The sequence below is a fragment of the Pongo pygmaeus genome, chromosome 4 (assembly GCF_028885625.2).
Source record: "Pongo pygmaeus isolate AG05252 chromosome 4, NHGRI_mPonPyg2-v2.0_pri, whole genome shotgun sequence".
Classification (NCBI taxonomy): Eukaryota; Metazoa; Chordata; class Mammalia; order Primates; family Hominidae; genus Pongo; species Pongo pygmaeus.
Window position 1 is genome coordinate 137,324,602 of NC_072377.2, and position 1,124,848 is coordinate 138,449,449.

General features: G+C 45.4%; 10 protein-coding genes, 2 long non-coding RNA genes, 1 other non-coding gene and 5 pseudogenes across 30 annotated transcripts; 8 read left to right on the forward strand and 10 right to left on the reverse strand.

Annotated features, from left to right (window-relative positions):
* Window positions 1-11,811: 11,811 nt before the first annotated feature.
* On the forward strand, window positions 11,812-15,301 carry SOWAHA (sosondowah ankyrin repeat domain family member A). The gene has a single exon (XM_054487398.2). The coding sequence runs from the start codon at window positions 12,132-12,134 to the stop codon at window positions 13,776-13,778; it is 1,647 nt and encodes a 548-aa protein (XP_054343373.1). The 5' UTR covers window positions 11,812-12,131; the 3' UTR covers window positions 13,779-15,301.
* Window positions 15,302-20,594: 5,293 nt separating this feature from the next.
* SHROOM1 (shroom family member 1) lies at window positions 20,595-53,340 on the reverse strand. 6 transcript variants are annotated; one of them, XM_054487401.2, is made up of 9 exons: window positions 29,770-29,905; window positions 29,009-29,254; window positions 23,601-24,616; window positions 23,457-23,512; window positions 23,058-23,264; window positions 22,292-22,861; window positions 22,065-22,206; window positions 21,692-21,964; window positions 20,595-21,570 (listed from the first exon to the last, which is right to left on the reverse strand). In XM_054487401.2, exons 3-9 carry the CDS (start codon window positions 24,576-24,578, stop codon window positions 21,238-21,240), a joined length of 2,559 nt encoding a protein of 852 aa, XP_054343376.1. In that variant the 5' UTR covers window positions 24,579-24,616; window positions 29,009-29,254; window positions 29,770-29,905; the 3' UTR covers window positions 20,595-21,237. The 6 variants fall into 6 exon arrangements, with proteins under 6 accessions (XP_054343376.1, XP_054343378.1, XP_054343375.1 ...); XM_054487403.2 differs by lacking the exons at window positions 29,009-29,254; window positions 29,770-29,905 and adding an exon at window positions 53,324-53,340; XM_054487400.2 differs by lacking the exon at window positions 29,770-29,905 and having other exon boundaries at window positions 29,009-29,318.
* On the reverse strand, window positions 39,595-39,648 carry LOC129037687 (U7 small nuclear RNA; annotated as a pseudogene).
* Window positions 53,341-59,550: 6,210 nt separating the features above from the next.
* Window positions 59,551-64,793, reverse strand: GDF9 (growth differentiation factor 9). Its single transcript, XM_054487411.2, has 3 exons — window positions 63,807-64,793; window positions 62,507-63,722; window positions 59,551-60,929 (listed from the first exon to the last, which is right to left on the reverse strand). The coding sequence occupies exons 2-3, from the start codon at window positions 62,901-62,903 to the stop codon at window positions 59,959-59,961; spliced, it is 1,368 nt and encodes a 455-aa protein (XP_054343386.1). The 5' UTR covers window positions 62,904-63,722; window positions 63,807-64,793; the 3' UTR covers window positions 59,551-59,958.
* Window positions 64,794-65,001: 208 nt separating this feature from the next.
* On the forward strand, window positions 65,002-66,051 carry LOC129036385 (cytochrome b-c1 complex subunit 8). Its single transcript, XM_054487415.2, has 3 exons — window positions 65,002-65,057; window positions 65,236-65,402; window positions 65,852-66,051. Exons 2-3 carry the CDS (start codon window positions 65,249-65,251, stop codon window positions 65,944-65,946), a joined length of 249 nt encoding a protein of 82 aa, XP_054343390.1. The 5' UTR covers window positions 65,002-65,057; window positions 65,236-65,248; the 3' UTR covers window positions 65,947-66,051.
* A 2,835-nt stretch (window positions 66,052-68,886) lies between these two features.
* Window positions 68,887-78,797, forward strand: LEAP2 (liver enriched antimicrobial peptide 2). Its single transcript, XM_054487416.2, has 3 exons — window positions 68,887-72,110; window positions 72,306-72,445; window positions 72,767-78,797. The coding sequence occupies exons 1-3, from the start codon at window positions 72,054-72,056 to the stop codon at window positions 72,801-72,803; spliced, it is 234 nt and encodes a 77-aa protein (XP_054343391.1). The 5' UTR covers window positions 68,887-72,053; the 3' UTR covers window positions 72,804-78,797.
* Window positions 73,739-162,138, reverse strand: AFF4 (ALF transcription elongation factor 4). Of its 6 annotated transcripts, none has more exons than XM_054487405.2 (22): window positions 161,450-162,091; window positions 135,887-135,978; window positions 135,305-135,431; window positions 132,393-133,187; window positions 130,422-130,466; window positions 125,323-125,409; window positions 102,673-102,709; window positions 100,751-100,796; window positions 97,891-97,945; window positions 97,408-97,445; window positions 96,523-96,685; window positions 94,618-95,535; window positions 91,356-91,444; window positions 90,489-90,729; window positions 87,425-87,519; window positions 86,441-86,504; window positions 86,190-86,326; window positions 85,865-85,936; window positions 84,682-84,775; window positions 83,442-83,485; window positions 81,717-81,937; window positions 73,739-79,553 (listed from the first exon to the last, which is right to left on the reverse strand). In XM_054487405.2, the coding sequence occupies exons 3-22, from the start codon at window positions 135,425-135,427 to the stop codon at window positions 79,426-79,428; spliced, it is 3,492 nt and encodes a 1,163-aa protein (XP_054343380.1). In that variant the 5' UTR covers window positions 135,428-135,431; window positions 135,887-135,978; window positions 161,450-162,091; the 3' UTR covers window positions 73,739-79,425. The 6 variants fall into 6 exon arrangements, with proteins under 6 accessions (XP_054343380.1, XP_054343381.1, XP_054343382.1 ...); XM_054487406.2 differs by lacking the exon at window positions 161,450-162,091 and adding an exon at window positions 138,827-139,114; XM_054487407.2 differs by lacking the exon at window positions 135,887-135,978 and having other exon boundaries at window positions 161,450-162,138.
* LOC129036245 (V-type proton ATPase subunit e 1-like) lies at window positions 144,581-146,843 on the forward strand (annotated as a pseudogene).
* Window positions 155,253-161,442, reverse strand: LOC129036384 (uncharacterized; annotated as a pseudogene).
* A 23,440-nt stretch (window positions 162,139-185,578) lies between the features above and the next one.
* LOC129036387 (U4/U6.U5 small nuclear ribonucleoprotein 27 kDa protein-like) lies at window positions 185,579-186,110 on the reverse strand. The gene has a single exon (XM_054487417.2). It carries the CDS (start codon window positions 186,093-186,095, stop codon window positions 185,637-185,639), a length of 459 nt encoding a protein of 152 aa, XP_054343392.1. The 5' UTR covers window positions 186,096-186,110; the 3' UTR covers window positions 185,579-185,636.
* An 8,815-nt stretch (window positions 186,111-194,925) lies between these two features.
* ZCCHC10 (zinc finger CCHC-type containing 10) lies at window positions 194,926-224,471 on the reverse strand. Of its 7 annotated transcripts, none has more exons than XM_054487419.2 (5): window positions 224,196-224,471; window positions 220,551-220,616; window positions 204,619-204,780; window positions 198,078-198,119; window positions 194,926-196,789 (listed from the first exon to the last, which is right to left on the reverse strand). In XM_054487419.2, exons 1-5 carry the CDS (start codon window positions 224,234-224,236, stop codon window positions 196,522-196,524), a joined length of 579 nt encoding a protein of 192 aa, XP_054343394.1. In that variant the 5' UTR covers window positions 224,237-224,471; the 3' UTR covers window positions 194,926-196,521. The 7 variants fall into 7 exon arrangements, with proteins under 7 accessions (XP_054343394.1, XP_054343401.1, XP_054343397.1 ...); XM_054487426.2 differs by having other exon boundaries at window positions 198,078-198,147; window positions 224,196-224,277; XM_054487422.2 differs by lacking the exon at window positions 220,551-220,616 and having other exon boundaries at window positions 224,196-224,381.
* Window positions 200,382-201,246, forward strand: LOC129037095 (cytochrome c oxidase subunit NDUFA4-like; annotated as a pseudogene).
* A 19,959-nt stretch (window positions 224,472-244,430) lies between the features above and the next one.
* HSPA4 (heat shock protein family A (Hsp70) member 4) lies at window positions 244,431-301,733 on the forward strand. 2 transcript variants are annotated; one of them, XM_054487429.2, is made up of 19 exons: window positions 244,431-249,692; window positions 262,305-262,362; window positions 264,729-264,869; window positions 267,688-267,810; window positions 270,544-270,643; window positions 271,310-271,443; window positions 273,951-274,195; window positions 284,064-284,140; window positions 285,682-285,833; window positions 286,332-286,438; window positions 286,840-286,973; window positions 288,466-288,647; window positions 289,961-290,050; window positions 293,352-293,504; window positions 294,411-294,536; window positions 296,785-296,892; window positions 299,001-299,120; window positions 301,122-301,283; window positions 301,492-301,733. In XM_054487429.2, exons 1-19 carry the CDS (start codon window positions 249,586-249,588, stop codon window positions 301,693-301,695), a joined length of 2,523 nt encoding a protein of 840 aa, XP_054343404.1. In that variant the 5' UTR covers window positions 244,431-249,585; the 3' UTR covers window positions 301,696-301,733. The 2 variants fall into 2 exon arrangements, with proteins under 2 accessions (XP_054343404.1, XP_063521564.1); XM_063665494.1 differs by having other exon boundaries at window positions 249,305-249,726.
* A 9,565-nt stretch (window positions 301,734-311,298) lies between these two features.
* LOC129036393 (uncharacterized) lies at window positions 311,299-418,309 on the forward strand. Its single transcript, XR_008502532.2, has 4 exons — window positions 311,299-311,437; window positions 400,163-400,255; window positions 412,976-413,083; window positions 416,451-418,309. It is a non-coding gene; the product is annotated as an uncharacterized LOC129036393 (long non-coding RNA).
* FSTL4 (follistatin like 4) lies at window positions 391,078-804,684 on the reverse strand. Its single transcript, XM_054487430.2, has 16 exons — window positions 804,468-804,684; window positions 796,018-796,153; window positions 765,376-765,409; window positions 591,007-591,255; window positions 512,774-512,967; window positions 508,957-509,080; window positions 441,741-441,907; window positions 425,688-425,808; window positions 417,934-418,095; window positions 417,426-417,560; window positions 416,435-416,461; window positions 412,943-413,061; window positions 409,426-409,575; window positions 402,522-402,629; window positions 394,300-394,409; window positions 391,078-392,166 (listed from the first exon to the last, which is right to left on the reverse strand). Exons 2-16 carry the CDS (start codon window positions 796,141-796,143, stop codon window positions 391,464-391,466), a joined length of 2,529 nt encoding a protein of 842 aa, XP_054343405.1. The 5' UTR covers window positions 796,144-796,153; window positions 804,468-804,684; the 3' UTR covers window positions 391,078-391,463.
* A 103,451-nt stretch (window positions 804,685-908,135) lies between these two features.
* LOC129036246 (dnaJ homolog subfamily C member 24-like) lies at window positions 908,136-908,575 on the reverse strand (annotated as a pseudogene).
* A 130,229-nt stretch (window positions 908,576-1,038,804) lies between these two features.
* On the reverse strand, window positions 1,038,805-1,038,905 carry LOC129037742 (small nucleolar RNA U13). Its single transcript, XR_008502967.1, has one exon. It is a non-coding gene; the product is annotated as a small nucleolar RNA U13 (small nucleolar RNA).
* A 60,860-nt stretch (window positions 1,038,906-1,099,765) lies between these two features.
* Window positions 1,099,766-1,103,359, forward strand: LOC129036486 (uncharacterized). The gene is made up of 3 exons (XR_008502575.1): window positions 1,099,766-1,100,085; window positions 1,100,862-1,101,009; window positions 1,103,145-1,103,359. It is a non-coding gene; the product is annotated as an uncharacterized LOC129036486 (long non-coding RNA).
* Window positions 1,103,360-1,124,848: the final 21,489 nt, after the last annotated feature.

The window sequence follows — 1,124,848 nt, forward strand, 5'->3', positions numbered from 1 at the left end:
CCTAGGATGAGAGTCAGGTATGTAGACAGTAACCTTTGATCCCACTTAGAAAAGGAAAAATCCAAGTGATGAGAGTGGTGTTGGTGGCATAATGGTTATAGTGGTTATAGTGGTGTGCCTAGCTGCCTTCTGATACAATAAGAGTCACTGCCATGTGAAGAATTGTTACTGTTTTGTCATTATCAATAGTTATTGAACATAAGGTACATAGACAGTAACCTGGGACCTCATTCTGAAAAAAAAAAACTCAGAGTGACCACAGTCACTACTATGTGACAAATTCTTGCCATTTAATCATTATAAATATTTATCAAATATTTAGAGCTATACCCCAACTGATGAGGACATAGAATCTTACTCTTTGGAACTTGGGCCGCCCGGGGAACAGGTAGCTGAAAGGAGACCTGTATTCGTCCGTTTTCATTTAGCATTGTCAATATTTCATTGATGCTTAGTTAGGCAACTAAAATCAGTACTATCAATGACTTCTTCCCCAGACCACACACCCTCAAAGGTAGAGTTCACCTTCCTGTTTCTCACTCATTGTTCAGTATCACAAATTATTCCTCTGAAGGCTGTAAATAAAACTCTCCAATATTTACATACCTGATGGTCTCAAAGTGGCAAGCAAGCAGATCTTCTGAGAATCTCTAGACCATCTGGCTGACTACCCACCCTGCCGCCCACCTCATGTCCTGCTCCCTCCACCACACAGACATAGCTTGACTCCTCCCCGAAACACCTCCCCTCTAGAAAGGAGATTCTCAATCAACACCTGACATTCAGTCTTTTACTACAGCTTATTTCAAATTATTTTAAGCTCTCTGTGAATTAGCTCTTAGAATCATTGAATAGGAAACCCGATAAGCTGATGTTTAAGGATTTTTTTCCTACCTTTAACTAAGTTGCTAAATAGAAGGCAAATTAAACATGGTATACTAAGCCTGGTGCAGTGACACATGCCTGTAGTGCCAGCTAGTTGAGAGGCTGAGGCCGGAGGGTCACTTGAGCCCAGGAGTTCCAAACCCAGCCTGGGCAACATAATAAGATTCCATCTCTAAAGACAAGCAAACATGGAACACTAGTACAACAAGAGTTTAGGGGATAATTGAGTTATTTCTACCTGTCATCTCTAAAGCCAAGACAAAGTTGTTTCAACGAGGAATGTTGTTGGTGAATTTCACATTTCCAGACATTTGGTGCTGTAATCTCCAAGCCCATCTGCATAGGTGATATGGTTTGGCTGTGTCCCCACCCAAATCTCATCTTAAATTGTAGCTCCCAAAATTCCCATGTGTCATGGGAGGCACCCCGTGGGAGGTAATTGAATCATGGGAGTGGGTCTTTCCTGTGATGTTTTTGTGATTGTGAATTAGTTTCGCAAGATCTGATAGTTTTATAAAGGAGTGTTTCCTTGCACAAGTTTCCTCTTGCCTGCCTCCAGGTGAGACGTGCCTTTTACCTTCCACCATGATTGTGAGGCCTCCCTAGCCATGTGGAACTGTAAGTCCGTTAAACTTCTTTTTCTTTATAAATTACCCAGTCTTGGGTATGTGTTTATCAGCAGAGTGACAACAGACTAATACAATGGGAAGCTGCATGGAATACAAGTGTGACCTCTGAGTTGCTAATTCATCCACCTTGACCAAGCAGGAACTCCATTTCATAACTAAAGAAATGGTTAAAACAGCACTTTGATTTCTGTGGGATGGGTGGTGATATCCCTTTTATCATTTTTTATTGCGTCATTTGATTCTTCTGTTTTTCTTCTTTATTAGTCTTGCTAGCAGTCTATCAATTTTGTTGATCTTTTCAAAAAACCAGCTCCTGGATTCATTGATTTTTTGAAGGGTTTTTTGTGTCTCTATCTTCTTCAGTTCTGCTCTGGTCTTAGTTATTTCTGCTAGCTTTCGAATTTGTTTGCTCTTGCTTCTCTAGTTCTTCAAATTGTGATGTTAGGGTGTCGATTTTAGATCTTTCCTGCTTTCTCCTGTGGGCATTTAGTGCTATAAACTTCTCTATACACACTGCTTTAAATGTGTCCCAGAGATTCTGGTATATTGTGTCTTTGTTCTCATTGGTTTCAAAGAACACCTTTATTTCTGCCTTCATTTCGTTATTTATCCAGTAGTCATTCAGGAGCAGGTTGTTCAGTTTCCACGTAGTTGTGTGGTTTTGAGTGAATTTATTAATCCTGAGTTCTAATTTGATTGCACTGTGGTCTGAGAGACAGTTTGTTGTGATTTCTGTTCTTTTACATTTGCTGAGGACCAGAGGTACAAAGAGGAGCTGGTACCATTCCTTCTGAAACTACTCCAATCAATAGAAAAAGAGGGAATCCTCCCTAACTCATTTTATGAGGCCAGCATCATCCTGATACCAAAGCCTGGCAGAGACACAATAAAAAAAAGAGAATTTTAGACCAATATTCCTGATGAATATCAATGCGAAAAATCCTCAATAAAATACTGGCAAACCAAATCCAGCAGCACATCAAAAAGCTTATCCACCATGATCAAGTCGCCTTCATCCCTGGGATGCAAGGCTGGTTCAACATATGCAAATCAATAAACATAATCCATCACATAAACAAAACCAATGACAAAAACCACATGATTATCTCAACAGATACAGAAAAGGCCTTCAACAAAATTCAACAGCGCTTCATGCTAAAAACTCTCAATAAACTAGGTATTGATGGAACATATCTCAAAATAATAAGAGCTGTTTATGACAAACCCACAGCCAATATCATACTGAATGGGCAAAAACTGGAAGCATTCCTTTTGAAAACAGGCACAAGACAGGGATGCCCTCTCTGGCCACTCCTATTCAACACAGTATTGGAAGTTCTGGCCAGGACCATGGGGCAAGAGAAAGAAATAAAGGGTATTCAATTAGGAGAAGAGGAAGTGAAATTGTCCCTGTTTGCAGATGACATGATTGTATATTTGGAAAACCCCATCATCTCAGCCCAAAATCTCCTTTAACTGATAAGAAACTTCAGCAAAGTCTCAGGATACAAAATCAATGTGCAAAAATCACAAGCATTCCTATACACCAATAACAGACAGAGAGCCAAATCATGAGTGAACTCCCATTCACAATTGCTACAAAGAGAATAAAATATCTAGGAATCCAACTTACAAGGGACGTGAAGGACCTTTTCAAGGAGAATTACAAACCACTGCTCAATGAAATAAAGGAGGACACAAAAAAATGGAAGAACATTCCATGCACATGGATAGGAGAATCAATATTGTGAAAATGGCCATACTGCCCAAGGTAATTTATAGATTCAATGGCATCCCCATCAAGCTATCAATGACTTTCTTCACAGAATTAGAAAAAAGTGCTTTGAACTTCATATGGAACCAAAAAAGAGCCCACATTGCCAAGACAACCCTAAGCAAAATGAACAAAGCTGGAGGCATCATGCTACCTGACTTCAAACTATACTACAAGGCTACAGTAACCAAAACAGCATGGTACTGGTACCAAAACAGAGATATAGACCAATGGAACAGAACAGAGGCCTCAGAAATAACACCACACATCTACAGCCATCTGATTTTTGACAAACCTGACAAAAAGAAGAAATGGGGAAAGGATTCCCTATTTAATAAATGGTGCTGGAAAAACTGGCTAGCCATATGTAGAAAGCTGAAACTAGATCCCTTCCTTACACCTTACACAAAAATTAATTCAAAATGGATTAAAGACTTAAATGTTAGACCTAAAACCATAAAAACCCTAGAAGAAAACCTAGGCAATACCATTCAGGACATAGGCATGGCAAGGACTTCATGACTAAAACACCAAAAGCAATGGCAACAAAAACCAAAATAGACAAATGGGATCTAATTAAACTAAAGAGCTTCTGCATGGCAAAAGAAACTACCATCAGAGTGAACAGGCAACCTATAGAATGGGGAAAATTTTTGCAATCTACCCATCTGATAAAGGGCTAATATCCAGAATCTACAAAGAACTTAATTTACAAGAAAAAAAAAACCCCATCAAAAAGTGAGCAAAGGATATGAACAGACACTTCTCAAAAGAAGACATTTATGCACCCAACAGACACATGAAAAAATGCTCATCATCACTGGTCATCAGAGAAATGCAAATCAAAACCACAATGAGATACCATCTCACGCCAGTTAGAATGGCGATCATTAAAAAGTCAGGAAATAACAGATGCTGGAGAGGATGTGGAGAAATAGGAACACTTTTACACTGTTGGTGGGAGTGTAAACTAGTTCACCCATTGTGGAAGACAGTGTGGTGATTCCTCAAGGATCTAGAGCTAGAAATACCATTTGACCCAGCCATCCCATTACTGGGTATATACCCAAAGGATTATAAATCATGCTACTATAAAGACACATGCACATGTATGTTTATTGCCACACTATTCACAATAGCAAAGACTTGGAACCAACCCAAATGTCCAACAAGGATAGACTGGATTAAGAAAATATGGCATATATACACCATGGAATACTATGCAGCCATAAAAAAGGATACGTTCATGTCCTTTGCAGGGACATGGATGAAGCTGGAAAACATCATTCTCAGCAAACTATCACAAGGACAGAAAACCAAACATCACGTGTCCTCACTCACAGGTGGAAACTGAACAATGAGAACACTTGGACACAGGGTGGGGAACATCACATACCGGGGCCTGTCGGATGGTGGAGGACAGGGGGAGGGATGGCATTAGAAGAAATATCTAATGTAAATGATGAGTTAATGGGTGCAGCAAACCAACATGGCACATGTATACCTATGTAACAAACCTGCACGTCGTGCACATGTACCCTAGAACTTAAAGTATAAAAAATAAAAATAAACAGCACTTTGAGCCAGGCACATTGACATGTGCCTGTCATCTCAGCAACTCGGAAGGCTGAGGCACGGGATCACTTCAGCCCAGCAGTTCCAGACAAGCCCAGGCAACATAGCAAGACTCTGTCTCAAACAACAACAACAACAACAATAAAAGACCAGCATTTTGCAGGCCTCTCAGATTAGGCCCTTCCTAATTCAGACACTGTCCCACGTGAAAGAAAAGCTGACCCCAGGGAACACTATTCTAGCTTATGGAATGAAGTGTTACCCATTAAAAGAAAAAAAAAGAAAGAAAGAAAAAGAAAAACTGACCCCCCAAATGCCCCAGGGGTAGGGGAGCAGGTATTCTCTTTTAAATAAAAACTCAGGCCGGGCACGGTGGCTCATGCCTATAATCCCAGCACTTTGGGAGGCCGAGGCAGGCGGATCACGAGATCAGGAGTTCAAGACCATCCTGGCCAACATGGTGAAACCCCGTCTCTACTAAAATACAAAAAATTAGCCGGGCATGGTAGTATGTGTCTATAGTCCTAACTACTCGGAGGCTGAGGCAGGAGAATCCCTTGAACCCGGGAGGCGGAAGTTGCAGTGAGCCGAGACTGTGCCACTGCACTCCGGCCTGGCAACAGAGCGAGACTCCGTCTCAAAAAAACTACAAACAAACAAAAAACACCTCATACCTGAGAAGGCAAGGGACTGAAAGGGATGATTAAAGATGGGTAGCAAAGGGCACCAACTGCTGGAGATTAATGAAGCCAGGACACAGCTTTCCAAGTCTCCGTGGACCAGGCCTGTGGCTCCCTACTTAGCAACCAAGCAATAGTCTGAGCAATCAGAGAAGCAGCAGCCTGAAAAATGAACTGCAGAGTCAAAAACTCAGTCTACAGCAGAAACACGTGAGCTGACACTTTCACTCAGATTTAGAAATAAAGTTCTTTTGACCTTAGAGAGAAGTGGGCTTAACAAGCTGCAGGCATGACAGAGGTCCCTCTTGCTTCCCCTGGGCTGGAAGCAAGAACAAAGCACAATTTGTTCCGGAAGTTGACCGCAAAAGCTTGATATCAGGGCAAAGTCCCTTTACAGCCACTGCTGGGCAGCCCATCCCCCTCAAGTCCCTGGAGCTCCTGCCTCCTGGGACCGGAGGAACTCTTCTTTACAGATGAGATGTATTGGTGAGACACCAGGGGGCAGAGGTGGCAGGCTGCGATGGGTAAACCCAATGGAAGGAGCCGATTTGCACTGCCATGGTAGGGGAGAAGACATTTACAAACATTAAGCGTCCGCTACAGCTCTTGGTGGGGCCTAGGCATGGGGTTCAGAGGGTAGTGTGGATTGGAATAAGGGATAGAATAGAACAGAATATAGGCCAGGCGCGATGGCTCACACCTATAATCCCAGCACTTTGGGAGGCCGAGGTGGGCGGATCACCTGAGGTCAGGAGTTTGAGACCAGCCTGAACAACATGGTGAAACCCTGTCTCTACTAAAAACACAAAAATACCGTTGGCAGGCACCTGTAATCCCAGCTACTCAGGAGGCCGAGGAAGGAGAATCACTTGAACCCAGGAGGCAGAGGTTGCAGTGAGCCAAGATCGTGCCATCGCACTCCAGCCTGGGGGACAAGAGTGAGACTTTGTCTCAATAATAATAATAATATAAATGTAATTATATATTTAATGTAAATGTAATGTAACACAGTATAAGATTATGAAATTATTTTATATTTAAATATTGTAGCTTTAAAAATTACAGAGGACCTCTACCCTGATCTGCTTCATATTTAAGATACTGAGATAAGAACAAATAGCCTTCCTATTTCATTCTCCATGTTCAAGACACATCATGGAATTTTACCCTTGCTATAAATATACATTTTATATTTGATTTTCCTAATGTTGCGGGCAAACTGCTGGGTCACTGGAAGAATTGATTCTCTGGCCTCACTGGCAACAGGGCATCAAAATTGAAAAGCAGCCTGGGGAACTGGATGTCATTGGCATCTTCACTGTAATGTTTGCTCAACCTATAAACTTATCACTTAAAATATTAAAGCAGAGTATGTTCAGAAGCATAAGCATAAATAAAAGTTTAAGTGAGGTATTTGTGAGGAGTTTTTCCCTACTTTATTTATTAAACATTCAGAACATCAATTTTAAATCATCAGTGACCTAACCTTGCATGGTAAATGAGCATAGGCAGGTAGCCTGGGGTTCCAGTTTGAGCTCAGCCAATTGTTAACTGTGACCTTGGCCAAGTTTCCTTATGTAGCTCAGAGCCTGAAGCCTGTTAAGCACTGTCAATAAACTGCTTGTACTAGCAATTCCTGCTCAATCAGTATTTAATCCTTGTCTATTCTTAGCGATCATGAAACCACCATTGCAAAATTATAACTGAGACAGTAAAAGAGATCTGACCTTACTAACTCCATCTTGCTTCTAACCTCCAAGTTGTCTTTGTTCATTCCTGAGCATAGGCCAAATTAACTTTGGGAGAAACTTAGTTTATAGTTTGAAACAAAGATGGTAACAGCCCTTTCCCAAAATGAACTAGACTGCCTTTGTAGAACTAACAAATTAGCCAAAAGATTAGATTATGGTTTAGAAGTCATGCAGCTGGAGGCTGCAAGATTCTAAACCTCCCCAAATTGCCCCTGGGGATAATGTCACTATTGTGAAGCCTAAGATCAGTTCTTGAGATATTTTGCAGACCCTGTACTTGATGGATCAGCTGGCACCACCCAGACTGGTAAACTGGCTCATCTGGTCTTGTAGCCCCAACCCAGGAGCTGACTCAGTGCAAGAGGACAGCTTCAACTTCCTATGATTTCATCTCTGACATGACCAATCAGAACTCCCAATTCACTGGCCCCCCCCCACCCACCAAATTATCCTTAAAAACTCCAGTCCCTAAATTCTCAGGGAGACTGATTTGAGTAATAATAAAACTCTGGTCTTCTTGCACAGCCAGCTCTGTGTGAATTACTCTTTCTCCATTGCAATTCCCCTGTCTTGATAAATCGGCTCTGTCTAGGCAGTGGGCAAGGTAAATCCATTGGGGGGTTACAATCATAGTCAAAATTAGTTCAAACCACATAAATCAATAATGATCTTTAACAGAGAGTGCTCTCCGTCATCTCTCTTCTTGGAGACAAGAGATGGTAACAAAAGTCCAAGTTGAGGCTTCACTACCTATGAGATCATGGAAATGACTTTTCAAGGAACACAACAATTGGCCCAGAAAAAGCTAGGAAAATAAAATATAAAAAGTAGCTATTGAAATGAAAATTAAAACAAAGGGAATATAACTTTAAAAGTGAAAACAAGACAATATAATGCAAGTTCTGTTCCTGAAGTATCTTTGGCACCCAATCCACTGTCCGAGCTTGGTAAGCCCTACCATCTTCCACTGGACCCTGCCACTACCTCCCCAGGGTCCCCTCTTCCGCCCATTTGCCACACCAGCCTTGACTACAGTAACATGGGTTCTTAGCAACATGCAGTCTAATCCCATGTGTACCAAATGGTGTAGATGGTTATGTATATATCTATGGATGTACAGAGAAAAACTCCTCACAGCATAAACTAAAAAATATCAAATGGCTCTCTAACATGTGATATATTCTTTTTATATTTTAGAAACTATTGAGAATTGGAAAAAACATTATTATTAATTCTATAATTAGAAAATAAAGCCACTTTTTAAAAAGAAGAAAGCAAGCTCTCAATGACATTCTACTGCAAACAGGGTAAAGTCCAAACTACCATTTAAGGCCCTTCACGCATCACCCCAGATGACTTTTCCGATGTCATATTTTTCTATATCCCTGGCACACACCATGAACTTCAAACACACTGGACACTCTTTACCCTGAATTCAGCCTTCACAGTCCCACTTTCTTCTTTTGTTGTCCAGGCTGGAGTGCAGTGGCACTATCTTGACTCACTGCAAGCTCCGCCTCCCGGGTTCACACCATTCTCCTGCCTCAGCCTCCCAAGTAGCTGGGGCTACAGGCTCCCGCCACCATGCCCAGCTAATTTTTTTGTATTTTTAGTAGAGACAGGGTTTCACCATGTTAGCCAGGATGGTCTCAATTTCCTGACCTCATGATCTGCCCACCTCAGCCTCCCAAAGTACTGCGATTACAGGTGTGAGCTACCACACCCGGCCCACAGTCCCACTTTCAAGCTTTCACCTATCCTGTTCTCATAGCCTGCCTCTTGGAGATGTCCCAGGCCTCCTTCTTCCCTATCCTTCTCCACCCCTTCACCCCCCGCGCCCCACTTGCTCTTGTAAGTACCTGGAGCATTCATTTGGCTATGTCACATAATTAATTGTATTTAATATGTTTTTCTCTTCTCCACTAAGCAGTAAGCTCTTCAAAGGCAGGTTGTGTCTTCTACCCAGAGTATCTGGCTTACAGCCTTGCACCCAATGATATCCAATAGATGTTTGCTGAGATAAATCATTGAGGAATGCAGAGCATGATACACCTGAGGCAGTTGCAGAAGGCTTTACAGGGGTGGGCCTTGAGGTGGGTCTAAAGAATGGGTAAGGTACGCCAGGCACGGTGGCTCACACCTGCAATCCCAGCACTTTGGGAGGCTGAGGTGGGTGGATCACCTGAGGTCAGGAGTTCGATACCATCCTGGCCAACATGGCGAAACTCTGTCTCTACTAAAAATAAAAAATTAGCCAGGCATGGTGGCACATGCCTGTAATCCCAGCTACTTGGGAGGCTGAGGCAGGAGAATTACTTGAACCTGGGAGGCGGAGCTTGCAGTGAGCCAAGATTGCGCCATTGCACTCCAGCTTGGGCAACAAAAGCAAAACTCCATCTCAAAAGAAAAAAAAAGGGGGAGGGGTAAGGCTAGATGCAGTGGCTCACACGTGTAATCTCTGGAGGCTGAGGTGGAAGGCTCGCTTGAGGCCAAGGGTTTGAGACAAGCTTGGGCAATATAAAAATAAAATTAGCTGGGTGTGACGGTGTTGGGTGTGATGGTGCGTGCCCTACGAATTCTACTCCTAGGAGCCTATCCTAAGGAATTACTCAGAAAGGTGCACAAAGTCTTCTATATCAACAGCATCATTTATAAGAATTAAAAACTAGAAACAGTATAAACAATGAAGAATAAGAAAACAAAGTATAATACTACATTTATTTGATGCTATCATTAAAAGTTGTATGTTTTTGAAGGCTAGCTATTGTCACTGGGAGGAATGCTCACAATATAAAGTGAGGGGGAAATGTTTAAATTGTTTGCTTCTTGGGGATAGGGCTGAACTCAGAAATTGCCCCTGGGGATTGAATTGGGGCATCCAATCCAAAATAGAAGACATTTTAGTCTTCTATTTTCCTTTTCAGTAATACTAATAGTAGTGACTATACTACTACTACTAATTTGAATGATTACTGTAAGCCAAGCATTATGCTAAGTCTTTTGTGTTTATTTTCTCACTTAATTCTCTCAACCATCTGAGCAGGTAAGTACTATTTTCATGATTCCTTTACCGACAAGAAAGCTGAGGCACAGAGAAGTCAAGGCATTTGCTCAAGGTAGAGCCAGAATTCAAGTGTGGAATGTTGACTCCAGAGTCTTGTTTTCTTAGCTACTACAATATGTTGCTTCTGGTTATATATATTTGTAGTACTGCATTTATTTATTTATTTATGAGACAGGGCTTGCTCTTGTCACCCAGGCTGGATGGCAGGCACCATCTCAGCTCACTGCAACCTCCACCTCCCGCGTTCAAGCGATTCACCTGCCTCAGCCTCCGGAGTAGCTGGCATTACAGGCGCGTGCCATCACACCCAGCTAATTTTTATTAAATGTATTTTTAAGTAGAGACGGATTTCACCATGATGGCCAGGCTGGTCTCGAACTTCTGACCTCAGATCATCTGCCCAACTCAGCCTCCCAAAGTGCTGGGATTAGAGGCGTGAGCCATCGAGCCCGGCCTGCATTTTAAATTAAGGAACTGATTCTACCTCTGCCAGGCAGTTCCCTCAACTAGAAACCTCTTCCGCGTCTACATAACTCCCTGATCTCCTTCAAGTCCTTGTTTAAATGTCACTTTCACAACGAGTACTATCCTGACTGCCCAGATCAAAATTGCAACCTGCCCCTCATGCGTTTTACCCCGCTGTGCTTTTTTCATAGCATTTATTTAGCATATCACATAGTTTTCGGATTCACCATATGCTTCTGTTCTCCTCCAACATATGAGCCCCACTAGGTCACGGGTTTTTAAATGTCTTGCTAACTGATGCATCTTAGCCAAAAAAAAAAAAAAAAAAAAAAGTCCTGGCACAAACTACGTGCTCAGTACCTATCTGTGGAACAAACGAAGGTTTAAAAACATAGCATGACTCCGCATTGCTTTCTTAAAGCATAAACATACACACACATATGGGAGAGAGGGAGAGGATATTTCAAAATGTTAATGGTGATTTCAGGTGATTTTTTTTCCTTCTTTATGTTTTCCTGTTATGTTTATGTTTCCTGTGGTTTTATACCCCAAATCCTGCGTGAAAATGTATTATGTTACCATGAGAAAACTGCTTTTGAAAACGTCTCTCTAAACCTACAGTAACGTGCATTGCCGCGCAGAGTGAATTGGTTTTGCTGTAAATCTCATGAAGCCGTTTTCCTGCATGAAACGCAGTAAAAAAAAAAAACAAAAAACAAAAAACTGGAGCGGTATTGACGACCTTTAAAAAAAAAAAAAAAGGATTGTTTTGAAAAAAAAAGTGTTTTGCAGTTTTATTAAAGGTGTTTTGGTGTTTTATTAAAGGATTAAAAATCCATTCCTCCTTGGCCGACCGCGGCGTCCCTAGGGAACACACCCACCTAGCAACCGGGACCAGAGCTGGAGCGCTGCGCCTTTAATTCCGGGGCGGGCGGGGGGCGGCGGGAATTTCTGCTACGGTTCCCTCTGCATCTCGGGGGCAGCTGTCACCTGTAAGGAGAGCGCGGCGCGGGGGATGGAACCCGGCGCCCATCGGACAGAACACAAAGGCAGAAACCTACCCCGAAGGCCGGGGCCCGGCGGGGCGCTGGGGGTGGGCGCTCCCCGCGGCCCCCGGCGCCCTTCGCCCCGAGACGCCCCGGCCCGGCGGCACCGGCGCGACCGAGGTCCAGCTTCGGGGACACGCCCGGCCGGCCGCGGGGAAGGCGCCAGGTGAGCGCGGCCGCGCCTCCCGGAACCCCGCTCCCGCGCGTCCCGCGGCGACGCGGCGCCCACCCGCCCCGGCAGCCAGGAACCCAGGGCCCCACCATGGCGCTGGCCGCCGCCGCCGCCGCTGCGGCTGCCGGGGTGAGCCAGGCGGCGGTGCTGGGCTTCCTGCAGGAGCACGGCGGGAAGGTGCGCAACTCCGAGCTGCTGAGCCGCTTCAAGCCGCTGCTCGATGCGGGCGACCCGCGGGGCCGCGCCGCCCGCAGGGACCGTTTCAAGCAGTTCGTCAACAACGTGGCGGTGGTGAAGGAGCTCGACGGCGTCAAGTTCGTGGTGCTGAGGAAGAAGCCGCGGCCCCCGGAGCCCGAGCCCGCACCCTTCGGCCCCCTGGGGGCAGCGGCCCAGCCGTCGAAGCCCACTCTGGTCTGGCCGGGGGGCGCCTCTGCCCCGGGAGCTCCGCCCTTGGTCCCGGTGCCGCGGCCAGTGGAGCCGCCAGGGGACCTGGGTCTGCCAACAGAGCCACAGGACACCCCGGGGGGGCCGGCCTCCGAGCCCGCTCAGCCGCCCGGGGAGCTGTCCGCCGACCCACCGCTTCCAGCCCTCGAGCTAGCCCAGGCCACCGAGAGACCCTCCGCAGACGCGGCCCCACCGCCTAGGGCCCCTTCTGAGGTGGCCTCGCCTTGCTCTGATCCGCCAGACCCAGAGCCCGGGCCCGGGGCAGCGAAAGGGCCGCCGCAGCAGAAGCCCTGTATGCTGCCCGTGCGCTGCGTCCCGGCCCCCGCCACGCTCCGCATCCGGACGGAGGAGCAGGGCCTGCGCCGGCAGCTGTCGGAGGAGCCCAGCCCGCGGAGCTCCCCTCTGCTGCTGAGGCGGCTCTCCGTGGAGGAGTCCGTTCTGGGCCTCGGCCTGGGCCCGGGCCGCTCCCCGCACCTGAGGCGCCTGTCGCGCGCCGGCCCGCGTCTGCTGAGCCCCGACGCCGAGGAGGTGCCCGCCGCGCCGCCGCCGTCCGCCGTGCCCCTGGAGCCGTCCGAGCACGAGTGGCTCGTGCGGACGGCCGGGGGCCACTGGACCCACCAGCTGCACGGGCTGCTGCTGCGCGACCGCGGCCTGGCGGCCAAGCGCGACTTCATGTCTGGCTTCACGGCCCTGCATTGGGCCGCCAAGAGCGGTGACGGCGAGATGGCGCTGCAGCTGGTGGAGGTCGCGCGGCGCAGTGGCGCACCTGTCGACGTGAACGCGCGCTCCCATGGCGGCTACACGCCGCTGCACCTGGCTGCGCTGCACGGCCACGAGGACGCTGCTGTGCTGCTGGTGGTGCGTCTGGGTGCCCAGGTGCACGTGCGTGACCACAGCGGGCGTCGCGCCTACCAGTACCTGCGGCCCGGCTCCTCCTACGCGCTACGCCGCCTTCTTGGCGACCCAGGCCTGCGAGGCACCACGGAGCCAGATGCGACCGGTGGTGGAAGTGGCAGTCTTGCTGCCAGGCGCCCCGTACAGGTGGCCGCCACCATCCTCAGTTCTACCACCAGTGCATTTCTGGGCGTCCTGGCTGACGACCTCATGCTCCAGGACCTGGCCCGAGGCTTGAAGAAGTCGAGCTCCTTCAGCAAGTTCTTGAGCGCCTCGCCCATGGCTCCACGTAAAAAGACAAAGATCCGCGGTGGTCTGCCAGCCTTCTCAGAAATCTCTCGTCGACCTACTCCGGGGCCTTTAGCTGGTCTAGTGCCCAGTTTGCCTCCAACAACCTGAAGGTCCCTGGGGCTACCACCTGGTTGATCTATCGTTGCCTGCTCGTCGCAGTCCAAACCCACCCAAGACTGCAGCCCAATCAACGCCTGGAGCCTCATTCTGTTTCCAGCTTTGTCCAGGGCAGCCTGTTTTACCCAGATGGGCCTGCACCTCCAGCTTCTTCCTGAAGCATGACCCATCTCCAAAGATGGGATTTGAGAAATCAGTGAGAGCTTCCTATAAAGAACTCCAGGAGACAGCCTGAACTCTAGAGGGAACTTGAAATCCAGGGTCAAAGGTTAAGGGGCAGCAGCTGGTCTGGCCCCTGAATGTCTTCACCTGATGCCTCTGCAGCTACACAATCTCAAGCCAGAACTAGAGCAAGGGTCTCTTTAAATGTTGAAAGATGTTAGGTTGTCAGCTTTAAGATATGTGGTGGTTTTGTAATTTGATGATTTTATTCTGTTTTTAAATTGAAATGAGGTAAAGCAACTTTCATAATAACCTTTTGGAATTATATTTTTCCACTTTTAGGCAAAGTGCTTAGACATTTTCAATTTTTTTGCTAAATACTTTGGAATTCTATTTAAAAAATAGATGATCAAGATCTAAAGGAAATTAATCCCAACCAACAAACTTAAAAGTTTATCTACCTCATTTTAGGCAATCAAGATTCTGGGGAGTCTTGAACACAGAATAATGATTGTGACCATTATGAATGTAACTAATTTCAGTTGTACTGTGAATGCTAAATATTTGCAAACAAGTACATCTTGAAAGTAAAGGTGACTTAGAGAAAAGAGACATTTTGACAGATACTTTTAATTTGTGGTTGTCTCCATCATGAAATATGAACATGTGTTTGGCACTTGTGGGTGGCTATTTTGATTTGGCATGAATACTTAATTTTTTTTAAAAATTGTGGTTTGTGAATTGCACCTTTGTGCCATGTTTCTGAATCTGGTTTTCAAATCCAGTGGAGCCTTTCAGTGCAATAGGTGAATATTAAAAGAAAAAAAGTAATAGTATTATGACAGAAAAATGAGCGATTAAATAGTAATGGATACAATTAAGGAGCAACTATTTTATATGACTGTTCTGTACAAACAAAAAGTATGTAATACCCATTTTAAAAAAACATTTGAAAGTAGACAACTTATTCCAAAATAGCAAATGCAGAATCTCTGCTCAGTGAGCTTGGATGAGTGGCTTAACTTCTCTGGGCCTTTGTTCCTATCCATAAATGAGAAAGTTTGTAGATATTGCCAAGATTTCCCAGGCTCAATACAGTGTAATTATTTTATGTTTTTAAAGATATGAAATCTATTTACTCAATCAATTTTTTAAATATCATATTGTGATAATGCTCTGCTTTTGCAAATTGTGTTTGCATGTCATTAGTTATATCAAATAGTTTTGTGGCACAGGGTAGTGGAGCTTCCCTCCCCACCCCCATATGTATCAGTGAAGCCTTTGAAATTACTTAAGGCAGTCTTTCATGGAATGTTTTGATTGAGCAATGAAATAAACAGTCCTCCATTTTGTTTCCGCTTGAGTGGTGATGTACTTCCCTTAAAAATTCTACAGTTTTTGCTATTGTATTTTTCTTTTCTTTTTATCTAATTTCTTTTCCTTCATTCTTCTGCCTCTTTCAAGCATTCTGTTATTGAAAGAAGTTGGATTGCTCTGCAAAGTAAAGGAGTCAACCACACATGGATATCGTAATGGAGAACTGTAGATAAATGTGGGCCCTGATGTGACCTTCCCCACCTTCCTTGCCTGGAACTCTGCATAAATTATTTTAAAATGCAAATTAAATCTTCTGCCTCTGCCGAAAAATTGTGGGAGACACAATTATAGCAATTGGAGTAGCTGACAGTCTAGAAAACAGAATAAAATACTGGAGATTTTCCATGGTAAAAGAGACGCCTGACTGAGACAGGGCCTCAGACAAAGGTCACAGACACAGGTATGACCTGCCTTGATAAAGACAACATTTAAACCAGCAAAGTAGTAATAACAATAACTAATGTTTATTGCACACTTAAATGAGGAGGGTCATCTGAACTGCCAGAAGAATCTTATGTGTTTCAGAAGAGTGTGCTGCAAGTCTTCCAAGTGAAGTAAAACATTTAGCGAGAGTTTAGGATCAATATACCTAAAGCTCAGGTGTTAGAAAACACTGCTTTTCCTTGCAGGCCAAAGCTTTCTGCAACTATAAGGTAAGCCGATAAGAAATTCTAGTTTCAAACGCATATGGAAAGTTTTTAAGAATAATATATCACCTAGCAGGAGGCACACTGTTAGAAGGGCATTTTCAACACGAACAAAATAATTGTGAAGGCAATTTAGCTGACAAGAATTGTCACAGGGATGAAATCACTCCTTTTAATGAGAGAGAATTGTTGATGTAGATGGGTATGAGTCATATCCATAGCAAGCTTTTAAGTAAAGTTTTACATATCCTTTAATGGAGGTTGAAGGTTATTCTTCAGCATGTCTCCTTTACCTAATGGAGATCCAGGGTGATGCATATACTGTATAACCTGTGCTGATTAAGTGCCAGGCACAATTCTAAACACTTTGCAGGTATTAATCGCAAGTTTATAAGGTATGTACTATTTGTATCTCGATTTTAAAGTGAGGAAACTGAAGCCTAGAGAAGTCATAAGTTACTTGTCCAGGCCTCACAGCTAGTAAATGCAGAGCTGGAATAGTCTCCTGGTGCTCTTTTTCATGACACTGTCTGCTATCCTATTGCAGGAAGCAGGGTGGGCTCATCTCAGCCCTTTTTACTCGTTTAGTGTCTTTGGGCAAGTCACCCAGCTCCGCAAACCCCATCTTCCCTGTCTATGGGACAAAAGGCTTTCTGTACCTATTTCACAGGCTGTGGGGGAAGGAAGAGCACATGGAATGAGTGGATAGAGCTCTTTATGAACTGCAACACCAATGTGGGGTGCCGAGTTGGTTCCAGGGGGTAAATGGCTGCATCCCAAAACCAAATAGCTCTGATTTGTGGATCTGCTTTACATGATCATTCTTTTTTTTTTTTTTCTTTTTTGAGATGGAGTCTCGCTCTGTTGCCCAGGCTGGAGTGCAGTAGTGCAATCTCAGTTCACTGCAACCTCCGCTTCCTGGCTTCAAGCGATTCTCCTGCCTCAGCCTCCCAAGTAGCTGAGATTATGGTCACGCACCACCATGCCCGGCTAATTTTTTGAATTTTTAGTAGAGATGGGGTTTCGCCACGTTGGTCAGGCTGGTCTCAAACTCCTGATCTTAGGTGATCTGCCTGCTTTGGCCTCCCAAAGTGCCGGGATTACAGGCGTGAGCCACCGCGCCCTGCCATGATCACCATTCTTTTAACATGTTAGTGATTGTATACATAAGTAACAATTGACTCTACTAGGAAAAATGTATTCCCACAAGAGGGAAATTATCCCATATTCTGTACATATCACTTTAGTTAAAATAGAAATAATGTCTTTCTAAACTCACATTCCTCTAGCATTCCTACTCCCACTGCTATTCAGCCACCTGAGCTGGACTGCAGTGGTGGGATGTCGGCTCACTGCAACCTCTGCCTCCCCGGTTCAAGCGATTCTCGCTTGAAACGATTTCCGTGCCTCAGCTTCTCGAGTAGCTGGGATTACAGGCGTGCACCACCACGCCTGGCTAATCTTTTGTTAGAGACAGGGGTTTCACCACGTTGGCCAGGCTGGTCTCGAACTCCTGAGCTCAGGCAATTTGCCCGCCTCGGCCTCCCAAAATGCTGTGATTACAGGCGAGAGTCACCCCGCATTTATAGGCGCCTGGCCTATACTTAGGTTCTCTTTTGCTCTCCAGATAGCTTTTGCCTTGAACCCGCCTCACCTGTTTGGAACTGCCACACCTCCGGACTTCAACCTGGGGCCGGGGTGCCTCAGGTGTGCCTGCAGGGAAGAGAAAAGAAAGCAGAGACATCGAGATCTAGATTCTCTCCTCAAAGAAAAAAAAATCCTCCTCGTGGGAAGTGGGTGCTGATTTAAACATCAAAGACAACAGGTAAACTTCCATTGTGACCTTCCACGCTGTAGCTAGGCAGACAGCAACACTATGGGGTCCTCAGCAATTGCCGCCTCCCGCATTCCTGGGCCCCCAAATGCCCCTTTCACCTGTTTCTCTCTGCAGCCCTCAACCACATTTGACCTAACTTTCCTGAGCTCCTGGTTTACATGTGAATGCACAGAACGGCTATTTGTTCCAATGAGGAGCCCTGAGGTTTGCGCCAGCCGCTCTCAGGGGTACGTTTTGTGCCGAGCAGGATGTTCAAGACAGACTGCGCGCCGGTTTCGGGCACTGCTGAACATGGCTTCCCTGTTCCGTTTCTAATTTACAGCCTGAAGGTAAAAAGTACACTGATTAAATCCACGTTAGGAGGAGCAGCGGGGGCGGAATAAGCGAGCTCGGGAGGCGGCCGCGGGGCCGCCTGTTGCCCAGCAACGATGCCAGCCGCAGCCTGTGCTCCCCCAAAAGCCCAAGAGCACCGCGGCAGGCAGCCAGGAAGGAGGATGGGGCAGGGGAGCCGGCGGCTAAAGGAGATGGGGGGCAGATACCCCTATAGGGACCCATGCAACCCGCTTTCTCACCCTGGGAGACTACGCAAGGCTTTTTTTTTTTTTTTTTTTTTTTTTTTTTTGATACTGGTGTTCGAAATCAAAAAGTGCACTGATCAAATCCGTATTAGGAGGATATGATTTAATCAGTGTACCGTTTAAATCCCCCCACACCCCTCTCCCCGACTGCCCTCTCTCCCACTTGTCATTGGCCAGCAACTTTCCAACAAAGGCCCGGTGGCAAAGACAGCCAGCCTTTCCCTGTCTGGCTGGTCAGTTTCTTCCTGAAAGAAGCAAAAGGCTCAGCTCCAGCTTTCGGGCCTAACTGCTCAGCAGGGCAAGTCAAAGTCCCTGTGGCTGGCCCAGAGGGCCTGGTAAGCTGGAGAAGCTGCGAATGGCGAAGCGTAGGTACCAGCTTTCACCATAAGGACAGCGCCCTCTGCTGGCAGTATCCTGAAGGGTCAGTTCACCGGGCTTCTGGTCCCCACAAAGTCTTGAAGTCTCTGGTGCTGATACGGAACAAATATGGTGAGCTCATTCTTGCCCTCTGGAGAAATAACGATATGGAAGGGAGAAAACTGGGGCAAGAAGACCGAGGGAAGATAGAAGGTCCACTGCAGGAGGTGTGGCCTTATTTTGGGGATTCTCCTGATCTGGCAAGGACGAGCACAAAAGCCTCATATTTATTTCCCCACGGAAAAACCCAGCGCACAAAGTCCAGTTTAATGGGAAGATGGCAGATGCCCCTACGCCTACCCCCGTGCTTCCCACGCCCAGCCGGACTGGGGATGCTTTGTTGGAAATACACAATTCCCATTGGCTTAATGGATATGTTAGCTGTGTTTCTTTTTTCTTTTCTTTTCTTTTTTTTTTTTGAGATGGGGTCTCTGTCACCCAGGCTGAAGTGGTGGAGTGTATTGGCGCGGTCTCGGCTGACTGCAACCTTCACCTCCCAGACTCAAGTGATCCTCCCACCTCAGCCTCCCAAGTAGCTGTGTTTCTAAGAATACCACAAAGGAATAATGCAGTAGGGTCCATACAGGGCAAAACGCAGAAATTAGTAGCTTCCATCCAGAACATGCCTCTGGGTGTGTTTACTAGGCTGAAGACCTTGGAGCAGAGGCCCTGCCCACTGTGTTTAAAGGGGCAAAGCAAAGCATAATGTTAGAACTCGCAATGGCCTCAGCAGGAGCCCCATATGTTTTTTATAAAAAGGCATAATGTGAGCATTGTTCTGTGCTCAATAGCACAACTGTTATAACAAACGCTTTTGGTATGAATACAACCATTTAAAATTCCCAACCAGTTGCACTTGGTGACAATACGCATCAGAAAACAAGCCCAGGAGCACAGATTTCTCACTTGGGGGTCACTTGGCTATAAATGCACATAAACACGCCTTTTAATGTGCCCAACTTCCAAAAATACACTGAATATTTGTGGAACAATGTTGTTGGCCCCAGCATTTGCAGCTACAAAGGCTGAAGCAGATTTCAACATGTATATCTGAGAACCTAACTTTGATTCTATATACATGGGGTGGATGCACAAATTGAGGAGTCCTACGTATCATACCACTCCAGCCCCCAACTTCCCACTCCCAACCATGGCCCACCCTCAGATTACAACCACTGCTATGTCTCCAGGTCCTTAGTCCCAGCATGGAGGGTCTTGAGGTTTCCCACCCCTCACCTTCAGCTCCCACCCTCGACTGCCCGCCTCAGGCCTGGCTGAGCCAGTGGGATCTCTGAAGGAGAGGAGGATAAACAGTGTTGATAACATAACTGGAAGAAGAAAGTGCTTTCTGGGTCTTGGAATGAATGTCCCCAGATGTCCAAGTATTCTGAATATTTGTCAGGGCATTTAGGCAGCACAGCATCTGAGCCCATTTCAGTAGCTTGAGTCTTCAAAGGAGACAGGACTCCTACTTCTCTACTGATGCTGGGATGTTGGCTAGAAACCAGCTACAGAATCCGGACTCAGCCAATCAGACCTAGGCCTTTGTGGCTGTGACACAGTCACTGGAACAGTTAGGAAATATTGGTGACAGTGGAGTTGAAAGCCCAGTATTCCCCTGGTCCCTCCTGTTTTCAAGCCAGGTTCTCCAGACTAACTAGACATTGGCAGGGTTGACTGATATTCTGCCAGCAAATCCCTCTTCTGCTCTAGTCAGCCAGGGCTGGTGACTGTGTAAACAAGACCCCTCTCACTCCTCCCACAGCTATGCTGCAGGTGACACATACACTTTTCTTAACAATCTTTATTGAAGAAAAAATAGGCTGCTTTGCACCTTAAGTGCTCCTCTGTCTTCTCTCCTCCCTCCAACCAACCCCTGCCAGCCCCACACTCATCACGAAATGGGGGAATACTGCAGTTTTTAAGATCCATAAATTAATTACCAAATAATCCACAAGGCCTGGTGAGGCCACATGAGAACACTTTGGAGGAGTATCTTTTTTTTTTTTTTTTTTTTTGAGACGGAGTCTTGCTCTGTTGCCCAGGCTGGAGTGCAGTGGCACGATCTCCACTCACTGCAAGCTCCACCTCCCAGGTTTACGCCATTCTCCTGCCTCAGCCTCCTGAGTAGCTGGGACTACAGGCGCCCGCCACCACGCCCGGCTAATTTTTTATATTTTTAGTAGACATGGGGTTTCACCGTGTTAGCCAGGATGGCCTCGATCTCCTGACCTTGTGATCCACTCGCCTCGGCCTCCCAAAGTGCTGGGATTACAGGCGTGAGCCACCGCGCCCAGCTGGAGGGGTATCATAGAAAGGCCTGGCCTGGGTCCTCCCCAATCCCTCAAGGGAAAAGCAGAGACTAAATCAGCATCACCCCACTTACGTGGGTGAGAGGTAGGGGCGGTGCACCCCACCCTCTCCACCTATAACTATGTAAGGAGAAGAGAGAAGGGCGGCTGAACTGGAGGACAGGTCCCTGAGGGCCGCGCCGGGCTGGGAGACAGGGGATGATGGCCAAGGTCGTCCCTGATGGCATCCAGTTGGTCCTGAAGGAGGCGGATGCGCTCGTCCAGGCTGCGCTGCTGGGCCAGGACGGCGGCCTTGCCCGCCAGCAGGGCGCAATAGACGCGCAGCTCCTCCACCGGTAGTGCTCGCACCAGCACCTCCCGCACGGCCCGCTCGCGCCGCGCCACGTGCTCCTTCAGCTCCTTGGCGTCCTCCTCCTGCCGCTCCAGGAGCCGGAGTCGCTGCAGCAGGGAGGCCTGGAGCCGCAGGAAGAGGCGCCGTGAGCCGGGTGAGGGCGCCGCCGCTCCCGGAATGGTTCCAGCCGGAGACAGCAGGCCCCTCACCGCCCTACTCGCTTGCAACCTGAACCCTTTTTACCTGCTCATCAGGGTCGCTGTCCGAGGCCTCCCGGGCCAGGGCGCGGCGCACGCGCGCCAGGCGACTGCCCAGCAGCAGCAGAAGGCCAAGCACGCGCTCTAGGTCGGCCATGAACCGGCTGAACCGCTCCAGCTCCCGAGGGGCACAGGCCTGGCGCACTGCAGCCTCCAGAGTCGCTTGGCGCCTGGCCCACGCTTGTGCCTCCCCCTGCAGCCGCTCCTGCTCCGTGTGAAGGTCCTGAAGCATCTTTTGGAGGACGGCGGCCAGCTCCACCTGCAGGGAAGGCTCAAGGCTGGGGCCAGGCTCATGACTTCTCTGCCCAGGCTCTGGGCTCCTACCCACCCCCAGCCTCCACCAGCCCTTCTCCACTCACTTTCTTGTCCTGGATGCTGTTGTTTGGTGCAGGGAGCCCCTGGCCACATGGCTGGTCAAGCACAGGGTGGGTGGCAGGGTTTTCAAGCCTTGTCTCCTCCTGAGGAGCTGGCAGGAGCTGGGTGAAGCTGAACTGATAGTACCTGGGAACAAAACCAGAGCTCCCTGAGTTTCCTGTCCCCAACTTCAGGGGCTCGGTGTCCAGAATCCCTAGTACCCCTCACTCACCCTGCCTCAAAAGTACCGGCAGCCTCCTCTCCAGCCTCCCCACAGGCAGGCCGCATTGCAGCCCGGACCTCTGCTAAAGGAATCAGTCCATCCAGCAGGCCCAGGGGTGGCTCTGGGCTGGGCTGGGAAGCAAGAGGGTCACATAGAGAGGGATCTAATCTGGCCAGCTCCTGAACCAGCTCCTCGACGCACTGACTGGGCCATGTGAGCCTGGAACCAGGCTGGCCAGTGCCCCTGGCTAGGGCAGTATTGTGAGGGGGACCTGGAGTATCATTGCCTGAAAGTCCCAAGGCATCAACTGGGAGAGGTTTGAGGAGGTCACTCTCTGCAGCTGTGGGGGGATTGATGGTCAGTCCAGCGGGGTCAATAGTTGGGATGTTATCATTTGCAGTCCCAGTGGGGGTATGGCTTGTGGGCCTGGAAATACCTACAGAACCATTCACCCCCTGCCAGCAGTCATCTGCCCCTGCAGTTCCTGGACACGCATGGAGCGGGTACTCTGGGGGGACTGTAGCCTGGCCAGTTCTTTGGCCTAAGCCAGTTCCATACTGCTGGTCAGAGGCATGGACACTGGAAGCAGAAAAGACACTGAATCAGAAAAAGCTCCAGCCACAAACAAATGGTGGCCTCCAAGGGCCATCTGTCCCTACCCCCATCACCTGGAATCCCAGGCTCCAGCTAGGAGAGCATTCCCACCCCTCTAGTGTTTTGTAGATGTGTGTGTCAGGGGGGTGCCTCACGATGCTTGGAAGCAAGAGGGAATTACCTGGCTGGGGACCCCTGGGAGGCATGGGGGTCTGGTGGTGATGTCATTCTGACCAGCGGGGCCTCTTCTAGGAACACTTCATCAGGAAGGGAGGGGAGCCGGGCAGGCACAATGCAGGTCTCTGAGACCCTCTGTTCACCGTCGGCAGGGCTGCTCTGGGGTAACTCTGCAGGATACACCACCGCAGCCTCCTTCTGAGGCAAGAACCTGGAGGCAGGGACCCCATAGTGACCACAGTGGAAGGAAGCTCTCGGTGTTGCACCAGGCCGACAGTAGGGTATTTGCAAAATCACCAGAAGGCTCAGACTGAGGGTAGGTAGGAAGTCCTTTCATTTTTTGGGCAAAAGCTATGCAAGCTGCTTCCCCCTAACTTGGTCCAGAGTGGTCTGTGTCTCTCACCTGGAAAGTCTGGTCTGAAACAATGGTCTGGGGGTTTCTGCTCCTGGGGGAATAGCCTGGAAGGGTGAACAGTCGACTGAAATGTGGCTCAAGTTGTGTTTCCCAGATGCTCCCCTCACCAGCCTGCATCTCCTGACTTCATACCTGGACAATGGGTATGGTCCCTCCTGATCCTCCCCAGGAACCCAAGACTTCGCCTGAAGCGCTCCGACTCCGACTGCCGGGCCTTAAGGCATCACCGAGCTTCAAGAACCCGGAGTCCAGGTTCATGGAGCCTTGGGGCTGCGTCTCGGGCAGCCATCCAACCTGGTGATCTTCAAACTTAGCCAGCGCCGGATGCTGGAACTCCAGGGGCTCGGGCCCAGGGAGGCCAGAGCTGGAGCAGGCCTCACCCAGGCATTCCCCCGCCGGCCCACCGCCCCGACCCACACGATCCAGCTTTCCTGGCTCCGAGAAGCACCACTTCCGCTGCTGGTTGGCGAGGGGACCCCGGCCGGCAGTTCCTGGCGCAGGAGCCCGGGAGCGCGCCGGCTCCCTCTCCCCGCCCGGGTGGCTGAGTGAGGCGGAGCACGGGTGAGTCGCCGGGGGCCGCGCTGGGACAGTGGGCCGCAGACGGGCGGGCAGGCTCATGCGGAGCTCCTTGCGCTGGAACGACGTCTCCCGGAGCACTCGCCGCTGCGCGCCCTGAAGCCGCTGGCGGTAGGCGGCCCTCGAGGCCGGCGGGCTGGGCGGCTCGGCAGCCCGTGCCGCGGCCTCCGCCTCGGCCGCCAGCGCGTACAGCAGCGGGGTGGCCTGCCTATTCAGTGTCCCCGGGGTCCCCGGGACCTCTGTTGGCTGCGGCCCACTGCGGGCGGCGACGGCGGGCCGGGGCCGCGGGGATGTGCAAAGGGCAGCGTCGGGCGGGGCGGGGCCCGGGCCGCCCCAAACTACGCGCACGTAGTCCCAGTCTAGGTAAGGAAGGAGGTCTGTCCCCGGCGACTGCGTGCGCGGCTCGGGGCCGCCGGAGGCTGCGGAGAAAGAGCTGTAGGCCGAGTCCGCGCGCATGGACAGATGCCACAGGTCCAGGCCGCTAGTGGACGAGGCCGGGGAGGCGCGGTCGCCTCCAGGTCCCAGGGCCTCCATGGCTGCGCGGATGAGTGCTGAGGCTGGCTGCGTGGGTCCTGGGAAAACACAGATGTGGTGCTGGGTGAGGAGCTCCGGGTGAGGGCTGGGACAGCCTGCTGGCCCCGCCACCACGGACGGCCAGACGCTTACACTTCCCCTCCCTGGTCACACCGTCACAAGCGCTGGCATCCCCCAGATTTTGGCAGAGCCACCTTGGCATCAGAGGTGGCAGAGGAAGTAGGACCAGTCCCAGGGAGCACCTCTGAAGGTTGAGGGCCCAGCTCAGGGGAAGGAATTGGGACCAGCTCATTCCCTGCCGGGCTCCCCTTGCCCACACAAGCAGCCTTTACCCTGAGACCTCCTGGAACGCTGAGAATGTACCCATGTTCCTTTCCTCCCCAACCCTGTTCCACCCAGGCTGCTTCCTGGCCGCTCTGTTGGCTTCTCCATGTGATCTTTCCCTGATAAACAATGGTCAAGAACACTCTTGTGACCTCAGGGGAGCTAAGAAAGGAGGGGTGGGGGAAGACCCAGGGCAAGGGGCAGAGGCAGCTTCACAGCCTTCCTCCCTCCCTCTGTGCCTGTTATGTTCCAGGTGCTTTATATAAATATTTATTTTGATCGTCGCAACTGCTGTCTGCATTTTACAGACGAGGACAATGAGGTTCTGAGGGGGAAATGATTTGTCCAGGACCACACAGCTGGGGCGCGGCAGAAGCCTGCCTGGAATCCAGGCCTGCCTCCACGCTCACTGCAGCCAGAATCAATTTCCTAGAAGCAAGCCCTGCTGAAAGGCAGTTTACCATCCCTCCTATTCCCCAACAGCCTGAATCCTCCAAAGAGGCCCACACTCCACTATGGGAAAGTCACCTCTACCTCCCCACACACTATTGGCAGATTCCAAAATAATCTGGTCCCCACTTCTCAAACTCTGCTTTTCGTCTAGGAATGATGGGCCGACCCCCATCTTTGCCCTGCTTCTATTCTTGCTTCTCCTGTAGGACTCAGCTTAGAGGTCTCCTCACTTTTTGGGACCCCTACAGTGTGCTGAGCTGACCCCCACCCCACACTGTCCCTGTTGGCTTGCTTCTGATTCCCTCCTCCCATTCCCACCCCTGAGCTTCCTGAGAACGGGCCCTGCTCTTCCTCATTGCTGCACTCTCAGTGCCCAGCAGAGTCCCTGGCGTATAGTCAATGTTAAACAAATATTTGGGCCGGGTGCAGTGGCTCTTGCCTGTAATCTCAACACTTTGGGAGGCCGAGGTGGGCGGATCACTAGGTAAAGAGATCAAGACCATCTTGGCCAACGTCGTGAAACCCCATCTCTACTAAAAATACCAAAAATTAGCTCGGCATGGTGGCACGCGCCGGTAGTCCCAGCTACTTGGGAGGCTGAGGCAGGAGAATCGCTTGAACCCGGGAGGCGGAGGTTGTAGTGAGCCGAGATCGCGCCACTGCACTCCAGCCTGGCGACAAAGTGAGGCTCTGTCTCAAAACAAAACAAAACCCCAAATATTTGCTGAATGTCAAGGGAAATAACAGATTTGCAAGGAGTAGATGTAGGGGTGGCCTTGGTAGAGAAGGAAGAGAGTTCTTTAGCTTCTGCACACCCTTCTTCTCTCCCTATTAGTCTTTTCTGGGGAAGAGGACAGAATGGGTGAAGCACTTGCCACCACAGACACTGGCCAGGTTCCTCATGCAATATTAGGTACAAACAGAGCAGGCAAGCACAGCTTGGGGCAGGACTGACCAGAAATCAATCCCTTCTGGTCCTGGGAGGGGGATCAAGGGTAAGAGTTGAGTGGGTGTGCCTGGGTCAGGGTAAGAGCAATTTTGAGGCTTGGGAAAGGGCAATGTTGAGGTTTGGGGCTCCCTATGAACTATGGAGACTTTGGGGGGCTGGCCTGCATTCTCTGAGCTGCTTGGTAGGGAGTGCAGAGTAGGGTGGCCCACGGCTAGGGTGAGGACCAAAAAGCAGGCTTATTTGAGCCTCCTAGACACTATCTGGAGCTCAGAGTCACCCTCCACCCACATCCCTGAGGCTGAGGATGTTACAGATTGCTGGTTAGGGCAAGTATGGGGGTTAGTGGTAGGAGGATATGGTGTTTCCTAAAAGGGAAAGACAGTACGCCAACATTCCCAGGAGAGGCTCTCAGCAGACCTAGGACCAGAACATCTTGATGTCACCCACCTGGGGGCATTTGTATATGCCTACTAAGCCCAGGATCTTAGCCCTTACACTTAGGGTTGGGGACTTCTTTTGCAAAGTATTTCCACTCTAAACTTTAGGAGGACAAGAAACTACTCTGAGTAGCAGCTCCTGGGAGGACAGTCACCTCATCTAGGAAGCCCACCCGACTGCTCAGACATTAGCCCTTTCTCTTCCTACTCTTTCTGAGTCCAGCTTGGGAGCACTAGCTCATGCCACCCATCCTGCCCATTTTGGCTTGCTGCAGCTACAGATGGGGATCACCAAATACAAGATGTTTCCTCAAAAGAGGTCTTGAAAATCTATGAAAATCTATCTTATTTGTGAGTTACTATATTAAAGCATTCTGAATTCAGCAAATAAAAACAGCTTGAATGGGCAATAAAAATGTGTCTACACATGTGTTTCCTTATTGACTGTAACTTGTTGAAGACGTTTTTGCACTGGTGGCTCTATCAGGTTGATGTTCACACAGGCTCCTCACAGTGTGTCCTTTGCAGAACCTACCATGCCAAGAGGGCCCAGCTGCTTTGGTGTGTTTTGGGGGGCCTCAGCACAAAACGACAAGGCATTTTCACTCTTGTCTGGCTGCAGGGAGCCTCTTGCAGTCCAGCCAGCCCCTGTGGCTGGGGGTAGCCATATCTTAGGGGTCCCTGCCTCAGTGGCAGTGGCACCTGTGGGCTGGGCTGCTATGCCTGTGCCTGCTGCTGAAAGGGAGTTCAGAGGTGGAGCTCAAGGAGCTCTGCAGGCATTTTGCCAAGCCTCTCCAGAGCAAAGGGAGCAACCTAGACTCCCGCTAGAAAGACACCAGACTGGAGTCCTGGGAGGGGGAGTTGGGGTGGGCATTTGATGTATACTTGTCACCTGAATGAAGGAGCCAGAGAGGAAGGAGACGAAGATGAGATTGGCCTTCAAAGCTAAGGGTCTGGCAGGTGGAGGCACCAGTCTGAAAGGAGGAGCTGGGGCTGAGGAATTGTCAAGGGGGCCAGTGCTCCTTCAGTCTGGGCTTCATGGTGTCTGTGACAAGTCTGGCAGCAGTTGGGATGTGGCTCTGGACTTCAGCAGGGGAGGGTAGACCAGGCAAGACCCAGGTTTTTAGTTAGAGGTTACTAGGGAAATAGCTGAAGACAGTTTCCGGTGGATAAAATCACACCAAGGCAATGGGAACAGACCCAGGTAAGGCGACCGAGGAGGCACAGGAGAACGGACAGCCTCAAATACAACGAATGATCAGGATTTAGATCATACCTCCCTCAAGGCCACCTCACATCTGACCCCTCTGTGGAGGGGCCATCCAGGCCGCCCCTCCCAGCGGGTCTTCCCTCAGTACTGGGCTCACTGTGTAGGCGCTGTCTCCCTGTCAGAATGAGTTCCTGGGTACTGGACCACGTCTCGAACCCCAGTACCCGCAGCTAGGTCTGGCTAGGCGGACGTTCTGGGAAGTTCACTGGCTCTCCCTGTCCCCAGGGTCCCCCTGTTCTCCCAGCCTGTCCGCGCTGACAGCGCACCCCACGCAGCATCCGCGCTCCGAGTGTGCGACTGGTTTACGGGCTCATCGGTCGCTGCACCCCAGATGCAGTCTCTGGAGACCCGAGCTCCGTGCCATGCACAGGAAATGCAGGAAGCTGGCGACACCCGGTGAGAGGCGGCCGCGGGCGTCGATAGACCCGGTTACCTGGGGTTCAAGCTCTGGGAGCCGAGGCACGGGAGGGAGAGAGGCGCAGGCCCTGGCGGCCGCAGGGGGCGGCAGAGACACGCGGAGCGGCTAGAGAGCAGATGGCCGCAGCCCCGCGCAGTTCTGGGCCTTTCCCGTTGGGTTCACCGTCGGGGAAGGATTGCGCGCAGGGGACAGCGCGAGCCCGGGAAGGAAGGACCCGGCTTCTCCAGATGCTTGGCGACAAAGGGCAAGAGCGGAGGGTGGCGGAGTGAGACCGCGCTGCGCGGCGGCGGCACACGCGGCGCGCCCGGCCGCGCCCCTGAGCCGCGCAGCCAGCTTAGAGGAGGCCGCCTCTCCGCCCCGCAGCTCTGCAGCTGGGAGAGGCGCGCTGGGGTCCGACTCCACTGGCGCAACCTGACGCGGCGCCGAGCCGGACACGTCCCGGCCGAACGACGCCTGGGCTGCCGCGCGACCACCGCCTCGCCACCCGCTCCTCACCCCCGTCCGCCCGCAGCCCCGCCGTCCTCCCGGGGGAAGCGGACCCCGCCGCCCGCTTCCCGCTCCCCCGCCCCCGCCGCGTACCTGAGGCTCCCGCCGAGACGCGCTCCTGAGCCCTCGCGGCCGCGCGGTGACATCAGAGCCCCGGGCTCTGACTCCGACGCCACCTCCAGGCTCCGGCCGCGGCCGCAAGGGAGGCGCCACGTCCGGCCGCGGGGGCGGGAGCCGCAGCCTCTTGGTAGCGTCCGCGCGCCGGCCCAGTCCCAGGTCTGAGGGTGGACAGTGCGTTCCCGCGCGGGCCACAGGCCTCTTGCCCCAAGCCGGAGAAGCCTGAGCGAGGTGGTGGGAGGGCGACTACGGCGACCGCCCACCGTCCTCCAGCGCGTCCGTGATGCTCGGGGGCCGGGTCCCTGGGGGCCTGACACCTCCCTCTGTGGGGAGGTCCAGGGCGGGCCCTTAGGCGCCTGACGGCTACCCGCTTTCCTCCCCAAACCCGGCCAAGAAAACAGAGCTGCCAGAGCCTCGTGCCTCCCACCTGTCCCGCTGAGTAACTCGCCCCTTGATCAACTCTACCCCCAGACCCCCATTTCCAAAACTCTTCCAGCTCTTTGACTCCCACCATGGGCTCTTGTCTCCTGTTCCCTGTCCCATTTCTTTCCATTTCTCCCACTACCCAGCATGGTCTGGGCCCTCCAGCCTGCTACCGGGGTGGGGGGGGGGGGGAGGGGGGCGGAGCACGGGGAAGCCCCTGGACTTGTGTGCATCTTAGCTGTCCTGAGTGGGTCCTTAGGGAGCTGGAATACGCATACCCACTAAGGCTGGACGCTGGCGCTCGAGGCCCTCACCTTCCGGGATCTCCATTTTCCAAAGAACGCTCTGCCTGCACCTGCCACTGAGCTCTCCTTGCTGTGTCCTCAGGCTCCCCTGCCCCGACTTTCCAAACTCTGTCCTATGAATACCACTCTGCCAACAAATGCTCCGTTCCTGAGAGGGGCTGGGGGCCCTTTGATGAGCCTCTCCAGCTCTCAGGTCTCTGCCTTTGTCCTCCGCTGCCCTCCCCCTCCCACAGGATCAGCAGGGCTGGGCTCAGGGGCCGTGTCCTCCCATGGTAGTATCCCTGGCAAATAAAGGTTTATTGGTGTTAATAACCAGGGCTCCGAACTCTGGCCAAGAGTCAAGGTTGCCACTTCCTAGGGACACTGGGAGCCTGAGGAACTCTGTCTTCTTGGGTCTTCTGGGGCTCGGAGGCAGGAGACACCTGAGCCCAACTTCTGAGAGTGGTGCCCTCTGGGCCCTGCTCCTTCTTCAACACCATCTGGACTCAGGCACCAGCTTCAGCTGGAGCCCTAGGCTTTAAGACAGTGCCTAAGAACCTTTTGGCTTTGAAAGACTTTCGTCGTTTGTTTTGCTTTGCTTTTTTGACAGAGTCTCCCTCTGTCGCCCAGGCTGGAGTGCAGTGGCCCGATCTCTGCTCACTGAAACCTGCGCCTCCCGGGTTCAAGCAATTTTCCCTGCCTCAGCCTCCCGAGTAGCTGGGATTACAGGCACCGGGCACCATGCCCAGCTAATTTTTGTATTTTTAGTAAAGACGGGGTTCGCCATGTTGGCCAGGCTGGTCTCAAACTCGTGACCTCAGGTGATCCACCCACCTCGGCCTCCCAAAGTGCTGGATTACAGGCATGAGCCACCGCACCCGGCCTGAAAGACTTTTAATGTTTTTAAGACCCTGATCCACAGAGTCTCACAGCAGCATCAAAATAGAAGAAAGACAGCCCAGCAAACAACAACAACAAAAAATTTTAATTGCTCATGTTGGCTGGAGCGGTGGCTCATGCCTGTAATCCTAACACTTTGGGAGGCCAAGGTGGGCAGATTGCTTGAGCTCAGGAGTTCGAGACCAGCCTCGGCAACATGGCGAAGCCCTGTCTCTACAAAAATACAAAAAAAATAGCTGGACATGGTGGCACGCACCTTTAGTCCCAGCTACTTGGAAGGCCTAGGCACAAGAATTGCTTCAACTGAGGAGGCACAGGCTGCAGTCAGCCGAGATCTTGCTACTTCATTCCAGCCTGGGCAACAGAGTGAGATTCTGTGTCAAAAAAAAAAAAAAAAAAAAAAAAAAAGCTTATGTTTTTTACTTATATTTCTTGAAAACTGTGGGGACACAGTGTCCAGAACAATTCTATTAACCCACTCCACCCACCTACCGCTCACCTCTTGCACACACTACAGCAACTCTCTGCTAGGGACCATGGGGACACAGTCCAGAGCGATTCTTATTAACCCACTCCACCCACCTACCGCTCACCTCTTGTACACACTAAGCAACTCTCTGCCTAAGTCCCCAGAAAACTGAAATCCCGCCTACCCACGTCTCTCTTAACCTCTTCTGTTCTGAGAAAGAGAAAAGTAACCCCTAACATCAGAAAGCCCCAGCTGGACCTTGATGTTGCCAGAATTTGACCTGACATTCACAGCAAGGCCTTAGTGTTGTCCCATTGGACATAAGCCATTTCACAGGGCATCAATGTGAGACAGGGCCATTCTTTAACTAGGATGGATCAAGACAAAAACAACAGCACTCTAATCATGTCTAACACATACAAAAGCATGAACATTGTCCAAGTCACAAAAATGACCTAGCTAATATGAGTGCCTGCTGTCCTAGCTAATGTGAGTACCTGCTGCTTCTTTACCAATTGCAGCTTTAGCCTCACTAATCATTCCTCTTTCTAGTTAAGATTTATTAATATACCCAATCATAGAATTACTCTTGCTTCCTGACAGCATCCAGCACAAAAGAAAGTTCTGCTTCTTTAACCCTCTTGAAAACCACTAACCCAAACCCAGATCCTCTAAGTCCTTTCTAATGCTCTCTTCCTGAGATGCCATGTGGTTTCCCATGCTACGTGTCCTCTCTCACTTCAACAAGCAATGAACCCAACTTGTTCAACTACAGGTATGCTCGTGGTGGTCTTTGGCTAGCGGGCACTGACACTTCCTATCATTATTACAAAAGCACAGAGAATCTTGGAGAGGAGAAGGGGGAAGAAACTGCCACAAAGCTGGAGTCTCCGTTAGTGATGGTGGTTGGGGAGCGAGTGTGCATGGAGAGGGTGGAAACATGCACATATGCTTCCAATACATAAAGAGAGGTGTCTGCACCCTTCAGTATCTCAATACTTTCTCAGGCCTGGGGGAGTTCTTTTGAAGAGACCCTTAGATGGCTGTGTTTAGCTGGGATTAGAGCCACAGACCTTGCTGTTCCTGGCCAGGCCCTATATCAAGGAGCTGATAGGTGGGGAGGTGGTGGGCCTCCACTCCACATAGTTTGGCACTTGTAATCTGAACTGATGACACCAAAGCAAAGCAACTGCCCACCTCACAAGTCCCTGTGGTTTCTTGCTTTGATGCCCACTCTCTTTGTTGGATATGGTTAATGTGATGTGACTATGAGTGGAATACTAAAGACCACTTCTTTAGTGCCAAGCACTGTGCTAAGTGCTCTATGTATCTTTTTAGCCCTCTTACTCCTCAGAAGTAGGTATCAGTATAACCCCATTTTACAAGTGAGAAAGCTGGGACTTAGAGACATTATTTTGTCAAGGTCAGGTAGCTAATAAGCAGTAGAGGCAATACTTAACCCCCTAATGTCTGGTTCCAAAGGCCAAGCTGTCATGTGAACATGACCAGTGTAAAGAACTGTATGTTGTAGATATCAATGCAGCCTTCCCAGGAGAGCAGGATTTGGACTTCAGATTGAGCAGAACTAGCAAGCGAGCAGGAAAGATGAGACAGTGGCAGCAGCGAGACTCCAAACAGGACTTCCCCATCTCTGTGTGTCCCCAACAGTCCAACACATATGAGGGCTTAGTTTCATATATGATTTCCAGGGGTTTATTGTAAAGGACTTATAGAAACATTTCTTTCTGTAAGTACCTTTTTTTTTTTTTTTCAATAGAGATGGAGCTGGGTGTAGTGGCTCACACCTGTAATCCCAGCACTTTGGGAAGCTGAGGTGGGAAGATCACTTGAGGCCAGGAATTCGAGACCAGACTGAGCAATGCAGTGAGACCCAGTCTCTACCAAAAAAAACAATTTTTTTTTTTTTTTTTTTTTTTTTTTGAGTAAGAGTCTCACTCTGTCACCGAGGCTGGAGTGCAGCGGCATGATCTCAGCTCACTGCAACTTCCGCCTCCTGGGATCAAGTGATTCTCACGTCTCAGCCTTCCAAGTAGCTGGAATTACAGGGGTGTGCCACCACATCTGGCTAATTTATGTATTTTTAGTAGAGATGGGGTTTCACCGTGTTGCCCAGGCTGGTCTGAACCCCTGACCTCAGGTGATCCACCTACCTCGGCCTCCCAAAATGCTGGGATTACAGGCATGAGCCGCCATGCCCGGCCTTCATCTTTATTTTTTTCATTTGAAAGTATATCTTAGAGTTTATTCAAAGTAAGTACATAGGTTTTCTTGTTTGTTTGTTTGTTTGTTTAAGACAGGCACATAGCTATGCATTGCATAGGCACAAATAAATTGGGCTAAATAACCCTATTATTGGACATTTAGGTTAATCCAGTTTTTTGCTATTACTATTTTAGTACAAATACCCTTGTTCATTTATTTTTGTTCACATTTGTAAGTCCACTTACAGGATAAATTTCTAAAAGATGAATTGGTGGGTTAAAGTGTAGGTAGTAGATTGTACTTTACAAAGACAATCACGAAAAAATTTTCCACCTCCCAAGCTTTTCTACAATGTGACTTTGCCACTACTCTACCCCGAAGAGGTGAGGTCTATTTCTCCATCCCCTTGGATAAGGAGCTTAGGGGTGGCAGTAACTGTTTTGACCAACAGAATGTAGCAGAAGGTATGTTGGGCTAGTTCTAGACATAGCCTTTAACTTGCCTGGTAGCTTCCACTTCTTGCCTTTTAGTAGTGCTACTACTCTGAGACCACTAAGCTATGAGAAATACAAGCCATATGGAGAAGCCCAGGAGTATGAGATAGCATGTGGAGAGGGGAAAGAGAGGCCAAGGAGCACTTAGGCATTGGACAGGCAAGTAACCAAGCCATCTTGGAAGCGAATCCTGCAGTGTCAGCCACCCCCGCTGACACCATACTGATCAGAGAAGAATTCCGCAGCCTAGCTCTTCCTGAATTTCTGACCCTCAAAAACATGAGCACAATAATTATAAAAGTGCAAACTACTAAGTTTGGGGGTAGTTTGTTACACGGTAATAGACAACTGTAACAGGGTACATGAATTTTCTATTTTGATTGATATTGTCAAATCACACTTACAAAGAGGCTATACCAATTTACATTCCCATAAAAAACGTATAGAAGCACGCTGAGATGGTTTAGATCTGTGTCGCCACCCAAATCTCATGTTCAGTTGTAATCCTCAATATTGGAGGTGGGTCCTAGTGGGAGGCAATTGGATCATGGGGGCAGTTTCATCATGAATGGTTTAGCACTATCCCCATTGGTCATGATAGTGAGTGAGTTCTCATGAGATCTGGTCATTTAAAAGTATGTGGCACCCACCCCTCCCCCTCTCTTGCTTCTGCTCTGGCCATGTAAAAGGTACCTGCTTCCCCTTTGCCTTCCATCATGATTGTAAGTTTCCTGACGCCTCCTCAGAAGTGGAAGTCTGCATTTCCTGTACAGCCTGCAGAACCGTGAGCCAATTAAACCTCTTTTCTTTGTTAATTACCTAGTCTCAGGTATTTATTTACAGCAGTGTGAGATGGCACTAATACACTCACTAACACAGTGCATTATCAAACTTTTTTTAGACAGGATCTTGCTGTGTTGCCCAGGCTGGATTTGAACTCCCAGGCTCAAGTGATCCTCCTGCCTCCACCTCCCCAGTAGCTGGGACTACAGGTGCACACCACTGTGCTTGGCCTTTTTAGCTTTTAAAGTGCCATGGACCATCCTGGCAGCCTTAGTCCAGGTCAGAGTGTGTAAGTGTTCCCAGTGCCATTGAGACTTGGGGTGATCCCGTTTGCCCACCAGTCTCTGTGGGACCAACCCCTGCCCTCTGGGGCGTCACGTTTCCCTTCTGCAGAATGAATGCTGTGGCCAACAGCTCCTGGGCCTGTCCCCTGCAAGTAGCCTGCCGCTGCAGGCACATGCCACCATGCCTAGTGCATTATCAAACTTTTGGATCTCTGAAATCTGAAAGGTAAAAAAATATCTGTCTTAATTTTATTGCATGTATTATAAATGAGACTACACACCACTTTGTGTATTTTAAAGCCATTTGTATGTGATCTGGGATCTGTCAATTTTCTTTGCTCATTTTTCTATTAGATTATTGGTCTCATTGATTTGTAAGACCTCTTTAGGGCTGGGCACAGTGGCTCATGCCTATAATCCTAGTAGCATTTTGGGAGGCCGAGGTGGGCAGATTGCTTGAGCCCAGGAGTTGGAGACCAGCCTGTCTCTACAAAAGATACAAACGTTAGTTGGTCATGGTAGCACATGCATGTAGTTCCAGCTACTCCAGGGAGCGGAGGCGGGAGGATCACCTGAGCCCAGGAGGTTGAGGCTGCAGTTAGACATGATTGTGCCACTGCATTCCAGCCTGAGTGACAGAGTGAGACCCTGTCTCAACAAAACAAAACAAAACAAAACAAACCTCTTTATATATTAAGGCGATTAACACTTTTTCCTATGTGTGGCAAATATTTTTCCAAGTTTGTGTCCTTTGATTTTGTGTGTGGTTTAACAGTGGATCTGTAGTTCATAGTTGAAGCAACAGATGTGTGTTTTTTTTTTTTGAGATGGAGTCTTGCTCTGTCGCCCAGGCTGGAGTGCAGTGGTGCAATCTCGGCTCACTGCAAGCTCCGCCTCCCGGGTTCACGCCATTCTCCTGGGACTACAAGTGCCTGCCACGACGCCCGGCTTATTTTTTGTATTTTTAGTAGAGATGGGGCTTCACCGTGTTAGCCAGATGGTCTCAAATCTCCCGACTTCGTGATCTGCCGGCCTCGGCCTCCCAAAGTGCTGGGATTACAGGTGTGAGCCACCACACCCAGCCCAGATGTATCTTTCTTTTAGGCAGCAGCTACATAGCTGTCTCAATAATTCAGAGATGGTAATGTACTGGTTAAAGTATATTAGAGGTCAGAAACCTTTCAACAAAATCATGTTGTTTATTTTTAGAAATTCAACAAAGCATGAATTATTGCTTATACACAAATGTCTATCTAAACTGTAAATGTTCTTCTGGGGTAAGTTTGTTTGCTTTTTAATTATGCACTGAATTCACCACAGTTGTCTAAAGGTAGGGCTTTATAGGAAAGTAGAAAGTGCACAAGAAGAAAGTGCAGGGAGAATGAAGCTTGCCTTCCCCGGTGGGGACTCCTGACAGGCAGGGCCTCTTGGTGAGGCTGGGTGAGGGCTGACTGTTCCAGGGATTGAACCAGATTCCCTTTCAGATCAGCAGTTCCTGGAAAGGAGTGCTGGGCTGTCACGTTCCCATTAAGTACACATATGTCACCTTTTCCCTGCAGACATTGGGTGACACCCAGCCTCTGTTTGCTTTGGTCAGAATAACTTAACTTTTCTACACCAGCCTGGCCCCCAGCCCCAGGCCTGAAACCATTCCATCCTTGTGGTCTTCCTTCATTCAGATGTTACTCACACATCCTTGGACAAAAGAGGATTCATGAAAAAGATGGATACAGGCTTCTTCTTCTCTGCCAACTTCAGTGGGCCCCGGACAGATAGGTGCGGGCAAATAAGCTTTTCCACTTTGCTCTTCTGGTCCCCTAGGGTTCACTTTGGTTTTCAAGAAAAGAAACTATCTCAGGCTCTGAACTCGACCTCAAAAGCATTGCTTAGAGAAGGCAACAGCCTCCTCAGGCCCAGGAATGGCCAGACTGTCTCTCTTGTGTCCAGATCATAAAATGGGATGAGATAGTCTCTAAAAAGCCCCTCTCCTAAAACATTCTGTTTGAGCTAAACCTCCCCGATTTCTGCTTGCTGAGGAGTCACCCAGAATATTCAATGGAAGAAAAATCCGATTTGTGAGCTCTGGACCCCAGGCTGCACACAGAAGCTGCGTGATGGACTTGGTACAGAATTAGGTCACAGCATGCTCTGTGCATGTGGATGAATTTTGGCTGGTGGCTCAGGAGACTGAGAATGCATGCCCTAAACATTCACCTAGAAAACTTTCCTGATTTTAACTGTGGCGTATCTGGTCAGTTACTCACACAGAGGACACTTTGTTCTAAAACCCGGGGGTATGCCCAGCATTCATCACAGTCTGGGCACTGTGTTTGTGGTCACATTTACCCCTGGCAGGGTCCTTAGGTCCTAGTTAGCAGCTTTTTCTACTTCAAGGGAAGCAGCAAGAAAAGTAAAAAACGAAACAAAAAACAACATAGCAAGTTACTTTTGACTTTCCTAGCAAATCACCTAGCAAGATGAAAGGGGAATGTGTCTCTTAACTGGATGACACCAAATGAATCATGGGGCAAAGGGCAGCTGACAGCAACTGACTAGGAGTGGCAGAGACGGATTTATAGACAGGCTCATTGCCCACCCTTGATTTCTCAAAATGAAACAGGGAGAGAAAGGTGTTCTTCAATTTGGTGTATCCCAGAGATAGAAAATCAGTGAAGTAGGAAAGAGTGTGAGTTCCAAAGTATGGTGACTTCAGTTTGAATACCAGTAGCTCCATGAACCTGGAGATGTCCCCACCTTCCTGAACCTCCATTTCCTCATGTGTAAAACAAGGATACTACATACCTGCCAGATAAAGATTAAAGGAGATTTGATCACATAGAGTAGTGCCAGGCTCACAGTAGGCCACCAATAAGTGATGTTAGTTATCATTATTCCTCACTTGAGTTTCTCCTGAGAAATACAATCTCAACTAAACCCCAGTCCCGATTTTCTCTCTAAGGACTGGTTTATCCACCTGGGGTCTCCCATAGGTGTTGCTCATGCTGCTGGTAGTTTCTCTCCTAAGCTTCACTCACCATTCCGGCAAACAGGGCTGTAAACACTTTCTTCATATTGTGTATAAGTCTTGGGGAGACAGAACTTCCCCTCCTGCTTTGAAAGCCAGCCCAGTCACAGTACAGGCCTGAGACCTGGACTTAATCAATTTGATGCTTCTTCCAGAAGCTGGGACTCTTACATGAGTAAAAGAGAGACACTGGGACAGGTGAGAAATGATCATGAGTCAGGGGGCGCAAGGACAGTAGCAATCCCGGCCTGTCCCCTGCTCTTGCTGCGCAGCCTCCTTTGTTCTTGTTTATTTTCACAGCCTGGTTCTCCAGCCTTCTAGTCAATTCTGTGAACCACTAGATCTCCTCCCAATACATTCCTTTTTTGAATGAGTCAGGCAAAGCTGCTTGCTATTGTTTAAAACGAAGAAGTTTCTAATGTGGAGCCAAGACACCTTTTTCATACTGCCAGGCAAGAGGAAAATCCAGCCTGTTGAGATTTGGGTGTTGAGAGCTGCCCTTTCCCTGGGAAAAGCAACTACTAGCAAAGAGGGCAAGAGAGATTTCCATAGCTGCCCCAGGGTTCAGGGGAGGCAGTCTCTCTGCCCTTTGATGTTGCTGGAAATCCTCTAACAACGCTTATACAATCTCAAAACTAGCAACTCAGGAAACAGGATAAAGCAGTGCAAGAGAAATACAAGGCAGGCAAGTTCCTGGTTCAAAGTCATAAACATTTGCCATAAAAATGAGAACAAGATTTCCCTTGATAAACAAAACAAAGGCAAGAAAATGTGGAGATTGGTTGCTTTTTCCTCTTGCTGTACTAAGGAGGGTTGACCTTGATTCTACCTTTTCTTTGCTTGACAGCATAGGCAAAAAGACTAAGCTGAAGTCAGGCCAGGGAGGAGACATAGGCTTCCATCCCACAGTTAACCCCAACAGGGGACTGGGTGTGTCCTGAAGTTTCCTTTTTTCTTCCTTTCCCCACTAGCAAATGTCCCTGATAAGAACCCATCATGATGCTGAGTTATATGACCCCTGAGCCAAGTATCACCTCATCAGTGAAGCCTTCTTCGATATCCCCAGGTAGAGTTCGTTGTTCCTGGCCCTACATAATACTACATTGTAGAGTATGTGGTCATTTAGTTGTCTGTCTGCCTCACTAGACCTATAGTGAGTGCTTTGACGGAAAGGACTATGCCTGGCAGTACCAGGCTCAGAGGTAATCTCAGAGTTTGTTGAATAAATGAATATGGGAGACTTGACTTCATGTGAACAGCTGTGTCATTCCTCTGTTCTGTGAGTTCACAGTTGATAGCAACATGCCAAGAATGGCCTTGGCCTCCAGGCCCCGTTATGTGTGTTGGTGGGGGGTATGGGAGTGGGAGAGTCCATGCAAACAGCATTTAAGGCACCAAATGGCCCTCCTAGGGAAGTGATTAAATTGAATAAAATGATTTATTTAATTAGCAAGCAATTATTGAGTGTTCATATACCAGTTGGCCCATACTTAAGGTAAGAGGCAGTGAACACATGTCCTAGGAGCCAGAAAGGAAATCAGCAGTACTCCTTCCACCGAGAGCCATTGCTGACAACCCCTCTCTGCCCTGGCATCAACCAGGGCCTGATGGCTCTGTCCATGAGCAGACTCATTGTCAGCCCTCACTTGGGGAACTCACTTTTTTGTTTAACTTTTTTGGGGCTTTCTGGCAAAAACCAGAAAGCCTGCTAGACTAAGAACTGTAACACTGGGAACCAACTTTTTTTTTTTTTTTTTTTTTTTTTTTTTTTTTTTTGAGACAGAGTCTTGCCCCGTTGCCCAGGCTGGAGTGCAGTGGCGCAATCTCAACTCACTGCAACCTCCGCTTACTGGATTCAAGTGATTCTCCTGCCTCAGGCTTCCAAGTGGCTGGGATTACAGGCATGAGTCACCATGCCCGGCTAATTTTTTGTACTTTTTGTAGAGACAAGGTTTCACCATGTTGGTCCCAAACTCCTGACCTCAAGTGATTTACCCTCCTTGAACCAACTTTTAAAAAAACATTAGACCCTGGGCCAGTCATTTCCTTCAGGTCACCACACTTCCTATATCACTCTCTCCTCTTGGTGGTTTTGACAGAAAGATGCGACTTGCCATACCCTAAAAGGCTGCTTTCTTTTCAGAGCAGATTGCTTTGGTCACTCACTTGGGCACAGCAATGAGAGGTCTAGGGAGGTGCTGCCATGAATGGAAGCAAGGACTTTCAAGAGAGTTCAGTTGGACCCCATTCTTTTTTTTTTTTTTTTGGCAGAGTTTCACTCTTGTCACCCAGGTTGGAGTACGGTGGCGCAATCTCAGCTCACTGTAACCTTTGCCTCCCGGGTTCAAGTGATTCTCCCGCCTCAGCTTCCTGAGTAGCTGAGATTACAGGCATGCACCACCACGCCAGGCTAATTTTAGTATTTTTAGTGGAGACGGGTTTTCACTATGTTGGCCAGGTTGGTCTCGAACTCCTGACCTCAGGTGATCCACCCACCTCAGCCTCCCAAAGTGCTGGGATTACAGGCATGACCCACCGTGCCCGGCCTAGATCCTCTTTCTTGGTTCTCAGGATTGGATTAATAACCTTTATTAGTGATGGTGGTAGGTCCTAGTTTATAGTTATTCTGTGAACAAGCGTTCTTTTCGAAAACTTTATAAGTGCCTGAAAAGGATTAAAAATAGACTGGGCACAGTGGCTCATGCCTATAATCCCAGCACTTTGGGAGGCCGAGGTGGGCGGATCACCTGAGGTCAGGAGTTTGAGACCAGCCTGACCCACATGGAGAAACCCCGTCGCTACTAAAAATACAAAATTAGCTGGGCATGGTGGTGCATGCCTATAATCCCAGCTACTCAGGAGGCTGAGGCAGAAGAATCACTTGAAACCAGGAGGCGGAGGTTGCGGTGAGCCAAGATCTCACCATTGCACTCCAGCCTGGGCAACAAGAGTGAAACTCCGTCTCAATAATAATAATAATAATAATAATAATAATAATAATAATAATAAAGCCAAACTGCAACTCTCTGGTTTTCCTGAAATAGTGAATGCTTTCCCTAAATTAGATTTACCTTAGTATGCTTAACAGCTTACAATGCACCAAATAAAAAGACAAACAATTCAATTTTTAAAAATAGACTAAGGATTTGAACAGGAAGAATTTGAATTTCTCGCAAGAAGATCTACAAATAGCCAATAAGCACTAAAAAGGTGCTCAACCTCAAATTCAACTCAAAAGCACAATTAGGTACCACTTCATACCCACTAGAATGGCTATAAGACAAAAAGTCAAATAGTAAGTATTGAGGAGGATATGAAGGAACCCTCACGCACTGCTGCTGGGAGTGTAAAATGATACAACTGACTTGGAAAACTGTTTCTTAGTTCACCAAATGATTAAACAGAAAGTTACCATATGACCCAGCAATTCCGCTCTTTGGTCTATACCCAAGAGAACTGAAAACATATGTTCATGTCAAAACCTGTACGTATGTTTATATCAGCATGATTCATAATAGCCAAAAAGTGGAAACAACCTAAATGGCCACCAACAGATTAATGAATAAATAAAATCTGGTGTATCTATACAATGGAATATTATTCAGCCATAAAAAGAAATGAAGTGCTGACATGTACTACAACATGTGGACCTCGAGAACATTATGCTAAGTGAAAGAAAACAGACAAAACCCCACGTATTATTCCATGTGTATGAAATGTCCAGAATGGGCAAATCCACAGAGAAAGAAGGGATGAGAAGTGACTATTAAATGGTACGAGGCCTCTTTGGGTGATGACAGAAATCTTCATCTCTAGGCCCCATTTCTAGATAGTGGGATAATTATAAAATCTTGTGACTAGGCTGGGTGTGGTGGCTCAAGCCTGAAATCCCAGCACTTTGGGAGGCTGAGGCATGAAGACTGCTTGAGCACAGGAGTTTGAGACCAGCCTGGGCAACATAATGAGACGCTGTCCCTATTAAAAAAAAATTTTTTTAATCTTGTGACTATACTAAAGATAACTGAATTTACACTTTTTTTTTTTTTTTTTTGAGAGAGTCTCACCCTGTTGCCCAGGCTGGAGTGCAGTGGCGCGGTCTCGGCTCACTGCAGCCTCTCCCTCCCAGGTTCAAGCGATTCTCCTCCCTCAGCCTCTGGAGTAGCTGGGATGACATGTGCCCGCCACCATGCCCAGTTAATTTTTTTGTATTTTTAGTAGAGACGGGGTTTCACCATGTTGGCCAGGCTGGTCTTGAGTTCCTGACCTCATGATCTGCCCACCTCGGTCTCCCAAAGTGCTAGGATTACAGGTATGAGCCACCGTGCAGGGCCTACACTTATTTTTTTTTTTAGATGGAGTTTTGCTCTTGTTGCCCAAGCTGGAGTGCAGTGGTGCGATCTCAGCTCACTGAAACCGCCTCTTGGGTTCAAGCAATTCAATTCAAGCAATATATACACACACACACACACACAAATATATATATGTATACACACATATATACACACACACACACACACACACACACACTTAAGAGTTGTCATTGACATTGGCCTATTCTTTATTTTTTTTGGAGACAGAGTCTCACTCTGTTGCCCGGCCTGGTGCAGTGGCATGATCTCAGCTCACTACAACTTCCGCCTCCTGGGTTCAAGTGATTCTTGTGCCTCAGCCTCCCAAGAAGCCAGGATTACAGGCACGTGCCACCACACCTGGCTAATTTTTGTATTTTTAGCAGAGATGGGATTTTGCCATGTTAACCAGGCTGGTCTTGAACTCCTGGCCTCAAGCAATCCACCCAACTCAGAGTGGTGGAAGTACAGGCGTGAGCCACCACACCCGGCCTGACATTGGCCCATTCTTGCTCAAGGTCTTCACATACAAAGCAAGAGATGGCTTCTAAGGGTTCTAACCACTCTGATGTTTTAAGCATGTGTCTACAAATGCAGAAAGCAAGCTCAAGTACTCTTGCACTAAATTACTAATTCAGAGCACCTTCTGCCCATAGACCTAAAGGTATCTTGCAAGCCAGGTGATCTCAGGTTTATTTGTGGGCCACATGTTCAGATGTTAATGTGCCTGCAGATCACATGACTTTTAAAAAATTACCATTGTGTGTAAATTAGTCTACTAATCATTAAAATTAAGAATCTTGGCCGGGCGCTGTGGCTCACACCTGTAATCCCAGCACTTTGGGAGGCCAAGGCGGGAGGATCACCTGAGGTCAGGAGTCCAAGACCAGCCTGGCCAACATGATGAAACCCCGTCTCTACTAAAAATTCAAAAATTAGCCGGGCGTGGGGGCGGGTTCCTGTAATCCCAGCTACTTAGGCTGAGGCAGGAGAATCGCTTGAAACCAGGAGGTGGAGGCTGCAGTAAGCCAAGACTGCACCATTGCACTCCAGCCTGGACACCCAAGAGCGAAACTCCGTCTCAAAAAAAAGAAAAAAAAAAACAAACTTTAGCAGTAATACAAAAGGAGTCTGTTCAAAAGTATATAGCCTAGTGCTACCTGTTAACCACCTCTAATCTGATTTGATCATATCATAATGAAAATATTTACATTATCCTCAAAACCTATCAGGTCAAGGCATGTCCCAATCCTGACACCACATTTGTATTTACATGGTAGTTCTCAGCTTCATGTTAGCAGTTTCATGAAACAATAAGAACTTTGGCAGAACTAGGTCCAGGTCCTCTTGGTGGGCAGAGTATCATCTCCCTGTATTCTATCAGTTCCTTTGACTTGGATAGGACAGATATTAGACAGCTCTTGAGGACTGCATTCCAAAGGTAGCTGCAGAAAATCAACACATTTCACAGGTGTCTCAGACTGTGCCTCTCTCCCAAATTGTGCCCATTTTCTCCAGGGAGAGCTGCAGTTTATCTTATACGATTCATGATTCCACCATGCTTAGGCAGTTCAGTAATGGGAAAGAAGTACATTTGGTTTCGAGACCGGAAAGCTATTTGGGCATGGTGGCATGTGCCTGTTAGGCCCAGCTACTAAGGAGCCCAAGGCAGAAGGATCACTTGAGCCCAGGACTGGACAACACAGGAAGATTCTGTTTTTCTTTAAAAAGAGAGACAGACAGATAGAGAGAGAGAGAGAGAGACAGAGAAAGCCACTGCATAGGAGGAGGAAATATATTAAATAATAGGCTGGGCACAGTGGCTCATGCCTATAATCGCAGCATTTTGGGAGGCCAAGGTGGGTGGATTACTTGAGCTCAGGGGTTTGAGACCAGCCTGGGCAACACAGCAAGACCTCATCTCAACTTAAAAAAAAACAAAAAAAATCAGCTGGGCATGGTGGTGCATGCCTATAGTCCCAGCTACTTGGGAAGCTGAGGCGGGAGGATTGCTTAAGCTCAAGAGATCAAGGCTGCAGTGAGCTGTGATCGTGCCACTTCACTCCAGCTTGGAAGACAGAATGGGACTCTGTCTCAAAAAAAAAAAAAAAAAAAAAAGATAATAAATATATAATGTGTATACGTTAGAAGTATCATGAGCCCTACCTTGGGGCAGTATCAAGCAGAGTTTACAATAAAATCGTATAAGGAAGGGACTGTTCAATAGAAATATGAGCCATATATGTAGTTTTAAGTCAGTTAATAGACATATTTAAAAGGTAGGCCGGGTACAGTGGCTCACGCCTGTAATCCCAGCACTTTGGGAGGCCAAGGCAGGTGGGACACCTGAGGTCAGGAGTTTGAGACCAACCTGGCCAACATGGTGAAACACCATCTCTACTAAGAATACAAAAAAAATTAGCTGGGCATGATGGCAGATGCCTGTAGCCCCAGCTACTCGGGGGGCTGAGGCAGGAGAATTGCTTGAACCCAGAAGGCAGAGGTTGCAGTGAGATCATGCCACTGCACTCCAGCCTGGGCAACAGAGCTAGACCCCATCTTAAAAAAAAATAGTCAAAAGGGCTGGGCACAGTGGCTCATGCCTGTAACCCCAGCATTTTGGGAGGCTGAGGCCGGTGCATCACTTGAAGCCAGGAGTTCGAGACCAGCCTGGCCAGCATGGTGAAACCCTGTCTCTACTAAAAATACAAAAAAAATTAGCGGGGCGTGGTGGCTCATGCCTATAATACCAACTACTTGGGAGGCTGAGATGGGAGAATCACTTGAACTCAGAAGGCAAAGGTTGCAGTGAGCCAAGATTGTGCCACTGCACTCCAGCCTGAGCAACAGAGAGACACCCTGTCTCCAAATAAATACATACATAAACGAATAAGTAAATAAAGTAGGCCAGGCATGGTGGCTCACATCTGTAATCCTAGCACTTTGGGAGGCCAAGGTGGGTGGATCACCTGAGGTCAGCAGTTCAAGACCAGCCTGGCCAACATGGTGAAACCCCATCTCTACTAAAAATAGAAAAAATTAGTCAGACGTGGTGGTGGATGTTTGTGACCCCAGCTACTCAGGAGGCTGAGGCAAGAGAATCACTTCAACCCGGGAGGTGGAGGTTGCAGTGAGCCAAGATTGTGCCACTGCACTCCAGCCTGGGCAACAGAGTAAGACGCTGTCTCAAAACTAAATAATAAAAAGAAACAGGGGAAACTAATTTATATATTAAATATATGTAACTATTTAATATATCCAAATAGACCCAATATATCAAAATATTATTCCACCATATAATCAATAGAGATATTTTACTTTTTTGAGATAGAGTCTTGCTATGTCACCTAGAGTTCAGTGGTGCAAACACAGCTCACTACAGGCTCATGCCACCACACCTGGTTAATTTTTATTTTTATTTTTTTAGAGACAGGGTCTCACTATATTGCCCAGGGTAGTCTTGAACTCTTGGGCTCCAGCGATCCTCCTGCCTCAGCTTCCCAAAGTGCTGGGATTACAGGCGTGAGCCACCATGGCCAGCCTACATTATTTTCTTCATATTTCATCAGTCTTTTTCCACAAAGTAATTTTTATTATGCCACTGTGCAGGTAAGGAAACTAAGACTTAGAGAGGTCAAGTCCAACATCTCAAAACTAATACATGGTAGAGCCTGGACTCAGATCCAGATATCTCTGACTCCAAAATCCTTGCTTGCTCGTAAACTCCCATTATACTTTTTTTTTTTGAGACAGGGTCTTGCTTTGTCACCCAGCTTGGAGTACAGTGGGGCAATGATGGCTCATTGCAGTCCCAACCTTCTGGGCTCAAGCAATCCTCCCATCTCAGCCACCAAAGTAGCTGGGACTACAGGCACACTCCACCATGCCCAGCGAATTTTTGTATTTTTTGTAGAGACATGGTTTCACCATATTGCCCAGGCTGGTCTCCAAATCCTGGGCTCAAGCAATCCATCCATCTTGGTGTCCCAAAATGTATCAACAAGACAAAAACCCATATGAATCTCTTGTCAAGCATTTAAAACACTCTTCCTTGGCAGGGAACAGTGGCTCATGCCTGTAATCCCAACACTTTGGGAGGCTGAAGTGGGCGGATCACAAGGTCAGGTGTTTGAGACCAGCCTGATCAACATGGTGAAACCCTGTCTCTACTTAAAAAACAAAAACAAAAACAAAAATTAGCCAGGTGTGGTGGCGCATGCCTGTAGTCCCAGCTACTCAGGAGGCTGAGGAAGGAGAATCGCTTGAACCTGGGAGATGGAGGTTGCAGTGAGCCAAGATCACGCCACTGCACTCCAGCCTGGGTGACAGAAACTCCGTCTCAAAAAAAAAATAAATAAATAAAAATTAAAAATTAAAAAAACACTGTTCCTCATGACAAAACCAGCATAGCTTGTTGTGGGCTTACTTTGGTACGGGATTTCTCAAAACAGTTGGACACACTGCCAAGGCTGATGTCTCTGTTGTGACAATTTCACTCCGGCACAGCATTTGTGGGGCATTCTTTGGAAAGAGATGGGACTGCCAAGGATTTTACAAAAAAACCCTCTCTTCCATGAAAATTCTCAAATGTGGCAGTGAGCAGATATGTTCACAGAGCGTCTGAATTCATGCACAGACAGATGCTCTGCATAGAAATTGTGACTAGGTCTACAGCCATACCACCCTGAATGCGCCCAATCTCATCTGATCTCAGAAACTAAGCAGGGTCGGGCCTGGTTAGTACTTGGATGGGAGAAATTGTGAATAAACTTCACAATTGCAGAACATAAAGATCTTTTATTTGCAGGGGTCGGAGATTAAAATTTGAATGTGTGAAACTGCCAATAGTTTGGTAAATACATCAGCCCACCAGCAGCCTTCAAAGGGAATTAAAACCATTTGTAAAAATCAGTGAGGTGGGCAATGTGTGGGCATGTGGGTTTTCCATGGAGGGAATAGATTTATGCTACATGCATAAATCTTTGATAAAAGACTTCAACGTCTTCGAAAACTGGTAATGTTTTATAGTCACAGCTCATCTCAATTTTGACTACCCACATTTTAAATGCTCAGTAGCTACACGTGACTAGTGACAACCGTATTGGACAGCACAGCTTCAGAGCGTCTTAGCTGTGGGAATAATAAAAGCAGCGCTTAGTGAGAATTGACTTTGGTAGGCATTGTTCTGAGCTCTTTACAGGTATTTACTTATTAATCCTCACAACTCTATGAAGTAGGTATTATCATCCTGTTTTACAGAGAAGGAAACTGAGTTTCAGAGAGGTGAGCTTATTTGCCCAAAGTCATAGCCAAGATAGTTTCAGAGCTTGTGCTTTTAACTATTCTACTAAACTCCCTGGGGCCTGCCTACTATTTCTCTCTCTAGTATGGTCTTAATAAGTGGTAATAAACCAAGTGCTACTCTGTTGGCAATACTTTTTATTTTGTTGGAGAAGGATCTGATAAGATGGAGTCATGAACTCTTCAGGTCCAGGAAGCGCTAAATGTGGGGCATCAACTCAGTAAATCTCCAAGATTCTTTAATCTCTACAACCCTGTTTCAGCCCTTTACAAATATTTCACAAACTGGCAATGGTCAAGGGCCCGAACACAATGAAAACTTGTGATGCTAATCACTTTCTTCTCTAATCAGGCAATGATTTGCAAAGTTCACAGCACAATTTTCCTGGAGAATGATGCAATAGAAGCTGAGCATACTAGCCTTTTGACTTCAATAAACTGTGAAACCTGTTTGTCCATTTTCTAAAGGTAAAATTGAAACTCATTTTCCTACACTTAGACAAAACTTCAGATTACTTATTCCAAGTGATTCAGCCCTGCTAGTTAATACTATCTAATGAGGTAGTTTTTAATGTCAAATATGATATACAGTCGAAATGTTGGATGTTCTCCTGCCTTAGGAATACTCCTACTTTCCTTACCCAAAACTGATAGAAGGATGAGATGGAGAAATATAAGAATGCTATCAAAGAACATGCAGCAAATTATTTGTAGGTCACAAAGGGATTGCAAATTGCTATAGACTTTTCTTATTCATTTTCTCTAAGCAGAGGTTTGGACAAGGACTTTACATGGTACTTTAACGAGCATCTCTTTTTGACTTGGAGAACTGAGCACATGCATTTATCTCTACTTTTTCACACTAACGTTAGAGCAAGTGAACATCAAATATACCCATGAGGACAAAGAATAAGGGAGGAGAGAACAGCAGATGAGTGTGATCAGAGTTTCAGAAGTTAGAAACTGGCTAGAAGAGTGAGCAGTCAGGAAAAAGTGAAACCTAAACCTGCTGGGGATGGGAATGTCAATGAGAAGCAAATGAGTCAGGCCTCAGACGCTAGGGAAGCTCAGGATTCATGTACCATGTATCACGCCATGTACCATGGAAAGCAGGGGGCCAGCTGTGACTGTCAGCTGAATCTTTACATGGAACAATTGGGCCCCTATGTACACTCTCATCCCAAGCAGCTAGATGACTACCCCTCTCCCAACTAACAAGAGACTGGGAGTTGATTCTGTGGGAGAGTTTCAATCAAAGAGGTTCCAGGCAAATAAACTCCAGGCATGGTGGACGTTGGGGGAAGCGATACTCTATTGGGGAAAAAAGGTGAACTGTTCACTGCGAGTGATGAGATCTTAGCTAGCATTGCTGGGCTCTAAAGCCACCAGTAGCTAAGTGTGTATTTTTGCCCCATCTTTTTCCCACCAGAAGATTGGATAATTCTGTGGAGAAACCTGTAGAAATTGATAGGAGCTTCAAACCACAGTGCACTAACACATCTCATCTTCTGACAAAAAGAGCTTCCAATGGCTTTTCTAGGGCCTTATAAGTAGACAACAAAAGACTTTTGAAAAAAGTTTCTACCATGAAAGGTAAAGGCCAAAATAAATAAAAATTCAAATGAATAAATGCAAGAAGAAAATTTCAAAAAAGTTGTAATTAAGAAACACTTCATCTGGATGGAACTATAAAGCCAAAGAATGGGATAAGTTGTATCCTTTCATTTCACTCAATAAACTTGTTTCTTCTCTTATTAGAACGTTGCCACCCTCTCACTTCAGAGATAAGCCAAATAAGAAAAAGCCATGAAAATAGATTCCAAGTTTTTTTCACTTCTCTGCACCCCCATCTCCACTGCCATAGTCCAAAGCAGCAGCATCTTTCACCTGAACCATGACAACAGCCACTTCAATAGGTCTCCCTGCTTCAGACTAGTCCCTGCCAGACAATACTACATAGAACATTTAGAATGATTTTTGTTTTTTTTTTTTTTGAGACTCTGTTGCCCAGACTGGAGTGCAGTGATGTGATCACAGCTTACTGCAGCCTTGACTGCCTGGGCTCAAGCAATTCCCCTACCTCAGCCTCCCAAGTTGTTGGGACCACAGATGTGTACCACCCTCCTGGGAATTTTTTTTTTTTTTTTTTTTTTTTTGTAGAGATGAGGTCTCCCTGTGTTGCCCAAGCTGGTGTTGAACTCCTGGGCTCAAGCAATGCACCCACTTCAGCCTCCCAAAGTGTTGGGATGACAGGCGTGAGCCACCGCACCGGGCCAGAATGATCTACTTAAAAAAAAAAAAAGAGGCCGGGCACGGTGGCTCACGCCTGTCAACCCAGCACTTTGGGAGGCTGAGGCAGGCTTTGACCTGGGAGGTCAAGGGTGCAGTGAGTCAAAATCATGCCACTGCCCTGTACTGGTCAGTTCAAAACCAGCCTGGTCAACATGGTGAAACCCTATCTCTACTAAAAATACAAAAAAATTAGCTGGGCATGGTGGCACACGCCTGTAGTCCCAGCTGCTCGGGAGGCTGAGGTAGGAGAATTGCTTGAACCCGGGAGGTGGAGGTTGCAGTGAGCCCTTATTGCGCCACTGTATTCCAGCCTGGGTGACAGAATAAGACTCTGTCTCAAAAAAAAAAAAAAAAAGAAAAGAAGAGAATCCAACCATTTCAGGCCCTTGATTAAACATTCTCAATGGCTTTCTTTAGAACTTGGAATACAAATCTAATGCCTGGCCAGGCGTGGTGGCTCATGCCTACAATCTTAGCACTTTGGGAAGCTGAGGCAGGTGGGTCACTTGAGCTCAGGAGTTCGAGGCCAACTTGGCCAACATGGCAAAATCCATCCCTGCTAAAAATACAAAAATTAGCTGGGCATGGTGGCATGTGCCTGTAGTCTCAGCTACTCAGGAGGCTGAAGCAGGAGAATCACTTGAACCCGGCAGGCAGAGGTTGCAATGAGCCGAGATTGTGCCACTGCACTCCAGCCTGGGTGACAGAGTGAGACTCCATATTAAAAAACAGAAACAAAACAAACAAACAGAAAACAACTAATGCCTGGCCAGGCGCAGTGGCTCACACCTGTAATCCCAGTACTTTGGGAGGCCGAGGCGGGTGGATCACTTGAGGCCAGAAGTTTGAGACCAGCCTGGTCAACATGTTGAAACCCCCTTTCTACTAAAAATACAAAAATTAGCTGGGCATGGTGGTTCACACCTGTAATCCCAGCTATTTTGGGGGCCGAGGTGGGAGGATTGCTTGAACCTGGGAGGTCATGTCTGCAGTGAGTCAAAATCATGCCACTGCACTCCAGCCTGGGTGACAAAGTGAGACCCTGCCTCAATAAATAAATACATAAATAAATCTAATGCCCTTGTGCTGGCCAACAAGGTCTGGTATCATCAGGTCTGTGTGCTCTTTCAACCTCTCCCACTCCACTTACCATTCCACCCATTCCTTCTCCCCCCTGACATGCCAGCCACATGCAGCTCTTTCTGTTCCTAGAACACAAGGTTGTTCTCCCCTCAGGCCTTAGCCTAGAGGTTCCTGAATATGACTGCTTTTTTTTTTTTTTAATTGTCTGTGTCCCCACAGTGTAACAAAAGCTCCATGAGAGCAAGTATCATGTCTATCTTATTTTCCATCAGACCATCTACAAGGGTACCTGACACGTAGTGTGCGCCCAATAAATATTGAATAAAGTAAATCATAGTACAGAAGCCTCAGAGTTTCAAGGGAGAGGTGAAACAATGTAAAATGAAAAAAATATTGAGCCATTAAGCAAATTCCATCAGGGAATATAAAAACTCTATTGATGTTAGAATCAACATTTCCCTTGGACCAAGTAGGTTTCAATGTCAAAAATTCTATTTTATCAATGTCAATATCCTGGTTGTGATATTATGCTATAGTTTTGCAAGACTGAAGGAACTGGATAAGAGATACACAGGATCTCTCTATTATTTATTTCATGTAAATTTACAGTTATCTGTTTTAGTATATTATTTGATATCTAAATTTACTAAATTATTTATATTACTTAGTATGTTATTTTAATCTCTGCTAAAATAAAAAGTTTAAACAATTCTAATTAAAGGTAAGATCATTTAGTATTCACCCAGCCTGCTTTTGCAGTGCCACCCCAAAATGTATTCCTCTATAGAATGTTCCGCAGAAATGAATGCTCACTGATGGAACTTAGGGTCATAGAGGAAGCCTCCGTAGCTGGTAGCTGATATCCTTCTCTGGGAGCTAAAAACATCAGACTGTTCTTAACCACACACAGTGCCTGGCCCATAGTCAGTGTTCAATAAATATTTATTCAGTGAGCTAGTTGTTTGAGAAAGCCAAAATGACATCCAGGCACAGGTTGTGAACTCTTATAACACTGACTGTTATTCCAGCATGGGAAGATACCAGCATCAAAGACAGGTCTATAAATGACTGTGTACTGTTCACAAAGCCCCTGTTACTCTTAAAGGAGTAAGATTCCCAAAATGTACAGTTGACACTTATCCACCTATGTCTAGTTCCTCAATTCTTTGATACACAAAATTTTTTAAAAATAAAATTCTTTGATACAAATTGCATTACATACTAAGGCAGGACAAGGAAATACTCTGGTAGGCCATGTATAAAATCCTGCTCTTTAAATAGATACTGAAATAGTCCTGGTCTTATTAACAAGCCCTTTCCAAAAATCGACTAGTAAATGTGTGGTTTGGGAAGGACAACTGTATCAGGAAGTAGCTACCCACATGAAGAGACCCTATTTGACTTCTCAATTATGGTAAAGGATGAAGTGCCTGCATCTCCTGGTTGTGTTTATATTTTGTTTCTATTTAGGGAACAGTTAATGGGTTAAGCACCATAGTTGTCTATTGTATCCATTTAGCTAATCTACATACCTAAAATATTTTTGGGTCTTACATCCTCTAAAAGAACATCTTAAAAATTTTAATTTCACTTCATTTATTACTTTATAAGTTACAATCCTTACAAAGTTAAACATTAAAATTGACTACATAAAAATTGTTTTTTAAATTTTTATTTTTCATTAAAATTGACTACATAAAATTTTATATAAACCAAGTTCTGTCTGAACATTTTTCATTCCCCTCTACCCCATGAAAGAGCAATTTTTTTTCCCCACAGACTGTCTAAACTGCACTCTAAACCAAATCCAGTAGCTGCTGCCCTTGAAGCTGATTAGCAAAACACAAAGTATTCAACATAACACAGGAGCTGATTTAAACTGATAAAGGGCAGGAAATTCAGAGCTGAAGGTAAAACCAGCTCCTGACGTACTCCATTGTTTCTTGGCATACTAAGGCACTCATCACATTAAGTGACCTCATATCTCATCTGGACTAAATACCAAAGCTGAATGCATCTATTTAAGGCAGATGTAGCTTCATCCTTAAATTTCCAGATTTAAATCACTGTTGTCCTTTCTCATTTGTTTTCTAGAGTGGCAGCTTTTATAAGAGTAACTAAAGAAAATAGGTTTCATATGGGAGAGAGAGTTGAGCGATTAGTATACCCTTCTCAATAGTGTGTAAGAGAAACTTTGAAGTTTAAATTTAAAAGATCTATCAGCCTTGACACACTACAGGAATATTAACACTGTCCTATGAGTGAGACTAGATATACAAATAAAGTCTAAGAAAAAAATTAAATGTCAAGCTATCATTACTCACCTGTAGCATCAAAACACTATGCAAAAAAAGTTTAGGTAAGTACATTTTAGAACTTACCTGTAAGAATGCCCAACGATTTTTCTGCTCCTGAATTTTGGCATTGACCCTAATACTTAACTTCTATCAAAATTATCCCTTCATTTTCTTTTCCAACTCCCCTACTTTCTTCTTTTCGAAATCTTCAGATTTCAGACCACATTCACACTCAAGCACAGAACTAGGTCATGCAAAAAATAAATGGACTTTCGCTCGTTGCCCAGGCTGGAGTGCAATGACACGATCTCGGCTCACTGCAACCTCCACCTCCCAGGTTCAAGCGATTCTCCTGCCTCAGCCTCCCAAGTAGCTGAGATTATGGGCACACGCCACCATGCCTGGCTAATTTTTTGAATTTTTAGTAGAGATGGGGTTTCGCCATGTTGGTCAGGCTGGTCTCGAACTCCTAACCTCAAATGATCTGCCAGCCTTGGCCTCCCAAATTGCTGGGATTACAGGCGTGAGCCACTGTGCCTAGCCCATTCCAGATACTTTTTTACTTTTTTTATTTTTAGAAATTGGATCTCGCTCCATCCATCGCCCAGGCTGGAGTACAACAGCACAATCATGGCTCACTGCAGCTTCCATCTCCCAGGCTCGTGTAATTCACCCATATCAGCCTCCAGAAGAGCTGGGACTGCAGGTTGGAGCCGTCACGCCCAGCTGATTTTTTTTTCGTTGCTGTTAAAGACAGGGGTCTCACTATATTGCCCAGACTGGTCTCGAACTCCTGAACTCAAGGGGTCCTCTCACCTCGGCTTCCTTAAGTGGTAGGATTAGGCATGAGCCACCATGCCTGGCCCTTTTTTAACTCTTAAGAATGACATAATTGGCCAGGGATGGTGGCTCATACCCGTAACCCTACCACTTTTTTTTTTTCCTTCTTCTAGATGGAGTCTCACTCTGTTGCCCAGGCTGGGGTGCAGTGGTGCGATATCTCGGCTCACTGCAGCCTCTGTCTCCCGGGTTCAAGCAGTTCTCCTGCCTCAGCCTCCCTCAGCTGGGATTACAGGTACATGCCACCATGCCTGGTTAATTTTTGTAGTTTTAGTAGAGTCGGGGTTTCACCACCTGTCTCGGCCTCCCAAAGTGCTAGGATTACAGGTATGAGCCACTGCACCTGGCCAGTAACCCTACTACTTTGGGAGGGAGGCGGGAGGATCACTTTAGCCCAGGAGTTTGTGACCAACCCGGGCAACATGGCGAGACCCCATCTCTACTAAAAGTACACAAAATTAGCCAGGAGTGGTGGCACTTGACAACAGTCCAAGCTCCCTGGGAGGCTGAAGTGGGAGGATCACCTGAGCCTGGGAGGTGGAGGCTGCAGTAAGCCGAGATCACGCAACTGCACTCCAGCCTGGGCAACAGAGCAGGACCCTGTCTCAAAAAAAAAAAAAAAAAAGAAAGAAAGAAAGAAAGAGAAAAAGAAAAGAAAATTAAAGATTATTTAAACAAATGGAAAACATCTCATGTTCATGAACTGGAAGACAACATTGTTAAGATGGCAATTCTTCCGAAATTGATCTACAGATTCAATACAATCCCTATCAAAATCCTAGTTTTGCAGAAATTAATGAACTGATTCTAAAATTCATATGGTTTTGGGCGGGCACGTTGGCTCATACGTGTAATCCCAGCACTATGGGAGGCCGAGGTGGGTAGATCATTTGAGGCCAGGAGTTGGAGACCAGCCTGGCCAACATGGCAAAACCCTGTCTCTACAAAAAATACAAAAATTAGCCAGGCGTGATGGCGCCTGCCTGTAATGCCAGCTACTCCGGAGGCTGAGGTGTGAGAATCTCTCGAACCTGGGAAGTGGAGCAGAGATCATGCCACTGCACTCCAGCCTGGGTGACAGAGTGAGAGAGACTGTCTCTTAAAAAAAAAAAAAAAAAGTATCTATCTATCTATCTATCTATCTATCTACCTACCTACCTACCTACCTACCTACCTATCTTGACAGGACCTTGCTCTCTGTCACCCTGGAGTATAGGCACATAATCATAGCTCACTGCAGCCTCAACCTCCTGAGCTCAAGCAATCCTCCTGCCTCAGCCTCCTGAATAGCTGTAACTACAGGTGTGCACCACCACACCCAGCTAATTTTTTTAACTTTTTATTTTTTGTAGAGATGATGTCTTACTTTGTTGCCCAGACTGGTCTCAAACTCTTGGATTCAAGCAATCCTCCTGCCTCTGGCTCCCAAAGTGCTGGGATTACAGGTGTGAGCCACCACTCCCAGCCTGGTCAACTGTTTTTTTGACAAGAGTACCAAAATAATTCAACAGGAGAAAAAGTCATCTTAACAAATGGTACTGAAACAACCAGATAATCACATGCAAGAGTAAGAGTTGGACCTCTACCTCATACCATATACAAAAATTAACTCAAAATGGATTTGAGACTTAAGTAAAAGCTAAAACTGGAAAACTCTTAGAAGAAAACATAGGGGAAAAATCTTCATGACATTGATTTTACAACCCAAAATTGGATCTGGCAATGATTCCTTGGATATGACACCAAAAGCATAGTCAAAAAATTGAAAAATAGATGTTTTAATCAAAATTGACAACTTTTGCGCAAAGGACTATCAAGAGAGCGAAAAGGGGCTGGGTGCAGTGGCTCACACTTGTAATACCAACATTTTGGGAGGCTGAGGAGGGCAGATTGCTTGAGCTGAGGAGTTCAAGACCAGCCTGGTTGGCCGGGCGTGGTGGCTCATGCCTGTAATCCCAGCATTTTGGGAGGCCGAGGCAGGCAGATCACGAGGTCAGGAGATCGAGACCATCCTGGCTAACAGAGTGAAACCCCATCTCTACTAAAAATACAAAAAAAAATTAGCCAGGAGTGGTGGCACTTGCCGATAGTCCCAGCTCCCTGGGAGGCTGAAGTGGGAGGATCACCTGAGCCTGGGAGGTGGAGGCTGTAGTAAGTCGAGATCACGCAACTGCACTCCAGCCTGGGTGACAGAGTGAGACTCCATATCAAAAAAAAAAAAAAAAACCAGCCTGGCAACATGCTGAAACCCATCTCTGCACACACACACACAGTGAAAACATAACCCAAAGAATAAGAAAATATATTTAAAAGTGGACAGGGCTGGATGTGGTGTCTCCCGCCTGTAATCCCAGCACTATGGGAGGCTGAGGCAGGCAGATTACTTGAGGTGAGGAGCTTGAGACCAGCCTGGCCAATGTGGTGAAATCCCATCTCTACCAAAAATACAAAAATTAGCCAGGCCTGGTGGCAAGCACCTGTAATCCCAGCTACTCGGGAGGCTGAGACACGAGAATTGCTTGAACCCAGGAGGTGGGGGTTGCAGTGAGCCGAGATGGCGCCACTGCATTCTAGCCTGGGTGACAGACAGAGAATGAATAGACATTTCTCCAAAGAAGATACACAAATGGTCAGTAAACACATGAAGAAATACTCATCATCATCAATTATTAAGGAAATGCAAATCCAAACCACAATGAAGGTACTCTGCCTATGGAGTAACTATTCTTTTACTTTTCTAAAAGTAATAAATAAACTAAACAAAAAAACAACCACACACACAATGAGATGCCATTTCACGGCCATTAGGATAGCTATTTTATATAAAAAAATATATATATTTAAAAAGCAAATAAAATTACAAGTGCTGGCTATGAGGTAGAGAAATTAGAATACTTGTAAATTGCTGGTAGAAATGTAAAATGCCACAGCCACAAAGAATTACCATGTGATCCCGCAGTTCCATTTCTAGGAATAGATCCAAATGAACAGAAAGCAGAGATTCTAACAGATATTTGTAAACCAATGTTCATAGTAGCATTATTCACAATAGCTAAAAGGTAGAAACAATTCAAGTGTCCATTGATAAACAAAATGTGGTATGAATACAATGGATTATTCAGCCTTAATGAGGAATGAAATTCTGAGATATGCTACATGAATGAGCCTTGAAAACATTATGCTAAGTGAAGTAAGTCAGAGATAAAAGGACAAATATTGAATGATTCACTTATAGGAAGTACCTAGAACAAGCAAATTTGTAGAGCTAGAATAGTGGTTAGTAGAAGAAAGAAATGAAGATTTTTAAATTAATTAATTTACTTTGAGATGGAATCTAGCTCTGTCACCCAGGCTGGAGTGCAGTGGCACGATCTCAGCTCATCGCAAGCTCCGCCTCCCAGGTTCATGCCATTCTCCTGCCTCAGCCTCCCCAATAGCTGGGACTACAGCTCATGCCACCACACCCAGCTAATCTTTGTATTTTTTGTGGAGACAGAGTTTTGCAACGTTGCCCAGACTGGGATTTTTTTAATGGGTAACATTGCAAAACCCTGTCTGTTGCCCAGGCTGGGAATTTTTTTTTTTTTTTAAACTACATGGGTAGAGTTTCAGATTGGAATGATGAAAAAGTTCAAGATAGTAGTGATGGTTGGAAATCAATGTGAATGTACTTAATGCCACTGACTTGTATACTTAAAAATAGTTAAGATAGTAAAATGTTGTTATATATATTTTATAATAAAATAACAAAAAGGTAACCTACAGAATGAGAAAATATTTGAAAATTGTGTAAGAAACTTATATCTAGAATATATAACTCTTACAACTCAATAAATATAACAATTAGAAAATGGACAAAGGATCTTAATAGACATTCTTAAAAAAGATACACAAATGGCTAATAAGCAAATGAAGAGATGCTTAACATCATTAATTATCAAGAGAATGCAAATCAAAACCACAATGAGATACCATTTCACACCCACTTGGATAGCTAGAATAAAACAGTAAGTTCATTACACATTGTATGCTTATACCAAAATATCACATGTACCCTATAAATATATATAACTATTACGTACCCATAGAAAATAAAAACATCCCCCAAAAGTCAGATGAGTGTTGAAAGGATGCTGAGAAATCAGAACCCTCGTGCACTGCTGGTGGGAATGTAAAATGGTGCAGCTGGTTTGGAAAACAGTCTAGCAGTTCCTCAAATGATTAAATGTAGAGTTACCATATGACCTAGCAATTCCACTCTTAGGTATGTACCCCAAAGAAATAAAACTTCTACATGAATTTTATTAGCATTATTTGTAATAGCTAAAAAATGGAAACAGCCCAAATGTCCACCCACAAATGGATAAACAAAATTTGGTATAGCCATACAACGAAATATAGTCACTAGAAAGAAGTACCGATACATGCTACAACACAGATGAACCTTGAAAACATGCTAAGTGAAAGGAGCCAGTCTATTGTATGACTCCATTCATATGAAAGTCCTGAATCAGAAACCTATGAACAAGTTCCTAGTTGCTTAGGGCTGGGAGTGGGGCAGGACAGGAAATGGGAGTAACAGCTAAAGCGTATAGGGTTTCTTTTTGAGGTGATGAATGTGTTCTAAAATTGATGACGGTGATGGTGTCCCATGTTTATAAATATACTATAAACCACTGAATTCTACACTTTAAATGGGTAAATTATATGGTATGTGCATATTTAATGAAGCTAAAAATAGCACCAAGAAAAGATCATTTACAAGAATAAAAAGTACTTATTACATCTAGGAGTTACTTTTGGTTTATACATCAAGGTTTTAGAAACTCAAACACAAAATCACGATATCAACCCTACCTCTGTGCCTCCAGGGCTCTCTCAAAATAGATATATTGAAAACCTACATAAAAACCCTAGCATCCACATAACACCCAGTCAGTAACATAACCAGTCACTACTGCAAGCTTAGTAGGAACAGTTCTACATCGAACTGGAAAAAAACCTGTGGGGGTGGAGTGGAGGGAGCTAAGCAAATCAGCAAAAACCAAACCAAAACAAAAAACCTTCCCTGGCTGCCTTTCATAAGGTCAGAGGTTTTAAATATATAAAGAAAAAAAATACACATACAAAGTCTTGTACATAGGTTTTCTTGGAAAAACATGCAAGGCAATTTCCTTTACATGAATGGGACAAATGTTAAATTGTTCTGTATGACTCGATTGATTTATATATGCCAGTTAACAAGGAGAATTAGTATACTGTTCACCAATCACACTAAAGCAACGGAAGTGGGTTACACTGCCTACTCTCTAGTCCTAGAGAGAGTCTTAACTTCATGAGAATTTCGGTGACGTTAGCCTCCCTTTCACTCTGAAAAAGGATCAAAAGTCGAGCTATGGCCAGCTTTTAGACACTTCCTCTCTCCCCCAAATGATCACTTAAAAGCAATCTTTAGTAAAACACACACAAAATTTATGCCATTGACAGAAATTTATTCTTCCATTAAGACTATAGCAATCTGAATTGCCTATTTATAGCTGCAAGTCCATCCAGGATTGATGCTAATTAAGGTTTTTTCCCTATCAAGAATAAGACTCCTATGAAAAGAAAAAAAATCGCTCAAGGAAAAAGATGTAAAGTTTGCCACAATAATTATATTTCATTTAAATTTGGAAATAAAAAAAGGCTCTGTAGCAACAATTGATGTTATCCCTTTATCCTGATAGATGCCATAGAAGGTACTAATCTACACAGGCTCCTCTTTATACAACATATGCTGCATTTAGAGACTTAATATATGAAGCTTTCTCTTGAAGGCACACATAGGCACACAGTAGTTACTTTGCCAAACAGGCTCAGGGTTTTAAGAAGACCATTTGTTAACGACAGGTGCACTTTGTAGCTATCATATCTTCGTACTCTTTATAGGCAATTGAGCCATCAGGCTCAATGGTCAAAACACTCAAGGGGCTGTATTTGGCAGGTACACATGACGGTCTTGGCACTGAGGAGTCCAGCTTCTCGTAGATGATGTTCTGTACCATGGTGTGAACTGGAGAGCCATACCGATGTCCAACAGCCCTCGGACAGTCCCCTTTACAGTATCGAGGGTTGTACCTGTGCGGAGCCACAATCCAGTTGTCCCACTTCAGCTGACTAAAGCTAAGTCTAAAGTCATGGAGCTCACACTCATTTTGGGGAAAAAGAAACTGTTTGAAGTATTCACTCAGATTGAAGGAAGCTGGGACCAAGGGCTTCTTCAATTCAGAACTGACAGTTTCCTGACCTCTGCGGTGACGGCGATGAGAAGATCTCCCATCCTCAGCAGCCTCTTCTCCCACAGGATAGGCAGACAGACTTCTCTCCTGGTCAGGACCCTGGGAAGGCCTCCTTTTATAGTTAAGGGAATACCAGCTGTGATAAGCCTGAGCACTTGTGTCATTCAAATATAAGATCAGTGAGGGGGACACCAGAAGAGTCATGTTAAACAAACCATTCTGTGCTGAAGGATGCTCCAGCTGGTCTTTCATGCATGTAAAATTTATAGACATGTGAATACTTCTCTTGTTGGAGGCCACTAAAGGTTGAAGGAGGCTGGTCACATCAATCTGAATCCATTTGTGTTTCTTTCCAAATTCAAACTGTGAGTTAAAGGTAAATGAGTATGGAGCTCTGCAGAGAGTCCTGCTAGAAGACTCTGGCTCCTTTATCATTAGGTTGCACACACATTTGACAGCAGAGGAAAAAGAAACTGAGTTGTTGATAGTGTACAGCAAGACTGACTTGAGTAAGTGTTCAACGGTAGTAATGCGATCCAGGTTAAATAGCAGTTCCATTGATGGAAGGATTCCTAAGAAGAAAAATAATCTACCGGTAGTGCTTGAACATGAGTCAACATAACAGGCAGTCAAGTCAAAGAATTAGTACTTCATAATATGCTTTCTCCCTTCTCTTTTCCCCACTTTCTCAAGCCTCAAAAAAAAAAAAAAAAAAAATGGCGGTTAATATAGAAAAGGAAGGCAATTGGTAACACTACTAATTCCCAGCAACCTTACTGGACATTTTATCTCCAGAAAGTCAGATTTGGTGGTGAATCAAAGTAACAGGGAATCACTACATTCTGAAGTTTCATTTTTATTTTTTTTGAGACAGGGTCTCACTCTGTTACCCAGGCTGGAGTGCAGTGGCACCATCATGGCTCACTGCAGCCTCCACCTCCCAGGTGCAACTGATCCCCCCACCTTAGCCTCCCAAGTAGCTGGGACTACAGGCATGAGCCAGCACGCCCAGGTGATTTTTTTGTTTTTGTAGAGACAAGGTCTCGCCATGTTGCCCAGACTGGTCTTGAACTTCTGGGCTCAGGCAATCCTCTCACCTCAACCTCCCAAAGTGCTGGGATCACAGGCATGAGCCACTGTGCTCAGCCTGAAGCTTCATTCTGAGTAATTTGCTCCAAACACAGAAGCAGCTGATAAGGAAAGTAGTATTTTTCTCTTGGATAATCTCTAGAGGGAAAACCATAATAAAAACACTTATCAGACTTATTAAGATGACACGCTAAGCTCTAGTGAAGAAAGTCAATTTAAAACAATGTAATTGGTCCTAGTTAATTTAGAACACTTGAGATTAAAAACAGATGCTCTAAAACCACTATACTAAAATAGGATATTAAGGAAGCAGATACAACTGCCCTGTTGGGTTAGAATGGTTTTAAATCAAGAGCTGGTAGATATATACTCTTTTTTTTTTTTTGAGACGGAGTCTTGCTCTGTTGCCAGGCTGGAGTGCAGTGATGCGATCTTGGCTCACTGCAACCTCTGCCTCCTGGGTTCAAGCGATTCTCCTGCCTCAGCCTCCCGAGTAGCTGGGAGTACAGGTATGCACCACCAAGCCCAGCTAATTTTTATGTTTTTAGTAGAGATGGGGTTTCACCATGTTATAATTTTTTAAAGCACCACACCCAACTGCTGAGTCAAACTGTGGACTGATACTTTGTTCTTGTAAGGGCCAACTGTTCAAAACGGGAACTTTAAGCTTTTCTCTCACAGAAAGTAACAAACAAGAGAAAAATATCCTATTTAACACATCACACCAATAGCTGTAAGAGATGTTTAAGGTCCATTTCTGGGCCAAAAGCTTGGTGGAATAGAAAGAGATGCTAACATTCTCTAGCAGCACTTCCCCTCAGCCTTGAAAGCCATTAAGTCTCTGGTGTTGCTTTAAAATTCCATATTAGCCCACCTTAACCAATGAGAGCATTAGGAAGAAACAATAAGCTCAAGTCCCAGATTTGTTTCAACTGGATATTGAGGTTTATGCAAAATAAAATGCAATTCAAGGAACTAGGCTCAGCTCCTTTCTGTAATTGAAATGCAGAAGTGTCTATCATCTTCCCTCCACCCAGTTAACCAATCTGCTTTTACATACCTGTTACCTGGTCTCCAGGAGCCTGCTTATGCTGGGTACAGGGGGTGAAGAGCCGAACAGTGTTGTAGAGGTGACTTCTATTGGATTTAGGAATCCCTTCCTTGGTAGCATATGTCTTATAGAGCTTTTTCATGTAGTGCAAAGCTCTAGAGTCTGGCTGCAGCCTAGGTGCCCTACCTCGCCCAACAGATAGAACTTTGAAAAGCGGGGGAAGGAGGCCAGCTCTGTCTCTCTCATCTATAGGCTGCAGCAAGGACCAAGGCGTAGCCCCAGATTCCAACTCAGCACTAGCAGCAATCTGAGCATCTCCCCCAGAAGCCTGAGAACCAAGGGTAATAGGAAAGCACAGCCAGGCAAAGCAGCAAAACCAAAGGAGGAATTTGTTGGGAAGTGCCATGGCTTGGAAGAACTAGTGAGGAACATATTTCTCCATGCCAGTCCTCTTTCTAAAGGCCAAGAAGAGCCTAGCTTGGTCTCTTAAATAAATTTCAGGTGTGTGGGTGGACTAGGGTCACTTCTGTAATCAGGCCTCAAGTATGCCTAGCTGAAGATGATTTTTATCAGCTCTATATCAAGCAGCTGATAACACCTTAGTTAGCCAATTTGTTAATTAGATACAAATTTATTTGGTTATTTAGCTTTCCTCTCTTTTCCCCTGGCGTTTACCTAAAACCTGTTATTGTTATACTACCGGACTAGCTATGTAGCTGAAAGTCTAAGATAAATTGAGGAATGATCTTAAATAAAATCTCTCATTTTTTGAGAAATTTGGATTAAGATGTTCGCTAGGTGCTTGCTGAAACTTATAAGGCATGTGGAAAAGCTAACCAATTATTCATGACGATACTCAGATCTGCTGGTATGCAACTTATGGTATTAGGTTTACTCTTCCTCTCAATTTATCCTCACGGCATTTTCCACTTCCAGGTGTTTACAATTGTAATTATTCGCTGCATGTTAATTTGAGGGGTGAGAAAGTCACAATTGGCATAGAAGTTCCAGAGAGCAGAAAACCGTTAGGTCTCTCAGTCCTCCCAGATGGCTGGGTACAGAATATGTACTTGGAGTATTGGAATTGTATTTGCAATGTTCTTAAAAGAGGACATCGCCTTTAACCTTGACTTATTTTTAAATGTAACATACTGATGTCCTTACTTTGGTCTGCACACTCATCTATACATATTTTGGTTGAAAAGTTTTGGGATCTTTGCAGATGCTATAAAATAAATGAATGTTTTATTACTATTATTATTATTCATCCAAATGGTGGTAGAATTTGCTACAATATTTCTGTCCTTACCTGTATTTCTGTTCTTGCCTTGGAGCTGAGACCAGGCTAGACATTACGGTTTAAAAAAATGAGGCAAAGGAGCACCATGAAAAGCTGAAATGAGGGGATATCCAGCGCCACCTCGAAGGAGACTATGCTGGAAGAGTCAGCCTACACTCATAGTGCAAGATACGAAGCCAGTTTGTGCAGTACCTGCATGAGAAAACTAAGGTATGTCTGCAAAATACAAGTTGACTGCCGGCCGAGCCTCCGTGGTCCGTAAGCAGTGTTATAAAACACACCCAACTGTTGAATGAGAGCTTACTCCTATATTAAATATGGCCAGCAATTCCATTAACAAAACACTGACAAGACACCTCAAGGCGAGCTGTACAGGACAACAGCATCATCAAGCAGAATGCACTTCAGGGAAAACACAATAAGGCCTCTCACCCGACTTTCCTTGCTTCTCGCGTGGGGAGAAGAAAGAACTGGGGCATCGTGATACCCCCCACCCCACGCAAACCATCTGGGGAGGAAGCTGGCTGCTGTCGAGGCGGCCTCAGCATTCAATTGACGATTATTTGATTATTTTTGTGGCTGAAATTGACGAAACGTTTGTATTATCTCTTGGGAACGTTTACAGCCTGCCAGTGGGCTCTAAAACAGAATCCAAGAGAAGCCTTAGATGTGTGTTCCTGATTTTGGTGCTGGGGTCGCTGATGGCCTGAAAATAACGAAGCCCCCTTTGAGCTACTGGCCAAGGCCAAATAAAACCTCGTGCTCCTCTGCTGTGGGGCGGCCCGGCCTCGGGGCTCAGAGGCGCTCTGTCTACAGCTGGGAAAACTCGCAGGCCCCAAGCTCCTGGCCAGCGCGGCCCCGGAGGTCGGCAGGCCACTTCCTCGTCGCCTTTTTGTTCCCTCACCCGCCTCCCGCATTCGGCCGCTTCCTGACTGGGATTCCACAGAAAAACCGAGGGCTGAGCAGAAGTGTGAGCGCCTCCAACAGTCCACTGTCCCCCAAAGTCAGTTCAATCCCCGACGTCCTCCGCTAAGCTCCACCCCACCGGCCCCGGCAGGGCCTCCAAGGCACCTCCCACCTACGGGTCACCCAGTCAGGCCACTTCTTTCTGGGACAAAGGCGTCATCCCTTAGAGACAGTAGGAAAATGGTATCTCCCGGAAGTTACCTCACGACCTCCAAGAGCGGCTTCCAATCTTGCCGGAAGTGACGAACGAGTCAATCGAATCGGTGAATACAGAGGGCGAGCTGACCCCTGTGCGTGAGTGGGGTCTGGTTGTGCAGTGTTGTTGGACCCTGGGAGGCTAGGGGGCGCCCCGCTGGGCTGGGAAAGGATAAGGAGTGCAGGGGCAGGAGTCTGGGGTTGGGGACGAACCCCCGCGGGGACTGCGGCGCTTCGCGAAAGCGAGCCAAGCGCCTGTCCACCCTCGGTCCTGCAGGGCCGCCGCCACAATGGGCCGCGAGTTTGGGAATCTGACGCGGATGCGGCATGTGATCAGCTACAGCTTGTCACCTTTCGAGCAGCGCGCCCATCCGCACGTCTTCACTAAAGGAATCCCCAACGTTCTGCGCCGCTTTCGGGAGTCTTTCTTTCGCGTGGTGCCGCGTGAGTGCCCTGGGCCCGCGGGAGCGGGAGGCTGGACCCCAGCAGCAGCAGTAGTCACTGCGCCTCCCCTCTGAGCGCTGGCGGCCGGGAAGGCGCTCTGTAACTTGCCGTATACACCGTTCTCATTGAATATTCCTGACAGCCCTTAAGTTGGTCATATTATCTTCCCCATCTTACACGGGGAAAACTGAGTTACAGAACTGAAATGACTGGCCCAAGGTCACTCGGGTGATTCCAGCGTGTTCCTCTGAGGTCATCTTTATTTAGTTCTTACCGGTGGTGAAATGCTTTGTGTTAAACGTGCAGCAGATAGTGATGATAGTTGCATGGCCTTGGATATGCTAAGAACTACTGAAGTGTATACTTTAAAGAAGACAAGAGGACTGAGACCTTTTTTCTTCTATGTGCCTTATATGTGTGCTCTCTGTTTACTCCCTTAATTTTTAAAGAGTTCGTAGTGTTTTATCTTATCTACACATGGGGGACTGAAGAATTCGAGAGATCCAAGAGGAAGAATCCAGCTGCCTATGAAAATGACAAATGAGCAACGCATCTGGATGACGGTTCCCTGTCTCTGAAAGACCTTTCTCTGGAAGAGGAGTCTGCATTGTAGTGTCTCAAAGACACAATAAACTTCCTATGGTCTGCACTGTTGTGATATTACATTTTTGTGAGTAGAATCCTGTGTGACCACTAATATTCAAGTTCATGAAGCGCCCCTCCTCAGCATGAGTCTTGAAGTTTTGCCTGGTCTCGGGTTTTGGTGAAAGAGCAGGGCTCGCCCTTTGTTCCATTATCTACAAGAAAATAGCTGCAGCTACTGCTGCAGCTAACCATTTGTGGGTGACATGGGCTATGGGGAGTGCTGGTTCTTGGGCCTCTGCTCCCATAACAACAATAAAGTCTAGTAACTATTGTAATTAGTGTGTGTCAGGGACACTTTTATTTTTTATTTTTTGAGATGGAGTCTTGCTCTGTTACCCAGGCTGGAGTGCAGTGGTGCGATCTCGGCTCACTGCCATCTCTGTCTCCTGGGTTCAAACGATTCTCCTGTCTCAGCCTCCTAGTAGCTGGGATTACAGGTGCAGGACACCACACCTGGCTAATTTTTTCTATTTTTAGTAGAGACAGGTTTCACCATGTTGGCCAGGCTAGTTCTGGAACTCCTGACCTCAGATGATCTGCGCGCCTCAGCCTCCCAAAGTGCTGGGATTACAGGCGTAAGCCATGGTGCTCTGGGCCTCAAATACTCTTCTTAGCTACGCAAATGAACTGTTAAACCTCACAAGCACCTTTAATGTATCCTCATTTGGCAGATGAGGAAACGGGCACAGAGAGATTAAGTAATTTGCCAGAAATTGTACAGCAGTGAATGGTGGAGTCTTGCACTAAAGTGATGCTCTTAAAACTATGCTCTATTGCAGGGGTGTCCAATCTTTTGGCTTCCCTGGGCCACACATAAAATACACTAACACTACAATAGCTGATAAGCTTTAAAAAATTGCAAAAAAACCTCAACGTTTTAAGAAAGTTTACAAATTTTTGTTGGGTTGGATTCAAAGCCATCCTGGGCTGCTTGCTGCCCAGGACTGCGGTTGGACAAGCTTGCTCTACTGCCTTTCCTCCTAAGGCAGGCCTTAGCCTGAGGGGATATCAGCTATAAAACAGATGAGGTGATCTCTTGGCCTCCACAGCAGTTTTCTGTTTCTGTGCCAGGAAGCCAACAGTGTTTTCAACTGTATGTGGTTCATAAAGCCTCAAAGATTTACTCTGGCCCTTTATGAATAAAGTTTACGCCTGATCTAAAGCCTTTAAATTATCTTTTTGGTATTAAAGGTACCATTTTCCCTTTGCCCACCGAGAGTTGGTGGGGGTAGGTGTGATTGGTAGTTTTATGCCTCTAGTTCCTTAGAGAGGCTTCTCTCTAAGCTTCGGGACATGGGTCTCACCTGTGGTAGCAGGTATGTGGAATATGATGCATTGTCATAGCTCAGTCAGTACAGTATATGATATGGGATCTGAGATCCATTTTTAGAAACTCTTCTAAGGACTCTTCCTGCTAGCAGGAACTTTTATTCTAGGTCAGACTTTTTTTTTTTTTTTTTTTTGAGATGGAGTCTTGCTCTGTCACCAGGCTGGAGTTTACTGGTGCAATCTCAGCTCACTGCAACCTCCGCCTCCCGAGCTCAAGTGATTGTCCTGCCTCAGCCTCCCGAATAGCTGGGACTACAGGCGCACACCAACACACCCAGCTAATTTTTGTATTTTTATTTTTTTGTTTAGTAGAGACGGAGTTTCACCATGTTGGCCAGGATGGTCTTGATCTCTTGACCTCGTGATCCTCCTGCCTCGACCTCCCAAAGTGTTGGGATTACAGGTGTGAGCCACCGTGCCCGGCCAGACTGTATCTTTATTATCCTAATTACTGCTATTGCCTTTTAAGAATCAAAAGTTAAGATACTTCAAAACACGGCCGGATGCAGTGGCTCACGCCTGTAATGCCAGCACTTTGGGAGGCTGAAGTGGGTGAATCACTTGAGGTCAGGAGTTTGAGACCAGCCTGGCCAACATGGTGAAACCCTGTCTCTACTAAAAATATAAAAATTAGGTGAGTGTGGTGGCACACGCCTATAATCCCAGCTACTCAGGAGGCTGAGGCAGAATTGCTTGAACCTGGGAGGTGGAGGTTGCAGTGAGTCAAGATTGTGCCACTGCACTCCAGCCTGGGTGACAGAGCAAGACTTCAAAACAAAACCTAAAAGATAAACTACATTGTGAGGCAAGATACGGGGAGAAGGCTGAGTCTTATAGTCTTGGGCTCGTCCTCTTAGCCCGTCACTTCCTCATTATGTGATATAGGCAAGAAACCTACTTTCATGAGCCTTAAGCTTCTCACCCATAAAATAGAAATATTATAAAATTCTTGGGTTGTGGTGATGGTGAAATGAGTGACAAGTGTCTGGCAAGATGGTACGGGCTTAACACAGGGCAACTAACTGTCTGAGGAACTCTTCTACCTCACCCCCAAAAGACAGTCCAATTTTCCCATTTGCCTCTTTGTCCAGATTTATTCCCAGGTCTTGCAGCATATTTGGGTCATAGACTTCTTTGAGAATGATGAAAACTGTGGACCCATCCTTACCTTGCATAGCTTCAAAAAGTTCACAGCCCAGAGGAGGACCACTGCTTTCAGAGGCCATTGATGTCTTTCTCCCTCTGGTGTTTGCCCCAAGCCGCTGAAGTAGATGGCCACCCTCTCCCATCTTGCTCGCCTTGTTCTACACTTAGACTATTTCTCCCTGGTTCTTTGACTCCTTTGGAGAGACCAGCTCAAAAGATTCAAACCCCTTTTCTCAGCCCAAACCAGGCACCAAGCCTATTCTTTTTATTCCAGGAGTGCTCTACTGAGATGACTCTGCCGTAAGCCCTGTGATGTGTGGAGCTTCTGCTTTGGATGAAATTAGTCTGCTTTAAGCCTGTGTCTCATCAAAGGGCTTCCCTCTCTAAGCTTGGGGAAATGGATCTCACCTGTGTGGCAGGAGTGCTGAGGTGGTGGGTGTGTGGAATGTGGTGAGTTTTAGTAGTTCAGTGCTCCTATACGTGACCTGGGATCATTTTAGGGGACATTCTATTTGCAGAAATCCTCAGAGGAGGACCTGAGTAAAACCTTGTAAGAAGGACAGCTGCTGTGGGCTTCAGTGCTGGTAACCCATCTGGAGCCTCCAGTCCTGGGTATGGATCCCTTACCTGCTACTCTGGCACAACGACTTGCTCCATTTAACCTTTCTTTTTCCAAATGCTTCTGCCCCCACAAGCGTTTTTATCTACGGGCTGCAGAGTCTGATGAAAGGAATACCCTTGCTCTTTTAGTTTGCAGGCAGTCCTCAAAATGCAGGCCTAAGGTAGGCCCAAAAGTCTATGCCAGTTCCAGCTAGCAAAAAAGCAAATACACTTTGACCTTTTGTTGAAATTTTACCTGGTAAAGTTTTTCCATTTCAGAGTCTTTCATCTTTTATTAGGCACCTCCTGCTTAGGGACAGCAAAAAGTTTCCAATTACTGCCAACTCCTAGTGATCAACCTGGAATGTGTTTCAAACAGCTGCTCATGTAGCTATACCCTCTTTCTCCCATTTCATCCTAAGCATTTGCCTCAGAAGCATAAAATCTCTGAGAGTTGTATCCAGAGTTACCAAGCTCTCAGCTATCAAATCTGCTTCAGTCTCATTTTCTTCTTGTAAATTAGTCATTTGAACCTCCAAACTGACAGAATAGGAGACTAAAGCCCAAAGAGGGGAAGGGCTGGCCTATGGGCAGTTGCACTCTGTAGACCCCAGGCTACTGCTTACCAGCCAAGCATTCTACCTTCTTATGGCTGAAACTGTTAAAGCCTACTTAGGCCTTTCTATTGGATGAAGGAGCATGTAGTTACGTGTATATTCACTGAGCAAAATACTTGATTGTAGAATCCATGAAAATTTTTTTTTTTAATTTCAAGAAGAGGCCTTCGCAGTCTCTCAAGTATGGGATGGCTGTGGACAAAAACTGTCAATTCAGCTAAGTGCTGCCTGGATGTTGCTTTGAGTTTGATTTTTGCTCCATACTTAAACAACTAGCATTCACATAGACATATGTTAAAATACTTTCCCCTTCCCCAACAGTGGTTGCTTCCACAGACAGTGACTAATGGTTTTTTCTTTTGGGGAGAGGGTGGCATACAACATAGAGGCTTGAACTAAAGGCCTCTGCAATGTTGTCACACACTCACGAGGATGAATGGTGCTTTCCCCCTACACACAGAGCGGCAAGGGCTTCAAGCTCTTTCTTTCCTTGTGTTATTAGCTTTACAAATTAACACCATGCTAGTTTGATCCTGCTAGAAGTACAGGAAGGCAGAAATGGAGGATTAGGAGAATTACTCATCTTTTGGATGAACAGTTTCCAAATCCCATTTGGCACATCACTCTAGACTGGTAAAGTGGAGGCTGACACTGAGGCCACAGACCCAACTGGCTCTAGGACATCACGTTGTTCAGTCCTTTGCTTATCTAATCACATTTGTGTTCTTACCCAATGCTCACTAGGTCACCCACATAGCCACTTCCCCTCCCAGCAAAAGTTCCCAGTTAGGCCCCTGTCTGGGATCATCCAGTATCCAAGCTCAGGGGTGAAGGGAGCAGAGAACTAGTCTCAACTGGTTAGTTGGTATATAGGTCTCTTCTCAGTGTTCCTGAAGTGCATGCAGTGACATCCCCCTCAAGGACTGGCTCCATGATTCTGAGAGGACTAGAATCAGGACAGTCAGATCTGTGGTCACATCCTGCCCAATTCCAGCTCTAAGGTCCATCAAACCATCTGCTTCTCCCTTGGCAAGAAGCTCCCTCTATCTGACTGGCAGCAGGGTCAGTGGCCATCCTTTTCTACCTTCAGCTGTTGTGCATCTCCTCCACGTTTTCCTGGGGTAAAGGAACAAGCAGGTTCTTATCCAAATACCCAACCTGTGAAGATGAGACGGCCCTTGGGAAGAGGTATTAGCCAAGTTTTCAGTGTGATGCCTGGCAGAAAGAATTTGCTGTATTTGTCTTAAGCTTATTATCCTCCCAGGTCATAGGAAGATCTAAAGTCCAATGAATCTCCTTACTCGGAATTCACACCTTTCCCTTCAAACTTAAAATGCCCATGTCATTTCACGAGTACCCATAACTACCCATGGTTTAGATACATGTCCCCCCCTTGGTCTAGAAATCTGCAGCAGTTCCTACTTAAACTGATGGATGCTTTGGGCTTTGGAGGTATCTCATCCCTATGCCTGCTGCCCTGAAGCTGCCGGAAGGAAAGGCCCCACTCAGCTACTGGGAAGAAAGCTCATAATTCAAGGCTTTTAATACAGTCACTGCACAAGCTCTCCCTCTGATTTAGGAGATCTTGTTACCTCCTCATCTACATGTGCTTAAAGACAAAAAGAAACTTATAATTATTCAATTCACATGTGGTCCAAATAAGTCTCACATCCAGCCATTCCCGAGAGGGCAGGAGGCCAGACTTTGAACTTTCCACAGCTGGGTCTTCATTTTACTAGTGAGATAAAGAGATGCAGATTAGGGTGACAGTCCATCTAAGCAAGTGGATGATCTGGGGAACTGTAGACCTTGCTGAAGCATCCTCCCACAGAAAGGAGATAAGGGCCTTATCCAATTGCCTGTACACAATAGATCAGTGCTTCTTTCCTAGACAAGGCTGAAAGGGGCCAACATTATTTCTGAAGACTTCATTATTGGAATTCTATGGGAGTGATCTCACTGAGCTATTTTGGAATAGAAATGTGGCTAGTTGCCTGACCTCCCTCAATGGTTTCACGTGGCTTTCAAAGGGAAGGAAGGACAGTGCTGACTTTTGGTAAAATGGGCGAAAGGGTCCATGCCAGCAACACAATCACTCAAAGTCCAGATGAGGGATCAGTAAATACAACGTGCCTGAAAGGCGGCCCTTGAGCACATTCCTCCGGTAGACATTAACTTATTAAATTGATTCTGATTACAAATATAAACTTTGCCCCTATCTCACCCGGTAACAATGCAAGAGTTGATGTCAGTCTATAAAAGGAAGTAGGAACTGTCCCTGGCTTTCAGGCTCCAACATCCTCCCTCTGTCAAGATGTGGCACCTCAAACTTTGTGCAGTCCTCATGATCTTCCTGTTGCTGTTGGGCCAGGTAAGGAGGGAAGGATATGTATGTGTATGTGTGGAGTGTGGAGATGATAGTGGTGGTGGAACTTGAAAGCTAGATTCAGTCCTGGGGAATGGTTCCTCTGTTCTGAGTCTACAGCATCCGCGGAATGGAATGATCACTCTTCCAAGGTGTGCAGCACGGTGTCAACACTTTCATATCTGAATGTCTGCCCTACAGATAGATGGCTCCCCAATACCAGAAGTGAGTTCAGCAAAGAGAAGGCCACGGAGAATGACCCCATTTTGGAGAGGGGTTTCCCTCAGGCCTATTGGAGCCTCCTGCCGGGATGATTCTGAGTGTATCACAAGGCTATGCAGGTACTCCACGAACCTGGGAGCAGGGTTGGGTCAGAGAGCCCTGAGAAGCTGGGCAGAGGAGTGACAAGGGGACACATGAACCTAAGAATAAAGCTGGGATGGAGGAGTTCTAGACTGAGACTGGGAGCTCCGTGGAAAATCCCTTAGGAGTTAGGAGCCAAGAACAGCTCCATGTGGGTACCATGAAAGAGTGGTGCCTTTCCATTCTTCAGTCCTTCCTGAGACTGGACAGATCAAGCGAAGAGGAAGGAAATGCAGCATAGGTGGCCCTGGTCACTCCTAGACCCAGTCTTAAAAAAACTACCCTTTCTTTTCCCCTAGAAAAAGACGCTGTTCCTTAAGTGTGGCCCAGGAATGATGTACATACCAGGGGAAGAAAGGACAGCAGTCACCTCTGACAATGCTCCGTTCTATGGAATATTGATTAACTGCATTTTGGCTGGAGACACCCAAGTGAAGCAATCTTGTATTTTTAATATTTAAAGGCAGATGTATGCTTTAAATTGGTCTCCGTTTCTTCTTAGAATGTTGATATATGGATAAGCATAACTAAACTTGTCAATTTAGAGTTTATTTTTCTATGGATACTATTAAATGTCTCAAATTGAAATTTTAGCAGTCTGGAATTCAAGCTTTTGAGGGAAAGAAGGATTCACTTTGTATACTAAAGAAAAAAACAGCATTGCCCAGTAATGTGTTAACTTCTCAATCTGGAAAGTGTGGTGAGAGCTACATAATCAACAGCTACGTAATCAACTTCAGCAAGTTCCTAAGCTGTGGCCCTGGATCCCTTCACTCCGTAACTCTTCAGGGAGGTGTCAAAGGTGGTCAAGCCTGGGAGGCTGAGGCAGGAGAATCACTTGAACCTGGGAGGCAGAGGTTGCAGTGAGCCAAGATCATGCCACTGCACCCCAGCCTGGGTGACAGAGACAGACTCTGTCTCAAAAAAAAAAAAAAAAAAAAAAAAGATGGTCAAGCACTTGCCATCTAATGAAGCACCCAGGTTTGTCTATGACTGTCTGAACATAATGCAGAACAGAAAGAAAAATCTAGTTTAATAAAGCAATAAAAGCCCAAGCCACCAAAAGCATCAAAAGAGATTTAAGATTTCTGTTGGGACAAGGTGAATTTTGACATATGCACAAGGACCCATGGCCAGCAAGTTCAGAATTTCTGTAATCAGAAAATGAGACCTCAGCTGGCGGGAACAGACTTTTAAAGAGTAGTAATGGACCTTAAGACACAAAACAGGAATTGCATGAAAAGGGCTCAGAGTTAAAGAAATATAAAGAGTACAGTGTTCATTAACTTTAATACAGAAAATCTATTTGATATTTATTAAACTTAGTTTCTCCAGCTATGGTTTGGCATTGTACAAAGCATCTTAATGACACAGTAGAGTTAAAAAGATCTTTACAAATTGAAATGTGATACCCTTGTCTCCAAATATTTTAATTGCCATAAATTTGTTTAAAAATACACATTAAACGCATGTTTGACACTCTAAACTTTCTATACTCTCAATACCACAAAATACATATAATATACTATACAGATGTGGAAAAATCTAGTTAGTATATAATACTTTGCTCACCATTAACAGCTTTATCACGTGAAATGCACATACTGACTTAGAAATCCTAGCTTTTGAGCCCCAAAGTACCTCTGAAATTGTAATGTATTGCAACAAATAAAAATCACAGTATATAATTGAAATTCTGGTTGAAAATGTAAGATGCCTAAATATTTTGGATAAAAGAAATGTAAAACAAAGATTTGGTTCATGTACAAAACAAGGCATCCTATCAGTCACTAACAGTACCTTTCTGCAAAATCAACAGGCTTTTAATTTATCAGTGACATTATCTCCCCTCCAAAACCCTCCCCAAATATCAAACAATTATTTACCAAATAATTTTAATTTCAAATAAAAGGATTTTCAATAAATATATAAGCATTTCCATCCTCCATATACAAAATTTCTTAAAACCATTCAAAACGGAGGCTAGATAGAAATTTTCGTAACTGTGCTTACCAACCCCACAACTGGCCCTTAAAGGTGGTGCCTTTTCAGGCAATGTCAACTGGCCAGTTCTGTTGGTGAGCCCCCCACCCCCACCCCACCCATCCCAGTACTGTTGAATGCTCATGTTAATGATTTGCCAGGTGTGTGCATAAAGTTGTAAAATGGGGACACTTCTGGAACGCCAACAACAAACTCAACAATATGGATGATCATGGCATTGATTTGAAAGGCAGCATTTCCAAATTGATATTTTCCAGAGAGGAACATAGCAGGTAGAAAATTCCAATGGTTAAAAGCTGAAAAGAAGTCCCACATGGAAGCAGTAAGAGGTCAAAACTGAGTATCACTAGAATTTCTGGGTGGGAGCTTTTTTTATTTTTAAGAATGGCAAGTTATGTTTAGCTGAGTAACAGCGGCAAGGAGAGGTCAATGCTGACATTCCTGAAAGTCAACTTCTTTACATGATGACTACTTAGGCTGCTATTTTAGGATACTTAAAGATCTCTAAGACTTGGATTAGACTTAACTTGAATACCTTATTCTGTGACCAAATTACATGAAAAGAAGATACATAGTTATTCTTTCCATTCCCTTTTCTGGAGACAGCAAGTTCTTTCTAATTAACCATAGGGTTCATGTGAATAGGAGCTTTGTAAGACCAGCATCCACTTTACGAACTATTAATAATTTACTTTTTGTCACTTGCTAACTTGGTTTTGGGGTCTAGAGGTCTAAAATGAATTTCTCCATTAGTGAGTATCTGAAAGACATGCTCACAAACATGAAAAATTTGGCCTCTTGTCACTACATATTCCATGGCATTCAATTATCTCTTCTATTAATTTTACTGAATAGCAACCTTAGATGTACAGTATTATTACTGGAAAAAAGCCTGCCTCTTCAATACATTAATGCATAAAGCTGAAATGAAATTTATGTTCCATGTATTAGGGGTTATACAGGTATGATAGGTATCTATATGGGTTTGAAATGCTCTGGCTCCCCAAGTTACTTAGGTTTTTTAAAAAACATCATCACAAGCTGCCTAACAGTCATCCCCAGTAGATGTTCCTGGGACCCAGACACAAACTCCTATAAATCAAAATATATAATGAGGCCATACTGTTCAATTAGCAACTGGAAAATTAAAATCTTTCCCACCCTGTAAGAGCCCTACGACACTACAGAAGGGCTCAAATACATTTTAAAAGTTAATTTACTACAAATCATAGTAATTAAGCTTTAACAATCTAAAGGAATACACATTGCACCCTTGAACATTAATATTCAAGGTGTCAACAAGAAAGTGTCTTAGATCAATTTAATAAATAATGTGGAAATAGTTGCACTAAGCTAAAATACTAAACACACACATTTTTGACAAACTAATTTCATGTTTTCATACATACATACATATATATAAAGTGTGTATGTGTACATAAGTTGCATACCCTTACACCTAGAAGAGTGCACAGTGTACCCCTCCTCTATATAACTAGGCATCACTGACTGGAACAATCACTGGCTGCTCTGAAACTCCACAGAGTACTGGCCTCTAGAGCCAGAACTTTCATTTATAACAAGTGCCTTTTGTAGGCTCTTGCTTCAGAATGCAAGCTCATTCATGAAAAAATGTACCAACGTTTCTGTCATTAAATACAAAATTATGCTGTCTGATCTGTCTGATTAAACCTTTAATGAGAAGAAACAAACAACAATTTTTAAAAAACTAGTGAATCTAATAAAGCCAAGTGTGTCATTCAAAGTGCAGCCCAAGTGCCTAAGAATCCGCCACTGCGAGAGCTCCCAGAAACACAGGTGGCTGTGGGCTCACGCACACTGCTCTCAATTGCTTTTACACTAGAGAATTAAATCAATGGTGGTCAACCTTCTCCACTCTTCAGCAGCTATAGCTGTAAGTTTATCTGAAGTACTCACTGCATATAAAGTCACTTCTTGGCTACTTGCCCAGAAAAAGGTGGCACTCAGGCAAGGAATGGGCTGGATGCTCTCCAGCCAGACTGGAGCCTGGGCTGAGCTGTGGAAACTCCCCTGAAGGGGAATGCTCCCCACAGCCCAGCCCAGTCTGGCCCAGGCAAGACTACTGTGACAACTGCATCCACTGCAATTGGTTCGTTGGTTGCTTATAAAGAGTCTAATGGTGTATAGGCTGCTGCCTCCTGGCATACAAGTGTAGTCATAAAGAGCAGTCAACAAAGTAACTGTTTAAAATAGTTGTTGTTTAGTAACTGTTTAAAATAGTTGTTGTTTCTATAATTAACCATATACTAAGTACAAGTCTCAGACTAAGTTTTTAGCCACTTGTCAAATTCAGTTTTAAATGGTTAGAAAACACTGAGGACACCTATTGAGGAGGGAGGGAGGAAGGTCACCTGTAAAGGAGTCCAAAGTATGTGCTGGAGCAGATGATGACAAAGACAGAACATCTAAGACAGACGTGAAGGAAAGGGAGTAGTATTTCCACACACTATGACATTGAAAATTCAATTATTTATGATAGGATTTTGATCCATTGCCCATTACTACCTTGTGGGAAAAATCCTCCACAATGAAAAGGTTGAAAAATTCATTCTCCAAAAATTGACACAGTTTTAAAGAGAAAATATTAGAGCAGCACCATAAACCATGCAGGAAACTCTGCTTTAACAAAATATCAGTGTGACCCCAGAAATGCTCCTGCTGCCTTTCAGGACATACAAGAGACTAGAACACACTAGAACTTAGAGGTATCCCATTGGCTGTTGTTGCTGAAAGTCTGAAAGCCCAGAGGATACTTTTTCCATTTCTAAGACATCACTGCAAATTAAGGAATCCGAGTCAGAGAAATCAAAGAAGGACAAGACATAACATGTACTTGATTAACAACCATTATTTCTTACTAAATAACTATCATGATCATTGAGAAGTTGTCCTCTTATGGAAAACTGTTCCTAGAACACACTAAGATTAAGTTAGAAAGATATCAGAGGCAATTTCTCCAAGAGAAACAGGTTAAATTCAACATAATTTGTACATCTCAATCTTCAATGATATCTAAAAACAATCTGAGGTACAAAACAGTTAAGAAGCTCTATAAATATGAGGCCACAAGGACAATGAAAGTTCACTAACTTCAAAAATAAGTGTAAAAAAGTCTCAAACACAAAGGATTCACTGCACTACTGGACTTGAAACTTTTCTATTCCTTCTTTCCCCTTTCCTATTTCAAGCCTTAGCAATCATCTACAAATAGTAGGATAATCTTTTTTTCTGACTGAATGGATTCATTTTTGGAATGGGGAGAGGGACAAACTATTTTTCAAAGCAGCATTACCCAATTGGTTAGACTAAGTCATGTACCAAAGCAATAGCTTTTCTGAAAGAACTAATCTTTATATGACCCTAAAGAAAGATTTAAAACGAAAAAATTGAACATTATTATTGTAGAAGACCAATCATGTATGGACGATCTGGTCCTAGTGTAAAACTTCATTTGTAAACAATCCATAGAGTCTTCATTTAAAGGTAAGATTTAAGGCACACCAAACATGATAGGGGCATGAAAAATAAAGTTTAGAGGGTACATTTCTTATCTTAGATTTCTATATGCACCTTGTAGCAAAAGGTACTTTGATATACAACTCTTACAGAGCCAGCTTCTTAAGCTCTACCCCTGGCTCCCTTCCCTGTCCCGAGAGCTCACACTGAATCAAGTTAGGTACACTTTTCTAGTGTGAAATTTTCTGATTCCATCAGAAACATACATCATTGAAGAGGGCCTTCATAATACAAAAGGAGTAAACAGAAGATAGGTTTAAAAAGGAGAAATTCATCATCTCTACATCAGGCATTAGAACTGTAAGCTGTATAGCAAAAGCACACACCGAAGCTCCAGCCTATTTCTGTATCAGTAACTGCACGCTCATATCAGAGCATCACAATCCAGTATGAGGGGGAAAAATCTGAAAAATAACTCTAACCGTCAAAGATAATCAATTAAAGACACATAAGCAGCAATCCTCAGGAGTTGGATCATCCTTTTTTCCACAGTAACTTATTCTGTTTCGATTAAGTGTCAAATGATTAACAACAAAAAATAACATATGGTTTTAATAAGATCCGTAACGTTCAGGATTGTCCTTTTATGAAACCCTTCAACACGAAATGCTTCTTCTAGAAAGTCTGTCCTCCCTCTTTTGTAATGCATTAAATGCAAATTATAGTCACCGTGTGATTGCTGTAGTGTTAACACACATTCACAGTTTTTGAAATAATGCATACCAAATCAGACACATTTCATAGTACATACATGTAGAATGCCATTTTCTCATATTTAAGTGATTTTTTTCAATGTGTAGAAGAATATCCTTAATACTAACTGTAAATTCCACAATAATAAAATTGGAGTTAAGATTTCAAATATCAGGTCAGGTAGTAGGTGTAAAAAGAGTATGTCCTTATTTTAGATGAACCAATTCTTACTCTTAGAACAGCTACCACAAAAAGATATTAGGTAATAAAGCTCCCAAGGTATATAAATAAAAATGTCTACATTAAATTTATGCTAAATATTCAACAGAGTAAATTTATAGGCAGAAATAACTAAGTCTTAAACTATCCCCAATCTGGGAACTTAAAAAAATTAAAATAAATAAAATTTCAATTCATTAGTTATGAATTGCAACTGGAATTTCAATCTTATCATAGCTCACGGAAACCATCTTATCAATGTGCTGCAGATTTAAAAGCATTTAAATAATCTTTCACATTGGAAATATTAAAGGGCCAACTGACATGATGGCTTTGGATTATCAAAAACAACAACACATGAACCAACGAGGAGAAAACTATTCCTCATTCTTAGTGTCGACTAGGTGGTATGTTATGGCAGTTTTCCTTCGTGATGTGACACAGTGTTGTGGAGAAAATCAGAGGCAACGAGAATGTGTTCAGTTCAAGATATCAACTTGGCATCCTGGCGAAGCCAGTGCAGTCCCTGCCGGGTATAACGAACTAGATCTGTCATGATACTTGCATTAAAGATGAGAGGGCCCATTACTTTATCCAGTTCAGCAAAGAACTCTAGAAAACCAAAAACATTCATTAAATGATATATACTCTTTTGAATCACTGCTTTAAAATTATGAGTAGAGATTATAAAACAGCATTCATAAACTCAAAAAATACCTCCTCCTACACTAAAATGCTTATTGTCCATGTTTTAGAGCAAATCATTCCACAGTCTCTCAAGTTATATTTGTTCCCTAAGTCATGCAACATTTTAAACAGAATGTATGGTCAGAAATTAAGTGTTATATATAAGCAGGATTCCATGAATGGAAATGATAAATTGCTATTATGCAGTAGATATTATTAAAATGAAGATTTAATGCCATAATGTGCTATTGATTACTCAAAACATTTTGTGCATTGCTTTTCTATAAGAAGCAAGTGATACAAAAAGGAGGACGTTCTTTGCCTGTTTCCTGTAACAGCCTCTGTGAGGTTAGACACTTAAGATTATATCAAACTTTCAGCTACAATCATATGCCATGAACCAACTGATAACTAAATCCCATGTTTTTATTTATTTTCATTTATTTTTAGACAGTCTCCCTGTCGCCCAGGCTGGAGTGCAGTGGTGCAATCTCGGTTCACTGCAACCCCGGTCTCCTGGGTTCAAGCGATTCTGCTGCCTCAGCCAAATAAAAAATATAAAAAAGTGTTTTCTTTTTTTTTTTTTAGTAGAGATGGGGTTTCACCATGTTGGCCAGGCTGGTCTCGAACTCCTGACCTTGGGTGATCCACTCGCCTTGGCTTCCCAAAGTGCTGGGATTACAAGGTGTGAGCCACCACGCCCGGCCACAAATTATGTTTTTATAAATACAGCTTTATGTTGAATGTTGGGATTCCTAGCCTGGGCAACGTAATGAGACCTTATCTCTACAAAAAGTAGAAAAATTAGCCAGGTGTGGTGGCATTCATCTGTAGTCCCAGCTACTCAGGAGGCTGAGGCAGGAGGATCACTTGAGCCCAAGAGGTAGATGCTGCAGTGAGCTGTGACTATGCCACAGCCTGGGTGACAGAGTAAAACCCTGTCTCAAAAAAAAAAAAAAAAAAATTGGGATTCCACTTTTACCTTTCTCTCACCATTGCCTCTCTTTAGGGATAGGAATCTTACATTTTCATCTGATTACCTGTTCACACTGTAAGTATTTAAATGTACTCTGTGACACAATGATACTTGATTGGCTAATGTAGTGTTTCTCTGTAAAGGATCTGCCTAAAGAGAAGCTGCATGCACATATTTGCTAATAACATCTACTAAATAAAATGGTGGTTTATACAGTAATTTCCACTAAGGTCTTCAAAGACTTTATAATTCTCAATGTCCTTGGTTTGGGAAATAATAAACTTTTAAAGGGCAAAGCCTCAAACAACCTAATTTTAAAGAATGTTAAGAATTCTGGCCGGACGTGGTGGCTCACACTTGTAATCTCAGCATTTTGAGAGGCTGAGGCGGGCAGATCACGAGGTCAGCAGTTCAAGACCAGCCTGGTCCACATGGTGAAACCCCATCTCTACTAAAAATACAAAAATTAGCTGGGCGTGGTGGCAGGCACTTGTAATCTCAGCTACTCAGGAAGCTGAGGCAGGAGAATCGCTTGAAACCGGAAGGTGGAAGCTGCAGTGAGTCGAGATCGTGCCACTGTGCTCCAGCCTGGGCAACAAAAGCGAAACTCCATCTCAAAAAAAAAAAAAAAAAAAAAAAAAATTCTATTCATTTCCTGGTCTCCTTTATTTCACAGGTTTCTTCCAATATACCTAAAAATCCAGTATGAGCATGCTTTCTTATACATTAACCTTCTCAGATGTACAGATGTTTGGATGTAATCTTATGTCTACTGCTAAATTTACTGTTAACCATCCTATGGTAGGACATATATTTTATTACTTTTATGGTATGAGCTGCATTTAATGTGCCAGAATATAGGCACATATGTCTTAGACCAAGAACTATTTTCAGTTTAGTTTTGTCACCAGAATCATGAGAGGTATCTTTTGACCAAATTCAGTTTCATTTATTGTTTAACTGCTAAGCAATGAAGACTATTAACAAACAGATTATCATTAACTCTAAAGTAAATAATAAAACTAAATACAGACTAAATACTTACTTAACTAAATTATAAAAGTTCCTTCTAACAATTCCATCCCTTGAAGTTTATCCAGAAACCTACCTACCTTTTTGCTCTTTGGAAAGCTGTTCAGCTTGGTCCCAAATTTCGGTGGCATAGAGGAAGTTGGATGTGACCTGAACATAGCTGGCTGCCATCTGGTGGATCTTCTGTGGAATGGTCACTGAAGAACCACTTGCAGAAGCACTACTGGCCCCAGATGAATAATTTCCTGAATTGCCTGGTGACAGCTTTGGAGAAACAGGGGAAGGCATCCCCACAGCTTTGCTACACAACAGAAATAGGAAGCTTGTTCATATGGACATGGTGAGCATTATAAAATCAAGTACTACTAGCTCTTTCTACATGAAAGCATTTAAAATGTAAAGGTTCTCTTAAACTAGATGGGTTTGCAGAGAACTACAATTTCTTCTAAATAAGTACTATAATCTTGTAATTCATAATCTTGTTATCTTAGAATCTGTACCTTTTGTTTTAATGAATGACAACAAAACAAGAGATGGACAATAACTGAAGAAGTCATGCACCTTGTTACAGTTCAAAGACTTAAAAGCCAGATCCCCTCACTCTCTGCTCAACACTTTCCATCTATTCGGGCATATAATTACATATTTTTTATACTGTTTTGTAGAAAGTTTGGTGGAATTCACATTTAACCTAAAAAACTGTGGTAGAAGATGGGAACATCTTTTATTGAACTCCATAATTTCTGACACTTTCCTAGTTTAACCAAATTACTCAGAGCTGACAAAGAGATACAGCTCTCTCAAGCAACTGTAATCACCCCAAGCTTTCTGCCAATTAAATATTTCTTAGAAAACATACATGTTGAAATCTGGCAGGTTCATTTCAGGAGTACTAAAATTTGTGAAATGTTCAAGACTATGATCACACACTAAAAGAAAGGAAAAATCAAAAGTTGGGGTAAAAATAAACTTGTGTATACATATATACATATTTTGGAGACACTCATGCTCTGTCACCCAAGCTGGAGTGCAGTGGCGCGATCTCGACTTACTGCAACCTCCGCACCTCCCTGGTTCCAGTGATTCTCCTGCCTCAGCCTCCAGAGTAGCTAGGATTACAGGCGTGCATGACACCACACCCGGCTAATTTTTGTATTTTTAGTACAGATGGGGTTTCACCATGTTGGCCAGCCTGGTCTTGAACTCCTGACCTTGTGATCTGCCTGCCTTGGCCTCTCAAAGTGCTGGGATTACAGGCGTGAGCCACCATGCCCGGCTTGTTTGTATTTTTATCTGCACTTTTAACATTATAAACTTATGTAAGAAAATACATACAGGACAAAGAATGTCAATTCTTATAATAATTGAACAGATACAATTTAAAAGGTTCCATGGTGTTTTTCATCCTTTGGGAGATAGGTGGGATGAAAGTGACGTGGAGATGGAGGAGAAATCACAATCATGTCACTGTTACTAAATTCTGGCAGTGCCAAGATCTGACTAAAGATAAGCCTGCTGTGATAAGTCCAAGTAACTATGGAAATCAAACTGTGAAAAGGGTTGAGTGCTAGTAAAAACTCAGATTTCTTAACAGGTGAAATGTCTCATATCTAATCTTTATGATTATGTTCATTTATATTTTCAATTCATAAAAAATAGAGAAAAATTGTAACTTCTAAAAATATTTTATCAGAGACGGTTTTACTTATTTAAAAAGTAGTCATCTTTCCGTTTTTGGAAATTGGACCATCCTCATTTCACTTTTATTGCCACAATAATATTTTACATAATAAAATTTTACCTACCTTCCCAAGCCAGGCGATGGTGCTTGAGAATTATTATAAGAATTCTGTGGAAAAAGTAAAATGTACTTAACAACAACAAAAACCACCACTACTTTATAAAGTTCTAAATATATTTAAAAGCACTGGGCAAGAGCTGATCGTGAGCAGTTTTAAATATTTAAGACACCAAAATACACGTGTGTGTGTGTGTGTGTGTGTGTGTGTAAAAGTAGAAAAGAAATAAATTATTAGGTGAGAGCTGGGTGTTCTGGAAGACTTCACAGAAGAGGCAAGGAAAGAATGAGTAACACATGGATAAAGGGAAGGGGGATACATCCCAGCTACTCCCAGCTACCTGGGAGTAGCTGCAGTGAGCCATGATCGTTTTTTTAAAAAACTCCCTCTTAAAAAAGGGGTGGGTGGGTAGGTGGGTGGGGAAAGGGGAGAGATGAATCATACTATGCACAAAGGCTGCAGAAAAGACAATGTATGTGCCCCATGCAGTTTGCCTAAAGCAGAGGTTTAGACAAGGAACAAGAGAGAGACCCCTTGGGGCCAGGGTAAGGAGTTTAAACTTGACCCAGCAGGCAACTACTGAAGGGTTCCAAGTCATAATCAGAGGCAGATTTTAGGAGGATTTATGTGGTGCTGGCCTGAAGAAACATAGGAAAATCTTTTAGGAAACTAAGATAGTAGTCAGAAAAGGATGGCATGAAAACAAAAGACTTTTTGTTTTTTTGTTTTTGAGACAGAGTCTCTCTCTGTCACCAGGCTGAGTGCAGTGGCATGACCTCGGCTCACTGCAGCCTCTGCCTCCAGGGTTCAAGCGATTCTCCTGCCTCAGCCTCCCAAGTAGCTGGGACTACAGGCGTGTGGCACCACGCCTGGCTAATTTTTGTATATTTAGTAGAGATGGGGTTTCACCATGTTGGCCAAGATGGTCTCAATCTCTTGACCTCATGACCTGCCTGCCTCGGCCTCCCAAAGTGCTGAGATTACAGGCATGAGCCACTGAACCCGGCCAAAAACAAAAGATCATTTAAAAAGTAAATACAGCTGCTGCACATGGCTATAAGAGTTCTACAATCAGATACACGTAGATTAAAAAACTCGAAGGAACCTCAAACTTATTTGAAAGGTCCCAAACAGTAGCTCCTCCCCTGGTGTGTTTTGCATAAACATGAGGGCAGTTCTCAGATGGGGATGGGAGACTAGAAATTCTGTCTCCTAGGAAACGGACCTTGTGCTTTCGCATACTTACCTTCAGGTGCTCTGTCAGTGTCTTTGAGTACTTCAGAGCATTTTCCTTCTTCAGTTTGAAAAGCCTCAGGTACAGCAAAGACTCGCATCGCAGGCTAGCCAATGGAAAAGGGCAGCTTATTTACCAGGACAGCAAACTCTGGCCAGATTTGCACAGACAGACTTTGCATTGTGCAGGAGACTGGCTCATGTGACCATGGCATAGGCCACAACATTAACCGTTAGGCAAAACCAACAGATGTGTTCTTATTGTGGTACACATCCTAGGGAGGGGAAGATGGCTAAGAAGCCTAGGACTAGCCTCTCATTATTTGCTGACATTCCAAAATCCAAACCTTATCCATAGGACACCAACATGTCATGAAGTTTTAAAAATTACGAAGGGGTAGAATTTCCAAACCAAAGTGTAAACAATCTAAAATTAAAAAACAAAAACTAGGAAACTCAACTGCAAATATTACAAACCACAACATAGCTTACAAAGACCATGCAGGATCATCCCTGCCTATCTCTCCAGTCACACCCACTTCTCGCTGGTCTTCTTTTAGTTCCTTGAAAGTTTCCCATTCCTTTTCACCATCCAGCCCTTGTACATGTTGTTCCCTCTAAATAGAGTAGGTCTCCCTACCCTCTACTGTTACAGTTACATATACTTTTCTTTCAAAATACTTAATTCATATGGACTTGTATGATGATTTGATTTCTGTCTTCTCACACTAGACTATACTCCATGATGAATAGGGCTATGTTAGTTTTCTTCTCAGCTGCATTCCCAGTGTTAAACAGTGCCAGGTAAAGTAAAGACCTATAACAATCCAACTGATAATATCTCACTGGGATGAAGCAAACAAGTCACATCCTTTATTCTGAACAAACTAGATGCTTGCTCCCTAAGGAAAAGTATATGCGAATGGAGAGAGCGGGTACCAAAGGAAGAGTGTGGAAAAGTGATTATTCAAGACCATGGAGGTTTCTACTATCAGTCTCACAAAGCCAAGGCTTTCATCAAGAGGGAAATGGATCAGAGACTGACAACAACTCAAACCTTTCAGTAGGAATTTTGAGTTACTTCCTGCTTGACCCATCAGGAACAGATTTAAGACAGGATCACAGAAGTCTGATTCAAGGAAAACATTCAGAAGAGCACACACAGCACTATTCATTATAGAACACAGAAAACTCACCAAAGTACTGTGAGTCGTTTATCTGCAGCTGTAGCATCTGGTGCCAAGTAATTCTTTAGCTTCATAGTGTATCTGTTGAGTTACAATAACAAACAAATGACAAACAGAATACTTCACCTTGATCTTATAATTTCACTTGTCCTCAAAACATTAGAATTTCAAACCTAAATAAAAGCAAAAATACTCATTGAAGTATCTACTTCTGCTTTATCCAAGGACATTAAAGGATTATACACCCTCTTCAGTTTACTATATATCAGCCCCTTCCTTGATGGACCAGAGAAATAATGTTATTGCCAATGATCTGCCAAGTTTTTCCACTTACTTGATGAGATCCACCGTCTCTGAATACATAGGGAATGGGGATTTGGATTCCTGAGCATTCTTCTCTAATGCATTCCCACATTCAATGAAAGATACCACAGCATCAAGATAGTATACAGCTTTCTCAAACCTATCAGACTGAAGAAAGGAGAATGCAAGTAATGAGTAATTGATCTGTTATGGCTACAAACATCAGAGATTACTTAAGTTAATTTGATTAAATACGTAAGTATAAGGAGAATATTTACATACCAATGCATCTGCATTGTGCTTTAGCTTTTTTGCTTCTTGCAAATAATGGTCTGCTGAATAATTTCTGCAAGATAAATTTTCATTATAAATAGAATAGTAAATATTTTCATAATACTAGTTCATTTCAGTATGTAGTATCCCCCTCAGTTTTGATGTCCTCAAGCAAAGAAAATGAGCTATTACTAAGTATTTGTTTCAGTATTTTCTGACAAATGTTTATATTAGGTTAAAAGCATAAGTTGTTTTGACGAACTCATGGCAAATCTAATTAGGAAAATAGAAATCAAGCTCCCTAGTATCAAATACTAAGTTACTCAAGTTGATTGTAAGATTAAGCATAAATAAAATGTGAGTAGGAGAAATTATCTTTTATTAAAATAGAGGAAAAAACAATATTGCTCTTCCTCATTTAAGAAACCCTCCACTTTAACAGTGATATCAGCAGTAGTAAGATTCTTCTACTGGAAGGCAGATCATTCACATCCCTCATGGGAGTCATGGAGTTAAGTTAAAGGAGCAGTACTTGGACTAGTGGGTACTTTTCAAATTGAAACCTGAATATTCTGCAGATCATACATAAGTATACATCCTTCTGATCAACGATAGATTTTTTTTTTTTTTGAGACGGAGTCTCGCTCTGTCGCCCAGGCGGGAGTACAGTGGCGCAATCTCGGCTCACTGCAACCTCTGCCTCCCGGGTTCAAGCAGTTCTCCTGCCTCAGCCTCCTGAATAGCTGCGATTACAAGTATGCACCACCACGCCCAGCTAATTTTTGTATTTTTAGTACAGACAGGGTTTCTCCATGTTGGTCAGGCTGGTCTCAAACTCCTGACCTCATGATCTGCCTGCCTGGGCCTCCAAAAGAGCTGGGATTACAAGCGTGAGTCACCACGCCCAGCCAATGATAGAAATTAAAATGAGTTCCTTATATGCTGACTGGAATCATTTCTTAAATACAGATACAAAAAATCATATTATCTCACCTGTCATCAAAGACAAGCTTTGTTCTCCGAGGCTTAGAAGAATCAAGAGTTGGCGCAGATGGAGGACAGTTAGAGGAGCTACTTGGAGCCTTTTCCTGACCAAAAAAATATACAACTACAATGAAAACTGTAAGGAGATTAAAAATGAAACTAATAGCATTTCTTCAGCCACTGGTAAAAAAGGAAACAAAATTTCATTGCCTTTCGTAATGAATTTCCTTGTTACAAAACTTTTATAAACTTCATAATGTAAACTTTAAAAAAAAAAAAAGCGTCCATTTTATATAACTGAAATATTCATTCTAATATTTATATAAGGGTCTACTACATGCCAGGCTGTGGCCTAGGCAGTTGTTAAAACATAAGGAAGACAAAAGCCTAGTATGAAAATGGCAGCACTACTTACGGCAAAATTTATTGGTAGTTACTGGTCAACGAAAACAGCAATAATATTAATAGCATCTAATATTTATTATGTGCTTACTACTTACCAGGCACTAAGTTAACTAAGTACTTGGCATTATTGTTAATCCTTTAACAAACCTATGAAATAAGTACTACTATTAAGATAAAATGAGAAAGCAGTCTCAAGGAGGTTGAGTAACTTGCCTAAGTTCAAACAGGTTTTAAGCGGCATTCCTGGAATTTGAGTTTTAAATTCAGAATTGCCAGACTTCAAAAGCCTAGTTAACTCTCTTAAACTTTACTCTGCCTCTCATCCACGTCTTTTTTTTATTTTAAGAGATGGGAGTCTTGCTATGTTGCCCAGGTTGATCTTAAACTCCTAGGCTCAAGTGATCCTCCCACCTCAGCCTCCTGAGTAGCCAGGACCATGGGCATGTACTACTGCACCTGGCTATATGTCTTATTCTGCCTCCTATCAATATAGCCCTTTGCGAAAGAGCTATGACTCTCAACTGCCTTCCATGCAGCCCTATCTTTAATAAAACGAATATACATTTTTCCATAATAAAACACCATAAACAAGTGGAATATATTCCAGGAATGTATGGATGTTTCAACATTAGAAAACTCAATAATATATAATTTTACTTTACCTAACAATTTACCCAATATAAAATTTTTTATATTTATATAAAAAATATAAAAATTTTAAATATATAATTATATTTTGAAATGGCTTTCTGAATATTATGTTGTACTGTAACATTACTAGGATAGCTTTTCCTCTGTTTTATTTATTGAGAAAGGGTCTCACTCTGTTGCCTAGGCTGGAGTGCAGTGGTGCAATCATGGTTCACTGTGGCTTCAACCTCCTGGGCTCAAGCGATCCTCCAGACAGCCTCCCAAAGTGTTGGAATTACAGGCTGTGAGCCACCATGCCTGGCCCCCTCTATGTTTTATAAATAGACCCATAAGGACCTACATTCAGATTTGCTTTTCAGAGGATTTCTGAAAATAAGTTTCCAAATATTTAAACACAGTTTTCTTATATAAAAACTATGTGCAATGTTGGTTTTCCAGATCTAATTTTTTCTTTAGTTGATAGAATAAAAAATAGCATATTTCCTAACTAAATTAGATTGTTCTCTAATAAACTCAAATGTCACTGCCTAACTTGGAAATTGTCAAGACTAACAAATATTAACTTCAATAACTGTTAAGTGCCAAGAGCTATTGAAATCAAAGTGGTAAGGCCCTATTCTATATTTTGTTGAAAACAACGGAGTACCAAATGACTACATTTGATCCAACAAATATTTCCTCATTACCCAGCAAGTTAAGCACCGGATAAAACACAAAATAAGACACAAATCCCTGCTTTCAAGAAGCTGACGAACTTCTTGAAGAAACTCCCTTCTTATGTGTGATAGAAGCATACACAGTGATTTTTATCTATGAGATAGCAGAATCCAAATGAGCAGGAAAGCTCACTTATTTAAAAGCAAATAAATAAATTAATTAATTAAATTAAATAAAATAATAATAAAAAAAGCAATAGCAGGTTTCAAGAAGCAAGCACAGAGGCCTCAAATCCTACAGTTAAAGGATGGGAAATGGAGAAAAACCATCAGCAGGCAGATGGAGAACTGGAGCAATAAAGCAGGCCAATATAAGAGTCAAGGTCCTAAGCACCTTGTGCTAACACTAAATTACTACAGAAGGAGGTTGTTCGGCTAGAGAAAAAGCTTTCTGTGCATTTTGAGAATTTCTTAATTAAAATAATCTCAATTTAAAAAATTTTAATTTTACCACAGTTAATAAATATAATAGCTTTAAGGAGTCTTATTTTTCAACTCTCAAACCTTTGCTTACTAAGTAATAGGTATTTTCTGATTTGAGTAAATTTGCTCCTGATCAGAACAGTTTAGAAAGCAAACAACCCGGTAAAGAAATTGAGGGTGAGTGACTATTAAAGTACAGCCTTGAAAAAGCTCCTTTGATCCAAATCTCCAACTATAAAAATGAAGAATATTCCCCTACATTGTGAGTATCCTAGGAATAATAATTAGAAATAATTTCAGTGCTAACTTAGCTAAAGATTTCTTTTTCTATTTCATGAATCAAAGCCAAATGATTGCTTTGTCACTTTACATAATATAACTTGTTTGTAAAGTATAATTCTGAGAAACTCAAAGCCTATTTCAAACAATACACAAGAACTCAATCTTAGCAACTAGAACCACTTAGTTCTTATTTTAAAAACTTCCATAACCAATTTTTCCAATTACTGGTTTCTATCTTTTTTTTTTTTTTAATTCTAAAGTTCTTTTACAGACAGGGTCTCACCACGTTGCCCAGGCTGGACTCAAATTCCTCAAATGATCCTTCCATCTTAGCCTCCCAAATAGCTGGGACTACAGGTATGAGCCACCATACCCAGGGGTTTTTATTTCAGTATGTATGTGACCAGCTGACTTACTGCCTTCACAGTCTTATATCACTGTATTAATTTATCAGGATTATTACATATAGAGGGTAAAAGGCATAGGCCTATATATTTACTGAGATGTTACAATAATTTCAAAGCACAGTGTCACCCTGGAAAAGTCACATGGCAAGTTGAGTGATTTTCAAAAGCCCCAGGCCCCCAGCACTTTACCTTAACCTCCTTGGAGCTACTGGAAGTCTTCCCTTCGGTCTTCTTCTGCTTTGATGTGGAGGAACTGTTTTTGCTACTGCCACTCGTCTCCTTGTTGCTGTTACTGCTTGACTTTAAAGAAGAAGACTGACTAATAGTCCTCTTCCGAGAGCCATGCTCTGTTTTTGGATCTTTTGAAGGAACAGGCCCAGCAGGAGAAGGCAACAAATCCTTTTCTTTTGCAGCACTCTGCTTAGACGACCTGCCAAATCAAACGAATGCCTTCATTTCTCCACACAGTAATACAGGGGTAATTGATTTTTCCATTTCTGTTTGTCTGCTTTCAAGACAAATCTGTTTTTTTCCCATTTGATTACTAGGACACATGATTTCTATAAAACAAAATAAGACTGTAAATTCCACGAAGGTAGGCATCTTCTCTGTTTTTATTCCCGTGGTTGTATATCCAGGGCCAAAAACTGACCTACCACTCAGTAGTACTCAATAAATATTGGCTGAATGATTGAACAAATTGATGAATGGTGAATGAAGAGATTACCACTTTTAAGTTGGCAAGCAGTCTCTTGGAAATTACAGATAAGTTTGCCATCTAACCAGAAAGTGGCATAGCTTTACTTTAATTCTCCCCCTATACTCACCCCTACCCCAATAAAAAATGAGGATAGGAAGAACTAATTAAATGTTAAATGTTTTTCATCCCTATTAGCTAAAAGCAAAAGCTCCCACTATTTGGCATATGTTATGTGTGTGCATTTATATAACACTTGCTTACTAAAAGGAACACTCAAAGCATGTTAGAAAGTACCCACTATCAAATGATATACATATATTAATAACACTAGTATGCAACATGTTTTGGGAACATACTCTCTGTTGCTGGATGGCTTATGGCCTGCTGAATTCTTGTCCTCCGTTTTGGGTTTCTTGCTCTCACTGGCTCGGTTATCATCTTCATTCTAGATGAAAAACAGAAACCGTAGTCTGATTTTTATTCAACTAACTTCAGCTTCCAGCACTAGCTACCCACAAAGAGTTTATCCATGATTAGGCATCAGAAAGAAGATAAAAGAGAAGTACAATAATTCATTTAAATAATATTCAAAAAGATGAGGTTTTAAGGCTGAGGTCTCCTATTTTAGATACACAGAACCCAAAGACTGAAACACATTTCCTACAGTCTCTAAGATGGCATCTTTTCAATGTAATGATTTGGGAGGTGGTATCTGTGAAATTATAATTAAGATATAATTTACATAACATAAAATTCACTCTTTAGAAGTGCCCAATTCCATAACATTTGGTATATTCAGAGTTGTACAACCATCACCACAATGAAATTTTAATTTTATTATTTATTTTTGAGACAGAGTCTCGTTCTGTCGCCCAGGCTGGAGTGCAGTGGCACAATCTCAGCTCACTGTAACCTCTACCTCCTGGGTTCAAGAAATTCTTCTGCCTCAGCCTCCCAGCTAATTTTTTGTATTTTTAGTAGAGACAGGGTTTCACCGTGTTAGCCAGGATGGTCTCAATCTCCTGACCTCATGATCCACCCGCCTTGGCCTCCCAAAGTGCTGGGATTACAGGTGTGAGCCACCGCACCCGGCTTAATGAATTTTAAAATATTTTCATTATCCTGAAAACACACTCTATACCCATTAGTAGTCACTCCCCATCTCCTCCTCCCCCAGACACTGGCAATCACATTTCATCTTTATAGATTTGCCTATTCTAGACATTTCAGGAAAATGGATCATTCAGTAGATGTGGCCTTTGTGGCTCCTTTCATTTAGTGTAACATTTTTAAGGTTCATCCATGTTGCGCAGCATGGATCAGTACTGCATTCTCATTTATGGCTGAACAGTATTCACTGCATAGAATTTATTCATTTCATTTAGTCATTCATCAGGTAATGGCCATTTGGGTTGTCTCCACTTTTTGGCTAATATGAATAATGCTACTATGAACATTCAAGTACAAGTTTTTGTGTGGACATGTTTTCATTTCTCTTGGATATATACCTAGCAGTACAACTGCAGACCAAAAGGTAACTCTATGTTTAACTTTTTCAGTAACTACAAAACTATGTTCCAAAGCAGTGGTATCATTTCCATTCTCATCGGCACCGTGTCAAAGTTCCAACTTTTTCACAACTTTGCCAACATTTTTTATGGTCCATACTTTTGATCATAGCACAGCCTAGTGACTCAAAAAACTTTCTGATGGAAAACACAAGTGGTGGGCCCATCCATTGCCAATGTTACTTTTCTAAGTGAATCTAAGTTTTCCTTTTGCTTCAAATATCAGGGCACGAGAATGCAAATATTCTACCATAACAAAAGAATCTGTTCCCCTATACAAACGAATAAAGACAGACAAATGAAAACATGAGAAAAAGAAATCTACATCCTTCATTACCCTTAACTGGGTCTTCTCTTAGTACTACCTGCTTTATCTCCAGGTACTGCCCTTGACACTTCATATTTTAAATGTTTGAATACCTTATAAAAGGGCCAGGTGTGGTGGCTGACACCTGTAATGTCAGTGCTTTGGGAGGACTGCTTAATTCCAGGAGTTTGAGACCAGTTTGGGCAATATAGCAAGACACCATCTCTATAAAAAATTAGCCAGGTGTGGGGTCCCATGCCTGTAGTCCTAGCTACTTGGGAGGCGGAGGAGGGAGAATCACTTGAACCTGGGAGTTTGAGGTTGCAGTGAGCTATGAATGCCATGGCACTCCAGCCTAGGTGACAGAGTAAGACCCTGTCTCTAAAAGTAAGAAAAATAAAATAAAATCTTACAAAAAAAGTAATACTTTTAAAGCACAACCATTTTTTAAAATTCCATAAAAAACATCCTAGTTTCCTAAAGAGCAGAGTCTATCATACACAAGCTCTTATTCCACATAATTCTAAGAATTAAATCCCACAGCCAAGTCCAGCGATCTGAGGCTGTGGGCTACAGGGGCCAGCAGCCCTAAACAGCTTACTAGTTGAGCAAAACATCTCTATACTATGATAATGGAAACTCATTAGGTATAGTATGGAGAGTAGTAAGCTTTGGTTTTCCAAAAATTTAAATAATGTGGACAATTTCAATTTTTAAAGATTCAAAAAAGAAGTATTATTCTAATTTGTCTGAATATATATCGTCTGCACATGGCACTGTGGTTTTATGAAAAGGAGAGAGGAAAATATCTCACTCCATTTTAAGAAAGTGCTCTACTCTCCCTGTAGTCTATGTGATTCTCAGGTCAACTGGAGTGGCGTTTGTGTTCTAAGTTTACTTGGTAAGGCCATTCTGGTACCTATCTGTTCACTTACTCAAGCTTAACTTCTGGTCTTTCACAATCATACACATGTATCGGAGGAAATTATAGTATTCTTTGATATAGACTACTTAAAACTTTACATTCTCCTGAAAATTCCTCACTAGAGCTGAAAAGGTAAGGCTGTTTTTCCCACAGAGTCTCTATATATGTAATGATTCAGATCTCTTCATTGTATGATTATTATCCCTCCAATCATAGACATGTGTGAGTTTTCACATTTCCTCAGTCTAAGAAAAGCAGATCTTAAATGTACAAATTTTGCCTCTATATCCAAAATTATCTTGGAAGTATTTAGAGATGACAGCTGGCTATGAGCCAGCAATATTTTTAGTTCTGACCTTTGTTAAGGAAAATAAGCTGGGGCATAGAGGTGCATAGCAGATGAGTTATTTAAAGTGTGACTTGGTTTGGGTGTACGACATAAGAGAACGGTAGGGATTATAACAATCCGGGGAGTACATATCCAAACTAAAAACACCTAAAACCAAAATGTTGAGAATGTTGCAAATGCCTGTTTGCAAGTTGCTGCTCTCTAACCTCTACACTGGCCAGCACATGCTGAAAAGCACTGACTCATTTCTTATTTCATTAGCAACTATTCTGCTTTACTGAAGGACACAGGCAGAAGCACAGAAATCCTCAGGAGACTGTTCCACATGTAGCCTCGCCTGGGCCTTGGGTTTACCCACTATTTTCCTTCACAGCTTATGACCCACCTTGTTACTCTGTGGCTTACTGAGATTTCCACCACATTTCAGATTCTGATGTTTCAAAACAAACAACAAAAACCCTTCACAAACCTTATGCTTCCTCTTGCCTTTGTTGGAAACTTTTTCTGAGGCTTGTTTCTGAGCCTCTCTCGTGTGCTTTTCTGGCACATTTTTCTTTTCCCCCTTGGGCGGCTCTGTTTCTTTGTAAGGCTTTCCTGGTATTCTAGTCAAAAGATTCAGGTCAATCTTCACAATAAGTGGGTACCTGTCATCAGGCTCACTGAGGGGTGAAAGAAGTTCCTTCTCTTCCATAGGAGAGAACATTCGTTGCCGAAAAAAGCTATCTTCTTCCTCCACTGAGGAGGGTTTAACAGGAGTCCTATTGCTCTCGGGGTACTTAGGAGTTTGTGAGGAAGGAGGAAGGCTCTCGCTTTCATCTGAATCCGAGGATGAGGTATCTGTTTCTATGATTTCCCTTGATTTCTGGGAAGATTTACTTGTTGACTTATATTTCTTTTTCTCTGCTGTAGGTCGAGGGGAAGACTTAGACTCCTTCTTTATATTGGGTTTCCTTGAGCCTTTGGTGGCTGCTTTGTGTCTGCTGGAGGGCATGCTGCTAGCCAAGTCTACAGGGGTTTCACTTTCTATCTTCAGGCCTCCACGAGGCTCTTCAGCAGCTGCCTTCTCAGCCTTTTTGGGTTGTTTTTTGCCTACAGTTCTTCTCTGTGTTGTGCTGTCACTCTGCGCAGGAGATTTCTGCCTCCCACGCCCACTTTCTGATCCCTTTTGGATGGTTTTGGAGTCTCGTCCAGGAGTAGCAGAACTCGTTTCTTTAGGTCCACTTGTGTCAGTGTAACTATTCCCAGTGCCCTGCTCTCGGCCTTCCTTTTTGTAGCCTTGAGATGATGGGATGTTACTGTCCACTGAAGAAGCGGGTGACACTTTATGTGGGTTCACTTTATTCAGCCAATTATCAAGTTGCCATTTGTTTGTTGGTGGGGGTTCAGGCTGAAAAACAGAGAAATATGTATGCTTTTTTCGATACTGAAGCGTTCTCCCTCCTTTACAACCTCAAAGAAGAGGAAAAACCACAATGCCTAATGCAACAAAAGCAAATGGTTCTCTATGAACCAAAGCAAAGGGCTGAGTATTGACTATTAGCTGTTATCATCTGAATAAGAAGATAAGCGGCCAGGCACAGTGGCTCACACCTGTAATCCCAGCGCTTTGGGAGGCTGAGGTGGGCGGATCATGAGATCAGGAGTTTGAGACCAGTCTGACCAACATGGTGAAATCTCATCTCTATTAAAAATACAAAAATTAGCCAGGTATGGTAGCGCATGCCTGTAATCCCAGCTACTCAGGAGGCTGAGGCAGGAGAATCACTTGAACCCGGGAGGCAGAGGTTGCAGTGAGCCAAAACTGAGCCACTGCACTCCAGCCTGGGTGACAGAGTAAGACTCCGTCTTAAAAAAAAAAAAAAAAAAAGAAGATAAGCTTAATGTTATATATGACCTTTAAATAGCAAATATTCCTATTCAAGAATCCAATTTCAAAGGCATAATTACAAATTACCATACAGAATATTTAACTCTAGAAAGTAAACAAATGATGTAGGTACAAAGAGAGATTTTTAACTGCAATTTAACAAGCTATACCAAAATTATATTACATAAGATTCTTTTTATCAACATGATGTTCTTTGTAACCACAGAACATCCATTACCATGTTGAGTCATAAAAATAAAAGACCAAACTAAAGGTACACAATATTTTGGTGACCTGTAATATGCAAAGCAGTTCCTTATCTAGACCGAATTTGTTCAAACAACAAGGAACCATCTAGGTTTCCTCCAAGGTACACAGTACAATTTCTTTTTGTCAGACTATGGAACCTTCTTTCCTTCTCCTTTTATATTTGGATCAGGTTTTAAATGGACATCACCAAGGACCCTGAGAGGGCCTATGGAAGGTACCCCACCGCCTCTGTCTCACCTCGGGAGATGCACTCTGGGATGGCTCATTTGCCTCACTGTCACTGGAACTACTTTCACTCTCTGAGTCAGATCCAGAGCTGCTTTCAGATCCACTGTGGCTACTAGAATCATCCCTGGAGTTATCTGCTCCTTCACTATTATGGTGTGAAGGTTCAGAGTTACTAAAAGAGATGAAATATATAAATGTCCAAAGTTTATTTTACATTGACAACAGGAAAACATCCACATCGGACAACCAACTTTCTTTTTTCTTGTCTTTTTTTTTTTTTTTTTTTTAGACGGAGTCTTGCTCTGTGGCCCAGGCTGGAATGCAGTGGCACTATCTCAGCTCACTGCAACCTCCGCCTTCCAAGTTCAAGCAATTCTCCTGTCTCAGCCTCCCAAGTAGCTGGGACTACAGGCGTCCACCACCACGCCCGGCTAATTTTTGTACTTTTAGAAGAGACGGGGTTTCACCATATTGGTCAGGTGGGTCTCAAACTCCTGGCCGCTGGTGATCCGCCCGCCTCGGCCTCCCAAAGTGCTGGGATTACAGGCGTGAGCCACCGTGCCCGGCCGCAACTTTCTTTAAAATGTTTACTATGTGTTAGACTGCTATAATTCTACGAATCCAGAACTTCACTGTAAATGAAATGAGTAATTCTTTTTAAAGTTTCTGATGTGCTACTTAGCTATTAATACTCACCTTTTAAAAACAGTTTGAGGTATAATACAGAAAACATCCACTTTAAGTGTATAATTCAATGACTTTTAGTTAATTTACAGAGTTGTACAACCATTATCAAAATTGATATTTACTTATAAGGCCACTTATTATATCCCTGCAATGTTATCAGGCTGACCCAACTCTTACCAATAAAACAGAAAAGAAAAGGATGCCCACCTTCCTGGTGTACTCCTCGGCATTGTCTTATCACAATCCTAAAATTAAAACATAAGAAGGAATCTGTGAATGAATAAACAGTATTCTATTTGCTTAGTGTGAATAATATTGGAACTCTTAACAGAAAAAACTGGCTTCTCTAATGTATGCAACAATGTTTAGCACTTATACTGTTTTTACCTAAAGAGTAACTGAATTGCCAGAATAAGATCAAAAGCTTTGCTAATAGTTATTATTGTCAATAATCTACTGCTTCATGAGTATGTTTTGATCCATAATAAATGTTCAGGAAAACCCAATTTTTTAAAAAAATAAGAAAAAAATGGATATTTAAAAACAGAGAAGAAAACTACAACTTTCCAGTGTCAGAAAGCTTATAACAAACTTATTTTAAGTAATAAATGCATTATTCAATTATCATTTTTATAAAATACAATGAAAATACTATATGAGACTGGCAAAATAATACAATAGTAGACACACCTGTTCCCCATCACTGTCTTCACTGCTGCTTAGTTTTAAGTCATCTTTTAACATACTAGAGGGAAAAGACAAAGAATTATTATTTTTGGAACAGTTTACATGGTATGTCAGAGTACTAAATATCTACTAAAAATTCTAGAAATAATCACTGTGGTAGCCAAAAATTTAACCAAAAAACAAAACACCAGTAAGTCTTATTCTATCTGGTTTCGTTCAAAATCTCAAAATTGAGAATGGAGGAATTTAACCATTCCTAAGCTCTATCCTTCCCATGAATAAAATATTCACCTTTTCTAATTAAACAAAAGCTACTTTCTATAAACTCTCATAATTCAGTTCTGTAATCTCTAACTTTTCCCCTAGTTGCACACACACATTCATTATTAAAAATTAACAAAGTCATACCCAACAATCCACTATAGAGATATAATTCCTAAAAAGAAGGAAGATAAAATGAAAGCATCAAGCAATTCTTCCTTTGTCCCCCATGTTCCATAAAGAGAGGTTAGTATAACTGTTGACAACTAGGTAACTGTGAAAACCAGAAGTTTCCTAAGCCAAAGTTCTAGTTCATAAATGCCTTGCTATGAAACAAAGTGCCCTCTGTAGAAATAAATATTTTGGATAAAAGTCCTGGCTATATAGCAGAAATGGCTATGTATATATTTTTAAAACTCCGAAGTTCTGGCTGGGTGCGGTGGCTCATGCCTGTAATCCCACTACTTTGGGAGGCTGAGGTTGGCAGATCACCTGAGGTCATGAGTTTGAGACCAGCCAGGCCAACAGGGTGAAACCCTGTCTCTACTAAAAATACAAAAATTAGCCTGGCGTGGTGGTGGGCGCCTGTAATGCTAGCTACCCCGGAGGATGAGGTAAGAGGAGAAACACTTGAACCCAGGAGGTGGAGGTTGCAGTGAGCCGACATCCCATCACTGCACTCCAGCCTAGGTGACAGAGCAAGACTCTGTCTCAAAAAAACAAAACAAAACAAAAAAACTCCCAAGTTCCAAAATCTCCCTTGATCAAAATTCAAATCAATTAAAACACATATACACAAATACTATAAGCTGACAGTTTCTGGAATTTGTTTTTGAAAGCAAAATTAAAGATGTAAATTTTCTTTTAAGGCCATAAAATCAAAACCATTAAACTTAAAATTTTCTATGTAACAGTCCACAAAACATTCCTTGTCTTTTTACATGGGAGGAAAAATTAATACAAAGCTTAGGGAGAACTACAACTAGGAAAATGTCTAATTTCTCGTTATCAGTAATTCCATTACCTTTCTTAAAATTTCATTACAATCTCCAATCAGTGAGAAGGAAATCTTCTTTCACTCTATTAACTACTTGTACTTTTCCTCCTCAAAGTTTAACCAACATTTCTATATCTAATCCTAAGTTCAAAATATTACATATTAAACACCACCTTGAAATAAAGTAACCAGATGATTTTTAAGACTGGCTCAATTAAACAGAACAGGGAAAAAAGAGTTTTCTTTCAGACAGGGGCTTAGTGCATCTATCCCTATGACTGATTTTCCTCTAAGGAAATGTACTTAGTCTGAATTCTCTCGGCCCTTATGATTTAACAATAGCAGCTCAATGAACTTGTTTACACATGTGAATATGTCAAAGCTTTTACCAGACTGCTCAGGGCCCTGCACACTTTTGTTCCCTCACAACCAAAGTGATAGGTATATATATGGTAAGCACGCATCCGTTCTTTACATATAAATAAGTATGATGAATAGAAGTATAATTTGAATTTTTCAGCAGTGAAGGGGGTACTTCTTTTGTTCATGTATTTTCATTCTTAGTTCTTATATTCAGCTGAAGTGCTACCAGGCTAGGGTCATCACAGTATAGTCTGTGACTATGGCATAGAAAGCTGGCACTGTAGTCACTGCTTCTTTAGAACTTTGCTTTAATCACTGAGTTAACTTGTGGTCTCAGGAGTTCAGGAGTTCATTCTCTACGTTGGAATTTATTCTCATCCAACACATTACCCTGTTACATTTTTATATATATTCCTGCTTCTACCAACAAAATAAAAATAAGAAAACTTAAAGACAGTACAAACTATGTATGTTACTTAATCTAGTGGTTAAATGAAGGGCTTGGCCTAAAGAATAATTCTGTCTTTATTTTTTGACTTATTAAATATAAATTAGGAATATACACACAAAAACATACACATACAACTCTCAGATGAGAAAAAACCATGATCTCAGAGCAAAGTAGGCAAACTGTGGCCCACAAGCCAAATCCAACCTACCACATTGTTTTAAAGAGTGTGGCTGGAATACTGCCACACTTAGGGTCTACAGCTGCTTTCATACTACAAATGGCAGAGCTGAGCAGTCAAAACACAGACTATGTGGCTCTGAAAGCCTAAATATTTCACTATCTGACCCTTTACATAAAAATTTGCATGCTCATGCCTTAAAAGGTCAATATTTCTTTTATTTTTTCATTTTTCTGAGACCAAGTCTCGCTCTGTGGCCCAGGCTGGAGTGAAGTGGCACGATCTCGGCTCCCTACAACCTCTGCCTCCCAGGTTCAAGTAATTCTCCTGCCTCAGCCTTCCAAGTAGCTGGGATTACAGGCACTTGCCACCACGCCTGGCTAATTTCTTGTATTTTTAGTAGAGAAGGGGTTTCACCACGTTGGCCAGGCTGGTCTCGAACTCCTGACCTCACGTGATCTGCCTGCCTTGACCTCCCAAAGTGCTGGGATTACAGGTGTGAGCCACACTGCCCAGCCTCAATATTTCTAAATACTGTTCAAAATACCTAGATATTACAGGTAACTTTTAGCAAAAACGATAAACATTAAACTCATTAAAGCAATAAACTTACGATTTAGACTGGTGCCCATTTGAAGTTTTAGAAGGATTATATCTTTCTGGAACAAAAAGAATGAAGTGAGCAACTAAAGGATGGCTATTTAGACTGTAAAATGTCTATGTAAAATACCCTCAAATAAATGTAAATCAAACAATGAAATATAATTCTTCAACCACCAAACTGGTAACACCTTCAAGCCCAATAATACGAGATACTGGTGACTACAGGGGAAATAAGCATGTGCACATGTTGCTGGTAGGACTATAAACTCATACGATCTTCTTGAAGGGCAATCTGGTAATACCTTCTCAGTACTGTAACTATACTGCTAAGTGACTTAATAATTCCAATGAAAGGAATTTACATTACAGGTATAATCTTGAGGAATACACGAACACACAAGCACACACTTGGGAATGTTTATTATAGCCTGGCTTGTAATGGCAAAAACTGGAAAAAAAAAAATGTCCATTGATAGGGGACTAGTGAAATAAATTAAGATATTTTCATATTATAACATAATTTTAAGGTTAAAACAATGAGCTAGAGCTTTATGCTGATATAGAAACAGCTCTAAAACAAAGTGAAAAACACAAATAATGAGTAGAGGCAGCTTATGATCCCATTTGTGAACAGCTTTCAGAAAAGAGAATGGGAGAAGAGTAGAAGGATGAAGCATTCTTAAAAGATGACAACTAGGGAAAACAAGCTGAGAAAAAAAGGAAATAAAAAGAAGAGAGAAATTGTAAATTCTCTGGCCTATAGTTAGCTGTTTTCTGCATTTTAACATTTTCTGCATATTAACAATGTCAGATCCCTTTTTCCTGTAGCTACGGCCTTTAAGGTGGAACTAAGAAACTAATATACAGATAAAGCATAACATCAAAGAGGTATTCTTCTAGTTTTATCCCTGCATTAAGATCACTGAAGATAAACTAAGGATCAAAAAGTTCCACATTTTCATTTCCAAAATACCTTATGACTAGTATAAATCTACCTTAATTAAGAAGTTACTGCTCTTGGCAAAAAGAATACCTGTTTTATTACAGAGGTATAAGGTGAAGCCCAGACATTTGCAATGGTTCCTGATCTTACCACTCTCAATCTACACAACCACAATCTCTTGGGACCATAAGACTATCTTCCCCAGAATTCTTCTGACAGGCCAAGAGAGTAAGGGTGAAGGTGAGAGTATAGCGGGCAGCAGACTTTCTACCCAGATCAGAAAACCAAGGAAGAATAAACAGGGACTGTACAAATATAAGAAGAAAAGGGCCATGGTCAGCTAAATAAAATGATCCCTTCTTGTGCGGAGTTTTGCCATCATAGAACCAAGTATCTTCATGAAGTAAGTTAAAAGAAAGAAGAATAACTCTTGAGTTTACGAGGTGCCCATCAAATTGTATTCATGAACTGTTAGTTCAAATGCTTAATAAAAGTAGTGTATTTTGATCTCCAGTGACCTACAGTTCTTGAATTTTTTAAAGCATAACAATTTTTCAGCTCAACCCACTACTACCCATTAGATCATAAAAATTAGGATACGAGGGCATGGTGGTTCACACCAGTAATCCCAACACTTTGGGAGGCGAGGCAGGTGGATCACTTGAGCTCAGGAGTTCGAGACCAGCCTGGGCAACATAGTGAGACCCTATCTCTACTAAAAATTTAAAAAATCAGCCAGGCATAGTGGCATGTGCCCATAGTCCCAGCTACTCAGTAGGCTGAGGCAGGAGGATCACTTGAGCCCTGGAGATCGAGGCTGCAGTGAGCTATGATCACACTACTACACTCCAGAAAAAAAAAAAGAAAAGAGAAATGAAAAAGGATATGACATGTAAAGGTATTACTAAAGTTATATACGGTGTGACCGTGAAAATTGAATGTTCAATAAATAGCTTAATTTGAAAACAAAGAGGGAAAGAAATACTCACTTTGTTCTCCAGGGCCAAAATTGGACTGCTGAGACTCCTAAGAAAAAGGAACATAAAATTATACAAAGTGACACTAAAAAAGAAAAGTTAATTAGTGAAAAATGCTTAAATTACATAAAAAGACTTCAAGTACTTGAAAAAGTACAGAAACAATGTAATGATCCTGTCTGATCAACCTTGGCAATTTTGTGATCAATAATGGACTTTCCCAGAGATTAATACAAAAAGCATTAAGCCACCTAATAATCTTTATCATTCAATTCTTTCAGCAGCATCCATTGTAGTCATATCCTTATTTAGAGCCCTTTATAAAATAAATAATTTCAATTTAAAATTCTTGGTCTAAAGAAAACACTTCATTTAAAACTAAAGGTAATACCGAAGACAGTGTACTAGGTGAAGTATACCACTTTTTTGGGAGGCCGAGGCTGGCGGATCATGAGGTCAGGAGATCAAGACCATCCTGGCCAACATGGTGAAACCCCGTCTCTACGAAAAATACAAAAATTAGTTGGGTGTGGTGGCGTGCACCTGTAGTCCCAGCTACTTGGGAGACTGAGGCAGGAGAATCATTTGAACCCTGGGAGGCAGAGGTTGCAGTGAGCTGAGATCACGCCACTGCACTCCAGCCTGGCAACAGGGCGAGACTCTATCTCAAACAAACAAACAAAAAAAAGTATACCACTTTTATGGACTAAAAAAATCCTATATGGATCTTTCCATGTCATTTTACTCCCTCCTTCTCCCTGCTCCCAATATTTTATATACATTAGCAACGTGAGGAAGAGATGGTCATTTACTTCCATGTAAGCTCTATAACAGCATAGTGTCCAGCACTCAGGAAGCACCAACAGAAAGAAGCCAGAATGTCACCCTTAGTGAAACATGGCTTTCCAAACTCAATTTTCATGACCAGAACAGCTGTTCCATATGTGCAAACTATGCATTTCTCAAAATTAAATCTGGGTACAAGATGTAGCACTAAAATTACACAAATATTCCTAAAAGCTTACTTAAAAATAAGCATAATCTTCCTTTAGTTACAGAACTGTCTGTGAAAGAACAATCCAAATAGTTAGAAAGCTAAAATATAGTTTTGTGGTTAAAAAACATTAAAAACCTATTTCTACACTCAACTGATTTTCCAAGAGGATGCCAAGACCATTATATGGGAAAGAATAGTCTTTTTAACAATGGTGCTGAGCAAACTGAATATCCATGGGCAAAATAAAGCTGGGCCTTTATATCACATCATATTAAAAAAAAAAAAAAACACTCAAGATGGACCAAAGACCTATAAATGTAAAAGCCAGAGCTATAAAATCCTTAGAAAAAAACACAGTGCCAAATCTAAATGACCTGGGATTTAGCAAGATAAACTTGACTTAATCAAAATTAAAAACTTCTGTGCTTCAAAGATTGCTATCAAAAAAGTGAAAAGACAACTCACAGAATAGGAGAAAATATTTGCAAATGATGTGTCTGATAAGGGGCTGGTATCCACAATATACTACAAAGAGCTCTTACAATTCAATAACAAGACAAGCCAATTAAAAAACAGGAAAAGGGCCTGAACAAACATTTACCCAAGGAAGACATATAAATGGCCAATAAGCAGATGAAAAGATTTCTCACACCTGTCATCACGGAACTACAAATCTACAATGAGATACCACTTCACAACCACTAGGATGACTAGAATCAAAAAGACAGATGTAACAAGTGTTGACAAGGATGTGAAGAAATCAGAACCCTGGTAAGAATGGGAAATGGTACAGCTGCTTTGGAAACATTCTGGCAGTTCCTCAAATAAGTAAACACAGAGTTACCACATGACCCAGCCATTCCACTCTTAGGTATACAACCAAACAAAATGTAAACATATGTCCACACAAACACTTCTACATAAGTGTTTATAGCAATATTATTCATAACAGCCAAAAAGTGGAAACAACTCAAATGTCCATCAGCTGATGAATGTATAAACAAAATGTGATATATATGTATACACTGGAATATTATTTGGCCATAAAAAGGAAAGAAGTACTGTTACATGCTACAACTTAGATGAATCTTAAAAACAATGTTAAGTGAAAGAATATAGTCACAAAAGACCACATACTACATTATCCTATTTATATAAAATGTTTAGAACAGGGAGATCTATAGAGATAGAGTAGATTAGTGGTTGCTTAAGGCCAGGAAGGTAGAGGGAAAGAGGGATAACAGCTAAAGGGTACAGTTTCTGAGTTGATGATTTATAAATAAACTCAAAACTACTGAACTCTACATTTGAAGTAGATGAATTACACGGTAAGTGAATCACATCTCAGTACTGCTATTAAAAAACTGTAAATAGAGCAGTGGGCAAGAGGTCACTTTTGTGACTTTTGTTTAAAATGAAGATTCCAGGATGGGTGTGGTGGCTTATGCATGTAATCCCAATACTTTGGGAGGCTAAGCAATGAGGACAGCTTGAGGCCAGGAGTTCAAGACCAGACTGGGCAACATACCAAGATCCTATCTGTACAAATAATAAAAATAAAATAAAATGAAGATTCCTTTACCCCCTCAAATTGTTTACTGTCTTATATTCATTTACTTGGTAAATGGCCTAAAAGTTAATAGTCCCATATTCCAAATAATCTGATTTCTTTGTCTTATATCTGACAACAGTCAGCAGGTCCACAAATACTACTGGATTCTGTCTCTTAAACACCCACCAAAGGAAAGACCATCTGAACCAGAAAGACTTCAGGTCCTCATCTTTTTTACCTACAATGGCCTTCTAATGGATCTTCCTAGCTCTAGTTTCTCTCCTTTACTCAACTATAGCCTCCAGTTTACCCTTCTACAGCCCAAGTCTTAGTATGCGTCATCACTGCTCTCCTATTTTTCGTAGAACTTCCAATGACTCTGTTTTTTCCTAAGGATGGAACCCAAACTCTCTGGCAACACACTTACTCATGTATCAAAGTACTGAGAAAACAATGATAAGCAAAAACTAACAGGGGCCCTGCCCCCATGAAGCTTAACACCTATTTGAATGTCAATAATTACTATCTTTGCAAGTACTCACGCAAATCAAAATGGCAACTGTAATAAATACAATGAAGGGCAAATACACATAATTATATTGAGTTTGTAATTGTGCATGCATGTGTACCTGTGTGCATATGTGTGTGTGTGTGTGTGTGTGTGTGTGTGTGTGTGTGTGTGTATGATCTAGCCAGGAAGATGAGCAAAGGCTTCCCTGAAGAACTGCCATTCAGATTGAAATTTGAAGGATATATAGGAAACAAACTGGGAAAGGAAGAGATAGGCTAAGTGCCGTAGGGAGAGAGAAAACGTGTAAAGTCCAGCTTAAAGGTAAGAGCATGGCTGGTAAAAGGAACTTAAAGGCAGCCCACAGAGAGGAAAAAGTAAAGGTGGAAGAGTGGTGAGATATGAAACTGAATACCTAAAATGCCAGATCACACAGTTTACAGACTTATAGACCATATTAAAGACCTGTGTGTGGGCAGCTTATTAAGTAGGAGAGTTACACAACTACATCTGCACATTGTGAGGACCACCTCGCCTACTAAGTGCAGAACAGCTTTAAGAAAGCTAGAATGGAGTTAAGGATACAAAATGAGGTTACTGGAGTAGTACCAGTAGGAGATAACTACAGCTTAAACAAGTTTGTCTTCCAGCTTTTTTTTAATCATATACTCCATTACTAAGAAATTTTTCCATTTGTATCTCCAAAATATGTATAGAATATGCATTACTACTTAACATATGTATAAGATTAAAATACTGCAATTTCAAAGGCATAACAAAAATTAAATACTATTTTTAGAGTAATTTTAAAATATATTTATGAATGACAACAAAATCTTTCTTACACACAAAAATATAATGCTTCAAAGGTATGACACTAAGATGGACTTATTTTTGATATCTGGTTTCACTGGATGCCACAAAGATATAGTTATACTCATGAAGGAAATATCATGCTTATTAAATCACAGTAACAAAATTTCAGTCCTATACATTAATTATGTAAAGAATTCTATTGAAGTTGAATTAGATTTCCATGTTCCCTGTTGTAAATCATTTAGGAAAATAAATTAGAAGGATGCATTTTATTATTTTTAGCAAATAGGTTCAAACCACTGAATAGAAATTTTTTTTCAGCTCTTCAAAGTATTTATATTAGAACTGTAGTTTTTTGGTAATAAAAAACTAAAAATACATAAACAATGACAATATTATTTTCCTAGCTCGAGTGTATGTATATGTATATACACACACACTCATATATATATATCTATACTATCTATAGATATATATATATCTATTTTTTTTTTTGAGACGGAATCTAGCTCTGTCACCCGGGCTGAAGTGCAGTGGTGCGATTTCGGCTCTCTGCCACCTCCAGCTCCCAGGTTCAAGCGATTCTCCTGCCTCAGCCTTCCAAGTAGCTGGGATTACAGGCACCCGCCACCACGCCCAGTTAATTTTTGTATTTTTAGTAGAGAAGGGGTTTCACTGTGTTGGCCACGCCGGTCTCGAACTCCTGACCTTGTGATCCACCCACCTTGGCCTCTAAAAGTGCTGGGATTATAAGCGTGAGGCACCGCACCCAGCCGCTCAAGTATATTTTTTAGGGAAGCGGTTACTTCGTTCATTGTTAAAACATCTTTTTTTTTTTTTTGAGATGGAGTTTCACACTCCTGTAGGATGTTTTATACTTGTTGCCCAGGCTGGAGTGCAATGGCATGATCTCTGCTCACTGCAACCTCCGTCTCTTGGGCTCAAGTGACTCTCCAGCCTCAGCCTTCCAAGTAGCTGGGATTATAGGTGCATGCCACCACACCCGGCTAATTTTTGTATTTTTAGTAGAGATGGGGCCACCATGGTGGCCAGGCTGGTCTTGAACTCCTGATCTCAGGTGATCCACCCGCCTCGGCCTCCCCAAGTGCTGGGATTACAGGCATGAGCCACCACGCTAGGCCAACATCATCTTTACTCTGAAGAGAGAAGGGGGTTTAATTATTTTTTAAAAATACATGATGAAAAGATACATATAGCATATTTGGTGGTGGTGTGCGTGTGTGTATATCTGTGTGTGAGATAAGAGAGATAAAAAGAGAGAGGTGTCTAACTCATTTTTAAGTGGGATAACCGATATCATGAAACAACTTCTATGTTAGTGTAAAAAAATTCAGATTCACTCATTTCATTACAGAATATATTGTACAGAGCATGATTCTGTAACTGAGTTGAAGATATTCACAGTTTCAGACATTTCTGGCTTCGACATCATTGTTCCAACACTGCAACTGTGCATAAACTGCACTTTTGCCATTACTCTTGCCTTGTCCTGGGTTCCTTTTTGTAATTCCTGTTAAAGCAGCTACTGTATCAACAGTGGCATGTGGAAGGGGAAGGACAAGAGGGGAGGAGAAGATAAGATAAAGATTTGTGAAGCACCTAGGTAAAGAGGTTCTAGGTAAAGAACAGAATACAAAGAGAAGACAACTTATGTCTAAGTGTGATGCACACAACTACACATCCAATTAAACACTAATAAATAATTCCTATTGCTTTCTTTTGTATTATTGATTTCTACAACCAAATGTTTGGTACAGGCAAAACACATTTCTTGTTTCACACTTCCTTATAGCACCCAGCAAAATACCGGGGAAAAATAGCAAATATGAATCAATCTTTAGTAAGCTTTGTTCTAAACAAAAGGAGTGACTGAAGAATCACATGGAACAGAGGGATTGAATTGTTTTTGTTTTTAAATGGGACCAATTCAAGGAGAGAGATGAATACACTAAACCAGCTCCCCAATATGATCCTAAACTTAGCACCATTTGCCACCTGTGAACTGCTCTTTCAGACTCAACAATGGTGTGAAGTACTTTCTGAGTGTTCCTTATCGTCCCACATCTTGCTAGCACTCCTATACTTCTCCTTCAAACTCTTAATTGCTGTCACCTCCTGTAGGATGCTAACCCCAAATTCCCTAGGTATAACAACTTTCTCCCTTCTCTGTCCTCTCATTGGACTTGGTACATATAGTCAGTGCACATGGAGAGTAAGTACCTATTAAAGTATCACACAGAGCTTTTAGGTATATTACACATGAAGTTGTACCCACTTAAATTCGGAGAATGAGATAAGCTATCGGTAAGAAGCAACCCATTAGCAACAGTCAGTCAGTAGCTGAGGTGTCTCACAAACACCAAAATCTAAACACTGTTACTTGAGTATATATATCCAAATTCACGTAACAAACATTCATTGAACAGCTACTTTGTGCCAGAACTATTCTAAGCATTGGCACAGCATTTTCCTATGTTCTTGAAATACTCATCTTAGAGCAAGAACATTTAAATTGTACAGCGTTCTATCTCCAGTGTCAAGAACACTGCTGGAGGTTGTTCCAAACATGGTAAGTGCAAAGGCAATCAAAATCTTTAATATTCCCCAAACTATCACTGGAAAATCTCCCAAGCTATCCCCAACTATACCCATATTCTCTGCTTCCGTCTGGTGCCAATGAAGTAGTGGTGTTCTATTCTAAAGCTACTGTCCTCTACTTGGGCACTGAATCTCAATCACTCTTGTGAAGATTTCCTAAGGTTACCTCTTCTCTTTCCCATGGATCATTTATTTTTCCCTTTCTACTAAACCATCAGCATTATAAAAATAACAAAATATCTTCATCTTATAAAAACGCTCCCCTGACATCACCATACAGTTCTTGGTTTATCACATTCTCTGTTTCTTTTTACAGTAAATGCTTCAAAAGACACTTACTCTGATATCTTTTGAGACTAGTACAACTAGTCTTTTACCCTCATCTTTCTACTAAAAATCTTTGTCATTAATAAAGAACAAATTGTCAAATCTCATGCCAGGAACATAGTAAGAAGTTAATAAATATCTGTTTAATTAATAAATATATAAGCACTATCAAATTTTTATCAATAAAAACATGTCTAACATAAAAATATGTATTAAATGTCTAACAGCAGATTAGACATCGCAGAACAACAGATTAGTGTGAACCTAAAGACACAGCAATACAAACCATCCAAAATGGAGCAATATAGTATAAGACCTCCCACAAAAAAAAAGAAAAAAAAAGAAAGAACAGAACATTAGTGAACTCTGGGACAACTTTAAGGGGCCTAATATATATGTAATTGGAGTCCTTGAAGAAAACAACAAAAGGGGAGAAGAGGGTAAAAAAAAAAAAAAAAAATTGAGTAATACCAAGTTTCCCAAATTTGATGGAAACTGTAACAAACCTCAAGCACAAGAAAGATAAAGAGAGCTACAGGAGAACGTATCATAACTGAACAGATTAAAAGCAATGATTAAAAAAAACTTAAAGACGGCCAAAAAAAAAAAAAAAAAAAAGGACATTTTACATACAAACAAAAGAATGACAACAATGTACATATCAAAAACAATGCAAGCTGGCAGATAGTTGCAAGGGGGCAAGGTCCGCAATCTAGAAATCTATAGCTGGCAAAAATACTTTAAAAATAAAAATGGAAAGGCAAAATAAAGATTTTTTCAAAGTACTAAAATAAATATTAAAGAAAGTCCTCCAGATAATAGTAAAATGGGCCAGGTGCGGTGGCTCATGCCTGTAATCCCAGCACTTTGGGAGGTGGAGGTTGGCGGATCACCTGAGGTCAGGAGTTCGAGATTGTCTCTACTAAAAATACAAAAAAACAAAACAAAACAAAACAAACAAAAAAACATTTAGCAGGGCGTGGTGGCAGGCACTTGGAATCCCAGCTACTCCGGAGACTGAGGCAGAACTGCTTGAACCAGGGAGGTGGAGGTTGCAGTGAGCCAAGATTGCACCACTGCACTCCAGCCTGGGTGACACAGCAATACGCTGTCTCAGAAAAAAGTAAAGATAACAAACTGTGTTTATTTATTTTGAGACAGGGTCTCACTACCACCCAGACTGGAGTGCAGTGGAGTGATGATGGCTCACTGCAGCCAAGACCTCCAGGACTCAAGCTATTTTCCCACCTCAGCCTCCTGAGCAGCTGGGACCACAGGTACGTATCACCACACTCAGATAATTTTATTTTTTGTAGAGACAGGGTCTCACTATGTTGCCAAGGCTGGTCTCAAACTCCTGGACTCAAGTGATCCTCCTTCCTCGGACTCCCAAAGTGCTAGGATTATAGGTGTGAGCCATTGTGCCTAGCCTAAAAGATAATAGATTGTTTAAATAAAAAATAGTAACAATATTCTGCCATTTATACTTTATGTGGAAGTAAAACATAAACAACAATAATACAGATTCTACAACGGGAGAAATCTAAGTATAATGACAATAGGGTCTTATACAGTAGAAAAGGATGGTATAAAATCACTTGAAGATAGAGGCTGACACACACACACACACCCCCCCCCACACACACACACACACAAAAGGCCTGATGAGACAAAGAGAAATCAAAAAGCAAGATAGTAGATTTAAGCCCAACTGTATAAATAATCACATTAAATGTAGGTGGTCTGAACACCCTAATTAAAGAGCAGACTGTCAGATTATATTTAAAAAGCACAACAAAATCATATACTACCTACAAGAAATGCATTTTAAATATAAGAATACAAACAGGTTAAAAGCAAAAGGTTGGAAAAAAGTATACCATGCTAACATTAAATAAAAGAAAGTTGGACCTGGTCATATTAATATAAAAGTAAATTTTACCGCAAAGAATATTATAAGGTTTAAAAGGGGTTGTTTCATAGTAATAAAGACTCAACTCATTAAGAGGTAACAATCCTAAATGTTTATGCACCTAAAAACAGAGTTTGAGAAAGCATGAAGAAACAAAGCAAGAACATATATACAAATCGAAAATTATAGTTGGAGTTAACTCTCAATAATAATTGATAGAATTAAAATGAGTAAGGATATAGAACATTAGTATAACACCATAAGCCAACTTGACCTAACAGGATACTCCACTCAACAACAGCAGAATAAGCTTCTTTTTGAGAAAGGGTCTTTCTCTGTCACCCAGGCTGGAGTACAGTGGCATGATCATGGCTCACTGTAGCCTTGACCTCTTGTGCTCAGGCAATCCTCTTGTTTCGGCCTCCTGAGTAGCTGGGACTTCAGATGCCCACCACCGTGCCCGGCTGATTTTTAAATTTTTGGTAGACATGAGGTCTGGCTGTTGCTCAGGCTGGTGGTCTCAAACTTCAGGCCTCCAGGGATCCTCCCACCTCAGCCTTCTAAAGTGTTGGGATTACAAGCGTGTGCCACTACACTGGCTGGAATACACATTCTTTTCAAGTGTACACAAAACATTAGCAAAAAAAGACAATAATCTGGGACATGAAATAAGTCTCAATCTCATACAATGTATGCTTCATGACCACAATGGAATTAAATCACAAATCAAAACAGAAAATATGCAGAAAATCTCCAAATATTTGGGAACCAACACAATTAGATATAATCCAAAAAACCAGAAATTAGGCCAGACACGGAGGCTCACCCCTGTAATTCCAGCACTTTGGGACACCGAGGTGGGTGGATCGCTTGAGGTCAGGAGTTTGAGACCAGCCTGACCAACATGGTGAAACCCAGTCTCTACTAAAAATACAAAAATTAGTCAGGTATGGTAGTATATGCTTATAATCCCAGCTACTTGGGAGGCTGAGGCAGGAGAATCCTTTGAACCTGTGAGGTGGAGGTTACAATGATTCGAGATCACACCACTGCACTCCAGCCTGGGCGATGGAGCGAGATTCCATCTAAAAATAAATAAATAAACAAAGTAAGAAAATAAGAAAAATCTCAATTAAATGACCTTAGCTTCTACCTCAAGAAATCTGTTAAAAAGACGAGCAAGCCGGGCGCAGAGGCTCACGCCTGTAATCCCAGCATTTTGGGAGGCTGAGGCGGGCAGATCATGAGGTCAGGAGTTCGAGACCAGCCTGACCAACATGGTGAAACCCCGTCTCTAATAAAAATACAAAAATTAGCCAGGCATGGTGGCACGTGCCTGTAATCCCAGCTACTCAGGAGGCTGAGGCAGGAGAATCGCTTGAACCTGGGAGGTGGGGGTTGCAGTGAGCCAAGATCACGCCACTGCACTCCAGCCTGGGAGACAGAGCAAGACTGCATCTCAAAAAAAAAAAAAGAAGAAGAAGAAATTAAACCATAAGAAAGCAGAAAAGTAAAAGATCAGGGTGGAAATCAACGCAATAAAAAACAAAAACAACAGAGGAAGAAAAAACAGCTATCAAGAAAACTGACAATCTCTAGCCAGGACACTCAAGAAAAAGACAAGAAAACAAATTACCAGAATAGGGAATAAGAGAAGTGCTATCATAATAGAATATGTTAAACGTATAAGGGAATATTATAAAGAACTTACAGCAATTTGTTAACTTTGGTAATTCATAGATAAAATGGACAAATTCCTTGAAAGATATAAACAACCAAAGAGCATTCAAGGAGAAATAGATAACATGAGTAGCCCTATAGCTACTAAAGAAGTCTAATGTTTGCTTTAAAACCATCTTACAAAGAAAGCTTATATCCAGAGATAAATTCTAACAAACACTTAAAAAAAAAAAAATACCATTTCTGGCCAGGCACGGTGGCTCATGCCTTTAATCCCAGCACTTTGGGAGGCCAAGGCAGACGGATCACGAGGTCAGGAGATGGTCTAGACCATCCTGGGCTAACACAAAGAAACCCCATCTCTACTAAAAATACAAAAAATTAGCCGGGCGTGGTGGCGCATGCCTGTAGTCCCAGCTACTCGGGAGGCTGAGGCAGGAGAACGGCATGAACCCGGGAGGCAGAGCTTGCAGTGAGCCGAGATCACAGCACTGCACTCCAGCCTGGGTGACAGAGCAAGACTGTCTCAAAAAAAAGAAAGAAAGAAAGAAAAAATACCATTTCTATGCACACTATTCCAGAAAATGGAAGGGGAAGCAATTATTTCCCAATCCATTCTATAAGGCCATCATTACTCAGATACCAAAACAAGGCAAGGATATGAAACCATCCTCACAGGGTTAAACAGAATTCTGGACAGAAATATAATTATAATTAAGCATTAATTATACTGCACTTTGACCCACTTCTTTGTTTTTTTTTTGTTTTTTGTTTTTTTTTTGAGATGGAGTCTCGCTCTGTCACTCAGGCTGGAGTGCAGTGGTACGATCTCGGATCACTGCAACCTCCACCTCCCAGGTTCAAGCGATTCTCCTGCCTCAGCCTCCTGGGTAGCTGGGACTACAGGCACCCACCACCACGCTCGGCTAATTTTTCTATTTTTAGTAGAGATGGGGTTTCACCATATTGGCCAGACTGGTCTTGAACTCCTGACCCTGTGATCCCCCCACCTCAGCTTCCCAGAGTGCTGGGATTACAGACGTGAGCCACTACAACCGGCTGACTCACTTCTTTGTAACAGAAAGTCACTAACACTAGATACTGACCATCAGCATCCCCACTGTTCCTATAGATAGAATTTCTGACATTAGAAACTTAAGGCTTTTGTTTAAGAATTGCTTAAGGCCAGGTGTGGTTGCTCACATCCGTAACCCCAGTACTTTGGGAGGGTGAGGCATGTGGATCACGCGTTCAGGACCAGCCTGGGCAACACTGGGAAACCCTGTCTCTACTAAAAAATTATCTGGGCGTGGTGGCAGGCACCTGTAATCCCAGCTACTCAGGAGGCTGAGGCAGGGAGAATCACTTGAGCTTGGGAAGCAGAGGTTGCAATGAGCTGATATCATGACACTGCACTCTAGCCTGGGTGACAGAGTAAGATGCTGTCTCAAAAAAAAAAAAAAAAAAGAATCACTTAAGCAAGACAGTCTCAGTAGCTCATGCTTATCAACCCAGTGCTTTGAGAGGCTTAGACAGGAGGATTGCTTTAGCCCAGGAGTTTGAGACCAGCGTGGGCAACATCATGAGACCCTGTTTCCACAAAATTTTTTTTAAAAAATGAAGAGTTGCTTAAGCACAGTGGAACAGCTGAAGCCAACCAGTTTAAAGATCTCCACAGGGGAACAGAATCAGCATGAGAATACTGCTTGTACATATTCCTATCCCATGATTTCACCTAGCATTCTTTGACAAATCAGTGATCTTAATACTTCAGCCCACTCCAAAATCCTTAAAAGCCATGGTCTCAAATCCTTGGGAAGACAGATTTGAGGTTTCCTCTCATCTCTTTGTTTGGAGGCCCTATAATTAAACTCCTTCTCTGCAGCAACCCAGTGTCTCTGTTATTGACTTGCTGTGTGCATCAGACAACAGACCTGTTATGGTTACAGATTTAAGAAGAGAACAATACAGACCAAGATAGCCCAGGAATACAGACGCAAAAATTAGAAAAAACTTTTAAAATCAAATTCAGCACAATAAAAAAATACATCATGACCAAGTACAGTTTACATCAGGAATGTAATATTGATTTAACATTTAAAATTAACCAATGTTTTTTGGGTTTGTTTTTTTGAGATGGAGTTTCGCTCTTGTTGCCCAGGCTGGAGTGCAATAGGGTGATCTTGGCTCACCGCAACCTCCACCTCCCGGGTTCAAGCGATTCTCCTGCCTCAGCCTCCCGAGCAGCCGGGATTACAGCCATGTGCCACCGCGCCCAGCTAATTTTGTATTTTTAGTAGAGATGGGGTTTCTCCATGTTGGTCAGGCTGGTCTCGAACTCCTGACCTCAGGTGATCCACCCGCCTCAGCCTCCCAAAGTGCTGGGATTACAGGCGTGAGCCACCATGCCCAGTGAAATTTAACCAATGTTATTCACCATATTAATACAAATCAAAACAGGAAAATCTTATGATCATTCCAATAGATTTTTAAAATATTCAACAAAATTCAAAATTCATTCCTAATGAGAACTCTTAGGCAAAGAGTAATAGAAGAATTTCCTCAATGTAATAAATGACATCCACAAAAAGCCTGCAGCTAACATCACACTTAATAATGAAAGACTGGATACTTTCTCCTCTATGATAAAAAATAAGGCAAGAATGTCTAATCTCACTACTGGCATTCAACATCATACTAGAGATTCTAGCTAGTGCAATAAAGCAAGAATATAAAATAAGGCATCCATTTGAAACAAACATTATAAAATCTTTACTCACAGGTGAAATGACTAAGTAGAAAATATATGGTATCTACAAAAATGCTATTAAAATTAAGTAAATTTAGCAAAATTACAAGATGAAACATAAAATTATACATGAAAGTTATCTCTTTTTCTTTCTTTCTTTCTTTTTTTTTTGAGACGGAGACTCGGCTCACTGCAACCTCCACCTCCCAGGTTCAAGGAATTCTCTTGCCTCAGCCTCCCAAGTAGCTGGGATTACAGGTGTGTGCCACCGCACATGACTAATTTTTGTATTTTTTAGCAGAGATGGGGTTTCTACTAAACCATGTGGGCCAGGCTGGTCTTGAACTCCCGACCTCAGGTGATCCTCTTCAGCCTCCCAAAGTGCTGGGATTACAGGCATGAGCCACCGCATTCGGCCCATGAAATGTATTTCTATAAATTAGCAAGGAAAAATCAAATACTGAAATTTTTATAAAATTCCATTTACAACAGCACTAAAAGAATCAAACAGGGCTGGGTACAGTGGCTCATGCCTGTAATCCCAGCTCTTTGGGAGGCCAAGGTGGGCAGACCACTTGAGGCCAGGAGTTCGAGACTATCCTGGCCAACATAGTGAAAACCCGTCTTTACTAAGAGTATAAAGATTAGCTAGGTGTGGTGGCACTGGTCTGTAATCCCACCTACTTAGAAGGCTTAGGCTACAGTGAGCCAAGATTGTGCCACTGCACTCCAGCCTGGGTGACAGAGCAAGATTCTGTATCACAAAAAAAAAAAAAAAAAAAATCAGCCAGGCACAGTGGCTCACGCCTGTAATCCCAGCACTTTGGGAGGCTGAGGCGGGTGGATCAGTTGAGGTCAGGAGTTCAAGACCAGCCTCGTCAACATGGCAAAACCTCGTCTCTACTAAAAATATAAAAATTAACTGGGCGTCACGGTGGGCGCCTGTAATCCCAGCTACTTGGGAGGCTGAGGCAGGAGAATCGCTTGAACCCAGGAGGCGGAGGTTGCACTGAGCACCACTGTACTCCAGCCTGGGCAACAGAGTGAGACTCTTTCAAAAAACAAAAAGATAACTCTAACAAAAGATGTCCAAAATCTATACACTGAAAACTACAAAACAATACTGAAAGAAATTAAATTAGACCAAAATAGAGAGAAATAAGGACTCATGGGTCAGAAGATTCAATATTGCTAAGACGTCAATTCTCCCCAAATTGATCTATAGATCCAACGCAATCCCTGTCAAAATCCCACAAGACTTTTATGCTGAAATTGACAAGGTGTTCTTCTTTTTATTTTTTTTTTTGAGACAGAGTCTTGTTCTGTCACCCAGGCTGGAGCACATGCAGTGGCATCATCTTAGCTGACTGCAACCTCTGCCTCCCAGAGACTCCTGCCTCAGCCTCCTGAGTAGCTGGGATTACAGGTGTGCACTACCATGCCCCGCGCCCAACTAATTTTTGTGTTTTTAGTAGAGACGGGGTTTTACCATGTTGGCCAGGCTAGACCCAAACTCCTCCTTAGGTGATCCACCCACCTCGGCCTCCCAAATTGCGGGGATTACAGGTGTGAGCCACTGTGCCCAGCCCAAAATTCTTATGAAAATGCAAAGGGCCTAGAAAAGTCAAATCTACTTTGAAAAACACTAATATAATATGAGGATTTACACTGTAGTGACTTTACAGTAAGTCTCAAAGTCAAATCATCAAGACAGGCTCATATTGGCACCATGACAGACAAACAGGTCAACAAAACATAAAAAGTCAGAAACGCATCACACATACAGAGTCAACTACAACTGCAAAGGCAATTCAATGGAAAGAGAAGGCTTTTAAATAAAGATGCTAATTGGATATGTACATACAAGAGGATAAAACTTCATTCCATATACTGTAACAATATAGAAAAATTAGCTTAAGATAAATCATAGATCTAAATGGAAAACCTAAAACTATAAAAAATCTAGGAAAGGCTGGGCACAGTGGCTCATGCTTATAACTGTAGCACTTTGGGAGGCCAAGGCAGGTGGATCATTTAAGCTTAGGAGTTCGAGACCAGGCTGGGCAACATGGCAAAACCCCATCATCTCTACTAGAAATACAAAAATTAGCCGGGTGTGGTGGCACGCACTTGTAATTCCAGCTATTCGGGAGGCCAAAGCATGAGAATAGCTTGAGGCCAGGAGTCGGATTTGCAGTGAGCCAAGATCACACCACTGCACTCCAGCCTGGGTGACAGAGTGAGACTCTCTGAAAAAAAGTCTAGGATAACTGAGAGCAGAGTCCCAGCTATGCAGGAAGCAGAGGAGGTGGGATGGTCACCTGAGCCCACAAGTTCAAGACTAGCCAGGGCAACACAGAGAGACCTGGTCTCTTATTTAAAAGAAAAAAAAAAGTCTAGGAAACAACATAGGAGGATTTGGGTTAGGCAAAGATTTTTCTTTTTCTTTTTCTTTTTTTTTTTCAGATGGAGTCTTGCTCTGTTGCCCAGGCTGGAGTGCACTGGCACAATCTTGGCTCACTGCAACCTCTGCCTCCTGAGTTCATGTGATTCTCCTGCCTCAGTCTCCCGAGTAGCTGGGATTACAGATGCCCGCCACCATGTCTGGCTAATTTTTGTATTTTTAGTAGAGTCGGAGTTTCACCATGTTGGCCAGGCTGGTCTTGAACTCCTGACCTCAAGTGATCTGCCCACCTCAGCCTCCCAAAGTGCTGACATTACAGGTGTGAGCCACCAGCCCAGCAGGCGAACATTTTTTTTTTTTTTTTGAGACAAGGTCTCACTCTGTCACCTAGGCTGGAGTGCAGTGGCATAATCATGACTCACTGCAGCCTCAACCTCTCAAGCTCAAACGATCCCCCACCTCATCCTCCCAAGTAGTTGGGACTATATAGGTCATGCCACCACGCCTGGCTAATTTTTACATTTTTTGTAGAGGTGGGGTCTTGACTTGTTGACCAGGCTAGTCTCACACTTCTGACCTCAGGTGATCTACCCACCTTGGCCTCCCAAAGTGCTAGGATTACAGGCAAGAGCCACCTCACCCAGCCACGCAAAGATTTCATAGACACCAAAAACATGACCTGTAAAAGAAAACACTGAAGAAGTGGAATTTATAAAAATTAACATGTGTTCTTAGAGGGACACTATTAAGAGAATGAAAAGGTAGTCCACAGAGCAAGAAAACAAATTTTCAAATCACATATATGATAATGGCAATAAGAATCTTAGCCCACTTCAGGCCAGGCGCAGTGGCTCACGCCTGTAATCCCAGCACTTTGGGAGGCCGGGGTGGGCAGATCACAAGGTCAGGAGATCGAGACCATCCTGGCTAACACGGTGAAATCCCATCTCTACTAAAAATATAAAAAATTAGTCAGGCATGGTGGCAGGCGCCTGCAGTCCCAGCTATTCGAGAGGCTGAGGCAGAAGAATGGTGTGAACTCAGGAGGCGGAGCTTGCAGCGAGCCGAGATCGCGCCACTGCACTCCAGCCTGAGTGACAGAGTGAGACTCCGTCTCAAAAACAAAAACAAAAAAGAATCTTAGCCCATTTAAAAATGGGCAAAATATTCAGACACTGCACCAAAGAAGATGGGCAAAATATTCAGATACTGCACCAAAGAAGATAAGCAAATGGCAAATCAGTACATGAAAAGATGTTCAAGATACTCTGTCTCTAGAGAAATGTAAATTGAAATCACAATGAGGTACCACTATAATACTGCTAGAAGGCTAAAGTTTTAAAAGACTGACAATATCAAGTGTTAGTAAGGACATGGAACAAGTGGAACCCTCATATACCATTGGCAGGAATATAAAATGGTTCAACCACTTTGGAAAATAGTATGACAGTTTTTTTTTTTTTTTGAGACAGTTTCACTCTTGTTGCCCAGGCTGGAGTGCAATGACACGATCTCGGCTCACTGCAACCTCCACCTCCCAACTTCAAGCGATTCTCCTGCCTTAGCCTCCAAGTACCTGGGATTACAGGCATGCGCCATGATGCCTGGCTAATTTTGTATTTTTAGTAGAGATGGGGTTTCTCCATGTTGGTCAGGCTGGTCTCGAATTCCCAACCTCAGGTGATCCACCCACCTTGGCCTCCCAAAGTGCTGGGATTACAGGCGTGAGCCATTGCACCCAGCATGACAGTTGTTTTCTAATTTTTTTCCCCCCCCAGAGAGGGTCGGTCTCTGTAACCCAGGCTAGAGAGTAGTGGCATGATCTCTGCTCACTGCAGCCTCAACCAGCTGCAGTCAAGCAATCCTCCCACCTTAGCATCCTGAGTAGCTAAGACTACAGGCCTGTGCCACCATGCCTGGGTAATTTTTTTTTAATTTTTTGTGGAGACAGAGTCTCATTATGTTGCCTACACTGGTCTCAAACTTCTGGACTCAAGTGATCCTCCCACATCAACCTCTCAAAGTACTAGGACTACAGGTGTGAGGCATAGACACCTACCATATACCTAACCACCCCACTAATAGGCATTTATAATATAGACATAAAAACAGGCGAGGTGTAGTGGCTCATGCTTGTAATCTCAGCACTTTAAGAGGCCAAAGCAGGAGGATTGCTTGAGCCCTGGAGTTCAAGAGCAGCCTGAGCAACGTGGTAAAACCTCGTCTCTACAAAAAAATACAAAAATCAGCCAGACATAGTGGCATGCACCTGTAGTCCCAGCTACTTGGGAGGCTGAGGTGAGAGACTGCTTGAGCCCAGGAGTTTGTGAGTGCAATGAGCCATGATCATGCCACTGCACTCTAGCCTGGACAACAGAGACCTTGTCTTAAAAAAAAAGAAAAAAAAAAAGACATAAAAGTATACGTTTATACAAAGATTTATACACAAATATTCACATCAGCTTTATTTTTAATAAGCAAAAACGAGGTTGGGCTCAGTGGTTTATGCCTGTAATCCCGGCACTTTGGGAGGCCGAGGCAGGCGGCTCACGAAGTCAAGAGATCAAGACCATCCTGGCCAACATGGTGAAACCCTGTCTCTACTAAAAATAGAAAAATTAGCTAGGCGTGGTGGCATATACCTGTAGTCCCAGCTACTTGGGAGGCTGAAGCAGGAGAATCGCTTGAAACCAGGAGGTGGAGGTTGCAGTGAGCCGAGATCGCGCCACTGCACTCCAGTCTGGTGGCAGAGCAAGACTCCATCTCAAAAAAAAAAAAAATAACCAAAAACTAGAAGCAACCCAAATGTCCATTAGTAGATAATTAGGTAAATTATGATGCCACATAACTGAATATTACCTTAGTAATTAAAAAGAATGGGGGCCGGGCACAGTGGCTCACATCTGTAATCCCAGCACTTTGGGAGGCCGATGCGGGCGGATCAGGAGGTAAGGAGATTGAGACCATGCTGGCCAACATGGTGAAACCTCGCCTCTACTAAAAACACAAAAAATTAGCCAGGTGTGGTGGTGCGTACCTGTAGTCCCAGCTATTCAGGAGGCTGAGGCAGGAGAATCACTTGAACCAGGTAGGCAGAGGCTGCAGTGGGCCAAGACTGCACCACTGCACTCCAGCCTGGGGAACAGAGCAAGACTTTGTCTCAAAAAAATAATAATTTTTTAAAGTCAACCAGGCATGGTGGTGCATGCCTGTAGTCCCTGCTACTCAGGAGGCTGAGGCAGGAGGATCACTTGAGCCTGGGAGGTCGAGGCTGCAATGAGCCATGATCCCGCCACTGCACTGCAGCCTGGATGACAAAGTGAGACCCTGTTGCAAAGAAAGAAAGGAAAGAAAGGAGAGAGAGAGAGAGAGAGAGAAAGGAAGGAAGGAAGGAAGGAAACAGGGAGGGAGGGAGGAAGGGAGAGAAGGAGGGAGTGAGTGATTGAGTTTTCAGTTTACTATAAATTTAGTGGTAGGCACAGTAGCTTGTGCTTGGGACACTGAAACAGAAGGATGGCTTGAAGTCAGGAGTTTGAGACCAGCCTGGGCAGTATAGTGAGACCCCCATCTATATGTGAGTCTGGCATGGTGGTAAGCACCTGTAGTCCGAGGTATTCAAGAGGCTGAAATGGGAGGATTGCTAGAGCTCAGGAGTTCAAGGGTATAGTGAGCTATATGATCACACCACTGTACTCCAGCCTAGGTAAGACCAGCCTAGGCGAGACCTCAGTCTCTAAAAATTTCAAATATAATAAGTAAAATTTAACATGCACTTACCCTATGAACCAGCAATTCTACTTTGTACTATGATACCCAGTATTTACCCAGGATAAAAGAAAACATGAATGTTTATAAATGCTTTATTCTTAACAGTCTAAATCTGGAAATAACCCAAATGCTCATCAACAGGAAGCAAATTTTGGTATTTCCATATAATAAAATACTGATTGGGAATAAAAAAAGAAAAACTGGGACAGGAGTGGTGGCTCATGCCTGTGATCCTAGCACTTTGGGAGGCCAACGCAGGTGGATCACGAGGTCAGGAGTTCGAGACCAGCCTGACCAACATGGTGAAACCCCGTCTCTACTAAAAATACAAAAATCAGCCAGGCATGGTGGTGCATGCCTGTAATCCCAGCTACTTAGGAGGCTGAGGCTGGAGAATCGCTTGAACCCGGGAGGCGGAGGTTGCAGTGAGCCAAGATCATGCCACTGCACTCTGGCCTGGGCAACAGAGTGAGACTCCATCTCAAAAAAAGAAAAAGAGAAACCATGGATATAATCAAGAACATGGAAGAATTACAAAACTAAATACTCAGCAAAAGAAGGTAAATATATAAAAGAAGCACACGATGTACTGATTCCATTTACATGAAATTCTAGAAAAAGCAAAACTTATCTACAGTGACATAAAATAGATAAGAAATTGCATAGGGACAGTGGTGGAGGCGAGGGAGACTACAAAGGAACATGAAGAAATTTGGGGGTGATGGAAATGCTCTAATTCCTAATTATGGTGGTGGTTATACAGGTGCACATATCTATCAAAACTCAAACTGCAGGCCGGGCGCAGTGGTTCACGCCTGTTAATTCCAGCACTTTGGGAGGCAAAGGCAAGTGGATAACCTGAGGTCAGGAGTTTGAGACCAGCCTGGTCAACATGGTGAAACCCTGTCTCTACTAAAAATACAAAAAATTAGCCGGGCGTGGTGGCGTGCACCTGTAATCTCAGCTACTCAAGAAGCTGAGGCAGGAAAATCGCTTGAACCCAGAAGGCGGAGGTTGCAGTGAGTCGAGATTGCACCAGGTGACAGAGCAAGACTCCATCTCAAAACAAACAAACTAACAAACAAAAAAACAAAACTCAAACTGCACATTAAATACCAGTGCATTGGCCAAGTGTGTTGGCTCACACCTGTAATCCTAGCACCTTGGGAGGCTGAGGCGGGTGGATCACCTGATGTCAGGAGTTCAAGACCAGCCTGGCCAACATGGTGAAACCCTGTCTCTACTAAAAATACAAAAATTAGCTGGGCGTGATGGCGGGCGCCTGTAGTCCCAGCTACTCGGGAGGCTGACACAGGAGAATCACTTGAATCCAAGAGGCAGAGGTTGCAGTGAACCAAGATCACACCATTGCACTCCAGCCTGGGTGACAAAGGGAGACTCTATCTCAGAAAAATAAATAAATAAATAAATAAATAAATAAATACCGGTGCATTTTATATATGTAAACGAAGATATAAAAGGTAAGAGTGATATGGCACACATATAGATAGAAAATTTTTAAATCTACCTGACATCATTCACAAAGGTAAACATAAAAAATAAAACTAAAAACCACATTAAAATAAAAATAAGAGGGTATGTTTATGACTCTAGAGAAAGAAAAGTCTTCTTTAACAAGACATTAAAAGCAAAAACTATAAAGGAGGAAGATATATTTTATTCATCAAAAATTAAAAACTTTAGACCATAAAAAGACAAGAATCTAACTGGTAGATAAATTCTCAGCATGTATAAGAAATTATTAGAATCCAGAATTCAAACAAAACAACACAAAACAAAAAAGGAAGACCACCTAAAACTCAATAGGTAAAAAATGCAACCCAAAGGACAGTGAGAATAAGCAAATTTACCCACAAAGAAACCAAATGGATAACAAATATGTAAAGATGATGAACCTCACTAGCAATCAAGCAAATGGAATGCCATTTTTACTCAAAACACTGCTGTTTAATAATATCAAATGGTGGTGTGCATGTGTGAAACAACAAGTAATACAAGTGGGAATACTGGCTGGTACAAATCCTGTAATAGAACTATGGAAGGAATTTGTGAGAGTATGTATTAAATATATACTCTCAACACTCAGCAATTCTACTTTTTGCTTTTTACCCTAAAGAAAATCACATGCACACAGAAGGCACCAACAAAGTTACCAACTGAAGAAATATTTATAGAAATGAAAACTTGCTATCAGCTTAAATACCAAAGAGAAATGGCTAAACTAGGATACATTAACACTACAGATGCAATAAAAAGAAACGAAATACCTCTACATGTAGTAACATGGACAGGTCCCCAAGACCTACTGCTGACCGATGAAAGATACAGAACAATATATTTGTGTAGAAATAAATGAGAAAATGCTTACATGTAATTATTATATATGTATTACATGAATATAAAAAAGACTTGCAAAGGTACTTATGAAAGGAGCTCTGTTGGGATGAAGGGGACGGAATTGGGGAAAGGCTATTATTGGGGGACTGGTCAAACTTTCACAAGGAGAATGTATTTCTGTATTATTTGTTTTAAGTGTAAATTAATACTGTTAAGTATAAGTTTAAAAAAAAGTCAATCTGCTGATTTTAAACAACCTTGGAACTGTTATCTGAGGAATCTCTTTCCATGGGACATAAGTATGGTTGCTATGTCTTATGGAAACAGTTTCTTAAAACAACAGTTTGAGAAGCCCTTACCACCTCTGGCCTACAATACCATAATAGTCTGCAATAAATATCAATGTCTTTTTTTTTTTTTTAGATAGAATTTTGCTCTGTTTCCCAGGCTGGAGTGCTGTGGTGCAATCACAGCTCACTGCAGCCTTGACCTCCCAGGCTCAAGTGATCCTCCCATCTCAGCCTCCCGAGTAACTGGGACCACAGGCATGTGCCACTATGCCAAGTTTTTTTTTTTTTTTTTTTTTCAATTTTTGGTAGAGACAGGGTCTTGCTATGTTGACCAGGCTGGTCGCCAACTCCTGGCCTCAAGAGAGTCTCTTGCCTCAGCCTTCCAAAGTGCTGGGATTACAGGCGTGAGCCACTTTGTCAGGCTATATTAATGTCTTTTAAATCTCTCTCGCATATTGCCTTCAAAGCGTTCTTAAATACCTCTTGATTCAAGATGCTCTCAATTCCATTACCCTGCTAATTATCTTCATAACAGTTGTCACTATCTGAATTTATTTATTCACTTATTTACTGTCTGTCTCCCACTAGAATAGGAATGGCAAGACAATTTTTAATCCATATGATTTTAGTCAAGCCATTTAGAGTTTTCTTACATTATGAAAGATACATTTTATTTACTTACCTTAGTTGGAAAAGGAAATTTGGAAGGTTCTGTTTTGCATGGTGTATGAATAGCCGTTAGAGGGGGTGGCCATGAATGCGTCATCTCCTGAAATGTAATTATTACAGTTTGTTTTCAACCAGGTCAAGGATAAAAATTATACAGCTAAAAACCAGATTTGTATTTATAAATACTGGTTTCATGACAGCTCCTCCAAAATTCTACATACTTAGTCAATAAATATTAAGCACAATTGTGTGCAAGGCACTATGGTGTAGTTAATAAGAAGATTAATAAATGCTCCCTGGCTTTGAGGAGTTTACAATTCAAATTATGAAACCTGTGAATAGTTACAGAAATCAGCCTGTAATCAAATACAAGGCACATAATAAAACACTAAACAGGAAGAGCTTGCTGGGAGAGTGGGAGGAAGGGGACAATGATAAGGAAAACAGCTAACATTTACTGTGTACCTTGAATGGGCCAGACACTGTGCTAAGTGTTTTACATGTTTATTACTCATTTAGTACTCACAATGACATTATGAGGTAGATACCATTATTATCCTACCTCTATTTAGGATGAAACTGAAGCACAAAAGTTATTTATTCAAGGCCATACACTGAGTAAATAATGAACATTATATTTCATCCTCAAAAGTCTGGCTATAGAGCCTATATACTCGTAGAAAAATTTTGTCAGGGGAAGAAATCAGAAGAGAAATTTCAAAAGCACATGAGGAAGAAAACAGAAAAGCAAGACCCTAAGTTTGATTTCATTCAATGCCTTCTGCCTAATCTTAATGCCAAATATGTCTGGGTGAAGTCTGGTAAGATTACAATGTGTATGTTAGATAAGCCGAGGAGACAGAGGTATCAGAATAAGGAGAGAGTATATTATTTCTGGCATTTAGTTCAAAGTAACCCATCAGGTAAATTAAGGAAATGCAACAAATTAACAGTGGTGTAACACCTAGGAATTTATCCCATAGCAATATCCACACAGTTTTGTAAAGAGATATGTATAAGGGGCTCACACTTCAAAAACTGAAACAACCTAGGTAGTCAATGTGAAAGTTGTGAGAATCAAAATGGAGTCACTAATTGTTTATATATTTAAAAACACAAAAAACAAAAAACAAAAAAACAACAACAAAAAAAACCAAAACACCCCGAGCTGGGAAAGACCATGAAGAAAGGCTTCTCATGCTTGTATGCCTGATAAACAAAAAAGTCTATAAAAACCACAACCTTGCACAAAGGTCATCAAAACCTTAAACCAAAAAAATATTTCCACAAGGACATCTGTCCAGCTTGTCCGACCTCAGACTGGTATCATCCTTACTACTGATCTTTGTAGCCAAGGATAATTATTTCAAAAACAATTATGTAATCTTCCTCATTTTTTCCTTTAAAAACCTTTGTCTCTCTTTACCTCTTTGAATATGACCATAGACTACTATGGCACGTGTATTTCCACTGCAATGCTTTATTCCCATCATCTTTTCTTTCAGAGAGCCTCTGTTATTTAGGTTGACACCAACACAGTACTGATTAAATAAATTACCAGACATCTATAAAACAGAACACCAAGCAGACATTAACATGAGAAATTTAACTGCTGATATGTAATGATGTCCACAGTATTTTATTAAGTGACAAAGACAAATCATAGTCTACATCCTAGTTAATGTTTAGCTTTGGGCAACAGAATGACAGAAGGAAGAAGAGACAAGGGCACTTGATATATTACTACTTGAACCTCTTAAAACAGCCACCTGCACATAATTGCTCTTTATTCCCTTAAAATGCTTTGTTTTTTAATAGAATTTCACTTCCCGAAATAATATTATGTAATAGATTGCTTCCTACATCCAGCTCTAGAATATCAGCTCAAAGGCATAACATTATGACCACTGTATTCCCAGTGGTTGACACAAAGTAGGTACTTAATGAGAATGCCTTGAATAAATCATTTTTTCAATAAATATACATTTAGAGTAAATTTTTTTTAAGTTCATGATGGGGTTCCTAAAAATGATATGACTACAAATACAAAGAAAACATGAAGGGAACACACACCTGAAGTTCCTTGCATACTACAGACAGGAAAGGGAAAAGGAAACAAAAATTCATAAACTCAGGTTTTTAGCATCAGCATTTTATATCTCAAATATCAAAACTCTCAATTGAAAATTTGATTTAATTCTCCAATCATCATCGAATGACTGAGCACCTATTAACTAAAGGCCAAGTGCCAAGCCCCTGCACATATAAAATATAGATGTCAATAACATTAAAGAGATCATTAAATGTAAGAAAATCTTCCACATACTAATAATTCTATGCACTGTTGAGGATTCAGAGGAAAATATTTATGCTCCCTTACACTTTTTATATACATGGCAACTAAGAAATGAATGAGATTCAAATGAAAGAGCTATCACTGTGGTCTCATAATCTGATATGGGGGAAGAAGGATTTCATTGGGATTACAGGGAAAAAAAATCTATATATAACTGAAGAGGGAGGAGAAATACATTCCAAGCTTACTTTATTTAAGGAGGTAAAAGAGCAAGAATGTATGTGGCTTAGGGAAACCAGTTTGGCAAAAGCGGTCAGTCAGTAATGAGAGAGGTTAGGATTGGCCTGCGGATATTAAATTTGGATACTATTCTTTCTATAACCTTAGAGAGCCACTGAAAATTTTTAAGGGAAAAATTAATTTATGAAGACCACAGGGCCTGAAGTAAAGAATCAGGTAGCAATGCAAAAGACATATGAGTAGGGAGATTCTGGAGGCAGAAAGGCTGAATGAGGACTCAGTGTTATAATTACTGAAGCTCAAGGTGGCAGAAACAGGAAGAAAGGAATGGATATTTAAAAAGCAAAAATTTTAAAGTCTACATCTAGTTTTGCAACTACATAGAACATGAGGAAGAAATCAGAGATATTTAGGATTCTACACTTACAAGCATGGGAAAATGGTGTACTACTAATCCAAGGAAGTCTGATAAGTATGGCTTTAGACATGTTGAGTCTGAAGAGGCAAAGAGAAATAAATCCAAATGGAAACTCAGCTAAGAAGCAATTAAGAGACAAACCAAAACCCAAAGGAGGACAGTGCAGGATAAAAAGACTAAACAGCTGTCTAAGAGATAAAGCCAAGAATGGTGGAAAAGGCAAGTCAAAGAGCAGAAAGAGCAGAGGCTAGAAGAATGCATCTGCACTTAAGAAATAAGAGAAGGCACAAGGGTTCCAAAAAGGGCAAAGAAAGAGAGGCAAGAAAGGCGGAAGGCAAATAAAAACAATGAAGCATAAAAACAGTCAAGGAAAGAAGAATGTTTGCAGAAGGAAAAAATACATAGCAGAAAGAATAAAAAAGAACTCAAATAATGCCTCTGGATGGAGGGAGAAAGACAATGACCATAGAGAAACAGGTTCAGCAAAATGACAGAGGTAAAAGGGAGATTATAGTGGGCTAAAGAAAGGAATGGGAAAGAAAAGAGTGGAAGCAACCAATGCAGGTAGTCTTTCAAAGGTGTTCACAGTGAATTTAAGTATATACACAAATTCAGGAGCTCATAAAAAAAAAGAAAGAAAATAAATACAAGTAATATGTGACTGACAGTTTTCTCTACTAAGAAAAAAGTAGTCATTGTCATTCACTAATTCACTGGACTTTCTCTTTTTCCAATAGAGTAACGTACTTTTTGGTCATGTGTCAATTTTAAACATGTGTCATTAAATACCCAAAATGTTGACTGGGCGTGGTGGCTCATGCCTATAATCCCAGCACTTTGGAAGGCCAAGGCAGGCAGACAGGAGTTCCAGACCAGCCTGGCCAACATGGTGAAACCCTGTCTCTACCAAAAAAAAAAAAAAAAAAAAAAAAAAAAAAACAAAAATTAGCCAGGCATGGTGGCGGGTGCCTATAATCCCAGCTACTCAGGAGGCTGAGGCAGGAGAATCACTTGAACCTGCAAGGCGGAGGTTGCAGTGAGCCGAGATCACGCCACTGCACTCCAACCTGGGTGACAGAGTAAAACTCCGGCTCAAAAAAAAAAAAAATGTGTAAAACAGCTGGGTGCAGTGGCTCAGGCTATAATCCCAGCACTTTGGGAGGCCGGGCAGGGGGATGGGGGAGTGGGGAGTAACTTGAGGTCAGAAGTTCAAGACCAGCCCGGACAAAGTGGTGAAACCCGATTTCTACTAAAAATACAAAAATTAGCTGGACATGGTGGTGGGCACCTGTAATACCAGCTACTCAGGAGGCTGAGGCACGAGAACTGCTTGAACTCAGGAGTCAGAGGTAGCAGTGAGCCTAGATTATGCCACTGTACTCCAGACTGGGCAACAGAGTGAGACTCCATATCAAGAAAAAACAAATGTGCAAAACTGGAAGGAAATCTATTACTGTAAGATTTGACCAGTATGTACAGATGAACCAAAGCAAGGTATTTTGATCATAATGGTTTGGCTGATAACTACTGAGTTTTTTGCACTCCAAATTATTAACAGTTAAGCATGAGAAAGTACAGTTATAATTGGCTTGTTAATGCTTTCCAGGCAAAGTTAGTGTTAAGATTAAAATTTATTTTACTTAAAAGCAAAGAACGCGGCCAGGCGCAGTGACTCACACCTGTAATCCCAGCACTCTGGGAGGTCGAGGCAGGTGGATCACCTGAGGTCAGGAGTTCCAGGCCAGCCTGGCCACCCCATCTCCACAAAAATACAAAAATTAGCTGGGCATGATGGCGGGAGCCTGTAATCCCATCTACTCAGGAGGCTAAGGTGAAAGAATTGCTTGAACCTGGGAGGTGGAGGTTGCAGTGAGCCGAGATCGCACCACTGCACTCCAGCCTGGGCGACAGAGTGAGACTTCATCTCAAAAAAAAAAAAAAACAAAACAAAAAAAAACACAAAGAACAAAACTAGCTCTCTGAAGGCAAATGGTAAACAAAGAAGAGAGTAAATTATTTATGATGGACATAATCAAGTTACAAATATAAGCAATCTGTTGCTTCAGATCCTTTGTGAAATACAGGTAGAAAGAGGGTAAGAAGGTGGCAGAGCATAAAAAATTAAAGAAACTGAAATGATTTTTTTTTTAAAACTTACTTTTAAGATTTCATCCACACAGCTCACATCACCAGAAGCTGATGCCTTGAGAGAAAAAGCAGCACACATTAGATTTTTATCAGTAGATTTTTAGTATTTGCTTCACAGATTTAAAAACATTATTAAAAGTATTTATGACCCCACTACTCTAAATCAGTACACTAGTTAGAATCTTTGGATTAATTTCCTTAAATATAAATTTTTCAAGCACCAGAAGATTTTAATCACCAAACTATACAAAGCTGGGGGAACTTTATAGTTTTCAAAGGTTTTAAGTTTTTTATCCTGTATTTTAGATTAGAAATAATTTCTAGAATGTAATTTTTCAGGTGTGCAGCTTGTCTAAAAATTTAACCTTATCTATATATAAAATATATCATGATATTGAGATACATCATTTCACATAAACAAAGTTAACCCATTTATGCCAGAGGTTGCAAATTTTTTGTGTGAAAAATCGTACCTTAGCGATGACCTTGAGCAGTAGGATGTAAGTAACTCCTACAAGCTTAGCATTCCAATAATGGAACACCAAGCATAAATGGGTTAAACAAGTATTACTGAAAGATTACTAGTCTGGAACATGGACATTTTACATAGTCTTTCTAAGTCACAAAAAGCAAATTGCTTATTCTAAGGCACAAACAGGAATTAGAGAGCCGAACTCAAGTCAAACTCTAAAGATCATGTTGTTTAAAGAAAGAACAAATTACCATTTTACTGTTCTCTTGAGAGGAGTAATTAGGTAACAAATGCCACTCAAAATGAGTTTCCCAAGGCCACTGGAAAGATGTTTTAAATGTTTGCAAAACAGCATTTTACATTACCCGGATTCTTCCTTCCACCATTTTGAGCTAAGAGTTGTAATTTTTTGACTACTGACATCACTTTCCAAATTTTTTTTTATTGCACAAACTACATTAAAAGATAAAATTTGGGGCTGGGCGCGGTGGCTCACGCCTGTAATCCCAGCACTTTGCGAGGCCGAAGCGGGCGGATCACGTGAGGTCAGGAGTTCAAGACCAGCCTGACCAACATGGTGAAATCCCATCTCTACTAAAAATACAAAATTAACCGGGCATGGTGGCGCATGCCTGTAATCCCAGCTACTCGGGAGGCTGAGGCAGGAGAATCGCTTGAACCTGGGAGGTAGAAGTTGCAGTGAGCCAAAATCGCGCCATTGCACTCTAGCATGCGCAACAAGAGCAAAATTCCAACTCAAAAAAAAAAAAAAAGAGAGAGAGAAAATTTGGGCCAGGCATAATGGTCATGTCTGTAACCTCAGCACTTTGGAAGGCCAAGATGAGAGGATCGCTTGAGGCCAGGAGCTCCAGACCAGCCTGGACAACATTATGAGACACTCATCTTGAAAAAAAAGATATAATTTCAGCTATTTCACAATGAAATGTTCTAAAATGCTTTGGTAAGCAATTCAATTTAAATTTCAAACCATCACTATGAACCTGGAGCAGCTGTCTTAATCCTTTAAGTATAACCAGAGAAAAGGATCATAGCATTCAAAGTAAACAATATTACCATTTCCACAGACCCAAAAGTCCCATTTATCATAACCATAAACCATCACTTGCATCTCATTCATTAGTATCAATCTAAGCATAGAAAAGTTAATTTTGTTTTTAAACAACAACAAAGGTATATTGTTCTATAAAATCAAAATGCAGAAATCTAAGATATCAATTAGTCATTCTTTTATTCTATAACTGACTTGTCATCTTAGTATTTGAAAACTGTGAATGACATTTTCTCCATTTCCCAAGAGGACAAGTTAACAGATCTACGGATCCACTTGGGAGTAACTCACAAGTCTCTCTTTACATTTTTTTCATCTTTCAACTTTTACATTCCTTACTATTAAGGCAAGCAAGCAGTGTTCAAGTTCAATCGTAATTTCATGATCACTCAATTGCTTCACATAGTCGCAATGTTAAAAGCTCTAAATGTGTGACTTACATCCAGTGGTTGGGAAGGTATTTTCAGCTTGGTGAGATGTGCTTTGCTGCTGGGCTTCAGCTCAGTCATGCTGTTGCCATGGGATTGGCTGCTGTAGTGCTCAGAGGACAGCTTTGGTTCCATGGACTCCTGTCCGTCCATGGGCCGCACATAGGCAGTGGGTTTCTGTAACATTGAATTGGACTTTGACATCAATGAGGGTGGGAAAGATTGAGTTGAGTGCTGCCCACTTGAAAAAGGTACACGGGAAGGAGAATCCCAGTTTGCATCAGGGTCCCGAGGTGATTTGGAGCGTTGATGTTCCTTGCTATGGTGATCATTCCCGTGAGACCTGGAATGACTAGAACTTAATGAAGAAACAGCCTGGGGTTTTCCAGGGCTGGAAGAACGTGATTTGGAGTGTTCTGATCCATGCTGGCCTTTTTTCCGGCTACTGCTCCCACTACTGTTATATGACTCACGGTCGTGCCTCTGACCACTACTGTTAGTGCCACTACTGCTACCTGCACTGGTCCGCTGGCTACTATGTCCACTCTGTAAGCCTGAGGACCGTTTCTGAGACTGAGAAGTGCTGGGTGCAGGTCCTACTGGAGTCCATTTGCTACTCTGATGAGAGCCTCCATGTCTCTGCTCAAAGAAATTTGGGTTAGATTTTTCATCTGCTGATGGTGGTACTGTAGGCTTGGGAATTGCAACAAGCTTTGGTATAGATCTGTCTCCTATGAAATCCTTCATTTCATCGTAGTTTCCAAGCATACTCTGAATACGACTTGATAACTTATCTTCTTTGCTAGTCTACAAAAAAATAAAATAAAATTATAAAATGAGCAATAATCAGAAATAAAATATAATTCTGAACTAATTTTCCAAACTTCGAATCAAAAGGGGCTTTTCAAAGGGAGGCTTTACCTCATATCTTAACGTTAATACCTTGAAGCAAACTCCAAATATATCATTTCTGTAGCGAAAAAAAAATCATTGAAAAGTGCCTAAAAATAACCATACTAAAATAAAATATAATCCAAGCACAGTGGCACGTGCCCGTACTCCCAGCTACTCTGGGCAGCTAAGGCAGGTTTGCTCAATTCCAAGATTTTGAGGCTCCAGTGCACTATGATTTCACCTGTGAATAGCAACTGTACTCCAGCATGGGTAACATAGCAAGACTGTCTTTTAAATACACAAAGTATTTTGAAGGGCCGGGTGCAGTGGCTCACACCTGTAATCCCAGCACTTTGGGAGGCCGAGACGGACAGATCACCTGATGTCAGGAGTTCCAGACCAGCCTGGCCAACATGGTGAAAACCCATTTCTACTAAAAATACAAAAGTTAGCCAGGTGTGGCAGGACATGGTGGCTCACACCTATAATTCCAGCACTTTGGGAGGCCAAGGTGGGCAGATCACCTGAGGTCAGGAGTTGGAGACCAGCCTGGCCAACATGGTGAAACCCCGTTTCTACTAAAAATATAAAAATTAGCTAGGCGTGGTGGCGGGTGCCTGTAATCCCAGCTACTCAGGAGGCTGAGGCAGGAGAATCGCTTGAACCCAGGAAGTAGAGGTTGCAGTGAGCAGAGATTGCATCATTGCACTCCAGTAAGACTCCATCTCCGAAAAAAAAAAAAAATTAGCCTGGCAAGGTGGTGCATGCCTGTAATCCCAGCTACTCGAGAGGCTGAGGCAGGAGAATCACTTGAACCCAGAAGTCAGTGGTGGCAATGAGCCGAGATCATGACATGGCACTCCAGCCTGGACGAAAGAACAAGATTCCGTCTCATAAAAAAAAATCTTTTGAAGAACAGAAAAGTAATCTGCCTTTATAACATTAAGTTCCGGCTGGGCACAGTGGCTCACACCTGTAATCCCAGCACTTTGGGAGGCTGAGGCGGGCGGATCTCAAGGTCAAGAGATCGAGACCATCCTGACTAACATGGTGAAACCCCATCTCTACAAAAAATACAAAAAATTAGCCGGGCATGGTGGCAGGCACCTGTAGTCCCAGCTACTCGGGAGGCTTAGGCAGGAGAATGGCGTGAACCCGGGAGGCGGAGCTTGCAGTGAGCCCAGATCGCGCCACTGCACTCCAGCCTGGGTGACAGAGCAAGACTCCGTCTCAAAAAAAAAAAAAAAAAAAAAAAAAAAATTAAGTTCCACAGTCCAGCAGATTAGCTAACACTCGTATTTTGGCAGTTTATGAAAATATTATATTCCTTATAATTCAATGTTATAGTTAGAAGCAGAAACAAAAATTTAAAGAAACAAGTGATACCCAAATGACTATAACAACAGAAAAAGAAATCAGACTGATACTGAAGACACATTTATTCAAACATACTAATAATCTCTGAAACTTTGTAAACTAAGTAGCAAATGGCAGTGAGAAGAAACAAAAGCATGTGTGAAATATTCATTTTTTATTGATATCATACTTAAAGAATACCTAGGAAAAATCAAACAATGCAAATTGAGTCACAAAATTCTAATTCAATTCAAAATTCAGAATGGTGAAGTACCCGCCCATGATTAGTAGCACAACTAGGAAAATAGAGGTAAATGTATGAGCCAACTCAAACCACATTTTTAAGAACACAGGACAGCAATAGGAGGTGGGTTAGAAAACGACTTTTAGGGTGCTGGTAATGCTCTATTCCTTGATCTGAGTTGCATGAAGCTGTTGATGCTGTGAAAATTCTTCAAGTCATAATACCTATTTTGTGTATTTTTCTGTAAGCATAATATACTCCAAAGAAAAGTTTATCCCCAAAAAAGTATCTTCTATGTAAAGGACAGGAAAAAAATGTTAAGTGGTATTCATAGTAATTCTTTTCTAATATAAACATTCAAGTATGAAACATTTTAAAAGCAAAAATGTCATGCTCATGGGAAAAAAACATTCACAGAAGGGCAACTTACAACTTTGTATGGCTCTGCAAAGAGAGGAGAGCTAGGTGGGAAGGCGTCTTCGCCCTGCTGAATTTCCTGATTCCGCCTTTCCCGTTCTTTCATACGCAGCACATTCCGGTCTTCACGGTTCATGTTGCTATGAAAAGAAACACAATCTTTGTATCACAAAAATAAAAGGAAAAATTAAATATTCTGTACAGATTTTGTCAGCTTAACACTTCAATCACAGATTCCCTTTTGACCTCCAAGTAATAACAGGCATTAGTGCTGAAGCTGGGTTTTGGTAATGGTTTTATCAGTAAATACCAATAATGTCTTCCACAACTATTCCGAGGAAACACTAGCCCAGAATATTAGAACCCACCCCAACAAAACACTTAACCTTATCAATGTTTGAAGTACTCTGTTAGCTAAAAGCAAAAACTTGTACATTCACAGGGCAAGTAGTATCTGAACACAAATCCTCAGTATTTCCTTTTGGGCCCTCCTCTTCAGAAATCTGCCTATTCTTTGCCCTTAGAAGCATATAACCCACTCCCAACTACCACCCTTCCCTCCAGGGTCCAGTTCTTTTCTCTACTTTGCATCTACCTTATCTTGATTTCTTTTTGTCCCAAACACAGCTTCCTTGGTGTCCATCCTTATGGTAGTTTGACCTCAGCTTTGCTGTTGCTCTAGATTCCCTAAAAAACGACATTTCTCCTCTAAATATATTAATATTTCAATTAACACCTCAATAAATGGCAAAACCCAGGTTCTCAGTGATAGAATCAAAAATTAACTTGGGTTAGTAACAGTAACTAAAATTGTATTGAAAAAGGAAGTCTTTGGAGTGAGGGAAAAATGGAAGTCCCATCTCTATAATCATGACAGTTTGTCTTATTTTCACTAGAACAAACCAAGAGAAATACAGCCAGTTTATAGCAGCAAGGATTTTGGTTAAATAGACAATGGTAGTAAAGGCTGGCAAACTCTGGCACTAGGGATTACCAGGGAATTTGCAACACTCTTCCCTGGAGACAGATTAAATAATCAGACCTGGTTTTGTTTTTTAAAAAAAAAAAAAAAAAAAAAGTCCCACTGGAGCCCAGAAAGAAACAATCAGGTTATATGTGCGGAGCATTTCTGGCCTATAATTCATAAATCAAATCAGAAAATTAAAGTTCATCAGAAACTATAATTATAAAATTAGAATTAGTAACAAACCAGTATTATACCTTTTTTTTTTTTTGAAACAGAATCTTGCTCTATCATCCAGGCTAGAGTGCGGTGGTGCAATCTCCCAGCTCACCACAACCCATGCCTCCCGGGTTCAAGCGATTCTCCTACCTCAGCCTCCTGAGTAGCTGGGATTACAGGTGCATGCCAATGGCTGGCTAATTTTTTTATTTTTAGTAGAGACAGGATTTCACCATGTTGGCCAGGCTGGCCTGGACTCCTGACCTCAAGTGATCCTCCCACCTTGGCCTCCCAAAGTGCTGGGATTACAGGCATGAGAGCCACCAAGTACTTTTGAGGACTTTAATCAGTGGTTAGAACTAGTGAAAGCAAACATTTAAAATTAAAACTTCCTGATTTGCATACTAAATGTCATGCAATAAAAGCAATTTAATGGCCGGAGCGGCTCACGCCTGTAATCCTAGCACTTTGGGAGGCTGAGGTGGGCAGATCACAAGGTCAGGAGATCAAGACCATCCTGGCTAACACGGTGAAACCCCATTTCTACTAAAAATACAAAACATTAGCCAGGCGCGGTGGCAGGCGCCTGTAGTCCCGGCTACTCAGAAGGCTGAGGCAAGAGAATGGCGTGAACCCGGGAGGCAGAGATTGCAGTGAGCTGAGATGGCGCCACTGCACTCCAGCCTGGGCAACAGAGCGAGACTCCATCTCAAAAAAAAAAAAAAAAAAGCAATTTAATAATGTTTAGGAAAAAAAAAAAAAGGGACCCGAGGTGGGAGGATCGCTTGACGTGCCTAGCCAACATGACAAAACCGCATCTCTCCTAAAAATAAAAAAATTAGCCAGATGTGGTGGTGCACACCTGTAATCTCAGCTTCTCAGGAGGCTCAAGCAAGAGAATCACTTGAACCTAGGAGGCAGAGGTTGCAGTGAGCCATGACTGTGCCACTGATCTCCAGACTGGGAGACAGAACAAGACCCTGACTCAGGAAAAAAAAAAAAAAAGAATGTTCTAAGTGTTTCAGATATGTTTTCAAATTGTTTTGTAAGTATACAATTTTCTAATAAGCTTAAACAGGATTTCTTTGGTTTCGCTAGTACTTAGCACTCTGTAGAACCACAAAAAGTATTTCAATCTTTAAAGAATACCACAAAACTTAAGTATTCATAAAACAAAACCAAAGAACATATTATACTCCATCACATTTGAACCAGGTAATAGTTTTATATCACTAACAACCATGCTTCAAATAGGCCTCTTGGGCTATGGTTCTGCCAACATACAAAGTTATTTATACCTGAGAGACTAAGGAATATGTTAAGTACCAGTTTCCTTAAATTTAAATCCTGAAAGATCTGCAACTTCTTTTTTTTTTTTATTTTATTTTTGAGACGAAGTCTCGCTCTTGTCCCCCAGGTTGATGGGATTTCACCGAGTTAGCCAAACTCCTGGTCTCAAACTCCAGACATCAGGTGATCCGCCTGCCTTGGCCTCCCAAAGTGCTGGGATTACAGGCGTGAGCCTGTAAACTTTGGCTTAAGGCCAGGAGCGGTGGCTTACAACTGTAATCCCAGCACTTTGAGAGGCCGAGGTGGGCAGATCACTGGAGGTAAGGAGTTCAAGACCAGCCTGGCCAATGCGGTGAAACCCCATCTCTACTACAAAATACAAAAAAGTAGCCTTCTGTGGTAGCAGTTGCCTATAATCCCAGCTACTCAGGAGGCTGAAGCAGGAGAATTGCTTGAACCTGGGAGGCGGAGGTTGCAGTGAGTCAAGATCGCACCACTGGACTCCAGCCTGGGTGATAAGAGCAAGACTCCATCTCAAAAAAATAAAAATAAAGGCCAGGTGTGGCGGCTCACGCCTGTAATCCTAGCACTTTGGGTGGCGGAGGCGGGCAGATCATGAGGTCAGGAGATTGAGACATCCTGGCTAACACGGTGAAACCCCATCTCTACTAAAAATACAAAAAGAAATTAGCCGGGCGTGGTGGTGGGCGCCTGAAGTCCCAGCTACTCGGGAGGCTGAGGCAGGAGAATGGTGTGAACCTGGGAGGCGGAGCTTGCAGTGAGTCGAGATCGCACCACTGCACTCCAGCCTGGGCGACAGAGCGAGACTCCATCTCAAAAAAAAGAAAAAGAAAAACTAAAGTATGATTTTATTTTATAGATTGAGCAGCACTAAAATAATCATTCAAGAAGTATTTCTATATCTCTTGTAAAAATAGGTGATTCCTATAATAAAATTCTTTCTGTAATTCAATGTCAAAGAAACTGGTTTTTTAAACAATCAAAGTCACACAAGTGAACATTTATAAGGCTACCAGGAAGCTAAGAACTAAATTAACTCACTGTAATAATTAGGTCGGGTGCCGTGGCTCACTCCTGTAATCCCAGCACTTTGGGAGGCCGAGGCAGGCGGATCACCTGAGGTCAAGAATTCAAGACCAGCCTGGCCAACATGGTGAAACCCCGTCTCTACCAAAAATACAAAAATTAGCCAGGCATGGTGGCAGGTGTCTGTAATCCCAGCTACTTGGGAGGCTGATGTAGGAGAAAAGCTTGAACTCAGGAGGCGGAGGTTGCAGCGAGCTGAGATTGCATCACTGAACTCCAGCCTGGGTGACAAAACAAAACCACATCTCAAAAAAAAAAAAAAAGAAAAGAAAGAAAAGAAAAAATTAATATACCAGTTATAGTGCTTATTCTCTATTTTTTCCGATCTTTTTGTATCAAATATATTGGTTCGATTTTTTTCCCTCCTGTGTCTCTTACCATCACTCTCTGCCTAAGATGAAATAAGTTTTCTCCAAAAGCAATAATTCCAGTAATCTGAACTCCTCCAATGTTAACATGAAATTTAAATGAGTCAATCTGAAGTATATCTTTGTCATACGGGCAAAACTATTTTATAGCTATGAGAATACAGGAATAAACAAGCTCAGTTTCTTTTCTTTTCTTTTTTTTTTTTTTTTTGAGACAGAGTCTCGCTCTATCTCCCAGGCTGGAAAGCAGTGGCACAATCTCAGCTCACTGCAATCTCAGACTCCCAGGTTCAAATGATTCTCATGCCTCAGCCTCCCAAGTAACTGGAATTACAGGCACACACCACCACACCTGGCTAACTTTTTTTTGTATTTTTAGTAGGGACAAGGTTTCGCAATGTTGCCCAGGCTGGTCTCCAACTCCTGACCTCAAGAGATCTGCCCACCTTGGCCTCCAAATGTGCTGGGATTACAGGCGTGAGCCACAGCGCCCAGCCAACAAACTGAGTTTCTCACACAATACTCTCACAACATCCTTCTAACACCAGATGTGTGGGGTTTTTTTCCCACACACAAGCAAGCAATTGGCTGGGCGCGGTGGCTCACGCCTGCAATCCCAGCACTTTAGGAGGCCAACGAGGGCAGATTACCTGAGGTCAGGCATTTGAGACGAGCCTGGCCAACATGGGGAATCCCCTCCTCTACTAAAAATACAAAAATTGACAGGGCATGGTGGCACATGCCTTAATCCCAGCTACTCAGGAGGCTGAGGCAGGAGAATAGCTTGAACCCAGGAGGCAGAGGTTGCAGTGAGACGAGATCGCACCAGTGCACTCCAGCCCGGGCAACAGAGCAAGACTCCGTCTCAAAAAAAAAAAAAAAAAAAAGTAAGCAATCAATTCTTCAGAAAATACCAGCTGGGTGTCCTCTGTCTCCTACCTGGAGATACTGTCAGACCCCACAGGTTGAGTGAGAGTTCGGTCCCCAAGGCTGCCCCCCACTTTTGATGTCAATCCCAAGTCCCAGGTTGTTTTTACCTGTGCTTCTAACTGGCTAAAAATCGGGGTTCTGCAACCCCTTCCTTCAGTTTGAATAATTTGCTGGAGAAGCTCACAGAATGAATGGAAACCTGGTTACTGGGCTCTTACAAATGTTATTTTAAAGGATATAAATAAACCGTTAAATGAAGAGTTACAGAGGCAAGATGTACAATGGTGTAGGAGCTTCAATTCCCTTGGAGAATGGTGTGCCACCCTCTCGCTACGTGAACATGTTCTAGGTTACCTTTCTGGAAGCGCCCTGAACTCAGTCCTTTTTACCTTTTTTTTTTTTTTTTTTAAGACAGAGTTTCGCTCTTGTTGCCCAGGCTGGAGTGCAATGGCGCCATCTCGGCCGGCTCACCGCAACCTTTGCCTGCCGGGTTCAAGAGATTCTCCTACCTCAACCTCCCGAGTAGCTGGGATTACAGGCATGCGCCACCATGCCAGGCTGATTTTGTATTTTAAGTAGAGATGGGGTTTCTCCATGTTGGTCAGGCTAGTCTCAAACTCCTGACCTCAGGTGATCCACTCACCTCGGTCTCCCAAAGTGCTGGGATTAGAGGCGTAGGCCACTGCACCCAGCCCATGTCAGATATTATTAATCCTGCCACTTGACAAAATACCATTTAACACCTGGGTGCAGTGGCTCATGCCTGTAATCCCAGCACTTTAGGAGGCCGAGGCATGAGGATCGCTTGAGCTTAGGAGTTCAAGAACACCTTGGGCCACATGATGAGACCCAGTCTCTACAAGGCTACTGAGATGGGAAAGGGGTCCTCCGAGTATACCTGGGTCTTGGATAAACTGAAAGCTGAGTGTGAGGGTGGTGGCACTGATGACAGTTTCCTGTGGAAACTTGAGGCCAGAAAGTATTATGTAACTAGTTGACGCCTCAAGACAAAGACTTTTTAAAAAACATGATTACAGGCACATCTCGGGCTGACTGTGCTACCCTGATTGTTGCAGCTGGTGAATTTGAAGCTGGTATCTCCTTCTGACTTACACATTGGGTGTGAAACAGCTAATTGATGGAGTTAACAAAATGGATTCCACTTAGCCACCCTACAGACAGAAGAGATACAAGGAAATGGTTAAGGAAGTCAGCCCTTACAATAAGAAAGTTGGCTACAACCCCAACACAGTAGCAATTGTGCCAATTTCCGGTTGGAATGATGGCAACATGCTGCGGCCAAGTGCTAACATGCCTTGGTTCAAGGGATGGAAAGTCACCTGTAAAGATGGCAATGCCAGTGTAAACACCCTGCTTGAAGCTCTGGATTGCATCCTACTACCAACTTGTCCAACTGACAAGCCCTTGTGTCTGTCTCCCCAAAATATCTACAAAATTGGTGGTATTGGTACTATCTCTGTGGGCCAAGTGGAGACTGGTGTCAGCATAGCGGTCACCTTAGCTCCAGTCAATGTTACAACTAAAGCCAAATCTGTTGCAATATACCATGAAGCTTTGAGTGAAGTTTTTCCTGGGAACAATGGGGGCTTCAATGTCAAGAATGTATCTGTCAAAAATGTTCATCATGGCAATGTTGCTGGTGACAGAAAAAATGACCCACCAATGGAAGCAGCTGGCTTCACTGCTCAGGTGATTATCCTGAACCACCCAGTCCAAATCAGTGCTGGCTATGCTCCTGTAATGGATTGCCACATGGCTCACACTGCCTGTAAGTTTCCTGAGCTGAAGGGAAAGACGGATTGCCATTCTGGTAAGCTGAAAGATGGCCCTAAATTCTTGAAATCTGGTAATGCTCCCATCTTTGATATGATTCCTGGCAAGCCCACGTGTGTTGAGAGCTTCTGACTATCCTTCTTTGGGTTGTTTTGCTGTTCATAATGTAAGACAAACAGTTGCTGTGAGTGTCATCAAAACAGAGGATAAGCCTGTAATCCCAGCACTTTGGGAGACCGAGGAGGGCAGATCACAAGGTCAGGAGATCGAGACCATCCTGGCTAACACGGTGAAACCCCGTCTCTACTAAAAATACAAAAAAATTAGCCGGGTGTGATGGCGGGTGCCTGTAGTCCCAGCTACTCGGGAGGCTGACGCAGGAGAATGGTGTGAACCCGGGAGGCGGAGCTTGCAGTGAGCCGAGATCGCACTGCTGCACTCCAGCCTGGGTGACAGAGCGAGACTCCGTTTCAAAAAAAAAAAAAAAAAACAGAGGATAAGGCCAGGCACGGTGGTTCACACCTGTAATCCCAGCACTTTGGAAGCTGTGGCAGAAGAATCACTCAAGCTCAGGAGTTTGAGACCAGCCTGGACAACATGGTGAAACTCCATCTCTACAAAAAATACAAAAAAATTAGCTGGGTGTGCTGGCATGCGTCTGTGGTCCCAGCTACTCAGGAAACTGAGGTCTGGGGAATGCTTGAGCCTGAGAGGTGGAAGTTCAAATGAGTCAAGATAGTACCACTGCACTCCAGCCTGAGTGACAGAGTGAGACTCTCTCTCAAAAAATTTAAAATTGGCTCACGCCCGTAATCCCAGCACTTTGGGAGGCTGAGGCAGGCGGATAAACTGAGGTCAGGAGTTCAAGACCAGTCTGGCCAACAGAGTGAAACCCCATCTCTACTAAAAATACAAAAATTAGCCATGCGTGGTGGCAGGCGCCTATAATCCCAGCTACTTCAGAGGCTGAGGCAGGAGAATCACTTGAACACGGGAGGTGGAGTTTGCAGTGAGCCGTGACCACATCACTGCACTCCAGCCTGGGCAACAAGAGTGACACTCCATCTCAAAAAAAAAAAAAAAAAGAAAAAAAAATTTTTTTTAATTAAAAAAAAACAAAAAAACAGTGGACAAGAAGGCTCCTGGACCTGGCAATATCATCGAGTCTGCCCAGAAAGCTCAGAAGACTAAATGAATATCATCCCTAATACCTGCCACCAGTCTCAATCAATGGTATAAGAACAGTCTCAGAACTGTTTGTTTCGATTGGCCATTTAAGTTTAACAGTAAAAGACTGGTTAATGATAACAGTGCATGGTAAAATCTTCAGAAGGAAAAGATGACTGTTTTGTGATCCATTTTGAGTTTTTTTCATGTGGCAGTTTTAAATTACTAGTTTTTAAAATCAGTACTGTTTAACGGAAGCCACTTAACCAAGAATCTGTCTCAGAATGTTGAGACCCATGAAACAAAGTTTAATGAGAGGCTGGTTCGAAGGTAGTCAGTTATCTCAACTGATTGTTCACAGTCAAGTTACAGACTGAATCCCTTGCTCTAGTCTTTGACCCCTTCTCACTCCCACACTTGACTGCCTACTTTTAAAAATAAACAACGCTGGGCGCAGTGGGTCACGCCTGTAAACCCAGCACTTTGGGAGGCCAAGGCGGGAGGATCATCTGAGATCAGGAGTTCGAGACCAGCCTGGCCAACATAGTGAAACCCCGTCTCCACTAAAAATACAAAAATTAGCTGGGCATGGTGGCGGGCACCTGTAATCCCAGCTACTCGGGAGGCTGAGACAGGAGAATTGCTTGAACCTGGGAGGTGGAGGTTGCAGTGAGCCGAGATTGCACCACTGCACTGCACTCCAGCCTGGGCGACAGAACAAGTCTCCATCTCGAAATAAAATAAAATAAAAATTAAAATTAACAGGCCGGGCACAGTGGCTCGCGCCTGTAATCCTAGCACTTTGGGAGGCTGAGGCAGGCGGATCATCTGAGGTCAGGAGTTCGAGACTAGCCTGACCAACATGGAAAAACCCCGTCTCTACTAAAAATACAAAATTAGCCAGGCGTGGCGGCGCAAGCCTGTAATCCCAGCTACTCGGGAGGGTGAGGCAGGAGAATTGCTTGAACCCGGGAGGCGGAGGTTGTGGTGAGCCAAGATTGCACCATTGCACTCCAGCCTGGGCAACAAGAGCAATACTCTGTCTCAAAAAAAATAAATTAATAAATAAACAAACAAGTAAAGTTTAATGAGAAAAAAAAAACCCACAATATCACTCCACACCCATTAGGATGACTATGATAAAAACAAAAACACAAAATAACACATGTTGGTGAAGACGTAGACAATTTGGAACCTTTGTGCACTGCTGGTGGGAATGTACAACGGTGCAGCTGCTATGGATTGGCAGTTCCTCAAAAACTTTAACAAATAATTACCAAAGGATCCAGCAATTTTACTCCTAGGAATATATCCAAAAGAACTGAAAGCAGACACTCAAACAGATCCACGTACACCAGTGTTCATAGCAGCATCGTTCACAATAGCGAAAAGATGAAAACAACCCAAGTGTCCATCAACAGATGACGATCCATCAACACAGATAAGCAAAATGTCGTATATATATATACATAATGGAATACTACTTAGCCATAAGGAATGAAATTCTGATACATGCTACAACATAGATGAACCTTGAAAACGTTATGCTGTGTGAAATAAGTCAGACACAAAAGGACACATATTGCATGATTCTACTTAATATGAGGCACCTGGAATAGGCAAATTCATAGAGACAGAAAACAGAATAGAGGTGGGGAGGTTCCGTTTGGGATGATGAAAAAGTTCTGGAAACTGACAGTATAGATGATTGCACAACACTGTGAATGTACTTAATGCCACTGAATTGTATATGTAAAATTATTAAAATAGTAAATTTTGTTATATATATTTTGCCACAATAAAAAAATTAGTACACCGTAAAAATAAAAATTTAAATGTGTACTCCTAGGAATTAAATTCATTCTATAATTTTTTTATAAACACATACATTAGTTATAAAACATTTTAGGTCAGGCGTGGTGGCATGCTCCTGTAGTCCCAGCTACTTGGGAGATGGAGGCACGAGAATCGCTTGAACCCGGGAGGCAGAGGTTGCAGTGAGCCGAGATCATGCCACTGCACTTTGTGGCGACTGAGTGAGACTCTGTCTCAAATAAATTAGTTAAATAAGTATATAAAACACTTTATGACTTTTTGCAAGTTTAATTTTAAAAAATTTAAAACAACCGAGCGTTGTGGCTCACATCTGTAATCCCAGCACTTTGGGAGGCTGAGGCAGTGGATCACTTGAGGTCAGGAGTTCAAGACCAGCCTGGCCAACATGGCCAAACCCCATCTCTACTAAAACTACAAAAATTAGCCAGGTGTAGTGATGCGCACCTGTAGTCCCAGCTACTGGGGAGGCTGAGGCAAGAGAATCATTTGAATCTGGGAGGCAAAAGTTGCAGTGAGCCGAGATTGTGCCACTCCACTCTAGTCTGCACAACAGGGTGAGACTCTGTCTCAAAAACAAAAAATTAAAACTATTTAGTGTAAAATGTGTACTCTAACATTCCCCATTCAAGTGGAGGTCAGAATTTGTTACAGTGTTTTTTTGTTTTTTTTCACTTAGTGTCTTAGAATAACTATCCTACTGAAAAACAGAGTCATTCAACTATAAGATTATTGAGTGATTTAAACTCTGAAAGTCCAAATGAGATTTGAGCTAAGATTTCAATTATTTTCAAACCCAGTATATTACAACTGCTATTAAACTGTAACTTTACCACAATGCACTATGCTAAAGCACAAAGCCTCAGCAGTACATAAATCCCTCTTGGCCTCATTTGGTGGGATTTCTCTACCCATGAGACAGTCTGAAGAGGTCACTTCCTACAAGTCAGGGAAACAAAGGTTGTACACCTACAGATCAAAGCCAATAACAAAACATCAGGTCCCCAGACAATATTTAGCACAGAAGGACCTTTGCCCCAAAGTTAGTCATGAGACTTCTATAGCCTTCAGGTTTAAAATAATGTAGTGAAAAACATGAAAAGAAAGATAACAATTCCACACATTTTTGCTTTCTTCATCACATCCTTATGTATTATGTGAATTTCTTATTGTATTTCATAAATCACTCTCAACTCGTCCCTCAAAGTTTCCCAGAAATTATGTTTTTTTTTTTTTTTGAGATGGAGTCTTGCTCTGTCGCCAGGCTGGAATGCAGTGGCATGATCTCGGCTCACTGCAACCTCCGCCTCCTGGGTTCAAGCAATTCTCGTGCCTCAGCCTCCCAAACAGCTGGGACTACAGGAGCCCGCCAACACGTCTGGCTAATCTTTTGTATTTTAATAGAGACAGGGTTTCACCATGTTGGCCAAGATGGTGTCGATCTTCTGACCTCATGATCTGCCCGCCTCGGCCTCCCAAAGAGAAACTGTACTGTTTTTCTCTGATGAATGTTCTTTCCCACTCCTCACAAGTATTTCACGAAGTTCTGTGACTCCCCACAATCCTAATTTTCATTCACAAATAACCTTGTCTTAATGGACAAAGATTAAAAAACAATACTAAAAATCAGAGAGAGGCAGCTCCAGCAGCAAACATAGCGTATCATGGCCTCACAGTGACGAGCATGTTCTGGGGCTCTGTTGGCTTCTTTGTGCCCTAGTTCGTCCCTAAGGAGCCTAACTGGGGAATTATCATCACCATGATGGTGACTTGTTCAGTTTGCCGCTCTCTTTTGGCTGATTGCAATTTTGGCCCAATGCAACCCTCTCTATGGACCATGCTTGAAAGATGAAACCACCTGGTATCTGAAGCATCACTAGACTTGAAGAAGACATGTTCTACAGTGTTCAGTCATTGAAATCGAGAAAGCGAATTCCTTTTTGGATGCAAAATCACCTCCAAATGCAGGCCACCTTCTTCGACTTTGCCTGTTTGGGGCATCAGCTGCCTTAAATGTTCATACCACATTTGAATTTTTTTTCACAATGCAGTATTTTTTTCCTTCACCTTATTTACACTTTGATGAATTATGTGTGTACTTAACCTAAACTGTGCTGATTCCACACAATATTTATGGACTCTTCTAAAACAGAAGATGCTCTCTTCTGAGAAATACATTAATCTATCCCTTGGAATTTATAGATTTGAAGACGGCTCTTGCCTTATCAAAACATGGGAATCAGTGACGGGTCTAAAAACTGCTACTAGACAAACAAGACTCCAGTGGGGCAGTCAGTAAGAAGGCATGTTGAGAGGGAAGATCCCAACGAAACTACACCAAATTACATTTTCAGGATGAAAATCTTATTTCTGCCGTCTTTTTTTTTTTTTTTTGAGATGGGGTCTTGCCGTGTTGCCCAGGCTTGTTTCAAATTCTTTGGCTCAAGCAATCCTCCTGCCACAGCCTTCAGAGTAGCTGAGACTACAAGCATAAGCCATCATACCTGGCTCTCTACCATCTTTTGGAATAAATTATTTTTCTGCTTTAAGAAACAATGGGCCAGGCCCAGTGGCTCATACCTGCAATCCCCGTACTTTGGGAGGCCAAGGTGGAAGGACCACTTGAGCCCAGGAGTTCCAGACCAGCCTGGGCAACAAAGTGAGACCTCATCTCTTAAAAAATGTAAAAATTAGGCCGGGCACGGTGGCTCAAGCCTGTAATCCCAGCACTTTGGGAGGCTGAGGCGGGTGGATCACGAGGCCAGGAGATTGAGACCATCCTGGCTAACACGGTGAAACCCCATCTCTACTAAACACACACACACACACACACACACACACACACACACACACCAGGAGATTGAGACCATCCTGGCTAACACGGTGAAACCCCATCTCTACTAAAAACACACACACACACACACCAGGAGATTGAGACCATCCTGGCTAACACGGCGAAACCCCATCTCTACTAAAAACACACACACACACACACACCAGGAGATTGAGACCATCCTGGCTAACACGGTGAAACCCCATCTGTACTAAAAACACACACACACACACACACGCACACACGCACACGCGCGCGCGCGCGCGCCCAGGAGTTTGAGACTGCAGTGAGCTATGTTTGCACTACTGCACTCCAGCATGGCCAACAGAGCAAGACCTGCTCTCAAAAATAAATAAATGAAAACAAAAAGCAGCCACGCATGGTGGCTCACGCCTGTAATCCCAGCACTCTGGGAGGCTGAGGCGGGCGGATCACGAGGTCAGGAGTTCAAGACCAGCCTGGCCAACATAGTGAGACCCCATCTCAACTAAAAATACAAAAAATCAGCCATGCCTGGCCGGGCGCGATGGCTCACACCTGTAATCCCAGCATCTTGGGAGGCCGAGGCAGACGGATCACCTGAGGTTGGGAGTTCGAGACCAGCCTAACCAACATGGAGAAACCCCGTCTCTATTAAAAATACAAAATTAGCCGGGAATGGTGGCACATGCCTGTAATCCCAGCTACTCAGGAGGCTGAGGCAGGAGAATCGCTTGAAAGGGAGATGGAGGTTGTAGTGAGCCGAGATCATGCCATTGCACTCCAGCCTGGGCAATAAAAGTGAAACTCCATCTCAATAAATAAATAAATAAATAAACAAACAAGTAAGCCAGGCATGGTGGTGGGCGCCTATAATCGTAGCTACTCGGGAGGCTGAGGTAGGATAATCGCTTGACCCAGGAGGCAGAGGTTGCAGTGAGCCAAGACTGCGCCATTGCACTCCAGCCCAGGCGATGCTGTGAGACTCCATCTCAAAAATAAAATAAAATAAAAATAAAAAACAATGGAAGAAAAATATTTTTATCAATCAACCATCAACTTTCAAACTATCAGTGTCTACATCTATTCTCTTCCCTCCCAGTGACAAAGGAAAACAACTCGAATCTCCCTAACAAAGAACAATTATCCTTATTTTGCTATCTTCTAGACCTTTAGCAGTTGCGATCTTTTTCTCCAACAACTTCAACTTCTCCATCTCTAGTGAATCCTACGAATCCTTTCCATCAGCATTCAAACATATTCTTCTTAAAAAAATTTTTTTTTAAAGGCCAGGCATGGTGGCTCATATCTGCTGTAATCCCAGCACTTTGGGAGGCTGAGACAGGCAGATCACTTGAGGCCAGGAGTTCAAGACCAGCCTGGCCAACATGGCAAAACCCTGTCTCTACTAAAATTACAAAAATTAGCCAGGCGTGGTGGTGCAAACCTGTAGTCCTAGCTACTCGGGAAGCTGAAGCAGGAGAATCGCTTGAACCAGGAGGCAGAGGTTGCAGCAAGCAGAGATCACGACACTGCACTCCAGCCTGGGCAACAAAGCGAGACTCTGTCTCAAAAAAAAAAAAAAAAAAAGTCTTCATTGGCCCCACATCTCTCTCCAGCCAAGCTTCTCAAAAGGACTTTTGGTGATTCTCCACCTCCTCAGCAACCACTCATTTTATAAAATGTTACCCTAAAAGATAAGGACCAATACAGTGAACAGTTGTGCTACCCATCAAACAACCACCTTAGGAAATAAAAGCATTACCAACATAGTTGAAGGCTGCTGTGTACTTCTCTTGGATCACATCTCCAAGTATTCTCTCCCCCTGTAAGCAGTAGACACTATTCTGATTTTGGTGTCAACCATTCTCAGGAATTTCATTTCCTTTTTTCTTTTCTTTTTCTTTTTTTTTTCAGACAGAGTGTCACTTGGTTCCCAAGGCTGGAGTGCAGTGGCACGATCTCAGCTCACTGCAACCTCCACATCCCAGGTTCAAGCAATTCTCCTGCCTCAGCTTCCCAAGTAGCTGGGACTACAGGCACCTGCCACAACACCAGGCTAATTTTTGTATTTTCAGTAGGGATGGGGTTTCACCATATTGCCTAGGCTGGTCTCAAACCCTTGACCTCAAGTGATCGGCCCACCTCGGCCTCCCAAAGTGCTGGGATTATTGGCATGAGCCACTACACCCAGCTAGGAATTTTCTTTATACTTTTACTACATATGTATATATCTCTAAATAAGAAACTGAATTGTTTTGCATATTTTTTCAACATTATTAAAAAGGTATACTGGCCGGGCACGGTGGCTCACTCCTGTAATCCCAGCACTTTGGGAGGCCAAGGTGGGCGGATCACGAGGTCAGGAGATCGAGACCATCTTGGCTAACATGGTGAAACCCCGTCTCTACTAAAAATACAAAAAATTAGCCGGGCGCGGTGGCGGGCGCTTGTAATCCCAGCTACTCAGGAGGCTGAGGCAGGAGAATGGCATGAACCCGGGAGGTGGAGCTTGCAGTAAGCCAAGATAGCGCCACTGCAGTCTGGCCTGGGTGAAAGAGTGAGACTCCTTCTCAAAAATAAAAAAATAAAATAAAAATAAAATAAAAAGGTATACTCTTAACAACTCAGTTTTTTGAATCCTCAGCATTATGAGGTTAATCCATTGCTGTAGTTCATTTATTTTCACTGTGTATCCAGTTTACTTATCTACTCTCCAGATGGCACATATTTAGGTAGTTTCCCCGTTCTCTGCCATTACAAACAATGCTAAATGATCATTTTTATGCACATCTCTTTGTACCAACGAGTGAGAGTTCTTCTAGAATAGACAGCTAGAAGTGGAACTACCGCAGAGGATGAACATTTTCAACTTTAGCAGATACAACCAAATTATTAATACTTTCCAAAATGTCGTATCCAATCACTATTCAACATTCTACTGTTTCCAATTTCCCAACATTCTGTTTCCAATTTCCCACATCATATTTCTTTGCCAAGATCATTAGCAACTTCCATATTGCTAAATTCAACAGATATTTTATCATTTTACTTGACTTACCGTTCAATACATTCAGCCACTTATCTCTCCTTGATATACTCTTTGGCTTCTGTAACACTTAGCCTTCCCAGTTTCCCCAGTTCCTCTTCCCATCCTACCTACCAGGTGTCTTCAAAAGTGGTGCTCCACTGTGCTCAGCCATGGGTCTTATTCTCATTCATTTTATATCCTCTCCTTACATTCCCAAAGCTTAAAATATCTCTATGTGGCCAGGCGTGGTGGCTCACACCTGTAATCCCAGCATTTTGGGAGGCCAAGGCAGGCAGATCACTTGAGGTCAGGAGTTCAAGACCAGCCTGGCCAACATGGTGAAACTCCGTCTCTGCTAAAAATAACAAAAAAAATTAACTGGGCATAGTGGTGCATGCCTGTAATTCCACCTACTCGAGAGGCTGTGGCATGAGAATCACTTGAACCTGGGAGGCAGAGGTTGCAGTGAGCCAAGATCGTACCACTGCACTCTAGTTTAAGTGACGGAGTGAGACTCTGTCTCAAACAAAAAACAAAAAAAAACAACTCTATGCCTACAACAAGAATGCCCACATATGCTCCCCATGACACTTTCTCTTCTGAAATACAAAACCACACATCCAGGAACCTGTCTGACAATGCCCTTTGGCTATCTAAGAAATCTAAATCAGGGCTAGGCACTATGTCTCATGCCTGTAATCTCAGCACTTTGGGAGGGCAAGGTGAGAGAACTGCTTGAGCTCAGGAATTCAAGACCAGCCTAGGCAACATAGGGAGAATCTGTCTCTATTAAAAAAAAAAAAAAAAAAAAAAAAAAAAAAAAAAAAAAAAAAAAAATTGTATTATCTTTTTTTAATCCCAAAGGCTTCAAAACTAAGAAATCTCTGTTTTTTTAATTTCAATTTTTTATTTTTTAGAGATAGGGTCTCAGTCTGTCACCCAGGCTGGAGTGCAGTGGTGCAATCATAGTTCACTGTAACCTCAAACTCCTTAGGTAAGTGATCCTTCCACCTCAGCCTCCTGAGTAGCTGGGACTAAAGGATGCATGACACCACACCTGGCTAATTTTTTTTTCTTTTTAATTTTTTGTAGAGACAAGATCTCACTATGTTGCCCAGGCCAGTCTAAAACTCCTGGCCTCAAGTAATCCTACCACCTCAGCCTCCCAAAGTGCTGGGATTACAAGAACTTTGTAATGAGTCACCATGCCCAGTCCCAAAAATCTCAATCTTAATACATCTAAAATTAATTTTCTGATCTGCTTTCCCTTACCACCAACCACTCCTCCTCCAGTGATCCTCATCCTAATAGTAGTGCATCCAGCCAGCCAACTGCTTTTGCTGAATTCTTCCTTCAACCTCTCTTCAAATCTAATCCATCACCATAACCTCCAAAATATATTTTGAATCTCCTTCCTCACTTCTTTTTCCACTGCCACTGTTCAAAACACACCACATTTTATCTTCAGCTTGAATAAACACTACAGCCTTTCTAATTGGACTTCTACTTCCCTCGGTCTCTCTTTATATGCCATACAGCAGCCAAAGTAATCCTTCTAAGACACAAGTCAGGTCAGATTGCCTAACTCCTGCTTAAAATTTTTAAATAAGCTTTCCGTTTACTTTAAGATAAACTTTAAAGTCCTCAACATGGCTTACAATATTCTACTTGATCTGACTCTTGCCTCCTCATCAGATTAATCTCATACTTTCTACCAGTCCCTTCCAGTTCTTGAACACGGTGTGCCTTCCAGATTCAGGAAAGTCATGCAGATGAGCACTCCCCAATCTTTTTGGCACCAGGGACCAGTTTCACAGATGACAATTTTTCCATGGATGGACAGGGGTTGCGGGGAGATGATTTTGAAAGAAAACCATTTCACCTCAGATCATCAGGCATTAGATTCTCAGGAGTATGCAACCTAGATCCCTTGCATGTGCAGTTCACAACAGGGTTCAAGCTCCTACTGACACGGCAGAGTTCCCTCGACCCCATCACGTGACTCGTGACAGGGGTAGCTCACTTGCTTACCTGCCATGCTCAAACCCCTTGCGGGAGGGGGAGCACACAGGGTGAGTGGGTGCAGAAGCTTTTGGGTGCTGGCAGGAATTAACCCCATACCAGCCCATGGCAGCATCTAGAGGTGGTTGCCCATGACCTCTGGAGCCCTAGAGGGTGTGTGTTACAAACAATGCTCTTTCATCATTTGCTGTCCACGGATGGCTAAGCGTTAAGCTCAGTGGAGGCTAAGTGTTAAGCTCAGTGGAAGGTCAGGGTGATAGCCTTTCACATCCTGCCCTCTTGGTACCCAGGTTCTTCTCCGGTATCCAGGAAGAATCAGATCACATGAACTTGAAGGATGCTGAATGCAGAGATTGTATTGAGTGATGGAAGTGGCTCTCAGCAGGATGGGGAGCTGGAAAAGGTATGGAATGGGAAGATAATCTTCCCCTGGAGCTCAGCTGTCCCTAGCTGAAATCCTCTCCAACCCATAGTCTCTGGTGTCCAGCTGCTGCTTCTCTCCAACCCATAGTCTCTGGTGTCCAGCTGCTGCTTCTCCTTTCTGCTTCTTCTCTTCTCTCCTCAGCCGTACCACTCTGTTCCTCTGCTAGTGGAGCTTGGGCTTTTTATGGGTACAGGGTGGAGGGGCGTGGCGGGCCAGAGTGGTTATAGAAAAGGAAACATTGAGGCAGGAAAACAGGGATGTGAAGTTCTTATTTAGGGTTATGGGTCAAAGCTTGAGGGGCCCTCACCAGGTACCCCACCCGCTTCTAGCCAGTATTTCCCTGCCTCCTATCTGTATCACTATGATAATCTGATCTGATAGGAAGCAAAGCTCAGACGGTAATGCTCACTTGCACAGTATACTAGTGTACATATAACTACACAGGTCAGGTCTAGTGGCTTATGCCTGTAATCTGAACACTTTGGGAGGCCAAGGCGGGCAGATCACGAGGTCAGGAGTTCAAGACCAGCCTGATCAACATGGTGAAACCCCATCTCTACTAAAAATACAGAAACTAGCCGGGTATGGTGGCGGACGCCTATAATCCCAGCTACTCAGGAGGCTGAGGCAGGAGAATCGCTTGAACCCGGAAGGTAGAGGTTGCAGTGAGCCAAGATCATGCCACTGCACTCCAGCCTGGGTGACTGAGTGAGATTCTGTCTCAAAAAAAAAAATATATATATATATACACACACACACACATAAAATATATACATATACATGTATTACAGAGATTACATAGTATATAATATACAGCAGAGTATATTATATATACTACATATAAACTATACTATATGTACTACAATATATACTATACCATATATTATAGTATACATAATATGCACAAGATGTGTAATATATAAATATATAATAAATGTAATATATGTAAATATATGTATATTATACACATATGTATTATACAAATATACATATTCTACAAAAAAAAACCCTAACAGCCACCACAGTAAATAGGGACCTTGTAACTAACTGCTCAACCCTAGAGAAATCCTCAAACCCAAGTATCCACTAAGGCCGGATTCAATAAATGTTTTTAGGGCCACAGTAAATATTTCAGGTTTGGCAGGCCATATAGTCACAATTACTAAATTCTGCCATCACAGCAGCAAAAGCAGCCACAGACAATACATAAACAAAAAACAAACGGGTGTGCTGTCTGTGTTCCAGTAAAACTTTATTTATGGACATTGAAATCTGAGTTTCCTGGCCGGGCCCAGTGGCTCATGCTTGTAATCCCAGCACCCTGGAAGGCCAAGGCAGGCGGATTACTAGAGGTCAGAAGTTCAAGACCAGCCTGGCCAACCTGGTGAAACCCCATCTCTACTAAAACTACAAAAATTAGCTAGGCGTGGTGGCGCACACCTGTAATCCCAGCTACTCGGGAGGCTGAAGCAGGGAGAATCACTTGAACCTGGGAGGCAGAGGCTGCAGTGAGCCGAGATCATGCCACTGCACTCCAGCCTGGGCAACAGAGCAAGGCTCCATCTCAGGAAAAAAAAAAAAAAAAAAAAGAGAGAGAGAGCAAGAGAGAGAAATCTGAGTTTCCTAAAATATTGACTTGCTAAAAAAAAAATGATTTTTCTCCCACCATTTAAAAATGTAAACATGGGCCAGGCAAGGTGGCTCACACCTGTAATCCCAGCACTGTGGGAGGCTGAGGCAGGCAGATCATGAGGTCAGGAGTTCAAGAACAGCCTGACTAACGTGGTGAAACCCCATCTCTACTAAAAATACAAAAATTAGCTGGCGTGGTGGCAGGCGCCTGTAATCCCAGCTACTCAGGAGGCTAAGGCAGGAGAATCAGTTGAACCTGGGAGGTGAAGGTTGTGGTGAGCCAAGATTGCACCATTGCACTCCAGCCTGGGTGACAGTGTGAGACTTCATCTCAAAAAAAAAAAAAAAAAAAAGGAAAAATGGCCAGGTGCAGTAACTCATGCCTGGAATCTCAGCACACTGAGTGGCTGAGGTGGGAGGACTACCTGAGGCCAGGAATTTGTAACCAGCCCAGGCAACACAGCAAGACCCCATCTTTGCAAAAACCAAAAAATTTAGCCAGGTATGGTGGCTCGTGCCTGTAGTCCTAGCTACTTGGAAGGCTGAGGCAGGAGGATCACATGCGCAAAGCAGATCGAGGCTGCAGTGAGCCATGACTGCCCCATGCACTCCAGCCCGGGCAACTGAGTGCAATCCTGTCCAAAAAAATAATAATAATTATTATTATTTAAAATGTTATTTTATTTAATGCTAAATCAGATCAGACTTCTAGATGTTAACTATTAAAATTTACAGAAGGGACGGGTGCAGTGGCTCATATGTATAATCCCAGCACTTTGGGAGGCCGAGGTGGGCAGATCACCTGAGGTCAGGAGTTCAAGATCAGCCTGGTCAACATGGCAAAATCCCGTCTCTACTAAAAATACAAAAATTGGCTGGGCATAGTGGTAGGCGCCTGTAGTCCCAGCTACTCAGGAGACTGGGGCAGGAGGACTGCTTGAAATCCAGGAAGCAGAGGTTGCAGTGAGTTGAGATCATGCCACTGCACTCTAGCCTGGGTGACAGTGCAAGACTCCATCTCAAATAATAGAAATAAAAAAATAAATAAAATAAATAAAATTTACAGAAAATACAAGGGACAAAAGAACATATTACATGAAACCACTGGGATCTCATCAACACAATCTAGATTCTGAGAAGTATCATAGGGCAAAGACCTGGCTTCTTCAACAAACCGATTGTATGGGAATAACCACAATAAAAAGATAGAGGAAAACTTATAGATTAAAAGAAAAAAGTATCGATTACCTAAACCCAATGTAATATATACAGACCTTATTTGGATCCTAATTCACACAAATTGTAAAAACAATACAAAAACTATAATCAGGAAAATGTGAACACTTAACTGGATATTGATGATATTAAGGAATGAATGTTACTTTTTTTAGTGTATAATACTGGGATTGTTTTAATCTTCATATTTTAGAAACACATAATGAAATATTACAACACTTACAGTCCTTCTTTTACTAGTGTCTTCCCTAATACATTTTTCGTGATGTTACTCAGCAGGCTATAGTCCCATAGTAGCTGCATAACAAATAATTAAAAGAGGTACACCAGCCTGGACAACAGGGCAAAACCCCATTTCTACAAAAAATACAAAAAAATTAGCAGGGAATGGTGGTGCACACCTGTAGTCCCAGCTACTCGGGAGGCTGAGGAATGAAAACTGCTTGAGCCTGGGAAGCAGAGGTTGCAGTGAGCCAAGATCACATCACTGCACTCCAGCCTGGACGACAGAGTGAGACCCTGTCTCAAAAAAAAAAAAAAAAAAAAAAAAGGAGCTACAAAGTGATGCAGAGATTGAAAGGAAGTAGATCACAATTGGAGTGGGGTGAAGAATTAACCAAAACTTCAAGAAGGCAATGAAACGTAAATCAGGCCTTTAAAAACGGTGAAATTTTAACAGGTAAGAAACAAGTTAGAAGAAATAATATTCCAATTGGAAGAAATGGAAGCAACTGCAAAAAGGTGAGAAGGTGTGTCTCTGCAGAGTATTGGCTGGTACTCACCTCTCCATAAAACTATCCCTTCCCTAATGATGACATGAAAAGGAAAAGTCATAACCCACTAGGCAACTCCAAACTGACAAAATCCTGGGAGAGCTATTAGGCCCAAAGCAACCCCAGGGAGCCCTGTCCCCGAACAGATCTCTGGATAATCAAACCATACTGGCTTTCCAGTGCAGTCTATTCATGTCAGTCCCTGACTCCTCCTACCCAACAACCTTGGGAAAAGAATACATGAAGTTCTTTTACCTGTCCTAGGAAATGATTATTGAAGTAATTAGTTTAAAACAGTATCCACTAATAAGCTAGGTTTCCTTGCCTAAAAGCCACCAACACAGTTCATTAAGAACTCCGAGAAAGAAAAAGTTACATAAAATGCCTTCTGTCAGAACATTCCTCAGGTTACAGATTTTTTTTTTTTTTTTTTTGAGATGGAGTCTTGCTGTGTTGCCAGGCTGGAGTGCAGCGGTGCGATCTCAGCTCACTGCAACCTCCGCCTCCCAGGTTCAAGCGATTCTCCTGCCTCAGCCTCCCAAGTAGCTGGGACTACAGGCGCCACCATGCCCAGCTAATTTTTGTATTTTTAGTAAAGATGGGGTTTCACCATATTGTCCAGGATTGTCTTGATCTCTTGACCTCATGATCCGCCCGCCCTGGCCTCCCAAAGTGCTAGGATTACAGGCATGAGCCACCAGGCCCGACAAGGTTACAGATTTTTTTAATAAAGCATAGCTGATAAAGCAGGTAGTTAAGTAAGTTTTCTTTTTTCTTCAAAAATAGAATAGGTAGCTCTAGTATTAAAATGTTTTGGAATACTCTGGAATTGAATTTGGAGGTTCTAATATTTCCGTGCCCCAGTATCGTTAAAATTTTCAAGATATGATACCAGTGAAAATGAACATCAAGACAAATAGGAATGCAGAATGCAGATGATGTGCCAAAACTCAGTAACTGGAACATATATTACTGCCCTCTTCCGTGTACTAGAGTATATCACTTCAAATAACCAAGAAGGGTATGTACAGGGAGTTAACAACAAATAGGAGTGCTTTTCTTTTCTTTTTTTTTTTTTTGAGACGGAGTCTTGCTCTGTTGCCCAGGCTGGAGTGCAGTGGTGCGATCTTGACTCACTGCAAGCTCTGCCTCCCGGGTTCACGCCATTCTCCTACCTCAGCCTCCCGAGTAGATGGGACTACAGGCGCCTGCCACCACGCCCGGCTAATTTTTTGTATTTTTTTTAGTAGAGACGTGTTAGCCGGGATGGTCTCGATCTCCTGACCTCGTGATCTGCCCGCCTCAGCCTCCCAAAGTGCTGGGATTAGAGGCATGAGCCACCGCGCCTGGCCAGTAGGAGTGCTTTTCTTAAACCAAAGGAAAAAGCAGCAAGGTAACAGGTCAGGTTAGCTTTATGCAGTCTTTAGTCACTAACTACACCTTCTTTCACAATAACTAAGACTAGCTAACACCCTCCCAGAAATCAAATAGAATTGTTCCAACTAATCAGAGGAAATGAATAAGGGAATGGGTAAAACAATAAGGATGCAGGAGAGCTGGGAACCTTTATATCATATAGCAAAGTCTTCATAGTGAGATATCTGTAGAATAAAGCTAAAGTAAAAAAAAAAAATCTAAGCCATCAATTTTTTATAGTACATGCTGTACTTCTGGGTCATTGTCCAGGTGTGCTCTCAATACTTAAGAATACCTCTTTGATTTTATTAAAAATACCACAAAGAAAAGTCCTCATAGATTTTGAACTCCATTCTAAACCAGTAGATGGCCACAAAGGAAGAAATACCTGTTTTATTTGTTCCTCTCAGGTACACATAAAACTATGGCATTTACCTTACCTTCTCAAAAAAGGCAAAATATATAACTTTTAGAAAGCTTCATCTTCTGTCTCATCTTCTGAAACTGACAGGTTTTTCCCTTTCAAATACTGATCCTTTGTTCATACAGCTTTCTTTACATTACCTTTCTGTGAAATCTTAGATAAGTTGATAGAACAATTTCAAGTTCAAAATATTATCACATTCAAATTCAATCTAGTAATTGTGTAAAATACTGAGGAAGATAAAAAGAGGAATAAATATAGTACTTCCTCCAAGACCCTGTAACAGATCTATAAGAAAATTACTATGCATCCCTCAATATCTGCAAGAGACAGGGAAAAAAAAGAAAATTACAATGCAAAATATATAGTGGGCTTCTGCTTGTTTTGAGACATCATCTAGGTTGGCCGGGCGCAGTGGCTCACGCCTGTAATCCCAACACTTTGGGAGGCCAAGGCGTGCGGATCACGAGGTCAGGAGCTCCAGACCAGTCTGACCAACCTGCCGAAACCCCGTATCTACTAAAAATACAAAAAAAATTAGCCGGGAATGGTGGTGTGTACCTGCAATCCCAACTACTCAGGAGGCTGAGGCAGGAGAATCGCTTGAACCCGGGAGGCGGAGGTTGCAGTGAGCAGAGATGGAGCCACTGCACTCCAGTGGTGTGATTTCGGCTTACTGCAACCTTCGCCTCCCAGTTCAAGCGATTCTCAAGGGATTCTCGTGCCTCAGCCTCTGGAGTAGCTGGGACTACAGGCATGTACCACCATGCCTGGCTAATTTGGTTCTCATGCCTCATGCTCTCAAGTAACTAGAACTACAGGTGTGCACCACCACACCTGGCTAATTTTTGTATTTTTAGTAGAGACGGGGTTTCACTATGTTGGCCAGGCTGGTCTAGAACTCCTGACCTCAGGTGATCCGCCCACCTCGGCCTCTCAAAGTGCTAAAGTGCTAGGATTACAGGTGTGAACCACCAGGCCCGGCTGCAGAATATATTGCTACAAAAAGGGTACAATAACTCAAGGGTACCCAGAAGAGAATGTATCAACCTGAATGTGAGAATCTGACAAGTAGAAAGTGACTCAGAACAAAAATATTCAATCTTTAAGAATTCTTAATTACACAGCTTCACCTTACACTCCCAAATTGTAGATCATGTTCCAATTAACACAGCTAGGCTCTTTTTTCAGACACCCTATCTTGTCCCCACTTGAAGCAAAATTTTATTTAAATTAAAATTTGCCTACTATTTCTAGAGAGCTAACAAAAATCAAAGTACCAGCCTGCAAACCACCACAAATTGAATGAAACTGCTGGTAATAAAGAAAAATTTGACTGCTTCCAGATTTTTAGTAAGTTAACTCTGAAAGATAACTTAAAATAACTTACTGGGAATTTTTCTTATGTTTAGGAGCTGAAAGATGCAGTGATAATAAGGAAAACGAACCTGAGAAATTTAAAGACAGCTTTGTTGAAAACCAAGTGGCCACTTGCCAACACTTCTTTATGCACGTATGACCAAAGATGATTCTAGGCAGACTCACAGACCACAAAGGCTCTTCATCAAATCCCAAATTAAGAAAGTTCTCATAAATATTTCAATTTTGATAAGTTAAAGGCCAGTTAAGTTTTAAAAAGCACTTTATGAAGTGCAGAATCAATATAGAAACGAAGCTTTGCGCTTTTCATATCTGAGCCCTAAGAACAGCACACATTTTATGTTACATTTACAGTCTATTCACAGACACCTATAGCTTAGATTCCATCAAGAAAAACGCTGGTCAAAGGAAAAGTGACTGGCCTTAGTATAAAATTTCCATGTGGCCAACAGGGAAGAAACCGCATAATTCTGAATTACAACTGACAAAACTACGAGAACCCTAAATCGAACTCTTCGCCTTTAACTCCATATACAAACATTTCAGATTCCTACTTCCACTTCCTGAAAATAATACTGTTTGTAAACGAAAAGGCAATAAGGTTACTCCCAAAACTCCTGTACTCCATGATCCATCCTCAAAGAGTGGAAGGAACAGCAAAGTAGAAGGAACAAAGCACTGACGTCAATTACGAGATTAACCCCAAGCACAGGCAGCTGGAGGAAAGGCCTAAACATCAATATCCACGCACAAGCTACTGGGATAACTAGGTAACAGACCGATTCAGAAGTTGTGGGGGGGAGTGTTCGAGTATTATACCCCCACGTTCCCATTTTTAGTCAACCCCCTTCGCAAATCGAAGGCGGAAATTTTTCCTTTTTTTTTTTTTTTTTTTTTTGCGGGGGTGGGGGGTGTGGGAGAGGTGCGCAGGATCGCGAGAAGGAAAGCGAGAACTAGCTGGGTAATGTTAGCCAGAATCTGGGCCTATTTTCTCTTTAATTAGACACTATTTGAAATTGAGGAGGATATGAAAAAGTAACAAATCAGCCGATGGAATGTCTGAGAAAAGAAAGAGGAAAGGAGAAACACTAAACGGATGGATTTCTGGGAATTTTTGTTAGGACTGGGTTAGCTTTTTTTATTTTCTTATTTTTGCGGGAAGGTGGTGGGGTGGGACGCGCAGATGAGGGGAGGGATGACGCCTGATCGAGCAGCCCCAGCCCGGAGGGTCTCCCCGAGGCTCCTCGCAGAACTTGTGGCCCCCCACCCCACCCGGCCCCGGCCACAATCCCCGCGGCCCGGCCCGGCCCTGGGTCAGTCTGTCGGCCCTTCTTACCTCCAGTCCCGGCTCCGCTAGGCCCGAACCATCTCCTGGCTGCGGCAGTGGCGGCGCCGGGCCTGCACCTTCACCGGACGCGCATTCGAGCCCGCCCAGGGGGCGGTGACAGGCTGCCAAGGGCGAGGGGCTCCGGGAGGCGGCGGGGGTTCCGGAGGCCTCGACAAACGAAGGCGGCGCCGGCGGCAGCGACGCGCCTCACACGGAACAGGCGTAGGCCCCGCACCGCTCCATGACGGTCGGGCCCGGACTGGGACAGCTGACTGAGGCGGCGGGGGCGGGTTGACGAGGACCTGGCACCAGGATCCCCGCCCCGTCCGCTGGCGGCGGCGACGGCAGCTGGACTCCTGCAGCCAGGGATGTGACTGACGCAGCGGCCGTGCCACCATGTGACCAGGCCCGGGCGGGTGCGGGGCGTCACGTGATGCCTCTGCGCCCCTCCCCGCTGGGGGAGTAGGGGGCGGGGGTCTGTGGGCCGGCTGGGCCGGGAGGCGACGCCCGGGGTAGTGACGTGCCCGGCTGTAGGGTCCGATGACCCGGGCCAGGCAAAGGACCCGCCCGAGCGATATAGGCCTGAGCCTCTGGGCACTGCGGCCGCGTCAGGCAGGGCTGCCAGGGCAGGAGAGGGCCTGCACATCCGGGAGCTCACGCCCTCCTGCGCGTAGCCAGCTAGTGAGGTTCCGAAGGGCGGGGCCGGGCCGAACCGGATATGCCGGTTCTGGGGCTCAGGTGACAGACCCAGGCCTTCCGCCCCTCGCTCCTGGTGGGGATCCGGCCCAACCCGGAGCTCCTTAGACTTTCTTCCAGGTGTCGAAGCCTCGAGTCCTCAAGAGGTCCAGCAAAAAGGCAAAGGACGCAGGAGGCTGTTCGGTATTTCCAGTAAACTTACCCTAAGAAGCCAAACCGTCCCTCTTTCTTCGTCATTTAAACATCTTCTGCCACTAATGTTTTCCTTTTTATTTATTTATTGAGGTAGATCTCGCTGTTGTCGCCCAGGCTGGAGTACAATGGCGCGATCTCGGCTCACTGCAACCTCCACCTCCCGAGTTCAAGCGATTCTCGTACCTCAGCCTCCGGAGTAGCTGGGATTAAAGCCGGGAGCCACCACCTACGGCTAATTTTTGTATTTTTAATAGAGACACCGTTTCACCATGTTGGCCAGGCTGGTCTCGAACTCCTGACCTCAACCAATCCAGCCGCCTCGGCCTCCCAAAGTGTTGGGATTACAGGCGTGAGCCACCGCACCCGGCCCGCTAATGTTTTTCTTCAGCATATCATTCTGAACACTTCTTTCACCTCTAAACATCCTTTCAGTCAGGGCAAGCTATAATTTAACTCAGAGAGTAAAATGATATAGACTTGACAGGGTTTTCAAAGGGTCTCATAGAACCTAATAGGGTAACTGTCCAGGGATGAACCTCTTGTTCATCATTTCAAAAACGAGATATTGGCGGGGCGTGGTGGCTCATGCCTCTAATCCCAGCACTTTGGGAGGCCCAGGTGGGCGGATCACGAGGTCAAGAGATAGAGACCATCATGGCCAACATGGTGAAACCCCGTCTCTACTAAAAATACAAAAATTAGCTGGGCGTTGTGGCGCGCGCCTGTAGTCCCAGCTACTTGGGAGGCTGAGGCAGGAGAATCACTTGAATCTGGGAAGCGGAGGTTGCAGTGAGCCGAGATCGCGCCACTGCACTCCAGCCTGGCGACAGAGCCAGCCTCTTACCTGTTTACTTTCAGTGAAGAAGCCTTATGAAGTTTTTTGTTGTTTTCTTTTTGCTGTTTACTTTCTGATTTTGAAGCGATCAATTTAGAGATTGTTTTTAATGAGATTCAAAGGTTTTGAGGAACTTTGTAATCAAGTAGTATAAGAAATATGAAAAATGCTTTTATGAGCCTCAAAGGTAGCAACAGAAGTATACAACTTTTTTCGTTTTTGTTTTTTGGAGTGGGTTTTTTGTTGTTGTTTGTTTTGTTTTGTTTTGTTTTTGGTAGAGCCAGGGTCTCACTATGTTGCCCAGTCTGGTCTGAAACTCCCGGGCTGAAGGGATTGCCTGCCTCAGCCTCCGAAAGTGCTGGCATCACAGGCGTGAGCCACCAAACAGTGCCCAGCCCTTTTTCATTTCTAAAATTCCTGACTACCGACCGGGCGCAGTGGCTTACGCCTGTAATCCCAGCACATTTGGAGGCCGAGGCGGGTGGATCACAAGGTCAGGAGTTCAAGACCGGCCCGAACAACATGGTGAAACCCCGTCTCTACTAAAAATACAAAAATTAGCCAGGTATGGTGGTCACGCCTGCAATCCCATCTACTCAGGAGGCTGAGGCAGGAGAATTGCTTGAACCTAGGAGGCGGAGGTTGCAGTGAGCCGAGATCTAGAGATAGCACCACTGCACTCCAGCCTGGGCCGCAGAGCGGGACTCCGTCTCAAAAAAAAAAAAAGAATTCTTGACTACCTACTATTTCTTTTAAGCTTCACTCTTTATATGCATTTTCTCTATAGAGCTATATAAATTAGGAAAAGTCTTAATACAAAACTCAAAACATGACGGAATAAAAAATAATTGATTCTCCCATCTCTGTCTGTTAGCTGTTTCAGTCCTGGAAGGCAATCACTTAGCATTTAATAATGTATCCTTCCCTACATATTTGTAAGTAATACATTAAAATATAGGGATACTTCTTTTTACACAAAAGGTAACACACTATATACGCTGTTCAGTCCTTTTTTTTCTCACTTCAAATATCTTGGATAGGCTGGGCACAGTGGCTCAGGCCTATGATCCCAACACTTTAGGAGGCCGAGGGGGGCTGATCGCTTGAGACCAGGAGTTTGAGACCAACCCTGGCAACATGGCAAAACCCCATCCCTACAAAAAATACAAAAATTAGCCGGGCGTGGTGGTGCATGCATATAGTCCCAGCTACTCTGGAGACTGAGGTGGGAGGATCACCTGAGCCTAGGAGGTCGGTGCTGCAGTGAGCCGGGAGCGTGCCATCCAGCCTGGATGAGAGTGAGACCCTGTCTCAAAAAAAGAAAAAAGAAAAAAAGAAAAAAATGTCTTGGACATCCTGCCATATCAGTATATAATGAACTACCTTTTTCTTCCTAGAGGCAGAATAATATTCCACTTATGCAAACATCCTAATTTATTTAACCAATCCCCTAAAGGTGGATATTCCGCTTGTTGCCAAGCCATTACTATTACATGCTAAGCTGCAATGAATAACCTCATACAAGACAGGGCAACATGGTGAGACCCCATCTCTACAAAAAATAAAAAATTAGCCGTTTGTGGTGGCACAGACTTGTGGTCCCAACTACTAGAGAGGCTGAGGTGGGAGAATCGTTTGTACCCAGGAGGTGAAGGCTGCAATGAGCCCTAATCGCACCACTGCACTCCAGTCTCAGTGACAGAGCAAGACCCTGTCTCAAAAAAGTTAAAATAATTAAAAACGAAAAACAACCCCATATAATGAGCAAATTATACCTGTATGATAAATCCTTAGCCTGGAATCTTTAGATCAAAAGGATTTTTAATTTTGATAGATATTACCAAATTATCCTACACAGAAATTGTGCCTATTTCATTTACTTGCTTTCAAATTCTGCTTAAGAAGATTTACAAGGCTGTATAGGTTGGAGGGTTGAAGGGATGGAGAGTGGCAAAAGAAAAGAGTATTTGTAACTTTACACCATAATAATTTTTTTTTTTTTTGAGACAGAGTCTCGCTCTGTCGCCCAGGCTGGAGTGCAGTGGCGCGATCTCGGCTCACTGCAAGCTCCACCTCCCGGGTTCACGCCATTCTCCTGCTTCAGCCTCCCCAGTAGCTGGGACTACAGGTGCCCGCCACCACACCCGGCTAATTTTTTTGTATTTTTAGTAGAGACGGGGTTTCACCATGTTAGCCAGGATGGTCTCGATCTCCTGACCTCGTGATCTGCCCGCCTCGACCTACCAAAGTGCTGGGATTACAGGTGTGAGCCACCACTCCCGGCCACACCATAATAATTTTGATTAAAGATGAGTATTAAGGTGCAAATTGAAAATATGTAACAAACTTTAAGTTTCCTTGCTTATTTTGAAGTAAATGTTATTTGGCTAACGCAAATAATAATATGCTTTTGTTCCGTAAAGGATAGTGATACTTTTTCAATACAAAATGAAACCTTATTTAAAAACCAAAAAGGGGAGGAATGGCCAGTGTAGCCTTTTATTTGGCATTATTCTGCAAATAAGAAGTTTCTGGCCAGGTGTGGTGGCTCACGCTTGTAATCCCAGCACTTTGGGAGGCCAAGGCAGGCAGATCACCTGAGGTCGGGAGTTCCAGACCAGCCTGACCAACATGGAGAAACCCAGTCTCTACTAAAAATACTAAAATTAGCTGGGCGTGGTGGCCAGTGCCTATAATCCCAGCTACTCAGGAGGCTGAGGCAGGAGAATCACTTGAACCCAGGAGGCCAAGGTTTTGGTGAGCCAAAACCTTGCTGTTGCACTCCACCGTGGGCAGCAAGAGCGAAACTCCATCTCAAAAAAAAAGTTTCCTCTGTTTCAGCAGATAAAAGAAAAAGTTCCTAAAATTATTTCTAAATTTTTAATATTTTAATATTTTATCATTTTGTTTAAGAAGTTACATCTGTTTTAACAAAGTGAATGTTCTGTCTCTAACTTCATGTTCTAGAACAGTGTAAGACTACCGTGCAGAATGGAGAAATTGCAGAAAATAACGTACCATAAAACTAAAAGAGAAACAAAGGCCGGGCGCGGTGGCTCATGCCTGTAATCCCAGCACTTTGGGAGGCCGAGGTAGGTGGATCACAAGGTCAGGAGTTCAAAACCAGCCTGGCCAAGATGGTGAAACCCCGTCTCTACTAAAAATACAAAAATTAGCTGGGGGCAGTGGCAGGCGCCTGTAATCCCAGCTACTCAGGAGGCTGAGGTAGGAGAATTGCTTGAATTCGGGCTTCAGAGGTTGCAGTGAGCCAAGATCGTGCCACTGCACTCCAGCCTGGGCGACAGAGTGAGACTCCATCTCAAAAAAAAAAAAAAAAAAGAGAGAGAAACAAAAATCTCAAAGCAAAATATGATTGTTTTACTAGCATGCAAGATTTTAACAAAGGATTTAGGCCGGGCACAGTGGCTCATGCCTGTAATCCCAGCACTTTGGGAGGCCACAGCAGGTGGATCATCTGAGGTCAGGAGTTCGAGACCAGCCTGGCCAACATGGCGAAATTCTGTGTCTACTAAAATACAAAAATTAGCTGGGCATAGTGGCGCGCACCTATAATCCCAGCTACTTGGGAGGCTGAGACAGGAGAACTGCTTGAACCCAGGAGGCAGACGTTGCAGTGAGCCAAGATCTTGCCATTTACAGTCCAGCCTCGGCAACAGAGCAAAACTCTGTCTCAAAAAAAAATAAAGATTTAATGTATATTGTTAGAGTAGCAATACTTAGTAACTGAGTACTGTTTTTAAGTTAAGTCTTTGGAGGTAAAATTTACATATCATAAAATTCATCCTTGGCTGGGCGTGGTGGCTCATCCCTGTAATCCCAGCACTTTGGGAGGCAGAGGTGGGCAGATCACTTGAGGTCAGGAGTTTGAGACCAGCCTGGACAACATGGTGAAACCCATTCTCTACTGAAAATACAAAAATTAGCCAGGCATGGTGGCGCACACCTGTGATCCCAGCTACTCGGGAGGCTAAGGCAGGAGAATCACTTGAACCTGGTAAGTGGAGGTTGCAGTGAGCCGAGATCTTGCCACTGCACTCCACCCTGGGCAACAGAGTGAGAATCCGTCTCAAAAAAAAAAAAAAAAGTATATAATGTACAGTTTTATGAGTTATGACAAATGCATACAGTTGTGTAACTACCACCACAGTCAAGATATAGAACATTTCAATCACCACAAAATATTCCCTCTTGCCCCTTGGTAATGAACCCTTCATTTCAACCCCAGTTCCTGGAAAACATAGATCTACTTTTTGTCCTTATACCATTACCTTTTCCAGAATATCAAACAAATGGAATCATGCAGTATATAGCCTTTCATGTCTGGCTTCTTTCACTTGGTATAATGCTTGTGAAATTTATCCATTGTTGTTTTCATGTATCAGTACTTTATTTTTTTTTAATCACTGAATAGTATTCCATTGTGTGGATATAACATAGCTTGTTTAGCCATTAATCAGTTGAAGAACATTTGGGTTGTTTCCATTAACAAAAAACAATTAGAAGTCATTGTAGAAGTCCAAAAATAAAATAAAATAAAATAAAAATTATGAATAAAGCTGCTATAAATATCCATGTACAAGGTTTCATTTGGGCCTTAAATGATCTCCACCAATATTTTCTGAAAATCACATCTAGATATAGGAACTACCAAGTCACAACTACAGCTACATAAACATTATTCCATATTATTTTAGAAACTCAGATAATTTATTCATTATTTATCTAATATTTATTAAACATCTACTATATAGAAGGTACTGTTCTAAGCACATGGATAACACAATTGTCAGATACTAGCTCCCCCAAAATACCACCAAGACAACCCATTGGCGAAACCCTGTCTCTACTAAAAATACAAAAAAATTAGCCAGGCGTGGTGGCGGATACCTGTAATCCCAGCTACTTGGGAGGCTGAGGCAGGAGAATTGCTTGAACCCGGGAGGAGGAAGTTGCAGTGAGCCGAGACTGCACCGTTGCACTCCAGCTTGGGTGACAGAATGATACTCTGTCTCAAGAAAAAAAAAAGCAAAACTGAGTTATTGTTCACTTCAATAAAAAAGATCACTACCTTAACACAGTCTCAGTAACATCTTTAAGGGGAAAAGCAAAGTTGGAATATTTATAAGGTTTGGGGATCTGATTTAAGAGAGTTTTTCAATTCAAGGGGTTTGATTACAACTGGGTAAGAATCATGATACATTGGGATTTGTGGACACAGTAAGGAAAGGTTTTTTTGAGACAGAGTTCTGCTCTTGTCACCCAGGCTGGAGTGCAGTGGCGAGATCTCTCGGCTCACTGCAGCCTCCGCCTCCCAGGTTCAGGTGATTCTCTGGCCTCAGCATCCTGAGTAGCTGGGATTACAGGCGCCCACCACCATGCCCAGCTAATTTTTGTATTTTTAGTAGAGACAGGGTTTCACCATGTTGGCCAGACTGGTCTCGAACTCCTGACCTCGGGTAATCCACCTGCCTCAGCCTCCCAAAGTGCTGGGATTATAGGCGTGAACCACCACACCCAGCCAGGAAAGGGTTTTAAAGAGTCTGGGATAGTGTATTAGTTTTCTACTGCTGCAGTAATGAATTACCACAAATTTAGGGGCTTCAAACACCACAAATGTGTTACCTTACAATTGTGTCAATAGAAGTCTGACACGAGTCTCACTTGATTAAGACAATGTATTGGCAAGACTGTTGCTTTCTACAAGCTCTAAGGGAGAGTCCTTCCCTTTTCCAGCTTCTAGAGGCTGCCCTCATTCATTGGCTTGTGACCCTTTCCTCTATCTTCAAAGCCAGCAACGGCTGGTTGTGTTCTTTTAAAATCACGTCACTTTGACTTTCTATTCCATCTCCATTATTTATTTTATATATATAAAAATATATATTTGGCCGGGCACGGTGGCTCACACCTGTAATCTCAGCACTTTGGAAGGCCGAGGCGGGTGGATCACAAGGTCAGGAGATCGAGACCATCCTGGCTAACACAATGAAACCCTGTCTCTACTACAAATGCAAAAAATTAGCCGGGCGTGGTAGCACATGCCTGTAGTCCCAGCTACTAGGGAAGCTGAGGCAGGAGAATGGCGTGAACTCAGGAGGCGGAGCTTGCAGTGAGCAGAGATGGAGCCACTGCACTCCAGCCTGGGTGACTGAGCGAGACTCTGTCTCAAAACAAAAAACAAAAAACAAAAAATTAGCCGGGCGTGGTGGCAGGCCCTGTAGTCCCAGCTACTCGGGAGGGTGAGGCAGGAGAATGGCGTGAACCTGGGAGGCGGAACTTGCAGTGAGCCAAGATCACATCACTGCATTCCAGCCTGGGCGACAGAGTGAGACTCCATCTCAAAAAAAAAAAAAAAAAAAAAAATATATATATATATATATATATATATATATATATATACTATATATGTATTATATAAAAGTAAAGGACACTTCTTATTATTTTGGGCCAACTCAGATCATTCAGAATCTCATCTACTTGTTTTAAGGTCAACTAAATAAACAACCTTAATTTCATCTGCCACCTCAATTCCCCTATGCCATATAAAGTAGCATATTAGGGCCGGGCGTGGTGGCTCATGCCTGTAATCCCAGCACTTTGGGAGGCCAAGGCAGGTGGATCACAAGGTCAGGAATTCGAGACCAGGCTGGCCAATGTGGCAAAACTCCATCTCTACTAAAAATACAAAAATTAGCAGGGCATGGTGGCATGGTGTTGGGTGCCTGTAATCCCAACTACTCAGGAGGCTGAGACAGGAGAATCGCTTGAACTTGGGAGGCAGAGGTTGCAGTGAGCTGAGATCGCACCATTGCACTCCAGCCTGGGTGATAAGAGTGAAACTCCATCTCAAAATAAAATAAAATAAAATAAATAATAAAATAGCATATTAGGTTGGGTGGGTTGGCTCATGCATGTAATCCCAGCACACTGGGAGGCTTAGGCAACAGGATCACTTGAGCCCAGGAGTTCAAGACCAGCCTGAGCAACACATGAGACCCCATCTCTTAAAAAACTGAAAAATTAACCAGATGTGGTGGTGCACGCCTGCAATCCCAGGTACTTGGGAGGCTGAGGTAGAAGGATAAATTGAGCCTTGGGAGGTGGAGGCTGCAATGATCCATGATCCTGCCACTGGGTGACAGGGAGAGATCCTGTCTCAAAAAAAAAAAAAAAAAAAAAAAGCATATTAGTATATTCACAGGTTCACAGGTTCTAAGGATTAGTACATGAACATCTTTGGGGAAGAATTATTCTGCCTACCACGGAGCATAAAGTCACTTGAAGTCATCTATTGAAAAGCTGAGCAGTTAGATGTTCTTTTAAACATTTATATGGTTTGGATCTGTGTTCCCACCCAAATCTCAAGTAAAATTGTAATTCCCAATGTTGGAGGTGGGGCCTGATGTGAGGTGATTGGATCATGGAGGTGTTTCTCATGAATAATTTAGCACCATCCTCTTAGTTCTGGTCTCATGATAGTGAGTTCTCATAAGATCTGGTTGACTAAAAGTGTGTGGCACAGCTGGGCATGGTGGCTCATGCCTGTAACCCTAGCACTTTGGGAGGCCAAGGTGGGTGGATCACTTGAGGTCAGGAATTTGACACCAGCCTGGCCAACATGGCAAAACCCCATCTTTACAAAAATACAAAAATTAGCCAGGTGTGGTGGTGTGCACATGTAGTCTCAGCTACTTGGGAGGCTGAGGCAGGAGAATTGCTTCAACTCAAGAGGCGGAGGTTGCAGTGAGCCAAGATCATGCCACTGCATTCCAGCCTGGGCAACAGAGTGAGACTGTCTCAAAAAAAAAAAAAAAAAGTTTGTGGCACCTCCCCCATTATGCTCTCTTGCTGCTACTCTGGCCTCGTGATGTGTGTGGTCCCTCTTCACATTCCACCATGATTGTAAGTTTCCTGAGGCCTCCCCATTAGCTGAGAAGTTGCTAGTATCATGCTTCTTGTACAACCTGCATAACTGTGAGCCAATTAAACCTCTTATCTTTACAAATTACGCAGCCTCAGGTATTTCTTTATGGCAATGCAAGAACGGACTAATGCCTGTCATTCCAGCTACTCAGGAGGCTGAGGCAGGAGAATCACTTGAACCCAGGAAGCAGAGGTTGCAGTCAGCCAAGACCCCATCATTGCACTCCAGCCTGGGCAATAGAGTGAGACTCTGTCTGAAAAAACAAACAAACAGACTAATACAAACACGATTTTGAAAAGTTGCTGAAATTGTTAGAGGTGTTCCAACAGAGAGACTCCGTCTTGACTACCGGCTGGGTGAAACAAGGCTGAGACCTACTGGGCTGCATTCCCAGGAGGTTAGGCATTCTTAGTCACAGGATGAGGTAGGAGGTCTGCACAAGATACAGGTCACAAAGACCTTGCTGATAAAACAGGTTGTAGTAAAGAAGCTGGCTAAAACCCACCAAAACCAAGATGGTGATGAAAGTGACCTCTGATTGTCCTCATTGCTCATTATTCCTTAATCATAAATCATTAGCATGCTAAAAGACACTCCCACCAGCACAATGATAGTTTACAAATGCCATAGCAATGTCCTGAAGTTACCCTATATGGTCTAAAGGGGGGAGGAACACTTAGTTCTGGGAAATCCCTGTCCCTTTCCTGGAAAACTCATAAATAATCCACTCCTTATTTAGCATATGATCAAGAAATAACTATAAGTATACTTAGTCAAGGGACTCATGTCACTGTTCTGTCTATGGAGTATCATTCTTTTGTTTCTTCTGTAATAAACGTGCTTTTACTCTACCCTATTGATGGACTCCCCTGAATTCTTTTTCTTTTGTTTTTTTTTTTTTTTGAGAGGGAGTCTTGCTCTGTCGCCCAGGCTGGAGTTCAGCGGTGTGATCTCAGCTTGCTGCAACCTCTGCATCCCAGGTTCAAGCTATTCTCCTGCCTTGGCCTCCCCAGTAGGTGGGATTGCAGGCACATGTCACCATGCCCAGCTAATTTTTTTTTGTATTTTTAGTAGACACGGGGTTTCACCATGTTGGCCAGGATGGTCTCCAACTCCTGACCTCAAGTGATCCACCCGCCTCGGCCTCCCAAAGTGCTGGGATTACAGGCGTGAGCCACCATGCCCGGCCTAGCAAACTTTCTATGTAAGAAACAGATAGTAAAATATTTTAGGCTTTGCAGGTCAAGTGGCAAAATCAAAGATTTTTTTTTTTTGAGATAGGATCTCACTCTATCGCCCAGGCTGGAGTACAGTGGTGCAATCTCAGGTTGCTGCAGCCTCCATCTCCCAGGTTCAAGCGATTTTCCTGCCTCAGCCACCCAAGTAGCTGGGATTACAGGCACCCGCCACCACACCCAGCTAATTTTTGTATTTTTAGTATACAACTTGGTTTAACCAAATTGGCCAGGCTGGTCTTGAACTCCCGACCTCAAGAGACCTACCCACCTTGGCCTCTCAAAGTGCTGGGATTCCAGGTGTGAGCCACCATACCCGGCTAAATCAAGGATTTCATCTAGGTACTTATATAATAATATAAAAGTTTCCATAAATATTTTATTGATAACATTTACACTTTGTGTGTGTGTGTGTGTGGAAAACACAGTCTCACTATATTGCCCAGGCAGGTTTCAAACTCCTGGGCTCAAGCTGTCCTCCTACATCTGTCTCCTTAAGAGCTGGGATTACAAGGTTGAGCCACCACGCCTAGCTTATTGATAAAATTTAAAATATAGTAATTAAGTTTTCAGGCCTGTTAATAAGAATAAAGCAATTTTGGCTAGACGCAGTGACTCACGCCTGTAAACTCAGCATTTTTGGAGGCCGAGGCAGGAGGATCACTTGAGGTCAGAAGTTTGAGAGCAGCCTGGCCAACATGGTGAAACCCGGTCTCTACTAAAAATACAAAAATTAGCTGGACATGGTTGTGTGTGCCTGTGATCCCAGCTACTTGGGAGGCTGAGGTAGGAGAATAGCTTGAGCATGGGAGGCGGAGATTGCAGTGAGCAGAGATCGATCACACCATTGCATTCCATCCTGGGCTACAGAATGAGTCTCTGTCTCAAAAAAAAAAAAAAAAAAAAAAAGAAAACAAAAGAAAAAAGAAAAAAAAATCTTTTCACACAGATAGGTACTCTTAAATATGATATCAATCCACTGTCATATGATATTATTTTAGAATAACCATTGCTGGAGAGAAATTTATAAAATTTTATTAGAGGTTGGGCCCAGTGCCTCATGCCTAAATCCCAGGACTTTGGGAGGCCAAGGCGGGGAGATCACTTGAGGTCAGGAGTTCGACACCAGCCTGGCCAACATGGTGAAACCCCGTCTCTATTAAAAATACAAAAATTAGCCAGGCGTGGTAGTGTGCACCTGTAATCCCAGCTACTCATGAGGCTGAGGCAGGAGAATCGTTTGAACCAAGGAAGTGGAGGTTGCAGTAAGCTGAGATCTTGCCACTGCACTCCAGCCTGGGTGACAGAGTGAAACTGTCTCAAAAAAAAAATAAGTAAATTGTATTAGACTCTTCTCTTAATATATGCCTTTGAGCATATCATTACATTGAAAAGTAATCACCTCCAATTGAAGATTAGATGGGAGATCTTCAATTGTACATTTAAATTGATTTTGAAATATGGAAATTTCCAGCCGGGAGTGGTGGCTTACACCTGTAATCCCAGCACTTTGGGAGGCTGAGGCAGGTAGATCATGAGGCCAAGAGATCGAGACCAGTCGATCTCTTCTGGTGAAACCCCATCTCTACTAAAAATACAAAAATTAGCTGGGCATGGTGACGTGCACCTGTAGTCCCAGCTGCTCAGGAGGCTGAGGCAGGAGAATCACTTGAACCAGAGAGGTGGAGGTTGCAGTGAGCCGAGATCATGCCACTGCACTCCAGTCTGGTGACAGAGTGAGACTCCGTCTCAAAAAAAAAAAAAAAAGAAATACGGAAATTTACTTTATATGTGAGAGCCAAAACATGCTGCAGGCACTGTAGTTCAAATCACAGAAAAGATGTATGCTGCAAACTTGTGCAATAATGGACATCTCAGGTCTTGTTTTAACTTTGACACCAGGCCAGGCACAGTGGCTCACACCTGTAATCCCAGTACTTTGGTAGGCCAATGCAGGCAAATCACCTGAGGTCAGGAGTTCCAGACCAGCCTGGCCAACATGGTGAAACCCTGTCTCTTCTAAAAATACAAAAATTAGCCAGGTGTGGTGGCACTCACCTGTAGTCCCAGCTACTCTGGAGGCTGAGGTAGGAGAATCGCTTGAACTTGGAAGGTGGAGGGTGCAGTGAGCCGAGATCATGCCACTGCAATCCAGCCTGGGCAACAGAGTGAGACTCTGTCTCAAAAAAAAAAAAAAAAAAAAAAAAAAATTGACACCATAGGAAGTGTGTAAATCAACCTGACATTTCTTGTGATTCAAACAACGTTATGTATTGCCCAAAACAACTTTATCACAGTAAGAGTTTCACATATCAATACCATTTTAACTGATAATTTTAGGTTGAACGTATTAAGAAATGTTATTACATCTTCAGCAAAAGCTAATCTCTAAAACCACTTAGTATTCAATAAAACTGGTTAAGGGCAATTCTCATTCATAAGAATTTCCATCTCACAGAATTATTCATCATAGCCAAAGGTAAAAGCAACTGACTGTTCAACAATGAATGAATGGATAAGCAAAATGTGGTATAGATGTATATACAATGAAATATTATTCAAACTCCAAAAGGAAGAACAGCTGGGCACAGTGGCTCACACCTGTAATCCCAGCACTTTGGGAGGCTATGGCAGGCAGATTACTTGAGGTTAGGAGTTCGAGACCACCCTGGCCGACATGGTGAAACCCCATCTCTACTAAAAATACGAAAATTATCCAGGTGTGTTGGCGCATACCTATAATCTCAGCTACTTGGGTGGCTGAGGCGGAAGAATCCCTTGAACCTGGGAGGCAGAGTTTGCAGTGAGCCGAGATTATGTCAGTGCACTCCAGCCTGGGCAACAGAGCGAGACTCTGCCTCAAAAAAAAAAAAAAAAAAGGAAGGACAAGTGCTAAAACTTGGATATACCTTGAGGATATTATGCAAGATGAAATAAGACAATCAGAAAAGACAAATACTATGTGATTCCACTTGTATAAGGTACCAAGAGCTGTCGAATTCACAAAGACATAAAGTAGAATGGCAGTTCCTAGGGGTTGGGAGTAGGGAGGTAATGAGGAATTATTATTCAATGGGTATAGAGCTTGAGTTTTGCAATATGAAAAGTTCTAGAGATGGGTGGTGGTAATGGTGGCCATGGTTTCACAACATTGTGAATATACTTAATACTATTGAACTGTACACTTAAAAATTGTTAGGATGGTATAATGTTATGTGTATTTTACCACAAGGTTTAAAAATTTCCTTCTCAGCCAGGCACGGTAGCTCATGCCTATAATCCCAATACTTTGGGAGGCCAAGGCAGGCGGATCACCTGAGGTCGAGAGTTCGAGACCAGCCTGACCTACATGGAGAAACCCCGTCTCTACTAAAAATACAAAAAATTAGCTGGGCGTGGTGGCGCATGCCTGTACTCCCAGCTACTCGGGAGGCTGAGGCAGGAGAATTGCTTGAACCCGGGAGGTGGAGGTTGCGGTGAGCTGAGATTGTGCCATCGCACCCCAGCTTGGGCAACAAAAGTGAAATTCCATCTTAAAAAAAAAAAAATTTTCCTTCTCAGCCCTGAGCTTAAATAAAATAGTAAGTTACAACTGCTAAGCCATCAAACTGCTGTATGGTAGATCAAGTCAGGATATTCAGCTTCATTACTGAAAAAAATCCTGGAATTCATAATGATTAAGTCCCGAAGAGCAAATAAAGTTCACTGTTGACACTGTTGGCTCAATAACACATGATAAATTCAAATATTTCCTGCAAGGGTTTTTTTTTTTTTTTTTTTTGAGATGGAGTCTTGCTCTGTCACCCTGGCTGGAGTGCAGTGGTGCAATCTCAGCTCACTGCAACCTCTGCCTCCCGGGTTCAAGAGATTCTCCTGCCTCAGCCTCCTGAGTAGCTGGGACTACAGGTGCATGCCACCACACCCAGATAATTTTGGTCTTTTCAGTAGAGACGGGGTTTCACCATGTTGGCCAGGCTAGTCTCAATTTCCTGACCTCGTGATCCACATGCCTTGGCCTCCCGAAGTGCTGGAATTACAGGCATGAGCCACTGTGCCCAGCCCCCTGCAAGGCTTTAAACATCTTACACTGTCACGAGCTTAGTGAATCTGCCCAGCTAAGTTTCTTCTGTCCCACAAATATTGGTAACCCCATAAATTATAACACATCTTAGCAGATTCCACTTCAGGTTGTACTGAATTTCAAATTCTTTGAAAATATTCTTGCATGTACTTATTCCATAGAGACTACTCTTTGAAGTTAATTCTTCAGTCACTTCCAACTTAACATTGCTCATTGAATAAACAACAACTGAACAGTTTTGCTAACATCCATCACCTTTTTAACAGTCAAAGACATATAGATAAAAAAGAAGAAAAGACTCCAGAAATAAACACCGCTCATTTATAAGTAGTTGATATTGAACAAGAATTCTTTTTTTTTTTTTTTCGGAGACAGAGTCTTGCTTTGTCACCCAGGCTAGAATGCAATGGTGTGATCTTGGCTCACTGCAACCTCCGCCTCCCATGTTCAAGTGATTATCCTGCCTCAGCCTCCTGAGTAGCTGGGATTACAGGTGCCCGCCACCACACCTGGCTAATTTTTGTATTTTTAGTAGCAACAGGGTTTCACCATGTTGGTCAGGCTGGTCTCAAACTCCTGACCTCAGGTAATCTACCTGCCTTGGCCTCCCAAAGTGTTCGGATTACAGCATGAGACACCTCGCCCGGCCCAATGTTCAACAAAATTTCTAAGACAATTTAATCCAATTGCCACTGCACCCAATGACAATCTGTTTGTTTGTTTGTTTTTGCAACAGAGTCTCGCTCTGTCGCCCAGGCTAGAGTGCAGCGGCGTGATCTCAGCTCACTGCAAGCTCCGCCTCCCAGGTTCATGCCATTCTCCTGCCTCAGCCTTCCAAGTACCTGGGACTACAGGCACCCGCCACCGCTCTCCCGGCTAATTTTTTGTATTTTTAGTAGAGATGGGGTTTCACCGTGTTAGCCAGGATGGTCTTGATCTCCTGACCTTGTGATCCGCCCACCTTGGCCTCCCAAAGTGCTGGGATTACAGGCGTGAGCCACCACACCCGGCCCCTGACAATCCAGTTTTTAAAAACTGGATTGTCAGGGGCCGGGTGTGGTGGCTCACGCCTGTAATCCCAGCACTTTGGGAGGCCGAGGCAGGTAGATCACCTGAGGTCGGGAGTTTGAGACCAACCTGACCAACCAACATGGTGAAACCCCATCTCTACTAAAAATACAAAACTTAGGTGGGCGCGGTGGTGGGCGCCTGTAATCCCAGCTACTCAGGAGGCTGAGACATGAGAATAGCTTGGACCCGGAAGGCGGAGGTTGTAGTGAGCTGAGATCGGGCCATTGAGCTCTAGCCTGGGCAACAGAGTGAGACTGTCTCAACAACAACAACAACAACAACAAAATAAAAAATTAAAAAATTTAAAAAAAATGGTCAAAGGGGCCAGGCGCAGTGGCTCACGCCTGTGATCCCAGCTCTTTGTGAAGCTGAGGCCAGTGGATCATGAGGTCGAGAGTTCGAGAGCAGCCTGGCCAACACAGTGAAACCCCATCTCTACTAAAAACACAAAACTTAGCCAGGTGTGGTGTTACGCCTGTAGTCCCAGCTACTCAGGAGGCTGAGGCAGGGAAATCACTTGAACCCAGGCAGTGGAAGTTGCAGTGAGCCAACACTGTGCCATTGCACTCCAGCCTGGCTGACAGAGCGAGACTCCATCTCAAAAAAAAAAAAAAAAAAAAAGGTCAAAGGGCCACAGCACTTTGAGAGCTGAGGTGGGTGGATCACCTGAGGTCAGGAGTTCGAGACCAGCCTGGCCAAGACCAGCCTGGCCAACATGGCGAAACCCCGTCTCTACTAAAAATACACAAATTAGCTGGGCGTGGTGGTGCACACCTGTCATCCCAGCTACTTGGGAGGCTGAGGCAGGAATTCACTTGAACCCAGGAGATGGAGGTTGCAGTGAGCTGAGATCACGCCACTGTACTCCAGCCTGGGCAACAGAGCAGGACTCCATCTCAAAAAATAAAAATGAAAATAAATAAAAAATGGCCAGAAGATCTCAAAAGACATCTTTCTTTTCTTTCTTCTTCTTCTTTTTTTTTTTTCCAGACAGAGTCTTCTCACTCTGTTACCCAGGATGGAGTGCAAGTGGAATGATCTCGGCTCACTGCAGCCTCCATCTCCTAGCTTCAAGTGATTCTTGTGCCTCAGCCTCTGGAGTAGCTGTGACTACAGGCGTGCACCACCACGACCGGCTAATTTTTATATTTTTAGTAGAGATGGAGTTTTGCCATGTTGGCCAGGCTGGTCTCAAACTCCTGACCTCAAGTGATCCTCTTGCCTTGGCCTCCTAAACTGCTGGGGTGAGCCACAGTGTCTGGCCCTCAGTAGGCATCTTTCCAAAGAAGGTATACAAATACAAATGACCACTAAGCACATAAGAAGATACTCAACATTATTAACCATCAGAGAAATGCATATCAAAACAGTGAGGTATCACTTTATGCCCCCTAGGATGACTATGATCAAAATGACAGATACTTGATTTTGATTATAGTACTAGTGTCTTAGTCTGTTTGTATTGCTATAAAGGAATATCTGAGGCTAGGCAATTTATAAAGAAAAGAGGATTATTTTGCTCACAGTTTTACAGGCTGTACAGGAGGCATGGTACTGCCATCTCTTACGCTTTTGGTGGGGTCCAAAGGCTGTTTCCATTCATGACAGAAGGCAAAGGGGAACCAATGTGTGCAGAGATCACCTGTTAAGAGAGGAATCAAGGGAGCAGGGGAAGTGCCAGGCTCTTTTAGAAACCAGCTCTTGTGTAAACTAATAGGGTAAGAACTCACTCACTCCCTGACCAGTGAGGTAATTAATTTATTCATGAGGGATCCACCCCTATGACCCAAACACCTCCCAGTAGGCCCTACATACAACATTGGGGATCAAATTTCAATATGAGGCTTGGGAATACAAGCATCCAAACTATACTAGTTGTGAGGATGTGGAGAAATTGGAATGCTTATAGATTGCTAGTGGGTTTACACTGTAAAATGGTATAGCTGCTTTGGAAAACAGTCAGTTCCTCAAAACACTTGATCCAGAAATTCCACTCCTGATAACATACCTAAGTTAACATGTGATCCAGAAATTCCACTTCTGAGTATACACCTAAGAAAATTCAAATCATATTTTCACACAAAAACTTGTACATGAATGTTAACTGCAGCATTATTCATAAAAACCAAAATGTAGAAAACAACCCAAATGTCCTTCAACTGAAGAATCCATAATGAAATTGATATGTACATACAAAATATTATTTGGTAATAAAAAGAAATGAATTACTGGTATATGCTACAATCTGAACAAACCTTGAAAACATTATGCTGAGTGAAAAAAGCCAGCCACAAAGGAAAATATATTTTATGATTCCCTGTATAAAATGTCCACAATAGGCAAATCTATAGAGACACAAAGTAGATTAGTGGTTACCTATGGCTGTGTGGTTGGGGGGTAGACACTGGAATGTCCACAGTAGGCAAATCTATAGAGACACAAAGTAGATTAGTGGTTACCTATGGCTGTGTGGTTGGGGGGTAGACACTGGAAATGGGTAGTGACTGCTAATGGGTACAGGGTTTTGTTGTTGTTGTTGTTGTTTTGAAAGAGAGTTTTGCTCTTGTTGCCCAGGCTAGAGTGCAATGGTGCAATCTCAGCTCGCTGCAACCTCCGCCTCCCGGGTTCAAACGATTCTCCTGCCTCAGCCTCCCGAGTAGCTGGGATTACAGACATCCACCACCATGCCCGGCTAATTTTTGTATTTTTTGGTAGAGACAGGGTTTCTCCATGTTGGTTAGGTGATCCACCCGCCTTGGCCTCCCAAAGTGCTGGGATTACAGGCATGAGGCACCGCGCCCGGCTAGGGTTTCTTTTCATGGTGATCGGAATATTCTAAGATTTATTCTGTTGGGCCAGGCATGTTGGCGTACACCTGTAATCGCAGCGCTTTGGGAGGCCAATGCAGAAGGATCCCTTGAGCCCAAGAGTTCCCGAGCAGCCTAAGCAATACAGCAAGACGCTATTGCTATTAAAAAAAAAAATTAGGCCAGGCACGGTGGCTCACACCTGTAATCCCAGCACTTTGGGAGGCCGAGGTGGGTGGATCACCTGAGGTAAGGAGTTCAAGACCAGCCTGACCAACATGGTTAAACCCCATCTCTACTAAAAATACAAAATTAGCCACGCGTGCTGGCACATGCCTGTAATCCCAGCTACTTGGGAGGCTGAGAAAAGAGAATTGTTTGAACTCAGGAGGCAGAGGTTGCAGTGAGCCAAGATCGCGCCATTGTACTCCAGCCTGGGCAACAAGAGCGAAACTCTGTCTCAAAAAAAAAAAAAAAAAAAAATTAGTCGGGCATGGTGGTGCGTGCCTGTGATCCCAGCTACATAAGAGGCTGGGGTAAAAGATCTCCTGGGCTTAGGGAGGTCGAAGCTGCAGTGAGCCATGATCATGCCACTGCACTCCAGCCTGGGCAACAGAACGAGTCCTTGTGAGTGTTTCAAGAGACAAAGCAGAAGCTGTAATGCCTCTTATGACCTCACCTCTGAAGTCACACACGGTTATTCTTGTACTATTCTATTGGTCACGTAGGTTATCTCTGATTCCATGTGGAAAGGGACTATATAAGGTCATAAGTAACTGGAAATGATTATCATTGGGAACCATCTTAAAGGCTGGTTATCACAATCCAAACCATAATTTTAAGCAATTTACACAGGAAAAAAATGTTAATGAACACTAAAGTCTAATTTTTAAAATATTGACTCAATTTTATTTCCATTTCATATCTATATGTATACCCTACATATACATTGCTCACTGTTTGAAGTTTATTCCCTTTAGGTGTATAAATTTATTTATTTGCTTGTTTTTTCTTTTTATTTTGAGATGGAGTCTTGCTCTGTCACCCAGGCTGGAGTGCAGTGGCACAATCTCGGCTCACTGCCACCTCTGCCTCCCAGGTTCAAGCGATTCTCCTGCTTCAGCCTCCAGAGTACTTGGGATGACAGGTGTGTGCCACCACGCCCAGCTAATTTTTTTATTTTTAGTAGAGACAGGTTTTCACCATGTTGGCCAGGATGGTCTCGAACTCCTGACCTCAAGTGACTCGCCCACCTCAGCCTCCCAAAGTGCTGGGATTATAGGAGTGAGCCACCACACCTGGCCTGTTTGTTTGTTGTTTGTGTTTTTTGTTTGTTTTTGTTTTTTGAGACGGAGTCCCACTCCGTTGCCCAGGCTGGAGTGCAGTGGTGCGATCTCAGCTCACTGCAACCTCTGCTTCCCGGGTTCAAGGGATTCTCCTGCCTTAGCCTCCCGAGTACCTGGGACTGCAGGTGCACGCCACCACACCCAGCTAATTTTTGTATTTTTAGTAGAGACAGGTTTTCACCATGTTGGCCAGGATGATCTCGATCTCTTAAACTTGTGACCTGCCCGCCGCAGCCTCCCAAAGTGTTAGGATTACAGATGTGAGCCACGGTGCCTGGCCTTGTTTGTTTTTTAAGACAGAGCCTCACTCTGTCACCCAGGCTGGTGTGCAGTGGCACAATCTCCACTCACTGCCACTTTAACGTCCTGGGCTCAAGGAATATTCCCACCTCAGCCTCCAGAGTAGCTGGGACTACAGGCATGCGCCACCGTATCTGGCTAATTTTTGCATTTTTCGTAGAGATGGGGTTTCACCTTTTTGCCCAGACTGGCCTAGAACTCATGAGCTCAAGTGATCCACCTACTTCAGCCTCCCAAAGTGCTGGGATTATATGCGTGAGCCATGGCGCCCACCCCCATCTGTTTATTCTTAAGTGAACCTTGGTAGTTTGTCTTTCAAGGAATTTGTCCATTCATATAATTTATTTATTTAATTTTTAAAGAGACAGGGTCTTGCTCTGTTGTTTAGGCTGGAGTGCAGTGGTGCAAACACAGTTCACTTCAGCCTCAGACTCCTTGGCTCAAGCAATCCTCCCACCTCAGCCTCCCAAGTAGCTGGGACTATGCACCACTAAGCCCGGCTAATTAAAAAAATTTTTTTTCTAGAGACAGGGTCTCACTATGTTGCGCAGGCTAGTCTCCAATTGCTGGCCTAAAGCAATTCTCCAGCCTCAGCCTTCCAAAGTGCTGGGATTATAGCACTTTGGGCTCTAATGTGGTATAAGCCACAGTGCCCTGCCTATCTAATTTATTAAATGAGTAAAGTTGTTCATACTGTTCTCTTAGTGTCCTTTTAATATCTGGGAATGTGTTGTAATAGCACCTCTCTCATTCCTAATGTTGGTAATTTGTGTCCTCTTTTTTATCCTGGGCAGTCTGGTTAGAGGTTTATCAATTTTATTAATCTTCTCATAGAACCATCTTTTGGATTCACTGAAGGTATTGTTTTTTCATTTTCTATTACATTGATTTCTGCTCTGATCTTTATTTTTCTTTCCTTTCTTATATTTCTTTCTTCTGCTTATTTTGGGATTTTTTGCTCTTATTTTCCTAGTTTCTTAAGATGAAAGCTGAAGTCATTGATCTGAGACTTTTCCCCTAATATAAATTTCCCCTACGTATTACTTCAGCAGCATTTCACAAATATTAATATGTTTTGTTTTCATCTTCATTCAGTTAAAATGCCTTCTAATTTTCCTTTTGATTTCCTCTTTGAGCATGGATTATATGGAAGCGTCTTGTGGCTGGGCACAGTGGCTCATGCCTGTAATCCCAGCACTTTGGGAGGCCGAGGCAGGCGGATCACAAGGTCAGGAAATAGAGACCATTCTGTCCAACATGGTGAAACCTCATCTCCACTAAAATACAAAAAAATTAGCCAGGCGTTGTGGCGTACACCTGTAGTCCCAGCTACTCAGGAGGCTGAGGCAGGGGAATCGCTTGAACCCAGGAGGCGGAGGTTGCAGTGAACCAAGATTGCGCCATTGCACACCAGCCTGGTGACAGAGCAAGACCCCATCTCAAAAAAAAAAAAAAAGAAGTGTCTTGTTTAGTTCCATATAGTGGGGGACTTTCCAGAGATGTTTCTGTTATTGATTTCTAATTTAGTTCCACCATGGTCGAAGACTATATCTTGTATGACTTGAACCTTTTCATATTTATTGAGACTTGTTTTATAGCGTAGAATGTGGATTACCTTGGTAAATATACGTTACTAAATATTCTGGGTACACTTTGAAAAGAATGTATATTCTGCTATTGTTGGGTGGAGTGGTTCTGTAAGTGGCAATTATGTCAAGTGGGTTTATTGTGTTGTTCAAATCTGCTGTGTCTTCACTGATTTTTTTTGTCTATTGTTCTATTAGTTATTGAGTATGAGTATTGGAATCTCTCACTATAATTGTGAATTTGTCTATTTCTCATTTTATTTCTATCAGTTTTGCTTTATGCTTTCAAGCTCTGTTATTAGGTATATTCATGTTTAGGATGATTATATCCTAATATATGAATTGTCACATTATCATACAAAATTATGAAATAGTAATAATACAAAAATAGTATGAATATGAAATATGAATATAAATGAAAATATGAATGTGAAATGTGAACAATGCAAAATATATGAGTGATACAAAAATTATGAATTGCCACATCATCATACAAAATGACCTTTTTTATCCCTGTTAATACTTCTTTTTTTTTTAATGGAGATAGATAGTAGTCACAGTTTTTTTTTTTGTTGTTTTTTTTTTGAGACGGAGTCTTGCTTTTTCGCCCAGGCCGGAGTGCAGTGGTGCAATCGCGGCTCACTGCAAGCTCCTCCTCCTGGGTTCATGCCATTCTCCTGCCTCAGCCTCCCGAGTAGCTGGGACTACAGGCGCCTGCCACCGCCCGGCTAATTTTTTGTATTTTTAGTAGAGACAGGGTTTCACCGTGTTAGCCAGGATGGTCTCAATCTCCTGACCTCGTGATCCGCCCTCCTCGGCCTCCCAAAGTGTTGGGATTACAGGCGTGAGCCACCGCGCCCCGCCAGTAGTCACAGTTTTAATAATAATGGCAAGTCATGGGAGGCAAGTCAATGTTTATCAGTGAAACAGTAGTTAATAAATTATGATACAACCAAGTAGCTACTAAAAGCTAAGTTTCCAAAGAATATTTAAAAGGATTTTTTAAATGTTCACAGTACACGGGAGAAAAAAGGGTTAAAGAAAGAACTGCATACATATTCTGATCTCATGGGTGAGGGTGAGAAATATACACCCAAAGAAGCCTGGAAAGACATATCCCAAAATGTTAAAATTGATTATTTCTGGGAGTAGATAACAGGTGATTTTTGGCTTTCCTTTTACTTTTTGGTTTCTCTCAGATCTTTTTTTGCATGTATTGCTTTTATACTTGGGGGGAGAACAATAAATGGTATTTTGTCGGGGGGAACCACAGAAGATAGAAAAATCTAGTTATGCTTTTTCATTCTTCCTATTTTTAAATTACTAAGAATCAAGATGCTTAAATCTATGCATGAAATAAAAAAAGAAAATGTCTCGGGAGATTCTTTAGTAACAAAAATATTTATCAAATCTAAAAGGGTAGAAATACTGCTTTATTGGATAAACTTACTTCCAAATTACTTTCATGTTTTTTAAGAAGTCCTAATGAGCATTCAAGAAGAAAACATATACTGCTTCCACAGGAATAAGGACAAATAAAATGAGGCTGCCACTTGCCACAAATGATATTTCCTAAAAGAAAAAAATGTAATATTTAACTTTTCTTCTGTTGAGGCAAGGTAAGTGAACTGCATACATCATAAATAAGATTTTCTTGGCCAGGCGCTGTGGCTCATGCCTGTAATCCTAGCACTTTGGGAGGCCAAGGTGGGCGGATCACGAGGTCAGGAGATCGAGATCATCCTGGCTAACACGGTGAAACCTCATCTCTACTAAAAAATACAAAAAATTAGCCAGGCGTGGTGGTGGGTGCCTGTAGTCCCAGCTACTGGGGAGGCTGAGGCAAGAGAATGGCGTGAACCCGGGAGGCGGAGCTTGCAGTCAGCCGAAATTGCACCACTGCACTCCAGCCTGGGCGACAGAGCGAGACTCTGTCTCAAAAATAAATAAATAAATAAATTAATTAATTAATAAAATAAAAATATTTTCTTGCTTTACAAGAAGGAAGAACTGAGATCCTGTTTTTTGAATGCAAGTTAAATACAAAATCCACTCTCTGACCAAGATGAGGGGGAAAAAATCATTCTTCAACATTTCAGTTCTCATGCAATGAAATCCAAAGGTCTGTGGAATCCACCTTTTCGATTCATGTACTGCCTGTACTTCCTCTTCTGAGAGACATTTATGGCATAGGCATTTACAGAGCAATCCACCTTCTTACCTTTTGTGGAGTCAAAGGAGGCAAATTCCATTAACTTCATCATTTCTATTTCTTCCTCTGTTTTGCCCTCTAAGTCTTCCTCAGTAATCTGCCATTCTTTGCTCTTTGTTTCTTTCTTTTCCTCATCTCTTCTTTCATTCGGTTGAGAAGGGGAAGGAGATGTGGATTTATGTCGTCTTGGAGATCGGGAGCGTCTTAGGTGCGGGGATCGCGAGCGGTTCCTTCTCCCATCTCTCTCCGGAGACCTGGACCTTTCTCGGCGCCTGCGTTCTCTCTCACGGGATGTGGACCGGGAACGCCTACCTTCCCTCCGTGGGGAGCGGCTGCGACTGCGACCCATTTGGAGTCCCGCTCCCCGGAAACGACTGGTTTTTTGTTGTTTGTTTGTTTTTTGGAGACAGGGTATTGCTCTGTCACTAAGGCTTGAGTGCAGTGGCAGGGTCATGGCTCACTGCAGCCTCAACCTCCTGGGCTCAAACGATCCTCCCAGTTCAGCCTCCTGAGTAGCTGGGACTACAGGCACGTGCCACCACACCCGGCTAAGTTTTTTATTTTTTGTAGAGATCGGATTTTGCCATGTTGCCCAGGCTGGTGTCCAACACCTCGACTCAAGCAATTCACCCACCTCGGCTTCTCAGAGTGCTAGGATTACAGGCATGAGCCACCATGCCTTGGCCTCTTCTGAAATCTACTTTGTCTAATATTAATATAGTCTCTCTGGTTTTCTTTTGATTAATGTTAACATATCTGTTTGTGCCTATCTATTTATTTATTTGAAATGGAGTTTCGCTTTTGTTGCCCAGGCTGGAGTGCAATGGCGGGATCTCAGCTTACTGCAACCTCCGCCTCCGGGTTCAAGCGATTCTCCTGCCTCAGCCTCCAGAGTAGCTGGGATTACAGGCATGCGCTGCCACCCTCAGCTAATTTTTGTATTTTTAGTAGAGAGGGGGTTTCACCGTGTTGTCCATGTTGGTTTCGATCTCCTGACCTCGTGCTCCACCCACCTCGGCTTCCCAAAGTGCTGGGATTACAGGCATGAGCCACCGCTCCTGGCCAAAAACACAAACTATTTTATAGTTGAAGAATTTGCCGGGCGCAGTGGCTGACGCCTGTAATCCCAGCATTTTGGGAGCCCGAGGCCGGTGGATCACGAAGTCAGGAGTTCAAGACCAACCTGGCCAAGATGGTGAAACCCCGTCTCTACTAAAAATACAAAAAATTAGCCGGGCGTGGTGGCACGCGCCTGTAACCCCAGCTACTCCGGAGGCTGAGGCAGATAATTGCTTAAACCTGGAGGGGCGGAGGTTGCAGTGCCACTGGACTCCAGCCTGGGAGACAGAGCGCGACTCCGTCTCAAAAAAAAAAAAAAAAAAAAAAGAATTTATGTCTGTAGTTGTCTGAGGATTGGTTAGGGGTAGAGTAAGTAGGGAGGAATGAGTAGAAAAGATTACAGAGGGGCACAAGGGAGCTCTTGGGGGCAATGGTTATGGTTAATCACCTTCCTTGTGGTGATGATTTCATGAAAGTATACATATGTCAAAAATTATTGAATTGTACTATTTAATAATACGCAGATTATTGTTAAGGTTGTAGGAAATAATTGGGAAGTAATGAAAGAAAAAATTGATCTACAGCCTGGGCAACATGGTAAAATCCGTCTCTATCAAAAAAATACAAAAAAAATTAGCCAGGCATGGTGGTGCCCACCTGTAATCCTAGCTACTCGGGAGGCTGAGGTGGGAGAATCGTTTGAACCTGGAGGCAGAGGTTGCAGTGGGCTGAGATCGTGTCACTGCATTCTAGCCTGGGCGACAGAGTGAGACCCTGTCTCAAAAAAAAAAAAAAATTAATATATCTTACTACCCAAACATGAGAATTGTTAGTAATTTGGCCACTATCAAACTCTACAGACACATTTTCAAATGCCTAAGTGTTATCTGAATTTTTTTTTTTTTTTTGAGATGGAGCCTCGCTTTGCCTTGCCCAGGCTGGAGTGCAGTGGTGTGATCTCAGCTCACCACAGCCTCTGCCTCCTGGGTTCAAGTGATTCTCCTGTCTCAGCCTCCCAGGTAGCTGGGATTACAGGTGTGTGCCACCACATCCAGCTACTTTTGTGTTTTAATAGAGACAGGGTTTCACCATATTGGCCAGGCTGGTCTCGAACTCCTGGCCTCAGGTGATCCACCCACCTCAGCCTACCAAAGTGTTGGGATTAGGATTACAGGTGTGAGCCACCGAGCCTAGCCTAAATTTTTTTTTTTTGAGACAGAGTCTTGCTCTGTTGCCCAGGCTGGAGTGCAGTGGCACAATCTCGGCTCAGTGCAACCTCTGCCTCCCGGGTTTAGGTGATTCTCTTGCCTCAGCCTCTCGAGTAGCTGGGATTGCAGGCGCCTGCCACTATGCCCAGCTAAATTTTGTATTTTTCGTAGAGATGGGGTTTCACCATGATGGACAGCCTGGTTTTTTAAAAATTGTAATATTTTATTGTGTTAATAAAAATAGTTTGACATTTCTCACATTGCTAAGGTCAGTTTATATTTGTCATATAGTAGCTGCTATTATTGCAATTTTACTGAAATGTGTATTTTTATTTTAATATTCACCCAGTAATCCAAACAACAGACCTTGAAACTTTTCCAGTATACCTCTCTCACTACCGTAATCAACTAATCACAAAATTCTGTCATTTCTACCTTCTCGTCTCTCATATCTGTTACCTCCTTTCTGGTCTCATTGTTAATGTATTAGGTTAGACCCTCATTTCTCTTCTGGACAATTACAATAATGTGTCCCATTTTCTTTTCTTATTGCTAAAGACATTAAGCCAGGGAAGGTAAGATGGCTCAGGCCTGTAAATCAGCACTTTGGGAGGCCAAGGCAGTAGGATCACTTGAGGCCAGGAATTTGAGGTGAGCCTGGGCAACATGGTGAGATCTTGTCTCTACAAAAAAGTTTTTAAAAAATTAGCTGGGGGCCAGGCGCGGTGGCTCACGCCTGTAATCCCAGCACTTTGGGAGGCCGAGGTGGGTGGATCATGCGGTCAGGAGATCGAGACCATCCTGGCTAACATGGTGAAACCCTGTCTCTACTAAAAATATAAAACATTAGCCGGGCGTGGTGGCGGGCGCCTACAGTCCCAGCTACCGGGGAGGCTGAGGCAGGAGAATGGCGTGAACCCAGGAGGCGGAGCTTGCAGTGAGCTGAGATCATGCCACTGCACTGCAGCCTGGGCGAGAGAGCAAGACTCTGTCTCAAAAAAAAAAAAAAAAAGTAGCTGGGCATGGTGGTGCATGCCTGTAGTCTGAGGTACTCCAGAGGCTGAAGTAGGAAGAGCACTTGAGCCTGGGAAGCAGAGTCATCTGTAGTGAGCTGTGATTGAGCTAGTGCACTCCAGCCTGGGTGACAGAGCAAGATCCTGTCTCAAAATAATAATAAGCCAATAAATTTAATAAAATATGAAAAGACAATTTTCCTTGAATATTTAAATGTTGATTACAAGCTGATCAGCTATGTATTTTGTGATTATTATACATATATGTTTACAAATATATATACTATGTATTTAAAATATTTCTTTCTTTCTTTTTTTTTTTTTTTTTTTGAGATGGGGTCTTACTCTGTCGCCCAGGCTGGAGTGCACTAGCTCAATCACAGCTCACTGCAGACTTGACTTCCCCAAGCTCAGGTGATCCTCCCACCTCAGTTTTTGTATTTTTGGTAGAGACGGGGTTTTGCCATGTTGCCCAGGTTGGTTTCGAACTCCTGGGCTCAACCAATCTGTCCGCCTGGACCTCCCAAAGTGCTAAGATTACAGGAGTGAGCCACCATGCCCAGCCTTCTGTATTTTTATATATATATTTACAAACACCATTAACATCAAGGGTTTTATTAGTTTTATCTTTTTTTTTTTTTTGAGATGGAGTCTCACTCTGTCACCCACACTGGAGTGCAACGGTACGGTGTCAGCTCACTGCAACCTCCACCTCCTGGCTTCAAGCGATTCTCCTGCCTCAGCCTCTCAAGTAGCTGAGATTACAGGTGCCTGCCACCACGCCCGGCTAATTTTTGTATTTTCAGTAAAGATGGGGTATCACCATGTTGGCCAGGCTGGTCTCAAACTCCTGACCTCAGGTGATCCGCTTGTCTCGGCCTCCCAAAGTGCTGGGATTACAGGCATGAGCCACTGCGCCCAGTCTGGTAATATTATTTTGATGCTTTCTCAGGATTACATTAATATTACAGACCCAAAAGAAAAGTAATACCATCTCACACAAACTGAGATGATAAAATCTGGGTCACAGATAATTTGATTCTTGGTTGAAGTATAGGGCTTGGCTGCTTCTTACAGAGTCATTTGATTGGTTTCTCTATTTCTAGTCTTGACACTCTTGACAAGCTTTTAAATGTTTCTTGAATGTAGGATTTTCCTGTCATCTTCCAAATAGAATACAAATTCCTTAGCCTGACCTATAGTACCCTTGATAATAAAACAGTTATCACCAGCAGCCTCAACCCCGGCTAGTCTCCCATACAAACAGGCTTCCCACCAGGCCCAACAGCTCTTTCTCAGCCAAATCCACCTCCCCTGGAAGACTCTACCAAACTTCCAGCAATTGTTTAAGACTCTAGGCACTCTAGCAAGACTTTTGCAGCACTTAAATCTATAATTATTTATTAATAGCCTGTAAACCCTCAAGGGACAGGGCCAGGAACTTAATAACAGTTGTTAAAGTTTGCCTGAATTAATAAGTTTTCTCTTCTGTCCATGGGCACAGTGACCCTTCAAGATTGCTAACTAGAGAGGATTTTTCCTCGTGCAGATGTCTCGTGGTTTTGGTTTACATGTTTTGTGATCGTAGATTTTGTTATGGATTTGCCTAGTACAAGACTCACCTTTTCAGAGTCCCCTCAGGACTTTTATTTATTTATTTATTTATTTATTTATATTTTGAGATGGAGTCTCTCTCTGTCACCTAGGCTGGAGTGCAGTGGCACGATCTCAGCTCACTGCAAGCTCCGCCTCCTGGGTTCATGCCATTCTCCTGCCTCAGCCTCCGGAGTAGCTGGGACTACAGGCGCCCACCACCGCGCCAGGCTAATTTTCTGTATTTTTAGTAGAGACAGGGTTTCACCGTGTTAGCCAGGATGGTCTTGATCTCCTGACCTCGTGATCAACCCGCCTTGGCCTCCCAAAGTGCTGGGATTACAGGCGTGAGCCACCGTGCCCAGCCTATTTATTTATTTATTTATTTAATTTTAGCTTAATTTTAGGCTAGCCAAGTGACACAATGGGAGTGGAGAAGGAACAAAGAAATCTGTAACTGGTTGTGATCAATTAGTTGTAAACACCACTGCACTTGGACCAGCCTCCCTCAGGACTTCTTAAGGAAGGGAATCAGTTTATCGAGTAGATAGCACAGTGTCCAAACACTAAAAAGTTACCAAGCAGTTCTATGGTTTTTCATTCTTGATTTTGTCCACAATTTTTGTTAGAGAAATATCTGGAGCTGAAGATTTATAAATGAGGCCCAACATTACTCATTGTTTTTATTCCAAGTGGTTCTTAGCATATGGCAACTTGTATTGTTTCTTATTTAATTTTAAATTAGTCATGGGCTGGGCGCAGCGGCTCACGTCTGTAATCCTAGCACTTTGGGAGGCTAAGGTGGGTGGATCACTTGAGGTCAAGAGTTCAAGACCAGCCTGGCCAACATGGTGAAACCCCATCTCTACTAAAAATACGAAAATTAGCCAGGCAGTAGTGGCGCGTGCCTGTAATCCCAGCTACTCGGGAGGCTGAGGCAGGAGAATCACTTGAATCTGGGAGGTGGGGGTTGCAGAGAGCCGAGATTGTACCACTGCACTCCAGTCTAGGGAACAGAGTGAGACCCTGTCTCAAAAAAATAAAAAATTAATTAATTAGTTAATGGAGTACTCATTAATCATGGCAGACGGTGTCTCACACCTGTAATCTCACTACTTTGGGAGGCTGAGGTGGAAGGATGGCTTAAGCCCAGGACTTCGAGACTAGCCTGGGCAACATGATGAGACCTCATTTCTACAAAAAATACAAAAATTAGCCAGGCATGGTGGCACACACCTGTAGTCCCAGCTACTAGGGAGGCTGAAGTGGGAGGATCGCTTGACCCTGGGAGGTCAAGGCTGCAGTGAGCTGTGATCACACCACTACACTCCAACCTGGGCAACAGAATGAGACCCTATCTCCAAAAAAAAAACAAAAACAAAACAAAACAAAACAAAATAGATGTTCACTACTGTTCACTTGCAAAATTTCATGATAAAAAAAATAAACCCACTAAGACAGCATGAACAGGAGAGGAGTGCATAGGGGTGCATCTCCTTACATAAACTTTCTACCAGTCTGCTTTCAAGCCCTCCTTGTGCCTTGGCTGGCAGAAGTCTATGGTGCCATCAAGTTTGGAAGCTTTTCAGAGTCTGTGGCTTGCTTCCTGTTGTCTTTTACTCACTGTGGGCTTAGGCTTTGGCTTTCTTTGGTTATTCAAGTCAACATCCGCTTTTCAGCTTCCAGTATAGTTGTCATTTCTCATCTGTTACATCTCTTATGGTGATTAATTTTATGTGTCAACTTTACTGGGCTAAGGGATGCCCAGATAGCTGGTAAAACATTATTTCTGGGTGTTTTGGGAAGACATTAGCATTTGAAACAGTAAACTGACTAAAGAAGATCCATTCCCCTAGGCATCATCTAATCCATTGAGAGCCTATATAGAAATAGAAAAGGCAGAGGAAGAGAGAATTCTCTTTTTTTTTTTTTTTTTTTTTTTGAGACAGAGTCTTGCTCTGTTGCCCAGGCTGGAGTGCAATGGTGTGACCTTGGCTCACTGCAACCTCCACCTCCCAGGTTCAAGCAATTCTACTGCCTCAGCCTCCTGAGAAGCTGGAATTACAGGCACCCCACCACCACACCTGGCTAATTTTTGTATTTTTAGTAGAGATGGGGTTTCACCATGTTGGCCAGGCTGGTCTCAAACTCCTGACCTCAGGTGATCCACCCACCTCAGCCTCCCAAAGTGCTGAGATAACAGGCATGAGCCACCACACCTGACCTTTATGTCTTTGTATAGTACTTTCCAAAGAAGAGTTCTGTTAATGTTTGTGGTTATTACTGATTAGCTTGAATAGCAGACACAAATGCCCTTGGGGGTACACAAAAAACTTTCAAGAACATTGAAGTTATTAAAGCGATTCTCCTGCCTCAGCCTCCTGAGTAGCTGGGATTATAGGCATGCACCACCATGCCTGGCTAATTTTTGTATTTTCAGTAGAGACGGGGTTTCACCATGTTGGTCAGGCTGGTCTCGAACTCCTGACCTCATGATCTGCCTGCCTTGGCCTCCCAAAGTGCTGGGATTACAGGTGTGAGCCACCGTGCCCGGGGGTGCCTGGCTAATTTTTGTGTTTTTTGTAAAGATGCGGTTTCACCATGTTGGTCAGCCTCGAACTCCTGAGCTCAAGCAATCCGCCTGCTTTGGCCTCCCAAAATGCTGGGATAACAGCCGTTAGCCACCGCGCTCAGCCTGGAACCACCTTAATCAAGTGATCAAGGTCAACATTGCCAGTAATAAATAAGACACATGAACATTATGAATCTCATGATATGATTGAAGACATTCCATTTCTGTAATATTCTTCCAAAAAGCATAACCTCAATTCAATCACAAGAAAACATCAGACAAATCCAGATTTTTTTTTACACAGTCTCACTGTCACCCATGAAGGAGTGCAACGGCACAATCTTGGCTCACTGCAACCTCCACCTCCCAGGTTCAAGCGATTCTCCTGCCTCAGCCTCCTGAGTAGCTGGGACTACAGGCATGCGCCACCACACCTGGCTAATTTTTTTGTATTTTTAGTAGAGAGGGGGTTTTACCATGTCAGTCAGGCTGATCTTGAACTACTGACCTCAAATGATCCAGCCACCTCGGCCTCCCAAAGTGCTAGGATTACAGGCAGGAGTCACCACGCCCGACCAAACCAACCCAGATTGAGGGGTATTAGACAAGATAATTCTTCAAAAGTGACAAGGGCATGAAAGACAAGGTAACACTGAAGTATTGAGACTGTAGTAAAGGTAGAAGTAACTAAAAGTATTTCTGGGTAGTATTCTGGAATATAAAAAGGATATTAGTGGGAAAATGAGCAAAATATGAATAAGGTTTTCAGTTTAATAGCATTTTACTATGCTATAATAGGATGTCTTTAAAAAATAGTATTTTACTAGATGTTAAATTTCTTGGTTCTGGCAATTGTGACACGGTTATGTAAGATGTTAACACTATGGGAAGCTAGATGAGGTTTATAAAGAAATTGTGCTATTTTTGCAACTTTTCTATAAATCCACAGTTCAAAATTTAAAAAGAATAAATATGGCTAAGAATATGAAACACCCTCTCTGCACTTTTTCCACTTCCAGTGTTAACTTATGGCTAATGCTGTATTTTCATTCTAGGGCAAAATTGCTATATTATAAAGTCTATTAATATAAACAAAATGTATGTGGAATGAAAACCTATGATCTAACGACTCCTTTTGATATGAATGTGGTTAAGTAACATACTCACTACATTTGCCAGGGACTCAACTTCCAGAGTCCTGCCTTTAGGCAGGACTAAAAATAAAACTCTCTAAAAGTTAGTCCCCACTTTGCCATTGATTCTGTTTTTTGTTTTTCTTCACTCTGTCACCCAGGCTGTAGTGCAGTGGCACACTCATGGCTCAGTGCAGCCTCAACCTCCTGGGCTCAAACTATTCTCTTGCCACAGCCTCCTGAGTAGCTGGGACTATAGGGGCACATCACCATGCCCAGCTAATTTTTTAATTTTTTGTAGAGACAGAGTCTTAATATGTTGCCTAGGCTGGTCTCATACTCCTGGACTCAAGTGATTCTCCCGTCTTGGCTTCCCAAAATGTTGGGATTACAGGCATGAGCCACTGTGACCAGCCTGATTCTGTCTTTTTGAATGAAATGTGTGACTAGAAGAACTGAGTTCCTGCTCTCTGTACCTCTCCAGTCATACTTTTAACAGCCATAATAGTAAAACTTTAAAATTGGAATTTATTCAAATGTCTTTACACCTCAAATGGAATAAGAACTGGCATTAAATAAAACAGTAAAGCGAGAACAGAAGTTTAAGCTTGTGAGCACAAATTGTGAGTTTTATTTAACTGCAAGTGGTGCAACCTATGTAACACATTCTTTTCTCATCCGTGTTCTTTAACTGCTAATATTACCTTTACAGAGACAAACGTTATAAAATGTGCCTGACTGGTAATTTATTAACTCTATCTGTCAAGTGATAATATTCTGTAGGCAGCCTTTGAAATGATGTTTTGAGAATTTATTTACAACCATTGAACACAGATGGTTTTGTAAAACTGACAATTACAGGCTCCTTAAACTCACAACATACATATATTTCAATATTTAAATAGCCCATTTTCTTCAAAAGTAATTTTCTACTGCTTTTTCATAAAAATATAAAAAAGACAACATTTATAGTTTTAAAAACCTATATTTAACCCAAATCAAATTTTTTCTACAAATGATACCTCTTACCAAAAAGTTAAAAAGACATCACAGAGTACTGTGATGTTAAACCAAAGACTCATCACAATAACAGCATTTTACTTTTAAGAAATATTGTGCAGTATTTCCTTAACCTTTCATGCTAGATTTCAACTATGTATATCCTATGTAAACACACCAGATGAATCCTAGTCATTCATATTTATGCAGTAGACTGTCATATATGACCAGTTACCATACAAACTATAATACCATATTTTCAAAAATAGCAAAAGGCAATCTTTATGAAAGCTTAAAAAAAGCTTTTAATAAAAGGCGACCAACATTGCCCTAATTTTCAGTAAAAATTACCTCTTCTTCCTACCTGTCCCCTGCTTTGAATGGTACCTTTTATTGCATGTTAATACACAAAGATATTTCTAGCACTTCTACTTAAGTTAGCCTCTTACATGGCTGCTTTCTTTTCTGATACACTGACTTTTATCAGAAGGCACCAAGATTAGACTCCTAAGTAGTTTCAATTTTTTTGTCCCTTTTTAGGTTCCTCTAGAATAATTTTCCTCAGAAAAGGATAACTTGAAAAACTTAAGGAACCAGAAGAAAATGAACGACGTAACACAGCAATTTGAAACTTACAGCATTCAAAAACTATAAATATATTAATAGGCTCCTTGAACATACCACTTAGGACAAAAAGTCAGATAACTTTCTGAACATAAATGTAAAAATAGAGCACATTTATTAACAGTAGGAAAACTCCTAAGCTTACAGTAACAACATATTAAATCTTACGTAACACACAGCCAAAAGCATTAGAAATCCACTGCCAGATATCCTGATGCACCATCCTGAAAATATGTCTGATACATACCACTAACATATAAAACAAAGTATGGCATTTATTTCACAGAGAGAAAAGATAGTTTCATCACACAAACAGATTTGCAGATTTCAGCTTTAAGTTCTAGAGATATATTTTAAAGATAAAAAAAACAAGATTCACCCTTCAAATAAAAAAGTCTCTCTATATAAGCCATTATTAATACTCTTTATGCTCTTACAATGTAAAACATTTAGAAACTTTTGAATTCTAGAAATGTTCACCAGTTAACCTACTTGGCCTTAACATATTCTAAATTCCCTTTCAAGAATCACATCAATGTTTTCAGTCCATCGGTCCAATATGAACGGAGCAACTCTATTTCTTTTTCTTCTTCTTTGGTGGTTCATCGTCAGAGCTGCTCTCTGTGCTGGTGCTACTGCTACTCGAAGAACTGGAATCTGAGTCTGAATCAGAGGAGGAGGAAGAGGTTGTGGAGGAGGCTGAGGATGAGGAACTAGAGGAGCTTTCATCAGTGTCACTGTCCTCTGAGGAGGAAGAGGTAGATGTTTCTTCACTCTCTGATGAAGAATCACTGGCAGAACTGTCACTGCTACTGCTACTGGAACTGGTTACACTCTTAGACCTATTAGATAATACACAGTTATATACATGGGAAGGTGACATGTAATAGAACGTTAAAAGCAATTTCTTTTTTTTTTTTTTCGAGATGGAGTCTTGCTCTGTTGCCCAGTGTGGAGTGCAGTGGCACAATCTCAGCTCACTGCAACCTCCACCACCCAGGTTCAAGAAATTCTCTTGCCTCAGCCTCCCAAGTAGCCAGGATTACAGGTGCGCACACCGACGCCCAGTTGATTTTTGTATTTTTAGTAGAGACGGGGTTTCATCATGTTCACCATGTTGGCTAGGCTGGTCTCGAACTCCTGACCTCATGATCCGCCTGCCTCAGCCTCCCAAAGTGCTAGGATTACAGGTGTGAGCCACTGCGCCCAGCCAAAAGCAATTTCATATGATTCCGTTTATATATATGCTTATATATTGAAGCTTTGCTAGCATGTTATCCTTAGGTTTGATGTTTTGGAGATTGTCTAACTGTTGTAAACCACAGTCCCTCTCTTTACAAGGCATTGTTACTTCAGCAACTTAATTCTCTTGGATGGAATTCAAGATAAGCATATCTACTATATTACGCTTCAGAGGGAATAATGTTAGAATAAAGCTGCAGTATAACAATTGGGTCTATTTAAACCTCATGTAGCTTAGCTGGTGACTGTTTCTTCATCTTTATTTTAACTACTTCAGACCAGATATGGCTGGCCAACAATTTCTTACCAGTCTATTAATACTTCCTATTCTAAGCCAAGAGAAGACAATTATTTATTGTTTCCAGGTATAAGGACTCTAGAAAGTTGGAGTAAAAGGAGAAATGGAAGCAATGCCTTTCCACACAGGTTAAAAAAAGGAACTTATCAGAAAATAGGATGATTATTTAATTATAAATTGCAGTAAGAGGCTTCAGATCCAAATCTTATAGCTATTTTTTTTTGAGACAGAGTTTCGCTCTTGTCGCCCAGGCTGCAGTGCAATGGCATGATCTTGGCTCACTGCAACCTCTGCCTCCCAGGTTCAAGCGATTCTCCTGCCTCAGCCTCCCAAGTAGCTGGGATTACAGGCATGTGCCACCACACCCAGCTAATTTTTGTATTTTTAGTAGAGACAGGGTTTCACCATGTTGGACAGGCTGGTCTCGAACTCCTGACCTCAGGTGATCCACCCACCTTGGCCTCCCAAAGTGCTGGGATTATAGGCATGAGCCACTGCATCTGGCATAGCTATTGTTTTAAAATCACTGTTCCCATCCCTCCAATTAGTATTACATGTTATCTATAAAACACTGCTAAAACCACACATACCTTTTTTTCTTGGCCTTTCTTTCTACATTGGTTTCTCCAATGCTGATAAACACGAGGGGGAAAAAAGCTCCTGTTAATAGAGTGATCATACACAGCTCAGACAAGCCCTTCTGCTATCCCCCAAATCATTTTACTCTGGAGAAACATTTTGTGTTTTTATCACATACAGAGTATAGTATTTCTTATTATAAGCAAGTGGAAAGTCTGCCATTGTAGGCTGTATATGGCACATGCAGTCAACTTAACCAGCATTTAAGCAAGACAATGTATCTTAGCACCTGTATAAAAGTCAGGTAAGTTAGTAGTTAAGATGATTAAATTTTTTTAGTCTGGAACTTAGGCTGATATAGCTATATCACTACCTCCTGAACAACAGAACAAAGCTAATAGCACAATAGCCATAATTTTTCAAAAGCAGCCCTTTAATTTAAAATAACTATTTCTTTTTCTGCATGTCCCCTTTTATTTATTTATTTTTTTGAGACGAAGTCTTGTTCTGTTGTCCAGGCTGGTGCAGTGGCGCGATCTTGGCTCGCTGCAACCTCCGCCTCCTGGGTTCAAGGAATTCTTCTGCCTCAGCCTCCCGAGTAGCTGGGACTACAGGTGTGTGCCACCAAGCCCGGCTAATTTTTATATTTTTAGTAGAGACAGGGTTTTACCATACTGGCCAGGCTGGTCTCAAACTCCTGACCTCATGATCCACCCACCTTGGCCTCCCAAAGTCCTGGGATTACAGGTGTGAGCCACCCTGCCTGGCCGAGTTATTTACTCTTTAAAGACCAGAAATGTAATACTTCAAAACTATGCTCACCCACATTATTTATAAAGTCTGGTAAATTTGAATGAAAGGGACAAATGGCTTGCTGCTATTATTCTGTCAAACAACATGCATACTAAATCACGTTTTTAAATTACAGAATTAGGCCAGGTGCAGTGGCTCACACCTGTAATCCCAGCACTTTGGGAGGCTGAGGCGGGCAGATCATTTGAGGTCAGGAGTTTGAGACCAGCCTGGCCAACATGGTGAAACCCTGTCTCTACTAAAAAAAAAAATACAAAAATTAGCCAGGCTTGGTGGTGCAAGCCTGTACTCCCAGCTACCCAGGAGACTGAGGCAGGAGAATCTCTTGAATCTGGGAGGCGGAGGTTGCAGTGAGCTGAGATCACACCATTGCACTCCAGTTTGGGCGACAGAGCAAGACTCTGTCTCAAAATAAAAACAACAACAACAAGAAAAAAACAGAATTAATTCTATCACCACTGTCCTGTAAATTTAACTCTTTTTTTTCTTTTTGAGACAGGGTCTCACTGTTACTCAGGCTGGAGTGCAGTGGCATGATCTTGGCTTACTGCAACCTCTGCCTCCCAGGCTCAAGCAATCCTCCCACCTCAACCTCCGGAGTAGCTGGGACTACAAGCGCACACCACCATGCCTGTATTTTGTATTTTTTGTAGAGACGGGGTTTTACCATGTTGCCCAGGCTGGTCCTGAACTCACAAGCTCAAGCAATCTGCTCACCTCAGCTTCCCAAAATGTTGGGATTACAAGTGTGAGCCACCACACATGGCCAACATTTTTATATCCTGGCCTTCTCTATATTTCCTAGATAATGCTTCCGTCATTGTTTCCTGAGTCTCCAAACATAAACATGTATTTATGTAAAGTTTTTTACACAATGGAATTACTTACTGAATTGTCATTTTGGGAGTAAAATAAGAGGGTGAAGTATACTTGTTAAATTATAACTGAATCAAAACTCAGCAATCTTTTTTTTTTTTTGAGATGGAGTCTCCCTCTGTCACCCAGGCAGGAGTGCAGTGGCAGGATCTCGGCTCACTGCCAGCTCCACCTCCCGGGTTCATGCCATTCTCCTGCCTCAGCCTCCCGAGTAGCTGGGACTACAGGCGCCCGCCACCATGTCTGGCTAATTTTTTTGTATTTTTAGTAGAGACAGGGTTTCACCATGTTAGCCAGGATGGTCTCGATCTCCTGATCTCGTGATCCACCTGCCTCAGCCTCCCAAAGTGCTGGGATTACAGGTGTGAGCCACGGTGCCCAGCCAGCAATCTTTTTTAACAGAGCCAGATTCATGTAATTATATATATTTTTAGACCAAAATACTTGTGAGATACAATTAGAAAAACAAAAGTAACTGTCAAAATAAAATCTTATTTATTTATTTATTTTTTGTAGAGATGAGACTTGCTATTTTGCCCAGGCTGGTCTCAAACTCCTGTCCTCAAGTGATCCTCCCACCTTAGCTTCCCAAAGTGCTAGGATTATAGGTGTGCGCCTAAACTAGAATGAAAATTTTCATAATCCGTATTTCATCCTTTAGGACACAGGTCTTCAAACTTTTTTTTTTGCTTACATTCCTAATAAAATAATTTCTGGAAAACTCATACTTGCAATTCTAAGTTTTAATATTTGCAAAGGGCATATTATATACATATTATAAAAAGTTCTACAATAATTTAATACCTATTATTCACATAAGAACATATGAACATTTTTAACAGCTGATACTTTTTTTTTTTTTTGAGGCAGAGGCTCGTTCTGTCGCCCAGGTGGGAGTGCTGTTGCGTGATCTTGGCTCACTTCAACCTCTACCTCCTGGGTTCAAGCAATTTTCCCGTCTCAGCCTCCTGAATAGCTGGGATTACAGGTGCCCGCCACCATGCCTGGCTAACTTTTGTACTTTAAGTAGAGATGGCGTTTCACCATGTTGGCCAGGCTGGTCTCGAACTCTTGACCTCAGGCTATCCACCCACTTTGGCCTCCCAAAGTGTTGGGATTACAGGTTCCCGCCACCACGCCTGGCCTTTTTTTAAGAAACAGGGTCTTGGCAGATACTACTTAGCCCAGGGCCTGGTGGCTAGGCTGGTTGTCTCCTTTCCAGTTGGAGGCTTCTGCTGCAAACATTCTCCACCAGATCATGGGTCAGGCCAAGAAGCGTGTGAAGTTGATCCCCCTTTTTGTATTTATTGGAACTGGAGGTACTGGAGCAGCACTGTTTCTCTCGCGTCTGGCATTGTTCAATCCAGATGTTTGTTGGGACAGAAAGAATAACCCAGAGCCCTGAACAAACTGGGTCCCAATGATCAATACAAGTTCTACTCAGTGAATGTGGATTACAGCAAATTGAAGAAAGAAGGTTCAGATTTCTAAATGAAATGTTTTACTATAAAGCTCCTTTAGAATGAAGGTCTTCCAGAAGCCATCCGCACAATTTTCCACTTAACAGGAAATATTTCTCCTCTAAATGCATGAAATCATGTTGAGGTAATCTACTAGAGATTACACTGATTAATAAATAACTGAAAGTTGGAAAAAAAAAAAAAAAAACAGGGCCTTGCTATGTTGCCTAGGCTGTTCTTAGACTTCTGGCCTCAAGTGATCCTCTTGTCTTGGCCTCCCAAAGTGCTGGGATTACAGGCATGAGCCACAGCATTTGGCTGATAGTATAAATTTTAATAACTATTACATTAAAACAAACTTATTGGTAATGTGTATATATATATATTTTTGGCGAGATAGAGTCTCACTGTATCACCCAGGCTGGAGTACAGTGGTGTGATTTCAGCTCCCTGCAACTTCTGCCTCCTGGGTTCAAGCGATCCTCCTGCCTCAGCTTCCCAAGTAGCTGCGATTACAGGGTGTACCACCGCACCCAGCTAATTTTTGTATATTTAGTAGAGGCAGGGTTTTGCCATGTTGGCCAGGATGGTCTTGAACTCCTGACCTCGAGTGATCCACCCACCTCGGCCTCCCATAGTGCTGGAATTACAGGCGTGAGCCACTGTGCCCAGTCCGGAAATGCATTTCTTAATGACAGATTTTTTTCTAGTTTATGTATCTATAAATAAATGTTTCTTCATGGTAGAATGTGACCAGGTTTGGCATCAATTAAATTCCTGTTTTTAAATTTTATTTTATCAATAGAGATGGCTCCTTGGGAATTATTTCTTATTTTTTCTTTCTTTTTTTTTTTTTGAGATGGAGTTTCGCTCTTGTTGCCCAGGCTGAAGTGCAATGGTGCAGTCTCAGCTCACCACAACCTCTGCCTCCTGGGTTCAAGTGATTCTCCTGCCTCAGCCTCCCAAGTAACTGGGATTATGGGCATGCACCACCACGTCTGTATAATTTTGTATTTTTAGTAGAGATGGGGTTTCTCCATGTTGGTCAGGTTGGTCTCAAACTCCCAACCTCAGGTGATCCACCTGCCTTGGCCTCTCAAAGTGCTGGGATTACAGGCATGAGCCAACGCGCCCGGCTTAATTCTTATTTTATTTTTATTTTTATTTTTTGAGACGGAGTCTCGCTCTGTCACCCGGGCTAGAGTGCAGTGGCGCGATCTCGGCTCCCTTGCAAGCTCCGCCTCCTGGGTTCACACCATTCTCCTGGCTCAGCCTCCCAAGTAGCTGGGACTACAGGCGCCCGCCACCACACCCGGCTAATTTTTTGTATCTTTTTAGTAGAGACGGGGTTTCACTGTGTTAGCCAGGATGGTCTCGATCTCCTGACCTCGTGATCCGCCCGCCTCGGCCTCCCAGAATGCTGGGATTACAGGTATAAGCCACCACGCCCGGCTTAATTCTTAAGTGTCACATATTTAACCTAGAGAAACCCTAACCTAAATAGATTGATTGGAATGGAAAGACTTTTGTTATTTCCATGTCACTCAGTTCTCTGCATTCCATCTGTTATATTCCACAAGTCACATAATAATATTCCATTAAAATATGCTTTTTAATTGACAATTCAATTAGGTCCTCTTCAATTTTGCTGAGGGAAAAACCTTAAAAAAGTATTTACTCTCAGCTGGGTGCGGTGGCTCACGCCTGTAATCCCAGCACTTTGGGAGGCCGAGGCAGGCAGATCACGAGGTCAGGAGATCGAGACCATCCTGGCTAACATGGTGAAACCCAGTCTCTACTAAAAATACAAAAAATTAGCCAGGTGTGGTTGCACGCACCTATATTCCCAGCTACTCCGGAGGCTGAGGCACAATCACGTGAACCTGGGAAGCAGAGGTTGAAGTGAGCTGAGATCGCACCACTGCACTCCAGCCTGGGTGACAGAGCGAGACTCTGTCTCAAAAAAAAAAAAAATTTTACTCTAAAAAATTATGACCAGCTGGGCACGGTGGCTCATGCCTATAATCCCAGCACTTTGGGAGGCTGAGGTGGGTGGATTGCTCGAGCTCAGGAGTTTGAGACCACCCTGGGCAACATGGCAAAATCCCATCTCTACCAAAAATACAAAAAATTAGCCAGGCATGGTGGTGTGCACCTGAAGTCTCAGCTACTGGGGAGGCTGAGGTGGGAGAATTACTTGAACCCAGGAGGTGGAGGTTACAGTGAGCTGAGACTGCACTCCAGCCTGGATGACACAGTGAGACCCTGTCTCAAAACAAACAAACAAACAAAACTATTATGACCATTCACTTTCTCAGCACAAACACCACTATTCTGAAAAACCGTCTACGTTTTTATACGTGAGGACAATACACTAAGGTATGTTAGAGATGGGTGAGAGGTATACCTTTCTTTTGTGAGATTAGAAAAGTGTTGTTGGAAAAGGGGAAGTAGAAAAGGAGACCAGTAGGCAAGTTCTCATCAGATTTGTTTTAAGGAAGAATTGTATATGAATGTTGATAATCTAGAAATTGGTTATCTATTTCTGCATAACTCTTGAAGAACTTTCACATCACAAATTGGAAGACTGTTGCCTTGAAAGTCTAAATATTTAAGACACTATTATACAGCTAACAGCCCTTAGGAAGATGCTTTTTTTTTTTTTTGAGACAGAGTCTTGCTCTGTTGCCCAGTCTGGAATGCAGTGGCACAATCTCAGCTCACCAAAACTTCCACCTCCCAGGTTCAAGTGATTCTCTTGCCTCAGCCTCCTGGGATTACAGGTACCTGCCACCATGCCCGGCTAATTTTTGTATTTTTAGTAGAGATGGGATTTCACCATGTTGGCCAGGTGTGGGCCTCCCAAAGTGTTGGGATTACAGGTGTGAGCCACCCCGACCAGCCAATTCTTCTTTTTATAAACATAAATCATAGCATATTATATATTCTGTTCTCTACCTTAATTAATATACCTGATACTTCTTGGATAGCTTTCCATGTCAGCTCATATAATCTATCTGTTAATTCAATTGTCATTTCATTGACAGTTGAGGCAAAAAAGCAAAATGATTAAGACCATGAATCTGGGGGACAGGCTGCATGATTTAACACTTAACTTTTTCTTCTTACTAGCTGTATGACAATGAGTAAGTTATTCAACATCTCCTTGCTTTAGTTTCTTCATATGTAAAATGAAGACAATAATACTGCCTACCTTAATAGTGTAGATATCAGGTTTAAATAAGCTAATAAAGACCCTAGAATAGTACTTGGCACACAGTAGCATCCATTAAACATTAGTAACATTATAATTAAAATCTGGAGAACCACCATGAAACGTCTGGTCCTTAATTCTATATACACATTAAAAAAATACTCCTTTGGATACCACATGTAAACCTACCTTTGTTGTAATAATAATCTGTTTTCTTTTTCTTTTAAAGCTTTCTTTAGTTCTGCTGTCCTTGAGGGCCTATGTAGGTATTTTCTTTTTCCTGTGCATTCATAAGTCCAATGTCCAAATTCCAAGCATTTCTGACATCTTACATGTTGCTTATTTGCTTCACTACAGAAAAAAAATAGAATACAAGCCTTAAAATTCTGTCTTGTGACTTTCACCCTAAAAACTATAAAAAATATAAAGGATAAAATTATGTTTACTCTTACGGTCCAATTCATAAAAATCAACATTTTACCCTTTATGTTACGTGAGATTTAATACAACAAAGTATAGTAAGTGTAATGACATGGTTTGGCTGTGTCCCCATCTAAATCTCATCTTGAATTCCCACATGTTGTGGGAGAAACCTGGTGGGAGGTAACTTAATCATAGGGGCAAGTCTTTCCTGTGCTGTTCTTGTGATAGTGAATAAATCTCACAAGATCTGATGGTTTTAAAAATAGGAGTTTCCGGCCGGGCGTGGTGGCTCACACCTATAATCCCCGCACTTTAGGAGGCTGAAGCAGGCGGATTACGAGGTCAGGAGATTGAGACCATCCTGCCTAACGTGGTGAAACCCTATCTCCACTAAAAATACAAAAAAATTAGCCAAGCGTGATGGTGGGCGCCTGTAGTCCCAGCTACTCGGGAGGCTGAGGCAGGAGAATGGTATGAACCCGGGAGGCAGAGCTTGCAGTGAGCCAAGATTGCACCACTGTACTCCAGCCTGGGCAACAGAGCGAGACTCCGTCTCACACACACACACACAAAAACACACAGGAGTTTCCCTGCACGGTCTCTCTCTCTTTTCCTGCTGCCGTCCATGTAAGACATGACTTGTTCCTCCTTGCCTTTTCCCATGATTGTGAGGCCTCCCCAGAGATGTTGAACTGTGATTCCAATAAACTTCTTTGTTTTGTAAATTGCCCAGCCTTGGGTATGTCTTTATCAGCAGCATGAAAATGGATTAATACATATAATAAATGGTTAAAAGCATAGACCTTGAAGTTAAGATACAGTTGAATTCAAATCTTGACTCCTCAATTCTGTTCCAGTTATGAGAGACTAGAGCATTCAGACTACTTTCCAGCTCAGAACTAGAAAAGACTGTCAAGACATTTTTAACAAGCTTCTTTAAGAATCAGAAAATCGGCTGGGTGCGGTGGCTCACACCTGTAATCCCAGCACTTTGGGAGGTCGAGGCAGGCGGATCACGAGGTCAGGAGATTGAAACCATCCTGGCTAACACGGTGAAACCCCATCTCTACTAAAAATACAAAAAATTAGCCGGGTGTGGTGGTGGGCGCCTGTAGTCCCAAGCTACTGGGGAGACTGAGGCAGGAGAACGGTGTGAACCCGGGAGGCAAAGCTTGCAGTGAGCTGAGATCGCGCCACTGCACTCCAGCCTGGGTGACAGAGTAAGACTCTGTCTCAAAAAAAAAAAAAAAAGAATCAGATAATCAGGCCGGGAGCAGTGGCTCACACCTGTAATCCCAGCACTTTGGGAGGCTGAGGCAGGTGGATCAGGAGGTCAGGAGTTCGAGACCAGCCTGGCCAACATGGTGAAACCCTGTCTCTACTAAAAATACAAAAATTAGCTGGGCGTGGTGGTGGGCACCTGTAATCCCAGCTACATGGGAGGCTGAGGCAGGAGAATCATTTGAACCTGGGAGGTGGAGGTTGCAGTGAGCCGAGATTGCACCATTGCACTCCAGCCTGGGCAACAGGGTGAGACTCCATCTCAAAAAAAAAAAAAAAAAATCAGAGAATCAACAAGGGGGTCAAGCTGACCAGCTGAAATGGCTCAGGTTTGTAATCCCAGCATTTTGGGAGGCCACGGTGGAAAGACTGCTTGAGGCCAGGAATTTGAGACCAGCCAGGCAGGACAACACAGCAAGACTCAATCTCTACAACAAATTTTGAAAAATTAGCCAAGGCCAGGCCCGGTGGTTCACGCTTGTAATCCTAGCACTTTCGGGGGCCAAGGGAGGCAGACAACTTGAGCTCAGAAGTTTGAGACTAGCCTAGGCAACATGGTGAAACCCTGTCTCTAAAAAAAACTACAAAAATTAGCCGGGTGTGGTGGCAAACACCTGTAGTCCCAGCTACTTGGGAAGCTGAGATAGGAGGTGCACTTGAGCCCAGGAGTTCGAGGCTACAGTAAGCTATGATTGCGCCACTGCACTTCAACTTGGGTGACTCTCTTTTTTTTTATTTTTTATTTTAAAGATGAAGTCTCACCCTGTTGCCCAGGCTGGAGTGCAGTGGCACGATCTCGGCTCACCACAAGCCTCCCAGGTTCAAGCGATTCTCCTGCCTCAGCCTCCTGAGTAGTTGAGACTACAGGCAAGCACTATCACGCCCAGCTAATTTTTATATTTTTTGTAGAGGTGGGGTTTTGCCATGTTGGCCAGGCTGGTCTCAAACTCCTGGCCTCAAGTGATCCACCTACTTCCGCCTCCCAAAGTGCTGGGATTACAGGCATGAGCCACTGCACCTTGCCTGATTCTGTCTCTTAAAAAAAAAAGATGGCCAAGTGCGGTGGTGGCTCATTCCCATCATCCCAGCACTTTGTGGTCGCTTGAGGTCAGAAATTCGAGACCAGCGTGGCCAACATGGTGAAACCCGTCTCTACTAAAACAAAAATTGCCAGGCTTGGTGGCACACACCTGTAATCTCAGCTACTCAGGAAGCTGAGGCAGGAGAATCGTTTGAACTTAAGGAGGCGGAGGTTGCAGTGAGCTGAGATCATGCCACTGCATTCTGGCCTGGGTGACAGACTAAGACTCCGTCTCAAAAAAAAAAAAAAAAAAGAATAATCAAAACAAGATATGGAAGAAGATAGAAATCCAGAATTAAGTCAACTTTTGTGCTGGGTGTGTCTGTCCATCGCAAGAGGGTAAGCATCACATATGACAAGCTAGGGAGATAAACTCTGTGTCAGAGTTAAGACGAAGGGCTATACCCTACAAATAAACCCAAGTTTTTACAAACTTCAGCCAACTTCTAGTTACCTAGAAGACTGAGAAAAATCCAGTCCCTGAAATTGGACTGAGATACAGCCAAGGAAGAAAAAGAAGTAAAAGAATTGAAAAGGAAGAAATAAACCTGTCATTTCTTATCGATAACGTTAGGTACACTGTAAATCCTAATGAATCTACAGATAAAATATTTTGAAATAATTAGAATTAAGTGAGTTTAGCAAGGTTTTAAATTTGGGTCAGCAATTTTTTTTTTTTTTGGAGACGAAGTCTTGCTCTGTCACCCAGGCTAGAGTGTAGCGGCGCGATCTCGGCTTACTGCAACCTCTGCCCGCCAGGTTCAAGCAATTTTCCTGCCTCAGCTTCGGGAGTAGCTGGGACTACAGGCACACACCACCACACAAGGTTAATTTTTTTTATTTTAGTAGAGACGGGGTTTCACCGTGTTATCCTGGCTGGTCTCGAACGCCTAGGCTCAGGCAATCCACTTGCCTCAGCCTCCCAAAGTGCTAGGATTACAGGTGTGAGCCACCGTGTCCGGTACAGGTCAGCAAATTTTTCTGTAAAGGGTCAGGTAGTAAATATTACAGGCTTTGTGGAACAAGAGGCAAAACTGTGGATGTTATATAGGTACTCATATAACATGAGAGAAAACAAATTTCCATATTTTGTGGATGAAATGAAGGCTCATATATAAACAACATTCTTAGCTTATGAGCCTCCAAAAACAGGTAGCAGGCAGGATTCAGTGACCATGGTTTGTGGAACCTTATATTAGCTATAGAGACACCATATAAAGATGAATTGAGTTTCTATATAACAAAAACAGTTTTCGTATTTTGTTTGTAGAGATGAGGTCTCCTTATGTTGCCCAGGCTAGTTTCAAATTCCTGAGCTCAAGTGATCCTCGCACCTTGGCCTCCCAAAGTGCTGGGATTACAGGCGTGAATCACTGCACCCAGCCACAAAAACAGTTTAAAAGGAACTTTTTTTTTTTTTTGAGATGGAGTTTCACTCTTGTTGCCCAGGCTGGAGTGCAATGGCGCGATCTCAGGTCACTGCAACATCTACCTCTCAAATTCAAGCGATTCTCCTGCCTCAGCCTCCTGGGTAGCTGGGATTACAGGGGCACGCCACCACACCCAGCTAATTTTTTGTATTTTTAGTAGAGATGGGGTTTCACTATGTTGGTCAGGCTGAGCTCGAACTCCAGACCTCAAGTGATCCACCCGCCTTGGCCTCCCAAAGTGTTGGGATTACAGGTGTGAGCCACCGCACCTGGCTAAAAGGAATCTTTTAATTAAAATTTTTTTTTTTTTTTTTAGAGAAGAGGTCTCACTAAGTTGCCCAGGCTGGTCTTGAACTCCTGGGCTCAAGCAACCCTCCTGCTTTGGCCTCCCAGATTACAGACATGAGCCACTGCATAAGTGAACATTTTAAAAAGATAATATTTATAATAATCCTAAAAACTACCAAATACCTAGAAAACAGAGAAAAGAAGTGTGAGACTTTTATACAAAAACAAACCTTAGGCCAGGCGTGGTGGCTCACACCTGTAATCCCAACACTTTGGGAGGCCAAGGCAGGTGGATCACAAGGTCAGGAATTCAGGACAATCCTGGCCAAGATGATGAAACCCCATCTCTAATAAAAATACAAAAAAATTAGCTGCGTGCAGTGGTAAACACCTGTAATCCTAGCTACTCGGGAGGCTGAGGCAAGAGAATTGCTTGAACCTGGGCAGCAGAGGATGCAGTGAGCCAAGATCACACCACTGCACTCCAGCCTGGGCGATACAGTGAGACTCCATCTAAAAAAAAAAAAAAAAAAAAAGTGACTGAGATAAATTAAATACCGATAAAAGTAGCTAAACAAATAGAGGGATATACCATGTTCATAGACTGGAAGGTTCAGTATTATAAAATGTCAATTCTCCCCAGATTCCTGTATAGATTCAAAGCAATTCCAATAAAAATCCCAAAAGTTTTTTTGGGTGCAGAACTTAACAAGCTCATTCTAAAATATGTACACAGCCAGGCTTGATGGCTCTCTCCTGTAATCCCAGCACTCTGGGAGGCCAAGGTAGGCAGATCATTTGAGGTCAGAAGTTCGAGACCAGCGTGGGCAACACGGTGAAAGCCCATCTCCACCAAAAATATTTTTTAAAACATTATCTGGTCATGGTGGCACACACCTGTAGTCCCCAGCTACTTGGGAGGCTGAGGCAGGAGAATTGCTCAAACCTGGGAGGCAGAGGTTGCAGTGAACCAAGATCGTGCCACTGCACCCTAGCCTGAGGGACAGAGTGAGGCTCCATTTCAAAAAAAAAAAAAAAAAAAAAGAAAGAAAAAAAGAAAAAAGTGGGCCAGGCTCAGTGGCTCACGCCTGTAATCCCAGCACCTTGGAAGGTCGAGGCAGGCGAATCACCTGAGGCCAGGAGTTCAAGACCAGCCTGGCCAACACAGTGAAACCCCATCTCTACTAAAAATATAAAAATTAGCCGGGTGTGATGGTGCATGCCTGTAATCCCAGCTACTTGAGAGGCTGAGGCAGGAGAATTTCTTGAACTCAGGAGGCAGAGGTTGCAGTGAGCCAAGATCACACGAATGCACTCCAGCCTAGGCAACAGAGTGAGACTCCATCTCAAAAAAAAAAAAGCGTACAGAAATTCAAAAGGCCAGTAACAGACAAAATGCCCTTGTAAAAGAACAAGTAGGGAAGATTTTAATTAAAAAAAAAAGATGGATAACAGAAAAATAAGATGAAGTAGAATATGAAAAGATAGTACAAAAATGGGACTAGGGGCCGGTCACAGTGGCTCACGCCTATAATCCCAGTACTTTGGGAGGCCAAGGTGGGTAGATCACTTGAGGTCAGGAGTCCAAGACCAGCCTGGCCAACATGGTGAAACCTCGTTTCTACTAAAAGTACAAAAAATAGGCCGGGTGTGGTGGCTCACGCCTGTAATCCCAGCACTTTGGGAGGCTGAGGCGGGCGGATTACAAGGTCAGGAGATGGAGACCATCCTGGCTAACACGGTGAAACCCCGTCTCTACTAAAAATACAAAAAAATTAGCTGGGAGCGGTGGCAGGTGCCTGTAGTCCCCAGGAGGCTGAAGCAGGACAATGGCGTGAACCCGGGAGGTGGAGCTTGCAGTGAGCCCAGATGGCGCCACTGCACTCCAGCCTGGGTGACAGAGCGAGACTCCGTCTCAAAAAAATAAATACATAAAAAATAATAATAAATAAATAAAAATACAAATACAAAAAATTAGCTGGGCGTGGCAACGCACACCTGTGGTCCCAGCTACTTGGGAGGCTGAGACAGGAGAATTGCTTGAACCCGAAAGGCACAGATTGCAGTGAGCCGAGATAGCACCGCTGCACTCCAACCTGGGCGACAGAGTGAGACTCCATCTCCAAGAAAAAAAAAAGAAGGGACTAGGAAACACAAATTAACAATAAACATATGAAAAACTATTCATTAGTAATCAAAGAAAAGCAAATTAAAACCCCAACAAAACATCACTACATACATACCTCCCAGAAAGACTAAAAATAAAAACTGGTAATAGCAAATGTTAGCAAAGATATGTAGCAAAAGAGGCCAGGCTCACACCTGTAATCCCAGCACTTTGGAAGGCCGAGGCGGGCAGATCACGAGGTCAGGAGTTCGAGACCAGCCTGGACAACATAGTGAAACCTCGTCTCTACTAAAAATACAAAAATTAGCTGGGCATGGTGGTGCGCGCCTGTAGTCCCCCCTACTCAGGAGGCTGAGGCAGGAGAATCGCTTGAACCCAGGTGGCGGATGCTGTGGTCAGCCAAGATTGCGCCACTGCATTCCAGCCTGGGCAACAAAGCAAGACTCCATCTTAAAAAAACATATATATATATGTAGGAAAAGAAACATCCATCCACTATTGATAAGAATACAAATTGGTACAACTATTTAGGAAAAAAAAAAAAAAGCCTCAAAAACAACCATTTACTATAGTTGAAAAGATATGCTTACTCTATGGCCCAGCAATTCTACTTGTATGCAATAGAAATCCATGCACAAGTATACCAAAAAATATTTACATATTGCTTTTCCTATTATAGCTTTTAAAAATTTTCAGTCACAACCTTACAGAAAAGTTCTCTGTTTCAAATAATTATTTTTCTTGAATCATTTGTAAGCTGCCCACTTGATTCCTCATCAACCCAGAATATTTTCCTGCATATTTTCTGTGAACTAGAACCTTCTCCTATATGTCAATCAAAATCAAGAAATTAATGTTGATACATTCCTACTATTCTTTTTTTTTTTTTTTTTTTTGAGACGGAGTTTTGCTCTTGTTGCCCAGGCTGGAGTGCAATGGCACGACTTCAGCTCACTACAACCTCCGCCTCCCACGTTCAAGCAATTCTCCTGCCTCAGCCTCCCCAGTAGCTGGGATTACAGGCATGTGCCACCACGCCTGGCTAATTTTTTTTGCATTTTTAGTAGAAGGGGGTTTCTCCATGTTGGTCAGGCTGGTCTTGAACTCCTGACCTCAGATGATCCGCCCACCCCGGCCTCCCAAAGTGCTGGGATTACAGGCGTGAGCCACCATGCCCAGCCCTATTTATTCTTTAGACCACATTTAAGTTGCATCAAATGTCTTAATGTCCCGTATAGCAAATTCAGTTCAGCACCACAGTTGCCCTTGTCACATTTCTTTAGTCTCCTTCAGTAGGGAAGAGTTCCTCAGTCACGTCTTGCTTTTCATGATCTTGACACTTTTAGAAAATTACAAGCCAGGTATCTTCACAGTGTGCTTCAATTTGAGTTGGAAAATTTGCTTCCAAGCCCACTCATGTGGCTATTTGCAGAAGGCTTTTTAGTTCCTGCCATGTTGGCCTTTCCACAGTGCTACTTACAACACAGCTTTGCCCAGAGTGAATGACCAAGACCATCGGTTTTGCTGTATTCGACTGATCACACAGACCAACCATGGTATAATGCGTTATTACACAAGGGTGTACCAGGGGACAGAGATCATCATAGTCCATCTTAGAGGCTGGCTATCACATCTGATATCTCTGAGTATCTTTGGCAGGAATAAAACAGAAGTGATGCTGTGTACTTCTCATTATATCCTATCAGGTTAACATAAGATTTCAATTTGTCTTATTACTGATGATGTTCACTTTGATCCCTTGATTAAGGAGTGTCTACCAGACTTCGCCACTGTTAGTTTTTTTTTTTTTTTTTTTGAGACTAAGTCTTGCTCTGTCACCCAGGCTGGAGTGCAGTGGCATGATCTCAGCTCACTGCAGCCTCTGCCTCCTGGGCTCAAGAAATTCTCCTGCCTCAGCCTACTGAGTAGCTGGGATTATAGGTGCGCACCACCACACTCAGCTAATTTTTGTATTTTTAGCAGATACGGGGTTTCACCATGTTGGCCAGGATGGTCTCGAACTCCTAACCTCAAGTGATCTGGCTGACTTGGCCTCCCAAAGTGCTGGGATTACAGGCAGAAGCCACCGCGTTTGGCCTGTAAAGTTACTTTTCATCCTTCTGTAATTGTGGCAGTTTTAAAATATGTTCACAAATTTTGTGGAATTGTAATTCCCCTCTCCTTGGGTGTGGCTTGGACTTCACAACTTGCTTCCAACTAACAGAATGAAGCAAGGTGAGGGAGTGTGACTTTGAAGACTAGGTCAAGTAGCTGCCATGTTATGAAGATACTCAAGCAGCCTCCACAATGACCCATGTGGCAAGGAACCTTACCCTGCTGTCAATAGCCGTGTAAGTGAACCATCTTGGAAGCAGATTCCCAGTTCTGGTCAAGCCTTCAGATAACTGCTGCCCCTGCCAACATCCTGATCACAACCACATGGGAAAGCCTGAGTCAGAACCACTCGCCTAGGTCACTCCTCAATTCCTGACCCAGGGAAACTGTGAATTAATATTTATTGTTATAAGCCACTAAATTTTAGGAGTAATCTGTTACACAGCAATTGATAACTAATAATTATTTTGTGGGCTAATACTTGAAAGTCCATAAATATCCTACTCCTCATTAAATATTTAGTTCCTTTATTCATGAGTGTGGATTAATATTTTTCCATTTTATTCAATGGGTTATAATCCATCACCATCTTTTAGTCTGAGGCTCAAATTGTCACAGTTTTGGTCAGTGGGAGCCCCTTCAAGCTGGATTCTGTGTTCTTTTGACATGGCTCCTTTATTATTTGGGTATTTCCTTGATTTCTGGTACAAAAACAAAAAAATACAGGCTCAGTTTGTATTTTCCCTGCTCCAGCCTGAAACCAGCCATTTCTCCAAGGTGATCTGATAATGTCTGGAGCCAACATGTGCTTGCTGTTACTGCGATATTGCTGCTCCTAGTTAGTGTCAGTGGACAGAGCTAGGGAACACACATGCCTACTCACCTGTCAAATATACATACTTACATCTATATTTAATATTTTGAAAACCATGATTTCACACTGATAATTTTAATTCTAATCCAATTTCACAGATTTTTAAAATTTTCCTCCGCTTGATCTTAGCCAAAAAGCCGAGAAGCAATTATTATTTATTTTTCTCTCTTTTTTTTTCTGAGACGGAGTTTCGCGCCTGTGCCCAGGCTGGAGTGCAATGACGCAATCTTGGCTCACTGCAACCTCCACCTCCTGGGTTCAATCAATTCTCTTGCCTCAGCCTCCCAAGTAGCTGGGATTATAGGTGCCTGCCACCACACCCGGCTAATTTTTGTATTTTTAGTAGAGGTGGGGTTTCACCACATTGGCCAGGCTGGTCTTGAACTCCTGACCTCAGGTGATCTGCCCGCCTCTGCCTCCCAAAGTGCTGGGATTATAGGTGTGACCCACCGTGCCCAGCTATTTTTCTCTTCTATACTTCCTTCTTCAGGAAGAAACCTGGCTCCCACTATCCTTAATAGATTACTTATTTGGTCAATTCCCCTTATATAACCAATTGTCCATTGTTGCCACTGCTGCCTCCTCCCCCATATCCTCTTAACTTCGCTTGCAATCCTGCCCTGCACCCCCACCCACGAATCCCATTGCCAGGCGGGCCCCCCAGACACATTTCTCTTTATACTCGGGCTCTGGTACCCTATACCAAATTATACCCACTCACATACCCTGTGTGGATGTTCTCTCCATGAGGAGACAACTTTTGTTAAACTGCCTCATGTGGACACCTTTGACCCAGCTTGGGATCTGACACCCTGCATTGGACTTCCCCACTACTGGATGACCTCTGCAACCTGCTGACATCACAAGCCAGTTCAAGCTCCTCTGTAGGTGCTCTGACCCCACATTCAGCTCTAATATTTCAAAGCCAAGTTGACCCTCTGCATAGACACCTAGTGTGCTCTATTCTACCCAATACCTTTAGGATTGTATTGTTCAGGAAGCGAAGAGGAAGAACTATAAAAATGTCCATAGCATGATTTTTTTTCATTTTTGAGACAGTGTCTCACTCTGCTGCCCAGACTGGAGTGCGATGGTGTGATCATGGCTCACTGCAACCTCAATCTCCTGAGCTCAAGCCATCCTTCCACCTCAGCCTCTCAAGTAGCTGGGACCACAGGTGTGCACCACCACACATGGCTAATATTTTTAGTTTTTGTAGAGATAGGGTCTCACTATGTTTCCTAGGCTGGTTTCAAACTCCTGGCCTCAAGCAATCTGCCCACCTCAGCATCCCAAAGTGCTGGGATTGTAGGCATGAGCCACTGTGCTTGGCAGCATGATTTGCAGTATCCTCAAAATTGGAAATAATATGAAAGTAAAACAGAAGTTTGTGGTACAGAATACAGAGGAATACTTCACGGTAATGACAAAGAATAAATTACAGCTTCATTTAACATAATATATAAGATAGACTCAAAATAATTCAAATTGAACGATTCTACACAAAGTTTAGAGATAGCCAGGTGTGGTAGCTCACTCCTGTAATCCCAACACTTTAGGAGGCCAGGTGGGTGGATCACTTGAAGCCAGGAGTTCGAGACTAGCCTGGCCAACATGGCAAAACTCTGTCTCTACTAAATATACAAAAAATTAGCTGGGTGTCGTGGCACATGCCTGTAGTCCCAACTGCTTGGGAGGCTGAGGCCTATGAATCGCTTGAAACCAGGAGGCAGAGGTTGCAGTGAGCCGAGATCGCACCACAGCACTCCAGTCTGGGCAACAAAGTGAGAATCTGTCTCAAAAAAAAAAAATACAAAATTAAACTCTAGTGCACAGATAGTAAATAAACCAAGGCCAGGTGTGTTCGTTCACACCTGTAATCCCAGCACTTCTTTAAAGTTTTAAAGAAATCTTTACTCTTTCACTACATAGCTATATGATCTTCAGCAAGCTGATTTTTTTTTTTTTTTTAATTACAATAGAGACAAGGTCTCACTATGTTGCCCAATCAGGTCTCAAACTCCTGGGCTGAAGCAATCCTCCCTCCTTGGCCTCTCTCTTTTTTTTTGAGACAGAGCCTTCCTCTGTCGTCCAGGCTGGAGCACAGTGGCACAATTTCGGTTCACTGCAAACTCCGTCTCCCAGGTTCAAACGATTCTCGTGCCTCAGCCTCCCAAGTAGCTAGGACTACAGGGTGTGCCACCCTGCCCTGCTAATTTTTGTAGTTTTAGTAGAGACAGGGTTTCGTCATGTTAACCAGGCTAGTCTTGAACTCCTGACCTCAGGTGATCTTTGGCCTCAGCCCACCTTGGCCTCCCAAAGTGCTGGGATTACAGGCGTGAGCCACTGCATCCAGCCCGCACTGCATTTTTATGGGCAAGAATCTTCTGCAATACTGTAAGTTTCCTATGACTTAAAGATTTGAGAAACAGTGCAAAGACAATGAAAGAAGCAGGCCCTCATAGAGTCACATAGCCAGGAAGGCTGGACTAGACAGAGCACTCAGTAATCATCTTTTCTTTCTGTCCATTTCAAAGCCTTTCACGATTTTTCCTAAAAATGAAAATATGTGAGGGTGTTGGGGGTGGGGGTCCATAGTCTTCTTTTCCAAGCTTATAGGTTGTTTTCTCCATATTGAGAAACTGATAGCTTGGGACCCTAGTCATTAAAAATATCCACCAGACATTCTGGAGTTTGTTTTTTATTGTTATAAATACGACATTCACAAATATCATCTAAAGCTCAGGTATGAGGCTGGACACAGTGGCTCACGCCTATAATCCTGGCACTTTGAGAGGCCAAGGCAGGATCACCCGAGCTCAGGAGTTTGAGACCAGCCTGGGCAACACTGTCTCTAAAAAAAAAAAAAGAGAGAGAGAGAAAACAAATGAAGCCCAGGTATGATTAACATATTTTATATGTATGTTTTAAACACTCACAACTCACAAATCACCCCTAAAAATACTAATTTTCCATAAAGATTGCTGAGTTAGACAAACATAATTTCAAAACAAACAAGATTACCATTTCTTTCTACCCAAATGAATTATCTATTCAAACAATATTTCATTTCTATTTGCTAAGGTAAGGCTGAGGGATGTATTTTAACGGTACAGGCTTTTTTACGTGAAATGACGTTCTTTGGTACCAAAAATACTAGGACACACTTGCCATATTGGCAAAGTTGTTTTTTTAATGCCTATTGTTGGCAAAAGCAGGGAATAGCCACTCTGTAAATGGACACTACTGGAGAGAATGTAAAGTGGCACAAATTTTTCAAAGGGCAACTTGTTAATATGCAACAAAAAAATTTTAAATGTGCATACCAGCTGGGTGCAGTGACTCACACCTGTAATCCCAGCACTTTGGGAGGCCAAGGCGGGTGGATCACTTCAGGTCAGAAGTTCAAGACCAGCCTGGCCAACACGGTAAAACCCTATCTCTACTAAAAATAAAAAAATTAGCTGCGTGGGGTGGTGCATCTGTAGTCCTAGCTACTCGGGAGGCTGAGACAGGAGAATTGCTTGAATCCCAGAGGCAGAGGTTGCAGTGAGCTGAAATCGTGCCTCTGCACTCTAGCCTGGGTGACACAGTGAGACTCCATCTCAAAAAAAAAAAAAAAAAAAGTACATACCAAAAAGAGAACATAAAAGATGACCATTTATCTAGAAAATACCTAAGAATCCAAACAATAGAGCAACTAGGCCAGGCACAGTGGCTCATGCCTATAATCCCGGCATTTTGGGAAACAGAGGTGGGAGGATCATTTGAGCCCAGGAGTTCAAGACAAGCCTGGGCAACATAGAGACACCCTGCCTGTACAAAAAATAAAATTGTGGCCAGGAGCGGTGGTTCACACTTGTAATATCCCAGCACTTTGGAAGGCCAAGGCAGATCACTTGATACTAGGAGTTCAAGACCAGCCTGGCCAATACAGTGAAACCCCGACTCTACTGAAAATACAAAAATTAGCCTGTAATCCCAGCTACTTGGGAGGCTGAAGCATGAGAATCACTTGAGCCTGGGAGGCAGAGGCTGCAAGGAACCGAGATCGCGCCACTGTACTCCAGCCTGGGCCACAGAGCAAGACTCTGTCTCAAAAAAATATAAATAAAAAAATAAAATAAAATTGCTGAATGTAGTGGGTTGCAGCTGTAGTCTCAGTTACTCCGGAGGCTGTGGTGGGAGAATCATTTGAGCCAGGAGTTCAAGGCTGCAATGAGATATGATCATACAACTACACGCCAGCCTGTGTGACAGAGCAAAAGCCTGTCTCTTAAAAAAAAAAAAAAAAAAAAAGCTATTAGAACTAATAAATTAGTAAGGTCAGAGGACATAAGATCATTAGACACAAGACTACCAGCAACAACTGAAACTAAAAATTTTTTTTTTTTGAGACGGAGTCTCACTCTGTCACCCAGGCTGGAGTGCAGTGGTGCAATACTGGCTCACTGCAAGCTCTGTCTCCCGGGTTCATGCCATTCTCCCACCTCAGCCTCCCGAGTAGCTGAGACTACAAGGGCCCGCCACCACGCACGGCTAATTTTTTGTATTTATTTATTTATTTTTTCTGAGACAAGTCTCGCTCTGTCGTCCAGGCTGGAGTACAGTGGCGCAATCTCGGCTCACTGCAAGCTCCGCCTCCCGGGTTCACGCAACTCTCCTGCCTCAGCCTACTGAGTAGCTGGGACTACAGGCACCTGCCACTACGCCCGGCTAATTTTTTGTATTTTTAGTAGAGACAGGGTTTCACCGTGTTAGCCAGGATGGTCTCAATCTCCTGACCTCCTGATCCGCCCACCTCGGCCTCCCAAAGTGCTGGATTACAGGCATAAGCCACCGCGCCCGGCCTAATTTTTTGTATTTTTAGTAGAGACGGGGTTTCACCGTGTTAGCCAGGATGGTCTTGATCTCTTGACCTTGTGATCCGCCTGCCTCAGCCTCCCAAAGTGCTGGGATTACAGGCGTGAGTTACCGCACCAGGCCTTTTGAAACTAAAATTTTTAAAAAACACTATTACAATACTTAGGGGCAAATCTGACAAAAGACGTACAAGACCTTTGAAAACTACAAAACACTGCTAAGAGAAATTAAAGATGACCTAAATAAATGGCGAGATATACATAAGCACGGATCAGAAAACTCAATGCTGTTAGGATGTCAATTCTCCATAGGTTGATCTGTACACTCAATGCAATCCCAGCTGAAATTGCAGCAGCTTTTGGTAAGCTAATTCTAAAATTTATCTGAAAATACAATCTAAAATAGTCAAAATAACTCTGAAAAAGAGCAAAATCAGAGGGCTAACGTGGTTTCAAGACTTATTATGAAGCTACAGTAATCATGACACTACCATAGACTTTATAAATACTGTACATTAATTAGGCTGCCCTAAATTTATACATTTTTTAAATTTCAATAATAAATTAATCTTAGCTTACTACAATTTTACTTTATAACTTTTTTTTTTTGAAACAGAGTCTTGCTCTGTCACCCAGGCTGGAGTGCAATGGTGTGATCTCGGCTCACTGAAACCTCCGCCTCCCAGGTTATAGTGATTCTCCTGCCTCAGCCTCCCAAGTAGCTGGAATTACAGGTGCCCGCCATGACACCTGGCTAATTTTTTGTATTTTTAGTAGATATGGGGTTTCACCATATTGGTCAAGCTGGTCTTGAACTCTGGACCTCAGGTCATCCACCCACCATGGGCCACCCAAAGTGCTGGGATTACAGGCGTGAGCCACCGCACCCAGCCTACTTTATAACTTATAAATGTTTAAAACTTTTTGACTCTTTTGTAATAATCATTAACACACAAACACATTTATAGCTGTATAAAATTTTTTTCTTTCTTTATATCTTCATTCTATAAGCTGTTTTCTATTAAAATTTATTTTTGTTTTTAAACTTTTTTGTTAAAAACTAAGACACACACACATTAGCCTAGGTCTACACAGGGTCAGGATCATCAAGATGTCACTAGGCAACAGAAATTTTTTTAGCTCCATTATAATCTTATGGGACAACCATAGAATTAATATATGGGATCTGTTATGTGGTACATGACAATATAGAGAGAGATCCAGTTATGGCCTGCATGGTTTGGTATTGTTCAACTTTTTTTTTTTTTTTTGAGACGGACTCTCGGTCTGTCACCAGGCTGGACTGCAGTGGCGAGATCTCGGCTCACTGCAACCTCCGTCTCCCGGGTTCAAGCAATTCTCCTGCCTAGCCTCCCAAGTAGTTGGGACTACAGGTGCATGCCACCACACCCAGCTAATTTCTGTAATTTTTGTAGAGATGAGGTTTCAACATGTTGGCCAGGATGGTCTCGATCTCTTGACCTTGTGATCCACCCGCCTTAGCCTCCCAAAGTGCTGGGATTACAGGCATGAGCCACCACGCCCCAGCCTTGTTCAACATTTTTATAAATGCCTTGTATGAGGACACAAATGTACATATTTATCAAACCTGCAGTTGACACAAAGCTGAGAGGGATACCTAATAACGATGGATGGCTGAATCAGGATCCAAAAGGTCTTGACAGGCTGCAACTCTGTGTCGAATCTAACAAGATGAAATTTAACAAGGACAAAGTAAGTCTGACACTTAAGTCCAGAAAATCAATACAAGGCAGGGGAGGTCTGACTTGATGACAATTCAGGTAGAAAACAGGGTTTTTTAACTGACTGAAATCATAGCAAGGGTGAAAAACAAGTGAGTAAGAAAGAAGTGGGGTTTAACTTTATAAATATTTTTTTTTTTCAGCTCAACATAAACTTTTAGATAGATTTGAAAAACACAACAGGCCACTTCAGGAGGTAAGTACACATTACTGGAAGTCTTCAAGCCAAGTTTGATGACGACTCTGGATGTTAAAGAGGGAGTAGTGGAATCTCATATAAGGTTTAATAGAAGAAATGACCCCAAATAGTGCCTAGACTCCATAATTTACTTAATATAGGTAGATGTAAGTACAGTTTACAAGGTAAAAATAATTAAATCAATTATTTCATTCCAACTTATTTAGTAGACTGACTAGTTAAGTCTCTGAAAGATCTACTGAATGAGGAGTTCGTATTTAGGCTTTTTTCCCCATTTTCTTCTATTAGTCCAAAGACCTTTTTTTTTTTTTTTTTTTTTTTTTAAGAACGATAAGGCCAGGCGTGGTGGCTCACACCTGTAATCCCAGCACTTTGGGAGGCTGAAGTGGGCAGATTACCTGAGGTCAGAAGTTCGAGACCAGCCTGACCAACATGGAGAAACCCCGTCTCTACTAAAAATGCAAAATTAGCCAGGCGAGTGGCACATGCCTGTAATCCCAGCTAAAGGAGGCTGAGGCAGGAGAATCACTTGAACCTGGGAGGTGGAGGTTGTGGCGAGCCAAGATCACGCCACTGCACTCCAACCTGGGCAACAAGAGCAAAACTCCATCTCAAAAAAAAAAAAAAAAAAAAAATTGATGATAGTACTTTCTCATTACTAACTTAAAAACTATTTTAAATGTGTTGTTATGGAAGTAACATATGCTCCTTGTAAATAAAATTAAACCTTTTTGATGAATATAAAATGAAAAGTAAAGGCTCCTCTCCTGCTTTCCCCCCAAATTCTCTTGGACTTCGCAAGCCTCTAAAGGCCCTCCTTTGCTGAATCCCTTGGAGACTTACACTCTGTATACCACAACAGTTTTTATAATATGCCACGTTTGCTTCCCAACAAGACCGGAAGCTCCTTAAAGGTAAGATTTGTCTTTTACAAATCATGTAACTCATGTACCAAATACAGACACATTGTAGATATAAAAATTTGTTTAACTTTTGATACTTCTGAAACAAGAAATAGCAGTATTATTCAGATGCTAAGTCTTATTTTCACTTCATATTTAAAGTGGACATTGGTTTTGCCAATCCTGCATTCATTTACCTCCTCTGACCTATCCACCCTGGTCATCATTGGCTTATGGTCATCCATTCAATTGTACTGAAAGGAGAATAAGATCTCTAAATCAATCAGAGCTTCACAATCCCACAGGCATGGTTTAGCACTGGGCATGTAATCCAATCTAGACCAAAGAACTGCAATCAACTTGAAGCTGAGAGAATATATAGGACCCTGGATACTGCAGCCATCTTGGGTGCAAAGAATAAAGCCTATCCAAATATGGAGCCAACAACGAAAGAGCAAGCGTGAGAGACAGACAGGGAGAAATGGGACCCTGGTGACATCATTTAGCACTCCCTTTAAGTATTATCATCCCATTTTTGATCTCAGAATTGTCTGACTTAATGGTGGCTCATGCCTGTAATCCCAGCACTTTGGGAGGCTAAGATGGGCGGATCACTTGAGATCAGGAGTTCAAGACCAGCCTGACCAACATGGTGAAACCCCATCTCTACTAAAAATACAAAAATTAGCAGGGCATGGTGACGGACACCTGTAGTCCCAGCTAGTCGGGAGACTGAGGCAGGAGAATCATTTGAACCAGGGAGGCAGAGGTTGCCGTGAGCCAAGATCCCACCACTGCATTCCAGCCTGGGCAACAGAGTGAGACTCCGTCTAAACAAAAAAACAAAAAAAAAAACTGTCTGGCTTCGAGCCTTCTTCCTTCACCAAGCTTACTACTCTAACTCCCTAAGTCTGTCTGTACATTTGAGGAACTCTTCTTATCAGGCCTGAAACGGTAGATGGAAAGGAGAAGAGAAAGGGATTATTTGAATTAAAAATATATAAAAAGATATACAGATAAACACACATATATACTAGCAGACTTTGAGCTACATATAGACATGAAAATGGAGATGGCATGAAATATTTATGAAAAAGAGGCAGATGTCTGGATGTGCAAAGGCTGTTGGAAAAAAAAGCTTTAGAAGAAAGGGGTTGCCGCGCACGGTGGCTCACACCTGTAATCCCAGCACTTTGGGAGGCCGAGGCAGGCGGATCACGAGGTCAGGAGATCGAGACCATCCTGGCTAACACGGTGAAACCCCATCTCTACTAAAAACACAAAAAATCAGCCGGGCGTGGTGGCGGGCGCCTGTAGTCCCAGCTATTCGGGAGGCTGAGGCAAGGAATGGCATGAACCCGAGGGGCCGAGCTTGCAGTGAGCCGAGATTGCGCCACTGCACTCCAGCCTGGGAGACAGAGCAAGACTCCGCCTCAAAAAAAAAGAAAAAAGAAAGAAAGGGGCATCTGGGGTGACCCTTGCATTATTTGTCAGCTATGAATCTCTTCTGCCACTCTCTCTTGTTCATTAGGCGTAATGGCCATCTTTCAGTTCTCTAAAAAGTAAGTTTCAGGTTCAAAGCAATTATGCCACTATCCAGATGCTCTCTCAAAATCCTTGTATGACTGTTCCTTTTTCACCCTTTAAATCTCTGTTCAAATTCCACCTCTTCAGAGATGCCTTTCCAGTCCAACCAACCTAAAGTGGGCCTTTCCCTCTTTCCATCACAACAGCTTATTTCCTTGAAAGCTGTTATCACCAGCTGTATTTACAATTTGTGGTTTATCGACTGTTTCCATCACTAGAATGTAAGCTCTCTGAAAGCAAGGATTTTGTCTTCAACACCTCTTTTTATTTATACCCAATGTCTGGCACAGAACGGTAGGAACTAAATAAATTAATATTTATTGAAAGAGAGAATGAGTAGCAAAAGGTGATAAGATAGCCTGGGAAAGCAATCGGCATTGTAGGCAGGGTGTTCCTAGGGAAGGCGCTGGAATAAGGAAGTAGGAAAAGGCAGCTGGGCTGGACGCTGAATAGGAAACTGAAGGTTTACGTCGGCTGGAATAAAGGTGTCGGACCGTGGCTTCAGGGCTCCCCTGTCCACGCGTGGGGTTGGCGGAGGGGCATAAATCACTGAGTGACCAACTGTGGGCGTTCCCTTCAGAGAAACCAAACGCGACAGTTGTCTTCAAACCCCGCTCTGTCCCGTGCCGCAGACTTTACGCGGCTGTCTTCCGCGAAATCGCTAACCCACGGTCACCAGACTTATCGCCCGGGCCCGAGCCCCTCGGGAGCCAGAAGAGGGTTTGAGAAACGGACATTCTCCGCCGGTCCCAATAGGGGTCAGACACCAGCCCGTTGACGCGCGTTTCCCCGCTCCCAGCCCTCCAGTGGGCCCGAACCGGATCCTTACTTACGCTTGTCTCCGGGCTATCAGCCGATGCATGGGAGTCGCCATCTTAGCGCGGTCAAAGCCGGCCGCGCAGGGTTTTGGGAAACTCCTCGGAAGGGCGGGGCTTCCAACCGGGAGGCCGTAGACGTAGGCGGGGCCAGACAGGCCTCTAAGGGGATCTGGGGCAGCCTCCGCGGCAGTATCTTAGTGCCGGCTGGTGGGTTGGAAGGGGAGGGGCTGGAGGGGAGGGGCTGGAGGGGCTGGAGGATCGGGACTGGAGGGGCTGGTGGGTCGGGACGGGAGGGGCTGGTGGGTCGTGAGGGGCCGATGTCTCCAGTGTGGGTCTCGGGTTCTCGGGCCGAACAGGGTTTCAAAGGATGATTACAGGCAAGAACATTATCTGTGGAAAATGAGGACAGCATTCTCGAACGAGGGATACACATACAAAGACAAAGAATGAAACTGTGGTGTTCAGAAAACTAGAAGTAGTCTGGAGAATAGAAAGGAATTAGTTGACCAGGATTGAGACCATCAATTGAAAGAATGACTTTAGCAAGCCATAGAGTGCAAACATATACGTTATTTCTGTTTTTTATGTATTTCACAGCGTTGTTGCAAGTACTAAATGGGACTGTATAATTAAAGCTGCTTTGTCAAGCAGAAAAGGACTATACAAATATTTTAGAATATTTTAGCTGCACCTACATGTAATGTCAGCTCACGGAGCTACTATTCTCTTAAAAAACCCACGTTCTCTGAAATATATATAACTTTCTGAAGTGTGTTTGTGTGTGTGTTTCTGGGTCATCCATATTTTTTCCTTTTTTTTTTTTTTTTTTTTTTAATTTGAGACAGAGTCTCGCTGTGTCGCCAGGCTGGAGTGCAGTGGCGCGATCTCAGCTCAGTGCAACCTCCGGGTCCCTGGTTCAAGAGATTCTCTTGTCTCCGCCTCCCGAATAGCTGGGATTACAGGCACGCGCCACCATGCCCAGCTAATTTTTGTATTTTTATTAGAGACAGGGTTTCACCATGTTGGCCAGGATGGTCTCGATCTCCTGACCTCATAATCCACCCGCCTCGGCCTCCTAAAGTGCTGGGATTACAGGCGTGAGCCACCGCGCCCAGCCGTATTTTTTTCAATTAATAATTAACACTTAAAATGTTTTAGGAGCTGAGGACAGAGCATTTGAACAAATAAAATCCGTGTACACATGGAACTTTCTACAGACAATGAATGAAGACTGTTCCCATGGGTATAAGTACTCTAACGAAAAATATTTCAGAGTAAGTGATTAAAGAGTGATTAAGAGTTAGGGAAGGTGATGATGTGACCTTTGAGCACAACTTGTTCTTCAAAAAAATGGGCTCTTACATGTTGTGTTCTCCATCTTGCTTTTTTCATTCCTCAGTGTATTTATGAAAATGTTTTCCCGGTCAGGCGCAGTGGCTCACGCCTGTAATCCCAGCACTTTCGGAGGCCGAGAACGGCGGATCACCTGAGGTTGGGAGTTCAAGGCCAGCTTGACCAGCATGGAGAAACCCCATCTCTACTAAAAATACGAAAAAAATTAGCCGGGCGTGGTGGTGCATTCCTGTAATCCCAGCTACTCGGGAGGCTGAGGCAAGAGATTCGCTTGAACTCGAGAGGCGGAGGTTGCGGTGAGCCGAGATTGCGCCATTGCACTCCAGCCTGGGCAACAAGAGTGAAACTCTGTCTCAAAAACAAAAAAAGAAAAGAAAATATTTTCCCACGTCCGCACATACAGATCTAATTCATTCTTTTTATATATTATGTTATGGATTACATGGATATTCCCCAAGTATCCAGCCAGTACCCTATTGCTGAACCATTCGATCATTTACCACAACAACAGAAAGAGTAAATTTTTAAACAACCCCCCGTGTTGCTATAAGATGACGTCCTAGTAGGATTGCTGGGTCAAAGGACATGCACCCTGTTTTTCTTTTTTTTGAGACGGAGTCTACCTCTATTGCCCAGGCTGGAATGCAGTGACACGATCTTGGCTCACTGCACCCTCCGCCTCCCGGGTTCAAGGGATTCCCCTGCCTCAGCCTCCCGAGTAGCTGGGACTACAGGCGACTGCCACCGTGCCTGGCTAATATTTGTATTTTTAGAGACAGGGTTTCACCATGTTGGCCAAGCTGGTCTCAAACTCCTGACCTCAGGTGATCCGCCCGCCTTGGGCTCCCAAAGTGCTGAGATTACAGGCGTGAGCCAATGCACCAGAATGGCGCTATTGTTTTTTTAAAAAATGTTTTTACCCTTTATGTTTTACCATTGGTTATTGTAACTATTCAAGAAACCTCAGTGCTGTAACTGGTAAAATTGGAATCTGGTACAAAAATCAAGTGTGAGTTTACCCTTCATATGCCTTGGCATAAAACAACAAGAACTCTTCTTCCAGTAGCATAAAAAAATTTAACTAACTTGGCCGGGCATGATGGCTCACACCTGTGGAATGCAGTGACATGATCTTGGCTTGTGGATCACTTGATGTCAGGAGTTCAAGACCAGCCTGGCCAATATGGTGAAACCCCGTCTCTACTAAAAATACAAAAATTAGCCGGGCGTGGTGGTGCGTGCCTGTAATCCCAGATACCAGGGAGGCTGAGGCAGGAGAATTGCTTGAACCCAGGAGGCAGAAGTTGCAGTGAGCCGAGATTGCACCGCTGCACTCCAGCCTGGGTGACAGAGCGAGACTTGTCTCAAAAAAAAAAAAAAAAAAAATAGAATTACCCAGGCATGGTGGCACATGCCTGTAATCCCTGCTACTTGGGAGGCTGAGGCAGGAGAATCGCTTGAACCCGGAAGGCGGAGGGTGCAGTGAGCCAAGATCATGTCACTGCATTCCACACTCTAGCCTGGGTGATGGAACAAGATTCCATCTCAAAAAAAAAAAGAAAGAAAAAGAAAAAGAATTTAACTAACTTGGCTAAATAGGGGAGTGGTTCAGAGCAGGGTGACCATTCATTTTGTAAAGAACAGTGGCTGTGCAAGGGGATTTGAGAGTGGCCATTCTGGGCCTCTGTGGGTAAGAAGCTCTGATTCTCCAAATGAAAACAGGATTGGCTCTTTCATCCACCTCTGAGCATGAGGGCATGAGTAGTGCCCGAAACTCCCCGGAATGAGGTGAGACCTGCTTTCCTCAATTTATTTCTGCTTTCCAAGAAGACCTAAAAACAAAATGCTCAAAAGTTGTGTCATGTTTCCTTATCTTCAGATGAAGCTGCTTGGGTTCCTTAAATTCCTTGGGCTTTGATGCAACACTTTGCTGCGACATAGATCATAAGGCTGTGTGATTGTGAGTCCGGGATTTGCTGGCTCCTCTGGTGATTTAAACTAGTCTGCAGTAGAAGAGAAGGAAATTGACATGCCAAGAGAAACAGAGATGAGAGACAGAAAAAGACCTACCTAGACTTGATTTGCTTTTCCTTTGATTATTTGGGGTTATCTCAGCTTCCTCAGTATATTCCTTTTTTTTTTTTTTTTTTTTGAGACAAAGTCTCACTCTGTCACCCGGGCTGGAGTGCCCCAGCATGATCTCGGCTCACTGCAACCTCTGCCTCCCAGGTTCAAACAATTTTCGTGCCCCAGCCTCCCAAGTAGCCAGGATTACAGGCATGCATCACCATGCCCGGCTAAATTTTTTGTATTTTTAATAGAGATGGCATTTCACCACGTTAGTCAGGCTGGTCTCAAACTCCTGACCTGAAATGATCTGCCTGTCTTGGCCTCCCAAAGTGTTGGGTTTACAGGCATGAGCCACTGCACCCGGCCTGCATTCCTTTTTTTATTAAGATAGTTCAGGTTAGGTTTCTGTTTCTTGACCCCAAAGGATCCTTGACTTTATCACCAGAGGTAGGGTTTATCCTCATTTTACAAATAAAGGGACTGAGACTCGGGCATGTTAAAAAATTTGTCCAAGGCCCACAGCCTTGAGCTTTTTCCATTACACATCTATTCCTCCCTTCCAGCCAGTTTTGTTTGAGATAACATAGAACCAATTTCCTTATGTCAATTCAGATTCAATTGCAAGAAAAACAAAACACCTCTGGCTAAGTAAACAATGAATTTATTGGCAGTTTATTGGCTAGCTCACAGTATAGAAGTAATTGAACATCCAGGCCTTGCAAATATCTTGAATCAGAAAAGTTCAGATCACAGGACTGGGAACTTGTGTGCTTCCTCTTTAAACAATTGCCAGCAGATCATCAGGTTCAACCCCCTGCAGTATCTGTGTACCTAATATTGCCTCAGCTTGAGCCGAGGTCACACCACTGCACTCCAGCCTGGTAAACAGAGTAAGACTCTATCTCAAAAAGAAAAATACTAAATCAAGATTAAGTTTACATGGTGTGTAATGCAAAATAAAACAGTAATTATAATTTGTTTTATGAATAAGAATGGCAAGAATGTCTCCACAAAAAGCAAATATAGCTTAAGAACACTTTAGGGCCAGGCATGGTGGTTCATCCCGGTAATCCCAGCACTTCGGGAGACTGAGGTGAGTGGATTGCTTGAGCCCAGGAATTTGAGACCAGCCTGGGCAAAATGGCAAAACTCTGTCTCTATCATATATATATGATAGAGCTATATTACATATATATATATAATTTTTAATTTGTTTTTATTTATTTATTTAATTTTATTTTTGAGACAGAGTCTCACTCTGTCACCCAGGCTAGAATGCAGTGGTGCGATCACAGCTCACCGCAACCTCTGCTTCCCAGGTTCAAGCAATCCTCCCACTTCAGCCTCCCAAGTAGCTGGAACTATAGGCATGTGCCACCACACCTGGCTAATTTGTGTGCGCGTGTGTGTGTGTGTGCGCGCCCAGGCTGCTCTTGAACTCCTGGGCTCAAGTAACCCACCAGTCTCAGCCTCCCAAAGTGCTGGGATCACATGCATATTAAAGCTTGCTTCAAATTTCGAAGTATTGCCAGCATTTGTAAATGTGTCCACTTTAGGTAATACAGTACACTTGTCCATTTATTATATGTTGGACCAGGATTATTTTTGTGACAAAATATTCATGCTCTGTCTCTGCATTTAAAAAATACTGTTTCTGGCCAGGCATGGTGGCTCATGCCTGTAATACCAGCACTTTGGGAGACGAAGCGAGCGGATAACCTGAGGTCGGGAGTTTGAGACCAGCCTGACCAATATGGAGAAACCCCGTCTCTACTAAAAATACAAAATTAGCTGGGCATGGTGGCACATGCCTGTAATCCCAGCTACTCGGGAGGCTAAGGCAGGAGAATCGCTTGAACTCAGGAGGCAGAGGTTGCGGTAAGCAGAGATCGTGCCACTGCACTCCAGCCTGGGCAACAAGAGCAAAACTCTGTCTCAAAAAAAAACAACAAACAAACAGTTTCTTTTCCATTTTCTCCAATGAAATTTTATTAGAGGTCATTTAAAAATCGATGTTCTGAAGGGCTATATTTTTTTATTTTAATTTAATTTAATTTTTTTTTGAGATGGAGTCTTGCTCGGTCGCCTAGGCTGGAGTGCAGTGGCGCAATCTCGGCTCACTGCAACCTCAGCGTCCCGGGTTCAAGCTATTCTCCTACCTCAGCCTCCTGAGTAGCTGGGACTACTAGAGAGTAGTGGTGCATTCATAGCTCACTGTAGCCTCGACCTCCTGGGCTCAAGCCATCCTCCAGACTCAGCCTCCTGAATAGCTGGGATTACAGGCATGTGCCACCATGCTTGGCTAATTAAAAAATTTTGGGGGCGGGGATAGAGGCAGGGTCTTGCAGGTTCACGACCACATAGGCTGGTCTTGAACTCCTAGACTCAAGTGATCCTCCTGCCTCAGCCTCCCTAGTAGCTAGGACTACAGGTGCTCACCACCAGATCCAGCTAAAGGGCTTTTCATCATTGATAAACCCTCAAAGTATATTTTAATCCCTGGCATTTTTATGTGAACATACCTACTGCACTGAATCATGAATTTTATATGTGGTAGACTGATTCGTTAGGGCTCCTCAAATTGCAAGTGAACCAAAATCAATCCTTGAAAAAAAAGTGTATTTAAAGGATGGGAAGATACTGGGAGACGCCAGAGCAGGGAAACTAAGCACCTCAGCCCAGAACCAAGGATGTGATGCCTTTTGGCAAGACAAACTAGCCTCTGCTTTCCTCCAAGTAGTGGTCTCTTTCCTTCAGGCCTCTCTGGCTTAAAGTATGGCCACTGAAACCTTGGGAACACATTCTTATGATTCCGCAGCCTGTCAAAGACAAACCCAAGCAAATAAGGCAATTGATTTTATTCAGGCTGTTGTGATATGGCAAGCACCTTAGATTGAAGGTCAGACTCTTGACAGGGTATGTTTGTCCGACACTTACAGGGAGGAGTCGGTAATTCACAGGTGGGGTGTTTTATAGTTGGAATTGTTTTTGTGATCAAGGTGAGTCTCAATCAGCTGAACAGGAAATATCTCTATGGCTAGCTAGTCTCAGAGGGACAAACAGTTCCCCTTATGAGACAAATAATGCAAATTTGGAGAGTCTGTGTCTGGTCTTGCCATAAGTAAACGGGGTCACTGGTCTTATCTAAGTCCTATCCAGAAGAGTGATTCTTTGCAGTAAGCTGGGACAAAGAGTGTGTGTGTCGGCATGGGGTGAGGGGGGGTGGGGGGCGGGTGGTTCTTAACCATCTCAGTTTTCCAGAAGTGTAGGACTTACATAGAGTTCAATGTTATGAAAACAGGAGAAAGACTATTCCACCAGCTGAGACACTCTGAAGAGAGCGCCATGTGCTTGGTCACATGTTTATCTGCTTATCTCTCCTTCAAATCATTGTGGTCCAGTGAGAGGAGGTGCTGTGAATAATTCAGCTTGGGTTATGCCCACTCCTATTGTAGCGTGGTAGAGAGAAGGGGTCCTGGGAAGATCCAGAAAAATCACCACCACAGTGGGCAAACTGTCACAATTTAATTCCAGTGGAACTTAATTTGAAAACTTTTTCTTTTTCTTTCTTTTTTTTTTTTTTTTGAGACAGAGTTTCGCTCCTGTTGCCCAGGCTGGAGTGCAATGGCACGATCTCGGCTCACCGCAACCTGCACCTCCCGGGTTCAAGTGATTCTCCTGCCTCAGCCTCCCAAGTAGCTGGGATTACAGGCATGCACCACCACGCCCGGCTAATTTTTTGTATTTTTAGTAGAGACGGGGTTTCTCCATGTTGGTCAGGCTGGTCTCGAACTCCTGACCTCAGGTGATCTGCCTGCCTCGGCCTCCTAAAGTGCTGGGATTACAGGCGCGAGCCACCATGCCCGGCCAAAAACTTTTTCTTATAGCAGAAAAAGACACAAACCTTTGTCCAAAATTAGATAAAAAATAGATAAAATTAGATAGTGGCACTGTAATGATGATGCTCCTAAGTTACCATAAATCTTTTTCTTGACCTTTAGACAGTCCAAGGAGTCTCACGTGACATCCCACGTTTCCTTCCTCAAATTGCCCCTCCCTCTTTCAAATCTTAATTCTATAAAATTAAGATGGCAAGGCCAGGCGTGGTGGTTCACGCCTGTAATCCCAGCACTTTGGGAGGCCGAGGCAGGCAGATTACCTGAGGAGGCAGGTGGATCACCTGAGGTCGGGAGTTAGAGACCGGCCTGACCAACATGGAGAAATCCCGTCTCCACTAAAAATACAAAATTAGCCGGGCGTGGTGGCGCATGCCTGTAATCCCAGATATTCAGGAGGCTGAGGCAGGAGAATCGCTTGAACCTGGGAGGCGGAGGTTGTGGTGAGCCGAGATCATGCCATTGCACTCCAGCTTGGGTAACAAGAGCAAAACTCCGTCTCAAAAAAAAAAAAAAAGAAAAATGAGACAGCAAATGTTAAGAAGCGTTGGTAATATTTCAAGTTACTCTGTTTTTGACAATTCTTTTGGCGGTACTTCCTAATTTCCCATTCTACCTCAAGGCCTAATTTGGCTTAATGTGAGCTAGAGGTCACAGAAATCCCTGTTCCAGAAATCCCTGTTCCCAACACCTAAGAGCTTTAAAGCCTCAAGATATCTGAATCAGTAAGGTGAGAAAACAGCCTATTGCAATAATGCTCCAAGGAAATTGGATTCCTTAGGCCAAAATAAGCAAATATAGACAGGAAGTCTTAGAGCTTAAGAAACACAGAAGAGTTTTTAAATCCTCACCTTTCCATTCCAACCAGTGAAAATGCAAACAGGGAAAAAGAGCTCAGAAATCTCTTCTTGTGAATAATTGGATTTCCAACCAGTAGTTAATTGGGCTTAATGTAATCACAGGTTATTCAATCAGGCTGCTATTGGTGAAATCTATGTGGTTTTCTTTTTTTGACCCTTAAAATTGTAACCCAGGTGTTACCTAGGGGCTTTGTTGAACTTGGAGAACTGGGTAATCTTGGCTACAACATCTAGGGTCTAGGGTAGTTGAAAGATGACTCTATACTTTTAGTGGTTTAATTTCACGTAGGCTTCACTGTCTCTGTTCCTGCTCCAGGTCACATCTGAATAAGAGGCTGCATCTCATTTGTGGGTGCCCACTAGAAATCCCACTGCGCCAAGCATCTCATGATTTTATTGAAGGTTTGTGGGCTGCAGTAAAGGGTTGTCACATGCCAGCTGTCTCTCTGGCTCTCAATGACTTTCCCCACTTCCTCTCTAATCAGGACCCCTTCCAAAATCCCACAGTCCCTACATATTGCCTTGTGAAACTCCCTGGAAAGTTATGTAAATAAGTGTCCCCTCCCCTATATAATTTAACTCAAAGCCCACCCAGGCCTATTTGGATTCCTCTGCTCACTGGTACTCTGGTGCCAACTTTTCCTCTAATTACATCAACACTGTGAGATATCTTTTAGGGTATTTTTTTTTTTTTTTTGAGATGGAGTCTGGCTCTGTCGACCAAGCTGGAGTGCAGTAGCGTGATCTCAGCTCACTGCAAGCTCCACCTCCCAGGTTCATGCCATTCTCCTGCCTCAGCCTCCCAAGTAGCTGGGACTACAGGCGACCACCACCACGCCTGGCTAATTTTTCTATTTTTAGTAGAGACGGGGTTTCACCATGTTAGCCAGGATGGTCTCCATCTCCTGACCTTGTGATCTGCCCGCCTCGGCCTCCCAAAGTGCTGGGATTACAGGCATGAGCCACGGCGCCCAGCCAGGGTATTTTCTTTTTTTTAGATGGAGTCTTGCTCTGTCGCCCAGGCTGGAGTGCAGTGGTGCAATCTCCTCTCACTGCAACCTCCGCCTCCCAGGTTCAAGAAATTCTTCTGCCTCTGCCTCCCAAGTAGCTGGGATTACAGGCACGCGTCACCATGCTCGGCTAATTTTTGTATTATTAATAGAGATGGGGTTTCACCATGTTGGCCAGGCTGGTCTTGAACTCCTGACCTCAAGTGATCCACCTGCCTCAGCCTCCCAAAGTGCTGGGATTACAGGCATGAGCCACCACGCCTGGCCATTTTAATGTATCTTTCTAGTTCATGATGACAGTCCTCTAAAAACTGGATGTTGGTGACCCTGTACCCCTAGCCACACTTGACTGAACTAGTTTGACTGATTTAAGCTGGGTCAATCAAGGCCTCTTACCTGAGAATTTTATGTTAGAACTCACGGTCTTTACTTTTCATCCCTGTGTAGGGTTGGTCCTGAAGCATGTATATTCAGAGCTGAGGGGCAGCCAGTGTCTGGAGAGAGAGAAATCTGGTCTACAGAGAAAGAAGGCTGAGGCAGGTGGATCACTTGAAGTCCGGAGTTCAAGACCGGCCTGGTTAAAATGGTGAATCCCTGTCTCTATTAAAAATACAGGGCCAGGCATGGTAGCTCATGCCTGTAATCCCAGCAATTCGGGAGGCCAAGGCAGGCAGATCACGAGGTCAGAAGTTCGAGATCAGCCTGGCCAGCATGGTGAAACCCTGTTTCTACTAAAAATACTAAAAATTAGCCAGGCATCGTGGCATATGCTTGTAGTCTCAGCTACTTGGGAGGCTGAGTCAGGAGAATTGCTTGAACCCAGCAGGCAGAGGTTGCAGTAAGCTGAGATTGCGCCACTGCACTCTAGTCTGGGCAACAGAGTGAGACTCCATGTCAAAAAAAAAAAAAAAAAAAAAAAAATTAGCCGAGCATGTTGGCACATGCCTGTAGTCCCAGCTACTTAGGAGCCTGAGGTGGGAGGATCTCTTGAACCCAGGAGGTAGAGATTGCAGTGAGCTGAAATGGTGCCACTGCACTCCAGCCTGGGTGACAGAGCGAGACTCTGTCTCCAATAATAATAATAATAACAAATAAAAATAAATGTTTTTTGTAGAGACAGGGTCTCACTATATTGCCCAGGCTGGTCTCAGACTCCGGGGCTCAAGTGATCTGCCCACCCAGACCTTCCAAAGTGCAGGGATTACAGGCGTGAGCCACCGTGTCCGGCAACCATCACTACTACCTGTTTCCAGAACTTTTTCATCATCCCAAATAGAAACTCTGTATTCACTTAAAAATGATTCCCCAATCTGGCTGGGCACAGTGGCTCACGCCTGTAATCCCAGCACTTTGGGAGGCCGAGGCGGGCAGATCACAAGGTCAGGAGTTGGAGACTAGCCTCACCAACATAGTGAAACCCCGTCTCCACTTAAAATACAAAAATTAGCCGGGCATGGTAGTGGGCGCCTTTAGTCCCAGCTACTCAGGAGCCTGAGGCAGGATAATTGCTTGAACCTGGGAGGCGGAGGTTGCAGTGAGCCGAGATGGTGCCACTGCACTCCAGCCTGGGCGACAGAGCAAGACTCTGTCTCAAACAAACAAACTAAAACCCCATCCATTCTGCTTAGCCCCTGGTAACCTCTATTTTACATTCTATCTCTGTGAGTTTGCTTATTCTAGCTTCCTTATATAAGTGTAATCATATCCTATTTGTCCTTTTGGGTCTGGCTTATTTCACTTAGCATAATAATTTCAAAGTTCAGCCAGGTGGTGGTTCACACCCATAATCCCAGCACTTTGGCAGGCCAAGGCAGGTGGACTGCTTGAGCCCAGGAGTTTGAGACCAGCCTAGGCAACATGGCAAAACCCTGTCTCTATAAAAAATATAAAAATTAGTGAAGTGTGGTGGCATAAGCCTGTAGTCCCAGCTACTCAGGAGGCTGAGATGGGAGGATCACTTGAGCCTGGGAGGTGGAGGTCTCAGCAAGCTGAGATTGTGCCACTGCACCCCAGCCTGGGTGACAGAGTGAGACCCTATCTCAAACAAACAAACAAACAAAAAAACAAAATAATGTTTTCAAGGTTTATTCATGTTCTAGCATTTATCTGGATTTCATTCCTTTTTATGGCTCAATAATGGTCCATGCATGGCTGGGCATGGTGGCTCCCACCTGTAATCTCAGCACTTTGGGAGGCCGAGGTGAGTGGATCACCTGAGGTCAGGAGTTTGAGACCAGCCTGGCCAACCAACATGGTGAAACCCCGTCTCTACTAAAAATACAAAATTAGCTGGGCGTGGTGGTGGGTGCCTGTAATTCCAGCTATTTGGGAGGCTGAGGTAGGAGAATCGCTTGAACCTGGGAGGCAGAGGTTGTAGTGAGAAGAGATCGTGCCATTGCACTCCAGCCTGGGCAATAAGAGCAAGACTCTGTCTCAAAAAAAAAAAAAAAGTCTATGTATATAGCACATTTTGTTTATTCATCTGTTGAGGGACACGGGTTGCTTCCATCTTTTGGCTATTGTGAATAATGCTGCTATAAACATTGGTGCGCAAGTATCTGTTTGAGTCTTTGCTTTCAATTCCTTTGGGTATATAGGCACTTGTGAGTGGAACTGCTGGCTCATAGGTAATACTATGCTTGGCTCTTTGAGGACAAAGTATAATTTTTATTTTTTTGTTTGTATTTTATTAAGGAAATGTCTGAATCATAAAAGTATAAATTTTAAAAAGTTATGAACATGCAAATATATAGTGAGGGTATGTCAGTGATTTATTTAACTGACTCATGAGACAGCCAGCAGGAGAACAAAGCTGATTCAATAGAGAATTCAAGAGACTCGTGAAAGAAAGAATGCTGAAGTTAGATTTCAAAATTAGATACAAAACTTGTTATTCTACAGAGCATAAAAACACAATTTTGGGGAATATTTTATCTTTTTCTTTCTGTTTTTTGTGAGACGGAATCTCACTCTGTAGTCCAAGCTGGAGTGCAGTGGCGCCATCTCAGCTCACTGCAACCTCCACCTCCCAGGCTCAAGTGATTCTTGTGTCTCAGCCTCCCGACTAGCTGGGACTACAGGCACACACCACCATGCCTGGCTAATTTTTTGTATTTTAGTAGAGACGGGGTGTCACCATGTTGCCCAGGATGGTCTCAAACTCCTGAGCTCAGGCTATCCGCCTATCTTGGCCTCCCAAAGTTCTGGGTTAACAGGCATGAGCCACTGCGCCCAGCCTTTTTTTTTTGAGACAGAGTCTTGCTCTGTCGCCCAGGCTGGAGTGCAGTGGCGCTATCTTGGCTCACACAACCTCCACCTCCCGGGTTCAAGCGATTCTCCTGCCTCAGCCTTCTGAGTAGCTGGGATAACAGGCGCTTGCCACCACGCCCAGCTAATTTTTATATATATTTTTTTAGTAGAGATGGGGTTTCACCATGTTGGCCAGGCTGGTCTCGAACTCCTGACCTCAAGTGATCCCCCTGCCTTGGCCTCCCAAAATGATGGGATTACAGGCGCAAGCCACCACTCCTGGCGGGGAATATTTTTTTCTAACAGACACAAATAATTTACATCTCAGCTGGACATGGTGGGTGAGTTATGCTTATAATCTTAGTACTTTGGGAGGATGCAGCAGGCGGATTCCTTGAGCATAGGAGTTTGAGACTAGCATGGGCAAGATGAAGAAATCCTGTCTCTGCAAAAAAATAAATGAATAAATTAACCAAGCATAGTGGCATAAGCCTGTAGTCCCAGTTACTTGGGAAGATGAAGCAGGAGCATTGCTTGAGCCTGAGAGGTGGAGGCAAAAAAGAAAGGAAAAAAAATAAATAATTAATATCTCTACCATACAAAAATTATTTGCTGCCGGGTGCGGTGGCTTATGCCTATAATCCCAGCACTTTGGGAGGCCGAGGTGGGCGGATCACAAGGTCAGGAGATCGAGACCATCCTGGCTAACACAGTGAAACCCTGTCTCTACTAAAGATACAAAAATTAGCCGGGCGTGGTGGTGGGCGCCTGTAGTCCCAACTACTCGGGAGGCTGAGGCAGGAGAATGGCATGAACCCGGGACACGGAGCTTGCAGTGAGCCAAGATCGCGCCACTGCACTCCATCCAGCCTGAGTGACAGAGCGAGACTCCATCTCAAAAAAAAAAAAAAAAGAAAAAAAAATTATTTGCAATTTATCAGTCTTCTATAACATCTAATTTTATAGTCTGAGCCTTAATCAGTAGAAAACAGCAAGTCAGTTACATTTTCTTTGAGAAGCACATGACTATTAGATGGACTTATTAGACAACGATTTAGTATGATATTGAAAGGTCAAGCAAGCCAGGCACGGTGGCTTATGCCTGTAATCCCAGCACTTTGGGAGGCTGAGGCAGATCACCTGAGGTCAGGAGTTTGAGACCAGCCTGACCAACATGGAGAAACCCCGTCTCTACTAAAGATACAGAATTAGCCAGGTGTGGTGGTGCATGCCTGTAATAACAGCTAGTTGGGAGGCTGAGGCAGGAGAATCGCTTGAACCCGGGAGGCAGAAGTTGAGGTGAGCTGAGATTGCGTCATTGCACTCCAGCCTGGGCAACAAGAACAAAACTCTGTCTCAGAAAAAAAAAACAAACTTCCATTGAAAGTCCTAGAGAAAGACACTAACTTAAGGAACTTGAAAGCAAAGCAAATGCTGAGTGATGTGTGTGTGTGTGTGTGTGTGTGTGTGTGTGTGTGTGTGTGTGTGTGTGTGTGTGTGTCTAGGTGGGGAGAGATAGAATCAGCAAACTCGTGTACTCAGAAAAGGCAAATAAATGAAATCCTTGACTTCAGTTGTTCTCAAAAGAGGAGCCCTGATTCTTTTATGTACTTTTTCCTTTATTTGCCATTTTTCTTTTTCTTTTTCTTTTTTGAGATGGAGTCTTGCTGTGTTGCCCAGGCTGGAGTGCAGTGGTGTGATCTTGGCTTACTGCAACCTCTGCCTTCCAGGTTCAAGCAATTCTCCCGTCTCAGCCTCCCGAGTATCTGGGATTACAGGTGCCTGCCACCACGCCTGGCTAATTTTTTGTGTTTTAGTAGAGACAGGATTTCACCATCTTGCCCATGCTGGTCTCGAGCTCCTGAGCTCAGGCAATCCACCCGCTTCGGCCTCCCAAAGTGCTAGGATTACAAGCATGAGCCACTGCGCCCAGCCACCATTTTTCACTCTTGCCCTTCTTAGGCCATATTCCTTGAGCTGAGGCTGCACCTCCTCCTCTTCATCCTGGCATGCAATGAGGTCTCAGGAACAGGCATGCATGGGCCTGCCTACACTAGGAAAAGAATGGCCTGTTTCTGAGAATGATCTCCCAGAAGTTCAAGATGTGAGTTTATGGGATTTTAACTGCCAGGCAGAAGTATTAAGAGCAGCCTTCCAAAACCAGCCAGGGACCACAGGTCATCATTCTTTGTTTTCTGATCTGTCCCTTCCTTCTCCAATCTTCTTAATTTATCCCCTCCTCCCTAGGTCAGGCACACGGGCATTGTCTCTCCCTATGTTACATGTGCCTGCATGCTCACACACCCACAATTGGGCTTGTAACTTTAAGTTCATAGTACCTTTGCAATCTGGCTTGCAACTTCATATTCAAAGTCCCTTTGAAGCTACTCCAGGTACCCACTGAATACTGAGTTAAGATTTGACCAAATCAGACCCAAACAAATGAAGAGTAACGATGCACCTAGAGGAAAGGTTGGTTGGTCCAGGTACCCTGTATTCTATAGTTAGGCTATGGTATTCAGAGTCCTGTCTTTTGATTCCTTCTTATCTTCTCATGGTGTGTGTGGGTTTTTGTTTTGTTATTTTTATTTATTATTATTATTTTTGAGACAGAGTCTCACTCTGTCACCAGGCTGGAGTGCAGTGGCGTGATTGTTTTATTATTCTTAGGTGGTTTCACTTCATCTCCCAGGCTGGAGTGTAGTGGCATGAACAGGGTTCACTGCAGCCTCCATCTACTGGGCTCAAGCAATCCTCCTGTCTCAGCTTCCAAAAGTGCTGGGATTACAGGCATGAGCCACTGTGCCCAACCTCCTGGTGGTTTTGAATTAAAACAGCAACCTGATTTGGCCTATGGTAGGATCTCTAGACGGATTCAATATGCTGCCACATAACTTTCCATTCCTTTAAAAGGGTTCTGTTATTAATGTTAAATTATTTTCGCCAATCTCCAAAAACAAGCCTACCCTAACTGGATTAGATAGTGCACAGTCGGCCCCTTCAGCAAAACGGTAAAGTTGGTAAGGTTTGTCTGCCTTTGCCCCTTTGAGCCTTCCTTCTTGTGCATGTGACTAAACTCCTCTCATTTCTGTGGTTCTTCTTCCTAAACTCCTCTCATTTCTGTGGTTATCATTTGTCTTCATTCACATGGAGATCTAAGACTGTTACTTTGTCTCCTAACCTTGGAAAGGAATTTTACTTTGAGAGAGGATGCCCTGGAAAGAACATGAGAGAGAAGCCCTAATGGAGATATTTCAGGTACTATTCTAAACTACTAAAAGTGACTTTTAAATTTTATGTATGTATGTATGTATGTATTGAGACGTAGTCTTGCTCTGTCGCCCAGGCTGGAGTGCAGTGGCGCAATCTCGGCTCACTGCAACCTCCGCCTCCCGGGTTCAAGCGATTCTCCTGCCTCAGCCTCCTGAGTAGCTGGGACTACAGGGGCGCACCACCACTCCTGGCTAATTATTTTGTATTTTTAGTAGAGACGGGGTTTCACCATGTTAGCCAGGCTGGTCTCGAACTCCTGACCTCAGGCAATCTGCCTGCCTCGGCCTCCCACAGCTCTGGGATTGCAGGCATGAACCACCGCGCCTGGCCAAAAGTGATCTTTTTAGTACAAGTAGGACCCTCATATATATATATATAAAGAAGAATTTATTAAGTATTAACCTAAATGATCACAGCGTCCCACAATAGACTGTCTGCAAGCTGAGGAGCAAGGAGAGCCAGTCCAAGTCCCAAAACTGAGGAACCTGGAGTCCGATGTTTGAGGGCAGGAAGCATCCAGCACAGGAGAAAGATGTAGGCTGGGAGGCTAGGCCCCTCTCGTCATTTCATGTTTTTCTGCCTGCTTTATATTCACTGGCAGCTGATTAGATGGCGCCCACCATCTAATCCCCAGCCTGCCCACCATCTACTTCCCTAGCCCACTGACTCAAATGTTAATCTTCCTAGGCAACACTCTCATAGACACTCAGGATCAATATTGCACCCTTCAATCCAATCAAGTTGATGCTCAGTATTAACCATCACACTGATCCTTTATCAAATTGCAAATATTCACACTCTGGGCAGGGCGAGGTGGCTCATACCTGTAATCCCAGCACTTTGGGATGCTGAGGTGGGGGGATCACCTGAGGTCAGGGGTTCAAGACCAGCCTGGCCAAAATGGTGAAAACCCGTCTTTGTTAAAAATACAAACAAATTAGCCAGGTGTGGCAGTGAGCGCTTGTAGTCCCAGCTACTTGGGAGGCTGAGGAAGGAGAATCGCTTGAACCTGGGAGGCGGAGGTTGCAGTAAGCTGAGATCGTGCCATTGCACTCAAGCCTGGGCAACAGAGTGAGACTCTGTCTCAAAAAAAAAAAAAAAAAGTTCTGTTAAGTTGCAGGAATGAGATGGCAGCTGCTATTACTGCAGTACAGTTCCCTGTAGGGGCCTCTATACTTAGGGACAGGACAGGGACAGGCCAGGCTAGAGCAGAGCTGGGCTGAGGAGGAGTCATGTTGGGCATCAGCAGACTAGGCCAATAGGCAGGACTTGGGGGCGGAGTTGGAACGTTAGCTGCTAGAGGTGGAAAAAAACCTAGTCTGGGGCTAGGTGAGGAGTGTTGGAGCCAGTGAAAATGTGAGTCATGTCAGGAAAATCACTGGTGATCAAGGGGCCTAGATGAAAGGGTTAAAATTTCAGAATGTCAGCTTATATGGCCCAGAGAAATCTGTGCAGTGTTCCCCCAGCACTTTTTTTTTTTTTTTGAGACGGAGTCTCGCTCTGTCGCCCAGGCTAGAGCGCAGTGGCAGGATCTCGGCTCACTGTAAGCTCCGCCTCCTGGGTTCACGTCATTCTCCTGCCTCAGCCTCCCAAGTAGCTGGGACTACAGGTGCCCGCCACCACACCTGGCTAATATTTTTGTATTTTTAGGAGAGACAGGGTTTCACCGTGTTAGCTAGGATGGTCTCAATCTCTTGACCTTGTGATCCGCCCGCCTCGGCCTCCCAAAGTGCTGGGATTACAGGCGTGAGCCACCGCGCCCGGCCTCCCCCAGCATTTAAAAGTTACAAAGAGGGAAAGTGCTGGGACTACTAATGACGCTGCAAGCCATATACATTAAGTGAACCAACCTGATTAAGGACAAAAAAATAGAGCTTAAGAGAAAAGGCCACTGGATGAGATCATAGTGCTGTTATGTAAGCAGACAGTTTGATAGCCAGAGTGGAGTAAAGACCCTGGGATTTTAGCCAGTTTGGAGTTAGAAGTGAATTGTGAGGCCGGGAGCAGTGGCTCATTCCTGTAATCCCAGCACTTTGGGAGGCCGAAGTGGGCGGATCACGAGGTCAGGAGATCGAGACAATCCTGGCCAACATGGTGAAACCCCGTCTCTATTAAAAATACAAAAATTAGCTGGGCGTGGTGGCACGTGCCTGTAATCCCAGCTACTCAGGAGGCTGAGGCAGGAGAATCACTTGAACCAGGGAGTCAGAGGTTGCAGTGAGCCGAGATTGCGCCACTGCACTCCAGCCTGGCAACACAGTGAGACTGCATCTCAAAAAAAAAAAAAAAAAAAAAGAGAAGTGAACTGTGATGGTAGTTTTTGTATCAAAAGAGCATTATGGGCCTGGCATGGTGGCTCACGCCTGTAATTCCAGCACTTTGGGAGGTCAAGGTGGGAGGATCACTTGAACATAGGGGTTCGAGTCCAGTCTGGGCAACAAAGAGAGACCCCATATTCACAAATAATTGAAAAATTAGCTGGGTGTGGTGGCAGGCACTTGTGGCCTGACTACTCAGGAGGCTGAGGCAGGAGGACGGCCTGAGCCTGCGAGGTTGAAGTTGCATTGTACCATGATCAAGCCATTGCACTCCAGCCTGGGCAACAGAGTGAGACCCTGTGTGGAAAAAAAAAAAAAAGCGTTATGCTTAGAAAAATGCTTGAGTGGCCATGCGAGGTGCCTCAGGCCTGTAATCCCAACACTTTGGGAGGCCAAGGTAGGTGGATCACTTGAGGTCAAGAGTTTGAGTCCAGCCTGGCAAAACAGTGAAACCCTGTCTCTACTAAAAATACAAAAATTGGCCAGGTGCAGTGACTCATGTCTGTAATCCCAGCACTTTGGGAGGCCGAGGTGGGTGGATCACCTCAGGTCAGGAGTTTGAGACCAGCCTGACCAACATGGAGAAACCCTGTCTCTACTAAAAATACAAAATTAGCCGGGTGTGGTGGCGCATGCCCCTAATCCCAGCTACTTGGGAGGTTGAGGCAGGAGAATCGCTTGAACCTGGGAGGCGGAGGTTGCAGTGAGCTGAGATTGTGCCATTGCACTCCAGCCTGGGCAACAAGAGTGAAAGTCCGTCTCAAAACCAAAAAAAAAAAAAAAAAAAAAAAAAATTAGCTGGGCATGGTGGTGGGCGTCTGTAATCCCAGCTACCTGGAAGGCTGAGGCGGGAGGAATCGCTTGAACCCAGGAGGTAGAGGTTGCAGTGAGCGGAGATCACGCCACTGCACTCCAGCCTGGGCAACAGAGTGAGACTCCAACTAAAAAAAAAACAAAAAAAACAAAAAAACCCAAAAAAAACGCTTGAGTAAAAAAAGCAAAAGACTAAACTATGTTCTCCCAGTATTTTTAACCCGGTATTTCCTTTTTTTCTTTTTTTTGTTTGAGAAGTCTTGTTCTGTTACCCAGGCTGGAGTGCAGTGGCACGATCTCAGCTCACCGCTGCCTCCTGGGTTCAAGCAATTCTTCTGCCTCAGCCTCCCGAGTAGCTGGGACTACAGGCGCGCACTGTTACGCCTGGCTAATTTTTGTATTCTTCATAGAGATGGGGTTACACCACGTCGGCCAGGATGGTCTTGATGTCTTGACCTCGTGATCTGCCCTCCTCGGCCTCCCAAAGTGCTGGGATTATAGGTGTGAGCCACTGTGCCCAGCCATTAATCTGGTAGTTGTTTTTTTTTTTTTTTTTTTTTTTGACAGAGTCTTGCTCTGTGGTTCAGGCTGGAGTGCAGCTCACTGCAATCTCTTCTTCCCGGGTTCAAGTGATTCTCCTGCCTCAGCCTCCTCGGTTGCTGGGGTTATAGGTGTGTGCCACCATGCCTAATTTTTGTATTTCTGGTCGAGAAGGGGTTTCCCCATATTGGTCAGGCTGGTCTCGAACTCCTGACCTCGTGATCTGCCCACCTCGGTCCCCCAAAATGCTGGGATTACAGGCGTGAACCACTGCCCCCAGCCCCCAGTATTTCTTATATTTCTATTTATGATTATACAAAGTTAAAGGTTTTCCACAGGACTTCTCAGAACCTTAAAATTGTTAATATTAACCTGTCGATATCTCCTAGAACAAACGCTGTCCTGTGAAACAGTTTGGGAGGCCGAGGTGGGAGAACTGCTTGACGCCAGGAATTCAAGACCTGTCTGAGCAATGTAGCGAGACCCCCACTCGTTTCATTCTTTCTTTCCTTCCTCTTTTTTTTTTTTTTTTTTTCCCAGAGTCTCGCTCTGTCGCCCAAGTTGGAGTGCAGTGGCGCGATCTCAGCTCACTGCAAGCTCCGCCTCCCAGGTTCATGCCATTCTCCTGCATCAGCCTTCTGAGTAGCTAGGACTACATGCGTCCGCCACCACGCCTGGCTAATTTTTTGTATTTTTAGTAGAGACAGGGTTTCACTGTGTTAGCCAGGATGGTCCCGATCTCCTGACCTTGTGATCTGCCCAACTGGGCCTCCCAAATTGCTGGGATTAGAGGCATGAGCCACTGCGCTCGGCCTCTTTTCTTTTTCTTTCTTTCCTCCCTTCTTCTCTTTCTTTCTTTCTTCCTTTCTCTCTCTCTCTTTCTTTCTTTGAGACAGAGTCTCTTTCTCTTACCAACGGTTGGAGTGCTGTGGTACCATCTCACTTCACTGCAACCTCTGCAACCTCCACCTACCGGGCTCAAGCAGTTCTCTTGCCCCTGCCTCCTGAGTAGCTGGGATTACAGATGCGTGACATCAGGCCCAGCTAATTTTTGTATTTTTAGTAGAGAAGGGGTTTCACCATGTTGGCCAGGCTGGTCTTGAACTCCCAACTTCAGGTGATCCACCTGCCTCAGCCTCCCAAAGTGCTGGTGAGAGATGACAACGTGCTAGCAGCCCTCGCTTGCTCTCGGCGCCTCCTCGGCCTGGCGTCCACTCTGGCCATGCTCGAGGAGCCCTTCAGCCTGCCCCTGTGCTGTGGGGGCCCCTCTCTGGGGCTGGCCGAGGCTGCAGCAGGCTCCCTCTGCTCGTGGGGAGGTGTGGAGGGAGAAGCATGGGCAGGAGCTGGGGCTGCCCGCAGCACTCGTGGGCTGGTGTGGGATCTGGGTGGGCAAGGGCTCGGTGGCCTGCACTCAGCGCTGCTGGCTGGTGCCTGCTGGGCTTGATGGGGGGATGAACTCCCTCTGGGCTGCCGGAGTGCCCGGGCTAGGTGCCGCAAAGTCCCATGGTGAGTGCCATGAGAGGTGAAGCTGGCTGCGCTTCTGGGTCTGGTGGGGACTTGGAAAACTTTTCTGTCTAGCTAAAGGACTGTAAATGCACCAATCAGAACTCTATGTCTAGCTAAAGGTTTGTAAACACACCAGTCAGCACTCTGTGTCTAGCTAAAGGTTTGTAAATGCACCAATCAGCGCTCTGTGTCTAGCTAATCAGGTGGGGTACTTGGAGAACTTTTGTGTCTAGCTAAAGGATTGTAAATGCACCAATCAGCACTCTGTGTCTAGCTAAAGGTTTGTAAAGACACCAATTAGCACTCTGTCAAAATGGACCAATCAGCTTTCTGTAGAATGGACCAATCAGCAGGATGTAGGTGGGGCCAGATAAGGGAATAAAAGCAGGCTGCGCACCCCTCCCCCCCCCACCTTCCCCATCAGCCAGCAGCGGCAACCTGCTCAGGTCCCCTTCCACACTGTGAAAGTTTTGTTCTTTTGCTCTTCACAATAAATCTTGCTGCTGCTCACTCTTTGGGTCTGCACTGCCTTTAAGAGCTGTAACACTCACTGTGAAGTTCTGCAGCTTCACTCCTGAAGTCAGCGTAGACCACGAACCCACCAGAAGGAAGAAACTTCAGACATGTCCGAACAGCAGAAGGAACAAACTCTGGACACACCATCTTTAAGAACTGTAACACTCACGTGAGGGTCTGCAGCTTCATTCTTGAAGTTAGGGAGACCAAGAACCCACCAATTCTGGACACACTGGGATTACAGGCATGAGCTGCTGTGCCTGGCTAAGAGATCCTCATTTTTACAAAAAAATGAAAAAATGAGCTGTATGTGGCACCACATGCCTGTAGTCCTAGCTACTCAGGAGGCTGAGGTGGGAGGATTGCTTGAGCCCAGGCTGCAGTGAGCTATGACCATGACACTGCACTCCAGTCTGGGTGACAGAACATGATCATCTAAAAGAAGAAATAGAGAAGCAGTGTAGTTGTGAGAAAGTTGTGTGACCTTGAACAAGTACCTTAACCTTATCAGGTCTCTATAAAATAGGAAAAATATCACCTACCTGATGGGCTTGCTATGACGAGTAAAGGAATTATGATATTGATATCAGTACAGTGTCTGGCATAATGCTAGCATATGCTGTAGGAATGCCAGAGACATGGTAATTACCATTATTATTGATTTATTGGAGTTTTGGAGTTTAAGAAAGGGTTGTTGCTTTGATTAAAGGTATTGATCCACTAAAGGTATTGATCCCTGTAAGATCAGGGAGGTCAGAAAATCACCATTACCTGAGCAGGTAGTTTCCTTGTGAAGCAAAAAATTGCAGAAGCTGCTCCAGAGTGTAGGGCAGGATTCCACTGGACACTTGTCGGGGAGAAATATGAGTCCCCAGCTGATGGAGAACCTTTTGTCTTTTGGTGGGCAGCCTATGAACACTGTATATTTAAAAACAAACACTTCTGTGATTGCTTAGGACTAAATTTAATCGTGGTATTTGAGAGTGGCATTTAACAACTTCCTGCTTCTAAAATACTTAAATACTTAAGATACTCTGCCAAATGGAAAGAATTTGTTCTCCAATCACAGTGCCTCCAACATTAAATATTCTGGACACTTCATTGGTTCGCAGTTGTGATACTTGGAAACTTGCCACTTTAGATTCTTCAGGATTCTAAAATAACCTTTTTCTGACTTCATTTATTTAAATATCCCAGAATAATCTCTTGAGCTATAAGTTTGATGATCCAGGAAACTATTTATAGGAGGATGAGTACTCTCTGTGACTGATGGTAGTTATGTTTTATTTTGAGAAGGACAAATCATTAAAAAGATTGATAGGGCTGGTGGTATTTTAAACTGAAAGCAGTACCAAGGCAAACACAGCAGTTAAGGTATGAAGTTGGAACATAGTAAGACATGGTTATAATTTTCATCAACTTAGCTAAGACATAGGGAGGTCTTCCAATAGAAGGAAGGCAAAAACAGGCAGTAACACAGACAGTGATCTTTTAGGTTCACCGGACACTTTAGCCTAGGCAGCTCGGGCTGTTTGCTCAGTGATTAACAACTGAGATAAACAGATAGAGACAGGACTCTGTCATAATTAAGGTCAACAGTGTGCTTGGTATTATTGATATTGCCCCTAGGTAGGAGAAAAACAGAGGAAGGAAGGTCAAGGTCAACCTAACTTAAAAAAACTTTAAAAAATTGTGGTGAAATATACATAAAATTTACCATTTTCATCATTTTTAAATGTACAAATCAGTGTCACTGATCATGCACATTGTTACGCAACTACCACCAGCATCTATCTCCAGAACTTTCTCATCTTCCCAAACTGAAACTCTGTATCCCTTAACTCTCCATTTCACTCTACTTGTGAAACCGCTTTTCTGTCTTTATGTAGTTTATTGTAGGTGCCTGATACAAGTGGAATCATGTTAAATTTTGAATATAAAATTAAAATTAAAAAAATTAATTTTGATTTGTTTGGCTTTTCACTTGGCGTATTTTCAAGGTTCATTTGTGCTGTAGCATTTATCAGACTTTCATTCCTTTGTCTTTTCAAAGCTGTATAATGTACTGTTGTGTGTATACACTAAATTTAGAAAACTCATTCACTGTCAGTGGACATGTGGATTGTTTCCTCCTTTTAGCTACCGTGAATAAGCTACTATGAACATGGGTATACAACGTACAAATATGTCCCTGCTCTCGTTTTTCCAAAGGCTGTTCCTTGCTGCCTCCACTCTTTTTACTCCCAGTACCCTTTTACAGGTAGCACCTGGTACTTGTCTTTGACGAACAAACAGGTTTTAGTTAGGCAAAATGTGAGAACTGTGTGGCCATTTGCAAGTTTTAATGGTAATCAACCCGGGTTTGGGGTTGCTCCTGTACAGTGAAGTACCTCCTGAGGTGGCAGGAAATGCAGGTATTTAAAGGGAAGGGCATACCAGGACAATGTAATTTCTACTTTGCTCATTCACTTTTAAAATGGCTGAAGGGCAGGTACTCTAGCCTTGAGACCTTCAACTCATGATATACCCTCCAGCAACGGAGAATTTCTTTTTAGTCCTTAAACTATGGTCTCTATTGCTAGTTTTCCAAACTTGAACACAGCCTTTTCCTTTCCTGGGAAGTTGTCCTAGTCTCCACCATTGTGTGCATATAGCACTTGCCATTCTGTACTGGGGTCACCTTTACTTGTTTAGCCACCCTCATGATGGGGATGATCCAAGTTTTGCAGAGGTGAAACTTATATACCGTTCGGGGGCCCTAAAAATACACAAAACAAATAATTAAAAGACAAATCACAGCACATTACTAGAGACTTGGAGATTCAGATTCTCCTTAGATCTCTCTGGGTAATTTATTAGAAATGCTTACATAGATTTGCTTCCTAATCTCAAGCTGGCTTCCCCTCTCCAGAACTCAGCAACTACCTGTTCTCCCAGGAGGCCATGCAAGCGAGGAACCCTGAAGCTTAACATTTATTAACTTCATGTAAAGGTCTGAGCGGACCTTTCAGGCCAGGCAGGGTGTCACTTGCCTGTGTTCCTTGTTAGGGCCTACCACCGGGTAGGTGCTTGGAATGTACTGTGGATTAAAGTCTTAAATCCTGCGGGCCCCTCAATCTATCTAAGGACATGAGTGGCTTAGAGAACGGCGCGACAAGGCTAAGCGAAAGAAAACAAGGCGGTGTGGCTGGGAGTGGGCTCCTTCCCTCCGCTGGTGAGGGTGCGATCTTAGACTCTTGACAGAACCCGACATAAGGGCCGCGTTCCAATGGCGGCCTTCTCCCCTACCGGCCAACCTGCCCCGAGAAGAGCAGAAAGCACCCTGGGGGATCTGCAGATCAGCTTGCGTCTCATTCTGGGGGACCGACACGGTGGAATGCAAGACACCCCACTACCGGAAGTTTCTTTGATATTCAGAAAAACGGCGGAAGTAAGCCGCACCGCTTTCTCAGTATAGTGCCTCGAGCTGGCTCGCCTACTTTCTACGGTAAAGGGAGGTGCTCCACATCTCCATGCAGCTGTGCAGCGCCACAGGTTCCATGCGCAGGCTCGGTTCGTCAAACGCGCTTCCCAGCCGTCTTTCAGCCAGCCACCCAGTCCTTTCCCAGGTTCTCAAGCCAGGACGTGACGTATTCATACGTACTGGGGGCGGGGCCTGAAGGGGGGGGAAATCGCCTGAGCCGGGATATCGCGAGAACATTCCGTTCTTTCGTAGCTCTCGTGCTGCGGCTCAGCTCTCGTCGCAACGAGATCTTTCGAGATCTTCTCCGCCCCCGCTACCGGCGCCTCCTCTGCGGCCACTGAGCCGGAGCCGGCCTGAGCAGCGCTCTGGGTGGCAGTCCCCACTGGAAGGATTTAGGCGCTCGCGTGGACACCGCACGCCCCTCAGTAGCCTCGTCCCAAGAGGCCTGTTTTCCACGCGCTAGCCCCGCCGGGGGTCTGTGTCCTGTCTCGGTGGCCGGACCCGGGCCCGAGCCCGAGCCCGAGCAGTAGCCGGCGCCATGTCGGTGGTGGGCATAGACCTGGGCTTCCAGAGCTGCTACGTCGCTGTGGCCCGCGCCGGCGGCATCGAGACTATCGCTAATGAGTATAGCGACCGCTGCACGCCGTAAGTGTGGGCCGGGCCGGCCGCGTGCACTGGGGTGAGGAGCTAATGCTTGTTCCAGTCTGGGACCCTCGCTGCTTGGGGAACGCGGGCCGAGGAGTCGCCTCCGTTCCAAGCCGAGGTCCCGGTGGGTCAGAGACCCCCAGTAGGTACTAGGACACTAGGGGCCGCGACCCACCATGAGCGTGGGTGTGTGCTAAGCGCGAGGGCCTTTTCCCTGGTGGCCCGTCGGCCGAAGGAAGGCTTCTGGCCGGTACTCGGACCAGCGGAGGGCACGGGTAGGAACTGGAAGGACTGCAGGCCTAGGATGTAAACGGATCGCGGTCCTTTTCTGGAGGGCAGAGACCAGGCCCAGGTCGTACTGAGTCTTTTGAGTCCAACAGAAAGCTCAGAACTTTGCACACAGCAGACGCTTAATAATAGTTGAATTGAACGGGTTCTGGGGCTTGCCAGCCGCGAGACCGTGGAGCGGTCAGCGTCCCACGTGAGTGGGGGCGGGGCAGCGCCCGGAAGAGAGCGAGCTGGAGCAGCCTCAGGCTCGGGTTCCGGATGGACTCGGGATCTTGAGATTGGGGTGGCACGGATAGGAATTTAATAAAATCGGTGCTCTTATGATAACTTTGCAATCGCTTTTGTTTTCCACATTATTTCGGGATATTGTATTATATTGAGTCATTCTCTGTTTTGTGCGCGTTAACCCCTCAATAGGGTTGCACTTTAACGGTAATGCATTCTAACCAGTGTGTTGGCCAAAATTGTTAGTGGCTCAAGTACCCGCCTTGACTTCTAGAACCCATAGTAAGTTTTGGGACCAGCATAGACACAGCTCTAAAAAATGGTGAGTCACTCAGGTCTTTCATTGGTTACAGTAAAACAGTCTGCCTTTTGAATATATGTAGATACATTTTAATCCATTGTCATGTTCTTAGACAAAATCTTGTAAGAAGTTCTGTATTATTTGCCATTTAGGGTCTCAATTCTTTTTTTTTTTTCTTTTTCTTTTTTGAGACAGGGTCTCGCTCTGGCTGCCCAGGCTGGAGTGCAGTGGTGCGATCTTGGTTCACTGCAGCCTCGACCTCCCTGGCTCCTGGCTCAGGTGATTCTCCCACCTCAGCCTCCTAAGTAGCTGGCGTTGCAGGCGTGCGCCACCATGCTTGGCTAATTTTATTTATTTTTAGTAGAAATAGGGTTTCACTATGTCACTCAGGCTGGTCTCGAACTCCTGGACTCAAGCAGTCCTCCAGTCTCGGCCTTCCGGAGTGCTGGGATTACAGACATGAACCACCGTGCCCTGCCCAGGGGTTCACTTGTTATTGATTGATTGAGATGGAGTCTCGCTGTGTTGCCCCAGGCTGGAGTGCAGTGGCATGATCTCAGCTCATTGCAACCTCGGCCTCGGGGGTTCATGCGATTCTCCTGCCTCAGCCTCCTCAGGAGCTGGGATTACAGGCGCGTGCTACCATGCCCGGCTAAATTTTGTATTTTTAGTAGAGATGGGGTGTTGTCGAGTTGCCCAGGCTGGTCTTGAACTCCTGACCTCAAGTGATCCTTCCGCCTCGGCCTCCCAAAGTGCTAGGATTATAGGCGTGAGTCACAGTGCCCGGCCCCAGGGGCTCAATTCTAAGGTCCATTATTTTCACCCTCAATTTTTGTCACATTTCTTCAGCAGGTTTCAGCCAAACTAGATTGTTCAGAAGTCTCACATTTCCTTTCCACTTGTCGAATTTCTGCACCCCGCACCTCCTAACCCAGGTGCTTCCCCTGAAAACTCATCCCAGAAGCCAAAACTGTAGTTTGCTGTCCTTTTGCTGAGTTTAGTCTTGTTAACAGTCCTATTAAGGTTTTTTTTTTTTTTTTTTTTTTTTTTTTGAAAAGGAGTCTCACTCTGTTCCCTACGCTGGAGTGCATTGGCATAATCTCGGCTCACTGCAGCCTCCGCCTCCTGGGTTCAAGCTATTCTCCTGCGTCAGCCTCCCCAGTAGCTGGGATTACAGGTGTGCGCCACCACGCCCGGCTAATTTTTGTCTTTTTTAGTAGAGACAGGGTTTCAACCATGTTGGCCAGGGTGGGCTCGAACTCTTGACCTCAAGTGATCTGCCTGCCTAGGCCTTCCAAAGTGCTGGGATTACAGGCGTGAGCCACCGCACCCGGCACAGCTTTATTAAGGTTTAATTCATATACTATACAATTTAACCAGTTGAAGTGATTGTTTTTAGTGTAGTCACGAAACAGTGCAACCATTACTGTAATCAGTTTTAGAACATTTTCATCACTCCCCCAAAGCCCTGTGCCCTTTAGCAGTGTATTTTCCCTATTTGTACTTTTTAACAATGGGTAGTCTAACTTGGCATCTCCAGGGAAGTGTATTGTGCCATGAAGTTTTTTTTTAAGCATTAAAGTTTGTTTTTAAGCATTTTAGTATTTATTTGAGAATATCTTTGGATCCGTGTTTTCTTGGTCTATAAAATGTCTCCCCTAAGGAACGGAAAAGGTTAAAGCGCTGAGTTAATTGTTTTGGTCCTTTCCTGCCTTGTGATTGAACACACTTTAGCTCCAAAGAGCACACAGGAAGAGAATCCCAAGTATTGGGAAGAACAGTGTTTCTATCCTTTCTTTTAGATTATTATCACATGCTCCTGTTTTTCTTTTAGAAAGACAATAGCTGTAACAATTATACCATGAATTCTATTTGAAACTGAGTTGTTTCAGATAAAAAATTTGCCTCAAAGACATTGTGATATATGACCCCATACACCATGGAATTGTGATAAGAAAATTCCATTTAAATAATTTTCCTTACATGTTTTCCTTATATTTTCCTTCATAGTTTTCATTAACTTACAGGCATGCCATACATTTCAAGTAATTTCTGAACTGTATGATTTTGATTCACTTTTATTACTCTGTTTTGGAGTCTTGGGCTAAATGGAAAATGGTAGCAGGAAGTTTTTTTTTTTTTTTTTTTTGGTAGCGGTTATGGAGGGATGGATTTGGAGCTCATACGTACAAAAAGACTGCATGTTGTGGGTTTGTTTTAACGTGAGAGTGGAAATGAGATGCAAGTCTTAGAGGGTTTTTGATGGTGGAAGTACCTCGTTTCAGATTGTGGGTGTAACAATCTGGATTAGGTTTTTGAGGAGCCAGTGGAGTCTCATCCAGAAGAGACCCTTGATTTTCCACCCAATTTAGGCTTCCTTCATTTTATCAGATGTTGAGTGCCTCTGATGTGGTAGCCATTTTTCTAAGCACTGGAGGTACTATGGTGAACAAATAAGGTCATGCCATTATGGACATGGCTGGTGGATTAAACCAAATACTAAACAAAAATATATAGTAATTACTAACTGTGGTAAAGGGCAAGGTGGAAAAGTACAGAATACAGTGAGAGTATAGAATAAGCGGGTCTAATTTAAATTGGATGGAAGGACCTGGCACAATAGCTCATGCCTGTAATCCCAGCACTCTGGGAGGCCGAGGTAGGAGGATCGCTTGAGGTCAGGAGTTCGCAACCAGCCTGGCCAACATGGTGGAACCCTGTCTCTACTAAAAATACAAAAATTAGCTGGGTGCGGTGGCGGGCGCCTGTGGTCCCAGCTACTCTGGAGGCTGAGGCAGGAGAATCGCTTGAACCCGGTAGGTGGAGGTTGCAGTGAGCCGGGATCATGCACTGCACTCCAACCTGGGTGACAGAGCGAGACTCTGTCTCAAAAATAAGTTGGGTAGAAGGTGCTTTGAAAGAAATACCATCTGAGACCTGAGGATGAGTAGGAGTTTACCTTGGAGGTCACAGTAGGTTTGAGGAAGAGTTGTTCCAGGCAGAAGGAACAGCAAGTGGGAAAGACCTGAGCAAGAAGAGCTGCATCCTTGATAGATTGAAGAGCAGCCACGACTCTTTCAGCTGCTTGAGAGAATGCTGTGAGATGAATCTGAGGAATTAGGCAGAGCCTTGTAAATAATAATAATGATTTTTACCTAGGTGCGGTGGGAAGATTATTTTTTGAGACGGAGTCTGGCTCTGTCACCCAGGCTGGAGTGCATTGTTGCGGTCATGTGTGTACACGCGGCTAATTTTTGTATTTTTAGATAGACGTGGTTTCGCCATGTTGGCCAGGATGGTCTCAAACTCCTGGCCTCAAATGATCCACCCGCCTTGACCTCCCAAAGTGCTGGGAATACAGGTGTGAGCCACCGCGCCCGGCCTGTAAAATTCTTTATTATGGCTCTAACACATTTTCTTCAAACAGGTTATTTCTAACTTTTTGATGTTACAAATAGTTCTTCAATAAGTAGCCTTACATATTTATGTTATAATGTTAATGCTTTTATTTTTGTTGTATAGATTTCCAGAGGTGAAGTTGCTAGGGTAAGGGATATACTGTATATACTTAAAGTTTCAGTAGTATTGCCAGAATTCTTTACACAAATATAAGGGATTAATTTGCAGTAGGAACAGATGTGATTTCTGTACTTCATTGGAGATTATAAGAATTACAATGAGTTAAAACTATAACTCATACCTTTTTTTTTTGCCATAGTGCTCAGAATAATGCCTGGGATTCAGTAAATACTGCCAAAGTATTTGCTAATAATACTATTACTTTTTGTATTTTTTATTAATTTTTTATGAGATTAGGACAGTAAGATGAAATCTATGGAAGTTTACCTTTTGGGTTCTACATCTGTGTACTTTTAAAGTGCAAAGGTTAATTACTGAGGAATTTGCTGTGTTTTTAGGAACAGCAAATCTAAAGTATGAGTTGTTTGGTCTGTTGGGTATCAGCTCTTTTTGGTACTTTCTAGTCCATGGCTAATGCAGTAACCAGAGAGTGCTCTGATTAATGTCTCTATTTCCATTCCAGTTTTGCGTATCAGTTGTATTTGATAGTCTAATTATTGTGGTTTCTCTGAAAAGCTCTTTTTCTCCTATTGTTGAAGAAAGTGAATTAGAGCAACGGCTATTGTAATATCCTGAGAGTAGTTCTGCATACCTTTTTTTTTTTTGAGACAATGTCCCACTCTTGCTCAGGCTGGAGTGTAGTGGTGCAATCTTGGCTCACTGCAACCTCCGCCTCTCAGGCTCAAGCAGTTCTGGTGCCTCAGCCTCCCGAATAGCTGGGACTACAAGTGCATGCTACCGCGCCTAGCTATGCATACACTTATAAAAATGAAACTATGCCTTTTAAAGGACCTATGCCAATTGCAGCTGTTCATAATATCCTCTCAGAATGTGCATAAATATTTGGTCAGTCTCTTTTAAGAAAGGAAAATAGTGATATTGTCTGGCTGAAAAAGGAAGTAATTTCTAGGACTTAAAGATTAGAACAGAGGGATCTTAAACTTGATTTGAATTAACTCCCTGCAATTTGAAATGGAGGAAAAGCAATGTCAGTCAAGCAGCAAATGTGTGAGTACTTCTTATGGATTAAGCAGCATTGACTTGGCATTGTGTGTAGTATAGAGGAAGTGTAAGATAGAGATTCCTGCTGTCTAGTTGTAATCAATGTAGTTAAAATATGAATAACGTAAGCAGCAGTAAATAGAATGAGTCCAATTATGGACAAGGCTGTGTGATACAGACCTAAAATATCATGTTCAAAGGAGATGTAAGCAGTGGAGGCTAAACTGATGAGGAAAGGCTGGAGTGAGACTTGAACTAATAGGATTAGGTAATACATGGAATAAAGGATTCAGATAGTTTGAGTGAAGGATAGAAGTAGGAATGAATTAAGGCTGGCTGTGGTGGCTCATGCCTGTTATCCCAGCACTTTGGGAGGCCGAGGCAGGAGGATTGCTTGAAGTTAGGAGTGTGAGACCAGCCTAGGCAATATAGCAAGACTCTGTCTCTATAAAAAATTTAAAACATTAGCAGGCTGTGGTGGCATGCCAGCTACTTGGGAAACTGAGGTGGGAGGATCACTTGAGGTCAGTGATCAAGGCTGCAGTGAGCCGTGATTGAGTACTACACTCCAAGCCTGGGTGACAGAGTGAGAACCGTCTCTTAAAAAACATAACGGGGCTGGGCACGGTGGCTCATGCCTGTAATCTCAGCACTTGAAGAGGCTGAGGTGGGCGGGTCACCTGAAGTCAGGAGTTTGAGACCAGCCTGGCCAACCCAGTGAAACCTTGTCTCTACTAAAAAATACAAAATTAGCTGGGTGTGGTGGTGCATGCCTGTAATCCCAGCCACTCAAGAGGCTGAGGCATGAGAATTGCTTGAATTCGGGAGGTGGAGGTTGCAGTGAGCTGAGGTCATGCCATTGCACTCCAGCCTGGCCAACAGGAGTGAAACTCCATCTCAAAACCCCAAAAACAAAACCAAAACAAAATAGGGCCGGCTGTGGTGGCTTACATCTGTAATCCCAGCACTTTGGGAGGCCGGGGTCGGGGGATCACTTGAGCTGAGGAGTTCGGTACTAGCCTGGACAACGTGGCGAAACCCCATCTCTACAAAAAGTACAAAAATTGGCCGGGTGTGGTGGCTCACGCCTGTAATCCCAGCACTTTCGGAGGCCGAGGTGGGTGGATCCCCTGAGGTCAGGAGTTTGAGACCAGCCTGGCCAGTATGATGAAACCCTGCCTCTACTAAAGACACAAAAATTAGCTGGGTGTACTGGCACGCGCCTGTAATCCCAGCTCCTCAGGAGGCTGAGGCAGGAGAATTGCTTGAATCCAGGAGGCAGAGGTTGCAGTGAGCCGAGATGGTGCCACTGCACTCCAGCCTGGGTGACAGAGTGAGACTGCGTCTCAAATATAGTAATAATAATAATATAATAATAAAATAGGCTGGGTGTGGTGGCTCGTGCCTGTAATCCCAGCACTTCAGGAGGCCGAGGCGGGCGGATCGCCTGAGGTCAGGAGTTTGAGACCAGCCTGGCCAAGATGGGGAAACCCTGTCTCTACTAAAAATAAAAAAATTAGCTGGGTGTGGTGGCAGGTGCCTGTAATCCCAGCTACTTGGGAGGCTGAGGCAGGAGAATCACTTGAACCCGGGAGGCAGAGGTTGCAGTGAGCCGAGATTATGCCATTGCCTCCAGCCTGGGTGACAAGAGTGAGACTTCGTCTCAAAAAAAAAAAAAAAAAAAAATTAGCTGGGCATGGTGGTACGCACCTATAGTCCCAGCTTCTTGGGAGGCTGAGGTAGGAGGATTGCTTGAGCCTGGGAGGCAGAGGTTGCAGTGAGCAGATTTCGAGCCACTGCATTCCAGCCTGGGTGACAGAGTGAGAGACTCTGTCTCAAAACCAGAAAAAAAATCCAAAATGTGTGTGTACGTGGGGTTTGGAGTCTGACGGTCCTAATTTTGAATTACAGACTCTAATACGTTTCTGGGCACATTGACTTGACTTGAGTCAGCTCTTCCTCTATACTAACCCCATTTCTCAGAGAATTTAGGATTATCAAGTGTAGGATGCTTAGCACACCACCTGGCACCAGAAGGCTCTGTAATGAGAACTATGAAACAAGGGAGCTTGACCTGCTTGGATGAGAGAGGATTCCTGCCATGGATAGGGATCAGGGATGTAGATAGTGCAAGATTTGAAAGTTCTTGTTGACTGGAAAGTAGTAGATATATTTCCTTTAAATATTCTTGTCTTGCTTATTCCATGTCAAAATCCTCAATAATTCAGCCATTGAAGACTTTTCCGAGCATTTGTTGAGGAGAAGCAAACTGATTGTGGTATATCAGTTTTACTTTTTTTTTTTTAGGACTTACTAGATATATTAGGATTACATAGGAGTATTTACCTAAATGTTAATAGTGGCCCTCTATGGTGGGGGGAGGGTTGTGGAAGTATATATAATTTTTATTTTTTTCTTCATACTTGTCTGTTTTCTAATTTTCTACAGTAAACTTGTACCAAAAAGCATTGACCTAGGTTCTAGTGCTAGCGCTAATATTCAAGTTAATCTTTTTGAGTATCATCTCATTTAAATATTAGGTTTGTTTATGTAAGCTTTTAGTTTTCAAAATCCTTCAATTTGTGCTGTTTTCCTTTTTTTTTTTTTTTGCGACGGAGTTCGTTCTGTCGCCCAGGCTGGAACGCAGTGGTGCAATCTCGGCTCACTGCAATCTCTGCCTCCCGGGTTCAAGTGACTCTTCTGCCTCAGCCTCCTGAGTAGCTGGGATTACAGGCGCACGCCACCATGCCTGGCTGATTTTTGTATTTTTAGTAGAGATGGATTTCACCGTGTTGTCCAGCCTGGTCTGAAACTCCTGACCTCAGATGATCTGCCCGCCTTGGCCTCTCAAAGTGTTGGGATTACAGGCCTGAGCCAGCGTGCCTGGTGCTGTTTTACATACTGACCCAATTCAGCAAATTGATCATATTCTGTTTTCGGTTGTCGTTTTTTAATGGAAGTAGAACTTTTTTTTTAATCTCACATCAGTAGATAATTTTAAAGGTAGCTGACTGGATTTCAGTTACAGTAGGTGAAACAGGACTTTTTTTTTTTTTTTTTGAGACAGGGTCTTACTCTGTCACTCAGGCTGGAGTGCAGTGGCATGATTATAGCTCACTGCAACCTTGACTGCAAGAACTGAGTTTTAAATTTTATTTAATTTTAAATAATTTAAATTTAAATAGCCACATGTGGCTAGTGGCTACTTCATTAGACAGCATGTATCTGTAACTGAAGACCTCAGATTTTACATTTTTCATTAAGACTTGGTACGTGCACACACACAACTGAAAAGCTTCATTAAACAATAGTACTTTCACATGCAATGTATACATGTGTTTTCTTTTTTTTTTTTTTGAGATGGAGTGTTGCTCTGTCACCTAGGCTGGAGTGCAGTGATGTGATCTCTGCTCACTGCAAGCTCCACCTCCTGGGTTCATGCCATTCTCCTGCCTCAGCCTCCCAAGTAGCTGGGACTATAGGCACCCTCCACCACACCTGGCTAATTTTTTGTATTTTTAGTAGAGACGGGGTTTCACTGTGTTCCAGGATGGTCTCGATTTCCTGACCTCGTTATCCACCTGCCTCGGCCTCCCAAAGTGCTGGGATTACAGGCGTGAGCCACTGCGCCTGGCCGTGTTTTCTATTTAAGTTGCTGTTCGTGACTTCTTCCAATCCCTGATTGATTTTAGACCCACACATGGGTTGTGACTTACGGCTTATAAATCATTGTTTTAGCAAGAGAAATAAATGTGTTAGCATTGATAATGTAATTCGGTTTGTGGTTGGTGTTAAGTAGAAATTAAACCAAATCCAATCAGTTTTAAGAGGTAAAAAGGATTACTACCCTTCCCCCCCACCCGACTGAGTCTTGCTCTCTTGCCCAGGCTGGAGTGCAGTGGCTCGATCTTGGCTTACTACAACCTCCACATCCTGGGTTCAAGCGATTCTGGGGCCTCAGCCTCCTGAGTAGCTGGGACTACAGGCGTGTGCCACCACGCCTGGCTAATTTTTTTGTTTTTTGTTTTGTATTTTTAGTAGAGATAGAGTTTCGCCATGTTGGCCAGGCTGATCTTGAATTCCTGACCTCAGGTGATCTGCCTGCCTTGGCCTCCCTAAATGCTGGGATTACAGATATGAGCCACTGTGCCCGGTAAACGATTACTTTTTATTTGGGGGTTGGGGTGAGTTGAGAAGGCTTTACAGACAAAATAGGTGGAATTTCTAGAGAATACGTGACGGTACTGGGCATTTCAGATGTCAAAAGTGACATAAGCAAAGCAGGAAGATTGGGATGCTTTATTCAACTTGTGTTGATTGTGTGGATGAAATACAGCTGGAAAATGGGATTGGGTTGGGAGAGGCCTTAGGTTCCATATTAAGGAATATAGGTTTTATTTGTTGGTAGTTGGTTTTGTTTGGAAGGCAATTAGAAGCAAGACAGTTTCAAAGTTACTGATGTAGAATAGGAAATTAACCCTTCAGCAGGATTTGCAGGAAAGTTGGGAATTGTAATTGTTTTGAGGAGATAAAGGTTTGAAAAAGGGCTGCAGGAAACAATGGAAGATGAGTAACATTGCCTTTTAGTTATGTTGTGATTGGGGTCATGGTGGGATATACCTTAGAAATTTAGATCTGGTGGTATTTAGAAAGATGGAGGTGTGCCAATTATTAGGCTTATGCTAGGCAGCCTTTTTGAGGTGGAGGAAGTGGGTAAGATTGCCTTGGGCGATTTCCTAAAGGGTAATATGGGCTTTGAGAGGAGAGACATTTACGTGGTACTGAGGATTTTTTTTTATTTATTTGCATCTAGTGTCTAAAACAGAGATTTTATTTGTTTTAGGGATTGGTGGCAAAGTTGCAGAAAGGCTGAGCTTGACACCTTTGCTTTTGAGGGGCTACTCCCAGCACTTTCTAGGCCCAAAAGCTTAGGATTTGGAGGAATTCTGGTGAGGTCCTAGGGTGTACCATGTTTGTTCTTCCTGTCATTTAATAGAAGTCATGGCTTCCTGTGGCTGCCCTGGGAGATTGGCTCACAGGGGTTCTTAGCCATTGGTTGTAAAGGACCACTGAAGCCCAGGGAGGCCCAGCATTCTGCCAGTTTCTACAGGGCTCTTAAGTTTATGTTTCTACTAAATCAATAGTTCATCTAATTTAGTCGGATTTGGACCAAGGCCGTATGGTTCCAGAGCTCTTATTTACTCTGTTGACTTGGAAGAATTAGGAGTTCAGGGAGGATGAGAGTCAAAGCTTCAGACATCACCGAGAGTCCTGACTTCATTGCTTTCAGGTTGCATGACCCTGGATACATTTATTTACTATCTTTTTTTTTTTTTTTTTTTTTGAGACAGGGTCTCGCTTGCTCTGTTCCCCAGGCTGGAGTGCAATAGCATGATCACAGCTTTACTGCAGCCTCAGCCTCCTGGGTTCAGGTGATCCTCCTGCCTCAGCCACCCCCACCCCATGACTTCCTCCATAGCTGGGATTACAGGTGCTCACCACCATGCCCAGCTAATTTTTTTTTTTTTTTTTTTAATAGAGATAGGGTTTCGCCATGCTGCCCAGGCTGGTCTTGAATTCCTGGACTCAAGTGATCCACTTGCTTTGGCCTCCCAAAATGTTGGGATTACAGGCTTGAGCCACTGCGCCCAGCCAAATTTACTCTTTTTTGTTTTGTTTTTGAGACGGAGTCTCGCTGTTGTTGCCCAGGCTGGAGGGCAATGGCGCGATCTTGGCTCACTGCAACCTCCGTCTCCCAGGTTCAAGTGATTCTCCTGCCTCAGCCTCCCGAGTAGCTGGGATTATAGGCCCCTGCCACCACGCCCAGCTAATTTTTTTGTATTTTTAGTAGAGACGGGGTTTCATCGTGTTGGCGTGGCTGGTCTCGAACTCCAGACCTCAGGTGATCTGCCCTCCTTGGCCCCCCAAAGTGCTGGAATTACAGGCTTGAGCCACCACGCTCGGCCAAAATTTACTTATACTTATTAATGCCCTTTTTTGTTTGTTTGTTTTGTTTTTGAGACAGGGTCTTGCTCTGTTGCCAGGCTGGAGTGCAGTGGCACGATCTCGGCTCACTGCAACCTCCGACTCCTTGGTTCAAGCAATTCTCCTGCCTCAGCCTCCTGAGTAGGTGGGATTACAGACACATGCCACCACGCCCAGCTACTTTTTATATTTTTAGTAGAGACAGGGTTTCACCATGTTGGCCTGGCTGGTCTCCAACTCCTGACCTCAGGTGATCCGCCTGCTTCAGCCTGCCAAAGTGCTGGGATTACAGGCGTGAGCCACTGCACTTTTTAAGCATAAGCACAGAGTTTTTATTTAACCTTCAAGCAGGTTTCAGTTTTGCCTCTCTAAAAGAAGCAGTAAATGGATTAAATCAGGAGATAGTGTATGAATTGGTGATTTAGAAGAATGTTCAGAAGTGGGGTTAAAGTTCCTTGTCAGAAATTCTGAGTCCTGGCCAGGTGCGGTGGCTCATGCCTATAATGTCAGCATTTTGGGAGTCCAAGGTGGGTGAATCATCTGAGGTCAGGAGTTCGAGACCAGCCTGACCAACATGGTGAAACCCTGTTGCTACTAAAAATACAAAAATTAGCTGGGCGTGATGGTGCATGCCTGTAATCCCAGCTATTTGGGAGGCTGAGGGATGAAAATCACTTGAACCTGGGAGGCAGAGGTTGCAGTGAGCTGAGATAGGGCCACTGCAGTCCTGCCTAGGCAACAGAGTGAGACTCTTGAAAAAAAAAAAAAATTGAGTGCCTGGAAACTAGTTGTAGAAAAATTACTTTTTTACTTATTTAATAGGGCGAGAGTTGTTTTCAGGGTTTGTAGACTATATTCTTGGTGAAGTTGTGAGCTGTCTTAAAAATGTTAATTGATACATTGACGTGAGGGTACATTATTTTATACTGGGATTTTGAACAGGAGACTTGAAAAATAATTAGAGGATGATAGAGACTGTCTAGCCCACCTCTCTAGTATTCTAGACAGGTAGTTATCACATCAGATCTGTGCTCCAGCATGTAAATGACAGGACTCAGTTGTAAGAGGCAACCCGTTCCATGGACAGATTTACTCAATAGAAAGGTTAAAATCATAGATTTGTACCATTAAAATATATGGCATTTTAGCTGACACTCAGATCTTGCCTGCTGTGCTTTTGGATTTATTATTGCAGTAAGATTTAATTCTTAAGTGTGTTTTTTGTCTTCTAGGGCTTGCATTTCTTTTGGTCCTAAGAATCGTTCAATTGGAGCAGCGGCTAAAAGCCAGGTAAAGTTTCATTTTTTTCCTAAAATGACTTATTTCTCCTCTTCATCCATGTGTTCAGCAAGTAGTTGAATGCCCATTATGTGCCTAGCACTAGTAGGCCCTGGGTATACAACTGACAGATACAGACCTCTTCTCTGTTCTCATGTACAGTCAGCCCTCAGAATTCCATGGGTTCTGCATCTGTAGATTCAAACAACTGTGGATCAAAAATATTTTTGGGAAAAAATACAACACTGGAACAATAAAAAATACAAATAAAAACAATCCAGTGTAACAACTACTTACATAGCATTTACATTGTATTAGGTGTTACAAGTAATATAGAGACAACTTCAAGTATACAGGAGGATGTGCGTAGGTTATAGGCCAATACTATGTCATTTTGTATAAGGGCCTTGAGCATCTGTGGATTTTGGTCTAATTCAGGGGGTGCCCTGGAATCAGTCCCCTGCAGATACCCAGGAACCACTGCTTCAGTGAGAAGCACATAGCCTTAAAATAGCATTAGCAGTATAATCTGTTTAATGCAAACTACCAGGGTGTGTTTTGTCCAGATCTTGTTAAGCAAGGCTTGCTTGTTCCTTGATATTTTACATGCTCCTTAAGTCTGTCTTGTTGGGCCTTTCATCTTACTCATATATAAGGTAAGTGTTGATCTTGTTAAACAAGTTTCTCAAGGAAGGAAAGCATACCTCTAGAAATACATTAAAGGACTTGCTGTTAGTTTACTCGGTAAACCAGGAACCTGACGTAGTTGCTGGTTTCTGAATAACCAGAGCAGCAGAACCCCAAGAGTTCTGTTATTCTAAGTGTCTGAGATATCTGTAAAATTAAGGAGTTGCATGTTTGACCTTCTTATGGTTCAGCCTGGAGCAATCCCTATAGGGTGAATCTGTTTTTGAATGGGGCAGGGCCTAAAATTTATTAGCCTAAAAAAGTGGTGCTTGGCCAATTGGTTTTTAATTAAGTTGGATGTTTTATGGTTCATTTTCACAGTGTTCAAGATCTTTTAGGAGACAGCAGGTAGAAAATATTGGGCCATTTTGAAATCTCTTCCTTCTAAAATTTGAGCAAATCGCTCCTGTTTTTTAAACCTGCTTTTCATGATTGAGAAACAGTTACTATACTAAACTGGCTGCCCAGTTCTAGGTTGATACAGTTATTGTGTTACAGAGTTTCTGTTTGGCAGCTTACTGGAGGAAGGCATGATTTGGGAGGCCTCATCTGTTTCACAAAAGGACTTCTGTGTGTTCCTTTCATCTAGTTGATAAAGGAGCTTACTACATCTCCTGCATTGGGAAGAGGAGCCTGTAAATCTTAAGCAGAAGGTCATTCTGGAATTTTTTGAATGTTTTTGTCAGCATTTTCCCCTCATAAATTGTGATAGTTTATTCTAGAGGAATTAGAAAACATAGATAAAAAAGTGTAAGGAATTTGAAAGTCACCTGTTCAACCATTATCCAAAAATCTTATAGACTTTGTCTTACCACCTTCTGAAAACTTTTACCTGTTGATATTTCATTGTATGAATATCCCATAATTTATTTAAGCATTTCCCTGTTATTAACCATTTAGGCTGTTTCTAGGCATCTGCTATTACAGATTATACTCTCCCAATATCCTTTTGTGTTCATTTTTGTGTACTTAGTATGATTTTTTTTCCCCTTTATGAGAAATTTGTTTCACTGGAATTTTTTTCTTTTCTTTTTTTTTTTTTTTTGAGGATGCAGTTGCCCTATCAGCGCAACTTCCACCTCCCAGGTTCAAATGATTCTCATGCCTCAGCCTCCTGAGTAGCTGGGGTTGCAGGTGCGCACCACCATGCCCGGCTAATTTTTTGTATTTTTAGTAGAGACAGCGTTTCACCATGTTGGTCAGGCTGGTCTCGAACTCCTGACCTCAAATGAGGCCCTGGCCTCTTTCAAACTGCTGGGATTACAGGCGTGAGCCATGACACCCGGCCTTAACTAGAATTTCTAAATCAATTTATGTATTGCTGAGTTGGTTCCTGGAAACTTTCAACCATAAACTATGGGCAATTTTTAAAGGCTAAAAGTTATTTTATGTAAATGTTTATTAGAAGTTTAAGAACAGAAAATACTTATGCAAGTGTAATGACCTGACTTCATGGGATATAGGAAGAGCAGGGCTCTATTTTTAGCCCTGCCATTCTGGGACCCATGCAAATCCCTCCTCCCTCACTTCGCATGCTAGTAGGCACCATTTAGAAAAGTTTAGGGTCTGAAGAAACCGAAACCAAGAAGGAGACTCTATAAAGTTAAAATGTTGCTAATTTAATCTGAGGCTGTTGAAATAAAAAAAAAATTAGTAGTAGTCTTTCCACTCTTTGGTATTCTTTCTCTTAGGTAATTTCTAATGCAAAGAACACAGTCCAAGGATTTAAAAGATTCCATGGCCGAGCATTCTCTGATCCATTTGTGGAGGCAGAAAAATCTAACCTTGCATATGATGTTGTGCAGTTGCCTACAGGATTAACAGGTATAAAGGTAAGGTTGTCAGGTTAATGCCTTATAATTAAAATGCATTATTATATTTTATCAGTTTAATATCTATCTGTACCTTTCTGATGTGAGATTGTAATGAAAATGCTTACAGATGATTAGGGAAAGCTTTTTTATAGTAAAGACTATTTGACATTTTTTGAATGATATGGATTTTGGTTGGGAGCCGTGAGTGGTGCTCTTAATATGGGTTGGAGGCCTGGGTAGTGATGGTTTGAAGTTAATACGGCCATTGCTGCTTGTTTTGCTCACTGATGCAGTGGGCTTTTTAGCATGATTTTAGGGAATGACTTCTGGAAGAGCAGGCAAAGGAATCACAGTTTTTTTTTTTTTTTTTTTTTTTTTTGAGGTGGACTCTTGCCCTGTCACCCAGGCTGGCGGGCAATGGTGTGATCTTGGCTCACTGCCACCTCTGCCTCCTGGGTTCAAGCGATTCTCCTGCCTCACCCTACCAAGTAACTGTGATTATAGGCGTGTGCCACCATGCCTGGGTAGTTTTTTGCATCTTTAGTAGAGACAGGGTTTCACTGTGTTGGCCAGGTTGGTCTCGAACTCCTGACCTTGTGATTCGCATGCCTCGGCCTCCCAAAGTGCTGGGATTACAGGCGTGAGCCACCGTGCCTGGCAGGAATCACAGTTTTAAGTCACTAGCAGATAGATGGACATACTCTTGGAGATAGGACTTAATTTAGAAAGAGATGTTCTTTTGGGGAAAAGTGAGTTTGGTCTTTATCTCTGGTACATCTAGTGGAGTCTCTGTGAAGTATGCAGTGAACTGATCCCAGAAAAAGAGGTAAGAGGCTGGGAGATGGATAGGGTGGACACATTTGCCTTTCTTGCACTCAGAGTTAGTAAGAGGAATCCACGACGGGGGGTGGGGGTGTGATTGGCTTTCCAGGCAGGTGAGTTTACGGAGAGATTTGGTTTTGGAGGCCAAGAATCAGGAGAACAGGCTGGAAAGCCAAGAAATGTTGAGAACCATGAGAAAAAGGTAGTCTGCTGTTGCAGTGTAGCCGATAATTTAGTTGTATTTAGAAGTGAAAAATTCTGAAAACTAAAGAATGATGACTGGGTTTTCTTAAAATATCTGTGGTAGTTAAGGACAGTTTGAATGGGATAGTAAAAGATGAAGCTGAAGCACAGGAGAGACAAAGGGGTTAAAAAGGGAGGTGAAGAAATGTGCAATATTTATTAGAAATAAGAAATAAATAAAAGAAATAGGATAGGTATTGGCAGATTTATTCATAAGCATTGCAAGAAGCAAAGGAGAAAAAGACTAGGAAGAAGATTTGGGAAACAAGTAGATGCAAGTCTAAAAGTGGTGGAATTGACCTCAGAATTAGGCAAATAGCAGGGAAGAAAGAGATAATTTAGAAAGGGCACCAGGAGAGATATTTCTCCATCTTTATCATGCAGTAAAGTAAGAACTGTTCAATTCTAAACCATAATAAATTGTGGTTGGGCTGGGGAGTGAGAAGGTGGCACGCAAGCTGAGTTAGGGCAGCAGCTAAAAGAAGAGAGCAACATGTTCTATTCTGGATTGTAATTGGGGAATATGGGCATGTAGGATGGGTTGGGATTATTTTAGGCAGTCTTCAACATTTAAAATTCGTAACTGTTACCAAAGTTGCAGACTTTTATCTGGAATAGGGCTTTATCTTGAAGCTTTGTTCATTCATTATTGTTACTTATTTTAATTTTTTTTTCTTTTTTGAGACAATCTCACTGTGTTGCCTAGGCTGGAGTGCAGTGGCACGATCTAGGTTTACTGCAACCTCTGCCTCCTGGGTTCAAGCAATTCTCATGCTTCAGTCTCCCTAGTAGCTGGGATTATAGGCACGGACCATCATGCCCAGCTAATTTTTTGTGTTTTTAGTAGAGATGGGGTTTCACCATTTTGGTCAGGCTGGTCTTGAACTCCTGACCTCAAGTGATTTGCCTGCCTCAGCCTCCCAAAATGCTGGGACTACAGGTGTGAGCCACTGCACCTAGCCCATCTTTTATTATTTAATTCAACCAGTATTTATTGTGCCAGATCCTGTTCTAGGTGCTGGAGCTATGGCAGTGAACAATCAGACAAATGCATGTCCTCATATTAGATTGAATCCTAATTGTGGAGATGGATAATAAACAGTAAACACATTAAAATACACATAGTATGTCAGATAGTAAAACAGTTTCTACCAGCAGCCTCTTTATGGAGGGACAGTGTGGGTCATGGTGAGCTACACTGATTTGTCTTTGCAAAGGAACTTTTCTTAAGATTTGTTGTTTTACACTGTGGTCCTTCATCTCCAAGTATCGTGTTTGGTTGAAAGCTAAAATAGGCTAGGCGTGGTGGCTCATGCCTGTAATCCCAGCACTTTGGGAGGCCGAGGCAGGAGGATTGCTTGAAGCCAGGAGTTTTGAGACCAGCATTGGCAACAAAGCAAGAACCCTGTCTCTACAAGAAAAAAATAAATTAGCTAGGTATGGTAACGTGCTTTTGCTCCCTGCTACTTGGGAGACTGAGGCAGGAGGATTGCTTAAACCCAGGAGGTTAAGTCTCCAGTGAGCTGTGATCATGCCACTGCGCTCCAGAGAGAGAGAATGACAGAGAGAGAGACCCTGCCTCCAAAAAAATAAAAAAAGAAGCTAAAAGTGACCTTCAAGGTATTACTTCGAAAACTAGCTTTTTTTTTTCAATCCCCTCTTGAGATAATGTTGCATTGATAATGGGAAGCATTGTTCATTTTAGCTTTTAGGGCTAGGACATGAAGAAAGAAATATAATAAGTCTAGGCCCCTTTGTTGTTTTCTTGCAGGTGACATATATGGAGGAAGAGAGAAATTTTACCACTGAGCAAGTGACTGCCATGCTTTTGTCCAAACTGAAGGAGACAGCTGAAAGTGTTCTTAAGAAGCCTGTAGTTGACTGTGTTGTTTCGGTGAGTTTGATCCCTATACGTTATTGGGAATTTGCATGAAGAAGCAGAGAGAAGAAAGCTGCTAATTTCAAGTAAAGTTGTTTTTTGTCTCAGGTTGTAATGGTTATTTAAAAAATTTGTCAGGCTGGGCACGGTGGCTCACGCCTGTAATCCCAGCACTTTGGGAGGCCAAGGTGGGTGGATCACCTGAGGTCAGGAGTTCGAGACCAGCCTGGCCAACATGGTGAAACCCCGTCTCTACTAAAAATACAAAAATTAGCTGGGTGTGGTGGTGGGCACCTGTAATCCCGGCTACTCGGGAGGCTGAGGCAGGAGAATCACTTCAACCTAGGAGGCTGAGGTTGCGGTGAGCTGAGATCTTGCCATTGCACTTCGGCCTGGGCGACAAGAGCAAAACTCTGTTTCAAAGAAAAAAAAAATTTATGAAACTAGTCTTCATTTTGTTACTCTCTTCTGCTGCTTAGCTTTTGCTCAGGCCTCTTTTGTTATTCTGCCTGTTTAAATCTCTTCTGTACTTCAAGGTGCATTCATCTTAGCCTGCCCACTTCTTCCTGGATTTTTTTCATCGCCTAGCATAGCACAGGGTAGCCACTCATTTGTTGAATTAGTTGGATACCTCTAATTGTAAATGGCACTTGTTCTCTATTTGTATTTGCTGTTGATATCTAGCGTTAAAGACAAAGGCAAGGACTGGGCATGGTGGTTTAATCCCAGCACTGTGGGAGGCCAGGGCAGGAAGATTGTTTGAGACCAGCCTGGGCGACACAATGAGATCCCTGTCTTTACCAAAAACAAAAACAAAAACAAACAAACAAAAAATTAGCTGGGCATGGTGGTGCACACCTGTAGTCCCAGCTACTTGGGAGGCTCATTCGAGCCCAGGAGTTTGAGGCTGCAGTGAGCTGTGATCACACCACTGCATTCTAGCCTGGACAACAGAGTGAGACCCTGTCTCAAAAAAATTATCCAAAAAACAAAGACATGGCAGCAGTTGACTTTATCTTTTGCATATCCGTGTTAAGATGGAAGCCTGGCTACTGTAGCTTTGTGCTTTAGTATGGTGGAATCCTTAGGGACTGTTGAAATACGTGTGGTTACATTGGCTTTGCCACCATATCTCCTCATTCTGCAATTGTTACCTGATACTTTAGTTTCGTGGCCTCTTTTGTCTTAATGTTGGTGCATTGATTGGCAAAGCAAGGACTGTTAGGTGGCTTTTTCACCCCAGAGTCTGTTGCCTGGCGGATTCCTTGGTCCTTGGTTATTGTAAAGTAGAATTGACATTTGTCAGAAAGAATTGGATTATAGTTGTGTACACCATTCTGGGGATAGGCTTTATTCTTTATAGAAGAATGAAAATTCTGTGTTCCTTTAAAAAGCTCAGATTCAGTGACCTTGATTCCCCAGTGGCTGATACACCAGATCCTGTATTTCTTAGATGTTTCCTACCTTTCCTCAGCTCTCCATTGGTCTCCCAGATTTGTTTCCATTCTTCCATCTAGTGCCCCTAGCTTTGATCCTTCATAACACTCTGTGTGGGAGTAAAATTTATGTAAAATATTGGAATGCCTAAGTGTCTTTTCCAGTTTTGGGTATCAAGTTAAAAGGTGATAGTGTTGAGTCATGTTTGGGCGGGGCCTCAAGATCACACTTGAGTTTTGGTAATTTGCTTAGGAGGGTTCACAGGCCCTAGCATATAGCTATTCTCATGCTAAGATTTATTGTAGTGAAGGGATACAAAGCAAAATCAACAAAGGGAAAAGGCACATGAGGCAGAGTCTGGAGGAAACCAGGCACAAGCTTCCCAGAGTCAGCATGTGCTTAACTCCAGCAACAGGTTGTAACAATACGGGTGAAATGTCCTCTACCGCAGGAGTTCTACCTGAGCCTGGTCCAGGGTTTTTTTCTGTTTTTTTCTGTTTTTTTTTTTTGGAGACTGAGTTTCGCTCTTGTTTCCCAGCTTGGAGTGCAGTGGCATGATCTTGGCTCACTGCAGCTTCCATCTCCCAGGTTCAAGCCTCAGCCTTTGGAGTAGCTGGGATTACAGGCATGTGCCACCACACCCAGCTAGTGTTTTTTTTTTGTATTTTTTGTAGAGATGGGGTTTCATCATGTTGGCCAGGCTGGTCTTAAACTCCTGACATCAGGTGATCCACCCGCCCTGGCCCCACAAAGTGCTGGGATTACAGGCGTGAGCCACCACGCCTGGCTAGTCCACGATTTTTATCAGGGGTCAGTCACATTGGTACCCTATACCTAGCATGAACCAAAATTCCAACTCCCAGAAGGAAAGCCGGTAGTCAGCACAAGCTACATGTTTATATAAACAGTTTAGGTACAGTGAACCACTCTTAATCATTTAGGGAAATTTTTTCTATTGATATAGTGAACTGTTTGCGAATCAAGATCCTAGATGCCAGGCAAGGACCAACATGCAAGCAGGCGTTTTCTAAGGATATCAGTTTCTGGCCTTTATATTAACTCTTCTCTGCTGTCACTACTTTAGCTGTTGGTATTTTGGTCTGCCATGTAATGAGTATATGTAAGGTAATGGTATGGCTATTTGTTAACCCTAACACTGCTTACTAAACACTCTAACTTTTCCCTACTAGTTTGAAATATTTTCTTGATCATATACAGAATAAATTGCTGTAGGTATTTGATGGCGTTCCTGGATTTTACTAACTAAAATTAGAATCTATAATACAGTAAACATCCTTTTTTTTTTTGGAGGTTCCTTGTTTCTATACTGATGCAGAAAGACGATCAGTGATGGATGCAACACAGATTGCTGGTCTTAATTGCTTGCGATTAATGAATGAAACCACTGCAGGTAAGGAGGACTGTTGATTATTTTTTTGACTTGGTTAATCTTGAAGGTTGTGAAATTTTAAAACCCCAGAGTTTCTTGCTCTTTATTTTGCTTTCAGCACTGCTGCTCTTGCTTACCACTGGGGTCATGGTGTTTTTGGATACTGTGTCACTTGTGAAGAATTAATCTGACCAGTGCTTTTTGTGTACCTTTATAGCATGCATTTTGGTATTTAAACACATGCTTGTTGGGGAAGGAGCACACTTAGCGTGTGGAGCAGTGCTTTGAGTTAAAGACTGGTCTTCTCTTAGACTTGTGGACTGGTAGAGTCAGAGGAATGGGACATTAAGCAGCATCTCATGGACAGAACATGTGGGGATGTTAACATAGCATAGGGGTAGAAGAGATCCAGGAAAATATATTTGGAAAATGGGGGAAATGGCTTGGAGAAAATTATGCCAAAGTCCATTGGCAACTGTAAGGAAGTCTAAGTGAATATCAGTATTTAATTCTTGGAAGATAATCTTTTTCTTGAATAAATTATACAGTGCTTATGAAGAATTTGATTTCTAAAACATAACACATGTAGTTGCATTCGTTATATATAAAACCTCTTTTTTCCTGCTTAAATGAATTTTATTTACTTAGATGTTCTTATGTTTAATTTTTGTGTTTTTTCTTCTGTAGTTGCTCTTGCATATGGAATCTATAAGCAGGATCTTCCTGCCTTAGAAGAGAAACCAAGAAATGTAGTTTTTGTAGACATGGGCCACTCTGCTTATCAAGTTTCTGTGTGTGCATTTAATAGAGGAAAACTGAAAGTAAGTATATATTTTTTTTCCAGAAGACTGTGTTAGTAGTATGGTAATTAAGAAATTTTGAGAGACAATGATTTTTTCTCATCTACAATATGGGAGAAACAATGCATACCTTACAGGGTTATTCAGAGGATTTTTTTTCTTTTCTTTTTTTCTCTTTTTTTTTTTTTTTTGAGACAGAGTTTCGCTCTTGTTGCCCAGGTTGGAGTGCAATGGCGCTATCTTGGCTCACCGCAACCTCCACCTCCCAGGTTCAAGCGATTCTCTTGCCTCAGCCTCCCTAGTAGCTGGGATTACGGGCATGTGCCATCACGCCCAGCTAATTTTGTATTTTTAGTAGAGACGGGTTTTATCCATGTTGGTCAGGCTGGAACTCCCGACCTGAGGTGATCCACCTGCCTTGGCCTCCCAAAGTGCTGGGATTATAGGCGTGAGCCACGGTGCCCAGCAGTAGGATTTTTTAACATGTAGTTCCTTGGTGAATTTTACATGGGGGATTGAGAGGGTGGTACAGGTGCTCTGTCCTCTTGCTCATGAGGTTTTGAGTGTTCTGGAAAAGGGGTTTCTTTTGGATTCCAAAACAAACTGGACTAGGAATTACAGATTTCTAGAAAGCCTAAAGTTTAAGCAGTTTTGTACACACAGAAGTATAGAAGGCAAGGAGGGGCCAGAGGGTGATCTCTGTCATAGTTGAGTTTGCTGGTTTATGCTAGTTCCACAGTAGGGTATAAAATTCTCTGTCTAGATGATTTTATCTAGAATTTAGTGAAGAACCAAGGATTTCTCAAGTGTTTGCTTTAATTATTTGAATTGTATATTAAAATTCTTGGTGCCAAGGTCTAAATTGACCATCTTGTACCCATTGGAGATTGGTGGAGAGGGATTACCCCAAACTAAATATTTGGTAATTTTGGAGGCATTTTGAGACTTTATTTGTTATGGTCTTGTTTCTTTGAAAAGTAGACGTTTCCACTTTATTTTCTGGTTTATATTGTTTCTAGGTGGTTTTGTTTTTAAATAAAAAGAAAGTGAATCTTTTAGATAATTGGGAAATGAGAGATTTGTGATTTTGCTTTTTGACAGCTATAAATGGTGGACCAAATGTAATTCTCAGTGTTTAAACTTTAATCACTAATAGAATTTCTAAGATCTATGCTATGCTTTCATCTTTTTAAACAGAAGACTTTGGTTATAATTTAGCCTGGCTTTGGATCAGAATGATGTGTATTAGTAGCCATCTGCTTCTGTTTTTCTAAATTGTCCTTCAGTGTTATCTGTCACCTGTCAGTTTTCCAATCCTTTTGATTACTTTTAAATTATAAAAATCTTCATTACAAAAATCTCCCCAAATTGGAAAACATTTATGTGTAAAGAAAAGTCTGGGCAAATGGTAAAACCCTGTCTCTACAAAAGTTAGGTGGGTGTGGTGGTGTTCCTGTAGTCCCAGCTACTCTGGAGGCTGAGGTGGGGGGATTGCTTGAGCCCGGAGTTTGAGAACAGCCTGGGCAGCATGGCGAAACCCCGTCTCTACAAAGAAAATACAAAAATTAGCTGGATGTGGTGATGTGTGCCTGTAGCCCTAGCTACTTGGGATGCTGGGGTGGCAGGATTGCTTGAGCCTGGATGGTCGAGGCTACAGTGAGCTGAGATCGTGCCACTGCACTCCTCCCTGGGCAACAGAGTGAGACCCTGTCTCAACAACAACAAAAAAAAGAAAAGTTACTTAAAATCTTACCATTCTTAACAGCTTGGTGTATTTCAGTCTAGTTTTCTAAGAAAACAGAATTGGAGTCACTGTATTTAGCTCTGTGTCCTGTCTTTTTTTTTAAGTTAACATACTAAGAAAATTTCCCCCATGACGTTTAGCATTCTTTGAAGAGATTGTTTTTACTGGTTTTATTCCTTCATAAGGATGTCATCACTTATTTAGCCTAACTTCTATTACTGAATCTAATTAGATCTAGTTTGCTTCTCATCTGTTAGAGATTTGAAAACGGGTAACCCAGGCTAATTAGACTTCCAGGTTAAATAGAAACACATTGCTGTGAGCTAAGGCTTTAAGGAATCCTTTGGTAGTAAACTGCAGAGAGTTGAGCCTTGGTATTACTCAGTTTTGTGATAGTGAGTAGACTAGAAGTATGCACATGACATGTTAGTATATTTTACCTTGGACATGTAACTGCTATTGGGAGTCAGACTGGTGTAGTGGGGAGGGCATGGACTTTGGAATTAAGGAGATTTGGCTTTGAATTCCACTTCTACCACTTAGTAGCTTTGCGAACTGCAGTTTATCTCATCTCTCTAGGTCTGTAGCATTATCTGTAAATTGGGGATTATAGTGCCTATTTTTACAGTGTGGGGTAATAAGGATTAAATGATGTATACATTGCTTTGTTTTAACCTTAATGTAACCCTCTCTTTTTTTTTAAATAACTTACCAGGTAAATATATATCATCTGTTTCAAAATCGATTGGTTAATTGTTAGATTAATTCTCATTTTTTCCTTAAGGTTCTGGCCACTGCATTTGACACGACATTGGGAGGTAGAAAATTTGATGAAGTGTTAGTAAATCACTTCTGTGAAGAATTTGGGAAGAAATACAAGCTAGACATTAAGTCCAAAATCCGTGCATTATTACGACTCTCTCAGGAGTGTGAGAAACTCAAGAAATTGATGAGTGCAAATGCTTCAGATCTCCCTTTGAGCATTGAATGTTTTATGAATGATGTTGATGTATCTGGAACTATGAATAGGTAAGTATATTACTATTTCGATGTTAAAGTGAAGAGTGAGTTTTCTCCACATATATTAACCTTTAATTGGCTAATTGTTAAAATCATCATGGGGGTTATATGATAATTTTGGTTCCATTTTAAAAATTAGAAGCCATTCAGGACCCTGCTTTTTATGTAAAGTTGGGTCTGGTTATTCTAATAATGTAGACTAATGTTTTTGTTCTGATTAATTGAATATTCCAACATGTTGGTAGTTCTTTACATATGCATTTGTTATACACAAGATTTCAGTTTCCAAAAAATCAGGGCAAAGGGCTGTAATGCAGAATTAAATTGAATTTAATTTACCCATTGATTAAGAAATTGTAAATTTTTTTTGAGTTGGAGGTTTTTGCTCTTTTGCCCAGGCTGGAGTAAAGTGGCACAGTCTCGACTCACTGCAACCTCTGCCCCCAGGTTCAAGTGATTCTCCTGCCTCAGCCTCCTGAGTAGCTGGGGTTATAGGTGCCTGCCACCACGCCCAGCTAATTTTTGTATTTTTAGTAGGGACGGGTTTTCGCCATGTTGGCCAGGCTGGTCTCAAACTCCTGATCTCAGGTGATCCACCCACCTCAGCCCCCCAAAGTATGAGGATTACAGGTGTGAGCCACCGTGCCTAGCCTGAAATTTTTCTTTTTGAAAGATTCGGGTTCACTTGAGGGTGACAGCTCTTTTTGTATAGTGCTGCAAGAATTCTGGGTAATTGACATTTCAGGGTTATCCTCAGAAACACCCAGAGTGTTATTGTTGCCTGGTTCGGTTGCTTGGATGGTGGGAGTAAGATGTTCTTTTGGCTGTGAACTCTGCTGGTAGAATTCAGGCAAGACTGATGGTGTATTTGGAGACATGTGCCTGAGCTATCCATAAAAAAATTGAAATGGTGTTTATTGTTGCCTGGTATCCAAATTTTTAGTCAGCTCTCCCCCTACTTGCAAGAGATGGCTTTTGTTTTTGTTAAGCAGCAGTCTTGTGTGTGTGTATGTGTGTTCCATGAAGTCTGGAGGTAGGCCAATATGTTTCAGAAATTGTTAGTGAAATGTTACGTGTTTGTAAGAGCTAAGTAGATACTTATTAAGTAGTTTAAATTTTTTAAAAACTGAATTTGCCTGTGTGCTGTTTTTTGAAAATAGTTGTGGCCAGGTATGGTGGCTCACGCCTGTAATCCCAGCACTTTGGGAGGCAGAGGCAGGTGGATCACGAGGTCAGGAGATTGAGACCATCCTGGCTAACATGGTGAAACCCCGTCTCTACTAAAAATACAAAAAATTAGCCAGGTGTGGTGGTGGGTGCCTGTAGTCCCAGCTGCTGGGGAGGCTGAGGCAGGAGAATGGTGTGAACCTGGGAGATGTAGCTTGCAGTGAGCCGAGATTGCACCACTGCACTCCAGTCTGGGTGACAATGAGACTCCGTCTCAAAAAAAAAAAAAAAAAAGAAAAAAAAAAAGTTGTACTGTGATGGGGCGTGGTGGCTCACTCCTGTAATCCCAGCACTTTGGGAGGCAGGTGGATCACTTGAGGTTAGGAGTTAGAGACCAGCCTAGCCAACGTGGCGAAACTCTTTCTCTACTAGAAATACAAAAACTAGCTGGGTGTGATGGCAGGCGCCTGTAATCCCAGCTACTCAGGAGGCTGAGGCAGGAGAATCACTTGAACTTGGGAGACGAAGGTTGCAGTGAGCTGAGATCATGCCACTGTACTCTAACTTGGGCAACAAAGTGAGACACTGTCTCCAAAAAAAAAAAAAAAGTTGTACTGTATTTACATCATCAGAATACATAGCTCTTATATGTTCTATATTATAGCCTTCATTTGGTGTGATTATTGTTATTTTTTTGAGACAGGATCTTACTCTGTCACCTAGGCTGGAGTGTAGTGGTGTGATCTTGGCTCACTGCACCCTCTGTTTCCTGGGCTCAAGTGATCCTCCTGCCTCAGTCTCCTGAGTAGCTGGGACTACAGGCACGTGCCCCCACGCCTGGCTAATTTTTGTATTTTTTGTAGAGACTGGGTGTCACCGTGTCGCCCAGGCTGGTCTTGAACTCCTGAACTCAAGTGATCTGCCTGCCTCAGCCTCCCAAAGTGCTGGGGTTACAGGCACGAGATACCGTGCCTGGCCCCCTTCATTTAGTCTTTAACATTCACCTTTGTTTAAATCGATGAAACCAGATTATTTGACATTATATTTCTTTTAATTAATGGTTTCTTCACTTAAGAAAAACTTGAGGTGAAATTCAAGTATCATAAAATTAAGCATTTTAAAGTAAACAATTCACTGGAATTTAGTACATTCACAGGGTTGCGTAATGGCCACCTCTATGTAATGGAAAACATTTTCATCACCCCAGAATAAAACTTCATACCCAGTAGGTGATTATTTCCTGTTTCCCCTTACCTCTGGTCCCTGGTGATCAACAGCTTGTTTTCTGTTTCTGTGGATTTATCTATTCTGGATATTTCATATAAGTGGAATCATGTAATATGTGTCTGGCTTCTTTTGTTCTAACTTCTCAGTGTAATGTTTTTGAGGTTCATCCACATTCTGTATCAGTACTTAATTTGTTTTTTTGGGCAGATATTATTTTCTTGTATGGATATACCATATTTTATTCATCCATTCGTTTGCTGATGGGCATTTGGGTTTCTACTTTTTAGCTATTGTGAATAGTGCTATGGACATTTGTGAACAAGTACTTGTTTTCAGGTCTTTTGCTTATATACCTAGGAGTGGAATTGCTGGCTTATACAGCAATTCTGTGTTTAACTTTTTGAGGAATCTCCAAACTGTATTTCTCAGTGATTACCCCACCAGCGCTGTACTGGGTTTCAGTTTCTCCACGTCTTTGTCAGCACTTATTTTCAATTTTTTGGATTATTTTAGTAGATTACTAGTAGCTTTGTGTTAATTCATCGTTTTGATGGTTGGAAGTGCATTCTCCTGCAGATTCCTAAGGGATAGCACGTGTGAATAGTATTCCTTAAGTTCTTGCATGTTGATGACAGTTTGCCATGTTTATACTTAAAAGTCACTTTAGCTGGATAGAACATTGTTAGCTTTTCTTTCCTTGTTGAGGATCTTAAATGCAGTAACAATCTATTTTCTTTTGGTGTATAACATTGCTGTCAAAGTGTGACAGCATAGTTTTTAGATATTTGTCACTTGTTCGTTTTGCTTAGATGCCCAAATATTTTTGATTTTTTTTTTCTTGAAAGTCCATTTGGGTGTGGTGGCTCACACCTGTAATCCTAGCACTTTGGGACGTCGAGATGGGCGGATGGCTTGAGCTCAGGAGTTCGAGACCAGCCTGGGCAACATGGCAAAACCTCGTCTCTACTAAAAATACAAAAAAATAGCATGATGTGGTGGCATATCGCTTGTAGTTCGGGCTACTCGGGAGGCGGAGGTGGGAGGATCACCTGAGCTTAGTAAGTCGAGGCTGCAGTGAACCATGATCACACCACATTGCACTCCAGCCAGGGTGATGAGAGTGAGATCCTGTCTCAAAAAAAAAAACAAAAACAAACTCAATAATTTTACTACAATATGTTTTGATGTTGGTTATTTTGCATCAGTTTTTTTCCAGGTATGCAGTGTGCCTTTTCATTATATAGTTTGACATTACAAATTTAAGTTTAATTAAAATTTCTTAAGTTTTCTTGAATTATATTTTCTAGTATTCTGTTGTAGTGCTGTGGTTTTCTCTTTTGGGAATTCCTACATAATTATGTTGGATCTTCTTTGCCTATCTTACATATTTTTTTTTTTTTAGTTTGCCTGTTTTTTGTATTTGCCATTTTTGGTCCAGTCCTTCATGGCATTGCTCTTGTGTACTGTTTAGTTTTCATTTCTGACATTTATTCTTACACTTCTAATTCTGTTCTAGGTCTTTCTAATTCTGATTTGTTCTTTCATTTCCTGTATCACTTTTATTGAGATATAATTCACATACCATAAAACCTTACTATTTTAAAGTGTACAATTCCAAGGTTGTGCAACTGTGACCACTATTTAATTCTAGAATGTTTTTATCACCCCAAAAAGAAACCTTGTGCCCATTAGCATTTACTCTCCATTTCCCTCCATACCCTAGGCAATTACCAATATGTTTTCTGTCTCTATAGATTTGCCTGTTCTTTTTTTTTTTTTTTTTTTGAGACAGTGTCTCAGTAGGTCACCCAGGCTGGAGTACAGTGATGTGATCTTGGCTTGCTTCAACCTCCACCTCCCGGGTTTAAATGATTCTCATGCCTCAGCCTCCTGAGTAGCTGGAATTACAGGTGTGGGCCACCATGCCCAGCTACTTTTTGTATTTTTAGTAGAGATGGGGTTTCGCCATGTTGGCCAGGCTGGTCTTGAACTGCTGACCTCGAGTCATCCACCCACCTCTGCCTCTCAAAGTGCAGGGATTATAAGTGTGAGTCCCTCTTTTGTTTTTGTGAAATATTTTAAAAATGTGGCTTAACTTTCTGAGATGTTTTCCCTCCCTCTTCTTTTGTGTTTACTGTGTTGTCCTGCTTAGTTTGGATTTTTTAATCAGTAGTTTTTCTTCAGTGAGTTCTTTTTCTTTGAAGATAACTTTAGGTTGGACCCAGTTTGCTGTGGTCCCTGAATACCTTATTTTAGGGCCTTTTATACTTGTTTTGGAGCATGCCAACCCCTGCTGATTTCAGCTGCTGTTTTCAATTTGGCGCTCTGAGTTAGGTTATTCTGGAGTTTTCAGGTCAATTATATACCCTTTTGTTTCCTTCTGTTTATTTTGCACAGAGCTGATACTAAGCAGGAATTGTAGCTGTGGGTGGTTTGTCTCTGCCTATATGTATTTTGAGGTTTGTGGGCATATTTCATTACCTAGTTTTGTTGTAGGATTGTTTAAGCCCAGGAGATGGAGGCTGCCGTGAACCATGATTGTGCCACTGCGCTCCAGCCTGGGCGACAGAGGGAAAGCCTCTTAAAAACAAAACCAAAAAAATCCGCATCAAATTATCACATTATTCAGCAGTTGTATTTCTAGATACATATTCAAGAGAAGTGGAAACACATGTCCACAGAAAAACTCATATGTGAATGTTCATTGCACTACTCATAATAGACAAAAAGTGGAAACAGCCCAAATGTTCATCAGCTGATGAAGTGGATAAATAAAACATGCTATGTTCATACAATGGGATATTTTTGGTACTTGAAAAAAATGTAATACAGATACATACTAAAACATGGGTGAACCTTCAGAAGTTCACGCTGCTGAACGAAATCACAAAAGGCCACATTTTGTATGATTCTGTTTATATGACATGCCCAGAATTGGCAAATCTGTAGAGACAGAAAGTAGATTTAGTGGTTGCCTAGGGCTGTGGGAGTTGAGGAAAGTAACAGTTAAGGGTGATGAAAATGTTCTTTTTTAGACTGAAAATGTTTTAAAATTGATTATGGCGATGCTTGCACAACTCTGTATATATGAAGTCGCTGAATTGTATACTTTAAAAATATTTTTGTACCAAAACCTCATGCCCAAAAGTCAGTAATTACATACTTTATTTTTATCTTTTTAATTTTTTAAATTTATTTCTTTTTGAAACAAGTTCTCACTTTGTCATGCAGTCTGGAGTGCAGTGGTACGATCTCAGCTCACTGCAGCCTCACTCTCTCAGGTTCTAGAGATCCTCCCACCTCAGACCCCCAAGTAGATGGGAGTATAGGTGTTCACCAACATGCCTGGCTAATTTTTGTATTTTTTGTAGAGACCGGATTTTGCCATATTGCTCAGGCTGGTCTCAGATTCCTGAGCTCGGCCACCCTCCTCAGACTCCCAAAGTGCTAGGATTACAGGTGTGAGCCACCTCACCCGGACGGGAATTATATACTTTAAATGGGTGAATTCTATAGCATGTAAATTATATTGCAATAAAACTTTTTAAAAAGAAACTATCAAAAAACCTCTATTGTCCAGGCATGGTGGCTCACGCCTGTAATCCCAGCATTTTGGGAGGCTGAGGTGGGTGGATCACTTGAGGTCAGGAGTTTGAGACCAGCTTGGCCAATGTGGTAAAACCCCATCTCTACTAAAAATACAAAAATTAGCCGGGTGTGGTGGTGGGTGCCTGTAATCCCAACTACTCGGGAGGCTGAGGCAGGAGAATTGCTTGGACCCGGGAGGCAGAGGCTGCAGTGAGCTGAGATAGTGCCACTGCACTCCAGCCTGGATGACAGAGTGAGACTCCATCTCAAAAAAATACAAAAAAAAATTACCCGGGCTTGGTGGCGTGCACCTGTAGTCCCAGCTACTCGGGAGGCTGAGGTGGGAGAATTGCTTGAACCTGGGAGGCAGAGGTAGCAGTGAGCTGAGATTGTGCCACTGCACTCTAGCCTGGGTGACAGAATGAGACTCCATCTCAAAAAAACAAAAAAAAACCCTACTGCTGTTGCTATCTTCTTAACAATCTTTCCTTTGCTTTTCACAATTTTGATTTCGGATAGTTTCAGACGTGCAACAAAGTTGGAAGAATTTTACAATAAATGTCCTTATCCCACCACTTAGGTTCTACTGATAACATTTACTGTACTTGTTTTATTACATATTTGTTCATATATCCTATAAAGCCATCAATTTTTAATTTTTTTATTATTATTATTTTTTGAGATGGAGTTTTGCTCTTGTTGCCCAGGCTGGAGTGCAATGGCGTGATTTCAGCTCACCGTAACCTCCGCCTCCCGGGTTCAAGCGATTCTCCTGCCTCAGCTTCCCAAGTAGCTGGGGTTACAGGCATGCACCACCACACCCAGCTAAGTTTGTATTTTTTGTAGAGATGGTGTTTCTCTGTGTTGGTCAGGCTGGTCTTGAACTCCCAGCCTTAGGTGATCCGCCCGCCTCAGCCTCCCAAAGTGCTGGGATTACAGGTGTGAGCCACTGCGTGGCCTGGCCTCAATTTTGTGTTTAGCATATCTCAAAGTAAATTGCATCTGTATACTTCTTGCAGAAACTTAAATTGCGGACATCTATAAATGTAGACTTCTCCCCAAATACTAAGGTTTGCATATTAACCAGAATTCATTGTTTTTTGGATATATTTTTATATGACACACTCAGGTTTTAAGTGCTCATTTGCTGAGTTTCAACATACACATATATCTTTGTAACTAATGCCTTTATTATGAAATAGACCATTATGTTGGAATGTTTCTTCAGGCTTCCATAACCACTGATGTGCTTTTTGTATTTTTCAGTCCATAGATTAAGTTTGCCAATTCTGTAACTTCTTGTAAGTGAAATCATGTAGTATGTAGTTTTTTGTGTAAGGCATTTTTTAGTCAGCATAAAATTGAGATTCATTTGTTTGTTTCACGTGCCATTTGTTGTTCTTCTGTATTGCTAACTACTGTGCCATTGTAGGTTTGTTGTTATTGATGGACAGTGACTCTTCAGCTTTTTTTCTATTAGAAGTAAAACATTTTAAACTTCTAACATGTAAGACCTCTGGTTGCTATACATCTCATCAATATTGATGTTAGCAGTCCTTAAGTTTTGCATGCTCTGGTGGGTGCATTCTACACTTTACTATTCTTTTTTTTTTTTTTTTTTTTGAGATGGAGTTTCACTCTTTTTGTCCAGGCTGGAGTGCAATGTCCTGATCTCAGCTCATTGCAACCTCTGCCTTCCAGGTTCAAGCGATTCTCCTGCCTCAGTCTCCCAAATAGCTGGGATTACAGGCATGCACCACCACGCCTGGCTAATTTTGTATTTTTGGTAGAGACGGGGTTTCTCCATGTTGGTCAGGCTGGTCTCAAACTCCTGACTTGAGGTGATCCACCTGCCTCGGCCTCCCAAAGTGCTGAGTTTACAGGCGTGAGCCACCGCACCCAGCCTACTGTTCTTTTTTATTGAGATGTAATTTAATAAAGTTACCCCCTTTTCCCTTTTTTTTGGAGAAAGGATACCTATTGCCCAGGCTGGAGTGCAATGGGTTGATCATGGCTCACTGTAGCCTTGACCTCCCAGGCCCAGGTGATCCTCCTGCCTCAGCTTCCTGGGTAGCTGAGACTACAGGTGTGCACCACCATACCTGGCTAATTTCTTCTATGTTTTGTAGAGATGGGGTTTTGCTGTGTGGTCTAGGCTGGTCTTGAACTCCTGGGCTCAAGCCTTAGCTTCATGATGTATTGGGACTACAGGCTTGAGCCACTGTACCCAACTAGAAGTCACCCTTTTAACGTGTATAATTCAGTGATTTAAAAAAAATTTTTTTTTTTTTTTTTTTTTAGTATTTTCGTAGAGCTCAGCAGCCATCATCACAACTAAATTTCAGAACGTTTTCATTACTTCTAAAACCCTAAATGAGTGAGTAATCAGGCTGTGAAAAGACATTGAGGAACCTTAAATGCATATTGCTAAGTGAAAGAAGCCAATTTGAAAAATCTGCATACTGTAGGATTCCAACTATATGACATTTTGGAAAAGGCAAAACTATGCAGACGACCGGGTGCGATGGCTCATGCCTGTGATCTCAGCACTTTGGGAGGCCGAGGCAGGTGAATCACTTGAGGTCAGGAGTTGAAGACCAGCCTGACCAACATGGTGAAATCCCATCTCTACTAAAAAAAAAAAAAAAAAAAAAAAAAAACCTAATTAGCTGGGTGTGGTGGTGCACGCCTGTAATCCCAGCTACTCAGGAAGCTGAGGTAGGAGAATTGCTTGAACTCGGAAGGTGGAGGTTGCAGTAAGCTGGGCAACAAGATTGAAACTCCTTCTGAAAAAACCCCCGCGCCCCCCCGCCTCCCTCCAAAAAAAAACTATGCAGACAATAAAACAGTCAGTTACCTGGAGTTTGGAGCAGGGAGGGTTGAATAGTTGGAGCACAGGGAGGGATGAATAGTTGGAGCACAGGAATGAGTAGTTGTAGAACAGTGAGATTATTCTGTATGTTACTGAAGTGGTGAATACTTATACATTGTTAAAACTCATAAAACACTAATAGGAGTTATCATTTATCAGCATTGACTCATTAATTGTAACAAATGTACCATACTAATGCAAGATGTTAATAGAGGAACTGGGCTGGGAGTGAGGAGGGGATGTATGGGGATTCTTGTTATGTTCATTTCTCTGTAGACCTAAAACATCTAAAAATGTGTATTAATATAAAAGAAAGAGACATGGTTGTGTATGCCTGTAGACCCAGCTACTTGGGAGGCTAAGGTGGGAAAATCACCTGAGCCTGGGAGCTCACTGCTGAGGTTGCAGTGAGAGTGAGCCAAGATCGTGCCACTGCACTCTAGTCTGGGCAATAGAGTTAGACCCTGTCTCAAAAACAAACTCTGTACTCATTAGGTGTCCTTCCCATCTCTTCTTCTTCCCTTTAGTCATTGGTAGCCACTCGTCTCCTTTCTCTGGATATACCTATTCTGAATATTTCACATAAATTTTTGTTCTTGTTTGACTTTAACCCAGCATAATGTTTTCATGTGTTGTAATATGTATTAGTTCCTCTTATTATATTCATTCATTTGTATTGCTTTATGCAGTTGGTAGGCATCTGGGTTGTTTCGGCTGCTTGTGAACGTTGATATACCAGTTTTGTGTGTGAACATGTGTTTTCTATTCTTTTGGCTATATACCTAGAATGGAATTGCTGAATCATATGCTAACTCTCTAACATCTTGAGGAACTGCCAAACACTTTTCCCACGTGGCTGCACCATTTTCATTTTCTATTGCCTGGGAATGTATGAAGGATCCACTGTCACCACATTTTGCCAGCACTCGTTGTTACCTGTTTTTTTATTATAGCCATCCATTCCACATAAAAGTGGCATGTGATTTAATGTACTGTTTTTTTGTTTTGTTTTGTTTTTTATAGAGGCAAATTTCTGGAGATGTGCAATGATCTCTTAGCTAGAGTGGAGCCACCACTTCGTAGTGTTTTGGAACAAACCAGTAAGTATTTTTGTGATTGAATTTGTTTGCGTATCTCAGACTCTTTGGAAATTGTTATTTATTATCTTACTTTTGCAAGCAGTGATAGAAATTTTTATTGTATGAACTAATTCAGTGGTATATATTAAACTTTTTTTCAGTCTGTATCTTCCCCCTACCCAAAGTAATCTTTTGAAATGTCTAGGGAAATCTAATAAAAGTTTCTCCAAGAAACTGAATTCAGACTGAAAGTTGGATATAAGCCTCACAATTATTTAATGGTGGTAAAAATTGTCTTTTGCGATGCTGATATGGTAGTCTTATAAGCTTTTCTGTCAGTGAATTCTTCCCTAGCTGGATGAGAGCTACAGCAAAGTGGGAAGGTAGGATAACCATGTAGTTATTTAACAAGATGCTTTAATTTTGTCTCAGGCTAAAAGGTGACTGTTTGATTTAGGAATATATACTAATTTTCCTAAAATCTTTCTTTGACAGACCATTTACCTGGACTTCACTGTTGTGTTGATTGCTATTTCAGAGTGTTGAGATATACTGTCAGCTTGGCACAGGCTTTCCTCTTTAGTGATGATGGCAGATGGGCTTATTTCCACACTGGGAAAGCCCATTTCTTTAAATAGCCCTTCTCAAGAAGTTAGCAGTGGTGTTAGATAAAATGTGACAGGGAGATCAGGTGATATTAAGAAGTATTTTATGAGCAACAGCAGATCCTTTGATACACACCTTCTTTCTGATACGAAGAAACTGTACCTGTAGTTTATTTTTTATTGTATTTTTATTTTTTGAGATGGAAGTCTTGCTCTGTCACCCAGGCTGGAGTGCAGTCGTTCAAACTCAGCTCATTGCAACCTCCACCTCCTGGGTTAAAGCAATTCTCCTGCCTCAGCCTCCTGAGTAGCTGGGATTACAGGCATGCGCCACCACGTCTGGCTAATTTTTGTATTTTTAGTGGAGACGGGGTTTTACCATGTTGGTCACACTGGTTTTGAACTCCTGACCTCAGGTGATCCGCCCACTTCGGCCTCCTAAAGTACTGGGATTACAAGCATGAGCCACCATGCCTGGCCTCTACCTGTGGTTTAATGTGGACTATGTTTATGCCTTGGATTAGAACACTGGAGTAGCTGGATGTGATTCTTCTTTTTTTTCCTTTAATGTCAGGTCAGAGTAACTCAGTGGTTTGAGGCCCTCTTATTTTCCTGATGGCTAGCGTATTTGAATGTTTGGTCTATTGATGTTTTAACACATGTTTGTGTGAGATTGTGTGAGAAATTCAGGACCTGTACACTGCAGTACATTTGAGTATTCCTGGCCCTCACCTCCTAAATCCCACTAGCTACCCTTCCCCCATTATTTTGAGAATTAAAACACCTACTTGTTTCCAGATGCCACATGCCTCTGTGAGTTTGGGCATGAGTATACGTGTGTTGTGGAGGTGGGTGAGGGAGTGGAGGAGTTTTGTTATACATCTGAGTTATTTCATCATGGTAAGATTATTGTTCTTTCATTTCATTAAAAAAATCTGTCTAATTTTTTAAAAATAGAGTTAAAGAAAGAAGATATTTATGCAGTGGAGATAGTTGGTGGTGCTACACGAATCCCTGCGGTAAAAGAGAAGATCAGCAAATTTTTTGGTAAAGAACTTAGTACAACATTAAATGCTGATGAAGCTGTCACTCGAGGCTGTGCATTGCAGGTGAATATTCTTTCTTTAATAGGTAACCATTTATAAATCATTGTAACAAGATGGCAGTGGTTTATGTATCTAATAACCTGGGGTTAGCTCAGGGTGATTTCAAGGTGTTGAGATTCCAAAACCTTTGTTTTAAAATAGAGGTGATGTTCCTAAAAGTAATTGTACTCTGTAGCACATAAGATGAATTAATTGACTAGAAACATAGGTAACTCTGAGCCTGAAGTATGACTAGAAGTTTGGCCTGTTATGTATGTCTATATTAAATAGTGTACATCAACTAAATAAGGGTTGGGGTTAATAGAAAGATAAGGAATAGCTAGATTATATAGGTAATTGACATGATAAAAGTTTGTAAAACTGTTCAGACACCATTAAATTACTAATATAAATATTTTAAAAAGACCATTGATTTTCTGAAGTAATTTGTAGGTTTAGTGATATTATCAGTTTATAATGTTTATACTTGTTAAATGGAATTTTTGAAAATTATTATTCTAGTGTGCCATCTTATCGCCTGCTTTCAAAGTCAGAGAATTTTCTATCACTGATGTAGTACCATATCCAATATCTCTGAGATGGAATTCTCCAGCTGAAGAAGGGTCAAGGTATCATGTTTATTAATCATTTACATACCTAAAGTTAATTGACTATTAGATCTGAGTAATATGTTGCTTTTCATTTCAGTTTACATAAATCTGTAACATTTTATCATAGTGCATGAAGGAAAGTGGTCATTTGTTTTAGTCAGAATAAATTTGTGTCCTTAATTAGTTTCTCACACTTGATTCTGCTGAAATCATTGGTGCCTTTTATGTGCAGATTGACGTATATTCCTTTTTTACTGACTTTATATATAAAGATTCTTGGGAACTCCTATAATCTGGAAATAATACCAATTGAAAAGAGAGAGAAACTAACACTGTGCAATAATTACAAACCTAGAACACATGGGTGAAAGTGTTAGGAATATCCTGAATTTGTGTTTTTGTCTTTTTCCTCCATTCAGTGACTGTGAAGTCTTTTCCAAAAATCATGCTGCTCCTTTCTCTAAAGTCCTTACATTTTATAGAAAGGAACCTTTCACTCTTGAGGCCTACTACAGCTCTCCTCAGGATTTGCCCTATCCAGATCCTGCTATAGGTAAGTAAAGAGTTGGGAATTAAAAAAAAAAAAAAAAAAAAGCACAGTGGCTCACAACTGTAATCCCAACACTTTGGAAGGCTAAGGTGGGAGGATCACTTGAGCCGAAGAGTTCGAGATCAGCCTGGGCAACATAGTGGGACCCTGTCTCCATTTAAAAAAAAAAAAAAAAAAAAGAAAAGCTTATCTACTTGGAGAGTTGGCATAGTAGAAAGAACAAGTACGGTATTCTGAAATTTAGGGGCTTTAGATTGCAACAGAAAACCTCTTCCAGTCTCATTAGCAGGTTTAGAACCAGCCAAATGGCTATTATTTAATTGGATCTCCTGTTGTATTGGCAGTTTTTCTTGGTTAGCACCCATTGTAATTACAACTTACATATAAGGTGGTGCTGTATACTATAAGGAGTTAACGAAATTCAATTTGGACCCTAACATACAGTTATAAGATGTATACAGAAAATCGCCAGGTGCAGTGGCTCACGCCTGTAATCCCAGCACTTTGGGAGGCCGAGGCGGGCAGGTCAGGAGATCAAGACCATCCTGGCTAACACGGTGAAACCCCGTCTCTACTAAAAAAAATACAAAAAAAAATTAGCCAGGCATGGTGGCGGGTGCCTGTAGTCCCAGCTACTTGGGAGGCTGAGGCAGGAGACTGGCGTGAACCCGGTAGGCAGAGCTTGCAGTGAGCTGAGATCACGCCACTGCACTCCAGCCTGGGTGACAGAGTGAGACTCTGTCTCAAAAAAAAAAAAAAAAAAAAAATGTATACAGAAAATCATTAGGAGATGGTGATACAATATCAAAACATCCTAGGTCTCAGAACCGTGTTATCTAGAGTAGTTATAGACTCTGGGAAACTCTTATCTGGAAATAATACTAGTTGAGAAGAGGTAGAAACTAGTTATACTATAAAGACCTACAATATATGGGTAAAGAATTAGGAGTATCCTGAATGGCATTTAGAAGCTGTGGAAAGTTAACCTATTCTTTTTTCCCCATCTGTAAATCTGTAAAACCAGGAATAACAATGATAATTCATACTTTGCAGAGTTCTGGGAATGAAGAAAATGTAAATAAAAACCTTGTACAGTAACTGGATCTAGAAATGGCAATTTACTGATAAACGACAAGCAGAGTGGAATCTTTTTTTTTTTCTGTTTTGTTTTTTGAGTAGAGAATGTGACAAATCTGTTTTAGGAATTAATCTGAAAGTAGCATATAAAGATAAATAGAAATAAGAAATTGGAAGAAAGGAAAGAATCGGGAGATATTTGAGTTCTTAATTGGGGCAGGATAATAAGAGACTGTGAAAGAAGAAAGAGAAATCTGATGATTTATTAAGATTCTAAAAGGACCAATTTTGCTTATTTTAAGCATCATGTTACTGAGCTATCATTGAAAGTAGACATAATCTAGCAGTGTAGGCATATATTCATGCTTGAATTCATCCTCTTAGGTTATGTGTTCTTTTGTCTCTTGTATGTCCCTAGCTCAGTTTTCAGTTCAGAAAGTCACTCCTCAATCTGATGGCTCCAGTTCAAAAGTGAAAGTCAAAGTTCGAGTAAATGTCCATGGCATTTTCAGTGTGTCCAGTGCATCTTTAGTGGAGGTTCACAAGTCTGAGGAAAATGAGGAGCCAATGGAAACAGATCAGAATGCAAAGGAGGAAGAGGTAATCTAGACATTATATACCATTTGTGATAGCCCAGAGGTGACTTGTCTAGAAATTATAGCAAGTAGACTTGGTGGCAAGGCAGGAGCATTGTGACAGAGCTGCTGAGTGAGAGTGGGTTTGTATGTTTGCCCTTCCCCCAATATAAGTGAACCAGCAGTAGATTTTTATGCAGAATTTGTATAGAAGTGGAACACAAGTTGATTTCTCCTTTCAGATCATACACTTCTCAACTTGAGTTATTCTTGATTCTGGTTATTGAAGAGTGCTCTGAGTCTCAGTTAATTATTTTCAAAAGTAGAATAGATTGTACACTCATTTGTTGGAATTATGCACTGGGTCTTCATTGTGCATCAGAATCAAAGCTTTATAAAACTACAAATTACCTATGATTCCAGCACTTTGGGAGGCTGAGGCAGGAAGATTGCTTGAGCCCAGAAGTTTGAGGCCAGCCTGGGCAACAAAGTGAGACCCTCATCTCTACAAAAAGTAAAAAAAAAAACAAAACTAGCCAGGTGTGGTGGCACACACCTGTGGTCCCACCTACATGGGAGGCTGAGGCAGGAGGATTGTGTGAGCCTAGGACGTCAAGGCTGCAGTGAGTCCTGTTTGCGCCACTGCACTCCAGCCTGTGTGTCAGAGTGTGACCCTGCCTCGAGGAAAACAAAACTACAAATGCTTGGGTTTCATCCCCACAGATTTTATTGGAGTTGGTCTGGGCTGAGACCCAGGTAGCAGTAGTTTTAAAAGCCTCTCAGGTCATTCTAATATGTTGCAGGCATTGAGAAGCCACTGGTTCAGGCTCTCCACAAACCTTCTTTCATTGTTATTTTTAGGCTTTGTAATTTTAACGTGTTCACCTCCCCTAGCACATGTAGTGGTCATACTTTTGAGGATGAAGAGAGGCTGACTTAGGAGCTATTTGAAAAAGTTGGAACTTTTGAGAGAAAATACCTTTGAGGAAGCCTGGAGAAGCTTATGCTCTCTTCAGGTTGTATTTTGTAGATTGTATTAAATGATGCCACATTGTGAACTGTGAGTACTTAATGGTGTACAAAGCAGTTCCACAGTTATTCTTGTGTATGTAAAGGTAGGGCAGGGCAAGTGTTATCCTCATTGTACAGATGTATTAACTAAGATCCAGAGTGGAAAACTTCTGTGTCCTAGGTAATGTCGCCTACCTGGAATTTTAGCATAGGTCTTCTGATTGCTGGTAATTCAGCAGGAATTACATAACCATGTGACTTTGTCAATGTGTAATGAAGGTTGTTTAGTCTTCCTAATTGCAGGATTTAATTTGACCTGTTTTTCAGAAGATGCAAGTGGACCAGGAGGAACCACATGTTGAAGAGCAACAGCAGCAGACACCAGCAGAAAATAAGGCAGAGTCTGAAGAAATGGAGGTATGCGTTGTGTGTTTTTTTTTTTTTTTGAGGCAGAGTGTCACTCTGTTGCCCAGGCTGGAGTGCAATGACATGATCTCGGCTCGCTGCATCCTCCACCTCCCGGATTCAAGTGATTCTCCTACCTCAACCTGCTGAGTAGCTGGGATTGCAGATGCCCACCACCATGGCAGCTATTTTTTATTTTTGTATTTTTTAGCAGAGATAGGGTTTCAAGAGATAGGGTTTCACTATGTTGGCTAGGCAGATCTCGAACTTCTGACCTCAGGTGATCCACCTGCCTTGTCCTCCCAAAGTGCTGGTATTACAGGCGTGAGCCACCACGCCTGGCTGAGTTGTGTTTTAGAGTATGCACTGCAGTCTTTTTAAAGTACATGGTTTTGGCTGAGGGGCAGTGTCTTGAAAGATAGTTATACTAGAAACTCTTAATTTATTTGAACAATTTTTTTAGGAAGATTTTGTAGTGATTTGTAGTGTGCTATTTGCAAGATGGCCTTTAAACTCTCTCCTGGTTGATACATGAGAAGAAAGCACTCAGGGATCCTAGTTTTACTAGGCTAGTGATTTGTTTATGCTAGTTTCTGAATGGCTTATACTAAGTCTTTCTACCCATAATTTAAGTCATTACTGATAAACAATAATGAAACTGAAAAAATTTTCAAAATCATCAATGATCCATGCCTTTTACTTTTTAATCTTTTTATTTTTTTGAGATGGACTCTAGCTCTGTCGCCCGGGCTGGAGTACAGTGGCATGATCTCGGCTCACTGCAGCCCCCGCCTTCTGGGTTCAAGCGATTCTTATGCCTCAGCCTCCTGGGTAGGTGGGACTACAGGCGTGCACCATCACGCCTGGATAATGTTTTTATTTTTAGTAGAGACAGGGTTTCTCCATGTTGGCCAGGCTGGCGTCGAACTCCTGACCTCAAGTGATCCTCCCACTTCGGCACCCTGGGATTACAGGCATGAGCCACTGCGCCCAGCCAAAATAACAACTTTTAGTAAAAAGGCGTGGGGCCTGGTTCGGTGGTTCATGCTTGTAATCCCAGCACTTTGAGAGGCTGAGGCGGGTGGATCACTTGGGGTCAGGAGTGAGACCAGCCTGGCCAACATGGTGAAACCCCGTCTCTACTAAAAATACAAAATTTATCCCATTGGGGTGGTACATGCCGGTAGCCCCAGCCACCCAGGAGGCTGAGGCATGAGAATTGCTTGAACCTGGGAGATGGAGGTTATGTGAGCTGAGATTGTGCCACTGCACTCCAATCTGGGCGACAGAGCAAGACTCCATCTTAAAAAGTTATTTTAAATAATGGAATAATGGATTTAAATATATTTTGTGAATAATGTAAATAATGTATTTATTTCAAAAAGAGTAGTAACATTTTTGAATCCTTTACAACCTATTCTTTAATTTTGAGTTGTCATGTTTAAATTTTTTTATCATTGAAAATATCTTTTATTTATAAAATTACAATGTATAATCTCACCATCTTAGGAGTTTCTAATTTTAAAAAGTTTCTAATTTTTAAAAATTTCTAATTTAAAAGTGGCATTTAAAAAAGTTGGACAGAACCTTAAAGTGGCTTAAGTCTGTTACATATTTTCATGTCAATTAACAAAATTTAATTGCTTTTCTTTAGCTGTGCAAGTAATATTAAAAAAGAAAATGGACAGGAAATGGTGCTTACAGATTCTTTAGTTGGGTCAGGCCTTTTTCAAGATGGAAGACCCTTTATGTTGTTGGGTGAGATGGGGGCAGCAGTGGCAGAGACAAGGACTTGTTCTCCTGTATGTTTGTGGAAGGTGGGTGAAGAGAAGGGAGAAGTGATGGCTGCTTCCCCAATGCCCTTGAGCTGTGGGGGGGTGGTTTTAGAGGTATTATTTATCTAGGCTTCCTTGGGATGGCTCAGAAACTAAAGTGCCTTTTGCATAGTATTGCTTCTAAAGGCAAATGAAATAGAAATGATAGATAAATTTCAGCAGCCGACTTAAGTTAGTTTGATAGGAGGTGGGAATTGACATTAAGATTTTGCTTTATCATAGAACAAATTGAATTCCAGATGAATTCTAAAGTTGAAAAAGCTTGAAGTGAATATTTTTCTAATCTGTGGATGAGGAAGGGCTTTCAGAGTATGAAAGCAACATAAGTAATCTCAAAGGAAAAGATGGATAGATTTGACAGTCAAAACTTATATATAGACAAATAATACAGTTAGAAAAAACTAGAGGAGTCGCTGTGGCTCACACCTGTAATCCAGCACTTTGGGAGGCTGAGGCGGCGGATCACCTAAGGTCAGGAGTTCGAGACCAGCCTAGCCAACATGGTGAAACCCGATCTCTACTAAAAATACAAAAATTAGCTGGGCATAGTGGCAGGTGCCTGTAATCCCAGCTACTCAGGAGGCTGAGGCAGGAGAATCTCTTGAACCCGAGAGGCAGAGGTTGCAGTGAGCTCAGATGGTGCCATTGCACTCCAGCCTGGGCTACAGAGCGAGACTCCATCTCAAAAAAACAAACAAAAAAACTAGAAGAGTCAGTTGTTTGTAGGGGAAAGAAACACTGCAATCCTAAGAGAACAGTGGATAAAATATTACTAGGCAGTTTGAGGAAATAGTTAAGTATGGCTTGTAAGTGTCTGAAAAAGGTTAAAAGAAACTCATACTAAATAACAGTCAGATGATGTTAAATGAATTCTCATTTGTGGACAGGGTGCAGTAGAATGAGTTTTTTCCTTGTGAGAATGTGAATAGTTACAGACATGATAGAAATAAAATTACCAGCATGTTACTGATCCATAAATATTTCATACCTTCCTCCTCACTAACTTCATTTGAATGTCTATATGTTTAAATAAAGGTAGAAAAATTTTTAATAGTGATTATATATTGATATGGGGTTGTAGGAGATATGTATTTTATAAAATTTACCATCTTAACTGCTTTTAAGTGTACCGTTCAGTAGTGTTAAATATGTAGACATTGTGGTGTAACCAGTCTTCAGAACTTTATCTTGAAAAACTGAAACTCTATACCCATTAAATAACTTTCCATTATTCCCCTCCCCCATCCCCTGACAGCCACTATTCTGCTTCCATTTTTATGAATTTGACTGCTCTAGATACCTCATCGTATTTACTTATTTTTTATTTTCTAGATGTTATGGTAGTCCTAAGTTACTTAGATCATCATCAAAAGAGAACGAAGTAAAAAAAAGCAAAAACAGTTGTTCAAACATGACTCATTTTGAAGTTTAAGGTAGTCTGTGTATGTGTTTGTTCTTAATGATTTCTATTGTTTTAGACCTCTCAAGCTGGATCCAAGGATAAAAAGATGGACCAACCACCCCAAGCCAAGAAGGCAAAAGTGAAGACCAGTACCGTGGACCTGCCAATCGAGAATCAGCTATTATGGCAGATAGACAGAGAGATGCTCAACTTGTACATTGAAAATGAGGTTGTTATTTAAAGTCTATTGGAACAATGAGCTAACAAATTAATGTTACCATAGTATTCAGACTCTGTGTCCAGTGACTTCATGCATTTTTGATTGTTTGGACTTAGAGAAAATAATTTAGACTTTTGTGTGGTATTGTAAGGGCAAGTTGAAGCAATAGATCCCATGTTATGTCAATTCTTTTACGGTAGTACTAAGATGTCTGTATTGCTAGAAGCTCTGTTATGAAAATTTTGACATATAATGTCTTTGTTGTAGGGGAGGTATTGTTCATTTTTGAATATGTGGGTATATTTGTTCACTAGAGATTGGGATATTTGAGGTTGGTGGTCATGGAAGTTATTCAGTAGGAGAAATCGTATGGCATTAATGGTGGCAGTATTTTGCTTATTCCTTTCCGTTGCCAGTCAGTATGTAAATATAGTAACTCTTACTGAGTGATGCAAGGTTTGGGATTTGTGAGCACATTAATTGAATTAATTTTTGTCTATGAGGTTTCTTACCAGGTTTCCACTGGATCTTAGAATAATTTGTCTTCTAGAAACTTCAGCATTTATACTGCGTGAATGAATTTGATTTTTCTTATCTCATAATAATACAGCAGAGGATATCACTTAGTAACATTGAACCAATAGTTTTTTAAATTTCTCGTCTTAAATTCTTTAATTTTGCTTTTGAGTGTCTACACCTTGATATTTCTATTGTTCTTTTTTTAATCCCACCCACAAAACTCTTTTTGATATTCAAAGTCTGTCAAAGATTAGTCTTCCCACTTCCCTTTGTTATGTGACTTGCAGAACTAAAAGGATGTGGGGAAGAAAGAGTCTCTACTTTTATAATTATATTGGTATTTAAGAAGAAATTAGTTGTCCTAATGTCTAATTTATACATAATATTTATTCTCAGGGTAAGATGATCATGCAGGATAAACTGGAGAAGGAGCGGAATGATGCTAAGAACGCAGTGGAGGAATATGTGTATGAAATGAGAGACAAGCTTAGTGGTGAATATGAGAAGTTTGTGAGTGAAGATGTAAGTCTGCCACAATATGCCTAACTACTGTGTGTCTTCCGTGAACATCTTTAAGTGGGTTAGAAGGGAAGTGTGCAGCTAAATGTGTATGGTAGAATTATTAAAAATGGAGTTTTTTTGGGGGGGGCAAAATTTTATATTTTTTTCTGTATTTCTCTATTAGTACAGTGTTTTGTAAGGTTTGGTCTTTGTGCATCACGTTCACAAATCACTTTTGACATGTTCGAATATTGTTATTTATCTTGTATTTTTCTTTTCTTTCTTTCTTTTTTTTTTTTTTGAGACAGAGTTTTGCTCTTGTTGCCCAGGCTGGAGTGCAATGGTGTGATCTCGGCTCACCGCAGCCTCCGCCTCCCAGGTTCAAGCAGTTCTCCTCCCCCAGCCTCCCGAATAGCTGGGATTACAGGCATGTGCTACCACGCCTGGCTAATTTTTGTATTTTTAGTAGAGATGGGATTTCTCCATGTTGATCAGGCTGGTCTCTAACTCCTGACCTCAGGTGATCCGCCCGCCTTGGCCTCCCAAAGTGCTGGGATTACAGGCGTGAGCCACCGCGCCCGGCCTGTATTTTTCTTTAAATTGTTAAAGCTCACTTTTTCCCATTTATTGTAACTCACAATTTTTAGTTTTTTTAAAAAAAATTTGAATAGCTCTTGGGTACAGGTGGTTTTTGGTTACATGGATGAATTATATAGTGGTGAATTCTGAGATTTTGGTGCACCTGTCATCCACGTCCTGTACATCATACCTAAGATGGTAGTTTTTTTATCCCACACCCCACTTCTGTCCTCCCGCTTCTGAGTCTCCAAAGTCCATTATATTAACTGTGTATGCTCCATAGCTTAGCTCCTACTTATAAGTGAAAACATAGCAGTATTTGGTTTTCCATTCCCAAGTTACTTTACTTAGAATAATGGCTTCCAGCTCCATCCAGTTGCTGCAAAAGACATTATTTTGCTACTTTTTATGACTCAGTAGTATTCCATGGTGTGTGTGTATATACCACGTTTTCTTTATTTTATTTTTATTTTTTTGAGATGGAGTCTCGCTCTGTCACCCGGGCTGGAGTGTGGTGACGCGATCTTGGCTCACTGCAAGCTCTGCCTCTCAGGTTCACGCCATTCTCCTGCCTCAGCCTCCTGAGTAGCTGGGAGTACAGGTGCCTGCTACCATGGCTGGCTAATTTTTTTTATTTGAATTTTTTTTAGTAGAGACGGGGTTTCACCGTATTAGCCAGGATGGTCTTGATCTCCTGACTTCGTGATCCACCTGCCTCGGCCTCCCAGAGTGCTGGGATTACAGGCGTGAGCCACCGTGCCTGGCCTACCACGTTTTCTTTATTTATTCATTGGTTGATGGGTACTTAGTTGTTTTTATTTTTTTATTTTTTTGAGATGGAGTTTCAGTCTTATTGCCCAGGCTGGAGTACAGTGGTACGATCTTGGCTCACTGCAACCTCCGCCTCCCTGGTTCAAGCGATTCTCCTGCCTCAGCCTCCCTAGCAACTGGGACTACAGGCATGCTCCACCATGCCTGGCTAATTTTTGTATTTTTAGTAGAGACGGGGTTTCACCATGTTGGCCAGGCTAGTTTGTCCTTACCTCAGGTGATCCACCCGCTTCAGCCTCCCAAAGTGCTGGGATTACAGGCGTGAGCCACTGTTCCCGGCCGCACTTGCTTTTACATGCAGTTTTTCGTTCTGAAATTTTTTAACTTACCAAAAGCCCTCCACGGGAGGGAGAATAATATAATAAAACTCCCCATACCTATCAAGTAGACCAACATTTGCCATCCTTGTTTTCTGTATCTCCCATCTCCTTACTCCCCCTGTATCTTATCTTATTTTTTTTTGAAATGGAGTCTTGCTCTGTTGTCCAGGCTGGAGTGCAGTGGCCCCATCTTGGGTCACTGCAACCTCCACCTCCTGAGTTCAAGCAGTTCCCCTGCTTCAGCCTTTCTAGTAGCTGGGATTACAGGTGTCTGCCATCACGCCCGGGTAATTTTTTTTGTATTTTTAGTGGAGACGGGGTTTCACCATGTTGGCCAGGCTGTTCTCGAACTCCTGACCTCAGGTGATCCACCTGCCTCAGCCTCCCAAAGTGCTAGGATTACAAGTGTGAGCCGCTGCGCCTGGCTGCCCTCTGTATTTTAAAGCAAATCTCAGATACATCATTATATTCTATGCCTCTGACTGTATTGGGGATGTAATTTTTGATTGACCTAATTATAATATTTTCTTTATCATTAGGATCGTAACAGTTTTACTTTGAAACTGGAAGATACTGAAAATTGGTTGTATGAGGATGGAGAAGACCAGCCAAAGCAAGTTTATGTTGATAAGTTGGCTGAATTAAAAGTAAGTGACTCTTGAGAGCAGAGGTATCCAGAACCCTAGTTGAAGCTTCCTCTGAGGAGCTCAAATTTGGGAGGAATTCTCAAGTAAAGACAGACTGAAAATGATGTTTGATGAACTAAACCCTTTATGACTTAGGCTCATTATCATTCTCACTTTTAGAACTTTGTAGTAACAAAATGATTTTTCTGAAAATTGAGTTTAGGTTTGTAATGCTTCACTGAATTGGATGTTTAGTGCATTCTTGGTGTCAAGAGATAAAATGACTGCAAGACTTAGTACCTGCCCTAAAGGCACAGGGAATGCAGTTGGGGCAGGGCTGTTTCTGTTTATGTAGTTTGGATTCTTGATAAAAGCAAAGCATCTGGTGGGTTATTTTTTATATTTTGATATATTATTTTATTATTTTATTATTTATCTATCTATTTATTTATTTTTTAATACACAGTCTTGCTCCGTTGCCCAGGCTGGAGTGCAGTGGCACAGTCTCCGCTCACTGCAACCTCTGCCTCCTGGGTTCAGGGGATTCTCATGCTTCAGCCTCCAGAGTAGCTGGGATTACAGGCGTGTGCCACCATGCCCAGCTAATTTTTGTATTTTTAGTAGAGACAGGGTTTCACCATGTTGGCCAGGCTGGTTTGAACTCCTGACTTCAAGTGATCTGCATGCCTTGGCCTCCCAAAGTGCTGGAATTATAGGTGTGAGCCACCATGCCTAGCCAAAGCATCTGGTTTTGTATTTAAAGCATCTGATTTTTTTTTTTTTTTGAGACGGAGCCTTGCTCTGTTGCCCAGGCTGGAGTGCAGTGGCGTGACCTCGGCTCACTGCAGGCTCCGCCTCCCAGGTTCACGCCATTCTCCTGCCTCAGCTTCCAAGCGCAGTGGCTCATGCCTGTAATCCCAGCACTTTCGGAGGCCGAGGTGGGCGGATCACGAAGTCAGGAGATCGAGACCAAGGTGAAATCCCGTCTCTACTAAAAATGCAAAAATCAGCTGGGCGTGGTGGCGGGTACCTGCAGTCCCAGCATCTGATTTTTTAACATTAGGATTAAAAATGCAAAGAATTACATAAAATTGAGGCCTTTTGTTCAGAAAAGGTTGCAGATGCACAAGAATGAACTTTTTACATTTCTCTTTAAATTTAGCTCTGGATTACTTGGTTTCTTGTGGAACTGGGCCATTTTGAGTCTCACTCTGTCAGTCGGGCTGGAGTTCAGTGGTGTTATCATGGCTTACTGCAGCCTCGACCTCCCATGCTCAAGTGGTCCTTCTGCCTCAGTCTCCCAAGTAGCTAGGACTACAGCTGTGTGCCATCACGCCTGGCTGTTTTAATTTTTTTTGTAGGGAAAGGGTCTCCCTGTGTTGCCCAGACTGGTATGGGAACTCCTGGACTCAAGCAATTCTCCTGCCTTGGTCTCCCAAAGTGCTGGGATTACAGGCATGAGCCACCGAACCTGACCAAGCATTTCTTAATATCACTGTTGTATTAAGTTTTCAAGTTCCAGTTATTTCATAAATGATTTTTTGTTTGAATCAGTATCCATATAGGGTTCATAGATTTTATTGATGTCGCTTATAACTGTGTCTATAGTTCTTCTTCCATTATTTCCCCGTGTCGCCCCACCCTTTCCTTATTTAGTTTATGAGGAAATTGGATCATTGGTCCTGTAGGATTTTCCTCTAGTTGGATTTTGCTGATTTTCACCTCCCTGGTGGTATTTAATATTATTTGTTAAATTGATGGTTACATTTAGAGGCTCCATCAGATTCAGGTGTTTAAGATTTTAAATTAAAACATTTTTTATTTTTGGCAAGTATACTTTATATTTGGTACTGTGTATCTCTATTAGGAGGCACCTAATTTTTGGTGGTCTCCCTGCTGTGTTTTGAGGGCTCAGGTGACAAATTGAAGCGATTCCACATGGAACAGTGTTGAGGTATAGTCTCATTCCCCTCCTGAAGTAGCTTCATATTTCCAAAGGCCTGGAGAAATATATTTAACTTCTTATATATAGCACACGGAGATTAAATGTACTTTATCACCAGTCTTAGTGGAATCAGTACTCTGGATCGTTGAACTGCCATATGAAGACTGTGTATTCTTCTGTTAAGAATCTAGGTCAACCTATTAAGATACGTTTCCAGGAATCTGAAGAACGACCAAAATTATTTGAAGAACTAGGGAAACAGATCCAACAGTATATGAAAATCATCAGCTCTTTCAAAAACAAGGTAACTTTTTTCTTTTTCCTACTCTTATTTTAGTAAAGTAAACTTTTTTTTTTTTTTTTGAGACGGAGTCTTGCTCTGTTGCCCAGGCTCTGGAGTACAGTGACGCAATCTCGGCTCACTGCAACCTCCATCTCCTGGGTTTAAGCAATTCTTCTGCCTCAGCTTCCCGAGTAGCTGGGATTACAGGTGTGCACCACCATGCCCAGCTTATTTTTGTATTTTTAGTAGAGATGGGGTTTTGCCATGTTGGTCAGGCTGGTCTCGAACTCCTGACCTCAAGTGATCCACCTGCCTTGGCCTCCCAGAGTGCTGGCTGGTATTACAGGCGTGAGCCACTGCTCCCGGCCGTAAAGTTAACTTCTGAGGCATTTACATAGCATTTTTTTCTCTTGTTCTCATTAAGTTGTTTAATAGCACTTTTTATTTTGGATATTAATGTAATGTGTAATGTTTTATAGCGTCTTAATAAGAACCATAGGATTTGCTGTATCTCTTTAATAGGTGGAATCTGGAATTGAACAGTGTTGATCAGTTTCCTTTTCGTTAGTGTTTGACTTAACATGCGCTATCCTGGTCTTTCTAACACCTGAGGCCAGTAATTATCCACACAGTACCTTTATAAGGTAGGGGGTGGTATCAGCATTTATAGATAAATTCCAACTTATTTAAGCCTCACTTTCCTTAAGCAACATTCAAGGTCACTAAATTGGGAGAACTGTCATTTAGCCAGAAGTCTGACTCCAAAGTTCAGACTTTGGAGTATAAAGTTCCTCCATTATACCCCAGGTTCTTGACATATTGTTAGTGTAAGAAACTTTGAATGATAAATTGAGCTTTTGTGGGGTTTTTTTTTGGTTTGTTTGTTTTTGTTTTTTGACGAGTTCTCACTTTGTCACCCAGGCTGGGGTGCAGTGGTGAAATCTCGGCTTACTGCAGCCTCAATCTCTCTGACTGAAGCAGTTCTCCTGCCTCAGCTACTTTCTAAGTCGCTGGGACTATAGGCACGCACCACCACACCCAACTAGGGGTTGTCTTTTTTTTTTCTTTGAGATGGCATTTCACCATGTTACCCAGGCTGGTCTTGAACGCCTGAGCTCAAATGATCCACCCACCTCGACCTTCCAAAGTGCTAGGATTACAGGCATTAGCCATCAGGCCCCGCCTTTTTTTTTTTTTTTTTTTTTTCCTCCTTCTTTTTTGTGAGACAAGGTCTCAGTCTGTTGTCCATGCTCTAGTGCAGTGGTGTGATCGTAGTTTACTGCATCCTCAACCTCCTGGGCTCAAGTGACCATCCTGCCTCAGCCTTCTGAGTAGCTGGGACTGTAGGCACATGGCCCTCATGCCTGGCTAATCTTTGTATTTTTTGTGGAGATGGGCTCATCGTGTTGTTCAGGTCTTGAAGTCATGGGCTTAAGCGATCCTCCTGCCTCAGCCTCCCAAAGTGCTAAGATTACAAGTGTGAGCCACTGTGCCTAGCCTGAAAGGCCTTCTTCTTCTTCTTCTTCTTTTTTTTTTTGAGACGTAGTCTCGCTCTGTTGCCCAGGCTGGAGTGCAGTGGTGTGATCTCAGCTCACTGTAAGCTCCACCTCCTGGGTTCACATGAAAGGCCTTCTTTTAAAAATAGTATTCATTATAGTTTTGGTTCCGAACTAGCATGCTGCAACTTCAGCTCTCATATCTCATGTAATTTTTTTGCATTGTGAAATTATCTTCCTAAGATTTTGTATAAATCAGGTGCTGCTGTTTATCTTGTTGAAGCCTTTTAATTGATACCTTATGAATTTTCTTGACCTTTAAAATTTAAATCTATCCTGAGTGTATTAAAAAATTGTGATTAGGTTTCTTTTGAATAGTTCTGTTCAGATTGTGAGGCTAATAAATATGCTTTATTTTTTGAAAGATTATAAGTTTTTGAAAAATGGCAGAAACTAGACAGTATTTGCGGGGAGGGAGGGAGGGTATTACCCTTTTAGCACTTGTCTGACTGTCTCCTGGTTGCAGGAGGACCAGTATGATCATTTGGATGCTGCTGACATGACAAAGGTAGAAAAAAGCACAAATGAAGCAATGGAGTGGATGAATAACAAGCTAAATCTGCAGAACAAGCAGAGTTTGACCATGGATCCAGTTGTCAAGTCAAAAGAGATTGAAGCTAAAATTAAGGTAATTTAAGACTTTTTTTTAAGAGTCTTTTCTTGACAGCCTTATTATTAATAGTCCTCAAGTGACACTTAGGAGGGAACTTTATTATAGTGTTTTAGCTTCTAGGTTGAGGATTGGATGGTGGGAGAGGGTGGATTTGGGTTTAGCATGGCTTGTAAAATTTGTTGATTTTATAAGAAACCACAGTTTTCTCTCTTACCCATTCCAGGAGCTGACAAGTATTTGTAGCCCTATAATTTCAAAGCCCAAACCCAAAGTGGAACCTCCAAAAGAGGAACAAAAAAATGCAGAGCAGAATGGACCAGTGGATGGACAAGGAGACAACCCAGGCCCCCAGGCTGCTGAGCAGGGTACAGACGCAGCTGTGCCTTCGGATTCAGACAAGAAGCTTCCTGAAATGGACATTGATTGATTCCAACACTTGTTTCTATTAAAACAGACTATTATAAAGCTTTAAGTTGTCAACTTTGTTCTAAATATCAACTAGAGCAAGTGAATACTGAAGATTTCTTAGTCAGTTTTTAGGGGATTTTCGGGGAGGGGAAATAGGTAATGTATGGAGCATTTTGACTTCTAAATAGTTAGATACAGAAATTAAGTGCATTGTATCTTTTTCATAATGGTACTATTTAGAAGCCCAGTTAGTCTTACTGAGCTTATGCTTCACTCCTTTATGTTTAACCATGTGTCTACAAGAATAAGTTTGTTTTGGAAAGTTGAGCTATAGCTACAGCTCTAGCTATCCAGCAGACTTTTCATTATGACTTACATGGCAGGAGCTCTAATTATGCTTTAAAAATCTGTTGTGGAGATTGCTTTAAAGGCTCCCTGCCTGGTGTGGGGATGGGGTCCCCCTCTTTGTGAGGGCTGGAGCATGGCATGGCATGGATTAACACGGCAGAGGAACAAAGGTGTGCTCTGAGCTTCTTCATATTTCACCTTCACCCTCACCTGTGTTCTCTTCCCTCTCTCCCAATAAAAGGGCTCTCATTATAAATGCCATGTACTTCTCTTGGGAAAATAGACCCCCTTGCTTAGAGTAAGTTGTTAACTGAGGGCTTTAAACCTGGAGGCTCTTCCTGAAAGTATGTTCATGAATACCCCAAGCATCAAGGTCTAAATAATTTTCAGAAGATTAGAATTGGGTAGATATACTGTTGGATATAGCCATGGTAAATTTAACTGAGGAATTAAATCCTTGTTAATTTTGGTGTAAAGATTTGTATCCTGGCCTGTTTATTCAGGTGGGAGATGTTCTGTATAATTTCGAGGTATAGCTTGAACTCCTAGAACAAGAGTTAAAAGTTATTTTTAGCTCATTCACAATCACTTGTGTGTTAAGTGTTAATATCTGTCATGAACCTGCCAATTTGTACATGTTAAGCAGCTGACAGATGATACAGAAAAACTAAGATACACTGGATTGTACTGGATGAGTGAAATTAGTGTTAAAGAAGTGTGGTGCCTGATGTTATAACAACACCTCATTCTTAACTGTGTGGCCAGTGTCAGGTATACCAAAGCATTCCTCTGACTGCTTTTTGGGGCAGTGTTGACAGGAGTGAGGCATTTTGGAAACTCCAAGGGAAGCCTGTGTTTGAGGCCAGAGTTGGTACCTGCTTTAAGAAACTGTTACAGGGCTTGTTGGTAATGTTTTGGATCTTTGTAAAAATTGATATTCTGTATAACAGAGTGCCTCTCTGTTACTTTTGGCCTATGTTGTTAGAAATAAGATGCTATCTTGCATAGTTAGAATTAAGCGTTTGTCCATCTCTAGATAACATTGAGAAGTTTTAGAGTGTTACAGGCTCTAAAGTGCAATGGAGAACAATTGCTTAGGAGGAGGAAGGGGAAAGTATACTTATGTTGGTGTGTAAGCACACATGGAGGCCTCGAGGCACCACAACAAGGCCATGTTCTTAGCACATCCTCTGTTCTCTACCTGTCATGCTTCAAGAGTTCCAGCTGGCCTGCTGTGAAGCCAGTAGCTATTTTAAAAGTGCTGGTTGCAGGATTAAGCCAACCCTTTACAACTGGCCCAGTCCTTAATGGCCATTTCTTCTTTAAAAAAAAAAAATTGTTTTTGTCTTTTTTTGGTGTGTGTGTGTGTGTGTGGGGAAGGGTGTGGGTGCTGGGATGGGGGTGAATTTGAAGTTGAAACAAGATGATGTGGTCTGCTTGCTCTCTGCTTAGACAGGCTTTAAGACCAATTGGATTTTCATGGAGGCCAGGACAGAGTGGTAATTGATGGCTTGTGTACAGACAAGCATTTATCCAGGTTGCGGTATCCAAACTGGTTTGTTAAAGCTCCAGGTCACGTTCTTACACTAAGAAAATCATTCAGTAAACATGAGACAAGTTTAGGAAAAACTAATAAAATAAACCTGTCTTACACTTGAATGGTTTCCTTAATTCCATAATGAAGGCTGCGGGGTGTGTTTGTGGGGGTGTGTGTGTATGTGTGTGTGGGGTGGGGGCGGGGGGTATGTTTTCAATAATAACGTTCTCTAGGAGTAGGAACCCTCTGAGCTAAATTTCACTTAACATCCGTTGAAGACTTCCAGCCTGAAGAGTGACAGCTGAAGCACACTGCCTACTTTGTGAGAAAATGTTGCCTAATTTTTCTGTACTCCCTCCAGTTGAGTCTTGGCCCAGTTCCTTTGGTGTTAGGAATCCTTGTCTTGCTCCTGTGACTGGGCCTTACTTTGAGGGTTTTGTTAGCAGAAGGTGGGGGTTATGGCATAAAGGTAAGTGCTAGGACTGATACCTGGCCAAAGAACAGCATGGTCCAGGGTGTGCTAGAACAGTTGCCGCCACTGGATATGTGGTGTGGCTGCGTGGAATGTGTGTTGATGTATGTATGTGGTGGTGATGGGTGTTTAAAGGGCATTAAGCCAGTGAAAAAGACCTTAACTGGACAAGGCATGGGTCTTGTTCCCTGGGTCATGCCCCTTACACAGTCCTAGTCCTCTGGCTGTAGGAGCAGCTTACCTGCCAGGGCCTACCCAGGGCCTATTGTAGCCACGTGTCTAAGAAACGTGTCTGTAGTAGGTTGGGTTTCCTCCTGAGCATCTAAGTGGTTTCTGTAGGGGAATTGTTAGATGTGGTAGAAAGAGCTGAGATAGCTGGGTGTGGTGGTGTGCACCTGTGATTCCAGATAGTTGGGGAGCTGAGGCAGGAGGATCACTTGAGCCCAGGTGGTCAAAGCTGCAGTGAACCGAGATTGTGCCATTGCAACTCCAGCCTGGGTGATAAAGTGATACCCTGTCTCCGTAAAAGGTGGGGGGCTGAGAGATCAGGGTTCTGTTGTGGGGCAGTGGGAGCTGTTTTGCAGGGGCACAGGGGGCCTGGGGGATGTTGGAGGTAGTGGGACTTAGTCCACCTTTGAGGGGACAGCCAAATGAAGGGGAAAATTGCTGGGTTTGGTACCTGCAGGAAGAGGGAAGATGTAAGCATGGTTCCAGCTCAAAACCATGCTTTAAAAGTTGGGATAGTAGTTACTCTTTGTGGAGTAGTGACAAGATGATGTGAGGCTTGGTGATGCTTGTTTTTTGATCTGACTTTTGATAGTGTACTCATATGTACACTTGACCTATTTCAATAATTTTAAGTGGCTTTAACAGAAAGATGTGTATTACTTTTGTTGTTGTTTTTGTTTTGAGATGGAGTCTCGCTTTGTCGCTCAGGCTGGAGTGCAGTGGCGGGATCTTGGTTTACTGCAACCTCTGCCTCCCGGGTTCAAGTGATTTTTCTGCCTCAGCCTCGCGAGTAACGGACTAGAGGCATGTGCCACCACGCACTGCTAAGTTTTGTATTTTTAGTAGAGACAGGGTTTCACTGTATTGGCCAGGCTGGTCTCGAACTCCTGACCTTGTGATCTGCCCGCCTTGGCCTCCCAAAGTGCCAGGATTACGGGTGTGAGCCACCATTCCCGGCCTACATTTTTACACAAAGAGTGTAGGTTATAAAACTACATAGCCTCTCAGGTTTTGAAAGAACATTAAATGGGTTTGCAATAAAAAAGCCAGAAGGATTTTCCCAGATGAAGTGGTTTTTAGGGTGGGATTGTGGGTGATTGTATATTTTTGCTTGTTTCTGTTTTCAAAGATTGCTACAATAAGCATTTAGGGCCAGACATGGTGGCTCATTCCTGTAATCCCAGCCAAAGTGGGAGGATCTCTTGGGTCCAGGAGTTCAAGACCAGCCTGGGCAACATAGGGAGACAAGCCCCTACCCCCCACCGCCTCCTGTCACTAATAAAAGCATTTAGGAATTTTATAATGTTAAGAAAACTAGAAGTGTGTTTTAAGAAGAATGGCTCCAAGGTTTCAAACCTAGAATACGGGATATGATTGTACATGTGGAGCTTCTAGTCTTGAGGAGTCACTGGAGATGTGGTGGGAGTTTAGATTGAGAAGTTTTCCTGGGTGGGGTTGAGACATTGAAGCTACAGGTGGGTGTGGATGGAAGCTTTTGGGGCTGGAGTTGTGTTCCTGGTTGACGGGATGAAGGCTTGTGTTTAGATGTGTCAGGAAGAGGAAGTAGAAGCTTCGAAAGAAGGAACTGCCAGAGAGGAGTTACGATGCATAAAGCATGTTGGGAGGAAGGGAGCTAGAGATGTGAGATGCGGCAGTGGCCGGCAGAGTTAGATGCTTCAGTAGGGTGGGAGCTGGGTGGGGTGAAGGGGCTTGAGGTGAGGCTGCAGGTGCTGAGTACTTGGTCAAGAAGCTTGGCCTCTCTGAAATGAGGCATCAGGCTGCGAGAAAGGAGGTTGGGCAGTGTCCTGTGCCCACAGTCCTATGTGTAAATGGGGATGGTTCCCACCACTTAGTTGAGACCATTGGGAATCTTGGAATTGCCAGTACATTCGTTGGATGTACTTGGCTTTGGCTGGGGCAGCCTTGGGCCATGACCCTCTAACCTGGAATGCCACTGTTTTTGTGAACTATTTTGAGCAGATGCTGCAAGAAGTGTAGAAACTAAAGAGGTGACTTCTTAAGCATCAGTCTAGGAGGCAAATAGGGAAAATGGCCAAGTTGAGGTACAAGCAACACATCTGGAAAGATAAAGGAGGGTGTAAATTTCTGGAGGATCAGGGAGGGAAAGACCTCAGAGTATGTTAAAAAAAATACAGAACGCTTTCCAGATTTGCTCAATATCCATGGACAAGTGCCAGGCTAATCCTGACCTTATTCCTCCAGTTTCAGCACACGTCATTAGGACAGGGTGAGTAGAGACTCTACTCTCACTTCGTAAGTGGCATTCGCCAGCTTCAAACACAACACAGAAAAGAATACAGAAAGCTGTGTTTTTATCGGGCCTGTTCACTAGTGTGTCTGGGTTTACATCCTTCAAGGGCCAGGTGGACTATTAGATTTGGAGTCCTGGATCAGTGGAGGGAGAGAAAGCACTGCAAGTACTTATCACAAGTAAGCAGACCTTTACTCACCACATACTGGAGGTCTCCCATTTTTTTTTCTACATGAACTTTAAAATGTATTTTAAAATATCTATTATTTAAGTTAGACTCAGCTGATGCTTACAGAAGAGAAAACTGGAAACAGATGGTCTTGGAAGACCAGTCAGTGGCCCAGCTTCCAGGATGTAAATCCCAGCAAAGCATTTCTAAGAATGAGCTGGGTCAGTATATATTCCACAAAAGGATGGTTCCAATTACAGGGTACCTTTCAGGAGTGCCAGTGGGGAGCTTTGTAGGACCCATGTGAGGTTGCCATGAGGAGCTGGTGAGCTGTGTGGGTTAGGAAAGTTGAAATGGTCCATGCAGTGGTAAAGGAGGCTGCAGCATGAGTGAAGGTCTTTCCTCAGTGACTGGTCCTGTCCTTGTCTTCTACATCCCACAGCTGAAGGAGGGACTCTGCCTGGGTTACAGCTACCTCCCTGCAGCCCGGCAAGAAGCAGTGAATGGAGAAGGCGCTCAGTGAATACTTGAAGGCAGAAATGCAGTATTTTACTGTTTTCTATTGTTTTCAATGAGGGGAAAAACGGTAGAACTCTTTTTGAAGTCATCACACCTTCCATTTTTGGGGATGAGGAAAGAGTCTCAGAATGGGTGGATGGCAGAGCCAAGAATTTTAATGCCAGCTGTTTTGAAGAGTGCTACTTTTCTGGAAAGTTGTATGGCTAGACTATGGGGCTTTTGCCTTCCAAAAAGTCACCCTGAGTATAGCATTAGTTGGAGTAACACTCCCTAAGAATCTGATGTTCCCCTCCAGCGAATTCTGATTTGGTCTTGTGTGAAACTGCAGTGTTTGTGTTGCCACATGGCGGAGCCATCGCTCTTCCTTTGCCGTGGTGGCTGGTTCTGTGTGTAGATCAGACTTCACTCCTTGAGGAGTCCCAGAAGTTTGGAGAACACAGACGGCCACCTCCTCTCCTTCTGGGTAGCTAAAAGCGAAATAAGTATGGTTTAACAGAGGCCTCAAGCTAGCAAGCAGGGGCTCAAGCAAGAAAGTAGGCCTTTTGCTACTAATCTCTTAGGTCCTTACCACCCAAAGTATGGCATCACTGTTAAAAAGAAGAATCTTGGACTGATCCCAGACCTCAGGTAGATCCCAGCCCAGTGCTTCTCAGTATACCTGGGGATCTTGCTAAAATGCAGATTCTGATTCAGCAGGTCAGAGTGGGGCTGAAGAGTCTATTTTTTTCTTTTCTTTTTTTTTTTTTTTTTTTTTTTTGACAGAGTCTCACTGTGTCACCCAGGCTGGAGTGCAGTGGCGCGAGCTCGGCTCACTGCAACAACCTCTGCTGCCCGGGTTCAAGCGATTCTCCTGCCTCAGCCTACCAAGTAGCTGGGATTACAGGTGCCTGCCACCACGCCCGGCTAATTTTTGTAGTTTTAGTAGGGATGGGGTTTCACCATTTTGGCCAGGCTGGTCTTGAATTCCTGACCTCGTGATCCACCCGCCTTGGCCTCCCAAGGTGCTGGGATTACAGGTGTGAGCCACCGTGCCCGGCGAAGAGTCCATTTCTAACAAGTTCCCAGGAGATGCCTATCATGGACTGTGCTTTGACTGAGAAAGACAACCTATAGGAGCCTCAGTTCCTTCATCTGTAAAATGGGGGTAACACCAGGCCTGTCCGGCATGTGAGATGATGGATGTGGAAGGCACTGAAGACAGGAAGAATAAAGGTATTGCACACAACAGGTGTGCAACTTGCCCTTTAAAGTGCAGAGTAGCTGACCCAGACATAAGCAGTCCGAGTTACCACAGCCTCCCGGCCTTTCTTGTCCTTACCCCACCAGGAGCCCAGGCTCCGGAGGAACAAGGTAGAAAGTCAACCTAAGAACCAAAGATGTACTGCCCTCCCATGTGACATGGTCATAGTACCCGGATGGGTAGGGAGTGCTGCTTCCTGCCCCTGGGGTGACAAGTGAATCCATCCCACCTGGATGGAGGAACGGAGGTCTCTCTTCCTTTTAACTTGAGCCATTCCAATGGACTCAGCCTCGTGTGATCCTATTAGTAGCCTCAGCAAGGAGCAGGAACAACACACTGACCCCTGTTCAAGGTGGAGTTCTGTAGCTGTGGGTAGAGACTCCTAGAAAGCAGCGATTTGCCTCTGAATCCTGGACATCTGCTGCAGAGAAGTGAGGAAGAGCTTCAGAATGCCTGGGCTCCGTGTGAGGCTCCTGAGGCCCAGTTTTGTTTCCTTGCCTAACTTGTGGTGGAGAGGCCAAATATGCATGGCATAAAAGAGACAAGAAGGCCGGATGTGGTGGCTCATGCTGTAATCCCAGCACTTTGGGAGGCTGAGGCAGGCGGATTGCCTGAGGTCAGGGGTTCGAGACCAGCCTGACCAACATGGTGAAACCCCGTCTCTACTAAAAATACAAAAATTAGCCTGGTGTGGTGGCGGGTGCCTGTAATCCCAGCTACTTGGGAGGCTGAGGCATGAGAATTGCTTGAACCTGGGAGGCAGAGGATGCAGTGAGCCGTGATTGCACCACTGTACTCCAACCTGGGTGACAAAGCGAGACTCTGTCTCAAAAAAAAAAAAAAAAAAGGACAAGATTTCTTGGTGTATGAGGGTTCCCCCCTTCCTTCAAAGAGGATTGCCCCTTGGCATTCATCACTGTCTACAAGTTCTGTCTTGGTCATCTTGTTTTGCAGATTTCTATAATGCCCAATCTGGAAAATGGGAAGAAGAGACAACACAGGAGAGGCGGAGGAGAAAGGGAGGGAGGAATCTCCTTGTGGACCAGCTCCCAGGCTCTCCTTTGAGGTAAAGCAGTGGCTCGAGTGTGCATCTGAATCCCCTGGGGGCCTGGTTACACAGACGACTGGGCCTGCCCTCCAAGTTTCAGATTCCATAGGTCTTCAATGGGGTCCTGGAGTTTCATTTCTAACAAGCTCCCAGGTGAGCCTGCTGCTTTTGTTCTGTGGATAGAGAGTCCGGGTGACCGGTAAAGGAGAAATAACTGGAGCTGCTGATTCACATCACAAACAGCTGCGGGTGATGGCGGTTGTGGGTGAGAAGTGTAAAGAGCAAGGCTGAGTACAATGGTGAGGAGTAGGAGGAGAGGGAAAGGCAAAGTGTTTCTGAAGAAATGCCAAGGAAAGTTTGGTATTTCTCTGGAACTGTTTCTGACCACAGGACATTGTGTCTTGTGGGCTATGTGACTTGGCCCTAGCTTGGTTGTGACCAGTGCTAGTATGTGGAGCGGCTTTTCTTCGGGCGACTGGCTTATCTCCATGATGCTTCTGGCTCCCTGGCCTCGCTGGATAGTTGGCAAGTCTGTGACTTCTTTATCCACGTGTGTCTTTTTCCTGGCCAGGTGGAAAGCTTCCCCAGGGTGGAGGAGACATTTGCCAGGTTAAGGTCCTTCTCTAATGGTACCCACAAGCCAAGCCGCACCCCTGTCTGCCCCTCTCCACCCCTGTCCTCAAAGTGGAGAATGGCTCTGTGGCTTGGAGGGGCCTTCACAGCCCAAGGGAAAGGCCTCAGGGTTTCCGATGTACCCGAGTGAGACATGCATGTCAGTCAATTTCCATTAAATCAGATCCAGCGCTTCAGCTTGCTCCACACAGCTTTTAAGGACACTAAAAATAAGCCCTAAAGTGGAGCTAACTCCTCAAGCAACACTGTTAATGAAATTGCTTCCTGTTAATTTGAGTTTACAAAATAAGTATCACCTGACAATCTGGCATGGCTGTCATGGCACCCACCCCCAGGAATGGGCTGCTGGTGGAGGACTTCACCTGGGAGCTGAGGACTTTCTGGCCTCAAATGCCATGGCAACCGAAGGGGACCCAGTGGTTACAACAAATGGGGAGCCTGGACTTCATTTGTTGGCTTGTTTGTCCCTTTCGTAACCATTCTCTGAGCGGCCAGCTCTTAGTCTAGCGGGGCCTACAGGTAAATAGATAATTAACAATCAACGTGCAAGGTAGCGATAAGAGAAGTACAAGGAGCTAGGGAGCAGCCTGAGGAGGTAGCCAGGAGTGGCGCCGGGGTAAAGGATGAGTGCATGTCGGTTGCATAAGTGAGTAGAGAGAGGGTTTGGTGAGGGAGCTGGAGGCAAAGGGGACAGCTGGACCACAGAAGGGCAGGGAGTGACCAGTAGTTGGAGTGGAAAACTCAGGGCAGAGAATGGAGAAAGATAAGGCTGGCGAGATGCTAGCTGGGGCCTGCAGCACAGATGCTGTCAGTGGGTGAGGTCACATAAAAGGCTCCCCCACCTTCTTTTTGCAGTCACTGCTTGATATAGGGGTTAGGAGGATGCTGCTCTTGAAAAGGGAGCCTTATGAAATTCAAGATGATAGACACCATCAGAGATGGGGTGGTGACAAGCAAAGTCAGATTCTAGGAAAGGGCAAAGGGTCCCTGGCAGGGAGGAATCTGGCCTCATGATACAGGAGGGAGGAGGGCATCCTTACCCCAGCCCCTGCAGCTTGAAGGCATCTGGGTGTGGGCATGGAGAGAGCTGGCCCACGAGTCACAATGCCTTAGGCCCAGGCACCCTTGCTGGGGGGCACTGCTGCCTGAGTGTGGCACGCTTGAATAGGCAGGAGAGTGGGTCAGGGAGTTCAGCAGGTGTAGCACATCTTGGGGGCTGCTTGTGGCTCTGGGGCCTGGCTATGGAACCTGCTGACGCCTGGTGCCCCTTGTCAGACAGCAGCCAAGTCATCCATGTAAGCAACATCTCAGGGAGGCCTGAAATATTTGGGGGAGGGAATTCCTGGGGCTCAGAACACTTGTATCTTTCATACTGAGACAAATGAGGGCTTCATTTGTACCTAGACAAAGGGCCTTGATTTTTTCCTTACGGTATTGGTAAACCATGGTGAGTTTTTGTTTGGTTTTGGAGGCAGGGTCTCACTCTTGCCCAGGCTGGAGGACAGTAACATGATCATAGCTCAATGCAGCCTCAAACTCCTGGGCTCTAAGTGATCTTCCTGCCTCAGCGTTCTGAGTAATTGGGACTACAGGCATAAGCCACCACGCCTGGACAGCCATGGTGAGTTTTAAAGCGAGGACACAGCCCTCCTGCTCCAATGCCTGGCCCTCAAGGGACAGGGAGTTGAGGGTGAAGGGGAAGGACTGGGTGGGTTTGCAGGAAGAGAGGCTTTTGTGAGGATGCAGGTGGTTTGAGATGAGGGCAGAACTAGGGGGCTCAGACCCCAGTGGGCTCTGGAAATGCTCCCTGTAAGACATGCTGGCTGTTATCCTTGTTCAACTAGCCTCTCTAATGTCTCACATTCTGTTGTAAAATGGCTCTGTGGCTGAGCTGCCCCTGGAAGGGTTGGCCCCCATTTATAATAGCAGTGATCAAGGCAGTTCCCAGACAATGCGTGACCTCACCTTTTCTCTGAAGCAAGTGGGAAAGAAGAATAGGTCCATCCCGGATGGCAGAGGATACAGTCCAGCAGGGTCAGGGCCCAATAGCAGGGCTACAGTTCTTAGGAAGGACACACGGGGCCAGGGGCGGTGGCTCACACCTGTAATCCCAGTACTTTGGGAGGCCGAGGTGGTTGGATCACTTGAGGTCAGGAGTTCGAGAACAGCCTGGCCAACATGGTGAAACCCCGTCTCTACTAAAAATGCAAAAATGGAGTTGTGGTACGCACCTGTATCCCAGCTACTCGTAGGCTACTCGTAGGCTACTCGTAGGCTAAGGCATGAGAATCACTTGAATCTGGGAGGTAGAGGTTGCAGTTAGCCGAGATCATGCCACTGCACTCCAATCTGGGCAACAGAGCGAGACTCCATCTCAGGAGAAAAAAAAAAAAAAAAAAAGGACACATGGACATGGATGCTGCTCTTTCAGGCCAGTCCCTTGTGTGTCTTCTACTTAGCACCCGCTTTGTTCCTAGTGGACCTACATGTGCTATCATTGGTCATTTTCTCCTCCTGGTGAAAATGTGGATTGACGTCCCTACCTCCCTTTCACACTGGGCCCTTGGGGGACAAGCTGGGCAGTGTGTTAAAGGGTTTCTTTAGAGGTTCTGGGGATGTCCCCTTCATGCTGTTTTCTTGGGCCTTTTTCTTCTTTCATAGGCAGAGCTGATGGTGAGTAAACTTCCCTTTTCTTTAGCTCTATTTGTGTTAAAATGGCCCAGTTTACACTTCACCAAAACCGTGGAATCATGTGGACACTTTGTTAGGGCCCCTCATGGGCCCTGGAGGTGGAGCCTCATGTTAGGGTGGACGTGCCTCTGCTCTGAATCTGCAATGGGCCAAGTGCAAAGCTGTGTTGTCAGTGCCAGATGGCCCAGTGATAGTGAGGGTACTGGTTTTGCAGGGCTGTCGTAAAAAAGTACTACAGCCTAGGTGGCTTAAACAACAAAAGTTTGTTCTCTCACAATTCTAGAGGCTGGAAATCTAAGATCAAGAGGCCAGCAGGGCTGGTTCCTTCTCAGGACTGTGAGAGAATTGGCTTCACACTTCCCTCCTGGCTTCTGGTAGTCCCAGGCATTCCTTGGCTCATGGAGAGCCATCTCCCAGTGTCTCTTCACATAGTCTTCCCTCTCTGCAGGTCCCTGTGTCCAGATATCCCCTTTTTATAAGGACGCCAGATTAGATTAGGGCCCACCCTAATGACCTCATTTTAACTTAACTCTAAAGACCTTATTTCCAAATAAGGGGATATTCTGAGGTGCTGGAGGTTAGGACTTCAACATATCTTTTTTAAGGGGACACAAACCATTACAGCCCCCTTTGCCTGTGGGTTTCTCGGGGACTTCCAGGGCACACGTGCTCAGGCAGGGCCGTGTTGGCTGAGGGTTTCTAGGATTGCCCTTGGAGCAGGCCCAGCATCTGGCCTGCCAGGAAGGGCTCTGGGCTTGAGGGAAGGATGCTAAGGAACTGTGTTGAGAATTGTTGGGGCAGCTCCACCTTCCCAGACTCTTCGCTGTTCTCCCTACCTCCGTGTCCCCCCAGTTCCTCAATGGGCAGTTGCGTAAGGATGCTTGGGAGCAGAACTGGTTGCATGACTGGCTTCCTGGAGTCTCCACTATGGGAGTCCTGGGAAAGTTCCAGAGAACTTGTATGCAGATCACATCCAAATGTGCATGAACCCACCCTCCTACTTGGCCTGTATATACGTGCCAAGAATCAGGCTGATCTGCGTTCTGGAGGGATGGGAGGGGCCTCGCCTGTTGGTCCGGGTTTGCATCGCTTGACCTGTAAATTCTGAAAGACAGTGGTTGGTGACCTCCTCTACCTCTCCTCCCAGGACCGGGGTGGTCAGGGCTTAGCCCCAGGTGGCCTGGCCTCTGCTGCATGTCTGTTCTCTGCTGTGTGTCGTGCAAGGTGTTTTTCTGCATGTTGTTCACAGGAGTTGAGTAAATTATGAGGACATCAACTCTAAAATGTAGCCTTGGCTTCAGAAACGTCGGACAAAATGGCAACAACTGAATTTCAGATGTAGAGCTCGTTGCATTTAACATTTATGAGTGGCAATAAAAGGGAAGGTTGGAATCGTATCTGCAGTTCCCAACCACAAGCCATAATTTTACACGCTCAAACATCTGTTTTAAGATTGTAGCAGAGAGTGCTGGGTAATTGGCTCCCTTTTGTCCTAGGCCCATCAGTTAGGCCCCATCAACTTTATTATAAATTCTCAGGGATTTATTAGTAAACAACATTTGGGGAGCCTGATGCTGCCGCACTGTAGCCAGGGAGCTTGAAGTGTCTGAGTTAGGGCCTATGCATCAGTGCTTTCCTGGGCAGTCAAGAGCTTCTAACCCAGGGAGCCTCTACTTCTCAAGAAGCCCCTGGGGCAGGAGGGAGAGGGAGAGAAGCTAGAAGGTGCAGCTTCCTGGGAAGGAGGTTTGTTCCCACAGCCTGACCTGCCCTGGGGGCCGGTCTTGCGAGATTTGGGCGCAGAGGTGTCTGGTGGGACAAAGGTGGTCTCATCCTGGCTTCACCACAGGTAAGCTGGGTGATGACAGGCAAAGCGTTTATGTTTTCTGTGCCTCAGTTTCCGTATCTATAAAAATGGAGATAATACTCCTATTTCCTGAGGTGATTGTGGAGATTAACATGAACATGTGTGAGGGCTCAGCACTGTCTGGGCACACGGAGAGACCCGGCAGGTGGGATATTAGTACCAGGGAAATGAAAGGAGAAGGCGGAACTAAATAGCTGGAGAAGGAGATGGCTGTCTGCAGGAGCACTGGGGGGCCCTGGGGGGCTGACAGAGCTGCTTCACCTACAGTTCCATGTGGCTTCCAGGTGTGGGCCTATCAGGAGGGGGAAGTTGCTGACTGTACCTCCGTGTCAGGGCTGGGAGAGTGGGCGGTGTCCCTGCACTGCCTGGCCTCTGCTAGCTCTGCAGGCCTCATTCTAGCCCTTAGGTGGTCCCGGTGCATCCGCAGCCCTTTGCCCAACCTCTTGTCCACCTGCCAGACCACCACCCTGCCTCCACTCCTTCAGGGGTGCTGAGCAAGGCCTAGTGTGGACTGTGGCTGGCTGCAGGGGACTCCCATGGGTGGGTGGTTCTTCTTAAGGAGGGCTGGGGGTAGGGTCTGGCCCAGTTTACTTATTTGTATGGTGGGGCACTCACAGGACAGGAGGGTAGTGGGAAACCAATTGGTCTGCAGGTATGAACATCAGGGTTTGCGTGGAGGGATTGCCTGGCTGGGGGCCTCTCTCTTGGGTTTATTGGCCTTGGCACAGCCTGGCTGGCTGGCCTGCCTGGAAGAGCTGAAGCTGGAGCAATTTCTCTGGGAGGTGCATGTCCCAGGATGGCTGCTCTCAGCCTGGGCCAGAGACGGGCTCAGCTTTCCTGTTCATGACCAAAAGCTCCAAACTGGCCTCCCTGGGTGGGGTGATGAGGAATCCCAGTCTGCCACAGAGCACCTGAGGGTAATGGGATCCCAGCAACAAACACACGGCCTGCTGTGTAGCTCAGACAGCCCTGAGCCTGAATCCCCACTCCCCTGTGACCCAGCCCTGGAGCCTCCAATTAACCTCTCTAAACCTCAGCGTCTTCATTTATGAACTGGGAGTAATAATAGAATCCACCTGTGAAGATTGAACAAGCTAATGCATGGCAAATGCTTAGTGCCACACCTGTCACTAAGCACTAAATCAGTGTTAGCTGTTCTTGTTCATCAGGTTAAATGAGGCGTTGGCATTCAGTGGGAGATAAACCTAATCCGGGCTTCTTGGTGAGGCTTAAAGAACACAGCCTCTTGAGTTGCATGAGGCCTGGTTCAAATCCTGCCTCTACCGTCTGTGTGACCTTGGGGAAGTTACCGCCTCTGGGGCTCCATGTCCTCCTCTGTAAAGTGAGCGTAAGAATATGACCTATCTCATAGGGTTATTGTGAAGATTAAATGAAACTGTCTCAGTAAATGTAAGTTTTGTTGTTATTAATAGTATTAGTCACATTCAAAGGAACTTTTTTTTTTTTTGAGCCTGCTTCTCCACTCCGACATGTCCTGGCCCAGTGTCCAGCTTCATGAGGGGGTGTGGGGGCAACCCTGTCAGTGTTTGGCATAAGAGGTGAGGATCCCCTGAGGCCAAAAAATTCACCCACAGTTTCCCTGGGATCAGCATGTATCCATGTATCCTCTCACCCCCAACTCCAAACTGCCCAGGGAAGCCTTGAGTCTCAAGGCACAGCCAGAAGCTGGTGTAATTCGTGTTCAGGTCCTGGCAGGTCCAGGAGGGAAATGGTATTTTTTTGCCCCAAATAGGAAATTAGTGGCAGGAGAGGCCAGCTTGGCAGAGAGCTTGTGCCACGTTGTCTGCCAGCTGGATTCAGAGGCATTCTCACTGGCAGCTGGAGCTCTGGTCTCACCCAAGAAATAAACCTGCGTGTCCCCCCCCGCACCCCAGGGTGAATGCAGTGCTGCCCTCAGCCTTTGGGTGCCCCTGGGAATGACTACCCTGAGAGGTGCCAGCTTCTTCCTGTTACAGCCCAGGAAAGTGCACCAGGCCTCTGTTTTCCACCAGCAATAAGACTTTGTCTTGTGTGATCTCAAAGGCCTTGGAACAGGCCAGGGCCTCACCAGTAGGTGAGGAACAGTGACTCAGTGTCTGAGGTCCTGCCCCAGCCCACCTTCTACCTGAGTGAATCGGAGCATGCTCCCCAGTGGCTTCTGGTGTGCTTTGAATCAAACCCTCCCTCTTCACCAAGGAGATCTGGGTCTGGCCTCACCCTGACCCACTGTCTTCCTCCTCCCCTGGACTCCGGCTCCCCGAGCCTGCCTTTTATTCCTTGAATGTGCCCATGATTGGTTCTGAGTCAGGGGCTTTGTGTAGCAGTTTCCACTCCCTGGAAGCCTCCCCACACACACTCTTCTGCCTCCCTTCCTCACTTCCTTCAGGTCTCTGTTTCTCCCCAGAGAGACTTTCCTTGATTTCCCTCTGCAAGAATGGCCTCACCAATCTCTCTTTTCTATCACCCCGTTTCCTTTACAGGTCTTATCCCAAAAGGCGCAGAGTGAGGGGATTGAGAGGAAGGCCTTAAACCTAGACACACCTGGGGTGGCTGTTCTTGATCTCCCTGTTCACTGGCTGTGTGACCCTGGACAGGCTACTTACTCCCTCTGTGCCTCATACGTAAAGTGGAGATAATAACAGGACTTTCCCTTAAAGGACTAAGTGAGTTAATCCATGTGAAATGCCGAGAATCGTGCTTGCTGGAGAGTCAGTGCTCAGGAAATAAGAGCTATTATTATCACAGTCTATACTTCGTTACTGGTATTGCAGCTGCTGGACTATAAATTCTAGGAGCAACCACATCTAACCTGTTCACTGCTGTACTCCAGGATATCAAGGGTGCTCAATAAATGCCCACTGAATAAACCAATGGTGCCAAGGTGATCACAGTGAATAGCAGAGCCTGGCCTTAGGTGCAGAGAGGCTTGTTCTGGGGCTTGAACTTTGTTCATTCCACACTGACAGTCCTAGGTCAAAACATTTCAGATTATTTTTACTCAAATACTGTGGTTCAATTTTATGCTATCCCTCAGAAAAATGATTTATAAAACAAAAGGGCGTCCCTCCTGCCCACTCAGGCTTGGCACCGAGCTCTGCTGTAGCAGGAGCGTCTTGGTCACAGTGGTGGAGGTGAAATGGGGCAGGGGGCAGAAGTCAGCCTGGCCTTCCCTTGCCCTTCACAAAGGCTATCTGCCATAAAAGGAGACCCGCCCCGGTGTGTGGGGTGGGGAGTGCTGGGAACTGTTGGCTCTGCCTTCTGGTGCTCGGATTCCCATGGGGGTCTGCACAATGGCCTGAACTTTACCCCTGGTGTCCACTGCAGCCCAGCCTGGTGCTTTGGCCCTGGGAGATGAGTAGAGAGGGGCCTTTGGGGCAAGGATGGCAGGTGCTTTGGAAGATGGGCCCGTGTCCAGTTTTTCTGAGGGGCGAATGGGAGAAGGGGCTGGCAGTGTGGCCCTCAGGGTGTGCCTGGCCCACTGAGTGGGAAAACACTCAGAGGTGTTGGCGTCTGCCTCCTGGGCAGGAGGGAGACAGGTGGCTGAGCCCACTTTGGCTACCTCATCTTGGACACTTCATGTGACCTCTGAAAGCCTCAATCTTGGGTGGAAATAGACATCTGTCTTGTTATCTCCTCTCCCCTCTCCATCTGCCATACTTTTAGGCCTGCGGCAGCACCAGGACCTAGAATTCCACAGTTCAGAAACCATCTAGGCACGTGAACTGGAGTCTCCCCTCTTGGCGGCACCCCTGCCCGTCACGAGTGGCACTCAAGCCCCCACATAGATGTGGGAGCTGCACCCCTTTTCTTGTCCCCTCTGGGAAGGGACACTCCGCAATACTCTGCCCCTTCCTAAGAATTCCTTTTTTATAACATAAGTGTTAAAAAGGCTGGAGAGTGTCTCCTCCATCGTCTTTTCTACAGGCAGGAGGGGTGACAGGGTGGCTAGATGAAGGGCCCACTTGGCCATGTCTTAGTAAGTTCTGCTCAGGTTGCCTAGGTGCTCTTTTTAGAGTGGGACTTTCTTCCCAGTGTCCTGAGTTTTGGGGTTCAATCCAAATTCCAAATCAGGAAAATCCCATCTACCATCATTGACTGCTTTGTCAGGAGATCAGCCTGGCCAAGTAATAATTTATTGGAGGGGAGGGGCTTCCCCCTTCCCGCTTCCTCCCTCCCCTTCTATCTTCTCCCCCTCTTCCTATCTCCCCACTTGGCTGGAGTGTCAGAGCATGCAACTACTAGAACACCTCATTCACTCCACAAACATGTACTCACTACCTGCTGTGAACAAGACTCCCATTTCTGCCTTCTTTAGCTTGAGGTCCATTGGCAGAGGGTTTGGGGAGAGCCACGTTAGGAGCCCAGGGGAGTGGAGCTCAGGCCCTCACCCTTCCCTGTCTCTTCTCCCCAACTCTGAACTCAGTGTCCCTAAGACTTAGGGGCTGCTGGCCCACGTCCAAGCCTCCTCATTACTAACGGGACTGCAGCTTCATTTGTTTGATTTATGTTTAATATTCTACTGGTTTATACCTTTTCTCAGCAGCTTATGATCCATAAACCCGTCTCTCTGGACTTAGATTTGGAAGGCCTGTGTCTCTGGGGGCCATTTGGATTTTACAAAATTTTTAAAGTAACCGGGGGTCTAAACTCTATCCTGGCTCAACATATTCACACCTGTTCCCTGATACTCAGCCCCATCGGGAGCCAGTGCCCAGCACACGCTCCCCCAACATTTTGTGATTCCCTTGTACGTTCACGGGCAGGCTGAGATGGGGACCATGGCGGTATCTCAGTTGTGTTCTTTTTCCTTGCTCTAGGTCCTGTCTGCTGGGCACTGGCAGGTCCCATGGGCCCTGCTGACTCTGGCTCCAATTCTGAAGGGCACTGTCATCTCTCCCTGGAGCCACTTTCTAGAGTACTTCAGGTTCACCCATGTGGCCCTGAGCTCTTGCAGAAGTAGAAAGGTCCCTCTTCCTTGTTTGTGTTTGATTCAGCTGTGCGGTCCTGTAGTCAGGTGTTTGGGGTCCTTTAGCGCCATGGCGTTTGCATGAGAGAGGCTCTCAGGTTTCAATTTCTAGCTCTCTCCTTTCTTGCACCCAGGTTGAATCACCAGGGACAGAGCTGGCCATGCCTCCTCTCTTACTGGCAGGTTTGTCTCTGGGTCCGGTTCATCGTGCCTGGCCCTTTTTGTCTCAGGACAAGTCCTCTCCTGGGAGAGGCCTCAATGTCTCAGCAGGTGGATACCTGGAGGCTGTCATTCCAGGCTGTGAAGACTGCCATTCATGAGCCCAGCCAGGGTCACCCTGAAACATCTCTCCATACACTTTAGGCTTTAGGGGGTTGTTTAGGGATGATATTTTTCTCTGAAGAATGTCGAGGGGCCTGCAAGATGAAGGCTGCATGTATGGGTGGGGACAGGTAAGGGAAGATGGAGCTGCCCATGGATGGGTAAGTGATTCTGGTTTAGTGGACCCTAGATTTCTTAGAGAAATGCCTAATGCTAATTGTCCTATGGTCACTGGTGTTCCTTAGAGGGGCCTCAAAAGTGTGTCTGGGAAAGTGCTGGGTTGTACGTCCCTGAGGATATGGGTAAGTGGCCCTGAGCTATTGTATTAGGATTCTCCTGAAAGACAGAACCAGTAAGAACCAGTAGGAGGTAAGGAAGGAAGAGAGAGAGAAAGAGAAAGAAGAAAGAAATGTGGGAGGGAATTTATTAGGGGGATTGACTCACATGATTATGGAGGCTGAGAAGTCCCACTCCAGGTTGTCTGCAAGCTAGAGACCCTGGAATGCTGCTAGCATGGCTCAGTCCGAATCTGAAAACCTCAGACCAGGGGAGCTGATGGTGCAACTCTCAGCCTGAGGTCCAAGGCCTGAGAAACTGGAAGGCCGCTGGTGCAAGTTCCAGAGTCAGAAGACCAGAGAGACTGGAGTTCTGATGTCTAAGGGCAGGAGAAAACGGATGTCCTAGTTCCAGTGGGGAGAGAGGGTGAGCTCCTCTTTCCTCTGCCTTTTTGTTCTATCCAGGCCCTCAGTCATTTGGATAGTGCCTGCCCACATTGGGTGAGGGCGGATCTTCCTTATTGGGTCCATTGATTCAAATGCCAATCTCTTATGGAAACATCCTCACATACCCAGAAATAATGCTTTACCATCTGACTTTCCCTTAATCAGTCAAGCAGACACCTAAAATCAACCATCACAGACATCCAGTCTCACTCAAGGGAGTTATAAATGAAGGGTTGGTGTCAAGAGTCAGTCTTGGGCCACTGGGGACTGACTTAAGACAGGCTGTCTTAGGGAGAGCATTGACCTATGACATTAAGACCCTGATCTTGTCCTTGTTCATTGTTTATTTATACAGTAATTTTTCACTGAAGATGAATGATGAGCAAAATAGATGCTAGGGCTCCTGGACTCTACTGGGGACAGACACTTAATAACCACACATATGAAAGCATTGCTGTAAACTGACAAATGCTATGAGGAAAATGTACATGGGCAGGGAGCCTTCCACCATGGGAAGGCATGTTTAAGCTGAGAACCTGAAAGATGACCTTGAATTAATTGAGCAAGAAGGGTGGGGTGCCTGTGTGGGTAACGATGAGAAAGAACACACACATCCAGGCCTCAGACTTAGCCAAGAGGACTTGGGGCTTCCTTTGGGCAACAGGAATGATGAGGGGAACAGTTTGCTTATGCAGTGTGACCCTGTTCACTCCCACTTACCCTTTTGGGTGGGCTGTGGCTTCTCTGGAAATGATGCCCAGTGTTCTGCTTATGGGAAAAATCATTAGTGTTCAGAATAAGTTTCTTGGCCAGCTGAAGATATCCTTTTTGCTTTGCTTTATTCATTGTTATGAATTGCAATCAAAGACAGTTTAATGGTGAAATTGCTATAAAATGGCAGAGAAAACATTTCTTTGGGTATTAGTTTTGTTTTAGTAAATTACAAAGTAGTGATTTAACTTGCCACCTTCAGGATTATTTCTGCCTCTCAGTGGGGTAATATAATCAGCGAGATCTACTACAGCCCTCATTTTCTAGAGAACACAGATAAATAATCTCCCAATATGCTCTTGAGCAAACTAAATTACCTGTGACATTTGATATCCCCCATACGGAACCAAGGGATGTCACTTGGAGCGTGAGGGTGTTTGTGGAGGATGCTAGAGATTCATGGGAATTCTGCAGCAAAGGAGACAGTGGATTAAAGATGGAAATTGGGTCCCAATGGAGAATCACTTGAAAAGGGTCCCTGCATGTGTAAATATATGCAGGAGTTTTCCAATGGCATTGCTGCACCAAGGCTGGGAGTCAAATTTAGCTATGTCTGCAGTCACATGGGAGTCCAGAGAAATGGAAGGAGGCTGGAGCACAGCCAGCCCTCTCATGATACAGGCTATTTGTGCATCACGAGCTTTCCAGCTGACATTTTAGTATATGTGCTGCCACAGTGACCACATGGCTGTTTATTTTTTTAAATTTTTTTGAGACGGAGTCTCTCTCTGTTGCCCAGGCTGGAGTGCAATGGTGAGATCTTGGCTCACTGCAACCTCCACCTCCTGGGTTCAAGTGATTCTCCTGCCTCAGCCTCCTGAGTAGCTAGGATTACAGGCTAGCCTGCCACCATGCCTGGCTAATTTTTTTTTTTTTATTAGTAGAGATGGTGTTTCACCACGTTGGCCAGGCTGGTCTTGAACTCCTGACCTCAGATGATCTGCTTGCCTTGGCCTCCCAAAGTGCTGGGATTACAGGCATGAGCCACCATGCCTGGCCGCACATGGCTATTTAATACACATTTTCTGAGTCTCTACTATGTGCCTGTTGGACACTGCTGGGGTAATAGGTTCCACATCTGTCCTCTGCAGAGCTCAGAGTGTGGAAGGGCACTGAAACTTGAGTACCACCAAGTATGTTGTTCATAGGACAGAATGGGGGCCAGGGATCATTCTGCCTGGGGGTGGGAACGCTTCACTGAGCTAAGGGTCTGGCTGAGCCTTGAAGGCTGTAAGAACTATTCTAAGCAGAGAAGGGAAGGGAAGGAAGGACAGTCCAGGCAGAAGGGACATCATGGGCAAGGGTGCAGAGGTGTGAAGTCCTGCTGTTGTTGAAGGCAGTGGGCAGGTGCAGTTTCCAGAGGGTGCTCTTTGAGGGGGAGAGAGTGGGAGGAGGGTGGGACCCGATGGTGAGGGGTCTTGAATGATAACTCAGACTCAGCTCCTCCTCATGGGCCTGTCTTCAGGATGGAATAGTTTCGAGATTTTGGAGGAACCTGTCTGAGACCCATCTGTTCAGCCTAATTCCGTATCTAGAGGGGCTGTCTGTGGGAAAGAGAGAGAGGGAATGGTTACAGAGTGGGCAGTGGGTAACCTGGGACCTCATCTACTGCATCACTTTTACTGATACCCTATGTGGCTTTGGGTAAATCACTCAGCCCCTTTGAGCCTCAGTTTTCTCATCTGTAGAATGCAACAGTAACTCGCATCTTCCCTTCCCGTTGGCTGCTGTGAGAGTCCAGTGAAGTCACGGGAGCCCCAGGTACACAGAATGAGGCAGTCTCTGTCCCAGGGATAGGTGTCTCTGTGTTTTCCCTGCCTTCTCTGCTGGTCCTGGGGAAGAAAAGGTTTGCCTGAGAGAGGAGCTCCGACTGAGCAATGGTGAAGCTAGTGAAGAGGCAGGCTGGCTGGGTGGTGTCCTGGAGCCTCACTGCTGAGAGGAGCTAACACTGCCTGGATTGTGTGAGAAGTGGGAGAAGACTGCGGTGACAGAACAGCTCTCTCTGCAAGTGGCTGGAACAGATGACCTTGAGGGGCTTCTAGGGAGTGGGATAGCCTTCTGAGGGGCAAAGTTCAGTATACAGAGGGTGACTAGAATGGTTGGAGGAGGCCAGCCTGGCAACCATGGGGCCTGGGCTTTGCTGAAAGGGGTGCGCAAATTTGGGGCTAGACCTTATTTGCTCAGGACAGTGGAGGTCATGTGAGTCATCTTCAGTACGCTTTGCTTTCTGTCCTTACCATGGTGCTTGGCTGTTCTTCTGACTAGCTGCCAAGCAAATAGTTAGCAAATGTCAATTCGAAAAGGTCCCAAATGGTTAGGGTGGCCTCATGTCTTGGTCTGGACTTAAAATAATGGTGGTAGGGTCTAGAGCTGCATTGGCCAGTGTGGTAGCCACTAGCCACATGTGGCTATTGAGCATGTGGAATGTGCCTGGACTGAATTAGGATATGCTGTAAACATAAAGGTACACACTGGGTTTTGATGACTTTGTACAAAAAATATAAGCTGAGTACATGGTGAAATAATATTTTAGATATATTGGGTTGAGTGAAATGAAATATATATAAAATATAGTATTATAATTTCACCTGTTTCTTTTTACTTTTTAACATGGCTACTACAAAATTTAAAATTAAATGTGATTTGCACTATATTTCAATTGGGCAGTGCTGGTCTAGAGGCTGAAGGGAGGAAGCATTGTAGATGAAGAGCTCTTTGCATCTCCAAAGAGGACTTCCTCCTGCCTAGACTGGGCACTTGAGTGGCAGCTGCTCTGGGAAGCTGGGCACTCAGTTAATAGCAGCCCCACATGGGTGGTTGTTCTCCTCTTCTGCTTTCTGAGCCTTCTAGGAAACTGTCTCTGGGCCAGGCAGTGATGGGGCTGGGATAGCCAGAAAGTGTTGAGGATCCCAGACAGAGAGCATATTCAGGCCTACAGAGGAGGTTACTGCATGGCCGTTATTCATAAAGGCTCCTATTCATTACACAGAGGTCTCTCTGGATGGGGAGCAGCTCATATTCATTCCTATAGCCACAAAACCTGGCACAGATCCTTCATACAGTAGGCTGACTGGATGGATAGGTGGATGGTGGCAGGATGGTTTTTTGAGGACACAAATGAAACATAGAGACTAAAGACAGTGCAGCTGGATGAATGGTGGTTGGATAAGGCTCAGAGAGATGGACAGTTGGGTGGCTGGGTGAAAAGATGAATGAATGAAGGGGTAGATGGAGATAGAGGATGTTGAATCTGGGGGCGGATAGATGAAAGGAAGATGGATGGATGGATGGATAAATAGATGGAATGGGTAAAAGGAAGATGGATGATTAGGCAGCTAGATAATTGAATGGTGGGTTGATGGAGGACGGAAAAAGAATGAAGAGGCTCATCCCAACACAAGCAAGCATTGGTCAAGTTTTGTTGAAGACATTTTACCTCTTCTGCTCAGCATGCAGCACGTTTCCCTAACTCTTTTTGTTTTGCTCAGACATGTCTGGAGCTTCTCCAGGCTTTCATTGGATTCTCTGGAGAGTTCTCATTGCCATGGCTGTGCTAATCAAGTCTCTCTCTCTAATTAGAACTGTCAGCTCCCTGGTGGGCCGCCTCTGTCATTTTGAGGGTTGGAGAGCAGGTTGACAGGCTGGGACATGTGTATGAGGGTGCAGATGATGTGTTTGTTAGACTGTCTGGGAAATTCTTTATGACAATCATTGTTTTATACAAATATCATAGGATTCTCCAAATAATCAAGGAATCAAGAGTGTGAGAGAGAAAGAGAGAATAGAAAGCGACTCGAAGGATTCTGAATGAATGGGATAGGGGAGAGAAGATAGAGATTTCTTTTTACAGCCCTATTCCTGATGTTTGTTGGAGTATAATAACTGCCTTCACATGTGCAGACATGACTATGACCTTCCAGAAAGTCCTTTCTCTGACAGCCCATTCTCCTTTTTCATGTCCTAGAAGGCCACATGGAAAGCCTGAGTCTCAGAACAAAGTACTGCCTTGGCATTTCTGGATTTGAGTGGTTTCTCTGGAGGTGGCAGGAGTGGGTGCTGAATAGGAAGCTCATAGCCTCTCTAGTGACAGGGATCCAAACAGTACAGAGGAGAGAACAGTCATTCATTGTCAGCTAGTGAGGCTGCATCACTGCCTAGGACAGTGGTTGGGGGCGCCTGAATTTTCTGCATCCGCAAAGGCTTTAATCATTGTGATCAGCAGTCAGCTCATCACCATTAATTGAATTACATTCTGAACAAGCTTCCTGGAGAGGTTCCACTGCAAATGGTGCAGAAGGACGGCTGGAGCCCTTCTGCACACCACAGCTTGTTCTGCATGCTGGGGCATAGTCTGAATGTGTAGTTGCCAGCAGTACTTTTCTCAGAAGTTCAAATCTTTCTCTAGCTCCCTTTCCTCTTATTTTTAAGATTAAAAACCACCAAATCTCATCCTCAATACCCTAAGTAGCAAACAAATCACTTTCCCTACTGTATAATTGAAAGAAAACTGGACCTCCTTTTATTAATACAATCTCAGTACAATTAAGCATCCAAAGGAAATGCACAAGGCCCTGGAAGCCTTGCGAGGGTCATGAACAGCGTTGCTGAAGGTTTCCTTAGGGGGGTTGTCAATGGGGAGTTATTTGGCAAATTTCCTAAATGTTCTCTCTTACCCATTTATTTCCTTGATGCCTGGATTTTCTAGCAACTGCTGAGCTCTCCGCTTTCTCTTCAAAATGCTCAGTCTCTGGGCTGGCTTTCTTCTCTCTGGCTCTGGCCAAGACCGTTTAAGCAACTCCCAGCTCCAAAGTTTTGTTTTCCTTCCAGCAAAGGCAAGCTCATCCTTATGCAGATGATTTAGACTCTGGCTCATTCCTGTTCTCTTTTGGTTTCTCACCCTGATCAGTCTGATGAAGGGAGCCCGCCAAGCAGGTTTGGCCAAACGTTCCTCGGGTAATTCTAGCTTTTGGATGTGCAGGCTGAGCTACGAGTGGCAGCCTCTGGAAGATGAAGGCTGAGGTGGAGAGAAGTCAGGGATGCTGAATGAGGTGCTCTCAGAGTGCTCCTGGCATCCTGAGATTTCACCTTTAGAAATGTGTTAGAAAATTGTCCTCGAGTAACAGAAGCCCACTTATACTAGTTCATTGCAAAAGTTATTATAAAGACATAGGAGTTGGTTTCAGAGCCTAAGACCAGGAAGGAAGCTGGAACTCGGGAATGGGCTGAGACTAGAACCTGGAAAGCTGTCAGTTTCCTCGCTTCCTCCCTTGCTCCCTCCCTCTCCTCCCTCCCTCTCCTCCTTTCGATTCTTCTCTCTCCCTCCCCCCTTCCACTTCCTCTCTTCTCTCTCCTCCCCTCTTTTTTCTCTGTAGACTAGCTTTCTCTGGCCATAACGGGGAAGATGGCCACCCCACACTCTTTGAGCTTTACTTGGCTCTCAGTTCCAGTCACACAAGGAAGTTAATAACTGAGTCTACCTGGAGAAGATTCTCACTGACCCACCTTGGGGCATGTAATCTTCCCAGATAATAGGTCCTGTCACCTCTGGCCAGGGAGATGTGCTTCTGAGGTGCACACATGGCTGCTGTGACCCACACTTGTGGTGTGGGAAGGCAGTTTTCAGGACAATGGGATGACCCATGGGCTGGGTGAGTCATCCCTTTAAGGTGTTTCCCGCAGGAGGCACTTATGTGACAAATACATCACCCAAGTGGGGGAAATGCTTATGGGGCTCCTGTTGCTATTAATGTGGCTAATCAGACTACATAGGATTTTGCACTATTGTCTGAGCAGTTTTCCATGTTATTACAAACATTTTATAATAGAGACTTTAAATGACTTTATTACAAATTACTTAATAAGAATCTCATTGTGGGACACGTTTTAATTTTGTTTCCACCATTACAGGTAATACAGCAGTAGTCATCCTTATGCATAGGCCTCTATCTAGGTTTTGGATTATTTTCTTTGAAATAGATTGCCAGAGGTGGAATTATAGGTTAGGGTTTTTATTTGCAAATGAGAGAATCCACTTTCTCTAGACGTAGATGTTTAAGGAGAAAGGAGTCTTTATAGAAGATACTTAGCCACTTTGGGGGATGGGTGCAAAGAACCAGGTTGGGATATGACAGCAAGGAATGATGTTGCTAGGATCAGGGCTCTGCCCCATTATGGGACTTTCCAGTGAAATATCGGTGCTGCTGCAGCCTGCTCACGGGCACGAATGACCCCAGGGCTGGTCTTCAGAAGCTCTGCCATAGATTCTCTAAAAGAACCAGTTTTCTCCAACAGCGTACTACTAGAAGACTGAACTGCTTGCACATGGCTGTCAATTCATCTCCCCTTCCATTCATATGGATGGGTCTGACTGGCAGAACCCGGGACACATGTCCTCAGTGTAGAGTAAGGATGTCTGATAAGTGGGCTTTGGCTTTGTAGTACAGGAAGGTAGGACGCATGAGACTGCCAAAATATCAAGCGGTTATTAAAAAGATGCCAGTTGTCTATGAATGGTGGATACCTACTATGTGTTCAGATGTAAGTTTAGAGGAAAAACTATACAGGCTGGAGCAATGGCTCAGCGATATCGTTAAAAGCTCAGGTGCTTTCTCTCTTCCAATGTGTTGACAGAGTGTCCAAGGAGGAAAGAAGGGTATGAGAGCAAAGGGGATTTATTCTTAAGAGCTCGCCCTTTCCAGGAATCAAAGTCTCCAGCAGGGCCGGGCACAGTGGCTCATGCCTGTAATCCCAGCACTTTGGGAGGCTGAGGTAGGAGGATCATTTGAGCCCAGGAGTTTGAGACCAGCTTGGGCAACATGGTGAAACCCTGTCTCTACTGAAAAAAAAAAAAATATATATATATATATATGTGTGTGTGTGTGTGTGTATGTGTATATATGAATATATATATGTGTAGGTATATGTGTTAGCAAGGCACGGTGGTGCACACCTGTAATCCCAGCTACTCGGGAGGCTGAGGCAGGAGAATCACTTGAATCCAGGAGATGGAGGTTGCAGGGAGCCGAGATTGCACCACTGCACTCCAGCCTGGACAACAGAGCGAGACTCTGTCTCAAAAGGAAAAAAAAGTCTCCAACAGACTTTCCTGTAATGGTCTAAGTCAAGTACCCACTCCTAGACCTATCTCTGGCAAAGATAATGGGACTATCCTGGTTGCATCAAGGCTGGGGACATTGCCACCCAGGCTGGAGTGCAGTGGTGTGATCATAGGTCACTGCAACCTCAAACTCCTGGCCTCAGGTGATCCTCCTGACTCAGCCTCCCAAGTAGCTGGGACTACAGGCACATGCCATCATGCCTGGCTATTTCTATTTTTTATTTTTATAGAGATGAGTTCTCCCTATGTTGCCTAGGCTTGTCTCTGACATTTGGCCTCAAGTGATCCTCCCTCCTTGGCCTCCCAAAGTGTTGGGATTACAGGTATAAGCCACTGTGCCCGGCCTCAGACGCTAGGTTCTGTTAGCAGGAACGAGCAGCTCTTGGCAAAGTAATAGTATCTGCCACAAGGGGTATTAACTTTTTTTGTATGAACGTTTTAAGACTCTTGATGCATATTGCCAAATTATCTCCAAAATGGTTGTACCAACTCAAATTCTTATGAACAGCATATGGGTCTATATGTTTTATCACATCCTTGCCAGCTAGTTTCACATATTTATTTATAACCATAGTACTGAACTCTATTCTTAGTAGTTCTGATAGTTTTTTAGATTAAATGACCTTGAATTTTATAGAAATACAATCTTATGAATGAATAAGTGGAAATGATTTTAGTCTCATTTTTAATAGTTACATTTTATTTTATTTATTTCTTTATTTATTATACTTAAAGTTTTAGGGTACATGTGCAGAAAGTACGGGTTTGTTACATGTGTACACATGAGCCATGTTGATGTGCTGTACCCATTAACTCGTCATTTAGCATTAGGTATATCTCCTAATGCTATCCCTCCCCACTCCCCCCACCCCACAACAGTCCCCAGTGTGTGATGTTCCCCTTCCTGTGTCCATGTGTTCTCATTGTTCAATTCCCACCTATGAGTGAGAACATGCGGTGTTTGGTTTTTTGTTCTTGCGATAGTTTGCTGAGAATGATGGTTTCTAGCTTCATCCATGTCCCTACAAAGGACATGAACTCATCATTTTTTATGGCTGCATAGTATTCCATGGTATATATGTGCCACATTTTCTTAATCCAGTTTATCATAGATGGACATTTGGATTGGTTCCAAGTCTTTGCTATTGTGAATAGTGCCGCTATAAACATACGTGTGCATGTGTCTTTATAGCAGCATGATTTATAATCCTTTGAGTATATACCCAGTAATGGGATGGCTGGGTCAAATGGTGTTTCTAGTTCTAGATCCCTGAGGAATCGCCACACTGACTTCCACAATGGTTGAACTAGTTTACAGTCCCACCAACAGTGTAAAAGTGTTCCTATTTCTCCACATTCTCTCCAGCACCTGTTGTTTCCTGACTTTTTAATGATCGCCATTCTAACTGGTGTGAGATGGTATCTCATTGTGGTTTTGATTTGCATTTCTCTGATGGCCAGTGATGATGAGCATTTTTTCATGTGTTTTTTGGCTGCATAAATGTCTTCTTTTGAGAAGTGTCTGTTCATATCCTTTGCCCACTTTTTGATGGAGTTGTTTGTTTTTTTCTTGTAAATTTGTTTGAGTTCATTGTAGATTCTGGATATTAGCCCTTTGTCAGATGAGTAGGTTGCAAAAATTTTCTCCCATTCTGTAGGTTGCCTGTTTACTCTGATGGTGGTTTCTTTTGCTGTGCAGAAGTTCTTTAGTTTAATGAGATCCCATTTGTCAATTTTGGCTTTTGTTGCTATTGCTTTTGGTATTTTAGACATGAAGTCCTTGCCCATGCCTATGTCCTGAATGGTATTGCCTAGGTTTTCTTCTGGGGTTTTTATGGTTTTAGGTCTAACATGTAAGTCTTTGATCCATCTTGAATTAATTTTTGTATAAGGTGTAAGAAAGGGATCCAGTTTCAGCTTTCTCCATATGGCTAGCCAGTTTTCCCAGCACCATTTATTAAATAGGGAATCCTTTCCCCATTTCTTCTTTTTGTCAGGTTTGTCAAAGATCAGATAGTTGTAGATGTGCGGCATTATTCCTGAGGGCTCTATTCTGTTCCATTGGTCTATATCTCTGTTTTGGTACCAGTACCATACTGTTTTGGTTACTGTAGCCTTGTAGTGTAGTTTGAAGTCAGGTAGCATGATCCCTCCAGCTTTGTTCTTTTGGCTTAGGATTGACTTGGCGATGCGGGCTGTTTTTTGGTTCCATATGAACTTTAAAGTAGTTTTTTCCAATTCTGTGAGGAAAGTCATTGGTAGCTTGATGGGGATGGCATTGAATCTATAAATTACCTTGGACAGTATGGCCATTTTCACGATATTGATTCTTCCTACCCATGAGCATGGAATGTTCTTCCATTTGTTTGTATCCTCTTTTATTTCATTGAGCAGTGGTTTGTAGTTCTCCTTGAAGAGGTCCTTCACATTCCTTGTAAGTTGGATTCCTAGGTATTTTATTCTCTTTGAAGCAATTGTGAATGGGAGTTCACTCATGATTTGGCTCTGTGTTTGTCTGTTATTGGTGTATAAGAATGCTTGTGATTTTTGCACATTGATTTTGTATCCTGAGACTTTGCTGAAGTTGCTTATCAGCTTAAGGAGATTTTGGGCTGAGACGATGGGGTTTTCTAGATATACAATCATGTCATCTGCAAACAGGGACAATTTGACTTCTTCTTTTCCTAATTGAATGCCCTTTATTCCCTTCTCCTGCCTGATTGCCCTGGCCAGAACTTCCAACACTATGTTGAATAGGAGTGGTGAGAGAGGGCATCCCTGTCTTGTGCCAGTTTTCAAAGGGAATGCTTCCAGTTTTTGTCCATTCAGTATGATATTGGCTGTGGGTTTGTCATAGATAGCTCTTATTATTTTGAGATACGTCCCATCAATACCTAATTTATTGAGAGTTTTTAGCATGAAGCATTGTTGAATTTTGTCAAAGGCCTTTTCTGCATCTATTGAGATAATCATGTGGTTTTTGTCTTTGGTTCTGTTTATATGCTGGATTACATTTATTGATTTTCGTATGTTGAACCAGCCTTGCATCCTAGGGATGAAGCCCACTTGATCATGGTGGATAAGCTTTTGGATGTGCTGCTGGATTCGGTTTGCCAGTATTTTATTGAGGATTTTTGCATCAATGTTCATCAAGGATATCAGTCTAAAATTCTCTTTTTTTGTTGTGTCTCTGCCAGACTTTGGTATCAGGATGATGCTGGCCTCATAAAATGAGTTAGGGAGGATTCCCTCTTTTTCTATTGATTGGAATAGTTTCAGAAGGAATGGTACCAGCTCCTCCTTGCACCTCTGGCAGAATTCAGCTGTGAATCCATCTGGTCCTGGACTTTTTTTGGTTGGTAAGCTATTAATTATTGCCTCAATTTCAGAGCCTATTATTGGTCTATTCAGAGATTCACCCTCTTTCTGGTTGAGTCTTGGGAGGGTGTATGTGTTGAGGAATTTATCCATCTCTTCTAGATTTTCTAGTTTATTTGTGTAGAGGTGTTTATAGTATTCTCTGATGGTAGTTTGTATTTCTGTGGGATCGGTGGTGATATCCCCTTTATCATTTTTTATTGCGTCTATTTGATTCTTCTCTCTTTTCTTCTTTATTAGTCTTGCTAGTGGTCTATCAATTTTGTTGACCTTTTCAAAAAACCAGCTCCTGGATTCATTGATTTTTTGAAGCATTTTTTTGTGTCTCTATTTCTTTCAGTTCTGCTCTGATCTTAGTTATTTCTTGCCTTCTGCTAGCTTTTGAATGTGTTTGCTCTTGCTTTTCTAGTTCTTTTCATTGTGATGTTAGGGTGTCAATTTTGGATCTTTCCTGCTTTCTCTTGTGGGCATTTAGTGCTATAAATTTCCCTCTACACACTGCTTTGAATGTGTCCCAGAGATTCTGGTATGTTGTGTCTTTGTTCTCGTGGGTTTCAAAGAACATCTTTATTTCTGCCTTCATTTCGTTGTGTACCCAGTAGTCATTCAGGAGCAGGTTGTTCAGTTTCCATGTAGTTGAGCCGTTTTGAGTGAGATTCTTAATCCTGAGTTCTAGTTTGATTGCACTGTGGTCTGAGAGACAATTTGTTATAATTTCTGTTCTTTTACATTTGCTGAGGAGTGCTTTACTTCCAATTATGTGGTCAATTTTGGAATGGGTGTGGTGTGGTGCTGAGAAGAATGTATATTCTGTTGATTTGGGGTGGAGAGTTCTGTAGATGTCTATTAGGTCTGCTTGGTGCAGAGCTGAGTTCAATTCCTGGATATCCTTGTTAACTTTCTGTCTCATTGATCTGTCTAATGTTGACAGTGGGGGTGTTAAAGTCTCCCATTATTATTGTGTGGGAGTGTAAGTCTCTTTGTAGGTCACTAAGGACTTGCTTTATGAATCTGGGTGCTCCCGTATTGGATGCATATATATTTAGGATAGTTAGTTCTTCTTGTTGAATTGATCCCTTTACCCATTATGTAATGGCCTTCTTTGTCTCTTTTGATCTTTGTTGGTTTAAAGTTTGTTTTATCCGAGACTAGGATTGCAACCCCTGCCTTTTTTTGTTTTCCATTTGCTTGGTAGATCTTCCTCCATCCCTTTATTTTGAGCCATGTGTGTCTCTGCACGTGAGATGGGTTTCCTGAAGACAGCACGCTGATGGGTCTTGACTGTTTATCCAATTTGCCAGTCTGTGCCTTTTAATTGGAGCATTTAGCCCATTTACATTTAAGGTTAGTATTGTTATGTGTGAATTTGATCCTGTCATTATGATGTTAGCTGGTTATTTTGCTCGTTAGTTGATGCAGTTTCTTCCTAGCCTTGACGGTCTTTACAATTTGGCATGTTTTTGCAGTGGCTGGTACTGGTTGTTTCTTTCCATGTTTAGTGCTTTCTTCAGGAGCTCTTGTAAGGCAGGCCTGGTGGTGACAAAATCTCTCAGCATTTGCTTGTTTGTAAAGGATTTTATTTCTCCTTCACTTATGAAGCTTAGTTTGGCTGGATATGAAATTCTGGGTTGAAAATTCTTTTCTTTAAGAATGTTGAATATTGGCCCCCACTCTCTTCTGGCTTGTAGAGTTTCTGCTGAGAGATCAACTGTTAGTCTGATGGGCTTCCCTTTGTGGGTAACCTGACCTTTCTCTCTGGCTGAATGGTTACATTTTTAAGTATTATTTTTATCTTATTGTATTGATGAGGCCTTTCTGAACAGTGTTAGATAATGGTGGTGATGAACATCCTTGGGTTTTCCTGATTTTTTTGTTTTGAGACAGAGTCTCACTCTGTCACCCAGGCTGGAGTGCAGTGGCATGGTCTCGGCTCACTGCAACCTCCGCCTCCTGGGTTCATGCCATTCTCCTGCCTCATCCTCCCGAGTAGCTGGGACTACAGGTGCCCGCCACCATGCCTGGCTAATTTTTTGTATTTTTAGTAGAGATGGGGTTTCACCGTGTTAGCCAGGATGGTCTTGATCTCCTGACCTCGTGATCCGCCCACCTCGGCCTCCCAAAGTGCTGGGATTACTGGCGTGAGCCACAGTGCCTGGCCGTGTTTTCCTGATTTTAATGTCAAAACTATAGTGTTGTTTTGGTAGGTTTGATGTGATTTGTTCGTTTGAGATATGTCTTATTTTCTCAAATTAAGCTATTGCTTATAAGATGCACCAACTTAATAACAGCTTTTGGAGGGTGGAGTGGGGAGAGGAAAAAGCTACTTAATGTTAACCTTACACATTGAAAGATACTCGTATTGCAGTGATGGTAAATGTGAAACAAACGTACCTTAGAATAACTAAAGGAAAAACTATATAAAAAATTTTCCCTCCCATGGTTAGTGTTGTAATTAAATACACACTCACTTGATGTAAGCAGTATCCTCACAGAAGATAAGTTCTTTTTTTTTTTTCCCCTGACTTGGAGTCTCACTGTGTCACCCAGGCTGGGGTGCAGTGGCATGATCTCAGCTTACTACAACCTCCGTCTCCTGAGTTCAGGCTCCTGCCTCAGTCTTCCAAATAGCTGGGATTACAGGCGCCTGCCACCACACCCTGCTAGTTTTTGTATTTTTAGTAGAGACGGGGTTTCACCATTGTTGTCCAGGCTGGTCTCAAACTCCTGACCTCAGGTGGCCTGCCCACCTCAGCCTCCCAAAGTGTTGGGATTACAGGCATGAGCCACTGTGCCTGGCTAGGTAAATTCTTTATACAGTATATACTTTATGATGTTCAGCAAGTATCATTCTATTCTGTTTTAGAATTTTCATGAGAAATGGATGTTGAATTTAACAAGAGTCTAAGCATAAGGCTATCATTAGAAAGACTGATGCCCTGATATGAATAATTTCCTAATGCTAAACCATTTTTGCGATCCTAGGATAAACCCTACTTTATTGCTCTGTATTATTCTTTTAATAGTATGTTGAATTCTATTTCTAGTATTTTATTTAGGATTATTACAGCTATTTTCCTAAGTGAGGAGGATCCATGGGATTTTTTTTTTTTCCTATTCCTGTCAGATTGTGGTGTAACAGTTATGATCATTTCATCACATAAACTCGATGGTTGTGCATCTTTTTTTAATGTGGTAGAACAGTTTATATGACAAAAATTAGCAGTTCTTGAAAGCAAATTCAACATCAGGACCTAGAGTCTTTTGCGGAAGTAATTATTTGGTAACATCTTCAACTTTTTTCTTGATTATTGGTCTTAAAAAGCCTTATAGGGTCAATTTTGAGAATTTATATTTTCCCACAGAAATTTTTGTCATTGAGATCTTCAAATTCATTAGCAAATAATAGTGAAGTGTCTCATAATTTTTAAGTCTTCCCTTTATCCGTTTCATTTATTTATTTTTATTTTTTATTTTATTTATTTTATTTTGAGACGGAGTCTTGCTCTGTTGCCCAGGCTGCAGTGCAGTGGTGTGATCTAGGTTCACCGCAACCTCTGCCTCCTAGGTTCAAGCAATTCTCCTGCTTCAGCCTCCCTAGTCACTGGGATTAGAGGCGTGCACCATGATGCCTGGGTAATTTTTGTATTTTTAGTACAGATGGATTTCACTGTGTTGGCCAGGCTTATCTCAAACTCCTGGCCTCAAGTGATCCACCTACCTCAGTCTCCCAAAATGCTGGGATTACAGGCATGAGGCACTGCACCCAGCCTGTTTTATTATTTTTGAATTAATTTACTTAGCTCCTCTCTGCTTTTATTGAAGTCATCTAATGTTCTCAATCCAATCAGTGTTACGTCTCATCTCGTCTCTTTTCTTCTCTTTTTTTTTGATGGCGTATCGCTCTGTCGCCCAGGCTGGAGTGCAGTGGTGCAATCTCGGCTCACTGCAACCTCCACCTCCCGGGTTCACACCATTCTCCTGCCTCAGCCTCCCGAGTAGCTGGGGCTGTGGCTGCCCGCCACCATACCCGGCTAATGTTTTTTTGTATTTTTGGTAGAAATGGGGTTTCACCGTCTTAGCCGGGATGGTCTTGATTTCCTGACCTCGTGATCCGCTTTCCTCAGCCTCCCAAAGTGTTGGGATTACACGCGTGAGCCACAGTGCCTGGCCCTTTTTTTCTTTTTTCTTTTTTTTTTTGGCAGGTGGTGAGAATTGGGCTCCTACTTTGACCTGTGACTGTTTTGCTGCTGAGTTTTGGTGTTTCTTCATTGTTCTGTGAGTAAATGCTAAGGGGAAAGGGACTTTGTTCTTTCACTCTCTGATGTTTCCTGAGCATCTAGAACACTTTCTGGCCATAGTAGGGGTGCAATACTTATTCATTGGGCAAATGAAAAAATGACTGTGGGGAAACAGGTGAGAAGCTGCTGCCAGAAGCCTCCTTTTCAGGGAAGACCTCGTAAGGACAGAAAGAAGTAGGCGACAGGTCTTCTCCTGTCTGCAAAGGTGAACTTTTGCTATGGCCACCCCCCACCTCACCCACCCACAACCACCGACCACGCAGTTTGAACGGAATTCTTTCTTGGAGCTGGTGGTGGGTGACTGGTGTAAGGGACCGTCCCCTCTGAGCTCCCTGCTCCCAGGCCTGAGCTTTCAGGGCAGTGAGGCCTTCTGATCACAGAGATGCGCAGGCAGGAGCATGATGGTAGGGAGACAGGTGGGCTCCTGGAGGTGGAGAAGGTGACCGCTAGGGCAGGAGATGAGTCACTGGGATCGGGGGCTGGATGGAGGAGGTCTTGGGACAGGGGTTGAGGTAAGAAGACAGTTACTTTAGGTAAGGTTTAACTTCTGGTCCTGGAAAGCTCTGAGCTTGAGCCCAGGATAGCTGAGCTGTGGCTGCTGACCATGAGGGTGACTGTATCAGACTCTGCCTTAGGGATGAGGGGGGCCCTGTGGGCTGGTCAGGAGGGGCCCTGAAGGTGGACACCTGCCTTCACTTCATCTTCATCTAGAGTTGCCAGATAAAATGCAGGATGTCCAGTTAAATTAGAATTTCACATAAATGATGAGCAATATTTCTTTAGTATGAGTTTGTCCTATGGATTTGGGACCTCTTGATTTACCCATCTCTGAGGCAGGGGACTCCCAGGACCTGGGAGGGGCTTCTCACTGGGAAGGCAGGAAGGCACCACCCTCTACCCCATATCCCCGCAAAATATTCCCAGCAAAAGGGAAGTCTTTAGCCGCCAATGAGCAATACTCCTCCTCCCTCATCCACTCTTGCTTCTCAAATGGAAGCACGAACTAAGCCCACTCTCTACACCCTCCTCTGCTTGGGGGTGGCCTTCTGGCCAGCTTTATGGGCTCTGCTGGACACAGAGAAGAGCGTGAGGAGTGCTTACCTTCCAGCAAGCCACAGTCAGTCAGAGCAAGTGAGGCATAGGCCCCGGAAATAGGAGTCTAGGCAGGCTGGTGGGCTTCTGTACCTAGGGTGAGGGGCACAATCAGGATGGTGGGCTGGAAGGTGAGTTGGGGAGGAGGGGCAGGCAGGAGGTGACCAGAGGCCGAGGGGAGCAGCCCGATGGTGTAGAGTGGCAGGGGTGAAGCAGGAAGGTCCTGAGCACCCCCTCCCAGGTACTTCCTCCGTGCTATCTGCTCCCAGGTGCTCTGGAAAAGCTGAAGGTCAAATTCTAACTTTCTGGGCTAGAAAGTAAGTTTTGGGAAGTAGGTGTTGTCAAGGAGACAACCTCTAGGTATTGTCACGAAGTTTGTGTTACCCTCAGGTTAGCCTCATTTATTTCTGGCAGAAGGTTAAAAACTATACAAATAATTTTTATGGACATAATTATGTTCTCATCCCAAAATAATGTGGCACAGTTCCATAATTACTCAGAAATGATCATTGTTTGAACAGCTATTAATTAGTGAATAGCTTTGGAAAAAAGTTTCAATAGGTTTGGGAAACATTACTAGTAACCCATTATGATATGTCTGGGGGTCAAATCACCATGTCATGTCAAAGCATAGATTTATAGTTCCATTTTAAATCATTTCAAAATAATTAAGAATGTGCTGTGCATCTGAGTGGGCAGAGTTGAGGCACAAAAACCATATATCTGCATTAGGAGGGGAACGGATCATTTCCGGCCAAAATGGAGATTAAAGCTCTTTCAACATCCATTTGGCAAGAGCATGCACGTTTTATGGCTTCTCAAGAAGTATCAGTGATTTTAGATAAATAGCATTCAGCTCTTCTTTCCCTTTCCCCATGGCCTTCTTGCAAGCCAAGAGAGGAAAATTACAAATCATCAGGAACTTCTGACCTTGACTTAGAATTTCAGGTGGGAGTCCAGCCATATGCACTCTTCCTGGCAGAGTGGGGGATATTTCTACATTACTCTTTGCTGCCTTCTAGAGTGGGTCTGGGGGAGGCAGCTCTGCTCTTTCCTCTGAGACACATTCTGTTTTTGGGGTATGTGTGCTAGAATACCTTTAGCCCAGCAACCTTCGTGCCTCCCTGGAACGCTAGGGCACCTCTAGTCTTTTGGAGCTGCCTTTCCTCCTGGGCGTCTTTGGAGCCCTTGTTGGGGAGGGGAAGGAAGCTGTTCCTTACTTAGTGTTGATGTGCTCCGGGCCCTCTGCTGCACACTTCATGCACATGATTGCAGCCTCCGATTGGGCAGGTACTGTTATCCCTGTGTGGCCCGGGAGGAGATGGAAGCTCAGAGAGATGAGAGGATTTCTGCAAGCTTGGGAAGGAAGCCTACAGCTGGAGGGAATCTTTAGGTTCCGTATGCCATATACCCTCAGATGTTTGACCCCTCTCCCCCACTCCCTTTTTTTCTTTTATTTTGAGATAGGGTCTCATTGGGTCACCCAGGCTGGAATGCAGTGGTGAACAAAGCTCACTGCAGCTTTGACCTCCTGGTCTCAAGTGATCCTCCCACCTCACCCTCCTAAGTAGCTGGGACCACAAGCCTGTGCCATCACTCCCAGTTTATTTAAAAATTTTTTTGTAGAGACAGAGTTTCACCATATTACTTGGGCTGATCTCCAACTCCGGGCTCAAGTGATCCTCTTGCCTTGGCCTCCCAAGGTGTTAGGAATCCAGGTGTGAGCCACGACACCTGGCCTGGCTCCCTTTGGTGACTTACCCATGATGAGGTCATCTAGTCCAGGCTTAAACACCTCTTGTGGAGTGGTGCTCACTGCCAGTGACGTGTTCCATTCAGCATAATTAGTATACACCCATTGTTTAAACCAAAAATGCACATAAAGTAAAAGATGATGACCTCTCCTATGCCCCTGTTAATCCTATTCCTCAGAGGAAATCACTGTCAGCAGTTGGGTGTGTATCATTCCAAATACCTTCCTACGCTATATATATATGTACATTGAAAACATGTCAGTAGAATCATACATACTGATTTGCTTTTTCACTCAATAAATTGTGGATGTTCACTCAGGTATATGTAGGCACCTACATCATTCTATCTATTGCCTATTGACCTAGCTCTCATTGACATTTCTTTCATCTCTGTTTTATCTCTTTCTATTTATTTGTATAGTTAGTTCTGTCTTCCAAATATGATCTTCAAAATAGATCTTACCATTTATCTCACCTTGTCCATCTCTGATGTGGATTATTATCATAGCCTCCTACCTGGAATCCCTGCTTCTGCCCTGGCCCTGCCCTATAGCCTGTTCTGAACCCAGCAGGTGTAGTGGGCCTTTCAAAATGCAAGTTGCATCATGTCACTTCTCTGCCCAAACCCTCTTATGGCTTCCCTCCCATCAGAGTTAAAGCCCAGCTGTCCCACAGCTTGGAGGCCCTCCATGCCCCTGTCCTCCTGCCGTCCTGCTCCGTGTCTTTGGCTTCATCTCCCCATTGTTTTCTCTGCCCCTGCTGTGCTGGCCTCGTTGGTGTCCTTTGGACTTGCCAGGCCTGCTGCTACCTCTGGGCCTTAGGACTTAACATTCCTACTGCCTGTAAAGTTCTTTCCAGAAATCCAGGTGGCTCGCACCCTTACTTCCTTTCAGATTTTTGCTCAAATGTCAGTGAAGGCCTTCCCTCCCTACCTCTCTGTAGACTGATATGATTTCTTAAGGTGAGTTTAAAAAATATCTACACATATACCCCAAGTCAAAGCTGGCATTATGCTTACTGATAAAACAATGAAAGCATTCAAATTAAATGAGGTACTTACGTACCTGCACTGATGGTCTGGGAAGAAAGAGAAAGGACAAAGAACTGGAGGGTCTGGAGTGGTCAGTGATTGTCCAGTGTAGCAGTAGTCTAACAAGCTGGAAAGGGAGGGTGTGGGCATGGTTTGAATTAATGATACTGATAGGGGAGTATTATTGGTATTATTGGTGGATGACAAGGTCCAAGATGGGATACTGAGCGGCCAAGATGGAGTGAACGAGGACACTGGAGTGAGGTGGTGATATGGTTTGGCTCTGTGTCCTCACCCAAATTTCATCTTGAATTGTACTCCCATAATTCCCAAGTGTCATAGGAGGGACCCATTGAGAGATAATTGAATCACGGGGGTGGTTCCCCCCTACTGTTCTCGTGGTAGTGAATAGGCCTCACAAGATCTGACGGTTTTATCAGAGGTTTCTGCTTTTGTGTCTTCCTCATTCTCTCTTTGCCTGCTGCCATCCATGTAAGATGTGACTTGCTCCTTGCTTTCCACCATGATTGTGAGGCTTCCCCAGCCACGTGGAACTGTAAGTCCAATTAAACCTTTTTCTTTTGTAAATTGCCCAGTCTTGGGTATGTCTTTATCAGCAGCATGAAAATAGACAAATACAGGTGGTGAAGGAAGTGAAGGTCAGGGTGCAGGTTGGGCCATCCATGTGGATGTTGGTTGCCTAGGAGGAAGGAAGGACTGAGGGTGGAGGGGAAGATGGGCACCAGGTGCCCAAGTCTCAGATGAGTTGCCCAACCTTGGTCAACACAGTGAGGAGGGTCCTGGCGGTGGGGAAGTAATGATGTAAGAGCAGAGAGGATAGGGACTCCACTTCCCATCCCTGAGGGCTCTGGGGAGGTGGCATCCACTGTGGAAAGCCAGGTTTCATTCAAGGCAGAGAAGGCCTGAAGGCTGGTGATATGGAAAGGTTTTGAGTAGAGGCTGGTGATATGGAAAGGTTTTTAAGTTGTGGAGCTGCAGCTCTGGAAGGCCCAGTGGAAGGCTGGGGTGTTAAGAGAGCCTGTCCTACAGAGCTGCAAATAGTAAAAGTCTTAATAGAAAATTTCAGACATCCTAGGCCAGGCGCAGTGACTCACGCCTATAATTCCAGCACTTTGGGAGGACAAGGTGGGCAGATCACTTGAGGTCAGGAGCTTGAGACCAGCCCGGCCAATATGGTGAAACCCCATCTCTACTAAAAATACAACAAACTAGCTGGGTGTGGTGGTGTTCACCTGCAGTCCCAGCTACTCGGGAGGCTAAGGCAGGAGAATCGCTTGAATCTGGGATGCAGAGGTTGCAGTGAGCTGAGATCGTGCCACTGCACTCTGGCCTGGACAACAGCGAGACTTGGTTTCAAAAAAAGAAAATTTCAGACATCCTTAATGTATTTATCATATTTATACTTATTTTCCTTCACAGTTTATCAGTCTAAGTATAATTAGCATCTAATTGAGGCCAAATTCCTGCTTTCTTTCTATACACTTTATGATTCCACTGTTGTCTCAGTTGGCATGTCACCTCCCAAATCTGAGTAAAAGTACCTTCTGCTCTAATTGTATCCCCTCTTTCCATAAGTTCACACCTGAATCCATGAGCCCAGCTGGGGACCAGTATCCAAGACAGCTTCTGGCTGGATTCTCCCCAGCCACCATCCTTCTGAACAGCAGGCCCTGGGCATGGGCAGCTGTGGCAGGAGTGAGGCGCTGTCATCCACAACACTCCCAGAGAGGGCTGTTTGACCTCACGAGCGATTGCCCCAGAGACCCCATTTTTACTCATATTTCTGGGGAAATCTTACTTGAGGATCAAATGGGAGAGAGCCTATAAAAATGTTTAGCAAGTTGCTTGGTGCATAGTAGGTTGTGTGTTTTGCTAGTCGAAGGCATTCTTCTGGCAGTGGGATGTCCGAGCAGCTTGTCTAGCCTTCTTGTTGCACAAACACTGCTGCTGCAGGCCCCGTCTATCAGAACTGTTGCTGTCACAGAAGAAGTTGCTGATGCACAAACATGAATCACAGTGTGAGAACTGCTCATAATTGCCTCATATATGTTTTCAGTTCTCAAATTTAAAACCATTTACTGCTGGGAACAGATGTTAAATTCAGGACGCTTGTCAATTGTTGGCGTGATACACAAACAAAGATGCTTAAAATTAGAAGCCTGATTGAATTTTAAGTACAGTGATCACAGTGGTTGGAATGAAAATAATTGAAAGGGTAAACAGCTTATTGTGAGAGATGGAAGTACGCAATGGAAGGAGAAGCTGAATTTGAAATTGGAAAACTCATGATGTGGAATTGTAATAGGGAGTCTACGATGATCATTAAGTTAATTAACACTTAATTGTAATAGAAACTCTCTAACAGCACTTAAGGAACATTAATACCAGATAGACTCATTCATAACTTAGGTGATCACAAGAAAAGCCATGTGGATTCAATAATGGTAACAATGATTACTCTTATGTGTTGGGCACCTACTATGTGTCAGATAATGGACTTGAATCTGTATCTATCTGATTAGCGTTTAGACCACTGATTGTTCTCGGAGACCACGAAGAACTGGCAGTCCCTTGCTTTGGCCAATTGAAAAAATCATGCTAAAATGACATAAAATTTACCATTTTAATTATTTTGAAGTGTAAGTTTCAGTGGCATGAAGCAAATTTGCAACACTGTGCAACCATCACCACCATCCATTTCCAGATCCTTTTCATCATTTCAAACAAACTCTGTACATATTAATATTAAACAGTAAATTTCCAGTCTCCCTCACTCACTGGTGGCCTCTACTATTCTTTCCATCTCCATGAATTTTCCTGGGCCAAATTTGGTAACACTAATGTCACCTCTACCTCACCCCAACTCTCAAACTGCTCATTGACGGCAAGGTCAGCTGTCCTCATTGTGCTGATCCCTCATGGCATGCAGAGCTGGGCAGGCTGACTGGAAACACCTCTGGACCCCCAGAACGTTCTCAGAGGCATTCGAACCAGAGCAACTTCATCTTGAATAGGAGCTGGGTAAAATAAGGCTAAGATCTACTGGGCTGCATTCCCAGACCGTTAGGCGTTCTAAGTCACGGAATAATGTAGGAGGTCGGCAGGAGATACAGGTCATAAGACCTTGATGATAAAACAGGTTGCAATAAAGAAGCTGGCCAAACTCCACTAAAACCAAGATGGCGACAAGAGTGACCTCTGGTCGTCCTCACTGCTACACTCCCAGCAGCGCCACAACAGCTTATAAGTGCTATGGCAACATCAGGAGGTTACCCTATATGGTCTAAAAAGGGGAGGCATGAATACTCCACCCCTTGTTTAGCACATCATTAAGAAATAACCATAAAAATGGGCAGCCAGCAGCCCTTGTGGCTGCTCTGCCTATGGAGTAGCCGTTCTTTTATTCCTTTACTTTCCTAATAAAGTTGCTTTCAAGATGGACTTGCCCCGAATTCTTTCTTGTGCTAGATCCAGGAACCCTCTCTTGGGGTCTAGATTGGGACTCCTTTCTGGTAACAACATCACAAGGAGGCCGTTCTCAGAGAAGGCTGGACACCTGCCATCAGGCTGCGGTAGGCCTGCTTCCCCTGTGAAGGCCACGTGCCAGCTGCTGGCTGCGTTCTTCATCCTGTCAGGGCTCAGGATGGAGGGAGCACGTGGAGGGTTAATCCTCCCATATTGCACACCAACTGCAGCAGCTGCTTCTAGTTTCATGAGTGGGCCACAGCCTTCCTGGCTTCCAGGCATTTGGACATGTTGGTGCTTCTTTCAAGAACACTGGCCCCTCACTGTCTCTTCTGCTTTGCAGAGCTAACTTATAATTCTTCAAGTCTTGGCTGAGAAGTTCTTCCAGGAGGCTTCACTGCTTCTGCCAGGGTGCCCCTCCTCTGCCTGGTATGGTATCCAGCATCCTCCCAGGGTGTTCTGTGTGTCTTGTACCCCAGCTCTGATCACACTGGGCTGCTGGCATCTGCTCACCGGTCCCTCTGTCCTCCTAGCTCAGGGGTTGTATGAGCTGCAGCCCCCATCATTGGCACCAGGCCTGGCACATAGTTATTATTCGGTAAGTGGGATGAATCCCCTCCATAGCCTCTGCACCCCAGAGAAAAATCACAGTACGTGGCCCCTTCTCTGCCTGTTTTGACTGGCATGTGCCCGAGTTCCCATGCTCCTGTGCTAACAGGGTTGCCCAAACACATGGACTTCTGGGAATAGATGTATATGGAGGGTCCATGGAGAAGTGACAGAAAGGGGAGGAGGCTGCCGATCACCCCTGCTCAGAGGCTGCACTTTGGCTCCCTGAGGGAGAAGTGTATTGTGTTGCATAGAAATGGGTATTTGTTGAAATTTAGTGAGTTCAGGTCATGACTCAGTTTGTTTCCTTCTGAAGTTTGCTCCTCAGCTGGGATTCCTGGCTGCACGTGTGAGCTATGAGTGTCACAGTCTTGCTTGCTTCCTGTTGTGGTTGCTGGTGGACTGTGAGCAAAGTGAATTTTAATTTTCCTAAACCTACAAATGTTATTTCAGTTTGAAATGAAACAGAGGTATCCTATTTCTGCCTTGTTATCTGTTTCGTGTGGTGGGTGAGAAAATTATGATGTAAATACTGTGTGTCAGGCCTGGATCTTACATAAAGAACTCGATGAAAAGCACCAAGAGGGTGCCAGACATCCAGGGAAAGTTCTTGGTGATGTTGCAGAGTCCGAGTTCAAGTCTCCATCGTGAGGTCTTGACATGGAAGAAGCATGGCCAGCACTGTCCATCAGTGTGAACAGAGGACTGACATGCAGCTTGGGAAAGTCAGAGCCCCTCACGTCTCTTTCCTTTACTGAGTCCTCTCCCAAAGGTGCATCTTAGAGACATGTGTCCATAAATTTGTAATTGCCACAAGGCAGTGAATGATTAAGATAGAGCTAGATTTGAGTTCTGATTCTGTCACTTATTAGCTCTGTGACTTAGGGCATGTTACTTACCTCTTTGGGCCTCAGTTTCCTCATCTGTAAACTGGAGGTGACAATTCCAGCCTCCTAGAGTGGTTGTGAATACAAAATGAGACAAAGCAAGTGCTCACCACTAGGCCTGGCACAGCATGAATGTTAAGTGTAGGGTAGGTATAGTCTTAGTTCAGTTATGACTTAGAATTGCTAACACACGTTGAATTTGGGTTGCAGTCTCCCATGTGCTACCAGATAGACTGGTTTCTATATTCTTTCTTCTTTCCAGAGTAGAATCATCTGTGATTCCTATCCTGAGACTAATTTATTCTGTGATCGAATAAAAGATCTTCAGGAGGGTGTTCCAGGCAGCTGTGTGCCTCCCCGCTTGGGGAAGACTCTTCTGTCTCAGGTTATTCCTGCTTAAGGTGTTTGGCAATACAACCATGAAGGAGAAATGTTTGGTGTGGTTGGGGCAGGTAACAAAGGACTTCTTGTGGCAAGTCTGGGTGTCCCTATACTATCAATTGTGTGCTCCTCAGCAGGGGAGGGCCGTACGTACATGGGCATGTGCGTGTACATGGCCGTGGAGGCCTCCCTGTGCCTGCTGGGGGCCTGGGATTTGCCCAGCTGTCTAATGTTGACTAAAGCTGCTGCTGTGACAGATGTTCTTTTGCTTAGAGATTCACTGTGGAGTATTTAGTACAAGAACTTGTGGTAAGCAGTTACTGCTTGAAGATTCATACTCTACATTAAAAACTTCTTTATTAGCAATCTGATTTAATGGGCAGATAATCCAGAGTCCTGGAGACAGTCATCTGCCACTGTTTGAACACATTTTATCAGATAATGGTGTGAGAACTGTCTGGGCAGCAGCCCTGCGGGGGCTTAAGTTGCTCTCAGAGCTCCCAGGATCTAGCAGAGGTTGTTCTTCTTTTTAAGTGTCTAAAGGTATCCTTCCGTTTCCACTTTATCTCAGTCCTGCTGGTTTTTATATGCAAAATCCCTGGTGAGTAGAGTCAGAGGGAAAGAGCTGGGCCTGGAAGTCAGGCTCTGCTGCTTATTTGCTAGGTGACCATTTTGCCTCTCTGGCCTGGCCTTGTGACTATGTCATTACCTCTCATAATACAGGTTATGGAAAATTCCCTCACAGCCCCTCGGATGCAGAGTTCTGGTCTCATGGAGGAGAATGGGTGATCACTCAGCTCTCACCACCCTTGATGAAAGTACTCTAAGCTCCCAAAGCTTTCCATTTATCTTCCAAACAGCCAGGGTTATAGGTCCCTTGAGAGGGTTGCTGCATGGGCCTGGCTATTCTGGGGTTAGGAAACTGTTAATGGAAACAAGATGCAATGGTTGTCGAACTCCCCTTGTGTTCTGCCTCCTGGGGTCTCTCTCATGGGTATTTTGTTCTTGGTTCTGGAGAAGTCTGAGGGATGGTGGCAAAGGCAGCTGGAATGCCCATGATGCCAACAGATATGCTTCCTCCTCAGGACACGGGAGCCTGGTTTGCTGGTTAGCCATAGAATTCTTTTTTCTTTTGTATTTTCCATTGTGTGTCTCGTATATTGCCTCTTTTCAAAAGCATTAGTAGGTAGTTTTCTTAAGAAAAAGGGGCTGGGTGTGCTGGCTCATGCCTGTAATCCCAGCACTTTGGGAGGCAGAGGCAGGCGGATCACCTGAAGTCAGGAGTTTAAGACCAGCCTGACCAAGGTGGAGAAACCGTGTCTCTATTAAAAATACGAAATTAGCCGGGCATGGTGGCACATGCCTGTAATCTTAGCTACTCGGGAGGCTGAGGCAGGAGAATCGCTTGAACCCGGGAGGCAGAGGTTGCGGTGAGCTGAGATTGCGCCATTGCACTCCAGCCTGGGCAACAAGAGCGAAGCTCCATCTCAAAAAAAAAAAAGGAAAAAAAAAAAAGAAAAAGAAAAGGTGAGAAAAAGAAAAATAGATTGAGCCAAAGCAGGAAAAATATTGAAAAGTAAGATCTTTATCTAGTTTGTCGAGCTTTGCAAAAATCTTATTTATCTTGACTAATATTTCCATATTTCATCTTATTCTTCCTTATGTATTCATACATTAAATCAATGTGCTGTGACTTGCTCTAGTGAAGTGGAACTGAAGGTCAAGAATTCAATTGCCCAGTAGCCACAGGGATACTCTTGGGTGTAACACCTGACTGGTTAACAGATGGATTTCTGGTTATGGAATCCATCAGGGCCTGCAGTGGTCCTCACAGTAACTCTCACAACAGAAGCGTGGCTGCTCATTTGTAAAGCCTGTATCTGCATTTGAGGGCTTCCTCAGGCATATCCCCAGACTTGAGGGGATGGTGGCACATGTGTGCATCTGGCTTTCCGTTCTCCTGCGAGAACCCCCTTCCTGGTGTCAGGAGCCATGTCTTGGTCCATAGGGCAAGGAGTGGGCCTGCAGGGCAGGCAGTACAGGCTTATAGCAGATCACTTTGCTAAAGCTTAGAGAGTGTTGTTGGCCTGGAAAGAAGTTGTACCCAGTCGCTAGCTTTCCTCTTTCACCTGGACCCAAGCCTATAGAGGTACATGGCTCTTTGTGGTGGGGTTTGCAAGGGCATCAGAAAAGTCCCTCATTACCCTGAAACACAGGTAATTTCATTACCCTGAAACACTGTCCCCACCAACTTGCGCTTGTGTTTGACGTCCTAGAGCGCTACCCTTTTTGTGTTAAGACACTCCCCGCCCCCATGAGGGAGTATCCATATAACTATGACCATGGTGCTGGAGGACACTGGTGGTTCAGCTCCTTCCTCCAAGGTCAGGGCTGGGCCCTGGGACCGGTGAGGTAGAATCTCCAAAGCCATACCGGGCCTGGGAGCTTTGTCCCGTGTCACACTGTCATTTTGTTTCAGAGTGATGCAGTCCTTGCCAGCCTGGTAAAGAAGAACTTAGTCACTGAAGTGAAGGTGTTTCCTGGGGCTGCTTGACTTGGGCCCTGGGATTCAGTAAATTCTGGGATTGTAAGAGCTGAAAGGGAAACTGACAAGGCTGGGTGCAGTGGTTCATGACTGTAATCCCAACACTTTGGGAGAGGCAGGAGGACTGCTAGAGCCCAGGAGTTCAAGACCAGCCTGGGCAAGATGGCAAGACGTCATCTCTACAAAAATTAAAAAAATAGCTGGGGTCGCCGGGCTTGGTGGCTCATGCCTGTAATCCCAGCACTTTGGGAGGCTGAGGCGGGAGGGTCACTTGAGGTCAGGAGTTCAAGACCAGCCTGGCAAACATGGTGAAACCCTGTCTCTACTAAAAATACAAAAATTAGCTGGGCATGGTGGCGGGTGCCTGTAATCCCAGCTACTCGGGAGGCTGAGGCAGGAGAATTGCTTGAACCTGGGAGGCGGAGGTTGCAGTGAGCCGAGATCATGCCACTGCACTCCAGCCTGGGTGGCAGAGCAAGACTTCATCTCAAATTAAAAAAAAAAAAAAAAGCTGGACATGGTGACACGCACCTGTAATCCCAGCTACTCGGGAGCATGAGGTGGGAGGATCACTTGAGCCCAGGAGTTCGAGTCTGCAGTGAGTTTTGGTCACACCACTGCACTCTAGACTGGGTGACAGAGTGGGACCCTGTCTCCATTAAAAAAAAATAATGACATGGATTTAGCTGGTCCAAGTTCCTTGTAAGCCCCAATCTCAGAGAAGAGAAGGTGATTGGAAGAAGGTGATTGCCAGAGGCGGGTGCTGTGTGGAGATGGCCGGCCTCCACTCCCTGTGTCCTCGCTGAACTTCCTATACGGCCAACTTTCCCAGTCTCCCTTAAGAGGATGCCCTTAGCAGTTGGGCCCCTCTCCTCCTTGGTGTCCCTCCCTCCTCTGTAGCTCTGTATTTGTCTTTGCCAGTTCCTTAGCTTCTCTGGCTCAAAAAAATCTCTCAGTCCTATCTGTGCTGTGGTAGCCCCACTTTTTTCTCTTGGAGTTTTCTGGTGGCTCTCTGGGGCCTTAGGTGGGTTTCTGTATGCAAAGGGGCTGAGCTTCAGGCAGACGATTGGCTTGGGTGGGAAGGCCCAGCTTTCCTCAGTGTCCTTGTCCTGGCTTAGTGTCTGTGAGGGGCAAGGCCTGGGCTCCTGAGCCCTGACAGGAGGCCAGAGTGTCTAGAACAGGGTGGCTTGTAGGGATGGGTGTTTCTAACCCTAAAAAACTCTTCTATTGGGGGCTGCCAGGGCCCCCTCCTGAGGAAGTTGTGTTCCAAGCTCTGCCTGAGCTCCTCCAGCATGCATCTCTCCTGTGTTATGTTCCTGTTTCCGGACTGGGAATGACAAAGCTTGGGCTTATGTGCTGGTGCTTGGCTTCTTCCAGGAGTTAACGAAGGTGCCAGGATGGGGATATTTGAGGACTGGGTGCAGTAAGGGGGATTTTCTCTTGGAGCTCAGTAAAATGATCATGGGTAGAAAGAAAATGTTCCCACAGCCACAAAGCTGAAAACAAGGGGAGCATAAATAATTAAGACAGAAAATCCTTTGGGGCTCATGTCTGAGGTGGGAGATACAGATTTGATAATCAAATTTCATCAAAGTGCCACATGCAGGCTGGGTAGCCAGACCAGTGAGCAGCAAAACCAGGATGTCTCTCCAGCCTGGAGTGTGGCACCATCTGATGCAGGGGAATACAACAGAGATTCAGCTAATACCTGTAATTTCCAGAGAAATCAATTTAGGTGTCACAATCAGAGCATGGAATTGGAGTGAAGAAAATGCCCAGGAGCTGATGAGTGTCTTCAAAAGGAATTGGAATTTCATGCACCTTTTTTTTTTGTTTTTTTTTTTTTTTTTTTGAGACGGAGTCTCACTCTGTCACCCAGGCTGGATCTTGGCTCACTACAACCTCTACCTCCTGGGTTCAAGCAACTTTCCTGCCTCAGCGTCCTGAGTAGCTGGGATAACAGGCGCCTGCTACCACGCCCGGCTAATTTTTGTGTTTTTAGTAGAGACAGGGCTTCACCATGTTAGTCAGGCTGGTCTCGAACTCCTGACCTCAGGTGATCCACCCACCTTGACCTCCCAAAGTGCTGGGATTACAGGCGTGAGCCACCGCATCTGGCTCAAGCACAAATTTCATATTCACCAAAGATGAGCAGAGGGAGCCCAAGGAGGAAGATGTTTCTTAAATGTGTCCCAGATCAGGCCCTGGGACTTAGCCTAGAAGAGATTGTGTAGAGGATCCTGATGGAGGGGTCATCTTTGTGGTCACACCCCAGGCACTAGACAGAGAGGTAGGCCAGTTCTTTAGCCAGGAAAGAAGTGTGTGAGGAATGAAGTTCACTCTTGACTGCATTTGTTCAGGTCAGAACCATTTTGGAGGGCTCTTTCTTGGTCTTTTTGCCTTTTGCAGGAAGGTTGTCTAAGGCAACGACTGTCCTTCCTGAGGGTTGGAACATGAGAGCCTGGGAGTTGCCACAACTAGGAGGGGACAGAGACTCTTAAATATTGGACAGAGCTCATGGCTAGTAAAGACAACAGGAAACCAGCAGGTGCTGGTAGGTGTCACTTCCACCCTTAAAACCTCTCCCAGGCCGGGCGCGGTGACTCACGCCTGTAATCCCTGCACATTGGGAGGCAAACACCTGAGGTCAGGAGTTTGAGACCAGCCTGGCCAACATGGTGAAACCCTGCCTACTAAAATAGAAAAATTAACTGGGCATGGTGGTGCATGCTTGTAATCCCAGCTACTTGGGTGGCTGAGGAAGGAGAATTGCTTGAACCTGGGAGGTGGAGGTTGTAGGGAGCCGAGATTGTGCCACCGCACTCCAGTCTGGCAACAGAGTGAGATTCCATCTAAAAAAAAAAGCCTCTCAAACATATATACAGTCATGCACCACTTAGGATGGGGATGCATTCTGAGAAATGCATCATTAGGTGATTTCATCATTGTGCAAATATCATAGAGTGTGCTAGCACAAACCTAGATGGTACAGCCCAATATACACCTAGGCTATACGATATGGACTGTTGCTCCTAGGCTACAAACCTGTACAGCAGGTTACTGTACTGATTACAGTAGGCACTTATAAAACAATCCTAAGTATTTGTGTAACTAAACATAGAAAAGGTACAGTACAAATATGGTATTTATACGTATATACATATATGGTATATTCTATGTATCTACATAAATACAAATATACCCATGGAAAATTCATAGTACTTGTGGGTATGTTTATGTGTGTGTTTAAAAATAGGAGAGGTAATAAATACATTCTACAAACTTGCTTTTTTCATTTAACAAAACTTCTTGGCTATCCAGCCATATTATCAGTATCTAAAGGTCTCTTATTTTTTAAAAACAGCTTCAAGATTGTGGTAGGCAGAAGAATACACTCTGCCCCCCAGCCTTCACCAGATGTCCACTGTGAATGTATTACCTTCCATGGCAGAGGAACTTTGTAAATGTGATCATGGGTAAGGACCTTGAGAGGAAGAGATTGTTTTGGATTATGAAGGTGGGCCCAATCTAATCAATGGGGGCATTAAAAGTAGAAGAGGGAGTCAGAGGTAGGTCACAGAGAGGCGATGGGAGAAGGACCTGCTGTTTGGAGGGTGGAGGAATTGGGCCATGAGCCAAGTGATGCAGCAACCCCTAGAAACTGGGAATGGCTCTCGGCTTGCAGCCAGCAAGAAAAAGAATAAATCAGTAGGAAATGAATTCTCCCCGCAAGCCTCCAGAAAGGAACACAGCCTGGAGACACCTTGATTTTAGTCTGCGGAGACACACACTGGACTTCTGAGTACCAGAAGTGAAAAGGAATAAATTTGTGTTGTTTTAAGTTGGTAATTTGTCATGGCAGCAATGAAAAAGACCACAACGGTGTTCCTTGGGGTAGCCTCCCCATGGTTTATTTAGCTATTCCCCTGTTGGTGACGGAAGTTTACATTCCTCATTTTCTTTAATGGAATGCTTTATGGGAAGTGTGTACACAAGGGAAGGTGTTGTTCTAGGACAGGGTTTTCTAAAAATATCTTTGATAATCTCCAGTAAGAAATACATTTTATGTAATGATCCAGTGGACATACCCACATATAAAACAAAACTTCAATAAACTATACTTGTCCTCAATACCTGTGTTACATTCTGATTATTTTCTGGGCTACTCTATTCTATTCCATTCAGAACATGCTGGTTGCCAGCCACTAAATTTATTTCACAGTTCATGAATGGATTTCAACCGAAAGTTTAAAAAATACTACTCTAGAAGCCGCTTGGCTAGGCTATCATGTGGTAAACTAAGTGAACATGTGCTCTGACCACCACTCAGCCCAGCAGGGACACCAAAAAATGAGGATTCTTTTTTTTTTTTGGTTCTTAATTTTGAGGATTCATTTTTTGATGACATAATCTACAATTCTGCCATCAGAAAATTTAGAAATAAGTGATTTTAGCATGTGTTTTATGGTTTAGTATTGCTCTTATTCATTAAATTTGAAAACTTTTTATTTGGAAATATGGAGTCCCAAGAAGTTACAAAGACACTACATAGAAGTCCTGTGTGCCCATCATCCAATTTTCCCCAATGGTTACATCTTACGTACTACTTTTTTGAGATGGAGTCTCACTTTGTTGCTCAGGGTGGAATGCAATGGCGTGATCTCGGCTCACTGGAACCTCTGCCTCCCGAATTCAAGCGATTCTCCTGCCTCAGCCTCCCAAGTAGCTAGGATTACAGGCACCTACCACCACGCCTGGCTAGTTTTTGTATTTTTAGTAGAGACGGGGTTTCACCTTGTTGACCAGGCTGGTCTGGAACTCCTGATCTCAAGTGATCCACCCACCTTGGCCTCCCAAAGTCCTGGGATTACAAGCGTGAGCCACCGTGCCCAGCCACATCTTACATAATTATAGAACAAGATTGAAACCAGGAAACTGACACTGGTATGATGTATCGTATGGTTAATATCATTTTATCAGTTGTGTGGATTCCTGTAGACAGTGCAATCAAGATACAGAACTAGTATCTTCCTGTAAAGATCTCCCTGGTGCTACCCCTTTAGAGTCAGACCCATGCCTCTTCCTCAGCCATTCCTAACCTCTGGAGCTACTAATCTATTTTCTGTCTCTATAAATTTGTCATTTTGAGAATGTTATATAGATGGAAAAATGTGTACCTTTTAAGATGGGTTTTTTTTCACTTAGCATAATGTCCTGGAGCTCCATCCAAGTTGTTGCATGTGTGAATAGTTCATTCCTTGTAGCATAATGTCCTGGAGCTCCATCCAAGTTGTTGCATGTGTGAATAGTTCATTCCTTTTTATTGATAGTAGTATTCCATGGTATGGGTGTTTGACCATCATTGTATTAAGGGAGGTTTTTATTGTTTCCAATTTTTTTTTTTTTTTTTTTTTTTTGAGACGGAGTCTTACTCTGTCGCCCAGGCCGGAGTGCAGTGGCGGGATCTCGGCTCACTGCAAGCTCCGCCTCCCGGATTCACGCCATTCTCCTGCCTCAGCCTCCCAAGTAGCTTGGGACTACAGGCGCCTGCCACTATGCCCGGCTAATATTTTGTATTTTTAGTAGAGACGGGGTTTCACCGTTTTAGCCACGATGGTCTCGATCTCCTGACCTTGTGATCCGCCCGCCTCAGCCTCCCAAAGTGCTGGGATTACAGGCGTGAGCCACCACGCCCGGCCTTGTTTCCAATTTTTGGCTATTGTAAATAAAGCTGTTATAAATAACCATGTTCAAGTGTCATATGGATATATTATTATTCCTCATTGATTTCTGGATCATACACAATTGCCAGTCATATGATAAGTATATATTTAATTTTCTTTTTTTGAGATGGAGTCTCACTCTGTCGCCCAGGCTGGAGTGCAGTGGTGTGATCTCGGCTCACTGCAAACTCTGCCTTCCAGGTTCGCGCCATTCTCCTGCCTTAGCCTCCTGAGTAGCTGGGACTACAGGTGCCTGCCACCATGCCCGGCTAATTTTTTGTATTTTTAGTAGAGATGAGGTTACACCATGTTAGCCAGGATGGTCTCGATCTCTTGACCTTGTGATCCACCTGCCTCGGCCTCCCAAAGTGCTGGGATTACAGGCGTGAGCCACTGCGCCTGGCCATATATATTTAATTTTTAAAGAAATTGCTAAGTTGCTTTCTGGAGTGGCTATATCAGCAGTGTGAGAGAGATACAGTTTCTCCACCTCCTTGTCAGCAGTTGGCATTGTCACTACTTATTTTAGCTGCTCTAACAGCTATAGTGATATCTCATTGTAATCTTGATTTGCGTTTCCCTAATGGCTGATGATGTTGAACATCTTTCATGGGCTTATTTGCCATCTGTATATTCTTTTCAGTGAGATGTCTCTTCATGTGTATTGTTTTTTATTTTGAGAGTTTCATGCTAGTCTGGTGGGAGATGTGGTAGAAGCACAATATTTTTTGGTGATTTTTAGTGCTGAATGGATACTAAGCTTTGAAGTTTCTGGTCTTTGAATAATCAGACATAGACAAAGTGACTATAGTAGTTTATACTTCTAGCACTTTTTGGGGTTCCTGTTTCCACATACCTTCATAAATATTTAATGTTGTTAACCTTATTCTTTTTTTTTCTAATTTGATGAGTCACAATTGATCCAACTATTTTAATCTGCATTTGACTGAATACTAGTAAGGATAAGCATCTTTTTATAATGTTTTGGACATTTGTATTCTCAAAAATGATCTGTTTGTAGCTTTTGCCACTTAAAAATGAATCTTTAATCACACAAATAAATTACATCTTATTTATTTATTTATTTATTTATTTATTTGAGACAGAGTCTGTCTCTGTTGCCCAGGCTGGAGTGCAGTGGCAACATCTTGGCTCATTGCAACCTCTGCCTCCCAGGCTCAAGTGAATCCTCCTACCCCAGCCTCCCGAGTAGCTGGGATTACAGGCCAGTGCCACCACACCCAGCTAATTTTTGTATTTTTAGTAGAGATGGGTGATTTGATTTGGCTGTGTCTCCACCTAAATCTCATCTTGAATTCTAGTTCCCATAATCTTCACATGTCGTGGGAGGGACCTGGTCGGAGGTTATTGAATCATGGCGGTGGTTACCCTCATGCTGTTCTCATGATAGTGAGTTCTCGTGAAATCTGATGGGACACTTCTCCTTCCTGCTGCCTTGTGAAGAAGGTGCCTTGCTTCTCTTTCACTTTCTGCCATAACTGTAAGTTTCCTGAGGGCTCCCCAGCCATGCAGAACTGTGAGTCATTTGAACTTCTTTCCTTTATAAATTATGCAGTCTCAAATATGTCTTTATTAGCAGTGTGAGAATGGACTGATAACAAAGGGATTTTGCCATGTTGTCCAGGGTGGTCTCAAACTCCAGAGCTCAAGTGATTTACCTGCCTTGGCCTCCCAAAGTGCTGGGATTGCAGGCGTGGGCCACTGGGCCAGCTTGTCTTATTATTCTTAATAATTTTTTTTTAAAAAGGAAAATGATCGGTAACGTTAAAGTCCCCTTTGAATACCATTCTGTCTCTTAACATATCACCCCAACACTTAGTTGCTTAAAATGACAATCATTTATCCATGAGTATACAGGTTGGCTGGGTAGTTCAGCTGATTTGGGCTGACCTTGCTCATGCATCATGACCTTGGTCAGCGAGCTGGATGCCTGTGGTGTAGTTGGTCTGATGGCCTGGATTGGAACGACTTTGCTTTCCTGCTGTTATCTTTCATATCCTTCCATTAGGGTATTCTGGAAATGTTCTCATCATGTGAGTCCAAGAAACATTCAAGCACTTTTTGAACACCCTTCTTGCGACAATTTTGCCTCTGTCCCATTGGCCAAAGCAAGTCACATGGTTAAGTACAGAGTTAGTGTGCAATGATACTACTAAAAGGCACAGATAGAGGGAGGCATGAAGCTTTGGGGCCACTAACGTAGTCAGTCTACCATTGTGCACTTTTGGCCACAACTAACTATATCCCTCCCATATGCAAAATATGCTCACCCCCCGTTCTAGGATCCCCAAAAGGTTATCCAATCACATCATTATGTTTGAAGCCTAGGATCTCATGATCTATATCAGCTCTGCTTGTGGCTCCTTGGATGCAATTTCTCTTGATCTGGGGACCTATGAACTAAAAAGATAATTTTTCTCCCCCTCCTAACATACAGTGGTAAGACAGGGACAGGAAAATTGCAGTAGATACTCCTACTCAAAACAGTGGGAGGCACATTGCATCACTGTCGGTAACAATTCTACAATCCAGCTTGGAAAACATTGTCGGGTTCCCCTATTTTGGGAAGAACTTCACTTGCAGGTACCCCTTACCACAGAGGTGGTGAATATCCCTTGATTAACACCCAATTCTGCTCACTCAGAGTGGCTTTCTTTTCTTTCTTTTTTTTTTTTTTTTGAAAGAGGGCTTCTAGTTTCTATGAAGTTTTCAAATCCACTATTTTCCAAGGCCCTTGGCTTCACCCTTTGAGGTGTCCTCCTTTTTCCATTATCCTTCTTGGCCACTTCTGAAGAGAAGATATGCCCTTTAAGCAATGTCCTTCCCAGCCTTCTTCCTGTCCACAGACCTTTTTTCATTTTGAATAATTTCTACTCAGACTGGGGGCATTTATGACAATGGAACATCCTCAAAAACATCGTGGGTTTTCTAGGCTTCTCATTGCATTTAATGCCATTTGTCAAAAGCCACACCCATAATTTTTTGAGAACTTTATCTTTTTTAGACTTAACCACTGCTGCTCTGGGCATGTCAGACATGTTTTAAAGACTCCTAGGTTCCCTTTCTTCAGGGACAAGAACTATAAGGCAATACCAAGTGTTCATTCAAGCTTCTGCTTATGCCAAGTTTTCTATTGCTCCATTGGCCAAAGCAAATACATAGCTAAGCCCAGTGTCAGTATGGTCAGTCACTGCAAGAGGGCATGGATTCAGGGAAATATGAAAAATTGAGGCTTTAATGCAATCCATCTATCATAAAAGGTAATTTAAAAAATGTTGGTGTGATTTCTTGGGTGTGTGTGCACATAAATATTAACTGTATATGATTCTGCATCTTGCTATTTTCACTTAGTAATATCTTTTCTTTGATAAATTTCTTTTAACTGCTATAAGAATTTCATAGTACAAATATATAGTGCATTTTACTGAGCCATTTCTGTGATGAACGAACATTTAGGTTATTTCTAATTTTTTCACTATTACTTTATATAGTCTGAGACATACTCCCCCCCCATTTTATCATCTCTGATATTATTATGATACCTTACAAGTATTTGGGAGTTTTATTCTTAGTATGTAGAATAATTATGCATCTTGTAATCAGTGTTGCTTTAGGTTTGACAAAATGTGATACAAACGTTTATGAACATTCTGCTTGGACTGATTTCTGAATCAGTTTAACCATTTATACTCTCAGCACTGCTTTCCATCCTTGCCAATAATTGGTTCATAGTTAGTTTTTCGTGATTTGCCAACATGATAGATGTGAAATGGTATCTCACTGCAATTTTAAATTTACTTTTCTGATTACTAGTTAGGTTAAACATTGCTTCATATTTCTTGGCCATTTAGGTTTTCTTTCTGTGAATTATCTGTTAGATCTTTTCCACATTTTTGTAGGGTTGTCTTTTTCTTGCTGATTTGTAGAAATTCTTTATATATTATAGACACTAATCTTTTGTTGGTGTGTTGCAAATATCTTCTTCCATTCTGAAGTTTAACTTCTTTGTTTGTAGTGTTCTTTATTATATAGATAATTTGAGTTTAATGGAGTTGAATTTTAAAAATTAATTTTTTAATGGTTTGAAATTTTTGTGTCTTGTCTAAAAAATTCTTCACTACTATTACTACTAGTAGTAGCAACTACTATTTCTCCAACAGTTACTATGTGCCAGGCACTGTTCTAAGTGTATTAACTAATTCAATTATCATAACTCCTTTGGATAGTTTTTATTATTAACCTTACCCTACACCTAGAAAACTGGGTGAACCAGTTTGTGCTAGGTTAAATAATGCACCACCCCAAAGATAACCACATCCTTATTCCTGGAACCTGTGGATATTACCTAAAGGATGGATTTTATATGGCAAGATATGTAATTGGGGTGAAATTATCTGAATTATTTGGGTGTGCCTCCAGTGTAATCGTAAGTATCCTCATGAGAAGGAGGCAGAGGGAGGTACCACATAGTAGAAGAGGAGAAGGCATTGTGGCCACAGAGGCAGAGGTTGGCATGATGCAGCCACAAGCCAAGAAATACCAGTACCACCAGGAGCTGGAAGAGGCAAGGAACATGGAACATACTTTCACATTATTGTCTATGTGTTTTTCCTCTTTAATGAATTGCCTGTCTATCCACTTTCCTATTAGGTTCTCTTTTTTCCTGGGAGATCGTCATCTAGACTGGATACCTAGTTATGTGTATGATACATATATATTTTCCAGTATGTAACATGACTTTTTGTGTTGCTTATGTTGTTTTTTGCCAAAATTTTACATTTTGATTTAGTCAACTTTATTATTTTTTCTTTATATACACCTGTTTGTGATTATTATGTATGTTTCTAGAGACAGGGTCTCATTCTGTGACCCAGGCTAGAGAGCGGTGGCCTGATCATGGCTCACTTGAATCCTAGTCTCAGGCGATCCCTCCATCTCAGCCTCTGGAGGAGGTAGGACTATAGGCACACATCACCACAACCAGCTATTTTTTTTTTTTTTTTTTTTTTTTGAGATGGAGTCTTGCTCTGTCACCCAGGCTGGAGTGCAGTGGCACTATCTTGGCTCACGGTAACCTCCGCCTCCCGGGTTCAAGCGATTCTCCTGTCTCAGCCTCCCGAGAAGCTGGGATTACAGGTGTGTGCCACCATGCCTGGCTAATTTTTGAATTTTTAGTAGAGGCAGGGTTTCACCATATTGGTGGTCTCAAACTCCACCATGTCAGGCTGGTCTCGAACTCCTAACCTCAGGTGATCCACCTGCCTCGGCCTCCCAAAGTGCTGGGGTGAGCCACCACGCCCTGCCTAATTTTTAAAGTTTTCTGTAGAGGTGGGGGTCTCACTGTATTGCCCAGGCTGATCTTGAACTCCTGGCCTCAAGAGATCCTCCTGCCACAGCCTCCCAAAGCACTGGGATTACAGGTATGGGCCACTACACTAGGCCTGTTTGTGATTTAAGAAGATTTTCTCAGACTTTATATTGTCTTCTAAAGCTTTGACTTTTTGGAATATTTAGGTTCTTTCATCTATCTGGAATTTATTTTTGAGAATAGCGTGTAGGGACATAATTTTATTCAAAAATAGAGAGTCAGTTGCCTCAATACCATTATTAACACGTCCAGTTTTCTCCCACTGACTTGAAATGATGCTATCTACACATGAACCCATTTCTGAGCTCTCAATTACATTTCTTTGGTCCATCTCTCCTTACTCTAAAACCAAACAATATCAATACCTATAGTTTCATAAAACGTTTTGATATTTGGTAGGGCAAGTTCTCCTCTTTTCGTTTCAAAACAGTTATTTACTATGTTCACATATATACGTTTTCATGTGCATTTTAGAATCACCTTATGCAAGTCCTTGCAAATCTTGTTTTGGTATTGGGATTGTGTTTGCATTGAATGTTTAGATTATTGGAAGGGAGCTGAAAATGTTATTATAAAAAATCTTCCTGTTCTCGAAAATGGTTTCTCTCTCCGGGTCATTTTCATTATTGTTCAGTTAAGTCTTACAGTTATACTATTTCTTGCACATTTCTTATTAGGTGTATGCCAAGGCACATTATGGTACTGATATCTTTCCTTTCCTACTATAAAACTGGTTAGCGCTAATATATAGGAGCAATTGATTTTTTGCTATATAGAAGTTTGACTTGGTTGTAGTTGTAGTCGAATTTATGATTTTTTTTTTTTTTTTTTTTTTTTTACTTTAACAGCTTCTAGATTTTAAATTATATGAAGGAACGTTCTCTCCCAATCATCATGTTGGATATTCACCTGTGTTTTTTTCTAGTACTTGTATGGTTTCAGTTTTTAACTTTTAGGCCTCTGATCTGTTTGGCATTTATTCCGGGGTTTGGTGTAAAGGATGGACCCAGTTTTATCTTCTTCTCTATGACTATCCTAGTGCACCAACTCCATTTTATCCCTAAAGCCTGTCTTTCCCCACTGATTTGAGATACTGCCCTAATGTAAACTAAATGTTCTTATTTCTGAGTTTTCTCTTCTGTTCCATTAATCTGTCTAGTCATGCACAGTACTCTACTGTCTTAACCATAGAAGCCTTATAATGAGTTTTCATGCCTAGTAGGGTTGGGTGTGTGTGATTTATTTATTTTGGCATTTAGTGGGCCCTTTCATTCGGCAGACACATGTCTATCTTCTGTTGTGGGAGGTGTTTATTTTTCTTCCTTCTTTTCCTTTGCTCATTTTCTTGTGTAGTTTCTATTATTCTATTCCTTGGTAGCCATTTCTGGAAGAGCTCTGGGCCTCTGATTCATTCTTTAGATGTGTTAATTCTGCAACTCAGCACTTTTATTATCTTCTTAATATCAACAGTTCAATTTTTATTGAGCCTGGTTCTTTCTTCATTGCTTATTCTTTTTACTTAATGGATGTGGTATCCTCCCATATTTTTCTAAGTATATAAAATATTTTTATGGTAAAAGATTCTGTTCCAGTCACGCTATTGACCGTGTTTCCTTTGAGCTCTCCTGTTTGGTGAGTTTGTCTCTCCCTCATGGCGTAGACAGTCCTCAAATGTTTGGAGATCTGTCATTGTGCGCTTATTTTTTATTTTTTATTTATTTATTTTCAGCTTTCATCTGTGTTTATTTTTTTTCATATAAAAGTTACATGTTTGAAATGTCTGCAGGAAGATGCCACCATCAGACAGGTAAGCTGGGGCATATATATTACAATGTAACCCTGTGGAGGTCGTGGGGCCGGAGCGGGAAGATGCTCCCCAGAATCGGGTTCAGGTCAGACATGGTGTGTGCCTGTCTCTCCTTGCCCCCCCGACACCTGCAGGTGAGGACTGACCTCTGCGAGGAACGAGTCCTCCGCCTGGCTCATGTCTGTCTGTGAAGACTGATTCCCACAACCCGCCCGGGCCCCCCAAAGGAACAGACGAGCCACGGCCAGGCTGCAGCACTGAGCACAGAGCTCAGCAATAACCAGGCCCAGGCGCAGGGGGACGCCTGCCATCAATAAGTTAGACATACATCGCACCTTGCCGTCCTCACGCAGGTAGCCCCCGGGCACTGCTCATGTGCTGCCTGGGCCCTGCTGCTCAGAACACCAAGGGCTCTCAGCGAGGGCCTGGGGAGTTGCTTGGGTACACTGGGGCCAGGCACAGGGTCTGTTCTGAATTTGGGGAAGGTGAAGAGACCCCACCTCTATCCGGCTCAAGCCCAAGAACAAGGCAGACAGAGCTGTGGACGGCACCCGACCACAGACACGGTTCCGCCTGCTGCTGGGGTAAGAGGCCTGGTTTCTGAGGCTGCAGCATGGCACTGGCATTGCCTATGCTACAGAGGGGGACTCCTACGAGTCTCACAAATACAGGGAGAATTTCAGTTCGCACAACCCAAGGGCCCTGTGTGCAGAGCGGCCCTCACACGCTGTGCGCTTATTTTTAATGGAGAATCCTTTAGCGCCTGTCTATTGCCTGTTACGATAATTGCCCTATTAAGTCACCTCTGACCCAAGCCTTCTCTAGCTGTGGGTTTCCACTGTGAGCATGAAACATCTTGTGTTTTACCATCCTTTTCTTTTCTCCTGTCTTCTCCTTTCCCTTTCCCTCTTTCTTTACCTCTTCCTTTTCTTTCTTTTTTCTTTTCTTTTCTTTCTTTCTTATCCTGGCCAATGGCATTCCTTTGCCGCTTTTTTTTTTTTGTCTTTCAGGGACTTCTCACATTTTGTGGTCAGCCAGAGTGTCCCTTCTTGTTTTGAGCAGAGTATATAGTAATTATTAAACTTTTGCCCGGTACTTGAATAGATTTGTTGCAGGAGTGGGAGACTATCCTTGATTCAGTTCATCACCTTGAAACTGCAACTTCATCATGTTTTCTCTTTTCTTTCCTTTTTAAAATTTTGAAATAATTTTTTTCAGGATTCATGGTAATTTTTCCCCAATTAAAAAATATGTTGGAATATACATAACATAAAATTTACCATCTTAACCATTTTAAAATGTACAGTTCAGTGGTATTAAATACATTAATAATGTTGTGCAAACATCACCACCATCTTTCTCCCAGACTCTTTTCATCTTATAAAAGTGAAGCTGTGTACCTGCTAAGCTACTTCCCATTAGCACTCCCTCCAGCCCCTGGATGCCACCATCCTACTTTCTGTTTCTATGAATTTCACTACTCTAAGGGCCTCATATAAGTGGAATCATATAGTATTTGTCTTTTTGTGACTGGCTTATTTCACTTAACATAATGGCCTAAAGGTTTATCCATGTCGTAGCATATATCAGAATTTCTTACCTTTTTTTGTTGTTGTGTTGTTGTTTTTGAGACAGAGTCTCGCTCTGTCACCCAAGCTAGAGTGCAGTGGTTCCATCACGGTTTACTCCTCAACCTCCCAAGTTCAAGCAATCCTCCCAGCTCAGCCTCCCGAGTAGCTGGCACTGCAAGGTGCATGCCACCACACCTGGCTAATTTTAAAATTTTATTTTGTAGAAACTGGGTCTTGCTATGAGCTCAAGGGATCCTCCTGCCTTGGCCTCCCAGAGTGCTGGGATTATAGGTGTGAGCCACCGTGCCTGGCATTATTACCTTTTTATGGCTGAATAGTATGTGTATACCACATTTCGCTTATTCATCTGCTGATGAATGCGTGGGTTGTTTCCACATTCTAGCTATGGTGAATAATGCTGCTGTCAACATGAGTGTACAGATATCTCTTTGAGACCCTGTTTTCAATTCCTTTGTGTGTATCCTCAGAAGTAGAATTGCTGGATCATATGGTAATTCTATTTTTTATTTTTAATTTTTAATTTTTTTTTTTTGAGACAGACTCTCGCTCTGTCACCCAGGCTGGAGTGCAATGGCACGATCCTGGCTCACTGCAGCCTCCACCTCCCAGGTTCAAGCGATTCTCCTGCCTCAGCCTCCTGAGTAGCTGGGACTACAGGCACGTGACACCACACCTGGCTAATTTTTTTGTATTTTTAGTAGAGGCAGGGTTTCACCATGTTGTTCAGGCTCCTCTCAAACTCCTGACCTTGTGATCTGCCTGCCTAGACCTCCCAAAGTGCTGGGATTACAGGTGTGAGCCACCGTGCCTGGTGTATTTTTAATTTTTATGGAAGCCTCATACAGTTTTCTACAGTGGTTGTACCATTTTACATTCCCACCAGCAGTGCACCAAGGTTCCAATTTCTCTACATCCTCTCCAACATGTTATTTTCTGTTTTTTATTTTTTTTGATAGTACTCATCCTAATAGATATGAGGTGATAACTCATTGTAGCTTTCATTTGCATTTCTTCAGTGATTACTGGTATTGAGCATCTTCTCAGTGCTCATTGGGCATTTGTTATCTTTAGAGAAATGTCTATTCAAATCCTTTGCTTCTTTTTGAATCAGGTTTTTGTTTTTTTTGTTGTATTTTGGATATTAATCCATTATCAGATATATGGTTTGCAAATATTTTCTCCCATTTTGTGAGTTGCCTTTTTACTTTGTTGATATTGTCTTCTGATGCACAAAATTTTTTTTTTTTTTTTTTTTTTTTCTTTTATTATTATTATTATTATTATTATTATACTTTAGGTTTTATGGTACATGTGCACAATGTGCAGGTAAGTTACATATGTATACATGTGCCATGCTGGTGCGCTGCACCCACCAACTCGTCATCTAGCATTAGGTATATCTCCCAATGCTATCCCTCCCCCCTCCCCCCACCCCACAACAGTCCCCAGAGTGTGATGTTCCCCTTCCTGTGTCCATGTGTTCTCATTGTTCAATTCCCACCTATGAGTGAGAATATGCGGTGTTTGGTTTTTTGTTCTTGCGATAGTTTACTGAGAGTGATGATTTCCAATTTCATCCATGTCCCTACAAAGGACGTGAACTCATCATTTTTTATGGCTGCATAGTATTCCATGGTGTATATGTGCCACATTTTCTTAATCCAGTCTATCATTGTTGGACATTTGGGTTGGTTCCAAGTCTTTGCTATGCACAAAAATTTTAAAGTCCAGTTTGTCTATTTTTTCTTCTGTTGCCTGTGTCTTCGGTGTCATATCCAGGAAATCATTGCTAACTCCAGTGGTGCAAAGTTTTTGCCCTATGTTTTCTTCTAAGGCTTTTATGGCTTTAAGTCTTATGTTTAGGTCTTTGATCTATTTTGAATTAATTTTTATTATGGTGTTAGGTCAGGGTCCAACTTCATTATTGCACATGGATATTCGGTTTTCCCAGTATCATTTCTTAAAAAGACTGTTCTTTTCCCATTGAATGGTCTTGGCATCCTTTCAAAAATCATTTATTTGACTATGAGAAAGTTTATATCTGGGTTCTGTACTTCTTTGGCCTATATGTCCATCTTTCTGTTAGTACCACACTGTTTTGATTACTGCAGCTTTATAGTATGTTTTGAAATCAGGAAGTGTAAATCCTTCCACTTTGTTCTTCTTTCTCAAGATTCTTTTGTCTATTTGAGTTCCCTAGAGATTCCATAAATTTTAGGATGGGTTTTTCTATTTTCGCAAAAAAATATCATTGGGATTTTAATAGGGACTACATTGAATCTGTAGGTTGCTTTGTGTAATATTGATATCTTAACAATATAAGCCTTTCAATCTATGAACATGGAATGTGTTTCCATTTATTTATGTTATCTTTAGTTTCTTTCAGCAATATTTTATATAATAATTTTTGTTGTTCAGTCTTTGACCTGCTTGGTTAAGTTCCTAAGTTTTTATTGTTTTTGATGCTATTGTAAATGGAATTTTTTTTTTCTAACTTTCTATTCAGGTACTTCATTGTCAGTGTATAGAAATGCAACTGATTTTTGTCTGTTGATTTCATATCTTGTTACTTTGCTGACTCATTTATTAGTTCTAATACTGTTTTTGTGGAATCTTTAGGGGTTTCTACATAAGGCCATATAACCTGCGAATGGAGAGAATTTTACTTCTTTCTTTCCAATTTGGATGTCTGAAAAGATTTTTTTTTTTTTTACATTCCATCAATACCTAGTTTATTGAGAGTTTTTAGCATGAAGGGCAGTTGAATTTTGTCCAAGGGCTTTTCTGTATCTATTGAGATAATCATGTGGTTTTTGTCATTGGTTCTGTTCATGTGATGGATTACGTTTATTGATTTCCATATGTTGAACCAGCCTTGCATCCCAGGGATGAAGCTGATCTGATCGTGGTCGATAAGCTTTTTGATGTGCTGCTGGATTTTCACATCGATGTTCATCAGGGATATTGGTCTAAAATTCTGTTTTTTTGTTGTGTCTCTGCGAGGCTTTTGTATCAGGATGACGTTGGCCTCATAAAATGAGTTGGGGGGGATTCCTTCTTTTTCTATTGATTGGAATAGTTTCAGAAGGAATGGTACCAGCTCCTCTTTGTACCTCTAGTAGAATTTGGCTGTGAATTCGTCTGGTCCTGGACTTTTTTTGGTTGGTAGGCTATTAATTATTGCCTCAATTTCAGAGCCTGTTATTGGTCTATTCAGAGATCCAACTTCTTCCTGGTTTAATCTTGGGATGGTGTATATGTCCAGGAAATTAACCATTTCTTTTAGATTTTCTAGTTTATTTGCATAGAGGTGTTTGTAGTATTCTCTGATGGTAGTTTGTATTTCTGTGGGATCGGTGGTGATACCCCTTTACCATTTTTTATTGCATCTATTTGATTCTTCTCTCTTTTCTTCTTTATTAGTCTTGCTAGTGGTCTGTCAATTTTGTTGACCTTTTCAAAAAACCAGCTCTTAGATTCATTGATTTTTTTGAAGGGTTTTTTGTGTTTCTATCTCTTTCAGTTCTGCTCTGATCTTAGTTATTTCTTGTCTTCTGCTAGCTTTTACATGTGTTTGCTCTTGCTTCCCTAGTTCTTTTAATTGTGATGTTAGGGTGTCGATTTTAGATCTTTCCTGCTTTCTCTTGTGGGCATTTAGTGCTATAAATTTCCCTCTACACACTGCTTTAAATGTGTCCCAGAGATTCTGGTATGTTATGTCTTTGTTCTCATTGGTTTCAAAGAACATCTTTATTTCTGCCTTCATTTCGTTATGTACCCAGTAGTCATTCAGGAGCAAGTTGTTCAGTTTCCATGTAGTTGTGCGGTTTTGAGTGAGTTTCTTAATCCTGAGTTCTAATTTGATTGCACTGTGGTCTGAGAGACAGTTTTTTGTGATTTCTGTTCTTTTACATTTGCTAAGGAGTGCTTTACTTCCAATTATGTGGTCAATTTTAGAATAAGTGTGATGTGGTTCTGAGAAGAATGTATATTCTGTTGATTTGGGGTGGAGAGTTCTGTAGGTGTCTATTAGGTCTGCTTGTTGCAGAGCTGAGTTCAGGTCCTGGATATCCTTGTTAACCTTCTGTCTCATTGATCTGTCTAATATTGGCAGTGGGGTGTTAAGTCTCCCATTATTACTGTGTGGGAGTCTAAGTCTCTTTCTAGGTCTCTAAGGACTTGCTTTATGAATCTGGGTGCTCCTGTATTGGGTGCATATATATTTAGGATAGTTAGCTCTTCTTGCTGAATTGATCCCTTTACCATTATGTAATGGCCTTCTTTGTCTCTTTTGATCTTTGTTGGTTTAAAGTCTGTTTTATCAGAGACTAGGATTGCAACCCCTGCTTTTTTTTTTTTTTGCTTTCCATTTGCTTGGTAGATCTTCCTCCCTTAATTTTGAGCCTGTATGTGTCTTTGAACGTGAGGTGGGTCTCCTGAATACAGCACACTGATGGGTCTTGACTCTTTATCCAATTTGCCAGTCTGTGTCTTTTAATTGAGGCATTTAGTCCAGTTACATTTAAGGTTAATATTGTTATGTGTGAATTTGATCCTGTCATTATGATGTTTGCTGGTTATTTTGCACGTTAATTGATGCAGTTTCTTCATAGCATCGATAGTCTTTACAATTTGACCTATTTTTGCAGTGGCTGGTACTGGTTGTTCCTTTCCATGTTTAGTGCTTCCTTCAGAAGCTCTTGTAAGGCAGGCCTGGTGGTGACAAAATCTCTCAGCATTTGCTTGTCTGGAAAGGATTTTATTTCTCCTTCACTTAATGAAGCTTAGTTTAGCTGGATATGAAATTCTGGGTTGAAAATTCTTTTCTTTAAGAATGTTGAATATTAGCCCCCACTCTTTCTGGCTTTTAGGGTTTCTGCTGAGAGAAATGCTGTTAGTCTGATGGGCTTCCCTTTGTGGGTAACTTGACTTCTCTCTGGCTGCCCTTAACACTTTTTCCTTCATTTCAACCTTGGTGATTCTGACAATTATGTCTTAGGGTTGCTCTTCTCGAGGAGTATCTTTGTGGTGTTCTCTGTATTCCCTGAATTTGAATGTTGGCCTGCCTTGCTATGTTGGGGAAGTTCTCCTGGATAATATCCTGAAGAGTGCTTTCCAACTTGGTTCCATTCTCCCCATCACTTTCAGGTGATCAAATCAAACGTAGATTTGGTCTTTTCACATAGTCCCATATTTCTTGGAGGCTTTGTTCATTTCTTTTTACTCTTTTTTCTCTAACCTTGTTTTCTCACTTTATTTCATAAATTTGATCTTCAGTCACTGGTACCCTTTCTTCCACTTGACTGAATTGGCTATTGAAGCTTGTGAATGTGTCACAAAGTTCTTTTGCCATGGTTTTCAGCTCCATCAGGTCATTTAAGGTCTTCTCTACACTGTTTATTCTAGTTAGCCATTCGTCTAATCTTTTGTCAAGGTTTTTAGCTTCCTTGTGATGTGTTTGAACATCCTCCTTTAGCTTGGAGAAGTTTGTTATTACTGACCTTCTGAAGCCTACTTCTGTCAACTCATTAAAGTCATACTCCACCCAGCTTTGTTCCACTGCTGGAGAGGAGCTGCGATCCTTTGGAGGAGAAGAGGTGCTCTGATTTTTAGAATTTTCAGCTTTTCTGCTCTGGTTTCTCCCCATCTTTGTGGTTTTATCTACCTTTAGTCTTTGATGTTGGTGACCTACAGATGGGGTTTTGGTGTAGATGACCTTTTTGTTGATGTCGATGCTATTCCTTTCTGTTTGTTAGTTTTCCTTCTAACAGTCAGGTCCCTCAGCTGCAGGTCTGTTGGAGTTCGCTGGAGGTCCACTCCAGACCCTGTTTGCCTGGGTATCACCAGCAGAGGCTGCAGAACAGCAAATATTACAGAACAGCAAATATTTCTGCCTGATCCTTCCTCTGGAAGCTTCGTCCCAGAGGGGCAGCCGCCTATATGAGGTGTCTGTTGGCCCCTACTTGGAAATGTCTCCCGGTTAGGCTACACGAGGGTCAGGGACACTTGAGGAGGCAGTTTGTCTGTTCTCAGAGCTCAAACACCATGCTGGGAGAACCACTGCTCTCTTAAGAGCTGTCAGACAGGGACGTTTAAGTCTGCACAAGTTGTCTGCTGCCTTTTGTTCAGCTATGCCCTGACCACAGAGGTGAAGTCTAGAGGCAGTAGGCTTTGTTGAGCTGTGGTGGGCTCCACCCAGTTCGAGCTTCCCTGGCCACTTTGTTTACCTACTCAAGCCACAGCAATGGCAGACGCCCCTCCCCCAGCCAGGCTGCCTTCTGGCAGATCCATCTCAGACTGCCACAATAGCAATGAGCAAGGCTCTGTGGGCGTGGGAGCTACTGAGCCAGGCACGGGAGAGAATCACCTTGTCTGTCAGTTGCTAAGACCTTGGGAAAAGCACTGTATTTGGGCGGGAGTGCCCCATTTTTCCAGGTAGCCTGTCATGGCTTCCCTTGGCTAGAAAAGGGAAATCCCCTGACTCCTTGAGCTTTCCGGGTGAGGTGATGCCCTGCCCTGCTTCAGCTCGCCCTCCGTGGGCTGCACCTACTGTGCAACCAGTCCCAATGAGATGAACCAGGTACCTCAGTTGGAAATGCAGAAATCACCAGTCTTCTGCATGAGTCATGCTGGGAGCTGCAGACTGGAGCTGTTCCTATTTGGCCATCTTGGAACACCCTCCTTTTTTTTTTTTTTTTTTTTTTGAGATGGAGTCTTGCTCTGTTGCCCAGGCTGGAGTGCAGTGATGCAATCTTGGCTCACTGCAACCTCTGCCTCCTGGGTTCAAGCGATTCTCCTGCATCAGCCACCTGAGTAGCTGGGATTACAGGTGCCCACCACTACATCCAGCTAATTTTTTGTACTTTTTAGTAGAGATGGAGTTTCGCCATGTTGTCCAGGCTGGTCTTGAACTTCTGACCTCAGGTGATCCACCTGCCTTGGCCTCCCAAAGTGCTGGGATTACAGGTATGAGCCACCACACCCAGCTGAAAAGAATTTTTTTTTGAGACAGAGTCTTGCTGTGTTGCCCAGGTTGGAGTGCAATGGTGTGATCTCGGCTCACCGCAACCTCTCTCTCCCAGGTTCAAGCAATTCTCCTGTGTCAGCCTCCCGAGTTGCTGGGATTACAGGCACTTGCTACCGCGCCAAGCTAATTTTTGTATTTTTAGTAGAGACAGGGTTTCATCATGTTGGCCAGTTTAGTCTCAAACTCCTGACCTCAAATGATCTGCCCGCCTCAGCCTCCCAAAGTGCTGGGATTACATGCATGAGCCACTGTGCCTGGACACTGAAAAGGATTTTTATTTATTAAAAAAAATTAGAAAATTATATCCAACATCCAGTTACATTTGTATGCATGAGTAGATGATCACAATTTATGGTATATACTTATTTATTTGTACTTTAAATAATAAAAAGTATAGCAATGTGTTAGTTGTTTAAAATATGAAATACAGTAAAGTATAAAAGTTGGAATTCTCTCTCTTTTTTTTTTTAATGTATCAGTTATTTAATTAGGTTCTTTGTAAGACATTTAATATACCAATTTGTGAGGATAAACTCCTTTCCTCAGGGCAAATAGTTCACAAGTAGCCCTGGAGATGAGAAACAGCTTTGATTTTGATGCAATTTTCAAGTCCACATCTTTCTGGTCAACCCTGCACTGCTTTGTAATCTCATATTTCTCTTTATGTGTCAAAGATCTCACCTTCCTGGCTTCTGGGCTTTCTCAGCTGCTTCTTGACATAAGTATCAGTGAGATTATTTGGGATTTTCACATTGCTGATATTAATTTTTGTGGAGGTGGCAATGATAATTTCTGGTGTGTTCTATAAAGAGGAACTTGCTTGAAGACCAGAGGTCTAGTCACAAGTAGCTCAGCTACTTCAGAAAAGCCACCCTCCTGTGTCTGTAGTACCCAGTGATGGTGATCAGATGGTCCTGGGAGCGATGCTGGCTCACAGTTTTCTTGGATGTTGACTGAAGGGTTTTCGCCATGGCTTGGCAGCTTTAAAGGCACATCTTCAGTAGGGTAATATCTAGGCATTTTGCAAAGTTTACCCACCTGGGTACTACCATTCTCATCACCACCAGTTTTTTGGTTGTGTGACAGTGGCAAGAACCTTCTCCTTTTTCTTTTCAATCCTGGATTTAGTGGCTGAGTATTTCCTTTTTTACTGGAATACATAGCAGATAGGGAATATCTGCCAGTTCCTCTGATGAGGACAGGATTTCAGCTGTCGTGGGGCTTCCCCTTCTTGGGATTTTTGGCCGTGAGGTTATCCTTTTTCACCTTGCCACCAGCATCAGCCTTCTTGGCTTCACATTTCTTCTCTTTAGTATCTGGCTTCTTGACTTTTTACCTACCATCTTGCAAGAGCTCTCTCAAGATTCTTGAATTATTTACAGGATGGGTTTAACTTAAAAATTATATTCATTATGTAGAAAAGTACAGAGGAGTGTATAGAAAATACTGATGTGTAATCATCACTTACTCTTTGCTACTCTATCAAATGTCAATGCCATATTTATTTAGGTTAATTTTATTTAGATTAAAAAATAATAGAAAAAGTCTTATAGATACAGTTGAATTCCATTACACACCCTTCCCTTCTCCTATTCTCTTTACTTCTACTCCTGAGGTAACCATTAATATGGATTTTTTGGTTGTCATTATCATGTATATTTCATTGCATGTAAATGTAGCAATGGACAATGCATAGTGTAATATTTTGCATATTTAAAAAACTATATAAATGGCATATTGTGCACATCTTTATAAAATTTCCTTTTTGTTTTCTTTTTCCGTCTTTTTTTTGTTTGTTTTTAGACAGAGTCTTGCTCTGTCACCCAGACTGCAGTGCAGTGGCGTGATCATAGTTCATTGTAACCTCAATTTCTTGACCTCAAGTGATACTCCCACCTTAGTCTCCTGAAGCATTGGGATTACAGGTGTGAGCCACAACACCCGGCCTAATTTCCTTTGTAAACTTGCTTGACATTTATCCATTAATACATGTAAATCTAATTCATTCATTTACTATTTCATTCTGTAAATATACCGCGATTTATCTGTTCTTTTGTGATGGTCATTTAGGTTGTTTCCAGCTTTTCTCTATTACAAACAGTGTTACTGTGAACCTTCTAAAAATGTTTCTTTGTGCATATGTACTAGAGTTTCTCTAGGGTATATACTTAAAAATGTTACTGCTGGATTGCAGGGTGTACACATCTTTAACTTAATTAGATTTTGCCAAATTGCTCTCCAAAGTGGTGATGTCAATTTGCACTCTACTAGAAGTGTATAAGATATCCTATTTTTCCAAGTGCTCATCAACATTGGGTGTTATTGAACTTGTTAATTACTATCACTCCTCTGAGGGTGAAATTGTATTGCAATGTATATTTAAACAGCATTTTCCTGATTATTAATGAGATTGAGTAACCTTTCATTTGTTTACTGGCCATCAAGTTTCCCTCTGTGATTTGCATGTTCATATCTTTGTCCAGTTTTTATTAGATTATCTTTTTCTTAAGAATTTCCTTATGTAGTCTGGACACTAATGCGTTATTTATTGTATGACTATAAATATCTTGCTTCAAATTATATGCCTTGTGTTTTTACTTTGCTTATGGTGTCTTTTGAAGTATAGACTTTAAAACACTTGTTTGTAAAATAGGTAGTATAATCACATGGTTAACACTATTGTAATTACTCAATTCCATTGGGGTACCTTTGTCTGTCCCTGCAGCAATACAACTGTGTTTTAATTATTATAGCTTTATAAGAAACCTTACCTGGTAAGATTAATTCTGTCATTCCCTATCCCCCAGATTGTCTTGGTTATTCTTGGCCTTACTGGCATTTGATTGGATTTAACTGGAATTATAGTTATGCACTGCATAATGATGTTTTAGCCAGTGATGGACCACATATGTGATAGTGGTCCCATAAGATTATAATGGAGCTGAAAAAGTTCTTTTCTATGTGTAGATACATTTAGATACACAAATACTTACCATTGTTTTATAATTGCCTATAGTATTGAATATAGTAACATGCTGTACAGGCTTGTAGCCTAGGAGCAATATGCTGTACCATATAGGCTGGGTATGTAGTAGGCTATACCATCTAGGTTTGTGTTAACTATGATGATGAAACCACTTAATGATGCATTTCTCAGAACACATCCCTGTCCTTAAGTGGTGTGTTACTGTACATAACATTTATAGATTAATTTGGGGGAAAACTTGTATCTTTAGGATACTAGGGCTTCCTAGTCATGAACATAACATATATCATCATTTAAAAAATTTTATTTATTTGTTTTTTTGAGACAGAGTTTTGCTCTTGTCGCCCAGGCTCTAGTCCAATGGTGTGATCTTGGTTCACTGCAACCTCTGCCTTCCTGGTTCAAGCGATTCTCTTGCCTCGGCCTCCTGAGGAGCTGGGATTACAGGCCCCTGCCACCATGCCTGGCTAATTTTTGTATTTTTAGTAGAGATGGGGTTTTGCCATGTTGGTCAGGCTGGTCTCAAACTCCTGATCTCAGGTGATCCACCCACCTTGGCCTCCCAAAGTACTGGGATTACAGGTGTGAGCCACCATGCCCGGCCATATCATCATTTACATAAGTCTTTAAAATGTCTTTTATAAACATATAATTTTCTCCATAAAACACCTGCGTACTTTTTGGTTAGATATATTTTTTGGTATGTTGTATTTTTGTGCTATTATACATTAGGTATTACTTAAAAATTACATTTTCTAATTGTTGCTATTACATAAGATCACAACCAACTTTTCTATATCTATTGGCAAAGTTACCAAACTCTTATTAGTTCTTAATAGTGTATCTTTAGAAACTCTTGGATTTTGTATGCATTTGCATCCACTGTAAATAATGACATTTTAATTTTTTCTTATGCAGTTCTTATGCTTGCCATCTGTCCATCTGTCTCTCTACCTTACTAGACTTGCTAGGACCTCCAGCTCCATACTGAAAGGAGGGAGCCATCTTTGATCTGTTGTTGACTCTAAAGCGAATGGGTTTAACATTTCACCTTAAATGTGATGTATTGTTTCATTACCTCCGTTAATTAAGATAATATTAATAGCGGCTATAACAAGCATCAAAATCTCAGTGTCTATAATAAGTTTGTTTCTTGCTCAATTAAATTTCAAAACATGTATTGCTGATGGGTGGCCAGTCTCCAAAAGATCACTTAAGTGGGCTGAGTGTGGTGGGTCATGCCTGTAATTCCAGCACTTTGGGAGGCCAAGGTGGGTGGATCACTTGAGCCCAGGAGTTCCAGAGCAGCCTGGGAAATCCTGTCTCTACAAAAAAACACAAAAATTAGCTAGGCGTGGTGATGGGTAACTGTAGTCCTAGCTACATGAGGGGCTGAGGCAGGAGGATTGCTTGAACCTGGGAGGTTGAGGCTGTAAGTGAGCCAAAATTACGCCACTACACTCCAGCGTGGGTAACAGAGTGAGACCCTGTCTCTCGTAGAGTAGGATTTCATGGGCTAGGCCTGGAAGTGGTGTGCACCACTGATGCCTGCTTTCAAATCAAACTCCAGGTGATGTGCAGGCCTCTCCTTTAAGTCCTGATGTAGTTTCTTGTCATGTGGTGATCCATGAACTCAAAAGACAAGTCCCAACCCCCCCACCCCCCGTGTCCCCAGTGAATGACCAGTGGTGTTGCAAGCACAGGAAAAATCACAATAAGAATTTGTATTCAGAAAAAGGAAGAGGAGATACATAGCCGTGCCTGGTCAGCAATGATTAAAAGCTTCCAGGTAGGCATTGGGAAGGTCGCTCTGCCCACTTAGTTTCAAGTGCCAGCAGTCTCATCCAAAGATCATTACTAGAGGGAATTCTCAAATCTGACTTATTTCCTAAGGAAATTGCCATCTATTCCTAATTTATTAGGAGTGTGTGTGTTTTTATTAATGGGAGGGGTTCTTGCTATGTTGCTCAGGCGGGACTTGAAGTTGCAGGGTCAAGGGCTCCTCTTGCCTCAACCTCTCGAGTAGCTGGGATTACAGCTGCATGCCACTGCACCTGGCAGGAGTTTATTTTTTATTTTTGTTTATTTATTTTGTGACAGGGTCTCGCTCTGTTGCCCAGGCTAGAGTATGGTGGTGCGATCTCAGCTTACTGCAACACCCTCCTCCCAGGCTCAAGCAATGCTCCCTCCTCAGCCTCCTGAGTAGCTGGGACTACAGGTGTGTGCGCCACCATGCCTGGCTAATTATTTTTATTTTTTTTTTGTGGAGATGGGGTTTTGGTATGTTTCCCAGGCTGGTCTTGAACTCCTGAGCTCAAGTGATCCATTGGTCTCAGCCTCCCAACGTGCTGGCATTACAGGTGTGAGCCACCATGCCTGGCCCAGAGTTTTTTAAACGATGAATGGGTATTGAATTTTATTAAATGTTTTTTCTGTATCTACTGAGATGATCACAAATTTTTCTTCTTTAATATGTTAATGAAGTGAATTACATTAATAGATTTTCTAAAGTTGATCTACACTTGTATGACTGGAATATTCCCTTCTTGATCATGAGGTATTCTAAAATCTGATTTGCTAGAATTTTATTTAGAATTTTTCTATCTATTGCTCTTAAGTGATATTGGCCCATAATTTTCATTTCTTTTACTGTTCTCATATGGCATTTGTTTCAGGGTTTACTAGTGTCATAAAATGAATTGAAGAGCTTTTCCTTTTATATTTTCTGAAACATTTTATGTAAGATAGAATTGCCTCTTAAACTGTCTGGGCCTAGTGCTTTTGTTTTTGTGTGTAGATTAACTATTGATTTGCTTTCTTTTATAGACTTATCTGGGTTTTCCATTCGTTTTTGAGTTTGTTTTGGCAAACCATTTTTTCGAGGAAATGGTCCATTTCATTTAGGTTTTTATATGAATTGCATAACGTTGTTCATAGTGATCTTTTGTTTTAAAACATCTTTGCTTAATCTGTGAAAACTGTTTGCTTTTGTTCATACCTAATATTGTTTATAGTCTTTTTCCTGATCAGTCCTGCTGTGCATTTGCTATTCTGTTAGTTTTTGCAAAGAGTCAGCTCTTGTTTTTTTTTCAATCCTTTTTATAATTTGTTTTCTACTTTTAAAATGTCTCCTCTTCCTACTCTATTTTTGGCCTTCTACTTTCTTTGGTTTTACTCTGCTGTTCTTGTTATTTCTTGAATTAAATGCTCAGATCTCTGATATTTAGCCTTCTATTCTTTTCTAATGTAGGCATTCTTTTGTAATGTATACATTTCTGTTACTTCATGTGCAGTATAAAGCTCTGATATATATCTCTAATATATCAACTAGTATATTTATGATTTGATATATCTATGTATATCAAGATATATGTATGTATATGTATAGTTATATCTCTGGTAATTTAATTGGAAATATTTTCTAATTTCCATTATGATTTCTTCTTTGAGTTCTGGATTAATTATACTTTTTTTTTTTTTTGAAATGGAGTCTTGCTTTGTCACCCAGGCTGGAGTGCAGTGGCACGATCTCAGCTCACTGCAGCCTCCACCTCCTGGGTTCAAGCGATTCTCCTGCCCCAGCCTCCCGAGTGGCTGGGACTACAGGTGCGTGCCACTGTGCCCAGCTAATTTTCGTATTTTTAGTAGAGATGGGGTTTTACCATGTTGGCCAGGCTGGTCTCAGACTTCTGACCTCAAGTGATCCGTCTGCCTTGGCCTCCCAAAGTGCTGGGATTACAGGCATGAGCCACCGCGCCCAGCCTAATTACACATTTAAGTCTCCAAATGTATGGAGATTCTTTGGTCAGCTTTTTAGTCATTGATTTCTATTTTATTGCATTGTGGTCAGATAATATGCTCTATGATTTTGATTCTGTGGTAGTCACTGGAAATTTTCTGTGGCATTGTACCTAGTAAATGGTTAGTTTTTTGTATAGTTTCATGTGAGTTTGAAAAAAATTGTATTTTTTTCTGAATTCTATACGTAAGGTTCTATGTACATCTATGGATCAAGCTTATTGTGTGGCTCAAATCTTCTGTATTTTCATCAGCTTTTTTTGTTTTTTATTTTTATTAAGTACAGTGGTATAATCTTGGCTCACTGCAACCTCTGCCTCCTGGGTTCAAGTGAATCTTGTGCTTCAGCCTACTGAGTAGGGATGCTACTATTACAGGCACATTAGGATTACAGGCGTGCCACCACACTCAGCTAATTTTTGTATTTTTAGTAGAGACGGGGTTTTGCCATGTTGGCCAGGCTTGTCTCGAACTCCTGACCTCAAGTGATCCACCTGCCTCGGCCACCCAAACTGCTGGGATTACAGGCATGAGCCACTGCGTCCGGCCATTTTTATCAGTTTTTATTTGTTCAAGACAATTATTGAGAGAGCTATGATGCTCTTTCTCTCTCTGCTGTGATGATAGATTTGTCAGTTCCTCGTAACACTATCAATTTTGCTTATTATATATTTTGAGGCTATGTTTTTAGAATTTGTTTTATCTGCCTGGTGAGTGGATACTTTTATCATGTAGTAACTCTCTTTATTCCTGTTGTTTGCCTTAAAGTCTATTGTCAGGTACTAATATGACTACAACAGTTTGTTTTTAAAAAATTATTACTTGGTGTGTATTTCTAATCCATTGTTTAAAAAATTTATGTATATTTTATTGAGATATAATTCACATACCATAAAATCTATCATTTTATACAATTCAATGGTGGTTATAGTTTATTCACACAGTTGTGCAATAATCACCACAATCTTTTTCCAGAACATTTTCATCTGCCAAAGAAATACTATAGTTAGCTGTCAATCTCCATTTTCCTCTCCGCCAGCCCCTGGCAGCCATGAATCTCTCTGTCTCTATAGATTTGCTTGTTCTAGGCATTTCATATAAATGCACTCATATGACACATGCCCTACTGCTGTGCCTGTCTTCTTTCACATAGCATAAGGTTTTCAAGGTTCATTCAGGTTGTAGCATGAATCAGTATTTCACTCCTTATTATGGCTGAATAACAGAGTTTTTTCTGATACTTTTTCGTACTTTTTCTGGTTTCCCTGAGCTAATGGGTAAATTTTTCTCCAGATCACTCTTTCCCTGAAGATAAATTCCTTTGAGTGTCTCAAGTTTATTCAGGAATCTCAGTTGACAATGTTTCACCTTGCTTGGGTCTGAGGTTTTATCTCTGTTCACACTTGTGTATCACAATCCAAGCCCCAATTTGTTCATACTTTCTTGTATTTATCTTTCTCTTTTTTGTTTTTTGTAGTTTTTGTTTTTCTTGGCTGTACATTTTTAAAGGTATTTGTTTTCTTTTCTCCAGCATTTCTGGGTAGTGGTGGATTTTTTTTTAAAACATGGTTCATGATATTGCCAGAAACAGAAGTCTTTTAATAAACATTTTAATGTAAGATATAACATAATGCACAAAGTACATATAACATAAATGCACAGTTCCATGAATAATTATAATCACTACCAGACCAAGGAATAGAACATTGTAAACACCCAAGAACCTCTCTTTGTGCCTCTTCTTAGTAGTAATCTCTTCTCTTTTCTCATGATTCTGACTTTTGGGATAACCATTTTCTTGCCTCTCTTCATAGTTTTGTTACTTATATGTGTCTGTGTTAAAGGACAGTTTAATTTAATTTTGGCTGTTTTTGAGCTATGTCTACCCTTTTGTTTGACATTATGTTTGTGAGACTTATTTGTAATGTTTTGTGTAGCTGTACTTAGTTCATTTTCATTGCTGTATTCCATTATATAAATGTATCATGTTTTTCTTTGTTCTGCTACTGAAGGATATTTGCATTGTTTCCAGCCTTTGCTATTACAACAAATGCTGCAATGACTATTCATGAACATGTACCCTGGTGTATGTATTCCAGCAACATTTATTGAAAAAGTTTGTCTTTTCCCCACCAATCTGGAGTGCTACCTCTGCTATAGATAACATTTTCATATATACATATATTTATTTCTGATTCCTATATTGTTTCATTGATCTGTTTGTCTAATGTTGCTCAGTTACATACTGTCTTGATTACTATAACTTTATATTAAGTCTTGTATTTGATAGAGTAAGTCCTCCCAAACTTTCTTTTTTCTTTCTTTTCTTTTTTTTTTTTTTTTTTTTTTTGAGATGGGGTCTCACTCTGTTACCCAGGCTGGAGTGCAGTGGTACAATCTTGGCTCACTGCAACTTCTGCCTCCCAGACTCAAGCGATCCTCTCATCTCAGCCTCCTGAGTAGCTGGGACTACAGGTGCACACAACCACACTTGGCTAATTTTTGTAGTTTTGGTAGAGATGAGGTTTTTCTATGATGCCCAGGCTAGTCTTGAACTCCTGAGCTCAAGTGATCCACCTGCTTTGGCATCCCAGAGTGCTGGGGTTACAGGCATGAGCCACCATGCCTAGCCCTTCCCAGACATTTTTCTTCAAGAATTTCTTAGCTATTTTTGACATTTTTAACTTCCACATAAATTTTAGAATTAGCTTGCCAAAATCCTTTCTTAAAATTGTAATTGGGCAGGCATCTGTAGTCCCAGCTACTCAGGATGCTGAGGCAGGAGAATGGTGTGAACCTGGGAGGTGGAGCTTGCAGTGAGCCAAGATTGCACTACTGCACTCCAGCCTGGGCGACAGTGCGAGACTCTGTCTCAAAAAAAAAAAAAAAAAATTGGGATTGCAATTATTCTCTAAATCAGTTTGGGATAAATTAACATTGTTATATTATTAAATCTTCCAATCAACATGGTATATCTTTCAATTTAATGTTTTTAATATCTCTCAAAGCTCTAGAATTCTCTTTAGAGAGATCTTGTATATCTTTATCGATTTTATTTCTATTAAAAATGTTATTATAATGGTATTTTAAAAAAAATTCGTTTAAACTGTTGCTGTTATGGAAAAATATAATTATGTTTATTGTATTAATTTTTCATCATCAACCTTGCTAAACTCTGTTGCTAATTTTAATAATGTATCTTGTATATTCATTTTAATTTTCTTTTTATAGAGACAGAGTTTTGCTCTGTTGTCCAGGCATGCAGTGGCACAATTATAGCTCACTACAGCCTCACTGGGCTTAAGCAAGTTTTCCAAGTAGCTGGGACTACAGGCATGTGCCACCATGCCCAGCTAATTTTAAAATTTTTTGTAAGACTGAGTCTGGCTTTGTTGCCCAGGCTGGTCTGGAGCTCTTGGCCTCAAGCAATCGTCGCGCCTTAGCCTGCGAAAGTGTTGGGACTACAGGCATGAGCCACCTAGCCCAGCCCCCTCATTTGAATTTTTTACATACACAATTATATAGTCTTGTTGCTTTCCAATTCTTACACCTTTTATTTCTATTTCTTACTTTATTGATCCGGCTAGGACTACAGTGTACAGTGCTAAGTCAAAGTGGCCATAGTGGATCCTTGCCTTATTCCCTTTCTAAAAGGGGGCACTCTCAATGTTTTACTTTAATATTTTTACTTCAGTGAAGCATGTTTGCTATAGACCTTCATCTCTAATAATTAAGACAATTTCTGGTTCTACTTTGCTTAGAGGAAATCATGAATATGAATGAATTTAGGATTTTCTCAATGCTTTTTCTACATCTCTTGAGATGCTCATATACTTTTCCTTTAAACTGATAATGTGGTGAATTACATCAATTTTTTTTTCTAATGTTAAATCAACTTTGCATTTCTGGGATTCATCCAGCTTACACATAATGCACTATCCTTTTTTCTAAATTGCTGGATTTAGTTTGCTGATATTTTGTTTAGCATATTGGTATTTACATTATGAGTAAAATAGGCTTGTAATTGTCCCTTTCTGGGGTTGTTCTTATTTTCTAGTATTGCACCCTGAGTTGGGGATGTTTTTCATCCCTTTCTATTCTCTGGAAGAGTTGTGTAAAATTGGTGTTACAGCTTCCTTAAATGTTTGATAATATTCACTGGTGACACCATCTGGGCCTGGAGGTTTTTGTTTTTTCTTTTGAAATAATTACAGATTCACATGCAGTTATAAGAAATACTATAGCAAGATCCTGTGTACTTATGCTCAGTTTCCTCCAAAAGTAACATCTTGCAAAACCATAGTACGAGATCACAGCCAGGATACTGACATTGACACAATCAAGATACGGGGCATTCTGTTGCCACAGGATCTCACATGTTATCCTTTTATAGCCACACCCAGGTCCCTCCTACTGCATCCCCCTTCTGCATCCCTGATGATCATTAATCTGTTCCTCATTTCTACAATTTTGCCATTTCAGGAATGGTATATACATATATACAGTATGTAACCTTGGAATGGAATCATGTACAGTATGCAATATTTTGGTATTGGCTTTTTCACTCAATGTAATTCTCTGGAGAGTCACTCAAGGTCGATGTGTCTATCACTAAGTCATTCCTCTTTATTGCTGAGTAATATTCCATGGTATGAATAGGCTGCAGTTTGACTCTTCACCCATTGAAGAACATCTAGATTGTTTCCCATTTTAGTCTGATATGAGTAAAGCTGCAATGAACATTTGTATAGAGGTTTTTGTGTGAAGGTAAGTATTTCTGTGGGATAAATGCCCAAAAGTACAATTATTGAATCAAATGATAGTTAAATGCTGATTTTTAAAAAAATTGCCAAACCGCTTTTCAGAGAGTCTGTACCATTTTTTATATTCCCATCTGACATGCATGAGTGACCCAGTTTTTCTGCAGCCTCAGCAGTGATTTTTTCACTATTTATTTTATCAGAGTAGTATTTTCACAATTGTAATAGGTGTGTAGTGATATCTCATTGTGTTTTTAATGTGCATTTCCCTAATGGCTGATAATGTTAAATTTCTTTACATGTGCTTATTTAACATCTATATATCCTCTTTGGTGAAATATCTGCTTAAGAATTCTTTTTGCCCATTGTCTTTTCTTTTCCTTTTTTTTTTTTTTTTTTCTGAGACAAGGTCTCATGCTTTCACCCAGGCTGGAGTGCAGTGGTGCGATCTCAGCTCACTGCAACGTCCAGCTCCGGGGTTCAAGCAATTCTCCTTTCTCAGCCTCCCAAGTAGCTGGGATTACAGGTGCATGCCACCATGCCTGGATAATTTTTGTATTTTTAGTAGAGATGGGGTTTCGTCATGTTGGCCAGGCTAGTCTTGAACTCCCGACCTCAAGTGATCTGCCCACCTCTGCCTCCAAAGTGGGCAGATCACTTGAGGTCAGGATTATAGGTATGAGCCACTGCACCTGGCTTTTTTTTTTTTTTTTTTTTGCCTATCTTCTAATTGAATTGTTTGTTATTTTACTGTAAGTTTTGTGAGCTCTTCATGTATTTTAGATACTAGGCCTTTGTTGGATATGCGGTTTGCAGATATTTTCTCCTAGAATGTTGTCTTTCCATTGTTTTAACAGGATCTTTTATAGAGCAAAAATGTGAAATTTTGATCAGGTCCAGTGTATCAAATTTTCCTTTTATGGATCATGCTTTTGGTGCCAAGTGTAAGAACTCTTTGCCCACCTGTAACTCTTGCCTCCATTTCCCTGTGAGGCCACTGGAAGGAAAGCCCAAGTGTGTGTGGAGAGGCAAGCGCTGTTGGGAGAGAAGCAGCTCCCTGCCCTGCCCCTGTCTCTGGGTGCTCACTTCTCCATTCTTTCCTCACCTCCTGGATGATGTTCTTTAAAATTTTTTATTCCGTGTTTTTAGTGGTAAAATTGTTCTGAATGATTTAATCTTCCCCCTGAAGAGGAAGGGAAATCTGACCATTGTTTCTGAGGTAGAAGTTTGTGAGGCACTTACATACTTGGTGGTGGCCCAAGGGGAATTCTTGCCTGGATGTAGGAATGAGTCCATCTTCTTCGGCTCATCTGTTTTGTTTTCCTCCCCTCCTTTGCGCAGGAAGGAGTAGGTAGGATCTACAGGCTCTGTAATCGTGTCTCACTTTTGGGAGATAACTGTCTCCCCTCAGGGTGCCCCTGTTCACCAAAGACATGAGTCCTTGTTCCTGACTGCTGCAAAGGGAGCAAGGGTGGACGGGGAACCATGCTGTCTGTGTTGCACCTGTACCGCTCACGAGTGAGTGCCAGTGTCAGATTTCTCTTAATCTTGATCACAGAAGTGATACAGTTTACTGTAGAAGTTCTAGACAATAGAAATAAACATGTAGAGGAAAACCAGATCCACTTATAATCCCAGAATATGGTGTTTAACATTTTGGCCTATTCCCACTTGCCCCTGACCCCCGAATTCTACTTTTTTTTTTTTTTTTTTTGAGACAGGGTCTCACTCTGTCACCCAGGCTGGAGTGCAGTGGTGTGATCTTGGTTCACTGCAACCTCCACCTCCTAGGCTCAAGTGATCCTCCTACCTCAGCTGGGACTACAGGTGTGTGTCACCACATCCAGCTAATTTTTGTATTTTTGGTGGAGATGGGGTTTTGTCATGTTGCCCAGGCTGGTCTCCAACTCTTGGGCTCAAGTCATCCACCCACCTTGGCATCCCAAAGTAGGGCTAGGATTACAGGCATGAGCCACCAGGCCACCCACCGCCAACTCCACCCGCCCCTGCACTCCAGTATTCTTTTATAAAATAAGAATATACAGCATGCATTTTCTTATATCCTGAAGAAATGTGAGTGAGCTTACCTAGCAGTGCATCAGGAGATGCTGATTCAGATTGCCCTGCAGGTTCCAGAGAGCCTGATCAGTGGGAGCACAGGGCCTGGCTCCTTTTAGGGTTCCCCCAGGGTCTGGTCTATAAGTCACATTCTCTGTCTTGTGCCCCAGGGATGCTGAAAGTCTCCCTGTTGTTGCTCTGCCTGGGGGCATTCTCCCCATTGCATACAGGGTGGGTCCTGGGGGCTGTCACTTCCCATCCCTTCTTCCTGGGCCGCCCAGTTCCACTGGTCACTGCTGACCAATATCTCCTGCCTGGTAACTGGATTTCACTTTGGCAGGAGACTCTGGTTCAAGGGGAAGAACTCTGAACATGGGGATAATGGCCAGTGGCCTTGGATAAGTGAGAGTTAAGGAAACATAAACTAATTTTCTTTGGATGGAAGTTTACACATAGAGATGATACTTACCTAGACTTGCAGATAATATGATGTACTATTTATTGCATAAATACATTTGATTTTAAAACAATATTAATTTTAGCTCTGGGCATATCCAGCCTTAGCTAACTGAGAATTGTGGCTCTGGGACCATCTGCTGGCTGCTCTCCAGACTGCCACACCAGTCTGGGGAGCTGGCTCTCTTGGAATGGAGGTTAGAGCAAAGCCCCTGCTATAGGTAGCCTGTGCTTCTTGGGGTCTGCAGGGAAGTGAGGCTGGAGCAGCTGCAGTTCAGACATTTTCATGGTGGTGGATATCTCGGGCAGCAGGATCAGCAGTTACAGTATGCGTTCTGACCACAGACGTAGATTCAAATTCTGGCTCTGCTGCTCTGAGCCTCAGCTTCCTCTTCTGTAAAGTGGGGATAATAATAACACATACCTTGCTGGGTGATTGTAAGGTTTAAAAACAGGTGCTTATTAAGTGCTTATCTCAGGGCTAGGCACATGTAGTAGGTTACACCTCCAGGAGAGATGGGGAGCAGTACCTTGTTTATGTCACTGTGATGATTAATGTAATGTCAGCTTGGCCAGGCCACTACTAAAGACTGAATGTTTGTGTTCCCCACAAATTCATATCTTGAAACCCAGCCCCCAATGTGATGGTACTTGGAGGTGGGGCCTTTGCGAGGTGATTAGGGTATGAGAGTGAATGGGATTGGAGCCCTTAGAAAGAGGCTCCTGGAAGCTCCTTTGCCCCTTCCACCACGTGAGGACACAGTGAGAGGATGGATGCCTAGGAACCAGGAAATGGCCTCTCACCAGACACCAAGTCTGTTGCTGTCTTGATCTTGGGCCTCCCAAACTCCAGAATGATGAGAAATAAATTAGTTTATAAGCGACAAAGTCTGTGGTATTCTGTTATAGCAGCCTGAACAGACTAAGACAGTCGTGGTCTCTGGTGTCTAGTCAAACACTACTCTAGATGATTCTGTGAAGGTATTTTAAAAATGAGATTAACATTCATTTCTTGGTTTTTATTTTTTGAGACAGTGTCTCACTCTCTTACCCAGACTGGAACGCAGTGGTGAGATCATGGCTCACTGCAGCCTCAAACTGCTGGGATCAAGGGATCCTCCCACCTCAGCCTTCCAAGTAGCTGGGACCACAGGTGCACACCACTATGTCTGGCTAATTAATTATTATTATTTTTTTTGGTAGAGATGGAGTCTCCCTATGTTGCTCAGGCTGGTCTCAAACTCCTGGACTCAAGCGATCCTCCTACTTTGGCCTCTCAAAGTGCTGGGATTATAGTCATGAGCCACCACGCCCAGCTCAGATTACCACTTAAATCAGTAGACTTGGAGGAAAGCAGATTACCCTCTGTGATGTAGGTGAGCTCCATTCAATCAGTTGAAGGCCATAATAGAAAAAGACTGGCCTCCTGGTAAGGAAGGGATTCTGCCAGCAGGTGGCCTCTGGACTCAAACTCCAACTCTTCTCTGGGTCTCCAGCTGCTGCCTGCCAGGCCGATTTTGGCCTTACCAGCTTCCATAGTCACATGAGTCAATTCCTTAAAATAGATCTCTCTTTCTGTCTCTTTCTTCACATAATACACACACACCCTAGGGGCCCTGCCTAATACTGTCATGGCATAGCCGTCTTTAAGCTCGCTGAAGGCAGGTGCTGGGTCTCCTTTGTTCAGCCCTCTGTCGCTCATACCTGGCACAGTGCTGGCTCCCCGTTAGTAGCCTGGTGATTACTGGGCACTTCCCACTTTCCATGTCTCAGTTAGAAAGTCTGCCCCAATGAGAGCCAAGAGTGGGCGGGGTAATGGATTCATGTCTGGGGCTGTAGTGAGTTTTTAGTGCCTGCCAGGGCAGATGGTGGGCAGTTTTGAACCGGATGTGGTTGTGCATTTTGGGAGCTGAAACTTCCACATGGAGAAGAGAGACTTCTGGGTCCAGGTGCCTGCCTTTGTCCAGCCACTCTTTGGACTGGGCCAGAGCACGACTATCGCACTGTGATCAGCATGAACCTGCAATTACGATGGAAAGGTGGGAGAAGGACGCAGAGTGGCTTTGCCTTAATCAGTTCTCACTTTAACAACTGCAAACAGACTGGCACCAGAAAAAGGTAGCTTTTCTCAAGTTTTATTGTAAAATCCTCAGAAAAAGAGCATTTACAATGACAATAGTTTATGATAATTTGGAGTCATGGTTATACCAAGTGGTACTGTAAATACACCATGTGTTTAATACTGTGTAATAGGTCAAAGTAAACACAAACTTATTTCAAATGCCACATACGGTTACTGTGTTGGTACAAATTTCTGCTAAAGTTGATGTATTAAAAATAATTCATATATATTTTATAAATAAGGAAAAATTCACATGTATAATAATTACAGGAAGCCTTTTGAGAAATACAGGTGATTACAGAAAATATATTTTGGAGGCTACACAACAGTTCAAAATAATGTAATCTGCCTTGACATGAGAGATCTGAGAGTTTTCTGAGGTGGGGAAGCATGAGACTCGAATAGGACAAATGATGTGTGTGGCTTCACATCTTGAGGGTCACTCAGCTGCGCTACAGCATGAAATGGTGTGTGTGACCACGCCAGCAAAACTCCATGCCCAGTTCTGCTTTGAGATAATCTCACACAGCCTTTGGGAAGCATGGGAAGCAGGGGAAAGGTAGGAAGCCACGGGGCCAGGCTAGGAAGGATGAGGGGGCCGGCCAGCCGTGGGAGCCAGGCAGGGAGGGAGTCGGGAACTGTGGGTCTGTGGTATGCGGCTTGCAAACCTGTTTCTCTCACCTCTCCCAAGTAGCACAGGACCCACAACTCTTCAACCTATGGCAGATGTCATGCTGGGCAATGGATAAAGGTTTAGATTTGGGGCATTTTCTCAATTTAGAGCTCTTGGGCCTCACAACCCAGCCAATACTGGTTGCTCTTACTCAGAAACAAAGCTCTGATCTTGAAGAGGGTGCCTCTGAAGGGCAGCAATCTCTGATCCTGCCAAGCACATGTCGCCAAGCTTGGTGTAGGGGTAAGTCAATAGTTATTGCTTTGTGGAGTGCTGGCTGAGCCCTCAAAAGCCCTCTAGGGCATGGCCCATGTTCTCTGTGGCCACATGAGCAAGGGCTGGTTCCATATATGTAAAGATGAGCTTGGAAAGAAGCGTGCATGAATTGTGTGTGTGTGGTTTTTTTTTTTTTAAGTGCATGCTAAATACTCTGGTGCTGGCTAAAGAAGCCTCACTGTGAATTTTGGAGGATAATCCCCACTCTTCTATTCTCCATAATTTCATACATTGTTATTTAGTTAAATTAGCCTTCCCCACTTGCTGCCCACAGCTCCAAAGGAGGATGTGGATGCACAGGACAATGCTTGTTTGTGTCCCAGGGTCTGCTGTGTGGCTGCTGCCTAAAGCATGCAGGCCCAAATAAGATGCTCAAATCCTCATGTGACTTAGCAGGTAACCTGGTATAGATAAAAGCAGGGAGTGGATTGCATTCCACTGGCTACTTGGGGTCTTGTAGTCACACCCTGAAGATAGGCACTGTATTTTTTTTTTCCCTTGAATTTTTAAGCATCTCTGTTTTATGATCTCTATAATTTTGGAGAGAAACCAAGGCAGCTAGTGACTTTCTTGAACAAAATTTCTTTGCCTACATGCCAGTTTGGGAGCACATAGTAGTATCTGGCCTATGAATGACTTCTGGCTTGTACCCCAAAGCAGGAAAGCGGCACGGGCAAAGACCATGGGGTAGGGGCTGGTGTAGCGGTCAGGTCAGTTGCTCCTTGAATGGTAGGAGCTGTTGTGGAGTGGCTCATGAGCAGGGGGCCTGAGACACAGGAATGGAACAGGAAAGAGGGGAGAATAAAAAGGGAGTTGGAGGGAGGCTGCAGGGGCTTGGGACCTCTGAGAGATGATGCTTGGCTGAGATGTCATGGTCTCGCTATTCCTGCTGGACAACACCTGACTCCCCTGATGGTTCCCAGCCAGCTCTCTCTAGTCTTGGTCATCTAACTCCAAAGGTCTGCAAGCGAAGGTTTGGAGGGTGTGATTCTGGGCGGCAAGGGACTGTGTCCCTATGGGTTCTGACTGTACTTGGAGTGGAACCTGGGGTCCTGGGTGGGGGAGGCTGTCAAGGACTTCGGTGGCAGTGCTTCAATCTTATTTGTTACCTGCCTGGCCTCCTGGCTGGGGGTGGAGGGGAGTAGCATTCTGGGGGTGCTGGGTGTAGGGGTGAGTGTGAGGTAGATTGGTGGATGCATAGGAAGGAGCTGGGAGTGGTAGTGTCAACTCTCCTGGAGGCTTGCTTCTGAAAAGGAGGTTTGAAGAGTGGGAGAGAGAGTTGTGGGATTTGCTAGTGAAGATGGTTTGTTGTCTGTAATAATGGAATGAAACACATCATGATAAATGAATCAACTATACTTTTTAAGCCCCTTGTAGAAAAATATATCCAGAGTGAATCTGTTTCACATCTCAGTTCTGAAATCTTCTTTAGTTCACAGGTTATTGGTCAACAGAAAACAAGATGTGGCCGTACAAAGCCAACTCCTGGCTACTTTCCTAAATGAAGACTCAGTAGTTGCAATCTCTATGGCAGCAGGCCATTCTCTGCTTTATTTGGGGTTGAAAGCTGGCTTCCAGTGCCTACCTGGAATGGGGAGCCTTGTCTGGACAGATGGAGATGGGGAGATGTCTGGGTTGGGGGTGGGAATTGTAGGGGTTGAGTTTCTGTCTCTGGTGATGCTATCTCTAGGTCAAAGTGCCTGAAGTTTGGTATTAGTAGTTGGCTCCAGCCAGGATTTACAGGGCTCTTCTAGCTTCTTCCTGGAGCTTGGGGAAAAGTGGGACACTCGAATGACTTGGAGACTGAAGAAATAAGCCTGGGCCAGCCCCAGGCAGGGTGGGCTGGGTCAGTGTTGGTGAGGCTAGGATGATAGCTTTGGCTGTGGGTGTGATGCTCATCAACCCTCCTAATGCAGGCAGGTCGTGCCATCGTCCAGAAGCCAACAGTCCCCCTTCCTGCCATCCGTCTGAGGCTGCCTGGGTGGGCTTTTGGACCCAGAGCCTTTATGCAGGGTTCTGCCCACTGGAGCAGAAGAAAGAGGGCCTCTATTTCAAAGCCTTCCTGTCACCACAGGTGCAGATTATTTGTCATTTTGGGAAAAAAAAAAAACTATCGAATTTTTGTAAAATTAATTTTATTTCAAAATGACTGAGGGAGTTTATATAAATAGCTTTCTCGATGATTCTTTTGGTAAAGTCAGTACTTCTTTAATAGCTAAGATATCAGTTGTGAATTGATCTTGTGGGTTCATTAGGAGGATTACCGGCTGGGCTTGCTACAGGAGGCCCCCCTGTAGTGAGGCATTTCCTACCAGTGGCTTTCCAACTGTGTCCCATGAACCTCTTCTGGGGTGAAGCATGGGAGAAAGGGCAGGCCAATCTGGCCTTCCTCCTCCTCCTCCTTCTCCTCCCGCCCCTGACTCCCCACCCAACCAACTCTATTGGTTTTCCTGCTAAAAGGCATTTACCTCCCTGCATTGGTGACTTTGCCTCCTGGGGCTGGACTCCTGAAACCCTGACCTAGGCTTCAGGCCTGCTTCGATTCAGTTGTGTCTGGCATGCTGTCAGTGAGACCTAAGCCTGCCGTCTCCAGGAAATGCACTCTGAGGACAGCGAAGGGCAACTATGCTTTTTAGACACGCTCCAAGATGGAAGGGACAGTGACGGGGGGGAACAGGTGCCGTCACTCCTGATTATTTTAAAAGACCAGTTTGGGTCGAACTGGTCTTTGACTTAGGAATCCTGCTGCCCAGAGGGGCTCGTGTTCTGGTCTGGTAGTTGGTGGGGCTTTTCCTCCTTTAGGCTCAGAGATCCTTTTTCTGTCAGGGGCTGATACAATTGAAATTTTTCCAAAAAAAGAAGTTTATGAAAGTTGGAGAATTTTAGTGGTAAAAATGGGAGATTGGGAGTAAACATATCAAGATACTGAGGCAGGAAAAAAAAAAGGGGTGAGATGGGTCATCCATGCATCCCAGCTACTGTGAAACTGCATTCTAGGCTTTTGAGGTGAGCTTCCTCAACTTATATCTACATAGCACATCTTTTAAAATAAAAAACAGATGTACCTGTCTAGGTACAACCCTAGGAGTCACAGGGAACAGGTGTTTGGTGGACCAAGATACATGAGACATACAAGTGATTGATCTCATGAGATCTGGGGCAGGGGATGCAGGTGGCTTGGGCAGTCAGGCAGGAGTGAAAGGAGCTGTGTGTGTTGAGAGTGACACAGAGTCTAGGGTTTCCTCTCCTTGAAAGAGTTCGTTCCTCAATGGCAAAGGAAAATCCTGGTCATGTCAGTAGGTGAAGGTGGCCAAATTAGCAAAGATGTCTGTGGTGAGACCACCTCTCCCAACCCGTGTGGCTTGCAAAATGATCATTCAAACCAGGACACATGTAAGTTCCACTCATATGCGGGAGAGGGAAGGCGAGCCTGTTTTTGCTGAGTCTCTGATCTAGGCGGTCTCCAGAGGGCTGTGTGGGTTGCACTTCTTCGATGCCCACATGAGAGTCACCACAGCCTGAGACACGTAAGGAGAATGCAGTAGCGCCAGCCTGTGGCCTTCTGTTCTGGGTTCTGCAGTGTGTGTGTATTGATTGGGGAATGTGGGTAAGAAAACCCTCGCTGAAATGTGTTCTCGCTGCAGTGCTGATGCGGGGATGGGGTACCAGAGATGAGTGGATGGGCCACAGGTAGGAAAACAACATCTGTTTTGAAAAGGTATAGCTTCAGGAACTCACCTGGCCCCACTTGTGTCCTTGTGGTTTCTGCATTGAGCCTGGAGGCCACCCATACCTTGCCAGGCAAGCCCAGTCTGCCCTGAATCTGGGGTACCAGATCTGACTAATGAGATGTCTCCCTTCAGTGCTGAAAAGGAGGCACACAGAACTTGTTCTGGTTTTTTGGGGTCCTAACACAGAACCGAGTCCTTACGGATGAGGTGGCCTGGTCTGCTCTTGGAGAAGCAGGGTGGCAATAGTTGACAGGGCTGGTATTCTTAGATGACCATTGTTCTTTCTGGCCGTGGAATGTGGGGTTGTGACCCCCCCGAGACTCGGCCTAAGGCAGGGAAGGATATAGTTGGACCTCGGAGAGCATCTTTTTGCTTACTAGCATTTGAGATTACAAAAATTTTTTTAATCAAAAATTTCCAAAATAAAGTGAGTGATTTCCCCATTCCCCAAGATGCAGTAAGTCTTGTTGGCTCTCCCTCAGGCTTACAGCAAGTCAAATGGAAAGAAAAGCAAGAAGCAGCCGCGAGGGAGAAGATGTGGTCCCACGCGAGGACGGATGGGCTTTCAGTTCGGGAGGGAGGCCCCTGCTCCTGGTCGGCCTCTGCTTCCGGGCCACTCTGTCAGGGCAGAGTCTGGCTGGGTCTGGCGGTAAGGGACAATGACTATGTGAAGGCAACTGACAGAGGCGTCTGCTTGGAGAGCAGGATCCCTTGGTTCCATGATGTCCCCAGGTCACGCAGTGTGCAGCTTGGCACAGAAATGATCCCTTTACACAGCAGCATGTGTTCTCATTGTAGCTCAAGGCATAAATCATACTTCCTAACAAAAAAACCCCAATCTTGGTAGCAGCGCATACCTTATACTAGGAAACTTGCAAGGAGACCAGTGTTGAACCACAAAGCGAGTACAGGTTTTTGCTTTTGTCTGTAAAAATGTACAGCGCACCTGCTTGGGGCTGCAGTGTCAGGACTAGGGGGTGCTCCTTGGCCCAGGGCTCTGCTCTGGGTCCTTCATACCTCACCCACCCACACCACTGTGGTCCCCCCCTTTATACCTGACACCTCACACCGCAGCGTGTTTTGTCTCCCATTGATGAGGAACAGTGACTCTCGGGCTGGTGTGAGGAGGTACTGTCCAAAAAGCCCACTGTCCCTCATGATTCTGCGGGCACCCCCCCAGGGCTGGGCTGGCCCTGTGGGTGGCTCCTTTAAGTTCTTCAGCATGCCCACCTTCCCCGTGGACAGCTCCAGGAACAGCAGGTCTGGCTCCATGTGCAGAGCCGCATAGATGTTGTATTGATTGCTTTCAGTGAAGGAGCGCTGGAAGGCCAAGTCTGAGATGCCCGAGTTTATTTGCAGGTCATACAGGGTCTGGATCTCGCCCCGCACTGTGATCTCCTGCACGTGCAGCCAGGGGCTGTCAGCTGCACCACTGACTATGAAGCGCCCGTCGGGGGATGTGTGTGGGGTGCCTGTTACATCACCATTGGGGCCAATCACAGAGTCTGTGACACTGTCAATGAGCAGCTGTCGGGCAGCAGAGGCGGGGCTGTCCTGACGGCACTGGATGAAGAAGTAGCCGCCCAGGTGGGTGTGCGCCATGGCCTGGGGCATGCAGCCATGGTGGTGCAGGCCGATGGTCTTGAGGGGCATCATTGTTTCCAGGTCCACCTTGTGGACCGCAGGGTCAGACTTGTTGAAGATGAAGCCAAACCTGGGAGGGGAAGAACTGAGGTCAGAGGTCACCTCCAGGGGTGGGGAATCTGTCATTTGTCTTAAACAATTATATCCTCTGCCTTTTCCCTTTATTATAATCCTTCAGTGATCTGATAGCCTAGTAATAAGATCTGTCATTTTGCAGGGGATGTCTTCATAAACAAATAATCTATGATCTCAATCCAAATGCAGTGGAGTTACAAATGTTCCTGGATTTATGCTCTTGTAACATGCACTCATCATCGTTGGAAATGATTATGGAGGAAGGCGAGAGGCCCTTCAGCTGCTTCTCCGTTTATAATGCTTATGATCTGTTTCCCTGAGGCCCATGCCAGCTAGAAAGAGGCGAGTCTGTGTCTGGACGGTGAGCATGGAGGAAAAGGGCAAGAGATCCCTGCCCTGATTCTGCCTGTTACAAAGATAAGATATGAGTTCTATATCCTCGCTGTTTTCTAGACTAACTGGCAAGTTAGAATTTGAGGATGCAGATGCAGCCGAACAAGTGCAGATGTTCTGTTAGTACCCTCTTCCCCTGGAAGGGAAACATGCGGGGGTAGTCTCTTCTCTGGCCACATTGGTGATGTGGGTAGGAAGAACCCTGGGCATTGGGGTTGAGGACAGCTTTTCCCTCCGGAGCTAGATGGCCTGGTGCCGGCACACTGCCCTGCTAGCTGCAAAGCCTGGGGCAGGCTGCTTGCCTCTCTGAGCCTCAGTGACTCTAACCAGGGTAGCTCCTTCCTAGGGCTACTGGGAGGATTTGATCTAAGATGGAACTTTAGCAGAGGGACTCAGGTAGGTGGAAGCTGCTCACATCTGGATTTTCTAAAATTCCTCTTTGGAGGCTGGTTGGGAGTATGGAAAAGCCTGACTCCAGACAGGACTTCCCTTTGATCTTGAGAGCCTGTACCTAAATCCCTTGCTCACAGAGGCCTTTTGGTGCTGTGTACACCTACAGGAATAGACTGGATTCTCTTCTGTAATTTTCTCTAGAAAAACTGTACCCCAGAGTGGAGGAAAATACTCCCTCCAAGGCATATCTTTAAAGCATCCTTAAAGAACCGGAGCATGGAAATAGCAAGAAAGAAAACTCTGCTCTTATAAGAAACTTTAAGTTAAAAGCCGCACACAGGAACTGCAGAGCCTCTGAGTGGGCCCGACCCTCAGCTGAATACAGCTGCTTTATGAGGGCTTCACCATTTAATATACTCTTAGAGGCTCTTGCACAGGCTCTCTCTGCAGTGGGAGGGTTCATAAAGTGGCTTTCTTCCTTGGGTAAGGGTGAATGGGTGCATCTCCAGCATCAACTTGCAAAAACGAATCATTTCTTTCTGCAGAGAGGTGCTTGATGGCGGATTATAGAAAGGTATAAATAGTGCTACAAGACATTTGGGGTCTCGATGGCTTAGAGACAGGCTTGGTCGTCTGGCAGTGGTAAGTTTACAGAAGATATTGGGGGCTCTCTGAAGTGAAGAGGGATGGGGACTGACCATGCTGGGCCGAGGTCTGCAGTTGAGGCCATGGCTCTTATTGTTGGGTGGTTGTTTTAGGTAGTGGCAAACCATGGCAATCAGGAAGCCTTGTCTCTTTGTGGGCTCCTCGCTCTGGGGGTTCCTAAAGCATTATGGGCTGTGGTTAGATGGGAATGTGGAAGAATGGTGCACTGAAAGAAGACTTGGGTTTACGTTTAGTCTGACTTTGCCAATTCCTAGCTGTGTGACATTGGTCAGTGTCTTAACTTCTCTGATCCTCATCTATAACATAGGGGTTAAGACCACTTGGACTAGATTTTTGTGTCTAGCAAGCAGAGGGTGCTCAGTTTACCGCTACTGTTTCTTTCTTTCCTCTGCTGCCTTTACCTTAAGGATGGGACTTCCTGACCTTTCTGGGCCACTGAGGGCATTAGGAGCTGGGTGCCTTCAGTATAATAGAGTTACTGACCCCAAGCAATGAGGACTAGGCTCTGGGTCTGTTTTACTGGAGCTTCTCTGTTCCTTCATGATGGGGTCCAAATCCAGCATAGGAGGAGTGGAGGAGACAGAGAAATGAGCAGGTCCCATGCTGGGCAAAGCTGCCCCTTGCAGGGCTGAGCTGGAGCGGGGAGTGCCTTAGAGGCGTCATGGGCCAGTCTCACCTGATGTGGTTGATGATGAGGTTTGTTGGGGGAATGAAGAAATCATCCACTCCTGCGAAGGGTGTGCGGATGAGGTGCTGGCCCTGGCCGGCGCTGGCTTCTGTGATCACCTACAACACAGAGTGGGAATCCTAGTGAGGGCCCATGCAGGTGGGGGCTGAACCTGGAGACACCTGTATGCTCAGGTGGAGTCACCCTGGCAGAGGGGTGCTTGGGAGAGAGATGACTAACAAACGTCAATCTCAGGGAAGAGGCAAGAGCAAAGTGGGAGCAGTTCAGGAACATCCTAGGAAGGGACTCATTCTTCCTGAAAGACGAAGTGGTGGGACAGGACTGATTGCCCGAATTGCTTCTGCCCCATGGTTAAGCCTGCCTTGCTGCACTTTGTCAGCCACCATGATGGCAGAGTGAGAACCTGAGGGGGGGTGGTGGGGTTTCCAAGGGAAGTCTCCAGAATGGAAACATCACTGTAGTTGCTCAGAGACCACCTCCTCTCGCAATGGGGAATCCTACCTTCTCAACATGGAAGCCATGCTAGGGAAAGTGGGAGAGGGCTTTCAATCATGAAAATGTCAAGTGGTGGAACTGTCTACTGGGAATTCATTTTTCTCTGGTGCCAGATGCCTAGGCCAGTTTGTTGGTAGTCTCTGTCAGATGCTGCTCACAGGCATTCTCTGAGGTGCGACTCCAGGATTGATGAGAGAAAGCAGACATCCTACGGGATGCCACTCTGAGATGCTGGGCTGTTTAGATGTCTTGCAATTAGAATGGTGGGAAGAGGTCCTGATCTCACACAGGAGACTTGCTGTAGAAAGTCAACAATTAGGCCCTGTGCCTTGTACAAATTGGTGATGACAGAGCACGGCTGCCTCTGTTTCCCTGGAGGTAACGCTTTCTCCCCTGTGGACTCAGCAGGAGACAAGAACCTTTCCCTGGTGTGTGTCCCAGCTGCACTCATGTCAGGGAAGGCACAATGGCAGCTCCGAGCAGAAGCCAGGTGGTGTGTGAAGTCAGATAGGATGAGTGAGTGGTCTGGAGTCCCTCACTCCCTGAAACCCTGTGGTCAGGCTGGGCAGCCCTTCTGTCAGCCAGTGAGGCCCAAGCCAGCCAGCCTGTGTCCTCCTGCCTTCTGCATATGCTCATCAGCCTTCAAGTTCTAGGCCACTGCCCAGAAAGCAGCAGACCAGTGGCCCGATGAGGGGCTTGGCCAACTTACAGGCCCCGAGAAGCCCAGACCTTCTGTGCAGGAGAGGAGGCAGATGCTGGGCCCCTGAACGGGAAGGTGAGACACTTTTTCTAATCATGATATTGTGGCCATATGTGTAGAAAGGAGGGTCTAGATTTCTGCAGCCTGAGGCTTGGCCTGTAGGGAGAGAGCTGACTCTGGTGGGGGCTTGTGACTCCCATGGCTGAGAGCTCTGGATGCTTCTACTTTTTAGGAATGGAGCTGCCTTCTGGCTTTTACTTTTATGACAAAACAAACAGCACCTGGCCTGCCTCCTCAGGCAGGCTGGAGGCTTGTGTCTTTTTTCGTCTTGCTTTCCTCTGCAGTCAGCAGGCAGAGGGCTGGGCTGGAGTGATGCAAGCCATGATTTTCAGGCTTGAGGCAGTCCTCACGTTGCATTAGGTTATTTCTCTGTGATTTTTTTTTTAAGAGGCCAAATGATTACTTCTATGGCAAGCTCATAGGAAAAAAACTCATAGAAGTGGGTGTTAAGAAAATATCAGCATTAGGAAACTGGATCTTAGAGAGTCTGAAAAGAAAATGCCAGGGAATTCCAAGAAGCCATGCAATCATTGCTTGGTATCAGGCCTGTCATTTTAGCTCATAGTAGAGATGGAAAATTACAGGCTGTCATCGGTCAGTGTCATTCACGCTTCACTGCTCTGACACCCTATATTCAGAGGTTACTTCATCAAAACGCAGTGCCACGGGCCATTGAACTGATGTGGGCATGTCAGCCTCGTTTCTCTGAGTCACGAGTTCCTCCTCAGCTTTTTCTTGTGTCCTAACACACTGCTGGGCCCACAGTGCCCTAAAGATAACTGTCAAGCCCCTCACATCTGCTGCTGTATGGGCTTGGTACAGGAGATGCATGCATGTGCCTGAATCTCAGGATATGCCCATCAGTTGGCAGGGTGGGGACAGGAAGGCTTGGGCATCTCCCTCAGAGGGATGTATGAAGCCAGCTGGGAAGTGGCATGTGGAGGGGCGGGACAACATGGTATCCAGAGGACAGGCTGGGAGGCAGCTAAAAGCTGGCCTGAGAAAGGGGGTGGGCCAGAGAGTGCAGGGCAGCATTGGAAAAGATGCCAAACCTTCCAAACCTTCCAAACCTGGGTGCTGAGGAGGGCTTTGGTGGAGGGAGCCTCATTTGTACAAACACATTTCTGTAGTCTTCCCAAAGTGTGTTCAAGAAATCCTTCCGTGTTGGATATTTAGGATATTATTTTTAATCTCTCGCAAATACAAAATTGTATTTGCGAGAGATTAAAAATAATGTCATAGCTCAATTTTTGTCCACATCCATGATTATGGCCTTTGGAAAAAATTCTGAGAAGTCAAGTTGCTGGATCAAAAATTACTCTTTCACTGGCCAGGCATGGCGGCTCACACCTGTAATCCCAGTACTTTGGGAAGCTGAGGTGGGCAGATCACTTGAGGTCAGGAGTTTGAGACCAGCCTGGCCAACATGGTGAAACCCCATCTCTACAAAAAATACAAAAATTAGCTGGGTGTAGTGGCATGTACCTGTAATCCCAGCTATTCAGGAGGCTGAGGCACGAGAATTGTTTGAATCCAGGAAGAGGAGGTTGCAGTGAGCCAAGATTGTGCCACTGCACTTTCAGTCTGGGTGCAGAGTGAGATTCTGTCTCAAAAAAAAAAAAAAATTAATCTTCCAGGCTTTTGGTTCACACTTCCCAATTGCTCACCACAAAGGCTATGCCAGTTGAATTTCCAGGAGCAGTTTTTGTAAGCAATGGTTTCTTTAACCCTAGCCCACAGTGATGAAGGTAGGTTTATTCAAATGATTTCATACTTTTTTTTTGTGATAATGCATATCCTAGACTTTCCGGTTATGAGGAGGGAAGCATCATGCTGTAATTCCTGGTATTATGCTTTCAGTGTTTTGTCATTTAGGTAAAGGTAAACTATTGGTTATTGGTTTTGGAGAAGTAGTCTTTATTATACCTAAAGAATTTCCTTCTATTCCTATTTTTAGGCTTTTTATTAAGAATGCCTGCTGTATTTAATTAAATGTCTTTTCAGTATTTATTGAAAACATCCTACATGTTTTCTCTTTCAATTTGTTGGTGTTATGAATAATATTGACTGATTTCCTGACAGTGAACCATCATTGCATCCTGGGAATGTGTTCCCTGCTTGAGCATTTAGACACATTCCTGGATTCTATGTCTTTTTCTTTGTGTGTGTGTGTGTGTGTGTGTGTGTGTGTAGTGTTTGTTTATACACATGCATCTCTCCTGTGAAACTCCCTTTTTAAAATAAATTATCCTTGCATAATATTCCTGGATTTGTATGTTAGACAAGGACATGGGTCCAAGTCATCTCTTGGATTCCAGTCATTCCTGTAACCAAAACCAATTCTTCACAATTTATTCATTTTAAAAAATCATAAGCCATGTGATTTCAATGCGCTTTAATTTGAATTCAATTAAAAAGAATTTAACAAGTCAACTTTTCCCAAACAAAACTTTGTATTCTATTTTCTTTAGCAGCTCAGTGAATCTAAACATTAAGTTTCAATATAAAATCTTTAGAAACACCGTAAAACTATTTAAACAGTGGTAGTTTGCATCTCTTTGTAATCACTGAGCCCATGAAATTCAAAGCCAGACAAATCCTTGTACTACTAAGGGTCATAAGCCAGAATGTCTTAAAAAATATCCTCAAAGCTTTGGAATCCATAAGAATTAGGAAATGAGTCAGAGTCAGACACCCCGAGCACAAACTAGCGCAACCCCACAAAACATGTTTAATTTGAGTTTTCATCCTGGACTCTATTTCTAATAGTATGTTAGAATTAAAAACAGAATTCTGCCTCTGTATTTATAAGTGAGATTAGTCTACAGTTTTATTTTTTATACTATTTTAAATCAGGTTTTATAATCACAATAACACTGGCTATTTAAAACAAACTGTACATTTTCACCCTATGGTCTTGGGATAGTTCAAGTAAAATTACCTAATTTTGAGGACTTGACAAAACTCAGCTGTACATTTTTCTATGGTAGATTTTTCTTTAAAAAATCCATGGTAATTACTCTAGCTCAAGTTTCTCTTTTCATAAGTCAGTCAATTTTTTTTAAACATTTTGCAAGCATTCACTCATTTCCTCTAGGTTCTAAAATTTGTTGCCTCAGAGTTTCAATGTAGTGTTATTTTTTGAGATAAAATCTCATTCTGTCACCCAGGCTGGAATGCAGTGACGTGATCTCGGCTCACTGAAACCTCCACCTCCACCTCCTGGGTTCAAGTGATTCTCCTGCCTCAGCCTCCTGAGTCTCTGGGATTACAGATGTACACGACCACACCCAGCTAATTTTTGTATTTTTAGTAGAGACAGGGTTTCACCATGTTGGCCAGGGTAGTCTTGAACTCCTGACCTCAGGTGATTCATCCGCCTCGGCCTCCCAAAGTGCTGGGATTATAGGCATGAACCACTGCGCCTGGCCTATTTTTCGTCTTTTCATCCTCCTGTATCTGCAATAAAATTCCCTTTCTCATTCCTCATTTTGTCTATTTTTGTTTGCTTTTTTCTTTATTGGGGTTGTGAAGGATTCATCTTTTTTGTTTTGCTTTCTATTAATTTTAGTCTCTATTCTTTCTTGCAAGTTTTGTTCTCTTTCAATTTCTTAAATACTTCCTTTCCAGGCTTTTAAGCCCCAAGAATTCCTTGGTACAGCTTTCTCTGTATCCTGTAAATTTTGATACGAAATAGTCTCTTTTTCTTTGCTTTTGAGACCATTGGTAGTTTTCCTTTTAATTTCCTCTTTGATCCAATAGATATATCCAGGAATGTTTTCTTAATTATCAGAAAATATAGCCTACAACATCTACTTTTACAAAAATTTAAAGTTTCTTTAGTGATATACTTTTTTATATGGAGACATACTAAAAAATTCTATTTGACTGATGAAAGGCTTTCTATATTTTTATTAAACCAAACTTCTTGTTTATATTCAATTTTCCTGTCATCTTGTCTCTTCGTATATTTTAAATCAAGCTCTTCTATGTTAATCACTCTTGTTTTATGTATTTGTTATGTTGTTTGATATAGATCAGCTGTTCAGCACCTACTGTCTCTCAACATGCTTAGTGCTCTTAACCCTAAATTCCACATTGCCTGATGCTACCATGCATGCATGTTTTTTGTTCACCTGTCATCACTATTCTCACCCCTTTAAGGGCAACCTTTTATTATCACTTTATGTGTGTTTCTTGGAAAAAAGTTATTGCTAGTTTTTAAACCCAGTCTGCTCATCTCTGCTTTTAATTGGGGAATTCAGTCATATTTGGTATAATGAGATATTCACTTCTCAACTACCAATTTCAAACAACATTCTCTGTATCCTCTCTTATCCCAATAAAGTGAGGTTTAAAGTGAAGTTTTGAGTGAGTATTTTTACTCCCCCTTTCTGCATACTCCCTACTTTTGTTTATTTTTTGAAACAGGGTCTCACTCTGTCACCCAGGCTGGAGTGCAGTGGCATGATCTTGGCTCACTGCAGCCTCCACCTTCTAGGTTCAAGTGATTCTCCTGTCTCAGCCTATCAAGTAGCTAGGACTACAGGTGCATCACACCTGGCTAATTTTTGTATTTTTTTTTTTTTTTTGTAGAGACGCGGTTTTCCTAGGTTGCTCCTGCTGGTCTCCAACTCCTGAGCTCAAGTAATCCTCCTGCCTCAGCCTCCCAAAGTGCTAGGATTACAGGTAAGAGCCACTGCACCTGGCTCCTACTCTTTTTACTGAAACAATTTATCTTTAGTTACAGCTTGGTACCAGAATTTCTTTCATTGTCTCTCTCGTCATTCAAATGTCCTCACCTAGCACTTATTGTACATTGCCAGATAGCCTCTCCTCATCCATTTTACTTTTAATTTTAGATCTTCCTCTCCTGGTTCATTACTTGCCACTATCTCTGTCCATCTTGATGTCTCTATTCTGGCTCATCTGATGTTTGTCTAGTATCTTTCCTTAGGTGTGGCCCATGCGTGATGGGCTCCCTGAGTTCCTGCATACCCGTATATCTTTCTTTTGTCCTGACAGGTAAATGATGTCTTGCTTGGGAATAGAACCCCTGGAGCATGTAGATGGAATACCACGGTCTTCCAGCTCCTATTGCAGGTGAGAAGTCCACTGTCAATTTGATTAGTTTTTCTTAAAACTTGGAGTTCTGGAACTTTATCACTAGTGAAGAGATGTGTCATTTCTCATCAGTTTAGCCTGGACTTGTAGATTCCTTTTAATCTACAGGATTAAGTTTCTTCAACTTGAATGTTTTATTGGAAACTTATTTAATGTTTGACTCCATTCTAATAGTTATCTTTTCTTTCTAAACTTCTGCTCTTCCCACTTCACGGCCCAACCTCTTCATGGGTTTGCTCTGTGATTTGAGAGAGCTTTTCTTGTTCTTTGTCTTTCAGGCTACTATTTTGGGTCTCAGTAGAAACCACGTATTTTTCTTTTTTTTGTTTTTTGAGACAGAGTCTTGCTCTGCTGCCCAGGCTGGAGTGCAGTGGTTCCATCTTGGCTCACTACAACCTCCACCTCCAGGGTTCACGCGATTCTCCTTGCTCCTGAGTAGCTGGGACTACAGGTGTGCACCATCACGCCTGGCTAAGTTTGGGCATTTTTAGTAGAGATGGGGTTTCACTGTGTTGGCCAGGCTGGTTTCAAATGCCTGACCTCAGGTGATCTGCCCACCTTGGCCTCCCCAAGTGCTGGGATTACAGGCGTGAGCCACTGCGCCTGTTCACGTTTTTCATCTATTGCAGTTTTAAACTGGGAAATCTTTTTTGTTGTTTTTCTGGTGGCCCCTCCTCTTGAATTTTCTGAAGTGCTTTCTTATTTTTTGTTGGTATTTCTGGCAGCTGTATTTCTTTGGGCTGGTACTGTGTTCTGAGTGACCTTTATTGTGGTGTCCAGGCTCTCTGATAGGTTATTACTACTTTTTGTCAGCTCACTGGGCCCAAGAATGGTTGGTGGCTTCCCCAGTGTGACAGTGGCCTCAGAGTGTAGAAACTGAAGTTGTGAGTGATGCAGAGGTGCAGGTAGTTGGTCAGTCCCTAGGAGGAAGCTTCTCCAGACCCTGGTCTTTCTGCCCTCTTGCCAGTCTTGGTTCCAGAGGGTTCTAGAGGGGAGTTAGCTCCATTTGCAGCCCTTCTCACCTTGGGTTCTGAGAGAGAGAGAGAGAGAGACCCTAATCTCCAGAGGCATCCATTATACGTAATGAATTAACTTTTCTCCTGTGCACCCAGAATGGTTCTATGCACCATCTTTGGGAGAATTGAGAAAATAGGCATTCAAATCACTTTATAGGGTTCATTCCTCTTATGGATCCCTGATGGGCAAGTCTGGGCAGGGCATACTCAAATTACTCAAGTCAGGGTTGCTATTGACCTTTCTTGGCTGATGGGGGAAGGGATCCCACGGATCTCTGGAGCTCAAGCTCTACCCAAGGGAGTGCTAGATGTTTGGGCTCCAGAGCCACACTGTCTAGGGTGGACCATAGGCAAATTATGGAACTTTTCTGTACTCTAGCACACTGTAAGCACTTGGTAAGTGGGCTTTTGTTTACAGATATAATTGCTGCTGCTTCTCCTTCTTCACTGGCTAACATCTGCTGCCTGCTTTGACACTATTCTCCAGCCTCCCTTCTAGACCCCAGAGCCTCATTCTGTTGGGACCCAGGAGCTATTGGCTCAAGAGAGGCAGGATTGTGGGGCTGGATGGGGATTGGGTGCCATGTTCTGATTGTTGTGATGTCAGAATCCCATTCATCATCATTATTGCTGTCATCAATTGCCTGTGAGGGGCATTGGCCTGAGGCTCTTTCCTCCTCTCTCCTTGAGCCTTTATGGATATATTTTGGACAAATGTAATTAGCTACCTGGAGAAGCAGGAGATACTTATTTTATAGGGAGAGAGTTCTTCTCTCAGTGGAGTGTGGGTATCAGCCTCCAAGTGCTCAACATACCTGGAGACTTGGTTGGGACTTGTGCACGTCCCCCCAGCTCAGGACCCACACTTGGTCATGTGACTTGTCATAGGACAGCTTAGCCGGCAGAGGGTCCACACCTATGGACTTGAAAAAAAATAGTGACATGTTGTGAAAGCTGACATGATGGTCATTTCTGGGCGTTGTATGCATGGGCATCACTCCTGGGCGAGGGGAAAGCCAGTCTAGAAGCCTTGCCAATGGTTCCATTTGGGAACCCAGGGCAGAAGCTTCCCCTCTGGCTTTCTTCTCAGAGGCATAATTATTATTATTATTATTATTATTATTATTATTATTTTTTTTTTTTTTTGAGATGGAGTCTTGCTCTTGTTGCCCAGGCTGGAGTGCAATGATGCGATCTCTGCTCACTGCAACCTCCACCTCCCAGGCTCAAGAGAGTCTCCTGCCTCAACCTCCCGAGTAGCTGGGATTACAGGCATACACCACCACGCCCTGCTAATTTTGTATTTTTAGTAGAGACGGGATTTCTCCATGTTGGTCAGGCTGGTCCCAAACTCCCGACCTCAGGTGATCTGCCCACCTCAGCCTCCCAAAGTGCTGGGATTACAGGTGTGAGCCACTGCGCCCAGCCCAGAGGCATAAAATTAGTGGTCAATAATGTTCCTTATTTTCCTGCATGTTTTACTTAAAGGGACCTAGACTAACACGGCAAAAGTCTGAACACAGAGGCTAAGTTTTTCACTCAGGAACCAGCTCCAGGGTTCCTTCATTCTTCCTGAAAGTCTTGGACCCTCAGCATCCTTCCCTAGACTACTCTGTGGCCTAGATTCTGGTGAGTTGGTCCTTCCTCCTAGGTCATCTGAGGTGGACTTTGAGATCATCCATTATCACCCCTCTCTATCTATCTTTGTTCTACTCTGGGCAGTTTCTATCTTGCACAGGCTTTGACTGGCGCCTCTGGGTCTCAGACTATGGCATCAGCAGATGTGCTCTTTTTTAACTGCAGTACTGCTATCCCCTGATGATATAGCTTCTCCTATGGCCCTGTCAAATGAAAGCTGTTTTCTACTTCTTATAATATAGATTACAAGCTCAAAAACTCTGTTCTATAATGCTCATGTCACTAGACTATGGCCCCCTGCTCTTCTTCTTGTCACTGGTCAACATTCTAGTCCTCCCTTTGCTGTCTTCCTCTCTACTACTCACTTGGTCACTAAGTTTGGTGCCTTCAATCCACATGGAAGAGTCATCCAAAGCCCTCCTTAGTTCCTTCTTGGTTTCAATGATCTTTTCCTCCTCCCCACCTCAGCCACTATAACTTATACTTTATCTCACCCACCCATATTCTAGTATTCTAGTCTCTCTGATGTGGGGGAGAAAAACTGCATCCTCTCTGCCTCCACTGGTCAAAACTTTTCTAAAGAAGTAAGCACTTCTCCTTAACTCACTTTCACCAAGTTTCTGAATTCATGCCAAATTCAGAGGTCATTTTGTAATCCTATTTGACATTTCAGTAAGATTCCACATGATTAAACCCTTACATACCCTTCCTTACCTCACGTGGCCTCCCACCTCCCTGGCTTCTCCTCTTCATTCTGACTTTACCTTTGACTGGAATGCCATGGCTTCTAATAACCGTCTATACTCTGATGACTCTAGAATTCATTCATCTGTTGATGATCTCAACCTAACGTATAGAGAATTGAACTTTTGATTTTCCCACCCTGCTGAAATATATCTCTTCTCCACTCATCACCATCTTTGAAGTCTCCCTTTACTCTCTTGCTTTAATTAAAAACTCTTGTCCCCTGAGCCTTAAGTAGAGGCGGTTTTTTATTTTCTAGACTTTACATACCCCAAGTCCTTTGTAGCCTCCAGCTACCTGTATTTGTTCCTGCCAGCTTCTCTTCATTCACCAACGGCTTTAGCACCTGACACTGTCTTCCTCTACTGAGGGCTTCCTAACCCATCAGTAATGATACCATCTTGACAACACATTCTCCTCCAGCTATCCTGTTCAACTTCCCTCAAGTTTGGACTTTAGCTATTCTCTCTCCTTTCTGCTTAACCTTCTCCCATTGGATTTCATACTCTTATTCTAAGGTGGTATGGAGCAGGAGTCTGGAGAACTTAAGCCAAAAATCATTTCAATTCAGGACAGAATTTTTCACAGTCTCAATGTGCTGAGCAGCAAGGCTATGGCAGCCAAGAGATCTGATTCTGGCAAACAAGGCCTAGGATTAGGGGCAAATCAGAGGCAGGCTGAGCCCTACAGAAGCTTCTACTCAGTCTCTACTGTCTTTGCCTAGCAGAGGAAAGTGTAATCTTCTATATAGAGTGTTTGCCATTAAAGGTTTATTAGAAACAGAAGATAGGTTGAGAGAACATATCCAAATTGAAGCAGAAAGAGACATGTGGGACCCAATGGAAAGTCCTAACTTTTTTTTTTTAAACAGAGTTCCCAAAGAAGAGGTGAGAGAGAACGAGGCAGCAGAATATATGAAAAAATAATGGCTGACATTTTTTTCAGTCTTTTGAAAGATATCAGCATACATATTCAAGAAATACACATATTCTTTGTAAATCCCAAATCATAATAACTACAAAGAATGCCATATGCACACACATAATAAACTGCTAAAGATCATGGAGAAAAATCTGGAAAGTAGAGAAAAATGATACAGCACCTTCAAAATAGCAACAATAAGACTATCAACAAAAATAACTGAAGATAATGAAATGATACCTTAAAATGCTGAAAGAAAAGAATCGCCAACATAGAATTCTATACTCAGTGAAGAATAGAAAGTAAATTTTTTTTTTTTTTTTTTTTTTTTTGAGACGGAGTCTCCCTTTGTCACCCAGGCTGGTGCAATCTTGGCTCACTGCAATCTCTGCCTCCCAGGTTCAAGTGATTCTCCTGTCTCGGCCTCCCAAGTAGCTGAGATTATAGGCCTGCACCACCATGCCCAGCTAATTTTTGTATTTTTAGTAGAGACAGGGCCTCACTATGTTGGTCAGACTGGTCTCGAACTCCTGACCGCAGGTGATCCACCTGCCCTGGCCTCCCAGAGTGCTGGGATTACAGGCATGAGCCACCGTGCCTGGCCTGAGAAATACAAAGTAAAGATATTTGAAAAGAAAAACTGTGAGACTCTGTTTCCAACAGATCTTTAAGCAAAGCTGGTGTTAGAACTATTCAGGAATTAATGGCAAATGTGTGGGTGAATATAAATTAATGTCCTGTGGGGTTAAGTTACATATACAGATAAAATTCATTACCACAACAATGCAAAAGTAAGGGGGAGGAGGGTTGAAGGAGTTGAAGTGTTTTATGGTTCTAGCATTATTGGGGATATTCAGTAACAATTTGTATGAGACTGTATTGATGCAATGATGTGTGTTGTAATCACTATTATGTTAACAACATAAAAGAGTGCATCGTCAACAACAGAATAATTAAAATGCTTGGCAAATCCACAAGAAAGCAAAAAGGAGAAAAAAGCAACAGAAACAGGTAGGTCAAATAATAAAAGTAACATAGTAGATAAAAATCAACTATATAATTAATTACATTAAACATAAACGGATCAAATACTCCAAGTAAAACACTAAGATGATTAAATTAGATAAAAACCCAACTACACATGGCTTTATAAAAGAGGACCTTAAATATAATGACATAGAAAAGTTGAAAGTTAAAAGGAGGGAACAATTATACCATGAGAACACTAATTAAAATAAATCTGATTTAGCTATACTAGTGTTTGTTAGACAATAGATTTTCAGGCAGGCAGCATTACCAGAGACAAAGAGGGATATTTTGTAAGAATAAAAGGAAAATGATATAATTTTAAAGCAAAAATGGGTAGAACTTTGAGAAATATAGTGGAAGATGTTAACACACCTCTCTGCAGCTGATGGATTAAGCAGACAAGAAAATCACCAAGGATAGATCTGAACAATACAATGAACCAAGTAGATATAATTGACACATATATAGAATACCGTAGCTAACATCAGAATGCACATTCTTTTAAAGTACACATGGAACATTTACCAAAATTGGTCATAAGCTCAGTCATAAAACAAGCTTCAATAAATCTCAAAGGATTGATATTATTCAGAGTATGTTCTCTGGCCAGGGGAATCAATAACAAAGAGACAGTTGGAACATGTCCCATTGTATTTGCCAAGAGAAACATGACCCTGGCTATTTCCAACTTTCTTCATATAACAAGCCTTTACTGGGGAAACTGAGGATTGTTGAAGAGATCCAACTCTGGTCTCACTTTAAATTTATACCCACAATTCTTAAGTGGGCCCTCATTGTTGCCCAGCAGTCCTATCATATTTGCCTGGACAGTTCAGTCTCATGTTCAACTTTTACCTCTCTCTTCAAACCTCCAGGCTTGACTGAGAAAAAACAACTCAAAAAGAAGTTCATCTAACTACCACCCATTGCATCACCTATTGTACTTGTGCCTGGATGTAAGATATTCCATTTCCTTCTGTTATAATGAAAGGATGTGATTTTATCTGGAGCTAGATCTCCCCTTGTGTGCTTTGGATTTCATTGACTCCTGCCTAGTGTCAATGCACGATGAGGATGCAGGAGAGAAAGAGAAGAATTGTGGGAGTAGTTATTCTCAGAAGCATATAGTGCTGTAATGTCACCTACTTTAAAAAAGTTCTTTTGGCATTCCCTTCCAGGCATTGCCTCATTTCTTTACATTTACTCACCTTTACAGCAAAACCCTTCCATATGATTGCCTGTATTCACCATCTCCATTTCCTCACCTACAATTCTAACTTGAATCCACTCCAGCAAGCTTGCATTCCACCATTATCCTATCTGTTCCTGCCAAGGTGATCCACGACTCTATGGTACCAAATCCAATGGTCAGTCCTCAGTCTTCATAACATACATATGCTCATCACAGCATAACTCTCCCTTGAAACACACTCTTCTTTTAGCTTCAAGAATATCTCTCTTTATCCTAATTTTTTCCTATCTTTCAGGTTACTCCTCCTTAGTCTCCTTTATTGGTTTATTCTCTCCTTACTGATGTTTAAATGTTGGAGTGCTTCAGGCCTCCAACCTTGACCTCTTCTTTGTCTATACCACCTCTTGGTGATTTCATCCAGTTTTCTGGATTAATACAGTTCATGTGGTGACGATACCCAAAAATCGATATCTCTAGCTTAGGCCTCTCCTTTGACTCCAGACCTGTTTATCTAACTGCTTACTTGACTTCTCTACTTACACATCTAACAGTATTTTAAACTTAAATCATCCCCCAATCTGCTCCCTGCCTTGCCCGAAGTCTCTTCTCTTATAGTGCATTAGTTTCATATTGCTGCAGTAACCAATTATTAGAGATTTCATGGCTTAAAACAACACATTTATTCTCTTACAGTTCTGGAGACCAGAAAGCCAAAATCAGTTGAAACCAGCACTCCTTCTAGAGGCTCTAGGGGAGAGTATGGTTCCATGCCTTTTTCCAGTCTCCAGAGCTGCATTTCTTGTATCCCTTGGCTTCTGGCCCCTTCATCCCATCTTCAAAGACAGCAACTCAGCATCTTGTTTCAGTTCTCACATTGCCTTTTTCATCTTTGCAGTCAAATTTTTCTTGGCCTCCCTCTTATAAGGACATTTGTGATTGCATTCAGGGCCCATCCAGGTAATCCAGGATAATCTCATTTAAAAATCCTTAATTTAAACACAACTGCAAAGTCCCTTTTGCTGTATAAGGCGACATCCACAGGTCCTGCAGATTAGGATGTAGACATCTTGGGGGCTATTATTTAGCCTACCACACATTGTAAATGGTATCACCCTCCTATAGTTGCTTAAGTTAAAAGACAACTTAAATCCTTTTTATCTCAAGCCTTATATTCAACCTGTCAGAAAGAATCTATCAGAAAGTCTTTCAGGCTTCATGTTTAAAATATGTCAAGAAACTGATCATTTTTCACCACTCCCACTGCTGTTGTCATCTCTTGCCTGGATTACATCAGACCAGATCCCTGCTCCATCTTCCTGTTCTTTTGAGACAGAGTCTCGCTCTCTTGCCCAGGCTGGAGTGCAGTGGTGTGATCTCGGCTCACTGCAACCTCCACCTCCCGGGTTCAAGTGATTCTCCTGCCTCAGCCTCCTGAGTAGCTGGGATTACAGGCACCTGCCACCACGCCTGGCTAATTTTTTTGTATTTTTAGTAGAGACGGGGTTTCACCACATTGGCCAGGCTGGTCTCAAACTCCTGACCTTTGGTGATCCGCCCACCTCAGCCTCCCAAAGTGCTGAGATTATAGGCGTGAGCCACCACACCCAGCCCCTGTTTGTTAATACAACCACCAGGTTGATTCTTTAAAGATCTAAGTCAGATTGGATCAATCCCCTGATGAAAGCCCTTCTGTGACTTTCTCACTGAAATATCCTCACTTTGGGCTTTGTTTTAGCTCCTGACTGGTCTCCGAGGCCCTGTGTGAGTGGGCCCTTGCTTGGCCTGACTTCATCCTCCCACTCTACCCCTCATCACTGTGCCTTCTCTCAGAGTCTCGGTCCTACCTGGCATCTCATTCACTTTGAGGGAGAAGGCCAATTGAAAATAGTCTTCCAGTTCCTCTTTTGCTTGGAACCTGGTTTTTCATAGTCCTTATTACTTATAGTTCTCTAAAATTCTGATTTATGGTCTGTTCCCCAACTAGAATATGAGTTCTAGGGACATTATTGCTCATTTATGGCTGTTTCCCTACATAGTAGACAATCAATACTTAATGAATAATTACACATGAATCTTTTCTCCCTTCAGTCTGACCACCTGGCACAGCAGCTGGGGAGTATGCAGAAAGCAAAGAAGAACGTGGCAGGCTGTGCCCCAGAATTCGAAGTTTTCCTCACTCCATTAAAGAGGTGTACCTGTAGGACTTTCTGGGCTTGGATGTCGACCACAAGGACTCTGCTCAGTGCTGGCTGGGCCACATAGATGTACCGGTTCCGGACGTTGACTGCAGATACCCACTGGCAGGGCTGGGTTGCATTTTTTTCTCTTTGAGGACATATTTCTTCCTGCAAAGGAGATAGGCTGTCATATATCTTCTTAATTGCCCTTTCCCTCCAACATCTCTAGGTACTCTCTCCCCTGACCCTCCTCTGTGCCTTTCTTCCTCTCTGTTAGAATCCTTTGGATCCATAGAACAGGGCACCCAAGCCCTCCAACATCACCGACTTCTCACTTAACATTCCTTTAATCTTTTGGGGCTAAAATCCCCTTTGCACCCGTTCAGTTAGCAGCTTCCAGGTCCACGTTCTTCTATTCTGTACGCTACCTTCTCCCTCTCCTCATCCTCATTTTAAAAACTTCTGTTCATGGCCAAACTTCTGAAACAGTTGCCTATACTCCTTCTCCACTTCCCACCTCTTGTGTGCTCCTTAACGCTCTGGCTCTAGTCCTCAGAGCTGACGTTGTTCTCCCCAAGGTCAACATGGACTCCTCACTTATTACATTAAACCTGTGTTGACTCTTCTTCTGTTCCCTCCCATCCATCCTCCCTCGGCGGCTGATCCTCTGTTGCTGGACTCTGCTCAGTGTGCTGATCTCTATATGCTAGCGTGTCCAGGGTTCACGCCTAAGTTTCTTCTCTAAAATCCACCCCCTTGTTAATCTCATTGAAACCTATGGCTTTAAATACAGTCTATGTGCTCACAACTCCCAATTCATACCTTTAGCCCAGGCCTCTTCCCCGAACTCCAGACTTGAATAACCAACTGCCTAGCTCCACTTGGTTGTTCAAAATCAACTCTTGATTTTACTTCCTAATCCTGCTCATTCTACTGAAAACCTGGCAGTTCTGCTGTTTTACTTCCATAGGCCGAAACCTTACAATCTAGTGAAGTGAGGCCATCCTTGATGCCTCTAACCTCAGGCCCCATCCAATGTCTCACAAGTCATTTCAGATTTACCTTCACAATGTATCCAGAAATAGGCTCTGACCATTTCTGCTCCATCACCCTGGCTCAAGCCACACTACCTGCCACTTAGGTGACTGCTATAGCATCCGTATACGCTCCTGGATTCCACCCTAGCCTCCCAACCTGTTCTTGACACGGCAGCCACAGGGATCATTGTAAAATTCAAGTCAGATCATGTGACTCCTCTTTCTCAATTCCCCCTCACTCCCAATAACATTATTTCCTGTTCAGAATAAAATCCCAAGTCTTTCCTAAAAGGCCCTCTACATTCGGTCTGCTGCTTTTCTCTCTTATCCACCCCACTCCACGCCATGGGCGTGCTCAGCACTCCTCAATCATGCCGCTCTCCTGTACCAGGGCCTTTGCCTTGGCTGTTCCTTTTGCTTGGAATGTTCTTCCCCAGATATCTACAGGGTTTATTTTCTCATTTCCTTCAGGTCTCTGCTTAGTGTCACCTTATTGGGAGGTCTTCTCTGACCTCGTCTATCTCAGCTCTCCTTGTACCCTTACTCTCTTACCAGCTGCATTTTTCATTTACCACTTGGCTTTCTGCATGCATTTGTCTACCTGGGCACAGCATTTCCTCCTTCACTAGATTGTAAGTTCCTTGAGGGCAGGTCTTTGGTTCACTGCTATATGATGAGCACCTAGTACAGTGCCTGGCACAGAGTCAGTGCTTAAAATGTATTTGTTGACAGAATAAATGAGTGTAAAAGGGGACCTTCTTTTCCCTTGTCTTACATGATGATATATAGTCTCATGGTTTTCCTTGCGATTGTGGCCCAACTCTGTCTCAATCTTCTTTGTGGTTCCTCTTAGTCTGCCTGTCCCTGAACTGTTGGTGACCCCAGGGTTCTGTTCCAGATACCCATCTCAAATCACTTGCACATGCCCTTGTCTGTCCCATTTGGCCAACACTCACATGCTAATGGCACCCAGATCTGTCTTTATCTCAGACCCTTCTTCTCCAGCTCCTGCTTGGTTCTCTCATGCCACCCTCCTTTCTCTCCTAGGTGACTGCAATAGCTTTGAAACTAGTCTCTCTCCTTTTACTCTTGTTTTCATATTTAATCCTTATATAATCCCAATTTGCCTATGAGACAACTGCAGCTTAGAGAGGCTAGGTAACTTTTCTAAAGCCACTTAGTCTACAGAGGTGGGATTTGAACCCAAGTCTACCTGACTCTGAAGCCTATGCCTTTATCTGTGACATCACACTGCTTCCTTCTGGAAAAAGTAGACATCTAAGCCAGCAGAGAGGCCTGACGTGGGATGCACCAATCTCCTACTCACCAGCCCTTCAGGAAGAGGCTTGTCCCATTGTAACTCTCGTTAGGTGTTCGAGCATTTTCTAGATGGAAAATCGTTCTTTGGGATCATTCCCCAGCTCACTAGTCTTATATTGCCTGAAACACCTTCAGGACCTCTCTGTGTCTTGTGTCTAGCTTCTTAGCCAGGAAAACTGAATCCCAGTTAGGATTTTAGAGAGTCCCTCCAAGTTGCAGGTTAGGTTACTACAAATATATGAGAAATTTGTGCCAATGTGATGGAGTGAAATTATTTAAACCTAATTGCTAGAACCTTTCTAACTGGCTTCATAGCTGTTATTAATATATGGAAGGAACATTGATGGGAAATAACACTTCTAAAAGATAATTAACTCAAATGAAACAGCCTGGAAAACAGCTTTTCCCAAAGCCACAAATGTGAGAAATGGAACAGCCTGAGATATACCAATAGCTAGCACAGCAACGCTTTAGGAACTTGCCTGGGCCAAGCCCACTTCCTCCATGGGCTCCAAGCCCATAACTATTCACTGAGTGAATTGTGCAGTTATTTCATTTTGTACAACTGAGGACACACCGTATCCTCAAGGGGAAGGCATATGGGGGATTGACATGACCCTCTGGGATTCAACACTATAGTCCTGTCCTCAAGGCGCTCAGGGGATCCCGCAAGGCCAAGTGGGAAACAAGCCAGAGGAACAGAGGCCTGGTGTGGGAGCCACAGCCCTGGGGGAGGCTTCCTAAGGCTATCCTGGAAGGGCTTTCCTGGATCCTCTATCAGCAATCATCTCTCCTGCCTCTGCCCACTGAATGTTCCATCGTTATTTTCTACCTGGCCTTAGTTTCCTGAAGGCTACTGAGAAAACACCTGTTTGGCAGATGTCTGTTCACATTGCTGTCTCCATCGTTTGACTGTGAATTTCTGGAGGCCAGGAACCCATTTGTACCGCCTGGGCCTCACCTGAGGCTCAGTGCAGAGAAGTGGCTTCTGGATGAAGGAATGAGAATTTTAAATTCTTAGCCTCATCTATTCCTCTCTTAGCCTGGGAAAAAATTTGGAACCACACCACATATAGCAAATGGAATTTTAGAAATCGAATGGCATGCCTGGTTAAAGATGGACTTTTAGAATTTTGCCTGTGTATGATGTAGAAGCTGCCCCAGGCACAGATACTTACATAGCTCATGAAAATCTTTTCTGTGGGTTTGAGGTGCCTCTGGATTTCACAGTCCACAGGATGGATGACGATGATGCCGTCGTCGGAGAAGACATAGAACATGTTTCCCACGCTGAGGCCTGGGAGGAGCAAATGGAACGGGTATGTCCTCCAAGCAGTCGGCCCCCGGGCAGGGTCACACGCAGCACTGAACACACAAGAAACCGGCCACGTGGATGCATCTGGTGCAGGCACGAGATGCAATTCCTGGTCAGGGTGGGGGTGGAATGAGCAGCCAGCTTGTAGCTGGATGGGTGCAGAGAGGGCCCCCAGGACTATGAATCAGTAAAGCATGTCACAGGCTACGTACAGCTGCCCTAAGTCATCTAGGGTTGGCCACAGGTTTTCAGATAAAAGCCTTGGCTTTGACGTACATTTGACCTTTCCTGTTCTGAAAGGGAAAGCCTCCCTTGATTGTTTATTATATACTAGTCACATCAGGATGGATCAGTGGATGCCAAAGCAGCAAAGGCTTTCATTTGCTTTTTTAAACCCATGTATGTACAGTGTCACTTCCTGGAATGTGGAGTCTAAGAATGCTGCCCTTTGCCCAAACTCTGTCCTGGCTGTGCTGGCCAACCCCTCTTTACAGACAGCTTGCTGTTACTTCTGTTCCCCGCCCCCCGTGCCCCCCACCATTTCTCTGGGGCAGCCCGTGCCAGGCAGCAGAACCTACACTCCAGTCATGCCCCCCTGCCTGCCCCGACCCCGGCCCAGGGCTGTAGCTGTCTGGGGAGAAGGTCTAAGCAAACCAGCTGAGAAGGGGCCTTGGGGACCAGGTAGCTCAGCCTTATTTTAAAGATAAACTGAGGTCCAGGGAGGGAAAGGGACTTGTCTGAGGCCACCCGTCTCTGTGCCAGAGCTGGAGCTAGAGCCTGGGCCCTGCCTTCTGGCCTCTGTCCCTCGTTCTGTCTCTATAAAAGGGGAACAAGGTACAAAGAGATGTAAGCTCTAGAGCGCTCCTTCCCTCTTTCCTTCTCCCTGTCTTTCTGTCTCCTCCCGCCTCTGTCTCCTTATTCCTCTCTCCCCTTTCCCTTCCTTTCTTCATTTCTTTTAAATCTAGAACATTAAGATCTCTGTAAATTCTAGGGTAAATATGTAGAAAAATCTCTTTTCTAGTTTTTTTTTTTTTAGCATGCTGAGAAAACTGGTATGCTGGTTTAATGGACTATTTGGGCAAGTTTTTAGTGAGTTAGAAAACAACAAAACAGGAATCACTGTTTTACTTTTTTCCAACAACTCTGCATGCAGTTTTCTGGGCCTTGGGTCCTTGGCACCCAGAGGCACTAATGTGAGTGGTCCTTGCTGTTGAACAAGGGGCTGACTCTATGATAAACCTCAGCCGCCTCCAGCGTCTGTGCTGAGACAAGCTCTGGGCAGGAGGACTCCTGCCACCAGGAGCAGCTGGAACCCAGCCTCTCAGGAGCTGTGAACACCAGGGAGTATCCAGCATAGCTCTCCATAAGCAATCCCTGGGGAATCAGGGGCACTGGGCAGCCTGTTTCTCGAAAGCCAGATGAAGCTCACCTCCCGCCAAGAGTCAGTCTTAGCTCCACAGCATCTCGGTGTTTGGAGCCAGCACTCCAGCATACACCTGCCCTGACCCCATCTATCTCACCCACAGCAGGAACTTCTCTTCTGTATTCTTTCACCTGGCAAACTGCTTCCACGCAAACCTAGGGGCCAGAGGGGGTCAAAATCCCCACTAAGCCACAAACTCCAGGAACAGCCTCCCAAGGCTGCTTAGAAAATTGGAAGTTGGAAGAACAAACATGATTGAAAGCATAATAGAGCCCACATGGGGTTTGTGGCTGTAGCTACGTTCTGGGCTGAGTGCAGTACCTTGGCCTTGCTCATAGTCAGCCCTGGAATATGAGGCTCAACAAACAGTCATTCAACAAGTAATTGACTTCACAGGATACCCAGCCTCCTGATCCAGCTCCCTGGAAGCTGCCTGAGTGTAGCTTCTGCTAAGAGGGCCCGAGGGAGCTGTTTTTGCTTTTGTCTGCTCTCATCTCATTTCTCCTGTTGAGACTTGAGTGTCCCCTGAGGCCTGCTGGTCTCTTCATTTTGGCTCCCTATCCCTATCTCCAGACCTCCAGTTTCAGGAGTGAAGGGTACAAACATCTAGCTACCCAGGCAGGATAGAATTTGTTCATTGCTCAATTGTTCAATATACCTGCCAACCCTATGCCCCAAGGCAGTTGTGGGTCTTTAGCGGGCACTTGGGTCTTTACAGCTGATTTCACATCCCATAGGGCCTCTCGCATTTTTGGCAGGTCTCTACTTCTGAAACTTGAGAACCTTTGTAGTAACCTCCCCTAAGGAAAACACCACCTCTTAAACACTTGAGTGACTGTGCATCTCAGCCTAGGTGCTGCTAGTTCAGCAGCTGTGAGAGCCTAAGGGGCTGCCGTGATCAGCGACTGTTGCTATTGACAGCAGTTCCTCATTTTCTGGGCTCTGCCTTTGTTTTGTTCCCAGACTTATCATGTCAGCTTTAGTGCCTGATGTTCAGGAAATTGTTCTGAGTATGTGTCTGCATGCATATGCCAGACTGCAGGTAACACCGTGTGAAGTTCTTGAGGAAAAAATGAGATGGGAAATGTCTTGGTTTTCAAACAGGGAGATTTTGTGCTTAACCCATCAATCACATAGTACCTCCTGCTGCTGCCCACTGAGCTGGAGAATGAGTTGCCACAAGGGGATTTGGACTCAGATCTGGTTGTGGGGACACAGTGGGGACTGGGACCCAGGCATGCACCTGCACCTGCACCCCACACAGTGACTCAGGCTCTGCCACCAGCTCCCACACATGTCCACTATATTTTCAGCCATATGAAATTGTCAATATTAGACCACTTTGATGCACAAAAATGGCAACTTCGTATGGCTCAACTTACTAAAGATTTGCTTGATAAACTTCATATGGCTTAACTTACTAAAGATTTGCTTGATAAATATGTTTCTGAACATCTATACATTTAAAAATATACATTGGCAGAAATCATGGCAGCTTTTTTCCTCAGCATTTCCTCAATCAAAGCATATTTAAGGTACAGTGACTATCTAGTAGAGATCTACAACTTTTTGTTTCTTTTTAAAACCACACAAGATAAGCAAAGCACTAAACCCAACACCAGTCAGCTACTGGAAAAAAGTTTAAGGCCCAGATCTTACCAGGAACCCCTACCAACTGTTCTGCTTCAGCAGAGGTTACAAGCCACTTTTAATGAAAGCTTTGCATTTTAAAATTTCTCATTAAAGACATGAGTACATTTTAAATTTGATTTAATGCATATGCCACTTGAATTTGACATTGACTTCCTGCTCCCTTAGTTGTAAGGCTGCTTTGTGTGTGGGAAAGCTGATGGCAGATCACGGAAAGACGGCCCATCATAGAACCACACACACGTGATCACAGGCATGACACAAAACAATGAAGCTTGGTACCTTCCTCTCGCCACAGGATGTTTGCAACTGCAGCAGCAGAGAATGAAGAAAGCAGGAATGTGATGGAGGGAAGGAAAAAGAAGAAAGCAGTGTTAAACCTTCACTGTAGTGATTCCACTTACGAAGATCCTGGTACCTAGTCCATCACTTACAGAATCTATACCACTCATTGCCGTAGGAACAGTATCTTGGGGGAAGCTCTGGACATGAACAAATGCTTTCAGGTCTCCAGACCCTTTTGATTCCTAAGTGAATCTTTGAAATCATGCCCTAGGACCACAGAAGCTAATGGAATTTCTCACATCTTATGGATGATCAAGAGTAAGCAACATCTCTCCCAGATTTCCTGGACTACCAGCAGGAGAAGTGACTTTCAACTAGGATTCTCCTAAGATGACCATGTGAAATATTCTGATTATCTACTTTGATGAAAATGGCTTAGCCTGGAGTCTTTGACCATGATTAATACCCATGTCTATGAAATCACACCTGCAGGCCTACCTGGGGAGCAGTGGTTATGAGGAGAGCACGCTTAGCACACCGATGGGCCGGACCCCTAGCGTAAAGGCTACCACACTCCCAGTGGTGTGCATGTGTGCACAGGTCAGGTTATGGGCCACTGTGGGACATCAGTACCTGGTGGGTGGATAGTATAACAGATTTTGTGGATGAAAGGTAGAGGTTCAGGGCATACAGCAAGTAAAAAGCAGAGCTGGGACTCGACTATTTGGGTTTCCTTGTGTTCCTGGGCTCTGTCTGCTGTCCAGGGAATCTCCCTGTCTGTTTCCAGAGTTGTCTAGGTTGCCAGGGAAGACCTGCTCACCTCTGGGTGCCCTCCAATTCCAGCTTTATGCAAAGAGGGATATGAGGCTTACCCCTGTCTTCACGGGCTCATGGTTGGCAGCTGTGGCCCTGGTCAATTGGTGCCCTCCCTTGCCACCCAACATGCCCCAGCCAGCTCAGTGAGAAGCATAAACGCGTGTCGACTTACGGGTCTTTCTAGCTGAGTCTTCAATGAAGAGCGAGGAGATATCTTCATCCACACCCACTTCATTTTTGGCAATGCAGGTGTATGCCCCTGTGTCTTCATACCGAACACTGCTGATGTGGAGTTCGCTCCCATTGGCTGCAGACAGGACAGTGCTCAGGATGGACTGCTCAGCTGGAGACCCCCTCACTTTCCTTTACAGGGCCATTGAGAGTGTTAGGGCTGCCCAGCCCCTGGGCAGCCAGCAGCCCTGATCATACGCCCAGGAAGGGCTGGTACATCTGAAATGCACTGAGGGTGAGCTGGACCTGAGTGACAGCTTCTCATCGTTGCTCTCGGAAAGCCCCAAAAGACCTGTGTGAGCCCAGATAACAGGGAAATTTGGGAGCCATCTGTTCACTCCTAACCTGTCTGACTTATAAACAAATTATACCTCTCATTTCCATTCCTGGAGTCTCAGCTTGATTTGAATGGGAATATCGCATAGACCTCTACCAAGGGCAGTTCTTACCTAAAAGGGAAAGCTGTTTAGACATCTGAGTTGAGACATCCACGCCGTTTTTCAGCCAAGTGATTCTGGGCATGGGAATGCCCTCAGCATGGCATCTCAGGCTGGCCGCCACTCCGGGCTCCTGTGCCTGGCTCTCTGGATAGACACGGATGACTGGCGGCACTGTGGGTGAGAGTCAGTGCTGGTGAGAAAGAGATGGCCCTGACCTGGACTTGGGCCTGTGGCCCAACCTGAGACCCTGCTCCAGAGGGGGTGAACCCAAGAGGTGACTGGAGTTCTGTGTTTAACCAGATTACAATAATCCTGTCCAGCAACTCAAGCTCTAAAAGAAAGGGCTATAAAATGGATTGCAGATAATAAACATGTCAGACTTTGTACCCTATGACTCATGGCTTTCATCATTATTCTAAATACGATCAGAAGACCATCCAAATATTTAATGCTGTTCAGCTGCTACATGTAAAGAGCAGCAGCCACTGAAATTTATTTCCGAATAAAATTTAGATACATTTCCTTTCTGTTATCAGAAAGCCATTGGATAGGGGTTAATTTCTTGCAGGAAATGTATCAGAAAGCACTTATGGCACTGACTGGCAGGGCCTCTGTTCTGGAGAAGTTCATTCATTTTCCAGTGGGCCATTCTCATTTCTCCACTTCTCAACCCCTGGAACATGGGTGAAAGGCCAGGTGTGCCCTCCTCAGCTTGGAGTGACTCAGCCATGGGCCCTGGCAGTCAGGTTCAGGGTTGGGGGTATGAGCCTGCCCACTCACCAGACGAGCATGGGTAGGCAAGGCTCCAGCACCCTCCACAGAGCTCTGTCCCTTCCTACCCAGCCTGGCTGTGGGGAGGGGCCTGGAAGAAGCAATGAGGGTCTGGAGGACCCTCCCTCTTACCCCTAGCTCTGGGTCCAGGAAATAAGTATCATTTTTAGTGGAATTGAGGGTTCTTCCTTATCTATAACTTTTACTTTATACACTTTCAAAGAAGATTTGTGAGATGTAAACATACCTGCATATTCAACTAAACTAAAAACACTGTCCCTGGAGATGGGGGAGATGGATTTTTCTTGAAGTGGACAGCTACATTTTCCTAGAGTTATCTGGAACTCCCTGTTGTTCAGTAAAAGAAAGCATCCCAGTACTTTAGAATAGAAAAGATTTTTCTTGGAACCAGAGCATAGAACAAATTGGTACTTATGTACGAAAGGCAATGGTGTGGGTCCCGGGACCTGAGTGGGGTAGAATTTTTGTGATGCATGTGGGGTGGGCAGAGGATAAAAGAAAAACTCCATGGCCTTCCTGTGAGAAATGAACTCTGTAGCTCCTGTCACAGCTCCTCAGGGGCTGCTCATAATTCCATCAACTCAGTCTGAATTTCAAGTCTTTTCTTGATCTGTGGGACACAGTTGGAGGCAGAGGTGAAAGCTAAATGGACAACTGCCTAGGGAGACGATCTCATCCTCCAATGGTCCAGAGCTGTTTCAATAACATGAGCTCAGAGCACCCAATGCCAAACCACACAGAGACCCAAAACAATAAAGTCAGAGTCCTCGCGTCAGTTTTTCTTTGTTTGAAGCCCTGGGGGAGAATGCCAGGGAGTGGCAGAAAAGCCTGTCACAAGTCAGGCCACTAGGGGTGGAGGAGGTCCACGGAGCTCCAGCGGAGGCACTTCTGGAGGACTGCTTCCAACATAAATGTGTAGCTCTCTTCTCTGACCCCTGTTTGATCCAAAGAGGAAAGAAAGAAACTTCCCTGCTTGATTCAAAGAGGAAAGAAAGAAACTTCCCTACACCTTGCCTTGGGTAGAGGGAGGAGCGGGGTTCCCTTTGAATAGATAGAATTTTGGTCGGAATTCAGGAACACAGAGATAGAACCAGGAGTGCTGGCCTTGGGGGTGGTTGGAGAAGGTGGTAGCATAGAGCCACCAGAGTTCTAGAATAGGAATGGCCAGGACGCTGGGGTTAATAATCTTGGGTTCTTACTAGATCACTGTCTATTTCTACAAGCCTGCCTGGCAACCACAGAGTAAACTTAAAGAAAGAAGAAGAATCAATGGAGACAGAAGCAAAAATGAATGAATCAACCAGAAACCTGAAGAACAGAACTGGTAAAGAAATCTAAGAGCTGTTTGTAAAAACGAACAAAACAGCCAAATTCCTGGGATGTTTGATCAATAAAAAAATAGAAAAAGAACACAGAGGGGATTAAAAAATATGAGAATGCTGTATTCAATTATTGGTAATAAATGTGAAAGTCTCAGTGAAATGGATCATTTAAAAGGAACCTTTAGGCCAGGTGCGGTGGCTCATGCCTATTATCTCAGCACTTTGGGAGGCTGAGGTGGGCAGATCCCTTGAGCCCACATGTTCGAGGCTAGCCTGGGCAACATGGCAAAGCCCCGCCTCTATCAAACATACAAACATTAGCCAGGTGTGGTGGCACACACCTCTGGTCCCAGCTACTCAGTAGGCTGAGATGGGGGATCCTTTGAGCCCGGAAGGTCGAGGCTGTAGTGAGCCATGGTTGTGCCACTGCACTCCAGCCTGGGTGACAGAGCAAGAACCTCTCTCAAATAATAATAATAAAAAAAGGAAACTTGGGAGTACCAGCATTGAGTTAAGGAGAGAATATTTAAAACAACTGTAAAGTACTACTAACTCAAAAGGCACTCTGACAAGTTTTATCAGATAATTCCTTCAATCATTTAAGGAACGAATAATTCCTAGAGCATAGAACAGGGAAGATGTTCCAAGTTACATCATGAAGGTAGCATAACCTGGACACCAAAACCCGGCAGAGAATGCAAAGAAGACTACAGACTGATCTCACTTAGGGTGTGATACACCAAAATTCTAAGTAATATATGGACAAGTCAAAACTAGCATGGTATTAAAAGAACATACTGTGGGCAAGGGTAATATGTTTCAATGGCTAACTATTAGGAAATCTACCATTAATCATTCCAAAGTCAAGGAGAAAAACCATTTGATTCTCTTGCTAGACACTAGAAGGGCCTTTGAAAAAAGTTCAAAATCAATTTCTTGGGGAAAAACCCTCAATAAAATAGGAACAGAATGATATTTTCTTCGTGCAATGAAGACTATCTCTATAAAAAGAAGAAACGACACCATTCTTTTTCAAATGGTGAAACATTAATTTGGGAAAAAAGAAAAAGGACAAAGGAAGGGAGGCAATACCAGACTCCCAATGTCACGCTGGATGTTGTCAATGGAAGGCAAGAAATGAGAGGCACAAATAGTACAAAGATGGAGAAAAATCATATGTAGTTATATCCAGGTAATGCACCAATAAAGTTATAAGGATTAATTGGTACGTAAAGAGGCCAGTACCAAAACATACAAAATTAACAGCTTGCTTGTACACCAGCAATGGCCAGACAGAAAATATAATGGAACTCAATGAAGAAAACAATAAAACCTCACTGATGACATTAAAAAAGGCTTGGATAATTGGAGAGAGATGCTCTTGGGTAGAAAGACTTAATATCGTTAGGAAACAAATTCAAAATTAAGCCATATGTTTAATCTAACTCCAATTAAAAAATCAGTTGGTAGGTGCCAGGCACCGTGGCTCGTGTCTGTAATCCCAGCACTTTGGGAGGCTGAGGTGGGCGGATCGCTTGAGTGCAGGAGTTTGAGACCAGCCTGGGCAACGTGGTGAAACCCTGATTCTACCAAAAATACAAAAAGTTAGCCAGATATGGTGGCATGCACCTGTAATCCCAGCTACTTGGAAGGCTGAGATGGGAGGATTGTTTGAGCCTGGAAAGTTGAGGCTGCAGTGAGCCTAGATCATGCTATTGCACTCCAACCTGGGCAACTGAGGGAGACCTTGTCTTAAAAAAAAAAAAAATCAGTTGGTAGGGGCTTGACAAAACAATTCTGAATTTAGAAGAAAAAATATGCAAGAAGAGCTGAGGAAATTTTGAAAAAAGGGAATGACTGTCATTTTGCTATACCAGATATTACAAAGTTAGATAATACCAAATGTTGCAAAGAGGGGTGCAGGGAGAGGACTGAGGAAGAGCTGAGGGCGTTCTGAGTGTGGCACCGCCTTAATGATCTTGATGCATTTTACAAAGCTGTCAATTCAATACTGTGCAGCCAAAGTTTACTAAATGCCAGCCAAGTGTCAGGCACGTCACACACAGCAGTGGGTGAGATAGCCTCAGGCCCTACCCTCGTGGAGCTTTTGGTCTGGGGGAAGTGATTCAAGAATTAACCATGAGTGAGACAGTCACTTCCAGAGGGAGCTTTGGGAGCACGGGGACAGTGGTCTCAGAAAATTGTCAGAATAGGGAACAGGCTCCACCCTCTCACTTCACCCAGGAAGTGCTTCCTGATGTCTATGGTGCCTGTCCTTTTACTGGCAGTGGGCTTGTCCAGTGAACTGGAAACTCAAGGAATGAGCTTGCCTCTGTATGGTGGGTGGTACACCGGCCCCTCAGTGAGGCGGCCAGCACCAGGGCTGGACACTGGCCTGTGCCTCAGCCCTGGCCTCTGATAGGAATCCTGCAGACCCACATGAATGGCATAGGGGCAGGTGCGGGGAGCCTGGTAAAGCACGATGCTGGGCTCACCCCCAGCATCTGATTCCTAAGATCTGAGATGGGGCTGGAGGATGTGCATTTGCCTAACAGGTTCCAAGGGAGACCCTGAGTCAGTCCTGACTTGGAAGCTCTCCCAGACCAATTCAGGACTAATTTTGAACCAAAGTGCATGCCAGTGTTCTAGAACAAAATGAAACCTGACTGCAAGTCAAGGGTGTGGAATGAATCATTCACTTAAAAATACATAACTAAATGCGAGACACCTGGGTCTCCATTAGCAGGGGCAAAAAGATGGCTCACATGTGCTTAGAGTGAGATGCACCCTCTGCTGGTCTTGAGGTTTTTTTGAGCCAAAGCGGGTAAGATGACTCCCCACTGGCCTCCAGCCCTTCAGCAGGACTAAAGAGGGGGCCTCAGATCTGCCTGCTCCACCTCCGGTGCCCCTGTGTCTCCCCAGTTTTGCCCCAACTCTCTACTGAGGGTCATTAGGCCTCTTCTCCTCCTGCGCCTTATCCCAGATCATGCCAATCTCCACTAGAAGCCTACGCCTCTGGGGCATCCCTACTCCCCAGAACCTCCTGTTGTGCCTTCTGGAACTCATGTTCTGTCATTAGCAACATCTCCCACATCCTCAGACTCTTCTATGAGCACTCCTTCACCTTCTTGCTCCAGTGGAAACCTGGCTTCCTCCTGAGAATGCAGCTTCTCCTGCAGTGGCTTCAGGGGCGGCCCCTTCTCTTGGTACCGCTAGGGTGGGAGGTGGGGTAGGCGTCCTTCTGGGCCCTCGTTGCCACTTCCAGACCATTCTCATGTCACGTCCACCTCCTACCTAGACACCACCCCTGCTCGGACATAGCTCCCACGCCTCTCACTCCTGCATCCTGGTCCCCTTTTCTACCGGATTTTTCCTGTTAGCCCACACAATGCTTTTATTTCTCCTACCTTGAAAAAAAAAACCCTTCTCTTTATCCCAGTTTCTCTCTCAACTATGCCCCATTTTTCTCCTTGAAAACACCCTGAAGTGTTGTCCATACTCGAAGTTAGAGCCAGCTCTGGGCAGCTCCTACCTGTGCCAGAGCTCTGGATCCAGCCTCCCGCCAGGAGGATGGAACAGTGTGGACAGGGAGGGTCTATGTAGGTGTGTGAAGTTGCTGGGGCCCTGCCAGGAAAGGCGGAGACCAAGCTCTCTGCCAGCAACGTGGCAGAGACCCAACTCTTTCCTTTGGCCCTGATCTCCTCTTTTCCTTTTGTGTTAATCCACACATTAAAAATAATGTGAAATTAATATATCCTAAGCACACACATTCATTTTCTCTCTTTTTTCTTTGAGATAGAGTCTCCTTCTGTCGCCCAGGCTGGAGTGCAGCAGTGCTATCTCAGCTCATTGCAAACTTCACCTCCCGGGTTCAAGCAATTCTCATGCCTCAGCCTCCCAAGTAGCTGGGATTACAGGCACGTGCCACCACACATGGCTAATTTTGTATTTTTTTGTAGAGACAGGGTTTCACCATGTTGGCCAGGCTGGGCTCGAACTCCTGGGCTCAAGCGATCCAGCCTTAGCCTCCCAAAGTGCTGTGATTATAGGCGTGAGCCACCACACCGGCCTCGTTTTCTCTTAAATTTGAAAACCTTCAAGTGAAAACATTTGCATCCATAACACAAAGGCCCCCTGTCTTTGGGAAACACTGACCATTCCCAATGTGAAAGGCAGTGTAAACAGATCCTTAAGTAAGAGGCACAGTCACGAAAGTAGCATGCGGGAGTAATAAACAGATTCAGGAGGTTATTATTGTGTTTTCGGGAATGAATCGCTACTTGTCTGAACTGTGGGGAGGTCAAGCATATTTTTAATTTAGGGGATTAATCATTTATGTCTGATTTCTTTTTCCTTCCTATGAAAGCAATATAAGAGGTTTACCCAAAGTTATAAATCACATCAGTGCTCGGGCCGCATCTCTGGGAGGTCTGGGCTATGGGCAAGTTATACTGATAATTTGAGAGAGGAAGTAGTTGCTGGAATGGTTTCTTTAGTCAACCGAGTCAGCGCAGAGTCATGGAAGGGCAAGTCCCAGAAGATGGTGGCCCTGCCTGTGCATGGAATCCTGCCCCCACTGCTGGCAGTGTGGCAGCTCCCCAGAGAAGCAGCCTATATTCTATTCTTGGCTTGAACATTTTCTCTGGGTCTTGATTTTCCAAACTGCATAATGAGAAGGAGGCTCTCTGAGGGGCCACCAGCTCTGACCATCTGTGTCCACCAACTACAGCTAAATTTGGCTTGAACTACACCAACACTCACCCCCGTATCTACCCTACCTTGGACTTTGAACTACATCCTCTGCCAGGCATTTCCCAAGCATTATATACGTATTCTATTTCATCAGACAAGGTTGAGGCAGCCAGCGGTGTGACCTAGAGGTCAGAGTATGGGGTCTGGATCCAGAGCAACACCCAGCAGTTGTGTGACCCCAAGCAAGTGACCTTTTTTAGCAAATCATCCATGAAGTGGATTAAGATACGTGGATGGGAAGGTCCATGTGAAGGGCTGAGTACAGGGACTGACCAAGGCAAGTGCTGGGAAAACCCTGGCTGCTGTAATCAGGAGGCAGTGAATTCTTCAGTTTCTGGGACTCCTGGCAACACAGGGTCCTGTGAGAATCAAGGAAAAGCTTCCAAGCCTCAGTTTCTATCCTGGCTTGGCTAAGATGAGGCTCACTGGGCCTCCTGGGGAGGGAGATGGACACAAGCCCTTGGAGGAAATAGAGCCTCCTAATTGAACAAGTGATATGGTTCCATACCACCTGGAAGGAGTGGTGGATTTCAGTTTCTGCTCTCACTAGATTCAGAGGCCACAGCGGCTCACCAGCACTGTGTTGCCTAAGGGGTATGCTCCATGCTCCACACGGTCTGTGGGAGCCCCAGCTGCCGAGTGTGACTGGTCTGAATGGCTCACGCCATGGTACTCGGATTTGTTTCATCTATGGAGGCTTTGGGTGGAGCCAAATATGAAAATCGGTCAACAGACTTTGCCCTTTCCACACGGTTCCCCTTTACTTATAAGAGAGATGATATATTTTGGGGTTAGATATTTCTTTAAGAAGACAGAATACAGGAGGGGGCGAGGCTGATCTGAGCAGCAGTTTGGGGGGGCTTTGAGGGGACAACATGCATGGAGCCATTTACTAACCATTCACCTGCAGGACGTGGGTCTGGAACAGCTGCTCGTGGCCGGAAGCATGGCAGGTGTAATTGCCCATGTGGATGGTGGTCACCTTGGTGATGTACAGGGAATCATCCTCTCCAAAGTCCTGCACAGGGCAAAGACGACGATGAGACTGGCCTCTTTATTGAACAGGCTGGAAACCATAGCTGTCTCCTGGGTTTCCAGAAATCCTGCAGCTGGGAGAGAGTTCCTTTCTGCCTGGCCCTTGCTCAGCCAGAGCTGTCTGCAGGGGTGAGCCGTCCTGGGCAGCAGCAACCCCATCTCACCTCCACATTGTGGGCCCAGACCCCTGCATCTGTTTAAGGCCTTGTGTACCTGGCCCCTCCTCCATGAGGCCTGGTTTGAACACTTCCCCCAGCACACGCCCTCTCAATTTCAAGCAACTAGGCCCACGTGTCCCCCCATTTACCAGCTGCCTGCTTGTTTCTCAGGGGTGTTGCTCGCCTGATGAGCAGCTCTGTTTCCGGAGGCCAGGCCTTGTTTAGAGCAGGGGTTAGCCGACTTTCTTAAGGGGCTAGTGAGCAGATATTTTTGGCTTCATGGGTAGCACAATTTCTGCCAAATACCCAACTCCGCCATTACAGCATGAAAATAGCCTTCACGACACATAAATTAATGAACGTGGCTGTGTTCCACTGAAGTTTTATTTAAAGTTGGTGGCCTGGATTTGGCCCATGGGCTGCAGTTGGCCTGCCTATGGTTTAGATCCCACCTCAATCCCAGAATGATTTCAGGCTGCTTGCAGAGATCTTGGTAACCCAAGGGAAGGGAAATAGAACTAAGGGGAAAATGGGGCAAACAAAAAAACCAGGGCAGGAACATCAAAGATGCCCATGGGTTCCACAGGAAATGGCTCAGTAAGCCTCAGCACTGCCATCTCTGCAGCCTCACACGATGGGGTCTTAATAGGCCAGTGCATAGAGGAGGGATGGGCAGGAGGGGCTTTTGGCTGCATCAGAGTCCCCTGATGAGCGTTGGGCACCAAGCACTTGCCCAGTCAGCTGCATTCCCTTTTGCAGACCTGTGCCCAGTGCTGGCCCTTCCAGGCACCAACTACAGACATGCCAGGGATTGGAATCACCTGCTTTCTACAGAGAGCCCTCATCAGGTTGGGCCTTGGCTACCAAACATTTCCCAGGATATGGTGCTCAGAGCTGATGGTACAGAGAAGGCCCAGGCTCACTGATGAGCAAGGGGGCTGTGCACTGTCATCTGCGGGGAGTGATGGGAACTCAGGACATCCAGGATTTAGCTTGAGCTCTGCCATTGACCAATGTACCCAGTCTCTCTGGGCACTGGCTTCTCCACCTGTAAGTTGTGGACAATATATATGGCCTGTCTGCCTTATGTGGTGTTGGGAGATCCAGTGAGAAAATGCATGTGAGTGTATTTTTGAATGTGGGATGCATGATATACACAGGGGATGTTATTTTTCTTGTTATTATTAGCAGAAGATGCAAAACTCCTCTTGACCCACTGGAGCAAACACCAAATCATCCTTCCTGCCTTTGCCTGGCCCTTTCTGAGCTCCCTTTTCCCACAGAAGCATTCTGGTGGCAGGAGAGAAGGCTGTGGTGGCATGAGGGCTAAAAGCAGCTGAGGGCAGCTCCCCGGGTCCTCCGCTGATACTCACGTGAGCTCCTGTCCCTGAAATGCTGATGTTCTCTCTTGCTAACACTCCAGAGGGCCCGGCCACAATGGTCCCGAAACCCCTTAAAGACACTTTCTGGGCCGGGCGCGGTAGCTCATGCCTGTAATCCCAACACTTTGGGAGGCTGAGGTGGGCGGATCACTTGAGGTCAGGAGTTTGAGACCAGCCTGGCCAACGTGGTGAAACCCTGTCTCTACTAAAAATACAAAACAAACAAACAAAAAAATTAGCTGGGCGTGGAGGTGGGCAACTGTAGTCCCAGCTACTCAGGAGGCTGAGGTAGGAGAATCACTTAAACCCGGGAGGCGGAGGTTGTAGTGAGCTGAGATTGCGCCACTGCACTCCAGGCTGGGTGACAGAGCGAGACCCCACCCCCCCCCCCCAAAAATAAAAGACACTTTCTGGCTAATTAGCTGGATGAAGGGGTGCTGGCCCAGAGTGAAACTTGGGGTAGGGCAAAGGCAGGAAGGTAGATGGTGAGCACATGCAGCCTGCTTGTAGGGAGGGTCAGGACAAAAACTCCTAGCAGTGCTCCCAAAGAAGTAAAATGTTGCAGAGGGCTGCGGAAACCCTGAGAGTTTGCTGTGAAACATTGCTCTGCTTCAAAGAGCCCTTTTCTACCATTCTGCGGAAGCCTCCATGATAAAATAAAACACTAGATAGCTGATTTATCCTGCATTGTAAGAGTCATAAAAGGTTCATACTTGAGTTGCTTATGAAAAGTTAATGACTAGTCAGTTCTGGGGCCGACATATTTCTAGTCTAAGCTGTTTCCTGTGTCAAAACCTAAGTCTGGAGGAAAATCTGTTTAGCTTGGAGTCTCAGTGGTGGGATGGCATCCTGAAATGGTACAGCCATTTCAAAGGGAAAAGGGTGGCAGGGCTTGGAAACTCCTCAGCACCCCAGTTGGTGTGTCCCAGGGCAGACACCATCCCAGAGGGCAAAAACCAGAGCTGCTTGCAGGGAGCCTGGCGCTGTGGACCTGCTGGCATTTTCCCTCCAAACTGCCTTCCTGAGCCTTCACATCCATAGCCCCTTCTCACGATGGCCCTTGAAGCTGGCCTCAGGCTCTGGCAGGCCCTGCCCTCATCACCACCTGTATGGTGTTGCTTAGTCATCAGCACCACCACATTCCTCAGGTTGAGATGGGCCCTGGGCTCTGAGGGCTGCCCCAAGGCCACTGTTCCCAGATATCAACCTCAGGTTGATACCCATTAATACCAACATACGGTCTTCAAGAGGTTACCGTGTGCCGGGAACTTACACGTCACCTTGTATGTATTTAATCCTCAGGAAAAAATCCCTGAAAACCCCAATCCAGAAAACAAAACAAAAGCCCAGTTCCCCAGGGGCTGAGACACTAGGCTGTCCTTGCACATTCATTCAGAGTGGGGTCTTCTCTCCCCACCTGCATGGCTCCTGCTCTGGCCAGCCGCCACCTTCCTGGGGGATGCCAGGGACCCTGGCTTCTGGCCCACAGCCTCTGCCCCAAGGCAGCCGCATCACGCCCCTCATACTCAGAGCCTTGTTTGCTGGGGGCCAGCCCCTCTCAGACACTACCCCCTCGCACACTCCCCTTTCTGTTGCTCTAGCGTGCCAGGCATGCTCCCCTCCTCCCAGGCTGTCTGTCTGTCTCCCTCTCCTGCAAGTCTGCTCCAACCTTGTCTGGCAGCCCCATCTCTGGAGCCTAACCTCTGCCCCACACCCTGCTTGGTGCCTCCTGCGGACCCACTGCTGTGCCGCCTGCTGCTTTCTGTATTTACCTTGTTTGCTGTCTGTCTTCCCCTGCAGAATGTGAGCTCTGCAGAGGAGGGCAAGGAGGCTTGTGCCCCGTGTGCCTGTCACAGTCCTGGTGCACAGTGGGCCCTCAAAAAATAGCTGTCGAGTGGACTGTACAGGGCACTGAGCTAGGCTTTCTGCCGGGATTCTTTCAGTTTGACAGCCGAGGTGCCCACCTGCCTTCCTGTCCACTCAAATATTGCCCAGCCACACAGGCTCAAAATGAGGCAGCTGGCGGGAAGAGCAGAGCACTGGTCTCAAGTCTCGTCCCCACTTCCCCACTTGTCCCCTTCTCCATCCTGCAGCCCTGGGGAGAACTCGAGGCTCTTTTGCACTCCTCAGGCTGGGGCACGTTGGAATCGACCAAAGCTCAGAGCAGCAGGAAGAGATGGAAAAGCCCATCGTGCATGGATTCCCACCCTCTACTGATGACTTGTGCTGTCTGTTAACCTTGTGCTGTCTGTTAACCTCACTGTCTGTTTCTTTCCTGCTTACTAAGTACACATCCCTACTCCCCAGGAGCAGAGACTTAACTCTTGGGCAATCACTCAGGTGCTAAGGGGTGTGTGTCAGCCCTTGGAGGACTTGAGGGGCTGCTGGGTGTGTTATGGCTCTTCCATGAGAACCTAAGCATTACCTGCCTGTGGCTTCAGCTCGGAGGAGAAGCTGACTCTGTAATAAGTAAAATAACGTCTCTGGGTGAAAATGATAGGCATCATATAATTACAGAACAAAGCGCATATTGTTTTCTGGATATGAATACTGGCTACAGAAATCAAATTTACCTCACTGGATGTGAGAAAATTACTTTAACAATTGACTTATAAGAAGCTACATAAAACTAAGCCTGCAATCCTTCCTCTTCTGAATGTTCTTTGAGATGCATCTGAATACTGCTATCAATGCTTGATTGCATCTCTGTACTTGTCTCTTTATGGATGGCTTTTTTTTTTTTTGCTCTAATGCATAGAACTGTATTAGCAAAATCAAGGTTCCTTACAGAAATAAACAGATGTCAGATTAGACCATTCTTTGTATTGATGGATATCTATTTTCTGGGAAAGAGACAATTTTAAAGACACGGTTCTCACCTTTTAAAAAGCGATTTTCTAAGTATCTGCCCTTAATAAAGAACACAACTAAATGAGACTTAAGTATTAAACAATAGTTAAGCAGAGATGAGATGGGGGATGTTGTCATAGTGATCCATGGGAGTCAGGTATATGTAATATGGAAATGAGCCATCAATACTGAATATTTAGGGACTAAATGTTCAATGCAAGGACTCCAGAGTGATATTAGAGTTTAGGTTAATGATACTGTCAATGTTACAAGTTCAGACTCAGTTTAGAAACAATTATTCAGAGCTTTTCCAACATTGCCCTCCTCAGGAGCACCCCTGGCTCTCTTTGCGGGAGGAGGGAGTAAAGGGGGAGTCTCTTCCTCCAACAATCCTTCAATTCTGGCCCCCAGAATGCCACTAACTTTAGCATGTCACCTGCACAGTCGAATGCAGCGAACCTAAACAGAGAGTGACATGCGGTGCCTCGGTGATGGCCATTCCTCAAACACGTCCAGACTTGCCTGGCCCTTATCCAGACCAAGCCAGGACCACATGCACATGTGGGTGAGATGGACACATGCAGTACATGTGAGCGTGCACACATGGGGGAGGGAGCACACCCAAACATCTACATGGACATGTGGTACACATGATGATGTACACGCATGAGTGCACACACGTACCAACACACTGGCTCTCTAGTGCTGACCTCCGTGACCAACACTGAGGTTACAGCGCCATTCACTTCATTCCAGCCCCTCATAGTGAGAGGTGACAGCGTTCTGGCAGCCCTCGCAGCCCTCCCTTGCTCTTGCCTCCTTGGCCTTGGTGCCCACTCTGGCCGTGCTTAAGGAGCCCTTCAGCCCGCCGCTGTACTGTGGGAGACTCTTTCTGGGCTGGCCAAGGCCAGAGCCGGCTCCCTTAGCTTGAAGGGAGGTGTGGAGGGAGAGGCGCGGGCGGGAAACGGAGCTGCGCGGGGCTTGTGCGGCTTGCCGGCCAGCGCGAGTTCCGGGTGGGCATGGGCTCGGCCGGCCCACACTCAGAGCGGCCGGCCGGCCCCCAAGCCCCGGGCAGTGAGGGGCTTAGCACCTGGGCCAGCAGCTGCTGTGCTCGATTTCTCGCCGGGCCTTAGCTGCCTCCCCTCGGGGCAGGGCTCGGGACCTGCAGCCTGCCATGCCTGAGCCTACCCCCGCTCCCTGCCCCACGGCCCGCGCCCCTGGCCCGCCGTGGGCTCCTGCGCATCCTGAGCCTCCCAGAGGAGCGCTGCTCCCTGCTGCAGGGCGCCCAGTCCCATCCACCACCCATGGGCTGAGGAGTGCAGGCGCGTGGCGGAAGACTGGCAGCTCCACCTGCAGCCCCGGTGGGGGATCCACTGGGTGAAGCCAGCTGGGCTTCTGACTCTGGTGGGGACTTGGAGAACCTTTATGTCTAGCTAAGGGATTGTAAATACACCAATCGGCACTCTGTATCTAGCTCAAGGTTTGTAAACACACCAATCAGCACCCTGTATCTAGCTCAGGGTTTGTGAATGCACCAATCGGCACTCTGTATTTAGTTAATCTGGTGGGGACTTGGAGAATCTTTATGTCTAGCTAAGGGATTGTAAATACACCAATCGGCACTCTGTATCTAGCTCAAGGTTTGTAAACACACCAATCAGCACCCTGTGTCTAGCTTAGGGTTTGTGAATGCACCAATCAACACTCTGTATCTAGCTACTCTGGTGGGGACTTGGAGAACCTTTGTGTGGTGTGGACACCCTGTATCTAGTGGGGATGTGGAGAACTTTTGTGTCTAGCTCAGGGATTATAAATGCACCAATCAGCACCCTGTCAAAACAGACCAATCAGCTCTCTGTAAAACAGACCAATCGGCTCTCTGTAAAATGGACCAATCAGCAGGATGTGGGTGGGGCCAGATAAAAGAATAAAAGCAGGCTGCTGGAGCCAGCAGTGGCAACCTGCTCAGGTCCCCTTGTGTGCTGTGGAGGCTTTGTTCTTTTGCTCTTTGCAATAAATCTTGCTCCTGCTCACTCTTCGGGTTCATGCTGCCTTTATGAGCTGTAACACTCACCGTGAAGGTCTGCAGCTTTACTCCTGAAGCCAGCAAGACCACGAACCCACCAGGAGGAATGAACAACTCCAGATGCTCCTCCTCAAGAGCTGTAACACTCACCGTGAAGGTCTGCAGCTTCACTCCTGAAGCCAGCGAGACTGCGAACCCACCAGAAGGAAGAAACTCGGAACACATCCGAGCATCAAGAGGAACAAACTCTGGACATGCCGCCTTTAAGAACGGAGACACTCATCGCAAGGGTCTGCGGCTTCATTCTTGAAGTCAGTGAGACCAAGAACCCACCAATTCTGGACACAATAGGACGGAGTTGCCATCCTGCAAAGACCTGAAGAACCATCCTCTTTCTCAGAGTCTGCTCAAGAAAAAGAAGTCTGTGCAACTTGGAGCAATCTCTAAGTAGCTGACTGAGCCCCCTGGAAGAGGGCTGTTGTGGGCAGCTGCGTTCAGTATGAGCAATCCGGAGTGGGCCTGTCCTCCTGCCTGTTCCCAGGTTCAGGCTCAGAAGAGGGAGTTGGAGGCATGAGAGAAGTCACTGTGGGGAGAGCACCTGGTTCCTCCAAGGCTCAGGGCATGTGTGGTCCCTGGCTGACTTGGGTGTCTTCTGGTGTGTGCGGTCAGTCTCTCCTTCTGACCGTGGATGCCAAAGGGGAGGCCCTTATCTCTTAGCACATGACTCATCTCTTTGTGCATGACTGTATTATCCTCAGCATGGCATGTGGTTCCTGTGCATAACTGGAGCTCAATGAATATTTTCTGATTTCAGGGAGTGTGTTAGCCTAGCATGCTACCTCGTGGGGAGCCCTGAGAGGAAGGATAGTAAAGAATTCATATTACCCAGAGAGGTTTGGTCTTGCCCTCTTTGGCTACAGGGAGGCAATCTCTAGGCTCTGCAATGTCATGCCTCATAGGGGTCTCTTTATTTGCCTGGGGTCTTTGGGCCAGGTGGTACCAGTTCTCTCTCTGGAGGGGCTGGGGATGAGAGGGCAGCCACGTGGGCAGTATTTGAATGAGCTCCAGCAAAAACTTTGGACACCGAGGCCTGGGTGAGCTTCTCTGGGAAATTGACACTGTGACAGTGACATGTCTGTGACTCCACTGGGAGAGGAGAACAGAGGTTCCATGTTTAGAGCCCTCCTGGGCTCTGCCCTGTGGGCTTCATCACTTGGCTGACTTTAATCTGTACTCTTTTTGCTGTATTCACTTGGCTGACTTTAATCTGTACTTTTTGTTGTATTAAACTTTAACTGTGAATATAACACTTACAATGAGTTCCGTTTTTCCAGCAAATTGTTGAACCTGAGGGTGGTTTTGGGAACCACCTAGCTTCCAGTTTATGTCAGAAGAGGGTGTCTTCTGTGGAAGAGCCAACTTCACTTGGCTCAAAAACTCAAATAGGGAAGTTCTGACCTAGTGGTATGCGTGCTGAAATTACATATAGGGACAAACCTGATTATCTGGGTATACACGGGGGCTCAGCCACCTGCAACAGAAGGCTCATGCCAGAGACGTTGCTCTGAGCACTCCACTTGTCCACCCTTAGAGGCCAGGGGACAAATACCTCTTGACATGCCAGGACTCCAGAGTGTTATGTAGTAGGGGTGGCAGCTAATGGGGCCCTCTGGTGAGGTGCAGGCCTGAGCCCTTGAATGGGGCTTTGGCTCCTTGGCTAATTAGCGTGGCATCCCCAGCTGGAGCGGGAAGGGACTCAGGTTCTAGACTGCACTGCAGCAGTCATCTGAAGTTCCAGACCACCTCACACCCGCTGCTTTCCTTTGGGAAACCTGCAACCCTCTTCCTGGGGACCCTTGGATCATGAATCCCCAGGCTGAGAAGGCCTTACCAAGGGTTCCAGCTCCTGACTCTAACGTGGACCACACTCACAGCCATGACAGCTGATTCCTGTCCTTGAGACACTCCAGAGAGGATTTAAATCTCCTTCTATGGCTCATTTCAGGGACCAAGATGACTTTCAGTTAGGAATTTTCTCCTGACACGGTGTTCAAAACTCTTACACATTGTTGGAGAAGGCGTAGACTGGTGCAGCCATTTTGGAGGGAGATTTGGCAAAACCCATCAAAACTGAAAACGCATCACTTCCAAGAACTTATCTTACATGTCAACTTACACACATGTGCAAAGAGGTGGGTATAAGGATGTTTACTGCAGTCTTGTTTGCTGTAGACAAAACCTGAAACAGCTGCATGGGGCTGGGGAGGGGGAGTCCAGGAAGAGCACTGCTTGGGCATGGCTCATGGGCTGCAGGACCTCTTGGTGGCTCCCTTGTCCTTGCTTAGTGTGGAGAGTGCCCTTGGAGGGGTGGGCTCCAATCTGTAGTGACCAAGAGAGGCACCAATCGGCCTCCTTCATTGGCTGGGCCTCAGTAGGGAGGCAGTGAGGCTCAGGGAGGAAGAGACTCTGTGGGGAGTTCCTGGGCTCTGCAGTCAGGGTATAGAAGCTGAATCAGAACCTTCCTGTGGGACCCTGTACCTTGGAGATGGGGCCGGAAGTGGTCACTGAGTACAAATCAAGCCCTGAGGCCAGGGCTTCCCCTAAGGCTTTCCCCTAAGAGGGAAAAGAGGACCTTGAAAGAGGCACTGAGAAAGCAAAGGCCAGAGGAGACACTTGGCAGGGTAGAGTCACCCCACAAGTTCCACAGGCTGGAGTACCACAGGCCCCGGCCCCCATATCTTGGAGAGCTCTGGACAACACTCCCAACAGTTTGAACTCATTCAAAACTCTAAAGAACTGGATGTTCAGATGTTTTTGACACAAGCTACAGAGAATTGGCCAAAGCCTTTAAGTGCTTCAAGTGTAGTGTTTTCTAAGATTTTAAAACAAAATGTACCCAAGCATTTAATGAGATTATTTTAATGCAGAGCCTACAACCACTGTCTATCGTGGTGCAAACAGCTCTCCATGCTAATCAAACGCCTCTCATCTTTTTACAATGAATTCATGACTGGTTCATATAAAGACAATAAAAATTAAATGAGTCATGAGCTCCTAAATCATTTTCTTTTGGTCTTTTTAATAACTCACTTCCAAAGAAGAGCTAGCTGAGAGCATACGCTTCATTAGAATTATTTGTTCCTGGTTTTATACCATTTAGGTATGGGGAGAAAAGTGAACATTTTAACACATCCTTCAAACACTGCCACAAATACTTTCTTCTAATGGGTTTTGTTTTTCTGCTTTTATCACCATACTCTGCCTGCCGACATTAGAAAGCCCCAAATAGCGAGATTCAGTGAAAAAAAAAAAAACCCTAAACAAAAAAGAGTGGCTCTTTCAAGTCATTTGAAATATACCGAGTTTGTTGTAGGCCTTTTTGTTTTTTCTGTTCTTTTTTTTTTTTTTTTAAAGAATACAATAGAAAAATGTTTTCTCTCCCTGAGAATATCCTGGCTAAACAATTCCACGTGCTGGTCTCAGAGCACGTTGCTTCCTTCCTTGCTGGGGCCAGAGGCCAGCAGCCAGTGAGAATAGGAGCTCCACACACAGGGACCCATATCCAATTTGATACATTCCACTGGGGCCTGGGAACTACAGACAGCCCCACAGCAAAGACTTGGAATTGCTGGGGGCTAGATATTATGTCCCACAAGCAAGGAACCCAGAGAGCTCTGGGCCAGGGCATGTAGGTGGCTGTAGGCCCATGGGCAAGTTCTCCACTCCTCTGAATGACTTAACTCCACGTGCCTCATGGGGCAGGGGTATGGGATGAGCTGATGCTTATGACCTGACGACCGGCACGGAGCCTGCACCGTGTATCAATGGTGACAACACTGGCAACAACACTTGTGATGGTTCAGCCCAACAGCCATTACCTGTGACTTTTCAGATGCCCTGTCCCTATTTCTGCCCATTCCTGTCTCCTGGCCCTCAGGATCATAAAGGACAGTGAGGAAGACAGTTATGAGACGAAGGGCGGGTGACATTGTTGAGGCAGGACATGCTGACTAGGTTTGGGGACAGTCACTTCACCCTCTGAGTGGCTGCTGTGCAGGCTGGGTGATCAGAGAAGCAGAGGGCTGAGGCCCAGAATGGGTTTTCATGTTCTGTTTCTGCAGAAAGTGAGGCAGCACCCCATCCTTCCCAACCCCAATACCTAGAATGGGGGCCAGAGTAGGGAGGGAATGTGTGGATCTGCTTCTGAGATGGGTCTCACCCCAGCCCCCAAAGCCTGGACCTGAGTCCCCAGGAGACAGGGGCTATAGGGGAAACTCACCAGGGAAGGGCCCCTTGTGGGGGCCCCACAGCAGGGGCTGGGGGTGAAGGCTCCCCTTCTACCAGACACAAGCACAGGCACACTCCTGGGGGCAGCCTGGCCCAGGCCCAGGTCGTGCAGAGCACAGGGTGCTGCTGGTGGCCACGCCTCTGCTTAGCTTCTGAGGTGGGGGCAGTGGGCTGTGCCTCCTCAAGGACTGAGGTGAGCGGGGGCACAGGGCCAGGTCAGAAGCACATCCAGACACACAGCTGCTTCAGTAACGAAACCCACAGTCGGCCAGGAAGTAAACAAATTACAGGCTGCACTTTGTTAGCTCTGGGGAACATGAGCGCGAGCAGACACTATTGATTTCTCATCAAACAAACAGAAGGCGGCATCATAATCCAGAGACCCACGGCCAGGAGGGGCTGCAGCATGTGCCCTGGGCTACTGATCTGCTGGGGAGCACCTGTCTTTGGGGGCCTTACACCATTCGTCCATAATTCTAGCCTCTGCTCAGTGGTGGATTTGTTTTCCCTCCTGCAAGCTGGGCTGGGTAAGGCTGAAGCCTCCTGCAAGGCAGTGGCTCAGGTGTCCTTAGGAGACATACCAGGTCCAGGCCCAGGCTGAACTTCCTGACAACCTTAAGAAGGCAAAGGCCAGGTACGGTGGCTCACACCTGTAGTCCTAGCACTTTGGGAGGTCGAGGCAGGAGGATCACTTGAGCTCAGGAGTTTGAGGTCAGCCTGGGCAACATAGCAACACCCCTCTTCACAAAAAAATAAAAAAAATTAGCCAGGCATGGTGGTGCATGCCTGTGGTCCCAGATACTCTGGAGGCTGAGGTGGGAGGATCACTTGAGCTCTGGAGGTCGAGGCTGCAGTGAGCCAAGATCATGCCACTGTGCTCCAGTCTGGGTGACAGAGAGAGACCCTACTGCCTAAAAAAAAAAAAAAAAAAGGCAAAGTGAAGACATCATGAACTGAACCACTGCCCCATCAGGGGAGCCTTGGGTGGAAGCCAGGGGGACCCTGGGGCATTGCTGCACTCCAGATGTGCCACTGGGGAAGTTAGAGAGGAGGAAGACTCAGAAAACATCAAGAAGGCTCCCCTCACTTCTGGGCCTTCTGTTATTTGAACTCCCTCTTGGATGCATGTTTAATCTTAGGCTAGAAAAGGCGCTCCAGACTCTTGCAGCACACACATCTGACCCTGTCACTCCCCCATCAAACATCTGCGCTTCCCTACTGCCCACAGGGCAATTGCTAAGACTCTTAATGTTAATATTCAAGGATCTTTATGTTCTAGCCCCAGTCTGTCCCTATACACTTCTTTCTCACTCACTTATTCCTGTCTCCTGAAGCCCCAGTCAGAAGGGCTCCTTTCTCTGGCCCCCAGAACAGTTATTAGTGGATACTTCGCCTCCCTGGAGGCTGTGGACAGTGTCTTTGTTCTCTACTCTGGTACGGAGCTTGTGACTCTCAGGCACTTAGCAAGTGAGTCAGCCCAAATGATGACTCCCCATGTACGCCACCTGGATGGGCCACACATGATTGGGTGACTCATAAGTGCTTCTGAGAGCAACACTGCTCGCTGCAGAATCTGAGTGGCTCCTTCTTACTTGGCTGCAGGCGAGAGAGGTACATTTACTTTCTGATCAAATATTATTCTGATGCTCAGGGCATGCTTGATGTTTGCAAGTCAGAAAAGTTTAATTACACGTGTCATTAGAATGGCATTCTGTAATAGCTCTGTGACTGAATTCATTAACAGAATTCTTAACAGATAAGACAAGGCAAATTAATATTTTGTTGCTCACGAAAGCTTCTCATTAAGAGAGTAGTGAAAAAGTGATTAATATTTTGTTGCCAATCAAGATGTCTCATACAAATGACAAAGAAAGGAGGCCCATGCTCCTTTGTGCTCTGTGATCTCCCCACCTTGGGTTTTGAAGGCCGATCAGCTTCCCCCCGTACAGCCGTGTTTGGGGGTCACCACTGATTACAATGCCGGTGATCGTATTTCATCTCCCACTGCCATGGGGTGAACATGGCCGCTGAGACACCTCAGGCCAAGGGACTCTGGGAGCTTCATCAACCCCAGAATCTTTGCTGCATCAGTGTTGCACTCCTGGGCTGTTCTTTCCTAATTCTTGCTTCAAAAATGCAAGTGAATCTCGATGACCTGGCTCTAGCCCCCTTCAGCCTGAATTCTTCCAAGGGTTGCTTTCCGCACTGTCCCGAGTGGGGATACTGCTTATGAGCACCTCTTGCGTGCCAGGCACTGAGCTGAGTCCTTGACACACTTCAGCCTGAAAACGCCCATGTAAGGAGGACATCATGCTTTTTCTCCACAGGCTCAGAAAGGTCCAACAGCTCACCCAAAACTGCTCTGGATTTGCTGGAGGCGGAGGGGCAGTGCCTCTCTCCCTGGGTGAATCAAGGCTGATGTGGACAGTGAGACCTCCGTCCCCACTGCGAGCAGCAGGGGCATGCCAAGGTCCTATCTGCCTGACCAGGGAGCCTCACCCGGCTGTTGCTGGCTGCTTGGTGGGGACTCAGGCTGCAAGATGCTGAGGATGTTATTTAGCAGCAGCAGGAATAATAATATAATAATAATATTAATGATAGCAACAATAGTAAAAATGATGACAGTGATAATAGTTAGCATTTATAGAACACCATACGTGAAGAGCCTTACATGCATATTGTCATTTAGTCCTTATTGGAACCCTATGAGGCTGGTACCATTATTTATCCCCATTTCACAGAAGGGGAAACTGGAGCTTAGAGCAGTCAAGGTTACTAGACTAGTAACTTTCCATGGTTCTAGCTAGTAAGTGGCAGACCCCAGGCTCATGCCCTTCACTAGCAAGCTGTGCCACCTCCTTCCCTCAGGTAGGGGAGGTGTGCGTGCGTTTTGTGTGTTTGTACACATCGGGCTTGGACCCCTGTGGGGCTGGTGCTGCCCTGCTCCCTTGTGTAGGGGGTTCTGAGAAGCCCTGGGCCCTGCCTATTTGCAGGCTACTGACTCAACCATGAGCAGCAAGTGTTTCCTGGGAGGTAACGAGGGGCTATTCATCTCTGGTTGCACCCACAATTACCCAAATTGCTAACCTTATTGTGAAAAGTAGAAATGCAATTGAGTTGGTGCTGGAGGCATGTTTGAGGGAGGGGAGAACCACTCCAAGTAATTTAATTAACCGATGGCAAGTACATTAAGTGGAGTTTTGCCTCTGCTTTTATTGCTGATGTCTTTCAGTGGAGCGCCAAGTAATGCACATGAAATGCTCCCACAGACACAGGTGGACCTGTCCCAGTATGGATCAATCTTTCCTGGCCAAACATGTTTAAAAGCTGGCACTGTACCTTGTGAGCAGGTAGAGTGGAGGACATCACACTCACAAACATGCACCCCAACACAGTGCAGTCTTTACAGATAGGACACTGCTCTTTCTTGCTAAGTTCTCAGACAAGCCCTGGCCATCGCAGGCCCAGAAAATGAAGTGTTCTGCCCATCCAGCATCTGTCCAGCAAGCACCCACCAGGATTGTGCTGCATTGACATTCAAAGCTGTAGAGGATACTGGCTATGTTCACCGTGGCGGGAAATCACAAGGAAACAATCCTGTCCAGTGTGACAAGGCTAGGGGAAGGGTACTTCTTGGCAGCTCTGCCCAGGGTAGAACCTCCAGAGTGGCCCCCTCTTTCCATCTGCTTCCCCCATGACCCCCGGGATGTAGCTGAAGGGGCCTAGAGAGTAGGAGAGGACTAACTTTGGTGGTTCCTGCAGCATTTCATGCTGGGTCTCTCTCCCCACAAGTCTCAGAGTTGGAAGGGACCTTCAAAGTCACTGGGTTTAGCAGCATTTAGGTCTTGTGGCTAGCAGCATTGCTGACCACAGTCCCTGCTTGAGCTTGCACATGCCCCTTGGGATAAGGAGCCCAGTGCCTCCTGTGGCGGCTCTCTCCATGGTGGGGCAGGTTTGATGGCTGGAATGGGGTTCCATCTAAGGGTCCCAAATTGATCTCCTTTTGAGGTGCACCTTGTGCTAGTCCAACTCAGGGGGTCACACAGCCCAGGTCAGCTCCCTTTGCCCCAGCCCCTACCCCACCACCTTTGAGATGTTAGCAGGAACTGACCATTCATCCCACGGGTCTTTCTTCTCTGGGCAAGCATCCCACTGTGGACCAGCTGTCTTGTCCTGAGCCAACAAGGCTAGGCTGCCCTCTCTTCTGCCTGAAAATTATATTCCTGTTACTGTAACCTAAGACCCGTCAGCTGTCCTGGCAGCTCACTACGTGGGTGACATCACTCTGTCTTCTCACATGAACTTCTGGGAAGCCACATCACGTCTTGTGCCAAACCTGGACCAATAAATATCCTTGAATTATGCCACTTTTTTAAGTCCAATAGAAGGGAAGTATTGCTAATGTTTTTCTTATAGATTAATTCATTGAGGATCGGCAGATTAAGAAATTGCTCAAAGTGACAAAGCTGACGTGAGTGATGCTGGGACCCCAACGGAGGCTGCCTGGTTCCTCAGAGCACAGACATACCCCCTGATGTCCACACTAGGCTGCATGAGCTCAGTTGCTTTCTTCTTCCACACAGCACCACTTAACTCATCATACCCTCATCCCCTCACCCAGCAACGAACGTCCCCAAGGTGGGTCCCCTCTGGCCTGACCTGCTTTCCCTCCACCTTCTCATCTGGCACCTGCCATTTGTCTTCCAGCCAACCCAGCCCAGTGGCTCACCTCTGCCCTCCACAGGGACCACCCCTTCCCTGCACACAGCTGTCTACAGCCTACCCAGCACTAGGGCCCAGAACCTCCTCCTAAGGTCCCCCAGCCCACTGTTCTCTCAGCTGTGGAGCCTGCTGCACTATCTGCTGGCCTGTGGTCCATCTCTCTGAGCCCTGTGAGCAGACCCACACAGTCTGTTCTCAGGGTCACCTCCAGGCCTTTGCTAATGCAGCCCCATTCAGAGGCCTCCTGTCCCATCCATCGCATCCCTCTTCTCTTCCTTAGCCGGACATAGCACGGCCACCATTCATCTATTTTCTTCTGTGGTGGGACTTGGATTTTCTGATACTGCCAAGCTGACAACAGGCTAGAAAAGCACCAAACACAGGATGTTAAACTAAAACTCTCCCATCCTGCCACTGCCTGTGGCATCTTACCCAGTGTACTCTCCCAGGGAGGTGCGCTTGAGCTCAGAGTGACTTCCAGGTGACTTACATTGATGTCTTCCAAGTCCAGGAAGTTCAGGGTGAGCCCGTTGCGCTTCCAGATGATTGGTGGTCTCAGGTCTCCACGGACGGCACAGGTCAGCACTGTGCTCAGCCCCACGGTCACTGTGGTCACACTGACCCTGTCCTCGGGGGCGAGGCTGAGCTGAACCACTTCTGCAGAGGGAAAGGAGGAGGCACGGTCAGGTGCAGGCCCGGGGAGTGGAGTCTCAACTCAAGGTGAATAGCCATGAATTTCCTGGGTAGAAGGGGCCCAGAAGGGCTTCACGGCTCCCTGAAAATTGTTTACAATGTGCTGACTAAATGTAGAGATAGACACTTTTGCTGGGCGAGGAGCCAAGACTTAGGTCAAATGCCCAAAAGGCTATGTGAGTCCAAACAGGTCAAAAACCATAATTAATGTGCCGGGGACAATCTGGGCCATAGATTTGTGTCAAGCCAAGAATGTGGGCTGCGAAGGCCAGGGGACCCAACACAGAGAGACCGGGGGGCAGGGGTGCAGCACCCTGCTCACAGCTCCCCTGGCCTATTGGAGTCTGGGCCTTGCTAAGGGCAGACAAGGTCTGCTGAGTGAGCTAACAAGTTTCTTTTCCATCTGGGGTCAGTTTTAAAGGTTATGCTGTCTGAAGTCTGAGGAATGAACTGGCTGATCTTTGAAGGTTTGTTTCTGTCTGAGGATTTGCTGAACTTGGATTTGGATTTCTGTCCTGTGACCATGCACTGTAGCTTTTAATTTTTTGAAGAATACTTCAGGCTGCAGAAATTATTAATCTTTGCCATTTTGCACTTGATAACTGGCATTAGGACTGATCATTCTTCAGGCAAATGGGAAGAATCTAAGATAGTTCTCTGCAATCACAAGCTTTTTGAAATTCTCAGGATTTATGAAAAAGTTAATCAAACTCAGGCTGCTCAAATGACCAAATGGGATCAGGCTTTGGGGGAGAGTCAGCAGCCCACTGATGGGACTGGCTCCCTTTTGCTCTTCCCCCAAATCTGTGCACTCAGGGAGGCTGGGGCTATTGCCAGAGGTGGCATGAGCTGAGGGAGGCAGGCTGGCTCTGGGTGCAGTGGGTACTATTTTGTCTATTCCCTATTCATGCTTATGATTCTATTGGGACCTGGGGGACCCCAACAGATGTATCCCCCTGAACTGGGACAAAGCAGAGTTGGGAGCTGAGCTCTGCTATTCTGCGGGACGCTTGTGAGCTGCAACCAGGCAGCAGCAGCCCCGCAGGCAGCACATCTGTGCTCACACCCTCTTGCCCGTGTGTGTGGGAGAGGGGAAGAGGGAGCGAAAACAGCCGCAGGTGCAAGGCACAGCAGAGCAGCTGAATTGAAAGCAGGGACCTGAGGTCAGACCCTGAGCAGCAAAGCCCTCCCTCCTCCACAGATGCTGAGTGGCCCTGCCCCGGGCTCACAAAGATGAACAAGCTATGCTAGGTGCTTCATCAGTGCTGTTGGATGGATGGATGAGAAATGGAGAAAATGAAATAAAGAAGTAAAAGAGCCAATAGGCTGGTGGGGAGGGGACAATCACACACAGGAAAAATGTGACTAACGGTGAAGGAACCCTCAAGGAAAGATAAGCACCCAGTGATGGATGCAGACGCAACTGGCATAATATTTTACCAACATTAAAGTGATGCATTTCAAGTTCCCCCTTAAATCAAGTTCTGCTCACTACCCTCCCACCTCCGAGTCATGAGGCTTATTGCCCAGGGCAGGAGAGAGAAGGCACTAACTCCGTAGCATGACCCGGCCTTTGGAGAGGGGAAAGAGAGAGAATGAGAATTTGCTAAAATGGTTTAGCTCCCACCGTACTCTGTGGGTCCGTAGGACTCAGACCTCAGCATTCTCCCCAAGAGTAGAGGAGGCATCCTTCCCTCATCAGATGACCACGAGGCTCCCCTGGGCCACAAGGCTTTGTGCCGCTGCTCCTGCCACCTGGGGCAACCGCATGTGTCTGGGCAGAGAGCCAGAACCACCTTGGCTCCTGGTATGGAAACAGGCCCAATTTTCCCAGATAACTGAAGCTTGAGAAACTTAAATTTGTTTTATCTGAGTTCTTTTAACAGGAAACCAACCACCAGGCCTCCTAGATCACTGCACCCGGACAATGAGACACACCTGCTGCCTGTTGACCATCTCCTGTCTTACCCCTCCCTAATTCCCTGCTATCTAAACCCCGAACTTTAGTCAGAGAGATGGATTTGCAACTGGTCTCCCATTTCCAGGCTGATGTCCCTGAGATTAAAGCCTTTCTTCCCTGGCAATATTCCATCCACTCAGTGATAGACTTTCTGTGAGGTGAACAACCAGACCTAGGCCGAACCCCTGGTGTTCAGCAACATCATATCTGGACCTGAGAACTGCCTTGGGCTGCCAGACCAAGGTCCAAAGGGAAGTGCCCCTGGCCTCAAGGGGCGTGGAGGCCAGTGGTGGCTGTGGGAGGCCTTGCTTGGGGGAATATCCTGACCCCCGAGTCCACCAGGCTGTGAGCCCAGATCATGAGCACACCCAGGGCTGAGCTCAGTTTCCAGTGACCTCAGACAGGGCAACTCAGAGTCCCTTGCCGTGGGAAGTGAGGCCACAGTGCACCACCACGCTGCTTCCCTGGACACTCAGAAGCCAGCCGGGGAGAGCAGCTGGGACGTGAGGTGGAAGCTAGAGACACAGAGCAGTTTTTAGACAGAGCACTACTTACGTGGACTCTTAAAATCGTCAGCTCGTGCTAATCTTTACAATGGATTGAGCATTTAGTTGTGTTTTTCTCCCATTGGGGTGAGGCTTGTAAAGTCAGGTTAGTTACAAAAGGAACTAGATTTTCCCTGCACGTCTGATCCGTGGTCAGACTAGAAGGAAAAGACCAATTGGGCTGTCGGGGAGGGGCTCTTGGAGGCAGCAGCAGGGCTTCCCCTGGGCCCTAGAGATCCGCTTCTCAGGTGCAGATCCCCAGCCACCTGTATCATATCTCTGGGGGTGGGTAATTAAAACACAGATTCTTGCCCCTCTGCCTCAGACTGATGCAGATGCTCTGGTGGGCTGGGTGGACATCCAGATTTCAACAAGTGGGCTGGGTGGACATCCAGATTTCAACAAGTGGGCTGGGTGGACATCCAGATTTCAACAAGTGGGCTGGGTGGACATCCAGATTTCAACAAGTGGGCTGGGTGGACATCCAGATTTCAACAAGTGGGCTGGGTGGACATCCAGATTTTAACAAGCATCCCAAGGGGTTCTGTGGTGGCCTGAGAACCACTGTGTTACAAGATGAGAAGGGCTCTGGGTACATAGAGAGGGGGAATGCAGGTGGGAGACAGGGAGACGAGGCAGTCTGGTAGGCTGGGGTTTCCTGGGGCTCTAGACACAAGGCTAGGAGCATGGCCCCTCATTTGGAACATAGGACTGATGTGAAAGGTAGGATCCCCTCCTCCATGTGGCCCCAAAGTCACATATTCCAAGCGGCTCTAGAAAAAGGTCTGCAGGAGCCTCAAACATGGGGCTAATAGGAAACAAAAATCCAAGTGGGAGATGGAAGCCTTCTGTGTCCCTCCGGTTCTCTGCTGGCTGGGATAACTGGCTGCTGCATCCTCCCTGAGTTATTCCTAGTCATTTGTATGTAGAAGATGTGTACTTTGCGCAGGAAAAACTCATGCAAAATTAGAATGTGTGAATACTGATAGAACCATCGTAATTCTGCTCCTGTCAGCTACACGAATATTAACCAAACAGCAAATATTTGGATCACTTAAAGTTTAATTAAATGAATGTTTTATTGGATTTAATTTGTGTCAATATTCCCCAGCTCCTTTCACAATTCTGAAGGGATTTATGGCTACTGAGCCCTCTCCTTCCACCCTCACTCCCAGTTACTTCCTGGTCAACAAGCCTCCCCCTGGCAGGTCCTCCTTCCTTGCTAAGTGGCAAGAGTAGGACTAAGTGGCTTCCCAGGGTGACTTCCAGGGAGAGTAAAAAATGAGACAGCATCATGTGCTGGGCCCCGAGTGAGCAGGGCAGGCCACTTGGCCCCCAGGCCTGGCTCTGCTGCTGACAAGCTCAGTGGCCTTGGCAGCTCCCTTCCTGTCACTGGGCCTCAGTTTAGACATGGATACAATGAGGGCTTGGATCCCCCTCGCTTTTGACTCGGAACCGATTATTCTATGTTCATGTCCCCGGAGACCCCCTGAGTCTTGCAAGTGCTCCCACTGCATCTTTTCTTGCCCCTAAGTGTCATCTGCCCGTGTTCTTTGCCCACTTACCCATGATGGTAAAAGTGATGCCTCAAGTGGCAGCACCAATGGGTGCCAAGTCCCACTGAGGCTTCCCTCCTGACACCCTTTGAGGACTCCCCTGCCCTATCCCAGGCCCCCTATAGCCTCCTGCATGGTCACCTCTCCAGTTTGCCCCTGCTGCCTGCAAGTCTTTTGTTGCCACTGGCAGAACAAGGTACATCTCAGCCCTGCTCAACAGCTGTCAATGGCTCCCTATTACCCACAGATCACCACATAGAATCCAGAAGAGTCCCCGGTCTTGACCCTGCTGTGTCTCTAACATTATTTACCACTGCGCCAGCTGGCTCCCCATGGCATTTGTGTCTTCAGACCTCAGCGTGGGCCTGCTTGGCACCTGCTACTCATCCATTCTGAGCTCCTCACACTATTGGCCCCTACCTCCAAGATGACCTCATGGGATGTTTCTGGGACCCTGAAATTTTAATGTAAAGAAACACTTGGACAGATATTAGGTGAAGAAGATTGAAAGAGACTGTCCTGGTGAATTTATCAGAACTTTTTCAGGCTTAGTAACAGAAACACTCAGAAATGCTCAACTATTAATAGCTTAGGGGGAAAAAGGTGGTTTAGTTCCCACAATGGGAAATCTAAGGGAGGTGGAAGAGGTTGCAGGCATCCAGGGCCTTCGACAGTGGCATTCTCTACTTGGTTGCAAGATGTCCATTGGTGGCCCCACACTCACATTGTTTCTGTATGTGGGATCCCAGAGGAAGGGACAAAATCTTGCCTGAGAGCCCGGAAAAAGCATGGGGGAGCTCTGATTGGCCACATACAGCTCCTGTGTTCTTCCCTGAAGCAAACACTGAAGGCAAGAGGACTGAATATTGTGCAGGTGTGGGACTGATTGGCCCATCAGGCCTGGGCCGTGTGGCCACCTCCAGGGGCAGGGACTAGGTGTTTGGGCTGGGGTAAAATGTCTAATGGAAAGGGTATATTGGGCAGATCGACACCCTATGACCATCACAGGGATGCAGAAAGGGCCCCCTCCCTTCCCTCCATCTGCATCACAACTGCATCGGGAAGCCTGGGCATCGTGCGTGATCAGGGCAGATAGCTGCAGTCCTACAGTGAAGACAGTAAGAATCGTCAGAACTGAAACCTGATTTAGGCTACTGCAGTCCTGCCTCCACCCTGTGCCTTCTCTGGAGAGTGATGGGGGCAGCTTTCACAGGGAGGAGATGTGGCCCAACTAAGCAAACCCCACCATCCTGTTGAGCCTCACATCCTGATGGCGAGGGTCTGGAATTTGTGGAGATGGCCTTCTGTGTTCAGTGATCGCACATCTCCTGAACCTCACCCGCGCCGGCCACATCTGCAGGGCTGTGGACCAGCTAAGCCCCAGGCCTGGTCTCTGCTCTGGTGGGGAGTCAGGTCACATGAGAGGAAGATGAAGATGCCACATGCAGCCCTCTAGGGGGCAACGAGAGGTCCTTCTGGCTCCTGGCTGTGGCTCCAATGCCCCCGTGTTGACTGACCATCTGTGGGCTCATTAGCCACTATGTGGGAAGGTTTCCAAGGTCCCTGGAAGACCAAACGAGATATGCCCAGCACTCAGATTGTGATCGGGGGTCAGTGAGAGAGGGCTCAGCCAGACGCTGTGTCTGGGGTGAGAATGTGTCTACACACAGAGGCTGGTGTCTTTGGAAAGAGAGGGCTGGGCTGGGGGTCAGAGCAGCCCATCAGGGAGCTTGTCTGGCATTGCTGGGCAGAAGTCTGTGCCCACAGCGGGACTGACGCCCTGCTATGAGAACTGGCATTGGAGAGCTGCTCTGCAAGTAGGGAATCTGAGGAGGGCAAGGGAGTTGGGGTGTTCTCAAAGCTCAGGCCTTCCCATGATATCCCCCTGGGATGAAAAGACATGGGTCACACTGCAGTGATGGCCCAAGTCAGTGTGGGTTGGTTGGCACAAGACAGAGCTTCCTGGACCACTAGCTAGGCTGCGTGTCCCACAGTGGGATTCTGGGCAGGGCTGTTTGGCACTCTGGTGCCTAGCACAAGGCGTGGCACACAGTAGGTGGGCTCAAGGCCATGACCTGTCTCTCTAGGCCCTTCAAACCAGTGCAGTAGCATACCCTTGGTTTTCCAGACACGAGATGCCACAAACACCTGTCCTCACCTTTCTCCCTGAGTCTTGGAGCTTCGAGAGAAGAGGCAGTCACAGGGAATTAATGGGCTTACCATAAGCAGGCTAACAAACACCCTTCCTGAAAGCACGAGGCCATAACATTTCAATTGTTGGAGAACTGGGTTTTAGTTCCTATTACAGCTTTCCCTTAATCTCAGGCGCTATTTCTCACACTGACTTGAACTCGATGAGACACTCATAAACCCATCAGCACCCTCTCAAACACGATTCTGGTGCTTTGTAGCGATAGAAATTAAATTTCTCAAATTCTTGTCAAGCTGGTGTTAGTTTTCTTATGTCAGAAACACACTAATGGAACACATTCCTACTTGGATATTTGCCATTTTTCAAATGATGCCGTTGGTGAAAAAAACCCTGTCAAAAGCTCAGTAACCTGCCTGCACATCAACATTTTTGACTGAGCCTCGGAGGGCAAACTCAGGCTCAGGGGCCTGCTTGGGAATGAGGGCAATTTGGAGAGAGCACAGGCCAGGCGCTTAGACACATCTCTGTAACTGTGGCCTCTTCCCACATTGTTCTCCTTCTAAATTAATGTGCTTTCCTGAAATAAACCCCTCAGGTGACCTGGGTGCCACCAAAGAAGCTGTGGCATTGGAGTGACAAAGTCTATTGATCTGGTCCCATCCCTGTGACCAGAGTCACACTGTGAAGTTGGTGAGTAGGGGAGGAGCCAAGGTGCAGTGCGCATGCCCAGTGTCTTCTGAACAAATAGGGCAACATCTCCTGGACCTTGTGACTTTGGCTGGTGTTTACAGAGTGAAGCTGCTTTGGCGTATCCTAGTGAGCCGGGCAAGGCCGGTGGGAGGGATAGTGTGCTTTTTGTCTCCTCTGTTCCCTCTACCAGAGATTGTCACTCTGGGATCCTTTCAAATAACTCCTGAATGTTTGTGGATGGGAGGCTGGGGATAGGATGTCTTAAAGCCTTTCATCTTGACATTCCTGTTTAGAGCACCAGGGTGCATCCAGCCTGCACAGGTGGCTCTGTATTAGCCAGACTTGCTCCAAAGCCACACAAGAGAGCACTTGCATCAGTCCCAAATCTCCTGTTTCCTTATGTGTAACCAGATTCAATCTTCCTGCCATTGTCATTCCCTCTTGCTTGCTTCATTTTGGGGATGGCAATAAAATTACTAGTTAATTACCTGCGGGTCAGTGGGTAATTTACTTTTTCAACTGGCCTATGTTGCTTGATGTTGCTTCAAATTTTATTACAGTTTAGTTATCAAGTTCTGCTCTCTGGTGTGAACAAACACCTTTGTAAGCTGCATAAAGGCAGAGACTATATCTGTTTTATTTATGTTGTATCCCCAGCACCTAATACAATGCCTACCACGCAGAAGGGACTTAATAAGCAGTTTTAAGCAAGTGAACTATTAGGGTAGTGCTCAGTCAACAATTATTTATGGAGCTGGTACCAGGAGCCAGGGTACAGTGGGAATATACTGGTGAGAAAAACAGGCCCGGTGCTTGCTAACCTGGAGCTCATGGCTTAGCAGAGAAGACAAGTGTTAAGTGGGGAGGGAGAGCAGAGGCCTGAACCTGTCTACAGACCCCAGGTTAAGGGCCTGTGACTCCTGTAAAGCCTGGTTGCCCTCTTTCTTGGTAGAGCCCTCCCTGTGTGCCCGGCAGACCTGTGTCCTGCTATCAAGACATCCGTCTGATGTAGTATCCTCCTTGTTTGCAGGAGGGGCCTGTACAGGGGCAGGGTTACCTGGGCATCCCTCTGGGCTCTGGGGTTCCATTTAGCCTCCTCTGGCCAATACATCTTTTTGGTTTTGAGAAAACTAAACCTCAATGTGACTGCTATGTGCAGATGAACAGGAAGTTAGAGCAGAACTCAGTGCCCAGGGGCTGTGACATCACCATCCTGGGTGTCATGGGGTGCCACAGTGTGGCAGGCAGGAGAGGCATCCATCAGAAGGAGCAAAGGATCCTTGCTGAGGTGGAGAGCACAGGGCCTCCTGGTCAGCAGGGGCATGGCTGTCACAGTGCTGCATACCAGCTCTTCCACCTCCGCTGGTTCCTGTGTGTGGGGTAGCCTTGGTCAGCTCGGCCACTCTATGGGTCTCTCCCACCCTACTGAGTCTACACCCAAAGATGATGGGCATACCTCTGCTCAAGATATTTGCAAAAGGAGAGTATCTTAACTGCCTATTACTTCGGTGTCTTAAGGGGGAAAAGAATGTATTACCTTATGTAATTATACAGAGCTACTCAGAATTTACAAAAATTCATACGGATCTCTAAGGTTGGATCCAGAATCTCCTGAGCAAGTCAGTGGAGAAGAGCAAACAGTTTTTACCTAACTAGCAAGAGGGGGCCATGCTGTGTGTTTCCAAATGCCAGCTCATCTTCCAATTCCTGTGGACTCATTATGACTATTTCCTGGCCTCTCCTGGAGCCAGAATGGGGCCATGTCATTGGGTTTGACATGGCAGGTGATAGAAAGTGACCATACCTGGCCACACAACCTCTGTGTCATTGTCTTGGTTAGTTTTATATGTTACCTTGACTGGGCCACAAGGCACCCAGATATTTGTTCGAGCATTATTCTGGGTGTGTCTGTGAGGGTGTTTCTGGATGAGATTGACATTTGAATCAGTAGACTGAGTAGAGCAGATCGCCCTCCCCAATGAGGGCGGGCCTCATCCAATCCGTTGAAGACCTGGATAGAAAAAATGAGCCTGGGTAAGAGGGAACCCCTCCTGTCTCACTGCTGAGCTGGGACATTGGTCTTTTTCCTGCTTTCAGACTGAAACTGAAACACTGGCTTCAACAGAAGCCAATGTTTTATTGGTTCCATAGAAGACATATACATCTCCTGTTGGTTTTATTTCTCTGGAGGATAACGCAGTCATCATCCATGCTCTCCTCTCCCCGCCTTTGGAGGCTGTGTGGTCATGCATTTGATGAGAGTGAAGAACATGGACTAGTCACTGTTTAGGGAGAGCTGCCTGACCCCATCAGACTTGATGAGGATGAGAAACCAGCCTTTACTGTATTACACTACTGAGATTTTGGGATTTCTATAGCAGCTGGTGTTAATTACATAACACACCCCCTCAGAAGGGAAAGAAATACCAGTTAACGTATTTCCACTGAAGAAGTCATAAGGAAATGGGAAAGAGACTTTTGAGAGGCCAAGTCATCCAGGTCAGGAACCTTCTGAGAATGTTTTAACAAGAGTAGATACACTTTGGCTCCAATCCCCAGAACACCTTCTGTACAGGGAGCTCACTCCTTCACTCCACATCTGTATCTGTTGCTACAGCGTCCAAACTGCTGGACTGAGGGAGCAAGGGCTGGGGGAAGGAGGGTGTCTCAGAGTAGGCTGGCAGAGAACATGCAAACAAATTACACAGTACAATAAGCATTATGGATAGAAAGAACAAGATGAGAGAATACCAAGAGAGTAGCAGGGGAGGGCTATTAAGATGTGTGTGTGTGTGGGGTGCTGGTGTGGGGGGAAGCCTCTTTGAGTAGAGAATATTTAAGTGAAGATCTTTAAAATGAGAAGAAACCAGCCAGGCCAAGAATGGGAGCAAGGACATTCTAGTTAGAGAAAACAGCCCATACAAAGGTCTTGAGGCAGGGTGGGGGCTTGGAGTGCTCTGGGAGCTGAAATAGACCAGTGCAGCTGAAGCACAGGGCACAAGGCAAGGGCATGTGGCACAGATGCGGTCAGAGGCAGGAAATAGCCAGTTGGAGCGGGCAGAGCAAGGTAAGGACTGATGGCTTTAATTTAAGGAGATTAAAAGTGATCAGAAGGATTTTTTTCTTTTTTTTTTTTTTTTGAGGAGGAGTCTCGCTCTGTTACCCAGGCTGGAGTGCAGCTGCGCGATCTTGGCTTATGATCAGAAGGATTTTATGTCAATCAGCGATGTGACATGATTTGCATGCTAAAGGATCACTCTGGCTGTTGTGCGAACGGACTGGTGGGAGAGAGGGAAAAAATGCAGGGGGACCATTTAGGAGGCCAAGGCAGTAGTTCAGGAGAGAGACAGGTGGTGACTGTGGAGATGAAGAGGAAGGGACAGGGCTGGGAAATAGTTTGGATGGGGTGGGGAGAAAAGAGGGTGTCAGAATGACTCCCGTGTTCTTGACTTGATCCTCTTGCATAATATGGTGTGATTTCCTGTGGTGAAGCAGGCTGGGAGGGGAGGTCCAGGGACCCCACACAACCTTGAGGTCCCATCTTTGTCTTGATGATAACCCCCTAACCCTCCCAAGGCATTTGATTTGAAATGTAATTTGGGATCGCTTTCTTGGCCTCCTCTGGTGAATGAGATTTGAAGATGATTTCTAAACTGTGGCATTCTTGTTACTAAAAACCCTTCTCCAAGGAAGCAGAATAGATGCATGTCTTTATCATTTGGGTCCCTGTCATCCCAAGTTTCCTGGGGTTGGACTGTGTCCGGCCGGCCGCTCGAGCAGCAGAAGGCAGACACAGAGCCTCCCCCACTGCATCCCTTCACCATTTCCACCCCACAGCACAGGCTGTGCCCTCTCCAAATGGGGGACTGTGCTTCACACACAGGAAGGGGAGAAGCCACTGGGTCCTGAAAGAACATGAATAAATATAACTTGTTTTCTGTTTAATTATCCAGTCTCCTGAGACTATTCAGTCATGGCTGTGTTTTGTAAACAGGCATCTGCAGACCATTTTGAACAGTTTACATCAGTGTATTTGTTTTTGATTCCAATTTCCCGAGTGTGCCACAGTGCTGATGAACTCCTGATGAGGGGTTCCTGTGCCAGCCATCAGCTCTGCTGCTCCCAGGGACCACGGAGCTCCTGCTGCCTTCTTTTTTGTAAAGGAAACATTGCTCACAGCCTCCCGGCCCCTCTCTAAGCACAGCTCCCAGGGACCTCTGCCCTCTACCTCCTGGTCCAGGGGGAGCCGTGATCAGACTCTGTTTCCCACTATGGGAGACTCCTGGTATCCTGTTTTCAGGGCTCACCTGAGAAGCTCTTACAGCTTGTTTGCTGAATATTTAGTAACATGGCAGGGAGCTCAGCTGAGCCCAATTGTTGGAAGGGCAGGGGCACTGGCCCCTGATGGCCTGATTTGGACTTTGGCAGAGGGGTTCAGGAGTGGGGTTTGGAAGAGCCTCATCCCTCTCCAACTGGTGACACTGTGGGCACGAGCAGAAAGCGGAAACATGGAGTAAGGAAGGCCTCTGGGGGCAGTGGTAAGAAAGGAGGCTGGAGATGTTGGGAGGAGGGGTTGGCGGGGCCTGTGGTCTAGTAAGGAGTCTATGTTTGATTTTCTAAGAAGCTGTTGTAGGATTCTAGGCAGGAGACTAAAATGGTCTGATTTACACCTTTAAAGACCATCTGTGTATTGGTTGAGATGGTCTTCAGCTGCATTAACAGAAAATCCTGACTGCAAATGGGGCTGGCTAATTCGGAAATTGCATCTCCATCACGAGAAGGCCCCACTGCATGTTTCCTGGGCAGGTTAATTCCATGGTTCCCGAATGTCACCAAAGCCTCAAGCTCTCTCTTTTCTGCAGTCCTCAGCACGCTGCCTTGATGCCTGTTGGGGTTACTGGGAAGCCTACAAACAGGTGGAGGCATCACACGTAGGTACATATCCAGTGGAGAGGATGTGAGTTTTAAGAACTATAAACTAAAAATAAAATCCTAAGACATCCACCAAATGGATGGACCCCCCTCTTAGCCAAGAGGACCCCAGAAAACTCTTAAAAACTGACTTCCCAGCCATGATGGGAAAGAGGTTGGACACGCCTTGTTATATCCACCCCATTTTGCAGTTTAGACACAACAATGGACCAGCATTCATGTTAAAACAGAGCTCATGAGGGTGACAGGCCAGGCGCAGTGCTCACACCGGGAATCCCAGCACTTTGGGAGGCCGAGGCAGGTGGATCATTGAGGTCAGGAGTTGGAGACCAGCCTGGCCAACATGGTGAAACTCCGTCTCTACTAAAAATACAAAAATTAGCTGGATGTGGTGGCGTGCACCTGTAATCCTAGCATTTTGGGAGGCTGAGGCAGGCAGATCACTTGAGCTCAGGAGTTCAAGGCCTGCCTGGGCAATATGGCGAAACTCCATCTCTACAAAAAATACAAATAATTAGCTGGGCATGGTGGTGTGTGCCTGTAGTCCCAGCTACTCAGGAGGCTGAGGTGGGAGAATTGCTTGAGCCCAGGAGGCGGAGGTTGTAGTGAGCTGAGATTGCGCCACTGGACTCCAACCTGGGCAACAGCAGAGTGAGACCCAGTCTCAAAAAAAAAAAAGTGACAGAATAGACTCTTTGTGGTAATAAAATACCAAATTATAAATGGGACCTAACGCCATGTCAGGCAAGGGTTAAGTCTCGCACCCCTATGCCTGAATAAACTGCGCTCTACCTGCCACGAGGCTTTTCCTTTCCTCCAGCAGCTAAACAAGCACTGGCCTTGAGATAAGCAATGCTGGAACAACTGCAGCTCCCCTGGAGGCCGACTCACTGCCCCAGCCCCTGTTCTGCAAGTCACAACTACAGCTTCGACCGGACAAGAGAGTGATTTCAGTAACTTTCTCCTGATAAGAGGACCACTGACCCTGGACTGATTCTGGCTGCTTCACACAGGCTGCACACTTGAGTGCCTTTGCATCCCGAAAAGACCTTTTCACCTATAGGGCCTAATTGTAATAGAGTGAAATGTTAATTTTCCACTCCAAAGTGAAAATGGGTCATATGTTACATGCATGTTTGTTCAATACCCATGCGCCAGGACCACCTTCCTAAATATCCACAGCTCCTCCTGTAACCTGTAGAATATGTCTACTTGGCCAACCACATTCTGCGTAAAGCTCCGACCACAATCCCTTCTCCTTCCAAGCACCTGTCTCTGGTCTTTGCTGCAGGCTGCGCTGCCCAGTCTGCGGGATGGTCACCTTGCAGGCTGTAATCCTTTATAAGAAAGAAAGTCTCCTTTTCTAAATTGACACTTGTGTGATTTTTTTAAGTTAATAAAGCAAAGAAGCTTCTCCAAGAGGCCCCCAGCCGACTTCCCCTCAGGTTCATTGGCCAGATCTGTGTCACATCACTCCTAAACAACTGTGGAAAAGCCACCCTGACTGGCATCAGGTGGTGTGGGGGGAGGTGGGCAAACAGGTTCTGTCAGGAAGGAGGGAGGGGCTGAGGGTGTTGGGATAGCACTCTGTTGGTTTGGGTGTCGGGGGGTGGGTGATAGAGGAGGCTGCCACCCAGGCATGGCGCTCTGGACCGAGCATGGCTCTGAGAGCAGGTGCTGGGGGCAGACTGAGCGGGCCACCTGCTGGAAGAGGGGCCAACAGGCTTGACTGGATGGAGAGATTGAGGGAAAGGGAGGAATCCAGGATGAATACTGGGTTTTTGGCCTGAAAAACTGTGTGGGTGTTGGTTCCATTTGCTGAAAGGCTGAGGGTTAGGGTAGACATTTCAGTTGAGATGCAGAGTTCTGTCTTTAACCATGGGAGGTGTGCTGAGGGGTGGTCAGTTGGATATGGGAGTTTGGGGCTCAGGAGGGTGGCCTAGGCTAGGTGTGCAACCTTGAAATTTATTGATGCATAAGTAATACTTACAAACACAGGATCACATGAGATCCCTGGGGAGAGAGTGTGGAGTGAGGAAAGAGATCTGAGGGTGGAGTTCTGGGACCCCCAATGTTTAAAGGCGAGAGGATGGACAGGGGCCAGTGAGGAGGGTAGGGCTGAGGAAGAAGGGCCAAGGAGGGTGTGGGTCACTTGTGCCCAGTGTGGCTGAGAGCTCCAGGTGGATGAGGAGTGAGATTTGACCATGGGCTTGGCAACACAGAGGTCATTTGGGACCTCTAATGTTTCGTTAGAGCACTGGGGAATGAAGCCATCTTTGGAATGGGTTGGACAGAGAACGGGAGGTGAGAAGGTGAAGAGGCATTCTTTAGAAGGGTTTTGTCATGATAGAGAGAAGAGAAATGGGATGGTAGACAGAAGGTCAAGGATATTGGGTTGTCATGTTTTTAAGGTGTTGTGTTTGTATGCTAGTGGGAGTGATCGGATAGAGAGGGAGAATTGTATGCTACAAGAGAGAGAAGGGAGAATTTCAGAAGAAAAGTCTCTGAATGGGTGAGGTGGGGGCACGGAGCCTGAGTGGGGGCCCAGCCTCTGATGGGGCAGAGACCTTGTGCATTGTGACAGAAGGTGGGCAGAGCCTGGAGTATAATGGGGATGTGGGGAACTGAACCCAATGGTGGAAAGATTGGGTAAAACCCATTTGGTATACATTAGTGCCTCTCAAACAAAGTGAGTTTTCTCAAGAGACATTTGGTAATGCCTGGAGGTATTTTTGGTTGTCACAACTTGGGGAGGGGGTGGTTTCTTACTGGCATCTGGTGGATGCAGCCTGAGGATGCTGTGGAACAACCCAAAATATACAGAACAGTCTCCATGACAAAGAATTAAATGGCTCCAAATACCAATAGTGGCGCCGTTGAGAACTGTGCTAAATATTAATAACCACAATGCTAGCAATAAAAATGTGACTTGCACACCGTTAAAATAAATACTTATTTTTCATATGTTGGGAGTGGCTGCCCACCCACTGCCCTGCCCTAGGCAGGGGAGATCGCCTGTGTGGATCCCTGTCCTAACTCACCCGTGTCTTGGTGGTTACACTCTGGGGAGGCCCCCTGTCATTCCTCATCCTGAGCTCGACAAGGCCAAACCTTGCCCGGGGGTGTGGCTATCACACTCTCCTGCAGACACCAGGCTTGGGGGGCCCACCTGCCCTTCCTGGTGGTGGAGGGTCTCTGTGCAGGCAGCTGACTGGGAGGGAGACTCAGAAGAGTGGGTGTCACCACCATTATCGTTGTGACATAAAACCAATTCCTTTGCCTTTGCCAAAACCTTTTCTGTGTTAGGCAGACGTGTGGTAGCAAAGTTTTAAAGTATTGGGATGCGAGAAATCTCTTTCCCTTATATGGGACATTTCTCTCTCTCTTCGTCTTGGGTAGGTTCTTTAAATTATCTTTCAGTGAGAACCCTATCCTGTCATGTATGCTTTATCCAAAGACAGGTCTTGGTAAGAAAAATGCCTCCTGTTTCCTTTCCAAAGACTCCTCCGCCATCTGTCAGTTTGGAAATCTCCACATCTTGACCCATGGCAAATTGCTTCTCAGCAGCACTGATGTGGTGCTTGCCTTAGGAGGCACAGGCAGAGGCTGCCAGCTGGCTGAGTGAATGGTCCATTTTAGGGATGAATGAACCAAAATCTCATCCACTCTCCCTATCTTAACAATTACAGCCAGGTGCCCTCCCACTCCTCTGAAGCCACACTTTTCTCTTTATCCCCTCTGTGCTGCTTCCAGTAGGGACCTCAGCATTTGGTGGCAGGAGGTGGCCTCTTCCCGGGGCATGCTGGCCATAGGGTGGGTCTGTGCAGCGCCACCTCCTAGGCCCCTTCCCCCCACATCATCTCGGAGGGAGCGGGCTCCTCTGCCTGGCACTGAAGGCCTGCTAGCACCTGATTTCCAGCCTCATCTCCCACAACTCACACTGAGCTGGACACAAGTGGAACTGCCGGCCACTCTCCAAATGTCCTGGGCCTTCCCCCATCGCTGGCCACCAGGGAGGGCACCACCTCACAGAGGAGCTCAAAACTATGCAAATATGCCCAGATCATCTCAACTCAAACTAGGCAGCTGAAAGTCAATGTGAAAGTTCCAGGCTTTGGTGACATCTCTGCCCTGCCCTCACCCCACCCTGCCTCTGGAGGTGACACAGGTGTGGTGACTGTCCTGCACCCAGTGAGGATGCCTGTCTGGGGCCTCTGGGGCAGGGGTGGGGCAGGACACAAACCCACAAAAATAAATTTCAATGATCACAAAGGTAGGGGTGAAACTAAAATTTGAAAAAGTATCTTTTGACAAATTTGCCATGTGGTGGGTTGGGTTTTGGAGAATTGGCCTGTAGTCTGAATGCAGGGGAGTCAATCCCCCTCCCACTAGGGACTCACAGGCTGGCAGGAGATGCTCCACAGGCTGCCCCTCCCCCAGCACCCCTGCAGGGCTGGTCATCCTGGACCTGATGCCACTGACAGGCCTGTCCCATGTGGGGATGTGAAAGCGGAGGCCCAGAGAGGTACCGTGGCAGGACCAGTGCCCCGGGGGATTCCAGCTCAGCACACTTTTTCCTTCTTAGCACCCCATTTCAATGCACAGGGGTTGGAGGGAGAAGGGGACAATGATAAATTCAAGGAAAAAATATCTGGATCTCATCCTCACATGGCTAACAAGTTAGCGAAAGGTAATTAAGACTTAGACATGGTGCCTCTGCTCTTTCTCCCACAACCCACCCAGCCAGGCTAGGGAGGGGGCAGGGAAAGCCCCCAGGAATGAGTGCTGTCGCCACTGTTCCTTGCACCATTTATACTCCCCGGCCACAGGAGACTGATTTCTCTTGATCTTGTGTGTTTTGTTTGCGGTTGTGGTGCTGATGACTTCACTGTTAGAACTGAACAGCCTCACACAGGCAGGGCCACTGCAGGGGTCCCAGTGCCCTGGGTGGAGGGGCCACATGCACAGCCTGAGCAGAAGTCCGCATCCTAACAAACAGCTCCTGCATCGAGAGGTCTACAGCCCATGTTGGGCTCAGTTTCTCTTTTGCACATTGTAAAAACCAGATAAAAGAAACTACCATCAGAGTGAACAGGCAACCTACAGAATGGGAGAAAATTTTTGCAATCTACTCATCTGACAAAGGGCTAATATCCAGGGTCTACAATGAACTCAAACAAATTTACAAGAAAAAAACAAACAACCCCATCAAAAAGTGGGAGAAGGATATGAACAGACACTTCTCAAGACATTTATGCAGCCAAAAGACACATGAAAAAATGCTCATCATCACTGGCCATCAGAGAAATGCAAATCAAAACCACAATGAGATATCATCTCACACCAGTTAGAATGGCAATCATTAAAAAGTCAGGAAACAACAGGTGCTGGAGAGAATGTGGAGAAATAGGAACACTTTTACACTGTTGGTGGGACTGTAAACTAATTCAACCATTGTGGAAGTCAGTGTGGCGATTCCTCAGGGATCTAGAACTAGAAATACCATTTGACCCAGCCATCCCATTACTGGGTATATACCCAAAGGATTATAAATCATAATCCTTTATGATTATATGCTATAAATCATATAGCATATATGATAAATCATATAACATATATGATTATATGCTATAAAGATACACACACACATATGTTTATTGCGGCACTATTCACAATAGCAAAGACTTGGAACCAGGCCAAATGTCCAACAATGATAGACTGGATTAAGAAAATGTGGCACATATACACCATGGAATACTATGCAGCCATAAAAAATGATGAGTTCATGTCCTTTGTAGGGACATGGATGAAGCTGGAAACCATCATTCTCAGCAAACTATCGCAAGGACAAAAAACCAAACACCGCATGTTTTCACTCATAGGTGGGAATTGAACAATGAGAACACATGGTCACAGGAAGGGGAACATCACACACCGGGGCCTGTTGTGGGGTGGGGGGAGGGGGGAGGGATAGCATGTGGAGATATACCTAATGCTACATGACGAGTTAATGGGTGCAGCACACCAACATGGCACATGTATACATATGTAACAAACCTGCACGTTGTGCATATGTACCCTAAAACTTAAAGTATAATAAAAAAAACCGGAACACATTCAGGTTCAAAGGCCTCAGAAGTGTTTGGGATAAAACTATCCTTTGGGTTCTTGGGAGGCAAGTCTGTGGCTCCTTTATAAACATGAATCACATGAAGAAACCACACAGATACCTCATGGCGAGCACTGCCCTTCCCCCTCCTTCTGTATCCCTGGAGACCCCAGTTTCGCCCATGTAGCCTGCTTTGTGCTGACATCAGGCTGCCTGGAGTGCCCTTATGAGGTGGTCCTTTCAGCCTACCCGTAACCCCAACTGTGCCAAGAGGGCCCCTCTCAGTCTCACCTCCCCTTATCCACTCTGGCCCATCAAGAAGGAAAGGGTTCTGAGAAACTCACTCGTGCTCAGGAAAGATCAGCTGATGGCCACCAGGTGTGTTCCCGTCCCAGGTCCTGGCTGTGTTTGGTCTCCCCCAACCTCTCCAGGCCCACCTGAGCCTTCCTCTGCAGAGGTCTTGAGAAGGCTGGGGTGGTCTATCAGTCCATTCTTGCATTGCTATAAAGAAATATCTGAGGCTGGGTAATTTATAAAGAAAAAAGGCTTAATTGGCTCACGGCTCTGCAGGCTGTACAAGCATGGCACCAGCATCGTCTTGGCTTCTGGTGAGGCCTCAGCAAGCTTACGGTCATGGGGAAGGTGAAGAGGGAGTGGGAGCAAGAGAGAGAGGAGGAAGAGCCAGTCTCCCTTCAACAACCAGCTCTCCCATGAACTGAGAACTCACTTATCACCAAGGGGATGGTGCTCGGCCCTTCATAGGGATCTGACCCATGGTCCAGTCACCTCCCACCCGGCCCCACCTCCGACACTGGGCATCTCATTTCAACATGAGATTTGGAGGGGACAAGCATCCAAACTATCTGGGGTGGGAAAATGATCCTGATACCAGGAAGCCTCCACTCGCCCTCAGCTCCACAGATGCTGCACAGCACGGCCTGCCTGCAGCCCAGGGGCCAGCCCAGCAGTCCCCACAAAGTCCTGGGAGCCATCGGTGGCCACTGGCTCCTTCTGCTAAATCCGAGGTGCTTCAGGAGGGCAGCGTTACTGTCTCAGAGCCCAACACAGCCCTCCTGCGGAAAACAAATATGGCGTGGTTGGAAAGCAGTCACCAGAGTGGAAATGTATCCATCCACGCAGCTGCTCACCCTACCCTAGAGATGAGTTTCTGCTGGGAGCCATCCCCGGGTAGCCTCTGAGAAAATCCACAGCAGTCTGACCCCTGGCATTCCCAGCTGGGCCAGCCTAGCTCTGTTGGACCTGGTCCTCTATGTCCACAGAACATCCACCCTGGGTGACTTGTCCCATCCCTCCCTTATCTCCCCTGCCAGTTCCACTTTCCCAGGCTCAGCCTCATCATCCCTCCCATCCTTCCCTCATCTCCCCAACCAGTTCCCCTTTCCCAGGCCCAGCCTCATCATCCTTTCTGGCTCCTTCAGGTCCTGCCCTCCAGTCCTTGGGTCCGGGCACCTTTTCCTTCCCAAGCCTTTCAGCTTGGCCTCTCCTCCACTCCCATAGCCACAGGCAGAGGCTCTCCAAAGGGCTCTTGCTTGCAGGCCATGTCCTGGACATGTACCCTGACACCTGGGACAGCCTGGAGACCTTGAGTGTGAGCTGGCTCAGCACCTTCCCGAGTCTTCCCCGGCAGCCCCTCACTCACATCTTCCTCTTGCACCTCATGTTGGGATCACAGCCTATCAGGGTGCCCTGAGCCAGGTTTTGTGCCATGTTCTGTGGAGGCCGGGTCAATGGGCCCCACTCTGTGGGGAGGCGTCAGCTGAGAAAGCAGCACCTGATGGGGCACACAGGGTGGGGTGAGGGGTGGGTGTGGTTGAGTGGCAGGAATGATCTCTGCCTGGCTTCCACGCCTCCTCAGCACCTTGCACGGGGCCTGGTGCTTAGCCGACCCCAACAGACATTAGCTGAGTGAAGGAGCCATGCTTGCCAACTGTAGAGGAGGAGGAAAACGGGTACTGTATGCACTGAAGGGCAAAGGAAGGCTGAGGAGCAGCGAGGGTCTCAAGATGCTTGGGCCGTGGCAGGCAGCAGGGAGAGGGGCAGGGGTCCTGGCAGCCCTGGTTTTCCAGGTCCCACAGCAGGCACCTCACACCCCCAGTCATGAGGTACACTTGTGGGTGAGGGGAAGGCCTCAGGGGCCGCACAGATGACACACGGGGGCTGTGCTGAGCTCAGCTGGTGCACCAGGCATGCCGCCGAGCACTAGGGTGGGGGCCCTCTCCTAGGGGCTTCATTTGCTGTGCTGAGTGTGGTTGGGACTTCATAGCCTACCACCCACACGATGGGGGACTGTTGAATGGCTCCAACCAAAATGTACTCTCCCTAGAGGCTGGTGGCAGCCCTACAAGTCCTGGTCATGTTGTCCCCACCCAGGCCCACAATGGAGTGGCTGAGCCCTCGCTAAGGGTGAGCACACCATGACTACACAGCTGGCAGCCCCGAATCCCACCACCTGAGCCCGAACACTCCCAGGAGGCCCTCACTGGACATCGTGAGCCCAGCCAGCGCTGGCCAGACAGCTCTGAGCATGCAGAGTGCGGAGCCCAGGTGTGGGGGCCTCTGTGGGCAAACCCAGGGTACACAGACCACAGCACGCACACCCAACATGGCTGCTATTTTCAAGGTCCTGACCTTGGCAGCTTCTACAGACGGATTAGGAAGTTGTGGGTAGAACGGCTTTGTGCTGTCCTGAAACAACACTCTGGTTTAATGAGCTCCCTGTACACGCACGGCAATTGTCAGTGAAATCTGCCCATTAAAGTACACGTGGTTTGGAAGGAGACTTGGCCCTCTCCCGCCTGAGGCCCAGGCCCTGCCCGGTTCCTGCCTCTCCATCCTTCCCCAGGGCTGCCGTCCACATGGGCTCGGAGAGAAGGTGGTGAGCCAGGAATGCTGTGGAGCAAATCACTGCATGTCAGCAGAACCTGGGCTTCAGGATGCCTCTGTCCCTCTGTGAGAAGCAGGTGAGGCAGCTGCCTAGCTCTGCCCAGTCTGTCACTGATTAAGGAGTGGGGGAGTCCGTGGCAGCAGATGGTAAAGGACACTGTCCACTCCTGTCCTCTGTTTGCCTGGTGTCCTGGGACCCAGGAAAGCTGGATCAGGCCTAGGACCCCCTCTTGGTCAGCCTGCAGCAGACAAAGCAGCCTCTGCTGCCCTGCTCAGAGAGAAGCCTGGGCAGTGGAGGTCCGGAGCAGTGACCACAGCTTCCCCCTTGTGGGCTCCTCACTCGGTGTCCTCAGCTTTGGGAGGGTCCTGACATTTCTGGATCACCCCCATGGGAACCAGAAAAGGATGTGTATGCCGCTGCCCGCAGTGCCTTCTAAGAACACAAAGGTCCCTACAAGTCACACAGGTGGAGGGTCTGGCCTGCCAGCTGGGCAGGGTGGGCTCCTGTGCTGTGTCTCCACACCTGGAGTCTTCCCAATCCTATGTCTCAGGACGACTTTTCCTGGGAGGAGGAACAGTAGTAGGAAAAACCGGGTGATGATTCAACAGGTTCTGGGGATAGGGGAAGAAAAGGGAGGAGATGGGGTCTGCGAGGAGGAGGTGCAGGATTCTGGTAGGGGATGGTGAGGAGGCAGGCACGGGACAGGCCCAGCCCCTGCCATCTGAAAGCTGCAGACTGTATTTGCATGGGGCCGTGAGAGCCTGTCCCTGAGCCCTGGCTTAGGAGGGCCCCAGGACCCATGAGAGGGCCTGGGGCTGGGGTTAAACAGGCAGGGGCAGTAACGACAACCTGTTCTTCACAAAGCACGCTCATATCCACAGCCGCATAAGCCCCACAGGGAGGCTGGGTGAGGAGCATCTGCCCATCTCACAGATGAAGAGGCTGAGGCTGAATGAGGTGAAGCAATTTGCCCCAGATCTCAAGTAGATCCTCTCCCCTGATGCCCAGGCTGGTCAGAGCAAGGGAAGCACCATGGCCACAGTGCTCCTGGGGTGCCCTTGCTAAAGGGGGGACTTGGTGTTGCTCTCCTGCCAGTGGACACCTGAGTCCATCACTGAAGATTTGTTTCAGAAACTGAGACACACCTGGGAAGGAACCACCTGCCATGCTGTCAGTTATTAACACGCAGGCAGAAGAGACTGCTAGATAGGTTCCAAGCGGGGGAAGTGTGATTTGCTTGGGGCAGAGGTCAAGGTCCAGAGAACAGGAAGAAGGTCATGAGACACAGGAGGCAAACTCTCCCGACCTCCACATTTCACTGGCTTGGCTGGGGCAAGAAGCTCTGTGTTTAGAAGGCGCGTGAGCTACACATTCAGGCTCAGCAGAAATGAACAGTATCATTGAGGAGCTGTGTCTGCCACTGACTCCAAATTTGCTTTCAGTAGCATTAGCCATTTAACTGAAATTGTACCTTAAAAAAATGCCAAAACTAATGGGCTCAAATAAAATGTTAGCTATTTATTATGTAGTAGTTTCTGAAAAATCCAGCTGGTCAAAACTCAAGCTTTAAAGGGAGTTCACTTGGAAAACCAAGGTGCCAGAGACATCAGGTAATCAGAACAGAACTGATAAACCCACTCAACAGGCCTTAGCATAAGCACTGTTTTCACCAAGAGCAGAGGCTAGATTCCCCTTCCTGGGAGCTTCATCTGTTGTCGCCCAAGCTCCCAGGTCATCAGGTTACAGCACAGAACACTTTGGGTCTGGTCAGCTTTGGTCTGTGCCTTCCCACACCACATGATGGAGAATTCTATGCTGACTCCCAGGGCTCCAATGCCTCCCTGGCCTGTGTGCTGTCCCCTACTCTGAGTGAGACAAGTCACTACCCCCCTACATGGGCGTTGTTTGAAAAGCTGGGCTAATGCACATTTGAGTTTCCGGGTGACTGAGGAATCCTGGGAAGTTCTGAGGCCTTTGCAGGTCAAATGGGAGGTGGTGGAGGCCTGGCTCATTTGTCTTGGTAGCCCGGCTTCTGCAGGAGCACAGTCCAAGTGCAAACCTCAGCTGCCTTCCTGCTCATCCTGAGACAGTGAGGAGGGAGTGAGCTGTTTCATTTTTTTCCCTAACTTTGGAAACCATAAGACATGGAGACAAGAGCCAGTCACTTTTGGAAGAGATGTCAGGAAGCCTCTAGTGAAGGTATCCGATGGTATACTTACACAGATGTGCAAAGATATCTGTGACCAACGATGCCAATTGCAGTATTATCTAGTGAAAAACTAAGAACAACCTGAATATCCATCATCAGGGGATTGGTTATTATGTTTTGGTTTCAAATAGAATTTGAAAGAGCCAGGCAGGCTAGGCGCGGTGGCTCATGCCTGTAATCCCAGCACTTTGGGAGGCCGAGGTGAGTGGATCATGAGGTCAGGAGATCGAGACCATCCTGGCTAACACGGTGAAACCCCATCTCTACTAAAAATAAAAAAAAATTAGCCGGGCGTGGTGGTGGGCACCTGCAGTCCCAGCTACTCGGGAGGCTGAGGTAGGAGAATGGCGTGAACCCGGGAGGCGGAGCTTGCAGTGAGCTGAGATCGCGCCACTGCACCGCTCCAGCCTGGGCGACGGAGTGAGACTCCGTCTCAAAAGAAAAAAAAAAAAAGAAAGAGCCAGGCAAATCTATTTGTACTGACCTGAAATGGTTTTAAATGAGAAAAGCAAGTTGCAAAACAATGTGTGGAGTCTGATCCTAGGTCACAAAAATACCTGCGTGGTGTTTGTACATGCAGGAAAGAAAGCCTGTGTGGGTCCAAGCAAATTGCCAATGGAATTTATCCATGAGGCGTGAGACGGGGGATAAGAGAGCAGTGGGATTTGGGAGGGGTTATCTTTCAACTTCTTATGTGCAGTAGTGTACAATTAGCATGTATTACTTTGAAACAAAATATATTCCAAAATAAAAGAAAGAAAACCCTGAGGAACATCCCTGTCTCAGGGTCTAACGATGGCCGCACAGAGGCAGCTGGACTTGAAGGATATGTTCTTAGGAACTCATGCTCACTTGGGTTCTGGAGTTTTTCAATCAGCCCAATGCTCTGGCCCAAGCCCTCACTAGAGATGGTCCTTTGTCTGCTCCATGTAAGGGGTGCTGGACCTGTTAATTCCGTTTGCCTTTGAGCTCACTTTGGTTGGGGTCTGGAAAGTTCTACCAGTCACATTAGTGCGTCCTCTCTCATCTCACTGGGTTGCTGACCACAGACTTCACTGCAGCTCGGACCCTTATGAATCTGGGTTTGGTGAACACTGTGCTTGTAAAGCTTAGAGAGGAGGTCTCAAATTTGACGGCATCTGTTGCTGCCTACCCAGTTCCGATGGAAGCCTCCATGCCCACGCACCTGCTCTGCTTCTCTCTCTCTCCTTTCCTCTCCAGTTTCTTTAATTCAGGTCAACCTTCCCTGGTAGCCCCTAACTCAATAAAGCATGTGTGCCTAACATGGCCCTTCCTGCAGAGTTCCACTTCATTATCTCCATAATCCAACCTGGGGCTGGGTAAGAAGAGCACAGCCACTCTCTGAGTGATTTAACAGGATGCTTTAATGATTTATAGAAAAGGAACATTGACCCCAGGTAAGAGGTGCTAAACTGATACTTTAAAAGCACACCATCCATTTCGCTCTGATGGACTCTCCTCCTTAAATCACCGTGTTGTCATTTTTATGATGCAGATCTAGCTATTGAGGCTACAGGACTGTGAAATGTCATATAAAAAAGCCAATAAGAAAAAAATAAAATTAAGTTGTGGGGAGCGTGCATTAGCATTTCAAAATGTTCTGTTGCATTATGCTATTATTCTCTCTCTGTCAAGGGGCACTGGGATCCTGTCCTCCTCATAAAGAGACTGTGCCACAGAATGTATTAGCGCTCCATTCCTGAAACGGCGTGGCAGCTGAAGGGCATAGTTACAATAATGGCAAAACACATTCTGGACTAAATTTGATAGGACGTGGGGGCAGTCCGCGTCCTCTGATGACAAAGTCCTGATTGCTTCTCTCCTTGTTGGTTCAGTCCTGTGGCTTTCAAAGTTTTGACAAATGAATGTTTTCAGCATTTCTGCCCTGCAAGAAAGTGAGGAATGAGATCTGCTGAGGTGAGGGTCTGACTCTTGCATTTCAGATGACAACGCGGGGGCTGGGATTTTGTAAAGGGCAGGTCACCCCTACTCTATGCTCTCCTGCCCCACAGCTTGTATGATAACCCCCACATTATCCAAGGCCCAGAACTACTCCAGTTGCTGGGTCTAGAGTTGCATAGTCATGACCCGCTGTGCCATCTGGAAAGGACCAGTTTAATAACTCACAATGGGCCTTGGTCTTCAGGACTGGAAGCCTTTGAAAAACTTTACCTCCATCCTTGGAGCTCAAACACTTGGCTCTCTGAGGTCCCTCTTCCATTGTAAGTTGGAGTTCAGTTAGAGCTACTTCCTGAGCTCTGCTTCCAGGCCTGAGTTGGGCCAGATGGAGGGAAGTGGCTGCAGCGGGAAGAGGCTCTGCTTGCCCGTCTTGAAGGGCCCTCTCAGTCTCCTGGGTAACTGTGGGAATGTGATTCCTTTCAATGGCTCTTAATTTGCCCAATTGGGGAAGATGAATCTAGTGCCCCTGGTAGGTGATTACATTAAGCCATAGAGACAATTGCAGTGCTTTATCTGGGACTTTTCAGAAAGCTGACTTGTTCTTTAGGAGCCATCGGCTTAATGGAATTCCACTGTGTTATTTTCCAGTGTGATGTGCTGCAAGATGGGTTTGGTCAACACTTTGGTTTGGGGAATATATTTTCATTTGAGAAGATGCCTCTGCTGGGCTTCTTGCGGCATTGGTTTTGGAAGCATAGATTCTCAGCCCAGCCGAGGGAAGGCCACGACACATACAGGGTACGGAGAGCACAGACCTGCTTTAAACTTCTTGCCAGGAGTGGCTAGGCTTTCCTGCCCCCCACCGCCCCAGCATCAAGCCCAGCTAGTGAGATTCTGTTCTGAATTGAATTTTAGCCTTAATGAGATACCAAGTCCCTTCTGTTCTCAGTAACAGAGACCTTGAGAGTTTTTATTAGAGAATGAGCGAGACAAAACTTTTCACTGTTTTTCATGTTCCTAAGAACAGCCTAAGTCGTAACCTGAATTTTTATGTAACTAATTATGACTGTGACTTGGGTATGAAAGATTTATACAATCAGAAAAGAAATTACCTGGGTTATCTCTGAGCAGGCGGGGGATGAACTGCATAAGGAAGTTAATCAGTTTTCTAGGTCATACAAAAGGCACCTGCACGGTGCTGGGTGGCATGGCCAGTGGCAGAGGGAGGGAGGGATGCAGGGGATGCCCTCCTGGGACCTCAACAGAGCTGCTTTTCCTCCTCCACCCTGAAGAGCAGCCAGCTTTGACCGGGGGGCTTTGGAATCGACACTTTCTCCCAACATGACTTTCCCACCCCCTGCTTCCTAAGAGTGACTCATGGGACTCAACAGTCCCAGGGAAATTAAAACACAGTGAGGTGAGTGGCTTAATGGGAAACAGGAGACATCCCAACAAGGGGAATGCGCCAGGAATGTCAATTCCTACAATCAGAACGGAAGCCAGAATTCTATTAATTTTTGCACCTTAAAGTTTCATTTCAGTTAAAAACAGGGACTGAGAATTAATGACACGGCCATTTCTTGAAGCCAACAACCAAAGGAATGAGTGTTTGCCAAGAAGTAATAGCTCTTGTAACACTTACACTCACTGCATTCTTAATGCATTGTTTATCTGTGGAAAAAGCAGTTTGCCCAGCGTGGTGGTAAGGAGGGTATGATGGAAAGCCGGCGTGGAGGGAGAGAGGAGGCACGCGCGTGCAGCGCCGTGATGTGCATTTAGTTACGCGACGGCTTCTGGAGGCCCACAACTGATTAATATACACGGGCTTATTCATTTACTCAGCATTATGTTTAATCATTTAATTTCGCAAGAGTTTTTAGATCTTTTAATTATCCTAATATTCTTCTTATTGCAACATATTACTAAGCTGTTAGTTCAATTCAATTAAAAAGTGTCATCCAAAAGTAATTTAATCCATATGCGTCGTTAAGTGGATACCCCAGATATGTCTGCATTTTAAAGGAATAATAACTCTTCCGATTTTATTAGTCTGTAAATGAGTGCGCTGCATTAGCACTAAAGGCAGCATCGCGAGTGGTGAATGTTTGTAGGCATTGATGTGGCAACAGATCTATAACTGTTTCTTTGGATTTTGTACTAAAACTCAGAAGAGAAGATGAAAACTTGGGCCATCTGTTAGGACTTGTAATTCTCAGGTGGCCCCTGAAACCCAGTTTGACTTTCTGATGCTGGTAATATTTGTCATAGAACAGCCCTTCAGTTCCCCTTCTGGGTTTGCCATCCCCTGCAGGAGCAGGACGGATTGGGCCATCAAGGGCCAGAGTTGCATGTGCTGGGGGCCAGCGCTGGGTGTGGGGAGAGGTTAGTCCCTTGTCACAGTTCTGACCTTCCTGGTTGACTCTTGTGATATTTCCTCTGTTCTCTCCAGAGAAGTGCTGTCCAATGGTATGGCAATGCAAGCCACATATCTGATTTACATTTCTTGTAGCCAAGTAAAAAGAAGAAACAGCTGATAGTAATTTAATAATATCTATTCTTTTAACATAAAATCAATGTAAAAATTAGTTAATGAGATATTTACCTTCTTTTTCCACAGAAGGCTTTAAAATCTAATGTGTATTTTATACTTACATCTCAATTTGGACTAGCCTAATTTCAGGTGCTCAGCAGCCACACATACCTAGGACTTGTAACATAGCCATGTTGGAGACTTAGCTCTAGAGTCCTCAGGACTGGGGCCCTGTGTGGCCTGTGGCTGTGGCTTACTTGGGCCTGTGGCTCCTCTTAATGGAAGAGGGAGCTGCTTGGGGTCAGGGTTACCTGGGGGATCTTCCTGAAGAAGTTGGCAGCTCTGTTCTTTGAGCTTCTCTCAAGGGGTGCAGAACAGTGGATACTGGCTACTGATGACCTCTGAGGCTTGACTTACCCTGAGGTTGCAGGAACCCAGCAGGCCCCAGGCTGATGGAAAGAAACAGCTGCAAAGATGCTTGTGACCATGTATCTGTGTTCACAGGCCTTTGCGTAGCTGAAGGGAAAACTAGGTTTGCAGGCAGCAGAAGGAGTAACCCACTGCAGGGATAACAGGGAGCTCTGCCCAGGGAGGGTCCATATGCACTTGTCACTCCACTGTGCTTCCCCCAAGCGTGAGTCAGGGCATGCAGGAGGTGCTGACACACAGCGGAGTTCCCTTCTGCGCCTCCAGCAGAAGACTAGCCTGATTACTGAGCTCAGAGAGTCAGCTTGGTCCTTAGCCTGCTGCATCCCACAAGGAAAGATTTACTCTCCTTGGGGAACAAAGTCTTCCATGATGAAGACACTTGGGATATTAATGCCTGCACTTTGAGGCCCAAGTGTTCATTTTTCTTTGGCAAACTCTCAACCTGGCCAGGGCGGTGGCTGGGGCTGATGGAGTTGCTTGCAGAGATGTCCTCTGGGCAGGCAGGGATGTTATTTAATACTTGAGTCTGGTGACAGTAGCCAAAGGTGGTTCCCATTTCCTGAACTTTAAGCAGTTAATCCCCTCGGCCTGTGTCCTGTTTGGGCCAGCAGAGGAGCCTTGAGAAGTCAGGGACAAATAGAGAGACCTTGCAAAATCTTAATGCCCTTCTCTACTTTTGCAAAATGCTGTGCTTATTAATATCTCATTCTCAGAAAAAGGGCAATCTGTGCTTGTTTTTATTTATTTATTTATTTTATTTATTTATTTTTTTAGGAGAATAGCAATAAAAAAGGAAAATTAAATTAGCAACTCTGTCTGAGCTTCTCATCCATTCAAGTGTCTTCAACTTCATAACCTGTTAACTTAAACTCTGGCCACCTATTTAAGAGGTTTCAAGAAGACCGCAGTATTCTGCCTGACCCCATTGGAATGTCAGCCTAACAGACACAGGTCTGAAGCCTAGGGGCTGGTCCTGAGTGAGAGGGCTCTGGTGGGGTGGTGTGCTCAGCCCACCCACGTGACCCAGAAAGCTAATCCTTCCATCAACACAGCAGTCCTCGCTCCAAAGCACACACTCAACTCCAAGAATTAGTCAAATACAATTACACACATGAGGTGGCCTCTCCAACCCCTATTAAATAATGGGAAGATAAAACTCTTCAGAGGAAAACATCACAAAGAAACTGCACTTAGTAACCAGGACAAGGTACCAGTAATAGCTGCTAACAGTTATTGGGTGCCAACTGTATACCTGACTCTGTCCTATGCATAGGACCTGCTACATAATTTACAGGGCCTTGTGTAATATAAAAATGCAGTTCCCTTTGTTTAAAAAATTATAAGAATTTAGGCTGGGCACGGTGGCTCATGTCTGTAATTCCAGCACTTTGGAAGGCCGAGGCGGGTGGATCACTTGAGGTCAGGAGTTTGAGACCAGCCTGGCCAACATGGTGAAACCCTGTCTCTACTAAAAATACAAAAAAATTAGCTGGGCTTGGTGGTGCACGCTTGTAATCACAGCTATTCGGGAGGCTGAGGCAGGAGAATCACTTGAACCCATGAAATGGATGTTGCAATGAGCTGAGATTGCACCACTGCACTCCAGCCTGGGCAACGGAGGGAGACTCTATCTAATATATATACATAATGAATTTCAAGATGTGGTCAGGCGCAGTGGCTCATGCCTGTGATCCCAGCACTTTGGGAGGCTGAGACAGGCAGATCATCTGAGGTCAGGAGTTCGAGACCAGCCTGACTAACATGGTGAAACCCCGTCTCTACTAAAAATACAGAAATTAGCCAGGTGTGTTGGCAGGCACCTGTGATCCCAGCTACTTGGGAGGCTGAGGCAGGAGAATTGCTTGAACCCGGAAGGTGGAGGTTCCAGTGTGCTGAGATCGTGCCACTGCACTCCAGCCTGGGCAATAAGAGCAAAACTCTGTCTTAAAAAAAAAAAAAAAAGAATTTCAAGATGTCGACAGCAGAGCATTAAAGCAAGCATGGGTCCCTGCTGAGTGTGGACCCTTGTGTGACTACACATGTCTCAAGCCAGAAGGCTGCATTGCATCAACTGGTTTAATTCTCACAACAAGATACATACGAATACCCTCTCCATTTTACAGATGAGCAAAGCAAGGCTTAAAGAGCTAAGGAGACTGAGGGAATGAAGGTTTTGAAGTGGTCTGAATGGAGAAAGAAGTGGCGGGAGAGCTGAGTCATCATGCAGCACACGGCAAGGTAGCAGAAAACCCCAGAGAACAACAGCAGCGTGCCCCAGAGTCAGCCGTGAGCGCTGATTTAGTTTCAGGAAAACAATAACACTTTGTCCCATTAATGTTGTTAATTTGAAGTTTATTGGTTTTGCAGTTTGCTTTTATTTCATTTATAAATTTGTTTTAGCTTTATGGCTGTGAGAGAGCTCTCCGCATAAGGAACGTGTACCTGGTTTTATGTTTGTACATATTTAAGTAACATTATACTAAATATAACTCAAGTCAACAGAGAGCAATCACAATGTATCCCCTTTAAGTGGGGTCTGCACTTTCCTTAAGGAGGGAAATATATCTCTTGTCCCCCAGGGTGGAAGCCATAGAGGGTGCTCACAACCTTGTCTTCAGCTGGCTGCCAGCAGGACTGTCCTGGCTGGCTTGGGGCCTGTGATGCTGGACCCCAGTGGAGAGGGAGGGCACGCATAGGTGGCTCCTCTAAGCAGGTGGCTGTCTACAGGCTGGGGATGGCAGGGCCCCAGAAGGTCTGTCCCGCCCTGGCCTCCCTCCTGGCTGCTGCCCTACATTCCTTTGTCTTGGCCCAGGGAGCCCTTAGCCTTATGGCAAATTCTTGAAAAGTGTCCCTGACCCAAAGGCAGGGGGGAGCCCTGTAGGAACACCCAGGGGCTCAAGGCCATGGTGGGGGAAAAAATAATGACCCCTCAAGACTGTGCCCCAAGCTGGCCCTGAATGGGTACCTTGGGGCCAAAGGCCATCCCTCCCCACTCCCCACCTTGGTTAAGTGTCTACTCTTATAACAGGAGCATGTTTAAAACCAGGCATCGCTATCTTATTACTCTGTGCATATTCTCCACCAGCAATTTGATGCGAAGAGATAGATTTCCGACAGAAATGCGTACCAAAGGCTTGCACAAGAACATTCGTAGGACCATTATTTATAATTTTCCCAAACTGGAAACAAGCTGGTACATCAACCCAGGTGGCATATTCTTACAACAGAATATTACCATCAATGAAAAGGAACAAACTCCTGCTATAGATGAAGTGACAATAGGCAAATCTCACATAGTTTGAAGCAAGCAGCCAGGCACACAGAGGTCATTCTGTATGAGTCCATTGATATAAAGTTCAAACATAGGCAAAATTACTCTGTGATATTAGAAAGACAGGGTAATAGGCTGGGCACGGTGGCTTACTCCTGTAATTCCAGCACTTTGGGAGGCCAAGGCAGGTGGATCACCTGAGGTCGGGAGTTTGAAATCAGCCTGGCCAACACGGTGAAACCTTGTCTCTACTAAAAATGAAAAAATAAATTAGCTGGGTGTGGTGGTGTGTGCCTGTAATCCCAGCTACTTGGGAGGCTTAGGCAGAATTGCTTGAAACTGAGAGGCAGAGGCTGCAGTGAGCCGACATTGTGCCATTGCACTCCAGCCTGGGCAACAGAGCAAGACTCGGTCTCAAAAAAAAAAAAAAAAAAAATGAAAAGAAAAGTGGGATGATAATTGTGTCAGGTAGGAGGACGGGTATGGGGATTGGGTGCGGGCAGGAAGGAGGGCATCTGAGGTGCTGGTGGCACCGTGTTTCTCATGGGGACAGTGGCTGCACAGCATGCTCCTGTCTGCTTCATTGAGCTGTGCATTTTTCTGTGTATGCTGCAATCCACTTACTTTCTAAAAAATAACTGAAATAGTATCACAGAAAACATAGGGCTAAACAGCAGATACAATCTTTACAGAGGAAAGAATGTATTGCTATTCCCCATCAGCTTCCATCTCTCTGCCCCTGGGCAAGTCCTGGGAGGAGCCTGCAGGAAGGCTGGGGCCCTCCTAGACCTGACTTGCCCCTTGGGGTGGGCCCCTGACGCTCTGGATAAAGCAGCCTCATGAGTGGGGCTGACTCTGGGGGATCCTGGGGCCCTGGGCTTTCTTCCCCCACCAGCATGATGTAGGAGGAAGCCCTCTTCTGAACTGTTTTTGGGGGTTCATGCCAGGGACACTTGGTGCTGATGGGAAGCAAAAGATAAAGAACAGCCAGTCCGGAGTAGGCGGGGGCCTCATAGCAAAGATGCCATGCGACAAGGGATTTCATCACCCTCTGCCCATTCTTGTGACCAGAGCTGTGTGCTCTTCTGAGCTCAGTCCCATGGCCTGGAACATTGCGGCCCTCACCACAACAGCAGGAGGGTGAGCCTAATTCACAGGTGGGAAAACTAACCCCAGGAACCTTAAGAGATTTGCATGGGTGCCCCCAGGATCACCCCCAGCACATCAGAGGTGACTGGCCTCATGGCCTGTACAAAGTGCTGCTGGGCTGACACAGTAACATTCAGAAGCAGAGAGGTCCCATGACTGCCTTCAAGAATGGCCAGTCTATAGGAGGGCTAGGCATCCTGTCCAGAGGCCTGTCTCCCTAGAGCTCTGGGGTTCCATGTGGCATGTGTGTTTGGAGCAAAGGGGTCTTGTGAAGCCCTGTGTAACTCTCTCAGCTCCCCAGGCCCTCTGCCACACCTCGGCTGCAGTCTTGGCTTGTGTTCCCAAATCCTACTTGTCCTCCAGCCACATGGAGAGCCCTTCCATTTTCAGGAGTCCCAGCTCCCAGCAGGGCTCTGTCTGTGCTGGAACTTTCTTTCCCATGTTCTTTCAGGGCTGATACCAGCGTATGCTTCCTGCTCTCTCAGGAGTTGGGTGTGTCTTAGTGATGACTTTTTCCCTGCAACACTGTCTAAGGGAGCTCAGACCTGGTCTCCTGCCTGTCCCAGAAGGCCATACCAGGTGAGGTGGCATCAGGAAACTTCCTGGGGGACATGAGAGGTGCAAGGAAGACCTCAGTGGAACACTGGACCCTAGGAGCTGAGCTCAGATGGACATGTCCCTCCCTAGAGAGGGTTCCGACAGGTCTGCAGGCCACTGCCATCTAGAAAACACCAGCCGCTTCCTCACAGCTATGCAGGGGCATTTCTTGCTCCGGACCAAGATATTAGGCAGGCATGAGCCCTTCAAGACAATCTGATCCCCTGCTCCTCCCACGGATGAATCAACTAAGGCCCAGATGGCAAGGTAGCCTCAGGTTTACAGGGCAGTAATAGCCTTCCTGGGCCTGAGTAGCTGAAGATGTAGCTACACATGTGTTTTGCCCGCCCTGCACTGGGAGGCCCCAGCTCCTTGCCAGTCCTGGCCAGCAGGCTTATACTGTGTGGTTGCAACTCAAATGCTGCTGTGAAGCTGGGGGTTCGTGCAAAAGAATGTCAGTTTCTATAGAGAAGTTCTTTAGAACTGACTGTGTGTTCTCTGTACTTCTAGTGCCCTAGACCAGGGGTTCCCAATCTCTAGGCTGTGGATGGTCCATGGCCTGTTAAGAGCCGGGACACAGCAGGAGGTGAGCAGCGTGCACTGAGTTCTGCCTCCTGTCAGATCAGCAGCAGCGTTAGATTCTCAAAGGAGCACAAACCCTATAGTGAACTGTGCATGTGGGGGATTTAAGTTATGTGCTCCTTATGAGAATCTAATGCCTGATGATCTGAGGTTGAACAGTTTTGTCCGAAATCATCTTTGTTCCGCTCCCCAACTCCCAGTCTGTGGAAAAACAGTCTTCCAGGAAACCGGTCCCTGGTGCCAAAAATGTTTGGGAATGCTGCCTTAGCCTGTTGCCAACAGGTGGGGCGCAGGAGCCTGGCAAGGAGATGCAGGCTGAATCTGGGTTGGCCGTGTGCACACATCTCCTAGGACGGTCAAAGGGGAATGTGAGCGCGGGGAGGGTGGAAGTCACAGGATCGGAGTGCTCAGGTGGGGTGGAGGGGCCACAGGGCTGGCAGGCCTGTGAGACCCGTGTCACGGCATGAGGCAGGGTCATGTGGCAGGGGCATCCTCCTTGGGGCCTATGGTGGGTTGAGTCGTGTCCCCAACCCCTCACCAAATTCATGTCTATTAGAACCTCAGAATGTGACCTGATTGGAAAATAGAATCTTTGCAGATATAATTACTTATGGATCTTGAGATGAAATCATCCTGGATTTACTGTGGGCTTGAATCCGGTTACTGGTGTCCTTATGAGATGAGGAGAAGCCATGGGGGACAAAGAAGGAGGCCCTGTGAAGATGGAGGCAGACACTGGAGTTACATTGCTGCAAGCCAGGGAATACCAGGAGCCACCAGAGGTGGAAGAGGCAAGGGCCTGGAGACTTTGAAGGGAGTGTGGTCCTGCCAACACCTTGATTTCTGGCTTCTGGCCTCCTGAGTGGTGAGAGCACACGTTTATGTGGTTTAAAGCCACTGTGTGATCATCTCTCATATCAGCCCTAGGAAACCCACGGAAGGTCCTTATTGCACTTAGGGAGCAAATCGACCTCTAGCACCCTCTAGGCCTCAATGTGGCCACCTGCTCTGACCCCTGGCCAATCATTTCGGTACCAGCCACAGCCTCATTACATGGATGCGAGTTCAGGTGGCAAGTGGCAGGTGGGCATGGGGAGGGGGTGAGGGGAGAGACCTTGAAATGGCAGGTTGCAGGCTCAGTTGGCCCACTCATACCCACTGCAGTTAGCACAGAGCTTGCCGCCTCAGAGCCCAGGCATAAATATTTGTGAGTCGAGTTATTCCCAGTCAAGACTGATGCCATTTGGGACATGGACTGGGCCAGGGGTGTGCAGATGAGGCATAAAAGTCATCCCCGAGCTGCTCTGAAAACTGCTCTCAAAATGTGGCAGCACCAAGTCCCCAGCCCCAAAGCAGGTCTCCAAGATACTGCCCACAACTGGGAGGCTCCCCTCAGCTGCCTGGTCTTGCTCCTGATGTTTTGCCAGGGCTTAGCACAGAGCCTGGGAACACACATCCTCCAAAAACCGAGGCCCACTCAGAGCCACAGGGTAGCCACTGAACGCAGAGTAAAGACCACCCCCTTTCTGCAATGGCCTCCCCTACAGCTTCCCTGGCCCTCCACATTCCAGCCATGCTGGCCTGCCTCCAGCCCTTGACTACAGCAAGCGCCTCCCTGTCTCCAGGTCTCCCGGACATCTGGCTAGTTCCTCTCACCTCCCTGTCTCTTCCTTTACATTATCCCTCAGACAGGTGCCCTACCCATAACTACCCAATCTAGAGTAGACTGCCACTGTTTTCCTATCTTTCTCCCCAGAACTGTAAGTTCTCCAAGGGCAGGAACCACATCTGGCTTTGCTTACCATCAAATGCCAGCAGCCTGCCCAGTGCCCCACACATGGAACTTGCTGGGTAAACAGTTGGTGGGTGAGCAGTGAGCCTGCACACTGGTCCCTGTGTCTGGGACACCCCCTGGAGTTGCTTGTGTCCTGCCCCTTCCACCAGCCCAACCTCCTTGGAGCCCTGAGCCAGCTGGTTCTCTACTTTAGCTCAAATCCTGGGCCTGGTGTTTGTGATCTGCATTAATGGCCTGAGGGACACTTGAAGGTCTTGAGTCCAGAGACCCCAGAAGGTCCCTGCTGACTGTTGCCTGAAACGCTTTTCCTAGGAAAATATCTCTGAAATAGGTTGGACTTAGGAGGCAAATAATAACAGTAATAAAATCTGACATTCCCTGAGCACCCTGCCTCGCACTCTGCTAAGCCCTTTACACACATTTTCTCCTTGAACCCTCAGAACAATGTTTCTGTACAATTACTTCCATTGTACAGATGAGAAAACTGAGACTCAGACAGGTAAATCTGCCCAGCTCTGCAGGATTCCTGAGCTGAGCTCCCTAAAAGCTGCTGCAGTCCTGGGCCAGGACTCTTCTATGATTTGGGCTGAATAGCTGGAACCAGACAAAAAAAGTGGAAGGCTATGATGGACGTGGAGACGGAAGGGGAGTGGCCAGGGAGGGGTTTTCTTTTCGCCTGAGCTACCAGTTGAGGGTCTGCACTGGCAAGGCCCCTTGTTCTGGACTAGGGCAGTCCCAGTCCCCAGGACATGAAGAGGGGATATAGATTTTGGAGGATTTGGCTTTTCCAGGGCATGGGTTGGGTCTCAAAGGAGCAGGTCATGGGGTTTGGGTCAGGACTTCTGGGGAGAATGGTGGCTGAGATTTCACTAGATGAGTTGTTGACAAACCTGGGTCTGAAATCCAAGGTTCTAGGCTCCCAGACTAGAGACCAGGCCAGAGCCTGGCCTATCAGTTGGGTGGAACTGGTCAGGAATCTAGGCACCTATGTTTTCCCCGAAGCATGAATTCACAGAGCACTCATGATGTGCCAAGCCCCATGTAAGCTCTTGGGAATGGCAGATGAGTGAGTCCAGGGGAGGCAGATGAGAAGAGACATGGGAAATGCTTGGTGGGCATCTGTGGTGTCCTCAAGGCCTCTCTGAGCAGGGGACACTTGAACTGAGTCTTAAAGGAGTTTGCCCAGAAGATGGGAAGAGTAGGGCCTGAGGAGGGGCTTCCAAGCAGAGGAAACAGTATGTGCCCTTCTGTGGGCACACATGAACATGGCCAGGAGCACCAAACCACGTGCTCAGGGAGTGGTAGAAATTCCTGAAACACTGGGGCCCCAGAGGAGTCTTCCTGGTAGATCCTTGCGTGTTCCAGGGTAGGAAATCTGTGGCCATTTGGGGGAGAAGCCACCAGTTCTGGTTTCCTGCCAGCTCACAGTTGCATTGTTGAGTCCCAATTAACATTCATGGAATAACTGAAACATGTAATTGGAAAACTTAAAATGCATTTTAATCCCATTAGCAGCAGGATCATTTCTCCCATATGATTCTTCTTGGGGGTGAGTTGGAGGTGCAGCAGTGGCTCCTGTGGGTGGGAGCAGAGGCCTTCTGTTCTGGGAATGACAGCCATCCCCTCTTCATGCCCTGGGGGCTGGGACTGCTCTGGTGTGCCCTGAACAGAGACCTGAGTTGCTTCACTGGTGAGTGAAACCTGCTAACTCCATCTGGTCAATGGGAACTGCCCTGAACCCTCACCTGGGCTCAGCCCCTTTGAACCAGGGGTTTGTCACCCTTGCCCTAGTCGTCTGAAGCCCTGAACTACTGCTCTGACAGGGTCTGTACTGACCTTGTTACCACAAAGAGCAGAAGCCTCTTTCCCAGGAAGATAACTTTCTCTAAACAAATACTACAGTCTTGCAATGCTCATCTGACACTTGTCTCTTTCCAAAGAGATAGCCATTAATACTTGTCAAGTTCTGAGAAATGATTTGGGAGCAGAGGGGCATGGAATGTCTGTTAGCACAAGGTTGGGGCCCTGGGCTGGAGGAGATACACCCCATCAAAGTAAACATGCCATTGTTATCTCACCAGGCACGAGGGAAACCTGCTGCTCACTTCTGAGAGCTGCTCATTGGTGACAGAGATTTTCAAGAGTGGTGGTGGAGAAACTGGGTGTACTGAACTGTTTGCATCCTAAAGATGTGCTGCCCTTCCTGGAGTCCTCTGGGCCTCTAAGCCTAGCTTGTGTGTGTGTGTTACAGGGGTGGGCAGTGTTCTCCAAGGCTCTAATGGGGCCATGCTGTGCCTTGAGACTCCAGCTGGTGGGGCTGGCCCTTGTCCAAATGGTGGACAGTGACCTGGGCCCTGTCTTGGAAAGATGTGTCCATTGGCAAGTGATAAAGAAAGCAATACAAGTCACTGAGACACAGCTGATGAGGAGTCTATTGCACGGTCCAGACCCGGGGGGACAGTCTGCTTTCCACTTCTCTCTCTCACCTTCCTGTTCATCCCAAATAATGCCAGACACATGGTGGCATTTCTTCCTATACAGACCTGGGGCAGCAGATCCCCAGGGATAAGCAAATTCTAGTGCTGCTTGGGGTGGAATCGAGAGCAGGCCCTGGAAGTGTTTGGCCATAAGCTCCATTTGCCAGGGGCAGTGGCTCATAGAAACCATTATGAGGAATTGGACAGTGGGCTGTTGGCTCACAGCACTGCATGGGTGTAGGGCAATATATTGGTCTGCTCTCACACTGCTATAAAAAACTACCTGACACTGGGTAATTGATGAAGAACAGAGATTTAGTTGATTCGCAGTTCCTCAGGCTGTACAGGAAGCATGGCTGGGAGGCCTCAGGAAACTTACAATCATGGCAGAAGGCAGAGGGGAAGCAAGCATGTCTTACTATGGCAGAGCAGGAGAGAAAGAGCAAAGGGGGAAGTGCTACACACTTTTAAAACATCAGATCTTGTGGAAACTCACTATCATGAGAGTGGCAAGGGGGAAATCCGCTCCCATGATCCAATCACCTCCCATCAGGTCCCTCCCCCAGCATTGAGAATTACAATTCAACATGAGATTTGGGTGGGGACACGGAACCAAACCATATCAGGCAAAGACCAGGAGACACATGTAGAAGGCAAGATGTTATCCGCACAGAAGTGGGAGGAGGCTGCCCAGCACTGGCCCTTCTCTCATGCTGATCCAGCCCCAACCTCAGAGAGACCATCTGCAAATCTGGAACTCCAAGCACATCATCAGGAGCAATTCTCACAAGTCCATGCTCCCAGGTCAGACCACTGCTAATCAAAGTGTTGCTTCTTCTAATTAGAGTGAGTCAAGTCATTAAAAACACTATCCTTCAATTGTTGGAGTGTGACATTTCTTCTTGATCCTAAGACAGATGCCCCTCAGGACAGAAGTGGAACTGGAGGGAGGGGAAGGAGTGGGCAGAGGGCAGCAGTAGTTCTGCTGCTGAGGCCCTGCTGATGTGAGCAGTGCCTGCCCGAGCAGTCTCCTCCCTCTACATCCTTGCCATTATCCTCTTCCTCTTCCCACCCAACCTGTGCAGACACAGGGTCTGGCATGTGCTGCTCTGGAACCACTCCTTGGACTCTGCCTTGGGCACTTGCTCTTTTTGTTAAGTCCTTGGGCAACCCTCCTGGAGAAGATTCAGGCATCCAAGATTTGGATGAACCCCCACAGGCCAATCTTCTTGGCATTTTCTGCTTTGAAATGGTTATAAACTCTCTCAAGTTGGAGAGGATGCTTGGTGTCAGATGCTGGAGGATATCTGACATGGTCCCTGCCTTCCTTAACATATTAGCTTTTTGCCTGGAGGGAGTCCTGGGGTAGGGTAGGGGAGTAAACAGACCCACGGGAAGAGATAGGCTGAGTAGGGTGTTGGGGTGCTGTGAAAGGACTGGCTAGGGCACGAGACCTAATGAGCAGGCAGAGGTGCTCAGACTTGGTGAGGTGGGAAATAGGGAGCCAGCAAAGGCTCTGGAGTAAGTGTGCACGAGATGATAGGTGATGCTATGGAAGCCCCGCTGGGCAGCCCTGAGAGTGGTCAAAACATGGCATTGAGTCAGTAGGGACGCCCTTGTTTTGTCCCTTCTATGCCTGGCTAGTTCATGAGGGAACAGGTAGATTTGCACAAAGTTTATTTGCCCTCTGATTATAAATGGGCAGGGCGCTGTTTGAAGGAAGAGAAGGCAAGAAATATTTGTAAACAATGAGAAGAAAAGCGAGAAGACAAATGGAAATTTTGATGGAGGTGGCACTGCTAAAACCTTGTAATAGTAATAATATTTCAGCTTTGACCAGTGTCCTGGCAGAATGAGGGGAACACATACAGCTCAAGTGAGGTTCGGTCAGGTGCCAGCTTGCTGGGACTCTAGCCTTTCCCTGAAGGCTGCCTCTGGTACCAAAGGTTCTCTCTGACTTGGGCAGGAAAGGTTCCCCATTCCCTTGGCCCTAAAATGTTACCCTCAGAACTGCCATGGAGTAGGATCTGAATTCTCACATTTTCCTCTTAACAGTTCCAAAGGAATGATTTCCCGGTTTCCTCCAAGGTCAAGTGCATGTCCTGCCACCACAAGGAGTTTCCCTCACTCACCTCACGTGACCTTCGTCCGTGAGGAAGTCACACAAAGCTCCCAGCTGTGGAGTCAGTCGGTCACACAAAGCTCCCTGGCGAGTCAGTCTCTGAGGATCACTCAGACTATGAGGTCCAATGGCTCCTTCGCTGCCCCAGTTGCACCCAGCTTAGCACCACCTGGCCCGGTTTGGTGATTCACCTTCCATAAACCTTAGGATGGGCCCGCAGGCTAGGCCACGCCCAGGCATAAACTTTGCCAAGACCTGTCCACTGGGCTCTCAGCACTCTCAGGGTTGCCCACTTGCCCAGAGCACGAAGTTCTAGAAAGGGAGCTGGATCGGTGGCACCATCTGCCAGGGCACCAATAACTAAGCTCTGTGCCAAGCCCTGTCCTGGGTGCCTGAGCACAGCAGAATCTGACCTGCCCTGTGTCCATGGCACTTGCAACCTAGGTGTGGGTGTGACATGGTCATGACACAAGGCTGACCTCTAAGCATCCCTGGGTGTGATGTTGTGCAGTGCTTAGGAGCCTGGGTTCTAATCCCAACTCCACCATTTACTGACTATGCAAACTTGGGCAAATTTCTTAACCTCTCTGGACCTCAGTTTCCTCTTCTATAAAATGGGACTCAGAATCTGCCTCATAGACTTTTAGTGAGGACTGAATATGTGAAAACTATTTAGCATGTATCAGGCACATGGTTAACACTTGCTAGGTACTAACAGAGAGGGACAACAGACCTTAGAGCTTTGGAGGCCCTACCCAGATCTCCACATTCAGGCATGTAAAAACACTCGGAATGAGGCCTAACTTTTTCTGAAGAGATCTTGTTTCTGTGGAGAACATTTTTGATGTACATCCACCCGCTACAAGTTAATCATCTCTTCAGTCTTGACTAAAACCTTTCTTCTCACCCATAGGCTATGGTTCAAAAGGCTTAAAAAGTCAACTCATGACCCGTGTGGCTCTCTGGAGCCCATGGATGTTGCCCCAGCTGGAGGCCACATCATCACATTGGGGACCCTCCACTATGCATCTGAAGCAAGGTAGGACTGCAGGCAGGGGACTTAGGGAGGGCTTCCTGGAGGAGGTGGCGTCTGAGCTGGTCCACAGTGGACTGCAAAGATCCTAACAAGCAGATCAGCTTTCTTTGCTGCTTTTTGGAAACACTTTTGTTTCTCTCTGTTTTTACTTAAAGTGTCAGTGAGCGTCTGGAAGTTTTAAGACACACTGATCACCTCAATGCTGCCCTCAGACCACATCTCTCCATGGGGCTTGAATGGAGAATTTTCAATCCCATAAAAAGAAAACCTAATTTGAGAAGTACTGATTGTAAATATCATTCTGTCTCTCTTACTTAAAAACAAAGCCTCGACTCTGGGCAGCCCCTGCATTGCCTGGTTGCATTCCCATCTTTATGTTCACAAGTCCAAATACCAGTGCTTTTCAGGCAGAAATCCTTAGCTTTCAGTGTGTTAAAGCTTTGTAGGTTGGCCGGATGCGGTGGCTCACGCCTGTAATCCCAGCACTTTGGGAGGCCGAGGCGGGCGGATCATGAGGTCAGGAGATCGAGACCATCCTGGCTAACACGGTGAAACCCTGTCTCTACTAAAAATACAAAAAATTAGCTGGGCGTGGTGGCGGGCACCCGTAGTCCCAGCTACTCGGGAGGCTGAGGCAGGAGAACGGCATGAACCCAGGAGGTGGGGCTTGCAGTGAGCTGAGATCGCACCACTGCACTCCAGCCTGGGCGACAGAGCAAGACTCCATCTCAAAAAAAAAAAAAAAAAGAAAAAATGCTTTGTAGGTGACTATTCTACCGAGGAGGTGAACACTACTGCTGGGAGTCTGTGAAAGACAGCTGCATGCACATCTGTTAAATCAGCAGCGGCTTGGGATGCTACCTGGGTGCTGGCCTATGACGGAGGCCGCAGTTGGGTCATTTCATTTCCTAAGATGCAGGCATGGGCATCCCAACCAGCTCAGCTCTGGATCTGCTTCTCCCCTGCCCAGAGCTTTGGATGGCTGTTCTTGGCCTCTCACTCCAGGCCTCTATATTCTGACTGGCCTGACACTGTGGTCCCCACTGCCCCCTGCCGCCTGCACTCTGCTCTAGGATGACAGCAGTGCCGTTTCTTGAATGTATTTTGTGTCCTCCAGCCTCAGTGTCTTTCTTTGCTCCCACTGTTCTTTCTGCCCTTTACTCCAATCACACACATCCTTCTGGATGCCATTCAAATGCCAAACACCACCTCCTCCAGGGAGCCTGCCTTCCATGACTGCCACATCACGAGCACTCTGCATCTCTCCCTCATACCATATCCCCAATCTCCTGCCTCAGGAAAGCAGAGAAAGGCTATTTGTTTTGGACTTGGACTTGCCTGGATTTAATCCCAGCTGTGCTATTGCCCGACCTCAGTCATCTCATCTGTAAATTGGGGTTAATAATAGTACCTGTTTGAGGACTGAACTACATACAATATAAACGATTTAACGTAGTGCCTGGCACAAAGTAATGCCTCAGTAAAGAACAATTATTATTTTAAAAAATGATGAATGTATTTTGAGTATTCCAGCCTCACCTCTTACTAACTAGGTAGCCCTGGGAGTGAGTGACTTAACCTCTCTCTGGGTGGGGCTTTGCGGACTCTGCAGGCCTTAGATGAGAGTTTTGGAGACAGGCTGCAGAGGCCCTGTAGTAGAGGCCCCTCTGTCCCGGGGGTCCCCCATGGTGGGACAGGGAGCCCCAGGCACCCTCAGCAGCACAGCCAGGGAGAGGCTGCTGCCTGCCCCTCCCAGGCCTGTCTGGGTCTGCTCAGGCCCCACCCTTGGCCCGCTCACTGTATTGAACTGTTTGGAGCAATGTTGCTGTTCATCTGGAAACAGCTTCATATTCAGTACCCACAAGACCAAACACAGACCCTGCCCAGCCACGAGGGGCTCAAAACCTGTCACAGTCACAATGCTCAGAGCCCCCAGCAAGAAATTCATCAAGATGAAGCACCAAGCTTTTAAAGAGCCTCTGCCTGAGCCCCTTGGCCCTGGATGCTGGGACAGGGCCTGCCTAGGGAGAGCCTTTGTGTCCTGGAAAGTGGAGGTAGACCCAAGGCCCCAAGGTGCCTGTGAAAAGGGCTCTGGCCTCGCTTGACTGACCTATCCAAGTGGCAGCCCCTGTCAGGACAGCTGGACAGCGCTGGAGGGGGCATCTGGGGACTAAGCATCACTCCATTTTTCTGGGTCGCATGTCCACCTTGATAATTGTTCCTCGGTTACAGGAAAACTGTCTGCTCTCTTTCTACAAAGACTGAGGTGAGGGTCTGTCAGAGGCTGCTCTCCATACCCTAGAGGTGGTGCTGTGCCATCCTCCCGTCTCTGCAGCCTGGGCTCAGAGGCACAGCCTGGCCTGGAGGAGGCCCTTGGGCAAGGGAGCTCCACAGAGTGTATGCCCCTCTTTGTTGCAGCATTTCTCAGGAGCAAGGTCAGCTCCCAGCCACCCTTGGGAACTGGGATAACAGTGGAAACCTTGGGGGCTGTGAGGTCTGGAGCCTCAGGGCAAAGCAGGGCAGAGCTGAAAATGAGGTCACAACTCCAACTGCCCCGCCATTGATCTGCCCACCTTTAGCAGGTACTTAATACTGAAGGAATTATATTCTTGAATCTCCACTCCTAATCCTTCCTCTGAGCCTTTCTCTCACCTTGAAGTAGAACCCTTTCCTTCTCTATCTGTCCAAATCTATCCCATCTTCATTCTTCAAGATCCAGCCTTAGCCCATCTTCTTCCAGGAAGCCCAGATGGTTCCATAGCACCTATCATCCCAACCCTGTGGTTTAGCACTTGATATTTACATACCTCCTTCTTGCCTGCGAGCCCCACTTCCCTAGATGGGTCGGGAGCTCCTGAGAGCAGGGCCTGGGCTGCCACTTTCTCCCCTTCCTGAATGAATGACTGCACGTGTCTCCCTTCCCCAGGATCCATGCTGAAGGAAAAGGCCTCTAAGACACAGGGCAGAGGGGCAGGTGTCCTGCTGTGGTAGGCACCTGTCTTCCAGCTTGCCCAACTCTGGGACTAGTCCTGCAGCCTGTCCTGGCACAGATGTAGCACAAAGCCTGACATTCTGCCTCCAGAGCTGCCCAAAGACCAGCACCAAGCCCTTAACTGGTAATACAACCTGACGGTACCATGTCCCAGTGATGGGTGGGGGGACTTATTTCATCTTGCTCAGCCAGGCACAGAGTTGTTTATTTCAACTCTCTTTGGCTGTCAGTTCACTTGATGAGAAATAGAAATGGAGCAATGACTTCTGAAACAAAAAGAATCTTGTCTCAATTGCATTTGTATTCAAATGGGCAAAATAAATTCCAGGGCCTTTCTGAGAGTGTGCCGGGAGTGAGGCCTGTGTGCAAAGGGGGTGCTGATGGCTCTCCATCCCCGAGAGAGCGGCCAAGATTAAGAATTCAGCCTCAGAACAAACCTTCAGCAGCCAATCTGTTAGGCAGCTGCCCAGGTGCAGCACCAGCAGGGTGCGGCTCCTCGCAAAAGCAGCCTGGTGATTAATTATTGTGTCTTGCCATCCAGGACTGTGAGGAGGAGAGTGAATAAATGACAGGGAATTTTATGTACCCATGATGGGCAGGAGACAGGTGAGACTGTTTGCTGCTCTAAGTGAACAGAATGTTTGGAGCTGCATCAGAGGGCACTCGCAATGCCTGCACCTCTGCTGACCCCCTCTGCCGCCAGCACTGGGCGAATGAGGAAAATGGAGCTGGGGGCAGAGCTCCTGTGAGGGCCATCGGGGAGTCCTTGAGCCTCTGCAGCATGGAGATAAGGCAAAGCTTCCAGCCTGGGTCTTCCCTCTTCATCTGGCATCCCTGTTTCCCAGCAGGCCAGCAGCCTTGGGGAGGGGTCCCACATGGGCGACTGGGGCCCCAGGGAGTTGTACTTTCCACTGGGTCTGTGGATTATGACATGGCTATCTGAAGCCCCTGAATTTTAGCTCTAGGCATTATGCCTAGGCTGTGTGGTCTCCTAGGATGAGGTAAAGCAGGAACCACAGGGGCCACAGCAGAGGGTGGCATGTGGCTTCCAACACAGCCCCCGCCCCTGGAGCCCTCTTGGATGGCTCTAAGCACTGCCCTCAGCTCAGTGACCTCAGCACACTTGGGGATGGACAGGCCGGCAGACAGGCCCATGGCTCCAGGCCACCTGCCCTTGGCCTGCGGTCCCTCGCCTGCAATGTGGACCGCTTCTCTTCAACATGACCCCCTGTGGGACCCCACTGAAATGACAATATGGCTGAATGCTGGCCAGCCTGTCAGGGAGGAGATCGAGCCCAGTGAGCCCGCAGTGCTGGGCTTCCCACTCTTGTGCCACATCTCCCAGCCCCTCAGTCTCCCTAGAGCCTCCGTCTCCGACTCCCCACCCATCTCCTGAGCCTGCGCTCAAGGTCACGTGCAGCTTCTCAAAGACTCAACCGCCCACTTGGAAGCATTTAACGATCTGATTACAAAAGAAGTACAATGGGAAGGGGGAAAATATGTTGGTGAGACAGGAGACACAGGAGGGGAGGTGAGTTTGGGGGAAGAGCGGGCAGTTGAGTCACACTAAGTGTGTGGTGCCTCTAAGTAATGACCCTTGGACCCCTTGGTCCCCTTGGACCTTAGGGACTGCTGAAGACCTGGTGCTGGAAACCTCATGTCTGGAGGCATGGGTGGGACAAGACCCTCCCCAGGGCAGAGTAAATTGAGGGGAGCAGCACACCTGAGTGTCTCAGACAGGCCCTCCATCTGTTTTTGTAAATCAAGTTTTCCTGGAACACAGACACATTCATTTGTTTACATTGTATCTACAGCTGCCTCACATTGCAATGTCAGAGTTCAATGGCTGTGGTAGACACTGTATGGCTTACAAGACCTAAGATGCCTACGTCCTGGCCCTCTACAAAGAAAGTGTAAGGGGCTGGCAGGGGAAAGGAGCTCACTTTAAAATAAGATGGAGAACAGGCGGCCAAAAAGGTGGAGAGCAAATGAGCATCTCAAGGAGGGAGAGGTCCGGAGGGCCTTATCTGCAGAGAGGTCAGACTGGATAAAGATAGGAGTGTTCTCTGGCTATGCCAACAGCAAGGCAAGAGTGACCTGTTGCAGGCCTCAGTTCCTGTACAGGTGTCGGGGAGGTGGGGAGGGTGTGGACGGAGCACAGAGGGAAGCCAGGGGTCAGGATTAAGGCCATGGAGTTGATGAGAACAGCCAGCCTTTCTGAAGACGCTTGGCTAGTTCAGTGGGAGGGGAGAGGGCTGTGGGCCATAGGGTACATGTTTCAATCAGCAAGCCCTTCAATTTCAGACCTAAGCCTTGAACACTTTTCTAAAATATCAGAGACTGCTTTCCTACCTTGGTTACAACTGTCCAGCAGCTTCCCAGACTCGGCCCTGCCAGGCCTTGAGTCTCCACCCAGCCCATGGAGATGGGCACTGGCGGATGGAGGATCACAGAGAGAGGGGAGTGGCAGACCCAGGGCAGAGCCTTGGGGTCATGCTGCCCTGGTACTTTCCCGAGAAAGAACTCGCCAGTTCTTTCTCCATCTCTGACCCCTTTTCCAAACCAGAATGCAGAAAACAAGTCCACCTTGCCATGCAGCCTTCTCTGACCCATGGCTCCCAACCCTTCTTCCTGGGGCTGCACTGGCCTCTGGGTTCTCTTTGTGGCACAAGAGCTCAGACCACCAGGCCTGCCTGGAAGGGGCCAAGGGGTGTGAACCATGCCCTTTCCTCCAGGCCCCAGTCCTCCTGCCTCTACATGCTACCTCCCAAGGCTGTGCCTCCCTGCCCCTACCTCACACAGCTTGAGCACAGTGGCCACTCCAGGAGGGGTTGAGTCAGCCCACTGGCCTCCTGGGGTGTGCCATCATGATTCATCACAGTGGTGCCACAGCCAGGCCTGAGGCCCACCTGTGAATCAAAAAAAAAAAAAAAAAAAAAAAAAGTGTGAAGTAGCAAACTCATCATTTGAGACTCTCACGCTTCCTGAGATGAGATGATTCCCATTAACAAAACACCTCCATTTTCAGAAAATCCATGTTCACAGCTTGCTCTGTAGAGCCTGCCCCCACAAGTTATGATTTATATTTTATTACAAGGTGAAAAGAGACAAAAAAAATCCTCACAAGGAAAAAAAAAAGCCCACTGACTCTTTACAGCAACTCCCAGGGCATTTGATTTAAAGGGACATTGTCATCTTTAATGTTTTCATTTCGAGGAATTAGCACCACTGCGATAATTTAGAAGCTCCTGATTTAAGGGGCAGCCTTCGTGGTCTAGCTTCACTGTATTTCCCTTTTTATGATTCCAGAGAGTATTTTCTGAGAGATAATAATGTTGGGTGATATTTCTCCTTTGTCAGGTGGAGGCCTGAGAAGAAAATTAAAAGAGATCCTTTCTTCTCCCCTCTGTGAGGCCAGGCTATGGACTGCGGAGGACTGTCACAGCCACCTCCTGCCACTCCATCTCCACAGGGCCTGATCCTGCCTTCTGGCGCCCCCAGCACTGAGAAAGAGAGACAGGCGGCCATCTTGGCCCTGTGGGGAACTCTCGGAATGGTCTTCACTGTTCAGCTCCTTCTCTCCCGACTGCCACCCCACACAAGGGCCACAAGAGCCTCCCAGAATCATCTTTCTTTTTGTGCTCTTTTCTGTTCCCACTTTTGCATCTGTGTTCAGGTCTTCTACAGCCTCTGGAGTTTCCTAGCCCTCACTCTTCCCTGTGGGTGTCTACAGGTCGGTCCTCCTCAAACTGACTTTGACCACACCTTCCAGGCTTCCCTGGCTTCCTTGACATGCCCAAACTCTGTGGCCTGCATGTCTTTGGCAGAAAATGCTCTGTGTTCACCTCAACCTGCATCCATTCCCTCCTGTGGACACAGCTGGACTACATTTCCCAGCTCTTCCTGCAGTTGAGGGAGCCATATGACTGAGTTCTGGCCAGTGGAATGTGTCAGGAAGGATGGGTGCAAGGGCTTTGCTGGGCTCCAAAACAGCTCCTGCAAGCCCCTCTGGTATACTCTCTCCATCCCTCTGTATACTGGCCAGATGCAGCATCCAGTAAAGGAATCTGAGGCCCCAGGAGACGGAAGAACCACATACTGAAGATGCCCGAGTCCCCATGTCACTGTGTGCACAGAAACTGAACACCAGCCTTGAGCTATTACAGGAATGAAGAACAAATCTTTGCCCTAATAAATATTGCACTAAGCCCCTGAGATTCGGGGGTTGTGTGTTTCTGCATTTAGCTCCCTAACACACACTCTTGCTGCTCTTGTTCTAATCCCTCCCTCCAGCATCATTTCTTCTCTTTCATTTGTCCATGGCACGGGACGAGTTGGCTATATTAGATGGTCTGGAGCCTTCCCATCTGTTCTTACGCTTAGGCTGTTGCCTCTGACTGGGATGCCTTTTCCCACTCCCATACCTGCCTGTGAAATCTCATCTGCCCTCCTTTGTGAAGACCAATAGCATCATTTTGCTTAGCTATGTTACACCCTCCTCTCAGTTTCCATGGCGTTCTTTTGGCAACCATCCCACAGCCTTTTGCCTTGTTTTTGCACACATCTTGTTTTCCCATAGAAGAGTGGACTTCTTGGGGCCAGGGACCAAATCTTACTCATGGTCAACCTGTCTGTGTTGGAAGGTACTCTGTGTGGTGTCCAGGGTGTTAATTTTGGAGGACATCCCCTGATTTGAGTTTCATCTCTACCACCACATACAACTTTTCGATGCCTCAGTTCCTCTTCTGTAAAATGGGGATAAAGAGAGACCCTGCCTCAAAGAACCTGCTCTCAGGGAGAAAGGGAAACCTCCGTGCATGCTCCACGTGCCACCCACCATCCCTCTTTGCTACAGTCACCTGCCGACTCTGGGTTATGCCTCACCCCATTTCCTGTGTTGTAGCCTATGGCTAACAGTAGTCTCCCTTACATGCCACCTGTGTAAGCGCCAGGTGATTTAAACATCCAAGTTGATTACCTGCCAACTCTCCACCTTACAGGTGGCCATATCCTGGAGTCCAGACACTGTCATTACAAATAATGGCAGCCTGAAAACTCATATCTTCAGGCATCCTACTCTCTGATCACCTCCAATCTCTTCTGGTTTATTCTGTCTGGTATCCAGACTCCAAGAATTCTTCAGCCCCACCAGGAATCTACTGACCAACTGTATGCCTGTCACCTGTGGTGATGTTGCTTCTTCCTTACCATGGAATTCCATGGAATTGAAATCACTGGAATGATACTGTCGCACACATTCAATTCCCTTACCCCCTCTTGACAATCCTCCAACCCTGGTGAAATCTGTCTGGGTGCTGTCTGCTTATACCCAGGTAGCTGAACATGCTGGGGAAACAGCCACCCTGCTGACTAGTCTCACTTTGGATTCAGGACTAGGACCCTCAAGTGGGTCCCGAAAGCTGCCCAGAGATCACACCGCCTCCTCTGCATCTGTCCCTCTTTCACTCTCCTACACAATCGTTCCCGACCTTCTTCTCCCTCCTCAGACTTCCACATCTCCTCCCCTATCCTCACGCTCAGCCATGACCCTGCTTCCTGATTCACTGAGAAAACAGATGTCTGCACACGCGCCCACCACACCGACCCACCCATCTCTGTCGGCTCACATGCTCAGGCTTCTTTCCTGTTAACTGGGTCTGCCACCCATGCATCTAAGACAATCCCCAACCTGGGCCCTGGATTCCACCTCCCCTCGCCTACTCAAAGAAGTCATCTGGTTGTCCTGCCTCTTCTTTCCACAGCCTCAATTTCCCCTTTCTCCTTGACTTTGCTCATCCACAGACATGCCGGTTGCTGCTGTGTGTTTGCAAAAGCCTTCTTGGCCCTGCTATCCTTTTAGCTACTGCCCTATTCTGTTCTTTGCTGCAAAACTCCTCAGAAGATTTATCTTCATTTAGTTTCTCCAGTTCCTTTCTTCCCACTCCATCTTAAACCCAATCCAATGACACTTTTGTACCCTCTCCCATCCCATTGCATGGAAACTGGCTTTCAAGCTGAAGACCTCCAAATGACTAATACAAGTCTCTTTTCTTTGTCCTCATCTTAACTGAGCTTTCAGCACTTGGGACAGCTGACCGCTTCCTGACTCACTCTTCTCTTGGCTCCCAGGACATTGCACTTGCCTGGGTTTCCTCCCAACACTCTGGCATCTTCCTCTCATTCTCTTTTGGGGCTCCCACTCCTCTTCCTGACCTCTTTCCATCTGAGGCTCTTAGGGCTCCGTCTTGCCTTCTCTTCTCTATCCACATTCACCTACTCAGTGATCTCATCCAACTCATAGCTTTAAATGCTGTCAGTATGCTAAGGGTTTCCAAGTTTCCATCTTCAGCCTAGACCTCTCCTCGTCTATCCAACTGCCTGTTCAACACTGCCACTTGAATGTCTGATAGCATCTCAAACTCAGTATGCCCCCAAATTAACTCCTGATCTTCCCTCCTAAACCTCCTCCACCCATGGTCTCCTCTGTCTCAGTTAATGGCAACTCCATCCTTCCAGTCCTCATGCCCAAAACCCTGGAGTTATCCTGGACTCCTTTCTTTTCTAATAACCACATGCAACTCACCAGCAAATCTCTTTGGCACTGCCGTTCAGAATACACCCATGATCCAGCCTCTCCTCACCACCATTGTGCTCATTAGCTGGATTATTGCAACAGCCTCCTAACTTGTCTACCTGCTCCTACTTTTGCCCTGTAACAGTCTTTTCTCAAAACAGCAGCCAAAGTGCTTCTGTTAAAATATAAAGTCAGATCACATCCCTTCTCTACTCGAAGCCCTCCAATAATCTAGTTTCACCCATTGTGAAAACAAAAGTGCTTAGGTTAGCTTCCAGGGGCCCCCAGGACCTTTGACCCTGCCCTCAGCTTCCCATACCACTCCAACCATCAGACCTATTTTTACCTAGGAGGCTAGGACACATCTTCCCCCAGTGACTGCGTGGTGAATGCCCTTACCCCTTCAACACCTGGCTCACACAGCCCCTCTGGATGAGGCTTTCCCTGGGCTATCGTATTTAATTTTGCCCACCCCTGCCCTGCCCTGCCCTACCCTGCCCTCTATGTTGCTGTTCTCAAAAGTACTACTCACGTTGTAATCTATGCATCCATTGTTGTTTATCTGTGTCTCCTCCCTGCAATGCAAGTTCCGTGAGGGCAAGAGTTTTTGTCTGTGTTGAAACCCATTGAATTTCTGCAGCCTAGAACAGCTCCTGCCAGGGAGTATTTGTGTGAATGACCGCACACTGCCTCCAGGGCTAAGCGCTTTTCACCTGCAGGCCTGCCTTGGGGGCTGGGGCTGGTGGGGACACTGCAGCCTCAGGTGTAGGTTCTGAGGGGGCACCTCTGAGGTCACATGGGCAGGGAGTACCTGCCTACCTTGATGGCATCAGGAAATCTTCCAGAGTTCATAATTGCACCCTTTGATGGAAAGCATTTTGAAAAAAAGCTCTCTACAGGAGAAAAAAGGACAATTTTTCATGCCAAATAGTGTTACCAAAAAAACTGATTTTGCACAAATGGTATCCTACATGCAGGATCTCAAAGCATTTTGCAAATGTGTATTAATTGGTTATTACAACATCCCTTCCAGACAGAGGAAGAATCAGTCTCATGAATAACAAGAGAACACTTGGTTTTCATGATTAAATCAGGCACAAAGATGGAATGTTGTGAGCCCCAGGGTTCCAGGAGCAGAGGAGGGTGCTCCTACCTGTCCTCAAGCCAAGGCTCGGTGGGACTCCTGGGTGGCAGGTGGCCTCATCAGATGTGCTGATGGAGTGCTGGAGCCCTCATGCATGGCTTGGAATTTTTGGTCTACTGGGTAACCGCAGGCAATTATTTAATCTCTCTGTGTCTCCAGCTCTTCACCTCTAAAATGAGACACGTGGTATCTTTTCATAAGGATTGAATGTCGCTAAATGAGATAATGTTAAGCGGCTTAACACTCAGTCAATGTTATTAGTAATAACAAATGTTACAGCACAGCCACCAGCCACAGCCTCCTTGCCTCCTTCATGAGAATCCTGTACACCTGACTGGCCCTAGCTCTCACAGAAGTCTAGAGTGGGCATATGAAGTCTCAAGAAGTGCTTGCCAAATTGGGTTTAAGACCCCTGAAGCCTCACTGTAGTCCCTCCTGGACTCTGCTGGGTAGCTCAGATTCTAGAAGCCAGGGTGTTTCTGATGGGCTGGCCCTTGTGGGACAGGATGCCACGTGGGGTGGGCAGCGTCGGGACCAACAGTCCCCTATCCCTCATCTGGACCAGCAGTTCTCTATCCCTAGCCACTGGTACCTGCAAGGCCAACATCTGCCTAGTTTGAGGCACCAAAGGGGTCTCCTGAAACAGACGCTGGTGACCAAGATTGTCTAGAATGACTTGAGAGGCAGCATAGCTTAGTAGGTAAGAACACAGGCTTGGAAGCTGAACTCCTGGGTTCAAACCCTGCCCTGTAACTCTCTAGCTGAGAGGTGGGCAAGTTACTCTAGCATGGTGCCTCTGGGCCTCATCTATAAAAAGGGGATAATGATAGTTTCTCTCTCATAGATTGTTGCAAGGATTAATGAATTCACTTAGAATAGCTTAGCATCAACTATCAATGCTGTATGATTACCTGAAATTAATTATGTAGCTTCAGAGGCAAGCTCTGCAACACATGGTGAGCCCTGCAATGCTCTGCTCCTTATGTGTGCGATGCCTCTACACCAGGTGCTGGGCAAGTGTCTGCCCATCCAGCCAACACTCCATCGTGGGTGGGCTTCCCCACTGTGGGCTCTGGACTGGTTTCTTAGTAATCAACTTGCAGACAGGATGACAGGGCCAGGCTTGTCACATCACCATTCTTTTCCCAGGGCTCAGTCCAGAACTTCCCTGGGGCAGATGGTAGGCATGAATGGATACATAAGAGCAAATATTCACCTGTCGTGTTGCTTCAATTTGGGGCATTTCCTTAAACTCCTGCCTACTCAGAGCTGAAGCCCAAGAGCTTCCTAACCTGTTGGCTTTGTGACTTCAAAGACCATGTCTGTCACATCTGAGAGCAGGAAACTCAGCCATGGTGCTGATTCATGTGGCACCTGCGGGGCTGTCTCAGTTCGCTCTCAAAGCTTACTGTCCTCTGCAGAGAACTGAGGGACAGCCACTTGCCAGGCCACTCTCCCTGGAAGTGCGCATGGCATCAGAACATCTTCACCTGAGGATCAGGAACCGGGGCTGGAGACCAAGAGGCCAGTCCCTTTGGTGAGACCGAGGCCCAGGCCAGAGCCTTTGTGGTTGTGCCATTGTAAGGACTGCACTGCTCCCCTGGGATGAGGGCTACTCCCTGCAGCTTGGGCATCTTGGTAGACATTTGAGGTTACAGAGTTTGTAAGGGCCTGAGCCTTCTGAGACACTGTTTTCAAAAGGAACAGGTTGGGTGCAGTCAGTCTAGTCTAACACAGACTTTTAAAAGTCACGCTGCTCAGACTCTGGGGCCTGGGAATATTTCATCTACTCAGCTGCCTGGCCAGGGCTGCTGACAGAGGGGCTGGGGCCTGTGGTCTCAAAGGCAGGGATCATAGGCTTGGGCTGAGTCCGGCAAGATCAGTTACCTCTCCTGACTTCAAAGGGAGGTGCACACATGAGTGTGAAGGCTCAGGAAGGGCTCACATGGCCAGATGTCCCCAGTCTCTCTCCTTGTGTCCATTTAATGCTGAGTTCCTCCCTCCTCTCAAAAACCACTACTTCCCAGAGCCCTTAACCAGCAGCACATCCAGCTGCTTTGAGTTTCCCCCACCCTGTGCTGTCTCTGCTTCCCCTTCACATGGGCTGCCTTCAAATTCTAACCAGGCAGTGGCTGGCAGGTGGGAGGCAGGGAGGCTGCGGAGAGTCTGGCATGAATTTTCCAAAGTGGACAGTCAGCCTCTGAATGATGGAGAGCTGACTGGGTCTGGGGGCCCTGCTCAGCCCAGGCCATTATTGTTAATTTAGAGAATGCAAGGGAAACATCCAGAGTGGAAGCCCACTGGCATTCCTTTCTAATTAGATGCAGCTATCAACTGCTTCTCCAACCAGCAGAAGCCAGAGCTCCCTGAAAGGCTGCCCCATCACCGCTCCTCCTTGTGTCTGGGAAGGTGTGTGCACATCTTTAGTTGAAGGCAAGGGGAGATAGGTGCTCTGTGACTGGGGGACTGGGGAGGGTGAGACCCAGGAAAAATGAGCAGAACTTTGAACTGCATGGAATACAATTAGTCAGTACACTGTCAACAGGGCAGACAACTGTACTTAGCCTGAGACACACTGGGTTGCCTCCAGGACTGCCTTTAAGGTGTGGCCACTATTGCTCCTTTTCCAAAGCCCCACCTTCCTCACAGCTGGCCCTTCTGCCACTGAACATTCCACATTTTCTGTGTTTTCCCAAACTCAGAAGCCCTTAGCTTTACCAGGAAGCTCTGTCCTTCGCTTGGCCACCATTCACAGGACAGTCATTCTGTAAGTGCCCTAAGCCCTCAAGCCTCAAGGGTGTCGGTGGAGGCCCGGGCTGCAGGATGGCCGGATCCAGCTGCACCTTGCACCTACTCTGCTCCCTCTGCACTACGGGACATGAGGAAGGAGACGTGGTGGCCACATCTCCCACAGGGACACAGTCTTCTTGTTACCAAGTCTGCTTGTTCACTCAGCACCTCCAGGTGTCAGTAGTGGCAGGGCCCTGGGCTAGCTTTGCTCTGGAGCTTTCTAGATGCTGAGTTATTTAACCTGTAGTACTTTTAGGCCCAGTTCCCCACCCACACCTGTTTGTTCTGTCTGAGCCAGCCAGGAGTCGACTCCACTGCCCTTAAATCCCCTACTGTGCCCTGAGCATGGAGCAGTGGCCTCCCCAGCTGTGGCCTGGTACAGTTGCTGCCTGGACAGTATTCAGCCTGGGGCTTCCTGTGAGCTCCTCCGAAGGCTGTCAGCCTTCACCAAGGTGTCAGCAAGTTACCCTGAGGGATGGGTGTTCCAAACACCCATGAAAGGCAGGGATGTGACTTCTGTCTCCAAGCCATCGTTTCCGTGATGTTGAACCTGCTGCCAAGCATCAGCACATTTCCAAGCACCATGGCACAGAGGTAGACTATTGAGGGTCAGGACCAACACCAGGGCTGGAAGCGGCTCAGAAGAGGAGTCTCTGGAGGTGCATTTATTTGTGGGAGCTGAGAAGGAATGGATATTTGATGGGGTTTGGGTTTGAGAGAAAGCAGTCCTCCATGGGACACCTGTTCTGACTAACAGGTCTACTGCTTGGCCCTGCTCTCTCTGTGGAGCCAGAAGCCCTGAGCTTTGTCAGGAGGTTGGAGGCGTCAACTGCTATGGTTCTGCAGGACAATAATCCTGCTCCTTTCACACTGTCATCTGAAAGGGACCCAGGTGAAATGTGTCTGAAAACACCTGTGGCACACGGACTTCAGGACTCAGAAAGGATGCCAGTTCAGGGGCCCTTCCCTCTGCCACAGCACAGGTGAACAGCTCCCAGAGAGGGTCTGCCTCACTGATCCCACCGTCTGCCCACCCCAGATCACACATCATGGGGGAAGACACAAAGACTCCAAAGAGTCGTGGCTGGAGCCAAAGTGCAGCCAGCATCCTGCCAAAGTGTGCAGGTCTGGAACTGCCACACCTGGCTGTGAGTGGGCTCTGCAGCCCCAACCTCCTTGGGCCTTGGTTTCCTTATTTTTGGAACTTGGAGGTCAGGAGAGGTGCTGTCTGCCAGATGCCTCACCTGGCGTCTGGCACGCAGTGAGCGTGCAGCCTGCAGTGGTTGCTGGGAAGCAATGGGCTCTGGAGAGTCATTAGCAACTCGCTAGTGGAGGCTCTGTCTAAAGGGGATTGGGAAGATGAGTAAGCCCAGAGATGCCACTCAGATGGAGAATGTGGGGCGGGCTTGGAGGTGCCGCTCCATACACTGCCCATCCCAACAACTGTGGAGGGGGAGAGAGTCCTTTGGGGCCCATTCCCACCCCACCTGGATGCGTTTTGCAGTCCCAACAAGCATATAAACAGTTGTTCTGCCTGAAGCACCTGTCTGACGAAAAATTGCCCATGCCATCCATAGAAGAACGGCTCTCCAAGGGCATAGCTTGCAGGCTGCCCCAGGTGGCTCACACAGAAGCCTCCTTGCACCTTCCCTGAGCAGATCTAAATGGGGAGTGGGGCACGGGATGAGACTGTTGCTGCAGTGTTGGAATTCTAGTGGAAGCCCAAAATGGAAAGCCATTACCAAGTACCCCCATGCTAAAGAGTGACAGAAAGCCACCTCGTGTTGGTGACCAAACTGCTGAGCGGTCCTCAGCTCATCACCCTCCTCAGCCCACAGCCAGGGGAAGATTTGGATTCACCGGGAAGTCTGAGCAGAGGAGAAAAAACTCTTCTGCTTGTACCTGTGCTGAGTCCAGCCTGTAGTTCCACAAACCAGTTACGAGTGTTCGCTTGTCCCAGTCAAAATCAGGATCCCAAGGGTCCAAAGATGCTATCAGCCTTCATATGTAAAGGCAAAAATCTGGGACCTCCAGCACCCCACCAAATCCTGTGTGAGCTAAATGAGAACTCGGGGCTCTGAACATATGGCCGTTAGGTGTGCCCCCTTCTATATAGACTCAGAACATCTGCTCCTCCATCCACGGGGAAGATCTCCCATTGGTTTATTTCCACGCTGCACTTGTGATGACCTTTCTCTTCTTGCTTATCAAGAACACAAATAAATACCCAGAAAGATCAACTTCCACAGCCACTGCCATCCTCTGACTTCACAGGTCTTCCAAAAAGGGAAATCAGAGGAGACTTGGGTATGAACACTTTACTGCAGAGCACATTTTAATCCCACTCTACCTCTTACCTCGGGCCTCCTTATGGTATCCAGGGAGCCTCTGGGAGGCATTTGGTAAGGACAGATGCTCTGTTATAAAGGGTGCTAAGGGTGGCTTGGCACTGTCCCGTGGAAGGCCAGCTTTGGGGGAAACAGGAGTCCCACCAGGACAGCAGTGAGTAAACAGGAGCATGGTGCCAAACTGAGGGGTAACTGCAGGTTCCATGGCCCCTCTCTGCCCCTCAGCCACCAGCTCACAGACCACTGTGTGGAACCATGGTGAGCTGCTCACCTGGTGCGTGCCACATGTGGGCAACAGGATGATTCCACCATCAAGGGGAACCCTCATGTCTGTTCTTCATTCTCTCTGGGAACTGCCACAACAGCTCTGAACATTTTCTCTTTACTGCAACTTTTAAAAAGCCCACCATGGTCTTTAATCCCGGTGACAAATGTTTGTCAAGCACCTACTCTGTGCCAGGCTGAATGCCCACCCCATGGAAAGTGCTAGGCTCCTCTTCCCTGCTCTGCTGGCCTTGTCCTCCCGCTGGAGCAAGAGCCTTGGGCCATAACCACCCTGCCAGCTCTTCGAGGTCACCGCTACTTTCCCTTTGGCCTTTTGTGCCTCCTGCATTTGTTACTGTCTAGCCCTGCTGCCGTCTTTGCATACACTCATTAGTCCTGTGGCCTCTGACTATATTTCAACCACCTGGCGACTCTCCTGCTCTCAGCCTGCCTCGGTCCTCAACCCAGAGTGAGGGAGTGGGGAATGGCTGGCCTCTGGGCTAGAAGAGGTGCTCCTTAGCCTCTGGGGCTAAAGAGCTGCTCAGGAAGGGCCACGATAAGTAGGGATCAGTATTGCTGATGCTGAGAAAATCTCAGATGGGGCACTGGCCTATCTTCTGGGGGTTTCCAGCTCACTCCTCATCTGCTGCTTCAGGCAGGCAGTAGTAGCTCAGGTGTCCAATGCCTCTCTCTGCCTAGCCAGGGACTGTCTGTCCCCAGGGTCTGGCTCTCCAGCCAGCTCCTATCAGGGGCCACTTTGGTGCCAAGGCTTCTGAGTGCCCTGGCCCTGAGTGTGGCCCACAGCTGTTCACCCAGTCAGTCACTATGTCCCATGTGAATGGAGTTCCTCTTACATCCCCACCACTCCCTAATCCCAGGACACAGCTTGTTCCCGTGCAGCCCACAAGCTGGGCCTTGTCGTAGTGGTGGTAGGGTTTTGCAGGGCACTGTCATGGAGCCTGAGAATAGGTGACCAGAGAGGAAGGAAAGAGCAACAAGCTAGAGAACCGGTGATTGTGCCCTAAGCATCCTTCCTAGGCTGGTACAACCTCAGGCAACGTTTACCTTTCAGAAACATGCGAAGGTGGGTCTTTTCCACACCTCAGGACACCTGGTTATCACTAGGTACCACAGAGCTCATACCACCCACACCCATGCTGAGACAAGGGCGGTGCTGGCAGGTCAAGCAGGCAGCGGGCTGGGGGGCACTCCATGTTACCCTCAGTTTGGTTTCTGACCTCCTGCCTGGAGCCTGGGAGGTAGCCTCGGCCATGCAAAGATCTCCCTTGAGATGTGAGCTCTGGAAGGCTCAGGCATTCACATCCTAAGCCCGTCAACACTCCAATCCAACGGAGCAAGCTGAGAAATCGGGAATGTGACCTTCAGTGCTTAATTGCATGTTGAAGTCCTCACAAAAGCTTTGCAAAAACATGGAGATTTATGAGGACAATATGGTGCTATCCTAGTAAAAAGCTGACATTTAAATTGTTCTCATTTTATATCTTTGTAATGAAATTCTTTGTTTCCTCTGCAGCCATTTTTGAGTATTTACTAACATTCAGAGAGCTCTCTCCTGCATGCAAAACTTCGAGCTTTATGATGTCAGGCTGGGCTGTGTGACACATGAACATGAGACTGTTCTGTAGCTCCTGGGGGACTTCTTACCCCAGGAATAGTGAAGGACAAGGTGTCCAGCCACCCTGCTCCTGCCTCTCCCTCCAAGAGGAGGGTTTAAAAAAATCACCAAAGCTTCATATTTTAATGAGTTTTCTTTGCAGTTTGTATATAATAGATTTTCAATAACAACCTGTAATTAGTTCATTTTCTGCTATTCAATTGCTCTGCACGGAGGCCACTGACAACTTCCAGCTGGGATCTTTAAAAATGGAAAGTGCTTGAAGACTCAGCTCCAGACAATGACTAGAAAGTGCCCGGTCCCACCATGCAGCTGTTAGAAGTAAACCATTGAGATGGGAAAGGGGCAGTCTGGGTTTAAAACTTCCAAGTGTGGGAGAAGAAGGAACTGGTGCAGGGTGCACTGGCCAGCAGTCATCAGTTCTGGTTCAGAATTGAGCCCTCTGTGGTGTAATGGGGGACAGAGATTGTTCCACCCAGAACCCAAATGCACAGATGGGGGCCCCATTCCTGCCACCCCTGTTCCTCATGCAGATGAGTCACTCATCAGACACTTGCCAAGGTGCTCCTGACAACTTTTCCTGCACAGCAGGGGCAGGTGCAGGCAGATGCATGCACTCAGCTGTGTTTCTGTCTTTATATAGCAAGGGAGAGCCAAAAAGGACAGAGTCCAGACCCCAGAACATCAGGAGGTCTTAGATAACAGCTCTAGGTCCTAGGAGGTCTTAAATAACGGCTCTGCTCGCATGTCTGTCCCAACAGTCATCACTGGAGGCCTTCAAAGGCCAAGTCCAGCTCTCCAGCTGATACTCAGTCCCCTCTCCAGCGGCTTGCAGGCCGGCATACCTGCAGTGATGGGACTCACCACTCACTGGGCAACTCTGGAGAGGCTGGGAAGAGTCCCCCTCACAGCCGAGCTAAGCTGGCCTTCTTCAAGCCCTGGCCTCTGAGTCTGAGTTCTGCCCCCAGGGCCCTAACTGTGGTGGTGGCCTTTCTACCCTGGATATTGCCTCCTCCCTCAGTCAAGCCCCTTGTCCCTTGGGATCACATGCTCCCCCCACCTGCCTGGGACACCTTTTTCCTCACCCTCTGCCTGGTTATCTCTAGCTTGGCATTCAGGTCTCTGCTCTGATGTCCCTTCCTGACCTCTCTGGGGACAGTTGGTCCTCCTGCACCCAGGAGGACCTCTCTCAGCTCCTACTTTGTTTATTGGGTCATCTTTCTGTTCCCCCCCTGCCTTTCTACCCAGGTGGCAAGCTCCCCATGGGCAGGGCCTGCTGTGGTCTTGCTCACAGCTGAGTCTCTGCCCAGTGCTTCCCCAAGAGTGAGCTCTGTATGCATTTGCTGACCTAATGCCACCTCATCTTTCATTGTTTTCCTCCTCTTATGCCTCCCGACCTCGATTCCTGACCCTTTCCCTGTGCTGCTCTCCCTGCCCTGGTCAGGTTCCTCTGAAAGGCTCAGGTTGGTGGCCTGCCTCTTCCATGCCACTCCACGCCAAGTGTACAGATGGGAGAGGAGACCGGGCCTGTCCCTCCCTGCCCAGGAGCTCACCCTGCTTTCAGAGAGCCTCAGCCTACAGCAGCTTCAGGGCGGACCCGCTGGCCTTCCCACGGTGGTCTTCCTTCCGCGTTTGTCCTCACCTGCAGTGGGGAGCTTGGGTATTTGTGGCCGATGGTTTTGCTCCAGAGGCCTGCCTTGCCAGCCTGCCAGGGCCCAGCATGGAAATACAAACCCATATTCTATGCCTATGAATTATTTCCAAGGTATGTGGATTTGCACAGCCAGCAAAGCTGACCTCCAGGTGAAGTGGCAGGAGTTGGGCTGGGTGGGGCTGCTGGTCCTGGGCTGCTGCAGCCAGGATCTGCCGTATCACGAGGGATGTGGCTGTGGGCCGGCAGGCATACAGGACTGAGGAGTGGGCTGAGCAAGAGCCCTCCTCTGCATACGTGGTTGCCGGAGGTAAAGGTAATTACACAGCCTGCCAGCCGACCAGAGCACTTACTCTGAGGAGGACTGAATGGCCAGTTAGCAGCCCTAGGGTCAGGACGAGAGCTTTCTAGTGTGAGTTACTTTCGTCTTCAATAAGGCGTCATTAGCCCATGTGAGAAGCAGGGGCTCCCCTCACACCCAGTTGCTCATCCAGTGATTAGGGATGTCCAGGCTGGGGATGTCCAGCTGGCCTGCTCCAGTCAGGCTGATGCTTCTCTACCAAGGGCTCCAGCTGTGGGGCCCCAACAAGGCACTTCCTCTCCCCCTGTTTTCTCAAGGCCCCCTGGAGGCATGCAGAGACCCTCTGGGATCGCTGGCCACAGCTGCATATCTGGACTCCTCTCCTTGCCCGATGTATTTCTCCATGTCCTTCATGCCCTCAATAAGAAACTCTGACCAAGGCCTTCCTGGGTGCCATACCCCATGCTGAGCAGGAGTGCAGGATGGGGGAAGCAGCCTCTATCCTCAGGGAGCCTGTGGTCCCTGAGGGGGAAGGACAACAATGGCATGGCACAGGGTGATGGGGCACACACAGACATCTTCATCATCACCCTCACCACCGCCATCATTGACGTGGTTAATGTTTGCCTAACACTTACTATAGGCAAAGTCTCATGCTATTAATCACTTTACATTAAGTAGCTCCTTTAGTCCTGAATAACTCTGTGCATGGTTGTTATTCCCATTTTACAGATGGGAAACTTAAAGCCCAGTTTAACCCCTGGTAGGGAACTGTCCAAAGTCACACAGTTAGTCAGTCGCAGAATAAAGATTCAAAACCAGGTCTAGCTTGGACTCTGGAGTCCACACTCTTAATAATCAGGCCACAGCCTTGTTAACCCAGGGCTGTGGGCGCACAGAGGAAGGTGTGTGGGGCTTGGTGGAGGAAAGAGAAATTGAGAAAGACCTCCTGGAGGAGAAGACCATTGAGTTGGGGCTTGAAATTTAGGGAAATCACGTGAGGACAGTGAGATTCTCTTCAATGGAGAATGCAGATGGGTTGCAAAGTTTGTTTAAATGCATGAGAAAGTTCTAGAATCAGACACGCCCACTAAATCCTGAGTCTGTTACCTGCTGACTATGTGACCTTGGGTTAGCTACTTCTCTGAGTTTCAGTTTCTTCATCTGTGAAACTGGACATAGTGTACAGTGCTGACACATGTTAAATGCTGGGTATCACTTTATACAACTGGAGTACTAAGAGCCTATTACTAACTACAGTGATATTGACAAACAAAGTCATTCAAATGGAACACTGACTATGAACCCCGTCCTCTAGCGCTGGCCTCAGGAGACTCGGCAAGCTCACGTGGCAGTCTTCTTGAAGCCCTCTCTATACACTTGAAGTCAGGACAGCACCCCCACCTCTGTCTCCGGGAGGAGGTGGTGAGACTCCCACCTTCTGTCTTCCAATTTTCTTTTTTCTTTTTTTTTTTGAGATGGAGTCTCGCTCTGTTGCCCAGGCTGGAGTGCAGTGGCGCGATCTCCGCTCACTGCGAACTCCGCCTCCTGGGTTCACGCCATTCTCCTGCCTCAGCCTCCCGAGTAGCTGGGACTACAGGTGCCCACCACCACGCCCGGCTAATTTTTTGTATTTTTAGTAGAGATGGGGTTTCACCATGTTAGCCAGGATGGTCTGGATCTCCTGACCTCATGATCTGCCCGCCTCGGCCTCCCAAAGTGCTGGGATTACAGGTGTGAGCCACCGTGCCCAGCCCTGTCTTCCAATTTTCAATTCCTCCCTTGGCCACTCCAGCTTTAACTGTTTTGTGCCCTTGAGAAAATGAGGGGCCAAGGGCAGTGAATCAGTTCTTCAGCCACTTTATTTGCAAACCCTGTGTGGGAAAACCAGTGTCTTCCTTTGGGGTAGGGGGAGTCACTGGCACCCACAGTCTTGGTTTCAGCCAAAACTGAGACCAGCCCATAGGCATTGCTTGCTCTCCAAATTCAAGAGCCAAGTAAATTCAGATAAAATTTTTGATGAACCCCATGCTATTTAAAATCTTGTTACTTACTATCCAAAACTCAGGAATGAAATGGAGTAGAACAAAGCAGTATCCTTGCCATCTAAGCTCCTTGTCTGAACTCACCCTACCTAGATAAAGAGCCAGATAGATCTGGGTAGTGAGGATGCTTGCGGTTGCTTATTTTACCATCCTGCTCAACACAGGGTGGGTGTGAGGATTGGCTGAGATAGCGTGTGTGGAAGTCTGGTACGGGGTCAGGCACTATTAGTTCCAAAGGATAGTGGTGTGGTAAGTGAAACTGCACCATCCCTTCACTTTGCAACAGAGACAGTGAAAAAACAGACGTAAATTCACCAGATGACCATATCATCTGTTTCATAGAGTTGCCCTCGCTGTAGTGGTAGTGCTGTAGATTAAAACACTGTTTTCCTTTCTGCTTGCCTGGAGCTTACACATGTCAGAGGTGAGGAAGGGTGTCTGGCTCCCCTACATTCAGCACCCCAGGTCCTCCTCACACTCCACCTGTGTGGTCACCGGACCTTAACATGTGAAGCCCTTTATCTTGCACTGCTAGCTGCTCAAAACCTTCCCATGCATCCAACACATTCGTGGGCTTTGATCTCATAGGAGTAATTAAAAGGACAACTATTTTCTAAAATGCAGAAGAAACTTGCAATGAATTTAAAGTGAGAAAAATCCTTGTTTTAGCAACGTGTTCTCCCCTGATCCCAACCTGAGCACTCAGAACAGGGCAAAAACCATGCACTATCGAGAAGCTTTTTAGATGAGCAACTTTGAAGTTAATTTACTGTGATGGACAGACAGGGCCAGCATACACCTTGCTTATGGTGACCCCGGAGCCTGGGTCTCTGCCATGGCAGGGACAGGTGGCACTACTCCTTGTTGGAGTGGTGGGGGGTGGCGTGGGGAAGGGAAGGCAGAGGGCACTGCTGGAGAAGGACACTGAGCCTTTAGTTCCTAGATCAGCCTGTGGTTTGGGAAGCCAAAACAATGCAAAGAGAATGTTTAGTTGACAAAAGGAGGAAGCAGGGGCACCCTCATATTTCATTCCTGTCCCTGTACAGAGAGAGGCAATTGGGAGCCTTGGCTCCATCTGACAATCAGAAAGAGACTTCACTGACTCCCATGACTAGGCACTGCCTGCACCCCGGAGGAGAGTCACCTGTTCCTCAGAGCCGGCAAGGGGGTACAGCCCCATCACGAACCAGCTCAGCGCAGACAGCCACCAGCTGTGGGACTCCTAGCATCACCCCCCACCATCTGCAGACTGTGGCAAGCATGGCCCAGCCAGGGCCAGGCCAGCTGCATGGGAAGACATGATTTAGGAGACCACCCCCACAAACCTCAAAAACTGATAAATACAACTTCCTTCTCTGGGTAAAACAGCCCCCAAACCATCATCCTTTAGTAAAGCGATTAACTCCGCATTGGTAGGCTACTGAGCTGGAGTCACCCCACAGACCTCACCCTGCCTTATACCCAAGGACGCCAGCAAAATAGAGACTAGAAAATAAAATGCTCATGCCTCAACGTCTGCCAGCCCATCAGCTCTAGTTTTTAAAATTAAATCCAGAATGTTGTTGCTGAAATGTTTGAGATATTACTTTCTGGGTTTTAGTGAGATTTCTTTAATGCCCATCGATTGCTGGGTAATAACTTGTACCTATATGTCTCATTTCAATTACCTATTTAAAATTCGCTGAACCATAAATCTATTCCCAGAGCTATGGGAATTTAGTTTAGAGTTCCTGTGACTTTGAAAAACCATTGATCCCCATATGCTCCAAGTGGCTGCATGTCAAGCCTTTATAGTGGGGGTTAACTCATTTTGCGGCTTCCTTAATGGCTGTGAGTTTACGTTTTATTGCATATCTATTATTTGGGCTGGGCTGTGATGAATAGTTTGGCTGTCTGGTTCAAAACAAGTCCAAGGCGACAGCAGAATCTAATTTGCTTTAAAAATGATGATTATAAAGCTTTCCAAATAATAATCCAGGAACGAAGGGAGCTGAGACCACATTGCTCTGTATGAGACATGTGGCTGGAGGGCAGGTAATGACGTCCTTCCCTTTCCAGGGTAGCTCATGTTTATAATGACCTTACTAGGAAAGCTGGAGAGGCCTTCTCTTTCATCATAGGCAACAGGGATGCTTCCATTTCTTTGAGAGCAAAGCCAAGAGCTTGCTGTTTGGCCCCAGACCCATTCATGGGAACTGTGCTCATAAAGCAGAGGCTGCTATGGTACCAGGCACCAAGATGGTGCCCAAGCAGTGCTATAATCTGCTTGATGATGGCATCTGGGACATTAAGTAACGATGCCTGGTATGCCCCACAAATCCCTGAAGTCCAGTCTTGGCCTCTGGCTCTAAAAATGCACTGAGCTTTTCCTTCATAACTCTTTTGGCAGAGGGGTCTAGGCTCAGAAAGTGTTTTTGGGAATGTCTTGGAACTATCCCCAGAGAACATGTTGCTGCTTTCCTGACTCGGAGAGCTGCTGTTCCTGTAACCTGCCCTAGCTGCTCAAGCCTGCTCTTGTTCCTGTTCCATGGAATCATCAAGGAGTCTCAGTGAGGGGAGGCGGGTGGGGAGGATATTGCCAGAAGTGGACTCCGAGGGCAGGAGAGAGGGTCTTGTCCAGTGATATGCAGGTCAATGTTTAACAACCGGCCCTCTAGAGAAGAAAAAATGTCCCCCCCTTCCCCTTTTTGGTAGCATATGTGTGGTGTGAATTTCTATGATGTAAATATTCCCAATGTGACCAATTTAAAGCGGCCAAGTGTCTAACTGTTTGCTTGCAAAATTCCTGAAAATTTAACAATGAGCTCTCATGAACCAGGTGTGGGGAGTTGTGGATACTTCCACACATTCCAAATGTATTTCCAGATGTATTTCTGGAAATAATCTCTTTGGCCCACAAGACAAACACCTCCGCAGCAGGATAAGCCTATCAGTCACTCTCACATTATTATGAACCAACATAGGCAGGTATGAGTTTGACTAGTGGGCAGGCAGGAGGATGACGGGGACCCTGCACAGTCACAGTACATCAAGCAAAGCTCTGGAACCCAGGGTGGACTTTGGTACTAAGGATGATATGAACTGGAAAGGCCCCTGCAACCACGTCAAGCTCATGGACACTTCCCATAGGGAAGAATCATGCTTGCTTCTCTCCTCTGACGTCATCCAAGTACCTCTCTATTTGCCACAAGAGCCCTTCTTGCCAACAAATCACAAGGATCCCTCTTCAGGCCTTGTGAAGGTGTGGAATAGCAACAGCCCAAAGAGATGTCACTCTGAAGCAGGAATACTTTGCTGGAAAACGGGAGTCCAGGTAAAGGCTGGGGTTGAGGGAGGATACCAGGCTCTGTGGCTCAGGGTACTCAGTGCCCCTGGGGGTGGGGTGGGCTTGCACCCACCTCCCGAATGCCAGGGCTTGCACTTAGGAACTGTGAGCTGGCAGCTCACACCCAAGGGTATATGCATTGCCTGCTTTAAGCAGAGCTTGAACATCTTCTAATGTAAGGGGCTTCATCTCTTTTGGGCCAACGATGTCCCCTCTAGTCTCCAGCATGGGCCCAGCACCGCCCTTTCCTCTCCTCTCTGCTGACCCCTGCCTGGAGCTACGCATGGCTCTTGTATCTTGCATTTCTTGTAAGTCCTGTCCCAGCACCTTCTCTGGTTAATGTAATCTCCTGGACAATCACCTCAAGTAAAAGGTACAGGTCCCGAAGGCATCCCATCCACTTGCATGTGCACCAGGCACTCCCTGGAGGGGCACTCAGAGTGCCCCTCTGTTTTCTAAGAGCACCCACTTTCCCTTCTTCTCCAGGGATCCCCTTCCTCTCTTCACTTTGGACCCTCACTCTCCATTGTCCTTGGGTAGTCACTGCTCCCTGCCGCTGCATGGCCAAGCCTCCAAGCCCTCCTGCAGGGTGTTTTTCTCCAGGCAGGGCTCCCCACATGGCCAGGCCCTAGCCTGAGGATAGCCCTAAAATCTGCTTCCCTCTCCTTCAGTCATAGAACCCCCAAAGGGTGTTCACATTGCCCTCACAGCTATGCTTCAATTACAGTCCTAGGCCCCTCAAAGAGCGAGAAAAATCTTTATTCAAAAGGAACAGGGAAAGCCCTCTCTGGCCCCATCCACTCTCCGTTTAGTCTTTTCTTAAAGCTCAGGCTTGTTGTAGAACAAATTCATCAGCTTTCCTCTGTATAAGAAACCAACCTGGGAGACAACTGAGGACAGACTCCAGGCACCCAACAGCATTTTGGTGCAGGAGCACCTGCAGAAATAAGCCCTTTTCCCACTGGGACCCAACTTACGGAAGGCCATGTAGAACTCGCGGAGGGTCAGGGAGCTGTCACTGTTGTAGTCGTCAAATCGGAGGAGGTCACCTGGTGAGCAACCAAGTAAGTCTTCATCCAGGTCCTGCTTCTTCAGCACATGCTGTGGGGTGAGGAGGAGAACAAGGCCAGAGTCAGGTGAGTTTAGAGTCATAGGCATTGATGAAAATGACCCAGGCCAAGAGGGAATCCAGGGACAGCTCAGTGGGCCTTGACGGGTACCTGAGGCTCTTTGGTTTTGTCTTGTCTGACTCCTTCATTTTATGGATGAGAAAACTAGGGCTCAGAGAGGGGAAGCGGCTTCCCCAGGTTCACACAGTGCTTGGGGCAGAGTCTAGACTAGAGCTCAGTTGTGTCTTCTCCTTGTCTAGGCAGACAGACCCAGACAGTCTGAGATGGGAATCCTTGAGGCCACCTGCTCTACTGCTGTGTGGTATAGGTGGGGAGACAGGAGAGAAAAGGCCCCATCAGATAAACCCAGCAAACAGTGGCTGAACTCAGTGTGGGGACAGAGGTCTGCCAGCTTCCAGCTGCATAGAGCTGGAGGTCACTGCTGCATCATGCACCCACCCACCACCCATCAGCCCTTACCCATGGTAGGCAGTGCTGCCTGGACACAGCACACTCCCAGGCCCCTCCGTTCTATCCACCTAGACCTGAGCTTCGCCCCTGCCTGCCCTGTCCTGCCCAGGACACAGATGTCCACCCTTGTGACTCTGGCACAGAGGCTACAGACATAGGCTCTCGTAAACTCCTCTCTGGTTGTGGTCTGAGCCATAGGACACAGAGGCTGCTCAGCATGATCAGCCACATGTCCCAAGGTAACTAAGGGTAGAACTTCCAGGCACCCTCACTCAGCTGGAGCTACAGCCAGAAGCTAGTGTGCTCGGAACTGAAGGTCTTGGAGGGAAAATACTCAGAAGGAAATCTCAGAAGAAAGAAAATGATTTTATTTTATTTTGGTGTGGGGGAGGGGAGCAGAGGCATTTTCTCTTTATTTAACATTCTCAGCTTGGTCTGCTGTATTAAAGGCAATTTAATGTAATAATGTTAAAAAAAATGACCCTTCACCAAGCCAGTAAGAGTGTTCGATAAGAGGGAGATCAACCATAACGCCTGAGATCAATCTTCCAAAGATGGAAATTTCCCTTTGTCTATTTCTGCATTGGAAATTGATTAACTTTTTATAGGACTGACAAGTTCTTCCCCAGCACCTTTGATTCAGGGTCAAGGAAAGGCCCACTTTAGCCGGGCTCTGCTTGGCAGATTTATGAAATGGACTTTAACTACATTAAATTTTAAAGGGGAAATCATTGTCCAATTACCACGCTTGTTAATGGCTTCAGGTGCCTCAGGCCACATATCTGCCAGGTTAGAGCGAAGTGCCTGGTAAGGTTCTGTTTACCTGGAGCTGTGTGGGCCTGGATACCAAGAGCTTATAGCGGCTTCTGTTCAAGACAAGTTGATGCCACCTGCCCTTCGTGCTCCCTGCTCGGTAGTTTGAGGAATTGCCAGGTGGTTCTTCCTGCAGGTAGCTGTAACTATCAGGACCTGGGATTTTCCCAGAGCAGCCTGAGTCACCTGCAGGTCCCTGGCCCTGCCCCTCGGGGTCATAGCCAGAGCTGGGGCCTAGTGCTGATGGAGGTGATGACATGCTGGGAGGGCGGTTGCCCCGGGGGTCATGGGCAGCAAGCCTCCTGGGATGCAGGCCTTGAATGGGCCTGCGCGAGCCGCTCAGGTATGGGTGAGCAGAGCAGAGCAGAGTCATCTGAGATTCCCAGCGTGCTTCCTGGAAGCAGGCTCAGGACTGGCTGGAATGGAGGGCCTACGTTCCAAAGCTTCTGGTGGCTGCTCCTTACTAGGGTTCTGTGGGTACTTGCTGTCCCTATAGACCTTGAAGGAACCATGCGGTGCCTCTTGGTGGGAGCCATTCTCCCCAGGGAGATTCCAAGTGCCCTGAGGAGAGCAGGTGCATGCAAGTCAGCCTGCCAGGTTTCATCTCAGTTCCATCATGTCCCAGGCAGTGAACAACTCAGGCAAGTTGTCTGATTTCTTAGAGTCTCGGTATCCTCATCTGAAAATATCTGTGAAGTGGGATAATAGTTGTCCCCTCCTTACAGCAGAGGATGGTCGAAAGATTTAAGGAGGAAATAATAATAATAAAAATGATGATGATGGCAACAATACTGATGACTGTCTCTATTGAAACACACCATCTGGCCAGGCATAGTGGCTCACACCTGTAATCCCAGCACTTTGAGAGGCCAAGGTGGGTGGATCATCTGAGGTCAGGAGTTTGAGACCAGCCTGGCAAAATGGTGAAACCACATCTCTATTAAAAATGCAAAAATTAGCTAGGTGTGGTGGTGTAAGCCTGTAATTCCAGCTACTTGGGAGGCTGAGGCACAAGAATGGCTTCAGCCCGGGAGGCAGAGGCTGCAATGAGCCAAGATTGCGCTACTGCACTCCAGTCTGGGTGACAGAGCGAGACCATGTCTAAAAAAGAAACATACCACATACCAGGTAGCACTCTAAGCCATTCGCTGTCTTAGCTCATTTAACCCTCATGATGACCCTGTGAGGTTCACAGCTGAACACAGAGGCACAGTGAAACGACATTGTCTCCCAAGGTCCACTAGCTCATACATGCTAGAGGCAGCACTTGACCTTAGGCAGTTTGACTCTAAAGTCTGCATTCTTTGCCACTATCCTACATAACAACAAACTCTTCTGTGTTTATTAATCATAGGTCAAGGGCCTAGCTCAATGTCAAGCACATGGCTAAATGAATGCTAGGGCACTCCCCACCCCACTTCTTCCCAATGACCGGGCCACAGCCTTGAGAAGGTCTCTGTGCCATGTTTAAGATTTCTTTAAATTGGCATCAAAGGTGGGGACCTGTCTTTATTATCCATTCACTGAGTGGACAGTCTGTGGTCACAAGAAAAAAGCTGCCCACCGCCCCCCACCACCCAACTCGGGGAGGCTGATCTCACTCTCCTTGCAGATCTTGCACCTGCCTGGTGCAGCTCTAGGGCTACAGACCCTTAGAAACAAACCAGTAAGCAGAAGTAGGAATGTAGGCCCCTCCAGCCCACCCCAGCTTTTCTACCATCAGGACCCTACAGGCTCTTCCCTGCAACTGGCAGTGGCTGTTTCCCCAGTGAGTGAGGTCACTCTTTCCTTGCTTTCTATGCTGCAGACACTAACTACCCCTGCACCACCTTGTAGCTCGACAAAGGACATGTGTGCTGTGTTGAACACTGTAGTCTCAGGGGAGGGAGGCAAACCACAGGGTGTAATGCAAGTGTTTTCCCAAATGAGAGCAGGCTTGGTGGGGGGTTGACGGGTAGACACAGGGCTTTCTGCAAACAAGCAGTCTGAGGTTTGGGTTCCTGATCTTTGGATACTAAGGAGCAGTGATGTCCTAAGGTAGAAGACTTGGGGACTTCCAGGTTATAGCTCCAATGGTGTTCAATGGAAACCAAGCACTGCTTCCTTGTAACTTTTCTGCTGAGTAACTAATCCTACTCAAGGAAGAAAAGATTGATTTCCTAGTCAAAACATCAGAGACCAGGCCCTCTGAAGTGAGTTTTTTGCCAGATAGCTGAGAGGGCCTGAAAGCTTGTTTGTAAATAGAGGCTAAAGGTGGCTGGTGGGAAGAACCTGACCTCATTTTGTTTGTGAGATGTTCTCAGAGGTATTGAACACATGCTCTTAGACACCAGGGGGCCAGGGTGGGAAATGGAAAACTGGATTCCTCCATAATGTGACTTTCACTGAACACCATGCCCACCTGAGCCAGTTCAGAGCTGCTGAGGTGGCCACTGCCATCTGCATCTAAGTCCCTGAACAGAGATTCCACCAGGAGGCGCTTCTGGGAGGCAGGGTCTTGTCTGCTGTCTCCTTCTTGGAGGGGCTGCAGGCGGGTCTGGAGTGCCAGAAGGACATTCTTCAAGCGGGCATAGCCGGCCATGGTGCAAGTGTCACCTGAAAGAGAAGGTGAGGTTATTATTGTGAGACTTATCCCGTGGTCTTGAGAGAACGTTCTTGACGCTGGTCCATTCATCTCACTCACAAACAGTCACTGGGCATTCACTATGTGCAGTGCATGGTGCAACTATAGTCGATGGGACTTGTTTGTGTTCTGCTCACCAATCCATCCCATAAATATTGATTGAACATGGAATGCATGCTACACATGATGCAAATGCTGGAGGGAATCTGTTTGTCCATCCGACAAATATTTATTGAGCACCTACTACAAGCCAGACTAGAGTGACTGCCAGATGGAATGGGAAATTCTTCCAGCGGAATATATAGCGGCAGCCCCACAGAGGCTTTAGGAAAGCCGTCCCCAATCCCATTTTGTAATCGCTGGTTTTTGCCTTAATCCTACCTTAAAGGCTGCTTTTGAATACTTAGCCTCCTAGATTAGGGAGTTTTAGTTAACAGGACTAATAAGCTCTGCTTATGTTAATTAGGCACCTTCCCAGAGCTGGATTACTTCAAAACAAACATATACACAAGTCTATGACCAAGAAACAAAAAGAAGCTTTACGACGTTAAAACCGAAGCACACAGCTCGTTTTATCCCAGGCGCGCTTGCTGAATGGCATCAGAACCGTGCAGTGTTTGGGCAAGTGAGGCCTGGGATGCATTGCAGCATGGTATAGTTTATCTTGCTGGTGACGGGCTTCTAGGATGGACATCATGCAAGGCATGGCACATACACTCGGACTGCAGGAGTGTCTGTGGAGAAGGCAGCCCCTCCAGCCCCACTTCCCATCTCCCTGGGGGATAAGTACTTCCAGCGCCTGGCTTTGCTGAATCCTGGAGAATAGGCATGGGCTCCTCACTGACCATTCCAGGTTGAAGGCCAATGGGTTGCTGGAGCCTGGGGCTCTTCTCCTTAATTCCAAGGCCAGTTTAGGGCCTGAGATAATATCCCAGAGTTGGAGAGTCAATAGAAAGAAGTGTTAGAGAGCATGAGCTCTGAGGTCCCCTGGGTTTGAGCTCCAGCTCTGCTGCCATCAGGCATGTAGCCTTGGGCAGGGTGCCTCAGTGATCTCATCTGTGAAGCAGAGATACCAGTGCGTCCCACACAGGGTTGTTATGAGGATTAAGTAAGATGTGCACATACAGGCCTTTGCACCAGCGTGGCACCCAGTAGGGGCTCATAACATAGATAGCTACTCTCTCCCTTGTCATTATGGGAACCACATTTACTGAAGAGCAACCATCAGGGAAGCTACTGGGGGGAAAGGGATGATGAGGAAGTCTGTCTGTCTGTTTCTCTCTTCCTCCCTTCCTCTTTTCCTCCCTCATACCCTCCCTTGATAAGCCTGGACAGCCCAACCACTTTTTCTTGTGTTTGTTTGTATTTCTAGATTTTCTTCCAATTTGAGGTCAATTGATTTCCGTCAGAAACAGATGCCCGTTACCATTTCCTCCTGCATGTTTATTTAGAAAAAAATCAATTGTTGTGTTCAATATAATCAGATCTATTTGCTCTCTGGGAGTCTTCATGCTCTGACAAGAATGCCTCTCTCCCACCCCCTCACCTTGCTTGCATCCCTCTTTTGCCCGGTAGGATATTGATTCCTGGGAGTTCTTGGGGCCTCCAGTTGGCAAACCCAATTCTCAAGTCTGTAGAGCTACGTGGCATTGAAAATAGTGGCTTTGTCCCCCTACAAAACTTCCTGGGTTTTTCCTTTTTCTGGGCCTGGATAAGGATCAGTTTTGGGGAAGGGGGGAAATAGTTTTGCCTGAGTCTAGCTCCTCACTCCCTGAAAGAGGCTGAAATTTTGTCCTGGCAAATAGACCAGAAGTGGGGGTACAGAATGAAAGTGGAGGTGGGGCCAGCTTCTGGGGTAAATAGAGATGGATGTGTGCCTGTGTGGAGGGTCTGCAGGAGCCAGCATTTCTGCAGCCCCCAGTACTTCCTGGAGTGGGGGGCATTTATACCCAGATACTGAAAAACTGATGTACACAGCAGGTGGATATGGTGTCAGGAAGAGGCTGCACTCAGAAACACCGGTGGGCAATCAGGCTCCGAAGAACATGCCGCAGCAGGGCCACCTGAAGGTGAGGCCAGGCCGTGTCAGAAAGGCAGGATGCCCCATCCTTGCAGATCCCCCCAACCTTCCTCCTGGACCTTGGTGGGGCGTAAACCACTTCTGAGCTGCCTGCTGTCCTAGGCAAGATTCCCTTCTGGGAGCCTCTTGTTTCATCTCAGGACCCCAGTGGCCAGGCCGGCCTAAGCATGGAGAGCGCCCTGGGAGTTCTTGGGGTCACCAGCTGGCAAACCCATTTCTCAAGTCTGTAGAGCTACACAGACTGGGGTCCCCCTGTGAGCAGGGGTCTGCAGCTAGGCAACACCTCCAACACTGGCAGGTGGGGGAGACCATCCAGGTGGGTCTTGCTGGGATGGAAGTGGGGTGCTGAGGCATCCTCCCCAGGCTCAGCCCCTCCTCATATCCTCACAGCTGCCCGTGAGCGCAGACTTCTGGCTGCTTCACCCTGGCAACTGCCCAGCAGACACCTTCTGGTCAGGAAGGTGTATGCAGGTCTAGAAGTCAATCATCTGGGGAAAAGGCGTGGGTCCTGCAGGTCTCCAGCATCAGCTCCCTGAGCCCACGGTCCCACCCCCTGCTAGGGCCCACATTGGCCAGGCCCCTCCCATCCTTTTACCAGTGTTTATTTACATTCTGTGTGCCCGATGCTGGGCAGCTTCTAGTCCTGGGCACTGTGGGTGCCTGTGGTGGGAGGCTAAGGGAGGGATGTTCAGGATGAGACCTGTAGGATGAGGAGTTGTGGGAGGAAACAGAGGGAAGAGCAGGCCCGGAGCAGGACTGCGTGTGCAGGAGCCATGGTGTGGCACGTCTGGAGACTGGTGAAAGCTGGTGTGGCTGGGCTGGAGGGGCTGAGTCAGGTGGAGAGTGAAACAAGACAGGCAGGAGAGGGCAGTGGGACAACCCAGGCAGAGCCTCCAAGGCCGTGGGGAAGTGTGTGGCACCGCACATCATGCTGTTCAAAACTTTCTTTGTCATTTCTTCCCTTTACTGAGGGCACTCCATGCCCTGGCCAAGCTCGCCACTGGGGTCCTGAGATGAACCAAGGGATTCCAGGAAGAGAATCTTAAATCCTTCTTTACCCCAGGAGCAACTGTGCTTTAATGAGTTGCAAGAGAGAACTTTGCCTAAACTCAAATCATGAAGTCATTTGTCCGAAATTACTGAGCTCCTCTGGTGCCCGATAGCACTGGGGAAGGGCCGTGGACCCTGGAGGAAAGGCGGCCTGATGCTCAGAGCTTTGCTTCTGTGCAGATGATCACTCGAGATCCCAAAGTCCAAACTCTCTTTTTGGGAAGGCTTTTGATCCTTCATCTCCAAGGGCTGCCCTCTTGGTGGCTCCCTGCCTTCACTCCCTGCCTTTGTCATCCGAATTCCAAAGGGCTTGAGGTGGGGTGGGGGAAGGAAAACTTTCTTCTTTGCCTTCTTCCAGCCCCCAGAGGCGGATGCCCCAAAGCTGCAGCCTGTAGCTCAGTCTCCCTGGATAGCTTTCCTCCCTCACAGCTGGCCTTGGCTTCCAGGATAGATATCTTCCTAACAACGTGTGTCAGAGTCATAGGTTACCAAATTCCAGTTTTATTTTTACATTCCTGCCCCCTGCTGGTTTCACTGTGGAGTCAGATAGGAGTGACTTAGCTGTGTGGAGCACTGGGCATTTTGGACACCACTGGACATGGTCTTCAGCTAACGGCTCCCTCCCCTCTTCCAGCTTCAAACATTTGTCTGATTCTAGAAGAAATACATGCCCACCAGAGAACCACTTGGAAAATGCAAATAAATATAAAGAAAAAGAAAATAAATCATCCTGAAATCCACCTCCCAGATGCAGCTGCTGTCAACACACTGCTGGCCAGATGTGAAGCTGGGCCCTCTCCATGAGTGACACTGAGCCCATTATTGAAATGAGCTCTTTCACGTAGTCCAGCCCTCGTCTGCTGTGTGGGCTCTGAGACCTGTTTTCTGATCTTCCTCCTATTCTTCTCAAATTCCAATCATTGGCCGGGCGTGGTGGCTCATGCCTGTAATCCCAGCACTTTGGGAGGCTGAGGCGGGCGGATCACAAGGTCAGGATATTGAGACCATCCTGGCTAACACGGTGAAACCCCGTCTCTACCAAAAATACAAAAAATTAGTTGGGCATGGTGGTGGGCGCCTGTGGTCCCAGCTACTCGGGAGGCTGAGGTAGGAGAATGGCGTGAACCCGGGAGGCGGAGCTTGCAGTGAGCCGAGATCACGCCACTGCACTCCAGTCTGGGCGACAGAGCGAGACTCCGTCTCAAAAAAAAAAAAAAAAAAAAAAAAAATTCCAATCATTTTGGGCAAGAAAGTGTCAACACCCAAGGTTCATGTCTTTCTTATCTTCACCCCAGTCAGCCCTGCCCACCTGCCCAGCAATTCCACACAGGTGACTACAAGAAAGGTAGGGGGTATGGGGGGACCGGGGGGACTTCAGCAGCACTGATCACTGGGCATGCTCCTGCCCAGGGGCCTGGCATTGACTATCCCCCTGGCTGGAGTGCTATTCACCCAAATCTCCACCTGGTGTACTCATCTTGGCCTCTGCTTAAACATCACCTGATGTAAGCTGGCACCCCTTACCTTCATCACTCTCCATGCCCTGACACTGTGTGTGTTGGGCCTGGCTCCCAGGGAGGGAGGGAATCAGATCTCTCCGGACAAGGGCAGGGTCCAGTCTTAGCCTTGGTCCACAGGATACTTTACTCCTTCGGAGGGAAGGTCCCTGGGGTGTGTGGCAGAGGCTTGGGGACCACCCCACCCCTCCCTGGTGCCCCTGTGGGTGATGGTCAAGATGATTTTGAGAATGATAGTGGCAGGACGGGTGCGGTGGCTCACGCCTTTAATCCTAGCACTTTGGGAGGCCAAGGCGGGTGGATTACCTGAGGTCAGGAGTTCAGGAGAATGGTTCGAGAGAATGCCATGAGGAGCCCTGAGCCGGGGCCCAGATCCCATTGCCAGGGCCTCTCTAACACAGCCTGGGATGGGGAGACTCAGAATACAGTTGAACTTCAGCATTGATTAATCCAGAGGCGTGACTCTTCCAGAGAGAAGGTGGGATGCTTGCATATAACCTTGATGTCCATGCCTTGAACAAGGCTCAGCAGGGGCTGCCAGGTTGGGACCCACAGGGGACCTGCTTCATGAGTGGCCAGGACCGCTGTGATTTGGACTGCAGAGGTTTCTGCCCACATGTTTGGAAAGTCATTTCAGTGTTTCCTCTGAGTCTTGCTGGTTTCCAGGTAAGGAGAAATTCATGTTGTCATAAATAAGGGGATTTTGTTTTTGCCTTTGTGGTAACCTTGGCTAGGTCAAGCCTTACGGTGAGGTTTGGAGAATTTCAGGGAAGCCCCCTCCATAGCTGGAAACTCCCTGTGCTCTGAACACAGCTGCCCTTTCTCATGCTGCCCCACCCCCTTCCTGTCTTCAGGCCCAATCCACCTCGTCTGTAGGAAGCTTGTCCACTCACACACACACACACACACACACACACACACACACACACACACACACACGGGACTGCCTTCTCCCTCAGCTTTCCTTTCTGCCTGATATGAAATCCTTTCTGGGTGAGGCTTGCCCTAGCCTTAGTTTGGGCTCCCCTAAAGCAGTCCCTGAGATGAGGATCTAGGGGCAAGCAGCATATTTGAAGATGATCCCAAGAAGTGCTGGAAGGAACAGGAAGTAGACTGGGAAGGGAGAAAAGCCAACAAAGGGCTCACTCATGAGTGGGATGCCGCTGTGGGCAATGGGGGTTCAATCCCATGGGGTCCTCAGAGGGACTGTGTAGAACACACCGCAGAATTGCTCCACTGAGGTGGGAGGGAGCCGGGATATTTTTCTACTGACTTCCATCCCTATTAGCTGAGGTTGCTCTTGGAGGAATTCACCACCTCCAGCTAGCAGTTCTGGACCTCCCAAATGAGGACTGAGTACACGCCTGAGACCAGAAAATGTCCTCAGGCTGAAGCTGCAGGTGCCTGGGATTGGATGCTCTTGGCAAGTGTTATGGGGAATCATCCACCCAAGCTGCACATCACCTCTGGGGTTGACTGAGAGAAGCTGGATGGGTGGCTTTCAGCATCTGCTATGTCCCCTCAATGGGATTACACGTTCTGAGCAGGCAGGAGTTGAAGTGGACAGTTCCCCATGCAGCATTACAGTATGAAATGCTTGTTGAGTGAGAGGACGAGAGTCCTATGGCTCCAGGGCAGTCTCATGAAGCTGGAGCCAGGGTGATGGGCTCACCCTGTAACAACCTTGTCTAAGGTCTTCAGGTGGACACAGACTTCATCATGGGCTGCCACGTCTACCTGATATCAACACTGCTAATGACAGTCACCACAAGGCCAGACAGAGCACTGGATGGGGGATCAGGAGACCACCTGACTTCAGCTGTGAGACCTTAGGAAAGGCATTAACTCCCCGGCCCTTCCTACTTCTATTCCCTATCTTAACATGGGGATAATAATAGCTTCTTACTGCCTTCCCGCGTCATGGCATACAAGGAAATGTGAGGACTTAGCAAGTGGTTGGCGAGACCTGGGGTCTTCTCTTGGTGAGATGGGCTCAAAGCCCCAAGGGAGGGGTATGGCTCATTTGTCTTTGTCTCCTTTACTGTGGGGCCTGGGACAGGTTGGCAACTAAATCAGTGCTCATGGCTAAACAGAAGACAGAAGATGTCCTGATCCTCTCCCTCCCCCCCGACCGCCAGTGCACATGTCCCGTCTGGGGCTTCTTGGGGAGAGAGGTTGCACGTCCTGGTCAGCCTGACACTGACAGCATCATTGACAGGCCCTGTGAAGGGCTCAGCCACCTTCCTGCCAGCCTGGGTGCCCTCCATGCCACAGGGCTGGCCTGGCCAGCCCCTGGCCCCGGCCTCAGGCTCGTTGGCAGCACATGCGTGGGGCTCCTCCTGCTCCCAGACCAGGCCTGCTTTGGCAGATAAAATATTGATCAGCCTGCCGAGGAGCCCAGAGTGTGATCCTATTTTCATGTCAGAACTTGGTAATGAACTACATTTATCAAGCCCGTTCTCCATGAGAAAGGTCAGTCGCAGATCCGGCTAAGTTGTTATGACACCTCATTAATCTAGTTCCCTCAATAATTGTCCCTCTTTGAAGATTCTAATGTCCTCCCATTCCCACTGCACTCCCTTCACACTGAGGAAGATGATTATAGCAGGAGAACAGGCACATCCACATTTAATTTTTGAGCAAAGGGAGATAGGTAGCAGGTAGCAGTCTCTGGAATTAAATGTCCATCAAAGAAACACTTTCTATTGCAAAACAAAGGGAAGCAAGGGAGACACTGTAAATATTCCATCAGCCACTTGTGCCCCTGCCAGACTGTGCTCAAAGGGACCATCTTCATTCTGTGGCAGGTGAAGCTCCTGTTAAAGGCGTGGGTGGGGCTGGGAGACTCCGAAGAGTCAAGGGGAGGGAGGCATTTGTAATATGGGCAATGTGGAAGGTGCTACACAAGCTGTTGGGAGCTCAGATTCTGTGAGGGAGACAGGCCAGGTGGTCAATGCCCAGGCCTTGGATCCCAGGGGTGAGGCACCTGCATGGTGGTGGGGCGGGAAAGTGGGCTGTCTCTTGCTGCCCCATCCTACTCTCCCACTGCAAGGTGTTTCTTCGCCAACTCCTTCAGCCTCCCTCACCTAACACACCAACCCTGCCTAACGGGGACCCTCGTGTGCTGCCCTGTTCTCTCTCACCAGCCTTCTCCAGCCTTGAATTTCTGTGACTTTTTCATCCACTGTGGTCATCAGGCTCCCTGTTAGACTGTGAGCTCCTCCAGGGCAGGGGGGCCTTGCTTACAGGTGTACCCCCAGCACCTGGCCCAGCATCCACACATAGAAGGGACTCATTCAGTGTCTGTTACCTGTTTGACTGTGGAAGACGGGCGGCAGGTGGGCTTGGAGAGTGGCTACAGCCCTGCCCTGAAAAAGAGACAATCCCAGCCACCCTGCACCATGGTGACAGGTCTGGATCTCTGGAGGGGGCTAGTGCCTGTGTCACCCATCATGTCAGTTCCTTGGGGGGCATTCTGACCATGTGGTACATGTGGCCATGCTCACTGAAGCCCAAACCTCCATACCTCACCCAGTGGGGACAACCGAAAACCTGCAAAGCTGGCCCCATGGAGTGAACTCCAGCATGGCCAGGCTAGGGGTGGTGGCAAGGTGGTCTCTGGACACTAGGTTGCATAGAAGTGTGGTGGGCACAAGGCAGCTGCCTGGGAATTGCTTCTGGAGAGGAGGAGGAGGAAAGCTTCTGCCCTCTTGTCTTGGCATTGTTGGTCGGGACAGCCCTGGATCACCCTGTGAAGAGGCCAGCCGGGCGCCCTGTGCTTGAAACAGCCACCCAGGTAAGGAGGCCTGTGGATGAATTTGGCTATGACACAGCTTCAGGAAAGACCCTGTTTTTTGCCCCGGTTCTGATCAGTAAATGAACAGAGCCGACCCTGTGGACCATCTGTGTTCTTGGGGACAGCTTTATACACAGGCAGAATGTGGGGTCAAGGTGGGTGTGGGGAATCCCCAGGCCACTATAAGACCTCAGCCCCATGAGTCTCCAGGGTGCTGGAATTTCCCTTCTTGGGGTCACTGTACTCTCAGGAGTCCCCCTTTGAAGAATATCCAAAATGAACTGGAGAGGGGAATGCAGGACATGGCTCAACATCATGAAAGAGCTCAGCTGCCACTGCTGGAAGCAATCCCTTTGGGGAAGGGGGCGTGGACCTAGGGGCAAAGGCATGGGGAAGAAAGACTTGCCTGGGTGGGGGATGGTGGGTTTGCTCTGAATGCCAACAAATGGGGTGAGGATCTCTCTTCCCAAACCAGACACAGGCCATCCCTGCAGAAACCACATAGTAACCAGCCACTCTCTGGAGCTGCACTCACTGGGCTCCAGCCCCTCTTCAACCTGGCAGGGTGGCTAGAGCTCAGATCCCCAGACCTCACCTGAGAACCCCCCAGAGAGGCCCAGGGGAGAGACAGGACATGCCCCCATCCTCTTGGCTGCCTGTCCCCCAGACATTAGCAACACGGGTTTCCACACTTTCCCCATCAGCCTGGTAAGTCATGTCATGTGCTGCCCCAGCAAAGCTTCGATCTTCACCACCGAAGCAAAAACCTGGCTTAATTGTCTGGCACCCATGTTATATAGCTCAGTGTGGCTGCGTTACAGGGGCCTCGGTTGTGATGTGTCATTCTGAGGTCTATTTTGAAACTGCTAAGCTGTGCAAAGAACAAGCAGCATTTTACTCCCAGATCTAATTTAGGAGCTGCCGTAACTTTGCTGGAGTTTAGCTTAAGAGGAACAGATGTTTAACTTGATGTAAATTCATGAACATTAACAATCTTTCTGCTGCCATTTCTGGGAAAATTCAATTAACAATAAATGCCAAAACCAATGGGCTTATCTTTAAGATACATTTTAGCTAACACGATGTCGTTTCACTGACAGTGTTGACTGAGCCACAAAACTCTGAAAATTCCAAGAGATTGTTACACACATATGATACAGTCTTCTCACAATCCCCAAACAAACATAGACAGGTGTACTGGAAGTTGTGCCACCTGGTAACCCACTGCCGCTGTTCCCTAGGGTCTGTGACTTCTAAGTGAGTGGGTCACTATCCCCTTCTCTCAGCACTCTGTGGTGGTGTTTATGCCTGTCATTGGCTTAAAACCACTGGCTACTCTAGCCTTGAAGGCCCTCCCAGTGGTCCCAGTCTGGCTCCACAGACTTCCCACTCCCTGCCAGAAAGCCCGCCCGCAGAGCTTGCTCCCAGGTGCCCCACTCCTGGCAGGCCCTCTCTTCAAATCTGACTTTTCTGCCAAGGCCCAGTTCCACAGAGCTGTTTCCATCCATTCCAAACCACACACTCTGGACCTTGGCTCTGTGAGCCTGGAGGGGTTTGTCCTTGTCCTTTCTCCTAAACAGAGCTTCTTAAAGCAATGACTGCTCCCAGCATCTTTGCATCTCTTGGGTGAATAGCTTCATGTTCTTAGACAACACTGCTAACAGGGACCTACGGTGGGCATACCTTCATCAGGTGCTGCAGCCTGCCCATGGCCTAGAGGAACTCAGCCTGCCTCCTGTCCCTTCCATCACTTGGAGCTCTCCCTGGAACACTCCTCACTCCTTAGTCCCAACACCAGAACCAGCAATGAGCCAAATGCAGTCATTAGACAGATGGGAAAACTGAGGCCCAGGGTGGGGAAGGGACACGGCTGGACCATGGGGCAGACTAGTAGCAGATCCAAGATCAGAACCCAGATCTCCTGACCCTGGTCTTTCAACCACATAACACCAGGGCCTCAGGAAACTCAACGAAGAACCTGTTTACTCTGGCTTTCCCTAGAGGAAGCCCAGGACAGGCCTAGCTGAGGAAGTGCAACGGAATGGGAGAGCTGCTCTAGAAGGTCTGCAGCTCTGTTAGAAACAAATTTTCAGCTTCTAGAAGGGTAGCAAGTATGGGGTGAGGCCCAGAAAGCTGCATTTTAAGAGTCTCTGCTGATTCTGGTACAGATAGTCCACTGAGCACACTTTGGGAAACACAGTTTTAGCAAACACACTTACCTTCCCCCTACCCGACAGGGCTCACTTGGCCACCTTGCTTGAGAGCCGACTGGCTCTCAGGAGGGGCCTGGAAGGGAAAACTACCAGGGATTAAGTCAGAAAGAGAACCTGGGTAATAGCGGGAGGGTGCCTGCCTCTCAGCCAAGACCCAGAGACAGAGCCGAGCAGTTCCTTCCAACATCCTGCCTCTTGCTTCACGGCAAGGCATGGATGTGCTGGTTCCTCTAATTGGGAAACAGAGGCCAGTATAAGGGCTTCAGAGGGAGGAGGGCATGGCTACAGGACTGGGTCTGTCTCTTGTTCAGCTGAGCTGACAGCCATCACAGGCAGCTGAGTTTGCGGCTGAAAGGGTTGGTTCTCTCAAAGGTCATCTGCTGGCATTTGGCCATGCCAAGGTCCTGGGATCCTACACAAGGTTTTGGCATGTGGGTACTCTAGCATCCAGGGACTGGCTGAGGGAAATCAAGTGGTTACAGCCTCTTAGACGCAGCCCCTCATCCTCCCTGGATTCAAAGAGGGTCTTGCATGCAGGCTGCCAAACTATTCTCGGTCAGTTTCCATCTGGTCTTTTCCCTGGAGTGTCCATATTTGTCATCTCAGCTAATTTTGAATTTTCTAGGTTGAAGGTACAAGGCTCACTTTGGAACCGCAAACAGAATCTGCATGTCTAAGGCTTGACATGGCCTTTTACCCAGGGTTAAACACACACGAGGCCATGTAGACCTTGTGCCTGGTTCCCCAGCTGTGCTGCACTGGAGCAGATCCAGCCGACTCCAAGTCTGGTGGCAATATCTACCTCCACTTGCACCTGAATCCGCAGACAATGCCTCATCTCAATTTGCACCCCAGCATCAGGTCATTTAAATTAACAAAACCACCCAGACCTTTGTTAGATAAATGGTACATTTGCTCATGAATGCCTGGTTCAATTGATGTTGCTATACAATCTGCCGTCTGACATTTACAATCCTCTCTTTTATTCCTATTAGAGAAAGCAAAATTGGTTGGATCCCTGGGAGAGGGATCCACATATACTTTTTATGGTTGACTGGCACATCTATCAGGTGGCCCCAGAGTGAAAGAGCACTGTATGAAAACATGAATAAATGCTAAAGCCCTCCTGGTATTAAGAACTTTAGTTTTTACTGTTGTGTTAGTGGAAAATCTCCACCAGCTAGATTCCCTAACAGGTCAGCATTCCTTCTGGAAGGTGGGCAACAGCTTCTTGTGCACTCCGGCTCCCCCTTTGCCCTGTCCAGCAGCTCAGCCCTCCTCCCACTCTCCCTGTCACCAGCCCCAAGAGCAGAAGCAGTAGTGCTGGACTAGAGGTCAGTCACCAGGCGGGGAAGTCGGAGGGGATATGGGAGTGTGGGCGCCTTCCCCACCTCCTGTTTAATTTTATTAATTTTGTTCCCAAGACTTCCTTGGGAGGCTGCGTCCTCCCAAACATCTAACTAAGGGGAAAAGGCCGGCTGTTGAGCTGGCAGTAACTTTGCTCAGCGTCAGTGAGGCAATGGCGTCAGCGATGTCCAGAAATGTAGCTGCTTTGAGCTCGAGCTACTGTGGTCTTTGAGTGGCCACTAGACTGAGTGGTGGGCACATCCACAGAGACACGGCCGGGTCTGAGGCTGTCGCTTCCTCCGCGAATGATCAAGATGAGGCTTACTGGCTCCAGACTGAGGCTGATGGGTCAGGCAAAGGGAGCACTTAGCTCCCACATGGACTCATCACACATGCAAGGAGTCTCTATAAACGGTCTCAACAAGGGCAGTGCTGTCTCCAAGAGGCGTTTTGGAATTTTGTGGGGGTGTTTTTGGTTGTCACAATGATTGGAGGGCCTTGGTGGCACTTAATGGGTGGGGCCAGGGGTCCTAGCGATCCTGACCTTCACGGTACCATCCTGCACAAAAACTTCTGCTGGCCTGGTGTATTGGTCGGGGTGCTCTTAGAGGGACAGAACTCAAAGGATATATATATATATATATATATATATATATATTTTTTTTTTTTTTTTTTTATTAAGTATTAACTTACACACCTGTAACAGGTTCTGTCTGCAGCTCTCACAAGGTCTCACAATGGACTGTCTGCAAGCTGAGGAGCAAGGAGAGCCAGTCCGAGTCTCAGAACTGAAGAACTTGGAGTCTGATGCTCGAGGGCAGGAAGCAACCAGCCCGGGAGAAAGATGTGGGCTGGGAGGCCAGGCCCGTCTCTCCTTTTCACATTTTTCTGCCTTCTTGATATTCGCTGGAAGCTGACTAGATTGTGCCCACCAGATCAAGGGTGGATCTGCCTTCCCCAGCCCACTGACTCAAATGTTAATCTCCTTTGGCAACACCCTCACAGACACACCCAGGATTAATACTTTGTATCCCTCAATCCAATCAAGTTGACGTTCAGTATTAACCATCACACCTGGCATCTCATCTGAGTTTTTAAATGTCTCATTCACGGCAGCAAAACATCTGGTTACTATTACTTGAGCCTAGAATCTAATGTGTTACACAGCATTCACCCCCTTCGCCCCGGGTTTGGCAAAGGCATTCCAAGGATGCACCTCTGCTGTCAGTTGTAGATTTTGTTTACTATTTTATCAAGAGTCATTCACCATTTTGGAGAATCCCATCTCTAAAGCGATGACACTTGAATATTCAAGCTGTCAACATAACAGACATGTAACAGGTTCTGCGTGCAGCTGTTGTATTCTTAGGGTTCCATGTGTAGATGCTGACATCTGGCCTCCATGAGTGCAGCTGGTGCCCAGATATTCACATACTGAAAGGTTTATTTTATGTGCATCACTTTTCCTGCATTTCTCCTTTTTATCACATTGTATTAGGCTGTTCTTGCATTGCTATAAAGAAATACCTGAGTCTGGGTAATTTATAAGAAAAGAATTGGCTCACAGTTCTGCAGGCTGTACAGGATGTACAGCGCTGGCAACAGCTTCTGGTGAGGCCTCAGGAAGCTTTTACTCACGAAAGAAGGTGAAAGGGGAGCAGGTGTCTCACAGGGCAAGAGCAGAGGCAAGAGAGTGGGGAGAGAGGTGCCACACCCTTTTAAACAACCAGATCTCGCAAGAACTCACTACCGTGAGGACAGCCCTGAGGGGATGGTGCCAAGCCATTCATGAGAATTCCACCCCCATGATCCAATCAGCTCCCACCAGGCCCCACCTCCAACACTGGGGATTGCTTTTCAACATGAGATTTCAGGGTACAAATATCCAAAGAATAATACACCACACATATATGGGATAGAACTTAGATATATCCTTTATATCAAATATATGTCATATTTGATGACATGTATCCATTTCAAGATAATAAAGGGGGGCTTTACAAAAGATTTGCTATAAAAAGGTGGCTTTAGGTCTGACAGGGGGTAAACACAAGTGATTTACACGAGCAACCCAAATCTGTGGCCTCACTTCTTTTCACACTCCCAGGTACTGTGATTTTTAAAGAACAGCGGGAACAGTGTGGGAGTATGCCTGTGCGTTCGTATGTGCTGAAGTGTGAGTGTGTCCCTGTGGTTATGCTGTGGACACATGTGCACCTGTGTGGAAGCTCTGCCAGCATGGTCAAAAACGGGGGCAGGGGATTCAGGGTCATGCCTGGGGGCCATGGAGGTTCCTGGCCTCTAGGAAGGCAGCCCACAGCAGCCCTGGAGGAAGAGGCATCGCCTCTGTGCACTGGGGTACAGACAGTAAGCCCCGCTGAGAGGGAAAGCAGCTCCGCATAGGTCTCGGGAGGGCTTTCTCCAGAACTGGGCTCTCTCCTGTCTCTGTTCTCCCAGGACACCCCCAGGCAGGGCAGGTGTGACCTGAAATAACAGGTGGGGAGACTGGGGCAGTAGCAGTTTCTGAGCGGGTGTCTCACAGGCCTGGCAGCTCATGGTGTTTTTCTCTCCTCTATGCTGATCTTCAGCTTCTGAGCCAAGCCAAAGAGTCACTGGGTATTCAAGACAACAAGCAGACATTCTGGTCCTCTGATGTGAGGGGTGCCTGGACTGCAAATCAATGCCATTGAACTGCGGTCTCCAGGAAGGAACTCCCCAAATGTTAACACATTCCACATTCACCTGCAGAAGGGGCTCCTGGGGTCATTTACTTTAGAAGAAAAGGTGTTAGAGGGAAACTGCCTCAGAATGCTCTCAGAAAACGGGTCTGCTATAAGCCGGGGATTTGTGCTCTTACATGAGCTTGGCAGGAAATGGCATTTCAGAGAAGAATGACCCAAACAGAGGGTTTTAGACCTGAGACAGCTCAGAGAAATTTCCTGAGGTTTGAAGATTTATCTTAACCTCTCGGACATGAACGATTGACAGTAAATCCCTGGTCAAAATAAAACAAAACTCCACAACTCGGAAAGCGAACACCAGCCATTTTGGGAGATCTTTGGATTATTTCCAGGGCTTGAGCCTCTGCGAGAAGAGTGAGAAGGCTCCCCTTCCCCGTCACCTACACTGCTGTTCTGAGGATTATCTACACGGGAAACTTATCAAAATGTGGGCAGCCCGTGGAGGGAGCTGCAGAAACCCTCATTTCTGTGAAAGTCAGTGCCAGGCGGAACGTGTGGGTTTTTCAACCTGAAGCTTCTGAGCTGATGAGCAGGCTGTGGTCCCAGTTCACATCCAGAATGCAGGGCCTGGCAGTGTGAGAAGCCGGGGCTGCCGAGGGAAGGTTGGCAGTGGGGATAAACAGCAAACCAGGTGTGGGTCCTCCGAGTGCTCAGAAAGCCCTCCTCTTCCAGCGATGGAGTTTGATTCCAGACACATCTCAGCCATAATGCATCTGCACTGCTCACTCCCTGAACACCGGGAAAGGAGCGAAAGCAGCAGCCTGATGGGATTTGGCAGATGTGCTGGCTCTCACTAGACTCACACACTGAGCAATCACTCCAACCTGCTCTCTGCCTCCATATTTATCAGTTCCTGGAGCCTGAGAATGGCCTCCTGGCTGCCTTGTCTGTCATGGTAATGGATTCAGATGCTTTGAGAGGTTCAGGATCCACAGTTGATGGGAGTGACAGGGACCCTCTTGGATTCTCCAAAGAAAAGTGTACACAGCTCAGAGAACTCCTGGGGCCAGAGGGGCGGAGCCAGTGGCCTGCAGCCTGAGGGTCTTCCCATCTGAGATCCCAGGAGGAGCCCTGTGCACCTGTGTCCCTGTGGATATGGTGCAGATCACGTGTCACAGAATTAGCATGTTTTGCTTCAGGATGTGTTTACCTGTCTTCTGACTTACACTTTGAAAATGTGGTTAAAATATTCATAAAGAACTTTCCAGGCAGAAGGGCAAATACTGAGAAATCACCTGGTAAGTGAGGCTCAAGAAATGCCAGTTGATGATGTCATGGCTCCTAATAAAAACAGGAGCCATCAGCTAAATAAGCCAATCACACTCTTACTTCTATTTTTGTTTTTACCACGAATGGTGCTCTCTCTTTGGTGAGGATAACACTCTGGTAAGAGTTTCAAAAGCCTGGGGTGAGAAACTCCTTCATTTCTTTTGGAGGCTCATGGCACCCAGTATAGGCTCAGGTGCAGAGAGGACACTGGAGAATAGGTCCTTGCACGTGCAGGTGTCCTCTCTCTCTCTGTCTCTCTCTGTCTCCTCTCTCTCTCTCTCTCATGCACACACATACACACACACTCACCCACACTCTCACACACAGTTGTGGATCTGGGTGTGCATCCCAGTGACACTGCTCCTGTGGTGGCAGCTCAGCCCCAGCCCCATCCTGCACCCTGTTTGCCTCTTGGAGGCTCCTACACAGCTGGCCCAACACAAATCCCAGGTCATAGAGCCCAGGAACAGGGATAAAGATTTTGGAATGATGTAGTCCAGGCTCCTCATTTATTGATTAGGAAACTGAGGCCAAGGAACAGTGAGAGGCCTGGGGCCCCAGGCAATGGCGATGCACCCAGGCCGTTGCCTGCCTGTCCTTCTGTGCCCCACATTCTTGTTTTTTTTTTCTGCCCATCTCCACCTCCTTTCTCTTCTGCTTTCAGCCTTCCAGCTCTAACTGTGATGGGAGAGGACAGGAATCTCTATAGCACAAGGACCATGTTGAAACCCTGCCCAGGCATAGGGGTCTCTCACTGGGCAAATCTTATTGTCACTAACACACTGGCACATCCTGCCTTTTACTGCCAACAGCTGTGGCTCAGAAATCCAGACGTCTGGGCTGGTCATCTATCTCATCCAGGGCTGAGAAATGTAGGGAACACAAAGATGGGATTTCCAGGTCTTTTAACTGACAGGAATGACCTGTAGCCGATTCCCAGAGCAAGGTACCCTTTAGAGGAAGCAGAGTCACACCCAGCGAGGGCATCTCCATGTCAGGCAGAGGCTGACCAGCACTGGGCAGGGCCTCCTGCATCAGGCAGAGGGTAGTGTCTGAGACTGAAGGGAAAGGAAATCTGGAAAGATCCATGTTGCAGGATGTTCTTCAGGGCCCTCAGACACAGAGCCATGAGTACAGCTGCTCTTGGGAAGGGCAGAGTGAGCTGGACCCCAGCCTGAGCCAAGAGGGCCCTTCAATGCCCCATGTCTGACCTCTGAGGCATTGGAAGGGCCAGGCCCCACCCAGGTCCCGAGGTCTCACCTAGAGCAGGAGGAAGCCTGAGAGCCAACAGGAGATCTTTGTTTTCTGCTCCACTGGTAATTTGTATCGCTTCCACTCAAAAGTCTGTCTTCCTTTGGGCGTAGAGTCTAGAAATGGTTGGAGTTCCAAACTGATATTGCAGCCGAGTTCCAAATTGATAAAGCATCTGAATCCATTACCATGACGACAAGTTCCTAGGTGATTGCTTCAAGTTCTACATGCAGCTTCCAGTCACAGTCGGTGAGGGTCCTGCCACACTCACTGGGTCCTTCTCTTCCACACTCACATGAAGCTTTTCTTTACCCCATGGCCTCTGCTCTCTTCCCTGTTTCCCCTCTACCTGGGCACTCCTCTAAGTGGCAGTGCTGGTGTTAGCCACCTTTCTGCTTTGTCACAGTCACGCCCTCTCCTCTTTCAAAAGGCTACCTGAGTAGTGGGTATGCTTGGGTGGGTCACGCTCGAATAGAGCATGGTGTGGGGTGCGTCTGGGCGCTGGTAAGATTCTGTCTTTTGATCTGGGTGCTGGTTACGCAGATATGTTCTCTGTGGAAATTCACTGAGCTATATACTTATGATTTATTCATTTTCTCTCTGTGTTATGCTTCAATGATATGTTTATTTAAAAAAGGTAACCTGATGTTTCTCAATATGTCTGAAAGACAGCAGTTGCTTTGAGTGGACAGTATTTGTCCTCAGCCAAGCCCAGGTCTAGGTACATGAGGGAGGGGTGGCAAGGTGCGAGGCTCACAGGAGAGGGTCACTGATATGGAAGTGGCGGCAGCTCATCTGGTCCCTGAGACTCTGCCATCCTGGGCTGGGCATCCCTTCAACCCAGGGCTGCCAGGAGGCCTGGAGTCTCTGGGGAGGAGGCTGGGTGGGGGTGTGCGGTTTGCCAAGCAGCCTTAGGAGAAGAATACAAGGCCTAAGAGTCAGGGGATCTCCACTGCCCCAGGGCGTCCTGGCCTCACCCAATACTCAGCTCCAAGAGGTATCTAAAGGAGGCTTAGTCCAGGAGCTAGGACACCTTGGGGTGTCCTACACAAGCACTGTGAGCAAGGCTCCTGAAACACCTGGTGATCTGTGCTGACACGGCACCACTTCCTCATGTTGAAGGCGTGGATGGCTGTGGCTCCTGGCTCAGAGATATCGGCATGGAGGCAGGTGCTCAGTTAGTCTGTTCTTGGTGAGGGTTTGTTATGGGCCCTGACATAAAACTGGGCCTCCTTGGAGACCCCTGAGCACACAGGGCCAATGTGTAAGGCCTGAGGAGCCTCTCAAAGGCCATGCCCTGGCCTCGTCTGCCCTGCTCTCCCCTCCTGGGCTTCTCAAGGGTTTGAGGACTGAAGTATGGACTCAGGCACGGCTGGGACTCGACCTTCATGGCCCTGGCTGTTCAGCTCATGTGACACAAAAAGAGACATCAAGGGTCTCCTGTCCAGGAGGAATCAAGATGGACCTTTCTGCCCTTTCCCCTCATGGTCCGGTCATGCCTGACTGGCCAGCAAGCCACCCCTGGACAGGCCCAGCCTCCCTCCCACCAGGCCTTGCATGGTTGGCCTCCTCTACCTGAAATGTCCCCCTATCAGCCCTAACCTGTCCCCTGGGGACAGCTCCAATTTCTTTTTTTTTTCTAGAAAGCCTTCCCTGAACAGCTCTCCCCTCCCCTTTCTTGGGGGGGCAATCAGAGTCCAAATTCTGCACTTGACTTTCAACATTAACTGCCCTATAAAGTTGATTCTTCCTCCAGTATGCAGTGTGATGCCCACCAAGCAGATGGGCCCTGATGCACCAACACTGGGATTCTCAGGACAGGAAGAGTTTTGCCTTCTGCATTATTATACCCACCACACCCATGAAGGATGCTTCTTAATTATTTGGAATGAACTAATTGATCCCAAACTATGTGGCTTGCACTGAGGGAGCAGAGGGACCTCTACTTGACAGTGGGAGATATTTATAACCATTCCAAATATCTGGCTTGGCAGAGATAGGCAACCCATAGCTTACCCTGCTCTGTGAATTCATGAGCATGTGAATTACTACCGGGATTTACTGTAACTCTAGATCCCAGATTGAATATGGACCAAATAGGTACAAGGCAAAGAGCTCCAAACCATAACCACAGGGCAGCAGCCCTCATCATTTTGAGGCCCTGGAACTGTCCCTGACCCTTGCCGCATCCTCCCCAGCAAAGCTGGGCTGTCCAGCTCAGGGAGGAGGCAGGGGTGGGGTGGGGAATGAGCACAGCCAGCCCTGAACAGTCCTCATTACTCAACAAACAAGCACTGACCCCACCCTGCCTTCCACTGCACTGAGGTGTGAAGCAGGTGGAGAAGGGGGCGAGGCTTGAGCCCTGCTCTCCAGAAGCCCATGCCCCAGGACATGAGAAGATGTGGGCACAGCTGGCTGGGCAACTTCCCTTCTGGCTGTCTCTCTCCCATCCTGCTCGCCTCTCCTGACCACAGCCTCCTCTGCAGTCAGCATTGAGTGCTGAGAGCTGTGTGAATGCTCTTCTGTTAAGGAGGATGAGAAAAGGATGGTATGGATTTTATTCCCTGCCCCCATTTACCCAGGGCAGGGGTGAGAGGCTGACTGATGAAGTCACTGCCTAGACTTGTCACTGGGGCCCCCACATCTTCTTCAACACATCCTCCTGCCCACTCCATCTAAACAACCCTATGGCCAGTTCTGTCCCATGGTTCCCTGCAGACCTGACCCTGTGTGCCTGTCTTTCTATTGAGCCAGCCAGGTCCTTCATCCTCCCTGGGGCCTTTTCTGATTCCCCAGCCTGTGCTGGTCTCCCTTGAGCCCTTCTAGGCATGTGGCATCTAATGCTTGAGGAGAGTGAGCACCATTTCCATGACCACACTGTGCACCCGGGGGCAGGCGCTGTGTCCACCCCTTCCCAGGCTTCTCCAGATCCATGGGGTTGGCGGGCTCGCAGTATGTGCTCAAGACATGTGACCACTAATGGAATGATGAATGATTTGCCCTATCACAGCAACATACCCCTGTCTTGAGAATGGGACACCTCTGGCAACTGGGCACAGGTCTGTGTTCGGGGATGGCGGGCTGCAGGCCCACAGTGCTCGATTTGGGATATCGTCCTCTCTGGTAAGGTCCAGAGCCCCGAGCCTGCCCTTACACCAGCATGGGGCTGGGGTGGGCAAGCTTACTTCCAGACAGTGTGCACCAGGATGATGAGGCAAACCACTAAGGGGCATCATGACTGCATTCTAGGTGGGGGCTTCTTGCACCTGTGACCCAAATGCAAGGCCAAAGGTACATTTTCCAACTAGGAAGTGGCCTGTTTAGCATCCTCTGCAATGGACTCTTGCCCACACTTTACCTAGTTTTTAAATGCAGATGAGGTATAACTCACGGTGGCAGCTGGCTCTGCTTGTTTAATTGGGGTGCATTAGCACTGAATTGGAGCCCTAGGCTTCTTCGAGGAGTGGATCTGGGTCCACTTATCTGGATTGCATCCACCTGAGCAAACGGCCGTGATTATAGCTTTTAAATGACTTCCTAGAGCTAATGGATCACAGAAAATAGTGTGGGACTAAAAGTAAATATAAAATGAGGGAGTTGGCTGGCTTGAAAGCGGGGCTGCCAAATGGGAACACCAGCAATAATTACATTTGAAATGCCACCCATGTCTCAGGAAATTTTCCCAGTTTATGCCTCCAAGTTTCAGGCTGGATGTTACAGAGTCGATGCTGCACACCACTCAGAGCTTTCAACATGCTCCAAGTAGCTAAGACTAGTTGTCCCCTCCATCAGAAAGCAAACATAAGAGCTGGAGAAGCATCTTTTAAAAAGTGAGCCAACTCAGTGGAGTTGATTTGACTTTTAAGGCGCTAGGTAGTAAGCATTTTGGAGGATAGGATACTGTTTGAAGAAATGGAGATCAAATGTGAAGACAGTCATGGTTCTTGCCTACAAATCACTTACAATTGTGTGGCCTTAGATGAGGGGGTTTGGGTGGTGAGTATGCGTACGGAGGGCATCTGGCAGGAGAGCTCCAGGGGTGTCTTTGCATCACAGGATGTATCCGAGTGTGAGCTTGACTCTCTGGGTCCCTGGTGTGCACATAAGTCTCCCAGGTCACCCATGGGGAGATGTCTGATTGGCAGGTGTAAATGTTGATTGAGTCATGTTTCTAGATGACTCGGGTCACTCACTGGCCCTGGCCCTGATGAGCCCCCGGGTGTGTGCCCCTATCCCTGTCTGCTCCATGCTTAGAGGCCCTGGTGGGGTGTGCTGACCCATTTATGCCAGTGCACACTCTGGACTGGCTCCTGCGGGAGCTGGCCTCCACCATGCTCCATCTTCCCACCCTGGTGTTCTCAGGCCCCTTTAAAGGTGGTCGTTGCTGAGAGTATTTGGCTGCTTCTCCTGCACCATGCTTTTCTAGGTTCCCAGAAGCTGTGGTTCTTTGGGACGTGGGGTGGCACATGCTATACCGAAACTTCCCTCTGCTCCCCCATGGACACTTGGTTCCCTCAATCGAGGCTGGTGCAGGGGAAGCTTGGAGCGGTGTCCACCCACTATCCAGCCCAGTATCCACTATCCTCTCTTGAGCTCCTGATGTCCCACCCCACTGTTGGCCTGACATTTCCCTACATTGTCCCACAGGTCCCTCGACTCAACATGGCCCAAATGGAACTCACCATCAAGATTGCTCTTTCTTTCACATCCCAGCCTCAGCCGACAACCCCTCCACCCAAGCCCCCTGCTTCCCAAATCGCACACTTGGCACTACCTCACCATCTTGCCCATCCCCAGCCAATCAGTCCTGGCTCAGGTCATTTCTACCACTGTGTCTCTCAAGGTGCCAGTTTCCCACCACTCCTACCACGTCTGCTCTAGTTCAGGAAGCCATTAACACCCCCGGATGACCACTATGCCTCCGATCATGTCCCCACCAATCCTCCCCCACTCAGTAGCTGGAGGAATCTTATGGGGACTCCCACTGCCTTCGGGCTGGAGCCAGGCAGTGCCCTCCCTGACTTGCCCTGATATGACTATATGACTCCAGCCTCATCCTTTCCTACTCTCACACCAGTTCTGGTGACCCTGCACCACCTCAGTTCCTTAAACATGCCTGCCATCACCTTGGGGCTAGAACACCACAGCTAGAATCTTGCCCCTGCCCCTTTCCAAGCCTCTTCAGATCCGTGGGGCTGTGCAGAGGGCTGGCTTGCAGCATCTGCTCAAGACATGTGGTCACTGATGGAATGATGACTGCTTTGCCGTATCACAGTAGTGCAACCCTGAATAGGGAGCAGGAATAGGACACCTCTGGCAACTGGGCACAGGCCTGCTCTCGGGGAGGGAGGGGTAGAGGGCTTTGGGTCTTAGCGGGCATGTGGATTTCCTGCATGTCACTATCTTGACCACTCCTGGCTGGGTTCAGCCTCCTGTGTATTCTGAGAGCCCTGGACACCCCCTCAGAGCATCGATCATCTCTGCTTCCTCTACTTGTCCACATGTCCCTCCCACCATCGACAAGAGCCAACGGGGGTCCTGGCATACAACTAGCACTCAACAAACATGTGCCAGATAAACACAGGAACGAACACATGGCTTTGTCCAGAGTTGCTTCTACTGAGACATGCATGGCCTCTAAGTTTCCTTTGACCCCGAGTCCAGGCTGCCATAGGACAGCCCCTTGGTAAACTGAACAAGAATACTCCACGCTCACAGGCCTTCCCTTTTGCTTCCCCTGGAACTTTCCTCCAGTGAAATCCAACTCCTTTGCCTAGGTGAGAGCAGAAGAGAAACCATGACAAATACATCCAAGTGTGAGGTGCTCTAGCTGTGAGCCCCTCCCCTGGCTAGGACCAGCCTTGATGACCTGGGGTCTGTTCTCCTCTTCAGAGATGGGGAAGGGAGCTCTACTCAGTGTGAAAAAGTATGGGGATTGGAGTCACTGTGGTTTGAAAATCCTCCCAGTTCTCTCTTTTGCTTTTATTTCCCTGCATGGGTGCTCACAGGACAGGCTGGAGGGCGTGGGGTGCTCTTTCTCCCCCACACTCGTGTTCCAGGCATGGGGGGGTCTCAGAGCAGAGCAGTACCCACTTGCTTGCTTGCTGGAAGCCCAGGGCTTCTCTCTCTGGGCCTCATTTCCTCATCTGTCAAATGGGGCTGATAACCTCTGTCCTGTAATTGCTATAGGAGTCAAGGCCCAGAATGGCACCTTGCCTGGCCTGGCTCCAGGGGAGGAGCACCCCGGATGGCAGAGAAATACTCTTTGCATTTTAGTGCTCAGATTTTCATCCCTCTGAGGCATGGGGTGAGTGTGGGGTGTATGGAAGGTTCTGGGGGTCAATCTCTCTCCAGAGGAAACCTCCAGGGGTTTGAGCCCAGGGAGTCCACAGGATCCAGCGTAGATGTCCCCTCCTGGCAGAACTGTGTGTGTGGGGTGCTCATGAGGTGACTGTAATGGAAACATGAATTGTCCTGCTTCAAGGCAGCCACTTCAAAATGTTGTAATAACCATTATAAACCCATTCTCTGCACACCCACTAATAAATACCTTAGTCCCACGTCACATTTCCTAGTATCTCTAAAGACACCAGGAGAAGGCATGAAGGCCATAAAAGAAACATAAAAGTACAGTTGCAGATGAGCCTAAAACCCATTTCTTTGAAGCTTAATTGATGGGAAAAGCTTCTGGCCCTAGAGAACTTAAAGGCCCATCGTACAGATATTTGATTAAGTGTCCTCATATCACAGACCACGCTAAACTGGAAATCATTATGCAGTAATTGCAAATACATTAATAAAATGATGATGTGGGTTTGTTCAGGACATAAAAAAGGAATAAAATAATTCACTCAGATAACTCAACAAAAACGAGCAGGCTGCCCCCGAGACAGCTAGAAGAGAGCCTCCTGAGACAGTGCCTGGCCCTGTATTGTCAAAAGCTTTTAGGGTAAGTGGATGCATAGCTAGGCTTCAAAACCACCCCAAGGCCCAGGTGCGGGGTGCCTGAGGGTGCTCCAAAGTCACTGCCCACAGCAGGGGCCGCCAGCCCACTCTCATTCGCATCACACAGCAGGGAGAGACCAGGCTCTAAGGACAGTGTTCCTTAGAGGACTTGTGCAGACATGACCTCTCTTCGAAACTAAGAGCACAGGAGAGAGTTCACATTAACTTTACTAGTTAACGTGATTATGTTTGAGTTCCTTCCCCCCTCTTTTTTTTTTTACATAGGGGAAAGTAAAAAAAAAAAATGTGTGCAGGAACTCAAATATAAAAGATAGGTGCAGGAATTCAAACACATTCACATTAACTAGTTAAGGTCTCAGACAAGGTCAAGGTGACTCCCTAACCATGAGCTGGCTTCCCACAGGACGCGAGTTGGGCTCAGCGGCTGGCTCTCATACCCCAGAACACGGCCTCTCCTGGCATTTCCCTTGCACATGGTCCTAGGAATTCCTGCCAAGCCCCCGTGTGAGTGCATGTGAAGGAAGCAGCAGGGGATAAGGGAAGGGCTGGTGGAGACCTCTCAGACAGGAACCCTTCCCCCTCTCTCTCCGGTGCTGTTTTGTGAGGGGAGTACAGCCACCACCTACCAATGCCTCTGCTCTAACTCCAGGGCCTGTCACCTCTCTGTGCCATCCTCTCCAGCCCCTGCTCTCTGCTTCTCCATATCCCATATGTCCTACCAGGCCCACCTTGAAACATTCTTCCTTCAGGAAACCCTAGGTGTCAACCTTGAATGTGCCACTTACAAGCTATGTGACCTCTGGTAAGTCACTTACCCTCTCTGAACCTTAATTCTGTCATCCATGACGCAAGAACACTAACAGTATCTTATTGATGTAGCTGTGGCCCTCCAATGTATGACAGTCAACCCCCGCCTCTCCAGCCTATAAAAGAGCTAGTAGCTTTGCCACCAGGCCTAGTACCTGCTCCAGCGCTGTCTCCCAGGCACTTGCGGCTTCCTGTGTGATTTCTCTGAGGCTGGAGCCATCTCCTCACTGGCTCTGGCAACTCACACAGAGCCCACACAGGGTAGGGTCCACAGAGGCCCCAGGAATGGACAGGGAATCAGGCAGACGAGTGGCAGGAAAGGGAGCTGGAAGGAGAGCCTTCCTGTTGACAGGAGGGGGCACTGAAGGTCTGTGGTGAGGTCGCTTGAAGCTCAGGGAATGGCAGCACTGGCAGGAGGGAAACAGCGCCGGACCCCCACGTGGCTGGAGAGAGAGGCGGCAGAGGTGGGAGGAGAAGCCGTGGGGTCAGGCTGGTCAACACCATGGAGGGGCTTAGAGGGCACCAGGGGCGGTTTGCAGAGAAGGGGCAGGGGAAATTTTAGCTTGGAGTCAAAGAAAACAAAACTGTGCCTCTGCCAAAGCAAGGAAGTGGAAAAACCCTGTGTCAATTATCTCTGAACAAGCAGCACCATTCATCTTCTACTTACAGCACCGCAGTGAGGAGGCGAGCTGTCAACCTGCTCATCCGCAGCGCTTTTACCCCAACACCTGATGAAGGAGGAACATCTGGAGTCGGCCTCTGCCTGTCTGCTCTGGCCAGGGCTGTGTGTCCCACGAGTCTTTCTGGAGGGCCTACTGTGGACGTCCAGCCTGAATCAGATGCTGCAGGTGAGCTGAGCAGAGACACCCCAGACATAGGGCAAATGTCAGCTAAAAGCAAATTAACATTGTAACCCTAAACATTCCCCTTTCATGGGGACTATGAGAAAATTTGGGAAAAAGAAAAAAAGAATGACTAGTGATTCTCAGACCTCTAACAAGGCCACATGCATTTGTGCATACTCCCTTGGTCGTTTGCCTTCACGCTGTGTGTGTTTGCACATGGCAGCCATAGAACCCATGGTAACCAGAGTATGCCTTTCCAATAATCTCCCAGAATACCCTGGTTACTGATTGCTCATGGATCCTTACACCATAAGGGGAGCTGCTTCCCACCATCCCTAGAAAACCCACCTGCCAGTGATTGTCCTAATGACTGTGGGAGTTGAGGCCTTTCCTTCTTCCTAGAAGCAGGCCAGGGACCACCCCTGCTGGCCCATCGAGACGAAGGATGCTCTTGTCGCACGGGTGATTATTGTGCATCATCACAAGGGCTCAGGCCACTCGTCCTGGAAAAGTCTATTTTATTTCAGTTAGCAAGAGGTAAAGCAGGGTGCAGATTTCCTTAGCAACTCTGGAAGAAGAGAGAAAGTTCTGAGTCCTCTGTGAGGAGGACAGAGGGAGGGTTGACGCTAGCTCTGATATGAAATGACTCCTTAGGGCCACTAGTGGTGCCAACAGAAAGCAGACATACCTTGGCTGGGCTGGATGCTCAGCACGGGTGTGGAGACAGCCTGCAGCCAGCATCTGGGCTCCCTGGGAGGCTGGCCCACGGCCACCTCTCTGTTCCTGGGAACACCTGAGCAGCTCGGCAGCTTCACACAGAACGTGGAATACAGAGGACTTTTCAAAACACTGCAGCATCCTTCTGAACCCTGGGGCTTGAGAATCTTAGGTCTTCCAAAACCACACATATCAGAAATACATGTTTTGGTCAAACTGCTTAGTGCAGTTGAAAGAAGACTCTGACCTTATACTGAAACAAAGTTTTTTATAGCCGGGGGCTGCAGTTTGGTGATGTTTGGTTGTATTCAAGGCAGTAAGAGACATTTTATCGAGGGTGCAGTTCCCATCTACTGGGTTTCTGTTTACTCTGCAAGACCTAATTCTGTATTGTCATTCCGTGAGCAACACCGCTTGAATTCAATTGCTAGATTTTGAATTTCCTTAAGCAAGTTCTATTTAGTTGAGGCCAGAATCTCAGTGGGTGGTAATAAATATCAAAGCACAGGATGGTCGAGGGAAACAAAGTAAAAATCCCAAATCAGATATGATTATTGATCAACGCTGAACTGCTTTAATCATTTCTATGCTAATTCCAGATATATACACACATATTGGCATTTTCATTACATAAATACATTGACATTTTCAACTGAGAAAATATACTGAGCAATTTAAAATTGCAATCTTTGGAGAATGGCAAATAAATAAAAATATAGTAAAAGGCACAGAACAGAAAAGGCAGTGAATTCTTATAGGCCTGAGACAGCCTGTGAAACACCTTCAGATATTTAATACGGCACCACTTTCTTGAAAATTTTTAAAAGCAAAATATGCATACCATAAAAAACAAAAACTGTAAATAATACAATTGGACAAATTAAACACCCTTTCTTGCCCCTTCACTATGGAAAAAATCAATTCCCTGATCCTTCTCTGTTACTTATACGGTCTAAAACATTAATTTTTACCTCATTACATTCTGTAACTATAAGTAATAAGTGTAAGTTTCTATTCATTGACTCTAAAAGTGAAAATGAATAAAGAACATTATCAACATTCTGATGATGTAACCCTCATCCATGGCAGAAAGATACAGTGAACCTCATGGCAGGGGAGATGTCAGCCCAGGTGACTCACCTGTGCTGTTTGAAGGAGATTATTTTAAGCTTCATAGTTAAATTGTTCTCTTTCTTCATCTTCCTTTAATTGCTCAAAATCGTGACATATTTTAGTTTGCTTAATATTTTATGATGCCTTTCTGGTTTAGCAATTTGCCTTCCCCAGAATTTTTAACTGCCTTAAAAAATTTATTGAGGGATAGCACATATGTATTCTTCATCATATCTCTGAGGACTTCCAGCTTCTTCATCTTATTTTTGTTCAATGGAATTAACTTTCTTCTTGAAGACTTGCTTTTCAGAACCTTCTGACTTTCTGTTCTAACTTGAATGGATTATCTCCCAGGTTTCTTACACAGTTGTACCACATGTCCTGCCGGGGTTTTGTTTCACTGGATACCTGGCTTAGCTCTTCTGTTTCTTGGACCAGCTCTTCTTTCTAGGTTCTTTTCTGTCTTGCTGGATTACACTCCTCACCCTCCATGCCCCCACTTTTTAAATCAGAAAGATATACAAGAAATCTCATTTCTTGTATATCTGAAAATGTTTTTATTTGATATAAAAGTCTAGGTACAAAATTGTTTGCCCTTAGAAATGTGAAGGCAAGTGTGTGTTCATATCCTTTGCCCACCTTTGGATGGGGTTGTTTTTCTATTATAAATTTGTTTAAGTTCCTTGTAGATTCTGGATATTAGCCCTTTGTCTGATAGATAGGTTGCAAAAATTTTCTCCTATTCAGTAGGTTGCCTGTTCATTCTGATGATAGTTTCTTTTGCTGTGCAGAAGCTCTTTAGTTTAATTAGATCCCATTTGTCAATTTTGGCTTTTGTTGTAATTGCTTTTGGTGTTTTAGTCATGAAGTCTTTGCCCATGCCTACATCCTGAATGGTATTGCCTAGGTTTTCTTCTAGGGTTTTTATGGTTTTAGGTTTTACATTTAAGTCTTTAGTCCATCTTGAATTAATTTTTGTATAAGGTGTAAGGAAGGAGTCTGGCCAACAAACATATGAAAAAAAGCTCATCATTACTGGTTATTAGAGAAATGCAAATCAAAACCACAGTGAGATACCATCTTACACCAGTTAGAATGGAGATCATCAAAAAGTCAGGAAACAGATGCCAGAAAGGATGTGGAGAAATAGGAACGCTTTTACACTGTTGGTGGGAGTATAAATTAGTTCAGCCGTTGTGAAAGACAGTGTGGCAATTCCTCAAGGATCTGGAACCAGAAATACCATTTGACCCAGCAATCCCATTACTGGGTATATACTCAAAGGATTATAAATCATTCTACTATAACGACTCATCCACACGTATGTTTATTGCGCCACTATTCATGATAACAAAGACTTGGAACCAACCCAAATGCCCATCAACAGTAGACTGGATAAAGGAAATGTGGCAGATATACAACATGGAATAATACTATGCAGCCATTAAAAAGAATGAGTTCATGTCCTTTGCAGGGACATGAATGAAGCTGGAAACCATCATTCTCAGCAAACTAACACAGGAGCAGAAAACCAAACACCACATGTTCTCACTCATAAGTGGGAGTTGAACAATGGGAACACATGGATAGAGGGAGGGGAACATCACACACTGGGGCCTGTCAGGGGGTTGGGGGCAAGGGGAGGGAGAGCATTAGAATAAATACCTAATGCATGCCGGGCTTAAAACCTAGATGATGGGTTGATGGGTGCAGCAAACCACCATGGCACATGTATACCTATGTAACAAACCTGCACGTTCTGCACACGTATCCCAGAACTTAAAGTATAATAAATAAATAAAAAATAAAAATAAAAGAAATGTGAAGGCAATTACCTCACTGCCTTCCAGTGTTGCTAATGCCAATCTGCCAACAATGATTCCTGATCCTTTGTTGATAACTTGTCTTTTATCTCTGGAAGCTTTGAGAATCTTTTCTTTATCCTAAATGTTCTGAAATTTCAAGAGGATACACAACTATACAACTGCGGGTCTTTTTTCATTCCCCCCTGCTTATGTCTCAGTGGGTCATTCCTTTTGAAGGTCTATATCTTAGCTCAGCTCTGGGGAGTTTTCTTCTGTTATTCCTTTGGTAATTTCCTGCTCTTAAATTTCTTCGTTCTCTCTTTCTGGGTTGATATTAGTTAGATATTGGTATTGCTAGTCATCTGTGTTTCTCAGTTTCTCTCTCGCCTTTTCTATTTCTTTGACTTTTAATCTAAGTTGTGGGATACTTCCTTGACTTATTCTTTGGCTCCTTCTATGGAAGGTTTAGTATTGGTGACTGCATTTTTAATTTCCAAGAAATACTTCTTGTGCTATTTTCCTTTCTCATAACAACCTGTTCTTATTTTATAGAAATGTTTTATCAAGTCCCTCTAAAGGTTTTTTTTTTATTAGGTTTAAAAATTTAAAACTTTTTCCTTTGTTCCCTATCCCCCATGGCCAGTTGCTCTTCCGTCCTGTTGGTTCTTCCCTTTTGTGCTCTTGGCTTTCTCAAAATGTCTCATGATCCCCGTTGATCCACTGCATTGTGCATGATGGGTTGATCAGTGCAGGCAGTAGACACTGGTGTGCATTGCCTGTGGCTGTGTAGGTCTCTGTCTCTTCCCCTGGAAGGGCTGCGTGTGAACTCCCTCTGTCGGGAGGTGTGTCACACAGCAGGCTCAGTTTAGTATGCTCCCTGGGCAGCATACAGGTGACCCCACCTAATCCTCTTGACTTCTAATCTTTTTGATTTTTACTTTTTTGATAAAGTGTCTCTGTTGCCCAGGCTGGAGTGCAGTGGTGTGATCTCAGCTCATTGCAACCTCTGCCTCCTGGGTTCAAGTGATTCTCTTGCCTCAGCCTCCTGAGTAGCTGGGACAACAGGCATGTGCCACCATGCCTGGTTAATTTTTGTATTTTTAGTATAGATAGGGTTATAGATGGGGCTTCACCATGTTGGCCAGGCTGGTCTTGAACTTCTGACCTCAAGTGATCCACCCACCTTGGCTTTCCAAAGTGCTGCGATTATAGGCATGAGCCACTGAGCCCAGCCTTGACTTTCAATCCCTTGAGGTCAGATCAGCACCATGTATTTTCCTTTTCTTAGTCCTCAAGAGGACCCTGAATAAGACAATGATTAATAACAACAAAAACAAACAAAACCTCCCTTATTATTCATTAATGGCCCACTCTGAGCCAGGTATGTTATAGCTGCATTATTTCTGTTTATTTATTTAATTCCATAAATAGACCTAGTTTCCATTTTAGAGATGAGGAAACAGACCCAAAAAGAGTAAGACACCTGCATCATAGCCAGGAAGAACCTGAGAGACTAGCATATCCAGCCCCTCACTCAAAAGACAAGGAAACCGAGGCCCAGTTTTGTCCAAAGCCATAGTTTGGTGAGGATAGTATTTCAGAATGATGGCCAGTGATTTTTCATTTTCAGTGAATTATTTTTTTCTCCTAAGTTCTTCTACCATTAAAATAAGACATGAGGCTGAATGTTATGGTCTCAGAGAAGAGTATGGTGCACAGAGCATAAAGGTATCAAACTCTTGACTCTTGAAAATCATACCAGAGACCATTTTCTGAAAATGAAGGCTTTTGATTTGCAGAAAACAGGCTTTTGAAAGGTAATTTATGTCTAAAGCTGCAAAATCTTAGCTTTTCATAGCAAAGAATAAAGCTATGGAGTCCATAAAGTTTAGAGTCTAAGAAGAGGCACTGGGGAGAATGTGTAGGAATTTCAGAGCTAGTTTTCCCTCCCAATGAGAGATCAAGTCACTTGTCTGGGAGGGAGAGGGGAAATGAATTCAGAGATGAGAACAGTAGAGACAGCCACTAGAAGGGGGGTCTACATCCCATTCTCCTGGGAGGAGCATCCCATTCCATAGGAGTTGGTGGGGGTCCCAGGATGCCATGGGAAAGGGGCTGGAAGCCTGTGAGAGCCCCCAAGTCTGGCCAGGCGCAGGAGCTGAGGGGCAGAAAGGGCAGGAGTGCTCATGGAGGTGACTAGGCGGGAGCAGGCCACTCTCAGCTGTGTGTCCTCCACTTCGCAACCTGTGCCTCTCTAGTCCAGCTGCTCAGAACTCATAGCCTGCTACCTCTGCTTCCTTGTGGAGGGACTGTGGGCTACTTATCTGTGCCTCAGTTTCCTCATCTGAAAAATGGGGATACTAATAGAACTTGCCACACTGGGTAGCTGTGAGGATTAAGTGAGATGGTGTACGGAAAGTCCCCAGCATGGAGCCTGGAACAGAGAAACTGCCTGGAAAATGCAGCTCTTGTAAGACCAGCTTTAAAATCTACCCGCCTGAACCAGCAGAACTAGGGTACTCCTGCATGGAGGCCAATTAAAACAGCTAAGTCATCACCATCTTTTCAATAACTGCCACTTAGAGTCCTGACACCAGGGCTTGTGTGGTTTCTAATCGTATTCAGTGAGATCTCAGAATAGTTCTGTCAAGTACACAGACCCCGTGTCCTCGTGAAAATAAATAAAACACATCTTGTGACAACTTCAGTCCTCTTTGCAGAGGGAAGGCTGGGATGTGGACCCCTGCCTATGTGTGAGACCCACAAACCCAGAGATGAGCAGTGGGTAGCCCTGGGGGAAGAACACCAAACACTCTTTTAATTGCTAAAAGATGGAGTGCAAGGCTGCTCCGTTGTTGAAAGCCTCTGTGTGTGTGTGTGTGTGTGTGTGTGTGTGTGTGTGTGTGTTTCTCCATGTGTCTTCTTCCCTGTAGCCCCATCTCTCTGAGGAGCTTCCAGCGGTGCAGAAGTCATTGACCCACAAGGCACAAGCTCACTGCACCAAAGAAGCTAAGAGTGCAGCCAGCACAGCAGAATACTTCCAAATGTCATGCTGCCATGCGACTGCAAAGGATCCATGGGATGGACTTTCTGTTTGTCATGCTGCCATGTGACTGTAAAGGACCCACAGGATGGACTTTCTGTTTGTCATGCTGCCATGTGACTGTAAAGGACCCATGGGATGGACTTTATGTTTGTCATGCTGCCATGCGACTGTAAAGGACCCATGGGATGGACTATATGTTCTTTCTGTTCTTGGAGATAGTGTCATACACCTACGAAGAGTGATGATTATTAGAGGCACTGAGACAAACCCCTGCTGGGGGCCAGCACTGCTGTGCCCGCTGGGGCCCCAGTCTGCCCCTCTGTGTCCAGCCCCATGAGAACCCGCTGTTGCAGGAAGGGCCCACACAGCACGGGCAGATCTTCCCTCCAGCCCCAGGCCCTCAGGGTTGACTACCTCCCCTGGTTCTTCACTCCTTCTCTTCCTTCTCAAGGTTTCTCTCAAGGTTTAGGTTCCTGTTTTCTTTCCTACAATCAAAAGCTCTTTGGCATGAGTGAAGATTAAATTTTCTGTAACAGGTACCATCCACATAATGGATTAAACAAATGATAAGTTTTGCTGTCTTTATGTAAAAGAACATAGAGGCAGGTGATCCAGAGCTGGCATAGTGTCCTCCATTAACTTGTCAGAGACCCAGGGTCATCTCAGTTCATTATTCTGCCATCCCCTGGGTGTGGCCCTGGGCTCCGTGGTCCGGGATGAAGCTAGCCAAAATATTCTCCTTCTAGGCAGTGATCGGGAGGAAAGGAAGAAGGAGGACATCCCCTCTCTTCCTTAAGGTGGCTTTCTGGAAATCTCACATAACACTTCTGCTTCATCTGATTGTAAAGAACATGGTAGGAAGGCTAACTTAGCTATAAGAAAGGCTGGGAAATGTAGTTTCTTATCTGGATGGCAATGTGTCCAGGTAACTTCAAGATTTTGTTACTAAAGGAGGAGGTGGGAAGATGTTTAGTGGAAGGCAACTAGTAATATCTGCATATGTAAATTTTTTTATTTCGGCCAGCAGAGGGAAAGCGGCACAGATGTCTCCAATGCCCCTTTGCTGCATTTCCAGTCCCTATACCTGAGCCCTTCTCGTAGCTTCTAATATTATTCCATTGTGTTCTGGCATCTGCTGTGTTTTTTCTACCTATATAATTGTCCCTTTGTAGGTAATATGTCTTTTATCTCTGGTTGCTTTTAAGCTTTTCTCATTATCTTTGACATTCTATAATTTTACCATTAAGTCTTGAATCACTTTTACAATTTTGCCTGGAACTTCTTACACTTTCTCAATCTGAAGATGAAAGTATTTTTCAATTCTGGAAATTTTCTAGCCATTCTCTCTTCAAACATTACTCTCTCATTCTTGCTGTTTTCACCTTCTGTAACTCCTATTAGATGTATATGAGTTCTTCTCATTGTCACCCATATCTTAGCGGCTGTTTTATGTTTTCCTTTTCTTTTTCTCTCTATGCTATATTCTGGGCTATTTCTTCAGCTGTCTTCCAAATTTTTAATTCTCTCTTCGGCTGCCTAATCTATATTTTTAATTTTTACTTTTTTTGAGACAGAGTCTCGCTCTGTCTCCCAGGCTGGAGTGCAGTGGCATAATCTCAGCTTACTGCAACCTTCACCTCCTGGGTTCAAGCAATTCTCCTGCCTCAGCCTCCCTAGTAGCTGGGCCTACAGGCATGCACTACCATGGCCAGTTAATTTTTTTATTTTTAGTAGAGATGGGGTTTTGCCATGTTGGTCAGGCTGGTCTCAAACTCCTGATCTCAGGTGATCCACCTACCTTGGACTCCCAAAGTGCTGAGATTACAGGTGTGAGCCACTGCACCTGGCCCTATATTTTTAATTTTGAATTAAATAGCAACTAAATTTTTCCTGCAAGTCTAGTGTGGCTCTTTTTTTTTTTTTTATTTTTGAAGAGTGTTTAGATCTGTCACAATTTCTTATTGCTTTAAATATTTTATTTTGCTTTTATTTGTTGTTCTCAACTTTTTAGAATTGGGGGTACATATGCAGGGATGTTACAAAGGTATATTGTGTGATGCTGGGGTTTAAAATATGACCAAATCCGTCACCTTGGAAGTGAGCATAGTACCCAATAGCTAGTTTTTCACCCTTGCTCAGTGCCACCCCCTACCCATTAGTCCCCATGTCCTTTGGGGACTATATAAACATATATATATAAACATATATATATATATAAACATATATAAGCATATATATATAAACATATATATGTGTGTGTATATATATATATATATATATATGTTTGTTTTTTTTTTTTTGAGACAAGTTCTCGCTTTGTCACCCAGACTAGAGTGTAGTGGTGTGATCTTGGCTCACAGCAACCTCAACCTCCTGGGCTCAAGTGATCTTCCCACCTCAGCCCCCCAAGTAGCTGGTACTACAGGGACATGCCACCATGCATAGCTAATTTTTACAATTTTTGTAGAGACCAGGTTTTACCATGTTGCCCAGGCCGGTCTCAAATACTGTTCCCATCTTTATGTCCACATGTACCCAATGTTTAGCTCCCACTTATAAGTGAGAATATGTGATATTTGGTTTTCTATTTCTGCATTAGTTCACTTAGGATAATGACCTCCAGCTGCGTCCATGTTGTTGCAAATGACAGGACCTCCTTCTTTTTTATGGCTGCATAGTATTCCATGGTGTGTATGTAACACATTTTTTAAAAATCCAATTCACTGTTAATGGGCACCTGGGTTGATTCCATGTTTTTGCTATTGTGAATAGCTTATTGCTTTAAATATTTTAAACACTCTTTAAAAATTATATTTCAATCAAAGATACATAAGCCCATAATTTACAGTCCAATAATTATTTAAGGTTTTTTAATGGAAAACAGCAGATCTGTCCCCTTCTTCCCATTTCTCTCCCCTTCCAGCCCATTTAGTTGGTTCTTTTGGAATTTACCTTAAAATATCCTACTTGTGCGTTTGGCATCTATTAACTTCCCAGTATAAAGATGAGAATTTAGCTCTCTTTTACACACTTCCCCTACCCCCTTTACAAATAAACACCCTCCTGCTCCTCCACCCCTTCAATAAAGATAGATAGCATTTTGGTTAGCTCCGTGTTTATGTAATTGGGCCTTACAAATGCCATTCACGGCCAAGCCAGGAAACGCACTGTGAAAAGTTCTTTTCTTGAATGGCTTCTTTTCTCTCCTACCTAATTTTTGGTGATGAACAAATAACCCCTCTGCAGAGGAGGAAGCAAAGGTCTGCATGTGGGCTGGAGCCAGACTGCTCCCCGGTCTGAAGGGGCGTGCGAGGGGTCCCTTCCACACCCCCAAAAGAGGCCCCAGGCGCTCCTCCTGCCCTCCCCTGGAGTTTGGCAGGAGAGTGTGTGGGGCACCATTTCTCAGATGGAAATAACAAGGAGTGAAAATGAGGGAATGTTGTATAGAAAATGAGGGACAGAGCTAGGTGAGGTGGGGGTGGGATAACCAGAGTCATACAGTTTGGATCAACACTTTCTAGAAGTTTTTCTTAAAAAGTTGCCATCTGACAGAGTTATAGCAGAGGCCATAAGGCCAAAGACAAAAATAACTGTACACAAGCACACACACACAGTTGCCATCTGAAAGAACAAACCCAGAAGCAAGAAGGAGGCATGCTGCCTGCGGGGCTTTGTTCACCACGGGCCTCTGGGTTGCAGCGGCACTTCCCAGAGGCCAGTTCTTTGAGCAGCGGCAGGAGCCCTGAGCGTGCTGGACAGCGTTCCGGACATGCGGGGGCAGTGCTCATCCTGCTTGGCTCTTCCCCGCTGAGGACAGGCAGGCCAGAGTTACTGAGACTGGGGCAGAGGTCAAGGGGTGGGCTTTTGAAAACAGGCCCCTGCAGCTATTCTGCACTGGCAGCAGGGTCAGGAGCTGCATCTGGTCTTAATTCTGCTCCTGCTATGTGGCCTCAGAGAGGTCACTTATCCTCCCAGAACCTTAGTTTGTGCATCTGTAAAATGACCCCTATTATGCAGGACTATTATAAGGATGGAGAGATAGCGGCCAAAAAGAAAAAAAAAAAAAAAGCACAGGGAGTTGATGATGCTATGGACCAGGTGGGAAGCCCTTCAAGGGCTTACCAAGGTGGAAAGAGACAAGGGGCTAGAATGACACATGCATGAGCCAGCGCCATTTGGCCCTGAGACAGAGGAGAGCAAAATCCCTATTGCTGAAATGGGAATGTGATCAGCTGGTTCTAAAAGGGGTTCCATGAATGTTTTCAAAGATGGATGGAGATGACTGGGTAGGCCTGGAAGCTTCCCCAGCTCAGCCCTCTTGGTTGAGTGTGCATTGAAGTTTTGACATGCAGAGAACATCCTGGAGAGCCTTAGTGGCCCAGGCCCAGGTCTCACTGAGGAAGTAAAGTGAATCCACACCCAGCAGTAACTGGCAGTTCCTTTTACTTCCTCAATGGGACCATGTAAGCTCCTTGTGAACAGAGTTTGAACTCATCCCTCCTGTGGCCTCAGAGAGTGGGCAAAGGGCAGGGCACTGGGCAGGGAATCCATGAGACCAATCCATAGATACTGGTATAACTAAGGGCACAGCACCAGTCCTCTAGCTGATGGCCTTGAGACAATCTTACAATTCAAAGGCCACAGCCGTGCCCATGCAGATTCCACATCACCTACCTCACACCTGCAGCCCCGGGAGCACCATCTTTCCACCAGAGAGTGAGACTGACGGCACCCAAGTGATGACAGTAATGTACATGCATGTGTGGGATGAGGAATGTCACTGCCATGCTGGCCTGGGCCTAGGCCTGCTCTGTGCCTGCTGGCTCCTGTCGTGCTGATGGTGGGCTCTGTCTACTGCTAATTGAATTTAGGAAGCCCTGCTGTCAGCAGCGGTCTCTGGCTGTGGTTGATGCTGAACTCCTAAGGGCAGATTTTATCAGTCCTAAGCAGTTGTTGGTATGTACTTTGCATGTTAAAAGAGGCGTAGCATCCTGACAGGCGCTAGTGGAACTGCAGAATACATACTCACAGGTGCCAGCCACCTGTGCTAGACGTCTGTGCAGCCTGGCTGAGGAAGGCAGTGCTCTAGACACTTGAGTGCTCTCCTCAGCTATTCCCAGACAGCTTCCCAAGTTTTGAAAACAAATAACACTTAGCATGAAGCTAAATTGAATATGACTGAATCTTTCTTTGGGTTCAGAAGACACACTAAACTCTAGCAGAAACTTAGGACTAGCATTAACAATGTCTAGTTTTGGGCCTGGGCATGGTGGCTCACGTCGGTAATCCCAGTGCTTTGGGAGGCCGAGGCGGGTGGATCACAAGGTCAAGAGACTGAGAACATCCTTGCCAACATGGTGAAACCCCATCTCTACTAAAAATACAAAAAATAGCTGGGTGTGGTGGCGCATGCCTGTAGTTCCAGCTACTCAGGAGGCTGAGGCAGGAGAATCGCTTGAACCTGGGAGGTGGAGGTTGCAGTGAGTCGAGATCGTGCCACTGCACTCCAGCCTGGGCGAAAGAGAGAAACTCTGTCTCAAAAACAAACAAACAAACAAACAAAAAAAGAACAAACGACAACAAAACAATGCCTGGTTTTGTTTTAAAAGAAAGTAGGAAACAAATCTTCTAGTTATTTAGGTTTTAATGGCCAAGAAGGGGTTTCTAATCCTTTATTTCAGACGCAGAATTCTGTTTTTGTGCTGGTCTGTGCTCCCCTTCACACTCCTGAGAAACTCCTTGAAACCAACACCCATGGCTGTGCACTGGTCCCATGGGAAGATGCATCGAGAACTGTCTGACTCTTAGTGAGGACCGATGTCCAGGCCTCTCAGGCAATCCTCGCATGGCTGGTGTTTTATCTTTTAAGAGGAAGAGGCTCAAGGCCTCTTACAGAGGCTTGGGGGCCTGGGTCCCAGGGGACCTTCTGGGTCCTGGAGGCCAGTTATAACTGCTGCGCAAACCTCCCCCATAGCCAAGGGCTAAGGGGGCTGTGCTGTAAGAAGTCCTGATCATGAAAAGCATAGTCTTTTCATGCAGACAGCTATGTACACTATGAAATAATTCTTATTTGCCATAGATTCAATCACAGACACATACTTTGTGCCCACTGTGTGCTAAGCCCTGGGGACACCACTGTCATCACCAGTCAGACCCTTCATTCATGGGCTCATGGCTTGTGGGCACCAAGACAAATTTGGGCATGCCCAGGTAGTCTACTGATCTCTACCTGGCTATGCCACTGAACCTGGATTTAGAGATGAGGTCTGGGAGGGCCTCTAGGAGGAGGTATTGAGAGGGGGAATTTGAAAGGAAGAAGTATGTCATGGAGAGTTTTGATGGCCAGGGCCAAGTTCTAGACCCGAGGTCCAGCCACCTGCCCTGGGGAGAGGCCGAGAAGGACAGGTAGACGCCCCTGCAGCATGTTTCAGGAAACCTCTCAGCTTTTTTCAGATGGGACTGGTTACCAGAGAGGCCCCAGGAGCTCGTTGATGAGTATATGGTAGTGACAAGTGAGCAGAAACCACTTTGTAAGTGTCAACTGCAGGGTTGCCACAAGACTAGAAACTTAAAGGGAAAAAAAGCATGAAAGACCCACCTGTGTGGTGTGAAGCACGGCTGCCTCCTGGCCTGCCTCGCAGGGATGCCTCAGGCCCATGCAGTCTTTTTGGCAGGGGACCCCTCACAGCTTCCTGTAGCACTTTTATGGGGACGATGCTGGGCATGCAAACGAGGCCCTAGGCCACATCACACAGCCCCCTTCCTGCCCATCAGGAAGAGCCTGTGCTGGAGGCTGAGCTGGTAAAGGGCCATGCCACCCCCTTTTCCATTCCAGGTTGGTTTTACAGTCCAGGGCCAGAGTGGGTCCCAGCGCCCAACTAAAGGTTGCAGTAACTCTGGAGTCTGAGAAGTCCATTGGGCACAAGTGTGGAGCTGGGGCGGACTGCAAACCCCCGGACAGACCCAGGGCAGGGACCAATAGCCTGCTGGTCAGTGTGGCCAGATCAGATCCCTGGCAAGTGGGAGAGGAAGGACAGCATGTTTGAGATTTGCTGTGATTCACCTCAGCTGGCCTTGGAAGAGCAACTCTGATCCTTTGGCAGAGTCTCAGTCCTCCTCCTGTTTGTGCTGTCCCCGTGACCTGCCCTGCCCCTAGGAGAACTCCCCGTTGGCTTCTCTGTCTCCTCCTCCAGACTGGAAGCACTTCCTTCACTTTCTTCCCTCTCTTCTGCCCCCAAGGCAGGAGCCCCTCTCTCTAGCTGCATCTTCAGCCTGGCTCACAGGAGATGCTGATAGATATTCACACAAACAACAAATTGGCAGTAAGGAAAAAAGGTACAGGGATTGGGAGCCAGGGAACCGATTTCTAGTTGTGTTTGGCCTATCAGTGTCTGTTTACAGTTTAGAAGGGGCTGATTTCAGCTAAGGCTTAAAGCTGATATCATCCCTTGTAAAGCAAAATGGAATTCTTCCCAAGTAACCTAACCGTGAGAATGGCCATTTGCTTCCGAACCTACAGGGCCCTTTCATTGCCTCATCAGCTTCTGCAGGCTCTGCAGACCCAGGTTTCTTGCCTACCTCATTTCTTAAGATTCACTCCTTCTGGCCTCTCTTCCTAGCACACCTAGGGGGTGTTGGGGCACCCCCTAAAATGAAGCCAAAGCAGTTGACTTGGGCTCGGAGACACCCACACTGAGGTCCCCAAAGGAGAAGTGTGCTAGGGCCACAAAACACCTGGGGCCTTCCGGAGGCCTCTGCTGCCTCCAGCTTCTCAGCCCACTCCTGTTCTGGCTGAGTCTGGGCGGAGGCAGCACAGTTAGCGCTGGTGCCCACTCAGGAGGACAAGTCGGCTTGGGCTGGGCATAGAGCTCCAGCCATGCTAGCCAGTCTGTGGTCAGCTCAGCCTGGCAAAGTGTGCAGTGGACCCAGGGCCACCTGCCATCTGCTCAGCTTGTCCTTGCCTGCTGTAGGACGCCACCTGGCCTGACTCATTTCAGCGTAGCATCCTCAAATCTCCTCTGATTCTGACCCCCATTCACATAGAAGGACCCTTATGATTACATGGAGCCCTCTCAGATAATCCAGGATAAGCTTCCCTGGGTCTAGATCCTTAACTTCACCCGCAGAGTCCCTGTGCCATGTAAGGGGACATACTCACAGTTTCAGGAAATTGGCTATAACTATCTCTGGGGAGGGGGAAGTGGCATCCTGACGAACACACTGGCCGATTCAGCCTGTCAGCTCCCAGCATCAACCTGGGAAGGCTGATTAGAGGAATGACGGCTGGCTTTACATGTTGTTCTCCTAGTGAATCAAGCAGCAGGGACAGGACTCTGAGAGCAAAGGCAGCCCCCAGCAGGGAGGGCGAGGGGGCCTGGGCTGGCTATGCCGAGCGCTGTCCTCCTCAGGCCCTGGAGCCTGTGCTGCCGATACCTTGTGTTCACTTGCACGATGGGGCCCATCCCAGCCAGGGTTCCACTTCATTTTTTTTTTTTTTTTTTTTTTTTGAGACGGAATCTCACTCTGTTGCCCAAGCTGGAGTGCAGTGGCGCGATCTCAGTTCACTGCAACCTCCGCCTCCCGGATTCAAGCGATTCTCATACCTCAGCCTCCTGAGTAGCTGGGATTACAGGCGCCCGCCACCACACCCAGCTAATTTCTGTATTTTTACTAGAGACGGGGTTTCACCAGGTTGGCCAGGCTGGTCTCAAACAAGTGATCCACCCGCCTCAGCCTCCCACTTCTTTTAAATAAAATGCTATTTCCCGATTGCAAAACAGCACATACTCCCTGAAGACAAACTGGAATATAAAGGAAAGAACTAAAAAGGAAATAAGTCTCTGATGGTCCCAACATGCAGAGTCAGCATTCAGGTCTGGTTACCCATGTGTAAATTCTCACACGGTGGGGTCTTTCTGTACACCCTAACTTTTTTGCTCTTAACCTGTTGGCATTTCTTTTGCCATTGGCCGCTCTTCTAGCTAGAGCGTGATGTGTAACAATGCATAGGATTTGGTCCTTCCCTTCTCCTATAAATGACTTAATCTTTGGTGGCCATTCTGTGTGCCTTTCTCACTAATATTGGTAATGCTGCCACCTACATCTTTTTGTATCATTGTGATAGTTTCCTTGGGACAGATTCCTGGCAGTAGAGAAGCTGCATCAAAAGGCGCATAGTAAACTCCAAGAAGGCAGGGACTGTATCTATCATTTTCCTGGTTTATCCGCAGTGTGAATTCCTGTGGATATGTGAAGACTGACTGACTATGGGAGACTGATGAATAAAGGTGATGAATTTCAAAAATATTCAGCCAAGGAAAAGAGGACAGACACAAAAGAGTACATACTATACGATTATGCTTACAAGAAGTTTTAGAATAGGCAAACGAACTTATCATATTAGGAATCAGATCAGCAATGGCCCTTGGCAGGGCAGTGATGGGGGGACTGACTAGGAAAGAACCGGGGGGGAAAGTTCTGGGGATGACAGCAATGGTCTGTATCTTGATTGGCATAGTAGTTACATGGGTGTGATGCCTTTGTCAAAACTCACTGAATTTAGCCACTTATTGTTGGCAGTAATATTAGTGTCTTGCTTCTTATAGATTTAGAGTACACTTAAATTAATGAAAGGCCCCACATCTGCCCCACCCTCATTCAGCTTTTAAAAGCATTTCCTTTACTCTTCTTAGGCTTAATTGAAACTCTTCTCTGAGCCCCTTTTCCTACCCGTTCCGCTGCTAGTGATGGCCTCAGTTGTCCCTCACAGGAGCTTTCCTGGGGAGCCAAGGAGGCCAGGGCAGGTGTGGAAAGGCCTCTACCTGACTCCCCGTGCTGCTGAGACTGCCCTGGCAGACTGGGGAGCCAGTATTCTGAGCTCCAGCCTGCCTCAAGGCCCCTAAGCTCTCTGCTTTGTAAACCCCATAAGTGGGTTCCAAGAGAACAGATTTCCTGAAGTGCTGCCCAGGAATCATACAGCCCTAACAGTGGACCCTCAGCGTGGCTTCCCTTTCCTGCAGGGCTGGGGCCTTCATGGGAACACACCCTGTCCCTGTCCTCTGTGTCCCCAATCGGGTACCTATAAAGTACACTCCAAGTACAATCTTCTCAATGTTTACTCAAAATAGGAAAGAGAAATTCTGGCGATTTTCCTCCCACCAGCACCTCGCTGTTCCTTGACCTTTTAAAGCCCATTTTATGATGAGAAAGAAAGAACCCACTGTTGAATTCAAAGCTGGCTCTAAGATCTGACCTTAACACATGAAAATGTGTTTTGGTCCAATGATCATCTTGCAGAATCTAAGTCTGAAAATATTCTTGCTTCAAATCTCAAGTTAAAAAACATAAACATCACTATACTATCTCTTAGAGTTTGTTTTCAGGCAATTTTTTTTTTTTTTTTTTTGCAACAAGTCAGCTTTCATTTTTTGTGAACAATCTTCAAATTTACCAAGTTTGATAGGCTGGAAAAGGAACCTAGACAAAGCAATAAAATCTCAACAGCAAAGTTCCTATTGATGTGATTACAGTTTTAAAGAAACAAGAGATGACACATTTAAAAAGTAAACTTCTTATATTGTCCAATTATGCTCAGTAAAAATAAAAATAAGCTCATAGAAGGGCTATGTTTTCAACGTCCACTTTAATTTCAGACAGTTAAAAGCAGCAATGCACTACCCTTCAAAAATAATAAATAAAGTTCCAGAGTAATTGAAAAGCCTCTTCATCTCTTCTGAGATGACGCGTCCCATTCTCTGTCATGTTTCCCAATTATCACTGTGAGTGACACTCCCTAAAGCAGGGAGCTTAATTGCCATCTTACCATGTGTTGCATTTACCGTGTATTCCTAAAGCAAAATTTGGGAAATTAAATCTTTGAGAATAAAACTGTTCAATCACAATAATACAATTGTGTAGGACCTTTTTTTCTCTTCTTGGAGTTTACAAACCTCGAAATTCTGCTCTGAGCAAGAAACCAATTTTGGAAATGAGTTAAATGACCCAGAGTCAGGAGAACATCAGATTAACTTTTTCTGAGCCCTTGAAGCTGAGAGCAAGTCTGAAACATGATTCCCAACCTCTTCTCGCTCTAATAAACTTTTCAAGGAGGGGTCGCATACCGACCCTGCAATGCTGGCTTCTTTCCAGAGCCTTCTGATGACTTGGTATTGTCTCTGGATGAAAACCATCCTGGGAGTGGGAGACCCTTACCTCTGCCCCTTTGTATGTCATCTTGAGATTTCACGGTCATCTTGAGATTTCGCGGTTGACTGCGATAATCCTTTATAATTATTTACTATCTAATTGCGAAGCACCCTTTCTATCATCTGCAGTTTCTTCTACAACAGCAGCAGGCCCTGTCAGTGGGCCTCTTGCTCTGCCTGAGCTCCAATCTTTCCTCTTTTCCAGCTGCCATCTTTAGCTTCCAGAAAGCCCATTTCAACCTTATCTGCCCAAGGATCTCAGGGCTCCCTGGAGCATCAGACCAGCACGTCTTGGCCAAAATGCATAGGTGTCTCTTTCAGAGTCTTCTGCTCTTGCTTCTAAATGTCACTTTTTACCCCAAAAATTTCCCTAAAAATTTTGAGGCTGGGAATATATAGCCACGAGGAAACCCAAAGGAGGTGTCAAATGCCTTCTAGTCCTGACAAGATTCTCCCTCTAAGACAGTGGTTCTAAGTGGGGCAGAACTGCCTTGTAGTGGTTTTTTTGGAAATCACTGGGGCATTTTCAGCAGTCTCAATGATTGAGGTGGGGATGGGGTTGCTATTAGTATTGAGTGAGCAAGGACCAGGGATACCAGACATTTTGCATTGTATAAGACAGTCCTTCACAACAATACATTGTCACATGCCCCTATTTTTTTGAATATCCCATTGGATATTCATGTAGTTGAAAACATATTTATAATTATTTGAGCCTAGAACCTAACTCTAGTTATCCATGAATACAAAGTATTTTGTGCATGGCTTAATATACTTGGAATTTCTCTGGGATACAACTACTATAAAAACCAAGGAATGAGCATACATTATTTTGTTCAGAACTTTATCAACAGTTGTTTATCATATCTCGTTACCAATGGCAACACAGTGTTGTGGTGTATGAGTTGCCAATTCCATACACCTGTATCAGTTATATTTGTAGAGGCTGCCTTCATGCCAGCATCTGGCTACATCATTATGAATTCCACCGTGGTCTTGCATATTGAAATATGTAATATTTTACTACAAATTACTTTCTTTGTATTTCTCATTTATATTTTAATTAGGACATCATATTGTGAAATTATGTGTGGAAGTGGATTATATTGTCTATAATTTTCGTTTCAGGGCAATACATGGGGTGTTATTAAACATTTGTTCTAAAAAGTCGGCACTGGATCTGAAAGAGTTGAGAACCAGTGTTTGAAGATTTGGCAGTGGAACCCAGTCACTCTTCCCAAAAGAGGGCAGGAGGAGCCTTTGTTCACTTGCTTGTGTGTTTTGATTAGTTTTCACTCACCCAGCATGTAGCCTGAGCGCTTTCTCAGCGCGTCTGTGGGGCTCCCTGTCTATGCGTTCAGGATTTCTCTGATAGGTCTGGGGGCTGAGGCCTCTGGGCCTGCTGTGTGCCTGTGCACATGGGAAGGCAGCCCTTGTCCATGGAGACTGGAAAATGCTCCCTGTCCAGACCAGGCAAAAGAACACAAGGGGGAGGCTGAGCATAGAAGGCGCTTCCAGGCCTGGCCCCTGCTCTCCAGGAACTCCTTCCCATAGTCTCAGCAGCCATTTCTAGATCCTAGTTAATTTCTATTTTAAAAGCATCATCTCATATTTTTGTTTTAACTCATCAATTACTATGCCTTTAACCTATCTCCTTTTTAAATCATTCATTTTAAAATTCATTTCTTTCTTTGTTTCTTTTCTATTTCATCTTAAGTTTAGTATCTGAGATTTAAATTCCAAGCTAATTCCTCCTCTCCTGTCTCCTATAGCTGTCAGCCTTTTAGACCTCTTATTTTAAACCTCTTCTGTTTTATTCCTTTCTCTCTCTTCTAACTTCTTCCTTTTTTACCTCCATTTGGGGTTTTATGACCTATCATTCTTAAAGAAAAATAATTACGCTTCTTTATTTTCTCTTTCCGAATAATCTGCATACTTCACAGAGAAAAAAAACATACAAACAAAATCAGGTGTACAAATTACCTCATGGTTAAGCATGTGGTGGGGGGCAGCAGCGACAGGTACCAAGTGCCCACAGAAGCTACCCACATTTCCATGAGTGGGGGTGTTCCAGGAGGCCCTCAGCTCTAGCACTGCTTTTCCTTTGGGGGATATCAGGTTATGGGGGAGTCTTTTACGGTAGCCCCCTCAATCCTTGTTTTCCCACAGCAACTCTGGAAATTCCCACCCTTAATGACTTTTCGTCTTCTACTTGTCACAATCACGCCTTCCCCCAAGCTTGGCCATTAACAGGAAGGTCTTCCCTGACCACCGCAGCCTGAAGTACTCCATCCAGCCCTGAATTTGAATGGCCAGCCGCAATGTAGGTCTAACTATATTAAATGGCTTTTCATTTCACTTTCCTTGCTCTTGCCTTAAAAATAACATTTAGCATCCATGTGAGAGGCCAACAAGGCTGCTCCTGAACCTCCAGCCAGTGTACTTGGCGATACAGCCAGGATGAAACCTGGGCTGAGGGCATCTCAGAGCTGGCAGGCTGTGGACCACAGGGACCAAACTCCTGCTTACTACCTTGGTCGAGCTGCAATTTCACATCCCAAGAGTTGCCTAAAAGGAGGGCTGCCCACACCCTGCCCATCCTGTCTTTCCATCAGCCTTAACAGCTTTGTGCAGGCCCTCTCACCACTCAGCTGGCCTCACACTGAGCTAACTCTAGTGTTCTAATGGCTGGGTTAATTCGTAGACGGTGGCTCAGAGGGCACTGAATTAACACTTGCCACTTTGCGATAACTCACCAGCCTTCCCGTGGATGCTTTAGCCCACCTCTGGGCCCTGAATGTGCTGCTGGGGACAGATCTTTAAATAATTCCCTTCTCACTGAACAGGGCAGCCTGGCTAAGGCAGGACATGCCTGACATTCCAGCATCAGCAGGCGACTGACAACTCAGAAATATGGAACCAAGAGTGCCCATGGGGTCAACAGTTTCCAACACTGCCCAGCAAGGGACACGTTCAAAGTGCATCTTGAGCTAGGCTCTGTTTCTGAAAGTCCAAGTCTCCAGACTGCTTGTAACAACTAAAGCCCGGTTCTGTTGGAGGTGTGGGAGTGGGTAATGGTGGTCACAAGTAAAGCCTGCTGTCTCAAGGCCTGAAACTTCAAAGGGGACTCTGAGTGTACTTCCAGTGGGCACCTAACCTCCTGATTGAGGTGGCAACAGGCCACTGCAAAGGAGGAATTGGCAGGGGCTGCCCCATGCCAGGGGCCTCTTACACCTGCTGAGCCCTGATTCAAGGTCCTATGATGAAGACTCCCTGCTCCTCCCGCAGGAATCATCCCTCCTGACACATTAGCAAGCAACATTTGGGAAATTGTGCAGTTATGAGGCAGGCGCCTAAATGAATCCTGAAGGAGATGGTACATTTTTTTAGCCACTTAATTGAATCTGTGGCAGTAAATCTTTTAGTCTTCTCTTAGCATTTAGAATTTCAATTTACTTCATGGATTTTTGTGCTCAACCCCCAGTGAAAATGAACATTTGTGCTGAAAAGCTTTTAATCAACCGTTCTCAAAATGTCAGTCCCCCTTATCTCCAAAGCCCACTGAAATCTTTGTGCCTGTGGTTTTAAAAATATATTCTGTGTATGCCGTTTCTCCCTTTCAGATTCTAGCATTCTTTATTGTGGCTTAATCAGAGTCATTTTTGATGTTCATCCCTCTCTTAATCTCCTTAGATTTCTTTTTAAGGTGAGCTTTCCACTTCAATCCAGCTTCACTGATCTATTAAGATTCTCTGAGGCCGCTGCCTCACAGATGAAGACACGCTTCTGTGGAAAGCCCTCAGAAAGCCCTCTATTTTAGTGCACAGAAGGTTAATTGCCCAGTCTTTAATTAAATCAGTCATTTTTCTTTAATGTTGTTTGTGGAACTCCGTAGTAAATTAAGCCGTAAACCTGTCCTCCTTTTACGAGGAGTTTGAGTTTTGACTGTTCTTGCTTGCAGTCAAAACTCAAAAAGGCTGGTCATGGCAAAAGTTAATTTCTAAAATAATAATAATAATAATAAACCTTAATGGAAAAAGAACACAAGATATCCTGAAAGAGATCAAATTTTAGGGATTTTAATGGCAAATGTTTTATTTGGGGAAAGGCGCTTTCTAATACTTTTCTGGTAAAATGGAAACGATCTCCAGCCAAGTTGCTGAGCCGGGGGACCACCTAGGCAGGTCCAGATGGGACCTCCCCTCTGGGGTCTTTCAAATGTGGCTGTCATTTGAGCGGCCACCCGGGGACAGCATGCCCCCACCTGCTGATTTGCTAATAAGCACCCCTGCTGCCCTGACCCCCTGCACGAGGCAGGATGTTCTATCGATTTCTCCCTGGCCCTCTGGTTTCCCATGAGCCTAATCAGCGGTGCAGTCTTCAGTCCTTGCTCCTTGATTTGTCAGGAGAATGAGTTATCCGAGCTGACGCTCCCTGTGATTTGTAGGTTGGAGAACTCAGCCGTACTGCTGTGACCTTTTCAATATTCTGTTATTAGATGGGCTGGCCATTTCAACTTCCTCCTGAACAAAGTATCTTCAACATGTGCTGAAGAGGGAGAATGGCCAGTTAATCAGAACACCGAATGCTGAAAAGGTCGGACCAGGGCCACGGGTATTAACATTCACCATCTGCGTCAGCCTCCTGCAGCCTGCAAGCCTCACGACTGGCAGGGGCTGGTGGTATCCGACAAAGGGATGAGGGCTAGCCCTCAGCCCTTCTTCCACCCCTTGTAGACAGGGACTGCTTCTCCCAGTATTACCCTCCTCTAATGGGCAACCCAGACTCTTGTCATCCACAAGGCAACCCCTGCCTGGGCTTCTGGATCCTTCTCCAACATCATCTCCTACCACCTTCTCACTTTTGATGCTCCAACCACAGTGGCCTTTGTGTGCCACCTTGAACGTGCCAAGCTCCTTTCAGGCGCAGGGCCTTTGTACTTGCTGAGCGTTGGCATGGGTCTCTCTTTCCCCTGATTTTTGCATGGCTGCCTCCGTCTCAAAATGCAGCTCTCATCTCAAATGTCATTGCACAGAGGCCTTCCGAGGATACCCCAGCCATTGAAACTCCACATTGAAACATCTCCCTCAATGCTTTTCTTTATGGTCTTTACCACCTGCCATCCTTGTCTGTTCATGTGTTTATTCTCTGTCTCACTCTATTCAAATGTGAGCAGCTTGAGGGCAAGGATACCATCTGACACGGTCACTGTTGTATCGCTGGTGCTTGACACAGCACAAGTCCACAGCGGGTCCTCAGTCCATGTTTACTGACAGAGTGACAGTGACATGCAATTTATTTTTTGAAAAATCCGTAACTCCGATTCCTCTCTGGTCACTGAGAACTTTCTTCTGCCTGCTTCCCCATGTCCCTTTCCTCACTTGCTTCTTGGAGGACCCACAGCACACCCTCTGGTGACTCAAGAAGCCAGGTGAAACTCAGCATTCAGAATCTGAACTCACTGCAGCTCTTCAGTCCAAGGAACATCAAGGGACCAGTTCAAGATGGAAGTGTCTTACACAAGCACAAGGCAACATCCTAATTTATAGTAACGGGACCATTTTCAAGACTCCAGTTTTGAATTGAAGTCTACTTAAAATACTAATAGCTTGAAAAGGCCAAAAAAATTCCTACAATTCCCTTTGCTTAATTTTTTGGTGCAGAGCATTCTAATACTGTTAAATGATATATTTAAATGTTGAAGTATTTTAAATGAATATTTAAATGTATTGAAATGTTGAAGCCAAACAACAGCAGGATAAGAAGGCACCCCCTGCCATTCAGGGTCCTCCCCTTGAAGGTCTCTCCTGAAATAGTGACTCTGTTAGCTGCTTGCGGCAGACTTTGGTGGAAGACAGCTGTTCTTCTTTCCTGGAAGAGCTCAGCTCGGGACTAGCAAAGGATGAGACAGAGCCAACTGATCTGCTTAGGCAGCAATGAGAATAATGGACACCAAGATGTCCATAGGCCCTACAGGGAATAAAGACTCAAGTCAGCCAGCAATCTCTGCTCCAAAGGCCTGAGATTCATGTCTTATCCCCACAAAGTGGAACAAGACTGGTTTTTAGCACCACAAAAATATGTGAGGTTGGATGTGTTGTCTCTGAAACAATGTGGAAGATTTCAGTCCAGAATGTCTCTCTTTAGCCCCAAGGTAAACAAGAAAACAGCCATATGGCAATGCTTTATTCTCAGAAGTTTTCTAGGAATCCAACCAAAGCATCCCAGAAAGGCCTGCGTTTTTAATTCCTTTCCAATTAGACCCTGGGATTTTAGGACAGCAACATGGGGAGGCTTCACTGCCACAACATGTGACAAATTTCTGGGAGTGCTTTCACTCCAGATCTTGGTTGGCAGCAGGCAGAACCATTTGAACAGCTGCAGCTTGGTCACGCTCTCTCTCCTTGGCTCTCCCGCACCTCAAGGATGGAAGATGTTAAGAAGTGCAAGGAAGTGGGTTTCCCTGCTACTGTGGGGTTTCTGCAGTAGGCCACATCAGGAGTTGGAATCAAAGATCAGGAGAGTAGAAAAGGAAATTAAAGCTAATGGTTTTAAAGAGCCTGCCAGCTATGATCCTTGGGAGAGAACAAATCAAACACAGTTCCACAGGTGACACGGGATGTACCTGAATAGAAACCTAACACAGTTTCACATTTCATTTGGCTGGAACTTTGTTCTCCATGTTCTGCTGTGAATAAACCCAGATCCAACAGGCAGAATCAAGATCCCAGAGTCTAAGACTTTGGTGGAACCAGGAGACCATCTTGTCTAGCCTCTGCATAAGAAAGATACCCTTGTCCAAGGGGAGTTCTGGCCTTTGCCCCCTGCCCCTGGGAGGGGACTGCTGAGCCCTTGGACTGTGCTGCCTGATAAGAGCATCTTTGTTTAGCTGGGGGCTTTGGGCCATGACACAGTCTATGCTAACAATGTGATTTATGGTGGGAGGCCACGGACCATGTGGTGTCAGCTCAACCTCTGAAAGGCCAGACACTACGGTCAGACATGCAGCCAGCCAGCCATATCCATGTGACTGAGTCTCAGTAACATCCTTGGATGCCAAGGCTCAGGCAAGCTTCCCTGGTTGGCGGTGCTCTGAGTGTATTGTCACACACCAGTGCTGTCTGCACAACTCCACTGGGAGGGGACACTGGGGAGTTATGTGCTTGGAACTCTTCTGGGCCCCATGCCCCTCTTCCCTCTGTTGATCTTAATGTCTCCTTGTGCTGTAATAAACCATAACCATGAGCATAAAGGTTTTTGTGAGCTCTGTGAATCCTTCTGGTGAATTATTGAGCAGCTGATGTCAGAAGTGAGGGTACCTTAGAGGACTGCCAACCTCTGTAGAAACTAAGGTCCAAAGAGCAACAGGAAGAGCCTGGGAGAACTCGGGTCTCTTGATGCCCAGGTGAGTTCCCTAGCACGGGAGGTGCATCACACACAGATTCCTGAGCCAGGAAACAAACGTGCACCAGAACAGAACCGGTGGGTAGTCATTCCTGTAGTCTAGCCCCATGGGCAGCTGTGCCCTTGGCCTTGCTGTCAGATGTACTTGGACCCTCCAAGCCAAAGTCTACTTGGTCCCCTCTTTGTCCCCCAACTGTGGACATGTTGGCTTGTCATCTAGCCCATTCTAATAATTTTATTTCACTGAGTAAAGATCAGTTGGCAGGCCAGGACTTTTCCTAGTGCCAACTGGCTTTTTCTGCAAAAAGGGGATTTTCCAGCAGATGGTGCTTCAGGGATTCAGTTTATCTTATGCTGGGAAAAGTCAGTCTTGAGCCAAATGTAGGTATCCATCCCAACAGATGAAGAAGCCTCAGGGACTGACTTCCAAGGTTGGCTTGGGCTCCATGCAGGGTTCTGGCAGGCACACCCACACATGGCCTGCTGAATGCCACCAGCCTCCAAAGCTACCCAAGTTTGTCCTTTTCTTGTTAATGTAAATCTCTATATCTTCCAAAGTTTAATGCCCATCTGGCATGTGAGGCTTGGCTAAAGAGAATCATGCCTCTTAATAAAACAGGAAGCCAATTACACAAGTTGTTACATTTGGCAGCTGGTATCTTGCTAATTTGCAGCATGGGTGGTCCCTCTGTTAATCCCCTCCCTGGGCTCATTGCTCCTGTGTCTCCTCAGCAGGAACTGGGTGGAGAGCCACACTGAGACATCTCATGCCACTCACAGCAGAGTCTCAGAATATCACGATGAGAAGGGGACTGAGAAAACAGTAAGGCCAGCCCCCTCTATTGCACAGAGGGAGAAAGTGAGGTCACCTGGCAGGGGGTTGGGTGGGAGGACCAGGCTTGTTTCGTCACAACCCAGTGAGGTTAGAACACCAAGTCCTGGCACCCAGCCTGACACAGCCCCTCCCACTGCCCAGGCACCTACTTTCTTATTCTCCACAAAATGCTCAGCTTAGGTGGGCCCCATTCTGACAGGTGGGCGCCTCCTACACAATGTGATTTTAGAGACTCTAGCAGGCTCATTGGGCCTCAAACGACACCACTAAGGGCAATACACTTGTGCCATTTGATTTACTGGGTGGGTTCTGTCACCCGGCATCAGCAGGGCTTAGTTAACCCATTAGGCTCCCCACTCCAGATAGTCTTAGAGCTGAGGAATCCCTAGTGGCAGAGGACACAGGGCAGCTAGCTATGACACAGGCAGAAGAGCACCTCCCTCCCCACCCCAGGTGCCAGCGAGGCGCTGCTGATTTGACCCCTTTGTTGGGGTTGGTCCTGTCTAGCAGGGCTGCCCTCCACCCACCCAAGCCAAGACCATCCTACTGGATTCCAATCCCCCTCCTCCAGGAAGCTTCCTGGCCACCCAGCTCTTACTGTTCTAGCTCCTTTGAACTGTCACCGTGCATGTGGTCATAGCCCCACAACCTTCATCTTCAATCATGCCCTGATATTTTCTGTCTGCCCTGATGAGACCCAGAGTTCTCCAGGGCAGAAGAGGAACATGATTTCTGCCCAGAGTTCTCTGCTTGTCGCTGAGGAAATGACGAGGTCGCTTGGAATATGGCAGCTGTGGTTGGCAGGCTGGGCCGTGGGCAGGGAGACAGGCTGAGACTGAGATGGCCCCTCACTTGGTATCTGCCTGCAGGCCAGCCTCTCTAAAGTGAAGCATCTGGATCCCATCTAAGGAGCCTCTCCCTGTGGGGGAGTCCTAATTTTTTTAAAAACATTAGCCATGGCTGGGCAGGAAGCCTGCTGGAGGATACCCAAAGGAAGACAGGGGTCCCAGCCCTGCAGGGAAACAGGACAGTAGTTCTCCCAGGCAAGCCAGTGTGCTCAGGGTCCTGTGTGGTCTGGCTTCCTAGGCAGAGTTATGTGAGGACAGGCTCGGGGAAGGGCAGCATAGGCCCTCAAGCGTGGTCTTTGGGCAGCCTTGGGGTTTGGACTCCTGTCCCACCAGCTGGACAGAAGGAATGAGGGATGAGGCGGTGCTGTGGGAAGTGGGGAGAAGGGGTAGGCAGGTGTGAGGCAGCAGTGAGTCAGAGGCTCAGGCAGCCTTGCCCTCAGAGCAGAGTGGGTGGTTTCAGGAATGAGAAGAAGGAAAAAAAGCCGGAGTTCAAAGACCCATTAAGGTCTAAGGCAACTGGCCCCATGGAGCAACAGGGAAAGGCAGGTTGGGGTCATCGAATGGGTGCTGGGGTGCTGAGTCAACCCAGGGTAAGAGATTGCTCTCCCCTGCCATGACTGGCTGCAAACTGGGTCCCCAGCACAGATGTGAGCTTGGACATCAGGCCTGTGATGACAGAGGCCCTGGCTGCCTCCCTGGCCAGTACCAGCCTGGCTCTCTGAATGCCTGGGTAGCTCTGGGCAATGCTGGCAAGCAGGGCCCATGCAGGGATGGGGCATGGAGGGACAGCGCACAGAGGGCCAAGGGCCCCGAGGACTCAGAGGGTCACCAACCCCAGGCCATCGAGACCGGCCAGCTCTGGGACTTAATGGAATGAGCCACACAACCTACAAAGGGTGTCCACTCTGAGATTCTGACCATGTAAGCTCTGCCCATGTTTTGGGGCTGCCCAGAAGCCAGCACTGCTTTCCCAAGGCCCTCACGGCAAGAGGCATTCCTGACATTTAACATATCTACTCCTGAGGGTTTATCCCATGTAGTTCTCATGAAATTTAAAATCATGGCTAGTGTCCCTAAAACTCCCAGGATGGGAAAAAGCAAGCACGAGGGAAGAGGGCCTAGGGAAAGTGTGGGCCTGACTCCTGGTGGCAGGATGGACCTGTCTAGGGTGTGAGAGCCGCTGAGTGTCCCTACAGGGCCTCCACTTGTCTGGCACAACACAAGAGCTCCCCGGGGAAAAGCCTCCATTTGAAGTGCCTGTAAAGTAATGCGGAATGTGGCAGATGATTCATGTGTGTAACTATCAGTTGGAAGACAACGAAATTTCATTTTCACCTTTGTTCTCAGATTCCTTTGAAGTGTGAAAAAAGATGGTTTCAGCGATCACTGGGCATTGTTTGTTACAGGAGCATCATTAAAGAAACTGATTTGGGGCTTGAAAAATACTGAAGTATGAAGACTGTCTATTAGAGCTGGAAGGATTCCTCATCAGACCTCGCTCCCGGGGCAGAAATTCCTCCGCCTCTTCCCCAACAGCCTCGGCTGCTGCTTGTCCACTCCCAGGGACGGGAAGCCCACTTCGTCACCAGGCGGCCCATTGCAAAGACAGCCCCAGCTGTCGGAAGGCTCACCATTTTATGGTGGAAACTGCTTCCAGGAGAGAGGAATTGAAATCCATGACACTGACAAGCAGGGCATTTGAAATTGGCCTCCCTGTCACCCACCCACAGGCCGAACATCTGCCTGCTGGGGCTGCCCAAACACATCTCATCAAAATTCCAGGTGAAGGGCCATCAGCTTTGGAGACAGTTTTCATGTTTCTCCCACCAGGGAGATAATGCTTCATGCTGAGATTTGAGGACTGGCGGGGAATTATCTATCTATCTATCTATCTATCTACCTATTTTTTAAAATTTATTGTCCTGTGGGATAAAGTTTCTAGACTGTGTGTGATCCTAGTCTTTGCCCCCTGGAGGTCACCTGTGTGTCAGAATCCCCCTAACCATGTGACACGAAAGAGAGAACACATAACTGAGCGCAGTGTTTACGTTGGTATTAGGACTGGGTCATGGCCCAAGGCTCCTAGTCACCAAACTTCCAAGCCTTTCCACAACGAGCCCTGGAGTCAGCAGGAAGCCAGCCTACAGGCTTCTGCAAAGGAACTTTTAAAGGTAGTAAAAAGCCAAGGAGGACAACTGCAATTCCAAGCAACACTTAGAGTGGGAGCCATAAAACCAGCCCGATGAAAGAGAGGTGTTGTGTTTTAGTGTTAACATCACTTATGGGGGAACGGATCCAGACACATTCTGAACAGCCTTTGTTTCCCCTTGGGTAGCCAGCTCCTCTCTGGAGAGTTCAGGGAATCTGCATATCAAATGTGGCATTTTATGGTGCAAACTGGGCCTCCAGTGGAGAGGAACTGAAATTTCTGGCATATACAGGCCGGGCACTCTGCTTTAATTGTGCCCAGAGGGAGGGTGGCTCCTTATAACAGGCTTCTTCATGTTCTTTGTCACAGCTGCTTTCTCAGCAGCTCCCCTCTGTGAGAACATCATGACTGGCTGCTATGGACTGAATGTGTCTCCCCAGAATTCATACATTAAAGCCTAAATCCCCAACGTGAAGGTATTAGGAGGTGGGGGGAGCCTCATGAACGGGATTAGTGCCTTTCTCAGAAGAGACATGAGAGAGGATCTCTCTCTGCCATGTGAGCATGCAACAAAAAGGTGGCTAAAAAGTCACTCCAAAAAGGTGGAATAAAATTTTCATAGTTGTTTAAATCACCTATTTGGTGCTATTCTGTTAAGGAAGCCCAAATGGACCATTCTAATCCCTGCCAGGAAGGCCTGTAGCTATTACGAAGAGCCCCCAGGGCTCTGCAGCCAACAAGAGCTGACACGACACCACCAGCCCACTGCCTTTTGGGGTGATGCAGGAGGTAGGTGGTCAGCACCTTGAATCTTAGGCTGTGGGAATTACAGGGATTGGAAGAGTTTGTTCCAAGGGTAACTTCCTTGAAACACATCCTGAGAGTAAGAATGTGAAATCCATGAGTAACACCACCATGTGGGAGCGTTGCACAATGAGCTATATGTAGAAGCAGAGATCCACTGGATGCACATACAAGAGGGAACCAGTGTGAACAGGCGGCAGCACCAATGTGAAAATGAGTGAGCTGGAATATACTGCTTCATGGCCAAGCTGATCCATGACTTAACACCAGGTTGGGTGTGTGGGATGCTGGCCCCACAATGAACAACTGTTTGGGGCAGACCTCACCAAACCTACCCTCTCTTCTTGGGAAGCCTTGATCATAACCTAGTCCATGTAGACTCGGTTGGGGCCATAGTGCACCCTCCATCTCCCTGGGTGGGGCACTAAGATGGGTGACCAGCACAAGCACCTGAGCAGCAATGGTCCCCAGAATCTCAGCATGAAGCATCACTTGCCTCTACCTTCAGCAACATGATGCCCTTCTCTATATTGACTTAAACAGAACTGGTCACAGAGCTTCAGAATTATCCCCACCCTTCAGGAAGCACGGGAAGTTTTTTCCCTTAGACTCCAGCTCTCTCCTGCAGTAACCACACTCAGCAGCAAAGATGTGAGGGCTAAGCTGCTTGCCTCTGCCTGACCTGAAATGAAATCCCTTGGGCATGGAAACCCTGAGCCCCACATTAATCTAGCTAGCCATGCCCTGAGTGGTAACTTAGAAGGGTGATTTCACAGGATCTGGAAAGGTCCTCCTGCTCCCTCCCCTGGCTTCCCTATCCTCCTCCAACTGCCCACACTCAGACTTACTGACCTGGGCACAAAGGATTTTATTTGATAATTACAGGTAGTTAGATGTGCAACTTTCTCCTATTCGGTCATTATGGAGGCAAATTTATTCACAAGAAGTCCCTTTCTGGACAAGGGTCCATTGTACTGGTGGAGTTGAAGGGAGGAAAGGGGTCCACACAGGGGTTCTGGGCCCAGGGCACACAGTGATTTTACCAGAGACAAGTCTGAGTTCACCATCTCTTCTCTGTGGAATTGAGCTGTGCAGATGAAATGGTCTTTTAATATTATCTCTTCTAGATAGAAATTGTGACACTACTAGTATCTTGGTTAAATATGAACTTTCCAATCATATTCTTGGTGGGCAGTTAAACAAGCAAATCAAAAACCCCTAAGTATGGACTGAATGTTTGTGTCTCCCCAAATTCATATGTTGAAGCATAAATCTCCACTGTGATGATGCTTGGAGGTGAGGTGTTTGTTAGGTAATTAGTTCACAAGGATGGAGTCCTCATGAATGGGATTAATACCCTTTTAAAAAGAGACAGGAAGCGATGATCTCTCTCTCTCTCTCTCTCTACCATGTGCGGTCACAGCAAGAAGATTGTCATCTGCAAACCAGGAAGAGGACCCTCGCCAGACACAGATCTGCTACCACCTTGATCTTGGACTTCTCAGCCCCCAGAACTGTGAGAAATAAATTTCTTTAAGCCACTCAGACTATGATAATCTGTTATAGCACCAGACTGACTAAGCACCCCTCATTTCAACAATTCAGGCCTATGACAGTGTCAGGTGACATGGGGCCACAGATCTGACAGAAATCTTGGAGTCCCAAAATTTTAGAGTTGGATGGAACCTTGAGAGGCAATCAAATTCATGTCAGCCATCTAGAAATCAGTAGGTGGTATTCTAGGAGTCAGCTGGTGCATAACCTGGTTGGCAGTCTCAACTTAAACACCTCTGTCTCTCCTGAAGGGATTCTCTGCACTTTCCCTGCAGCACTCTTGAGCACCCCTCACCTGCCGTTTTCCAAAGAAAACAATGGTTTGACTTACTGTTGAGTAAAGAGATCCATTTATAAAGAGCTATTTTGAAAAAAAACCCAAAACATAGGGTGTGCATGGCATATATATATATATATATATATATATAAAGAAAAGACTCTAAAGTTACATACCAAAATATTATCCCTGGTTCTCTCTGATGGTAAATCACTTTTATTTCTCTCTTTTGTGCTTTTCTGTATGTCCTAAATTATCTGGAAATAATACGTAATACCTTTGTAATCAGAAAAACAACAATAAAAGGAAAGCAACAGCAGTTACTTTTAAAGACCCCTAATCAAGATTTTCCTGCCTTGATTGAAATAGCAAAGCCTCATGCTAGTTCCCCATTGTCAGAAAACAGCTGGAGTGTTGGTGAAAGCATGAAAGGAAATAAACTGGTTAGTAAAAAGCAGTGGAGGAGCTTTAAAGTAGGTGCTACTTTGTGATAAAAATGTACCTTATTCTACTCTCACTCCTGTTGGGTATAGTTGATCCATTAAAAGCAACTACCAAAAATATCTACTTGTCTAGAAATCTGGCTTTCTGTCACATTGGGATCAGTAATAGCCTCTAAAGTTAATTTGTTCTTCCCACATTGACATGATTTAAAGTGATATGAACGCTTGTGAGATGAGTGGAGATAGTAGAAAATATTACAAGTTTCTGGAAGATCCATGGCCTTAGAGAGCACACATATTGCTTGCATCAGTTGATATTTATACTTAAGTAATGGAGAGATATACTATGTTTACGGATGGAAAGCCACAGTCTTGTAAAGATGTTGATTCTTCCTGAATTTACTCATAGACTCAATGCAATAGAAATCAAATTTCCAACAGGTTGTGTGTATACACACATGTGTGCACTTGACAACCTGAATCTACAATTTATAAACATGTACAAAGTCCTGAAGACAGCTTCAGTGTTCTCAAAGAAGAAGGACAAGGGCTTTCCCTGTGAGATATCAGAACTTACTATATAAAGCTTTTATAATTAAGACATTGTGGTATTGGTGCAGGAATAGATCAACTGAACAGAAGAAAGAACTCTGCAATAGGCTCCTGCAGAAATAGACATTTGCTACAAGACAGAGGCAGTATTGTAGATCTCTGGGGGAACAGATAGACTTTTCAATAAATGGCGTTAGGGCAAATTGGAATTGGAATTCATGTGAAAAATAATAAAACTAGGCCTTTGCATTATACCATTCACAAAACATTAAATCCAGGTAGACTGAAAAAATAACCATTGGGTCCCGCTTTTAGAATGATGGCATAAGGAACTCTGTAGACATGCTCTTCAGAGAAATAAATATAAATGGTGAAATGATGATTTGATTTAAAAAAAAAAAACACACTCCAAACCCAACCAGTTAAAGTGTCTGGAAATTTTTCTAAGTACCTATAGCACAAGAAGAAACATTTATTCAAGAAAATCCACTTTTGGGAGGCCAAGGTGGGTGGATCACCTGAGGTCAGGAGTTTGAGACCAACCTGACCCACATGGTGAAACTCCATCTCTACTAAAAATACAAAAATTAGCCAGGTGTGGTGGTGGGCGCCCGTAATCCCAGCTACTTGGGAGGCTGAGACATGAGAATAGCTTGAACTCGGGAGGTGGAGGTTGCAGTGAGTTGAGATCATGCCATTGCACTCCAGCCTGGGGGACAGAGCAAGAGTCCGTCTCAAAAAAAAAAAAAAAAGAAAAAGAAAATCTACTAAATTCAGTAAGAACAGCAAGAGTCTTACTTGAGCCACGATCTGCTTGCTCCCTCTCTCTTTGCCAGCTCAGTGTGAAGGAAGCTTCATTCTGGATGGAAGTGCCAAGGAGACAGTGTTCCCTCTTCCCCAGCTTCCAGTCAATGTATATAATATTTCCCTGGGAGGTCAGGATGCCAGCACAACTAATCCCCACCAGCTCCAAGCTGTGGAGACTAAATTCCGGGCAAATGCAACTGAGGAGTCTGAGGCTCTCATCTTCCACTCAGCTCTGACTCATAAGATGGAGACTCTATTGCTGGTGTGACAGGCCAGTGACACTGGGACCCAAATTTCCCTCACCCCAGTTTACTCATAGGATAGAGATTTCATGATGGGAGAAGTGAGCTGAGAGACCAGAGTCTACCATGACGACCAGGCTAGAATTACAACTAAGGGTGTCATTCTAAGAGAACTGGGCCATTATGCCCACACCAAACTCTGGAGCAGTGGCTTGGAGATTTTGGCCATGGGGAGAGACAGGCTATTAAAATGGAGAGTTCTGACTGAAAGGAATTTGGAACAGAGCATGAGGAAGTTTGAGCCTAAAAGTGCTCTTGAAACAATGAAGATTTTGGTGGTAAGTAATTAAGAGGAGGCTGGTAGCTCCATGAGAGCAACAAGCTAGACTGTAGGCCAGCTAGTTTACTAGGGAAGAAAATGAACAAAACAAAAAATGAACAAAGCCTCAGAGAAATGTGTGACACCATTAAGCACACCACCATATGTGCAGTAGAAGCACCAGAAAAAGAAAAGTGAAAGGAACAGAAAATTATTTGAAGGATTAATGGCTAAAAACTTCCTAAATTTGATTAAAAAATTAATCAGTACATCCAAGAAACTCAACAATCTTCAAGGAAGATATACACAGAGATCCAGGTGCACTCTACTAAAAATATTGAAAACAAAAACAAAGAGAAAAATTTGAAAGCAGCAACAGGTTTTTCTTTTTTACTCGTGTACAAAGGAACTTCAATATGATTAACAGCTGACTTTTCATCAGAAGCTAAAGAAGCCAGTAGACAGTGGAATGACATATTTAATGTGCTAAAAAACAAAACTGTAAACAAAGAATCTTATATCCAACAAAACCACTTTTCAAAAATGAAGGCAAAATAAGGACATTCTCAGATAAACAAAAACAAATAATTCATTGCTACATACTCACTCTACAAAAGGTGAAAGAAGCTTTTTAGGCTGAAAGCAAGTGACCCCAGATGGTAATCACATCCACACCAAAAACAAAGAGCACTGGCAAAGATAACTACGTAATTATACAAGACAGTATAAATATATATTTATTCTCCTTTCTTGTTAGCTGATTTTAAAAGCAATTGTATAAAATAATATGCTTATAACTGTATGATTGTGCCTGTGACATACAGAAACATAACATACTTGAAAATAATAGCACAAAGGATGTAGGTGGGTACAAAACTGTATTGGAATAAGGAAATGATATCAAATGATAACTTGAATCTACAAAAACATTGAAGAAAACCAGCAATGGTAAATAAGAAGGTTAACATACAAATTATATAACTACATACTTGCTCTCATTTATTCCCTCAGCTTTTTTAAATGACAAAATTATTTAAAGAAGTAAGTTTAAAACATGTATTATTGGGTTTGTAACATATATAGGTTTATTTTGTGTAACAGTAACAGCAGAAAAATGTAAACTGTAAAAAAAATAGGAATAACATTTCTATATCTCACAGAAATTAAAACTTTTAGTATGAATTTGGAGTAAATTCTGATAAGTTAAGATGCATATAGTAAACCCTAGAAAAATCACTAAAAACACCCTCCAAAAATGTAGGAAAAATATCATTGAATGACTTAAAATGCTACAACAGAAAATGTTCAGTTAATGCAAAACAAAGCACTAAGGGAGAAACAGAGGAATAAATAAAATAAGACATATAAGAAGCAAAGTAAAATTTCAAATATAAATCCAACTATATCAATAATCATATTAAATGCTAATGAATTAAGCAATCCAGTCAAAAGGCAGAGATTTTCAGACCAGATAAAAAAATAATATTCAAATATATGCTGGCTGTAGAAAACATACTTTAGAATTAAAGATATAAATAGGTTGCAAGTAAAAGCACGGAAAAAGAAACTATAAGAAAGTTGAAAGAGTTATACTAATATCAGACAAAATTAACTTTAATACAAACAATGCTACTAGAGATAACCAGGGGTTACATAAACAGATAATAATAAAAGGGCTAATCAATTTGAAAGATTTAATAGTTTTAAACATATACACATCTAACAACAAACCCCAAAATACATGAAGCAAAAGCGACAGAACTAAAGAAAGAAATAGATGACAATGATAGATGGAGGCTCTAATATCTCACTTTTAATAATGAATAGAACAACTAGGAAGATCAACAAGAAAATAAAAGACTTGGACAAAACTATAATACAACTAAACCTACTAGACGCTGCTAGAATACCCTACTTAACAAAAGCAGAATGTACATTTTTCTCAAGTGTACATAGAACATTTTCCAGGATAGACCATATACTAGACCAGAATAGAAAGTTCAATAAATTTAAAAGAACTGAAGTCACACAAAATATGTTCATCTACCACAAGAATGAAATTAAAACCAATATCCAAACGAAATCTGGGAAATTCACAGATATGTGGAAATTAAACAACACACACTCACATAACCAACAGGTCAAAGAAGAAATTACAAGAGAAAATACACTTTGATATGAATGAAAATAAAGACACAACATAAAAAAACTTATGAGATGTAGCTAAAGGAGTGCTTAGAGAGAAACTTGTAGCTATTGATGCTTACATTAAAAAAGAAACAGGCCAGGCACAATGGCTCATGCCTGTAATCTCAGCATTTTGGGAGGCTGAGGTAGGTGGATCACAAGGTCAAGAGATGGAGACCATCCTGGCCAACATGGTGAAACCTCGTCTTTACTAAATATACAAAAATTAGCTGGACGTGGTGGCGTGTGCCTGTAGCTGAGGCAAGAGAATCGCTTGAACCTGAGAGACAAAGGTTGCAGTGAGCCACTGCACTCCAGCCTGGTGACAGAGCGAGACTCTGTCTCAAAAATAAATAAATAAATAAAATCTCAAATCAATAACCTAATCTTTCACCATAACACACTGGAAAAAGAAGAGCAAACTAAACCCAAAACAAGCAGGGCAAGCAAGTAGTAAAGATTAAAGTGGAAATTAATGAAAGGAGAATAGAAAAGCAAGAGAGTAACTCAACAAACCCCAAAATTGGTTCTTTCAAAAAAAAAATCAACAAAATTGACAAAACCCTTAGCTAGACTAACAAAAAAATGTTTTAGAAGTCTCAAATTACTAACAATAGTAAGGAGGATGATATTACTACTGACTTCACAAAAATAAAAAGGATTATAAGGGAAAAGTATGAATAAGTATGTGCCAATAAATTAGACAACTTTGATGAATTGGACAAATTTGTAGAAAGACACAAACTATTGAAAGTAACTCAACAAGAAATAAAAAATCTATATAAGTAAAGAGATTTAGTTATTTAATTTCACACAAAGAAAAGCACAGGACCAAATTAATTCACTGGTAAATTCTATCAAACATTTAAAGAAGAATTAATACCAATTCTTCATAAACTCTTCCACAAAATAAAAGAGAACGGAATATGTTCCAACACATTCTATGACTTCAATATCAACCTTATATCAAAACCAGGCAAGATAACACAAGAAAACTACTGACCAATATCCATTATGATTATAGATATAAAAAAATCCTCAACAAAATACTAGCAAACCATATCCAGCAATATATAAAATATATATCATATATATAACTTATAAAATAAATTTATAAAATACATTTATCCAATTATACCTAATATCAAATCCAGGGTATAAAAAGGATTATACATCATTACCAAGTGGGATTTATCCCAGGAATGTAAGATTGGTTTAACATATGAAAATCAATTACCGTAATAAACAACAGGAAAAAGGGCAAAACCCACAATAGTTGCAGAAAAAGCATTTTGTCAAAAAGGGGTTTTATAATCACAAGTGTTAGTAAGAATATGAATTATGGGAATTCACACACTGTTGTTTCCAAGGAAAGCTGGTCAACAATTTTGGGAAAGAGTATGGTGATATCTAGAAAGGAGAGTGAAGTACAGTGCCTAGCGTACACGCTAGAGGAACACTTTCACAGGTGCACAGGAAGACATATCCGAGAATGATTCCAGTTGCACAGCTTGGAATATCCCCAAATGGGAACTAACCCAAATGCTTGGCTGTCAACAGTAGAATGGATACATCATGGCATAGTTATATAAGGGGATATCCAGGAATGAAAAGAACAAGGTACAACTATACCCTATATGGACTAGTCTTACAAATCAGATACTGAGTGTAAGAAATAAATCTGAAAAGAACACCCACAGCATGGTTCCATTTATATGGAGTTCAAAAACAAGAGAAAGTAAACCATGTGGAGACACATGTATGAATATAAATTTAGATAACTATAAAGAAAGCCGCAAGATGATTATCACAGAACGGACAGTGGTCACCTCCAAGCAGGGAGGAGGACGTTGAGTAGGGAGGGGCACGAGAGAGGGAGCCTTTCTACAGCACAGCCTAATTCCTAAAACACGGCTCTTGTCTACAGGATCATTCTTTTAACTGCATGTAGACATTTTCATCCCATTGTCTGTATGCCATATGTCATAATAGAAAATGAAGAAAAACATTTCCTTTTCACCAAGTGGCTTCCCTTCCAATTCTATGAATGTGCCAGTAGGTCAGCCTTGCACGTGGACACAGCTATGTGCAGGGTTGTGTGTTCAAGCATTCCTACGAGCACTCAGCTCTCACTCTAGTTAAACACGCTGGCCGGGATGCCGTGGACTGAGGAAGAACATGAGGAAGCAGGGCCTCTGTCCTCCACGGAGACAGCCAAGTTAGCTGTGGCTGTGTGACTTACTTTTCCAAGGAAATGGGGGTTTAAGTGAATGTGTGTCAATTCCAGGCTCTACGTTGGGGTTTTACTCCCTCTTCACATCCCCTTCCCCATCGTGCACTTCCTCCTGGTCATCCCAGAGCCCAGATCCTGGTGGGCTCAGCAGGGGCTGCCCAGATACCCCCTGAAGGGGTGGGGAGAGACACCCTCTCACGGAGGAGGTTTGCTCAGCACACCCCTCTCCTGCCAAAATCCTCCTGGTTCTCAGATGCACGGCCTTCCCTACAGCACTGACTGCAGAAGGCCATGTGGGCCTGGGTCTGTGAGCTGAGCCCCTGCGGACCCATGCTGGATGTACTGTGTGAGTGAGAAACTTTTACTGGGGTGCCGATGTTTTGCAGTTGTTTGTTACTGTGGCATAACCTAACACTCCCCTGAAACCTCCATTTCTTTACGTGGGTAATAATTTCCACCTACTTGTGATGATTGTTAGTTCTCATCATTCCCTCCTCCTCCTCCTCCTCTCACTTTAAACTGGATGCAAGAACACTGAGAAATAACTCATTTGTTGAATTAGTCATTTACTTATAATCCAGACTGTGATTGCTTGGAAAATTGGAGAGAGGGATTTCTCCAATAAAAGACAAACTTGCTGGCTCATGTGGGGTTGACAGCATTCACAGGACCATGAACAGTCAGATGGCATAGTTCATCCCCTGATGCTGGGGAGCATGGGTGATCATCTATTTCAGGCTCTCTCAACTCTGCTAGGGAAACTGCTTAATTCCCTCAACATAGAACTAGTAGCTTGCACCATGTAATACATACTCCCAGTTAACTGAGAAACACATTATTTCAGTCACTTGTTTTAGATATGTGTAGGCACACTGAAGTCAGACCTCACAGGGAGGGCATGGAAAGGGAAAATGAAACAGGAGGTGAGAAGATGAGGAGGAGTACAGGGAAAGAAAGAGGGCACAGACAGAGACAGGGAGAGAGAGAGAAGGCGGGTGGGAGAAGGAGGAACAGAGCGTGCAACTGCCTGGTGGATATTCAGGTGGCTGGACCTGGCTCTGCGTGCCCACGTGGACTTTACTGACATGTTACTCCTTGGCCCATTTTGAAATGACCTCTCCATTGGCATGACCAGCTACTCCCCAGCTGGCCAAGCCCAGCCCACCCTGATTTTGTCCTACCCTGAGTTTCAAATGTCTCCCAGTCACAGCTCTTCCTGTGGCCCACATCCTGCACTTCCTCGTGGCCATTCCAGAGCCCAGACCCTGGCGGGCTCAGCAGGTGCTGCCCAGGTACCACCTGAAGGGGTGGGGAGAGCCACTCTCTCAGGAAGGAGGTTTGCCTTCTCCTGCCAAAATTCTCTTGGTTTTCAGATGCGCAGCTGTGCCCTTTGGCTTTGAGATTCCTGGGGCTAGAAACTCCCAACCAGAAAGTCTCAGCGGTGGTGCTAGGGTCCGCGGAGAGGAGAGCCGTTCTGAAGGACGTGTCCTTTCCTGGGTCAGGCAAAGGTACTTGTCAAAACCAGATCTCTGTCCCATTGAATGACAAACCAGTGCCCACTTCCCTGGAACAAGTTTTTCTCCAATTAACTTAAGTCATGTATCTGCCTGTCTGACTGACAGGCCCCAGGGCCCTGGGAGAAGACAAGACATTCCATCACTCGGCTGGGACACCTCAAACATTTGCTCTGTTAATTGGCTGCTGCCTTATTAAGAGGCGGGTCTCCTGCCACAGCCTTCATTACCGATTTCCAGGAGTAACTAGGCTCCCCCACGCTCCAGTCACCAAGGCGGTTGATTAAATACCCTTATTCCCATGTCTTTGAACTCAGCAGCTTGCTGGCCGAGGCATGCATTTCCCAGACAAAGGTATCCTTAGAAAAGAGGCACACTTGGATCTAATCAGCAGCTTCTGCGCTCTGCCACTCCTCTCCCTCCATTTGTAGACTGTTCTTTTGTTCTGAGAAATCTGACACCTACATTCCCCTTTGGTCTTTCTCCCCTTAAGTTTGCATCTTACATTGTTTGAGTGTTTAAATATAATTTCAAATGGATATTGTTTAAATTATTAAGCTTCTGGAAGAAAAGAATACTTTGCTGGGAAAAATGTGATTGGCAGAAAGCACCTCTGAGGCTGGTGGATGAGGAGAGGTAAAGTCTTCTGGAATCAAGCTGCTTCCCCACCCTCCTGTGGAACCCCTGCCTACTGGAGGTGGAGGTTGCAACTCAGGAAAGGACAGTGCAATGACCCTAGAGTGCAACACTCCATCCATCTATAGGCCAGGACAGGAACCCAGCCACGGGGTATGAAAATCACACTCTGACTTGGGCATCCAAGCCACATTTCCTTTCTGAGTCAGTGGCCCGCTCTCCAGATGGGGTGGTGACAGGGTGCGCCCTGACGAAGGGCTGACACTTCCACAGGGCTGTTCAGGGCCCAGCCCTAATGGGAAACTTGGCTCATGTCAGCTGAAGGACTTCACTCAGGCCTCGCTGAGATGACTTGTACTTCTGCTTAGAAAAGGACTGGCTAAGGATGGAGGAAGGCAGTTAGAACCATCCTGGGGTGGGCAGGTGTGATGGTTAATTTTCACAATCAGTGCCTGGTCCTGCTGACTGTATTTTTCCTAAGTGGTTCTCTGGTCTGCCCACTCCCCCGATTCAGGCCTCTATGTGGCTTTGCTGAATGTCCTCGATGCCTCCTGCTGGGCCCCTGCCTCCAGGGTCACTCTGTCCCAAGGGCAACACAGGTGATCTTTCTGAACACCAGGCCTATGGTTTAAAACCCCAGAATGCTGCCTCCCCTTGCATCCAGGAGAAAGTCCACGCTCCTTAACCTGACGGTCCAGGTCTGGCCTCAGCTTGGCCAAAGCTCCTTTCCAGGCTTGCGCTTGCTGCTTTCTCTCTGCTCTAAACTCTATATTTGGAGAAACACCAATTGGCTTGTGGCTCCCCATGCTGGCTTCATACCCTAATCCTTGGCCTAGAAGACTCCCCTCCTCTTTCTCTAACCCATTTCTCATCATTTAGTACTCAGCCCAGATGGCACGCCCTCTTGGAGGTCTCCCTGTTCCTTCCATAACAGACTGGACGTGCTCCGTCGTCACGCTCCCCACCCTGGTTTACAATAGGCAGGGGGTGCCTCAGCTCCCCATAGGCAGGGCCATCTCACACTCCTCTTGGACCCCCGCCACCAGGCCCTTCACTAGGCCTGGTACACAGCAGGCACTCAGCACTGTTTGTTGAAGAAATGAAACGCAGAATTGCAGAAGCCTGCCAAGGCATGAATGGCCCAGATACAAGAATCACAGATCTTTCTATGAAATCGTGAAACACAGGAATGAAACTTGGTCGATGCAGCATTGAAAACAGGGACCACTACTTTACTTTTCTCAGGAGTGTGAACAAACAGGCAGGATGAGGTTTAGAGCACATGCTGGTACCACTCATGGGTTCCTGTGTGATGTGCACCAGAGAAACTCTATCCCTGATCACACCCACCCTGAATTCCTTTTCCAAGGCTGCCATCTCGGGCTGCCCCACAGGCTCCTGGTCCCCCTAGAACCCAACCTGGGCTGCAGAGAGGCTGAGTCCACTGGCAGCAAATCTAGTTAGCAGCTCGGTCCCGAGACCACTCTGTCCATCGGCTCCTCTGAGGTGAGCCATACACAGTCCCTGGCTTTTTGCTAATTTTGAAAAAGGGAGAGACTGTGCAGGTGCTCACTGCAAGGCCTCCTTCCTTTTTTAATTACAGAAATCATTATATACATAGACAGTGTGGCATAATAGAAGGAACAAAGACAACAAAGAAACAAAGGTTTTCAAAAACCATCACAATTTCTATGTTGAGTCAAGAGTGGCTATCAACACGGGCACATGTCAGCTACATGTGCAGAAAGTTGCCTTCAGAACACAAGTGAGAGTGCAGGCACAATCTGCCCAGTTGCTGAATGATAGTCACTGTGTGTTTTCTTTAAAAATTGTACATGTAAGAGATGTGGCAGAGCAGACAGAGCAAAGACAACATTTAACATTTCAAAGCAGTCTTTATTGCAGCTTTCCTCCTCACCGGTTGAGTGGTGTTGGGCAAGTCATTAAACCTTTGTGAGCCTCAGTTTCCTCACCTGCCGTGTTAGGGGTAATAACAGTCCTTACCTTGCAGGGCTGTCATAGGATTAAAGAACGGAAAGTGCACAGAATGCTCAGCCTTGGACCTGGCATGTCACATGGGCTGTTTGAGTTAGTTGTTACCGTGTCCTCCATTCTCATCCAATCTCTGGTTTTTTAAAAAGGGTAAGATGTGTAAAATGACAATCATTTGCTGCAAAGCTTGATGATTATAATCACAGCCAGCAGAGTCTCCGTGGGGCTATAACCACAGGAATCCTGGTGGTGCCTTCACTCCGAGTTCTTTCCTTCCCAGCCTTCTAGACAGGCACGCTCAAGTGTGCATCTTGTTTTGTGCCAACTGTTTCTCTAAATTAGTATATGGGCTTCTGTCGGCATGTTTTACAGAGAGAAACCACATTTCTCAGCAGTGGACTTTGCCTTCCTTTTGTATAGATTCCCCATTTCTTCAGGTCTTCCTGATACCCACAGTTGCTTACCCTGAGAACCACAAAAGTTTTTAATATGGAAAGTTTGTTCCTTTAAAATTGCTAGGATAATGTTTATTGAGACAAGCCTGGCACACAAATAACATCTTCATGTCACTGAAATTTGGCAGGGGGCAGAGGTGGGGACACTGGCGAGAAGGAACCCAGGCAGAAGTGGAGACACAGAAAGGAGTGACCGAGAAATATGGGTGTTTTTCTTCCTGTGCGATGAAGCCCTCATCCTATGTTTCATGTGGCATTGGTGGGGACTTTCTTCCTTTGTAATGTGCTCACTGGGGTTGTCATGTCACACAGCCACGTGGAGACAGCCACTGAAGTTCAAAGACAAGATGGGTGTAAATGTGATTCATTTCATTAAAACAACTGGATATACAATACTTGATGTCTGCGGTAACTCTAACTTCTCCTTATTTTCCCTTTAGGGGAGTGAGAGTATTTAGGTACCTGCTGTCCGATCAGTTGCAAGTGCCAAGTCTGGTGGAGGAGGAAAGAATGCAGCCATAACATCAGCAAAGCTGCATGAAGTATTTTCCTCTGATGCTGCTTCCCCTGCCCTGTACCTGATTGTTCATGTCCCACCCATCCACTCTTCCAGGTTCAGGTCAAGCCCCACTCCCCGACAAATATCCCTCCTAATCGTGGGAGTGGCCACTGACACACAGTGAAATGGGATAGGCAGGTGCCAGTACTGGTGCTGTCATTTACAAGTTCAATAACTGGGAAAGTTATTTGGCTTCTCTTTGCCTCTCAGTAAACACCAACTAGGAAGAGGAGTGCACGAGATGACGTCCATACAGCCTCTGGTGGTGGGCTGGCAGCCTGGCAGACTCTCGGTGAATGAGAATTTGTATTTCCCATGATCCTATCCACCCCACCCTGATGGCCATTCCTTCTTCTTTTCTGCAAGGCTGTGTCCCATGCTGGCCCTTTATTGTCTTGGGGGTTGAACTTCTACCTCTGTCTCTTAACAGGGCAGCTCTTCTACCTTCTTTGCCTTTTCTTGGCAACAGAGTTTGGCTCTCATGCATTTCTCTCTAATTGGTTAATCACATTGTATTGACTGCAACATTCTAACCAATAGTTAAGGTTTTCCCAATCGTCCTGACCATGTCGCTGGCATACTGACACACGCCCATGAACAAAGGCTTCATCACACAAGGAAGACACACTATGGCCCGCTGGGGTTTTCTTCCACTTCAGTTGCAGCCCTGCATGCTTTCTGGGGAGCACACTCTAGCCACCGAGATGAAGGCAGGGGGAGGCCCGACTGTAGGGTCGAACACGTCAGTCAGTGGCTGATCCTTCCCATGGTCTCTGGATACACCAGTGAAGGCAGGAGTTGAAGTCTCCCAGGTCAACTGGGAACAACCAGGGACACTTGTCTGGGGCTGCGTGAGGTTCGTTCTGGGCTCTGATGGAATATTGCCCTCATGTATGCTTTTTAACATACTGAGTCAAGGATTATGCGTGATCTGTTGAAATTCCCATAAGTCAGTCAAGAAAATTAAGTGCACTTAACCTCATCATTTACCCTTTGCAATTTTTGGTAACTATATTTGAAAAAGTTATTTAGACACCTTCTCATTTCAAGAGCCTCTGTGCTCACCTAAGCCTTGAGTTCCTCTTTGTCAGATTCTCTGATTTCTCTGTAGAATGTAAAGGATTCATCTTTCACTATTTTTTCCCAGCCAAGAGTACGTGGGTGGTGTATTATTTGAACCCTCGCCTAGCAGAAAATACTTTTTATTGTTTCCATACGTGGATGGCCATTTGATGAGTGTAGAATTCTTGCATCATGGTCTTACCACCCCAAAACTCTACCAATGTTCTTCAGTGCCTTCTTGCTTTTTAATATTGCAGAAAAGTCCAAGGACAGAATGTCTTTTTCCTTCACACCAGACAGTGTCTGAGACTCACCTTTGACAGAAATGTAACTGAAGGGGAGAAGCTGCCCCTGGGCAAGCTGGTCAGCTGAAAGCACTCGAGAGCCGCCAGTGAAACACCAGGTAGTTTTTTTCTTCTTTTTTTTTTTCTGTTTTGTTTTTCTCTTCCTGGACACTTCAGATCAATTTAATTTTTTTTTCAAAACCTAAAATTTTAGCAATTATATTTTGACTTATTTGATAAATCTTTCAGCATAGGCACTTATTTTTTCAGATCTCTCTTTGCTTATTGTGTCCATTTGAATTGCTCTGAGGTCTTTAAGATAACCAATCACTATTATTTTAAATCTTTTATCTCTGTCTTACATAACTATCATCCTCTCCCACATTATTTTTTAAATCTTCTTCTCATTCTCGGTGTATTTGGGGAGCGGTTTTCAAGTTTGTTCCCTGTATTGGAACAACTGTGATTTCTGTATTGTTAATCTTTCCTTTTACTGCTTGAAGTAGAGAATGAACTTCTGCAATTGTATTTCAGGTTCTTTATATTCTTTCCTTACCTCCCCCAGCTTCCATTTTATTTTTGACTGTGGCTCAGCCAATTTACAATCCCATTTTTTATCTCATTTCAGAGTTCATGTTTTCTTGAATTGGGAGTAGAACACAGTTGCTGTCTAAAATGTGCTTCTGTTTCTTGTAATAATTTTTCCCCAAAGCATGCTCTTTTGCTGCATCTTAAGTGTGTGCTCTCCTCCTCCTCTGTTGCAGAAGCCAGCTTCACTTTCATTCGTGTTCAGACTGGTCTGTTCAGGCTTCACCTCTGTTTACTCTCACCGCAGCCCAGTGAGATTGACCAGACTGGAATTACAGCTAAATCCATGGTCACTGCCACGACATATTGCACCTGGAGAGGGGTCTTAACTTCCCGGTAACCAGCATTCATGGCTAAACAGTTGAGAGACGCCCTTGAAAATCTGGAGTTTTGCACGTGGGTGGGAAGGAGAACAAGCAAGCTCACTGTCTACGGAATTAGGATGATGTGTCACTGACCCTTTCTGGTACCACCTCTGCCCCTACCCTTGTGTCCCCTTCTGAAACCTCCTCCTTGGTCTAGGGTATTTCTTCTTTTGCAGCTTTACAAGAGACTTCTTCCTCGCCCCTGCTTTCCTGTCCATCACCCACCTATCCAGAAAGGTTCTGCCCTTCATATCCTCTGATGCCTCTAATCTAGGGTTCCCCAAATCATTGGACAAGCTTGCACGGGGAAAAGATTAAAGTCTCAGCTATGAGGACTCATGCAGACCTGGGTCTGTACAAGCTCCACCTGACTGGATATAAGCAAAGATCTCTGAAAACCCCTGTAAAAATACCTTGGGTTTATTATATTTTGATGGAAATATGGATCACTGGATGAGCATCTGAGAAAGAGAGACGAAGATGGGGCGGAGGAAGACAGAAAGAGACAGAGACGTACAGGTGTATTGGAGGAAGAGTCAGAGAGCTAGCCAGGCTGAATGAGTGAGGGAGGCAAAGGCTCAAAGAGGCATTTGCTGGACCACTGTAGACCGGGCCTTTGGGCATACCTTAGCCAACTGAAGGGGGCATGGGGTGCACTGAACACAAGCAGTGGAAGAGAAAGCACAAGTTCCCTAAGGAAGACAAGAAAAGAGAGATGGCTGCTAAGTCCCTGGATGAGCCCTTTTTTCCAGCTACAAAGAGAAATGCACAACTCAGACCACCCTGCTTATAATAAGTGGACAGAGTTCACTGCATCTGGCTATTTTAATTACCAGCAAGCAAAGTGATTTTGCTACTTTCATTTAGAGGAGCTTTTTGAAAGTAGTTTTCACTCCGATTACTTTCATTAACAAGTGATCAAAACGCATCAAAGCAGAAATGAGCACAAGAAGAAAAGCAGAGGGAAGAACTCTCTAGGAGATGTCCAAACTCAGTAGTCACTGTTAAGCTCTGTCTTCCCTCATTAGCCTGGAGAATACATGTGTTCTGGATCTGGCCCTCATGAGGCACCCAGGTACAGGACTGGGCACAAGCTCACCTGCAATCAGGAAGCATGGGTGGTTCCCAGAGACCCAGGATGCTGTACAGGGCTGGGCCCCAGCTTTCTGTAGTTCTGTCCCTCAGTTCTCCTGGCTGAGGACTCAACTCCACAGACCTTACATTCAGTTGTTTGGTGTGGTCTTGTTCCTCATTCATCCAATGAGCCTGCTCTGCTGGGAAGTGTTTACTCCTGAAGACACTCTCTGCTGATGGAGATGAGCAGTCATTTACTCTCCCCTGGGTCACTGCCTCCTGATCCCCCTCATTTATTTCAGTTAACTTCACACAGTGGCAAGTGCTCCTCCCTCTCTTTGGAGAAGATGGCCCAAACTGGGTCATTGCTTCCCTGTCCAGAAAAGCAGGCAGGGAGGCTGAGTGACCATGCGAGGCACAAGGGCTGGGGCAAGGGAGGGAACAGCCCAGCCCCCAGGCCTCTGCTCAATTCTTGTACCCACTGTCCTCCCAGCCACCGGCCCCCTAAATGCCTTATATCACCAGGCAGCAGAGGAATCTGAAAGGGATCCCACTTCTAGAAAAGAGAACGAAAGTCCTGTCCTCGAGCTGCTTAGAGAATGCTCACTGCACACCAGGTGCTGCTCCTGTCATACTCACAACACTCTACGAGGTAAGTGCTGTTATTATTCCTATTTTACAGATGAGGTAAATGAGGCACAGAAAGCTCACGTGCCAAAGCAGTGCCCTCGAGCACGTGCCACATTGTCCCATCAGCCTGGGGCTCCCTGATGCTTCCACAGGCCCCAGCACGTCTTGCTACAGGGATTGTTCCACACCAAATCCCCTATCAATGCCTGACAGCATCACAGCCCTGCAGCAGGATCTCACACATCCCAGGAAGTGAGTCTCCCGCTGAGAGCTGGACTGGGCTGACAAAGCTGGGGATGTAAGAAGCTTTCCCTGGCAGGACAGAGAAGACTTGTGGAAGTACAGAAATGTCCCTGGAGGTGTGGGGCCCAATTTAAATTCCTAAAGTAACAAGACTCAAAGTAACAACAACAGCAACAAAATAACAAGAAGAAGAAGAAGAAAAAAGGCTCTTTGGCGGCAACTAACTTGCAACAAAATACTGTTTTTCTGTCTGTTTAGAAACGAGTAAGAAAAAAAGATTCCTTAGTGAGCCTGTAGTATGTTTAACTTCTTTCCAAAAATGGAAATGATTTCCTGCCTTTCATTAACTTGGGAACTCCCCTCTAAAGCACCCAAACCTACCTGCAACCGCCAGCAGGCTGAGGAAGCTGAAGGGGCCCCTTAAAACCGAACCTCTAACAGTCCCCTTTCTTCCATAATTTCATGGTTTGTTTGGAAAACTACCTAACTATGACATTGTATCATCTGGTACAATACAACGCTGGCTTGGTGAGTGATTGCTGAAAGGGAAGCTCATCTTCGTGAACAGCGTAGGAGATAAAGCGTGAATTCAAAACCAAGAAAAATGAGTTTAAAAGTGCCAACTAATACACAAATAGGAATGCGATGTCACAAGATAACTTTGAAAACACAAACTCTTCAAGAAGTTAAACAGTGAAATCCACCCAATATCTTGGCATTCTCTTGGTAGGATTTGGTGCTGAGAAAAAATGCGACTCTAATTTTGCTACAAGAAGAGATACATCTTTCCCACACCCCCTTTTGCCCCAGACTTTCAGTGAGACCCTGCTTGTGACTCAGGAGATCTGGGATCAAAGCTGTAAACTCTAGCTGCAGCAATCCTTTTGAGTCTGGTTGATTTCCCATACATGCTAATGATCCCTAAATGATATATTTCATTTTACATTCACAAGCAATCCCATTGCCATAGCAACTGGAATGTGATACCAGAAGTTTTCTTGTAAATGGGATTTAGAATGCTGCCTCTTCTCCCTTGCAGGGTGGTGAAGGCTATGTGTCCCCCACCAGTCCTCAGGAGAACCCCCTCGCTGACAGGAAATCAGGGCCTCTGGCCACAGACAGGGAGCTCTGAACTGCAGCAGCTTAGCCCAGCACAACCCATCACTTCTCTCCTCTTGCTCCACACACTCCAGCTGCACAAGGACTTGTCCTAATATTGACTTCTGGGGACAGATAAAGTCCCAGAGAATGAAGTCACAACTTCTTCTTGTAAAGTCTGATAGAAATAGAGAATGAAAGATGGATGATTTTAGAATTTTTGCTTGCATGAAAAACAAGGTATTTTTTTTTTGTTTCCTGTATTAATAACTCCCTGGAAAATTGGGACAAATGACAAACTATCATTCATGGACCTCAAGCTGTTATTAAATATTCTGCTGCCATTGTGGGGTGGGGACTGTAGGAACTTGTTCTTTATATCCTCCTTTGTTCCAGGACCCTCTGTCCCCACAGAGGTTCCCGACAGAGCCTCTGTCATCTATTTCGTTCTACTCCCCCCTGGAGCCGTGGTTCTGGTGAAGGTGACGTGCTCACCCCAAGGCACTCACCTGGGGGCTGGCCTGCCTTCCATCAGTCAGGCTCCTGTGAATCAGTGCCCAGGTCTTTCCTGTTTGCCGGGCACTCCCTATGGGAATGATCGAGGAGAGGCAGCCCAGCTCTCCTGCCCTCCCACCAGGACTACAGCTGACCCTGAGGGTGAGGCACTGAAGGCTTTCCAGTGGAGTCCAGGCCCAAGAGGCCATCTGCAGAAAGAGAAGTCCTGGCTCTAGGTGGACATTGCTGGGAGAGGCCCCAGCAATGAGTGTCTGCCTGACACTCATGTCTTCCTTACCCACTCTCCGGCTACCATTAAATAATCTGGGCCCAGAAATCTCTCCCCAAACCTCCCAGACAGAACCCTCGCTCCTGCCTCTGCGTTCTTCACAGTTTGTGCATCTCTCTACTCTCGGCCTGTGGCCACGCTGGATTAGAATAAATAATGATGGCAGGTCTCATGAACACCAAATCCATGCAATGCACCAGGCAGTGTGCTAAGTGGTGTTTGTGCAGCCCCTCCTTTACTTCTCTCCATGGCTGCAGCAGGTGGGTACTGCCATTAGTCCCATTTTACAGCCGAGGAAAAGGCCCGGAGAAGCAGAGTGATGCAACAAACACCACACAGCTGGGAAGTACCAGGGCTGGGATGCCACCCTTGGTCTTTCTGGGAGCTCACAGGCACCACTCTCCACTAAAAAGGGGTCCTTAAGAGAGGAGTTCTGCTATACCAAGTGGGCAGCAACTCACAATCTTTGAAAACCTCAATAAGTCAGAAGGATTCGGTGGATAAATTCAATCAGCATGAAGCAGAACTGAGACCTGATCTGCTCAAGGCTGCCTGCCCCCTGCTCCACGCCAGCTTGTCCCCATCACTCCTCACCTCGGTGGGTTTTGTGGCGGCTGGTTTTTCCCTCCCATTAAATGAGAAATGTTGTTTGAATAACCGATGGTGAGGGAGGCTGTGCACACTCTGATGCAGAAATAGAAACCTTTAGGAAGATGCAATTTGGAGGATATTAGAAACCAGAGAATGGAACATCAGTCTATAAAATTCAACACGGCCAATAAAGCTGGAGCAACTGGTCAAGTGTTTTAGTGTGCACGGTTGCAGAGGAACTGGCGGCATGTGGCTGGGCAGTGCTTCCAGACTGGGGACGTTTTTCCTAGGCTAATTTTGGCCCCATTTCCATAATGTATCTCATGATCTCTGAAGCACCTCGGCATTAGCATCATAAGCACAGCTGTGAAAATGTCCAAGACTATTGTCATCACCGGGTAAAGGCACATTTCCCAAGCCCTGCCCTGCCTAGCACTCCATGCTGCCACGACTGCTGAGTGCAGTGGCCCATTTAGGTGGGTGCAGGTGACACAGATAGATGTAACAGAGGCCAACACACCTTTGCCCCACCACCTCAGCCATGAATCCGCCTCCACTCACGTGTGTCATGCATCACACCATCCTCAGTGGGGGTCTGTGAGGGTGAGGCAGGAGCTCTGCCACTTCCCACTTGGTGCCCAGGCCTTTACAGCCTGGACTGCTCTCATGCCTTTGTCTTCTAGTGTTGCAGGCACTTGGCAGGTCTCTAGTCCAAGCCTCCTCCTCTCCTCCCTATGCAACCTAAAGCACATTCCTGACCTCACGCAACTCCAGGTGGGCTCTCCTAGCTCAGGCTATGTGGGCCTGTTCCCATTTGCCTGCAAGCTGCTTCTGTCTTCTACACATTTCCTAATTCATGTATAGCCATTTTGTACACAAATATTTGTATACAATAAATACTTCTACAGGCCACGGCATGTACTGTTTACCAGGGCCACATCAATCAACACAGGATGTGCATTCTGACTCTTGTATCTTCAAGCATCTGGGAGCCATTGAGCATTTTCTTGGTGCAAGGCATGGGGCTAGGTGCTAATACATAAGCGCATAAAACAGCCATAGCCGCTGCCCTAATGGCTCTTACTGTCCAGTGGGAGCTGGTAGTTCCCTTCTTTTCTGACTCAATCTCAGCCCAAAGCATGAATCCTTGGCCCCAGCTCCACAGACATGTTCTGATGTCCATGCAGGGGCTTCCTTGTCTTGCTCAGAGGTGTTCTGGACAGGCAAGACATGGGATGCCTTCCCATCAACAACTGCTCCAGGCCAGAGTTTGTGTCCTTGCCATGCTGGGAGCCATTGTGCTGGTGTCTGCCTGACCACATTCTATGCACAGCACAGCCTCCTGATTCACGGGACTCTGTGCAGAAGGGTAAACATGGTCCTTGTCACAACCTTGCAAAGGCCCATCCTATGTGGAGACCTGGGTAGTGCCCTGTTGCCTGGTCCCTAGTGAACCTGAACCAGCCAGGGCTTAATTTGACCTGCCTGGATTCTACTCCCCAAGGAGCTTCCTCTAAGGGCAGGGGTCTCTGGAGGTGGGACACAGAGTATGCATCACCAAAATGCCACTGCTGCTATTTTGTTGCATACCAGTCTTTGTCTTTATTTCCTAAACATATGTAACTTGTAGACTCAGCCCCCAGGTCACTTGTCAAAAAGGCATTGGAAGATCGATCACAAAACCCAAAACCACAGGGCAAGGGCTCTGTTCCTACCTTTGAGGAAACAGTCCTTGCTGTGGATGACGGTGATCCTCTTTCCCAGGAGGCAAGCAGCACGGTGGAGCTTACAGTGGTTTTCATAAAACCTCCCATCAGAGCCGCACACAGGCACGTAGCTGGGCCTGCATGCCTCCAGGCACTGGCATTCGGGCTCCCCTGTCTTTCTGCTGAGCACGCACCGGCTCCCTCGGCTGCAGAACTTCTTCCCACAGGAGGCCAGCAGCTCGATGTGGCTGGAAAGCCCTGCCAGACACACAAACACAGAGGGTCAGCTACAAACACTCAGAGGGTCTGGGGTCAAGGGCTTCCTTTGTAGCTCACAAGCACAGACTCCATTTGCTTGTGCAGCCAAGCTACTCAAGGTGGGGCCTGGGGGCTTGGGGTCTCCTAGGGAGTGCCTGTCCCTCCATGAGGTGGTCATTGGTGCCAAGAAGGGTGTCCTGCCTTGCAGAGCTCAGGTTTCATGGCTGACTCACTCTGAACATCTGAAACACAACACCTTTCCATCCTAGGACCAAGCTGGGGGCTTTTGATCAACTCTTGGTTCTTTCTTAGGCTTACTTTTCCTGCTTCCAGTTGAAAAATGAAAACACCCAGCTGTTCTGTGCTCACAAAGAAGCACCTTACATAGAAGGACAAAGCCTGCTACTACTGCTCCCAGGCTCACAGTCAGCCTCCTGGACTAGAGGCTTATTAAAATCAATGACTTTTTAAAAAAGTGGTCCCCCGCTACCCTCTGCCTGCAATACCTTTTCCTTCCTTCCTTCTTTTCCTTTACTATGTCATGACTTTGGACCAGGCTGTGTACTAGGCACCTTAGGGGTCTCAAAGATGAACAAGTCATACCTTTCCCTCTTTCTGACTTTGTCATTCTGTATGGTGGTGACATGTATGCAGATCAGGCAAAGAGCCTGGGAGCCAGGGAACTAAGTTTGGAAGAAGTAACTGGGAGTGGCAGAGATCACGGAGGGGGTGATGTGCCAGTGGGCCCTGCAAAGGAGAGAAGGGTTTTCCCAGACACACAGCAGGCTTGAGCCAAGACTCCCCCGGCCGCCCTGGGGGTGGCATTTGCAGGTCTCAGGTAGAAGACTAGATGTGAGCAGGAGTTTTGTACAGTGGTGGGGTTGGGGGTCAAGGTGTGATTTCTGGGAGACTTGGAGAGCCAAGCAGAGAAATTCAGGTACACTACTGTAGGCACTGGGGAGTCACTGCAGGGAGGAAATGTGGCGTAAGAAGAAAGTCATGCTCCAAGTGTTCAGGATGGGGGTGGGGGTAGCTGAGGTGGGGAGACCAGAGGCTGGCCATTTCCTTGGGGGAGAATGTGGTTCTCCATGACACACGTCATCAGGGGAGACACCAGCAGCCTTTCCCCACCACTCAGTCCTTTCTAGCACAATGTTGCAGTTATGGGCAAGAAGGCGGAGCCCCTGGAAATGGGAGCTGCCACATTGCTTGAGTGTCCCCTGCACCCTACAACACCCACAGTGATCTCAGGCAGCAGCACCCAGAGCTCACACACCAAAGAGGTCAGGGCAGCTGGAAAGGGCACGTTTAAGTGAAAGGCGAAACAGGCATCCATCACCAACATCACACTGCATTCTGGGAGTCTGGAAATGAGATAATCGGCACATGTCACTGAAGGTACAGATGGAAATTTGAGAATTACACAGGGACACCAAAAGACAACTGAAATGTGAATACAGATTTTTATGGCCTCAGAAGACTTTGCTTTAAGTGTTAATTAAATCTCCATCAAAATACTCAGCAAGACAGAATGGCCCTAGTAATCATGACCAAACTTTTAGCCCCAGCTCCTACCCATGGGATTAAAATGTCTAAGCAAAAAAGAAGAAAAAAAAAGAAAGAAAGAAAAAAAAATCTCTTTTTCTTGTTTTTGGTTAAGTCTGCTTTTCATCATTATAGATTTGAAAGGAAAAAAATCAGTTATCGGCAGATTAACTGCTTGATTCAATAATTCATTTAAATTCCTCCAGCCTTGGCAAACTAAGAAGTATTGACTTTTTCTTGAATCATAATAAACTAGAAGGTCAAATATCTCTGAGCAGTGTAAAAGTGCCGATCCTAAGCAGGCGGGAATCTCTTTTATCCACTTTGCTAATTGTTCGCATGTCACCATGAAGGCCCAGTGGCATTCAGCAGCCCCTCTGCACGCCTTCCTGTCAAGGTTGATGGGGGTGGGGAGGGAAGGAGGCAGAAGGCAGGCAGGCGCCTGGCAGGGAGGCTCTGGGCTGGAGGCCCCCCACTCACAGTGTTTATGGCCGCTTTGCCATGGAGCATATTTGATTAGCGTGATTCTCCTGGGTTGTTGGAAACTGGGTTACCCTAGAAAGTGCTGGTGCCTACTAGAAGAAACTAACAGCTCTGAAAATATCAGCCTTTGTTTCTCTCCCAAGACAGGGCCAGGACGCAGAACATTGCCATCGGATCACTGTTTTAATAACCTTCCCATGCAGATAGGATGCAACCCACTAATTGCCCATTTTGAAGAAACAAGAGGTAAAGTCTCTGTGCCCTGGCCTCTCCGAGCCTGCTTCAGAGCGTGTGCCCTGGCCCCCATTGCTCTCTCCCTCTGGCTAAACCAGCTCCAAGTCACTATTGTAGGCATTTCCTCTATGAAGTGCTTGCTACCAGCCTAAGTCCAAGTGTCCCTCTCTGAATCCTCCTACCCCAAAGTGCCTGCCCTGCTCTGGCCTCAGGAGGCCCCACAGGTGCTAGGCCTTTCTCCTCGTGTGGCCCCAGTATACTCAGGTTTTAAGAAATGTAGAAATTTTCAGAACTGATCCCTTGAAGGCTAATTCAGTGCAGTTAAGAAGCCAGGCTAGGGGCTCGGATGGGGAGGATGATGAAGCCTCACACGTGTTGACCCGGTAGGGGTGCATTTTCCCTTTGCCTTCTCCAAAGCAGGCAGGATGGAAGTGGAAGGATGGAGGTATGAGGGGAAGATGGGTGTCCGTGGAGGTGGGTCTTCTGGAGTAAAGAGAACTAGAATCCCGGAGAAGCAGAGTTGGAAGGGGCTTCAGAGACCACCTACTCCATCCCAGGCAGGCAAACCAAAGCCAGTTCATGGGGGGCTGGGGGAGAAGCTACTTTCCCCGACCCCCTCCTTTGAAAGCTGTGTGTCCAGATGGTAGTGAGCACCTCTGAGGCCCAGTGTCACACGGGGCAGCAGGCACCCACGTTGGCTTAGCTTGCTGGGGAGGCTCCCATGGCCTTCCCTGCAGGCTGCACTCCGAGGGGTCAGTGTTAAGGAAACTCTGGTGCCAACCTGTGGCTGCTGAAGTTGTCAAGAACACTCAGGTTCTCCCTGACATGGAAATTGGCTGTCGGCAAATATTTGATTCCTGATTACTTGCAATTAAGACAAAAGTAGCATGAAGGCCCTGCATATGCCCTTCACAATGGCCCCACAGAGGGCTGAGAATACCCCGGGTGGGGGTAGGCCCAGAATCTGATCCACAGCTACACAGATGCTGACCCAGGGGTGGGCTCCTCATTAAACAAGTCCCTTGTTACCGCTTCCTCCTTGTCATTAAAACAGAATGAATTCCCCACTCCTACCATGATGACGATAAAACAGTAATGGGAACGGTAACCAAGTGAGACTACCAGCAACTGCCTATAGTATTTATGAGGACACCCACAATGCATGAAAAGTACAATGTGCTTAATTTATAGTCATCAAGAAAGCCATTTACTCAGGTTAAAAACTGATCATCCTGCCAAATAAGCTGCTTTTCAACACAAATTAAATTTACTGAACATGGTCAGAAATGGGAACTTTTACATTAACATTACGGCGGCAGGAGAAACAAGTCTATTGGTACCATTTGGTGCTGAAGACTCCCTCTGTGATCTGAATAAGGATTTTCAATAAGAATGTCACAGACCCAGGCCTGCCATGAACTGGGAGCATAGATAGGTGCAGGTGGTGTAACTGAGTGGTTGTGGAAGGCAAGCCCGTCTGACCCCGGTGGAAGGCATAAAAGGTGGCTGAGTCCTGAGAGAGTCCTGAGTCCCCAGAGAGAGTGAGTCTGCATCCACATGGAGCAGGAAGCCCCTCCGTTGTTCTCCCACAGCCAGCCACAACCAAGAGCACAGACAGTTGGGTAATTTTGCTTCCAAACTCTGACTCAGCCTCTGTAACTGCTTCCTGGGCCCAAAGAAAACTAACGAGTGCTCCCTTCTCAGGGACAGTGCCCCAAGTGGCAATGAGGGAAAACTCAGGAGCTCTTCCACTCTTGGATGCCGACGGCCTGCTGGCACGTTCTTCCCAACACAGCTTTTCTGTGTCTGAGACCTCATCTCCAGCTTGACTATTGATGACAGCCCCATCTCTCCTGACCAGGCCTTGGGAGCTCCCTGCTCCCATCTCAGCCAGAGGTTCTGCCTAGGCCTCCTCCTGAAGGCTGTCAGTGCCCCCAGCACACGACCTAGCATTGAATTCCACTACCTCACCCCAACTCACTATGAAGCTGCAATGAGGTGATGGGTTGGCTCCGAGGAGACTACTCACTGGAAAGCCCAAAACTGGCTGAAAAGAGCAGGGTGTGAATGCAGAAGACCAGAGGCAGTGTGTGCAGCACCAAGAACCTCAAGAACCTCATCTGCCACCTGCCACGAACCCTGGCCCAGCACAGCAGCTGTCTCCAGCTTCTGCAGACAGAGGTACTTGTCCAGCCAAGTGCCTGCCCATGGGCAGATACAGCCCCTTACACATGGCCTTATATACTTTATCCTCCAGGTACTGACACACCAACACACAGGGGAGTGGCAGCCCTTGCCTGGGGTCACAGTTGGGCTTCTTAGTGACCCAGAGATGAGGCTTTGCCTGCGGAAGAGCCATGTGCATGTAGCTATGTGCAGATATGTGGGGTGCGCATCCAGGGATTGGAGGTAACGGTCCCAGTATTCTTCCCCGCTTTAAGACAACTTATACTCTCACACGTGGCAAGGTGGTCCAGGGACAGAGAGTGCCTGTCAGTGTTGACTCTCATTGCAGAAACCACCCAAGTATCTGGTATGCAGCTGCAGAATTCAGGTTTGTGTTAGAACCAGGCAGAGGCCCCACGCTCCAGTCCCATGCCATGTCTACCCTAAGATGGGGTGGGCACTTCCGGAGCACCTGCCTGTCAGCTCCCCACGTCTATCCACCCAACAAATATTTACTGAGCACCTGCTATGTGCCAGTCCTGATTCCAGGTGCTGGGGATTCAGACAGAATAGGCTCCTATCCTCAGGGCACTAACATGACAGTGTAGGAAGACACACAAGAGGGTGAACTGGCAAACAAAAAAACAAGACAAGTATAGATGGTGTTAAACGCGAGGAAGGAAATAACCAGGGTGCTGCAGTGGGCACACTTTACTCTGGTGGTCAGGGAAGCCTCTTTGAAGAGGTGAGATTAGACCTGAGACTTGATGGTGAAGATGGCAGAGACCTGGGGGAAGGAGAGAGTGGAGCACGCTTGGGTGCCCTGGAACCTGGCATGCAGGGCGGGGAGGCCTGGTATAAGAAGAGGCCTGGCTCCAAAAGCCCTGCTCCAAGGTAAACATCACCAGGCAGACTCAGTCTGCAGGGAGCTGTGAGGCAGATGCAAAGTTTCACCCTACCCAACTGTCCCACCACTCAGCCCTCTCAGCTGAAAGAGGTCTATCCTCCTATTAGAGGCCAGAAAACTCTCGGAACCCCTCAGGACTGCTGGTGGGAAGAGAGCAGCCCTCTCTGAGCTCTGACTACAGGCTACCTTGGTGAGGGCCTCTACACTACTAGATGGCCTGGGTGCTGGGGCTGCATCAGGTCTACCTCCACCCCGTAATGCCTCATTTATACTCAAGGATTGGGAAGAGGATCTGTGATTCCTCCCAAGGACATGTGTGTGTTAACACCCAGCCAGAGAGGGCCATGTGTAAGTGACTATTATTTACTGAGGCATGCCCACCAGGCACCATGCTAAACTCTTAGAATCTATGAGCTCATCTGATGCTCATTTAATCCGCCTCAAAGCTCTATTAAGTAGACACACAGGCCCTACTCAGCACATACTTGTGGCATGAATATATGCCCATTTTACACATTAGGAAACATGAGTCAAGTGACTTAGGTGGTAGAGCCTAACTTCGAATCAGTCTCACTCCAAATCCCTCGAATTTGGGATAATCTGCTCAGCTGGCGATATGGTCCCTGCTTCAAAGAACTCATGCTAGGAGGATCTAGATGTCCATAGTGTGAGCTTCTCCAACATCAGGATACATCCACACATCAGCACCCCTGGCCTGCAGGATGGCTGCTGCTCATCCACCTCATGGACACATAGCTTAGAGGCCTAAGTAGCAACTCCTCTAAAGGCTGGAGGTTTACAGGGCTGCAGAAGGAAGCCCTGCTTGTATCTGTGAACATCACAGCCCAAACCCACTCCTTGTCATGCATGGACACATGTCCATTAAGCCCCTTGCCTCCCACTATGATGTTTCCAGCTTCATCACCTCTCTGTCTCCACTCCTGCTATTTTGCCTGAAACTGGACAGGTGACTGCTGGGCAGATGTGATGTACTCTCAGTGACCACAGGTGATTTCAAACTCAACCGGTGAGCACAGCCTGTACGCTGAGGTTCTTGTGCACTTGACGAAAGCAGTTTGACCAGTTCTGAAAGACTTGACCACATTCTCCAATCCCAAAGCTCAACAGAAACACATGGTTATCCATTGCTGGAAGGTAATGCAACCTGCCATACATAATGTTTACAGATCCTAACCTGAGGTCTGACAAATTGACTTCAAAGTCAGAAATGCCTGGAACAAGAAGAGAAAAGGGACACCTTTCATCTGTCAGGAGGCCTCTCAATTCTGCCAAAAGAGTTTCTATCTAACCAATTTGTATCAAACCAAAGCACAAATAGGTTTCTACATATTGTCTAATGTCCCTGGGCACGGCTTTTGGAGGTGGTTATTTCTGGTCATAGTTGAAGATCAAACACCAAACACAAGTGCCAAAGCATACTTTTCAAAAACTTAAAAATGTGACTGTCACGATAATCTAAAGTGAGCATATGTTAAAGCTGTGTTTGTCTTCTTAATGAGAGAGCCCACAGTGCAGACGCTGATTCAGAGGAGGACTTGAGGAGCCACATAGGAAAGAGAAGGTTGGGATGAGATACCTAGGCTAGGCACACAGTAGGTGAGTGATCTGCAGGGCAAGAAAACCACAAACTTTCAGGTTCTCTTTTCCACCAAAAAGAATCATGTGCATTTTTACTGGGAATAAATGTGCAAGTTAACATGTCACTGCACAGTCTGGGCCTTTAATCAGCGGTAAATTGTGAGTTGAACAAAGACGTAACCCTCTAGCCTGGGTCAGTAAATAATCCTTGGGCAGGTCTAGTAAACAAGGTCCCAGAGGGAGGACTTGCCACCCTCTCTTTCTCTTATTCCCAAGTTTTGGATAATTTTCTCAATACCACCTAAATCTCTACAGTAACCAACGTCAGCTGAGGGAGCTGCCAAGGACTCTCATCTCTTTCTTCTGCCTGGGGCACCTTCCTTCAGAGCCCCCAGCCTCACAAAAAGACCCCAGAAAGGGAGGAACGTGAGGCTCCAAGCCACTTAGCTGAGACTTACTGAGACAGAGAGAACTTTCTCCTGGGAAAGGCCCCTGGTGGAGCAGAGGGAGAAGGGGCTGGAGCTAGAGGCCATGCTGCTGTGGCGGGAGCTGACCGAGCTGACTGTGCAGCTTCTCTTCACTGAGGTGGGGGTGGGGCGGGGGCGGGGTGGGGTGCGGCGGGGGCGGGGTGGGGTTGGGGGAGTGCTGCAACAGAACTTCCTGGGTCTCAAGTAACACAGTAACACAGTAAAACCTTGGCCTCCACCCAGTCCTGTGCTCCTTCACAGTTGATAGCTCGTTGTGAGCCCAGGCAAGGTTCCACCTTCTTTTCCCTATTTAAAAGTGAGGATAACAATGGTCCTTACGGGATTGCCCCTTACAGGATTGCTTTGAGGATTACATGAGATAATTCATGTAGAGAGCTTGGCACTTAGTAAGTGCTCAATTCGGACACTCTGAATTGGTGAAAGGTTGAATAAATAGGACTGGAAAAGAAGTAGCCATTTGGTTTTACTGATTCAAGTGCATGAGCCTGTGGGGTAGTTGCTGTCTTTGGGAGGCCAGCCTTAATGGAAAGGTGAACATATTTATATTGAAAGTATTGAATGGTTTTTAAAAAGGCAGACGCAAAATAGCATGCTTCAAAATACCCCAAGGAAATGCTTCCCTTGCAATTTCCCTTGTGCCAGGGCTTCACTGGACCCTTATAAACTCTGCCGGGCTTCCAAGGTAGGGGAGTCTGAAATTATACATTCTCAGGGCAAAGTGACTGGAACTAACTCACAGCACAAACTGCAGGCTCCACTCATCACCTAAGGGCAGTGTCAGGTAGTCACCAGGACCGCTGGCCTGCCAGAGGAACCCTGGAGCTCAGTTTCAAAGGCATCCCCCGACCTGGGCCCAATGCCAGCATATCTTGCAAACCTCTCAGGCTCACCTGCTACAGACAGGTCCTATGGTTTCTCCTTCTTCTGGGAGCTCTTTGCATTGCGTGTCATCTCCCCATCTGCTGTCTGTGACAACAGTGAAGCTACCTGACTCACCATTTCCAGAGCTTTCCCCCCAGCCCTCCCAGGTCTCCTCCACCTAAAGGAGGCTGCCAGCCTGCTGGCCTGAGGACCCCACTCCTGTGGTTCCTTACACAGAACACCAGGCCCTGAGGCAGGGCCCCAGCAGTGCCTTCACAGCTGCTCAGAACTCCAGGCTGGGCGTCAGGCAGTGTCTGTGGTTTCAGGGCTGGGACCAGGCTCCACTTCATTCAGAGCTCAGCACCAGGCCTGGCACAGATCGGGCTGGGTGGAAGACTGAATGTGATGAAGACACTGCAGAGACCCAAGATTGGCTGGATAGAGAGCTGAGTAATCAATCAATGGTTTTACAGAAACAGACATGGTCACAGATTGAGTGGAAAGTGTGGAGATTGTAGAAAGCCCTCGGTGGGAGAATAGCGACCTGGGATCTACAAGGCATGTCTCTTTCACAAGAGAGCCTCAGTTTCCTCATGGGTACGTGACAGGGCTGTATAGAGATCCCTGAGATCGAAAAAATCATCCCACATCTGTGAATTGAGGATGTACATCAGAGCCTGTGTTTTAACTTGGATGTCTTTTGGCTATAATAAAACTGCACAAACCTTTTTCTTTTCCCTCTATTTGTCCTATCAAGTTATCTCAACCGGCTTTTGAAGGGTTATTTTGGAGACCTTCTTGGGAAGAAAAGCTGCGTAAAAATGTCAAGTACAATAGGATTTCTGCCCTTGGGAGAGTTTCTTTTACAAAACGGCTTTGTTTTAGAACACTTCCTCCAAATATATTCCTACCCCCGAGTTCCTTTTCTTTGCCTAAAGCCTCTTCAGCTCGCATCTGTCTTATTCCCTGTCACCAGCCCTCATTTTTCCTTCAGGTACTTAGCTCCTTTGTCACTTTCTCCAGCTCCTCTGGGCTCCCTCCCTCTTGGAGCCAAGGGGACCAGATGTTGCTGCTCTCCACGGTCTGCACCGTCTCGCTGATGCGCCACTACGCGGGATCTTTCCTGCTTTTCCACCAACTAATGATTCAAGGCCGTGACACCCCAGGCTGCCTCCAATTATTTCAAGAATCACTGTGGAGTTACTCTGTGAGCCGCCGTGATGCTCCTTGTCACTTTATCGTTGGAGACTTGCCAGCACAGATGGGGAGCTAAATTCTTCCAGGGCCCTTTACCTGCCACACAAGGGCCGCCCCAGTCTGCACCTTGCCTTGGTTGGATCACTTGTCATAGATGTGTCTCACAATAACAACATGCTTTTCTCCTTCATTCTACTTTTAAAGAAAAAAATGGGGGCTCAGTTAAAATATCTAATATTAGCACAAAAAACTACCATTTTCTAATCAGGAGCATTTCAATTTCTCCTCTCAAGTATCTGCCCTTGTCTCTCAATGGGATTATCAGCCATAAAAACATGCACTGGATAATATCAAGACAAAGCTTAGTAACAATATCGGACAACTTGATTTCCTCTATTCTCAACTTCAATCCCCTGGCTCAACTGAGCCAAGCAGTGGCTGAGGCCTCTGACAGGTGGGCCTGAGGGTTCTGGGAGGCTAGCTTTCCTGAATGCATGGGTGGGCTGGTCTGCTCTACCCCTGAGTACAGAAGAGCATGTGGAGACCAGGGGTCTCCACTGGGGCCTGACAACCTGTCTACTTCCATGAGAAGCTCACAAGGTCAGCAACTGCCCTATCAGGTACTCTCTGTGAGACCACCACCGCCTTAAGGTGCTTCAGTGTTGCCTTCAAACAGGCTACGGAAAAGAACCATATACACTGGGAGCTCCAGCCTCTGAAAAAATGACTAGAATTACAGCTACTGCAGGGGAGGAGTGACACCTTAAATAGTGACAACAAAATACCAAAATGCCACAGGAATCAAGCACAGCACAAAGAGGGTTTTTGAGGGAGCTATGATTTTTGAGCCAACAAGAAAATCAGGAGAATTTCAGGAAAGAATTTAAGGAGATAATGGTCACTATTAAGATGTCAGGTCTTCCAAGGTTAAGAATATCAGGGCAATTTAAGGAGAGAATGGTCACTATTAAGACTCCAGTCTTCCGAGGTCAAGAAGAAGACATATCTCAAAACCCAGAATGAAAATAGAAATAAAGAAAGTCTTAAAATACAGTAATAATTCCATTTAAAACTTTAAGGACAAAGAAATAGAAGAAAATTCCTTAAATAGCCAATCACTAAGTGTTTCCAATTAAAATCAGGAGCCAGACAGGGATATTTGTTATCATCATTCTTATTCATAAAGGAAGTATAATAAGACAAGACAATGAAATAATCATTAACATTTGGAAAAGAAAGACAGCTAATCTCTTCTTGCTGATTATGTATCTGTATACTTAGAAATCCAAGAGACTCCAGTGAAAAAATATTAAAATTATAAGAGAATTATGAAACTAGTTGGACAGATGATAAATATGCCAAAATCATTCCTCTCAACAGTAGCAATAAATAATTAGAAGTGAAAAAGGGAAAAACCGTCTACTCATAATCATGGTAAAAACCATAAAATATTAGTAAACAAATTTGACAAGAAAGCCACAGGACCTATATAAAAAAAGACTACAAAACCCTATTGAAGGTCATAAAATAAGATTGGAACCTTTCTTATTCGTGGGTAGGAAGACATTCTCATAATTACACAAATTTAATGCAATCATTTTAGACTTAGATAAAATGACCTTAAAAAGTTCATTTGAAGTAATAAGTGCCCCCAGATAACCAAGAAAAATAAGAGACAGAATACTGTAGGGGGATGTGCCTTCCCAGATACTAGAACATTCAACCCAGAAAGCTGCTGTGATAAAATCAATATGAGATCAAACCAGGAATAGGCAAATCAGTGACTGCAGATATGGCAATAAAATAGAAAACAGGATCCAGAAATAAATGCCAATGTATATGAAAATTAGATGTATAACAAGAGTTACCACTCCAATGGGAAAATGATAGCTCTCTGATAGATGATGCTGGGGCAACCTGCTATCCACCTAGAATGAAACAACATTGGAAACCTATTTCACACCACACAAAAAATCAAATTTGAATAGCTATAAATGTTTAAATTATTTCTATTAAATAATGAGTAGACAGAAAAAAACACTTATCCACTCTGTGGATGGCTTAAGCATTATCATACAACAAACGGATGAATCCATTCATTTAAAGAAAAAGAACGGTGTCTTTCATTTTGAATTTTCCCATGTGTCCCTCTCCAGTTCTATTCCCTCATTGCCACTCAGAGATAGTCATTAGCCTGAATTTTGTGTTTATCATTCTTTTGGTTTATCTCACCTTTGTATTTCTATGCAGTATGTTGTTTTCCATGTTTTTGAACTTTATATAAATGAATCACACTCTATGTACTCATCAGAGACTTTCTTCTTTTGCTCTCCCACGATATTTAGTTACACCCATGTCTGCATATAGTGGTGATTCATTCATTTTCCTTATAGTACCCTCACATAAACATATTATTTATTTAGTTTATATTAGATTGTTTATTTGCCTTTTTCTGTGGTCCTCTTTCTCTCTTTTGTTTGCTTATTTTGAATCAAATACTTCACCCTGATTTTCTTCTTCTACTCATATAAAAATTAAATATCTCTTTTATTCTTCTACTGTTTATCTCAAATTTTAAAATGTATAACTAAGCCAAAGTCTATAATCAACACTTTAACCCTCCCCATGAAGAACCTTAGAACACCTTAGAACCTTTCCTGACCTAACTATATGACAATACTGTATATTGTGAGTCTATCTTTATTCCTCATAATTCCTTCTTATACCTCAAATTCTCTTTATGTTTGTCTAAAATGTCTATTTTATCCTAATTTTAAAGAGCTATTTATGCTGTGTAATTATTCTTACGTTCGTGTATTTTTTTTTCTTTCAACTTGATAAACATTTTGTTCCCCTACCCTCTGGCTTTGTTGAGATGTTACCTGACAGCCTTTTCATTCCCTTGTAGGTAATCCATTTTTGATGTCTGGATAATTTTAACATCTTCCCTGGTTTTCTGCAATTTCTCTGTGATGCAAACACACATATTTCTTTGCATTTATTCTGCTTATAATTCATCAGGTTTCCTGAAAGTGAGGATTTATGTCTTTCATCAATTCTTGAACATCCTTACCTATCTTCCATTAAATGGTATCTCTATTCCATTATTTTTCTCCTTCTTTCCCAGGTATTCTAATTAGACATATGCTACAAATTTTCATTCTATTTAAGTATCTCTTATCTCTTTCACATTTCCCATCTTTGGTTTTTCTATGTTGCATTCTGTATAATTTTTTCAAATCCATCTTCTAGCTCTTAAATTACCTCTTCAGCTATTTCTAACCTACGGTTACACTCTTCCACTGAATTTTGAATTTTGAATTTTCAGAAGTTCTTTTTAGCCATTCATAAAGATGATTGGTCATTTGTATAATCTCTTGATTTTCAATCATATTTTTAATTTTTTAAAAATATTAAATATACATATTTTATATTCAGTATAATTTTGTTATTCACAGGTTTTGTTGGTTCTTACATGGCACTCTCCTTTTGGTGTTTTGATTTCTTTTTAAAAGAGCTCACATTTTCTGGAAATTAATCTGTGAAAATTTTTTGAGTTACAGTTTGGATATAGGCTCTTGATTGTGCCAGGCACCCAAGGACTCCACCATTCTGGGTTAAACTAAATTTTATGTTTGAGATTTTTCAGGTTACTCAGGTAGTTTGCATATGAGCTACAATTCCTTCTGGAGATCAGTCGATGGTTATAAATTTTCAAGGAAATTTCTCTCTCTCTACTCAGTGCCAAGATTTGAGAAAGGAACATTTTCCTGCCAGTCCTTGGGACTGGGTGGATTTCTTTCTTTCTTGTTCACCCTTACACTGCAGATATAGCACTTGAGGGGCCCCGGTGTATATATATAGGGGACTGGGAGTGGGAACCTTCCACATATGCCTACCGCGGAAGGACCCTGGGATTTGGCCTTGGTATCCTGAGCCACGGAGGGTACGTAAACCAAAACTAACGTTCACCTAGTTTGGCAAAAGCCCTCAAGGTAAAGTCAGTCTCACAGCTATCTTACCTCTCTGGATTCTTGATTTCACTTGTATTTTTAGCCTCTAGGTAGTCCTTATTTTCTTACCAAGCACATCAATGTTTAAAAGGATTTTAAAAATATTTATCTGCCATATTGCCAGAGGCAAAAGTCAGATTATGACTTTTAAAAATAGAATCCAACAATTAAAGAAACACTTCGAGGTAAATACAGGGGTATTATTTTCAACACAGCACCATTTAGCCCTTTGGAGAACAGACAAGAACAATTCCTGTTGCAGAAGAACCCCAGGAGCCTGGGTTATTGCCAGACAGCCTATTTTCATTTTCCTGAGACCACCTGCATGTTAAAAGCAAGTTTAAACTCTCCTGTCACCAGGAATTTAAACAATAAAGAGAAGCCTATTAATGGGGTACAATGGACGAAAAAAATGGACACATTTGTTACCAATAACCTATGCACATCTCTTCCACCTCCAAACCCAACGAAGAAGCCCTTAGCATCAGTACTTTCTTTCTTCAATATGTAGATGTGGCTGGCTACAAATACAAGGTCAGTGACTAGTTCCTTTTGAGCCACTTCTGATAGAAGAAATCAAAAGACTGAGTTGAGTTTGAAGTATCTTCTGAGCAGGCAATGCCTTGCTTTAGGCAGGCCCACCACAGTGTGGGTCTCAACCTATAATGTCATCTGATCTCTCATCTATGTTGGTCAGGACAAGCCTGTTTGACTGTCCTGCTCTCCTGAGATGGTAGCATCCGAAAGTGAAGGCTTTACCCTCCACTGTCCTTGAGGTATTTCCACCTAAAGCTTGGACAAAAGTCACTCTAAGTACTGGCTCAGTCTTACTTACGGTGGCAAAATTAGACAATCTTAAAAATCAAAATATTCTTCTGAGCAGGTCACATTAACCAAAACTAAATTATCTTTGATTCTTGTTAATATACTTAGATCTCAACTCTAAACACATAAGAATGACTTTTGCCTTTTTTTAATTCCAAGGAGAGGAGATTCTAACAATGTTTTATCTTCAAAAAGTCATAGTAAAGAGGAGGTGGCAGAGCATGGTGGTGGCCAAGTGGGGGTCAAAGCCGTCACAAGGAAAGGGACATCACAAGTGGGAGGGTGGCTTTGTCGGTCTCTGGTAGCAGCTGAGGTGGGTGGTGGCAAGGTGGGATTAGGTGCAGGAAGGTGGCTGAGTGGTGTGGCAGCTTGGCAGGGGCAGGAGGTTATTTTATACGCAGGAGAATCTAACAGTACATAAATATATTGAGGACAGTGGGAACTAGGTTTTTCATGGAAGATGAGAATTACAAATATGAAAAGAGGGAACACTAGAATGAACTCTGTGGTTGGACTGGCATTGGAGGTATTGAAGTGAACTCATGGTTTATAGCTCAAGATATACGTGTATGTGTCTATGTATACATAGGTCCTTATCCCCGCTTTTGGAGAGCGTCTGCAAGCAGCAAAACCCCAATAGCAAGGAGCATGTTTAACGCTCACATCTTTGCTTCTCAAAATAGCTCACCACTAAAAAGAACCAAGGCTCTTTGAAAAAATGGTTTGTTCCAGGGAAGGGGCAGGGAAAAAATAAGAATAGCCTGGAACATCTTGTACCAGAAAGTAAGGAATCACTTAAAGAATCATGAGATGCATCAAAAAGGACATGGAAGGCAGTCTGAAGAAGCTCCTACTGGCCAAGTCTGGGACATTTTAAGCATGAAAATTGTAAGGATCGTAATGGGTAATAGCTTTCTGTTAATTTGGTGGAACTGATTTTTAAAAAGCGAACAAATAAATGGGGACAAGAGAAACTCTTCTTTACAGTAAATTTTAACTTGTAAATGTAGAAGAAATGATGGAACTAGAACATTTTCATTTGGCAATCATAGTACTAGTTAATTCTGGTTACAGAATTGAGACATGTTAATATTAGCGGGTGAAAGAGAAACAACAAGATATTTACATAGTCTCAAAGTATCTCATCAGAAAACATTTATTACTTTTATACATTTTATTAATTTTAAAGAAAAACAGGACAAGTTTATGGTGGAGAAAGCTGGCAGATATCATTTTACTCAAGTGATCAAAATTAACATCACCAATGGTGTCACCAGTTGACATAAATTCCTACTTGATAGGATGTGGGGAGAAGAGCTCGGCATAATTTCAGTAATATTCTTGCCAAAAGTTCATGAAGAAACATCAGACAAACTCTAATAGAAATAAGTGGCCTGTAATTTTAAAAACTGCTAAGGACATAAAGATCAAGGAATGACTCAAGCACTGTTCTGAATTGAAGTAGGCTGAGGACAGATGACAGCTAAGTGCAATGAGTGCTCTAGTTTGAATTTTCTTTCTATTGAGGACATATTAAGACAGCTGGCAACATTTGAATGGGGTCTTTGGGTAAAGGATGTAGGGAAGTTCTGTGTACTGTACTTGCAGTTTTCCAATACTATTGAACATACTTGAAAAAAATAGGACATCCAAAATTGCATACGCAGAATTCTACTTCTAACCAGGATACAGAAGTTTGAAAAAGATTGTTGTTCTCATAACAAAAAATGCCAAATAAACTAAAATTCATATCTTTTTAAAAGCCATGGGGCAGTAATGAAAGAATATATGTCTAAGTCAATCATATTCCAGAGAAGAACAAGCCTTTAGTAGAACTGATATATATAACATCTGAAATAAAGGATTAATGGGCTTCGATAAGATTAAGAGCTGACTGGACATAGCAGAAAAAGGGATCAATAAATTCAAAGACAGGTCAACAATAAAAAAGGCCCGTACTGAAGCACAGAGAGAAAAAAGAGTGAGAAAAAAAATTAAACAGATTATTAGAGAACTGTGGGACAATAAGAATAGGACCAACATACATGTAATTGGAATTTCAGAAGGAGAGGAGATAATGAATAGGGCAGAAGGAATATTTGAAAATATATTGGCTAAAAATTTACAAAACTGAAGAAAGACAACTCAATGTCCGAGGCAAGGAATCCTCAAGCAAAATAAACACAAAGGAAACCACAAAGGCAAATTATTATCTAACCACTGAAAACCAAAGATAACGAGAAAACATAAGCAGCAGCCAGAGGAATAAAAGACACATTATTTTCAGGGGAACAATAAGAATGAGGTTTCAGCTGGGTGTGGTGGCTCACGCCTGTAATCCCAGCACTTTGGGAGGCTGAGGCAGGTGGATCACTTGAGGTCAGGAGTTTGAGACCAGCCGGGCCAACAAGGTGAAACCCCCATCTCTACTAAAAATACAAAAATTAGCCAGGCGTGGTAGTGCACAACTGTAGTCCCAGCTACTAGGGTGGCTGAGGCAGGAGAATCTCTTGAACCCGGGAGGCGGAGGTTGTAGTGAGCTGAGATTGTGCCACTGCACTCCAGCCTGGGTGACAGAGTGAGACTCCATCTTAAAAAAAAAAAAAAAAAGAGGTTTCACTTACAATCAGAAACAATGAGAGTCAGTAGACAGTGAACTAACTTTCCACCTCAAGAATAAAGAAAAAGTAAAGAGTGTACCAAAAGGAAGCACAAACAAGAATAGTAAGGAAAAGACATCACTAAACTAGAAAATGAATAATAGAGAAAAATCAGCAAAGCTAAAATGTGGTTCTTTAAAAAAATTATGAATGTATAAATTCTTAGCAAGTCTGATCAAGGAGAAAAAAGATGGATATTATAAATTACCGATATCAGGAGTGAAAGAAAGAGTATTTCTATAGATATTACAGACATTAGAAATTATTAGGTGATATTAGAAATTTTACACCAATAATTTGACAAATTAGATAAAATGAAAAATTCTGTAAAAAGCATAATTCATGAAACAGGTCAATATGCTCACGGATTAGAAGACTCAATATATCTAAGATGTGGATTCTTCCTAAATTTACCTACAGATTTGACACAATCTCATTCATAATACCACCAGACTTCTTGAAAAAAATCGACAAGCTATTTTAAAAATTATATGGAAATGGTTATAGAAATAAGGAAATAAAGTTTATATAGAATATGCAAAACAATCTTGAAAAAGAACAAGTTTGGAGAACAAATGCTACCTTAACTCATGAATTACTATACAACTACAATAAATAAGACCATGCAGTACTTGAATAAGGAGAGCGACTGAGAGGCCAGAAATAGCGTTATACTATATGGTCATTTGACTTTTAAGGACACACATTCATTGAAGTATAATTGACAATTAACTACACCTATATACAGCATACAATTTGAAACATTTCAACATATATATACACCCATGAAACCATATCACGACAAAGACAACAAACACATCACCCAAGATTCCTCATGCCGCTTTGTAACCCTCCCTTTGCCCTTCCCTGTCCCTCCAACCCAAGTCTGATCTGGCTTTTGTCATCAGACATTAGTTTGGATTTCCTATAATTTTATATAAATGGGATCACATAGTAGATGCTCTTGTTTTGTGCAGCTTGTTTTACTCAGCATAATTATTTTGAGATTCATTCATGTTATAGAACATATCGATAGGTTTTAGCTTCATTAAAGTTTGCCATGTGTCAAGAGTTCATTCCTTTTTTAATTTTTAATTTTTATTTTTTGAGACAGAGTCTCGCTCTGTTGCCAGGCTGGAGTGCAGTGGCGCGATCTTGGCTCACTGCAACCTCCCAGTTTAAGTGATTCTCCTGCCTCAGCCTCCCGAGTAGCTGGGACTACAGGCATGTGCCACCACGGCCAGCTAATTTTTGTATTTTTAGTAGAGATGGGGTTTCACCACATTGGCCAGGATGGTCTCGATATCTTGACCTCATGATCCGCCCACCTCAGCCTCCCAAAATGCTGGGATTACAGGTATGAGCCACCATGCCTGGCCAGTTCATTCCTTTTTATTTCTGAGTAGCATTCTACTATATGGATATACCACAGTTTGTCTATTCATTCAACTGTTAATGGACATTTGGGTTGATTCTGATATTTTACAATTTCGAATAAGGCTGCTATGAACATCTATGTACAAGTATTTTTATGGACATATGCTTTCATTTCTTTTGGGTAAGTAGGTAAGAGTAGAATGGCTGGATCATACGGTAGATGTAGGTTTACTTTTTAAAGAAACTGCCAAACCATCTTCCAAAGTGGTTGTACCATTTTACATTCCCATCAGCAGATTATGAATGTTCTGGTTCCCCCAGATCCTTGCCAACACTGGCTATGGTCAGTCTGTTAACTTTTAATCTGTTTAAATTTAGTGGCATATTACTAAATGCGTAGTGGTATATCACTGTGATTTCAATCTGTATTTCCTAATGACTGATGATCTTGAGCATCTTTTTATGTGCTTATTTGCCACTCATAGGTATATATCCAAGAGAAATGAAAGACTATGCTCACAAAAGGACACATACAAAAATATTTATAGAAGTTTTATTCATCATAGTTCCCAAATGGAAACGAACCTAATGTACATTAACAGGAATCACAAAACAAACTGTGATATAGTCATACAATAAAATACTACTTAGCAATAACAGGAACAAGCAATGGATTTTCCCAGCTATGTGGATAAAACTCAGTGTTACATTGAGTTTGAATCAAAGAAGCCACAAAGTTTCCTTACTGTATGGTTCCACTTACATAAAAATCAAAAATAGCTAAAACTAATCTATGATGCTAGAACTCAGAACAGTGCTTGCCTCTGTGAATGGGAAGGTTGACTAGAAAGATCATTTTCTAGGTTGATAGCAATGTTTTATATCTTGATTGAGTGATGGTGTATACATTTGCTGAACATCATTGACAAAAATCTATGCATTTAATTGTATGTAAATTATACCCCAATTTAAAAATAGTTCATATTCAGGTTTTACTTTTTGTTGAAACCACACTTGTGATTAAATAATCTCAAGTGGAAATGTAAGAAATCTTTTATTCCTCCCAAATCTTAACAAGCAACCCAGGGCTTCACACATGTGCAGGCTGGCTGGCAGGGGCTCTGGTCCACTCTAGGCTCTGAAGATGATGGGGGCTCTCAGACAGGGACTACTGTGCAAATTCCCTGACCTCAAATGATGGTGCCACCACAGCAGCAGGAGCAAGAAGACAACAGGGACCTGGTGTGGTCCAGAGCTGCTCAAACTGCAGAGATGCTTCTAACACAGGAGAGGGTCACAGAGCCATGCTGGTGGGCCCTCTGTTCATGGCTGCAGCCAGGGCTGGCCCGCAGGTGCGTGGCTGTAGAGTAATACAGGGTCCCACATTCAGAAGGGTCTCGGGCTTGGGGCTTACCGCGGGGGTTCTTGTCTTGAAATGCTTGCTGATTCTCTTTGAATTTGTGTTCTATAAGAGAAGGGTGATGGGAGAGTGGAGAATGTGTCAGGGCTTAGAGCCTTGGCTCATGTGTGGCCCTGACTCTCACCTCCTCCTCAGCGTCCCAGGATGGCTCTCTGCTGCCCTTCCCACCCCTATCCCCTGGGTGGCCTCCCCCACTCACCCCTGTTGCTGCCTTCAACCTTGAACAGTGACCTGGTCACACTGGGGGAGGGAGCATTCTGCCATTGCCCTCCACCCCTGGAAGGGGCCTGGGTGTGGGTATGGGTGAGGCAATGGTTGGGCCCACACCACCAGGCATCTCAGGGCGGGGCAAGGGGATGGCTGTCACTGCCCAGGCTGATAGCACCATGGCGCATACAGTGGGCCTCTTGTCCACCTTCAAGTCAGGTTTTGAACACATCCTGGTATAGGAGTTGTAAGCTGTTGGACGTTGTCTGTCTATAGAGGGTTGGGCAGTGGGCCCAAAGGAAACCCCTAGCTGAGGCTCTACATTTGCCTTTTGCAGTGGGTCCTACAAATTATGTGGCCAGTTCTGGCTACAGCCACTGTCGGGGGACTCCCCTGCCTGCTGTCTGTATACTTTCCCTTGCATGATCCCAGGCCCGATAGCTGAGCATATGGGATACGAGTTTCCCCATTCGCTGAGCTCTTTGCTTGCCCTTGTGGTATGCATTCCACGGGGTGGCCATTGCCCTAACGGTGGGTAACACTAGCAAACTGGTCCAGCAGGGGGAGCCATTTCCAACATCTTATGTGCTCTCTTCAGAAATGATCTCTAAGTGCTGCTCTCGGGAGGATAAAAAGTGAGCCCATCCTGCCACCTTGAATGACAGCCCATAGGACACAAAGATTGGCAGCAAGCTCCTTTGGGCGGGCATCATGCTCACTCATTCATTCATTCATTCATTCATTCATTCAGATACCTATTGAGTGTGTGCCAGGCCATATTCTAAGTGCTAGAGATATAGCAGTGAACAAAACATACAAAAATCCCTGCCTTTATGGAGCTTATATTTGAGTGGAGGAGACAGGCAGGAAGTGATAAGTACCATGAAGAAAAAGAAAACTAAAAAAGGAGATAAGGAGTGAAGGGACAAGGGATATTTAGATAAGGTGGTCAGGGAGGGCCTCTTGGAGGAGGCAGCCTTTCAGCATGGAGTGAGGGAACAAGCTGAAGAGGATCAGAGTCCAGACCAAGTGCCAAGTCCCTTGGGTGGGAGTTAATTTGATGTTTTCGAGGAAGAGCAAGAAGGATGATTGGGATGAAGGAGAGAAGAAGGACGTGGGTGAAGATGGGGTTAGAGGCAAGTTGGGGACAGAGCAGCAGGGCTGGGTGGGGAGCTCTGGCTGCGTCCTAAGTATAGTAACAAGCCACTGGTGGATTTTAAGCAGAAGAGTGGTACAATATGATGTATGTTCTTACAAATGCATGCTGGCTGCTGGGTGGAGGATTGACAGAAATGTGGCAAAAGGAGAAGCAGGGAGGCAGCCTAGGTCTGAGCAAGAGAGCCAGGCCTGGACTGGGGGGCACTGAGGAAGAGCGGAGGGCTTGGTGAGACAGTGGAGGGTAGTGTGAGTGAAGGAGGTGGGGTAAGAAGGACTGCGTAGGTTTGCAGCTGAACAATGAGGAGGATGCTGTTTACCATTTACTAAAAGGGGGAAAATGTGTCAAGACCAGGTTTGGAAGGAAAAAAAAAATCAAAGAATTTGTTCTGACTACTTTAAGAATGGGATGGCTATTACGTGTCTAAGTGGGGAAAATCAAGGGGCAGTTGTCCATGTGAACCTGGAGCTCAGGAGGGAGGTGTCCCTGGAGATGCAGAAATGGAAGATTTTAAAGTCATGGGACTGGATGACATCACCTAGGGAATGACAGTAAATAGAAAACAGTGTCATCCTACACAAATTACTCTTAGACAATTATTGAGCATGGTAATTTGTGAAATTTAACAATTCTATCTCTACATTAGGAAAGGTGTGTTTGACTTGAAAATATGTGTTTAATTGGGTCATTCAGACCACTTCAAAACTCTTGCCACGTTTATTTCATTTTTCCTTTATGGCTGGAAGTTGTAATGTCTTAGAAACAACACCCAAGCCCCTCTGGGCTGACGTGATTGTTCTGATGAATAAGGCTTTTTGTCTGCTGAGAGAATGAGGCTAAATGAACAAGAAACAGGTCAGTGCTGTGCAGGCTCTGAACGGCTGAGCTCTCGTTTTGAAGTTTCATTTGTACAGTTGCTGTCTGGGGGAAATGGAAAGAAAAAGAAAAGATCCCCTGGTATTTCTGTCACAACAGGTTGGAGCTGGCCCGCTGGCTTTGTTCTTGGACTGCACCAATGAATGGGCGGCTTGTTTCCTGGCGCCTTTTGACTGCTCTGCACTGCTCACCTGGATGAGGCGCAGCCCCGAACTGGGGTCTTGGGACATTTCCAGCATTCGTTGACATCAGCAGAAACTTCAGTCCTAAATGCATCCAGGTGGTACCTCATGCTGTCCTGTCTGCCAGCTAGGAGCTGGAGAAGGCCCAACCTCCCTCTTCCTTGCTCTCTTGGGTCCTTCCTGCCCTCCTGCCAAGAGCCTCTCACAGCACTCTCTGTGGAAGAGGCCCTCAGCCTCCCTCCTGGAATGTCAGCGGGCAGGGCTGCCCAATTCTGCTGCTACATGGGGAGTTAGCCCCTGCTACAGGAGTGGCGGAGTGGATGGGGTGACAGTAGTGAAGGCAAAGGTGGCTGTGGTCTTCGAGGGGTGGTGGGAATGATGGCGGTGAGGCGGTGGTGATGGCTAATAGTGGTGGAGGCAACGGTAGTGGTGACGGCAGGAATGGTGATGGCTGATGGCAGTAAGGATGGCGATCGGGGTGGTGACGATAGACGTGGTTAGAAACAGCTCATTTTCTTCCCCTCTGAGAATGAGTACAGACAAATGACTCATGACTGAGGCCATGGGACTGCTCTCTGCACAGAGCAGGAAGAAGACATACATAACTGAGTATAACTTTGTCACAACGGAGTACTCGGTGTGTGCACAAAACTGGGTGTGCACGTGCCAGGACAAGTCCCTCGGTGCACACAGCGCACTTGAGCTGGAGCCCAGCATGGAGCTGAGGAACAGCGCTGGGGTCCCGGCGGTTCACCATCTTACCACCAGGTGTCGCTGTGTGCACGAGGGCAAAGGGCACCCGCAGACCAGCAGGGCCGAGCCGGGCTCTGCAGAATCGGACTGGGCTCCCTGTGGGGAGACCACATTCTGTCTAACGCCAGCAGAAGGAGTGCCTGTCCCCAAGATTTCAGGGGACACCTCAGACCCGAGTCATGCAGCAGCTCCGAGGCAGGTGGTGCCTGAACTTTCTAGCCGTTCAAAGTCAGTGCACATCCAAGCGTTTGCTGAGTGATCCTGCTGTGCGGGTAACCAGCCAGACCCGTGAACAGTGCAGGAGGCCAGTTGGGAAGTTATCATGAGATGATCACCCAGCGTGATGGAAGCATCTCCTGGGACCAGCTGACAATTTGGGAAGTTTACAGAGCACTTGAGAGAGACACAACCCGAGGGGACTGTTTTGGAGATGGGAGATAAAAGGAGATGATATTTGTATTCAATACCTTAGAGACAGGAATGACATGTTTTGTGAGCTTTGCATTTCCCAGCAGTCTCTCAGATGATGGTCTTTAGAATGTCCAGGGGCACCTGGGTTCTCTACAACTTCCCTGGTTGTGCTGTCCCACGGCGTCTCCGGGTTGGTGACACTCAAGCACTACAGGAATACATGATGGTGTCCTCTGAGAGGCACCATGGCACATGTCAGGCCAAGGGAAGGCTGGTCTGGACAGGGAAGCTGGCAGTGACCATGTGGTCACTAGGGAGCATTCCCATAGCTGGGCTCACTTCTAAATACCACGTAAAGGAGAGAGTACTGGCTTTGGAGTCTAACGATCTTGAGATCTTGAGTCTAATTCTCCCATCTGGAAAATGGGAGAATAAGCCTTTCCCTGAGGCCCATAGAGAGAAGCACATGCCATAGTGAAATGTAAGGCACTTAGCATGGCTCCTGGTGCACAGTGGGTGCAGAAAATGCTAGGCCTTTCCTCCCTTCCCATCAAATAGATAACCTAATCAAAAGAAAATCTGTAAAAACAAAACAAAAGATATAGCAACATTTCTTACGTGCATCAGACTGGGTCTAACTATTAGACTGTGGATTAATCTATTTCAAGTGAGTATTGATAGAAAAGATCTATGGGCTCACATGTATTGCACATTTATTGTGTTCCAGACACTATAAGGACTTGATGTAGATTTTGTTACAGATTTTTGACAACACTTTATTTAAAGTTTTTAGTTTGTAAATCTTTTTAACATTAAGATTTCTTCAAAGTGACCTAAAAAAAAAAGGTACCTTAGCTAAGTCCGAGGTTTGTCTTAGGAGCTGCTCTCAAGCTGTTTGAATGGCCTGTCCCAGGCTGGTCTTGCCTCCCAGCAGGAGACCCAGAGCAAGTCAGCCAGAGGCTGGCAGAGATAATGCCATCCCCAGGTGGCAAAGCTGTTAACCGCGCATCGCCAAACCCTCCAGGCCTGAGGCTTAACGATGCCCCACAGCAGGAGTTGTGCTGAGATATTAAGCAAGAGACAAAAGGGAAAGCTATTTCGAATGTGAGTTCAAATTGTTCAGCAGAAAACCTGGAAAAGTAATTAGCAGACTCTTGTGAGGAAAGAATTAATGCCCAACTGACCTCCCAAGACTCTGTAATATCTGAATTTCCACTGTCAGAGATTCATTTCTTTGAATAGCCCTTCTGGGTTCCTCTCTGAAACTCTACATTTGAACTTTAAAGTTAAAGCATTAATTAATTAATTCACTCATTGAATAATTCTGTGTTCCTACTGTGGGTGAGATGCTAGGTCCTGGGGACACAGCAGAGAATAAGGGAGATACGGATCAGGCCCTCAAAGCTTATGATCCAGTTTCTGGCTGTCATATGTAGCTGTGTGGTTTGTCCACTGCACGATAAGCCAAGTGGCGGATGAAATCCAGAAGCTGGTTAGGTCCAAAGGGAGAACAGGGACATAGGATAAAGAGTCTGCATTTGAAGTTAGGGTGAGGAGAAGGGAAGCAGGAATGACGTGGGGGGCTCTAGTCTTCCTGTCTAAGTGCTGAGGACCCCCCCTGAGCAAGACCCTTCTCTCTTGGCCTTGGTCTTCTCTTCTTCCACATATGGGGAGCTGGAAGTGGACCAGTCTTAACTTCCTCTGTAGCTTTCACCTTCCTCATTGCCCCAACGTCCCTGAGAGTGTGCCTTTGATCTCAAAAGAAGTCATCTTTCCCAGTTAGGAATTTTTAAAGCACAGAATGTGCTAGCAGAAGACTGAGTGTTGTCCTTCAAGCCTGATCGAAGGAAAGTCTTTCCCATGAAGGAAGGACACAGGGAGCAAAGGATAGCCGGGAGTCTGAGGATGTGAGAGGGGGAAACCTGCCTCTGTGGCCCTCCTGGGCTGTGCTGACCCGCAGGACCAGTGGCTTGGGTCTCCTGCATAATGACCCCATGTCACTTCATGGGGGTTCTGGGCAGATGAACAGCGCTGCCCTGCCCCCTTCGCACTCCCTAATTGGAGAATGTCATGAAGTTGGTCTCCAGACAGAGATCATTAGGAAGAGACTAACAATTCTGATCACTCATAACGGAGCTCTCATGGCCAATTAGCAGCAGAGGAAACTGAACTGTACCGTGGGTTGGGGAATGATCAATGCCGGCACTGTGCATTCTGGCAGGGTGGGTCACTGGGTGGCTGGGGAGTGGAGGCAAAAGTAGTGGAATTGGTGGCAATGGGGGCTATGGAGGAGCAATCTCTGGCTGGAGGCACAAGCCTCAGTCCTGTTATTTCCCAGGCAGACAGTCAGCCAGTTCTGCTTTAATAATGCACTTATAGAAGCTCCAGTTCCCTTCTTTAGTTTAGCAAACACCACTGCTACCACAACCCAGAACCCAAACCAGGCTAAAATGTTTCCTTTTTCCGAAAGTCAGCACAAGTTCTGGAAGGAGTAAGCTGAGATTTCAGGTTCTAAAACCTAAATCTCAGCATGTCTTATCATGTTCTCAGTGTTCCGTCTCTCAAATGCCCAATGGCCCAGAGGAATTTTGGTTTATCAAACCTTGAAATACCCCAACATTCCTCACAGTACTCTTCCGTCCTATGAACTAGCTCACACTGCCCCCCAAGACTACCCCAGCAATGTCACCACTGGAGAACATGCAGGCTCTGAAGTCAGGCAGCCCTGGGTTACAATCTCACTTCGGCTATGATCAGCTGTGTGACCTTGGACCAGCCACATCACCTCTCTGGGCCTCAGTTTCCACACCTATAGAGCATGAATAACAACTACTATTTTCCCCAAGGACGAGAGACGGCTCATGTGCAACGCCCAGCACAGTGTGGGCCACTAGAAGGTGCTCAGTAACTGGAAGGGTACCTTGTTTTATCAGCTCCCACAGCTGAACTCTGTTCTCAAGGAATGAACCCAGGAGCCTGAGAGGATGTAGCCCCTTTTGGCAGCAGAGATATGAGAGTCCACTTCCAAGGCTTGCCTTTCTCAATCTGCAGGGCTACTGCCTTATCCAGACCTCCCAAGCCCAGGAAACTGTTGGTAAGTGAAAGGGTGAGTGAGTGTGTGTTGTGGGGGTGGGAGTTATACACAACACAGGCCGCTGTCCTTATGAGTGCTTCCAGCAATTAGTGCACACAATGGCAGGGGGAGGGGCGGGAGTGGCGGGGGCAACAGGGGTAAAAATGCAGGTTCCTGGACTCCACACCCAGTGACTCTGTTCAGTAGTTCTGAGGCAGGGTCTAGGACCGTGGCTGAGTTAGGATACAAAGCTGTGGTCTTAGATCACATGTTGAGAAGCCCTACAGGGTTCCAACTTCTGCCATCAGGACAGACAAGGCTTTGGTTTACATCCTTCTCAGAGGTTTCATCTGGCCATGTGGCTCCAGAGAAGTGTGAGGGTTTGGGTTTCTCTGGGGAGGTGCACACAGGACCTTTGCTGTCTATGGTTGCACCTTCTGGAAACGCTGGGCAGGCACAAGGGTGAGAGATGGAGCTGGGGAGGCAGCTATTTCAAGAACTCTTCTGAAGTCCCTAATGGGAGAAAAATCACACTCTACACCCAGATATCAACTTCTGTGAGTTGGGAGGTCACAAGTAATGTGTGAATAACAATACCTCAGGTGTGCTGAGTTGGAAATGAGTTGCTTTTATGATAATGAATTTCAAGTGGATTTAAATTTATCCCTGTAATATGATCATTGCCATACACTTACACGATGAAAAACTGTGTGTATAAAAGGGATTGCAGCCAATGTGTGGAACTGGGCAGGACTCTTGATCTATTGTACCTGGGTATGCCAGACAGATGATGTAATCTGTCGTACACGTCATGGCAGAAGGAGGGCCTGCTGCACCATCTGGGCTGTGATCTCTGACTCTCTGGCTTGCCCTAGCTGCCCTGAGCTGGTGCCTTACTAAGCTCACCTTGCTGCCACCTCCAACTGGACCATGGGTAGGGGCTGCCCAGGGCCTTGCTTGACATGCTTGTGGAGGGTACCCTGTCCAGAGCCAACAGGACACGAACAACAGAAGGGTCAGGTCCATTCTGGGTTCCAGCTATCCACTGTGAGGCATCTGCTAAGGACATCCTGGGCATGAGACCTGTGTGAACTGGCACTTGTGCTGTTCTCAGCATGGCAGAAGCTGCAGAGACCAAGGCCCTGAGCACCAAGTGGTCACACAGCACAAGTGACTGCCCAGGTGCAGAGGTGCTGCAGATAGGGGCTCCTGTCCTCACTCTCTGCAGAAGCAACCTCTACTCCAGATATTGAGGGCTCTGTCATCCTGGATGCTCCTTGCTCTACGGCCACTAAACTTAATATGACTCTTCCAAAGGGTTTTTCTGTTAATTGTCAATGCCAGCACAGGGCTGGCAAGTAGTGGGCATGCAATGCTTCATTGTTAAGAGTAAACTACAACACACAGAGGCACCATTTCTGTTATGGTGTGAAATGCAAATGTCATCATCCTAAGCAGCTTCCCCAAGTCTCAGTTGTAGTTTCCAGAAATAAGTGACTGCCTTCTTATCCACATGCAGGAACTTCAGTTATTTCTCCCTGGCCCTAGTGGTGGGATCCTAAGGATAGCATAAATCAGGGAAAGAAACCCAACACTAAAGTTTCCATAGAGCATTACCCTGTGAAAGCCTCTTCTCCAGAGTGCCCTAAACTGGGTCCTGGATGTGGTTAAACTGATTTGCCCCTCGTTGGCCCACATCAGCAGAGATCTGCTCGTAGGACGCCCACAGCCCATGGAATCATGAATGCCGAGGAGCTGCCCCCTTCGTCTTTAACTCAAATGAGCCTGAGGATGACGATGGCAATGGCATTGATGTCGGCTGAGCTCTTACCACATGCCAAGTTCTGCGCAAAGTGCCCTCTGGAAATGATCATCTCCACAACAATCTCACAAGGGAGGTAGAAATAATACAACCTATTTCCATTTTCTAGGTGGGAACACAGGCTGAATGAGGATTCTACCCCAGGACTGCCTGGTACCAGGTCTATGCTCATGACTCTCCCACCGCAGGGATGAAGGGAAGAAACCGCATAAGCTGGAACAACAGTCAAGCCAAGAGAAGATGTCAGCAATGGGGGCTGACTTTAAGCTCACTCTCCCTCCAGAACCTGCCTTCTCCAAAAGTAGGCCTGTCCTCTTGATTGTGAATCTCCAGGCTCCTAAACACTTATCAGGTCATTTGGATTCCCTGTACTATGGGTTTCTGGACTCTTGGATGCACCGTACTATGGGTTGCTGGACTCCCTGGGTTGTCTACAAGAAGAACAGAGCACGGGAAGTTTAGGTATCCATTCCCCGTGGGGCATCCATCCTCAGCATGAGGCCACCATCCCTCAGTGACCTCCCAGAATCCATCAGCTCACTCCACCTCAAGATGTAACTCAATTAGAGGATAAAGTCCCTTCTCTCCTATTTCAGGTTAATTGGGTCTGTGCCAGAGTTCACATATTCTTGTTTTCGCATCTCTATTGATTAATGGGCAAATCATTGGTAATAGACACACACTGCATACTATGAGTATTTGAGACGTGAGCTGTAAATAAGTGCTTATAATTAGTACTTGAGAAAGATTGGACAGCCATAACATATACAAAGCACTTGGAAAATGTGAGGTGCAATTTTTCCTTGTCCAAGCAATTTTCAAACTCTAGATAGAAAGCTGCTTGGGTGTGGAATGTAAGTTGAAAGTGAGACTTTCACACTAGGGGCAAACTTTGCAACAGAGGAAACAATTGTAGAAAAACCAATTTAGTTAATTGTCTTTGTTTCACCTGCTGTTCATGTGTACCTGGAGCTTGCTGCTCTCCTGAAGCCTAGTCTTGCTCCAGTTTGAGTGGCCCTGTGGAGTAGGTCTTGCTGCTTCTGCATGTATTTCCACATCTCCCAGGGGTTAGGGTTAATGAAAAAGTGGTATTTGCAAAGGGTTTGAGGAGTGGCTCTAGGACAGTGATGTTTGTTGCCATGGAAATGAATACAGTCTCCAATTCATCACTATCATCTCAGCAGGACTTGGGAGAGGAATAGCCAAGCCAGAGACCTTACAAGTTTGGTCACAGATGCACCCATGAACTAGCAAGAGAAGTAGAGGAAAAACTGTTCAGGCATGCCTCAGCACCACCTATGTCTTTTTAGCCAAATTAATACCAAAATCTTACTCCACAGAACAAAAGGGTAAAATATGACTTTCCAAAATAACAGATTGGCTTGCTCTTCCCTCCCTCTTTCCCTTCCTCAAATTCCTGATGTACCTTTCAACATGATTCCACTAGTGGAATTAGAGGTAACACAAAACATTGGTGATATTCACTGACTGTTTTTTGAAGAATGCACCCATAACTGGATATTGAGATGCTTAGCTGGCTGTGCTTAACTCTAACTTGGCAAAACTATACAGGGGGGTCAGCAGAGTCTTCAGTAAAGGCCCCACAGAGGAGGCTTAGAGGAAAAGGACACCTTATACAAACAAGAGTTTCCCCTTCATTCCTGCAAAGTGGTGGTGAACAATAAAGTGTTCTATTAAACTTCCTGGTGGACAATAATTAAATGCAACCAGAATGGACTTTTGATGGAAAAAACAGCACATATATGTTGATAGGAAGAAAATAGGAGAGACCTAGAGGGGTGCATCATGAGGGAGAAACTTCTAAGTCAAAGGTTGCAAATATAGGGCCCCCAGACCCCCATTCCCCCAGCAGACAGTGGTAAACATCCAGCACTTTCCCACTGAGCCCAGGTGTGGCCTTCTTATTTACCTCTCACATCACTCCAGGCAGCCACTACCAAGAGAACTATGTTACCACCTGTGGTAGATTAAAGATGGCAATACATTCTCTGATGCTCCTTCCTCTGAGACGCAGAGTACAATTTTTCTCCTCTCAAATTAGGTGTGGCCTTAGTAACTTGCTTGAACAACAGAATGGAACAGCCAAGACTTGACTTCGGAAGCTAAGAAGGCTTGCAGCTTCCACATGAATGTCTTGGAACACTCACTCTTAGACCCCTGAGCCACCATGTAGGAGATCTCACTACCCTGCAGGAGAGACCAGGAAGAGATACTCTGAGACTACAAGGGGTGGAGGAGTACAGCTAAGCCCAGCCTTCCAGCTGACCCTGTCAAGATGCTAGATGTGTGGGTAACACTGGATAAGGCCCTCAATTATAGCCCAGCCAGCAGCTGAATGCTACTGACACTACTGAGTAACCCCAGTCAATGCCACCTGAAGCAGAAAAATCACCCAGCTGAGCCCTGTCTTAATTCCTTATTCACACAGTCATGAACTAAAATACAATGGTAGTTGTTTTAAGCTGCTAGGTTTTGGGGGTAATTTGTTACACATCAGTAAATAACCTGAATACCACACAAAGCAAAACTCATTGGCCACCTGGGTCTAGATAAAAACGGTATTCAGTGTCCAGAATGAATCCTTGGGGTTTTTTTCATTAATAATTACAATGGTGATACTAGCATTTATTAAGTGCAAGATACATTGGAACCATTTTATATAGAACTCATTTATATGCAAAATCCAAGTACCCAAGGATGGACACAAATCCCCATGAACTGAGCCAAACACTGATGGACCTACCTCAGTTGACAGTTAAATAACAATTCAGTAAGACAGAGGGTGTAAGTATAAGTTGTCAATCACATCTGTTCTGTCATTTGCACTTCACTATACCTCCATTCAAGCCGGGCAAGACTGGTTTCATTATCTTAAAAAAAAAATAGACTGGAAAACTGAGGCTCAGAGAGGTTGTGATTTGTTGAAGTTCACACAGGTTAGTGAAGGAGGTAAATTTGGAATCCAGATGTGACAAGCCCAGGACCAATGGTCTTTTTGTACGCCACAATGCCTCTCTAAACATTAGCTAATAGAGAGAAATTCTCTTCATAATGACATTTCTGCCTCTCCCACAATATCTACCCAATGCCATGAACATCAGACAATACCCTGCAAAGGAAATAAACTTTCAAATAGGCATGCACTGCACGAGAGATTTGCAGCACCTAATTTCTCAGGCTCCCTTCTGCCAAACCTACCTTGTGGGGATGGTGTGAGGGTTAAGAGTTCGAGTTGCTATGAGACTTGAGCCAGGTGAGGCACACAGTGAGTGCTCAGTAAATGGGGAAAATATTACTTCTCCTTTAACTTATTCAACAATTATTTATTGGGCATCTGCTATCTGCATGTGCTGTTCTAGGCACCAGGGATTTGGTGGTAAACCAAATAAGCAGAAATCTGCTCCTTACAAATCTTGTATTCCAGTGTCAAGTGGAAACCTATGGAAGATAGGATGCTGGGTGGGTGGCTGGCGAGGCCCACTCACTTGGTAACTGACTGATTTTCACACAGCAGCATTGGATTAAACTTGATTCAAATTTATCCACAGCAACATAACAAATCTCCATCTTTAGAGATCCTTGCAGTACACCCCAAGCCACAAGCCTAAATCTGGCAATTTTTCATATGCTTCTGTGCCTTGCTATGTGTGGTCATGGCCCAGATCTTTTAAGCAGTACTAAGGAATGGCTTACAAAGAGAATGCAGAAGGCTTCTTGGGTTCTATCTCATTAAAAGGCATCTGGCTCCTCTATTCTCTCTGCCCCTGACTCCTCAGGCTGTCAAAGAGGGAAAGAGAAATTTCAGGAGTTGCAAGGCAAAGAAAATCTAAGCTGTTCTCTTTTTCAGTGAACTAAAAGCCAGAGCTGAAATCCTGCATGTTTAAAACTGGAGCTCATTGGAATTCACCAAAACCTGGACAAGTTCCCCAGAGACCTGCAAAAGCTTAATAGTCCTATTTGTTTTTGAAGTAGGGGACACTGTGCAAATCCATTCCACCTGCCTGTCCATATTAGTGTCATTTTCTGGTCTGGTGGGTTAGATGGGGGAAGGATTACCCACTAACTGGCAACGGGGCACCCACACAAGGGTAGGGCACCCCTTCAAGCCTGGAGATTTTCCAAAGTATTTGATCTTTTTGAGCACTGTTAGTAAGTCAAGCTGTTTGGCATGATTTACCTGTTTCAGTTTCAATGAAACGTTTTTGGTTTGATTTCTATTTCATTCATGTGGCAAGCATTTATTGCCTACTAAGTGCCAGGCAGTGTTCTAAGTGAATATAGCAGCCTGCAATGGAATTTATATTCTCATGGGCAAAGCTTAGACAATACAGAAAGGAGTCAGTTAAGAAAAAAAAATCAGATGGTCATGAGTGCAGACAATTAAAATACATTGATTCGATAGGTAAAGTCAGGGTGGCAACTCTAGGTGATCAGGAGGCCTCTTGGAGGAGGTGGATTTAAGCTGAGACCTCAGGAGCAGTCAGCTCTGTAAAGAGCTGGGGGAAGCATGGCAGGCAGAGGGAAGAGCTGGTGTCAAGGCCAGTGCAGGTGTCTGGGCCAAGAGGGGAGGCCAGAAAGGCTGAAGCAAGGTGGGAAGGGAGGGTGGCAGGAGATGAGGTCAGACAGGGAGGCAGCAGTGGGATTTCAGGGGCCTCCGAGCCATGGCAAAGGGAAAAGCTTAGGAATTTTTTTCAAGGTGTGATGGGAAAGCCCTGGAGGGTTTTAAGCAGGAGGTAGTACAATCTGATTTACATTGAAAACAGATTACTCTAGCTATTGCATGGAGATTGGTCTGTAACGGGGCCAAAGGGGAGGGAGGGAGACCAATGGGAGGCTTCCAAGTTTCTAAAGATGAAAGATGATGGTGGCTTTGACTAGGGCATAGTAGTGGTGATGAGAGAAGTAGATGAGACTCAAGGTGCGTTTTGGAAGTAGAGTTGATAAGACTTGGTTTGATGGATTAGATGAGGAGCTGTGGGGGAATGTTATAAAATAAATGGAATGTTTTTCAGAGAGAATAACTCCACATTTTACTATATTTCACCCTAGTCTTTTCCAGTTACATAAATATACATGTGTACTTTATAAAATTGGAATCTGGAAGTAGTTTTATATCATGCTTTTAAACTTAACATTCTTTTTGTGACTATTTCCACAAGTCATAATTTTTAATGACCGAATAATATCTCATCATATGGGGCACACCATATTTCCTTTAACCAGTCACTGCTTGACATTTGGGCTGCTTCCAAAACTTCTGCTTTGACAAACAAGGCTACAGTAAACATCCCTGAACATAAATCTTTAGGCAATCTCTGATTTTTTTCCTTGTGATAAATTGCCTGAAGTGGAATTACTGAATCAAAAGCATTTTGAAAAAGAGACTTAATAAATAAGTACTGCCAAATTACTGACCACAGAGTTGGTGCCATTTTATATTTTCATTGGCTACCTTTGAGAGTCCCCTTTCGCTCTATCCTTGCTAAAACTGAATTTTATCATTAAAAATTGCCGATTTCATAGCCAAAAATATATTATGTTACTGTTTTAATTTGCCTTATTTTGATTATTAGGAAAGTTCAGAATCTAATATTTAATAATGATGTGTATTTGGTGGATGGATGTGAATGTCTGTGTGTGTATGTGCCCTCTGTTCATGTGCTTCACAAACTTTTCTATGTGGATGGTCATCTTTTTTATTGATTGCTAAGAGCTCTTTCTATAGTAAAGTCATTCATAACTCCAACTATTTTTCCCCAGTTTTTCATTTGCCTTATGATATACAGAAGCTTAAAGATTTTATGTCATCAAAAATATCAACCATGTCTCTAATTGTATCTTCCTTTTTTATTTGGTTTAGGAAAGCCCCACTCACCTTAGTAAAAGTACAAAAATATCTGCTCATATTTATTTGAGGTCTTTTATGATTTTATGTGTTTTATTTAACTTTTTAAGCCACCATTTCCCAAGTGATTTCTGCAGAACATGAAACACCGGTCTCACAAAATACTCAAGTAATTCTGGGAATAGCATGTGCTATAGTTCCCTCTTGGGATTGTAGCATGCACAGTAGCATCAAAGATGGTTAAAAGTCCTGCAACAAAAATATCTGCTTAACTTTGCTTACCATGGTGTTTTGCAGATGTATTTGACTCCAGAATCCTTTTCTTGTCATGTTTATTAATGTCCTGTAAGAGCGTTTTGGGACAAGTGCTTTAGAAGAGCCACCGTATCCAACTGCAACATGAAGTCATCCACCTTATTAAAACAAATACTTCATCATTTGGCCCAGTACCATTTGAAAATAACTGATCCTTTTTCTCACAGTTTTGAAAGGCTGTGTTAGGTTAGCACTGTGTTCTAAGGTTTGTTCCTGGCCTTTCTGTTCAGTTCTACCGGTATGTTAAACTCTCACACTACGATTGTGCTCCTATTTTTCCTTTTATTCCTAACAGTAATCACTGATATTGTGTTATTTGGTACCTAAAGCTCCATGACCACAGCATCTTCTTTATGGATTTTATCACCATAAAATGGCATCCCTTTTTCTCATTTAGTGTTGTTGCCTTGAATTCTACTTCCCCTCTAAATTGCTACCCTTGCTTTCTGTTTTTGTTTTTGACTAATAGAACTTTGCCCACTCTTTTTCCTTTAATCTCCTTATGCCATTTGGCTTTAAGTGTGTGTCTTTTCATTCTCTCATGCATCAGAAATGTATGAATACTTCCCACATGCCAAGTGTTAGGCACTAGAGAATACAGTGGTAATCACAAAAAAAATACAATGCTTACCCTCTTCTGAGGGTATTCTAAGCATAGTATTTATTCTAAGTATAGTATAAAAGACAGACATCAGCCAGTAGTTTCATAAGTATATGTAAAATTACAATGGTGGCCTATGTTTTATGGTATATGGCATTATGAGCTAAGTGCTACAGAAGTTTACAATGGAATGACAATTTCGTTTGGTGGAATTGGCTCAGGAAAGACTTTCCTAAGGAGGGGACATTTGGGCTCAGCTCCGAAAGATGTGTTTGTTAACTAAATTGGGTAAGGGGGAGGCACTGGGAGTGCTCCAGATGGAGGATGACCTGTGGCAGGAAGGAGTGTGTTGTCAGTTAGTGGGGTTAGGCATGGAGAACAAGGAGAACATGGTGTGAGTTGAGGCTAGAAAGGTTAATAGGGTCAGACCATGCAGCATCTTTTGGATCCTGCTGAGAATTTGAGCCTTTATTCTAGAAGCATTGAGAAGTTATTAAACGGTATTAAGCAGAAGTATTATAAGCAATGATATGCTGGAGACTACTATTTATAAGGGCAGATGATTCGTATCTCTTCCCAACTCTGTGTTCCATGACATCACTGGACTGGTCAACTGAAGTCATCCACGGTAGTAGTATTTACACTGTGGAAATTGGCAAATGCTATAAATTAGGACTTTTCCCACCGAGAGCCAGTTGTTAAACATTTATCAGCACACCACTGATTGACATAATCACCAATTGTGTTTTGAAAAGAAATCACTCTGGTATTTGGGTGGAAAACAGATTCCAGGGGAGCAAGAGAGAATACAGGGAGACTGGTTAGGATGTGATTATGAGAGTCTTGTTGAGAAAAAACTGTATTTTGAATTAGAGTGGTGGTATTGGAGATAGAGAGAAGTGAATGGATTTGAGATGTGAGTAATATTTAGAGCCAAAAAAATTAATGATGGATTGGATTGAGTTGCTACAGGAGAAAGAGGTGACAAAGATGGCTCAAATATCTATGGCTTATGAAGATGGATGAAGGGTGGTACCATTTACTGAGATAGATGCGCTGGTTGGAGAATGGTGCTTTTTTGGGTTGTTGTTTGTTTGTTTGTTTTTCTGGCAGGAAGGTTAGTGATGGGGAAAGACCATGAGTTTAGATTTGGACATTCTGAGTTTTAGTTGCCGGTGAGGCACTCAAGTGCCTTTGTTAAGTACGCAGTTGGACATATCGGCCTGGAAATCAGAGCAGAGGTCTAAGTAGGAGCCATCAGTGAGAGTCACCGCACTTGGGCACTATTTCAACCTTTGGGCATGGTTGAGGTAGCTTGAGAAGGGAATATGGAATCAGAAGACAGGATTGCTCATTTAATCTCTAAGATTTGAGCTTGAAGAAAGAATATTTAGTAGCCAACATTTAATGCAAACTGTATATAGTATGTAGTAAATAGGTGTTTTTTTTTTTTTTTTTTAGATGGAGTTTCGCCCTGTTGCCCAGGTTGGAGTGCAATGGTGCAATCTTGGCTCACTGCAACCTCCGCCTACTGGGCTCAAGTGATTCTCCTGCCTCAGCCTCCCGAGTAGCTGGGATTACAGTTGCTCACCACCACACCCGGCTAATTTTTTGTATTTTTAGTAGAGACGGGGTTTCACCATGTTGGCCAGGCTGGTCTTGAACTCCTGACCTCAGGTGATCCACTCACCTCAGCCTCCCAAAGTGCTGACATTACAGGCATGAGCCACTGCACTTGGCCAGTAAATGGTTTTTTTTAAGTCAATTTGGAGTCTTTGCATTATCATTGAGAAGTTGTTCTCTTCACTTTCTTTTAAACATTTTTTCATTATTTATGTTATTGAGCTTTCTCCCTTCGTTCTTTTCCTTTTATTATTATTATTGTCTTCAGCTTTGTGGGCCAAGTTTTCTTTCTTTGGTTGGAATTTATAGCTACTGGATTGTAATGTATTACTCTAATTATATATACTTAATTCTATAATTGACTTGTTTGGAATCTCATGGCACATTCTTTTATGGTACGATATTTTGATTCATTTATCAGTTAGGTGGAGCATGACTTGAAGTACTTCTTTTAAAAAATAAGAAAAAGCAGGAAGATGGTGTATATCTGAACTCTTGCATATCTGAGAATGCCTTTCTTTTGCCTTCAACATGAACAACATCTAGGCAGAGGACAAATTCTTGGATCGTAATCTTTTGTCCTTGAAACATTCCAAATACTGCTCCATTATCTTCTGGCATTCAGTGCTTACAGGCAAGAAGTCATGAATTGATTTAATTTGTTCTTCCAGGATGCTAGTAGAGTTTTTTGGTGTAGGTATTTCAAAACCCTTTCCAGGATATGTCCATGGAGTAGATGGTATTGATTGGAAGGAGAATATATGATATTGGTGGTAGGAATTATATTAGGGGTTGTTAATAGAAAAGAATATATGAAGTCCCTGAATTTAGGGACACATGTACATGTCGTTAAGATGTAGAGAAATAGATACAGGGTGTGGAGGAAGGAGGTGGATCTGGTGGAAACTGCAGAACCTTTACATTCACATGATCACAAGTGTGGGACGAGTGAGGAACACAGTGGGAGTTTGACTAAGTAAAGATTTCAGTGAAGGCTGAGGTGCAAATTCATCATCCGGATTGCCCTGACAATGGGGCTCACACCTCATGGAAATGACATTATAATGAGGAAAACCCACATGCAAGATATAAATTTGATTTCGAGGATGAGCAGAACTGATCTAGTTAGCTCTGCCTTTGGGGAAGGTCTGAGGAGGAGTTAGGGAGGTATCTGGCTGCAAGCTAAGAATGGGGTTATGCGAGAAACAATTTACATTATATAAAAAAGGGCTGGGATGAGCACGGATGCTCAAGATCTTCTGGAACCTCACGGGCCTTTGATTCCTCCTGCCCACTTTGGTGGAAGTCAGTGTAGGTAATAAAGCATGTACCTGTGAAGTCACATTGTCTTGCTCTTATTCTACTTATTGTAACACTGTCTAGAAGGAAGCTTGGATAGAGAAATGGCCAAGTGTATTCCCTAATAGCTTGGGATGAAGTGATGGGCTGTAGGGATTTTCTCCCAGCCCTTGCTAACATCTAAGCAGTTTGGGCCACCTGGGGATGGGGTGGGGTGGACAGGGTGGACAACGGGAATAGAACAAGAGTGTCTAGGCATATCTTCCTTTTTATGTTTCTAGAACTCTATGAGACCTTTGAATCTATTATTTATTAACTTTAAATAAAACATTCTTTTTAGAAGCCTTTTGACATGACCAGGCCCAAACTTGCCAATATTTGGTTACTCCTGGAGCCATGAATTTCTACCTTCAATCAGGACAAAAGCTATTTGAGGCCTCTGGGTGGGACTGCGATTGACACCACACATTAAATTTTTCGCTCTGTTGTTGTCAGGTGGGAGGCTGGCTGTCCTTTCTACTGCTAAAAAGAAACAGCTCAGGATGACCAGGTTGCTAGCTAACTTAAGAAAACGCCTTGCCTTCATCCCTCCTGCTTCAGAGGTCTTCAAGTGCCAGCTCGTGGGGGTAACTGGGAGAGTCCCTTCCCTCTTGGGGCTGATCTCTCCCTTCGTCTAAAACAGGGCTTAGAATAAGAGGTGCTGCAAGCTCTGGCACCAATATCTATGAGGGCAAAGAGAGGGTCATTCTCCAAAGACGGCTGTGCCTGACAGCGTGCAGGCTCCAGATGCACACGGGCAGAGCAGGCCACGCCACTGGGAAGGCTTTGCCAAAGGGGGCAGGTATGGGGTTTTCATGTACTTAGCCCACCCCCACCCTCTTCCCCACACCTGGCACCATCAGTGCTAGAAATGCCTTCATTAGGAATTCACTTCCTCAGTAGTAGGCGTTGTTTTATTCAGGGCGTGGACACCCTGGGAGGGGTCAGATGTTGATCTGTGTTAGCTGTAAGCATAGAGGATCTGTTCAGTCACGCTGCAGACCCACAGTTCTTAGTGGGCAGAGCCCTGGGGGTGGGGGACACGTCAGGGTCGGGAGGAGGGAAAGGAAGAGTCACCCTGGAACACAAGCCCTGGCTGTGGAAGAATGGCAGGTCCAGCTGGGCGAGTAGTACAGGAGAGAGCTCTGGAACCCGGGGCTACACCCATTCACTGAATAATTTCTGGGCGCTGTGGAGGGAGAGGGCCTCAGCGGGCAAGGTGGGCACAGGAGCAACACACATCATTTGGGTGGCTGTGGGCAGCTCAGGGGTGCCCGTAAGATGCCTCACCGAGCCTGTTTTTGGCAAGGGTTTGGACTTCAAGGCCCTTTCTTGTGGAATGCTCAGCATCTGTCAGCTTCTGCTCCACAGGCCCACGGGGAGCTCTCAGCAGCCAGCCTAATGTGGGGCTGCAATGAGCCCTTACATCTGGCTGGCCGACCAAGCTGCTTATGGCAATGTCAGGCTTGAGCTGAGACTTTAAATTCAACTTCCTGGGAGAAGCAGTCGGTACTGGACTTAGCTTATCGCTTCCCCAGGATGGATGTGCCAAGGAGTGCTAATAGTTTTCCACGGAGCTGGGTCACCTCCCTGGAGGCACAGGGTAGTGGCCTGAGTCATTCCACTGGCAGAACACAATCTCTGAGAGGCCTGGGAATGTCCAAGAAGGGGGAAGAGAAGACAATGGAGACTGTAAAGAGCCTAGCCCAGACACAGCGTGGAAGACAGGTTTCAGGCAGGACATGAGAACCACGCCCCCAGCCCTCACCCATCACTTCTCTACACCTCCACTGGACCCACCTCAGCACCACACAGAGGAGGAATGTGTCCTAGAGGCTCGGATACAGTGGACTACTGCCTCCTGCACTTGGCCTCCTGGGTCTGGGTCAGGGCCAGCCCTGCTCCTGAGGATAGTCAGAAAGAGGAAGAAAACACTCCTGGTGTCAGGGCCTGCACAGCACAGGGCCTGGCTTGGGGCAGTCTTGATGTGGTTCCTCTGAAATCAGACTCTGAGTAGGACTTGAATGCAAATATATTGGGAAGTGATATCCTAGGAAGCACTGGTAGGGAGATGGGGAAATGAAAGAAGGGAGAGAAAGAAGCCAACACAGGGCAAATTAATGAGCAGGTTATCACTGTGGGCAGCTGGGATTAAGCCTGCCAGGAAGGCACCTGGGAGATGGGGCAGGATGCCTTCCTGCACCTGAGGGTTGCAGAGCTGGTACTTATCCGGCAACTCTTGCTCATTGTCAGTTGAAGGCTGCTCCTGGACACATGAACTCCCAGCACTCCTGGCTTGCCCTGTGCACTGACCAGACATGCCCCTGCATCCTGGTAGCATCCCGAGGGGAGACAGAGAGTTGCAAAAGATGCCCTCAGTGTGTAGGAAACAATGAGACCACTGCCAGTATCCGCTACAGTGGCCAAGAAACGTTTAGTGCAGATAGGCAAACTGTGCCTCCAGCCCTCACCCATCACAGTGACAGAGGGATGCCAAGTGGAAAATCCACCAACACGGAGCACAGGACAAGGGAGGGCCACCTGCTTTGAGGCCTGAGGCAAGCAGGTGATAGACAGGGCTACTGAACCCTGGAAAAGTCCAGGGAAATTGAGTCACTTCCATGAGGCCCTAGAGATGGCTGGCGGCAAGGTCAGGACCAAAGAACTCAGATTTCCCCACTCCAGCACTGTTGCCACCAGAGCCCACTCCCTCCCACAGGCATGCTCCAGAGCAGCAGGGTCGGCTGACACTGCTCCGCACATGGCAGCTTCACAAAGTAAGTAACTGGCTACCTGGCAAGCCCAGCTTCTCTCTTGCATGGATTTTAGTCCAGGCTGGCAGGGCCTGGGACAAGTGGATGTTCACTGGTGGAGCTCTTTTCATGCCTCTGAATGGGTATGGGTGGCCATGCTGCCAATCAACCAGTGAGTTGCTGGCATTGTACCCACAGTGGTGAGAAGCTGGGCTGGTAGGGACAGCCCCGGTCACATGGAGAAATCCTATTCTGTGGATTTGAGCTGTCAATAAATTCTTAGACGTCCAGGTCAGAGGCAGGGCCAGGCAGCATCCTCCAGGAAGAGTGAGGATGAGCCTCCATGCAAAGGTCTCAACTGATTATTTGAGGTGGCAATCACCTTCCAATGGCTAATTGGCTAAGGATAAACCACTCAGTGGTTAAATCCTACATGTCCACGCCATGGGATAACAAGATCCTAGCTATCAATCTCCTTCTATTTGGTTATAAGAAGAGACAACAGGACTGAAAATTGATGACACAGGCATCCCTTTCAGCTCCCAATAACTTCTCTTTGTTGCTAATTATATAGTTGTGGTATCTGGCCATTAAGTCATTAGAATGAAAGATGCTAAATAGAGCTATGCTTGCATGGAGTCAGATCCATTTTTATTGAGCCGTCTCTTCTGCAGCTTTTCTTGAGATGTGATGTTGATGCCTTTTATCTACTATTCATCAAGATTAAGGAAAAAAAAATCCTCATCTGTTTTTGACCAGAGTCAATAAAAGCATGTTCAGCAAAACCAATATAATATAGCATGGTGTCATTCTTTTATTTAGTTTTTAAAAAATGCTCACACAGTGGTATATAATCTTGAGCCCTGGTAGAAGTGAGAATTAAAAACATGGAGGCATCTGTGGTATGACTTCCTGAGTCACAGAACCCCTAAATTTCATGTCCTCCCTTTTCCTGAGTCATAGAGGCTCAATCAGGCTTTTGGAGTCAGCAAAATAAAAACCACTCAGTGGCAAAGTCTGCATTATACAACTGACCCAACACCATTAGCATCTCTAGACTTTCTACCTGATCTATCTGTTTCGTTTTCATCGTATCCAAGTACACACACCATACCTTCTTCAAAGCAACAACAGGTATCCTGTATATCTTAATAAGTTTAATAAACGTGAGCAAAGCACAATAAGTCAAATCTGGTGATTTTTAAAGAATACTTCTGAAGATTCCATTTATCAGAAAACTGTTACCTCTAAATACACCTGCAGAAATATCATTCTTGTTCCATATGGACCACCTTGACTTCTGCGCATCCTCAACCTCCTTTGGAGAATGTCTTCTGCACGACACCTTGTGTTCATAAGGTAAGTGTCACATTCTAATTAGAAATCAAACATGGGTGGTGGAGTCTAAATGTGGAATTTAAATTCACTCAAGGTCCAAAAATATCCAATCATTCCTATCTGAGATTTCTTCCAGGTGCAAGAAAGTGATAAGCGGAGCTCGATTCCTCTAATTTGCCTTAAAGAAGAAATTGCAACATTTAAGGATTCCCATCTGGCAAAGCAAAAACTCCAATGTTCTAAACATCCAAGCTTGAACTGAAATTGTCACACTCTCTAGTGTTGGGGCAACTCATTCATGGTGTTGGGAGGTCCCCAGTCCCTTCTGCTAGGACATCTGTTTCTTAAAACCAGGGCAAATGGTTAACCCTTCAGGCCCATCCCTCTGGAAAAGGGGAAATACTGGGCTTTTACCTAACGTGGCTGCTTTTTAGATGATGTTCTCCAATCTGAGCCTGGGTATGTCTGGACCTGGAGTGCTTTGGTGGTGCTCCGACTCCTCCTAGTCAAGAAATCCAACACCTCTCAGGCCAGCCCCTCTGTGGGTTCAGCCCGATATTCTGAGGAGGGCACAGACTAACTCACTGACTAGTGGGTCAATTACTGCCCATAGGGACCCTCCAGCCTCATAGGAGGCCCCATCCCATCTCTGCCCCTTGCACCATATTCCAGCCACACTTTACTGTCTGCAGAAACCCACTACCCCATATGGGGCTCTGTCTGGCCTGGGCTTCACCTACACAATTCTCAGTTCAGAATACTAACCCTCACTCTCTTGCTTAAGACCCTGGTGTGCTTTCAGTGTAGACATCACTTGGTCCAAGGCACCCTTCCTATCTCTCCATTTTGGGGCTTGGGGTTCCTCCTATATGCTCCTACACACCCCCTTCTTTTCCTCCTGGGCACTTGTGCTGGGCTGCAGTTGCTCACCCACCATGGCACATGGAGGGAGGGTAGAAGCCACGTCTGGATTGGTGACTGCTGTATTTCCAGTCCTTACAGTGTCTGGCTCAAAGCAGGCACTCAACCAATGTTTGTTAAATGACTAAACAACTGAAAGGAAGGAAGAAAAGAAAAATAAAAACATAAAGACAAACAGATAGGTAGGCATTTTCTTGCCCACAGTCCCCATGGGAGGATTCGCCCTCCAGACCGTTCATGATTTCATGATGTAAGTTAGAAGCAGTGAGCACAGTTGGGCCACCTGGCTTCTCCAGGGCCCATCACCAATGAAAGCCAGTCCTGGGAGCTCCAGCACCCTCCTCACCTACAGCCACCCTGCCTGGCAGTGCCCGGCCCTCTTTGGGGACCATACTGGCCCTCTGTTCCCTCTCTTGCCCAGATATGTTGTGCTCAGACTCAGTTCCCTCTGTTCCATGCAGGGTGATCAAAAAAGGTCTATGTCTTTTCATTTTTTTCTCTCTTGCTAGACCAACATGTGCCCCCAGTTCTGCTCTATCCAGGCCCTGGCCAGCTTTGAATCAGAGGCCTTGAGCTGCTGGGCTCTGGCTTCCCCTCTCCGAGCCCTGCTATATAGCCTGTGGGCTCTCAGGGACCAGGCAGGAAGGAAAGTGAAGTAGGGGCTTCTGCAGGGCACTGGATGGGGCTGTCCTTGGGGTAACTCACTCTTTCCCCAGATACATGGTACTTATTAGCTGTGGGCCCATGGCACGGGGGATGAGATAAGCACACACGAGGTCTCAAGCAGCCAGCCCCTCACCCACTCCACTAAGCCCATGGCATCGCTCCTTCCAGCTTCCATTTCTGGGGCCAAGGGAGGAGGGCGAGATGCCAGATTGCTCCTAGCCCCTGTTTAACCCCCACTGTCTCCTACTGCCGCCACTGACCTTGGTGCATAGCCTGTGGAAAGGTGGAGGCAGCCTCCAAGCTGGGCGCAGATGGAAACACACACCTTGTAGCCAGCGTGTGAAAATACATTAAGCCCTGCACCTAGCACATAGCACCTCTTGAAGGGTAAGGACTGAAGACCCAGCAATCCAGACCTGCTTCTGCTCCCAGTGTTTTCACATTCAAGCGAAAGAGCAAGTCTGCCTTCTTTTGGCATGGGAGGTGCCGTTTACTTTCAAAAATTGAGAAGCAGAGGGGCAGCTTCCAGCTAAAAAAGCCTTACTGGTGAGGGTCCATCTATGGGGATTTCCAGGTGAGGGACTGGCCTGGCTGCAGGAGTGCTCCCTCAGATCACTGCTGCAGGGCAGCACAGGCTGGGGAGTGCTCCCTCAGATCACTGCTGCGGGGCAGCGCAGGCCGGGGAGTGTGGGTCTGGCCTCGTCTGGGTCACCTATGGGCTGGCTGCCACCCCATCGGCCCTGCCTGCCCTGACACCTGGCTGCAGGGCTGGTGTATGCTATCTCACCCAGGCCCTCTGTTCAAGGACTCCCAAGGATCCTTGTGGAACCTGGGGATGAAGTGCCACTCCTGGGAGCCAGCTGGCCCCACCTGGGAGTCTCTAAGATACCAAGCTGAAAGCAGACTGGGATGGGTAGCTGGGAGTATGCCAGGAGGGGCTTCAATCGGGGCCTTTCTTCCCCAAAACGTGCACAGGCCCTCCCGGGTCCCCAGGCCTGTGTATTTGCTTGTCAGAGCTGCAGCAATATTTAACAGAGAGAAATTCTTGGGGATTATTTAAGTGAGTTTTGAATTTATACTTGAGTTTTAAAGGAGAAAAAAAAAGACAATCTTCTTTAAACAACTTCCATGAAAGGTTATAAAACACAGATAATTTACATACAGGAGCAGATGGCAGGCTGGGTGCCATTCTAGGCAAACCACGTGTCCCCTGGCAGTTCTTTTTAATGGATACTACACGTTTATATGTGGTTTATAAACTCAAGGGCTAGCCATTTCCCTAAGTGATTGATTGTAGGGTATAAAAATGATGGCAGTCATGACCTTCATTTCATCCGAGGAGACTTCTCCACCCCACCCCTATTTGGGGGCAGCCAGAGTTATTTGTGCCCTACCAAAACCTGCAGGCTCTCAGGCCAGGCTCGGTGGCTCACACCTGTAATCCTAGCACTTTGGGAGGCCGAGGCAGGCAGATCACTTGAGGTCAGGAGTTGGAGACCAGCCTGGCCAACATGGTGAAACCCTGTCTCTACTAAAAACACAAAAATTAGCTGGGCTTGCTGGCAGGCACCTGTAATCCCAGCTACTTGGGAGGCTGAGGCAGGAGAATCACCTGAATCCAGGAGGTGGAGGCTGCAGTGAGCCGAGATCGAACCATGCCACTGTGCTGCAACAGAGCGAGACTCTGTCTTCACAACAACAACCCCTCACGCTCTCGTCCACTAGTGGGTTCTGCTGGCTACCTGTTCCACACTGTGGGGCTCTCTTCTGCTCCCAACATGCTGACACTGGCATTCCCCCCACTCCTCCAAGTGTTCTCTTTCGAGTAGTTCCTAACCAACTATCAGGAGAGCCTGCCTGGAACACATTGGGGCTCCTCCCTCCCGGGGCCCTCCGCAGGTGGGAATCAGGAGCTGGTCCTCTTTCAGGCAGCTGTATTCCCACAGCCCAGCCCCCTCCCAAAGTCTACAGCAAAGGTTCCTGTTTCAGCACAGGCCCCTAAGAGGACATGTCTGCACACCGCTGCTCCCTCTTCCGTTGGTGGATCCAGGTTCCAGGCCTCTCCCCAGTCCTTCCCAGCTCTGTGGCTCCACTCATCCTGTCCCCTCCTGTGGACCTCAGTCTCAGGCACTCTGACCACCCATGACTGGGCTGGTGGCTGAGGGGGTTCTGGAGGCAGAGGAAGAGAACACAGGTCTAGGGTATTCAGACCACAAATGGCTCCTGTAGGCTGAAGAAAAAAGACAACTCCTACAAAGTACATCTTTCAGCTCTTCAGGACCCAGAGACTGTTCATTGTGGGCTCCCCTGCCGATGCTCTGAGGCCACCCATGTGCTGAGATGTCAGGGCAGCAGAAGAGGCAGTAGGAAGAGCAGTGATGCTGATATCCAGGAGGACTTGTGAGCCAGGCCCTGGGACAAGCCTCTTGGTGAGGTAAGTGTCACCACCAGCCTGTGTGACAGCCGGGGAAGTCAAGGCACAGAGTGTGGGCACCACCTGTCCAAGCCCCTATATGGCCAAGTGTCCAGCCCAGGTCACCTGGTGCCCAAGTCTGCCCTTTAAACCACTGTACTATTCTGCCTTTTCTAAAGGCCAAACTTTTGTCTGATGAATCAGAGTAGTACCTGATGCATCTCCCAGAAACTTCCAAACCCTGTGCTTTTGAGAAGCACCTGGCTGGCAGATCAGAAAGAACGACCCACTTCATAAGATGGTGGGTCCGGTTCCTGCAGTTCAAATTCCATAAAGTTCACAGAAACACAAGATGAACAACCATGTATGTGGGATTATAATTTCTTTTTCTTCTCTTTTTTTTTTTTTTTTGAGACTGAGTCTCACTCTGTCACCCAGGCTGGAATGCAGTGGTGCAATCTCAGCTCACTGCAACCTCCATCTCCTGGGTTCAAGTGATTCTCCTGCCTCAGCCTTCCAAGTAGCTGGGACTACAGGTGCCCGTCACCACATTCAACTAATTTTTGTATTTTTAGTAGAGACAGGGTTTCGCCATGTTGGCCAGGCTGGTCTTGAACTCCTGACCTCAACTGATCTGTCCGCCTTGGCCTCCCAAAGTGCTGGGATTACAGGTGTGAACCACCGCACCCAGCCTAGGATTATAATTTTCTGTCATTTTAGTGCAAACTACATAATCCCACCATTCTGATGGAAATTTCCTAATTTTTCAGCAGAACTCTCCTTTTTTTTTTATTTCTTGGAACAGATGGCAAGACTTTTTAATTTCAGGTAACTTCAAGGAGGAAATTATTTCTCCTCTTTGTTTGCATGTGTGAGTATACCATGTTTCACATTTAGCATGAAAGTAGCCGTGGTTTAGTCTTTGCTCATACTTGAGATGCTGAGAACACACTTTAAATTAAGCACTATCAGTAAACAGTGATCATAAAGTAGCAGGAAGATAACATTCCGTTAATTTGCCCCTGCTGAAACCATATGCTGCTTCCCTCCCCAGGGCTGCCCTGCTGAATGGTTTCTGTTCACTCTGTAGTCACAGTCATGGCTTCTAGACTTCTCCCTGCACCTCTGTTTTCCACAAGCCCAGCGACCTTCCTCAGTGGCCCAGGAGATCACCAGGCCCAGCACCCACGCCGTCTGAAGGGGAGAAACAGGGCGGCCCCTGTATGCTGCCAGTGGCACAGCCCAGAGTGCAGGTGTGTGGATGGCTCTTCGTAACCCGTCCCCACCAGGTGCCACCCTTGGCTTTTCAATGCATTCCCTCAGAGCACACGATGTCAGGCGTTCCCTGCTCCTGGGGCTCATGGTAGGGGGCACACAGAAGTTAAAGGGCGGTAACAACAAAGTGAACGGGAGCAGTGGGCACTCGCCTCTGTCAGAGCTCAGCTCACCGTCGCTGTCCTCACCACGACACCATTGGGAACACACTAACGTCCCCACTCTCGAGACAGAAGACTGAGGTTGAGAGGTCGCTGACAGCTCCCAAGGTCAGACAGGGCGGCTTCAGAATCCCTGGGGGTGCGGGGGCGATGGGGGGGCCCACAGAATTTTCCGCCTTTTGCACAGACTCCCCAGATGCTTCTTAAACACAATGAAGTTTGACACCCAAAGGTGATAAGATGGGATTTTAAATTCAGGTCCCCAAATCTAGTGCTCTTTTTAAGCCACAGCTGCCACCAATGTTTAGGTAATCAGCTAACTAATTCTCACCCAGATGTTTAATGGCAATTGGCTAATTTATACTGGGGAGGTAATTCTGACAACTCCCAGATAACATTTCCATTTTAGTGGTAGCCTTCAGGTATGCATATATATAAAATATATATTATATATTATATATTATATATTATATATTATATAAATAATATAATAATATATTATATATCATATAATATATAATATAAATAATATAATAATATATAATATATTAATATTATATATCATATAATATGTTAATATTATATATCATATAATATGTTAATATTATATATCATATAATATGTTAATATTATATATCATATAATATGTTAATATTATATATCATATAATATGTTAATATTATATATCATATAATATGTTAATATTATATATTATATATATATTATATAGACAGGGGTTGAAAGGGAAGGGAGCATCTCTGCAAACAGCCCCACTCCTCTGATCCCCTGAAGATGCCCCCAGACAAGCGCTGAGTGTTCTACAGAATGATCCACCCCACGCGCCCCTGTGCCCCTGAGTCTGTGCACACAGTAGGCCTGGGGGGTAGGGTGGCCTTGCCCTGCACTGCCCCTTCGCGCCTCACCTTGAACCTGCTTGCCAGGTGGATTCCTGGCACTGAGATGACCCCGACACCCCTCTTCAGAACGCTGGGCCTGGTGCCTTGTTTGGGGGCATCTCAACCCCAGCATGTGGAGTTCCGTGGCATCAGGCACCACACAGAACCCTTTGGGGCTGTGAGAGGGAGGCTGACATGACACTGTCAGCTGAAAGCTAGCAAGGCCAAGGGAAACCATGGCCAAATAGTCTAACACACGTGGGCCTCTGAAAGGCAGGAGCTGTGGTTGTGGTTGGGGCCTGGAGACAAGCCCGCGGTTTGGGACCCAATAAAGCAACCAGGAGTAATCTCCATGTGGGGAAAACCTGGAAAACAGACAGTGGCTGAAAGGGTGGATTACAGGGAGAGCCTTCCTCAAGCATCCACCCCAGGCGTGGTCCGAGGTGAGGGGTGAGGTCTGCATCCCTCCCGTATTTCAAGGTCCATCACAGCAGTTCCCAGACTTCTTTCTGAGATGGCGGGTGTTCCCTGTGGGATGCGCTCTTTTCCTCTCCCTTCCAACACCACTGTGCAATTCATTTTCCCTGCGGGTCTTTTAAGTATTGGCAAATGCAGGAAATTAAAAAAAAAAATGAAATGGAGGGCAAATTGGATTTCATCCTGAGTGAAAGGAATCTATAGAATTGATCCCCAGGCCCTCTGCTCTTGGGGTCCCACTAGGCCTTTACTGGGGACACACTGTGGTCAGTTGTCTAGCAGAAGTTACAATCCAGGCTTCTCTTTCTGGGTTTAGGTCAAGTTTGCTTCAGAAATGTGAAAGGGCTTTTGTGTTGGCAGCCCCTGTACAAGTGGCTTTGGAATAGCCGCTTACCAGCTGGCTTTGAAAGAATTCTTTTTGCTAAGAGCTTTACCTAGGTTCCTCACCAAATACAAATACTAGTCTTTCCTCCATCTCCATGCCCAAGGAAAAAACAGCCCATGATGCATGCAAACCCACAGCAAGCAAGATGATTTCTATCAGGGGAGACTTTTACAGGCAGACCAGCTGTAGGGTCCATTCTCTTTATGACATGCATTATGGATCTCCCCAAGAGAAGGAGGCAGAGGAGGTCACCTGAGGGTGAACCTACTGAGCCCAGAGTGATGGGCCCCTCAGGAGCTGGGAGGCTCAGCCAGGACTGTGCCCTAATGGCTGGGGGAGGCTATGGGCTCCGGCCCTGCTGCTTCCTTTTAGCCATCTGCACACACACCGAGCACTCACGGCCCACAGGGCCCAGGGGAACTCTGAGAACCACCACTGGTCTTGTCCATCTTTCATAATTCAGTAGAATCAGGGTTAAAAAAAGTGCATGAGCAATCGACATAATTTATATGCTGCAAGTGGACGAGCTGGCATCCTCTCGCATCATAAAGTTTAAATAACGGTGGTTTAACACCAGATGTAAGTGCAGCTGTCCTGAGCGGAACGCCATTAGCTCCATTACAACAGGAGATGGTAGTTTTCCCAGTTCAGCATCCCTAGGAAAACATCACACCTGTCATCTTGGTGCCACAAGCAGCTGACTTAATGCAGAGTCTACCGGCACCTTTTCAGATCAGATCCATCAGGGAGCTGGGGCATTCACAGAGGAGGGGAGATCAGGGCTGCAGACCAATGGGGGAGAGCCAGGTGATGCCAGCACTTAGTACATGCTGGACAAGACCCAGACCCCAGGTGTTCCCAGGTAGCAAGACTCTTCACCCTGGAGGGGGAATGGGGTGAGTGGAGGGAGACGCGGACAGAGGGAGGCAGAGGCATGATGGGAGGGAGGAAAGAAGGGGAACTGGGAGAGGAAGAAGAATGGAGGGAGAGGAAACCAAAAGGACGGGAGTTAGATCTGGGCCTAAGTAACTCAGAGAAGGAAGCTCTTTCCCAGTTATGGCAAAGTCCCTAAAGGGCAGGTTGAATTGATTTAGGCAGGCAGGGTCTGCACACATTGATTTGTTCCATCTGCATTGGCTGAGGGTCAATGTTTCCCTTCCAATCAGGAAGCCTTCTGAGGAACTGCTGTTTACGAAAGGAAAGTTTGAGAATGTTGGCCAGGCACGGTGGCTCACGCCTGTAATCCCAGCACTTTGGGAGGCAGAGGCATGCGGATCACCTGAGGTCAGGAGTTCAAGACCAGCCTGGCCAACATGGCAAAACTCGGTCTCTACTTAAAAAAAAAAAAAAAAATTACCTGGACATGGTGGCAGGCGCCTGTAATGCCAGCTACTTGGCAGGCTGAGGCAGAAGAATCGCTTGAACCCAGGAAGGGGAGGTTGCAGTGAGCTGAGATCATGCCACTTCACTCTAGCCTGGGCAACAAGAGCAAAAGTCTGTCTCAAAAAGGAAAAAAAAGAGAATGTTAACATCAGGAAAAGGCCAACAGGACCAAAACACAGCAGAAACACATGTGTGGAGCAGAGCCACCAGCCTCTGTCTATACTTGGGCTAAGCCAGGGTCCGTGGAACACTTTGCTGGGTACAGAGCAGCCTCATCTCAGAGATGAAAAACTGAGGCCTGGGGGGAGGGACAGGAACTTTTCCAAGGCTCCTGAGGCATTTGAGAAGGAAACATAATTGTTCAAGTTGGGCAGAAGAATTGAATATTTCTGTTTGTCTGGCAGTGGATTTGCTGTACCTCTCCACCAAGGGACGAGAGCATCAAGATTGCCCAAGATTGCACCAAGGCGGCCACAGCCAAAGAGAGAAGGAGCCATCTGTCTTGCTGTCTGCCTGCCTCGTAATGCTTCCCTGTCAGGCACTGTAGATGCAGACATAAAAAGCATGGTCCCTCTTCCCCCAGGAGCCCACACCTGGCTGGGGAGATAGACCTACAGAGTATCTGGGGCTTCCGTGGAGTTCCACACAGCAGGCTATTGGGGCACAGAGGATGGAGCCCTCCCAACTTGGCAGAAGAGCCTTGCCAGGAGAAGGAGAAGCTGGCTACCTGGCCTCACTCCCATTGGAAATATAAAAACTCCAGCTGCATGGCAGAGCGTCACTCTCACCTATCTGATTACCTGGGGAGAAGCATGTCTAAGAAGATACAGACTATTCTTGTTGTATCATCCTTTGCTCATATCTCTCAAGTACCAAACCAAACAACTGAATTTTTTAAAGGCAACAAAGGTATTTGTGTTTCACTGAGCAATGAGAGGAAAACAATGGAGGAATACTTAGCGGGATCTGCAGCCAGAGAAATTTTCCTGAGCTAAGAGATTTCTGTGCAGGCAATTTCCATAGGCATTTCTCATTTAAATGGAAATTCCTCCGGAAACACCACCACCACCAACAGCTAACATCTAGTGCTTGACTAAGTGCCAGGCACTGAGAGGTGTACATGTATTAACTCATTTAATCCTCACAACTTCCTTATGAGGTAAGTGCTCTTATTAAATGTACTGTGTAGATGAAGAAATTGAGGCTCAAAGAGGTTAAGCAATTAGTGCAAGATCACTCAGGTTGTAAGTAGTAGAGCCAGGATTTGAATCCAGGAAAGCAGGAGCTGTGCTTGGACAGCCCCAGTGGATGCTCTTCCAGGGACCCCAGGCAGCTGAGTGGAGTGTCCTGTTGCTATTCCTGCCAGAAAGAACACATATGGCACAGCTCTGCTGTTCTCAGACGACATCTAAAAGACAGGATGATGACAGTTCTTTATTGCAGGCGCACTCTGTGCAGTGTCCCCTTTAGTCAGAGTCCTACCAATAACTCTATGAAGCAACTGAGGCACAGCAGTGAAGTCATTTGTTGGAGGTTATACAAATGGTGCATTGTGAACTTGAATTCAATATCAGTGCCTAGAACAATGCCTGTGCACATACAGGCTCAAAAATGAATGAATGAATGAATGAATGAACAGATGAGTGACTCCAGATCCAAGCCCAGGCCTCCCCTCAGTGTGCCATACTGTATCTTCTATGTCACTCTTCTTCTACATCCAATGACAACACAGACAGTGAGAAGGCAGGAACAGAACATGGAATTTTTTCTCCTTCCTGAAGGGCCCCATTCATGCCACCTTCTCTTGAAGTCTGTAGTTCTTCATCATCATCATAATTCCCACAGTCTTCATATGACATCTGAGTGTACACAGTCTGCATAATAGCTTTTCTAAGATCTTGTATTCACACTAGATGAACTTCTGAGTGGATGCTCCCACCCCCAGGCAATGGAACCTGTCCCTGGGAGTAGCGCTTCACTACACCTGGGCAGAGGGGCCTCACATAGGGGCCTATGCTGTCTTATCTTGGGCTATCTCAAGACAAGCCCCTCCTGGACCCAGGCCAAGGAGCTGGGGACAAATATCTGCCTGAGCCTAGACCTGGGGGCCAGCCCTGATTCTTGCCCACCCAAGGCTGTCAACTTGGAGAAGGAAATGGAAGAGAAGGAACAAGCCACCTTCTTAGAAACCTCCTAGTGGGTCTGTGGCTGGGAGCCACAGCACAGCCCAAGCAAGGGCACTGATCCCCATGAAGGGCTACCATGTCCAGCACAGAGTTGGTGTCCAATAAGGACTCTTAGGTCATCTCATGACTAATCAGGAAGAGGGGGCCAGGTTGAGGGGGTGGAGGCTTTGGAGGAACAGTGGCCGCCCAGCCTCTAAGGCAGTGTTTTCACAGTCCTGAAAACATTACAGCATTTTTATATTTCCTAAGAAGTGGAAACAACTAAGTTGGGTTGGGATGAGGCATTCCAGCAACACAGCAGCTGTCAGAAGAGAAGCATAAACCATTCTCAGCAATATAAATATCACATTTCCTCCTCAATCAGTGAGTTTTAATTTATTTATCTAGCTGAGCCATGATGGATACAGTCTGCCCAAATATATTACATAAGGATAATGCAATCTCTTATCCAGAAAACCACCATATTATAGATACTATCACGCTACTTTCTCAAAAGCATTTGCTACCCTAGCAACCAAAAAAGAAAAAAAAAACAACAACAACTAGGACATAAAAATTACATTGCATCTGCAATACTTTGTTGAAATTGGTTTTGCAATAAAGCATGTATTGTAAAAACAAAGGTTTAATGATATATCAGTTTGGTGAAAATCTGATTACAAAGCAAAAATACGTACATCTGAGTAAAGTTGCAGAGCTTTTAAAAATGAAACTTGGCAAGGAAATCCTGGACAAGCTTCAGCTGGAAGCGTGCTGGATTTTAATTTTTTCTGAATGGCGGGTTTGCACCAGTGATACCCCTTCCTTCACACACAACTTCAGCATCAATCCTGAATCTGAACCTTCAGCAGCAGTCGCTGGAGCTCATAAGCTCACAGAGGTGGCAGATGGCTGCCTGGACATAGAAACTATTTGTCAAGAAAGGAAAATATCTCTGCCCTCAAAGGCGGCATTTCTCTCACTATGGAATCACACGTTAGCTGGGAACATTTGAAGGGAATTCATGAGGCAGCCAAGCGCAAGTCACGATGGCTGCACCGCTCTGTGATAAGCCACCACCCACATTCTGTTGACCTAGAATTTGTCTGTTCTGAATACCACACAGTTTGCCAGTCACCCTCTGGGGCTTGAAGGCTCTTTTTCTTTTCTGTGGGGGGTGGTCCCTCAGCAACCAGACTGGGCCTGCAATTTCTGAGACCCCAAGATGTGTGGGCTCCTAAAGCATTCTCTCCTATCACAGGGGTCTCCTCATGGCATTTCATTTTAGAGTTTTCTCTGTTGACAATCTCCTTCACAAACTGAGATCGCCTTGAGGGCGGGGCCTTGTCTTGTTGACTCGGTGCCCCACCCCCAGCCCAGTACTTGGTACAGAGTAGGCCTCACTCAACATGGGTTGGTTAAATGAAGGCATGAGTGCCAGGCTCAATACCAAAGGAGGAGGGTGGAGAGATGAAGGAGACGTGGCCCCTGCCTTGGGAGGTTTGTGGTTGAGTTGAGGAAGAGTGGAGAGGGAGAGGTGGCACATTCAATAATCTCCCCATGTTTAGATTTCCTCCTCTTGATTCCTTCGTCTACCCAGGCTCCTCTTCTTGGTACTTCCTAGCCTTCCTGCTTTAGAAAAAGGATAAACTCATCCTATGAAAATGCTGGGCAATTATCTTGAGAGGTATTTTTATTTCCCAAGAAAATAATAGGCAAGGAAATGCTTAATCCAAAAGAATGAATGAGAGCATTTCTGGCATAGTAACTTCTGGGCGAAGGTAAAACATTGCAACTGCTACCAATAACACAGCAAAAGATAGAAGAAATTTGTTTTTTAAGCATATATATATGTGTACCTCACTGATTATATTTATTAACGTATATTGATTGCATTTTCAAATACCTGCTAGAAAGGCCTAGGCCTGCAGACTTAGCCAGCTGAAGCTGACAGGAGAGGGTCTTTGAAAGAGGCCTGCAAAAGAGAAATGTCTAGAGGGAGAGAAAAGAGGAAAATCCCAAGGGAAGTTTTATATCAGCTCAAGACCAGATTCAAGGAGGCTTCAAGAACAAAATGATACTTAAGGTCTTAGAAGAGAAGTGAATGGTCAAAAGGCAAAGGGTTGGTGACATGGAATTATGAACAAGACTCCTGGCCTGGTGCCCACACTCCACCACAGCCTGAGGACATGGACTTCTGCAAACCTGTGCTGGCCTCCTGCTCCCTTGCCAGAAAGGGAATGCCTCCAACCTGGGCTAGCACCCAGAAGTTCATGTGCATGCTCCCTCTGAACCCACAGGGAGGCTCCTGGAGGTCTGACAGTCGCCGAATACTTCTAGGGTCCCAGCCCTCGTAATGTCTTGCCATCAGCAAGTTCTACTTGCTATGTGTAAGGCAGGGGAGGGCGTTCTGGGGATAGTAAGTTAGCAATGCAGGTATTTCCTGTAAAGAGCCTCAGCCATGTGGATCAGCCTTTTGGGCATAATGTCCTGGTTATATTAGGACCCCGGGGACCCTTGGAGGAGCTCCTCAGGGTCCTTCTGTATCTCTGATTTCTGCAGCACGTCATTCACTGACTCACACATGCACATACACACACCCTAGCCCAAACCTCCTGGTGGGTGGAGATGAAGCCCACTGGCTGTGAAGCTGGCCGTCCTGAGACAACAAGTGGGCCATGCTTGGACTGGACGCCAACTTAGGCCTTGTGATAGCTTTGGCTTCTACTTTTTGCTTTAGCCTTGATGTGCTCTGGGTTACACACTTGACTAGTGAGCCCTGCTTTTGGATGGTCACCCTCCCCTTTCCTCAGTGTAGCTTACGCATTAGTTCAGCTTAGGCAGGGGGAAAACCAGCAGATTCTCTGCCTCCTGCCTACACTGCCTTCAAGACCCAGACACAGGCTTTCCCTGCTCAGGCCAACAGCCCTTGGTGGTCACTGCACTTTGGGTTAGGACCCAATAGTATGAAGCTTTCTTTCTTTCCTTTTTTTCTGAAGACTTGTCAATGGTCAAGGCACATCATACAAAGTTCTACTTAAAAAAACAAAACAAAACAAAACAAAAAACCCTGAAGCACAAGTAACACACCACATAAGCATGCAATTTTCTCCACTATGGTTTTGCCCCAGTATAGGAACAAGCCCCCAACTATCTGTGACATGAATGGTTCTGAGTTGAGAAGAGCTGGGAGCACACACAGCCTGGCTGCTCCCAGAGGATGCCCCAGGACACCTGTCTGCTTCCTACCTCTGGTCCATTTGTGCCCTGCTGACTTTCTGAATTTTTGCCCTTCAGATCTCTACACAGTGCAGGAACTTGCTGAAAGACCTCATGAAATATGACTGGTGAGATTCCATTCCACTGACCCTCAGCAAGGATGGAGCTAAATGCACTGGGTGGAATTTACAACCTATAATTTTCTGTAACATTGTTCCTGGAGTGGGGAGATAGAGAAAGAAAAAAAAAAGAAGAAGAAAAAAAGAAAGCTAAGAGAAGGAAATATAATTTCAATTCATTCATGATTTATCTATTCCCTCCCTGTGGCTGCAGGGGAATTTTAACTCGGTTGCAAAATGGCCTGCTTGTGCAAGATGCCACATGCCATGGAGCTGCAAACAGCACGAGCACGTTAACATTTCCTTTGCTGGTTGCTTCCAGCCTTTCACCTTGCTGCTACCTGGCCTGACATTTTATAGATTTCAGCAACTGGGCAGGACATCACGGGCCTCCTGGAGCACACAGGTGGGTGGTACCTGGTATGCATAGACTCACCCCTTTCCCTGCACAAACAAAACTCTGTAGCCAATGTGAAACAGAGAATGTTTGAAATCTGTGTCCTTTCCACTTCTGCTGCTTTCTCCTTTATCCAATGCCTTTCCTTTGAAATGCTGTGAAGCCCTGAAGGGATGTGAGTGAGCTGTGAAGAGGAGCCTCTTAGAATTATCAGTTTCATGTTAGCCAGCCAAGGCAGCGGGGCCAATCAAATGCTTCTCAGCTGCCTGTGTCATTTGCACTGATGGGCTCCATCTACAAAGGAGTCGTCAGCATCTCAAGTCTGCATTGCCCCACTTGGTGTAACAAAGCCCTTCCCCATACATTTCCCCATTCAATCTGCTTCTGCCATTAATCAAGCATTCTTTAACTTCCAGAAGAAAAGGGAACACGGCGACCTTGGAAGGAGTGGATGAGGCCATTAATCAATGGTCTCTGCATGCAAGTGAGGAGCAGCCAATTCCTAAAGCTGAGCATCAGATTCCAATTAGTGCACAAGACTGAGTCCGGGAGGAGGGGGTTAATGCCAATGTCACCGGGCAGAAGAAACACAGGAAAATTCATTCCCATAGCCTGGCCTCCGACAAGCATCTCTCTATCTATACGTTCAGCTGAACTTTCCTTTCCCATTCTGCGCGGTGAACAGTCATTGTTTAAAAATGTCATGATAATAATCAGCTTTTGCTGCAAAGATATGAAAAATGTATTTTAAGATCAAAAGGATGATATTGTCTTCCAGCAGATTACACATTCCGCCCACAGAAAAGGCTAATCTGATGTCCTCAGAGAGGAAATAGGTAAACATTTTCAACATTATCACCATGTGTGTTTCATTTCTTTGGGCCTGCTCAAGAAAAAAGTTATTTATGTATTAATAAAAAAGAATGATTTTGTCCTTAAGAAAATGGTAATGGCAGCCTTGAAATATCTGCCTTGGGTTTTACAATCCCAGCTGTGTACACCCAGGAAGAAACAGGGATGCCATCACCCCACCTCCTTGGGTAGTAAGCCTCCTTCCTCCCCATTCTCTGTCTTCACCCCAAATTGAAGTTAGGTCTGGCATTGGCAAAGGCAGCATCTCATCCCATGTAGTTCATGAGGAGAGAATAGGCTTCCTTAATGGGAATGCCAGAGGGGTGCCCTGGGGTTGGAATCCCTGTCCTTCTGCATCTGGCAAGCCACATGTCCTCTCTGGGCCTGGGTCCCATCTGTGGACTGGGGATGGCCTGGCCTCATGGGAATGCCCCCAGATGATGGGCAACTGTTTTCCAGTTACCAGGGCCACACAGACACAAGCACTGGCATCACTGTTGTCTGTGGGAGTATTATCACCAAACACAAGGTGGGAGAGGAGGAGGGAAGGATTCAGTCCTGTAAAACCTGCAACCTTTTAGATTATTTCAAGCGTTGGCTTGGACAGCCTCCTGTGAAGACCCCATCACATCCTCCAGGAGCTCTGGAGCAGCAGGGGGTAGGGTGCACACACGCCTGTTGTAGAAGGGGACTGAGGAGAGGCGCAGGGGACATTAGACACCCCAGCTCCCATGGCCTTTGAAAGTCAGGCTGGTGCTGATGGATGCCTCAGACCTCTGCCTTAGAGGTGTGGTGTCACTGCCCCTGCCTCCAACAGACCCCACCTGCCTCTGGAAGCAGGGAGGCATGTGTGGGGCTGAAGGCTCTCGGGAAGCTTTCAGCCAGCAGTCTTCCAGAAACTGCAGAGATTCTACTGTTTTTCCCCATTTCCTTGAGCCTGAGAGGCTGAAGCAAAGGGCACATACGTTTATTCTGAGGCTAAAAACAAAGAACAAAGCAAACCCACCGATAGTCCCCGAGAGTGCTTTCCCTTTCCCACCACCCTGGGGTCCATCAGGGACAGCCCTTCCTCCAAAGCAGTGGAGAGGGGAGCCCCCATCAGCCACCACCCATGAAGAGTCTGCACATGGAATTAATACCATACCAAGAGTCACTCAGTATTTAGGACAATTAAATATGACGAGGATTAGATTTTTTAATTCCAGGTTAAAAAAAAAAAACACTTATCTAGAACTTCAAGTGTCAATATAAAATAATGTTTTTTTTAAAAAATTATTTTGCTCTCAAAAATCTACCTTAGAGTTGAGTAAATTAAAAATTCAATCAGCAGATATTATCAAACATCTGCAGAGGAGACTGTGAAGAATTAACAACAAAGCAAAACCAAACAGGCAGTCCTTGTCCTCCAGCAGTTTGTAGTCTGAGGCAATGGGGTCACACAGGAGAGGAAAGAGGCTGTGGGGGCCAAGGCTACCTCTCTCATGCGAGAACAGGAGACCATGAGCGGCAACTCAGCCTTTGGAAGTGAAATGCTGTGGCGTTGAGTTTTGGGTTATCTTTGATGAACTCTGGCTTATCCACACTGGACTAGTGAGCTGTGTGTCTCACCACCCTCCCCTTTCCCTAGGCAAAGAATCATGCCACACTCTCCCGCTGCCCCTGTCATGGACACAGGGTCCTCCTTTGAGGTAGGAAAATAGGATCTGGAGGCAGGAAACACATGAGGCTGATTCACACTTCAGCTACGAAAGGAAATATCCTCCCCATAGGGTGTACGCCGAGTAAATGACTTTGTAACTTTACTTCATCCTCTTCATTTAAATAGGGTGTAAACCAAGTAACCAATGGAATCCTCTAGAGGGTATTTAAGCCCCCATAAATTCTGTAAAGGGGCCCTTAAGGCCCTATGCTCAGGCCCGCTCCCACACTGTGGACTGTACTTTCATTTTCAATACACCTCTGCTTATGTTACTTCATTCTTGCTTTGTTTGTGCGTTTTGTCCAATTCTTTGTTCGAGACAGCGAGAAACTGGACACCCTCCATCGGTAACACCTTCCCCAGTGCTCTTTCCAAGGGCAGCAGTCAAGCCACCGGGGGGATGATGGCACCACCCAGTGTGCAGCTGTCTGTCCGCCATCTGATTTTGGGGTCCCAGCTCCTCCTTGCAGCGACCACATATTTTCTGCTCCTGGTCTTTTGCAGTTTCCAGCTCAGTTAGTTTCACCTTATCATTGCTCCTCGCATGAACACACATTTCTTTTCTTTCTGTCTATGAGCTCCAGGGCTCTATTCCTAGAGAAGCCTAATAGTCGTAAGCCTCATCTCCATTTTAAGAAGTAACAGGGCATGTTCTATAGTGAAACTGAAAGAAATCGACTTTCCAGTGGGGCCCAACGCTACCTAGAGGATCTGATTGTCTCTTTGGAAACTTTCTACAGAGAGTATTCACTGGGTCAGGGCAGGCCTGAATGCTAGTCACACTGCTGGCTGTGTGACTTTCGGCCAAACACCAAACTTCTCTGAGTCTCAGTTTGCTCGTTTGATAAATAAGGGCTTGAATTGAGCTCTGGCTCAAACGCCTTCCAACTCTTACATGCTATGAGGCTAGCTTCTCATCCTCTTTCAGTTAAATCTGTTTCCTTCAGGTTACGCCAAGCACGAGAAAAAAAAAGGAACAATTTCCCTTTCAGTGCTATAATTTTTCTTATAACACTGGGTTCCATGATATTAATTGTATGTATAAAGTAGTTTTTAGCAACATTAAAGGTTAAATAAAGTTTTGGACACTAGTCCAGAAGTCAAACCACATTCAGGAGAATACTCCTGCGGAAAGAAATGCATTTTTGTTTTCAAAGGTCTAGATGACTGCCTAATGCTAAACTGCTGGGAGCAAAACTCTCTTGTGAGTTGTGGACTGCTTGCACAAATCACTCACTCACATTTCATCTGTCAATGTGGTTCTGATATTAAAATTTCCAATCTAAAGGGACAATGCCCTAACTAGCATGGGTTTCAATCCATGACACAATACTGGGGCCTCCATCCATCCTCCCCTGTCATAACAGACTGATTACCCCCAGAAGTGGTTCTTCAAGATTCTTACAGGGTGAGTGTCACATTTTTGGCATTTTGGCCTCTTGCAAGGGACTTAATTACATTTCTAGGTAGTTTACTGGAGCTTTAAAAATTTTTCTGTTCCATATCCTAACTCTACAGTGCAATCTCCCAGTTTTAGTTCACCAATGTTTGTTGCTGTAAATCTGTCCTTGAAACATCCTGGGATGAATGCAAATTTGATTTTTACCCCCTAAACAAACAAACAAACAAACAAACCCTCCAAATTAGCAAAGAAATTCTACGGAAGTTACAAGCTAGGCTCTGTTGCTGACTGACTGGACATATCTGGGGCTCTCAATAAGATATTTTTCACTCCAGTGACCTTGGAGAAGGGTCGGATGCTTCATCCTTATTCACTATTCTGCTATTCATAGCAAAGCATTTTATACCATTTATATGATTTATCATGCCATTTGATCAGCCTGCATAATAAATCTCATAAATTGTCTTCATTTGAGAAGTTTACTCCCCCAACACATTTAAAAAGAAAAGACCGAGACCTAGGATGTTTAAATAAGAAAATAACTACACATTCTCACAACCACACCTCAGAACCTCCTGGCTCTCAGCAAGGATGAGACAAGCTCTAGGCCTATGCAGGTTTAGAGGAAGAGTCCTGCCAAGCACAGGCCCTGCTGCCAGCCATGATATGAGAAGTAAACAATGGTCTCAGGCAGCAAGTGGGGCCATCTGCTTTCAAAAACCATCTGACCTCACCTGAGTCCATCACAGATACTGTCCAAAGAAGGGGCAGTGGGGAGAGAAAGGTAGACAAAGATCTCAAGACCACATCCTCACTGGGGCAAGAGAGCCACGACAACTGCTTTTGTGACATCCCCCGATGTCCCCTCTGGCCCCCCAGATGATGTCTTATCAAAGAGAAAGCTGGCCAGGTGCTCACACGCAGGCTTGGCACTCATAGCCCTTGAGGGGCAAAGCCTGGGAGCTTGGTCCTCCCTCCCCCCACACCCTGGAGAATTCCTAGGAAATATGCCAAGCTCTGTGTCCCTTTGGTGCCAGGGCACATGCGTGCTCTTTTTCTCACTCCAAGATGTAGAAAACACCTTAATTATCTTTCAGCCCATTAACACTCAACTCTGTGGCCCAGAATTCAATTCAACTCAAGTGGACTCAAAGTAGCACATGTGGAGGATGCAGGGGTTGACTCTGGAGCCTCCATTTCACTCCTAATGATTAACCAAAGACACTCCTGAAATCCCACTTCCATGACAATGATTGGTTCGGGAAGGAGCAGGTAGACTACCCTGGCCAATGAAATGTGAGGAACGCTAAGAAGGATTCTGAAGAGATAGTCTGTTTCCTTGGATGTGGGTCTGTGAGTGACTCTGCAGAGTCCAGCTGGAAGGCTAAGCTGGCCCACGAAGGATGACAGAGTGGAAGGAAGCCGGCACTTGATACTGATGATCCTGGGGCCTGCCCTATTCATAAACTTAGCAATGTGTGAAAATAACTTTCCCTACTATTTGAGCCAGTTTGGGGCTTTCTGTAACCTAGAGAGCAGGTGACCTGACAGCACACTCAGTTTCTGAGCTGCCCCTGGGCCAAGGTCTCAGAGATGGGAGACTTTGTGCTCCTGGAGTTCGCAACCAGAGTCTGGCTTCACCTTCCTTCCAAAGCCTCGCTGAGGAACGCCGTGCGAGGCAGGAAGTCTCTTCTAGGTCTCAGGGATTCGATCATCTTTACTATGCATGAAGCACCAGCAAGCAATCACGGCAGGCCCAAGGCCACGCCAGCATCCTTAGTGACTGTGTGTTAGGCCTCACAGACATTCCCTGTCCTATGAGTACCTGGTGACAGAGATTTGGACAAATTTTAGTCAGGCTTTTTTGAGCCCTCTGCTTTGCAGGGCCTAATCCTTGGTCTACTGGGCCCAGTTTTAGCAAAGAATCCTGAGAAGCCAATTTATCCAGGATCCTCCACTCTTGATATCCAATCAAGTGTCTCTTCCTCCACCTAGATGTCTAATCAAGTTCCCACCCCCTACACCAAACTAAGCCCTCTTGGTAATTTTCCATCCACTCCCTTACTCCACCGGCTATAAATCCCTACCTGTCCCCATTGTATTTGGACTTGAGTTCAACCAAGTGTTAGAGCAATTTCTCTTCACCACTGGCCATCCATTTTCCTCTTGTACCTGTGCTTTGTGTTTCTTCTCTGGGGTGCAAACCCAGACAGCAAGGCAGGGGAAATGGTCTGTTCCCCAAAGCATGCTCTCCTCCCTCATCTAGTCCTGGCTTCTCAACCTCCTAGGACAAATTTCTTACATAATCAGAGGACTGGGTTTTTCATACAGCTATGAAGATTAAAGTACAATATCCTGTGTCGAGGAGCTTGACTTTAATATATCCTGGCATAGATGACTGATAGCCTTTCCTGAGAGCAAATGAGGAGAGAGAACGAATACAAGTGACTGTATGAATGAATCTATTACTAAATAAAGGTGCTGAGCACCTGAAGGCAGGCTGGAGAATAGGAAGGACCAGCAAAGTTAGGTGGAGGCTGGGGAAGCCAAGGACTGGTTTCTTCACTGGCATTACACATTTTGTGCAGGGCAGTTCCAAGCCTTCTTGCCAAACTATTCTTCCATGTCAGTATCGATTCATTGTTTTGAATTCTGTCTCAATCACCTCCCAAGGTGACAGTCCCTGAACCTGGAGCGTGTACTCACTGACATATCACAACTGTGATGGATCAACCGTCTCACGTCTCAAGGTGCCCTCGGATGTTCCACCTAGGAGCTCTGCTTCTGAGATGACACTTACACTAAGCAGTGTTGGGGCCACCCCTCCCCGTCTGCACAAGACATCTGTAGCCCAGCCCTGCCTCTGCTCTATCTGAGCGCAAATCCACCAGGCCAGGTGCGGCAGTGGAGGTGCCCAGAAGAGCCCAAGTTACTAACTTGAAGGCTGCTACATTTTCCCAATAACAAAATCACTCTTCATTGCTGAGTCCATATGCGGGTTTTTCTGCTTTAATAATGAGAAAGACAGTCCCACCCCCCCACCACCAAATACCCCAAACAAAACCATAGTCCAGGCTTAAAAGGTTCCAGTTGTTCAAGGGATATTTCTCTCTCTCTCTTTCACAAAAGGAAAACCACTACTAGTTTTACAAACACAGCATCAGCAGAGGGGCCGGCCTTGTGGGGAAAAGTTCATTTGATTCCTGTGGCACAAGCAACTGTCCCAGACCAGCAGCTTCCAGCACTACGTTCATACTCCTACCTTCCTCCCATGGAGGGAGAGGTGCAGGTCAGCTGTGAAGGAGGGAGAAAGCTGCTGCAAGGAAGCCTGGGGAAAACTTGGTCCCTGGACCTGGAGGCCACACAGAGTCGAGCCAGGGAGTTGCTCACCCAGCTGCAGGATTTGATCAGGGAAATTCTCAAAGGTTATGCAAAGGAAGAGGCTGTTTTCATACTTTTTATATATGTATTTCATACAAAACATAGCGGAGTCGACTAGTAATTTAAGTGGGACCTTTCTGTGACCTTCCCTGATAGGAGCAGTCTCTACTCAACCACATCTACAATACATCCCCAAGAAGTCAGTGCTTGGCTTCCCCAACCCCCACCTACCTTTGTTGGTCCTTCCTATTTTCCAACCTGCCTTCAGGTGCTCGACACCTTCGTTTATTAATTGATTCATACATGCAGTCACTTTGTATTTACTCTCTCTCTCTCCCCATTTGTTCTCAGTAAAGGGTATCAGTCATTTATGTGAAATGGTAATTTGCACATAGGGCAGTCCGGCCTGCCATCTTTGCTAGTCCCTGAAAGGCACTGCCACATTGGCCTCCCCTGGCCTCTGCCCATGCCATGCTCACTCCTTTCTTTGCCTGGTGTTCCCTCCATTGGCAGCACCCATTCTATTTCTTACCCACCCTTCAAAGTCAGGCTCAAGTTCCTATGGCCTCTCAAAGTCTTTCCTACCTGATTTAACCCACATTAGTCTCCTCTGAGCTCCTCTCATCTGTAAGACCATATCACAGAAATATGAACAGGATTCTGTGCTGTCTTGTATTATCCTGTTACTTTCCCCCCAAATAGGGAATAAGCTTCCTGAGGCCAGGTCCCGTGCCACATATTCCACGAAGCCCCAAGCAGGGTGCTGAGCCCAGCCCATGGTGGGAGCAGTGGGTGATTCAGGAGCTAGGCAGACTAGCCCTAGGTTCTAATGCTGGGTGGGTGACCCAGAACCAGTTCTTGCTCTGGGCAGGGGGTGGGGAGGCCACTCCCCACACACATGGAGGAGCACAGTGGGGTCGGGCCAGTGCTCACTGCCCTGGCAAGGGAGCAGTTCCTCTCAGACTCTGGTGAGTGGGCCTGGGTGACAGCGACTGTGTGAGCCTGAACAGAGGGACAGTGCGGTCTAAGGTGGGAGGAAGAGAGTCTTAACGAGGACCCTGACAAAGCAGCATGCAACATGGGCACTGAAACCAACTCTAACAGGGATACTGGATTTCCAAGTGATTTTATCGATGGTTGAAGGCTCAACATCGTGGCTAGCTTATCTTAGAGACCAGACCTCTAACCCCTATGCCAACAAGCTTCCGGTGCTTAAGGGAGAGATTAAGTCAGGATTTGTACATTTTCCTGCAGTGAGGCAAGGGGAAGGGATAATTTGTGCCCCTCACTTGGTTCTGAGTGGAAGGAAACGGGACATGGCCTCTGCCATCAAAGTGTTTACCCACTTCTTGAGCAAGTTTCTCACCACATCCTGCTCCCCATATGGGAAAGGAGGGGGCAGGGTGGGGACAGAGTCCCTGATGAGCCAATCCATCAATCTCTCTCTCTTCCCCAGGGTTCTCATTTTGAGTGGAGTTGGGGTAGAAGAATTCCTTGGGACAAGAACACTTAACGGCCAGGCGCAGTGGCTCACGCCTGTAATCCCAGCACTTTGGGAGGCCAAGGCAGGCAGATCATGAGGTCAGGAGATCAAGACCCTCCTGGCTAACATGGTGAAACCCCATCTCTACTAAAAATACAAAAAAATTAGCCAGGCGTGGTGGCGGGCGCCTGTAGTCCCAGCTACTTGGGAGGCTGAGGCAGGAGACTGGTGTGAACCCAGGAGGCGGAGCTTGCAGTGAGCCGAGATAGCGCCACTGCAGTCCGGCCTGGGCAAAAGAGCGAGAATCTGTCTCAAAAAAAAAAAAAAAAAAAAGAACATTTACCAATCCTCAGGGTTACTCATTCATTCAAAGTTCATCCATCCACCCATCTACCATGTATCCGGTCAACATTTATTGAATTCCCTCTGAGTAATAAATAGACCCTTTGCCACATGACAGGAGTATAAAGTGAACAGGGCGAGGCCCTGCCTCTCTCAGGCTGCTCACAATCTGGCAAGGGCAACAGAGAGACAAATGGATGCAAGACAGTGTAAAAGTGAGATAAGTCCTAAGCCCAGCACGGGCACAAAGAAGGGAGTGCCTGACTCTTCCCGCCATGGCTGGGGAAGGCTTCACAGGGAAGGACGCCTGGCCTGAGGAATGAGGAGCAGTGTAGGGTCAGAGTGTGAGTGTGTGTGTGTGAGTATAAGTGTGAGAGTGTGTGTGAGAATATGAGTGTGTGAGTGTATGTGTGTGTTATGTGTATGTATGAGTGTGAATGTATATGTGAGAGTGTGTATGTGTGTGAGTGTTTGTGAGAGTATGATTGTGTGTATGAGTATGTGTGTGCACGTGTATGTGTGAGTGTAAGAATGTGTGTGTATGTATAAGTGTATGAATGTGTATGTGGGTGTGTGCGTGTGTATATGTGTATGTGTGTGAGAGTGAGTGTATGAGTGTGTGAGTATGCATGTATGTGAGTATATGAGTGTGTGTGAGTATATGAGGCTGTATATGTATGTGTGAGAATGAGTATATGAGAGTGTGTGTGTGTGAGTGTGTATGTGCACACCACTGCATTCCCTGGGACACAGGCTGAGTGGCATGACAGAGTGAAGGTGTGAGAAGCCAGGTTTCCCATGGCTGGGCCTGCAAGAGGAGGCTGGCTCTACCCTCCCTGATGCCAAGGGTTGTCTGATACATTGTCTCCTAGCTTACCGGAAGCCACAAAGCCGTTAAGAAGTGGCAAATTATGATCTGATTGTGTTACTTGTGTCTTGGGCCGCCCCTACCACGACTGAGAGGAGGGCAGCTGGGAGGAAGACAGTGAGCTCAGCAGGGGCTGCTGTAGAAATCCGGGTCACAGAGGGTGGGCCTGAGTCAAGGCTGTGATGGAGAAGATGGGCACAAGACAGAATCCATAGGTCTTGCAGGCAAGGGGGAGAGAAGGGCAGGAGTTCCCTCAGAGAAGCCAGGAGTAGAGGCTTGCACCCCCACCCCGATGGAGCACACGGCTCACCTCATAAAGGCCTCGACCTCCTGAGCAGCCTGCGCTCCCTGGTGACTGCTTTCTGGCTGTTTGCTCAGACACTGCTGGCTGTGAACTAAACACTCCTAAAACGTTTCTTATACATTGCAGATGTTTTTCTACCTTGAAACACTTGGATGGTTTAATTTGTTTTCTGAAATAACAAAAGCAATTAGAGTAATTGCCTTCAGAATGGGGCACTCATAGGGAACAACCTCAACCCCACACAGGAGGCGCCTGGCAGATTCCTTCCAGGTTCATAATTTATGGAGCAATTTGCCTGTCCTGTCACAGGCAGGAGCCTCTCAGCAAGGGGAAGGTGTACCAGGCACCAGGTCCCTCACTTGGTAGCCTGTTTGTAGCTCCTCTTGCTGGGAAGATGAAAATAAGAGATAGTTACTTCCCACCACGGGGAAGGCTGGGGGAGGCAGGCAGGGGGAGGCCTGCCCACCCAGCACAGGACCTCTGGGCACCAACAAGGGCTCTGTGGGCCTTGTCTTAGTGCCCTGTGGGTGTCCCTGCCCCAGAGCATCGCTCTCCTGGTTTGCAGATGACTCCATCCCACTGAGCTAGAATCAGACCCTGGGTCCCAGAGTCCAGGATGGGTGGGAATGATAAGCTGGATGTGGTCCATGGCTGTCTGTATTTTGGTTCATTTCTAAGACAGGTGATCAGCAGTATTAGGGTGAGTTAAGAATGGAAGAAGGTGACTGTGGCTTCATCTCTTTCTCTGTTTTCTTATGAAGGCCGACTCGAAGTTTCTCTGAGAGAATTACTAGACCTCCCCACTAAGGCAGAGGAGCCCAAGCCATGGAGCCACTGCCTTTTCTCCCTCTAGCCATATCAACATCGTATCAGCAGCACCACCAGTCAGGCTGCTGATCAGCTGCTCAGCAGGCCACACCCCAGCCTAAGGTCCAGGTCCCAGACCTGAGACTCAGTGTGGCAGCACCGGGTAAACTCCCCCAGTTGCTCCTGTGCTGCAAACTCTGCCAAGGGACTTCTGACAGGCAGGCCAGCTATGACCAAGCTCACCTCCAGGACTCTCCAGCTCAGTGCGGGAAACACGGCTACCCAACCAACACGCATGTACAGGGCAGAATGACCTATACGCTACACAATAAGACACATGAGGGAACCGCTGAGAGGGTGGAGGGGGTGAGAGATTCCCTACAAGTGCAGGAATCAGGAAACTTTCTTGAGGAAATAGCATTTAATCCAGGCCCTAAAGGAAGGGCAGTATTTGAAAGGCAGGTATAATTATTTTTAATGGCAAAAACCATAATTACTTTTGCACTGACCTCACAGAAGCCAGTGCATCTCAAGCTGAACAAATGCACAGATATGTGAAGGCAGGAGATGTGTCTGAGAGGGGACTGCTGGTCTCACTTGGCCAGAGGGCAGGAGCCAGAGGAAAGCAGAGGGAGGTAAGGTTAGAAAGACCCCTCAGGACCGGATTGCGAAGAGGCCAAATGGCGATCAAGGTGATGGATTCTCCTCTGTGTGCTGGGAGAGCCAATGCTGCCAATTCTGAAGACCGTGGGCTGCATTGGCCAGGGATGCAATGGAGCCAGGAACTCTGTTGGAAAGATCTGCCCAAGGAGAAGAGAACAGTCCAAGAGCTCATAACCAGAGCTGCATTGAGATGTGGATATGGGAAAGGGATGAATGACAGATGACCCAGTTTTCCAATTTAAGCAAGTGGGTGAATTTTGGTGCTGTTCCCTGCAGCCAGCATGACTGGAGGAGATGCAGATAGTGTTGGACCTGGAAGAGGGGATGGAACAGTTTTGCTTTTGGCATGTTAAACTGGGGATGCCAAGTACTAATATTAGAAAGCCAGAAGTTTCAAACATTTTAAAAACGAAAGGAGAAGTTTCAAAATGACAGGGTAGGTACATGCATTTCTTTCTCCTGCTGAGACTCAATTACAATGTCTTTAATAGAGTAAATCACAACAGTAAAGATAGTGGAAGAGGCACCCTTGGTGAGCAAGGGATTTAAATACATTTCCAGAACACTCACTGGTGCACAGGGCAGAGGACACCTCAGTCCACAGCCCACAGCCCAGAACATATGCAGAAGAGGCAGCCGCTGTACAGGGAGCCTACCTCCAAATAACACCTCCCTCAGAGGCACAGTCAAGATAAGGATGGGGAAAAATTGAAGCGCTATATGTGGAAAATTCTCTTAGGCAGAAAAAAAAGAATTTTTTTCCTAAAGAAATGGAATCCACAGCCTGCGGAGAACCACGGTGGTTCCTGTGGGTGTTAGCACCTTCCTTACTCTGGAAGGGCATTGCGTAGGGGCTGCTCACGTGACATCCAGCTCCCAGTCTGCTCATCCTAAAGTGGAAACTGCCAGCTGACAGGCCCTTCCCTGGAATAAGAGCTTCCAGTCAACCCTTGTGCTGTCCTTACTCCCATATTGGGAGTGGACAACCAAGAATTGCCAGACCCGCAACAGAAAACACACAGAGCAGGACCACAGATGAGCAGAAAACAAACAGATGAACAAACAATGACAGCTGACTAAAAATAAAACCCAAACAGAGATAATCCATGTGACAGAAGAAAACTAAAAGTAAAAGCATAATTCCAAAAGAAAACCAAACACTGCAAACTAGTATCCTCAGTTGGTTTCAACAAGATGCCACTTCTAGGAATCAGAACGCAAGAAAGTGTGCTTAAAAATTAAAAGCATGAGTCTTAGGCTGCGCTCAGTGGCTCACGCCTGTAATAGCAGCACTTTGGGATGCTGAGGCAGGTGGATCACCTGAGATCAGGAGTTTGAGACCAGCCTGGCCAACATGGTGAAACCCCATCTCTACTAAAAATACAAAACTTAGCCAAGAGTAGTGGCGCATGTCTGTAATCCCAGCTACTCAGGAGGCTGAGGCAGGAGAATCGCTTGAACCCAGGAGGCGGAGGTTGCAGTGAGCCAAGATTGCACCACTGCACTCCAGCCTGGGGAACAAGAGTGAAACTCTGTCTCAAAAATAAAATAAAATAAAATAAAATAAAAAATAAAAGCATGAGTCTTGAAACAAAAAGTTCAGTACTCAGATCAGATGATAAAGCCAAGAAATATTTTCCAGAATATAGAATAAAATATATAGAACAGACACTTTAAGAGAAAAGTAACAGAAAATTTTGATACAGGAAGTCTCATATGCAATTTAGATTTCTAGAAAGACAGAAACCTGAGAAGAGGAAATTGTTTAAGAAAATTATAATTGCTTTTATCTGGGGAAGGATATATGTCTTTAGGCTGAAGGACCACAAAAGGAATCACAAAGTCAGACACATCATTGCAAAATTTTATAACACCAAGGACATTAATGTTATTTTGTTTGTCATGGATTTTTTGCATTAATTTTGATTTGTAAAATATTGCATTAAAATATTATTTGTTTTAACTACTGAGTCTTTGTGTTGGAGGCACGTGCCTCAATTGCCTCACTCTGATCCTCGCCCTGTTTTGTGCCAGGCATAGAAACTGGAGATAAGTGAGTGAATCAGCTTCTACTCTCATGAACCTTAAAGGGTTCATGAAGGGATTGCTCTAGTCCCAATGCTGTGTCCCCCTAAACTCATATGTTGAAATCTTAACCCCCAAGGTGATGGTATTAGGATGTGGGGCCTTTGGGAGGTGATTAGGTCAGGAGAGTGGAATTCTCATGGATGGGATTGGTGCCCTTATAAAAGAGACCCCAGAGAGGCCTCTGCCCCTTCTGCCATGTGAGGACACAGCTGAAAGATGCCATCTATGAACCAGAAAGTGGGCCCTCACAAGACTCTGACTTGGCCAGTGCTTTGATCTTAGACTTCTCAGCCTCCGAAATTTTAAATTTCTGTTGTTTATCAGCTACCCAGGCTATGCGATTTTGTTATAGTAGCCTCAGTGGACTAACACAGGGATGATCCTAACAGCTTCCAGATAGATTAAATGGGTCACCCATAAGGAATAAGAATCAGTCTAGCGTTGGACTTTTTACCAATGACACTGCTTGCTTAAAGATGATGCCTTTAAAAGTATGACGGTGTGGTTTTTCTCTCCCGGATACACAGTTACACTACACTTTTCATCCCCCTTGCTCTAGAGGGGGCCATTCCACTAGGTCTCACATACAGGGTGTCAGTAGAATGATACGTCACCTCTGGGCTGGGTCAGTTAAGAGCTGCTGGGCCTTTTCCATGTTCTTTCAAATCTCCCTCTCATCCTTGTCCATAGTGACATTGGGGGCCACACTATAGAAAGAATCTGGTTTCAGAATTACTGTGTGGAGCAGAGAACTCCCGCACTCCAACAGGGGGATGAACAGGCTGTGCTGTGAGTATACAATAAACTCTTATACTACTGATATTTGGGCGTTATATAGCAGTTATACTACCTTGACTATTAGAAGAAACATTTTCAACCTGGAATTCTATATTCAGTCAATCTGTCAATCAAGTACAAATACAGAATGAAAGCATTTTCAAATATTTGAGTAATTGAAAGTGGAACTCCTGTGCACACTTTCTCAGGAAATAACATAAGGGTATACCCCAGAAAAAAGAAAGTGCAAGCCAAGAAAGGAAATTCAGGATATCCTGGGAAGGAGAGTGCAAGCAAAAAGAACATTCTAGATTAGAGTAAGAAAAAGAGGGTCCAGAAGAGAGGACTCCATGAAAAAAAAAAAAGAAAGACAACTGATGATAAAAGAAATCGTATTAGTGAGTGCCTAGAAAATGTGAGGATATGTGGAAGGCAATTGATGGAGGGTAAAAAAGGAAAATTTATTTCAGCCTGATACCAGAGAAGAGTCTTCACTGAATGGCACAGAGTTGGTATGCTGGATGCACAGAGAACTAAACGAAATACTAGGACATGATTTGACTCTCCAACAATGGCATCTCATAGTCATACTAATGTAAATGTGATTTATTTGTCTTCAACTTTCAGAATCAGCTTGTAGACAAATGATGGAAGACCATCCAAATGCTGACACAGCAGGGACATCTTGGTCATCAAGTCTAACCCCAGCCTTGAAAGATGGATACACCAGGGTTTGAACAGGGATGTGATTTTCCCAAGGTCCCTGAGTGTGTAGCAGGGGTTGGAGGGCAATGGCCTTGGTGCCTGTACTCCCAGTCCCACTGTGCCCTTACTCTTGTACTGTTCACCTTGCCTGGACTCACACTCACAAGCCGTGGCAGGGGGAGCTCCTGCCCATGACCTTGCTTTCTCAGCAAAGGCTATTGTGACTCCTGCAGGGTTTACCATCTAGTTCCAGTTCTGACACGCCTTCCCCTCCCTGTTTCTTTAGATACTTTTCCTCCCAGTAGGGGCAGCTGTCGATTTCTTCTCTAGACAAGATAACCTTGCCTGTGCAATGTGCTCTAATCTAGTGCTCTGTTTCTATAGTTTTCAGATGCTATTGGAGAGACTCTGATTTGAAAAGAAAAGAAAAAAAAATCAATGGTGTGCTTTGTAGAGGTGACACGTCAAAGCATGTCAGCTGCTTGGCAGTTTGACTCCACACCGCCCGGTCTGCAGTATTAGCGACAGAGTAGAATGCTTGGCCCTTTGGTCATGACTGGACAAAGTGGCTCCTAACTGCATGCAGTGTGTCCCTCCCATGGTCTGAGATCAGCACTGACCAGTCATGCTTGACCCCGTAACCACTTGGACAGCCATCAGCACACGCTGCAGCACCACACATGCAGTGTGTGGTGATGGCTGCCCAACTATTTAGGGGGTCAAGAGGTTATTAGGCCAGACCTCTGCCTCCGCATCAATACATTACCTACATACACTTGAGTAGAGGAGTCTTCCACATCTGGAATCTCTAAGAAAGGTATAATAACAGAGATAGAATCTCTAGAGAAATCTTAGGTATTAGTCTGTTCTCATGCCGCTATGAAGAAATACCTGAGACTGGGTAATTTATAGAGGAAAGAGGTTTAATTGACTCACAGTTTCCCATGGCTAGGGAAGCCTCAGGAGACTTACAATCACGGCAGAAGGCACCTCATCACAGGGTGGCAGGAGAGACAATGAGTGCAGAGTCAAGAGGAGAAAAGCTCCTTATAAAACCATCAGATCTTGTGAGAACTCACTCACTATCATGAGAACAGCTTGGGGGAACTGCCCCCGTAATCTAATCACCTCCCACGAGGTCCCTCCCCCAACACATGGGGATTGCAATTTGAATTACAACTCAAGATGAGATTTTGGGTGGGGGCACAGCCAAACCATGTCATCTTGCTACAGGGATGGTATGATCTAACCCACTGTAAAGAAAACAGATTCTAAATCTCACCTCAACTCCGCCTGCTGTATTTTCTTTCCACCTTAGGCTCATCTTCAGGGGCAGCTGAGACATGGGGAGTGCAGCATCTGGGGTGGCCTCTTGCATACAGGTGGTGCCTAATAACCAGGGAATGGGACATTCACACAATCCCTCCATGCCCCAGTTTTTGACCCCTGTATCACCCTCTCTCATCATGTCCTCCACTCATGCTGCCCAAGAATGAACAAACGGGAGATGGGGCCAAGCTCTTGCTGAGAACTAGCAAGTACCAGTGCCCAGCTAGAGAGCACAGCACCCTCTGGAACACAGGTTCAGGCTGGGCATTTTCATCTGTAGCCCCCGTGAAGGAGTGTCCCTAGCTCCATCAGTGCACTGAGAAATGCACAGGCCAGTGGAAAATGCCAGGTTTTGCTCATTTGTTAATAATTCTATTCTGTAGCTGTCATTAAAGGCATTCTGTGCTCAAGGATGGGCAAAACTCCATGGCTTTCGTGACTTACAGGCAGGCACTGCAACATTAAGCAGCTATTTGCAATGAAGAGCCTTCATTTTCTGCTTCCCTACCCTGGCATTAATAAGGAAAGCACATCTAATTGCCAAAAATGGTTGATGCAATGAGAGAAAACTCTGAGCACCAGGGTCAGTGGAAAGGACGGGCACACCAACGATTACTCTTAAATTATCTTTCCTCTGTCTTAGCAGCTTTCTTTAAACGCAGTAAACAAACAGCAACTGCTTTGCAGTTTTGACTGATAATTATCTCATGAATGAGGCCCGTAATTTTAATTGATGGCACCCACTTCCTCCCAGTGCTCCCAACACCCATGGGGGAACTCAGCCTCACAGTGTTCGAGGGGAAACCCCAGTCATTCGGTGGCCCCAAAGTCATCCTAATGTTAGGTTCCCAAAGGCTGTCCTCAGCAGAGAGAGAATAAAAAGGAATGCCACAGCTTACGTGTCACAACCAGGCTGTGAGCCTCGTGTGCAGCCCAGGCTGGCCCCAGGACGTGGCCCGGGCAAGCATTTAAGTCTGGGAAGCAGGGGAGCTGGACGTCTATCACATGTCTCAGTTAAGAACTAAAACTAAGCTTCAGGCTCCTGTTCCCAAGAATTTGCTCCGTCCTGACAAAAACCGCATCAATTTTCCCAGTTAACTACCAACAGGTGGGAGAGAAGGGCACGCACCAAAATGTCATTTATAATTTAAAATTCATTATTGAAAAGGGCTCTGCAGTAATAGTTCAACCTCAATCATTTCAAAGATGCTTTCACAAAGGCGGCGTCCGACTGTGGGAACGGGGAGGCCAGGAGGGTTTTCCAGGGCTGCCTTCCCTGTTCCCTGTACCGTGCCTCCCCCTCCCCTGCCACAACCCTCCTGTCAGAAAGCTGTTTTATCTCTGGAGAAGTTTTATGCCAGGGATATATGACCAGAATACATGAAGGTCTTTTGAATTTATTTTCAATAGCCCTGCTACTCTCTTCTGTATGAAATATTTAGCATTTAAGTCGTTATTTCTGCTGCTGGCAAAGTCTCAGGTGCAGGTGGCTTTGTAGAGATGGCAGAATGTCACACCAAGGTAATTGTTTCTCTTTATTTCCTCTAGATAAAGAATAAGTAATAGGCAAGTCTGAATTATCGGGTGGTGCTTGCATCACGGGCTCCTGTGATAACATAAACTGGGAGATTGAATTTGGAGTGGTCTGCATAATCAGCCCTCCCCTCTACTTCAACAATTTGCCTGTGAGTGAACCTGCATTCGTGAGCCACCTCTGCTACCCTGCTCTCACGCGTGTGTGAGAGTTCATGCCTTCTAGGAGCTCTGAGTGGTGGAACTGGCTTTTAATGTCCACCCTCCAGAGGAGTCCGGGCGAATAGGGCTTATCTTGTGGGACTCTCTGAGAAGGTGGCAGGAGGGTAAGGTGGGTGAGGGGTGCACAGCAGGAGCAAAGTTCAGGAAAGGAGGAGGACGAGAGAAAAGGAAAGTAGCAGAGGCAAAGAAAGGTGCTGAGGCCAGCAGAAAGGTGTGAAGAGAGAGGCTGCTGGGGCAAAAACGAGATCATCACTCCCGGACAAGAGGCTTGCTGAGCAGCTAAACCAAATGGAATCAGTCTCCGAACCTTTGGAAGCTCTGTCATTCAGCTTGAGGCAAATTCCATTAAGCTCAGTTACAAAAAGATGAAGGAATTGGGTGGCCAGTGAGTGCTACATCTTGGGCAACATGCTTATGGCCCCTCGACCACCTTGTCTTGTGTATACCTTATTGCAGTTTGGTTTTGATGCATGGCTGACATGGGCTTGACATGAACACTGGTCAAGGCCCTCAGTTTAGCAGCACATTGTTATACCAATGCTTTCATAGCTCTCAGGAAAATTTAAGACTGAGAACAAAGTTTGTTCCTCCAATCCCCAGCATTTTAAGCAGATGTAAATACTCATGCATGATGGGAAAGCTAGTTAGAGAGAAGTTGTTGTGGAGAAAATGGTTCTGTGAATTTTTTGTAGCCTAGCCACTTACCTCCTTGGTAAACTCACACAGAAAAAAAGTGCACAGATGTCAAATTTCCACCTTCACTGACATATGTCCATTCTCTCAGGATAGAGGAGAAATCTCTGTCCATGTCCAACATGTCCTTCTGAGCCCTCTTTACCCAACTACAATTCCCCTATTCAAGGGTCAGAGCTTGTCCTTTCTCTGTAGAGTGGACCTCACTGACCCTGAGTCAGGGGGACACTCATTGAGCCATCTTTATATATATATATATGGTGGTCATGGGATCCTTCTTCACCTGAAGATCAAGCCAATCAGAATGAATCTAACTGACCCACCTAAAGGTTACACCCATGACCTTGGCCTCTTAGGCAAAGTGCCTCATCATCTGGGGGTGGGGCTGCATCTGGCACACAGTATGTCCTCAGTAAATCATTTTCTTACTGAAGACTTCTGTGCCCCTGCAGCCTTATTCTGCCATCAACATTTTGCTTAAGGAGCAAGCAAACTAATACTATGGACATGAAGACATTTACCCACTATTTATGTTTAAAATTTGGTTTAAAATATTTTAAATGATTCAATAATTATTAGTGAGTAAAAATCTAGAAAGAAAGAAAAAAGAAAAAGAAAAAACTTAAAATATATTCTTCAAATCTGCAGATAGCTTAGTTGGCTTATACGAATACTACTCTGATTTCTAAAGGAAAGGAGTAAAATTTCTCACAGATAACCAATAAGCAGTTCAGCCATTTTCTCTCTCATTTGCTCTACTATTCTAACAAATTCCATTCTTTTTAGGTCTTTTCAATAGACTACCATTATGTTGGGCATTTACTTTATGCCTGCTAGTCTGTGTTCAATGATTTTCATACAACTCATTTAATCCTCCTAGCAAACCTATGGAGACAGGGTTTAACTATGTTCCCAATTTACAAATAAGGAAACTGAGGCTGGAGAGCACATGTGGCTTGCCCAAGGCCACCAGAGTTGCAAATCAAACTGTGCTGTGTGATTCCCAAAACCCCGCTCTTAATGGACTCAAGTTCTTCTCTTCTCAGGAAGACACGGGGGGAAAATGACCCTTTAATGTTTTGTCTGCTTCTCTTAGAGAACAACCTGCTGAAATTTTATTTGGTTTAGGCGGCAACTTTTCTGAAAGCATCTTCTTCAAACTTTATCTTCAAAACTCTGCAAAAAATGTTTTTTTTCTTTTCCTGAGAAGCGCCAATTTTCCAGAGAATTCAGACAGAAATTTGCCCAAATAATTAATAACTCTGTCTTAGGTACTGAGGCATACCTCTTGTTGGGGACACTTCATGTCACTTTATGCTTCAGTTACTGGAAAGTTCCCATTGTCTGGCCAGTGTGGCTTTGACAGTGATGTCATCTGAGGGAGACGCCAATCATTAATGCCAGCCATACAAGTATCTCTTCCTGATTTTCACGGTGGTACATATCGTTGTGTGAGTGAGTTTCATTAGAAGGCAAATTATGTTCTTCTGCTGAAGGTCCCCATTGAACCAAAAACCACTTTTGATGTTCTTCCAAGATATTACTAATGAAAAATGTGTGGGAATGAGCCATGTAACCGATTCCCTGATTCTTTTCTCTTAATAAAATGTATGCTGCGTAAAGCCCACATTGTGGACCCATTTGGATTTAGGCTCACTCAGCTACCTTCATCCTCACGATTTATGGTGTGACTATACACACAAACAGTCTAAAAATATCTTGACTGCTCATCTGAAATTCTAACTGTATTGGTGAGCAAGTCGTCTGTCTCTGGACTGCTTCCATAACCCACTTGGGTTCAGACCACAGGAAAGAGCATCCGTAGCTGTGGTAACAGGCGGGGATAAATAATGCATTTTCAGGAGAGAGCCTTATTTTGCTGCAGTTGTTAGAATGCATTCCCCACATTACAGGCTTGCAAATTTAATCTTAATTTCTTCTGTGAGTTTCTCTCTAAGATTCTCCATTGATCCCCTGAGTCAGAAAATGTGTAGTTTATCATCTGCCTGATGAACAATAGCTGAGTTGCTCCAAGTTGCCTCATCCTTTTCCTTACATCAGATCAGGACAAGATTTTAATTTTTCATGAAGAGCAAAACTGTAGCTTTCTACATGGCCAGATAACTGGGGTAATTTGCTCACACACACAAGTGCAGTTTCAGCTTGGGGCCATTGAGGACTCTGTGGACCCGGATTGCGGAATGGAAAGGAGGGTGCCTTGTTAGGCAGCGGTGGCAGACGGAAGCGGGGAGTCCTTCACTGACCCCACAAAGTATGGAGAGAAGCTGCCCCATCCACAGGAATGTCTCAGTCCCTAAAGCATACAGATAAAAATGATTTCTCACCTCTCAAATCTTTGCACATTTTCCATGTAAAGTGAAATGTATTTGGATAATTCTTTAAGTAAAATAGAAATGTCTATTTGCTGGGGAGAAATTGAGAGAAGTTTAACTAAAATTAAAAAGCAGATAAATTCTAAAGTCCTTATTAGATGTCTCCACATTATCTTATTTGATTTCCTTCCCAGCACTCATCACTACCTAACACTCACCTGCCTTGATTTGCTCACTTACTGCTTGCCTGCATGACAGTCCCATGAAGGCGGGGACCATGTGCGTCTTACTTGCTGCAGGGCTCCCAGGGCTGAGCCCAGTGCTGGGGACAAAAAAGGAGTAAATAGGTGTCAGTTTCGATGAGTGAATCAACCAGAAGGCACCAGCCTGGGCCAGCCAGACTCCACTGATGATGTCTATACTGAGGCCGTAAGACTTCTTTAGGATGCAGTTCTTTTTCCATCTAAAGAGGGTAATACAATAGCCAAAGAGTGGAAGCAACCAAGATGTTCATCAGCTGATGAACGGATGCACAAAATGTGGCACATGTGATGGAATATGATTCAGCAACCAAAAGACATGCAACAATATGGAAGAACCTCAAGAACACTGTGCCCAGTGGAGAAAGTCAGAAACAAAGTGACACATTGTTTATGAGTCCATGTGAGACATGCCCAGAGGAGGCAAGAGTACAGTGACAAAAAGTGAGTTAGGGGTTGCCTAGGGCTGGGGTGGGCATGGGGGTGCCTGGATATTGGCATCAAGTTTCTTTTGCAGGTGATGAACATGTTCTAAAATTAGATTGTAGTGACAAACTAATTTTAGAAAATTCTGCAAACAGACCAAAAATCATTGACTTGTACATAAAATGGATCAGTTTTATGGCATGTAAATTATATCCCAATAAAGCTGTTAGAAAATGAAATACTATGTTAATGCCATGAGTTTTTTAGTTTTTTTCCTGTGGTCTTTGGGAAATGCATAGCAGTGTGGCTAATGTGTCTTTTATCTGCTTAAGCAAAATAAATTGAATAAAAACTCCAAAAAATTAGAAAAGAGGGGGACACTCTACCCTCCCTATAAGGATCCAATGGGACAATGTTTGTGACAGGGCCTAACACCAAATGCAAGGGAAAAAGGCAGATGTGGACCCCAGGCAAAGTTGACCCCCAGCTGGTCATACCACCCCCACATGCAGTAGGCAGATGGGGAGGGACTCACAGGCTGGAGCCAGACTGCCTGGGTTCAAATCTCAGCTCCACCACTAACTGGCCTGATGCCCTTGGGCAAATTACTTCACCTCTGTAAGCCTCAGTTTCCTCATCTGCAAAATCAGGACCATAATATTAACGCTTTCACCATGAGACCTGTACCTGGTGCAGAATAAGTCCTATGTAAATATTTGTCATTACTACTATTTGGGTTTCTTGCAGAAACTGAGGCGCTCAAAATGCCACCAAAGTGCTTCATGGTCATCCTGCAGCACTGAAGGTGAAAGGTGTGGGTATAAGTGACCACTGGAACAGCACACATGGCTTTCAAAGTCACCAAGGTTTTGCCTAAGGGGACATTCTCTGATTCAACCCCAGCCACTCCTTGTCCTGGTTATACCTGGCTTGGATCAACGTGAAGCCGGTTCTACTTGTGGGCCCAGCTCCTGGAGAGAGGGTGACAGAGCCCTGGTATGGACATGGTGGGAGCCAGAGTCTCCTCTGCCTCAATGTTTTCCACTGTATTCTCCCCAGCGAGACCTCTGGGCAGTCCCCTTGCAATCTAACATCTAGACCTTGAACCTCTGCTCCAGATGCCGCCACCCCAGCTGAATAACCTTCTTCATGATCCTGAAGAAATGCTTTAGTGGATGATAGTTCTTCTGTTTCTCTGGGAAGAGGAAACTTGATTTTTAAATGAGATTTCTCCCCAAGACTTCACCTACCTTTCAGCAAAACTTCCAAGAAAAGAGCAGCTCCTGACATCAAACAGCAGGTGCCACACATCACATTTACGGCCCTGTGTGTGGAGGAAGGCAGGCCAGACCATGACATAGCAGCGGTACGAGTAACCCGCTGGGTTCCAGCAGAACCCAGGCTGGATGGGACTGTGGCTGTTGGCCTAATAAGCCCTAACAAGCTAGCCTGCCAGGGGCTGTGCACTGCGCTGTTTACCAAGGATGTCCTGAGGTCAGTACATGTGACTCCATGAGCAATGAGCATGTGGCTCTCTGGCCTTGAGATGTTTAACTCTTGGTTGGCATTAATCTGGATTGCAAGTTTTATTTCTGAGACTGATCATTCAAGAGCTATCAAGCATTGGTTAGGCACGGTGGTTCACATCTGTAATCCCAGCACTTGGGGAGGCTGAGGCGGGTGGATCACTTGAGGCCAGGAGTTTGAGACCAGCCTGGCCAACATGGCAAAACACCTATCTCTACTAAAAATACAAAAATTAGGTGGGCATGGTGGCACACACCTATAGTTCCAGATACTTGAGAGGCTGAGGCAGGAGAATCACTTGAGCCTGGGAAGCAGAGGTTGCAGTGAGCCAAGATTGCGGCCCTGCACTGCAGCCTGGGTGACGGAGTGAGACTGTCTCAAAAAAAAAAAAAAAAAAAAAAAAGCTATTAAGCTTTTTTAAGGGAACTCATCACAGGTAGTCAGCTGCTCAGGTTGAAAGAACATTCTATTTATTTGTACATTCAATAAATGTTTATTGAGTGCTCACTATGTGCCAGGCTCTGGGCCACTGTCTGGGTTCACAAGGGTGAACAAGTCAGACATAGCCCCTACCTACATGGAGCTTACAGTCTGATGAAGAAGCCAGCAGAGCAACCTGGAATTGACCAACTGACCTGTCATCAAAAGGAAGAGGTCTGCTGCTGGGACAGCAGCTCAAGCGCAGTCATAATAAAAAGGGCTGTAAATCTCCAATGCCTATCTGTGCCATCTAAGAAGACATTCATACCCCAACAAAAACCATGAGAATAGGCAGAAAGTGCTGGGTCCAAGCTTTGGGGAATTTATCTTGAGAAGGAGGGAAGGAGCAAGGGAAGCTGCCACCAACATGGAAAAGGAAAACATCTGAAGATGAACTGGGCTGCGGTTTGGCAATGTCTGCCTGCAGATGCAGTGCCAGTTTCACTAACAGCTAATGCAAACTGATGCAAAAATGTCCATATTGCAAAGGAAAAGTGGAATCCCAAGACTGTTGATGGAATCTGCTCAGTATGGAAGGAAATGCCATGTAAATGTGTGTTTGAAAGATAATCAGGAAGCCAGACTGCAATGCCAAGAAAAATAAACCCAGTCTGATCATCCAGACTACCCTGGGCCAAAGAGCCAGATCTGAGCATTGCACAGGTTTCTGGCAGCACTACCCTAGCATCAATGCTGCAGAGCAACATTTACTACAAGCAACTGAGACAATAGGAGAATCTGTTAAAAATAATCAGGCTCCCATGAAACACGACTGGCAAGGATAGGGGCTGCCCAGAGGTTAGTCTGGGCTCAGCCATGGTTGTTGCAGGCCCTCAAGAGTTCACAGAAATGGACTACTTCCAGAGAATGCTGTAGGGCTAACAGAGGCTGACCCTTCACCTTGCCCATGGTGCACTTCTCCCTGCCAGAGAACTAGCCAGGCCACCCACAGCACAGCCTCACAGCTCCACAGCAGAAACAGATGCCAGGGGCCCCAGCTATGGTGAGGAGTGAGCAGGTGGCAGGGGCTGTCTCACCACAGCATATGGCTTGCAGGGTGTGCAGGTAAGGAGAAGGTGTTGGTATGCATGACAGTGGGGATCCCAAGGCCTCCAAGGGAGGGCAGAGGCTCTGAGATCCCTCAGCTGTGCAAATTGGCAGGAGGGAACTTCAGAGCAAGCCTACAGGGAAGCTCTGCATTTCCTGGGAATGATGACTCTTGGGCCCCTTGCTGATAATCCAGACTACCCTGGGCCAAAGAGCCAGGCCTAAGCATTGAAAAGGAACTTGCAGGCTGTCATGGACCAAAGCCACCTTTGGAGAATGATATGGTTTGGCTGCGTCCCCACCCAAATCTCATCTTGAATTGTAGCTCCCATCATCCCATGTGTCGTGGGAGGCACCCAGTGGGAGGTAACTGAATCATGGGGGCAGGTTTTTTCCATGCTGTTCTCATGATAGTGAGTAAGACTCATATGAGATCTGATGGTTTTATAAAGGGCAGTTCCCCTGCACAAGCTCTTGCCTGCCACCATGTAAGATGTGCCTTTGTCCTTCACCTCCCACCATGACTGTGAGCCCTCCCCAGCCATGTGGAACTGAGAGTCCATTAAACCTCTTTTTCTTTGTAAATTGCCCAGTCTTGGGTATTTCTTCATAGCAATAAGAAAATGAACTAACACAGAGACAGCACAAATGCCCAGCAAAGGGCATATGACTGACGGCCGGCCTTGTTCAGGGATGCAAGTGTACATGTCCCTACATGTGTGTGGACTGCAGAAGCCCATTCCTAGCACCCATCCCAATAAAAGGGCTAGGATAAGCTGGCTGGGGTTCTGACTGGACCCTCTTTAAAGCCTGACCATTTAAGGCCACTCCAGTCCCCCATGGATGGGCTAGTTATCATCTATTCTTTCACCACAGTTCACCCTCTGACACTGGCTTCAGAGTTGCCTCATTATTTAGCCTGGAGGCCAAGGCCAGGTCATGATCCAGCCTTTTCCTTTTGGTGTTTTGGAGCTTCTCATGATCAGACTTTGTGTTTCAGTAAGGCACAGGCGTGGCATGGTAGTGGGAGACATCAGCAGGTCTCCAGGGCAGGTAGGGGCCTCTGCGTAGGGGCAGAACGTGCTCAGCAGGAAATAAAATCCTTTCCCGCTGCCAGTTCTGTTACCCAGCTCACAGGCTGCCTCCTTGGCTCTCACCCAGAGCAAGGCCTTGCCCAGCATTCTGCACTACAGAGGTGCTGGCTATAAAGGCTTTCCTGTTTGTGGCTCCTCCCTGTAGCCTGCCAGGCCTCCAAGAGAGAATGTCCACTCCTGCTGTCTTTCTCTGGACTCTTCTCTCCCTACCCCTACCTCAAATCTCCAGCTCTCCTCATCCTGGCTCCAGCAACCTGGCTGCCTTTCACTTCCTTCTACCTTCCTCCACATGCACCTCTGCCTAAGTAGGAGGTCCATATAGATTCTCTCTCCCTGGGTGTGGCACCTTCTCTGCTGTACAGCAAATTGGGCAATGTCCTCCTCTCCCAGGCATGGGCTCCTGAAGCAAATGGAAGGCGCTGCACAAGTGGCACCATCACCATCTCTGAGCCCTCTCTTTGCAGAACATTGAAATGGAGGAAGAAAAAAGCTTTAAGCAGCATTTCATTGAAAGGCCTTCTCACACAGAACTTTGACGATGACACTGGAAGAGAGGCCACTTATACAAATAAAACTTTTTAAGAAATAGAGTTTAAAATCTCGGTTTTCTTCACTAGCCCAGGAGGAAGGAAGAATAGAAGATATCTACTAGCCCACATGAGAGAAAAGCTTTATTCTCTTACATTTATAAGAACCATCATGTGTCAAAGAAAAATATGCTATTCTATAACGTTTAAAACAGGTCATCTTAGAATTCTCATCCTGTCTTTACCAAAACATAAAGAGAATCTCTCCTGCTTTCTAGACCTCCACTGCTTTATCTGCACTTGGTGGAAGCCCTTTCTACACGCTGCTCAGCAACATGGTCTCTACCATCTCTTAAGTAACAACATAACACAGTGAAAAGAGCCTAGTGTCAGTGGTCAGGGTCGGGACACTTGAAATGTAGCCACACTTCTGCAACTGATGTCAGTGTGAGGGCTTCATAGTCCCCTTCTGTAAAATGGGGATTCCTTCCTTCTTACTTCGCATGGTTGTCATAGAATTAGTTGAGATCGTGAATGTGACAGCTCAGAGCTTTCTAAATGTAAGCACCTTGTATTTATTAGGTAACAGTTCTTATTATTGCTGCAGGGAAAGGTGCCATGCAGTTCAGACTCAAGCTCAATTCAGGCATGGTTTGAAGGGTAACTTCACCCAAAGAACTTTCTAGCTCTTCTCTTTTTTCTTTGTCAAGGATTTTAAAACATTAATATTACCCTTGACAGTAACCACAAATTTTGGTTTAAAAATGAAATGTGTCTGCCCCAGGTAGTGCCATTTCTCTGTCCAGAAAATAATTCCATGAGACACTCCAAGAGTTTCTTTCAATGGCCACAAAGAGGACCCTTCAGCAGCCCCTGCTGTAGGAAAATTTGCTCTCTTAAGCCCGTGCTTCTGAACAACCAAGGAGGCAGAGTTCACATTCACAGCCAGCTCTTGGGAGCAGATGCTGAAGAATATCTGCCTGGAGACTCAAAGAGAAAGCAGGAGGGAACCCTTTATGGGCAGGTAATGGCGCTGCTTCCCATGCAGGCAGACCTCGCTGGTTCAGGCTAATTGGGAGGACGGCCAGCCTGTGTTGGCAACAGCTGAATTTGGGAACATTGAAAGTGAAAAGTAATTTAATTTCAGTATATGCAGCAACTCAAATTAAGCTAAGGAAGCATGGTCAGGACTTGCTGCTCAGCAGAGATCCTTTAAACCCACTTTAAGAGAGGTAAATGACTTATAATCAGCACATTCCAAGCAAATATGCAAATAGCAGGAGCCACTGTAGCTGCAAACAAGCTGTGGTCCTAAGTGGGCTGGCAGGGCAGGCAGGAGGCACTCCTTCAGGCCGCAGCAATGTTCGGGTCCTCAGCAAGCACTCTGGCCCTGGAAAACTCAGCCCAGCTGCTGGCTAAAGAGTCAGATACCGTGCAGGACCAGGGCTGAGTTGCTGAGGCTTGCCTCGAGTGCCTGGGAGCATCTTACCCACTGTACATGGACACGTTTTGTTCCTGAACCACAGTTATCTGAGGGAGTATATCCGCATTACCTCAACACACTACCTGTCACAATGGGCTTCTTCCAGAAGACAAACTCTCCTTCAAGTGGCAAATCCCAATTTTCTCCAGTTCTGGACTATGGAGCCTGTCTTCCCATTGGTAAATGGGCATATTCCCAAGGGAGCAGGAAGTACGAAGGACCAGCTCATGGGGGAATGGCACTCATGGCGAGACTGGCTCACACTCAGGAACATGTGGCCTTCAGGCGACCATCGGTAAAACACGGGCTCATGGAGGAGAATGAGCAAGGTGTGGGCGGAGGGGCCTGAGAGACAGAGACAGGATTGGGGGAAGGAAGGAGAGAGAGATTGGGAGCAAGAGACTGACACACAGAGACACACTACGAGAGCATCAGAGAGAGACCTAAAGAGAAGGAGGACAGGGTACGAGGGGCGGGGAGAAACAGAGACCAAGAGACGGCAAGGAAGAGAGATACAGAGACAGTGAGGGACCAAAGGAGAGCGACAAAGAGCGGGAGGGAGAGGAGGGGAGAGACAGGTGGGGGGAGAGGGAGAAAGAGAGAGAGAGCAGAGGAGCGGGGATTGATTTCTCTGAGGAACAGGAGAAAGGGACATAATTCCAGCAAGCGTTCCCTCTCCTGTCCTTCATTTTCTTTAAAACTAGCTCAATCATCGACCACATCTGAAAGCACATTTGAGGAGATAAGTTGAAGAAAAACGTGTTTCCCTATGAAAAATCCATCACCCGACACAAGTTACTCTTATCTCTTGTGCTAAGAAAGCCAAAACAACCCTGGTGACCCTTTACAGTTGTGTTACTCCAAAAACCTAGAAACGGCCACCTCTTCACCCTGTCAAACCCCAGCTCCTGGTCTGAAGTGATGGTCTCACAGGGGCCAGTGATCCCAGAGCAGGAGCTGGCGGTGGGTGGGCGGAGCAGGAGGAACTTTGAACCACACCTTCTTAGGCACTAACCTACATATTGAAGCGCCACAAAACAGAGCAAAGTAGTGTTATCGCTATTTGACCTATGGAGGAAATTGAGGCCCAGAGAGGATAACTTGCTCAAAGTTATGCAGCCAGTAGGGGAGAATCCGGGGCTCCCACCTGACATGTGACACTGGCAGGAGGCCCCTGACCCTGGCTTCTGAGAACTGCACACCCTTACAGCACACAGCTTTGCCATGGAGTGCCACTTACTTATATTACCCCTGCCAGCAGCTGTATCTGGGGGGAGTGGGTCTGATTCTGGAATCCCATACACCAACGAACTGCATAGAAGGACCTTGTGAGCACATTGCTCAAGAGGATGCTCTGATGTAGGCATCTTCCTTTCTGAGCACGTGGAAGGCCTGACACAGAGCTCCTGGTCTCACTGCCCAAGTCATGCCCTTACATCTCCCTGCACTTGGCACGTGGCTCTGCACTCCTCCCAGGGTGACTGGGTTCAGGATGATCACACACACAGCAAAGAGAAGGTGCCTGTGATGTAAGTTGCTGCTTGGTATTCACTTCCTTCTGCAATCTGAGCTGTCACCATCTTCCCTTGCAGATGATGGAGCGTGAGCCACTCTGAGGTTCAGCATCACTCACAAAGTCCCTGCATGTGCAATGGCAGAGTCCTTGTCTTGGTGAACTGTTCTGCTGTTCATCAATCTCTGTGACCTCAGGTGAGCTCCTGCCTCTGAGCCTCAGGCTTTCGTTTATTAAATGTAGAAGCTGTACCCCATAGGGTTGTTGCCAGTGTTTCCTGAGTTGATGTACATTTCAGCACGGTGCCTAGTTGATGATGAGTCCTCTCTCAGTAAAGGAAGGTTGGCCATGGAAAGCTTCTCCCTATGCAGGTGCTTCTCCCTGTACAGGTGTGGCCAGGGACCATCTCAGGATGGTGCTGACCACCCCCAGCAATTGCCCCACTGAGCTCATTCCCAGCCCTCCACTGAGCCACAGCTAAGGACTAGCATGAGCACTTCGTGACTGTCTCTGAGCTACTTAAAATCCTGCAGACACCGGGTCTGGCTCTAACTCTGCTGCCGAGGACACTCGGGCAAGTCTCCCCACTGGTGTGGGCCTCAGTTTTGCCATCTTTAGAACTAAGCATAGATCATCAGGTCTGAAAGAGACCAACCAGTCAAACACCAGCCTTTTGCAGATGGGAAAACTGGCATTCAAAGAGGAAAGGGCTCACTACTAATACAAAGATAGTGAAGGAAATAGAATTCAGACCTCTTCCTGAACAGCTGATGCTTTAAAGGACTGGAGCTAATTTGAATATCTGCTACCATATACACATATGGTTTTTAACTGGCATTTTATAATTTTGATTTTTGCTGATATAATTATCCTGCATTGTTTAGGATTATTTTAAAAAAGAAAAGCCAAGAGAGTTAAGATAATCTTTGCAACAAGCTCTCTTTTTTTGAGATGGAGTCTCACTCTGTTGCCCAGGCTGGAGTGCAGTGGCACAATCTCTGCTCACTGCAACCTCTGCCTGTTGGGTTCAAGCGATTCTCATGTCTCAGCCTCCTGAGTAGCTGGAATTACAGGTACCCACCACCACATCCAGCTAATTTTTATATTTTTCTAGAGATGGGGTTTTGCCATGTTGGCCAGGCTGGTTTCTAACTCCTGACCTCAAGTGATCTGCCCACCTCAGCCTCCCAAAGTGCTGAGATTACAGGCGTGAGCCACTGCGCCCAGCCAAGCTCTCTTTTTATGGTAAGAAATCTACACAGATTGATGATGGGACATGTCCTTTCATGTGTAGGGTAGAAATCATGTTTATCTGTAGATGAGAAATATGCTATTAAAAATGTAGATTTGGAAGAAAATTCCCAAACCATTGCCAATTTTTATTCTTGAGGAAAATGAAAACATAGTAGTAAGAGCTTCTGTGGGATGGGAGTGGGTGTGGGGGTGCTGGCTGTGAATGAGCCATGAGTGCTTCAGAGGGCCACCCTCACCCCAATCTCATGGACCCCATGATGCCCCTCACCCCTCCCACTGCCTCTGGATAACTAATCCTACTCTCTGGCATCTGGAGAGTGCCCGTGAGAGATTCACAGAGCCTGGAAACTCCAAAGCTCCTGCTGTAGGACCATCCAAAAGGCCATCTTGTCAAGCCTCCATTGGACAGAGGGTAGGGGTACTGAGAGGGGCCAGATAGCAGGGGTTAAATGAGCACAATCAGTGTTATTGGATGGTTGACTCCTCCTTCCTCTGGGTCCTATCCTGGCACAGGGTGCCACTACTAATCAGGCCCAGAAGCATCCAAAATTCTTAAGATAAATACCAAACTCTGGACCTCTGAAGTGATAGGGCAGACCCTCAGGAGAACCTATTTCTCAGCTAACCTTCTGTGGGGCATCTGCCTGGCCTAGTCCACTGCAGAAACCTGGTTCCTGTTCAGAGATGTTCATTGCACTGAGTGTTGGGATGGGGCCAAGCGTCATGAGAGGCGAGGAAGAACTTAGTCAGCTAAATAATGTAATAATCCTACACGTGGCAGTTTATGCAAGTGACTTCCATTGCCACCATGTAAAGTAGCACAGAGGGCCTCCATTTCTCTTTTCTTTTTTTTCTGTCACATGTCTGTCCCAGAGGCTTCCATTTTTCAAGTGAGAAATGCTAGAATGCCTTTGAGGTACTATCTAGAAGGTTCTGTTAGCAGATATTGCCTGTGACATTCAGGAGAACTTGGGGCTAAGACTCTCAAAATATTCTTAAGAAGACATTGCAAAGAGCCAGGCTCAGGGACCAATGCCAGTTCTGGTGGAGGAAACGTTCCCTTTTAGCACACAGACAGCACACTGCCTCTGAGCAGTGGATACATAATATGTCACCCCCAAAATAGCCCTAGCTTCTCCACTCCATGTTGACCAAGAGAGCTCCTTGACTCTACCTGTAGGGCCCTGATGCCCTCCCTGGGTGGTGACAAAGGACAAGGAGACACTTATCACTGACATTTGAACAGATGCCCATGAACATTAGTGAGATCAAAGGCTTACCTCTAGCCCTGAATGCAGCCTCCAGCCTGAAACCAGTGACATCATCTCCTACAACTGCAACCAGTGACATCATCTCCTACAACTCATTCCTTTTGCCAGGAAATGCCTGTTTCCATGCTAACCTTGACTGCCAGGAAACATCTCATTCCAGGTTCTCAGTACAGGACATTCTCCTCTTTGTCAAATTAGTTTCTTGCCTTTATAAACTTAATTTTACCTGCCCTGGTTTATGTGTATTTTCCTCATAAGTCTCCCATCTTTGCCTCATTGATTTTTTTTTTTTTTTAAATCTGCAGGGTACCATGAAAAATGCAGGAATGTCCTACAATGGAAGTGTTTTGTTCAGGTGTCACAGAGTACTAGTAGCTGTGTGGTGAAATTAATAACAAACTGATCTACTTCTTAGGTCATTTTGACCTTTGAGTGAATTAAAACATAATTCACATAGAACAGTCTCTGGCACATAGCATTATTGCCAGTCTTGTCAGAGTTTGACAATTTTAAAAGTTTTTTTTTTTTTCCAGGAGGCCAAATTTTGATTTTGTTGATCCTCACTATTGCTTCTTTATTTTCTATTAAGGCATGCTCTTTTCTTTATTATTTTTAAAGTTTGAGTTGAACTACTGGCTCTAATTTTCTAAAATTATACTGAAGGCTATAACTTTTCCTCCAATTATTGCGTTAGCAGCATCCTATATACTTTAATATGTAGTGAATTCATTATTGCTTGCTTCTAAACTTTCAGTGATTTCAGTTAGGACCTATTCTCTGACCCTTGAGTTATTTCAAAATATGTTTTTAAGTCTCCAAGTGTATGGGTTTCTAGTGGGCTTTTTGTTTATTAATTTATAATTTTGGTGCAAATTAGTTAAGGAATATGGCCTATCAATTAGTTGGTATTTGTTAAAACTTGTTTTGTGGCCAAGAATGTGGCTAATTTTTGTATTGTGCATGCAAAGAATGTGTATTAGGTGTGGAGTTTTACATATAATGAATGGATTAATCTTATTAGTTAACATTTTCAAATAGCCAGTTTTTATTGAGTATACACAGACACAAAGAAAGGAACAATAGACACCAGAGCCTACCTGAGGGTGGAGTTCAGGTGAAAGGAGTGTAAGGACTGAAAAACAACTATCTTTACTATGCTGTTTACCTGGGTGACAAAATTATCTGTATACCAAAACCCTGTAACATGCAATTTACCCACATAACAAACCTGCACATGTACCCCTGAACCTAAAATAAAAATTGGAAAGAAAAAAAAAATCCAGTTTTTAATAAATTTTTGTTTGACATCATTTTATAAAAATATGTGTCACAATATCCTATTATCGTAGACTGTAAATTTGTCGATGTTATTGTATGAGTTCCTAGGCTTTGCATTATGTCTGTTTAGGAGCTGTGTTAAGTGCATATAGGTTCATGATTATGATGTGTTCCCAGTGAATTGTTTCTTTTGTCACTGTGCAGTAAACCCAATAATGCTTTTGTGCCTTAAACAATACTTTGATATTAATGTTACTACAAATAATTTTTTCTTTTTTTTTTTTGAGACGGAGTCTCACTCTGTTGCCCAGGCTGGAGTGCAGTGGAACGATCTCGGCTTACTGCAAGCTCCACCTCCCGAGTTCATGCCATTCTCCTGCCTCAGCCTCCAGAGTCGCTGGGACTACAGGCGCCCGCCACCATGCCCGGCTAATTTTTTTGTATTTTTTTAGTAGAGACAGAGTTTCACCATGTTAGCCAGGATGGTCTCAATCTCCTGACCTCGTGATCCGCCCACCTTGGCCTCCCAAAGTGCTGGGATTACAGGCGTGAGCCACTGCACCCGGCCTAATTTTTTCTTTTAGAATTTGTGAGTATATATTTTCAATTAATTTCATTTCAAATTTTGTGCCATTATATTTAGGCATGATCTTTGTAAATAGCACATCTGTGTATTTTAAAAATTCAATCTGAAAATTGCTGTTGACTAACAGATAAATCCAATCCACTAAAACATATTACTGATATATTCAGTTTTTGCCAACTTGAGTATTTATTTCATATTATTTTTATTTCTATATATTATTACTACTTATGACGCCTTTACTTTGCTTCATTTTGTCTACTTCTCTGCTGTCTACTGAGTTGCAATCTACTGAGCTGTCTGAATGTTATTTATCCAACTCTTTTTTTCCAGACTCTTCTGTTAGAGGTTATATTCTATTTCTTTTCTTTTACAGGTTACCCTTAAATTTTCAATATGCATTCTGACTTAAAGCCTAAAGTTTTTTAAGGCCCAGTATCTTCTCAAATAACACAAGAAGCATAAAATTCTTTAGTACTGACCATCATCACCATCTCTTGTCTCATATTTTAAATGCCCCCAAATTAGTCATTTTATTATCTATGCTTTTCTTCAGTCAACACTTACTTATAATTATGCCTATGTTTTTTCCTATTCCCCTTCTCACTAGCAATTATTGTATTACATTATTTTCTTCTGGGGTCATTTGCCTTCCTCCTAAAGTATATATACCTTTAGTTCTTTCAGTAAGAGTTTATGTAACCTCTTCAGTAACCTCTTAAATCTTTATCAGAAAGTATCTTTGCCCTTCACTCTCAAATAGAATTCTAAGTTGACTATTTTACCTCATTATTTAGAAGATATTATTCAATTGCCTTCTGGCTTCCATTGTTGCTAATGAAGTTTGCAATTAGTAATTGTTCCTTTGCAGAGAATCTTTTTTCCTTCTTTGGTCACTTTTTATCTTTGGTATTCTGCAGATCATTGTAACATAATTTGTATTTATATTGTTCATGATTTGGAGTGCTGCTTTTATCTAGGCATTTATATCTTTAAAAAAATTTTGGAAAAGGCCTAGCTTTTATCATTTCCAGTGTTTCTTCTCCCTCACCTCCTCTACACTTTTCTTATGGACTGCCCTACTTGTTCTTCAAAACTCTTAATAATATCTTTTAACAATATTTCTTAATATTTCAATATCTTAATATTTTCTCTTAATATCTGTTTTATATTTTCTATCTTTGTGTCTCTCTGAGCTCTTTCCTGAGTAATTTCAGAACTATCTTCCTGTTCAACAATTCTCTCTTCAGCTATACCTAATATGTTTTAAAATCATTTATTGTATTATTAATTTAAATAATGTTAATTTCTAGAAATTCTACTTTTCCAAATTTGCTTGTTTTTCCCCTATGATTCCTTCTTTATAATTCTCTTCTTTTTATTATTCTAATAATTTCAAACATGGATTTTTAAATAGTTACTTTTACATTGTTTTATTACATGAAGATTCTGAAGGAGCTAACCCCAGTGTGTTGAGTCTGGGGTTAACTCTTCCCGATGGCAAATTAGTTCCTTATGATCTGCAATTTTATGTTGTAGGTTGAGATTTTCTTTTTCCCATCGGCATCCTGTACATTCTGGTGTGGAGATTGTCCTTTAGAATGGATTTGCATGTGTTTCTTCTAGGAGCTCTAGTGGTTTTACTGATCTGGGACCTATCTTTAAGTTTATTTCTAGGTTTAGAATTTCTGTAACATGTAAGTAGTGTAAATTCAATGTGGTTCAAAGTCTAGGCAGACCACAAGCTACTTGCCACATTCCTTGACCATTAGGTAAAATTTTCTTAGTCCCCATTTTCACAGAGAGGGCAGTCCTCCCAGGTCTCAGCCTTAAGTAGAATCCTTTCTGTCTTGTGCAGGCCCAAAGTAACTTGCTGTCCTGGGATGGAGATAAAAGCCTTTACCACTAGCCCTGATGTGGCCCGTACTGGGTCTGACGCTGCCCCCTCAAACCTCAGGGTGCCATGACACTGGCTTGCTCACTCATCACTGCCTTTGAGAGTGGTTTGTTCATTTTTGTGCCTAGAAATTTCTCTAACCTTCAAGTCCAGTCATATATTTAGAAAAATAAACATTTTCCCCAGTAATATTTTATTTTCTATATGTTTGGATTGAGGAGAATGGAGGGGTCCAGGGTCAACTCAGATCGTCCTTCTGCCGGATGTTGAACCTTCTAGCCCCTTTCTTCAATATTTATTTTCTTCTGAGACAGAAACCAGCCCCCAGCCAATCACTGCTTCAAACTACACAAGGTTATGAGAAAGAAATCCCAATAGTGAATTACAGAGCTTCAGCATGTGTAAAAACAAGCATATTTACTATGTGCCAGACACTGTTTTAAGCACTTTAGCCATACTAAGACATCTGGTTCCTATGACAGCCCTGTGAGGTAGATATTATTATCCATTTTACAGTTATGGATACTGAGGAACAGAGAAGTTAAACACACTCACTCTGTGCTTCATAACATGTAAACCACAGCAGAAAGAAAAAAGAAAAGGAAGAGATTTCCACTTCCCCTGAAATCTGGGATGATAGAGGACTTCATGTGTGATGGTTTTGCAACTTTTACCTGACACTGGAGCCTTAACACTATGTTATCCTGCCTAAGATGATACTTGTGATATCTTTTTTTTTTTTTTTTTTTTTTTTTACAACACTGTGTTGTATGAATGTGTAATTTAATTTCCTTAAAAGCTTTCCAAGTCTAGCATCGCACAGGAGTGAGGTCACTGAATCACTGGTGTTGTTACTAATGTCCCCAGCAGACATTAACACAAACTGAATCCTGCGCTGAAAGCACATTTTCAGGCATTTTTGGATATCCTGCCAGCACAGAATACACTGAGAGGCAGTAATTTTTGAAGATAAAATGTTCAACAACTGCATCTTTTGACCTTCTGGGATTCCTATCATACGTTTTGATCAACTTAGTCTGAATTCCATGGGGCTAAACTGTATGTGAGAAAATGTGAAATCCTGATATCCCTTTGAAGAATATGGCCTGGTTTATGTGCACATTTATTTCAATATGACATTTAACAGAAGAGGGCCTGTGGCCCGGGTGTGCTGAGGAAACTCCGCTCCTGAGACTCTCACCTTGAGCACATCCCTCTGGCGCACAGAGGGGCACTGGCTTGCATTTTAAGGCGTCTTATGCAAACGTTTTTATCAACGTGGAAAGTGAACTGTGTGTTTTCCTTCCTCTCAATCCTGGAACTGTAGGTTACGTTTAGTAAATATTTTGACTGGCGAGGCTGTAAACAACTGTCTCCATTCTCAGGCAGAAAAGCAAACATATCCGTGTTGAATCAACAAAGCGGATGGGATGTTTCATGTCTTGGCCCGTAGCATCCTGACAGGAATCCATCCGTGGAAACGAGCAGCCAGAAACATTTGTGAGAAGGATCCACACACATGCTAGCCCACTTACGCACCGGTTGGGAATGAGGGATTGTAGCCAGTACGAGAGATGGGAGAATCGTGCTATGAATGAGCAAGGCCAAAACTTGACCAGGCCCCTGCGGGGAAGCGCTGGGTGGATAAGTGGGTACCTTTGAGCTCAGAGAAACTGCAACTCATCTCCAGGCCACTCACTGTGATTGCTGGAGAAAGGAGCAAGGATCCCACGATGTGGCAGGCACACCCAGGAGGCAGCTGTTCTAACCGTGGAAGAAGTAAGTGCCTCAAATCATTCCCTAAAATTGGTTCATTTGCGGACATCTCTAAGGGGATGAACGATAATCCAAATAACTGAGCTTAAGGCCTTTACATGACAAAATACGTTTTATTCTAAGTGTAAATATTTTGGATGGAGTTCCTGCTCTGGGGTATAACACACTTCCACACCTTCTACAAAGAGAGAACTGAAAAGTCTCTGGAGCTTGATGGGGAAGTTAGGATCATCACAGTGAACAGCAATGATGAGCCCATGCTCTGCTCCGGGGACCACTCCGGGGCCTAACGAGAAATTAGAGGGAGGTTTGAGGCAAACCTGTGTAAACTAGTGGCCTTCTGTCCACTTTTTCAATTTGCATTTGGGTGGCCACCTGTCCCCCGCACTGTGACCAAAATCTGTCTCTGAGAGCTCCTTTCCTGCATCTAAATGTCCATAGGCCATGCAATCAGATGATCAAGGTGGTTAGAATTATGTTTAAAGCAGGAGACTCTAGGCTGTGAGGACACCAAGTGGGGTTCCTCCACTGAAGTAAGTAAGAGCATAAATGCAGGGACAGTGGCCTCAGCATGGGTAGCTTAGGGGTCTTTGGGGCTCCTGCTGGGTTTAACGATGTTCAGAGGCAGAGGAGGGCAGATGTGTTGTGCTGCAGCTCTGCCACTGGGAGCAGAAGGACCAATGCCACCTCCAGCACATAACCTGAGATTCCATCCTCCGATCACTCACTTCTGTCTATACCACTACACTCTACAGCATGTGCCCTGACATCCAAGCCCACCTACACCCAATTCCTTTAAGTAGAATGTATGCAACTCTGTGAAATAAAGCAGGGAGATGTAACAAATGCTCTGTAGGTATGGAAACAGTCAAACAAACAAAGAAAGCAATCTTGTAGATAAAAATGCAGGGTGCTTTCCAAGATGTTAACTTGGAAGAGAAGAAACTGCCCAATTCCGTGGTCTGACACTCAGCTCTCTCTCTCATGCTAAACCCCTTCAGAGGGCAGGTGTGCAGACATCTAAGATTTAAGACAAAAAACCACAGTTGACTTAGCTTCTCCACTAAACCTGGCCACACGGCCCTCCCATCAAAGGAATCAGGGAGCCCTGGGACCTGTGTCATAGGCAAAGATCTGCATTCATGGCTTGAGGCTTTGAATCAACCCAGGACCAGGAGAGGAGGCTCCTGCATTCCCTGACGTGGTATCTCTGGCCACAATACCCTCACAGATGCCCCATGATGAACGTCATGGGAGGCTCCATAGGAAATGTGGACACGAGGACAAGGAGTGAGGTGATCCTGGCCTGCCCTTCCCCTGCCTTTGCCCCACTCTCAGACTGGGGCTGTCCCAAGAGGGAGATTCTAAGGGACGCTCAAACCACTTGCAACCAGGCTGCACTGCCAGTCTTTCCCCGCCAAGCCATCGTAAGCCACTGTCCCATCCTCTCCCACTCAGCAGCTAGCCTTGCTCTTGTCCTCCCTATACGTCTGGTTGGACTGCCCAAAGCCCTGACTCCCCCTTACTGCCTCCCGCCCATCTTCTGGTCTTAGCCAGCCCCACCCCAATCCTCTTCCCTCACTTGTCCCCTTGGGGTACCTGGGCTCCCCATGGGAGCCCAGGGAGCCTCTGCCCACCTCAGCTCAGGGTCTGCTCTTCCTTCATGGGTCCCGTGCTATAAACATATTTATACTGACGAAGAAACCGGAAATCTCTTCCCCTGGGCCCATCCTCACTGGCACTGCCCACAGTGCCCAGTTCTGAAGCAACGGGTCTACCACAGCATTAGCTGAGATCCCTGCTTCCACATGAAGAAGGAGCCTTCCCTGGAGGGAGCAGTTCACTGAGCTCTAGGCTCAGGCACATCTGAGTTCCAATCCTGGTTCTGTCACTCAGGTGGCTGTGCGACCTTGAGATGGTCACCTTCCTTGAGTTTCCTCTTCCGATGGAAGAAGATGGATAATAAAGCCTACCTCATAGAGGGGCTGGGGAAATCAGAATAATATACATAGAGCACTGCTGAACACATAGTGCATGCTCAGTAAGTGGTAGCCATAGCTGCTGAGAGTATTTTTGCTGTTGTTTGCCTGAGGGGCAGGAGAAGCCTCTGCATCCCCTTCAGCCCAAGCTCAGGCAGCTCCTGAGGCTTATTCCTTATCCTCACTCATCAGGCCTCTTTCTCGGACATCAGATCCTGAATCTGTGGGGGTCATGCAGGCAGACGGGGTACTGGGGCTGAAACCCTCTGACCTGGCACTGGGGAAACTGGAGTCTATGATGCATAGACATCCATCTCTGATAAACTTAGAATATGATTCAGACCCAGATGCATGAACTTGCTGCTTCCAGAGAAGTCCTGCCTACATTTTTCCCCCTTGCTCTTTAAATAGAAAGCACAATAGAACATGGTTATACAACTGAAAAGAAAAATGTTTTCTAAGTAGGAGATGCTCTCAAGAAAGACCAGATTTAGGTGAAGGTTTACAGAAAGGAAATTTGCATGAAAGATTTTATCTAGAAGGTGCTTCTGCTGAATGCACACTAAGTGGTCAGAGGGGTTTATGAAGGCCCAGCTCTGTGCACTGGGCTTGTCTGTGACTTGTGGGGTCTGTCTCCATGCATGGCACGCAGCCTACACACTGGTGGCACTGAGGGGCAGCTGGAGAGAGGGAAGCCTCTGCTCTCCCATAATATTCTTTAGCACCCCACCAATAAATACATACTGGGAGTTGGAGTAGTGGGTGTACTGTGCAAATGAGACTTCCAGATAAATCCTCAGGTGCCTCACCGCATGGTGACTGCCTCCCCAAGCTCTTCTCCTTAGAGCTTCCAGAGCTGCTATTGGGGCTAATCCCACATTCTCTCATCTCTGTCTTCAGTGAAATAATGTTTGAGAAAGTTTCCTCTCCCCAAGACTCATTATTCATGGTCTTGCTTACTAAGAATTGCAACACAGAGGTGGATAGAAGCCAGGATTATTATTACAGAGTCTATACATCTACACATTATCTGTACATCTATACATTTAAAGTTATCCTTTAAAAAATAATAGATCAGCTGGGCGTGATGGCTCACACCTGTAATCCCAGCACTTTGGGAGGCTGAGGCAGGCAGATCACCAGAGGTTGGGAGTTTGAGATCAGCCTGGCTAACATGGTGAAACCCCGTTTCTACTAAATATACAAAATTAACTGGGCGTGGTGGCACACACCTGCAATCTCAGCTCTTCGGGAGGCTGAGGCGGGAGAATCACTTGAACCCGGGAGGTGGAGGTTGCAGTGAGCCAGGATTGCACCACCACACTCCAGCCTAGGTGACAGAGTGAGACTCAGTCTCCAAAATAAAAATAAAAATAAAAATAAAAGGATCATGCCTTTTAAGCCCTTTCCAACTTTCCAGAGTACTTTCCAGTTCTCAAAAGTGACCATATTCTCCCCTCCCTACATACTCAATCCACACCAACTCACTCACTTTTTTATTGAGCACCTGCTAGGGCCTGTCTTCTATGAGGTCTGTTTTAGCAGAACTAGAGATGGGAGTAGGAACAGACACAGACCCTTGTCCTCAGGGAGGCTCTTGGGAATCAATGCCTGGAATCCCAAAGGCCACCATGTTTTCAGCAGCAACAAATTACACACACACACACACACACACACACGTTGCACTCGCAAGTAATTTTCTAAATATGTAACAACCGATATAGCATGAGCAGTGACCAATCAGAATGAACCCAAGTCATATATGCCCAGTTCGACCACACAGTTGCAGACTGAGTGAATAACAGTTCTTCTCATGACCATGTTTCAAAAACTACACACAGGAGATCTGCAAAGCAGCTCTCACACCATCCCTGTCTAATGTCCTGGGATGTCTGGTTTAGCTCAAATCTCTGGAGGGATCTGACCATTTGAACAGAGCCCTCTCATGGCTACACACATCACTGGGTCCTAGAAGTGCCTGGGAGATGTGGTAGGATTCCCCTAGTAAGTAACACAAGGGGAATACACACACACACACACACACACACACACACACACACACAGTGTGTGAGTGTGGATCTAAGCAAAAGTCAGACATCTATGAATCTATGATCCGGGCTCTGAGGGTGGCGTGTCTAGTATCAGCTTGCACAAATTGGAATTACCAACTGCTTCCCCAAATCCAAACCCAAGAATCAACCTCCTAGGTTGCAGTTCAGCTGAAATGTGCTGTTCATAACAGTGACAACTCATATTTGCTTCAGTGAAGCACACTCTTACATGATTTTCAATTCCTTCTGTGACTGAGCACAGGCTCAACTGATTAATCCTGTGCTGGGGATTTGGGGCCTCTGACATGCTGCCAAGGCCATGCCACCCAAGCCTCTCTCTCATCCCTTTGAAGTCCTTGAGGCAGCAATGATCTCTACCCATCTCCACCTCCCACAGTACACATTTTAGCTTTATTACGAGATCCTGGAAAGGTAGAGCCTAAATCCTGCCATGTCATATTTTGCTTGACATTCATTTATTCGATCAACCAATGTGTATTTCATGCCCACTCTGAGCACTCTCATCTTTGCCACTAGACCAGATGGGCTGCAAACCATGCTGCATATTTCCTTTTCATCACCTCTCATGGGCCAGGAAAAGGCTGGGGATGTATAGGGCGCTTCATAAACACTTAGAGCATTGAATCAATATTTGCTCTGCTACAGGAGTAGAGCAGGAGTTCTAAGAGCATGTCCTGGGCCCCATTTTAAGTTGAAGGCTTACGTTGAGTCTTTTTATTGCCTGGGCCTGGCTCACCATCCTCCTCTTCCCTGAAGTCTTTATACTTTCATTTCTGTGAACTCATCTGATCCTTGAGTGTCCCTGGAAGAGAAACTGAGCTTTCACTTTGCAGACAAAGAAAGTAGTTAGCTGACTTGTCCCTGGTTTTGTATGCCAATAAGCCTTAGCATTGAGACTGGAGCTCATGCTTACTGAACTCTGAACTTGGGCTTGTCACCCTGCCTGACTCTGCCTTTGAATAAAAGGTAATGAGATCTAAGCTATCGGTTCAATTCCTTCCTCAGAAGGAACGCCTCATCATCCTTTCTTCACAGAATGCCCCACAACACAAAGCTTTGGTTTCCATGGGTCCAGCTAGACCAGATATGCCTGGAACTTTACCTTGGCAACAATAAGACCCAGCCTCCTGACTCTAGGGGTGTCATGTCATCTTGGGTGTACAAAAATCAACACACATACCCACAAAATAATGAAGGTGTTAATTTTCCAAGCTTGCACTCTCAGGCTATTTTACAAAATAGTCATGTTAAAAAAAATTAAACTGATTAACATATTAACCTTTGAGAATGTAAAAGCTGATAAAATAGCCAAACCTATTTCCAAAAAAGATTTCCTAATGACTAATTCTACTCTCTAACCTTTCTGGATAGAGTAGATGATCATATAATAATTTAGCATAATTAAACTCTCCAAAGGAAATTGCCCAGAAGAGAACAAACTGGACACACAGTGGGAAGCCATTCAGTTTTCAACACTCTTGTAAAGCACAGAAACTGACAAGACTCCTGTTTGCTTCATGGAAAAAAAAAAAAAAGTCATCTGCTTTAACTTTTGAATTTGCTTGGCATCTGGAGGAAGGGGAGATAAAAGGGAGACTCTAAGTGCCGTGTAATTTTAGCCAGTTGCAGATGGAACATGGCTATCACTCATGGTGGGAAATGCACTTCTGGAGAAGATGAAAAGAGAGGGCAGATCACAAGGTGGCCATAGAGACGATTCCAGCCTGAGCCTGAGTGTGCTAAAGCGTGAGGTACAGCAGACGGCTGGGGAAAGGAAGACATCTTCCAACCAAAACCATGTGAGAGAAAATGCACAGCAATTTGTTATATGCTTTACAATTTTAAGAAAAAAACAATAAAAAGCAAAAGCAAACTTTCCTTTGCTGTGGATTGGAGCACAAAATTGGTCATGTTTGAATGATGGAAGAGTTCTTCATTTTCGCTGTGTCTTGTACCAAATATCGTAATCAGCTCAGGCACTGAGTTTCTAGGAGCCTACCCCTCTGGAAGGAGAACAGTGCAGTCCATGAGAAAGTCCTGTTTGTTAGGCAGACAATACTCAAAACTGGAGGAAGGAGGAACAGGTATAAACTGAAGTCATCCAGGGAGGCACCATGGATGACATGGGATCTATTTTTAGGTAAGTCAGCAGATGAGACAATTATTTAAAGGGCACCTTTGAAGACTATGTAGGCAGAATTCTAAAAATGCCTCCTCACCACCCAATATTCCATGCCATAACCCCTGGGACCAATGAATATGATGAAGTACCATTCATGTGATTACGTTCTATTTTGTTACATGGCACTGTTATGGGTTGAATTGGGTCCTTCAGAAAGGTATGTTGAAGTCCTAACTTCCAGTACCTGTGAATAGGACTTTATTTGGAAATAAGGTATTTGCAGATATAATCAAGTAAAGATGAGGCCATCGGTGTGGGCCCTAATCCAACATGATTACTGTCCTTATAAGAAGTGATGAGTTTGGACACAGACACCACAGAGAGGAGAACGCAGACACACAGGGAAGAGACCACGTGAAGACAGAGGCAGAGATTAGAATGATGCTGCCAGAAGTCAAGGGACACCTGGGGCTTCCAGAAGCTGGAAGGGACAGGAAGGCCTCCTTTCTTAGAGGCTTTGGAGGGAGGACAGCCCTAATGACACTTTGATTTTGGACCACTAGCCTCGACACTTTGATTTTGGACCACTAGCCTCCAGAACTATGAGAGAATAAGTCATTCCCAACGCTTTAAGCCACCCATTTTGTGGCACTTTGTTACAGCAGCCCTAGGAGACTAACACAGGCACGGGTGATGCAAAGACAGAAAGGTTATCCAGGTAGGACTGATAGAATGACACAAGCCCTTCAAGTAGAGAGCTTTGTCTGGCTGGTGGCAGAGGAGAAGTCAAAGGGAATCAAATCCTGACAAGGATCTAACATGTCACTGCCAATTTGAAGATGGAGAGCCACATGGGAAGGGAAGAAGGCAGGTGACTTTTAGGAGCAGAGAGCATCCTCTAGCTAACAGTCAGCAAAGAAAGCAGGTGATACGGTTTGGATCTGTGTCCCCATCAAATCTCCTGTGGAATTGCAATCCCCAGTGTTGGAGGTGGGGCCTGGTGGGAGGCAATTGGATCATGGGGGCAGAGTTCTCATGAATGGGTTAGCACCAACCCCTCAGCGCTGTTCATGTGAAATGAGTGAGTTATCATGAGGTCCAGTTGTTTTAAAAGTGTGTAGCACCTTCTCCCTCCCTCTCTTCCTCCCGCTCTGGCCACGTGAGACGTGCCTGCTTTTCCTATGCCTTCTGCCATGACTGTAAGTTTCCTGAGGTCTCCTCAGAAGCAGAAGCCACTGTGCTTCCTGTAGAGCCTGCAGAACCATGAGCCAATTAAACCTCTTTTCTTTATAAATTACTCAGTCTCAGGTATTTCTTTATAGCACTGTGAGAGTAGCCTAATACAGCAAGGATCTCAGTTCTACTCTCACACAGCACTGAGTTCTTTCGAATGATTTTAACTTTGTGAGTCCCTAAGCAGAGAACCTCATTAAGCCCTCATGAGGACTCCTAATCTACAGACACTTTAAGACAATAAATTTGTGTTAAGTTGCTATGTTTGTGGTAATTTGTTACAGCAGCAATAGAAAACTAATACAGAGACTGAGGAGGTTCACTGTATCAAGGTAAAGTCATTTGCTTACTCCCTCATTAGCAGAAAGGGCTGGTAATTTATGACAAAATTAGAGACTTTCCAGAGAGCTATAGAAATGATCACAGATCATGCTTACTCCCAGATTCCAAGGGAAAGAACCCACAAAGTTGCAATAGAAGCAAAGATGAGTTGGTTAGAAACAGAGATATGCTGGTAAATGTTAAACAACCAGCACTCCAGGAAGAGGGAAAAATAAATTTAAAACCTCGATTACTAGAATTTGACAGTTTCCACGTGTGATTGCTCCTAACATGGCCAGTATCAAACAAGCGGCTCACAAAATTCCTGCAAATTTAACAATAAGCTCTCATGAGCCAGTGTGCACTGGCTCCGGCACACCACTGGGATCATAAAGCAAATGGAGGGAAGTTGTCTTGAGGGAATTTAGACAGGCTTGGTGTGAAAGAGACGAGGAGACCCAGCGTCAAATGCATCCACCTTCCTACGAAAGAGCTCAGTGGCTCTGGCTCTCCAGGCCCTGTGGTAGACCTTCTTCTCTTCAGACTCTACCTTCTTGCCCCAGACAATTTCAGCCACTCATGGCTTCTTTTGCCATCCGCATGCTGATGACTCCCAAATCTCCATATTCAGCCCAGTTCCCTGTGAGGCATTCCAGCCCTACATAGCCAACAGCCTGTGTGCTCTCTCCTCTCCCACTAAGTTGGCACATCCAGCTTAACACGTCTAAACCAGAGTCCATCATTGTATTAGTCCATTCTCACACTGCTATGAAGAACTGCCAGAGACTGGATAAATTATAAAGGAAAGAGATTTAATTGACTCACAATTTCCCAGGGCTGGGGAGGCCTCAGATAACTTACAATCATGGCAGAAGGGGAAGAAAACATGTCCTTCTTCACAATGGTAGGAGGAAGGAGAAGAATGAGAGCCGAGCAACGGGGGAAACCCCTTATAAAACCATCAGCTCTCGTGAGAACTTACTATCACAAGAATATCGTGGGGGAAACTGCCCCCATGATTCAATTACTTCCCATTGGGTCCCTCCTACCACACGTGGGGATTATGGGAACTACAATTCAAGATGAGATTTGGGTGGGAACACAGCCAAACCATATCAATCATTTACCCCCAAAAGACCTGGTCTTCCCCCGAAACTCCCTGTATTAGTGTTTAGTGCCTCTGTCCAGGTGAAAAAGGCAGGAATCTAGGAAGTATCCCTGAAGCTCCTTTTTCACTTTCCATATCCAGTAAGTCACCATGTCTGATCAAAACGCTCCTCAAACATAGGGAAAAATAGGTAGAATCCATCTATTTCTCCTATGCCTACCATTGTACTATTCCAAACCACAAGTGTTGCTCTTCTAGGTTATTATAGTAATTTCCTAACTCAGCCTCCATAATCCCCATTTTTTACAACAGAATAATCCTTTAAAACTATAAACTTCATCAAGTCACAACCCTGATTACAACCTATTGATGCTTACCATTGCTTTTAGGATAAACTCAACATCCTTCACTGGGACTCTGAGTGACCTAGTCCCTGCCTACCTCTACTGCATTACCTTGTCCCATGTATCCCCTCACTCCCTAACCCATGCTGGCTCTTCTCAGCTCCCAGAGCTCTCGTCTTCCTCCCACTCTTATCCTGGGCTCTCTTTTTCTAGATAACCTTTACTCAGCTACCAGCTCTTGGCCTTCATGCCACTTCCTCAGGGAAGCCTTCCTGATTTCCCCAGACTAGTCAGGTGCCCACAGCCCTCTGTTCTTTTCCTTCATAGCTCTTAACACAATTGCAATCAAATAATTACTGGTACAATTATTTGTTTAATGGCTGCTCTCCCCCCGTGAATATGAACTCGAGTAGGATCAGGACCCCTGTAAGAGACTGGTCATTGCTATATTTTCACAGTTCAGATGTTGTCTTTATGCAGAGATGCAGAATATATTTTTTAAGTAACAATAAAGAAAACATATAGTGCTAAGTGAAAAACCTCAGGTCATAGAATAGATTGTACAGGAAGATTTCAATTTGTGGAAACAATGTAAATGCATTAACAGAGAATAGGCTGGATATAAATCAGAATAATAACAAAGACTATTTCTAGGTGGTGGTATTACAAGTAATTTTTGCCTTCCTCTCTCTATTTATATATTCAATTTTTTCTAAAAAGGACAAGTTTTGTTTTTATAACCAGAAAAAAAAACTATAAAAGGTATTATTTTTAAACATAGCAGAACGGGCATTGTGTCTGAGATTAAAGAACAGAGGAGGTTCCTGTCCTTCTCCATTCTCTAGTCATCAGCAAGTCACTGAATAAATGAGCACCCTCAAAGCACATCTGCGGCAGCAGCAGGTTTCACAGGCAGATGTCTGTGTCCCAGAAGGTGCCTGCCCCAGTAGGTGCTGAAAACAAGATTCTCCTCCTAAAGTCTGATTAGCCCAGAAGACAAACAGTAAGAGAAGAAAAGCCCATCCTTACAAGTCCTTCTTAATCAAAGCCCAGGAGATATTCTGAGCCATTAGACAGGATTTTTATTTCCACTGGGATGAAGATATTTTGGAATAAATTCTCTGTCTTATTCCTTAGAATGAATTCTTTAAAAGAAGGGATGCATTCCCTACAGCTGCCCAATTTTTTCACAAGTGGATGAGAAACTGCAACTCTATCACCTACGTGATAAATTAAGGTTCCTACTAGCAGATGAAGCAATGGAAGGTTGTTTATAATGTTACTGCTCCTGAGGCCTGAAATCACAGCATCAGGGTTACATATCAACATCTGGCAGAAACAAATCAGTTGCCAGATAAAATCCAATAAACTACACTTCTTCTCAATCCCCATCAAAAATACCCATCCTACTTGCTTCTGAATATATTCTTCAAGTAGGTTTATTTAAGGAAAGACAACTGCAGAATCCCAGACAGCGGGCAAGTAGGCTGCCTGCCAATCCTGGCAAGGTGGGAGTCTCTTTTGGAGCTGGGGAAGGACCTTCACCTTCAGGAAGTCTTCATTGAATAGAAAATTATCAGAGCTGTCACCCAAACCCACCTCTTACAGAAAATGCTGGTAATTGTTTTGTAAAAATATAATGACTGTCAATTCATTTGATTGTCCAGGGATTTGTGACATGGCAGAACTATGCTCTCACCTCATTACGAAGTTTTAGTCCATGTGTTTCCCTAACTCTAGCTAACACAGGATCTGTTGGAGCCAAAGGCAGAGGATTTGTTTGACAAGCTGATGACCTTGTGCCAGGATAGCAGCAAATGCACAGCAGGATAATATTAAGCCATTATTAGCTTCCTAACCATTCACACATATGAGTTGATTCTATCAACTTGTCACTCTGAAAAGTCAACAGCTCCACTCTAGAAGAATGAGAAAGGGGACAGATTTGGTCTGATGAGCAGGGAGGGAACAGAAGAAAGATTGGAAGCTCAAGTGGGTGGACAAGACAAGCAGGACGAATAAAAATTCTGGGTTTTGATTTTTCACTTATTCAGATGGTTCATATAACCGCTACACAGTCTTGGGCTCCATTTGCTCACCTCTGTAACGGGGGAATAATTTGCCCAGCATTGTTATGAGAGCAGATATGACACAAAGTGTTTCATGAATTTGAGGGTTAAGGCAGGGCACAAACAAAGATGAGAATTAGGTTGAAAACAAAGTTGTCTAAGCATCCATCTTGGCTCTCAGTGCTCAGATCAATGCCTGGCAAAAGTGAGGTCATTCAATAAATATTTGTTGGATAAATATTTGTTGGAGGAATGACTGGCTGGCTGAATGAATTAACAAATACCAAGTATTTCTGAAAGATTCACCTGAAATAAATTAGACTGGGCCTTTAAAAAGCAGGCAATAGGCCGGGCGCGGTGGCTCAGGCCTGTAATCCTACCACTTTGGGAGGCCGAGGTGGGTGGATCACCTGAGGTCAGGAGTTCCAGACCAGCCTGGCCAACATGGTGAAACCCCATCTCTACTAAAAATACAAAAATACAAAAATTCGCTGGGCATGGTGGCGCATGCCTGTAATCCCAGCTGCTTGGGAGGCTGAGGCAGGAGAATCACTTGAACCCAGGAGGCAGAGACTGCAGTGAGCTGAGATCACGCCACTGCCCTCCAGCCTGGGTGACAGTAAGACTCTGTCTCAAAAAATAAAATAAATAAAATAAAATAAAAAGCAGCAATATAAATATTAGTTTAGTTCAATTTTTTAAATAAAAATGAACAGAACAATGCAGCATGCTGTACCAGCTCTTGATAATCTTCCCAAGCAGGCTGAAAGTGTTTGAGCCCTTTGGGTCCTTTCTGCAGACTGATCAGAAAGCTGCTTTGGAAGCAGCTCAGAAACTACCTTCGCCATTTCCAGAGTCTACTGCTCTTTTTTGAAAGTAAGTACGTACAGTCGGCCCTCTGGATCTGCGGGTTCCACATCTACAGATTCAAACAACGGAGACTTGAAAGCATTTTTTTTTTTTTTTTTTTTTTTTTTGATACGGAGTCTCGCTCTGTCGCCAGGCTGGAGTGCAGTGGCATGATCTCAGCTCACTGCAACCTCCACCTCCTGGGTTCAAGAGATTCTCCTGCCTCAGCCTCCTAAGTAGCTGGGATTACAGGTGCCCGGCACCATGCCCGGCTAATTTTTGTATTTTTAGTAGAGACGGGGTTTCACTATGTTGGCCAGGATGGTCTCAATATCCTGACCTCGTGATCCGCCCTCCTCGGCCTCCTAAAGTGCTGGGGTTACAGGCATGAGCCACTGCGCCTGGCCAAAAGCATTTAAAACAAAACAAAACAAAAAAACAATAAAAAAATAACATAACCATAAAAGTAGAATTTTAAAAAAATATAGTATAACAACTATTTATACAGCGTTTACATTGTGTGAGGTATTACAGTCACAGACTGCTTAATGATGGGATCGGTTCTGAGAAATGCATCATTGGGTATTTTGCCTGATGTCATCATTGTGCAAAATTGTATTATGAAAGGGAACAGCAATGAATTTTTCTTTTAGCTACACTGGTCCCTGGTTGCATGAGTGTGGCCCTCTAATTATGTTACTAAGTCTCTTTGCACCTCACTTTCCTCATAGGTTAAATGGGGATTAGAATAGCACCACCCCCTCAAAGTGATGAAAATTAAATTGCAGGTAGGATTGGTGCCTGGCACTCAGCAAGCATGCAGCGAATGTTAGCTAACTGTTATTAACTATTATTCTGCCATGGGGATGGGTGGGAATCATCTTAAATTGCAAGGATTCTAAAATAGCCCTTTCCTTTGAGGTCAGGCCTCATGTGTCAAATGCTTGGCTTTCTATCTTGAAGGTCTGAGCTACCTTTGGGAGGGTCACCCATGGATAAGCTAAGTACTCCCCAGCATATTTTGCAGTAGGTTTGTTTACACCAGCATTGCCACAAACACGTGAATAAGGATTATGATGTGATGACAGCTATGACATCACTAGGTGACAGGAATTTTTCAGGTTCAGTGTAATCATACAGGACTTCCACTGTATATGCAGTCTGTTGTCAACTGAAACATCATTATGCAGCACACGACTAAGTAATCCAGAGATCATTTAAAGTGTATGGAAGAACGTGTGTAGGTTATATGTAAAAACGACACCACTTTGTAGAAGGGATTTGAGCATCTGAGGATTTTAGTATCTGTGGAAGTCCTGGAACCACATGAGTGAGAAGCAAATAGCTTTAAAATAGCATTAACAGTATAATCTGTTTAATGCAAACTGCTAGGATGTATTTTGCCCAGATCCTGTTTAAGCAAGGCTTGATATTTTACATGCTCCTTAGAGTCTGTCTTGTTGGGCCTTTCATCTTACTCTTATATAAGGTAAGTGTTGATCTTGTTAATCATCTTGCTCATATATAAGGTAAGTGTTAATCTTGTAATCCTTCCTTGTTTCTCAAGGAAGGAAAGCATACCTCTAGAAGCACATTAAAGGACTTGCTATTGGTTTACTCTGTAAACCAGGAACCTGACATAGTTGCTGGTTTCTGAGTAACCAGAGCAGTACAACAAATGAAAGGAAATAAATCTAGTTTTGATTCTCAAAATGCAGGCCTATTCCAGCCACCCCATTACATTCCCATTCCTGTGTTTAAGCCTCCTTCAGACCACAGCAGAGCTGCCCTGCTACGCTGGGTGAGCCCTTCTCCTGCAGTTTTGCCCTGGCTACAGAGCTGCAACCCCCATACCTCATCTCCTCTGGGCTCTGGATTCTCACGAGACAGAAACCTCCTCTTTTTTCACAACACAGCAAAGACTTGGCCAACCTTCTCCGTCTCCTCGTTTTCATGGCCTATTCAGATTTTTGCTTTTCTAATTTCCTCTTCTGATTCTTTATCAGAGAGGAGTCTTTGTGGTCCCAGGGCCTGCCTCCTCCTTGCTCATTTCAGCCAGCACCCAGAATACCCTTACAGAGAAGCGAATCACTCAGCAAGCACCAATTTATCCCAAGAAAACCTTTTAAGGGGTTGAGACCAATGAGTGTTCGCTCTTGCTATTTAAACGGTTATTGCTCTCAGCCCAGGAGTATGGCTGTTGGAGCTTTCACTTGTTTTCTCCTGGAAATGATTCATTTCATAACAACAGAGTCCTTCAATGAAGGACTGCAATAGCTTCTGGGTTGCTAAACACTCTGAATGTTTCATTATGGATAACGGGCCTAACACGATAACATATGTAAGCAACCAGGAAAGGAGAACAGATACAAAGACAGCCATGAAGCTGGGCAGGCAGTGTGACAGCTCTGTCTCTCCTGCTGCCCTGGGCAGTGCTCACTGGCCCAGAGCCTTGACCTTGAAATGCTTGCTCTGAACCTTGGCAGGAACCTCAGAAGTCATGCACATGTTCACTGACCACAGAGCTCTAGGGACAAACATCTGGTTTCAGATATGGAGTGCAGGCAAAAGATCTGGTCCACTCACTCATACTTCATAATCATAACCAATGATTTAGTGCCCACTGTATGCTAGGCCCTGTGCCAAGGTATTTAGTACGTTATATCCTTTAATCCTCAGAATAACCCTATGAGGAAGGCACCAGTATTATCCCCATTTTACAGTTCAAAGAACTGAAGCTTAGTGTGATTAACTAATTTGTCTAAGGTCACAGAGTTAAGTGGCATGGCCAGACAATGGAACCTTGTTGTCTTACCCTCAATGCTGTGAAACAATAGACAACAGCCCATAGCAACACCCTCTACACAGTGGTTCTGGGCAAAACACCTTGTTGGCATCATATATTAACAAATCCACTGACCCCCAAAAGACCATGTGGTAAGTTAAATGAGCTCCTGCCTATTTCTATATAATAAATTACCTTTCAAACCCCAAGGACTGTGCATGGATATTCCCAGGTTGGGCTAAAGCTCATGTTGTCCAGGTGGTACCTTCCTGTCAGCTCTCCATGATTAATTTATGACTCTGGAGTTTGCTACTGGACCTACCCAACAATGTTCCCAGCCTTCCCTGAGAACAGACCACACAAGTTTTCAGGAAGATCAGTTTTCCCAGCAGAAGGAAAAACCACAAACTCAGCTCCCTACCCAGATTTTATCTCCCACTCCAAGAGAACTGGGGGAAAACAAAACATTTTAAAGGCAAACAGGAACAAAATGTAGTGTAAATGTTACTGAGATCACTGTCTTCATGGAGCTCCAGGGAGTCCTTTCTGGAAGACAGGAGCTTGGCGATCCTGTCCTCTGCCTCCACCGGTGAGTCAGCAAAATGGATCTGAGCGCAAGGTTAGAGCCACAGCCATGTCCCACTCGATAAGGTTTCTGCTGGTTCTCTCCTCTGACGTCAAAACCCATCTGTGAGATGGGGACACGAAAGCCAGCTCTTGCTCAAAAAGGGTTTCTGTACAGCTCTCAGGCTGCCCCCTGTTTCAGAAGCCATTCTTACAGTGATTTCGTAGCAACTGATGTTTCTCTTGCTTGGTCATCTCTCACCTCCAGCTCAAGGAGTTTTTGCAAGCTCAGTTTCTGGGCCTGAGATGAGATGTAACCCCTCTGAGTTCCATCAAGGCCACAGGCCATGCCTTCAAGGGCACCCCAAGCACAGCCAGACCAGCTGTGGGCCAGGCTCCTCTGGGTCCCTCAACCTAAGCTGGCATCTCTCTGTGGCACAAGTGGTCTGCCATGGGCCTGGGTCCCTGGTTAGGACATGATCAGAACCCTGAGATACTCAGGATCATTCAGCGATGGAGTTGCATGTGCTCTTCTTCTTTCCAGCCAGACCTTAAGGACAAAGAACCAGGCTTCTGGATTTGTGCTGTTCCCTCTTCTCCTCCCCAGTAGCCAGCAACATCATACAAATCCTGTCAACCACGATCCTTACCATACCCACAGCCTCTTCTAAGGAAAACTGTCTTGACCGCAGACCCAACTGAATAAGTAGCTCCAGGCAGCCATATTTTGTACCCCACAACTTGCTGTGACCACGTCTAACTGGAGCAAGGGGCACACGTGACCCAAAGGCTGCAACTCCAAAGACTCTCCCGTGACACGTCCTAAGAGGTGAGGAGAGCCAGCTGGACAGACCTTTTTGAGAATTTAAACTGAAAAAATGATTAATTTTTCAAGTGATTAATCAGTTTGCCCCATTAAAAGTGAGACTTGGAGGAAGCTTCAAAATGAGGTATGCCAGGAACCAGAGGGATCCAAGCCAAGCTGAGTTTGGAGGAGGCAGAAGCCAGGAGTATTCAGAGGCTGAGAGGCAGAGGAAAGAGACAGGGCAGCAGGGATGCAGCCAGCTGACATGGCCATGGTGGGTGGAGCAGGCAGATGGGGGTCAGAAGTGAAGACAGAGCTGAGCGTCATTCAAGGTGGAGTGACGGAGTGGAGGGTGAGGAAACACACAGCTGCATGGCGGGAGCCAAATGCTTTGGACCAATTCCAGTTTCACGGCTCCACCATGTTTGTAGTTTTCAGCATTCTGCAAAGTCCTTGCTCCCTTATTGCCCCTCATGTAACCCACAGTACCCTCCTTCTACATCCTTCACTGAGGAAGATTCTACAGGACATGCATGCAGGCCCACACTGGGCAAGGCCATTCCTCCCTCCTCCAAAGCCCAAAGCCCACGCATCACCCTGCCTCACCACAGCGTCACTCTTTCCCTGGGGCTGTAGGCAGCAGACCGTGCTTCTCACCTGCGTCCTACCCACCTCTCTCTCTGCCACATGTAGTCTAACACACAGTTCAGACTCAATGCTGACTATACAAATCTCCCCACAGCTCACTGCATTCTCTTCAAGACCCTCAATAGGTGCTTCAGATTCCCAAATGACACAGTGAGCAAACAACTATGTCGCAGGAAGGATCTGTGATCTTCCTTAGAGGGCTTGGATCTCAAATAGATTGGAGATTTGGAGTTGAAAATCAGCTACTGTCCAGCGAATTTTTCCAGTTTGTTTTTTAAAAGAGATTTGACATAGAATAATGTGGGTAATTCTTCAAAGAATTTTACACATTAGACTTTTATAGTACATGTCCTTCAATTATACTGCTACATATCCCGAGCAGTATTTTAGGCAATTGCATGTGTTTTTCAATCTCTTTTCCCTCTGCATCATAAATTATGTAGTATATTCTGTAAAAAGATAAATGTGTACCTTCACACATATGTATATACCCAGATACCTGTACACTCAGAAGGAAGAGTAATGGCTTATGCATATGATGCTGCAGTAGCCTTAGTTGCCAATAGGGAGGTAGGCCTGGGTGGAAAGGTGATGTCCAGAGACTGGATAAGATTTTCTTTCTTTCTTTCTTTCTTTTTTTGAGACAGTTTTGCTCTCTCTCGCCCAGGCTGGAGTGCAGTGGCATGATCTTGGCTCGCTGCAACCTCTGCCTTCCAGGTTCAAGCGATTCTCATGCCTCAGCCTCTTGAGTAGCTGGGACTACAGGCATGAGCTACCATGCCTGGCTAATTTTTGTATTGCTTTTAGTAGAAATGGGGTTTCCCCATGTTGGCCAGGCTGGTCGTGAACTCCTGACCTCAAACGATCAGCCCGCCTCAGCCTCCCAATGTGCTGGGATTACAGGCATGAGCCACTGTGCCCGGCCTGGATAAGATTTTCTAGTATCTCACAGACCTCCTCCAGAGAGCTGCGCCTTTGCTAATCCTCTTCTGTAACAGGCATTTTGCTTTGATGATGCCTAATTCCAAACTATAAGCATGGAATATCTTGGTATACTTATATTCACATCATATATGTTCCAATAGGGCAGAATTGTTTCTTTTTACAAATATGCATATTATTAATTGCTATATGAGGAGAAACCTTGAATTGTATTCTTTGGTCACAGAGAAGAATGGTTACCACTAGGACAAGCAGGAATACGTGAAATTCATGCCGACACAGTGGGTAAGAGCAGAGACCCTAGCAGCAGTATACACTATGAACTGCAGTGTGTCCTGTACCCATCCATGTGTTCAGCAGGGCAGAGCAGCAGCCAGTGGGGGCTGGAAGAGGAACCGCATGAGGTGGACTCTTCCTACAGAATTCTTCCAATTCCAATTCTATGGAATTGGATGCTATTAAACCTGTCTTCAGCCATCCACGTGGACAGACGGCAAGGACAAAAGCTTCTAAACATCCTGACTATTGGTCAGCAGTGACTGGGAATGGATCACTTCTTTTTCAGTGGTAAGTAAACGAGATTTAAACCCAACATGAGGCCTGGTACAAAGGAGTGGGGATAGAGGTGGGAGTAGAATCTGTATATTGAGACAAACAGAACATTATCCTGAAGAGTCCTCTCTGAAAATGATCTACTTTAGAATTCAGAAGAAAGTAAGAGAACTTCGGCACCTCAAGAGAATTAAATAAACTGTCGGGGCTGGGCGTGGTGGCTCACACCTGTAATCCCAGCACTTTGGGAGGCCAAGGCGGGTGGATCACGAGGTCAGGAGTTCGAGACCATCCTGGCTAACACGGTGAAACCCCATCTCTACTAAAAATACAAAAAAATAGCCGGGGGTGGTGGCAGGCGCCTGTTGTCTCAGCTACTTGAGAGGCTGAGGCAGGAGAATGGCGTGAACCCAGGAGGTGGAGCTTGCAGTGAGTCGAGATCACACCACTGCACTCCAGCCTGAGCTACAGAGCAAGACTCCGTCTCAAAAATAATAAAAATAAAATAAAATAATTAACCGTCGGTTAGGGAGAGCAGGAGGAATCCCTAGAGAAGAGGAACAGATGAAGAAACAAGAGGGTGAATCAAAGGCTCGAGAGAAGAGGATAAAGGAAAAACATGAGGAAATGAGAAGTGAGGTGACTTAGAAAAAGGAGTGCAAGAGGTGGAAAATGCATTTGCATAATTAGCATCCACATAGGAGCCAGTAAAGAGCAGAACTGAAATGATACAAAACTCAGTCAATGACATGTTGGACAAACTTTAGAAGCTTTCCCAGAGTGCAGAGAAGAAAACGAGCAGATGTGCAGGCCAGGCAATAGAGTTTCCACTACACACAGATAATTTCAGAAGACAAGGCTAGAACAAATAATCAAGACAAAGACATAGTTGTGGGAAATGTTCCTAAAGACTGAAGCATAGATTAAAAGCATTCATCATGTTCCAGAAGAAAAAATGGTAAGAAATCGATACTATACTTACCCAAATAAACATTTGGATAATGAAGACAAAGGACAAGTGGTTCTAGCATTTTAGCCAGAAAACCACAAAACAATTTATTTTTTAAACAAAGGAAACAAACCAGGCCTCCCTTAGACTTTTATTCTGGAATACAAAATACTAGAAGATAATGGACCAATGTCTACATAGTTGTAAGGGAAAGTAATTTTATTTAGGAAGTATAATAAGGAAGGTGGTCTTTACTATATAAAAGTAATAATTTGTATTCTTGGATATGCAATATTCAAGACAATATAACACTCATGCATTCTTCATTTAAAAACATCACTTGAAAATGTAATATTAATATAATTAACCTGAGAAAAGAAAATTAACATCTGAAACTATAATATAGAAGAACCCCCGATAAGCCATGCAACCAAATAAATAAGAGATATATCTAAATAAATGCTATAATGTTGGTTAATAAGTTGAATAAATTGTCAGCATGTTTTAGAAAGAAAAGACTAACAAAAAGTTTTTCATTGGTTGGCTCCAAATTCCTAATAATAATAGAAACTAAGAAGTGGTACAGGGCCAGACATGTGGCTCACCCCTGTAATGCCAGCACTTTGGGAGGCTGAGGTGGGAGGATCACTTGAGGTCAGGAGGTCAGGGCTGGAATGAGCCATGATCACACCATTGCACTCCAGCCTGAGCAACAAAGTGAGACCCCCATCTCTTAAAAGGAAAGGGAAAAAAAAAAAAACTTTCAAAATTTTTAAAGGTAACCTATGGGAGATTTAAGAATAGGGAATATACGAGGCACTGACAGATGATAATAAATAACAACAGTTTATAGAGTACAATACAGGAAACAAAGAAAAAGAAAGCATAAATTCAGAAAACAAAATAAGCTGCAAGAAGCAATTCTGATCATAACACATATTATAATAACTATAAATAGGTTAAATCTTCCTGTGATAACATAAATAATTCTCAGATTGGCTCAACAAATAACACCTGCTTTTTTTTTGAAAAAAAAGCAAAACATACAAAAAATATAGATTAAATGATAAACCAGTAAAAATTAGTATTTAGAACATAGTATGCACTCAAGAAATATTTGTTGGCAAAGTGAATATCAGAAAAATCAAATAACAAAAAAGCAAGGTTGGTAATAACATCAAAGTACTTAGGATGGCAAACAATATTCAACAATTCCGTATACTGAAAAAATTGAGTTTCTTAACTCATTTTCAAAGTGCGTCAACCACCATATGAGAAATAAAATGTAAAAACTAAAATCTACAGCTCATGAAAAATAATGCAAAAATAAATAAATAAAAACCTTAAGTAAAGAATACCAAATCAAACCTAGTGCTATTTTTTTTTTTTTTGAAAGAGTAACGTGCCATGACCAAGGAGGACTTATTCTAAGAGTTCAGTGATAATTTACCAATATTTTAATGAACCACTTAGGAGCAATCCTTTTACTTTTAGAATTAAGACGAAGCTCACGTACTATGTACTAAGACTTTGTTTCCTGGAAGGTCTAGACCCTGCGGTTAGACAAGAATACAAGATAATAGTCAAAAAACATTGAAAAGAAGAGGAGAAAATGATCATATTTTCTGGAAAAAAAATCTACAATTCACAAAATTACTATTAGAATTTGTAAGAGATTTAGTAAGGCACTGTTTACAATATAAATTAACACACACACATACACAAAACCAGAAAATTATAATAACAAACAATCCAAAAGCAACCAAAAATATAAAATGTCTATAAAATGTGCAAAACACCTATGAAGAAAATGACAGAAATTTATTGAGAAAATAGGAGGGTTGAGTAAATAGAGAGACTCTGTGTCCCTGAATAGGAAAATTCAGGATTGTAAAGATTTTAATTTTCTCCACATTCCCCTATAACAGTAACACAATTCCAATAAATTGTGAATGGGATTTCTTTTGGGAACATAACAAAAATTATTCAAATTAACTCATGTGGAAAACATTTCCAAAAAAAGATTCAGAAAAGGCAGTCTGAGGTGCTGACTTCTCTAACATTAAAGTGCATTGTAAAACTAAGGTTACCAAAGCAATGGGGTATGGCAGCAGGAACAGGCAGATCCAAACAACAGACTAAAAATCTAGGAAGATACATGTAAATAGAGTGTCATTTCAAGGAAAAAAAGAAAGGATATGTCATTCAATTTATGGTGTTGGAACAATTAGTTAACCACATGGAAGATAATTAAATCAAATCTCTGCCTCTCTGCCTTGAGGCTGGGCGCCTATAATCCCAGCACTTTGGGAAACTGAGGCAAGAGGATCTTTGGTCCCAGGAATTCGAGGCTACAGTAAGCCATGATTGCACCACTGCACTCCAGCCTAGGAGACAGAGTGAGAACCTGTCTCAAAACAAAAAACAAAAAACAAAAAACTGCCTTATAGCAAACATTGAACTCTCAACTGACTAAAAAAATGTACAAACTGGCCAGAGTCAGTGGCACATGTCTGTAATCCCAGCACTTTGGGAGGCCAAGGTGGGTGGATCACCTGAGGTCAGGAGTTGGAGACCAGCCTGGCCAACATGGTAAAACCTGTTCTCCACAAAAAACACAAAAATTAGCTGAGCATAGTGGCAGGTGCCTATACTCCCAGCTACTCAGGAGGCTGAGGCACAAGAATTGCTTGAGCCTGGGAGGTGGAGGTTGCAGTGAGCCGAGATCATACCAATGCATTTCAGCCTGGGTGACAGAGTGAGACTCCATCTCAAAAAAAAAAATACACACACACACATATATATATATATATATATATATATATATATATATATATATATATACACACACACACACACATACACATACACACATAAACTGAAAGCATAATAATACTAAGAGAAAATATAAATAAACATTTACATAATTTTTGGCTGTATATTATTAGAGTTCTATAGAGAAATAGAACTAATAGTGTGTGTGTGTGTGTGTGTCTGTGTGTGCGTGTGTCTGTGTCTGTGTGTGTGGGGGGGGGGGGGTGATTGAGGGAGAGGGAGAAATAGATCTTTTTTAAGGAATTGGCTCATGTGATTACAGAGGCTGGCAAGTCCAAAATCTGCAGGGTAGGCTGGCAGGCTGAAGTCCCAGGAAAGAGTTGATGTTACCACTCAAGTCCAAAGCAGTCCACTGGCAGAATTATCTCTTCTTTGGGGGAGCTAAGTCTTTTTTCTACTAAGACCTTCCACTGACTGGGTGAGGTCCACCCACATTATGGAGGGTAATCTGCTTTATTCAAAGTCTAGTAATTTAAACGTCAATCTCATCTGAAAAGTATCTTCACAGAAATATCTAGAATAATGTTCGACCAAATATTTGGGCACTATGGCCTAGCCAAGTGGACATACAAAATTAACCATGCCAAATTGGAAAGCACTTTCTATGCATATAAACAAATGCTGATACCATAAAGGAAAAAAGTTAAACATTTTTGACTAAATAAACATTAAAAACCTTCTGTTTGTCAAGCCTACCATAAACAAAAGACAAATGACAAATTGGGAAAATACTTGCAAAATGTTTGCTGAAAAGTCAATGTCTTTAACATATAAAAGTGTTATTTTACAAATCAATAATAAGAAGAAATACATCAATAGAAAAAAGACAGGGAGCAATCAAACTACAGAGAAATCAATACAACTGGCGAATAAACAAATGAAAAAATGTTCATCATCACCAATAATCAAAGAAAGGCTAATTAAAACAATGAAATACCATTTTTATACTATCAAATTAGTAAAGCTGTTTAGAAATGTTAGCACCCAGCAAAGATAGGTGGGGCAGGGGGCAGCATTATCTTCAATTTCTGGGATGTGAATTGAATAACCTTTCAAAATGGCAGTTTGACACTATAGTTCTAAAGATCTGAAACTCTGCATATGTTCTGCTCTACACTCCAACAATTTTACTACTAGACTCTATGTGAAGGACAAAATTAGGAGTATATGGACAAGGATATAAGAACAGAGATCTCCCTCTCCCTCTCCCTCTCCCTCTCCCTCTCCCTCTTCCGTCTTCCGTCTCCCGTCTCCCGTCTCCCTCTCCCTGTCTCCCTCTCCTTCTTTCTTCGGTCTCCCTCTGTTGCCAAAGCCGAAGCTGGACTGTACTGCCATGATCTCAGCTCGCTGCAACCTCCCTGCCTCGGGCTCCTGTGATTCTCCTGCTTGCGCCTGCCGAGTGCCGGGGATTGCAGGCACGCGCCACCACGCCTGACTGGTTTTTGTATTTTTGATGGAGACGGGGTTTCACCGTGTTGACCAGGCTGGTCTCCAGCTCCTGGCCCGAGTGATCTGCCCGCCTCGGCCTCCGGAGGTGCTGGGATTGCAGACGGAGACTCGCTCACTCAATGCTCAATGTTGCCTAGCCTGGAGTGCAGTGGTGTGATCTCGGCTTGCTGCAACCTCCACCTCCCAGCCGCCTGCCTTGGCCTCCCAAAGTGCTAAGATTACAGCCTCCGTCCCGCCACCACCCCGTCTAGGAAGTGAGGAGCGTTTCTGCCTGACCGCCCATCGTCTGGGAAGTGAGGAGCGCCTCTGCCCGGCCGCCCCGTCTGGGAAGTGAGGAGCGTCTCTGCCCGGCCGCCATCCCGTATAGGAAGTGAGGAGCGTCTCTGCCCGGCCGCCCATCGTCTGGGAAGTGAGGAGCGCCTCTACCTGGCCGCCCCGTCTGGGAAGTGAGGAGCGCCTCTACCTGGCTGCCCCGTCTGGGAAGTGAGGAGCGCCTCTGCCCGGCCGCCCATCGTCTGGGAAGTGAGGAGCGCCTCTACCTGGCCGCCCCGTCTGGGAAGTGAGGAGCGCCTCTACCTGGCCGCCCATCGTCTGGGAAGTGAGGAGCGCCTCTGCCCGGCCGCCCATCCTCTGGGAGGTGAGGAGCGCCTCTGCCCGGCCGCCCCGTCTGGGAAGTGAGGAGCACCTCTGCCCGGCCGCCCCGTCTGGGAAGTGAGGAGTGCCTCTGCCCGGCCGCCCCCTCTGGGAAGTGAGGAGCGCCTCTGCCTGGCTGCCACCCCGTCTGGGAGGAAGTGAGGAGCGCCTCTGCCCGGCCGCGCCCATCTGGGAAGTGATGAGCGCCTCTGCCCGGCCGCCCCATCTGGGAAGTGAGGAGTGCCTCTGCCCGGCCACCCATCATCTGGGAAGTGAGGAGCGCCTCTGCCCGGCCACCCTGTCTGGGAGGTGTACCCAACAGCTCCGAAGAGACAGCGACCATCGAGAACGGGCCATGAGGACGATGGCGGTTTTGTTGAAAAGAAAAGGGGGAAATGTGGGGAAAAGAAAGAGAGATCAGATTGTTACTGTGTCTGTGTAGAAAGAAGTAGGCATAGGAGACTCCATTTTGTTCTGTACTAGGAGAAATTCTTCTGCCTTGGGATGCTGTTGATCTATGGCCTTGCCCCCAGCCCCGTGCTCTCTGAAACATGTGCTGTGTCAACTCAGGGTTAAATGGATTAAGGGCGGTGCAAGATGTGCTTTGTTAAACAGATGCTTGAAGGCAGCATGCTCTTTAAGAGTCATCACCACTCCCTAATCTCAAGTACCCAGGGACACAAACACTGCAGAAAGCCGCAGGGACCTCTGCCTAGGAAAACCAGAGACCTTTGTTCATGTGTTTATCTGCTGACCTTCTCTCCACTATTATCCTATGACCCTGCCATATCCCCCTCTCCGAGAAACACCCAAGAATGATCAATAAATACTTAATTAAAAAAAAAAAAAAAAAAAAAGAACAGACATGCTGAATGCTTGTTTTTCTTAACCCATGCATAGGAAAAAGCTTGGTTGGGAGATACATGCCAATGGTAATGGTTTTTAATGTCTGGATGATAATTTAAAAATATTTTTATGTGCTTTGCTATATTTCCAAATTGGCTACAATGCAATTTATCCATTTTGTAATTGGGGGAAAAATTTAAAACCATTCTTAAAACCAAATTACAAAGGATATTTATTCCCTGACCCCCACGGAATGCATTAAATTAACAATAATCTTTGTATGTGGTTAGTACTTGAGTCTTTCATCAATCCAGTGAAAGAAGAAAGACTATTATTAGCACCACTTTACAAATAAAAGTACGAGACCTGGGGGGAAGAAAAAACTTTCGTAAAACCAAGCTCTCTGTTTTGAGGCTCACTTGTCAGGCAGAGTACAAGGTCCTCCATGCAAGGAGGGGTTCCCCTCCTGCCTCTGACCCTTAACATTCCACTGCTTGTCCTTATAATCTAGCATTGCCCATGGTACTTTCCAAAGGCCACCATTTGTTCTGATCATTGTAAAAACACACAACACATTTCCACCCCAGGGCTTCTCTTCTATAAGGTGGAATGCGCCCCTGCTTTCTGGATGTACACTGACTAATCGGGCACTAGAAGTCACACATATGGCTGGCTTCCTCTCAGATAAACACCTCTCAGACAGGGACCAAGTCCCTTCTGTTCCCATCCCAGCACCTGGCACCTTGTGAGGTGCTGAGCTGGCCTCAGGAAGCAGGTGCTGGGTTAGTGCCTTGAGGCTGTCATGCCGCCAATCACCAATGTGCACGCTTCTTTCTGTCTGCTCGCTCCAAAGTAGCAACATAAAGGCAAGCCGGGATGGCTACAGTCGATTTCAACGCATCAGCCTTTCCGAGAAGGGCAATAGCAGTAATGATGGCGCCTGGGCCCCTTTGGTATTTTTCATGCAATAACTGTCTGTACTTTTCCAACCAGATATTATCCCTCCTTCCCCAGCAAGATGCCTTTTATAGAGAATTTTGTTGTTTAGCAAGAACCATTCCTGCCCTAAGAGGCACAATCAGGAACAAGAAATCAAAATAAGTCATCCTAAGATCTTCTAATCGGAGAGCGAGGGCACTGAGCCTTCGACCCTGCAAGTCACATGCATTTCATTTTAGGTCTAATTACAATACTTAGGCAGGAGATGTAGGTGTCACCCTAGCAAGGCGAGCTACAGAAGATTGAGGGTAAATTTTTTACATGAAATTACTTGGGATAAACAAGTAGCTAGAGTAGACCGTGGGCACCACTGTATTAAAAGAGTAACAACATAAAACAGATGCACATGAAAAGAACCTGCAAGTGGCAATTGCAGGTGGGTTTCCATATTTCTTTTCTCAATTTTTCTTCTGCTTTTTTTCGTCTTCTCTTCTCCTTTCTCAGGACCCTCCCTTCTCTTTCCCTCATTTTCTTTTTTTGCAATGTGGCTGCATTGCTTATGTACTTAAAACCACAGGTTTGGGGAAGAAGGTGTGGAGTAGACGGGTGGAGAGCTCTCAGAAGGTGTCACAGGACACTGGAGGAGGTGCAGTGAGCAGTAGAGACGGCCCTGTGCCCACTCCTTCCCTTCCATGCTGCAGGCCTCTTCTCTTCATCTCGAGAAAGCCATTCCACTCAACCATCCAGAGCACACCATGGAGGGCTGTGGGGAGCACCAAGGTGGGAACCCCAGGGTTGCCCCCAGAGATATTTGGCGTCAGGGTGGGGGTGGGAGGGGCCAGAGGAGAAGCAGCCAATGATGGACAGCACTTTCATAGGACACAAAGGACCTGCCCTGGAGCGTAGCACTTCAGGAAGAAAAAATAGTGCATTCTTCCAATGGCAAGGTGCTAAGTGTGAAATTAGGGGGCTGGTGGGTTCCGGCTCAGAAAGTGTAATCTTTGCCTCAGATCTGTCAGAAGGCAGGGGAGGGTGGAGAGTGTTCACTGAAGGGGTTTTTAAGAGCAGGGTTGCTTTTATGAAAAGTCACATATATCATCCAGACACAGGTATGTGTGTGTATTCTGCATACATATATTTATCACTGTGCATAATATAGAATGATGTAGCATTTGGGGCAGCACAAAGCTAGGCCCTGAGAAGGAGGTGTGGGCTAGATGGATTCTGATGGGATGGAGGGGTGGGTCTGAATCACTGGAAAAGCTGATGTGGAGGAAGAAGGTGGTTCCGGCAGCAGGGGCTAGGCAAATATTTCTCCTGCTGCTTCCTGAAGAAGCACCATGTAAGAAACGATGTGGGTTCAAAGTCCCTGTGTGGATTAAACCTTCTGAAGTTTGTTTTCTCCTCTGGTAAAAAGTAACTACCTTAAAGAAATTTTTTTTCATCAAGCATTCACTGTTCCTTCTTAGGGCAAGCATGTCCTGAGCTTGCTTTAGCAAAATGACCCCAGCCCCACTCTTAGGGTGAAGCTGACCCCCCAACCCCAGCAGCAGGGGGAAAACATGCCTCCACTTAACCTTAGGTGCAGCAGTCTTTCCTTCTCTATATAACTGGTGTTCAGGGATGGTCCCAGGACCCAAGCTGGTCCAGCAAGAGGAAACCTCAGAGATTCAGCTGAGCAATCGGGCAGGCTGTCACTTGCTTCCCTGCTGAGCCCTGAATCCAATCCAGCAATAATATGCAACCAGTTATCACCAGTCTTCCCAGTTACAGATCCTTTTCTCTGGGCTTAAAGCACTTTGGGTTGGATTTTTGTCACTTGCAGTTGGAAATCCTAATTGATGAGGACTTGCAAGCTCACCAAGGCAGGAGCTTTGTACTGCCTGCCACCCTATCTTCAGCACCCGGGAGAGTGCCCGGCGTCTAGTTGGCTCTCAAAAATCTTTCAGGAATCATCAAATGAATGATTCCAAAATAGCAACTCCTTTGTGAACCTGCTACATTTTAACAGAAGAAATGATTCTCAATAAACATTATTTCCTTTTCTATTTTATTGCCCATTATCATCCTATCAACTCTTTCTAAATTAACTCCCATAGAGGAACCCTATTAACTCTTTATTTGGCTATTAATGTCTTGTGAGAATTTTTATTTAATTCCCTCTCATGGAGAGGCAGAGTGGGCAGCCATGACATTGCAACCATCTTTAATTTCTAAGTAAGAAAGCCGCTAGACATTTTGGCCACAAAGGGGCTTCACAGGTCATCTGATTTGATCTCCTGCCTCCAGGTAGATGGATTTATAAACTGCAGGGTTGTCCCAAGAGCACAGTGATGCAATTGAGAAGAGATGCCAGAAGGCACAATTAGATGATGTAAAGCTCTCTAAGTGCCAAAGATGTGGAAACTTCAGGAGACACTGTGCAAAGCAGAATAAGGATATAGATCCCCAGGTCCTCAGAGTTCCCCACAGTGACATATAGCTGTCAGGAAAATTATCTATGAGGAGCAAGAATTCTACCAGGTGGGAGAGGCTTGAGTCTATGCACATGAACCATTCCAGACAAATAGCTGTCAAGACAGGACCACTGATATTGTAATTCCCTTGCTGGGAATTAATTCAGCATTTAATCACACTAAAAATCAAAACGATTGCTTCTTTGCCTCTCCACTTCTCTTATGCTGGACTTGAGCCCATGACTCCTATTAAATTTCCCAAGAAAATGTTAAACAGTTGGTCAGCATTCTTCCTTTAACCACCCTAGAAGATAGTAATTACCTATGTGCCACAATCTCTTGGGCATTGGGATTCAAAAAATAAAAAACGCAACTCTTATCACCTTTTCTCATAGCATTATTTTCTCTCCCTTAATTCATCCTGTTGTTTATTTCTGGACCTTCTCCAGCTTTCTCACATTCTGGAGGCCAAATCATGACATAATGCTGATGCAGACATCTCTCTGATGTGACTTGCAAACTAAACAATTTTCAGTAGCATCTTTCACATTTCCTATTTCAGTGGCTGCCACTTTTTAAATTAAGCTAATTGATTATCCAATTGACACGTTCTTAGCATGTGTCTGCCCCAGTGGCCCTTCAGGGCTGAGGGGCTTCAACAGCCCCAATTATCATTCTAAAAGCCCCAATTATCATTAATAAAGCACACAACTCAATGAGTCTGAGATTTGAAACGCTAAGTGCCTCGGGGGCAGGGATCATGTATTTCAATGTTTTCTAGCCCTCAAGCACTGATTGGGAACTGTTAATATTACTTTTGTATTTTAATCAGTTGGGTATAATTAAGGCACTGGAAAAAGTGTTTTCACAGAATGTGTAAGGGACTGAATTGTGCCCCCGCCCCCCCAGCCCCCCCACCCCACATTCATGTTAAAATCCTAACCCCAAAGTGACTATATTTGGAGTTAGAATTTTCAAGGAGGTAATTAAGGTAAAATGAGGTCAGGAGGGCGGGGCTCAAATCTGATAGGACTGGTGTCCTTATAAGAAGAGACGCCAGCCCGGCATGCGTGCAGAGGAAAGGCCACGTGAGGACACAGCAAGAAGGTAGCTGTCTGCAAGCCCAGGAGAGAGGCCTCACCAATCCTCCCGGTACCTTGGCTCAGACTTCCAGCCTCCAGGACCGTGAGAAAATAAACTTCTGGTGTTGAAGCCACCCAGTCTGCAATACTTTGTCATGGCAGCCCAAGTAGACTCACACAGGACAGACATAGGAGAAATCTGAATGGACTGGCATCCATGCCTGGAGCTGCATGGGTGCAGAGTGGGTGGGAGAGGGAAAACCAGCCAGCAGGGAAAACCACCAGATAGTGGATGACATAGCAAGTTACCTACTTCTTCTTTAGAGAAAGGGCATGGGTTTCTGAGCCAGTCAGACCTGGGCTTGAATCCAGGCTGTTAGGCCTATTACAAAAGTGAAAATCAATGTAACATTTGTGAATCTCGGTTTTTTCATATGTAAAGTGAGGTTGACAGCACTGGTCACTTGGGTTTGGTGTGATGATTAAATGTGGAGCCTGACACATAACAGGTACTCAATAAATAGCAACTACTCCTAGCATTGTTGCCATTCATTCATTCAACAGCATTCCAGGGATCTAATATACAATTTATTATTTATTATGTTACCCATTTATTACAATTGTAAATTTGAAACACATTTTAAAATACCAAGTCTGACAGGACATTTTTGTCTTAGAACTGACATCTTAGTCCACTGTACAGACATTAAACAATAAATAAGACAATTTCCCATAATAACAATTGCTGTGAAGAGGCTAAAACAAAGTCACAGGTGGGGAGGGAAGAGGGGCGTCCTTGTGACAGGAACGTCAGTGGTGGTCTCTCTGGGAAGTTAACATCTGGGAGACACCAGATGAGACAGCAGCAGTCACAAAAGATCCGAGGGGAGACGCCCAGGGAGAGGGGACAGCACAGCATGTGCACAGGCCCAGGGTGGGAGCAGGTGTGTCCTGCTTGAGGGGCAGAAGGAGGACAGGTCAGCGTGTCTGGAGCATGGGAAGCTGGAGAGAGAGATGGACAGGTTTGAATGGAGAGAGGTAGGCAGAGGTGAGATCACACAAGCACTTGGAGGCCTAGGAAGGAATTGGATTTTATCCTAAGCCTAATGGGAGATCACTGACAATTTAGGAAGATAAATCATTTTCATGACTGTGGGTTTTCCAAGGTCTGACATGATAAAGGGAAAAAGGTTTGTGATGACTGAAGAGTGAAGAACCAGAGTCACAGCCTCTGGCAATGCAAGAAGAAAGGGGAGAGCAGTGTCAACCCTGAGGAGTTTGTAGGGAATACGCACCATTTGCCCGTGTGTCACTTTGCCTCATTTGAGATGCTGTAACTTGCAGAACAGAGGGCTAAAACAACTTCGCGCAGAGAAGCCTGCTGTAGAGAGGGGCACCACAGAACGTGTGCTTCCCCCAAGCTGCGTCTCTTTGGACCAGTACTTGGGATACTAACAGGTGCATAGAGGGCCCTCTAGAAATGCACCCCCCACCCCGCCCCCAGGTGGGTTGTACAATACTGCAGTGATTCAAACGTATAGCGCTAAAGCCAGGAAAATCACAACCAACACACAGCCCCCATGGGCCTCTGCACACACAAGGCAGCCATCCCCCTGCCTGGCCCAGCTAGTGAATGAGGCCACCCACTGGGCACCCACTCAGATGCACTGGCGGATGTTAGGTTTCAGGACTGAATTTGGCCTCACTGTACTCAGTCCTCCTCACAGCCCTTTGGAGTCACCTAATCTTGCTAATTTGTCTATAAATGCTTTAGATAAGGAGTCCCTGAACAGACACACGGCACCACTAACTTCATGGATCAGAAAGTCCTCTGAAACTTTACCTTTTTAACCCTGTTACATGGAGTCTTCCCAGCAGATGGGTGCCCCAGCCTTTCCGCTGTTCTGGCAAAACAGGCCCACAGTTGATATGTCAGTTTGATGTCTCAAGGGCTACCATTAATTATGTATCCCTTTGGTTAGAAATGCAAATGACCCTTGGCAGTCATTTAGATCTCCATGTGAACTCGCTTATCACGCACATTCCACCCCAAACAGAGCTGGCCAAGCCAAGCATGATGCTTGATGAGAGCTGGGTTGTTTCTCCCTGCACTGCCCAAGTCCGTGTCTGCTTAGCCTGTGCCTGACTTCTGCCTCACAAGGATACACAGAGTTCCCACTCAAAGGCAGCTTCTTTGTTTCCCACTGAGAAAGAGCTGCTTAGGGAGAATTAGAGCAAGCTAAATTAGGGGCATTGAAACCATCCTGCCCAGTGGTGTTCCCCAGCTCTGGATCCATAGCTTTCTCATTTGATGGTGAGCAGGGGGAGTTTCTCATTCATCTTAAGCAGTCTCCTCACGGTCTCTGTTCTCCTGAGACTGGCAAATGATCATCAGAAACCATCCTGGCCTTGGCAATGATGCCCGCCTCACTAACAAGCTATATCTCAGTGGTGTAATTGCCAGTTAAAGAGCACTTCGTCCTAATTAACCTCTTCAGGGAATGAGTAAAAGCATCAAGAATTCCAGAGTTCACAGAACCTGTGCATAAGCCCTTGTCATGCAAATGAAGAAATAGAGTTTTGGGATGATTAGGACCCAAGGTCCCTCAGCTAACCAGTGCAGGACTCAGATCAGAATCTGGACTTCTAGACTGACTCCTGAAGCCCTGGTTTACTCCATCAGCCAGTGGGAACTGTCAATATTCTCCTAGCTATTTATGCCTTCAAATATGTCTGTCAAAGACATATTAGTTGAGCATTACATGCTCAGCACTGTCCTGGGTGCTAGGGTCATGGGGGAGATGGAGCAGCTTGTTATTCTCTCAACTGTCTACTGAGCACTTCTCACAGGACACACACACTGAGGGCCCTGAGGAAAGCACTACTTTAACAGATGAACAGTTTTGATACCTAGCACTGTGATTTTCTAACTACAATGAGACATTGATACTTATCACACACAGTTATTGGACATACTAAATGCCATGATATTTATGAGGCCTACAGTAAGTGATCAATACACTGTAGCTATTTTTATTCTCTTCACTACATAGCGGGGGAGATGAAGCGATTCATGAAACCAAGGGGGTAGCCTCATTATCAAGCACTGGACAATGAGGGGTGGGTTTTGAGTGTTGAGAGAAAGAAGGTGAACAGGAGGGAACTGAGAAGTCTTTGCAGAGATGAGATCTCAGCTGGGTCTTGGAGGAAGAGGAGAATCCATTCGCAAATAGGGAAAGCCCAAATGTACAGCCAGAACGAAGGGGACTTGCTGGGTTAGGGTGTGACTCCTGTTGGAGAGGTAGGGTAAGGATCCCCCATGGATGGTCTTGAAATTTGGGCAGAAAAAAAGTGAGGGTTCCTAATGACCCCTGGAGGCCATTTAGATCTCCATGTGGATTAGCTTATCACACACACTCCAACCCCAACTGAGCTGGCCAGTGGTGAGAAGATAACATGTGCGGATGAGCTGTGGAGTGGCGCTATGCAGACAGGGTCAGGGAGTCTCATGGGGAGGTCTTTGCAGGGAGCTGGGGATGAGGACTTTGACCACATGGGAGTAGCAGGAGGAGGTGGGATGAATGCGAAACAGGAGAAGGAGCAGAACTTGTCGGCCAACCTGGACAATGCAGACTTGGACCAACAGGAGCTGGTGAATGGGCTGAAGTTTTGAGCTTGAGTGGACAGAGTTGCCAGTCAACTTCCTTCACCTCCAAAAGGCTCTCCGGAGGCAGTTTGCAAGTCCTCCTTTTTCCCACCCAACAGAGGGGCAACTGGCAGCAAGCTGCCAGCTGTGTAAGTCCACACAGCCACAATCACTGTGGACGAGGATGAATCCTGATGCAGCCCTCTGTCCTGAGAAGCTCATCAGGTCTGTGTGGGTATCTCCAAAAGACTGCTAATGTGCTGATTCTCAGTCCCCACATGTCCCCCTGTCTCTTGTTTTGTTTCTACACTGCTGGAAAATGAGAGGTTTCAGCAGAAGATGGAAAATTATCCTTTATTTTGATTCTGTGTTTGAACACCTTCCACTTCTCTGCAAATTGAGGGGTATATTTTAGTATAATGCTTGGCTAACGGAACCAGAGAATCAAAAATTAGTCAAGGCTCCAAGAAGACTGGTGAAGCTTTATGCCTCATAGAGACATGCTACTTTCACTAGAAACTGCTTCTGACTCCTCATGAAGACCAGGGTTCACCCCCAAATCAGGCAGGGCTAGCCAGTGCCTGTTCTCTCATCCTCAGTTGTGATCTCTTTTGCTCTGAGATGTGCACGCGCACGCATACACACACACACACACCCCCACCCATAAGTGCATTCACTGCATAACTGACCAATGTTATAAGCATTCCAGACACAAGATGCTGTTAAACAACCAAGCATCATCCCTGAAAATGTAGGCTGAACCGATCCTATAAGAACTATAAACTGAACAGCTGAGGGAACTCAGAGTAGCAAGAGTCATTCACATTCTAGAAATATGCTCCCCCTCCCCCCATCGCACTTTTCCTTATTTGGAAACATGAAGGTGAAGGTGCAAAAGACACATCACACACAGACTGAGCTATGGAGTGATAACCAGCAGGGTGCCTGGCCCAGCCAGCTATGTCAATTCTGGGCCCAGACAAGAGAGTCCAAGTAACCCCCAGGGGTCAGCCACCCCACATGGCAGCCTGGGCCTTGCTTGGCTTCCCACCCCCAAGGAACACTGGGCACTCACCTGCAAGCTGTTAAGACACAAATCTTATTAATTTAGCTCCCCCAAGCCAGATGCCTATGTTGGGAAGGAGGGTGAACCTGGTCATCAGGGTTAGCCCAAGCACCACAGAATAACCTTGATAAGTGTTATCATCTCAGGGATTTGGTTCAGGTGTACAAGGTGGAACAGATGGAATGTGGTTGCAGGTAAAATGCCATATCCCCTCTTGCTGTTTCAGTAACAATTTCTTTTTTTTTTTTTTTTTTTTTTTTTTTTATTATTATTATTATTATTATTATTATACTTTAGGTTTTATGGTACATGTGCGCAATGTGCAGGTAAGTTACATATGTATACATGTGCCATGCTGGTGCGCTGCACCCACCAACTCGTCATCTAGCATTAGGTATATCTCCCAATGCTATCCCTCCCCCCTCCCCCCACCCCACAACAGTCCCCAGAGTGTGATGTTCCCCTTCCTGTGTCCATGTGTTCTCATTGTTCAATTCCCACCTATGAGTGAGAATATGCGGTGTTTGGTTTTTTGTTCTTGCGATAGTTTACTGAGAATGATGATTTCCAATTTCATCCATGTCCCTACAAAGGATGTGAACTCATCATTTTTTATGGCTGCATAGTATTCCATGGTGTATATGTGCCACATTTTCTTAATCCAGTCTATCATTGTTGGACATTTGGGTTGGTTCCAAGTCTTTGCTATTGTGAATAATGCCGCAATAAACATACGTGTGCATGTGTCTTTATAGCAGCATGATTTATAGTCCTTTGGGTATATACCCAGTAATGGGATGGCTGGGTCGAATGGAATTTCTAGTTCTAAATCCCTGAGGAATCGCCACACTGACTTCCACAAGGGTTGAACTAGTTTACAGTCCCACCAACAGTGTAAAAGTGTTCCTATTTCTCCACATCCTCTCCAGCACCTGTTGTTTCCTGACTTTTTAATGATTGCCATTCTAACTGGTGTGAGATGGTATCTCATTGTGGTTTTGATTTGCATTTCTCTGATGGCCAGTGATGGTGAGCATTTTTTCATGTGTTTTTTGGCTGCATAAATGTCTTCTTTTGAGAAGTGTCTGTTCATGTCCTTCGCCCACTTTTTGATGGGGTTGTTTGTTTTTTTCTTGTAAATTTGTTGGAGTTCATTGTAGATTCTGGATATTAGCCCTTTGTCAGATGAGTAGGTTGCGAAAATTTTCTCCCATTTTGTAGGTTGCCTGTTCACTCTGATGGTAGTTTCTTTTGCTGTGCAGAAGCTCTTGAGTTTAATTAGATCCCATTTGTCAATTTTGGCTTTTGTTGCCATTGCTTTTGGTGTTTTAGACATGAAGTCCTTGCCCATGCCTATGTCCTGAATGGTAATGCCTAGGTTTTCTTCTAGGGTTTTTATGGTTTTAGGTCTAACATTTAAGTCTTTAATCCATCTTGAATTGATTTTTGTATAAGGTGTAAGGAAGGGATCCAGTTTCAGCTTTCTACATATGGCTAACCAGTTTTCCCAGCACCATTTATTAAATAGGGAATCCTTTCCCCATTTCTTGTTTTTGTCAGGTTTGTCAAAGATCAGATAGTTGTAGATATGTGGCATTATTTCTGACGGCTCTGTTCTGTTCCATTGATCTATATCTCTGTTTTGGTACCAGTACCATGCTGTTTTGGTTACTGTAGCCTTGTAGTATAGTTTGAAGTCAGGTAGTGTGATGCCTCCAGCTTTGTTCTTTTGGCTTAGGATTGACTTGGCGATGCGGGCTCTTTTTTGGTTCCATATGAACTTTAAAGTAGTTTTTTCCAATTCTTTGAAGAAAGTCATTGGTAGCTTGATGGGGATGGCATTGAATCTGTAAATTACCTTGGGAAGGATGGCCATTTTCATGATATTGATTCTTCCTACCCATGAGCATGGAATGTTCTTCCATTTGTTTGTATCCTCTTTTATTTCCTTGAGCAGTGGTTTGTAGTTCTCCTTGAAGAGGTCTTTCACATCCCTTGTAAGTTGGATTCCTAGGTATTTTATTCTCTTTGAAGCAATTGTGAATGGGAGTTCACTCATGATTTGGCTCTCTGTTTGTCTGTTATTGATGTATAAGAATGCTTGTGATTTTTGCACATTGATTTTGTATCCTGAGACTTTGCTGAAGTTGCTTATCAGCTTAAGGAGATTTTGGGCTGAGACAATGGGGTTTTCTAGATATACTATCATGTCATCTGCAAACAGGGACAATTTGACTTCCTCTTTTCCTAATTGAATACCCTTGATTTCCTTCTCCTGCCTAATTGCCCTGGCCAGAACTTCCAACACTATGTTGAATAGAAGTGGTGAGAGAGGGCATCCCTGTCTTGTGCCAGTTTTCAAAGGGAATGCTTCCAGTTTTTGGCCATTCAGTATGATATTGGCTGTGGGTTTGTCATAAATAGCTCTTATTATTTTGAGATATGTCCCATCAATTCCTAATTTATTGAGAGTTTTTAGCATGAAGGGTTGTTGAATTTTGTCAAAGGCCTTTTCTGCATCTATTGAGATAATCATGTGGTTTTTGTCTTTGGTTCTGTTTATATGCTGGATTACATTTATTGATTTGCGTATATTGAACCAGCCTTGCATCCCAGGGATGAAGCCCACTTGATCATGGTGGATAAGCTTTTTGATGTGCTGCTGGATTCTGTTTGCCAGTATTTTATTGAGGATTTTTGCATCAATGTTCATCAAGGATATTGGTCTAAAATTCTCTTTTTTTGTTGTGTCTCTGCCAGGCTTTGGTATCAGGATGATGCTGGCCTCATAAAATGAGTTAGGGAGGATTCCCTCTTTTTCTATTGATTGGAATAGTTTCAGAAGGAATGGTACCAGCTCCTCCTTGTACCTCTGGTAGAATTCGGCTGTGAATCCATCTGGACCTGGACTTTTTTTGGTTGGTAAGCTATTGATTATTGCCACAATTTCAGCTCCTGTTATTGGTCTATTCAGAGATTCAACTTCTTCCTGGTTTAGTCTTGGGAGGGTGTATGTGTTGAGGAATTTATCCATTTCTTCTAGATTTTCTAGTTTATTTGCATAGAGGTGTTTGTAATATTCTCTGATGGTAGTTTGTATTTCTGTGGGATCGGTGGTGATATCCCCTTTATCATTTTTTATTGCATCTATTTGATTCTTCTCTCTTTTTTTCTTTATTAATCTTGCTAGCGGTCTATCAATTTTGTTGATCCTTTCAAAAAACCAGCTCCTGGATTCATTTATTTTTTGAAGGGTTTTTTGTGTCTCTATTTCCTTCAGTTCTGCTCTGATTTTAGTTATTTCTTGCCTTCTGCTAGCTTTTGAATGTGTTTGCTCTTGCTTTTCTAGTTCTTTTAATTGTGATGTTAGGGTGTCAATTTTGGATCTTTCCTGCTTTCTCTTGTGGGCATTTAGTGCTATAAATTTCCCTCTACACACTGCTTTGAATGCATCCCAGAGATTCTGGTATGTTGTGTCTTGGTTCTCGTTGGTTTCAAAGAACATCTTTATTTCTGCCTTCATTTCGTTATGTACCCAGTAGTCATTCAGGAGCAGGTTGTTCAGTTTCCACGTAGTTGAGCGGTTTTGAGTGAGATTCTTAATCTTGAGTTCTAGCTTGATTGCACTGTGATCTGAGAGACAGTTTGTTATAATTTCTGTTCTTTTACATTTATTGAGGAGAGCTTTACTTCCAAGTATATGGTCAATTTTGGAATAGGTGTGGTGTGGTGCTGAAAAAAATGTATATTCTGTTGATTTGGGGTGGAGAGTTCTGTAGATGTCTATTAGGTCCGCTTGGTGCAGAGCTGAGTTCAATTCCTGGGTATCCTTGTTGACTTTCTGTCTCGTTGATCTGTCTAATGTTGATAGTGGGGTGTTAAAGTCTCCCATTATTAATGTGTGGGAGTCTAAGTCTCTTTGTAGGTCACTCAGGACTTGCTTTATGAATCTGGGTGCTCCTGTATTGGGTGCATATATATTTAGGATAGTTAGCTCTTCTTGTTGAATTAATCCCTTTACCATTATGTAATGGCCTTCTTTGTCTCTTTTGATCTTTGTTGGTTTAAAGTCTGTTTTATCAGAGACTAGGATTGCAACCCCTGCCTTTTTTTGTTTTCCATTTGCTTGGTAGATCTTCCTCCATCCTTTTATTTTGAGCCTATGTGTGTCTCTGCACGTGAGATGGGTTTCCTGAATACAGCACACTGATGGGTCTTGAGTCTTTATCCAGTTTGCCAGTCTGTGTCTTTTAATTGGAGCATTTAGTCCATTTACATTTAAAGTTAATATTGTTATGTGTGAATTTGATCCTGTCATTATGATGTTAGCTGGATATTTTGCTCGTTAGTTGATGCAGTCTCTTCCTAGTCTTGATGTTCTTTACATTTCGGTATGATTTTGCAGTGGCTGGTACCGGTTGTGCCTTTCCATGTTTAGCGCTTCCTTCAGGAGCTCTTTTAGGGCAGGCCTGGTGGTGACAAAATCTCTCAGCATTTGCTTGTCTGTAAAGTATTTTATTTCTCCTTCACTTATGAAGCTTAGTTTGGCAGGATATGAAATTCTGGGTTGAAAATTCTTTTCTTTAAGAATGTTGAATATTGGCCCCCACTCTCTTCTGGCTTGTAGGGTTTCTGCCGAGAGATCCGCTGTTAGTCTGATAGGCTTCCCTTTGATGGTAACCCGACCTTTCTCTCTGGCTGCCCTTAACATTTTTTCCTTCATTTCAACTTTGGTGAATCTGACAATTATGTGTCTTGGAGTTGCTCTTCTTGAGGAGTATCTTTGTGGCGTTCTCTGTATTTCCTGAATCTGAATGTTGGCCTGCCTTGCTAGATTGGGGAAGTTCTCCTGGATAATATCCTGCAGAGTGTTTTCCAACTTGTTTCCATTCTCCCCGTCACTTTCAGGTACACCAATCAGACGTAGATTTGGTCTTTTCACATAGTCCCACATTTCTTGGAGGCTTTGCTCGTTTCTTTTTATTCTTTTTTCTCTAAACTTCCCTTCTCGCTTCATTTCATTCATTTCATCTTCCAGGGCTGATACCCTTTCTTCCATTTGATCGCATCGGCTCCTGAGGCTTCTGCATTCTTCACGTAGTTCTCGAGCCTTGGTTTTCAGCTCCATCAGCTCCTTTAAGCACTTCTCTGTATTGGTTATTCTAGTTATACATTCTTCTAAATTTTTTTCAAAGTTTTCAACTTCTTTGCCTTTGGTTTGAATATCCTCCCGTAGCTTGGAGTAATTTGATCGTCTGAAGCCTTCTTCTCTCAGCTCGTCAAAGTCATTCTCCGTCCAGCTTTGTTCCGTTGCTGGTGAGGAACTGCGTTCCTTTGGAGGAGGAGAGGTACTCTGGTTTTTAGAGTTTCCAGTTTTTCTGCTCTGTTTTTTCCCCATCTTTGTGGTTTTATCTACTTTTGGTCTTTGATGATGGTGATGTACAGATGGGTTTTTGGTGTGGATGTCCTTTCTGTTAGTTTTCCTTCTAACAGACAGAACCCTCAGCTGCAGGTCTGTTGGAGTACCTGGCCGGCCGTGTGAGGTGTCAGTCTGCCCCTGCTGGGGGGTGCCTCCCAGTTAGGCTGCTCGGGGGTCAGGGGTCAGGGACCCACTTGAGGAGGCAGTCAGCCCGTTCTCAGATCTCCAGCTGCGTGCTGGGAGAACCACTGCTCTCCTCACAGCTGTCAGACAGGGACATTTAAGTCTGCAGAGGTTACTGCTGTCTTTTTGTTTGTCTGTGTCCTGCCCCCAGAGGTGGAGCCTACAGAGGCAGGCAGGCCTCCTTGAGCTGTGGTGGGCTCCACCCAGATCAAGCTTCCAGGCTGCTTTGTTTACCTAAGCGAGCCTGGGCAATGGCGGGCGCCCCTCCCCCAGCCTCGCTGCCGACTTGCTGTTTGATCTCAGACTGCTGTGCTAGCAATCAGCGAGACTCCGTGGGCGTAGGACCCTCTGAGCCAGGTGCGGGCTATACTCTCCTGGGGGCACCGTTTCCTAAGCCCGTCGGAAAAGCACAGTATTTGGGTGGGAGTGGCCCGATTTTCCAGGTGCTGTCTGTCACCCCTGGAAGGGGAACTCCCTGACCCCTTGCGCTTCCCGAGTGAGGCAATGCCTCGCCCCTGCTTCGGCTGGCGCACGGTGCGCTCACCCACTGACCTGCGCCCACTGTCTGGCACTCCCTAGTGAGATGAACACGGTACCTCAGATGGAAATGCAGAAATCACCCGTCTTCTGCGTCGCTCGCGCTGGGAGCTGTAGACCGGAGCTGTTCCTATTTGGCCATCTTGGCTCCTCCCCCTCAGTAACAATTTCAAAGACACACTATTATGGCTCTAAGAAATAAGTCACCTTTAACAAACGGGGGATTTCCCACAGAAAGGTGAGCTGCCCATTAGGCCTCACTATGGCCTACAAGGTCTGCCAACCTTTCTGGTAACTCTTGGCTTCTTCTCCTCCATTTAACATCTGATCATACTGAGTTTTCGTTCCTAACTCAAGCCATGCTCTCTTGCTCTCAGGACCACTGCTCATGGAATTTTCTCTGCTTTAAACACCCTCCCTCCACCTGGCCCCTGCCCCACCCTGCCCCTGCTGGGCCATCTCCTTCTGTTCTCTGGTTAGATACCCTGTCCTTGGGAAAGACGTCCTGACCACCACGTCTGGATTCGACACCACATGCAAGCTCTCATGCTACATGTCACGCTGAACTGTGATTCCCCCTCCCTGAGCTTGTCATGGGATGACTACATCCCTAGCACCCAGGGCAGAGCCTGGCACGCTCCTCTGTGAACACTTTTTGAATTGAGCTGTGCTGCTGAGACACCAGCAGAACCCCCGCCCCACTCTTCTGCAGGCCAAGGCCACTGTTCCCAGCCAACAACTCCCTTGTCCACACAGCTCCTTCCATCCCAGGTGACTTGATATCCATTACAGCGCATGGTTCCCCCAACAACCCGTGTAAGTCAGCATGGCAGGGATACCACCTCATATTTTAGAAATAAACAAATTGAGATGTCTAGTAAAACGTGTTCTCCTTGTTTGGACACAGAGCTGTTCGCTATCTCCAGCCTCTCTTGCCATTAGATGTGGCTAGGTGATTAAGTCTCCTCCATGAGAATGTGCATGGCAGTGAGCAGTGCCACCTCCAGGTCTGGCCCATGAGAACGTCCCACAGGCATGGGGGAGCCTCCATGTTCTTTCTCTGGCTGCCTGGGATGCTGATTCCCAGGGCAATCTTGGAAGCCATTGTCAGCCTGGATCCATGAATAACCACGTGGAAGACAGCTGCCTTGACAATCTGAACACCTGCTCAGAATTGTTCCTGGAGCAAGAAGTAAACGTCTATTGTGTGAAGCCACTGAAATCATGGAGACTATTTGTTATTGGAACCTAGCATTCCCTGTGAATACCCAAAGACTCAGAAAAGATAAATGACTTGCCCAAAATATTAACAACAAATGCCAGCACCAGAATCCATGTTTTAATTAAGAATCCTCACATGACTCTGTGCAGAACTAGCATTCATCACAAGGTATTTTATTCAGGTGTCTCCTTCTCTGTCTTCCCTATGAGACAAAAACCAACCCAGACACAAACAGTCGGCCCAGGAACCTACAGAGCTAGCATCAGGCCTTGTACATTGCAGGCTCCCAATGCTTTCTTGAGCACACACTGACATAATACTTACTATGCACCAATCTCTGTTTTAAGATTTTTATAAATTTTAATTTGTTGAATTCTCCTAACTTTATGAGGTATGATTATTATCATCTCCATTTTATAGATGAGGATAATTAGGCAACACTGCCTCCCTAGTGCCTGATCAAGGAGCTAAAAAAATCCCCAACCCAGACAGGGCTTTTCTGGTTCTAAACTCTCTCCTAACAGAGGCTCAGCAAATGGTAAAGTTCTGCTTCATTGAAGACTCACCCTTCAGAGTTGCTGGTTCAGAACTCTGTTGAATGGTTTTTTGTATATTGCTATTCATCTGTGTAATATTTATTTTCTGTGGGAAAGGAAAATAAAGCAATAAAATGTTTCAGTTTTTTTTTTTTTTTTTTTAAAGCATCCTGTCTGATTGGATTTGTGCAGCAGTCCTCAGAACACGGATCCAAACCAGTACATGAAGACGCTGGCTTTGTGTAACCATTTCTCTTTTCTAAGGCAGCGAGTCCAGCTTTTTGGAGTGTGACACCCAATTTGCTTGTTTGGATTTTGTTGCACTTTTTTTTCTTTCCTGCCTCCAAATTCAGCTAAAACTGCTGTATTCTGTGTATTTGTTTTTTGTTTGAAGCAAATGGTTTTGAGACTTCTGTGCCAGCCCTTGAGACAGCTGGAGACACCCTGGGGTGCTGTAAAACCGAGGGTGGGAATCACTGATCTCAGAGAGAAGAAAAAACAGTTCAAGGAAAACTAGCAAATCAGCATCTTCTGAAGCTGCAGCATGAGCCAAGGGCGCTGCGGCCCTGGATAGCGCCGTTAGGAGCCGCAGAAATGCCTCCCCACTCATGCTGGAATTCAAGGTTACAGCAGGTTAAAAACACCTTGCCGGACTCCAGGTGCCCACCTCAGCACCTTTGCTGCCTGCTCAGGGACATTCACAGTGGAGCAGTTCTCAGGGCCCATGTGTAATCAGTCATGTGACATGCATTGTGTGCTCAACACTAGCCTAGGCACCTTAAGACAAAGACAAATAAATAAGCTTAAATGAAGCAAATCTAGTTTCTGCCTTCAAGGAGATTGTGGTAAGGAAGAAAATAAGACACAGGCATAATATCTTGCATGTGTCCTGGAGAACATATGAGTTTAGCTAGAAAGAGAACCTCATCTCCTCCAGCTAGAAATTGCTGTGTGGCTGTGCCAATTTTAGGTGGACCTATGGCCAGGGACCCTGCCCTGACCACAGGGACCCTTCCTCATGGAGCCCCAAGATAAACAAGGCACATTGGCAGAGGAGGGCCAAGAAACCCCTAACTAAGGGCTATACCCAGGCCCCACACCCCAGTGCAGAGACCTGGCAGGCTCAGCTGGGCCAGAGACTCAGACTCACACAGGCCCTGAGTGGGCTCTCTGTGGTCTTTCCCTCTCACACCCACAGACTCTGATATGGGATCTTGCCCCAGTGCCCAATGCTGCACAAGCCTGGACCACAGTGGGCTGTGCCCAGATTGGACATGGGCCAGACTCACATCTAGAAGGTGGGACTGAAGATGAGGCTGGGCCCTGGATGGGGCCGATATTCTTCTTTGCCAGGAGAGCGAATGCAGAAAAGGATGGGCTCAGACACACAGACTGACCCCTCCTTGTGTCTCACTGGCTGACCATTGATGGGATGCTCTCTTCACACGGTTTCTTTCAACATCTTTCCATTGAAATCTTAGCAACCTTCTTGTCAACATATTCCTTTAAAGCAATTGTTACAAGGCACCTCTTTGGGAGAATGTGCTGCCCCCGTCCCCCAGTGCTATGAGTGAGACAAGAAAGGGGAGGAGGTGAGTTGTCTGGGGCCCTGACTTTGGCCCTAACCTCTGTGGTCACCTTGCCAGAGAGGGACCCACATCATGAGTTTCAGGATTATCCCTACCCATGACTCACGAGGCCTTGAGCGTCCTGCTTCTGCCAGGGAAGATCCCCTGGAAAGACTGAGGGCCAGAGCTGAGTGTGGAGTGTGGATCCCTCCACACTGGCAGCAGCCAAACCCCTCCATGCTGCATTTGTTCCCTAAAAGAACTTTTTTCTAAGCAGGCCTCTCAGCTCTGGGGAATGAACAGCGATGGAGTGAGCAACAAATTGTTTCATTTGCTAAGACTGTGAGCTACAACTTGCAATAAATCAGTGTGAAATGAGAAAATAGAAAGGGAAAGATGATCCTTCTCCAGTTGCCAGTCAAGCTTTAGTTTACAGCACCACAGGTTTGGTGATGGGGCGGAAATCATCAGACTCCTTGCTCACAGTCATATTCTCAAAGGAACCATACTGAAAGCATTCCAGTGAGCTCATTCCTGGCATCCATCCCTGTAGGACACAACCCTTCAATAATCTGCATGCCTTTACTGTGGGAAGGAAAACCAAGCACACTCCAGGTCAGGGGTGGAACAGGGCATGCCTCACAATAGATGGAATAATGGCCCCACAGATATCTACGTCCTAGGCCTGGTACCTATATATATGTTCTTTTACACTGCAAAAGGGACTTTACAGAAGTGAGTGAGGTAAGGATCTTGGATGGAAAAATTATCCTGCAAGATCCAGGAGGGCTCAATACAATCACAGATCCTTCTAAAAGAGAGGCAGGAGGGTCACAGTCGGAGAAGGAGACATGATGACAGAAGTAGACAAGTAGACATCAGAGTGACGTGGGGCCACAAGCCAAGAAGGCAGGTAGCCTCCAGAAACTAGAAAGTGCAAGGAAATAGATTCTCCCTTAGAGCATGTAGAAAGAAGAACTGCCTCTGTGCTTGTTAGCAGCCCCACAGGCCAACCATCATAAATAACTTCCAGGCATCTACAGTCACCACAAAATGCCCCACATTATCCCCTCCATGCTGTGTATTTTCTACATTCCTAACATAGAGAATTATGTTCAATATCATCTCCAGGTCTGATTGGGAATAGAAACAGCCTCCTTTTTGGTTGTGTAGGCACATGGCAAAGCCTCTATTGTAGAACAAGGCCAGGGAGGGAGGTATTCCGGTTAACCCAGGACACTGGTTACTCAAGAGTTCCCAAGGAAGACCCTGCTAGACAGAACGGAGGGCCCTCTCACGAGCCACTCATAAACAGGACTCTGGGCGTCAGAACCAGGCCTTATCTACCCCATAAGGACTTCTGATTCTCTGAACACAACAGGACAAAAATGTACATTGCATGATAAACATAAGTTGGATTTGCTCTGATAACCAAGGTCAGAGCCTTCTTTAACAACATCAGTAGGGGCAATGTCACCCGTGGCCATCCTGGCTCAGAAAGGCCGGTCACAGATGGGCTGGCCAGCCAGAGTCCTAGAGTACCAATCCTGAGTCTCCCCTTTGGTCAAGGGCCCTGGAGTCTCCCCTTTGGTCAAGGAAGTACCTGGAGAAAAACCATTCAGAGGACAAAACACAGCCAGGGCAGGTGATCTCCAAACCCCAAGCATCCAACCAGAAATGAACCCCAGAGACCCTGTCTCAGCTGTGAAACTTCTAGGGCACAGTTCCAGGGATTCCTGCTCAGCAACAAACAGCACTTTGTGGATTCTAGGAGTTTATGCAAGAAACAGAGGGGTCTTGTGGGCTTTATCATGGAATTAGAGCTACCAAAAATAATCCTCATGGTCATGATGTAGCTTTCACACCTTGATTTTAGCTTAGTGAAACTGATCTTAACTTCTGACTTCCAGAAGTGAGATAATAAGTTTACGGGTATTTGTTGGGTTTCGTTTGTTTGTCTGAGACGGGGCCTCCCTCTGCTGTCCAGGCTGAAGTGACGTGATCTCTGCTCACTATAGCCTCAAACTCCCCGGAATCAGTTGATTCTCCCATCTCAGCCTCCTAAGTAGCTAGGACTACAGGCATGTACCAACATGCCCAGCTATTTTCTTGTATTTTTAGTAGAGACAGGGTTTTGCCATGTTGGCCAGGATGGTCTTGAACTCCTGGCCTCAAGCAATCCACCCATCTCAGCCTCCCAAAGTGTTGGGATTACAGGCGTGAGCCACCATGCCTGGCCAGTAAGTTTATACTTAAGCCACCCAGTCCGTGGTAATTTGTTACAGCAGCAATAGGAAAACTAAGCCAGGCTTTCCATGTTCAGTTATCTCCACCCTGCTTTGGGCAGGACAGGCCTTCAGCAAAACCTAGTGAGGAGGGGAACAAACATTCGCTTCATCAGCAACCTCACTCCACATTGGAAATGAGTCACCCTGAGTGCCCACCGCAGAGCAGATGGACTGTGAGTGTCAATAAGGAAGAGTGGGTGGTAGATCTAAGTGCCCCTAAGGAGTCTCCATCCTGCCCCATCACCCTTTCCTGCCCAACTTCTCCCTCCAGGTGCTCCCACAGCTCTGGCTCCCCCGAGTCCTTGCTCCTGCTGCAGTGCTCCTCATCTACATCTCCTCCTGAAACCTCAGGCCTAATACCGTACATTGGGCCTGACATTCTCCTGCAGCACCTACTTGTCTTCATCTGTTTTGTGCTGCTATAACAGAATTATCTGAGACTAATTTATAATAAACAGAAAGTTATTGGCTTATAGTTCTGGAGGCAAGGAAGTCAAAGAACCCATCACCTGGAAAATAAACTGGTTGTATTAAAAAAAAAACTGACTGTAAAAAAAACCAACAAATAAGTACATTGAGTCTCCTATGAAATAGCAGAGACTCCATGTTAAAGCTAACAAATCATCCTAAACTATCAGATGCAAATTATTTTTCTGTCACTTGAGTTTAAGAAAAGGTCGGTAAGAAATTCCCTCTGCTGTTTTCCAGTGAGTCAAGGTCTTCTCTGCCTTCTACAATTTGGTCCTAACTCTGGGACGAGTCCAGGCACGGGGGCAAACTGAGCCCCAGGATAAAAAGTGGATCTTTTCTAATACATTTAACTACAGTAATGAATTCCTTATATTCTGATGTATTTCTTCACACTATTCCTGTTACTTTTATGCCTAGTGATGAAGTTTCAGATAGCTCTGCCCTCCATGTGCCCATGATGACTATTATTGTGGAACCATTAAATTCAGAACTCATAAGGTCCAGCCTCAGAAGAATAATGTGGTTGAAGGAACATAGCCCCAAGGTCAAAAATAATTTTAACAACACAAATTCTTTCCTTGCTTTTTTCAAAAATGGTTACTAGGATACAAATACCTAATTCATGGAGACATTTGATAACATCCCTTCTTTTCTCCCCTAGTTCCCTCACACGCCCAGCTGTCCCCAGCATCACATCCCCAGCTGTCCCCAGCATCGCTCCCAAAATTGTCTTAATCTCTTCACTCCCAGCTTCTCTGCAACTCCCTCCCTTTTTTCCATGCAGCCTCCTTTTCATCCTTTTAATATGTGGGCCGACCTGCCTCTTAATGAGAAAAGAAGGAAAGAGGGGTGCTACGAACTGAATTGTGCCCCCCCTAAAATTCGTATGTTGAAATTCTAATCCCCAATGTGACTGTATTTGGCATTAAGACTTTCAAGAAGGTAATTAAGGTTAACTGTGGTCATAAGGAGGGGGGTTATCTGATAGGATAGTTGGCCTCATAAGAAGAGGCACAGAGAACTCTCTCCCTCTCTCTACCATGTGAAGACAGAGCAAGCAGACCACTATCTACAAGCCAGGTAGAGCACCCTCACCAGAAATCAAGCTGGTCAGCATCCTGATCTTGGACTTTGCAGCCTTCAAAACTGTGAGAACTGTTGGGAGCAAGCCCCCCAAAATCTGGCCATAAACTGGCCCCAAAACTGGCCATAAATAAAATCTCTGCAGCAGTGTAACATGTCCATAATGGCCATAACGCCCAAGCTGGAAGGCTGTGGGTTTACGGGAATGAGGGCAAGGAACACCTGGCCTGCCCAGGGCAGAAAACCGCTTAAAGGCATTCTTAAGCCACAAACAAAAGCCTGAGCCATCTGTGTCGTAAGGGCGTGTTCCTGCTGCAATTAATTCGGCCCATCCCTTCGTTTCCCTTAAGGGATACTTCTAGTTAATTTAACATCTATAGAAACAATGCTAATGACTGGTTTGCTGTTAATAAATACGTGGGTAAATCTCTGTTCAGGGCTCTCAGCTCTGAAGGCTGTGAGACCTCTGATTTCCCACTTCACACCTCTATATTTCTGTGTGTGTGTCTTTAATTCTTCCAGCGCCGCTAGGTTAGGGTCTCCCCGACCGAGCTGTTCTCCGCAGAGAACAAATGTCTGTTGCTTAAGCCACCCAGTCTATGACATTTTGTTGTAGCAGTCCAAGTAGATTAGGACAAGGGGGATAGAAATTGGGTTAGAAATTATGGGATTTTCTTTGGTGGACTGAAGGAAGTGAAGAGGAAGTAAACATTCTCATACTAATGAGTGTCATTTTGTGTCATAATAGTGCATACGGCACTAGGTTATTATTTATACAGAGACTGAGAGACTGAACTGCTCCAGAGCAGGGACAATGCCTTGCTCATCTTTCTTTCGCTATCACCAAGCAGAGGGCCTCTCACACACAGTAGATCCTCTGCAAATACACACAGAATGGTGAATAAGCAAGTGAATGAATTAATGAACTGAGCACATGATGGAAAGGCATGCACTGGTCTCTGGTTAGCATCAGATTTTACCCCCATTATAAAAGTAGTATCTGTTTATTGTGGGAAAATATTAGAAAATACAGATAATAATGAGAGAAAGAAAAATTATTCAAACTGACTAGTCAGAAATAAACCTCAATTTTTAGTCTATATTCTTCCATATTTATCTCATTTATTTATTTATTCAAATTAGAAACTAGAAACCGACAGTACATTCTATTTTTAGAACTTGCTTTTCTCCTCCCTTAACAGCATATTGTGAACAACTTTCTATTTCAACAAAATACTTGTAAAGGTATAACATTGTTTTAAATATTTGTTTAGTATGCTATGGCATGATTGTATTGTCATTATTTCAGTCAATCACTTTTGGGGGACATTTAAAGGTACTTTATTATTATAATCAATGCCATAATAAATATTTAAAATTTCTTTAAAATTATTTAAAATTAACTTATGAATAGAAGCAAAGTAGTTATAAAGTATATGTGGCATATAAAATAACAATACAATGATTATCCATGTATAATCCATGTATAATAATTTTACTTGTTTTTGTCATTTGCTTCTTTTTGCCAAATATTATGTGCCTGAGACTTATCAATTTTATTACATGTAACTGTAATGCATTCATTTTCACTCTGGGTATAGTATTCTAGATCTATCTATTTATATTCTGTATATTATTATAGGATAATTGCTATATTCTTTATCACTAAAGACTATATCACAATTTAGAATTTATACATTCCTCTGTTGCTAGATCTTTAAATTGTTCATAATTTTAAATTATGAACAGAGGTGCTAGAACTTTCTTGCTCATGTCTCCCAGTACAAATATGGAAAAGATTCTATGGGAGGTTGCTCCTGGGAGTGGGGTGTTTGGTTCCTAGAGTACGGCATTTTCAGCTGTATTAAATAAAGCCAAACTGTTTCCCAAAAGAGTTGCACAAGCTTCTGCTCTCACCAGCAGTGTCTTGTGCTATTTCTTAAGGATGGCCATCATTATTTCTGGTCCTTTGGTTTCCACATAAATTATAGAACCTGCTTGTCAAATTACACGCACTCATTCACATACTTTTTATAACAAGTTAATATACTGTTCATTTTGGGGGAGAATAAACTCCTTTACAGTACTGACCTTCTTATTAATTAATTAGCCCCTTCAACAAAGTTTCATAATTTTTTCTCCATGAGGACCTTATACATTTTAGTTTTATATTCATTCTTGCTTTATATTTTTGATGCCAGTAGTGGTATCAATTTTAAATTACATTTTCTCTTTGTTACTGTTATATAGATAAGCAATTACATTTTGCATGTTGATTTTGTATTTCACAACCTTATTAAAAGATATTAGTTATCCTAGTAATATATTCACAGAGCATTTGGCTTTTCTACACAACCATATCGTTTGTGAATAATCACAGTTTTGTTTCTCTCTTTCAAATTTTCATATTGTTTATTTCTTTCTCTTGCCTTACTGCACTAGCTAGGACCTCCAGTGCAATATTAAACAGAAGTGAGATAGCAGGTGCTCTCATCCTGCTTATGTTTATTTTGATATGATTTCAAACTCACAGAAAAATAGCAAGAATAACATAAGGATCTCCTATACTTTATCTCAGATTTAGCATTTTGCCCCATTTGCTTATCATTTCTCTCTCTCATATATATACACACACACACACACACACACACATAGATACATACACATATATAGTGTGTATCTATATATACACACACATATATATAAATATATAGGCATACATGTATATATGTATACATATATAAACACAGTACATACATGTATTTTGGGGGGAACCATTTGAGAACAAGCTAAAGCCCCAAGTGCCTTTAATCCTAAAGCATATATTTCCTGAGATCAACACAGCCTCCTACAGTATAATTGTAGAAATCAGCATTGCTATGATGCTATTACCTAATCCACAGTCCATATTCAATTTTTGTCAATTATCCCAATAATGTCTTTATATCTAATTTTTTTTCCTAGTCCAGGTTCGAACCCAGGATCACAGATTGCATTTAGTTGTTATGTCTCTTTAGTCTCATTTTATCTGGAACAGTTCCTCAGCCTTTCTGTCTCTTGACCTTAATATTTTTGAAGGGTACAGGCAAGTTATTTTGTAGAATGTCCCTCAACATGGATTTGTTTGATGTTTCCTCCTAAGATTCAAGTTATAAATTTTTCACAGGAATACCAAAGAATTGACACTTTGTCCTTCTTCGTATATCACATCAAGAGGCATATGATGCTGATTCATCCCAATATTGGTGATGCCAGTTTTAATTGCTTGGTTAAGGTTATATCCACCAAGTGTCCCTAAAGTAGAGTTACTCTTTGTCCTTTTGTAATTAAAAAGTAATGTGTGGAGAAACACTTGCAGAATATGTAAATATTCTGTTCCTCATCAAATTTTGACTGTTGGTTTTCCGTATCTACTGAGACTTTTTTTTAACTCCATCTTTCCTTCTATATTTCTTATCTAGCATTCCACCAGGAAGAGCTTTCCTTTACATCCATCTACTTATTTATTCATTTATGTATGTAGGGACTCATGCATTCCTATCTTATTCAGTGTGTTGTAATTATTTTCCAGTTATGTTTTGTTGTGTAACCATTCAAAAGCCTGGGGGTTTGACACAACACTTATTTTATTATTTTTCATGGTTTCTGTGGGTTGGGAATTTGGGATGGACTCAGCTAAGTGATTATGGCTCTGGGTCCCTCATGTGGTTAGAGTCAGACAACGGCCAGAGCTGGGAGAGCGGGGGGCTAGCCAGCTGGGGGCTTGTTGAGCGTCTCTCTTTCTCTTTGTGTGGCCTCAGAGCATCTCCACGTGGTCTCTACATGTTGGCTCACTTGGGCTCCTTCACAAGATGGTAACCTCAGGGCACACTGTTTATATGGTGGTTCGGGGATCCACCGTGAGTAACCTAGCCAGCAAGGTGATGATTTGTCATTTGTATGACAAAGCTTTAGAAGTCATATAGAATCACATCTGCCACAGTTACAACCTGCCCAGATTCAAGAGGGGGGAAATAGATTCCCATCTTTACATGGAAGAAAGGTCAAATTCATGTTATAAGGATATGCGTGATGAGAGATATTGTTGCTGCCATCTTTGGAAAATCAATCTGGTATGATCCACCCTCTGGCCACAATTCACATCCCTCCCATATGCAATAATCCTCTCTCTAATATTCCCAAATCTATTAGTGCAGCAGCACAAAATCCAGGATCGAAATCAGGTTATATGTTATCTAAGTCAGGTCCAGGTTCAGACAAGACTCCTCAGGTGACGTTCCTAGGATTCAGCTCCTCGTGCACCATTCCTCTGAATCTGAAGACCTGTAAACACTCACCCCATAGGCCCATGCATAACAGTGGGGCGGCACACGACAACTACAGATATTTTCATTTAAAAAGGGAGAAAATGTGAGGCATACATCAGGTGCTGATCCATAGCAGTTCTGCAATTTAGCCAGTACTTGTTTCTAGTCCCTTGATTAGGACTCAGGTTGACTCCAGGAATAATTCTCCAGGGCTCTTGGCTCCACCCTTTTGAGTCTTTCTTCCTTTCCATACAAAGTAACCCATGTTAAGTAGTTTTCTCAGCCTGCTTCCTGCTTGCAGAAGTTAGGACATTCAGGGGCCTCTTCATTTTGCACTGTCTCTATCACTTACAGTTTAAGCTTGAATAATATTTGAAAAAACAAATTTGCTTTCTTTTAGTGTATCAGTTTACAATGTACTCTGTGGTGATTAGTGTGTCATCTTGGCTGGGTCACAGAGCCCAAATATTTCATCAAACATTTTACTGGATGTTTCTGTGAAGGTTTTTTTTTTTCTTTGATGAGGTAAACATTTTAACAGCGACACTTTGAGTAAAGCAGATTATCTTCCATAGTGTGGGTGAGTCTCATCCAATCAGTTGAAGGCCTTAATAGAACAAAAATTGACCTCCCCCAAGCAAGAAGGAATTCTGCTAGCAGACATGGCCTTTAGATTCAAACTGCAACCCTTCCCTGGGTCTCCAGCCTGCCAGCTTACCCCATCAGATTCTGGATTTGCCAAGCCTCCACAATTGCAAGAGACAATTCCTTAAAATAAATACATTCTTAAGCACACACACACACACATCCACACACACACACACACTCATTCATTCTCTCTCTCTCTCTCTCGGTTCTGTTTCTGAAGAGAACCCTAATACATACTCTTTCCAAGAAAAGCCAAACTCACAAATCTTTTCAAGATAAACCCTACTGTTTCCTGGGCTCCCTATGGGACAATGCTGTTAAGATGCTAGAAGCCCTATTGTTCAGCAGCAAGGCACACCTTAAGATCTGTAAAAATCCTCCTTTTTTTCCTGGATGGAAGGGTCTATGATACCTTGAATATTTCTGAGGTTTTAACAAAGAACCTTATAGGTACCCCTCATGGATTTTCTTTTTGCCCTGAAATCTTTTCTTAATTTGACAACTTTTCACCACCTTTGAGAGGCTGGGAATGGAACAAGTTTGACTTTCAAGCCTGGTAAGTCTTGGCTCCTTTATATTTAACAGTTTGTTCTCCAGCTCACCTCTCCCTCTCATGTTTTAACATAGGCGAAAAAAAAAAAAAAAAAAAAAGAAAAAACAAAACAAACAAAAAAAAACTAACCTGGTGGTACTTTCTAAGTTCTGTCTGACAACCTCTTTAGTGGAATCGTCAAGTTTATTTAGCATATTTCCTATCTTTTTGCATTAGCAGAGGTGACAATATTATTAAACCACCCACTACCCCACATCCAGGGTTCTTCCATCCAACTTCTTGGAACATTTTCTTCCCTTGACTTTAAGTGCCCACTGAGAGCCTCCTCAGGACTCTGCCAGCCCGCTCACACAGCCCCTGCAAGCTTTCACCAGCAGTCTCAAGGCCTCCTGCCACCAAAACCAAAGTCAGGTGTTTTGAGGTTTTGTCATGGTGTCATCTCATATTTTTGTCCCCAATATATTATGATTACCTATTACTATGCAAAGAATTGCCACAAAACGTAGTGACTTAAAACAACAACAAGCATTGCATTATTTCTCGATATTTCTGTATGTCAGATATCTGGGGAGGGTTCAGCCAGGTGGATTCGGCTCAGGAGCCTCTCACGTAGTTGTTGTCAGATGGTGGCTGAAGCTGTTGGGGGCTGATGTGGCATTCTTCTCTTTTCAGGCTGTCTCAGGCTCTCTCCATGTGGTTCTTCCACATGGACTAGTTTGCACAGGGACCTCAGGACAGTTAGACAGTTGACATGGTGGCTTAGGCTCCAGCATGAGTGTTCCAGCCAGCATGGTGGAAGCTACCCTGTCTTCTGTGATTTGGCCTCGAAGTCCTATAGCATCACTTCCACAAAAGTCCCCAGGTTCAAGGGGAGGGGACACAGACCCTGCCTCTCAACAAGAGAAGGGTCAAAGACACATTGTAAGAAGAATATGTAAAATGGAAGATACTGTTGTGGCTAGCTTTGAAACATACAATATGCCACAAATCCATTAACATGTTTTTTTCTTTTTAAAGCTCAAATTGTCCAGATGTGGCCAGCATGAGTCCTTTAAGTTTGCTATTGAGTCGTTTTGACAAGTCCCCATGATGCTTTGAGCACTGCTTTATTTTTCTGACACAAAGCAACCTTCCAGATTCATTGTATACTTTTTCTGCTTCATTTCCCCACTTCTCCAAGGAAGCTTAGTTCCCTTCAGTGGAAAACCTGGCTGCTAGGGGTGTACATTGCTACTGGAGTATCACTGCTTCTGTGCCTTCTCAACACACAGAGCTAGAGAATGTTACACACACACACACACACACACACACACACACACACACACTTAACTTCAAGCAATACTTAACCAATACTTCCAACTCCCATCTGAAAACAAATGTACCATTCTAGATTTCCCACTTTCCATATCTGTAAAACCCTTTCCTAACAGTGAAAAACCTTGCTTGCATTATATACTAAATACATTTATTATTTGTTACTGGTTTTAAAAAAATGGTGTTTGAAGTTAAAGAAGTTCCCTTCTATTTGGTTCTCCTTGTGTAAGAATTTTTTCTGTAATAAATGAATGGATATTAGATTTTTAAAATACTTTTCTTACATCTATTGAGATGATTATATGACTTAGCCACTTAAAATTGTTCTGTGGTGAAATATATCCAGAGACTTCTAGTGAAACAAATATAGTTTGAGATAAATCCAAATTGTTATGGTTTCTTATCTTTTATTAATAGACTGCTAAATATAGTTTGCTAATTTTTGCCTAGGACTTTTGTACTTATGTACAAACTGGCATTTAAAAAAACATTCTTGCCAGGTTTTGGTGTCAAGTTTATGTTATTCTCATCAATGTACCCACTTTTTCTGGATTCTGGAATAGTTCATATGAGATGAAAATTGTTGTTGTTGGAAAATTTGTTAGTACCCACTGGTAAAATATCTGGATCTGATATATTCTTTGTGAGAAGATTTCCAGTTAGAAATCTGATTATATTTCTTGAATGATGCTAAGACTGATTAGGTTTTTTATTTCTACTGAAGTGAGTTTGGACAATTTTTTTTTCAGGAAATTTGACCAGCAGAGCTTTCAAACATATTGGTGAAATAAGATTCTATTATTGTTTTGATTTCTGCAGCTTTAATTATTACATCTTCTTTTCATTTCTGATATGTGTATTTATTCCCTCCTCCTCCCTCCTTTTTTACTCTTGACATAGTTTGGTTAGTTTTATTGGTTCTTTCAAAAATCAGCCTTTGGCTTTGTTGAACCTTTCTGTTGTACTTTTTTTTTTCAATTTTATCCATTCCTTTTTATTATTGTTCTTTATTACTTCCTTCCTTCAACTTTATTTGGGTTTACTCTGCTACTCTTTTCCTAACATTGTGAGGTGGAGATGTTTAACCCATCAACTTTGGTCCTGTCTTGTTTTTTCTTTTCTTGTCTTGTCTTTTCTTCTTTTCTTTTTCTTTCTTTCTCTGTCTCTCTCTTTTTTTTTTTTTTTTTTAAAGAAACAGAGTCTTGCTCTGCCACCAGGCTGGAGTGCAGTGGTGCCATCAGAGCTCACTGCAGCTTCAAACTCCTTGGCTCAAGTGATCCTCCCACCTCAGCCTCCTGAGTAGCTGGGACTACAGGTGTGTACTATCATGCCTGGTTAATTTTTTTATCTTTTTGTAGAGACAGGGTCCCACTGTTTGCTCAGGCTTGTCTCCAACTCCTGGCCTCAAGCAATCAACCCACCTCAGCCTCCCAAAGAGTTGGGATTACAGGCATGAGCCACCATGCCTAGCCTCTTTCTTCTCTTCTAATGGAATTATTTAAGATTATGTAATAGCTCCCATTGTGATCATGAGCTTGTCTATTTCTCCTTATAAGTCTGTCAATTTTTACTTTATATGTTAATCTGATCTTACTCGGTAAATACATACTTGGAATAGTTATTATCTTCCTGGTGAATTTAATCTATTATTACTTAGTGGTCCTGTTACTCTCTAGTTATGCTTTATGCCTTTATTATATTGTGTTTCATTTTATTATACCTATACCAGGCTCTTTCTGCTATTTTTCTGGAATATTGTTTTTCATCTTTTATTTTCAGCCTTTAATCCTTGTATTTTAGATATGTTTGTTTGTCAAATAGCTGGGCCTTTTTTTTCTATTCTGATAACTATTATCTTTCAATTGGAACATTTGCTTTGTTTACATTTATTGTAATTACTAATATAGTTGAATTTAAAGCTAATATTTCATATTTTCTGTTTTTTCTGCCTTTTCTATTTTTCATTTTCTCCCTTGAATTCTTCCTAGATTTTTTGAATATTTTTCTCACTTCATTTATTGTCTACTACTAAACTTGAAAGTTATGCTTTGTTAGTGGTTTCCTTAGACATTTTTACCCTCTATACTTATCAAAATTAAGTTTATAGGTATCTTTTTTCTTTTTCTCAACCATACAAGGATTTCGGTACAAAAATTCAAAGTTGTCCTTTTTTGACTGATCTGCTACATTTTCACATATTTTCTGCCAAACTTTTAAAGTTATGAGACATTATTATTTCATGCAATTAATACTTAGATTAACACAAATATTCCCACTTTTAATTAATTAAAATTAAATTACTTCCCAAATATTAACCCAAATATTGCCACTTTCTTTACTCATTATTGCTTCTTATATCTTAGACCTTCCATTCTTCCTGTTCGAAAACATCCATTAAAATTGCCACAAATGAAGGTGTGTTAAAAATCTTTTATTTTTTTTTCAGAAATGTCTCCATTTTAAAGTTTTATTCAAAGATATTTGAGGGTATAAAGTTCTATACTGAGGAAACATTGGCAACTTATGGTTCTGGCTTCAATAAAATAGCTGTTGTTTGACTTAAAAATCACTGTACAGCTGGACTAGAACAGTCAAACAATTGTTTCTAGGCCCTGGAGGCAGGCATCGTGTGCTGCTATTCTTGAAAGAAAGAAAACACACGAGATGAGCACCACGCTCACCCCTGTTTTCTTCCTGAGGGTAGTTTTTAATGGGTTCAAGGCCCAAACCTTGTCACAGGGAAACGGAGCTCAAGTAGAGAGCAGCAGTCTTACTAGGCAGAAGAAAAAGATGTCAAAGTCTGAGATTTCTGAGGCTGGAATTGAGCTCAGGATAAGAGCAAGTTACAGAAAAGGAGCCCCAAAAGCCTAAATAGGGTTTCTCTTTGGTCCCGGACTAAATCCTAAGCTGTATGAACAGCAGCAAGATTTCAGGGTCCTGGAAATATTTGGGAAGCTAAGAGCTCAACAGAGATTTTACAGGTTGTATAGCACTGAGTAGGTGAAATTCTGGCCCAGTCAAAATATAGAGAACTTGGTAAATACCCTGAGCTTTTTTTGGGCAGTGGAGACCCAGTGGTATAATAAAGAATTTGACTGGTATTTGTCCTTGGTTTCTGAAAGGGAGAAAATCCTTGGAGTAATAGGAGTGTCTTTATTATTTATCACACCTTGTATCACACCCTTATATCACACCCGAGTTTATATTAAGAGATGAGATGGCTCAGGACAGGGGCTGGTCACCAGAAATATCAACCATGTGAGTAGAGGGTTAGGTCTTAGAGCTAGCCTGACTTCTGGACAAAAAGAGGTCCCATATATGGTTTGAGAGCGCTCCCCAAGATTCTAGTGTGAGATCTGGTCCCTGGTGTGGCAGTGTTGGGAGGTAGAGTCTTTAAGAGGCGATTAGGTCACTAAGAGGGATTCATGCCACTCTCGTAGGACTGGATTAATTCTCAAGGAAGTGAGTGAGTCCTTGCTCTCACAGGACTGAATTAGTTACAAGAGTGTGTTATTATAAAGCAAGGCTTCTCTCTGAGTTTTCCCCCTTTCACACCCACCCACTTCCCTGCTATATTACGGCATGATGCAGCATGAAGCCCTCACCAGAAGTCACCCAGATGTGGCTGCCTGATCTTGGACTTCTCAACCTCCAGAATTGTGAGCCAAAACAAACCTTTCTTCTTTATACATTACCCAGTATCAGGTATTTAGTTATAGTAACAGAAAATGGACTAAGAGAAAATTGACACAAAAAGTAGGGCTACTGCTATACAAATACCTGAAAATGTTGAAGCAGCTTTTGGAACTAGACAATGGAACAATTTTGTGAATTGTTCCAAAATTGTTCCAAAAAAGTGAATGCTAGAAAAAGCCTATATTGCCATGAATGGAGGATTTAGGGAATTCTGGTGAAGGTGCAGAAGAGAAAACTAGGGATAGTCTAGAACTTCTCAGAGATTATCTAAATGGTCATGACAAGAATGTTCACAGATACGTGGAGAGTAAAGGCCATTCTGACAAGGTCTCAAATGGAACTGAAGAACAAGGTATTGGAAACTGGAGTAAAGACTATAAAGTTGTAAAGAACTTGGCTACATTGTGTTCATGCCCTAGGGCTCTATGGAATGTAGAACTTAAGAGCAATGAATTAGAATATATGGTGGAAGAAATATCTAAGAGGCAGCAAAGTATTCAGGCTATTATATGGCTACTTTTAATCACTTACGTTAAGTAGTGAGAGAGGAAAAAATGACTTACAGATGAAACTCATAATCAAAAGGGTAACAAAGTAGAAAGACCTGGAAAATTCTCAGGCTGGCCATGTAAGGAGTGAAAAAGTGGCTGGACGCAGTGGCTCATGCCTATAATCCCAGCATTTTGGGAGGCCAAGGCAGGTGGATTACCTGAGGTCAGGAGCTCGAAACCAGCCTGACCACATGGTGAAACCCCGTCTCTACTAAAAATACAAAAATTAGCCAGGCGTGGTGGCACATGCCTGTAATCCCAGCTGCTTGAGAGGCTGAGGCAGGAGAATTGCTTGAGCCCAGGAGACGGAGGTTGCAGGGAGCTGAGATCATGCCACTGCACTCCAGCCTGGCTGACAGGGCGAGACTTTGTCTCAAAAAAAAAAAAAAAAAAAAAGAGCGAAAAAGTGTGTTCAGGAGAGGAAACCAAAGATGTGGTCCAGCAACCTTTTGCTAAGGAGATTAGTATAGACAGAAGGGATAAGCAAGACAATGGAAGACAGATCTGGAAGGTATTTCAGAGACCTTCAAGGCTGCTCCTTGTATCATATACCCACAGGCATAGGAGAGCAGAATGGTTTCAGGAAATGAGCCCAGGGCACCCTCCACAGGCTTGCTTCCCAGGGCTCCCTGAGGTCTCTGTTCCCCACATTCCAGCGTAGCACTCCTCTGCCAACCCAGCCACAGCTCCAGGTATAGCTGGAGCCACTGCTCTAGAAAGTACAAGGTGACCTTTGTGGCATTCATGTGGCAACAATTCTGCAGGCATGAAGAATACAAGAGACATGGGGGCATGGCTTCCTCCCCGCAGATTTCAAAGGATATTGTGAACACCCTGGGGGCCCAGGAAGAGACTTGTCAGAAGGACTGAGCCACTGCAGACAGCCCCCATTAAGCAACGCCTAGGAGAACCATGGGAATGGAATCACCATGGAGACTTCAGAATCATGGAGCTACAGCATGCAACACCATTCTGGGAGAGCTGAAGTGTGAGACATAGAGTCGGAGAAGATTATTCTGGAGCCTCAAAATTTAATGTTGTTCCCTGTAGGGCTTTGGACTTACTTGGGGCCTGATACTCCTTTCTTCTTGCCTGTCTGTCTGTCTGTCTCTCTCTCTCTTAGAAGGGAAATGTCTATCTTATACCTGTCCATTCATTGTATCTTGGAAGTAGATAACTGATTTTGATTCCACAGGCTGCTCATAGGTAAGACTTTGGATTTTTGAGTTGGTGCTGGAACAAGTTAAGACCTTTGGGACTATTAGAATAGAATAATTGTATTTTGCATTGTGAGAAGAACATGAAATTCTGGGGGGCAGGTGTGAAATGCTATGGTTTGAGTGTGTCCCCCAGAATTCCTGTGTTAGAAATTTGGCCCCCAGTGTGGCGGTGTTGGGAGATGGGGGCTTTAAGAGGTGATTGGGTTGTTAAGAGGGATTAATGCTGCTCTTACGGGACTGGGTTAATTCTTATGAATGTGGGAGTCCTCCCCTTCATGAGACTGGATTAATTACCACAAAAGCGAGTTGCTATAAAGTGAGGCTGTCCTTGCATTTGCCCTTTTGGCATGCACTCAGCTCACCCTCATGTTATGATGAAGCATGAGACCCTCACCAGAAGATGATCAGATTTGGCAACCTGAGCCTCTAGAATCATGACCCAAAATAAACCTCTTTTTAAAAAATAAATAAATAAATAAACCAGTCTCAGGTATTCCCTTATAGCAGCAGAAAATTAACTAAGACAAGAGGGGAGCTGGATTACATGGCCAATCATTAAAGTTAACTGGCCAATCACTAAAGTGATAATACCTACAAAATAAAATCCCAATAAAAACCCTGGACACCCAAGCTCAGCAGAGCTTCCTGGTTGGTGAACACACTGATGTGCCAGGAGAACAATGTAGCCTGATTTCATGGGGAGTGGGCATGGAAGCTCCGCATTTAGGACACTCCCAGGGTCTATGTATTTCTTCATTTGGCTTCATCTGTATCATTTATAATAAAATGGTAATCAAAAATATAGAACTTTTCTGAGTTCTGTGAGTCACTCTATGAATTATCAAACCTAAGGGTGTCATGGAAAGGATTTATAGTCAGTGTTTATAGTCAACAATTTATAGTCAGTAGGTCAGAAATGCAGGTGGCTTGGGGGAACCCGGAACCTATGGTTAGCGTTTGAAGTTAGAGCAGTCTCACAGAGGACTGAATCCTTAACTTAGGGGGTCTGCTAACTCCAGGTGGTTAGTGGCAGAAATGAATTGCAGCATACTAGTTGATATCAGACTACACAAAAAGGCTTTGTCCTATGGGTAAGAATCATATCCTAGGAATAAGGTCTATACATTACAACTGAGGGAGAAACCAAAAAAATCCCCTAACAAAGTCTAAACATGAACAGCAAAAAATGGTAACCTGTAATCATGAGATAAAATCATCAACTGAGGTAGACCTAGAGATGCTAACACTATTGGCATTAGCAGACAGAGGACTTCAAAATTACTATCATCTGTGTGGCAAAGAAAAGAAAGAGTAGCTCAGCAGAGAACTGGAACCCATAAGAGAGAATCAAAAGGATCTAGAACTGTAAAATATTATATTGAATTTTAAGAATTCACTGGCTAGAATTAACGTAAAAAAAAACTCTGAAGAAAAGGTTAATGAACTCAAAGGTAGATTGAAGCTTGAAGGGGAAAAAAAGAAGGGAAAAAACAGATAATAGAGTAAGAGTGTTGTGGAACATGGTTAATAGGTCTAAAATTCTAGATTGACCAATGTTTTCTCTCAGCATATTAAAGATATTCCAATGCTTTCTGATTTCTACTGGGAAATAAACTGTAAGTCTCTCATAAGTAATCTATTTTTTCTCTTTAGCTACTTTGAGGGTTGTCATTTTGTCCTTAGCATTCTGCAAGTTTATGTTGTAGATAGCCTTACGTTTCTTTTTGTTTATCCTATTTGGGATTCACTGGGCTTCCTATATCTGAGGATAGCTGTCTTCCTTTAGCTTTGTAAACTTTTTTCAACCATTATCCCTTCCAATATTACTCTTCCTGTTTTCTCTCTTTAACCCCAATTACAAATGCTTGAGTCCTCCTCATCCTAGTCTCTGCCTCCTAACCTCGATAGCTTTGTCTCCTCCTTGTATTCTGGTTACATTTTCAGATGTATCTTCCAGTTCTCTTCAGTTATGTCCTGTTTGCTCTGAAGTCTATCATTTGATTTTTAAAATTTCAATTACATTTTTTATTTCTAGAAATTCTATTTGGTTATTTTTCAAATAATCAAGATAGTTTATATAGGCTTATTCTTTGTTTATATTGTCAGCTCCCTTTTTATTGCTTATAACATAGCATGCATAATTTTTAAAATGTTTATTCTATTATCTGGTCTACATAGTTCCTTTCTGCTGGCTCTTCTTTTGGTGTTTTGCATCCTTTCATTTTTGAAAATTTTAACTGGGAGCTCATATTCCATGGATGGAAAACTGTCAAAATTATTTGAGGCCAATGTTGAAGAAGAGTTCTTTTACACAGGATTTGTGTTTGCTCTGCCATGTACCTAGGAACACTACCAACCAGGACTGTTTCAAGCAAAATTCTTCGCTGAGGCTTTCTCAGACTAGTCTGTTATATGAATTCTACTGAAAGCTTAGCTTGTGGTTCCTGTTCTCAGAGGAAACATTTTGGGTCCCACTCAGCATTAAGGTTTAAGGCAGGCAACTTTCTTCACACATCCTTGAGAGAAGACAGGGCATGTTTATTTTTATTTCACCCTTACACTAGAGAGGTAGCCTACTGGGGTCTGTTGGGGGTCTCAGTTTTTATGTAGAGGAGGTTTTCTAACAGACTGATCTGCCCTAGGCTTGACTCCTGTCCCCATATCTCTTGAAGTCAAAACAATCAGAGCTCAAGGTCACCTGCGTTGGGCAAATACTCTCAAAGCAAAAGTCTGCTTCAGAACCCAACTTTCTCTGAGTTTTTGGCCTCTTACGAATTCTTTAGTTCCTGCTTTCTCACTGAGGTATTTAAAAGATTGTTTAAATGTTTTATCCATTATTTAAAATTGTTTTAAGTGGGAGAGTCAGCTAAGTTATCTAGCCTCCCACAGCCAGAAACAATAAGCTGCATAAATAGTTCAAAAATTTTCATGTTATTAGTACCTACTCTTTCTGAAATGGTGGATAAATGTGATTACTCAGTTTTGAGGAAAGAAAATAAGTTGGTCCAGTTAAATCCAAGGCTTTCTAACCCAATGCATTTCAGTAAGTATTCCTAACCCAATGCATTTCAGTAAGTATTCACCAAAGACATCCTAGTCCCCCATACTATAGGCCCACTCAGAATTAGAAGTCACAACCCCAGGCAACCCCAGCCCCAACTGTGGGTGAATAATAGCTAACAATGATGGCTAATATAGAGCCTACTCAGAAGGTGGGCCAGTGCTATGCTAAGCTTTTTAACATGCGTTTAATCCATACAACTGCCATAGGAGGTAGACAGAATTATCACCACTATTTTAGATATGAGAAAAACTAAAGCACAGAAGTTTAAATAACTTGTTAAAAGTAATATAACCAGTACATTGGATCATACTCAGAATGTCTGGCTGTATAATTTTGAAAAACTACACCGAATAATTAGAGAACACAGAAGGAGACAACTCTCAACTCAATGAGATCATATGAGTAATAAGAGTAGGATAAAGTCCCAATGTAATGGTGGCTGGAAATGTTATAGAAAGCCAACTTTTAGGTAGAATGGAGTTTGGCTCCTTTTCACTGTATGAGTGATGATTTTCTTGTCCTTTTATATCGTGTGCCATATTATGTGGTCATTGTACACTTACGATGCCTGCCCAAAGCTAGAAAGACTCATCTTGCTCCTCCCCTCCTTTAGGGAGGGAGGTTAGAGTTTCCATGCAGATCCTGTTAATCCAACTTTCTTACTATTACTTAGAACATGTTTCTAATAAACCTCCTGGGATTCATATAAGTTCTTTCATAGCAGTCAAGCAATTGGGAATGAACCATCCTAAAGACAACGGGCGAGCCACCCAAAGCAACCAACAATACCACCAGCTTTGTTTGCCTGGGTCTTGCCTCTGTTTACGATACTTGGGGAACAGCAAGTGTGGGAGGGAGGATAAATTACAAGATAGCTTTTATAAAATGACTAATAAAGAAATAATGGAAGCCCAATAACTACCAATTACAGAGGCAAGAGAAATAATAAAAATAATAAAGCAGAAAATGTACAAAGCAAACAATTAAGACTATTTTATCAAAACATACTGAGACTCAGAAAGCATTAATTCTCACTGCACAAGGGCAGTAACCGTTTATCATCTGAATTTTGCACATTAAGAAAATGACACCAAGGGAGTTAATAATTTCCTCCAAGCTCTAGGACACTTCGGAGCCCAGATTAAAAGTTAGCTATGCTCATGCTCAGCTGAGATGTCATCTCTCATTAAAGTCTAAATCAGCTCAGAGAACACACCACATTTATTATTTTTTATAAAATCGTGTGATTCTGGAGGAGCCAACAGTATCTTTGGGATAAACACACTGATTAAAAACATACTTTTAAAATGTCTCTTTTTCTAACCCAGTGGACCAAATATATAAATTAGAGCTATTCTGGTCTACTGAGTACTGTAAATGTATATGTAGATGTAACAAAGTATCAGTTGGAAATATCTTTGAAAAGTTATTACTCTGCAATATACGTGGAATGTCTTAAATGCTTAAAGCAACTGCCTCATTTTAAAGACATAACTTACATAGAGAGGCACAAATATTAATTACAAAGCTCGAAGCTTGCTTGTAAATTTATTGCCTAGAGTGAATATTTACAGATTAGCATAAATATCAAAAAATAAGATAGAATAATGGAAGATTTAACCGCCTAAAGCAAGAACCCACTTCTAGACACCAGCATCATTAGAGACATTCAAGGAGGGCTGAAGAGGTAAAGGGTTCCTTCAGCCTTTACTCTAATTTTCCCCACCTTCCCTCCTGCCCTCCATTTTCCTCTCTCCCCCATCTCCTTACTGACATCTGACTCTACTGGTCCATAATTAACAAGTTCTATACCTTAGTACAAAACAGGGATTGAAAACTCAAATGTCTATGGAGGCTACACAGGTAATTTAAGGAGCTTGGGTCTTCTGGAATTTCTACTTGGTCATATTTATTCTACAGAACTGTATCTAACACACTTAGTCTCGCTATGAGGAATGCACTAGGGAGTGGTGAGGACTGCGGAAAAGCAGGAGAGCATGTATACCCTTCAAAGACACGGCTGCTCTCACCCAAGCCTGCTGCTGCCATGAGGTCATGTGGGCCCAGGGTTATCAAAGCATTTTGCTTTCCAAGATCATCTGTATATTTGGATATTTGAATCTGTTGGTAAAATACCCTTATTTTCAAACGATGGCAACTCATTCATATTGAAATATTTTTATGTTTACAAAAAACCTCGCAGGCCAAGATGGTATAAATCAAAATCTGCCAGCTGAATCTGGCCCACGGGTCACCAGTTTGAGACCTGTCATATGAAACAAATATGGAACAGAAATCGGGCTCAAGGGTCTTAGGAGAAACCCGTCTTAGGTTTTCTTATGAAGAGGCAGACAGGTTTGGTGAGTTTCCAGGTAGGAGATGATGTGGCTCAATGAAAGTTCAGCTGTTCCTCCAGGACCCAACGTGACTTTGGGGGTATTCATAAGGAAACAGGGGATGAAGCCCTAACAGTGGGTGTTCTAGGAATTAGCAGCAGATAGGAGAGATATATGTGTGCAAAAGTCTTTTCTGGACACTTGCACATGGTAGAAGAGCCACAGAATTCTCAACTGAAGGGTTCAGGGCAAGCGACCTCTGGGTAAAGTCTCCTGGTCCTGCCATTCCCTGTGCTCCAACTGCAGTGGCTACTTAGTCTCTTGCCATCAGGTCTCTGGGCCTGGAAAACGTAACTCTCCCTCTGACCTCCAGGGGGCGCGGGAGAAAGGGTGAGTCCCATGGTACCCGGAACCCAAAGTCTGTATCAAGAGGGAGGAAGCCTAGGCTTGTCCAAGACTAACAGCCTAGACCAGCATCTTCACCTCTTTTCCGAGGCATGGCAGCATCTTCTCAGTGTCTTGCCCCAGACGTTTCTTTTCCGTTTCCCTCTGTCCTCCACGTTTCCCTCCCATCAAGCACAGCTATGGATGTGCCTGCTCTTCCTAAGCTTTTCAAGGACTGTCCATTTAGAAGTGACCTTGCAGACTTGCCTTAGAGCTGAGAGTCCTCAGGACAAGGGTCCTAGCAAAGCTACAGTAGCAAGACACAGGGGACATCCCACCACAAAGGACTGAATATTTAGGTACAGTGAAGTCAATAAATAAGTCACCAACTTACTGAAACGCCCAGCAAACCAAATCACAAATCCTTTCAAAGCTGTGTCTTCTCATTTCTAAAACACTATCTGGCCACATTGGACTATTGTGAGTGTTAAAATAAGTGAACTCAGCATAGCGTATGGCATATGGTGGAGGCTTTAATAACAACAGTTGTCATCATGTGCCCCCTCCCATATAATCTCCGATCCCCTAAGGCAGGAAAACAAAACACTTAGAAATAACTTAAATTCAAAACATAGAACTTAACTAGAAAACTCAGCCAGGACCGCCATCACTAGGATATGGTGGCTAAGTCTCTGGGATATGTTGGACACTATGCCACCCTACAGAGAAGGGGGAACCTGGACTCAAGGGTGGGAAGAGCAAGAAAAACAACCCAGAGAGCCCTGAGAACTAAGAGCACTGGCTTAGAGCCCCAAATCCCTCCTCTGCTACTCACTAGCCCTGTGACCTCAGGCACATCACTGTACCTGTTCAAGCCTACCTCATCTGTACAAATAAGGGGTGACCCTGTGGGGCCTTTGATCTGGAGTTGGATCATTTGGATGATTCCATGAATGGTAGAGACTAGAAGCAAGCCCGACCTTGCAAGGAGGGAATGGTCACCGCCATGCCCAGCATTCAGGCAGGATGCTTGGTGGACGGAGTTTAGTCATGAAGACTGGCTACGCAGCTGACCTTTTGGAAATCCAGACAGAGAGCCTGGGGAGATGGGGGGGAGGTGCCTGGACCACAGTGGTGGGCACATCTAGTGCTCTCTCAGGTCATCTACATGGGCCTCTGCTGCAGGTAGCATGTTTCTCGCTATATTCCAAATGTCTCTGATCCATGACACTTGCATCCTAATGGATCCTGCTGTCAGCAATGGATGAGCATTGAGCTAATAGATGTCAAACAGCATTTACATTTCTGAAATGGCTTCATCTGCTCCCTCTCCCAGGACTCTCCAAAGTGAAATTTGAAATGTGGACAGATGGGTCAGCTCTGGACAGCTCCACTTCCAGAATTCTCATGGGCAAGAAACAATTATTTATTTTTTCCTAAACAGACAGACAGTGCTGAGCTTATTCAACAACAACAAGCTGCTTTTCAACCTTGTCTTCTTGGAAAGGCGTGCAATTTCCTAAGAGGCACATGGAAATATCTGTCACCTTGTAGTTTAAATAGCATTCATTCATTCATTCATTCATTCAAAGCACACTCACAATGAATTATCTTGTTCATTAGAAATTCTGCAGAAGACCAGTGAGAGGTTTGGATTGGAGAGAGCATGGGGGAGTTTAGCATCTGCGATGTGGTACGAGAATCAAACCGCGCTGCTAGATTCACCCAAGCACCCTCTGCATATTGACGGCAGGGTCAGAATGGTATTCTCAGTCTGGGTTTCAGTAGCAGGGACATCTGTAGCTATCAGAAAATGCTGTGGAATCATCTGTCTAGGGACCATCTGTATTTGGGGGTTATTCCAATGTAGCACCTGACACATGATAATGAATGGATTTTTCTGGCTCTCTCTGGCTCTATTTTAAACTGTCATCATTTTAAACCATGAAATATGTCAAGTGATAATTAAACCTCACCACAGACAGGTACTGTGAAAATGATTAACTTTTACCATTTCCTCCATACGCATTTTGAATATTTTGAATACCCCAGGTATGGGATCATTACATTGACAGATGAGAGAAGTCATCTTTACAATAATTTACTTTTAAAAGAACCAAAACAGAACTGAAAATTCTGTGTTTTCCCATTGGGTTTTAATTTGAAAACTTCTGCCATAAACTCTTATTTTCAGAGGAAGCCTGGGGAGAGTAATACAGAACTGGATGCCATAATCTCCAACTCTGCCTCAATTAGCTGTGTGACCCGGGGCAAGTCCCTTGCCATCTCTGAGTATCAGTCTCCTCCTCTGTCAAATACCAATGACCATATCTTCACTCTTCCCAACTCACAGGCTTTCTTGAGCATATTAAATGAGAGGACAAATGGGAAAGTTCTTTGAGAGCAAAAGGCACACCAGTTACACTATTTGAATGTAAGGTATTATTTTAAATTCTGTATAAAGGGGAAAAAAGTAATATGCCAGCACAGCTTTACAGGCTTACTGTTTTTAAAAAATAAACACACACACAAAACTGAAACCTCAACTCATTTTATTTTCAGCTGAAGTTTCTGAGCAGGAGATTAGATCTGACCCTATCAAATCAACGTCCCCTCTGAGCCACAGGACTCCCATTTTGTGTCCAAATATGCAGGGACTCACACAAACGATAAAAATTCAAATGAAGCAGCCAAGCAGCTGGATGGGAATGTTGCTTCCAGCAAAAAGGGAGAGCAAATAACTGCTAAAATTAGTAAAGCGAACAGACTGAAACATATTTTTACCCCCCACAACTCATTCTCCAGACCTGTGGGTTTTTTTACAGGCTTATTTCTTCTGAACTTGGGGTTCTCTACTCCCCTTTGGTAGCAGCAGCAAGACACAGCTCCCCAAGATGGGAGGTTGGGGGAGGTCTCAGGACCTCTGACTCTGCAGGCATGCTGACTGTAGAACAATGAATCCACGTTTTTGAATACGAATATTTCAATCAGAATTACACAAACATTGTCAGATTCCCATAGAATGTATCTTCCTGAATGACCTTAGTGAAGCCCATTTTAATTCTTTGATCAATTTCCTACAGAGTACAAAAGGTCCTCATTTTTAAGATTTACAAAATAAGATTGCAATGCCTATCTCAGAGGTTGTTTATGAAGATTAAATAAGAAGTTGAATGTGAAAATGTTTCCATTTCCAATCTACAGAATTTATAGTAAAGGACTAAACCTTTTGCCTCTAAATTGTCTTGAATGTGTGGACACACAGGAAATTACTTATTAAAAAGTGGCTCCTGGCGGGGTGCGGTGGCTCACGCCTGTAATCCCAGCACTTTGGGAGGCTGAGGCAGATGGATCACCAGAGGTCAGGAGTTTGAGACCAGCCTGGCCAACTTGGTGAAACCCCGTCTCTACCAAAAAATACAAAAATTATCTGGGCGTGGTGGTGCACGCCTGTAATCCCAGTTACTCTGGAGGCTGAGGAAAGAGAATCGCTTGAACCCGGGAGGCAGAGGTTGCAAAAAGTGGCTCCTGAACAGCAGCCCTGGTTATAGGTAAGGTCCATCCCCCATCCTGTGTTCCTGTCTGCCACCCCATTCCCATTTAGAAGCAGCCAGCCCAGCGAGCCTCCACCAACCCCTTCCCAAGAAAGAAGGCGATCTCTTAGGAAAAATGGAAAATAAAAGCTTCTGACAAACATCATCAAGGAAAGGACTGAAGCCACTGCCAGGGAAGGGGCTTGCTCATTCACTTTTCTCTCTATTTGGGGTGATTTCATCATTTGATGTTCATTTGCTTTTCATCCTTACGTACTTTGGCTAAAGGGCTAAAGAAAGGATGTCATGTTTGGGGTAAAACGCCTCTCAAGTTTCGGCTAGTGAATGCTTGATGCACCTCCCCAGGTATCTCCTGCACCTACCCTAGGGGACAGGGCAAAAGAACAAGGTGAAAAAACCCAATCGCTGGAGACAGCTGTGATTTGAAACAACAAAAAAGTGCCCTTTATTTGTCATCAGGGATCTGAGTTCAAACTCACACTCTGTTAGAAGCTCCTGTGACCTTGGGTCAATTGCTTAATCTCTTAGCCTTGGATTCCTTCTGAAGACAGAAGAGAGCACCTCCCCCCTGAAACGCTAGGTGAATGTTTGCTCATTCTTAGCCTGCTTTGAGGCACTCAGAATCCTTTTAGGGGTGGAGGGTGTGAGAGACACCCAGATGTGAAATCATTAAGTAGATGTTAATATGTTTAGGGAATTTCCTTTTACCTTCCTGCTTCTGTGTCCCCTATTCAGACCCAATTGCCATTTGGGGATCCACCTTCCTCCCACTCTCACTTCATGATATCCTGACCAGGGGTATGGCTGGTGACTGTCAGGAAACCCAGCAGCACACAGCATTAATTAAGTGCATGAATCACATGACCTGAGTCTGTCCAATCCCAGTGAGCTTTAGCACTTTTGTGGGATACACTGGACTAGAGGCCATCTGTCTTCCACTGGACCTGGAGTTGTGAAGAGGGGAGGCTGGCACTCACCATGAAGGGGAACCCCAAGAGAGGGGCAAAACGGAGGGAGAAGCCAGGTCCTTACACTCCATATCAAGTATATCTGAAGCCCAGCACCCCTCACCTTCCACCCTCACTGGACTATCCAATTACATAAGGCATAAGTCCTCTTTTTGTTTGAGCTAGTTGGGTTGGGGTTTGTTATTTGCAACAAAAACATCACCACTGGTACAGTGTTCCCTTAAAAGTCAAAGAGGACCCTCTGCTGAGACAGCCATGCTTTGGACAAAAGATCCTGAAACTTCACCTCCACCAGAACATTCAGAGAGTTGTTCTCCCAGATTCCAACATCAATTACACTGAACAAATGCTCTCTCTATGTTGCAGACCCAGCTGAGAGGTGGCTGGCCATAGTGCAGGTACACCAGGTAGACATCTGTCTGCAGGACGCTTGGGCATCTTCTCAACTGACTCATCTATAAGGGCAGGGACTATGCTGGGTCATCTCTGCACACCAAACTCCAATCAGCCCAAGGAAACTTCTATAAAGCAACCAATAAAATCTCAACAAACTCTGAGAATCATATTCACCTTTCCAGAGGAGTCATTTCTCCATTACAAGTAGTAGTTATCAAACTAGAGTCCCAGATATTGTTTTTGAGGCACTGATGAGGTGAGAGAGCCATTGAGGGGCAGAGAATGGAGCTGAGAAGCTGGAGCTCCGAAGAACAGGGTAGGGGCAATCACTGGCTTGCAGTACATGGGAGAACCAGCTCTGTGCACCAGCACTGACTGCGCTCAGACCCCGGCCCAGGTCTCCCCACTGTTGGCTGCACTCTTATCCCAGAAGGCTGTGGGTCACTGTCTCCACAGAGCCAGTGCCCGTCCCACCTGCTCATTTCTGGGACACACGCTCCCTGACTTCCTGGACAGCTCAAAGCAACATTCAACATTTTGTGAAAAGGTTTTTTTTTTTTTTTTTTTTTTTTAATGCAAGCCCTGACGCATTTCTTGGAACCCAATGGCAACCTTGGCCAAGAAATATAACCCAAATAAGAGCATGTAGAGACCAGTGGAGTGGGTTAGAATGCACAGGATTTTCCAACCCTGGTTGCCTGATCTGCCAAGACGCCGTGGCTTATTCACCAAGCCCAACTTGTGCACCTTGGTGGTCCTTACCACAGCCACAGGAGAGAAACGGGCCAAATGCAGAGTGAGTGAGGCCAATCAGGAGAGAGAGTATTGGCAGGTCTTGCTGATTTAGAGGAGAGGTCTCCCCTTACAGATTATTTCCAGTCCTGGCTCTGCTCCTGCTGAAGCAGAGAGATTAAAGATTTGTTAAAAAACAACACAATCTTAAAATAATGAAAAGGCAGGTTTGTTGTTTTTTACAAAAGAGCTTTAAAAGATGAAGTCATTTGGATGAAAAGAATAGAATTAGAACATAATGGTCAGTTGCATCCCGTACTTCGTTTCCTAATAAAGAAAGATTGCCAAGCAGCAATGAGATAAAAGAGACAGAAACAAATGATTTTTAAGTCACAGATAATTAACCCCAGAGGCTTGTGGATAGCACATTAATATGCTGGGGCAAATAGCTTAATGAGGTTTGAAAAGGGCTTCAGTGTTTATATGGAGAAGATAATTTCAAGGGTTCCTGAAAAGCAAAGAAATGCCTCTGGCTTGGGGACTGGTCAAGTAACGAAGATGACAAATGTCAAGCTTAACTTCTGCTGGGATCTGAGAGATGAGGGTGAGTCTCCTGGGTGGGGCGGGGATGTCAGCAGGTGTACAGGGAGCACTATCATCTCTCTCCACTGGTCCTTGAGGGGCAGGATCAGCGGGCTTCAGGCTGACACCATCCTGTCTTTTGGTCTTTAGGAATGTGCAGTGGTTTATACCCTTTAGGGGTCATGACCTCTTCGACAATGTGACTCTTCCCCACAAATTCCAGATAGTGACCTATGACCAAATATTGCAATGCAACCTCTAAGGAGACCCCTAGGCAAGCACGAGTGATTACACAGGGGTTCATTATCTTGCCCACACCGACCTACAGCTTGCCCGTCATAACCACAGAGGTTTAGCTCATGTGCATGAACATATTTTAAGCTCCTTCTAGCAGAGGGACCTACAAGTCGTTAGAAAGGGCAGAGGAGCTCTCTGAGGATGGTAGTTAAGGAAAGTGAGCATTCCCAGGGACTGGTGGGAAAAGCAAGCTCAGCAAATAGGACCAGGTATCCTGGAGCTATGGGGTTCACAGTCAAACAACCTGGAAGGCCGTATACCTGTGATCTGACCTTTGTGAGAAACGGAGAGATGACATAGAGCCAAGTCAGCCCTGGGATATGCCAGGCATCTAACACTTTTTCAGTGCCCACTCTATCTCAGGGACAGGGGACCCTGGGAGGAAGACATCTGACCCCTGAGTTTCCAAAACTTGTGCCTGCACAGCAGCATGAGAGCTGTCCCAGGGCAAAGGCTACAGGTACCAGGTGAGTGGTGCTGTGGCTCTTGGGGAGGATTTACATACCTCAGATTCAGATAGCATCACTGGCAGATCCATCATGAGCCCTGAGCTATCCACCACAAGGTCCTGCTGCCTCCAATCCCTGGAGAGAGCTGAGCCCAGCCAGAGGATGGGATGGTTTATATCTGTAATGCTTAAGGATGATTTCTGACCCCAGTGCTCAGAAAGCATCTTGGGAGAGAAGTTTATGTTTGTCTTTAAGTCTCACTCTATCTCCCAGGTTGGAGTGCAGTGGTGCGATCTCGTCTCCCTGCAACCTCCGCCTCCTGGGTTCAAGTGATTCTCCTGCCTCCTGAGTAGCTGGGACTACAGGCATGCACCACCATGCCTGGCTAATTTTTTGTATTTTTAGTAGAGACGGGGTTTTCACCATGCTAGCCAGGTTGGTCTTGAACTCCTGACCTTGCGATCTGGCCACCTCAGCCTCCCAAAATGCTGGGATTACAGGCGTGAGCCACCGTGCCCGGCCATTTGTCTTTAAGTTCTTAAAGGCACCATCTTAAAGGCTTAGTTCTTCTGATTGTAGAATGAGAGAATTCGAGCATAAAGTTAAAGAAAGACTCTGACAGAGGAAAGGGACCAGAACAGGCTAAGTTTAAGATAATTCTTCGGCCAGGAGTTGTGGCTCACACCTGTAATCCCAGCACTTTGGGAGGCTGAGGCGGGCAGATCCCAAGGTCAGGAGATAGAGACCATCCTGGCTAACACAGTGAAACCCTGTCTTTACTAAAAAAATACGAAAACTTTAGCCGGGCATAGTGGCAGGCACCTGTAGTCCCAGCTACTCGGGAGGCTGAGGCAGGAGAATGGCATGAACCCGGGAGGCAGAGCTTGCAGTGAGCTGAGATCGCACCACTGCACTCCAGCCTGGGTGACTGAGTGAGACTAGGACTCAAAATAATAATAATAATAATAATTCTTCATGGAAAAGTCAATAGGCTACAACATCCAGGGTCTCACGAACGCATCTTGGAGACAGAAGAATGAACTGGCTTACTTGAGAAAGGCCTCTATGTCTATGGCCAGGCCTGTAAGAGCTCTAGTAAAAATTACCCATGCACTGAGCACTGCCAACATTGCCTGTCCTGTGCCAAGGGCTCTGCACACACAGTCACCCCTCCCAATATGTCCACGAGGCTGTGTGGACACGGAACACATCCCTGCACAGAATCTTCCTTTGAGGACCAAACCATTGCCTGTGGTCTGGATGAGGATGATTTTGCAAACCCTGAGGGGATTTTTCTGGTGTCATTCTGGGGGAAAAGTTTCACCCTCTGAGACGGTGAGCAGGCAGGACTCTGAGCTGCAGCTGCTTGTGGCCATCCTGGAAGGCTACCTGGAAGAGGCCAATGTGCCAGGAGAAGGAAGGACAGGAACAGTGCGAGAATCCTTTTATCAGCTGTTCTTGAAGCCAGATCCACCCTTAGATTCTGCAGCTTCATAAGCCTTTCAGGCTTCAGCCAGCACAAGTTGGGTTTCTACAACTCAGAATTGGGACTGATGGTTTGTACTATTACTATCTGCATCCTTTTTCAGGTAAGGTTGAGTAACTTACCTGAAGTCACGCTGTGAGTAAGCTGCCTACCAATTGGTCATGATCAAAACTGGGCACCAAATCACTACTTAAGCAGGACACATTAGCTAGGTGCGCCATGCACTTCCCATTCAACTTCGGGCAACTAGGCACAATATAGTTTCCCAGCATCTGAAAAAAGGCAACACAACCCAGAAAGAGCCAATTTCTGTGAGGTTGGGAGACAGGAGATAGATGTCACTCTCAACTTCTTTGAGCCCAGTGACTGTAGAAGAACACTCAGTGCCCCATTGTATGTGAGAGACGGTACGATGGGGGAAGGAAAAGCCATCTCTTTCCCCAGATGGCAGTCTTGAATTGAAAGAGACCCACGGCTCCACACACTGTCAAATCTGGATGGCTCCCTTTTAAATTCCCTACATCTGCAGCTATTAAAGAAGTTACCTCAAAATAACCTAGGAGTTTATTAATCTGTTTCATTGAAGACAGTCAACCATTTCACATTACACCAAGATAGATTAGGCAGGGAACTGAGAGATCCAGAAAACATCTGCTACACAAAATCAAAATTAATGGTAAACAGAATGCAGTTCTTGATAGCTGAAGTTCACCCAGATGCAGAGAACTACAAAGGGGCTATTGGAGGCAGCTGCCAATTAGGGACTGATTCCACGGGTTTTCAGAAAGTGAGGCTCTAGTTTCACACTCAGGACTGGCAGGTCATGTTTGCTTAGGAGATTCGCACTGCGAAGGAGCCAGAGCCACGCTGAGTGTGCATGTGATGGTCACCCCCTTTTTTCCTTTTCCCTGAAGACAGCAGCGGCCCTCCTCTCCCGGGCTCCCTCACAGCCTTGCTGGAAGCCAGGTCAGGCTGGACAGGGCTGGAACATGTGTGGAGCCAGCGTTGGGAGGGTGGGTAATGCAACATGACATTGGTGCTCATCCCCAAACTCGCAGCCCCTAATCACAGCACAATCACAGACATCTGGAATAGCTTACAGATCGCCCTATGCTCCTTAGAGATGGCTGACAAGAGCTGAATTATCCCAGCCATTTGCTCAGCTTACTCAAGTGTTCGCTCATGGCTGTAATTCAATGTGATGGGATCAGTCAGAGAAAAGTACTGGTTTGAGTAGATGAATTTTGGCAGTCACAATCAGCACTGGTCCTCACAGTGGACACAGGAGTGTCTTAGAGAGGTAAGGGTGGCACCTTTTGCTGAAGCTTCAGAAAAGGGTGAAATTAAATTTTAGGTGTCTGGAGGGAGTTATAAAAATACCTGCATTGGAAAGCACAGAGAGATGCAGCCATCACTCCTTCCCATGCAGTTCGTATAGGCAGGTCCCAGGCATGAATATCCAGGGTCATACGGGGCTGTGCTGAAGGAGGAATGGCTCTGTCTCCCTTGGGGAGGCATGCAACCTTCCCAGAGGACACCCTATCAGTCTCGTAGTCCTGCCACAATCTTTGCTACAGTGTCTACCTTCAAGTCCCACAAATCTAACTTGGAAACAAAGCAAGTCCCTCTCAGCTCTCTGGACTTGGCAACCAACATAAGGTACAGACACCCTTGGATGTGATGAAGCAAGATCAAGTCACTTAAGCAACCACCACCCACTAAAGAGAGGTTCAGGGCATCAGAGAGGTACCAGCCCAGAAGCATTCCTCATCCCTACTAAAAATTAACATGGAAAGGAAGGAGTCTCATGTGTACAGTGCTATCTGCTCTGTGTCACAGGTTACTCAAGGGAAAGGGAGGTAAAGAACATGAACGTTCTCTGAAAACATCAGAACGACCAAGAAGATATTCTTATTATTGCTGTCACACTGTTCTGTACATGCACAGCCCATGGAGCACAGTCTGGTGCCTGGGCACTCTGAGGAAGCTCACCCTCTTCCCGGGCTCTCTAGGGCAGGGTTTGCAAAAGGCACTGCATGGAATGCCTGCCCTGAGATGGTCAAAAACAACACAATTAATTTTGTTAAATCCCACAGAAAACCAAGTTTGGAAAATGCTGCATATTACATTCCCTGTTGAGAGCGACATTTTGTCTATGAAAAATCCTGAGAGATTCTCCAGTCAAAATATCATCATCATCAACAACAATGAAAACTAAAGCTTACTGAGTCCAACATTTTCCAAGTGTATTACTGTCCTAGGGCCACCATAATAAACCACAAACTAAGTGACTTAAAACCAGAGAAATGGATTTTCTCCCAGTTCTGGAGGCTGGGAGTACAAAATTGAGGGGCTGGCAGGGCCATGCTCTCTCTGAAGGTTCTAGGGATGGAGGGTCCCTTGCAACTTGCCAGCTCATGGTGGTTGCCAGCAATGCTCTGCTTCTATCATCACACGATGTTCTCCTTGTATGTCTTTGTCCAATTCTCCCTTTTCTTATAAGGACCTCACTATTGGATTAGGGCCCACCCTAATCCATTATGACTTCATCTTTATATCTGCCAAAACCCTATTTCCAAATAAGGTTCCATTCACAGGTTCTGGTTTAGGACTTTGACATGTCTTTTTGGGGAACACAATTCAACCCATAATACTAAGCTTACTTGAATTTTCTTCAGTGCATCAGCCAGGAAAATCTAATGACAGCCATAGAACATTTCTTTAAAAGTGCCTTTCTAGAACCAAAGGGCCCAGTGCCTCACTTGTATATTACTGGGAAAGGCCAGAATGAAAAGGCTACACACACAAAGCAAATGTGTAGCTTGCACTTAATTTAAGAAACAATTGTTGATTAACTACTGACCCTGGGCTAGGGCTGTGAGGAATTTGGGGATGAAGAAGGCGGGAGGGTCTCTGATCTCAGGAAATTAACCTGATGGGAGCCCTTCCCTCTCCAATTAGATAGGGTAAGCTAAACACTTCAAGAAAGAGAGTTGGAAAGGATGAAGGGGAGGCGGATTTGACAAGGATGAGGGACAAGGCATGCAGGAATAGTGTAAGGCCAGAGGCAAGAAGGCTAGACAGCACGACATCTATGGCTGGAGGGGAGGAGGGGGAAATAGGGCAGAGGACAGTTCTAAGGCACACAATGCATTCACTTTGCCCCAACTGTCACTAGTTCCCACTATGACTTGGCCTGGACTCGATTTCCACTGCTAACATTAACCCCTCTCGCTTCTCAACACACATACTTAGTCAAGAGTTTTCAAAAGTCACATAATGTGAAGTTGCAGTTGGTTAGCCATTTGTGGCCCTAAACCTTCAATGGAGGGGATGCTCCTGAGTCAGGTACAGTACTGAAATAAGGCAAACCAAAACAGGAAACCTCCTCAGGTTCTGTGACTGGGAGCTTCCTCTCTAGACCTGAAGACTTTCTAGACTCTCCTGGGCCTTGTAAGCTGTGCAGAAAAATCAGCTATTACTCGTCTGTTCCTCTTTCAGTCCAGGGTCGAGTCAGAGCTGGGAACCAACCCAGGTGTTCATTGCTAGACAATATCTTACTTTTCTTTGAAAGAAAAATAGTTTACTGAAGCACCATAGCGCTTCTATTCTTTTTATACTTGTACACTGTTCTGGAGAAGATTAACAACCCCACAACCCAAGTCAGTGAGTCAGTGAATTCCCAGACCTAAAAATACTTAGAAGCAGCCGGCAAGGTCCCACTCCTTTTCTTCCTGCCAGGTTGTAAGCATTGACGTTACAGCACTGGGCTATTTCAGGAACTCTCAAACATTCAACTTTGACAGAAACAAGCAAGAAAGACATCAGTGCACAATAGGAAGAAAAAAGTTTCTGTGATGTCAGAACAGATTTGCTAGTACAAACCCACAGTGTATGTTCCTAGTCAACCATCTTTGAAGGCTGACACTTCCAGCGGTGGAGAGGTTACGGATGAATGGAGTGCAGCCTGACTACACCTTCACTTGTCCTCTGGACACTCTCATTCTTCTGGGGGTTTGAAGTCATAAGTTCAGTCAGGCCTTTTTCATGCATTTGAATAGAAGTACATGGCTCTTTTATAACCCCAGCCTTATTAGAGACATTTTCAACACAAGGACAGTAAGATTCCAAAAAGGTTAAGTTTATATGTGATTTTACGATGCAAATCAATTCCAAACATTCACAGTCGGGATTCTGGCATAAACAGAATATTATTCAAAGCCAAAGTTCATGTCAAATTCTCCCCTCCTTATGGCTATTTCTCTCCAACTTACATGGTCACAGTACCCATTGTGAACACTACTTTCCCTAAGAAACATCCTTCCCAGCCCCATCAACCTTCATCCATTTGGTTTTGATATTCAAACAGTGCAGTTTCCTTTACATATTGTCCTACAGTTCAGAGGACATCGAGTCCGAAACCAAAGATAATGGCAAATGGGAATGTAAGCCAGAAAGTTCATCTTAGAGTCAGATTATCCAGATCCTATGACCCTAGGGATCCAGCACCATGGACAGCAGCACACTATCAGCTGGACTCGATATAGTGTGAAAAGTTTGTGTTACCAAGGTCTCAGGCATGAATATCCATGTATCAACGCATGTTGATAACATAGCCATCCTATGTCTTTTGCTGTGTTGCATAACACAAGAACTAATGAGGAGGCAAAGCAATGTTAGATTTAGGAGTCAATATAGAATTTGCTAACTTCTTTTAGATTTGTCTCCCTTTTTGGAGACAGTACCACAGAGAAGGATGTGGTGAAGGGTAAAACCAAAGCCACATTCTAGACCAGGAACTCATTTTCGTTTCTGATCTCATCATTCTATCCATGTAATAAAAAGATGATTGTTAATGATTCCACAAATCATACAAAAGACATCCCTTATTAGAGACCAGGTATTACTGAAAATGAATAAGGGAAACTTCAATTTCCACTAAAAGATTTCTGAAAGTAACACCCATATATGTTTACCTCAGAGACCATAAAACAAATGTGCTACAGGAACTCTGGCGGGGGAAACAGAACATCATGGAATTGTTTTCAAAAGGAAAATTAATTAGTGATTTCTATTTCAGCTTAGCTGAAGCTGTAAGAAATCTATTCAGAAATATTTTTCACAGCGGCATCTCTTCCCAGATATTGAAATACCACAAACCATAAGCCATTTTTTGTGTTGTTCATGTTGCTTTGTTGGGTAAAACTAATAATTATTCCAAACTTCACTCAAGAATGAGGCTTCTCTTAAGAGACCAAAAACATGATTGTGAATGAGCCAGTTCTTCAAGTATCCCACCTCTGGTACTTGAAGGTAGAAGTCATAGTTTTCACAAGCAAACCTGGCCTTCAGTTCATCCAGTCCCTACAGACAAGTGCTAAGCAGTCAGCACCCAGAAAAGGCCACATGAAATTTCAAAGAATGAGCTGCCCACAGTCTAAAGTTCATCTTAGTTTCAGCAAACTACTTCAAAAATGTCAACACTGAAAATAAAATGGGTAAGAGTGCATTTTTCCTACCTTCTCTTCTTGTGACTTCAAAGCTTCTGGGCTCCTGCAAGAAAAGAAAGACTTTGTGTTTTTTGAAGAATAATTCATATGTACAGACACTTGCAAATATCTCCTCTCTTGTTAGTCATATATTTATGAAAAGGTGAACAATCTACTAAGAATATGACACTGAGCAATGTTGGTCTACTAAACTCTCAACATGTACATCTATAAATGTAAACAACTTGTTGCTTTGAGGGCTTAGGCAAAAAAAAAAAAAAATCCTGTTAATCACAAAATTTTTAATGAGCACAGCTAATTCTCAGGGCCTTCCTTATTTGGAATCTGGTCTGGTACCAAGTGTTAAGGAAGACCCTCTTCCAGGTTGATGACCCACCCTCTGCCTGAACTGTAGTGCTTTTAGGGACTGAAGAAAACATAAGCAGATTGGCTGAAATTATCTGGCCAGCAGCAGGTTCTGCTTTGTGGTGCTATGGTGAAGATCACCACTGCTCCTGGATATGTCACTAACATCACCTGATAATGGATTAAACACAATTTATAGTTTCCAAAGGGTGAGATCCTATGAACAATTTGGATAGCCAGTTCATGCCACTGGACTAAATTAAGCCCTTGGGTTTTCCTAATTCAGTCCTATCTTCATTGATGCCTACTATGTGCAGGGCAACAAGCAAAGTGCTTCAGAAGTTACCCAGGTAAAACTGAGTACCTGCATTGATATTCACAGTTGATTAGGGGGCTACAGAAAAAACACAAATTACTGAGAAATCAAAGGGTAATTTGTCTTGTAAATACCAGCATTTCACATTCCAGTTGGAAACATAAGGAAAAGTGTTTTTAAAAGAACCTTTGAAAATAGCACTGAAGAATAGGCAGGTTTTCAGACAGAAATGGGGGAAAGAGGGTGGACCAGAAAGAGAGAATGGCATGGGAAAATGTTGGGTGGTAGGAAAATTCAGGGTAGCTCTAGAAGAAGGAAAAGTCCTGGTGAGAAGTAATGGGGGGAAAGACTAGAAATGCATATTGCAGTTTCATAACTAATATAACGTATCTCCAATTCATCATAAACGACATGTTTTGGATAAAAAGCCTAAGGTTAAAAATAAGCTGAAAGTCCATACTAGCAACTAAAGAAGAGAAGAGAAAACACCAAACTGGGACTACTGCCTCAACGCCGCAGCCAAGAAGGTAATTCAGCAACAGTGCTTTTTAAGGCAATAGCACTGTCTTTCACACCTTAGCATTCTTGTCTAGCATCCTCTTGTCAGAAGGGGGAGGCAATATTAGAGATGAAACTAAGAGGGCACTGGGAAGGTTGTCCTACCCAAATTACATTCCCTGACTGCTACCTTTCTACTGAGGAAAAAGCCCTGGTGGAGATCAGTGGAAGATCCATGTCACATGCCAACAGCCCATCACACAAACCAAACTCTGGTTCCTGAAGGAGTACTCATCACGTAAGGGTTCAGAGGAGGAGGCATAGAGAAGACAGGTGTAATGCAGGAAACATAAACCACAGAGCGTATTTTGCACAAAGCAAACCCAGCTCCTCCCAAACTGTTCCTCAGTAACCTGCTCCAAGGCCTGGCACCTGTTTCTTCAAACAACTAGTATTCGTGGAATAGGAGATATTCATAATCAGCTCCAGAAAAAAACTATGAAATTTTTGTTGTGGTTACATAAAATTTATAAATTAATTTAGGGAAAGCTGACATCTATATAATGTTGCATGTTCTTATCTAATAACACGGGATTTTAATAATTGTTCGAGTCTACTTTTGCTTCTTTCGAGAGTATTTTATAGTTTTCCTTGTGCATATTTTGAATATTTTTTTTATGTCTTTTGTTATCATAAATGGAATGTTCTCTTATTATTTCTTCTAGCTGATTTTTGTTTGTATATTTGATGGCAATTTAAAAATAATTTTTATATTTATTTTATAACCAGCTTCTTGGTTAAATTTTACTGTTTGTAATAGTTTTTCCATTGATTCTTTTGGGGTTTCCATTTGAGTATTTATGGAATTTGCAAACAGCAATTGTCTTATCTCTTCTTTCCAATTCCTATACTTCCAGTTGTTTTCTCTTGCCTTAGGGCTTTAACCAATTCTCAACCCATGTTAGGCGTTGTGGTCATACTGGGCACCCTTGTCTTGGCTTTTGCTTTCAGAAGAAAACCTTTAGCATTTCCCCATTAAGTGACAGGCTGGCTTTTAGCCTGAGATATGTTTATTATATTAATGAAACCAATATACATTTTACTGAGTTTTAAAAATAAACGTATGTGCCAGCTGAAAAACAGCTTGTTCCTTTACTCATTTGTTTATTGACTGTTTCCCTCTAGTGGAATGTGGGTTGGGATGGCGCCAGTATCTTTTTCACTCTTGCATCATCAGTGCTGTAGCAGAACAGATGCTCAATACATATTTGTTGAATAAAAAATAAAATAAAATAAATGTGTTGGATTTTATCAAGTACTTTTCTCTGGTATTTAAGGAGATAACCATATGATTTTTCTCCTTAGTTCTATTAATAGGATGACTTACATAGTAGATCTCATAATATTCCACTACCCCTGTATTTCTAAAACATGCTTTTCTTAGTCATAATATACTTTTTAAAATATGCTGCTGGATTCTGTTTATTATTTTAAATATGTTTTACATTTATTGGTCTATAATTTTTTGTATTGATATTCATAAATGAGATTGGTCCACCAATCTCATATTTTTCTTATCAGATTTAGAAATTGGCCAGGCGTGGTGGCTCTCACCTGTAATCCCAGCACTTTGGGAGGCCGAGGCGGGCGGATCAAGAGGTCAGGAGATCAAGACCATCCTGGCTAACATGGTGAAACCCCATCTCTACTAAAAATACAAAAAATTAGCTGGGCATGGTGGGGGGCACCTGTAGTCCCAGCTACTCGGGAGGCTGAGGCTGGAGAATGCCGTGAACCCGGGAGGTGGAGCTTGCAGTGAGCCGAGATCGCACCACTGCACTCCAGCCTGGGAGACAGCAAGACTCTGTCTCAAAAAAAAAAAGCAAAAAGAAGAAATTAAAACGAACCAACTTTATGTAATGTAATGAATTTGGAAGTTTTCCTTTTATTATACTCTGAAATAATTTAAATCAAAATAGGATTATCTTATTTTAAAATTTTTTTATTTTTGAGACAGAGTCTCACACTGTGGCCCTGGCTGGAGTGCAGTGGCATGATCTGGACTCACTGCAACGTCTGCCTCCCAGGTTCAAGTGATTCTCCTGCCTCAGCCTCCCAGTTCTTGCACTTCATTTCTCAGAGACTGACTGAAAGGGAGGAGAGGTTAAACTTGTCCAAGGTCTCACATTTTGGTCAGTGGCCAGCTAAGATTTAAATCCCAAAATCTGATTCCAATGCCTATGCACATAGCATTCCAACTTTAAAAATAGTCATGATAGTTAATTCCTAGGGACATTGTGAAAATTTTATGAGATAGACTTCCTCTTTGTGCCATAAAAAAGTAGCTTGTATTAGACTGATCCTTCTGCTATCAACAGCTATAAAAGTGGAATTAAAAAAAGTTTTTGAAGGCATCCAAGAGCAACAAAAACAGCCAGAATTTAAAGGAAAGTTATGAGAGAAAAGTCCATTGAGATGAGCCCCATATTCACTGCCACATTTCCCCTTTGCGACATTTGCTGTTTTGCATAGAAGCCAAACAGAATGTAATATTCTAGAACTTAGAGAAGTCTCTCTGAGATGGGAAATAAACATCAGAGTGCAAGGCTACCAAAGAAGACAGAAATTGAGGGTCAGAAACCCTGGAAAAGGAAACCAGAAAGAAGTGAGCTCAACATTTTCAGCTTCCCCTTGAGTTATATGATTATGCCTGAGCTACACACATAAAGGGCAAAAGGCTGAGAAACAAGTTAAAAAGTAGCCTCAAACAAGCACCAAAAAAAGCCTCAAATAATAAAATCTAAGTATAGATTTTGAAAGTACATGGTACTAAAGAGATAAAAATTAGGCTCTCCAAGAAATAATCACCCTGGCAAATGCAGCAGACTTACCACTAAGACCATATATTCTCAAATTATTCCTATTCTTGAGTAGATAAAGATGATATTCCAGGACTCTATCTGTCTAACAAAGAAAAATAAATCCTCTGTGGAAAACAATAAAGTGATCCACAGGCTTTACAATTTTTCATATATAATCTCCAGCATCCAGTCTAAAATTACCAGACATTGCACGAAATGGGATAGAATGGCTAAAATCCAAGAAAACAGACCACAGAAACAGAGCCATGTGTTATCCAGATCTTAGAATTCTTAGGCACAAGCTTTAGAATAACTATGGCTAATATGTTTAGGAAAATGGGAGAAAAGATGCTGAATTTCATTATAAAACTAGAATCGATTAAAAGACTACACATTGGGTACAGTGTACACTGCTCAGGTGATGGATGCATCAAAATCTCAGAAATCACCACTAAAAAACTGTAACCAAACACCACCTGTCCTCCAAAAACCTACTGAAACAAAAGTAAACAAAAAATAATCAAACAAAAATTTCATAACTGAAAATGAAATAACTGAAAAATTCAATAGGTGAATTTAACAACAGATTAAACACAACTGAAGAAAGGAATAGTAAGATGGAAGCTAGATCAGTAAAAAGTAACCACACAGAAGATCTGAAAGGAAAAAAGATAAAGAATGAAAAATACAGGAAAAGTATGAGACACTGTAACATCGTGAAGAGTTCTAACAAGCATGTAATTAAATTTTCAAAGTGAAAGTTCAGAGGAAATTGGGCAGAATCAATATTTAAAGAGATGCTGGTTGATACTTTTCCAAAATTAATGAAAGACATCAAGCCAGAAATTTGGGAATCTCCACAAGCCCCAAGCAAGATAAATACAAACACAACCATATCTAAGTACTCAGTAAAATAGCTGAATATTCAAAGACAAATAGAAAATCTTTAAAACAGCCAAAGGGTGGGTGGTAGAGATGGGGAGAACATTGCCTACAAAGGAGCAACAGTAAGTGTGATAGCTGATTTTTCAGGAGGAAACAATGGAACCAGAAGACAATGGAATGCCATCTTTAGTTTTTAACTTTTTAAACTTTTATTTGAAGTTCAGGGGTATATGTGCACATTTGTTATATAGGTAAACTGCATGTCTTGGGGGTTTGGTGTAAAGCTCACCCAGGTAATAAGCATAGTACCCACCATCTTTAAAATTTGAAAAAAAATTAGAATCCAATGAAAATATGGGTATTCATAAGGTAAAAATAAATGAAGGTAAAATACAGATATTTAGACAAAAAAAACCCTGAGAGAATACATTGCCAACAAATTAACACTAAGAGCAATACTTTATAGCGAACTTTTAAGGCAACAACGCAAAAAATTCTTCAGATGAATGTATAGCTGTGCAAGAAGAAATAATGAGCACCAAAAAGGGTGAAAAAAAAAAACAAATAAAAATACATTTGGCTACTTAACACAACAATAATGCACTGTAAGATAAAAATATTTGTAGAACTAAAATACATAGTAATATGATTTTTTTAAAAAGGTCAGGAGGTCAAATGAGATTAAAGTGTTATAATGTCCTAGTACTGTCCAAAAAATGGCAAAATTAGTACTATGACACCAAAGGAATGAAGTAACCAAAACTGTCTCATCCAATAGAAGACAAGAAAGGCAGAAGAGAAAAGCAATATAGAACAGAGAAAACACGGGTTTATATTTAAACCTACTTAACTATAAATGGGCTAAATAATCCCACTAAAACACAAGGATTCGGCTGGGCACGGTGGCTCATGCATGTAATCCCAGCACTTTGGGAGGCTGAGGCAGGTGGATCACGAGGTCAGGAGATCGAGACCATCCTGGCTAACACAGTGTAACCCTATCTCTACTAAAAATACAAAAAATTAGACAGGCATGGTGGTGGGCGCCTGTAGTCCCAGCTACTTGGGAGGCTGAGGCAGGAGAATGGCATGAACCCGGGAGGTGGAGCTTGCAGTGAGCCCAGATTGCGCCACTGTACTCCAGCCTGGGCGACAGAGCAAGACGCTGTCTCAAAAAAAAAAAAAAAAAAAAAAATACAAGGATTGGCATAATAGAGAAAACAATATCTAACTATATGCTGCCTACAAGAGACATATCATAAATATATGTTTACAAAAAGGCTGAATGTAAAGATTTAAATGATAAACCATATTAATGTCAACCAAGAAAACATGGCTATAGATAAAGTAGGCAAGAATTATTATTAGTGATAAAAAGGGACGGTTCATAATTAGAAAAGGAACAACTTAACAGGAATATATAGCAATTCTAAACCTGTACATACCTAGTAGCATGGTCTAAACATATGCAAAGCCAAAACTCAAAGAACTAAGAGGAGAATTTTTTTAACCCACAATAATTGTTGGAAAATTTTAAAAATCTCTGTCTTTAACTGATAGAACAAGTAGAGGAAAAAAGCATCAGTAAGGATATAGAAAAGTTAAACACCGTAATTTTAAAACTTGACCTAATTGATAGACATCAAACACCATACCAAATAGCACTTCATTTCAAGTGTCCATTCAAGATTTATAAAAATTGGCCATATGCTGAGCCATAAGCAAGTTTAAACACATCATGGCAACCTCATGGAAAAAATGTTGGACGTATCTTAGAACATACATAAAAATCATTTCCTGATGGATTGTAGATCTACATGTGACAAGTAATGCAACTAAGTCTCTATAAGATATCAAGATTATCTTCATGACTTTAAATACGTAGGTGAAAATTTCTTAAAGAGGATGTGAAAAGCAAACCAAAAGAATATCTCAGACTTTATTAAAATTAGGACTTCTGTTTATTAAAAGATAGGATCAAGACAATGAAAAACAAAGCCATTAAGGAAATATATTTGCAATCCATATATCTTACAAATGACTTATTGAGAATATATAAAATACTTTTGCAAATCAATATGAAAAAGACAAATAACCTAATTGAAGAATGAGTAAAAGATTTGAATAGGCACTTCACAAGTTGAAACCACAGTGGGATACTGCTATAAACCACATATAATAGATGACATTAAAAAAAACTGTTAATACTAAATGTTTACAAGGATATGAAGGAACTATAATTTTTATACCCTCAGAGGAACCAGCACCAGCAAAACTTTCCTCATTGGTCTGAGTCCCAGTATGGAGAGGCTCCTCCCTTGGAGATGGTAGTGATAAAGTATTCCTTCCTGCAGGTACTGCTCTTAACTATTGCAGTGTTTCCTTTTCCACCTTCTTAATCCTTTAATATCTGTTTAACCAATTCCCTGTAATTAAATTATGTTAAAACAACTATTGTGACATCTATGTTCCTGACCCAACAATTTAACTCCTAAGTAAATGTACAACAGAAGTACATTCATGTGAGCACCAAAATGCATGTATAAGAATGCTGAATGCAGCATATGTAATACAAATGTCCACCAATGGTAGAACGGATAAACTGTGGCATATCCATACAATGGAAAACTTCACTGCAATGCAAAAGAGAAAACTCTGCAACATGTGATAATGTAGCTGAATCTCATTGTCATAGCGCTGAGGGAAAGAAAGCAGAAACAAATAGTACAAGTTTATAAGATTTTATTTTTATAAATCTCAGAAACAAGCAAAATCAATCTCTGATGATAGATGAGTAGTAACCTTTGCGAGGATAATGACCGGGGGGACACAGAGTGGTTTCTGGGATGCTAGAAATGTTCTATATTATCATCTTGGTGGTGGTCACATAGATGTGTTCACTTACAAAATATTAACCAAGTACTACACTTAGGATATGTGTATTTACTATATATTTGATATGCTCCAGTAAAAATTTTTAAAATAAGACAAATTACCCAGGAGTAATCAGAAGTTTGTTAAATAGAGGGAACAAAGCCCACTTCTAATTTACAGATGAAGAAAGATGTACTGAGGGAAAGACTGCAACTTGCTGAATATCACGTGAGAAGTGGTCACATCAGGACTAGACTCAAACTTCTGAGGTCCTACCACTATACTCTACTTCCTCCAAGGAAATGCTCAACACACATTCGTGAAAAATATGACAGGGATTAAGAGTGGGGGCCAGCTGTGCCTCTGTCAACTTTGTTGAATTATTTAACATTTCCTAAGTCTCTGTCTGTTGATCTGTAAAGGCAGAAATAGCACATTCCTCACAGAGTGGTTGTGATGATCATATGAAATAATAATAAGCTTGTCCCATGCTTAGCATGGTGTCTGGCACATAGGCAGTCCTCCAACATGTGCCACCATCATCATCAACATTACCATTCATGAAAAGAGCTAAGAGAGGGAGACGATCAGATTATTTTTGGGAGGTAAATGAGTTCAATGGCTTCCTCAATTATTGAGGCTAAATAAGAATCCATCTTTCCAGTGCTTAAAAAAGCAACCCCTCAAAAGCTGTAGCAGAAATGTAAGGAATGAAATTCATTGACATAATGACACCAAGGCCCTGGATGCATTGTCTAAGGAAGAAATTATTTTCTGCAGAAGCTTCAAACCAGATGGTTATAAATGAGACTTAGCGCATGGGCATTACTTAATGACTAAATTTCTTTAACTAAAAATCTAATTTTATTATAGTATAAATCACACTTTCTTGAAGCAGGGAATTAATTTTAGATTTTTCATTCACTGCTCATAACCTTTCTACGAGTTCGACAGCCAAATCATTTAAAATGTCGTTTAACCAATACAATACAACAGCTTTATTCCTCATTGTGCCCTTCCTGAATACGTTATCTCTCGCTATAATGTAGCAGAACTTAAATAAAAAATTACCATTCTATAAAGCTGTATTTTACTATGCAGTTAAACTACACAATCTTTATTTTTGAATCAATATAATATGAGTGCTGAGCAATATTTTTCATAATCCAAAAGCCGATTACAGATTCTCAGTTACCAAAAAACAGTTTGAAGGCTGCTGAAAGAGTATAAATGAGCACTCTCAAATTCCACCCCTAGGTCCATCCCATGTCCATCTTGGGCACAAGGGGTGAGGCTCTGGAAAAGGATGGTGAGGCCCTGCCCCAGATCATAGTCACGCCTCTGCATCCATGCTCTCAGAGGTCTTTGGTTAGGGAGTAAGCCTCAGTCTGTCACCCAAAATATTATGGGATTCACTGGGAAAATATTGGCTATGTGGGTTACGAAAGTGGGGGATCAAAAGCATCCACATTGAGAAGAGAGTGAAATGAAAAAGTAAATGGAGTGGAGCTCCACGTGACCAGATCTTCGTAGACAAAGCAGAATGGAGTGGAGCGCAACGTGGCCAGATCTTCGTAGATAAAGCAGAAAGGAGTCTGCTGTACAAGGGGCCCAGCCTGAGGAGGTCCCTGTGCCAGTGTCCTGAAGATGGGCCCCTGACTGGCAGCACCTCCATCCAGCAGCAGAGGGGCTGAGGAAGCTCCTGGCTTCAGAGTTCCTCAGGCCCCAACTTCCTGAAGACACACAAAAGGAAGCCCACGTGTTCAATTTATGAACCAGTTAGTACAGATGAGATGGAAGCTTTGCCATGGGACTCATCGATACTGAAATTCTGATGTCTAAGTTCTAAGTTTTTCATATCTGAGATGCTCTTAAAATGAATGATTCTTTAACAACCTTTCTTACAATTTTTCATTTATTCACTTGCATTTTAAAAACTTGACTCTAAGCAGGTTCATTTTTGCTAGCAAGACACTATTCTGCAATTAAAATCTTCACTTGGACTGACAAAATACAGCTAAATAAAGTGGCGCCTTATGTAGCACGTATTCCACTGCTGGCTCCCACTTACTGTGCACACAGTAAGAGTTTTGCACACTTTATCTCATTTATATGTCTGAGTTAAAGGCAGAAGGAAAACTATTGAGTTGTTAGATTTCTCAGCACACCATGTCTGGGTCCTCAAAGCCAGAGAAGGTTAGAGAATTAACCCTAAACCCGGGGCTAGTTTGAAAGCCAAGCTGAATAATCCAGCAAAGAACAGGATTGTCTGGGGGAGGGTCTAAACACCCCCTGCTTCCTCCAGTTATGCACAGCTTGCTGCAAGTGCTCATGAAGAACACCAAAGGAGTGCTGGCTCTTGAGAAATGCCACTTTAATCGAGGGGTCAGTGTTCCCCTCCTGCACCACAGAGAACAGTGTCAGATGGCTCTGGGGTTAGGGAGAGGTGTGTGTAGCCCTGGTAGATGGGCTTACTGCCTTAAAGGACAGTCAAAGGCGGGGGAGGCACAGCCACCAACACTAAACCTTTAGGGTCTTAGATAGCTGAGGGAGTTTGATAAAGGCCAGGGGTCCCTGCACCTTTCAGCTAGCCCTGCCTAGGAGTTGCCCAACCAGCAGAGGCTGAGCTTGCCTTTCTCATCTTCCCAGGAGACCAAGTGTGAAGGGGAGAGGGCTGGGCACGGCCATATAGGCAAAGAATGTGCAAGTCTCCTTTGAGCCCAGGAGTTCGAGACCGGCCTGGGCAACATAGTGAAAACCCATGTCTACAAAAAAATATGAAAATTAGCTGGGCATGGTGGTGCCTACCTGTAGTCCCAGAAACTTGTGAGGCTGAGATGGGAGGATCACCTGAGCCCAGGGAGGTAGAGGCTGCAGTGAGCTGTGATTGCGCCACTGCGCTCCAACCTGGGTGATAGCGTGAGACCCTGTCTCAAAACAAACAAACAAACAAAACAGTGCAAGTCTCCGGCACTTTGGGGCTGAAACACAGATAGCACAGCAAGCAAGCTCTGTGTCCCCTCTATTGCCTGTCTTACAATAAATGACAATAAATGGATCAATGTAAGGAAACCAGTATTACACGGGGCTGGGAAGTCTAAAATAACTAAGCCAGAGAGTTTAAAGGGAGGTTTATCAAGAGAAAAGGAAGAGATCATGTCAGATGACTTTTTAAAAATACCAAGGAAATGTCTTTACTATTAAGGTACTCTTTTACTTTACTAATTTAAAAAAGAATCATCATAATAAACCCATCAATAGCTTCTTGTGGGCAGACCTGGGAATGCCAACTTTACTATACCCATGAGGGCAAAGCCTCCAGTAGGTCTGAATCACCTGATTCTTTCAGTAGCTGCTCCGCCAGCTGCAGGCCTCAGGAAGCCACCCGGATACTTCCCACTCCAGTTTGCCCATCTGTAAAACGGGCAGACCCGACAGCCCAGCCAGGACAACTGAGGCGATATCTCAGAAACATGGGCAGAGTCCCACAGAGAGTTGTGTCCAGGGCTTTCTGACAGGAAGCAAAGGGTGGTCAGTGAAGGAGAAAGCTGTGATACTCTAAAAAGAAATGGAATTAATGGTGATTACCAGACACTAGACAGAAAAGAAAGCAAAGGGATATGTGCCCATCTTCAGAAATTAAGATGATTTGGAAATATCATATGAGGATTTAGTGATTTTAAATTCTAGATATCATTTAAAGCTTTATGCTAAAGGTTATTCATTTACAATTTAAAAAGAAAAGTTAGCCCTGAATTTAAGACAGTCTTTGGTAGCAAATCCACCCAAGTGACAATATGAATAAACACTCAGTTACATTTGATGAAATAAATGTTAATAACTGATTGATCACTGCTCCTTGTTAAACATAATCACCTGCACACAGCCAGATTAAGGGACCAAGAAGGCAAGAGGGGAATTTTCCAGTTGTATCTCTCAGACAACCCAACAAATTAAAAACTAATTAACTTTTTGATTTGGAAAGTAATCCACATCTCTCAGAATGCGCAATCACCACGTCCAAGACCATCACAACAGTCAGCAGCACGGGGCTCTAACTCAGCACCCCGAGGAACAACCTCATTAACATGTCATTGTTATTTCCACTGACACTAGCAGGGCTCAACCTAACACAGGCATTATCTGCAGAGCTGCTTAACCACAAAAGCAATGGTCGTACTGGACTGTAACTACAAGAGGGGTGTCCATCTCCCCGAGGGTCCACGTCTCCTTCATGTCTTACAGCAGCACAGAGCCTGGCATAGCGTAGGCCCTAAACACATTCTATTGCTAGAATGAAATCAGATTATCCCAAGATCTCCTGGTAAGAATATGGAGGTGAGTGCAGTTTCCCAGTTGGCTCACAGAACACACGGACTGTCACTGAAGCCTTACGTTCTCTATTTTTCCTTTTGTAGGTAGTTTCTACAGAAACACAGGGACAGCCTGTGATGCGTTCCTCATTCTGAGACGCTTCATGTCTACCAGCTGTTGATCGAACAAGCTTCTCTTCTGCACTGACTTCATTCCAGCAGTCCATGATCCATAAGAAAATCATGACAGTCTTGTGGGTGTCTGAGGGAGGAGAGAGGACAGCAAGACAAGTGGCTCTTGGGAGGAAAGGGGACAGGAGTTAATGTTTAAATTATTTATTACACCCTCCAGGAACCATCCAGTAAACGATACAACTTAACATCCACCTGTTTAACATGATATTCCAATCTGCTACTTTTCTTTCTGCCAACTGCAAGCCCAAGATGAGGTTTAGAATAACCTGTGCCTAGAAAATTAAAAGACAAAAAAGGAAGAAAGTGTGCCCTCCAGTACAGTCCTCATGTCTGAGTCTCTTTTTCATTCTTTGTTTTGCACAGTTAGGGAGTCACAGATACAGACGGTCTGACATAAAGATGCAAAATGTGCCAGAGTCATGGTGGGGCCAGCGGTGATTGATCGGGCTAGAGCCTCTGAGAAGGTGAGCAAGCTGGGAAAGGGCCGGCTGGGGGCAGGACTGGGTGCAAGTGGTGTCTGATCGGGATAAGCTGAAAACACCCAAAGTGGCCAATGCTTAAGGTCAGGCACACCCTCTTCTCCAAAGGGACACTTGAAGACCCCTTAATCCAAGACTTCCAACCAGAAACTGTCATCTGACACAGCAACAGGTCCCCTCCCCTTGGATCTTCCTGCTAGCTAGTGTTCCCTCTGTCCTCCTGAGCATCTTCTCTGCCCCTCTTCACTTCCACTCCCATCCCTCACAGCCTCTGTGGCTCAGCTTTGTGGATGCCTTCCCATCAGGTCCCAGCTTGCAATTCCCACCTCCTTGACCCTCCCCAAGACCCTCAGCCCCATCACCCTGGTCTCTCAGCAGAGCTCTTGACAGGCCTCCTGAGCAATTTATTTCATCATCCCTTCGTTTGTTTATGTGTTCACTCATTCAGTAGATATTTATTGTCCTGGAGATGTAGCAGTGCCAAGACAGCCCCAGCCCCAGTCCTTATGAAGCTTAGGATCTCACTGGAAGAGACAGGCAACAAACAAACAAAGGAAATATAGAGAATAGCTCATGCTAAGAAGTGCCAGGCACTTCTAAGTGTGCCTGGGGGTGCCTGGAGGTGCAAAATGAAACAAGGAAGGGGGATAGACTGCCACAGGGGAAAGGCTTTGCTGTGTTAGATCAGGCAGTCAGGCCGTGCCCCTCCTGGGGGCTGGTACTGGAGTAGCTCTCTACTTCAATACCCAATCTGAGCACATTTGTCTGCTCAGGACTGTTCAATCCCTCCTGCCCACTAGGTGAGCCTCTCTTTTCACTGTCATCTCCCCACTTCATAGCTGTGGCACCAGCAGTAAGAACTAGCAAGGGAAGCAGCGGAGGTCCTAGGGATGGCAGTAGCATCCCAGTAGCAGCTTCCATTTGCTAAGCAATTACCCATGCCAGGCTCCATGCTGAGCCCTCTCCACACCCGCCTCCTTCAATCTTCACAGCCCCCAGAGGAACTTCCAACTCCTACCCACACCCACGAACCTCCACCATGTGTGCCTTACTCAGGGTCTGGTGATTTTGGATTGCTGTCTGAATAAATCATTGGTTGGGGCTCCCACAGGCTTTTTGTACAAGGAGATAAATCCCCATACACACTTTGATTAGAAGGCACTTTCATTGTACCACTATAACACTTATATTAAAAATGAAACTTAAAGTAGTTTAAATTAAATGAGTTATATTTAATTAAAAAGCCTTTAAGGCACAATAAGACTGTTTTTCAATTTTCTTTTACAACAGAGTCAAAAGGAAGAAAGGCCCCCAGTGGTCAGCAGAGCTAGATTGGTGTTTACTTGGGACCTGGCCCATCTGAGAATCCCAAGGAAAATCCAGTTTTATTCCCTGTCTTCTTTCTGTTCCTTAGGTAGGATGCACCATGAGCTTCAGTTTCCTCGTCTGAAGAGGAGATTGAAAGGTGCTACCTATAAGATTGTCGTGAGAAAGGAATGAGGGAGCATGCAGACAGCATGCAATGTCACTCCCCAAGTAGAGAAATACCTGCCCCACACATGCCACGTCAGGAATCAGGCCAGCCTTAGCCACCCACACCTCCCAGGAGGGGCCTTGTGCCTGTGCAAAGGCACAGGGAAGCTTTGTCCCCTACAGCCTGAATCAGTTCTTTCCCTTGAGGAGTAGGTGCTGAGAAAGACAATGAGGACAGAAGTGGGCATTTTGCCTGCAGTTCTCTCATAGGCTAACCCAGCGGTTCTCAAATGGGGACATTTAAATAATCCAGAGTACAGGTCATACCCTAAACCAATTAAATCACAATCTCTGGGGGTGGGACACAGGCATCAGTATTTTTTGAAGCCACCCCAGTGGTTCTAATGGATGGACAAGTTTGGGAACTACTGGGTTAACACCTTAACATCTTAACACCTTACAAACTTTTGCCCCAGTGGGCCTGGCCAGTGCTGTGCACCATGGTGCTCAGCTGCCTCAGACAAACCTCTGCAGGTGCCAGTGGGCTGGCAGCGTTCTCCAATGAGGGTGCCCTGCTACTCCCACATATGGGGAGGGGTGTCCCTTCATAACAGAGGGTATCAGCTGGGTGTCACAGGCACAGAAACTACTGTAAACAGTGGTGCCAGTTTCTCTTCCCAGCAAGAGTCAGTGGAGCCAGAGGATAGCTTGGGCAGGCCCACACTCGCCTTCCATGAGGACCGATGCCAGCTCAGTATCCAGAACTCACTGGATGCAGGTGGGAAGAGTAGGCTCAAGCAGCCAGGACTTAGAAGCCTCCTGGTGACATGGAGAATGGGGCCACTGGGCTTGCAGTGCATGAGCCACAAAGGGGCTCACCTGCACCCCAGACCCCCGGCACTGGGTCACCATATACATGGCATTAACCTCCAGGAGCTTCAGTTTCCTCATCTGCAAAATGAGGTAGGGTAGTGTCTATGAGACTGCAGTGAGAGCTGAGAGAGGAGGGCAAAGAGCACTCAGTATCTGGTAGCTGCTGTCCACTTGCCAATTTCCACCCACAAACAGCATCCTGGCTGTGCCCCCAGCAATCAGCATAGCACCCAGCCTGAAAGAAGTGCTCATCGCTGTTTCTGAGACTCTGGAGTGGGGAGGGGTCCACTAGTTCTACTGTGGTCAGTAGGCAACAGCTGGGAGACACAGGATGGGGGAAAGGCATCTGTTGGTACAGTGTCAACCCATGGGCCATGGCCAACCCCTGTCAACACTGCTCCCTCACACCTCTTCTTCCTTCCACGCTAGGCTCTCACCCATGACTTTCTCTCAGCCTTTGGGGCTGCCCATTGGCTTATTTGTTCTAACCCACTTGAATGCCAGGATGCCTTCCACTTGGTCTTCTGCAGGCGTAGATACCTCATGTGTCCTGGGCCCTGTATGTGTCTGGGGTATCCCTGTCCTGCCCATAGAGATGCCCTCCTCTCCTCACTCATGGGCAGCTCTGACCACTCACTAGCCATGGCCATATCTTAGCGCAGGGGTGCTCACCCACCTAGATGAAAAGGGCATACTCTGAAGGAGCCACCACAGCTCAACCAATCTTTAGTACTCAGTGTGCCAGGGGGTGCCTGACACTCCCACCTCTGAGGAGGAGGCTGTCCCTCCATGGCAGCACCTCCAGCAGAAGCACATGAGCTTGCCTCTGGCCTCGTCTCAGCAGCAGCCCCGCTGCTGTCTCCAGCGGCCAGTGGAAGAGTCAGCAAACACCAGCACATTCCCACTAGGTTTCCTGACCCTCCAAAAGCCCTTCACAGTAACCACAGTTGGTATCACTGTAACCAACTTGGCTGCCAATGCTGGGAATCTTACCTACTCTTTAAGATCAAGGCCCCAGAACCTTGCTTCTGAAAGGGAGACTGCTGTGGTCAACCTTTAGGAACTTCCCAAGACCAATTCTTAAAAGCAGAAACAGAGACCACCAAATATCACACACTTAGTCCTCCATCCACAGACACTGCCCTCACCGTCCCATGTGAGGGCAGTAGCTGCCAAGTCCCCACTGGAATCCTGGAAGAAGTGCAAGGAAATAGCCAAAGGAATGTTAATATGTTAATTCTCAGAGGTTCAGTGGCTGCCTGATGGTGAAAGAAGAGAAATTGCGGGGGAGGAGGGTGAATAGGGGAAGAACTCATCTAGGTCAAGAGGCCCCCCCACAGCCCAGCCCCAGGAGACCACCTCAAACTCTGCTGCCCTCCAGGAGGAGGGGATGCCTCCTCTGATGTGACGTTGTCTGCTTTGGCCTTCCAAAGCTCAATGTCATCAAATGTCCTTTTCCTAGACTCAAAAATATGTCCTTGGGGATAAGAGCACAATACTGTGGTTAGGAATACATGCTAGATAGTCAGAAAGCCAGATGCAAACCCTGGCTCCACCACTTACTATATGGGAGATCTCAAACAGCTCACTTATCTTGAAGCCTCAATTTCTACATGTGTAAAATAAACAAATTAATAGTACCTCATAGACTGTCTTTGGGAAGTCAATGAATTAATCCACTTAGTGCTTTGGCAAAATGAAAGCTGTTTATTAATTCTATCATTATCAATAGCTATGGAATTAAAAGAAATTCATATTAGGAATGAGAATTCCTATTGGGAATCTCCTCTTTATTTATTTATTTATTTATTTATTTGTTTGAGACACAGTCTTGCTCTGTCGCTCTGTCACCAGGATGGAGTGCAGTGGCACAATCTTCCTCTTTATTCTTATAAGAGAAGGATAAGAGGAGCCATTCAGACTTCCATCCCAGAGCTCCAGAGGACACTGCCCCCTTTCATCCTCACCCTAGAGATGTCCCTGGTTCCCTAGCCCTCTCTAACTCTTGGCTACACAGAAAGAGACATCACAACAAAAACCAAATTTTTAATGCAATAAGACTTTGTATCTGGCTGGGAGCAAAGCTGAGATTCAGAACTGGGGAGGTGGGGAATACATCTATCCCATCTTGTCTTCCATGATGACGGGCCAAATTATCCCACAGCAGCTCAACTATTTTGCTTGCTAGATTTGGCAGGGTGGTGGACCTTCTAAGAAGAGGCATCTGGTCAAGCCATGACTCCCCTCCCATGTAACCCCTCTTTCTTCCCAAGAATGATTCCAGCTAAACCTCAAAGCAGCTGCACTAAGGAGCTCCCTACAGCCACAGGATATGTATCTCTGGAGTCACAGGGCCACAACTGAGCACCAAAGCCTGCTCCCCTTTAATGAGTTTGATGGGTCAGGAGTGGACACAGGCTGCCTTAGTCCATTTTGTGCTGCTATAACAGAATACCTAAGACTGGGTACTTTATAATGAACAGAAATTTATTGGCTCACAGTTCTGGAGTCTGGGAAGTCCAAGATTGAGGGGCTGCATTTGGCAAGGACCTCCTTGCTGCATACTCCCATGGTGAAAGGTCAAAGACAGAGAGCAAGAGATCCAATTCCCAGTCTCAAGCCCTTCTATAATCAGCATTCCTGAGGGTGGAGCATGGAGCCTTCGTGACCTAAACACTCCCATTAGGCACCATTACCCAACTTGTGGCACTGGGGATTAAGTTTCCAACACATGCTTTTTGGGGAATACATTCCAACCATAGTACCCCAGGAGCTAAGCGCACTGGCACCAGGATGGAGGGGAGGGCCAGGGTAGTGACTGGCAAAATGCAAGTCGGCCTGTGGAGGCCAAGCCTATTTTACAGCCTGTCTGCAGGGACATCCTAGGAATGGATAAGTTGGGCTTCCGAGCTGCCCAGCCACAGACAGGCCAGGTTGGTGAGGTAGGGTATGGCGAGAGTGCTGACAAGACAGGGAGAGGAAGGCAGGCAAGCAAAGCAGGGGAGCAAAGATTTAACAGCACAAGGCAGGCCTTACTGCCAGGGCCAACCCCTGCTCTGAAGATCCAAAAATGCAACTCCATAAAATGCCCCATGTTTATATAAACTTGGCTCACATTTCTCTGTGTGCTTGCTGAGAGGTTTGAGGCTGGCTCTGCAGCCTCACCAACTTTCCTCCACCCACAATAACCTCCTGCCACTCCTTCACAAGAGCCACCCAGTGCTGTACCCACATCCTCCCCTCAGAGTCCCTGGAGGCCCCCTTACCCACTGGGACCTGCCTCCTGGCCACAGGCAAATGGACCTGGGAAGATATTTCCCCAAGCTGAGCCAATAAGGCTCTGCCCCTTGAGAACCTGAGGATACAGACAGACCTCAAATGAGACAGAGGCCCAGAGCTGCAGCAAGGGCTACACTCAGAGCTCTCTGGAAAGACAAGTCTCTGGAGAGAACAGGCAGAGGAGGGAGAAATGGAGAAGGCTCAGAAGGGAGTTGGGCGACAGACTGCCAATGCCTCTAAGCCTGAGCCCATGAAGGCATCCTGCCATTGGCTTTGGGAGAAGGTCTGGGGCCTCATGACAACCCTTCTTTGTACATGAGCATGTTAGCAGGTGATTCTGCTCCTTGCTACCAAAGGGTCCCTGATGAATCCCCTGGTCCACAGACCCAGATACCCACCTTAACCAATCTCTTCCGTTTTCCCCTCCTGACAGATACGGCCCTATTCCACCCTACACCTAGACTCAGAGTGTTACTCCTTCTTAAATACGCTAATACTCTGCCCACCCAGATCCTGGTCTTCCTCTAGAAGTACCTCCGCCTCCAAGAGGTCCTTCCCAATCCCACCTTCCGCCCTGCGCATTTCTGTGCTAAATTCTCACATCACCCACGGTTTGGCCTGTGCTGCTAACTAAATACTCTTTGTGCTGCATTCACCACTCACCATTGTGCTCACCACATTCTTAAAGCTGTTTGTGATTATTCTTTCTTCTTTCTTATAATCCCATGGTGAGATATCAGATAAGAATTTCTTGTACAGGGCAGTTCACGATCATCTTTACTTGTAACACAAGAACAGTCATTTTGAATAAATTCAGATTTAAATTATATATATCGTTCTCATCTGGAATGGATAACGAATCACAGATAATTTTGTTCTAGTCAGCATGGTCGTAAAAGTGTTTCTGTTCCTAAGAATTACTGGACAACTGGTGCTATGGTTTGGATGTTTGTCCCCTGCCAAACCTAATGCCAAAATTTGACCCTCAATGTTGGGGGTGAGGCCTAATGGGAGGTGTCTGAGTCATGGAGTTGGATCCCTTAGGAGTAGCTTGGTGCCATCCTTGCAGCAATGAGTGAGTCCTACCCTACTAGTTCCCAAGAGAGCTGGCTTTTAAATAGAGCCTGGAACCTCTCACTCCCACCTTGCTTGCTCTCTTACCGTGTGATCTCTACACACACCCATTCCCTTTCACCTTCTACCAGGAGTGGAAGCTTCCTGAGGTCTCACCAGAAGCAGATTCTGGGGCCATGCTTCTTGTACAGCCTGCAGATCCACGAGTCAAATAAACTTACTTTCTTTATAAATTACCAGACTCAGCTATTCCTTTATAGCAACACTAAATGGGCTAAGACAACTCGCCACAATCAACTGGACCAGGAAGGATACCTGGACCAAGGTGCAACTCTACAGCAAGGAATAAGACCTCCAATAGGACAGTTTTGGCCACTGGGGTGGTAGTGTCACATGCTGCAGTACCCTAAGCAAGATGAAGGACGACAGAGGAAGCTGGGAGTCTCTAAGTGTCACCCACATAGGATAGACACAGTGCTGAATGTGGCAGCCCTGTGGGTGTCCAGAACCTCAACAGCCCCTTTCTTCACCCTCTTTCAACACCACCCCTGGCCCTGAAACTTGTCCACCAGTAATAATGAGCACCCACATCCTCTACACTGCCAGCCCAAGTCCTCTGAGGGGAGCTTAGGCGTCACTGAGCCAACAAGAACACAGCCATATCAGGAGGAACCACTTCAGGGGAGAGGTCCCAGAGCGGCACAGGCTCTGGTGGATAAGTTTTGGGAGGGAGTGTTGAAGGACCGTAAAGGAGGGGGCTGGTGGAGGTTCTGGACACCAGAGGGCTGCTGCATTCAGCACTATGTCCATCCTATGCAGGTGACACCTAGAGACTTCCGGCTTCCTCCAGCCCCCAACCCGCACTCTTAAGGACTTTAGAACAGCTGAGCCAGGGGCCAGGACAAACCTGTGATACCAGATCTGCTATCAGCCACGTGCACCTGGGCAGGGAATGTCTGGACTATGAGCACAAGTGTCCAGCCCTGGGACCAGGCGTGGGGAATCCGGGAGGCAGATGGACTTCTTTCTTTATTAAGATGTACTTCTTTCTAATAAAGATGTACTTCCTTCTTTATTACTCAATAAATATGCCTGCTTTTCTTTAGGCTAAAGTTGAGAACTTAATTTCAACATTATATACAGACTAGAAAAAGATCATTAACTAATGTAGGTGATTCCTTCTGCTAACTTGGAATCCATTCTGAAGCAGCTGATTGCTCCTACCTCCCACCCCCACCCCAGTGGCCCTCAAGCCTCAAGGATAGAATCACAAATCCCATTTCTCTTCAACCACTTAGCCAGCCTTAGTACAGGGCCAGGCACACAGCTAGGTGCTCAGTGGATGTCTGTTGATTACTAAGATTAAGTCAACCAGATGTCCCGATTGGCCAAGCCAGCCCAGGGCTCAGAGACCCTCTAGGTAGGGATAAGAGAAAGTCAAATGGGAATTTCTGCTTCAGGAAACAAAGATATGATCCTAAGCCATACTGCCAGGCATGAACACTCAAGCATGAAGCAGAGAGGCCTACTTTGTTTTTATTGAGACAGTCTCACTCTGTTGCCCAGGCTGGAGTGCAGTGGTATGATCTTGGCTCACTGCAACCTCCGCCTCCTGGGTTCAAGCGATTCTCTTGCCTCAGCCTCCCAAGTAGCTGGGATTACAGGTGTGTGCCACCATGCTCAGTTTTTTTTTTTTGTATTTTTGGTAGAGACTGGGTTTTGCCATGTTGGCCAGGCTGGTCTCGGACTCCTGACCTCAGGTGATCTGACCACCTTGGCCTCCCAAAGTGTTGGGATTATAGGCATGAGCTACTGCACCCGGCCGGAAGCCTGCTCTTCACTCTTCAAATGCTAATATGAGAACAGCAGTAACAACCAAACAGAAAATAGCAGAGGAGGAAGAGGAGGCACCATGGGGCGTATTTTAGAGCCACTCTAATTAGAGTATCTGCCTGGCAGGCCTCTCCCGTTGGACACCTCCCGGCATCCTCACATGAAAGCCTACTTACCTGGAATGGACACTCAAAATGTGGCATCAGCAGAACCAACAGAAACTTGACGTCTTTTCTATTGAGACCAAAGTTTTCAAGGACGTTTTAAATGCAAGACCAGAAAGGGAAATAAATGGAAAAAGAGTTCTGTTCTCTTTACTTAGAGAGCAAGCTTTAAATGATAGCAGAGCTCAAACAAGCTTTCAGTTCAATTGTCCTAAGACTGGCATTAAGGAAAGCCATCAAGAGTCTTATACCTACTTAATGACATTTTAAAAGAGTAGTTCTGCTCCTTTCTGCCCTCTTTGAGGATGGCTGGCAACCACCTACCCCGGAGCCACAGACTATTTCTACTGACCCTGAAAATTCTAAGCACAAACAAAGCATCCTGCATTTGTGTGACTTTACATTTCACTCTGTGGATTCATGGTTTTGGCAAGGGTCTGGCTGCCTGCCAGTGATGCTGGCCTCTGCAGAGGAAACAGTCAGAGCCAAGCAGGCCCTCAAAGCCATTCTAGGAAGGGGATGGCAACTGAGTCAGGGTCCCACCTGTTCCTACACACATCCCATACGACTCTCTGAAGCCTCTCCTGGTTCAAGAAGAAAGTTAAGAAGATTTGAAACTGATGGGATTCTACCAGATGTGGAAGCCAAAGGCAGTCCAGTGACTATCTCCTGGGATTTCTTATGTAAGGAGTCCCAAAACTGAAGACACCTTGTCCAAACCCCGTATGATGACAAAATGAATAGTAAAAGATGGCTGACTCGTTCACTTATTCAACAAATATCTGAACATCCTGCTGTGTGCCAGGCTTTCTGGACACTGAGGATATGGGGCCCAGTCCCAAGATATTTACCACTCCACTGGAAAGAGGACCCTCCTACCCTGAGGGCTGCCTTGCTACGTGATATGTGGCCATGGCCAGCAGTGACAAGAACTGCAGCAGCTGAAGTTGACATATCAGGCTGTGGCTCAGGAAGGGCGCACGGTCTTCTTGACAGCCACTGACTGTGGTTCTGGGATGACAAACACGAAACCACAGTTCTGTCTGCTGTGTTCTGTGGAGGCAATCTGTGCCGGGCACCTCATGTACCATCTTAGTGCTCATAAAACCCTGAAAATGGTATTGTTATATTGCCTGCATTTCACTCGTGGCAAACCTAAAGCCTGGAGGGGGCGATTCCCTTAGCTCCAAAGCTGGCTAGGGAACAAACAGATTTTAGCCCCTGGGCCCTCTGAGTTGAGGGTGCACTTGAAGCAAAGGCAGGGCCGGGGATGCCTTAGGCAGCAGCACAGGCAGCAGGCAAAGTGATTCAGTCCCAACAGGAAAAACCAATTATGGGGTTTTAAAACAGCAAACATCCTGGAGGAGAAAGTGGCAACATAAAACACACAAGGTGAGAGTTAACAGGGTTCCACGGAGGGGGAGGAGGACAGCAGCCATTTCTCCCAGGAGCCTAGAGAGCTGTGCACATCAGCCTGCCTACACCAGGAGCTAGCCCTGCCATCAGCCAAGCAGGCCACCAGAAGCACTGAGGACTTTCAGCCTGAGCAGGTGAAGAGGCGTCCTCTGAAAAAGAAGGCCATGCTTCAGGGGCCCAGGCCCCTGGCTGGGGCTGAAGCCTGGGATGTGCTGGGGGCGTCTGTCACCTCTGAGGCTAGGCCAACTCCCTCACAGGTGGGAAGGCACTTCTGTGAGCTGTATCACAGGCTCGCTGGTGGTCTCACTGATTCTCTGGAAAGGGCTTTTGCAAGAAATAGAATATGACTTCCATTCTCAACTCTTAAAAAGAAAAATACACACAGTTTTCAATCTAGATCCCAAATAACACAAAACCTTAACCTTCAAAGTACTTTAACAAAATCAACAATGGCAGCTTCCGTCTCCAGCTAAGCCCTCCAGAAGGGTTTCGATTTGCACCCAAGGCCCTCTTGGAACAAAGGAAGAAAAGCCAAGGGCTCAGTGTCTAGACGCAGCATCAAGCAGGTAGACAGGTGCTACCTTAGGCCGGTCCCACCGACCAAGGGAAGACAATGCTCTCAGAGTCTCTTGACCAACGCCAGCACCAGCACCAGCTCTCCCAACCCCAACCCCTGTGCAAGATCAAACTGAAACTCACCTTGTGATTGAGGGAAGACCTCAGCCCCACAGGCCACTCACACTCATTCTTCACCTCTGCCAAGAGCACACACTCCTGGCAGGAGTAAAACAAGGCTGATTTTTATTAGGAGGAAAGAAATTGGGTTTCTCTTGTTCCAGACCTTCCTGACTGAAGGGAATGCCCCAAAGGATGGCTACCCATCAAGAGAGAGGCGAGGCTGGTGGACAGATGGCTTCTCAGCCACCTGGCCACACTTCCTCCCCCCAACACCAATGTGCCAGCACCCACCACAGTGTCCTCCGTGTCGCCTGCTCAGAGCACTGGGCCCATATCCTCCCACATCCTCCATGTCTAGATCCAGTATGCTCCACCTCCCAGGTGGCTGGTGACAAGACAAAGCCCGGGAGCCAGTGGCAGAGACCACAGCCATGGAGGCAGAAGGACAATGGCTCTGGCTTGGCAGGCCCGAAGAGTAGAGCCCACTCATTGGGCCTTGTTAGAGCCTGTCTGACACAAGGACAACATTTACTTCCATCCAAATGGGAAGCAAAAGCAATAACCCACAGGGTGTAGGGGATAAATCAAGCAGATGATTGGGACTTGGCAGATCTGTGCTGCCAACTCCCCAAAAAATGGAAATTGGAGCCCCATTTACAATGCATGGCCTGATGTCCTCATTACAAGGGTGGGAAGTTTCCTACAGGATTATAGGTAATTTAGCAACAGAGGAATAAATAAAGTAGTTAGATGAGTAAAATGCTAAATTAAGAGGAAGAAAAATAATGGGCTTCTGTGAACTCATAAATGCTCATTTTCCTGGGTCACAGAACTTTTCAGGGCCAATTAAAATTCTATCAACTATGATCTCAAAATACTAAAGAGGCACACAGTGCACTAACTGGTACAGTGTGGAAGGGCTGGCTGGGAGCGGTGGAGAGGACACAAAGAACAAAGACAGTGACTTTCCCTGTTCAAGGATAAAGAGAAAAGCAAGACTCCAAAACAGTGCACCAATGCAGCAATGCTCATCCCCAAAACAGGCTGGCTGGCCCTAGGGACAGAGATGGGACAGGACACCAGTAGGGGAGCCACGGTGGTGGCGAGAGGTGAGTGCGTTGTTGGTCCTTGGAGCAGGGGGTGTGGGCTAAGCCTCAGCATTTAAAATCACCTCTTTCAGAATTTAAAACCACCTACAGACAAGCCAGGGAGGAACCATGGGTTCCGAGAGCGAGAGTTACCTGTCCAGTTGCTTGAAAACAGGTTCAAATGACCCTAGAACCAAGGTTGTCTAAGTTCATCTTTCTCATCACCTACCTGCCCACTAAGCTAGTCTCATCAAGCTATTTTCCAGCATGACTGCAGCCTGCCCATTTCTCTCCTTTTCCTGACTGCAGTCAGCATCAAGTCAGCAAGAACTAAAAAAAGGCCAAGGTCAATCCAACTGGGATTCTCCTTGCGTGTGTGCATGGGAGGAGGCAGGGGGCTCCCCAGTGTCCCCCGGGATCTGAAGTATCAGCATCACCTGGAGCTCAGAATCTTGGGACCTACCTCAGATTTGCTGCATTAGAATCTGCATTTTAACAAGATCTCAGACCGTTCACAAGCACATTGCATCTCAAGAGGTGTTGGTGCAGGTTATAGCACACCCCATTCTGTAACTGGGAATGGGTTCATCCCAATGCCCCTGAGACCTTGGGAGGTTCTGCCACCACCATTTGCCTTGAAAATTATAAATGTACTGATAACGTCTATAGGCGGGAGGTTGTGCCCTCCCAGTTGTACCTGAAAAACGAATATCCACATCCTCTGACTCAGAATAATCAGCAGAAAGCCCTGGCTAAGTGTTAGGGACCCAGAGAAGTGGCCCCCACGTCAACCAGCACCGCACCTGCAGAGGAAGTTCTGGATCCTTTTGAAAGGGGTACATGGTTCGGTTATCCCAGGGCTCCACGGCCCTGGGGAGAAGACCATTCTCGCCTCTTGCTGAGATACTTTGCCCAGGGTCTCATCTTCTTTGAAAGCAAGTCAAGTACTAGAATTTGCAATGGTGAGTATCACAAGGGTGATGCGGCAGAAAAGCCATAAGAGATGCACACGTACTGCAGGTGAGGCTTAAGAAAATGCGAACGTCCAGCTTGGACCCCCCGTTGGTTCACAGGGAAGAGGGAGTTCCTTTTATTTATGCCCACAAACCAGCTGAGGGCCAGGGTGAGTACAAACACCAACGAGCAGATCTCAAGCCCTATAGACGACCAGCTGTTCTTCCCCAGTAATCAGTCAAAGAGCACAGTCAGGGTTATGGGTGGTGGGGAGAATTTTATCAGAAAGGGTGGTTGGGGGTGAGGGGCACTAGCGTTAAGACAATGAATACATAAGAACAGTGAAAGTGTTTTGTAAAAATCAGTGCTCAGTCTTAGCAGCCCAAGTACTACTGAATGCCCAGCCAAGGCAGAACGAAGCCACGGAGCATCTGGGGACTCTGCAATTTGAGGCTGCCATGCCTCGCGTGGACAGGAGTGCCGTGCCTGCCGTCAACACTTGTAGCAAGGGGAAGGGGCCGGTCAGTCAGGGTAGGATCAATGCTGTCTTAGGCTGACCCCTGAGGTTAGGGAGGCGGGGAATCATGTTTAAGTTACCTGACACCACTCCACGTATTTCTTCTGCAAAGACTTTACTTTGAGAGAATTTGCAAATACTGAAAACCCATGGTGTCTGAGCTCAAAACCTATCTGTGATCTATAAGCGCTGAGGCATATGAGGTGACAATTTAAGAAGGAATCAATATTAACATGTACAGGTATGTAGTACGTGACTATGTATATGCCATGGGTAAGAGTCATTTAGAAAAAGTTCAGTAAAATGCATGAAAGACGTATAAGACCATGTAACGCCCACCATTCAATCTCAGAGCCCAGCAAATCGGTGAGATGCTGGTGCTGGAACACGACACCCAGGCCCCAAAAGTGGGAGGCTCCCACCATAGCACCCAGGCCCCAAAAATGGGGTGGCTCCAATGGCAGCACCGAAGCCCCAAAAGGGGAGGCTCCCACCACAGCACCCAGGCTGCAAAAGTTGGGGGGCTGCCACTGCAGCACCCAGGCCCCAAAAGTGGGGGGCTCCCACAAATGCCTATTTCTCAAAAGCAGGTCTGCTCTCTGGAGGCTGCTACCATATCACTTCTCACCCCTTCCTGGTTCCTTGGTTCCCCCTCAAATACAAAATTCTACCAATATTGATTTTACTACTATATTTATCTTGACCAGTGTACAGACAGTCCCTGACTTAGGTTTGGTTTGACTTAGGATTTTTCAACGTGAGCATAGTATGAAAATGATACACATTCAGTAGAAATCGTACTTTTAAGTGCCCATACAACCCTTCTGTTTGTCACTTTCAGTACAGTATTCAATAAATTACATAAGATATTCAACATTTTATTATAAAATAGGCTTTGTGTTAGATGATTTTGCCCTAAGTGTAGGCTAATGTCAGTGTTCTGAGCATGCTGAAGGCAGGCCAGACTAGGCTACGATGTTTGGTAGGATAGGTGTATGAAATACATTTTCGACCTATGATATTTTCAACTTACAGTGGGTTTATTTGGATGTAACCCCGTCGTAAGTCAAAAAGCATCTGTGTAGGATAAGGGGGGGGGCATATAACAACATTTCATTATTTCAATAAATTGTACCTCTCAGAATTGTTTCCTCTGAATTCAGAATTCCATTAGTATTCTAGGGCACGTTCTGCCACTCCACTCTTATGAAAGAGGCACTCCACCCAGCTGTATTTCTTTTTATCTATGTCTGTAAAATGGTAAACTCCTTGAAGCTATTTCCACTGCAGTCTTTGTACATAAAACAATAATTTAACACTTGCTATAATTGCTTTAAAAATATGTGCACACTCACGCGTTGGTCATTTAATTCTTATTTACCCTTAGGTCATTCAAATAATTGGTATAATAACTTTAAAGGTAAATCAAATCTTATTAACGCTTTCTAAGTACTTTAAAAATCTTAAGTCAATGAGTATTTGTGTGAAGTACTACTACTGGGAACAAACACAGAAACATTTCAATATCTGGTTCCTGAAAAAGGTTTTTCACTTATTTAGAGTCTCAGGAAACTCCGCTGGTTTTGATTCTTCCAGGAAATAAGACTGTCTGCGGAAACTGCTAGAGGAGTTTAATATAGTTTGGACTGTGAGTTATTGCTACATTAATAGCTACAATTCAAATAAGAAACTACCCAGAAACTATAACACGCAAGGACTATCTTGGATATTAGGATGCAAGCCTGCCTGGCCTGCAGGCTGCTCACAGATTTGCTGGGGAAAACCATCCACGTCCCCACTGGGAGTGAACCTGCTGTGCAGGGAGGTATACCCTGCACTGAAATGCCTGAGGGTCTGGTCTGAATTTTGGAAGCACCAGAGTGACTTTATGACCAGGACCAAAGGTCACATAAATATCGATTGGCTTAAAAATGCATTGAACCTCTATTTTGTTTATAAAATTATTAGACACTGTAAGGAAGAAAAGATAAATAAGATAGGCTCCATCCATATGCTAACATAAAAATAAAAGAGTAAGAAAACAAAGAGAGAGAGGAAGGACTAAGAATTCAGAAAAAGAGACCAGGTGTGACCAAGAGTGGTCAAAGAAGGTTCTAAAGAAAAAGTGAGAACCAGAGCTGGGCCCTGAAGGAGGAGGAGAGTCAGGTGTAGAAAGGAAAGACATAGAAAGGAGAGACAGCACACCCCGCAGGAGGCCCCTGGTGAGCAGGGGCATGGGGGTGCATGGAGGGATGCACAGAGTGTGAGCAAGGGCTGCAAACAAACCCGTTGAAATAAATGTTCCGCTCTCTGTTTTCTTTTTTTCCCTTTGAGTTTTTTCTTTTTCTTTCTTTCTTTCTTCCCTTTTTTTTTTTTTTTTCTCAGACATGGTCTCACTCTGTCACCCAGGCTAGAGAGCAGTGGCACAATCATGGCTTGTTGCAGCCTTGACTTCCCCAGGCTCAGGTGGTACTGCCACCTCAGCCTCTCGAGTAGCTGGGACTACAGGAGTGCACCACCACACCCAGCTAATTTTTGTATTTTTAGTGGAGACAGGGTTTTGCTATGTTGCCCAGGCTGGTCTTGAACTCCTGGGCTCAAGTGATCTGCCCACCTCGGCCTCTCAAACTGCTTGGATTATTAAGTGTGAGCCACCGTACCTGGCAGTGTTCTGTTCTCTACAGCTAAACATTTAACCTAGGCTATCCTAAGCCCTAGGCCCATTCCCATTATCATCTCATTTAATCACTGATAGAAACAGTTTCAATGATTAGAAGTTATTATACTGCAAAAACAAAAGCTATAGCAAAAAACTATATATACATGATCAATAGGGCAATAGTTCTTGTGGTGCAGAATCTACGCAGTCATCACTTCCCTTTCCTGAAGCAGCAACATTCCTGGACTTGGAAGACAAAAGCTACCCTGGAGCGGGGATTGCAGGGGAGCAAAATAACAACCCCCAAAAAGCGTTACTTCCTCCCAATGACTAGCATCTGCTCCTTCTTGTTGGCACACAAAGAATTAGGGTGTTAACAGCTAAGATAAAGAGGCCCTGGTTTGATATTAACTTACCTTCAATTTACCTCCAGCTAAATCCCACCTTAATTGACTTGATACTTTTATTTGAAATAAGTGGTTTAAAACAGTGGGCCGATGAGCCCCAATAGTAAGCAGACTAAGCTTACCTGTGTGTTTGTCTGTTTGCTTTGCTATTAAATATTCGACAATATATGTGTAGGATTTAAGTGATCATTTTCTCTTCGTATGGATATGAGTGTACTGATAAAGCTGTTCCCATAAGGGAAATGCTGTTCTCACCAGCAAGCCAGCCTCCACACTCTTTCAAAAGAGCATTAAGTTGCGTCCTTCATGGATTTAGATGGCAGAGATAGCGTTTCTGTTTAATCATCTGCTCACCACAAAAGGAAGGCACACTAACTTCAGCAGGAAAAGTGTACATTAAATTACTTCTGAAGCTCCCCAAGGATTAAGGCTGGTAGGTTTGGGATTGCATTACAATTAAGTAATAATGAAAGAGAAATCATGTCTTTTGATCAAATAATGCATTAATCCTACCCTGCACTGAGTAACCTTATTCACTCTCTGGGAATGTTGACTTTTTGAGGTAATTTTTATTTCTCATTCCACAGGACAGGAAACAGGGACAGAGAAAAAAGAGAATGGCAGGCATCAAGGAAGACAATGGGAGGAAAAGTGCCCTGGAAAGCTCCCTATTAGGAATTAGTATTCATCACAGCATAGAGAAAATCCCAGGTGGTTTTAACGGAAGGGTGAAGTCATTCCTTAAGAGTCAGCACACACAAAGCATTTTCTGCAGAAAAATACATTTTGCCCATGAACCCCAAATTCATGGGACCTACTACCTTGGGCAGGGCCAGGTTGCAGTTTATGGATCTTCTTTACTACATAAGACCAGGGTTCACTAAGCAATTAGCAGAACATCCAGACTCTCCACGGAGGTATTTGAGAAGTTTTTCAAGCACTTTAGAAGCATTTATATATACCTAACATGCCATTAATCATTCTTATCTGTTCATTAAAGCACTCTCCCTTAGGACCTCCACTTGCCAGTTCTTTCTCGGCCTGGTGCTTTTTATCTATAAACCTGAAAAGTAGTCCATTTCTTTTCAAATACATTTTATAATTAAAATACTTCACTAATTCACATGGGTGTGCTCCACCAATTACTCTGCATTTTCAGAGTTTTATTAAATATATAGAAAAGTCATTCTCCTGAGGGTCTTTGTAGAGACTAATCAGGCAACTCAAGCTTGGTTTTGGAATACACTTTCAGCATCTGAGAGGTTTTAGAGCCATTACTCACGTTGCATTATCAACCTCTTGTCTGTATCCACACATGTTGCCTTCTTCTGTCCCCACCAAAAAGGAAGTGCAATTTTAATTCACTTTGTGATCTAATTGATCTAAACTAAAGGTGGAGGGGAAATCAGATACTGTAACATCGGAAAGCAATCAGTTTGAAATGTCATGTCAGCAGGGATTTGACTATACCTCTGCCTGTGACTCCCCCACACCCACATCCGGGCCTCTGCTGGTTCCTGGGTCCATCCATCCCAGCGCGGCCGGCAGGGAGGCTCCGAGCAGTGTGAGATGCAGCCAAAAGCCTCCTGGTTTCATTTTGATGAGTCTGTTGAAGAAATGACAAATGCTGAGAATAAAACATTGTGAGATGGATATAGTAAGTCACAGTGAGTTAGTATGTGTTCCACAGAATCAGATAAACCTGGGTTTAAATCCTGGCACCAAACTTCTGTTCTACCTTGGAGTAGTTATATTACTTCTGAGCCTTAGTTTACTTATTTCTAAAATGGCAATAATATGTACCTTGAAAGGCTTTTGTGAGGATTGAAGGAGTTAGTGTCGGGCATAGAGTAAGAACTCTATAAATGCTGTTACGTGGAAACCCATTTGAAATGCCACCTACCGTTACATCTATAAGAACAAACCAGGGTGAGGCAGGTGGGTCACCTCTATTAGGCTGCCATATAGCCATGCCTTAGTTTCCTGAGAAAGCATTTGGGGCTAGGCACACAATTAGTGCTCGAGAAATTATGATTATGGCTGGGCGCAGTGGCTCACAACCTGTAATCCCAGCACTTTAGTAGGCGGAGGCAGATGGATCACTTGAGGTCAGGAGTTTGAGACCAGTCTGGCCAACAAGGTGAAACCCGGTCTCTACTAAACATACAAAAATTAGCCGGGTGTGGTAGCAGGCACCTGTAATTCCAGCTACTCAGGAGGCTGGGGCAGGAGAATCGCTTGAACTCGGGAGGCGGAGGTTGCAGTGAGCCGAGATCATACCTCTGCACTTTAGCCTGGGCGACAGAGTGAGACTCTGTCTTAAAAAAAAGAAATGATTATTAAGAATTATGTTACATCTCTGGCACCTCATTTGCAGCCGACACCTCAGTTTATAAGACAGTGAGCTTCAAAATGGCATCATAAGGTCTAATATCTTAGTTTCAAGACCAACCATTTTTGTAGCAGAATCCAAGCATCCAATGATAATAGAATTTCAATAACCTTTAAGGTGTTTCCTGAGGCTCACTTGATAACATTATTGTATACAGTCCTAAAAGACAAGAAGTGAGCAATTCAAGGTAATCAAATAATCACATGGATGAAAAAACTAAGGATCAGCTACAACAAATATTCAAGTCCAAATCATGTGCTAAGCATTGTGCTGAGGAAATGAGGATGCAGACTATCTTACTTGTCCAATAAGCTGTACTTTTGGGAAAAAGTTTTCCACTGTGAACACAGTCCAGCCATAATTTCAGTATTCTGATTATGAAACATAACCAGATACAGCTCATTATGCAGTACTTAGAACCCTTACTCAAGGAAACTTTAGGGGTTATTGATTTCTGCTTGTACCACACAATTTATTGCTTAATCACATGTGGTCCACACTGCATCCTGATCTAGGCTGGTGAGTTAAAGACACCGGAGCTCCTTGGAGGCCAGCACCCAGCATGAACTTGCCTGGGACTGGTCCAGAACAGACATCCAAGTCAGAAAGAAGTGGGTGCTTGAGGGACCTGGCAGTCCATCCCTGCTCACTGCCATAGGCAACAGCTTTGGAGCATCCATAGTTTAGACAATGGGGTGGAAGTTGTCACACAGTCACTAGTGCTGAGTCCAGGGCTGGCAAACAATTACACTCCTGCCACATCCCAGGTTTCTTCTGGCTGCTATCCACATCCAAATAGAGCTGCCTCTCCACATTTGCTTTATGTCTCCAGCTGGAGACAGAAATGCCCACAGGGAGAAGAAGTCAAACTCAAAATTGTGGGCCTATAACACTGGCCTGTGAAAAGGCAAGGTTATAAGATATGACTGTCTTTTAAGAGAAGGTGTCTGCTTGTTTTAAAAAGAGTCCATAAGCTCCCACTCATGTATCTGTTTCTTCGGTCACTCATCTTTGACATCTGTTGACAAAGCTGAGCTACCGGGAAAAGAGTCTGGGTGGCCAGTAAATATAATCTGAAGGTCACAGTCTCACCATCAGGACCTGCCCCACACTCCGAAGAAGGCAGAGTTGAGTGGAATAGTGCCGCTTCAGCTGCCACCCGGGAGAGGACTGTGAGGACTGTGAGGACTGCAGCAGTCATGGCACCCCCTCCCCTGCCCCCCAATGGCTTCTGCACTCTTGATCTAGTGATCTAGCTAGGGTATGTGAAATCTTACAGGGAGAAAGAGCAGGAAAAGAAAATCATATTCAGGACTAAGAGAGAATAAAAATGTCTTCCCCTAACTGCAACCTGTTTTTCTTGTTTTCTTGACATGGAGTTTCACTCTTGTAGCCTGGGCTGGAGTGCAATGGTGCGATCTCGGCTCACTGCAACCTCCACCTCCTGGGTTCAAGTGATTCTCCTGCCTCAGCCTCCTGAGTAGCTGGGATGACAGGCATGCGCCACCATGCCCAGCTAATTTTGTATTTTTAATAGAGACGGGGTTTCTCCATGTTGGTCAGGCTGGTCTCGAACTCCCAACCTCAGGTGATCCACCTGCCTCGGCCTCCCAAAGTGCTGGTATTATAGGAATGAGCCATTGTGCCCAGCTGCAACCCATTTTTCTAAAAATAAACAAGGTAACTCCCTATTCTCCATAAGTGATCCTCTTCTGAATGCAGAGCCACTTTCCAGAGACTGCAGAAAACAGTGAGTGGATTTTTGGAATTTTTAAAAACCAGCCATAGGAATTTAAGCTAGAACTAGAAAGACATTGCTACTTATTCTCATTAATTTTGTCCTACTTATCTACTATCAAACATTGTTCACAGAGTAAACACAAAAAGTCTACTTTTCTCCCTTTCCATGTCTCCTAGCTCACATAAACTAAAAACAGCATGATAATCCAAATCTATTCTAGTTAATGTACAGCTGTCAACTCCTGGAGTTATGAAATACACAAGCCACAAAATCTGGTATTTAACTTTTAATCTGCTTTGTAATCTAAGATCAATTATGTTTTATGTTTTGGTACTAATGGGTAGCATTAAAATAAAATATATTCATTTCAACTGTGATTTTGGCAAACGCCAAATCAGTTCATAAGAGGATGCACCAAGACTGCTGGTTTCTGGGTTGTGTTTCAGGAGGCCCAAGATCCAAGCCTGGAGCTTGGCCTGGAGTTGCCACTGGTTTTATCTGGTTTGTGTTTATATTTCCTGTAAGATTGTATTCAGAAACAGGGAAACACATGAACCAGGCCAACTACTGAAATACTCCTGGGCAGCTTGTTTGTAAAGTTTAGCTCAGTCTGTCTACTGCTAGCTGTGATTTCATTTGCACTGTGGATGTGTTTTAGATGTCATTTTATACTTAACGGTGATTGACAATTCATTATATCTACAGCATCAACAGCCTGGAAATTTACAGCTCAAGTTTTATGACAGTTCAGCTCATAAAAAAGAATTAATATTGGGTCTAAATCAATTTTGATTATCTGTCTAATAATCAAATAGAGACTATCAATTTGGTTAACACTTATATAGCAATTACGATGTGTCAGGTACTGTGCTAAACACTTCACAGGTATTAACTCATAACCCTCCTTTTTCTACTCCATGATGGGGGCAATGATTATCCCTCAATCAGATGACAGAGGAGATGGGGTCACAGAGAGGTTAAGGACTCTGCCAAGGCCATGTGGCAAACAAGTGGCAAAACTGAGATTCCAAGTCAGGCACACAGACCCACGACATCTATTCTCTTAACTCGCACCTGCTGCTGACTGTCTGTTTTGTTTTGTCCTCCCTGTTTTGTTTTGATAAACAGTTGTTTTTAGTATAATGGGGAAAATCTAGAGACAGTAAGATAGGAGGCCGTGTCCCCGAGACTCTCCTTTCCTCTGAAAGCTGCCACGAGCTGCTCTCCTCTTCATGGCTCCAAACAAGGGGAAAGAGCCAAGCTGCTCACCCTTAATTCCCACATTTCCCCCGGGATGAGGGCCCCTGGGCAGACTCTCCTCAGTCCTCACTGCTGCTCTATTTATGGGCTAAGAAAAAATATGGTAGAAGGAAAGAAGGGAGGGAGGGAGGGAGGGGAACCATGAAAAGATGCACAGAATCCCAGGCAGATGCCCCTCAGCTCACGGAGAGCGCCAGCATCATAAGGCTAGTCACTCTGGAGAAGTAAATCTGTTAACAAATTAATTACTCCTCAAATTCAAATTCAAATAGTCCTACTGGCCTTCAGATAGAGGCAAATGCAAGAATCTTCCCATTATAGAATTGGGAAGGTGCCATCCCTAAGGTCACAAATCCCCTTTTTAACCTAGAGCTCCTTTTGAGATCAATTTAGATTAATAAGTTTCATTCAATCCTTGCTAAGTCCTAAGTATTAATTATAAATCTACCTAGGACTGTCCACATATAAAGAGCTGAGACTACCTTTTGTTCCAAACAAGTCATAAAGTACACTGACTTGATACTTAAGCCATCTTGTTTGGAAGGGAGGTGTTTCAATGCTTCCCCTGTGGTTTCCTACCTGAGCTGTGACAGACATTCCCCCAGTCAGGAGAACCTGGTGCTAACCTGGCTGCCGCATAGATAGGACACCTGAAGACCAGAAGGTGGACGAATCCACCCAGGTTCGAGGACAAATCAGTGGCTAGGCCTAAACTGGAACCCAGGCATCCTGCCCCCAGGGCAACTGTTTGGTTCCTTATATTATGGCACACTTACATCTAGAGTGGGAATTTGCATTCTCTGTTTAGATAGGCAGATTTTGCTTTTCTCAATGCTGAAGGACCTCCACTAGATTGTCCACCTCCTTGTGAAAACCACAGGATTTTCAGGTGTTCTAAAATAAGCTAATATCTGTGCTATTATTTATCTGTATTTAGAATTACAGAAGTACTACTGGTTAGTATGACGCAACATTCCAAATACTGTCTTGCTTTTTGAAGAAAGCTGAAAAAGCATGAAATATGAATGCAAACTGTTAGGGAGAAATAGGTATTCATATGAAAATACCAAAATCTGCCCCACCCAGAGAACACACACAGGCATGTAAGCTGGCTTTATTGACCAAGCTCACAGTCCAGAGAGAAGCAATCCCATTAAACTGGCAATGGGTTTAATACAAACTTCTCTTTCTATTCCAGGAACCAGCCCTGTTGGGAAGAATGGGAATTCTGGCCCTCAGAGTTTCGGTGGCGTTGTTCATCCATTCTCTCTGTCAGCCTCCCTCCCAGAACTTGGTAACTTTACCAGACTAGCCATTAAGGATTAGCCATACAGAAATGGCTTCTTTTTGTAACCAACAGGACCAGAAATTACAAAGATGATTTGGCAGAACCAAGCAATGCCACCCAGCCTTGGAGAGAACAGTCAGATTTGTGACCCTGAAACATCTGCATTCTCAAGCTTTCCAAATGAAAAAGTGTCTGCCCTACACACACTGTAGGTGTGTAGCATTTTATACATGGCATGTTGGCAATCAACACATAAAAATCAACTGGGATTCTGGAATTCCAAATACTGACTGAATACAACCTGGAATTCTCTTCTGCATGACTGCTCAAATTTAAAAGGAAAAGAAAAGCCACATTTCAACCCCAGCGTGAAACCAGGAGGCTGTATGGGAACCTCTCAAAGGCTTAGGACCCTAGTTTTGATATGTGAGTGTTTTAGAAAAAAAGAAAGTGGTACAGATTTCCTAAGACAGTCCCTAAAATACCAACCCAGGGAAATTAGGCATGGAAATACAGCAAGCAAACCTTGCAGCAAGCCCTAATGAAGTTAAATTGCATTTCCTATTAATTATCTACTCTATATCATTAGTTAATTCTTCCCCAACACTTGATAAATTAGATGCCTAAATTATTGTACGTGCCATGTCGAAATCTATGATATTCCTATTTACCATGAAGTTTAACACAGACACACATGTGACTTCCAATAACCTTTATCCTTCCAACCTTCAGGTTATACCTCTTAAGAACCACATTCTCTTGACTGCAGTTCTATTTTGTTGGAAATTCCATGCCTTATGTTATGCATTGAGACAGAAAATGTAAAGAAAGATGTGCTCTTGAGATATCTAATTGCATTAAGCTAGGAAGCACACAACTGACCACACATAAGCAACTCAAGAAGGTTGAGTTTGCAGAGAAACACTCAAACAAGGCAAGGTAGGAATTAAGGTAGTTTTATGAAATAATGACTATTCAATGCTAGTCTCTGAATATAGTGTTAAGTCAAACAAAAAATCATAAGGTGAAGGTCACATTTAAAAAGTCCTACAGCCCTTAGTAAAAGGAAAAAAAGTCCTCAGTGCCTGACTGGTCATGGTGGAAAAATCCAACCTCCTCTTCCCTCACCCACCTCCAGGGCACAGCCAGAAGGATAAAAGTTCTCCTAATACCCAGAAAAACAAGCTGGCCCTTTTCCAGAAGAAAAAGAGCTTTCCTAGAATCAACAAAAATTGAGGATGATCATAAAATTCTAAGAGAGAAAAAAGCACTAGGACAACTCTAACGAGCAATTTTAATACATTACATCAAAGTGGACTATTTTCTTATGTGAACTTTGGCTCAGTCTGAAGTCTTGGGAGAGGGTGGTGCCTTTTTTTCCTAGGATGGGAGAGAAAAAGCGAACATCTAGCAGAGTATGGCAGAAATGGTCTAGTGATGCTGCAGTGCCTCCTCACAACGCTAAGATGGGAAGCAGACACGTGCCCTGTAGGGCATCTGCTCATATGTCCGGCTTGAGCTCCTGCTGTGGCTCTGGAGTCTCAGAAGCTGCATCACTCACACCTCTGACCATTCCCTTCCCAGGTGACCCCCCCCCCCCCAACCAGACCCAGAGCCTGTCCTGGGGGCCAGAGGGGCAGGCACAGAAACTGGTGCCTGGCCCCCAGGATTAAGAAGACACTATTAAAAAGCATCGCTGGTTTCCCCTAAATTTGGCAGTAGGAAAATAACTTAGGACTTTAAAGAAGAGTCCTACTCGCTCCCCGATCCATCTTTTCCCCTCACAGATTGTGACACAGGCCCATTCCCGGTGAACATTTTGGCTGGCAGTTACTTCACCACCTATTGAAATTCTGTTTACGTTTGGCCCAGAGAACCTGGACGGATGTTTGTATCTCGGGGGCCCCATCTAGTACAATTCCTAGTGCACAGGCTTGCAACAAATTTACGAAGGGAACAGACCAAGCTGCCGGCGCTGTTTTTCACTGGAGGAAAGCTCGGCGGAAGCGACACCTAGAGGGGAGCGGCGGGCTGTGGCCGCGCCATTCATCAGTGTCGGCGGCCCACGGCCGCGAGCGAGGGCTGCTGGACAGCGCCCCGGCACCCGCTCTTGGGCCGCGACACCGACCTCGCCGGGCCCGCCCCGCTGACCCGCGCACTCCTAGTGCACTTGCCGCGCCGCCTGGAGGCTCGCCGCGCTCTGGAAACCAAGAAACCCCATAGCCTCGGCGTCTTTCCGCTCCCGCAAGAGTTGCGGGCACAAAGTCCTCAGGTGGCAGGCCTCGGCTTGGCGCCGCTTTGTCGGCTGCAGGGAGCCCCAAAGACTAGAGCCAGCTCGTCCCCAAACTCGAGGCGACACGCGCCGAAAGCAGAGTGCTGTGCCTGCCTCGTCCAGGTCCCTCCTGAAACTCAGAACTCTGCTTTGCGGGCGCAAAGAGGGCGGAGATCATCCACAGTGCAAGCTCTCTTAGCACCAAGCCCCCAGCCCGAACGCTGAACGCCCCCAACACACTGCTCCCTAGACACCTTCAAGCGGGGACCCCGGGCCGCTCGCTCTGGACCGCGGCCGGCTGCGCACAAGCAGCGCCGCAGGCTGCCTGGAGTCGGGTCGTGCCCGGATTCCTTCCTCCCCAGCCTCACACGCGGTGGACCCCGGGGTAGCCAGGGCCAGGCGAAGCGCAGCGGGCCCTTTGGGCTGCAGCGAGGAGACGCCAAGTTTCCCCGCAAAGCCGCGGGGAGGAGGTGCTGAGAAAGCCTGCCCCGCGCTCTAGTCCGGAGCCAAGGGCACCGGGTCCGGGCCGAGGGGCCGCGCTCGCCTGGCTCCGCCGGGGTCGCTCGGGGTCTTGAGCCCAAGAACGGCGCCTGCAGGGTTTCGGAGCCGGGCGCCAGCTACGGGCTCGGCCCGAGCGCTTCTGCGTGGCGCCCCGCGTGCCAACCGGGTCACTCCGGTCCCCACCGCAGACCCCGGCCACGAACCTCGGCGTCCCAGCCTCTACCTCGAGTCCTGGCCTTGGCCGGGGTAGCCCTGCCGAGCCCTGGCCCGGGGGTCCCTTCCCCGCGGGCAAACTTGGCTTTCCCGGCGCGGGCAGTTAGGACAAGCAAGCGCCCGCGCCGGGCCCTGCAGCAAGATGCGGGGCCGCGGGGGCCAGGACCCCAGTGGGGTGCAGCGGGACCGGCTAGTGGCGGCGCCAGCGACATGGCACCCTCCCCACGCCCGCTCCGGAGCTGCGCCCGCGTACCTGAGACGGCCGGGGCCGAGAGGAAGACCAGGTGGCCGGACTCGGGCGGGAGGGAGGGAGCGCCCCGTGGCGGCGGCGGCGACCCCGCCCCGCGTCCTTCGGCTGGTTTCTCGGGCTGTCGGCGGGTCCCGGGCTCGCTGGAGGCTGTTGAGGCTCCAGCTCCCTGAGCCGCCGCTGCCCGCTGCTGTGCCACCGCCGCCGCGGCTGCCCTATTTCTGCCGCCGGGACCGGAGCCCGTGACGTCACCCTCCGGGCCCCGCCTGCCCAATCGCCGCCACCTGTGCGCGCCGCCCGCCCGCCAGCCGGTCAGACCCGCGCGGCGGCCACGGCAGGTGCGCGGAGCAGGCGGGCGCGCACGCGGGGCGCGATGACTCGGGAGCGCTGGGGCCATCTAGGGCCCGGCGGGAGGAGGACCAGCGTAGTGCTCCTGCCTCTGGCTAGCGTGGAGCTCGGCAAGTGACAGCCCCTCTTCACCTCTGCTCTCCTCCAGGCTCCTTTCCGGGCCAGGTTCCCCAAGGCTGTGCTCTCCAGGCGCACAGGGGGTCTCTGAATCCGCGGCCATTGCTCGTGCTGGTATACCACAGCAGGAGAGCTGTCCCTGGGGACAAAGTGGGTGAAACCCCCCGCCGTTGAGACCCAACAACCTGGGAAACAGCAAAGGTTTTCTTTCTCTTTTCTGAATCTTCCCTCTTCCAACTACAGAATCTTAAGACATTCTGGGCATACAGGGGCAATCCCAAGTGACATTTGCCTACCTGACCTAGCTGGGCCCAGAGGGTCCCTTCTCCCTTAGAACAAGGTATTTCCCCTTCCTGATCCCATCCCCAAGCCTGGGGCTCCCAAACTTTTCTGGATCCCTCTTTAACATCAGCAGCTTTTGAGATCAGTCTTGGTTCCCGAATGAACTGGAAACACCTTTGTAACAACTAGGGGCCCATAAATGGTCATACCGTAGCCTCAGTCTGGCAGGAAACTTAGGAGGGAGCCCCTACCCAGGCCAGGCTGATGGCCAGGAGCCTTTCTGAGGGCCTGCCTCCTGCTCTGGCTGCGTGGGCACCAAGGGCCTTCCTGGCTTAGGTGAACAGTGTCCTGTCCATGCCTCTGTAATCTCTCCTGGCCTGGGGGAGGTGACAGAGGGGATTCTTCTGCGGATGAAGCTAGTTAAATATAAGGAAAAGGGGAAGAATAATGGAAGGCTGACATGAAGAAAGAGATATTACATTTGTTTTTTCCTTCCACAGATTTTCCTGCAGCTGAACCCCTCCAATGCAGCAGGCACTGTGCTATTAATAGTTGCTGGAGATACAGCAGTGAATGGGCCAGCGTGGTCCTGACATCACACAGTTTTGGTCTGGGGTCCAGCTCTCCCTCTATCACTGCCAAGCTATGTAATGCAGAGCCAGTCGTATCTCTACTGTAGGTATCAGTTTCCCCACTTGTAAAATGAGCGGTTGGACAAAATCTGGTTGACTTCCCATGTGGATACCATGATTTTTACTCAGAAGGATAAAGGCTACTCCATCCTCAGTGACCCTGGGCCCTAGCCAGTGTGATGCTCTCTCGGATTTGACTATGAATCTTTGCCAAGGCCACCATGACTGAACTTCTGGGGCTGGCTAGGGGCCAGATTCTCTGTGGCAGGACTGGGGAAGGGATGGCACTTTTCATCTTGGAAAACAGAAGAGAAAATGAATATAAAAGGAAGCAGGGAAGTTTGGAAATGTGCTGTGCCTCCCTCTGAAATGTAATTCTAAGTCTGTGGTTAGGAAGGTACACCATGGCTTACAGGCCGGATTCAGCTCTCCTCTCAGACATGAGGTATTTGGAAAAGCAGATTTCTGTTCTCAGCTCTGATCACAAAGTCCCTGAGTCAGCCTAGTGGCCTTATTACATAATCAAAGCAGGACTTTGTGTATTTTTTGTTTTTTAATAACTCAAGGTCATATGTAAATCAGGGTCTGTAGATTGACCAAGATCAGAAATCGCTCTGTTTAATGCAGTGAACAGGCACTGAACTTCTACACGCTTCCCAAAGAAGTAGAAGAAGGTAGTTGCTGCAAACCAGATGTATGGAATATTCCTTAGAGAGAATGCTAACATCTGAAGTGAGCTGTTTGACTACTGTTCATAAAATAAGAGTGAAATTAAAAGTCACTTTGGAATGAGAAAGGTGAAGTGTGAATGACAAAATAAAACAAGGCTCCAGGGAAGCAGCATCAGATGCCAGTAACCTTGACACCTCTTTGAATTGCTCTGTGCTTTTACCTCTCAGTGTAATTTTTTGTTTAATAGCACACCCCAAATTGGAAAATAGGCTAGATTTCACACAGAGAATTTCAAAATTTGCCTGAAACCCTGCTTCAGAACTTGCAAGCATACTGATTCTCAGTAGCCAACTAGGATTCTTAGGGGAAAAAAGTGGTTAAGTTTTGAATTTCATGTAATTCAATAAGCTTGGAATAGGGGAGCTAAAAGGAAACATAAATTCCAGTTACTGCCCCCCAGCCTCACTCTAAGTTTTTGGTGAGTGGTTCAGCCATAGATACACATAAAAACGTTATTGATATACTTTTACAAGATCAAAAAGTTTAAGCAACCCAAATATTTTTTTACTTTGCCGGTTTAAAATCTTTTTTTCTATTTCTAATCCTTACCAAAAACACAACAATATAATGAAAAAGTACTGCCAAATGATGTGTGTCTCTTTTAGGACATTTCAGATTACACCTGCATATCAGGATACTCAGAGATGACACATAGCCATGGGAATCAGGAGGAAGCAAGGCACTTTCTCCAGATCCAACCAAAAGTATCTGCATCACTAACTGTGGGTCAGCTTACCCTTGGGAGTCCCCACTAGGCTGGTCAAACAGTGCCTAGAAATACCCATTAGAAGCCAGACTGGGAAGTCATGTGAGAAGGTGGGAAAAGGCAGGAAACAGTCTTCCTTGTCTTGCATAATTTAACGTTCTGCTGCCTGTTCAAAAAATGTTTTTGTAAATCTTCAAACCAAACCATGCAGTTTACTGAAGAGCCAGCCCTGTGCTTAGGAGAGCCCTGGATGGGAGGCACAAGGATGGGGTCTCTCTTCTGCCTCAGCCTCTAGGGCTCAGTGAGCCTGGGAGAGTCACACCTTTCCCAGATCTTGTTTTCTCTTCTTTTAAGTGGGAATTGGGGATGGGTATGTGGGAGGCAGTCATACTAAACGACATGTCTAAGACCATTTTCAGTTCTAAAGGTCTATGCCTTTATTTTGCCTGTATTTATAGAAGTTCAGTTATTCTGATCTAAACAGAGCTATGATGTTGAAGTTTTCTTCTAAGTCTAATATTAATGCTTATTTTTAAGATGATAATTCATTAATCATCTAGAAATTAAGGGAATGTTGGCAGTAAGTTCAATATCCTAGACTTAAGATTACACATACATAATTGTTTTTAACTTTGATTCAGCGAGAAAAGTAGCTAGCATGGAGATAAGGTATTCATTCAAGGGACAACTGTGATTGGGGAAATTTTTCAAGACAAAGAAGAAGGGGTATAGAGTAGGAATTTTAAAGAAGTTGGGATAAATGAGAAGATACAGTGATGGAAAGGGAATTGTGAATGGTAAAAATGGAGGGAGATGAACATAAAACCCTCACCATGGAATTGTTACCAAGGCAAATTCCCATCAAACTCCCAGGGGCTGGATTGATGGCACAAGGGGACCAAGAAAGGTGCTGATAACAGGAGGAAACTGAAGTCTGCTACTCTTAAGAATGTATTGTTTACAAGGGATAATTGGGGATGAGATGGCCAGGCCTACAGCCACAAACTATCATACCCTACCGAGTATAGGCAAAAGGGATGAAAGAGGGAACATATTAAGAGGAGAGTGAAGAGAGGGGTCAATTTCCTTTCTTCAAAAGGGACAACATAAATTTTTATCATGACCCTGTTTTCCAACTCACCAGTATAGAATCATAAATAATGTGAAAATCTAAATCTATCTATCTATCTATCTATCTGTCTATCTATCTATCTATCTATCTGTCTATCTATCTAATTTTAAAGGTGAACTGCTACCTTAGGGAGCTTCCATTCTTTTTCTTCCTCTTCTTTTCTTTTTGAGACAGGGTGTTACTCTGTCACCCAGGCTGGAGTCCAGTGGTGGGATCACAGCTCACTGTAGCCTCAACCTCCCTGGGCTCAGGTGATCCTCCCACCTTAGCCTCCCAATAGCTGGGACTACAGGCATGCACTACCACACCCAGCTAATTTTTGTATTTTTTGTAGAGATCGGGTCTCCCTATGTTGCTCAGGCTGGTCTTGAACTCCTGGGCTCAAGTAATTTGCCCCACCTCGGCCTCCCAAAGAGCTGGGATTACAGGCATGAGCTACCTGGCCAGCTGAAGCTTCCATTCTTCTAAATAAACATTCCTTTCAAATGAATATGCAGTATTATGATGGGTCACCTCAAGGGCTATGAAGACAACTATCTAACCTTCAGGGGTATAAGATGGTACTGGACTTAGTTGATAGGCCACCCTAGATCTGAGCAGCCGTTCTGACCTCTTTGACCCTAACCTGGACCAGGGCTTTGGACACTTACTTGCCTTGCTTCCTAGCAAGAGTGGCCCTATTAACTGTTCCATGCCATCTCCACAGTCTTAGAGCCAGGTCCCCTCTGCTGTTACTGCCACTACTTCAGATCAAGAAGTCCTGTCTGGCTGGGCATGTTGGCTCACGCGTGTAATCCCAGCACTTTGGGAGGCCGAGGCGGGTAGATCATGAGGTCAAGGGGTCGAGACCATCCTGGCCAACGCGGTGAAACTCCGTCTCTACTAAAAATACAAAAATTAGCTGGGCATGGTGGCACGCGCCTGAAGTCTCAGCTACTCAGGAGGCTGAGGCAGGAGAATCACTTGAACCTGGGAGGCAGAGGTTGCAGTGAGCCGAGGTCATGCTACTGCATTCCAGCCTGAGCAACAGAGCGAGACTCCATCTCAAAAAAAAAAAAAAAAAAAAAAAAGTCCTGCCTGAGGAACCAAATGACAGCAAGAAACTGGCCTCCGTGCCTATGCATTTGTCAGACTCAAGACCTGGGGCTCTGGCTTCCCCCAGAGACCTCCTGAAGAGGCTACTTAATACAGCACAGTTAACGCCCTGAGGGCTGGACTTTGACCAGTGGGAGACTAGGCACAGGAGGAAGCCAGCAGACAAATTCCCCCTTGTTTCCCTGGATGGTCTCTATGGAGATGCAGTGCCCCAAGTCTTCTTTGAAGATACTGTGGCGGCCCAGCACACACACAGCTGCACTTGTTACAAGGCTGTGGCCTGTTCAGCATTTGAGCTTTCTCCTTCCCTGCACCTGCTTCCCTGGGATTTTCCTTCTCCTTGATAAAGTGTTAGCTTATAAGCTTTGCCTCCAGTTCTGTATTCTAGAGACCCCAGACTGATAGAAGTAACTGGAAGTAAGAGTGGTGACTTTTCAAGAGGGCAGAGGACAAAGTTCTTTCACAGGGGTGCTTAGGCAGAGATATGATTAGATGAGGGCATGACATACGAGAAGATCTAGCTGGGAGGGCATTTAGGCAGAAGGCCTAGCAGGCATAAGGAAGGAACTGGCTGATGTAGCTAAGCAGAGGGATCCAGGCGAAGAGTTGCAGAAGAAGGAGAGGGATAGGCAAGGACCAGATCACACAGGGTCCTGACAAATACGGTAGCCCTTCGTTATCCACGGGGATATGTTCCAAGACACTTAGTGGATGCCTGAAATCATGGATATTACTGCACCTGTGTATACTGGTTTTTCCCGTACATACATACCTATGATACAGTTTAATTTATAAATTAGATACAGTAAGAGATTAACAACAATAATTCATAACATATAACAATATATTATAATAAAAGTTATGTGACTATGATATATCTATCTTCCTCTCAAAATATCTTATTATATGTAATGTTTCAGACCACAATTGACTGCAGGTAACTAAACCTGTGGAAAGTGAAAGTGAAACCTCAAATAAGGGGGAACCACTGAAAGGACTCTAGATCTGATGTTAGGTCTAAGGAAAGCCATGGAGGGGAGGAGGGTGAGCAAGGATCTATAGTATGTTTTTAACAGATGTCTCTGGCTGCTGTATGAAGAACAAACTGGATAGAGAGGATAGTGACCAGGTGCAAGAGTGAAAGCAGGAAAGACCAGATGCTCAGTTGTCAAGAGGTGCAAAGTGATGTCTAACCCATTATCGTCATCACTACCATCCAACCAGCACCTAAGGTTTATTGACTGCTAACTATGCCTTGGACACCAGTCCTAGCCCTTTATATGTATTGTTTTTCCTAATCCTCGTGACAACTCTGTAAGATCCTTATTGTATAAATTAAGCTCAAAGAAGTTACCCAGTTTATCTAAGGCAATTTGGCTGGCAAATGGCAGAGCTAGGATTTGACTCAGAGCCTGTCCTCATAATCACTACACAATTCTGTATCAGTTACACACTGTGTGTGTATATGGCAGCTGTCACATATCTCAGGATTTATGTACTACAAATAGGTGCCTAGAGAACCTTCTCTTCTGAATCTATTGGTATATTTAATTCGTTGTCCTCATCATGAACCCTTGTCATATAAAATCAAAACCAAACATGTAGTCTAAGAAATTATGGTAGACATTGTTGATTGGATACTCAAAGTATATTTCTCTCTTCTTTTCTGCATATGGAATGTCAATTCCATTCAGGTGTCTCACCTTCAGCATGGTCTAAGCCAATCATGAAGCTCTTTTCCAGTGGTAATCAGGGAGCCCAGTTCTGGCTGAGGAGAGGTGAGAGAGTGTCAGCTGGGGAGACAAAGAGGTACACAGGAAGAGGTGGTACCTCTTCTCCCTCTTGATACTGTCATTAAGTATAAGACACCCCTAGACCCACAGCCACCAACTTGTGACCCTGTAAATGGCTAAGTTGACTCATGGAGGATGGTGGAACAGGGAAAGAAATAGAACCTAGGTCCTTAATGAGCTGCAGAAATAACCCATTCTAAAGCTGTCCTACCTCAGGATTTATTTTCCTTCCTACTTAAATCAGTTGAGTTGGGTTTTTCTGTTACTCAAAGTAGAAAACACATCAAATGAAAAATAAGTCAAAATGTAAATAAAAACCCGATGCATTATTTGACTGGCTTCAGGCACACAGTATGGGAGGCAAATGCTATTAATATGAGCATCATCTCCACTTTCCATGTCAAGATGCGTTTTGTACATTATTTGCCAAGAACCTCAAGCTGGTCAGTGGTTGAAGTCTCCTGACTCCAACCCAGTGCTGAGACATATGGTAATTTTCAGTTATGGAGAACATTTAATTAACTAAGACCCTCCATTTCCTAATTGCAGTAAATAAAAACAGTGGGCACATAACAACTGATATGAACAGGATGCTTTAAAGCTGACAAATGCATGCACATACATCAGCATTGCCTAGCCATATGTGACTTGCAGGCCTTTCACTACAACCCTCTTCAAAACATTTTACAATAGTTTTACCATTTTGGTGTAGTATATAACAAAGAAGTGATTTGAAGTTTAAACAAATTATTTCAGAGTAACATATTAAATGTTATCTTCTAAAATTGGCTTTAATACAATCATTAATAACATTCATGAAATATAGTCACTACAGATAAGTTTCCATTTTGTATCATTTAACAAGTATATAATATTTAATTTTTATTTAATTAAATGAAATAAAGCATCATTTTCTGACACATATGCTAAAAAATGATGTCATATCTAGTTTGGGGATAGAATGTATACGAAAAAGTGTTTTAGGACTAAAATCCTTGACAGTGCCTCAAGTATAGGCAAAAACTGTCTTTCAAGAATTGGTGTCTAAAATTCTGGAATTGCATGCTTTAAAACACTACCATTTTATTTATATATTTTCTATGTTTTGTTTATAAATGGCAGGAGGGGAAAGATTTCAGGCCACTATTTCCAAGCACTCTGCAAATAACATATTGTGGGTGTGGATACAGCCTTTATTCTCAACACATGAAAAACCAAACTGAATATAATTGTCACTCTATTTTTCTCTTTTTAACACTGTTTTTGAAGTATGAAAGACAGCTTGATAGTCTATATATAAGGATTTTTATCAGATGAATGCAATTTACAGATTGGTGAAGGTAATTTTGAAGCAAAATTGTAGACTTACCATTTTTTGCTCTTAATTAGCTTGTATTTCATCATCACGTTCCTTATGTTTCTAGTCTTTAAACACAGCCTATTATGGGCACAAATCAAACATGTATGACTAAGAAAAACACCAATTTAAAATTATAACAGTCTCAAGCATCCCAGCAGTCAGTGATGTTCAACCAAGAGATAAACTGAGTAAAGGAATCATAAGTGTCCTCATCTGCCTTCCTCCACCTAACCACTGTGTGTGCTTGCTTGTTACATACCAACAGGCTTTCAGTCTTTTATTACAAATGGAAAAACTGTGGTGATCAGGGAACATTTCTACACTGCTGGTGGGAATGTAAACTACTACAGCCACTATGGAAAACAGTGCGGAGATTCCTTAAAGAACTAAAAGTAGAACTACCATTTGATCCAGCTACTGGTTATCTACCCAGAGGAAAATAAGTCATTATTCGAAAAAGATACTTGCACATGCATGTTTATAGCAGCACAATTCATAATTGCAAAATCATGGAACTAACCCAAATGCTCATCAATCAAAGAGTGGATAAAGAAACTGTCGTATATATACACGACAGAATACTACTAAACCATAAAAACGAATGAATTAAGAGCATTTGGCTGGGCTTGGTGGCTCATGCCTGTAATCCCAGCACTTTGGGAGGCTGAGGCGGGCGGATCACGAGGTCAAGAGATCGAGACCATCCTGGCTAATACGATGAAACCCCGTCTCTACTAAAAATACAAAAAATGAGCCGGGCGTGTTGGCATGCGCCTGTAGTCCCAGCTACTCGGGAGGCTGAGGCAGGAGAATGGCGTGAACCCGGGAGGTGGAGCTTGCAGTGAGCCGAGATCACGCCACTGCACTCCAGCCTGGGCGACAGAGCGAGACTCCGTCTCAAAAAAAACAAAAAACAAAAAACAAAAAAAACAAAAAAAGAGCATTTGCAGTGACCAGGATGAGATTAGAGACTATTATTCTAAGTGAAGTAAATCAGGAATGGAAAACCAAACATCGTATGTTCTCACTGATATGTGGGAGCTAAGCTATGAGGACACAAAGGCATAAGAATGATACAATGGACTTTGGGGACTTGGGGGAAAGAGTTGGGAGGGGGCGAGGGATAAAAGACTACAAATATGGTGCAGTGTATACTGCTCAGGTGAAGGGTACACCAAAACCTCACAAATCACCACTAAAGAACTTACTCATGTAACCAAATACCACCTGTATCCCAATAACTTATGGAAAAATAAAATAATAAAAATAAAAAAAAAACAAATGGAAAAAACCTAATATATCACTTAGTGATTTTTTTATTTTTTTAATTTTGAAATAATTCTAGATTCACATACATTTGTAAGAAATAATACAGAGAGATCTTGTGTACTCTTTACCCAGTTTCCTCCAATGGTAACAACTTGAAAAACCATAGTACAATACCACAACCAGGTAATTGACATGGATAAAATGAAGATACATGGCAGTCCCATCACAAGAATCCTTTCTGTGGCCCTTTTATACCCATCCCACCTCCCTTCTCTCTCTCCCTCCCCCCTTATCCCTAATCTCTGGCAATCTCCATTTTTTTTCTCATTTTTATAATTGTGTCATTTTAAGAATGCTATGTAAAGGGAATCATACAACATGTAACCTTTGGTAGACTGGCTTTCTTTGCTCAGCATAACTACCTTGAGAATCATACAAGTTGTTTCATGTGTCAATAGTTTTGCTCCTTTGTATGACTGAGTAGCATTCCATGGTATGGAAGTGCCACATTTGTTTAACCACCTGGCTTTTTCTATTTTTTGGTGATTACAAATAAAGTTGCTATAAATATTTGTGTACAGGTTTTTGTGTGAACATAAATTTTCATTTTTCTGGGATCTATGCCCATGAGTACAATTGTTGGCTTGTATGACAGTTACATGTTTACTTCTTTTAAAAAGTGGCCAATTTTGAATAAAAATATTACACGAAAAAGCCAAAAAATAAAAGAACCAGCAAAATTATTTTTCAGAATAGCTAAACTATTTTACCTTCCTCCTAGTAATGTCTGAGTGATTCCATTTCTCTGCATCCTTGCCTGCATTTGGTGTTGTCACTATTTTTTATTTTAGCCATTCTGACAGGTGTGTGGTTTTAACTTACATTTCTCTAATGGCTCATGGTGTTGAAAATTTTTTCATGTGCTTATTTGTCATCTGTATATCCTCTTTGGTGAAATATCTCTTCATTCTAATTGCATTGTTTGGTTCTTTTACTGTTGAGTGTTGAGAGTTTTTTGTACATTCAAGATGCTAGTTCTTTGTTGGTGTGGTTTAGAAATGTTTTCCTCCAGTCTCTAGCTTGTTTTTCCAGTCTCTTAACGGGTCTTGTGCAGAGCAAAAGTTTTTAATTTTGATGCAGTCAGACTTATCATTTTTTCCCTTTTGTGGGTCTTGCTTTTGGTGTCAAGTCTAAATACAAAATCCCAAAGATTTTCTCCACTTTTAAAATAAAAGTTTAATAGTTTTATGTTTTACAATTAAGTCTGTCCCCATTTTGAGGGAATTTTTATACAAGGTCTGAGACTTAGGACGCGGTTCTTTTTTTTTTTTTTTTCCTACAAATGTCCAGCACCATTTGTTGAAAAGGCTATCCATTGACTTATTTTACATCTTTGCCAAAAATCAACTGGGTAGAAATTGCAAGGGTCCCTGAATAGCCAAAACAATCTTTTAAAAGAAGAACAAAGTCAAAGGGCTCACACTTCAATGCTTACTTCAAAGCTACAGAAATTAAAAGAGTATGGTACTGGTATAAGGACAGACGTATAGACCAATGGAATAGAATTGAGAGTCCAGAAATACACATCTATGGCCAACTGATTTTCAATAGGGGTTCTAAGACTATACAATGGAGAAAGAACTATCTCTATGACAATTGGCCCTGGGATAACTCGATATCCACATGCAAAAGAATGTGTTTAGACCCCTACCTCACACCAAATTTAAAAACTGACTTAAAATTGATTTACGACCTAAATATAAGAGCTAAAAACATAAACTCTTGAGGGGAAATCATAGGAATAAATCTTCATGACCTTGGATTTGGCAATGTATCCTTAGATATAACACAAAAAGCATGAGTAACAAATATAAATAAATTTGAGTTTATCAAAATTTAAAAACTTTTGTGTATCAAATAACCTTATCAAGAAAGTAAAAAGACAACCCACAGAATAAGAGAAAATATTTGCATATATATCCAATAAGGAATAAGAACTTGCATGACTCAACAACAAAAAGATGAACAACTCAATTAAAAGCTAGGCAGAGGACTTGAACAAACATTTCTTCAGAGAAGATATATAAATGGCTGAATACTTGCATTAAGGAAATACAAATCAAACCACAATGATATACCGCTTCATACCCACCACCAGGAAGGCTACAATAATATATATTTTAAAGGAAGATAACAAGTGTTGGTGAGGATATGAATCACTGGAAGCCACATACTTTTCTGATAGAAATGTAAAATTGTTCAGTCATGGAAGACAGTGTGGTGGGTCCTTAAAAGTTAAACATAAAATGGTCATATGACCCAGCAATTCCACCCCTAAGTATATGCCCAAAAGAATTGAAAATAAGCGCTCAAAAATTTGTACATGAATGTTCGCAGCAGCAATACTGACAACAGCTAAAAGGTAAAAACGACTCAAATGTTCATCAATGGAAGAACAGATAAATGAATTGTGGTATATGCATATAATGGAATATTATTTAGCCACAAAAGGAATAAAGTACTGATACATGCTACAACATAGCTGAATCTCAAAAACATGTTAAGTGAAAGAAGGCATACACAAAATGTCACATATTATATGATTCTTTTAATATGAAATATTCAGAATAGGTAAATCCATAGAAACAAAGCAGATTAGTGGTTGAAAGAAGGAATAGAGTAACTACTTCCCATAAGATATGGGGTTTTATTATGGGGTAATGAAAATGTTTTGAAACTAGCTAGAGGTGATGGTTGCGCAACATCGTGAATATGCTAAATGTCACTGATTTGTTCATTTTAAAACGGTTAATTGCATATGAATTTCACTTCTGAACAAAAAAATACTCAAGCACATTTTGTGGGTTTATTTCTGGGTTCTCTATTCTGTTCCATTGATCTATGTATCTGTTTCTCTAACAATATCACATAGTTTTGATTTCTATAGTTATGTCTTGAAATTAGTGATTCCTTACAATTTTTCTTTTTTTCAAAATTATGTTAGCTATTTTTGGTCTTTTATCTTTCTGTATAAATTTTATAATCATCTTGTCTATATCTACAGAAAATCTTATTTTAATTTTGGTGGGAATTTTGTTAAACCTGTGTATCATTTTGGGGAGAATTGACATTTTACTATGTTGAGTATGTCTCTTCATTTATTTAGATCTTCTCCCATTTCTTTCATTACTTTTTAGTAGTTTTCTCTTTATTTCTCTTGGTATATAATTCTTTTTATATTTTGTTGTATTCTCTGCTAATATTTCCGTTAAGAATGTTTGTGTCTATATGCATGAGAGATATGGGTCTTTAGTGTTTTTTTTGTAGTGTTTTTGTCTGGTTTTGGTATTAGGGTAATACTAGCTTCATAACATGAACTGAGAAATATTCCTTCCTCCTCTGTTTTCTGGAAAAGATAAGTGTAGAATTGGTGTTAGGTCTTCAAACATTTTGTAGAATCCTCCAGTGAAACCATCTGAGCTGAAGATTTTCTTTTGGGGAATTTTTAGTTGCTAATTCAATTTTCCTAATAGTTATAGGACTATTTAAATTACCTTAATATTGGAGGAGTTGTGGAAGTTTATGCATTTTGAAGAATTATTTCATTTAATTTTAGTTGTCAAATTTGTGTGTATAGAGTGGTTAATACTACCTTATTCTTTGTTTGATGTCTATAGAGTCTGTAATAATATTCCTTGCTTAATTCCTGGTATTGGTAATCTGTGCCTTCTCCCTTTTTTATTTTTGTCAGACTTTCTTAAGGTTTGGTGTCAATTTTATTGATCTTTAAAAATAACTCTTTGTTTCATTGATTTTTCTCCATTGGGTTTTTGTTTTCAATGTCATCAATTTCTTTTCTTATTTTTATTATTTCCTTAGTTCTGCTTGCTTTGGTTCTATTTTAGTCTTCATTTTCTAAGCTCTTGAGGTGTGAGCTTAGATTATTTGAGACAGTTCCATATATATATACATAATTTGTGCGTGTGTGTGTGACAGAGACAGTCTCCCTGTTGCCCAGGCTAGTCTTGAATCCTGAGCTCAAGCAATTCACCTGCCTCAGTCTCCCAAAGTACTTGGATTACAGGTGTGAACCACTGCACTTGGCCCTCTTTTCTAAGGTATGCATTTAGTGCTATAACTTTCCCTCTCAGAACTGCTTTATGTCCCACAAATTTTGATATGATGTGTTCTCATTTTCATTCAGTTTAATATATTTTTTTATTTCCTTTGAGACTTCCTCTTCGACCCATGAATTATTTAGAAGTGTGTTGTTATGTTTCCAATTGTTTGGAAATTTTCCTGTACCTTTCTATATGGATTTCTAGTTTTGTTCCATTGTGGATGGAGAATGCACCCCACGTGGTATAAATTCTTTCAAAGTTAGGTTTGTTTTATGGCCCAGTATATGGTCTATTTTGTTACATGTTCTGTGCACACTTTTAAAAATGTGTATTCTGCTGTTGTTGGGTGGAGTATTCTGCAACTATTGATTGGATCCTGTTTGTTGATGGTGTTCTTGAATTCTTCTTTACCTTTGCTGATTTTCTATCTAGTTGTTCTAACAATTGTTGAGAGAGCAGGTATTGAAGTCTCCAACTATAACTGAATGTGTCTGTCCCTCCTTTCAATTCTTTCAGTACCTGCTTCACGTATTTTGCAGCTCTATTTATGCTGCATACACATTTAGTATTGCTATATCTCCTTGGTAGACTAACCCTTTTACCATTATATGATGTTCCTCTCTGTCTCTCTTTTTTTTTTATTTTTTTTGCTATGACGTCTACTGTCCTCACACTGCTAATAAAGACATTCCCAAGACTGTGTAATTTATAAAGAAAAGGGGTTTAATTGACTCATAGTTCCACGTGGCTGAGGAGGACTCACAATCATGGCAGAAGAGCAAGGGATGTCTTACATGGCAGCAGACAAGAGAATGAGAGCCAAGGAAAAAGGGGTTTCCCCTTATAAAACCATCAGATCTCATGAGACTTATTCACTACCATGAGAACACTATGGGAGAGATCACTTTCCTGATTCAATTATCTCTCACTGGGTCCTCCCATGACACATGGGAATTATGAGAGCTACAATTCAAGATGAGATTTGTGTGGGGACACAGCCAAACCATATCATCTATATTATCTGCTGTTAATATAGGTACTTTGAATTCTTTTGATTAATGTTTGCATACTTTTACATTCAACCTGCCTATGATGTTATATTTGAAGTGAATTTCTTATAGACAGCATATAGCAGGATTATGTTTTTTAATCCATTCTGAAAATCTCTTTTAATAGCCTATTTAGACCATTTACATTTAATTGACATGTCAATGCTTAAGCCTACCATTTTATTTTTTGTTCTGTGTGTGTTTTCTCTTTTTCATTTGTTTTCTTTTTCCTGCCTTCTTTCAAGTGAAACTTCTAAGATATATTTTTATATAATATTTTTGCATTATTTATATTTATTTTTATTCAATTTGTATTTATCTGTAGTGTTTTTGAGTGTATCTCTTTGTATCACTTTTACCTGGCTGCTTTAAGAATTACATTATATAAAACTCATTCAAAACCACACAACTACATGGAAACTGAACAACCTGGGTAAATCAGGAAATTAAGTCAGAAATAAATAAGTTCTTTGACACCAATGAGAACAAAGACACAACCTACTAGAATCTCTGGGACACAACTAAAGCAGTGTTTAGAGGGAAATTTATAGCACTAAATGCCCACAGTAGAAAACAGGAAAGATCTAAAATTGACACCCTAACATCACAATTAAAAGAATTAGATAAGCAAGAGCAAACAAATTCAAAAGCTAACAGAAGACAAGAAATAGCTAAGATCAGAGCAGAACTGAAAGAGATAGAGACACAAAAAACCCTTCAAAAAAATCAATGAATCAGGAGCTAGTGTTTTTCTTTTGTTTCTTTTTTTTTTTTTTTTTTTTTGAGATGGAGTTTTGCTCCTGTTGCCCAGGCTGGTGCAATGGCATGATCTCGGCTCACTGCAACCTTCGCCTCCTGGGTTCAAGTGATTCTCCTGCCTCAGCCTCCCGAGTAGCTGGAATTACAGGCATGTACCACCATGCTTGGCTAATTTTGTATTTTTTAGTAGAGATGGGGTTTCTCCATTTTGGTCAGGCTGGTCTCGAACCCCCAACCTCAGGTGATCCACCCACCTCGGCCTCCCAAAGTGCTGGGGTTATAGGCATGAGCCACCATGCCCAGCTACCAGGAGCTTTTTTTTTTGAAAAGATTAGCTAAATAGAGACTGCTAGGCCAGACTAATAAAGAAGAAAAGAGAGAAGAATCCAATAGACACAATAAAAAAAAAGATAAAGGGGATATCACCACTATTCCCACAGAAATACAAACTACCATCAGAGAATACTATAAACACCTCTATGTAAATAAGCTAGAAAATCTAGAATAAATGGACAAATTTCTGGACACATACACCCTCCCAAGACTAAACCAGGAAGAAGTCAAATCCCTGAATAGACCAATAACAAGTTCTGAAATTGAGGCAGTAATTAACAGCCTACCAACCAAAAAAAGCCCAGGACCAGACAGATTCATAGCCAAATTCTACCAGAGGTACAAAGAGGAACTGGTACCATTCCTTCTGAAAGTATTCCAAACAATAGAAATAGAGGGACTCTTCCCTAACTCATTTTATGAGGCCAGCATCATGCTGATACTAAAACCTGGCAGAGACATAACAAAAAAAGAAAATTTCGGGCCAATATCCCTGATGAACATCAATGCAAAAATCCTCAATAAAATACTGGCAATCCAAATCCAGCAGCACATCAAAAAGCTTATCCACCACAATCAAGTCAGCTTCATCCCTGGGATGTAAGGCTGGTTCAACATATGCAAATCAATAAATGTAATCCATCACATGAACAGAACCAATGACAAAAACCACATGATTATCTCAATAGATGCAGAAAAGGCCTTCGATAAAAGTCAACACCTCTTTATGCTAAAAACTCTCAATAAGCTAGGTATTAATGCAACGTATTTCAAAATAATAAGAACTATTTATGAAAAACCCACAGCCAATATCATACTGAATGGACAAAAGCTGGAAACTGGCAGAAGACAAGGATGTCCTCTCTCACCACTCCTGTTCAATATAGTATCGGAAGTTCTGGCCAGGGCAATCAGGCAAGAGAAAGAAATAAAGAATATTCAAATAGGAAGAGAGGAAGTCAAGTTTTCTCTGTTTGCAGATGACGTGATTGTATATTTAGAAAACCCCATTGTCTCAGCCCAAAATCTCCTTAAGCTGATAAGCAACTTCAGCAAAGTCTCAGGATACAAAATCAATGTGCAAAAATCACAAGAATTCCTATACACCAATAATAGACAGACAGCCAAATCATGAGTGAACTCCCATTCACAGTTGCTAGAAAGAGAATAAAATACCTAGGAATCCAACTTACAAAGGATGTGAAGGACCTCTTCAAGGAGAACTACAAGCCACTGCTCAAGGAAGTAAGAGAGGATGCAAACAAATGGAAAAACATTGCATGCTCATGGATAGGAAGAATCAATATCGTGAAAATGGCCATATTGCCCAAAGTAATTTATAGATTCCATGCTATTCCCATCAAGCTACCACTGACTTTTTTTTACAGAATTAGAAAAACAACTTTAAATTTCATATGGAACCAAAAAAGAGCCCGTATAGCCAAGACAATCCTAAACAAAAAGAACAAAGCTGGAGGCATCAAGCTACCTGACTTCAATCTATACTACAAGGCTACAATAACCAAAACAGCATTGTACTGGTACCAAAACTGATATATAGACCAATGGAACAGAACAGAGACCTCGGAAATAATGCCACATATCTACAACCACCTGATCTTTGACAAACCTGACAAAAACAAGCAATGGGGAAAGAATTCCCTATTTAATAAATGGTGTTGGGAAAACTGGCTAGCCATATACATATACAGGGAAAACTGAAACTGGACCCCTTCCTTACACCTTATACAAAAATTAACTCAAGATGGATTAAAGACTTAAATGTAAAACCTAAAACCATTAAAAACCCTAGAAGCAAACCTAGGCAATACCACTCAGGACACAGGCATGGGCAAAGACTTCATGACTAAAACACCAAAAACCATGGCAACAAAAGCCAAAATTGGCAAATGGAATCTAATTAAACTAAAGAGCTTCTGCACAGCAAAAGAAACTGTCATGAGAGTGAACAGGCAACCTACAGAATGGGAGAATATTTTTGCAATCTATCCATCTGATAAAGGGCCAATATCCAGAATCTACAAGGAACTTAAACACCTTTACAAGAAAAAAAACAAATAACCCCATCAAAGAGTGGGCAAAGGATATGAATGGACACTTCTCAAAAGAGGACATTTATGCGGCCAACAAACATATGAAAAAAAGCTCATCATCACTGGTCATTAGAGAAATGCAAATCAAAACCACAATGAGATACCATCTCACGCCAGTTAGAATGGCGATCATTAAAAAGTCAGGAAACAACAGATGCTGGAGAGAATGTGGAGAAATAGGAATGCTTTTACATTGTTGGTAGGAGTGTAAATTAGTTCAAACATCCTGCAAGACAGTGTGGCAATTCCTCAAGGGTCTAGAACTAGAAATACCATTTGACCCAGCAATCCCATTATTAGGTATATACCCAAAGGATTATAAATCATTCTACTATAAAGACACATGCACACGTATGTTTATTGCAGCACTATTCTATTCACAATAGCAAATACTTGAAACCAACCCAAATGCCCATCAATGATGGACTGGATAAATAAAATGTGGCACATATACACCATGGATTACTATGCAGCCATAAAAAAGATGAGTTCATGTCCTTTGCAGGGACGTGGATGAAGCTGGAAACCATCATTCTCAGCAAACTAACAGAGGAACAGAAAACCAAACACCGCATGTTCTCACTCATAAGTGGGAGTTGAACAATGAGAACACATGGGCACAGGGAGGGGAACATCACACACCGGGGTCTATTGTGGGGTGGGGCTTAGGGGAGGGATACCATTAGGAGAAATACCTAATGTAGATGACGGTTTGATGGGTGCAGCAAACCACCATGGCACATGTATACCTGTGTAACAAACCTGTACGTTCTGCACATGTATCCCAGAACTTAAAGTATAATAAAAAAGAATTACGTCATATATACATAACATTACACAGTCTTACTAGTTTTAAAATTTCACCAGTTCAAGTAAAGTATAAGACTATTACCTCCCTTTACCCTCCCCTGTTTATAATATAAGGGTCTTAAATATTTTCTCTACATACATTTATAACCACAACAGATGGTGTTATAATTTTTGCTTCAAATATCAAACATAATTTAGAAAACTCAGGAGGAAAAGGAAAATCTGTTGCATTTACCCATATTTCTGCTTACCATGATTTTTCTTCTTTCTCAATATTCCAAAATTCCATTTTTATTTTCTTTCTTTTTAGAAAACTTCCTTTAGACATTCTTTCAGGGTAGTTCTGCTGGAGACAAATTATCTTAGTTTTCCTTTTCCTAGGAATTGTCTTAATTATCGTTTTATTCCTGAAGAATATTTTCTCTAGATGTGGGATTCTGGGTTGACAGTTGTTATTCTTTCATCAGTTGAAAAAGGTTATGCCACTTCCTTCTGGCCTCCATAGTTTTGTGTTTTTTGTTTGTTTTTTTTGTTGTTGTTGTTTTCTTTTGAAACAGGGTCACGCTCTGTTGCCCAGCCTGGGGTGCAGTGGCATGATCATGGCTCATTGCATGCAGTCTGAACCTCCTGGGGCTTAAGCAATCCTCCCAATGCAGCCTCCCAAGTAGCTGGGACCGGAGGTACATGTCACCACACTCAGCTAATTTTTTTTGTATTTTTGTAGAGATGGGCTTTCACTATGTTGCCCAGGCTGGGCTTGAGATTCTGGGCTCAATGATCCACACAACTTGACCTCCCAAAGTGTTGGAATTACAGATGTGTACCACTGTGCCTGCCCAGCCTCTGTAGTTTTTAATAACTCCTCTGTCATTCACATTATTTTTGCCATATAGATAAAGCCTCATTTCTCTCTTGTTGCTTTCAATATTTTTTTATTTGTCCTTAATTTTCAGAAATTTTAGAAATTATCTTGGTGTGGATTTATCCTGCTTGGAGTTTGCTAACCTCCTTGAAAGTGTAGATTGAGTCTTTTGTTACATTTGGGAAGTTTTCAACCGTTATTTCTTTGAGTGCTTTTTGAGCCTTGCCCTCTTTCTCCCTTCCTTCCAGGACTCTAATAACATAGGTCCCACAGGTTCCTGAGATTCTGTTAATTTCAGTCTATTTTCTCTACTATTTTCAGATTGGGCAATGTATTGTTCTATCTTCAAACTCACTAATTATTTCCTCTGTCCCCTCCAATCTGCTATTGAAACCATTCATTAAATTTTTTTCTTTCAGTTACTGTATCTTTCAGCTTTTACATTTTTATTTGGTCCTTCTTTATATCTTTTATTTCTTTGTTGAGACTTCCTCTTTTTTTCATTGATTTCAAGTGTGTTTCGAATTGCTTACTGAAGCATTGTCATGACGCCTGCTTTAAAATCTTATCAAATAATTCCAACATCTCTGCCATTTCAGTGTTGGCATCTGTTGATTGTATTTTTCATTGTTTGATATCTTCCTGGTTGGTTGTATGATGAATGAGTTTTGAACGAAACCTGGCCAATTTGAATATTATGTTCTGAAACTCTGGATCTTATTTAAACTTTCTGGTTTAACCAGCTTTCTCTGACATCACTCTAGTAGGAGAAGGGACAAAGGTGTCATCTGTTACTCCCCAGTGGGTATAGAAGCCCAAGTTCAATACTTAGTGTCCATTGAACCGAGAAGAAGGAGAGGCTCCTTGTTGGTGCTTGGCAAGGGTAGGAATTCAATCTTCCTGTTAGGCCTTCACTGAAACCTCCCTGGCAGGGAATGATAGGAGTGGCTCATTATGGCTCACCACATGGCTTCCACTGACATCATGGGATGGAGAGAAGTGGTGGGAGAGTGGCCTTTTTACCAAGGGACAAGCGGTGGTGGTAAAGGTCCTGACTCTCCACTAGGCCTCCTCCAACACTACCTCAATGGCAAAGAGAAAGGGTGCCTTCTTCCTGCTGGTGGGGTACAAAACCAGACTCCCTACTTGGCCATCTCTGACACCATTGTGGTGAGGGTACTGGGGCACCTTGTTGCAGCCTGGCAAGTATGGTAGTCTAGGATCCCTACTTGGCCTTTGTTGGTGTGTGTAGGGATGGGGTCACAGGTCTTTCTGGGATGGTTGGGTGAAGTAGACTGGTTAATGTCTAAAAGTTTTCTGTCTTGCTAGGCTGCCTCTTTCCTGGTCCTTTGGCTAGAGAGAACAGGCTTTTCTCTTTTTTTTTTTTCCTCTGTACCTGTTGGCATTTCCAGATTGCTGCCTCTTCAGCTCCAAGTCTGGAACATATGAGGCAAAAAGAAAACCCAGAGAACTCATCTCTGTGACATTCTTTGTGTCCTAAATTCCCTAATGAGTCTGCCTTCTTCTCCTCACCTTATGTCTCTTTATAATGTCCAGGGATTTTAGCTGTATTTAACAGGAAGAATGGGGTGGGGGTGAGGAGAAATCATCCATCATCCTAGAAGTGAAAGTTCATTTGTTTATTGTAAAAATAGCAATCTGTACTCTCTAGAATATCTCCAGTTGTGAGGTACTTACACAGATGACATCAACTGAGATTTGTAATATGTCAGACACGTTACTAATTGAGAAAATAACTACATGATAAGGTTCTCATGCCTGTTCCCCCACCATTCTTTGTCTAATCTTCTCCAGAGAGTACCCTCATACTCTACAGCGAATAGCATGGCAATTAATTTCCCCCAGGATTCAGACACAATATGGATTGGAGAGTACCACCTTGTTCATCCAGAGCTTAGTTATAAATATATTGTTTTTAAAACAATAGACTCCAGACAATAGGATCTCTTATTTATTGCATCCTTGGTGGAAGGTAAAGGAATAAATAGTTCCTCTACTTGGCACTTTATTGATCTCTTGCCTATTTTATTCTTAAAAAAAAAAAACATAAGACACTATAATGTTATCCCATCTGTTCTTTATGTCTAAGTTGGAGTGGAAAGCAGTCCCCTGCTAGTTTACATATGAAGGCAGTTAGGAAGAGAGGATACATTGGTTTCAGGAGGCTTCAGTGATGAGTCATATGCATGATGTACTCTGAGGATCAGACTCCACAGCGAGTGAATGATTAAAACTCAACAGGACTGCTGTGGTCAGAGAAGACAAGGTAGCCTCCAGAGAGCACTGCACTTACATGCTTAATAACAGTAGGTCTTGATGTGAAGTAATCCAATTGCTTCCACAATAAATGTGGAAAAGGATGACTGCTACATCCCTGATATATGTATATGGGAAAGTATGCGGACCAGAAGTCTTACCAGTTCCTTAAAACTGCCTTGGCGGCTGGGCACAGTGGCTCATGCCAGTAATCCCAGCACGCTGGGAGGCCAAGGTGGGCAGATCACCTCAGGTCAGGAGTTTGAGACAAGCCTGACCAACATGGAGAAATCCCGTGTCTACTAAAAATACAAAATTAGCTGGGCGTGGTGGCACATGCCTGTAATCCCTGCTACTTGGGAGGCTGAGGCAGGAGAAATGTTTGAACCCAGGAGGTGGAGGTTGTGTTGAGCTGAGATCACACCATTGCACACCAGCCTGGGTGACAGAGCGAGACTCCATCTCCAAAAAACAAACAAACAAACAAACAAACAAAACTGCCTTGGCTCCTACTTTCTGTGTTTGCAAAAACAAGGAGTGAAAATATCATCACTCCTTTCTCTTCCCCCAGAAAAATCCAACCCAGTTCAACTTCAGCCCAGTGGTGAGAGGAGAGGTCCTGCCGTGGGCACGAATGACCCTGGGTACGAGAAGGAGGCAGTAAAATCATTATAGTACAGCGTCACCTCATAGTGCATGGCATCACGTGAGCAGGGACTCTGTGCTGTCATCATTATATCCCAGGGCCCAGGTCGGCACCTGGCCTATAATAGTCCCTCAATAAATGTATGTTGAATGAAAAAATAAACAACCCTGAGGGGCTGTTAGGACAAATGGCTGTTTCATAAAAGATATTCACTGGCTTCTGGTTATATTCAAGGCAAGACCAAGAATCAAAGACCCAGAGGTCCCAGAACAGAAGCCTGACATTCACTGGGGAGTTTATAGTCTGGCAGGGAGACAGGCCAGGCTCATCTGCCACAGTGAAACTCAGCAGCCTGAGAGCTCCACTCTTTGAGTGGGATAGAAAGGAAGGGCTGTGGGAATTCCAAAGTTGTATTTTGGGACTCAGCGGTCAGGAAGCCCAGCCTGTGGGCTCTTTGAGGACATAGGCAGGGTCTTTTACATGTCTAAACCCCTTGGTGTCCAGTGCTGGGTCTGATTCACAGTAAACACTCAACAAAGGTTTACTGAATAGTGAATCAATAAAATGACCTGGCTCTTCCACCTATGAGCTGTGCAACCTGAGACAAGGCATCTAACCTCTCTGTGCCTCAGTTTTCTCTTCTACAAAATTGGAATAATAATAGAACCTACCACTTAGGGGTTACTATGAGGATTAAATGAGTTAATATATGTAAATTACTCATTTAGTTGAGAGTAAGCACCATGTAAATATTTGCTGTTATGATTATTATTGTTGTTATGTCTGAATGAATGGATAGTTTTTAACAGGATCCTAGAGATGATTTTAATAGATGGACTATGGTGGGGGTGGTAGGACTAGTAAAATCAAACATGAAAAAACAGGAATAAAAATTATTGCTATGTTTCGAACAACAACTGAACATTGGTGCTTAACAGCCCAATGAGGAAAATATAATTATCCATACTACACAGATGAAGAAACTGAGGCTCAGAGAGGTTAAGCAACTTCTTCATGGTTACACAGCTGGTAAGGAACATAGCTGGAATCTGCACTGTTTGGCTGGAATGGAAGCATAAGCAGAGGGACAGTAAATGGCAAGTTCAAAGGATAGATGGCAGCTAGATTATGGCAGGAGAGTTTGGAGTTTTTTCTGTAGTGGTGCAACAATGACAACATGAAACCCAGGCTCTTGAAAGATGACCCTATTTATGATGTGACAGGACAGACTGGACTTGATGTCATAATTCTTCCACCTAGAACTCACTTCTCTGTTTTCTGTCTTGTGCTTGCCCTTTCTTCTCCCTGAAACCTACTCCAAACACGCTTTCATTGTCACCACTCCACTGAAACTCATCTTGTAATATCATCTACGACCTCCCCATCGCTATTAATACATCCAATGGCAAATTTTCAGTCCTCATCTTATTTGGCTCCCTTATTCACTCAACAAAAATTTTGGTTGAGCATCTACTATATTCTAGGTCCTAGTTTAGGGGCTGGAGACTATGCATAGAATAAAATAGAAAAAGGTCCCTGTGCTCATGGAAGTTGCAGCCCAGTAAAGAGTAGAACTTGACACAGCTGTTCACTCACTTGTCTTAACACTTTCTCCACTTGCTTTCTGGGACATTGCACTCCTGGTTTTCTTTCTATCTCCTTGGCCATTTCTTCTCAGTCTGCTCTGCTGGTTTCTCCTTATGTCTCTTCCATCTAAAAGTTGGGATGCTTTGGGCGCTAGTCCTTGAATCTCTTCTCTGTCTCACTTGTGTTGAAGAGCTCTTCCCCTTCATGGGTTTTGTCACCTTGTATAAGATGACAACTCTGAAACTTACATCTCCAACCTGGACCTCTCTCTTGAACCCTAGACTCCTACATCCCATCACCTGAGCACTTCCACTTGAATGGCAAATGGGCTGTTAGCTGACTGAATGGGCTCAAATCTAAATTTCTGATCTTACTCTCTGCAAAACTGTTCCACCCAAACTTTCTCAAATCACATCATAGCAGCTCCATCCCTTCAGTTAATCAGTCTGAAAGCCTTGGAGTTATCCTTGGCTCTTCTCTTTCTCTCATATTCCAATCCAATTTATCAGCAAATCTTAGCTCCACTTTCGCAATATAGCCTAAATCTGACAGCTTGTCACTGCCTTTACAGCCACCACTCCCTTGCAGGCCACCATCAACTCTCAGCTGTATCCAGAGCTCCCTTCTTCCCCTCCTCACTCCCCAGGACTATTCTCAAAGCAGAAGCTGAGCTATCCTGTGAAATAGCTGTTGGATCACAGCACCCATGTCTTGACTCCCTCCTTCAGGACTTCTCATCTCACTCCAAGGAAAAGCCTGAGTCCTCGCAGGCCCCACGCAACGAGGCCCCTGTCATCTCTCCAGCTGGGGTCCTACTTCTCTCCCTCTGCTGCAGCTCCACTGGCCTCCTTGCTATTCCCAGGATACTCCAGGCATGCTCCTGCCTAAGGACGTCCCTCCCCAGGTACCCACTGGGCTCACTCCCTCCTCTTCCAGACCCTGCTTCTCAATGAAGCCTTTTCTGACCAGCCTCCTTAAAATTTCAGCTCCTCCCACCCTAGTATTACCTGTCACCTTTCCCTGCTTTTTCTCCCATAGCACTTATTGTCTTTCAGCATACTATATATTTTGCTTATTTCTTTTTTTTTTTCTGTATCTTCCCTCTGACATATAAGCTCCATGAGGGCTGGACTTTTTTTTAATATACATACACTGCATGCAATTTGTAAATTGCCTTTTTTTTTCACTTAAAAGTATATCGTGAACACTTTCTCATGCCCCTGCATACTCATAGCTTAGCTCCTGTCATTAAGTATTTCTCTAATGACACGTATTTTAGGGTTTTTTAACCTTTTAAAATGTGCTTTATTGGAACTTTTATTATTTATTTTATTTTTTATTTTAAGTTCTGGGATACATGTGCAGAATGTGTAGTTTTGTTACATTGGTATACGTGTGCCATGGTGGTTTGCTGCACTTATCAACTCGTCATCTAGGTTTTAAGCCTGGTATGCATTAGGTATTTGTCCTAATGCTCTCCTTCCCCTTGGTCCCCAACCCCCGACAGGCCCCAGTGTGTGTTGTTCCCCTCCCTGTGTCCATCATTCTCAGCAAACTAACACAGGAACAGAAAACCAAACACCACATTTTCTCACTCATAAGTCAGAGTTAAACAATGAGAACACAGGGCTGCACTTTTATCTTTTGGGTTCATTACTACGTCCTCAATACGTAGACTCATATGTAGCAATAGTCAGCGCTCTATAAATATTCACAAGTGGGATGCTGAGATTCAGAAAAGAGGGGGTCTGTGGACAGCCATCAGGTTTTCGCCAACCTCAAGTGAACAAACAAACTGTGTGAGGCCCATGGGGTGAGCTTGGCGAGACACAGGATTTCCCAAGCAGATGAGAAAGCCTTTGCTCCTTCCCTGAGAAGGGCCCTTGCCCTGTCCTCAGAGCTTGCCTTGCTTCCAAAGCAAACCCAGAGCTTTGAGTCAAGTCAGAAGGTTCCAGGCAGGGCAGAATCCCTGGAGGAGGAAGAGGAGGATCTCCTACTCTCCGGCCATCTGTGGAAGCCCCATGGTGGGCAGTGAAGGGCAATGGGCACAGAGGAACCTTGGGGGGAATGCCTTCTCTCTCTACCACATTACCTCTGCCCATGTTCAGGAGGTCCCATAACAAGTGCGACAAGCAAGCTTTTATCCACATCTTATGTGCTACCAGCTGGGGGTTGAGCTTGCATGCAAGACAAATGTCTTCACACCACCCAGAGTGATCTTTCCCACAAACTCTGAAGGGTCAGCACCTGAGACAGGGACAATCTCCAGGCCCACATTCTATGAGCCAGGAACAAAAAAAGAGTCAGAACTGACTTCTTAGAAAGAAAAGAAAGACTCTGCACTGGTTTTGTTTAACATTGAAATACAGACCCCATTCACACCCACCACAGTTATGTTAAGCAAACACAAAAGTAACAATAGGCATGGTGCAATGACAGAGGAGCCTACAGTTATCACAGTGACAAGGTGTGCCTTGCCCACAGGCCATTCTTTAAGGCTTTTCACTCTGATGATGCATGAAATTACCCACCCTGATGGAGCTGTGCCTACATTCATGCCAACTAGCAACATGGCATCTCCTCATTAGCCCCTTGGTCACAAATCCACCCGGAGAGATGTGATTAATGAGAATCTCATAAAACCTGGGGGAATGGGCCATCTTAGATGCCTTGGAAGGGAGACATTGTCATTTACAGCCACATAAATCACCATGTGTCAATCCCTGCTTTCTCACTGTCACACCTTGGTGAGCTGCCCTACCGCCTTCAAGATGTGACATGGTTTCTAGGACAGCAGAACCTCCTGCTCTGTGGGACACCTTATACCTAGTTTCAAAGCAAGGTCAGAGTTGAGCTCTAATTATCCCAGTACACTCCTGGCTCTGAGACCTGCTAACAGGGTGAAAGAAAGGAGCAGGGTGTTAACATCAGGAGAAATACCAAATGTGGAGTGCTAGCCTGATTCATTTCACAGCTGTAGTCTTTTTTGATTTGTTTGTAATTTTGTACACTACTGCTTCCAATTTGATACTGTCCGGGCCTGGGATGAAAATAAGAATGGGATAACAGATGATGAGCTCAAAATACTGAACACAATCATACTCACCCTGCATGTATGTACAGCCAATATGTCATTTGGAAGAAGGGACCATTGGCCGCTAGGCAAAGTTGAGAAGGTAAAATGTCACAGAATTTAAGATGCATTTCTTATGTACTTAGGAGCTGTCACCAGAGCTGCGTCGCTGCTCTGGAGAGGAAACTAGGCTTCATGTTTCATAATCAGTTACCTTACACAAATGAATTAAAAGTCCAAAAAGAGTATTGGAAGAATTTCCATGTACTTGCTTTCCTTGGCAGGGGTAACATGTACTGTTGTGCAGGTTGTGTACTGCACTACTCAATGGGGCACAATTCCTATAGACTACATTTTCAAATAGCACCTCCTAGAGTCATGAAGTCATTACCCTACAACCATATGGAGCAGCCCTGCTGCTGACTGAGTAACTTTGAGTATTCCGAAGGGCTCATGGGAATGTCACAAATAGATCACAAAGACCCAACCATATAGTGCCCACACCGATAGCCTAAAAAACAAAACAAAACAAAACAAAAAAAACATACACACAAAAAAAAACACGTACTGATTCATGAATTACTAATACAGTTGGCTTACTGTTCTCAGGCTCAATAGGACAAGGGGCCATTCCATTTATTCTAGATATTCTGGAATAATACATTTTTTGTATACTTCAATATTTTAAAAACTCCCTAAACTTAACAACTGTTTTAAAAATGATCTTTCTTTGCTGAGCGGCACTTCTGCAAACTTTTGGGAAAACAATGTTATAATAAGTATAAATATGTTAGATTTCAAATACTCTGGGACCAACACTTCTACTCCAAAAATTAATCCTATAAATAAAAGTGTATGAATATATTTGCATGTTTGTGTATATATGTGTATGTGTATATACACATACATAGGCAAAAATGTTCACTATAGTATGGCTTTTAGTAGCAAAAAATAAAGGAAATTATTTGAATTTGTACTAATAAGGGATTTGCTAATTACAACATATGCATACAATGAAATACAATGCAGTCTTTAAAAGAATCCACATAGCTACTTGTACTTGTAGAAGACTATTCTTCTTTTTCTCCTCCTCTTCCTCCTCCTCTTTCTTCTTTCCTCTTTCTTCTTTCTTCTTCTTACCTTTCTTCCTTCTTCTTCTCCTTCTTCCCCCCCTCCCCTTCTTCTTCCTCCTCCTCCTTCTTTCTTCTTTTTCTTCTTTCCTCTTTCTTCTTTCTTCTTCTTTTCTGGATTCCTAGAAGCTCTTGAACACTCTTCTAATGTTTGAGAAATTAACTCTCTCTCAATACCTTCTTCCCAAGGTAAAAGGCAGACATCACACTTCCAGGCTTCCTTTGCCACTAGGTCCCAGCTATGTAACCTGATTTCACCAGTGAAATACACCGCATAAGACTTCAAAAGGGAAGTGAGGAAATGGGATCAGAGAGGGGCAGGGTTTTTCTGGCAAGAATAGTGCTTGAAACAACCTCTTTTGGCACTTACAAGGCTAGCTTCTGAGATAGAAGTGCTATCAGCGTTAGTGGCGGGGCAGTTTCAGCAAAGATGAGTCCCCAACAGAGCCAAGCACTGCATCTAAATGGCTTACTGGTGGCAGCACTGGGGTTTTCTCATCAGTACAGTTCTGCAGTGTGGGTTTGGCCACCGTTCCTCAAAGCAGAGCTCCAAACCTAGTTCTTTGTCCCTCCAACACTTCTGTGAGCTGTCTGATCTTCTTTTAGTAAGCTTTTTTCTTTTTAATGAGCTGAGTCAACTGCCTGCAAAGACATGCATGATACATGATCCTTAACTTTTGTTAATCCACACTTCTGTACATCGCCCATGGAGACCCTCCAAGCCACCATTCAGACACCATATTTAGACCTTCAGAACTCAGCAGAGGAATGCATATGCAAATTTTGCAGGATGGAACTGCCAGCCTGTCCCCAACCTAGGTTAAGGAGCATGGCCATCTCTGTCTGCACAGCAGGACAGAGTTGTACAATTATGCTCAAATATTTTATTGCATTATGCTCTTGTTAGCTTAGAAAACTAAATAATAAGAAATTTAAATGTAGACATGTACAAGAAGAAGACAAGGTCTAGTATATGCTTAATAAAATTGAAACAAAGAAATCACAGGGGTATTACAAGGAGGAAGTCTTTGGCCTTGATTTGCTACTCATCGAACTTGAGCTGGTGGACTTGGTGTTCAACCATAAAGCACAAGAACAAATTGCAAGAATGTGAATGAGATGCCAAGATAACTTAGATCTCTGAGACTGCAGTCACCTTAGAAAATGTATGTCTATTATTCACTTTTGCATATTTAACTTCCAAACATCTTTTCAGAAGTATATTATGTGTGAAAGTCGGAGACTGCCTATATATTCTAAAGTAAAATAAGTAGGATGCAGAAGAGTGTGCATAGGTTTGAACTCAGCTTTAAAGCATACGTATATGTATATGTATGTATTTTATATAGGCATTGAACAAATCTGGATGTATACCCTGCAAACTCTGAAAAGTTGTTAACTCTGTGGGTTGAGATGGTAAAGAAATTTCCTGTGCTATTTCACACAGCCTTGAATTATTTGAAATTTTGCAATAAGCAAGTTTTTCATGCTGTTATAATCATCAAAAACCCTATAAGTCATATCCGTTGGGAAGAAAAGGCACAATGGCTCTTCAGAGCTTCCTGAGGCCTGAGGCTATTGTGTAGTGATGAGCCTCAGACCCTAGGTCTCAGGAGGCCTTTGTCCTCCTCCAACCTTCCTTCAGGCTGATGTGTGGTCGGGTGCCTGCCATGCCACCCCTCTAGGCCTTATGTCTAATCCCTAATATTAGCAGATTGGCACACACTATCATGGTGGTCCTCTGGAGTTCTTCACAACAAACGCAGGACTCAATCCACCAAGCAGGTCATCCACCCCAGACAGATGCTCCTTGCGTAAGCTGACAATAAACACAAGAACTATGTCCTGTCTTAACACAGTGCCCTGAAGATGTAGTGCGGTGTGAGCAAGACTGATTGACTATCCTGCCTAATAAAGTGAGATCCTGCCCTGAAGGGGGCATAGGCCGCAGAGCTCACAATGATCAGAGAGAAAATCGAATGAAGCCGGTATTACCCCATACTTACAAGAAGGAAGGTGAGAGCCTCACAGCAATTCGGGAGAGGATGAAACAACATGCAAAGAAGACATAAGGATGGGATGAAACTGTTGTTATGTTAGTGCTTTGCAGGGAGGCCATTTACACTTTCTAACACTTCTAATACTTATTCTATTCTTCTAGTAAATAAAATAAAAAGATTTCCTAAATTCAAGTGGCTATCAAAGTAAAATGATGGTGGGAAAAGGGTAAAGGTATTTTACTTGGTAAAATGTGTCCTTCCCAGGGCCACAGGGATGCACTGTGCTAGGAGAAATGAAGGTTCACTGGACACACAGAGGAGATGTGTAATCTGTGCTTTCAGCTGGAACAGCCCTTCTGGTCGCTAGAGTCCGAGCTTGCAGCTGTGCTGAAAAAGACCACTCCATTGCTTATCCTTTTCTTTGTTCCAACTTCTGAGTAAAAAACTAAAGTTTTTGTGTGTGTGTGTGTGTGTTTTTCTTTTAACCCTGTGGCAGGGGCAGGAACTGAACCGTGAAACCCACAATGGAATTAACTTGCTGAGATTCCTCTGCCTGGTCCTTGTTAATGTCATGGTGGCCTTTAGCCCCTGCTCTCTGCAAGTCTCTCCCTCTGCTGTTGGTTCAGCATCTTCATTCACAGTGGCCGGGCCCCAGAGTGACAACAGTAGTGTAATTGTTGGGATGAGAATGCAGGGAAACCACCGTGGTGGTCCTGCCTGCTGACCTGGGAGGACAGCTTTGGTGGAGAAGACATGGAAGGAAAGACCAACTGGAAGTTTCCTACTCATTGTTCACTTACATCAGACCAAGTGACAGCCTGATTCTTTGAACAAAGGCATTGCTGGGAACCTGTTCTGCTGGTTACTTTCCATTCGCCTTTCCCCCATACCCATACCCTGCCCTCTGCCTGGCTCTGTGCTTTAAGAGGCTGACCTCTATGGATTGTGGTCAACATCCACAAGCTCCTTTTTCCTCTGGCTCTAGCTGGGTTCTGCCAACTGGTTACACCAGTAATCAGAGGCTGGAAGAACAGATTGGGTATTTCTTCATTGGCCCCTCCCTGCTTTGGCCCATCTCTCGGTGACTACAGCTCCCGACAGGCAGCTCCCCTCCACAGCCTCAGTTCTCATAGGGCTCTGTGAACATTATTTCCTCCCCTGTCCCTTTGGTCCTAATGGTGGTAATAACTTCCCACCAGGGACCTCATGACCCTTCGGTTTTTTTCTTCACCTCTCCACTATAGAGTATGGTAGCTCTCTTATTAAAATCTCTTCATTTGACCCATCTGCATGAATTCTGTGTCCTTTCAAAATCCTGATACATCTGCCATTCTTTTGCTTCAGGGGTCTGCTTTTTCCTCCCCAGTGGGTGATGCAGAGAGTCTCTGAAACTGGGGGTATACCTGTATGAAACTATACTATGAAACTGAAACCTTATCTGTAGCTCTGAAGTAAGAGAAGCCCCAAGAGGTGTGCATGGTTCTAGGATGGTGAATGAAGCAAGTGCCTCGAGTGTGTGGGCAAGTGCTGATGCAGGTGGCAAGCACCTCTTGGAAAGGACACCCAAGGACAGGCATTTCTAATCAAGGGTAAGGGCCCCTGAGGAAAGCTGGCTGGTTTCTCTGCTACTACTTTTTTTCATTCATTCAACAAATGTTGTTTGAGAACTGACTAGGTGCCTGGCACTTCACTAAGTATAGTAGGCTGACTAGTAACCTCCCAGAAGGATACATCCATATCCTCATCCCCAGTACCTGGGGATGCTGCTTTTATGGACAAAGATGTGATTAAAGCATTGGAGAGGAAGAGTTTGTCCTGAATTGTCTAGCCAGACCCTAAATCCAATGACAAGTATCCTCATAAGAGTGAGAAAGAGGGAGATTTGACAGGCAGCAGAGGAGGAAGCAATGTGACCATGGGGACAGAGATTGGAGTTATGCAACCCATCAACTAAGGAACACCAGAAGCCAGAAAAGGCAAGAAAGTTTCCTCCTCTAGAGAACTTTGGAGGGAGCATGGCCCTCTGAACACCTTGAATTGGGACTAACTGGGTGGCTGCAAACAGCAGACAGAACTGTGCAAGAATAAATGTCTGCTGCTTCAAGCCACCCAGTTAGTGCATTGTGTTATGGCAAGCCCAGGAGATGAATACACCAAGTACTGGGGATCCAGTCATGATCAAGAAAGACATGGTCCTACCCTCCTAGAGCATGCAGTCCAGGAGAGCAAACAGATAATGACCAGGTGGACAAAAATACACAATTACAAACTAATAAGTGCATTGATGTGCTTAGATAGAGAAAAATGCAAAAGAGGCCTTATTTAAACTGGGGGTCAGGGAAAGCATCTTTGAGGAGGTGACCTCTGAGCTGGGACTTAAAGGATGAGAGAGAACCAGCCATAGAAATCTCTCAGGGAAAAGTGTCAAGACAAAGGAGAAAATAAGTCAAAGGCTCTGAGTGAGGGAATAGACTAACATGTTCAAGAAACTCAAAGAGGTTTAGTATAGTTGGAATGAGGTCAGAGAGGTAAGCAGGGCCAGGATGCACAGAGATTATGGGCCATGGTAGGGTCTTGGGATTTTATTCTGTGATGAGAAGGCTTCTGATGGTTGAGAGGAATGGAATGCCATGAGCTAATTTAAGGTTTTACATCAACACCTCTGGTTGCTGCTATGAGAGAGAGCAGGGAGACCAGTTAGTATACTGTCACAGCCTTCCAGGGAAGCAGTAAAGATGAACTAAGGTGGTTCCTTCAAGGTGCAGAGGAGATGGATTGAGGACATAGTTTGGAGATAGAACTGTCAGGAATTGATGGACATGGGATATGAGAGAAAGACATGAGTTAAGGATGACACCAAGATTTTAGGCTAGAGTAACTGGGTGTATGTGGTGCCATTTATTGAGAAGATAACGAGCAGTGAGGAAGACCCAGGAGAACGACATAACTGGGAAATGTCCCCCTACTCCATTTACATTTATTATCAAAGTCTTCTGAGTTAGAAAAAGCTGTACCATTTTCGTTGTTTTAGAGGCCCAAGAGAAAGTATCTTGGCTCCTGCAAAGGTGTGACTGGAACCATTGGTCACCTAGATTTAATCACTCTAGCACCACAAAAACAACATAACAAGGAGCAGAGAAAAACCACAGAAGTACAAAGCTGGGTCTTCTAAAGGCAATGTTTGTTTTGTCTCCTATGCTGCATGAAGAGGGGCCCAATGTAAATTGTGGGTTCCATGGATTGGGATCTAATCTAGTAAGCACCACACCCCACCCAGCTCTATCCACTTACTATGGTCTTGACTCCATTGGAGGCACCAGGAGAAGACACAGCAGAGGGAGTGGTTGAGAGATATATCCTGAATATCTGAACAACCCACCCGTTACCAAACACTCCACTAAAATCACTGATGTTTTAGCCAAATGTTACCTCAGTATATTGAGTTCCGTAAATTGACTACCCTTCTCCCTAAAGCATGGGATTATGAGAAAGTGGCCCTGAGAAGGAATAAAATACCCACATCATCTAAACCTTCCTCAACTACTAATCTGCCTTCCAGGAAGCAGAGACAAGGCAACTTGCAATGATAGAGGCTGTGCAGGGCCTACCAGCAAACTCTGCAGTCTTATATTGAAGTCCTAGATAAGACTCTTTCTGGGGAAGTCATCTGAAGAATCATCTCTCAAATCCATAGATTATTTCTTCATCCCTTTCCAGGATATAGCACACAGCTAAGAACCAGGAAGAAGGAAAAGATGCACACACAGCCTCAAGCCATAAGCTAAAGGCTTATGCATATTTCTCATTGGAAATCCAGAAATCCATTCACTCTAGTCTCTTTACCCTTCTTAGGGTTTACTTAATTTCTTATTTTAAGGTCATGCCCAACTCTAACATTCTTGATGATCTGATTACTCAAGTTAGATCTTAGCAGTAATAACTATGAAGGGAAGTGATACGGTTTGGCTGTGTCCCCATCCAGATCTCATCTTGAATTCCCATGTGTTGTGGGAGGGACCCAGTGGGAGGTAATTGAATCATGGACGCAGGTCTTTTCCGTGCTGTTCTCATGATAGTCAATAAGTCTCATGGGATCTGACGGTTCTATAAAAAGGAGTTTCCCTGCACAAGCTCTCTTTGCCTGCTGCCATCCATGGAACGTGTGACTTGCTCCTTCTTGCCTTCCACCATGATTGTGAGGCCTCCCCAACCATGTAGAACTGTAGGTCCACTAAACCTCTTTTTCTTCCCAGTCTCGGGTATGTCTTTATCAGCAGCATGGAAATGGACTAATACAGGAAGAAAAATAAAGTACAAACCAGTGAGTGACACCTAAAAGCATGAGAAAAAAGGAGGTGATAGAAAATACAAATTAAAAAACCAGAAACAAGAATTGGAAAAGCTTAGAGCTAAATAGTGCCAGAGCAAATGTTCCAATTCAGTTTAGTAGCCCAAGAGGGCAGCTTTGAATTGCTGCATGGTTTAATAATTGATTCCAAGCACAGCAACTGGACAAGAAGGGTATCCCTTGACTACAGTTGTCAGGCCCAACCTTTCCAGGGCTGGGCTCAGGGTAAACTGTCTCTCTCTGGGCTACCCCCATACCTGACCCTCAGCAAGAGGGGGTCACATAGCCCATAAAAGTAGGCATTCATCAACCCCCTATGGTACATCCAACACAATTCTAAGCCTGGGAAGAAGCTTAATGCAGCTGCCTCCAGAGTCATGGGATGCTTATCAGCCACAGTTCCCCTGGCTTCAAAGGGTCTGTTGAGCACTGACACTCTGCAGGGCAAAGAAAGGGACCCAGTGCTGACTTTTAAAAAATGGACTTTATTTTTTAGAGCAGTTTTTAGGTTCCCAACAAAATTGAACACACAACACAGATATTTTCTACATACGTCCACCTCCCACATGAATAACCTCTCCTACAATCAGCATCCCCCACCAGAGTGGGACACTGGTTACAATCAATGACCCTACATTGACTCATCCTCGTGTGTGTGTGTCTGTAGTGCGCATTAGGGTTCACTCTTGGTGTCGTACATTCTATGTGTTTGGACAAATGTAAAATGACATGTATCCACTATTATAGTATCATACAAAGTAGTTTCACTGCCCCAAAAATCCTCTTTGCTCCACCTATTTGTCCCTCCGTTCCCCAACTCCAGGCTACCACTGATCTTTTCCTGTCTCTATAGTTTTGCCTTTTCCAGAATGTCATATGGTTGGATCATGTAGTACATAGCCTTTTCAGGTTAGGTTCTTTCACTGGGTAATATGCATTTCAGTTTCTTCTGTGCCTTTTCATGGCTTGATAGCTCATTTGTTTATAGTGCTGAATAATATTCCACTGTCTGATATGCCACAATCTATCCATTTACCTACTGAAGGTCATCTTGGTTGCTTCCAAGTTTTGCCAATTATGAATAAAGCTGCTATAAATACCCATGTGTAGGTTCTTGTGTATAGAGTTTTCAGCTCCCTTGAGTAAATACCAAGGAGTGTGATTACTGAATCTTATGGTAAAAGTTTTTTTAAAAAGATATGTTTAGTTTTGTAAGAAACTGCTAAATTGTTTGCAAAAGTGACTGTACCATTTTACACTCCCACTAGCAGTAAATGAGCGTTTCTGTTGCTCTACAACGTCAGTGTACTGGGTTTTGACCATTCTAATAAGTGTGTAGTGATATCTCACTGTTGTTTTAATTTGTATTTTCCCAGTGACACATGATATGGAGCTTGTTTTCATTTGTTTATTTGCTATCTACATCTTCTTTGGTGAGATGCCTGTTAAGGTCTTTGGCCCATTTTTTAATTATAATATGTGTTTTCTTATTGTTGAGTTTTTAAGAGTTCTTTGTGTATTTTGAATAAGGGTCCTTTATCAGATGTTTCTTTTACAAATATTTCCTCCCAGTCTGTGGTCTGCCTTTTCATTCTCTTGAGAGTGTCGTTTCCAGAGCAAACATGTTTCATTTCAATGAAGTTTAGTATCTTAGTCCATTTTGTGTTGCCATAAAGAAATAGCTGAGGCCAAGTAATTTATCACAAAAAAAAAAAAAAGATGTATTTGGCTCACAGTTCTGCCAGCTGTACAAGAAGCATGGTGCTGAAATCTGCTTGGCTTCTGGTGAGGGCCTCAGGTTCCTTCTGTTCATGGAGAGGGCAAAGGGGAACCAGTGTGTGCAAAGATCCCATGGCGAGAGAGGAAGCAAGAGAGAGTGGGGAAGTGCCAGGCTCTTTCTACCAGTCAGCTTTCATGGGAACTTACAGAGTGAGAACTCACTTACCCCAAGAGAGGGCATTAATCTATTCATGAAGGATTCACCCCCATGACCCAAACACCTCCCATGGGCCCCACCCCCAACATTGGGAACCAAACTTCAACATGAAGTTTGAGGGGACAAATATCCAAACCATAGCATCTACTTAATTAATTATTTCTTTTATGGGTTGTGCCTTTGATGGTATATCTAGAAAGTTATCACCATTATCACCAAACCCAAGGTCATCTAGATTTTTTCATATGTTATCTTCCAGGAATTTTATAAATTTGCATTTTAAATATATGTCAGTGATATATTTTCAGTTAATTTTTGTGAAGAGTGAAAAGTCTATGTCTACATTCATGTTTTTGCACATGTATGACCAGTTGTCCTAGCATCATTTATTGAAGAGGTTGTCTTTACTCCATTATATTGCCTCTGCTCTTTTGTCATATTTATATGGGTCTATTTCTTGGCTCTTTATTCTGTTCCACTGATCTATCTGTCTGTTCTTTCACCAGTAAAACACTGTCTTGATTACTATAGCTTTATAGTAAGTCTTAAAGTTGGGCAATGTCAGTCTTCTGACTTTGTTCTTGTCCTTCAACATTGTTCTGGCTATTCTGGGTCTTTTGCCCCTCCATATAAACTTTGAGATTAGTTTGTCAATATCCACAATCCATACATCAAGTTGGAAAAAACTAACTTCTTGACTATGTTGAGTCTTTCTATCCAGGAACATGAAATATCTCTTCATTTAGTTCTTTGATTTCTTTCATCAGAATTTTGTAGTTTTCCTCATACAGATCTTATATATACTTTGTTTTATATGAAAAGCATTTTATTTTTTGAGTGCTAATGTAAAAGATATTATGTTTTTAATTTCAAATTCACATGTTGCTGGCAAACAGAAAAGCAATCGACACTTGTGTTTTAACCATGTATCTTGCAGCCGTGATATAACTGCATATTAGATCCAGGAATTTTTTTTGTCAGTTCATTTGTATTTTCTACATAGACGATCATGTCATCTACACACAAAAATAGTTTCATTTCTTTCTTTCCAATTTGTATAATTTTATTTCCCTTTCTTGTCTTATTGCACTAGCTAGAGTTTCAGTACGACGTAGAAAAGCAGTGGTGAGAGGAGACATCCTTGCCTTGTTTATAATCTTAGAAGGAAAGTTTCAAGTTTCTTGCTAAGTATGATGTTAGCTATAGGGTTTTTTTGTGGATATTCTTTATCAAGTTGAGGAAGTTCTCCTCTGTTCCTAGTTTACTGAGAGGTCTTTTTATTATTATGAATGGGTGTTGGATTTTGTCAAATGCTTTTTCTGCATCTATTGATATGATCACGTGATTTTTCTCCTTAGCCTGTTGATGTGATGGATTACATTAATAGATTTTTGAATTTTGAACCAGTCTTGTATACCTGGGATAAACCTCACTTGGTCATAGTGTATAACTCCTTTTAAACATTGGTGGATTTGATTTGCTTTTTTTTTTTTTTTCAGGCGGAGTCTTGCTTTATCGCCTGATTTGCTTATATTTTGTCAAGAATGTTTGCATCTATATTTATGAAAGATAATGGTCTGTATTTTCCTTTTCTTGTAATGTCTTTCTTTGGCTTTGGTATTGGAGTAATGCTGACCTCATAGAATGACTTAGAAAGTATTTCCTCTGTTTCTATCTTCTGAAAGAGATTGTAGAAACTTTATATATTTTTTTCCTTAAATGTTTGATAGAATTCACCTGCCATCCATCTGGGCCTAGTGTTCTCTGTTTTCTTTAATAGATACAGGCCCTTTCAGATTGTCTATTTCTTTTTGTATGAGTTTTGGCAAATTGTGTTTTTCAAGGAATTGGTTCACTTCATCTAGGTTATCAAATTTGTAAGCTTAGAGTTATTCATAGTATTCCTTGATTATCCTTTTAATGTCCATGGGATCTATAGTAATGTCCCCTCTTTCATTTGTGATATTAATAATTTGTGTCTTCTGCTTTTTTTCTTAGCCTGGCTAGAGGCTTATCACTTTCATTAGTTTTTCAAAGAAGCAGCTTTTAGTTTTATTGATTTTCCCTATTGATTTTGTTTTTAATTTTATTGATTTCTGCTCTAATTTTTTTATTTTCTTCTGATTACTTTGGATTTAGTTTGCTCTTCATTTTCTAGTTTCCCAAGATGGAAATTTAGCTGAATGACTTTAGATCTTTCTTCTTTCTCATATATGCATTCAGTGCTATACATTTTTCTCTTAAGTGCTGCTTTCATTCCATCTCACAAATTTTGATAAGTTGTGTTTTCATTTTCATTTAGTTCAAAATATTTTAAATTTTCTTTTGAGATTTCTTTGACCCATATGTTATTTAGAAATGTGTTGTTTAATTTCACAGTATTTTGGGATTTCCTAGCTATGTTTTTATTTACTTTTACTTTTTGCTTGCTTTAATTCCATTATGGTCTGAAAGCAGACATTGTATGATTCCCACTCTTGTAAGCATGTTAAGGAGTGTTTTATGGCCCAGAAAGTAGTCTATCTTCATGAACATTCCACATGAACTTGAGAAGACTACGTATTCTTCAGCACTGACTTTTTAAAACCTGAAACAAGGACCACACTTATCCTGGTTAACACTGATATCCAGACAGTATTGTAATCAAGCTATAGGTGTATTAAATAAACAAAAATGTGACAAAGAGATGATCAATTAGGAGAAGTAACTGCACCCATCATGGTAACAATGGGTGTCTTGCCCACATTCCATCTCTTGGGGGTTTAATCTTCATTATAAAATTATCCACAGACTGAGATCCTATGTCCCTGCCAGGACTGGATTCATATACCCATAAAATAGTCTATATAGAAGTGCTCATTCCTTGTGAGTGTCAGCCAAACGCTGCATTAGGCTTTAGACAGAACAAGACATAACACACACACCTACACACACACATACACATTCACACCACAGAGCACAGGCATGCTGAGTCAGGCTGTAGACTGTTAGCGCTAGAAGGAAGGGCCTTTAACGATGATGTACCTCTGCCTCCTCCTGAGGGAAAACTCAGGTGAAGATAGGAGAAATTCTAAAATCCCCTCAGTTCAAACATGTCACCATCCTGACTCACAGACGTATGTAGTTCACATAGCGTTTGTCCATGGGGCCTCATCTCCTCAGCAGATGATGAACTTTCTGAGGTGAAGTACAACCCACAAGGCACCCCAGCCAATTGGAGGCTTCCGTAGAATCCTAACCACTCTGGGTCACAAAGAGGCGCCCTGTGTGAACGCTAGCTCTGGGTATATCCCTCAGGACTGTGTCCCTCCCTGCTCCAACTCAGGCCCCTGCCTAGAATCTTCTTCCCCCCCACTGAGGATTAACTCATCTGCATCTTCGGCAGGAAATGAGTTCTTTGCTGTTTATGTGGTCAAATCCTAAAATGAAGTCAATCCAGCAGTAAAGGCTGAATAAGCTGATGTCTCTTTATTAATGCATGAGGCACTTTGCAGTCCACCACTGTCCATGCTGAGATTGATGGAAGCCGAAAAGGAAGTGCAAGTTAAATTATGTCTTTGATAACTTCTGCTTAACTTGCCTGTCTGGGACCAAGAAGATTAAACATCTATGATTTATTCCCATGTTAATCTGAATAAACACATGCACACGCTCACACACTCACACACATGCACACACGCCTGCTCGTGAGAGACTGCACCGGGCTGCATTGTTAAAGGCAATTCTAACAGTCTGCAGTGGTCTGCACTGACAGGACAGAACAGAAGGGTCATTATTCCTTTCTTTATTCCTTCATTCCTTCGTTCATTTGCTCATGCAAGCTTTCCTCATTGGCTTCTGTTCTTGCTATGAAGGGCCTTGTGCTGGGCAGGAAGAAAACTCTAGGGGCCCTAAAGTTTGCCAGTTTCTAGGCAAATGGTCTGGCAGTAATTAATCTAGAGGCTTATTCGAAGCAATTCCTAGCAGCTCCAGCCCTTCTCTCACAGGTGAGGCTGTCTGCAACCAGCTCCCTTTCCCCAGTCATTCTTTCCTCATGAGCAAACAGTGAAACCAGAGTGCTTCATAATCATCGCAGCCACCCTTTACTGACACTCATTATGCATGGGGTCCTTTATATGAATTATTTTAGTTAATCCTCCCCACCGTCCTCTGAAGGAAGCACAGTTGTTTTGCTCTTTTTACAATCTGAGGCTCAGAGAAGTTACACAACCTGTCCAAAGCCACCAAGGCACGAAACAGGGATTCTAAGTGCAGAAGGTAAGACTTCAGAGTCCATGTTCTTAACCCCCACATCAGACTCTGAGTACAGTCCTCATACACTAGCATCAAGGCCAGGTGGGTGATCTTACAGGTCTTTGGACTGCTCTGGGCCACAAGTGTTCATTGCCTGCATTCTCTATGGTTTTCCAGGGATCAGCTTGCTACTGTCTTTGAGTGATGTCTTTATGCTACCTTTTCTTTTCAGACTTCTGCTGACGATGCTGGTCATGTGGAAGGGACTTGCCCTAGCTTGGCCTTCAAGGACTCCGAGGGCTGAGTGCAGAGCCATGGGGATACCAGGCAAGGGTGGGGAAAGAGGACAAAGTGATCAGCATCCTTGATGGTGAGCACCTGACACAAGTGCAAAGGGACCCACAGGGATCCACGAGTTCAAGTCCTTCCCAGGGATAACAAAAGCCTCAGGGCTGCCCTGGCCACCTCGAAATCTCAGGAAAGCCCTCTGGTATTACTTGAGATTCTCCTTGGACAGGAGAATATATTACAACCTAACCTCGTAGTGGCATGACATCATCATGAAGGAGATGATGTCACTATTTTCTCCAGTTAGAAAGGTATTTTGAATAGAGGCTGCCTGTTGTTAATCAAAGCATGGAAAAGTATGAAAAGTGGTTTCCAATGGATGTATAATACCCAATCTACAGTATCTCATAATCATTTCTTAGAATTGGTTTAAACAATAAACAAAGCTCTTGTTTATAAAGATAACTCTGTAATTAAGTGAGGGCATTACAACAGATTCTTTACAAACTTCTGTGTTGTCTTTAATTGGTTTAATTTAAGAATCTAAGGCATCTGGTCATATTTTTATTAACTTGTTCTTATTCATTTATTTAGTCACTCATCATGTATTCAACAAATATTTGTTGGATTCCTATCAGAGAAGCATATGCACAAAGTAGGCATTCAATTAAAAAACAATTTTATTACCAGAATCCAACAATACATATATGCTTGATTATATTTAAAAATAGAACCAAGTTTGAGTTTTACTTTGCTTAAACTTTACAATAAACTAGCTGATCTATAGCCAGTACATTTTTACTTCTTGAAGATTGTTTTAGAAAATTTATATTTCATTAAACTTTCCAGATTTCTAAAAAGGCTTTAAAAAAATCCAAACTCCCATGTAGTGGCAATGCTATAAATAGATAAACTCACTAAACAATCATTTACATTCCTAAAACATAAGCAGCTTTCTTTTCTATCTAATCCTCAATTTTTACATATTTTACTTTTCCATTTACAGTTGAAATGCTCCACAGTGCCATTAATATTTGCCAAATTACAGTGGATATTTTCACTCTGTAGCTAATCACTTCTGAGTATACCAAAGTTGGAATGGAATTGGAATTTGTACAACTTTTCTCCAGATCAGACAACCCTAGCATACAGACCCCCTATGAAGGCATACACTGTGGAGGAAGGAGGGAACGTGACAGCCTGTTGTCCCTGCCAAAATGCTTTCCTAAAAAAAATCTATGGTTTGACAAGTTTAATTACCCTTGATTTTTATTCCTGCCTTTTGGAAACACTGAAATCTTCAGGCCATGAAAAATGTTAGTGTTTGAAAGCACAGAATCATTAGAAGAGGACGGCAGAGAGTCAGGTGTGTCCCATTCACAGTTCCAGAGCCCCTGGGAGCTCCCCAGGGCTGTGCTTACTGTGAACGCTCCTGTGGGGTCACCTGGCTCAACATGGCGCAGGCTGCCACCTCTTCAGGTACTGGCTGTGGGGGTGTGAGTCACTCTTCTATCCTAAGCCAAAGGTTTACTCATTTAACTATGTGCCTTGGGGAGGCTTTGTCACATTGCTCAAGTCTAAAATATAACGCCATCCAATAACTTAGGATCAAGAGTACATATATGCAAAAGATTCCCATGAGAATTATCCTGAGTGAAAAAAAAGGCAGTCTCAAAGGCTTACATATTGTACAATTCCAACACTCTAGCATCCTCAAAGTGACAAAATTATAGTGGTAAAGAACAGATCAGTGGTTGCCAGCGATTACAGTTGGGAAAAGATTTTATTATTAGGGGTAGTGTGAGACCATTTCTTTGGTGACTGAACAGTCTGTAATTGCGGTGATGGTTACTTGAATCTACACATGTAATAAAGTATCATAGAACTACACACACACACACACACACACATATGAATGCATATCAAAACTGGTGAAATCCAAATAAGGTCTGTAGCTGAGTTGAAGTACTGTACTATGCACAGTTTAGACACTGGTTTAGACAAGGTACGATAGTTGTGTAAGATACTGTCACTGTGGGAGGTTTCACGAAGGGAACTAACTCTACATCCCGTTCTTGCAATTTTTTGTGAGCTTTTAGTTATTTTAAAATAAATTTTTAAAAAAGATATCAATGAGCCTTTCTTCACCAATAACTTTTCACGGGACCAAGAGAACAGCCATTGGTTAACTGATGAGTGTTTTTGTTTGAGAATAGAGGTGCTAACACGTGCCTCTTCACGTGCCTCATCTACATTACTGACAGCATGAGGAAAGGGGCGTTCAACTGCTGCACACATGGTCTCATTGCCATGACATGCATTTCTGCTAGAGTTGAATGATGTAGGAGTGAGATTCAAAAGGGGATCTTTCCAGTGACTTCACTGTAGGATAGAGAAGTTTGAGCAAGGGGGCTTTTCAAGCCAGAAGTGCTCCCCCATGGGCTCTGGGCTGGTGCTGTACCTTGAGGCAACATGGCAGCCAGGGGAAATGTAAGCTGCAGGGTCCTCAGACCAGGGCCTTTGACAACTTGAACAAGCCAGGGAGGCCATCCAGGAGGTGAGGGGTCTGGAAGCCTCTCTAGGGAATCTTCCAGCGTTTCTGTGAGAGACTCAGCATGGAGAGCCAGTGTGGGGAGCCCAGTGTATATGGGTGGGGGGGATGTACCCTGAATGCTATGAGCAAATGTCCAAAGGGCTGTTGAATGGCAGACCAAGTGGGCTTATACTGTATGAGCGTGGGGGCAAGGCTGATATCTGCAGGCCGCAGCTACGTGAAAGCAGGTTTCAACTCAGCACAAAGAATTATCCAGTAGGCCTTCTTTGACAGGTAATAGGTTTCCAGACACTGGAAATATTCGAACACAGATCAAATGATCACATGTCAAGGAGGCGATCAGGGGACCCATTCAAGGGACCCATTCTACTCTAAGAGGATGACACCAACAGTGAGGATGCTGTGGGTGGCACACCGTGATCCGAACACATGGCACAGCATAGCCTGCTGATTTTTTTTTTTTTTTTAATTCCAGTAGAATTTCCTAGGCACATTAACTCTTCAGTGGTTTACAGTGTCTCAAAATGAATCTCACCCCTCCACAGCAGATCCATAGGCCTCTTGATGAGAGGAACATCAGCTTTACTGCTCATCTTCCCCAAGGGAGGCTGGCACGAGGTGAGTCAGAAGCAAAGCTCTGTAAACACCTGACTCCGAGTGAATGATAGCTCTGGCATGCCTGAGGCAAGAAGCCAGGCTGGCTGCCCGCTCAGGGTCCTCTCACCCTGCAAGTCCATATATTTTATGACCCCACTGTGCTTCCTGGCCCAGACTCTCCAATGGTGACTCATCTGTCCTTTGCAGCTTTGTCAGTGTTTGGGTTTTCTACTTAGTTCTCAATGAACTAGCTATCATAGTTATAGCTCCCTAGAAAATGCCATACAGTACCTCTGTCAGGGGTTTTATTTGCTTAGATGGATCATTTTATTTCAGCAAGATGTTTTACTAGCTTAGAGCGTCATGAATCACTTCAAACGTAGATGAAAAATGACCCAGTATACGTGATTTTATGTGGAATGTGGTTCTTTCTATTGAAGATCATGTCTCCTTGATTAGGATATGAAATCAATTTAATTTCATGCAAATTATGAAAAATAGAACCATATCAGCATTTCCATGCACCTACCCGGCCGGAGCTAAGAAGCTGACTCCAACAGGCATTTGGTGGCCACCGCTCAGAAAATTGTCCATCAGCATAGGGTTATAATGGCCCCAAATGAAGCAGTATAAGGCTCCTTCTCTGAAGCACGTGCCTTCTTGGGCCCAAACCACACCAACGACTAAGACTCCCAAAAGTATGAGAGTGGGACTTTGAAAAAGGAATTGCAGTATTTAGGATAGACTCTGCTATGCTGCAGTAACACCTAAATTCCTAAACCTCAGTGGCTTGACCCAACAAAAGCTTATTTCTTATTCTCATCAGGTTTCAAGGAGATTTGGTTGGGCCATGTTCCATGGTGACCAGGAATCAATTCAGTCCTCTTCCATCTTGTTATAGAAAGAACAAGAAGGAGGATAAATAACTCTATGGAGTTTTAAATGTCTGGACCTGGAAGTAACACCCATTGCTTTTCCTCACAGCCTACTGGCCAGATCCTAACTGCAAGAGTAACAGAGAAGTAAGGGAGCACCCAGATATTCTAAGCCCGACATGCCTCTGCCACGGTGCTTGCCCCTAAGAATAACTTTCTCAGTGCCCAGATATCGCCTTGGCCTGTCACCCTGGTGGCTATTGGCATCAAGGTTTGTTCAGGTGTGTATGCTGGACTGAGAAAGCAGCCTTCACTTCTGTGCCTGGAGAAGGAGGAGGCTGCACATCCCAGAAAGCCTCTTCTAGAAGCAAAGGCAAGGGTTAAATGTGCTGAACCTGGGAACATCTGGCTGACATAGGGGTACATAACAGAGGGGGCTGAGGGTCTCTTCCCCCTCCTCTGCATTCTAAATCTGAAAGCACCTAACCATCAGAAAAATGCAGACCAAGAGAGCCCAGGCCTGTCTCTGCACAGCCCTTGCTCAAAGGCTGGTCCTGGGGAGCACTTCTGTTTGAAGCCTGCAAGCTGGGCCATTGCAGAGTCCAGAGCATCACATACCTGGGCCACTCGGGATTGGCAGCTCAGCTGCAGCACTGTCTCTAGGCCCTGGCTTAATGCCGATTAAAGTCCCTTTTAGGAAAGTCAAGAGTGGCAGTGTCCACATATACTATCAGTTGCCAATTTAAAAAAAAAAAAAAAAGGATAATCACCAAAGGAATAGCTGCTAAGACCCAGCAGAATCTCATCTGCACATGAACCTGTCAAGCTGCTCAGATATTATATTATACTATTATGGAACTCACATTATAATATCTTCAATGTAAAGAATCATTTCAGTGAGCAAAGCACTTTTTTTCTTTTCCAAATCCTGTTTTAATTAGAAAATTGATGGAAAATATAGAACTACCACCCCATAGTTACTTTAAAAAAATCTATTTGGAAGCCTTGAAAATATTGGCGAATTATAAAAGAAATTGAATTCTGATACTTTTCTCCCATTTTATCGTTCCCTATTCCCTGAAAAGCCACCAACGTTGTATTTCTGTAGTTTGGAATAAGGACATATTTTGCCCTTAGAAACTGTAGGTATTCTAATTATATGTAAATCAGTTCACAGAAATAAATATCCATGGTTAAAGGATATTTAAAATGTTAAAGCTTTTTCTCAACTGTTCACTGTTAAAAAAAAAAAAAAAAAAAAAAGTCTATTTCCAGAACCCTGGTGGATTTAACACTGTTTTCCTCTTTCATGAATGCACACAAGAACCTGCTCGTGTGATATAGTTTCTGGGCTGTTCTCCACTCTGAAAAAGCAATTCTATGTTAATTTCCCTTTCCTAACAGTTAAAACTTTTTCTCTCTTATTCAGAATCAAAATTTTTAATTGGACAATGAAACTGAATAGAAATTAAGAAGGTTGTTCCCATGTTGAAAAAGGTTTCTTAAGAGTTGTCTTTTACTTTCTGAAAACATTGCCACAGTTGTATTTTTAAAGGATCATTATTTCCCTGATATTTGAATTCTATTTTATTCTAGTCTCCTGGCTATAAACACCATCAAAATGATGATGATCCCCAAATTTCTGTCTCCACCCCTGAGTTCCAGGCTCATATAACCAACTGCCTATTTAATACCTTCACTTGGTTGTCTAACAGGCATTAAAAACTGAGCCTGTCCAAACCTAATTCCTGATCTTCTGCAAATCTGCTCCTCCCTAACTTTCTCCATCTCGACAAAGGGCCCACACCATGCTTCTAGGTTCTCAGGGCAAAAGCCTTGCAGTTACCCTTGATTCTGCCCTCTCTGTCATAATTCACTTTCAACTTATCAGCTGAATTCTCCTTTCCACCCCTCAACCTATGTCCAAAATGTTACCAGTTGTTATCATTTCCACCATTATTACCCTGGTACGAGCCACCATCATTGCCTACCTAGATTTTTGCAATGGTTTTCTCTTTGATTCTGCCCTTCTCCTCCTACTATCTGATTTTAACACTGCAGCCAGAGTGATCCTTTTAAAACATAAAGAAGATGATGTCATTTCAGTGCTGTAAACCCTTTGCAGCCTCCCATCTCAACCAGTGTTAAAACAAAGTCCTTTAAATGGTCCATAAGACCCTGTTTGGCCTCATTTCCTGCAACTCTTTCCTGACTCACTCAGCTCCAGCTCCAACATACCAGACCCACTTCTGCCCCAGGGCCTTTGCACTGGCAGCTCCTCTGCCCAGAAGGCTCCTCTTCAGATATCTGCAAGGCACTCTCACCTCATCAAGTCCCCACTCCAACATCACCCTGACTACTTGCAGTAGCAACATCCTCACTCCTAGCCTGCCCTCCCATCCCTGCTACATCTTTCTTCATATTACTTATCATCATCTGACATACTTTATATTGTACTTATTTGTTTAACTGTTATTTTCTTCTACTAGATGACAGACTCCACAGGGACAGGGATGTTCATCTGTTTTATCCACTGTGATGTCCACGCAGAATGGTGCCTGGCACACAGTAGACAATAAACATTCATTGAATGAATGAATAAAATTGCATTCAGTGGTGAATCAATGTGTTTGGCTAAATTAGGGACTCATGCTTACCTTTCATGCCTGATAACACTTCTCACTCACATGATTGTGGTGAGTGAAGCAGTGGCTGCCCCAGGAAGCTCCTGTGACAGGACTAGCAGGTGCTAAACCTGTGTCCGGACTTTAGGGATGATTTCAACATCTGAATGTTCTCGTGTGCTGCACACAGCATGCTGGAATACACTCCTGGGCTCGCTGCACAGGGTCAGTCACTGCAGGCATGCTTATGGACTGGTCAGCACGATTCTCTCATATCAGGAACTAAGAAACCCTCAGGAAGACCACCCATCCTGCAGGGAAAACAGAGCTTCAGGGGTCAGGGAGTATGGGTGATTTAGAAGAGAGTCACGTGGAACCAGGAAATCAGCCCCTCTCACACACCCTTGGCTGGTCAGGAGAGGAATGTAAGTAAAAATGCAGACTCATTTCACTAAATGATAGAATACCTGCAGACAGGTGTATGACAGAGGAGAGAAGTACCTTCTCAGATACCATACCATGCATCTCTATTTCCTCTACGTTCGGCGAGCTGCCAGAGCGAATGGTCTGTGAGCTGAAGACATACTCTTGGGGTATATTACAAAAACATGCAGGAAGGGCTGCAGGCCTGAGTGGCCAGCCTTGTGCTAGACCTTCTGACACTGGGTTCTGTTGCTAACATGACCTTGCCAGTAGCCAGAGATTGGCTGGGTCTGGAGACATTTGGGCCCCCTTTGGATGACAGTTCCAGCTCCGATGCTTGACTGGATACTGTCTTGTGACATCGTCAAGCGGAAGGTTAAGGTTGCCCATGGAGGGGTGATTTCGGGTGTGAGATCAGATGTCACCAAAACAAATGAGCACAGGCCCATCAGGCATAGTGCATTAGATGAGTTCCGAAAAATTCTGAGATGTGGAGAAATCTGATGAAATATGTCAGAAGCAGAAAGGGCAAGAAATGTTTCCAAGTTTCATTCGCTCTTATGAAGTGGCATCTAGAAAGAAAAGGAATCAGATAAAAAGGAAAAAGCAAATTATGATATTAAAAATTCATTCCCATTTAGCAAATTTGCTATTAGCATCACAATTCAGGATATTTTAATAAGTCCAGCCTCACAGAGCTAGCATAATTGGATGCTTCAATGATGGGATTTAGGGAACACCAGAAAAATCTCTTCACCAAAATCACTTCTTCAACAGCCTGAGCTCACCCACTACAGCTGGACATGCCAGGTTCTTCCCTGGCTCCTCTTCTAAAATCCACATTCCCCGGGGTCAGCTACGGAGACCCAGCTCTTCCTGGTGAGCAGGTGGGGCAGATGAGGGCCCCAAATCCTGAGATGGGGGGGCAAGAGGGAGCATGAGGTGGGCAATCAGGCTCCAGGCTGGCCGCCCTGCACCCCGGGGGCTCATCCTCCCTGAGCACTTCTTCACAGCCTGACCAAAAGTGCTCAGGAGGGCAACATGCTCTGTGTTCTTGTCTAAATCATTGAAAACAGAGGAAGTTCACAGGAAAATGACATCCTTCAGCCAGGGAGGTGTCTTGCCAAGTCTCGGTCAGAAAGGGCTTAAGTGTGCCCTGCCCTCAGCAGCTCGGCTTGGCAGCACCAGCCTGTGGTGTGGCTGAGGACCCACCTGCCTCCTTCAGCCAGGCTCCTTGGGAGCATCTGGGACAAGCAAAGGATGCTGCTATTATGTTACCTCAAATATCCACCCTCACATGCCAACTGAGGACCAAGTTGGTCCAGAGGAGATGAGCCCTGGTGGAGTCAATAATTCTGAGGCTGCGAGTGCCTCTGCCTTCTACAGCCCAGCTCACGGAAGGTGAGTTTATTCCCAGGACCACAGATCCACCTAGCCCACACCCTAGGCTAACCTCCCCACACTGCAACCAGAGGGACTTCTGAAGTGCTAGGCTGAGCCTCTCTGCTCTCTAGCATAAGAGTCATTAAGAGTTTCCAAGAACCTCAAGATAAAGACCCAAATCCTAGCCAGGGGTCACCAAATGCATGAGATCTGAGTCCTGCCCATGTCTCAGGCCTTCCTCACCACATTCCCTCAAGACCCCTGTGTTTGCTACACGCTCCGCTCCCAAGATGCCCACAGTGCTGCAGGACCCACGTCCTTCTCTCCGACAACACACCCCTTTCCGTCGACTCCCCCGTCATTGGAGCTGCAGCTTAAGTCTTTCCTATTCTAGAAGGAGGGGATGGGAATAGACCAAGTTAAAATGCCACAAATCTTGATTTTTATCAAGATTTAGCTAATTTTTTGGTAAATATTTCTCATGTTGTTGCAAGCCTTTGGTTAATTTCCAGAGTTCTGAAAAAATTAATGTTGACAATTTTCACCCACATTCTCATTGCTTTTATGAAGGAACAAATTTTCAGAGGTCTTTACTTGGCCAGTGCAGAATTGCTCTTGCTAGTAAACTGATTTTTGACAAAGACAACTCAGCAGATAAAGGATAGTCTTTTCAGCAGATGGGCTGAACAACTGAATATCCACACATGAGAAATAAATAAGTGAATACACAGAAAAAGACTTGATCCATGTCTTGTACCATACAAAAAAAATTAAGCCAAATGCATTACAGTCCTAAATGTAAAGCCTAAAGTTATAAAACTTCTATAAGAAAACATTGCAGAAAATCTCCATGACCTTGGGTAGGCAAATATTTCTTAGTTACAATGCTAAACACATGATCCTTAAAAGAACAAATTGATAAATTGGCTTTAATCAAAATTAAGTTTCTACTGTCCTAAAACACTATTAAGAGAATAAGAAGCAAGCCACAGACTGGGAGAAAATAGTTACAAATCATATCTCTGATGGACTTGTATCCATAATATATAAATAACTCTCAATACAATCTCTCAAGCAAACAACCCAATTGAAAAACAGGCACAAAATGTGACCAGACATTTCATGAAAGAAGATATATGGATGGCAATTGAGAACATAAACAAGGTAGTCAACACCTTTAGTCCTTAGAGAAATGCCAATTAAAGCCACAGTGAGTTACCACTCACTGGAAGAGAATGACTACAATGGAAATGACTGCCATACAAGTGTGGGGGGCATGTGGAGCCACGGGGCTCTCACAGGTTGCTGATAGGAAGGTAAAATTGCGCAACTATTTTGGAAAACAGTTTGGCAGTTTTTTTTAAAGTTGAATATATACCTATCGTATGTCCAAACCACTCCACTCCTAGATGTTTAACCAGGAGGAATGAAAGCACAAGTCCACACAAAGACTTGTACTTGAATATTCACTGCAGCTTTATTTGCATTAGTCAAAAACTGGAAACAACCAAGATAATCATTAATGAGTAAATGGATAAACACATTTTGGTGTATTTGTACCAATGGAAAATACTACTTAGCAATAAAAAAAGGTATTGATAAATGTAGCAATGTGGACGATCTTAAATATGCTAAGCCAAAGAACCTAAACAAAAACCCAGTACATTCTATATGATTCCATTGATATAAAATTCTAGGAAATGTAATTGTGTCCCATTTGTTTAATACAAACCAACCTACAGTGGCAGATAAGAGATAAGTGGTTGCATGGAATGAAGCAAGGACCGGGATGGCCTGAAAGGAGGGATTACAAAGGGTCTCAGAAAGATTTTGGGTGTGAAAAACATACAGAGTGATATAGCGGACTTTGGGGACTCAGGAGCAGGAGTCTGGGAATGGGGAGAGGAATAAAAGACAACATATTGGGTACAGTGTACATGGCTCAGGTGACAGGTACACCAAAATCTCAGAATTCACTACTAAAGAACTCATCCAAGTAACCAAAAACCACCTGTAACACAAAAACTATTTAAATAAAAATTTTTTTAAAGAATATCAAGAACAGGATAGTATCTACCAGCTTTCACGGCTTCCTTTTTTTAGTGAGTAATGCTGGAATGCAGATTAATATCACTATTAACCCAGTGTGCCTGCAATTTTAATGAATGTCTATGTGAAGCAAAAATGTTACTTGCCTTTCTTAGCTGGCAGGAAAAGGAAGAGAAATTATCGTTTCACATACCAATTAAATTGTCTTTTCCTGACCAATTGAAAAAAAAAAGTTTGGGGAATGATGCGTATGGGCATTATCCTGACTGTGGTGATGGTGTCACAAGTATACAGGTACGTCAAAATGTATTAGGTTGGTGCAAAAGTAATTGTGAATTTGGCCATTACTTTCAATGACAACAACCGCAATTACTTTTGCACCAACTAAATAGATTGTGCACTTTTTATACACTTATGTCAAGATTTAGACTGTGTACCTATCTCATGTATGTGTGTCAGTTTAGATTGTGCACCTCTTACATATGTATGTCAAAACTTAGATTGTGGCCAGGCACAGTGGCTTACACCTGTAATCCCAGCAGTTTGGGAGGTCAAGGCAAGAGGATGGTTTGAGCCCAGGAGTTTGAGACCAGCCTTAACAACATGATGAGATCCTGTCTCTACAAAACAAACAAACAAAAACATTAGCTGGGAGTGGTGGCCTGTGCCTCTTGTCCCAGCTATTTGGGAGGCTGAGGCAGGAGGATTGCTTGAGCCTAGGAGGTCAAGGCTGCAGTGAGCTGAGATCGTGTCGCTGCACTATAGCCTAGGCAACAGAGTGAGACCTTGCCTCAAAAATAACAACAACAAAAACCCACATCCCCAAAACTTAGATTGTGCAAAAAACTTAAATATGTGCAGGCTCATTGTATGTCAATTATTCTCCTACCGAAGCTGTTAAAAATAATAAAGCCTGGGGACAATTGATCAAATCTGTATGTGGCTGTAAGACCTTTTCCTGAGGCCTTTAAAAGAATGACTGAGCCTGGCACAGTCGCTCATGCCTGTAATCTTAGCATTTTGGAAGGTCAACGCAGAAAGATTGTTTGAGGCTAGGGGTTCAAGACCAGCCTGGGCAACATAGCAAGAGATTGTCTCTACAAAAATTATTTTAAATCCGCAGGGTGTGGTGGTGTGCATCTGTAGTCCCACCTGCTAAGGAGGCTGAGGCAGGAGAATCACTTGAGCCCATGAGTTTGAGGCTACGGTGAGCTATAAATGTGCCACTGCACTTGAGCCCAACGACAGAGTGACACCTTGTTTCAAGAAAACAAAACAAAAAAAGGAAAAGAAAAAGAATAAATGCACTGCCCAGATGAAAAAATGGGCTTTAGGAAGCTTAAGGGCAAGGGCAAGGGCAAGGTCCCACAGAAGCCTAATCTCAACATAGCAGTAAATCAGCTGAGAGAGAGGGATATTTGACATAAATTGTGGATGTGCCTTTCTGAGCATGAAGCGGCTATCATAAAATATGTAGAAACTCCACAGTGTTTTTAATATGAATTGAACGGTAAAAGTACTGCCAGGTTGGGCTAAAAGAAACTGAGTCTGTTCAAACTGCAAAAAGATCTTTGGATCCTTAATTTTCTATGGCCAGAAAACAGGCTGAGAAAACCACTAAGCTGTCTACATCGACCTTTTCTTCAGAAGTAGCCATGGAGTGTGACACAAAGGAAAGCGTGGGCAAGGCCAAAAGCCAAGGGAGTGGAACCAAGAGCTGTGGACACACTGGATTGGGGCATCATTTCCAGGGAGTAGAACAGTGGTCTAATCAAGGAACACTTTTCACCCCAGAGTTGGGGGCCCCAGCAACATTTCCACCCTGTGGGATTTCAGAATTATTATGGAGTAGTGATCAGCCTGTTTCAAACAGGAGAGTTTATTGCTATTATGTTGTCCCTGTCTCATCAGAACATGCTGAGGGTGTGGGAGACAGATTACTTTCCTTTCTCATTCACTGGGTCTCCAGAACAAAAAGTGCTCCATCTGGATTTTTATGCAGATTTTATAAGATCCTGAATGTTAAGCATTAGGCCAGGATGGGATGAGACTTTGAGGGTCTTCAGAGGGAGTGAGTACATTTTGTGTGTAGAAGGATGTGAATAATTTTGATCAGAAGGCAGACTGATATACTGGTTGTACAAATGGCTCCAATTCCATATCTATACCTTTTGGGTGTGGCTTTGCATCTCTACCCATCAGGACCTGGATTCCATCTCCGGATCCTTTGAATCTGGGCTGACGGTGAAATTTCTTTGGCAGATAGGATGAGGAAAAGGTGATGGTGTACCAGTTCCAAGCCTAGGCACATCAAGACTTCTATTCTTTTGCTTTCTTGGCTTCCTGCCTGCTCCATGAAAATAAGCCAATACTAGCCTGCTAAGGGGCAAGACCTTGTGAAAGACAGCCAAGGTGCCCCAGCTGATGGCAGACAGCCTCCAGGAGCAGAGTTCCCTTGATGACAGACAGCTGATAACCTAGGAATGAGACAGCCCCGCCAAGACCAGAAAAACTGTCCAGATGAGCCCTACCTAAATTGTCAAACTGCAAACAATCTATGTAAATACTTGTCATTTAGGACGCTCAAGTTTGGTATGGTTTGTTACACAGCACTACATAACAGATACACATGCACCATCTCTTTTAATCTTCACAACAACCAAAGAGATAGATGCTGTTATTATCCTTATTTTGTAGGTAAAACTAAAGGTTAGAGCGAGTTTCATGGGTATGTAATGTTACAAATGCTTGTTCCTCAGTGCCGTAAAGAAATAGCACTTGAACATAAATTTAATTGCCTCAGCAAGGCCGTTTTTACTTTCTGCAGAAAGGGTACACTCGCCAGCAGTTTTGCCTCGAGAGTACACCAAACAAAGGAGACAGGGTCATTTATAAACTGATGCATCCACTCTACCGCTGTGTCCAGTTTCCATTGGCTGGAACGGGACCTCATATTCTGTATTTGTCCTGATTGGCTAGCAACTTAGAACATTTTAAAAGAGGTAAAGGCAAAGGAGAACAAAGGAAGGAGGAAGTAACTTGTGGAATGTTGAGAAAGGTAAAAACATCTTCAAATAAGGAAGAGGAACAGGCTATGACCTAATGCTTGCTTGGACCAGTATAAGCATGCCAGGGCAAACATTTAGGCAAATTGTGGGAGCTAAGAACATAAAGTACATTGATTTCTTTATTATGGCTAGCAGATATTTAAGAATGTTAGCACAGGTCTTTGAATAAATTTTGCTTCTAAGAGAAGTTACTATTTATTCCTAATTAGATGGGGAGGAAAGCCTTTGAAGAGGAACCTCTACTTCACTTTTTACACTAAGGTCGTACAACTAGCAATGGCTTTTAGTCAGCAGAGCTGTTTGTTAATATCCTAGTTCTGCTTCCAGGCACTTGGTGAGGTTAAAGTCGAGGAGAGAGTCTTGGGACATGCTTTGGATGATATCAAGTGGAAGCAATGTGTATTACTTCCAGGAAAAAGACTATTATGAAATGCATTATTTGCATTGTTTGCTTTCTCTTGCTACTGTACTCGATGGTGCCATAGATAGTGATGGCTCCTACAGCCCAGGTCTCTCAGTGTGACTTGGAGCACAGCCCCCAGCCACCTCACGATGGGCATGGAACATGATAGTGAAAAAACCCATTTTTGGTTTAAGCCAGTGTGATTTGGGATGATCACTGCAGCATAGCATAGACCGTCCTGACTGATACAGTGGCTGAGTTAGAATTAAACCTCATATCTATCTGGTTCCAAAGCCCATGCTCTTATTCACGAATGTATGCGTGAATAAATGAACTTTGTCCAAAGGACAAGACCAACAGTGCTAACTGAAGTAAAAAAAGAGAGAGAGAAAAGATTAAAGACAACAAATCAATGCAATTGAGACAGCAGAGGTGAGGGGAACACATTTTCTGTCCAGGGTTCAAAGCATCTATGGAAGTGTCAAGAAAGGAGGTTCTTCCTGCCACAGCCCTCCAGAGCTGTGCTGCAGGGCTGTGAAGAGAACTGGCTTCTGCTTCTCATCCCAAGAGATTTGGAGGAATCAACTTGTGAACCCAGGAAATCTGAGACAGATTTCAGTTAATTTAGAAAGTTTATTTTGCCAAGGTTGACTATGCGCCCATGACACAGCCTCAGGAAGTCCTAACGACATGTGCCCAAGATGGTCAGGGCACAGCTTAGATTTATACATTTAGGAAGACATGAGACATCAATCAATATATGTAAGAAGTACACTGGTTTGGTCTGGAAAGGCCGGACAACTTGAAGCAAAGGCAGGAAGGCTGGAGGCGGGGAAGGAGCTTCCAGGTCACAGATGGGTGATACATAAACAGTTACATTCTTTTGAGTTCCTGATGAGCCTTTCCAAAGGACGCAAATCAGATAGCATCTATCTCAGTGAGCAAAGGAGTGACTTTGAATAGAAAGGAAGGCAGGTTTGCCCTGAGCAGTTTCCAGCTTGAGTTTTCCTTAATGATTTTGGGGGCCCAAGATATTTTCCTTTCGCAAACTCAAAGCAGGCACTACAGGGCTAGCTGTGAGTACAGGTGTGGCATCTCCGGCCCTTCTCCATGATGCAGGAAACTCAGCAGTCACCAGGGCAGAGCAGCCCCAGATGGGACCACCCAAAGTCCCTCCCAGGGCAGGGGTGTCCCCTCCTGGCTCTGCTATCCTGGCTGTTGCTCACTGCTGGATATTCCTTCCCTAAAATTAGGTGGAACAGGATAACTTGTCAGCACACCTGTCACTCAAACCTCTTCAACTTAAAGGTAACCAAGATTGCCTAATTAACCAGCTCAGATCCCTAATTTGACATCTCACGGTGCCTGCCAACCATTGTGGATTCAAATTCAACTCATCTGCTTCTACTTTGAATTCTCCAATTTAAGTGACATTTCCAGATTCCAAACTTTAATTCTATGCAAATCAACACATGCTTATCTAGAGCCTATTATATGCGCAGAGCTCTGGCCAGGAAATAAATAAAACATCTTCTCTGCCTCCAGGGACTCACAATCTAGTGAGGGAGAAAGATACAAGCAGAAGAAACCGCAGTTCAAAGCAGCATTTGATAAGGGCTGTAATGGAGGGACAAAAGCAACAAAGAAGCCAGGAGGGCAAGACTCAAACTCTCCAAGTTCCTCTAAGTGCCAGAATTAACTTCTCTGTTTTTGTTCTTACTGTAATTTTTCACATTGCCATTCTTATTGTTTTTGCCTTAGTAATGAGTAGTCTTAGGAACATAATTAAACTTTTGTGATGACCCTGGCAATCACTGTAATGATAATTACAGTTCACGCTGTGATACAGCAACAACAGAGGCCCCTACCGTAGCAAAGGTTGGGGGCCTGCACGGGGGCTCCAGGTCACTACATTGTGAGAGGACTGACAACCCTTCCTCCACCAGCGAAGGGCTCCCTGCACTGCTGTCTGTGAATCACTGTTTTTATCCTGCCAACTTAAATCATTCCCAATGATCTGGGTGCTGAAGGCTGTTCTGCCTTTCCACTGAGTAAAATGCATCAGCCGTATGACAACAATTTCCCCCTCTGTGAGATATTTGTTCCCACCTACTTCAGAGCTTTTGGCTATCTTCTTAATGGTGGAGGTCACTGCAGTTTTGGCCTTTAGATAAATGGGGATTGTAGGATCATTTCTAATACTACCAGTAACCATGAGGATATACCCTTCACACAAAGTAACCAAAAGAGAAAAAGGATCTTCATGTACTATAATAAATAGGAAAAGCTAACTTTATTAATTTAGATCCCATTAAGATGAAAAGAAACCTTGAGAAATCCTGTAGAGAATGAGACAGGCATACCAAGGAGCCTTCCATATGTGTGTGTGTGTGTGTGTGTGTGTGTGTGTGTATGTGTGTGTGTGTGTGTGTGTGTGTGTGTTAATAAAAACCGAACCGATGCATGAGAGAGACCTTTTTTGGTTCTGCTGTCTGGGGATCATAGTGTATGTCAGAATACCATGCCTGGCACACAGTGGTGCACAATAAATGCAAATTGAATACAATCAGTGCAATCACATGAGCTGTGTGGGTAGTGAAAGGGGAACGTGCTCATAGGCATTAGGGAAGGAAATTGAATGCTCTTCTTCACATAAGCTGGTAGAGTTCTCATGATAATCACATATTCATTAATTTAGCCAGGAAACCTATTCAATGCACTTGTATTGAGTTCATCCCATGTTTCAGGCGCTAATTTAAGTACTAGGCTCATTGCAGTGAATAAGTGCTCGTGGAGATTGCGTTCTAGTGGTGACACAGAAAGTGAAGCAAACAAACAAACTTAAAAATCAGGTCATGATTTGTTCTCTAAGAAAATAATCTATAAAACTGTGAGCTGATGGTGCTGGGGCAGGGGGGTCCACGGGGACTCATGAAGGCCTCTCCGAGAAAATGGCATTTAAGTAGAGACCTGAGCGATAAGAAGCCTCTTTCCATTCATGAGACAGGAAAAGCACCAGAGCAGAAGAAACAGCTAGCATGAAGAAGCTCGTGTGAGAAAAAGCTGGGCATGGAAATGGGAACACAGAGTAACTGGAAAAGTGGGAAGTGTGTTTTTAAATTGACATTTTAAAAAAGAGATTTGTTGCCAATGTCTCTAAATCGCAATTTGAAGGAGTCAGCAGAAGCCAAAGATTTTTAAACTGGCCATTCTTTGCTACTGAAGGCCGAGTATGGTGGCCAGAAGGCTGTGGGTCTGCACAGCTGGGCCTCTTGCGCCCGTGGCCCTCAGGCAAGCCACTCACCTCTCTGCCCCAACACCACTGCCCACAGGGGTGTTTATGAGGATCCAATGAGAGAATCCACTGTGTCAACGTTAGTGCTGGTGCCAATGCCTAGCGTGGTACAGTCCCTGGCAGTAGGCAGGACAGTGCATAAGTACCTGCTGGACTGGGCCACATGAGGGCTTTCTGCCAAACCAGGCCCCAGGACTTGAGATTTAACCCTTCCTGGCTGGCTTGTAAAATATGTCCATTGTGACCACCCTAAATTGACTGGGATTCACAGTACACAAAAATTGGGGGTTAAAGTGGGAAGAGCCTACTAATTTCACCTGGGCAGAATTTAGAGAACCTCTCAGGGGATTGCAGAAGGGCAGGAAGGAGTCACCATCGCTCCTGAGCCTAGCCAGGGAAAGCCTTGGTCTCCAGGCCTGGCAGCAATGCAGAGTCAGCCTAGGAGAGTCTGACAGGCCCTGGGACCAATGGGAATGCTCCAGGGCCCTGCCCTTTGTGACTCTGCATCCAGACACAGGCCCTCCCCACCCTAGACTCCATGACCAGGTCCCAGGGGGCTGGGAAACCCTCAGATGTATGAATGAATTAGAATGTTTACTTTCTGCTGGAGTAGAGGATTTAAGAGGCGTTGTTAGAGACTACAGCAAAACACAATATGGGGTGGGAGGATTAATTTCTGCACATTATATTTGTTTTTAAGAAATATCTTATCCTAAGAATTTTTAAAAAGAAGTTTCCAACACTGAAATTAGTATGGAAAAATAAATGAGGTCTATGTATTTCTTCTATCTTATAACCCTATGGACTAACACTACCTCTGGGGTTTTTCTGGTTACTTTTCAATCCTTTTCAGATAGATAGAGAAAACTCATAACAATACCTTTTGTTAAGAACACTTTAAATTCCAAGTGTTCTTCATTCTCTTAAAGTGATCCTGCTTCTAATAGGGCTTTTTATTAATTAGTTTCTTCTTTCAAAATTTCAGTTCTCCAAAAATCCTTTGAAATGTAGCTGTTCTCCTTGCATTTTTCTTTTTCTTAGAATAGCCTTCTTCTCAGCCTTAGAAAGAGTTTGATAATAACCAATTTGGAGCTTAAAAGCAAAAAACATTAGTGTTAACATTGCCAATTTTCTATTACATGAAGATGTAAGAACACCATGAGGTTTTGCTTTTGACTAAATCTACAGGCTCAGATATTTAAAAGATAGATTGTTCTTTTGGGCTTCTTAGAATAAAACTGAGTCAACTTTGTGTCAGCCTGAAAATTAAATTGTGAATATTGTTATAATGGAAATTTCTTACATTTGCAAACTAGTCCCTTCATCAGAAACTGGAAAAAAAAAATGTGTATTTCTTTACTTGTCTTGTCTAATTCTGTATTCTGTTGAGTCTTTTGATGTTAATAGTTTAAATTACTCTGAGTACTTTTCCACCATGAGGGTTTTAATCCTGCTTTCAAACATCTATAGATATAATTATGTGCTTCCCCAAATGCCATGAGAAATTTTATGAACTCTTTTAGAACCCTTCCCCGGAGAAGGGGCATTTAATAGACGAAAATGTCATGTTTCATTAGTACATTCGTGCTCACACAAATTTAGTCTTTGGAAAAGATAGTGCTTGTAAAACTGAAACCAAAATTGACAAATTGTGCCTCTGTTTAAAAGCTGAAATCCTCAAATAGAGGATCATACACACACACATCAACCTGAATCCATAAAACATTTACTTTCCCCTGGAATGAAAATTCTTCTGCTAAGACTGTTTCCCTGGGAGGCAAATCTAGAGGGCCCGAGTCCTGGGCCCTGGAGGTCATTTAGCTGGATTCCATGGGATCTGGTCACTCTTATCCATGATTTAGCCTCTGCATGGATGTGGATATGGAATTGGGAATGCCTTATACTCTCATTGTCCATGCAACAGCATATTAAGGACTTCTGAGGTTTCTACTGCACTTTGCTTCCAGCCATGAAACCAGAAATGCTTTGTGCAGAAAGACCATTAAGTTAAGAAGCAAAGTCGATTCCATCCACAGGAGATACTAACAGAAGGATAGTAAAAATGTATCCTGCAAGTGAATAGACTTAATTTCTGATCCTAAGAAAATAGTCTCTCCAAGCTTTAAGCAGCCTAGAAAGAAAATACGATGTGAAGAGTCTAGCAGAGAATTCAGATCTGTAACTTCGGACTCAGTAGATAATTTAAATCTGGAATCTGCCATTAATAACTCAGGGACTTTGGTCAAGTTGCTTAACCTCTCTGAGTCTTAATGTTCTCAAGCAAAGGATTAAATAAGATGCTGTGTTTATTCATTTATTTATGGACAAATAACTACCAAAAATACTACAAGGGCCAGGAATTATTCTAGATGCTGAGAAGAATGCAATAAACAAGCCAATATAGGTTCCCACCCTCATGGAGCTCACATTTTTTAAATCATTTTTTAATTGACAAAATTGCATATATTTATCATGTGCAACATGATGTTTTGAAATATATGTATGTTGTGGAATGGCTAAATTGGACGAATTAACATATGCATTATACCTCAAAGAATTATCATTTTTGTTCTGAGAACATTTAAAATCTACTCTCTTAGCATTTTTCAAGAATATAATATATTGTTATTAACTACAGTCACCATGTTTTGTGTGGAGCCCACATTTTAATGCAAGGAGACAGATAATAAACCAATACATGTAGATGATGTTGGGTGGTGACAAGTACTAGGCAGAAACATTTTAAGAGCACTGTTCTTGCTGTGGTTGAGAACAAACTCTAGGGAGACAGAAAGAGAGACCAGCTAGAGGACTGTTGTAATAAATAATTCAAGCAAAACGTAATGACAGCTCGGACTTGGGGAGTGGCAGTAAAACAGTGAAAGCTAGGCAGATTCTGGAATTACTTTGATGGTGAAGATGATGGAATTTGCTGACAGCTTGGAGGTGGAGTATAATAAAAGCAAGCCAACAAGGGTAATCCCAAGATTTTAGATCCAAGGAGCCACTGGATCAATGTTGGTAGCATTAACCGAGATGGAGAAGCCTGGGAGAGGGGCAGGTCTGTGTTTGAGTGTGTGTGTGTGTGTGTCTGTGTGTGCGTGTGTGTAGGAGGAAATCAAGAGTCCAGTTTTGGACATGCTCATTTTGAGATGCCGCTGAGGCATACACGTGGAGCTGTTGAATATGGAAGTGGATGTATGAGTTTGGACTTCAAGTCAGGGATGGAGTTACAAATATGAGAATCATTGCCGTCTAGCTGGTATTTAAAGCCCTGAGACTAGATAAGATTACCTAGGTGAGGGAGTGCAGATCTAGGAGAAAACAGAGCCCAGGGTTAAGGCCTGGAGAAGTCAGTATTTTGAGGCTGGGGAGAAGAGCAGGAGCCAGCAAAGGAGGCTGAGAGAAGTGGGAGGGTGGCCATGGCACGATGCGGACAGAGAATCCTTCTGCATCATCATGTTGTTCCACACCACATTGCTGTCAATCAGGGATCCCATTTCACAGCAAAAGAAGTATAAAAATCTGCTCAGCAACATAGCAAGACTGTATCACTGGATCATGAGCAGGGAAGACACAGACAGAACCTGGAGGAATCTGTGTGCAGTCTTCCCTACGCCCTCTCCCTCTCAGGAGAGGACACACAGAGCTCACTCTTCCCTCAGCAACATGCATGCAACATTTCTGCCCAGGGAAGCTCATTAGAGCCCCAGGTTTTAATTATACGCTGGTCACACAAGCACCCTCTGCCTAGCATGTACCCAAATTCCAGACTCCCAGGAGGAAAGCAGGTGTTCAGAATAAACCACACTCTCGGTACAGTTTAGGCACAGTGAGCCACCCTTATCATTTAGGGACCAGCCAAGTTCCCAGACACTGGCCAAGCACAGGCTTGAAAGAAGCCTTTCTGTGGGTAGCAGTCTCAAGCCTGCCATGCTAACTCCTTTTTGCACAGTGGGGATCGTGCTCCCTCAAGCTTCTGAGGACTCAGTGCTGGTCTTGGACCATTTCCTAGGAACCTGGGTACCCAAACTCCTGAAAGGCCTCAGAAGGTGTGCCCATCACTTCGGAGAAGCCAAGAAGGGACCTTCTTGGCATGGACTCAGAGAGTTGGAAAGTGGTTGCATTCATTCTAGGCCTCACATGGGAATTCCTGAAAGTAAACTCTGACAGTGCCTGCAAACAGGCCACAGCCAGCCATCTATTTGCAGAACAGGCTGTCTGTTCATGTCCTGAGCATGTGGGGGCCTCCCTTCTCCGTAGGAGGTCTCTGCACATGGCCTCCTGCTTGTTCCTTAGTCTTCTGACCTCATCCTATCCCAGGCCTACCCAGATCTTAGGCTGCACTTTCCTGGACTATGGCAATAGCCCCTTATCTCTACCCCTGGCACTATACCTCCCTTTCCCTCCAACCAGGTAGCTTCCTGTCACTACTCTCCCGAGAAGTCCACCCCGTAGTACCCACAAACAGGTAGGATGCATGTGTGGCCATGGATAAGACCGTACTAGAACTCAGAAAAGTCAAGATGGTGAGAGGAGCTAGGATGTCAGAGTGATGAGCAGGTGTCTTCTTTTATTTTGATTCTGTAAATCATAAAACCTGATCATTTCAAACAACCTCTGCTGGCTCCCCAAAGTCTACATACTAAAGCCCAGATTGCATTCCACAACATGGCACGGTCTTCCATGCCTTCTCACTCACTCGTTCATACTTTCATTCATTTGCTTGTATGTTCATTCATTTATTCAACACTACTGAGACCTACTATGAGGCCCTGTGCTGAATTCTGGAAATACACAAACAGCACGCCATCCTCCACACTCCATAGCATGCCGCTAAGAGAGGGGGCACACCTATGATCCAAGGATTTCCACCAGACGTGTAACACCTGAGCCAGCTCCAAACACAGGATCCTTTCCAAGGTGGTGGGCCCTGCCCTTCCAGCCCACTCTCATACCCCCTCCTTCTGTGGGATCCTCATGACTGAAAGTAAGTACTCCCTCTCCAGGGTTCCATAATACAAGGCCTCCACTTCTTAGAGGATTACTGAATTTTACTCTCCGATCTCCTCTTCTCGATGATCTCATAGAGGACAAGAAACAGCCCATGTTCATTATTGCAGAAGAACTTGCCTCCCAATGGGTCCTCAATTCACACCTGCCAAATGAAAACCCCTTGTCAGTCCCATGAGACAAGGCTCCTCCTTATAGGCACCCTGTCCCCACCTTTTGGCAGAAGGGAGGGGTGGACAAAAAAGCCCAGCAGTTATCTGGTTACAGCAGAATGAATACTGACTGACCTCACAACAGCTGCCATCTGCAAGGACTTAGAGCATTGGGGATTCCATGCTAATGACTTCACGTGTGTTCATTCCTGTTACAGGTGAGGAAACTGGAGCTCAGAGAGGGGAATGCCTTGCTCTAGGTGATGCAGCTAGTCATGGGCAGTCAGAACTGAACCCAGACCTGTGGAGTTCTGGGGCCAGAGTCCTTCTCCACCATGTGCAGTGGCCTCTCTACTCAGGCCTGGATGTCTGAAGGCTGGACAGAGCAGGGGCAGCCAGGGCAGCTGAGGTGTGCATGGCACAGGACTTGTTCTAATGAGTGTGCAGTGAGTGGTGCAGCACCAATCTCCTGGAGGCGGACAGGCAGGCAGGTGGGCAGGCAAAAGCCCCAGGCTTAGCCTCCTGCTTCATTTCCAGATCCTCAGCTGTCCAGGAAGGGCAGACCCCGGGCAGTCCTTGGCACGTGGTCGTTCACCCGCTTCTTTCTCTGAGCTCCCCCTAAATAATGTGAGGCTTGGGCCAGAAGTGGTGAGTGAGGCAGGGCAGACCTCCGCCACACGGGCATATGTGCTCCTGCCTCAGGGGGATTGGAGAGGACTGCGACAGCCCTTCTTCACGCCAACAGAACTGAATCAGATGTTTCCCACCTGGAGCCACCAGACAGACTTGGCTGCGGCCCCCATGGAGTCTGTGATCCAGTCCTAGCTACGTTAATATATTCTAAAGCCAAAATGTAAGAGTGATTTACTCATTGAAAAATCAAAGGGGAGAATGTCTGATCATCCTCTCACTGAGGAAAAAGAAAAAAAAACTTGACAACTGTCATTGATAATGTGATGTACTTGACTTGCATGTTTCTGGGGCTCATTATTACAAAATGTGATTTTAGAAATGCTGCTAATCAGGAGGAATTGGACCCCCAGTGAGAGAAGCAAGGCTGGGAACATTCCAGCTGGTGGAAGCTCTGTGTGATGGGAAAGCAGAAATGACCCATCACCAGAGCAGGGTGGGCCTGGTCTCTGAAGGACCCAGCATTCCAGACTCGTCCTTGGGTCCCTCTTGTATAGAAGAGACTGCTGAAAGCCATCCTTTGGCCCCAGCCTACCCTAAAATCCACCTCTGAATGAGATCCAGAGAATGCAACCACCAAGCCACACTCAGGAAATGAGCTCCTGGCATGGAGAAAGTGGGCTGTTGCTGGTGGTTCCACAGTGGTTTCGTTCCATTGCAGAGATTCCCCAGGCCTGCTTGCAGAGGGTAGGCTGGGCAAGTGAGGCTCTCAGTGCTTTGTGATACAGTAAGAGGAACCCCAGTGTGGCACCAACCCTCTTGGCCCAACTGGCATCCTCTGCACAAGGATAGCCCCAACCACAGTCTCTGTCTGGAAGGGAGGAAATGCAGCAGCTCAGACCCTATTCAGACATGACATCCATCAGAGTGGAACTAAGGGCTCTCTGAAGCAGTGAAAACTTGCCAGGGGCAGAAGTGTGAGTTCAGCCTCCCAGGTAATGGCAGAAGCACTTCCCTACTCTTGCTTCCAATCCCCCTAGTCTGTCCCAGATCGTAGCACCCATCTCACTGCATTGTTATTTTCTCCTGTTTTACTCCTTGAAGGCAGGGACTGCCTTGAATTCATGCTGCCTAGAATAGCATAAAGCCCCCATGTGTAACCCAGTGGGTATGGAAAGGACTTACTTGCTAAACACCGATGCTGGCAATACGCACAGCCATCTACCACAGGAAAAGTCTTTAAGGAAATAATGCCGCCCCTTTCCAGGCACCTGGATGATGACACACAGCAAGGGGCTGCCCTGGAGACAGAGCTTCTGAGAACAACCCAATTTGTGCACCATTAGTCACTGCAGCCATGTGACTGGGAGCCCCGAATGGCTATGACCACAGAGCAGCCTGAAATGCTCACGCATTCGACCCAGCTGAAAGGAAAGGAGGGCTGGTGGGTGGGGTGGCCTCCTGCAGAAAAAGGATGTGGGGTACAAAGTCCTACAGCAGTCCTAGCACTCAGGTTGAGAGGCTGCATCATAGCTTCCCTTCCTTAGGATCCATGTGTTGATGCTGAGGCCTGTGTTGGGGCAGTGGCCCCAGAGAAAACTACCAAGTTCTCCATTGTAGCAGAGTAAGGTTTGTGTACATTTAGCCCGCAAGATTTGCTTTGGACACCACTGAGCCATCTTGGTGGGAAACCCAAGTGACTAATGTCAAGATATCTTTGGAAGAAATATTTATTTAGCCTTTGGGATGTGGTTGAAGCCTTTGCACATCACAGAGAAGCAGAAAAAGAGATTTGACATGGTCCATATTTTCCCGAGTATTTTCTAGGTGTGTCTGCCAAGGGGTGTTGAAGCACAAGGTGCAGATCGGCAAGGTTTGCATATTTTGAGACCAGCTACAGGCAGAGGAAAACCCTAATGAGAAAAGATGAATATTATGTTTGGTATGCAGGGAGGGCACCAGTGGACAGTTACATCTGCCATCCCCTAAATTAGAGCTATTTGTCCTCATAGAATTAATTGCAGAAATAAATAAAATTTATCTTCAATGTTTGGCATGCTATCTTAAAAATTAGAATTCATGAGCTCACATTTTCAATAACTCACATATAAATATAGACAAACGGATGTTTTAATGCAAATTTAATATACAGTAGTTAAATTAATGATTTTTCTCCATTCGTTTTTAATTGAGAAAAAAATCCTCAGAGCCACACCATATAAATCAAACTTGCCCGGCATGTTTGCGTGATAGAGAAGTTGGCACGTTCACAGGCCATGCATCAAGATCCGATTTGTTTAAAATAAATGGCTCCTGTTTCCAGTACCAAACGCGGCATCATGCTAATACATATTCATAACTGGCCATTTATTTCCTTTTCTCCCCTCTCTTCTCAGTTTTATATTTTCCAGATTGAAAACATAACCAAGGACGTTGATTCCCAGAGGCCACATGGGTCAGGAATGCTGTGTTCAGTGGGATTAAAGATGTGATGAAGCTTCTCCCACCACCTCAAACGCAGAAAGGCAAGGCACCTGCTTCAGAACTGGACTTGGGCTGCTGGATGGTGCCGCAGGAGCCCTCCCTGCTGGGGCGAAGGCGGGTGTGGGCACAAGGAGATGGTGAAGGACGGGACCCTGGACGTGGGCTCTGCTAATTGCTGCTGCGTGTCGCTCATCTTGCCTCGTCCGCAGTGATTGCCTCTTGATTTCATGCTAGATGGCTATACTGCTATCGGGAGCCTCTTGGTGAGTTTGTGGACCATACCAAAAAGGCACTTTTATCACCGGCTTAATGCCCCATGGCTGACAGGGAACAGGCGAGAGAGAGAAGTGATGCTACTGCTCGGGCATTAAAGGGATCATTAAGCTCTGCGTTCGGAAAGGTCTTGTTTTCAGTTACATGTCAAGCTCAGGGCTGAAAGTGACGGGTAAGCAAAAGGTAGCAGGGGGATGTTCACCTTGTCTGGGCAGCTTCTGCTGTGCACCCTCACCTTCCTCTGTCCTCCCCGACCCTCGCAGGTCAATGGCTGGGGAGGGAGGGTGCAGAGGAGAGAGCACCCGCGAGGCTCCAGCCTAAGTCCACTTATTGGTTGCATGCCTCTGGGCAAGTGATTCAGCCGGGACTCCCTCCCAGCACTTGTTGCTTCTCTCTCTCCTGAACCTCCCAAGCGCAGAGAGGCAGCTACTGGCACTGACCTTCTCCCTTATCCCAGGCCACTTCTGCAACCAAGACTTCACAGTTTTCTCCCTGAAGTACCCATTGAGGCCTTTCTTTGATGCTTGGCAGACAGAGTTACATACAGATTCTCTGTCAAACCTAATCCCTGGTCTTTCTGCCTTCGAGTATCCAGGGACTCATCATTGAGACACAGAGTTTGTGGAACATAAGCATTCAACCAGGGGACTCAAAGCATTTCAAGAAATGGGAAATTGTCCTCATAGTACAATTAATTGGTGCATGGATATCACCCACGGTGATGGCAGTCTGGAGAGATGGCTCCATGTAAGGAAGAAATCAAGCGTAATTGAGGGCTGCATAATTTACGGATGACCTGGGGCAGCTGTAAATAATGAACATCCCCAAATTATTATTCATTGTTTTATTAGGCATCCTGCTTCTTTCCAAAGAGAAGCTCCAGGGATTGAGATGTATTTGTGACAAGATTTAAATAGCAGACACGCTTTGCTTTAGTCTACACCCAGAGGACCTGCTCCAAAGAGCCTATAAATTCTTCTCTAGCAAATGGTTGGTAGCATCGAACTCTAGATTAAGTGAACAGGGCCTGTCCAGCCTTGGCAGGGTCAGCCAATCAGTGGCAACAGAAACACACAGTTCTAATTTTCAAAGGGCATGGGCAGCATCTCCTCTGGTGCAAAGGACTTTCAGGAGCCTACCCCTGGGGGCTCAGTATCTCTCCTGGGATGGGGCCCATCCACACTCTTTTGGATGGTCATTGGATTTCTTTTGCTAGAAATCTGGCTTTGAGATGACAAACCCTTCCCCATTCGATTCAAGGTTTGTGCACTTTGAATATGGCTCCTCGGAAGAAACATGACAGCTGACATTGAGGCACAGTCCTTGGCTGGCTGCATAGGGAAAGGGAAGCTAAAATGGTCCAAAGAGAAAATTTGTGTCCATATAGCAGTGACCAGCAAGAGCCTAGCACATGCTGTGTCTACAGAGAGGAAAATACCCAGATGTGCAGAATGTAGTGATGAAACAAGAGATATGTGTGTGCTTGGAGACAGTGAAGTGCTGCATTCATGTGAGGGATGCTCACCCCTGTGGCTGCCAGAACACTCCTGCTGCTTTCTAGCACCTCTGCAGGCCCCACCCAGGAGGGAACTGCCTCACCGCTCGCAGTGGGATTCTTGAGCCCTCTTGGGCACGCACAACATGATAGTAACGGAAGGCTGGGACAACTAGCCAGGCATGAGCCAGAGGGTATGGACTTATGGCCAGTGCTGGCAGGAGGCAGGCAGGCCCCAATTCCCTGGGGACAGATGCCCATGAAATCAGTCCCAATGGTTCCACTGGCAACTGCCTTAAAATCGCATGCCCTCACTGTGTCCCAGGCATGTCCCTGAGGCTTATCAGCTCTGACGTACTCCCGACTCATTTATTTTTCTTATTCCCCACACAATCTCTTCTAGAGAGGCATCATTTCCCTGGCAAGTGGTGCGGTTGTCTGATCACCTGATTAAGAGGTCTGCATTCATTACTGTGAAACTGCCCAGCCCTGCATCTATAAGGAGCCCACAGGACAGTGCAGGGGACTCTGTTCTGGGATTTTTGTTTTCTCCCCTGATGTCAAATAAAAATTACAATTATGAGCATCCTACATGTCTTCTATGACAAAGCTGTCATCCCTCTGGCCCTTGCTGGCCTTGGGAAAATAATCTGTGTAAAAGTGAACAGCCCAGACCCCAGAGTCAGACTGCCTGCTTTCAGACCCTGTTCGTCTACTCACTAGCTCTGCGCCTTAAGCAGTGTCATCAAACTCTCCTCAGTTTTTCCGTCTGTAAAATGGGGGTGAGAGAAATGCCCACCTCAGAGAGTGGCCAATAGGATCACATGAGGTAGTGTTACATGAGGTAGTGTTATAAGGTAATATTATAAAATGCTCACAGAGTGTCTGGCACATGGTCAGTGCTTTATTAAGAGTTACACAAATCAGTCAGGCCCATCCTTTGGATAGTTCATTTTATTCAGTGTCAGAATTAATTGTGTTTATTGGATGTGGCTCAGAAGCCACCCCGTTAACACAGCGTGAATAACTGATGTGTATGTCCACGTCCGTGCAGAAGCTTACCCTTATCCACACATGTTCTGTCGATACCTATAGGCCAGGTGGGATAGGCAGCAGACATATTATCATCCCCATTTCACATACAAAGGGACTTAAGGCCAGGAGATAAGGGAAATGACTTATTCAGAGTTACAAGGATAGAATAAAACCAGGGTCGCTTGACTCATGTGTTACTTTCATTGATGTTTAGATTAATCTGCACATCAGGAATTAAGGTGTAGGCAACCCAGGCTGCCAGAGGGAAAGACTCCAGAGAACTGACCTCTGCAGAAACACATTTTGCAATGGAAGTAAGATTGTGTCGGGAGCAGCCAGGCATGGAAGGCTGGTCTGTCTGGACAGTGGTGGGTGGGAAGAAGCAAAGGCTGAGTGTTGGAGGATGAGATGTTCCCCAGGTGAAGGAGGTGGGAAGGGCACTGCAAGCGTGCACACAACAAAACATACACAGGCACCAGGGTAGGAAACAGTGGCATGCCTGGGAGCCACAGGTTGCACAGTGGGCCGAGTCTGTGGCCCAGGGCAAGTGTTGGGAGAACTGGGACTGAGGACCCCACATGTCACAACTCAAGGAGTGTGGACTTGATCCTGTGGTCAGCAGGGAGCCACTGAGAGGCTAAATAGGGGGGCATGGGTTGTATGGTAGGATCTGCATGATAGAAATACTAAGAAAAGTGATTTTGTGGACTGGACTGGGGAGGAGGGAAGTGAGCCCAGCGGCAGGGAGGCCAGGTTGGAGCCTTATGTCTTTTAATTCAACCAGCCCCTCTCATCTGCCAAACACTCTGTGGTGTGAGGCTAAGTGGTAAGCAAAACAAAGCCGCAGTCCTCTTGGAGTTTACCTTTCAATCCCGCAAGACGTGATAAGCTCCTCAGCCCGGGTAGTGATACTCCAACACAGAGAGGAGGAGAGAGATCTGAAGAATACCCAGGGGGGCTTTGCAGGGCATGAGTTAAAACTCATTGCACACGGGAAGGTCTTTGGAAAGCCTTCCATTCGTCCTACTCACTAAGGAATGCCTCCAAATTCAAACATGTTTTGGGTTGCCAAAACCAGAAGGTGGTTTGTTTAGGCATGTTCCTTACTCTCCAAATGCATACATTCAACTTTCAAATTAAGAATTATAATTGATGATCTAGATGTAGCTGCTATGAATAGAGATCCAAAATAGTAGTAGCCTAAATAAGAGAGACATCTATTTCTCTCTTGCACCACAACTTGGGCACCATCAGTGCAGGCTGGCACTGTGGCTATTACACACAGTGTCAGGAGCCCAGACTCCTTCCAACTGCCTGCTGCACCCATCCCCAGGGAAGCTGCCTCCTCCGCAGGTCCCAGATGGCTCACCCCCACTGTGTTTGCATTCCTGACAAAATGGGAAGGAAAAAGGGGGAAATAGAAGGCAGACCCTTTAAAGGAACCACCTGGAAATAGCTCACATCACTGTGCTCAGCTTGGCCGGAACTCAGTTAACTGGCTAAACCCAGCTATCAGGAAGGCTGGGAAATGTAGCCAACTAAAAACTGGTGGTTCTAGGCCGGGCGCAGGGGCTCATGCCTGTAATCCCAGCACTTTGAGAGGTTGAGGCAGGCGGATCACTTGAGGTTAGGAGTTTGAGACCAGCCTGGCCAATACAGTAAAACCCCGTCTCTACTAAAAAATACAAAAAAAATTAGCCAGGCGTGGTGGAGTATGCCTGTAGTCCCAGCTACTCAGGAGGCTGAGGCAGGAGAATCGCTTGAACCCAGGAAGCGGAGGTTGCAGTGAGCCGAGATCACGCCATTGCACTCCAGCCCGGGTGACAGAGCGAGACTCCGTCTCAAAAAAAAACAAAAACAAGCAACAACAACAACAGCAACAAAAAATGGTGGTTCTAGAGAATGACAAGGGAATAGATGTTAGGAGACAACCAGTTCTCTCTGGCATAAAAAGTTTTGGTGCTTTGTCATTGGCTTGAAAATGCTTTATGACTCAGCCTCAAAACAGTCCTTGTCCTCCACTGTTCTCAACCCAGTCATTCTGAGGACAGAACAGAGATTCTGTAGACAGAGCTCACACAGAAGATAAGTGAATTTAGCCTCCAAGGGAGATAAATAGGTCTCACTCAGGACTCATTTTTTTCTAAAGTCAATGATTCTGACTTCCTCAGTAAACATGTGACTGATGGGAAATATGACAGGGCCCACAGTTCTGACGACCTGCAAGGTGGAAACTTGTGCTTAGCTGCTGACTGTCCCGGACTTTCTGTTTTGTCCCTACCACGGAGCCAGGGATGTCATCTGCTGGAGCCCCATGGCAGGCGAACTAAATTTCAGAGCCTGGAGAAACAAAGCCCTGTAGCCTCCTCACACGGCTTGGTCCTTTAGCTCCTGGGTGTGGGTGGCAGCCACTCACTCAGGGTGACAGGAGCCCTTGCCGCAGGCAGAGTGTCGCTAAGACTCCGGTGTCATTGCTTGGGTCCCCGAGCAGGGCCCTGCAGCCAGCCCCTCGCCATCTGCCCTCCCCGTGGTCCTCAGTGTTTTCCCCTGCTCCACATCCTACTTTTCTAACCCCTCGACCCAGTCTCTCCACAGTGGCCCTGTTGGCCAGCCAGTTTCTTCCTTCCCACCTCTTCAATCTGCCCTTGCCTTAGTTCCAGAACAATCTCCTCAGGGCTCATCTTCGACCACTCCCTTCCCTTGTCCAGATAACTCCCATGCTAACCCCACCTGGGGCATGGTGCCCTACTTCTGAGGCAGGAGGTCCTCGTCAACAGCACAACTGAATCCCAAACTCAAGAGCAATTATATAAGTTTAGAAAACATTCCTTGAGGCAATCCACAGTGCCAACCAGCTACTTCAAATTCAGTAAACCTTTTAAATACATTTGCATTTTTTTCCCACAATAGCCTCCATGTATTCAGATACAGTAGTGGGTATATGTGTGAGAAAGATTATTTATTTGGTCTACAGATCGTTGCGTATGCTGTGCTGGGCACAGGGATGGGAGGATCTCCTGCACAATCTCTGAGCCACTCAAGAAACCACAATACCCTGAATAAAGAGAAAACTCTTTCCTTTGGGGATCCAAGTTCCTGTCCTTCTGACCCTGCCCTACTTTTTCAAGCTTATTGTTTCTTATTCCCCAAAATTCAACCCACAACCACAATCAGGCAAGTGGTCTCAGCACTCTAAGTGCCCCCAATAAAAATTCCCCCAACAGGCCAGGCACGGTGGCTCACGCCTGTAATCCCAGCATTTTGGGAGGATAGGCGAGTGGATCACCTGAGGTCAGGTGTTTGAGACCAGCCTGACCAACATGGTGAAACTCCGTCTCTACTAAAAATACACAAATTAGCCAGGTGTAATAGCGGGCACCTGTAATCCCAGCCACTCAGGAGGCTGAGGCAGGAGAATTGCTCGAACCCCAGAGGCAGTGAGCCAAGATCGCACCATTGCACTCCAGCCTGGGCGACAACAGTGAAACTCCGTTTCAAAACAAACAAACAAACAAAAACTTCCCCTGACCTCCCCACCGGAACTTCCCTTCCACAAATCAACTCATCCTCATCTCCATACCTGTGCCCTGCTAGGAACATGCCTGTCTCCTCTCTGTCACCTAAAATGACCCCCTCCTCCCATTATTCCATTCATAAAATCAGACATAGATTCTAGTCCCCGCCTCTAAAACGGCTGTCTGCCTGCCCAGCCTTCTCTGGATCCTATCTCATATCCAGAAAGGACTCCATAGTTAGGACAAGAAAGAGAACCAAAGTGGAATTATGCCATGCTTGCTCACTTTGTCTTGCAAGCAAAATGCCACTTTCCTTAAATGAAGAATTATGACATATATCTGCTGCACCTCAAATATGCTTGGCATAAGATCAATAAATACCTAATGACGGATTATAGTTATTGAAAACCTAGCAGTTGATTACAGTTCTTAGAGAAGGAATAAACCATTTTCAATTCCTGCCTGCATGCATATAGGACCCCACGTAGGGACTATCAAGCATCTGGGTGAATGATAAATTCCACTGATGCTCCGGATGTTTCTAAATATAAAGATGCAGGGCAAACACTCGGGGGATGAACTGAATTTCTGACTTTTGATGTGAATGTTTTGTGGCTATGTGTATACTACCTAAAATCTTTTTTGTAAACCTTTGCCTATGGAGACAGTGACTTGCACATCCTCTGTCCAGCCATCTCCAAATTCAAAATTTCATAGTTGCTTCTTCTAATAATTTTCCTCTGCCCACTTGCCTGCTGCTCCGTTAACATGGGATGACTCAGAAAGAATAAGCCCTCCTTTGCTGTCACGTTTCCTCCACCCTGGCAGGGGCATCTCAGGATTTATGCTGTCTCCCAGAGAGCTCCATAAAAGTTGAGCTAACTAGCGGGAAGAACTTTGGGAATCAGGGAAGCTCTGAGCTCGCAGTCATAATCCTGCCATGCTTTGGATCCGAGGACACTGAATTAAACCTTTCTTCCCCTTTACCACATCGGTTTTTCAGGATGTCTCTGAAAAATCAATTTGGAAAGGCATTTTGGGGAGAAAACAAATAAAATTTTGTTACTGAATTTTATTTAGAGAAAAATGCAGTACTTTTCTATAAAAATACAATTTGATTATATTACAATTTCTTCCCTAATATGTGTTTCCTATGCCAAAGCATTCTTTAATGAATCAGAAATACATAATTGCTAGCCATATACTCTGTTGCAGCCTCCAGAAACAACGTGTCTCTAATGTCTTCTCTCCAGGGTCTGTATTCTTGGCAACACTCAGGCCAGACTCCCACCAGATGGATGCCCCACCCAGCTGGCAATGTCCTGCCAGCCAGTCCATTATGATTTCAGAGGTGGCTCTGACCCACATCTAAATTCTGAGCTGCCCAGAGCTGAGGGATCATTAACCTGAAGGCATGGACCCCCCACATCATTTCCCTACTTATTTCTGAGTTCCTTGCTTCTATCCCAAGAAGGGTTCAAGGCTGAGTCACCACTGAACTCTCCTTTGGTCCAAGTCTCACACTGAACCCCGCTCTTATTCATCCCTGCAGGACTGAATGCTCGAGTCTGGGGTGAAAGGAGGGAGGGCTACCTGGCCTCCATACTGACTCACTCAACAAGCAGAGAAATGGCACACAAGAGGTGCTCTGTAAATAGTGTCAACAGGAAGCCACAGCCTGCACAGGTATAACGGTCCATGTGAACTGTCCCAGAAGACAAACACTCTTAAGTAGCTGAGAACATCCCAGTGATGGCAGGGGGTGGGACACAGCCACCTTGAGCTGTATCTTCACCACTCACTGGTTTACTGAACACCTACCATGTGCCACCTATTATATACACATTAATAGCACACTATACTATAGATAAAACATGTGTGCTTGGTCTCATAGAATTTACAGTTCAGAGGGGGAAAACAAATACTGATCAAGCATCTACAGTAAAATGCAACAGAGAATTACATCAAGGAGCTGGAAAGAGGGGTGCAGCAGGAGTGACGGGAAGCTGCCCTGAAGAGGTGTTTTAAACTGATAACGGAAGGAAGGGTAGGCGTCTGCCAGATGGATAAGAGGGCAGAGTCCTGTTGGCAGGAAGTGTTATGGGGAGAGTAAGTGGTATGTGCAAAGACTCTGAGGACAGCATGAGTAGGGCACATTCACGCCCCCAAGATGAGCCAAGTGCCTGGAGTGGACAGGACAGAGGCCACAAGGATCTTGGAGGAGGTTGGAGCCTTAGCATGGCTCCATCCTTTGGTTGTGGGGAACCACTGGGGGTTTGAGCAGGGGTGTGATGTGATCAGATCTCTCCGTCATAAAGATCCCTCTGGCTGTGAAGCATGGCATAGTGGCTGTTGTTAAGTAAGGTAAGACACAGTGAGAAAGGGCAGTGGCCTGGGCTTGTACAAGAAGAGCTGGATTCAGTCCCTGGAGCCACAGCTTGCAAAGCACAGAAACTGACACAGAGAACCCCTTGAATAGAGTGTTGGTGGAAGAGGCTGTGCTGTGGGGGCTCTGACCTCTCCAGCAAAGGTGCAAATTCCATGTTCTCTGAGATGAGATCCTTACCTGTCTGGCCACAGGAGATGTGAGAGGAAGAAGTAGTGTCTTCCAAGAGCGAGCAGAGAACAGGTCAGACTCCCTCTCACTTCCTGCTGCTCCCTTGACTTGGGGTTCCAACCTCCCCATCCCACTTATTATCCAATGACTTCCTACTCAATCTTCACAGCCCAACTCAAATATCACTTCCTCAGGGGGCCTGCTCTGACCTCCCCCATTAGGTCAGGTCAACTGCCATCTGCTTCTGCTACACTGTGTACCTTGCACCACTGCTCATGTCACAGCTGCGATGTTATGTTTCTTAATGAGAATATTTGAGCCACATCTCTCTCACCCTTATGTGGGTGCTTCATGATGGGAGAACTACAACAGTGCCTGGCACAGAGTAGGTGCTCAATAAATGCTTTTTGAATGAGTATGAACTAAACACAGCCACATACTGAGGAAGTTCTCTCACTCCTGGCTCACCCTTCTGGGTGGACAGGGTCTTGACAGGGCCATTGCCCCTGCTTTGCTGATCCAGCCCCACTGAAAAGCATATAGCTAGCAGAATCCAGACTTTATACCAACTCTCTCATAAACATTTTAAAAATAAGAAAACTTTTAAAGATGGGCCATTCTGGAGCTCAAAAAACATCCTCTCATAATTAGAAGATTAGGGAGCCTTTTATGGGAACAGAACTATAATCATCACACTTTATTACAAGAAATTATATACAAATTATACAATTATAAAAAATTTGTTGCATCTTCCCAAATTACAATACCCTATGCATCTCCTGAGGAAAATTGTACTCTGTTTCCACCCAGAGGGAAGGAGAGATTCTGATCTGACATTTTGAGAAGAACCAGCATGGATTAGTGTCAGCAGCCATATTTTATTGATAAACTGATTTACTAGGTTGCTGTAGCCCTGACCTCCCAAGGACTCTGACTGCCACCTTGATATGGATAAACGCTTCCTGTGCCAGACATTATGAGCTGTCTTAGTACATTTTGTGCTGCTCTAACAGAATATCTGAGACTGGGTAATTTATGAACAATAGAAGTTTATTTGGCTCACAGTTCAAGAGGCTGGGAAGTCCAAGATCAAGGGGCTGCATCTGGTGTAAGTCTTGGAGTCTAAAGGTTGGAGACCCTGGAGTTCTGATGTCCAAGGGCAGGAGGAGAAGAGTTTCCCAAATCCAAGGTAGTGGGGGTTTGCTATTTCTCTGCCTTTTTTGTTCTGTCTGGGCCCCAGCCAACTGGTTGTTGCCTACCCACATTGAAGGCAATTCTTCCCCATTCGGTCCATAGACTCACATGCCCATGTCCTCCAGAAACCTCCTCACAGACATGCCCAGAAGGCATACCTTATCAGCGCTCTAGATATTCCTCAATCCAGTCCAGGTAACACCTAAATTTAACTTTCCTATAAGCCTTACCTGAATTCTACATGGAGGTGCGAAGACTTCAAATTGCAGACTGAAATATTCCCTCCCGTCCCAAGCAAAGCCATGAAAAGCATCAACTGATGCAATTTGTGCCTAGGATTGGGACAGGACCTGGGAGAGGAGATCAAGAACCTGCCCTCCAAAGGGTGCCACATCTGGACTGTGCTGTCCCCTTGGGCCCAGAGTGGGTCCCATCTGTGAGTGCCACAAACGCCCAGATATACCTGAGGGCCTAAGGCCGAGTTTGCCTGGGCAATCTTCCATGTACCTCCTCTGCACCTCCACTCCACAGAAATTCTTTAGTCTTCTCCTCTCAATCAACAACATTCATCCACAAAACATTAACTGAGCATGTGCTATGTGCCAAGCACTTTGCTAGGTGCTGGCGCACCGTGGACTGTAAAACTCAGCATGGTTCCTGTTCTCCTGGAGCTCACAGCCTAGCCTGGGAGACAGAAGTTGGTCTGCATGCTCCCACATAAACACATAAGCATGAGCTCTGTGTGGAGGCACACAGTACCCTCCTAGTGCTCAGGGTTCCTGCTTCTAGCACCTGTGACCATTCATCTTATGTCTTAGTTTCTTCAGGCTGCCACAACAAAAATACGACAGACTGGGTGGCTTAAACCACAGAAATTTATTTCTCATGGTTCCGGAGGCTGCAAAGACCTAGGTGTCAGTAAATCTGGTGTCTAGCAAGGGTCCTCTTCCTGGTTTGCAGATGGCCACCTTCTTCTGTGTCCTCACATGGCAGAAAGCAGAGAGAGCAGGAAGCAAGCTCCCTTGTCTCTTTTATAAGGGCACTAATCCCATCATGAGGGCTCTGCCTCCCAAAGTCCCCACTTCCTAATACCATCAGCTTGGGGGTTAGGGTTTCAACATACGAATTTGGACTGAATACAAACATTCAGTCCATAACGCCTTGTTTTGAGCCACTGTGTTGTGGCATCAGATGAGGGCTAGGACCTTCAGGTCCCTCCCATCCCAGAGGCTTTCCAGCAGATATAGGGAGTGAAACAACAGACCTGCCAGGCCTGCCATGTTGCAGTTGACTGCAACCCTCTTTATTAGCCACTTCTTCCTCATGGTCGTCATCATGAATGCCATCATAGCTACCAGCTTCTGAGCACCCATCAGCAATGAAGCTTTGCTAGCACATTCTCAACTTCCCCTCTTGGTTGCAAACTGTTAACCTCACTGTGCATACCAGGTTCTGGCTCACATTCGTGATCTGTGGTCTCAGGTACCCAGCACAACAGCAAGCACCCTCACCCACACTATAAGCTCAAAGAGAACTCCACATGTCAAATGTCAGAAGGGAAGGCAGGTTTCCCTTCTCAAATGTCAAAGCAAGCAGAACGTTTATTCCCCGTAAATCGTCATTTTCTTCCAAGGGATTTGTACATAAACATAGTTCCCACTCAAGCAGTCCTCTCCCCTAGGACCAAAGAAGTCATAGCTGGAGACCTTACACCACTGACCTAACAGGGACAGCAGCCACAGTAAGGAAGATGCCCGGGATGCCACTGAACCCAACATTCAAGTCCAGCTCCTGCTTCAGCCAAGCTCTTTCAACTTGTCATCATCAGGATCCTGAGGCAAAGCTCAGAGCCAGGTACTGCTCCTGTCCTCAGCGGGCCCCAGACAAAGCCAGGACAGCTAGAGACCAAAGACAACCCCCTCCCCTCCCTGCAAACCAGAAGTATGTAAGAAAGTGGGAAGGGGAGATGGGACAATATGGAAGTAAAGATGTGAGTGGCCTCCATGGAGGCCAGCCTTAGTAAGGTCTGTTCTTTCCATGAAGTGGAGCCCAGGTTCCAATGCCTGCTTCTGCTGGCTCTGTTCCTGATCAGGCCAGCCCATCTCCCTCATTCCTTCTGTTCTGAGATAAAGCCACACTTCTCCCAGCGCTCCATCTCCATTTAAACTCTGGGACAGAGTCTGTGCTCAGTACTTTGTATATATTACCTAATGTAATCTTCACACACACAAACCCTGTGAGGTGGCTCTTATTCCCACTGTGCCGTCTAAAGAAGTTGCAGAGTAGCCTTTTCCCATGGCTGGTCTGTGGAAGCCTGCGGGGAGAACACAGGGCTGCCTGGCTCCGAAACCTACACTCCTGACTTCCATATTGACCTCCTCTCTCCTCCTTCTTTGCTCACTCCTGGTTTTCAGGGCATGCAGGGGACTAGGGGGTATCTTTGGTCTTCAGCTGTCCTGGCTTTGTCTGGGGCTCTAAGCTTTGCCTCAATATCCTGCCGAAGCCCTGTGACCATCCTCTGGGCATCCGCCCCATCCGCCAGCCTTCCTGCAGGCCCTTGGGACCCATCCCAGGCCTGTGCCCTGTGTCTCTGCTCAAGCTTACCCTGACCCTAGAATTCCCCTGCCTGATCTTCCTGTCCTCGAAGCCCCAGAGCCCTTTATCAGGGCTCTCCTCTGGCATGTCGTACTCCTCATTTTAATGAGTCGTGTCTCTCTCTCCTACCAAAAGGTCACCTCTGATCATTTCTGCATTGCACACTTCTCTGACATGTGGCTGGCCCTCACAAAAGTATCTGTTGAGTGAATAACTACACGTGGATAAGTGAACAGATGGACAGATAGACAGATTCCCCAGGTGGCTCCAGTTCATCTGGCTTAGGCAAGAAGGGCTGTGGGGAAGGAGGAGGGGGAAGCCCCAGTGGGCAGCCCCCATGAAGACACCCACAGCCTCTGTGTTAGGTATGCGAGTGGGTGCAGGGGTGTGTGCACGCTCTCGTGTAGATAGGGGTCTGAAAATTATGCTGTGAAATCATCAAAGTGTGAGGCTGAGAGGTTGTCTTTTCTGAGCCATGGCCTGGGGCCCCTGAAGCCTAAATGGACCCCAAGCTTGCCTGTAGGAGAGGAGCCCCAACACCCTAGCATGAGGTCCTTGGACCAGACAATGCAGCTACCTCAGCCGCAGTGCCCGAAACACGGGGCGATTAGGAGGAATTAGTGGATGGTAGGGGGAGGGCTTGGAAACCACCATGGCAACTGTGGGCACATCTTTTGTGTGGTACTCCTCTTTGTCTCTGCCGGTGACTAGCAGGGATATTATATAAGCAGCAAATGTGCTCTCTGTTGGTACTGAGCCCACACCGCTGGCAGGCCAAGGGCTGGGAGGCACCACATGATAATCCTGCTGTTCCCATCTACCACCCTGAGGAAGGACTCGGTGGGGCTACAGCCAGGATCAACTCAGGCAACCCCGGGTGAAACACAGCCCTGCCCAATTCAGCGCCCACTCTCCAGACGCAGCCTCTCTGCCAGCCACACTGGGCAGCCACAGTATGGGATCAGCAGGTTTCTCCCCCTACCCCAGACCATGCTGACATCTCCCCATTGACAAATACACACATTCATCCTCACTGTCTTGGAAGCAATGGAAAAGATAGTCTCCACCCCACCTTCTCCATTTGCATGAATTTCCCAAGAAAACCCAAGACACATCAACAGCTAATGAGGAGTGAAAACTGAAGCCCCACTTGCTAGAATCTCTTTATTTTTAAGAGGTGAATTTATAAAGTCAATCTGAAATGGGCCCCTTCTGGCATGACAGAAAGCTCCATGTAGATGGCAGGCTTCAGCAGTCCCCTATGCAGGCTCTGGCCCTCAGAGGCAGGGGAAAGTGAGGGCCCGTTGCCCATGGCCCAAGGAAGGGTTGCCACTTTCCCAACCTTGCGTGAGACTATCCACCAGCACGGCCTGGCAAAATCAGCAAGGTGCCAGGACCCATTGCAATTCTCAACAGATAATTTCCTGCTGGAGGGCACATGCCCACTGTACTCCCCCAGTGTCTGTCCCTGTCACCAGGGGAAGTACCCCCAAAAAGATAGCTCCCATAGATGAGGGCTTATCTCCAAGTCTTTATCCTCAATAGAACAGCTTTATTTCTACTTGGGTTCTAGCATTTTCTGGAGGGCAGATTCTTTTTTCCCAATTCAATTCCATGAGGATTTATTAAGCATCACTGTGTATGTATGGCTTTCATAAAAGAAACCAAACAGAGCAAGCTTTCTCTGACCCCTGACTATCAAAGTCAAAGCCACAGAGAGGAAGCAACTACTTCATACCCTTACTTAACAACCCACACCCTGCTCGCATCGAAAAATCATTCAGGCAGCAGCAAGCAGCACCCCCCAGAGACAGGAGGAAAAGATCCAGAAGCCAGGGGCTGCCAGAAGCTTCCAGAGATGGCAGGAGAGCATCTGTACTGAGGTCTGAGCCTCACCAGACAGACTCCAGGGAAAGGAGGAAGGACAGACAGACAGGGACAGTCATTGTGGCAATGAAGAGTACAGTGTGAATCACAGACCTGAGTCCAAATCCCAACTCTGCCACTTATCAGCCAGGTGACCTTGCTGGGGTGGGGGGGAGCACTGTCTCTGTCAGCCTCCATTTGCTCTTCTGTCAAACATGATGGAGCCGTTGTGACTATCACATGCGATAATGCATGATGATTATGTGCAATAATGTGTGACTATTACATGCGATAATGCATGACCATTACATGCAATAATGCATGACTATTACAAGTGATAATGTGTGTAACGTGCTTGGCACAGCACCTGCAAAGATACAGGGCTCCATACATGGGAGATGCTTTCCCTGTTAGGTAAGTGAGGAGATCTCAGGACTGTCCTAAAAGGCTCCTTGAGAATCTGGAGCTCTCAAGCATCTCACAGCAATGGCCAAAGTCCCCTCTGGGCTGGAAGGACTGACAGCTACAAAATACAATGAGACCTCAGGAGGCCGGGCAGTGGTTCTGTGAGACCTGGTGGGTTTCCCTCAACGGAGACATACCCACGGCTCTCAGGTACACCACCTTTGCTTTCTATTCAGACAAGAAAATTTATTCCTGAAGCCACAGTATGAACTGCTCTGACCTGTCGCTTATAGGATGACAGTGACAAGCCAATGCCTTGAGGGACAGCATCTCAATACAGCCAGAAGGAGAGGCAGTCAATGGTGTCCTGGAGGTCAGGGCCCACTACAGCCCGGGCCTCTGGACTCCAGCCCTCTCATCAGCCCCTCCTTTCTGAGGGCAGAGTATGACATCTAAAACAGCTAAGAGGAAGGAAGGTGCCCTCACCATGAGACTTGGCATGATGTCACTTAGGCTCACCAGTGTCCACGCAGGGCCTGAGGAATCTGTGCTAGATTCCACTTGCTTCAGCCAGTCAGGCCATTTGGAGCTGGGAAGCCAGGAGGAAACAAAACTAGCTAGAATCAGCCTCTACCTAAAAGCCAGGCACTCCCTTTCTGCTATAAGGACCATTTGCATCAAAAACCACCCCGAGCAAACTCCACCTGCTCAGAAATGAGTATTTACTATACACCGAGAACCGTGCTTACCTCAGCTAACCCTCGCAACTGCTCTACGAGGTTGGTATTAGTGTTTTGATTTTATTCATAAAGAAATGGAGGCTCAGAAGAGTTAGGTACTTCCCCAGGGAGTAGTGCTAGTCTGTTTTCACTGTATAACCAACAGCTTCAAAAACCCCAGTGCCTTACACAACGTTCATTCTTCCTGGTCTGCAGGTTGGCTACAATTTAGCTAATCTAGCCTGGGCTCGGTTGTACCAGACTCAACTCCAGACTTCTTGTCAGATTCACATTTGCCCACGGTCTTCATTCAGGCCCCTGCTGCAGGATCAACAGCCAGGTGGGGTGAGCTTCCTCAACCACACATCGAGTAGCATCAGAGAGCAAGCCACACCGAACCACCACATCGAACCATCACACCAGACCACCACACCAAACCACCACACCGAACCACCACACCGAACCATCACACCAGACCACCACACCAAACCATCACACCGAACCATCACACCAAACCACCACACCAGACCACCACACCAGACCACCACACTGAACCACCACGACGAACCATCATGTCGAACCATCATGCCGAAACATCACACCAAACCACCACACCAAACCATCACACCGAACATCACACCAAACTACCACACCAAACCACCACACCAAACACCACACCAAACCACCACACCAAACCATCACACCAAACCACACCAAACCCCACACCGAACCACCACACCAAACCACCACACCGAACCACCACACCGAACCATCACACTGAACCACCACACCAAACAACCACACCAAACACCACAAAAACCACCACACCAAATCACCACACCAAACCACCACACCAAACCATCACACCAAACATCACACCACACTACCACACCAAACCACCACACCAAACACCACACCAAACCACCACACCAAACCATCACACCAAACCATCACACCAAACCACACCAAACCCCACACCAAACCACCACACCGAACCGTCACACCAAACCACCACACTGAACCACCACACCAAACATCACAAAAACCACCACACCAAACCACCACACCAAACCACCACACCAAACACCACACCAAACCACCACACCAAACCATCACACCAAACCATCACACCAAACCATCACACCAAGCCACACACCAAACCACCACACCAAAACATCACACCAAAACATCACACCAAGCCACCACACCAAACCATCACACCAAGCCACACACCAAACCACCACACCAAAACATCACACCAAACCACCACACCAAACACCACACCAAACCACCACACCAAACCACCACACCAAACACCACACCAAACCATCACACCAAACCACCACACCGAACCACCACACTGAACCACCACACCAGACCACCACGCCGAACCACCACGCCAAACCACCACGCCAAACCATCATGCCGAAACATCACACCAAACCACCACGCCAAACCATCACACCAAACACCACACCAAACCACCACACCAAACACCACACCAAAAGTTTCTGCTCACGACAGGTCTGCTCATCCTCCAACAGCCAAGGTGAGTGTGCCTGATGGGGCAGGTGCTCTGCCTATGCCAAGGGCATGGATGTATCACTGTATTCCAGGATGGAGTGCAGCCCCAGGAATGATACCCAAACCTACTGCAAACAGCCCCCAAGGGGCAGAGCCAAAAGAGGTGGACCCAAGCAGCTCATTCTCATTACTGCTCTGCCATCCCAACCACCATGTGACCTCTCAGGGCCTCGGGTTTCTCGTCCACTCAGGGGGTAACACATGACCTACCTCACTGGGCTTTCTAAGGCTTAAATGGAGTGTGAAGATGAGTCTTTGAAGGGACCCAGGTATACATTTAGAAATAAGTTATTCCCGGCCTTCATTTGGAAGTTCCACAGGACTCCAAATCTTCCATGCACAGATAATGTCGAATGACAAAAAGGCAGAACTGCCCCCACGGACTTGAGAAGGATGGGCCTCTCTCTGCTCCTTCAGATGCAGGCTGAAACTTAGGTCCATTTTGTGTAGATAAGAAATGACAGTGTCTTTATCATAATTTTGACAACTGTCCAGGGTTGACCAGGTTGACTTCCCCAGGGGGACATTCCATATTGAATAGAAAAACCAGGTGAGAGCCAGGCATGGTGGCTCATGCCTGTAAACCCAGCATTTTGGGAGGCCAAGGCAGGCAGATCACTTGAGGTCAGGAGTTCAACACCAGCCTTGCCAACATAGTGAAACCCCATCTCTACTAAAAATACAAAAATTAGCCAGGCATGGTGGCAGGTGCCTGTAATCCCAGCTATTCCAGAGGCTGGGGCAGGAGAATCACTTGAACCCAGGAGTCGGAAGTTGCAGTGAGCTGAGATAGCGCCACTGCACTCCAGCCCGGGCAATAGAGGAAGAGTCAGTCTCAAAAAAAAAAAAAGAAAGAAAAAAAAGAAAAACCAGGTGAGAACCTAGTCAGAAAGACACATAAACACACACACACACACACACACACACACACACACACACACACACCCCACAGGCCAGCCTCAGTTTCCCTGAATGGCATTGCTGAAGAATGCAGGTGACCATGGTTGGAGGACGTGGTTCAGTACTGCACAATAATCTGTTACTGTTCATCGCTGGTTCTTAGTTCCTCTGCACACACCTTCTGATTGGTACCTTTTGATATTTCATTTCCAGATCAAAGTAGCAGCAGGGGCCAAGCTTAGAAATGGTAGCAGGAACACAAAAAGCATAGGGTTCCTTACAAAATGCACACAGTAGAACATGTTTGCATGTTTTTCCCAATAAAACGCATGAGTGTGTGCCCCGTGCAAATGCCTGAGCTCATCCCACTCAGTTCCACAGAGAACAGCCAAGAGAACAGGTCCTGTGATATCCCTGCCGGGGTTCAACTGATGCCGTGAGCATTCCATAAGGAAACCTATGTAGAGCACATAGCTCATGTCCTGGCGCCCAGGAAATCCTCAGTAAACTCTACCACTGTCATGAATACCAATCTGCTCCTCTGACAGGCAGCCCCTGAAACCATCCCCCACCCCAGACTTCTCTCCAGCTTTTGTACAGATTCTAAGAACCAGATATCCACATGTCCCTAAGGAACACATTTTAGTACTGAGCACACATCACTGCAATCTGATTTGAAGCATCGCTGTGTAAACATACGACCCTTTAATTCTATTTCAATTCAATTATGCAAATCTCATCACACATTCGGCATCAAACCATTTTTCTTTCCTCTCAAAATCTGTCCACCAATAGCGAACTGAACCTAGTATCAATCCTAGACTCAGAGTGAGCAGAGTCCCAGCATCTTAAGCTTAAGTGCTAGAGAAGGCTATGGCTCCTTGGCCTGAGCACAGGGCCAGACCAGCGGCAGGTGCTGGACAAATGAGCCAATAACCCTGGAACCTCACAGCATTGGGGCAGGAGGTAGGACCAAGAATACCCCTCCAGGCCTGTTCACACTGTGCTCCATGGGGCCCCCAGAATCCAGGGGCTTGGGGACATCTCTGTGTTGGGGAGCAAGAGGGGTGAGTGGGAACAGGCAGGAATACAGGGCCCATCCTCCAACACCTTCGACACCACTTACTACTTGCCTGTTCTCTAGACTAGGTCTCCAGGGAAACCTTGGTTTGGAAGAAAGTATGCTTTTATAGATGTAAAAGAAGTAGTTAATTAGCCTTATTCTAGAATCCTTCTTCTGGAAGTGGAGAACTGAGGACTGAGTTCCAGGGAAGGAAAGGAGTTAGGTAAAATCTTGGAGAGCCTGGGAGCCAGAGCTGAGAGCAGACTCCAGGGAAGGGCTGTTCGTACACAGAGCCTGGCACTCACTGAAGAGGCAGGGCACTGGAGCTTCCTCCACAGGTGCCAGGCACACAGCTGCAAATAGGGCAGCACATACCCATGGCTCTCTCTTCTCCCTATATGGGGACAGGAGTGGAAGATGCTGTGGACAAGGTCCCTGACACAGTCACAATGCTGCCCTACCGTGATCTGTCTGCTCCCATGACAGGGCGGCCTGTGGGCAGGAGAGCCAAGCCACCTACTGTGGGGAGCACAAGAGGCCTGCAAAGTCTTAATATGACCTGTCTTAGCTTATTAACTGGAGATGGATAATATCTGATAAATGACAGGAGATAAATTGTTAAGCAGTATGCAAATATGCCTGCAGCAGGAATGGAAAATTACTATACAGTAAAAACCTTTTATGGCTGCAAGAAAATTCAGAGGTAATTTGTCTCTGCATCTCCTCAAATTCCAATCTCTCTGTTAGCTGTGGCAGAATGCTACATCTGTTACCATTCCAATTAGATCATTTTAAAGGGGCTCCTGCATAGCCATCAACTTTGAAGGGCTGGGAGGAGAAGGCATTTACAAAGCCAGGGTCAGCTCCTCCCAGGGCTCTATCTCTCTATGGACTGTCACTTAGACAAGAGCCCAGATTAGACACCAGGACTGTCTCTGCCAAATGCATACCCATCTGGGCCATTAACGATCACTGCAGCAGGCCCAACTGACAGTTCTTTGCGAGACACTTCCGTAGAATGTCAGACAGGTTGTGCAAATGACCAGTCTGCCCCGGCTGAAGAGAGAGGCCAGCCAGGATGGAAAGGTCTTTGTACCTGAGGAAACTTCCAGAGAGGAAATGGAGCCATCTGTGAAAGGAGCACCTGCAAGAATGCCCAGGCTCAGCCTGCTGCAGAAACAGAAAATGAGACGAGGCTCTGCAGGGTCCCAGGCGGGAAGAGAAGGCCAGGAACTTGCTGAGGGCACAAAAGTAGGCCCCTGAACTGCAAAGCCTAGTGAACCTCCAGAGAGAAAAGCCTCAGAGAGAGGAGGGCACTCCAAGGCCGAGCAAGGGATGCTGCTCCTGCCACTCCAGGACATGCAGCTAGCACAGGCAGCAAAGCTTGATCTTCGTTTCGCTCAGGCCCCTTGATTTTCCATCGAGAGGCAATATAGGAGAAAAGCCTCTGAAGGAAAATTGCTGTGTTCAAAACACATTTGTGGACACCTGCTACTCACCACACGGATGTGAGGCTGGGCTGTGCTAGGGGTGGGGGGGTGGAGGGAGAGGGAACAGGGCTGGGGATAGGAAGAGGCTATCATCTCCACACCATCAGAGACAAGATCTTGACTGGTAGCAGAGGGCCCTCTCTGGAGTTCTGTGAACAGCTGTCTACGTGATGGAGGAGGAAACTGGGAAATTCAGTCCCATAACTAATTTGTTTCAGCTTGTTTCCGCTTTAGTATTTGATTATTTTGGCTAATTGTTCTAAGAAATTGTTTTAACAAACAGCTTCATGGAATTGACTGGCAATTGTGAGAACTTGTTGGCACAGCCCTAGTGAAGAATCTACAGCAATAAGCAGAGATCCAAGAGACCAACTTTATGGTTCCCGTGTCTCCCTGCAGGCCAAGGCTGGGGTCAGTGACCCGAGGGTTCAGGCCCCCAGGCAGAAGGCAGACCCACAAACATTCAGCTCAGATTGAACCAGGAAGTGGAATGCCAGTCCTAAATCCTACATCCTCATCAAAGGGGCTCAAAGGTACCAGGTTGCCCTTGTTCTTACAAGGTAAGAAGCACCCAGGTAACACCTGGATATGACCAGGGGCATGTCTTGATTCAAATTTACTGCAGCTCAAGGGTTCTCTTCCTCTGTGAGGCTCCCCAGCCTGGGCATGATAAGGTACTGTCACCATTGTGGGCTTCACTCCACCCCCTGGGGTGTACCCAATGCCTGTCATCACTACTTCAGGTGACTGCCTGAGGAAAAGGCCAGTTCTGCCAGCAGTAACCTCTGCTATGTTCAGGCATGGTGTCAGCTGGGTCACACACCAGATCCTAATGGCACACCCACTACTGTCCTAAGATGCGACACCAACAGAATCAAGGTTCATCTGTGATATGGAAACATGAAAACGCATTTGCCTGTTCCCTGGGAATTATAACTGCAGGCGACAAGACATTTCTTCCATGGGGCTGAATGGCACAGGCATTTGGATACTGGCTAAGTGCCTCATGTCTGTGGTGGGATATGAAGGTTAGTGGAATATATGTTTTTGTTGTTGTTGTTTTGAGATGGAGTTTTGCTCTGTTGCCCAAGCTGGAGTGCAGTGGCACAATCTCGGCTCACTACAACCTCTGCCTCCCAGGTTCAATAAATTCTCTGCCTCAGCCTCCCAAGTAGCTGGGATTACTGGTATCTGCCATCACGCCCGGCTAATTTTTGTATTTTCAGTATAGATGGGGTTTCACCATCTTGGCCAGGCTGGTCTTGAACTCCTGACCTCGTGATCCACCTGCCTCGGCCTCCCGAAGTGCTAGGATTACAGGTGTGAGCCATTGTGCTCAGCCGGAATATATGTTTTACAGATTAATTCTAGCCATAATCAGGGAAATGGCACAGAGGCTGCCTGCAGGCTCGACACACCTCCTTCTGGAATGGTGGGACCCTGGCTCTCCTCTGCTCTGGCCTCCACCGGCCTCTGTGCAGGTTCCTGCTCACCTCTTGGCTCTGAGGCTGCCTCAGTTGGGCCATAAATCCTTCTCACAGGACCCCTGACAACCACCACAAGACCCAGGATCACCTTGTGCATTCCTGTGATCCTGCAGGGATCTTCCTAGGGGATTCATCAGGGACAACCCAGCAACCTAGGGGCATGGGACTTGGCAACAACAGAACCCCAGTACCTGTGTGAGCAGCATCTTCAAATCTCTCCATCCCTGTGACGGGTCCTCTGAGTTCCCATCCAGAGCCCTTTCCCCTCTACTCATCATCTCCCTCACATTATTCAGGATCCAAATCAAATTGCTTCTCTTCCAGAAAGCCTCCTGCAACACACACACATACTGTGGCTCTAGCACTTCTCAGCTATTTGAATCATGTTAATGGCAAGGAACCTTAAGCACCTTGTTTGCATTTCCTTTCTCCTCTCCTCTGTATTTTACCATCTCGCCAACTATGCTACAATGCACGGGCTGAGTGTGCCCCTGCCAATGCTCCCATAAAGTCTGCCAACAATGTAGGTGTCCAATAGCACCGTAATAGGAAGGAGGTGAGCACAGAAATGGAATCAAATCTATCCCTATCCCTTGGTCTGTATGGTCTTGGATGCACTATTTAATCTCTCCAAACCCTATCAGTTAATTACGGGCAATAATACCTACTTAATAGGGTCATTGGAACAACTAAACAAAATTCATATCAATTATTTAGCACACAGGGCCTAGTTTACAGTTAGCATTCAAAAAATGATACCTATCATTATGCTTTACTTGTATATCACCATTATGATCAATACTGGAAAACTGATGGATGATACCTCTTTTACCAAGCATGGTTAGCAAAAGGATGTTCCGGTTCATTAAATATCTTAGTTAAAAGAAAATTACCAGAGTTGCTTAACTAGAATTACCAATTTTTTTCAAGGAGTAAAATAAAATACACTACAACTTAATAATTGACGAAACTGAAGGCATTTAAGACTCTTAGAAGGCTTTCAGTCATCATGGTGAATGCTGACCATCTTTTGTACTGGGAAATTTCATAAATGCCATGTGACAGACCTTTCCGACTGCTAGAAGGATGTTTCGTCCACCCTTTACTGTGCGAATTACAGACTTGCATATTCATAAACACTCACAAGCATGTACTTCTGGCCAGCCCACTTCCACGAGGCTCTTCCACCTCCAAAAAACACAACAGAAACAGGACGGTTTCATCCCATCCCTCTCTCCTGCTATACCAGAGCCCTTGAATTTGGAAACCATGCAATGCTGCTCAGGGAAGGATGACATGGAGGAGGAGTGGTAAGGCAGTGCAGACAGGCCCCACCCAATAGCAGCTTCCATGATTCTCTGGCAGCTCATCATGTCTCCACTGGGCTCTCGGGAGGCCACAGCCCACACCCATGCAGATGGCGAAGGAAAGGCACTCTCTCACACGGCATCATCATGAGGTCATAAGCACAACGTTATTCCTTTTATCAGGAGCTAAGCATCCATGAGAATCTAAGGCTTAGGTGAGTTTCCCTCTTCTACAAAGAGGAGTGCTCAGAGGACCAAACTAGTGCCTGGCTAAGGAGCACTGGGCACCTCCCTGACTCACCTCTTCCCTGCTGCTGCTCTCCCATTCCCTAACAATCCTGTGGCAGGATTTGTTTATATGATAGGTATGATTTTGTGCACCCGTTTCTCCAGGATCCTGCCCACCAGCTGTTGCCAAGCCCCACGGCCTCTGGACGCTCCCCTCTCACTGATGTCTTGCCTATCACATGGTCTAGGAGGCTGATGAGGCCCACAGAATCCTCTGGAGCCTGCCAGTGGCTGTTGACATTTCAAAAGGTCAATCAATCACTCCATTTCATGGAACATAATCATCTTCCGGGACCTAAATGCAACAATAAAACCAAATAGGGCCAAACAATTGGGGAAAATGAATGATGCACACGAAGGAGGAAGGCTATAGCTGGCTTGGAAAGCATCCCTGTAGCCTGGATCAGGAACAGGAGCCTGGAGCCCAGAGCTCTGCCTCTGAATCCTACTCCTTCCGTTAGCCCTGAGAAAGCCCTTTCCTTTTCTCGGCCTCAAGGATGAAGTGAATTGGCTTTGGGATGCTGTGCTCTGAGGACTAAACAAACTTTTCTTCAGAGGAGGAAGTATAGGAAGCTGGTAAAATTTGTAAGGCCCCATAGGGTACCCTGTGGGGTGGGGGCCACCAGGCTAGAGCAGCTCTCCAGAGGCTGCAGCCATCCAGTTGGGTTGCAAAGTGGGCCCCTCTCATGTCCGCCTGGAGCCCTTTCTGCACAGTGCTTCCCTTAATTCCAGGCTTCAGGTGTTGCATGAGGCCCGGGCACTGGGGAGGCTTCCTTGCATTTCAGGACCCTCCCATCTGTACTCCCAGGAGGCATGTTTAATTACCAGGTTAGAAATTCGTCTATGGATTCCTCGAAAGCTGGGAATGTGTGTGACTCCAATGCTTGGAACAGAGCCTAGTACATGATATTGTCAGTAACTAGCTGTGGGGTAGAAAGAAAAGAGGGAAGGAGGGAAAGGGGGCAGGAAAGGGGAAGAGAAAGAGAAGGGGGAGGGAGGGGGCAAGGAATGAAGGAAGGAAGGGAGGGAGGGAGGGAGGGAGGGGAGGTGCAGAGGGAAGGGAAGGGAAGAAAAGAGGGAGAGACTCAGTTCATTAAAGACGTCCAGTTGCCTCCTCCTCTCTAGAATGAGGTGGCTTGCTTGTATTTGGCCCTGGCTACACAGCTTCCAAGGTAGGTTTCCTGGTAATACCCTTTTCATCTCCTCCAGGACCCGCTGTGGGTGGGTCTGTGCCCTATTTTGTCATGGTTGAGGCTGCTATACTAGGGCTACTCCCCAGGTGGTCCCTGCCCTTCACTATGTGACCTGATTACTCTCCAGCCTGATTACTCTCACTGCTGGGCCTGAGTCATGAACCAGACCCACTGGACCTGACTGTTCCTCCTCCCAGACCCTGGCTTGTCCTGCTCCATTGGAGCAGACACAAGCTGCCTCACAGGCTGTGTATGGCCCCAATGGCACAAGGAAATCCACAGAGGAGGGGACAGTCACAACCCTGGCCATGTGTTCCCTAGGCACAGAGCCAAAGGAGCTGAAACTCTATCTCCTGACATTACCTTCTTCTCTGGTTATTCTCTCCTTTTAAAAATTTGAGAACAAACCAGTCAATGTGGCCCAAAGGTAGGCCGGCCCAGGAAGTCGCCTATGATGTGGGGGCTATTGCCTTGGTCTAGGTCTTCCTGAGATGGGGTTGGGAGAGAAACATAGCTGGCCTTAATTTACAGGGAATAGGAGAGCCGGTGAAGTCTATCTCCTCCACCAGAAAACCAATTCCATGAGAGCAAGGTCCCTGATGGCTGTATTCACCGCTGTATTCACACCAGGCCGTCTCTGGCACATAGTAGGCATTCAATAAATATCACCTATTATGATTGATCATAATAACAATCCATAACAAACTTCCCCAGGGCATTAAAAAGAGATCTGAGTTATAAATTCTTTTATACACAAAATTGTAGACACATGGACTGTGTCAAAGTGAAGCACAGCTGTCACAAACAGGCAGGAAGGCCATCTCTCCAGATTACAGACCACCCGGGTCATACCCGTTTTGATCACTTTAGAAGGAACTAAGAAGACAGGGTGGAAATGAAGGATTTTATAGTGATTGGACCAAACGGTTCCCAATTAAGAGCCCATCTATTCACTGGAATCAGCTCCAATCTTGAGACATCAGATGGAAGTTTTGTCAGATAAACCACATTCTCTCCTGTATGTGCAAACTCCACATTTGACTTCTATAATCCTTGAGAGATGAGCTCTACAAGGACTGGCTTCACTTATTCTGAAAACACTGGCTCCTTCAGTGTATTTTTCTTCAGTTTATTTTTCCTGCCTTGGCAGCAGGAAGAGCACTTTCAGAGATGTTTATTTTCCCTCATGAAAAACAGCCATCAGCTGCTCTTGGCATGCTGAGCAATAGCTCGGGCCACTCTGGAGCACTTCAGAGCAGGCTGCAACTCCTATGTCCACCTTGCTGGAACAGTGACTTGTCCTCATCATGCCATCTTTTCCTTCTTCTCCTCCCTCACTGCCAAAATGACCAGAAAAATGATGGTTTCATCTCAAGCCACCTGAAGGGCCAGAGACTCTGCTGTAAATATTAATAGTTTCCAGATGTAGCATAAGGCTCATCCATAATGCTCATGCCCCCAGCCAGTTCTAAAGGAGCTATCTGTGAGGATAGATCTTACTTTTATGTAGGAGATTAATATTATTTTTTTGGCTTGGAGATGAAGGGGCTCTGACACATCTCTGTAAACTTGCAGAAGCCCAATATGCTCTCCCTGGGCACGCTGGGCAAGAGGACTGAAAAGACACTGAGTTTAGGAAACTACCCCTGCAGAGCCTGAGATGTGTCTTTCCATGCTCTGCAATCCAGAAAGATCTGCATCTAGAGGATCTCAGCCAGAACTGACGCTGGCATGGATGGGCTCAGGGAGGAGTGCCATGAGGCAGGGGTCAGCCCACTGCACGGGAAGATGGTGCTTCTCTCTGCCCTGGACATGAGCCATCAGCTATCAGCCATCAGCCCCCCACAATGCCTATTCCTTGGATAAAGGAAAAATGGACTCTGCAATATGCTCACCATGACAATCATTGGTTGCATCTGACCAAACCATCCCTTCCTGGGGATTTGCAATCTGAATATAAGTCCGGCCCTCCACCAGGCTCAGCCCAAGAGCACCTATCTTCATGAAGCCTTCTCTTGGCTCAAGTGAACCAAATGTCCCATTTGCCAGGGACAGCCTGGGTTTACACTTATTGTCCATTCTATTTATCAATAGTGCCCCCTGTCACTCAAGCATCCCAGTTTGGATGATAACTGGGATGAGTGTCCTCTTACTTTCTTACCCCAAATCCTCAGATGCATTCACCGATCAGAATCACACTGTTTCATGGGGCAAAACTCCACCTTCCTGGGACTTGGCAGTTACCCAGGGAATGGAGGCCACATCTCCTTTCTTTTCTCCTGGGTACTCCACAGCCCTCGGCCCCAGCCTGGCCATGCAGAGGTACCCCTAGAGCTGGTTAAAAAGAATGACCCTGGCCGTGCAACATGGTTGTTGCACTTGGCTGTGCAACCTGGTTGTTGTATAAAACTGGTCAAATCATAAGTAAATTGGCAAATAACCAATATTTGAGGACAGTTTCAGCATCTGTGGGTTGGGAGATAGTGGAATGGCTCAGCACATCCTCATCATATGAGAAAAGAGTAACCAAATAAATGTTCACACAATACCATCACCATGCCACCTTTGTCCCAAGACTTAAAATACTGTCAGGAACAGTAAAACTTGCAGCATGAATGAACAAATATATGTACAAATGAACAACTGAACAGGGGAAACCTCTGTCTCTAGTTGCACTCTGCGCTCACAGAGCCTCTCTCTTCTGAGCCTCATGGCCTCTCCAGGTTGTGGTTGGATGTGCACCTGGTCGTGTTCTCAGTCAGAGAATTTAAGTACCAAAGAGCAGTACAACCCCTGTTGGGTCCCAGTGCTGGGAAAATGGAGGCCCAGGTTCCCAGGGAGCTCTGTCTCTGGAGGAAGAAGGATAGCATTTGGGATGGGATGCAGCTTGAAGACCAACCAGTTTCTCTGGTTGGACACTTCATTCCATGGACTTTGGGCACATTGGGCAGTTTCTAATGCACTGTGTGAGGCAGAGGCTAGATGGAAACCCAGCCCCCATCTAAAAAGAGCAAGAACAGCCTGACTCAGGAGGCTGCAGTACAGAAGGAAAGGCACTAACTGGAAATCCAGAGGGGAGGGAAGGAGAGCCAGGAGCTCTTACCCGGGGGGGCCACTGAAAGGGCCAGGGATGGAGGGTGCAAGGGGCCCCACCAGCCCAACAGACTTGCTAGCTAGCACCAGGTCTCTTCCAATGGGAAAAGGCCACTGTTCCTCCCATATGTAGGAGCACGCAGTGCTCAGAACTCCAGAAAGAAAGGACTGTTCCTTTGTACTCTGCCAACCTACTGGTGACAGACACAGAGCTGAGCACTGTGATTATAGAGAAGAAAAAACCGTCATTGAGAACTTCCTGATCTGATCTAGTTTTCTAGGTCATAGACTCTTTGGGAAAACACAAAAACCATGATCGCTGCCCCCTCCAAAATACTTTTGTGTGATACAAACCCCTTCCTGCATTCCATTTCATGGACCGACCTTCCAAGGCCCAACCATGGGTGCTGGGTGAAGAACCCTTGGGCTTAGAGGAAAAATGGTGGAAGGACAGGAGTGCTGCCACGTGCTGGGCTCAGGGCTTTAACTCTTCTCACAACAGCACACAGAGATGTTGGCTTCATTTCACAGATGGGAAAACTGATGACAGCTCAGAGAGGTGACATAACTGACCCAAGGTCACACGGCTACAAAATACCCCGCCCAGGGCTTTGCACTATTCTCTCCATCCCCAGGCCGCCCAAGAACAAGTGCCATACAAGGGGCTATGTGACAACCAGAAGGATGAGCTATCCTATTCGGAACAGGCAGTTAAAGTCCACTGAGGCCAACTCAGAGCTGTAACTCCCCATCACCATGCGATTTATGCAGACATTTCCCATTAGCTCTAATGGATGTGGGGAGCATAAATTCCAGGGCACAACTCCAGACAGGCTCTTGTGATCTGAATGCCACTAAAATCAATGGCATCGTCCAGTATTGATATGGCAATTGTAGTGCTTTATAAGTAGGCCTGTGGGGTTGGAAGGAGAAGCAGCATGGGCCCTGCTGCTGCAGCCTGTCTCCATGGTGCCCCATCTGGTGGGAATGGTGCCCCTAGATAGGCAGTCTGGCAGAGTAGGTCGAGAGCTGATTTCAGAGCTGGATTGACTGGGTTCAAATCCTGGCCCCAACTCTTTCCAGCCATGTGACTTGGCAAGCTATTGAAGTGCTCTGAAACTCATTCTCAACATCTGTAAAGTGGGGATTCATGAGTTAACATGGGTAACCCCTGAGAACAGTGCCTGGCTCCAAGGTAAAATTTCACTTTGAGAAACACAAAAGGCCTGCAAAGGTCACTTCCAAGGGAACCTCCCCACTGGGTTACAAACCCAAGCTGAGGCTAGAGTTATCAGGTTGCTCATGGATTTGTCCTGGAGACCTTCTAAGCAGATGTCAGCACTGAAGTCCAGTTGGCTTAAGGGCCAGGATTCCCAAGGGGGCCACTTTGAAGGCCAATGCGCACGAGGCTATGTGGCATCTGGAGGGGCAGGAGGGAGAGTGAATGGCCACCCAGCTCAGCCCCTGCAGGAGGTCCAGGCCATGCGTGATTCTTGTAGCCATCCTACTTCTTTCTCTCCCCTGCCACGGGATAGATGAGCATGTAAGAAGCTGGTGCCGAGACCCACTAGAAGGCCAGAATTCCATCCTACTCTTGACAGCATAACCAAATCAACATTTCAATCAATATTTTGAAAAAGAAATATACAAAGAGATCCTGTTATCCTAGGATAACAGGTACCAGAAACAGAGCCACAGCAAATCCACACAAAACAGGTACAAAACCCATAGTGAAGGGTGAAGAAAAGTTTTATTGAGACTTTATCTTAAAAATTAAGAAAAATTTATAAAGATATGTTTACTTTTATCTTATATTTTAAAATCTATGTGATAATTGCGACTGCTAATTATTAGAATGAATAAAGAATAAATTATGAGTTGGCATAATCATCTAACATTTGCTTTAGACAAACCCATAAAAAAGCAAAGCAAATTGCATGATCTGATAGGAAGGAAATAGCTCAGGACCTGCCTTGCCTGGCTTCAGCTGCCCTAAGGCTGCCAGGCTACCCCTTGCTGCAAGATCCAGATCTGACTGATGCTACCTTTGCACTGTAGAAAGCAAGCACCCAGTGGTGATGCAGAGAACTTGAGATTGAAAGAGAGACAATAAAAGTTCCCAGGATTCCCACAAGGCAGGATAGATGCACTGAATCAAGAAGCCATGAGCTCAAGCTAGCTACCAGACAGCTTTTGGAGGATATTTCCATCTTCCCAGGATACCCCCGTTTGGGCCAGTCCAACCCCCAACTAGGGAACTTCATCTGGCTATGCAAACCAAGCCACTGGGTCCTGGGTGGGAGAGGATGGGAAGTGTCAAGTCCTTGATCTCTCTGGCTGAGCAAGATCTCAGAATTTTGGAGAAGAGAAACAACCAGACTAGAAGAGATGGGATAGCTCATTTTCTTCCAATGCTGAAACTAGGGAAGTAGCAAGAATGAAGTCGTTTCAATCCATCATACACTGTAGTGGTGGGCAATGCACATCCACACATCGGCTCTCCCATAAACCTGGCCACAAAGGGAGCCCGGACGCTGAGCCCCTCTTACAGCTAGAACCCTGGAGACACAGAGCTGCAGCCAGGGTTTTTCTCACAGCAACAAGGCACTCTCCAGGAGGGACTTGCTTTACACAGACCCTTGTCCACTGACCCACAGAAGAGGTGAGAAACTGGACACAGCACCAAGGGCTCGTCTGGGCTCTGGGTTTGACTCACACAATAATGATCTGGGCAGAGGCTGCTCCACAAAGACATGCCTCCAGCTCAGCCCAGCCCAGACACACATGGAGAGAGAAAAAAATAAAATACCAGATGTGGCTGTTGTCCAACATGGCCCCCCGTCTCTGGCAAAGTAAAATAACCTTCGCTTATCAAGCCCTTTCTACAAACCAGGCCCTGGGCTACCTTTAATCTTCTCATCAACTCTATGACTCACTTACTCATTTGACAAATACGAGAGCTCAAATGCATGCCTGGACAGTGGTGTAGCCCCAGATTCTAACTCATGCCAAAGCCCACGCTCTTAACCCTGAAGCCCGGCGATCTCACTAGGAAGCTGAGAGCTCTGCAGATCAGATGCCTGGAACAGTGTCTGATACAGAGGAGGTACTCAAAAATACTCGGTGCCTCTTTGCTGTGTCTTCACTTCACAACAACCTGGAGAATTGAAAAATCTTGGCAGATAATCTAAGCTTTGTAAAACTTCTGCCAAGCTGTGATGTGTGGGTAAATCTTGACTGTGGGCTCTTGAAGGTAGGAACTGAGTCAGATCCTTTACTCTCCCAGAACACCATATGCCTCCCCTGCTCTGCATGGAAGTGTGGTCCTGTGATTCATTAAGTCATGCCTGTCTCCTCCACTGGGATATGTGTTACCCCAGCGTCATTTCATGATTGGCACACAGTGGGCAACAATGGATATTCCTTGAATGAAGAGGCTAATAACAGGCAAGGAGGCTGGTGTGGCTGGAGCTCGGCCAGGAAGACGGTGAGCTCCAGAAATGAGATTTATGCACCAGCTGGGTCCCCCAGACATCCCTTATGCCCTTGAGTTTCCTCATCTCTTCAGGATCTCTCCATGGGATCAGGGCAGCCTTGGCTTCCTGGTTCAGCCACCTTCAGCATAGACTTACTCAGTCAAATCTTCAAAATATTCCTCAGTCATTTAAATATGAAAATTTTGTCCTGAACTGAAGAAAATGCTCTGAAAAATTGTGTTGTCTCTCAAATGAGCAGATTCCCTAAATTATGAAAGCAAACAAATTAGGATAGAAGATCTCCAAATAATTGCATAAACTCCAATTTCCTATGTTTTAACATAAACATCAAAATAATAAACTCACACATATACAGGGAGAAAAAATATCCAGCTTGATGCTGTTGCAGTCTTTAGAAGCTGAAACCTAAATGACTAAATTGGCAGTTTATTAACAGGAAAATTATGCTAAGTAGCTTCATGTTGATGTCAAGAATTTTATGCAGTGAGTTATGGCGTGGTACCCTGAGTGCTTCATTTGCATTTTCTCATTTAGAGAGAACAGTGGCTCCAAATGAGTGCATCATGTTCACATTACAAACCCAAGAACATTTGCACAGACAGAAAGGCATATCTTGATACCATAGTGATTAAGCCTTTTGTTCATTATGCTTCAGCATAGACTTAGGGGAAAGAGGGCAGATTAACTTTACTTAGGCTGGTAATGAAGGGACCTGAGCCAGAGCTCTTAAACTTCTCAAAGGACAAGCAGCCACAGCCCACAGGACTCTTTATTTTTCAGGACTCCCCTGTTTAATTTTGCTCAATGAGGACTGGGAGCTGTGTAATAGGTAAGTAAATACACACCCTACTTCACATCGTGGAATGCCTTGCGAAATCCCAAACATTGCGAAGAATAGGAAGGAGACTCTCATGCAGCCCACACCTGCTAAACCTGGGCTGCTTTGCTTTCCCCACTCAGCTCCACAGAGTGGGTACTTCCCAGCCCCTGGCTTGTTCAACCAATGCTTATTGAAAACACACATTTATTGAGTATCCTCGTTGTGCTTAGTCCTCGGCTGAGTAAAGGAGCAGAAGAAAGTACCATGCCAGCTCCTTAAGAGTTCAAGAAAGAATTCTTAGATGTGCAGCACTGCTAGAAATCATGTGGTCATCGATAAGCAAGTGCTGGTTCAAGTGCTGTTAAAATGTCCAAATGTAAGTGCAGTTAATCAGGCCATGTACCATGGAAGAATTGTTGCAAGAAGTAACACTTGACTGAGTGTCTAAGAATGGATCCAATTTTTAGCTCATCCAGCAAGAAAATGGAAGGTATTCCAGATGGAAGAAACTGCACAAGCAAAAGTATAGAAGGACAAGTGAGCTTAGAATCTGATGTAGACCATCAGGAAGAGTCGTGTTCATTCAGGCAAGCTCATTTTCTCAAAACCACAGGCCATTAGCAGAGATGTGCCTCATCAGTTTATATAAGTTTATATAAGAATATATAAGACTTAACATGGCAGAAATAATGCTATTTGTTTGCCAAATCTCATTTCATACCCCTCCTTAACTGGGAACATGTTAAACTGTGTTTTAAGCTTCCCTGCAGTCAGGCAGGACCATGGAACTACCTCTGTGTAAAAGATATTAACTTTTGTTATTTAATCACATGGAGATTTGGAGGGTGCTTGTCACTGTGGTATAACTTATTTTATCTTGACTAATACATTGGAAAAACCATATTCATTATGTGAATCCTGACTTCATAAATTTATACAATCATTCAAAAAATATTTAAGAGCCCACTGTGTGCCAGGTACATTAGACATCGGGAACACAGGAGTGAGCAAAACAATAGTCTCTTATAGTTAAAGGGAAATCATTCCCAAATATTAGCTTTTACGAATCACAGAAACAAATTCCATTTTTAAAAAAGGGAAACTTTAGACAGAACATTTCTTAAATTACTGAATTGGAATAATAGCCTCCAACCCAGTATTTCATTCAGTCTAAGTATCTGTCCCTTGGCCAATGGCCAGTTGGACTTTTGGCAAATCCCTTATCTGGTTCCTAAAAATCAGGAGTCTGTCCTGAGCCAGAATGACCTATCAGGCAGCAACTCTCTGGCCTGTAAATGGTTTCTTCTGACTCCCATCACAGAGCAAAAATCTGGGAGTTCATCATCACAGACAACTATTCAAACTAGTTAAAGGTTAGAAACAATCCAAATATGAATTGACTATTTCTGACCTTTAACTAGTTTGAACAGTTAAAATTCCAACAGTCGAGTGGATAAGCAAACTGGTATATCCATACGATGGAATACTATGCAGCAATAAAAAGAGCCCTTATACTCCCTTATAGGGTCCTAATTTTAGAACTTCAAAAGAGGCCTGTGAGAACAACATTTGTTTTCTCCAGGACAATACTAGTATTTCATTAGGATGGCAGAAATATACTGATTGTTTTAAATTTGATTGGTACTATTTTGTTTTTAAGAAGTTCTTTATTTGGGTATAATTTACATGAGTAAAATGCACATATTTTAAGCATAATGTTGATGCATTTTGATAAATTTCCACTCTCGCGTAACCAGCAACTGCAATCAAAATATAGAAAGTCTCCATCACAGCCAAACGTTCCCTAGTGCCCCATCCCAGTCAATCCCACCAACCCCGTGGCAAACAATAATCTGCTTTCTGTGGCCATAGATTAGATTTGTCTTTCCCAGAGTTCAGATAAATAAAATATTACAGTACCTATTCTTTTATGTCTAGCTTCTTTCATTCAGCATAATGTTTTTAAGCGAAGTCCATGTCATTACATCTATCAGTAGTTCATTCCTTTTTATTGCTGAGTAGTACTTCATCATGTAGATACACCATACTGTCTATTCATTTATCTGGGCATGGACATTAGGATTGTTGCCAGGTTTTAACTACTATGAATAAAGCTGCTATGAACTTTCATGCATACCTTTTAGGGTAAACGTGTTCATTTCACTTGGGTAAATACCTAGAAGTGAAATTGATGTGTATTTTTAACTTTATAAGAAACTGCCCAACTGTTTTACAAAGTAGCCGTATCATTGTACATTCTCACCAACAAGGTATGAGAATTCCAGTTGCTCCATATCCTCTCCGATATTTAGTTTGTTTGTTTGTTTGTTTGTTTGTTTGAGATGGAGTCTCACTCTGTCACCCAGGCTGGAATACAGTGGCACAATCTTGGCTCACTACAACCTCCGCCTCCCGGGTTCAAGCAATTCTCTTGCCTCAGTCTCCCAAGTGGTGTGTGCCACCATACCTGGCCAATTTTTGGCATTTTTAGTAGAGACAAGGTTTCACTATGTTGGCCAGGGTGGTCTCAAACTCCTGATCTCATGATCTGCCTGCCTCGGCCTCCCAAAATGCTGGGATTACAGGCATGAGACACTGTGCTTAGCCAGTATTCTTTTCACTGTAGCTACTCTAAAGAATATGTAGTGGTCTCTCCTTGTGGCTTTATTTTTATTCATGCATAGATCTTCATACACTACACACATATAATTTATTGTATAATCTCTGAATGTTCCAAACTTTAGAGTTTAAATACATATACTCATGCAAATTTATTTTCTGTCTTATTTTGATGTAGAAAATTTTATTCTTGATTGATAAATAAAGCATTTAATTATCTGACAGGGAGAAAAGGGAAAAAGAAAATAGAGAAAGGGAAATATGATGATGTCATAACATCATTTTCATTAATTGTCTTCAACCACATTTTGATTTTACAGATTTGGCCTCTGAGTGATTTTGGATTTCTATGTGACAGCCCTAATGGCCACAGATTTTCACATAATTAGCAAGCATTTACTCTTTTGACTTGATTATTATCTCCTATTCAAGTAAATGTATTACTGCCATTGAAACCATGTACTTACCAATAAGCTATTTGCTGTTCAGATTTAGTTCTTTTTAATTGCTAAATGTAAAGAATAAGCAACGTATGTTCTACAAGCTATATTAGTTCAAAATATATAAATAAAATGTAATCCAAAATAAGTCATTTAACTTTATGATAGATATAAAAATATTTTGGGGGGAAAACCTGGATGACTGCTTCACTTTTACATTTTTGGTTTTATAGATATAGTGAAAGTAATCTTCTGTTTTTGAATATCTCTTATGCTTTGGCTACATTTACAAGTCAGAGTAGTAACTATTCTTACTTACAAATCCAATCTGACAATGCTAAGAGTTGGACTTAAGAAAAAGCTGCTAAATTACATGCTTAGTACACACATTTGAAGTAAAAAGTTTCAGGGATTCCATAAAGGATCCCTTAAAGTTCTTTAAATGAGTTCTTACTTGAACTGTACACAGAATATTAAATATATAGAAAAATAAATCTTTAAGGGGTCTACAGTCTTCTGTGGCCAATAATAATACATTATAAAAGTCCATTTGAGGCCAGGTGCGATGGCTCACACCTGCAATCCCAGCATTTTGGGAGGCTGAGGCAGGTGGATCACCTGAGGTCGGGAGTTCGAAACCAGACTAACCAACATGGGGAAACCCCGTCTCTACTAAAAATACAAACAAAATTAGCCAGGCGTGGTGGCACATGCCTGTAATCCCAGCTACTCGGGAGGCTGAGGCAGGAGAATTGCTTGAACCCGGGAGACAGAGGTTATGGTGAGCCAAGATCACGCCTTTGCACTCCAGCCTGGGCAACAGGAGCAAAACTCCGTCTAAAAAAAAAGAAAAAAAAGTTCATTTGATTATATTAGCAATGAAATAGTTCCTTATTTATAAATATAGGCATTAATACTATATCTTAATACTCTGAAAAAGAAAAGTAGTATGCCAATTTTCAATTATTTTTATAAAGCTCCCATGTCCTATATTACATTTAAAGTTGAAGATGGCAGTATACATGAGCTTTGGAAATACAGGATAAGATTGGAGTCAAGTCTTCTGACTCTAAAGCTATTTTTCTTTCTAGAGTTGCCACTTCACTTTCTTTATTAACTTTGAAATAACCTCATGAATATCCATATTCAAGCTTCATTATGGGAGAACTGGCTTCACACGTATCCACAAATATTCTAATTTAAGTTTAATGACCATAGAATTTGAGATAGGTGTATAACAGGCCTATAACTTTAGCAGCAAGAAATATCATCTGTTAGATCAGAAACTTAGTAACTATAAAGGAATGCAATGATACTGTTACCCACTAAAAAAGGAGATGCTTATATTAGGAAAAAGAAAATTCTCATTTTGTATCAAGGAGAAAATGAAATAATAAAGTCCTTTGGAATGCACTAAATATAATTTGTAATTCAAGTTCTTTTTGTGGCAATCTTTAAAAACAAACTATCAATACATGTAAATAACTAAATTAGTTTTCTATTAATCTGAGGTGGACTTTGCTTGACAATCATATTTTCATTGAAAATGATAGGGCTAACAAAAATAGAATCTATTCCCTTGAATGGACAAAGCTCAGATGGCCTCTCCTCACCGTGTCCAAATACACAGGACAAGGCTTTCAAGTAGTGAAGAATTTTACCAATAATGAAGAAGTTCTGTAATTAGTGAACATGTATCACAAGAAAATAGGTTAACTTCTTCTGCTTCATCCTTGGAAACACTGTGTTTTCTACCACATTGGCAACTTGGGGAAAAAGAGTCATCATCTTTTTTCCAAGACACTTTTTCAAGATATAGTTGAGCATCTACTGGTTCCATATTTCTTAGATCATCTTCATGCCACTGAGGGTCATACTCTTTTTTTCTCTTCATTCCCTGGAATTTTCCATGCCTGATCAATTTCAATGAATTTCTGTATACAGTCCTCCACTATTCCTGCTGGCACATCTGTACTTTGTTAATCTGAATGATACTTTAATATAAATTTTTTATACTTTTGTTTTAAGTTTGACACATTTGGGTCTGCCCCCCAAAATGCTATACCAATTATTTTTTGGCATCATCTCAAATGCCATTATCCATTGAATAAGAACTGGGCCTTCTCAGATGAGCAAACTTCATATAGCAGTCACCTGTGCCCACTCTTTGCCTGCCACTGGCCAGAACTCGAAACCAGCTTCTCCTCTTTGTGGTTTTAATTTGCATTTTCCTAGTGATTAATCCTGTTGAACATCTTTTTATGTGCTTATTAGCCACTCACATATTTATTGTGTGTGAAACAATTGCTCAAATATCTTTTGCCCATCTTTTTTACCCTCTACCCATGACAATTTGTTTTTGATGTCACAATTTACATATTTTTATATTGTATATTCTTTAACAACTCATTGTAGCTTTATTTATTTTTGATGACTTTTTGACTTTTAACTTTCATAATAGAAATTTATATGATTTATACACCAGTGGTATTATAGTTTTCTGGATCTGGCTACACATTTACCTCTACCAGTGAGTTTTATACTTTCATACATATTCATGATGGTAATTATTGTCCTTTTATTCCCACTTTAAGAACTCTCTTAAGCATTTCTTGTAGGGCAATACTAGTGGTGATGAATTCCTTCAGCTTTTCCTTATTTGGGAAAGACTTTATTTCTCCTTCATTTCTGAAGGACAGCTTTGCTGGGTATAGTATTCTTGACTGACAGTCTTTTTTTTCTTTTAGCACTTTGAATATATCATCCCATTCTATACTGGCCTGTAAGGTTTCTGCTGAGAAATATACTGATAGTTTAATGTAGGTTCTCTTATATGTGACTTGGTGCTTTCCTCTTGCTGCTTTTAAAATTCTCCCTTTGTCTTTAACTTTTGACAATTTGATTTTGTGTCTTGGAGAGGACCTCTTTGGGTTGTATCTATCTGGGAACCTTTGGAATTTGGATGTCCATATCTCTCTGAAAACCTGAGAGGTTTTCAGCAATTATTTTATTAAATAAGTTTTGTGTCCCTTTCTCTGTCTCTTCTCCTGTAACTCCCATAATGCAAATACTTGTTTGCTTAACGGTATCTCATAAGTCCCATAGACTGTCTTCACTGTTTTTCATTCTTTTTTCTTCTCTGACTCAGTGATTTCAAAAGACCTATCTTCAGGTTCACAGATTATTTCTTCTGCTTGATCAAATCTGCTGTTGAAGCTCTCCATTGCAAGGGTCCCCAACCCCTGGGCCACAGACTGGTACCAGTCCATGGCCTATTAGGAACCCAGCCACATAGCAAGAGGTGAGTGAGTAGTACTTCCTGAGCTCCACCTCCTGTCAGATCAGCAGGGGCATTAGATTCTCATAAGAGTGCAAACCCTATAGTGAACTGCACATGTGAGGGATCTATGAGAATCTAACCATGCCTGATGATCTGAGGTGGAAGTGTCATCCTAAAGCCATCCCCCCACCACCCAGTCTGTGGAAGAATTCTCTTCCATGAAACTGGTTCCTGGTGTCAAAAAGGTTGGGGACCACTGCTCTATTGTATGTTTTTTATTTTATCAATTGAATTCTTCAGCACCATGATTTCTGTTTGGTTCTTTTTAATGATATCTCTTTGTTGAATTTCTCATTCAGACCATGAATTGTTTTCCTGATTTCATTAAGTTGTCTATTTATATGCCCTTATATCTCACTGAGTCTCCTTAAGATCATTATGTGGAATTCTCTTTCAGAAAACTCATAAATTTTCATTTATTTGGGGTCAGTTAGCAGAGAATTATTGTTTTCCTTTGATAGTGTCACGTTTCCTTGCTTTTTCTTGTTTCTTGTGTCCCTGCATAAGTGTCTGCACATCTGGTGGTATAATCAGCTCTCCCAAACTTTATAGAGTGGCTTTCAGAGGGGAAGACTTTCATCTGCAGATGGGCCTGGGGGTTTTGGTTGAGCAGGTTCTGGTGGCTCTCATTTCATGTGGGTGAAGGGATGTAGACTCCTTGCAGCTTCTTCAGTTGTGATCAATATCAGTGATGAATGCAAGTGCCTCAATGGTCTGGGTTACAGAAGTTTGTGGCCATGATGGTGGCTACATAGATATTAGGTCAAAGGCTTTAGTGATCCTCCTGTTTTTGTCTTCCCCATGGATAGGAGTTATAAATGAGGTGATTTCTCTTGGCATTGGTTCTTACAGGTACACTGGCAGCTGCAGCAGGACTGGGATCTAATGCACAGGTGCACAGAGCAGCTGTGGAGCTAGGGTCTGGGTTTAGGATCTTGTGAAAATACTGTAGCACCTGGGATGTGATGTATAGTTTTACTTTTGAGGCACAAGTGGATACAGTTCTTCCACTAAGCAAGGGTCTTTGTTCTGAGTTATAGCCCAGATACTTGGGCCCACAAGGCTGGGATGTGGCTGTGGTTTTCACCCTAGGGCAGGAGGGCAGCAATGGCATGGCTCTGGAGAAGAAGAGGTACTCCAGAGGCTCAGGCCTTGGAGAGCAGAACATAGCTGTAGTTTGGGATGCAGAATCCATATGACACAGAGGGAGCTTGGCCTTTGAGGGATGAGATACCACACAGTGGTGACTCTTGGCCCTGGGGTAGTGGGACATGGCAGTAGCCCAGGCTCTGTGAGGCCAGGTGCAGGAGCAGCAAGGATCCAAAAGTGGCAGGCTATCACTATGGCTTATGAATCAGCAGGAAGGAAGCAGCTCAGCCATGACTCCACTCCTCAGAGAGATGGGGTGCCTCAGCAGCTCAGACTATGGGGCTGCTAGTCCAATTCCAGGTAGGCAGGGGATTGTGGCTGTTCAGCCTGGAGGGCAGAGTGGCGCTGCTCAGCCAAGGCTCTGATTCCCTGAGAAACAAGGGCATGCATTTGCTTAGCCCCCAGGGAGTGTGGCTACATGGATCAGTGAAGCCTTTTGATCCTTGGTGGATAGGTCATCATGTCTGCTATGGCACTGGGGAACCCAACTACTCCAGTGTGCTGGAGGCCTGAGTTCCACATTGGCTGGGGAACCACTTCAGCTCATCCCTAAAAGTGCACCAGCAACTGGGCTGGGGGAATGGAGAAGCTCCATAGTAGCTTGGCCCTAGGGGTTAGGGCATAGCAGCAGCTCAGCTCAGGGATGGTATACTGCCAGGTGGGCATGTTGCAGTGGCAGCAAAATTGGGCAGGCTGTGCCATCCTCAAGGATGGAGGGGTACAATGGCTACTTGCCCTAGAGCAGGACATACCCCAGCAGTGGCTCCCACTCCAATATGGCACAATGTAGTCACAGCAGGGGGCACAGTGGAGGTTGGGGAAACAGTGTCAGCTCCCTCTCTGGGGGTAACTCAGCATGTGGCCTTGGGAGAGCTCTCTCAGTTGGGCTTGAGCCTGTAAGAGTCTTTGGTAGCAAAGACTTCAGGTGTCTGTGGAGGTGACAGAAGCTGCTGGGATCCTCTCATCTTTTCCCTGAAGAAAGGAGTCCCTCTTGGTTCCAAGATAATCCTAACTGAGGAGATTGGGTGGCAGAGGCAAGATGTTTCCTTCCCTTCCCTATATGACCATCCTGGGTTTCTGTGCTCTACAAGATTTCTGCTGCTTCTTTGCTGTTCTCCAGAGCTCTCCTTTAGTCCTTTTGGTTGAAATATAGGTGTTTATTCATTGTTTTTTGTTTTCCTGGTGGGGGAGGGGAAGAGCACTAGGAGCTTGTAGTCAGTCACCTTGTTGACATCACCTTTTTGCCCATTTTTTAAATGGGGTTGTCTCTGAGTTATTGGGTTCTGAATATTCTACATTCTAAATACAAAATCTTTGTCAGAAATATGTATCGAAAATACATTCTCTCAATCTGTGGCTTGTTCATTTCCTTAACAGTGTCTTTAAAAGGACATAGTTTAATTGCATGAAGTCAAATTTATCAGTTTTATCATTTCTATTTCTTGGTTTTTATGTCCTAAGAATCTTTGCCTATCCCAAAGTCATGACGATTTTTCTCCTAATTTTTCTGGAGGTTTTATAGTTTTAGCACTTACATTTAGGTTTATAATCCATTTCGAGTTGACTTTTGTGCATGGCATGAAGTAAAAGTTGAGGTTCATTATTTTCCTTACGAGCATTCAGGCATTCCAGCACCATTTGTTGAAAAGACTAACCTTTCTCCATCAAATTACCTTGACAACTTTGTTGAAAATCAATTGGCCACCTATGTAAGGGAGGATTTCTGGACCCTATTCCATTTCATTGATCTATGTGTCCATATTTATGCCAATGCCATGCCATCTTGATTACTGTAGCTTTATAGTAAGCCTTTCAATCAGGTAGTGTAAGCCCTCCAACACTGTTCTTTTTTAAAGCAAAAATTGTTTTAGCTCTTCTCAGTTCTTCCTATTTTCATATAAAATTTAGAATACCATCATTAAAAGGTATTTAGGAATGTGGTAAGTTTCGCTGTGTTGACTGTAGCAGAAAAAAAGCTGAAACTAGATCCAGAGATGAAAACTTAGATGCAAGTTGGAGGTTGGTTAGTTCTGTGCAGTGATGGGGAAAATGGCCTGTTACCAGGATGCAGTATTATTCTGTCAGTAAATAACAGTTCTACACAGAGATGTGTTCTCCACAAGCCACCCACTCCTCAGATCTGTGATTTGTTTTGTTCAGGAGAGGAATGTCTTTCAGATACACATGACACACATGTACATTGTTAATGGTAGAGACAATCAACCTTCAAAGTCCTGCCTCTATTTCACTCCTGTCTTTTACCAAATCTTCTCACCTCTGGGTGAGTTGGCCTGGACCACGTGTGGGTACTCACAGGAATGTGGAGGGTGGTAATAAAACATCATGATGGATGAGGAGGCTTGAAAAGGATGAAGCTCTACACCAATATAAGGGGTTGTTATTAACAACGCTTTTTGTAATATTTGAAAGAGGGTGGGGTGTGTGTGGGGCCAAAGCTGTCTTCATGACTCCAAAACTTCAGTCAGTCACATGAAAAGAGCAGTTTACCTTATGTTTGGCATCAGGTGGGTTTCCACTTGTTGAAACTAGGGAGACTCAGTTTAGGAAAAACAAGAGGGCAGGGTCTGGATCAGGAATTCTGTTAGAACCTTTGTCATTCTTGAGTTAAAGTGTGAAACAACAGTCACCCCTCACCAGCATTCTCCTGTGGTCTGAAGAGTGCCAGAGGCCAGATCTAGCCAGCTAAGAAGAATGTTACCATCAGACCATCCTTATTACATTTACCTTCTCCAGAACGCTGGGTGATCCTGCTTACTATTAGCTGAGAAAATATCGAGGCATGGCTGATAGCATCTCCTCCATATGGAACTGATACCCATATGAGCAAGTCAGTGTCCCTATGCCTGACTCCTGTGCCTGAGCCCACATCACCCACACAGACAAGGGAAGCCAGGCTAAAAAGTGGTTGCATGACTCAACTCAGCCATGCCACCTATCAAGACCTTACTGAGAACCCTAGATTAGGCAGCTGTGCCGAACATTTATATACTTGGTATCCAGAGATGCCATCGACTCAGCAAACATGCCCCACAGTCCCTGAAACACTCCTCTTGCAAAAGTGGTCCTGAAGCTGGTGGGTCCCCATGTATAAGGAAGGGCAGCTTCCCCATCTGTGTCCTTTTTGGGGAGCTTTATCTCACTGAGGCACAGCCATCCTCACTCTCCTCCAGAAGATGTTACTGCTACTGAAATTATTCCAATTTCCTTTATCCCCATGAGTGAGTCAGGAGAAGGCACAGAGGGGGTTTTTGTGGCTCTAGGGGCCATTTCTTTCCGTTGCAGAGTTTAACATATTTTAGTATTGTGTGCACTGAAAATAACAAAGGGATAGATTCAAGAGGGGCTGGGCAGGTGGCTTCAAATACAGCCCCTTGTATGGGAAAAGGATCCCAGCTGAATAATGCACCTTCATCTTCAAAAAAGTATGAAGGGATTTAATTTGTAAAACCAATCAGACTTCAAATAATGAAAATAAAACCAGTTTGAACAATTCTTTCTTATGCCCCCATCCTTTGCTGAATGAAATTAAGAAAGGCATATCGCCACTTCACATGCAAGATAAAGCACTGTTTCACATAAAGCATTTTTTTCATTTTTTTCAAAGTCTGGATCCTCCTATGTTAATATTTGAATTATTCCCGAGCTGTAAATTGGAGACCGTGGCATGTCGGTGTATTAACTATGCATTGGAAAGCCGGGTGGCAGGTGGGGAACCATCACTTTATTCTCAACCATGTCTTCACATCATACAAACCACATCCCACATCCAGAGCTAACTATGTCCCAGACAAAGAGAAGATGCAGGGACCCAGAGACCAATCAATGTTCAGAAGTAGCAGGACAGAAAATGAAATGAAAAGCTCCAGCAGGCAGCAAACTTTGCAACAACAAAGGGCATTTTAATGACTATAAGATTTAGCTTGACCCTAGTGCAAGCTGAAATTCAGATGGCTACTTCCTGAAGGGTTAAAGAATCATTGCAGACAGACCAGAACACTAGTTTAAACTTAAAAAAAAAAGTTCTCCTCTTCCATTGTTGAAGCTGTCATTCTTGCTGAAGCTGTATCTATATAATAAATACATCCTGAAGACCAGCAGGAGAAAATCATCAACATTCCACCCATCTTCTCACTGGGCAGACCTGGGGACCAGTAACCAAGGGCTGTGGTGTGAGGCTAACTGTAAAGGGACAATTGATGAATAATTTCTCCAAGACCCCAGGGACTGGGAGAGACTGCCCTACAAGGTTGAGGTAGGACAAGAAGCCTCTTCAGGGTCAAAGAAGTGAAGGCCCAGCCAACATCTTAGCTTCTAAGTCCAGGAAGACTGCAAAGCAGGACACAGATTTCTGCTCACATCTGAATCCTGGATCCATTCCATGCTAGAGTAAAATGAAAAGTTCAGTATGAATCAGTGGTCATCGTGTTTCAGACGACTGAAATAAACCCTTGGAACACAGTGCCGTGAAGACAGTGAAGAGCCTGGGAACAGGAAAGGATTCCAGGATGCAGCATCAGGGGAGCCAAGAGCACGGGGGCTGTTGGTGGCCTGACGACACCTATCACCATGTCTTGAAGCCCCATTAGGAACTGAGGGTAGTGGAGAAAGGATGGGAAGAGAGGAGCATCAGTAACTTACAGACAGGTTTTGCTGGCCCTTTGTGCATGTAAGGAGAGAAGAGTGAGGTGAAAAGGGGCCAAGATGACAGTAGCAGCTGCCCAGCCTGACCCAGCACAAGGACAGGGCCTGTAGAAGAGATGGCATTCCAGCCTGTTTACAGGGACCTGTGCTTTACAGCCACTCAACAGATTTGTACTGTTCCAAGCCTGGGAGTAGCTATTTGAGATAGAAATGTGAACAAAAACAGGGATCATCACTAGCACATAGCAGATTCTGAGCACTCAGCAAATAACTGTTGCATAGCCAAATGGTCCCCAATGCTCAAGGACCTACAATGAGAACCTGCAGAAGCAAAACTCTCCCAGGTACAGGTTCAGAGCTGCCATGTATCCCAGTCAGCACCTCTGCGGTTAGTATGCCTGGAGATCTGTGTACCTTCAACCAGGGAAGTAGCCTCCAGAAAACCTTCTCAGAAGGACCCACACTAGCATACAATTTGGAAACTAGGTGCTGGGGTAAATAAGGTCCATCCAGCTTTATCACTGGAAGCTGGACTTCATGCTTCCTAAAGAAGACACCTCCAAATCAAGGGATAGGACTAAAGAGATGCAACTGGCAGGAGGATATGATTCCTAGATTCCTGAAGGAAAACTCCTTTGTTTAGAGGAACTGGAATCAGCCTGCATGAAATATGATAGTCCTCAATGTGGTACATTTCTCCTTGGAAATTGCAACATGGTATGAAGTGACTTAGAGACAGAATGGTCTGTAGTCAGACTGGATGTCTAACCAAATAAAAGAGGTAGGGAGAGTATCAGATAATGTTCTTTAATTGTGAGCAATGTATATCAGAAGGAAAGAAGGAAGAGAAGGAAGGGAGGGTGGGGGAAAAAGAAAACAGAAAAAGAAAAGGAAAAAGAAAAGAAAAAAACGAATTTATCAGAAGGATAAAGTGTAGCTCAGCTAGTCCAAGGTCTTCAGAAAGACAGGAATAAATCGGCCCAAGAACTGCCTTGGGTGACATGAGCTCCCAGGCCAGGACCTTGGGGAACAGCTCTGAGGAAAACTGCATTCTACATTCCAAGGCCAGGAGACAGTATCTGATAGGTCCAGTTCAGCCACATGCTGAAGCTGAGAGGAACAATTTCTGGAATTAGGTGGGGAAAGGTTCCTGAAAGGCAAGAGGGGTCCTCTTACCAAGGAAATAAAAGAACCCCATCACATACAACCCCTTGGCTGCCTGGCACATGAATTCCTGCATATGGAGATTCATAAAAACACACACACACACACACACACACACACTCATACCCCTGTCCAGGCAGCCATATAACTGAAGGGCTTTGGAGGCAGATTGTCAAGGTTTGAATCCTGGCTTGACAAATGCATGACCTTGGGAGAGCTACTTAAACTTTGTATGTCTCTTTCCTCATTTGTAAAACAGGTATAATATCCCTACTAAGTGTTGCTGGGAGGGTTAAATAAATAATGCATATGGAATTTTAGCACAGTGTCTGGAGTGCCCAATAAGTATTAATTGTGGAGGTTTTCCACATACACTTTTTAAAATCCCCCCAACACCTAACATTGTATTACCAGCTCATCTCTTCTCAAAAGGAAACAGCCCCAAACCGTTTCTAGTTACTGCATTTAACTTCAAGCCCAAGATCTCTGGATAACATTCATTCCTCCCACCTCAATATTCTACCACCTACAGACTAAACGGTAAATTTACCCACCACGAACACACCTTTTACTAAATGAGGGAGAAGAGAAGAAGAAAAAGAAGGAAAATTTCAAGAGTATATGATTCAGAAGGCAAGGAGATATCTAGAGAGTCCTGCCCTCTGTATTACCCCATCCCCCAATCCTGAGGGGAAGATGCCAGCTTCTGAAAACACCTGGCTCTGGGTTTGAGAGGAACGAGTCTCTCAAGCAGAGGGGCAGGCTCAGTGGGAAGAGCCCTGATGACACCTGACACTCTTGACTCTCATTCTGGGCTCACCAAACAACCTTCTCAGATAATTCAGGCAGTTTCATGGCCCCAGAAAACGCAATGTGGCCACCTGCCATCTGGTAGACTGCTTGTCCACCTCTCAGATAGTTGACTAGTAAGTTGACTTTGATTGTGGGAGCTGGATAAGACTGATGTGAAGTTAGCCTGGCTGAAGCAGTCCTTTTTGGACTTAATTTCCCATATATGGACAGACTGAAGGCAGACATTAAAGTCATGTGGGAAGATATAACTCTGCCATTCCTTATTTCTAGGGCAGTGGCCAGAGAATTCCAAAGTGGAGGAAGTAAAATTTCTCATCTCTCAACTGTGCCACCTCATCAAGACTCTCTATATTCTTCTTGAAGAAGAGCCAACTATTTTTCTTCTAACTGTGTCTTATTAAGCCCCTTCTGTGTCAGGCTTCGTGACATGAATGAAAGTGAACTAGACGGGACCCAGGAGACCTCACTTTTATTCCTAGCTGTGTGATCCTGTCAGCACATTGCCCTCTGAGGCCTCGGGTCCCACAGCTGCACGATGATGGGAAGGATGACCTGGTATGCCGGACCCAGCCCAAATCACTCCTGATTCTACACAAGTCTAGAGAACTCACATCCCAGCTGGCCGTTCCTGGACAACAGTGTCCTTCATCAAGTCCAGCAAAGCTGCTAGACGCTTTCTGGAAGGAAATATGGCCAGGCCCAGATGGCTGATTAAAAACAGAAAGTTCCTGTGATGGCAAACCAGCCATCGAGGAGAGGCATGCAAAGTTAACTGACACATCTGAGCCTCCATTTACTTTGAGATGATTTTTAAATTTCATCTTGGCTAAAGAAACCAGCCCATCTGTCTGGCTTCTGGAGCAATTAGGGAACACAGTAGAACTTGAAAGGCAGAAAATGAAACAAACAAACAAACAAAGAATGAGAAATACAACCCAAAAATGGGGTGCTTAATGCCTTGGATGTGTCCAAGAGAAGAAAAGAGATGGGAGGTGGACCTGGGGACTGGATGCAGACTCTGGACCTGACTAGAACACTTTAGGGCCAGATGGCCGCTCTGATGCTGATCTGCTTGAGAAATCCCAGGCAGTCTGTATGTGGGGCAGGCAGAGAGCTGGCCCATTTTCCCTTTATAGAATCAGCAGAGAAAAGGGGTAAAGAAAAAATGGGCACAATTTAGGATGGGCACTTGTTTCTTGCCTGATATCGGGGCCGAAACTGGAAAGCTTTCTCGGGGAGGTTGTGATCAAGTCATCTGTGTCCATGGAAACTCCAATTATAACCCATTCGTATTTTGGTCTAGACAGGACTAGACTGGAAGAGCCCTGGCCTGAAGACAGGGATGGAAACAAAGCAAGTCATCTACACTCTGGAAAAGATGCAAAACACTGTCTCAACCCATCTATACTGCAGCCTACATAAGAAACCACATCTCACAGGAGGAGAGTAGGCTTAAGAGGGGAACATCACAGGGAACCAGATGTCAAGAGATACCCCAATGCCACACAGCAAGCTAGGAACACAAATTCTCTAACACATGGTCCAGTTCTCTTTTCATACAGAATCTGGAAAGTGGGAGGGAGGTTTCTCAGGGAGCTGATAGGCTGGGAGTTTACACATATGCAGGGAAAAGACTAGATATTTAGAGTTTGGCTTGGGTGAGGGTCCAAGGGAGTCAAGGGTCACAGTTATCTTTATACTATGTTCTTGAAAGTAGCCATAAACAAACAGGGAAAAATGATAAAGCAGGACAGAGGGGCTGCTGGCCGGCAGTGGGATGCCTACTGAGTCACAGAGCATCCCTCCAAGGTGCAAGGAGCTGCTGACCGGAGAGGAAGCACATAGACACTGCTGGGGTGCTGGCAGCTTTCCTTTCAATCTGGTCAGATACTTACTCCAAAAGAAATAAGCATTTTCTAATTATCTCTAAAATTGGCGTTCCTTCCTCTCTCTCATTCTAAGATTCTAGATACTCAAAAGCTTCACCAGCCCCTTTTTTCCAGAGGGCAGGAGAGACCCAGCTCAGCCATCATCTGATAAATGCCCACTCCCCCCAGCTGAGGATGGTCCCCAGTGACTCAGGCACAAGCAACTTGTGTGCTTCCCACTGGGCACCTGGGATTGATGGCTCTGTCCTAAGAGTAGGAACCTGCTAAGGTCAATCTAGAGCCAGGCACCTCTATCAGGCAGGCCCCACAAAGGCTCTGAGGAGCGGGAAACCTGTTAGGTAGTCTGTGATCACCCAGGGCCCCCTGAACCTGTTTACCAGAGTGAGAAGAAGGGGAGGTGTGTGGTGCAGGTACCAACCTGGGCCTGTGTACTGATCCTTGCTGGGCCTGCACTGTGGGCCCCGAGGAAGATGGCCCTGCACAGGGGGTCAATCCACAATCAGCAGACCCTAGAACTCCCAGAAGAGACCCTGGGCAGAACCAGAGGGCTGGAGACACTCCAGTAGGTGTCATCTCAATTACTCCCTGCACATCTCTGGGGCCTGTCTGTGCCACAGATGCTTTAACTCCCCTTCACTTCCCTAGTCCAGCCCTAGGAACAGGGTGAGAAACTTCCAGAAAGCCCTTCCCTCAGCAGGTTCCGTCTCCCCACGCACACCCAGCGAAAACTACCATCTCACCAGTACTGCTGACTACCTCTTGCACAGCCTCCTCCCGGGCTCCCCTTCTCACCCACTTACATCAGTCACACACTTCCTGCTGCCCGCCCAGCTCCAGATCCTGTGCTTGCCCACTACCACTGCTCTCCTCTTTGCTTTTCCACATGTCCAGGCACTCCGGCAGCAGTGAATTCAGCCCAGGCCTGTACGGCCCACAGTGCAGCGGTCCCTGGGCTCCCCAACCCCACCTCCAGTCGGCTACCCCTGATGAAGGGGCCACCTGAGGTGGCTCAGAGTAATAGCCACACCCAGCCAGTGAACAGGCAGATGGATGCTGTTGGCTTTGACTTCTCATTGTGTGTCACTGGTTCCAGGTCACTACCTGACCCCTCATGCCACACATGGCTTCTCTATGCTCAAGTCCGTAATTGCATTCCTTCCTGGACAGTTCAAGTTCTGACCCCCACCTAGCATAGTGCTTCAGCCCATGGGAGTTTCTCAGATACTTGTTGAATTCACAAATAAATGGCATTTATCCTCAAGGTAAGTTTTCCCCCAAGAAATATATGTGGTACATATCTCTGAACTTTTGTACATAGGAATCAGTCATTCTGTTGTCTTCACTCACATATAAAAACCAGCTTCATTGGTTATAACACTCTTAGATTCCCAGTGTATCCCATGGTGGGTAATCTAGTTTTTCTGACTACGTGCTTGCAATGTAGGTAGAATTTTCCCCTCCATCCTTGAAATTCAAAAATGTTGCCCGACCATCTGAAACCCACTGATCAACATTAACACTCCTATATATGTTATACTTAGACATTGGGTACCTCCTGATATTCATAATCACATGCACAAAACACCCCCCTGTGAAGTATTCTGGCCAAAAATACTGAACCCAAATCAAGGTTCTAGAGCAAACTTCCATTTACAGGAAATAGAAAAGGCAGAAGAGCTAGTTAAATGACACTACAAGGAAGTTAACAGAAAAATCCAGATGGTGGGACATTCTGCAAAACAACTGACTCTATTTCTATAGCATGAAAAAATAATAATAAAAGGAAAGGTGTTCTGTAGATTAAAACAGACTTTAACAACTCCACTAGTTATCTATCACTGCATGACAAATTACTCCAAATTTTAGTGCTTAAAATACAACAAACATTTATTAGCTCATGGTTTCGTGTGTCAGGAGCTTGGATGTAGATTAGCTGAGTCACAGTGGCTTGGGTCTCTCATGAGGTTGCAGTCAAGATGGGAGCTGGGGCTGCAGACTCATTCAAAGGTCTGACCAAGGCTTGGACGCTCTTCCACGTGGGCCACTCCCATGGCTGGAGCATTGATACTGGTTGTTGGCAAGATGCCTCAGTGCCTCCCCATGTGGACATTTCTGCAGGCTGCTTGAGAGTCCTAATAACATAGCAACTGGGTTCCCCAACAGAGAACTCTCCAAGAGAGCACAAAGTGTAAAGCCAGGTCTCTTCTATATCCTAGCCTTAGAATGCAAATATTGTTACCTCTGCCTTATTCTTTGTTAAAAGAAAGTCACTAAATCCAGCCCATATTCAAGGGGAGGGGAAGGAGTCTCCATCTTCTGAAGGAAAGAGTGTCCAAAAATGTGAGAACATCTTAAAACCACCATAGCAAGCAAATGTAACATAGAGACTTTTGTTTGGATCACAGCTAAGACAAACCAATTGTAAAGGCATCCTGCAGTCAGGGAAATTATATTATGGATAGCTATTACACAATACCAAAGATTATTGTTAATTTTACTAGGTATGATAATAGCATTGTAGCCATATGAGAAAAATACCCACATTTTTACAGATGTGTACCAAATACGCAGAGGTGTTATCTGAGATTTGCTGCAAAATACTCCAGTAAAAATTAAAAGAAAGAAAACCAAGGGAAAGGAGAAAAAGAATGAGAGAAGACAAGGGAATAGATGAAGGAAATGTGACAAAATTTTGATGACTTAAAATCTGGGTGACAGGCACATGATGGGGAGTCATTGCACTAACTCTCTACATCTGTGTATGTTTGAAATTTTTCATAATTTGTTTTCAAATGCTAGCAGGCTATAGCTAGTTATGGATCTCATTTCACTTATCTTGCTTGGAGCATAGTGAGCCCTTTCAATTTGTATACATGTCTCATTTCTCAGCCCAGTGTTTTCTTCTATAATATCTTTATTTCTTCTATTTCTTCTGCTCTGCTCTCTTTGGCAAGTTATCCATGTGTCAGATCCTGGTTATCTGTGTGTCAGATCTCCACTCTCTGCCCTCCATGTCTGTCACCTTTTCCCTCCAACTCCTTTGCATTCGGGGGGAACATCTTGTAGGAAAACCCTCACTATGATGGGTCAACAAGTGAGAAAGAACAGTGGGCTGTGCAATGCAGGAACTCAAAGAACAGGGGGCCCTGTGGGACTGTCCGAGGAGGCTCCTTATCATAAAGTGCCCCTCATGCTCTCCCTCTTCCCAACAGGCCTTGCAGCATTGAAGGAAAGTCCCTCTTCACAAACATCCATTAGAAGTGAGTCCCCTGGCAAGCCCTGGAAGCACCTCATGCCTGACCCATCCCGCAACCAATGTGAATTTAGAAAAAAAAGGCCGGCTGAGCACAGTGGCTCATGCCTGTAATCCCAGCACTTTGAGAGGCTGAGGGAGGCAGATCATGAGGTCAGGAGATCAAGACCAGCCTGGCCAACATGGAGAAATCCCATCTCTACTAAAACTACAAAAATTAGCTGGGCATGGTGGTGTGTGCCTGTTAATTCCAGTTACTCAGGAGGCTGAGGCAGGAAAATCGCTTGAACCAGGGAGTCAGAGGTTGCAGTGAGCCAAGATCGTGCCACTGCATTCCAGCCTGGTGACAGAGTGAGACATCATCTAAAAAAAAAAAAAAAAAAAAAAAGAACAACGACCAAAAAAAAAAAAAAAAACATAAAAGGCCACAACTCATTCCTCAAGATGGCTTTTTTTTCCTTCATCATTCCCTTCACCAAAACACTTGCCTGTCCGCAAACAACCTTTGCCATTTTTAATCACTGCGGCTGCCTTCCTGCTTCTGAGTCATAGTCTATTAACAAGGGTCTGAGGATTTCTTTGCAACTACAGAAATAGAAAAACATATTTACCAACCATTTAGCGTGGGTCTATTTTCTCACAAGCAATGCAAGTCCTCTGCAAGCTGAAGAGGGACCTCACATCTCTATAACAATGTGGATTCTATTGTTATGACCCCTCCATTTGTATGGTCCTAAGCATAAGATAAATGTGTTCCTGAAAACCTGCCCTAGTGCTTCAGCTCTCCCAAAAGGAGAGAGAAAACAAAATTGCATCATGGTAGAGTCGTGAAAACTAGGATTCCCTTCTCCACTACCCATTTTCTGACTCAATAAGACAAGTCTCCAGTCTCTGATGTTGAAATGCAGAGGAAGACAACAGTGGGTAGAAAGGTTTGTTACCTACACTTGACCATCCCTGGCCTGGATGCTATCAGGTGACAAGGAGGCAAGATGTGCACAGTGCCTGGAGGATGGTGGGTACCAGGAACCAACTGTGCAGGGCCTTGCAGACCATGCCGGGGAGTCTTCCAAGGAGTATGGGCCTTGGCCTACGGTAAAAGGAAGCCAAGGAGGATGTGTTCAGTTGTATTCCAGAAAAACCTTTCTGTCCACAGTGCAGAGAAGGGACTAAAAGAGGCAGAACTGATAGTAAGAAGGCCTCCTAGAGGTTGTTTTCAAGTACAGGATACCAGTTATTACTTCAGTTCTGGCATTAATTACTTTAATGCACAACCCACTCCTGCGGATACTTCTGAACCACAGGCTCTGAAGGAGAGAAGAGAGGCCGCAATTCCCCTGACTTTTCCTGGAATGGTACCTCTTGTCTTCCATTAAAGCAACAGCAGAAGGAACATGAGATTTAAAGCCACAACCTTGATTCTGCCAATCTGAAAAAAAGAAAATTATTTTGAAACACTGGTCCTTTAGCGGTCAGTCATTTGTGACTTGTGACCCTTTTCGCCACCAACCTGGATGCACGAGGAGAAGGTGGCAGCCTCACAGTCCAGACAAGAGACACCAGGGGTCTGTGAACCAGGGGTGCGCAGCGGAGACAGAAGTGAGGGAGCAGACATGAGACAAGCTGAGGACGCAGAGCCAAAGGCACTGGTGCCTGGGTCCTTGCTGAGCAGCCCCTCAACTGCATTGCAGCCTGCTGGTGTCCAACCTGCAGCTTGGCTCCCTAGAACAGCAGGAGACAGGTTTGCAGATGGACTGCAGCCTTGTCAGCGTCAGTCATAGGTCCAGCAATGTGAGAGGCTGGCTGTGGGAGATGTGTGCATTCTAACGCTGGAGATGTGCCCACAGAGAACAAGGGGATCTTTTTTAAAATAATGTTTGTGGGTACACAGTAGGTATATATATTTATGGGGTACATGAGATGTTTTAATATAGGCATGCAACGTGAAATATGCACATCATGGAGAACGGGGTATCCAGCCCCTCAAGCATTTACCCTTTGAGTTACAAATAATCCAATTATGTTCTTTAAATTATTTTAAAATGTATAATTAAGTTATTATTGACCATAGTCACCCTATTATGCTATCACATAGTAGGTTTTATTCATTCTTTCTAACTATGTACCATAGTTAGAAAAAAATGGGTATATTTTTTGTACCCATTAACCCTCCCCACCTCCCCTAATCCCCCCACTACCCTTCCCAGCCTCTGGTAACAATCCTTTTACTTTCTATGTCCATGAATTCGATTGTTTTGATTTTTAGATCCCACAAATAAGTGAGAACATGCAACATTTGTCTTTCTGTGCCTGGCTTATTTCACTTAACATATTGATCTCCCATTCCATCCATGTTCTTGCAAATGCAGGATCTCATTCATTTTTACGGCTGAATAGTCCTCCACTGTGTAAATGTGCCACATATTCTTTATTCATTTATCTGTTGATGGACACTTAGGCTGCTTCCAAATTTAACTATTATGAACAGTGCTGCAACAAACATAGGAGTGCACACATCTCTTTGATAGACTGATTTCCTTTTTTTTTTTTTTTGAGACGGAGTCTCACTCTTTCACCCAGGCTAGAGTGCAGTGGTGCGATCTCAGCTCACTACAACCTCCACATCCCAGGTTCAAGTGATTCTCGGGCCTCAGCCTCCCTAGTAGCTGGGATTACAGGCGACTGCCACTGTGCCCGGCTAATTTTTGTATTTTTAGTAGAGATGGGGTTTCACCATCTTGGCCAGGCTGGTCTTGAACTCCTGACCTCGTGATCCACCTGCCTCAGCCTCCCAAAGTGCTGGGATTACAGGCGTGAGCCACCACGCCCGGCCTGATTTCCTTTCTTTTGGGTATATGCCCAGTAATGAACATGGGGATTTTACTGTGTGCAGGAAGGAGGGGCTGAGGACACCCTTGAGGCCTCCCCAGCAGTACCTCTTTCTCCAGGCTCGGGGTTATCAGGTAGCTCTTGGGACGTGCTTGGACCTGTCTCTGGTTCATTAAGTAGAAACATTCCATCAGCATCCTAGCCAGCCTGTCTTCATCCATGGCTCCCACCAAGCCAGATGTAAAGAATTGCTGGACTTGTACCTCCCAACATCACTCTCTCTGTCCTTCACAATATGCAGTCCCAGAGCTCAGAGACTGACTGGATTACAGCCTTCCTGATTCAATTTCCTTGGAGCTTTCTCTCTGAGGAGCTCAGTGCTCTGAACTGTGAACTTACCGAGTTTTGCTTGTTTGTGTGTCTGTGTTCTTATAAGAGCATTTCATAACTCAGACCTCAGTCTCCACCTGTGAAGGGTGTAGAGCAGGACGTGGTCTGAGCCTTTTCCCTCTCCTCCTGTGACCTGAACAGGCCTGGCCAAGGCCATGTGTATGATTCAGCACCTAAGGATGGACCACATGAATGAGCCTGTGTACTTGAACAGGCTCCAGATCCCCTCCCCTGCATGCACCACCCTACTCTGCTTGGCCATGGCAGTGGACACGACAGTGGCTCTCCTTCTCACCCAAAGAACTTCTGTGGCCTCTCTAGGTAGTAACTCAGGCCCTGATGCTGTCTTACGGCTGCCCCTTGCTTGCCACCTCCTTTATCCTGGGGGAGGTAGTACACTTCCCCTAAGAAAGGATCAAGTTTTCAGATGGGGCTGAGAGATGACGGGAGCAATTGACCACAACATGGACAGTCAGAAAGACCCCAGAGTTCTAAGCATTGCGTTAGGAGTCAGGGATGCCATTCTGGGCCCAGAGCTACTGATAAATGGAGATTTTACTTCAACAAGGCACCAGAGCCAAGGCTGGGGCCCCACAGACCTAACCCACACTTCCTCCTCATTCCTACTCTCACTCTTTCCATCCAGAACTTTGTAGGGGTCCTTGGTTGGGGGCTGCACAGGTTGCTGCTGTGGGTCTTACTGGGCTGGGGTTTACTGATCAATTGCCTTGAGCCAGTGCCACCCCCTCGTGGAAGCAGCTGTGCCCCTCAGAGCCCACAGCTGCCAGGCAACAGGATGACTACACGGCTGCCTACAAAGCACCTATGATTTTTTTTACTGAGCACTAAATCCAAATTCCTATTAGACTCAACTCTCAATTACACAGAAATACTCTAACCCAGAGGGAGAACCTCAAATAATCACAAACTGCCGATGATCCAAAAACCTGCCACACAGAGCCTAAGAAACCAATGAGGGCTTTGATTTTTCTTTCTTTTTTTTTTTTTTTTTTTAACACTAAGTGGTTTTGTGATTAAGCGGGCCTTGTGCTGTCATCGAAGTGAGCCCGCCAGGAGGCACTGGGTAGGGAGTCACAGGCGAGGAACAGCTACAAAGGAACCCACTGCCAGCAGAAAATCAAGGCTCTGCCCAATTGGGTCTTTGGGAAAATCTGTGTTTATCTCACACAATCAGAGGGAGAGTCAGATCTGAACTTCACCCACCCTGACAGGAGAATTTCTGAGGTGAGTAGAAATCATGCAACTGGGTCTTTCTCCATCATTAAGCCAGCCATCCCACAGCGTAACCTAGGAGCCCGTCTAAATCTTCAAGGGTCCTCAGGAAAGGCCTAGGCCCTCGGAGGAAAAGCTCATGTTTACTGAGCACCAACAATGTCCCAGGCACTGTGCTAAACACGTTGCATACACAATCTCCTTTAATACACGATCTCCTTTAACTTTTACAATAATACCTTTCTTCTGTGGAGAAGGTACAAATTTGCTGCACAAATGAAGAAACTCAGGCTCAGAGAGGTTAACTAGCCCACCAAAGAGCTCTCAGGTAGTAAGTAGGAGAACTGAGATCATAATGAAACATAAGCTCTGTCTTTTTTTTTTTTTTTTTTTTTTTGACAGTGTACTGCTTTATCACCCACACTGGAGTGCAATGGTACAAACACAACTCACTGTGCCCTCAATCTCCCAGCCTCAAGCAATCCCACCACCTCAGCCCTGCAAATAGCAAGGACCACAAGGGTGCCTGATTAAATTTTGTACTTTTTGTAGAGACAGGGTTTTGCCATGTTGCCCAGGCTGGTCTCAGAGTCGTGCACTCAAGCAATCTACCCACCTTGGCCTCCCAAAGTTCTGGGATTACAGGCATGCACCACCACACCCGGTCCGAAACATAAGCTCTTAAGTTCTAAGCAATACCACCTTAGACAGGTGGAAGACAGTTGTTTCAAGTTCCTCATACCTGGGATCGACACATCAAACTCTAAGAGTGGGGCAGGCATTCTCTCCTATAAGCACATGTCTGAAGGCCTGCCCCTGGCCCCACATCTAATCCATAAAGCAATCCAGGCCCATTTTGTTAATCCCTCGATCTTGATATTAAAATACATATGACACTCAAAGCCATACCCCCAGCCTGGCCCAGATAGTGTGTGCCAATCCGCCCCCACTCCTCACCGCAGGCCACGCGGTGTTGACCTGCTGATCGAAATAACGCAATTAGGGGATACAGAAAATCCATTCCACATGGTGCCATCTGCATTCTCTTCTGACAGCTAATTTGATTGGTGCTCTGTAATCAATAAAGCACTCACGCAGCAGCCAGATCATTCACCTCGATTTTTTCTACACCATTTACAAGAACACTCCCTCTCCTGCATCTGCCAGTGGCCAGGGCCAGGTGGCAAGCCTCTGAAAAGCAAGCTCATGAAATAGTGGAGAATGGACTAAAGGTGTGTCAGTGCTGGATCCACAGGGCCATTTCCCGCTTCTGGGTGGCTGTTCTTCTTGGCTGGAAGCAATGGCATCCAACCTGGTAGATGCCAGCCTAGAAGGGTTAGGTAGCCCCATGCAGGACCATCTGGGCAGAATCTGAATCCTAGTCTTTCGTTTTATGGGAGAGTTTGAAGTCCGCCTCTGGATGGATGGATGGATGGATGGATGGATGGGAGGGTGAATGGATGAATGAATGGATGGGCAGGTGGGTATACTGCAAGCATATGAAACACCAAAGGAGGGGAAAAGAGAGCAAGGGTAACCAGGCAAAAAAGAGAATGGGTTGGCATAACTAGAATGAATGGAAGACACCCCCACCAACAACTGCTAATAGGTTTCCAGACACGCCTATGCCAATGACACAATCCTGGTCAACCAAGTGTCTTAAACCACATTCCCAGAAGCAGAACCTAAGGCAGGGATTTGGATTTATGTGATTTACTGAGCAAATATTATCAAGAAAGGGGGATGAAAGAGCAAGATGGGTAGAACAAGGGCATTGTTGCAGCTGGAGTCTGGCTGCAGCCAACTCTGTGGCATGCTCTGAAGCACAAACTGCCCCTCAAGGCCAGCCCCACCTTGAGGAAAGTGGCCTGGCCTTTTGTGCCTTCTTGTTATTCAGTCACTGGCTATGGACTGTCTCCCCATGCAAGGGTGGAGGAAGTGGGAAAACTTTCTTGGCAGAGGGTGATTCCTAGAGAACCGCAGCCTGTGAGCAGCAACCACCCACAGCAGCCAGGGAATGGGAGTGGGGGCAAGAAAAGTGGCCAAGACAAAACATCACACAATGAACAGCAAGAGCCAGAAAGCCCTAAGAGACCACAGAGGCCTCTCTGCCCAGGTGGGAAACCTGAGGCTCAAAGTTGTCACAGTAAAACTCATGTATCCACACTCCCCACACTGTGCTGTGGCCTCAGGCACTTCCTTTGTCCACAGGCCACGCACTCAAAAGCTAACACAGAATGGCACAAGGAGTCAGTGGGGCCTCTCCCTGCCAGCTTCCATGACCGAGGGCAGTGTAAAACATGGTTTAGGAGATGTTTCTATCCTCAAGAAGACATTCAGCACCAGGCTTCAGAACTCAGATTGGCTTCTCACAACTTTGAAAGACTGCATGACTCTTCACCCACTAGACGCATCACCTCCCCAGGACAAACAGCCCTCCATCATGAAGGACCAACATTGCATGAACTGGTGCTTGGCCCCACCAGAGGGAAATGCAAACGTGGCATTTTGCCCATATGGCTTTCTTGCATGGGGACACTACATCAGTGCTATGGACCCTGCACCCTCTTACCTTTGGCGGGTCCACATGGTGACACAGCAGCTCATTAATTTGAACACAAACATAGCCAATCATCCTGATGCCAAGAAACTAGCAGGGCCGCCCTGTGGAGTACGCTGAGCAGACTGACATGTGGCCGGGTATACCCAGCCACCATCAGAAGTGTCATCTCATGCCCCCTAACCCCAGCTTCCCAAAGCTCTGACGGCATCATTGACGTGGGCTAAGCACAGCCATTTACAACCACAAGGGAGATGTATACAGAAAGAGAAAAAAATCAATGTCCCTCAAATTAAAAGGGAGGTGATATATAAGGAAACAAAAGCTATTTTCAAGATTGGTGACAGAGACACCTACATAACTGGAGGAAGTGAAGCTCAGATGTAACTGTCACTGGGCGTCCTTTCAGCAGTAATACCAAGTTGGTAATACAGAGCAATATACTGACATATGTGGGTACCTGTTATCCCTCAACCATGAAAGGTCCTCAGCTCTCGGAGGGCTGACCCTAAGGAGACGGAGAGGTGGAAAGGACACCATGGCAAAACCAGATAATAGGCAGAACAAGCGACTGAAAATTAAACTGTTTCCTCCTCTGGAGGCTGAGGAGGTGTGAGGGGGTTAGTGCTTTCATCTGATCCTATGAACTGGAGACCCATGTGGGCTCTGTGGTGTCCCTGAAGGAACAAGGAGCACAGCAGGGTGGGGGTGTTCAGGCAGAGCGCCTGCCTGAATGACAGGAGCGCGCGGTGGAGATCAAAGTCCCCGGACTGCCTGGTGACGTCTTTCAGGCAGATCTACCGTCATCCCACCAGAAAGTCATCCCTGGGTGTGACTGTTTGTGGCTTTTCAATTCTCTGAGATTGGCAAAGAAAATATTTGAATATTTCTTTCATTTAGGTGAAAAACGAGAGCCTATCAAAGCAATCATCTCTCCTAGGAAGAAATATACCAGGGGAAAAAATTCCTTCTGCCTCTCAGGAGAAAAAAATCCAAGTACAGCTCAGACTCAGGGAGCCCTGGGCTGTTGTTGAAGGTGGGAAAGACCTGAGAGACTGCAGAGTCCAATCTCTCATTTTGTAAGTGAGGCAGCTGAGACTAGGAGAAGGCAAAGACCCAAGGTCTCAAGGTGTGTTAACGACAAGAACAGGCCTGGAACCCAGGAATTTGGACAGCATTTCTTGAGAAAAACCCATAAAAATATTCAAACTCTTTGTTGTTGGAAAATCCTCACCTTGCAATATGTATAAACCCATAAAAATATTCAAACTCTTTGTTGTTGGAAAATCCTCACCTTGCAATATGTACAGTGGTTCTGGTATGGTACCTTTAAATGCATGGATTTGGAGTCACAGACCAGGGGCTGAGCTGCTGGTTCTACTATTTGCTGCCTTTGTGACTCTAGGCAAATCCATTCACTTCTCTGTACCTTGGTTTCTCTATCTGTACAAAAAGACTGATGATGATGGAAGATAACAATTTCAGGGATTTGTGCAAAAACTAAATAATGCAATTCACATGAAGTGATTAACATATCGTCTTCTCTAAGATCTAATGGTAAATTCTCAAATAAATGGTAGCCGCTGCTATTTAGGAACCTAAGCTGTTTTCATTATAATTATCTGTAAACAAGATACTAGCAGGCAAAGCTATGGGTAAACTCAGCCACGTCTTTTTTGTGATGAATATTCATTGCCTGCCTTTCTCAATCTAACCTGCTTTAACAGCTCCTGATTTCCATTTGGTTCCCATACCCCAAAGATGGAGCTTATGAGCTCCTTCTGTCCACCAGCAATTGGTTCAGGAATAGTCAGGTGACCCCAGCCAGTCCAGTCTAAGTGAATCTCAGGGACTGCTGGGAAAATTGAGATACGAATGTTTCTACTCCCTGCCAGACATAGAGGAAGAAGCCCATGGCCCTAGGAGCGGCTGGCAGCCAGCGGAGGCCCATCTAGGAAAGAAACTGTCTTTGGTGACATCATTCAGTTCCCGGATCAGTCCTCACCTGAACTTACATCTGAAATTTTTTATTCACTGAACCAGCACATTTCCTTCATGCTTTAAAGCCAGTTTGATTGGGAGGAGGGAGGGGAGTCACCTGCAACCCAAAGATTTATAACCATCATAATGATCTTAAATGCCAAAGCCACATCTTCCCCTTTTCTAAGTTGGAACTTCTGTAAGCACAGTTGAAACTGCTGTCTTTCTTAAAAACAAGCTGCATGGAATCCACTCATTCCTCTAAGACCCCAGTCAGGACTGTGATCCTGTGGTTTCTAGTCCTCGTGTCAGGGATGAGCCCAGCTCCTGCTGCGTGATAAGCGCCCCATGTAATCCAGGCTCTGTGATTCTGTAGCCCACAGCCCCCGCTGTGCCGCATGGTGCTGCAGACAAGGCTGTCACTAGGCACCACGACATCCCTTTGTAGGTCCTGCCCTGGTACAGAGTGTGTGGGCGATGACACCATTCAGCAGAGGCAGCTGTGACTAAACTCATTTCTTTGCTCCGGTGGAAATCAAAGCTCTGTCTGCTCACCCTTCTTCCCTAGAAGCATAATATTACACCACCCAGGACAAAAAGCTATATCATCAGCTTTACACATTTTCCTCCATCTGTATCCCCCTTTCTGCCATTCAGGTTGAATGCAAGCAGACATGCACTGGACTAAGACACACCCTTCCTGCTCACTGAAGTGTCAGTGGGACGTGGGAACTCGGAACAATTTCCTTAGAGTATTTTAAAGATTCCACTTGGGTTTCCATGGTGATTTTACAGAGCCAACACTCAGCAAGTGTTTGCTGGATTGAATGTATTGAAAAGTAAAGTGAATTAGATATTCCCATACCTGGTCTGCATCGCCACAGAAAACTACCTGGTCCATCAAAGGGACAGGCTGGGAGTTGAAGGCAAGGAACTGCTATCAACCATGGGGTCAACGCTCTTTGTTTTCAGGAATGAGGAGCCAGATCTGGCCTTCTTCCCATCTGTGCCAGGAAGATGACATCCTGTAAGAAACCAAGGGTGCTTATTTTAGAAAAAAAACCTATTTTTAAAAAGAAACACTCACTGCTAGCCCATCCTGCCATGAGCAGAAAGGTTTCCAGAGTGAGGGCACTTGCTCCTCAGCACAGGCAAAGCCGTTTCAATGGAAATACACCAAGGGCCTTGTATAGACCCAGCTTCCCTTCCTACTGGATGATCCTCAAGCTTTGCCTTTATTGGAAAATGTTTTAGACCCAGATTAGAATTTAACAGGCAAAACAGCTGAATAAGGGCAAAAGTGAAAAGCCACCAGCTCTAGCAGGGAATCAATAGCACATAATTCAATAAGCACATAAGAAGTCAGACACAGAAGCTGCTGGTCGGGGGAGAGGACCGTGTAAAATTTATAAATCCACACATAGTGTATACATAGATTAATATTCTTTTAGCCAGAGACCCAAATAGACACAAATGTTGCCTTACCTAAGCGGGCCAAGCCTATAGCAGGTGGGCTGAATTGCAAATGAACTAGATCCTTGGCAGAAAAGTGGAATTACACAGGGATTCCAGGTTGCCCTGCCCTTTGACCTCTTGGCCTCATCAGACTCATTCATAAAAACTTTGCTCAGGGCCAGAGCTGCCTGGCAGATTCATCCACAAACCAAATTCCATTCCATTTGCTAAAACTGCCACTTGTCAGCTTTGTTAAAACTACGAACTGTCATTTTGTCAATAGGTACAGCCCATTTCTGAGGTTAGATCGATTCCAGAACAAAGTTTTGAGTGACAACATTACCCCTGCAGGGGTTCCAGGAGCTTTTGCTTTTGCATCCCCCTCACATTAATGACAAACAAGTTCCCCGTGATGGATATACCTGCAATTAATATTGAAGGGACAGTTAATGATTTCAAGGCACCATGATACAGGCCTCATATTTCAAATTTAAAACTCTCCTTTCAAAGTAGGATTCGTTTTCAAAGCCTAGAAATGAATGCTAATAAATTAGGCAAAACAAGTTTTTTAACGCCTGAGAAAATGAAGCAAAGAAAATTAATATTAAGGACTCCACTCAGTTGAGACAGCCCCATTATCGTTGAAAACCTCACAATGAGGCTTTGTCCTAGAGGATGTCTTGTCACCATGTTTTAAAGGATTCGAGACCTGCAAATCATGGATTCAAAAGCATACAATATATTACTCTGAAGAGCACATCAGTTAGCAAGCACATCAGTTAGCAAGCACACTTTAGTATGTGTGTGATTCTCTTTCTCTTTTTTAGCCTAGTGGAGATTATAAACAAAAGTTCACGAAACTACGTGGTCCTGTCCTTCTCTCAGATGGGCATAAGCAGACAGCTATTTGTATATTTCTTAGGAAGGAAAACTGAAAACTTACAAAGCAAAAAAAAATGTACTTTATTTCTGAATCACGTAAATCAGTTTGTCTTCTGAATCTGGAAAAACTGCTTTCCAGAAATAGTGAGCAGAAAGGTTTCCAGAGTGAGGGGACTCACTCTGGATAGAAAAAATAATTTTTTTCTCAGACAGAAAAAATAATTTCTGGCTCAGAAAGCCAGACAAACTGCTCACAATGACCAAATGAAACACCAATTACAAGCTAAATGAACAAGAACCAGAATAGACAGAAACTGGTATTGCAAAAAAGACATTGCCAGTATACAAAAAAAGATTCCATTTTCACCAAGAAAGCAAAGAGAAACTGGATAGACATTTAGGTCTATCCTAATTGTCTAAATGTTTTTGCCTAAAACAGCAAATCTAACTATTGAAAATAACAGTAGCCAATCATTGCCCACTGCTAAACAGCCTGGTTTAGCTCTGAGAATACCCGGCAGGTGAGAGAATACTCATTCAGGATATTCATCCAGAGGGATGAAGTAGCAAGCATACTTAAGTGTGCTTGCTAACTGCCCTAGGCATCCTGACGGGCTTGGAGGAAATGACCCCAATGACTCCTCCTGGCCACCAGGGGCACTGTGAGGGGAGATGAGAAGCTTCTCTTTGGCCATGGAGCACCCAGCCTAGAGGCCATGGCTGATGGCCTCCTGCTACCCCTGCCTGTTGTTTTTATTGCTCTAAGGTGGACTTTCTCCTGCAGGCCTACTTTGGTGCCTGGGACCTCCTGCTGTCTGCAGCAGTGGGCACAGTGAAGGCAGGGCTGAGAACCCAAGGGCAGATCAATGCACTAAATTTGCCAAGCAAATTATTTTAATTAAAAAATTAAAGTTTTCCTTCCTAACTTCAGCTAGCTTTGGCAGGCCTGTGGAAGCTAAAGTACTACCCCAGCGAACCCAAATCCAGTGATTCTATCAGAGCTGTGGCACCTGGTAATTTAGCGACCCTTTATTGAAATGCTAATCAATCCTGATGGCAAATCCCATAACCCAAAGTAAGAACTGTTAGTAGCAACCTCTCATTGTACAGAGACCTCGGGTTCTCCCAGATTCATGCTCATGATAAACTGGCTCAGCCCACCCACCCCAGCTAGAAGTATGAATCCAACATGAGGCTCCCAAAGTCTGTTATTGCCAATTAAAAAAACAGGTTAAGAGAGTATGTAAACCAAGCTAGATTATGTAATCAGGCTCTAATAAGAACAGCGATTAGAGAATGAATCTGGGTTAATTTTTATTTTATTAGCACCTAAATAGCTGCTGGGAAACTTCTCTGTGTCCTTGGTTGTCTCCTCCCTCTTCTCCCTATCTTCTGACCTTACCTACATCCTGAGGGCAACCGGGAGTAGGGCTGGTGTTGGACTGGCTCTGGAGGATGGTTTTAGGCAGATTGATCCGGTAGGTGATGGGTGGGAATCAAATGGCTGATACACTCAGTTTTGAAAACCCAAACCCAGGCTGGGCACAGTGGCTCACGCCTGTAATCCTAGCACTTGGGGAGGCTGAGGCAGGTAGATCACAAGGTCAAGAGATCGAGACCATCCTGGCCAACATGGTGAAACCCCATCTCTACTAAAATACAAACATCAGCTGGGTGCGGTGGCGTGTGCCTGTAGTCCCAGCTACTTGAGAGGCTGAGGCAGGAGAATTGCTTGAACCCAGGAGGCAGAGGTTGCAGTGAGCCGAGATCATGCCGCTGCACTCCAGCCTGGCAACAGAGCGAGACTCCGTCTCAAAAAAAAAGAAGAATAAAAAAAAGCCCAAACCCTTCTTCAACCAACTGCTCCCTTCCCTTGTGAAGTCACTGGGAGGAATTTAAGCATAGGAGACAGAAGAGAGGCCAGGTGTGGTGGCTCACATCCGTAATCCCAGCACTTTGGAGGCCAAGGCAGGTGGATTACTTGAGGTCAGGAGTTCGAGACCAGCCTGGCTAACATGGTGAAACCCTGGCTCTACTAAAAATACAAAAAATTAGCTGGGCTTGGTGGTGTATCCCTGTAATCCCAGCTACTCTGGAGGCTGAGGCATGAGAATTGCATGAACCTGGGAGGCAGAGGTTGCAGTGAGTCGAGATGGTACCACTGCACTCCAGCCTGGGTGACAGAGTGAGACTCCATCTCACACACACACACAAAATAAGACAAAAGAGAGTTCCTGAATTGCTAACTAGTGATTTGCAACCCCTCCCCACAAGCTGCTCAGGGAGCTGGGCAGACTGGCTAGGTTGGGAGGTTTTTGCTCTTGGCTGGAGGCAGCAGAGTCAGCCCTAAAGTGTTTCTGCTGAAATACAGGCACACTCCACATCGTGACTTGACCCAGTCAGGCCTTCCTAAGGTGGGGGCAGCAGCCCCAAGCCCTGCCTACTCAAGCATTTGAAAGGGAAGAGAAGGCAGAAAGAGAAAGAGAGCATTGAGAATATGAGCGAGAGAGTTCCAAGAGCAGCTCTCTCGTAACAGTCAGGGCCAGAGATGTAAAGCCCAGAGATGCAAACCTAGGGGGATTTCGGTAAAGAGCAGATGCATGAAACTATGAACACAGACCAACCCTCTCAAGGATAGGACAATTGGTGCCTTGGGCAGGAGGACATGCAGGTCAGAGGCAGAGGAAACTCTCTGGGAGTGGTTTGGTTGTGGGTAGATACTAGGTTAGAAGAGTTGATCTTGACCATTTAGTGCTCAGACAGAAGCCACTGACTGGGCTCTGAATCCCTTAAGGAATGCAGTGATGAATGAACATCAGAGAAGTGGCACTGGGAACCGGGCACAGGGGTACAGCTTAGGGAAGTAGCAAATGAGAAGCCAAAGTGGATGGAGTTAAGGCATGGGTACACTTTCTTGGAGGGATTCAGAAAGCATAGACTTCTGAGTGACCAGGCTTCACTCTGAGACCAGCCTGAGGGTTTCCAGCCAGTGCCACCAACCAGCCTGTTATTTTGTATGAATCAGAAAATATGATGCCCCTAGGCAGATACAGCCCCAAGGGCACATAGTTGCTATTGCAGTGAAGACTGGATTTCAGCCATTTGCTCCCTCAGCTGAACCCCTTTGGGCAGTGCACAACCTGTTCAAGAGTCCAGCTGTTCAGTGAAATAACAGCCATGGGCTGAAAGCAAGAACCAAGGCCCACACACATGACGCTGAGACCTAATAACATGTTCACATTTTGCCCTTTCCAAAGCCTCCCACACCCTTATCTCCTGTGGAAGGGATAAAGCAGGGATTACTGGCCTGTTTCACTGATGAGGGGACAGAGCTGGAACCAGCCTCATAGCATGTATCTGGCAGTCAAGCTCTTCCCTCCCACGATCACTGCCACTCTTCTCAGTCCTGTTGTGAGGTGGAGGTATCAGAAATAAAAGCATCGCATCATCACTGAATCACCCTGAGCCTTAGAAATGACTTGAGTAGGGTTTAGGGGAGAAATGTTTAAGCCAGGTATTATAACAGCTCAAGTGACATTGTGAAAATCTCATAAGAAAATTTTTTTAATCCACTTCCTTCTTAAGTTAAATGTGTTCTGCAGAGGGGAACTGGCCACAAAATCCTCTTCTCTCCAGGGGGCTCCCAATCCAGATCTGTAGGAATTCACTCCACCATGGTGTGAGCTGACTAAAGGTTAATGGGAGGGGTGAGCTGGGGATGGGAGATGGATAAAATCATATTTTGAGCCAAAAGACAAGTCAGAGTTAGGTGACCTTTTCACAAAGTGGCACCAGAGAGAACAATACTGGAAGGTGCAGGACCCAGAGGGACCCTAAGACATCATTTTTCTGGTAGGCAACCTGACCTACTAATTATCTACGAAATCCAGGGCAAGTGCTTGCTCCGTGAAGTAATTATTCAAAAAAGCCCAAAGCAGTGGTGAATTAAAGCAAAATGTTGGTGGAAGGTGCTTTTTGGAGAATCACTGCACACTTTCTGTGCCCATTTCCTCACTGCCCTGGCCTCTGAGGACGTCTGCCATTTATGAAACAAAGAGATGTTCTGACTCCCAGCTTCCCTCCCTCCCATCACAGCCCAGGCACCCAAGGGTGTGGCCCCGAAAGTGACAACCAGAGGATTGGGACCAGCAGGAGCATCACTGTGGGTGAGGGCAGACGTGCCTCTGAATCACAGGCTCGGGTCAGTGCCCATGAGGAGAGAGGAGCGTGAGGGAAAACAAGTCCCTAGAGCGGGTGCGAGAAGCCTACCTCCAGGGGCCCGAAGGAGCCCAGCTACCTCCCTGTCCCGGCTCCTAACATGGCCATTGGCCTTAGGGATTCTTCTACTAAAACACCCCCAGATGTGGGACCCACTGCCGGGCACAGGGTGGGCCTCAATAATGGTCACCCCTGTGATTAGTCCTGGAAGCTCTCCCTCCATGGCTGCAGGGCTGAGGCACAAAACACCCCTGCCCTCTGCCTGCCACACGTGACCACTGATCTACGCTGACCAAGGTCAGAAGTCTACAGCCCTGAGAACATATCTGTCCCTCTGCCCACTGAGCAGCCTCCCCCACCCAGTACTCCAGTGGGCCACTCTGCACTTCCACTGCAGAAAATAATTTGGATGTCTTCACCCTCCCTGTCCCCCCCAGCTTGACTCTTATCAAGGCCCTCCCATCCTTGGCCACCCTACGTGCACCCCACCTCTGCATGAAGCTTCTTCTGACCCAGCTCCCTCTCCCCCCAGCCCTCAGGGTTCTCCCCTACTCAGAATCCCTACCTGCCAGTCATGCCTGTCCCAAAGGCCCCCAAGCAAGAGCTCTCACTCCTTGCTCCTTCGACTCCAATAAGACCCCAGGAAACAGGACACAGGCCCTTGCTTCTCACTGAGAGTTTTGCAGGCCATTCGGGCTAAGAACAAGACACTCTGGAAGAAAATGTCACAGAAGGCAGTGCACGTTCATCAAAGTCAATACACAGTGTATTTCAGCACCATTTGTCATTCCAGTGGCCTAGTTATCAACTTCCCATCTTGTAAATATATTCCTCTGGGAGTAAGAACTGTTTCTTTTTGTTATCTAAGGAAATTGTGAAATACTAGTATTCAATGGAACAGTTGTAAAATCTGGCTTTGGAGTGCCCCATATAGCAGGAATTAAATGTTTTCTTCATCTAGCCATATTGAACAGCCAAGATTGCCACGGCCAGTCATTAGAGAGACAGATGCTCCCACGTTCGGTGGGGCGTCTGCAGCAAGAGGCGCAAATTCCAGTAGCAGATGGAGGGGGAGGGAGCAAGGATAATCATAAACAAACTGGAATTATTGACTGTCTGAGAGGTGTCGGGTAAAATAGACTGCACCTAGAATAAATAGTCTTGTTACAAAATGCTTTTGGGAGGTGCAACAGCAATTTCTTCTTTCTCTGCCCAAAGCTCTCTGCGAGAGGGGCACGACCAACTGTTTCTGCTGAAGGCTTTTTGGAGTCACGGGTGGGTTTTGGATCTTTATCTTACCAAGTCTGATAAATCAGTTGCTAATGGATCAGACAAAGGAAGACTCACTGGCAGGTCAGCAATGTCATCCCTTCTCCACCATCCCTGCTGCTAATGGAAGCTGGATGGCAAAGGCTGCCAGAATGCTGGCAGGTATCGTGCAAGCCCCGCCCTTCCAGGCACACTGGAGATGCTGTCCACCTGAGATGCTAAGCCATAGAAGGTGCTGAAAGGGCAACCAAAAACCTAGACAGGTGAAGGGATTGGGCCCGCCTTTGCCCAACCTGCTCAGAACACTCTGTCAGGACTGGATCCTTGGTTGTGGGCCTCATTTTGGGTAGAATCTTAAAAACCAAAGGAGTTACCTAACTCCAGCTTCAAAGAGCAAAGTCAGCAGCTTATGATTAAGCCAGCACTATGGGCCCCTGGCTCAGACCCCTGGGAGTGAGAGAGAGGGCAGCAAAGGCAACGGCGCTATGGCTGAGCCTATAGGTTTTCCCAGTAACTGTCTGGCCACAATCCCCCTCTCATAAGGTCAGGAGTTTGAGACCAGCCTGGCCAACATGGTGAAACCCCGTCTCTACTAAAAATACAAAAATTAGCCAGTTGTGGTGGCGGGTGCCTGTAACCTCAGCCACTTGGGAGGCTGAGAATCACTTGAACCCAGGAGGCAGAGGTTGCAGTGATCTAAGATTGCGCCACTGTACTCCAGCCTAGGCGACAGAGCGAGGCTCTGTCTCAAATAAAATAAAATAAAACAAAATAAAATAAAACGGCTTCCTTTCCTAGCATTCGTGGAAAATAACTGAGATGTGGAATTTTGAAAGTCCTCTTCCACCGCCTATATAACAGTGATCATTTGTCACTGTGCAGGGGTCATGGGGGGCAGGGGGTCAAGGGTCAGTGCTGCCAGCACAGATACCCCAGAATCTCACACAGAGAAAAGCTACCACAGCCTCTTACTAGTCGACCAGCTCTCTCCCCTTCTAATGAGGTCAAGTTGCAGTTATTTTCTTGCTCTCTGAGCCCCACACTTTCTTTCTTCATGTGAATGTGGGTTTTCAAGAAAGAAAAGAAAAAACAAGACCTCTTTGTGATTCTCATACTATTTTGATTCTAAGTATAATGGTTGTTATGAAATAACCCCTTTAAAAGAAAACTACACCACAATCAACCAGCTACCCTTATACAATCAGAAAATGTAAATCTGTTACAACAACAAAAAGAAAAAGTCTTTTTGTGTTCATTTCAAGACCAAAGTTACCTGTATGCATTATTCACAATAAAGGCAATCCAGGCTTGCTCCCAGGCCCACAAATTGACCTTCTCTGCTCCCTGCTCGGCATCTTGCAGACAGGGAAATGAGATCTGGAGGGTTCTTTTGGCTCCTTCTAACCAGAAAATTGGACCCTGCTGAGAGCCACAAGAGCCCCAGATGGGCATGTGTCCACTGGCAGGCATGGTTACTTCCAGCCAGTGACTTAACAGCCCTCGTCACTGATGCTTGTTCTCCCGACTCCTCTGAAATAAAGGAGGGTGGGACCCAGGAGTCCCCAATCTCAGGTGGCTCACATTGCCTTGTTCCCCCATCAAATTGGCCACTCAATGAGCTGGAGACGATTCACAGACACTTATATGGGAAACTGAGCTAAGCCAGATGGTAACTATCACTAGGGGCTGGCAAGGGGACTGGACACATGGGTCCAGCCAGCTGTACCACTCAATAACTATTTGACCCTGCCTGGACTTCTCCCTTCTCTCCCCTCGGCCTTTGTGTGTCCATATTTGTTCTGTGTGTGTGTGTGTGTGTGTGTGTGTGTGTGTGTGTGTGTGTGTAGTGGCGGGGAAGGTCTGGCCCAGACATTCTGTGACCATAACAAACCCTCCCCATTCCTGCATAGCATCAGGCAGTGAGTGGCTGTCTGGGCACACCAATACAGTGAACCATAGTGCAGCCCAGTGTTTAAACTATGGACTTTAAATGCAGATAAGCCTAGGTTCAAGTCCCAGTTATGCCCCTTAACTTCTCTAAGCTGCAGTTTCAGCCTCTATAAAATAGGATAAAAAAGAAGAATGCAATAAGAAAATGGCTGTGAGTCTTAGCATAATGACTAATAGTGGGGAACCCAGGCAGGAAGTTCTGCTGCACCATTCGTGCCCTGAGGATATCCTAGCCCCATGTTGTGCCAACAGAGGAGGCAACTTATACACAGCATATGAAGTAATCAGAGTCAGACAGGAGAATTCGACTTACAATTCAATCATCCAACTCTGGACAAGAGAGCAAACTGGAACCATCTCAGGGAACCTAGTCATCATTTTGTAATAAATTAGTGAAGAAAATAAATATAAACTATCAATTTTTATCCTAGTCATAATGAAGTTTATTAGAAGCTACAATTGCTATGAAATAGAACTGACAATGATTAAAATTCCACACTGTACACTTTGTTAGAGCTAAAAGATATATATATATATAAAGATCAAAATGTCTTAATAAAATTTAGATCTGCAAATATTTGTCCACGTAAATTGGATTTGAAAGAAACAATGGCCACACAAAAATTCACAACGGCAGAAGTTATAATGGATACAGTTTGATAGAGGTATTCAATTCTCCCTGTATAGTTTACACAAAACAGAATTATTTGAAATAATTTTAGTAAAATTAGTATTAGAAATAAGTTTACTAGACAGGATAGAAAACCGATGAAGGAATTAAACTAGTTTAATGAGGCTCACCTCAGAAAACCCATTACGTCTGCATTCATAAACACCAAGCCCAAGAGACCATGGTCAAAATATGTCAGGTCCACGCTCTGGGGACAAAATGCCCAGTGCTCACTAGAGGGCAGTATCCTGAGCCCAGTGGAGCTCAGACATGTGTGAAGACAACATGTTGATTCTGCTCTAACCCTAGAGCCTACTGTTTAAGACAGACATTCCTGGACACCATCCACCTTTCCAGCCATCCCTCCCACCTTCCCCCACACCTTGAAGTCAAACTGGATTATTTTAGCCTGGGTTCCTTCGTGTACATTATCCCCTCTGTCTGGCAGGTCCTCCCATACCCCACTTCCCACCCTTCCTTCAAGAGCCAGCTGTTGCTCCTCCTCATTGCCTCCCACATAGCCTCCATCCCCCTGCAAGCCAGACCTCACCCTTCCTCATAGGCTCCTCCTGCCAAAGTCACCAATGACCTCTGTGTTGCCAACTCCGGTGAAAACTCTCAGATTGCCTTCTCTGCCCATCACCCCCTCCTTCTGGCAACCATTTCTTTCTAAGTTTCCACGACCCCTTGGGCAATGCAGTTCCTTTTGGCCAAGGGCAGTTCCTAGAAAGGGATGCAGCTGTGAGCTGTTATCAACCTACACCCAGGATAGCACCCTCACTCTGTCCCAGTTGCCTGGAAATGTCATTTTTATTCTCTCTAAACATTCTGATGACCAAGAGCTGGTCCCGGGACAATAAAAGCAGCAATGAACCTGCCCCTCCACCTGCTATAGACAGGATACCACCATTATCCTTCGTCCACCAGCTCTCTGGGCTCAGAAATGGCCCTAAACCCAAAGCAGTAAAACTCAAGCGCCTCTTCCATCAGACCCTCACATCCTCTCCTCCCCCTGCCCACCACCTCTCACACATACCCTAGACCTCACCCACATTTCAGCATGCCTCAAATCTTGGCATAAATGTGCACTCCCCTTTCTCTGCCTGATGGGCTTCTACTTGCATCTTCAAAATCCAGCCCCAGCATCACTACCCAAAGCACCCTTCCCCATGTAGATCATAGCCAGCTCTCTGCTTTACAGAAGGACTGTTTCTTAGCACTGGGAGCTGAGACTCACCCTCCACAATGCTTTGGACTCCAAGGGGAGCACCTGGCAGGTATAAGCATAAAACAACCCTATTCTTTCTCACAACTGTCTCTCTTCATCAAACTATGTTCAGCCCATTTTCCCTTCCCAGAGAGAAAATCTCTGGCAAATTTCACAGCTGTTTGGTCACTGTCATTTATCCATTTCACAAATATTACTCAATGCCTACTATGTCCCAGGTTGCAGCAACACACAATGAACAAAACAAGAAGCAAAATGCAACACAACAAAAACAACCTTCTTGCCTTCACAGAGCTTACATTCTAGTGGAATACACAGGCAGTAAGCAATACAGGGCAGAGCATGTTAAGTAGGGAGGAGGCAGCTGGCAAGAGCGGGCTTATAATTTTAGTCAGGCTGAGAAAGTGGTGTTTGGGAGGAGACTCTAAGAGGAGAGGAAGGGAGATGCACAGACACCTCAGGCAAAGCATTTCGGGCAGGAGGAAGAGCAGGCACAGTGTCCTGGGATGGGATGTGCCGGGACACCAGGGAACCTGGGTGGCAGGAGTGAGGTGGAGGGGGCAGCAGCAGAAGATGCAGCAGAAGGGGTCTGCAGGTCCAGTTCACGTGGAGCCCTGCCATCATAGGACTGTGGCTTTTAGTCTGTGTGGCAGAAAAGCCACTGGGGGTTCCAAGCAGAAGAGGGACCTGATTTGACCCACATATTAAGAGGTTCAATCTGGCTGCTAGTTGAGAAGAGATCATAGGGTAATAAGTGCATAGCCTTTTGGTCAGAGTTTTAAAGCTCTAAATTCCACCAGTTTAAGGTTTCCTTCTCCCAGTTCCAGCCCACCATGGGAAGAGGGGTTGTCAGGGGCTTCTGCACACCCCACCTTGGTCTTCACTTCTTCTCATACCCACCGAGTGCACCTGGCCCTCTGACATGGAGATGGGGGAGGGGGGTGTGGGATAGAGGCAGGGAGGGTACAGTTGTGATTTGTCATTGGTGCTGTCTGGACATAGCAGGTGCTATATCTGGAGCTTTTTTTCTATGGGCATTGTGGTGAGGTTTTTTTCTAACAGATCTTTCACCATCCCTGGGGGGTTGTAGTGGCGGGGGTCTCTCTCTTGCAGTCCTCTGGTATGGATAATGCCTCCTCCTGCTGCCCACTTCGGAACCCTCTCAGTAAGCAGTTTCTGGGAATCTACCATATACAGAGGAGTCAGCTCACCCCGCCCCAGACAATGGTCTCATGTGAAGCCCCTCTCAAGTGGCCCCGATCTAACTCTTCTCTTTCAGCGAGAGCCATATCTGGCTCACCAGACTTACAAGAATCCTGGGCAATTCGCCCCCAGAAACTCTAGAATTGCCAGGCCCCTCCCATTTAGCAAATCCTGCACAAATGGTCTAACCTGCACAAATGGTCTTGCACAAATCCTGCACAAATGGTCTAAGCCAGTGAGCTTCATATGTAACTTCATATTTTCTAGTAACCACATTAAAGAATAAAAGGGTAAAAATAATTTTAATAATTTTCTTTAGCTCAGTATATCTAAGATGTTGTCATTTCAGTGTATAATCAATATAAATATTTATCAATGAATATTTTATTTTTTTTCCATACTAAGTCTTCAAAATCCAGAGTGTATTTTATGCCTGCAGTGCATCTCAGTTTGAACCTGCTGTATTTCAGTGCTCAATGGCACATGGTGATTGGTGACTACAATACTAGATAGCACAGGTCTAAGCGCTTGCTTTAGAATGTGGGATATTTGGCAGCTGAAATTTTGTTCTCCACCTCGGAAGCCTTAGCTAAATGCTAAGAAAACAGGAAAAGATGGATTTGGCGTCATGCTACATGTTTGCTGAGTTAACTGATTCCAGCGGCCCCACCCTCATGGAGCATTCGGCATGGTGGGGAGGACAATCTAGGGTGCCCTGAGCTTCTCTCAGAGGAATGAGTAGAAGGAGTTGGGAACACAGAGCTTGGAATGCGAGGCAGTGAAGACCTCAGACAAAGACACCCGAGGCTCTTCTAGTTGATTCAGGGATGCATTATTTGCATGATTTCCACATAAATTTGAATGTTGAAGTCAAGAGGTGGTAACTTCACAGATGTACAATACAAAATGAAGCTAACTAATTTGTACCGCCTACAAGGACTTTAAATCCAAGGGCTTGACACGTGTGAAAGGCAATCAATCTCACTGCTACGGAATGAGAGCAGCCTGGAGCCCTGTGAGAGCCAGTAAAACAACTCATTATGTATGTTGTATGCACACACTCTTAATACACAGTTTGGTTACTTTGAGTCAAGGGAGTCGGTATAGGTAATGTTTGCTTTTATTTCCTTTGATTATGAATAAAAGCAGTAGCAGCAAATACTTATGGGATGTACTTACCATGTACTAGGCACTAAGGTCGATCCTTTACATCAACTATTTGATTTCATCCTCATCAACCACTCGCTGAGGGATGTGCAATTATTATTCCCATTCTACAGACATGGCAGCTATAATTCAAAGAATTGAAACTAGGAAGGTTGAGAATAGATATATCACTGAATTCATCAATTTTTAGTTACTGTTAAAGTAGTCTTATCATAAATAATCAATTAGAAAATACAAAAATAAATCTCACTCACAATATCAACAAAAAATATAAAATGCCCTAAGAATAAACATAAGGAAAGTGGGGAAGGGCAAGACCTAAACAAATAAAACAACCAAGTTTACTACAAAAGAATATTTCAATCTATGTTCCTGGCCAAGAAGAACCAACACTCTTCTTCCCAAGTAAAGGAAAAGATGTTGCCTCTCCCCAAAATAAGTATAAATTCAATGCAGATTTAGCAAAAATCCTAAGGGATATTTGTGATATTTGCCTACAAGTAATTGATATTCTTTATAAATAAAAAGCCCTTACAAGTCAATAGGAAAAGACAAATACTCTGCATTATTTATCTATTGCAGCGTAACAGATTACCTCCAAAATTTAGCTGTTTGAAACAATAAACATGTATTATCTCACACATTCTAGAGGTCGACATTTTGGGAGGAGCTTAGCTGGGTGGTTCTGACTCGGGTCTTCCATAAGGTTGCAGTTAAGATGACACCACCAGAGCAGTCATCTGAAGCTGTGGCTGGCTGGCAAGTTGACGCTGCTGCTGATAGCAGACCTCAGTTCTTCATAGAGCTACTTGAATGTTCTCACAACATGGTGCATACTGTCCCCTCAAGCAAACTATTTCACAGGGTGGAAACTGCAAGTTCTTTTATGACCTAGACTTAGAAGTGACTTATTACTTCTACCACATTCTGTTCTTTAGAAGTAAATTGCTAAATCCAATCCACATTCAAGGGGATGGGAATAAGGGTCCACCCTTTGAAGGAAGGAGAGTCAAAAAACATGCAGGCATATTTTAAAACCATCACATACTCCAATAGAAAAATGAGCAAAAGATATAAACAGGAAATTCTGAAAAGACTAATAAGTATATGAAAAACTTCAAGTTTGTTAATAACCATGGAGATGCAAATTAAGCAAGCAAATGCCATCAGACTGGCAGAGGTTAAAAAGAATGCCAATACTCAATGGTGGAGGTGGAATGGAAAATGGGCCCTCCTGTACATATGTAGTGAGAGCATAACTTGGCACAGCCCTTTCAGTGAAATGTGGTAATTCATATGCACTGATCTCAACATGTAACTACCTCTGACCTACTCATCCAATTCTGAGAATGTATACTGACCCAAAAAATTCAGAAATGTGCTCAAATATTTACCTACAAAGCTATTTATTATGGCAATGTTTGTAACAGAGAAAACTTGTTAATGGCCTTAAAGTCCAACAATAGGGCCCAGTACTATGTGATATATACAAATATAGAACTATACAAGTATACAAAAAATTTTAAACAATATACAAAAATATTTGTACAATATAATCCTATTTCCATGTTTCTCTAACTGTGGACCAAGGCACCCCAGGTGCTGCAGCTATTCATAGGATGCCATGGGATATTTTAGATTTTTGAAGGAAACACAGGTCTACTTAACATTGTTGGATGCCACATGAACTACTAGTTGAGTTAGCTCACCGTTTCAACAGTAAATGATTCTACATTCTACTGTAGACGAGATGAGAGGTGATTTTTTTGTTTCCCACTGTGCTTCTCTGTTTAATAAGGATGGCAAAAAACAAACAAACAAAAACACATACAGTGAAAACACTAGATGCCAAGATGTGTTTTATGTCTGGCTGCTGTGGAAAAACCAAACAGGCTGAGCTCTTTTTCTCCAGCTCCCACTTCATCCCCACCCGGCTTCCCTGGTTCTTGCAGACAGTCTATGAGGACAATAAGAGACAGGGCCTGTCCCTGGAGATTGTACAGGGCTTGCAAAGACAGGCTGATCCTGAGAGCATCAGCCCTGTCGTGACTGTACCTCAAAGAGGCATCAGGCCCTTGGGGAGGTTGGACAGGGACACCAGAATGGCCAGCCTTGACTGCAAGTCCCTGGAGTGGTGAATGGAAGCCACAGAGTCACTAGATGTCTAAGGGCCACAGAGTCATTTCAGGGCTCCTGCTCTTCCAGTCTCACCAGAATTATGTGGTTCCTGGAAAGGGAGAAGAACCTCTACTTTCTAGGAGTCACTGACTGGCCACTGACTTCCTCATGGCCTTCACTGTCTGGTGCAACTGGTGGGTCTCTGCTGCCTCCGTGCCATCATGCAAGAAAATGGTACCCCAGGGCTGAAGCCCCATCTCTATAGATGCACCATATTTGGGCCTTATCACCTGACTTGGAGTGTCCAGACAGGGCGATCTCCACTTAAGGGTAATGGGGGTAGCTCTCTGCCTCTTCCTTGCCCAGTGCACTCTGTCGTTTTCCCAAAATCCCATTCTATACCATGGTCTTGGGCTTTTGAAAAATAAAAGCCAACAACAAGTCAGGCAGGTGACTTCTGCTTGCAGCCTGGCCCTGCAGTTCCACTGAGGCAACAAAACCCCAAGTCTGCTGCCTGCTAGAGTGAGAAAAAGGAAGAGCGGAAAAACCTGGAAAGGAAAAAAAAAAAGCAAGAAAAAATGAATATCTCAAAATATGATTCAGCCCACAGGCAATATTTGCTCAGCCATTGTGGCTTGGTGTGTTAGCAAACCAGAAGAAGGTGAGTGGTATTTTATCCACTGACCTCTAGATTCAAGTCACACCATAAAATGGAGAACAGCATGGCCAACTCCAGGCAGAGGGATGTGGAGAAATGACCTTCAGGCCCAGCATGGCAGAAGCTCCTTGCACACAGACTTCATCCCACTAGAGCTAAGCCATAATTGATCACCGCAGCAAATCAATGTGAGTGAGGTCCCTTCCAAAGCTCTGTACAAACTGACTTCATAATGAAATATGAGCTTGTGAAGTTTCTCATTTTGTTCTATTCTGACATTTCTTGCAATGTGATTAAAATATAATAAGATCAAATAGAAAATACTATTTGCTCAATCACCTCCAAACCTAACACAGTCAATAGTCCAATTCCATCCAGGAAGAAAAGTCATTTCGAAGACTCCATAAAGAAGCCTACATTTAAATTTCATGTTCTCTGCTGTTACTGTGAAAAATTACATGTTTTAAATATAGGACAAATACAGGGTAGGCCAATTTTTGTTATAATAAATTTTATTCTAACATTCTCGGTAAATAAAATCTCCAAGCTCCAGCCAATGAATGGCTGCTTCAAGGTTCATTCAATAATACATAATTCCAGTCCAAATAATGATTTGCTCAGTTCCTTTGAAGTCTAATTCAAGCCCCATTTCCCCTGAGAAAACCCAGATTCCCAACAATCGTTTGCTTCTTTCAGACTTCTTAGAACATACACAGCCTTAAATGTAGCCTAGCTATTAGGTTTGTGTACCTTCTCTTCCAAGATTGACACAGCAGCCCCTCAAGGTCAAGGGAGGCTCTACCCCTTCTTTAACGTCATCCAGAATGCCTGAATTCCTGGGTACTCGGCCCAGTGTTGGACAGGCTGGAGGTGCTTGACAGCTATTTACTGATTGAAAGAGCCTGTAATGATGGCATTTAACCCATGGCAAGCTTTCTAGCCATCCATCTCCTGTGCTACTAGTCCGCATCACACCAGTCATTTCTAGTGAAGACATTATGTTATCCTCCGAGACCTCAACACACACAATCATTTTACACATTGTCAGCTGCATCTATTAATTTTCTTACTGTCAGAGACAGTTAAGGGAGCCTTTGTGGAAACATCTGAGGATTTGTAAAATGGAAGCCTGTTTGTTTGGCTTCCCCTGACACACAGGCTAAGAAACTGTGCAATTTTAAGTACCAGAGTGAGCTGTATGACTTACAGATAATTGACTCTGGGAGGCAAGAACACAACTTGGAAAGAATTTTCTCTCTTCACTAGTATTTTCCAGTCTACAGACCATTTGAAGAACAAACCTAAATCTTCAGGTTGGATTTTTCTAGATCTAGACCACCCTCAACCCCCAACATACCACAGGCTAGGCCAGCCTCTAGACCTGAGCGCCCCAACGATGCAAAGAGGGTCTTCCCATGCTTTTAAAGGGACCTACAGTGACTGGACTAAACAAGTGCCCAGCACAGTTCAGCTTGTAGATTCCAACCTCTCTGGACAAGCAGAGAACTAGCCGCCCTCAAGTCATAGCCCCAGACTTTCATTTTCACCTCCTTTGGGCTGTGGTCCCAGAACATAGACTATAAAGTCAAATAATCAACTTTTAGGACTGAGAAGATCCTTAGAAACTAACATGTCCTGACCCTGTGTGTCAGTTAGAAAGCACTTGATGCAAGAATCAAAAAAGCCAAATCAAAATGACTTGAATGATGAAGGGATTTATAGACTCGTATATCCAGAAGGTCCAGCTCCATTTCCTTGTAATCCTCTCTGCTCTGCTGCCCTCCATGTGCTAATTTTATCTTCAGAGCAGGTTTGCTCATGGTCCCAAAATGGCCACCAATAGCAACCAGGACTCCATGCTTCACTTTTTACATCCAAAGGGAAAGAGAGTGTCATTTCCGAGACCACTGAACTAAAGCCCTAGACTTTGTTCTGACTAGACCATCTCTCTCTCTGTCTATCCCTCCAGCAAGTGGGAAGTGGGATTTCCCCGACTCACTTGGACCAATCAGGTCCACCCAAACCATGAAGCTGCTGGACCTGGGGAGGGTGAGATGGATACTGGCAAGGCACCCATGCTGTCCATTTCCTCCTGCATCTGAGCAGGATGGCACTAAGCCCTCCAGCCTTTATCCTCTTCCTAACAGTTGTCTCCTTCCTTGGAAATGGCTTTGGGTCCAGGAGCACTGTCTGTGATGGCATTCAGTTTAAGCCAAACCTCAGGAGTCCTAGGAATGCTGAGAACCACTCATCTCCTCTCCAGGACTGTGAATCCTGAAATCACCAGCTACTTTGGACATGAATGCCTCTATTCACTAGGACATGCCCAGTAGCCCTTGCAGGTGTGTCTAGAACTCTGGGATAGGCCACTGGCCATGTTTACCTACAAGAGTAGCCAATTACTGCTCTGCCATTGAGAGTATGTTAAGCCAGTCCTGCTCATCTCAGCCCTTCAACATCTTGGAATTAATTAAGTGACTCTAACAACTGACTCTTATTCTCTAAAAAGGGCCAGGTCATCAGCTTAGGGCACAGATGGAGCCCTAGCTCCTCCTTCCGTGGTTTCCTTGACAAATAATTCCCTTCATGCATTTATCTGCATTACAGATGAACCTCTCATGACGGTCCCACAGCCCCTCTGAGCCTCCTCCATGCATTTTCCAGGCAGACCTGGCTCACTGTGAGCATCTGCTGGACCAGCTGACTGCACAGACCCATAGCCCAGACAGCAGGACCCCATCCAGCACATTCATCTGGGCCTTTGTTTCCCCAAGTACCTTCTTCATTTCATAGTTTATAAAGCCTCATCACAACTCCTCCCCACCTCCCCCAACCAACCCTGGGAAAAGGAAAAACAGATACAGCTAACCATTCTTCAAAAAGAGAGAGACTGAAATATGAAGTGGGGAGGCAGGTGATCTGAGGTACCCCAAGGGCAAGAGGCAGACCCAGACCCCAGATCCCTGACCCTTCCCCACCTCTGCTGACTGCCTTGTTCAGGCAGCCCCTGGCAATACTTCTGGAACAGAAAAACATGGCAGCAGACAGGCCCGTGTTCAGTCCACCAGAGCCCAAGCCAGCCCAAGGCAGCTGCCTCCTGCTACAGAGAGTTGCTTCAGAAGTGCTTTGTGCTACAGTCCCTGCCCGCGGCATCCAGGGCTGGCCAGAGCCCAAGCCCTCCCCAGGCTCAGAGGTAACTGTTCAGAGAGTGAGCTTCAGAAAATCCAATTTGTCTTTCCTCTTGCAGTCTTTGCTTTGCTTATTGCTTTGAGATTTCTTTTGCAGTGATGTGGGTCTTTGATTCACAGTTTGGGTCTTTGGTGAATACAGCCTTTTCCTTCCTCCTTCCCGCCCAGCTCCCAGCCCAGCCTTCCTAGAAAACCAAAGTAACCTCTTTCCTTCAGGAAGATGACAGGCAGAGGGCTCTGGGATCAGAGCAGCCCAGATTCAAGTCCTGGTGTGGCCATTTTCTTCTTTCACCTATTGAATCATTCAGGCTACAAACACACAGTGGGCCCGTATGATGCACCAGGCATGATTCCAGGAGTGGGAACCTGGGGACCCAGCAGAGAACAAGTCAAAGGTCCCCTTCATGAGGCATCTCATCTCCTGAAACCATGCCATAGGCAAGCCAAAGAATTAGCTCCCCCAATTCCTTGCAAATCCAAAGAAAAGCCCTAGACTTTCTCCCCCAAAACAATGCACCTAAGCACAGGCACATAAAACCATGTGCCATTTCAGAGGGCTGGTGGATCCCTGAAGCCCACAGGTGGACTCCTGGGGGTCTGAGAACACCAGGTTAGAAACCTCTGAGCAAAGAGAAAGCTGGTACAAGGCCCTCTTCAGTGGGCAGAGCTCTCTAAGGGTTCTGTTCAAATACCACCATGATCTGTTGAACTCCTTCCATGGATCATAGTCACATTCGACCCGAATCTTCAGATCTTGACTTTCCTGCATTCCAAAGACAGATTCTTACAGGTGAGCTTCTTAAGATAAAAGAATAGAAGAAATATGCATTCTGGAATGTGAACTAACTGCCCTGTGGGATTTGGGGGTAGAACATCCACATCAGACTTGCAAATTATCTTTTCCTCACATACGTGGGGTAACAATTTTCTCCAGGTGAGCATGAATATGCTGTGCTTTATGCAGTCCCTATGCTCCGGAAAAGTTATACCTGAATCAAAACTTTGCAAATAAAACCACTTAACATGCACTCAGGGAGCTTGCTACTTTATAAAAGCTGGCAATGAATTCTTCTGCGAAGCAAGGGAAACTTTGAAATGTGCAAATTATTTCTGCTCTTTGTTGAAGCGGATTTCTGTAGAATGGGTAACTATAAGTGAATAATGCCAATGGGGAGAGGGGGAGGTTAAAGCATAAGGTTTTTATTTATCATGTATCTGTGCATCCAGGAAGAGTTTTTCATAGAAAATATTACTTTGTATTATCTGTTTCAAAAACCAAATGAACCAGTATACAACTAAATTTTTTGATGTGAAGAGGACAGACAGGATGTCCGGGGACCTAATTCATCACGAAGGCACCCACCATGGAGGACAGAACAGGAAAAGGGGCGGACACTCAAAAAACCTTGAGTCCAAAACAGCACTGGGTGCAGCCAGCAAGGGACACCTCATTGACTGCTGACCAGCTGTGACCTCAGGCCAACATCAGGGCCTGTGCCCCTGCAGAGCCCAGGGGATCAGCAATGGAAGAGGTCTGGCTATCAGTGTGAGAGAGGCCATCAGTGATTTCAGTGATTCTTGGGAAGGCCCTTGAATGGCAGGAAGGGAGGAGAGGTGGGTGAACACAGGCCGAGCACAGTGGAAGAGGGAGGCTACAATAACAAGAGACAGGCACCAGCAAATGTGGTAGGGAGGGGCAAAGGACTGGAGCCTATTAGGAGGTTAATATGGGGTGAGTTTCCAAAGGAAAAGCAGAGATAAGATTATGCCATTACACTGAAAATTCATTAAGCAGCAGAAGCCATTTAGGAAGGAAGAGACAGCTGAATTCCAGCTGAAATTAAAATTGTAATCAAGTCAAGACAGCCACAGTTAGACAGCAGCCATGGCAGAGTGGAGCAAGAGCTGTGCAGGAAAGTTCCCCACCCCGTTGACAGCTGCTCCCTTCAATCTCTCCGGCATATTTTCAAACACCTACCAGATATGTACCCACACTGAGGAGGGGACCCATAAGGAGGAGTGACTTTGCCAGATAGGTGCCAGGCAGAGTGTAGGTGCTTAATAAATCCTGGAGGGGTGAATTGCTGCATAAATGCAGGAGTCGGCAAACCTAGGCCTATGGGGCCAAGTTCAACCCATGGTCTGTTTTTGTACTGCCTAAGAATGGTTTTTCCCTTTTTTAAAGGGTTTTAAAACAGAAAAGAGGAAGGAGAGGAAGAAGAAGAAAGAGGAAAAGGGGAAAAGGAAAAAGAAGAAGGGGGGAAAGAGGGAAGGGAAGGAGGAAAATATGTGACAGAGACCATGTGTGTCCCACAAAGTCCAAGATAGTTACTATCTGACTGTTTACCGAAAAAGTGTGCCTACCACTGAACTAATGAGTTAACACCTTGAATTTAAGATTCACCTTGTATTTTCCTATCCCCATAGACACTATCCTAATAAATGATTCACTGAATTTATTGGTTGCCTGGAGAATTTTAAGAGCATTTCTTGGCCTCTAGCTTGGAGGACAGTTCTGAGGGGAGACTCAACTGGTCTCCATAGGAAGGCTGGGGTACCGTGCCACTGAGGCTCAGGATGACTGCCTTGGCAGAGTGAAAGGAAAGAGAGGGTCACAGTGACCTGGAAGAGCTGGGTGTGGAGGGTTAATGCAGCCAGCATTTGTTGAAGATCCAAGTGCCGAGCTCCAGGTTAGGCACTGCAGGAAATAAAAACATAAAAAGGCCTCATTCCTACCGATGAGACAGACATCAAATCCAACAAACAATACAATGTAGAGAAGAGAACCAACAGAAAGTGTTGTGGGAGTGCTGGGTGGGTTCTTTTGATGCTTCCCACATGAGGCCAGCTTTCAGGTGAGCCTAAACATAGCAGGACTCTAGAAGGCATCCTAGGTGGAGGACAAGGCTTGAGCAAAGGTGCGAAGACAGGTGGAACCAGGAGATGGTCAAGGAAAGGCAGAGGCTCTGGTGAGGAGACAGAGTAGGAAAAGGTCATTTGATGACTTAATTTGGGTTCCTCTAGAAGCAGAACCTGAAATGAAGACTTGAGCAAAGGTAGTATATTTAGGAGATGGAAACTCCTGAAGGCTACCAGAGTTAACCTGATTGGGGAACTCTGGGAATCAATGCAGAACATGAACCTCAGAGTTATCCCACCCAAGGGAAAGAAAGCTGTAATGTATCTATAGCAACTCCCATCAGTCATTCATTTATCGAGAGTGGCTCTCAGGGGTGAGGGGGGCATCGATTCTAGCCTGTCATGTGCCATTGTAGAGTGGGTTCTGCATCTGCACAGCTATGCCAGAGAGCCCTCAGGCACAGGGATGCAGACATTGGCACCTGGAGGGTGGAGGGTGGGCCTGCGTGTGCTGATACGGTTAGACATAAGGGATATGAGAGGGCATCAACAGGATCTGCTGCAGTTGGGTCCTGATTGTGGAGAGCCTTGAATGCATCTATGCTAGGGAGTTTGCTGGTCTATAGGCAATGGGAACCAACAAGGTTTTTGAGCCTGGAGGTAGCATGACTACCACCTAGAAAGCTACTTGACCATAGTACAAATGAGTCAAGGGACAAGTGAGCTCAGAGCTTCATGGAAAGATTCTGTAACTATCCAGAAGGCTGAGAATGGGGGCCAGAAGCAGGCCCCCATGATACTGAGGATGAGAGGAGGGAACACATGTACAGAGTGATGCCTGGATGCCATCAATAATGCTCCCATGGTTCTAGAACACAGGCAGCTGTGCAAAGAAGCAGAGAGAAAAGTAAGGTGGATGGGTCACAGGATGGATAGGGGCTCTGCAGGGGTGCTGCTTGGTGCAGCATCTCCCTCTGTAGCAACTAGAATGGAGTCTGGAGCTTTAGAGAGAATGCAGGACTGAAAACTCAGGTGGAAAAACATTGACAAAAAGGTCAAGGCATGGCCAAGATTACTCAGGGAAAGGATTTTGAAAGAAGACTTATATGAGAACTATGAAAAATATTTATGCTGATGGAAGAGGAGAGGAATGAGCAAATGAAGCAGAAGAAAAAAACTGGGAACCCAAGGAAGAAACAAGAGGATTTTTAGTAGGTAACTCTTTCCTACACGAAGGTATTCCTCCTCCTGGGGTCCACACCCAGGGCCAGCACCATCTCTCCATCTAGAATGGAGCAGGGAGTGTACCCGGGGTTGTGACAAATCCAACTCTGCCATTCAGGACGATGGATGTTGTCATACACCTATGTCCTGAACCTCAAGTGTATACATTTCTGGATAATCTGAACTTTCAACCACCACCTCCGGAAGTGTTGGCAAAACATCAGTGTGCCTGTGCAGCAAGCATTTTGTGGAGGAAAGGATCTATCACTTTCATTGATTCTCAAAGGGCTCTGTGAACCTATGAAGGACAAGAACCACAGGTCCAAAGAACCAGTGAAGTAGCCACTCTGAACACTCATTCAGCATTAGCCTGAGGTGGAATAGCAAGAGGGAGACCAGAGACCTCCCTGAATAGGCAGGGATGAAATTTTCCCTATACTTTGCAGAAAACTGTCAGAACCAAAAAACTTCACCTGCCATTGCTTCAGGCACATCTACCAAGAGAGTTTTATTCTGTGTAAAGTTTGCTCTTGTGCCTGCCCCCAAGACCACTGCTGACCTGGAAGATCTGCTGTGCAGGGCTGCTAACAGAGCCACTGGGCAGCAGAAAGGTTACCCTGAATTTTCCCTCAGAGAACAGAGAAGCTTCTGTTATGGAAAAAGGAAGAAGAATAAAGCTCCAATATTAAAAAGCTTTGAAAAGTGTTTCAATGCAAGGAAGTTAGCTCCACTGCTGGGGTACCTTGATGCTCAAGAAAGACAACTATTGTTTCCTGCATTTTACATCAGGTACTCAAGCCTCTTCAGGTCTGTCCTGTAGATCACAAGGATTGTTGTGTGGAAAGCTACACTGCTTCTCCAAATAGGACACAGAGCCTGTTGCAAAGACATCAGTACATCTGAACTTCTGCTTGCTGGCTTTACCAGCAGCTTCTGGCTTCAAAGAAAGTTCTTTGGGCAATGTTTTCTAATTCTGGAAGAGAACTACATGTACCTAAATCAGAAAGCCATCATGCCTGCCACAGGAAACTGGGATCGGTGATCCCGGTGGCTGGAAATGTGCCCAACAGCAGACATTTTCCAGAATCATTTATAAGGAGAGGTGACAGTGCTTGGTCTCATCATGGCTCTGACACTGGTAAATCTCTGGGATTCTGTTTCCTCCTCGGTATACAATATTCAAAAAGATGTGGACCATATGACGCCAATGTCTCTTCCAGCTCTGACATGCTGGATATTTGACTTCCTGAACATGCCACTCTGTAGGGTCTGGTCACCCCTGCCCCACCTCCCATAAAGCTACTCTGGTCCATCAGCATCATCAGTGGCAAAGCTAGAGCAAAGGGGCCCCTAGCTCTGCCCAACACAGCCATCTACAAACCTTCTGCAGGGTTATAGATGGTAGCAAGGGTTCACATTCATAAGTAAGTATTTCCATTTCCAGTCTTTAAAAAATTACATAAACTAATTCTTTTTAAAAAATCTTTATGTATTTAGGAGGTACAAGTACAGAATTTTTATATACATATATTGGGTAGTAGTGACACCTGTTCTTTTAGTATACCCATCACCTGAATACTGAACATTGTACCCAATAGGAATTTTCCATCCCTCAATCCCCTCCCAACTTTCCCACCTTTTGTAGCCTTTGGTGTCTATTATTCCACTCTATATGTCCATGGGTACTCATTGTTTAGCTCTCGCTTATAAGTGAGAACATGTGGCATTTGATTTTCTGCTTGAGTTATTTCACTTAGGGTAATGGCCTCCAGTTCCATCCATGTTGCTGCAAAAGACATGATTTCATTCTTTTTGATGGCTGAGTAGTATTCCATGGGGTGTGTGTGGGTGTGTGTGTGTGTGGGTGTGTGTGTTTAACATTTTCTTTATCTAATCCTCCATTAATGGACACTTAAGTTGATTCTATATCTTTCCTATTGTGAATAGTGTTACAATAAACATATGAGTGCAAGTATCATTTTAATATAATGATTTCTTTCCCTTTGGGTAGATACTCAGTTGCTGGATTGAAAGATAGTTCTATTTTTAGTTCTTTGAGAAATCTCCATATTATTTCCCATAAAGGCTGTACTAATTTACATTCCCACCAACAGTGTGTAAGTGTACTCTTTTTTCTACATCCTTGCCAATATCTGTTGTTTTTTGACTTTTTAATAATCGCCATTCTGATGGTGTAAGATGGCATCTCATTGTGGTTTTAATTTGCATTTCTCTGATGATCAGTGATGCTGCGCAGTGTTTTCATTTGTTTGTTGGCTGCTTGTATGTCTTCTTTTGAAAAAGGTCTGCTCATGTCCTTTGCCCAGTTTTTAATGGGGATTTCTTGTTGAGTTGTTTGAGTTCCTTTCAGATCCTAGATATTAGCCCTTTGTAAGATGCATAGTGTGCAAATATTGTTTCCCATTCTGTAGGTTGTCTGTTTACTCTGTTGATTGTTTCTTCTGCTGTGTAGGTTTTTAGTTTAATTACATCTTCTTTATTTTTGGTTTTGTTATTCTTGTTGTTGTTGTTTTGTTTGTTTGAGGACCTGGTCGTAAATTCTTTGCCTAGGCCAATGTCCAGAAGAGATTTTCATAGGTTTTCTTCTAGGATTTTTACAGTTTCAACTTATGTTTAGGTCTTCAATCCATCTTGAGTTAATTTTTATATATGGTGAGAGGTATGGATCTAGTTTCCTTCTTCTGCATGACTATCCAATTTTCACAGCATCATTTATTGAATAGAAGGTTCTTTCCCCAGTGTATATTTTTGTCAACTTTGTTGAAGATCAGTTGATTGTAGGAGGGTGGCTTTATTTCTAGGCTTTTTATTCTGTTCCATTGATCCATGTGTCTGTTTTTATAGCAGTACCATGATGTTTTGGTTACTACAGCCTTGTAATATAATTTGAAGTCAGACAATATGTTGCCTTCAGCTTTGTTCTTTTTGGTGAGGTTTTTTGATGATTCAGGCTCTTTTTTGATTCCATATGAATTTTGGGATTGTTTTTTCTGACTCTGAAAAACAACATTCATAATTTGATAGGGGTTGCCTTGAATCAGTGGATTGCTTTGGGCAGTATGGTCATTTTAACAATATTGATTCTTCTAATCCATGAGCATGGGATGCTTTATTTGTTTGAGTCTTCTACAATTTCTTTAATCAGTGTTTTGTAGTCCTCCTTATACAGATCTTTCATTTCCTTGGTAAAGTATATTTCTAGGTTTTGTTTAGTTTTGTTGTTGTTGTTGTTGTCGTAGCTATTGTAAATGGAATTGCTTTCTTGATTTGGTCCTCAGCTAGATTCTTATCAGTGTATAGAAACGCTACTGATTTCTGTACATTAATTTTTTTGTATCCTGAAACTTTACTGAATTCATTTATCAAACCTAAGGATTTTTTTGTGGAGTCTTTAGGGTTTTCTAGTTGTAAGATCACATCATCAGTGAACAGGGATAATTTGACTTCCTCTTTTCCAATCTGGATGACTTTTATTTTTTTCTCCCGCCTGATTGCTCTGGTGAGGACTTCCTAAACTAATTCTTTAGAAATTAAAGATCTCTTTAATGTACATCAAGAGAGCAATAGCAGTTTGTGAAGATCAGATGAACCTGAAAACAAATCAGTTTTGTAATCAATTTGTAACTTAGCTGAACAAGTGCTAACTGCCATAGTGGGTTTGATCATTATACTCTTTTCAAATGTTCTTATTCTTAGTTATACATTATTTAATTTATATTCACAATGGATCATTGGTTAGAGTCAGAAAGCATAGAAACACTGATGTTAACATACAATAAGTTAATGAAGACTGTAAAAAAGGACAATAATTCTTCAAAATAACCTGGGATGATTTTTGCCAGGTAAGTTAGTTGCATCTATCTGATCAGAAATCACATATAATGCATCTAGATGTCTTTAGTACTGCAAAATTAAAATGTTTAAAGAAGAAAATATAGTGACAATTATATCCAATTTGGCTTTCCATTTGTTGGAAGTAAAGACTGCTCATAGATGCCATATGTTATTTGTGGCAAAGTGTTTACAAACAACAGCATGAGGCCATCTCTCTTATCTTGTCATTTAAAACATAATGCAAATGTTGTAAAAATAAACCATTTGTGATTTTTAGTGCAAAATGCGAGAATCCAAAATACCAGGTCACGAAAGTAGTTTTTGCCCATTTGATGCTGAATCATGTAGTTAAATTTCAATCTGCATTTTAATATATATTCAGTCTCCAACTGTCTTAGTCCAGTTTGTGCTGCTATAATAGAATACCACCAACTGAGTAATTTATGATGAACAGAAATTTATTTGGCTCACAGCTCTGGAGGCTGGGAAGTTCAAGTTCAAGGGGCCATATCTAGAGAGAGCCTTTTTGCTATGTCATTCCATGGAGGAAGGTAGAAAAGCAAGAGAACACATGTGCACGAGAGAGCCAGGGAGGGCCAAATTTGCTTTTATAACAAATCCACTCCTTCAATAACAAACCCACTTCCAAGATAATGGCATTAGTCCACCATGAGGGCAGAATCCTCATGACCTAATCACCTCTTAAATGTACTACCTCTCAACACTGTTGCATTGGGGATTAATTTCTAATAATGAACTCTGAGGGACACACACAAACCATAGCACCAACGAACGTCATAATTTCTTTGTTGGCAAAGCATGCTTTTCCTTACCTAATTAAAAAAAACTAAATTGACTAATGCCTGTAAAGCACTTAATATGGCACCTAATATATAAAAAACACAAAATAAATGTTAACGATTACTATTATTATTAAATTATCAATTGTTAAATGGGAAAAAGTTTAATTTGTTCTAATACAGAATTAACATAACTAAATGCTATTTATGGGAAAAAATTATAACACAAACTTTAACAATATTGATCTCCTATCGCAAGGACAAAAAACCAAACACTGCATGTTCTCACTCATAGGTGGGAATTGAACAATGAGAACACATGGACACAGGAAGGGGAACATCACACTCTGGGGACTGTTGTGGGGTGGGGGGAGGGGTGAGGGATAGCATTAGGAGATATACCTAATGCTAAATGACGAGTTAATGGGTGCAGCACACCAGCATGGCACATGTATACATATGTAACTAACCTGCACATTGTGCACATGTACCCTAAAACTTAAAGTATAATAATAATAAAATAAAATAAAATAAATAAACAATATTGATCTCAATTTTTAATTAAAATTTTATCTTCATTATATACCATTCAAGAATGACTAAGTGATTTTTAAAAATTCTTATGGGGACTGGAAGATTAAAGTACTACAAAATAAGTTCGTATGACCAGAAAAAAAAAAAAAAAAGGTTGAGAAAGAGCAATGACCCTGCTCAGCCACTGTCTTGATTTGTCCTCGATATTTCTTTCTGCTTTTCTCTAAGAAGAATGCTCTGCTCTGTGCCTGGGGAGACTGACCTGTATAGATTGCAAATATGGGTTTCCTTCACCTCTGGCTTCTAGTTCAGCCAACAGGAGGCACCAGGTGATTAGAGGGTAGACAGAGAGAGAGAAGACAGAGTATTTATTCCCTTACCTACTCTCCTTCTAGGCAGCAATTTAACAGGAGCCACATTTCTCTACCTAAGACTACAACAACGTGATAGATCTCTCTCCCTTGCCTATAGCTTTCTTTGGGTCCCAGTAACAGCTTCTTTCCTTTCCTCTTTCAGTTTGGAGAAGGTATCAGCTTACTGTTCTTACTAGTTCCTGCGTGCTTCATCTTCTTTTTGTTTGTTCCCTTCATCCTGCTCATACCTTTATAAATAGTACTTGCATTAACCTCTCTTTAATTACTCTTTTGAGTGTGTCACTTTTCTCCTGACCTTTAAAATAATTGGTACTGGAACTGGCCCCAGGAAGCAGGCCCTAAAAATAGAATTTGAAGACTGGGTTACTCACCCATTTGTAGAGAGCATGAACAAGCTTCTAAGGGTAGACGGGCTAGTGATCATCTGTAGCATTACAATTAAAATTATCACTGGTCATGGCATATGATGGAGTGCAGGTGGAAGAAAAAGTGTTGAGAGCTGAAGTGGCTCTGGCACTTTGTCACTATAAGAACAATGGTGATTATGAAAACCCTGGGATACGCTAACCGCTTCTGACTGCTCTAGAGAGAACACACACAGAGAAGGACAAAACGAAAACAGTGAATTCCTGAGTAAAAGAATAGTTGGAAATCAGGAAGTTTTGAAGGAGTTTCTCATCATCTGTAGTTGCAGAACAGATACGGCTGAAGATCAAGCATAAAGCCTAAGTATGAGGATTACAGAGTTGTGGTACCAGTGAACATGCATCTTTGCCAGGGATCTTATGCTAAGGCAGTGATTCTCAATCAGAAGTGATTTGCTTGTCAGGGAACATTTGGCAATGTCTGAAGACATTTTGGGTTACCACAACTGTAGAGGGTACTACTGGTATCTAGTGGGTAGAGGCTAAAGATGCTGTAAACATCCTAGAATACACAGGATAGCCCCCCATAACAATTATTTAGCCCCAAAAGTTAGTAGTGCTGAAGTTAAGAAACATTGTGCTAAGGTCATGTCACTGATAAGGAAAATCTAAGACACTGATACATGGGATAGGGACACTTACGTAGTTGAGAACATTGAATCCCTAAATCCTCTTAAAATTTGTTTGCTGGTTGAAACATACTCTTATCTTATAATAAAAGCCATTTGCTTTCACATGGCAGGGATGGCAGTATACCTTTGCCATCTTATCTACTTATAGATAAAGCTATTATCTACCCTCCCATTCTCTGTCACAATATAGCCTTAATTGTTTTGCTATCTCATAGAAAATCACAATAGTCTGTTATATTGATATTATTAGGCTAATTGTACCTTTTGAGCAGGACTAAGAACCATACATATTTTAGCAAGACATGCATGCCAGAAAATGGGTGATAAATCTTGCACAAATTCAAAGACTTGACACATAAGTGAAGTTTCTAAGAGTGCAATAGTCTAGAATGTATAGGTATATTTCTTCTAAAATGACAAAAAAAAATGTTGCTTTTCCATCCACCATTCACTACAAAGAAAAGCACAACTTGATTGAGCCTCTTGGAATTGCAGAGGAAGCATATACCTTGCAGTTACCTCTTGCCAAATAATGGGTAAATCTCCTAGTTTGTGAGAGGTCTTGATCAAGACAAGTTTCTATAGAAGGTCCTGGCAATAAACTTCTCTATTATTTGGTGATCCAGTATATCCACTTGTACTAGAAATATCTGTGGCAGACAGAGATGCTATACAGAGCATCTAACAAGCCTGAATAGGGAAATTACAGCATAAATCCCATAGTTTTAAAGTAAGAATTCTGCTAATAATTGTTCTCCATCTGTAAAGAAGCTTCTGCCTTCCCAGTAAGCCCTGGCAAAGACCAAACACTAGACCATGGGACACCAATCTAGTGGGTAGAGGCTAGAGATGCTGTAAACACCCTAGAATTCACAGGATAGCCCTCTACAACAATTATTCAGCCCCGAAAGTCAGTAGTGCTAAAGTTGAGAAACACTGTGCTAAGGTAATGGCATTGATGACAAAAACCACCGATTATAGTGTTATGTGATTCACTGAATCATAAAATTGGAAGTACATAGCGGAACTCCATTTTCAAATGGAAATGATATTTATAAGATCAAGCCTGAGCAGGCCCAGAAGGTGGAAGAGTAGATTGCACAATATGTGACTTAGACTCCTATGGTACCTACTCCTACCGATTCACCACTTCTTTCTTGACGACACCTCATAGGGAAGTTCCTATTATCTATAGGAGAAGAAAGCATGGCCTGGTTTACTGACGGTTTGCACAGTGTGATGAAATGAGTCAGAATAGACAATATATTACAATCCCACTCAAGGGTGACTCTAAAAGACAATGGTGAAGGGAAATGCTCCCAGTGGGCAGAATCGATGTTAATTGTTTATTTTGTTCTCCCATTTTCCCCACTACCTTATATGAAGGACACAAGTAGAAGCTAACATTTTAAGCTGATACTAGGAATTGACATCATCTCAATAAGACCCAGTAGCTGATGGGACTCTGTGTTCCGCTATGTTGGGGCCATGCTTTTTCCCTGACAAGAGAGCAGAGCAGGGGCTGAACATGCTGGAGAGTCCCCACTTGCTCTCCAGGTCTATGCTCCACCCATCTCTACCCTGCTCTGTGCTCTGGGTGGCAGCCCACAGAGACTATATCACCCAAGTTCCCTTGTCCTCTGGCTTTGTGGTTCAGTTTGTCAATGGGAGGTACCAGCAGCCAGAGGAAAAAGAGATTGGGGTGTTTATGTCCCAAGCTGCCTTTATGCCAAATCTTAGTTTACAATAATAGCTTAAAGCCACAGATTCTGTTTGGCAGCCTCTTTCTTATGGCTACAGCTCTCCTTGAGTTCCAGTAACATCTCCTTCTCCTTTCTCCTTCAGTCCTAAAGGTAGTAATGGTTTGCCCATGTTGCTAGTCCCAGGGTACAACGATCATCTCTTGCTGGTTCCCTTAATCCTGCCCACAGTATTCTAAATAGCCCCTTCTTTAACCTCCCTTAAATTGCTCTTTTGGGTTTTCTATCTTTTTTCCTGGTGAGATCCTAACTGAAGCAAATACCTTTATTTCTCAGAGCAGAGAACTGAGGCCTAGAGGAAGGATAGGTACAGCTTCTCCTTGACTGCCCATGAGAGGCACTCTGGGGACATGATCACACCGAGTACTTACCTCCAGAAACCTCCTTTTCTGTATTCAGATAACAAAATGGTTTGCAGGCTGGTGAAAAAGGTTTTCCATAGAGGGAAACAGAGTTAGTACCAAGGTAGGTCTCTAACCCAGGGCTCTAGGGCCCCAGTACTGAATGCTTCCAGGCCATCTATTGTCAATGATTTCACAGAGGAGGCCTGTATGTCTGAAAGGTCCCACTGACCTGGCTTATCCACCTCTGGCTTGAATGTATGGCCCACTCTTTTGTGCCTAAATGACCCTCAGGAGGGCCACGGATAGCCCACCCCTAAGATAGTACTTCAGCTTCCTATCACTCATTCATTCACGCACACACACACATGCACATGAACTCACTCCCCGCCATGTACCAGGCACTGCACCAAGCATGGAAATAATGATTTTATTTGGCTCACAAGACAGGTGGAAGGGTTCCTAGGCAAATAGATATCACTTTTAAAATGAGAAGGAAAAACAGGAAATAGTTAAACATTCACAACGGAAAATTACAGAGCTATTAAATATATGTATAGAGAGAGAGAGAGAGTTTAAAACAGTATAGAAAGCTTTTATGACAAAATGTTTAGAGGAAAAGTAGAATACAAAATGTTATACAGGATGCTTATGTAAAATGCATGAGGAAAAAAATGGACTGGAAGGAAATGCACCAAAATGCTAATAGTGGGACATAGCGTGACATTTCTCTGTATTTAACAACTTTCTTATAACAGGCATCAATTAACTTATGTCTTGTTATGACCTTCTTAATTACACAAGTAGTTTTGAAAACTATTTTTTACCCATATTCAAACCGTAGTTATGAAACAAAATCCCACTTGAGAACGCCACTTCTAATCCCAGTCTCCTCCCAAGACAATCACTGTTTTCAGTTTGATTTGTCTGGTTTCTTATGTACGGAGAGAAATAAAGTTAATATTTATGGGAGGTTTTCAACATAAGTGGAACGTTACACAAATTATTCTGCAACCTCACTTTTTTCACTTAATAATAAAGCTTGGGGATCTTTTCACAGATACTGTATACATATCTAGCTAAGGGTTTGAAACATTAATAGTAGATCCTAATATGGCTATTCCACCACTTATTTAATATTCAGGCCACGAAGGTTGTTTCCATTTTGTCATTATTAAAAGCAAATTGCAATGAACAGTCACATAGATGTCTCTTTGCACATACGTAGGACTATGTTTCTAGAATGGACACTAAGAAACAAACTTTCTTAGTTGAAGTTTTGGATATTTTAACTTTAAAAGCTTCCATATAGAGATCCCATTCCCCCAGACACCACTGGCTACTTCTGGGAAAACTGGGGGTCTCAGCTGGTCAGTGGGGTCTCAGCTGGTCAGTGGGCCCTAAGGCTCTAGAGGTGGGGTTTCCTAGCATCCTCGAGGTCCTTGGGGTCTCTGCTGGGTTGCCTATCACCCAGGAACACAGACCTTCCACATCTGCCCCCTAGATGTGCCCTGTGGATCGAACCACAGGCTCTGCCTGGTACCAGTCACCTGCAGCATCCTGTTTAGTATTTAGATCACAAACAAATGAGCAAAGTGGGAGAAAAGGCTTCTCAAAGAAAGCCCACCACCCACTGAAGCTTACCATAGTTCTTTTTGCCTCATGCAGAAAGGAGGTGTTTCCTCTAAAAAAAAAAAAGAAAGAAAAAAAGAAAAAAAAAAAAGTCCCCTGGGGGCCTGAAAGTCAGAGCCAAGTGTTTTAATATTCCAGATAATTAATTTCTGGAAAAAACATAACTTAGAATGATTATCATTGCTTTCTCAGGAAACGTTATCTTTCTTTGCAGAGGCCAAGTGGACTCCAACTCAACCCAGTTGCAGCCAAAGTGAGTTCATTCTGGCCCTTATGCTGAAAAGAGGGTCCTCAAGAGAGCTTGTGGGAACTCTGAGCTTGTGGGATGCTGGGTGACACACTGTCCACTCAGTTCACCTCACTGAGGCTGTGACAGAGCAGGTGCCTCTGGGAGAGAGGGAGCCTTTGACCTTCCACATCCCAGGCAAAGCTTTCTCCAAAACCTCCCTTTGAAAGGCCTCAGAATTGGCCTCAGAAGGGTTTTGGCACTCGCTGCGCTGACTCTCTTCATTCTAAAGCAAGGAACCAGGCCTCAAAAGGGGCAGAATCTGCCCAAGACCTCACCGTTCTGCCCAGGGCTCTTCCCACATGACTCCTCTCACAAGGCCCAAGCTGGGCACAGCCTGGCAGCAGGAACAAAGGCAGGGCATAAGTAGCTGGGACAAGGTACAAAGTGACCAGGTAAAAAGGCACCAACAAGGGCTTCCTGGGTTCAGAGGAAGGTTACTTCTTGTCTTTATGGTGGGGCAGGGGGAGGACCCATGAAGTAGGAACTCTGTGGGACCACCAGTGGCGCATAGTACCCATCTTGAACTCTTAGACCTGCTATGACTTTGGGAAAACTATAAAACTGAATATGTATTGTCAATCATCTACCAATCCTCCAGAACAAATCCCAAGCCCATCTCCTTGGCTCCCCTCCTAGTTCAAGCCCATCCTCTCTGCTGGGTGACTCCCACAGCCTCCTTCCACTCCTGTCCCCTAATGGTCCATTTTCTACAAGGTGACCAGAGAGATCTTCCCTTATAAAATAAGTGATGTGGGCCAGGCGTGGTGACTCACACCTGTAATCCCAGCACTTTGGGAAGCCGAGGCGGGTGGATCACAAGGTCAGGAGATGGAGACCATCCTGGCTAACACGGTGAAACCCCATCTCTACTAAAAATACAAAAAATTAGCCAGGTGTGGTGGTGGGCACCTGTAGTCCCAGCTACTCAGGAGGTTGAGGCAGGAGGATCACTTGAACCCGGGAGGCAGAGGTTGCAGTGAGCCGAGATCTCGCCACTGCATTTCAGCGTGGGCAACAGAGCAAAACTCCATCTCAAAAAACAAACAAAAAAAAAACAAAATAAAATAAGTGATGTGATAGAACTCCTCTGCCTAAAAACTTCCAATCACTCCCCACTGCTCTTGGAAGAATTCAAATCTAGCATAGCCTACAAGGCCCCAGATGACCCAGGCCCTGCCTAACTCTCCAGCCTCAGCTCTATCCTACCTCCCCAGCTCTCTGCTGGTCTTCTCACTGTTCATGTGACAGACCATGCCCATTCCTGACTCAGGGTCTGTCCCGGGTTTCCCAGAAGCAGAACCTGAGAGGAGGGGTCCATGTGTAAGTGCTTATTAGGGAAGTGTTCCCATGAAAAGCCAGAAGGGAGGTGAGCAAGATGGATCAGGAGGGGAAGGAGGCCAAGAAAGTGAGCACCATATCACCAAGGCCTACAGAGGGCGTCTGTGACCCAATACCTCTGGGGAGCCCTGGAAACAGCATGGGCCACTCCTGGAGCCATCCTCACCAGGGACAAGAGGGCTCGCAGGTACACATCCATCAGTCATGGGTCAAGGGCTGCCCAGAAATGGATGAAAATTCCCAGCTACCTCCTGCTATCTAGGGAAGAAGAACAGCAGTTCCAGCAGCCTGAGGCCAGTCTGCCAATGCAGAACTGCCAAAGAGCCACAGATGTGGGCACCGGGAGGAGGTGTGTGCACGAGCAGGGGATGCAGACATGTGGGGATATGGGCAGAACAACAACAGCATCTCTCTCCCTGCTCTTCCCATCTCCTTGCGTGACTCATTCCCTCTTTTTCCTACAATGTCCTCTCTATTGTCACTGGCTCCATCTCCCTAAAATCACCCTCCCTCCCACCCTGTCACTCTGCCACCTTACCCTGCTCCAGTTATCTTCATGGCCCAAACTCCCTCTGAAATGATCCAAGCAAATCAGCTTGTCTCCTGTGTATTGTTGGGGTCTCCTACTGGACTGGAAGGGTGGGGACCTGGCCTGGCTTATCTGCATCTTGTATCCCCAGCACTTAGCGCAGAAGACATTTTGAGGACTTTATTAATACTGCCTGGAGCATAGCAGGGCAATTTACATAACTATAACTTTTCATTTATTTCTATTTCACAAGCACTGGCATAGCATTTACTATCTAAATTCCTTACAACCCATTTAATCCCCAGAATAACCTGATGAGGTAGGTACTATTATTATCCTCATTTTCCATGTTAGGAAATTGAGACTTGGAGGCTACAGAACTTGCTCAGAGTCACACGGCTAGTAGGAGATGTGGGCCAGGGCGCCAAGCCCAGGCCAGAGGCTTCAGAGGATCCGTTGGCTCTAAACAGCCTGCTGCAAGGTGGCGATCATTATCCTCTATCCAGGAGAAAACACTCAGAGAGGCTCCGTGACTGAGCCCAAGCCCCAGAACTGGTGGTAAGTGGAGCAGAGATTCTGATTCCAAAGTCATCCCCCAACCCAGGTGCTGCCATGAGTGACTTTACGGGCAGCATGCACAGATGCCTCATCCCTCCTTCCTCTGACTCTTCACTGCATGCTCTTGGCCCTCTGCATTGGTCCCTGGTGATCATCTCCAGCCCACTTTCCACGGAGGAGAGAGATGCTGCCCCATGGCTGAGGAAGCCTCTGACCTCCCACCTCCTGCAAACTATGCAGGCTATTTGGTGTCCCAGCTGGGATAATAACAGGTCCAGACATCTTGCAGCCAGTAGCCCTCCCTGCAACACATTCAGCAGCCCCTGCCTAGAGGTAGAACACAACTCTCAAAAAGAAGCATTCCAAACAAGGTCACTGATTGTTAAGCGGTTGTGTGTGTGTGTATGTGTGTGTGGTGTATGTGTGGTATGTATGTGTGTGTATGCATGCATGTGTTGTCTTACAAGTGGTAGGAAGGGACAGAGGGATGTGTGGACAAGCAGATGAGCTGGCAAGGCTGGAAACTTCCCACCATTACCATTCACAGTGAGACTTCATTAACCCAGATACCACAGTGCTGGAGACTGGAGGAGGGTGCAGTGTGGCCCACCACATTACCCACCAGCAAGTCAGATCCCCTGAGGGGAACCCTCCAAATTGGTGAAGTGATTCCTGCCACATTGTGTGTACCCTGCTCAACAATCTGGCTTTGAAACAGACACATGTGCACCCCCGCCCCCACAACCAGCATGCCCACCTCCCAGCTGAGCTTGCCAACAATTATGGCAATTCTTAAATCACAGTAGACAACTCACTGGGGGTTATTCAGTACCTTCTAATTAGTGTTACACACTGATTATCTGAGGCTATTGATATTGGCTTTAATGGTAATTATAATTTTCACATAAAATATTTAATAACCATTCATAATACAAGAAATTTGATTAAGGAGACAGCATTTTTCTTGGATTTCCACATTGATCTCCTGAAGGCTCAGCTGGGTTTATTCCAAGCAGGAGTAAATATAGCTGACACAATTACCCATCAAAGGCTGTGGAAAACAGCAAACCCAGATTTACCCACCTCCACTGCTTCTCTGAAATACTCAACAACAGCTACAAAAAATGGGCTAAGGCCATAGACAGGAGATTCACAAAAGAAGAAATGTCAATGGCCAACACATCTGTGGGAAAATATTTAGCCTCACTAGTAATCAAGCAACATCCATTTAAATCAGACACCATCCCTTCTATCAAATTGGCAAAGACATATTTTATAACTACAACTGCTGCTGTTAGCAAAAAGATGTACTGGGCCACTACAGACTTGTCTGCCACATTCTTCCCCTTCTAGAACATGCACCTGCTTCCTGCAAATAATCACTTTTCCACCTTCTGCAATTACATGGTAGGAAGTGGGGCTGTCATTTTCTGTCTGTCACCTCCACCTACTGTAAACGGCCAGAAGTAGATCTTTGACCTAAGATGAGCCCATCACAGATGCCCACCTCACTGTCCTTCATGACTGGTCGGCCACAGGCATGTGACCCAGCCAGGCCAATGAGAGTGCTTCCCTGTGACCTTTCCATCTGGGAGCATAGACAGCTTCAGTACCTCTTAACAAAGGGGCAAATCTGGGAGATGGAAGCTGGGAGAGCCAGCAGCAGCCATCATCCGTCAAACTCTCTGTGACACTTAAACATGGAGCTGTACAACCAAGACCCAGGATACTGTAGAGCCGGTTAGTGTTTTTGTCATCCACAACAGCAAATAGTACTCAAGCCACATCCCTCAAGTCCCTGCCTATTTCCCTCAGAAACTATGACAATATGCCTGAGTTCTCATCCCAGGCCATCATGAGGACAATCCAGGAAGCCCAGAGCAAGCTTGGAATCAGAATCTCATGCTGCTCTGTGGGAGGGAAGAGGAACCCTGTCCACTACTTTCCTCTATCAGGGACTTGCAGGTGGCAGCCCAGGGGATGCCCTTCTGTAGGTATTCCAATGATTGCTTTGCAATGTCAATTCTCAGCACCCTCACCACCACCTCTTCCAACACATAAAACGCTACAGAGTTTACACTTCGTGAAGTGATTTCCGAACTTCTAGAAACCCCCTTGAGGTGACAGAACCCAAGTATACAAAATCCCAAGTGCTCACAGTTTTTGCAGCTCCCCACCACAAGCTTTCCAAAGACCTCTGTGGCTTCCCTCTTCCAAGATACCTACTCTGCGTCAACCTCAATGAAATTAGGTCATCTCTCAAGTGACTTCTAAACATGGACATGACTCCAACCAAACATGATCTGCTCTTCAGAAGCCAGAAGGGCTGCTTTAGTAAATAAATAGGAATAATTATGATTGTACCCAAGGACAATCCCAGCTTAACGCCTTTTATCCCAGCATAATTATTAATAACACCTTTCCCTCTCAAAGGCATCCTGGTTTAGGTGATAAATTAGCCTTATCTATCAATAAATCTATAAGGCAGCCAGCCCCAGCCTAACAAACATGCAGCCTCGCATGTCCTCCTGCTGCCTTCATCATGGTGGAATCGTTTGCCCCGTCTGAGCTCCAAGCAATATCTTTAAAACTTTCCTTCCACTGTGTGCAAAATGACTGAGAAGGAAAGTCCAAGTTCTTTTTGTCATCAGCTCACAAAATGGCTGAGCCAGCCCTGGGCCCTTTTCTTTGTTTGTGGGCTGTGCTGCCTCGTCCTTTCCAGCACGCCAGCATCCTCAAGTGGTTTGGGGGAATGTTCCTTTCTCCAGACTGGACTGTAGTTCAAGGGAAGTTACAAATCCAAAAGAAAATGAATCACCTTCGTGAGGTTCCTTTTTTCAGGTTTGCAGAAAACAGGAGCAATTCCTTTCCACTGCCCCCGCCCACCCCCTAAACACACAGAGAGTCTGCGAGAACAGTTAGCTCACAGGCAGGAGTTAAAATTCCTACCACGTAGGCCTCCTTTATCTCTCTGCCCTGCAGTCATACTGCCTGGTTCAAACCCTGCCTCCTCCACTTACTAGTTCTATGACCTTGGCCACCTTGCTTGACATCAGTAGGTTCAGCTGCATCATCCACTGAGTTATGAGATTAAATGGGAGGATATGTACAGGGAATTTAGCCCAGGGCTCCGTAACATGAGAAGCTTTAGATAAATGTTAGCTATTGTCATTAATAATAGTAGTAAAGATCTATCAATGCAAGTTTAAAGTAGATGGATACGGTATGCTTTAGTGAGAAATTCACTCGGCATTTGAAAAGCAGACTTGCTGATATTTATGACTAACCTGACCACATATTAAGTCTATTTTATGGGTGCATAAACTGAGGCCAGGAAAAACAAGTGCTTGCCCCCAAACTCCACCCTCTAAAAGGCCAAGCAGGGCTGAAAGTCCCACACTCATGTCACCGTCCTGGGGAGAACACCCCATTCCTTGAAGAGTACTGGTCAGAGAATTCATTTTATAAGCATAATGTGAGGTGGACATCATTGTTATCCCCATTCTGAAGTGGAGAAAACAGATCTACAGAGGTTAATTAACTTCTCCAAGGCCACACACAACTTGTAAGTGGCAGAGCAGGGATATGATCTCTGTGTGAAAGTCCAGATCCTGTGATATTAAGGAGTAAGTTGCATCCCGGCTTCCACCACTCCAAGAAAAAGATTTTGCTCTTGCCTAGCAGTAGGGCAGAATTAAGTGAGACCTGTTAACATTTTCATTCCCTTAAGAAAAAAAAAAAAAAAAAAAAGCAGCACATAATAAATTGTTTTGGCACAAAGTTTGTTTTCAGGTTTCAGGGCTAGATATTCATATGGTCCTGTGTGTTTCTATGAGTGGCTGTTGGCATAAGAAAATTCTCCTCCTGGTTTCTTCTAAATGAAATGGTGAAATGGTGACTTTGGCCACCTTGCTTAACATCAGTAGGTTCAGCGGCATCATCTACTGAATTATGGGATTAAATGGGAGGACTTTGGGGGAGAAAGAATACAGACCCCAAGGGAAAAAGGCCATGAAGAGGATGACAACCCAGCCCACAGGGACACATTCCTGCTCCTCTGAGCTCGAGAAGGAACAGATCTACTCCCGACAGGGCACACCCAACACCTGCTCTGCCTCCCCTCACAAAGCTCTCAGCCCTCAAAGCACATGAAGTCTTACAAACCACGCTAGGCTCACCCACTAAGGACATGCTGGTGAGAAAGCAGGCACTGCATCCCCTGTTCCTTCCTGATGGTCATGTGCAGCTGTGCTCCAAAGGACAGGTGGGCTTAAAACCAAGAGACCAACTCCAGGTAGAAACATGCCCTAATTCAAAAACGCACCTATAGGCCAAGAGTGACCTACCACAGGGAAGGAAAGCCCGGGAACGTTTGCCAAGATACCTTTAGCAGGTAACTCATCTTTACTGCCCCCATCAGGCTCCAGGGAACCTCTACATGCCCAGCTCAATACTCAGCTCAATGCCTCTGACCAGTACTCTTCAAGGATGGAGACATGAGCATGGGACCTTCAGCCCTGCTTGGCCTTTTAGAGGTTGGAGTTTGGGGGCAAGCACTTGTTTTTCCTGGCCTCAGTTTATGCATCCATAAAATAGACTTAGTATATGGTCTATGAAGAGGAGGAGGAAGAAGGTGCCACCTTCCAGAAGCACAGCACATTGTCCAGGTTCAGATGAGAAACACTCACGGGGCCCTCAGTGGAGAACAGAATCGAGGGCCAAGTGGTGTGGCTCAGGGTGAGGTTGGGTTCTTTCAGAGATAGAAGTCATGGCCGTGTCTGGGACAGCCATGGTTGCTGAAGCTCGGTGGAGAAAGGCACATAGACAATCTGCCCATTCTCCCAGATGCCCTAGTCACCAGCAGCATGCAGGCCAGGTGAAGCTGGCAGATGCCAGCCCATTGTCAGGTCTGTGCCGCTGTTGGCCAGGAGGTAGGACAAGTATGACACCTTTGGGGGATTTTTGAGGACCCTGAATTTACAGTGTCTCTAACCACACACCCATGGTGTGCTGGCATGCACCTTTCTGCCCTGAGTCAGAAGAGAAAAAACTTCAGCATCCCCAACTGGGCCCTTACCTGACCCCTGTACTCCCAGAGCCTCCGTGATTCTTCCCCACCCAAGCAAGCCCAGTTTTGTGTACTTTTCAAGTGGCCTTTTCCTCCCCAAGTGCCTACCAGCAAAGCAGGTCATCCTGGACTTTACAGCCTCCCTTGGGCCAGGCCTGTATCCTGGACCATCCCACTTTTCTGAAGAACGGAACAAGGGATGTTTTCTATTTTAAAGGCTGCAGTTAAATGTTTCCTGGGCCAAAATTGAGGCCAGATCACTTTATAATCATTCTTTTGGCTCCTGCATAATTGATGTCCCTTATGCACTTTTCATGATCTAATTTATCTACCTCCTAAAATATTTTGTAAAACCTGAATCCCATCTGTAATGATCTATGTCCTCGTATAAAGTCTACCAAAGAATTTGCCATATAAGCTGCATTTGTGGATCTACACTCAGCTGCATTAGGTGAAGACAGGACTGTTTCCAGGCAGGGCTGGAGGCCCAATGGGTCAAACAAGTCTAGCCTTGGCTTGGGAAACACACCCAGGGGAGAGGGATGCAGGGAGGGGGAATTCCCAAGAGAGGCCAGCCTTGAGGATGGTGAGGAAGTGAGACAGGCATTGAGGGAGCAAAAAGGACTTCCTAGGGTCAAATACAGAGAGCCTGTGTAGCCCATCAGGTGGCAAAGATAACAACAACAACAACAATTATAATAGCAATAGTAACAGTGGTGACCGCTCTATCCAGACTGTTAAGTGTCGGGCACTGTGTAAGCACTTCTCAGGCATTAATTCACTGATTCTCACTCATGAGGTGGGGACTATCACCATTCCCATTTCACAGACAAGAAAACTGAGGCTTAGAAAGAGGTAAGTAACTTGCTTGAGTTCTGGTAGTTAGTACATTAGACAGATGAGATTCAAACCTGAGCAGGCTGACCTGAAGCCAGGTTCCCAACCCCTGCATCACCCTGTACTCCTAGGTGAGTCTGCCTCCTCAAACTTGATGTCCCAGGAACCTAGAAACCCTGAGTTTCAATAACCAATCAGCAAGCATTTTAGGGTAAAGTTGCCAGATTTCATTAAAAACAAAAACAGGACACCCTGTTGTGTGGGCAATATTTGGGATATACTTATACTAAAATATGATTCACTATTTATAATTCAAATTTAGAATTATAATTATTCACTATTTAGAATTCAAATTTAATTGGGTAGCCTCTATCTTACCTGGCAGTTCTATTTTGGGGCCACTCACCATGTGTCCAGCACTGTGCTAGGGTTGGGACTACAGGGACTGCCTTCAACTGGAACCCAGCCTGCCTGGGTTTAAACGAGATGGACACCAGCACAAGGGACAAACACGGGAAGGGGCAGTCTGATCCAAGTCTGCCTGCTGAACGCCTAGGGTTGTTGGGGGTCAGAGGCTCACAAAACAATGTCTACCTGGAGGAGCATGGGGCCTGAACTGAACCCAGGGATGGGAAGAAGAGCAAAGACAGGAAGGAAGGGAGTCCGCCCTCCCTCCCATCATCCCCAGTCCCATGCCCTGTTCCTGAGGCCTGCACTCCACTCCTGGGTGCAGCCAAAATCCCCACTGGAGTCCAACACTCAGAGCAACAAACTCCAGGGCAAGCCAAAACTTGGGGCAGGCCCATCCCATAGGAGACCCCACCCAGAGGGGCCCACCTGCTATCCCATGGGCTGACCCAAGTCCACAGCTCCCTACACTCACAGCCCCAGCCTGTGCTCACTCTGCCCCTCCCACTTAGAAGCTGCCTGTCCTCCCCAGACCCCACCTCTCATCAAGGGTCCAGCTCCACCCTCCCCTGTTCTACCTGCCAATCTCACGCCTGCTGTCCTGCCCTTAGACTATATCCCTTAGACCAAACATTTGCACATTGTTTATTATGCACCTAGCATGGAGCCTGGAACTTAGTTGGTGCTCGGTAAGTGGTTGTGAATGACTGAGAGTCACTCTGGCTGGCACCCTGCTTACTATGTGTGTGGTTCCCCAGCAGAGGTTGGAACGGAGGGCGTGTCGGAGGAGATCCAGGGACAACACTCAACAGAGGAACACTGATGTGTCTCCATATCCCCAGTGCCCAGCCCAGGGCCTGGTGTGGAGCAGAGGTAAGAACTGTTTGCTGTAGAGGGGGACGTGAGATGGGGAGATCAGAAGCACGGTGGGAGAGTCCAGGCCTGGGAAGTGCTGCCTCTCCTCCGCTTCCCTCCATGGCTTGTTCTAGGACTTGGACAAGTCACAGACCACTCTTCACTTCGGTTTCCTTGGCCGGAAAATGGAACATGGACACATTGCTCTGGCTGCCCAGCAGCCGGTTGCTAGGATAACGGGACCACTATAATAGTAGTACCTCCCTGCAAGGCAAGGTTCACAGGAGGCCTAAAATGTAGTTGACTGAGGCCCCGGACCTTGGCAAGTGCCACTCACACCAGTAGCCTCCCAAGCCCCAACTGGCCACGGCCCTGATGGTGACAAACTCCTCCTCCACGAGCCCAGCCACACAGCACTGCCCATGTCTCTGTGGCTTCTCCAAGTCCAGCCTCTCTGAGCAGAGGCCAAATAAAGATGGATTTGCTCTCTCGCGCGGCAAACACAACACCTCCGTCAATCTCTGGGCACCCAAACCATGCTCATTGTTCTCGTGTGAATTCCACTGATGCTTATAAATACTTCCATTACTTCTGAAGTTTTATTTATGGTTTTTGTTAAATCTTTACTCTGAAATTTGCCATTTTAAACACTCCCTGACTGAGTAAGATTTATGTGGTTTCCTCACACAGAAGCTACCTATAATGGACAGAGCCAAAATCAATTTATAGGGCCTCCAGAGCAGCAGACAACTCGTTTTTATTGGAAGAAGGTGTTCTCAGGAAGAAGAAAAAAAAATACATTACAACCCCAGAAACATCCAATCCTCCAAGAGGCTGATTGCACTGGGCACCCCTCTCTGCTCCTCCTTCAAAATGAGCTCAATAAAATGGCATAGAACCTGCTCCCCTTCAGACCAGAGATGGAAACAAGGATGCCAGCGTCCTCAGGAGAGGTCCCTGCCCCTCAGTGGCTTGGGATATACAGGTAGGGCACATGCTAACCTGAGCCCAGTGACTCAAATGGAGCCAGGAGTGGGAGGTGGCCAGGGTGGTGGGGGAAGGTTGGCCATGTTACCAATTCATTCATGTTCTAAATCCGCATCTGAAGAGAACCTCACCCACATGTTTTCAGGCCTTGTCAAATAAATTAGGAAATCTCTTCCTTTGAAGATCAATGGTATAGAGATGACTTGGAACTCTTAATATCATGCATCAGCAAGATAATGTTAGGTTTTACAAAGAATGAAAAGAATTTACCAATTTTCTTCCAGCAATTCTCTCTGGACTCTACAAGGAAGCTAATCACTAGATAATTGTTCAATGACTCTTCAGGTCCATTCAAATCCATTGAATTTTTAGAGAGGGAAAAAGGAGAAGTCCCTTAAAGGACCAATTACCAAACTGCTGGGACCTATACCTCTGCCAGAAAACAGAGTTCCGGGAAAAGCCAGGATGCAAAGAGATTGGTGTATTAGTTGGCTCAGGCTGTCATAGCAAAGTACCACTGACTGGGTGGCTTAAACATCAGATGTTTATTTTTCTCACAGTTCTGGAGGCTGAAGTCCAAGATCAAGGTTCTGGCTGATTCAGTCTCTGTCAAGGGCATTCATCTCGGCTAGTAGATGACCACCCCTCACTGTCCTCATATGTTGGGGTGGGGGAATCTCTGATATCTCTTCTTATAAGGACATGAATTTTATTGGATTAGGGCCCTGCCTTATGTCCTCGTCTAACCTTAGTTATTTCTTTAGAGACCCCATCTCCAAATACAGTCATATTGAGGGCTAGGGCTTCAATACATGCATTTTGGGGAGACACAAATATTTACCCCATAATGCTGGGTCTGCCACAGCTTGGTTCTCCACTCACAGGATTCCATTTCCTACCCCCACTTGGCGGCCCAAGCTTTCTCCATGCTGTCCACCTCTGGTCTCCACCTCTCCCTCCCCAGTACCTTCTGCAGGAGCCTCCAGTTCCCAAGCCACAGCTCAGAGTCCTTTCTCTGCTCAAAAACTTCAATGGCTCCTCCATCATGCATATAATTAAGCCCATAAGTTAGAAAGCCAGTAAATGCATTGATCTAAAAATGAACAAACAAACTTCAGAGTCAGACAGACCTACGTGAAAATCCTGGCTCTGACCTGTAGTAGCTGTGTGATTTGGGATAATTTACTTAACCCCTCAGAGCCTCAGGTTTCTCATCTACAACATGGGGAAAATAACAGCTCTTACTTCATTGGTTTGTGGTAGAGATGAAAAGAGGGAATGCTGGGAAGTGCCTAGCAGAGTGCTTGGCATTTAAAACCAAATAAAATATTAGCTCTGAGTGTCATTATGCTCTCTCAACCACTCACTGGTGATCACAGCCCCTCTTACGGTTTTAACACCATCTAAAGGCCAATGGCCCCTACATTTCCATCTCTAGCCCTGACCTTTCTCCAGGACTCCAGATGAACGAAGCCAGCTGCCCCCTCAACATCTCCACACAGATGTCAACAGGCATCTCAGGATCATCACGTGTAAAACAGCTCCTGATCCACTCCAACCTGTTCTACCCACAGCCTTCCTAATCCTGATTGCTGAGGCTAAAACTGGAAGTCATCTTTGATTCCCTGCTGTCTCTCACATCCCACATTCAGATGTTAAGAAATCTTCTGTGTCCAGAACAAAACCACTTACCACCTCCACGGCATTCGTCTAGCCCTCGCCTCTCACCTGGAGGCAGCAGCATCCTCCTAACTGGCTCCCTGACTCCACCCTTGCCCCAGAATGCTCAGGTTTTGACGCACACACACAAAATAATACTTTTAAAACAGAAGCCCCCATCTCACTGAGGGTAGAGTCCAAAGCCCTATACTGGCCTGCAAGGCCCCATTGCCTCTCTTATCCCTTCTCCTACCACAGTCCCCTCACTCACTCTGCTGTAGCCACACTGCCCCCTTGCTGGTCCTTAGCATGCCAGGCACACTCCTGCTTCAGGCTCTCCTGCCCTTGCTACTCCTGCCTGGAGTGCTCTTCACCAGATAGCCACCTGGTTAGCTCCCTGCAGCCTTCTCAAATTACTCAAATATCATCTTCCCAAAGAAGTCTACTCGGCTACCCTTGGCGAAGTTGCAACCTGCATGCACATGTGTGTGCACATAAACACACACACACACACACACACACAGTTCCCATCCTCCTATCTCATCCTACTCATTCTTGTTTCCTTGCACTTCCCTCTTCCTAACATACTATATACGTTGCATGTATATTATATTTATTTGTTTATTGTCCGCTTCCCCTTGGTAGAAACTAAATTCACATAGGAGTGATATTTGTTTTATTCACAGCTGTATATCCAGCCCCTAACATACTGTCTAGCACACAGAGGTCACTCAGTAAACGTTTGTTAAACTAATGAGAGCTGAGCCATTCACTCACACATTTATTTAACAAATACCTGCTGAGCATCTTCCAAGCCCATCAGGGCTCAGTGTTTCCAGCCACTTTCCCTGGATGTCCCTCCCCAGAACCTCTTACCAAACTGCCCTCGTCTGTCTACACACCTGCATTCTGAGTGCCCCTTCCCCTGCAGCCTTGCCCATTCCTATTCCACCTGTGGAAATCCTAGGCCTCCGCCAAGGGCAGCTCCCCTCCTCCTCCTCTGTGAGGTTTTGCATCGATGTGGGAGCCTGGCCCTTGAGTTTCCCCACGCCTTTCCTCTGGCCATCTTCCCATTCTGCTGGGCATCAGCATGGGTTATGGCCTGTCCTACATTCCCACTGATCGCATTTTGCTCTTCCTCAACCTCACCCGTGGTTCCAGGCACACCTCAGCTGTTCCAGAAAGATTTAGGAGTGAGTTGGCATGCCTTTGCATCAACCTGTAAATTAAGAAGGCAAAAGTAAACCTTAGTTTTGGAGAGTCAGCTAATTTGGCCCCTTGAGACAAGAGTGGTATGTAATGATATAATTACCTTCCTCCTGCCAGGCTCACAGCCCCATCAACAGCCCCAGAAGGAACATGCTGCCTCTCCCTCATGACATGTCTCCATGATGCAGCTGACCTGTGTCCTCCCACCAAATGCAGCTGCTGCACAGCCTGCCCTCAGGCCCCACCCCAGGCCCCATTAGGACTGCCCCTCCCAGCCCATGAAAAATACTGTGCATTCAGGAACAGAACAATGATACATTTGCTATAAACATGGGGTCTACCAGGCACCACACTCCACTGGTTTTTATCCTTGAAGGAATGAGTTCTGTTGGGCAATTTCTTGCTCAAAGATGGAATAACGCATATGATCAAAAGCATTATCTTCCAGCCCTGCCACCTCATTCTCTGAGAAAATAGGTGACACACCACCCATGACATCCCAGAGTTCATGTGTCCCCAAAGCTTGCTTCATCCATGCACATCCATGCAGAAATTAACATAAAAACAACATCCTTGTTTCCATCACTCTGTCTGACTGTCACTGACTTTAGCTCCTGCTCCTAGCAGGGGTCTGAGGGCACCGAGGTTAGGTGGGGAAGGTGAGGCCTATATTGTAATCACATTTCCTCTCCTTTTGCTCATCTTCCCAGAGGAGAATGCAGTGGAAGTCATGGAAAGTCGAAGGAGAGGAATTATGTTAAATGAGACATCCCTCCTCAAGTCAGCAGTGATCCCATGGCCCAAAGCAGCAATCCAAGTTTTATTTGCTCATAAACATTAATGGGACCAAACCTCAGGGAAAGGAACAGGAAAAGCCAAATGGCAGAGAGCACAGTGATGCTGTAAAACTCGGGCTCAGAGCAGGAGGGGAAAGTCAGAGCTCTGGGGAAAGGGGCGCTCAGAATCTCCCCTTCACAGAGGGACTGTCCTTGCTGGCTCTGGGGGGTAGATCTGGGCAGGTTTTCTAATTCCTTGGAATTCTATAAGTGCTTTTCTTGGAGAGGAAGAAAAAACTTAAAATACAAGGTGTGCTTTTAATGGCCAACCTCTGCCAAAGAGCAGTGACAACTGAGGCCCACCCCTCAGGCTCTACATCCCTGACCAGCTGAGACCTGGGGAGGGACCACCCTCTTGGTGCAGGGACAGGACATCCTAACAGAATAGACAGATCCCAATCCCAGTCTCTGCCCTGTTAGTGACAACCAAAATGATTTTAGGTAAACTCATACAACTGCTCTCAGTCTCTGCTTTGTTATCCCCGCCATGCGCACATCCCCTCTGCCTGCTGCTGGGGCTTAGAGCTGGTGCAAAGCACCATGTGAGCAATGAAAGTGTTCCCAGGCACCGTGCTGAGCTCCCGCCCACACCAACTCATTTGATCCTTTCAGCAACCCTGTGAGATAGGCACTAGGTTCCCCATTTTACAGATTAGAAAGTGAGGCTCAGAGGACCTAAGTCCCTGGTTCAAGGTCTCACAGCTGGAACATGGCAGAGCCAGGACTAGAACTCAGGTCTGTGTCAGGAGTCCATGTTTTCCAGCCAGAAGCTACCTGACCTGATTCCACACAGCGGCAGCCCAAGACTGGTACACAGTAGCTGCTTAAGCAAAGCCTGCTGAACTGAATTGATGCCCACTCCCGCGGTCTCACATCTCGCAGCAGCCCCTCAGGGTCAGCGCCACCGCCTCCCCTGGCCCTACTAGAAGCAGCCCCGGGTTTGTTTCTCCCTCTCTGATTTGGAGGGAACCACAGGAGCGTGGAGGCCATTTCTGATCCTCCAGCTCTGTATTTAGGTTTTAACTTAGAGGGAGGAAAAGAGAACATATTTTCTTTCCCAATTTCCTCTCTCATTTGAATATTGAATTCTGAGGGATTTGTAGATGCCCAGTTCCCCGGAGGAATTCCATGAGAAGCCATCTGCTTGTGTGCTTCTGAGACTCCGTGGCAAATGAAAATGTAGGAGGCTAATCAATCATCCTGGGGAGCCGCTTGCCCTTTCCTGGGAGATGGGTGTGTATGCATGCCCTTGAACATGCGGCTGCACCTCTGGAGCTCCGGACTCTGCAGATGCACTGCCATTCTGGGCTCATCTCTGACTTGGGCCAGGTCTATCCAACCCAGAGGCCAAGGCAGTGACAAGACCAAAAGAGAGGGCCAGGATAGCATTTAGAAGGGTTCATGCTTTGGGTCAGAAATGCCAGGGGGCCACAACTGTGTGTTTGCCCACAGCAGACCCCACCACGGTTACAGACAGCGATGCAGACATAACACTACAAGCATATCCATCAGGAGTCAAGTCATGGGGCTGTCCCCAGGAGGTCAGCTCATTAGTGTGGCTAGCCAAGGCCATGCTGGCCCTTAGAGGTGGCTGCTCCAGGTCCAGCAGCGACTCTGTGGGCAGGAAAGCCTGGGTTCTGTTCGACCCACAGCAGACCACACTCAGGTGGGCCCTGTAAGTGAGCCCTTTCTTCCAAAATGGCCACTGGATCCAATTTCTCTCACTGGGAATCAAGGCAGCATTGGTAGGTAACAAATGTGTGAACAGACAAACCAGCTTCTGAGTAGAATCCTGTTACATAAACCCTGACAAGCTGCAGAGGGCATCTGGTCACCCACATAGTTCTATCAGTGGGCAAATCCAAGCCCTCTGGAGAGGGACAAGTACTTGCCTAAGGACTGCAAGACTCCCAACCCAGCGCTGTATCCAAGCACACACCACAACCATGTCCTCCCAGACTCCTGGTCAGCAGCGCCCACCTTTTGCAGCTAGCTGGCAGAAGACGGGGAGGGGAAGATCCATCGCCAGCCACCCTTGAGCCATTCCTGGACCTCTCAAGGAAACTCCACCTCTGAAGTGATTCCTCTTTCCCATTGGCCCTTCAACTCCTCCCTCTAAGCTGGGTTGGGGAGGGGGGGTTGTGGTTTCTGTCACATGTCCAGGCTGCTCCTGGTGCCTTGACAAAAAGGTTTTTCAAACCAGAAGAATTTCTTTTAATATTTCATCATTATATGCAAAACAAGGCAGTCAGATCAGCCCGGGGCCTGAGCAGCTGCAGGTGATTGGGAATGGGGCAGATGGAGAGTTCCTGCACACATCCTGTCCCCTGCGGAGCTTCCTGGCCCCAGGTGAGCTTTATTTGGCCGTGAAGGTGAATGTACAGGCTGGCTATGGGGCCAAATGCTCCAACTGAAGCAGTAAGCAATCCATCTGCAAACTCAGGCCGGCAAGGGGATAGTGGGGTGGTGCAGAGTGAGCAAATGCGCCTGCACCCTGGAAGCTCAGGGGAGGCCACAGCAAGCCAGAGAATAAATGCCCTGCCTCATGTTCACTGTGGAAGGAGATTTCAAGCTTGTAAGTCCACAAGGCTGTTAGCATGAGAATATAAAGTCATCAGAGTGCCCCAAGGTGTGCATGTCAACTTTCACAGGCTTTCTGTGACAAAAGGGATCTGTGATCAAATAAGTTTAGGAAACACAGGATTAAAAAACAGTTTAACAGGTTTCTTTAGCAGAAGGACTTCGGAAAGCTTTGGAATGCTGATGTTCATTGGGAATCTCCAAGAAGGAAGCATAGAATGCGACATTTTCCAGGATTATTCAGTTGGCCATAGGCAGCATTAACAGAGCATCTTAGGAGACTCTACCCTCATAAGGCCTTCTGAAATGGAGTGAAATCATGTCTAAGGAAGTTCTGGAGAAAGACACAAGTGCTCACAGGAGCTGAGTCTCTGTGGTTTTGGGTAACATGGCCTCCTTTTTCATGCAGCCTAAATTCCCCACCTGGGAACCTCCAATGAGTAAGGGAAGCACCATGCCCAAAGCCTGGAGTCCAAGTGGACATTTAGAGTGTGAATCCAGCCCTGCGTGGGGAGGAGGTCACCTGGAGTCCACAGGGTCTCCCAAGCACTGAAGACCCTGGCCCCTTGCTCAGTGTCCAACGCCCCTGCCCTGCACTTCCACCCTCTTTTCTCGCCTGGTCACTAGTCCTTCTGCTCTGCTTACCAGCCCCCCTCCCACTCCAACCACTTTCCCATGTGCTCCTTATATAGCTGTCCCTCAGATAAGGACACAAGTCTTATTTGAAACGACAGAGAAATCTGTGCTACTGAAATGGGAGAGTTTCCTGAACTCCCTCGCAGGACATGCAACAGGGGTGTAGCTCACCTGTTCAGTCACCGCTGCTGCTCAAATCCCTTACGGGAGGGGGAGCACACAGGCAGACCAGGTGCAGGAGCCCAAGTGGACTTGTGTTACAGTGTGCCCTTTCAGCCTTGCCGTCTGCGGACGGCTTGACTGTCAACCAGCTCAGTGGACCCTCTGCCTTTCTGCAAGGGCAGAGGGCCAGTGTGACAGCTTCCTGTATCCCGAGCTCTGGTCCAGCATCCCAGAAAAATCAGGCCACACACAGACTCAAAGGATGAGTGCAGGAGTTGTACTGAGTGGTAGAGGTGGCTCTCAGAGGGATGGATGGGGGATGGAATGGGAAGATGATCTTCCCCTGGAGCCTGACTGTCCAGCAGCCAAATCCCTCTCCAACCACCCCCAACCAAACTCCCCCTTGGCGTTCAGACATTCCTCCTCTTCTTTCTCTGCCGTATCATTCTGCTGTTCTGCCATCTGTCTGTCTGCTTGTCTCATCTCCTCACCTACTCTGGAGCCTGTGGTTCAGGGCTTATATGGGGTACAGGATAGGGGGGCATGGTGGGCCAAACAGCAACTTTTTGGGGATGAAAACAGGCATGGCTGTTCCCATTTAGGGCCTCGGGTATCCAGGCTTGAGGGTGAGGCCTTTGCCAGGGAATCGCCCTCTTCTACCCAGTGTTTCCGCCTCCTGTCTGTGTCACTGCCAGATTCACCAAGTCAAAAAGTGTTATGAAATCTTGGAGATGACCAGTGCCCATCCTTGGCTCCACTGAAGAGTAGACTGCATTGAGCCCAGGACACCTCAGTCCCCTTTACCACCCTTCCTCTTGTTAATGGAAAAAACAAACTCTGTAAAATATTTTAAAGAGATTTATTATGAGCCAATATGAGTGACCATGGCCTGGCAAAATACAATCCCCAGAGGTCCTGACAAAGGGCACCCCAGGCAGTCAGATTCCAGTTTGGTTTTATACATTTTAGCGAGGCAGGAGTTACAGGCAAAGACACAAATCAATACATGGAAGGTAGACATTGGTTGGCCTGAAAAGGCAGGATGTCTTGAAGCAGGGGCTTCCAAGTTTAGGTGGATTCATGGATTCTTTAACTTGTAATTGGTTAAAGGAGCAAGGCTCTGTCTAAAATTTGGAGTCAGCAGAAAGGAATGTTTTGAATTAAGATAAGGATGCTATGTAGTAAGACTGATGACCTGCAGGGTTGACTTAATCCTTGCCTTGCATGGCCTTAGATCTTGTTTATAATTTGGCATTATTGCCACAAAGGGTCTGTTCCATCTGTCTTAGGATCTCTATGTTAGCATTAATGCTGGTCAGTTGTGCCTAAACTCCAAAAGAGAGGGGGTATAACTGGCATGTCCAGCTTCCCTCCCTGTCATGGCCAAGAACTCAGATTTTCAGGTTTCTCTGGGGTCCTCTTGGCCAAGAGGGGGTCCTTTCAGTCATTTGGGCATGCTTAGGATTTCATTTTTAATTTACAGTCTTCTCAGTTCTCTGTAGGAGTCCAACTCAACCTCCTCCTTCCCCAGGACTGGGGTACCTTATTTGCATCTTCCATCATCAAATGCCCCTTGCTTCAAAGACCCATCTCATAACCTGAGCAGTGTTTTGCTCCCCAAACATGCCCTGAGGTCAACCAGTCCGCCGCAGGGGACCCAGCCAACCTCCTGCTTCAAGTCTCAAGTCAGTCTGCTCTAAAAACATCCTCCTGGCCCCAGAGCACAGCCACGAAAACCCAGATATGCTAAACTTCTCCCCACCCCCACAAACACACACCATTGTGCAAGGACAACACTGGCCCGCAGGCTCTTCCTTCACACAAGAATCCAACAACACCTATAGCTGAGCCAAAGCAAGTGCAACTTGGCTCATTCCAATCCTACATGGCCCTCCGCTCATCTGTGAGCACGGGCCCATCCCAGACCCTACTGCTCAGCATATTTGCTTTTTCTCTGGTGATTTTCTCCTTCTGAGGTTTCTTCCCCTCAGGCCAAAAATAAGTAAAAATAAAATTTTAAATCATACATTTTGAGTTTCCAGAAGATGGGATCTAGAGGTTTGGAATGTTATAATCCTTGAAATTCAGCTACTTCAGCTATCTCACTTCCCAGAGGAGCAAACTCAGGGTGAGAAGGATGAAGGCAGCTGTGATTCTCAGAGGGAGGTCTGTACAGGGAAGTTTTTTTAAAAAATACCAGATTTTATCATTGTGGACAAATGAACTCTTCTCATATATTTGTTTCCTGGACATGGTTTTATGTTAGCTAAGCTGTAAGACTAGATTTAGAGAAAAAAAAAAAAACTTTAAAAAAAAAAAAAAAGACACCAAACTGCATTTAACTAAGGGAGAGCTGGAACAGAAACAAGGGACACCATGTACAGGTACTGGGCTCTCCCTTCTCTCCCAGTCAATCCTCACGCATAGGGCTCTGACCCAGCCAACCTCACGACATCCTGCAGTGGCCATACCCAGCCATAACAGAGAACATCAAGGGACAACCGAAATCTTAGAAAGTCTCTTGTCCCCGCTCAGTTCTGTGGGCTCCTACAGCCCTGTACTCCCCAAACCCACCACCCCCATGCCTACCAAGTAGCTGTCGGTTCTGTCTGCCTTCCCCATCCTGAAGGCATAGACCTTAGTCATTGTATCTCCAGCCTCCTACGGTGGGCCTAGGACACATTAATTAATTTATTAATGGAGGTAGGGGAGGGAGAGAGAAAGGGAAGGAGACAGAGGATAAGGAAGGAAGAGAGGGAGGGATGGAGGAAGGGAGGGAGAGAGAGGGAAAGGGAAGGAATTAGAGGGGAGGAGAGAGGGAGGAAGGTAGAGAGGAAAGGAGGTGTGGAGGAAGGGAAAGGAGGGAAGGCAGGGAAAAAGAATCTAGCCAGCCACTCCTGACTGGTGAGACACCAGCTTCCCTGGGTTCCACGTGCTCCTCTTCTCCTGGGCATGTAAGCTAATGTTCACAGGTCTTCTAACACTGGGATCTTCCCAGCACCCCGTGGGCACCAGGCCCAGAGACAAAACCTAGTGGGGGAGTCAACACGAGGGGTGAGCCATCCCTGCAGACCTTTGTGGTCTGGCACTCTGAAAATGGCCCACTGTGACCAGTACCCATTCAAGCTAGTTTCAGTAGAAGAGAACTTATGAGGTCACTAAAGCATCCCACGGTGCTCAGGGACTCAGGAAAATTCTAGAACTGAAGATGGGTTAAGCCACAGACACTGCTTCTCGTCTCCATACCTCCGAGCTCCTGACAGGTGAGCCACTCTGCCCTTCCAGAAGTCCACCTGTCTGCAACCCCACATTAGGTACAGGGCTCTGAGGCAGGCCCTGGGAGCCCATTCAGACTCAGAGACATGGGGTACCTGTGGCTGGCAGGCACAACGTCTCTCCTCCTACCCTGCCCCCAGCAGGAGGTGGTTGTGTGCTATCTGCAAATTCTTATTCATCTCATCTCTCTCCCAGTCTGCAGCTGGTAACGCCTCCCCTTCCTGGCCCAGCTTGCCTAGCTGCCCTCACCTTGACAACCACAGAAGAGCCAAAGACTACACACATGTGCACCACACTATCCTCCTGCCTGTGTTTGCTACGGTAGCCCCATATAAAACATAACAAGGCCACAATAGAGATGCGACACGTGCCACGTACCAGCTCCCCACACTGCTCAAGGAGGAAAGGCACCTGGTGATGTTCTGCAGTTCATCCCCCGCAGCACCTGAGCACCCTTCTCTCTCAGCATACATCCCTGCCTGCTGGGGGAAAGCCAGGGACCTGCATGAAACATCAGCACGCGGCGTCCCAGCCCATGTAGTTGTCATGGACAACAGGAGTTCAGAGGAAAGCGCGGGGTCATGTAGACCACATGGGCTGCAGGAATTCAGATAGCTATCAGAGTCCAGGATGATTTAGGGAAAGGAGTTTACGAAATAGGCTTATTTTGGAAAGGTTGGTGCTGAGAAGCGGTCCTTCCAAATGTTGGGGGCAGTCAAAGCAAGGGCAAAGAGATGCAGATGGGATAGAGACAGTACCCAGGGAGGGGACAGGGAGGAACCACCTTCCTGGCCAAGGCTGGTGAGGCACAGTCTTGCACCAAGGTTTAGGGCAGGGGTATCCAATCTTTTGGCTTCCGTAGGCTACATTGGGAAGAAGAAAAATTGTCTTGGGCCACACATAAAATACACTAACACTAATGATAGCTGATGAGCTTTAAAAAAGGTCGGTGCATAAATGTCATAATGTTTTGAGAAAGTTTATGAATTTGTGTTGGGCTGCATTCAAAGCCATCCTGGGCCACAGGTTGGACAAGCTTTGTTTAAGGGGAACAGGGACCAACCGCTTCCTCCTCCCACTGCCCTGCAAGCTGGCATTTTCTCCTTCCCCTCCCCCTGCAAATGACCACCTTTCTCAAAATAACTACTTTGCAGCCCTTTCTTGAGGGGCTTTTAATGGCTTTTGAAATATAAGCCCGGAGCTACAAATGCTGCCTGGCCAATTTACTAGAATGCTTCACCTCCTCAGACATTTTTTCTAAAATGACTTTCCCTCTTCCACCACAAACAGAGCCTTTGGAGCAATGGGCCTTTTAGTCAACAATTATAAGAAGTTTTAAAAGTCACTTTTAAAAGGCTGTCATGGCAAAGCTGCTCAGCTATTTCTCTATTCCTGAGGGACTGCCTGGTTGTGGCAGGAAGCAGGCACCAGCGGGAGGTGGGGAGGTGGGGAGCAGCCTTCATCCATCACGCTGCCGCGACAGGCCCTGGCACCCGGGGGTCCTCGAAGTGCACATCTGCAGCCGGCAGCACCAGCATGATTTATCGCAGGCAGGTTGTCACCTTCACCTGGTCGCATTTCTCCGTTTTCTGGTTGCTTCTCCTCTCACCGACCTCCAAATATTTCTGTTCCTCGGGCCCCAGGCCTGGTCCATCCTGACCCCACACATTGGTGCCCACTGCTGCAACTTTGCTCACTGTCTCTGAACCAACAGCTTCCATGCCTGTGTCTCCAGCTCAGACCCAGAGACCAACTGCTTTCCAGGCATCTCCTCAAACTCAGTGTCGAAGAACACGTGTTAATTTCCTCCCAATCAGCTTCTTCCCAGCCTTCTGCACCTCAGCCAGTGGCACCACCATCTCCCCAGGCCACAAGCCTTGCCATCACCCTTCATTCCTCTCTCTCTCCACACCACCGTGTCCCAAACCAGTTCCATCCATGAGACCAGTTGACTTTACCTCCTAACCACATCCTGAATCTGACGCTCTGTACCACCTCTGCTGCTTCAGCCTCCTGTAGCAGCCACCATCTCTCACCTGCACAACAGCCTGGCCTCCTTTCTCTCTGCCTCATGCAGCAGCTAGGGAGGCCATCCTGCAGTAAGCATAACCACAGCAGTGTCCCTGCCCCACTGCCAGCCAGGGCCTTGATGCAAGAGGTTCAGCCCAGGTGCAGTTAGGGGAACCTCTTCCTCCCCTCCAAGTTATCTGGGGCTGGAGAGACAAGAAGAGGCATGGGAGAGCCAGACAGTACCCACTCCTCCGATCCTCTCCGCTGAGGGCTCTAGTGGGACAGAACCAAGTTCCTACTCCCAGGCGAGCTGGAGGTGGCAAGTGGAGACCCTCAGTCATTGCCCCTTCCAGCCAGCAGCCCTGTGCTCCCTGGACAGAGCTTGGGCATGCAAACACATCTCCTCGCTCCCCACCCCTTTCATCTCATCAAAATCCAAAATCCAGCCCATCCTTCCTCTCTCAGCCTACTGTGCCCTTCTCAAGGGAGCCTCCTGCCCCATGGACCAGGTCAGTCCTGAGGTATCTGAACACCTGTGCCTCTCGTTCAGAGCACTTAGCTCATTGCTGCTAAGTAATATGTTAATCAACTGGGTAATGTCTTTGGATTGAACACCTGACTTCCCTGATGGACTTTTAAACTCTGTAAGGGCCTGGACTGATTTTGTTTACAATTAATCTCCAGGGCCTGGCACACAGTAGGTTTTCAGTAAATATTGACCAAATAGATACATAATTCTGCAATTCCTAAGGAGGAGGTTGATGGGAACTAAGGAATCAAGGAAAGAGGAGAGAAAGGGAGTGTTTGGATCACTCCTGGATGGGGTGTTTTCCACATAAAACCCATGCAGCTGAAAGGTCCAGTTACCTTCAGACACAGTATCCAGGGAAAAACCAAATATGACATTCAAAATAAGCTCATGGCAAATACAACATCATCGAAGGAAGCGAGAACCTTTGTAACGCTCCAGGGAAAAGTCCAGCTGCCGTCATCCCCAGTCAGCCTGCAGGGCACTGGCCAGCCTTACCAGAGCTGGGAAAGGGCCTGGCTGGACTCCCAGCTACACACATGTAAGATGATGCTGACAAAACTGAGGCCCTCGTGCAGCATTTCTTCTCTGCATAGAGGCACCATCATCCCAGCCCAAGCCTCTTCCTGTTCTATTTATTTCTGAAAATAGATTGCTGTACCTGCAACTTTTATTCCTTTGGGGAACCATCCCTTCTGCTCTCCTTGTGGTCCTGTGGGACTACCAGTCACTGTTTCCCTCCTCTAGCCCCAGACTCTCGCCACAGAGGTGGGCAGCTGTGCCCAGCTGAAACAACTACAGTGCCACATCTCCCCAAACACAGTAACTGGTATAGGTGTACACAACTTAGCAAGGCCTCTCATTTCCAGGTGCATATACATAGGTGTGGAGAGGAGGCTTGCTTTCCACTGATTGCCAAGCTGGGGCCACGTAAGCCTGGAGCTGCTAGCAGCCATCTTCCCTGACTACATGAAGGAAGCCCACCTGTAGTAGGGGAGAATTAGACTCACACATGAACAAACAATCAGAGCAGAACCAAGAGAAGGGGGAGAGAGAAAGACCATCATTTGTGTTGCTAGATCTGACCTTACCTGAAGGCAAGCACCCCTGAATGTCTCACTCTGTGAGTCAAACAACCTTTTCAGCTTGAGGGGTTTGCCTGTTGTGTACAATCAAGAATACTGATGAATATAGCTTTCTTCCTGAGACACTTCCCAGATTGACCCGCATACCTGAACAAACTCACCTCCTCCAACTCCATGCCAAGTGTCTAAGATGTCTAAGATTATAATCTGCATGTAAGAGCTGGCCAGGCAACAGTAAGGTAGAAGAAGGGAAATCACAGTTGGGCCCCGCCTCTATACTTCAACCCAACCCCCAGGGATACACCTCCCACTACGGGCTTTTATTTCCCCATCTTAGGAAGCTTGGAATACAAGAGCCACAACTGTCATCTCCCCAAGTCCAAGAGCACCTCCTGGAGTCCCAGACTGTCTCTCCTTCTAAATGGGAAAAAATCCTCTGGAAACCCACTATTCATCCCACCCTAGGTGGCAGAAACATGGGGGCAGAAGCATGGTCTTTCTGGGTGGAGTAGTGATGCCCCTCTAAGTGGTACTCCCACCCACTCTTCATTTCTTCAAAAATTGTGTATTTAGTCCTTACCTTGTGCCAGGCACTGTGCTAGGCACTGGGACTACAAAGACCCTCATGCCAAACTGTCTGTTGTCTACCCAGTATCAGTAGGCCTCCTTCTACACCCTCTTCCACATCCCAGGAGTCCCATATCAGCAGGGTTCCAATTACAGTATACCAATGAGAGGTGCTCATGTGAGATTTGGAGGGCAGAAGAGAAAGAGAAGCCCTGATTTTCAGGTGGAAGCTATGAGCCAATGAGTTGAGGTTTCACCAATGGCCTCCAGGTTTCCTCTGAGAATCTCCTGCTTCAAGGCTGGAGGCAGTTGAAATCATCAGCTAGCTTCCCACCAGATGCTTACATTTCCAAATCCTGAATGTAGCCTTTCTGAATTTTGTTTCCCCCGTCCCACCTCCAACAATTGGATAAACCTCTAAATCCCTATATTCAATCCCTTTCTGCTCAAAATGCCTGGACCTGTTCTCCATGCCCTAAGGGACCTTGGCCTCATCCTGGATAAAGGCAACAAGACCAAAGTCTCCCCACAGTGGCCCAAAGGAAAAGTTGGGTCTCTCCTGGCACTTTGGAGAAAAGCCTTGCCTGGTCACATTGTCCTCAGGGCCCGCCAGGATACTGCTCAGCTGATATAGTGCAGTGCCCACTACACCATAGCAAGTCAGCTCAGCCAATGACTGTACAGTCATTGAAAACCCGGCAAACCCTCATAGGATCACACCAGGCAAGGATAAGTGAACTTAGCCTAGTGGGTACACTATGGCTGAAAATACACACACAGGAAGTAAAACTGTATCTCTGACCCCTAAACATTGAAAAGAGCAGAACAGAACAAGCCATGAAACAGTCTGTCACCTTGTTAACTGATCTGCATGATATCCAGAAAGGGGTGCAGGGAAGACATTTATGCCAGACCCAGTCACCCACTGTCACCTGTGTGGAGCCCTCCTTGGATGGGGCTTCCACTCCCTTCCTGACTCTCAGAACTGCACATGTTGGGCTGAGGCGGGCGGATCACGAGGTCAGGAGATCGAGATCATCCTGGCTAACATGGCGAAACCCCGTCTCTACTAAAAATACAAAAAATTAGCCGGGCCTGGTGGCGGGCGCCTGTAGTCCCAGCTACTCGGGAGGCTGAGGCAGGAGAACGGCGTGAACCCAGGAGGCGGAGCTTGCAGCAAGCCGAGATGGCACCACTGCACTCCAGCCTGGGCGACAGAGCGAGACTCCGTCTCAAAAAAAAAAATAGAACTGCACATGTTGGGACCCTCTTCACAGCCCCTCAGGCAGCCTTCTCCTAATGCCACCTCTCTCTTAGCCCCAACCCCACTGCCTCCTTGGTTTCTTAATTCCCTCTGCTTGCCCCTCCCAGAATCCCTCTTTTGGCCTCCTCAGTCTTCAGAGTCAGCACTCCTTCATCCACTTCACCCACCTCCCGTCATTTCCCAGCCCATTTCCCCATTGAGCTTGAGAGCCAGTCCCCTAGGGAGGCAATGAAGGTCCCACATTCAAAAATGCACCAGACAATCATGCCCTACTCTGCCAGGAGTCCACCCTAGGCATAACCCCATGCGCTATTACCCAGAAAGGGCCTCCGCCTCCACTCCCTCCTTGAGCTGCGTCACTCAAGAGTCCCTTGAGCTATCCCAACTTGGTGTATGCCCTACAAGGAAGGTTTGTGCCATGCTCCAGCCAGAGGGTGGAGAAGAGGGAACAAAAAACTCAAGCTACCACATGTGCATATGAAAAGAACTGTGCAGAAATGTGACTATTGTATCCAGAGTGGTGAGATGATGGGGTTGTTTCCTAAGATTCCCTGTTATTACATGATCTTTTCAGTAAAAACAAAATAAATGGACAGAGATCACGTGATCGCTTAAATCTTCCTGAAGGTTTGTATGCGTGCTGAAATTAGCCCATGTGGCACTGTGGGAGAAGAATTTTTCCAAGCTCTCCTCTCCCAGATAGCTGTTCCACCTCCAGGATGTCCTGTGCCCTGCTCTGCTCAGTTCTCCCAACAGGCCTGAGACCTTCATGGTACTATTACTTGAGCACCATTTTGAGTTTGAACTGTTTGGAGACTGTGGGTGTAGCCCCTCACCAGCCCTCAGTTCCCTGCCAGACTTCTCAGCTCTGGGTCACTGTTGTGAATCTCAGTGTCATCATCTCTATGTGGCAGAATGTGCAAACTGAGTTAACATCACAGTCAGGCTGGGGCCAGACCCCCCAACCCCCGATCAGAAGGTTCCAGTTCACCAAGTTGCCTGCATCCCCATGTATGGGATACTGCCTAATGAATTTTGCTGGAATCACCCCAGCCAATATTGCTAACTTTTCTTTTATTTTCTATTCTGAAAATCTGTCAAACTCATCATCTCTGGCCTGCAAAACAAATTTATTTTTTGAGTCATGTAGCAAAAAATTGAAGTTGAAATGCTGCGAGGGTAGAGGCTTTTGTCTTGGTGTCAGGCGTCTGTGAAATCTAATGGAGTCGTTCTTTGACAACATTATCTGTGTTTGGTTAATTTGGTGGAGTAGACAACGTCCTCCATTGAACAGAAAGAATAGAATGCACAGTCCTAGGAAAGCAGAGAGTTGGCCCGTGGTAGATAATTTCCTTCCACTATTCATCCTGCAGATAGGCACTCAATTACAGAGGTGCTCATAGGTAAATTTCCATTCATTCTTTCATCACCTTGCAAATGAAATAGTCATTTTTTAAATAGCATGAGCAGAGATGCATGTCAGTAAACAAAAGGGCAGGCTTCCTTATCACAGTATATTTTGTCCTGATTATTTGTTCTTCTATCCCACAGAAAGCTCTGCATCTAATTCACACGTTTGGCCACCTCTTGCCAACTTTTTCTTATTAATGCAGCCCAAACTGGGTTGCTGATGCACAGTAACAGGAACAAACCTTTCCTGAGCTCAACGTTCACGGGCCTTGGCCCAGGGCTGAGTGGGTGGAGGATAGGAAGTGCCCCTGCCCCTGAGAACCGCCTGAGTGCTGCTGGGTGGCTGCTGGTATCAATTACTGGTATTAGCTTCTGGTACCAATTATGCTGCCCCATAACTGCTTATTTTCTGAAGCAGGACTTGGAGCAACCTGGATGGGGGCACCCTGCTGTGCATAAATGGGAAGACAAGTACCCCAGATGATCCTCCAGGCAAATGCCACCTAAGGGAGCCCAGTCTTTGCAGAGCCCACCTAGTCAGGGCGATGCCCACAATCATGACTGAAATGACTTATGAGGATGCTCCAGGGAACATTTCAGGTGTGGACTGTCAATCATGCCCACATTCTATGAATATGCATAAGTTCCATGGATATTCACGAGCATCCCAGCAACCTCAAAGTTCCTCCTTACAACAATAGCACAATTCCTTTTGTTGTTAAACAGCCTCTTCACATTAAGTGGTCTGCTGGGTCAGAAGAGGAGGCTGGGAAGGAAATATAGATCTCTCCTCTCTGTTCCTCAGTCTCCCAGCCAGCCGGGGCTAATATTTACTTACTGTAGCTAAAATGCTTTGTGCCTCAAAGGCAAGCGACTGCTTTCGAAATGCAAGCATGACCCCTTGAGTGTCACTCACCTCACCCAGCTCTATATAGGGAGACTGTGTTCAAACTCCATTTCTGTAAATAGAATTCTACTTCAGAGAGTTTTTTCTTAAAACATTCTTTTATGACCAGCTTATATGGGGTCAAGGGGGCTCCTCATACTTTAAGCGGAGGACAAATGGCTTAATCAAAGAGGATGTTCTGCAAACAAATGTTTAACAGCATGGGAGGGTACTCAAATTTCAGGAAGCCTGTCATGCTGCTCTCCCTTGGAACTCTGTTCCCTCTCTTTCCACCAGCTGAACTGTGCCTCTGATAGTCAGTGAGGACGCTCTGTAACCAGCAAAGAGCTGTAGCTATGTGGGCCGTTGACGCAACACCCTGGAAACCAAGAGGTCTTTGGTAAACAGGATAGGGCAGGGAGAACCACAGGGTTACCTCTTGAAGCTGAGACGGCCAGAGGGTCATGTCCTCTCACCGCAAAATCCAAATGGAACTGAGGGAGACCCAAGTCACACATCTAGACAGCTTAACTTATGAGTGAATCTTGTCCCTGATGGTAGAGACAGTGCCTTCTCCTCATGCTTATGATGGTGCCTTCTGGGAGAACTTCCTGATTTCCAGCCTGAATCCTCCCTGCCCTAGATTTCCTGCACTCAGCTTCCCAGGCACTTACTTGGACACTGCCTTCTGCTGCCTTGGATTTTTTCTGCCTCTGTCTCTACCCACCAAGCACTACCAACTCCTTAAAAAAAGAGGAGCTCATCTGCATGACCCAAAATAGGTCCTTGTTAGATTACACACAGAACTTCACGTTTCTAAGGTATGAAATGTGAAATCCTCAACTGAGGCTTTACTTTTTAATATAGTCAAGTATTTTATGTTTCCCCAGAATTTAAACTTCTATCAAAATTGTCACTCCAAACTAGAATGCATCTTTAAGACATAGTGCATCTCTAACAGAACACAACATGTGGCTTTTCTAAGTAGCCAGGGTGCTGAGAGCTCATGGAGCCCTCGGGGCTAGACCCAGGGAGAACAGACAGAGGAGGTGAGTGTCCCAGGACAGAGCAGGCTCAAAGGAACGAAGCCATGTTGTTCAATCTGGGGCACATCTGGTGAAGCTCAATCTCCAGTCCTGATGGTCCAAGCCAATTAACTGCTACCAGACATGACTCTTGTCATCTTGTCCTCAAACCCACCTAGGCTTGAGGGCTAGTGTGAAGCAGGAACTGAGGAGAACACCCGCAGCTGGAAGTCCAGATGTTAAGGGACTTCAGTGTGAACTTCGCAGTATTAAAAATAAAATCAAAAAATTAAAGAGAAAAGTTAAGTATCCTATCTTGGCTTGTTTCCTTCAGGATGACTTTGAAAGACTGATGGTGAAACTGAGTCTTCCGAAATATTTTCCCTCATGTCTCCCCCAAAGTCAGTGAAAGAGGACATCCAGGAACAAGCCAGCTGGGATCACACTCAGCTGCCCCTCCATGTTTCTGTGCTGGAGGAGAAGATGGAAAAACCCAGAGTCAACCTGATGACCCAAACACCACAAAGGGAAAATGTACCCTTCACTCACTCCCCACCCCCCGCCACCCCCCACCACCCCTGCACACAAAAAAACACAATTGAACCTGGAATTCAGCGAACCACCAGGTTCAATAGGTGGTTCAATAGAAAAAGGAATTCTATTTGAACCACCAGGTTCAATAGAAAAAGGAATTCAGCGAACCACCAGGACTGTCAGGACGTGTGGTCACTAGCAGCTCAATCTGCTCACTTCAAGGGCAGTTCTTTTGGACAGGTTGTGTGAACTTAAGTATAAGAGCCAGAGACAAGAGGGCCATTTCCTAGTGGTAGGTATAATAAGAGGACCTCAGGTCAGGTGCGGTGGCTCACGCCTGTAATCCTAGCACCTTGGGAGGCCAAGATGAGCGGATCACTTGAGGTCAGGACTTCGAGACCAGCCTGGCCAACATGGTGAAACCCCATCTCTACTAAAAATACAAAAAAGTAGCTGGGCATGGTGGTGCACGCCTATAATCCCAGCTACTCAGGAGGCTGAGGCAGGAGAATTGCTTGAACCCAGGAGGTGGAGGTGCAGTGAGCGGAGATCGCACCACTGCACTCCAGCCTGGGTGAGAGAGGTAGACGCTGTCTCAAAAAAAAAAAAAGACCTCAGAAGGTAACATGGTTGCTGAAGATGGTGTGGCAGACAGAGGAGTGCAGGAGTATCTTTTGCTACCCCCAAAGCGCTCAGTCTGGTGTGTCCCAGCATCCCCTCCTGGGCCTGCACCCCACTTTCAGTAGAATTGGTCTCAACAAACAAGATCTGGGGTTTCAGAAGCTCCAAGAAATAAAGGCCACTCCCCAAGTCAGGATAGCACCAAAAATGGAAAAAAAAAAAAAGAACAAAGAACATTGTATAGAAATAAATCCCAAACTACCATGTGGCCACATGAGACTAGTTTGCAGAGACAGAAGGAAGATGTAGGGATCAGTGTGAGGACTATACCTAAAGCTGCCAATGCCATGCATCCCACAGCTGTTAGGGGCTGCATGGAAAATGGAAGATACGACTTCTTCCTCTGTGTGAGGTCTTCCCAGCCTGACAGTCCAGACCAGGAGGACACCACTGCCTTCCAACCAGTCCAGAGACATTAATTGAGCACCTGCTATTTTCCAGGCCTGGTGCAGGGGTCTGGGAATATCATGATGCACAAAGGCAGACCAGGGCTGCCCTCAAGGCACTATGGCTCAGCTTGGGATATAGACATTCAATACACAATTACACAAAGAAGAGCAATGCACTGATAGGCGGGACAGGTGCTTCAAGGCTGTAAGTCTCTTTCAAAGGGTGCCACATGTGCCACAGACTCAGCTCATTCTTGAGAGCAGGGAGAGCCTGGGAATGACACCTAAGGACCTCCTCTGCATAAAACCTGCCCATGCAGATCTTCTGGCTTTTGAGGATCTGACTCCTGGAGCCACCACTAACTACTAGGATTGCCCCTCTTACAAATGACACCTCAGGGCTGGCCCAGAACCTCCAGGCTATCAGAATCCTCCAGTTCTTCTGGCATAGCCTTCCCAGGAGCCTGTGTCCAGCTCTCCAGACCTGATGGCTACAGGATTTATATTTTGAAAATTGAGTTGCCTTTCCCATTGCCTCATGCCAAATTAATCAGCCTCAAACACCACTTTCATCATTCTGAAGCTGCATTGTTGTCTGTGGTAATACCCAAGGTCCATTGTCTCATGCCAAGAAAATTAAGGACAGGGACACATACAAGGCGTGAATTTAGGAGCAGGGGTTTAACAAGCAAAAGAAAGAGAAAGAAGAATAGCTCTCTCTCCTGCGAGAGAGAAAGGGGAGCCCGAGTAGGAATTCTGGCCCACAGCGGAGTGCACCAGATTTTATAGACAGGCTTGAGGAGACAGTGTCTGATTTACATAGGGCCCAAAGATTGGTTGGACCAGGTGTGATGTTTACATAAAATGTGGGGAAACTGACTGCCCCACCTAACCTTACTATGCAAATGGGGTCTTTGCCTGGCCAGCGCCATGTTGCCTGTTCCTTACTGCACATGTGACTGGCAAAGAGAAGGGAACGTGAAGCCACCATTTTGAACACACCTAGTCCCAGGTAGTCTTTTCTTATTGGCACAACTGCTGGCATTCACCTGTGCAACCTTCCAACTTGGTTGTCTATGCTTGCAGCTCGATTTTACAGGCTGCTCTTTGTTAGAAAAGAAAATTATTTGGGGGCTGCTTTTCATTAAAAGGAAAATCTTACCAGGGGCTCCCATACCCTCACATCTGCCTAAATAATTTCTTTAGTCCTATATCAATTCCACTCCTCAAAAGCACATTATTTCCAAGCAGTCACTCGTGGGCCTGTCCAGCTCTATTTCCCTTATGCAACCAAACAAAACCTCTACTTTTGAATAAAAAACAAAGGTTATTGAGTTCTAATAGAGACACTTAGCAAGCTGTCACACTTACCCTAGACCTCTTCATAATCCCTTTCCTCTTCACCACTTCCTCCAAGCACTTTGAGCTACTTCCACCTCAAGGTTTGGTTTCATACCTAGAGGGCCCTCTCATATCTTTATTCTTTCTGCCCTTCAAGGCTTGCTCAGGACTTGCCTCTTCCATGCAGCCTTCCTAGATTGCTCTCATAAATGGGTGTCTAAAATCCTATACTGAACAAAAGCTCCTTCTGCAGCATCCTGGGTACACCCTGGGACTCAGCCAGCAAGACTGCTGCCTGAGGCATCCCCAAGAAGCATGTCTTCCCCACCCAACCCTGAGCCTCCTTGGGCCTGGGAATTCCTCAAACACAAATCAGCAAACGGCCAAAAACTAAGAGTTCATACTTGACACCACACAGGGCTAAGGAGTTTCAGACTTTTTCAGGTGTGGCTCTGTACTTTTAATCAAGTTTACCTTCACCTTTGCTGGCTTCTCTTTTCTGCTCAGCCTCTAAATATGGGAAGGCCCTAAAGCATGGGGTTTCCAGAACTCTGCCATTCCCCATCTACTCTCACACCCCTGGGGAGCCCATCCAGATCTGCAGTTGTAAATGTCACATAGGTGCCCATGGCTTCCTTGTTTCTATCACAGGCCCAGACCTTTCCCCTGAGTTCTATCCTGGGTGGTAGACTCAAGATCCTCCTCCTTGTCTTCACTTGGAATTTCTAATGTAACCTTTAGCTCAACATGTCTGAAACTGCACTCTTAATAACCCTCTTAATTCCCACCTGTTGCAAAATTCATTTCTCCCACCCAGGCCTCTTCATCTTAGTAAAGGACACCACCATTCAAGTATCCAGTTGCTCAGGATAAACATCTAGGCATCATCCATATGCCTCTCTTTCCTTCACATTCCACAGCCGAATAATCAGTCACTCCAGACAGCTCTACCACCAAAATAAATCTTGAATTCAACCACCTCTTTCCACTTCCACTGCATCATCCTGGTTCACTCACTACCATCTCTTGCCTGGGAGGACCCTCTTCAGTGGTCTTCCTGCTGCCAGGCTCGCACCTCTGTTCCATCCTCCACTAAGGGGCCAGAGTGGTCACGTCACTCCCAGATTGAAACTCCGCAGGGTTCCCAGAGTCTCAGACTAAAATTGGAACCCCTTACCATGGCTACAAGTTCCCCCATGATCTGTCCCCTGACACTTCTCCATCCCCAGTTCCTATCACACCCTTCCTATGGGTCTTCCTTCTGATTCTCAAACACACTAGGCTTGGTGAAGCCTTAGGGCCTTTGCACCAGCTGATCCCTCTACCTAAAGAAATGATTTTTCACATTTCTGCATGATGGGCTTCTTCTTGTCATTCAAATCTCAACTCAAGTGTCACCTCCCCAGAGAGGCTTTCCTAGACAATCCAGTTTAAGGTCCCCACTCCAACCCCCATCATTTTCTACTCAGTGTCCCCACTTTATTTGACATCCATGTAGCTATCACTGCCTAAAGGCATCTTGTTCATTTATTTACATACCTGTTTATTGTCTGCCTCCACTACAGAATGTAAGCTCCAGGGGGGTAGGAGCTTACCTGCGTCATCCACCACTGCATCCCAGTGCTCAGGAAAGTGCTTAGCACTTGGGAGATGCTTAGTACATTCATGATTGTTGAATATTTCCCCAACTGTATGACATGGGGACTTGGCTGGTTCCTTCATGGTAGCACTTCTGCTTTGAACGAAGAAAAAACATAAACTGGGCTGAGGTTTCCAAAAGACAGTTCAGTGGAAGATGGCTCCCTTTGGCCATCGTGTTAACATTCTGTTGATTGGCTTTCCAGAAAGAACAGACTCTGGCAAAGGAGAGGCTAAGATGGGCCAGTGAGTTTCTCAACCACATGCCCACACTCATCTCCAGAAGTCAGCAGCCTCCTGTCCAGTGGATGACTCTCCTCCACACTGTCCTACAGAAATGCAAGCCACGTATGTAGCTTGGAATTGTCCTGTGGACACATTTTTAAAAAGAAAAAATAAACGTGAAATAAATTTCAATAATACATTTTACTTAACCCAACATATCTAAAATATTATAATTTTTCATTGCTTCAGACAAATAATAATAGTATAATTTCATCAATATAAAAATTTTATTGAATATTTCACTTTTCTTGGTACCAAGCCTTCAAACACCTGAGTGTACTTTATACACATTGAACATCTCAATTTGGACTAGTCACATTTTAAAGGCTCAGTAGTTACATGCAGCTAATGGCTGCTATATTGAACTGTGGGGACCTAAAATAACCAAGCTTCACACATGTAGATTTGAGGAAAGCATAATGTCAAATGTAGGATTCATTTTGTTCTCATATGTTTAATCTTTTTACACAATGCAGGTTTTCTTGCCATAAGACTAAAACACAAAGGCTGCACTGATTTTTCTTCTTTTCCCCTACGTTTTTGCAATACATTCCTTTGGCATGCCTTAAGTTTGCTGCATGTGTAAATAATGGGCACCAGCCCTTCCCTGCCAAGGAACAGAAGCAGTGTTTCTCCCCCTCCCCATGGCATTGCTACCATCAGGCTCCTATATTTCCTGGCTTTGAGTTCACTGAGAGACTATTACAGTTTATTAACTGACTTTAATAGGGATCTGTTTCTAATAGCAGAATTAATGAATCCTATAAACCAGTTGCACAGGGTGAGAACAACTCCACCGCAAAGAGACAATATGCTTATTTGGAAATCTGAGTGTGTGTAGGAATCATACACCTTCATATTAACAAATCTCTCCCCGACTCCTACAACTAGCTTATTGTACTGGGCTCAACACCAGGCAACAGGGGCTGGGAAACCAGGGACTGTCACCAACAAGGACGGCAACAGCCTGCTGAAGTGAGAACGCAAAACCTGACACTAATACTTCTCAGGCTTGCCTCTTTGGGTGGATCCAATGTGGGAAGAGTGAGAAATTTAACTGAATTAGATGCAGTGAGTTTTTCCTGAGGGCTGGCTGGGTCTTCGTGCAAGGGCCTGGGGAGGAGAAAGGGAGGAACTGGGCAGGATGTGCATCCTCCGGTTGGAGGTTGCAGGGAAGCCACATGGAATGTGAAAAGCCGTCTTCCAGTGCTCAGCATAACAAGCACATTCCTGTCTTGGAAACTGAAGCGGGCAGGAGTCCCTGGGTGTGGCTGGAGGGTGTTGGTGGATAATCTGTATTCCACACCAGTGCCCCCAGCACACCACAGCAGAGAGTGACACCACCCAGCCCGGGAGCTAGGTCACACTGGAAATAAGATGATGGAGAAAAACACAAGGGATGGCTGCAGACTTCCTTCTACTCCTTTCTTTTGGTGTTCTGGAGAGAAAAGGTTCAGATGACTTAGTGGACCAGAAAGTTAATCTTGCCCTCACAAAAAAATAAGGGCCAGAGAAGGCACAGATGGTGAAAAGCAGCATTAAAGGCAAGCAGTAAACCAAACAACTATGTCGAGAGCGGAAGTCTGTCCGGTCAGCAAGCAGGGATCAGAGGGTGGCCACCATCAGTGTCATTTTGAAACAAATTGCAACAATGAGAAAGATGTTTAAAATTATCTGGAAAATGGAGTAAGACACCTCAGTGATGAGAAATAACTAGAGTGTAGTAACGGAAGTTCTAAACTGTGCGCTAAGTGTTTATATTTTCTTAAATTGTGCTCCAATTTGTTTCCCCTCATACTGCACCACACATGCATGTAAGCTACATGGCTTGTTCCAGGGGCTTCTCAAATCCAGCTCGCATCAGAATCAAGCCCAGGACCTCACCGCAGAACAACTGAATCCAAATCTTAGTGCAAGAGGTCTGGGTATTAATATGTGATTTTGAGGTACAGCCAGGGTTGAAAACCACCACTCTAGGATAAGACCCATGGCCTAAAAGGACAGAGATATGGATACTGATCCTCTAATGATGAAGATTCTAACAGGTTAGGCTGCTCTTGGAGTCATCAACATGGCAAAAGAGTGAGCTCCTGTAGCTGGAAGGGGTCTCGCAGGGAATGACTAGAGCAGAGGAGATTCTTGAACTATTTGGCTAAAGGAGCTTCCAAATCTTAGATAAGAGAATTAAAAATCAAAGGCTTCATGATGATTTTTCTGGGAAGGATGCAGTTTCCATTTCCTAACTCAGGACCTGAGGTCTGGAGAACACCTCCCGCCTGATTTATGTTTGAGAGGTGGCCTGAAAGATTCACGTCGGGTAAAAAGCCTGAGGCTTTCTGGACTATTTCCGTAGTTTATGGGATCAATGGAACAAAATGCTTGAAATATGACTGTCCTCAGAAATGTAAGATGTGGCATAGTGGTAAGGGTAATTGGCTGGCTCATGTGCCAGGGTTCGCACACTGGAGATCAGAATTACCTGGGGGAATCTGGTTTTAAAATACACATCCCCAGGCCCTTCCTCCAAAACTACTAAAGCAGAATATTAGGGGTATGGTTTGGGAATCATATTTTTAAATATTTTCCCAAGTGTTTCTGGCACAAAGTCTGAAAACGTTTGGTGTATAGTTTTCCTTTATCCACAGGTGGGAAAGTTTAGGTGATTGGCCCATGCCGCAATACTCTAAAAGCTCTGTCTTCTTGATACAAGTACCCAGAACTGTACCCAGGGCCCCAAAAGGAAGTCCAGATTCCTGTAGGGTTGACCAGGCAATCTCATGCATTATAGAGACCAATAAAGACACTCCAGCCCGACATTTACAAAGACCTGGAGAATCATTTAAAGCAAAACATAATGACATGTCTATTATACAATACAGAGGAAGACAAGAAGGATAGAGTTAAGCGGGCTCTGGACAGCCAAGGAAGGTTCCTTAGAGCCTTACAGAACAAGTAGGATCTTCATTCATGGAGAGGAGACCTGAGCGAAGTAGCCAAAGACTAGGGGGCCATACTGAGCACCCTGGAAGCTGACCTATCTGAAGGCGAGGACGCTTGTGAGGCAAGTGGGCTCCCAGCAGTGAGGGCACATTGTAGAGTGGAGGCCTTGCACTCTGGGCTGCTGGAGCTACTCGAAATACATGGTTCCCAGCTCCAGCTCTCCAGGACCACCTGGGAAAAGGCAGGGTCTGACAGTGCGGAGTCAGGTAGGCAGTCTACACTGTCCAGGTGACCTGCTTAGGATGCAGGTTGTCTCTGCTGATTCGGATCCTTCCAAAGTTTGCAGAGTCTTGGTTTGCTCAGCACGACTCTTCCCTCCTAGAGATGAAAAGCCCAGGGAAAGCCATTTACAATGGAGATGCTGACCTGTCACTCCACAGAAGCCTGAAGGATGGCACATCGATCGGCTCCCAGGCCCTGCAACTCCCAGATAACTCCCAGGCAAGGCCAACACCACCAATCCCCACTGGAGTGTCGAAGCGAACAAGTGCTAAGAGGTTTGGCCATTGAGCAGCAGATAAAATACCGTAGCTCTCCAAACCCCACGAGTGTCATTCTGAGGGGAAAATAACATTATAGGTTTGTGTTAGGTCATTGGCTAATTAGGTGAAATGAATAAGTAGATTTTAAAAGCCACACTGCCAGCGACTCTTCAGACTGAGGCACTGACCCTTTCTCTCTTACCTGAGCTCTCGAGACTTGGGGAAAAAGCCATGGCACCAGGTGGCCCCAGGGAGGGCCTAGCCTCTGCTGCTTAGCTGAAGCTCTGAACCAAACTGGGAGGAAGTGGCAGGGAAATCAGGGGTGTAAAGACTGCTGTACTCCAGGCAGTCCCCATTCAAGCCTCCCACAGCTCCTTGCTGCCCACAGATACCCAGGCCCAGGCCCACTGCCTCACTTGCCCTTCCCAGTGACATCCCAAACACTCCTGGGCCAACATGAGAAAACAACACACACATCTAGAAACAAACTCTCATGTTGTGTGGATGTTCACTATCCCACTGTGTTAAGCTTTTCACTTCTATTGTTATCTTTTTAAATCCTTGTGACAGCCCTATGAAGCTGAGTCTATTATCATCCCCATTTTATGGATGCAAACACAGAGGCTCAGGTCACACTGCAAGTAAGGAGTGGAGCCAGGGTGTGCAAACGTCTTGTCTGACCCCAAGGCCATGCACTTGTTATAACTAATGGGAGTTCCGCTGTATCAGTCACAGTCCAGTCAGGGAAACAGAAGCCATGCTAGGTCCTTCAAATAGAGGAGCTTTCACACAGTGAATTGCTTACCAGGTGCTGTGACAGGAAGAAGGAAGATAGGGTGACCAAAGATTAGGTAATGCAGAAAGCCAATATCTCCCCAAAGGCTGGGAGTCACAAAGGCAAGAGATAATGTGACCTAGACCTGAAGTGTAAGAGGACCGGCTTCTGTCCCAGGAGCTGGGAGCATGGAGGAAGGGCCACGACTGCCCCTGCCTCAGAGACACCCCTAGAAGAAGACAAAGAGCAAGAGAATGAGGAAGAAGGAAGGCTCCTCTCTCTTCCAGCCCTCTGACCTCCTATGGGCAGAACTTGGCAGGGAGCCACCTGGAAAGGGAGCCCAGAAAATGCAGTTTGTGGGTGTTCTGGCCCAGAAATACAGAGCATGGAGGGGCAGGTGAAAGCTGGGACAGAGAAGAAAGAAACAGCATGACCCGGCACAGTACTAAGTGCTTTCCATATCCTAAGTCACATCACCCTCCTAACAACCTATGATGCCAGCAAAAATAGTGGCCCCATTTTAAAGACAAAGAAAATGAATCTTGAGAATACACATGACATGTTCAAGGTCATCCAGTAGAATCTGGATTCAAACTCATATCTTCCTGGCTCCTAAGCCAGGGAACTGGGGGTAAACATGGCAACCTTATCCAAGAGAACTTCGATCCAAGAATCTCATGGCATGTGGCCCACCTGAATGACTCTCCTTCCATGTGGTGCAGCCTTGTCACCCCTTTAGGGAACGTGAGCGCAGGGGTGAATCACATCTTACCTTATCACAGTCCTCGGCATGCTCCAGGTCCCAGAAATTCTGACAGCAGCAGCAAGAGTCAACAATGGTCTGTGGATTAACAGCATTTACTCTGCGAGGAGCTGCCAAGACTGGGAACACACAGCATGGCCATGCAGGGGCTGTTGGCCAGAGAGGCAGCCCCATCACAGAGCCCAGCTGCAGGCCAGTACTGAAGGCCTGGGGCTTGCTGCTTTGGGTCACTCCCAATTTCATCCACATCCTAAACTCCGCTAGCTCTGCGTGCTGCCTCCTTGCTGGATCCAGCTACTGGAGAGGGGAGCCAGCTGTGTCACTGGGGAACTTAACAAGGCTAATTCCACTGAAACCTCCATTAACTTTACTACTTCTGTGTAAGTGTTTCATTGTAAATAATGATCCCGCACCACAGAAACACACTGCCAGAATCTCCCGGTGGACATAAAATTAAATCCAGCCCCCACAGCCTACTCACGAAGTGCGTTGTGATAGCTGCACAATCTTCCAAACCACAGAGGGCTACAAGCACTTTCCACCGATTTCAGGGGAGGCTTGACTTTAATCTGCCCTAATGAACAGATCTATGCACCCCTACACCTTCCCCTGCTTCACACCAAATCCCCTCTCAATTCAGATTCCTTTTTGAGAATGAATTGTACCACAGTTCTGAGCACAAAAGAACCTCACTCATCTCAGACAAGGACTTGGCTTAAAGCCCCCCACCCAGCCCTTCTCTTCTAACAAAGTCCAGGAGAAGATGTTTTAGAAGATACTATACACACACACACACACACACACACACACACACACACGTACGCATGCACACACACACAATTTCCAGGAAGATCAGCAGAATTTCTAGAACCAAGGAGATCTGCCCAGCCGTCCACTCACATGCCCACCCGTCACACACATAGCTTCCCCAATCCTTTCTCAACGCTGGGTCGGAAACTGCTGTTTCCCTGCCTCGCGTACACATGAAACACCTCCCTCCAACCCTGGAGAGAGACTGCACAAGGTTCAGCTAAAATAAGAACCACCTAGAACAAGAGAGTGAAGTCAACTTCACTTTGAAAATAAACAGGCATGCCCTCTGTCTCTCCCAGCCTGGGCAAGGGACAGGAACAGCTTTTGGGTGCAGGGCCCTTGGGAGGAAGCCTTCCCTTCTGAGTTTTTAAATACAGGTTTCAGGAATGCCCGAACCACCAAGCCTCTGTCTGCTCCCTGCTCACACCCTGCTCCCCCACTCTGCTCAGTGGCTGAGAAGCACGGAGGTGTCATTGCTGAGCTCTCAGGAGCCTCTCTGACCTCCTGGAACCCGCACAAGGCTCTTCTCCCTCTCTGTGCAACGACACTCAGCCTGAGGGGTGCATTCAACTGCAGGCTATAATTTAAGCGTCTGTTTGTGTGCTCTTCACTTGCTAAACTCATAGCACTGTTGGAGTCGCAGGCAGGTTTAGGTGACCCGAGAAATTCACAATACATCCACAGATCAAGATGAAACCGGGCTGCCCACGCATTGTTCCAGATGAGACCTCCTGTTTCCACATTCAAATTTCCAATTCTGATTTTAAAGAAGAAAAGGAATAGTCTGTTTTTCAAAAACTAAAATCCTGAATGAAGACTTGCACATGAAGAATATTCAGGCTGAGGGACCTCCACATCAACTGCTCCTGGCCAGCACCTCCTTGTTAATCAAATGACAGTGTGGCAGCCACCCTCCCTGCCCTTGGAGATGGGGCTGCTGCGTTTAATCCTCACAGCAGCCCCATCAGACATTAGCTTCAGCTCCATTTTTCACATGAGGAGGTGGCCACTCATAGGTACACTGACTTGCTCAAGGTCACACAACTATAGAAAATGGCAGAAAGAAGACTCAAACTTGGGTCTTCTTGCTCCAAATCCTCTTCCCAGCATGGCACAGCGCAGGTTCTGCAGTGCCTCCCGTCAGCAGGCCTGAGGGGTTGCAGTCACAGAGGCCTGTATCCTCCAGGGCCCCTTTCCACCAATGCCTCCTCCCCCAGAAGTCCTTCCCCACAGAGCAGCACAGCTTCCCCGGGCCGGCTGAGAGGGTCCAGCTGTCACGCTGCATTTCTCTCCACTTATTTCTGCTTCCCTCATGACCTCAGTTTCAACAAGATGTGCCTTTAAATTAGATCCCAGAAGGAACTTCAAGGCAAATTCCCACATTTGTGACGTTTATGGAACTTGTCATTGTTTATGCTATTATAGTGCCATCAGCCGCGAGGGCACTTTCTTCCTGGTTACAACATTGGTTTTCTTCCCTTTGGGAGGGAAGTACCCTTGAAACCAGAGGCTTGTCTGGTACCGGCACAACCTCCTCATTCCCTGCTCCACTTATGTATATTTTTCTCTGTGGATCATGTACATGGTCTTTCAATTTCATGTCTGTGATTTATACATTACAGTGTTTGCTATCCTGTGTACAACAGACAGAAAATAGTTACTTTACAGGAAGAACAATATGACAGGCTCCCAACTCTGCAACATTAGCCAAACCCAGAGTCAAGTGCAGCTTGAGCTTTTGTAAGTGCTGGAATTTAGGCTTCGTGTTTCACTTACTCTTGCAGGCAACTAAAGAGCAGAAACCAACTGTTTGTGGCCAGCCCTGAGCTAGGGACCAAGGAGGAACCAAGACATGTAATATCTTATATCCTCTCCCTGGGGACTTCTCAACTTGTTGGAAGGAAAAAGATATATTAAACTATTAGAAAACAATGCAATGTATGTTATTGATAGTGTGTTCTAATAAATAAGCTGCTATTTTCAGAAAAGGGTGGTAATAGGAGATGTTTAAGATTTGAAGGGAAGTTACAAGAGAAAACATTCTGTTTGAAAACTATACATTTTATGAAAACTTGTTTTAATGTATCCCTTTAAAAGCTTAATATAAACTATCTCATAGGCTGTTGCCAAGCTTTGAAAAGTCCACAAGGAGGTAAGGAAAGAAAGAAATTATTAAATTGTAAAAATACTGATTAAAGGAAGAAGACCCTTTCTTTAGAAAAAATAACTTTCTTCTGATTAGTCACAGAATTTCTTGAGCGCTTCATGCTAACATCATGCCTTCAGCAAAAGGTCATGATTTCTTTCTCATCTGGTTCTTGATCAGCCTGAGCTAAAGACAGACCCTCCCTGGAAATGAGCCATCAAGGATGAGAGAGACAGAAGTTGAATTTAGCAAGAGGGAGAATGAAGATGAAAAGTGAAAGCGAACAGGGGTAGGACGCAGCCACAGTGACCACATGTCCTGGCTTGCTGGGACGATTCAATTTACACCCATTGTTCCAGCATAATTATTAACAGTGTCCCTTTTCCTTACCAGAAGAATCCTGATTGGGACAATAAGTAACATGGGCCACTCTAGAAACAGTGGGAACAAGAGTCCAGAGGCAGGAATTGGCAGTGTGTGTGCTCAGGGGTGAGAGGTGCTATGAAGACTCCAGCTCAAGTGGAGAGTTGAGCACATGTGGGGACAGGGAAGAGGGCGCGGTGGAGGAGGTGCAGGACTGGATCCAACAGGGCCCAGAAGCCAGCAGGGAGAAGCTCCTACTTCATCCTGTGGGTATATTAGGGAGTCACTAAGGATTCTTGAGCAGGATAATTATGGCCCCAGGCAACATGCTCAGAAAGGACAAGGAGTGAGATACCAAAGACAAGGAGACCGGTCGGAAATTCAGTTGCCAGGAGCGTGCCGGTGCAAGGAGGAGGAACACGAAAGGCAGGAGGATCAGATGCCAAGGGTCTTACAGGAGCCCACTGAGGGCACAGTGAGAAGGGAAGAGTGAAGACAAGTGACTGTGGGGGGTCACACTCAGGCACATTTCTCAATCAAACCTCCTGCACTTCTTGAGTGACAAAGATGACTTGCCTCCAAGACTGCATTGCAAGAACAAAGAGAAAAGCTGATATGACAAAATGCTTAGAATTATGTCTTCGATGTATGAACACTCCTCGCCCCCTGGACCCTGATAAACAGAGTTCACCCCAGATTCCCTTGACGTATCCAAAGTACACATCTTTAATAACAAGAGATCTCTGAAGGTAGATTTCCTCTTCCATTTGTGGAGCTATTTCCATTTTTAGGGGCTTGGAGATGCTTCCGATTAATTGTTAAGTTAGCCTTTTGAGACCTCAATTTATATGCAGCATTGACCAGTGTCTGCAAATAATCTGAGCAGAGGAAGGAAGAGATCCTTAGGAAATTAATGTAATAGTTTCAGCTCATTATTTGAAGAGCATGTTCTTAGAGCCCAGAAACTTCATTCATTCATTCAAAATTGCTCTGAAATCCAATTAAAATCAGGGGTCACACACAGCACCATTGTTTATTTCTTCATTACTGAGATGGGAAAGTAGACTTTAAAACTGCAGAAATCTAAGGAAGGTGAGGGTGGAGCTGTGGGAAATCACGCAGGGTCCCCGGTGAAGCCAGAAAGCTAAGGATGTGAACATTCCGGGGGCGTCATGGAAAGGCACAAGAACCGATGCTCCTGGAAAGGCAACATTTCAACAAGAATATGAATCCCTTCTTAATAAATAGTTTTTAGTCCTTCAGCAGATATTAAACATCCTTTTTCAGGCCCATGAACTCTAATGCCATGCAAAAGGAAGCCCAAAACCGAAAAACAAAGAGTACAGAATTACCTCCCAGAGGTAATTCTGCCAGAAGTCTGAAGATATGTGGGAAGGAAATGTGATTCATTTATTCATGTGTCCTTTTAACAATATCCATAGAGATCTTATCTAAACTACAGCAGTGAACAAAACAGACAGTCTCTCTGCCCTGGAGTAGCTTACATGTGGGGGCAGGAGGTGGGGTTGGGGGCATGGGCACGGAAACAGACCATGAACAATAGACAAAGTAAATAGGTAAAGCACATGGTACATTAGAAGGTGATCAAGTGCCATAGCGTTCAGGAGACAAACCTTCAAGGCAAGAAGTCAAGAACTTCTGGATGGGCAAGAACAAAACAGGAAAAGAAAGCAGAGCCCGGAGCTGGTCACCACCAGGTGCTCCTGGGCCATTCATAGGTCCCAATCAGCTCCTCTCAAAAGAAGTTTCAGCACCCCAGGAAATAAGTTGAAATTAAAACATCAGAAGAGGGTGTCCCACAGCAGCCCTGCTGGTCGCCTGAGCAACAATCACATTCCACAGGAAAGGACTTCAGCACAGCCCCAAACCATGCCCCTGTACACAGAATCTCTCCCCAGCCCTGCACTCTCCTCCTCTCCAGGGGCTGGTTCAGGCCCTCTTGGACAGAGGGAGTGGTGAGGTCTTATTCTGAAAGTCAGTCTTACAGGACTTGTCACACAGAGGGGAGATCTCACTAGAGGCCAGATCCTCAGGATATCAGAGACTCAAACACCCAGCAGGGCTGAGAATAGCTCCCAGAGAGGCAGTATGGTGTCCCGGACAGAGTGCCCCTGTCTCCCTCCCAACTCCTCCACCAAGCTGGAAACCAGGGGAGTCCTGCTTGGCCAGGAGCCTGCTGGGACACATGGACCAGCCCACTCCCCTCTCTTGTCTCAAGTCCCTCTGTTGTAAAATGAGGAGGCTGATTGGGTGGCTTTCTGACCAAGGTCAGCATACCCTGGAACTGAGACATGGGGAAGTCCTCATGCCCTCTCCAAAGCCAGACTGCCCCTGGGGAGAAAGGGCCAGATGGGAGGGCCGCAACTCCCGCTGCAGAACAGCTCCCCTTTTCTTTGTCTTACATATTGAATTTCCTTCTAAGGTTTAATTTTTTAAACAATGTTGCTACTAGATAGACGTTTGAAAGCCACTTCTAGTGTTCTGAGATAAATACCTTTGAAGAGACAGGACAAAGACCAAAGTGTTTTTCCCTCTACCCCCACACCACCCAGTCACTCAAGACAACACTTCTGACACCAGACGCACGGGAGGGTTTTCTCACACACCATGCAATTCTGTAGGTGATTCTCCAGCAGACACCCGCTGGGTGTCCTCTTCTTCAATTCAGTTCTGACACTGTCCACCTGGAGAGAGCATCAGATCCCACAGGACTGCTCCCACTCCAGATGCCAGTCATAAACAGTGGGTTGCCACCTATGCTTCTGATGGACCCACTATAAATGAGGGTTCCCACAGCCCCCTCCTCGGGTTTGATTAATCTGCTATAGCAGCTCACAGAACTCAGGGAAACACTTTACTTAATTTACCAGTTTAATCCAGGTGGAAGAGATCCACAGAACAAGGCATGTGCCCCCATCCTGAGGCTATCTAGGGGCCACCAGCCATCTCAGAAGCAGACAAAAGACACCCATATCCCTCTAGAGATTCCAGGGCTTCAGGAGCTCTGTGCCAGGAAAGGAAGACAAAGACCAAATGTATATTTCACAGTATCAGAGTACCTGAATATATTTCACCACCATTAAACAAGAGGTGATGCATGACTCAGCTCCATCAGAGAAGTAAGAAGACTCAGGGCAAAGAAGGCCCTGTGCCTTTCCCTGACACGCTGAAAGCATCTGCTTGTGTACCAGCTCCTTACCAGGACCCCCGTTGCCAAAGCAACCAAGTTTGGCTTTTCCTGCCCAAAACACGCAGGCATCCTTGAGCAGGGGAGAGGTGGAGCCAGGCATGCACCGGGAAACCACCACATACCATGCCCAATGGCTGAGCTCTTTGAACTCTCAAGGTTGCTGAATGGTACCTGAGTCCAGGACTCCCACCAAGACACCCAACTCCACAGACAGACAAGTTAATAAATCACACGGTGAATCCCCTTCAGAAGGTGGCTGCGTGGAAAAACAGAGAGGGCAACACAGCTTCCTGTCCGCCTTTTCCTGGTGTCCCTGGAATCATTCATTACAACCACAGGGCAAGAGTCTGTGGTGGCAGAGATGAAGAGGCTCTGCGGGCTGGCTCCACCTCCTCACTTCACAGAGACACTGAGGTCACTCAGAGACTTGGTGCCTCGCTCCACTCACACAGAGACTCAGGAGTCAAAACCAGTCAAAACCAGGCCTCGGGTCTCCCTACCCCCACGCCACCTTGAAGGACACACCCCCCAGAAACCACAGCTCACTCCTTTTTCAGGACTTCATAGTCAAGAAACAAGCCCAGCCAATCCTATGCTCAAAAAGTCCCAAGGCTGAGATGCAGGTCTTTCAGTTGGGCACCAAACTTTGGTCTGGAATCTTGAACTCATTTCAAAGTGTTTCTCAAGATGGTTCTTGTATAATTTCCACCTTAGCACAAACTAATAGCTCCTCATTGCAATTCCTCTGCCTCTGCAGCCATTTACCACCGCATTGACCTTTGCTTCTAGGTTAATTATCAATAGTTTTGTCTATTGAAGAAATTGAACTGAATTAGCTTAGTTTTAGTCTCTCATCAATAATTCAAATGACCATTTCCCACTGATGAAAAATAAAACTATCCAGGGGGGTGGGTGCAGCAGAGCCACCAACTCCTAACAAGGCTTCACCAGGCAGGGAGGGGCATGGCCCTCACCAGTAGGCATCAAAGCCGTTCCCCTGGCGTCCCATGCATGAGTGCCCTCGGTCTGGTCTGGACTCGTGCCAGGGAGCACAGAGGATGTCCCAGGTTGGTCCGGCCCTGTCTGACAGCCCATTAGCTCCAGCTGTCGGTGACATCTGCCTGCTCTGATTACCGTCAGAGCTGTGGAGAAGCAGTGGCCCCCAGCATCGAGCTGTCTCCCCCTGTGCTCAGCTGTCATCAAGTATTGTGCTTCCACCTCAAGGCACTCAGAACCCATCCCTGGCTGCTATTTATAACCTTCCTGTGAGGTCGCCTGCTGGTGAGGCTGCAGAAGGGGTATGCCACTTCAGGGCAAGAGGCCCCAAACACCACCAACTTCCTGCCACTGCCTCCAGGTGAGAAGCAGGCAACTTCTGAGCTGAGCAAAATCAATTCACAAAAGTACATGCAGCACCAGGTCAGCTTCCACTGCGCTCCATGGCTGGGGACTCCAGGCTACATGAGAGGGACACTGAGACTAGGGCAGCTTGCAATGTCACCAGAGGCCTGGAGAGATGGATTCAGATGGCGCCACGTGGCTCCATGCTCAGCCCAACAGGACTGCATCTGATATCTAAAAAGATGCCACAGTGATTGCAAAGGGACTGAAAATCCCAGCCTTTGACATGTGCTGAGCCACCCATGTTAGTTTCCTGTGGCTGCCGTAACAAAGGACCACAAACTGGGTGGCTTATAATGACAGAAATGATTCTCCCACAGTTCCAAAGCCCAGAAGTCCAAAATCCTGCCACACCAGACTCCCTCCAGGGACTCTAAGGGAGAAGCTGCCTTTGCCTCTTCCAGCTTCTGATGGCCATCAGCGTTCCTTGACTTGTGGCTGCATCTCTCCAACCTCTGCCTCTGTGGCCACACTGCCTCCTCTTCCTGTGTCTTCTCTGTATCTCAAATCCCCCATTGGCCTTTCTCTTATAAGGACACTTGGATGCAGGGTCCACCTAGGTAATCCAGGAGTATCACCCCATCTCAAGATCCTTAATTTAATTTCACCTGCAAAACTCTTTTTCCAAATAAAGTCACACACACTGGGCTCAGGGATGTAGATACATCTTTTGGGGGACCACCTATTCAACCTAGTCTATACCCCAACCTGTGAGAATAAAGCAAGAGTCTGGCTTTTAGAGTCAGGAAGCACTGGGTTTGAATCCCACCACTGCCACTGACTTAATAACTAAAATTCTGTATTTTCTTAGGATGTCACCAGCACCCAGTGTGATTCCAATAACGGGGCCCAGCAGGGCAGGGATCTGAGAACAGGCCTTGCCCTCCTCCCCTCTCACCACAGAGGGTCCAGTGGCACTCCCGGTGACAGTCCCGCCCCAGGCCCAGATGGGAGCAGGAACTTCGTGGGTCCGTAAAGACAGCCTGCAGAGGAGCCATTTGCTTTCCCCACTCCAGGGAAGCAGCACTCTGTCACCTCTTATGATACTGCATCATCCTCGGCTCTGGGACCTGGCTGCCTGCCTGCTTGTTTCTGCCTCAGCGCCTCCAGCAGCACCAATAGGTCTCCATCCAGGCTTTGTTTGCTTTTAATTACTAAGCCAACTAAATGAGCCCCCAGCACAGACACACCTGGCTGCCTCTGACAGGTAATGAATCGTTCAACCATGTTCAAGGACAGGCCTTCCTGACAGCAGCGGGGTGATCAACTGAGCAAAGTCAGGGTGAGCTGGGAGGTCATATTGACTAAGGAGCGTCGCGGATGCCTGCCTCCCCGACACTGCTCCTGAGCTCAGCTGATATTGATGCAGATAGTCTTGGGACCACAAGTTTCTGACGAGGACGATTGATTTCTCTAGGAAAATGGAGAGTGGACACTGTGCAAATACTCTCTTATATATCAGCACCAACATGGAGATCCTTTAAACATCACTTTTCAGTGACCAAGAGAAGAGTTTTTCTTAAGGCCAGAGAGATGACATCCAAGTCTGTGGACTCCTCTTGTATGATTTTCCTCCACAGGCTGAAAAGACCTGCAAAGCCATGGGTTTCTTCCACACTATCTCACCCCAAATTCTGTACATTGCACACAAGGCTGGTCACACACCTGTCTGGAGCCATCCTCAAGCAGAAGAGGGTCATGTTCGACAACCCAGGGTTGACAAAGGACAGAGCATGAGGCACGGGCACAACTAGGGGTCTTGCAGGCTATAAGGATCAGGATTTGCCTCAAAACTTGAGGTCAGCCACACCCCGTGCATCAATAGCTATCCCAGCCCCCCAGGCAGGAGAGAGCTGCCAAGAAATGCTGAACACTTGGTATCTCCTGGGTCACAAAGCCATTGAGGGAAGCCAGAGGGTTGGCCACCCCAACTCCTGTCCCTGGCAGCAACATGGAAACTCCACCCCCACGGACACAGACCTTTGGGTTGGGGACATATGGTCAGTGTTCACTCACCCTCCTCTGCTGTGTGTTAAGCTGGGGAAGATTCCCTAGGGGAGGACAAGGGCCGGGAACAAGGAAGGCTTCGTGTGAGCTGATGGGTCTGGCAGCTTCCTGGGGAAGCAAAGACACCAGGGCTGTGAAGGGAAAGAGCAAGTGTGGTTTTGACCCCTTTCTTATAAAAATTCTAAGTACATAAGTATAGGTATACATACACACATGTGCCTAGTGGATCCTAAAGTTTGCGCACTGAAGTGTTCACAATGCTTCACCCTCAGTGACAGGATTTTTCACTGTGCTTTGTCTCTATTTTTCAAATTTTCTACAATATACACCATATTACTTTTATAATGTGAAAAAGTGCTTTTTTTTAAAACTGTACAAATGCAAAGAATTGGCACTCTTAATCTCAGATCGCTACATCCATTCTGTAGGAATGAGTGCCCAATTTGTCAACTGTTTGTAACAGACTGTGCCTAATTAAATTCTAGAGAAAACCCAGCCACACCCTTGGCCAATTGTGCATCAGGCACTATGGGCACCGTGATCCTCCAGGCCTAAGGGGGACACCGGACTGCTGGTTCTCTCCTCTGCAAACGCTGGAGCCCCAACACCACTATTTATCCCATTTAAGAATAACCAAAAGTACAAAATAGATTTCATAAATCACTTAGTCTTTACAGCTTGCTCCTCAAGGACATGCATGCAGGCTTCTAGCAAAGATGATGCAAAATAACAAGACAGATGTAGTAAGTAATACGAAGTGCTTGCTTCACTAAACAAAGAGCTTTTGATGCTGTAACTCAATTTGCGTTGGCATAATAGGATCTGAGTGGGGCTAAGAGGAGCCACGTAACAGCGGGCAGGCAGCCTCACCAGCAGAGGGGAGCATGGAAACACACGGCAGAGCCTCCCGGGGCCACATGCTTCTCATCTGGGACCTCTGAAAGGCACCATTTCTTCAGGTAATTCTCAGAGGGACTGCTCATGTTCCTCCAAGAAAAGGCTCAAACAGCTGGGCGTGGTGCCTCATGCCTGTAATCCCAGCACTTTGGGAGGCCAAGGTGGGAGGATCACCTGAGGTCAGGAGTTCAAGTCTAGCCTGGCCAACACAGCGAAACCCTGTTTCTACTAAAAATACAAAAAAAAAATTAGCTGGGTGTGGTAGCATGTGCCTGTAGTCCCAGCTACTCAGGACTTGAATGGCTTGAACCGGGAGGCAGAGGTTGCAGTGAGCTGAGATCGCGCCACTGCACTCCAGCCTCAGCAACAGAGTGAGACTCTATCTCAAAAAAAAGAAAGGAAAGAAAAAGCTCAAACATTTCATGGTTGTTTGTGGAACCAAAACCCAAACCAAACAGCTCTTCCTTCCCTGTGCCCTGCTCTCCCATTCATTTATTCAGCACCTGCTCTATATTGAGCATCTACTGTGTCCACCAAGGTGAGTAGGGAGAGGAATTAGACACAGTTGCCAACACTCAGGAGTTCACAGGCTGACAGATGCTTTCCTTGTGTTGTCGGGGGGAGAGAAAGGGTTCATGGTTTTGCTGCCCCTGCTGCCCTGAGAGTGGTAGAAAAGAGCCAGAACTGCTGGCTCCCAAAGGTCCCAGCCTGGGGAGAGATAGAAGAACCTCATGCCAATTCTTCTTATGAAGTCTGTTCTCCTCAAAGAGGCCGCTTCTAGAGCCTTGCTGCCAGGCCTGAGGAAGAAAGCCTTCCCAGAGACAGGGTCTCTGGGGTTTGCTCCAGGGCGGCCGGTCAGCTTCCCTCCACCCTCACAGCCATAGTCCCTCTGCCCTGAGAAGATGCTCTGGGTCTGGGAATCCAGTGATCCGCCCTGGCTCAAGACTCCCATGAGGTCTTGAACAAGACCCTAGCCCCTGCTGAGGGATAGAATCCCCCCAGTGACCGCCAAGGTTGGCCTGGATGAGGATGAGGGGTGGGCCCACCTCTGCCCTCAGACATGCTCTGAGGATGCTTCCCTGGCATGCAGGCCCCAGTGACAAGATCAACAAGCATGTCCTCACATCAGTGGACAAATGGGCTAATGAGATAGTCATAGCCCTGACTCAGAACTGTGGGTGTTCACTTTGTGCTCAGACTTGAGTACCCCAGTCAAGGTAAAAGGATCAGAGGGGTGTGAGATCTGGAGCTGCCTCAGTGATGAGTTAACCCCTGGCTGAGCAGGCTTCTTGGCCATAAATCTGGATGTGCCTGTGTCAGAAGAGCCAGCCACTTGGCTGTCTGTACCCAGGGGTGCTGCCCAGCATGGCTAGAAGCAGCTCTCAGAGGCCCTGCCAGGGACAGGGTCTGGAATTACCACCGCACGGAGGAAGTGGGGGGGCCACTATTGCCAACAAGGGCACAGGACTGGGGCGAGGCCCTGCCTCACTGTACTCACTCTCCCTCCATCTCTGCCCAGCCTCCCAGAGTCAGGGAAGGGACACAGAAGCACAAATGCTTTCTCAGCAAGGCTTCTACGTGATTCTCACAGGCACAGAGACCGTCGGGACAGAAAATCATCCCCACTTCCCAGATGAAAAAACCGAGCCTCAGGCAGGGCCATGCTTGAAAGGACAGATCTGGCACCTGCACTGGCCTCCTGCCTCCAGTCCCAGCGCTCCCCGCTCCGTGCTGTTCTGCCTCATTTAGGGGAGTCCTCGTCAATTAGGTGAACACCCCAGACTCTGCAGCACAGCCCAAAGCACCCTCTGCCTGGCACTGGAGCTTCCTCTTTTCTCCTATCCATCCATTTAAAGGCTGGGCCTAGGAACTCAGAGAGATGGTCTCTGTTTTCTGCTTGGCCACTCATCAAGAACAGATCACCTCTGAGCCTCAACTTCTCCATCTGTAAAGGGCATCCAGAGCCTCCCAGCTCTCCCCACTATAATTATAGGGGCATCTGGGAGATGTTCACTACCTGTCAGAGTGCTGAAAAACACAGGGCTGAGACCCTTAGCAGGTGGGAGGTGCAAGTTATTTCTGCCCTGGTGTTGTAAAAGATACTGAAAATGAAACCATGGTTCCACACAGCCCATGAGCCAAGGCTGTCCACCACAAGGTACATGGATTTAAGCCCCAGTGAGTGCTCTGAGTGTCCTAGAGGTAGCAAGACAGCTGGACCCCATGGAAGGGTATGTCTGCATGGCTCCTGGTCCAACCTCTCCAACAGCAAGGTGCATCCAGACCGCTGTATCTGTGCATATGGAGACTTTCCCTGAGCTACTAGCTCCAAAAAGGACAAGGGCCCTACATCTTGAGGTTACCAAATTCCTTTTAATGACTCTTAAGTGCTTCCTTACAACTTTCTACAAATCCACCAGCTCATCCCCACCCCAGAACTGGCAACCTCATTAGGAGGCAGTAAGTGGTGGAAAATATTGATACTTCTGGCTAATGGCGTTATTAATACCATTACCATTCATATCACCTCGTAAACAACTCTTATAGGACATTTAGCATGGCTAAGTCCAAATGAAGATAATATTGCTGCTAATTATATCTCTATGAACTTATTTTATGGCAGGGAACAAGGGCTCTTATATCCTCTGATTACTCAGTTGCCAGAACCATAAGGAAGTAGGAAAGATTGCATGAAGACATGCCCTCTGGGGATGATTCATTATGAAGAAGTGTGGTTTGCAAGAGCACAAGAGCTGTTTGGAGATTTTTTAAAAGAAAGGAATGCTAATTTGTGAGAGAGGGGACAGGGAGGTAACACCTCAGGGAGCCAGAACTGAGCAAGGCTGACCCTCTGGAACCGCTGGACAGGATTCACAAGCTGGCTCTCTCGGGTCCCTGTGTCCAAGGGTCAGAAAGTGGCCTAGGTAGGGCATGCCTGAGTTGCTCATTTTAGTGATAAATACACGGTGGAGGTCCAGGGAGGGAAGGTGAGCAAGTGTCTTCATCTCATGAGAGGGTTCTAAATCCAGCAGCCCTACAAGCACATTTTGAAATGACTTGCATTTTCTTATTTACTCAGTGGCTTACTTAGCACTTGTGGACTTAACTGGACCTTGTCTGAAGCTGGTGGAGGGGTTTATGCTGTCTCAGGAAGCAGTGTCAGCCTTGCGATTTCGTCTCCTGCATTGTTTGGGAAACATTACTCCCAGATAAGACTCCAAAGTGATTACTCTAAAGGAAGCTGTGAATAAGAAAATAAATGTTTTTCTTTTTCTCTTTCTAGCTGAGCTCGGACGATTTACAGTATTAAATGTCCCCTTGTACTCAGGAGAATTAGAATTGATTTTTTTTTCTTAAAACTGCTCATTGGGTTGCTTATAAATTTCTGTAGCTGTTGTTATCAAGTTGTAAATTGCAGTTATGAGAATAACCACAGATCGATGGCAGTCATTCTGAGGGAGGACCAGGTCTGTGTGGACAAAGGCAATTCAGGCTTTTAACAGACATTTATAGTCAATTATCTTTAGTTCAGATTTGATTAATTAAGAATTGGTGAAATCTCAGCCAGATATTAGATAGGAATTTACCTTCGCTCTGCCCATGGGTAAGTCCATACGGCCATTCACCAGATATTTCCAGCTTTCCTCCCTACATACATTTCTCCATCTCTTTTGCAGTTAGGCAAGACCATTAAACTTGTTTTGACCAACAAAATCTGAGTATGAGTATCACATATTAGTGCCTGGTAGGTTGTTTAAAACAAGGGGCAGATAACTTTTTTTATAAAAAGCCAGACATATATTAAGGCTTTGTGGGTCATATGGCCACTGTCACCAACTATCCAACTCTGCTGTTGTGGCACCACCAAAGCAGCCATAGATAATAGTATCAAATGGGTGTGGTGTATTCCCATAAAACTTTACTAATGGACACCAAAATTTGAATTTCATATGATTTTTGTGTCACAAAATCTTTTGATTTTTTTAACCATTTTTGAATGTTAAAAAAAAAAAAACCTTATAGAATGCACAAAAAAATGTGACAGGTCAGATTTAGTCTCAAGGCCATAATTTACCAACCCCTGCCATAAATAAAATCAGTGGGTGATTTCCTATATCCCCTCTCCCTGCTGAGACAGCTCTATCATCGGTCCAGGTCCATGAGTGCCTATGAGGAGGAGACCCCACAGTCAGTCACCAGTGGACATGGAGAGTGAGCAAGAAAGACACCTTGATTGTTGGAGTCACTGAGATTTGGGTGGTTGTTACTGCAGCAAACCTACCCTCTGAAACCGTCTATGATGGGATTTTCTAAGATAACTAATGGACTAGACAAAATTGCAACATAAAGAGATTATTAATGATTTTTTTGAAACATACTTTATTTTTTGTAGTACCCATTTTTATTAAAATCATAAATTATGCATAAATAATATTAATCTGTTCGTTAAAGCAGATCCTGAATATGCTGAAACTTGACAACATCTCCTACATCTATTTAGAATCACGGGGAAGTTTCAGAGTCATGACCTTTCTTTTCCGTTTCAAGGATATTTACATTCAGCCTGGGCTTTCTCCTCATCTGTCTCATCAGTGACACTGACCGTTTGGGAATCTCAGTCTCATACCCAACCTTTCCATCTTTAACCCAAGATATGAGTAGGATTCCAGACAGAATGAACCATTCCAGACATCACATTTTAATAATGAGACAGGAAGAGGCAGAAGCAGAAAGGTATGCCATGTGACTTCAGGTATGCCCCTTGTCCTTTCTGGGTCTTTTTTCCTCCTGTAAAACTAGGAGTTGGAAAAATAATATTTATAAGCTCTTTTAGTTTAGATATTCTAAGACTAGATACAATGTCCAACAATTTAAAACAAACCCTTTTGGATCTGACTACAAAAACAAACTAGAAAGAGCCTTTGGACCCACTCAATCTAGCTCTTTACCTAAGAGACTTCTAAAGAAGTCAGGCATGTCCCTATTTTGATCCCACAGAATTAATCTAGAATGACCTGGAAACTGACCAAAGAAGAAACACAAATGAACAATGAAAGTCTGAGAAATATTCAGTCTTGCTAGAGATTAGAGTAATACAGATGTAAAGATCAAGAACCATTTTCCATCCACCGGCTTTGCCAAGGTTCCTTAGGAGGATCATATCCCATGTTGGGAAGAGGAGGGAGTCCAGAGAACCTGTGCTAATGGGGAAGTAAGTTGGCATGATTTTTCTAGAGCAATATGTATTGAAAGCGATAAACATGGGCACCCCCTTTGACCAAGCAATAGCACTACATCTACTGTTTTTTTCAAAAAAATGGATAAGCACAAGACTTAGGTAACACAACAAATAGATACAGCATCATTTCTAATGACAAAAAAAAAATTAGAAACACTAAATGACTAAAGGTAAGGAGTGATATAAATTAAAAATGGTGCCTTGATAAAGTGAAATACCATCCTGCCATTAAAGATAATGCTGCCATACATTATATGAGCCTAATTTTGTGGGGGGGGGGGTGGGGGGAGTAAAAATTATAGACATACATAGAAAAAGGACTGGAAAAAGTATCAGATGGAAACACCAAATATCAAAAATATCAAAATACCAAAAATGGAAGTAGTTATCTCTAGAGGTGTTAATTTTCTGAATTCTACTTTTCATTTTCCATATTGTTATAGAATCAGAAAAAATAAGCATTAAATGGAAGTAAAAACTAAAAAATATAAATCTATATATTTATTGATTTCAAAGGTGTTCTTGACATAATTGAAAAGTTATTTTTCTAAGTTAGCTATCAAATAACATGTATAGTTAGATCCTGTTTTGGAAAATGAGAAAAAGACTGAAAATATCTTTATGATATTTATGATATATATAATATATATTTTATGAAAAATGCATAAAAATTAAGTGATTTGTGGGGTAGGGTTATGAGTGAATTTTTTCCTTCCTGTCTTTTTTCTGATTATTCTACAATGAACATATATGTGTAAAAACAATAAAAAGGAAGCAAAACTCTTTAAAAATAAGTGAATTAAGAAAGATCCAGATGCTTCAGGCAAGTTTGCTCTCAATGCTAAATAAGTCACATAGATCAGTCCCCTCCTCTTACACACACAAAAAGACAGCAACCTCCATGGTCTTCTATAACTTCCCCATGATTCTATATCATCACTGCGTGGATGAACAGGCTGCCTGGAAGAGGCAGGAGGGAACACTGGGAGCCCAGCACACTTAAGACTAGGGACACACTTTTGATTCTTGCTACTGACTCTCAAGGGTCCCGATTCTGATATTCTGCCTTTCCACTTTTGGGCATCTCACAGCCAATACCCATCAGCCCATGTGTGTTCTGTGTGTGAGCCTCAATTTGCTGAATGATATAAAATATTAGGCAGTAAGAAGAATATGGTTCTGGAAGAGCACCAAAATGGAGGTTTGGCATTCTTTAAAGTTCTTACCTGTTCCTGAAATTTGTTCAGGTAGTTAGACACCCAGGAAACAGGGCACTTACTACACAACACTTAGATGTAGCAGTATACATGATCTGTATCATATGAACCAGGAAGATCTCTCTTAGTGAGAAATCTCTGTTTATATATACTACAGAAATCTCCATGAGCACATAAGACCACAGGTAAAGCAAGCTCTAAGAAAATGGCTGCCCTGCTATTATTTTCCACTGATACTTGTTTTTATTTATTTTGTCATCTGCTAGTGCTTACTTCAAATAAAAGGTATCAGGATCCAGATATTTAAGAAAAAAATATATGGGAGAAAACTTAAAGTTGAGAAAACGCTATTAACTTGTAAAGAAAATTTCCTACCATTATTATAAATAGGTCTATTTCTCCTTTTGAGTCTAACAATTTTTGCTTTCTATATCATGAAGCTATATTATTAGATGCCTATAAATTTGGATTTGTTATAGATTCCTAGTATGTTGACGCTTTATCATCATGAAATGATTATTTTTATCTCTAGTAATGATTCTTGCCTCTATACATTGTGCCTCTGATTAATATTTGCATAGTAAATACACAGTAAAAGTTACTTTTTCTCCTTTTACTTTCAATCTTTTTGAATTCTTACATATAAAAATATGTCTCTAAGAAACATAGTTGAGTCTTGTTTTTATCTAGTCTAACAATCTTCATCCTGTAATTAGTCTATTTACATTTGATATAATTACTGATATATTTGAGTTTATAATCTTACTGTTTAATTTCCAGTTGTCCTGTCTGTTTTATGTTTCTTTTTCTTTTTTTCTTACCTCTTTTGGATCAAGTATTTTCACTACCTCATTTTTCTTCACTCTTAGCTAGTTAGCTGTACATCGTTTTACAAATCTTATAGTGCATACCCTATATTGAGTTCATTCTTGACTTGTTAAAGCCTAAAGTAAATTAGTATTTTGTATTACTTCTTGGACAAGTTAAAAATTTTAATTTCATTTGTCCCAAACTCACTGCCGTTTGTACTTTGTGTTGTGTATTTTAATTGTATATTTTTAACCCTAGAATACATAGTCAGATTTTTACCCATACATATACACACACACGTATGTGTGTGGATGCATTTATACTTTTTGTTGCCCTTCATTCATTCCTCAATTTCCATGTTTCCATATGGGATCAACATCCTTCTGTCTTCAGACGTTCCTTTTTTTTTTTTTTTTAGGGTGGATATAATAATTTCTCACAATTTTTGTCTAAAAATATGCCTCTGAAGTTTTTCACTGGATATAGAATTCTGTGTTGGAGATTATTTTGTTTCACCATGAGTGATATTTCAGTGCCTTCAAGCTTCTGCTGTTCCTTGGAAGTCAGTGTCATGCTCACTGTTGCTCTTAGAAGGAAATTTGTCCTTTTTTTCCTCTGAATTTTATAAGATTTCCTCTTGTTCCTTGATTTTCAGTCGTTTTATTGTGATGTGTCTAGGTGTATTCCTTTTAATTTTTTCTATGTGGGGTTCATAGTGCTTCTTGAATCTGTGGCTTGATGTTTTAGTCAGTTTGGGGAAATTCCTGTCCCTTATCTTTTCAAATATGGCTTCTACCCCTCCCTAAGACTCCAGTTACTCATGTTAGACCATTTCACCATCTCACATATTTCTCTTAGGCTCTTTCCTGTATTTCCTATCATTTTTTTTCTGTCTTTTAAACTGGAAGTTTTCTACTGATCCTTCTTCCAGTTCACTAATTTGCTCCTCCACTGCATCTAATATGCTATTAAATCCCTCTATTGAAGTCTCAGTTATTGATTTCTCAATTCTCAAATTTCTATTTGATTATATAGTTTCCAATTCTCCACAGAAGTCTCAGTGTTGTTGCTCAAATTCTTGAACATATGAACCACAGTCATTTTAAAGCTCATGATGGATAACTCCAATTTCCAGGCTTCCTGTAAGTCTATTCTACAGGCATTCTCTCTCGGTTTTCAGTCAGTTATTGTCTTTGTGCACACCTAGTTATTTCTTTACTGGGTTCCAGATACTGCAGAGATAATGCGCGTTTCTGGATGATGTGGCCTCGTTCAAGAGAGGGTTCGTGTTTATTTCTGGTGGCAGTTAGAGTAGGAAGAGATGACCTTAATCCAGTAAATAACTGAGCTGATTTAATGATGGCCTTTGTGAGAGCTGGCTTATTTCAAGGTCAACTTTACTCTTATAAATTTCAACTCAAAGTTAGGGAGGTGTTTACCAGGACTTCCTATCTGGTAGAACCACAGTTTTCCCCTGAAGTCCCATGAAAATGCCAAAAGCTATGATCAACATCTCAGGCATTCCGAGCCACTTTCTGCTCAGCCTCTCAGCAGCTGCATTCACGTCAGCAAATTTGGGGTAAAAGTAGCACCAAGTATATGGCTCTTCCCTTGGGATTTCCCTTATTTTTATTTTATATATATATATTTTAGGATGGAGTCTTGCTCTGTCACCCAGGCTGGAGTACAATGGCACACTCTTAGCTCACTGCAGCCTCTGTCTCCCAGGTTCAAGCGATTCTCCTGCCTCAACCTCCCCAGTTGCTGGGATTACAGGCACCTGCCACCACACCCAGCTAATTTTTGTATTTTTAGTAAAGACAGGATTTCACCATGTTGGCAAAGCTGGTCTGGAACTCCTGACATCAGGAGATCCACCCCACTCAGCCTCCCAAAGTGCCGGGATTACAGGTATGAGCCACCGCACCCAGCCAGGATTTTTCTTCTTCCAAGAATCTTGGCCCTTTGAGCCAAGCTCTTGTCACCTTGATAGCTTTCCGAAGACTTCAACTCATTTTTTATTTAATTTTGTAGAGTTGTATTCTGGTTATTATGGCAGCAAAACAAATTCCCCTAAAACGTAGTGGCTTAAAACAAAGTCAATCATTTATTATCTCCCACAGTTACTGTAGTCAGGAATTCAGGAGCAGCTCAACTGGACAATTCTGGCTTGGGGCCTCCCATGAGTTTCCAATCAGATGCTGGCTGAGCTGGACAATTCTGATTTGGGGCCTCCCATGAGGTTGCAATCAGATGCTGGCTTTGGCTGGGCTCATCTCAAAGGCTGCTTCACTCACATGTCTGGTACCTAGTCTGGAAAGACTCAAATTGCTAAGAATTGGGCTCCTCCAGTGTCTCTAACTATCTTTATGTATTCTCTCCCTATAACTTGCTACCACCTGGAAGCTTCAGATTAGTTATACTTTTACAAATTGGCTAAGGGCTACCAAAAGCATGTATCCCAGGGGAGAAAAGGAAAGGCAGGAGGTAATTTCTATGGCATAGTGTTGAAAGTCACACAGGTTCACTTCTACAGCATTCTGCTGGTCGTGACAATTACAAAGGCCTGTCTGTGTTGAAGGGAAGAAACACAAAAGCCACCTCTCAGTGCAGGTGAGTCAATGTCTCCCTGTAAGGGGACATCACAAGCATGGGCACACAGCATGGGCGAGCTAGTGATATGGCCATCTGGAAAATACAACTGCCACAATGGCTCCAGTTGTCCTTGATAGGAGATTGGTCTCCAACAAGTCAGTCTGCCATTTCCAGGAGTAGAAAATCCCCTCTCCGATAACTCGGAGTTTTCTGTCATTGAGAAAAGACTGCTGTGACTGTGTTCTAATGGAGATGCCTCTGTGTTGGAGCCCTTGTGTTAGCTCAGCTGAACCCATCTTCTCAGAGACCCAGTGAGAGCTTTGGCACCATTTCAGCAAAGCTTAGGCAGACATGGCCTGAGTCTCCTGCTGCCCCACTCAGACTCACTCCCAAGGCTGGTTTCTAGAAGCCCAATAAAGAAAATCCACACCACTCCTCACGGTCCACTCTACCTTTGCTTTATTCCTGCAGATGAGTATTGCACAAAGAATATTCTGTAAAAACGCTGTCTGTACAAGATATGAATTCTGTTAAAATTTCTTTTCAGAGAATTTAACATATTCTTTCCCCCTCTTCCAGATTCATAATGCATATTAGCATAAAGCCTCTGAAAAGTCCTGTAGCAAGGAAACTTTGTTTCATCCCCATTTTCATGAATTTATTTAATGACAGAAAGTGGGTTGAGGGGCTATCTTTTTATTAGCAGGACAGAAATTAACACCCCATGAACATTGTACAGAACATGCAAACATTGTACAGAGCATCCTTAGACTTCTGATCCCACCATTGCTCTTGTGGGACTGTGGAGCTAAGTTGTTCATAATAAAACATTGTGTCTCAAATTGCCTTATGGGAGCTAAGTCATGGCTGAGCGCCCCTTTGCTGAGTGGTATGCTTTTTTGGGTGTTCCAAAGCAAAGATGGGCCATGTACCATTTTCCAAATTAGACTGATGAATGCATCAACCTTTTCCACCTGCCGGTAACACAACAAGAAGTTTTTGAAAGGCTTTTGTTTACTGTCTGCCAATACACATGAGGCCATTAGCCAGTTGGCAGGTCTTGTGTGAGCTTCATTTCTGCCAGCTTACAGTGAGCTGCCCACTCCTTAGCTGAGAGCCTCGATCAATGCCCCTTCAATGCTAAAGGGCTGCAGGGGTGAGAGGTGGGGGAGAGCAAGTTGGTTTGATGAGAGAGTAAGAAACAAGGAGAAAGGGACAAAACCTTCCTTCTACCTTCCACATTAGAGAGTCCTCCCACTCAAAGCCTCATTACAGGCATTGCTGCCTGTCTGTTCTACCAATCTTTTGATAATTTAGTTGTGCTTCCAATTGAGAGCTGTGTTGTTTAATAAAACAGAGACAATCGACTCTTCCTCAGTGTTGTAATAGCCTCTCTGTGTGTTTACTTGAGAACAAATGCTGTTATAATTTCTTTGGGGAATCAATATCTTCCAGTGCATATGCACAGCCCTATTGGAGGGAGGCTCAGATTGTGTAAGGAGAGAAGGGGAAATTTATTGCCTTGTAAATGCTGGCAGAAGGTAGTAGGTTTAGTGAGAGCTGTAATTAAAGTTTTGCTGATAATAAAAAATGGAGGCAATAAACACTCCGATTATCCAGTCCTCAGTCTCAGAATGGCTGAACCATCACAGGGTCCTGGACTCTTGCTGGTCTCTGCACAATTAGCCTCTGAAGGTGAAGGTCCCAGGGCCCAAAGGCTGCCAGCTCCTGGGCCCTTGAGATGCCCTCCATGTGCTCACAGGCCCATCTGCTTTCTTCAACTTTAGCGGCAGCAAAGTCAACCTTTATTTTGCCAACTGCTTCTAAAACTGGCTATTCAAGCCAGAGCTACCAGGCTAAAAGTCTACACAGGATTTGAGAATGAGGAGTTCAACCTGGAGGCAAGCACCTGTACTCCAAAAAGAACTGAAGTATAAGGGGAGGTAAATCACTCCTTTGTCAATCTTTCTGCAGGGGGACCCCTCCCCGGGAATTCACTCAAGTCTTCCAGAATAGCACACAAAGATTTTCCAAAGGTGATTGCTTGTTTCTCTGCTAAGCACTTGCTGTGCAGTTTTGTGTGTGCTCTAGGTTTGATGGAGGCAGAGGAATTGCATGGTTAGGAAGGGGATGGAGACCTCCTCATGGCCACAAGGCGGCAATGTCCACAAGGTACCACTGACACCTTGCCACTGGCTAAGGACATCTGCATTGTCTTTTCCAACTGGGATGAAATCACAGTCACCTCTCTCCCTGCAATTCCTGGCTGTGTCCACAACAGTGTCAGACTATGGAAGAAGGAGGCAATTTCTCTGGCCCACTGGGATGGGGGCATCTTCAAGGCTTCTTTGGCCCTGGGTATCAAAGTAAGATCAACTGGCTGGGAAAATCAGAAACTATCCCACTCACCAGCTCCACTACCACCAACACCCCTAGGTTAAGTTCCCAAAGGGGAAGAACTTTGTCTATAATCTCTGTAGCCATCCAGACAATAAATATCTACTGAGCACCTACTATTTGCCATGCACATTATCACTGCACCCAGCACCAAACACTTGCAGAAAGAACAAACAAGTGAGCAAATTGGCCTCCATATCCACCAGGAGGTTCCTCTGAGAATACAGGAGCCTGAGTTCTTCTAGAAATAATAAGATGCTCCATACTGAGCAGCTACTATGTACCAGATGACCTACACAGCCCTTTACACATGTCCATTCTCTCTTTTGATCCTTACAACCACTCCCCACTGTGAGGTAGAGATGGTGGTTGTTGTTGACAGTAGAGGATGGTAAGGCTCAGAGGGGAAAGCCATGTGCCCAGAGCCAACGCCACCCAACACACAGCACAGGGGCAGCGAGGAAGGCCCCAGTTGATGGTGCTCCAAAGCCTGCATTCTTTCCTTTATGCCATGTTCCCTGTCAACAATGTCACATGAGCCCCTCATCTGCCATCACTTGTCTTCTCCTCGCAGGGTCTGCTGAGAGAGGAGGTGGAAGGTGCAAAAAGAATTTCACTCCTGAGTCCTTGAGAGAGCTCAGCAAAAAAAAGGGCTGAGCAGGGCTGCCAAGGAGCACCACAGGGAAGCAGCAAAGGGGTCTAGGGCTTACCTGTCCATAGGAGGCAGGCCTGGCCGGGACCACCGGCTGCCGGCATTTCTGTATTCTGTGCCTTTCTCTCCTGTCTCATCTTCTACCTTCCTTTGCTCCTCTAAAATGTTCAGAGGACTAAGAGCCTGCAGGGAATCTCAGTCCAGTCCCCTTGCCAGCCCAAATGCCTTCCACTGGGTGGCCCTTAGCCCTGGGGCTCCTCCAGCCAGTGCCAAGCATACGCAGCCCCTTTCCAAGGCCGGGCACATGTGGTGCAAAACCAGCTAGGCACCAGACATAACAAGGTACTGGTGAGGTGCAGAGGCTGGCTGTCCCCAGAACACAAGACCCTCCCGGTGTGTAGCCCTCTCCTGGGCAGCTTGCCTTAGAGAAACAAAGCTCCCAGCAGCAAGTCCCAAGTCCAGGATGGTCCTGCACCAATTCTGATGCTGTCCCTGCAATCTCTTTCTTCAGATGCCTAGCACTTGCACAGACTTCAAGTTGCTCATCTCCAAATGGGTGAGGGACTCCCTCTGTCATATCAGCTCCCCTGGATCTGCCCACAGGGAGCAGCAGGCCCAAGGGAGAGTCTGGAGAAAGTGTCCACATTTGCAACTCTCCAACACTGTGGCTTCTGCAAGGTACTCAATGGCCCCACATGAGAGCTCCAGAGCTCAGGCTGCAGTGGGGACCCTAGGCCGCTGATTATCCAATAATATTACCAGCAGGCATTAAATCTATCCTCAGTTAACCCAATGTCTTTAATAATAAAAAAGATTTTGCACTGGGGATAAATACTGTGTCTCATTTTCTCACTCTCACTGGTCTGTCACTGTGCACTTATTAATACAATCACTAATATATGGCTCCCAATCAGCCACTAAAATGCTGCTGTTATTCCTACTAATTCGACAATAAAATATGGCCGTGCCAGGCCGGAACAAGTAGGCTGCCACGTGACTGGGGGCTCTGTGGGAGGTAAGCCAGGGGGCCCAGGGCTCTAGACTGGCCACCGGGAACTCAGCCACCATGGCCACGGCCCTGCAGGCCCTGACTTCCAAGGGCCCAGACACCACCAGAAACTCAGAGGTGTTCCCTGCTATATTTCCAATACTGCATAACAAATTACCACATACTTAGCAGCTTAAAACAACACCCATTAATCATCTCACCGTTGTGTAGGTCAGAAGTCCAGGCGTGACTAAATTCTCTGCTCAGGGGCTCACCAGGCTGAAGTCAAAGCGTCAGCTGGGCCACATTCGCAGCGGGAGGCTTGACGAGGGCCGAATCCACTTCCAGGTGCATCTCATTCAGGCTCTTGGCAGATTTCCGTTCCTTGCAGCTGTAGGACTGAGGTCTCTGCTTTCTTGCTGGCTGTCAGCCAGGGCTCACTCTCTGCTTCTAGAGGCTGTCTCAGGTCCTAGCCCCCCGCCCCTCCACAATATGGTAGCTTCCTTCTGCAAAGCCAGTGGGAGTCTCTTCAGTCCTAAACTGCATAATCTAATCGGGGCTGGGGGCAGGTGATATCCCCTCCTATCCACAGTCCCACTGCACTCAGGGGAAGGGGCATTCTGCAGGCCATGTATACCAGGGGTGGGAATCCTGCCCACCACACACGGTATTAAGATCTTCCACTTGCTCGTCTTTGTGTGTAGGCAGCCTTTCTGCCGACAACTGGACCTTGGTTCTAATCTCACTCCCCTTTCTCCACACACCAGAGAAGAATCCTACAGCATCTGGCAGCTCTTCTCCCAGGCCAAGCCTCCACCGCTGGCCAAACGGAGAAGAAAGCAGTGGACTCAGGTACCGTGATGTGCAAGGGATGGACGGAGGGGCTCAGGAGCAGCCCCAGCTCAGGCTGCACAGCGCGGAATAGGTATTTGCAAAAGCGTTCTCTTCACCAAGTAGCAATAATTCACTTCCAATCCAAAGAAGGCCCTTCCTCAGACCTTCTTACGGCTTCTCCTAAAAAAATCTCCTCTTTGTAAAGCTCCCAACTACTGAGGCAAAGCAAATCCCATTACCCACCAGGTTATTTCCTCACCCTGGTTCTGAGCACCCAGATTCCTGGGCCCCATCCCCAGATCAGTGGACCCAGAGAAATAGGATCTGCCTTTGTAAAGCTCCCAGCCACAGCTGCTGCCCAAGAGCTCTGTGGGAGAAGCAGGCCTAGGGCCCTGCCCTGATCCAGCTGCTTTCAATGAGTTCTTCAAGCCCAGAGAGGAAACAAAAACAAATTGGCTTTTAAGAATCAGGTTTATATGAAAATACACCCATCGTAATTAAAACACCATAACCCCAAATGACCCCTATAGCCTTCCAGATAATGTCCACCTTCTTCCAGCTCCCCACTCCCAGGCCTGCACAGGGGGCCCCTCACCCTGTCTCACTGGCCTTCTCCACTCCATCCAGGGCCCCTTACTCTTCCTGAGCCTTTACTCTTAGGGTCCCCTCAGCTGGGAACACTTTGGGAGGCTGAGGCAGGAGGATTGCTTGAGCCCAGGAGTTCGAGACCAGACTGAGCAACATGGTGAAACCCTGTCTCTTTCAAAAAAAAAAAAAAAAAAAAAAAAAAAAAGAATTAATTAGCTAGACATGGTGGTGCATGCCTGCAGTCCCAGTTACTTGGGAGGCTGAGGGTAGAAGGATTTCTTGGGCCCTGGAGGTCGATGCTACAGTGAGCCATGATCATATCACTTGCACTCGAGCCTGGGTGACAGAGTGAGACCCTGTCTCAAAAAAAAAAAAAAAAAGTCAGATTTTGCAAAATCTGCAAATGAGAGTCAGACTCAGGTGACCAGAATCAACTTATTTAGGAATAGATTCTTGGCAGGTGGGGACCTCATCTCAAACCCTTATCCCACCCCCTAAATTCGAGTGGCAGGGCACAAAGGCTTGAGGCGTGGCAACAGACTATGACTTTAGAATAAAGGCGGCCACAGCCATCGGCGTGACTATGAGCTGCTGGGCATCAGTGCCTTTCTCCTGGCAGCAAACAACCCCCACGCCAAAGCCTTGGGGCAAATCTCAGAGAACAGGCCAGGCAGAGGGCCCTGGCAGGGGAGTCAGCTTAGGTTGTGTCCTGGGGATAGCTACACGCGGCAGTCCTGCCGCCATCCCCCTGTGTCTCCACACTTTCCCTGGCGTCTGGGACCTGGAGACTCAGAGAACGTGTTTGCATCTGTCAAGCCCAACAAGTCATTAATTACACCTTGGGGAAAGTCACAGAGGCACGGTGTGGATGGGCAAACACTGTTCAAACATGCTGAGGCAAACTTCGAGGTTGTGTTTGACACTGCTGGGATTATTGTGGTAAGTCTCTGTTTTGGTTGACTACAAATCCCAAAACTTTCCAGTGTTCCTTTTGGAAGGTCTTTGAATTGAAAGATTCAAGCCTATACTGCTCCTTCCTTCCCTGAGGGAGTTCCCTCAGTCACTGTGACCTCACCTATGGTCCTTGAGGCCTGATGGGTCCTCCCCAAGGTCCCTCTCCCAGCCCCCAAGGTGAAAACTCCCCCCCAGAGCTAATGCCAGGGGGTTGGAGCGGGATTAACCTTTGTCACAGCCCTCCGCCTGCTGCTGCCCTGACTCAGGATTCTAGGAAGGACTTTTGGGGCCAGGAGTCTTGTTCGGTTTGTTTGGTTTTAAGATGGAGTTTCACTCTTGTTGCCCAGGCTGGAGTGCAATGGCGGGATCTTGGCTCACTACAACTTCCACCTTCTGGGTTCAAGAGATTCTCCTGCCTCAGCCTCCCAAGTAGCTGGGATTACAGGTGCACGCCACCACGCCCGGCTTTTTGTATTTTTAGTAGAAATGGGGTTTCATCATGTTAGCCATGCAGGTCTCGAACTCCTGACCTCAGGTGATCCACCCGCCTCGGCCTCCCAAAGTGCAGGGATTACAGGCGTGAGCCACCGCACCCAGCCAGGACTCTTGTTTTGCAAGTGGGCTCGGGCTCACAGCAAGCAGGATCCTATCTAGCTTCAGCTGAGCTCTGAGTTTCTCAAACTGTAGAATCATCTAGGAATCCTGTTACAGTGCCAGTAACAGGTCTGGAGTAGCACCTGAAATTCAGCATTTCCCACATGCTCCCAGGTGACACCCATGCTGCTGGTTCACAGACCACACTTTGAGTAGGAAAGCTCAAAAGTAGCACTGCCCAGCAGAAATAGAAGCAGAGCCACATAAGTCATTTTAAAGTGTCTCCTAAACACATCAAAAAGTAATTGTCATAATGTATTTTATTTAACCCAATGTGTCTAAAAGAGTATTATGTCAACATATAATGAATATAAAAAATTACTTATGAGATAGCTTACATGCTTTTTTTGTACTAAGTCTTCAAACTGCAGGGTGGATTTTACCCTTACAGCACATGTCAACGTGAACTAGCCATATTTCTGCACTCAGCGGCCACATGTGGCTGTGGCTGCTGTTTTGGACAGTGCAGCTCAAGGGGATGGGAGAAAAGGAAAAGAATATGAGAGGAAAGAAGAAAAATCAAGGAGGAGCCACTGGGTGACCCACCTTGGGACAATACAGAAAGAGCATAGCAATGAGTTCTAGACTCAGCCCTGCCTGTCATTCAGTGTATTGCCTAAAGAGAGTCAGGTAAACTCTGGACCTAGCCCTTTCCACCAACAAAATGGGTACAGCAATGCCTGCCCATCACTAGGCCCAAAATATGGGCAAGACACTGTTCCCAGCTTATGGGGCTTGTCAACATTGGATTCTGCCAAGCAGAAACCTAGAGTCTCCAGGCAATTAATACCTGGCTCCCCAGGGTGGGGCCTGAGCCCTCCAGAGAGCTCCAACAGGAGAGTCTGTATGTTCACTGTTCGACAGAGCCTCCTGGGGGGGGTGGGCAGGCTGGCAGGGGCTTTACCCCCACTCCAAAACCACCCTGAACAATCTGGCCCTATTTAGGAAGGGCACTTTGCTGTCACTGTGAATCGAGGAAACGCAGGCAGATAGAATTAGTGCTGCCCACCCATCTCACACTGTCAGAGGAGCTATTTTCAGGTCCTTGCTGTTGAGTTCATCTTCACATCCTTTGCTCTTTTTCTGTGCTTCAAGAGCTGAAGCAACAGGGAGGCCAGTCCCGGTGTATATTCTGGTCTGGCCACTTCCTGGATCTCTGAGGCCCAATAGGGATTTGGGGGAAGTGAACTTTGTAGAACTCAGGAGCAGGATGGGGCACGAAGTTTGAACACCAGCCTATAATAGTGAGGCACTGAGTGCCACATATAATCGTAGTTACCTACACTTTACAGACATCAAACCTGTGGCAGGAGGAGGAAAAGGAGCAGGAGGAGAAAAGTAAAGCCAGGCTAGGTGACAACCTAACCCAGCAAATCCCTAAGCCAGGACCTGAGCTTTCCAATTCCTGGTCCTGTGATGCTGCTGCACCAGCGGGTGGCAGGTGAGCCAACTGTCCACCTCTGGCTCCCCTTTGGGGCACCAATGGGCACAGTGCCTGCCCCAGCCTCCAGGGAGCCACACACACAGCTCAAGGGCCTGGTTCTCTGAGAGAGCAGTGAACCTCCCACCAATGCCCTGGACTCTTCCAGCCCCTGGTCAAGAGACAGTCTTGTCTCAGTCATACTAACAGAATCTGAGGCAGGGGTCCTCGGTGCCTGCCTGTCTCACGTTCCTGAAGGAGGTACCCACAAGTCCTCCAAACCTCAGCCAGGAACCAAGCATCCCCAGGCACTGGAGGGACCTTTTAGGTTAAACAGAGGCAAGAAGAACCTGTGGACTCCTTCCACACCAGCTGGAAAGGGAAGGTGGGTCTGATGGCCATGCCATCTCCCAGCAATCCCCAGATGAGAGTCCCAGCAGGAGAGGTCACTGGCCCCTACATCACCCTTGACATGAGGGCACTCACTCATCTCCCATGGGGCCTTAATGGAGTTAACAAAAATAATTAATTCCCTACCATACCTGCTGGAACCACCTCTTGGTCAAGTTCTCCTTGCCCATTGATATAATACATACTATTTTTTCCCAAACTATTTCATTCCCCAACTGGTCCAAGGGTCTGAGGATAAGAAACACTCCCAGTCTCCCCTCCCCAGCCTAAGACAACTTCATCATGCCAGGTGGGCCCTGGTGCCAGCTGCCCCTTGCTGTCACCTCCACAGTCCTTTGAGCTCCATGGGTCTGGCCACGTGTTGCCCCATATCTCATAGCATTCCCCTCAAGGTGCCAGGCCTGCACATTGCAGACCCAGTGCCCCATACTTCTCTCCTGGAGGAGGAAAGTGCCAGCAGGGTGACCTCTGCTCATCCTTCAGAGTTCAATTTAGACATCACCTCTTCCAGGAGGCCCTCCCCAGCTGAACAAGGTACCTCTCCTCCAAGCTCCCACAGAACCCCATCCTTCCCCATTCCCAAGGGAAACTGGGAGGTAACCTGGCATCTTTGTTTGACCAGTGACTGATATATGCAGTTGGTACTCCAAAAACTCTGGCTTGTGGAATGAGCATGCTTCTCAACAAATCCAGCCAACCACATGGCCCAGGGCACTGATACACACAAATACTCACAGACTCAGCAAACACACCCTCCTGAGCCATGACCGCAAATATCCTGCTGAGAGCGCCTTTGAAGTTCAGAGAAATGCTGGGCACAGTTCCTCAGGCCAAGATAGGGGCAGCTGGGAGAAAACAGGCCCCCTGCCAGTGCCACTGCCTACCGCCTTCCCCACCCCAAGAAACCTACACAGCACTTTCCGGAGGAAAAGCAGCCAACAAAGACAGCAGCTGCCTCCCTCGACAGCCAGACCCCCAGAGAGTTTAAATGGAAATAAAATAATCTCACTTCGTTGCCCCAACCACAGATAGGCACAGTCAGGGGAGAAGAGCTGGCTAACTGCTTCTTTGAAGAGGCAAAGACTCTTTTACCCAAAAGCTATTTGTCCTCCGTAAATGGGATTTTAGAAACAGTACTGAAAGGGAGGCTATGGCCACAAGAGCCTAAGCTTGTATTATACATTAGACAGATATTTAGAAATAAAGCGTGATTAAAAGGAAAGCTATAAATGACAGCCGAGAGCTCCAGACCCTCCGAGGCCTTCATGCAAATGTCTCGCTGCTCTGTCCGTCCCAGAAATCTGGGCCAAACTGTAACCATTTCTCTGATTTTTTAAAAACTGTTGTCACCCCAGCTGCTTTGAGGGGCTGTGTTCTGTCCCTGGTGGTGGGCTCAGATCTGAGGAGGGGAGGGTCTGAGCAGGGACCAAGCACTTGTGCCAGGGGGCCCCTTGGAGCCGCTGTCCCACAGAGGTTGGTGTGCATGCTCAGACTCCCCTCTGCGGGCTCCCCTGAACATCGCCTGATCCAGGAGGCCTCCCCTCATCTGTCATCAGGCTAGGTCGGTGTCCCCTTTTCACAACACTCATCACACCCTGTGCCACCAGGCTGTGTGTGACTTCCATGGAGTAGGGAACCCTGCCCTGCTCTGGGCAGTCTGTGAGGTTAACTAAAGAACGGTGTGTCCCACACACACACACTAAGAGGCATGTCAGGAAGGAGGCCAAACCCCAGCCAACAGACACCTGTGTAGTCAGCCTCACTTGGTCTTGTTAGTTACTGCTGTTATTATTATCAACATTCATCAGTGATGGCTGCAGTTCCAGTCTTTGGCTAATGCCTCCATTTAGACCTAGCGTTCCATTATTGGAATGCTAAGCATGTGGGAGTTATTTATATCTTACTGCTCAAGGTCATCACCAAGCTCTGATTTTTCAAATTCAAAAAATTACAACCTCAGGCATAAATGGGTTAATCGCTGTTAAGACCCCCTTAGAACTATCATAGGCTAAACTCTTCTGAGTCTTCCCTTTTCAGAGAAAATGAGCTTACTTCCTGTTGTTTTTTAACTGAAATCCATACTTTATTCAGATTTTAGTAGTTTTTACCTGGTGTCCTTTTCTTGTTCCAGGGTCTTCTCCAGGATCCCAATTACCCTTAGTTGTCACATCTGCTTAGGCTTCTCTTGGCTGTGAGGTTTTTCTCATACTTTGCTGGGTTTTGATGACCTCAACCATATTGAAGGGTACTGGTTGGGTTTTTTTATAGAATGACCCTCTATCAGAATTTGTCTGATGTTTTCCTCATCATTAAACTGGGTTTATGGGTGGAAAACCACAGAGGTGAAGTGCCATTTTCATCATATCATACCTGGAGTACATACTATTGACATGATTTATCATTGTTGATGTTTATATTGGTCACCTGGCTGAAGTAGTGTTTGCCAAATTTCTCTAGCTCTTTTAATTGAAATCTTTCCCACCTCTCTAAAGGCCACATCGAAAATCACCTCCTCCTAGAAGTCACCCCAGATTGCATGTGCACACACAGGCACACATACTCTATTGGCTCCTCTCAGGACTTAGCACACCTCAAAGTATTTCAGATGTCTGTGAACTTTCCAACCTTATTTTGACTGCATGCTCTGTGAAGCAGTGACCTAAGGCCCAGCAAGCATCTAGCCTATGATGAAAAGTGACCACACATTTAGTGCTCACTGATAGTACCTCACAGGCACTACCTGGCTATAACCCAATGAGGGAAGGTCTCTTGTTATTGCCATTTTACAGATGAAGAAGGATCTTGTACAGCAAGTAACCAGCAGAGCCAAGATCTGGCTGTGTGGCTGTGCAATCGGTTCCCTCTTGGCTCTGCTGCACTCCTTCCCCCGGGGGTAGGTAAGCACTCTCAGCTTATCCTCCACAGCTGGTTCAAGGACATGCTGCTGTAACGGAGGCAGAAATGTTTGGTGGGCTGAGAGTCTGGGGCCTCCAACAGCAGCACCAAGGACGTGAGGCTCTGTCCCACCCAGGCTCTGTCCCGCTCCCAGCCCTGGCAAGTATGGACCATGACACCAGCACACCCACATCCCTATAAATCCTCAAACAACCACAAGTTTTTTTTTTTTTTTTTAACATCAGATGGGTAATATGCTGATGTCATAATGAGGTTTAAGGGAGGCACACTTCACATGAGTATGAAAACTCAATCATCACACTTAGGAAACACAAAAGATCAAGCCTTACCATTTTTAACATCCAGAGACGGGAGGCCAGGCTGTGCACTTGCTAACATGCTGTGTCAGCGAGAAGTCAAATGATGTACATGGAACTGGAACATCTCCCATAAATTTTGTTTTATTAAATTTTAAACTTTAATAAAACAATGACACAATTCAAATGCCAGCTCTGGACTTCCTCATCCCCACCACCTACCATCATGGGTTCCCCAAGAACCCTCCCACTGGCAGAGTATTCAGAGTGTTCAAGGCTTTCCTGTGGTGTTGGCACTGGACTCTGGGCCCTCGACCAGGGAACCAGAAGACAGGGGGCCTAGTGGGAGTAGATGGCCTCAGAAGGCCCAGGTGGGCACACAGCTAGATATGACCCAGGCAACCAATACAAGAGGTTTCCAGTCTCCAAGATGGGAGAAAGAGAGAACAGGTATTGTCAGCTCTGATTAAGGATGAGTCTCTCTGTTGATTCCCCAGGGACCCAGATTTAACAGTGTAGTTAAGAGCTAGGACCCCAAGTTTCCTAGAGTCAGACAGATGGTAAACCGGGCTCCAGAACAATCACCCACTTCTCTCCAACAGCTACACCAGAAGAGCAAATCGTCCCTTCTGTGCCCCTTCTCCTTCATCTTCCTTCAGATTCAAATAAAAGGTAGGGAACAAAGTAATCAGCATCCACTCAGCCAGGATACTTCTCCAAGCTTCACTTCTCCAAATCATGCCACCACCACACTGGCTCTGGTCTGGGGAGATGAGAGGACTGTCCACGTGTCCCCACATCAGCCCCCTTCAGCAAAAAAGGAAGTAAGGAGGTCTCTACCACTGGGGGCAGGGCATAGCTGAACAAAAGGCAGCAGAAACTTCCGCAGACTTAAACATCCCTGTCTGACAGCTCTGAAGAGAGCAGTGGTTCTCCCAGCACGGTGTTTGAGCTCTGAGAACGGACAGACTGCCTCCTCAAGTGGGTCCCTGACCCCTGTGTAGCCTAACTTGGAGACACCTCCCAGTAGCGGCTGACTGACACCTCATACAGCCGGGTGCCCCTCTGAGATGAAGCTTCCAGAAAAAGGATCAGGCAGCAATATTTGCTGTTCTGCAGCCTCCGCTGGTGATACCCAGGCAAACAGGGTCTGGAGTGCACCTCCAGCAAACTCCAACAGACCTGCAGCTGAGGGACCTGACTGTTAGAAGGAAAACTAACAAACAGAAAGGAATAGCATCAACATCAACAAAAAGGACATCCACACCAAAACCCCATCTGTAGGTTACCATCATCAAAGACCAAAGGTAGATAAGACCACAAAGATGGGGAGAAACCAGAGCAGAAAAGCTGGAAATTATAAAAGCCAGAGTGCACCTTCTCCTCCAAAGGATCGCAGCTCCTCGCCAGCAACGGAACAAAGCTGGATGGAGAATGACTTTGACGAGCTGACAGAAGTCGACTTCAGAAAGTCGGTAATAACAAACTTCTCCGAGCTAAAGGAGGATGTTTAAACCCATCGCAAGGAAGCTAAAAACCTCAAAATAAGATTAGACAAATGGCTAACTAGAATAAACAGTGTAGAGAAGACGTTAAATAACCTGATGGAGCTGAAAACCATGGCACAAGAACTACGTGACTCATGCACAAGCTTCAGTAGCCAATTCAATCAAGTGGAAGAAAGGGTATCAGTGATTGAAGATCAAATGAATGAAATGGAGCGAGAAGTTTAGAGAAAGAAGAGTAAAAAGAAACGAACAAAGCCTCCAAGAAATATGGGACTATGTGAAAAGACCAAATCTACTTTTGACTGGTGTACCTGAAAGTGACAGGGAGAATGGAACCAAGCTGGAAAACACTCTTCAGGATATTATCCAGGAGAACTTCCCCAATCTAGCAAGGCAGGCCAACATTCAAATTCCGGAAATACAGAGAACACCACATAGATACTCCTCGAGAAGAGCAAACCCAAGACACATAATTGGCAGATTCACCAAGGTTGAAATGAAGGAAAAAAATGTTAAGGGCAGCCAGAGAGAAAGGTCGGGTTACCCACAAAGGGAAGCCCATCAGACTAACAGCGGATCTCTCGGCAGAAACTCTACAAGCCAGAAGAGAGTGGGGGCCAATATTCAACACTCTTAAAGAAAAGAATTTTCAACCCGGAATTTCATATCCGGCCAAACTAAGCTTCATAAGTGAAGGAGAAATAAAATCCTTTCCAGACAAGCAAATGCTGAGAGATTTTGTCACCACCAGGCCTGCCTTACAAGAGCTCCTGAAGGAAGCACTAAACATGGAAAGGAACAACTGCAAAAACATGCCAAATTGTAAAGACCATCGATGCTAAGAAGAAACTGCATCAACTAACAAGCAAAATAACCAGCTAACATCATAATGACAGGATCAAATTCACACATAACAATATTAACCTTAAATGTAAATGGGCTAAATGCCCCCAATTAAAAGACACAGACTGGCAAATTGGATAGAGTCAAGACCCATCAGTATTCAGAAGACCCATCAGTATTCAGAAGACCCATCAGTATTCAGGAGACCCATCTCACTTGCAGAGACACACATAGGCTCAAAATAAAGGGATGGAGGAAGATCTACCAAGCAAATGGAAAGCAAAAAAAAGCAGGCGTTGCAATCCTAGTCTCTGATAAAACAGACTTTAAACCAACAAAGATCAAAAGAGACAAAGAAGGCCATTACATAATGGTAAAGGAAGTAAGGGGGTCTCCTGCACAGGAAGGGCAGTGTGGTCCCCCAGTTCCCCCGTCATACAGCAACAACCTCAAGGACCCTGCTTCCTCATCCCCAGCCCACTTCTTGCCATTTGCTGGATTGCATGCCTTCTAAAATCAGACTTCCTGCAGAAATGTTTTAGGAAAAACATTACAAAACAAACTGGTGACTGCAAGTACAACACTGAGCTTCCTAGCACCCTGCCCGACATGCCCCAGTCCCTCCACCACACACTCGTGATGAAACCCCTGGGACGCCCTCATGGAAGTTCAGCCTACTTAGCTCAGCACCTTTTAAGCACCATTTCCAGCCATCATCACTTTTTTCCAGGCCAGAAATCTTGTTGAAAGGATGGAAGAAAAGAGAGAGATCTGCTAGCCTCGGAACTAATCCATTGTCATTCCAGCCAAGGGGCCCTCCATCGGCTTTGTAAAGCTTTCACTATGAAGCAGCTTCTAAGTCCAGGCAAACAAACCAGCCTGTGGAATTCCATCAAGGACCCAGGAATCCTTGGAGTTGGCACTACAGACCCTCCTCGCTGGATTTCAAGGGCCTCCAGGATTGCTGACTCTGTGCTGCAGCCGCCGCCTCCCTCACTTTCACACCAAGCCCATTAGGTTTTCTTCAATTCTTAATGCCCTTCAAGGATAAACATGTTTCCTTAAAATGAAGAAATTTTTTCTCTCCCAAAGGGTAAGAATGTTTCACACTAGGGAGAAGAATAGGAGAAACAGTTCAATTAGGTTTAAGGCATACGCCCACCAAACCCACTCTTTTGTAATTGAAAGTAATGAAGTTTAATAAAAAACCAGCACAGCCCCTTCAGCGTCAGATTAGATAGATGTCACTGAAACTCATTTGAGCGCTGTCTTTCAAGGTTCCTTCCGCAGGGCATTGCAATGAGCAAAAGCCAAGGAGAAGGAGGAGAGGTTAATAGTTCTGACTCCCTTCTAATCAGTCTCGGCTGGGAGGGGATTCTGGGATGGGATGCCTACTGCCTGCCAAAGCCCCTCGCCAAGGACCTGTTGAGCCCATATCAGGGCTCAGCCTTCACGGTCACTTCATGCGTTGGCTAGGCTGGGAACACACAAATGTGCACACATGCACACATACACAGCGGGCTTGCGGAGGCCAGGCTACAGCGCCCCTCCCTGCCAGCACCGTCTCTCACCCAGCAAGGGTCCTTCAATCAACTGCCAAGGAGCCCAGGGTCATCAACCCACCTGCAGAATGCTCATTCTCGCCCAGGGGCATTTTCAAGAGAAAGATTCACAAATTCACTCCCTGAACTCTGACCCTCTTCTCCTAAATGCCGCGGGGCCTGTCACCTCAGCATAACTGAACGGAATTATCGAGCATCTTTCGCCCAAAACAACTACTTCCCCTGACTTCCCTAGCCTTCTCTTCCATGTTTTTACTACAAAAGTAATAGATGTTCATTATAGAAAATTCAAAAAATACAGAAAAGCCATAAGAAAATGAGAATATCTCATCATATCACCACTCGGAAATCACATTAACATTTTGGTTTACAGTCTTCCGTGCATTTTTGTGTGCATATGAAGACAGGTTTTTGGTTTTGTGCGGGTGTTTTTTCTAAAGCAAAAATGGGATCCGAACATTGGCTTCCTTATCTCTGTTCCTATCAAAGTGCATTCTCTGTCACACAGACTCAGAATCTATGACTCCTGCTCCCCCAAAACCCACTTCCAGGCACTCACCGAGCTTGTGGCACCTCCTTCATTTGTCCCTTTACCTGCATTCTCATTGCTTTGTGGCTGCATTCAGATTCCCCAGTGCCGTAAGGCCGGGCTCTCATTATCCTTCCAGCTGTTCTTCCCTCCTAGCCCAGGAGGAGGGAGAGGTTAATTGGTTTTACTCACCATCTGTCTGTGCTGTAAACACATCTGAGAAGAGTTCACAATCTCCCTCTCCAAGGTACGGATTGCATCAGTCCCAGAGACTGGTGAGATGATGGTATATTCCAACCATGGAATACTACGCAGCCATGCATAAATGGTGCAGTGGGACAATGTTTAAGACTTGGAGAAATGTTTAAAAAGCAGCATACACAACAATATTTATAGTAAAATCTCAATCTTCTTCAAAATTGTGTACATTTATAAACATACATATATACCTATAATAATGAAGTGATGTGCACTAAAAAATTAACACTAATCTGCAGATTACTTAAAATTTCTTCTTTGTGCTTCCCTGGATCTTCCAACCTTTATATATTGAACATTTTTGCTTTGGGAAATTTTTATTTTTAAAAATGTAAAAGCTTGGGGGGATTTAAAGAAAAAACTGCCTAGAGCAATGGTTATCAGATTTTATCCGCATCAGAATCACCTGGAGGATTCATTAAAACACAGATTTCTGGGCCCCATGCCTGGAGTTTCTAACTCTGGATCTGGGTAGGAAAGCCTGAAAATGTGCACATCTAACATGTTCCAGGTGCGGCTCATGTGGCTGGTCCAGATCCTTTGAAAACCACTGTCCTAGAAGCTCCCAGCAGATGGCATTTAGGAAGAAGGCAACAGCACCATGCTGAATCAATGATGGGGAAATACCTCCTCACTCCTGCAGGAAGCCATCAACCTTCTAGGGATCCCTGAGCTTTGACCCACGTGGACAATGCGCAATAGACACCACTTGTGTCCCTGAATTGTGTCCAGAGGACACTGCTGGCCTCTCCTTTTCCCAGAATGGGCCCTTCAAGACCCATTCGCCTTGAACTTTTTTGAACATTGCTCTGTCCTGCCACTGTGCCCTGGGGTCCAAAGAGATGCTACAGGAGAGATGAAGGGTGGGTCAAGGAAGCTGCCAGGCTGTGAGCTTCTAAGGGCCTAGGAAAGCCCCACACAGAGATAGCCAAACACAGAAAGCCAATGTCAGCACATGCTCCTCCCCATCAGGGAAGGACTCCTCATCCTGTGGCCGCATGTTTCCAGGACACTCTTCCTTAAATAGCAAACTCTCCTGAGCCCATGCCTTCCTTCCTTACTTTCAGTTACCTGTCTTGTGCCTGGCTTGTCATCCTATCTAGCCGGACAGAGAAGAAACCAATTATGGCAGTGCAGGAAGGCCCATCCTAGGACCGAGGTGTACATGAGGGCCATCGGCACACCAAGGAGGGCATTCAAATGGTCTGAGGACAGCAAAAGTGTTTAAATAACGTAGGCTCAAGAAAGCAAGACAGCAAAATGGTTAAGAAGGTGGGCTCTGAGCTCATCCAGGGCTGGATTCAAACCCCAGCTCTATCTTTTACTAGCTTAACCTCTCTGGACTACAGCTATCCCACCTGTAAAGTGGGTGGGTAAACAGTTTCTAAAATGATCCCCAATGATCTCTGCCTGCTGTATTCACACCCCGGTGGAAACCCCTCCTCTTGAGTTGAGTGTGGCTGAATCTAGCCACTGGCTTCTAATAAATAGAGTATGGCAGAAATGATAGAATGTCACTCTTTTATTTTCTTTTGAGACAGGGTCTTGCTCTGTTGTCCAGGCTGGAATGCAGTGACATGATCATAGCTCATTGCAGCCTCCAGCTTCTGGGTTCAAACCATCCTCCTGACTCAGCCTCCTGAGTAGCTGGCACTACAGACACAGGCCACTACACCCGGGTAATTTTTTATTTTTATGTTTTTGGAGAGACAGGGTCTCATGAGGTTGTTCAGGCCTCAAGCAATCCTCCCACCACAGCCTCCCAAAGCACTGGGATTACAGGCTTGCATCACTGTGCCTGGCCAGGATGTCACTTCAGAAATCGAGGGCTGTGACTTTCACTTTGCATTCTTCCACTCTCATTCTCTTTCTGTTTCTCAGCATTTGCTCTGGGGGAAACAAGCTGCCATGCTGTGAGTAGCCCACTGGAGAAGCTCACGTGACAAACTGAACTGAAGCTTCCAGCCAACAGCCAGGGAACCTGAGTTGGGAAGTAGACCCTCCCCCAGTCAAGCTCTTGGATGACACCTTGACAGCAGTCTCATGAGAGACCCTGAGCCAGAACCACCCAGCTAAGCTTCTCCTGGATTCCTGACCCACAGAAACTGAGAGATAATACATGTGTGTTGTCTTGAGCTGTTTTTTGTTACACGGCAGTAGATAACTAAAACGGTATAAATAGTAATGGTACCTGACTGCAGGCTCTCAGTAAGCAGTGAATAGGCAAGCGCAGGTAGAGCTCCTAGCACACAGCATGGCACATAGTAAGTTCTTACAAATATTAATTACAATAGAGAATATCTGCTTCCCGCAAGTGCCTCTAAAGGAGCGAGTCTGGTGGTATCATTGTGGGCACATAGCAAGCTGTATGTAGAGAGTCAACGGTGCATGTATCATTTCCCATTGTGGCTGTCACAAATTACCAAAAATGTACTGGCTTAAAATGACACAAATGTATTACTTTACAGCTGGGGAGGTCAGAAGTCCAAAATGGATCATACAGAGCTAAAATCAAGGTGTCGGCAGAGATGTGTTCCTTCCGGAGTCTCTAACAGAAAATGCATTCCTGGCCCTGTCCAGCTTCCACAGGCTGCCCACATTCTTTGGGTCTTGGTGGCACCACTCTGAACTGTTTCCATTGTCACATCTCCTTCTCTGACTCTGACACTCTTGCCTCTCTTTTTTCTTCTTCTTTTTTTTTTTTTTTTTTTTTTTTGTGAGACAGAGTCTCACTCTGTCACCCAGGCTGGAGTGCAGTGACGTGGCTCACTGCGACCTCCACCTCCTGTGTTCAAGTGATTCTCCTGCCTCAGCCTCCCAAGTAGCTGGAACTACAGGCATGTGCCATGACACCCAGCTAATTTTTGTGTTTTTAGTAAAGACAGGGTTTCACATGTGGCCAGGCTGGTCTCGAACTCCTCACCTCAAGTGATCCACCCACCTTGGCCTCCCAAAGTGGTGGGATTACAGGTGTGAGCCACCGCACCCGGCTGCCTCTCTCTTAAAAAGACCCTTGTCATTTCATTGGACCCACCTGCATAATCCAGGGTAAGTTTCCTGTCTCAAGACTCTTCACTTGTTCACATCTACAAAGTCCCTGATGCTGTGTAAGGGAATCTATGCACAGTTCTTGAGATGAAGATATGGACATTTTGGGGTACATGATTGAGCCTACCATAGCAGGATTCCTCCTTGGTCTCTGAGCCTTCTCTTCCCCAGTCAAAGCTGTTCCCTGTTCCTCCCACCAAATAATTCCTTTCCAGGCTGGGCATAGTGGCTCATACCTGTGATCCCAGCACTTTGGGAGGCTGAGGGAGGAGGATTGCTTGAGCCCAGGAGTTTGAGACCAGCCCAGACAAAAAGGCAAGACCTTGCCTATACAAATTTTTTTTTTTTTTATAATTAGCTGGGCATGGTAATACACACCTGTAGTCCCAGCTACTTGGGAGGCTAAGGCAGGAGGATCACTTGAGCTCAGGAGTTTGAGGCTGCAGTGAGCCATGATTATGCCACAGCACTCTAGCCTGGGTGACAAAGCAAATCTCAGCTCAAAAATGAAATGAAATGAAATGAAATAAAATAAAATAAAATAAATTGATCTGAAGGCCACCTCTCCTCTCAATGTTCTCCATGTCTCTGCCACCTGATTCTTTAAAAAATCAGGCTGAGATAGGAAATCTTGACACTGTATTCCCACAGGACTGAATTTAATAAGTGAAGATTTTGGTTCTCACACATTCCGCAACACTTCAGGAAAACAAACAACATATCCTCCCCGCATCTCTAACACTGATAGCAGCATGAAAATTCCTACTTCCTGTTCCAGTAGCTACGAAGTTGCTCACATAAGAAAAGGTGAATTATTCAGTGCAGTGTTTAACTAGCATTTAATATTTGATCAATTAGCAATTGATCCATTTCCTAACAGTAGGATGTCCCTGGCTGCTGTCACAGGATGAACAAGGCTCGTTTCAGAAGGTGGCTGTGGGTGTGGGCTCGCGTGTATGCAAGTGTGTGCATGTGCTTGTGCAAGGGGAAGAGGTGCACACACACACCTGTGACCTGTGCATGAAACACAGAAGCACAAGCAGCCCGTGTTGAGAGTTGAGGGGAGCGAGGAGAGCAGGGCTTCACAACTTAGCAGCGTAGACACCTCCCTGGGAATCCCCTGCCTTGCCAGCTAAGCCCCACAGGGCCACCTATGCCCAATCAGCCTGCATCACTGCCACCCCCACTATGGCTCTGGCAGCACCATGTGGGCACACAGCACAAAACTAGCATAGGATCAAAGAAACAAGTGATCTGAACTTGGGGGGCTCAGTGAAACCTCCACTCCCAGATGTCCCGTAGGTTTGGACTCAGGACCAGCCCTTGCCTCCCACCCGCAGCCAAGCCAGGACCGTGGAGGAGTTTAAGATTTTATGTAAATGTTCTTTGTCCCAACAGAGGAATTGATGAATCACCCTCAGATGGATTGTCTCCTGCTTTGCCAATTGTCACTTGCAGGAAACTGGATACTTGCTTTGATCTTCGGTTTCTAAAATGAGAATGTTACCTACAAAGCCAGTCCCCCCCAGAAAATGAGGTCTTTCCCTCTTTGGTGCCACAAAGCCAATACACAGAACCAATAGTGAGCATCAAGCAATACAGGCTTTATTTCATGGCCGTAGAACTGAGAAGCAGGAGGGGCCAGGCGCAGTGGCTCACGCCTGTAATCCCAACACTTTGGGAGGCCAAGGCGGGTGGATCACAAGGTCAGCAGATCGAGAGACCATCCTGGCTAACACAGTGAAACCCCATCTCTACTAAAAATACAAAAAAAAATTAGCCAGGCGTGTTGGCGGGCGCCTGTAGTCCCAGCTGCTCGGGAGGCTGAGGCAAGAGAATGGTGTGAACCTGGGAGGCGGAGCTTGCAGTAAGCTGAGATCGTGCCAGTGCACTCCAGCCTGGGGAACAGAGTGAGACTCCAACTCAAAAAAAAAAAAAAAAAAAAAAAAGGCCAGGCACGGTGCCTCATGCCTGTAATCTCAGCACTTTGGGAGGCCAAGGTGGGTGAATCACGAGGTCAGGGGTTCAAGACCAGCCTGACCAACATGGCGAAACCCTGTCTCTACTAAAAATAGAAAAATTAGCTGAGTGTGGTGGCAGGCGCCTGTAATCCCAGCTACTCAGGAGGCTGAGGCAGGAGAATTGCTTGAACCTGGGAGGCGGAGGTTGCAGTGAGCCGAGATCGTACCACTGCACTCCAGCCTGGGCAACAGAGCGAGACTCCATCTCAAAAAAAAAAAAGAATTGAGAAGCAGGAGCTTGTCTTACAAATCAACTTCTTGACTAGTGAGGGGTGAAGGAGTTAAAATATAGACACCAGGTAACAAGAACACTGCAAAAAGAGGAATGCTACTCCTGACTCATTAGGGAGAAGCCTGGGCATCACACAGACACACAGGCACACATATGCACATACATACATATATACACATACTCATGTGTATATATACACACATACACTTCAGGAATCTCTCCAGTTGAGCACAGCTCATCTTGGGAGCTAAGAGCCAGTAACTACTCTGAAAGAGGCTGTCTCACAGGTACCTTCCCAGCTTCAGCTCAAGGCTCCTAGATGGGAAAAGGGCTGCAGAGAGGAGGACTTCTGATCAAACATGGCCCAGGACCTGGCCACATTGTCAGAACCCTCCTGCCACCTTCCCCTATTTCTGAACAACAGCACAAGTCAAATATGCTGCTTAACAAACCAAAAGTGGCACTTTTATATCAGAATGAGGCTTTATAAGTTTCTGTGCCTCTCCCACTGTGAAGCAATTTCGGCATATCCATTTACTTGTCCCAAACTGTGAAAAGAACTGGGGCTTTTGTTGGTTAGGTATTATTAAACACAACCATCAGCAACTCCCATATATGTCACTGATTGAGATAAATGACACTATTTTTTACTTAAAAAAAAATCTACACCTAATGAAGTCTCTTTGGTGCCAACATCTCAGCAGTAGAGATAAATGAGAAACAATTTCTTGGTATCCATTATTTTAAATTACAGACATCAACCCTGATGCCATTTTCAAGGTTTATTGAATTTTCATAGACTATCATCAGCTTTGACATTGCACACATGTAATAGAAACCTGATCTCAGACAGGTTTCATGGCCTCCTTTTAAAGCCTCAATGAGAATGAGCCTCATATCCCAGACTCCCCAAGAAACCTTCCAGAAACTTTTAGGCTCCCTTGGGCAGACCAGGAGAGAGACAGAGAGGGAGAAGAGAAATCTGCAGAAGGAAGAGAAGTGGAGGAGGGGAACAACCAGAGGGAGTCACTGCTTTCCTCAACTCTTTCCCCAGCACAGAGGCTCATCTGTCCCTCTCCAGCCTCCCAGCTGAGCAAGGCATCACTTCTGGGTGGCTGGCTGCCCAGCTGACTCCTCCCAAGCCTCACTTCCCTTCTGGATATAAATTCCGTGGAAAACTAGACCCACCAGCTACTTGACTATAGCCTGGAGTAAACACTTAGTGAGAAGGCATTTTGACACCATAAACCCTCATGGAGTCTCTCTCCATCCTCACTCCTGGGCAAGTCCCTCCAGACTCCTGCAACCTTCCTCCAGCTGCCACAGCTGACCTGGCACATCCCACATTCGACACTGTGACCTCCAGGGGTCACCAATAGACCAAGAGAAGCTGGCGCATAAGCTCGTGGATCACCAAGGGAGGTGGTCACAGAGAAGGTACTGCTATCCCTGTGCAGGGAAGCTGAAGCCTAGAGAGGCTAAGCTGACACAGTGTGGCCACACTGTAGGAACACTGGTGGCTTCTACAAACTGGATCACAAATAAATGGAAGGAGGTCACGAAGTTCCAGGCCCACTTGCTCAGGAGCAACCTCTGTTCCTATCTGAAGGCCCCAAGCTGCCAGAGCCTGCAGAGGCTTCTGGTGTATGGATACGTCTGCATGTACACCCAGGCTTGTGTCTGTAGGTAGGCACACGTGTGTGGGTGTGCATGTTCATTTGACAGATGTTTATTGAACACCCTGTGTGTGCCAGATCTTGGGAATTCAGCAGTAAACCAGACAGTGCTGGTCCCCCCAGAGTGTATCATCTAGAAGGGGAGATGAATAGTAAACAAAGAAATTTAAAAGAAAAGCAGGTAGGAGTCCTAGTCAGAAAGTAATGGCACCATCAGACCTGCTACTTGGAGGGGGGACTATTGATTAAAGTGTGTGTAAGGCAGTACTTAAGGAGGAAGCAGTGACCTCTAAGCCTAAGAGTCAAGGGAAGAGCAAAGTTTCTGGAATGCTGGGAGGGGAACTGCATGGAGAGAACCCCCTGACAGGGGCCGAGGCCTTCCTCAAAGGGACACAGGGATCAATGTATAAACACGCCCATCTCCCTTTCTTTCCACCCTCCAGTCTCTGGCCTGTGCCCACACTCAATGAATACAACAGGATGCTGGAGGCAAGGGAGCCCCATGGCGTGGCCCATGCATGGGAGCTTTCCAGCCCAGAGCAGGTGGCGAGGGGTGCAGAGTCTGAAGGGATGAGTGGACAAGCCAGATATAGAAAGACAAATTATTGCTGGGCAGCATGGGGCGCAGTAATAAGATGAATGGGAGGGAGGTCAGGAAGATCTTTCCAAAGAGTGCATTTTTTCAGGAGAAAGGATGAGAAGGATGAGCTGAGGACCTTGGAGGCAGGCATGTGGTGTGTGAGGAGGCTCAGGGTACAAGGGGGCTGGAGGCGGTGGCAGCAGCAACTCCCACAGGCCTAGAAGAAGGTGGTAAGAGTCCAGGCTTCATTCTGAATGTGATTAGAGTCCGCTAGACAGTAAAAGGGTGACACCCACAAAGATGTGAATGGGACAGGAGGCAAATGGCATCCAAATTTAGGCAGCTGGAAAGCAAATGGGTAAACAGTGACTGACATAGCCGACCAGAGAAAGCCAAGGCAAAGCCAGCAGTAGAGAACTCTGGAAGCAGCTGATTTGCAACCTCCTCAGTGCCACCCGAGCTCTGGAATGAGAGGCCCACGTGCCTGTGAGAGTTGGGGGAAGGTGGCACTGCACACTGAGGGGCTGCTGGAAATCTGTGGAAGAAGCACTAGATCCCCAGTGCCCTCCTCACTTTGTACAGCTGAGAGCTGCTCACCACACCCACCTCCCCACTTGTCTCTGGCAGGCTGGAAATTTGCTCTCAAGACAGGCTGGTCCCCAAGGGCTGCTCTCTAGGACCCCAGGCCCAGCTGAGTGCAGGGCTTACCCTAAAGATAAATGAAGTGGAGGTCTACTTACCAAATGGCAAGAGTCCCAGCCCCTCTCCCTGCCTGGTTCTGATAACATTGGTGACCTGGCTCACAGGAAGATTATAACCTCAAGAAGAGAGACTTGTAGATATAGACAGACAAGGGTCCCCCTTTCTGGTGGGTTGTCATGTCCACTCAGAACCTCAGAATGTGACCTTCTTTGGAAATAGAGTCTTTGCAGATATATTAATAGTTGAGGTAAAAACCAAGATGGGATCATATTGGGTTAGGCTGGTCCCTAATCCAATGAGAATGTCCCTGTAAGAGACAAAAAATGGACAGAGAGAGACACGGGGAAGGCAGCTGTGTAAAGACAGAGGCAGGGACAGGAGTTGTGCTGCCATGACCCAAGGACACTAGGAGCCACCAGCAGCTGGAGGTGGCAGCCCTGCCTGCACCTTTATTTCAGATTTCTGGCTTCCCAAACTGTTTATAGTCATTTGTTGCAGCATTTTTAGGAAACTAAAGATATGATACCCTTCAAATCCAATTACCCTCTGCAGTGAAACCCACTGCTAGACAGCGCACAGGTGTGCACACACATCGCACACACACATTCTTCCATTCCACGCTTTAGTGCCTCACTCTTAAATATGTGCACAGCTCTGCAGAGCTGTAATTTAATAGGATACTCAACCTTTTCCCCAAGGGAGCGGGGCACAGAGTTCGGACAGCACTGAGATCTTCTTCCTTCTTGCTGCGCTGCTGCCTGGGCTTGCTTCTCACCCGAGGAAGGAGAGAGAGCGTGAGCCTCCACAAGCAGCATAGCCTTTCTTCCCTGCCTCCCTCCCATAAGAGCCAGGGCCAGCACTCCCCAGAGCCCAGCAAATCCTGGCAGCCTGCCCACTGGCTGCCACCCCTTACTGGCCCATCTCCTAGAGCACAGCCCCCATCAGGATAAGCGTACCCTGGCAGCTCTGTAGAAGATGCAGAGGCCATACCCTGGGGCCACAGGGATGTGAGGGACCCGTGGGGTCTGCAGTATCTGTCCTCATTTTCCTCTCTTTGTGTATACTGCCTGGGCCTAGAGACTGCCCGGTCCTGGACTCACACAGCCCCCGGAGGCCTGAGCTCCATCCCCGGCTGAAGAGGTGATAGGCCATAAGGCAGCCCCTGGCCCTGCCAGAAACCCAGAAAGCCAACATCACACTCCCCAGGTATTGCTTTTCCTTCCAGAATAAGGTGTGGTGTCCCTTTCAGCATCTGCAAGGTGAGAGGCCAGCCCTCCCTGGCTTCAAGCTTTAGGCTGGAGCCGTTTGTCCTCCAATCCCTTCTCCAACCGCTCAGCCCTCCAGGTGGGGGAGCAGCTGCAACCTCAGAGGGCTCCATAGTTCTGCCACAGGATGCCACCCCCTTCTGGGCATACCCTGCTCAGAATCCCCAAGCAGAGAGACAGAGGAGGAGCAAGTGCAGACACCTTGCTCTGGCCTCTCAGGCCCCCTATGATCTGAACTCAAAGGCACTGGCCCCTCTTCTTGTACCCCATGCAAGACAGGCTGGGTCACTCCTAACATTGTCGTCTTTTCCTATCTCTGAGCCTTTGTCCTTGCCACTGCCTCAGCCCAGAATGCCATTCCCCTTCCTGTTTATCAGCCCTGCCCATACTTCTAGTAAGAAGTGGCTCAGCTCCAGCCCCGACTCTTAGTCCCCGACACCCCTATGATTTTTCTTCCATTCACTGAGATCAGGACTTGCTGAAGCCCAAGCTGTGTACTTGGTCTGGGGATACAAAGACTTAAGGATGAGACTCCTGAAGTGGAGCTTGAACCGCATAATCCCACGAGCCAATTCTGTTTCCTCCACTGGACTGTGAGCTCGCTGGGGGAGTTCCCTCCCTGCTCAGCACACACAGCCACCCTCAGGGAAATGCAGCAGCCACTTCACGACGCACATGGTGAACACACAGGTGGAAACATGTCCACAGACTCCCTGACGGCCAGCACTACAGTCTGCAGAGACACAGCTGACCGCATGCCCTACTTTGCAGATGGGAAATGGTCCTTTGAGAAAGGAGAAGAGGCTCCTGGGAGGAGAAAAGCCCAAAGCACTCCTCCAAGGATAAAAAGGATGGAAAGTGGAGCCTTGAACTTAGGTCCCTTGGAGCCCGGAAGCCTGGGTTCGCATTAAGTCAGGTTCTTCCCTGCCCTGCCCTATCCTCAGGCCTGCAACAGACACCCTAATCTCATTCTTGCTCCCAGATTTTTCCCTCCTCCTCTTCATAACTTGCCCCGCTTCCTCCAGAAGCCGTCTCCAGCTCACTCAGTCCCAGTCCAGGCAGATCTTGCCATCCGCTCCTCCTTACAGTAAGCTTTCCAGGGCCACAGTCCTGCCCTCAAGTACAGCCAGAGCCTGGGATCCTGTTCATGACCTCAAAAGGTGGCCCAGGCAGTGAGGGAAGTGCTCGCTGGGTCCCTGGGTGACATTTAGCCCGCCTCTCTGACCACTTGTCCTGTACATTAAATATTAGTACCTTGGCTCATCCAGGATTACTGAGGCCTTTAGGTGTGCCAGGCACAGTGCTGAGTACTGAGGGAAGAGCAGAAACCAGACACGCTGCACCCTGTCCTCATGGAGCCAACAGCCCAGTTTGGAAGATGGCCAGTGAGCAAGTATGCAGAGCTCAGGGTGAGAGCCGGGCCAGTACCATCCTGGGGAAGGTAGCACCATTTCCACCCCATGCTCTGCCTGCTCCCCCAGCTTCCTTGACATGGAAGGGAAGTTGCCTGGAACCTGCAAACTACAACCCGTGCCAGCCCCACGCTCTTAGCCAACTTGGACTCTGGCAGGTGTGGGGCGGGGGGTGGGGAAGGGAGGGGGTATGTATGCATGCATGTGTGTATGTGTGTGTGTGTGTGCACATGCATGCATGTGCCTGTGTGCATTTTCAAATACTTTCAACTTTGCAAAATAATGACATCTCTAACATAAAAACAGAGAGCCCATCAGCTGCAATCTGCCATTATATTTTTACTGGGACCCTCGTTGATCAAGAGTGCAATCTGTAAGATAACATAAGTGCTAATAATATTTTCCAGGGAAGCATTTCTCACTGTTACGAACACAAAATGCTATTAGGGGGTATATTTGTTAACGTTGATGAGACATAGATTACCCAGCTTCTGCAACAAGATGGGAGCAGGCTGATTCTTTTCCCCTCTAAGCTGTTCAACTTCCGGAAAAAAATTAGCATAATGTGCTGAACGTTCTATACAATTCTAAGTTAATCTTAAAAACTCCTTTGTGATTCCTCTCCCATTAAAGACTTTAAATATCTTTATTCTCTTTTAATAGAGCAATTCATCAATGTATTCCTCTCAAAGGTAAGTAATATAGAAATATTAGATGGGGGCGAGGGGTGACATGTTACTTAAAAAGGAAGGCTCCATCAGAATGAATATGCTAATTAATACCGTACCTGGCACTTAGTAGGTGCTTAATAAATGGATATTATATTACTTGATTGATCGAATTTCCCTAACATTTATAAAATAAAGCTTTTCAATATCATGTCAAGATTTTTAAAATACGAAACGCTTAATCATCATTTCCTGTTTAATTTTAAAGTTGGGTAGATTCTCGAAGCCCTTGCGTGCGACAGGCTTTCCTGCCCGGGCTTGGATCTCAGACTTTGACAGAGCGCCACCTACTGCCCGAGCCTCACCACCTTCTCACAGACCCGCTATTAAAATCGCCACAAGCAAAAGTAGAAAACAGTGTGTTTTATTCTCAAGCATTTGGCCAGCCCTTACTCTGTATGTGGCAGACCCTGGGGGAACAGACAAGACAAAACGCATCCCTGCTCCGAGATGTTCAATCTACAAGAGAAATGACCAAGGAGGCAGAGCTAAACGGGGTGACATCCACCACGGGATAAGTCACAAGAGAGAAGCCCAGGTCAGCTACAGGCCCCCAACACTTCCCACCAGATGACTGGCCATGAGCAGGCAAAGCCCTCTTCCTCATCCACTCAGACCTCTTTACACACCCAACACAGCTGCCAGGTGCCTCCTGGTCCTGACCTCTAGGTGAAGTAACGGTCCTCAGCCAGGACAGTGACGATGGCTGGTCACTCAGGACTTGGGTGCTGGCCATTAAAGCTGCACTGTGTGCAGGAAGACTCACAAGGAGCAAACAAAGGCTTTGGCAGCTCTCAACTGAGGCCTGCTCTCTACATTGCAAACAGGTTGTATTCCCCATGTTGGCCAGAGATACAATTAAGCTATTGATCCTCGTGCAAAATGGGCATTGATAAATCAATATGGAGCTGATGCTGTAGATAAACAGCGCGAGTCATCAGCAGGCACGGCATGTGTAAATGATTCGATACAGATTGGTATCTGGGGAAATTCTCCCTCAATATGGCCGAGAATGCCGAACGCTGTTAGGATGTGCAGCAGCTGCTTTTGCCGTAATTTATTGCTGTTCTCTTATTTACTCAACAAGAAGAGACTGAGCACCTTCTGTGAGTTTGGCCATGTGCTCAGTCTGGGGACACAGGGACAATTGAGCCTTCCCATCACCATCCCCCATGAGCTCACGACCCAGGGCAGAGCTGGTAGAATTCTCCCTGCCCTCTGGAAGGTGGGAGACCTGAGTCAGGGTGGTCCCCTGCTGAGTACTCGCTATGTGCCAGGCCCTGGGCTGGACACGCTATAGACAAACCTCTCAGTCTCCTGATGGGGACTGAGATAGAAGTTCCTGGCTCAGTTTTACTACTGAGAAAATTGAGGTTTAGAGAGGTTAAGCAGTCACATAGCTAATAAGTGGTAGAGTGGGGATCTGAACCCAGGCTGCCCAGTTCTAAAGCCTAGACTCTTCCCTTATCTGGTTTATACAACCAACATCTTAGATCTGGTCATCAAACAGGCTATTTCCACAACCAAAAACCATTCTCCCATCACAGGCAGCCAAGTGGCTTTGACCACATGAGAATGGGGACTCCTAAGAGCAGCCTTGCCTGACCTTGGCGGCACAGGTTGGAGGCCAAGGCCCCTAGCAGGTGGGTAGAGCAGGAATACTGTCACAGACACACAACCGCTAACCACATCTCCCTTGCTAACAGAACCCTGGTGCTGTCCAGGCATCCAAGCAGCAGGAAGGCTGGCCTATATCCCAGCCCCATGACAGGATGTGAAGCTGGATTAACCTTAAACCAATTAGGGCAGTTGCATTCCTTTTGCTGATGACTAGCAAAATTCTGGCCAAGGAGGCACTGCTCAGGAGAACAAGTCTGCTAGAGAGGCTCCTGGGAGTGGAATGGTTTATTAGCTCTTAAATAGAGACACAAGAATCATTTTTCACCCACCATACTGGCAAGAACCCAAAAGGTTGAGAACACATGCTACTGGTGTGAGGAAACAGGCCATTCATACTTCACCGGTGGGAGTACAAACTGGTATCAATCCCCATCTCCCAAAAAAACTCCCCTAAAACAGCAGTATCTTAAAGTGACAGAAACCCACAAGAACAAAGAAGAGAGAACATGGTAGAAAACAAGTTACATCAACAAGACTTTGGATGCTGAAAAGCAGAGGCAAGAGCTGACTTAGCAGATCAGAAGGAGCTGAAACCTAAGCCTCGGTTTGCATGAGTGAGCCCATTCAGAACCCAGAAAACCCAAGAATTGAGAGAACACCAACTTCCTCAGAAGGCAGAGGCATAGGTGGGGCTGAAAACAGGAGGAACTTAACACTCAACAATAAGAAAATAAACAACTCAACTGAAAAGTGGGCAAATGACCTCAACAGACACCTCATCAAAGCTATACAGATGCCAAATAAGCATATAAAAAGATGCCCTACATTATATGTCATTAAAAAAAATTACAAATTTGGCCAAGCACTGTGATTACTTGGCTCTTGCCTGTAATCACAGCACTTTGGGAGGCCGAGGCAGGAGGATCATTTGAAGCCAGGAGTTCAAGACCAGCCTGGGTAACATGGTGAAACCTCATCTCAAAAAAAAATGTTTTTTTAATTAGCCTGTAGTCCCATCTACTCAGGGGACTGAGGCAAAAGCATCATTTAAGCCCAGGAGGTCAAGGCTACAGTGAGCCCTGATTGTGCCACTGCACCCCAGCCTAGGTGACAGAGCTAGACCCTGTGAAAGGAAGGAAGAAAGGAAGAAAGGAAGGAAGGAAAGAAATTCCAAATTAAAGCAATGAGATGCCACACACCTATTTAAATGGCCAAAATCCAGAACATTGGCACCAATGCTGGTGAGGATGTGGAGTGCCAGGAACTCTCATTCATTGCTGATGGGAATGCAAAGTGCCACAGCTACTTGGGAAAACAGCTTGGCAGTTCTTACAAGACAAAACAAAACACAAAAACAAACAAACAAAAGAACATTCACAAAAAAAAAACGGTCTTGGAAATTAAAAATATGAGAGCAGAAATGTTTAATCAATAAAATGTTTGAAAAATAGAGAAAATCTCCATTAAAATTAGGGGGAAAGTAGAAAATAAGAAAGATAAGTAAATTCAAGGATAAATCTAAGAGGTCCATCATTCAACTAACGAGTTACAGAAAAAGAAAATAAAACAGAGAGGATGCAGTTATAAAAAATAATGTAAGATATTGCTCCAGAACTAAAGGGACTGTATTTCAAGATTTTATGGATTCTCCAAGTGCATGGCACCATGAATTATACCTAAAAAAGAAAACAAACATATCCCAAGGAACATAATCATGAAATGCAGAACACAGAAATGGAGAAAAATCCTAAAACTTCCAAAGAAAATAAGCAGCTCAAATACAAACTTTGGAATCTGAAAGGCATCTGATGTCTCAACAACAATGGAAACTAGAAGACAATGGAACAATGCCTTCAAATTTCTGAGGGAAAATGATTTACAATCTAGAGTCGGCCATACTGTCAATCAAATATGAGGCTAGAATAAAGACGTTTCAGATAAACAAGGTCTCAAACACACTTACCACCTTTTCACCCTTTCTCAGGAAGTTACCGGAAATATTTTCCCCCAAAGAAGAGAAAGATCCAAGAAAAAGCATGATCCAAAAAAATGGAATCCAGGGTCCAGGGAATGCCCTGGTTGATGGTGACAAAGTTCTAGAATGAAAACCTGCTAGAGAACAGCAGTCTAGACAGAGGTGGGGCTGGGAGGCTCTGCAGGACTGTCTGAAAAATAAGAAAACAAATAAAACAAGTAGACTGCCTGAGGTGTTTGAAATATTCAGAGATTTTCAGTTCCGTCATGGAGTTTGGGAAATAATTTGTAATTGGTACCTATAAAACAAACAAATGAAAAGAAATGGGGCAATTATTAACTTCTGAGAAAATTAAAAGTTGTACAAGAAAGAAAAATATAATCACAGTACTACATGTGGCTCACTGTGAATAATAGCTACATAGTCATAATAATGTAAACATTGAATATTGACTTAGCCCAAAATGAAGATTTAACATTGTCAAGAGGCCAGGGGAAGAGGAAGATTGTGGGGGCCTTGGGGGAGGCTGTGCAGGTAGTAACAATAAAAAAGCCTTCCCTTCCACAAAGGGAAGTCAATTGATCATCTCTAAAATGGAAAATAAAAAAATAAAAACATAGCAGTTACATCAAGTTTCATAGAAATACAGAGAAAATACAAGAAAAACTCAAACACTGAAAACAGGTGAAACCCAGGAGATGGGAGCAGGGGGTGAGGGGACGGGGCACCACCATCTTTCATTACAAGCCCAGTAGTTCTATTTTGGTTTTGTTTGTTTGTTTGTTTTCAGTATTCTATTTTGATACCCATATACACAGAACCTGGATAGAATATTAAAGAAGAAAAAAAACAGAAAGTGTTTGCTGATCTCCTGGCATGCAGTCAGATCTGCATCCACTTCGGGGAGGCTGAGAAACAGCCAAGGACCCAGCTCCTGGCCTCTGGAACTTATTAGTCAGCTGAGAGACAAGACCAAGAAAGAAAACAGGCTGTTTCAATGGTACACTGTTACAGTGCTATAGCAAATATCATGCCTCTTTGCTCATGTATGCAGGTATTTCTCTAGGCCAGAGATCTTGAAAGCTGAGTGGTTGGGACAATGGTGTACTTGATTTAAATTTTAATAGATACTGCCAAATTGCCCCCCTGCAAAGGCTGTACCAGCATACACTGCCACCAGCAGGGATGCAGAGTTCTCCCTTATCCTTGCTGACACTTGATAATAGCAATCTTTTTAATGTTTGCCAAACTGCCAGGTGAAAAAATTGCATTTCTTCTTTTTAAATTTGCACCTTCATGATTACTGGCATATGTTCTATAGTAAATAAACAGGGAATAGTCTGCAACAGTTAAAAAGGGTAAGGTGTTGGCAAGACAATGTCTCCAAAACGTATTGTTGTTATAGGACCAACAGGTTCCTGTGTTTGCTGCTCAGTAACAGACCAATATACTGAGACAGTACGGTTTGTGGCAGAGAAAGAGTTTAATGATCACAGAACACTGAGCGAGGAGATGGGAGGAGACCCTCAAATCCATCTCCCTGAGTAGTTCTGGGCTGGGGTTTTTAAGGGGTTTTTTTATGGAGGGTAAGGGGCTGGAAAATTGTAGTCAATGATTGGTCAGGGTAAGGTGGATTGAATCATCCGGATGTGGAAATTGCATACTTTGGTGAGTCAGCTCCTGTGGGGCCCTTCACACCAGCTGACATCAGTATTGAAAGAATATCTCATTGAAAGAATATCTCAGATGGAAAACAATGTTTTATAGTGTTCAAGTTATTGTCTGCAGAACAGTTAAGAGGAACTACAATCTTGTAACAGGATCTACATCATTCTAAGTCAATTGGCACCAAACAACTATGAAGACGCAGGAGGTCAGAGAGCAAGCTGACCTCATGATCAATGCTGGGTGTGCTGCAAGCTTGGTTTATTGTCATTTCTCCCTCTCCCTTCTTTCTTTTTTTTTCCTTTGAGACAGAGTCTCACTCCATCACCCAGGTGGGAGTAAAGTGGCATGATCTCAGCTTGCTGCAACCTCCACCTCCCAGTTCAAGCAATTCTTGTTCCTCAGCCTCCCGAGTATCTAGGATTACAGGCGCACATCACCATGTCTGGCTAATTTTTTAATTTTTAGTAGAGACAGGGTTTCACCACGTTAGCCAGGCTGGTCTCGAACTCCTGGCCTCAAGTGATCTGCCCTTGAGATTACAGGTGTGAGCCCCTGCACCCGGCCCTCTCCCTTTTTCCTTAATTTTATAAGGTTTATAGGTACAATTTTATTGTTCAGTGAAGCAAACAAGTTGCAAACAATATATAGCAAATTATACTACTTATGTTCAAAAACACGAAAACCTGTGTGTGTAAATTCTTAGGAAGAGGTATGAAACAAGACAGAACAAAGCATTAACTGTGGCCCTCTGTGAGAGAGAGAGTCAGACTGGTGTGAGAGGCAATGTTCTCAAGAGAGACTTTCACCTTCTCCATAAGGATAGAAGGAAGCAATTATAGGGAAGGAAAATAATTTTCCTTCTACTTTTGTGAGTTCTTAGCTAGGACTGCTGTAACAAAAGACAGATCAGCAAGAGAAAAACAAATAAAAGCTTATCAATATGTATATTTCATATATACATGGGCAAAAAGTCAGGGAAAGAGTGACTCTCAAAGAGGTGGTTTCAACTCTGGGGTATATAGCATCTTAACAAAGAACAATAAATTTTTAGAGAAGTGACAAAAGAAAAAAAACCTTGAGTCTCTAAAGGAGGCAAATTGTGCGAAGGCAAATACATGGGAAACAAGCGGTAAAGACTAATTACTAAATTTTGGTACATAGATTCCTCTGGTGTGGTCTCCTGACTAATCAGGGTCTAAATTGTATTTTGTGATCAACCTTTGTCCTTCCTGCTAGAGAGGGGAGGAGGGACACCTTTGTAAATGTATGTCCTGTGTTAGGCAAAGATGAGGAGGGCAGAGAAACTGTTCGTGTAAATTCATGGGAAAAGGTATGAAACAAGACAGACCAAAGTATAACTGTGGGCTTCTGTGAGACGGGGAGAGAGTAAGACTGGTGAGTGGCGGAATATTCTCAAGGGAGACTTTCACTTTCTCCATAAGGATAAATGGAAGCAATTGTAGGGGAGGAAAAATAATTTTCTTGTATCTGCTTCATCTCAATTGCCTTTAGCTCAAAATAATCCTTATGCCAAAGTGACATTTTGGTGGGTGGCATATTCTGCGACCCTTTGCAACATAGCATAGGAATCAAATGCACAGGCTCTGGCCTGCCTGGGTTCTAAGTTCAGCTGTGTGTTCTCAGGCAAGGGTGTCCATGTTCTCGTGTATAAAAGAGAAATAATACCTACCTCATGGGATTATATGGGGATTAAATGTAGTATACATACATACATTCAAACACACAAATGTCCAAAATTAGGACTATATGTTAGCTTTTATCATTCATACTCTGATTTCTTATCAAGAATTAATTAATATACTAATCATATAATCTTTTCATCTTAAAGAAGGAAAAGAAAAAAGTGAAACCAAGTTTGGACAAAATATAACAAAGAGCTCAACCAAGCCAAGAGTTCACACCCACAGTACCAATCCAAAAAGAGCCTGTTCAGCATGGCCACCACCACCACCTGCCAGAGAGGACCAAGGTGAAGGACCAGGCACCCTAGGGTTGGGGTCTAGAGCTTAGCCCTACCCCTTACCAGTAGGGTGACCCTGGCCTACCCATTCCCCCTCAGAACCACAGTCTCCTAACCTGTACAATGCGGGGTGGGGAGGTAAGGCAGAGTGAGAGTCTAAATGGTCTTAGGAGTGTGGCTGCCTGCCATGTCAGCACCTCCCCTTCTCAGCCTGCATCTCCTCCTGCACACCAGCTCCACACTCACCTGGGTAACCTGAGCCTTGGGGTTCCAAGTTCAGAGCCTGTGGCAAGCACAGGTCCTACTGTCAGAGGCATTTGAACCAGAGCAACTCCATCTTGAATAGGGGCTGGGTAAAATGAGACTGAGACCTACTGGGCTGCATTCCCAAAAGGTTAGGCATTCTTAGTCACAGGATGAGACAGGAGGTCAGCACAAGACACAGGTCACAAAGACTCTGCTGATAAAACAGGTTGTGGTAAAGAAGCTGACCAAAACCAAGATGGCAATGAAAGTGACCTCTGGTCATCCTCACTGCTCATAAGCAGTTATACTGCATTAGCATGCTCAAAGACACTCTCACCAGTGCCATGACAGTTTACAAATGCCATGGCAATGTCCAGAAGTTGCCCTATATAGTCTAAAAGGGGAGAGACCCTCAGTTCCAGGAAATCCTGGTCCCTTTCCTGGAAAACTCATGAATAATCTACCCCTTGTTTAGCATATGATCAAGATATAAGTATACTCAGTCGAGCAGCCACTGTTCTGCCTATGGAGTAGCCATTCTTGTATTCCTTTATTTTCTTAACAAACTTGCTTTCCTGTTACTCTAGGGACTCACCCCGAATTCTTTCTTACATGAGGTACAAGAACCCTCTCTTGGGGTCTGGATTGGGACCCATTTCCGGTAACACTGCCAAACCAGGTCTTCCGGAGCCCACAACTCTAGAGGCTCTGTCCCCGCCTGCAACCATCTGGAGGCCCCAAGGTCTCTTACCTCCAGGCCCAGACACTGCCTCCCTTTCTGCTGCAAAAGCCAAGCTGTCTACCCTAAATGTGGGAGGATGCAACTGTTTCAACAAGCCCCACATTCACAGCAATGCCCTGTCGATCCCAGCATGACCCTGGGCCCTCAAAATGACTACTTCTCTGCCCACATCACACATAGTCTCTGGTGTGGGCCAGCTGGGCAGCTGCCACCCCTTGACCACATATCCCTGCCACCCCCGCCCACCTCACTGAGAACCAGGCTCCCTGTCCTGGCTGCAGCCAGAGTGGCATTTCAGAGCCCACAGGTGCCCATTCAGTCTCCCTCTCCTTAAAACACTCCATACAAAGGCGCTTTTATCTTCCTTTGAAAGCTTTAAAAGTCTTTGCAGTGGTTTCCCATGTTCTAGTCTCTTTCAGATGATAATAGTTTTAATTATAACAATCATTATAGCATAATACCTTCAATTTAGGCAATCAGCTCCATTCGGAATATTCAAATGGGAGGAGGGTGAGCTTGTGTTTCTGAAAGAAGCCCCTAGCTTTGGCAGGTGCCAGCTACGATCCCGGGGGTGGGAAGGCAGCTCTGAGGGGAAATGCCTGGACCTCCCAGGAACAGACCTAGAGGGAACACCCCATTCCAACCCAGGAATCCCCAGGCCTCCAAGGAATAGCCCTGCAACCCTCAGAGACCTGTCGCAGCTCCCCATTGCCCAGAGAAGAAGGTGCTAATTCTTCAGTCCTCTGGTATCAAGCTCCAGGCTCATTTGCATAGCATTGCTGCACACACCACCTGCAGCAGGCCCAGCCGTCTAGTGTTTCCACATATGAGACACAACTTCCCCAGCCTGGTGCTAGGCACCGTGCTGGCAGGGTGACCAGTGGTCTGTCTCAATTTTAGCTCTGAAAGTCCTGTTACAGTAAGTAGTCAGGCAGACATGAACAGGGCAGGAGAGAGCCCCCAACACACCCCCACCCCCGCCTCCGTTCTGCAACCAGGAATGTCAGATGACCATCAAGTGGTGGTCAGGCAGCTGTTACACTGTCTCGCTAAAGTAATAATTGGTCATAGCCGGCAATAGGGAAAGGCAGTCTCCCAATAGACAGAAAAAACCCTGAAACTGGTGATCAGCAGCTTCCCAGTAAGATCTCAGAAGTTGGGTGAGTGGGCTCAGCATGCACACTAAGAGGCAAAATGGCGGAGTTTAACTGGTCTATGACTTTCTAGGAACGTTCCACTGGTAAGGGAATAACGCCTCAAGTGAGCATGCGTACAACTCCAGTAAACACACTGTACACGCTCCCCTCCCAAGTACTGGCAGGCCGCTGCACATGCGGACAGCCTACCCCAAGGGAAGAATCAGGGGAGAAGGAACACAAGACCCTGGAAGCATGACAACATATAAAACCCCACGTCAGGTTAAACTACACACTTGATCTTGCAAGTCACCCCTTTCGCCCTCTTCTAAGTGTACTTTCCTTCCTTTCATCCCTGCTCTAAAGCTTTTTAATAAACTTTCACTCCTGCTCTAAAACTTGCCTCACTGTCTCATTCTGACTTATACCCTTCGGTCAAAGTCTTTCTTCTGAGGAGGCAAGAACTGAGGTTGCTGCAGAAACTTACGGATTCACCACCAGTCACAGTCCTACCTGCCAGGACATCCCTCAGTCCTCATGCAAACCCAGATGCTTGGTCACCCCACGTGCTAGGCACTGGGCATCCAGCAGTAAACCAGAATTGCTCCGTGATCTGACTGAGCTCTCGGTCTAGAAAGGAGTGAGAGCTTACAAAATATTAATAGGGATTGTTTTAGTGTCATGGGGCTGCCGTAAAGTCACCACAAATTGGGGAACATAAAACTACAGACATTTATTATCTCACGGTTCAGGAGGCCAGAAGTCCAAAATCAAGGTGTTGGCAGGGTTAGCTGTTTCTGGAGACTCTGAGGGAGAATCTGCCCAGTGGCTCTCCCAGCCTCAGGTGGCAGCCGGCAATCCTTGGCATTCCTTGGCTTTTAGATGCATTACTCCAATCTCTGCCTCCACCCTCACAGGCCCTTCTTCTGTATGTACTCTGTGTCTTCACCTCTTCATATAAGACTAGTCATTGGATTCAGGCCCACTCTAAACCCAGGATGATTTCATCTCAAGATGGTAACTAATTACATCTGAAAAGACCCTATTTTAAATAAAGGCACATTCTGAGTTTCTGCATGGACACGAATGTTGGGAGGATACTATTCAACCACTACAGGAATGAACTCAATAAATGCCAGCTGGGGTTTGTAAAAATCCCATGGGACCTCCAAGGCTGGAGGGAGAGGAAAGTCTCATTCATTCATTACCCAGATATTCCCTGAGCACCTACTACACACCAGGCACTGTTCTACACTCTAGGGAAACATCAAGGAATGAAGTCAGGAATCCTTGCTCTTGTGGAGCTTCTAGGGAGTGCAAAAGGAAGGACTGGGAAAAAGTCCCAAAGGGTAGCTGGAATTTGGCAGACATAGAAGAATGAGGGGTTGTTCTGGGTCAAGAACAGCCCTTGGTGGGTTGAAAACTATGCGAGCCTGTGTTCTTAGACATAGGCACAGGAAAGAGGGCTGCTGTTGGTAACCTCCCTCAGCCCAGCAATGGCTTCAGATCAGACCCTGAGAACGGCGGCAGAGATCATGAGTGGCTGGGGGTGTCTTTGGGGCCACAGCTCTATCAGTGCCCCCACTCTTGATAGGACAGTTGCCCATGTTTCCCTGCACATGTGAAGCGCCACACAAACATAGCTAGTCCTCTAGCTCCATCCTTGCACAGACCCTTGCCCTGAGCCTCTCCTTCCCATGGAGGAACTCTAGAGCTACAGGTAGGGAACTGCTGCCCCAAAGTTTGGCCAGCAAAAGGAGAAGCCTGGACTTGGTCTAGAGAGCTGTTATCTCAACCTCAGCTCATGGAACCTCATGAGGTTCTAACAGAAGTGGGACCTTTCCCTAAGGTTGGGCCATTCTGCTGAGGCATTCAAGGTTTTAATGATCACTGTCCTGAGAGTCACGGAATCCAGCTCAATGCCTGCCTCCTCCAGGAAGCCCTCCCGGACTTACCCCACTTGTGAACACCTATTGTACTTTCTTATAGCTGGTGTGTTCATATCCTCTCACCTCCTCAACTGTACCATGGAGGTATTTCTATTTTCTTTTTTTATTTTTATTTTTTGTTTTTTTTTGTTTTTGAGACGGAGTCTCACTCTGTCACCCAGGCTGGCGGCAGTGGTGCGATCTTGGCTTACTGCAAGCTCCGCCTCCCAGGTTCATGCCATTCTCCTGCCTCGGCCTCCCAAATAGCTGGAACTACAGGCACCCGCCACCACACCCGGCTAATTTTTTGTATTTTTAGTAGAGACGGGGTTTCACCGTGTTAGCCAGGATGGTCTCGATCTCCTGAACTCGTGACCCTCCTGCCTAAGCCTCCCAAAGTGCTGGGATTACAGGCATGAGCCACCACGCCCAGCTGGTATTTCTATTTTCTAGGTAAAAGTATATTGTACATTCCCGCTCTCGACGCACTCTGGTCACTGAGACCCTGGCCTTCTCCTGGAGCTTGACAAAATAACACACCAACCAAAATCTTCCCCCAGAGAATCCCACTCTAAGGCAGAATCAGACACTTCCTCAGTCCCCATCTCCTTCTGCTTTAAGTGTGTGACAGTCACCAAGTTATGCACTGTAGCCTTTTCCTTTTTAACACCAAGGGACACTTCCTTCTGTACTACAAATAGTCATTCCCCACTAAGAGTCAGTGGTCCTGGGACTCATAAACTTCAGGTCATTACTAACCAATGTGTGTCTTTCCTCGGGGCTATAATCTTTCCAATAAGCCATGGCTGGGCTGCAGTTCCCTCAAAGATTAATGTGCATGCCAGTGCTAATGCATTCACCAATTGTCCTGTCTCAGAAGGCATCACACACACACACACACACACACAGCTCTAGGGCTGGCTGGTCTCTCATCCTTCCTCCACACCACACCACCTCGCAAGGTGATATGGCCAGGCTCTTCTCTCCCTCTTCAAAGTCTGGAAACAGACTGTGCAAGCCAACTGATGCTTGTGCTGCACCCAGACTGCCCTTGACTTCGATGCCCTCCCCATATACCAAATGTCAATTTCCCAAGCTGATGGGGGCACAGAAGGGGGGCAGGGCTCATCCCCTCACTGAGGAATTTCCTCAGAAAGAATGATCAGTCTTGCCATTTCCCTGCTCAGAAATCTGGCCTGGCCTCCTGTGGCTTTTAGGATAAGGACTCACAGCTCATCAGTCCCAGGGGCCTCCGTGAAGGTGAGGTGCACCCCACTGGCCTGGCCTCCCAGCGTCAGCCCCAAGGAAGCCGTTAGCTCCCTCAAGGCACCCAGCTCTTCCCTTCTTGGGGTTTCCCCCACTCCAGCTCCCCTCCTGGAACTCCCCTCTCCCTGCCGCCTGCACATGGCCAACTACTTCCCAGGTCCAGTGTGAGCATGCCCTCCGCTGCCAAGGCTTCCCTGCCTCCTGAGTAATCCTAGTTTACTTTTTCTTCTGTAAGAGGCAATAACACACGGTGGTGGACAGCAGGGGATCTGGAGTCAGACTTCCTGGTTCAAATCCCGGTCTGTTGCTCACCTGCTTGTGGACCATGGATAAGCTGCTTAATCGCTCTCTACCTGTATCCTCGTCTTAAAGCAAAGCTAAGCCACAGAGTTGTCATGAAGATAAAAGGACAATGTCGTCCCTTCTAAATGTTCTGAATCATGTGGGGCACGCAGCGAATAACCAGTGTCAGCTGTTGTCATCATTACCATCACTTCTAATCTCGCATCACCTTCTTTTGCCTGCCCAGCCCTTCTCGCAGGTGGTGGCTGCACATCTACTTGGTGGTGATTTGCTGACTGCTGGGATGTCAGCTCCAAGATGAGCATAACCTGAAGCCTGGCATGGTGCCTGGCATGCACAGGTGCTCTGTAATTAACACTTGTTGATTAAAAATCATCATCACTGGCTCTTCTGACTTTAAGGGTCACTGTCCCGGTGGAAGAAGGCTGTAGAGGAGACAAGTGGTCAGGATAGATGCCAAGTGATGAGCTGAAGCCCCCACCGGGGATACAGATGGACAGGGCAGCCTGGGAGCCGCTCTGCGGGCAGCTGGTGAAGCCAGTGCCTGATCAGGCTGCCCAGGCCTGTGGCCCAGCTCTGCCGCTCCTTCCTGTGTGGCCCTGGACAGGCTTTCTAAACTTTCTGACCCTCTGTTTCTCCATTCATAAAACTCCAGTGGGAGGCCAGGGCAGGAGGACTGCTTGAGCCCAGGAGTTTAAGGACTACTTGGGCAACATAACAAGACCCTGTCTCTTAAAAATAAAAATAAAACACACACACACAAACAAACTCCAGCAGGAAAGCTTTGGTATCTAGTTGAGGCAGCATCCTCTACAGGAAGAGCAAAGAAAGGCCGGCCCCTCTTTCTGCCTGCTTCTGGCATGGCTCCTGGCTGTCCCCAGCATCTGCATTGCCATCTGTAGAGTATGCAAATCCATACAATTAATACTCTTCATAATCTTACCACAACCATTTTTCTTCACGAATGTGTTCAGTTTCAGGAAACGCAGCATGTTCTGGAGGCACATTTACATTTCATTATCTCTAAAAGCTTAACTACCGTAACTAATGCTAGATTAATAAGTAGCCCCGTCGAACTACTTTAAACACCACCATTTACACGGTCTCACTGGTGGTGGAAGAGGGTGCTTTCAAACAGCCGCTGTGGCTGAGAAGGGGTCAGTCCAGGAAGCTAAGCAGATCTAATTTCTGGATCTCCCTTGAGAGACTTTATATTATTCTATCCAAGCAATTAAATCTCAGCCAAAGCTATCAATTTCCCGATAAGCCTGGGACTGAAAGAAAGTCCAGGTGGAGACCATGTGAGCCACCTGGAGTGTTCCCAATCTCCACACCAAGGGAGAACCCTGACTGGCCTGGACTCTAAGCACGACACCTAGCTATGAGGCTGTGTGTGCTAAGCACCAGGACCAGATAATGCTCATTTGCAGCTGGAAACCTCACATACAGCCTTTAAAAGAGGAAAACAAACCACCAAGTTGAGAGACATCAAAGTCAGACTCTGGCTGAAGGCCCTGGGACTACCTCCCTAAAGGACAGCACATGAACCACCCCACTGAGGCAGCTGCAGGGAGCACGCTCCCTCTGGCCCTTTACCAGCAATCCTGGCACCCAGAAGTGCATGCTTTGTAAATTCCAAGCACAGCCATTTGGGGCAGGTATTCGTTATTATTGTATTTTTGTGACACAGGTGAGTGCAGTGTCACAGTCAACTATCAGTGCAGGTAGACAGTGGTGTCCAGAAATCTCTCCCTCCAGACTTTCATCCCACCTGACACCTCAGACCCCCAGCATTTTAGCTCATGCAACTGATTTGGGTTTGGCTGCTGCAATGTCTCTGGTTTGTTCAAGATGCTTCTCCCACAAGGATGTGTTCTGCTCTGAGAATGTGGTCACAGAGGCTGGATGATGCAGGGGCCTTCAGCGAACGGGCTGGGCTGCACCTGCCCTCCAGCCACCTCTGCCCACTCTATGCATCACTGGCTAGAGACCCCTTGCTCACCTCCCACAAATGCTCTGGGCCTACCCGTGGCCTTCAGCATAACAGACCCAGCCCAACTTGTAGGGAGTGGGCCCGCCCTCAGCTTCAGGACTGGCATCCAGGGAGGAGGCTTGCTCAAGGAAAGCCCATCCTCTGCTCCCTCTGCTCCAGGAGAAGGGGCCGAGGCCCTCAAAGTTCTGGCTCTCTGACTGTCATCCACCTCGAACTACACAGAGGCCCAGAAGCTAAGCCATCCACTGTTTACCAACTCTCCTCCCCAGGACCATCCTGGATCTCCCTGGGCTCCAGAGAGCAGTGCTAGCACCCATTGTGACACAGGTTACTGCTTGCTCAGTGGTGCCTAGAGTCTGCATGCTCATCTCCCCGGCAAGTAGGGTGAATCAGGGCAGGCCAGAGCACCTGTGGGATCTTGCCCCAGCTCCATGGGGTGACAACTCCACCTCTGCACCAGGAATTATTCTGATCCCTATTATCCTTCTTCCACGTATCCCACCAAAAACACCCATTTCTCAGGAAGGGCTAAGACTCCTGGATGACACTTCATGGGGAGTCAGAATTCCCCATCATGCCAGGTGACTGACTAGCAGAGCCTGCTGCTGAAGGTCACATGGACAGGGAGGCATGCACAGAACACAGGAGGTCTCATCTCCTCCTCCCCCACACCATGACCCTAGAAAAGCTCACGAGGGCAGGAGCCAGCCCTGCCGGCTAGACTCCCCCTGCAGCTCCTCAGCCAGAAACAGGGAGGTTAATAAAACACAGGACGAGGGTCTCCCGAGGGACAACTCTTGGCTGCCTCTGAAGTTTACAAAAGCAGCGCTTCTGATGCCTCAAAGGCTGCCTGCCACGGCTTCCTGTGAATTATTACACTGCAGGTTTTCAGGACATTCTGACTGCAATGCCTTGGGAATTAGAGTAATTGTATTTTATCTGTTTGCCAAGAGTTTTCAGTAAACTCCTTTAATGTACTGTAAAACTCACAGCCCCAAATAGCAATGTGTGCCTTCTAGCTTATGCACCAGGCACTGAATAAACACAGGGTGATATATGGGGCTGGAGAGGACACTATTCATATATTTACATCCTTTACCAAAACACACATTCATCTTAATGACGTTACTTACCACATAGCCCAACAAATGGAGCCCTCTGAAGGTCACAGTCACAGGCGTTCCTCCAAGATGGCCTCCTCAGTTTGCAGAAGACTTGCCCCAAGGCAGTCCTTGTTCCAGGGATTCCCCAACATAGAAAATCAGATGTTCTCCCGCTTCCCTGTGAGTCAGAACCTGGGGCAGGAAAGCCACCCAAGGCCTCTCCTCCTCATCCCCCAACAACAGGGCCCAGACAGCTGGTGGACACTGACTACCACCCCCTACACCCAGACTTCAGCAACAGGATACCCTCGAATTGGCCTCAACTCCTTCTTCAACCAGGACAAGGGGGAGGAGAAAGAGGAGGAGGAAGATGAAGCAGAGGAGGCAGAGAAAGGAGGGAGGGAAAAGTAGGGGGAGCTGACGGGGGAGGAGCGTGCCTCAGTGTGAGGAAGAGGAGCTGGGGGGAGGCGAGGGTGACAGAGGACAGGCAGAGTGGACTTGGTCTTTAGGCCACATCCCCTATCCTCCAAAGTAAGGGTCCAGTCGAGACCAGGTGTGGAAGAAAAGCCATCCAAAGGAAAGGCCTTGGGCAATGGTGTGTGCGGCCAGAGGCCGGATCTGGGGTTCCATCCAGCCACCAGCCCCTAGGGAGAGCTTGACAAGGATTTCCCCTTATGCCCCCTCAGTCAGTTTCCCCATCTAAAACAGAGGAAGTCAGACCCAGTGATCTCTTGAGGCAGCCTTCACCCTCACGGCCACCGTGGTCGGTCCAAACCACCACTGTCTCTCTCCCTCTGTGTGCCTCTGCCTTCCCGCAATGTATTCTCCACACAGGAGCCACAGCAGGTCTAGTAAAATGAAAATCAGGTATTGTCACCCCTGTTTGGAACCCTCCAATGCCAACCTCTCAACCAAGACCTATAAGGCCCTCCAGGATCTGGCCCCCAGCTCATACCCTCTCCCTCACTTCCCCCACTCCAGCCACACTAGGCTCCTCCCCGGCTGGACCTGGAAGCCACCGAAGCCCTGGGTCTTTGTATCTGCTGGTGCCTCACCTGGAATGCCCTTCCCCGAGATATCTCCAAGGCCTCCTTCCTCTCTGCCTTCAAGTCTTTCCTCAAGAGGCCCCTTCTTTATAAAGCCTTCCCTGGCCAGTCACCCTGAGGCCCCACCTTCCCTTCCTGCCACTTCTCTCCTTAGCACTTATGATTTCCTGCTGTACCATACATTTCACTTACATTGTCCATTGTTTCTTCTTGTCTACTCTCTAAGAAGAATATAAGCTCTGTGAGGGCAGGGATTTCATCTGTTTTGTCCATTGCTGTACACCAGTGCCTAGAATACCTGGCACAGGGCAGGCACTCAATAAATATCTTCTGAATTTTTAAAGACCAAGTCCTTATCTAACCCATCCAGAAGCCTTGTTTTATATATACATACATACATGCATATATATACACACACATGCACACACACATATATATATTTACAGAACAAAGTTCCAACTTACCTTCAAACCTGAAATAGAATACAAATCCCACATCAATTAACTAGGACCTGGCCAAGCACAGTGGCTCACACCTGTAATCCCAGCACTTTGGGAGGCCAAGCCACAAGGATCACTTGAGCCCAGGACTTTAAGACAAGCCTGGGCAACATCGAAAGACCCCATCTCTACAAAAAAAAATATTTAAATAAATGAGCTGGTCATGATGGCACATGCCTGTCAGTCAGTCCCAGCTACTTGGGAGACTGAGGTAGAAGGATCAGGATCACTTGAGCCCAGGTGTTCAAGACTGCAGTGAGCTATGATTGTACCACCACACTCCAGACTGGGCAGCAGAGTGAGACTCAAAAACAAACAAATTAACTAGCACCTGCTTCTTTTGAAGCAGGCACACTTGGAGGCTGCCCCCACCCTGCCCTCATCCTCTGTTTTCAATACCATCAGGCACTCTCTCCATGCCAGGGGTCAGTGTCTCCTCTGATCATCACATGGGCTCCAGCATTTTGGCAAGAGAGCTGTTTCACTGTTCATGTCATACAAAAGAATGGTGGAGCTTAGCTCTCTGGTGCAGACACACCTCCTTCTTTTGGGGGTGAGGAGATCCTAAAGAAATCCATCCTGGCTCCCAAGTTAGCCATATGCATCCAGAATAAGGTCACCAGGGCCAGGCATCCTGCCATGTTGGCTGCCGTAGCCTGTCCAGCAGCTTTAGGAAAGAATTCCAGATGTGAGAGAAGGTGGACATTGGACATGGGCGATCTTGGACATCGACATGAGAGGCCATGGCAATTATGCATGAGGGATCATAGACACAGACACAGGAGACCAAAGACATCGGACATGGGGAAACCTGAACACTGGACTGGGGAGGCCACAGACATCAACTGTGAGAGAGGGCAGCCATGGCTTCAGGATTGGGTGGGGAGCCTAGGACTCTTCCTTCACAAGCCTGTCTTGTGGGTAGACCTCAGCTTTTTTCCCCTGGGTCCCCACTGTGGTGCTGGACCCCTATTCACTCCAACAGCGATGGCACCAGGTTCAAGAGGCTGAAGAAGAGACCCAAAGCCAGCAAAAGAGACATAGGGTTTTATTTAGGGGAACTTACATACACGGACAGTCCAGTGACTGTAGACTAGACAGGAGAACTACCATTGCTTGCAAAAAGCCTGCAGCTTGGCCAGGCATGGTGGCTTACACCTGTAATCCCAGCACTTTGGAAGGCCAAGGCGGGTGGATCACTTGAAGTCAGGAGTTCAAGACCAGCCTGGCCAATATGGTGAAACCCCATCTCTGCTAAAGATACAAAAATTAGCCAGGCATGGTGGCACGTGCCTGCAGTCCCAGCTACTCAGGAGGCAGAGGTGAGAGAACCACTTGAACCCGGGAGGCAGAGGTTGCAGTGAGCCGAGATCACATCATTGCAGTCCAGCCTGGGTAACAGGGCGAGACTCTGTCTCAAAAAAAAAAAAAAAAAAAAGCATGCAGCTTATATAGCACCTTCATTTAGCACCCTCCACCCAGAAACCTCTTTGTGCAACTCTCATTTCTCAAACCACGCCATTGCTGTCAGGTACATCTGCCACGCAGGGTCATTCTCAGGGTATGGTTAAGTTATTTTTGTCGGGTGCATCTACCAACTGCCAGGACCAGACAATGCTTATTTGCAACTGGAAACCTCATGTACAGCCCATAAAAAAAAAAAAAAAAAAAAAAACAAGCAGCCAAGTTGAGAGACATCAAACATCAAAGTCAGATCTACATGGCCCTGGAGTCAGACTCTACAAAGCCACTATCTTGCCCTGGAGGTTAGTGTGTCCTGCATTTGACTCTAGTCTCCCCAGTGAGAGCCAAGTCCCTAGTGGTGGTTAGCTCCTGCCGCAGCGTTAAGCTGATGAGGTGAGTGCTTCCACGCCACCTGGCAGGTAGGTGCTCATCAGATGAGCTGCAGCGACAGTGAGCACTCTCCAGGAGGCTTGCTGGCTGCTTAATGGTGTTCTCCATCTTTCTTCCTCCCTAAATTTACATCAGGATTCTGCAAGAGTCAGGATTTCTTAGAAATCCTGATTCCCATCCTGACCCTGCAAACATTAAGCCTGCTCTTCCCACAGCCTTCCATTTCAGAGAGGGCCCACGCCATCCTTCCAGTTGCTCAGGACAAAACCTAGGAGTCATGTTTCATTCCTTCCTTTCTCTCGAAGACGACATGCATGTCCAATCTGTCAGCATGTCCTGCCAGGTCTACCTTCAAAACATGTGCAGGATCTGATCACTTCTCTCCACCTCCATCCTACAACCCTGGTCCAGGCCACCACCCTCTCTGGCCGGATTATTGCCTTGGCCTCCTTCTACTCAACACCACCTAGTCTGTTCTTATGATCGGCAGAATGATGCCCCCAAAGATGCCCACCTGTTCATCCCTGTAACCTGTGACTATGATGCCTTACATGGCTAAAGGGCCTTTGTAGATGGGGTTGAGGTTCACGACCTTGAGCCAGGGACAGCAGTCTGGACTTACCCAAGTGGGCCCAGTCTAATCACTGGTGTCCTTAAAATCAGAGAAGGTTTTCCGGCTGTGGTCACAAACGTGACAATGGAAGAAGGAGGTCAGAGAGAAGACAGCGTGAGGATCCAACAGCATTGTTGGCTCTGAGAGGTAAGAGGCTCCATGCAAGGATCCCAGCAGGGCCTATGGGAGGCAGGGGCAGCCCCAGTTGACAGCAAGGAAACAGGACCTCAGGCCTGCAGCCCATGGAACCAAACTCGGCCAATATCTGAAAGAGTGAGGAAAACAGACCCTCTTCTAGAGTCCCAAGAGGAACACACTCTGCTGACACCTTGATTTTAGCCAAGGTCAAGAGCTTTTCAGACTTCTGACTTAGCACTGTAAAGTAATAGATTTGTGGTTTTTCAAGCCATTAAATGTGTGGTAATTTGTTACAGCAGCAGCTAGAAACTAATCCAATTCCCCATCCAGCAGCCTGGCAAAATGGAAGTCAGATCACGTCACTTCTCTGCTCAAAACACTCCATTGGCTTTTAATCTGACCCAGGGTAAAAACCAAAGTTCTTACAAAGCTGGAAAGGCCTGTGGCTTGGGCCCTCCCTTTCCTGCCGTTCCCTCTCTCGCTTTCCCGCCGGCTCTCCCCAGCTCCTCCTGGCTTTCTCCTTGCTGCTGCTCCAATGCACCGAGTGCATCTCTGCTCCAGGACATCTGCATGGGTTACTCTCTCTGCCTGGGACCTCTTGCCCCAGATGTCTGCGAGCCTCCTTCCCTCCCATCAGTGTCTGCTCAGTGTCATCTTTCAGAGGGGCCTTCTCTGACTCCTCCACATGCAAGTGCAAACCTCCCCCTGCCCCAGGACACCCCATCTCCCTTCCTGATTTATTTATCTTCTTAGCACCTCATATATATGTATATTCATTTACTGTCTTTTCCTCTGTCCCACCCCACCTCCAGCTAGAAGATAAGCCCCATGAAGCCAGGAATTTTGATCTATGTTTGTGACTTCGCTATGTATTTCCAGACCCTAAAGCAGTGCTTTGCGTGTACCCAGGGCCCTGGAATATTTGGTGAGGACTGCGTGACCTCGCCCTGTCTCATGGAGAAACAGTATTGAAAGGGAAGTGGGAGGCTGTCTATTCACATGGCCCACATCCCCAGCAAGTTTGCTTCTGAACTCTTTCCACCCTGTGTGATGACCCACGAGCGCCCCAGAACCTGGCCCTCTACCCACCGCAAGCAGCGGCCATGTGGGCACGAAACAGCATGCACAAAGGCCTGAGGACTGGCCCATCACTGCTTGCTGTCCCGGATCCCCTAACGATAGGTAACAATGGATGATACGTGATCTGCCCTTCCAGGTCCAGGGACTTTCCCCTCCCTACTGTGGGCCCTCCCACACGCCCACCTAGAACAGCTGGAGCTATGCTGCCCAATACAGTAGCCACCAGCCACAGGCGGCTTTTGAGCCTTGAACTGCGACTAATATAAACTGACATATGTGAGCATAAAATATACTCTGGGTTTCAAAGACTTTGTACAAAACAAGAATGTAAATATAAACTCTCATTAATAGTTTTATGTATTGATTACACATTGAATGACGGTATTTTGGGGAAATCAGATTAAAAAAAAGCATGATTCAAATTAATGTTACCATTCCTTTTCACTTTTTTCACGTGGCTACTAGAAAATGTAAAGAGCATGTGTGGTTCACACTGTATTTGTGTAGGACAGTGCTGATCTGGAGGGAGAAAGCCATCTGGGAAGCAATGCTGAGCACAGGTGGGAGGCTTTCCTCTGTGGTCCCCATGCTCCCTCCCCGGAGAGTTGCTTCTGCCTGTTCATCACAACAAATGAGAAAGCCGTATCCTCCTCTGAAGCCAGGAAGCCCCAGCCTCAGTGGTTGCTGATGGGGTTCCAAGTCCCCTGCAGCCTGGGCCTCAGACGCTGGCTAGAAAGGTCAGCCATGCCTGCTCCATGGGAGGCTCCTTTGCCAGATGTGGCCTTTGTGCCCAGAGGGCCCCAAACATGGTCATTCCCTTGGGTGAGTCTCTTGTGGAATGCATTGAGGTCAAAGAAGTGGCTGAGATGGGAGCCCTACCTCTGCAGACTGGCATCTCTGTCCAAGCTGGAATCATATAGATTTGGAGCCCAATGTGGGCACCCCATTTTGGTTTCTGGCTGTATCGCCAGCACTCTGTGCCAGGGTCTCGGCCCATGAACACCAGGGGCATGGTTGTTGGAGGACATGGCCTGAGGTGTGGGCCGCAGCATCTGGAGATGTGGCACTTTGTTTTTAAAAATAAGATGAGTCCCGGGTTTCTGGCACTAATGACTCTCAGATCCTATCACCCTTAAAAATATCCTCCAAAGGCGGCTGTTGTCACTGCATTTTTAGCACATACTATTTCCAAGGCTGCAAACATTCTGGGTCCCTGCTGGAGTGGAGACTGCAGATGTGTGAGTCTGTGGAGGCAGCAGCAGCTGAGGAGGTGGAACCAGTCCCCTCTGAGGCTGGCAGGCTTGGGGACTGTGTTTAGCTGCTGCGGAGGAGGGGCAGATAGCAAGGTGGGGAGCCTGGCTTGGAGGCAGGGTGACCTGCCCTGGGAGAGCCACCTTAACCACCCAGACATGGAGGCTCAGGAACCAGCCATCAGCCTCCCCCAAATCCACCTCTCACCTCGCCCCACATGCCCAGGTAGCTTAGAAGTCTCTTAGAGACACACTGATACTCAGTGGATCTGCAAATTCCAAATCTCCCAGTTTCCCACCCAGGATAAAAAGGTTGATGACAGAAGCCCAAAAAACCAAGGTCCACATTTATGATGTTTTTTGCTCTTTGGGAGATTCAGAGATGTCAAATTGGAATAATGAAGTTTTAGAAACTAACACAGGTGTCTCCGGATTAAATCACAGGACTCCCTTTTCATTCTCTATGAGGCTGCCCCTTTCCAGAATTTTGCCAAAGTTTCAGAGCTGTCACAGGCAGCTTCTCTCCAAGTGTGAATTATCTGAGTGAACATGCAACTTTCACCTGGTTTCTGTGTCCTTGGGCCCTGATCACTGCCCAGCAATTCAGAGAAGAAAAACTGACATAGGTTTTTGCCATCTATTAATAAATAGAGGCCCTGGGTGTATCCCAAAGCCACCTGTGGGTATCTGGAGTGGGGGGTGGAGTGACAGTCACTGTTTTGAATAACCTTTGGAAAGAATCCCTGACCAGTGGGCTGAAATGGAGAGAAGGCTTGCAGAGGAGCCATGGAAGCCATCCACCCACCCCTGCCCCTAGAATCGACTGCATGAATGGCCCTCAGGGATCAGGATGGAGATGAGCCAAGCCCTTGCTCTGGCCTCTGGGACATCTCTTTGCCCTCTGAGGATGGCTGGGTCTGGGGTTCAAGTGCAGCTGGAATATGGGCGTCTTGCAGGTAAACAGCTCTGATGGGGAGCACATCACTGAGCCAGCCCCCACCTGTGGCCTCAGACCCACCAAGCTATTGGCCTTGAGGGCCAGCTGAACTTGATAGACATCTTCTTTCCTCTGAGTGGATCTGGCTGGTATAGAGAAAGGACTCAAAGAACAGGGCTCATCAGAAAGGATCCAAGACTTGGCCTCCCCTCCAGCCAACCCCTCCCAATTGAGCAGTGGAGGACAGTGGATGCTTAACAGCACAGACTCTAGAGTCAAAAATGCATGGGTACTAATTCCAGTTCTGCCACTTTGTGGCTTTGAGACCTTGGATGGGTGACCTGACTTGAAAAATGGGAATAATAATACCCAGTTTATTAGCTGGCTGTGAGTCTTCAGTGAGATGCTGTGAGGAAAGCTCTTAGCTTCTCCAGAGGGCACCAATGGGGGCAGACCCAGGGCAGGCATGGAGATGCTGCCTCCAGAGGTGCACAGGGTAAGCCTGCGTGCCCTGGAGCAAGAATCCCTCTTGCAATGGAAGCTGCTGTTTCGCGCATGTATCTAACACTTCATGGTCCACTCACCCGGTGCTCCTTTCAGAACATGTCCCATGAAGGGTCGTCCTACCACCCTCTGCAATGAGCCAGCCGGATGAAGCTCCTAAGACTGGGAGAGGGAGCCACTCTGCATCCTTGGGCCTCAGAATCACAGCACAGAGCCCCCAGGATTGGCGACTTATTTCTGAGTTCCTCACCCCCTCCCCATGGTGCTTGGTTTATGGACTTTTAGGGCCTCCCCATCATGGCCATGATGACCAGATAAATAAACTTGGCTAAGTTAGAAATTCTAGTCCAGAGAAGCTCATAGAAGACTTGGACCCATGGCTTCCATTAATAGAGCATATTTCAGCGAAGGCGTCTTAAATCGTGAAGGCTCCGGGGCAGGAGCTGTGGCATGATGGATGCACTCACTCTAATGGCTCGACGGGAGCTAGAAATCAAAGTGAGGGGTGAATGTGTGCTGGTTGGAAGAAGGCCTTCTGCAGCCAGGGCACTGGTTGCTTTCAGGCTTGGCTGTCCCTTTGGGTATTGAGAGTTGAGTGACCTCTGAGGGCCGTATCAATACCCACCCAGAGGGCCAAGGGAACCCTGGCCTGCAAGTCAGACCACCCACCACCAGCTCACCATGGGAGCTCAGACTGGGTCTTCACCACACTGTGCCTCAGTTCCTTCATCTGCCTGTGAGCTGGCTGAGCTGGATGGTCTCTAACTGGAGGCCCTCTCTCTTATGTTAGAGGCATGTGGCATCAGCTCACAAGGCACTGCCTCCAAAGAGGAAAACTGGTTGTCTTGTCCCAGAGGAATGCAATTTTCCAGAGATTTCTCAGTTGTGATGACAGCAGAGGGTTTGGGGATCCAGCTCACTCAGGAGTTTGAAAACAAAGAACTTTGAGAACAAAGAACTATCAGAGCTGCTTTTAGTCTCCCCAAGGGCAGAGACAGTGGTTCAGCCAAGAAGGGACTTGGGACTTGAGAATGCTGGAAAGAGAAAGGTAAGATTGCCTGTGGCGCTAACCCCACCTTCGTCCAAATTACTTCTGACCCATGGAACAGGACCAGGGACACTGCCTCTTAACTTCTGATTGCAAGAAAACAACACTTCTCTAAACATTGTGCCGCAGCATCCTTCAAGACCATAAGACAGTGGCTGTGCAGCACAAAGCCCTTGTGTTCTTTGCTCACCTCTTGCTTCTTTTCCTTTCTGCCTCCCTTGTGTGTTTTCCTGTGTCTGCTTTTCTCCAGCGTTCACCACCTCTTTATGGACACTGACAGAGTGTTCCCTGTCTGCATCAATTCTGGCAGGAAATGCACGAGCTGACCTCTTTGCTAAAAAAAGATCCACCGCTGACAGAATTTCCTCAGGCTCCAGGGTCTATGAGTGCAAAGCTAGGGAAGTATGTCCCCCTCAGGGTCCCCAGGGCTTACCACTGTGCCTGTACCCAATACCTCCACAATAAATAATTCTTGAAAAATTTTAAGAATAAATTCTAAAACAAAATCAGCACGTATATCTGCCTAGGGAACTGCTAATAAAAACCCTAACAAACCCTAGCTCTAAGTAGTAAAAGCTAAAATATGACCCTGATATTATCTATACCAAAAAAATTAAGCAAGAGTCACATTGTAACAGAGAATGATTTGGTAGCAAAGAGAATTGTGAGATACACAACGTTACAACAGAATATTTTCAAAAAATGAAACAATAATGACAGTCAACACAAATAGGCAGCTCAAACACCATGACCACAAAATAGATGCAAGAAAGATGGACATTTCTATGCACCTAACTGTACGTTCTCCTCTCTAAGTGACAGATCAAGCAGACCAAGAACAGAGAAATTATAAGCCTGAAGAATGTGGCAAATGTGGTCTAATAGCCAACATATGGAGGGAACCTATATTCGTTCCCTATGGCTGCCATGACAAAGTATCATAGTTGGCAGGCTTAAAACAACAGAAATTTATTCTGTTGAGTATAAGAGAAGATTATTCTGTTGAGTATTCTGTACTCTCCAGAGTACAGCTCTGGAGGCCAGAAGTCTGAAAGCAAAGTGTCAGGAGGGCCATGTTCCCTCTGAGACCCTGGGTGGAATCCTTCCTCACTTCTCTTTGGCTTCTCATGGTTAATCCTTGCTGGCTTTTAACTGCATTACTTTAATGTCTGCCTCTGACATCACATGGCATTCCCCACATCTGTCTGTGCGCAGTTTTCCATCTTCTTACAAGCACATCAGTCATATTGGATTAGGGTTCACCCTACTGGCCTCATCTTAACTTGATTATACTTGCAAAGGCCCCATTTTCAAATAAGGCCACATTCACAGATGGCCGGGGCTAGGACTTCAACATATATTTCTGGGGACATGATTCAACCCAGAACAGAACCCAATGACAAAGCAAGAAGATGCATTTTCTTTGCAAATGTGCGAGTGGCACCAAGTACAATGACTTGGACTCTGCAGTTATTCTTCCACATCCATGTATTTATTCATATAAATGAAATCAATGTTCTCCACAAATCTTACAAATCTCTTTTATATTATTTGTTGCAGTTCATGTTTTATTTCTGGTTTTATTAGTTTATGTTTTTGTTCTTTGATCAGTTGGACTAATGCCTTTGTAGATTTTTTCAAAGGCCTAATTATTGGTTTTGTCCATCAATACTCATTTTTTCCATCCTATTTATTCAGCTTTATTATTGCTTGCTTTCCTAATTTTCTTGACCTCTTTCTCACATCTCTAAGACCTTTAAGGTAGAGACTTAGTTTACTCTGTGTGAAGGTGTGTGTGTGTTTAATCTTTCCTATAGACACAGGGATTTAAAATAATACAGTTTTTCTTTTGGCAATATTCCATATGTTTTGATATATTACACTTTTAAAAATTATGATTTTTGTTCTGGACTTTCTTCTTGGCTTAGGCATCTTTTAAGGCAATTCTTTTTAATGTCCATTAGTGGAGCACCCCAAAATTACTTTGTTTATTTCTAACCTTCTTGTGCTACGGTTGGGAATGTGGTAAGTGGAATTTTACCCACAGTCCAGCATGCTCTAGGGGAAGTGGCACTGTTTGGGGTTCCAGATGTGATGGCTGACTCAACTGCTGTGATTGCTGACTCAATTCCTGACCTCTTCTGCCCCTCCTCCTTCTTACAACAGTTTTTCTGCTTCCAACCTGTGTTTCTCTGGCCTTCCCAGCGTACATCTGCCTGCTGAACTGACCCTACAAAGACTAGAGTCCTCTCAGCCAGGGATGAGCTCGGGGAGGAGGTGAGAGAGGAAAAGAATGTGGGTGCTTCCATCCTGGTCACACCTGTGACAAGGGCCCTGCTCTCCCTATGTGAAGCCAGTGGCTGGGTGCAGATCTGTGAAGTCAACAGCAGAGTTCTGGGGGTGTTCTGGGGCCTTTGATGCCAGGCAGACAAGGATGTGGCCAGGCCTTGGCTCCTTCCCTATCTCCAGTGACATCCAGAAGGCAAAGTCACCCTCCTCGGAACACCCCCTCCAGCCCTCTGAAGTGGCACCCCTACCGCCTGATCAGGCCTTTCCTTCCTGAGGTGTCCCTGGCTCAGCCCCAACCAGCTACCATCACTGCATTCACTTGAGTGAAAAGGCCATCACTGCGTTCACTCCAGAGACTGGCTCTGAGCTTGTCTCGCCTCCCTCGCCGCCACCCACCCACTCTCAGAGGCAGGAGAAGGCGTGCACCTTCCCTGTGCCAGTCCAACTGCTTAGAATATTCTGGCTTTGTTTGGCTCTTTCTTACTCACTTTTCAGGTCTCAGCTTAATAGCTGAGATTTGAGCACATGCTAAGTGCCAGGCACTATGCTGAGTAATTTACATATATTAATTCATTAAATCCTCATAATAACCATATGAGATAGGTATATGTTATCTCCATTTCATAGATGAAGAGACTGAGGTTCAGAAAGGTTAGCTGCTCATCCACAGTCCCTCAATTTGCACAACTGAGGCTTACATCTGGGGCCACCTTACTCCAAAGTCCCCACTCTCAAGCACCCTTCACTGACTCTGGAAGGCCTTCTCTGACCCCCGCCCTCTGCTCCTTCCCTACCCCATGATGGCCTGTGCCTCCTCTGATCCCACAGCCCTGTGGCTACACTGATGGGTAATTGCTTGTTTGCCTTCCTGCCTTTGCCTTTAAGACAAGGAGCTTTTTTAAGGCAGAAATGGAGGGCAGGTTGTCTGCTGCTCTATTATCTGCACTTAGGAAAGGGCTTAAAGGTCATTAAGTGTTCACTAAGTGGATTAATGGATAAATGGGTGGATGGGTGGATGGGTGAATGGATGGGTGGATGGATGGATGCAGGGGTGGATGAGTGAATAGATGGATGGGTGGATAAATGGGTAGATAGATGGATGAATAGGTAGATGAATGGCAAATGCTGGGGACACGGAGAGTGCTAAGACACTGTACCTGCCCTTGGGGAACACTCGGTCTAGAAAAGACAAGCCAAGGATAAGGATGCAGGTGACTAGGTGTGGGTGGAACATGTGACGGCCTGGTAATATCATTCTGCCAGCAGCTGGTTCATGGGGCGCATGCTCAGTGAAACCTCCTGAGACAAAAGCTCTCATAGGTGGGGCATAAGGGCTGTCAAAGGTTATGAACTCAACGCTGCTATGAATGCCCTTCCTCCATGCATGCCTTATAGGATTAAGTGCGGTCTCTAAGCTGGAATGCCATGCGTAGATTCTGCTCTAAACCTGAGGAATAAAAGTATTGAGATTATTGAGAAATCTATTGAGATTACCTCCTTCCAGATTAGTTTTCTAGACTCTAAAACAGGATCACATTCACTTAAGGGGACGTGGGCCCTGATGAACTTCGATGCTGCGAGTGAAGCGAAAGCACTCCAGTTGCAGCCACAGCAAAGCAACAGCACGGAGTGGGAAACGGATTCATGCCCAGCAGCCATGGGGGCCTGGCAGAGAAAGGCAGAGGTTATAGTGTTGGAAAGCTAGTTTGGGGCCTGTTGAACATTTCCAGAAAAAGGAGTTCAAACTTGGTTCTGCAAGCAGGGAAGGAACACCGATGTTGCCAGAGCAGGGCTTGGCGTGCTTGCAGCAGTGCCTTAGAAAGGCACCTTTCTAAGGCACTCAGGAAGGCGATGTGTGCAGGAGGGCACCTTAGGGGAGTGTGTCAGGACATGACCTCTCACGGGCTCTGGCTGGACTCAGGGAAGCTGTGGAGGGTCAGGTGCTCTTAGCTTGGCAAGACTCAGGAATTGAGTCCCAGGAGCCGCTGCCATTCCACGACAAGTTTGTGGAAGCCCAGTTGTGAGAAGTAGGTGGGGTGCGGGGAGGGGAATGCAGTGGGAACGGTGGAATGGTCTGAAAATTACAAGCTATCAGAGAAGTTTTCCGCCCAGTTACACTTTAGCGATTTGGATCTCCAACACTAATTTGAATATTAATCATCTTGAAAAAAACATACACATGCAAATATTTTTCCTTTTAAACACCTGTCACCACCATCCTGATAAATGGCTTGCTCAGCAGCCCTGCTTGCATCCAGAGGCTCAGCCCAGCCATCCCTCTTTCTGCACAGTCTCACCAACTCCTCCCTCTACCAGGGCCTCATGTAGCACTCTGACCCCTCTTCCCTGGGCAGGTCTGGTCTCCCAACTCTGTCCTCGAGCTCCCCCAAAAGAGAGGACCACTCTGCCCTTCCACTGCCTCCCCCAGGACATTCTCCACCCACTCGGCCAGCACCAGGTGCTTCGGTGGCTGATCTCTCAGCTAAGTTTGCCAAGTGTCTCTAAGGATGTCATCCGGCCACCTCCTCCGAGCATGCCTGGGGGCATAAAGGCTGGGCCTGAGGGTCCCACCCAGAGAAAAAGAGTGAGGGAAAACCGGAGACAACAAGGAGTTTCTGGACTCCCAGGCAGTGAGTAGTGGGCGGTACCAGACAAGATGCTCATTTGGGAGCCTCTGGGGGAGTTGGTTAGAGGGTAGGCAGTGTGCACACCCCTATCTCCAGGTCTTATTGCCTGCCTGGCTAGGACTGCAGGGAAAGTTCTGCAATCAGGGGCAGCTGAGATGTTCCTGGAAACCAGTGAGGAGCACAATAGGTGCAAAGGTCATGATAATGGCAGTGGTGGGAATTGATGTTGACTGAGCCCTCCCTGCATGCCAGGCACTGTGCCACCTACTTTCAGGGCCTGACTTCATGTAACCCATACCACAGTACCAAGAGATGAGTGTTATCATCTTCACCTTACCTTTGAGAAAACTGAAGTCTGGAAAGGTCATGCCTCTTGCCCAGTGGCAGCACCAGGATTGACCCTCTTCTGAACCAAGCACCTGCCTTATTAACTTCCTGTGCTGTGGTGCTCTTGGCCACCCCCACCCCGCCTCTCCCTGGCATCCCAGCTTTGTCCCTGTACTCTGGCCTCTGCTCTTCTCTCCTGTCCTCGCTGCCCTCCCTGGTGCTTTCTTTCTCCCCTCCCCTGAGCAGGACCCCAGATCTCATCCTGACCTCAGCCAATAGCCCCAGCTTTGGATCCCACATCCACCTCAGAGGCCCCGGCCTGGCTGCTCCCATCTGCAGCCTTAAGCTGTGCTCCAGCTGGAATCCACAGGTGGACAGGGCCTCCTTCCTCTGAGTAGGAATGTGTCACTGAGCCATGCCTTCTGCAGGTGTTTGGTGAGCATGTGCTGTGGCCAGCATGGTGCCAGGCACAGGTGGAAATCCCAACAGACCACACCCCTTTTCCCCTGGCCTGTGGTTCTCAGGCTGCTCTCTGATGGAGCCTATGGGCACCCTGACACTCTTGTCTTCACCAGCGAACCTCCTCAGGCATATGGTTACACCAGAGTCAGCTCCATGCCAAGAGTCAGAAGTATTACTGCCACTGGCCCAGGTGACCTCTCGTCCCAGCCAGAGATCTCCTGCAGATGCAAGAGACTGAGGTCAAAGGCAGGTGCCGGGCCATGGTGAGTGACTGCTCCATAAATGAGGGACCATGTAAATTCTCAAATGCAAGAATGAGTATCAGGGAGAAGGGCCAGAATTGCCTTTTCTCGGGTATTTATTGAGGAGGAATGCAGAGAAGTCCCTTTCTTGAAGGAGGCAGGCACAGAGTAAGCCTTATATCTCTGCAGCACTCTGATCTGCAAAGTTTTGCACGTCCATTATTTCATGCTCATCTCTCACAAAAACCCAGTGGATGAGGCAGTCCTGGGAATATTGTACTGAATTTACAGATGAAGAAACTGAGGCTCAGAGATGGGAAGCAAATTCCCTAATATAACACAATTAGTAAGGGACAGAGACAGTGCCTTCCCTTCCCCACCACCACCATAACCACCACCACCACCACAAAAAAGAAAAAAAAAAAAAAATCAGGCGAATTTCTTAGGCCCTGCCTTCCTGAAGAGAGTATATGGCTGTGGGGAGGGGGTCTTTCTATGTCTAACTGCCACATGGCAGAGCTGGCTGCTTCACATGCAGAGGAAGGACACTTGTCTGCATTTCTGAGCTGGAGGGGTCATTGCTTAGGGCTTGTCAAGCAATCACGTGCATCTCTAATCCAGATCTGGGAGGGGGAAACTAATTGCCATTTGTGACCAACCAATTCTCAGCAGTGACCAAGCTCCTCCGTGACAAATTACGGTGCCTATTAGTCCCTTGGCCCTGAGGCCGCCTTGGTCTCAAAGTAAAGTTCTGAGTGCTATGGTGGCCGGCGCTAGGGCCCCTGCTGCGTGGCTGGCACCGCCCCTCCATGCCCCATGGGATGGAGAAGCTAATTTATTCAGATACGTGACAGCTAACAGGCTTATCTAACTACAGTAAAATCATTTTCTGAATTATTCATGTGATATTTGAAATCATGATTGTAGGAACAAATTAGCTACCCAAAAACTGGAAATGAAGGCTGCCTCATTAATAATGCATTGGGCAGGGCAGGCAGGATAGCAGGAGCTCGGAGGACTTGGCTCTGAGCATACTGATGTGGGGAGCTCCATTTCCAGCAGGCCCTTCCAGGGCAGGCATCACACATGCGGCCTCCAGCAAGAGTGGGTGAGTCTGGGCCACTCCATGCATGTGTTTCCTCTTTGAGGATGGGTGTGTTTGGCCCTCCCGGGGTCCCTGCTTTTCTCCTGTGGTGTCCCCAAGGCTTACCTTCATCTGGCCAGGAGTGCTCCGTCTGCCCCTCTGACCCTCGGCCTGCCCGGGTCATGAACAAGCTGACTTCACATCACAGAGGTGAGGTGTCTGGCTGAGAAACCTAGCACCTTCCCTGATGAGCAATTGGATATCCTTCTCTTGTCCTGGGGAAATCTGCCTGTGTATCGTGGAATACACAAGACCCCAGAAGTCACAGGCGACTCAGGCCAGTTCTCACAGTGGTTGTGGTGAAGCAAAGGCAGCACCAGCAGCCAGTCTCTGTGACTTTTTATAATCGGGGGGTGGGAGGCAAGAGTCCAAACTTCCTTATCTGTGTTAGATCTGGTTTATCAGGCTGGGCACCTAAGGACTTGGACAGGGGGCTGTGGTACGTCAGGGCCTCACAGCTCTGCCGGGCCTGATGGGAAAACCTAGGCAAGTCAACAGCCTCTCTGGGCCTCAATTTCCCCCTCTGGCAAATGAGATTAGCAGGACCTGATGTCATAGGATCATTTTAGAAGGAAATACATGACAGTCCAGTTGAGAAAGCTCTTCAGAAAGTATCAGTGTGTCACAATGTGTCATCAATGTGGTAAATCGGTGCTGCCAATTCATTTATCCACCTAATTACACTCTAATTGTTCCACAATAATTAGATGATTATAACAGTAATATCAGTCATAATCTCTTTAGCCACATCTCTAATGCCAAGTTCTGGCCCTTTGAGATCTGGAGACCCCTCTGGGCTCATGTCCTAGGTCTCCCAGGCAGTCCTGGACTGGCAGCATTTGAGAGGGCTTCTCCCTCCAGAGAGGCTGCCTCCTGGAGGTTGGTTTAGCAGGTTGGATGTTTCCACAAACAGCGGTAAGTGCAGCCTCAGAAATAATTAGGGAGGTGACAGGTCCAGCTGTAACATGAAGTTGCTAAGGGCCAGGCACGGTGGTTCACGCCTATAATCCCAGCACTTTGGGAGGCTGAGACGGCTGGATCACTTGAGGTCAGGAGTTGGAGACCACCCTGGCTAACACGGTGAAACCCCATCTCTACTAAAAATACAAAAATTAGTTGAGTGTGGTGGCAGGCACCTATAATCCCAGCTACTCAGGAGGCTGAGGCAGGAGAATCGCTTGAACCCAGGAGGCAGAGGTTGCAGTGAGCCGAGATCACACCACTGCACTCCAGCCTGGGCGACAGAGGGAAACTCAGTCTCAAAAAAAAAGAAAAAGAAGTTGTTAGGACTCCATTAGAACCTGCACTCAAGAGTAAATCTAGAGCCCTGGCAACCCCTCCCAGGATAACATCAGAGCAAACTGGCTCCACGCCCATGACAAGAGTGCAGGGGTTAGGATGTGGAAGAAGAGGAGGCACCACGTGTTGACAGAGGCATTCAGACTGGAGCAGGGCCTGCAGCCTCCAGGTCTGACAGTGGCCTTCCAGAGGGCCAAAGGGGACAGAGGCTTTTGTGCTGCCTGGAGTGACTTCATCTTATCACTGTCCCCCACCTGCCATGTTCAGCAGCATCCCCCCCAAGGCTTCTGCCAGATGGTAGCTCCTATGAGCCCAATGGCCACCTCCTGGAGCCTCGTCAGGCCAGACCCAGCCACAGTGAGCACGTTAGACACCCACAGACCTGACAGCAGTGCCATCTGCCAACACACAAAAGGGTGAGAAGTCGAGATCCACCAGGAGGCCACAGGCAGAAAGGAGCAATTTAAATGCTCAAGCCCAGCTTCTCAATACATCAAGTAGCATGGTGCCCCTGCTCCCAAAGCACGCAATTTCCTCATTTTTTATGCAGGCAAACAAATACATTCTTTAAAACATCAATGGCAAGAATGTATTTGATAAGCAGATTTTAGCTACTGTTGTCACCAATATAAGAAACTATGTGAGATTTGTTAATCCGCTTCACTATAGATTTCTTAATCTGCTTCACTATAGTAACCACTTTACTACCCTACCCGTATGTATCCCACAGCATCGTGCTGTAGACCTCATATATGTGCAATAAAATTTATTTTTAAAATATACTTATTATTACCTTGGGGAAAAAAGCATATTTGAAATCCACAGGGACGGGCAGTGATAGTGTGGGCATTTGCCACCAAGGTGACTGAAAGACAGAATGTAGGCCAGGCGTGGTGGCTCACGCCTGTAATCCCAGCACTTTGGGAGGCCAAGGCGGGTGGATCATGAGGTCAGGAGATCGAGACCATCCTGGCTACCACGGTGAAACCCCGTCTCTACTGAAAATACAAAAAATTAGCTGGCTTGGTGGCGGGCGCCTGTAGTCCCTCCCAGCTCCTCAGGAGGCTGAGGCAGATGGCGTAAGTAAACCCAGGAGGTGGAGCTTGTAGTGAGCCTAGATCGCACCACTGCATTCCAGACTGGGCGACAGAGTGAGACTCCGTCTCAAAAAAAAAAAAAGACAGAATGTAGTCACTTTGTCAGCTCTGCCAGCCTCGACCAGACTGGTGATGCTGAGCTGTACTGTGACCTCAAAGTAGCTACATAAACCTTGGGGGCTTAAGAAGGTTGCTAGAAAAAGAAAGAACTGTTCTTGAATTCAACCCAGTAAGGGCTTGCTGCACACCTACTGTGCACCCGGGTTGCTGGAAGCAGAGATAGAAAGGGAGAGGGTCAGGAGGAGACAGCCCCTCTCCACAGCCCTTGCAAACTCCAGTAGAAGCCAGATGCAGCTACGGTCAGGTGGTCTCAAGAAGGCTTCCTCAGCTGACCTTCTCTGCTCCAGGGTCTCTTTCCTGATTCTGCCCTCACTTCTCCCACCTAGCTTACTCCTCCTCATCTTCAGAGCTCAGCTCCCTCGCCACTTCCTCCAGGGAGCCTTTCCTGACTTCAATGACTGAGTCGACCCCCACGCTAGGCTCTCCCAGCACCTCGTGTGTGCCTCTCTCTTGGCATTTACCACCACTATAAATTCACATGTGCTCAGGTGATGAACAGAGGCTGAGCTCCACCAAAGAAGGCTTCACATTTGCCTCACAGAACATACTCAGGATACACTTGCTGAACAAATGAGTGAAGAGCGAGTGAATATTTCTTGGGCTCTGGACCCCAGAGAGGCACCCAAGTGAAAGATTTCCAAACTGTCTACAGATAAGAAGAACAAGGGCAGCTGGGTGTGGTGGCTCACACCTGTAATCTCAGCACTTTAGGAGGCTGAGGTGGGCAGATCACTTGAGGTCAGGAGTTCCAGGCTAGCCTGGCCAACATGGTAAAACTCCATCTCTACTAAAAATACAAAATCAGCCGGGCGTGGTGGCACATGCCTGTAATTCCAGCTACTTGGGAGGTTGAGGCAGGAGAACTGTTTGAACCCAGGAGGCAGAGGTTGCAGTGAGCGGAGATGGCACTACTGCACTCCAGCCTGGGTGACAGAGCAAGACTGTCTCAAAAATAAAAATAAAAAGAGCAAGGGCAAACGGGCCACCTCCTATGGGGCCCTCAGTTCTGGGCACAGAGACAAACACCTGGGAAAGCCTCGTGCCTCACTCCAGGGGACGGACCACATGGGGGTGGAGATAGAGACCAAGAGGTCTCCAGCTCATGTGCCCAGTGAGCCTGTCCTGTAGAGAGTCCCGCCAGGTAGACCAGGAGCCAAGAAGGCTGCAGCATTCATCCCAGAAACACACTGGTAGGGGCTTCAGACTTTAGGAAGAGCAACCAGCCAAAATCCGTGAGCTGTCTTGAATTTAAAAACAGAATAAGGGCCTGGACCTTACCCCTGACAACTCAGTATCAGTCCATGAGGTATAAAGTAGGTCACTTCCTCCCTGGTGCAGAGGTGCTGTGTATTTTTATAACTAGGTTTGATCATCATCAAGTGATGAGCTTATAACATTGTTGTCCCTTAGGGCACAGCCTCAATTTATGAGCCTTATTTTTAACTGGAGTGGAACAGGGCTGGATCAAATGCTACTAATGTGTTAAGATCCCCTGGGCCTCGCGTATGGTGCGGAGTGATCAGTCCAGGTGGGTGGTCTGGCCATGCGAGGTAGGGCAGTGCCTAATGACTCATGCCTGCTGGGTACCTGGGCATCCTCAGGGCCTTTCTGTGGGGCATTCTCAGCTCCGAGTCTACCTCCTCATGCTCCTCTTCCCTTCACGACTTCATTGTCTCTAGGGGCCTTCACTGGCTCGAGAAGCAAGTTGGGCTTATCAAGTATTAGAGGCCACAAGCGATCAATGGCCTCGCCCATGGTCACCTGGTGCCTCGGTCAGAGCTGGAGTCCAGCCCTAACCCAGGGTCCACTACTCAGGGTTTCTGATCCTACAGCGGCACTGGGGCCTCCAGCAAGGGGAGCACACAGCCTGACAGACAACAGCATTCTGAGGCTGAGCACTGCATAATGCAAGGGCGATAAGAACAAGGACAGCAGGGCCCCATCCTGCTGGGATCTCAGCACCAGACACAGGGGAGGGAGGAAACGCAAACACCCAGAAGGCCTCATTTCACACTCCAGTGGACCATGTGCGCCAGAACTTGTTTTGCTCTCCTCCTGGGCCCTCAGTTGCAAGGCATTTCCCAGCTGCCCTTGTGGCTAGAGGTGGCCATGTACCCGGGCTCTGACCAGCGGGATGTGGGCAGAAGTGATGGGTTTGCCAGCCCGGCCCATCCAAACCTTCCACGGGAGATTCATCCTGCTGCTTTCCATTCTGGCTGGAATGGAGATGACCCCTTAGTGATGGGGGGTGGTCATTAAAGTCTGAGGGGTCATGACACAGAAGGGGGCCTGGGTCCCCGAATCACTGCCTGGAGGAGAGCTGCCTGACCAGGGTCACTCTTACTAGACTGGGTGTGAAAAGGAAAGATACTTTATAGTGTTATGGAGCTCAGCTACAGAGACAGCAAGGATTTTCCATCTCAGCAGCAAGTATTTGCCCTGATAGACCCCAGGCACTCCAAGGGACTGTGACCAGTAGCGCCTGGTCTCCTTTCCCAGCTCAGCTGGCTGCAGGCCCAGCACTTTAAGTCACATTTCCTTCACAGAGTAATAGTTGAGGATCAGGGACCTGGCGAGGATCTGACATCAGCCACACAGAAAAGGAACAGATGCCCTCGTGGGCTCTGTCCTGGCCAGAACCTTCCCATGGGTAGAGACACTCTGGCTCCAGGTTGGGCCTCCCAGGCTCATGCACAACTCATGGCAATGGGAGGTGGGCAGTCCTGGTGGAGACTACCTGCCCCTCTAGAAATCTGGCTCCCCATGCAGCATACCCACTAAGGGGCTCTCAGAGTCCTCACCTATCAAAAAACAAGGCAGCCCAGAGAGCTGCTAATAGTGTTACTGGGAGAACTGAGTGATATGACAAAGGAGGACATGGTTTGAAAAGTCAAGTAAGGAAGGGTCTTTTTCTCTGAGGGAATCTCTATCCTGGAGGAAGGGATCTCACTGTGGCTTCTATCTTGGTGATGATGTTGACTCACTGCAAGCAGTGATCAGCCTGAAATGTGTCTAAAGCAGGTGTCCCCTTGCTCGGAGCAGCTCGTGGCTCTTCTGTGAAGGAGAGTGTGAGCACTAGCTGTAGGACCTCAGCCTTGGCCTCTCTGATCTCAGCCACAAAGGGGGAAGCATATTGGTGAGGATTAAATGAGGTGCTGCACGGAAGGTGCTTTGCACAAAACAAGCACTTACTAAATGTTAGCTGACATGCTTAGAAGGAAGTGAAGAAGAAGGCGGGACCAGAAGACCCTGGCTGAGGCTGTAGAAGCCCCTGGGCCTCTGTACTCTTCCCTCTTCCAAGCCACAGGGGCAGACTGCCGAGACCGAGCCCACGGGCCTGGGGCTCGAGAGCTAAATCTTGTCAGACAAAATGACTATCCAGCCCCTGAGTCGTAGCTCTGAGCAGCCATGTCCACAGTGGGGAGCCTGCCTGCGCAGGGCTCCATGTGACTCCAACCTGCAGAAAGGGCCTAGTGGGGTCCAGCCAGGCAGATGGACTAGAGACCCTGCTCTGTGGGAGGCGAGATCCAGTCACAGGAGGTTGGGCACCAGCCACAGGAGCTCCAGACTGCCTCAGTCAAGAGCTGGCAAGAAGCCTGCTCTGCTGAGGGGCAAGCATCTGGAAGACCGAGATGGCAGGCCCTGAGCTTGGAGCAGGTACAGGCTGCATTCACAGGGCCCAGAGGAAAGCCCAGAGGCCTTCCACCTTCCCCCAGAGGCCACGGCCTCACATAATCTCTGCAAATGGGCCACGAGGCCCCTAGCAGAATGCTAAACAGATGGAGTCCGGGCCAACGGGAGAGGCACCAAGGGCATCTTCAGAGGCCACCCTGGGAGCTGCACCAGAGGGACCACCATCTCCCTTAACTCCGCTCTCACTGAGCCCCAGCGTGGGTCACCCTGGGCCAAGGGTTACTACCCTGAACTGTTATTCTAGCTGCTCCTTTGTCCCTAGGCTTTTGTTATACCTGAAGAACATCTCCATTTTGTGCAAAGAGCCTGACCCTCCCTGCCCTCCCTTCCCAGGGCTCACACTCTCTTCTCCCATTTTGGTTCAACTCAGGAAATGTTTCATGGTGCCCACATTCAGAGGCCTGGGAAGTAGCTCCCCCTTCTCCGCCTGAACTCTAAACCAGTTGATGAATAAGACACTCATTATCTTATAATGATAAGCAGGTAGGGGACCAAAAGGTCACCTTTATTTCTAAATAGCCTGAATTAGAGACCATGACTTGTGTCTAAGGGCAAATGGCTTTCTCCTCTTCTACCTCAAAATGAGGGAGACTGTCCCATCGAATCAGGTGAGGACACGCCATAGGACTTAGAACAGTTAGGAGCATACACTGTTGAGAAGCAGCCCGGCTCCCAGGACCAGGAGGAAAGAGATGGGCAGGTGTACATGCCCCTTCCTGTCCCACACCTGTCAGTCAGGAACAGCCAGGGTGGGGCAAGAGGCCAGGAGCGATTGGGAAAGCAGAGGTGTGGGAAGTGCTATTCCCCTAACATCGTGGCATAGACAAACACAAACAAGCCAGGGGGAGGAGGCACAGAGCAGGGGTAGCTAAGAACACAGGCTTTGGCCGAGTGCGGTGGCTCACACCTGCAATCCCAGCACTTTGGGAGGCTGAGGCGGGTCAATCATCTGAGATCAGGAGTTCGAGACCAGCCTGGCCAACATGGTGAAACCCTGTCTCTACTAAAAATACAAAAAATTAGCCAGGTATGGTGGTGGGCACCTGTAATCCCAACTACTCAGGAGGCTGAGGCAGGAGAACTGCTCGAACCCAGGAGGTGGAGGTTGCAATGAGCCAAGATCATGCCACTGCCCTCCAGGCTGGGCAACAAGAGTGAAACTCAGTCTCAAAAAAAAAAAAAAAAAAGAACACAGGCTTTCTGAGTAAGGCCTGTGTTCCACTCTTGGCTTCACTAGCTGTGTGACGCTAAGTTTCTTAGGCTTTCTGAGCCTCAGCTTCCTCCTCTGTAAAATGAGGATAGCCACACACCTGCCTCACGGGGAGACTGAAAGATCAAAAAGATAATCCACATCAGGCCTTAACCCAATGCCCTGTACGTGATGGTGGTGGCTGTTGTGGTGGTCGTTGAAATTATCTGAGCTTCTCCTTCAAGGCCTCACAGTCCAGGAGGCAGGTGTTCACAGACAGGACATCACCACACAGGAGCAGAGCTGGGTGGCTGGACCCATGCTCAGCTGGGCCCATGCGGGAGGTGCCATGACGGAGGGTTGGGTCTGGAGGCAGCAGCATGGGGCAGGTATCCGGGAGAAGCCATTATTTCAACTGGGCCTTGAACAGTAGATGGGAGCCAGGGGTGTGGTTGGGGCAGTGATGGAGGTTGCAGGAAGGAGAAGGATGAGGGAGAATTCCAGGCAGGAAACAGCATAGATGAAATGGGGACAGGTTGAAATTAAGGCTTATTAAGGGCCTAGGAAGCAGCTGCTGGCAAAGGACGTGTTCATGTTGGGTGGGATAGAGGAAGCTATGGGAGAAACGGTAAGAAGGTGGTCTGGCCCACCTTAAGATGGGCCCCTGCTGGGATTCTGAAGCCAGGGGGAGCCAGTGATGGAGGGGAGACATTCACTCAGTACATGCCAAGCTCTCACCACCCTAGCGCTGACGCACAGTGAACAAAATAGATGAAAACCCTGCTTCGTGGCAACTACACTCCAGTGGGACAGACAACAATGAGCAAACCTAAGAGGACAAAACACGGATCATGTCAGTTACCAACGGAAAGAGAAAGTAGGGAAGGGGAGTAGGTGGTGTAGAGTAAGGCTCACAGAGAGGGTGACAGCTGAGTAAAGACATGGTCAAAGCTGCATGCTCAGGAGTTTGCTTAGGTGATGATATAGTGAATGAATAGGAGACAAGGGAAGCTGGACGACTGGGGCCACACTTAGGGGCTAGGGCAATGGTCAGGGTTGGGGAGCCCTGTCCCCCTGCAGGCTGAGCCCAGTGGCTCCCCAAGCTCACAGTGGCAGGGTGGGTGGGTTCTATGCCTTCTTCATTCTTAGACACACTCCCTGAGCTGAGCTGTGAGGGTTACTTCTAGCAGGCCTGGAATTCATCTGGGCTGTGTTACTAAAATAAGGGCTGTATATACACAGTGCTGAGCCCTGGTCAGGTTGAGAAACTTACAGATTAACAGTGTTGCTTTCCAGCCATGGAGCTGCAGGGCAGTTTGTACCAGCTTGATGCATTGTTTACTGATAACAGCGAGATTGATGACTGCACCTGGTCTCAATGAGGCCCCCAAAGGGCACTTCCATTGGTGTAGTACCCTGACAAGAAATAGGCATATGTGACCAGCAGGATATCAGAAGCGCCGGCCAAGACTACATTTCAGGTTTCCCGGTTCTGAGGCATTCCGTTCTCATGTCAGTCGTTCTTGATTCAAGAAATTGCACCCAGGATGCTCTTTCACAGGGAGGACAGAGTTCACGCCCGGCCTCTTCACACTGCGATGAGGCACTCTGGCAGTGATACAATTTCTGGCTGTAATGCTGTTGCTGTCTTATATCCTCTTCTTGCAATAAACCATAAATTTGTAAGCACTGTCATTTGGGTCCTGTGCGCCTTCTTTATCCGTCAAACCCTGTCTAATTGCCACCCTCAGTGCTTTCTCTAGCACTCTTCATGTTTCAACTGCTGGGCAGGGTTTCTCTGCCTTTCTAAATTAGATCTTAGAACCAGGCCACCATTGCAGCCTCTTTTAAATTTGTCTTTCACTTTGTACTCCAGAACCAGTCATTGGTGGTGAGATGGGGCTCACTCAAAATTTGGAAATGTTTCCAAATTCTGGGGGAGGAGAAAGTTTTCCTGAATTAAAACTTGTGGTAGTGGAAACTTGAATTTCAAATCAGATTTTCTAACTGAATTGAAGGCTATGCAATTAAGCAAATGAATGACTAATGAAATGATTATAAAGCACTTTGCAGAAATGTTATGTAAATGCAGGCAGAGAATAACAAATGTGATGACAGTCACACTGCCATTGCTTCTGATTTGGGAGAGTGCAGTTCCGAGTCCTCCTGCAGGGACACCAGGCGTTGGTATTCAAAAACACCTCATTGTCTTGACAGCTCTGAAGCTGCGCCCTTTGGGAAAAGTTGGGTATCCTAACCACAGGGCTTGGGAGTTGCCTGTAAGCCCAGGTGTACACTGTGTTCTACTCGGCAGGCAATTGAGATGGCCTCAGGCGGGGCTGCTAGGAGAAGTTCTGCAGCATGTCAGGAAATGGTCCCTCCAAGACCCCCCTTGCCCAGCAAAATGACCTGCGGTGGCAGTTAGACAGGGCTCAATGGCTAAACAAGACACACAGGACCCAAATGACAGTGCTTACAAGTCTACAGTTTATTGCAAGAAGAGGATATAAGACAGCAATAGCATTACAGTCAGGAATTGTATCACTGCCAGAGTGCCTCACCACAGTCTGAAGGGGCCAGGCATGAACTCCAATTGTCCTCCCTGTGAAAGGACATCCTGGGTGCAATTTCTTGAACCAAGAACCACCAACATGTGCACGCAATGCCTCGGAACTGGGAAACCCGAAATGCATAGATTTTCAACCTATTATGAAGCTCAAGAATATCTGCTCACATACCTGCGCAGGGGGGAGCAAGGACTCTGCTACCCATGTCCTAGGTTGGTCCAAGTTCATTACAGAAATGGCTGAGGCCCATGGACTGCAGGGGCATACAACACTGGGGAACTAGAACTCACTGAGCAGCCAGACAGAAGAGTGGACCAGGCATAGTCGTCCCAATGGCTTTAACCAGAAAAGGCTTCCAGGGGAGGTAGGGGTCAAGGAGGGCCTGTTAGAGCCCAAGCCAGCTAAGCTTCTTGGAGGGACACTTCTAGGGGACGGAGGAGTGAGAGTGGAAGGTTTCATAGAAAGGGTCAAGCATCGCCCTGCCCGCGCTGCTTATTTCAAAGTGCAAAGATCCCATGGCTGCAGTTAAATGCTCCCCATGGTTGGGATGCTGCCTGTCCCTGTTCTTCACAGTTCCAGGCTGGGGATTCACCTCCGCCATGTAAGATGGAATGTGGCTCCGCATGGCCAGGTCTGTACACCATCAATCAGATATGAAGCAACTCTGGGGGCTACCCCATCTTACTTCCTTCCACTCTGGAATTATTTGTGCTCGAGGGTACCTTGGAGCAGTAATTTCATAGACCAACAATGTCCAATCGAGTACTGTAGAACTGCTGTTCCACAATTAAACTCTGTAGCCACAATTTGTTTATCAATAAAACGTAGGCCGAGTGCGGCAGCTCATGTCTGTAACCCCAGCACTTTGGGAAGCCAAGGCAGGCAGGTTACCTGAGGTCAGGAGTTCGAGACCAGCCTGGCTAACATGGTAAAATGCCATTTCTACTAAAAATACAAAAAATTAGCCAGGCATGGTGGCGCACGCCTGTAATCCCAGCTACTCGGGAGGCTGAGGCAGGAGAATCACTTGAACCCGGGAGGCGGAGGTTGCAGTGAGCTGAGATTGCACCATTGCACTCCAGCTTGGGCAACAAGAGCGAAACTCCGTCTCAAAAAAAAAAAAAAAATGTAATTGTAAGGCCAGGCGTGGTGGCTCATGTCTGTAATCCTAGCACTTTGGGAGGTCCAGGCAGGAGAATCTCTTGAGCCGAAGAGTTCGAAACCAGCCCTGGGCAACATAGTGAAACCTTGTCTCCACAAGAAGTTTTTAAAAATTAGCCGAGTATGGTGGCGTGTGCCTGTCATTCCAGCTACTCAGGTGGCTGATGTGGGAGGGTCGCTTAAGCCCAGGAAGTCAAGGCTGCAGTGAGCCATGATGGTGCCACTGTACTCTGGCCTGGGCGACATAGAAAGACCTTGTCTCAAAAAATGAAAAACGAAATTTTTTTTTTTTTTTGATATGGAGTCTTGCTGTGTTGCCCAGGCTGGAGTGCAGTGGCATGATCTTGGCTCACTGTAAGCTCTGCCTCCCAGGTTCACATCATTCTTCTGCCTCAGCCTCCCGAGTAGCTGGGACTACAGGCGCCCGCCACCACGCCTGGCTAATTTTTTGTATTTTTAGTAGAGACGGGGTTTCACCTTGTTAGCCAGGATGGTCTCGATCTCCTGACCTTGTGATCTGCCTGCCTCGGCCTCCCAAAGTGCTGGGATTATAGGTGTGAGCCACCACACCTGGCCAAAATGTAATTGTAATTAAGTTTACTTTCCCAAGAAGAAAAAACACTCAGAATCAAAACAGCACAGGTGGAATCAAAGGCTTCTTCACAAAGATGCTTGGGGTAATGCGGAGTCCCTTTTCTTAAGAAAAATCTCTGCTCAGAGGGGATCCTGGCCTTGCTGTTGCAGTCGTTCTAAATCGTCCATGGGCATGAAAATGGAGATGGTCTTTGGAGGCCCAGGGAGAGATAAGGAGAGTAACAGACGCCACAGAGGCCGTGCTTGGCTGTGGGTTGCAGAGATCTCCATCCCGACTGGAACAGTAATTGCTTCATTAGATCATTGCTTTGAAAAATAATGTGGTGGGGGAGCAGAGGCAGCCTGCTGTGAATTCCAAGCAGGAACATACTGAACTGCTCCAGAGAGAGGGAACTCCACAGCAGGGAGCGCCTGGAGCCAGGAGTCCACTCACCCCAGCAGGAGGACTCTCCAAAAAGAATTCGCCACTCCTGACCCGGAATGTGGAGATGGGAATGGCCAGACAGGCCCTGGACCTGGTGAAGGATGTCAGGACACTACAGTGTCACTGCTCCTGGTGGCAGCCACCATCTCTGGAGCCACCCCTCAGGGAGAGTTAAGATTCAGGTCAGCACCTAGAGCAGCTACCTCAGAGTACTTAATGCCAATCCCTGGGCAAAGAACTTCTACACTAAATTCCATTCTGTCATCACCACACCGGGAGGTGGACTTTATTATCCTCATCTGACAGACAAGGAAACTAACACTACAAGGAGATTAAATAGCATGACAAAGTCTCCGTCCTGGCTGAACTTTGGACAAGATCTACGTTTGAGATTCTTCTTGGTGATGGATGATGCCTAGACCAGCCCCAGACATCCTCCCCAGCCTAAGCTCCCCTCTCCTGTTCTGACATCCCCATCCCACCAGGAACCCAAGCTTGTGGCCATCGTGCTAGGAGGACTTCTTCCAGGTTTTAGTATAGTCTGAGTGACCTCTAGGAGTCCTTGGACCTGAGCTAACTCCTGTACAATTTTGGCCGGTTGTCTGGTTAATAAAGTAACAATTGGTAATGATAACAGCTAGCCAACATTGTTAGTTATATGCCAGCCACTAAGGTAAGCATTATCTTATATGGCCCTCATAATCTCTCTTTAAGATAGAGTTATAATCCCCATTTTATAAATGGGGAAACTGAGGATTAAGCACGTGAGTCACCTGTGGAGAGGCAGAGTCTGGAATCCAGGGGGTTCGATTCCAAGGTCCATGCTTTTAACTCCTGTGTTTTTTTGCTTAGTTTCAGAAAACCCAGTTCACAAAAATCTGATACTTTAGGGATAAATTAGTCACATAACAGAAGGATCTTTTACCTTGGGGAAGGATTCAGCTGGACTTTGAGCATAACTTCCTTCGTGCATTTAAAATGTGACCTGACTTAGGGTTTTTGGTGTCCTGCCCAGGACCTGATGGGAAACTATATTTGTCCCCAGGCGTCTTCAGCTGATGTCCTTCTTCCCCTACAGGGAAGGAGGTCAAATCCAATCCTAAGCCTGGAAATGCTTGGCCAGGGCCTGGTGGTGCCCAAGCCCCTCTCAGGCTGGGCTTTGGCTTCTTGGGGCCAGGCCCTGGGTATAGAGGCCACTGCCCACACTCAGGCCCAGACAAGCTTGGTGACCTTGCGTGGGCCATTCAGTGTCTCTTACTTTGCCGCATGTAACCCTGGTCATGCTGACTTGCTCTTGCTGGGGCTCCCGGGTGTATCTAATAAACGATGTAAAGCACTTAGAGACATAAGTGCTCAACTACGGGGGCCATAAATTACCAGGGATGGATTCCTGAATGATATGATGATGTGCTTGTGCTTGTTCTCAGTAATGAATAATTATCCTCTTAGTACTGCAGCCACATCCAAACATCTTCACCCCCCAGGACTAGAGGAGTCACTGACCCTGACTGCTGGGCTCCTCCGATGGGCATGGGCAACAACCAAATGCAAAGCTTGGTCCCTGGTGGACACCAGTCCGAAGAACCTTTTCTATAAGGTACGTTTGGGTAAATTTGAACACAGGCAAGGTATTAGATGGTGTCAGGAAACTGTTAACTTTGTTAGGTATAATCATGGCATTATGATTATACAGGAGTTTTTTTGTTTTGTTTTGTATTTTTTTTTTTTTTGAGATGGAATCTCACTTTGTTGCGCAGGCTGGAGTGCAGTGGTACAATCTCAGCTCACTGCAGCCTCCACCTCCTGGGATCAAGCAATTCTTGTGCCTCATCCTCCCAAGTAGCTGAGATTACAGGCATGCACCACCACACCCAACTAATTTTTGTATATTTAGTAGAGCTGGGGTTTCACCATGTTGGCCAGGCTGGTCTTGAACTCCTGACCTCAAATAATCCACTCGCCTCAGCCTTCCAAAGTGCTGGGATTACAGGATACCCCTGGCCAGGAGTATCTTATTTTTTTAGAAGTGCGTGTTGAAATAGGGGTAAAATACCTGTCATTTATTTTTAAATACTTTAGGAAAAAAAAGATGAAGCAAATACTGCAAGATATATACAGTAGCTTAATCTAGGGATAGGCATATGAGTGCTCACTACATCATTTGCTCTGCTTTTCTATATATGTTTATATGTAATTAAGTTTAAAAACAAAACCAGCAAAGCATGATGATTTCAGAGACCTGCTCTGGCTAAGGCACAATTCCCTCACAAGCAACAGGCAGAGGGAGATGAGCCATTTTCAGAGAAAGTGTATCCTGGCAGGGGCCAGAAGCACAGGGCTCACCCTGGTGCCCAGATCAGGGAGAACGAGCTCCTGGGATCTGTTTCTAGAACTATCCTCCCTTGTCGCACCCCAGCCACCACAAACTTTAAAATCTAATCCAAGACTAGTCACGTTACTTCTGCTCACTTTTCTACTCTTAATATCATAGGACAGTAATCCCTCCTTCTGGAGGCTATTAATGTAAGCCAAGAAGTAGCTACTAACCATGCATTCATTTATTCATTTGTCACGGTTTTGTTTAGTGTTCCCTATATTCCAGGCCAGGTGAGGAATGAGAAATGGCATTTTAGTTAAGGTCTATTTGTACTACTATAACAAAAACACCTCAATATGTATAAAGACTCAAACACAAATAAATGGTGGTTTGTTTCTTGCTTATAAACCAGTTTAAAGCCAAGGTCCCAGGTGGGTGGACAGCTGTTCTCCACTCAGTGATTCCGGGACCCAGGATCTTTCCATCCTGTGACTCTGCCATCTCCTAGGGCCTTGTGGTCATCAGCCAGCTGATAAAAGGGAAAGAACTTCGCCTGGAAGCAGCATGTGTATCACCTTTGTTCATATTCTATTGTTAAAATCTGGTCTCACACCCATGCTGAGATGCACAGGGATGAGGGTGCAAGAATAGAGGCTGGCTGGAAAATGCAGTTCCTGGATAGACTTTCCATCTACAGCTCTTTGCCATGGCCAGAGGAGAATGGATTTTGGTAGGGAGTCAGCCATCTCTGCCACACATGGTTTAGGCCCTCTAGAAGTTTACAGACTAGTGACAGAGTCACTGCAGTTTAGAGCAAGGTAATTTGTCCACTAGGGCAGATAGAAGCAAGTCTAGTAGGACCCCCAACTCTGTGTCTGGCCCTATGCTCAGATGTGCTGCAGGGGAGACCAAGGAACTTCTAGGAACCTACAGACTTGCTGGGACTCTAATGCATAAAATCAACAGAGACCAGCCCAAAGCAGGGGCGGGTAAACACTGAACAGTGCCTAGAGCAAAGATGAGAGTGTATATTTTTTTGAAGAGAGGAATTGTATCTCTGTGTTAACCACTGAGTCCTTATGGGAACTAACACAGAGGCAAACCTTAAAAGTTCCCTGCCCACTCAAGCTGTCTGGGAAGATGGGACAGAGAAGGGGAAAGTGGCAGCCCTGAGTATTCTGTGGCCTTCCTTAGAAGGAGTATTAGGGGGTGGAGGGTTACTAGATTATAAGGGAACCAGCTTAAATAAAGGCCTGGGGATGGGGGTGAATACATCAAGCACTAAGAACAACAGTGATCTCCCTGGTCAGAAGGTAGCAGGGGTGTTTTGAAGACCAGGGAAGGGACCTGGTTCTTTTCCTTCATGATACTTAACACCGGTAATTTTATATTTATTTCCATGCCTACTTCTTTAGAATCTCCTCCTGCTCTAGACTGTGAGTTCCCTAAGGGCAGCAGCCTGCCTGTCCTGCGCACCACTGTGTTCCCAGGGTCCTGAGCAGGCCCTGGCCCACCTAGGTGCTCACTGAATGAACACACAAGAGAATGAATGTAAGGCCAGCTGGTAGGACAGTGAGCGTCTGCCCGCACAATGAGGCTGCCCAGGGGAGGAAGGTACCCTCTACATGTGTATCTACTCTGCTTGGAGCTTGATTTTGTTTCCAGCCTGACCTTCTTTTGTTTGCTCATTAATTCAATATTTGCTATGTTCCACCAAGGGACCTCAAGAGGCATAAAGGTTTTCCTTCTCCAGTAAAAGCAAACTTGCATTTGTCTTAAATTACCTCAATTACCTCATGGTGAACCCCATCTTTGTGTCCCACACTCTCCCCCACCTCCAAGCCCCTCTGGAAGCAGCAGCATGCTATGGTTCCCCTCCATGTCTCCAGAGGAAATACGAGGACTTCCCTGACATTGACTGGGGGAAAAGGGTGAGCAAGGAAACCTGGGGTTCCTCCCGGGCCTCTGCTGCTGCCAGGTCTCCTTTAGGAGACATTTAAGCCCAGCTGGGAGCTACTCTGCTTTCTCATCCCCCAGAAAGCAAACATTGGAACTTTGATGTATTTGAGAATCATTTTTTTACCTTAATTAGAAAATACACATTTGAACACATTTGAACGGCATTAGAACACATTTGAACGGCATTAGAAAATACACATTTGAACGGCATCAAGCATTAATGAGAATTGCAGGGGGGTCACCTATAAACAAACTTATTAAACTATGTTTAATAAAAGCATGACTGAGCCCTCTCCTCAACTGTCTGACTATGTTGCTCCCAGTCCTTCTGGGCTGGTCATTGAGGAGTGCGCCTGGCAGCCACATTCTGTTAAGCCAGGCTCTGGACAAGCCCCTCCTGATGGCTTTGCTGCTGGGCCAGGGACTTACACGCCTCTTTCCACTCTGACAGTGGACCTTTGTTGTCCATTTATCCTCATATTGATTTTGCTATAAAGCCACACGCCACTCTCTCCCAGGCCAGAAGGAGAAACCTCCATTGATTATATTGGAATAAGCTTTGTTGTAAAGAAGCGAAATGCCTAAAACATTGAAATGAAGTAAGCTCTTTGAGGGTCCATAAATCACCCAGGATAATGCCGCAAATGAACAGGGTTCCTTAAACACCCGGCAAATACGACCCCATAAAGCAGTTCTGACAAGAAATCACAGTCCCTCTCTCTCTGTACCTGCCATTTGAAAAACACCATCAATAATGGTTATTGCTGTTTGGTAAGCAAAAGAGGGAAGTTGTGTCAGTCTCCTTTAGAAAGTTCCCTCAAAGTCACTTTGCCCAAATGGCAGCGTGGCGTTTTTCGCGCAGTAAATACATCCCAATTATGAGCATGTCATGTTAGCTTTTACAGTTCACTAATCACAAACTTTTTTGTATGTCATTGCCAACCAGCATCTTTCCCTAATCGGAATTTATGGCTCTGGTTGGCAGTGAGTGGAGATAAGCAGGGTCACAGCAGTTTCATTTTTCCAGAGCTGGAGGCCTCAGCCAGGTTTGGGGCCCAAGGTCATGCCCCCTGCCCTCCTCCGGTCTGAAGACCAGGGCCCTGTGCACCTCAGGGATGGAGGTTGGGGGCTTCTGTGGAAAGCTCTCCTCTAGATTCCCGGCATCCCTGTGGCCCAGGCCGCAAGGCCGGACTTAGGTCCCCTGTCCTGGCTCATCTCTGTGGATTCACCTTCCCAAAAGTGCTAAACCACTAAGCGAGCAAAAATACTCAGCAAAGCCTGGAGTCAGACCCATCTCCACAAGGGATTCCCTCTGGCTCCTCTGAGCATCTCTCCCCTTGGCCAGACCGGGGCAGCCACTGGGGTGGGTCTGCCTCAAGGCCGCATTCTCATCCCCTCAGGGCTCACCGATCGCGCCCTCCAGCAGACGTCCTCACCAAATCAGGTGGTACTCTCTGGGCTGCCCAGCGTCATACTCAGCATTCAGACTCTCCTGGCCTTTCCAGCCACCACAGGCATCTCCCTGGCCTTGCAGTTCGGCCTACGGGCCTGCCCTACAGGGGCTGCCCACAGCCAGGCAGTTTCAGAACTGGCAGGGGCGTGTGCAGCTGTGATGGACCTGGCTCCACACCAGCTCCTCGGCGTTGCCTTAGAGTTGTCCCCAGGCCCCTCCAGTTATGTGGCCTGGGGTGCGCAGACCAGGGAATAGTGGACACAGTCAAGCACAGGGTGCCCTTCCACCTGGGGCAGGGGGCCTGTCAGGCTGGAGCAGCAGCCTCTTGTGGAAAGCAGCCCCACAGACTCCTGGGCGCAGGGCTCCAAGCAGGCCACCCCAAATCTGGGGGCTGTGCCAACTGTTCTGTGACCCTGGTTAACACCACCACACTACAGCACCAGCCAGAAGGACACAGGGCTGCACTGGATCAAGACCTTAGAGGATCCAATAGCAATTTCAAATAAAAACAACAGCAAACCAGTTGTGAGTGTCAGCAGTCAACACCAATCTGATTTCCCCCATGGCAATGGCTTTGATGCTTTTTCAGTCAATTTTTTTCTTGGAGCCTGTGTAGGTTTTCTGGGCCTGCCATAGCGAAGCGCAGTAGCTCCCCCTCATTCACAGTTTCATTTTCCAAGGTGTCAGTTACCCACGGTCAACCACAGCCTGAAAATGTTAAATGGAAAATTCCAGAAACGAAAAATTCATAAGTTTTCAGTTGCGCTCCATTCTGAGCAGCGTGATGAAATCTTACACTGTCCTGCTCCATCCCACCTGGGATGTGAATTATCCCTTTGTCCCAGGTGGGACAGAGCAGGGCAGTGTACATTACTCACCTTTTACTGTATAGGAAAAAGCAGTGGATATAGGATTTGGTACCATGTGCGGTTTCAGGCCTCCAGTGGGGGTCATGGAACATGCAAATAAGGGGGGACATGCAAATCAGTCCCTTGCAAATAAGAGGGGACTACTGTACCACGAACTAGTTGGCTTAAAACAACAGAAATTTAGCTCTCACCGTTCTGGAGGCCAGAAGTCCAAAATCAAGGTGTCGCCAGGACGTGCACCCTCTGAAGGCTCTACAGGAGAACGTTCCTTGTCTCTTCTAGCTCCTGGCAGCTCAGGAGTTCCTTGGCTTGTGGCTGCATCCCACGAATCTCTGCCTCCGTCTTCATCTGCCCTTCTCCTCGGTGTCTGCATCTTCTCCCCTTCTGTTTCTTATAAGGATAATTGTCATTGGCTGTAGGGCTCACCTGGGTAGCCCAGGAGGCTCTTATCAAGATCCTGACTGTAATTACATTCACAGGTTCCAGAAGATGGACATGTCTTCTGAGGGGACCTCGTTCAGCCACCACAAAGCCTGTGCTTTGCTGGTACCTAATCCATGCTTGGTTCAACCATTCAGGTTGATGATTTGTGACTGCCCAAAGGTCATCTCTATTTGTCATGACCACCATCACCAGAGACACTACCTTCAAACAGTGAACAATACGGTGCAGAATATGTCTCCAAAAAACCCATTCTATAAGAAGTAGGTAGGTAAGTGCTCTATGCCCAGCCTGTGCAGAGACAAAAGAAAAAAGAAGTAGGGCTTCTTGGAAAAACAGCTGAGTCTGGTTGTAGAGCAAGGGAAGTACAGGTGTACCTGGAGTATCCCAGGTCAGAAAGCAAGGGAAAAATCAAAGACCAGGGAGTCATGTCTAAAAGACACATGTGCCAACAGAAAGGGGGTCCCATGGGCCAAACTTGGGACAACTGCCACATCAAAAAGAATAATGATAAGCATGGAGAGTCTAACATATTTAGTGAAAAAAATAAATCTCTGAAACCACAGCAATACTCCACAAAAGGAGACCAGGGAAGGAAGAAAGGAGAAAAAAAGAAAAATCTCTTTTTTATCAGAGAACAGCAACCAATAAATGTAGAAGAAATGATCAAATTAGAAAACTGAGTGCATTAGGAATCATGAATAGATGCTAAGGCTACTGGGAGAAAGGATGCTGGGGAACAGGATCTCAGTGCACCACCCACAGATGACTTAACATTTATGAAGAGGAAAATGTGACTTTAGAGTGAAGAGATGTGGTGGTCACCACGCCAGGGTAAGGGTAAGGGTGTGGGTGTCAGAGTTGGAGCCCAGTCTGGAGCTGGGACAGGTTAGGTGTGGGATGGGGAACTAGTCATGGATCAGAGCTGGGACTCAGATATGTTCTGGAACAGAGCCAAGGCCACAGGACCCCGGCAGGGACAACACTCACAGCCTCAAGCCCTACACCACAGCACTGGGCCCCAGCTGGCAGAGCTCTGATTCAGCCATCACCTGGTTTGCTCCTAGTGCTTCTTGCAGGGCTGCAGCATTTCTTTAAAGAGTAACGGGGCCGGGCGCGGGGACTCATGCCTGTAATCCCAGCACTTTGGGAGGCCAAGGTGGGTGGATCACCTGAGGTCGGGAGTTTGAGACCAGCCTGACCAACATGCAGAAACCCCATCTCTACTAAAAAAAAATACAAAAAAATTAGCCGGGCCTGGTGGCACATGCCTGTAATCCCAGCTACTCAGGAGGCTGAGGCAGGAGAATCACTTGAACCCAGGAGGCAGAGGCTGCAGTGAGCCGAGATCGTACCACTGCACTCCAGCCTGGGCAACAAGAACGAAACTCCGTCTCAAAAAAAAAAAAAAGAAAGAAAGAAAAAGAGTAAGGGGCATTTCCCACCAGGCCTAGACACTGAGGCAGCTCATTCAGGGACTAGGAGTATTCATCATCTCTGATCTCAGGGCAGCGAAATGACTCTTTGCAGTGCGATTTTCCTTAAGAAGGCCCAGGGGCAAGTGTCCTGTTCTGAGGCGGGAGGGAAGCAACTGAGGCGCGTGAGGCTGGGATATGTGTAACCCCCACTGCCCCGCCACTGACCATGCCCCTTTCCCTCTCAGTCCCGCAGCACGTCTTCTCCTGGCTCTCCTCCAGGGAAGACCTCACCTCGGCTCCTTCCCTGCTCCATCCTCCTGGTCACAGACTCTCCCCTGCTGGGCGTGAAAGCAGCCATCTGTCCTTCTTTGGCCTCTGAGAAGCTCAGGTGCAGGCAGTGTGAGGTCTGTGTCAAGAGTGACACAGGAGGTACAAATGCAGGTAGTCGGCTGTAGTCAGGTACTGTTTTTTCTGCCTCTTTTAACATTGTCTCAGGGCTTGTGACCAGCTCTGCTTCTTTCAGCCCTGGGGGCATATGGAGCTCTTGCTTTTAATAATTATCCTGAATCCCCCCAGCCTCAGACAAAGGGAGCCGCTGCTATGATAAATGGGTCTGGATGGTGATCATTTGTGACTTGTATTAATATTTACAACAATAACATTTTTCATGGGTAGAATTTTTTTGTCACTGCAGGAAATGAAATGCAAATTAACAACTGTAAAGATTATAACATAATGAAATAGGACATAAATGATAAAGAACCAATGAATTAAGTGGCTTCAAAGCATGGAGGGAAAATGTCCTTCAAAAGCAAACATGTAGATAGGGCAGGAGATTAATAATATGGGGAGAGGCCTCAGGAGCTCAGGCCTGGATTTTCCACTTCCCAGGGGCTGACATCTCCCACTTCCTTTTCTGATCAGTGGCTCTACCACTGTCCACCCAGTTGCTTTAGCCAAAAAAACCTCAACACTCCATTCTCCCCGCAAGCCCCTCAGATCAATGTCTTCCCTCTTGAAGATTTCTGTTCCTCTTGAACTCATCGTGCTGCCTATTCCTGAGTTCAGGAGCTCATTCTAATATCTGCCCTCCAGCCCACCTTTCAGGAGAGCCTCGGCCCCTCCAGTTCATCCCCATCACAGCTCTTGGGGTGGAAGGTACAGGCATAGTCCTGCCATTTCCACCCCCCACCTTTTTTTTTTTTTTTTGAGACAGGATCTTGCTCTGTCACCCAGGCTGGAGTACAGTGGCACGATCTCAGCTCACTGCAACCTCTACCTCCCAGGCTCAAGTGATCCTCCCACCTCAGCCTCCTATCTGGGACTACAGGCACACACTACCACGCTGGGCTAATTTTTTATTTTTTGTAGAGACAGGGTTTCACTATGTTCCCCAGGCTGGTCTTGAACTCCTGGGCTTAAGTGATCCACCCACCTTAGCCTCCCAAAGTGCTGGAATTACAGGCATGAACCACCATCCCTGGCCCCCACTCTTTTAAATAAATAAGGAAAATAACAAACCATCAAAAAAAACAAAATGTTAAATTAAGTTTAGCCTGAAGTTGCCTCCTAACATATTTTAAGTTTGGTGCAAAGATTTCTCTATACATAGTAAACTATTCTCTAACTAAATATATAAACAGACTATAGCCTATCTTATAACAAGTAGCCAGGTGTCAGCCAATCACAACAGCCAAATGTCAACCACTCACAAATGGCCAATTGTCAAACCATGTTCAAATAAGGCACATGCAGGGCCAGGTGTGGTGGCTCATGCCTGTAATCCCAGCACTTTGGGACGCCAAGGTGGGCAGATCACCTGAGATCAGGAGTTCAAGACCAGCCTGGGCAACATGGTGAAACACCATCTCTACTAAAAATACAAAAATTAGCCGGGCATGGTGACAGTTGCCTGTAATCCCAGCTACTTGGGAGGCTGAGGAGAATCACTTGAACCTGGGAAGTGGAGGTTGCAGTGAGCCGAGATCGCGCCACTGCACTCCAGCTTGGGCAACAGAGGGAGACTCCATCTAAAAAAAAAACGAACAAACAACAACAAAAAAACAAACACATAAGGCACATGCAGAGCTGTAACCAATCCAGCTGTTTCTGTACCTCCCTTTTCCAGTCACCTCCGTTTTCTTTATCTCACTTTCCTTTTTCTCTCTGTAAATTCTCTCCAACTACAGGACAGCACCAAAGTCTCTCTAAGCCTACTCTAGTGCCAGATGCTGCCTGAATCGCAAATTATTATTTGCTCAATTAAACTCTGATACATTTATCTAAAACGTTTCTTTTAAAACAAAAAGATCCTCACCAGGGATTCTCCATTGTTTTCTCCTCCATCCCTCTTTGCACAACCTCAGATAAAGGCAACTGTTGTAAGATGTCCCTATGGAAAGAAGAGTCAGTGCCACAGAGAACAGGTGTTCAGCTGGAGGGCACAGCCTCAAAATGACGGTGGGGGAGGCTCTCCCCGCGTGGATGTGGGTACATTGATGCTTTGGTCAGAACTGTTTGAGTTGCAAATGACAGACACCCAGCTCAAGCCGATTTGAGCAAAACTAGGAAATTATTGGCTGATGAAACTAAAAGCCAGGGGCTTGGGCATGGTTGAATGTGGAGCTGAAATGGCCTGGGACTCTGCCTCCCTCTGCGTCTTGCATCTGGCAATTCTGATCTGGTGCCAGCTGCTTACTTGGACTGGGAAAATGGCTACCAACAGCTCCAGACTCATTCCTCTCCCCAGCTAAGCATGGTAAGACAGAAGAGAGCTTGCTTCCTGTGCTCTGTGACTCCAGTAAGTACCCTGGCTGTGCTCTGATCAGACCAACATGGGTCCTGTGCCTGCACCATGGGCAACACAGTGGCCTGGGGTGAGAAGAAGCCAGGAGGTTCAGCCGCCAGCATGAAAACCCTCCTAGCTTTCCTCCCACCTCCCTGGCAGCTTCTTTCCAGAATCTTTGTGGATTCCACCTGGCCTGTGCCACTGCTTATCACTGAATGTCTGAGGGTGCAAGCTTCGGGCTTCCTCTGCGTTGCACCAGCAATCACCAGCTTGCAACACTGTGCAGCTTCCTGACTTCAAATGCCCTTCATGTGCTCCCCAATTCTGTATCACCAGCCCCAACCCACCCTGAGCTGGAGGCTCACTTGACAGCCTCGCTTGCATTTCTAAGGGACATGACAAACCTCACGTTTCCAAGGGGGAAATCCTGTCTTTAGCTGCAAGGCTGTTTTTCGTATATTCATCTGCCTCTCGGTCAGTGGAAATCCACCCTCCCATTTGCTGATGCTGAAAGCATCCTCACTGCCTCCGTCTCTCTCACTCCATATTCAAGAGGTCAGCAAACGCTTCAAAATCCATACCATGTCAGACTCCTTCTGCCCCCTCTACCGTTTCTCACCTGGATTCTGCTGTGCCAGCCTCCAGCAGGGCCCCCTCCCCACCGGCCGTTCATCACAACACAGAGTGCTCTTGTCAAAATGTGGGTGAGACGGTGGCATTTCTCTGCCCCATACCCCTCAGTGGCCTCCCATCACCCTCTGAGCACCAGCCAAAGGCCCTACCTCAGCCCCCACCTCCAAATCCTCTCCTCTCTGCTCTGGTCACAGCAGCTTCTTGCTGCTCTTCAAACCCACCCACCAGTGCTCCTGCCTCAGGGACTCTGCCCTTTCCATTCCCGCTGCCGAGTTCCTCTCTCCCCTCCTTCAAGTACTTCCTCAGGTGCCACCTCCTTAGTCCTCCCCACTTCCATTCCACCCATGTACACCCTGTCCCCTCCTCACTGTATGGTCCTCCCAACCATTCTAACTTTCTAATGCAGTGGATATTTGATTTTTATTGTCTTTCTTCCTCCACCAACATGTAAAGCCCACAGCATGGGATTTTTACCTGTTTTATTCACTGCTATTTCCCAGGCACTTGGACAGCACCTGCCATGTAGAAGGTGCTCAATAGGCATTTACTGGCTTGGCCAGGCCTAGGTCTAATGCACTCCCGAAGCTGGGTTGGTATAGGTGGAGGGCCCCCAAACCATGCAGCCTGAAAGTGATGGAGGGGAGGGTCCCCAAGGCAGGGCCTGCTCTGAACCATGTGGCAGAGTGGGACCCCATCTCCAGGGTGGACTCTCCCCATCCCCACCCTCAGGGGCCCCTCCCCAGCCTGGCCTTCCTTGGAATTCTCCAACCCTGACCCACTGGTACTGAGCAAGGGGTTTGGAATTTGGAGCTGCAGGACCAGACTGTGTGACCTGGAGCCGATGAACCTCCGCTTCCTGCAAGCTGAACTCTCCCATTGTCTTAGTCAGCTCAGGCTGCTGTAAAAAAACACCACAGCCTGGGGGGCTTAAACAACAGACGCTTGTTTCTCCCAGCTGTGGAGGCTGGGACTCCGAGGAGGCTGCCAGCATGGCCAGGTTCTGAGGAGGCCCTCTTCCTGGTTTGCAGGCTGCTGCCTTCTTGCTGGGTCCTCATATGGCAGAAAGAGGAAGCTCTGGTGTCTCTTCCTCTTCTTACAAGGGCACTAATCCCATCAGGAGGGCCCCACTCACATGCCTTCCCCTCAACCCTCATCACCTCCCACAGGCTCCACTTCCTAATGCCTTGGCATTGGCAGTTAGCCTCTAACAGATGACTCTGGTGAGGACACAGGCATTCACTCGGTAACTCCCGTCCTGAAGAAAAACTCCGAAGGGAGGTGAAAGTGCTCTGTAAACGCTGAGTCCATGCTCCTGTAGGGTGTATCTGGATGGAAAAAGGTGCACGCGTGCCTAACCCCTCCCTTGATGGGCCGCACGTGGCTCCTCTGTGCCTCTGTTACAGTCCGTGGCCCCAGGCCTCCCCACCACTGTTCCTGGCGCAGCAGGGTCCCACCCTCTGGCCAAGCACTCCACAGCACAGCCCGCAGCCCGGCGAGGGACAGCCCCACTCTGGACATATGCTAAGAGATGGAGAGACGTTGCTGCAGTGTTGAAGCAGATGCTCCTGTAGCCCAGGAAGTCTCACCCGGGTCATAAATCCCAGCCCAATGGCGTCCCCCACTCTCAGAGGCTGGAGAAGTCCTGCCTGAGGAGCCTCAGAGCCATGAGGGTGGGTGCTGGCTGGGCAGATTGTTCCCCAGTGCCTGCTCACTCGGCAGCCTGAGCAGATGAGCCCTTACAAACACGGATTCCATTTCCATACAAATGTCTGTGGTTGTAGCAAATACATGACGGGGAGACAGCAATGTGACATAAAAGCCAAGTCAGTTCTGTAGAAGATGCTTCCTGGTGTTTGCGGGGCTTCAGAGAGCTGTGTTAGCCGCCTGTCAGGAATAGTGAGGGAACCAGATGGAGCTCTTTGGAGAGGCATCAAACAAGTTTGAGATAAATCTGCGTGGAAGGGGTAATGTAATCAGGCTCAGGGAGCTGCGGGTCAGGGTAGGCAGCTCTGTTCAGGAGAAGCAAATAATTAACCACAGACTGTTCCACTCGGCTCCAGGAGGGCAGCTGCCAGCTATGGGAGTTGGCTCCTTCCCCCGGAACACCGATCCTGCTAGTGACACCCCAGGTACCCGCCCCTCTAGAGCCCAGCCATCCTTCCCAAGAGGACCAGCCAGCACAAGAGCCCAGGAGGGTTTTGTTGCCAGGCCTGAGTCTTTAGCAGCGAGGTTTCGGCCCTAGGCCCTTCTCCCCTCCATGCCATCGTCTGAAAATGGTGAATGAGGGCTTTCCTTGTAAGGAAGATACCAAGGAATTGGATGGCATCCAAATTTCCCACTGCAGGATGTTTACTACTAGAAAGGAAAGGAGGAGGGAGAAAAGGAGGGAAGGGGGCGGACTCCTAAAGTTCAAAACCAGAGGAAAACACAGGACTCGATGAAGTTAAATGGGCCCCCTTCCTGTAGGACTTAGAGATCCTGATAGATGTGTGTGTGATACCTTCCCCTACATCCTCTGTGGGAGGAACAAAAGTTTGCAGATTTTTCACAAAGGATCTTGAGGACCTAGAGTCTTAGGATACATTTTGGAAAATGCTGGATCAGCCGGTTTTCTTTTTCAATGCCATGATTCAAATATAAATTAATAAATACAACTTTTACAGTCCACACTGATCCAGGGCATGGGACATGGACTCCAGGCAGGACAGCAGGGTTCCTGGCCCAGTCCTGTGTCACTATGAGCAAGTCATTTCACTCCACGCAGGCTCCATTTCCCATCAGTGACACGGTGATCTTAACGCCGACTCCAGCACTTTATACCTGTGAAGGTACTCTGGAGAAATTACAAACACTGTGAATATGTGGTTTGGATTCTTCTTCTTCACTTTCAAGGAAAAAAGTGTGTGCCTTCCCTCTCTGTCTCCTTCCACATGGATTTGAGATCACAGTCAGCACATGTCTCCGCAAAGCAGCAATCTTTTTCAGATTAATTGATTCGATAAATATTTTCTGAGCACCCACTATGGGCCAAGCATATTCCACACACTGAGGACACAGCAGTGAACAAAAGGAACAAAATCCCTGTCCTCCTGGGGCTGTGAGCAGACATAATAAACAACCATTTGCATAAAAAAAATGGACATCGGGGGCCGGGAGTGGTGGCTCACGCTTGTAATCCCAGCACTTTGAGAGGCCGAGGTGGGTGGATCACCTGAGGTCAGGAGTTCAAGACCAGCCTGTCCAACATGGTGAAACCTCATCTCTACTAAAAATACAAAAAATTAGCTGGGCATGGTGGTGCATGCCTGTAATCCCAGCGACTCGGGAGGCTGAGATGGGAGAAAAGCTTGAACCCAGGAGGCAGAGTTGCAGTGAGCTGAGATCGTGCCACTGCACTCCAGCCTGGGTGACAGAGTGAGACCCTGTCTCAAAAAAAAAGGGTTGGGGGGGGGCGGGAATCAACAGCAATAAGATCTGAACCCTGAAGGGGACTGAAGGATTTTTAAATAATGACAAATAAGAGAAAGGAGGGGAGGATTCAGGCTTCCGCTCTGAGCTGGATCACTCAGGTTGCTGTCTGGTTTTGGGGAAGGGGAAGTTCAGTTCCCCACAAATAAGCTTTTACCCTTGCTCCGGCCTGTGCTGGCTGAGGCTTTGATGGTGGCAGCTGTGGGTCCCCATGGACCCAGCCGGGTTTCTTCTCCATCAATACAGATACTGGGGCGCTCCTCCCTCAGCCAGCTGCTCCTTATCTCCAAATTCACTTTGCGAATGAGAGAAAAAGGAAAGAATGTGAGAATCAGGTACTTTCCCCATTCAACTCTGACTCTCTGATTAACTATTTTTATCTTCCAGTTAAAATAGAGAAATAGGGGGTGGTAGAGAGTGATATAGAGTTGCTTGTGCTGATAAACAGACTTAAAATTCTAGTCAGAAACTTTTTAAGATGATTTAAAGGAAATCACTTTCTAGTTTCCGGCTTGGACGTACAAAGTCCAGTCTCAGTATCGATCCCATAACACACAGAAACTTCTCAGCCAGACCAGTCCTCACACAGAGGATATGCACTGTCAGGCCCACACAGACCCCAGAGCCTGACCAACCTGGGAAGGCCCCAGGGACAGACCATTGAGAAGGCCAAGAACACAGACTTAACGGCCAAGCTTCGAATATGTTTCCTTCTACTTGTACTTTTGGATTGAAAATCCTGTCCTAACCCTTCCTTCCTCTTTTGAGGACGTTGTTCCAGCCTCTAGGAATGGAATCTAGTGCCTCGGGTGGGCCAAGCCCTCCAATTCACCCCCTATATTAGTGTTCATAACCTGAGTGGCTTTAAACAAAAGAAATGTAGTCTCTCAGTTCTGGAGGCCAAGTCCAAAATCACAGTGTCTGCAGAACCATGTTCCCTCTGAAGGCTCCAGGGAGAATCCATTCCCTGCGTCTCCTCGCTTCTGGATCTCACCAATCTCCACCTCCATTGTCACATGGCCTTCTTAGAAGGACACCAGCCATTGATTTAGGGCCCACCCTAATCCAGTGTTACCTTATTTTAACAAATCTCATCTGTAAAGACCCTATTTTCAAATAAAGTCACATTCTGAAATAATGGGGCTAAGACTGTAACATGTCTTTTGGATGGCACAGGTCAACCCACAACAGTCCCCGTGCTGCCTCCAGTATGGGTACACACTCTCCAGCATCATCACAGTCTTACTCTGCTTTTTCTTCATCAGCACCTTAGACTTTGGCTGGAAGAACATTCTGGAAAGACAGGCTCAGGAGCTTTGCAGGCTCCTGGAACTGGGAATAGTCCAGCATATGTGGCAACTGGGCGTTTGCATGTGTCACCCACAGTCTGGATGTCTCTCCTCAGCACATCCGTGGGTCCCCAATCCCCTGAGAGACCATGGGAGGCCTTCTGGAAGCACTACACGGTGCCTCCTCTCTTCTGAGGTAGCTCAGGCAGGGCCTTGGACCTGTAAAGCTCTGCTGGCCACATGGGCCTCCTTACCAAGAGAAATGTTTCCAGTGGCTCTGAGCCCAGCAGTGAGTCACAGCAGGGTCCCCCACCAGCAAATGTGCTGTTCCAGCTCCAATGACATTTTGAAGCTTCCTTCTCAAAGTTTCAGATGTGGTGGATGGAGGTGGACAGGAGCTTTGAGCCAAACGAATGCAGAGGAAGTGTCAGGCTCAACAGTCCCGAATTGGAAGTGTTCAGACACCCACCCGGAAGATGGGGTGTGTAAAACCCAAGCAGCAGAGAAAGTGAAAACGCGAACGGGCATGTGGGAGTCAGCTAGTGACGATGTGATTTACGTTTGTGTCAGAGCCGCCGTCCCTGCACTGCGGTGGGTGGTTTGCTTTTGTTTGTTTTAAGTTCCAGCATTTCCACTGACTCTGGGATCTTGGGCAAGTAGTTAGCCTCTATCTGTGCCTCAGTTCCCTTGTCTGTCAACCAGGGGCAGAAATACTGTCACCTTAAAGGGTTGTGGGGAAGACTTGAACCCTTCAGGCAGGTAAAGAGAAGGTTAGCTCTGATCTGGCGCACACTACACCCTCGCTAAAGGGACAAGAGCTCTGAAAATGGGTGTTTGCATCTAACTTTGGAGCTCTGGGTCGGGACACCTCCTTATACCCAAGCTGGGTCTTTGCACAGTGACTCTTGACAAACCACGTTATCAGAGACATACGTAAAGACCAATATGCGAGGACGTTTCCAGCAGCATTATTAATAATAGCAAAAAAAAAAAAAAAACCAGAAAACTGGAAACAACCCAAATAGCCCAAAAAAGGGGAAATGTATGATAGCAGATCCATGCAGGAGAATATTGTGCAGCTGTTAAACAAAAGGCAGCAAACAGAACTCTCTCTACAGTGGAACCCTCATCCTGTAAACTGCGTATATTCATCACTAAACAGGCAAAATCATGACTGGAGAGAAAGAGACCCGAATGGCAGTAGTGCTTCCTCCTGGGTGGTGGGGTTCTGGATGAGTCTGGTCGTCTTTGCATTCTTCCATATTTTCTAAATTTTCTAAGACGGATTGCTTTTATCGTTAGGGGGAAAAATGAGTAGGTGGTGTTTCATAAGCCACTTTCCAAGGCTGATGAGAAAGCCAACATTGGTCAGGTTTTAGTGAGGCCTCTTTCCCTCCCTAGGGTCATGCAATATTCTTGGGGGTCCTGTACACAGCAGAACATTCAGGGAAGAGTCTCACATCACCCCTGTTGTGACAGCAAGGGTGGGCCTCTGCCAGATACCCCCCTGAGGTCCTGCCAGGTCTTAGCAAGTGCCTAGGCCAGGTGTACCATTCTCTATTGCTTGCAAAACCTGCACACTGAACCACCAGCCCCTTCCCAGCTTTAGGAAAAGTGTCCCAAATCTTAGAGTGAGACCAAAACAGATTCATATCCAAATACACTGTCCCCTCACTGGGGTCAGAAAAGTGTGACAAGGACAATGGACCACTGGCCACTGCAGGAAGAAGCTCCAGCACCTACGGAATCAGGAAGGGTTGTGGAAAGGCCGAGGGAACCACAGCGTGAGGGCCAGGAAAGCAAGGTGGGGTCCTGTGCAGCCCTGAGTCTGGCACTGGGCTCAGAGAAGCAGCGAAGCCCAAGTGGAAGGAGGGTGCAGAGACTGCTGCGGTTAAGGGCACACTGGAGGATTTGACCTGTCAGTCTGAAAAGATGGAGACAATGACTCCAAAGGAAACCATGGAGATCTGGAATGTGTGGCCCTGGGCCACATCTCCATCTTTCTTTCTTTTTTTTCTTTTTTTTTTTTTTTTTTTGCAGTCTTGCTCTGTCACCCAGGCTGGAGTGCAGTGGCGCGATCTCGGCTCACTGCAGCCTCCGCCTCCCGGGTTCAAGTAATTCTTCTGCCTCAGCTTCCTGAGTAGCTGGGATTACAGGCATGTGCCACCACACCCGGCTAATTTTTTGCACTTTTAGTAGAGACAGGGTTTCACCATGTTGGCCAGGCTGGTCTCAAACTCCTGACCTCAGGAGATCCGCCCACCTCCGCCTCCCAAAATGCTGGGATTACAGGCATGAGCCACCGTGCCCAGCCTGTCTCCACCTTTCTGATGGCTCCCCAAGGCCATCCTTGAGCCCAGATCTAGGGTTTCAAGGGGAGAAGGGGGACGGAAGATACTCTAGGGCTTCCCACATCCCAGGACCCTGAGCCTGCACCTGTCAAGGTCAGTTTGCCCTCTTGGTGGCTGGACCTTGAGACTACTGGCCTGAAGACATTCAATGTATCTTCATTCAATTCCACGTATTTCTTCTCCATCGGATCAGAAAAATGGAATGGTCCTCTACTAGGAATAAGTTTGATTTGGTTTAAGCACAGCAGGGGCAAGAATGTGCCAGAGAGCTTTAATGTGTCTTCCTGGGCAACCTCCTGGGGCCCTCGCAGTCCCCGACAGCCTCTCCCGAGCTCTCACTGAGCCCTTGACCATGCTGCCATCTGCTCCAGCTCCAGCCTTCCTCCTCTGCCCTGCACTTGAAGCAGGAGCTCTAAGCCCATTAGTTCATTTGTGCTATAAGGCCTAAAATGAAGGCGTACTATGTGCCACCGTGACAACTGGTAAAATTGGGAGGGCCTCGGATGGTCTAACCACAAGTTCCCCCTCCACCTCTGTTCCTGTGGATAAGGTCCTTTGGCCAGACAACCTCCTTATCCGGGAGACCAGATGCAGTTCCTGCTTCTCTCTGAGTTTCAGTTCCCTGCCAGCCCTCAGAACTATTCGGCCAAGTCAACCACGTCCTCCCATGGGCAGCAGGGGCACCTCGTCCTCTTGGTACTACAAAGCCTGCTTCCACAGCCCCAGGTGGTTCACATTGCTCCTGAGTGTGACTCCCCTGTGGCTGGTGTGGAGTGCTGAGTCCTCCTCCCCGGGGCTGTGAGCACATATGACTGATAAACTGCTGTCGATCTATCTGTCCAGTGCTGGGTGTCAAGTGTTCACGCATCCCGTAAGCATAGGGTGAGATCCTCCCTCACTAATGGGGTGAAAAAGAATTGATTAAAACACCTTAAGTTCTCCCAGTGGTAGGGAGGCTTGATGGCTGGCCAGGGCTTGCAGAGCCAGTGAGGTAAGACATCCAGCAATGTGTACAAGTGGGAACTGGGCCTAGGGCTCCCGCAGCCTGAGGCTCTATCCCTGAGAAAGGCTTTCCCGGTGCGGCTGCCCCAGGCCCAGAGGTCTGGACCACATCCACTTACTTTATCCACATCCACTTACTTTATCAGGCCTCTTATGGATTAAAAACCAAAGACATACCAAGATGCGGATATAAATCCTGTGGCAGGTTTTAAATGCTTACATTTAACAAATTACTGCTCCTAACATTAAAACCTCACTTGGAACCATTCCCAACATCTAAATGTAAAGAGGCAATTGTGAATGTGAGGCTTAGGCCAAGAGGCTCCCTGCTCCCGGCCACCAGGCTGAGCCCCGTGTCTGGAGGGGAAGCATGTGGGCCACACTGCCTGCACCAGGCCTGCCCAACGACCACACGGCCAGGGCTCCCCTCCCTCCTCACCCCTTCCTTCATTCCTCTTCTTTCCCTGTTCATCCCTCCTCTTCTCTATCCACTTCCCTTCCTCCTCCTCATCCCCACTTTTTCCTCCCACCCATCCTTCTCTCTCCCTGTACCCTCCTCCACTGCCTCTCCCCTCCGCTCCCACCCCCACTCACATATCTGAGCACTGAAAGCCTGTGGGGACCTTGTGGCCCCAGGTGGGCCCAACTGCTCGCTGCTGCCTAACCCTCTCCCTCCCACCTGGGACCTGCTGGGTTGTGGCTTGTCCCAGCGGCGCCAACCTTCTAGATCTACATGACCAGGTCTTCACTTTAACGCTGCTGGTGTGCTCAGCAAAGCCTGGACTCGTCAGCAAGGGCTTCATGATGCAGGAACTACGGTGAGTCCTGTACCTTCGCTGTGGCCTCATCTCTGTGTCTCCTGACATCCTGACACAGCCTGGAGCTTTGCCTCCCCACCTGACACTCCCGACACCCTAACAGACCACACTGCCCTTGCCCACGAAGGCCTCACCTCTCCACAACCTGCCTTGTAGAGTGTAAGGTGGCCTCTCTGTCCCCTATGGCCCACTCTGGGTGACTGACATGATGGCACCAACCAGGATCCTCCAGTGCAGGCACCGCTTCTCCTGCCATCCCACTCCTGCCTGGCTAAAGATCACAGCCCAATGCCCCCAGCTGTATGTCCTCAGGACACCCTGGTGCAAGGTCTGGCTGGCCCTTCCACTTCCTTCAGCTGGACTGAGTTGTGGAGGTTGCCAGAGGTTTCCAGGGAGGTGAAGGGAGGTCTCAGCTGTTGGAGTATGGGTGCTTCTGGTTTTAAAGAGGTGGGGGCTCTGCTAAAGATTCCGTCTTTCATTCAGTCACACTCCCTGCACACCCACGGCATGCCAGGCCCCATGCTAAGTGCTAGGGATACAGGGAGCAACAGCCAGACACTGCCCTGTCCTCAGAGCTTTCAACAATGGCAGGCATTCAGCCAACAACGACAATGATACTCAACAATGAGTATATAATAACTATTAGAATTTGAGGGACACAAGAGTGTGCACCAGGGGCTCTGATTTCATCCAGGCCAGGGATAGAATGATAGGGGAAAGCCCATCTGAACAATTTTGGTTGGGATTTGAGGGGCAGGTAGAAGAAGCTGGTCAAAAGAGTAAGAAGAGGAGGGTGTTCCTGGGAGGCGAGGAACCCCACAGGGAACCTGGGTTTCATGCATATGAAGTCATGGAAGAAGCCTCCTGTGGCCACAATGTGGTGAGTGGGGGTGGCCAGCAGGCTGAAGTCAGACCCCCCAGGCCTGGGATGCAGACCACTGCTTGGGGCTGAATTGCTTCAGGTGGAATCCTGGTGCAGGGTCCCAGGCCTGACCCCAGAGGCTGGCTCCTCCCCAAACTGCCCCCAGCCATATGCTCTGTTCTTTCGTGGTCTCAGAGAAGAAGCTGGTCAGGACAGAGGACCCTGAGGAAGGGCTCTCTGATCAGACAGCTCCTATCCCACTCCTTCAGGCCAGTCCTGGTCATGCTCAGGACATGCACCGGGAGCAAAGGGCTATGCTCTGCCCCTCCCTGCACCTGCCAGCCCCACTGGTCACACCCCGATGGCCCTTACATACTTACAGCTGTGCCACTGGGTAATTTAGCTCCCAGGGGTACTATATTTAAGGTTTTGTCAACAGGCTATTTATAAAATGCCTCTCAGGCGTGGATAGGAAGCTCAAAGGGAGTATGGGATGGGCACACTGCTCCTCCAGAATTATAGAGCTGCTAGAGAACCAGCTAGGACTGCAGAGGCAACAGGAATGTGTATGGTCATCAAGGTGGCTGTGGCCCGAGGACACATGACCCCCATCCTGGCAACAGGGTGGCAGGTGCGTGTGCTGAGACTGGCCTGCACTCAGGCTGTTCTCTGCACTGGCCACCTCAGGCCCCTCGCCCTCCCCATCTTCAATTGTTCAGATCCCACCATTCTTCAACATTCAGCTAGGATGACCCCTCCTCCCCAAGCCCCCACTGATTCTGTGGCTCCTCCCCCGGTTCTGCGGCTCCTCCTCTGGTTCTGTGGCTCCTCCCCGGTTCTGTGGCTCCCCCCCGGTTCTGTGGCTCCTCCCGCGGTTCTGTAGCTGCTCCTCCGGTTCTGTGGCTCCTCCCCGGTTCTGTGGCTCCTCCCCGGTTCTGTGGCTCCTCCCGCGGTTCTGTAGCTGCTCCTCCGGTTCTGTGGCTCCTCCTCCGGTTCTGCGGCTCCTCCCCCGGTTCTGTTGCTCCTCCTCCAGTTCTGTGGCCGCTCCTCCGGTTCTGTAGCTCCTCCTCCGGTTCTGTGGCTCCTCCTCCGGTTCTGCGGCTCCTCCCCCGGTTCTGTGGCCCCTCCTCTGGTTCTGTGGCTCCTCCCCCGGTTCTGTGGCCCCTCCTCTGGTTCTGTGGCTCCTCCTCCGGTTCTGTGGCCCCTCCTCTGGTTCTGTGGCTCCTCCCCCAGTTCTGTGGCTCCTCCTCCGGTTCTGTGGCCCCTCCTCTGGTTCTGTGGCTCCTCCTCCGGTTCTGTGGCTCCTCCCCCGGTTCTGTGGCTCCTCCCACGGTTCTGTGGCCCCTCCTCTGGTTCTCTGGCTCCTCCTCCGGTTCTGTGGCTCCTGCTCTGGTTCTGTGGCTCCTCCTCCGGTTCTGTGGCTCCTCCTCCGGTTCTGTGGCTCCTCCTCTGGTTCTGTGGCTCCTCCCCTGGTTCTGTGGCTCCTCCTTTGGTTCAGTGGCTCCTCCTCCAGTTCTGTGGTTCCTCCGTCGGTTCTGTGGCCTCTCCTCTGGTTCTGTGGCCCCGCCTCCGGTTCTGTGGCTCCTCCTCAGGTTCTGTGGCCCTTCCTCCAGTCTGTGTTTCCTCCAGTTCTATGGCTCCTCCTCTGGTTCTGTGGCTCCTCCCCTGGTTCTGTGGCCACTCCACTGGTTCCGTGGCCCCTCCCCTGGTTCCGTGGCCCCTCCTCTGGTTCCGTGGCCCCTCCCCTGGTTCCGTGGCTCCTCGTGACCTTGCTGTTATCACAGCTCTACAGCTGGCTCCCACCATGGTTTAGAAAGGCCTCAGCTCCACAGGGCAAACCGGCAAGAGCTTTTTTTTGTTTTTTTCCTGTCCCTGAAAATCCCATAATTTGGGGTCACTTTTGGCTCTAAGGATGACGCTATCTTCAGGTATTAAAGAGTCTTATCTAGTCCAGCTAAAATCAAAACTTTATACAGCACTGTGAATATATTATCCTACTGAGCTGTACACTTAAAAAATGATCAACAGGGTAAATTTTTATCTGTATTTTACCACAATTTAAATTTTTAAAAATCTAAAAACACTTTAATCTCACAAGCAATCTTAGCCTTTTGTCTCCCTCACCTCAAACCTGCACCTCAGCTCAGGGACTGGCAAGGGGGGCCAGTGGGGGTACATTGTTTAACGACATGAGATGAGTGGCTGTACTAGTCAGAGTCCTCCAGAGAAACGGAACCAATAGCAGCCATATATACACATAAAGAGTTTGTGAACATGGCTACTGAGAGATGGCAGAGAGAGAGAGAGAGACTTCTAAGGAATTGGCTCACATGATTATGGGGTCTGGCAAATCCAAAATCTGCAGAGCTGATGTCCTAGTTTAAGCCCAAAGGCCAGAAGTTGCTGCGGAACCAGGAAAAGCCTATGTTCCAGTTCACAGTCCATCAGGCAGAAGAATTCTTAATTGGCGGAAGGTCAGCGTTTTTGTTCTATTCAGGCCTTCAACTGATTGGATGAGGCCCAACCACATTAGAAAAGATAACCTGTTTTACTCTGTCTACTACTTAAATGTTATTCTCAGCAAGGTGTGGTGGCACATGCCTGTAATTCCAGCATTTTGGGAGTCTGAGGCAGGTGGATCACTTGAGTCCAGGAGTTCAAGACCAGCCTGGGCAACATGGTGAAACTTAACATCTCTACAAAAAATACAAAAATTAGCCAGGCGTGGTGGCAGGCACCTGTAGTCCCAGCTACTCAGAGGCTGAGGTGGGAGGAGGGCTTGAGCCTGGGAGGCAGAGGTTGCAGTCAGCTGAGATCGCACCACTGCACTCCAGCCTGGAGGCTGGGCAATGGAGCGAGACCCTATCTCAAAAAGAACAAGACCAGCCTGGGTAACATAGCAAGACCTCATCTCTACAAAAATAAAAATAAAAACTTAGTTTGATGTGGTGGTGAACATCTGTAGTCCTAGCTATTTGGGAGGCTGAGGAAGGAGGATCACCTGAGCCCAGGAGTTTGAGCTGCAGTGAGCTGTGATCGTGCCACCGCACTCCAACCTGGGTGACAAAGCAAGACTCTGACTCTTGAAAAAAAAAGTAATAAAAAATAAGAAAAGTTATTCTCATCTAAAAACACCCTCACAGAAGCACTCAGAATAACGTCTAACCAAATATCTGGGTGGCATGTGGCCCAGTCAAGTCAACACATAAAATTAACCAACATGGAAGTAGAGAGTAGAGACAGTGGGCCCTGCCCTGTTTCCAATAGCCCTCACTACTGGCTGGTGTCTCTGGGCCTCAATTTCCGCATTTCCTCAGTGAGATAAGGTCTGTGAACCCCTCTGTAAGCTACAAATGTGTGCTGTTGGAGTTGGAGTTGGAGTTGTTGTAGTTGTTGTTGTTACGATTATTTTAGCGACCTTAGTAAATACCCTGAAGGTTGCTGAGGAACTTGGCAGGGTTCCCACACGCAGCTGAGGTGGGGGTGGGGGTGGGGTTGAAATAATTGCCAAATACCTTCCTGGAATGTTGATTTCCAAAGGGAATTTATGGTCCCTGGTAGTCATTATTTCAGGGCGACTTATCAAAAAAACTGCCCGCAGCCTCATCATAAGCACTTATTCCACAGGAAAGTTGTTTGCAAAACACAACAAACATCAATAATGATGTTCACAGAGCTGTAAATCTTCTAAGCCTGCCTTCCCTTCCTGGGACTAAGACACTTGATTTGGTTCTCCAGGAGCTCAGAAGTTTCCAAATAGATAACAGA

Bases quoted from the DNA above. Each gene is read 5' to 3' on its own strand.
- SOWAHA (XM_054487398.2), top strand. From the start codon at position 12,132: ATGGCGCTGGCCGCCGCCGCCGCCGCTGCGGCTGCCGGGGTGAGCCAG.
- SHROOM1 (XM_054487403.2), bottom strand. From the start codon at position 24,578: ATGGAGGCCCTGGGACCTGGAGGCGACCGCGCCTCCCCGGCCTCGTCC. The intron at 22,207-22,291 runs GTGAGTGAGGGG...TTTTGTTCCCAG, and splicing joins GCCGGTACTTTTGAGGCAGG to GTACTATCAGTTCAGCTTCA. The intron at 21,571-21,691 runs GTAAAAAGGGTT...CTGCGGCTCCAG, and splicing joins ACAGCGACCCTGATGAGCAG to GCCTCCCTGCTGCAGCGACT.
- GDF9 (XM_054487411.2), bottom strand. From the start codon at position 62,903: ATGGCACTTCCCAACAAATTCCTCCTTTGGTTTTGCTGCTTTGCCTGG. The intron at 60,930-62,506 runs GTATGTAAAAGC...TTTTCTTCTTAG, and splicing joins TCCTGGAGACCAGGTAACAG to GAATCCTTCCATCAATGGAA.
- LOC129036385 (XM_054487415.2), top strand. From the start codon at position 65,249: ATGGGCCGCGAGTTTGGGAATCTGACGCGGATGCGGCATGTGATCAGC. The intron at 65,403-65,851 runs GTGAGTGCCCTG...TAATTTTTAAAG, and splicing joins TTTCTTTCGCGTGGTGCCGC to AGTTCGTAGTGTTTTATCTT.
- LEAP2 (XM_054487416.2), top strand. From the start codon at position 72,054: ATGTGGCACCTCAAACTTTGTGCAGTCCTCATGATCTTCCTGTTGCTG. The intron at 72,111-72,305 runs GTAAGGAGGGAA...TCTGCCCTACAG, and splicing joins TCCTGTTGCTGTTGGGCCAG to ATAGATGGCTCCCCAATACC. The intron at 72,446-72,766 runs GTACTCCACGAA...CTTTTCCCCTAG, and splicing joins TGTATCACAAGGCTATGCAG to AAAAAGACGCTGTTCCTTAA.
- AFF4 (XM_054487407.2), bottom strand. From the start codon at position 135,427: ATGAACCGTGAAGACCGGAATGTGCTGCGTATGAAAGAACGGGAAAGG. The intron at 91,445-94,617 runs GTTTGTGAAGGG...TTTTTCATCTAG, and splicing joins AAGGCAAGAGGAAGCATAAG to AATGAAGATGATAACCGAGC. The intron at 81,938-83,441 runs GTAGGTAAAATT...TCTGTTGTGTAG, and splicing joins CCATCGCCTGGCTTGGGAAG to CAAAGCTGTGGGGATGCCTT.
- LOC129036387 (XM_054487417.2), bottom strand. From the start codon at position 186,095: ATGGGTCGCAGTCGCAGCCGCTCCCCACGGAGGGAAGGTAGGCGTTCC.
- ZCCHC10 (XM_054487419.2), bottom strand. From the start codon at position 224,236: ATGGCGACTCCCATGCATCGGCTGATAGCCCGGAGACAAGC. The intron at 220,617-224,195 runs GTAAGTAAGGAT...TCATCTTGTTAG, and splicing joins CTGATAGCCCGGAGACAAGC to ATTCGACACAGAGTTGCAGC. The intron at 198,120-204,618 runs GTAGGTTTACAT...CGTGTTTATCAG, and splicing joins AGATTATTATTACAACAAAG to CATTGGAGAAACCAATGTAG.
- HSPA4 (XM_054487429.2), top strand. From the start codon at position 249,586: ATGTCGGTGGTGGGCATAGACCTGGGCTTCCAGAGCTGCTACGTCGCT. The intron at 271,444-273,950 runs GTAAGTATATAT...TTTTTCCTTAAG, and splicing joins TTAATAGAGGAAAACTGAAA to GTTCTGGCCACTGCATTTGA. The intron at 288,648-289,960 runs GTAATCTAGACA...CCTGTTTTTCAG, and splicing joins AGAATGCAAAGGAGGAAGAG to AAGATGCAAGTGGACCAGGA.
- FSTL4 (XM_054487430.2), bottom strand. From the start codon at position 796,143: ATGAAACCAGGAGGCTTTTGGCTGCATCTCACACTGCTCGGAGCCTCC. The intron at 402,630-409,425 runs GTACACCTCTTT...TTTTTTTTCAAG, and splicing joins AAGCCCAGAAAGTCCTACAG to TCCATAGGTGTGGACCCTCT. The intron at 392,167-394,299 runs GTGAGACTGGCC...TTCCCCTCCCAG, and splicing joins CTCATCATCAACCACATCAG to GTTTGGCTTCATCTTCAACA.